The sequence below is a fragment of the Pan troglodytes genome, chromosome 2 (assembly GCF_028858775.2).
Source record: "Pan troglodytes isolate AG18354 chromosome 2, NHGRI_mPanTro3-v2.0_pri, whole genome shotgun sequence".
Lineage (NCBI taxonomy): Eukaryota > Metazoa > Chordata > Mammalia > Primates > Hominidae > Pan > Pan troglodytes.
The window spans coordinates 59,532,024-60,568,312 of NC_086015.1; the positions used below are offsets into that span (position 1 = coordinate 59,532,024).

The window sequence follows — 1,036,289 nt, forward strand, 5'->3', positions numbered from 1 at the left end:
TGACATTTGGGTGGGAACATAGCCAAACCATTATCACCTGAGTATCTTATACCTGTGCAAGGAAGGAGGAAGACTTCCTTCTCTGAATGTAGATTCTAAAAATGAAAACAAGCTGCTCTAGGACTTTGTGAGAGTTGTGGAAAAGTTTTGCTATTAAAATGTGTTTTCTCATGAATTGCCTTGTTCTGTCCACTCACATCCCATATCAGGTAGTTGGGAGCTATGCTGTTCCCACTGATTATATTCAAAAACAGAGGTCACATGCAGTTACGTGATTGTATGCTTTTCCCAAGCACAGGTGTCGCAAAATGGTTAGACAACTGAGATTTTAGTTGAGGTATATTGATTACCAATCTGATGCTATTGTCACCTGAACACACACCCCTTAGCATGGTACCCAAGGCCCTCTCCCACCTCAGGGTTGGGGGGGATCTGTTCAGTCCTCTGTCACTCGGTGCTCCATCTGCAACCCCAAGGATGTTCAGGGATGCCTGTGAGGTGAGCTGGGCTGGTGCCCAGAGACTGAGGGCTTGGAAGAAATCCAAGAGGCCCGAGGGTAGCAAGGTTAAATACAGTGCACTGAGCTTTATCTAGGCTCTCCTTTTCCTTGTGTCTTGATTTCCCGTGGGAGCCACAGCCTTTCTGTGTGGTAGTCCATTCTCTTGTACTATTGGTTAACTATGGAAGTCAGTGATGAAGCCACCAGCCCCTTCAGGCCCTGTGTGCCATGTGGCCACGTTAGAGATCAAATGCATCCCAGAAACACTAAGTGGGATCTGAACCTCAGCCCCTAATGTCTCACTGGTCTGACCTGTGAGATACCTCAATACCTGCCCTAAGCAGAAGAGCCTGCTGGGCACTGGGTTCAAAGCCTGGCTCCACCACTTACTATCTGGGGGACCCTGGGTGAGGTACGTAAACTCTGTAGGCCTTCTTTTCTTTGTCTGTAAAGTGAGGCCAATGATAGTGCCTGCCTCAAGGGATTCCTATGAGGATAAGAGTTCATGTAAGCAAAGCCTTTAGCACAACACTGGCATCAAATATACAATCCAGAATTGCATGCTGCTTCTGATCATCTCTGTGGTGCTCCATTTCCTTCACTGTAAAATGTGGGTCATGACAATATCTACCTCGTGGGACTGTTGTCAGGAATAAACAGAGTCGATCCACCTAAGTCCTTAGCATTGTGGCCAGGTTCCTAGCAAATGCTCAATAATGTTGTTATTTATTAGTAGTATGATTATTATGACAGATCAGTAATTCTATGAATTAGGATGTCTCTCCAATCTTTTGTAATGGCAGTCCACAGATATCAGATGCAGTCAAACCTCCAGAGTACCAAACTTAAGTCTCTGTGCTTCCATGGAGCTAAAGGTACAGATGAACCTGCAGTTGGAGTCCAGCAGTGTGTCAGCCTGGTACCCTTCTTACCAAAAAGACCAACTTGTGGGTAAAGAAGCAAAGGTTCCGTGTGGCCAGATGGGTTTACATAGCCAGGCCTGAATGCCAGCTGCTGCTTCAGGAAATTCTAGGAGGCAAGAAATTCTTGTCCAACAAGAAGTTCTCTTTCTATAAAAAGGCAATAGAATGGAAAGGGCCAACAACTTTGCACGTACCCCCAAAAGTACCCAACTTTGAGGGAAGGTCACATGTGGTGGCTTTGAGCCCAGAAATGTTTCTTTGAGTACAGAAACAAAATGATATTTATTTCCCCCATGTTGTCAAGGGGCAGCTGGAGGGAGGTTTTGTTCCTTCCTCTCCTTCTCAAAGAGCTTCAGGGACACATATTACTGTTTCAAGAGCTCTGAGGACAGTCTTGGTTTGCCATGAACTTACCATGTATGTGTGGATCAGTCCCTTCTGACTTGGCCTCAGTTTCTCCATCTGGTAAAATGAAGATGTTGGATTACATGACCTCTAACATATTTTCTAGCTCTGACAATCAATTACTCAGTGATTTCAGTCATGGTAAGAATTGGAAATTCATCCCCTGGCATATAAATCAAACCATTAAAGGAACCAGAGGCTGGTTCTGCAGGCTAAAAAAGGACAGCTAGCAATGAGGGTCTTCACTGATCCACAGACACGCTGTGAAGGCTGGTGAGCCCTTGCATGGATGATTGTGTGTGTATCCAAGTGGTGGCAGGGCTAGCTAGTATTTTTGCCTGCCTAGCTTTCTTGTCCCTCTCTTCTAGAATAGAATCCATTTTCCCTTGTTGGAAACTGCTCCCCCCACCCCCACCAGTGAGGCTGTCAACCACATGGCCTTGAAAAAGGTAATTGTGTGCATGATCCAAAAAAGAACCACCAAGTGTCCCTTTAGGGGACAGATGTAGATGTAGCTCAGAGAGATAGTCTCTCCTCTAAAAATCAAAACTACTCAAAGCTGTTGGAAGTCATCTTTACAACCAAGTGGAGAGAGCTTACCAGAGTCCAAAGCCAACCCAATAGAAAGTGCGGAGGGAAACAGGGAGAGAAGAAGGAGGGGAAAGGTAGAAGAAGGGGAGAGGGAGGGAGAGACAAGAAAAGGGAGAAAGAAAAGGGAGAAAAAGGGAAGAGACAAAAGATGGGAAGGAGGAAGAGAGGGAGGGATCAGGAGAGACAGAGGAAGAGATTGAGAGAGTGAGAAAGAGAAAGGTAAAAAGAGAAAGGAAAGAAGAAAGGAAGAAGGGAGACAATGACAGTAACTTAAATTTCCTAATTTGAACTTCTGATTTTCTAATTTGAACCTCTAGATCCAGATGTACATAAAGGAAGACTTACGTCTTTGCCTTTCCAGTTAAATGAGCCAATAACTTCCCTTTTTACTTAAGTCCATAGGGTTCTTCAAATGGGGATCCATGACCCTCAAAATGTTAGAAACTGCACAATTGGAGCATTTATTAGAGATAGAATGAACTCACTTCAGAAAGAAACAAGGTTTATTTGATGAATATAAATAAGGCGATCAGCACAAAGTACTTCTCATACACATGATAACAAATTTATGAACTGTACATACCTTGTACATTGTTCTACTAGACACGAGGTTACAATGACTGGCTAATACATGCCCACTGGTAGTTTCCAGGGTTCCTTAGTTTTATTTATTTATTTTTCATATCGATGTCCATAATCACATGGTCAATATCACAACCCACATGCCACTCACTTGAAGAAATATTACAAGAAGCACTATCAAACGAGGGTCTCGGGGAATTAGATACACTGACCCTGGGCAGCATTCAATCGCCACTCTACACAAAAACATTGCAGATAGAGCTTACGTCAACACATTTGAGGTCTCATCATAAACACCGTTTAAAAAGTAAATTGAAACCCACTTTCAAATGAAAGTTGACACGCTGTTAACGTGCATACTGGATACACAAAAATCATTAAATACAAAATTGAGACTGTACATCGAAATCAAATGGGGTATAAAGCACAAGCCTGCTTTTGCACAAAGTAAGACCAACTTCTCCTAAATGTTAGCCCAAACTTCTTTTTTCAACTATGTTATGATTAGAAGGAAACCTGCTAAAGTTTGCGCAAAGGAAATAGCTTCCCAACATCACAGTGTTTGTTGTAAACCCAGAGACTATTCTTAATATGTGAAAAAGGGATATTTTTGGTAACCCCCAAACATCAGAGAATATTACACGAAATGGGAAAGGTTGTTATGTTAGAGAGAATTTAATTTTTAAGGGACTAAATGATATGACCTCATAAAGGTAAGATCAGTAATACTTTTAACCAATGAAAGTTGGGCAGAAAATGATCCCTCCAAACAAGAGCTGTGACAAAATTGGCACATACATAGAAATAGCTAGCTATACATGGGTTGGTTTTTTTTTCTGTTTCAAGGACCCTATTTTCCCTACTGGATTTCCTACTTCCTACTTCAAGTATTCAGTTGCAGAGTTCAGGTCAAGACCTGGTTGTAGGAGGCAGTGAGAACCACTTCTCTGAGGACATCCAAACTGTTCACTGGGACACATTTGTGGCCTGGGTTTTCAGTGCAACATTGTGTCAAAATGTGCTAAATAAGCTTGCAAAGAACTCTGCTTACTTCTCTAACCAAGACCTAGATCCCTCTGACAGTTAAAGGACAAACTTTTAAAACATGAATGCATTTGGATTGTTTATGCAACACGTAAGCATTACATAGTTTGTTATACTTACTGATGACAAGAACAAAGCCAGAAGCAAGAAACCTGCTTGAGTATCTTAACCGCGAATGCACCAAGAAAGAATGGTGCAACTCAGGGACGGTTTCATCTTCCCCGACAAATAAGGTGTTTGTCTTTTAAATATCTCTATGGCTCACAAGAGAGGTCCAGAGTTAATTGCACCAACATTTTAAAAAGTAATAATAATGACTAAATTCAATGCAAGACTTCAGGGACATCTGTTTAGAATCCTTTCCACAGCAGCAAAGAAAGACAACTATATTTATTAAGGCCACTCATGCTTAAATTCACTGTTTGTCCTTTAAAAATGCAGGTTTTCATCTCCCACTTGCATACACGTGGAAGGGTTTCTTCCATTGACAAGAAAATGGAGCAATACAAGAGTTGCACATGTTTGCCAGACTCAGTCATGAGTTTTATGAAGTTATAACAATTTAAATTGTTTCTTAATATTCAGAGGAAGCAGTAGGAGTTTAATTCTCCTTAGTACCATATCACTGTATGTAAAAGACCTCAAAATTTGGTCTTTTTCCCTGGCATGTGCTTTAAATAATCACTGTATCCACATACATGTTGTGTAGAGCTATATACAGAGACACAGCTTTTGTGATTGTTCCTCATTCATCAATGTTTTCATGTTTGATGCTGAAAATGCTTTGGAATCCATGTTGCAGACACATTTTCTTTAAAAAAAAAAAAAAGAGAAATGACCCTTCATTTACAGAAAATCTAAGCTTACACTGTTTGCACAGCATTTGGATCTTGAAATGTGAATGAGTCCCAGCTTCTTCATGGAGACCTGCATGTACCGGGATGGTAAGAGTCTGAGGCTTGGTGGCGTCCCCACCGTGGGGATGTGCAGAACACAGGGACTAGAGATATGCAGGTGCCTCAGACTTTTGCCACTCTCCAGTACATGACTGGGTAGATGAAATTATGAATGATCAATTTAGATGTGCCACGCATTGTCAGAGACACACACCATGTTCTCATAAGGCGATTTCTTGGCAAGTATTAGTGGTTTAAAAAATTGATTTCATTTCCAACCTGGCCCAGAGGTGACTACTGGTTACACCCTCAAAATGCGGTTCTTCAAACAACAGATTAAAGAAATAGAGGAGGGTAAAGGCTCGCAATTTTTGGTGTTTTTTGTTTCTTCGTCAAACACTCCATGCATCATGATATATAAACACTGCCAACACCACTCACTCACAGCGAATTTATACTTTTTGATAATCTAATGCATCAGGAAAGACCAATTAGACTGAACCAGCAGGATACTGGAGATGAGGCTAGTTGTCCAACAGAAGCTGAATCCACAGATAAAATCCCATGGAGTTCAAATTTATTCAATGATGTTTAAGTAACATAAACAAAATATTATCAAATAATGACATTCAGCAAAGATGATCACATTCAAAATGCCCGCATCCCAACAAAAATGGAGGATCTGTCACTTTTCTCCTCCTCTGCATTCTTCCTTTCCATCATAACCAAATCCATGAGAAATGACATGAGGTGGTGAAGGAAATATCAAGTAGAACAGAATCACGCTCAATAAGGTAAGTGAAAACTCCCTTTCAGTTCTGATGAGCCGCTCCAGGTGGTGGTGGACAGTGATGTGAGCCGCACTGCAATAGATTATCAGAATATTGCTGCAGAGCTGCATGTTCCCTTTATTCAGCCCTTCTGATAGCTGCAACAAGAAAGCATATAATTTAGCAGGGGAAGAAACTGGCAACAATATCTGAGATAATCCTGGCAGAACGTTTCCCACTCTTCACCCCTACACCAGCCTCTCCACCACTCTCAATGGTTGGGGTTGGGTGGGAGTGGGGAGGGGGTAAGGGGAAGAAACACAGAGGAAGGACAAAGGAAACAGAAAGATGAACTATGTCCTGCAAATGCATCTGAGAAGAGGACTCTTTCAAAATATGTCACATATATGTATAAATGTCTCTTGATATACAAAAAAGGAAATTGAAGGGAAATATGCCAAAATGTTCCAGTGATTATTTCCACATAATCGGACTATATGTCAACTTTTATTCTCTCTATGCTTTTCTACAATGATGATGTTTTTAAAATTATTTTTTAACTTGATTTTATGGAGATTAAAGAATTAAAGATGGTTAAGATATCAGAGAACTTAGCATGCACTTAAAAACCAACCAAACATAAATGTGACAGTCATCCATTTGTCTATTTACTGCCCTGGGGAACAGGTATCCAGAAGCACCCCAAGGTTTCTCACTGTCCCAGTGAGGGGCCCAGAGTGTGGATACAACTGCATCCTGGGAAGCAATAGTGCAATGAGTGAGAAGGGGGATCCCTCCCACACTACTGCTTCAGATGAGGACTTTCTTCCCTGCTGATGCTCAACTTTGTGTGCCTGTGCCATTATCATTCACATATGGCCTGTGAGTGCTTCTGGGTTTCCAGCCACATGAGCTCAGCTATCTGGGAAATACGGCAGGGAGAGGAAAGATCAAACATACACACACACACTCGTGTACACACAAGTCACCTTGTATATATATCCTGAGCTGTCTCATTTGGTGGTTGATATGCAGCATTTTTCGAGTCACGCCGACTAACAAGAATGCCAAAGATCCCAGTGTCTGCACAGGTAGCCAGCTATTTCAAGCCATCGTTAAGTAGTGCAAATGAAATACGTGGCTTGGATGAACTCTGCTAATTCATACTCTGAGGACTTTGGTGTAACCCTTCTGGTTAAGAAACTTGAATCGGGGCAAAAAAATGACTTTTGCAGAGCCAGAAAGTTAGGGAGTTCCTAGAGCAGATCATATTACTCATTCTGGCACATAAACTCTCTGCAAACTTTGTATGAAAATTGTAAGTCAGAGCACGCTTTCTGTTTCATGAGCTGTGCATAGCTCTAATTCTTTTGTGCATTAAGCATTTCTTAATCATCCTTTTAAAGGGCTGACCAATATATTAAAAGGCCACATGATTAAAAGGTAAAGAGAAACCCTAAGTAGTATTAAAATGCACCAGTCTTTTGTTTTGTTTTGTTTTACAGATGGGGAAACGAGTGAAAAATAATTACAGTGAATGTCTGATGTCCTTGATGTTTTTCCAAGATAAAGTAGCAAAGAACAATCATTTATTCAGTTGTGAGAAAGATTTCCAGCTGGGCAGCAGGTCACAAGGCAGAATACAATGACCCACAATTGCAGCAAACTGCTTTTGGGTAAGGTTTATGCTGGAGACAAGAGAATTCTCAAAAAGTGTAGCCATTCTTTCAATCGAACAATCCATTCACCAGGAGGCCTAAATGGCTTTAAGGAAAAAAAGAAAAACAACAAGGAAACCTCAAGTGACACCGCCAGCATTTAGAAATGCAGATGATCCCTTCTGGGGGGGCAAAGAAGCATATGCTTTAAAAAAAAAACAAAAAAAAACGAATCCTGGCTTCCAGCAATGAGCCAATCTGGGCTGCCACCCACTGTGAGACGATCCCTGGCCAGTCCTCCCTCACCTGGACAGCCACAGTGGCCCTCACCCTTCTCCAGCTTCCTCTTACAGCACCCAACTCTGCGCTTTCAACGCAGCAGCCAACAACAGCGCCATTTCAATGGTGACATCCAGTCCATAGTGCATTCCCGTTTACAGTTTACAACCCCTGTTTACAACCCTGTTTATAATCCCATTGCCCTGAGAATGCAGGACTGATGGACTCCTGGCCATACTGGCGAGGCCCCATCTGGCCTCTCTCTCTGCCGTCCTGTACTTACCCCTGACATTCCACTCTTTATGTTCCACCAAAGCTGAGCTTGCTTCTGCAGCCCTAAAAATTTATTTTCTCCCCATCTCACAAGCGTGTCTCTCTATCTAACATGATTTACACCAGCTCTTTATCTGATTGATCCCTGTTTATTCCTCAGTTTCAGCTTGGATGTCATGTCTTCCCAAGAAGCCTTTCTTGACCCTCTCGGATGTGATATAGAGTGGGAAGTCTCACATATACTGCAGGGTCCCCTTCTGATGAATTGTCTAGGCTTGTACATCCAATAGAGCGTGTGTGCATCTATATATATATATATATATATATCTTTTATTTTAAGGCAGGGTCTTGCTCTGTCACCCAGGCTGGAGTGCAGTGGTGTGATCATGGCTCACAGCAGCCTCGACCTCCTGGAATCAAGCAATCCTCCTAGCTCAGCCCCTCAAGGAGCTAGGACTACAGGCACATGCCACCATGTCTGGCTAATTTTTGTATTTTTTTACAGAGATGAGTTCTCACTATGTTGCCCAGGCTCATCTCAAACTCTTGGGCTCAAGTGATCCACCTGCCTCAGGCTCCCAAAGTGCTGGGATTACAGGAATGAGCCACTAAACCCAGCCTACCAGTTTAGAGAGTACCTCAGGTAGGCAGAATCCTTAAATCTATTCCTTATCCAAGATTCCCTATCCTAATCCCTGGCACAGGGAGTGAGAACGTTTCAGACCACGTTTACTATAAAGTTACCTTACAGATGTAGTTACTAATCAGTTGACTTCAAATTAGTCTAAAGGGAGATTATCAACTAAGCGAGGTGGCACATGCCTGTAATCCTAGCACTTTGTGAGGCTGAGGTGGGTGGATCTTTTGAGCCCAGAAATTGGAGACCAACCTGGGCAACATGGCAAAAACCCGTCTCCACAAAAAAAGTCAAAAATTAGCTGGGTGTGGTGGATGCACCTTTGGTACCAGCTATTTGAGAAGCTGAGGTGGGAGGATCAACTGAACTGGGGAGGTCGAGGCTGCAGTAAGCCGTGATCGTGCCACTCCAGCCTGCCAACCCAGTAAGCTGGGATTGTGCCACTCCAGCCGTGATTGTGCCACTCCAGACAAGAGTAAGACCTTGTCTAAAATAAAAAATAAATTTTTTTTAAAAAGGGTGGATCTGAGTGGACCTAATTTAATGACAGAAGCCCTTTAATAGCAGAGACTTTTATTTGCTGTAGCAGAAGAGAAAGTTAGGGAAATCTGAAACCAGAGGGATTGGCTGTGCTGTGATGGAGGGAGCCAGGGGCAAGGACCTGAGAGCTTCCTATAGGATGTGGGAATGTCACCCAGGTGACTGTCAGCAAGGGAACAGGGACCACAGACCTACAACCACGAGGAAATGAATTCTGCCAAAAAGCCGAAGGAGCTTGAAGGTGGATGCTTCCTGGAGCCTTCAGATTAAAGTCCAGCTAAGTCCACCTTGACTTTGGCTTTATGAGATCCTAAGCAGAGAACCCAGTTGAGCCCATCTGGACTTCTGACCTATGCACAAAACTGTAAGCTAATAAATGGGTGCTATTTTCACCACCATATTTATGGTAATTTGCTATGTAGCCATAGAAGACTAATACAGCACCATGCTGGGTCAGGCAGTGTGCTTGGTGCCAGGAATATAATAGTGAGAAAAACAGACAAGGTCCATGCTTTCATGGAACCTGTATTCTTGGGAGGAAGACAGAAACAAATAGACACACAGATCAATACATGAATGAGAATGTAAACATTTGCACCATGAAGAAAAGGAACGGGGAACTGTGATAGGGATGCCTAAGATTTATTAAGTGACTGATGCCAATTATGACGTCAATCTTTATTTTCTTTTGGTAGGAAAAGATGTCCGTCCACAACTTTTCAGTGGAAAAAGCAGATTACCATTTTATATGCATAGCTTTATCTCATTTTTGCATCAACATGCACATAAACAAACATTTGCAAGTGTATACATTAGAATATTATTAATATTTATCTCTGGGTGGTGTTTTTAAAATTTTCCCCTGTATTTAATTTTTATTTATTTATTTTTTTTTGAGATGAAGTCTCTCTCTGTTGTCCAGGCTGGAGTGCAGTGGTGCAATCTCGGCTCACTGCAACCCTCTGTCTCCCTGGTTCAAGCGATTCTCCTGCCTCAGCCTCCCAAGTAGCTGGGACTACAGGCATGAGCCATGGTGCCCAGCCGTTAACATTTTCTCCTTCAGACTTTTTTTTTTTTTTTGCGCTTTTTGGATTTTTTTTAAACCTAAGAATATATAAATAGTATCATACTAAAATATAAAGCTATTTTCTTTGTGGGGAGAAACCAGTATTGGGTGGGACTGCTGCTCTTGACTTGGTTCTAGGTGGGGGTGTGTGAGGGGCGGGGTGGGTGACTGAGCACAGCAGTAAGATTCCGCCCCAGGACAAACGCCCCAGGGAGAGCAGGCTATAAACGTGTGGTGTCTCACAAATATTCCTTCAGACTGTTTTTCTTTGGAATAAAGACACCTGCCCGATTATGGCTTTCTTCTCCTGCCCTTTCAGTAGTGATTTGCAGAAACAGGCTGGGAGAAAGGGGTCTTTGGTAAACACGGAGGGGTTAAAGGGGAAACTGTTTAATAACAGTAGTAAAACGCAGGCTATTTTTGACATCTGGGTTAATGTCCATTATGTTCCATGTGCTTTCCAAATGTGTGCAGTGTGCCCCCAGGTACAAAAACAGACACCCATTCACGACGGCTTCAGATGCCCCTAACACGCTGCACGTGGTGCCCACATAAAAGGCAAGCCCCTGATAGACTAATTAACAACGGTTGGAGGAGAAGAGCTGCTCCTTCTGGGGGCAGCGGGCATCCTGCAGAACAGCTCCATGAAGCCACTCTGCTCACAGGAAAACCCAATAGAGTCGTTTCTGCTAAAAAAAAAAAACAAAACAATAACTACATCTGTGTTATTACTTAACATCTTTAAAAACGGGGTGGAATGGGTTTCCCGTTTTCCTCATGAAGATTTATTTATTATTGTTGTGATCAAAGTGGCAACAAATTATGTTAAGTCATTTAATTTTCTTGATAGAAGCAACCACCTTGAAACCATAATTCAAAAATATGAGTGGAGAGCAACATTTTACCTTGAGAGTGGACTCCTACAGCTCCACGGGGCAATAAAATGTAACACTTCAGAACCCAAAGGGCTGGGGGCTGGGATGGGGGTGGGGCGGGGCCAGCCCTGTGCTCAGAATTGCACACTGCTGTTAGGGATGACGGAGTTTGCTGGGAGGAGGCAGTGGAGGGACTTGGTATTTCATCTTTGGTTTCTGTGCACGGGGTATAACTCACCCATAACGTTTTAAATGAAGGGATTCAAATGAATATAGGCTGTGTACATCAAAATGGCAGCACAGACTGCTATGTCTCCGTAGGATTTATTTTTGTCATTATTATTGTGGTCAGAATTATTAACAGCTACCATTTGGTGCATGCTATCTGCCACCACCCTCTGTGTTTTGCATTAATTATCTGAAACCAGCTTGATAGCACTGAGGTACTGATGCAGTTGGTTAATAGCCCCTCATGCAGATGAGGAAACGAAAGCTTAGAAGAACTGGATGCTTTTGGTAAAATTCCCCAGCTCCCTGGGGCCTCATTTGAATCCAGGTCTTTTGGACTCCAGCGACCATTCTCTCCAGAGACCATTGCCTCCTTGAGGCAAGCATTTCCTAAACCTGTCTTTTGTGTCCTACTTTTCCCATTTTTGTAACCTCTCCACAATACCTGTGATATGTAACTAACATTTTTTTAAAAAATTATCTAAAAACTGGCCGGGTGCAGTGGCTCACACCTGTAACCTCAGCACTTCGGGAGGCAGAGGTGGGCAGATCACTTGAGTCCAGCAGTTCAAGACCAGCCTAGCCAACATGGTGAAACCCCGTCTGCACTAAAAATACAAAAATTAGCCAGGCGTAATGGCGGGCACCTGTAATCCCAGCTACTAGGGAAGCTGTGGCAGGAGAATCACTTGAACCAGGAAGGTGGAGGTAGAGGTTGCAGTGAGCCAAGATTGTGCCACTACACTCCAGCCTGGGTGACGGAGTAAGACTCTGTCTCAAAAAAAAAAAAAAAATCAAAAACCTAAATGTTTCCTTTTTAAAGAAATATTTATTTTGCTACCATAATAGAACCATTATCTGTCTAATATGCACTATGATAATTGTATGGCTATTAAAGTAAAAGTGCTTGTTCACAGAACACCTAAAACTATCTCCTGGATATGCTCTCCTTGCCTTCAATCAGCCTTGCCTGCAAGATGGTTCCCAGCGCCCAGCCATGGCCTTCTCCCCACTGGCAGAACCAGGCATGAGTCGGCTGGTCTTGCATATACTCTGGCCACCAGCCAGCCCCAGCACCACCCTAGTCTACATTTTGGGCTTTTGTCTTCTCAAGGGCAGAAAGCAGTGAAATAAAAAATCAGATATCTGCCATTTAACACAAGCATTAGGTACTCTATGCACTTTTTAAAGCATTGGTTGAGTAGAAATGTATTTGATTGTTTTTCCTCAAAAGAATACCTTCTTTAACAGGAGAGACTGCCCATGGCCAAAGGTCTTTGTCACTCTACTCCAAGGTTTCTCCATCTTGGTACTACGGCCATGTGGGGCTGGATGATTCTTTGCTGTGGGGGCTGCCCTGTGCATGGTAGGATGTTTAGCAGCATCCCAAGCCACTGCCCACTAGATGCCAGTAGCACTGCCCCTCTCCCAGTCATGCAATCAAAAATGTCTCAGGACATGGCCAAATATCCCTGGGAGATAAAATTGCTCCACTTGACAACCATTGGCCTAATCGATTGTTATTGTACACAATTGGTTGACTGTGCTGTTTTAAGCAGTGATATGTTGGTAGATATGTACAGTATATGCATACATGCATCTACCAACCTATATAAGATATGAACACTTTTGGAGAAATAAAGATTAATTTCTAAGCTGCTTTCATATTATTTCAGAAACAGCTGCATAGATTTAAAAGTCCTGTGGAAATAGGTAGGTACAACCTCAGTAATAAAAATAATGAAAATGTACAACTTTTCTGACATAAAAATAGAAATGCTACAATCCTGAGATAGCGAGACACCTAAGACACTTGCTGAGTTAAGTGAAAAGGTGAAATCTAGTTTAAATTTATAGCATTCCTTCAGTGTCCCTCTAGGAGTTTGGCATTTTGCCAAGCTTCCTTGTTAAAAATTTGTTAAACGTGTTTGGCATTAATGCAAACACAAAGTGGTCATTTGTTACAAATTCTATTGGAATGCATTCATTTAAGGCAATGAAGTAGTTACTAGAAAAGAAAAAAAAAGTTCATTAAGTACATTTTAAAAATACAATGATGTATGCAGTGTGTAACTGTGGCGCCCTGGTGGCTATATAAATCGCTGACAGAATAACCACACATTGTGTTTAGTTTGAAATTGGAATCTTTTAAACACAACTGATAGAACAAAAACTGGTTTTGTTTGTTGTCAAAACTAATGATAGTCTTTCTTTTCTGAACTAGTTAAAATAACCAAAGGTTTGGAATACAATTTCTAACATCTAAAATCAGTGGAACATACAGGTTAAAGGAATGCTTTGGGATTCTTTGCGGGTGCCACTACTGACATCAGAGATGGGGGCTGATCCAACAAACAGAACACCTGCACTCTGGAAAGAGGGGGATGTCCGAGTCATCCTGGAGAACCCCACTTGTGTAGCGCCAGTACCTCTGCTCTCTGAGCTGCCTGAGGTTATTAGGTTACCTGCAGAGGGAAAACAGTGGCTATCATCACAGAGACAATGGAATCCTATGAACAAATATCCTAAGCCTGTGTCTAGAACTCCCACTCCCTGTCCTGCCCTAAACTGTTCACACAAAGGAATTATTGCTGAGTAATAGTGATTCCTGAGCTTGCTGAAGAAACAGTTCTGAAGCTCAGCTCCATGAGAAAGGGGATATTTGACATCTTCTGAAATGTAGCCCTGCCACATGGCTGGCTATGGATGTTAACGTGGAATATCTCATCTCAGGGCCCATTGATGCTGGCTAAAAATCATTGTTAAAGGTGAATGAAAAAACTCACCATTTTCAAGAAATATTCAGAAATGATTTACTACTTCCTTCTTCCCTTTCTCTCTCACACACTGACATATTTAATACTTAGTACCATGAAAGTGTCCAGATAATAGAATTCCAGTGGTCCTGGGACCCTGGGACCAGATCAAATTCCCATGGCTCCCAAACTTCCTTAAATCGATCTCTTCTGCCATCTGGGTTTGATATTATCTAGGCTGCCCTTGAAGCAGATGGATCCAGGATCTCTTGATCCCAATCTCTGGAAACATTCTCCTAGTTAAGAGGAAATTTAGGCTGGGCATCATGGTTCATGCCTGTAATCCCAGAGCTTTGGGAGGCTGAGGTGGGTGGATTGCTTGCTCAGGAGTTTGAAACCAGCCTGGGAAACATGACGAAACCAGCCTTGGAAACATAACAAAACCTCATCTTTACAAGAAATACAAAAAATTACCCGGGTGTGGTGGCAGGTGCCTGTAGTCCCAGCTACTTGGTAGGCTAAGGTGGGAGGATTGATTGAGCCCAGGAGGTCAAGGCTGCAGTGAGCCATGATTATGCCACTGCACCCCAGCCTGGGTGATAGAGTGAGACCCAGTCTCCAAAAAAAAAAAACAAGGAAAAAAAAGGATAAAATTAGACAAAACCTTGCACCCTGTATGTGGCCTGGAAAAGTTTACCGTACCCTTCACAAATGCCAAACAGGCTCAAGAAACAAAAAGGCAGCCGGGCGCAGTGGCACACACCTGTAATCCTAGCACTTTGGGAGGGCAAGGCGGACAGATGGCCTGAGAGCCTGGCCAAAGTGGCGAAACCCTGTCTCTACTAAAAATAAAAAAATTAGCCGGGCATGGTGGCAGGCGCCTGTAATCCCAGCTACTCAGGAGGGTGAGGCATGAGAATTGTTTGAACCCGGGAGGCCGAGGTTGCAGTGAGCCGAGATCGTGCCACTGCACTCCAGCCTGGGAGACAGTGAGACTCTGTCTCAAAAAAAAAAAAAAAAAAAAATCTAAGAAGAGAGAAAATACTTATCTCCAGAAGCAACAAGAACACGTGATAGGAAAGGGAGAAACACACCTTGAATACTGTGGAACACATCTTGGTTTTGTGTGGCCTAAAGTTCCTACCATTTTAGAGGCCTTCTTTCAGAAAAAGAATACATAAATAATTGACTATTTCAAGCTTGATAAAAAGATATGGCCTTGTGAACATTTCACTGGGGCACCTCCCAGGGCCTTGGAAAAGTCAGCTTACCTGAGGTGCTCTAAACGTAAGCTCCATTATCTGCATGATCATAAGCCCTGTTATCTTATTTTTGAGATGGCATTTTCAAATTCCAATGAAAATAAAGTAAAACACTGTTAAAAAGCCCTTTACTGAAAAGAACTTGGTCTTAAGATGAGCCTGCCATAGCATATACAAGTCACAGGAAGACATCTCCCTAAACTGGATGTTAAGAAAGCTGTCATGTTCGGGAAAGAGATGCCCCCTCCTAGAAAAGGAGCCAGAGAGAGGCATTCTGGAGAATTTGAAACATGAAGGAACAATTTGATATCTCAAGTTTACTGACCAGAAGTGGCTCCAATGACAAGTGTTTACAACAGGATCTTCATAGAGCCAATAATGGCAATTAGTCTCCAGGATTTGAAGGCGCCCTTCCCGCCTCACTGAGGTGGAATGCCATTTACTCTTGGGCTGGTGACTAATTAGGGGTCTCGTTTGAAGATCAAGGTTTTGCGATTCCTGCTTCTTAATAACATGGTTTGCCTGTCGGCCACCTGGGTCCAGGCGAGACCTCCCTTTCCCCCTCCCCAAACAGCAAGCACTGCCTTAGGCCAGAGCAAGTGTGGGCAGGAAACCACAGATCCAGCCTTTTGAGCAATTTAACCTCTTCACCGCCAAGATCCTACAACCCAGTGCTTGATTCAGCTGTGCAAAAATGGAGGCATTTGACCTTGTTTCTCAGGCAGGGCTGAAGGCTAGCGTTTGGTGCAAAGAAACCACCTTGGAGGTGAAATGCTATGCAGCATACTTTCTTGGAGAAGAAGAGAGAGAGAAAGACTCCACTTTTCCAGGTGAGTAGCTCATCAAGAGGCTGTCTGCATTTGCTTCAGGCTGGGCCATTTCCAGAACGCCTAATAGAAGTGACTGGCAAAAGAAGGGGGTAGGCAGAGTCCTGATGTAACTGCTCATGAGATCAAAGAGGCTGAGGTGCCTGCGTCTTCAGACATCTTGCCAGGACCCCGTGGCCTTGCTATGTGAGGCTGGGCTGGGGCTACACTTTCTAAGACATGGTGGGGGAGAAGCCAAAACAGCAGGAAAAGTAAGCTGCAAAGAATTAAGCTTGTAACAACTTGGGCAAAGCACAAACAGTGACTGAGGTTGGTCGTTTGGCTGTTGACACACGCTGGCCTGGGTCGGTTGTGGTCACTAAACCCATTAGCGTTCCAATGTGGCAACAGCTAATGCAGCAAGTTCAATGTGTTTTTGTTTAATTTCTAAATGCTGGGTGTATGCCTGCAAGGATGGCCTGCTGAAGACAGACAACTCCACTGCCATAAACACAGTCATCATTGTCAGTGATCTGAAATTCATTTTTTAAACTATTTATTTCTTGGCAGATAGGGGCTAAATGGAGTTTTGCATTTCATGAACTGTTTTTTAACTTCAACTTGCTACACACTTCTTTGTGTTTTCTAAGCAACCACCAATTCAGAGTTTCCCCGCAACAAAAGGAAATAGCCTTCTCTGGGGGGAGGGGACCATTTTTGGTAAGGGAGAAGGGAAAAGGGAAACATAAACACAAGCCAGCAACCAGCTGGGTGAAGTCAGGCCTTTTAACGATATGCTGCCTCTCTGGGCCCTAATCCTCACCTGCAAACAAAGGAACAGGAAGAATGCTACCTCGTTTTGGTCTGCAGAGTTGAAAGTGAAGTGGGTTCTTAAATGAGATACAAAGGCAAATTCAGTCTGGATTTTATATTGTCTTCAATCTTTGTTTATGAAAACTACAGGAATCCTTCCTTCCTTTCTCCTTCCCTTCCCACCCTCCCTCCATCTGTTCCTCTCTTCAACAACTATTTTTCAGCATTTACCAGGAACCATGCTAAGTACTAAGGCCATGTGGCTGAACAAGACAGCCACTAGCTCTGACTTCATGGAATGCACCTCTCATAAGCATGCCAAACATTATATTCAACAAATCATTAAATAGAACACGTGACTATTTAAAGTCATGCTAAGTAAAAAAGATGAGAATGGCCCGCCAACATTCACTGAACACAGACACTAGTTTTACAACATCCAGTCCTTATACTCTGAAGAGGTTGTTATTATTAACCCATCATGCAGCTCCAGAAACAGGTGCAGAGTGGTTACACATGTCCTAGTGTGCAAGAGTCACACCACTGCCCTACCACCTATTAATCCCATAGCTAGTAGGTGGTGAGGCAGTGGTGTGACCCTTGCACGGTAGGACTTCAAATTCCCAGCTTACAGGAGCACACTGGGACCCTGACTTGGTCTGACAGGAAGGTTGGAAAGACTTTTCAGGGAAGTCACATCTCCTGTGGTGTATGCATACATACTGGAAGAGAAGGACTTCCTATTTTGTACCGCAGTAATTGACAAGTAACTGTGGCTTTTCATGCATTCCTAGGGTTTTGCCCAGACTCTGTGCTTTCAAATCGATTTTCAGTCATTAATTTTTGTTTCCCAACACAAGCTCACCTACAGCCTCCTTCAAAAGCCTCCACTTTAGATGATCAAGCCACAGGCATCCTCCTTCCCCTCCATGAGTTTGCATTATGGTCTTCTGGCTTCACGGTATTTGAGATGATTAATCACTTTTAAATATGAAAAAAATTAACATGTCCAAAGCATTCTTCCTGACTGTCAAATGTTTTGCCTTAACAAAGATTCAGAATGTCTCTCTTTCCCTGTCACACCAAAGCAATACATTCTGTCTTGGAAATTCAACTGCATAAATCCCATTCAGAAACCTCAAGCAATATATCTTGACATCTTCATTTCATTTAGGAGGAATGCAATGATTGATCATTTATCATTCTGAAATTGAGTGAACTATCGGGAGGATTCCAATCTATTGCTTCTATGAAACTGATGGGATATTCACATGTCTTCTGGCTGCATGAGGGCTTTGGGGTCCAAGTTGTCTTTGAAAGAGTGGGGATGCTAAAAAGATTATTTAGGAAAGGTATGCCTTTACAGGCAAAGTATACTTCCAAGGCTTGACTTCCTCCAAATTAGAGCCTCCCCCAGCGATGGCCAGGATGTGTGGTGATCAGTTACTCCCCCTCCTCTATCTCCATACACAGAATCTTGCCTTCCGGCCCTTTTCCTTTCATAGGTAACACTTTGAAAGGACTGGGGAAAACTTGCCATGAAATCCATCGATACTGGTAGAACTTGCCTTCTAATCTGTAAGGTTTCTATTTAATCTAAAGCTGTTTTGTCCAACAATTTTTACTGCAGTATAAACAAAATGGCATCTTTCTGGGACACCTGGGCCAGGCCATTGGCATTGTAGCTGACATTCTGGTTCCCACATCATATAACATCTTTATGTTGAGTAGAATTGCTTGGTCAGCAGGAGAACTGGCTGGGGTGCTACAGAGTAAGGTTTTTGGAGTGTCTACAGTGTCACCGCTCTTGTGCTATGTGTGGGGGTAGGGGCAGGACTATCAAAGCAACAAATAACAAGGTTCTCAAGTCCAAGGATGTGTTTGATAATGCTAGGTCCCAAGTGAGTATCAATTATGTATTTTCCATGGTGTAGGTTTTGAGAAACAGACAGAATGGGATGCCTCCAGAATTGCAATCAATCCCTGCAAATGCACACATGCACAGCATTTGCTCAGGAGGCCCCTTGCCCAACAGACCACCTTAAAGGGAAACAATAACATTCCCTTCCAAAGAATGACGAGTTTGAGAAAAGCAAGCAGAGGTTATTTCAGTGGGAATCTGAGGCCAGTCACATTTGCACAGTGCCAAAAAGCAGACATACTCTCTGGTTTGAGCTTTTATTTAAATCCCATGCCAAAGCCTGCCCTTGTAGGTCTGCATGAAGCACAAGGGCCCAGGGCTGAAACCCTTGGTCTCCCATCTCCAGCTCCCACTCAGGGATATAAGTGAACTCTGTAATTGTCTCCACATGTAACTGGGAGAGCTGTAACAATGGGCCTCTAAGATGGGCCCATTCTCCCAACTGTTATGGGGCTTCCAGCTATCATACATGTTTCCAACTTAGATGTAGACGTACCCCGAAAGGGAATTTCTGTGCTGCTTTTGTCCCTGGTCACTTTGAAGATTAAAGAGAGGAAAATGTGTTTTCATAATATGTGAACTGGCTGGAAGTTTCCCTATTAAATCCCAAAGTCCTGGCAGGCAGGGTTCAGGCTTAACTCCTCTAAGACTGGGTTGGCATCCAGGACTGAAGGCTAGGAAATGCCTTTGGGCAGACCTGGGCCAGAGACCAAGGGACTGGGGCATGACAAAGTGGTCACCTGAGGCATAATGCCAGTGGGTTCCGGGGGCACCCTTGAAGCCACTGCCAAAGCCCAATGCAGCAGGACTGCAGAGTCCCCTGGAAGACTCATGGATATACCAGTGGCCTCAGCTTTGCTACGGAGAACTTGCTTGGGAGCTAGTCCCTTGAGTGATATTGCAAAGCTCTACAGAGATGTATGAAATTCCTGATCCGGGGTGCCAATCCATGAACAGAGATTCCTACTGCTGGAGGAGGCACATGGCTGGGTCTTCCTTCAGAGCTTTTGCATAGGTGTTCCCTCTCACTTGGGCACTTTCCCCATCATCCTTTATCTGGCTGCCTTCTGCTTATCCTTGGATGTCAGCTTCAATACCACTTCTTCAGGGGAGCCTTCCTGACTTCCCTTCCTGGTCCAATCCTCTTGCCAAACACTGTCTTGACAATTTCTGCCCCCTCTCCCCATATGCACTCCTGCTTCTGGGCAACTTGGCATCAGACATTTGTGTTAGGATCTGATTAATGCCTGACTGCATCCTAGGCTGCGTTCATGAGGACAGGCTGTGTGTGTCTTGCTCACTGAAGTGTTTCTTGTGTTCCTGCCACACAGTGGGCATGCAATAAATATTGAAGTAGATGAAGAAGAGAGCTAAGTTCATTGATGGTAACACACATTTATCAAATGCTGACTGTGTGCCAGGAATAGCCCCAAATGCTTCTGCAGCAGTGATTTTCAACCTCAGCACTACTGACATTTTGGACTAGATAATTTGTTGCTGCCATAAGCACTAAAAGTGAGAGCCGGAGACAGGGCCTAACAGGAGCTTCATATGTGTAGACTACCTATTACTCCTTCCTCTTTCCATTTTGCTGACTTCAGGTAAGTCACTTAACCTCTCTGCGCCTCAGTTTTCTCATCTCCAAAGTGAAGATAGTAACTCTAACCTCTCCAGGTGGTTGAGAACATAAAACAAAATGAACTCTGCCTATAAAGCCCCTTACTAATGGCTGGCATATAACAGGAGTGCAATGAGAAGTAGTCCTTATTATCTCCCCCTCTATACTCACCCATATACAGCAGAGAGCTGCGCAATAGGACCAGCTTGATCCTGAGTGCAGAAATAACCAGAGTGGGGTGTTCATGCCCAGGTTATGTATGGGCTTGGTCATCTTCATGAAAAGATGTGTGCACAGTAAAGAGAGAACACATCACTGGGGCCAGGAAGGAACAGTGGTAGAAGGAACCCCAAGCTTCCCCAAAACTGCAAATTCCCTGCCTCCAACCTGGGGCACCTCTGGCAGCCAGCCACGTTGGCAGCCTCGTACTTTCTCTTGGGCTCTTCCTGTTGGCATAGCCCACCCTGTTTTACAAAGCTCCAGTGGTTTTTTTTTTTTTTTTCATGGCTCCAGCTGTTAGATAAACTTTCAAGGATATTTCTGTGGCAGGTACAAACCTGGACAGGAAGACTTGGGAAGAAATCCTAAATTAATTATATGTCAACATTTAAGCCACAAGAAGGAGCAGTTGTCATAAATTTTTGGAAGGTTAAAATCCAATTTTAGTTGTAAATGTGAGCAAGCTCACTGACTCACTTGTGAACGGGTGCCAACAAAATGATATATTTTACATTCTTTCACAGCTTGTTTTGGCTAAACACAATGAAAAAAGAGAGAGAGAGAGGAATTACAGTTTTTATTCTTCAGTGGGCTGAGGTGTTCAATCATGCACAAAAGCTACATTTGCCAAAGCAGAAGAAATTAGCTGAGTTTATCCATATTTTTGGGTGCCTTCCACCTTTATAGAGAAAGGAAATGGAGCTGAAAACTCAAAAGACGGCCACAGGTACCGCAGCTGGTCATTGTTAGTGCTGATGGCCCAAGGCTGGACATTCCTGATGACAAATCAAGACTCCTCCAGGAACTACCCTCATGGTTTATCCTCAGTCCTGACCAAACCCTGGCACACCAACAACTTCTAAAGCATCATTTCTCTGAGTATTGGCTTGGGTTGAATGCAATGGTAGGGTGTCAAGAGCAGGAAGGCAGAAGAATTTCCTTTAATTTTCACAAAATTAGGAAGGTGGCTGGGATACAGTTATAATTTTTGCCTATTTTCTCATTCATTCATGCATTCATTCAGTTCTTCAATTCAACAAGCAATCATTTTTGCCAGCCATGGGCCAGGACTGGGGATTTGATGGGGAGTAGGACATAAACCCTAATCTGGGAGACTTGAAGCCAGGTCAGGGGCAAAGATGGGTAAGAAGACAACTGAAATACAATGTGATGTGTGAGTTCATGGGGGCCCAGGATGCCCCGAGACACCTTATATGGTGTCAGAGAGGGCCAGCAAACATTCCTCATAGAAGATGACTTCCAGGTTGAGATGTGAGGGGTGGTGAGTAGGAGCTACCGAGTGGAAGAGGGAAGAGAGGAACTATCTGAGCAGAGAGCAGCATGTGGTAAGGCCTGAAATAGAGCCAGGCCAAAGCTGACCCAGTGAACCTCAAGCACCAAGGACACAACATGGAATGGGAAGAGGGGAGTAGCAGAGTCAGGGCAGAGATGCAAGCAAGGCCAGGCCACGTGGGACTTTATGGCTACATTAAGGAGACTAGATGCTGCCTTCAGGCAGTGGGACACCATGGAAAGGGAGTGACCTGGCCAGATGTGTGACTTCAGGGCAAAGTGGAAGCTGGGTGGAGGCAGGTGGGGACTACATAACCTTTCCTTAAGGGAAGAACAATTCCTTGGGTGGTGTCAGTTGAACTCTGTCCCCTAAAAAGATATTTTCAAGTCCTAACCCCTAGTAAATGTGAATGTGACCTTGTTTGGAAATAGGGTCTTTGCAGATATATTTGAATTAAGATAAGGTTATACTGAATTAGGGTAGGCCTTAATACAATGACTGGTGTTCTTAGAAGAGGAAAAATTGGACACAGAGACACAGAATACATACAGGGAGAAGGCCATGGGGTGATGGAAGCAGAGGGTGGAGCAATGCATCTATAAACCAAGGAATGTCAAGGGTACCAGCAACCACCAGAAGCTCGGAAGAAGCAAGGAAGGGTCTCCCCTAGAGGCTTCGAAGAGAGAATGGCCCTGCCAGCACCTTGATTTTGGACTTCTGGCCTCCAGAACCATGAAAGAATAAATTTCTGTTGTTTTAAGCCAACCAGTTTGTGGTACTTTGTTACAGAACCCCTAGGAAACCAATACAGGAGTCATGGTGGAGTTTGCTGCACTGCTCCCAATAAAACTGAAACTCCAGGCAGCCTTGGTGCTGAAACCACGGGGGTCCATTTGGGAGAGGGTCATCTGAGATCCAAGAAGCATCTCCTCTTGCTTCTGTCTCCCTTTGACCTGGTTGAGCAACTTGTGCTCAAAGGCCCGTGTCGTGGCTCTCCCAAGGGTGGCCGTCCGTGAGAGAGTTAGCACCAAAAGTCAATATTTGTCCACAGGCAACAGTTGTGTTTGCACTATGAAAGCCCCAACAGGTTTTTTCAGAGATTTCAATTGGCCATGAAGGAACTCTGTCCCAAGGAAACCCCTGAAGATGAGCCAGGAGGGACAAAAGTTCCAAACAGTAGGCTCTGGCAGGCAGCATCACAGGAAGCACGAGGGGACTCGTCCCCGGGCCAGGGTCTTCACGGGGCCTTGGTGCACAATCGCTGTGCTTGTGCTGCTGCTGGGGTTGGACTTCCTCATGCAGCTCAGCCAAAGCCTCCTGGCCCTCCCTTGGTGCCGATCAGCTGTTCCCAGCTGGAAGCAGCAATGTCATCCTCTTCCCAGGACTCCAGCTGACACAGCTGATGGGTCTGCAGGCCAGCAGGAGCACACATGTCTCCACACCTCCTTTGGGAGGAAGGGATGTCCTGGCCACCCCAGTTCTGGCCTGGATGGGGGCAGGAGAGTCAGGAAGTATCTGCATGGCTATTCAGTGCCTAGCACAGTGCCTGGCACTAGGAGGTTCTTAATAAATGAATCAGTGAATGAATGAAGACCTTGGGCTCTTTAATCCAACTGAATTTGAGTCCAATCGTGGCTTAGCCCATGATTAGCTATGCAACCTTGAACAAGAAACTGCACTTTTCTGGGCCTCCACTGCCCCATCTGTCAGACGGAGATAGTAAAAATATCTAAAGCATAGAGGTGTTGAGAGAAATAGCATAGACCAGACATGTTAGTGCTTAGTGGGGGGCCTCACAGTCTTAAGGGCTCAATAAATATTAGTCAATATGACTATCATTTTTATTGTGGAGTTGTATGCCAGTGTAAAAGAAGTGTTCATATTTGCCAGCTCTAGACTTGGGGGAAAAGGATGAGAGAAGAGAACGTAGCAAAATCCTCTTAAGACTCCAGTTCACAAACCCTTTGCTATTACCTTGATCTCAACTGACCGTCATGACAACTCTGTGACATAGGGCAAGGGTTGTCATCTCCACTTCTGATAAGAGAATCTGAAGTTCAGGGCAATTAAGTAACTTAGGCAAACACTTTTCAGTGATAAGTAGCAGAGCAAAACCCCAACCCAGAAGTCTTCCCATGACATCACAACAGAGTACAGAGGCATGCCATACCTCCTCCTGGAATGAATGAATGAATGAGAAACTCAATTGCAAAATGATTCTCAGGTATAGGTGGGAAAGAAAATAAGAACTAAAAACTATAGGATGGAAGCATCAGAGACTTGGGCACTATTTCATGCATGGGTTTGGGCAGTCAACTCCCCTTTTCTGATCTCTGTCTCTCAATCTCTTCTAGTTCTCAAATCCTAGGAGGAGGCAATAGGGTAGAGTCAGGGTAGAGTCAGAGGCCACTCCTCAGCTGTGATTTAATGTCCTGAGCCTCAGTTTCCTTACCTGTCCAATAAAGATAGTAACACCCCACAGGCTTCCTTGGAGGATCAGGGGTAATATGTACATGAAAGGGCTTCATAAGCAGCACTGATATTAAAAAGGATGAAGCAAAATATGATGGCAGATTGGAAAAAAGAACCGGAAGGAAATGGCCCAAGATAAAAATGCATTAATATTAACCAACAGGTTCCTTTAGAACAACAAAGCAATGAAACAATAATTTTAGAGAAACAAAACCCTGCCTAGGAACAGCCTGCCAGAGGGAGCGGAAATGAAGGCACAACCAAGTGGCCCTTGGCTTACCTATCTGGAAAATAACAAGATGAAAAAGATTCTTTGTAAACCAATATTTGTAAAAGCCCCACTGGGCTTTCTGCCTGCACAGACTGCCTATTATCTTGGCAAAGGATGAAAACAAGTGAATTCTTATTTAAAATGAGTATGAAGCAAATTCAGGTAAATGTTATCGGCATCATCATGAGCTGCCATTCACTGAATACCTACTGTGTGCTGGGCACTGAGCCAGGGACTGTGCATAGATACTTTATTTGACAAAAAAAAAATTTTAGCACTCTCACAAGGCAGGCATAATATTCAATCATTCATATATTCATAAATGTTCATGTTTCTTTGTTCAACAGATATTTCTTGAGCATCCATTGTGTGCAGGTATGGTACTGTCTGGTACAGACACAAGGACAAACAAGGTCTAGTCCTTTTCTGTAAGACAAGTCATTTCTTACTTGTTGAGATTATTCTTTATTTAAGAATTCCTTGTGGGGTCTGCTCTATGAATTACAGGATGTTTAGCAACATCCCTGGCCTCCACCCACTCAGATGCCAGTAGTACCCTAGTTTGATAATGAAAAATGTCTCCAGACCTTGCCAAATGTCCCTGGGGGTGGGGAGGGATATGGGGATGGGGTTGCTCCCGCTTGAGAACTGCTGACTTAGATCTTAATTTCCACATCTTTTAAGATGAAGACAGTGAATCTCAGAGAGGCTAAATCCAAGGTTGCAATCAAGTATGGGATTCTGCCATATAAAGCAGAAACCAGAGCTGACCTTTGAAGTTGATAGGGTTTTGTTTCTGCATGTTGAGTTCCAGGAGATGGGAGTCCCCAGGCCATAGCCCTGGGATTCCGTCTCATTTACTATCAATGCATATCCACCCTTCAAGTCTACCTTTGGATTCTTTTTTTCTCTCCAAATCTGCCAAATCTTAACCATCATAAACATTTAATTATTGAAAGTTGAAGGAAACTCTAGCTAATCCACATTCTGAACCCAAGACATCCCTGCATATTGCTATGAATGTGAGTCAATTTTCCAGTGAGCTCCTGGATTGACTATGGAGCACAGTTCATGTTTTGACTCCTTAAACAGTAAGTCAGTGAGGGTGTACGGAAACTCTTAGAGGAAAGAGAACTGGGATTATTACATTCCCAAAATATCTTGGAATTTTTAAACTTCAAAGTTGTATTGCAGTTCCAAGAGTAGCCTAACCTTTACAAAGGTTACTTTGCAAATATATGCAAGATAAAGAATTCCCTGGGAGAATGTCCACCAGGATCCTAAGCCTACTTTTATATTTAATTTATAATCACCCTGAAAAAAATGGGTTCCTCTTTCAAGGAGCTCGCATTACCCTTGGACTGACATTGTGCAAAGGAGTGACAGGTGCAATTTACGTGAATAATCACCATAATCAGCCACACTTAAGAACAAACCAGAGACGTGCTCTTCAGGGGGAGAAACTGCTGCATCACACAGTCAACTACTGCTCCCTCAAATGGTGCCCAGGCCACTGGCTGCTATTGACAATCAAATGCAGAAGACACAGGAGAAGTAATATGGCTGACTACTGTGATTCAAGTACTCTGGCCTGGGAGACCTGAGTTCTAGTCCCAATATTGCCAAACTCATTGTATGGTCTGGAAGACTTTTTCTTCACTGGGCCTCAGTTTCCCCATTTTCAAGATTAGGTCATTGGTCTAGATGGAATAAAGGCTCCTCTTTATTCTCTTCCTAAAGCAAGAAGAATAAAGGATTCCTCTTTGGAGATGATGTCACTGGTACCAGTGATATCTCACAGTAGGCATTTCATGAATGACTGAATCAACAAATGAGTGGAGTTTTCCTGCAACTGCAATGCTGAGCTGCCTCTGCCATCTTATTTAATTCAAAACCAAGGATACCTTATTCTGGGGAATAAATGATGTTCAGGTTTATGAAAACCATGCTATGGACCACGGATTGGTAAGATAGCAAAGGGCCAGACAGTAAATGTGCTAGGCTTTGCAGGTCTTATGATCCTGTCACAGCTACTCAATTCTGCAATCGTGGCAGGAAAGCAGTCACAGACAATAAGTACATGAATGGGTGTGGCTGTGATCCAGTAAAACAAAAATAGGAGGCAGGCTGGATTTGGCTGTGGGCTGCAGTCGGCTGGCTCCTGGTATGGCTTGAAACGTCTGACCTGACGTATGTTCTCTCCATCTTGATCAGTCCCTGGTGCTCAGGGCCTGGAGAGCAGCACAGCAGCTTCCCAAGATATCTGCAATAATTATAGCCCCATCTCTCCCTCAGCTCATCTCCTATGGTTGGAGCCTACAAAAATCTCCCTGCAAGAACCTCCTTTTCAGCTCAGGAACAAGTATCTCCAAGATTATTGGCATCAACAGCCATACTTTCTCCATGCGTTAGGCTGGGGCCTCAAGAGCTGGGAAATCAGAAGGAAGAAATGGTTGGAAATAGAGCACCCGTGCACAGGAACTTGGCCCACCACTGTCACTTGCTCATCACTGGGAAATCAAATCCAAGTGTTAAGTGTTACGAAGCCTAATTATTACAAGCAGCAGTCAGAGGTGGGGGTGGCATCCCCCCTCCACCAGAACACCTTTCCATCTCACACATGAGCACGGTTTGGATTCTAACAGGACTATGAAGGAATAATTTGATCGGGAGGTCATCGCACAGGGCTCCAGAGCCCAACTGACCTTTTGAAGTCTGCTCAGGGAACCTAATTATGTTGCATTTTGGAGTCGATCCCTTCTCTGATTTTTTTCCAAGTCTTTTTGCCCTTTCATTCCTTTGATGGTAAGATTTTTGCTGGATAGAGAGGCACAGGCTGAGGGGAGGGAGAGCCATGGAAGGAACCAGGAGGAAAGACTTGATTATTAAGTGAATGATCCACTCTAGGGGCCTTGGCCTGCTACTCCTTGGGCTTGACTTGCTGGCTAGGATGTCTTTAAGGAGCTGTAATTCTCCAGAAGGCAAGACTCCCATTGGTTACCAACACAATTTGGAATGAATTGATGCAACCCTCAAGTCGCAAGCAGGAGCCCTTGCCAAAGCAAGCACAGTTTCCCTTCTTGTAAAGCAGTAATTGGGAGTAACTTCTAGGAAAAGGAAGCTGATCCTTCCCCATGACAAGCCACCCCTCCCTTGCCCCTGAACATTAATGTGTTTGCTCAGCCCACTGTCTGCCCCTGATGTGCATTTGTGTCCTTGCTGCCATTTTTCATACTAATGACTCCTGACTTCCTGCTAGCAGAATGTCAGAGCACAGAGAAGTCCCCAAAGATTCCTGGTTCCCTTTTAAAAGATGATGAAGGGTGACCTGGTGTATAACCACATGCACAAATCACAGATACTCACGATCTCATCAGGAAAGGAGGTCATTCTCCCTCTGATTTCAACCTGCTGATGGGAACCCTCAGCCAGGCCCAGGATTTCAGCTCAGCGATAGAAATGAATTCCCCTGCCTGGCTGCCTTTGTCGAATGGTTTGCCTTTCCCTGGGCCACCACTGGCAATGACAGGACATAATCCTCCTCTTCTCTCCTTCCCACCTCAACATATTTGAAGAGTTTTAAGGCACAAAGCAAACCTGGTGAAGGGGCTCATCTCACTTGCTTGAATGAAAGCCTTGGCAGTTTCACACTCATTAATCATGGCTGTAAAAAGACTGGCAAATAAAACTCAAGGAACTGTCCTCGGCTTCAGCCTTCCATGCTGATATTCCAGATCCAAGGCTGCTTTATACCAAGACTACGCAAATAGAGCTACACAAGATCTTTGGCTTGAGCTACATCACCCTTTTCATAGGATTTCTGGATCTCCTTGGTGGCATAAAGATATCAAGGGCCATTTCAAAGTAACTCTGACTAGGAGAATTCCCTGTGTGAATGGGAAGACCATAGAGCTGACTTCTAGTTCAGGCTAGACCTGCATCCTTGTCCCAGCTTTAACATGAACACAGAGGGTGACCTGGGTTGAGCTGCTCAACGTTTCACTGCCTTGATCAGAGCTCCCCAGCTATATAGGTCTCTTCCTCTGAATCTAAGGACCGACACAATATGATTGCTTTCATTTTATGATTACAAACAACACCAGCAACAGGGACTAAGCTGGGGCTTGTCATGGGGTACAAAACTCAGTGAGATTCATCCCTGCCCTCAAACAAACAAGCAAACAAACCTCTATGTCCAGTGATATCTCAAGTATGTAATAATGATGACGATACTTTTTGAGCATGAACCAGGTGTCAAGTACAGTTTCTAAGGCTCTTTACATATATTAACGCACTCAATTCTCCCCAAGTCCCTTTTCAATACATACTCTTTTTATTCTCATTTAGAGATGAGAACACAGAGGACTGAACAGGTCAGGACCATTGTTCAGGGCCACAAAGTTATTAAGTGGTACAGCCAGGACCAAACCCAGCCTGGCCACTGGGCCCTAGTATGCTTCACTCCCATCTCATGGACATAAAGGTACTATCAGGCTCCTTCTTCTTTACTTGTGCTGTGTTCTCAGTTAATCGGTTCACTTTTACATTTATTCCAAAAGATTTTAATAAACTCTTGGTAGAGCCTGACCCAAGGCTGGGTGCTGGGATGATAGCAGCAACTGAGAAAGACAAGGTCCCTGGCTCTCACAGGGCTTTCAATGGAACAGGAAAAAAACAAACAAACAAAAACTGCCTAAAACCCTTCTTCTCTGGTGAGGACCCTTGGCCCCTAGAATCCTGGGGCATGAGTCCAAAAATGTCTTCCTAGCTGTCAGGACTGGCTAACCTGCAAAGACAGGGTCAACACTGGGAGGACCACAGGGTAAGGCCTCATTTTACCAAAATATGCTTCTCACCTAAGGGATTTTCACAGGGTTAGCAAATCCTGTGTCCGTCAGGGTACAGAGTGAGATCTGGCAGGAGTGTCACAGATGGGAGAGGCCAGGCTGTGGCAGAGGCCTCCTGGCAACAGAGGCTGAGTCCAAGAAGGGCTCAGGGTGCTTGGGTGAGAGACGGGGCAGAGGGAGAAGAACATGACTAACCATTCTAACCATGGCTCATGACTGTTCAAAGGTTCCCTCATCTCCCTCTGTGTCCTGAATGATACTGACAATATTCACATGAATCACCTTAGGAATCACCGTTTGCTGCATGCCCTGTACCAGGCTTGACGCTAAGCACACAGCATGTCTTTTGGCATTTAATCCACACTACCTCCCTGTAAGGGGAGTGATCATAGTTCCATCCAAACCCCGAGTCCACTCCCTCAGGCAAAAGGAGCAAAGAAGCCAAAGAGTAGAAGACTGCCAAGAAGAGAGGAGGTGAGAAAGGAAGGTGGTGGGGTGAGGGCAGTGGGTAGGAGACCCAGAGGCAGCTCAGGCCACTGGGGCTGGTGTGGAGAGATCAGGATGCCAGCAAACCAAACAGCAACACACGTGTGCTGCTCCTGGGGAGATGCTTCCATGGGAGTCTCAGACCCGCTCCTTGCTTTCCTGACTCTCACGTGCCAACACTTCACCCAGGACAGCTCTGCATTTTCTCCCTTCCAGATGCTGAGGGTCCTTATGACATTTCCTTTGAATTCAAGATTTCATATTATTTTGATGATGCAGAGACAGTGAAGCCCAGCGAGGGGCAGGTCACCCAGGGAGTGAGTGGTAGCGTGGCGAGCTGGATAAGAATGCAGCCCCTACAATCGGACAGGTCAGGATGGAATCCCAGCTTGGCCACTTACTGGTCATGTGCCTTGGGCAAGCGACATCCTCTCCAAAAGCCCAGCTTCTTCCTCAGGAAAAGGATAACAGGAACTCCACACTGGATGGATGTGAAGATGTGATGAGATCCTGTACTGAAGAACTTAGCACAGTGGGGTGCAGTGGCTCATGGCCATAATGCCAGCACTTTGGAAGGCCAAGGTAGGAGGATTGCTTGAGTCCAGCAGTTCAAGACCAGCCTGAGCAACATAACAAGACCTCATCTTAACAAAAAGAATAAAAATAAATTAGCCTTAGCCAGGCGTGGTGGCATATGGCTGTGGTCCCAGGTACTTGGGAGGCTGAGATGGAAGGACTGCTGTGATCATACCAATGTACTCCAACCTGGATGACAGAGTGAGACCCTGTCAAAAAAAAAAAAAAAAAAAAAAAAAAGGCCAGGCTTGGTGGTTCCCGCCTGTAATCCCAGCACTTTAGGAGGCCAAGATGGGTGGATCACTTGAGCCCAGGAGTCTCAGAACAGCCTGGGCAACATGACGAAAGCCTGCCTCTACAAAAAAATTACAAAAATTAACAGCATGTAGTAGCACATGCCTGTAGTCCCACCTACTTGGGAGGCTGAGGTGGGAGGATCAATCGAGCCTGGGAAGTCGAGGCTACAGTGAGCTGAGATTGCGTCACTGCACTCCAGCCTGGGCAACAGACCTCGTGTCAAAAAAAGAGAAGGACCTAGTACAGGACCTGGTGCAAAGTAATAGCTCAATAAATAGTAGTGAGTATTATTTTCAGTCCTATTCAAATTCTTCCTTTTTCTTGGGGTCAAGCTGCAATCTGAAGGAGCACAAGGTGATGACAGGAGGTTCCCCAGTCATTTCAAAACCAGGACCCCAACAGAACAGTGATGGTCCCCATGGTTTTGAGAGCAAATGGCTGAACATCATGGTCAATGGAAGACATAACGGTGAAGAGGCAGCATCTGCACAAAGAATCCAGTGGCTGAAGTCTAGCAGCTGAAACAGCCAGGGACACATGTCACTCGACCATCAACCATCGGTCACTGTGGCCATTTCCACCAGGGTTCCTGCTGTGGCCATGACTCATCCCAGGTGTATCCAGGATGTAGTATTTCATGGTGTGTGAGTTCAGTATGTTATTTCAGTGGCTCAGAGCTTCATTTCCCAACCAGCTTTCCAAGTGGGGCTGAAACATGTTCCCCTTCATCTTGCCTGACTTGTAGTTTCTTCAGCTCCTCTTCTAAGTGACAGGAGAAATATCCTCTGGAATATTGGAAAGCAGGAAACTACTGTACAAAAATAAATGGGTACCTTAAGCCAACTTGCTGGAATTCCACTGCATGACTGCCTTCCAAATTCAACTAAGGCCCAGAGCTTGTGTGAGTGCCAGCAGGTCCAGGAATATTATTTTTAGAGAGAAAGGCTGTGGGTGGGTTTGGGGGAGAGAAGGTGGAAGTCTATTCTAAGCCACAATTGAGGGGTGTTGCCAGAGCAAAAGATTTATACCCAGGAGACAAATGTTTGGAGAAACTGAGGTTCTGATGACTGGTGTGAGCCACTGGCAGCAGGTAACAGTGGAAAAGGTGGGAGTAAAATAGAGGTAAGGCTCACACCCATGAATGGGGCTGTCTGTACCCTCTTCCTAAAGCATGACCTGTGAAAGGGGCTAGGACCATCTCCCCCATCCTATGTGGACCTTCTTCCACTCCTTATATTAAAACAATACAGACTGGGCGTGGTCGCCTATTATCCCAGCACTTTGGGAGGCCAAGGTGGGCGGATCACCTGAAGTCAGGAGTTTAAGACCAGCCTGGCCAACATGGCAAAATTCTGTCTCTACTAAAAATACAAAAATTAGCCGGGCATGGTGGCGGGTGCCTGTAATCCCAGCTACTCAGGAGGCTGAGACAGGGAGGGAGAATTGCTCGAACCTGGGAGGCGGAGGTTGCAGTGAGCCGAGATCACACCACTGCACTCCAGCCTGGGCAACGAGAGCAAAACTCCATCTCAAAAACAAAACAACAACAACAAAAAACAAACAATAGTTTTAAGTCTCAAATTCTAATCCCATTGTCTCTGATGTGCCCAGAGTAAACTTTCTAAAACATACAAATTGGCATAAGTCCCTTTGGTAGCTCCTTACTGTTCTAAGGAAATACCCACAAGACCAAGTCACCTCCTTGAGCTTCTTCCATCTTCCCAGCTGCCTCCACTCTCTGATTTAGCTTTCTCCTGTCCTCCTTCACTGGACAAACTCAAACTCACTGTTCAGAGCTCAGGTTAGACAACACTGCCTCTGGGAAGCCCTCCCTGAGCCCTGGTCTGAGTTAGATGATTGTTGCCCTTGCTTCCAAGGCCCCTACCTCCCCAACCCTGAGACTTCCCAGACGTAGCTGTGCGGTCCTCCCAGCTGGGCTGTGAGCTCCATGGAGACAGGGATCCTGCCTACTCGGTCTGCCACTGTGGCCCTAGCACTGTGCCCGATACAGAGTATGTGCCCAATAAGCACATATTGCATTGATTGGCTGAGCTGACTTGATGCAGGGCCTGGAGTAAGGTCTTACAGGACCCAAGTTTGTTAGTCTCTGTCAAAGGAGTTGAAGTCATAAATTGAGAAATTGTGAAACATAAAAATTGAAACTTATTTAAAGAGTTTCGTAGTAATAAATCTGAACTTCCTGGCCCCTGCTAAGGGGCTACACTAAACAAACGGGTGTGGGAAATAACTGAAGGGTAGGAGCCCCTACCATCTTACTCAGATATCAAGACAACCTACCAGAAGTGGGGCAAACCCTAGATCACTCTCAGAATGCTGATGGCCTCCCAGCCCCCTCGGCCCAGTGCCTCAACCCTGTCCTACAGGAAGGGACTGTGAAACCTCAAGCTTTTGCCTTGAAATTAGAGGCATCTAAACCTGTCACCTAAGAACTTTTGCCACATATAATTATTGACCTGAGACATCAGTCACATTAAAAAATTCAATGCTGACAGAGGGAAAAAGAAAAGCATCTAGAATATCAAAAGGTAAAGCGTCCAGATTAAAAAGAGAGATGCAAGGAGGGCTTTTCCCAAGTCACAGCCTTTAATTGACTCCAGTCTCTGCCGAACACCTTGGCGTCCTTTGCCAGCATGCTGGGAGGCCGCATGGGCTCCACCGACACTGGTAACTCACTGCAGACCAGCGGGGCTGGCCAGCCACATTTCCCCAAGAAGTCTCCCCTCACAGCCATGCTGGGTGCCACAAGCAATCAATGTCTGCAAATGACAAGTTTGCTGAAAGAACAGTCTTAGAAACCAGGATAGGTTTGGAGCATAGAGGTGGAAGATGATGGTTTCCCCCCCTGAAGTGACAGACTCCAGAAAAGCATCTAGAATATCAAAGGGTGAGATACCAGGCCTGAGACTTAACAAAGTCTGGGCCAAAGGGAGGCTGGCTGGTGTTTTTCATTCAAAGGTCAGTTGAGTAAATGTTATAGTCAGCTAGCTGATTTCTTTGGGTCCTAGCTTACCCATCTGTGAAGTGATTCTAGAAAAATGATCGGTGTCTCTGCTCTCCGACTCGCACCTTAGAGCAGAGGCATACTTTTAAATTAAAAAGCTCCCCCTGCTTACAAAGGCTGCATACTCTGGGTCAACCTCTAGTTTAGTACAAATGCAGCTTTCCACTCTTTCAGATACAAAGAAATCATAAGCTGTCTTGGAAGGAAATTAAAAAGACAAACCAGGGTAATTCTTGTAGAAAGCCTTAGAAACCAAAGTCCTGCTTACTCTGCATGGAGGACACAGGTCATGAGGACACATTTCAACATCTTTCCCTTTTGAAAAAAGTTTCATTAGCATCTTAGTTTTCTGCAAAGAAGTCCAAAAATGGACCAAAGGGCTTCTGAACCACAAACGAAGGCTGTGCCTATTACTCTGTTAGAACACTGCATCCCCTTCCCCCAATTGCGGACGAGCCCACCACCCTCCAATTGTCTCTCTGGTAGGTGTGTGGGAGGCGGTGGGGAGGAGATTGTATGATCAGCATGTCAAATCCTTTGAGGTCATTTAGGATAAAACTGGTATCAAAAGGAATGTCAAGCAGAGAAATCTAAATAATTAAAATCTGTTAGTAGCTATAGACCATCATCTCTTCCTCTTTGGGGTTTTTGTCCCTGGCCTTTTCTTTTTATCTGAATTTCACATCAACCCGTGAGATTTTGCTGGGCAAAACCAGCTTTCCTCCAGTTGCTGGGCTGTGCTTATTAAATGTGGATGAATGTCAATGTCACCCATCTCATTAATAATTGATTTCCAGCCCTGTCTCTATTTGCAGAGCAGAAGCCACTTACAGAGTCTATTATTCCAACTCTGTGTGTGGGTCACAGGGCCAAAGAGGTTCCACCAGGGGTAACCTTTGTTGACAGCAATCACCATGACAACACCACACATCTCCAGCCTCAACTCGGATGCCGAGAAGGTGCTGAGTCCTGTCCCACACTGGGGACTGGGTTGGAGTTTGCTGCGCTAAATGGCTATGTGAGCAAAGCTGCTGGCAAAATGGGATTTTTCCGTTTTAATTTTTAGTCTTTGTTGAACGGCATTGCGTGCTTTAATGAACGCTTTTGGAAACCACCATGGAAAAGGGCATTTTTGGATTCACAAAACAAAACCCTGTTTTTCTTTCTGTCTCCTCAGGCAAAAAATAAAGACAAGGTAAATCCCTCTCTGGCTGCTTTTAGGTCAATTTTAAGTCAATGAAACCTATATAATCCTGGAATAACCGATTGTTTCTTTTCCACCCCACCAAAGACTGCAAGCTTAGATGGGAAGAATTACTGTTTTGCTTTTAACCGCCTATTAATATTTTGTCCTACCAGCCACGCTTCCTCTATCCCTCTATCCCTTCTTTGAAGATTTCCCCCCATTAAATTAATGTTTAACAATTAAATGAAGCCAACGGAGAGTTTTGAAAGATCCACACAATTGCGGATTGGGTGGGCGTACAGAGCCTTTAATTTAAGTGGGAAATGTTTCCCAAATTATGGCCTGAGACCTCACAGCTAATTACATAATTTTCTGCATCTGAAAAAACATAAGCCGAGAAAATACAAACAGAATCACACTGATAATAAGAGAGAAAAATCTGGAAGTGGGTCCATTCATTATTTTAGAAAACAGAGCTACTAGGCATGAAAGAAGCACAATGTTACAGTATATTAACGAAGGGTGCATAAAAGCCCAATGCTGGAACTTCGCATGGCTTCAGAGATCATCTGCCCCATGTTCATCAGGTTGAGGCTGGACACTGAATTGAACAAATCCACTGTGGTCAAATACATCTGAGAAATAGCATATATTTTATCCATGCTTGGAGATTTTCTAAGACATATTTTCTTTTCTTTTCTTTTCTTTTTTCTTTCTCTCTCTCTCTCTCTTTTTTTCTTTCTTTCTTTTTTTTTTTTTTTTTTGATGGAGTCTTGCTCTGTCGCCCAGACTGGAGTGCAGTGGTGCGATCTCAGCTCACTGCAAGCTGCACCTCCCAGGTTCACACCATTCTCCTGCCTCAGCCTCCCGAGTAGTTGGGACTACAGACGCCTGCCACCATACCCGGCTGATTTGTTTTTTTGTGTTTTTAGTAGAGACGGGGTTTCACCATGTTAGCCAGGATGGTCTTGATCTCCTGACCTCGTGATCCGCCTGCCTTGGCCTCCCAAAGTGCTGGGATTACAGGAGTGAGCCACCGCGCCCCACCCTAAGACACATTTTCACACTGAAAGCTCTAAGTCCTGCAATAAAAACAATATATTTAATGTTGTTTAGCCCAGAATTGGCCAAATGTTTGTGATTATAGATTTTTTAAAAGAATACTTATTTCAGTAATGTTTATTAAAATAATAAAAATATTTTAAATGCTTATTGTAAATAATACTAATTTAATATATCCTGTGGGGATTTTTTTTTTTTTTTTGTAAACTTTTTACAGTTCTATGGAACCAGTGTTTATCAGAATATATTTGGGAAATGCCGACTGGATCCCATGCCTTATAAACAAAGATACTGAGCCCTAGAGAGGAAAGGATTTGTTCAGGATCCCAAGGGCATCTTAGGGAGTTCTTGGGAGATAAGGATCCTGGATCGCTGCATTTCCAGGCTAATGCCTGTGGCTTAAACCTCATTTATGCCCTACCTGAGGTTATATCCTACCTAACAATACAGACTAGATGCTCTTTAAGATCAGGATAAGTCAGTGTGCCATTCTGTGACATCTTTAAAAGACTGTGATTTTTAAGGGAGAAAACAGAATGCACTTGGGGAACTGGGGAGCAAGTTCATCAGAATAGGTGCCCACTGAGAATTCACATAGATCATTTCACACCTTACTCTTCTACTTTGGGCAACAACTTGTTGCGGTGAGAATGTTCCAGACTGAGAACTAGGGGACTAAGCCAGTATTATTTAAGGCTGATCTTTTCTGCAAAGTATGGATGCTGAGATGGCTAGGGAATAGAGGTAAGAAATGGTCTATGCTCATTTGGGAGAAGAAAATCCAAGATTTAATGAAAGCTTAGCCACTGAGTTGCTCTCTGAGCTCAGGATGGTGCCTTCTTGTCCGGGATCTTAGTCTCCCCATCTGTAAAACGAGGGAGGTGAACCAGAGTATTTTGGAGGCCCCTCCCAGCTTTAACGTTCTTTATCCCACTCTCCTGGGAGTGACACTCAAAGCCACATTCACACAATGACTGTACCATGAATAGCTGCTTTTAAAGTCAAAATTCTCTTCTCTGGGAAAGAAATGTCTTTGTTCCTTTCAAGAGCAAGGTCAGTTCGGACCGGCACCCCACAGACCAAATGCTTATGCAAAGCTTATGCCATTTCTGGGAGGCACCTAGGGCAGTCCTGGGAGGGTTGGCTGTTCCTTACTTCCCAGTCACTGCAAGACCCTCAGATAACAGCTTCTCTTATTATAGTCCGGCTCCCACTCCCTGTGAAGAAAGTGAGAGGTGCAGATGTGCAGGAGCCAACAAATATATATATAAACATCAAAGTTTTCTTTGGAAGGGAATTTCAGAAACTCAAGAAAAGTCAGATCCAAACTTTGGGTTCAGCTCAGGTCTTCCTCCTTAACAAAAGCCCCATTCCTGAAATGCTATCTGAGAAAAAACAATTTCATTCAGGACATCAAGCCGTGAAGTCATCAAGTCTTGAAAAACATCAACCTCCCAGACCACCGTCTGTTATGCAAGCTACATGCAATGTACAAGGTTGCTAATTTTTTTGGCCAGAACTTCAAATTCCATGCTTTTAAAAATTAAGATGACAAACAACTTAGTTTTACAAAGACGCTGAAACAGCCAAAAACAGTCTGGCTCCCCCTTAGGTCCCAGAAAAGCCACAGCTTTGATGAAAGGCCTTAGGTTGTCAAATCACGCCATTGGTGCTCGCTGGGGTTTAGACCCCGTAGCCTACATGACAAGAGCCCTGGTGGTAGGGCTGACTTTCCATTGTAAATAAAAGCCATTGGCTTTCCATTGCAAATAAATGCTAGGAATGGTCATTCCCATTCTTGGCTCTTATCTGGCTTGTGCATCTGACTATCTCTGGTAGGGAAAGTTCATGGGAGGGTTTAACAATTCATCAAGAACAGCTTTCACAATCTTTATATTGTCTTCTCCAACATAAAAATTGGCCATTCCTAAGCACATACTATACACAGAATCCAAAAATTGTGAGGCTAAGTGTCTACACAAAATGGATTGTCTAGAAAGCCAGACAAGGACTGTCATGAGACTCCAGATAGTAATCCAAGCAGGAATGTTTTGCCCTGGTTAGTTTTACAAACGTTGAATATAGACAGGTCAATGTGTTAATATGCCAAGTCAATGTTTTTTGAACCAATTTAGCCAAAAACATATTAAGGCAAGTTGCTAGACTTGAAAGAGTCTTAAGAATTTTCACAATTTTTGCCAAACTACCCCTTATTGAGCATTTTCCAAGCGCTGTGAAAAGCAATGACATATAGCATCTTTAATCTTCATAGTAATTCTGCAGAGTTGATGTTTTAAACCCATTTTACTGTTGAGAAAATTGAGACAGAAAATCTAAGAATCTATCTAAGATCACAGGATTTATATAGGATGAAGCCAGGAACCAACCAAATGTACACAGATAAGTTCTTTTCCCTATATCCTACAGAAGAGGTCAGTTCTTTTTCTTTTCAGTACAGCTATGGTGGAGGTCACCACTCCCTTGTGCCACGTTAATCCCCCAATGCTGAGATCATTGGAGATTGTATCAAAAATGGGAACATTGCCCAAGATGGTAAATACATCTCATCTAGAATGTTATTAAGACAGGCTTGCCATGGCTGCCTGGAGAACCATACTCACTGTGGCTCTGTGAAAAGAGCGCAGAAGGTATTGGTTAAGCCAGCCTTGGGACTGGAGAGTAGTGGCATCTGTATTACAGATTTCTGACTCTGAACTATGGATATTAATACTGTCAGGACCAAAACTCATCTCTCTCTCTCTTTCTCATGCCTTGAAAAAGCAACACGATGAGTCCGTAACTCATGGCACCAAACTTGACTTCCCCCAAAACTGACTCTGGCAGTGAAATATCTGAGAACAGAAAAAAGGAATATGAAAAGATGGGACAGATCTTTCATGAAAAAATGAAGAGCTTTGAGTGTCTTTCAGATTATTTCCCCTTTCTCCCCTTCTCATTGACAGCAGCTCTGGGTAACCTTTTTCATCCAAATTTTTGTCTACTTCAAGGTTACCCATAGCTTCCCTAACAGCAGACTAGTTACCTCTTGACTCAAAGACAAAAGGAATAGTCAAAACTTCTCTAAGCCTTCTAATGGATTCCATAGTGGCCAATACTTGTCTTCCTTCTGCTTTCTATTTCCACCCAGAAAGCTTCAGGTCTTCCTAAAACAACCACTCTCAGCTTCTACCCCTTAGAGAAGGGAATCCTCTGCAGGGATTCCTCCTGGGCTGTTACCACTGGGATGATCTGCTAGGTCCCACATCTGCTCAAAGCCTCCATATCTCTGGTGTTTCACTGCAAGTCCATGAGTCTCCCTTCTCCTGGCCTGCCTTCCTGCCTTCCTGCACCCGCTGTGTTTAATCTGTCCTTCCATCTATCCCTGAACTCCATCAGACCTTGTCTCTGGGGGAGTGGAGGAGTAAGGCTGAAACAACAGGGGCTGTGGAGGAGCTGTCTCGGATGGGGGCGGCAGCAAAAGGCTGTCCACGTGTAAGCAGTCAAATATCTGCACTTGGAGGGAGAGCTACAGGGAGACAGGGTTACATCAGCCAGTAACATCGAGGGCCAGAGCTTAGACTAATAGGAAGAAATAAAAAATGGAAATGTTTCGGCCGGACATCAAGAAAAACATCCCGATGAAAAAGGAAGGCTCCCACGTGGGGGATGTTCTCATAAAGATGAGTGAGTGGCCAGGTCACTGCAGCACTCTCCCCAGCCTGGCTCCAGTGTGGTCACAAATGAGGCCTGGTGGCCTCAGGCGGGTTGGAGGTTGGCCTCCCTCCAGTTTCCCTTCCCTTGGAGAAGACCACAGAGGTGGGTCATGCAGATGACATGGTGTGTGGTCACCTTCACCCTGTAAGTCTCTCTTAGTTGTAAGAATGAAGGAGGCACTTAAGCTGAATCAAGAGAACGGGAGCTTGGCTGGGGAAGGATTCACCCAGTCCATAGGATCTGGAGGAGGGTCAGGAGCTGGGGCAGCATGGATCTCCTAGTTCCTGCTGCGCTGTCTCTGTGTGCCATTTGCTTCTCTCTACGTCCCTCTTCTCTGGTTCCTCGGAACTACAGCTTGCATGTCATGGCTGCCCTGGCCACTCTCCCACTCTCTCTCGAAGCCTTACCTCTCACCACTAATCAACTCCACCTCCCCATGATCCTCAATTCAGATTCTCAAGAACAAGAACCTGCCTGGCCTATTTCATCCGTTCAGGGAGGCTGATTCACAGGAGTCCATCCAGATGATGAGGTGGCTGCTGTTGGTCCCAGTGCTCAGCCCTCATCCAATCAACCATGGCTGGGGCAGGGCAGCATGGGACTAAACAAGGCTGCCCAGGCAGGAGAGGCTACCAATGGGGATGAGAGTGATGTGGGCCTTTAGATACCTCTGGGCCTGTCTGGGACGCTCCCTATTCCCCTCTTCAAGCACCTAAGTCTAGGCCTCCAAGCTTCAGGTCTCAGCCTCCCAATTAGAGTTATACTCCTCCTTGAGCTCCAGGGCCCTGCTGCTTGGGTTGGGCAAGTGTTCGACAGACAGAAAAGGGCTGTCCTCCCACTCACACATGTGGCCCAGTGATGGGCTACTGGGTTTATTAGGCCTCAACGACAGCCTTTTATTAGTGACTGATGTGCCATTTGGCCTCCATTCCTTACCTCCCACCCCCAGCTCTATCACATCCACCCTTTGTCTCTGGCTGGAAAGAGGCCAAATCCTTCTCCACCTAAGAAGTTCTCTACCTCCCCCACCCCATATCAGTGGGGGAGGATGAAGGGGCAGTCCTTCTAGGAATTGTCCCCTGGGGCATTATTTGTTTTCCTCTCACTTACCAGAGTCACTTAGGATAAATCTGAATTCTGAGTTGTTTGCCAAATGCTGGATCCTTGCTGGATACTCCTTGGATTCCTTGAAGAATTCAGCATAATATAAAACAGCTTAAAGTCAAGAAACCCCTTCTGAGACCCTTACCAAGGGAGGCAGGAGGAGGGACAAAATACAACCATCACTATCATTCCACACAACAATATACAAATCATCATAGCAATGGATGCTGCCTGTTACGTGCCTGACTCTGTGCTAGGGCTGTTACCTCATCATATCCTCAAACAACAAAGGAAGAATTACATCCCACAAAGTGTAAATTCTTTGCCAAAGGGTCTTGTGACCAATGTCAGACAAGAGATTTGACATCCATATCTTTGCTAAAGGTGTCTACTTCTGTGGTTATCATTGTGATGTTTCCTTCATGTAATGCAAAATAGCCCCTACTTTCCACATCTACTGAACTGCACCTTCATCTGTATTGTCAGTCATCATTTTTCTGGCTGTATAAGTGCTTTCTCCAAAAGACTTCTCTCCCATCTCATCAATCACCAAACCCTGATGCTTTTATTCTTTAGAATATCTCTGGAAACCAGTGCCCATTCTCCATCCTCACTCCACCACGGCCACACCTCTCTTCTAGATTCTTGCCATAGTTTGCTAATAGAACTCCCTGCGTCAACATCCTCCAGCCCATCCATACTCCAAACTCCAAATGGCAACCAGAGAGCTCCTTCTAAGACGCAAATCCAATTACATGACTCCACTGGGGACGGATCAGAAGGATGGAGTGGTAAGAAGCAGTGAGCCACCAGGACACGCAGTGAACACTGATGTCCTACTGCATTTCTGCAGAGCTGCGGAAGGTGTGGGCTGCTGTGCGTCGGATCACGTGGGAATGCATGGGATCAGGTAGAATGGATGGGTCACAGGAGTGCCAGGCATTGTAAATGGGGAAGAGTTGAACATCTCAGTAACTGAGGAACAATTTATCCTTTCAGCGGGACTCTTAGGGATAATCTGCTTCCATTGGTGACACTCCAAGAAGCACTCACAGAAAACCTCTGCCCTCCAGTCAGGAGTTTCTGTGTGTGTCATATGGAGCAGACAGAGTACACCAACACTGCAAAGAACAGGACAGGAGGAGACTTAAAAGAGGCAAAGAGAGGATGGCCAGCTGTGCTCATAGTTGCTGTGCCAGGGGGTACCCACTGGGCCGGGCCCTCCTGCCAGGGTTGTGAGTTCTTGGGTGTGGTTCAGAGCATGGCTGGGCGGGACAGCCGGCAGCCTCTGCTGCTAAAGGAACCCAAGGGGCGGGGGAACTAGAGAATCCCATCTGGGGGTCTTGGGTCCCGTTACCCTGTTTTTGGTGCCTTCCTTAGGGTCCCTAAGCGCATACAGGGTTACTCAGTAATGCTGTGAGAAGTGAATACATGGACGGAAAGGAGAGCAGAAAGTGAGGACCCAGTGGTCAGGAGCCAGAGAGCATCATCCTGACCTATGCAGTATGGGATAAGCTAGGAAAAGCTTCAGACTGGGGAGGAGGGTCCAGACATCTGGCTCTGTGGTTAATACAATGAAAAGAAGAAAAACGGCGACAGCAGCTACCCAGGAGGCAGAGGCTCTGCTCGGCACTTCCTGGGCCTCTTCATTCTGTCCGGCCTCCCTGCTGGTCCTTCACAGACTAGGCTGGCTCCTACCTCCAGGCCTTTGCCTTCCCTATGCCCTCCTCCGGGAGCACTGTCCCCTCAGCCTGGCAAGACTTTGTTTAAATCATTTCCCAGTGAGACCCTCCTTGAGCACCCTATTAACCCTGTTCCATGCTGCACGCCCACCCCTTCTCTGGGATTCATTTTTCTTCAAGTGACTGACATCATTTTCTGACATGCAGCCTCATTTCCTTGTTTATCATATTCACTGTCCATCTCCACATTAGAATCCAGGTCCTGTAAGGGCAGGGATTTTGGTCTGTTTTGTTCACTGCTACATCTCCAAGGCCAAGCACAGTGCCAGGCACTAGAAGCTGTTCAATAATGTCTGTTGAATGAATCCTATTTCACCATCACAGTGACACCAATCAAAACGAGGTGTTGAGGCTCCTCCCATTTCATGAATGAGAAAACTGAGGCTCGGTGAGGGTAGGGAACTGTCTATGCACAGACAGCCAGTAAGGAGTGAGGAAGGAAGATGTGTGCAAGCACAGGCCTCTCTGGTACCCGAGAGCTGTCTCCTCCCCACCCCTAACCCAGCCACTTACAACTTATGTGGGAAACGAGGAGTTTGGGCTCGATGATTTATTGCCGAGGCTCTCTCTCCTGAGGTCTGAAGCTCAGTTCAAGTCCATAACCATTTCCTCATAGGAGGCGGAGTCGCAGGTGGTTTGGGGCACTTTCTCTGGAACAGAGTTTAAGTCCCATTTTTCCCACTCAGCCCTGGGACTTTGAGACAACTTCTCAACATCTCTGAGCCTCCCTTTCTTTCCTTTGCTGGCTGCAAAACGAGAATGGTAATAGCGTATCTCTGTAGGGGCGTTAGCAAGACAGCAGGGGATGCGTGTAAAGGGCTTCTTACAGTGCCTGGCACACGGCGCCTGTGAGCTGCTGTCTTGGCACTCTGCTGACGCCCAGGACTGTCCTCGACTTGCCCCAGCCGGGCCCACCACCACTGAATCTCCCGGGGTGAGGAAGCACCCCTGGCTCCTTTCATCCTCTACATCGGCCAGGTCTGGATAGTTCAGCCTCTGGGAGGCGGGGTAGGGCCCAGCGGGCCATGTTTGCAGCCCAGCAAATGTTCCTGGAGCCTTGTTTTTTGTTCTGTTGCTGGGCCATTTGTTTTTATAGCTTATCGTTTCTGCAGGGGGGCTTTGAAAGGCTGCCATTGCTCCAATGGACGTTTCCGGTGCGCCTCCATCAAGCCACATTTAATGAAAACCAGTTTAAGGTCTTCTTTCTCATAAAATGTCTCATTGTTGCTCCGGCAGCTCCTCTTTAGAATAATGAAGATGAACGCTTCCTCCGTGGGGTAGCACACAAAACCCCCAACCGTAGGAGAGCTTTGCTCAGTCCCCAGGAAGTCTCAGAGACCAGGGGAGAAACAAAAAGCTAGTGCAGTTTCTATTAGGGAGGAGGAGAGGTGGGGGCTTAGGAACCCTCAGTGCTGCAAATATAGGGAATGAAGCTTGGGTTCCTCATCCTCTCTGAAGGAATTGTCAAATGAAAGAATTTTGCTACTAAAAGCATTTTATAAGCCCCTCAACAAACACCTGTGGTCCAAAGAAAGGAAGCAGCAGACGTAAGGTCACACAGCAGAGCTGGACTAGTTGGGGTAGAGCTGGGGAGACAAGCAGTTTTCCTGGATCCCCATCCAGACCTCCTTCTGCTCCAGAGGACCCCCATGAGACAGGGTCAGGGGGCCTTCTTCAGGCTGTCAGGTCTAGCCCGGAGTTGAAGATGCCTGATGAGGATCTGGCTGGTCCACAATAGGGGCTGGGGAAGCAGCTGGTGGCCAGTTTCACAGACAGCAGGAGGTCTCCTCCAAATAAAAATCGTAAGGATTTCAGATGCACTTGTTGAATGCCAGGCTGAAGTGACCTGTGGCCCCTACATTCCAGGGGTTACCAGCTGATGTGAATGCCTATGGGTGAGATCTAGTCCTCCCAAAACATGCCACATGGGCAATGCCCTCCATAGCAGTTGTTTGAAAAGGACCTAGTGCTCGTCTCCCAACGATACATTAATTTTTCTCCTTTCAGATTAAATTTAAATAAATCATTTTGGAATTACTCTACTAATTGACTATTTGGTCAGTTGTTACAGGAGATGTAAATAGTGTGGCTTGATCTGGGTTTTTTGCAAATGAGACATGGCCTTTTCCCCTCTAAATGTGTCTACACAGTTACTCTTAATTTGCCCATTCATTGCCCCATGTGCCACACTTGCTCTCACTTAAGTCCCTATCTTCTGGGCTAGAAAACAAGGGCAGGGAAAAACCCCAGCCACACAGACATACGTGTGTCAGCAAGGAGCTAAGCATGGCCAAGGGCGGGGCTGGAGAGAAGGCATCCAAATTCTCTGTCTACCCCAGTTCTGACAATCAAAAGCTGGGTGTCCTTCGATGGGCCACTTGGCTTCTCTGGAACTCAGTTTTTCTACTTTTATAACGTGGGTGGCTTAGATGAGGGGTCCCAAATGTGCACTGTTCACATGGGTACCAGGCAGGCTTCTTAGGAGTAGAAGGCATGGTGGCAGGCAAACTGGGAGAGTTCCTGGGTCAACTAAAGAGACAGCCACCACCTCTCCCTCTAGCCGATGTTGTTTTTCAGAAATGGAGATCTCCAGCAGCCAGATCCTTCATTTCTCAAAAGAGAAACCCCAAACCTAGAGTTTTATGTGAACTACCAAATTCCTACATCTTGGCAACAAAATCAGATGTGTAAGACACCGTGCTATGCAGGTCAAACAAAATGCATCTGTTGATCTCTAAAGTAACTCCGGTTTTAAAACCCCATAATCCATACTTATTTATTACAGAAAAAGAGTGTGTATTAAACAGAGAACTGAATTTGGCTGCATAAGACAGGAGTTAGAGTCCTGGATTCACCACTGACTCAAAGAACCTATCACCTTGAGCATCTGATCTTTCTATGAAATGGTGTTTGCAATACCTGTCCTGTGGTTCCACCAGTAGCCTGTGAGGATGAAATGAGGTCCCTCTTGCAAAGAAAAAGGCCTCTATGAAGGGTAGAATACCATGTCCTGGTTATTCTTATTATCCAGAAATTCTCTTCACCACTGGGAACCCTGAGGCCTAAACCTGGAACTTAAGCAGCCGTCTCCCAGGCAGCTCTCCGAACACAAAATGCCTGAGACAATATGGAAACCAGATGCAGAGCAAATGCCGCCTTACCTTTTTTTTTTTTCCTGTGCTTTTGTACGTTTTCAAAGCCTTTCCACATTCATGGGCTCTGATATCAATAAACTCACAGCTGCTCTGCAAGGCTGTTATATCAGGTATTATTCTATTCCAGATGAGGAAACTGAGGCTCAGAGCTAAGAATGATTGGGTCAAGGTGCCAGAGAAAGTACATGGCACAAGATGGAAGCCCTGTGGCCTAGACTGCTGTCTGCTGGCAGTCCTCTCTGGGTGGTTGCCTGCTTGCAAAAGATGAACTTTCTAAATATAGGCTTAATGCACAGGGCCCTGTCCTCAGCGAGCTTTGCAGCAGCTGAAGCATCCTAGTACATGGTTTTGGTAGTGAGGATGGTAAAAACAGCAACAGCAGCTGCTTCTGGTCACCACCACCTCCTTTCTCTCTCTCTCTCTGCCCCCACCCGCCCTCCCCGACACACACGAGAGAGAGAGAGAGAGAGAGAGAGAGAGAGAGAGAGAGAGAGACAGAGAGAGAGAGGGGAAATACTATGTTAATAGGACACTTTTCTGTGGCTTCTTACTGCACATTGTCTGGACCGTACTCTTTGACAGGACTTCCCACCTGGTCTAGCCTGGTCCTGTGCACCTTTGCCCTTTGCAACCTTCCCTGGGCTCATGCTCCCTCCCTCTCTGCTGAATCTTCTTGCAGTAATACTTGCCTCATTCCCTCCCTCTTCAAGGCCTTTGCACCACCTGTTTCCCCTCAGCTCAAGTGTCACTGCCTCCAGGAAGCCCTCCCTGAAGCCTCCATTCTTGGTCATATTCATCTCTCATAAAATCATGGTCCTTTCCTTCAAAGCCCTTATTCCCATTTGTGCTTGTATGTTTGGGTGTGTGATTATCTCACTTAGTTCCATCTCTTTCACTGAAATGTAAGCTGCTTGAGGGCAGGGCAATCAGCCCTTTGTATTCAATGTCACAACTCCAGCACCAGGGATGATGTGCAGTAACTATTTGTTGAACCAATGCATAAATAAATATATGAATTAGGTAACATCTACCTCATGTAATTCTCTCCAAACCCAATGAGATATTATGAATTGTTATTCATAATATGGATTCATAACAGTGGATATTATGAATTGTTCCTTGTTGCAGGGGATGGGGAGAAGACTGAGAGTCTGAGATGGTCAGTGGCTTGCCCAAGGTCACACAGCTAGTAAGAGATGGGGGAAGATTTGACTACAGGTCTGCCTGATTTCCAAATTTTCAAACAGATATAATTTAAGAAATAGGGGCCGGGCGCAGTGGCTCACGCCTATAATCCCAGCACTTTGGGAGGCCAAGGCGGGCAGATCACGAGGTCAGGAGATCGAGACCATCCTGGCTAACACGGTGAAACCCCATCTCTACTAAAAATACAAAAAATTAGCTGGGCGTGGTGGTGGGTGCCTGTAGTCCCAGCTACTCGGGAGGCTGAGGCAGAAGAATGGCGTGAACCTGGGAGGCAGATCTTGTAGTGAGCTGAGATCGCGCCACTGCACTCCAGCCTGGGTGACAAAGCAAGACTCCGTCTCAAAAAAAAAAAAAAAAGAAAGAAAGAAATAACATGATGAGCCTCTGTGTTAGCCATGGTTTTCCAGAGAAACAGAACCAACAGTATGTGTGTGTGTGTATATGTATATATACACACACACACATACATATATACACACATATATATACACATGAATATATACACACATACATACACACACATATATATATTATGGAGGGAGAGAGATTTATCTCAGGAAATTGCTGCTGGGCACGGTGGCTCATGCCTGTAATCCCAGCACTTTGGGAGGCAGAGGCGGGTGGATCACCTGAGGTCAGGAGTTCGAGACCAGCCTGGTCAACATGGTGAAACCGCGTCTCTACTGAAAATATAAAAACTAGCCAGGCGTGGTTGTGGGTGCCTGTAATCCCAGCTACTCGGGAGGCTAAGCCAGGAGAATTGGTTGAACCCAGAAGATGGAGGTTGCTGTGAGTTTTCACGGTGCCACTGCACTCCAGCCTTGGAGACAGAGTGCGATTCCGTCTCAAAAAAACAAAAAACAAAAAACAAAAACAAAAAGAAATTGGCTCACGTGTTTAGAGGTAAATCCAAAATCTGATGGGGTAGGCTGGCAGGCTGAAGACCCAGGGAAACATTTAAATTCAAAGGCAGTCCACTGGCAGGGTTCCTCCCTAGTCTCTGTTCAATGAAGGCCTCAACTGATTGGATGAAGCCCAGCACATTCTGGAGGGTAATCAGCTTCACTCAAAGTCCTCCGATTTGAATGCTAAACTCGTCCAAAAAAATATCCTCACAGAAACATCCAGAATAACGTTTGACCAACTATCTGGGCACTGTAGCCCAGTCAAGTTGACACATAAAATTAAACATCACAACTTCTGTATACCCATCACTCAGATTCAGCCATTATCAATGAAATTGCTACATTTGCTCCAGCTGGCCCCCTTCTTTTCTTTTTTTCTGTTGGTGAAGTGTTTTGAAACATACCCCAGGCCCTATATCCTTCTATCCCAACCTACTTTATAAGTCAAGCTATCCAACTGCAAGGCATGCCCATAGAACCCCGCACCTCTAAGAGCTAGCTCGGTCCTCAACTGTGAGAAACCTGGCCTCTCAGAGTGCAGAGAGGAGGCTTCCTGATGTGTAGGCCCAATCAGCATGCCCAAAAGGTGAGGTCTGATTTGTGAGACAATTTCCACAGTCTTAGAAAGAAGTTTCCTCTATGCCCCAGCCACGTCTGTTTATAACTTGACCTTGGCCAGGGGTGGGGTTGGGGGCAGGGAACAAGACTTGCACTTTCCACTCCAGCAAAGTGCTCTCTGTTTTTCCATGGCCATACATTGTTTTCATTTTCATGTTGCACCCGCCTGCTCCCCATCCATTTATTGCTTTCTCCTCCTTCTTTTTTCCCTTATTCCTCCCCCTCATTCTTCCTCCCTGGCTTTGAGGCGTCTGGACTTTTGCACACCAGAGAAAGAAACCTATTTAATCTACCATATTTACAAGCTGCGTAAACAAGGTACAGTGAGTGAATCATGGAAAAAATGCACTTTATGTGAAAAAGTTCATTATATGACTTTGTTCTATTAAAACAGCCGGGTGTAACTAACCCCAACCAGAGAATTTGGAAAAAAGGAAAAAAAAAAAAAAAAAGGGAGAAAAGAAAGGAACCCCTGAAAACGCCCTGTTAGCATATATATCTTACAATTTCATATTAGCATTCATATAATTTCTGCTGGTTTAAGAACACTTAAATGGAGTTCTCCTCTAGGGAGAAGATATAGGGACTCATTTTCTGTTGCTTTCTAATAATCTCTTCCTTAAAAATATATACATATATTTTTTAAAATTGTCCCAGTGGATTTAAGGAAATAGGGTTAAAAACCAACCGACTGAATTAGTTCTTTTCTTGAGTTGTTGAGTAATTGGTCATCATTCTTCTACATTACTCTCATTTTGTTTGGGTCTTCTAACTTAATAATTTCTGTGTTGTTATTATTGTGGGGCTTCCAGATTTTTTTTTTTTTTTTTTTTTTTTTTTTTTGAGATGGAGTCTCATTCTGTCACCCAGGCTGGAGTGCAGTGGTGCAATCTCGGCTCACTGCAGCCTCCACCTCCCAGGTTCAAGCAATGCTCCTGCCTCAGCCTCCTGAGTAGCTGGGACTACAGGCACACACCACCATGCCCAGCTAATTTTTGTATTTTTAGTAGAGACGGGGTTTCATTATATTGGCCATGCTGGTCTTGAACTTCTGACCTTGTGATCCACCTGCCTCAGCCTCCCAAAGTGCTGGGATTACAGGCATCAGCCACCACGTCAGGTCCAGATTTTTCTATTTTTCTTATGATGATAACAACAGCAAGTTATTAAAATGCACTGGCACTATGCTGAACACCCCACATTAATAATTTTATTTAATCTTCACAAGAGCCCCATGAGAATATGGAGGTATTGTGGGGTTAAGGAACTGGCCCCAGTTCATGGTTAAGAAATGGTAGCACTGGCTGGGCACGGTGGCTCACACCTGTAATCCCAGCACTTTGGGAGGCCGAGGCAGGCAGATCACGAGGTCAGGAGATCGAGACCATCCTGGCTAACACGGTGAAACCCTGTCTCTACTAAAAATACAAAAAATTAGCTGGGCGTGGTGGCGGGCACCGGTAGTCCCAGCTACTGGGGAGGCTGAGGCAGGAGAATGGCGTGAACCTGGGAGGTGGAGCTTGCAGTGAGTCAAGATCGCGCCACTGCACTCCAGCCTGGGTGACAGTGAGACTCCATCTCAAAAAAAAAAGAAATGGCAGCACTGAGGCTTAAGCCTCACAGCCAAGCATCGGCATCATTCAAAGTCTAATTTTCTAAGTAAAAAAAGCCAATTGGAAACAATGACTATGTTAATAGTCATAGAACTAACTTTAGGACGTGGGAATATGAGTGACTTTTAGTTTCTTCTTCAAATTTTATTAAAATTTCCAAATTTTCCATAGTGAATTATGGAATAGTGCCTTTAGAACTGTTTCATGGAGGAAATAATGTAATCCTGCCTAGGCTTAACTAGGGAAAACAATGTCTTTTATGAAGTATCTAAATACATCTGAGAGGAAATAATACACATCTTTGCATAATTCTTTGCATATACTGAGGTAGAATGCGGTGTTCTAGGGTGTAGACGACCTGGACTATCTTACCATCCATGAAGGCAAGCGCTTTCCCTTTCCTGGGCCCCAGTTGTTCCATCTGTAAAGTGAGACTCATAGACTGAAATGGCTTTAAAAGACTTTTTCATAAACTTCTTTGTTTATGAAAAAACCTCTTTGAGACCAAAGATGGCCTCTTTGTCACCAAATATTCAAAGATACTGCTTTATGGGAGCTGATGACATCCTTAACAAGTAGAAAGGCCTTTCAGGCATTTTCCGTCCTTCCATTTTGTCTGTTGCTTTCAAGACAGAGGTGCAGACGGGACCTGAAGAAGTGAGTAGCCAGGCTGAAGCTGGACTCCTAGGAACTCTGACAAGAGACACAGGCCTGTTTTTAGGAGACACCAAATGGATGATACCCTCTCCTGGGGTGTGGATGGTCTCAGGCTGCTGTGAATGGCCTTTTCCTCTTCTTCAGAAACAGCTTCAAAACCTTCCTTAATGACAAAACAAAGACATTTGCAAACTGCATGGTTCAGAGTCCTCTCTGCTGCTTCCCAGGGGGCTGGGTTCCCATGCATGTGTCCCTTCCCCCTTCCCCCCTTCCCCGTGCTGCAAGCTGCCCTTGTTTTAAACCAAGAGTTAGGGCTCAGCCTAGGGGCACTGTCAGCCTCATCTCAGAGCACCTGGGTTCTCAAGGCTGGCAAATATCTCTCTTCCCAGGCCCCAAGAGAGGATGCAGCTGCTCTGCCCGCTAAGCTTTCAGCTTACCCCAGCCTCTGGAAAGGAAGGAGGGGGCCTTGGGCTGCCTGTGAGGTGGGGCCCAAAGCCGGCCCAGAGCCCTGGCTCTCAGACAGAAACTTCACCAGCGATTCTGAGGATCCCATTTCCCACCACCACGCCCAGCCACCTTGGGGAAGTCAGCACCGAGAGCAGTGGAAACAAAATCAAAATGCAGGCACAAATAAGATGAATAATCCTAATAATTTGAGACATGCCGCCCTTGCTAAAAGGACCATAAAGGGCATTTGTTTCTAATTAAACACCAAAACCCTAAACCTTTCAACTCTGCATCCACAACTACTGTAAATGTTTATGAAAAACGGGAAATTCTCGTTTAATTCAAACCATGCCAGAAATGCATTTTCGTTGTCTTGACCGGTGGAGAAACCCAGCGGCTCCAGCTTGAGCACATCTGAGCTTTAAATTGAGAAAGGCAACAGGCCTGCAAGTGAAGCTGAGTCCTGAGCAAGACCTGGGTGAGGAAACAGCACTCCTCATCATGGCCAACTCTCAAATGACACCAGAGCAAATGCCTGGAGCGTCTTCCAGAAAGAGAAATGGGTACCAGGGCCGCTTGGGATGTTAGGGGGAGGGTCACAGACGTCTCAGAAATAAATTAGGCTGCCCAGCAAAATGGTTAAAAGCAGAAGTTGTAGAGTCACACAACTTGGTTGGATCAACCTCTTACCACTGGGGTGATGTGGGCAAAATAGTTAAACTTTCTGTCTTGGGTTCTTCAAGAATCATTGCCACAATTAAGTGAGATGAAGCCTTTAGTGTGACGGCAAGTGAACCTGCAAGGCCCCTGCCTTCATGAAGCTGATGGGCCAGGCAGAGAAGCAGATTAATCAGCAACCCGTGCTCAGCTCTAGAGTGTCTCCAGGTAGCTTTTCCAGTGCCCTCTCTACCTGTGGAGTTGCTGAAATCTGCGCTGCTCGCTCAGAAAACGGGTCACCGAGGAAAGATTTCAGCAGGAAAGAGCAGCGCATTCAATAATTCCAAAGTGACTGTACCCAGGGACTTGAGGAACCTTAAATGCCTATCCCCCAAGCCCCACGACTGAGCTCACAGCACCCAGAGACCATCACAATGAAAAGTACACTGGGCTGTGGAAACTCCCAGGGCAGGAGGAAGCTCTGCCTCCTTAATCAGAGGATGGAAGCCCTCCCTTGGAAACAAACATTTCAATTTGGCTGAGAAGGACACAGCAGGGAAAAAGCCTCCAGGACTCACGTGACTGCATTTCCTAACTCTTCATCCAGCTTTAAAAATCAGGGGATTTCCTTTGCTAGTCTTTGGGGAGGAGGGTTAGGACCTAAAATCTAGGCCTGAGTACCCTTTCTCTCACTGCATGGATATTTCCACTCTAACAATGTCAACAGCAGCCTTTCAAAAGCAAAGAGCTACAGCCTCTCAGTGCCCCACATGGAGTCACGTTACTGCCTGCTAGGCACGGGGTTTGGCTCCACAGCCTCCATTCACCTTACTTCCAGGAAGACAGACCAAGTTCCCACCTCCTCCACTTTCTGTCCAGAAGCTCCCACCACCCCCATAAGCTCCAGACATAGAGCATATGACTCAACTTGGCCAATCACAGCATCACATTCTCTGGCCTGCAGTGATTCAATCAAATCCAGTGAGAGGAGCTGAGAATTTTGCTGAACTACTGCAGGAAAGGCACCTGCTCTTTGCTCGTGGATCTGAATCTGGAAGGATGATGGCTGGCAGCCATTTGCTACCAACAGAGCCTGAGGAGGTAACCAACACACGCAGGACAGGAGAGACTCAGGGTGGAGACAAATAGCTCCTGACCACATCATCTGAGCCCCTGGGACCCACCATGCATGAAGGCGGGTCTCAATCTTCTAATTCCACAAGCCAATAAATCTTCTCATTTGCTTAAGTGATTTTGAGCTGGTTTTTCTTTTTGCTTGCAAATGAAAGAGTTGAAAAAGGGAAGAGCTGAATAGGGGATAGAGAAGAGGCAAAGGCTATGAGTAAGATCAAACAATTATTTACTGCAAGTCTACTACACGCCTGGCACTGCGCTCTGTTCACTATGGGATACCAGACACACACATAGACCCAGAGTTTACAATCTTTTAGGAGAGATGAGACATGAGTTTGAGTGATTGTAATATAAAGAAAAAATATGACAAATGCTGTGAGCAGGGAATAAAAAGTTCTGCTGACACACAAGGAGTGAGAGCCTTCTTCTGGCTTTAGGCCAGGAAAAGGATTCATGGAGATGGCTTGTAGCACTGCTTTGAAGAGAGTTGGAATTTGACAAGCAGAATTTGGGGTGGAAAGTGGCAGATGGCCCCCCCAGTGGAGGGGACAGTGTGAGCAAAGGTGAGAGAGACATGTTCTAGAATGGCAGACATCGTGTTGACAGACAAGCACCAGGGGAAACAAAGGGCAGACATCAGGAATTCTGCAGGGTCCTGGCCAGGGCCCTCCCTTCCTCTCAGGGAACCTCAAATGTCTTTGTCTCTATACTGCAGCCATATTCTGGCTGAAGTTCTGTCATCTTGGGTTGCTGAGGGAAGGGGTTTCTACAACAGATATCAGCCTGCAAAGGATTCTAGCTTTTGCTTCTCCTGGCCACCCCTTGGGGGAATCCTTTATATATTAAGTAGTTGCCATGTGAGATCTACTACCACTCAAAGTTAAACAGCTCAGTTGGCACTCTCCAAAGGCTGCTTCCAGCATAAACCCATGCCACATGGGCAAAAATCCATTTGGGAAAAGACTGGGAGGAGCACTCCAGTCAAAACCTTACATGGTCTGATCCCTGCCAACCTCTTCTCACTCCATGGCCCCCTCTGCTTTCTGCATTCCCTATGGCTTCCAGCCACAGGACCTTTGCACATGCTGTTCTCTCTGTCTGGAACACCACCCTTTTACCTAAGCAACTCCAACTTATCTCTTAGATCACAACTCAATTGCCACTTCATCATAGAAGCCTTTGCTCGTGGTCCTCCAGGGCTCAAGGCCTCCCAGTACAGGGGTTAAAGACAAGGGTTCCAGAGTCAGAATGCCTGCGTTTAAATTCTGGCTCCAGTGCTTACTAGTTTTATGACCTTTCTGTGCCTCTGTTTTCTGATCTGTAATATTGGCTAATTAACGGAGAGGCTTGATAGTGGCAATAGTGTTGGCAGATAACACTGAATGAACATGAGCTACCATCATATGATTTCAGAGCAACTTGTCCTGCCTCTCTGCCTAGTCACAGTTGCAAGTTAATGCATTCATGTGATCCTTTGATTAACATCTGTCTTTGCCAATTGACTAAATGCCCTACTATTAATAGGTAGAACAATGTCTGGTTTTGCCCACCTCTAGCACTTAGTATCCTGCCTGGCACATAATAGATGGCTTAAAAATATTTCAGAAATGCAGGTATGAATAAAAGAACCCAGAGGGGGGAAAATAAGGTCCCAAATATTCTTATATTTGCAGAAACCCTGACCTCAAAACGTCACTCCAAATAACCAAGGAGCAAGATCTCAAAAGTTGCAAACATCTGTGGTTTCAAAGATGAATAAAACAAGTTCCAAAAGATGCTCCAGCCACTGAATTCCTCTTTAGCAATTCATTTCCTGAAAAGTGGACATGAGGCTGGAGTAAATGTGGCCAGCCAACCAGATGCAATGCTCTGAAGTTAACAGAAGTTTGTCTGATGTGCATCGAATGACTATAATTCCTTTTCTAGTATCCCTAACAGTTACAGAGAGGTTCCTGTGACAGTGACCTTTGGCCCAGATTTTAAATAATATTATGCTTTGCTGCAATGCTGTTTTCTGAGAGTTTACATCTTTGGGTTATGTTTTTAATATGCGCCTCATAATGGGCCAAATTCTCCTCTGAGATCCAAGCTAGATCTCCCAAGTACAGACTATGTTATAGATCTAGGGGTAAACAGTGGTTTCCATGTCAAACTTTTGATCCATCATTATTCTGTGATCCTCCAGGAAGGAGGGCTCAGATGCAGATGACCAAAAGTGGGTACAGTTTGCAGGGAGGCATTAGTATTTCCCTTTGCAAAACAGGTTAGTCCCACAGCAAGGTCTGGAGACACAGTTGGGCAGGCTGAGAGAGCAGGAGACCCAGATGCTGGAGCCCTCACCTTGGGATTTACCAAGGCATGTGGCTCCAACTGGGTATTGGTTTTCCCTGGAGCAGGGCATGGCCTTTTAACCAGTTTTCCCTTTTTCATGCTCCCTTAAACCAGTCCAGCATCTCCCTATGGGCCTGGACCACAGAGATGCCTTTCTTCCTGACTCCTGAGCCTTCTGAAAGTTTTTCCACATTTTTCTCCTTCCAAGAAAGCAATGGTTCTCCAACTCAGAGGTTCTGATTTCAGGAAGCATCTGTGGAGTGTAGTTCTGAGAAGAAAGCACCCAAAGTGGTGAAGAGTAGTGTGTGCATGCACTTAAGGCCCATGCCCTCCTAGGGCAGGACTGAAGCCATAGCTCCAGGTGCCTGTAAAATCCAGAACTCACAACCTCAGGGTTCCTACCTCTCTACCTCATTTTAGGTCTCAATAGCTATCTGTTTAGCAACTAAGTTGTTGGTTTCCACCATGCTACAAATCAAATTAGTGACATCAGACAACACATGTGTCCCCAAGAGACCTGGCCCATGAAGTAAGACTGGAAGTCCCCAATGGATGGGGCCTGGGCACTGTGCTGGGCTAGACTGTCAGGGGTGCAACCTAGATCCCTGCAAAACTCCCCATGGAGCGGCCTCAGAGGACAACACCCTCAGTCTATCCATCAATGTCCTCCTTGCCTTTGGCCTCTCTCCACTGGAGATGTGAACAAAGAGAGAACAAGAGAGATTAATTTCTTTTTAATCCTTCCTTTCTAGCAAGGGCTTGACCTCAGGCTTTGGCCTGTTTCAGCTTCTCCCCAGGCAAGACCATATTTCACGCTGAATCACCAGTTTCTGGGGAAACAGAGCGCTAGCCCACAGCGTACGGATGGCCATGCTATCTTGAAGGAGCCCACAGGGGCTGCTCAGACATTATCTCATCCATCCCTACCCTTGGAACAAGGTGGGAGCAAGGAGCCGTTATCTTGGTTGTGCTGCTGAAGGAACTTTAGCCCAGAGACAAGGTGCTTCTCTGGAGTAGTGCAGTACCAGGCCCTTCCTAGCTCCAGGAAAACCCTCAGCAGCCCCTTGCTTCTTGGGCCAGAGGAAAGCATGGTGGTGAGGAACCCTGCAGACCTTGACTACTCAGCTCTGCCACTATGTCTCAAGAGCAGCCATAGGTCAGTGAACAGGTGTGGCTGTGTTCCAATAAAACTTTACTTAAAAAAACAGGCAGTGGGCTGACATTGGCTCACAGGCCACATTTTGCTGAACTTTGCCCCTAGTATAAGGCTATTTCTTGCTCAAGAAATGATCTTAGAATGTCAGGTTGGAGCAAGGTTTCTCAACTGCACTACTATTGACATTTTAAGCCTGATAATTGTTGTAGGGGTCTGTCCTGTGCACCTTGGTCTCCTGGAGCCCTAAGCTGCCATGTAAGAAATTGCACTACCCAGAGAGAAACCACAGGCGAGGCTCTGAGAGTACATGGAGAAGAGGGTCCCAGAGGTGCCCAGCCTGCAGCTGACCCCACCAAGGCCCTTGGCATGTGACTACAGCCATCTTGGATGCTCCAACCCAGGACAGCCACCAGCTGAGTATCACTGAGGGACCACACTCCGTGTCCACATGGAGTCAAACTTCCCAGCTTAGTGCTGATGGAATCCCTGACCCACAAAATTCTGATATGTAAGAAAATGGTTGTTTAAGCCACCAAGTTTTGGGGGCATTTGTTATACAACAAGAGGTAACTGGATACATTTCAGCGAAGAATGAGAAAAATCTGTCATTTAGCCAAAAATCTTACCAACCTAGGTTAGAAATCTGATCAAAGGGGAACTAAATGATCAGAAACCCACTGTGGTGGCAGAATATTAGGTCACTGTCTTGGCAGATTATTGGCCCAGTAAGCCCCTAATATTCCTTTAGTGAGTACACGGAACCTCTTCTCCCAACAAGACTCGGCCTTTTTGGGGAGGGCCCTCCACACCTCCTCTTCATGGCTTGGGAAACCTGAAAGACTGGCTCATCAATATATCGATGGCCAAAGGCAAACATGGCTTCACCAGTTCAGGCAGAAGCTTTAGATGATGTCGGCACAGTCACAGCAGAAAGCTCACCAAACTACTGCTGCTTTTCTTTAAAAAAAAAAAAAAAAAAAAAAAATTAAGAGCAAGAAGAAAAACTTTGGGCTAGAAATCAGACATCTTGGGGTTTCTATCACCGTGGAAGATGACAAGCTATATGACCTTTGGCAAATTTCTTCACTTCCCTGGTTTTTCATTTTTTCCGTGTGTCCATTATGGCTTTGGACAAGCTCAGAGGTTTTCATATCTACTTTTTGGAAGCCCACAGAAGCCCCTCAGAGGCTGTGGGTGCATTTCTGTGGGTTAGAGGGTGGGTAAGAGGGAAGACTTGGCAAACGGGGCTCCAAGTCCTCTAGCTTCATTTCACTCAAAGGCATTTATGGGCATTTGTCAGAACTTAATTTGAAACTGAAAGCTAAACCATGCCTGCACATCACTGGTCTTCACAGTTTGTAAGGTCCTTCTAGAATCCTCATCCCTAAATTCTCTGCCCCTAATTTTGATGGGGAACGAATGTGGCATTTTTGTGTATCTATTTTCCCCACTGCCCTTTTCAGAAAGGTAGGCATGGTGGGCTACTCGCTTTTTTTCTTGCCCTGTATCCATCCTCCCTTCTAATAATAGCACCCCCAATTTCCTCTAGGAAACTATCCAAGGTCTACTCTCAGTCCATGACCCATCTGAGTGGGAGCATGTGAGCAGACCTGGTCTATTAACATGCAGCATCCCCTTGGCCATGCCATATTATTAAGTCATGAATGGGCACAGAACCTAAGCCAGCCCAAAGAGAGTCTGCCCTGAATTTTCACTGGAACCATCATAAAAGTGGCTATCTCTTTGTGGAATTGTAGAATGCTAGCCTGGAGTTGACAGAAGCCATCCTGCCACCTCAATGTGAAAGGCAGTTTAAGAATGAATCCCACCTAAAGGAGTGGAAAGCCAAGTGAAGAAGAAAATACAGCATCTTGATAGCATTGCCTGGGCTGCTGGATCGAGCTATAACTCAAGGCAATAGGTCCTTGGATTTTCTAGTTCTTTAAGCTGAAAAATTCTCCCGCTGCCTTCTTTTTCTTTTTTTGAGACGGAGTTTTGCTCTCGTTTCCCAGGCTGGAGTGCAATGATGTGATCCCTGCTCACTGCAACCTCCACCTTCCTGGGTTCAAGCGATTCTCTTGCCTCAGCCTCCCGAGTAGCTGGGATTACAGTTGCCCGCCACCATGCCCAGCTAATTTTTGTATTTTTAGTAGAGACAGGGGTTTCACCATGTTGGCCAGGCTGGTCTCGAACCCCTGACCTCAGGTGATCCAACTCCCTAGGCCTCCCAAAGTGCTGGGATTACAGGCATGAGCCACTGTGCCTGGCCCGCTGCCTTCTTTTTTAATTAAGCTAATTTGAGTTGAGTATTTGTCACTTGAAACTAAGTATCTTAGCTAATAGAAGAAGTAAATACAGCTTAATTGAGTCTGGGATGCCATATAAGAAAAGTCCAAGTGTTTTGCATACTCTGCTTGCAAAGAAAACAACCTCCCAGGTTGGTGGCCTGAGGGTTTGTGCAACACCAAAGAACACCAAGCTCAGCCAGCCCAATTGCCCTCCCATCCCTTTTCTTTCTTTTTCATTTCTTTCCAGCTGCACGGTCTTTTATGGAGCCCATCTTTCTAAGACATTCAAAATGACATGCTATTGGAAGACATTTCTGTCCATGCTAATACCTGTGTTTAAATTTTTTTGTTGTTGTTTAAAAAAAAAGATCATGATATGATAGCAAATGAATGTTGGCAAATTGCCAACTGACAGGCGTAAAATTTTATGAACATGCACATTCCAAAGGAATGTGGAAATAAGCCATCCACTGTAGTCCAGTTTGGCAGAAATATTACAAAAATATAAGTTTGGCATATATTGTAATTCATTTAAAGATGCTTAAAAACCCATCCATCAACCTTGCACAGAAGGTCAAAGAAACACATGAATCCCAAATAAACAGCAACTGATGTACAAGGAAAAGGCCTGAATATCAGCTCCAGATACCAGAGAGACTGCACACATATGAAGAGGATGAAGGTGCTGTTTGGAAGGCTGAGCTTCTAAAACCTTCATTGGTGTTTAAAAAGAAATAATAATCATTTCTTAGCAGTAAGTAAGGTGGACTGTTGCCCTCTGCGTGGCCATCAGAATTCTGCTCCTCTGGGAGAATTTTGCTGAAGAATTGGTGAGTATGTATCCTGAGTGTCTTTCCTTTTTTTTTTTTTTTTTTTTTACTTCAAGGACCATATCTGCAATAATCAATTGCTCTCACGTATCTGGTACCTGGACACTCTTCACTTTGTCACAAGCATGAAGAAACTAACTTACTTCTTCCCAGTCCCAGGATGGGCTCCCACCTGGGACTTGGCCAGTGTGATTACTCAACCTCTGGTCACAGTGATGGGTTCAAGGTTGGGTAAGTGCTCCATTTGAGTCTTCCATGAGATCTGATAAGAGAACACTGAGAGAGAGAGACAGAGACAGTGACAGAGGATCCCTTCAGAATCCAAAGCAGAAAGGGCCACGGAATGCGGAGAAATTTCTGTCTTTCCCCCAGCCATCTAAAGGGAGCTTCCTGTAGAAGGGAATGAGTCCAACATGCAGAGAGAAGCAGAGAAGAGAGATGAATGCAATAGGGGTGGGAGAGATGGAGAGATAGAGAGATAGACAGAGACAGAGGCAGAGAGATCTGAGAACCAGCTGTGCCTGCCAACAGAGCCACTCCTGCCTGGGCTCCTCAGTAACATTAGCCAATAAATATTCTTTTCAGCTTCGTTTAGTTTTGAGCTGGGCTTCTGCCACTTGGAACTGAACTAATTTTCACTGATACAGTTACCCACAATATTTGCAGCGTGATCAAGACCATAAGAGAAGTTGGATACAGGAGGAGGATGACACGGTTCTTACTTCAAAGGAATTCACAATCTAATTTGTGTTCAGTTTGGTAATGGTTTGCTAAGCATCTATTCTGTTCTAAGGCGCGGTATCTGGTGACTCCAAGATCAGGATGACACAGATCTCATCCTACAGGATCTCCCTGCTGAGACAATGGGGTAGATGTCTGCCTGATGTTTTGAAGACAGAGAGATCTGTTATTATTTGGAACCAGGAAGGCACCATTCTGCTGGAGAGGAAGGTGAACAAAGTCTAGAGGAAATGAAAAAGCTTGGGGGATATAAACTTGGAAGTCTAGTTAGAGTATTTCATACCGTGGAAAATTATTTAAAAGAGATTGCAAAATATTCATGCTTCCCTGATGCCCTCCAGTCCCCAAATTCTAAATGGCTTTTTTCCACCCATAATTTAACCAGTTGTGAAACTGAGGTGCGCTTTATCATAAGTTGTTTAAATGCTTGAGATTGAGCTTCCCTGACTGTAATATGGGAATAATACTCACGTTGCAGGATTCTTGTGACAGAGACACTGCCAGCTGTCCACTCCACTAAGTACACCGTCCTTCTTAGTTATAGAGTTTGTTACTTTCAGATGGACACACAGCTATTAGAATAATGACTACATTTCCCAGGCTCTGTCACAGCTCTGTATAGCCATCTGTCTAAATTCTGACTAATGAAATATAAGCAGAGGGACTGCAAATAGTTTCTAAGAAGTGTCCACAGAAAGACCCTCCTTCTTTGACCCATCCCCATTCGTGTGGCCAAAATACAGCCACTAAGGCTGGAGCTTGCGAGCAACCATTTTGACTCAGAAGCCAGAATCCACGTCCTAGGACAGGGATCAGCAAATGTTTTCCATAAAGGGTCAGACAGTAAGGATTTCTGGCTTTGCTGGCCATATGTTCTCCGTGGCAGTACTCAACTCTGCTGCTGGAATACGAAAGCAACCATGCATAATATGTAAACGAACGAGTGTGGCTGCGTTCCAATAACACTTCACTTATAAACTCAGGCGGTGGGCTGCAGGCCATAGTTTGCTGACCCCTTTCTCTAGGATGGGAGAACAGCAGGTTAAAGGAACCTGGGACCCTGATGACATTGTAACACCCATCACCCAGACATGGACTGCCTCCCACCAGATTTATATCATATAAGAAAAAAAGAAGTTTCACAATTATTTTAGCATTTCTGTCATGTGAAGCCAAACTTAATTCTAATTAAAATAGTTGTCTAAGGAAAGAATAAGTGATGTATATAAAATATCCAACATAAATATTAGAAACAAATGGATATTGAATAAAATAGGTATTTCATAATAATAACCAGATAGCTGTATTCAGAAAAGCTTTAACCCACCTCTAAGTTAAGAACATAGTGGCTGACGGGTACTGGAAGCCTGCTGGGAAGAGAGGAGAGAGGTCCAGGCCACAGGCAGAGTGTCCCCTTTCTGCCCTCTGCCGTGCACTTGTCTAGAGGGGTCAGTGAATCCACGTTCCAACTCTGCATTTCCCTCTAATATATCAGCATGGTACTCCTTCCCAGCCTGCTGAGATGCTGCCATCAGGACTATCATAAACCACTCAGAAAAAAAAAAAAGTGCTAAACTTTATTAAACATCATAAAAAAAATGTGATGGCCTAGATCCATGTAGGCTCACTTGGGTTAGAGTGCCCAGGCTTGGCCGTAAGTCACTCTTTGGCAACCAAAACCACATGAAACATCGTGTTGAAAACTTGCTAAATCACTTGTCACTCAAAGGCTTTTAAAATAAAATACTTTCAGAAATAATCATTTGATTTCAGACTCTGAACTGCAGGCTGCCCTGAGATGGATGTAAATACTCTGTCTGCACAGGCACATTCAATAGCAACTGAAATCAGGGCGAGTCAAAAGTCTTTTGCTGCTAAGTTTCAAATCCAAAACTACACTTCTCTCAAATTCCAAATTTCTTCTTCCTTATATCTCAAATGACATTGTTGCATCCAGCAAGGAGGCAGAGTGGTCTCTTAGCTTGGGGGGAAATGTCTTAGCCACTGAGTATTCTGGCTCTGGATGGAGTAGCTTGACTTTCACTCTATGATGTCCATTCATTGAACTTCCTATGGTATATCAAGAGCATCTACTTGGTCCTAACAGTGTGAGTTCAAATCCTGGTTTCACCACTTACCAACTGTGGGACTTTGAGCAAACCCATAATGTCCTATCTGCGATTGTATAGGTACATGAAGAATTAAATCCATTCATTCATTCACCATGAAAAATGTTTTTACACACGTACTATGTGCCAGGTACTATTTGATGCGCAAGGAACAAAGTAGGCAAATAGCCTGCATGTATCAGGCCTGGTGCAAAGTAATTATTCAACGAATGCTTGCTGTTACTATGCTGGTAATTCTATTTATTTATTTATTTATTTATTTATTTATGATGGAGTCTCGCTCTGTTGCCCAGGTTGAACAGGTTGGAGTGCAATGGTACAATCTCCACTCACTGCTACCTCCACCTCCTGGGTTTAAGGGATTCTCCTTTCTCAGCCTTCTGAGTAGCTGAGATTACAGGTCTGTGCCACCACCCCTGTTTAAGTTTTGTATTTTTGTAGAAACAAGGTTTCACCATGTTGGCCAGGTTAAATTCCTGACCTCAAGTGATCCACTCGCCTCAGCCTCCCAAAGTGCTGGGATTACAGGCATGAGCCACCGTGCAACAGAGTGTTGTTCTATTACCCAGGCTGGAGTGCAGTGGTGCAATCTTGGCTCACTGAAACCTCTGCCTCCTGGGTTCAAGCAATCCTCTCACCTTAGCCTCCTGAGCAGCTAGGATTACAGGTGTATGTCACCATGCCCGGCTAATTGGTTTGTATTTTTAGTAGAGACAAGGTTTCACCATGCTGGCCAGGCTAGTCTGGAACTCCTGACATCAAGTGATCTGCCTGCCTTGGCCTCCCAAAGTGTTGGGATTACAGGCATAAGACACTGTGCCTGACCGATAATTAATTTTTAAAATGTATATATATATATATATATATCAGACCATATTCCAAGTGCTGGAAATCCAGAGGGAAATAAGAGAAGACCATATTCTCATAGTACTTGCATATGGAGGGGAGGGCAGGCAATATACAAATATGCAAACAAGATCCTTCCCTATGGTTTATTGCCATGAAAGCAACTAGCCAGGGTTATGTGATGGCAAGCAATCAATGATGGAGTGGTGAGGGGAGTGGTGAGGAGAGTTGTGAGTTGGAGAAACTGCTTGAACCACCATGTGACAATCTGGAGGTAAGCACTCCAGGCAGAGCAATAGACCTGCGCAAAGGTCCTGAGGCCAGCATGTTGGGAAAGAGACAGGAGGCCAGTTAAACAAAGGGAAGAGTGAAATAAGGCAAGGTTGGAAAGGTGGGTAGGTACCTTATGGGACATGGAAGTCCTCATAAGTCATTTGGATTGCATCCAAATAAAATGAGATTCCACTGGAGGGTTTTTAGGGAGAGCTTGATCTGATTTTCATTTCAAAAACTGGTCCTTCTGAGCGTATAGAGACTACGGTGGAAGCAGGACTCAGCTGGGAGGTGATGGTGGCCTGGAGTGGGTGGTGAATGGTGAGATGGTAAGAAAGGGACAGTGGTGAGGCTGACTGGAAGTGAGAGAGGAGGGAGAGGTGAGGATGATGCCAAGGTTTTTCAGGAGGAGGACTGCATCTGGAGTGAGGGTGAGAAGGCACTGAGAAGGAGATTTCCCAGTGGCCAATGGAAGCAGGATCCGGGGCCCTGATCAGGGCTTTAGAGTCATCACCCATGAAGCCAGGGGGAGGGATGAGGTCACCACGGTGATTAGTGAAGTAACAGACAGCAGCCTGGAAAATTTCCTTCCGGCCTTTTCTCTCATAACTGTTTTATCACTATCTGGTGAGTTTCACTCCTGGTGATGGCTTCCCTCTTTGGGCCCTTCTAATCTGTTTCCTTTTAGAAGGTGGCTGCTTTCAGTGGTTTTTCATTTCTTTCTCTGGACTAATTTTATTGCTCATAGGCTTCTCTTCAGCTGCCTTGGCAGGGAGATGCTGTATATTAAAATAGTTATTATTTTATTTTATAGCTCAGTTGAATCTATATTCAGCTCATTACAAGTGTATAGGCCTCACTAGCCAAGTACATTTCATAATGGCAAACTCTTATTGAGACAGAAATCTCATGTTCTCTCAGTGTCTCCCAGGAGGTTGCCCTCTGAATTGTGATGAGTGGCATGTGGGCACGAGAAGCCCACGGGTTGGATCAGTGCTAATTAAATCATTGCCCTGGTTCAACTTGGCCGGGGACCCATGTGGTCTAAGCTCAGAGTGATGAGGAGGTAGAAGAGGAGTCATCCAGCAAGCAATAGTTAGCAGGCATCTCAAAATTAATATGTCCAAACCTGAGCTCCGGAACATCATCATTTGGCTTCTCCTGTAATCTTCCCCACTCTGGATGGCGGCAGCCTCACTCTTCTGGCTGCTCAGCCCAAAACTCTGGAGCCATCTTTGGCTCCTCTTTCCTTCATGTTCCACATCCAATATTTCAGCAAATACTATTACCTCTCACTTGAAAACCCATCCAAAATCCAACTGCTTCCCTCCATCTCCACTGCCATCACCTTGGTCCAAACCATCAAACGTCTGTTTTCTGTATTACTTCAATAGCCTTCCTGCCTTTGCCCCCATCCTGTTTATTCTCACAGAGAGAAATAGCCAGAGAAATCCCATTCAAATGAAGTCAGCTCAGGACCAACATCTGCCACCATCTTCTGGTGACTTCCCTCCTCGTTCACAGCAAAAGCAAAAGCCTTCACTGTGACCCATGAGACCCTACACAGTCTGACCTGCTCCCCCTCTGACACGTCCCTGACTGCTCTACCCATCCTCGCTCCACTCATGTCACGTGTCATGAACACGTGCTAGGCACAGTCTCACCTCAGGGGCTTTGCATGTGCTCTTCTCACTGCCAGGAAAGCCCCGCCCCTAGATATCACCAAAACTCGCTCCCTCACCTTCTTCAGGCCTTCACTCAAATATGACATTCTCACGGAAGCATTCCCTTGGGCCTATACAAGGAACTTCCAGGTAATGTGGTTGAGGGGGAGGGGCTGCACATTACCTTTGAACCCACTTCAAGGAAATAGCACCAAAACTCTAGAAGTCATCACCCTCAGGGAGAAAGAATGCTTATCTATAAGAAGCCTAGCACACAACAGCTTCCCAACCTATCTGATTAAACAAATACACATGAAGACCGCATTTGGCGGCAAGAAAGGATTAAAAAAAACTCCTCCAAGATTATCTTGGGCTAAATCTGAAGAAGGAATCTGCACTCATTCCATTCCGATGGCATGTTTAAGTTCAGTGGCTGAAAAATCTGCAGAACCAGTTGGGTCCCTATGCGGAAGGGGCAGGGAAGAGGCATGGGCTGCTCTGCCAATGGGGAGGAAAAAAATTTAACGAGGGCAAGATAAGAGCCAGACGTGTGGAAATATTTCTCTTTCAGGATATTCTTTGTACCAATTACTCTTCAAAGATATCACGTTAGCATTTTTGGCACAACTTGACAATTAAATTAGACGAATCGTTTTCAATGTTTTTGCATTTGATGTGCCTGAAACTCCTCTTAAGCTAAAATGTTCAGCCTGTCACACACATTTTTTTAAACTTTGGCAAGTCACATCAACACTGATTTCAATTAAGTCAAGAATTTAAAAACATTTCACTACTCATCTTTTTAAAAAATTACATGACATATAATTAATTGGGTTTGATGATCATTTTGTGGTGTCCAAAGTTTGGGGATAGAAAGAAACACAGTCAATAAATTTCTACTTTGGAGATGACTTCATTTCTATTTTTTTTTTTTTTTTTTTTTTGAGACAGAGTTTATTACTCAGGCTGGAGTGCAGTGGTGCAATCTCGGTTCACTGCAACCTCCGCCTCCCGGGTTCAAGCGATTTCTCCTGCCTCAGCCTCCCAAGTAACTGAGATTACAGGTGTGCACCACCATGCCTGGCTAGCTTTTTGTATTTTTAGTAGGGACGGGATTTTGTCATGTTGGTCAGGCTGGTCTTGAACTTTTGATCTCAAGTGATCTTCCTGCCTCCGCCTCCCAAAGTGTTGGGATTACAGGTTTGAGTCATCATGCCCGACCCCCCATTTCTTATATTCATTGAGTCTCTCCATTTCTTCCAGGAGCCAATGGGGCTTTAAATTTACCACCCGTCTCAATTTCATGCTCCAAAATTGGTTCTTGTCCTGGTACTTCTGGTCCCAGCTCAGTCATAGGCAGGGTAGGGCAGCAGGAGAGGCTGTGCTGAACGCTGGAAAGGCCCCCAATCACAGCATGGTCAGGGTAGGAAGTTCGGCCAGAAGAGAGGCGAAGTCCACATCTTATCTCCATGGTTGGAGTTTTCCGCTTGCTGATGTGACAAAGTAACCTGACGAGATAATGATTTCCAGGTTGGTTCCAAATGGTCTGGGATGAGGTGAGTGCAGAGGGAGGGCCAGGGGGAGCTGCAGCCGGATGATGCATGGGGCTGTTCTGCAGGACATCTCTCCCAGGAGTTCAAAGGGTTCTGACGATATTCTCTAACTCACCACTGGCATGCCCGGGGAAGAACAGATGGTCTGTGGTCAGATAAACCACCTAGACTGGGATGTGATTAGGGTGGTCAAGGAAAATTACAAAACCTTGGAGCTTCCCTTTCCTTCCCCAACTTCTGGCCTCTGCCCTTACACAAGTCTTGTTTTGTTTTGCTTTGTTTTCCTTGCTTTTGACAGGCTCCAACTTTTCATTTTAGTTTAGTCCATTTTGACCAGCATTAATAATGAGAAGTGGGCCGGGCGCAGTGGCTCACGCCTGTAATCCCAGCACTTTGGGAGGCTGAGGCGGGCGGATCACGAGGTAAAGAGATCGAGACCATCCTGGCCAACATGGGGAAACTCTGTCTCTACTAAAAATATAAAAATTAGCTGGGCGTGGTTTGGCGTGCCCCTGTAATACCAGCTACTCAGGAGGCTGAAGCAGGAGAATTGTTTGAACCCAGGAGGTAGAGGTTGCAGTAAGCCGAGATTGTGCCACTGCACTCCAGCCTGGCAACAGAGCGAGACTCTGTCAAAAAAAAAAAAAAAATCAGTAATTCAATGTCTTCTTCCTTACTGGATAGAAAACTCTATGAGGACAAGAATCGGGTCTGTTTTGTGCACAACTGTGCTCCTGACAGCCTAGCTGTAGCAAGTGTGGCTTTTTATTCTGATGCTGTGACATCTGGGGCCTTAGGGACCTGAAGGACACTGCCTCTCCTAGGGCTAGCTAATTCCTAGAGATAGTAAACAAATTTGACTTGGAGCTCACCTTTTATATGCAAACCAATCAATCCAAAGTCCCGACCCCAACCACTTCCTCCCTTCTGGGGCTCTTCTAGGGCTGTCACACTCCAGACCATTATTCCCCTGCCCCAATCACCCTGGGACCAAGCACCAGACAGTGAGGACAACAACTACACCCCAGAGTCCACTGAAATTATTCAAGCTAGTCAGTTCTAAACCTGCTCATCCTGCCTTGCTCGCCTTTCCCACAAAAGCCACAACAAAGGATCTTGCCCACGTTTTCCCCTGGCTCCCTCTGCTTTCTGACCAAACAGAATAGTCAAATTCTGTGGAGTGTTCAGAAGTGTTTCCTGAGTGGTCCTGCATGATGTGGTGTGCCTTCCCCTCTTGGAATTGTGAGCAACAAATCATCTTTTCAATGGCCTCACCAGACCTGCTTAAAAATAAAACCTACATTCTAAGACACTAGCACAGGGCCTAGCACACAGTAGGTGCTCAATTACTACCTGCAGGTGGTACTGAATGAGTCTTTCCTTAAATGTAAAAGTCCACAAAAACTTCCTGGATACTGTTCCCTCTTGCTTCAGCCTTGTCCTTCCTTACAAGATAATGTGAACACCAGGCCACCTACCTGGGCCGAAATTCAGGTGTTCCCTCTAGACCCAGGGAGTGCAGTTCTTCCTGCCACCCGCAGGGTCTGTGCAGCCCAGGAAGGCAAGACTGACGGCGTTCCTGAGGGAGGTGGCGTTGGGACAGTGAAGGGGCATTTCCTGGCTGCCTGTCATCATGAGGCATTCCAGCTAGTGAGGAAAACAAAGACAGCGGCCAGGGAGCGTCGCCTTTTATGGTTCCATCCTGGCTGCACTTCAGGAGCAGCCCAGAAAGTGGCCTGGGGGACAGGCAGGCTTTGTCACCCACTTCTGTTCACCTCGGTCCCTGGGCCAGCAGCTGGAGAAATGCTTGTGGCCCGGCCAGCTAGAGGCACAGGAACCCAAGGGTGAGAATTTGATGGCAGAGGGAACACCCTTCCTGGCGGTGTGCTTTCCTCAATCCTCAATATCATCTCCCACGAGCACCCATGTAGGCAACAAAAAGAAGGAGCTGAAGCAATTCTATGCTTAAATAACACCAGGGGCCATTTTTTGGACCCTCAGGGGATATCTGGAATCTTCTAGAAAATAATGAATATTTATTGAGCAGTTATTTTACACAAGCTCCTACATGGAGCACTTTGTATTCTTGACAGCCAAGTCTCACAATAATCTTGCCAAGCCGTGTCAGCAACCCCATTTTCAGATGGGAGCACAGATTCTGACTGGGGCTGGGGGACTTGCCTAAGGTCACATAGTGAAGGGTGGGGTCAGGTGTAAACCCCTGCTATCTAGCTTTCCCTTACCCTGGAGGGCCTCCCTCCAATAGTCAAATTCTGTTAAGTGTTTAAAAGCCTTAGCTGGTGACCTCTAGGGTTCTCAGCTGCTCTCTCTTTACAGTGAGGCAGTTGCCCCCAGATGATCCCACTAAGGGGTTTTTTCTACTCTATCACTTTAATTCAGCAATCAACACTTCTAACAACACTTCTAAGTACTGCAGGTCTTCCTCCAGGAGCTCAGAAACCCCAGGGCCTCTGAAACCCCCTTTATATAGAGGCTGTGTGACCCTGAACAAGTTGCTTAACTTCTCTGGGCCTCAGAAAAGAGAACAGGTTTGACCGCAAAACACCAGGCACCTTCCAAGTGTTCTCCACTTATACCACCTCCTTCCCCATCAACAGTCTTGTCTCAAAGTAAATATTTCTGGTATGTTATGGAATGACAGGACATAACACAGAAAGATGTCGGTAAGAAATGGGCTTTGGTATGGAACAGACCAAATCTTACCTCCAGTGTTTATTAGCAAAGTATTTAGTTTTCTCTGTGCCTCAGTTCCCTCATCAGTAAAATGGGTATGGATAATAGCAATTGTTTTACGGGGTTATTTGAGAATTGTCTGAGATGATGCATTTAGCATGAAGCCAGGCAACAGCAAGCACTCAATAAATGTTAGCCAGCCATTTGATTGTTGAACTTTAAGATTCACTTTTCTTTTTTTGCATGCCTCTCCATCTGGAGTGATGATGTGAAGAGCAACAGATGCGAGGGGGGCCAGGATAGTGGGGTCTGCAGCAGCAGCACCAAGAGGCAATGTCACAGCTAGTTGGAGGCAGGCCCTGATCAAGGAAAGGCTGGGGTAAGTAGGTGACACACTGGGCCGCTCCTCATGTGGTTCGTCACAATTTTTATGACTTTCTTTTCCATTTGCACAGCCAAGGAGTCTTCCTCCTTAGTCCTCTGCTTGCCAGAGTCAGCTGCCTGGACCTTCCTCAGCCCACATGTCCCTGCCTCATCTTTAATGTGAGTGCACACAGTTCATGCAGCAATGAAGCCTGCCACGTGCCTTCAGCCTAAGTATGGATTCTGTCAACACACTTTTTTGGAGTGATGAAGAGCCGTGAATTTCCATAGTCCTAGACTGCGAGATCTCCCTACCTTTAAGTTTTTCTGAATTGAGAACATAGCTTTTATTTGATGAGGGCACTTGATGTAGTGCTTCTCCTCATCACCAAACAGCTGTCAATAAATGCAAGAGGCATTTAAGAATTGAGGGAACACACTCATTTATCCTTGTATTTGTACAGAGATTAAATGCTGTCCTGCCAGGGTCAGCGGCAGTAATCATAGTAGTTATTGCTATTATTAGAAGCTACTTGGTGTCAAGTTTTTTCAAAGGTCCAGGGCTTTGCATGTGCTATTTTTTATCCTGGATTAGGTCTGGTTATTCTCATGTGACCAATGATGACACTGTGGTTCGTACAGGTGAAGTGACTTATCCAAGGCTTCACAGCTTCATAGCCTGGGATTTAAACCCAGGCCTGCCTGGCTTCCAGATTCCTCCTGTTTCATCCATACCTTTAGGTGGTTGCTATTTTCTCTGTCAATTCCCTAATGAAATCTTGGGCAGGACTTTCCTTTGCCAAAGTCCCTTGATAAAACAAACTTTTATCTCCCAAGTCATCTGGCCGATGCATAAGGGGATGTACAGAATGGACCTTCCTAGGAGGAATGAGCTCTCTCACACTAGATATATCCAAGAGGAAGGACGTGCCCTATGAAAGGGGTGCCAAGGAAGATTCCTGTGGCCTTGGGAAGAGCTGGGATAGAGGGGAGATAAAATCTCAGGTCTGTTACCTACTAGTTGTGTGACCTTGGGTGAGGCACTGTGCCTCTCTAAGGCTCTGCTGGCTCAGTATTCTGCATGTGTGCATTGAGGACAAGAGTCTTGTAGAGCCACTGAGGATTTAAGAAGTTTGCAGGGTGATGCTCCTAAGAGGGCTCAAGTGATGGTGGCATTGCTACCATGACTGAGAAGGCTCGAGTTGATCACTGAGGCTGTCTCTGCAAGCTCCAAAGTCCCATAAGTTCTCTTCAGTGAGTCAGAGCCTAGATTAACTATCACAAGTGCCCTCCAGACACAGGCCAGAATGGGCCCTCTGTTTCCCTAGGGCCAGTTCTAAACCCCTAGCTGACCCCACTGCCATGTAAGTGCCCACTCATCCATGGTGGAGAAACCACACACTAGAGGAGTGGAGACTTCTGGGTCCCCTGGCTGAACTACTGGCTCACAGAAGGTGCACTTTCTTTCTGTTTTTTTCTGAGATGGAATGTTGCCCTGTTGCCCAGGATGGAGTGCAGTGGCATGATCTTGGCTCACTGCAACCTCCGCCCTCCTGGGTTCAAGTGATTCTCATGCCTCAGCTTCCCGAGTAGCTGGGATTACAGGCATGCGCCACTAAGCCCAGCTAATTTTTTGGTATTTTTTAGTAGAGACGGGGTTCCACCATGTTGGGCAGGCTGGTCTCGAACTCCTGACCTCAAGTGATCTGCTCACCCTGGACTCCCAAAGTGCTGGGATTACAGGTGTGAGCCATCACACTCAGCCAGAAGGCCAGAGGTGCACTTTCCCACCCTCTTCCTGGTCTGACCACCCCAGGGTTCTTCTGACCAACAGAATACAGTGGATAAATGGGGTCCTGTTACCAGACTGCCTTGGTTCAAATCTTGGCTGCTTTACTCTGACTAGCCCATGTGACCTCTTGAAAATCATGTAACCTCTTGATTGCATCATCTGCAAAATGGGGATGATGGAAACAAACCCAGCAGGGCTCTTATAAGAATTCTTTGGAGTGGATGTACGAAAAGTAAGTAGGACACAGAAGCCCATCATTATTATGGACTAGGGTGCCGGGCCCAGTTCCTGGCCCCAGAGGGCTCCCCACCAGCCACCATGATCCCTGTAGGTTGCCCTGGCTCCAGGCCTTCTCCAGCTCCACTAGTGGCTCAGCTGAGGGGAGGGGAAGGACCAAGGGCACCAAATTTACCCCCTGGCTGAAACAGTACAGCTTTAGGGGAAAACCAGAGTAGCAAGAGCAGTCAAACCCTGGCTGGGACTTTGTGCCAAGCCCTGGGCTGTGCATTAGACATATCTGATTGCTTGAATCCTCACCTTTATAAACAAGCACGTAGGTACTTTTCCTATCCCCACTTACAAAGGAGTAAACTGAAACTCAGAGAGGCTGCTCAGTGATTTGCTTAAAGGTCACACAGTTAGTTTATAACTAAGCTATTTACCTCTATAAAATTCTCCAAAATAGGTTGGATACAGTGGCTCACGTCTGTAATCTCAGCACTTTGAGAGGCCGAGGTGGGTGGATCACCTGAGGTCAAGAGTTTGAGACCAGCCTGGCCAAATGGTGAAACCCTATCTCCACTAAAAATAAAAAAAATTAGCCAGGCATGGTGGCACACCTGTAGTCCCAGCTACTCAGGAGGCTGAGGCAGGAGAATCACTTGAACCTGAGAGGTAGAGATTGCAGTGAGCTGAGATCACGCCATTGCACTCCAGCCTGGGTGACAAGAGCAAGACTCCATCTCAAAAAAAAAAAAAAAAAAATCCAAAATAAAAACATTAATGGAGGCCCTACCATGCACAAGGAACTACTGGCAGTTTATACAGATTAGCACGCTTGATGCCCAAAATAATCCTTCAGGGGAGGTATTGTGATGTTATTTTACAGATGAGGAAACCGATGCTTAGGGAGGTAAAGGGGCCTGCCCCAGAGCAGTGATCCAGCAGGGCTCGAACCCAGGTCTGCCAGGCTCCAGGCACGTGCCCTTAGCATATGTGTGCTGCTGCCCAAGGGCTTCTCATCCCAATTTCCAGAGCAAAAGTAGGAACATGGCTTTTCCTCTGAACTCCCAGCCAAGCCAAGAGATAGAGAAGCAGCTGCGGAGGAAACCCCCACCTTGCATCCTGCCCGTTAGCTCACAGCCGTCCCCTGTATCTTTATGGCCTGGGCTGACAGCCCTGTCCTCATGCCTAGCCCCTCAGCTTCCTGCCCGACCCCACCATGTCAGAAAACTGCAGCTCCAAAGTGGCAACAAGAGTCAGTCACACTGCATCGTGCGTGCGAGGGAGGCTTGGGGGAGGATCTTAGGCTGAACCCAAGCTCTCAGGGCCCTGTGGCCTTTCCTGAGCCCTGTTCAGAGTCCTGGCCTCTCCGTCCAGAGGAGAGTCTTGCCGTGCTCTGTCTTAGACAAGTCGAGGTGATTAAAGATCAAAAGACAAGCTAAGACGTCTGGCTTGCCAACAGACTATTGTCTGCCCTGTCCTCAGCGCCAACTTCCAGGCCCCAGAGGCCTGCGATCAGCCCCTCTCCACCCGATCACCTTTTCTTTCACAACTGATTTAAAAAAAAATCCCCTCCTGCTCTTAATTGCATGCTGTGTGTTCAGATTTCCTGAAGTTCATGAACTGCTGTGAAATTTAAGACAGGTCTGCATTCCCACTGCATTGCTACTTTTTAATTCTAAATTCCACCCACCTTCCCTAGGAAAAAAAAAGAAAAAAAAATCCAAGCTGAGTGAAAGAAAATTTATGCCAGTTGAAAGGAGAAGGCCAGCCTTGAATAATTCTACTAATAAAAGGGCAGTGAGAGATGGGGTAAAAATAATAAGGTTATATCCTCATAAAGTTCCCTTTATTTGTGATTCCCGAGGCACTTGGGGAATGTTAGCTCATCAGGGCAGGGTCCCAAATGTAGCATCTGCTCCCCAGCGGCTGCCTCTATTGCTCTGGGTGCTCCATAAACACTGGATCACAGCAATCACAGGCCTGCAAGGTGGGCTGGTGGGAAGTACAAACCAGAGGAATTTTATAGCAGGAGGAAGAGGAGCCAAGAAGCCTAAAGACATCCCCATAGTCACCAGATAAGTCAGGCTGAACCCCAAACAGACCCCAGGCATGCACCATACTCTAGGCCTTGGAGAGGAACCTGCTAGGTGGTGGCCACAGGTCATTCATTAAGAGATGCTCCCTAATAACAAAGACTAGGTCCTAGAGGGCTTCACGCAACCTCCATGTTCCTGCGAAAGAAGAAGGGCACCTCTCCCGATCCACTGGAGTGAAAGGAAATGGAAGAGGTTGTCTAGACTGCCACAGTATGAGTTGGGGTAGAAAATTCAGAGAAGGGCTTTGCTGAGGCAAGTATTTACTAAGGCCCTACTCTGTGCTGGGCACTGGAGAGGGAGAGAGAAAGGGGACGTGGCCCCCACTGCAGGGAGCTCACCAATACATGGGAAACCTCACTGGGTAAACAGCAGGCTCTAAACAAGGCAGGATATGGCGAATTCTGTAGCAAGCAGAGAGGGGCCTTCCCACTTAGGGCCATCCTCATCTGAGTTCCCAGCATCTCTCATCTGACTTCTGCAGTGGTCTACCCAATGGGTCTTCCAAATTTACTCATGCTGCCTTGCAGCAGCCTAGAAAGTTAAAAATGCAATGCCACCCTCTTGTACAGAGTTGTCAATGGCTTCTCCCAGCACTTGTACCAAAATACAAACACCCTACAGGACTCCATGAGGTCTGGTCCCTGCGACTCTCCCAGACCTTTTCTCTTACCAGTCCCTAAAGCCCACCTCAGGGCCTTCCACACACTTCACTGTGCTCCAGGAAAGCTCTTGCCTTGGCTCCTACCACAGTCTGCACCTCCTTTCATTGAAGTCTTGGCTCACCTGTCTCCTCAGAAAGGCCTTTACTCAGCGTTTTATCTAAAGTAACCTGGCCAAGTGACCCTGTTTTATTCCCTGCAAGGCAGATGTCCTTATTTGAACTTCTCTCCTTATAAAAAATACAGTGAAACAAATACTATCTACTTACACATTGCAAGTCTCCCTGTATTAGTTAGCTATTGCTGTGTAACAAATCACCTCAAAACTTAGTGGCTTAAAACAGCAACTATTTATTATTGCTCATGAGTCCACAGGTCAGTTGGGTGATATGTCTTGTCTTGGCTGGGCTCACTCATGTTCTTCTATAAGTGGAATAGGTAGCTGTGCTGATCTTGGCAGGGCTCTTTCACACATTTGGGGCTTGGCTGGCTGTGACCTGGTCTAGGGTGGTTTTGGCTGGGACAACTGGGCTCTCCTGCACATGGCCTCTCATCTACCAGCAGGCTAGCCTAGGCTTGTTTTCACATGGTTAGGCAGAGTTCTGAGTGAGGGGTGGAGGTGGGAGTGGGGAGAGAGACAGAGAGAGAGCTTGAGCTCTTGAGGCTTAGGCTGGGAAGTGGCATACTGTCATTTCTACTACATTCTGTTGGTCAAAGGAAGTCTTAAAACCAGTCTAAATTCAAGCAGAGGGAAAAGAGAGCTATACAGCTTTTCCCACTTCTTTATGGGAACAGTTATAAAATCACATTGCAAAGGGTATGCATATAGGAATCCTGAAAATTGGGGACATTTTTGCAATCAACCTACCATATTCTTCTACAATGTAAATTCTACAAAAGGACAGACCTCAATGAGCACTTGCCATGCATCATACACATTTTACCCATACTTTGTATAGTATATATAATTCACAATCTACATTTGGTACGTTTTTCAATTTGAAAAAAAAATGGCATGAACCCCTTAATAACACTGGATTCAGAGACAAGGTTGTATTCTGGGTTAGACAAGTTACAACAGGCATCTGCTATATGGAGTTGTTCTATGCTGGGAGACATATTTGCCCCATGGGATATCAAAATCCACGTAATAACAGGTCATGTTATAATGAGGTTTTGCTGCACATGCTTGCTCTCAATTTAGACAGCAGGCCCTGCCAGGTCTTCCTCCAGCTGCTGGCTTCAGACCTCTCTTTCCAGAAGGATAAGAACTACCTGTCAAAATGCAAAGCTCTAACAATGAAATATACAGCGCATGCTGTGGGAAAGCCCTCGGTTTACTTCCACAGGCTGCAGCTGGTGTGCACGGCAGAAATGATTCATTCTTCCACCCAGCAAAACAAGTCCGTTTACAGGGTCTCCTAAACAGAACACATCCTCAACCTTTCACATGCTGCGCACTCGGCTCATGATTTAACCTCCTTTGCGTTGAAGAGCCACAGGCTCAGTGCTGGAAAAGAATGCTCCTTCCTGCATTGCTGTCTGCTCCAAGGCAATATACTGTTACATTTCTAGGAAATCAGAATGTCTTTTAAATCCTGCTTCAAGTATCTACACATTCCATGCTAAGCTGCAATGCTTAATTTAATATCTCCACGGCAGTGGTGAGGGTTTCAAATAGAGTCCACAGCCTCAGGGACATAGGAAGAGAATTCAAAAGGTGATATGATGGTTTGGGATGATTGTATTTAGGTTGGTGCAAAAGTAATTGCAGTTTTTGCCATTAAAAGTAATGGTAGTTTTGCACCAACCTAATATATTTGAGAAGTGGCAAAAACACCAAAGTGGGTTTTGCCACCATTGCCAAAACTGAATGTAAATACCACTTGACAGCAATAGGAAGCATATTTTTTTGTTGTTTTTTGTTTTTTTGTCTTGGGGAAGCTTGAATCCTACTGAGTTCAATTTGGGGAGGGGGTAGTGCTGCTAGAGGCAAAAGAATAAAGGCTATCACTTTGCGAAAATCTTGAGGGCAAGAAACCTATTTCAGCCACAAAAATACAAATGTCTTTTCAATGTCAGGAAACTCTGGAAGAAAAGACAGAGGATGGGACCAAGAGAGACCAAATTCATTTCCTTTGGAAATCACTGCCTGGATCAGGGGTCCTCAAGTTGTTACCAACTCCCGCAAGAGCCCTGAAATCATTTCTCCAAATCACAGGTGCTAATTGCTTTCATAAGGGTGCTGGCTAGAGCAGAACCCAAGGGCTTGGTAAGTGTGATATTCTCATTTCTCCGGGCTTGTGTGATGCTTGAGTTTGGAAGGTAAGTGTCTGGATTGACTACATATATACACATGGTCCTAGAGATGCTTATCTTTTTCAAACCCATCTGGGAACATTATTGGTTTGTTAATTCATTAAATACATATTGAATATGACTCATGTGTGCCAATAACTTTTCTGGGCACAGAGAACACAACAGCCTATGTGCTTGCCTACATGGGGTTCTAAACAAAATTGACATTGAAATACACAGTATTCTAGATGATGATAAAGGTCTAAACAAACCAGGGAAAGGGATGGGGGCTATTTTTAAATAGGGTGGTTAGATGAGGTCTCATTGAGCAGATAATACTTGAACGAAGGCTTGAATGAGGTGAGGGAGTGAGCCAAGTAGTTATCTGAGGGAAGAGAATTCCAGGCAGCAAGAAAAGCCAGTGCAGAGGCCTTGAGGCAGGAGGTGCCTGGCCTGTTTCAGGAGCCCAGATGTGCTCCTCTAACTAGGGGGCAGTGCTGGGTGACTCTCACTGATTTGGTTGGCCCTTGAAGGAGTCAGTTTTAGGATGAGCATCTCAGAGGGGAAACAAAGGTACTATGGTATTATCAATCTTTCTCTTTTCAAATGCTTAAGTCCTAGGTCTCCCATCGCCACTTCCTTTAAAAAGGAAAGTAAGGGGAAAAGAAAACCATGTGTCTGAAAATACCCATGCAATAATACCATTTAGCCTGGCCCATGGGGAAAAAAGGTGAGACATCTGGGGGTCATCCCTCAAGGTGAGTTTATATACTGTGCAGATTTTTTAAGAGTATGGTACAGTAATTACACTGATGGCTGATTAACTCAGGGGAGTTACCCAGAGGTGAGGTCTTTAGATGTGTAGGGAGAAGTCTGCATGCACAGGTAAGAGTGGCAGGGTTTATGGAGAGGGAATTCATCATTTGTGGCCAGCACTATTTCCAGGTGGAAATGGTGCTCCTCTGGTGAAAGGGAAAGAAGCCAAGGTTTCCAACCAGTGGTCCTTATACCTCCAATTCATGGACAAGCTTCAAGAGGTGCCTGTGAACCTCTTGAAATGACATGCAACGTTTCAAATGTGCCACATGCTTTTTCTTGGGAAAAGGGTCCAGAGCTTCTCAGAAATTTCCATGACCTCTTCCAAAATGAAGAATCATTGACTTCGCATGGAGCAACCTCTGTTCTCACTTCTCTTCCAGGACAGGTGGGTTAGCAGATGACCCCTGGGGAGAACTCTGCCATCAGGGAGAGCATAACCAGCTCATAACACATGAGTCTTCATCTAGAGTCATGAGGCCGATCATTTGTAATCAATACCCAAGAACTCTGAAACATACATGCATGCTGTCCCCTCCCCACATTCCAACTGGCCTGGGCTTTATCCAGTCCTGCAGTTATACACAGGCTCTCATCAACCTCCTGGCCTCTGTACAAGCTGTTCCCCCTGTCTGGAACACTCTTCACTTTTCCTGTAGCTAACTCTCACACATTGCTCAGGTCTCAGCTAAAACAACATCTCCCATAGGAAGCAATTCCTCGTGGCTAGACTAGATCATGGGCCCCAGTAACATCCTGCATGTACTCTATCATACCCCATCAGAATTTATTGTGAACTCTGGTTTCACAGAAGCTTTCTCTGCTAGAATTTAACCTCTGTGAGGGCCTCTCTCCCTTGACACAGATCCCTGCTGCAAGTAGGTACTCAATACAATAGGTATTTATAGTTGGATAGATGGATGGATGCACTGATCAGTTACTCTTCTCAGAGTGGCAACTTCTGGACACCGACCTGCTCTCCTCCTCAAACAGTGTCAAGTATCTATGAAGTGGTCTACCACACTCTGCAACTGCTTGTTCTCATGAGCAGTTATATCCAGAAGTTGGCTATCAATATTTTGAAGTGGAATCTTCTTTTTTAAATGAATGATCTATCTCAATGGCTGAATTTTGCACAGCTAATTGATTCCTATTTCAAATTAGTTTGTAAGCAAGTTCAGACTACTGACTGCCTTTGTATCATATCAGTCTCCACAACTTCATACTGTTTTTCTTCTGCAGGGCTCTGACCAGAGCCCTCCCTTGCCTAAAGGAGTAAACTCTGTCTTTGAAAGGATTGTTAAAACAGACAGGATCATATAAGAAGTAGCCTGAGTTCAAATCCTGACATTATTACAAATAGCTGAGAAGTCTTGGCAGGTCATCTAGCATTTCTGAGCCTCAGTATCTCAGCACATGATCAACTCAATGTACTGCATGGTGGTGAAGAATACGGGGCTTTGGAGAGGAAGCCCTGAGTCTGAATAATGACACAATTCTTGCCAGATAAGTGACTTTATGCAGGTTACTTAACCTTTGTTAGTCTCAGTTTTCTCATCTGACAAAGTGGGACTAATAAAGGTTTATTGCAAAAATATTGGCTGCTTAGCACAGAAACTAAACATAGTAAGTACTAATTAGTTAATGTACTCATGCCATTATTGTATCATCCTTACAGTGGTAACACCAATTGTTATGCTCTGTGGACCAGCTAAGCCAAAGAGAGGGGACTTGGATCATTTACTCAGAGCTACCCAGACTCTTCAGAGTCAAAGCAAAATGTCACATTCTTACCCACCAAAAGATGGCCTTTGGGTTCTGTGCATTAGTGAATATCAATCTAAAGAAATCACAATGTAAAGTCAGGCATCTGTTAGCTACTGGCTGGTTTCCAGTGTGGAAGCTTGCCTGCCTGTCTGCCTGCCTGCCTGCCTGCCTGCCTTCTTTCCTTCCTTCCTTCCTTCCTTCCTTCCTTCCTTCCTTCCTTCCTTCCTTCCTTCCTCCCTCCCTTCCTCCCTCCCTCCTTCCCCTCTCTCCCTTCCTCCCTCCCTCCCTCCTTCCTTTTCTCCCCTCCCCTCCCTCCCTCCCTCCCTCTCTCCTTCCCTCCCTCCCTCCCTCCCTCCCTCCCTCCCTTCCTTCCTTCCTTCCTTCCTTTCTTCCTTCCTTCCTAGAAAGGCAAGGATGCACTGGACGGTATCAGCTTCCCTATTAATTTACTGAGTACAAGTCTATGCTAGCAACTATGGTTAGTGCTAGGCTGGTATAAGATGACATGGGCTTGTGGAAGCTGGGGGATCTGCTCAGCATAGGTGATGGAACCAGCCACGTCTGTAATGGGAAAATCCCTCTTCCCAAGTATCCGAGAGCTCACTGAGTTGCTTTTCCCATTGCAGGCTTCAAAGGGCAGCAGAGGGCTTAGAAAGTACCTTTGCCAGCAAGTCCAACCACATGCCAACTTGCTAGCCCCCCCTCCCAAAACAGGTACAGGGTTAGGAGTCAAGCTCCCAAGGCTTTCTGGGATAGAATTTTGGCTTCTTCACTTATTATGTGATTCTGGTTAAGTCACTCAAGCCTCAGTTTTCTTACACATCAAACGGTAATAAGCTCAGAGTTGATTCATCGTTAAAAGAGCTAACACATGGAAAGTGCTTGTTGAATAGTACCTGGCACAAGGAACACACTCAGTCGATGACCACTGTTATTATTCTTAGCAGTAATGTAGCCTCAGGGACCCCCACAGGGAAGCCTATTGGTGAAGAGCTTAGGCCCTGGAGCCAGATGCCCTGGATTTGAAGCCTGGGCCTGCCCCTTCTTGGGCAAGGTACTTTTCCCTTGCAGACTCAGTTTTCCCATCTGCAAAATGGGTTCAATAACAGCTCCTACCTCCTGGAGCTTTAATAAGGACTTAAAGTATTAACAGGCATGCAGTGCTTAGAGCCACGCCTGGTTTACATCAACGTTCATTCAACAATGGCTGCTATGACTACTAGTTGTCCATGCCAGGTGTTCTGGGCTCAGTTCCTTCCTCTACCCTTGCCTCGCCGAGACTCAGAGGAAAGGCAGTTTCCCTGGCAGAATTTCCACTTAGATGAGGTTCTATAATTACACCTCTCCTACCTTCCCACTTACCCTATTTAGTGTGGAGATGGTGAGGCATTGGGGAACTCTGCTTGGAGAGGCCAGAGACTCCTCCCTTTCTTACCTGCATATGCCACGTAAACCCTCATGGGTGGAAGCAGCCATAACCCACATCTCCCTGCTGAGGCTGCCTTGTTTCAGGAGCACACCAAATACGGTGGGGAGAGAAAGATGTGTGTGGGCAAGGATAACATAAGACAGAGAGTGGCACCTCCCGAACTGAGAAGATTGACAGGGGAGCACCACCAGCAAATTGCAATCCACCATGTAGTACTTGGGCATTCCCGCCCCAAGAAGGAAGATATCCAAGCGCATGGCTTGTCTCAAGCTAAGCAGAGGCCCTGATTTTATCTCAGAGTCAATGGACAACGAGAACCAGACCTGCCTGCAAAATACCCGGGGAGTTACAAATCCAAATACGGTCTTGTCTTTGCTGTTTCGGGAGCCTGATGTATGTCAGTCCATTTGGTGGGGAGAAGCTCAGGAGGAAGTGAGGCTCTTTCGGGCAGGCTGCTGCTTCTGCTGTGGTCCCTAAGATTCAGTGATTAGCATTCCTCGGTTTACCGTAAAATTCAAACAGTGCCATCCATTCGGTCCAGATTCTCTGGCCTGATCTAAGACAAATAGCACCCGGTTTGGCCTCCACAGCTGTTTGTGCTGTCAACTAGGCAGCACTTTGCAAGATGGGTTAACAGATTTAGGACTAAATCTCTAAAGGGGCCTCCATCTGGTCTCCTGTTTCTCCTGCTTTAGGGCTCAGGGTTTTTGTACCAGTAATTGCCCTTGGACATCAAGTGGCCCATTAAATGGCTAGATTTACCACCGCTGAACTGGAGCTTCACTCAAACAAATGTTCCCCCAATAAGCAACTTGTCAGTTGTGACCTCAAGTGGCTGCTGGTTCCATAATAATCCAACTAACTAACAGTCCAGTTAATCAGTCATAGAAAAATCTCCCAACATCCCCTCTCTTCCCCTCTCTATAACTGTTGGGGTTCTAGATGTTTAAAATAAAGTCTTTTGCATAGGGTGTGGCTCAAAAACAAGCAAGATTTCTATTTGAATTACCCCTGTTAGAGAGAGCTCTTTGGGGGGACCCTGGAAGATAATAAAATCATGTAATTGTTATTCCCAGTCATCCAGGCCAAGGGTAAGGCTACCGAAGGGGCTCCGTGGGTTTGAGGATTTTTTGACCCCAGTCCTTCCTTTGCAGCCATGTGAACTACCTTCTTGATTATTAAGAACACAGAGTGACCTAGAAAAAGCTGCAGGTTTCATGGAAATGAAAGATCCACAAACAAACACAGCTGGTTTCGGCTTTGATGCTGATAAACAAAGCGAGGCAGAGCAGAACCGCAGAACGAAAATCAAAAAACCAGACTGAAATAAAGTAAAGAAAATCCTTTCTTCCCTTAGCCTGCAGCCACAGGAGGGAAGGCTCCAGGAAGCTCTGGAAAGGGCAGTGTTTGAGAGCAGGGCTTCCTGGAGAAGAGCCTGGGAGCCCCGGGGGCTTCCTGCTGGTTCACACAGAGGCCCCCATAGGCCTGACTTGGAGGCACACTGGTGCACCTGAGGTGACTGGCGGGGTGGGGAGGGAGTAGGGACTGCAGAGGGTTGGGGAAAGGACCATGGAGAAACCAAGAGGGGGTTGTATTTTCCCAAAGAGAGGTGGCCCTCGGACTGTGAGTCTTTGCCTTCACTTTCAATGCCAACTTCAAACCACCTTAGGCCAGCACAAAGGCAGATCCCAGCCATGACGCTTAGAAAATCCTATTCATAACTCCCATATTACTTTGGGAAAATAGTTTAGTGTAACTTTATATTAGTCTATTTGACTATGATAGCAGAAATGCCACTATGACTGAAAGCATCTTACCGGATATTTCCCCATTCTAAATTCACAAACATAAGAACGCAATCTAAACTAGTCATCGAGTTGGTGACCTATTTAGCCATTATTAATTTCTTTTGATAAGAACATTTAAAATAACTGTCCTTTCCAACTGTTCTTTTAAAGAAGAATCATATTTTTAAAACTAGCCTTTTAACTTAAAAATCTAATGATCCAAACTTTTTCACATTTGTGACATAACACGAAGCTCCTTAACCCCCTCTCCTCTTACCGTAGGAAAGAAAATGCAAATGCCTTGAAAGGAGTATTTATATCATCTTATTATTCTTTCTCTGCATGAGGCAATTTAATTTCATTTATTAAAAATTTTTATTCTGAAATATTTCAAATATGGAGAATAAAATTGAAAACAAAATTTAAAACACTTATGTAGCCACCATCCAGTAAAATCAATCGCAACATTTTGCCATATTTTCCTCAAAATTTTTTTCTATGAACAAAAAAGAAATATAATTGAAATCTTCCTCCCACTCATCCCTGTTTTCATTCTATTCCCTCCCCTAGTCCTGAAGTAAACACTAAACTGAAGTTAGGGAACATACATTTAATGCTGTTGTACTCTATGTATTCATTCACTAATAAATGTAGCACAAATTTGCAAGTTTTAAAATTTTAAACAAATGTTATCATACTGCATGTATCATTATATAACTTGCCCCTTCCCCTTCCTCTCCGTCCTTCCTTTTTCTTTTCTTTCTTTCTTTCTTTCTTTCGTTTTGCTCTTGTTGCCCAGGCTGAAGTGCAATGGCACGATCTCGGCTCACTGCAACCTCTGCCTCTCAGGTTCAAGCGATTCTCCTGCCTCAGCCTCCCGAGTACCTGAGATTACAAGCACACATCACCATGCTTGGCTAATTTTGTATTTTTAGTGTCACTGCACCCAGCCTGCTTCTTTCATCCAACATTATGTTTTTGCAATTTATCTATGTTAATGTAGTTGCATTAATGCAGAGTGCATTTTCATGCTGTGAAATATCCTATTGCATAAACATACCAGAACGTCTATCAATGAATATTTGTATTGTATCCTTTTTTTTTTTTTTGCAATTACAAAGCTTTAATAACCCTAACGGCACATATCTTCTTGTGCCTCACCCAAGCATTTCCCTAGGGTATACACATAAAGGTCACATTGCTATGTCATAGTGAATGTTTAATTTAAACTTGCCTACTTACTGCGGAATTACTCTCCAAAGTGGTTGTGAAATCCACACCAGTAGAGCGAGGGCAATGCACTTTCCGTGCCGTGTAGAGTATTTTCTGCCTTGCCTGCTGAGCTGGTGATAATACTATTCAGCGGTTTTTGTGTGCCAAACCTTGGACTAAGCTATTCACATGTACTATCCCACTTAATCCTAGTAATGACCTTTTAAACCAGGCCTTATCAAACCCATTTCACAGCCAGGGGTGAGAGGCTTGGAGAAGGGAAGCCACTTACACAGGGTCAACCTGACAGCCAGTGGTGGGATGGTAATGGTAACCAGCTGTGGCAGAGCTCTTAAAAAAGAAATATCATTGCCTATTGCCTTCCAAACGCAAAACAGCCTTTTTCATTGACCAGACACATGAGTTGAAGCCATAAGTAAAATAAAGTTATCCAAGTGCCTAAAAATTGGGTATACATCCCTAGGCTGAACCCAGAGCCTGCCTCCTTCCTCCCAACTTGTGGCTAGTGCAAACATCAAGGTCGTTTCCTGGTTGGATTTCCCCAAGAAACCAGCTGAAGGCTCCCAGCTGGGTGGCATCAAGGGCAGGCATGCTGGCTTTCAGAGCCCAGAAGTAATGATGTTCACAGTCCCCAACCCCTCCTTCCAGCCCCAACCCCTCCTTCCAACCAGGGCCTCCCCACTATCAATCAGGGTGATGTGGAGTGCATCAGTTACACGAGCCATTTGGAGCATTTTTCCAAGAGAAGGAACAACATCATAAAGCGTCGGCAACTGAATCAGAACAAAGGGATCCTAAAGACAACTTTCCACTTAGGCCCCAGTAAGCCGAAGGAATGTTAAAAAGACACACGAACCTTAGAAGTGAAAGCAGAGAGCGAGAGGGAAATCCCCCTCGGCCTGATGAATCAATTCCAGAAAAACCCTCTCACCCGTGCCCCATCCATCAGCACCACAGTCAGAAGATGGGAAACATTGGCTCTCACTCTTAGCACCTCTGTGTTAGTTACCTAACCTCTGAGTGTGATCGAAGAAAACTGATCCCGAGACAGAGACCAGAAAACCCTGACTCAGGATTACAGCACATCACAAAAGTGGGGCTCCCCCTTCCTTCCCACAAAGGGATCCAGAGATGCTGATAAGATGGCTGCTTGACCGGATCTGGGCTCCAATGCTTCAGTTTTTAGTTTGAGTTCAAGTTCACACCAGCTACAGCAATCCTGCACACTGGCTACACCAGCCTGCCTCGAGTGTGTGGGAACACTCGAGGAAGGCCGATAATCATGGCTTGGGGCATTTCGGAGGGCCATTTTGGGGGTAACCATATTCCAATACAGAGGGAGGGTAGGGCAAGCATTAAACACAGGCTTTGGAGTCAGCGGGACCTGAGTTTGAATTCACTTATTAGCTGTGTAACGTGGGCAAGTGACTAACTTGAGACTCAATTTCCTTGGCTATGGAGGAGGTAAGGCTGGATGCAGTGGCTCACACCTGTCATCCTAGCGCTTTGGGAGGCCAAGGCAGGAGGACTGCTTGAGCCAGGAGTTTGAGACCAGCCTGGGCAACACAGTGAAACCCAGTCACTACCAAAAAAAAAAAAAAAAAAAAAAAAAAAAAAAAAAAAGAGAGAGAGAGAGAGAAGGAGGTAAAATCATCAACTTCAGCTGGCTATTCTAAGGATTTTAAAAACCATGTGCTTAGAGCACTCAGCCCAGTGGTTGGTGCGCAAACGAGCAGCTTACTGTGATGGTGACTCTGTGAGAACTGGAAAAAGGCACCCTTCTTCAAGACACGTGACAGTCATTTGGCAGAAATAATTCCGCACATCTACCATGACTACACGGGGAATGTTGCCTGCTGGAGCTGTGCAGTGGACAACTTGCATAACCATGAGTACTGGCCTTGCACATAATAAATACTCAATAAATGGTAACTGATATTTTATTAGTAAGGATAAAAACCACCACCACCTGAGGCCTCCATGAGGAGTCCTTGGGGTGGCACTGGATTCCTGAAGGAGCTTATACGTGAATTCCCAGCCTCCAGGAAAAGCAGAACTCGTGGATAGAGGCATGGGAGGGGCAGTGAGGGGAGGGCAGGAAGAGTTGTCAGGCAAAAGTCCCAGCAGGAGACGGGGCTCATGATTCTCAGGTCAAGCCCAAGAGGCAAGCCTCATTAGTCAGGGGCAAGGTGAAGTTCTGACTTCCACCAAGAAGGCATTTGGAGCTCAGCTGACCTCCCAGGGCTGCACTGAGGAGCACATGGGGGCAAAAATGTATGTGAAAGAAAAGGCCCTGTGCAGCACACTGAAGGGTTATTACTGCCTTTCACTCCCCAGTGTCCCATCCATGAAAACCTTCTCCTCCCTGCAGCCTTCAAAAGTCTCACATTCTCAAAAAAAACCTTTTAAAAAATCATGTATATTCTTTTATAAAAAACTAATTATAAAAATAAGACAATACATTTTTTTGAAGGTGGCAATGTCACTCAAAAAAATAAACCAAGGATACAAGTGGGCAATTGTAGGATAACGATGGCCAATGAACAAATGAAAATAAGCGAAATCTAAGTGAAGTAAAAAGTAAAAAGCGTGAGATCGTGCCCTGTGTGGCACATTGGGAAAAACATAAAGACTGATGATATCCAAATTTGGCGAGGTTATAGGGAAACAGGAGCTCTCTCATCCCATTGGTGGGTGCATAAGGTGCTTTCAAACATCACAGAAACAAATTTGGAAGTCTTCATTAACATCTAAAAAGAGCACATCCTCTGACTCAGAAGTTGTCCTTCTGGGAATTGATTCTGCAGAAATAAAAGCACCAGAACGTATAGTGAAACATAAATGATATTCACTGCAGCTTCTTAAAAAATACTGGAATCAACCTAATGTCCATCAAAAGGACATAACTGAATAAATATGATTTTTCCATAGAATGGATGCTGCATTAGAGACCAGAGGTACAACTACATGCACTGACCTGAAAGGAGGAACTTGATACAGTATCAAGCCAACTGCAATGATCCAACAATGAAAATTGCCCACCACAATTCTGTAAAAATTGCATATGCACTTATGCATGTAAATGTGGATGTGTGTTTTAAACTCAGGAAAACATTGGGAAAGACATATACCAAATTGTCCACAGTGGTAGCATCTGGTGTTGTAATCAAACTGCCAAGACAGGTTGTGGAGGACATTAATGTCCTCTTTTATAGCTCTATAACATTTTTTTTCTTTGAGACAGAGTCTTGCTCTCTTGCCCAGGCTGGAGTGCAATGGTGCTATCTCAGCTCACTGCTGCCTCTGCCTCCCGGGTTCAAGCGATTCTCATGCCTCAGCTTCCTGAGTAGCTGGGATTATATGCACCCGCCACCACGTCCAGCTAATTTTTGTATTTTTAGTAGAGATGTGGTTTCACCATGTTGGCCAGGCTGGTCTCGAACTCCTGACCTCGTGGTCCACCCACCTTGGCCTCCCAAAGTGCTGGGATTACAGGTGTGAGCCACCGTGCCCAGCCATATCTCTATAACTTTAAGGGGTAGAATTGTGGTTGATTTTCACTTGTGTCTTTTAGCTTTTTTTTTTTTAAACAAATTTTGAAAGCATATGCTTGTTGTAGAGCAGCTGGGAAATCGTGAGAAGTGTTTTTCTCATTTTTGTCTTTTGTCTCTTCTCTTAGGATTGCCTTCTGTCACATAAAACCTCATGTCTCCACCTTTGTGGGACCCAGCACTGTGACTGGGAAGTGAAGTCTGGGGTACAGCAAGCATAGAGAATCCTTGGACATTATGGGTGGAATGGAACCCCTCAACTAGTTTAAATGAATGAAAACTGAGTCACACATTTTGTTTTTCACATGCAGACACTGAGACCCAGGGCGCAGGCAGGGCTTGGAAGATGTTGTTATTCAAGCAGGCCAGGAGCTATTTACGAGGAGAATGACCCCTCAAAACAGAAGTTTGTGTGCGTGTGTGTGTGCGCGCGCGCGCGCGTGTGGTTTTGACCAAAGCAGCAGCTGACCAAGGCCCAAACCAAACATCCGCAATGAGGAAAAATAAGCACAAGTCTTGAGTGGGTCCCGGGGGTCTCCCCAGCCAGGTTCACTGCCAATCACTGAACTCTTTTTCTTTGCCATCAGGCACCCCATCCCCATTATTCTTGTCCTTCTTCTACCCTGTGAGGTACATTCTATTTTTCCCATTTCACCAATGAGGAAAATGAGGCTCAGAGTAGGTAACCCCTTTGGGGAAGGTCACACAGCATATACGTAGCAGAGGCAATTCTGAATCCAGTTATGTATGTTTAATGCTGACACATAGCTTCTCAAGAAAAGCTACTTCCCTGTCTCTAAGGCCTTTTTCTAGAGCATTTGTAGAAAAGAATAGTGCTTGAAAAGATGCCAAGGAATGGCTGGTGAGGCTTCTGGGGCTGTTTCAGTGTGTAGGCAGGCGAGGAAGTTAGGATTCTAGGTGACTAGGAAGGGTGACTGGGCCAGACTCAGCCTTCCTTGAGCCTCTGGTTGCTCATGAACGAATCCGGCTTCCTCAAAGTCTGCCTCCAGAGCAATAACAAAAGCATCTCTTGCTAACTCAGTGGCTGGGGCCGCTGTGGGCATATCCCCGTATCTGGGCACAAGCTTTGCTCATTCATTCCATTTTTCTCATCTGTTGAAAAGTACCTGATCGGTAAGCTTCTGTTTGGAAAATGAACACCCTTTTGGATTCCACCCTTTCTAGGCCAATCCCTTCAGCCTTTACTGATGCTTGTATCTCTCCCCTCTGCCCTCTCCTTCTGGGAAGCTATTTTTCTTTCATTCTTTTGGGATTTGGCTGACAATCGATTTCTCCATGCTGGTAGAGTCATGGGGAAAGGCAAAGACCTCATTCAGGAGGGGATGGAAGGGAGGAGAGGGTAGAAAAAGGTGAGAAGGAGGCTCTGCTTCTTTATCTGGAATCTGTTTTTCATCTCTCTTTGTCTTGCCAGGTCCTCAGCTTCTTGTCTACAATGACGAAGTGTATTTTTTTCAACAGCTGGAATGAGAAATGACTAAATCATCTTGGATCCTTGGATCAGATTACTGAAGGGAAAGGAGCTCATTTATCTAAAAGCCAAACCAAATACGTGTAGACACCTACGTAGTTAAATCACAGCAGCTCTAGGTAGTTAAAACAGCAGAAAGCCCCCACCCAGATCTGCTGAAAGTATCTCCCTTCACCTACCCACCTTTGGTAGCTGATGTTCTATTCTTAGAGAGTCATTTGCTTAACTATTGTACCCGTTAAAATGCACATAGGTATAACAGTGCTTTACATTTGCATAGGATGACAGGGTGTTTGAAATTTTTTTCCTATCTGCTTCTATTCACTCATTCAAATAAATTCTATGAGCACCTATTGTGTGCCAGAACTGAGCAATATACTGGTGCTACAATGGCAAGCAAGAAAGATATGCCATGTTGTGCTGTGACAGCACCATGATAGGTTAACTAACTAGACTTGGGACTACATGCTAGGCCCTTGACTCCTGATCCAGTGCTGCTTTCATCCAACTACCTGTCACACTAATGTTAGGGTGGGAGAAGACACTGTGTTTTAGCATCATCCTTGCCTTGGTGCAAATCAGTCCACTGGTTCATTTCTATGTGATAACCATCTGAGAGCAGGGATGAACACGGAGATGGAGAGGGAGGTTCCATGGGGGTGTGGGAGCACTGAAGGGTCATCCATGGGATTCCAGGGTGCATAAGGGAGATCCTAGGAGGAGGACCCAGGATGAAAATAGGATGAGACAATGTACACACACCTTCTTTCCTTCATGGTGTCCCTTAGCAAGTATTTTAATCATCTCTGGCTGACTTCCTCTCCAATTTCAGATGGTACTTCTTGTTAAACTCTCTCCCAAGCTCCTTATGTCTTCAAAACGTCTCTCACTTTCATTAGAGATCTCACTTTCCCTTAAGAGAAAGTCAAGTCCATTTAGCATGTGCCTCACTGATGACACCTTTCCTCCCCTAGTAATATCCCTGTCTCCCCACTTTTCCACTTGGTGGTGGGGCAGGTACTTTTATGGGCCAATGAATTCCTCCTTATACTTCTCCCATTTCCTCCAGGGCCAAATATCTGAATCCTCTTGCTTTTGTATCTGAAGACTCAACCTCTTCTGGCTCCCTCCTCTTGGTCCACAAAGAGGCCCCATTCTCCCCTGTCTAAAAACTCTTTCTACTCTGGAGCCACCTCTTTCTCATTCCTCCATATCTGTGGCCTTCACCCCTTCTTCTCTCAAGTATTCCTCAACTCTCCATCTTTCACCGTCACAGTCATACTGTGTCAGATGCCAGCATTGACCCTTCAGTGACAGAAGTTACGGTCCTGCCCAGCCTTCTTCATCCTCACCCTCACTTTCATGCTCAAAGCGGTGACCTTCCTCCTGTGCCTGGAACTGTCTCCCTCTTTTACTTCTGTGACACAACACTCAGATTCTTCCCCACCCTTGCTGTTGGCACCTTTTTTCCTCCTGTATTGTCTTCTTTGAGCTCCTTACTTATATATGCAAACGACTACAGAAAGAAGAGTTGGTAAAGAGATGGCAGATACATGTTCAAGGAAAGACAGAAGAACATCAAAGTGTGCGGTGTCCTAAAGTATCTTTAGGATGGAGATAGATGGCAACAGGATTACATGACTCAGAATAACACTGTTTAACTTTTTAAAAGACAAATCTAGGCCTGAAAACACAATTGCCTGAATGAACTGGGCTTTTGTGGTTTGCTGCCTATAACAGAATTTTGCTAAGAAAGAATCTCCTAGTGGCTGAAAGTGCCCAAATAGAAACTGGGAGATTATAGAGCAGGTAGTTTTATTGTTATCATTATTATTATTGTTTGAGATGGAGTCTTGATCTGTCACCCAGGATGGAGTATAGTGGCGCGATTTTGGCTCACTGCAACCTCCGCACCCTGGGTTCATGTGATTCTCCTGTCTCAGCCTCCCAAGTAGCTGGGACTACAGGCATTGTGCCACCACACATGGTTAATTTTTTGCATTTTTAGTAGAGATGGGGTTTCACCATTTTGGCCGAGCTGGTCTCAAACTCCTTACCTCAGGCGTTCCACTGACCTTGGCCTCCTGAAGTGCTAGGATTACAGGCATGAGCCACTGCGCCTGGCCAGTCAGGTAGTTACAGATAATTCTGCATCTTCTTGAGTTCTTTGATTACATGATAACCTTTCTCAGTCTTTTTCAAAACCCCAACTGTCACCACCACCAGCATTATCCTCATCACCATCACCATCAACACTCTTACCACTACCCTCCCCCCACCATAATCATCCTCATCTTCACCACCATAATTCCCACCACTACCTTCATCATCACTGTCAAATGCCATTGAATGGTTCCCTACTAAGAACCAGGTTCTGTGCTGAGCCCTTCATATATATTCTCTCTCTTCATGTTCATATCAACTCTGAAAAGTCAGTTTATAATTTCAGTTTTATAGATGAGAAAACCAAAACTCAGAAAGGTTCATTAACTTGCTTAGAAGGACCCAGCAGTTTAAAATGTGTTCCCTACTAATACACACAAGAGAGTTTATTAATCCAAAATCAAGATATCTGTTTAAATGTCAACCAAAAGATTGAGGTAAAAAAGACATTGATATGACTTGCTTATCTTTAACAGGAGACACTGAAACTAAATAGTGGTTTAATAGCTTCTCCTCAGCATTCTGTCTCCTAATGGACTTTGCAGGACTATTTTAGGTTGAAATTTTTCCTGTCCAGTACCAAAGCTCTTCAAAGATTCTATTCCCATCCCTTACCCTTTTGGGAGACGGTCAGGGAGAGAGAGGGAGGTGTAAAATCCCTCTTACAAATCCTTTTCCAAAAATCTTTGGCTGAACAAAGACTTTCCCATTTAAGAGCAGGTGACAGAAAGATTTCTCCCATAGGCAGCGCATTAAGGCTCTCTGCAGAAGTAAACAAATCTGTTATGATGAAAGCCGGACATTCCTCAGGGCCAGGATCTAATGAAAATGTCAGTGTTTTATGCAGTTTAAAAACTGACAATTCAACAGTTTTACAGGAGCTATTTAATGTTTATCATCACTTACAAGGGCTCAAATGCAGACAAAGGGAAGGGCAACTAAAGAAACCAAGTGGATCTTTGCTTGGAAGCCACCATGTTATCTATAAACCATGAGAGTATGGCAGTTTATAAATTACCAGGCAGCCTCAGGCAATAAAGTGTAGGTCTTAGCAAATGAAAGTTGGAAATCCACACTCCAAGATACAATCATCATAGTGACCATGCTCTGCACTTTCATTTACACCTCACCCCATTAAAGACCCAACCACTGGGGAGTGAGGATACTAGAGAAAGCCCTTAAACTAACCTAAGGTGATCCATTAAAAGCTTCTGAGTTCTTGCCAAATTGTGCTTTAGATACTATCAAAACCACTAAGAACAGAGAAATAGAATATGTAACTCCCAAACCAGTAGGGAGAAAATAGAAATAAAGAAAGCACAGTCAATTCAAATAGGACATTAAAGGAGAGGAGGGGAAAAAAGGAGAAGGGAACAAAAGAACCGTAATAAGAGAACATGCAAAATAAGAAGAGTAGGTCCAAATAGATTAGTTACAATAAATACAAATAGCTTAAATTCACCCATTAAAAGACAGAGATGCTGGGTGTGATTGCTCACATCTATAATCCCAGCACTTTGGGAAGCAGAGGCAGGAGGATTGCTTGAGCCCAGGAGTTCAAGACCAGCCTGGGCAACATAGTGAGACCCCATCTCTACAGAAAACAAAATTAGCTTGGCATGGTGACATATGCCTGTGGTCCCAGCAACTTGGGAGGCTGAGGTTAGAGGATCACTTGAGCCCAGGAGTTCAAGGTTACAGCGAGCTGTGATCATGCCATGCACTCCAGCCAGGGTTATCGAGCAAGATCCTGTCTCTGAAAATAAAATAAAGTCAGTAAAAAAATTAAATCTAGTTTTATGTTGCTTTTAAAATGGAAAATGGACCAGTGACACACAAAGGCTAAAAATAAAAGGTTGGAAGAAATATGCACTTGCACATAGGAACAGAAATGTGAAGGCAAGAGCATTAGTACAGATGAAGAAGATTATTAATGAAAGATAAGAACAACCTACCAGGAGCTATAACATTAGATGATGACATTTTATACAATTAAAAGTATATCCTAGATAGAGAGAAAAAAAAAATGACTGAATCCATAATGATTATGAGGATTTTAATGCTTATCTCTCAGAAACTGAGCAGTTACCAGCTAAAACATTAATAGAGATTTAGAAGATTTATTAGATAACTTATAAGCTTCATCTAAAGAATATACAAAGAACATGCACCCAAAGAGAGAATTCTCTTCAAGTACATATGAAATATTTATAAAAAATTGAACATGTGCTTGGTTACTTAGAAATCTTAATAAAATACAAGAAGCATTATTATGTATTTGATATCTGCACTTCTGTGTTAAAAGAAGAATGATTTGGCCGGGCGCGGTGGCTCACGCCTGTAATCCCAGCACTTTGGGAGGCCGAGGCGGGCGGATCACGAGGTCAGGAGATCGAGACCATCCTGACCAACATGGTGAAACCCCATCTCTACAAAAAATACAAAAAATTAGCCGGGTGTGGTGGCAGGTGCCTATAGTCCCAGCCACTTGAGAGGCTGAGGCAGGAGAATGGCATGAACCCAGGAGGTGGAGCTTGCAGTGAGCCCAGACCGCGCCACTGCACTCCAGCCTGGGTGACAGAGTGAGACTCCAACTCAAAAAAAAAAAAAAAAAATGATTTTAGAACCTTACACATCAAGGCCAATCCACCCAGTTTCCACCCAGCCTAGAAAATAGTCCTCATTTTCTAAGGCTTGTCTTGGTGTTACCTCCTCAGAAAAATCTTCTCGGGTCACCTTAAGTCCGGTAGTTCTTCTCATTCCCAGTGACTCCTTAATAACTCTACTGAACTTTTCTTCATGCAACTTACTAGTTTCTGAAGTCATCCTATTTGTTACTGGTTCACTGCCTTCCTGGCCACACCCTTTGAAATATAATGTATTTGCAACATCTAGCTCCTGGAATGGAGCCTGGAACAGAGTAGGCATCAATGAACATGTGCTGATGAAAGCCTGACTTGGCACCCTACAGTGACCCTAGCCCTTCATAGAGATATAGACCTTGCCCCTAGAATAGATCACATTACATCAGGATTACTTGTGTTACAATCTCAGTAAGAGTTAGTGAGTTTGTCATCATATCCACTTACATAATAGACGGTAAATAAATGACTAAACTATGTCCTTCCCCATGCACCAAAAGAAGCCACACCTTGGGAAGCCACGTCGCCTGCTTACAGCCACATCTTGCTAACGACAGAGCCTGATTCCTGACTGCGAGCATTACTCTGCTCCTCCACATGGCCTCCATGTCCCCTGCAACACAACCTATTATGTGTGGAGGCTGCAAGGACAGAGAAGACAACTTGCAAATGTCTTTTTCAGCAAATTCAGTGTTTCTGTTACTATTATATAGATACTAGCTTTTGCCAAATCTATTAAAATTGACTCAAATTATCATTTCTTATAATAACTGCATGTCTGCACAAGGACTGCATTGTCCAATTAAAGAAACAAAGAAAATAATAGTTCATTGACTCAAAATCAGCTGTGTGGCCATATTATCAGCCCAATAGTTAAAGAGGGAGGAATCACTGTGTGACCTTGGACAAGTTGCTTAATGGCTGAATTCTCAAGTTTCCACATCCATGAAATGCTCATAACATTAGTGCTGACTATGCAGGCTGCTATGAAGACTAATTAGATTACTCCATTAAAGCACTGAACATAGTACATGTGTCCCAATGAGCTCGATAAATGTCACTAGCATTTCAGACACCTGCATAGTCAACTTGATTCTTTTGCACTGCTTTGCAAGCTTTGCTCAAGAAACTGGTTTTTGATCACCTGCCTTCCATAGCCCCTCCAGAGATGCACCACTGTTATGGAATGAATCTTAATGTTCCTTTGAATCTGATTAAATCCATTCCTCCCTGTTACAGTGGACCTAGAAAAATCCTGGCCAATGCCAGATGTATTTGTTGGATGGCCTTTTTACTGAAGATTTCAGGAAGATGGGGCTGCTGTAGGGGCAGTCAAGATCACAGCATTGATTAACAAAGGGGCAGATTGTCTGGGGAACATTCTTCTTCGACCTAACCCTTCTTCCTCAGAAGGAGCTATGCTAGAATAGAAAGTTTCCACCACAGACATCTGCTTGCCAGATCTGTCCCAACACTGTAGCCACTGGTGAGAGCCATCAGGCAGTACAGATTTTCCCTTGGATTGGCAGCTACTTGAAGAAGGGCACGTGTAGGCTTCAAATTTATCATGGAAGACAGGAGCAGTACAATTTTGGCAAGGACTCCCTTTAAACATCAAAAACTTTTGCAGACTCCTCCACCTAAGTGTAATTTTATTTCTTTTCAAATAAATGGCTGTTGAATAAATGACTAATAACTATAACCTCCCCTGTGTGCCAGAAGAAGCCTGACACCTTGGGAAGCCACGTTGCCTGCTTACAGCCACATCTTGCTATGGACTGAGCCTGATTCCTGACTGTAAGCACTACTCTGCTCCTCCACGTCCCCTGCAACACATCCTATGAAGCATGGAGACTGCAAAGGAAGACAGAGAAGACAACTTGATACCTGATGATCAACAGCTACTAGGAATTCAGTAATGTTCTGAAATGCTAATGTATTTAAATTAAGTAATGTTTTTAAATTTTAGAACTCATAATAGTGTCTATGCACACACCAGAGAAATTATCACACATGTATTTATGAGGCATTCTATTCTGGATCATGGTTCATTATATGTGTGTGTTTGTGTTTTTGCAGATTTGAGGACTCCCAAAGGTCCTTAGTCCACAGATAAGGAGATAAGTCATGGAAAATGTAGAATTTGTTCCTTTTAAACTGGAGTTTTTAAACTTCAGCACTAAATCAATAGTGCTATGCTATAGAAAAGGAAGAGTGACTACAGTCATCTATAGTAAGAAATTCTCAGTTGGAATATTCATGCTCAATATGTGTAACATTTTGATCAGGTTGAAGATAATGACAATTTTTTCTACCAAATTATTTATTTTCACCTCAAGGTTGATCTTTAAAATTGAGTCTTGTGGATGAGTAACGCTTTGGACTGGTAGAAGATCCAAGTTCTACTTTCATTTTCACCAGGAACTAACAACATAACCTTTGACAAATCATATCGCTCTCTGGGCCTCAGTTTCCTATCAGTGAAAAAGCTCATGTGAGGCACCGAGGCAGAAGACTATAGACAGGACAGAAAATGGAAGGGAATTGACCACCCAGCAAAAATGCAGTAATGGAATCAAAGCCAGCATTAGAAGTAGCAAGGAGCTGAATCACTGCTCTAGAAAATATCATCAGAAAAATAGGCTGTAATCTTGTGAAGTTATCCCAGAATATAGAGATGTAATCTGTAAGGGACAACATGATAGATATGGGAATTACATAGTGAGAACCTGAGGATAATAGATGCTCTAGAAAAAAAGACCAAAAACTAAGAAAGGGAGCAATAAATTAATGCAATGAAACACATATATGGCAGGTTAAAAGGGCTTACCAGAAAAATGTAAAAGAGGTAAGCAGTAGAAATAATCTGGCACAATTATTGACTTGTTGATGTAAAGAAAAAACAATCTATAAGGATCTGGAAAGAAAATAACAGGCTGTCTTTAAGAGCACACATCAAGATGGGCCTCAAGAAGTACCCACCCATAGAAGTACCTCTCTGTCATCGTGCAGAAGATGGGGGAAACATTCACGTCTGCCATCTTCTCCCCACCACCCAAGTCCCATTTTTTGTTGATTTATTTGGATTTTCAGATCAAGACATTATTTCTGGTTTTTGCATTATACCCCTTTGAAAAGCCTCTTTTGACATGTGTGCTCTTCACTGATTCCAGTATAAGACAGTGGCTTGTGATGCTCAACACCAATTCAGGAAGAGGAATAGAAGCCTAGAAGAGTGCTGATGGGGGCAGAACACTTGTCCCAGAGAGCAGGGGAGCTCTGCACAAGCTTCAGTGCAGGCCTTTGGAAGTTGTCTGTGTGGACACGGCCTCTGCGCCTCACCTAGAGCCATTAAGTCAGAATCCCTAATGCAGTGCCTGGGCAAGTACCCATGTGGTTCTTATTGGCAGCCTGGGTGATGAGCTGCTGATGTCGCTCCTACTGGCCCTGCCATGTGGCATCTGGATGAGGAGCTGGGGAGGCAAATCTGGGCATCATTAATACCTGCTGCTGGCCATGGCAAGCTCGCCACAGGCCCTCTTCTGCAGTGCCAAAGCAGGTTCGCACACCATGCGGACGGGGGCTGGGGGTAACACAAACGAAGGAAGTGAGGCAGATGTGAGGAAGGCCACATTGGTGACCAGTAAACTGGAGAGGGCTGGCTGGACAAAGGAGATTGCTGGGGCAATCTCGTGGGAATATAGCTCGCTATAACCAGATCATCTGTTTTTTCCCAAAAACCCAGAAAGCCAGAATCGTATATTATATTTTCAGGTTTTTGGAACACTCTGAGCCAAACGAAATGCCATCTAGGCAGAACTGGCTTATAAGCTCCATATGTGACTCCAGGCTTAAATTCTTCATGTCCACAGAAATTGCCCTTTTATTTTAATCAAAAAAGTCCTCCTCAGAAACAGGTCAGGCCTTTCTCAGCAAGTAGAAACCTAGGTGCTCCAAATGACTATCTTCATTAATTTGTTAATTGTTTAAAAAGCTACTCAGACTGCCCTGAAGTTCAGCTGCTCCCTGTCATTTCACATTCACATTGGTTGTGTGCAAACAACCAGCGAGCTGTCCTTCGGCACTGTAAAATGCCACGAGTCCAGGAAATAAGTGCTTCCTGCCTATGGGAGAGCTCTGCCCCTCTGAAGAGAAGCAGACACATTCAGAGCTCGTAGCCTGGACTATCACTCCTAAATAAGAGAAGGATAAAGAGCCGGGGAGCCGGGTGCGGTGGTTTATGTCTGTAAGCACTTTGGGAGGCTGAGGCAAGAGAATCCCTTGAACACAGGAGGTCGAGGCTGCAGTGAGCCATGTTCACACCACTGCACTCTAGACTGGGCTACAGAGTGAGTCAGATCCTATCTCAAACAACAAACAAACAAATATTAGGGCTTCTGGAAAAGTCCATCCGACAGGAACACAAAGGGATCCAGATGCCAGAGTAAGTACTCCACTTCCTTTTTAATAACCAGCACCCACTGGGAACTTCCCATGAGCCGGGCTTTGTGTTTTGGCTGCACAGTGAAACAGTAAGTCCTCAATAACTATTTCTGAATGGGTGGATGGATAAATGAATGAATCAGGTATCTCTTCTATTTCACATTCCTGAAATTGAACCTTAGCATTGTGAGGGCATTTAGATTTGCAAAATCTCTTCCTTCCTTTGTCAACAATTTTCAAGAGCCAGATCTGTGCAAAGTCAGTGTGTGAGAGACTGAGAAAACAACAAAGAATCTGCCGTCAAACTGGGTCCTGGACAGAAGGACATGTGAGACCTGTGAAAGATGCCTCTGGATCCAGAGGGCAGTGAGAGAAGGCAGTTCTCTGGGAAGATTCCTGAAGATGCTCACAACCCTTCCCTAAAAGCCATACAAATCCCTCCATGGAATAGTGAATGTCCACTGCAGGCAGCTTTGCTCTCAAGGAGGAGACCAGCAGAGGCTGCCCTGAAAAGGAGGTATCTCAGACAGAGGCACCATAAGAGTTGGAGGAACCAGGAAAACAACCAAAAACAGGTACCACGGTGCTGATGTCATGCTAGAACAGTGCATCTGCTATTAGTGGACACTTGGAAATCTCAGTCTCTGCAGGAGAAGCGCTCTGCCGCTGGGGTTCACTCTGTGGCAGTGTTGCTCAGGAGGTTCTCTGCAGTGTAGCCTCTGTGGGCAGAACCCTAGCTATTGTGGGACATGATGCCAGCTCCCCGGGGACATTTTCCCTTGCCCCCCTTCCCATGCTACCACAACCTAACACAACCTAACACCTAAGCCATCAGATGTTCATTCACCCCCCAATGAACGCCTGATCATCTTTCATTTCACTGTCTTAACTTCATGTCTCTCCTTGCCAGCTCCAGAGGGGACTTGTTTACCTCTTCTATGCTGTGCTAGTTTCTGTACTCATCCTTCAGAGTGTGTTTCAAAGTGTGAAAATGTAGCTATTTGCTAAATCCTGCCCAGCCTCTGGCTGTGGGTTCTCAGAGGGTGGGACAGGGCATGCCTGTCTTGTCCCTACTCACAAGAGAAGACCGAGCATCTCCTTAACACTAAGAAGGGCTCCCTCATATATCCACAGAGCTTAAGGTAGTAAGGATATTCTTACTCCTCATGCTGGGATATCTTTGCCAGGCAAGGAGAAGCTGGGAGACCTTAAGAAGCATTTCCCCCTTCCCTACCTCCATGACTTCTCTGTTCTACACATCTCAAATGAAAGGCTTCCTAATGAGCAAATAATGTCTAAAACCAGAGATACTATGTTTATAAAATAATAGCCTGTTATTGTGAAAGTTAGAGCTAGAGATAGTCAAAACAAAAATAAGACAAAAAGTCCAAAAACCATTGCCCTTGTTCTTGGATCCAGAAGTCCTAAATTTTTAAGAAGCCCCAGCCGGGTGCAGTGGCTCACGCCTGTAATCCTAGCGCTTTGGGAGGCCGAGGCAGGCGGATCACAAGGTCGGGAGATTGAGACCATCCTGGCTAACATGGTGAAAACCCATCTGTACTAAAAATACAAAAAATTAGCCGGGCGTGGTGGTGGACGCCTGTAGTCCCAGCTACTCGGGAGGCTGAGGCAGGAGAACTGCGTGAACCCCATCTTACTGCAAGCAGGCGGAGCTTGCAGTAAGCTGAGATAGTGCCACTGCACTCCAGCCTGGGCGACGGAGTGAGACTCTGTCTCAAAAAAAAAAAAAAAAAAAAAAAAAAAAAAGAAGCCCTTTGCCTCAAATCCAATTCATTTTTTGAAACAAATCATATTTGAAATGTGTGTTTCTCCCTGTCTCATTATGAAGAAAATCCTGAGATACAGTATTTTCACATTCCATAAAAATCTGAACAGCTGCTTTATACGCAAATCACACAGTATACATGATATCCCAAAGATCAAAACTGGCATTCATAGATAATCTTTTAAAAAGACAAAATCCAATGAATATGGTCACCATCCTTTCTAAAACTTGAATAAAGACAGTAAAAGTAATTCACTGACTCCATCAATATTCTTGTGCAAAACAGATGATTTCACCCTCCCCAGCATGTCTCTCCGGCCACGTTTATTCAGTTCCCACTGTGCCTGCCAGGCTGACTCTCAGAGAGAGAAAGCAGTGAAAATATATTACACTAAGATGAAACTAAACGACTTTAATATTTCCTTAATGATTCAACAAATCCTTTCAGACTTTGCTAGCATCGTGAGGGCATTTGGATTTGCAGAATCTCTTCTTTCATTTGTCCACGATTTTTGAGGGCCAGATCTGTGTGAAGTCAGTGTGTGAGGGACGAAGAAAACAACCGAGAGCCTCCCCTCAAACTGCGTCCTAGGCAGAAGGACACCTGAGACCTGTGAAAGGCTTAAAGGTGAGGCCATTAATATTGATTATGCTATTAATATATTACACATCTATATATATATAAATATCAATAACATTAACCAGTGGAGAGAGTAGCTTAGGAATATTTTATAATGTGAAAAAAATACTTCAGTGACCAAGTCTCTTATTTAACCTTTACAATTCTCTCTACCCTACTTCCCTTTTCTCTATGTTCCTGCTGACACTACACTCAGCAGGCATGTCTGAGGATGAGAAAGAAGGCCAGCGCAGCATGGCACGGCACTGGGGGAGGGAGAGAACAGCAACAGATGAGGTTGGGAAGGTAGTCAGGGGACAGAGCATGCCAGGCCTTGTAGACTAGAGCTAAGCATTTACATTTATTACAAGTACAAAGGGGACTGCCTGGAGGGGTTTAAGAAGGGAGTGTATGATGTAATCTACATTTTGTAAAGATCACTCTGCCAACTTGCCTGATGAATTTATGCCTTATGCCCTTGATCAGATCACAAGGAGCTGGATGGTAGGGTCATACGTAGTTACTCTCCCTTTAATACCCCCACATCATGGACTGGTAGAATGTTAAACCAGTGGCTCTCAAACTTTCCTGTGTATCAGGATCATCCAGAGGCCCATTTAAACACATCTTGTTGGACTCCATCTACAGAGATTCTGATTCGGTAGGTCTGGGCAAAACCTGAGAATTTACATTACTAAGAAGTCCCCAGGTGATGCTAGGATGCCAGTGGCTCTTCAAGGCACTGCACTTAGAGAACCTGTTTAAATCTGTTTGCAGAATAAATCAATCAGTGAAGAAACATGCAAATTTTTTTTTTTTTTTTTAGTTGGTTATTTGTTTTTGAGACGGTCTCACTCTGTCGCCCATGCTGGGCTGCAGTGGCATGATCATGGCTCAGTGCAGCCTTGAACTTCTGGGCTCAAGGGATCCTACAGACTCAGCCTCCTAATTAGCTGGAACTACAGGCATGCACCACCATGCCTAGCCAATTATTTTATTCTTTTGTTGCCCAGGCCGGTCTCCAACTCCTGGCCTCAAGTGATCCTCCCACCTCAGCCTCCCCAGTCACTGGGATTACAGACATCAGCCACCATTACTGGTGAAAATATTTTTAAAACAAACAACAGAAATAATCAGTGGTTTGAATTTTATGTAAAATACAATCATTTATTCTTTTTCTTTTTAAGAATTATTCTTTTCAATCTATAATGTGATGATAACAAAAGGACTAATCATTGCATACGGAAGTACTCTGAAAGGAAATAGATCATTGTGATTAGGCAAGATGAGACACTTCAGAGGCTGTACTGCCAAGTTTAATTATAAAATTAAGTGTCATTCAAAGAAATTTTTATTGCAAAAGCATGTGATTTACTTCTGTAGGCAGTTATTACAATACTGCCTCAATCCAGAAGGAATATGAGATGGTGAGGCATCTCTTGGTTCAATTCCAAAACTGAAAATTAAACTACAATTTCCTTAGAACTCAGGAATAAAACTCATCATGGCTCATTCTGTTTGGTTCAAAGTGTACAATATTGATGAACATATCTACTGTAAAAGCAAGTAGATTCAAACTCTCTTCCTAGGAGGAACCCCCAAAGATTCCAACTCAGGTACTTATTATGCCAAAGCAAAAATGCAACTCAAGAATGCAGAGTAAATACAGACTCAGAGCCAACAGATGAGAATAAAAGTCAGACCTAGGAGAGTTGAGTACAGACGGTTGCACAAGAAGCATAAGGCCAATGCCCTATGGTCTCTGTGGGTTTATTCTTTTCTGCCACATGTGAGGCTTCGGTTTCCATGTACCAATGTCCATCTACTCAGAAATCATGGTTGCAGGCCAATCAACAACAGATAGTCCAAACTCCGTGATGGCTTGGGGTTTAGGGGTTCAGTAGGAAGCTCTCTGGCCTGAAGCCTGAAAAGTCACAGGTTCATATTCTGCTTAGGGAAGGAGCTGGTTAGGTATCTCCAAAATCATATAGGGCTAGTGAAATCTCATCTATTCATTCAGTAGTTACTCTGGAACTCATGGTCTAAGAAGTCAACTGGGCTGGGCTAGGGGGTAGAGGAAGATTCAAAACATCAAAAGCCACAAAATCAAAACAAGAAAAAGTGTTGAAAATCATAGGCCTTGGAAAGCAAATAGTAAATGTAATAGTCATTAAGTAGCAACCAATGACCAACCTTCCTCTCTGTCCATGTAGCAAGATCCAAACAACACTGTGTGGCCACCATGAGGCTGACACAACAATTTACATCATGTGGATGATGGACCTAGATCATTGTTCTACACTGGTGGGAATCATGGAACAGTCTGGCTGTGAATTAAATACAAAAATAGCAACTCCTACACTCTAGCAAAATGTAAAGTACATGTGAGCCCCCAAATCCAAGCTCATTATGCAGAGTCTCTCTGAAACCCAGCACCCAGCATTTGCCGTTACCCACCTCCAAAAGGGTAAAAGTAAACATTGGACCTGCTCTGGTGTTAAACTGCCACCGGATCCTCCCCGCTGTCTCCCTCCTCCTCTTCTTCTTTACAGACAGGTAATGTTGGATCTCGAAGGAACTGGGGGCTCCCACTCTAGGCAAAGGTTGGACAGGTGATCAATGTACAGCATGAGATTTGGCTGTGCCTACGTGCCTCCGACAGAGCTGGATCATCTGGGACAATGAAAATTATGAAAATTATAAGCAACAAGAAAGCAGTATTAACAGCAAGGGCAGGGAAACCAGGACAGCACATACCACAGTTCCTAGGACACCCAGCAACCATTCCTCTCCTCATTCAGTCATTCTACACACATTCATTAAGCATGGTGCCAGGCTCTGGAGATATCGTAGTGACAAATAGGAACACAGACCCTGCCCCCATGGAGCTTATGGGGTATGTAGGAGAAAGACGAGACAGGCAGTTACAGGACAGCGGGTAAGGAAACCTAGAGGGTGCCGTGGAGCACAAAGCAAAGGCAGCCAACCCAGACTGGGGGTGAGTGGTCAGGGAAGGCTTCCTGGGAAGAAGTGACATGTAACGCTGAGCCTGGAGAACCCATGGAGTTAGCCAGCCAAGATTGGGGTGGGTCAGCACATGGGAGATTCCTGAGAATCTTCGGCTGGTCCGAAGGGCTGAAAGTCCTTTGTTCTCAGCCATTCTGCAGCCTGTAATCCTACATCCAACCAGAGCACCCAGATTTGGAGTCTGCAGCCCTGATTACAGGAGGAACTGGTGCTCTTCCAATGCCCACAATCCAGTTGCATTTTGACTTCTGCCAGTGGGATCTCAGGAAACTAAAGAACTTAGAAAATAGTGGTTTTTGTTTTTTGTTTTTTTTTCTATAAGAAGAGAGAGAGAAAAAAAACAATAATGCAGAGTTGAACTGCTACGGAATAGACCCAATTGCAGCAATCCTTTCTGCACACCAGCATCAGGGGTAAGGGAGATGCCATCCTCATGGAGATTGTTGAAACAGACAAGAAGGTGGATCACAGTTTGCTATCACAATAGGGGAGCCCACTTTGCCCCTTCCTTTCCTCCAAGTCCCTGAGAAATTGCAGAGGGAGCGCTTTGTTCTTCTTACCCTTGGTGTTGACGTCTAAAAGGCTATCGCAGACATGATACCTCCCACTTGCCTGATGCAACTAGGGGAAACCAGATAGCTTATGAAGCCAATCTTGTCAGGGGCCTCCATGTGGGGGAAAACAAAACAAAACAAAAAAACCCCCTAACGGCTGGGAAAGTCCCAGCAGCTTGAATATTGCCCAGGACTCTAGCTACCTTTGCATTACGAAAGAGACCACTGGAGAGGATGGCTTAAGACTGGGTAGTAAGCATGTGGTCATTTGACCAAAGACACGTAGTCCGAAGTAGCTTTCTGTTTTAATATTATCATATGATCCAAGTCCTACAAACAACATCCTTGACTGAAATCGAAAAGAAACAAAACCCTCACTTCTAAGAAGCAGAGCAAGCGGCGTTTTTAGAGACAAAGAAAGGATAGCTTCTTAACCTATGACAACACAAATTTGTTTAGGTTTTCCCTCCACCAAGTAAGTAATCAATTAGGTTTTTTACAATAAAAATATCCCCGTGCATGTGCAAACACCAGAGGCAATCATATAATTACCCTGCCCAATCAGATTCAATTGCTGACAGTTGAGTTCCCACTGCTCATTAACTTCAGATCGCAAAGAGGTCTTTACGGAAGCCCTTTCCTTCCCTTTACAAAGGTTCCTATGATGCCGCGATCAGCCCCGGCACTACCTCATGCAAGATAATCATCCCCAAATCACCAGGGCCAAGGCCAGCCTCCTCTGGCTTCCTTCTGAAAAAATAAAATGAGAAATTCGAAGACACCTTGGCTTAAACACCCTTGCTTCATTTGGGGATCTCACTTCTAAATATAATAGTAACCTTTCACCCCCACATTTTAAGTGCCGTAATTATATAATTAAAACCAATTATGTCATTTAACAGAGACTTTTTCAAGATACGGCAAGCCAATTACCTCAATCATTGACCTCAGAAGATTTCCCACACTGACCTGCAACAGTGAGAATTGGGATAAATTTAGACACTGGCTTCCGAAGGCTGGCATGGACTAGCAGGGTGGGTTGTAACTGGTCTAGATTCTTTGAGACTTTAGAAGCTAAACTGAATTCATTCCCATCTACACCATCACTACTTGTTTGCACAATCCTTCCCATATCCCAAGATAATTGCTTGATTTTTTATAACCACTCTGATGGAATGATTATTTCCATGTTGCAGACAGAAAAAGGAGGCAGGGAGAGTCCTAAAGTTATCTGAAGTCAAGCAGCTAGTGTTAACAGCAACGCTAGGGCAAGACCTAAGTCTTCCACCACAGAATTCAAAGTCTCCATGTAGCGAGTGGTGTGTGGGTGACTCTCTTACCCCAATTTCCCTTTGAGGCAACACATTTGCCCCCACTTTTATTTAATTCACCTGCATGGCACAAGGTTCCACTGCAGCTCAGGGGGTGTGTCCTAAATTAGGCCCCAGCCAATCAGCTTCCAGCATTCCTCCCCTAGCCACAACATTGGTTCAGGATGAGCACATGATCCCATCAAAGCCAATGAGAGACACTGACACTTTTTGCAGGGCCTGTGGGATCTCTGCCTAACTGTACTTGGAGTGACCGGAGGGAAGACTGGAAGTTGAGCAGCCATCATGCTCCACCGAGGAAGTGAGGGTGAATGGAGCCAAGAGATGTGGAGGGAGAAACTGGTTCCAGGAAACACCCTCTATTCCCTATCGCTTCATGCTGCGAGTAACAGGGGTTATTCAAAAGCACACTGGAGAAAGCAGGAAGAGCGCCACCTGCAGCTTGGGTAGGCTCCATTTCGAGGATGGAATCAATCCACTGTGGCTCCGAGGCCTGCCGCCTGCTTGCGACAGTTAAATGCCTTCGGTTTTTGAGTTATTTAAAGAACATACCATTTTATGGGCAGGAGGAAGCACTTTAATCTGCAAAATGATTTTTATCACAAACTAAACATCCTTGTAACTTTTTGGTCCTCTGCTTTGGTCGAAGTTGTCTCTCCTTGGAGCTCAGACAGCTGTTGGAGCTCAGAAGATCTGCCTCCACCCTGCACTTTGCCCTGCTCGCTGGTACTGTGGTGCTCTCCAATTCCTGGATCCATGTGGGATGTAAGAACTCAGGATCAGGACGCCTGCACGCATCAAAATGGGGCATTTTCTTTCTCTTTATCCCAGGACTTGAGAGAAAGCAAAAAACAAACACGAACAAAAAAAAAAAAACAAGAATTCCTCTAATTTAAGGTTTTTAACCTTGACACTTGAAGTTTTGGGCCAATTATTTGTCATCAGGACTGCTTTGTGCAATGTAGGATATTCCTGGCCTCTACCCACTAGATGACCCATTAGCACCCCTCATTTGGGACAACCAAAAATGTCCGTGGACATTGACAAATAACCAGGGATGGGGGCCAAGATCCCCCCTCATTCCCCAGCTCCCCATTTCCTGGTTAAAAACCACTGCTGACAGCATCTTTAAAAACATAATTCCTTGTAGTATTATGTTGTGAGATTGAGAGAACCACCACCCTCCTTAGAACTTTACAAAAGCCATATAAAATATCCCCTGAGGAGAACTGACTTAAACTTCAAGATAGCAGCCTGCGCAACATAGTGAAATCCCATCTCTACGGAAAAAAAAAAAACACAAAAAGTAGCCAGGCACGGTGGCACGAACCTGTAGTACCAACTATCCGGAAGGCTGAGGTGGGAGGATTCCTTGAGCCTCGGAGGTCAAGGCTGCAGTGAGCCCTGATGGTGCCACTGCACTCCAGCTTGGCCGACAGAACGAGACCTTGACTCCAAAATAGCAATACTACTGTCTATCAGGGCTATGAAGCCACATAAGACTTGACCCATTAAGGACAAGAGTGAAGAAAAATGTATCAAATAGAAATAATTTTATCTAAACACTGGCAAGAGGAAAAAGACATGGAGGAGAAACTTAGAAATGAAAAGCAGCGAGGCATCTATATGGTGAGTTCCAGCATGGGTGCTCAGCTTCTCACTTTCACAAGTAAGAAAACGGAACTTTAAGGTTATTGCTGGGTTTCCGGGATTCAAAACCCAAAGCTAAAAATGTGGAAGAGGTTGGTGTTATCAGAAATGATCTTTCCAGTAAATGCCTAAAACTCACTCACTCTGCAGAAAAAGCCAAAAATGGTAAAGCTTCACTTATTTGGACAAATGTGGGAGAAGTCATTTAAAATAAGCAAAATTGATGGATTTATAGAATATTTTTCAAGGGAAGGCATTTACTTGCTTTCAAATGCCAGCAGTAATTAAGAGTGAGCTGGCAGAGGTCCCTCCTTCAGGATTGGTTTGAATGAGAAGACAGAATTTATTGAATTAATATAAGCATTGTTAGGCTGGGAAGGAGGGCTTTGAGTTAGATTGTCCTCTCCGTGAGCTAATTAGTTGTATCTTCACACAGGCAGCTGGCTGAGACCAGCCCAGGAATTCCAGAATAGTGGGGTTCCAATGAGGCTTTGCTTCCAGGCACAGACATCTGTGCACCTTGAGGTATTGATCAAGTCAGTCAGGAGAAGCAGGCTGGCTTGTGTGTGAAGGCTGGGCTGTTTGGGGGCCTCACTGTGTGAAAAGATTTGGATTCTAGCAGTTGCTTTCTCTACAAGTTCTAATGTCTGGAGAGATGGAGAGGCCTATTAGGGAAGTTCAGATGACTGGAGCTGGGACATCACTGCTTCTTCAGGTCCCAGGCAGCCTCCCCTCCAGCTATCAGCATGTCTCGGCTATCCCATGCTGTCCCCTCAATCTCCAACTGCCCTCCTTTCTCTCCATCACCACAGAAATGTGACTGCCTAGGGAGCAACCATGTCTTGAAAGGAGAAAGAGCAAGAATAAAGGTGTCTCTGAGGGGCCTTGCTTCTCTTCCCCTAGTTCTTTTAGGCATTTTGTTTTGTTTCATTTGGATAAGAGCTAACATTTAGAACAATAATAGAAAATAGAAGTACTTGTCTGGAGGGTCTAGCAGAGGTCCACAGTGACTCTTATGAGCTGTATAAAGGACTGTCCCTTCTGGAGTCTAGTAATCAAATCTGGAGGAGTAGTCCTCAAATCTTGTTAGAGAATGAAGTTCTCACGGTACACTCTTCCTGGCTAAGCAATCCCATCCCAGCCCCTCTCTACTGAAATCATTCATCCTGGTCAAGTGTGTTTCTCAGAATACCTGGGTATGTCAACAGAGATAAAAGAGAAGTGCAGCACACTTCTTAGTTTCAGCTGGCACTAAAACAAGAGAATGAGTTGTGCGTTTTTTGGTGGAGGTGCCTCCTGATTGAGTCTACACACTGGCTTGTGAACATGTTGTCTGTACTGAAGAACTTATCCCAAAAAGGTGGCTCCACTTACACCATAGACAAGTACTGTCCTTCCCATGTCCTTTCAGCATGAACTGAGAGAGGGGCAGTCTCAAAGTGGCAGGTGTCACAAGAGGTCACTCTCATAATCAACAACTGAAGACTTCCCAAAACAGCAACTCCTTGCTTTTGCCCCAGATAAGCCTTATTCCCAGCATCAAGGAAAGGATTTTAATGGTGTGTGGACTCCTGGTTCAGGTAGAAGTTGGTATCCAGAGATGTCATTCCTTATTTATCAAGTACTTATTCAGCAGGTCCAGAAATGTTATGCAAAATTTGGTGTTCATGCTTATATACTTTATTCTGAGGAGCAGAATTATGGTAACCATATTCTTAAAGTAGTTTGAAGCTCAGAATTAAAAATTAAGCAACAGTTGGCATAAAGCAATCCCTTAATTTTTTTTTTTTTTTTACCAGTTTTTCCGAGGCAAAATTTACATACCATCAAGGTCATCCATGGTAAGTGTAAAGTTCAACGATTTTAAGTAAACTTATAGAATTGTGCGATCAGCACCACAAACCAGTTTTAGAATGTATCTACTATCTCCAAAAGACCCTGCAACTGTTACAGTAAACTTCCCTTAATTTTTGCAGCAAATGTTCTAGAGTTGAAAAGAAAGCTCTTTCTACATCTGCAAGGCTGATTCATTTTTCTCCCTTCCAAGAACTCTACTAAAAAAATTATTTGTTGCTTATCTGAAATGCAAATGTAACTGGATGTCCTGTATTTGTGAAATTCCGGCAACCCTAATCCAGGACCAAAGCAGAATTAACCAAATAAATGAAAGTGCATGTCTAGAAATAAATGTACTTTTCTGGAGCATTGTAAATAAACATGAATTATTTTCTTAGTTTTGAACCATTTGAGTTCTAAGATGGTCAGAACCTAGTTCCAGTTAGAATACCAGTTGAGAACTAAGCTACAGAGACAGCCTGAATAATTCACAACCCAATTGCTGTTTTACAAGCAAGCCTGGGACCTCAGACACTCATAGGATTATATGCTACATTTCCGTTGAAAGGTTAAAGTGGATGTAATTGTTAACCTTGCAGCTCACAATCAGAACTGGAAATGTGACTTTTAGGGGCACAAATTATAGGGAAATCATTCTTAACCTTTTTGGGGGGCGGTGTCACAAACTCCTTTGGGAGAGTCTGATAAAAGCTATGGACCTTCACCATAGGAAAATGCGTGTATACACATTCACAACATTTTCCAGGTAATTTTCTTTTAGGTGGGAGAGGTTTCACAGATTCCATGACATTGTTCATGGAAAATTCAAGGGTGCAAGAGCCTGGGCAAGTTGATTAAAACCATCCTGGATTCTTATGCCTTGCTTTTCTCTTCCTCCTGTTTGTGTGTTCCTGTTTGTGTGGGAAGTGAAGAAGTCGGGATAATGGCAAGGGAACTGACTAACTCAAGACGTGGCTGTGGCCGGGCGTGGTTGCTCATGCCTATAATCCCAGCACTTTGGGAGGCCAAGGTGGATGGATCACCTGAGGGTCAGGAGTTCAAGACCAGCTTGGCCAACATGGTGAAAACCCCATCTCTACTAAAAAATACAAAAAATCAGCTGGGTGTGGTGGTGGGCAACGTAATCCCAGCTACTTGGGAGGCTGAGGCAAGGAGAATTGCTTGAACTCAGGAGGCAGAGGTTGCAGTAAGCCGGGATCGTGCCACTACACTCCAGCCTGGGAGACAGAGTGAGACTTCCTCTCAAAAAAAAAAAAAAAAAAAAAAAAAAAAAAAAAAGAAGACATGGCTGGGCTACTTTTGGCCATCAGTGGTAAGACCTGGAGGAATCTGCCCACACTTCATAGACTTCTGTTCACTGTTGATAAAATGAACAGATCAGCCTGACTCTGTTTTCACAAGTTATATCCTACGGATCTACTGGAAAGGTATCTGGAAAGGGCTCTTTTAGGATCTGAAGCACTGCACAAGATTTTGTAGGAAAAACAAAAGTTTTAAAATCACTAGACTACATGGTCCTCAAAGTCACCAAAATACTCTGAGTTTTAAGCCATCTGATTATCTGATTCTAGATTCTAAAGAGTGGAAGCCAGGTATCAGTTGGGGAGGATCTGGGTATTCTTTTTCTCTGAGTACAAGGAAAAAAGGCATTTGGTAGGGACAGGAGAGAAAGACATCCCAGCCCTCACTACTCTCCAGTTCTGCAGCATTTCTTTCTTCCTTTGAGCTGTTCTCCTTCCTTCATATGAAAAACTGTCTATAGGTATGGTAATGGTTGGTCAAAAACTACCCATATTTTTTCTGATAAAATTAAAAAAAAATCCTTTCCCAATTATATGAATTTTCCTTTGGGTGACAAAGATACCCAATGATCTATTATATCATTATATACTACTATGCCAATGATACTAGTAGACCACGTGGATAAAAGACAAATGTGCTCACTCTGAGTTTTATAGATGGCCTCTCTTTAGTGCCTTAGAGGCCCCTACAAAGTAGGCTCCAGTATTATCATCCTCATTTTTTAGAAGAAAAGACTGAGCGGGGAAAAAACGTTGAGTGACTTACACAAATTCACCCACCTAGCCAACAGTAAAATGGGATTTCAGGTCACAGAGCCTATGCTTATACTATGTTGAAGAGATAAATTATATCACTTACCACTAAAACAAACAAACAAACAGGTTTTATTCACTCATTTTCTCTCAAAAACAATCTACCACTTTAAGGAAGTGTGTTATCACGCCCAATGATAGGAACCATAAAACTATTTTGGATGTTTATTTGATACTTATTGATGTTTAAGCAAGTCTACTATGTTCACAGTTATCACCCCAAAGAAAAATATATTATTTAGTTTTTAGGTTTTATCTTATCTGTCCTTGGTCCTTGAAACAGCAAGAGAAACACGTACACTCTGTTCTTACTTGTTGTCATAGGATACCAGCTGCCTGCTGGGAAAAGCGTACTGGGAAGTACTGTTCTACACTTTGTATTAAGAGTTAAAAAATAAAATACTCAGAGCCTGTGTAAATCACAGACAAAGTTGACAAATTTCATGGCTTAGTCATGGTTAACATATCAGATTTCATGGCTTGACAGAGATTAACAAGAAAATCATATTAGAATTACAACTATTAGTAGATTCTTAGATATTTGATAGAGAAACTCCAAGCTCTCCAAACGCCATTGCCCACTGCACAGCCCTCTTGTCCTTCCTCCTGTGGATAGAGCCTCCATGAATCCAGGGAGAGCAAATGGGATCTTCCATTGTTGGTCACAATCACCTCACCTCCTGACTATGGCAGGAGTGAGCCAGTGCCTAGTGGGCCCCAGGGAAAGGTCTTAGCATCCGCGAAATAAAGTAAGGTTTAATATTTATAGCCTAATTCATAAAACTGTAAGGAGAAAAAAAATACCTCATTTGTACATAACACAGGTATTTTACCCAATATTACATGCACTAAGGAGAGGAATGAATGATCCTTGTTGGAACTATGATATTTTCGGTGAAAATTAAGTTTCCATGTCTTTACGAGGAAGCAATTCAGCAGAGGCCTTGCTGTTAAAAGTGGCATGTGAGCAGGAACTTCAAAAGACCTGCTGACTGCCTGCCGAGCCATTTGGCCGGAGGGCTCTGCATATCCTCTTTCGGGTAAGAGGCAGCTTACTTGTCAACTTTGCATAAAAGACAGCCAATTTGTCAGCCATTTGCTTTAATTTTGTTTCTGAGTCTTCCAACGACAAACTCCATATACCTTCTGGTCTTTAATATCATATATCTGACTGAGGGATGGAAATTCACTCTAGTGTCTCAGGCTGGTTTCCTTCCCAGGCCATCCTCCTGGGTCTTATAGGATGTCCTTAATCAGAACCACATTACTCAGCTAGAGGAAGTCCTTGTGCAGACGCTGGCAAGACACTATGGCAAAAGAGTTTCACAACATGAAAGGTCAGATTGAGAATAAAAGCTGCAGTTATCTGTTGTGTTTTCTTTAGTTGAGAAAATGAAGGCAGGGTGCCTAACTCCTGAGGAACCAAGATTTGGATAAGTAGCAGCCACTTAGGAAAGGAGTTCCATTGGCCGCTGAGTACAATGGCCAGTTGTGGAAACGGAAAGTCCTTAAATTCCAAGTATTCTGGACCTGAGCAAGGATTTTCTCATTTTATACAGATACATTTTTATATTTCAGTAACACCCTAGACTGGTAAAACAAAAATAGCTACATCTTGTCAAAAAATATAATTGTCAGTGGACTGTGTAAATGTATACACACACACATATATATACTACATATATGTGTGTTAGATATACACATATACATAATATATATTTTACATATACGTGTTAGACAAATAAAGCACATTTTAATCATAAAAGCTACCAGTTATTGTGCTTTTTTTTTTTTTAAGTGCCAGGCACTATGTTAAGCACTTCCCGTGCATTATTTAGTCTCTCAACAAACTAGCATGGTAGGGACTAGCTTTGTCCCTATTTTACAAATAGAAAAAACTTGAGATTAGAGAGGAAATTCAAGGCACACAGTTAGACACAGAGCCAGAAGTGGAACCCAGGAGTGCCTGACCCCTGAGCCCAGCAAATTGAACCCTGGCAATTCTCACTTCTTCTATTAAGATGAGTGCCCAAGCTGACTGTGAAAAACAGGGGAGGAGGTGAAGTGATGAGCCATTTCACTTCACTAACACATGGGTGTGAAGGAGTTAGGCGTCACTCCAACCCTGTATCTTCATCCCAGGGAGGCAGCCTGCAGGCTTTGCCGATGGAAGGCAGGGTGTGAGAAAAGGAAGAAGTGATTGCAAAAACCCAAGACCCACCTCCTTTACAAATTTTGCCCAAGATCAGCCTGGCTGGGGAGACTCTGAGAACTCAGAGGGACCAGAGGACTTAATGGAAATCTGTCCCTCACCCAGTTTCAAACTGATAGCCTTCCCTTCTCATGCAAGGGGCTTGACCTAGAGATTTGGGGCAAGAAATATTTCCAGTGCGCCTCTACCTTAACTCACACCACAGGGGCAGCTAACAATTACAGAAGGAATGAACTTTTTCATCAAATGTCCTTCCATAAAACCATTTCCCAGGAAATGGAACACAGCATGAAGCAAGCCGACTGCAATTTTCCACCAACAATGAGCATCGTGGGGCACAGGTACTATATTTAAACAATTTTCCTCCAGCGTTTTGGCAAGGCTGTCTCTCAAGGAGACTTACCAAGTTGGGCTGAGGTCTCGTTCCCCTCCGGCCAGCAGGATCAGAATGTTTAATATGGCCCTGTCTCTTCAACACCCATGTGTAAACCACCAATAAACAAGCCAGGAAAGACCTGCAGGCCTAATTGCCTTTTAACTCTGCCAAGATGATAAACTCCCAGAGCAAAGAAGGAAAGACTTCCAGGGATTTAACAAGTTTATCTGCCTGCCACTTGAACATTTTCTGTCTGCCTACACTTCAGTGAATTCACCAATAAAAGGATAAAAGGGCCCAGAATGTCAGACCCCTCAAATGGCCCAGAAGTTCCACATTCAAAACGTATGACCAGCAAAAATTAACCAGTTAATTGAGCTTCATTTTAGGTGTTTTTAAGATCTGGAGCAAGGGAAGTGGGGCCACTTGACTCTTTCTAGCACTGGCCATTTCTCTTTTATTGACCAAGGCCTAGAAATCTTTACTTACAATAAAGAAAATTGTTTTCACAAGGAAACTGGGATAGGCAACCCATTCTGAAACCTCTAAAATTTTAGATAGAGCATTATACTGACAGGAGAGAAACTATACAAATCTCGGTGGTGGGAGAAATGGGGTATATCATATGGGCAGTCATAAGATTGGTGTTTACTTCTGTAAAGATATTTTTCATCTCTCCCTGAACCAACTTGCAAATTAAGCATGTTGGTTGTTTTTGTTGGTTTGTACCCTACCACCCAGAAGAAAAATACTGAGAGCTCTTTACCTATTGGAGTTAAATTGGAAAAGCAAAGCAACACCAAACAAAGAGACTTGGGGTAAGTACAGAGAGGTGGTGCCATTCAAGGCATTAAAGCAGGGTGAATGGGCATCACCTCTGGGAGGCCATTTCACAATCTTTATCAATATTAATTTGCAACTTCCCTTTTAGGAATTTATTCCAAAGAAATTATTGGCTAAGTGAATAAAGGTTAAGCCCAAAAGGCTTTAGGGAATTCTACTAGGGAACATTTTAAAACATCTAAAGTTCACCATTAATAACTGGCTAAAGAATGCAAAATTCCATACTCCGTTACTATAAAAATGATTCCATAGGTGTATATTTATTAATGTGGAAAGTGTCCAACATACAATGTTAAGTTCAAAAAGCAGATTATAAAAACATTTATAATATAATCCCATTCTTTTTAAGAGTCTATATATAGTAAAATTAGAAAGATACATAGTTCACCAAAATGTTAGTATTTCTGGATGGTGGATTAGAGGGGACTTTTATTTTCTTTGGCAAAGATTTTTGAATTATTTGAAATGTTTAATGAGAAAAATGCATTGCCTTTAGAAATGTTAAAACACTAAAGCAAAACAATAAAATTGAATAAAAACAAAACATTCCCACCACCATCATTACTGTCCTGATCAACAGGAAAAGCTGAAACAACATCATGGGAAGACCCAGCTATCCTTTCTCGAGGAGGCAGGAGTAGAGAACGCTGATGGATTTGGTCTTGCCTTATCAGCACATATAACTGTTGTTCAAGCGTAGTCTCCAATGAGATGCGAATGGAATGGTAAAACCACAAGTGGGCTCAAAATCCCAACAGGTGTCTTCTCCAGGGGACCCAGGTGTCTCTCTTTCCTGGAATCATGGTACAAATGTGGAGGACTCCCCTATTAAGCTAACCTGTACCACTTAATAAAACAGGAACAGCTCTTAAGTACGGCGCTTGCCAACTGAAAAATCTGGAGCACTATTTTTCTATTAAAACCTTGTCCATGTTTTTCCTATTGGAACCTGGAAACTGGACAAATTCTGAAGAAATCCGAAAGAATTTCTTTAGAAAAGAATTCTGTTAACACCAAAAGCTCCCAAGCACTACACAAGGCAAATGCTAGGTTGCGTTACGCTCAAATGTAAAAGCAGGGTTCCAATCCAAAGTGATGTGTCCTTCACACCAGGCTTTGTGTGCATCAGGGTTTATGCATTTGTACACTGATCCTCGCACATTTCTGCATCTCCCTGCTTCATAATTTCATAATCAGTTCCAGATTTCCTATTTCTTCCACATTGTAAGGCACAGAGTTCCAGATTTGAGAGATGCAAGGTTTAAGGGTATGAAAGTGCAGTGAAACGTACGATAATAATAAAACCAAAACTGAAGTTTTGTTTCATACCCACTGAGAAGTAACAAACTGAGTATATACCTTGGGACCCATCTGATCTTCAGAAACTATTGGAACATGGTAGACATGTACAAAAATTTCATATGTAAAGTGGATCCTTTGGTTGGTAGACCTCCTTACCAACAAAGCTAAAAGTGTTCCTACATTGCTATAATAAACACATCGGATTTGGATATGCCTGCCAAAGCACCATAACGCTTCTCTCTAAATTCAGAACTCTGTCTCTACATTACAAGACAGAGCAAACTGAAAGATCAGGTTAATCTAGGATAAACTTCATCTCTTGAGTTCAAAGACAACTGGCCTCTCTAGGGGTTTCAATCAAGGGTTCTTTGAAGGATTGCTCTCAAATTCATTAAAGAAATTTCACTGACTTCACAGACTTTGGCATTAAATAGATAACCTGAGCTCTTCATTGCCTGGCAAAATGACTGTTCACCTTTGAAGCTCTGCAAATTGGGATTAAGTTGGCTGTTTGCCTTTTACCTCAAAGATGACTCCACTCCATTGACCAGCGAGTCCCCAGGCAATGACCTGGTTGATCAATGACATCAAATTTATCTCTACAATGTGTCTCTTAAAACACCCATCCTTTCACAGATTGGCTTTGTTATGATTTTTGCTTTAGATGTAGTAGTACTCTTGATAATAATGCCATCCCCATAATAAAAATTCAGGAAATGAATCATATTTTAAAAATCCAAGTGTAATTTCCAGCTAACTTGAAAGATGTGTGGGGTTTTTAGATGTATAAACTCAACTTTTAAACCCTGCTTTGAATTTCGCTTCCTCAATTACCACAGAAAATGAGGTGTCTCATCAGACCCTGGAGCGAGCCCTAAAGCAGCACGGACTTGCTTTTCACAATGACTCTGCACATTCCGGAGAAGGCTCGGCATAAACACATAGGCTTTCACCCTCTAACCCCACCGTCTGCTTCCTCTGTGCCCCATAATCTAAAACATCTCTTCTTTGCAGGTATATGGTCTTGGATTTGTCACAGTGTACGGAAGACTTTACAAGGCCAATAAAATGACAGCTGCACAGAGGGAACTGGGTGGCTTTTACCGACTCTGAAACACCACTGCCTTTAACTCCCAGGGATCAGGAACTTGAAAGCACTCGGATTCACTTAGCTCTGTGTTTGTCATAAAGTTAAGGCTAATCAGATTTTCCCCAACTTGCAGCCCTATCTTAAATCCTCAAGCTGCTCCTATGCAAACTTAACTGATGGAAGATGTGATTACGCCTTCTCAGGTCATAAATTCTAGATATTTATAACATAACTGTTGTCATTTAGGCCAATTAAGATGCTTTTACTAGCTCGGAACAACTACCTATGGGGCTTGTCAAATACTCTGACAGTGGTTTATGACCCTTCACGGTGATTTTATCTTATAGGGATATGAAAGATGGTTGCATGCAAAAATAGCCAGGAGGCCTTGAAGCACATTCTTCATATTAGCATCATCCATACCCCATTTCCATTCTGTCCCCTTTCTTATCCACTAAAACCCCGATTTGACTCTAACTGCACCCCCCCCCCCCCCCCAGCCAGAGTTGGTTTCTTTGATCACCTTTTTTTTTCTCCAAAGACCTAAAAGAGGGAGATAACACCTCTTGAGACACTACTATAAAACACCCAAGTGGTGGGCTGGTTAAACGCCCAGCTGGGAATGCCAGACTTCCACATGCATAACATGTCCCTAAAGACAAGTGGGTTTTCCTTTTCACTTAGGGCAAACACTCCCTCATGAAAAGCAAAAGAGGGTGACAACAAAGAAAGAACGGGACATATTTGGGGAGTTCATACAGACAGGTTACAGCTTCTCCTTTTCCCTTGTGAAATATCGCTTATCTACTACTGTTCCCCTCCTGCCGTTTCTTCTTTTAACAAGGCCCCCAAGCACTGATTTCAGGCACTGTACTAGGCTAGGGATACAGGGATCAAGAAACACCCAGGCTGGCTGGAGACACAGACACCTTGATAATTATAATGCAAAGTGTTAACAGGTAACAGGACAGTCATGCACAGCAAATTCTGGAAGCACTGAAAAGTGGCATTTCACTTTTGGAAGGGAGGTGGTCAGGGGAGATTCCTTGGGAAAAAGAATTCCTAGTCTGGGCCTTAGAAAATGCCAGGAGACAGCTAGGCCAATTGGGGGAGAAAAGTAATTCCAGGAGGGAAAGAACAAAGGCGTGGATTGGAGGAGGACATGGGATACGTGGAAAATGCCAGGCAGGTGAGTGTTCCAGAGCATCACATCCCTGCCAAGCAGCAGTGAAAATTGAGGCTGGAAAGGAAAGTCAGGGCACACTCCTGTGGGACTTTGTATTCACATGACATAAGCTATTTCCTTTCTTGTTCAAAGGAGGCCTGGTATAATGGTGCTCTTTTCATAAACCCAACTGGACATAGTTGGGTAAGAATTTTTCCATCCGAATCTGTTTGCTTCATACCGCCATCCATAGCTGGCACTGTCAAATTCCCCAGACTAACTTGACAGACATAACTGTTTGAAAATCCGGCCACACTTCCCTTGGTAAAGAACGCTTTGCTTTCGATGACCAAAACAACACTATTTGTAGAAGCCAGGTAAAGCACCCAAAATTCCACCTGATATAACAAATATGAAGTGCTGACTCCATACAAAGTCCTATTCTGGGAATGAGTCAGAAATGTGGTGGAGAAGGCACGACCTCAGCAGCCAGTGGATTCTCAAGTAGACAGTGACACATCATGGATCTTAAAATGTAATGGTCTTTTATCAATGTGATTTTTTCCTTGTGTTTCTAATGATGACAATTTGATTGAATTTGACCAAAGGAAAAAAAATAAAAAGTACAACATCTACTTGGCCAAAGGAAGATAAAAGTGTGGAAAATATATCATAGCATTTGAAATTCTGCAGTATGGGCAAATGCAAGCTACCAGCAATTTCTTCAAATTAGCAGCTTAAATGTGCTACAGAGACACAGGAATCAGAGTAGCAGTGCTAACCTAGGCAGTCCTCAAAATGATCAAACTGGAGTTCATTTTCAAGAATCTTATGGAAGTTTTTGCTGCTGTTAAAAATTTTAAATATTTGACTTTGTTTGCTTATACTCTGCCTTGGTCCAGAAAGGATTAAAGCATCTAATACCAAACAGAAGAGGGTCATATTACTGGAAGAGTGAGTGCTTGAGTTCCTCCTCCTCATATTAGAGGAGAAGTGAGGGCTCCAGTTCCATCTGCCATGCAAACGTCAAGTTGGTTCCGACCGAGACTTGGACCATGCTGATTCAAACCCAGAAAATGTTTCTAAACCAGAACATTCTGATTCAACACAAAATTCCCCAGCTGTGGAGCAACAAGGGAAGAACTGTGAATCCACTTCTAGAGGAAGGCTGGGAACCAATGAGCTTTATCAGCTGAGCAAAATTCCAGATAAAGAATTCATGTTCTCTGATTTGTTCTCCATGCCCACATGTGACTTGTCTCTGACCTGAGGATGGTATAAAGTGGCACAGTGCAGTGGGAGGCACAAGCCCCACTGCCTGGTTTGCATTTCAGTTTCACCACTTGGGCAAGTCACCTGAGCTTTCAGTCCCTCAGTTTCCTCATTACCACAGAGGATTACTGTAAAGACTGAAAGAATTAATACATGAAGACAGTGCCTGGCACATATGAAGTGCTCAATAAATGTTAGCTGTAATTATGATTTCTATTCCTCTGTTAAGCACAGAGAGAACTACAGAAGTAAAGACCCCTACTTTGTCATGTTAAGTATAGTGAACCCCAAGTTTCTCTTCAAAGAATCAGTATGTCAGTATGTTCAGCTCTCTTATTCTTTGATTTTCCACTTTAAAGTTTAACTTCCTGGTTCTCTTCGCCCTCTTGCTTCTAGTTTCAGTAAACAACATTTTTCCACCGGTTTTAATCAGTAGTTCACATCTGTTCCCCTGGTCACCTGCTTTGACCTGAGTCATGCCTGGTCACCTGCTCTGACCTAAGTCCCCTTTAGTTATCTATTCCTAACTGTCCTTCCCACCAAACTATTCACCCTGCCACTCTGGCTCATACCCCTGCTCTGTTTAAAATAGCCAATCAGAATTAGCTTAGACTGAGCAGTCCAACCCTAGCCAATAGAGGAACGACACAGCAGTAGGGTCCTGCATCAGGAATAAGAACTCCTTCCCCTCCCCTGTCCAGGTGTGCTCTCGCCATTGTTCCATCTGCAAGGGGCACCCTTTCTGCAGAAAGTAAAAATTGCCTTGCTGAGAGAATTAAATTTATGTTCAAGTGCTATTTCTTTGCAGCACTGGGTAACAAGCATTTTGCATTTCTAACAGTCTATAGGGAATTTCCAGTCTTGCTTCATGTATGATTGCCAAAGGAGAAACTGCCAACGGTGATCAAGAGAAGGGAATTCCAAAGAAAATTGGGTTAGGACTCCAACAGCTCAAGAGAGAGGGGTTTACGGCATATTCAGAATTTCAGAGGAGGTTTCCTAAAGGAGCATATCTGGGCTGAATCCAACAGGTAGGATGTAGGCAGATATTGGGCATTTTAGATAATGGCAAGCAATAAGCACAGAGATGTGAAAAAAGGAATGAACACTATTTTTAGAAGAGGAAAAATGATACCTCGTTATCTGGGAATGGTGGAAAATTCATAAAACTGCGCAGGGGGACCCATGCGGGAGGAATGTGAGGACGAGTCCGAGGTAGTTGAACCTAATATGGTTGGAAATAAAGAGGAACTGACAATGTGTCGCCAGGGGAGGGACACAGAGAAAGTGGTGTTTCAGGAAGGTGAACATGGCTGGGGCATGCAGGGTGGATGGGATGGGAAAGTTCTGAGTCAGGGAAACCACCCCAGACTGGTGCAGAGAGGACAGAGAGGAAGTGGTGGATGGGAGAGGCGCCCTGTGGGAAGAACAGGCTGGCCTTGGCCAGTGACTAGACATGAGGTGTCAATGCTCAGGGTCTGGAGTCTGATGGCATGGGTCTGAGGCTCAGCTCTGCCACTCAGCAGCCTTGGCTCGGGGCACTGACTCAGTGGAAACCCAGCTTTTTCCTCTGCAAAATGGGAATAAGTGTGCTGACTTCACCTGGATGGAAAGCACTTAGCACAAGGTCTGCTCATCCCAAAGTGGTCAATAAATGGTAACCATGTCTGTGGTGTTGGTATGATAAAGAAGAAGGAAGAAAAAAATTGAGAAAACTGAGGTTTCTACCTGGTCCTGAAGTCACTGAATGAGACACAGTCCTGGCTGGTCCCCAGTTCCCTCTTCCAGAGACCTCATTAACATTTAATATCAGCCACTTAATGCCTGATAAATTGAGATGTCAGTGTAAATGGAGGCTTGTTTATTATGTCCCTCTTATTACATACCCCATCCATTTCCATCTCTCCATGGAAACCAAGTCTTTCCAAAAAGGAAAATGGTGATAACCTTGTTTTATTTAAAAGAAATAGCTTAGGCCGGGCGCGGTGGCTCACGCCTGCAATCCCAACACTTAGGGAGGCCGAGGTAGGCGGATCACTTGAGGTCAGGAGTTCGAGACCAGCCTGGCAACATGGTGAAACCCCATCTCTACTAAAAATACAAAAATTAGCCAGGGGTGGTGATGCATGCCTGTAATCCCAGCTACTTGGAAGGCTGAGGCAAGAGAATCGCTTGAATCTGAGAGGCGGAGGTTGCTGTGAGCCCAGATCGGACCACTGCACTCAAGTATGGGTGGCACAGTGAGACTCCGACTCAAAAAAAGAAAAAAAGAAAAAAGAAAAGAGAAAGAAATAGCTAAGTTAAAAAAAAAAAGTAAGTGCTTTTCACTTTATTTCATAAGAAGAGGGAGGAGGAGGCTGGGCGTGGTGGCTCACGCCTGTAATCCCAGCACTTTGGGAGGCCGAGGCCGATGGATCATGAGGTCAGGAGATCGAGACCTTCCTGGCTAACACGGTGAAACCCCATCTCTACTAAAAATACAAAAAATTAGCCGGGCGTGGTGGCGGGCGCCTGTAGTCCCAGCTACTCGGGAGGCTGAGGCAGGAGAATGGCGTGAACCTGGGAGGCGGAGTTTGCAGTGAGCTGAGATCACGCCACTGCACTCCTGCCTGGGTGACAGAGTGAGACTCCGTCTCAAAAAGAAAAAAAAGAAGAGGGAGGAAAAAAGATGACACATTGTACCAGTGACTACCTGCCCATTTTAAGCCCTGTCAGCAACACAAAGACTTAAACCGAAGTGAAATACAGGGCGCATTATCCCTTTAAGCCCTTGAGTTAACTCAAGGGGACTGAAAGGCATGTCTGCATTTCTACAGGAGGTTTGTGGTGGGTTCAGAAAACATTTAAAGAAGTACCCTATTATCTCAGATAGGTGTGTTCCAAAGAATCTAAACTGAATGTACGTCTGTTTTGGTTCCTGAAAAATGTTTCTCAGCTACTTTCGCTTCCCAGAGTCCATCTTGCGCAATACAAATTACAGAAGTGAGTTGCGTTTTACCTAGTAAGTCTGGAATGAGCAGCTAAGGAAGTGGTAACACAGGGAAATGTTTCTTTAGCATGCCTTTTTGACTGTCCTTGATGGCCCTGAGCATGCCAGCCTTTACCTCCCAGTTAAGCTTGAGGTATTTGGAAAACAAGTTTTGAAAAAAGCCACACAATCGAAGGAGGTCAGGCAAATGACTTGGTACTGATCAGCACCAATGATTAGCCCTGGTGGTTACTGATGTAAGGACCCCGGATCCTTTAAGAAACCAGAAGGAGAGAAATGATGGAGTAACTTCCCTAAGTCCGCTAAAGGATATTTGCTGAGAATATGCTCTCCAGTCAGCCTAGGCTCTGGAATCCCTGAGCAATTATCATTTTTTCCATTCTTTACACATGCAACTCATTAGCATTACAGCATAAATGAGTTTTACTAGCCAGGTCTGCTTATTTACTGAATAAAGCCCAAGCCAGCGATTGCTTTTATTACAGAAGGAAATTCATGGCTTCTCACCAATCCTTTGGATAAGGTGGCATTGGAAAAGTAACCTCTAACCAGACACATGGTACAGAAGAATTGCCACTGCTCACCAGAGATATAAAATCCAAAAGGAAATGACTTTAGCCGCCATAGAAGCTCCACAGTACTCACAACTTGTCATCTGTGTATAACAGCACAGGTCATAGGTCCTCTCAGACCTGGAGTTCCTTCAACACGTTCAGAGCCAGGTGACCCTGGACAAGTAACATTTCTGAGTCTCAGTTTCTAGCCTTTAAAATGGAACCAATATCTACTCACCTCACAGGACATTGTACAGGTCAAATGGATTAGTGCATATAAAGTCTTTAGGATTACGCCTGGCCTGTGGGAATCATCCCAGAAATATCTGCTATTGCTATTAATGTAAAATCAAAAAAGCACAACCTCTATCCCACTGAACAGTGTTGTCATTCAGGGCTCTGAGTAAATTATTTTCAGTGGATAAATCATCTCTGAATGAGACAGGAACAAACTGAAACTTGGCTTCAGCTCCACAAAACTGTTGGGTCCACTCTTTCTTCAGAAATTTCTTCTTTTGGCCGGGTGTGGTGGCTCACGCCTGTAATCCCAGCAATTTAGGAGGCCAAGGCGGGCAGATCACCTGAGGTCAGGAGTTCAAGACCAGCCTGGCCAACATGGTGAAACCCCATCTCTACAAAAATACAAAATTAGTCAGGCATGATGGTGGGTGACTGTAATCCCAGCTACTTGGGAGGCTGAGGCAGGAGAATCGCTTGAACCCAGGAGGCAGAGGTTGCAATGAGCTGAGATCACGCCATTGTACCCTAGCCTGGGCGACAGAGCGAGACTCCATCTCAAAAAAAAAAGAAAAGAAAAAAGAAAAAAGAAAAAAAGAAATTTCTTTTTTCTCTGGGTCTGTTTAACAATCATTTTTAGCAGAGCAGATCAGATTGGCCATATGGGTGAGCCAATATCGTCACCTTAATATTTAGAAGCTAGGCAACATTAATGAGAAGATGAGTGTCTTAAAGGCACAGAAACACAGGACCATAGAGCTGCTCAGGCCCTTGAGAACCTTTTAGTTTAACTCTTTCTTGATAGAGACATCACAAAAGAAAGTGTCTTCTTTCCATGGGCCACAGGTCATGAAAGAGACAGAAGCAGGACTGAAATCATCAATCAAGGGACTTTCTGTGACCTTCCATTTTTAATTTAAAATATTAGATGTTCCTTGGAATTTTAATAGAACTTGGATGTAAAATCATCTGGACTGGGACTTGGTGCTTTTTTTTTTTTTTTTTTTTGAAGAAAGGGGGTGGGGGTCATATTTTAGCTACTGATTTAGTCCTTTTAGTGGTTACTGATATATTTAGGTTGGCTTTCTATTTAATTTTGAGTAAGTTTAGAATTTTTTTCAGAAAATTGTATCTAATTTTTAAATATATTGGCACAAAGTTACTCATAATATCTTTTAACGTAAAAAGTCTCTTTGTATCTATAGTTATGCCCCCATTTTTCTTCCCAAGGAAGCATTTTGTATCTTTTCTCCTTCCTTTTTCTTGTTTAACCTGGACAATGATTAGACTACAGAGGAGATGTCAACAGAATTTTCTGCAACAATGGAAATCTATTATCTACAGTGTATGATATGAACAGACCTGCATTGTCCAATACTGTAGCACTAGCCACTAGCTCAGTGTGGCTGTTGAGCTCCTTGAAATATGACTAGTGTGACTGAGAAACTGAGTTAAACATTTTGTTGCATTTTAACTAATTTGAATGTAAATAGTCGTGTTACCATATTGTGTCATGCAGGTCTATGATATACATAGAGTCTTTTCAAAGATTCAGCTTTTATTTTGAAAACCATCTCATATTATTTTTGTTGTTGCTATTTTCTATTTACTTATGCCTTTGCCTTAAACATTTTTCCTTCCTTCTACTTCTTTCTGTTTACTCTGACTGTTTTTATGAAGATCAATCAGTAGCCAAGAAATAGACTGGCACAGGGTTCCATCGAGGCCCAAATCCCTTCTTCCTTGGATTCCAGTCCTAAAGGCTCAGTAGGAAAGGCCTGGGAAAATGTCATTGAAAAAAGAAGATGAAAAGCGGAAGGCTTCTAGATGAAAGCCAAGCCAGGAACCTGGCTATTAAGAATCTTTTCTCTCCTCCCCAAAATGAGCTGGTTGAATCCAATGTGACACTGAAAGGGAAATCAAAATGCTTGAAGAACAGGTTGTAGATTTGAATTCCCAAGTACCTGAATTCCTCCTTGGGACTGAAGCCTCTGACACATGATACTTAGTAGAGAGTGTCCTGCTAGCCATGCCGAAATCTGGACACCAAGAACCTTTCTTATATGAGGAATTTTTTACATGAATGAAGTTGAGAACCAGGAGCTTTGCTATCCAGGGATTTCACCATTTGGGACTAAGAAGCAGAGATGGAAGGAAACAGATGCAGATGAACTACTGTAAAGGGACAAGAAATCTCCCTTTGCCTGCAGGGAGTCTGTCTTCAGACTTGAAGATGAGACCCATCCTCCATAAAGCAAGGATTCATTACACTTCCAGTCCCCTGGGCCTCGCAGCTCACTTGGAGCCACTGAGCAATAAATACCATGAAGCTCACTATCATAGGGATGCCTAGGGAGTGGGGTGGCAGGGATGCCATGGCTCCCAGAGATGATCGGAAGCCAGTACACGATGAACTCTAGAAGGCTTAGGCTGCTTCTGCTTTGATGCCTGGGGTTGGGAGGAAGCCAAAAGGCTTATCCCAAAAGGACTCTCAAACACCAGAAATAAAACACATTGAAACTTACAGTGACTTGGAGAGCATGTTAGGTAAAGTTAGCTTATGACTTCCAGTTTTCCTGGTGATTTTATTAGAGTAATTCAAGGTTTCTCATAATATTCCTTGCCTCTTGTTACTTTTGAATTGTATTCTAAATGACCAAAGTATCCTAAACACCTACATTGCATAATTACCTGTATACTCAGAAAGTGACTAGCTGTTCCCTGATCATGTATTTCCTTAAACAACCAGTTGCAGAGCTGGGCACTCTGCCAGGGCCGGGCTTGCGATGGTAAACCACATAGATAAGGTACTTCTCATGAATAGATGTTCAACTGAAGACAGGCAAACATGTTAACAAATAAATAACTTAATTCATATGGTGACAAGTATTATCAACAGTATAAAACAGGGGAATGTGACAGACAGGACCTGGAGGGTGTGGGAGTCCTCTTCAGGAGGTTACAGATAAGCTGAGCCCTACATGATGAGAAGGAGCCAGCCTTCTAACCACAGAGGGGGTGGGCTCCAAGCACACGAGACAGCAGTCTCAGAGGTCCTGCGTGGCAATAAGCTAGTCGTACTGGTGGGGAGGGGTAGAAAGAAAGTGGGGTACCATGAATTTGGTGAATCAGTGCAAGGCTCTGTAACAGGACGGAAGAGAAGACGGGAGCCAGACTGGGGGAGCCCTTGTGAGCCAGTAAGGACTTCACATTAATTAAAGGCTCATGAAATATTTGCAGCTACTCTCCTAAAGCATACTATCAGACAAGACACTTTTTGTTTTGTTTTGTTCTGTTTTTTTGAGACGGAGTTTCGCTCTTGTCGCCCAGGCTGGAGTGCAATGGCGCGATCTTGGCTCACGGCAACCTCTGCCTCCCAGGTTCAAGCGATTCTCCTGCCTCAGCCGACTGAGTAGCTGGAATTACAGGCGTGCACCACCACACCAGGCTAATTTTGTATTTTTAGTAGAGACGGGGTTTCTCCATGTTGGTCAGGCTGGTCTCGAACTCCCAACCTCAGGTGATTCACCCGCCTCGACCTTCCAAAGTGCTGGGATTACAGGTGTGAGCCACCACGCCCGGCCAATAAGGCAGTTTTTATACTTCCTTACTGACTCTCAAAGCAAAGTAGACCCTGACTGTGGGGAGAAAGGGCAGATTACACTGGTACTTTTTGCAGATCATACTGGTACTTTTTGCTCAATGAGTTGGGCAAGAAACCAGGTCCTTCTGAGACCTCCTCATGTGTCCGCAGCCATCAAAGACACTACTGTAGGGGCTTCACAGAGCTCACGGGCCTCCCTGGTGGACACACCGTCAACTTGGATAGGCCCAAATTCCTTGGCAGTCATCCCTGCTTCCGCCTCTAGGTTTTACACAAAGATTTTTTTCTTTTTTTCCTGCCACTGGGAAAAGTACATAAAAATAGGTGTGCCACTTGAAAATTAAACAGAGAGTAAATACCCAGAGTAGCCGGGCTGTGATCTAGATAACACTGGAGAATCTAAGAGTGGGAAGTCACGTAACATAAAAATAAGAAAGAAGGAATCATGGCAGTAATGATCAGTTTGGAAAAAAAAAAATAGATGGAAAGAATTTGGAAGGTAACAACTTCCAGATGGTCCTGGTGGTGAAGATAGCTATATATAGAGAAAGAGAGGCTAATTAGTTCCCAGGCTGAGGCCCTAGTTTCTGTTAAGTAAGTGATTGTCTCATGGTGGTTTAGTTCAATACTAGGGGACACACACCACATTGCGAGTAAATTAAGTATTTGGGGTTTTTTTTTTTCCCCAAGCAATGGGAATTGCCCAACCTTAATACAATTAATTAAGACTCAATGAATGTTTAATTGAGTTCTGGTGCTTGTACCAGGGACACAATGGGCTCTTTGTTTTGGCCAAGCTCCTAAATATTGGGAAAAGGAAGAAAGGCTGAAAAAGAGCAAGGGTTAGTCAATAGCTTTCCCCTAAATGCTCAGATGCACAAGTTGGTTTCCAAACATAACAGCCAATTCAGTGAAATCCAGGAGATTGCCCTTGGAGGAGGTTGTGGACCTTCCAGGAAGAAAGGAAAAATATTGCCTGACACCTCCAGGTTGGCACTGAAAGTTACAAGCTAGTTTCAAACTCCTCCTCCAAAACTCTAGCTCTGCCAACTAAATGGACCATCTTTACAGTGTACACTCAACTAAACTCCCACTTGGTTTCTTCCTATTGTGGAGTCAGGGGCTCTCAGCAGTGAAAAGAAGGTTGAGAAAATTTAGGAGGTGGGAAGAGTCATTGGAATGCTCTTTCCAGAATACTGTGACCAAATGGACAGCTTTTGGCCAGCCACCAACCATCACCTGACAGGTGGCTGGATAAAGATGTGGGGATTTTTATCACTCTCAAATCCACACTGTTGGCTGCTAAGAGAATTCCACAAAGAGCAACAATAACAATTAAAAAGTGCTTCCATTTGTTTACCATGTATCTATTCTGTCAGCCCTGTGTGTGGCATTCCACTTCTATTATCTCATTCAACTTTCACAACAATATTGAGTGGTCAGCCCTCTTATCATCTCCCCTGGAACATATGCAGAAGCTGATGCTTTGAGATATTAAGTCCTTTGCCCAAGGTCTCATAGCTAATAAATGGAGGAATTGTGATTGCAACCAAGGATGCTTGACCTTGGAGTCTGCACTGAGTCTTGCTCACACCTGATACTGTGCTGAGTTACTCTCTGAATGAACTCCCATTGGGCAGATGAGCTGGAGGAACTGCCAAACAGCTGGTTCCCTCTATGCACACCAGCAGGGGAAGTCTTGATCCTTTGGCCAAACAGGAAATATGTGATGCGTGCCCATATACATACCAACCTGCAGAGCTGCCAAGTGGCAATTAACACTGTGGATCCCTATAGAATATCAGCTTCTCATCTTGGTCCAGTTGTACCTGAGAACTAACTGATTGGAGAAGAGAAGCAAGGAGGCCCAGGGTACCAGGGTATGGATGACCATGAGGTTCAAGCTCATTTTTTTTTTTTCCAGGAATCTGGTCTTAATTCACTGCTGGAAGGCTGTCAGGCTCTGGGAAACCAGGTGAGATGGAGACAAGGAGGCAAGGACTTTTGACCCCAATATCCAGCTCTCTATTCTCTTAAGTTTGGTTTCAGTGGAAGCCCAAGGGGTGGCCCAAAGACATCTGGCTTGGCCATGTGTTATGTCCCACCCCCACTCCATCCTATAGGATCTTTAGCAGCCTGAGATGATTGCAGTCCTAATCTAGAACTTTGGGATGACTCAAAAGAAGATGTAACTCACCTAAACCATCATTACATCATAATATTTAGAGCTGGTAGGATTCTTGGGGATAATTTAGACCAACATCATCTCTCACCCCAATTAACACCAAGATCCTCAATATAATTCTGTGAAAGAAAGGAAGGAAGAGAAGATAGAAGGAGCGAAGAGAAGAAAGAAGGAAGAAAGGAAGTTGGTTAGTCAGCTAGCTGTTTCTGAGAGGCTAAAGGGTCCCAAATTAGTTTCGCCAGGACTAAACCACAAGTGTTCAAATTCCTAGTATGTGATCTTCCCATTTTATGACCTTGTCACTATTTTTTCCAGAGTACCCATTGTCCACCTGTCTATTTATCCATCTAATCAAGAGAAGCCTTATTGCCTATTACCTCCTGGGCATAGGGAAGTGCACACATGAGGAACCTCCCTCTTTGGTGGGCTTTTGTGAGCTCTAGGATAAGTAACCAATGTCTAGTACTGTGCCTGGCCGATATCAGCACACAATAAATGTTTGCTGAAAAGATGCAAGAAAGCACCCAGATAACATAATCCAGGGTAGAACATAAGGACCTAGGAACACCCCCAACAACTGAAAGAGTACCTGACATAGAGAATGCATTCCATAATGTCTGCTGAATGAATGAGTGAGTGAATGAACAAACAGAATTGAGTCCAGCAAAACCTGCACTGTGGGCTGTAAGAACACTAGGCAGTAGGGTCTCTGGAGGGATGACTCCCTCACATGACTTTTTCTAGGGGGTCTAGGATTTTATAAAATAACTCTGTATCCCTTCCCCACGAAGGTTCTGAAAAGGTGGAACCAATGAGTGGCATATCTGTCTCCCTCTACTGGGCTGTAAGCTTCTCGGGGACTGCTCCTTATTTCAAGGGCCTGGCATATAATAGATGTTTATTTAACGGGTATTGAGAAAGCAGATACCTACATGAACACTCAATGGCCTTTCATTAATTCAGCAAATACTTATTGAGTGCCTGCTATTTGCAAACACTGGCCTAGACTCTGGAGCTGCAGCAGTGAGGATAATGGGTGAAATGTTTGCCTTTATGGAGCTTACATTCTGCTGAGTCCAGGAAGAGTGAATATATTTCTCCTTTCATATTTCATTCAAAGCAAAACTAAACCTTAAATGATTTCATCCTTGATTCTTTTTAATCAACACAAAGCTGACTGATGCACATCCCTCCAGTCCCCTTCGTTTCTCATCACAAAACACACCATGCCTGGGAGTCAAGGGTCCCGGGTGGGAAATGCCACATATTCTGCCCACCTCCCACATGGCCTGTATAGAGACTTCATTTGTGTTCCAAGATCAGGGGACTTGGCACTCCAAAGCAGCCCCTTCAGATGTGGTCAGTTTGTCAGCACATATCAAATGCGGCAGAGACCTCTGCATTAGGGCAGCTTAGCACAAAAGGGTCTGGTTCCCTCCTCTTCCTATGTATGTGCTTTTCAGGCAGCTCTGAAGGGGTGGTAAGGAATGCAGGTCACAGAATGCCCCAGACACGAAGACAGTTTATAAGAATCTGCCCATGCCGTAAGTACTAGACAAAAGTTGAGTTTATTTTCCTTGAATATTACACTTTATGGATCCATGCATTCCCCCAGGATATCCAATGCACAGACTGCCCTGAAGCTACTTGGGATGTATGTAAACCATACATTCATGCTCCTACTATTTATTGGGACCGGCCTGCTCTATTTCTACGATCTTGGCCGAATTCTACCTATTGAATATTGTCAGTCCCGGCTGTAACATAATCCTGGCTGAGATTCACATGAAAGATGTAATCTTGACAAGCCATTTAGAATCTCTTCTAAAAAAACGTAAAAGCCAGCATTCTTTCAGAGGAATGAATCAGTCTGATAAAAATGTCTACGGGGGAAGCCTAATCAGTTCATACGAGAACCTGTCAGTAGAACCTCTACTTAGACTGTAAGATTAAACCATCTTCATAAATAGTCATTAGAAGGAAGTGTGGTCTATTCAGCTAAGATGGTCTTCTCCTATTTCCAATTAGAAACTCTGGTTTGCATTTATCACATGGAGATGCTGGCAAAAGCTGTGTCTAGAATGAGCATTAAAAGGATAATGCAATCTCACTTTTGCTCACTAATAGTGGTTCATTTTTAACCTGTTAAAGCAGGAGGGCAACTCTTCCCTTTCCCATAGCACTTCAGAGTTCTCAAAGGGAAAACCTGTCTCACTTTATTATTTCTTTTTTTTTTTTTGACGAGTCTCACTCTCTAGCCAGGCTGGAGTATGGTGGCATGATCTCGGCTTACTGCAACCTCCGCCTACTGGGTTCAAGCAATTATCCTGCCTCAGCCTCTTGAGTAGCTGGGACTACAGGTGCATGCCACCACACCCAGCTAATTTTTTATTTTTAGTAGAGACGGGGTTTCACCTTGTTGGCCAGGATGGTCTTGATCTTGTGACCTCGTGATCTGCCTGCCTGCCTCAGCCTACCAAAGTGCTGGGATTACAGGCGTGAGCCATCGTGCCCTGCCTATTATTTCTTTTTTCTACAAATCCTTTTTTTGACCTCTTATCCAGACAGTCATCTGCTGATTATTTTAAAGGTATGCTAATATTTAGACAAATCCTCCAAGATCTCTGTCAGGTTGGAACAGGAAATGCTTCCTGTCATTTTAATGTTTATAAACATTAGTGGTGAAATCATATCATTATGACGGAAAACATTTTCAGATGATTTTTTTTCTTTCTTTTTTTTTTTGTCTCTTTGAGACAGAGTCTCGCTCTGTCACCCAGGCTGGAGTGCAGTGGCTTGATCTCAGCTCACTGCAACCTCTGCCTCCTAGGTTCAAGCAATTCTTGTACATCAGCCTCCCAAGTAGCTGGGACTATAGACGTCTGCCACCACTCCTGGCTAATTTTTGCATTTGTAATAGAGACGGGGTTTTATCATGTTGGCCAAGCTGGTCTTGAACTCTTGGCCTCAAGTGATCCATCTGTCTCGGCCTCCCAAAGTGCTGGGATTACAGGTGTGAGCCACTGCGCCCAGCCTCAGATGATTTTCTGATATCATTTAAAGCAACTAGAGTTCAAGTTCAGAAACACGCATAATGAAGAATCATCTCAACCCAGCAGAGGCTCTCCCAAATAAGTGGCAACTTCACTCATCCATCACTTTAAATAGCAATCGTTCCCATCAGAGATTTTTTAATTATTATTTTATTTTATTTTATTTTGTTTTGTTTTGTTTTGTTTTATTTTTTGAGATGGAGTCTCTCTGTCCCCTAGGCTAGAGTACAGTGGTGTGATTGGCTCACTGCAACCTCCGCCTCTGGGTTCAAGCTATTCTCCTGCCTCAGCCTCCCAAGTAGCTGGGATTACAGGACTGTGCCACCATGCCCGGCTAATTTTTATATCTTTAGTAGAGGCGGGGTTTCACCATACTGGCAAGGCTGGTCTTGAACTCCTGACCTCAGGTGATCCGCCCACCTTGGCCTCCCAAAGTGCTGGGATTACAGGCATGAGCCACTGCACCCAGCCTCCATCAGAGATTTATAAAAATGTATTTTCAACATTTTAATCTTTCTTCCTTTCTCACAGTAATCCATATTCACAGGGCAGAATAAGGACAAACATGGAACACACTGTCAAAGAGTAAGGCTGACAGTGCAGAGTCTGGAGACTAACAAGCCTGGTTCCAGTCCTGGTTCTGCTCCTTGCTGTTGTAACCTTGGGGAAATCATTCACCTTCCCTCAGCCTCCATTTCCCCACCTGCAAAATGGGGTAATAACATCATCGCCTCACACAGCTGTTATAAGATTGAGCACAGCACCTGGGACACTTTGTGGGCTTGGCACAGTGTATAGAGCACCTTAGATGATCAATAATTACATGTGTTCAATGAACAAATGAGTGCATCGATGACTGAATCTCTTCCTACCCAAACTATAATACGCTAAATCAGGGGTCAGCAAGCTTTTCCTGTAAGGAGCCAGCAAGTAAATATCTTAAGCTTTGCAGGCAATATGGTTTCTGTCGCAACTATTTACCTGTGTTGTGACATGAAACCAGCCACAGAAAATAAACGAAGAGGTGTGGCTGTGCTCCAACAAAACTTTATTTACAAAAACAGGCAGGGCACTGAATCTGGCCCGCAGCCCTACGGTTTGCAGACCTCTGTTCTAAAGGCCTACCTTGCTAATGACAAACCAGACCTGATTTGCAAAATAAGTGCTCAGTCATGACTTATAAGCCTAGTGTTAGACCAAATCACTCCAAGGGAAGCTAGGAGGCCATGAGAAGTCAGTCCCTCCTAGCTTCTCTCCAATCATTCACTGTGCCCTGTCACACACTTCCCGACCATTGCCAGGACCTGTTGTGGTCTCACAGGTGTGCCCGTTCACTCCTGTCTTCCTGTCCCTCTCCTGGGGACTGGCCCATCCAGTATAACAGCCTGTTGCACCCAGTTCCTCCTGGGATCAGGCCTGTGGCTGAGGCCCTGACAGGACAAAGGTCCTCCTGGAATGCTCCCCTTCTTTTCTTTCTCAAACCAGTGATAGCCCTCCTTTGTCCAAATCCTCAGAGTTGGGGATAGAAACTTTCTCATCTATGTCTAGGCAGAAAAATAGAAATGTAATTCCTTCTCATTCTCCCTTTCACCTGGAGAGTACAGAAACACACTGTGGAATATGGAAAGGCATGAACCAGAGCTGCTCAAAGGATGGGTGGGAGTGCACTTAGGTAGCATCTCTACCCGCTGAGGACTCATCAGGTTCCAAGCACTGCCAGGGACCAGGCCCATGTGCAGAGGGAGAAGTGGAGTTCAGAAGGCATGAGGGGCTTGTGTGAAGGCACAGACTGGGAGCAGGGACTGGCATCCAGGCTGGGCTGACCGGGGTCTCCTCAACTCTAAAACCCAAGTTACTGCAAACTCTAAAATCCAAGTCTCTGTCCCTGGGTGCAAATGGCAGCTTGAATGCATTGAGTACTCACTGGAGCCAGCTTTCAAATGCAGTACAATTTGCAAGCATTTTACTTATTGATATGTTTAGTTTTTTTTGTTAACTCCCTACTAGACAATCAAGTCAAAAGAACCTGCTCTCTCTATCGAGCATCGTCACTGGCACACTGTAGGTGTTCATTACATATTTGTAGAATTTGTTCATAAAGAAAAATAATGTGAATACTAGATAGTAGTAACTATCTACATGGGCTAAGAATTTGACATGCATTTTCTCACTGACCCCTCCGACTCAAGTTAGCTACTGTTATTTTTCCCATTTTATTGATGATAAAACTAAGGATCTGAAAGGTTAACAGTTTTAGCCCAAGGTCAGAAAGCTAACAAATGGCAAAAGCAATAATTGAACCCAATTCTGTTAGGCTCTTAACCCAGATTCCTCTTACTCCATTCATTTCTCCCCACACAATGATTTCCCTTGTCCCAAACCAGACAGTGAGCCCGCTGGCCCAGGGCCCCATTCCTCCCACAACAAAAAGTCATCTTTTCTCTTTCCCCATGACCATGTTCATTCCTAGTGTCTGGAAACTGCCCTCACCTATAAAATCAGGATAATTTTCCATTGTCAACACACATCCCAACCTCCTCCATGGGGTTTTTGTGAGAATTAACCCCATTTGCAGCCATTAATTAAGCTGTTAAAAGCACAAGTAGCTTTTTCTCCATTTTTACATGGCTTCTCAAATGGTTAATGTCGAGTTCTTTCTTGGTGCAAGCACAAGGAGCTCATAACTTTTCAATGGATTATGAAAGTTATTCCCCGAGGGGCTCGGCAAAGCAGTCATCGTTGTGCATAGCTTTGGCATTACGTCAGTGAATTTAGTCCTTCCTGAGCTAATGGTGGTTCTCAATAATATTATTGGAATTATTATTACCTTCAATTAAAATGTTGGCCATGAATGACTTACTACTTCAGAGAGATTCCCCAAAGAGTCACGTTAGAGTCTGTAGTCTTTCTGCTAAAGGGCACCATAAGAACAGGAACCAGAGTCCTTGCCCATCCCCCAAGTAAATACATTAATTAATAAATACACAGCATTCAAATACTTTTATGTTGTTGGCTGGTTACCAGGTTTTAAATTGACTTCCTTAAGGGTGGATAGGGCTGGCTAATCACTACCACTTTGTTCTAAAAACTAAAAGGAAATCAGGAAAACTTTACGCATTGTTCTTTATTTCTACTCACCAAACTACATTAGAATAGTATTATTGGTACAGCTACAACCTTCACAGAATGACCTCCATCTTATCTTAGTGGAGATGGTGGACAGCACAGGGTTTGGTTTCAAAGACAATAAGATCAATGGTACCTGGTAAAAGCACTACCTATGACATCTCCCTTGACAATACCTGAGCGTTGAGAACACCCTATAGAAATGGCTTCAAAACCAGGCAAATTGCTCATTGGATTCAGGGTCGGTGAGCTATCTAACTCTGCATATGTGCATAGAGGTGGAGGAAGTTCTCAAACAAAGAGTTGAAAGAAGTGTGTAGGCTGGGTCAAAGAGGACTTTGGCTGTGTCCAGAATCTGATACTCAGACAGTATGAAAATGTGTCACCACTTCTAGGGAGACCAGGTAGGAGAAGAGCACTACCTTCATCCGCAGGGAAAGTAGTGCTAGCATGTCCCAACCCCAAATGGACAGAGAGAGAACTATCTCAAGGGTGTGGTGATGCGTCTTGGAAATCCAGGTGCTGAACTGCAGGGGAGGAATATCTGAGGCCAGCGAAGACAATGTATTCACAATCAGGAGACCGGGGACCAGGACATGAGCCACAGAGAAGCCTGGGGAGCCTACAGGAGGGAGAGAAAGTATAGGCTGGAGACAAAGAGGAAGAAGAGTCTGGGACACACTGTCTGGCACAAAATAGACACAGAAATAGTTGTTGAATCAGTGAACAAACAAGTGAATAATTGGGGGAGATCTAACATCCTAGCTTGGCCTGAAAGCTCTGTTGCTTAAATCTACATCAGTCAGGAAAGATTTCCTGTGTAAATACCTTGGCTGATTTCGATCCTTATATTTAGAAAACCTGTCTCTTGCTTTTAACCCAACCAAACCTAATTCAATCTACTTGCCTGAATGTGTGATACTTTGGTTTTCGTGGGGTATGTGTGCGTGTGGGCACACGCACATGTGCATGCACACATGTTTAATTTTCATTTCTAATAAAATTAACTTAAAGCCCTGTGTTGCCGATGAGTTTATCAAGGGCAGGAAGCAGATGTTTTCACACTTGGACCAAGGCTGAGGGAGAAGAGGTGGTGCGACACTCAAAGTCTCACCATTGCCTCTAATAAGAAGGAGGCAGATCCACACAGGGCAGGAGCCCCAGGGAAAGCTATGTCAGTGTTGGAGGGAGCAGCTTAACGAGGGCTGCCTGGGGAAGCTTGCTCTGCGTGATATTGAAAGATGCCACAATTCACACGTCCTGTGGCTGCACTTCACCTCCCCCGGAGAGAAGTCTGTGGCTGTGTTAGTGCAGCCACACCCTTGCCTTGATTTTCTGTCGTCCTCTTTGGTAACTAACTTGGACTTCCTGCTTCCTTGATAGCCCATTCTTGGTCCATCTGTCTTTGTCAAGGAATGAGATTCCAGGTTTTTCTACAAGGCTCACATTCCAAGAATGGCCTTGTAGCCTGATTCTGCCCAAGGTTTTGCCTGTTCTTGACATATATTATTGCCTTCTCTGCCACACCTTTCTAACGATCCTACCTTATGCACAGCCCTGGAAAGAGAAACCCCACAGACAGCTTGATCTGCCCTAACTTGTACAGAGTTGACTGTACCAAGTTAGGACTCCTGCTTCAGGCAAATACATCTATAAGGCTGGCCAGTGCCATGTAGCAGGTGACCTGGTTCTGAGATGGATTAATGAGCTTCCTCCCCTAGAGATTGAGAAAGAGGGATTCCAAGAGACTGAACCAGTCCATGATAAGGTTGTGGGAACACGGAGGCTGTGGTAAGGGCATGAGGAAGGTAAAGAACATTGAATGAGAGGGGACAGAAGACCATATGAGAAAGTAGAAGACAAACATCCTGATTTTCCACTCCCCAGATGGAGTCCTGTGTAGCTCAGCTACCCCTCTAGCCCTTCGACTCCGCAACAGTCCCTGCAGGTCTTCAACAAGCCCTGTAGGAGATGTTCTTTTTGCCTGTTCATTACTCAGTACAATTTATTTTTGTAACAGTACTTTGATTTTTCTTTTGGGGACTCACACTTCTCTCATTCTCAGACTGTGGGGAGTGAACACGACATAGGACTAGTCAATTAAAATAACTTATTTCTTAGCCATATAGTAATTGGTTCATTGATAGGAACGTGACAAAAGTTGATACAATGACATTCCATCTGAGGGGAGAAAGAGGCTTCCATACATCTGGGGTGTCCATACTGCTGTATAAGGATCTGGGGCTGTCAGCAGCTGTTTTTCTATTTTATGGGGGAATCTTACAATAGAAGTCTGCTAGAGAATGAAATCCCCTTGGGGGAAAACAAAGCCAAAAGATGGTGACAGACAGAGACCCAATGCCATTGTTTTTAGCCCCTAGATGCAGCCATACCTGAAGTCATTATACCCTGACTTTTCAGATATAAGAGCCAATATAGGCCAGGCATGGTGGCTCACGTCTGTAATGCCAGCACTTTGGGAGGCCAAGGCAGGCAGACCTCCTGAGGTAAGGAGTTCGAGACCAGCCATGCCAATGTGGCAAAACCTCATCTCTACTAAAAATAATAAAATTAGCTGGGCATGGTGGCGTGCACCTGTAATCCAAGCTACTCAGTAGGCTGAGGCAGGAAAATTGCTTGAACCTCGGAGGCAGAGGTTGCAGTGAGCCAGGATCCTGCCATTGCACTGTAGCCTGGGTGACAGAGCAAGATTCTATCTCAAAAAAAAAAAAAAAAAAAAAAGCCAATAAACACTCCTTCCCTTTTAAAAAATAGTTTGAATTGATGCAAGACTCTTGACTATTATATATCCTTTTAGGATCCAGATAGCCTGTATAGGTTCCTATTTCTTGCAGCACAGGAACCTTCCCTACTGATGCCTCTCTCTTTTCCTTCTACTGTTTTTGTTATCATGAATAAGGTGTTAAAAGAAGAGCAGAAATTTCAATTTTAGGTGCCTTAGTGCCTTTGTAAACTGCATACTCAACCATCTAGCCATCTTTTCCATCCATCTTACTAGCCCATTAAGTTTCTCAGTTTGATCCAAGTAGTCTTAAATGTCTTCAGAGGGCACAAGGAAGATTACAAAGACTATTTTATGGTGAAGAGTAGCCCATCACTTCCACTCAAATTCTATTGGCCAGAGATCATTTGCATGGTGGAGACATGCAATGTTCCCTTACTCCCAGGAAGGAGGAACCCTAGTGAGTAGACACTGTGTGCTGCACTAACATAGTACTGGCCCAAGATAGGCACTCAATATTTGCTGAATGAATAAACAATGAGGAATGTATAGAGTTGGGGATTGTAAGTAATTCAGAGATTCCTCCTTACACTATCAGGCAAAGAGGAAAAGCCATATCCCACTGTCATTCATGAGTGAGCATGTTCTCTCTCCCCAGGGAAATAGGCTAAGTTCAGTCTCTCTGCACATTCGCCCAGATTTTCTCTCTGGCTCCTATGCTTTCCACAGATCACAGCTTTTTTTCTTTTCTTTTCTTTTTTCTTTTTTGACAGAGTCTTGCTCTGTCGCCCAGGCTGGAGTACAGTGGCATGATCTCAGCTCACTGCAACCTCTGCCCCTGGGGTTCAAACAATTCTTGTGCCTCAGCCTCCCAAGTAGCTGGGACTACAGCATGCACCATCATACCCAGCTAATTTTTAGTATTTTTAGTAGAGATGGGGTTTCGTCATGTTGGCCAGTCTGGTCTCGAACTCCTGGCCTCAAGTGATCTGCCTGCCTCCCAAAGTGCTGGGATTACAGGTGTGATCCACTGTGCCCAACCAGATCGCAGCTTTAATTGACCAATTTTGTTTTCTACACTGATTTGCTCTCTCCACATAATGATACTGTGCCATTCCTATGTCATCCCAAAGTGTGCCAAATATCTCATCAGGTGGGGTGAAGGGAGAGGAATGGAGGAGTTTGCTTGTTAAATTCACATTGTATATGGATTTAGAAGTGTTTTACTCTCAAGACTAAGCAGTTCAGAAATAGATGAGGGGCAATATTTTCCTTTACTGGAAAAAAAATATTTTTACACTGAAAGTCACATATATACAAGTGTATGTATGCATCTATCTGCCTAAAGAGGAAATCATTATGAAATCTTGTTACCACTTTATTTACCTGGTTTTATATTTTCATGGGCAAATATAGCACGGAAATTTACTAAATTTACTCTTGAGTATTTTAGAGGCAGTGGCTACCCAGTCTGGAGAAACTTTTCTACAGAACCCAGCTGTGGATGGGGCTCTGTGAGCCAGTCTTCCTGACACTGCTTGGTAGGATCAAAGTGTTTTGTTTAAAGGAATATTTTCAGAGAATTATAATGTAAATTTAAAAATGGGATTGGCAATCATCATAGATTTAGAATGCAACTTAAAATTTTTAAAAAAAATCTAGGCTCACCTTTCCTTGAATACTTCTTTGATACTGATATTTCCTTGATTGTGGGGAAGATTTTTCAAAATCTTATTCTGCCTTGAGGTAATCATTATGAGCATCAATCATCATCATCATGTGGATATAGAGTACTGGCAAGGCCAATGTTAGATAAAAGAGAGTTTCTAATGCCTCCTTTAGGGTGTGGTTCTGTTTTCAAGGGACTTGCCATTACATCCTTGAACTGAATTTTACTGGACTTGAAAAAAATTTGCATGCAAATTCCTTATTAGGGTTACAATCTTGGGCAAGCCACTCAATCTGTCTGTACGTCACTTTCCTCGTCTGTAAGATGGAGATAATGATAATTCCTACCTCATAGGGTTATCATGAAGATTAAATGAGTTAATGCACATAAAACATTCAATAGAGTTTCTGGCACAGAGAAAACTTTAGCTATTATTATTTTCTCATTATTTTTAAACATATGTATTACTGAACAAGCATACCTTTGGAGAAATTTATGGTTTCCATTTGTAGTAAAATCAGATGTAAGTTGGCATCTAATGTTGAAGATAAAATATTAGGGAAAAAATATTAAAATTTAAATACAATTCAGACTCTGAATTATTAATGCAAAGCAGCTTTCACTATAAATATTTGGTCTCAGAGTTTCAAGATAAATGGAAAAAATAATGAAAACCAAACTCACAAATGCCCTCCAGACATGGGGATGCTAGGGCTAGTTAAAATATGACTGTGGATGCATAATGATTTGGGGGTCTTTATGGACAGGATGAAAGGGGTCAAGCAGATGCTGAGGAGGGTAGGGTGTGAGAGGGCAGCCTGGCTCTATCCGCAGGCCCAATGGCCGGCCAGTCCACCCAAGTTAGAGCATCAGTGAGCTGTCAACTAGTTGGTTGATCTCAGCAAGTCACTGAAGTCCCAGTACCTCCCTTTTACCATCTGTAAAATGAGAATAATAATAATAGTCGCACTCTCTTCAACTTAAAAAGAATACAAGGGAGAGAGAATAGAAAACACTTCAAAAGTTAAGGGTTAGAACATGTAATTCTTCTACCACAAACAAGCATTTCTATGGGAATAAAGAAAGACTTTGTGAAAGTTATTTATTAAGAAAAAAATTTGACATGGTATATGGACATATAAAGTTGACCTGATGTCATAGAAAAAGTGTGGACATAAGCCTTAGAAAACCCAAGTGTTTGAAAAGTAGGACCAAGCACTTATTAACCTTGGGCAAGTCACCTAACTTTACTCAAGCTCAGTTTCTCTATTAGTAAAATTAGGACAATATTACATGCCCCATATGGTCACTGTCAGGAACAAAAAAGGCTGAAAATATATAAAGTCATCTGGCAATTAATAGGTACTTAAATGTATGTGCATAAGTGTATGTATGAGTGTGTATGTATATATGATCTATATGATGAAAAAATAATATATAATTTGGAGTTGGGTGTAGATTTGGGGTTATTTATATCTATGATCTAGTATCTGTGATCCCCTTGGATAGATATCAAGAGGGTATGTGAATCCCTTGAAATTTACTTTATGCTTGTGCATTTTCTGGGGAGAGAGTCCTCTGTTATCATCATGTTTTCCATCCAAGGAGCCCATGACCTTGAAAAGATTAAGCATCACCAGTGTAGACAGAGAGATGGTGAGAGTGACGGGTAGCTTTGCTTCCATATTGCTCACTACCCATAATTCAGCATATCTATGCAATGGTCATCTAGCGTGAGAACTTCCCCTGTTTAAATACACAAGGTCCTCCTTACCAGAGAAAAACTGGAACCTGGAAGAGGGTACTTGTCTTTGACAGGGACCAAAATTTCAAAGCAAATAGTGGGAAAGAGATCTGCGAGTTTATCTTGAAAAATGAGACCAGAACTTTTGGAAATGAGTATATGTATATTATTTTTAATAAATTTTAGGCTGTAATGTCAACAACTTGCCAGTTTTATAAAGAAGAAAGAATAAAATATGGGTTGATTTATTTGGCCCATGTCTTCCCAATCAGGTTGTATGAGGGCACCATGTGACCTCCTTTACTTTCATCAGTACAGTTGTTAACAGTCTTATTTTTTTAGGAGTCTGCAAAAAAAATTTGAGACATGTGCCACTTTCCCAAGAACCTGTCATAAGCCTCTAACATCCAATCCCTCACTTTGAAGCCCTTGGGCTGTCATCATGCTTATTGGCTTTTCTTTTTAATTGATAACAAGTTATCTTCATTTGTTAAGGAATTTGTATGTGACACAAAGCTGGCTTCCAAAATCCCTTTCATCAGCTTGATAAAGCCTTGCATCTTTTGAAAAATGTGCTGCTTCAATTGGCAAGTGTTGTGCAATCTATTTTCACTGTGTTTCTTGATGCTGGAAACATCCGGATGATCCAGGAAAGACAGATGTACATAGAGTTGACTCTCGACACAGTGGGGGGCCCACCGTTAAAACGGGAAGGATGTCTGAGTGGGGCTAATTTGATAAGTGGTCCATTAATTCATGAATGTTTCAATGTTGTGACAACTTTGGCTTTCCTGCTACCTTTTAACCATCAACGTTGGATAATGAATTTTCGGATAAGGGAAAACCAAGGTGAATCCCTGTACGGTTAGTACAAACTGGTACCAGCTTGGTGCAAGGAGAAGAGGGCCCTTTCAGTGCATTCTTCCAAAAAAGCCATGTTGCACATAGTGGCTGGTGAGGGGGAAATAATACATTTCAGGCAAGTGTAGGTTAAATAAGCCCTTGAGAATTAGTCTATGAACTCTACTCTAGTGGAAAATGAGGACCACATTCCAAACCAATTTCACAACGCCCCCATCCCCCTTTTTAATAACAGCCCATTTTTACATAGGGGGTTGCCTATTCTGCAATTCTGTAATAGTGAATTTTTGCTTATTGTGTTTCTGGATAACAAGGTGCGCCTGTGTTTCTTTCTTGCATATCGGTTTGCAGAAAGTAATTGCCCTGCAATTCTTAATCCAACCTGTTCACGCATTCCTTTCTGCATTGTTCTTGTTCGTCATGTCTGAGCTGTCACCTGAGAGCTGATCTTCCTTTGCTAAAATCCATTCAAGAAGCATCTTTACCCTTCAAGATGTCTGGTGCAAAGATACACTGTTTTGACTGATGTAGCAAAACATTTACAGAGCATCTTTTTCCAAAGTATTATACTCTTGTGTTACTTCCCAAGAAAAAATCTGTTTGTAGAATAAAATGGTGGAATTTAGATGAATGATTGTCTTTTTGGGAGAGTGTTAGAGGGTTGTCACTTAGTAAATATAACCTAAAGAATAATAATGCTAATATTTGTTCCTTTTTCACCGAAAATCTTATTATGTGCTAGACACTGTGCTAGGCATTTTGTGTGCACAATCTATTTTAACCCTTCTTATTACTGTCCCTGTAAGGCTTTTTCCCCCAGTGGAATGTAAGCTCCATGTAGACAAGGATTTTTGTATTTTTATTTATTGCTACAATCCTGGTGTCTAGAACAGTGCCTGGAATAGACTAGATACTCAACAAATATTTTCTGAATAATAAATGAATCCCCATTTTACAGATAGGAAAGCTAAGGCACAGAGAGGCCAGTTATATACAATTTACATAAGGTCACAATGGTAATAAGTGAAAAATCAGATTTCGAACAATATTTACTAGCAAAAAACCTACAGTCTTAAAAGATATGCTCCCTTTTTCCATCCAACACACACACACAAACACACACAGGTGCACAACCACTCTCAGACACATGCACAAAGAAGCCTGCCCAGTTCACCTGCTTCTTCAGCTCACCACAGGCCAACTGCTGAAGGACACATTTTTGTTACCCATCCTCCTCCTCAAACTGTCCTCTTTGAACAAAAATCCTCTGTAGGTTCCTCTGCTGGCAGTCTTCATTAGTATTTAGTGACCTCCCCTGCCCAGTTCTCCTTTCCTGCACTACAATCCCCGCCTCCCCATGAACTGTTAATTATAAGTACTACAAAGTCTACACTCGCCTGGGAGACAGGCTGTTTGGCAGCAGCTGTGAAAGCCGAACTAAGTTCTTTGGCGATTAATCCGCCGCTGAATGTAGTCTTACAAGTACAGCTTTGGAGGAAAGGAAAGGAAGATAAAATGAGCTAATGCTGTTCGTATAAATGTGAACTTCTACATAACACACACAGGCACACCCACAAATACGTTGACTGAAAGTTAAAATATGATTATCAAAGGATAAGAAAGACTTACAACTGTAATGTAAAACATTAAGAAATATACCCTGGCTTTCTGTGTTCTGCAGGGATACAAGTGTGCTCTGAGCCAAGGAAAATTTAAAAAAAGAGAGAGAGAGACAGAGATAGCGCATTGAAATATCTTTACGTAGACTTAAATATAGCTTCAGAGATTATAATTCAGATCAAGGCTAGAGCTCCATTTCAACATTCCTTAACTGCTGGTAATATAACAAAGGTCTGCAAATTGGGAGGTACGTCTGCTTGGGAAGGGATGCTTATCTGATCTAGGCCCATCTTTCTTCATGTTTCAATCCCGGAACAGCTGCCCTTCCCTTGGTGAGAAACTCAGCAATGAAGGCACAAACCCAGCAAGCTGAAAGCGCAGCTGGCTGTGGTCCTGCTGCAGCCGCCTCGCTCTGTGTAGTGTGCGTTGGCGGGTGGAGCAGAAGTGGGCTACTTGGGGGAGTCCTTGGTGGCTGCTGGCAGGCAGCTGCATGCCCCGCAATAGGGTAGTGCCCATTTGTAACCCAGCGGGGGGTGGTGGTGGAATACAGCAAGACGATGGGGCCATAAGAAGGAGGCATGTCCATCTTCCCCCAGGGCCAGCTGAGCTTCCTGAAGCTGGGGATAGGTTGGAAGGGTTATTCTTCCCTTTAGTTCATTCCCTCACTCATTCCTTCATTCATTCGCTCCTTTTATCTTCATTTATTTTACTCCTTTTATCTTTCTTTCCTTTCCCCCAAATTATTCATTCAAATATTAGTAGAGCAATGCAGTATTAAAATCAAACGCATGGACTTGGGGGACAGACTTGGGTGGGACTTCCAGTCCCCTCAATGTGCCAGCTGTGAGACTTTTGGGGAATTATTCAACCTGGATGAGCTTCAGTGTCCTCATCTGATTAGTAGACATATTAACAGTGCCACATCTCCTAAGACTGCTGCAGGACACTATGATTCAGTGATAAAGGACTTTACGTGCTGCCTGGCACATGCTAAGTGCTCAATAAACAGCAGGCATTAGGATGAGGATGACAGTTCTGTGGGAGCCACAGAGATGTGTCTCACAGGCGGCTGCCTCCAAGGGCCACTTGAAAGATACCCAGTCTACATGGTTGTCCCTGAGCAGAGGAGTCATACGTGAGTAACAAGATAAAAAGTTAAAGAAGTAAGAGAGTCCCAAGAGGAAGGTGCTAAGAAAGCCCCATGGAGAAAGACCATCAGATCCAGAGTTTGTCTATTAGAAGAGTATCCCTTTGCCCTGGTTCAGAGACATGGCTGCCAAGAACTGAGCCCCAGGCAGGAGAAATGGTATGTTAAGGGGCTGGCACACACAAAGCTCTGAGCCGACCCCAGAGTGAGGGATGCTGCTTCTGCTTCTGTTATGCTCCCTCAGAAGACAGCTTTTTTGTGACAAGGGGGAGCGGCAGAGAGAGGGTACAAGTGGGACCAGGGAGGGGACACACACCACGGACACACTGGACAATTTGCCACTCTGTAGCAGTTGAACAAGGCCGGGCAAGGACATGAATGAAGATTCCCTTTCATCCCCCATCTCAGAACCTGGGGCTTATCCCACAGACCAGCTCCCTGAGTGTCCTGAGGAACAAAAGTTCTACAAGTCATCCTTCCCCAAACATTCCAGGGACACCTGCATAAATACACCTGTGACAGGCTTAAGACTTCACTTCCCTCTTGGAGTCAGACTGTGCTCATTAGCACATCGAAAGCTCTGAGAAGTCCTGCATAGACAATCTGTTTAACTTGATTCTTTCAAAGTTATCCAACGCTGAATTTTTTTTTTTTTTTTTTTTTTTTTTTTGAGAGAGTCTCACTCTGTCTCCCAGGCTGGAGTGCAGTGGTGCCATCTTGGCTCACTGCAACCTCTGCCTCCCAGGTTCAAGCAATTCTCCTGCCTCAGCCTCCCGAGTAGCTGGGACCACAGGCGCGCACCACCAGGTCTGGCTAAGTTTTGTATTTTCTACTAGAGATGGGGTTTCACCATATTGGACAGGCTGGTTTCAAACTCCTGACCTCATGATCCATCCGCCTTGGCCTCCCAAAGTGCTGGGATTACAGGTGTGAGCCACCGCACCTGGCCAATAATTTTTTAAAATAATGCCTTTGTCCCAATCCAATGTATGCATTTTATACTTAAAGAAGTGCAGGTCCAGGGTGAAGAAGATGAGACTCTCTCGAGGCCACACAGTCAGTGAGGAGCTATGCTGAACCTGAATGCTAGCTCTGGTGAACAGCTCTTTGCCCTCCTCCTCATTTCCCCATGGAGCCAGGGCACCCCCGTCATGTGCCAGTGCTCCTTGGAATAGGTGGTGACAATGCTGACACTTCTGTCAAGCAGAAGTCATTCAAGGTGACTGCCTTTTAACACACTTCTAAAAACAAACTGTAAAAGCCCTCTCTGAAATGTCTGATGGGGAACAGATTTTTAAATCCACGTCGCTGGAAGACATGCAGGTGGGCCAGGAGGCAGAGGGGCCGGCAGGGAGGGGCACAAGGCTCTGGGTCCCAGGTCCTGAATCCTGGCTCAGCCCTTCCACTGCCCTCGCTGGCCATGTGCCTCCAACCCTCCAAGCCTGATTCCTCACTGTGAAACAGAGGATTGTGTTGTCTTTTGGTCCTGCCTATTTATGACTGGAAAGAGAAAGGCTTGTCAGGATTCAGGTTGACTACTTGGCATTTGAGAGAGCCCCACATCCACCACTGAAACGCCCACCCCACCACGGTGATTGTCATGCTTCTCTGCCTCCTTATTCATAGAGCGTTCCCTGCAAAAAGAGTCCTCCCAAGCCTCCCCAGTTCTCCTAGAACATTCAGTCTACTGACTCTCACTTAAGGCTCAGTGCACACTGGATACCACCCACCTCTCCAATTTCATCTCCTACCATCTCTCCCCCCATCTCACTTGATGATCACCACCCTGGCCTGCTTCATGCTGGCTCCTTCTCATCCGAGGGTCATCTTCTCACATCAGCCCTTCAAACTATTTCATCTGAGGCAACATCCTCCCCTCTTGGTCTCTTCCCCTTCATTTCCTTCTTTGTACTTACCACTATCTAAAATCATCTTACTTATTTGTTCATTTATCTGCTTAATTTCTGACTCTCCCTGAGAGAAGGTAATCTATGAGGGCAGAGTATTGTTTATTGCTTCATATTTACTGCTTGTTTACCTGGCACAAAGACTGGCAAAAAGTAGGTGCTTATTAAACTTCAATTAAATGAATGAACGAAGAAATTCTCTTCCAGAAAAAAAGCCTGCTTACCCCTTCAAAGTCCAGGTCAAATAAAGCCTTCTATGAATCACCTAGGCAAAATTGAAAAGCCACCTTTTTTGTATTCCTATGGCCTTTGTGTCTGCCTCTCATAGGGTGTTTTTTTTCTTTTTTTTTTTTAGATGGAGTCTCTGGGTCTGTCACCCGGGCTGGAGTGCGGTGGTGCGATCTCAGCTCACTGCAACCTTCATCTCCCGGGTTCAACCAATTCTCCCTGCCTCAGCCTCCCAAGTAGCTGGGATTACAGGCATCCGCCATCACATCCAGCTAATTTTTTTTTTTTTTTTTTTTTTTTTTTTGTAGTAGAGACAGAGTTTCACCATGTTGGCCAGGCTGGTCACAAACTCCTGACCTCATGTGATCCACCCACCTCAGGCTTCCAAAGTACTGGGATTACAGGCGTGAGCCACTGCACCTGGCCTGCCTCTCATAGGATGTTATATGCCAGTCTGCCCTCGCTGCTCTGAGGGCAGGGACCTGTACATGTCATTCTGCAAGTCCACAGCCTTCGCCAGAGGCTAGCCCTCTGTAGGTCTTCCACAGTGCTTACAGAATTAAGGAATTGCTCGTCTTGAACCAAACTCTCTCTGGACTCATACAATCAGGGCTTTGTTTGCTCTCCAGGAAAGTTCAGCCATAAGAGTTTTAAAGCTTACATTAAATTGTCTACATCTTCCTGTTCATGGGCCTCCCCCAAGAGAAACATCATCTGGAAGCCATGTGATCGAGTGGACACTGATTTTGTGTAAGCCCCACATCCTGGGTTCTAGTCTCAGGCTTCAGCTGGGGGATCTTGAACTGGGTCTTTTGCTTCTCTGAACCTTTATCTCTTTAGTTTATGAAAGAGATTGAAAAACCTCTGAAGACTGCCCCACCCAGCCCTTACTGGTTTTGAATATGTGGCTCAGTCTTTCATACTCTCCCTCTAGCAGTCCATACATGTGGTTTGATAAGGAGTAAGTCTACTAGGTATAGCCAAACAAGTATTTTGTCAATGAAATCTTACCCTCAGAGAAACAGGGGATCATCCATTATTCTCTGATTGGTGTTTTAAATTAGACTCATTCTGCCACACACAGGCTTATACCAAATGAGGGGATTTTTATATCTGTTAAAGGTCCAAGGCTTTTCACAGATTGCAAAAAAGGCAAAATCCCAGCAGCTCGGAATGCTGTTGCATTTCATTTTACCCAGCCTTGCAGATTAGCTCCAAAGCCTGCTTGGTCAGCAAACATTTCTGCTGTCCTGGAAAAGCTCTTCAGTTCTTCCCAATCCCTATCAAGACTGTGCCACCACAGCAATGAGGAGCGGGATAAGTCATTTTCCTTTCCTGCGAAAATTTCTGGGCTCTGAGGCCTGCCTTTTTTCAGATTCTGTGGGCCTTTGCTAATTTGTGTGACAGCTTAAATGTAAATAGGACACATCTGCATGGGTTAAAAAAATAGCTGCTCGTTGTAAAGGGCAGTGCACTGTGTTTATTTATCATCTACAACTGGAAAGCAGGTTCTGTTTCTAGTCTGTAATAGCTGATGGTTTGCGACAACCTGAGGCATTCTGGAACAGTTTTAGTTGACTATTGACTTTTGACATTAGTCTACATTCATTTTATTTTATTTTTTTTCCCCCAACTACTTGGCTGGGAGAAGAGAGTGAGCACCTATAAAGGTGGACATTTACAGACCAGGTCCTTAAGGCACACACACCTGACCAGATGCCTGCTGTCTGCTGGTGATCACATACCTCTTCCTAACTCTACTAACCACTATTTGCTGGGCAGGTACTTCATGCCAGCTAAGGGCTTCATATGCATTCTCTCTTTTGCTCCTGTCAACCACCCAAAGAAGTGCACGTTGGCTGGGTGAGGTGGCTCATGCCTGTAATCCCAGCACTTTGGGAGGCCGAGGCAGGTGGATCATAAGGTCATGAGTTCGAGACCAGCCTGGCCAACATAGTGAAACCCCATCTCTCTTAAAAATATAAAAAAATTAGCTGGGCGTGATGGCACGTGCCTGTAATCTCCTGAGGCCAGAGAATCGTTTGAACCCGGGAGGCAGAGGTCGAAGTGAGCCAAGATCACGCCATTGCACTCCAGCCCGGGCAACAATGCGAGACTCTGTCTCAAAAAAAAAAAAAAAAAAAAAACCAGTACATGTTATTGTTCTGTTTTGAGAAATGTAGAAACTGAGGCACAGACAGTTGAGCATACTGACTGCGTACTGAAAAGTATCAGAATTGGTGTCTGAGTTCATGGCTTAGATTATTCTTAACCATCTATATAGTATCTTTCAGAAGTCTCACACTCATCTACCAAGTTGGGCTGCCAGTCAAGGGATACACACAAGCCTCGAACTAAATCTTGGTGGTAGGTCAAGGAATTCATTCCAGAAAAATAACTCACGTATAGAAGTGACATCTTTAGTTTTATTCAGACAGCCCAATATCTCTCTTGAATTTCATTACACTATACATATATATTTTACGTGTGTGTGTGTGTAAGTGCATATTCAAAATCATCATTTCTGTAATCACTTTTTTCATGAATTTTTCCATAGTTCACTTTAATTCTATTGCATTCAACAGGTAAGATAATAAAAGATTACTCTTACTCGCAATAGTGATCACAGCATCAACTGTGAACACTTTTGGTTGCTTACCATAGGCTGGCAATTTGGAAAGCAATCTGAGAAGTCACCTCAAAAAATTTTAACAAAGTATTATAATCTATCAAAAGAGCACCACAAAGCAATGACAGATTATACCGATGTGGAAAGAAGTCCACAATACACAAAGTGCAAAAGAGGGAGTTGTGGAATTATTTGTATAGAACAATCTCAAACCTGGTAAAAGTGTGTGTGTGTGTGTGTGTGTGTGTGTGTGTGTGTGTGTGTAAGCCTGGAAGAATCTCTGGAATGACAGAGTGCATAGATGTGGGGATGTTGCAGAAGGGACTTTCACTTTTCACTATATGCATCTTCTAGACTGTTTAACTTTTTATGCATATGCATTTTTAATTTAAAAAGTAATAAAAATGACATTTAAAAGTGTTCCCAGCCAGCTGTCCCAGGCAGTCCAAGTCACTATTGGTGCACTCTCTATGGTGATTACTGCCATCAAGGCCATATTTGTTCCTCAGATCATCTACCTGCTGGCCCCAGCTCTTTCTTGGAATGCCCGCTCCATCTCATGGCTGGCTAAGCCAGCTAAACCATGCCCAGCTGATTTTGAGCCATCTAGTTCTCCCTCCTCTTCCTCCTCATTCCTGGTTACATATTGTCATGCCCTTGCTCTTTGCATCCAAGAAGCCCCAGATAGCTGGGAAAACAGTTTGCACCCCAGAAAAGGATGCTGAACTCAGCCTTCTTGATGAGGAAGGCTTGCCCCAACCCAGCTGGTAAAGAGGAGATCAAAAGAAACACACAGGTCTCAGCTCCTCAGCTAAGTCATCCTCCAAACTTGATTCCTCTTTCATTCCAGGCTGTCTAGCAGGGCCACCCATGCTAAGCATGAACACCAGCAAACTGTATCACCTCACATGCTCAGCATTTCAGAAGGTGCACTGTCTGTCCTATCAGTAGGACACAAATCCAGTGTTGGGTGGTAGCACCTGCCAATCAAATGGCTTTTCTGTGTGTACTTCTCCCGAGCTTTGAGGATGTGGTTTCCAGTCTGACTTTCTTGTTTCAGAGCTGAAGTTTCAAGCATGCATCTGGACAAAATATGCTTTCCATATAGGCCAACTATTTATTTATTTATTGCTTATGACATTGTACTTGGCAGCTAAGGAGATATAAAACAATTTGAACCACTCTGCAGAAAACAGTTGCAGAGTTGCCACTGGAGACTGTGGTGGAAGATAACAGAGGAGAATGGAGTCTCGCAGATCTTTCTGTAATTGACAGGCAGAGCCTCTAGAGGCAAGCGCGGCCAGCAGACATTCCTGCAAGGAGCTCACATCTCTTTCCAGCCTCGACTCCTGCTTTGGCACGAGAAGGAGACCGGAGGCATGTGTTGGAAGCCTCCTCTGACAGGACAGATGGAGCCAGTATGAGGACCTTTGCCATCCATCCCTAATTGCCAGGTTAGATGGATGTTTTGGACATTTATTAATGCAGTGGGTGGTGGTGACCTGCTTCCTTCCTCTGCCTGTCTCTCATTGACACTGTGGGTGCCCCTTCCATGGCCTGCTAGGCTCGACCATTTCAGTGTATGCAGCCCAACCTCTAACTGCCCATTCTTGCATGCCTTTGCCTGAGGGCTTCCCTGGCCTCTAAGGCTCACCCTATACAGGCTTGTGGCAGGTGAGGAGTGTGAGGGTATTGAGGCCCCTTGGAGCAGCCCTCGGCCGATGACCATCAGGAATGAAGACACACATATCACAGCTCCCTCACCTCTAAAGTGGGATGACTCAGGTTCCACACTAGCCTCCAGCGTTCCACAGCAGGACTAAGCTGCAGTCACCAGTTGCCCACAGTGGTGGCTTGACAACTCCCCCTTTATTGGCTTGCCTTCCCATTGCCTTATTGATGTTTCCTGGGAACACATCCCCCAAGGACAGCTTGTACTACATCCTTGTCATGTAGTACAAAGAAGAGTCTGCTTCCAGGAACCCAAACTCAGAAAACTCCTACCTATTTCTGCCCGGCCCTTAGGTTATGGATCAAAATTAGAGGAGCCCCAAGATTGTTTCTTGCACTTGGGCTGGTTGTTGGGCCTGCAGAGTGTTTAAAAGAATTGAAATAAGTTGCTATCATAAAGAAATCTAGATTCTTGGATTCTATTGAAAAATGGCACAGATATGGCTATACTGAGCTTGCATTCCCTTATGGCATGTGGGGCTGAAGCTGACTTGTGATGCCCCTCTAACCAAGCCTCCCTGGCCCATTTCCCTCATTGACATTTCCAGACTGGACCCTATGGATAGCTGCTGGGTCAGCCAGGCCACCTATAAGGCCAGGTGCCTTCTTTCTCCAAGACTCCCTGCCTTCCTGAGGGTCTGAGTCACTGTATGGAACACTCAGGCCTAGATCATACATAGAAAAGTATGTGGATAGGGATGTGTGTTCATCCCAGGACGCAAAAATATCAGCAAGAAGAGAGCCACTAACAGCTAATGAGTGCAACCATGTCAGGTGCCCTGCTAAACCCTTTGCATTCTTTTCTTTTCCATTTGAGTCTTCTAGCCACTCTGGGAGGCAGATCCTACTATTTTCTTCATGTTTTATCGGAGGAAACTGAGCCTTAAAGAGTTGGAAAACTTATCCACTTAGCGAGTAATGAAGCTGGGACTCCAGTTTAAATTTGTGGTGTTCTGTCTGCAAAGCTGCTTGGCCCCTCTCATCCAGGGCACAGGTATATCCATGGAATGCACTTTATTTATTTATTTATTTATTTTTCTGAGTTTTGATTTAAAGAATTTTTTTTTAGATGAAAAAGTCTCACTCTGTCACCCAGGCTGGAATGCAGTGGTGCAATCATAGCTCATGCAGCCTTGAACTCCTGGTCTCAAGTGATCTTCCTGCCTCAGCCTTCTGAGTAGCTTGGACTACAGGAGTACACCCCCACTTCCAGCTATTTTTTTTGTTTTGTTTTTACTTTTTATTTTTTGTAGAGCTGGGAGTCTCACTATGTTGCCCAGTCTAGTCTTGAACTCCTGGCTCAAGTAATCCTCCCACCTTGGCCTCACAAAGCATTGGGATTAACAAGCATGAGCCACCACTCCTGGTGGAGAATGCACTTTACATGGTAGCTATGCCATCACCCAGGCCTGGCCTTGAGTCTGGGAGGCTCTGAAACCTTCCTTGTCAGGCCACAGAAGAAGTACATCTCCAAAAAGGCAGCTTCCAGAGTAGCCAGCTCCTGTCTCCTTAGCATTACAAAATAGAGACCTTGCGATTATCTTATAAGGAGAACTCTGAAAGATGTATAGACCAAAAGGTTCATTAGCTTCTGACCAACTCAGTCTCTTCTTGTAGGAAGTCACAGGGGAAACCATGTTAGACTCCGAAGGCCAGCTGAATTTACAATGATATGAAACTATCACTGCAGAACCTGGAATCTCCAACTGTGGCAAGCACAGTCCCCTTCCCATAGACACGGCCTCTAGGGAAGAAGAGGCCTAGAAATAATTTAAAAAGAGAGTAGAAGGGGTCACGATGAAGAGAAGAATGGCATCCTCAAAACTAGGGATGTTGGTTGAAGTAGTCATGTAAGGGCATCAGGCTAAGAGGCCCTGGGGAACTATTCCACAGCAGGATGGTGGCTTTGATGGAAAGAGTGACTGCTGGATTCCTGGCCCCACCTTCCCTCTCATCTCCCCCTAGAGATGGCCTGGCCACTGGGAAGCTCCGTGGCTATGACACCCATCTCCTGGATAGTGGTATGAAGGGCATCCCCAAGATCCTCCTCTTTCACTCCCCCGCTTTTGCCTCCATGGTTGGCTGACACCTCTCCTGACATACCCTTTTTCGTTTTGTTTTTTTTTTTGCTGTCAATACATTCAGGCAGCTAGATCTAGCCTGGCTGGCTGGAAGCTGTCCTGGCTCTGTAAGGCAACTTGGCAAATCTCTACTCCGATCTATTCCATTTTGCTTTCTTGGGTGTACAGTCTTATTTCCCTTACTTCCAAGTCCTTGAGATGGGAGGAAGTAACCTCTTTTGCCTGCCAGTGTGTAGACGATAACTCACATCCTCTGTCACTATTATTACTATATTAGACATATTTCTTTTTTTCTTTATTTTTTGAGACAGGGTCTCACTCTGTCGCCTAGGCTGGAATGCAGTGGCATGATCTCAACTCACTGGAATCTCTGCTTCCTGGGCTCAGGTAATTCTCCCACCTCAGCCTCCTGAGTAGCTGGTACTACAGGCACACACCACCATGCCCGGCTAATTTTTGTATTTTTTGAAAATAGAGAGAGGATTTTGCCATGTTTCCCAGGCTGGCCTTCAACTCCTAGGCTCAAGCAATCCTCCCACCTTGGCCTCGCAAAGTGTTGGGATTACAGGTGTAAGCCACCACACCCACCCCTGGATGTATTTCTTAACTTCTCTGGTCTAGGTTTCTTTCCCTGTAAAGTGTAGATAACGATTTTTAATTAAAGGATGTGCTCAAAGGGTGAAATGAAATAATGTGTGTAAAGTGCTGAGGAGTGTCTGAAATGTCTAATAAATGGAATAATAACAATACTGGCAATGGCTGTGATTGTAGCACACCTCCTGTACTCCCTGGAGCTCTGAGGTATAGCTCCCACCGTATATCTTAACAAATGCTTGCTAAATTGACTTGAGCCAGGACTCAATAAGAGATGCAATTTCTATTCATCTGGCCTCAAACTGACTTGTGGAAAAAGGCATTTATTAGTTCTTGTAACTAAATCATTCAGGACTAGTCTGGCTTTGGGCACAGGTGAATTCGGGATCTTAAATGATGTCTTCAGGGATCTGTCTCTGCCTCTCTCTCCATCATTCTTGTCTACTTTCCTTTTCCTTCTGACTTCATTTTCAGATAGGGTTCTCTTCTCACTATGGCCCTGTCGCCCCTGGTACCCCAAATTTCATCACTCCAGCTTCTATTTCCATAGAGTAAACAGTTCTTTTTCCAAGCAATCTTAACTCAAAATTTCAGAACTGAGACTCATTGGTCTAGTTTGATCATGTGCCCATTTCTGAACCAATCACTGTGGCCTAAGGGATAGCTCCCTCTGAGTGACCAAGTCTAGGGAAAGTGAACTCTGATTGGCTGGCTTGAGTCATGTGCCCATATTGACATAGTGCTGGGTGAAGGGTAACTGTCCCAGAACTGCAAAAACTGAAAGGAATTCCCCAGAGAAACTTGGCCCCTGGTATCAAAAGATAGGGAGACAGACACTGGGCAGACCAAAGCAATGGATGGCTGTACACCATTAGCAGGCATTAAATGCATTTTGCACACTTGCTCATGAATATCTCCCTCTCCCTGTTGCAGAGCCACATAATCAGAAGACTGAAGGACCATTGCTGTGCAAGTGAATCTGAGTAGTTCTGACTTGCCAGCCTGTGACAGGGAAATAGCAGCCACAGATGTTTAACTAAGCAAGTACTACCAGGCCCCAGGCCCACAAGCTCTTCCCCAAGCCCAGTCCCAGCTGACAGGCAGGCGTGACAGGACATGTCAAGGCCAAGAGTCAGGACACCTGTCAAGATGTCACAGTGCCTCAGGACACGTGGGTTGGGCAGGTGACAGCTGCAGTGAACCTTCCCGAGGCCCACAGAGCAACCTGCATCTGCCACCTTCAACAGGCAAGGCATCTTTCTTCTCAGAAAACAAGGAAAGCAAGCAAGCGTTTGAAACTGTATATCCTTTCCTGTTTCATTAAGGGGTTGGGCTTTGTTTTCCTGAAAGCTTTTGTTCTTCTGTCAGCATATTCAAAACAACCCAAAGGCGTTACCTGCTCTGAAATCCCTGAGATGCCTATCCTCAGAGGTGCTTTTGGCTGTCTCATGCAGCAGAAGGAAGATTTGCTTCCTAGCTGATTCTCCAGTCCTCAGGACGTTCACAAATGGCAAATTATAAGCCCGTGTTGCCTCTGCTGACTGCAACTTGGGCCTGTCAGCCCAGAATAATATTTGGATGATGATTTGGCCAAATCAGGCCTGGCTGTCTGTCATCCTGGGCTCCCTTCTCTCCCTCCACCAGACGAACAAACCCCGTGGCCCCTCCTCCTCAGATAGCTCTGGAATCCAGCTGCTTTTCCCCATCCCTGATCTCCCCACCCTTCCTTTCTACCCCCTACCACCTCTCTCAGGTCCCAACAGTCTCTGTGCTCCACTCACTCCCCTCCATCAATTCTTGGCTCTTCCACCAGAGGGGTCCTTCTAAAGCACCCACATCTGTCCATGCCACTGCTCAGCCTTTTCTTTCAATGGTTTCCAAGTCCCCTTATAATTAAGTTCAATCTCTTCAAAAAACTAGTAGAAAGGTTTTCTGACCTCAGTCTCAACCGATAGCCTGTTTGCCTCCTATACTCCAGATGTATTTATGGACATGGGTAGGCTCCCAGATCAGATCTACATCATGACATCCCCTGGGGCTGGGCTATTCTCCTCTGCCGCCTCTGTACCTGGCCAACTCCTACTTATCCGTGAGGCCACAGCTCAAGGGTCACTACTTCTGGCTTCTGAATCTCGGTATGGCGTCTCTCCCATATGTGCTCTAGGCATCTAGTGCCTCCTCCACTACAGCACTTATTATACTATCCTGAAATTGCTTGCTTTTCTGTGCTTCCTTCATTAGCCTGGAATAATGGAGCCTGGAAGATCTACGAGTATGGAACTCACCTTATTCATTACTGCATCATTAGCTTCTCATGCAAACCCCATCACATTATGGAAGCTCAGTTCATATTTGTTAAATGTCTGAACAATGTGAATGTTCATACTCAGACGTTCCATTGGCTGAATTTGAGGTCACAATTTCTGTACATGCAACTGAGAGCAAATTGGCACATCAACCCGCACCCCCACCTCCAGATAAAATGTAAGCAATAGCATTTGTTCCACCTGATATTCCTTTTGGCTCCTGATCTTTATGTCCAAGGTATAAAAATGTCTCCATCACAACTTCCACCCCTGGAATTGAGTGCCTGGTGCAGGGAAGGGGCACAATCTTTGACACAATCTAGAGCAAGTGAGACCTCCAAGGATTTGAAGAGAAATGTAAGAGTGTGCTCTGAGCTTTGGCTTGCAGAACCTGGGGGGTGGGGCGGGGGTGGCCTGGGAGTCTCCTATTTCCTTGACCAAATCCAAATTTGATTTTTTTTCTCCTTGCTCAGCACCTAGTGGTGTAGTATTCCAAGGGCATTAAAACAAGGTTAAAGGGCTTTATGTGATGAAAGGCATTCTTAGTTGTGAGTGTTTAGCAGGAGTTTAAATATCAGCAATTTTGTATATGGAAACATTAGCTTCATATTTAATTGGGGTCGTGGTGCACTGTGAAGTATAGCACTTATGTGCACAGACTTGGGTATGATGTCCCACAGACATGGGTTTGAGTCCCAGCCCTGCCATTAATAAGCCATGTGACACCTGCCCAGGTAGCTAACCTCTGTGAGCCTCAATCAGGTCCCTCACCTATAAAATAGGGATAATAATAATAAAAGCATAAATCCTTGTAGGGCTGTTGTGAAGAACAAGGTAAGAAATGCACATAAAGTACTGTGCACAGCACCTAAAAAGAGGTAAGCACTTAGAAAATGCAAGCTGGTCTTCTTCATATTATAGCATTGGGCCCTTACCCTGCTCCAGTTGCTAGAAAGTAAAAAATGCACCAGCTTGTCCTGTGGGCCAAGTCTCACACACTGATGTTGGTTCAACTCGTCTGTGCATTAGTTTTCTATTGCTATCCTAACACATTACCACACACTTAGTGACTTTAAAAAATATCTATTTATTATCTCACAGTTCTGTAGGTCAGAATTTTGGCACAACACGGCTCAGTTCATTCTCTGCTGAGTTTCATGAGGCCAAAATCACCAGGTGTCAACAGGGCTGCAATCTTTTTTGCAGCTCTGAGGCTGAATTTACTTTCCAGCTCATTCAGGTCACTGGCAGAATTCAGCTCCGTCTGGTTGTGGGACTTTCCTGGCTGGCAGTTGGCTGAGCATCATTCTCAGCTTCTAGAGGCCACCTGCAATCCCTGGCTCGTAGCCCCTTTCCTTTTATCACAGCCTCGTCTCTCCTCTCCTCCCCCTTGGGACCTCTCTGCCTCTTCTGCTGCCTAATCTCTCCCCTTCCCTCTTCCACTGCACCACTCTGACTCTTAGACTTTCTTTCTCGACTTTTAAGGGCTAATGTCATGACATTGGGTCCGTTTACATAATCCAGGATACTCTCTCTATTTTAAGATAAGCTGCAAAGTCCCTTCGTCCAGTACCTGGTTAGTGTTTGAATAAAGCATGGGCATCTTGGAAAGGCATCTTTAGATTCTGCCTATCACATCTTATTTGCTGCATTTTAAAATCTGAAACAAAACACATCTCAACACAGCACAGTCATTACGTGTTTAGTTTGGGCTATTTGTGGAGTTGGCTTAGCTGAGAAGAAAAACGTGAAAAGGTTATTTAAAAAAAAAATGGGCCCACCTCCTTTCCTGGGAGACTAATGCTTTGTTAAATATGGATTTTTCAATCCATTTATCAGGGAAATTCCCTTAGATTTTCCCTTTTTCACTTTCTGTTTAATAAAGTCCATACCATTTTAGGGTATTTAAGAATTTAAATATTGCAAATCTAAGGTTTTTATATATGAAGCTCAACTCCAGATTTCAAACTGTCAGCCAGCAGGGTCTGAACAGGGAGGACTCTTGGGGGCAATCCTGCATTAACACAAACAGGACAGCGTGGGCTGGGAAACTCAAGACTCAGATTGGAATGTATTTGCCAATTGGCAACCAATCCTGTTCTCATCAGCTTATCAGATTTATTTCACGTAGAAAATTAAAATTCTGGGTCTCTATTCTGCAGAAATACTTGCACATACGCCCAAAGGCATATACACAAAATTATTCACTGCAGGCTTGTTTGTGATAGCAAAACATGGCAAACTATCTAAATGCCCATTAACTGTGAGTGGCTAAAATAAACCTGGGCAGGGGAATTCCATGAAATACTTCTGTCGCTATTAGAAAATAAGGTAGGTCTATATATATTAAAATGGAAAGTTTACCAAGACATACTGTTAAGTGAAAAATGCAAATCACAGAAGAAGCTGAATAATATAATCTAATTTGTGTTAAATGAATTATGTAAATGTGCATTATTTGTAAATACAGACAAAGGACATATCTACCAATTAATTGGGGTCTATTGCTTCTGGGGAGAAGTGTAGAGTTGGGGGACAGAGCGAAGGAGACATTCAGGTTTTAAGTTGCTACTTCAATATAGCTTAAATATTTTATAATGAGAATTGAGTCATGAATGTAGATTATTTTAAAGAATTGGGTGAAAAATATCATGTTAGACATATTACTAAGGGTAGGGGCATATAGGTTATCTATCAATGGGACTTGAAATATGATGTTATTTGATGTTTCAGAAATTAAGGCCAGCCAAACAGCTAAAATGACTAACCTCTGAGCAATTCAGCTTAAATTCCATGCTTATTCATTGCTACAGTAGAGCCAAGTCCTGATGAGACATGCTGAATGAGAGAGGGCTATTTAACTTCTAGTTTCTGGATGGCTGTGACCTTCCACAGACCTCGCACATAGAAGGTACTCAATAAATACTTGAATAATAAAACAAATGGCACTATTAAATTTGGGAAAAGTCTGGTATCTGCCTTTGATTAAATAAATCAAGCCTACTAAAATCACAGGAGACATATATACAAGATTCAACCCACTGTCAAGAATGGATGAACGGAAGGGAGATGGTTTTCATTACAGAATACAGGCAAGTAAGATTTGGAATTAGACAATCTTTCTTTACTTTCAAACAGAACCAAACAAAAAAATTCCCCAAAAAACAGACTTTAAAAACTAAGTCCTAACCCTACACAGCCCCTGGAATAAAGCTTTTCCAATGTACCTGCCAGAGCGGCCAGTAGAGGAGAAAGGGGCTCGGAGGAGGAGGAACTTGCTGTCTGCAGCGCTGCCCCTTCATCAGTGAAGTGGGGCTAGAATCGATGATGGCTAAGCTCCCTTTCAGTGCCAACTTTCTGGCAATCTGTAAGTAGCCACTCTGGTTGCCCAGTATCCTCAAAGGAGCTAGAATCAGTTCTTTCAGCTTCAAAGGAACAGACCCTTGGGTTTGCATGTCAAATGTCATTGTAAACCTATGCCCCAGCCCCCACCTCGTCTGCAGATCACCTATCAGGGTTGAGCTGCAGGAGGAATTACAGTGGCCCCTTCCTTTCGGAGGGCGAGTTGGAAAGAGAGGCAGAATGTGGCAAAATGCCTTCTTCAAGGCCCTCAACATTAAACTTTGCATTGTTTTTAGCTCTTTAAAAAAACCTTTTTTTACTTTTATAGTTCTAAATTTACTTTGGATTTACCAATATTAACTAAGTGGCTAAGTAAATAAATATATAAAGCAAACATGAGTACCACACTGTCCCCCAGGACTCTAAGCCTAGGAATGCAAGGAACCCTGTTTCTAACCATGTACACACACTCTTTGCTGCTATTGGTTTGTCTCTGCCTATAGCCAAGTCACATTTTGCAGTGCGACTATTCTGTAAACTACGCGCTTGTTTGTAAATTGTACCAGATGCTCAGCCACTAACTCAGCCTTATACTTTCATCAGATTTTTATGTCTTTATGATGTACATCTTTGCCACTCAAAGGGTGGTTCACACACCAGCAGCATTAACATTGCCTGGGAGAAGAGTTGCCAGATAAAATATAGGAAATTCAAATTTTACTGGATGTCAATCAAGCCTTTCATTTTTTTCCCCCTCTAAATCTGATAACCCTACCTGGGAGTCTGTTAGAAACGTAAAATCTCAGGCTCCACCCAGACCTAATGGAATCAGAATCTGTATTTAACAAGTTTATAGGTGGTTGCAAAATCGACTTGAGTCTACTTAATTCCTGTGATACAAACCTTCTAAGTTCCACTGGCAAATTCTGATCTCACTCTGCATCAAATGTAGATGAAAAGAGTAAGCTGTCAACAAGCTTGGTTTCTGTGTTTTCCCCATTTCGTCATACATTCTGTTCGCAAATGCGCACATTTTTCAACCTGGGCACAGAGGGCACCCCCACTTTCAACCACTCGTGAGCCCGAGCTCACGAACCGCCATCGCTGCAGAGGAGACGCCAGGCGGTGTTAATTGCTTGCTGGGTGGTGGGGAGGAGGGGCTGGGTTACCATCTCGCCTTTGATCAGGAGGTAGAAGTAATGGTTTTACTTACATCCTGCTTTGTCTCTGCACAGGCTGAGAGCCAAGGATCCATTTCAGGCTCTCTCTTTCTTCCTAGTATTCTGTTACTGCCTACATACCGCGGCCCAGAGCTTCAGGCGAGGTTGGGGGGAAACCAAACGCTCTTTGTGGTACACCCACATGACAGGCTTCAAAATGGAAACAATATTTAAGTTTAACCTGGAAGATCAAGTTTGCTCAAATCTCGCAACGCAGGGAGCTTTTGAAAACTTTAGCAGTAGGTCTGCATTTGATGGAGAGAGGCAAGCAGTGATGGAGAAATGAGGCCTTGTTAACAGACACTGAATCCCCACACGGGAGTCAACATTTCGCCTTATTCCTTATATATAATGGGGATAATAATAACACACTGAGACAGAGCCTTGAAAGCTTCAAGGTGTCTTTACAGCCACATTCTTCTGCAGTCTGAAGAATAATTTTGGGAAGAGGGTGCGCGGTGAAGGTGTAGAAGGTAGCCGTCGTCAGCCCCACAGGACAGAGAAGACACATAATCAAGTAAACTGATTTTAAAAGTCAAAAAAATCAAGACACTTTCCTCAAGTAGCACATTTCCTGACTCTTCAAGCAGCGCTCTTTCCACTGTTCTCAGGGTTCCATTATTTGGTTGCCCCAAGCTACTCAGATCTCAGCCATTCCTCAAGGAATTTCAGGGCTGAAAGAAACCTTTAAATGATTCATAGAATCTTGTTATGGATTGAGTTGTGTCCCCCTCAGAATTCATGTGTTGAAATCCTAATCCCTAGTACGTGAGAATGTGACCTTATTTGAAAACAGGGTTGTTGCAGATCTCATTTGTTAAGATGAGGTCATCCTGGATCCTGATCTTAGGTGACTGTTGTCCTTATAAGAAGGGGAAATTTGGACACAAGGAGACACATGCACTCAAGAACGCCAGGAGAAAATGAAGACAGAGATCAGAGTGATGCATCTACAAGCCAAGGAACACCAGAGATTGCCACCAAACCACCAGAAACTAAAGGAGAGGCATGGAATAGATTGTCCCTCACAGCCCCAGAAGGAAGTGCCCCTGCCTACACCTTGAACAAAGCCTGCAGACCCTTGTTATGGCAGCCCTAGAAAGGAAAGACAAATCATAAGGTGGGAAGTGTCATCATGGGGCTAATGCTGATGAGAGTTTGCTGGGCTCCAGAACTGGGCAAGGGTTCACTGCATCATCTCATAGCTTCCATACATGGACTCTGCCAGGTAGGCACTAGAAATGAGGGCTTTGAGGCTCACAGAGGCTGAGCTACTCAGTCAAGATCACACAGCTAGCATGTGGCCAAGATGGATTTAGACTTGGGCAGTCTGAGTCCAGACTCTGTTGTATTATCCCTTAAACATCACAGCCTCAGGTGGGGTGGCCAGGACAACTGATTAGCATCTATGAAGCCCTTTCTCATGTAGAACCTGTAAGGGGCTCACACCACCACCATGAGGTAGACACTATTGTCTAGGTTTTGTAGGGGAGGAAACAGGCACTCAGATTAAATCACTGACCCAAGGTCACAGAGCTCATCAGCGGTGGAGCGGGGATTTGAATCAAGTCTGTTGACTCCAGCAGGAGCTCTCAATCACTGCGCAGGAGACCAGCAAGTTCAGATTTGCTGGGTTCTCCGTGGCAAGTATGTCACCCTTTCCAAATCACCATCTCCTCCCTCTGTACCTCCACCTGCCATGCACACCTTGACTGTTGGTCCCCTCTTCCATGTCGTAACACACACATGGACATTTTCAATGTTCACTTCCCTTCCCTTCCTCTGTGAGAAAGCTCTGCTTCCTCTGAGTAGTGTCAAAGGTAACTTTCAGACTGTAAAGTCTGTGAGGTTCCTTCAGTCTGCGGGTCAAACTTTGATAATGTTCAAAGTCAAATCCAGGAATGACATCTGGGGGAAAAGCAGTGGTTCCCAACCAACCAGGAGCCATGTTGCCCCCCAGGGGACATTCAGCAATCTCTAGGGGCTGGGGGTGGGGTGGCAGGGATGCTATTGGCATCCAGTAGGTAGAGGCCAGGGACGCTGCTAAATATCCTACAACAGACAGGATGCAAGACAAAGAAGTATCCAGCCCTAGATTCAATAGTGCTGAAGCTGAGAAATCCTGGCATAGAGCGTGTTCTCCAGGGGCAAACTGCCCACTTCTCAATTCCAGCTCCATCACTCACTAGTTCCGCAACTGGGAGGCAACTTTCGTAAACTCTCTAGGGTCCAGTTTTCTTCTCTTTAACATGTAACTAATAATAGCACACGCCTATTAATACATAATATTAGTTATTATGTAACGAATAATAGCACATACCAATATCTTACATGTATACATTATTACATAACACATGTTGTATATTATATGTTAAACATTGTGTTAGTTTCCCAGGCTAATCCACAAAAACCTATATCATGTTGTCATGTTGCTAAAATTCCTATGCTTGTGGAGAGGGTTGGGGAGGATAATGGAAGATAATATAACAGCTAAAACATAATATGAAAAACAATACTGAATGAAAACTTAACAGCATTGATTGATCTCAGGGCCACATACTTCAGGAGAAGTGGCCTTGTTTAGAAAGAACAAGGGAAGAGAGTGCTCATCTTATGATGCTGTTTTGAGAATTAAATCTGTTAAACCATGTAAACCGTCTAGCACATTGTAAAAGTGATGTAAATGCTAGTTGCATAGATAAATGGAGACCTTTAAAAAGATTCCAGAGGGAATTTCTGAACTCTTTTAAAGTGAAACCTTTAGAGAGTGATCGCCTAAATTATTTATACTTAATTTCACTTTAAAACAAGAGTTTCCTTCTACATTGCACCTGGCTATTTGTGCACATGCTAAGTGCCTGAGTCTGCCATTCATCATCCTGAGACTGCCTGCTGCAGCTAAGATTGCCAGTTAGTGCAGCTGAGAATCAGCTATGGAAGCCCCACAGTCAGATGCTTACCTTCCAGTTTTGGAAATAATAAGGGTGCCTCTCCTAAGCAATTACACCGTGCCCAGCACTTCACTTAGTGCCTGGCCATACACTAACTCACTTTGCCCCCCAACAAATCCAGGAGGCGTGTGCTATTATTAGTTACATGTTAAAGAGAAGAAAACTGGACCCTAGAGAGTTTACGAAAGTTGCCTCCAAGTTGCGGAACTAGTGAGTGATGGAGCTGGAATTGAGAAGTGGGCAGTTTGTCCCTGGAGAACACGCTCTATGCCAGGATTTCTCATCTTCAGCACTATTGAATCTAGGGCTGGATACTTCTTTGTCTTGCATCCTGTCTGTTGTAGGATATTTAGCAGCATCCCTGGCCTCTACCTACTGGATGCCAATAGCATCCCTGCCACCCCACCCCCAGCCCCTAGTTGTGACAACCAAAAATGATTCCAGAGATTGCTGAATGCATAATAAATTATATATATCTCTCACTATATACATATAAGATATATAATGCATAATAAATTTTATATATATATATGTATCTCACTATTTGATTTCCCAACCATGAGTTAGCTGGCTCATAAACTCATCTGGGGAGAGACTTTGGCATGTGGTTTAAGGAGCTGGGTCTGAATAACCCCTTGCTATATCAGATAGCTAGCAGTGGCCACATAATACTGAACAAAGAACACGGAATGTGATGGGGAATGACAACTGGGTTACAGTCTGGGTTCTTCTACCTCTGAGTTGTGTGACCAAGATGTAATTTAGCCTCTCCTCTGTAAAATGGGGCAACCTAAGACCCACATGGTGGGGCAGAGAAAGACTAAGTAGAGTTACACATGGACAAAGGAAGCCTTCCTTAACGGTTGTGCTCCACTCCAGGACAAGTTATGCTCATCGTCATGACTTGGATTCCATGGCTACAAGTCTCACAGGACTCCATTGGGGTCTGCTGGCTGATGACAACACCTCATTCCAATGTGGTAGTATCACTTTCCTATCTTCTTTTTAGTGCCTTTGTGTGTTGCCCCTCTTGACCTCTGGGCCTGGTGTTCAGGCCACACCACACAGCTCTCAATGCCAGCCTGTTGAATCGCCCATGCTAATCTATATCTATACAGAATTGATGGCAATTATAGATTATGCAATATAAAGTTACCCTGTGCTAACCTCCAGAGTCCTTGAATTCTTCTTATGACCAGAACCTCACATTGAGAGATGATTAAGAATATACCTAACTTGAGTAAAACTACTCAAGGAGAGCAGGAACTTGAATATTTAGCTTCTGTTGAGTTGCACATAGCAGGTACTCAATAAATATTTATTGAACTAACTGCTAAATAGGTAAGTATTAGTTAAGTGCTACATAGCATAGTATGCAACGGTTATCCCTCCCAGTGTCTTCTTTCATTTCTTTTCAAATAATCTGAATAATTTGTAGGCAGGAGCACAAGAGCTTAGTTTTTCATCTCATCAACAAAGAACCCTCCAAAGAGGAGACATTCCTTTGGCCTTGGTTGTTGGCATTTCAGGTATAATTATATTTTTCACCCTAAAATTTCCCAACAAGATTAAGAGTTACACACAAAGTCTCCTTAACCTTTGGCTCGGAAGTTTGCACAAGGAGCTCTGCCCACTTTTCACGTGATTTCTGAAAGATGCCAGCTGCTGGCAGCCATGAAACATGAAACACAAAGAACCCATAATCTGCCAGAACATACCCTGCTTGCACAATTCCTTGAAGCCTCTCTAAGAATACACCAAAGCCTGCAAGTGTGTACATGCTTTTCTCCAGGCAAGGAAGACGCAACATTGCTTTCTCAACAAGCTGTTTCCAATATTTTAAGTAACTATTCTGGCTCGGCCAAGATAAGAGAGTACAAATATCTAGGGAAAAGACAACTTTCACATTTTCTTTGTAATTTCACTTGGTTGTGGCCTCTGTTGAAGTTTCCCCTACTTCAAAATATGATGGTATTTCTTGTAATGGCTGAAAAGTTTTAAGCTTCTTCATGTACCTAATTCCAATGGGCTATTAACTGGGCTAGTTTATTGGCACTGTGGATGGAGGGCTTTTGAACTTGTAGGCATATATTTTTTATTGGCTGGACAGTTTGCTTGACTCTTCGAGAGCTATATCCAACCCATCCCAGCCAGGTGGTTTTTGGTGCATAGCATGAAGTCTCCAGGGAGAATGATTCCATTTGTTCCTTTGGCCGTGTGTGCCAATGCAAAGCCCAGCACTCAATGCTCAACCTGATTCAGGAGACATGGAGCAAGTAAACTTTTAAAGCTTTATAACACATAGTAGATACTTGATAAATAATTACAGAGATTTGACGTGGCAAGCCTGTGAGAGGTGATCAATGTAGAGTAGGTAGTGGTAGGGAAGAAAATAAAAACAACAAGGCTAGTATTTATGGAGTGCCTTACTATGTACTAGCACTGGGCTCGCATTTTACACCACTATTTCATTTGATCTTTACAAGAACTCCATGAGGGAGGAAAATGTAAGAAATTGTTTTCCCCATTTTCCCGATGAGGACATTGGAAATTCAGAGAGATTAAATATTGTGCCCAAGGTCACACAGATTTCAGGGACAGATCTGGAATGCAGAGCTCACACTCTTACCCCATGAGATCCTATATGCAGACTGGACATTCTACTCTTGAAAAAAGGGAAGAACAAAAGGAGGAAGAGGTGGTGAAATAAGATGTGAGAAGAAAGCAGAGATGTGGTCAATGGAGAAAACCCCTAAGGTGGAGAGGAGGAAAATGGACAGAGCCCTTGTTGGCTGTCTTCACGATTCTTAAAGAAATGGGCCCATCTTCCCCTTCCCATGAGGGGAGTTTGTTGGGGAGCTTGAAGACTACAGCAGAGATTGAAAAGGGTCACCATGGGGAATGCAATGTGAGTCAGTGCAGACAAGCAACCGCCCTGCAGCTCTGGAGTCAGACATACCTGGGTTCGAATCCTAGCTCTGAGATTTTGGAGTGACTTTGGGCAAAGAGCTTTCCCTCTCTGTGTCTGAATTTCCTCATCTTGAAGACAGGATCATAGTGGTACATACCACATACGGAGACGTCAGGATGAACAAGATGACCAATGGGAAAGCGCTTAGAATGGGGTGGCAAATAATGGCCCAATAGGTCAAATTCAGCCAGCCACTGGTTTTTGTGTGGTCTGCAAGTCGAAAATGGGTTTTACCTTTTTCAACAGTTGGGGGGGGGAATTTTTTTAAAATGAATATTTTGTGACACATGGAAATGATATGAAATTCAAATTTCACTGTCCATAAATATAGTTTACAGTGGAACACAGCCATGCCCACTCGTATGGTCTCTGGCTGCTTTTGCATGGCAATGGCAGGGTTATGGAGTTGCAGCCAAGACCACACGTGGCACACTCATGGCTTTGCACTGCTGTTCACACACTACAAATGGCAGCAAGGTTGCTCTAACTTGACCACACTTTGAGTGTCATGCATATCACCTATCTGTATGGACAGATATTTTTAAAGATGAAATATATAAAATACCATTACAGATCATCATTAACAGATGAACATTTGCAATATATTTTGATAACAGAGAATACTAATTTTGATCCCCAATAAAGTGACATGTTATCCCCTAAAAGAAACCCATTCTCTTCTCATTAGTAGAGGTATATTACAAAAAATTATACTCCTTATATTTTGAATTTCTTCAATAAAAAAAATCTATGAACATTTGTTTTCTTTCTTGTTATATAAACATCTATATCTGGATTTTGCCCACAGATTTTGGACCACAAAACCTAAAATATTTACTATCTGGACATTGCAAAGTTTTCTAGTAAGCCCTAACTTGGGACAGTGGTGGGCACGTGGTCATCAGCACAGGAGAGGAAATGCTAGCCTCTCCTTTGCCGACATCCTTTGAGAAAGGCCCCAAGTTCCTTTTTATTTGTCTCAGTCTTCTTGAACAGTGAATATATATGCCCATTAAGCTCCACATAAGTAAGCACTTGGCAAAACATAGTTGCCAAACATAGTAAGAAAAAGAAAAGCCTAATGGTGGTGCTAGGCTATCGGCCTTCTCCTTTTCAGGCCAATTCATCATTTTTGGCATGCGGTTGTCCAGGCTTCATGTTAACCACCTCAGTCAGTGGTGGTAGCTCCACCTGCTTGGAAAATGGCTCATCCTATAGTCTAAGAGAAGTCAGGCTGCAGCAAAACTTTCCCCAGATATACTCTGTGCACCGTAATTCTACATGAGGGTCTGAGAAGAAAAGGAGCTGTGAGCAATAAGCACAGCAAACGCTCTTTCTCTGGAGTGTGACAGCTGGCTGGAGGACCCTGGCCTATTGAAGGCTCTGAGAAGGTCTGCAGTGGAGAAACCTATTAATGCTGTTTAATCCAGCTTTGCTCAAACTTATTTGAACACCATATGCCTTTATGACTATTTTTTAAAATAGTGGCCAGGTCGGGTAGCTCATTCCTGTAATCCCAGCACCTTGGGAGCTGAGGTGGATCACCTGAGTCCAGAAGTTTGAGACCAACCTGGACAACATAACAAGACGCCATCTCTAGGCCCCCCACCCCTACACAAATAGTCAAGTATGGTGGTGTGCGCCTCCTAGCTACATGGGAGGCTGATGTGGAGGATCTCGCTTGAACCCACAAGTCTGAGACTGCCGAGAGCCATGATCACACCATTGCACTCCAGCCTCGGTGACAGAGGAGGACCCTATCTCAAAAAAAAAAAAAAAGTCTTTTAATATCCAACACCATCAGGGCACTGAGGAACACCTTAGGGAATTACTACTATAGTGGAAGGAGTAGCTGGCCAAGAGTCACATGTTTGAAGTTCACGTACTAGTTCCCCTGTGTCTCATCTGTATAGCCCTGGAGAAAACTCCTTTTCTTACTCTATAAAATGGGCATGGTGTCACCTGTCTGCCCTCCTCGTAGAGCTGATGGGAGATCAGATGAAAATCAGGGACACAGGGCATTTTCTCTAAACTGGCAAGGGTGCTATGTGAGTGAGACAGAAGTAGAAGAAATGGCAGTGTCAGCTCTTGGAACTTTAAGGTGTTTTCCCTAAGATGAGTGAACTAGGCAGAAAGCCACTGTGCTGAAGGCCCCCTCAGTGTTTGTCAGGACAGCAGTGACCTACAGAGGGGCAAACGCCAGAGTCCATCCTTCCCTGTCCCCAGTCCCTGCCATGGAAATGCAACCCAGCTACATAAAGCTCCTGCAGGCTTCGGCATGTAGGAGTCTCTTGCATGGAGTCAGGCCCTCACATGAAAAAATGGCTCAACAGTCCAGGCTCCATCAGCATGTTGGTGCATTCATAATTTTTAAAAATAATAACATGGAGAAAATTCATCTGGTGCATCTTAGCTGGCACCCTCACACATCGTCACCTCCTTATCTGATATATTAGATTTCCCTGTGTCCCAAGCCTGTTATATAATGAGGGACAAAGATTGCTCTCTGGCTCTAGAAGACTTTCTCATTCTCCCTTTCTCATTCCACATTCCGTGAGGGGGAAGGACAATTCTTTTCAGTGGCCAATTGTACTGAGCCCAAATCATGTTTCGGATCAGCTGGGGGAAACACTGTTAGCCCTGCAAGCCCTTCCTCTCTGAGAAGAAAACAGGCTTGCCATGAGTTTCCCAATGTGTCACCTGCCTTCAGACAAAGGGGAGCAGAGGCCGGGCTCGGTGGCTCACGCCTGTAATCCCAGCACTTTGGGAGGCCAAGGTAGGCAGATCACGAGGTCGAGAGATCAAGACCATCCTGGTCAACATGGTGAAACCCCGTCTCTACTAAAAATACAAAAACTAGCTGGGCATGGTGGCGCATGCCTGTACTCCCAGCTACTCAGGAAGCTGAGGCAGGAGAATCGCTTGAACCTGGGAGACGAAGGTTGCAGTCAGCCGAGATCACACCACTGCACTCTAGCCTGGTGACAAAGCGAGACTCCGTCTCAAAAAAATAAAAAATAAAAAAAAAAAGAGGAGCAGAGAGGTTTCTTCGATAACATGATTTTTATCATGCTCCCAAGCTAGTGCCCCAGCACCAGGGGAGACAAGTACAAAAAAATAAGTAAAACCACAAACCCAACACAAAACAGCAGCCAGAGTCCCACACACTGAATCCGTTTACAATCCAGTGCCATGGGCCAATGGGGAGACTCCCTTTTTAATTACCGAGGTTTTTTTTTGTTTTTTTGTTGTTGTTGTTGTTGTTGTTGTTGTTTTTTTTTAGTAGAGTGATTTGTACAGAAACTCCTTTCAAATAACACAATGACTTCAGAGATCAAGGTGCACAGAAAGAAGAACAGAGGCTGGGGGATCAGCAGGGTTGCTAATTCCATCACACGCTGACTCAGGGCAATCAGAGGCACTCCTCTGACACCTGAGCAGGGAACAATGAAGCCTCATGCCACTGCCAAGAACAAACCCACTGGGCAACAGTGTACTCTTCCCAGCCTCTGCATCCCAAGGGCTCTAGTGTGCGTGGCCGCTCCAGCCTGCCCTGACCTCCCGACTGCCCAATGCAGAGCATATCTTAAAATTATAAACAGATGTGAAAACAGTCATGTAATGCCAAGTAAATGATAACACCACCAAAAACAGTCTTAGCTACCTTTAAAGACTTCATCCATCAGGTGGGAGTGGTGGAACCAGTATTTGAACTTGGTCTGTGAGGCTCTAGAGCCTGGGTACTGCCCAACCACTCTGCGCCAAAGATTATGCAAAGTCAGATTCCCATCTCCATCAAGTACATATTTACAAGACCATCTGCATAGGAAAAATATGGCAAGATATATACTGAAAGGTTAAAAATGATGCTTTCTCTGAATGAGGATTTTGAGAAAATTTTTTCCTGATATACTTATTAAATTTCCTAAGTTTTGTAAAATGAGCATAAAAGTAATACATGGGGAAAATGAATTGGTGGCTGTAGGAAGCTCAGGTTTCCCAGTGAAAGCAATCTGCGATTATTATTTCAGGGCCTCGTCTTATGTTTGCCCTCTGATGGACAAAGATACAATGTACAGCGAGGGGTCTTTCGCCACATATGGGAGTCTGCCTTTTTATTCTGGATCTAATAGGTTTAACTGAGAAATCTTCTCTCAAAGAGATTATAACAATCTTTCTTCTTCAAACTTCCAGGGGCTCTGTTTCTACCTCTCTGCATATTCACAGTGACTGAGGAACTAAGGAAACGTTTGGGGACTGGCAGATTTTAAAGCTACCCTTGGCCTTCAACCACCCACACAAACCTAAAAGAAGGGACCTGATTTATTAAGGTGCACAGCAGAAGGGCACACGGTGGGGTTGCAAACGCTGACTCTTAGGCGGAAAGAAATGGCAAGGAGTCTCCTTATAAAGGCTCAGCATCTCAGTGATTTTGTCACCATGGGAACAACCCTGTGAGCTGCAAGGCATGCATGGACCCATGTTTACAAGTGCAGGATCTGCTTCAGAGGGATGGGGGCCTGACATCCCAATCTTACTCCACTCAAGATTGAACACACGAGCACCTTAGATCCTGACCTGGCACAGTGGAAGTTCTCAGTTGCTGTGTGCTGTTGTTCTCAGCATCTACATTATATTTCCCAGAAAACAAAGCTAGAGGACATGTATATTCCCAGAATACATTCCCATCTCAAAGTCTCTGACAAACATGTTCATGGGGAAGCCACAATGAGGGTTGCAGTAAGAGTTTCATAAGAACACCAGGTAGCCACCAGATGGTGGACTAGCAATTTTCCTGCAGGGATCATGTGACTCTGGAGAAGGAATATATGGGGGAGGCCTGCGGATAGAGTTAAGGTACGTCTTGGTAAGGCTAATGACCTCCAGCCAATGGATGCTCCAATAGCAGAAAGGAATCTAGCCATTCTGATTGATACACCTAGTGGTGGCCATAATGTGTGCTCTGATTTTAGATGTTGTCTTGGTTTTCCCCTTTGGTTGGGGCTGTGGAGATGGTTGGAAAGAGGTGGAGCTGGAGTTGCTTTCCCTGAACCAACAAGACAATTCTGACTCAGAGCATTACGTTGGCCACCAATTGGATGGCTCCCCAATGAGGCCTCTGAGAAGTATCTATTCTCAGGCTACAAGTCTCAAAATGAAACCTGTGAGCCTTCTCAACCCCACATTTGCATGTTCTAGAGCAATACCTTCTGGTCTCCCTGAAAGTGCCATTATGGCCATTTTCAAATGTTTTTAATAATTCTTTTAGAAGCTTTGGTTCTGCCTCCAACATTAAATGATGCCCTGCATTGTTTAAAAACCCTTTCCATCTTTCTTTCTCTTTCTTTTTCTTTTCTTTTTTTTTTTTTTTTTTTTTTTTGAGAGAGAGTTTCGCTCTTGTCGTCCAGACTGGAGTGCAATGGCACGATCTCCGCTCACTGCAACCTCTGCCTCCCAGGTTCAAGCAATTCTCCTGCCTCAGCTTCCCAGGTAGCTGGGAATACAGGCATGTGCCACTACACCCAACTAATTTTTTGCATTTTTAGTAGAGACAGGGTTTCTCCATGTTGGCCAGGCTGGTCTTGAACTCCTGACCTCAAGTGATCTGTCCGCCTTGGCCTCCCAAAGTGCTGGGATTACAGGTGTGAGCCAGCGTGCACAGCCTTTCTTTCCATCTTTCTGATAACTTGGGTGATCCTCTGAGATAAAGCATGTATAATATTGTAATGTCCCAGGTATAAGACAATTGTCACATAAGATCACACATGTCTCTCTGGCACCTGCTAACACTGACAGTGCTAACTGCCAAAGGCACCTCTCTCCCTACTCTCACCCATAGCAGACTTTTGGGCTGGCTGGTTTCGCTGATGTTTACTGAGCTTATTATTATTATTATTATTATTATTTTAGCATTCAGCTTTTCATATCCCTCCCACCCATTGGTATCTGTGTCTCAGATTAATTTTCACCAGATGTGAGAGTCTGGACTTCTCCAAGATTTGTTATTTTCCCTCCATGTTCCTAACCTTCTTCAGGCCATTTGTGTGATTTCTCTGACCTCGTTAGTGTTTCCAACACCTTCCAAATTAGTGTCATCTGCGACTTTCCTTCACATGCTCTTTTCTCCCCTTTACAGATCATTAATAAAGAGGTTAAACAAGACCAGACCAACAGCATACTCTAAAGCAAATGACAAAAGGGTGGGAGAGCCAGCGTGCTCCCTGTGCGCCAGCCCTGGCACAGAAAGGATGTAATGTAATGTAACAACACTCTGCTAGACGCCTCCCGCCTCTGGCCCATGGTAATTTATCACCACTGTTTATGATTTCTCAGCCAGATTTCAGGTCCTGAGAGTGTGGTCATATCTAAGCCAACATGCATTGCTCTGCCAGGTAACCCTTATGAGCTCCAGAAAAACCCACAAGAACTTATTTACTGCCCTCCAATCTGCTTAAAAGCTTCTACCTTGGCCCCCAAGTCCATCACCCTTGAGAGCAGAAAGAGGTGGACTGAGACATTATTATCCTTTTCTCTCTTCCAATTCATTAGCTCGCAATTAATTATTTGTTAAATATTCATTGGCTTTCATGTTACTCATTAGATTTTTCTTTAAGCCGAAAGAAACCCTCTGCTATAAACATGGACTAATTCATACTCTCCAACAATCAAACTTTCCTTAGCTATACCCAAGTGTTATAAAAATCAAAGGTAACTGGAGAGGGTATGTTTATAGGGTAAACATGCTTTAAGTAAGCCCTGCTATGTAGGTGGCTTGGGTGTAGCTATGGCCATAGGAATAGATTACCTTTCTTTTGCCTTTTCTTTTACCTCCCAAATTCAACAACCCCAGTATCAACCACTTTCCTCTGTTTATGGATACAGTACACTTTCCTGAGCCCAGAAGTAACAATAATAGTGATATACTGATATTCTACCCAGGGTTGAATACTCACCGTGCACCAGGCATGACTTGGCATCTTACTCAGCTCATCACAGCCCTGGGGGTGTCACAACCTTCCTCAAAGAGAAAATGGAGGGGAGAGATGGAAGGTGACTTGCCCACGATCATCCAAACCTAGGTCTATCTGAATCCAGAGACCACACTGTTAGCCACCCCACCATAGATGAGGGTCTTCTTCACTTTTTCTGAGTCACTGGCCCCTCTATCTGCTGAGGAACATAAATAAATACTCTCTTTGCGGGGATGTGCATACATCCACATTGAAGCCTATTAACCATGTCAGGGGATTTGCAGAGCCTCCAGGGCTTATGGACGCCTGCTTGAGAATCTATGTACTACTCTAAGCTCCTCGAGGGTAGGAATCACACTTTGTTCACTACCTTGACTCAGTACTGAGATGTATATCCAGTACATCTCCAGTACTAAGATGAAGAAATATTTTTTGAATAAATTACTAATTGCAAAGACCGTGAATAGGATATTCAAGTTGAAGCTCTAAACAGCAGCTTTGTAAGCCTGAATAGAAGACATAAATATACAGACACCTTCCAGAGGAGGAGAAGAGCAAAATAAAAGGAGGAAGTGGGGACAGAGATAAAGCAAAAACATCTTACTTTGCCCAGGAATCGATTTTGCAATTGGAAGTAGGCAGAGACATTGTCATGGTGGTTCTAAAACATCTCGTAGCTACTTCTGGTTAGTTCTCATATTAACTCCTGAAAAGAGATTATTGAAAGCTTCTTCTGCAGAAAAATAATATACTTAGAATTTCAAGATGAGAAGTCAATTATCAAGAGCAATCAAAATCTCGTGTTGTACCCCTTAACTGACAGAATTCTTGATCCCTGGAGATCTCAGGGGGAACTACAGGAGCCAATGGCAACTTCCTTCTCTCTAGGTCCCTCTAGTCCCTAGGTCCCTTTCAACCTCCTACAACTCTGGGGTTTTTGTTTTTCCACAGATCGCTACCCCTTACATGTCTTCTTATTCTATAACTACTGATTTTGCTTTGCAATCTCCTTTTCTTCAAGAGTTGGAGGAGCCACCCACTCTTGAACTTAGACTTCAGACGTGCTTTAAACTTGTCAGCCTGCACATTACTGCAATAAGAGGCCAGAGATTCCCCTGCTGATATGCAGGAACATGGAAAAGAGCCGAGGTCAAAAGCCTGCCCTTCCCTTGGCCAGACCGACTGGACATCTGGGGAAACCAGCACTCTGAGTTCCCTCTCAGTGCCCCCACCACCACCCAAGGTAGAAATCTGGAGGCATTCTCAATTTTGTCCTTTGTCTTACCTCCCCATCCAAGTCCTCCTGGCTTCACCTTCCTAGTCTTATCTCCAATTTATCCACTTGTCTGCATCTCCACTACTGCTGCCCTGGGTCAGTGCCATCAATTCTCTCACAGATCATGGAACAGCCTCTACTTCTGCTCTTCCTGCCATGACAATTCATCCTCTACACAGCAGCCAGGGTTGTTCTACAACATAAATCAAATCATGTCATGTCCCTGCTTAAACTCCTCTGATGTCTGCTCAGTTTTCTTAGGCTTAAAATCTAAACTCTCTACCTCGCCATAAAAGGCCCTACGTTTTCTGGTCCCTTCCTTCTTCTCCATCCTCATCTCACGGTTTTGTGCTCTACCCAGAGTTATGGTCTTCAAGCTTCTTCAGCTTATAAACTCCTTCCCACCTCCACCTTTTGCATGCCTCCCGGGACCACCTCCCAAATGCACGCCTTGGCATGGATACCTCCTGACTCTCCCCTTTTAAGACTTGGCTTAAAACTTACTTCCTTGGAGAGATGCTTGCTGAACATCCTTCCTTAAGTAGGTTCCTCAAGTTAATCTCAGTATCTTTCTGGTTTCCATCAAAGCCATGACCAAAATGTGCAAGGTTTCTATTGAGACGTCTAATTATTTATATTCTGTCCCTTGACTAGATGGCAAGATCCACAGGGGGGCAACCATGGCAATCTTATTCGTCACTGGTTTCATAGCATCTAACTGAGAACTTAACCGTTTGGTGAAAGAATGGACAAATAAGTGAATAATAAATGAATGAATGAATAAATGAAAGTCTTAGTAGCCAATGGCACAAGAAAGAGATATATCAGATCCTCAGTTATACAAAATCTAAATTGCATTAAAAGCAGCAGTAGCTACCCCTGTACAGGCGGTGTGAAAGAAAACCTGCACTTTGCACAGAAACCACCACTTTGTATAGAAACCTCTGCTTTGTGTAGAGCTCAGAGCTCTTTCCTTGATTTTCTTTTTGCAGCCATTAAATTTCTCTAGTTCCAGGACAAGCACAGGCCTAGTGTCCAGACCCTGTCTGCTAAAAGAAGGCAAGTCAGACCTGAACTTCCTAGCTACAGTAAAACATCTCCTTCCTCCTTCTTTCATTCTTCCAGAGGGGAGGCATGGCAGGGAGTTCCACTGGGCCATCCAGCACTGCTTTTATTTGTAAAACACCACTTCCTCGTGTCTAAATGTTCTGCGATTCATATTTTTACTCACCATAACATTGTCCATGAGCTGGTGGCAGACAGCTACAATTCTTCATTTTGAACAGGCTGCATCTACTAGCATCACAGCCTCATGCCAAAACTTGTTAATGCCACATCTGTATTTTTATGAATCGGGTCCTAAAATTTTGCATATGTTTTCAATCAAAAAAGACTAATTCCTTTCTAGTGGTTTAAGAAATAAAAACTTGTGTTCTATCTTTGCTCAATTACAAGAGTTCACAGTAAGAGCTCAAACATTCAAATGTCGAGGCAGAGGTGGCACTAAATCTCACAAGGTGCCTCGATTTGCTCGTCCATTGCCTACCTCATTGATGTTCGCAAACCCGAATGCCTCTTGGGGGGGTCCATGGAAAGCACCTTCATTCAATGTAAATGAAGAAGTATTTGCTGACACAAATGATACCTACATTAAGTGGATTTTCCTGAAGAACAGTTATGGAGAATTGAGGAGCTGCTTTTTCTGCATTTTGCAAGGCAAGATAGGGAATACAGTTAGGCCTCCAAGAGCACATTTTCACAGTTGAAAGTATGTGTGAGTGTGGGGTTTGGGGGTTTGGTGGTGAGAGGACAGTGGTTGAATATGCTTTGCCAGGGATGCCTATGACGGCAACAACTTGCTGGAAAAGTGATCCCGTGGAGTCTCTAGAAGAAACCCAGAACAATGAGGCTGGCCACAGGTAAATCTTAGGCATAAGAAAACAAGAGTGTGGATGATCCAACAGGGAGGGGGAGTATAAAGAGAATTGGGAAGCAGAATATAGGAATATATGTTTGGTGTAGGCAGCATAGACTACATAATTAGTGGCGCTGAGGGCAAATGAACATGTGAGGCCCCTTCTTTGAAAAACATTAGGAATTTCAAGACAGTGACAGCAGAGTTTTAACCTAAGAGTGAAGCCCTTCTAAGTGTAGGGCCTGTGGACTGCACAGGCCATACGCTGATAAATCCAGGCCTGGGTGTGAGGTTTAAGAGGGGAAAGGCTAGCTCTAGGGGCTGTCAAAACTCTTTAGAAAAGTAAACTTTCCCCGGTCCACCGTGTGCTCGGAAAATACCACTCTTGAATGACCATAGTGAGACAAATAAATCATGTCTGGACTTAGCCTCCAGAAGTGGCAAAAAAGGGAGGAGCTGATGGGGTTGTTATGCTTATTCCAATTTGTTGTAATTTTTAGAGTGACTTTTTCTAAATTATGATTCATTTCAGCACCAAAACTCCAGATTCAAGTCAGAGCCTTCCGATGCTATTATGAGCATATTACTGATGTCTAGTAAAATAACATCTTGTAATGTTTCTTTTATAGGGGCCATAAATCAAAACATTGAAAACAGTTAATTTTTAATGTACCACTATTATCCATCTTTAGTTATAAATTTAATGTCTCCTAAGGCCTCATGGATTGTAATGCAACTCAAAACATGCAGCGGCTGCTCAAAAACAGAAGGTTCCCCCAGTATCTCATTATTTAAATCCTTAAAGATATGGTTTTAAAAGCCTGAGGATATCTAAGCAAACTTGTTTAAAGGAGTCATAAAGAAAGATAAGTAGTTTTCCTCTGAAGCATATGAAATTTATTACAGCATACTAAAGTAGGATTATATATTGACTAAATTTCTAAAAACATTTATTTTCTGGTGTGCATGGCATTTGGGGAAATTCATGAAGAAATAAAGGGGATAGGGCTTAATACAATTGTCTGCATTTGCCTTAAGCAAAGCAAGATTTCCTATGGGTCTTGGAGCCAATTCCATCCTGAGGATAACAACACTGTTCATATCTCAGGGTGTCACGAATCTTGTGAAAGAGCAATAAAAAATCTTCACTATTCAGGAGGAAACACAAGTGCAGCCTAGCGCCCTGATACTCATGATGGCAGAAGTAGCTTCACAGAAGAGCCCCAAGTAGGAGCTACACTTTTCAAGACAACTGCCAAACTCTTAGAACTTTCCTTTACCTACCTCTTCCATGCATGTTTGAGGCAGGCTTCATGTGTTTGCTTTTTAATGCTATTAAACACTTTCTTCTCATTTCATATGACTTTAGGTCAATTTCCACTTTTATTAGCTTTTCTCTGTGAGTAAATGTGACATTTCTCTTAATATTTTCCCTACATAGGGAGAGAGTTGCTCCCATAGACATCCAGAACTTCTCTGATTTCCCCGCTTCCTCATACTGACAAGCTTTCCTATGGAATGACTTTGCATCTGGAAGTGTTAATTCCAGTGCCGTTTTCCCCTTTGCCAAGAAAAGGGAGAAGAGATGAGATACTTCTGTATTAACATGAAGCAGGTTTTACTGGCAGCAAATGGATCTAGGAGGCATTACATCTTTACTATGTAGAAAGATGTCGTACCTGAAAACCACCATCCTGTGAACTGCCCCCTCAGTACCAAAAAAAGCAAACTGACCCATTAGTGGGACATGTAACAGGTTCAACTAAGAAGTAAAACACAACAATGAAACTCACCCATAGGCCAAACGTACCAGCTTTTGGTTAAACTTCACCTGAAGCACTACCTGCCATGCTATTTGAAGGCAAGACTCGGGGAAAGACATACATGCTAAGTTATCCCAAAGAATTGTCCCACACCTGTTGAATCTCCAGCACTGTGTCATTTCATGCTTGTCCCAGAATAAAGAACTATAGATTGAATACTTTCTGATCAGAAAAAAATCACCATGGCACACAATCTACCACATTCCTTGTTCTGAATAAAACATCATATGCAATGTTATCAAGTTTAATACCATATTCCATGTAACCATATGTATATTCAACTCCAGGGAGTTTGTGACTTGGTGTTAAACAGCCTGCAGTATAGAGGAGAGGTGTAATTCCCAGCAGCAAAAGTTGCTAGACTTCAGTATTCCATTCATAACCATGTGGTAATTACGTGTCACTATTCAATCGTAATGCAGACAGGACGTAAATAAAGGGTGGATTCTTAATAGCTAAAGATCAGCTTTTAAAATACAAAACCCTCTGATAAATACAATGTGTATAATTTCTAATGCAAAGCCTCATAGAAGTATAATTTTTAAAAAGCAACAGATAAAATGTCACTAATAAGACCTGCTAATATGAATATTTCTATTCTAATTCATTTAAAGAGTTACATTTACCCATTCACCATTACTATGCCTTCATCCTTGTGTTTTCTTCAGAACTGCCATAGAAGAGATAGCACAATCCATTAAACGGCCTTCTTAGAGATGATAGTTTCAGCTCCATGAAGATACATATTTTATTTTCCTTATTCCTTGCCAAACATTTGACACAACCAGAAGGACGTGAGAGTCACACCACACTGGCATATCTGGTGAAAGCAAGCAGTCGGCTGAAAACCACGACTGGAGAATTGCGACAATTTCTGAGTCCACAATCATGCCTTAAAAAGTGTGTATAAATCCTAGTAAGGGCACAGTTTACGTCTTAAATAACACAGAAACATTTGAATCGTGCTAAACCCAGCCCCAACAAGGCAGAGCAGTAATGTGGTTGTGGGGTGGGGAGGTGAGGTAGGATGGAGGGGGCTCTTGGGAAGGGTCAGGGCACGCGGACATTCTGCGCTCACAGAACACAGTAGCAAACACAGGGCACAATTCACAAACATCAGCGAGCACAATTGAGCACGCACACAATACAACACTAGAATGCAATTTTTTAAGAAAAATGATATAAAAGATGGTTTCTCACCCCTCAAAACAAAACTGGAACTTTGGTTTACAGGCCCGGCTATGCCCATATGCCCTCCTCGTCATCCTGCGGCCGGCCCGAGGTGGGGAGGTGCACAGAGAGGAGGGGAGCACCAGAATGAAAGAAGAGAAGGTTAGTTACACCGAGATGCACTGGAAAGGCACACTAATCTTCACTTTGTTTTTTAATCTTCAAGACTGAGGAAAAAAATCCATAGTAACTTAAATTCCACATCACCGACTTGTCAAACACATAACCGAGTTTTGTATCTATGGCAACCCACAAACAAAAACATTCCACCCACCCAGCTCTGAGTCTGTGTCAAGATCGGATTAGAAGATTAAAATTAGTCTACATTAGCAGATGATTATTTTTTTGGAAAGCATGCAATCTGAATTGCATATGCCTAAGGAGTAGATTAAACCTTTTAAGTAAGCAGAGAAGTAATTATAGTAATCAAATACCCTTAATTTCTCTTAAGCTTAAAGTATCAATAAAGGCTGAAGAAGAATTAAAAACACACACACACACACAACTCCATCTACTTGGGTGGAACAAACTTTTTCAGCATGCAATAATTCATATTGGTTATTCCACAAAGGCTCAAACATGCTGCGATCTTCTTAGTTGACAGATTCTATTTTGCTCTCAGCATGAAAGAGGATGCACTGGCGATGGTATGATTATACAGTTGCATGGAATGATTATACATTTGCAATCAAATAAGTTTCAAAGAAAAGAGAGGTAAACTTTCAATTCAGTAGAATGCTTGTAGAAAGAAAGTTTTGCTTAACTTAAAATTGTGTTCAATTATGGATAAACTGAAACTTCTTTGGTTGGAATTCTTGTTGAAAAGTGTTTCAAAAATAGCTCTGGTGACTTTCCTCACTTAGTGAAGTGGCTAATATAGAGGCAAATGGAATCTTTGAAGACAGAAGTATATCCCCAAACAAAGTCCCTTTTTTGAACAATTCTCACAGTTTACTGCAAGGATTGAAACATACCCTGGTGTCACACATAGTTTGAGAGCTGTGCCTTTTAATAGGTCTCCAGTGAAGTCAGATTTTGCCATGATTTGCTTCTTGTTTTGAAAATCAGGAATAGAAGAAAAAAAATAACCTGGAACATTTTCTCATTATTTGACTCCTTATTGGTTAAGTAGTTACACTATTAGGTTGAATCCTACGAAAATGCCAATATTTGGCCATTTTTACCTAGAAAAATAGCAGTTTCATACAGTTCTACCTAATCTGGCCAATAGGCCTGGTCATTTTTATCTACTCAAAGATTTATTTTTCAACTGACTTTCAATACAGTTTATTTCCTTTGTATTTCTATGTATTTTATTTTATGCATTGAAAAAAGTATTCTGAGAAGAGATCCAGAGAGTTCATCATACTGCCAAAGGGATCCACGGCCCACGAAGGTTACAAATCCCTGACTGACTTGAGTCAATGGAATGATTTGCACAGAGTCTGAACTGGACAACTCAGTATGAATTTTCACTTGACAGCTTAGGTAGGAATATTCTGGCAAACAATAAAACACATTGATCATTTTAGCTGGGCCTTCTTATGTAAAAATTACCTGTGTTTATTTATTATTAAACAGTCTAATAATTGCTCTTGCCAAGAAACTTCCCTTTTCCCTATGTGACTTAGGAAAAATGTATTTTTACATTCATTTAACTTCCTCTCTGTCCCTGGAGAAACGAAAATTTGATGCTCCTTTTCATCTTCATGAAGGAGGAAAGTTTACACCATGAGACCCTAGGGCATTCATAAATGGGTTTCAAGGGGCCTAGCAACCCCTTGAAATTCAATGAAGAATGTTGTTGAGTATGTGTGCAAATATATGTCTCTGGATGGAGGCCCTAGCTTTCATCATATGATTCTTGACCCCCAGAATCGCTGCTGTAGAAAAACTCCAAGCATAGAAGGATGCTATGATTTGCCAAAGTCACAAAGCAAAATAGGAGGCTTTCTCTAAAATACAGCCTACAGCCACTGCCGACTTCTTCCTAAATAGCTATAAAATAACTTGCAGAGCAGTTTATTTCATTTCACATTTAAAACCCAACATCATATATACATTCATTTTGTTCCAAATCCATTCCTATCAGGTTTTAATTTTTAAAAGAGAAGAAAGTAAGCAAAAAGAAAAGCCACTGCCACCAAAACCTACTACTATTTTCTTAACAGTGAAATGTGGTCTAATGCAAATCACTTTTAGCAAATTAAATATATTAAAAAGTGGTAATTAATTATGATTGAAACAGACAGGAGTTGTAGTTTGAAAGTACACGCTGCCAATATCACTACTACTGTTCCTCGTCCACCATAGGAATAAAAAGGGGCTCCCAGATGTCGAGGGTTATTAAAAACCAGATGTTCAGATCGACATCTTGTATGCTAGTGAATAAAGTAAAGAAATATGACAGTCCAATGTAAACTTTGCTAACATTTAATGTGGCAGAAATGTGGATAAATTCCTTTCATGAACTCAGAATATTATGCATTTTTAAAAGTTTTTAGTTTTTTAAAGTTTAAAGTTTTTAAAAGAAAATAGAGAAGTGGTGGCTCTTTCTGGTCTCTCTAATCTTCAAAGCTTAAACATGAATTGACCCTCATCGCCAAATGATCTGGGTCAGAGTGAGTGTCCGTTTGGGGAATAAAAAACAAAAATGCAGGAGCTAATCAGTGCGGGAGCTCCAAGTCTTTCCAAACATATGCAGCTGTTTCACTGCTGCGCTGCCTGCATCTCTGCATGCAAATATTAATTTGTTCAGCAGCCTTACTGCACAGAAATGTAAATTTGGGGACCCAAAAATAAGAAACAGACAACTATCACTTGATCCTTAACTTCATGCTAAGTTGTTGAGAAATACTTGGCATTTTAAAATGCATCTATCAGGCCTGGGAGAGTCTGTTTCCTTTCCTTGTTTTTCTGTTTCCAAATCTACTTTGCAGTGGCTGTTCTGAATGCTGCTCGGTGTTTGATCCCTTGTGTGTCCTTTGTGAGTGATTGTTCTGCCACCAGTTGCCAAAATATCTGGATGGGAAGAAAGACTCTAGTCCATCAGTCATCTGCATGCTTTTGTTCATCTGGGGATGGGAACATCCAAGGTGGACTGAAGCCCAGAGAGCACAGTGACCACAAAACACAGCAAATTCTGAAGGGGAGGAGGTTTAACTATCAAATAACCACAGGACACATCTACAGTTCCAGGGATGACGTGACAGACAAGGGGGTCTTGATGGAAATCCTGTAGTCCCAGATGCTGCGCCCTAATGGGATTCTGTAAATATTGAGATAAAACAAAATTCCTCACCGATGGGCTGCTCACAGTGGCTATGTTGATGACAAGCTCTAAAGGCAAAGGGACTGAGTCATCGTTGACAAGACAAGAGACTTGTTGCTGTGGGGGGGCATTTATTAGCTCCAGCAAAGAGGCTCTGAGAAGAAACTCTATAATCTGACATGATAAATGGCCCAGTGTAAACCTTTAATTGGTCTCTATTTTGAAGTATTAGGTATAGCCAGCAGGCAAACCTGAGGCCACCACTGGATTTTTTTTTTTTTAAACACCTGAAATTCTCTTTGAGTTGATAGCGGGCTTTTTTTCTTGAAATCAAAGAATTAAGTTCCTAATGGGGATCTTACTGTCACTCCTGTCCTAGAAAGGAAAGCAAGTAGAACCAGGGAAGTATCACTTTCAAATAGCCTACTGCCTTTGTGGGAACTCAGCCAAGGTCTCTGCCTGGAAGGTCCACCTGGCTACCTTGCTGGAAGGGGTGCAAGGAGATGATCCTGGTTATAACTAGGTCTGGTGTGGGCAGTCTTCAGACTCGCCTCCACCCCTAATTCATTCATGGCTTCTCTAAAGCTTCTGAAACTTCAAGCCCCAGGACTTTGCAACGTTTGGCTGCACAAGTCATGAAAGCAAGATCACAGTGTGGAATTTATGATGTGCCCTGAGCCTGGGCTCAACCAAAGCAGATCCTGTTAGCATTTCCAACTGCAGGCTTGGCCAGAGCCGGGAAAAACAGACACATCTGTAAAGGAAAACAATAGGCTTAGGCATGAGCCTGCAAATGTGGGGCACCGAGCCTCATCAGGGTACTAGTAGGTTTTCTGCTAAGGTCAAGTCCAAACCTTCCCTCTGGAGACCATTCATTCTGTCTTTTATTTCTCCTGCTTCCTGGAATGCTTAGTCCATGGATGAATGTCTCTGTTCAGGTGATGGGGTCAGGTATGGCTATAAACTCTTACATGACTTGTATTTATTATAATCTCTGGGGCCCATTTGCAGGTAAGATCCCCCGCCAAAACAGGAAAGTCCTAGCCAGGTTCAGAAATCTGCTTCCTGCTCTTTTAAAAATAAGCGTTAGCTTATTTCTGAACTGGGATAGAAAAGAGCCAGTATGTATTTGCACCTCCTCCAGGTTAGAAAGAGTGCTGACGGCTTCTGTGTTTCCTCCCTGAGGCTCACCAAGGCCCGGTGACACAGGTGTCAGGAGGTTCTTTGTGCAGATACGGAAAGGAAGGCTCAGGGAGGGAGGTCAGGTAGCTCACCAAAGGACACCTGGCCAGGAGCTGGGGAGCCAGGGTCAAATTCCAACCTGTCTAACCACAAAAGTACACCTTTCTGACTCCGCCATATGAGCCGAGAAGCCACAAAAAGAAGAGTTCACTTTGACCCCAGAAGACATTTGTTGGTTCTGCTTAGCTCAGCTCTAGAGTATGTTGAACTTGGTCCTGCCTTCTTTCCAAGCTGTTGAAGACCCTGGTTGGAACTAGAAGCTACAATTTAGTTGGGTCCCTCTGGCTCTTGGAAGAAAGGGGTCTTCATATGCAAGTGGAAGCTATTTACGTGGACATATCAGCAGCACCCCAACACATTTTAAGATCTCTGAGGGGAAAGGCAGCACCTTCACCTCCTCCATACTGTGCCATGATTCTCAGATGTGGGAACTTAGATATTTCTAAATGAGTAATTATGGAAGGCTCAGTTCTCACTGTTTTGAATGACTGGATTCCTCTGAAGGAATATGCTTCCTGGATTCCCAGAGTTCCTTACGATTGCCAAGATTGTGTTGACTTGTGTCTTCTCAGAATGACTCTTCCCCTCTTCTATCGCACGAGCCACATCTCTGGTTTATTCTTCTACACCCCAGTGGTGAAAGTGAAACTTCATTGGCTGAGGGGGAACACAGTAGGAGATGTCTATATTTTAAAAGACACACTGGGGTGTCTCTCAAGGGAGAGGCAGGTACTGGAGAATCTGTGCAGCCTGCATTGGTTCTTCTCAGCAAGTTCACCTCACTAGGACACGCTGAGGCAGGGCAGCCATCTGAGACCACTTTGTCAAGCCATCAAGAACGTTATAGAAGTTTGGGTGGCCTTTTCCTTCACTTCTAATATAACATCTTTAAGTGCTTCCTCAATTTTTTTTTGCATCGTCATTATAGGGCAAATTGAAGAAACTAGTTTTCTATTTCCTTCAAGCAAAATAGCTGTGACAAACTAGTCTTTGGTGCACTGTGCCAGTTCATTCAGCTCAAGGACATCAGATACCCAGCTGAAGATGAGAATGGTTGAAGCCTCTATGTCGGCCAACAATATTGTTTGGGAGCTTAAAATCAACATCTGCTAAAAGCGGAACCATTGCCAGATAACCATAAAAAAGGGTGGGAGTGAAGACAGGCTTTATTTTCACTCCTTCATCGATCAGTCATTAACACTTGGCTTTGTTAAACACAGTGAAAATTGTGTTTTTAACATGACTCTGGTTCTGCCATTTCCTTCATGGTAGGCAATCAAATTTCCTTTTGACTCTTCATTTCCTCAGCTGCTTAAAAAAGAAAATGAGGGGAGGCTGAGGCAGGAGAATCGCTTGAACCTGGGAGATGGAGGTTGCGGTGAGCCGAGATCGCGCCATTGCACTCACTCCAGCCTGGGCAACAAGAGCGAGACTCCGTCTCAAAAAAAAAAGAAAAAAAAAAAGAAAAGAAAAGAAAATGGGACTACCATATCCTGGCCCCGATGCTTCATAGGTTTGCTGTGCAAATTAAACCCAAGAATATAAATTAAACCACTTTGTGGATGTTACAGACTTAGACCAATATAACTAGACATATCATCCCTGTTGGTAGCATTAATAGTTGATTACTAGTAAAACAAATTATTTGATATTACACTAAAGCTGAAGGCAAAATGGTGTGTCTAAAAAGGATCTGATGGGGTACAAAATGATTCTTAAATATTTTAGAGTCTCTGGGCTGTTCAAAATTGACATTATTAAGATCATTAATAGATGGATGCCCAAATCCGAATTTTTAAAATGCTATTGGTCTGTAAGGTGGTTTCCTGCAATAACAGACTTTGTGAGTGTGTGCAGGGTATGTTTAAAGGATGTTTCCTACTCCCTTTCCTCTGCTGGTCCCTTATCTTTGGAGTGCTGCAAGTGCCTGGAGTGTTGTAAGTCAAACATGATCCCTATTACATCAGTTATAGAAAAAAAGAGAGGCAATGGTGTTTAGCAATATAAAATGGATTTCCCTGCTTCCCGACATTTCAAGGTTGGCCACCCCCTCTCAATGGGGGAGCTAAAGTGTTGCCTCTTAGACAAATGTGACTGGATTAAAGCAGCAAGTTGAAAAGAAATCAACCCTCCAATGTTGCCAAGATGCGTTGCATCTGTAAGCTGGAGAGTGCAGGCTATGTCTGAAAAACCCCTGTTGACTCAAAGGATACTGCAACAAATCTCTTAACGTAACCCTAATACTGCAAACAAGGTGTAAAACCTAGACAAATCAGTAAAAGAAAAAAAAAACACTCTACCCCAAATAGCATAAGACTGAATGAAATCTTCAGTAGGCTCAAACCTCCTTTAAGGAAAAATCCTTTTCTAACAGGAGGATCCTGATGCATTAAGCAGCTCTGCATGTTTTCCATACTCAGTGAAGACCCTACCTGGCAGGGCTTATTAAATCATGCCCTCATGTGCTTACATGCAGGGAATTAACATCACACCCAGATTAAAGGGCTTTGACAATAACCTGCTCATCTGCAAAGCCAGCTTCCCAACTGCTGCGTAACTCCGCCTCCCTTCCTCTCCTGGAGCTCTTAATGGTTGGGTGAGCATGTAACTGCTGGTAGAGGAAGGAGGCAGTTAAATACCTCCCACAACAACAGTTCAGACATTTGTCCCCATTTCCTTCTTTACCTGTGGCCTCACAGAGAGCCACCGCAGGGTTACTCTACAGCTTCTGCTCTTAAAAACAAGCAAACAAATAAACTGCCCCTTTTATTTCCCAATGGTGGGAAATCACATATGCCGTCTGGCTCACTTTCTAGTAGTTTTGGGGATTTTTAGTAGTCTCTGAGGGATAAAGAAAAAAGAGACATCTGTGATATCTTTCTATTTCTTAACCTGCTAAACACAGTATCCTCCAATCTACTTGTGAGAAAAGAAGTATTGGGAAAGAGGCAAGTGGCTCTCAAGAGCTATTTCAAAATGCATGCCAGGATATCCTTGGCTACAGTTCTGAAAGGACTGGCCCAGGAGTGGCAACGGTCAAAACTTCTGAACCCTTCTCCCATGCAATACACATCAGCACCAATAAGAGGTTTCTTCATGGGTTGTTGAATTTGAAGGCTTCATCCCCACATGAAACAAAACTCAAGGCTCCTTCCAAGAAGTGGGCCATGACATTAGATTTGCAATGCAAAAAATATATATATATATATATACTGTCTCTTATCTGGGCAAGCTTTAGACATACTAGCTTGGTTGGAAACTGATATTAAAAGCCTAAAACATGTAACTTTTCTTATCAGGTTACTATCATGGGGAACTAAAGATTCCTGGTTTTTTGTATGTTCCATAACTATACTTTAGTAAGCCCTGATATACGGTGTTAATTTTTCTTCAGTGAAGGAAACATGAAGATATATTTATGTGCACACATACATATATATGTATATATAACGTATATTCAAACATGCACTCAGAGGAAGTTAGGGAGAGAAGTTTCTAGCTAAACATGATCTTGTGAAATTCTTCCATATGTGGAAAAGTCGTCAGTTCATCTGACATAGAGCAATACATACATATATACACACAGGATGCTATGTATACATTTATCCCACATTCATTTAACTTCAAAACATAAAATAAATTCTTTTTATTCCTCCCTAAGCAAAAGCTAGGAATAACAACTCTATATACAGAATTCATCTTCTGGGGGCAACAGAGCAGGTTGGACCCCTTGCCTGTCTGTCAGAGTTCAAAGGGCTGCACGTTGACTAATCTGTTGGTGAAAGTGCAAGGGAAGCAGAGCATCAATCACAAAAGCTGGCCCTGCATTCACAGAGAGGGGCTCAGTGGGAGTAGGGGATCCCACGGCCTCGAGCTGGTGCCCCAGGAGGGGCTGCTGTGACTGCTTCATTCTTCTGTTGGACTGTGAGGCCCCACCAACTTCTTGTGGACTAAGCATAAAATGCAGAAGGAGGACAAAAGCAGGTGGCTTTTATGAAAAAAGATCTAGGGCCAGGAAACACATGGGCCTGGAGCTGTCACCTGCCTCCAGCCACAACATCGATGAGGACATAATTGCAGGGATGGCTGGAAATTCCCCTCTTTAAGGAATGCTCTTATAGGATGCTGACTAATTCTACCTGAGAGCAGTACCCAAGGCTCAGGTGTATGCAGAATGGACAGAGGTAGGAGGGTGAGAGAGCAAAAGCCCTGCTTTTCTTTTCTGAGCCAACTCTACCTTATGGCTCTTTTGCCTGTAGAAAGAGGGGAGAAGGGACATATTTAGGGACCAGAAATCTCAAAACCAAGGCAGTGAGTGCTGCAGCCTCTCTGAAGCAGAGTATAGGTTCAGTACTGTAAGAATCTGCCTATATGCAAGAATCCAGAATCCAAACACAGAAAGGAAAAGCAGATTCCTATCAACCATTATAAATTAGGTCACTGGGATCATTTTACTGTATCTTAAAATACAATTTGTGTATCAGTTCTGTGACCAGAGTTTGAAGAGAAGGCCAAATCTAGGCATGGGTTCTTTAGTAACCAAGAAATTTGATGTCTTATGGCAAAACAACATGTGTCCCAAGTAGAATTCTATGGGAATTTTCAGCAGAAAATGGAAGTGAACATTCAATGCTCTGAAATATGTCCAATGGTACAAACACGCACTTTGGCTGAGAGCCAACACATGCTGGGACCACACAGTCATCAGGAGCAGCAGAGAAAGCACCAAGGATTACTATTTATATCCACAGACAGATTCTGCAAATTACCAAGTAGAGTGGATAATATTTAGGATTAGGGCAATCAGTTTCCTAGGACAAGATCCATAGAATGGACAGACACCTTAAAGTTCAGAATGCAAAAGGGAAAACCTAGCTTCTACCACAGAAAAGTCACTCTCTGAAAGTACCCCTAGCGCCCTGGCTGATCTGACAGCAGCCCTTAGCAGAATAAAGCACCCTCTGTTTTGCTCTGGGGGCATGGTTTGCTCCAGATCCTTGCAGGTTCAGAGGCTCAGGGGAGAGTGAGCAAGGGAATGTGAATCTTGGCAATCCACTGCCAAGAACCCTTTGTGACCCAGAGCAGTTCCCCTCCCTCTCCAGGCCAGTCTCTCCACTACTTGAGGATCTCATTCTGGTGATTCCATAGAAGCAGGAGAGTTTGCAATTGGCACAGGGACAGCAGGAATAGAGAAGAGTAAAAGGGAACAGGTAAAATGGGGGGAAATGGAAGGAATAAACTCACAAAACAGAAGAATGGAAATAAAGACAATGAAAGCTGGGGCAAATGGAAAGAGAATGGATGAGACTATATATTTTTTCTTCTTTTTTTTTTGAGACGAAGTTTCACTCTTGTTGCCCAGGCTGGAGTGCAATGGCGCGATCTCAGCTCACTGCAACCTCCACCTCCCAGGTTCAAGTGATTCTTCTGCCTCAGCCTCCCAAATAGCTGGGATTACAGGCACTCACCACCACACCCGGCTAATTTTTGTATTTTTAGTAGAGATGGGGTTTCAGCACATTGGCCAGGCTGGTCTCGAACTCCTGACATCAGGTGATCTGACTGCCTCAGCCTCCCAATGTGTTGGGATTACAGGTGTAAGTCACTGTGCCTGGCAAAGATGACATTTAATTCAATTTTGGAAAATAAACAAAATAGGATAAAATTTACTACAATTCCATGGGAAAGGGAAAAAGCACATTTGCACTCAAGAATAAGTGGATCCATCATAGTTGTGCAATCATAAATACACGTGGTTGCATAGATGTATCCAAGGGGTTTGCCACCAATGTATAGTACTCAGAGACTCAGGATTTCATCTGGGGCCTGTTGACTTTCAGTTTTGTGACTCTGGATCATTAACAACCTCTGAGTTTCTTTATTTATGCAATGGGGATACTTCCATCTGCCCTTCCTATTTCCCGAAGCTACTATGGGAGCAGTTCATTCAACAGACATTTACAGAGTACCTCGTAAGGGCCAGACATGTGTGAACATGGGACAAAGAATCTGAATATAAAATGTGAAATTCAACCAAATTTTTCTGTAATTGGTCACATAAGTATCCTGTCTCCATGCTCCTAAACTCATAGCCCTCATTTAGAAGTTGGTTTTCTGTAAGTAAAATGTGAAATTTAAAATTTAAATACTATCAGAAAGTCTCAAAGGTGGTCAAAATCCCTTGAGCTCTCCAACACCTATGAGCGAGTATTTGCATTCAATGAAGGAGGAAGAGGAGAGAAGAGTTTTCTCTTGGGCTTTCAAAAGTGGCCACCTATTCTGAGGTTTCCAGCCCCAAAATATTTAGGTTCTTTGCCATTTAGGCCCTTCCCAACTAGAATCAGAGCGGCAAGTGCTTTAACACATAGAAGTACATTTTGCACAAACAAGCAGTGAGATCAGGGTCCTTGAAGACCTAACACCCAACCCAAGACCCAGGAAGAGAAATGTGAGTCCTAGATGCACAAAGGGTAGCCTGCATGGTGCCTGGCATTTTAAGTTGGCTGGAGTGTGGACCTCATGCTGACGCTGTGCTTTTCTTATTCACCAGGTTAGTCTATACCTGGGAGCCGCTGGAATGAGCTTAATAAAATATGACTTTTACTGGGACAGTAAAACTTGTATGATGCCTAGAAAAAGGAAAGTAGAAAGACTTGGTATCACTGATATGTTTTAAGGCAGAGAAGGAGATGCTATTTAAAGAAAATGACAGATGAGACTGATGACAACAGATACAGAGAACATTTAGGAAAAGCTGAATTTCTACTTGGCTTTGTGAAATCAATCTTGGTAACCTAAGAAAAATCTCTAATGTGTCTCCAGCATGTTTCATTTACTCTTTGGACTTTATTGTTTCTCAAAACACACCAGCAGCTTGTGTCATGGGAAATATTTGTTGTCTGCCCCCATGGCCACTTCTTGCTTTGAAGGATTTCCCAAGTCATTACTGGGATTTGTCTAGATATTCTACTTGGACATATTCAATGGCTGTGACCATCCTGGGGGTCACAGCCCACCAGCTATTAAATGCTTCTCTCTCAGGTAGGGGGCTAGATTCTTGAGCTGCCACACTGCACTGACTTCTCTTACATCTTCTCCAAATCTTCCCACCCCCTCAGTAATCCCTCAAGGGCTGTGTATTTATGACGATTCTTGATATCCTGGGTCCTCAACCTTAATGACTCCCTTAGTTTAGATCTACTGGGTTATTGGTGGGATCACTCTTTCTCAGATATTATTGCCTTTAAGAAGGTATCCCAGGAAATGAATGGAAGAGGCACTTCCATTTTCGGTTGTGCAAAGCAAGAAGCTGCCGGAAAATCCCACCTTCTGATAAAAAATACTGCTGGAAACTGGATCAGTCATGTTATAAAATGGGTAGTCTCTTTTTTCACCTGATACTCTGAGAACAATATTTCTCAGAGCACAGATGTTACTTGAAAGAGAAAAGAAATCTACAATCAAATAAGTCTGGGAAATACTGGATTAAATTAAATTGGGGAGCTTTCTTTCTTATATGACTTTTTAGATCCTTTGATCTGCTAATTGCCCCAGGACGCTCGAAGATAGAGTTATAATATGGAGCACTTTCACAAAATTCTTTGCCCAGAGAATCTTCGTTTCAAGGCTTTCCTCATGGGACTAATGTTCTAAAAGTTACTTTGGGAAATGCTAGTCTAGACTTATAATACTTGGATTCAGTTTCTCTTAAGGAGCAAGAAAAATCATAGTGAAGGAGAAAGAAACATGGAAGAAATGGAAAAAGAATATAATTCTGTAAGGACCTGGCAATACTCACGTAATTGAATTACCTAAGGAAAAACGAGTTTTTCTGGAAAAGTAACAAGGCAAATGATTTTTCATATTTCTGCATTTTCATGTGTTCTGATCTCTTAATAAAGCTCAAGAGGCAATATCAACATTTTGTAGCCCTTCTTCCATAAGTCATTGTTGGTCAAGCCTTTAAGGCCATAGGAAGGCCAGGGCTGGAAGATTCACAGAAAGGGAATCAGGAATCCCTGAAAGAGACCTTTCCCCTTTAAGTCAGGTCAGCTAACATTATGTACATCATGAACATTTAGTTAAAATCTCATCCGCATCACCCCATTATTAGGACTCTCATGCTTTCATATGGCTGTCATTTTTCTCCTAAGAAGAAACATATACTCATATGTACCCTGTATGTATTAGTGTATATGGTCTACACAATTAAGTGTAGGGTTTGTAATCAATTGGGAAAGATAACTATTGATAACTATTATCCATTGATAACGACTTTATTCTGGGACTTAGATTTATAACAGTACATATACTGATATATTAGTTATTGGTTACCAAATCTCAAATCTCCAGTATAGGACAAGGTATCATTCCACTAGACCTGGGATGCCCAGTCAAAAGGGGCATCCAGCTCAGGAGATATAGCCATCTCCAGCACTGGTGCCAACCTACTCTCACACTAGGGTTCCTTGCTTAATCTCTCCTTCTCTAATTAAAAAAGTCTAGCAAAGGAGCCTTACTGACTTGATGATTTCAATTTAAAACCACAAAAATATCCTTGTGGTCAAGGGTATTTTACTTTCACAGTGAACCCCACTGCAGAATAAGTTTCTAAGGTATGGGCCCCTAATTAAGTTGGAGCTACCTTTTATCTGCCTTGTTCTGATTGACATGAACCAGAAAAGAATTGAACAAGACATCAGACGACCTGGATTCTTATTCTAGGACTAGACAGCAAATGCCTTGAAGACAGGGGTTCTGTCCATCATGCTCTTCCCCAAGTGCCACATAGTGGCTGCCATGGAATTAGGTTAGGAACTCGGAACAGGATTCCAGCCTATTCACCCACTTCCCGGGCCCCAGATTTCTCATCTGGAGAAGGCGATGAGGTTAACTGCCTCTATGTCCATGGGTTGCTTAGAGTGTTCACTGAGATGGTGGATGTGAAAGTGAAAGACCATCACCATCTTCCTAACAGTAGCAGTGAGAAACATGTGCCAAAGGTCTCAACAACATGGCTTAGCCAGACACTCTTCAAGGAATGCTAACTCTTTTGGGAAGGACACCACCCTATGACAAACTCTAGTGTCAGTGGACAAACATAAGAGTCAGTCAAGTGGACAAGACACCCTAGTTTGTGACTACACCTCTCTGGAAAAGTAGCAGGAGCCTAGCTTTTGTAAGAAATATCATTCACAAGGCAGATAGATGTGCTCTAGTGCCTCATTCCCAGTAGAACATAGGAGCATATGTGTCTCTGTGATGAGACAAGCTGGTTTGTTATCTCAGCAGGTCCCTGGATGACCTACTCCCCTGACTTGGCTCCAAATCCTTCTTTCTACTCTTATGGTACTCTCTGTTTTTGTCTCTCTGTTGGGGTTTGAGTGGGGGAACTCAGGATGGTCTTCTAGCATGTGTGGCTCAGAATGAATGGCCAAAGTGGGGACTGCAGGCTCCCACCAATAAAACCTCATACTCACCCTATCTGGGAGAATGCCAAGGAGAAAAAGGCAGGGACCAGGAATGAGAACGAGTTGGTTTAGTTAGCAGGATGCCAGGTCTACTGGAGCAGGCAGAGGTGGGGAGGTGGTAGTGGTGGTGGTGGTGATGGTGAAGGGTGGTAATTGAATAAATAAAACCAAAACACAGACATACAAGATAATGACATGAAATTGACACCTCTCTCCACATTTCAGATCTCCAAATCAAGAGCAATATTTTGGGAGCTAAAACATGAAATCATGCCCTGTCTGTACTTGGCTTCGGAAATCTAGATTTTTTTCTGTGTGAACAGCTTCAGCAATGTTGGGGTCTCTGAGGGCAAAAGCTTCCAGGTACAAAGGTCAGGTCAAGCTCAGGGGCTGGGGAGCCTCCTGGTGCTGGCTGCCTCACTGCACAGCTCCCAGGAGAACTTCTAATGCTGTGTTCTATATAAACAGCTCCCCCAGGACTTGTACTCCAGGTAAAACATCTTGGAAACTTCAAATCTTAACTTCTTTGGGATGCTAGCAACAGGAGGTGAAAAGGAAACAGAGCCACGTGAAAAGTTTTAGGAGCATCACAAGTACCTCCTCCCCCAGCAAACAATTAAACTGCCTCTTCACACAGGTAATTCTGAAAACCCCTCACCCTGCCATATCCAAAGGAGTGCATACTTATCCAGATGGTTCTATTTTGTTACCTATTGCTCCCATCTATGGAAATGTATCAGTTACACTAGGATCACCAAAAACGGGGGCAGGGGGAGGCAGGAATCTTAGTACAACAAAGTAAGAAATATTGCTCATATTGACTATATTATCCTGCTAGTTTGCATTTAATTTCCTAATTTCCATAAAATTCACCTTCAAGAGTTTTAATACTAAACACTGTAAATAGTTTTTGCATTTGGTGGGTGAATGTAAATATTGCTGTAAAACCACAGGCGGTTTTTGTTTTTGTCAATCCATCTTTTCACATGCGTTACTTAGTCAAGGGAGGAGATAGGGTCCAAATCAAATAAACCAGACTCCTTGACTTCACTGGCTAAAACGCAGGCAAAACGGATTTCTCTCCTTGTTGTTTTACCCCACCATTAATTTGCATCACTAAAGAATTTTCTAGGAAAGTGCTCAGCGAACTCAAGGCTTCTCTGGTTGCCAAGCTCATGGAAACAAAGTGCTTTCTCTTAAAACTCTGAAAGAGACATTCCAAAGTAACCCGCCATGAGATACGGAGCCAGCAATAGACTACATATCTATGAAAGAAGAAAGGAGGGGAGGAAAGAAAATGCATAACATAAACAAGAAAAGACAAAACCTTAAAGAGGAAGGAGAAAGAAAAACATTTAGATTCCTTGACTGATGGAAATAAATACCAAAGCTATTAGTTTCAGTTCAAAGAACGTATCACTTTATGATGTTTATTATTTCTTGAGGATTATTTATTTTATCTTAAAATATCTAAAGGGTAAAAGGGGTCTTGGAGGTAAGCAGCGATGAAACTGACCTGGTCCGGAGAGGGCCTGTGATTGGAATGTTGCGACCTCCCAGGAGATCGATGGTGGTGGTGATGGTGGTGGTGGTGGTAATGGTGATGGTCATCATCATAGTTGTCTGCCATCAACTTCATTCTGTTCTGGGTCTGTGCAGAACAAAAACCAAGGAAGATTCCATCAGGAGCCAGAAGATCAGTCAAAGAGATTCGGGGCATAATTACAGTACCTATAGGGATCCCTTTGTTCCTAATTCAGGAATTTTCACTGTTAGTCAAGTTGAAACTTAATAAAGAAAGCACCATGCCATTAACTTTGGTGAAAAAAGGTTTGTCACATCCTTAAAGCTATTATGTTACATCTGTAAATGTTAATGTACTTCCTTCTTGTGATTTAAAAGGGAAAAAATGGACATACTCTAAGGTGCTTTGCTTTACATTATCAAGCAATCACAGAGATCCAAGGTGAGCTTGCAATTGCAACAATTATGACTGAGACTCTAGACCAACACTCTAGAGCAAGCTGGAGATGGAAGTCCTGTATGGAAAGATGGGAAGGGCTGGGTGGAAACACAGAACTACAGATAAACAATGGTCTCACAAGACAAGGCAGAAAAATCCACTCGAACGCTGCCAAATGCAAAAATACTGATGGAGATGGTTTACTGCTCTGATGACTTCTTGGGAAATGGCTCTCTATGGACATTTTAACTGATTTTGTTCCTTAAGGGAACTGAGCAAAAGGTACAAAGTCAATGGGAAAAGAACTGACCACTCTAGTTTACAATCCACGATGCCTGTCACATGAGGCAACTTGGAGTCATGGTTAAACCCCCAATGCAATAGAAGTGTACTGCTTTATTATGCAGGGCAAGAAATGGACCAGTGATGAGTTGGCCTGACAGGCTCTCAGAATCTAGAAAAATGCCTAAAGACCACGGGAAAAAAAGCAGACAAAATTATCCAGCTCAGAAAGTCGGGAAATGAGGGTTTGAGGATAGACCTGCCTGGATTCAAGTCCTGGCTCCACCTCTTTGCTGGTTATGTGAACTTAAGAGAGTAAACTGTTTATAAACCTCAATTTCCTCAACTCTAAAATGAGAGGAATAGTGCCTCTTTCCTTGGGGTTGCTGCTAGGAGCAAATGATATGATGGACTTCAAGTGTCAGTCCAGTAACTGGCAATGAAAGTCAAATGCTGTCCTTACTATAGTTACTGCTGTTGTTGTTTGCTGTAAGACATTTTTCCTCCTTTGTATGTGCTGCTTCCTTTGCTTGCAATGCCTCCCTAGCCCCCTTTCTTCACCTTTAACTTCTATGTCTGGCTAACTCAAACTATTTAATCTAGGAGCCTTTTCCTCACCCTGTCCTCGAGGCTGGGTGACACGTGCCTCCTGCGTGCCATGGCTCTATAACCACAGATTTATCCGTCCGTATGTCTGTAGACCTTGAAGCTATTTCTTTCATCTGCCTCTCCCTAGAATCTTGCATAGGGCCTAGCAGATGTAGATATATAATACATGCTGCTGTAATGAGTGACCAAAAGAATGAAGGGGCCATGATTTTGAGGGATGCTGCCATCCTAGAGACAAGCTACATGTTTGTTTTCAGCAGGGAAGGTCACGGAGAGTTGAGGACATTTCATGAGTTGCCATAACAATCCCACTGGTGGCTCAAGATGACGATGAACCAACAATACTTTCAGAGAGCCAGAAGTCAGTGGTTGGCAGAGCCTCCAACCAGTTGGAGTTTTGTTATGTAATATAAATAATACACTGACAATAAAGAAAAGTCTGGACCTAACATTGTGCATTCTTAATAGTATTTTTCACATACAATCTAACTTATTCTCAATACTTTCCCAGGAGCAATTATTACTATCCTCATTTGGCAGCTAGAAAAGTAAGGTGTAGATTTCAGCCCCAAGAGTCTCTTTCTTGACATAGAACATGGAGATTTTCTGGGTCATCCAATTCTCAATCTCTAGGCTTTTTTCCTTGTCTTGCTGCTAGCAGAAAAGGCAAACAGCTAAACAGGTAGAAAGAACTTTCCCATAAAATGCTTTGATTCTGTTAAGTTTTGGAAACACCTCACATCCCAATTCTATCTGCCAGAGGATGTCTTATGATTTACTCACTCCATTTTTAAAAATGTGTACAATATTTGAAAGGCCCCAAAGTGAATGTTAAAAAAAAAACTGTCTATATGAATAAAAACAATAAAAATAGAGGGAAAGAGCCACTTAAAATTAAATAAAAAATCCCAGGCAACCTCTGGCAGCTGAGAGCATTTCCATCCTTCACTTGTCCACTTAAAGTGTCAGAAGACCCAATGGGCAAGTTATGCCTTGTGAGAAAGAGCAGGTCAGTGGAGCTGCTGCAGACTAAGTACTGAGATTCCCCTCAGCCAGCCTGCCATTGCACATGAGATTCTGAAATTCGGCGTTCACACCTAAAATTCCAGTATTGTCAGGATCCTGTACTTTTGAACTCATGAACTAATAAATCTGGAATTGTTTCTTCTAAATAGAATTCTGAGAGCCTGAGGGGAGCTGTAAGATCTGCTGTGGGCAAGAAGGAAGGGACTCGCTCAAGAATGAAGGATGGAGCCTAAACGAACAAATAATAATTCTGCTATTGTAAACATCGTAATATCCTCATCCTTTGGGGAAGCTCCTGTGATTTTATGAGATTATTTTCTTACCAGCAACAAGCCTAAAGTTCCCTACCTTTGAACTGTATCCCATAAAAGAATGTACAAGCTAAACAAGATGCTATATGCAGTCCTAAATGTGTCTGCTAAAATGAGGTGTTGGAGAGTAGGCATGTCATGGGATAAAGACTGTAAATGAATGATGTCATCTTTCCAATTTGGTGCTGAAATATAAATAAACCACGTTGTTCATGTGAATACCAGATCTGGGGGAAATGTACACAGAGCAATTGTGAGCGGAAGAGGCTTCTTTTGATTAGTCTGGGCTGGAAGAGAAGAGTGTGAAACAGAGATGAAAAATGAGAGTTTGGTCTGATACTCTAGACCGTTTTTATTTATCTTGCTTGTAACATATCCCCTAAACTGTGACCGATTTCTTACCGGCTAGTTGCTGGTGTTCTCTCCTATAAAAACAGTTTGACCAATCTTGATCCTTTAATTGTCAAATTTAAAATGGATCTCTTTTAAATTTTTTTTTTTTAAGTCTGCACTATCTAGCTTCATCCCCACCCAATTATACCGGTTTACACATAGACAAGGGTCTGGAAGGACAGGAAGTCACAAATAACACTCCCTAACAGTCAATGAAAGAAAAACTACAGAAATTTGTAACAAGGATTGGACAGGGATACTGTTTGTTCAAATAACTCTAGGCCAACTTACCAGGTGATCCCATACATAATGGTCCACAGCCCTGTAGCCTCAGATGCTTGAGGTGCCCACTGAAAAGCCTGAAGCAGCAAATCTTCTGGGCAGGCAAAACTAAAAACCCAGGAAAACTAATATAGAGTTGGAGAGGGATTACTTTCCACAGCATAGCACTTGGGAACTCAGGGACTCATTTAGCGATTCACTGAGGCCCATTTTTATTTCCTTTGCAGTGTCTACCAAACTGCTGACCAGACACCTTTGCCTTTGGCTAACTGTGTTATACTCTTTTTACTGTATTACGTCATGACTGTGGAGACAAATCTAATCAGATTTCATTTTCTACTTCCTCTTTCTTCAAGGCGCCACCTTATTTCTCTGGGGCCATCGCCTCCTAACAGCTCTCCTGCCGCACTCTCACCTCCCATTGAACACATTCCATAGCCAGAGTGACATCAGATTTCTGTTCCTCCCTGGATTCAGGTTCTTGGGAGGCTCCCGCTACACTCAGGAAAACAGCCTGGGTCTTTGACATGCTTAGGCATCTCTTGCTAGGTGACTGCTAGTTACTTCCAGAGTTACACCTCCCGTTCTCCTTGTCCCAGCCTTGGGACATGCTGTTCTCTCTCTCGGTCCTGCTCTTCATGCTCTATCCCTTAAGCCTGAGTTATACCCATTAGTTCTCTGGTCTTAGCTTCAATGCCATCATCTCCAGAGACAACTTTCCTAAGCCCGCCTCTTCCACTGCTTTCAGCAGAATCCTGTAGCCACCCCCCTGGGTCTCTGCCATCACAGAACTTATCTGAACCAACGGTAACTAACTGCAGGTTCACTTGGCTTTCTCCACCACTAGGTTGAAAATCTCTTGAGGGAAATACTATGTGTGGATTGCCCTTGCACTCTCCATCTAGTGCAGAGTCTCATGTCTTAGCTGTAAGTAAAAGTGTGTCAAAGTATATGAGTGTAAAAATGGATGGATGGAGAGGGCACACAGGCTACTGTGGAACAGATAAGAGGGAAGATGGGAGTCTAGGATGAGCCAGTTGAGTATTTAACTTTTGATGTGGCAGTTTAACTTTTCCTGTTTATTTGTTTTTCTTTGTTGTAATTCTTGGGAGTGGCGAAGGAAGAGTATGTGCATAGCTTTGGAGCTGTTAGGCAAGTCGAATTGGTCTTCTTCAAGAAATATGCCATTCCTTAGCTAATTGGACCCAGTGCAATACTCTACCACCTCCCTGATTACTTACCTCACTAAGAATAAGGGGTGTTGGGGTGTTATTAGTTTCATTTCTTACTATCCCCTAGCGTTTGGGGGAGCAGGAGCCTTTAGAAAACCTCTGTTAGTGCCAAAAGTCAAACATGGAAAACTGAAACTTTATCCATTAACTAAAATATCTGATGAGCACCATCTGTGAAAAGGTGCCAGATACTCCAACTCTTTTGACATTTCTGAAGAGTTTATCCAAGGAGCTCTTGAAACAAAATGAAAATCCTTGATCGACTAGTAATAGACTCAATAGCCTAATGGCAATATGTAGTGATAAACACATTGTATTAAAACTGCTTTAAAAATATTTTAGTAAGGTGGCAATAACAAACTTTGCTTTGATCAGTCATCTGGATCAAGTTAACAATAAAACCTTCATGAATATGGTTTAAATAGAAAAAAATATAATAAGATCTGTTGCTATGGGATATGGAGATAATACTGTACAATAGCAATTACTGTTTTATTCTATCAGGCTTTCTTTTCTGTCCCTGTTTCCCACTAGGGAAATCCCAAATGTTCAGGAACTCTTCTACTGTCTTGTTTCCACCTAATCAGAGCAAGGTGAACAGCTCTTGTCTCCAAGTAAAAGATGAGGAAACCAGACAAGAATGGGAGAGCTAGGGGAGGAGAGATTTCCTGACCATCCACTAGACTCACATAGCAATGAATCATAATTGAGTAGAATCTAAGTTGCAGCGCTCAGGTCACAGTTGGAGGACAAAATGAAGCCAGAGGATGCAGAAGCTATTAAAGGAATGTGCCGCATTGGGGAACTTTCTGGGAGTATGTAAGAATAAATGATGTAAAGGCTTCTACTGTGGACACTGCACTGAAATTCACTCAACACCTACTGAACATCTGCAACTGCAATGATGCCAAGAATAATTATGTGCCAGGCTAAGTGTTTGGCCAGCATTCTCCTGCTGAATCCTCACTCCTGAGATGGCTATTCTTGGGGCCCTCTTTTACAGATGAGGAAACTAAGCCCATAACTATTCAGCTAGTGAGTAGAAGAACAGAACTCAAACCCAGGTGTCTGACTCCAGAGTCCTACAGCAGTGTCATGAAGGGTAAGGTCCACTCTAGGTGCAGGGGTGAGGCAAAGATGAATAGGACATGAGGAAATAGAAGCCTGACTATAAAACAGTATAAGAAGAGGAGGAGGAGAGAAGGGTATGGTTTAAATGGATGTTCAGAGGCAATAGAGATCCCCTCCAGCTGAGGGCAGAGGCATCGAATAAGGCTCCATGGGTCAAATGCCCCTTGAGTTAAGATTTGAAAGTTGGCTTGGCTATAGGTATAACGAGAGTACACTGGGGAGATGGCACAGTAAAGTGGCCCTCTAATCACCTTGAGAGGAAAGCAGGTCAATGAGGGGAACTAGAACACCAAATGTGAGATATGCAAGTGTGTGTATGTGTACGGGCTTCCTTCATTCCTTTACTGGATGTGGAAAGAGCAGGAAATGTATGTGAGATGAAAATTCACCACCTTATTTTTCAAAATAACATCAACCTGTGGCATTTGGAAGGAATTTAAGACAGAGCCACAGCCGTATACTCACCCATGTCACACTGTAACATCTCTGGGAAAATGGGCCAGGCTCTTGGCATCTGTGTGTTTACAGATATCTACACAATCCACTGCTATAGCATCAGTCCTTCCCTGAGCACTGGTCTGATCTCCCCAAACTCATTCAGCTGATCCATCCTTCCTGCCCCTCCTCTATAGCAGAACAGAACACTGGTCGGACTCTCCCTCCCAACTTTGTTAAAGGTGGCTCTCTCTCTCGGTCCCTATTTACAGACAGAAATTTAGTAGATCATCATGAAGGTTTGGCTGGTGTTTTTATACCTACTCATTAAGCACTTTTATTTTATTTTATTTTATTTTTAATTGTTGCAGAGAATGTCAGGGTCCCTCCTATATTCTCTTGTTCCACACCAGATCTTGTCTGCAGCTTGGATGGACAGTCCTGGATGTGCTGCTGTCTTCCCACCAGGAGCCCGTGCATCTTCCTCTGCTTGAGGTCTTGCTTTGGCCACAGGTGCACACTTGGCCAGGGAATGGGGCAGATGGGAAGTGTTAGGGAGCTCATGCCCCTGAAACAACTCTAAATCTGTGAGGGAAGGAGATGGTACATAAATAGCCAGCATCCTGGCCCCTCAGTGGACAACCCTACAGTGTGCTCCAGAATCTTTCACTAGGTCCTCAGCAGTGGGAGCCCTGTTTGACTATAGCAGAAAACTGCCCATTGATGCACCCTTTGTTGGCCTTTTCCCTTCCCTGTATCACTGCCCCATTCTCTCACCATGTTTCTGGAGATCACTTCTCAAATAAACTACCTGCAGTAAAAGCTTGTCTTGGGATCTGTTTTGCTTGTTTCTGTTTTTTTTTGTTTTTGTTTTTGCTGTTGTTTGTTTTTTTGAGACAGAGTCTCGCCTGTCACCCAGGCTGGAGTGCAGTGGTGCAATCTCGGCTCACTGTAACCTCTACTTCCCGGGTTCAAGTGATTATCCCACCTCAGCCTCCAGAGTAGCTGGGATTCCAGGTGCCTTCCACCACTCCCAGCTATTTTTTTTTTTTTTTGTATTTTTAGTAGAGATAGGGTTTCACCATGTCAGCCAGGCTGGTCTTGAACTCCTGACCTCAGGTGATCCACCCACCTCAGCCTCCCAAAGCACAGGAATTACAGGCGTGAGCTACCTCACCCAGCTTGGGGTCTGTTTTTGCAAGAATCTCAGCTAAAACCCTAATCATAGTTGAATAATTAACAAGCCTGCACTTAATTTTTGCACAGGACTAACACGCCTGTGACTCCCAGGCTCTTTTCCATGGATACTTCTTGAGAGTTCTCATCACTTAGCGTGACAGAACTCTCACCTTCCTTAGGGAAGTAACACCTGCCTAGCACTAATTCAGTTTTGGCCAAGCATTCATATTGAGACTCAGACTGAATCAGGATTCCTTGAGTCTCATTTCCTATATCTATAAAATGGGCAAGAGAGGGAAGAATGTCTTCAGCATAAACCAAACACCATAGATAGAGAGACAGATGCTGATCTACTGCTCCTATTGCATATTTTGTGCAGTTTTTCTTTTCTTTTTTCCTGCTAAAATCAGGGGAGGGAAATTATGTTGCTAAGCTGCTTTCTGTGGCCAGGCGCAGTGGCTCATGCCTGAAATCTCAGCACTTTGGGAGGCAGAGGCAGCCGGGTGGCTTGAGCTCAGGAGTTAGAAACCAGCTTGGGCAACATAGTGAAACCCCACATCTACAAAAACAAAATACAAAAAATAAGCTAAGTGTGGTGGTGCACACCTGTAGTCCCAGCTACTTGGGAGGCTGAAGTGGGAGGATCACCTGAGCACAGAAGGTTGAGGCTGCAATGAGCTGTGATCATGCCAATGCACTCCAGCCTAGGCAACAGAAGGAGATCTTGTCTCAAAAAAAAACATTGCTTTCTGCTGCCACCTTAGGAACCTGGGGAATCCCCTGAAGGGTTATGGACAATTGTAGCCAGAAGCATCATCTCCCCTGTTCTACTGTCAGCCAGTGCAGCCCATGAGGAAGGATTATTTATAAAGAAAGAGTTCTATGTGCTCTGCTCATAATGTTAGGATCCTAACTGACATTGTGAGATGGAGCCTCCTGCTAACATAAAAAATAATAACCAATGCCTGCTTGGCCCTTGCTGTGCGAACAACACTGTGTTGGCATCATCTCATTAAGTCAGTCCGACATCAACCCTGCGATGCAGGCAGGGGTGGGGATTGTATTTAAAATCTTTAATAGCTGCTATGACAGACGCAGAAACCCATGAGAACCAAGAGTGACACAGTTGCACATGCCCTGAATATTTGCCTTGGTAGAAGCTTCTTATTACTCCCACTTTACAGATGAAGAAGATGAGGCTTAGGGATTAAGCAACTAATCAGAGCTCAAATAACTGGTAGATCTGAGGCTCTGATTGTGCAGCCTCCTTTGTAACCAGTGCATCCCACTGCTCAGATCCTTAAGGACCAGCCCCTTCATAAACAAATCAAGACTACCTGGGAATGGGCTCTGATCACCCACTCCAATCATAGCTTTAAAGAAAAGCAGCTCACTTTTGATTTTAAAATTCCCTCTGAAAACGATGGAACTCAGACACATTAGAAAATCTTAATGGAGCCCCAAAGAAGTCCATGTTACTGACCATCCCCTAATATAAATTCAGAAGTCATTATGCACAGTCCACACTAGCTTTTAATGCTTCAACCAATGAGACAGCTAACAGCTAGGCTAACACATTAGCAACTGCAGACAACCAGGGAATTTCTAACATCCTGAGCACCATTGCTAGTGGCAGAGTCTGGCGGAAGGGAAAGGCCCTAGATGTTTCCACCACAAAGTTACTTAGTTAAGCGCAGGTCTGTTTAATTAAGTCGTGGGCAGCACATGCTATACTTAGCTTTTAAACACTTGTAAAGTCCTCTTCATTCATTTATCTTACTTGTCACTGACAAGCTCTTCAAGGACTGTAACAGTATGCAGAGCATGAAGAGCCTGGGTAAACAACACATATTTTATGTGGAGTCTAAACTGTTTCAACTCAGAAAGTCAATAGAGGGTCTCTGAAAAAAACTCCAGACGCTTCTACTACAGTGTGGAAGCACTCTGTGCATGGTCTGTTAGGAGTTTCTTTAGGAAGTGAACTCCAAATAAAATCCTAATTTTTTGACCCAAAGGTAAAAAGACAAAAATAAATAAATAAATAAATAAAGGGAGAAGTGGAAGAAGAAAGGTGGGAGAGAATGAAGGAGACTGGGAAGAAATAAAGGAAGGAAGAAAGGAGGGAGAGAGTGAGGGAGGGACGAGAAAGAGGAGAGAGAGAAGAGGAGAGGTAAGGAGAAGAGAGGGAAGAGAAGACAAGAGAAGAGAGAGAAAGGAAGCAGACAGGAAAGACAAACAGTGTTTGCAGGTATTGAGATTCCGACTCTTGAATTGTGCTGACAAGTGAAGACAACATTTTCATTCCATTCATAATTCAACAAATATTTATGACCACTGGTTTAGGGAGAACTGGCATCATCCAAACAGCTCCCTAACTGATGAATGGGCAAAACAGCCTCGGGGTATCGCCTAACAGAATTGGCCAATAGGCTAGAAACTGGAGCGTGAACATTCTAGTAGAACTCTAGGAGCATGTGAGATTCTAGGAGAATGTGAGGTTGAGTAAAAGCCAGCAGCACCCTCCGAAAGAGGCCGTGAGAGTCTTAAACGGGGCTATGAAGAGAGGGGTTCACATACCCTTGGAGGCAAGATAATTCACAGGGAGTAAATGAACTGCTCAACAGTTACATATTTACTCTAAAATATATTAAAATAAATTATAACAAGCACATCAAAGAGAGGTTTCATAGAAATTATGTCTTAGGATGTGGAAAACACTGTGAAGGTAATCCTCAAACTGTCTGAAGCTTGAGACACCACCATCAGAAGGGAAGGGTAAAGCAATGGAGAACGGACTGGGCAGGCAGAGGAGACTAAAAACTCAGGTCAGCCCAGAGAGAACGAACATGTCCTGAGAACTGTGGGAGGAGGAAGGACGCTCTCCTTCAAGGCTTTGACCTTCGCGCAGAAGTGGAAGCAAATGCAATCTGGGCCTGCTCCCAGTCCTAAAGCAGAATGGAAGGGCATAAACCTCCCAGCACCTCACCTCCTTCAAAACAAAACAAATGACCCCCCAAAGGGGGAGAGAAGGGATGGGGTGAGCCACGCAAAACATGTGGTGGGGCTGTGTTGGCCAGCACCGAGCACAGTTTTGACTCCAGGAGGTGTGGAGACAGCCAGGAGAGGCTTGGCAGCTGGGAGGGAGAACGAGACAGGGAGAGGCAGCCAGGCCCTTGGAGGGAGAACAAATCCCTCTTCCCAGCTGGTCTCACGCTTGGGTGAGACAACTGGAGAAAATGTAAACATGCTCATTAGCAGTTTTCCAATCAGTTGAAAAACAAATGGGAAGAGAAAAATGGCAGGGGATTGTTCCAAATACAAACTCTCTGCCACATCTCCTCAGGTGTTTATCAGAGTTGCCCGCTGTGCTGTCCTCCCTTTCGTCTGGATCTCAACACCTTTACTAGCTTTACACGGAACACTTGGAGCTCACCCTAACTAGGGTCAATTTAGTTCTATGAGGAGTCACATACTCCACTCAGGATAGAAGGTCTCTGTGGACACCCCCAGAGATGCACAAACAAGACAGGGACATCATTTGCCGGTCTCCCCACAGCCTCGTCCAAGCTGATATTCTCTCAGTACATGAACATGAAAACTCATCAATAACCCCTACCTCTTCTCCTGCGATAACTTACCCCCCAAAGAAGAGGCAAAGTGGAAATTTTGTGAATCTGTGTGTGAATCTGACAGAAATCCAATTTCCAGAAAGGATGAAGTTATACTCAAATTTCATCTGGAAATGTCTACTGTGTTGAGTCATATGGTTTTTTTTTTTTTTTCCTAACACATCAACTTGAATTCATTGAATGGGTACATTTCAAAAAACACTTTCTCTTAGTCACCTATTTAAGGTGGAATCCAAAAAGCCTGGTTGTCTGTGACCCTGAAATTGAAATAGCTTAAGTACAAAATGTCCAAATGTATTTAAACTTGAATCTGAACAAAAATAGATACTAAAGTACGTAACTGATGTTTCTTGATAGTACTAGGAAAAGGCAGGTAACTTGAAAGTTGGGGAGACTGTCTCATAGACTAGAGAATTTTAGGACTATTTCAAATCTCTCCCCTACAAATAAGGACTTGCCAGAACAACCCAAATTCATAAAATGTTAATACTGGGCCACATCTTCAATTAGTGAATCCAAGCTTACTACTTTACAGAGGGGAGACTGAGGCTCCAAGAGGGGGAAGGTTAGTTGCTGATGGGCCCAGGAGAAACCCCTAGAATACTTGACTGCTGGAATCTGGCCCTGTCCTTGCCCCTGGCCGTCTTCCCATTTGATTTGCAAGTGCAGATGAGTCCACCATGTCCATGACCTGTAACACCACAGGCCCGACTCATGTCATTGGTTTTGCGTTCCAAAGTACTATGGTATTAATTTCCATTCTTTCAGTCTAAACAGCATCAACCACCTAATCATTTTGTTCTTGATGGCTACAGATAGGTTAAGGAATTTTCCATTTCCTTTGAGATAGGAGCCTCACTTCTCTAGCAGAACTACTGATTAGGCTTTATAATTTTTCTTCTTTAAATAACATCTGTAAGTTTTTATTATGTAAATCATACATGCTAGTTATGAAAAATTAAAGAGTACAAAAGAGTTTATAAAAAGAAAAGTAATGTTCTCCCTCCCTCTGCCCCAATATTTATTCCCGCTGTTAAGGTTTTTCTGCCAATCTTTCTAAAAAATTTTGTGCTTAATGCAAGCACAGACACACATACATACCCTTTACAAACAATATCTCCAATATGTCTTGGCTGTTCTTCCACATCAAGAACATAGAGAGCTTCCTCATCATTAATGGTTGCATGTTATTCCACTCTATGTGTATACTTTTGTTTACCAGTCCTCTATTGATGTGTTCAAATAGAGACTCCAAAAGGGAAGATATCTTTTTTTCATTTTATTCCAAGATGCATCCCAAGCACCTAAAGCACTGCCTGGCACATATGGACATATAATAAGTGTTTGTTGAATGAATAAGTGATGGGCATTTGGGTCATTTCCAGCTTTTCATTTTTTCCAACAATGCTTAAAACAATATTTTTGCAAAGGAACAGCTTTGCTTGTCCTAATGTGTTTGTTTCCAACAAAGACGGATGCTTGAACATATCATAGCTGTTTCTATAATGTACTAGGAAAAAACAAGTTCAAGAGAGAACCCTAAAATAGAATATACACATTTTAAACTTGGAAGGATATCACCAAATTCCCTTCAAAACTGTCAATCAACATCCAGCCTGTACCTCTTTCTCTATGCTGTGCTAACATGGAGTTTCTCTAAACTCTTTAATCTTCAAAAATATGATAGGTAAAATATTGTATCCCATGTGTTCCCTAATTATAATTTGAAGCTGAGCATAATTTCATTCATTTAGTGTCTATTTCTACTTCATTATCTGTGAGCCCCCTTTTAATGTCCTTTTCTCCCACGTTTCTTCTTGATCATTTGGGAACTATCTTCTTATTTGTTGTGAGAATAATTGTATATCTAAAGAAAATTAGTTGGGGCTGATTTCAGGAAGAGAAGAGCATAAGTGAAGGTGGGAAGAAGGCACATACAAGCAGGCCATGCAGGGAAAGGAATTGTGCAGACAGGTGAGAGGCGAGGATGCCCAGGAGCCCAGTCATTTGAACACTTTAGGTGTTCTCTTGAGTAGAAGAGAAAAGGGGGGAAAGTGGTAGGTAGTTGATATGCTGGGATGTGAACAGAGTTGGCCTCTGTTGAACCATTAGCAGGAATGAATGTTAGCAGTTGATATGGGGCTTTACTTCTCTGCAGAAGATTGTTGGGTTTTTTGAGTGTTAAGCATGCAAATGCCACTCATGCTTGTGTTGGTAGAAACAATCTAATACAACCTGCTTTCCCAAACAAGACCTCTTTGTAGCCATCCTGGTGGATGGTGGTCCAGTCTTCATTCCTTATCACTGGAGATGGGAGACTCAATAGCTATTTGATAATGTATTAAGCAGCTTAAATAGGATGCTCCCTGCCTCCTACACTCATATTTTGAGCTTTGTACCTGCAGTTGTACCCTACTTCTGCCTTTTTGGGCAGCTCACGTCTTCAGATATTTGAATACAGTTATGCCCATTATCTATTTGTTGTTCTCTCAACTAGTCACTCCCCACTTCTCCTAGTCCTCTCTCTGTACCCCATTGCACAAGGGGCTACTACATGCATCAAGGCTCCTTTGAGAGAATTCTTTGAATAAAGCCTGAAACTAAGTCTTCACATGTGTCCTTACGTGTGCTAAGCATGATTTAAAAATAATTAATATACTCTTAGGTTCCATTGATTTTTACCATCTGCTGTGCAATGCTAATGCTCTAATTTACAATTGATTAAACTCATATCCTGGTTGTTAGTTCCTCTGCCATTCTCTCTCTCTCTCTCTCTCTCTCTGTCTCACACACACACACACACACACCCAGAATTTTAATTCTAAGTATACACTTCATTCTTTTCCTTATTAAAAAAAAATTTTTTTTTTGAGATGGAGTTTCACTCTTGTTGCCCAGGCTGGAGTGCAATGGGGCAGTCTTGGCTCACTGCAAACTCTACCTCCCAGGTTCAAGCAATTCTCCTGCCTCAGCCTCCCAAGTAGCTAGGATTACCAGCGCCTGCCACCATGCCTGGTTAATTTTTGTATTTTTAGTAGAGACGGGGGAGGGGGGTTTCACCATGTTGGCCAGGCTGGTCTCGAACTCCTGACCTCAGGTGATTGGCCCACCTTGGCCTCCCAAAGTGCTGGGATTACAGGCATGAGCCACCGCTCCTGGCCCTTACTAAACATTTTGTTTAGACTTATACTGACTAAATTTGGGTCTATAGTTTCATCTCGCTGAGATGTTTCTCAAGTCTGATTTTGTCTGCCATTGTTTTTGGTAAGCTACATGGCTTTGATGCATCCCATTTTCACCAAAAAGCATGTTTTCAAAGGCCTTGTATAATTAGTTCCTTGTACATGCTGGCAGGTCACAGCCTAGCTCCTCTGGCAACCTCCCTATAGAGGTGACAGGATTCCCTAATCAACCTGCCTATTATAAAGCTGTTCAATCAACTACAAATCCATCCATCCAGTCCTTATTTCTCCATGTGGTAAAAAAGCTATTCATATACATATAAGTTTGTCCTGTTGTATTCCTAGCTGAAATCTTGGTACCCTGGTACCCTGCGACTATGCCATTCCCTTGACTTGTCTTTCCATCAACCTTATCAAAGACCAAAGTGACGTTAGCATTACTTAATCTTCAGGAACAAATAAATCTTAGTGATTGCTGATTTTATTCTCATTTCATAAGCCATCAATTTAAAGACTTATTTTGCAATCTAGGCGAGGACCAATATTGAACCTATAGAACTTAATCAACATGACATTTGTCTTTTAGGCATTTAGTGGTAAAGTTCTGGAGGTGGGTAAAATTCAGAAAAGCCTAAAAAAATGGAAAGTTAATTTCTGTCTTCTTTGGGTGCTTTCATCCACTGTTGGCAGGATTTTAAGTTGGCATAAACTTTCTCAAGGGCAATTTGGCACTAGGTATCAAAATTTAACATACGTCTACCCTGTGGTCCAACAGTCTCTTCCTGAAAAAACTGTTGGAGAAGAACACAGGGATGAATACAAAAGGGTATCACAGGGATGGCAATCATAGAAGCAGTTAATGAGAAGTAACCATAATGTCCATATATTAGGATTTGGTTTATCAAATCATTAAATAGCTGTTATTCCTATAATGAAACATTCAGAAGCCAGTCAAAAGAGTGATACGTATTTGTATTCACCAGAAGGAAAGTGCATCACAACATATAATTAAATGGAAATAAAAGCAGGCTGTGAAACAACATGTTCATATAAAATAGTATATAAAAGTCTACATTTAAATATATATATGGGTTTGTATATGTGTGTGTGTGTGTATATATATATATATACACATATATATATGAAAAGTACAGAAAGATGAGCACCAACCATTTATAATTATTGCTGGGTATTTGGATTTTAGGGAATTAATTTTCTCCTTTATTCCTTTCTATATTATTTAAATATTCAATCAGGTACAGGAAATAATAAAACAATAAAAAAGGTTTCTCTGCTCCCTATACAAAAATGCAGAGATATAAATTACATCTCTTATTAGGGAGAGATACTGTTGAAATCATTTTAGTTCTGGGGAAAAGACTCCTGAGACTCAGAATTTTGACTTTGGAGAATTGAGACTCCTGTTGCCTTCTATTTTAGTGAACTACAACAGTCCATTCAATGGAGCACCCTAACTTACTGGCCACAGCTTTCCTCCTTCCACCTTAATCTTTTAAAATTCCAATTTCTCCTAACAACCAGCACCACCAATCTCTCTTAAGTTTAGCAAACTGCAATGACAGGCATGGCTGTGTCTATGCACAAACAGCTGGATGGGAAAGGAAAGGTTCCCAAGACCCTGTCAGGCTCTGAACCAAGACACTAGTGCCAAATTCAAGTCCTCCCCCAAGAATCCAGGGGACCTCAGCTGGATCAAGTCACTGTCTATCTGAATGTCACATCATGGGCCAAAGATTGGGAGTATCTCTTTGCTGGGTCTTTTCAAGTTGAGAGAGTTAATAGTACAGCTCTAAGTTCAGAAAATATCTTTTAATAATACAGCGATGCAACAATGTATAGGCTAAAGTCATGCAAAAAAATTTTTCTCATTCCCACACACTGAACTTGGTAATTATATAGAAGCTCGGACATTAAGGACCCAGACATAAAGGAGTGGATTAAAAAGCATAATTATGGCTCAGAAACAGCATGTGCCTGGGGACACTGCCAGCCAAGTCCTACCCTACAAAACAAAACAATACAAGGTATGCTGTGGGGTGTTTTTTTTCCTCTCTGCCATTTTGGGAAATAACCCATTAAAAGAATAAAGCACCATAATGATTATTTAGGAACAGACATGATTTGGAAACTGGTAGCAAAATAGGTCTTTAGTTCTGGAATTTTAAGGTTAATGGCCCAAGGATCTCTCAGACTCTGAAGCTTTATAGGACATTTTATTTGAAATCTGTGCTCAAGGGAATATACTTCAAATTTCCATGTCTCATAAGCTGTACAATGGAAGGAAGCTGTTATTTTACTCTTGGAGTGGTGGTTGGGGGATGCATTAATGAAAGACCCAAATCATAACCTACTAACCACAGCTAAGTATGCAGAAAATGAGAACATGCCCTAGAAGGCACCCAACCTTCATCAAACCCAGGGCAAGCTTTCATGAGCAGAATGACCCAGCAATCTAATCTCAGCAGCCATTTTATCATTAACTGAAAATGCTGGTTCCAAGCTGACTTTGTGTTGACAGTTTTCATATCACACTCTTTCTTAAGAATACACAGTGGCTCCCTATGTCATGTGCATCAGATAGAAACAGTTCAGTTACTGGGCAAAGCCAACCTCTCACTTTCCTTCTTTAACAATCCACCTCCTCCCAGCTTCCTCCACAGAAACTCTCCCAAAGATTGTCTGTCTCTAATTACAAGCACACAGACTCATCTCAACTCTTGTGCTTCCCTTGCTAGAAATAACTTCTCCCTACAAAACCAGGTACTTCAGCCTCCATAACAGTTGGGTTCAAAATGTACCTTATTAAGAAAATTTCCATAACTAGCAGTGTCCTGGAGAGTAAAGAAAACCACAAGTGGGATCAGAAGGCCTGAGCCAAATGGTCAAAGTTAAGCCACTTAACAGCTGTGAAACTACCTGCAAGTTATTTAACCTCTCCAATTATGTGCAAAAGGCATCAGCAAGCCGCTTGATATCAAGGAAGCTGCTCTAGATACCTGAGCTAAGTCTGTGGCTTCTGATTACCTTTTATAGCCCTTGAAATTCTGGAACAAGGTCCAGACCCTTTCTGTGCTCAATAAACTCTGTGGATCAACTGTCTGTCTTAACCATCATCATGTGCCCTGAGCAAACAGGCTTATCTCCACTTCCACCCTGACTCCTGTGACACAGTCCTATACCAGTCTCCGGTTATACCTTTCCTGGTGACAATTACAGCCCAGAGTGATCCAAAATCTTGCCATTTATTTTACATTTCCAGTAGGTGAATTTGCAAGGCTATCTATGTATGGAGACCAAGTGTTTAGGGGCCCAGGGATTCCCACCTTTGGGGGTTACTGACTCATTTCATTAGATCAATGCCTCTCAAATGCTGATCTGTCAGCCAGATCTATCAGCTTCTTGGTGACTCTCCCCTGAGATTTTGAGTGTGTAGGTGTGAAAGTGGCCCTAGAGTAGGTATTCAGTGAAGGAGGAAAAAAAGCTTGCTGGGCGATGTTAAAACAGAGTCAGGTTTTGGGAACTGCTGCTGCAGGTAATCTAACTATTTTAAACACTGAGGCTCACGGACATTGTTTTTAAAGACTGTGCCGTGAGATAGCCAGAAATAACCCAGAGAATCTGAAGTTAAAATAATCATCTGTATCATTTTTATAATTATTTCCTCTAATTTCCAACTTTAATTTGACACTGTCCTTCGTTACCTATCAGTCTATGGGGCACAACGTTAAGCCTCTTGGGAGTTCCAAGCTGGGAATTACTGCATGCTAGAAAAGGTCCAATGCTGTTCACTATCTCTTCTTAGCATGTCCCTGCCCAGGAATAATCAGAAAAGGCTTCTTTAACCTTCTCCTTCAAGTTTTCTCCTTTCTCCCTCAGGGATGCCTCTCTGGGGTCCAGGGAAGCTTTCACGCCCGTAAAGACCTTGGTGTTGTTGGACATGAAAACCAGCAGGCACATATACCAACTTTGTCCCTGAATAAGTATGTGGTTTCTGTTTGGTTTGTTCGAGAAGCTCTTTTTTGGATTTGCACTTCAACACCGTAAGAGATCTGAGAAACATCCTAACATCCTGGCAAACTGTCAGGAGAACAATCGTTTGACTGGAGAATGAGGCCTCTCCTTTCCCAGAACTATCCTTTGCATTCTCTGAGTTTGAGAATAAATATAATAACAACCAAACAACCATAAAAGTTAGACCCAAGCCTTGACTTCAGATGGCTCAAGGTGAGGATAATAATCTACAAATCAATCCACAGATCGTGCAGAAGGGAGGAAAGATGTTGTGCTGGTTCCCTGATCCCTATCTGGGGTCCCAGAGTTCCATGGAACATTCCAGAAGTAATTTGGCTTTGTGCTCAGTGCACAGGGACTAATGTTTTTCAACAAAATTTCGTAAGGAGATGTCGGGATAATTTTGGGTCCTGCTCTCAGCAGAAGCTGAAAATTAGGTGTGGCTAAGAAGACAGGATCAGGCTTTTTTATGTGACCACTGTTCTGACAAAGCACCCAAGCAGTGAAAAATTGTCTGCCTTATCACCACAGAGAATTTATGATGGATTTGCCCAAGAGGAGTCCTGCTCATAAAAGCCTGCAAAACAGATCTATTAAAACAAACCTCTAATTATGAACAGAACAAGAATCCCACTGAGATAATTTTGCAGCTATAATATCAACAAATTCAATAATCCCAAAGCCCAGTCACAGAATCATCCGACTTGAGAAGATTTGAGTCCGTTAAGGGTGATTACTGGGCACACATGACTGACCACCAAACTAGGTGAGATGCTGCTGATAAAAGAAAAAAGAACAGGACAACAGCTTTCAACTCAAGCCATTTAAAATATCCAACAATGGCTTACAACATAAAACTGTTTGGCAGCAGAAAGGGGGAACCTATTATCAAGTATATTTTCTGGACCAAATACCAGAAATGTAAGTAAGATGACAGGATGTGCCAGAGGTCATGTAAATGTGGGTGACCTGGTAAAGGAATGTGGAATGCCTGACTTCCAGCCAGCACTTAGCTCCTTCCACTGTGGAGGAAGTAAGGACCAAGGTCAGAAGGATGCTCTGCCTGCCCCTCACAGACTCTCTCCATGCTCAGCGGAGTTATTATTAGACTCAAGCATCACACATCACTCTAACATTTTCCTCAGAGAGAAATCTTAGGTTTCTTCTACTTCCTCAATTCTTCTGGTCTTGGTCAGGACATTAATATTTGTTGAACAGCATGTTTTTAAAGTGGAAAGATATTTCAAAAATCAAATATTCTGGTTTGTTTCAAAGAACATGTTCTCAGCTAAAGCCTGATTCTTTCTTCCTGTGGGGGTGAGCCACAGTTGGCAATGATTCACCGAAATTTCCACCAGCTAACAATAAAAAATTATGTCCCATTCTGAAGAAACAAAAGAAAAATTGTAGTGAAGTCGTCCATTTCCTTTCCAGTCCCCGAAGACAATCTGAAGAACTGATTCAACATGCCGAATTAAGCCCTGAGAATTTATCCATATCTAATAAGGATTAGCAAATGTTACAACACTGAACATGGCTTGGACATAATTTATATTCCAACTTCTAAGGCATTGGGTTTAGTATGGTCTCATTCCAGCCGTGACATAGGAGGATACAGAGAGCAGTCATGCTGTGTCCTCTGAGAATCCCTGCATGACAAGCAGGAGGGCTCTTTATGTGAAAAAAGGTTTCTTTACACAGGGCCAGTACCCACAGAACCAGAATGTGATAACTAAGTCTAAAGAACCACTGAGGGGAGATGTGCAGCTTCCCTCAAGCCTAAGAACATTGTTCTAGAAGCAGAAAACCTAGTGATAGAACCCACTCTGCCTCTTGCCAAAGCTGGGTGTCCACCTGCAACTTGGAAAATGTTGGAAACAATTCTAAATTACATATTGGGAGTGAGGAAGATTAAGACTCCTAAACTTGGGGCTAGCAGCTCTGGTTGGGTCTGCTCCATTCCATTTCTCATCCATACTTGCCAAAAGCACAAAGAGGCAACTGGGACATTTGCTCATACTATCTGCTATTAAGATAAATCAGCAACACTTAAGTGTCTGGTTCATAAAAAATAAACCCCCAGAGATTGCTCTTCCCCCACCAATATATCAACTTTTTGTTTCCCTGCCTTAGCAAGGATTGCATCAGTAGAAAGCTCAGGAACACACAGGCTTTTCCTGGAAGCCAAACCACATCTCAAGAAGCCTCAGAAGACCCTGGCCCCAGCAGACCCCCCAGAAGCCTAGACATGCAAACATCATTGTTGGATGGGTATAAACACCCCTTTCCTGCAGGGAAAAATTCTGGAACCCATCCTGAACTGGGTTCTTTCATTCCTTTCTTTCCTTTCTTTCCCTCTCTCCCTCCCTCTCTCCCTCCCTCTCTCTCCTCCCTTCTTTCCCTCCCTCCCTCCCTCCTTCCCTTGCCTCCCCACCTCACCTCCCCATCCCCTCTCCTCCCCTCTTCTCTCCCCTCCCCCTTCCCCTCCCCTTCCCCTCCCCCTCCCATCCCCCTCCTCCTCCTCCTCCTCCTCCTTCTTCTTCTTCTTCTTCTTCTTCTTCTTCTTCTTCTTCTTCTTCTTCTTCTTCTTCTTCTTCTTCTCTCTCTCTCTATCTCTCTGCCCCTCCCTCCCTCCCTCTCTTTCTTTATGAGACAGGGTCTCACTCTGTTGCTCAAGCTGAGTGCAGTGACGCAACCATGGCTCACTGCAGCCTTGACCTCCCAGGCTCAAGCAATTCTCCTGCCTCAGTCTCCTGAGTAGCTGAGACTACAGGCACATGCCACTGCGTCCAGCTAATTTTTGAGTTTTTGTGGAAATGAGGTCTCACTATGTTGGCCAGGCTGGTCTCAAACTCCTGGACTCAAGCAATCTTTCCCCCTTGGCCTCCCAAAGTGTTGGGATTACAGGTGTGAGCCACCGCACCCAGCTAACAGGGTTCTTTGAAGACAATGTTTGCTCATTCTGTTCTATTTGTTTTTCTTCACAGATAAATGAGTATCTGGCTCCCAAAAAAGCAGAAGAGGGGACCCTATGTTTGAACACTGCCACTCAAGTTCTTTCTTCCTTGGTCAGTGAACAAGTCATGTAGATCCTAGTTTATGTTGAGAGATTGTCACTAGAGATGGTATGGGACCACCATTCCTTGAAGCACAGTGCTACCCTGTGGGGAAGAATAAGATAGCCCCATCTTTCCACCTCACAACTAAGATCAACATCTTGTACATTTCTTTAATCCTTAGGGGTTTTAAAGACCTTGCCCCAGAGAAGATGCTTCAAGATAATGCTTCTCTGTGAGTTAGGTAGGAAACAATGTACCCATTTTATAGGAAGGTAAGTTGACCTGCTCAGCATCATACAACTAGTGAATGGAGGTGAGTCAATGAGCAATCTTTGGAGCTTTCCTTCTTCACTGTTGCCTTTGAAATCTAGAATCCCCCAATATTTCCTGATGGGGAAAATGGCAATTGTATCTTGATGGGAAAGCAAATGGGCAGAGTGCTGCCTTTACGTGCAGATTAGCTGAGTGTGTGTCCTGGCCCAACCACTTATCAGCTCTGTGACTTGGTTTCCCCATCTGCAAAGTGGGCATAATGATGGTACTGCCTCTTCAAGTTTTTGTGGGGACTATAATAAAACAAAGGCACAACACTGTGCCTAGTATACCATTTCTTGAAGAAGTGTTAGCTGTGTTAATGTTCTACTGAACAATGCATCTTCTCTACTCAACTGTAGGCTCTGCAAAAGCGAATCCTGCCAATTGCCTGTGCATCCTCAAAGGCCTTGTCATAGATCAAGTACTTAACGTACTATGTGTGAATGCACTGGAATAATCTCAGACAATCAAAACTACAAGGGCTTAGAGGTCTGTTAGCTTCTCTCTTTTACTTTACAGATGGGGGAACTGAGCCTGTGAGAGAGAAGCAAAATGAGCTGCCCAAGGTTTCTCAGTGCATTGGGACCAGAGCTGGGCTAGAACTCTTGGGTCCATTCTCAGACCCTGAAACTTCTACTGCCTGCCAGGGCTCCCCTGGGGAGGTGGGTTGCCTTGCTTTGTTTAAACTTTTAACATTACACTTTAAGGTGGCCTTTGCATCAGACATCTCAGCGAGCATTAGACCCCCAAACCAGGAAGACTGACAACAGAAACTCTGCCTGGCTTTGTGATCCACATACCTCCTTCCTACCCCAGCACCCTAAGTGGCTTCATCACACCCAAGGTGGCCCAGAGCCACCTTTCTGGTTGGCTTCTGAGCTGTGTTTGTAATTCTAGGAGTGCTGGGCCATGAGAAAGAGGAAATAAGCCAGCTGCAAGATAATCAGTTAATTGTAGTTTCTGGGGCGTAAGAACAGCCTTGGATTTAGACCTTCTGAGTTGCCATTCTTGTGGGTTTTCACTGTTTTCTGGGATGACCACCTCTCTATCTGATCTAAAGTTATAGTCTTTTTGCCCAATTCCATTCCCAGGCTGTGTCAAAGATCATTTGAATGAAGATTTTTTGGTTGTGCCCAACGGGGGCATGTCTCAGTGGCTATATCAGGGCAGAGATAACAGAATGGGGTTGGGTTGTTGTATGCATATTAAAAAAAATAATAATGTCATCTAAACACTAGTGTTGTGGGGTTCTGGCTCCCCCACCTTGTCAACTTAGCAACTGCATGTGGGGAGCTGGCCCAGAGGAACAGATTCCAACTTTCCTGGCTGCAGTTTGTCCTCACTGAGGTCTCCCCTCCATGCACAGGGCTTCCACATGGCTCACCCCCCACTTGGCTGGAAAACTCTAGTGCTTTCCCGGGCAGGGTATCTGTGGAACACCCTATTCAAAATCAGCTCCCCAAATCCCTCATAGAGCATCATCTTTGGTTTTTCCCATAGTATTTATTATCGTGCAACATGCCCTACATTTGATGTCTTTATTTTGTTTCTTGTTTCTTCACTGGAATATTTGGGGCAGGGAATTGTCTGTTTTGTTCACTGTTGTATCTCCGGTGTCCAGATAGTATCTGGAACGTAGTACATGCTCAACAAATATTTGCTGGATAAACTGCCTACTTCTTTCCATGCCCACCTAAGTTTTGAAAATCTCTCTCTGCCTCTTGTTGTCTCTGTTTACTGATCATTTGCACTTCCTGTAGTAGGATTCTGCCCGAAATCTATGAGTGGCATGTTTTCAGAATGTAGCCTGAAAAATTTAACACGAACAGTTGACATTTATTTAAATATTTACGAATGTCAAGTCCACTGTAGGAGACAGCCATTTCTTAATGCTCTAAAATCTTAAAACTACCCACAAGTCTAATAATTCAACTCTTGGGCATTAATCCTAAAGAAAATAACATAAAAAATAAAAGACTTATGTACTAAGATGTTCATCACAGTGTGATTATAAAAGTGAAAAGCTAGAAACAAATCAAAATCCCCAAAACAGAATGGTAAAATTAATGACTGCAAAATGATGGAAATCATAAACCAAGAAATATGTTTTCGAAGGCTTTTAAGGACATGGGAAAATGCACAAAATATTAAATGTTTAAAAGGCTAAACAAACTTTATTATGTAGTATGTCATGTCTTTGTTCAAATATATATGTAGACAATGGAATGTAGGAAACTATAAATCTTAGTGACAGTTATTTCTGAGTAGTGGGATTATGGGTAACTTTAGTTTTTTATTTACATTTTTTGAAGGTTCTATTATGAGCATATATTATTTCTATGATAAAAGATGTATCTCTATGCTTTCAACTATGGAAAAGCTCATTTACATAGAAAGAATGCTACAAAATCAAATCCTTATTACCTTTTAATCTAGTGCATTATTAAGGGGTAACATTGAAAACAAAAAACAATAAACAAGGGAGATTCTGGAACTTTTAGTGTGTTGCAGAGAATCAAAAGAAGAAAGTGACATCTTCCCCAAAAGAATATAAAGTTGAGAAAGATTAAAGGCAAACTATTGGAAATTTTAAATTCCAAGTCTGATAAATGTCTTCCTGTAATCATGAGAGGAGAGGGTGAAAAATCCTTTTCCTTAATTTTCAGGAAAAAAATCCTGATACTATTATTTGAAAAAGCTGAAAAAGAAGAAGTTCTGAAGCCAGGAAAGGACAGACCTGGTGTGCACCACAATGGTGATCAATGACGAAATCAATATCACTTTAACACAGCTTTTCGAGGGGCAGTATGAAGCAAAAAGGAAGTGAAAAGGGGCTTTTCTTTCATTTTGAAATCCAGCATCAGGAGGACACAAGGGCAGGAAGTGGGATCTTTTTTCAATGTATTTGAAATGATAAGGTGAAGACAGGCTGAAAGGACTTTTAATTATATGATGAGAGGAAGGAACGGAGGGAGAGAGAGAAAGGGACCAGGAAAAACCTGGTTTTATATGTTAAATGATGAAAAAGAAAATGTAAAACTAAAGAGAAAAAGGCTTTCCAACAGATACCTTGAGAATGAAACACAAAGGCTGCAGGAGGTAAGTGCCAACATTCCTTGCAAGAAAACCAAAATGACAGCACACTTGATTGAGCCTGCAGCCTTCTCCCCTAGTGGCAACCGGTGATGTCTGGTGATGCAGGAAGAGATAAGTCGCCCTTCCCAGCCTGCACATGGTGGCCTCAGGTCATGGCGGGAGCCAGCAGGGGCCAGGCGAGCAGGGTCAGGAGGGGTGGGGAGTGGTTGCTCAGGGTCACAGAATAAAGCCTTCTTTATTCTGCTTTTTAGCCTCAAGTTTACAGGGGCTAAGACCTAACTGAAGTATTGCACCAATTCAGGGATAGCTCCTGGGAAGAGCATGGAAAAGCTTCAATGTGAGACCCAGTTGGGCTCTGGTTCCACCCCTCACCAGCTGTGGCATCTCTGCATAGTTCCTGAACCCAAGTTTCCTCATCTGTAAAACAGAATTATTAACATCTGGTTTTTAGGGTTGTCATGAGGATTAAATGAGATAATATATTTAAAATCCCTAGCCCAATGCCAAGTATACAATAAGAGCTCAAAAACTGTTGGTTCCTCACATTCTAAAATGTGAATAGAAAAACAATGATGAAAAGCAAGGTCTCTGCACACATTATACCCACTCCTAAGCCTCACTGAAGCAATGTCAGTCTAATAACTCCCAAAATCCACACAGTCTAACAGCTGGATTCCTCCCCACAAAGCCCAATGGCTCCCTGGTGGCCAACATCTTGGGAAGTTTCTCCTGTACACACTCTACTTTGGTGGTGGATCTGAATGTTCTCTGAGGCGGTAATGAACAGGTTAAAGTTGAAGGGATTTCTAACATGTCTAATCCAATAAGAGGCTTGGTAAAACATGCGTTATCACTTAAAGAATAAATGTTTAAAAATAGAGCACAGATGTGAAATTTGAATAAAAAGAGAGAGAGAGCACAGTGAGAGATCTTCTTGGCATTTGCATGCTATTCCCTGTTTTGGTCACCTTCAGCTAAGCCTGTTATTCTGATATGCTCTGCCAACTGCTCAGTGCTGTGGGGTGCTTCAAGTTACTGAAGCAAAGTTGGCAAATCACTCTGAAATTTAAAAATCAGAGCCACCTCCCCCTTTATGCATTTCTAAAAGCCAGGGAACACAATGGTAAAGTTGATCTTTTCAAGTTTTTCTAAACTAATACTTAAAAAGCAAAGAGTGAGTTTCTCCACTCCTCCTAAAACTAGCAATACTTGTACTGGGATCCTTAAAACCTAAGAGAAAGTATCATGGTTAAATAGGCATTTGTCACAAAAGGTGGGCTACAGATTGCCAAGCACAGAATTCATGGGAATTTCTACTTATGTAGAAAGCATTCTCTGATTCCTCCAGCAGGCAAAGGTTTTTGAACTTCAGTAACATCTCTGCAACAAAAAAAATAGCACTTTGTCCTATTTTATCTTTCATGAGCTAGTATCTATGATACTGCTAGTAGAGATGATAAAACTCCAAGGCTTAAGGACAAAATCAACACCTCCTATAGCCAAAGAGTGCCCATAAGTGCTCCATGCATGTTTAGGGAGATGAACTAAAATATGTTTAAAACAGAGCTTTCACCCAAGGAAGACACTCAGGTGAGAGACTCACACAGTTGGCCATCAGGTCAGCTTGATGCTCTGGGAAGATGCCCTTCTGATAGGGATTTGAAAAATGCATGAAATCAGAGAAAATACTTTGCCTCCATATTCACTGAGTGCTATTTTTTGTTGCAAGGGCAAACTGAGTGGATTCCCTGAGTACTGGGGTTGAGGCACCAGCTGCCTAGGATAAAGAATGTTTCCAGGCTAAGAGAGCAGATGAGTGTCTTACCCAATTGCTTGGACATTAAGAGGAAATTGTTTACAGTAACACTGAGCAGTTCAGGCTTTACCTCCATAAGAATAACCTGCCAGATCTGAGTATTTCTTTTTTTATTAAAAGGGGTTCTCTAGAATAGACTGTAAAGACACTTTGCACTGAAGTCAAAAATAAATAGAGATGTGGCTAGATTCTACCAGTGGGACACAAACAGCTTAACCCAAAGTGGGTCTGCTGTAAAAACCAATACATTTGCATTTTAGCAATTTGATCTGGACCAAGTCTGTGATGCATTACAATGCTGGGATCAAATCAAGCTTTTCTGGAGGTAATCCAAACACAACAGGAGGCTATGGGAACCCTACTGCATGGGGTTCCTCTACTGCTGTTTAACTGGCTAACCTCCTGAACCATAAAGGGTAATTAAAAGTCATCTGCACATGAAGCACTGAAAGTGTAAATGGGAAGCACAACCGTGGCTTCTAGCAGAGGGGAGAAGAAATGTCTGGCTAAACACTCCACTCAGGTGCTTCTTACTTTCCTGGACAGGACGGGTCTACCTCTGCTGAGATCCAATTTTGACTAGGATTCCATCCTTGGAGGTGGCTCTCCTGAACACATTCCAGGGCAGCCTCTGCCTTCTCCCATTTTTTTTACCACATCTGCGACTAATCCTTATAGACTAATCCTTGTAGACAGTCCTATGATTTTCGGACAACACAGGGCAGAGAGGCTCTACCTAAATAGATTACATTACATGCAACTTGTTATGGCCTCCAGAATGTTTACCTAGACATGGGACTTTTCTTTTCTGCAAACCCCATGGGAGGGGGATCACAGAGAACCAGTGGACTAGTCTCCTGGTCTTAATGCCTTCCTGCTCCAGCTGACCTATGTGTTTCCTGGTGGCCAAAAGCAATGCCCAGAACTCGTAGGAAAAGGAAAAGAAAACCAAGTACAATTTATCTCTGATCTCAAAAATAGTCTAACTAGTTCTGAGAAATAAGCTGGTTCTCATTTTAACTAAACAATAATGTCTGGCCCTCATTTTAAAAAGGCATTTTCATCAAGGATGTGTGTATCACTACTTCAGCACACAGGGGAGCATTTGAGAATATGGCTTACGCGGTAAGATTTAGTTTTAAGCTTTCTTCAAAAACCCCTTAGTAGCAGGCAAATCCAGTGATTTCAGAATTAATTATTTTGATGTCAGTCCTTTTTTCAAGGGTGAAGAAAAAGAGTTGGGGAGATTGGCTCCAAGACACCAAAAAAGGAAAGGTGGTAATTTTCTTATATTTTTTAGAAATGGCCTCCATAGAAAAAGAACCAAATCAAAATTTAACTGATTCCCAATTGAGGCCCTCTCCCAAAACTGCACAAATCTGCAAGCAAGATTATTTTTAAAAAGAAGTGAAGTAAAAGTATCAGAGGTATGTGCCTGTAAAGAAACAGGAGTGAAAGGAATACAAAAGTTGGATAGTTTTAGATATCTACTCTACCAAACTAGAATCAATCCTTTATCTTTTTTTAATGCAACAAGTAGCAGAAAGTTAATTTGTACTGCTCTTTTACCTTTATACCATGCTCAGCCTAGAACTAACCCAAATGTCAACACCTGAAGAGCATCACAAAGATTCTTTTATTGTTAAGCACAGTTGGAATTTCTGAACTCATTTCATATCACTTTTATTAGCTTTATTGACAGATGTTTAACAAGAGTTAAAATATTTCTAGGCAAATTGGTTTATGAGATACTCAGGAGTTTTCAGGGATGAAATGGACGGATTCCCTTCATAACAGCAAGCAATCTCTGCTACTTCTGAGAACTCAGTGACATTTTACTCAAAAAGAGCCCGAGAAATTGGAGGAGATTTGAACTAGAAGAAGGTAAAACAATTTGGAATAAAAGTCCAAAATTGCCGCCACCCCAATTAGTTCAACCATGGAGAAAGTCACTCTGTAAAAGTGTCTTGCAATGTGGCAAGAAAGGGCGTGGTGCCATTTTGTGGTCATCAGTTGACACACAGGCCTCATCTTCTCTATCAAGCCCTACAGACTGGTGGTGGCTGCCTAGAATATTGGGGTGAGAATTATGAGGCTAAGTCTTACCTACAGGGAACAAGGATCATGATTGATCAATGATGTTTCTTTTCTTGCCATCATGATTTATTCATTCATTCATACATTCAGCAAATATTTGCTGAATGCTAGTAGGCATTCAGCAAATGTGCTAGCAATTGTGTTAGCAAAAGATAACACAATTATCTCTTAGAGATCAATGATGAGCAAAAAGTCATGTTACCATATTCTCAGTCCTTATGGAGCTCAAAAACTAGCAAGGCAGATAGCTATTATTAAAATCATCACAAAACAAATGGAAAATTATATCTGTTACAAGTGCTATAAAATGGATAATACATGTGCTCAAAAATGTCAGCTTGGCAGATTTGACCCAATTGAGCAAGTCCCAGAAGGCTTCCCTGGAGAAGTGATGTTGGACTGAGATTGAATGGATGAGTAGGCATTAATTAGGTAAAGAAAAGAGGGAAAAACATTCCAGGCAAAGGGAAGGGTACATGCAAGATACAGAGCACATTGGTTTGAGTTTGTATTTATCCTAACACCTAGAGGAGCCTGGGAAGGGTTTTCAGCAGTAAGGACTGGGGGGTGATGAGTGTAACCTGAGATTTATCTTTAGAAAGGATTATGTTTCTGCCCACTGAAGTTTGAAAACAGCTGGCCTGGCCTGGAGGCCAGATGTACTTCTTCTCCTAGGCACAGGCAACCCCCAGTGCAGGCCAAGAGTGGGGGAATGGCTACTCTTGTCTACCTGCATGCCTCTTGACAGCAAGGAAGGTCAAGACTTGTACTCTGACGGCGTGTTGTTGAGACTGCCAGAAAGTCACGGAGGGTATTTTGTCATCAGCCCTACTCCCACACCACTTAAAAATCTCGTCAGGTGTGACAGGCAAATTCTGGCATGAGTTCTCTTTTGTGGCTCCAACAGAAGCAGCAGTGTTTCCTAAAAAGGCAAGCCAAGCACCTTGAGACTCCATGGAGGCTGGAGCTAGGGGATGTGGAGAGTGAGCTCACTAGGGTAGCCTTAAACAGGCCAGTCCATAGTAGTGACGAGGGGAGCCCTCCCTGTTCTGAGGCTGCAGAGCTAGTGTATTCTGCTTCCTAACTGCACAGAAGTTCTGCCTCAGAATACACCACTCTTAGCAGATCCTGCACAGGAGTCCTACAGTCTATTCCACCCATTCCCACTCTGACAACTCACTTCCTTGCCTCCTTGCTCACTCTACGCCAGCCATATTGGGCTCCTTGCTATCCCCCAAACACACACGTACACTTCTGCTTCATTCCATCTGCTGGAAAATCCTTCCCCTAGACATCTAAATGGCTCATTCCCTCACCACCTTCAAGTCCTTGCTCCAATGTCTCCTTCCCAATGAGACCCATCCTGTCTACCCTATTTTAAATTGTCACCAGATCCCTGATCCTACCCTGGAACTCCTGTTTTGCCTTATACTAGTCTGTATTTTTCTTCTTTTCTACCATACAATTTATGTATTATGTCCGTTGTTTATTGCCTTTCTCCCCCTATTAAAAAGTAAGCCTGTCTGGGTGTGGTGGCTCATGCCTAACAATCCCCACAATTTGGGAGGCCAAGGTGGGAGGATTGCTTGAGTCTCGGAGTTCAAGACCAGCCTGACCTAGCGAGACCTTGTCTCTTCTAAAAAATAATAATAAAACAAGCTAGGCATGGTTGTGCACACCTGTAGTCCCAGCTACTGGGGAGGCTGAGGTGGGAGTATCGCTAGAGCCCAGGAGTTGGAGCTTGCAGTGAGCTATGATCGCGCCACTGCAGTCCAGCCAGGGTAATGCAGTGAGACTCTATCGCAAAATAAATAAATAAATAAATAAATAAATAAATAAATAAATAAATATAAAAATAAAAAAAGTAAGCTCCACAAGGAAGCGGTCTTTATGTATTTTGGTCACTGATGTATTCCATGCCTAGCACTGTAACACAGAGCAGGCAGTCAATGAATACTCGTTAAGTTGAATTCCAATGTGGCAAACATAGCACTTGGTCTCACCAAGCTGCACACTCCTATTAATTCCCATCACCCTGGACAGGTTGGGAGTCACAAGCTGAACCACTGGAACTGGGTTTCTTTGATGACAGCTGTGAGGTATGGGGGCTGATCATGGCTCACAACATTGCTTTAGGGAGTCAGTGTTCAGCCTAGCCACAAGCAAGGTCTTAGCACTCCTGCAGCACCAGGGCCAACGCTGCACCAGATATGAGTGGTTTGATGGTGATTAAGTCATATAGTCTCTTGGACTTTGGTTTAATCAACTCAAAAATAAGGGTGATGCTTTCCTTATTGGGCCAGACAAAATATCTGTTATAGATGATTCCCCAGCACTGGCAGAGAGTCTGGCAGAGTAGGTAGGCAATAAGTTGGTTGATTATAAGGAAAAAATGAGATGATGTTTGTAAACTTAGGTTACCATAAAGCATTTGGCATAGAGCCTGGAAAGTGGTAATCATGCATTCATTCATACAACAAATATTTACTGAGCACCTACTATGTGCCTGGCAATAACTCAGTCACTTGTGGTGATCTGGGAAGGGGAGAGACTTTCTGTATAAGTTGAGCTCAAAAGGCTACCTGGGCTAGGCAGTGTGGCTCACACCCGTAATCCCAGCACTTTGGGAGGCCGAGGTGGGAAGACTGCTTGAGCCCAGGAGTTTGAGACCTGCCTAGGCAATGTAGTGAAACCCCATTTCTACAAAAAAATACAAAAATGAGCTAGGAAAGGTGGGGCATGCCTGCTGAGGTGGGAGGATCACTTGAGTTCAGGAGGTAGTGGCTGAAGTGAGCTGTGATTATACCACTGTACTCTAGCCTGGGTGACAGTGAGACCACGTCTTGAAAAAAGAAGGCAGTCTGAAGAGGGTGGCATCTCTCATGAGCCAGTCTGCCTCAACATCTGCACAGAAGACTGAGCAGGCCAGAAGGGTGGCCTTCCCCTTTCATTGGCCTGGTCCCTGAAAGAGCTCTGCTCTTCCAAGTCAGCCATGCAGGTCAAGACAATTGAGATCTGGGACTCACCCTTCCAGGACTGCCCTCCTTCACTGATATCTATGTGTGTTGCATATACAAACCAAGTACATGCGCAAGTACAGGCGCTATGGGCCTCTTCAGTGCAGGCTGGGACCTGGGGTCCAGGGTTTCTGACATGTCTGCTCACTGCTCCACAAGTGCTTTGGCTTTAGGAGAGGAGGACCAGGAAGCTTAGGTGTCAACATCTATCTGCTCTTTCTGCCACAGTTGCCACAGCTCAACAATGTGTTCTCAACATGTGCCCAGCTGTTTGCAAAGCAGTAATGATGAAATCAAAATTAAACTACCTCTGAGGGTTGGCAGTGATAATGTCAATTAGTAGTAGCAGCAATAATAGTAACATTAATAGTAATAGTAGTTGCAATAGCAGCTTACACATATGTAGCACCTATTATGTGCCAGGCATATGCAAAGCACTTGGTTTACCTTTCACCTCACAATAACTCTGAATTGTTAGCCCAATTTACAGATGAGGAAACTGAGGTTCAAGAAGGTTTAGTATCTTGCCTGTAATCACTCAGATAATAAATGTTAGAAACAGGATTCACCTTAAACAGCTTAACTTTGGATGTCATCTTTTATGATCATTTGGCAAAGGGTCTCCTTAAGCATTATGGTATATCCAACTGTGAGGCTGAGCAAGATACCCAACCTCTATGGGCCTCTGGCTTCTTATCTATAAGAGTATCAAACCCTCAGTCTTGTTGGGAGGTGATGAGTTGATGTATGTAAAGCCCTTATACCCATGCCTAGTACATGATGAGAGCTCAAAAGTATTAGTAATTGTTGTTGATGTGATCAAATAACCTAAGCCTAAGGACTCCAGGCAGAACCCACTGTTTATGAACAGCTGGAGAACATTCTTAAATGGTTTTTTTGGCATCTACTTTACGTTTATGAAGATAAGGAGGCCTCACAATTTCTGGGAATACCATTCTGCTTGACACTCTGAATTTCTCCCTGAACCTGATGGGGTATGTGTGGAATCCGGTAGACTATCTAAAGCCTGAACCCCATCACTTACAAGCTGTGAGTCATTGGACTGGTTATTCCACACCCTGAGCCTCAGTTATGCTCCCTAGAAAAGGGAGATAATCCTGCACACACTCACACGGTTGCTGTGAGGACTATGGGACAACATCTCTGAGGGACACTGGATACAAGAGCTAGCATGGAGTAAATGCTCAATAACAGGGGATTATTTTGATAGCACATTAATCATTGTTCTTAGAGTCATTATCATTGGCAATAAGGATACTGAAATTCAGGTGATTTTTCCTGCTCTTTGGTGGGTGGGGTGAGGAAGGATATCAGACCTAAATCACGAAGGAGCCCATCCTCTTCCTTCACTGCATCCTTCTCCACAACAGCCCTTTGGACACTGCCTTAGCACATACAGGAGCTGAACTCTGCATAGCTGGGGTTTCCCAAATGTACCCCATGACACCAAAAACCAAGCTCGTCGTAAAGAATAAAGGCTTCGTGCAGGTTCCCAGGAACAAACTGAAGGACTATGCTCAATCCTTACTGGAATCAAGAAGTGAATTTTCATGATGCTGGGAAAGAAAAAAGGTAGCCTTAAAAATTCCTTACTGGGAAAAGTAGATGGGGACATGAGGAGCAAAGTATCTAAGAGAAAGAAAGGAAAAATTATCCATTCTGCCTGGTAAGAAGGCTTCTGGCAGCCTTTGCTCTGCAGCTCCACCAAGCTAATTCTGCAAGAGCTGACCCTATCAGGTGGCCAAAGTCTGGAACCATTGGTATATACACAATAAATGAAATGACACTGCAAATCATGATATAATGCTATCATCTATGGTCTCAGTTTTTATGGCCATAGAGTACTGGAAATCATCAAAAGAGGTGAAGGTCAAGGTTGGATGAGCTCTTATGCACCCCCACCCCCAATGACGGGGGCAAGTGTCTCCTTAGCAGCTGACTGACCTGAGACCTTTGGATCATGTATGCATCGTAGCTGGACCAGTGGTACTTGGCCGTAATATCTGGACTGTAGCCAGCACCACAAGTGCATGGTATATTCGAGCTCAAGGGCTGTTTCTTAGGTCTATAAACCTGTGGGAGAAAGCTACAATGGTTAGGTGCAGGAGAGGAGGGTGCAGGGAAGGAATTAGGGAAAAGCAAAGAAAGACGCTCATTTTGACTTTCTGTGGCCAAGTAGGTGGAAAATCCAGTGTAAAAGATGCACAGCTCCAAACAAAGAGGTCAGGTGTAAGCAATCTCTGACCCCTGAGGCCAGCGTTAGCAAGGCATGCCACTCTGTGGAATGACCCCAGTGTCTGGCAGTGACTGGGACCCTCCCTCTACAAGGAGAGAGTGTTCAGACACAGTAGTGGTCTGTCTCTCTGTCTCTCTTTCTCTCTCTCTCTCATTCTCTCTGTCTCTCATTCTCTCTCTCTCTCTCTCACACACACACACATTCTCTGTCTCTCTCACTGTCTCTGAACAAGGCAGCCCCATGAGAAATGAACTCTGGTGCAGGGTCAATGTATGCCTTTTCCTTCCTGAGGGGTAAAAGGGTTAGTCACATTGTAAGTGGAGGGAACTTATTCCTTCAGGCTTCCCTTCCACTCACCTTGCCCATGGTGCTTGGCACAGATCACTCTAGCAGGCAGACAGCCTGCCCCAGGGGCTGAGTCAATATGGACACACTCCACATGGTTACTGTGTGGCCATTAGAGAGCTTCAGAGCCACATAAGGCCCTAGGTAAAATGTGGTAGCCACTCTGCAAGGCCATAAACCATTGAGCTGACTGAGTTTCATAATGAACTCGAATCTTAGTGAATATCTTTAATCATTGCTTACAAGAGTCACCAAGTAATATGAGGAGGAGAAATATCATCTGAAGATTTCATGGATGATTTTCCAATATACTTCAGGTGTAATTATTTCCATTTAAGCCACTTCCAGAAAACCTTCCAGAGAGCAAGGAACTTTCTGCACAAGTTAGAACTATGCCCCTGCTTCCATGTCCCTCAAAACAAATACAGTGGCCTAGAGGGGCGAAAACACAGGATAACGGGGCAAACAGGTGATTTTTTAAAAATAGAGTGAAGAATGGCTGGGTGGTCTCTAAGCAGAGTCTGGCAGTGCTAGAACCTGGGAGATGCTCCTTGGCTGAAAGGTACTGGAGGAAATAGTCAAAGAACTAAAGTTGAAAGAATAGGGAACAAAACCTAAAAACCTGGATGAGGGCAATTCTTTACAGGGACCAGAAAATGAGCAAGACGGAAGGTAACAGGTCCAACAGGAAAGAATTTTGCCCAGAATTTAAATTATAAGTTTCTAGAATTTAATCAGAAGTCAAACAAAGTCCACTGGAGGAAAGAAAGTTGAGAGCTATTTCTGGGGAGATGACGCTGACACAAAAGAAAGGAAAACAGCACTGGTTGCAAACCACACAAGCCCAGCCACATGCACATAAACACAGAAAAGCAGTAAAATGGTGTTGCAGCGACAACTGGGTCCATTGCACTCCTACCTGGTTTTAGCAGCTTGAGCCCACAGGATGGACATGGGAAAATGAAGAGTGGCTAAAATCCAGAGAAAGCCCCCAAAGCCCCAAACCCAGCAAAACACACCTGTCTTGCAGGAGGCCCCACCTGCTGCTTTAATTGATGTACTAGTCGGTCTTTTTCCCGCTTGAGGGCCATGACTTCTTCCTGCGTCTTTTTCTTTTTGGAGGCAGACAATTCCAGCAAGGCAATGTTTGCATCTTTTTCACTGATGGCTGCAAGTAGTGCTTCCTGTCTGGTAAAATAAAGATTATTGAGATCATTTTTGTAAAATAAAAAAAACCAAACAATTGGCATTTATAGTTGAAATGAACCACAGAGTATTGTCTCAATGGAAAGAAATTATGAATACTACTTAAAACAAACTAGCTCTTTGGCTTTCAGAATGGACCAAGTAGTTTGGGTCAGAATCCCTGAGACTGCACACTGCAGCCACTGAGAGAGGAATCTTTTAATGGCTTCACATGTTATAAATGGGAGGGGACAAATCTGAGCATTCATTGCTGACACATTTATCCACCCATCCAACCAAACATACATATATTCATCTATCCATCCATCAATTTGCCAAGAGTCTTAGTCTGTTTTCTGTTGTTACAAAGTAATGTCTGAGACTGCATAATTTATAAAGAAAAGATGTTTATTTGGCTCATGATTCTGGAGATTGGGAAGTTTAAGGGCATGGTGGTAGCTTCCAGCAAGGGCTTTTGTACTAACATGGCAAGAAAAGTAGAAGGACAAGTGAGCAAGTGTGAAAGAGACCAAAGTAGAAGGACAAGTGAGCAAGTGTGAAAGAGACCACAAGATCAAGCAAAGCTTGCTTTTATAACAACCTGCTCTCTCAAGAACTAATTCACTCCTGAGACAAGATAATTAGTCCATTTGTGAGGGCTCCACCCTCATGATCCTCATGATCTAAGCACCCCTTAATGCCCCTGCCTTTTAATACTGTTATATTGGTAATTAAGTTTCCATCATATGAACTTTTGGGGGATACATTCAAACTATAGCACCAAGTAAGCTTCTAGATACTCTGAGAAAACCCCCCAAAACTGGGTAGCAATTTCACCTATTACTTTTTTAAGGCAAGATTTTCTTTTGAAGGCAGGCAGAGAAATTTACTGGAAACCCTGTTCTATTTTCAATGCATTTAGTGATGCTCCTTTGCCATCCCACCAAAAACGATTACTTCCTCAGCCTTCCTTATTTCAGTAATTACACTACCATCCACTAAGTAGTGCAAACCCTGAACTTAGAAGTCATCCCTGAGTTCTTTCCTTCTTTCTCTATCCAGAGCCAATCCACTGACAACTTCAGTAGGTTTTACTTGAAAGTATGCCCCTTATCTAAACTCATGCACTACTATAAAAACATCAACGAACCATCAGCATCACTCACTGGGGACCACTACAAAAGCTTACTCATTGATCTCTCTGGTAAAGAGAGTAAAGTCATCTTTCAAAACATTATAAGCCCAGATTCCACCATTCTATTGTGTAAAGATCCATTGCATCACTCTTTAGACTTGAAATCCAGACCTTTTATTGATGCTTGCAACACATTACGCTAACCAGCCCTGACAACCTCTCTGAGGGCCTCTGTTCCTCTTCTCCTTCCTCAATCATTAGGCTCCAGCACATTTCGTTCCAGGTCTCTGCTAGTCCTCAAAAATGTTACCCTTGTCCCCTCACATCACAGGCTTTGCCTTTCTATGCTTTTGCCTCACACAGCTCTTATCTTCCAGGTCTGTGACTGACCACTGACTTAGACCACCTCATGTCCAAGTCGGTCATCTGTCACATTACACTACTTCATTTTTTTATAGAACTCTTTGCCATTTGATAGCATCTTATTTATTATTTGCTTTCTAGACTTGACGCTCCATGAAATTGGGACCTCATCGATCTTGTGCACCACCAATTCTCAAGCTTCTAGAAGATCCCTCAGCACATAGCGAGTGCTCAAAAATGTTAGTTCAAGGAAGAGGTAAGTTCATTTTTTACTTTTTACAGACTTTTAAAGATATCACCAGACACCTCTTCCTCTCATTTAAAAAAAAATTAGAATGCTTTGCTTCCTGCTTAACCTACAGTCATCGCTTATTCAAAAAATTTTAAAGTTGCCTCCTTCAATCTTTACAGTATAATTTTATGACCACATCTGTCACAAATTTTAACCTGGAATTTTCTGGGATGATTTTTGCGTAGGAAATAGCTCTCCTGGGTGTGTTTCATTGAATCTTCCTTTCCACTGGGAAAGTCTTATCTCCACCATTTGTGTCTCTTCTGAAACATTCTAGACACTTTGGAAGACCCCACAGTCCCAAGGAAGCCTCCACATTGGGAACTTCCCTCGCACACAAGGCCCAGGACTAAAACCTGGTCATGATCCTGTTTTGCCTTTCTTTAATCTCCATCACCAGACCAGGCCCTCTCCAGATGTTTGGACAAGGTGGTCATTATTTGGATCTCAGATTATTCCCCTTTTCACTGCAGGGATTTATATGGAGTTTTCTGGGCCCCACTAATGCCTGGTAGTAGGAGCTTCTGTTTGAAGCTCACGCAGATGTGTGAGCAGCAGAACATGTCAGGAAATATCTCCATTTTCCAGAAGAAAAGCAGTGCAGGCTGGACTACCGGCAGCAGCATTAATATCCAGCTTCACAGAGCCTGTCTGCCTTTGGATAACAGCTGAGACAATAGACATGCTTGCGGCTCCCAGCCAGTGCATATTTATACAGAGGGCGAAGCTGAAGAGGCTATACAGACTTTAAATCAGGGAGAGCCTATTTGCTATCTGCTATTCCAAACTTTAGCTACAACACACAAGGTGACTGCAATATTTTATCCCCTCTGTTGCAAACTGAAATATCTAAGTGAAGCTTTTTTAATGAAAACAAACTAAAGGACCGATATTAGGAAAATTGGGGATTGGAGGTAAATTGACTACACCTCTACAACGGCATCTTTACAGACATATGCAGGTATTTAAAATGCTGATTAAAAAACCTTAGTGATGTGAAAATATTTATGTTTGTTGAGAAACAATTCTCTATGAGTCTTTCATGTTTCTGTACATTTTACAAGCACAGGCACTATTTTCTTTGCTGACAAACCTTCAAGGCCGTTTGTATAGTGACTAGCTTTGAAAGACAGAGGTGGTATTTCTTTTTGGATCAAAGGGAAGACACGCTTACTGCCCCATATAATAGTGTCTCCTTCCAGAGCAAAAGGCAGGCATGTTACTGCCCATTATAAAATATTCAGATTCTCTAATCTCAGGGTTGCCCTCCTATAATACAAATGACTACATGTATGTGTTCATCCAGTCCATCCGACTGGCCTCCATGGGACTTGGAGCAAGGAAAATTGACACAAATATACTAATTCTTCACTCTGTGCCATGAGTAATAAAGTCCTTTATCTTTGGCCCAGAAGTCTCTTGTCATCTGCCTGCATCCATGGAACTGAGGCAGGCTAACTTGTTAGGATGCCAGTAGGGAAGATCTCAGACCCTTCATAGTTCTTGACATACAAATGTATATCCAAGATAATCCCTAAAACATAAAGCTATACTCATAGGAAAAAACAAGGACAGGAAGGAAGTATACCAAAATGATAATAATCACCATTTCAAGGTGACAGGATGAATAAGGCATTTTTTAACTTTTTTCTGCTTATACTTTTAAGCATTATTCTTAGAAAATATCCTAAGAGTAAACATTTAAAACTTGTAAGTTAAGCTTTCGGTCATCAAGTAAACAGCAGGTACATGGTTCAAAATCTTAGCAGGTATATAATTTGCTCATTTTCCCACCCAGGCTATCTATAATATGTTCTGTCTGTCCTTCCATTCTTCATGCACAGATAGGCACACACACATATTTTCACACACACACAATGTCTGATACAATCTACATCATCTACCACTTGGAAAACTGTAGTAGTCTCCGAACCAGACTCCCTGTGTCTATTTTCAGCCTGCTTTAACCCATTTTCCTTTCCTACGTCAAAATTTGAGATTATATAGCTTTAATCACTGTCAAAAGTCATCATCAACCAAAAAACAATCATTTTTTAAAAATTATTTTACTTTAAGTTCTGGTGCACATGTGCAGAATGTGCAGGTTTGTTACATAGATATATACATGCCATGGTGGTTTGCTGCACCCATTAACCCATCATCTACATTAGGTATTTCCCTAATGCTCTCCCTCCACTAGCCCACAAACCCCCGACAGGCCCCAGTGTGTGATGTTCCCCTCCCTGTGTCCATGTGTTCTCATTGTTCAACTCCCACCTATGAGTGAGAACATGCGGTGTTTGGTTTTCTGTTCTTGTGTTAGTTTGCTGAGAATGATGGTTTCCAGCTTCATCCATGTCCCTGCAAAGGACATGAGCTCATCTTTTTTATGGCTGCATACTATTCCATGGTGTATATGTGCCACATTTTCTTTATCCAGTCTATCATTGATGGGCATTTGGGTTGGTCCCAAGTCTTTGCTATTGTGAATAGTGCCGCAATAAACATACATGTGCATGTGTCTTTATTATAGAATGATTTATAATCCTTTGGGTATATACCCAGTAATGGGATTGCTGGGTCAAATGTTATTTCTGGTTCTAGATCCTTGAGGAATCGCCACACCGTCTTCCACAATGGTTGAACTAATTTACACTCCCACCAACAGTGCAAAAGCCTTCCTATTTCTCCACATCCTCTCCAGCATCTGTTGTTTCCTGACTTTTTAATGATCACCATTCTAACTGGTGTGAGATAGTACGTCATTGTGGTTTTGATTTGCATTTCTCTGATGACCATTTGCATTTCTCTGATGAGCTTTTTTGAATATGTTTGTTGGCTGCATAAATGTCTTCTTTTGAGAAGTGTCTGTTCATATCCTTTGCCCACTTTTTGTTGGGGTTGTTTTTTTTCTTGTAAATTTGTTTAAGTTCTTTGTAGAATCTGGATATTAGTCCTTTGTCAGGTGGGTAGATTGCAAAAATTTTCTCCCATTCTGTAGGTTGCCTGTTCACTCTGACGATAGTTTCTTTTGCTGTGCAAAAGCTCTTTAGTTTAATTAGATCCCATTTGTCAATTTTGGCTTTTGTTGCCATTGCTTTTGGTGTTTTCGTTATGAAGTCTTTGCTCATGCCTATGTCCTTAATGGTATTGCCTAGGTTTTCTTCTAGAGTTTTTATGGTTTTAGGTCTTACATTTCAGTCTTTAATCCATCTTGAATTAATTTTTGTACAAGGTGTAAGGAAGGGGTCCAGTTTCAGTTTTCTGCATGTGGCTAGCCAGGCTTCCCAACACCATTTATTAAATAGGGAATCCTTTCCCCATTGCTTGGTTTTGTGTATGATTCTAAAATTTAGGCTTTTAAGCTTTAACACTTATTTATCCTCTCATAATACCATAAAAAATCCCAATGAATTAATTTCTAATTCTCACTTTACTGTCAGAGAAAAACATATATCAATTTCTAATTCTCTATAAATGTCATTAAATACAGTTCCAAGTCAAATTAGCCTTAATTATCAAATCTCAAAGTACATTTAAAATCTTTTTAATAAAATTACATTTAAAGCCACTCATCAACCTTAAATTAATATTCATATAAAATAATCTATTTTGCTCTTTGTAACCTTCTCCTTATTGTATTTTTGTTTTATTTTGTTTTGCTTTTGGCTAACAAATCTATTTTTATAGATATTGGCATTATATAATCATAGAACTCTAAATAAAATTAGTGTAACTAAGATTATCTATATTTTGAAACCCTCATTTAAATACTGGCCATAAACTAATGATATTTTCCCCAAAAATACCTTGATTGAGATCTACATTCAATAATTCTAGTCCATTTAAATCAAAGGGTCATTAGTATAAGATAAAAAGGTATATAAAACTAGAGAAATAAGAACATTTCATACTTCAGGATATTTGGCAAGGTATTCTGAATATGTTAAGGCTTATCTGGCTATTACCTATTTGTATAGATTTGGCAGGCCTAGAATTAAACTAAATCTTAATTCCAGGCTAACAGAGCCATTGAATTTGGTTTTTGAAGCAAGAAGTTTTTAAAAATGAGTTAAAATAACTCTTTCTTAAGCTAATAGAATTTAGCTAAGACAGGTTGAACATCCCAAATCCAAAAACCCCAAATCCAAAGTACTCCAAAATCCTAGATGCTTTGAGCACCAACAGGACATTCAAAGACAATGCTCATTGCAGCGTTCTGGATTTTTGGATTTGAGACACTCAGTTGATAAGTGTAATACAAATATTCCAAAATCTGAAAAAAATATGAAATCTGAAATACTTCTGGTCCCAAGCATTCCAGATGAGGGATACTCAACCTGTAATTTAAATCACTGTGAGCTAATTATGTATAGTTATGGGTTTTCATTATCCCTGCCTTAAAGGTCAGATTTGTTTTGAGGATGGGTATACTGAATATAATTTTATAAAAACGAATTTCATTTTGCTATCCCTATGTCAGATTCTACACTTTCACAGTTCCCATGAGCCAATTTGCTGATACATTGGCAGAAATCACCTACCAAGAAAATCGCATTGAAATAGATTAGGAAGCTTACATTAAATATCCTTGCTTTTTTTTTTCTCGTGGCAAATTTTGGTCCAGCCATTGAAAAACTGGAAAAACTAAAATACCACCAGTTCTGATGCACCATTTTTTTTTAAAGGCTCAAGTTTAAAGAGTATACCAGTGACAAGACACTTGGATATAAACTGGAAACAGAAAAATCATTATTTTCCCCAATGAAAGCATTACCTTCTAGAATCAAGACCAGATTTATATTGCTTCAGAAATTATTACTGTCCCATCAACCTGAAGAGAGTTCCATAAGCCTGAAATCATGTTCAATCTATCCCTTTTGCCTTTTTACAGACAACACGAAAAGTACATATATGCCCATTCTTAGACAGTTAGTAGGTTTAAGTATATACCAAAGGCTTGCAAAATTATCTTGAGAACATTGCCATCCTCAAGTACCAATTACTAAGGTGATCTGTCTATGCCCCAAAATGTAGCTTAAAATATGAAAAGGAAGCCCACATATACTAGGAAGGAAGATAAGATAATGTGAAGAGAAATAAATCTATAAAAGTCTGCTGAATGCCAAGCTAAGAAAGTATATCATAGACAGCATTTTATCAACGTGCAGCCTAAACAAATGTCAAGGGGAATAATTTCTTTAACAAATATGGGCAACAATAGAGGAAAAAAGGGGGAAATTCTGTGCCCTGTCATACATTTAGTCAGGATTAACAATGGATAAAAATATGTGCAAGAACACATTTAATAACCCTAAACTGTCATTCAGTGTGTAGGAGGTAGTCAAGATACAGCTAATAAAACACCAAAAAAATGGTTTTAGCCACCCTGAAAAAAAAAAAAAACAAAACCTTCCATGGAATAAAACAAAACAGGGCTGAAGGGCATCTCCTGCCAAGATAAATGCCTTCTTTTGAGTGTCGCCTGTGGCTAGCCCTCACAAAGAGAGTTCCAGGATCCTCTGATGGTAATACATGGCTACCTCACTTATCACAGTCCATTTAAAAGGGAGCTTTGTAAACATTTCTACTTCACTCCCCATTGCTGTCGTTCCATTAATGATGATTTGAGCTCTGAAAGAGGATCTAAAATTAATTTCAGGAGTTGCAAATGAGGCAGGCCAATTAGGAACTATTATAAATTGGATTTGGGAAGAAGCATTAACACATTGTTTCTTGTGGGTTCTTGTTTTAGTTAGCTGACCCATCTTTAGGAATGCATTCAATTACAAAAGCAGATGCTTAAAAAATGCATTCCATTAAGAATGTTTGGATAATGACATATAAGAGAAAGCCTACATTATGTATGGTGCTTAGCCCAGGCAGTCATGGTCTAATCATATTGTGGGGGGAAAAAGTCCGCTCAATCAACTTTTCTCAGCTAATTACTATTTTCTTTCCCTCATGACCCTGAATATTCAACTGTAAGTTCAGTAGGAGGTGACTTCAGACAGATGGTGACGAAAGATCCTATTCAAAACAGCCTCTCTCTCACCCTTGGGGTGAGGGTTGGGTGGAGGTTTGCTACGATCAACCCTGGAGATAGATGTTCATTTGCCTAAATTTTAAAAGCTGTGTTTTCAAATGGCATCTTGAGAAAGAAAAGTTCTTTGATATCAATTAATATCAACCCTACCCACCAGCAGAATGATGTATGATATATGCAGAAGGGGCCACGCAGAAAGCAAAGCAGCTCACATGAGGTGGGGCCCACAGGGTGAGATATATTTGAACAAGCATGAGTTTCAGCAAGGACAAAGAACAGACCAGATTCGTAAAGGCCAGGCTTTGGCAGCCCAGACTTCTTAATGTGGTTTGCTCCCTGTTGCCCACCTAAAACTGACCTCAAAAATATAGTTTACTCCAATTACGGAGAATTCTGTCTTTGAAACCTAATAGCATATGACTGGAATTTCCTAACACGGGGGCCATGGAGTCTTGTGGAAGTTCTTTACTCTAAGCACCAGCTTCTACCCTGTTCCTTGCTCAGTGCATGAGCCAGGGAGGTGGCTGGCCCATCCGGCGGTTCCTCCAGTTTCTCCAACTGGACCAGAACACTCTCAAGTGCCAATGTCATGTGCTTCAGGGCACTAAGAGGGCAAATGCCAGCATCATTTGGCATCCTGCTACAAATGATGCCAGCATCATTTGGCATCCTGCTACAAATCAGTAAGTCTGAAGCCAACTGATTTTCCCACATAGAAAAGGTCCAAGGCCAGAGGAGGAGTGCCAGGAAGAGCTATTCCCCCTATTCTAAATGTTTCTCTTGAATCCTGTCCTTCTAGAGAATTGATAAAAAGGCAATGAAGGATGGGAGGGACCACTGTCCCAGGTCTTGGCAGTGGACATGTGTGAGGCATTGCTCATTACTATGTGCCTGATCCACCAAAAAAAAAAAAAAAAAAAGAAACAAGAAAAAAAGAAAATATTTCTTTTGAGCACTTTAGCCTATTATGATTTTTTAAAAAACATACCCACACAAATGAAATATTACTCAAGTTTTTAAGAGGAGGAGGTACTGATCTTTATTTAGTGCTGGGGCTTTGGAAGCAAATGTACCTGAGTTTGAATCTCAGGGATAACCTTTTGACTGTGGCCCTGGGTAAGTTACTCACTGTCTCTGAAACTTCAAGTTCCTCATAAATAACCTAAGATGGACAATCATAACTCTCTCTTGGATTGAGGTAGGAGAATATGGTGGAGGCAGGGAACCGAAGGCCATTTCACTCCAACTTCCTAGAACTAAATTAAAAGGAAAACCCTAATTTTCCATGCCTAAGTAACAAAAGGACCAAAGGTTACTCTGTTTGCAAACTCCCACCTTTTCTGCATGGCAGATGGGAAGTTGGCTGTCTGCAACCAATCAGACTGATTGCCAGCCCAGTCTTCATTTGCATAGAAGTGCAACTTTGTGGCCAGGTATGGTGGATCATGCCTGTATTCCCAGCACTTTGGGAGGCCGAGGTGGGTGTATCACCTGATGTCAGGAGTTGGAGACCAACCTGGCCAACATGGTGAAACCCCATCTCTACTAAAACTACAAAAAATTAGCTGGGCGTGGTAGCGGACACCTGTAATCTCAGCTACTCAGGAGGCTGACACAGGAGAATCACTGGAACCCAGCAGGGGGAGGTTGCAGCGAGAGGAGATTGAGATCGCACCACTGCACTCCAGCCTGGGCAACAAGAGGGAAACTCCATCTCAAAAACAAAAACAAAAACAAATACAAAAAAAACAAAAAGCAAAACAAACAAACAAACAAAAAGAAGTGCAACTTTGTAACTTCACCTTAGCCTCTGATTGGTTGCAACCAATCAGATGTTTGCACAGGAATGTGACCTTTGTAACTTCACTTCAGGCTCTGATTGGTTGCTTTCAGACCGATTGCGGGCCACCGCTTCATTTACATGAGGTGAGAACCAAGTGGTCAATGGGAAACCTCTAGGAGGTATTTGAACCTGAGAAGATTCTGTATCCAGGCCCTGTAGCCACTGCTTGGGCCTGCTCCCACCCTGTGGAGTGTACTTTCATTTTCAATAAATCCCTGCTTTCATTCTTTTGTTGCTTTATTCTTTCCTTGCTTTGCTTTGTGTTTTGTCCAATTCTTTGTTCAAAACTCCAAGAACCTGGACAACTTGCAGTCAAGACCCTCTACCGGTAACCGGATCATCGTGAGAATTAACGGATCACGCATGTAAAGATTTTGTTCAGTGCCTGAGATGACCACACAAGAAATGCTAGCATTTACTTATTAAATGACACAGACCCCACCAAAGTTAAAGATTCAAAGGTTTTGCATCACTTTCTATGAGCTCCCCTTTATAGTGAATATATCTAAACATGCTCACTGGTCTCTTACTTTCAAGACAAACTTTCAGAGAGGCCTTTAAAATTGGTTTCTGTTAAGCTGCACATTTGACTTTCATGAGTTGACATCTGCTCCATAAACAGACATAAAGAAGGAAACAGACTTTGGAGAGGAGTCTGTTGACCACAGAAAAGTTGCATCCCAGACAAGCCAGGCTTGACTTGGTCTATAAATGTCCAATATCATTCCATCCAAATTGATAGGAAAGGCCACGTGGGAAATAGGCAAGACATGATGTCACATAGTTTAAGAAACTGAGAAATGGAAATGTGTTCTGAAAGGCGACTTTTAAAAAGTCAAAGTCAAGTGCAAAATCAAACAAATTCAAAATAAAAGATTCTTCCATTGGAAAAAAATATTTTAAAAAATTGGTAAATCTAGGAAGCAGGGAGGGTGAGTGAAATGAAGGGACTTCCATGACACACTGCAATACCCTCTGTTAGTGGTAATGTTAGATGATGGTGCTTGGTCATTCTTGTTATTCCCGTTCAGTAATAAGAAAGCCTCTCTGTTGACCATTCAATTGTGCCAAGGTAGCTTTCTATGTGAAATACACCTAACCAGAATCTCTGGCAGGTTATAGATGAGTGATAATGAGAAAACCAAATACATCTGGACTTCACTGCAGGACAGAGCTTTGTCCAGTATCTGCCTAAACTAAACCTATTGTCCATGGGTGATCAGTTACTGTCAAGAGACTGTTGCATTGCATTAACTTTTTGGTTGGAAATGAGTAACTACCAGAAAATAGGTCACTGACATCAAGGCTTAGCCCCCATAGCATCCAATCAATTATTTTTTTCTTATTGGTGAAGTGAGGTTATGTGTGTGTATATATGTAAGTCTCTCTAAAAACAATATGTTTTAATTTCCCCTCTATTGTATATTTAAAGCTGCTAATATTTATTTCTCAGTCTTTGCACAGAGCAGCAAATTGTCCGCCTACATCTTGAACTACATATTTCCCTTCTTAATTTGAATATTTTGTGTTAAATCAAACCTTCCATTGTTTATGTTTACATGGAATAGAACATTCCCACAGGCTAAATTGTAATACAAAACAAAACAGATCGTCATGCCATTGCTGTGAGAAGAATATGTGCAGAAGGGGGCACATTCTGGAATTCTGTTAGCGCAACATTCAAATAAAATTGAATTAAGGTTCTGTGGAGTGGATTTTTTTTTTAAATGAAGTCTTGCTCTGTCACCCAGGCTGGAGTGCAGTGGCATCATCTCGGCTCACTGCATCCTCTGCCTCCCGGGTTCAAGCGATTCTCCTGCCTCAGCCTCCCGAGTAGCTGAGATTACAGGCATGCACCACCATGCCCAGTTAATTTTTGTAGTTTTAGTAGAGACGGGGTTTCACCATGTTGTCCAGGCTGGTCTCGAACTCCTGACCTCAGGTGATCCGCCCACCTCAGGTGATCGGCCTCCCAAAGTGCCGAGATTACAGGCATGAGCCACTGCACCCAGCCTGGAGTGGATCTTTGTAGAGAGAAAAACATAAAAGTGAGTTTATTGGAGGCAGCTCCTTTGAGAGAGTTTTAATTCATGAGAAGGGAAAAGGCAGTTGTGCTTCTGCAAAGGAGAAGGAAACACAGGGTGGCATGTCTGTGTGTGCTGCAGGTGATGGTGGTAGCCAGGCAAAGGGCAGGTTTCTGCGAGGGGCAGGAAGGTCTGATCCCTTCTGGGAGAGGGGCTAAACAGATTCCCATCTGTTTATCAAAGCTGTTGATTCAATGTTAATCAAAGCTATTCTCCCTTGTTGTGCCTGCCACAGAGCTGGACAGCAATTCAAGACAACCTAGAGGAGACATTTTGGGAGGGTGAAGGAAACTGATGGCTTTTAAGGCATCCTCAAAGATGCTCAAAGATGCAATTCTTCATGTAAATGTCTAAATTACTTTGTGAAGTCTGGATTTTAGGTCTGCCATCTTGTGGCCATTGCAATAAATATTGCCCTTTTCAATTTTTTTTCTGTAGTTACATCTCTAATAATCTATATTCAGAATAGGTACCAGAAAGAATGCTTATTTAAAAAAGTAAACATTACACATGGGAGAGAGATCCATGATTCAGGGGGAGCTAGGACACTTCATATTCGAATCCCCATTCTGCTGACATTTTTCATTCTTTGACTAAAGTCTAGTTTCAAATAATTAGCTATCAAATTATCATTTAATACAGGATTGGGACTGCTAAGAAGTCAGTTAAGAGGTGACAGGGAAGTTTTAGGTGCCTGTTTTTTTTTAAAGAGGTCATTTAATGGACACAGAGTTTCTTCCAAATGAATGACAGTCTCAGCATTTCTGTACTTGCCATACATTTGCTAAGAGAACACCCAGAATAAAATAGATTGTCAAACCAAAGGGGGCTTCATACCTGAAAACTAAGGGAAATTGCTTTTCTGGAAATAACTGAAAGTCCAAATGAGTGAGATTAGAAATACTTTATTCCATGCCGTAAGAAAAAGAAATGAGACAAAATTTATAATAGTTCTGTGTTGGGAAGAAATGGTTAAAACGCCACTATGAAAACACACTAAGCCTATCTAATGCACACTCACTAATCATGATCTTGTTGATTGTGTCAACAGAACAGAAAGCAAATACATGTGGCCATTGCCTTTGCAAAGTTTCACCAATGCATCACAGCCTTCAAATGAAGAGGAGGCACAAGAGCATATTCAATGACCACAAATTAATTTCAGAGCCCAAGTTACAGAAGTATAGAACTATGCGTCTACATACATACACCTGAAGCCCTGCACTGCTAAGCAACGGTTCAAAAGACAGGCCAAACAAAGAGCTACAAGACTCAGCTTATGTATTCCTAAATTATAAAAAGTTATATTTATTAGTTACCTGAAATATCTGGACTCATGAATACAATTTGTGGGATGCTACTGGAGTGCTCCTTCCCAGAGTTTGAAGGAACCTGAAACCAGACAGCAGCTGCAGAAGGAAAGGGTCTGGTAAACTACCTGGAGGAGCTCCACATCTGGAAAGAATCGCAAGGGAGCCAGCCCAAGAAACAATGGTATAGAAAGCAGTCTCAGATTTACAGGATGGGTGGCCTTGTGGCTCATAGAAGTGAAATTTCCACCCTGCGAGGAGCGATTACTGGAAGCAGGAACATTTCAGATATGAAATTATGAAGTCCAACCTGAAGCAGCTAAACTGAATGTGTTCCTCTAGGGTGGCTATTTACTGGCCACATAAGCAAAAATAAACCGTCCAGGTGGTCAGAGGCAGTTCATCAATTTCTCCAACTCATTCACCACATATTTACTGAGTGACCACTGTGTACCACGTACCAGGGATGAATGGGGACAAGCAAGACAGAAACCATCCCTGCTTCTCTACAGCAGAACTCAGAGATTGCTACCACAGCAGAACCCAGAGATTGTCCACAGTCATGAGACAGACAGACCCTGTGATGATGCCACCAGACACAAAGAAACACCCTTCTATTACCATCATGAGCAAATGCTGGATCATCAGCAATACCGTGCAAAGAAGATATCCCTGAATCCTGTTTCCCAATTCAAATGCTGGGCAAAGAATCCACGTGGCATTTCCCTCTGCACGTATCAAATACTAGGAAAATCAATTCAAAAGCTCCCTCCCAGCCCATCCTCTTCATCCCGAATGCCTAGTATAATCCAGTTGCAATCAGAAGCTCAAAATAAACAAATAAACAGAAACATGAAACCTCATAGTCATAGCTACTAGGCCGAATAATACGAAGTTCAAGTTCACTTTTCTATGGGTCAGAAACAATTGAATATCAGAAATTTCGTATGGTTCAACCTAATAGTCTTCCAAAATACAAGGAGTTTTATTGGTTTCTTTGTTTGCTTACAATACATGCCCATAGATCATTTTAAATCTTTATAATTTTATATCCTCAGAGATGTACAAGGTTGAGGTAATTCCCTCTCCACAATATTCAACATACACCCAAGACTGACCACTAGAGGTAATTAACCCAGTCTGCAGAAGGCCTTTTGCACAAATTGGAGGTGGGGGAAGGAGGCCTAGGAACCCAGAGAAGTGACAGAACTCAGTCCTGTAAAAGAGGCCCCCAGGCCTGGAAAACCACTTAGTGAGAAAACATCCTGGTGACCAGACTCTAACCTGACACTGACTACCACTCCCTGCAATACCGATCTGTTGAATGCTGAGATCAGACCATCTATCTCCCTGGACAACCTTCAGGCTTCCCAGCTCCATTGACCAACAACAAAGCACCCCTGCTTAGATTTGAACTTCAAGGCATGGGACATAAGGCAGGGGTCAAGGAAGAATGGGGCTGGAGAACCCTTAAGGTGAGAGATGAGGCCAGCTGGACTTCCTGGGTTGAGTGGGGACTTGGGGAACTTTTCTGATAAGAGGATTGTAAAATGCACCAATCAGGAACTTTTCTGTCTCACAAGAGGATTGTAAAATGCACCAATCAGTGCTCTGTAAAATGCACCAATCAGCACTCTATAAAACGCACCAATCAGTGCTCTGTGAAACACACCAATCAGCAGGATTCTAAAAGTAGCCAATTGCAGGGAGGATTGAAAAACGGGCACTCCGATAGGACAGAAACAGAACATGGGAGGGGACAATAAGGGAATAAAATCTGGCCACCCCAGCCAGCAGCGGCAACCCACTTGGGTCCCCTTGCACGCTGAGGAAGCTTTGTCCCTTCACTCTTCACAATAAACCTTGCTACTGCCCACTCTTTGGGTCAGTGCCATTTTTAAGAGCTGTAACACTCACTGCGAAGGTCTACGACTTCATTCTTGAAGTCAGTGAGACCACGAACCCACCAGCAGGAGCCAACTCCGGACACAAAGGGATTCAAGATCCCATTGAAGAGGGGCATAATGAAAAGGTATTTTTAAGGATGACTGCATACCTATAGGTGGTGGCTTAAAAGAGCAGTCTAATGTTGTTAACCAGTGTCTTAATTTCTACCATTTTCAAAGAGAATTTACTATGGACAGAATACGATGCTACGTGTTATGAAGGATCAGCAATGGATAAGGCTTGCAAACTGATCTGGTAAAGAAAGAAAAAGCATATAAAGACTTAAATAATAAAATAAAAGATAAATAATAGTTTATTAACATCTTCATTGTTAAGACACAGGATAAGAAATTGTTAATAATTATTTTGATTACTATATGTATAAGCAAGGCATAAGTAAAGTACGTTGTTTCATTTAGTCTGCTCAAAATAGCCTTCCAAGATAAAGTTTTATTACACCCCTTGTAAAGTTGAGTAAACTGAGACTGTAATATTTAAGTAGGTTGTCCAAGGTCGCGTTGCTTTTAAAAGTAGAACTGGAATTTGTATCCAAGTCTGTGATGTTAAAGACTAAACTTGGCCCTTTCACTAAAATTCTTGGTTGCAGGAAGGAAGAAATGTCCCTTTGGTCCGGGATGATGGGGGCAGGCTTCACAGAGGATAAGGGTGACAGCTGAGTATGAAGGGAGGGTAGGAATGGAAGGGCTCTGGAAGGAGAAGAGTGGCTTCCAGATGGGGTAAGTGTCTGATTGAGAGTTGAGATGATTCAGTCAATTAAAATTCTCTTTTTCTTACTTATGCCTGTTCCTAGTTGCATAACTTTCAAGGATGCTAGAATACCACCACCAAGGAAGAAATGTGGTCAAATAAAGAATGCCTTAAGTGCCAACGGAAAGACTGGTTTGGCCAGTGCTGACGTTTTCACGCATGCCCGCATGCACACATGAGGATGTAGGAACATATGTGTAAGTTGTTTTCTGGGGAACAGCAGCTTTTTATTGTGACATTCAGTAATGTCCTTTCTAATGTTTGGAATTAAAATGACCCTTTCTCAAATGATGATGATAATAGTTAACACTTGAATAGTCTTATTTAATAGCTTAATTAGGTTAGCAAGCATATGTTGTTGGCAAAAAATATTTTTTCCTATGATTGGTCCATGACTTCCACGGTCTGGAAAACATTCACGTGATTGCTGCATGTTACTATCAGGGTATGTGTGAGGAACATCCTCTTCTGTTCTGCATAGGTAAGGGCTTTCCTTGTGAAAAGTGTTTGGCACTTCCAAGCTGGCTGCCTTATAAATGCCATGTTGAACCCAAATTGTTTGTACTGAGTGACCGTCCCTTTGCCAATGTCTGTTTCCAATATGGTATCTTTAGGATATAAGTGGAGAATAATCTCTTTATTTCACAAATAGGCCCCATCAGACAAGAGCTCCAGGTCCTTCTAGGGGTCTTCAGTGACCACAGAAGGAAAGAAAAGCTGAGTTGGTCAATGCCAATCTTTAGGAAAATCATTTCTAAAGGTGGCAAGAAGGGCCTAGTGTAAAATATGACATCTCTGCCTCTCTTTCCTTTGTTCATTTTGTTGGATTTTAGCACAATATGTGTATATATATTGGTGGAATATGAATGTGGGAGTAATCAGCAACAGAGAAGACTTGGGAACATGGTAGTTATCCCTTCAATTATCTGCTAGAGTAACATAGATGAGGCTTGCTCCAGGGGCACCCTAAGATTTGAACTAGGACTTAAGGATGAAAGTCACAAGTAGGTAAGGCTGAGGCCAAGTTAGTAACAGGAGCAACTCTGGCTAAGTCAGAGCTGTCAACAATGGCCTGGGCTCCCTCATACCCATCTCTGACAGTGTTGGTACAAACAACAGAAGGCAACGTCGAGAAAATCCCAGGGAAATAATTCTAACAATGGAGGAATGATGTGACTAACACATGCTTTGGTTGGGTTTATTTGGATTGCAAGCAAAAGAAACTAATTCTGGCTAACTTAGCAAAAAGAGGAAGTGTTAGAGGGATACTTGAATAAACTGAGGAAAAGAAAAGAGCTAACAAGTGAGCTTTAGGAGGGTCATTGAGAAAGTTGCTCCAGTACCCTCAGTAGCAGGAAATCCTAAACCCTTCTTCAGAAGACCTACTGTTTACAGAATAACTTTGTTACAACCTCCAGGCTTAAGGGAAAAAGAGTAATGTTTGACCTTCCTGGAAAGAAAATCTGTTAGCCCCACCTAGGTCAATCAGTTATGGCCTGATTTCCCCATCACTAGAAACACACCCTAAATAATGGGATCACACCAAAAGAAAAAGGGACAGCTATGAGCTGAGGGTCATCCTAATTGGCAGCTCTCTAATGATCTTACAGCTAAAGGGTCTATTTCTATGGTGTGCTGGAGCTGGCTGCTAGCTAGCGAGAGTCAATTATGTGCATCTCCTTCCAACTTACAAGGGTCAGCCTGTACCTTGGCCATGGTAGAAGTATTTACACGATGGAAATTGGCAATCACTACCAATCAGGGATTTTGTTTTTTCTATTGACCTGGTTTACCAGCGCTCTATTGGCCTATTTCAAGATAATTGAACAGTCTTGCCAAGACTGCTGAACAAGGGACAGGCCATAGAGCCTACAATAGGAAATACATAGCTAACACACACCAGCACATTTTCTGTGCCAAAGACTATACCATTCTAAGTCCTTTATGTGTACTAACTCATTTGAGCTGCACAACAATCTAATGAGGAAGGTGCCATTATGTTCCCATTTGACAGATAAGAAAAGAGAGGCAGAAAGGAGTGAATTAACTTACTCAAGTTTACATGGCTAGTAGATGGCAAAGTAGAGATTTGAACCCGGGTATTCTATAATTTTATGTCTCAAAATAAAATAGATTATGTCTAGCATTGTTCTAAGTTGAGATACTCTTGACACAGAAAAAACAGATTCACTTTGAATCAAGTGAGAAGTTGGCTGAATTCCGATAAGAGGACCACCCCCTCAGTCACAATGCTGCCGTCAGTAAGAGCAGCCGACCGCAGCTCTACAACTGGTGCTCGGATGTTTATTTCATTTCATTGTATATTTATTTCATTTCTAGGGATGCCCAAGGACTGAAGCCAAATCACAAAGTTGCTAACCAAGTCCATGGGGAAGAGAGAGACTCACAATGCACACTGCTGGAACTCCCCAAGTGGGTGACAGCAATACTTCAGAACTCAGTGGGCAGAGCAGATCACATGGTTGCTCCTAGATGGGCTGTGATTTCTCAATTCCAGTGAGAAAGGGGAGAGAAGTCTGAACCTTCAACATACTTCCCCCCAATCCCACTGCCAATACTATAAGGCATAGAAAACAGAAAACAGGGGTAGCATAGAAAGACAGTCATCCAATTTTATATATGTGCCTTTGACAAGTCACTTGACTTTACGTATCTTAGCTGTGGGAATCTATAAAATAAAAATGATATTACCTACCCCCGAGGTCACTAAGAGGTTCACAGAAGATCCCCCACAGGAAAACATCTGGAAAACTGAAAAACCCCACAGGAATGGTGGGCATTACTATCAGGGGCATCCCTACTCACAAAGCTGTGGCCACCTGGGACCCAAATGGTGACGGTGCAATTGGATTCATTTGAAACACTAGCTGGTATGGACACACCATGTGCTAGGCACTGCTTCTATTGACTAAGCCAAACTCATCAAGTTGGTGTAAAATCACCAGTCCGAATGGCTAATGGGAATTTCACTGGGGCAAACATAAATTCACGAACGGAAATCGACTATCTGGAGGAGGCACAAAAGAGTTTTCCTTTTCCAGTGGTTCATTGAGAGATCTGACAATAATCCATTGGCAGGAAAGAGAATGGCTGCTTCTAAATAAACTTAAACAATGATCAGTTTTTCTAAATGCACCAAACTTGCAATTAATATTTGTTGAATCAATGAATGGGATTCCACAAATCTGGGTTTAAATTCTGGTTCTGCACCACTGCCATTGGTGTGATTTTGGGAAAGGTAATTAACTCTTTGAATCTCAGTTTCTTCATCTGTAAAATGAGAATCCTAATACACTTATGAGGTATTATATAAGATAAATATGTAAACCATTTAGCACATTTAGTTGGTTGTATAATAAGCAGTTATTATTATTATAAATGCAAGCTATAGTTATTTTTTACCATTACTATGAGTGTGGTTCATTAAGTTATTATCGGCTACAAGATAAATATGTTCAAATCACCGATCTCTACAGATAAGAAAACTATTTTTTTTTTTTTGAGAAAACTATTTAAAAAACCGGGAGAGAAAATATTTTATTTTCTGTTTTCTGTACTTTTATCTACAGATTCAATACATTTCTAGTGTTTACCATGGTATCACAATTCCACTGCCACAGGCTTAAGCAAATGTAAATTGGAGAGGGAAAATTAATTTTTCAGATAAATGCAAAAAGAACTGCATTATAAAAATGACAGTGTAACTAAGACATTTCTACTCTAGATTTTGGCTTCCTTTTCTTTAATCACCTAGCAGGATTCTTTTGGATATCCAAACTCAATATTTCAACGGCTCTTCAGAGCCAAAAAGCTTTCTGCAAAGGATTAAAGAAGTAGCAAAATGTCATTATAAATATGAATTTAATTTGCTTGAGAAAAAAACCCTGCGTGGCTATGACAGTTATCCATTCTTACATAAAAAAAATTTAAATCTCACAAGAGTAATAGAAAAATATCAATGAACTGCTATGATCAAATAAATGAAAGTCCTATCAATTTATTTGTAGTTTCTCTTTGAACTACAAATAACAGATGCTAAATATCTTCCTTTGTCCATTAAAGAAGTCTGAGATTCTTAGGTTTTTCTATCCTAAACAGCGCAACATGAGCCATGACAATTCTTCACTGAAACTGAATTAATTTAGCTTTTAGCTTAAAAAAGCTAAAGTATCTATAACCCATAAGCTGTACTAATATAGCAAAATAACTGTATTGTATTCTTAAGTGACAGCTGCATTCTTTAGGTCATTCCTTAGTTAAACAAAAGTGGAGGTGGGGAAGGAGACACAGCAATTGTCCTGATATGGAGGCACAAATTAATCTCCATTTTTATACTTAAAAAGTAATTATAAATAAAATGCTCACAGTCCTAGTGATTGGCTATTCATCTTCTTTTTTTTTTTTTCATCTTAGCCATTTCCTCAAAGATCCATCTGCACTTCATTTATTTATTTCCCCCATAAAGAGGGATTATAACTCTCTTATCCCAAATTTGAAATACTGGTTTGTCTGTAAATATGGAAGCCTAGAAGAAACCACAGTAATTGGTGCTTTTAGCTGCCCACTTAATCTTGCTTAAGTTACCAGCATTCACGATGAGGAATGACCGAGAGGCACAGGTTGAGTAACTACCAGGATGGCAAATGCAGGGGATGAGGTTAATAAAGATTATTGTCAGGAACCTCAGTGATACTCCAAAGCATGAGAACCAACAAATCACAAATTAAGAGCACTTGCTAACTAGAAGCAGGGTGACAGCCAACTGCGGTAGTTAAGGCATTATTGCTTCTGTAAACGCTAAACTCAAGTATAAAGTAGACATGTAATCTTCAACTCCCCGAACACCCCAATTTGGCCACTAAAGATGCTGTTTTACATTTCCAAACATTTTCCCCTGTCACTACTTTTTATACTTCAGTTCTCAGGTTGTAAGTATTTGTTACTTGCAAAGCAGCCCCCTTTGAACACTGAATCATGGGAGGCATTTGTAACTAACTGCCAATGCCGCCTGCCAAACAAAAACTCCCTGCTGGTGACATGACCACCTAGTGACCTCTAAAAATGTTGTAACAATGTGAAAAATAGCTCCCTCTTGTAGGAAACAGCAATTTTTTAAATTAAACGTACATCGAACGTTCGCTTATATACAGATAAATGGTGTTCAGAGTCACCTTCTCTGTTTCCAATTTCAATCTTTTGAAACCCAGCCCAAACCTAAATAAATAAATGTTGATACTAAGAAGAAACTAAGAGCTCAAGAGCCTTGTGATTTTGCAAACAGCTTTTTTCCATTTTCGAAAATCTAAACTCCGGGCCAGACACAGAACAGGTAATGAAAAGGAACAGGCTTGGCAGTCCCTCTGTGGTTCTAAGCTGAAAAATACGTCAGGCAGAAATAAGTGGCTATAATTTGGCAGGCTTAATGTCTTCAAAAGTTTGCAGCTTGCTAGAGAAAAAAAAATTTAAAACAGTTATAACATTTACAAATTGAAACACAATCACGAAGCTAAAAAGCCACATGAACATAATTTAATTATCCTCAGAGTTTTAAACATACTTTTATCATCTTCAGGTGTTTTTGTACCTACATAATAGAAGGCGCTGATAATTATTAAAACTGGGGGTACCAGGAAACTTTCTGATGCTAACATGATCTTAGGTGACTGTAATACTGATGAATTTAGTCTATGCCGTTGACATCAAAATATTCTTGGTCTCACTTTAAAAGGTGCAATGGAGCTTCCCATATGTGCCCCATGGGACACAAGGAATGGGAAATTGGACATGACAGTAAGTATTTTTGAGGCTGTGGATCACTGTTTTTCCGGTTAGTTTATCTTTCTAAAATTTCAAAATTAAAAATCTCAGAGCAACAGAAGTATGACATGTCAAAGGCTGTTTGACTCTAATGTGTCTCTTGTTCATCCTGACATCTTCTGATGAATTATTTCCAAACACTGGCCCAAGCCACGAAAAATCAAATCAGCTTGAAAATAAAGGGGCACCAACAACTGTCTGTTTCTAAGCCATTAAAATGCCTGGAAGATCACTCTTTTTAGAAAGAATAGTCAGTCCTTTTTACCTCCTTAAATCTTTCTCGCCTACCACCCCATCCCCTTCCTCTGTACCCAAGACAAAGAAAACCACCTTAAGAGTTCCCTCCCTCAAAGAGGGAGAAAGGAAACGTACATGCTTTTATCTCTGATTTTAAAAAATGAATAAGATGCAAAGAAGAAAAAAAAAGTATACCCAAATCCACGTTAAAATATGCTTCTACCTTTTCAAATTTTAGCTTAAACCCACTTTGCTAATATGCTGATATACCAAATTCAATATGCTTTTGGTGAAAACACTCCATGCTGAACTAAAAACTTCTCCCTGAACTAAAAACTACTCCCCTTGAAACTATGGTGTATGTAGGTATTCAGAAAAGAACACAGAACACCACATCATATTAGTGTATAGGCATGGTAAATTATTGTCATTTCCGGCCAAGGAGAGCTTCTCTGTTTTGTGACATTCCCCAGCTTTAATGAGCAACTCTGTAATATGTAAGTTGTTCTGGAAGACTTAACATTTACAAAAAAACACAGCACGATATTACTTAGCATAATGTAAATTTGGAATTTTAAAGAAATCTGAGAACTGGAAAAGGATGTCCCTTCCACACTGGTCTCTCTATCTCAAATTTTTAGGTGAGGAGGTGAGTATTGGCAATATGATTTGATCAGTGCTAAATCCAAATTTATGTAATAAAGAAATCATTATAATAAAATTATACTAGGTGGACCCCTGTGAAACTGCCAGTGTCTGGGTATGTTCAACCCATAAAAATGACAATATCATAAGATTCAGCTTAATAACACAGTGCCTTACTTTCTTAATCTATTAAATAATTCTAATAATAATTATTTCACAGGATTGCTGTGAGAAATCAATGAGATACTATATATAAAGAGCTTAACACAGTGCTTGACACATGGTAAGCATTCAGTAAATTAATGGAGTAGGAAAAGGAGGAGTTATAAACCTATAAATATTGTTCACTTTGAACATCCTAATAATTTAGGTTATTACCACTTACATAAACATAAATTATTTATCAATAGCTTACAATTTAAGAAATGTAATCAAAATTCTTAGTGAATATTAACTGTTTTCACTCTTAGATCATTAAAAGTCAATTGTATTTGAGGCTCAGATAATATTCCTCTTGTAAAAAAAATTCTATCAAATCAAGATAAATATCATATATATATATACATTTATACCTCTGAGTTCTTATTTTTTGTATTCAAATAACGATATAGCCCATTTTTTCATCTGGAGAGAATTACATCTGATGACTATCAGAGTGACTGAAATATTAATGACTTAAAAAAAATTCACAGCTATCCAATATTTCCCAGCAGTTTTCTGAATTGTGCCAGGTGATTCCAATAATCTGCTATTCTCCCCAAAAATAACATGGATTGTTCTAAGTCCATCAAGAAGAGGCAGAGCTCATATTTCATCTAAAAATCTTTTGTGCAAAAAGCTGTATCTACGAAATTATTAATTTCCAAAGGAGGGAGGGACTGCAATCTGTGACTGAGGTAGTCTAGGACTCTGAAATGGGCTAAGCCGAATCATGAGACTTGGGTTCCCCGACTCCAAACTATGCACACCACAGCCACTCCACTCATACTGAGGAAGATCCCCCAAACTCTGCCTCTTCTCATTTCACGCTTTTCCAGAAGTTCATCCTTCTCAGAACCACTTCTTCTCTGACGGGTATCACCAAAGGTGAGGGGCAGACCAATGAGGAGGAGGGCTTGCTGCCATCCTGCAGAGCCCCCCAGTGGCCCTATCTTTGGCAATGTTCTAACTTTTACAGATGCCTGTCCCCATTTGACAACTTTCTAACTTAGATTTCCTTGTCTCCTACACACCATCGCTCACCTACACACCAAGGGCTGGCGTTCAGACAAGGTGGGTCATATCTGTAGCCAAAAAAATCCAGCCATTTAATATAAGGAAGTGTGGATATTGGATCTTTCCCCTCTTCTTGTTACACATTAAAAGCCAAACCAACTCCCTGCAAAAAGCTCAAACTGTGTAACGTTTTCCAAGAAGGTTATGGTGGGTTTATGTCAATGAAGATGAATGGATCAAATACAGTCTTCAGTAAGATCTCTACCAACAAATAAGGCTTAAGCATATTAAAAGAGAGTCCATTTTGGGAATTCAAAACACTTGGATTGCTAAGGTGAGGGTTAACCGCTAAATTCCACCAGATAAGGTGGTTTTTCCTTTTTCTTTTTAGATTACAGACTCTGACTAATTCTTGATATTTTTAGTTCTTTGCAGAGGAATTTTAATTTGGAATAAATTTTTACTCCTTGGCAATTAAGCCAAACTTCAGAAGCAACTCTGTTTTATGACATTTCAGCCTCCCCCAGTTTACCTATCTGTAAAATTCCTCCTTTTGTACCAATCCAACAGAGCATAAATTAAAGCACATTGCAAATGGTATTCTAAAGGAAACAGACAATCCCTGAATTGGTGTATTGCTGTGCATTTCTTCTTGTCATTTTGAAAATTACAATCATCTTACAATTTTAAAAAACAGCTTTCTAGATTCTTCGCAAATACAATAATATGACTGCTCCACAGTTCACTTAAATCACTCGGGTTTTACTTCATCTTCTCCACATTTGCACAGGAAGAAGTGTTCGCTATTGTCTCCTCCCCCTCTTTGGGAGTCAGACCAGCTGGGACGTTTTAAGTCTCTTTCATTAAAAAAAAAAAAAAAAAAAAAGGTTAAGGTCAAAATAAGTATGATAAACATGGTAGTTTCTACTCTCAATATTCAAGGACGCAAGACTAAACAACAACAAAAAAATGTAACATTAAAATTCACTGAAGTATGATGAAGATTGTTTTTTTCTTCCCTTGCAACATAATCATGGAGGAAAAAAGGGTTTTGGAAAACAGCAAGTTTTACCTTTAGTAAATCTAGTCTTTCAAATGAGTCCAGTAGTTAATTTTACAGCTGCACATTCCTTAAATTTATGTTTCCAATTATCTGAATGACTGACACTTTCAAGTTTTATGGTTGATTTTGAAGAGCAGGGCACTTAAACTTACATGAAGTAGATTTTTACACACATGAGTAATTAAATTGTGCTTAACGAGTTCTTCTTTGTACTTGTGAAGTTTTAGCATTTTGGTTGAAGTTTCCTTAAAAGTTAGTAAATTCCAACACTGGACTTTTCATAATACACACTTTGCTATTGGGCTTAACCTTTTTTACTTACAGAGTGTCAGCACCCCTCCGTGACATAAACCCCCTACCAAACAGTAGCCAGTGTCAAGGTTATCACATGAAAACAGACTGTAGGTTTCAGTCTCGTATTTTTCTAATGGCTGAAAAAGGCAAATTCACAGCATGGACAGAGTAACACATTGACATCAAAGAACCTGTAATATCACAGGTAAATTAATGTGCTTCCCACTGCCTATAGTCAAGGAGCAAACTGGATTCTTCAGAAACACATTCTGAAGCCATTTTATCTTCCCATCCCCTTCTTCCTTAAATGTAATCGTCTACTGTCTGTAATGTAAGCAAATACTTTAGTGAGGTTGTGAAAAATTGATTAGGAGCACCTTGAAGACCCTACCTCAGTGATATTTTTTTTTTGTAATAGTTACATGGGTCAGCTCTTTGATATTTGCTGCATATAGAGGCAGAAGTATTCCTTCACTTTAGTTCAGAAACACTTGAAATAGACTAAGTAGTAAAAATTAGTTATATATTCCAGTTGCTGTTTAATGCATTATTAAAGAATTTTCACATATACATTGGTGAGAAAGATGGGTGAACCATAACGTACAATTAATATGTTGCTTTGCCAAGAGATGACTGGATCACAACAGTAGAGAAAGTCAGAAGATCATCCTGAGGACATCCCAACTAAATGCTCACTTATCACTGAATCTGGCTTTCCACGGGGTGTCTCTGCTAGTCTGCATGGAGGTGGTTCAGTGCACATGAACACGCCATGTACAAATAACGCTCAGATAAAATAATCCAGAAATAATATACTTTTTGACACATATAATAAGCATATGGAGTCAGTTAACCAAGAAATGAAATACGGCAAATGTTAGTGGGTCAGGGGTGCCTTGATTTGTTTCTAGAATAGGAGAGCCTAAAGGGCATGACATAAACCTGTGGAAAAAGAAAATGGTAAGATGCAAATCTCCCTCTGAAAAGAGTAGGTGGGCCCAGGGTAGATTGGGATGTGCCAAATGAAGACACAGAGATGTCCTCTTAAGCATCACCACTTGTTCATTCTGTGATGCAGAGCCTGTGTCAACATTAAGACCGATGCTTTGAGGATCAAATAATACAATGCATTGACACTGATAATACAAACGAAAGGAGAGTGGCTGCCGTTATGATGTTTAGTCTTATTCCTTGCTATTCCTACCATCATCATTGTTATTACTACTGGAGCTCAGGTCCCAGCAAACTTTCTATAAAAGGCCAGAGAGTAAACATTTTAAGCTTTACATGTGCAGTTGTTTCATTTATGCAAATAAAAATACAGGAGTTCAGTTACATTTGAATTTCAGATAAACAGTAAATATTTTCTTTTAATACAAGTGTGTCCTGCTCAATATTAGAGATGTGCTTATACTAAAAATGTATTCGCTGTTTATCTGTTTGTTTTTTTTTTCTTAATTTTATCTCAGGCTTTCCATGTGTTATCTGGCAACCCTATTTATAGGCCATGGGTTTTCTGTTGCAGCTACTTGACTCCGCTGTTGTAGCGTGAAAGCAGCCATGACAGCACATAAACAAATGCATGTGGCTGTGTCCTAATGAAACTTTATTTACAAAAACAGATGACAGATGAGGTGATATGGTTTGGCAATGTGTCCCCACCCAAATCTCATCTATATAATTGTAATCCCCAGGGAGGGACCTGGTGAGGGGTGATTGGATCATGAGGGACACATGGTAGTGAGTGAGTTTTCACAAATCTGGTGGTTTTGTGGCTGGCGCCTGTAGTCCCAGCTACTCGGGAGGCTGAGGCAGGAGAATGGCATGAACCCGAGAGTTGGAGCTTGCAGTCAGCCAAGATAGCACCACTGCACTCTGGCCTGGGCGAAGGAGTGAGACTCCGTCTCAAAAAAAAAAAAAAAAAAAGTGTGTGGCTTTCTTTTCTCTCTCTCTCTGCCCCGCTCCCTCCCTCCCTTCCTCTCTCTCTCCCCCTCCTTCCCTCCCTTCCTCTCTCTCTCTCCTGCCACCATGTAGGATGTGCCTTGCTTTCGCTTCACCTTCTGCCATAATTTTAAGTTTCCTGAGGGCTTCCCAGCCATGTGGAACTGTGAGTCAATTAAACCTCTTTCCTTATAAATTACCCAGTCTCAGGTAGTTCTTTATAGCAGTGTGAAAACAGACTAATACACGAAGATAGGAGTTGGCCCATGGGCCATACTTTCCTGACTCATGTCAAAGGTCAAAATAAAGCCTACACTGAGTTAAATAATCGGATTTAATGTAAGGATGGACTATTCTAAACATTTGAAGGGAGCATTTTCTTTCATTTGGACAAATAGGGTAAATTTTCACCACTGCCTGGCCACTATTCCTGGGTCTTCCTGTCTGCTACCTTGCCTAGGAAAATGTTTCTGACACTGCAATGCACCTGATATTGAAGCCACTGAAAATCAGTATTTGACACATGTGTGTTCCAATATCATACCACAACAGACATACAAATGAATGAGACTTTGTGCCTGCCTTCAAGGATCTCCCACCCAGGTCATGAGGGTCCTTATTTTTATTTTTTTTTAAAAGTAATATTAAAGGTAATACATACTGTAAGCTAGTTAGTTGGGTCAAGCAAACCCTTGGCCAAAGCTGGTAGAAGAAACTAAGGGACCCAGACCTTGGCTGAATTGAAACTTGAAGGCAGTGTGGCTCAGTCTTAATGACAGACCTGTGCACTCAGATGGTTAACCTGTATCACAAATATGGCAAAAAAGCAAAGTCAAACTGGGGATATTTATTCAAGGAAGAAAAGCCTACAAAAGAGAGACGCAAGGAAGAATGGCTGAATATTTGATTGTGTGGAGGAGAGACCTAACTTACTCCATATAGTTTGCAAGGACCTGAATTATTTCACATAGCTCAAGATGAGAGAACCAGTGTCCAGTTCAGTTCAACTTAACAACTGTCTACAGAACACATACTAAGTAGGTAGGTGAAAGCCTGGCCCCACATGTACATTACAATCTAGTTGGAATGATAGAGGTAAATACATAATTAAACAGAGAATCAAGAAAGAGATTCCTAAGAAAATGGCATTATTGGGGACTTGAGGAATGACTTGGATTTGGTCTAGAAGAAAAGGGTGAGAGGCAGCCTGTAGGCAGATAGGAAAGCACTGGCAAATGCTCAAAGCATAGAGCTTGGCATGTGGCAGGAACAATGACAAGTTCAATGTGGTTACACAGTTGGACCAGAGGAAGAATTAATTGTCTCCCAGCGATGGTGATGAGACATGAAAGCGTTTAAACTAATTATTAAGTAGTATTGATTTTAGAGAGGTGGAATGTGGCTTAACTTATGGAACAGATGTCTAGTGTTGCTAGAATACTGCCCATTCACAGAATTCTCCAACAAGGAAGCAAATGGACATCTTGAGTGAGACTATGAAGAAAATTCCTGCTCTAGAGAGGAGGTTGCATTGGTGAGATAGATGCATCGGGTGTGTCTTGCATTAAACAAATCCAGATTCAGATAGGGACTCTGACTCCTCCCAACTGGTGACCCTGAGCTTCAGTTCTGCCATCTTTAAAGGGGAATAGTTTTACTGATTTTGCAGGGTTGTTGTGAAATTTAGAAATGAGTACCAAGTATAACTGTCCAGCACATAGAAGGTATTCAGTAAATAGTATAGACACAGACTTTCTGACTTTAAATTGTGGACATTTTCAAATATACAGAAAAGGAGAAGCATATAATGAATGCCCACAAGCCCATTACGAAAATTTAATAAATGTGTCATATTTTCTCACCTTTTATTTCTGAAGTATTTTTAAAGTTGGACATCAAGACATTCCACCCCTAAATATGTCAGTCTGTTTCTAAAAATTACGGATTTTCCCTATATAATAGTACCTAATAAAATAAAGCACAATATTACAGATATTTTATGCCTCTTTTTAAAATAAATGTTGGCTTCTCACGACGTATTTTTATGAATATTATTTTAGTGCATTCACTAACTCTCATGCAGACCTACCCTTTTCAATGTTTTAAAGTCCCCCAAACAAGTTCCCAAATACTAACATTCTCAGAAATACTTCCACTGTTTGCGTTTCTGTATTTAGTTCAGAATAAGGTTTTGCAATTTTTCTTTTTGTGGATACAGCATGGGATGACTGTTCAGCTACAAGAGTTCTGCAGTGTTCTCCAAATTTTAAAAAAGTGTTTACCTCTCTGAAGATGGACAATTTTAACTTAAATTATTTCTCTGCAACAGCCATAACAGATGAAAAGCACATTTGCAATTACTTGCCCCATTTTTAAACCATTTTCTTCTTAGGCAATTTTTGCTTCCAGGTGAGCATAGGCCATTCTCTCCTCCTCTTAGAACTGGCTTCTGTCACACCTGCTGCAACACTTGCATCGCATTTACTTACTAACGGGATCTTTTACCTTGGACTGTGCACACAGGGCCGGTGTCAATCCCAGTCCCCAGTCCCCAGCCCAGATCCTGGCAATTGCTAAGCCCTCACTTAGGTGTTGGCTGAATGACTACACAAATGAAGGAGATACTTATGGCTTTGGCTGTGCTCTTATTTTGCTCATCAAATCTTCCTTTTCCGGACAGAGAAAAAGCAAAATTCTGCTTAGGTCGTAGGATCTTAAAGTCTGAATTAACAACTTCTAAACAAATAGGGTTTTCTGATAGTTTTCTATGCATCCTTAAGACATTTGACAATTGTTGAATGAATCCCCACTTGTATTTACTCTCATACCTCCCAAGAATTCATGAGACCAACTGACACTCAAGGAAATCTAGAGGCTAAATATAGAGACATGGGGCCTCCTTTCCCCTGTTTCTTAAATGAGAACGTTCACCTCCATTGCATGTAGCCTAATGTGACTACAGAAAACAACAGAATATGCAGTGGTGAGGCTCATTTTTGGTGGGGATTTTCTTCTTTTTTTGGCAATACATAGGTTGAGATTTCAGCTGCCAAATTATACAGCTCTTCAACTCTGTGCCAAACTTTATCAATTTCAAGAGTCACCTATTAGAACAATTTCTAAGAGATTAGTTTTAATCCAACAGGAGATCACTTCTTGTCTTCCAATGTCAGAAAAATAGGTCAAAATTGAGTCTCCTGCAAGTCCACACGATCTATTTCTTTCTTTTCATTTATTTATTTTTTGACTGAATAAAACTGGCATTCCTAAGATAGAGAATTCAGACCAGGGCCCATATGTGACTGTAATATCCTCATAAATCAAATTATGCAAAATACATGCAATTATCTACATTACCTACTTGAATAAAAGGAGACTTTTTTCTCTCCAAGACACAAGAATGATCTGAAGTCTACTTTTCTTGGCAGATTAAATTGCCCATCCATCTCCAGCCATTGGTGCTCGTTCAAACAAGTAATGGCTCTGCAAAGGCTGATCCTAAAGGGTCCCCAAATTCATACTTAATCTAGAGATAAGTGCAGCAATCAATCTTTCCCAGGGTCTAAGAGAGCTATTGTATTCCACCCAATGACGTAGCATGTGCAACTATTGTTATGGCTTTCTGCCCTAATGACTCAAAATGAACATTTTTAGACAATCCAAACTGGCAGAGGTATCCTCAACAGAGGGAACATGCTTCAGAGAGTTGAGTGGGTCGTTACTTGAGGCTTTTTTCCCTGAGGTTGAGGGAGCAGCTGTTACTGGGGCTATTACATCATGCAGATACGATATTAATACGAAACACTGCAAAGTTTATCTTTAAAGACAGGGACCGCAGACCAGACTAAAAACCTGAGGAAATCTTGTCTACGTCTCTAATGTCTCTATTCCCTGCCTGCTCAGGTGAGTTTGGCTTTCCTGCATTTTGCTGAATAAAATGATTAAGTGATCTCACTGTCTGTTTTATTCTTCTTCAGTCTCAAAAGAAAAAAAGAAATCCTAATAGAATGAGAGTGAGAGGGCAGTAGAGTAGGGTGCAGTCTTTTAAAGAGAAGTCTTTTAAACATGGCTCAAGGATACTGTACTCCAAATTGGGGGAAGAATCTGCTGAGTCTCAGAACCCCTGTAGGGTATTCCTGGGCCAAGTCCCAGGACACTAAGAGAACTGTGTGAAGCTACCAAGGCTGCCAGGAGGAGCAGCTGAATTCAAAGCCCAGGCCACACACAGAAGCACTAAATGCCAGCAGATCGCCAAAACCTGCTGTGGCCAAGGGCTGGCAACAGAAGGAAAGCTGCCCATTTGGAGAGGGGGCATCTGCCCCCATTTAAAGGCTAGAACACAACTCTTGGCTCTTTCCACAAAAAAAAAAAAAAAAAAAAAAAAGGATCAAGGACCCAAAATAATAGGGGAATAGATGTATCAGTTTTTATGTGATTTATTGATTTATTGATTTATTTTTATTTTATTTATTTATTTTTTAGATGGAGTCTCGCTCTGTCGCCCAGGCTGGAGTACAATGGCGCAATCTCAGCTCACTGCAACCTCCGCCTCCCAGAGAGTGATTCTAATTGAATCCAACAACAGTATGCAAGCTTTCCTGCCCAGCCTTGGAAATGACCCAAGGAGACTGGGCAGGTTTGGCATTTCAGGTAGATGTAGAAGAAACCAGACCAGAGCTCACCCCTAAAATAATGATGGGGGAAGAGGGTGAGTGGAGCTTGTGGGATAGACTGAAGACCGAAAAAGGAGGGTATCTAGTAGGGGGCACTCACCCTCTGGCCCCGCCTCTTATGTCTGGCACAGGTTGGGAAGGGCTGGCAATCTTGAAGACACCAGGAACACTGAGATGCAGTTATGGACACAGCTCTAGGACTATAACCCAGAATTCACCTTCTCTGGAAGCCCAAATGTCTGAGAAAAAAGAGCTGCCAAAAGTCACATTGCATTCCTCCTTCACCTTCACACCTCCACTTCCTGGAACAGTAATCTTGAGGGTGATTACTTGCCTGATTTCCCATGCTACCTAGTTTATCTTCCCTGTTATCATGTTCTTCCTGCCACCTGTGTTTCCCAGGTCATATCAGCTTGGGGGTTAGAGAAGCCTAATTCATTCAACTAACAAATATTTATTGAGTGCTTACTGTGTGCCAGGTCCTGTAACGGGCATCAGGGATAAAATGGTGAACAAAACTAGGCAAGGGTCTTGCTGCATTCATGGATTTATGACTTAAATGGCGGGGAGGTGCTGATACCAGTTGGAGAGGTGCTAATTCACTAGTCATGCAGATAAAATGTAACTTTAGTGTTCCAGTGGCATAATTAGTTAGCATGCAGTGCTTATAAAATGTAAATTGCTCAGCGGGCTTAGGTTTTTGCCAAGGGTGCCAGCTTCCAAGTCACTACTACTTTTTTCCATTGCTAACATATCTGCCAGCTCCAAAGTGGCAGGTTTCAGATGTTCTCAAAGACCCCAGAGGCTTCAGCAAGGCCACCTATTCAGTTTCCACTGGCTGTCTTAACTGTGGGCCCTTTGCTTTCAGGCCAAGTATGAGGGAAGTAAAACAGAAACCCCACTGTGGACAGACGCCCAGCTCCACTCGGAGTTACTCCTTCTCTCTCAACCCAGTTTCCCTAAGGTGCTTTAATTCCCAGGAGGCAAGGTGGTCCTTCATGCGTATAGACCTCTAAGAAGCCCGCCTAATCAGACATGCCCAGGTAGATCAAGACTCAGCTTAAACTAGAGATGGCACAGAGACTCTCCTGCCAGCTCTGATCTGCAGGTGATGTTCTCCGGGAGTACACTAAAGGGCATCAGGGATGAACAACAAATAACTGATGTGAATGAGTGATGTCTGATGTAGACATGAAAAATGAAGTGTTGGCCCTATGTTCAAGTTAAGCTATGAACGTTCTCGTTACTTATTCAACAAACATTTGGGGGTCTACTGAGCACCAAATATAGGATGGTGATATGGTTTGGATTTGTGTCCCTGCCCAAATCTCATGTCAAACTGTACTCCCCAGTGTTGGAGGAGGGGCCTGGTGGGAGGCGATTGGATCATGGGGGCAGATTTCCCCTTTGCTATTCTCATAATAGTGAGTTCTCACAAGATCTGGTTGTGTAAAAGTGTGTAGCACCTCCTTCTTCACTCTCTTCCTCCTTTTTCTGGCCATGTAAGATGTGCCTACTTCCCCTTCACCTTCTACTATGATTGTAAGTTTCCTGAGGTCTCCCCAGCCATGCTTCCGGTACAGCCTGCGAAACCATGAGCCAATTAAACCTCTTTTCTTTATAAATTACCTAGTTTTAGGTATTTGTTTATAGCAATGTGAGAATGGACTAATACAGATGGAAAGAAGAAAGAAGGCTGGTTTGCAAATCAGAACATCAATCCTGGAATAAAGCACTATCTGGGAATCCATAAGTCAGTGCCTTCACATCCATCGCTCATTCTTCCACTCAAGAACTACTTAATGATCACCAACTCTGTAACAGGCACTGTGCTTTGTGATGGGGATACAGTGGTGAACACAAAGGACTAGGTTTTGCCTTCCTGAAATTCAAAGTGTCATAAGAGAGAAGAACAATAAACAAGTAAAAAAATGAAACTTCAGATAAAGACAATCTAAAGGCATAAAGGGAAAAAGAGTTACAGGGGAGAGGGTATACTTTAGCTAGGCCTTCCTGTGAAGGAGATGTTTGAACTGAGCCCTGAGGGATGGAGGACATGGGGCCAGCTATGGGAAGATCACAAGGAAGTGCAGACCAGATGGGAGAACGCTAAGTGTAAACGCTGTGAGGCAAGTATGAGCTTAGAAGAAGCAAGCCAATGGGGCTGGAGCTTAGGAAGACAGAAGAAGGTGACATCAGATGGGTTTGGGGAGTAGGCAGCGGGCAGCGGCAGGTTACACACCCTAGTTGGGGGTTGGGTTTTACTTTAGTTTTATGTTTTAATATTATTTTTGCCTCTGAGCATGCAATAGAGGGAACAGACATGATCAAACTCATACCCTAAGATTATCCCTGTGGCTACTGTGTGGATAGATCTTAGGACTGGAGAAAAATCAGTACCACAGTGTCCTCATCTGTAAAATGAGGCATTGGATTGCATGGGCTCTAAGGTCCCTTTGGCTCTGAAATTTTAACATCTATGATGAACTGGGATGAGTGTTAGGATCACAGTGAGCCTGTCTGCCTGGTTCACTGCTGTCTCGCTTGGAGGCCTCTGAAGGCTACAGCATACAAAGGTGGCTGGTAAATATATACCAAATGAATGACTCTGATTTTCATTTACCTAAGACTTGCCCTCTTAACATTAAAGAAGTCTGTCTTTTTAGACCTAAGTGGTTATCATCACTGCTGACGAGGTCAAGTCATTCAACATTTATTTGGGGGCAGTTTAGGGGCTGATAGTGAACCAGCCTGGATTAAGAGCTCTGGGGCACACCAGGTTCTTCTCCAGTAGTTTTACATTCTTCAGGGATGGCCTCTTTTCCCTCCTTGCTGATCCTATTTCTGAGCACATCTTAGGGGGAACATCACAGGGTCTCTGTCTGGGTTGGGCAGAAGGTAGAAAAGGTATATACAAGCAGAGGGTGCAAAGGTTTGCAGGTGGAGAATGCAGGATATTGTCAGACAATGTTAGATAGTGAATTCTTCAGTTCTCAGGGGATAAAAATTATAAATATATTTGGTTGAACAATTAGAAATTTCTTTTCAGATAAAAAAAGTTGAATATCAGCAATTTCATTGGGTTCAATCTAATGTATAGTAACCCATATACATTACATATTGGTTACTATATCTGAGTGCCATAAAAGACGGTATTCATCCACAAGCCACAGAGTGTCACACTTCATCTTAAGGAAATCTAAAAACACTTCACTCCAGGTTTTGGAAAATAACTCTGAAAAAAGCTAAATAAAACTCTGGAAAGGCAAGTGAATGGAAGGAGGGGGATATGGCAGAAGGTTCTTGTGGCAGATCATGTTGTCATTCACAATTATTTGCTCCCTGCTTCCCTCTAATAGCAGCCAACATCCCCTCCCTTTGCCAGGTGATTTGCAGGCCTTCCTGTAGGAAAAGTACACTTCCTTGCCCCATCATCAGGCTTGGCCATGTGATCTGCCTTGACGAATGGGATATAAGAGAAAGTAATGCGTGCAAACTGCAAGCAGACACTTTAAGAGCCATTGTATGCTTCTTCTAACTCTTTTTTCTCTGCCAGGAGAATGACATATCCCAAACAGAGGCTGCTACCTCATCCTGGATCCTAGAGTGATGGTGACATGTAGAGCACAAGCACAGACCCCAGTGACCCATGGCTGACATGCAACCACTGAGCTGTAGGGGTCACTTGTTATCCTCCAAAGCCCACTAATATAGCTTATAAACTTGCAGCCTCCAGGCCACATCAGAACCATAGGAACATTGTGTTTGACTTGCATGGAATTTTAAAAATTTATTTTTTTAGTCAGTTGCCAAAATATTAAAAAATCCCAGTTTGAGGCTTTCTCTAACAATTGGAAGAATTGGTAACATCAGAGCTGTATTCCTGCATGACAGAAATCAACTGGAACAGAGGAGTGAGTGCCCCCTTCCCCCTTTGATGGGCAGATGCTCTCCAGCCCTCACTATTTCCTACCATCTTTCCAACTCTGAATCTAAGAGTTGGTTGCAATTTATCATCACTGTTAAACTGTTGGTTTTTAATTTTTTAATTTTTTTTTAAATTATACTTTAAGTTCTGGGATACATGTGCAGAATGTGCAGGTTTGTTACATAGGTACACATGTGCAGGTTTGTTACATAGGTACACATGTGCCATGGTGGTTTGCTGCACCCCTCAACCCGTTATCTATATTAGGTATTTCTCCTAATGCTCTCCCTCCCCTTGCCCCCCACCCCTGACAGGCCCCATTGTGTGATGTTCCCCTCCCTGTGTCCATGTGTTCTCATTGTTCAACTCCCACTTATGAGTGAGAACATGCGGTGTTTGGTTTTCTGTTCCTGTGTTAGTTTGCTGAGAATGATGGTTTCTAGCTTCATCCATGCCCCTGCCAAGGACATGAACTCATTGTTTTTTATGGCTGTATAGCATTCTATGGTGTATATGTGCCACATTTTCTTTATCCAGTCTATCATTGATGGGCATTTGGGTTGGTTCCAAGTCTTTGCTATTGTAAATAGTGCTGCAATAAACATATGTGTGTATGTGTCTTTATAGTAGAATGATTTCTAATCCTTTGGGTATATACCCAGTAATGGGATGGCTGGGTCAAATGGTATTTCTGGTTCTAGATCCTTGAGGAATCACCACACTGTCTTCCACAATGGTTGAACTCATTTACACTCCCACCAACTGTTGGTTTTTTAATACTTGATTCAATATAGATCATTCAGATTACAAATTATCCTGATTTACCTTAAAGATAAAATGGAGAATGACATTAGCAACATCCATTGTGCTAGGTACTAGGTACCTTATGTGCATTATCTCACTGAGTCTTCACGTCCACCCTGCTACCATTGCACAGAAGGGGAAACTGAGTCTGGGAGCCCAGAGTTAGACAAAAGTTAGTAAGAAGTAAAGCTAGGACTTGAACCCAGGTCTGTTTATCTCCAAATCCCATGCTCTTAACCTCTCTTGTGACTTGTTCATGGTGGAAAAATTAGAAGATGAAAATAAGCAGAAATGCTGAGGCATAAACCCCACTAGGCTGGCTGACTGTGCAGGCACAAAGCATGAGCCTCCTAATCAAACTGGGCTTCCAATTAACACAATCTGTCAAAACAGCAGTAACTCTTGCTCCCATTGCACTGAGGCGAGATAATTAAGCCTGCACACCTGATGAGACTGTGCCTTCTTCAGTACCCACTCTGCCCCACAGCAGGCCTGAGGAGGCAGGCTCTCCACCTGTAATGGGAAATAACCTTTTCACAGAGCACACAGGATGTCTGTAATTATGAGTTTTCTCAGAAATCTCAACTGTGTCTCACCTTTTGCTCCTATCCAGTTGTAACCTTCACAAACAACCACTCACTTGGAGGGGTGAAATATCCATCAGCGACCTGGGAGCAACTCATAAAGGATCTGGGCTCCAAGGCCTCACATCTGTGGGCCTCTCCGCCCATCAGGACTGTTGTGAGTATTAAATAAGAAAATCCATGCCCAAAGGTTAGTATGGTACTCTAGGCATACAGTAAGGCATTAATACCTATTCTTAGAATTACCATTTATTTTATTAACTTATTTATTTTTGAGACAAAGTCTCACTCTGTCACCCAGGCTAGAGTGCAGTGGTGTGATCTTGGCTCACTGCAACTTCCACCTCCCAGGTTCAAGCAATTCTCCTGTCTCAGCCTCCCAAGTAGCTGGGACTACAGGCATGCACCACCATGCCTGGCTACCTTTTGTATTCTTTTTTTTTTTTTTTTTTTTTTTTTTTGAGACGGAGTCTCGCTCTGTAGCCCAGGCTGGAGTGCAGTGGCGCGATCTCGGCTCACTGCAAGCTCCGCCTCCCGGGTTCACGCCATTCTCCTGCCTCAGCCCCCCAAGTACCTGGGACTACAGGTGCCCGCCACCACGCCTGGCTAAATTTTTTGTATTTTTAGTGGAGACGGGGTTTCACCGCGTTAGACAGGATGGTCTCGATCTCCCGACCTTGTGATCCGCCCGCCTCGGCCTCCCAAAGTGCTGGGATTACAGGCATGAGCCACTGCGCCCGGCGCTACTTTTTGTATTCTTAGTAGAGATTGGGTTTCACCATATTGGTCAGGCTGGTCTCAAACTCTTGACCGCAGGTGATCCCCCTCCTCGGCCTCCTGAAGTGTTGGTATTACAGGCGTAAGCCACTGTGCCTGGCCTATTTTATTTTATTTTAATTTTTGAAAAAAGTATTTCAAGTTATCACCCATCCTTTCCCTCCCTAAGCTTTTATATTCATTAGCACTGAGCCCAGCATGCTGGAATTGTCAAATTTGCCAAGATGAAGAGGGTCCCTTGGGCCTGAAGCAACTCCTGTTGTAGTTACCCTATCTTAGCTAAGGGTAATTCTATTCTTCCCATTTCTCAGACCCAAAACTTTAGTGTCAAGATTCATAGCACCACAACCTGCTCCCTGCCCCTGTACCCACATCCAATCCTTCAGCATTTCCTGTTGGCCCTACCTTCAAAATAGGTCCAAAGTGGACCATGACGCACCACCCCACTGCCAAGACCTGGTGGGGCTTGCCATCATCTCATGCCTGGATTATTGCAATGGCCTCCTAGCTGGTCTCCTGCTTCTTTTCTCAACACAGTAGCCAGGGATCCTGTTAAAATGTTACATTGGAGCAAGTGATTCCTCTGCTCAAAACCTTCCCAAAGGTCTCTGCATTTTTCTCAGAGCCAAGCCAAAGTCATCCCAATGGCTATCAGTCCCGTGTGACCTGGCTCCTAATTACTTGCCTAACATTATTTCTACTCATCCTCCAACCATCACACAGGCTTCCTGGCTGGTCCCACCTTAGGGCCTTTGCACTGGCCGTGCCCTCTGCCTGGAGCGCTCTTCCCTCTCGGACATGAACTTGGCTGGTTTCCTTACTCTTTCCAAACTTTGTTCAAATCTTGCCTTCTCTATGAGGTCTTTTCATAATTAAAAATTTGTGATCCCAACATTTCAGATTCCCTTTTCTGACTTCAAATCTTTCTCTTTAACACTTATCACTATCAAAATATCATATGCTAGGTTAAATCATACACAATTTCCTATTTTTAAACTTTTTGACCTATCCACATGCCAGTTTCATATGAGACAAGCTAATACTCATCTTTCCTGTCTTATTATTTCTCCCTTGTTGAGAATATCAGCTCTATGAGGCAGGAATGTTGGTTTCATTCCCACCACCTGGAATGGTGCTGGGCACAAAGTAGGCCCCCAGTCAATGGTTATTCAATGAATATGGAATGTGGCACAGTGCTTCCATTTCAATTTGTTTTTTAAAAAAAATCATTGCTGACAGGTGTTCCTGGGAAAGGCTATTTTGGTTAGAAGTATCCTCGCCTTCTTGCAAGTGCACAGAGAAAAACTGTAAGTATATTTTTTGGTTCACTGAACACCCAGGATATACTGAAAGGAACAGAGATTATAGAGGGAAAGAAGGCGGCTTTTGTGTATATACTTATCCAATTTGAGATTCTTGTCATTTTATTCTCTTCCTTCCCCAAATTTGGGTTGCTACCCCTGTCTGATGCCCAAAGTATTCTAACCAGAAGGCCCATAATCATAATCTTTTTGAAAAACATCCTTCTGGCTGCCCTGCTTAAGCTCAGAGCAGTAATTAACCCCACCGCCTTCTGAGACCTGGAGCACCCTCATTCAACACACACTTTTAATAGGATACATTCAGTCTCAGGCTAGACTGGGTAAAACATGGTCCTTACTGAAGGGAAAGAGGAGACAATGGGCCATAACCACATAGTTCTTAGTGGTCCAAGGACCACCTAACAGGGTTGGGAAGAAAGCTCATGGGATCTCGGGCAGTGAGGCATTATGTCAACATCGGTTCAACTAACAAGCTAAGATGGATTCTGCAGCCCAAGCTCAAGTCTGTGTGTGCATTTAGACACTGGGGAAATGAACTTCCCTGAGCTGTTGCCTGGAGCAGGATACAAAGCACTCAGGGACCCCCCGACTTCGTGGTCTCTCATCAATGTTATGATGCTGCAATCTTCCCCCTTTCCTTGGCTCTCCTGTTTCCCTGGTCTGGTTCTCTGGGTCCTGCTCCCTAGGTGTTCCAGTGGTTTCCCAAAGACCTGGTTTACAAAAGGAGGCATTTGTATTCATTCTGCAGGTTTGGCTTTGCAGAGCCAGGCCTTCAGAGGCTCGGATCTCCTTCAGAGCCTTGGCTGTCAGCCTGGGAGAACCCACCAGATTACCCACCAGGTAAACAGGATGGCCTGGCCCATTTGGGTGACCCAGGCAGGCCTTCCTTAGCCTTGGCCAGCCAGGGGGAACATAATATGCCTTTCCAGTCAATTTGCTTTATTTTCCATTTAAAAAGAAAGTCTTTCATCAAAATAACAAACCATTAATATTACCTAATTACTAATATTTATTTTAACATGGTTAAGAGAATGGCACATTTTACAAGTATTAGAGACATAAAACACAAGCCCAATTTGGTTCTTGCCTCATTAAATTTTAAATTGTTACAGTTCACTGCTTACAACAACACTGATTCTCACTCCCAGGTCTAACTAAAGAACAAATTTTAATTCAATGGACATTTTAGGAGAGACAACAGCCTTGTGGGAGTCTTTCCACAGCAGAAGCAGGAGCCCAGCTGGTATCAAATGTCCCCACACATGTCCTCCTGCCTTTAATCTCCTTAATCAGCTTTCCAACTACCCAACTTCAGGGGAAAGGCCTTCTTTGTCTTCAATTTTCTGTTTCCTTTTTCCTTGCTTGCTTGATGATGATAAAGACATGAGAGACAGAGAGAGAAAGAGAGAGTGGGGGTCGGGTGTGGTAGCTCACACCTGTAATCCCAGCATTTTGTAAGGCCTAGGCGGAAGGATCACTTGAGGTCAGGAGTTTGAGGCCAGCCTGATCAACATGGTAAAACCTTGTCTCTACTAAAAATACAAAAATTAGCCTGGCGTGGTTGTGCATGCCTGTGGTTCGAGCTCTCAGGAGGATGAGGTGGGAAGATCACTTGAGCCCAGGAGAATGAGGCTGCAGCGAAGTATAGCAGTGTCATGGCACTCCAGCCTGGGCGAGTCTGGCAGAATGAGACCCTGTCTCAAAATAAATAAATAAATAAATAAATAGAAAAGGAAAAAGTGAGACAGACAGAGAGAGTAAGGAGAGATAGATAATAGACAGACAGAGAGAGTAAGGAGAGATAGATAATATGAACAAATGAGAGAGGATGAGACAGAAAAGATACTGAGAGGGCCCTGCCCTGTCTTGACCAGAAAAATCCAATGAGAAAATACTTTCCCTTCCTAATCCTCTGATTTTTACAACAGACAATTAGTTATGAGTCCAAACCAACTTTTCCCTGCCAACCTCTGCCAGTTTTGAGATAATTTGCTTTGTTTGGTGTGCAGAAGGGGTGGACCCAGTTGGCTTCCCCAGGGGCAGTCTGTATGTCAGCAACATTTGCATAATCCATCTCCTTATCTGGCCATGAGCTGTGCACCACAGGAGAAGAAGGATAAAGAAAGCAGTTTGGTGGTGATCCACAGACCAGTCTCACTGAGCTGAGACAGAACCTATCCTCACCTTTAGGCTGGGCAAGAGGGGGCCCTACTGTGAAGGCCTGCATATCAAAACACCAACACATACTTTTTTTTCTTTTCTGGCTCTTTAGAATGTTATTTGTTGTTGTTGTTGTTGTTGAAAGTTTAGTAACTAACCAAGTGAACCGGAATTATAAAGGGCACACAAGCCACACGGGGCCTCCATTTGTCCTACTGTCCTAGGTCCTGGAAATCTCAAGAAGCGGGTCTGTCTGCACACCATGGAGAGAAGATAAGGGCAGAAATGATGGGGGAGATTGTCATGGAAAGCACAACGGAGTAAGAACAGACTGAGGATTTAAATCCTTAGGTACATAATGTGACTAAGGATGGAGCAGGTCTAAGTGAGAGAGAAGGCTAACACCATTTCAGGGATGGAGCAGGGAAGCCGCTGAGTGGAGACGATGGGACTAAGAAGGAGCAGGTCCAGGGATTCACTAGGAACATTCTTGGGAACTCGAGACCAGAGGAGCTTAGGAAAAGGATAAAGACCTACACAAAGAAATAGGCGTGAGTCACTCATGTGAGCCTGGGGGGACGGAAAGGGGCTGGGATGGGTCAAGCTGTGGGACAGCTAGACCTGGGTTGAAATATTAACTCCAGAACATCCTGGAGATTGGGAGCTGGAGCTGGTGGCCTCAGGCCTTTGACCTAGATCTCTCTAATCCTCGGGTCCTTGTAAATGGTAGCCATCCCAAAGGGCTGCTGTGAGAAGAAAATGAGAAAGCTCATACAGTGGAGTAACATAGCACCCAACATGGCAAACACGCACAAACGCTAGGCAGTGTGGTTGGCATTAGCATTCATTTTAGTATTAGTACTCGTTGTAGTTTTTCCATGAATGTGATTCCATTTGGCTGCTCCTGCTGGAAAAAACACGGGAGACATCTACAACTTCCTCAACCCCATCTTTTCTGGAATTCTCTTGGGAAGATTCTCTTCTTGCTTATAGAACCAAGTGTCTCCCTCCTGTCTTTTCTCCTTCTCACCCCAAAGGCAGTTAAAAATACATAAAAAAAAAAATAACAGCAATATCTGGCATCTCAAAAAGGAACATAACGATTTCTCCTCAGGGACAAATGGCCTTGCCAGGCAGAGGCACCTGGCACCCTGTGGATCATACCTGGTGTCAATATTCCAGTTAGTGCCAGGGACATCTGGCTTCAGTGTGGCATCTGAGGGCCCATGTAGCACCAGGTTCTGGGGTAACACCCTGCAGAAAGGCAGAAGTGTACCCAGCTAGAGCAGGAAAAAGCTGCAACTGTGTTATAGTGAAAATGAAATTTCATGTGGTGCTCTACAGAAGGGCTAAAGATGGGTGTCCTTCACCCACACCCAAGGACCTACCCCTCAGACCATCTCTAGATAGAAAGTCCAGAAACAAAAGTGGGCATACAGGCACCCCTGTGGGCTGGCGGAAGGGGGGAAAAGGGAGGCTTTGTGTCTAATCTGAACTTATTTATTGTCAGCCTCCAGCTCCATTAGAAATGCTGCTCATTACCCAGAAAGCCAAATTTGTGTGAGTTAATTTACAACGGAAAGATGTAATGTTATGGAGTAATCTATACTTTGATTTATTGTAAATTTCCTACTGGCATGAATTTTTATACACCAGGCTTTAGCTGATCCCCCTAACCGACAAATAATGCTTGACAATTACACACTATCAGGCAAACATACTGGAACATACACTTTTACCCCTAATCCTGTATATAAATTTTACTTTTTACACTTGTGTGGCTCTCTTCCACATGGGAACTTCAGAATACTGTGCCCATTTAGTGTACTGTTTATCAAGATGAAATGTGACCGAATTGACTATTTCCTCAATGAGGCAATTCTTAAAAAAATTAATTTTGTTAGGTTTTTTATTTTCTAAAGAGAAGCAGAACTTTCAGACCATAGGAAATTTCCTTGATGATGCTTCATATCAGATTAGGTAAGATTTCTGATGCCTACTGTTGGCTGACATGATCCTTTTTCAATGAAGTAAATCCAAATGCTCATGAAAAAAAATATTTAAAAAAATTTTTTTCACAAAAGGGATTTTGTTAGAGTAGTACCTATGATGTAAATGCATATGCTTATGTATAACTAAATGAATACACGTGTGTATGTATATATGTAAATGCACACAAGATTGGAAAAATGCAGGTGTTCCTTAAATCCTCAGAGGGCTGATGGAGAAATTAGGTTCTCTGGAAACATGACTTGGGTAAGTCTGGCTGTTTCTAAGACTCTACTTTTGGCACTTTTATACCACATTCAGAGTGGTGTGGTAAGAAGACAGAGGAAGGAAAGGAGGAGGGAGAAGAGGTTATTCTGTGTGTCTATTCCATTTCATGTATTTCACTAGACATAATGCCTAATTATTTCATTTCTCAATTTTATTTTCAAACTCTTGGCATGGGGAGGTCTTTTCAAAAGACAGGAAATCCAGATGCTATAAAGGAAAAGACTTGGATTCATATAATTATGAAAGTTCTGTGTGGCAAAAAACAACTACAACAGCAACTCCCTATATGAGCAAAGCTGTAAGATAAATGTCAATTACATAAGCGCACTTCAGATAAATAATTTGCATCCACAATATGACACATTAATAAGAAAAAGGTCTATCAGCCAGCAGAAAGGTACAAAGGGTATGTATCATTAGCCCATGCAAAGGATATGAACATACAAACTCTGAAGAAAGACATGTGAATGACTAATTGATAAAGGATGTTCATGCATACAAATAATTAGGAAAATGAAAAGTAAAACAACAACAAGTAAAACAATTAAACTTCTTGGAAAGTTTAATTAAGGAGAAAAAGGTGGAGACAGAATTTAAAGAAATAACTATAAAATGACAAAAAGGCAAGGGAATAGAACAGATAAAGAAGAGATTGGAATAATGACAATAGACATATAAGTAGATAAAATGGACAATACTCTAGCAAAACAAAAATAATAGGGAAGAGGCAGATAATCTAAATGGGCCAATAACCCAATAACCAGGAAACAAAAAAAAATGTTGCCAAAAAATTATCTCCAAAAATGGCCCTGGGTTTGGAGCATTTAATAGAAGAATACTTTCATACTTTCAAGAACAGACCAATGTTTTTGGCTGCTTAAAAAGTTCTGGAAATAGGCCGGGTGCGGTGGCTCACGCCTGTAATCCTAGCACTTTGGGAGGCCGAGGAGGGTGGATCACTTGAGGTCAGGAGTTCAAAACCAGCCTGGCCAACATGATGAAACCCCATCTCTACTAAAAATACAAAAAAAAAAACAAAATTAGCTGGGTGTAGTGGCGGTGCCTGTAATCCCAACTACTCAGGAGGCCGAGGCGGGAGAATCACTTAAATCCAGGAGGTGGAGGTTGCAGTGAGCCGAGATTGCGCTACTGCACTCCAGCCTGGGTAACAGAGTGAGACTCTGTCTCAAAAAAAAAAAAGTTCTGGAAATATAGACTGCTTCACAATTTAATTTTCAAAGCTGACGTATCTTGGATACATAAAAGAAGAAACTGTAGGTCAATTCTACTTGTGACTATGATATAAAAACTGTAAGCTGCAACACTTGCAAAAAAAACCCCAGCAGCACATTGCAGAAAGAATACAAACACGGCCAAGTAGGGTTTATTTAAGGAAAGTAATGATGATTTAATAGTGGGAATTCCATAATCTAACACATTATGTTAGTAAGTCAAGAGAGGTAAATACATATGAGATCATTCAAAGCAGTTCTTCTTTATCAGTGGTACACATCAGAATCGTGGGTCTGATTCCTACCACGGCAAATTATCTTACAGTGTAACTGGAGAAAGTCTTAGTCTTTTTTTTTGTTAAGTGCTCTTTGGGAATTCTTAAATATACCTTAGTTTGAGAACCACTGATTTAGAAGAAAATGTTCATAAGGCATTTAATAAAAATTCAACAATTCTTGATATAAAATCACAGGAAACTAAGAGTAAGAGCATATCTCTTTAATAAGGACTATCTCATCTGAATAACAAACAAAGAAATAGTGACCTACAGGCAACATTCCCATGAAATCCAGAGGCAAGACAAGGATGCTCACTATAACCACTAGTATTTAGTATTGTTTTAGATATTCCACCTAAAACAATAAGACAAGGAAAACATACTAAAACCGCTATTGTAAAAGAGAAGCTTACCTGGGATTATTAACATATGCTATGATAATCTATTCAGAAAGTACATAAAATCATGAAAAAGATTCCATTTCTTTTATGGAAAAGAGTCAACTAAAAAACTACTTGAACAAAAAATAATGCAGGAATGTGTCAGGTTAAAAATTCACTAAGCTCTACGTCAACCTGCACTGCCAGTTAAAAAGACAATGGAAAAAGTTTCCATTCATAATAGCTAATAGGTGTACCAAAAAACCCACAATAAATAGACATAACAAAAAATTACGAGTTCCAATTTTATAAATATCAAAAAGGAAAAAAATCATCTTGGAATTAAAACCATGCAATAAATCCATACAAATAACATATTTTTAAAAATCTCCATCATAACAATTGTTATTTACTGAGTATGTCACATATGCCAGTCTTTATGTGGAAATGAGCATTTTACAAGTGCATTTCTTTTTCTATTCAGAAAAGTTCACTCCTCTGTGGCACACGCCAATATTATACTTAATTTACGGATGTGCCTTTTGCCCAAGGTCATAAAGTTGGTAGGTGGCAAATCCTGTATTCAAATTCAGCCAAATCTGCCATGCTCTTGACCACAGCTCTGTGGCAAATATCTCCTCCTACCAGGGCATCTGATTCTGTAGCCCTGTGTTGTGTGATAGTAAATGATATGCCAAGACGAGCTCACTCAGCTTCATAGGGTCAAAACCTTTCCACATCACTGTTTATTAAAACGTCCTAAATGAAGAATAGCAATAAAGAGCTCTGAAGGAAGCTATCAGTGACATCCGGGGCCTTAGCGTGTGGTATGTCACCCAAATACATTTGGACATTATATCATGGCTGTTGTTTTGGGCTCTTGCCCAAAACTCTGTGTGAGACCTCGGACAAGGAAGGCTGTCTCTGCTGTACTGAGAACTCTGTCAACACTCAAAATAATGCTGAGGCAGCCACAGCACAATGCAGGAAGGGATGTCCGGGGCCATGACATCTTGTAGAGGACACCCCATATTTATCACTGTTTCAAGTTCAGATCTGCATGAGCAACTGAAAGCAATACTTGGACTGTTGGCAGAACAAGCACTGGGATGGGAATGAGACCCTCCAGCCCTGAAACCACAGGCCCTGCCCACCAGCCCTGCTCTCCAGGGTAGGTGCTCAGAAAACATTCCTGGACTTCTCCATATGATCCTAATGGAAGCCTGGGGGAAGAAACGTTTGTCTTCTGAATTTTCAAGTTCATAGTGCATTCATTTAATTTTTTAAAAATGGTTTTTTTTTTGTCATGGCTTAATTCCTTGCTCCCTTTTCTTCTCCCAGAAAGTCTGAGGAGATGAAACAACTCATTTGAAAAAGGAAGAGAGAGTCAGGCGTGGTGGCTCACACCTATAATCCCAGCACTTTGGGAGGCCGAGGGGGGTGGATCACCTGAGGTCAGGAGTTCAAGACCATCCTGGCCAACAGGTGAAACCCTGTCTCTACTAAAAATACAAAAAATTAGCTGGGTGCTGTGGCCGGCGCCTGTAATCCCAGCTACCCAGGAGGCAAAGGCAGGAGAATCGATTGAACCCAGGATGCGGAGGTTGCAGTGAGCCGAGATCGCCCTACTACACTCCCGCCTGGGCAACAAGAGCAAAACTCAGCCTCACAGGAAAAAAAAAAAAAAAAAAGGAAAAGGAAGAGGGATATAAAGTATGAAGAACCAGAATGGAAAAGCAGCCTGTGAGAACCTTCCTTAACTCCACGTTGTTTCCCTGTGGGTTGGGAACGATGGAGTTGTAGAGAGAAGGGGATCTGAGGGGACATTTTACCACTCCTCTCCCACCAGGGTGTACCACACAGATATCTGCCAGGGGCATCTCACATTGGTTCCCACTGTGTGCTCTGAGACACTCAGGCTTTCTCACACCTTGGCTGGAATTCTTTTCCTTTCCACCTGTGCAGGAGAGACAGCCCACTGAGAAGGTTCTGCATGTGTCAGGCCGACATTCTTGCTGTCATCAAAGACCACAGGGGTCTTACCTACAGGGTGATGCTAGCATTTTCCTGGGTACTTTGGATTGCTAAGTCCCATTAGCTTTTCTGCTTATCCCAAGTCCCCATACCCTCACCTCTTCCCCCTGCATCCTTTTGCATTTCAGCAAAAAGCACCATCATCTGGTCATTTAATCTGACCAGAAATCCTGTTTCCTATCCACCAGGTTCACTCCATTTCTTTGCCTTGAATCAGTACCCGTCTCTCCATTTCACAGGGCAGGCTGCCATCACCTTATATGTTACAACCCCAACAAGTTCCTTACTGGCTATCCTACTTTGATCTATTTACTCGACAAATACAGAGTCCCTCCTATGTTCCAAGAACTATTTTAAGTGCTGGGAACACAGCAGTAAGAAAATAAAAACAAGCAAACAAAAGAACACCAGGGAAAATGGAATAGGGAGCAAGGATCATATCACTACCATGAAGAGGGTGTTAAGCAAGGCCAACTGACAATATGACAGACTCTCCTTTTCCTACCCTCTGTAAGCTTCCCCCTCTCCCCCACATTCAGCCAGGATCATCTTCTCAAGATGAAAATCAGGTCAAATCACCTTCCAGCTTGGAAATAGCCACTGACAGTTTAAATAGCAGAGGCATCAAATTAGTATTTGACAAATAAATGTGTAGGTTTTATTATCACAGTGAATATTTGCAATGACTCCCATTTTACAAAAGAATACAGTGACATTCAACAGATGGTAAATAGCAGAGCCAGAATTCACACCTCTGACTCCAGAGCCGGAAACAGCTGGTGTGGCCAGCCACAGCAGGAAGTGCCACAGAATGGGGCACTTTCCTTACAGTTGTCCCCGGAGGTGTGCATTTCACCCACATCATCTAATAATTCTCACCAAATGCTCCCTGGAAGGATGCAAGGAATACTTACCGAAGCCTGAAATGAATAATTTAGGTTTTTACAAATGCCTGCCCTTCACCTGGAGGAAGTGTGCACAGTACTAAGGTGCATGGGCTCGGCAGGCTGACTGCCTGGACTCAAGTGCCAGCTTAGCCACTCCCTGGCCCAGTAACCAGCCTGGGCCTCAGTTTCTCCATTAATAAAAAGAAGCAAATACTTGTAGTACCAAGATCACAGGGCTAAGGTAAGGTCTAAGGTAAGCACTCAGCAATGTGCCTAGATTGTTATTTTTTAAACTACTCTCTGAACAAATGTTATTTCTCTGAATCCAACAGTCCACCTGTCATTGTTACATTTACTAGCACTGAATTGATTCAATCTCAAGAAATGAAAAATGTGGATTTACTTTTAAAATATTTCACTCTTTACTCTAGAATGACAGCCCTAAAATAAAAAACTTTCCTGCTGCTGCCATTTAAAAATATTATTATCCATAAGGTAAATTCAGAGAGATTGATGGTATGGTCTTGATGTGCCGATCATTTGGGCTTACTGAGGCTGGAGAATGCCCATCCTTGAGAATATAGAAAAAAAATAGTCAACTGCCTTGGGTGACAAAGTCTCATCACTTGCCCCAACAGGTGATAACGTGAGGATCACCAAACACCCATCCCCAAGGCAAGGTCCCAACACTGAAAGCCAAAGGTGGCTTTAAAAGGACGGGACAATAACCAAGAAACCAGGGTTAGCTGTGGAATATCTAAAATGGTATTGGCTTCCATGACATCTCTCTATCTTTCACCCCTAACTACTCTACAGGTTACCAGATTAATGTTTTTAAATATAAAATTTCTAAAAAGTAATTTCAGATGACTAAGATATTACCTTAAACTAGGACATTTTCATTCTAGAAGGGGAAGGGGTACTTGTTATAGTAGATGAAATTATGTTTGAACAGACAGAAATGGGCTAAGGCTTTTTAGGAATAATTTCTCACAGTTTACTTATGTAAAAAGAGGCAAAATTCTTTGTCTTTTGTTTTGTTTTTGTTTGTTTGTTTGTTTTGCTTTACAAAACCTCAATTTGTCTTCTCTATCTTTGTGATTTTTTTTCCCCTATACCTCCACACAATGATGGAATGAAGACTGTGAGAGAAACAAAGGTAATTCATTTTATAGGAGATTTAATATCTACAGAAATGCCAGAAGTTCATCATTTTCCATCTTTTCTAAAAAAGAGAGAGCTTCAAGAGAGTTTCTATAGGACTTATCAAGTTTCTTGATTTTGGTTACCAATTTAGGGGACTGTGTAAAAAAGGCTGCCTAGTGAGGTCATAGGACCCAAACCAGTCATATCAACAACATGACCTTGTGACTTTGAAATTCTTTATAGGAGCTCATAAATTATGCCTGTAGGTAAAACAGCCTCAACATGGTTTGCCCAGTGTTTTGAGTACGTCTCTTAACGTGAACAGTTTAGAGATCTTTCTTCTTCCTTTATGTTTTGTCATCTACTAATCCCACACCCACCCCATTTTTCTAGGTTTTGTGTATTCTTCTTAATAAGTCTGCACAAATCACTATAATGTAGCTGAAATCTTAATTTTCAAATTGTGCTTCAATTACCATCTACATGAAGCCAACTGGGAGACATGCCTTTGTCTCTTGGAGTTTGTCAGGAGTTAGTTCTTTGCATGTGCTGGATGGAAGTTGCTGCCAAAGCTAGAGTTTCCACAAATGCCAACAAAACAAATGGTTGCTCATTTATGCATCCATTATATTACTTACCCCCTAATATGTGTGGTAATTCTGGCCTTAAGGAGAGCAGAGGAGATAAGAAAGACATTTAAAGGCATAACCGAAGATTCATGATAGAAAGCCTCACGAAGGAAGGAAGGACATCATGGTTCAATACTGTGGAGGGTTCGGAAAGGGCAAAGGATACTTCCAGCTTCAGGAAAGACTTCTTGCAAAAGACATCATTAGATGTAGGCCTTGAAGGACATTTGACCCAAAGGGAATGACTGAAAGAATTACCCGAAGGCAAGATAATTCAGGGTACACAAGGAAAACCTAAAAATAGGTCCAGATCAGAAGTCTTTGTCTTAATCTTCCTGCTTAGCCTTTGAGTATTGAGACGGTAAATATGGGTTTGACAAATTAACCAGCACCATCCTTTGATTTCTCACTAAGTCCCATTTCAAATTATTTCAGAAAACAGATGCTGTTGAACTCATAAGGTTTCAAGGTTTCTGCCATCACTTCTCTCAGTTCCTTCTTTTAGCTAACCTCCATCCCTTGCTGTAATTTTGAGCCTGTTTCTTCTTTCTGCATCCATGGGCAATAGGTGGTTATCATGGTCCTTACTATGCCACTATCTTCCCTCTTTGTCCAACTCTCCAATGCCCTGCATTCCTCAACCTCAACTCTCCCCCACACTGAGGACCTCACATGGCAATGCAGGGTGCTCTGCTCATGCCAATGAAAAGCCAGCAAGGGCTGCCTCTTGAGGCTTGTGCTGTCCACATCTTCTCATTCATGCTGCCCGGAAGTGCCTTTGACTTTTCAGCAATGCCTCTACTTGGGGTTGATTCTCTTGACTAGATCTATACTAAGCCAGCTCTGCACCATCTTCAGCTCACAGTTTGTCTTTTCTCCTGCCCCACTGAGTTCAAATAATTGTTACTGATAACTTCTTTAACACATCAAGGTCATAAGGAATTCTAATCCTTTCCTGTAAGATGCCAGCTACTTCTGAGTGGGTTGTGTTCCAACTCGGTGGTTACAGGGACTTTGAAATTGGCCATGTGTTTAACATATTGAACAAAGACTTAGATCTTGAAATGTGCATTTATCCTTTCACTTATTTTCTTAATTTGTGAATTGACTACCACTTATGGATCATGCCTGTACATCTGTTTTAGATGTGGGATTTTTTTTCAATTCGTCATTTGAATTAAACTCTACATAGTATGTCACACATAGCTTGCAATATGCCAGCATACAGTAGAACAATTATCTTTTCCTTTGCAAATCTGATTAAAAATGAGCCAAGTACTGTCCTTCTGTGGAATGTGTACATGTAATGGGGCAGAGGGGTAGGGAGTTCTTTTGAGAAAACCAAAGCATGGCTTAACTATATATTTTAGAAAATATTATAGAGCTTTCTACCCACTGAATCTAATGCCATGGAAATTATTCAAATGCTGACTTGATGCCAAGGGCCATGCCCATTGAGCTCATTACAGAGGAACAAAAAAGTCTGATCTCTGGGTCTCCATACTAGAGTCAAGCCTCACAATTAATTCCATGTGTGTACCTGTGTGTGCAGGTGTGTACATGAGGCTCCCTTGTTACCACTGCTAATTATATATAATTGTATCTACAGTGTTGTGACACTTACTATGAACCAAGCACTGTGCCAAGTACTTTACATAAATGTTTCATTTCACCTTCCCAATAGGCCTATTGTACTGGGTACATACTATTATTATCCCCATTTAACAGATGAATAAACTGAGGCTTGGAAAGGTAAAACTCACATAAACCCAACTCCGTCAACTCCAAAGTTCAGGTTCTTGACTGCATTGCCATTCTAAATGTATACATCTAAGTCAGAGGCCCCTGGAGTATTGGCTCCAGGTTTTGGCCATGGCTGGAATGGAGGATGAGTTGAGTGAGCTCTACCCAAGGACAATGATAGCATCTCCCTCAAGGTGGTGAGTAATGAAAAAATGTCCCCTGGCCTGTGTTCAAAAGGAAAGGTCTACTCAGCTAGTGCCCCAGCCCTTAGAAAGGTCACTCCCAGTACTTCACAGGAAGAACTATACTACTACAAGTCCTTGCCCTGAAATATATATGGCTGCATTATGAACTGTGGGACAGATAGGACCTAGTTTTAATACCAGCTTTCCTAATTACTATCTGCACAATCTTAGGCAAGGTAATTGGTGTCCTTGAGCATCAACTTACTCATCTGTAAGAAAAGAATAAAAATAGTATGTGTCGGCTGGGGGGCGATGGCTCACACCTGTAATCCTAGCACTTTGGGAGCCAAGGTGGGTGGATGGCTTAAGCCCGGGAATTTGAGACCAGCCCAGGAAATATGGTGAAACCCTGTCTCTACCAAAAATACAAAAATTAGCTGGGTGTTGTGGTGCGCGCCTGTAGTCCCAGCTACTAGGGAAGCTGAGGCAGGAGGATAGCTTGAGCCCAGGGAGTTGGAAGATGTGGAAAGTTGTGATCCTGCCACTGCACTCCAGCCTGGGTAACAGAGTGAGACCCTGCCTCAAAAATAAAAAAGAATGGTATTTATTTATTAATACCTAGTAGGGTTGTTATGAAAAATATGTTGGTTAAGCCCAGTATGTGATCTCCATTCAGATACAGGGCTAGACATGGCATCTCAATTATTTCTTATATGGCAGGATTTTTCACTAGTAACTTTTCATATATTTTACCTCTTTAGAGCTTTTAGTTACTAACACTCCATTTTATTTTATTTTAAATGGGAAATAGGAACAAGGGATATAAGAAGCATTCTTCTCTCCAGTAAATCTACAAAGACCCAAAACAGATCCCTATTGATCCATCAGAACTCACCAGAGAAAATTTACCACTCCATATCTGATAATACTACTCCCACAGGCTGAAAACAGCTTCAAAGTCAAATTCTCCAGAAGATATCATATCTCAAGCCCAAAGAAGTAGCATCCTTCTGAAACACATGGGCTTTCTAATTCCTGGGAACTATTAGTCCCTAATAAGAAGAAATCCATGTCCTGGAAGCCACCTCTTGGATGGTTAGAGATTTTTGATGTGTACCCAGGCCATAGTATTATTGACTAAGAAGCCAGTAGCAAATTTATCCTCACAATCTTTTCTTAAGTAATCCACATAAAATGACCCAGTGGTTCCAGAATCTTCCGAATTAGACATACTAAAAGGGAGAGGAGATTTTTAACTAATCCCTCACAGAACCAGTTAAACTCATTCACCTTAATTACTGTTTAGGCCAAGTGTTGTTATCACCTCTCTTCTCTCATCTGAAAGCTAAGGAGTATGTGGCAGGGCTTGGGCCAGTTCCAATTGGGATGAAGAGCTACATGTCTGACTTAAAACATGGCCCAGAATCTCCCCTGATAATCTCAGAGTTCTTTAAACACTGGACAGCTAGTTGCATTCCTTGACCACAGCAGGAGCCACTCTGCAAAGGGTATCTCGAGTCCTGGCCATGTGCTAGGAAAGGGCCTATGAACTCTCCCCTGTCTCTCCCCAAGAGAATGATCATCAGCTACAATGGGAGGACAACAGGCAATTCAAAACCAAAACCACAGCATAAAAAGACCTTGATCTTTTTGTCCTGTGAATCTTTCCTTAAGAATTCAGCCCCATTCCTCAATTCTTACCTGGATACACTGAGTCAAGCATATAATTCGGATGATATAGAGGCAGCAATGGCCTAGGAGAGGGTCCCTTTGGGTACTGCAACAATTCTGCAGCTGGTTGGTCAGCTGACGGTCTTTGAACACACCCTACCTCTCCCCAAGGTCTTGGTTTCCCAGATGTCAACATAAACAGGCTGGAGGTGATGGCCATTGAAGGCCAGCTCTGTTCAGTTCTGGTGGCCTACAGTTCTATTTTTATTTATTTTTTAAAATAAGCTTATTTATTGAGGGATAACATGCATACAGAACATTTCACACATCATAAACGGATAGCTCCATGAATTTTCACAAAGTGCTCATACATGTGTAACCAGTGCCCTTCTCCAAAACTAGAACATAACCAGCACCCAAAGCCTTCTTGTGTAGCTTCCCAGTCACCTCCCAAAAGGGTAACCAGTCACGAGTTCTCTAACACCACAGACTAGTTTTTCCAATTCAGACTTTATGGGATCAAATGTCCTCTCCTTTATTGTTTCTTTCTCTCTCAGCATGTTAGTGAGATTCATCTTTGTCGTCATGTTACAATAGTTCATGCTCATTGTTCTAGAACATTTCACTGCCTGAATATACCAGCCTAAGGCTTAATATTTGCAGATGTCCCCCGCCAATTTTATCCTATAATGCATGATCCACTGTGACTGTCCTGCAAAAAGGCAGAAAAGCAGAACCCCCTAAAAGAGAGACTTTCTTTACTGCTTCCTAGGGCCATGGATGCCGTGTTTTTTCCAAGTCCATAGGGAAGCTGAGAGTCTTCTAAGTGGCCAGAGATGCTGAAAGCAAAGTATCAACACCATCAGCCTTGTTTAGGCAGCACCTTTCTGTGCTTGCTACTACTCCATGAGATTTACACAGATAAGATCCCAAGTCTCTTAGCAATTTTCAAGATAAGATCCCAAGTCTCTTAGCAAATTTCAAGCTAAAAAGACAACACTGATGCATAGAGAGATTACCAATGCAGACAAGAAACCCAATACATAATCTAATTTAAAGAAACCATTAAGTGCAAATGAAAGAAAATACTTCATGTGCAAAAGGAAGAATAATGGCATTTTGTGGGGTTATGTCAGGTACAATTGCTATCATTTCCCCCAAACAATTGGTCTGAGAAGAAGTCACATGGTATGCTGGAAGAGAAAGGCACTACAGAAAGAAACAGAAACTTTAAATGAACTTTCCTATTTAAGCAAACATAGAGGGTAATAAGCCTACTAGTGATACAAAAAGGCAGAAGAGCTCCAGAGCCATCATCTACATCCCTTGACAAGGCCAGGGGACTTTTTGGCATCAATGTGATGTGATTTGGCAGCCAGCATTGACACTGTTGGGAAATGTCAGCCTGAAAAGAGGCTGTTCTATTGGACAGATGTAAGGCCATGACTTAGCCTCACAGGCCTGGATTACTGCAGCATACTCTTAACTGGGTTTCCTGTCTCCAACTGTCAGTCCTTCCCTCCATTCTTTGAACTGAAGTCTAAAGGCTCTTCCCCAAACATGAACCTGATCCTGATACACTCTCACTTGAAATCTTTTCATGATTCTTTACTCCCTGCAGGATAAAGTCCAACTTCTTTGTAGCTTTTGGGGCTTTGGGGAGCTGACCTCTGATTGCTTTACCTTGCTCATCTCTCAACACGCTCCAGCCATATGGAACTTCTTAGAGTTCCTTCTGCCTAGAGCACCTCCCTCACGGCCTTCATTGGGCTACTTCTGCTTCCTTGCAGGTGTTAGGGAGCTGCCAGTTTCTCTGGAAGCGCTTCCCCGAGGGCCCCTCTATTCTCCTGTAGCCCCCCACAATACAGTAATCATAGTCAAGATCTCATTCCCTGCTTTAGCAGCCCTGGCCAGTGCCTCACCCTCATCCCGTCAGCACTCAATAGCACAGAACTTGTCAACAGAGTCCTACCGTTGACACCAGCAATTCTACTTGTGGGCTTCTTCTTGGCATGCCCTGCACATACAGGCCAGGAGCACCAGAAGTTAATGCTCCTAAGAGCATCCCTCAGATAACAGTGGAAGGAAAATGGAGGGTGAATAACAACCCTACTATCCCCCACCTCCAGATAAGCTACTTGTATTCAAATCCTTGTCTGAAGGCCAACTTCTGGGGAAACCCAACCCAGACAATGGCCCATCCCCCAGCCAGACTGTGAATTCAGTGAAGCTTGGGACTAATGTCTTTCATTTATCAGTGGACAGCAGCCATGCCTACCGTATGTCTGGCACATAGTACATAAATGTTCATTGAATGAATGGTAAACATTCAAGGAACGCTTGTTTCATTCCTGGTTTTCGACTCAAAGGCAATACAGAGCTCAGCAAAGAGCATCGGCTCTGGAGTCAAAAGACCAAGTTCACTTCAAAAGGTGGAATCCTCCATTCCTGATGGGTGTGAGTTTGGGCAGGGGTGGGTAACCCACCTGGGCCTCAGCTTCCTCTTCTTGTCAACCAGGGTCATCATGAGACTCAAGGAGAACTGTTTAAAATTGCAGGGAGTTACACAAATTAAATAGTGTTTATTTTAGGCATTCATGTAATTCTTTGTGACTAAATATGGGGAAAGAGATTTTGTTCTAGATAACACAAGCACTTGTGGTGGGAAGAGGAAGTAAATGAAAATTGGGGCTGGGTAAACAGTTAATTCCACTTGGAGAGCCTTTAGAGGCAGAGATCTCTGTTTTGATAAAGATCATTTAAATTCCAAAAAAGAAAACAGAATGGAAATGAGAAAGTAAGTTTTTAAAAGTCCAGAAATAATTGCTAACTGTAAACAGACATAAAAGATAGGTACATATCTCTATGTATGTGGAAATATGTATGTGTATATATATAAGTATATATATATAAAACAGCAGACACGTAATGAACTATATTAAATATGAAAATCTTACTATGTTTTTCCACTTTGTTTTTGTCCTTTAACAGCTTCAGAATTCTAAAACGCAAACACATGTATGCTGAGAAATGTCTGAGATGTTTTTAGGTCAAGCTAAAATCAAATGTCATCTCATAATCTTATAATCTTCATAAAACTGCTTTTATTTTCAAGACATGCAAAAATCCATATTAACCCATCAGGCACAATTTTGAATATAGGACTTGAATGAAAAATTAGAGTATAGTCAAAAACAGTGAAATTCTTATTTGTGGTCAATACTGAATGAATTAAATGTCTTTTGACATCTTTTTAATTTAAGAACCAGCTTTAAGAACAAAAATTCAGAGATACAAGGAATCCAGATTCATTTTTCTGCCCTTTATTTAACTGTTTTGTATTCTAGTGGGGAAAAAACATGGAAAAATCTGATCCACCTTCCTATTGATTAGCACTCTGCAAGAGTAAGGAGTATGTGAACATTTTTACTCCAGAGTTCTCAAAGTTAATCTTTCAAGGCTGGGCTTTCTCTCCAGACCCTCACCCACGACTGTGTATCTTATGTATTCATGCACATGGAGGACATAAAATACATGTCAAACAAAATAAAGCAAGTTATTAAGTACAACAAACCCCTAAATCTTGGTGGAAGTCAACAGATAAACAGACTATAACAGACTATAATAGTCTAAGTACACAATGCATAATTCATGGCTAAACCAAAGCTAGGCTTGTGCAATATTTCACCAGCTCCCCTTTGCAATCTTTGAGGTTAAGACTGGGTAAATTGCACTGACTTTGCTAACTCAGCAAAACTGAAAAATTAGAAAAGAAACCCCTAACCTTTCCAATAATGGGAACAGGCAAGAAGGCAGAGGGTGGAGAAAGGTATTGTTTAGCTCTCGAAGCTAGGCATTTAAAAGTCACTGTGTGCCTAGCTCTCGAAGCTAGGCATTTAAAAGCCATTATCTTATTAATATATAATTTTATTGTTGACAAATGTTTATTTTTCTGCTAAAATTAAGAGAGCAGATCACTTCCCTTCTTACACCTAATCACCAGCCCCTGTGCTCAGTTCACAATAGGCCTTCAATAAACATTTGTTTAAAGAACTTCCTTTTGATTTCCATTTGTTGTCTATGGAATGTAGCAATGAAATGTGAAGGTGAATATGCAATGACCAACAATAGTAATGGAAAGGTGAATAAAATTAAGCACCTCAATGCAATCTGGATCCCGGACAACTTTTCCATTTATTATTTCCCAAAACGTAGAACAAATGAATGTGCATGAATTTCCCAAAGCTAAGAAGGTGAAACCAAGTCCTTGGCAGCACTTCAATAGCCACAAATGAGGCTCTATTCCATTAAGGACCACCATGTCTTCCAGGGAATAGAGAGCTGGTGGATTCTGGGTGTAGAGTACAGTGTCATTTTTAGCAACTAAGAAATGAGAGAGGGAAGACAAATGTCAAGTCAGCACCAGCAGAAATTATTGTGTTTCCTGACAACGGGTGAACCATGCCTGGTGATGCTATAACCCTGAGCCCTGGGGAGTATATAGATTGGTCCAAATAGCAATATTTGTGCTAAGATAACTGTGGATGCAATTTATTTACTTATTTTATTTTATTTTATTTTATTTTGAGACAGAGTCTTCCTCTGTCATCTAGGCTGGAGTGCAGCGCAATCTCTGCTCACTGCAAACTCCGCCTCCCAGGTTTAAGGGATTCTCCTGCCTTAGCTTCCTGATGTAGATGCAATTTAATTCTTTCAAGGTACTCTGCAAATATTTTTAATAATAGAAATTGAAAGAATGCTATAAACACAAAAAGGTGAGAACTCCTGGTTTAGCCTTCTAAGCAAATAGATTTAACCAGTCATTAACATCCCCTTTTGAATGTGTTGAGGTTGATGGTTATTTGCTGATCAAAAAAGCCAGGTGAACATTCTAATTACAGAATGTCTGTGACTTATAGTCACTGCAGGACTGTTTTTGCCTAAGAGTAAGCAGAAAAGATACTGGTTCTGCAAAGTTTTTATTCAGTGCTATAGGGAAGGTTTCTTTCACTGTTTAAAGTTTAGAGGGGCAGTGGGAGACTTAAAAAAGAGTTGTTTTGATTATTTCACAACTCATGTTATTTTGACATATTGATGATATAAATATAATAGCAGATTGCATTGTTAATAAGAAAATTAAAATTAAAAACAAAAGAGCCTAGATAAAGCAGAAATAATTTACACTGAATCTGTTAAAAGGGATAACACTTCACTTCCTATGAAAAATCGTATTATTTAGGGCCCCCGTCTACACCTAATCAAGTTACTTAAAACCTCAGTACGTCACTAATGAACAGAGAGAGAGAGAGCAATAGAAAAACTTGAATGGTAGCTCGAGGCTTTCATGAAATTTAAAAGATGATGGTGAGTGGAAATTTTAAAAATTTGGATGTGTTCAAGTAAAATCCCTGTGTAATTGCCTAGATATAGAAATAGTGCCAGATCTCTGCAACATAGGCACACAGATTAGAATTTCTTTCTGGACCTTTAAAATAAGCATTAAAAGCAAAACCATGTACCTTTCACAATATGGAAATAAAAACTAGTACTTTGACAAAATGTCCCTTCTCTGAGTTGCACTTTAATGTTATGGCACTCTCTTTTATTGGGAGTCATTGTAGGAGACAGTGATATGAAAACCACATCTGCATTTGCTGGAAAGGGCTGTCAAAGGAATTATCCATTATCTATAGAAAATCACACATAAGAAACTCCTTTTGCTATCTGGTGCCAGGAAAATCTTTATCTCTAGAAACTAATCTGTTTCCTCCTTTCTAATAACAAGAATGATACAACTTTTATCCTGTTTCCCTTTTTGCTCTGGCTGCCAGGGAGTTCAGGGCCAAACTTGATGATCAGTCATAGTAATTATAATGGACTTTGTGGCTAGAGGAATTATTTCCTCAGGTTTTCATGGCTTTTATTTTCCATTTTTAGTTGTATTAATCATGTTTTATGTGTCCATGTGTGCACACATGTGAAGACTTGGTTTTAATTGTAACTTACTTCAAGTCCTTTTTGGAAAACAATGAATTATGTTTATCTCATAAAAGTAAAAAATACAAGAGATGTATGTCAAAATATGCTTTTTCTTGGTACAAATAGCTTTCATACCTGTGTGAAAGCATACGCATTTTGTCTTTCTCTTTGGGGATAACTCCTTCTAAACAAGTTATATGTTAGTCAACATTATACCCAGACAAGCTTTCTTCTGCTTATGGATCATTTCTTTGACAAAATAATACATCCTTATTTATAGTTGTTACCTTCCAGAAAATTAACACCATAATTTTGCAAAACTTTGTTAAACTCACAGTTGTCATGAGGTCCTTAAAGTTGGTTCTGATGGTTTGGCTGAATTCACAGAATCACTGTACAGGATTCATTTACATTACATTTACCAAATGTTTGAAATGGACCATCATGTCATTTTCACTTTGCTTCAATGTTTTCTTTTTTCTTAGGTAATACATATGAAATAAATGGTTGATTTGCTTCAAATGGTCTATTTTCCTTCCCTGAGCCTGTTATATTAGCCAGCTTACATTTAAACATATTTTAGTCATATAGATTTTCCACTGACTAATAAGCAAAACACAGCTTTTTTTAAATCCTAAAAAAGGTACATTAACGTTCTTTCAAATTATTGTTTTAAAATAATGTTCCACATTAAATTCCCAAGCTTGGGACAAACCGGAAAGATCCCCTGAGTTTTTAAACCATATTCATTTCCCTGAGCACAGGGGCTCTGCATCCTGGATGGTACAATGTCTTCAGTGCCCCTGTCAGTTGGAATTTAGGAAGTCATTTCTCTTTAATGGTTGCCAGACCTCCTGGATAAGCTGGGGCACTTTGCTTTGCCCCAGATCTCCATTGAGAATGGAACCTTCCTACTTACTTTCCCTTCACCGTCATAAGAACACTGGGATCCTGCTGGCATAAAACCGTTTTGACCCCTGAATCATAAAGCTGTACATTAACAGTGGGATTGTTTGCAATTAGGTAACTGATCCTTTTCCCCGTTTAACTTGAGTCAGCTCATTCGATACTAACATAGTGCTTCTGTAACTCCACCTCTCCACCCGCTGCCTTTCACTCCCAACAGGTCTCCAAGAATAGCTGGGTGGCTTTGTTCTTCAACTCTGTACGTAACCAAGAAACCAAGACCATAGAGGGACTGGATATCAGCTCAGGGCCTAGAATCAGACAAAGCCCCCTCAGATTGAATCTGGGGTCTGCCACTTTCTAGCTGCATGACCTTGGATAAGTGACTTCATTCTGTGAAACCTGAGTCTCCTCATCTGTAAAATGTGGACACCAATAACAGTACCTGCCTTATAGGGTTGCTTCATCATTCAGCAAATAATTACCCAGAGTACCTACTATTGGCCAGGAACTGTGCCAGGGACCAGAATACAGTCAGAGCACACAGGGTTCTACCTCATGGAGCTCTCATTATAGTTGAGGAGTCACAAACTAAGCAAACAAATGAAAAATGCATAGTTACATATTTTGAGAAGTGCTCCAAGTGAGACAGAATTCTTTGGTGAGCAACAGTGAGAAGTTGTGGCAGTTGTGGGGGGAGGGTAGAAAGAAATCAAGGCAGGCCTCTTAGGCAGGAAGCATTTAAATTATACCTGCAAGGCTATAGCAGAGGAAGCCAGACACAGGACACATGGAAGGGAATTTCAGGAAGGCGGAACAGCACGTGCAAAAGGTTCGAAGCAGGCAAGGCCTGGCTTTGTTTGAGAAGAAAAGTGAACTATTGGGCCTTCGGTGGACTGCATGAGAAGCAGAAATCTCAAAAGTGAGGTTGGTGAAGCTCATCAGCGATCCAAGACACAAAAAGACTTGATCCAGAGTTTAGAACAGATCAGAAGTCGAGGAATTACAGAACTGCAGTCCATGGGCCCATTGCCTGTTTCTTTTTCTTTCTTTTTTTAGATGGAGTCTCACTCTTTCGCCCAGGCTGGAGTGCAGCAGTGTGATCTTGGCTCACTGCAACCTCTGCCCCCTGGGTTCAAGCGATTCTCCTGCCTCAGCCTCCCAAGTAGCTAGGATTATAGGCTTGTGCCACTACGCCCAGCTAACTTTTGTATTTTTAGTAGAGATGGGGTTTCACCATGTTGGCCAGGCTGGTCTTGACTCCTGACCTCAAGTGATCTTCCTGCCTCGGCCTCCCGAAGTGCTGGGATTACAGGCATGAGCCACTGCGCCCAGCCCCACTGCCTGTTTCTATAATAAAAATTGTACTGGAACACAGCCACACCCATTTGTTTATGAATTGTCTCTGGCTGAGTTCACAATACTCGCAAGCCTAATATATTTACTATCTGGCCTTTTAAGAAAAAGCTTGTCAACTCCGAAACAGTAAACTTCAATAACTGTTTAAATAAAACAACAACCAAAAGGGGAAACAAAAAAGCCATTTTTTTTCCCACATATGTGAGAGCAAGTAACAGGCTTTAATTCAAACACCTTTGAGAAATGGTGTAAATGAAAATCCTGAAAACATCTAGAATGTAAGACTATTGGAAAATTAAGATGAACAAACTTAAAATATTTTAAGACTTTTCAGAAATTATTTCTATTCATAGTGTGTACACATTAAGCATATGAAATAAGACACTTCCAGCATTGTGTCTGACTAGATGCTAGGAAAGGCCCTCTCAAAACATTTTTTATTGCATTGCTGGGCTCATAGGAAATAGGAAAACCCTCAAATGAACTAAAACAAACAAATAAACAAAATTCCAAAACTGAGCTGAAACAAGAATGGTATGCTGAAAGCCCACATAAATAGCAGAGGTTGCTCTGAGCACAAACACCATGGTCACTTGTACAACCGAGAGACTCAGCCAGTGGCAAGTTGAAAGGGCTTAACATGAAAGCCCTGATAAACCAGGATTCTTAAAGGAGCTAGGTGATCCTAGATTGATAGCAGCTCCCTGCTCCCAGAAGAAGCAAAAGTAAATTTTCTCTGCAGAAAAATATCTCCATTTCAGTCACTTGCGGTTCCCACTAAGATTTGTCAAATATAAATTCCCCCAGATCACCAAGCATATAAGGAAACCAGTTACCAGTGAGGGAAAGATAGTGGAACAGATGAGAATAAGTGCAAATTTAGATATACATCCCCAATGGCTTTGGATATTAGAATTATTAATTAACTACAGAATATAAAATGGCTATGTTCAAACATGCATATTATGCATATATATATAACATACATATACATAATAAGTGTGTATTGCATATTGAAATTTTGCTAAGAGAGTAGATTTTAGGTGCTCTTTCTACAAAAAGGATTAGAAATAAAATAACTAAATGAAAAATGAGCACGCAACAACAGACTATCAAAAGTTACTAGAAAGATTTGAAGAATCCAAATTAAACTTTGGGGAATGAAAAAATATAATTGTTAACCTAAAATAATAAATGGGTTTAGCCACATAGTAGACACAGGTGAAGAGAGAATGAGTGAACTAGAAGATAAAACTAGAGAAACTAGCCAGAATGCAGCTCACAGAGATCAGGGGAGGGAAAATGTGAATAGGACATCAAGCAACATGGAGGACAGAAAAGGAAAGTCTAGCACATTCATAATTAGAGCCCATAAAGAGAGACTGAAGACACAGAAAGAAGGTAATAGATATTTGCAAAGATAATGGCTAATAATTAAACAGAACTGGTGAAAGATATAAATTTATACATGTGTGAAGCAGGATAAAATAAAATTAATACCAATACATTGCAGTAAGACCACAGAGCATTAAAGAAAAAAGATCTTAGAAATAATCACAGAGGGGCCGGGTGCAGTGGCTCATGCCTGTAATCCCAGCACCCAGCACTTTCGGAGGCCGAGGCGGGCAGATCATGAGGTCAGGAGATCGAGACAATCCTGGCTAACATGGTGAAACCCCGTCTCTACTAAAAATACAAAAAATTAGCCAGGCGTGGTGGCACGTGCCTGTAGTCCCAGCTACTCGGGCAGCTGAGGCAGGATAATCACTTGAACTCGGGAGGCGGAGGTTGCAGTGAGCCAAGACCATGCCACTGCACTATAGTATGGGTGACAGAGCAAGACTTCGTTTCAAAAAAAAAAAAGAAAGAAAGAAAGAATCACAGAGGAAAGATAGCCACTTAAAATTAGCCCAACAGCCAAGTTTTCCACAGCAACAGTGGAAGCCAGACATTAGTGGAATAACATGTTACTGAGAGAAAATAACTATCAGCCCCAAATTGGGTGAATCAAGGATGCGGGTAAAAGAAGGACATTTTCAGAGAAACGAAAATTGAAATGGTTTATCACCAATAGACCTACACTAAAAGAATTTGTAAACGCATAAAGAATTATAAGCCAAGAAGAAAAGTTTAAGATGTAAGAAGGTATGGTAAACCAAGAACATTATTTTTAAAAAATAATTTTATAAATGCTTTAGAATTAACTATACATTTTTAAAAATAATGTCCAATTTATTGCTAAAAAAATAAATAATAAAGTACTAGACAAGAAGCGCATGTACGTAAGAGGGTGGTACACAGAGTTAATGTGTGTTCTCATCTCTATATAATATGGAAGGGGGATTCATTGGTCACAGTAGCAGGGCTAGTAGGGGCCATGTACAGCTCAGTCACACAGCTTTTTACTCACCAAAGCTGATCCAGCAACCACCATGGCCCAATGTATAAAGTGCTACTGCAAAGGCCAATGCTGAGTCCCTGTGTGGACTAACTGGCTACCTAGTGACACATTGGTGACACTTGACTTCTCTGACTTTGAAGAGGGCAGTACCTTGATTTACATAGGACAGAAACAATGTGTGTGTAGATTTTCCTTCTTTTCCTTCGGTATTCTTCCAGGACCACAATTCTTAGATATATAAAATGCCTTATCTATCACACGGCATCCTATACAACATCACCTCCAATCATGGGACACATTTTACCACATGCAGTGCATCAAAGGATCCACTCCACAGAAGTTCTGGTTTAGTAACAGCTGAGTGACAACACACAAAGAGGTTAGGATACTTTCCTATAGGAATGGAGTATGTGCCTTAAATCAGAGGCCACTGTATGGTGCCATCTCTCCCATGGTAAGGATGCATGACTGGAAAAACTGAGGAGGATGTGGGAGTGGCCCCTCTCACGAAAACACCTAATATCTTGTTGGAATAATGTTTGCTTCCACCAGAGAACGTTATCATGATGTGATGAATTAGAAACCGAGACTGTCCTTTGGCCATTTTGGGCTCTTCGTTCCATTGACCCAACAGTCAGAGTAGGGGTCACCATTATTGCTATATAATAGGGATAAGGAAGGCAATATGCATAACCCAGGGATTCACTGGGGTGCCCTTAAACAAAAGCCCTGGTCAGTGAAAACAGTGGTAATCCAATCAAGTTAAAGCCATCAAGGACCGAGATGACTTCCATTATTGAAACAAGATGGAAGATGGAAATGTGATTACTAGTGAGAGCTTGTAGTCAGTTATAGAGACAGGGGCTATAGCAGCTTTCTTTCTTTCTCTTTCTTACTCTTTTTTCTCTCTCTTTCTCTCTTTCTTTCTTTGTTTCATGGAGTCTTGCTCTGTTGCCCAGGCTGGAGTGCAATGGCGTGATGTCGGCTCACTGCAACCTCCGCCTCCTGGGTTCAAGCAATTCTCCTGCCTCAGCCTCCCCCCGAGTAGCTGGGATTACAGGCACGCGCTACCACGCCCGGCTAATTTTTGTATTTTTAGTAGAAATGGGGTTTCACCTTGTTGGTCAGGCTGGTCTCGAACTCCTGACCTCGTGATCCACCTGCCTCGGCCTACCAAAGTGCTGGGATTACAGGTGTGAGCCACCGCGCCCAGCCGGAAGTTATGTTTTAAGTCATCACTAAGTGACTTTTTTCTCCCCTTCCCCCCAACTTCTACCATATAAAAAAAGACAACGCTCATGATAGCTCGTGTTTTAGATGTATGGCCAAACTGACATTATCTCACAATGACACAAGACCTAAGGTGACTCCACACCTCCCTCGTGTTGGAAGCACCAACTTTTCATCTTGATGAAAAACAAGAGTAGAGGCCAAGAGGCAAATGAGTGAACAGCACTAGATACTGTCCATTTGCCCTTCTAGATCCATCTCCACTTTTCTCTCCTTGCTTTCTTCCCCACAGGGTGACATATACAAATGGCAGCAGAGAGCTCTGCACCCTCAGGCTTCCAGCAGAGTTGAACTAATAGCAGGAGATAGATGTAGGAAGGAAAGTGAGGTCAGCACATTTATTTCCCTGGTTCCCTCCCAGTAAGTTCACCTCAGACTGGCTGTGTCCCTCAAAAGAGGGTTACTATCCTTCTTAATGCAGCTCTAGGGGACTCTCTCTTCTTCAAGGGTCTGAAAACCTCTCCTTCTTTTGTCCTTTTGGGCCTAGAAGCAGTGACATTTCTGCTGCTGTAGCACTAGGTTCTTGAACAACCCATAACATTCCCCTATATTGTGCCCACACCTTTGGAATTAATCCCTTTGTACAAAATTGCTTCTTGAATTATCTCAAGTTGAAATATCTGTTTCTATTGGGACCTGACTGACCCATTCACTGTGATTACATATTACTTAATACAATGTCTATGAACCAACACCCATACAAAGAGATTTTCTTAAGACACCCATAAACTGAGAGACCTGGGTAATTCCCGGACCTGGGTAAAGTCCCAGGAAATTCCCTGTGGACTCAAAACCGGTTAACTGTTTGGAAGCACCTGACGGGCTCAGAAAAACTTTTTATAAGAATATTTTCTGGTAACCAGGGAGAAAGAGGTCCAAGAGGGATGTGAAAAGTCAGGTGCATGCTTCTTCTGGTTGTAACTCTTGAACAATTTCTATGGAAAACCAAGAGAGAGCCAAAGGTTTGTCTAAAAACCAGGTTACTGAGTTAAGAGAAATATTAATCCAGCTTAGTGTTACCTTCTCGCAGGACCAATTTCCTTAAAACAATTTGAATCATTTGAATGGGTATGAATTTATAATCAAATGACCAACTGACCAGATACCCAGAGGGAATCCTAATATTTCTGGAAGAAAAAGGTTCTCGAAGTGAGCACAGGAGGATCACCTGGAAGTAGGACTGGTTATAATTTGGCAGGGCCCAGGGCAAAATGAAAATGTGGGACCCTTGTTAAGAAATTATTAAGAATTCCAAGACAGTGATAGCAGAACCATTAAACCAAGTACAAGGCTCTTCTAAGTGCAGGGCCCTGTGTGACCACACAAGTAGCCCACCCATGAAGCCTGCCCTGCCTGGAGGGTTTGTTACAACACAGACTGGGAGCCCTGCTCCCAGAGCTTCCAATCCAGTGGGTCTGGGGCAAGGCCCAAAAATTTACATTCCTAACAATTTCCTGGGTGCTACTGATGCTGCTGGTCCAGGGACCACACTCTGAGAACCACCACCCTAGATAATATAGAATACAGGGAAAAAGAAAACCTCAGAATAAAATGAACACATGACCAATGTATTTAGAGCTTAAGCTGACCAATCTATATGGATTTTGTACTGAATATCACAGTGTATATCTACAATTCATAAAAAGGTAAATGTACTCACTTACAAATTTATAGATACAAATTTAATATCCTGAACGTTATTAACTGCCTGTATCACATTTAATTATTCCTTTTCCCAACAAATGCTTTTTGTCTACTTTATGCCAGGGTACTGTGCTTGCTCACGCATTATGTATTGAATAGGTCATAAATAAATGAGGATATTATTTAGAATAGTGATCTTGAGTATAGGGGAAGGGGAGGTATGAAGTTCAGATAGGGAGAACACCCAGATAGGGAAATTAAAATGTGGGAATGCTATGTCATTTTTTATAAGCACAAACCTATTAGAAGCCTATTAAGAAAATATACCTTGACAAATATTTTGATTTTGATAAAATTGATACATAAAATAGAACAAGCATCATATCTCAGTGCTTTTTAAATGGTAGACAACTCATTTCAAGTAAGGAAGAAATATTTGGTTTTCACGGTTACCTACAAAAGTTTATTGAGAATTTTAAACTCCTGTCCTATATTGAAATACTCAGTATATAAACACACAAACAAAATCTTCAGAAGTTTTCAAATACTCCACTTGGAATAACCCAAGTTATTTGTTAAGGAAATCAGCAAGTTTAGGGGGATTTTTTTTTTCTGAAGGATTAACAGAAAGTTAGATATCCTTCTATGAAGATGACACTACCCCACTGTCACTTACAAGGTCTTACAAAGACACTGACTATTTTCACAAACATCTCCAGCATCACAGCCTGCAAGAGTCCATGCCAGCTTCAATGTTCTGGTTTCTCTTCCTGAATATACGGTGTGGTTAGCTATTGACCGTACATCATTACAATTTCAAAGAATGAAAAGTTCGCTCATGTGGAATGTAGGTATTCTTGACCTCTGAACTCCATTGTTCTGAAGCCGGGGAAAAATATGAATATGGCGGTGATACTAAACAAATCTGATAAGGTCATGCTTGGCTTCAAAGGAAGACCAGTAACCAAGTGCACAATAGCCTGCAATTTCCAGTATATTCTTCTCTCTAAGCCTTGAGTGTTGATAATTAACTTCCTACTATTCTAAACTGAATTTATTGCTTTTTCAATTGCAATTTTAGTAAAATTACATAATTAAAAATTTAAAACTTATTATATGACATTCAAAAAATTAAATAAGTGATATTTTTCTCCCATGGCCTCCCTACCTCACACTTAAACATAACGATGAAAATTTATGTACCATATTACAAGGGTTTATTGGGAAGAACATTAATGAAGAATACCAAGAAAACTTTATGCTAGACTTCTAAAACATAAAAATAAACACAGGAACTCCAATTTCCAATAAAAATGCTCAAATCAAGGGCATTTCAACTGATGAATATTTACTATGAGTTTCTGGTAATTATTTTTTTTTTGTAAAGGCATCATTTTTTTTTCAAGCAAAGATCAAAGAATATTTTGTATCTGGTCCCCTGTTGATTTATATCAGTTTAACTGCCAATATTTCTTAATTCAGAATGAAATTGCACAGAGCTCAATTTATAAATATTTATGTATAAAGTTAACAACTGTGAACTGTAGTGGTGTGTCAAACTGTAAACACAGTCATGGAATATTGGTTCATTTTGAGAACAGATGTTATGCTATCTCCATCATGGGACTGATTGCAGGAGAAACAAGTCATGATTTAGTCTCTTGCTTTTTAGTAACTTTCAAAACAACAGGTAAATCTAGGGAGAGCAAAACCTGACGCTTCAGTCCCCACTTTCCATGCCTGCCACAGTGACAGACATCACTAATTTATCCTAGAACTTCCTCAGAGCTCAGATTACCCTTGGTATAATTTTCAACACGTGCTCCGGCAGTCACTGTCTATTGACTGGAAGTTATACAAGATTCAAGCTATTTTCTCTGTATTTAATTCTCGTATCTTGCAGTGGTTCTCAAAATTTTTTTATGTGTAGTATATTTTCAAATATTAGAAAGTCTGTAGCATTCTCAAAGGGATTAAGATATTGAAAACAATTACAAATAAATTTCACCAACAATAATAATCGAATCCCTCTCACATCCTCTTGGTCTAGTAAAGTGGCCACAATTATCTGGTTCATTTTGTATCCAAGTTACCCTCAAAGGGTAACTTTACAGCTTGGCTATATGCCTGCATTTACTCACAGAGTAAAGCTCTCATGTACCCATTAAACACATTCCTTTGGGTCCTCCTGGTGGTCTGCTTAGGAGAGTAAACTCTACTGTTAAGAGAATGGGGTGAGATGCTGTTGGTTTGCCTTAGAAGGAACATTTTGGCCAATGAGTGTTAGCCTAACCCCAGAGACAGGATGATTAGGAGTCTACTGGTTGTTTGCTGTGAAAAACAACTAGGTATCCCTGTTTTATTTGCATTATTTCCTTTAATCCTCTCAGCACTGCTGTGAGAGAACTGAGGTTCAGCGAAGTGAGTTCCTTGCTTTGTGACCCTAGGAAGAACTGACAGAGCCAGGACTCTAATCAGGAGATATGGCTGACTTCAAAGCCAGTGTGCTAAGCCTGTCTGTAACTCTGCCCTCCGGTAACTAACAGAATCCAGGGACCTTCCATAGCAGGAATGGATCTTAAAAACCAACAGCCATACCCCAAAATGAAATAGCCACCATCATTCTTTTCACTGCTTCAGTCCGAGTTGGTTTTATTGAGGGCAGGGAATCCACTTCCTGCTTGGACCAGGTGCCTGAAAGCAACTGTTCTTCTGCTTGCTTCAGGAAGTCTTTCTGAATCACTGGTCTTCCACTTGAAGTGTGGCAACTCATAGGAGATAAAGCAGATGAGAGGGCTTTATAAACATTAAAAGCCACAGTGCCACACAATATGAATTAGTGTCAGAATTACTTAAATTTAGCCCTCCACCTTCAAACAGGAGCTATATTTTTATTCTCACTTTATAGGTGAAGCAATGGAGGAAGGAAGACAGGGACCCTACTAACCTTTATTGAGTACTTACTGCCAATGCTCCTCTAGACACGACATACATGAGATCATTTAATTCTCACAACAGGCACCAAGTATATGTTTTTAATTCCTTCTGTTTAATTTTTATTACCTTGTCACCTACTATATGTTTTCCTTATTTAATTTACTTATCATCTGTGCCCTCCCCATCCCATTAGACTCTTCCTTAAGTGATTCAGATTTTGGTCTGTTTCATTTACTGCTCTATCTCTAATAGTGCCTGACATAGAGCAGATGTTCAATAAATATTAGTTGAGTAACTAAATGGAGGCTCAGAGAGATTCAGTACCTTCCCTGAGGTCACACACTTGGAACTGAGCCCTGTGTCATCTGTATCCAATCACCATGTGAACACTCCCAGCTCTGAACCTGGGGTTGCTCGAATGATTGACAAGTCCCACCAGCAAGCAGAAGACTGAGGACAGTACAGCCACATTTGGATATCACTTGGCATTGCATTTCACAGGAAAAAATTGTGACATTTGTCACAGGTAGGGAGGGGTGCTACCAGATGTGCTCTGAAATTGCTTATTCACAACAACGACAACAAAGATAGAAGTTTAGCCCAGAGATAGCAGACAGATTCCAGATTTGGAAAACCCTAAAATAAATGGTCCTGATCGGATTACACACCCAGAAACCCAGCTCACAATTCCTCCTTGATACTTTCCTCCTAGTCTTTGGCCCCTGTCTGGTTCAGATGCCTGTATTTAAACTTAACAGAAACTAACCAAGGGCCTACTCATGGCCACTTTTTGTCACCCACAGGTGGGAACTGGGGAAAATGTTCTGAAATATTGTCTACTATGAGGAGAAAGGCAATGAGACACTAAAGTTCATATGAAGCATTACAAAAATGATAGAGCATACAATAGAGTGCTGAGGAAGGAAAGCCTGTTATCTAAAAGCTTAAAGAAGATATGAGGGGCTGGGTATGGTGGTTCAATAATCCCAGCACTTTGGGATGCCAAGGTGCGCAGATCAATTGAGGTCAGGAGTTCGACACCAGCCTGACCAACATGGTGAAACCCTGTCTCTACTAAAAACACAAAAATTAGCTGGGCATGGTGGCACATGCCTGTAATCCCAGCTACTCAGGAGGCTGAAGCAGAAGAATTGCTTGAACCCAGGAGGCAGAGGTTGCAGTGAGCTGAGATCGTGCCACTGCACTCCAGTCTGGGAGCAAAACTCCGTCTCAAAAAAAAAGCAAAGAAGAAAAAAGAAGGAAGAAGAAGAAAGAAGAAGAAGAAATGAGAGAGGAGGGAGCTTGTGATCTGGGCTAGGAAGAGAGTCACTGCCCAAAGGAAGGAAGAATCACAAGGTCACCACCAAGCTGAAGCAGAGGAATCATAGATTCCAGAGGTCTAAGCAAAACTCAGAAGCAATAGAATTGAGCCCCAGGATTCTGACCCAGGGGTGATTTTGCTACACAGGTGATATTTGGCAATGTCTGGAGTCATTTTTCACAACTAGGGAGGGGTGCTACTGGCATCCAATGGGCAGAGGCCAGGGATGCTACTAAGCATCCTACAAGACAAAGGACAGACCCTACAACAAAGAATTGTCCAGCCCAAAATGCCAATAGTGACAAGGCTGAGAAAGCTTGACTCGAAAATCATAAGCTTTGAAGGCCAACACACCTGAGTTGGGGTCCTAGCTCTACCCCTAAGTAGCCAACTGACGTTGGGCAAATGACTTATCCTCACTCAGCTTCAGCGTGTTTATCTGTTAAATGGCAAATGCTAGTGGTAACTACTCCACAATGACCTCTCCTTCATTCAGCAGGTATGCCTAAGGGGTCTCCTAAGTGTGGAGCTGAACATGGAATTTGGGCATAAAAGCAATCAATGATACTAAAGAGGTAGAGGTGCTACTGAAGAGATACATGATGGCTAAAGAAGCTCCAAGAAGGATCATCTACCCTACACAAGAGAGATCAAAGACTTCCTGGAAGAAGTAGCATTTAATTCAACATGTGAAGGACGGTGAAGGATGACTCAGATAAAGAAGAGTGGATTAAATGAGATAATAAATGATACTCATCATGAGATGTATACATTGCACCAGGCACTAGAGTAAAAGTTTCTCTTCTTCCTAGGTACTTGGCTCCTTGTTTAGAGATTTTCTAAACTTCATTACAGTTGATATGGCTGTGAGACTATGTTCGTGCCAATATAATTGAGAAGCGATGTGTTGATTTCTGGGCCTGGGATTTTAAGTCATTGATTTCCCAATGACTTCTTTTTGTTCCTTCCTGAATGCAAAATAGGGAAGTGGCCCAGACCCAACTTCAACCATGCTAGGGCAGGGGTAAGCAGAGTTCTTCTGTAAGGGGTTATATAGTAAATATTTTCAGCTTTGTGGGTCATATGAACACTGTTGCAATTACTGATCTCTGCTACTGTAGCACAAAAGTATCTACAATACACAAGTGGGCGTGGCTGAGTTCCAATAAAACTTTATTTGTAAAAATAAAATTAAAGGACTGGATTTGGCCAGCCGCAGTTTTCTAATCCATCTGCTAGAGATGGAGGAGCAATAAGATGGAAGGAACCTGGATTTATGATGGATAATGTGGTCTAGAACTTCCTTATCAACCTAGACTCCTTCCTTTGGAATTGTTAGGAGAGAAAGAAGTAAATATATGCTTTAAGCCTTATAACTTAGCCTTGCCTTAACTAACACATGGGCTTTTCAGGCTTCTTTGGGCTTATTTAGACTGTCCTTGGAACCCAATAATTATGTACATATAATATAATAGAGTCTTCTGCTAAAATGACCTCTGAGCATGAGGCTTTTGGAAGTAAGGCTGCCTTCAGGCTGGAGGGAGCTCATGCTTTAGCATCAAGGGTTGAGGGTTAAATTCTCAGCACTCATTCCCCATCCAGCTGAGTGAAGTAAATTGGAGACATCACCATCATTTCAAAATTCAAGGTTTATAGAAAACCTAATAAATCGTCTAAGTCTGGCTTCCTGACACCTACTGGTGTCCTCCTGGAAACTCCCCTCTAAGTAAGTGGATGGTGAGTGCACCAAATGAGATGAAAGAGCAGACAAACTCTGGGTGCTTGCTGGCAGGTCATGCTGGCTCAATGGGGCCTAGTGACCTAGAATTTCTTGTGGGCCTCTGGACCAAACTCAATGACGGCGTTAATTATTTCTGGTTTGCCTATGGCTGTTTTTGTTGGGAAAGTAGGAATGCAAAAGTATCCCAGGCAGATCTTTTTCCAAAAGAGTTTGAAACAAAGTGATCACAATTCTTTTTACAGTCACAAACCATTTACATCTGTAACTATTTTAGGTAACCCCACCTTCAACAGAAAGTAATCATTGCCAATTCTAAATCTCTAGACTATGACAAAAGAGAGCTAAACCAGTCAGAGGCACTGGGAGAGGAGGGAGGGTTGGCAGTGCCAAGATGTTTCCATTAGAGGGAACTTAAAAAGCATCCAGTTTAGTTTGATTCTCCCATTTCACAGATGAAAAAATTTTGACTCAGAGAGGGTAAATGTTCAAGGTCAAAAAACAAAATAATATATTATTATACCATAATTATATATATATATATATAAAACGTATAACTAAACATATATATATATATATAATTGTGAGAGAATATGACTCTACTAGTCCTTTTCCCCTTTTGTTTTCTATATTGAAAAGATCCAGAGGTAAATGTGGATCTCAACTTTTTAATCAATTTTTATGACCAAATCACAAACTCTTATAAAACTTGGAGTTAATAAAACCTCCAGAATATTGATTTATTTATTAACTTCACTTAGTTGTCTACTAAGAAAAATGGTATGAACAAGTAAGATATTTATACCTGGTCTGGTCAAATAGCAGCTATGTCCCCAAGTGCAGTCTTTTTTAAAAAATCCTACAGAATTCTATTGCTTTCAGAAATAAGATGGAAAAGAAAGGAAGTACTAGTTACATTTAGAGTCAGATGTAAAGATGCATCATAAACAAAATTCACTTTTCTGTTTCAAATATCCCTGTACCTTTTAAAATTGATATATAATATATGTACAGTGTTTTGGAATACATGTGGTGTTTTGTGGCATGCATAGAATGTGTAACGATCCATTCACAGCATTTAGGGTATCTATCACCTGGGAATTTATCATTTGAGGACATCAGTCTAGGCAAGGATTATATGGCTAGTATCTGAAAAACACAGGCAACAAAAACAAAAGTAGACAAATGGGACTACATTAAACTAAAAAGCTTATGCATAGCAAAGGAAACAATCAACAGAGTGAAGAGACAACTTGTTGAATGATTATCGCAATAATAATACTATCTCAATAGTATTTGCAAACTATTCATCTGACAAGGGACTGATATCCAGAGCATATAAGGAACTCAAACAACTCAATAGCATAAAAATTTTAACTTGATTACCTCCGTAAAAGAATAAGAAATAAAATAAAATAATAACCCCATTAAAAAGTGGACAAAGAACATAAAAGGACATTCCCCTGCACCTTTGCAGGGCCATTTGTCTGTCAACACAACCAAAGTATCAAAGTCCCCACTGGACTTCCCTACAAGCTGGCTGGCATCTGTGCCTCAAATCACAGAGGTTTGTGGTAAGAAATTAGCTGGAACAACTGCTGGCCACATTTTTGATCCCCCAAACTGCAGGGAAAATGCATGTATCAAGTGTTTTCAACACATTTTCAGATACACCAAATATGTTACAATAAAGAGCATCTCAGGTAGAGGAAAACAGTTTTGTTAGTTCTTGAGTCTAGTGTCAAAGGGGCAGGGAAGGCTTACACATGAAAAGCAAAGATGTACTTCACATTAAATAATCCACAATGACAAGATTTTAAGCAGATAAGTCCTTTTCTTCACAAGATATGTTTAACTCACTAGCATGTCTACAAATCATCAGGCAACTACTGTACATTTTAAAAATCCATCTTAGTCCTCCATTCATGAAAATATTTTCATATTCTGACATGTGCAAATATCTCTGCTCCTTTTTTTTCTTTTTTGGTTACACACAGAATTCATATCATAGAAGAAAATCCGGAAGATAAAGATAAGGAAAAATAAAAACAACAAACTATAATGTCATCAACCCAAAATAAATAATTTTCAGACACTGGTAAATATCCCTCCAAATATTTCTATCTTTTTCTCTCATGTCTTATTCCCCTCCTCTCTCCTCCAAGTATATAACACACAGACATACACATCCTAAAATGAATGCACACTCTACATAGTAACCTGAGTTTTTTTCACTCAGTGATATATGTAGAAGGTCTCTCTCTCCCTCTTTTTTTTTTTTTTTTTTTTTGTTTGAGACAGAGTTTTGGTCTTGTTGCCCAGCCGAAATGCAATGGCATGGTCTCAGCTCACTGCAACCTCCGCCTCCCAGGTTCAAGCGATTTTCCTGCTTCAGCCTCCCAAGTAGCTGGGATCACAGGCATGTTCCACCACACTGAAAGTTTTGAGCTTTCAGTAGAGACAGGGTTTCACCATGTTGGCCAGGCTGGTCTCGAACTCCTGATCTTAGGTGATCCACCTGCCTCGGCCTCCCTAAATGGTGAGATTACAGGCGTGAGCCACCACACTTGGCCTAGAATATCTCTTAATGAAAATAAATGCGTATCTGTATGATACCTTAATGGGTATATTGTTGTTGAACAAATAAGAGATGTCTCTCCTTCCCTCTAGTATCATAAATGATTCTTTAATAGATGTGGATATCCATGTACCTAGATCTTTATGTATCTGTCTAGTAGTTTCCACAGGCTAAATTCATAAAAGAATAGTCACACCAAAGAATATAAATATTTTAACGTTTCAGAAACCTACAATTCCCATGTTAGGAGGAGTGCTGTTCAGAGCTGTCAGAAAGAACTTGGTGATACGGAAAGGTTCTATATCTGCACTATCTGATACAGGAGCCACTATCCACATGTGGCTAACATGCATTTAAAATGCCATTAGGATTAATTTTTAATTTGCTTTAATTTTAATTTAAATAGCAATACATGGCTAGGGGCCACCGTATTAACATCACAGATTCTAGATCAAGTCAGTATTACTTGAACTTTTAAGAGTAAATGTGCCATATCAAGCATGTCTTTTCTTAATTAATCCCAAACGCAACCTTGACATTAAAGAACATCATCTTTCCTATCAAAGAGCTTTTAGGTACTCTCTCAAGTGGTCTTCACAGTACCTTCTGAGAAAACAAGGGCAGGCGTTATTTTTTTCCATTTCATACATGATGAAAACTGGAGATCACAGAGGCAAAGTAATTCAGAGTAAGTTAAAAGAGGCAAATGGCACACAGTCCATGTTTTCAGCTCTTTGTCCAATGTTCTTTGCTTATAAAATTAGTCTACATTACCTGAGCCTTACACAAATGGAGTTCTGCCAAAACTGAGCTCAATTTCTTGCCACCTAGCCTTTGCCTATGTGGTTCCCACTGCCAGGGATACTGGTCTTGTTCCTACTCCTTTGCCTACCTATCTGCTCTTTATCTTCCAGAAATCAGCTTAGATATCACCTTGTTTCCTCCAGCAACCTTTCCCTGACTATGCACCCCCAAGGCCTGTGTTACGTATTCCATTCTCAAAATTCTGTAGCATTCTATTCTCACCCTAGGCATAATACATTTCTTCCTTCCTCACAATTGCCTATTTCTCTTTTTTAAATTTAATTTTATTTTATTTTAAGTTCCAGGATACATACACAGGATGTGAAGCTTTGTTACATAGGTAAACGTTACATAGGCCATGGTGGTTTGCTGCACCTATCAGCCCATCACCTAGGTATTCAGCTCCACATGCATTAGCTGCTTATCCTGATGCTCTCCTTCCCCTGCCCACCCCACAGGCCCCAGTGTATGTTGTTCCCTTCCCTGTGTCCATGTGTTCTCATTGTTCAGCACCCACTTATAAGTGACAACATGTGGTGTTTGGTTTTCTGTTTCTGAGTTAGTTTGCTGAGGATAATAATTGCCTATTTCTTTATCTGAAATCGGAAGCTATGCTAAAGCAGGGGCCATGCCATTCTTGTTTACTTCAAGACCTTCAGCAGCTAGCAAGGTACCTTCTCCCATATAGTGGACCTCGACAACCACTTGCTGAAGCAGTAAATAAAAGTATAAAAGAAGAAGGGATCCCCACAGCATGTTTGTTATCAAAGAGCAAGTATTCTGAGATTGGAAAAATAACTTCAAATAATCCATTAATGTGATATTCAAAAGAATACATAATCAATTATAAATATAAACTAATCCATCAAGCAAATACTTGTTGTGTATCCATGATGTTCCAGACATTGGATTCCAGATTCCAAAGATACAACAGAGAATAAGAGAGTCACAATTACTGCTATAATCTGATGAAAGAGGCAATCCACAGGGCACCCAACTACAAGTGGGAGGAGGTATGATGAATGAGGTTGAGAGGGCAATCAAAGAGAACAGGAGGGCAGATCTACTTAAAAGGGGGGGGAAGGGAGCATTCCAAGCACAGAGAGTTTGACTATTTTATTAAAAGCATGGTAATAATAAACATAAAACCCAGGGTCATGGGTGTATCTCAGGGCAAGGCACACAATAGGAGAGGGGGAAACCCCACACAGACATAATGTTATAATTAATCTGCTGACTGTTGGTGTGATGGTCAGTTTGTGTTTGTGTGTACGTGTGTGCATGCATGTGTGTGCATGTGCATGTGTCTTGCATGCTGCCTGGACCAATGATGACAGTATGGCATGAATCAAGTATCATGGTTAAATTAACTCCATAACCTAAGGTCCATTTGAAAGATGAATGAGTGCCAGGCACTGTGTTAAGCACTGTACACTTTCTTATTTCAATTCTCATAAAAGTCCAATGAGAAAATACTGTCATTATCCCTATTTTGCCTATTAAGAAACCGAAGCACAGAAAAACCAAGTACCTTGCTAATGTCCTATGGAAAGCAAATGTTAGGAGTTGTACCAAGGCAGCTTGACTCGAGAGCCACAGTCTTCTAAACCACTGCTATACAAACCTTCTCAGGCTATACTAGTTCGGTTACCTATGCGTCCAATACAGTATAGCTAGGTTCCTCCTAGCCACACTGGGCTATTTAAATTTGAATTAATTAAAATTGAATAAAATTTAAAATTCAGTTGCACCAGCCATATTGCAAGCACTCAGCGGCCACGTGGAGCAAGTGGTTACCCTCCTGGTGAGTGCAGATGGAGAACTCATCACCACAGAAAGTTCTACTGGACAGCCCTGGCCTACATGATTGCAGAATCAAGAACATAGCTCAGGTCAGCTCATTCCCTGGTTCTGTGCTCGTTCCCTTACTCCATACTGCTTCTCAGTGATCTTCACAGTCCTTACAGAATCTGTGCTCAGGAAGGTCCTTTGAAAATCTGCCCTGCACTGAGCTGGAAAGGTACAAGGTGACTGGGAACTGTCTGACCAGGTAGCCAGCTTTCTATGCTAGCCTTCTTCTCAGTACTGGCTATTTTTTCCCTAACAAATGAAGAAACAAATATTATGTAACACAAAAATGTTCAGCATGTGTAAACAGTTACACAAGAGAAAATAAAAGGCTTGCCACAACACCTTCAAAGAGCCAGCCTTAATATGAATGCCAAATTTTTATCATTCCTTCAAAATTATTTCTCCTATTAAATGCAAGTCCCTCCATTAAAGCCACATTGGCTCATTTAGTCAACCACTCTCCTAGCCTTGGGCAGCACACACTTTTCAACTTCTTCTCATGTAACCCTCTTGGCTACTGGGAATGCTACAAAATCCACTTCAAAGCACGTGAAAGGCGGGAACAGGATCTACATGGCCAAAAGGAAAAGATTCCAGGGATGAAGTAAGATATGAAGTTTGGAGAGGAAGATGAAAGCATTTATAAACATTTTTGCAAATGCATTAGTACCAGCAAATTGAAGATGAAACAGAATGAAAAACAAAAATCTAAGTGTATCTCTGGCATTCCAATCAAAAACTCTTTCCAGGAACCTGATTATTCAAGGGTCCCAAAATTCAGGAAGATTTAAATTAGAAGATTTTGGTTCCTAGACATGCATAATCCAACCTTCAGGGTTATTTCATGTACATTTTCTCCTTTTGATTTTCATGACAATCCTATACGATACACAAAGCCAGTGGTAATATACTCATTTTGCAGGTAAGAAAACCAAGACGAGTCAAGTTTATAAATTGCTGGAGAATCCACATATGATCTAGGATCAAACCAAGATTTCCTGCTGCCAACTCGGAAGAATTTTTGCTCTGCTGTACTGCATTTTAACTTTATTTTTACATTTTGAAGCATGAATCACATTCTCTACTCTTCCCTTTCTGTTCAAATAGGGCTTATGTAAAGAAAGCCTTTGAAAACCATAGCTCAGGCATGAAATAACTAGGGAAATAGGAATGTTGGCTGAGGTGGTCAATCTTTCTATAGAAGTAGTTACATGATAGATGACAAGTTGTAAGATATATGTGGGGTGGTAAATGTGGGCTATTTATTTACAAGCCTGCATGAAACCTGGATGAATATATGGCTCTAGTCACTCTTCTCCATGTTCCACATGAAAGCATTTTTCCTGACCCTCTACTCCTTGTCAAACTCACAATCGTGTGGCACATGCTGGAACTCAATGGATACCATGCAATGACAAAGTCATCTAAAATAGGCATGGTGTTTGGCAAGAAGTCTGCTCTTTTCCCCTCTGTCTGGTTAAATCTTTCTCATCCTTTAAGTCTATGGTCTAGACAAGATACCCCATCCAGAATCCTCCCTTGATTCCTTAGCACTCTGACCCCTATTGTAGCAGCTGCCCATCCCATCTTACTGGGGCAGTCCACTTGTTGTAATCCCCTGTTTAGTCTGTCTCCACCAACAGACTCTCAGCTCCAAAAGGCAAACTCTTTAAATACTGGAATGGGGCCTAACATAGAGCAGCCACCAGTAATGCTTATTGAACAATTACTTCAATAACTTCAATTAGGGTTCAAATATACCAAAGATGCCCATTGAGAAATGCACTGAGACAACATCTACTCTTAGTGGGGTGTCATAGGCAGAATCTTGGCCCCTGTCATTTTGTTCCCTACTGTTACACCCATTAATATATTACGTTACCTGGCAAAAGGGACTTTGCAAACATAATTAAGGTCACTGACGAGCTTTGCCTTTAAAACAGGCAAATTATCCTGGATTATTCTGGCGGGACTAACATAATCATCTGAGCTCTTAAAAGCAGAAAAGGAAGTGAGAGCGATGTGAAGCATAAGAATGCAGTCTGCCATTGCTGAGTTGAAAATGGAGGGGCCATGTGAAAAACACAAGAAGGCAATCAATTCTGCCAACAACCAGGAGCTTGGAAGGGGAGCCTGAGTCCTGGATAAGGACTGCAGCCTCAGCTGCTAACCGAATTTCAACCTGTGAGACCCTGAGCAGAGAATCTAGCTAGAATTCTAACCTACAGAAACTGAGATAATAAACATGTGATATTTTAAGCTGCCACCTCTGTGTAATTCGTTATGGCGGCAATAGAAAACTAACGCGGGGGATTCCCCAGATGTAGCAGGCTCTAACACAGGATTTGACTGAAAGACTTCAATTGGAAAGTTGACAGCCTTGTCAAAACTGGTAAGGGGGTAAAGAAGTGAGCCAGAAAAGGAAAGGAAGCCAATACAAAATGCATTCATGAGTGAGCGGGTTACCACTCTAAGAAACGGAGCTCAGTTCCACTGGGAGCCTCTGGAAAACCTACCAGACTGCCTCAGTTATCTTCTTAGAGGGTAGGCAGCTGGGACTCTGCTCCACCAGTTCTCACCTGGCATTGGTGGAGGACTGCTCCCAGGGACTTTAACTCTGCAGCACTCTAGCCTTTTTATATTTTCTTCTCCCTTGCAGTCTTTCAGACTTTCAGAGGAAAGCAATCTGATAACATAATTCCTCAGAAAGTACTAATATGACTTAGAGAAAATGTGCAATGGTTAACCTTCTCAACAGTGAATCCCAAATGGGGGAATTTTAAGCGTGTATCGGATGGGAGAGGCTTTCCTAGTCTCCCTACTACATCTCCCTACTCCCAAGTCTCCATCCCTACTTGCCGCTGCATCTGCTGGCAAGGCTTGTCTGTCCTGAAAGCTGCTGAAAGTTAGCATTTACTAGTGACATCACTCAGTGAATATGAGTGTGAGCCTTATCAAAACTGTGACCCATGTGGCCCCACTCCATACCAATGTGCACATCTTTAACCACTTTGGGCATCTTGAATGAAAGCCACATAGATACAAAGCATTATTCCCATTTACTAGTAATGATGGTAATAAATCCAAAGAACAAGAACAAAACCTGATGCTTGGGGACATTCTGAGTATGTAGCAGACTCCTTGAAGGAACTCATTTCTTAGCACAAGCATAACTGCACTTATGCCAGATGCAATCTCATTTCCGCACATAATTCCCATTGTTTTAAGACAATTCAAATCCCATCTTTCCTCAGAGGAAAGGCTGTGATTGCAAAACAGGAGTTTTTTACAGCAGGGATAAATTGGGTTATTCTACAGAACTATTTTATCTGGGGAAAAAAAACGAGAAAAAAAAAAAAAAAAACGAAAAACACCCCAAGCAGGCAAAGCAGGCCTAAAGGAGACTCCTGTAGGTTGCTATGGACAATCAGACCTGGCCAGGTAGAAATTCCTTACATAAATCCTGAAAGAGACTCGAAAAGATTTTCTGCTGTCTGGCATGTGCAGCAGTGCAGAGAAAGTCACGAGTGAGCTACCTGACTGTCAAATGTGTCAAGATTCCTCAGAATATTCATATCAGAGGCTAGTCTCAGGCTCCACTGAGCACACAATGCTTCAAATAACCACTTTCAAAGGTAAGGCTTGTAGGACAGGAGGGGGTTTCTACCCATCTCCAATAATGTGGGTTATTCACTAATTGCTAGACCCTGGTTTAAGCACCATTCACGCAATAACTCACAACCACCTTCTACTATTATTCTTATCCCCATTTTGCTCCCAAGTGAGGCTCTTGATCAGGTCACTTTCCCAAGGTCAAAACAACTGAGATCTGAACCCAGCTCTGACTTGCTACTCTGGTCCCTGTTGCAATCATTTCCAAGCTTTTAGTGTTTCACATCCAACGTGCACAGGTTCAGGAAACAAATGGCTGAGCCTTTCCAGCAGTGAGGTGGGCAGCCCTCTGCTGCCTCTCAGCCTTGACTTGTGCCACAGCATCCCCAATTGGACACTCCTGAGAGTTCACCCAAGGGATGGGCGGCCTTCAGCTCATCACGTCTAACCTCTCCTCTTTCATTCTAGAAAGCATTTCAGGTTGCAAATAAGCGATATTTATATTGTCATAAGAATAACCCTGAATTGACTCATACATTTATTAAAAAGTCAACTACTCCCAAACCTCGGTTGAGGCACTAATGTGTAGGGGTTATCTCCTTGGGCTCAGGGGCCAAAAGAACTTCTGAATTCACCTGCTTTATTCACAAGTCACTTGCAAGGCAAAGCAGTTAAGTTATCTGAGTCTCAGTTTCTTCATCTGTCAGGTAGACCATTTTATAGTATCCGTTCATGGTGAGGATCAAATGAAATTACGCACGTAAAGAGCTCTGAACAATATCTGGAACACAAACAGCCTTCAGTAAATGTTAGTCTCATTATCACCATTATCATCTTATTATTTTCTGTAGTGGCAAACCTCCAGCTGATGAGGACAGAGCAGCTCCAGGTGAGTTAAAGGAACAGCCTTCCAGTTCTCTGACTGGATGAAGTCTCAAACTTGGCCTCTCCTTATTGACTTTTCGAGCCAGCCATTTGACTGTTTGTCAGCACCTCTTTCACGAGGCACCTCACTTCTGGGGGATCATAAGTAAGACTTAAGGTCTGAACGATGGGACTGTCAAGTGAAATTCCTCCTTTCTTTTGGCAAAACAGCCAAGACCTTCCAGAGCTGTCCTGGAAGGAGACCATACCCTGAATGTTTCAATACATTATGGTGACATTTATGCAACACGGATTCTGTGTGCCAAGCTCCACACTCAGAGCTGGGGCCTCACAGCCAAATCAGCCTAGTCCCTGCCCTGGGTAAAAGCATAGTGAAGTGCCTTTCATTTCATCAGAATAGAGTAGGAGTCTGAAAGAGTCAATAAATCCTAAAAGTCAGAATTAAAAAACAGTACAGTACTACTAACTTTTATACCTCGATGAATGATATCAATGTATATCTCACTCCAGATCAAATATTCAGCAATTATCAAATGCTATTACACTGATAAGATTTCTATGAAACACACAGTACAACAGTATAAGAATGTTTCTTCTTTCAAAAGAAAAACAGAAACACAGAAGCTGACCTTCTGCTCAGATGAATCTAGGCGTGAACTCTCACTGGCTACTTGCAAGCTGGGATACTTAGCAAGTGACCTAACTATCTTGACTTTGTTCTCCACTTCTGCAAGATGGAGGCATTGAGACCACCAACCACAGAGGGGTGCTACGTGTGTGCAATGTGACAAGGTAGCTGAAGCACTTAGCACAATGCCTAGCATTCACCAATTGTTAGAAATGCTTCTTATTTTTAAAGTGCCCCCAAACTCACTACATAGATTCACTGGCAACAATTCAGCAAAGAAACTTCTAATGGATTCAGAGAAGGAATAGGTTTAATATTTTCTAATGGAAAGCATTTCAGAGTTAATGTATATAACTTGTTTCCGCAAGTCCACAAGTACCTTTATGTCTACTTGGGCACATGGGAAGGAACAAGCTTTTACAGATACCAGAGTACCTTGCAAGATTGGCTGGCACTGGTGCAAGCTAGTGTGGGTCACTCCATAGAAATTCATTTTTCTGCACTAGCTCTTAATGGTCCTTCTCTGCTGGGCATTTTGGGCTATGGTTTAAAGTAAATGCATTCAAATAAACATCTTTTGGTGCCAGAAATGCCATGGGCACATACTTTTCTTTCAATGGTCCTGGGAAGTGGTTTGTTAAACTATTGTTCTCGATTAAAAACTCATGTGTTTGTTCAGTCCAATATGGGTCGCCGCTTTGAGTGAAAGATCCCTTGACATGGCAAAACCTCGACTTGTGACAAGCCAGTGCCAAGTATGTCTTAACCAGATGCAGGCCAGTGTTTGATTAGCAGCCACTGAATTCCATGTAAAATCAGATAATGATGGTTTTTCGCCTTTCTGTTGAGCAAATATCCTCAGCTTTTAATCAAGTCTATACATGAAAACTCCTGTATAAATAACTTTATGCAGTACAATGGTTTTGAAACTATGGTTCATCTCAACTTTCCTGACCTTTGACTGCTTAATCTGAGAAGAACCTGTGCAATACCAACTAAAAATAAAGGAACTACACTATTTATTTTGGCAGATTCCATAAAGATATAATAGAGGGACAAGTGGTGAGTGGAAATTCTCTACCACACACAGAGAGAAGAGAAAGGAAAGGCTCTGGAGCCCATTTTTGTTCTCCCACTGTGGGATAGCATCTATTAGATAATGATGATATTAGGACGGCAGGGACACGTGCCACTTTGGAATGCTGCACCAGACTCCATGGCCATGCACAGAAGCCTTCTCTGCCCCGTTTGATGTCCAAAGGGTCCAACTCAAACCTGGGAAACACGAACCTTTTCAGAGAGGCTGGGGTCTCAGCCTGGGCTTCCTCTCCTTTCTTGTGGGTACAATTTGGGCATCTGAAGTTAATTACTTCCAGGTGCATTTTGGCTGCGTGCAATGGAGGGGGGTTCCCAATTAGCCTCTTGCAGGTGTAATTAGCAATTTCACCTCACTTTGAGGGGGCAAGTGGATAATTGTGTCCATGAGGTTGTTCCTAAAGGGGTCTAGCAGAATGCCCATTGCAGACTGCTGTCTGGAGAATAAGCTCCATGAAATGGGATGCTGAGCATTCAGGAGTAAGTGTCAGGTGTCCATGTGGGGTCTAGAAGTGGAGCCCCACATGGAGGGTGGGGTTAGGAGTTTCTTCTGGTTCTTCACATCCATAAAAGAGAGTGGAGCCACAAAACAGCACTGAGAAACAAGGACCTCAGGCAGACTCTCTGAGGCCTAAGGGAGTAAATACTTTGGCCTGATGACATTGAGTAATGCAAGAAAAACTAGCTCAGAACAGGAGTGGACCAGAACTACAGAATTAACACTTTGTAGAACAAAAAAAGCAAAGCAACTCGGTGAAAAGAAATTATTATTAACTTTGCCATAAGCCTTACACTTAAAGTGTTGTCACAGAAATCAACTCACGTGAGCTCATAAACTTAGTTATAATATTCAAAATTTTAATAACAACACTTACTGAGCACTTATGGTGTCTGACCTTATTCTGAAAGCGTGTGTGTATTCAACCAATGCTCTTAACAGACTGCTTTAAAGGCTCGCTCTACCCATTTTAAAGAAGATAAATTGAGGCACAGGGAGATCAGGTAGCATAACCAAAGGTTACACAGCGAGTAAGTAGTGGAGCCAGATCTCCAAGCCAGGCAGGGCACCAGATAGGTTACTATTCTGGTTGAGAAAACGTTCCAACAAGAAGATGGAATCAGGGAGTTGAGGCTTGCTCTGCAGGATGCATCTATACAAAATCATTCATTGCTTCATTCATTTGTTCAACCATCTGATCACTCAAGGAACATTTAGTGAGCCCTGGGCCCAGCTACTGCGCTGGCATAAGTGTAACGGAGAGGGAGACAGCCTTCTTAGCCCCAATGTCAGGCTAATGTATTATAACTTGAAGGTTTCCTTGGCTGCTTGTTCAGTGTTGGGAAGAAAAATGGGAGAGAGCAAGAGAAGAAGGAAGGAAACAGAATGAGGAAAAGAGACAGGTATGAAGGGTGCTAGAGCGTGTGAAGAAGGGGTAAAAAAAGAAACCTTCAAAATGAGTTTTTCTTCTGAAAATGAATCCTTTTATGAGGGGGAGAGGAGAAATCACATCAACTGAACAGTGAGATTAGACTGATGAATGTGGAGGAGAAACCCTACTGTACCTCCAGATGACTGCTTGCTTTAACAAGAATAGGTGTGCAATAGGACTGCCAAAAGTTATTCCCCATGTTAAAATCTGAAAACCAAAATGACCCCATCTCTGGCTCGCCGGCCACTGTGGTCTGTAGAGGGGCTAATTCTGAGCGCTTGAGTTCTGGGAAACCCATCAAACACGTGGAAATGAGCTTGATGAGAATTGCTAGATGTGAAGGGGCTGAGTGCTACTAAGACAAATTCCACTGCCCCATTCCCTTACTGACCAACCACCTATATTTTATCATTTTTATTGAAGCACACTTTAGCAGCATCATTACATATTAACCTGTGTTGAGATTGAAACAGAAGATTCACAGTGATGCACCCTAAAGGATGTGCAAAACTTGAGAGAGCGCCAGGACCAAAAGAAATCTAACCTGTTTTCTCCTGTCATTCTAACGAGAGCTGATGTAGCGTGCATGCAAATGTCTCACAGGGACCACCATTCAGTCCTCATGATGAACTTATGAACAGCTATGACTCCATTAACCTAATAACACCTAATACATACATATTGAGAGCTTCTGTGTGTCCCACACTGTGCAAAGCCCTTTATGGAGACTATCTGATGATGGAGAATATCTCTCAATAATCAGTAGATTACCATAGGCTGGGGCTCAGAGAAGTCCCATACCTTGCCTAAGGTCACACAGCTGGCAGGTGTTAGGACAGAGAGAGAATGTGTACATTCAGGTGTGTTCATGCTATGCTCCCAGCATTCACATGGAGTTGGTTAAAAAATGATCTTTCCTTTGATGTTTCCTAAGACTTCATTTAAAACTTCAGATTTTTTTTTTCTTTTTCTGAGAGGGTGTAAAGGATATTTTCACTGTAAAAGTCCCCTTTGCTTTACTGGTTTCATTAAGTAGCTGGGCATTTATTCTATTGGCTTATTAAAGCCTTGCAAGTGTACATTTTTAAATGTTCTGAGATTTGAAATTGACATGGTGCAGTTGTTCAAGAGACTGTGAACTTGGCATAGCGTTAGTCATCAAAGAAGTTTTGACTTTGGCATGGTGGTAGTCTTCCAAAATATTTCCTTTTAAGATCCTCACTTATTCTAAAAAGACTTAAAATCAACTAACACATGGGGCCTGTTTCTGAAATTTATGTTGCTACAATATAATCTTCAAGTTAGTCCTTTAGGGCTAAGACCTGTTACACCCCTTAATTAAATTATCTTGTCTTATTATGTACAGCAATGAAAGTAGGGACTCGGTGACCCACTCAGTGAGCATGCTTAATTGGTTTTTTCATCCTTATCATGGTTCTTATCACCAGCTGGACTGTTCTGACTTACAAGAATTTTTTTTTCTTTTTTTTTTTTTTTTTTTTTTTTGAGACGGAGTCTCGCTCTGTCGCCCAGGCTGGAGTGCAGTGGCGCAATCTTGGCTCACTGCAAGCTCCGCCTCCTGGGTTCACGCCATTCTCCTACCTCAGCCTCCCCAAGTAGCTGGGACTACAGGCACCCGCCACTCTCCTACCTCAGCCTCCCGAGTAGCTGGGACTACAGGCACCCACCACTATGCCCTGCTAATTTTTTGTATTTTTAGTAGAGACGGGGTTTCACCGCGTGAGCCAGGATGGTCGCGATCTCCTGACCTCGTGATCCACCCGCCTCGGCCTCCCAAAGTGCTGTGATTACAGGCGTGAGCCGCCGCACCGAGCCCCAAGAATTTTTAATAGCCATCATGCTGCCTAGACTTGTCATGGCAAACCCCTTCTTTTTCTTCATTCGCCAATCACACATGGCTTTGCCAATATCATCTGGGCTAAACTAATGAGGTCAGGAATTGTGCAGTGCCTTTCATTTCTATTTTGAAAGACATGAAGGAGTCATTTGGCCTCTTTGTGCTGAGTTAGTAGAGCAAAACTGGGACCACTCAATTACATTTTATGTCCATTGTAATTGAGCTGGCTTCATGAGAGAGCTGGCCTCATGAGAAAGCTGGCCATGGGCACTCACCCATCTGAGTGATTTGAAGTGACCTCAGAGAGTTCACTTGCTCCAAGGCTTTAAATTCCCATCATTCAAGCTGGACCACATGCAATGTTCTTTTAAAATCCCAATATCCTCCCAGAGGGAGTACATTTTCTGCCTTCGTAGTGTTCACCTCTTGTCTTTGTTATCCCAGTACCCTTCATACTTTGGCAAATGGCCTTCCTACCATACCCTGCTGTCCTGGTAAACACCTTAGGCATGGGTCCCCCTCCTCCCTGTCTCAGGGTGGGCATTTTACCCAGCCTGAGTCATTCATAGTGCATGCCCCTCCTCCTCCTCACCCCCACAACAAATGATTGGTTTAGACATGGGCTTTGAGAGGGACGGAGAAGGAAGTCAATGACCTGGCCTACTGGAATTGAGAAGCTTTCTCTAAACCCATAGATGAGTAGTCCAAATGCAAAAGAGGGGACACAGGGTATGGCAGATACTATACCATACTACTTACTAAACTCATTTTTTCTTCTTCCTGGTTTCATTTTCCAGATCCCATCGCTCCCATAGGGAGCCATATGACTGACTTCTGTTTAATGAAGAGTGAGTGAAAATGATGTGCCCCACTTACAATACAGCCCTCAAATTCCCAATTGTATTAGTTTACTTGGGCTGCCATAACAAGATACCACAGACTAGGGGACCTGAACAACAGAAACTTATTTCTTCACAGTCTGGAGGCTAGACGTCCAAGATCAAGGTGTCGGCAGATTCAGTTTCTCCTGAGGCCTCTCTCCTTTGGCTTGCAGATGGCCACCTTCTTGCTGTGTCCTCACATGGTCTTTTCTCTGTGCACATGTAACCCTGCTACCTCTATGCATGTCCCATTTTCTTCCTCTTCTAAGGATGTCAGTCATATTGGATTAGGGCCCTCCTGAACAAGCTAATTTTAACTTAATTTTCTCTTTAAAGACCTAACCTCTAAACACAGTCACAGTCTGAGAGACCAGGAGTTGGGCCTACAACATAGAATTGAGGGAGTGGCCAAAATTTTGCCTCTAATACTATTCATGATTCTCCAGGCTCTCTCCATTTCTACCATCTGGATATCAACACACAAGTGGAACTGGAAGCTGTGAGTTGAAGATGGCCAACCTTCCATCATCCAGGCCCCCATAACACCCATGTCAGAACAGAGACTCCTGTTAACCTGGACCTTCCTTGGACTGTTTATGTGAGCAAAAATAAACTCCCATATGAGTAAGAAAAAAACTCCTGTATGTTTTAGCATTTATACATTTTTGGGTCTATGTGTTAAAGCAGTTAGTTGACTCCAACTAATATACAGCGCAAAGCATTTTTTGACATTTTGCCAAAAGTCAGCCTGGGTGGAATGATTATTTATGTTGAGGATTCTGAGAGTTCCCACAACACTTTATCACTTCCAGTGTTATCACATGGTTTACATCAGTGTTTCTCAAAGTGTTGTAAAAGTATGGATTCCTGAGCCTCAACCCACAGCTGCTAATCAAAATTTCAGTGCATTTTGGGGGCCCTGCATTTTTAATAAGCCTATATGTCACTCAGATGCACATTAAACTTTAAGAAGCATTGGCTTACACTGTGGATCCCGTTCTAAATTTAAACGAACATTGAATGGGTATAGCAAAGCTTCTCTTGCCCAAACGTGGTTAGCTGTTGAGATAAGTGTTTAGATTTTCTCCACAAATTACAGAACATGTTCATTCATTTTTGTTTCCTCTCTATTTTAGATAAGCCAAATAACTCATTTTTCCCCTTAATCATCACTATTTTATGATGATTTACCACTAGATTGAGGTCTCAGGTAGAGTCACCATTTTTTTTATCATGATGTATTTTAGTAACTTTCAATTAAAACTAGATTTACAATTGACACAGAAGTTCACCCAGGGAGTATCACAGGGAAAGAACCTGGAATTCTTCCTTGTATCTTCATTTCAAACTGTGAGCAGGGTTGCTTAGTTCTCAGTGTTAACAATTTCAGATCCAGGCTGAGGAAGAGCAGTGAATTACCCTGAAAAATACTCCTCCTCCATTTTATACCTGAGTCTTGGGCTGGCATTTTCCAACGTGTGACAGTAACTCCTTAGGGTTTTAATTGCTAACAAATAAAATGGTTATATGGTCAAAGTAATTGAAAAATACAATATACAGTTTAACAGATTTCTTTATCTAATGATTATGATCTGAACCTCCAAGCATACAACACAATGTCCAAATTTTCCAGACTTGCCACAAAGAGTTTGTGTGTGCATATGTTTGTATATCTGGATGTCTGCATAACTATTTAAAATATCACTATTCTTCAGTACACAAATATCCATCTAAAAATCACTAATAATTTTTATTTGAGATCATATCATGGCTGTTTTTTTTCAACGGACATAGTTACTTCTGAATTTTTTCTAACATTAGAACCATTATTAATGCATAATCATCCTTTAAGTCCTGTGATAATTTCAGCCATCTCTCAAAAGTATTTTACCCTCTGCTGAGAAATTAATATTTCATCTGTGGTGATATTACACTAAAGTTAATATAAAGTTATGAAAACTGAAAAACTACTATATTTGCTGGTATTAGTATCATTATTGTGTTTGTTGTTTTTCTTTTAATTATTATTATTTATAACATCATTATTCCTATCTCTACACCTCTTTTACATGTTGGATTCTGAACATTTTTCTTTCTGGGGAAGTTGAAGTTAAAAAAAAATTAAAAACAAAACAAAACAAAAGAAGGAAGGAAGAAGGAAGGAAGGAAAGAAAGAGAGAGGGAGGGAAGGAGGGAGGGAGGGAAGGAAGGAGGAAGAGAGGAAGGAAGGGAGGAAGGGAGGGAGGGAGGACATATTGCTACAGAAACCGCAGAGCTTCACAGAGTCCTTGGTATCTCATGAGTATAAAGGTGGTTGTGAACAGCAATAAAAGCTACTTTAACTGAAGCAATACTGGCAAATTACAAAGTTGGGTGGATGGCAAACACCAGCACACTTGTCTTCATTCTGTCCTCTTGTGCCATAGCAGGAAAGAACAATCAATCCAGGACAGCTCTAGTGTACGTGGCCTCAAAATGACTGTGAATGCAATGCTCCAGGAAGCCACTACAGAACCGTCAGAATTAGGGCTCCAGGTGACCTCTATTACTGAGTAGTTGTAATTTCCAGGAGTCTACCAGAATTTGGACTCAGAATATCTTAAGTTGAAGCCTATTTGACACTGGCAAATGAAGTAACTTCCCTAAGCCTGAATTGCCCATCTAACAAAAAGGAATGTTAATAGCGTATATATTATAGGTTGTTGTGAGGTTAAAACGTGAACTAGTTCTTGTAATGCACATAATGCAAAGCCTGACAATAATCATTGTTTAACAATTTCCATTCATTGTTTACTGTATCAGATATACCACCCTCCCCATTTTACAAAAGGCTAAAACAGACCCAGAGAGTGTCTTAAGCCATGCCAAACTAATGAAGTCTAAATTCCTGATTTCCACTTCAGTTTTTTCTCCCCCATATTCATTCTGTAGAAAGTCTGTTTTACACTTATTTATCTATTTAGAAGTGTATTTGTTGTCTTACTTTGTCATAACTATTTGGATAATTCCAAAAAGATTTAAAATAGCTTTCAAATGGAAGACTAGTGAGGCACATTGTGCTCTGGGAGGGGTTCCAACTCTCCTGCCCAATTCTCCTGGAGGGCAGTGGTTATCACTGAAGAGCCGGCTGAAGTGAGAGGCCACCAAGCAGAGCACAGCCTGTTTCATTTTAATAGCAGCCTCACTGTACTTGTTACTGACAATGCCCTCCTTTACATTAGCTATAACCTCAGATGGCTGCCTTAACAAAAGGAAGTAACACGGTCTAATTGTTCTGGATTTATCTGTAACAACTCCCTCTTGAGTAAGGAGCATTCTTTCTGTATTCCTGCTGCATGTGATTCCTGGCCTTTTCCCAGTATATTTAGTCATTCCCTCATTTTAAGGAAAGAAAATAAAGGAAGAAGAAAAGAAAGAAAGAAAGAGGGAGAAAGAGAAAGAAACGGAGAGAAAGAAAGAAAGAAAGAGAGGGAGAAAAAGATAAAAGGAAGAGAGAGAGAAAGAAAGAAAGAAGAAAGAGAAAAAGAGAGAGGGAGGGAGGGGGAGATGAAAGTAAGAAGAAAGAGACAGAAAGAAAGAAAAAGACAGAGAGAAAAAGAAAGAGAAAGAGGGAAGAAAAGAGAGGGAGGGAGGGAGGAAGAAAGGAAGAGAAGGGGGAAAAAAAGGAAATGATAGTCACATGGTCATAATCAACCCCTACCTTGCTTCTACAAATGCTATATCTGATCATTCATAAATGCCACTGCACATGTGGGTAAAGATGTTGATTGAATAATCACTACACAAATTTAATCAGTCTGTTTTTCATGGGGAAAACTTGGGCACAATGTAAATCAAGTTGTTGTTTGTTGTTTTAATATGTCTATTTCCCATATAATGAGCAGAAATCTTCCCTGAAACCATGATCCTACCTTTCCCATGGTACCTGGGTCCCTGTGAATTCTTCTTCTCTTCATCCTCCACACTGACAAACGCTTGGACTTAAGCCTTCAAAAATGCCAGTAACTGTATGACTAGTAAACCAGACACAGAAAAGTACTACAACCCATGATAAATACAAAGCCCCTCATGAGAGACTGTCATTTGGGATATTCACAAAACTGTTCCACTCAGCAGCAATGTTGAGAAGGCAGACAACATCGCCTGTGTTCAGCACGTCCATCGCCACTGCAGCCAAGCCGATGGAAACCAGCTGGAAAGTTGTCAGCCATTTTAAACACTCAGCTAGAGTCACTGTCGTGCTACCAACTGTGACCGTCTGGAAAAATCACATAAGTACAAAGAGGCACGAAAGAATAAATTCTGAACTCCACTTTTAAAGAACACAGGGAAAGCTGCACAATGGCAGGCAGCATTTAACTCTTTAGGCCCTGAGACTTCCATTGCTGGCCATGGTGGAGTGGCCCACCACAGACCAGCTCTCTTACTCATTACAGCTAAACATTCCGGACAAAATACAAATGCAAATTCCTGAAGGCTCCAAAAGTGATGTGCCAGGAGCAACCACAAAATAAAAATTCCTGGGGAAACCTGTCTTTCTGGCCATAGACCTGGGGAAAGAGACCCCTGAGGTCCAAAGAGTAGGGGAGAAAATCCCTATTTTGTTCTTCCTTTTTTCTCCTCCAGCTTTGCCTAAAGGCGGAGTGTAGTCGGCAGCAGGGGCAGCAGGGGCAGCAGGTGCAGCAGGGGCAGCAGGCGCAGCAGGGGCAGCAGGTAGTTAAACCCCCAAGAAAAATCCCGTCCTTCTATTAGAGGATGGCAAAAGAGGGCCCTGTGGGCTGCAGACTGTGAAGTGAATCCTGGAGGGAAAAGAGCTGAAGATGAAAATTTCATAAGTTTGTGTATGAGCTTGCAAAATGATCAGTCTCATCCCTAAGCTGTGCATGTGTACAACAGATCCAAAGACTTGAAAACTTAATGGACACTGAGACAACTACCACCAAAGGTAAGACAGACTTGTGGTAGGAACCTAACCAGGTTGACTGCTAAGAAAAAAAAAAATTCAATATTCTCTACAGGATTTTAGCAGGACCAAGAGTCTAAACTACACAATGTTCAAAATATTCAGGCCTGGTGAGGTGGCTCATGCCTGTAATCCCAGCACTTTGGGAGGCTGACGTAGGCAAATGACTTGAGCCAAGAATTCCAGACAAGCAAGGTCAACATAGTGAGATCCTGTCTCTATAAAAAAATTAGCTGAGTGTGATGGGACATGCCTGTAGTCCCAGCTACTCAGGAGGCTAATGTGGGAGGATCAACTGAGCCCAGGAAGTTGAGGCTGCAGTGAGGCATGATTGTGTCACTGTACTCCAGCCTGGGCAACAGAGCAAGACCCTCTCTCAAAAAAAATTTAGAAACCTTGACATATAAAAAATAGGAAAGTGTAACCAATTTTGAAAGGAAAAGACGATCAATAGATGCCAACCTCAAGATTACTCAGATATTGACAATATCAGACAAAGAGTTTAAAGCAACTACTATAACTATGCTCCTAAGATAAAGATTGATACATTTCAAATAAATGGAAAGATCGATCTCAGAAGAGAAATAAAAAGAAAATATACAAATTTTTAAAAATCATTGGATATCTCAATAGCAGAATGGAAATGGTCATGAAGTCATGAAACTTGAAGACAGATCAACAGAAATCATCCAATCCAAAAAATGAAAGTGGAGAAAAAAATTAACAAAACATAAATAGAGCCTCAGAAACCTGTAGAACAATATCAAAATATATTTTTTCTTTAATGAGATGAGGTCTCCCTCTGTCACCTAGAGTGCAGTGCATAATTACGTCTTACTGAAGCTTCAACCTCCTGGACTCAAGCTATCCTCCCATTTCAGCTATCAAAGTGGCTGGGACCACAGATGTGCGCCACCACATCCAGTTAATTGCTTTTTAAAATTTTTTGTAAAGATGGGGTCTCACTATATTGCCCAGGCTGGTCTCATCTCAAACTCCTGGGCTCAAGTGATCCTCCTGCCTCGGCCTCCCAAAGTACTGAGATTACAGGTATAATCCACAACACCTGCCCCAAAATATCGAACATTTGTGTCATTGGAATCACAGAAGAAGAAAAAGAGTACAGTGCTGAAAAAATATTTGAAGAAAAAATAATAACTGAAACTTCTGAAATTTGGTAATAGACATAAATATACAACTCAAGAAGTAGAGCCAACTTCAAACAGGAGAAACAAACAAACAAAAAAAAACCCACCTGCAGCTACATCCAAATCAAACTGCTAAAAACAAAAGGTCAAACAAACAAATAACAAACAAAAATAGGCTTCAAAGCAGTTAGAGAAAAATGACATGTTACATAGAAGAAAACAATGACTGAAATGGCTGTGTACCTCTCTCAGAAATCACTGAAGACAGAAAACAATGGAACAATTTTTTTAAATCCTGACAAAAAGAAACTGTCAACTGAGAATTCTACAGCCAGCAAAAATATGCTTCAGGACTGAAGATGAAACATGATAAAGGCAAATTCAGAGAATTTATCAATGGCAGACCTACTCTAAAAAAATGATGTTAAAAAGTTGCTCAGACTAAAGAGAAATGCAGAAATTCAGAAATGAAGGACATTCAACAGCAACTGCAAATATCTTGGAAATATAATGGACTATTTTTCTCCTTTTAGGGCCTTCAAACTATGTATGATTGCTAAATGTAAAAATGATAATGTTGTCTTGGGAGGGGGTTTCAATGTACATATATAATACATTTGACAAATAGGAAAGTGAAGATAATTATAAGGTTGTGAGGTTTCTCAATTTACTTGAAGTAGTAAAATATTAACTCTAAGTAGACTATGAAAGGTTAGGTACCTGTATAGTAATCTCTAAAATAATCATTAAAAATGCAAAGAGGCTGGGTACAGTGACTCACACCTATAATCCCAGAACTTTGGAAGTCTGAGGTGGGAGGATGACTTGAACCCAGGAGTCTGAGAACAGCTTGGGCAACATAGCAAGACCCCATTTCTACAAAAATTATAAAAAACTAGCCAGGTATGATGCTATGTGCCTGTAGCCTCAGCTACTTGAGAGGCTGAGGCAGTAGGATCCCTTGACCTCAGGAATTTGAGGCTGCAGTGAGCTAGGATTGCATCACTGAACTCCAGTCTGAGTGGCAGAGTGACACCCCATTTCTTTAAAAACTAAAATAAAACAAATAGATATAGTCAAAAGTCAATAGATAAATTAAAATAGAATATTAAAAATATTAAAATAAGGTAGCTGCAGTGGTTCACACTTGTAATCCCAGTACTTTGGGATGCCAAGACAGGAAGGTTGTTTGAAGCCAGGAGTTCAAGACCAGCCTAGGCAACATGACAAGACCCCTCTCTACAAAAAAAAAAAAAAAATTTAATTAGCCAGGCAGGGTGGCACACATGCTGGAGTCCTAGCTACTTAGGAGGCTAAGGTGGGAGAACTGGTCAAGCCCAGAAGTGTAAGACTACAGTGAGTTGTGATGGTGCCACTGTACTTCAGACTGGGTGACAGAGCAAGATCTCAACTTTGAAGGAAAGAAGAGGGGAGGGGAAGGAAGGGGAGGGGAGGGGAGGGAAGGGGAGGGGAAGGGAAGGGAAGGGAGGGGAGGGGAGGGGAGGGAAGGGGAGGGGAAGGGAAGGGAGGGAAGGGGAGGGGATGGGAGGGGACGGAAGGAGAGGGGACGGGAAGGGAGGGAAGGGGAGGGGATGGGAGGGGAGGGAAGGAGAGGGGACGGGAAGGGAGGGAAGGGGAGGGGAGAGGAGGGAAGGGCAGGAAATCCAAATAATCTAAAATAAGTCTCAAAGGGGAGAAAGAGGAACAAAATTAAAGGAGGCAGGGGAAAACACATAATAAAATGGTAAACCTAAATAAAATCATATCAAGGATTATAATAGTCTAAACATATCAATTAAAAGACAGAACCAGGTCGGGCAGCCAAGATGGCCGAATAGGAACAGCTCCAGTCTACAGCTCCCAGCATGAGCGACGCAGAAGACGGGTGATTTCTGCATTTCCATCTGAGGTACCGGGTTCATCTCACTAGGGCCACACAGTGGGTGCAGGACAGTGGGTACAATGCACCGTGCGTGAGTCAAAGCAGGGCGAGGCATTGCCTCACTTGGGAAGCACAAGGGGCCAGGGAGTTCACTTTCCTAGTCAAAGAAAGGGGTGACAGATGGCACCTGGAAAATCGGGTCACTCCCACCCTAATACTGCGCTTTTCCAACGGGCTTAAAAAATGGCACACCAGGAGATTATATCCCGCACATGGCTCAGAGGGTCCTACGCCCACGGAGTCTTGCTGATTGCTGGCACAGCAGTCTGAGATCAAACTGCAAGGTGGCAGCGAGGCTGGGGGAGGGGCACCCGCCATTGCCCAGGCTTGCTTAGGTAAACAAAGCAGCCTGGAGGCTTGAACTGGGTGGAGCCCACCACAACTCAAGGAGGCCTGCCTGCCTCTATAGGCTCCAACTCTGGGGGCAGGGCACAGACAAACAAAAAGACAGCAGTAACCTCTGCAGACTTAAATGTCCCTGTCTGACAGCTTTGAAGAGAACAGTGGTTCTCCCAGCACACAGCTGGAGATCTGAGAATGGGCAGACTGCCTCCTCAAGTGGGTCCCTCACCCCTGACCACCAAGCAGCCTAACTGGGAGGCATCCCCCAGTAGGGGCAGACTGACACTTCACACGGCCGGGTACTCCCCTGAGACAAAACTTCCAGAGGAACCATCAGACAGCAGCATTCATGGTTCACGAAAATCCGCTGTTCTGCAGCCACTGCTGCGGATACCCAGGCAAACAGGGTCTGGAGTGGACCTCTAGCAAATTCCAACAGACCTGTAGCTGAGGGTCCTGTGTGTTAGAAGGAAAACTAACAAACAGAAAGGATATCCACACCAAAAACCTATCTGTACATCACCATCATCAAAGACCAAAAATAGATAAAACCACAAAGATGGGGAAAAAACAGAGCAGAAAAACTGGAAACTCTAAAAAGCAGAGCACCTCTCCTTCTCCAAAGGAACACAGTTCCTTACCAGCAACGGAACAAAGCTGGATGGAGAATGACTTTGACAAGTTGAGAGAAGAAGGCTTCAGACGATCAAACTACTCTGAGCTACAGGAGGAAATTCAAACCAAAGGCAAAGAAGTTAAAAACTTTGAAAACAATTTAGACGAATGTATAACTAGAATAACCAATACAGAGAAGTGCTTAACGGAGCTGATGGAGCTGAAAGCCAAGGCTCGAGAACTACATGAAGAATGCAGAAGCCTCAGGAGCCAACGCGATCAACTGGAAGAAAGGGTATCAGTGATGGAAGATGAAATGAATGAAATGAAGTGAGAAGGGAAGTTTAGAGAAAAAAGAATAAAAAGAAATGAACAAAGCCTCCAAGAAATATGGGACTATGTGAAAAGACCAAATCTATGTCTGATTGGTGTAACTGAAAGTGACGGGGAGAATGGAACCAAGTTGGAAAACACTCTGCAGGATATTATCCAGGAGAACTTCCCCAATCTAGCAAGGCAGACCAACATTCAGATTCAGGAAATACAGAGAACACCACAAAGATACTCCTCGAGAAGAGCAACAACAAGACACATAACTGTCAGATTCACCAAAGTTGAAATGAAGGAAAAAATGTTAAGGGTAGCCAGAGAGAAAGGTCGGGTTACCCACAAAGGGAAGCCCATCAGACTAACAGCGGATCTCTTGGCAGAAACTCTACAAGCCAGAAGAGAGTGGGGGCCAATATTCAACATTCTTAAAGAAAAGAATTTTCAACCCAGAATTTCATATCCAGCCAAACTAAGCTTCATAAGTGAAGTAGAAATAAAATACTTTACAGACAAGCAAATGCTGAGAGATTTTGTCACCACCAGGCCTGCCCTAAAAGAGCTCCTGAAGGAAGCACTAAACATGGAAAGGAAAAACTGGTACCAGCCACTGCAAAATCATGCCAAATTGTAAAGACCATCGAGGCTAGGAAGAAACTGCATCAACTAACGAGCAAAATAACCAGCTAACATCATAATGACAGGATCAAATTCACACATAACAATATTAACTTTAAATGTAAATGGACTAAATGCTCCAATTAAAAGACACAGACTGGCAAATTGGATAAAGAGTCAAGACCCATCAGTGTGCTGTATTCAGGAAACCCATCTCACGTGCAGAGACACACATAGGCTCAAAATAAAAGGATGGAGGAAGATCTACCAAGTAAATGGAAAACAAAAAAAGGCAGGGGTTGCAATCCTAGTCTCTGATAAAACAGACTTTAAAACAACAAAGATCAAAAGAGACAAAGAAGGCCATTACATAATGGTAAAGTGATCAATTCAACAAGAAGAGCTAATTATCCTAAATATATATGCACCCAATACAGGAGGACCCAGATTCATAAAGCAAGTCCTGAGTGACCTACAAGGAGACTTAGACTCCCACACAATAATAATGGGAGATTTTAACACCCCACTGTCAACATTAGACAGATCAACGAGACAGAAAGTTAACAAGGATATCCAGGAATTGAACTCAGCTCTGCACCAAGCAGACCTAATAGACATCTACAGAACTCTCCACCCCAAATCAACAGAATATACATTTTTTTCAGCACCACACCACACCTATTCCAAAATTGACCACACAGTTGGAAGTAAAGCTCTCCTCAGCAAATGTAAAAGAACAGAAGTTATAACAAACTGTCTCTCAGATCACAGTGCAATCAAACTAGAACTCAGGATTAAGAAACTCACTCAAAACCACTCAACTACATGGAAACTGAAAAACCTGCTCCTGAATGACTACTGGGTACATAATGAAATGAAGGCAGAAATAAAGATGTTCTTTGAAACCAACGAGAACAAAGACACAACATACAAGAATCTCTGGGACACATTCAAAGCAGTGTGTAGAGGGAAATTTATAGCACTAAATGCCCACAAGAGAAAGCAGGAAAGATACAAAATTCACACCCTAACATCACAATGAAAAGAACTAGAAAAGCAAGAGCAAACACATTCAAAAGCTAGCAGAAGGCAAGAAATAACTAAAATCACAGCAGAACTGAAGGAAATAGAGACACAAAAAAACCTTCAAAAAATTAATGAATCCAGGAGCTGGTTTTTTGAAAGGATCAACAAAATTGATAGACCGCTAGCAAGACTAATAAACAAGAAAAGAGAGAAGAATCAAATAGACGCAATAAAAAATGATAAAGGGGATATCACCACCGATCCCACAGAAATACAAACTACCATCAGAGAATACTACAAACACCTCTACGCAAATAAACTAGCAAATGTAGAAGAAATGGATAAATTCCTCGACACATACACCCTCCCAAGACTAAACCAAGAAGAAGTTGAATCTCTGAATAGACCAATAACAGGCTCTGAAATTGTGGCAATAATCAACAGCTTACCAACAAAAAAAAGAGTCCAGGACCAGATGGATTCACAGCCGAATTCTACCAGAGGTACAAGGAGGAACTGGTACCATTCCTTCTGAAACTATTCCAATCAATAGAAAAAGAGGGAATCCTCCCTAACTCATTTTATGAGGCCAGCATCATCCTGATACCAAAGCTGGGCAGAGACACAACTAAAAAAGAGAATTTTAGACCAATATCCTTGATGAACATCGATGCAAAAATCCTCAGTAAAATACTGGCAAACCAAATCCAGCAGCACATCAAAAAGCTTGTCCACCATGATCAAGTGGGCTTCATCCCTGGGATGCAAGGCTGGTTCAACAAACGCAAATCAATAAAAATAATCCAGCATATAAACAGAACCAAAGACAAAAACCACATGATTATCTCAATAGACGCAGAAAAGGCCTTTGACAAAATTCAACAACCCTTCATGCTAAAAACTCTCAATAAATTAGGTGTTGATGGGACGTATCTCAAAATAATAACAGCTCTCTATGGCAAACCCACAGCCAATATCATACTGAAGGGGCAAAAACTGGAAGCATTCCCTTTGAAAACTGGCACAAGACAGGGATGCCCTCTCTCACCACTCCTATTCAACATAGTGTTGGAAGTTCTGGCCAGGGCGATTAGGCAGGAGAAGGAAATAAAGGGTATTCAATTAGGAAAAGAGGAAGTCAGATTGTCCCTGTTTGCAGATGACATGATTGTATATCTAGAAAACCCCATTGTCTCAGCCCAAAATCTCCTTAAGCTGATAAGCAACTTCAGCAAAGTCTCAGGATACAAAATCAATGTACAAAAATCACAAGCATTCTTATACACCAATAACAGACAAACAGAGAGCCAAATCATGAGTGAACTCTCATTCACAATTGCTTCAAAGAGAATAAAATACCTAGGAATCCAACTTACAAGGGATGTGAAGGACCTCTTCAAGGAGAACTACAAACCACTGCTCAATGAAATAAAAGAGGATACAAACAAATGGAAGAACATTCCATGCTCATGGGTGGGAAGAATCAATATCGTGAGAATGGCCATACTGCCCAAGGTAATTTATAGATTCAATGCCATCCCCATAAAGCTACCAATGCCTTTCTTCACAGAATTGGAAAAAACTACTTTAAAGTTCATATGGAACCAAAAAAGAGCCCACATCACCAAGTCAATCCTAAGCCAAAAGAACAAAGCTGGAGGCATCACGCTACCTGACTTTAAACTATACTACAAGGCTACAGTAACCAAAACAGCATGGTACTGGTACCAAAACAGAGATATAGATCAATGGAACAGAACAGAACCCTCAGAAATAACGCCGCTTATCTACAATTATCTGATCTTTGACAAACCTGAGAAAAACAAGAAATGGGGAAAGGATTCCCTATTTAATAAATGGTGCTGGGAAAACTGGCTAGCCATATGTAGAAAGCTGAAACTGGATCCCTTCCTTACACCTTATACAAAAATTAATTCAAGATGGATTAAAGACTTAAACGTTAGACCTAAAACCATAAAAACCCTAGAAGAAAACCTAGGCATTACCATTCAGGACATAGGCATGGGCAAGGACTTCATGTCTAAAACACCAAAAGCAATGGCAACAAAAGCCAAAATTGACAAATGGGATCTAATTAAACTAAAGAGCTTCTGCACAGCAAAAGAAACTACCATCAGAGTGGACAGGCAACCTATAAAATGGGAGAAAATTTTCACAACCTACTCATCTGACAAAGGGCTGATATCCAGAATCTACAATGAACTCAAACAAATTTACAAGAAAAAAAAAAAAACAACCCCATCAAAAAGTGGGCGAAGGATGTGAACAGACATTTCTCAAAAGAAGACATTTATGCAGCCAAAAACACATGAAAAAATGCTCACCATCACTGGCCATCAGAGAAATGCAAATCAAAACCACTATGAGATACCATCTCACACCAGTTAGAATGGCAATCATTAAAAAGTCAGGAAACGACAAGTGCTGGAGAGGATGTGGAGAAATAGGAACACTTTTACACTGTTGGTGGGACTGGAAACTAGTTCAACCATTGTGGAAGTCAGTGTGGCGATTCCTCAGGGATCTAGAACTAGAAATACCATTTGATCCAGCCATCCCATTACTGGGTATATACCCAAATGACTATAAATCATGCTGCTATAAAGACACGTGCACACGTATGTTTATTGCGGCACTATTCACAATAGCAAAGACTTGGAACCAAGCCAAATGTCCAACAATGATAGACTGGATTAAGAAAATGTGGCACATATACACCATGGAATACTATGCAGCCATAAAAAATGATGAGTTCATGTCCTTTGTAGGGACATGGATGAAATTGGAAATCATCATTCTCAGTAAACTATCGCAAGGACAAAAAACCAAATACCACATGTTCTTACTCATAGGTGGGAACTGAACAATGAGAACACATGGACACAGGAAGGGGAACATCACACTCTGGGGACTGTTGTGGGGTGGGGGGAGGGGGGAGGGATAGCATTAGGAGATATACCTAAATCTAAATGACGAGTTAATGGGTGCAGCACACCAGCATGGCACATGTATACATATGTAAAAAACCTGCACGTTGTGCACATGTACCCTAAAACTTAAAGTATAATAAAAAAAAGACAGAACCCGTCAGAGTAAATTAAAAAAACAAAACCCTACCGTGTGCTGTCTATGAGAAACCCACTTCAAATATAAAGATATACACAGATTAAATGTAATAAAAATGGGAAACATATATCATACAAAAACTAAAGGGAAAAAAAGCTGCAGTGGCTACATTAATATCAGACAAAGTCAATTTCAGAACAAACAGTATTACCAGGAATTAAAAAAAAAAGAGTCCCTAGTAATAAAAGATAATCATTACATAATAATGAGGTTACAACAATATTACACATTTATGTACTTAATAATAGAGCTTCAGGATACATCAAGCAGAAACAGAATTGAAAAAAAAACATTATTTTACTTTGGACTTTAACACCTCTCTCAATAAGCAACAGAATAAGTAGAAAGAAAATCAATAACGGGATAGAAGATCTGTGCATTATTAACCACTTAGACTTAATTGACATTTTAGAACACTCCACTCAACAACAGCGGAATACACATTCTTTTCTAGTGCACATGGAACACTGAGAAAACAGACAAATTCTGTGTCATAGAGCAAACCTCAAGAAATTTAAAAGAATAAAGATTATAAAAAGTATGTTTTCTGACCATAATAGAATAAAACTAAACATCTATACCAAGAATATATCAAGGAAAATCCCCAAATATTTGAAAATTAAATAACACACTTTTATATAATCCACAGGCTAAAAAGGAAGTCACAAGGGAAATTAGAAAATATTTTGAACTGAATGAAAACACAACATATTAAAGCATACAGAATGTAGATTAAACAGTAATTAGAGAGAAATTAATAGCACTAAATGTTTTATTAGGAAACAAGAAAGGTCTATCAATCAAATTGAAATTAGAAAAATACTAAAATCAAGGAAACAAAAAGTTTGTTCTTTGAAAAGATCTCTTAAGTTGATAAATCTCTAGGCATACTGACCAAGAAAAAAAGGAAGGAAGACAGAAATTACTTGTATCAGAAAGGAAAAGACACCATCATCATTAGAAACCCTCAAACATAAATAGGGAATATTACCTACGATTCTATGTTCATAAATCTGACATTGATGAAATAAACCAGTTTCTTAAAAGAAACAAACTACAAAAGCTCACTCAAAAAGAAATAGATAACCAGAATAATGTATTAAATAATACCCTGCTACTCATGAAGGTACCATAAAATGGCAGCAACAGAAATTATAAACCCACAGATCCAAGAAGTACAATAAACACCAAGCTCAAGAAACATGTGAAAAATTAAGGCAAGGAACATCATAACCAAATTACTTAAAACTAATGATAAAAAGAAATTTTAAAAGGAGTCAGAAAAAACTTATAAAGAAACAAAGATAAGGATAACAGAAGATTTCCCACCAGACACAATAAAAGTTAGAACACAGTGGAGCAACATTTTTAATATACCAAAAGAAAAAAAAATCAGCCAAACTAGGATACTCTTACTACAAAAAATTACCTTCAAACTGAAGATGAAATAAAAACTTCTTCAGCTAAAAAAAAGCTTATAGAATTCTTCACTAGTAGATCTGCACCACAAAAAAATGTTAAAGTCTTTAAGCACAAGGAATGTAATACCAAATGGATATTTCGATCCACAAAAAGGAATAAAGAGCACCAAAAATATTAACTACATGGGTAAACATAAAGATATTTTATCTCATCATTTAAACTTCTAATTAGCCATTTAAAACAAACCTAATAAAAATGTATTGTGGGGTTAATAACAAAAATTAAAATACAATATATTACAGCAAAAGCACAAAAGACAGAAAGAAAAAAATGGAAATATAATAAGATTCTTATGCTCTACATGAAATGGTATAATATTATTTGAAGACAGAGTTTAATAAGTTAAAGATACATATTATAAATCCTAAAGCAACCACCAAAATAACAAAACAAAGAGCTATGGTGAATAAATTGCCAAGATAAAGGTGAATCAATTAAAAATCCTCAATTAATCCAAATCAAGACAGTAAAAAGAGGAATTAACAAAAAGATGGGGCAAACAAAAACAAATAGCAAGATGATAGATTTAAATCTGGCCATAACAAGGAATCACATTAAATGTATTTGGTCTAAGTACCTCAATTAAAATGCAAAGATTTTCATACTGGATAAAAAAGCAAGACTCAAATATATGCAGCCTACAAGTAATCTATTGTAAATATAAAGACAAAAATAGGAAAAAAGTAAAAAGCTGGAAAAATAAATATACTAACACTAATTAATCAAAAGAAAATTGGAGTGGCTCTATTAGTATCAAAGTTGATTTCCAAATAAAGAATATTAGCAGGGATAGGGAGGATCATTTTATATTGATAAAGGAATCATTTAACCAAGAGGACATAACAATCCTAAATGTTTATGCTCCCATTAAAAGAGCTTCAAAATAAGTAAAGCAGTCCCCACACTAGGTGAAAAGATTTACAAATCACATGTGTAATAAAGGAATCAAATATTGACTATATAAAGACCTCTCAAAACTCCAAAACAAGTAAACAAACAATACAAAATGGGCAAAATATATGAACAAACATTTCACCAAAGAATCTAACACATGTGACAATTAGGCACATGAAAAATGTTCACGTTCATTAGTCTTTAGGGAAAGGCAAAATAAAACCACAATTAGATACTTCAAATCTTCACCAACACTTGGTATGGCTAAATTAAAAGGACTGACCATACCAAGTGTTGGTTAAGATTTGAAGAAACTGGAACTCTCATACACTAATGGTGGGAAAGTAAAATGGTACAACTACTTTGGAAAACAGTCAACGATTTCTTAAAAAGTCCAGCATACCCTACCATATGACTCGGTTATTCCTCTCTCAGCTATTTACACAAAAGTAAAGAAAACATTTGTGCATAAAAAGGCTTATACAGGAATGGTCATAGTTATTTTATTTAAAATAGCCCTGAACCAGAAACAATCCAAATGTGCAGCAACAAATGAACAGACAAATGATATGCCAAACCTACTGGCATACTAGTAGGCAATAAAAAGGTATAACTATTGATTCATGTAACATGGATGAGTGAAAATAAGCAAGTCAAAAAAGAGTACATTGACAATTCCATTTATATAAAATTCTAGGAATTGCAAACTACTATACAGCATAGTGACATAAAGCAGATCAGTGCTTGCCTAAAGATAGAGATAGAGGGGTCATGGAGAGGTAGGAGGAATGGATTACAAAGAGGCATTAGGAAATTTGGGGTAGTAATGGATATGTTCATTATCCTGACTGCTTTACACGTGCATCCATATGTCAAAATATATCAAGTTGTACACATGAAATATGTATAATTTATTGTATGTCAATCATACCTAAATAAATTTGTTAAAACTTCAAATAATAAACTTAAATAAAACAAATCTGGCTGACACGGTTTGGCTGTGTTCCCACCCAAATGTCATCTTGAATTGTAGCTCCCATAATTCCCATGCATTCCATGTGAGGGACCTGGTGGGAGGTAATTGAATCATGGGGGTGGATCTTTCCTATGCTGTTCTCATGACAGTGAAAAAGTCTCACGAGATCTGGTGGTTTTATAAATGGGACTTCCCCTGCACACACTCTCTTGCCTGCTGCCATGTATGACATGCCTTTGCTTCTCGTTTGCCTTCTGCCATGATTGTGAGGCCTCCCCAGCCATGTAGAACCGTGAGTCCATTAAATGTCTTTCCTTTATAAATTACCCAGTCTCGGGTATGTCTTTACTAGCAGAGTGACAATAGAGTAATACACTGGCAACAACCAAAACAATACAGAAGATACCTTTTACTAGGCATTTGCTATGTTCTAGGTGCCATACTAAATGCTTTTCATATCATCTAATTCTTTCAAAAAACATAAGGCAAGTGCTATTATGGTTTCTACATTTAAAGAGAAAGACTAAGGTAGAGAAAGGTTAAATAATTTGCCTAAGGTCACAAAATTAGAAAGGGGTAAAGCTGGAATTTGATTCTAGAGTCAACAATCTTAACAAAAACACTATGAGGAAACTGAAACTCAAGGAAGGCCACATAGTGTTGGAGATCCATCCTAGATCTGTCCAACTTCAGAGCCCAACCTCTTAATTGTTTCATTGTACTACATCCCATCTTGAAAACATCCTGCCAAAAACCTAATAGTCAGCCTAGCCTGAACACACCTGTGCTAATTAAATGTGTATTTCCTGGTTCCCATATTCAGCAAAAAGGGGACTCACACTCAGCCTTTCTCAGTTTTCATGTAACCAACAACTGTTGCGTGAATGAATGAAGTGAAGTAACTTAAGTTTACTAGCAAAATGTCCTCATGTTAAAAAAAATTAAATAAAACTGGGGGAATTTGAAGCTCAGAAAAATATTAAGAATCTGCCTAAAGCCAAACAGTGAGTTAGTAGTGGTGAAACTGGAAGTCAAACTCAGGTTGGCTAATTCCAGAGCTAGATGACTCTGTCTCTCCAAAAAAAAGATGATCAAAATCTGCCTGCCAAAAAATTGCACCCTTTTAGACAACCATGAGTGGCTCAGAAGTGTTGAAGGGCTGCAGATGAGCTGAGACAAGCTTACAAAGGAATGTGGGTGTCCTGTTCCAGGGACACACAATGAATGTTCAGCTCTCCTTGTCTCTGAAGACAATGCATTCCAGGCTCCCAGCCCTATTTAAGAGTGGAGGGGTTCTGCTATTCAGCTGTCCGGCACCCCTGCTATCTCAAGTTTAACTAATTATTTTCCTTTATAATTCACTGTAGACTGATAACTATTATTTCCCTGTCTAACACATACTGACAAGTGCTCTGGTTAAATATAGGTTGCTAGGAATTGGGGTGGAAATTTTTTTTTTAGCTCAACTTTATCAAGGGTCTGTAGACTCAGAATTCCAGAACCATCCCATTACCTCAGTGAAATTAACACATAGACTCAGTAAAAAAACAGAACAATTTTTGTTTTCCCAGATCTTGAGAAAGATATGGAAAGGACTGCTTGGCTTTCTGTCCTCCTATTTCTTGGTTAGAACCTCTAACGATCAAAAGTGGGTTGAGGAGCTTTAAGAGATTAGTTCTATGCAGAAGGAAAGCAGGTAAGAAGGACAAGGAGTGTGTGAGAGAGAGAGAGAGAAGGAGAGATCAGAGTCCATGAATAAAAATATGCAATGTATTTATCAAGGCTCCAAACCCACATAGGACTGCTGGTTATCGTCCAATCTTCCCTTCTATAATTACGGACATTTAGCTGGCCTGTGGTATACAACAAAACACTAAATTTTCCATTTCCCCACAACACAGGATGTAGCCATGTGACTAAGTTTGGGCCAAGGTATGAGCACAGCAGTGATATACAAAGCATCCAGCCTGTGCCTTTGAAGGAGAGGAATATGGTCTCCATTACTTCTTTCTCTTCTCATGGTTGGAGCACAGACTGGATAGAGGGAGCTGGAACAGCCATTTTGGACCAAGAGATGGAAACTGTCATGTTTTTAGGGTGGCAGAGGGATAAGATAGAAGGAACCTGGTTTCCTGTCAAACCATTTAGTTTGTCCTAGATGGCCTACAAAGACTTTGATGTAGGAAGAAACTAATACATCAGATCATATGAGACTGATAATGAGGATAAAAATATTGAATGATATTGATAGAAAGGAGAATTTTATTTCATTGCCACAAACTCTTCTGGAACACTCTTCCCCAACCACCCAATGGTGCAAGTTCAAGAAGAGATCAAAAGTGTGATTTATTGTCATGGACTTAAAATCTAGAAAATATAGTGAAGTTGTTGAGCTATTTCAATTTTCCTTTGCAGCTTCTTTCTGAAGGCTTGAAATATTTTACTTTAAATGTGGAATGTTTGCAGGGAGGACTTTCCAATGCTGAAAAGCACAAGTTCTCCCATTCCTTAATCCCACTGCAAAAATGTGTGGCCCCAATGTTTCATGTCAGACCTGTTGGCTCCTTCCTTTGCAAAGGCTCCAGTTGTTACACTAAAATCACACTGGATCATATTAGCTCTCTCCTCCCAATTTCCTGTTCATAAAGCTTGGAGCCTCATCACAATGAATGTATTGTAAAAATATAGGGTAACAAATGTTTTCTGCTGGGCTTGGTAAATTGGAATGAGACAAGGATTGGGCATTTACACCCAATTTACTTCAGACTGTATTACCTATAGAATAACTTGTGAGTTCTCAGATAAAAGCCAATAATGGAAACCATGCCAAAGTAAATGAACATTTTTCAATTCCTTTCAAATATTAAATACTGATATTTTCCTCCAGAAATACAAAAATGCATAGCTGTGAGGTCCACTTTCATGCAATATGTGGCATATGCTCTCTACCACTACTGTTGAAAGGTTGAACATATGCATTCTACATATGCCTTTCTACTCCTTGGTATATCTGCAATAGAAATGTATGCAAATGTTCATCAAAACACAGTTAGTAGAATGTCACAGCAACACTATTCATAATAGTCCCCAAATGGAAACATACATGAAAAACAGAATGGTTTAAAATAAACATTATATAATTGAAGAATGGAATACAACAATGAGAATGAATTGACTAGAAGTACACACAACCAGATGGATGAATCTCACAAACATAATGTGTAAAATAATCCAGAAGGGAAAGAATGTTTGCTGTATGATTTCATTAACATCCAGTTCAAAGCCAGGCAAAATTAATCTATGGTGTGAGAAATCATAATAATAATTATCTTTGAGAGAAAAAATGACTAGGAAGGCAAGACTTCTACAGTGCTCAAGATGTTCTGTTTTTTCATCTAGACATTAGTTACATGGGTGTGTTCACTTTGTGAAAATGTACAAAGGTGAAGTCATATGATTTGTACACTTTCATGCATGCATGCTATATCTCAATTTAAAAAAATTAAAGGGATACATGAATTCAAAATGTCACAATTGTTATAACACCAAAATAAAAGTGTGAAAAGATTGCTACTACCCTTCATCTAAGACATTTACACTAAAAAATACTATGGACATATCTATGAAAATGAATAAGCTACATCAGAGGATAAAAAGAGACCCTATAGGGCAGCAGTCCCCAGCTTTTTTGGCACCAGGGACTGGTTTCATGGAAGACAAGTTTTCCACAGACCAGTGAGGGGGTAGTTTCGGAATGAAAGTGTTCTACCTCAGATCATCAGGCATTAGACTCTCATAAGGAGCACTCAACCCAAATTCCTCATGAGACACAATAGGGCTCACACTCCTATGAGAATCTAACGCCACCACTGATCTGATAGGAGGCGGAGCTCAGGCAGTAATGCTCGCTCACCTGCCACTCATCTCCTGCTGTGCAACCTGGTTCCTAACAGGACATGGATCAGTATTGATCCAGCCCAGGGCTTGGGGACTCCTGTTATTAAAAACAGGCAAAAATGGAAAAGTAGGACTTCTTTCTTTAGGAAAATCTTTTTTTTTTTTTAGGAAAATCTGCTAACAACATTTGGGTCTAATTCTAAAAACATAATTCAACGCCAACTGTTTTACTTACAAGTAGCAATTTTCACTCTTAAACCTTGCCATTTGAATTACTTAGAATCCATTTTTTGCAATGAGTCTGAATCTATAAGCCAGAGTCCATTGGCCTATAATGAATGCCTGGAACACCAGATTCAAGAAGCTACTTGCCTGTAAAGGCAAGACAATAACTCAGCTCACAGGAGACCAACTAAATTTTTCAATAAGGCAGCCATGTACACCAAAGGTTGTGCAAATAGAGCAAGCAACTGATGAAGTTCAGACTAAACGCAAATATATTAGCAAACACCACTGGGGACAGAAAGTTATAAGGAATATCCCAGAAAGAAGGGCAGCCTCTGAGTTGGAAATGACTTCTTACAAGGATTGATATTATATCATTCTTTTTTTAACTTTTAAGTTTGGCGGTACATGTGCAGTTTCGTTATATAGGTAACCTCATGTCACAGGGGTTTATTGTACAGATTATTTCATCACCCAAGTACTAAGCCTAATATCCAATAGTTATTTTTTCTGCTCCTCTCCCTCATCCTACACTTTACCTTCAAGTAGGTTCCAGAGTCTGTTGTTTCCTTCTTTGTATCAATGTATTCTCATCATTTGGCTCCCTCTTATAAGTGAGAACATATGGTATTTGGTTTTCTCTTCCTGCCTTAGTTTGCTAAGAATAATGGCCTCTAGCTCTATCCATGTTCCTGCAAAGGATATGATCTCATTCTTTTTTATGGCTACATAGTATTCTATGGTGAATATTTACTACATTCTCTTTATCCAGTCTACCACTGATGGGCATCTAGGTTGATTCCATGTCTTTGCTATTGTGTACAGTGCTGGAATGAACATTTGTGTGCACATGCCTCTATGGTAGAAAGATTTATATTCTTTTGGATATATACCCAGTAATGAGATTGCTGGGTCAAATGGTAGTTCTGTTTTTAGCTCTTTGAGGAATTGCCATACTGCTTTCCACAATGATTGAACTAATTTATACTCCCACCAACAGCGTATAAGTGTTCCCCTTTCTCTGATATAAGTGTTATTTCATCCTTATTCATTCTCTCTCTCTCTCTCTTTCTCTCTCTCTCTCTCTTTCTCTCTCTCTCTCTCTCTCTCTCTCTGCATTGGTTCTGATTTCAGGTTACGTCTGCATGATGTGTTTTGTCAGGAGAAGGGATTTCAGAGAGATGGCAGGTTTCCATTTCAAGATATTCAAAGCCCTTAATGAGATATTTGCCTGCCCTGCCACTAGGAAACTCAGCAGAAAGCTTGCACAGTTTGTAGGGTAAATGGCAAAGCACAAGTGAGCAAGTTCCAGACCCACTGCTTCATACATCTGCCTGTTATTTGTGGAGGTAATAGAAGGTCTTCTTAGGCCTGACCTGGAAACCAGAAACCATGAAGAAATGATTGGCAGATGGGAAAACATAAATGTCAAAAAGGCAAATGTACATAACACCCACAACACAAACACGCTGGGAAAATATTTTCAATGTTTCTAACAAAGGATATATATCTTTAATATACAAATAGATTTATCAGATGTGCCATTGGATCAAAGATCAAAGGGGAAAATGAGGCAATTCACAAAGGAAAAAGTATAAATGGGAGAATTTTACAGGCTTATAGGTTATAAACCTATAAAGCTTTTCCCATTGGACATAAATTAATTAAATGAGGATTTTCACCGTCCTTTTTATTGAGAGGGAGGGGAGCCTTCCACATTAAAATGATTTTGAAAATTGCCAAAGTCACTATTGGCAAAATGTTTAGGAATGGACTACCTCATATGAATTCATAGTCATATGCAAGGGCTTGAAATGTGTGATCTCTAACAGCAAGACCTGGAGATACACTTGACATCCATTCACAGGGAGTAGTTGAATAAATCACGATGCCACAGATAAAAGTAGAGCGCTCCACAGCTATTAAAAACAATGAGGTAAAGCTGTGCATCATCACCAGCATTGAAACTAACGCTATGCTGGGAACCAAGCTGACTGTAGTAGCAAGTACTATTTTACCACTTTCATATAAAATTATATACATATGGTGCCGGGAGGACAGATGAAAAAAAGAAGGAAGAAAGGAAAGAGAAAAAGAAAGGAAGTTTCAATTATTAAAATGTTAACAATGGTTATCTCTGCATGGTGGCAATTTGGGTGATTCTCACTTCAATGCTTATACATTTCTGAAGCACTACTATTATTATTATTTTTGAGACAGAGTCTCACTGTGGCACAGGCTGGAGTGCGGTGGTGCGATCACAGCTCACTGCAGCCTTGACCTCCTGGGCTCAAATGGTCCTCCTGCCTCAGCCTCCCAATCAGCTGTAACCACAGATGTGCCACCACGCCTGGCTAATTATTTTTTTTTTTGTAGAGATAGGGTCTCACTATGTTGCCCAGGCTGGTCTCCAACCTCTGGGCTCAAGCAATTTTGCCACCTCGGCCTCCCAAAGTGCTGGGATTACAGGCATGAGCCACCAAGCCCCAGCTAGGATATTATCACTTTGAAAAAAAACAAAACGTAACCAAAAATAACAAAACTAAGTAACTGAAAAAACTTCAGACTCCCTAGGAGCTCATATTTATGCATCATCTGAAGCCGTCTTCTCCTCCTTCTGCCTTTTCTTCCAAAGTCAATCTGTTTCCATATCCTATTAATTTTACTCACTCAATAGGTATTTTATGAAGCTCCTGTGTTCTCTCTCCTCCCTCTTTTTCCTAATTCTTCTTCTCCACCAGGATCTATCTCCACCACTGCCCACTTGGGCCATCGCCTAAGCCTCTTAACTTATGCCTGTGTTTTCTACTGACTTCTGCTCCCATTCATCTTTCACACCGCAGAGGCATCCTTGCATTACACTTTTAAAAGCCTTCCATGTTTCCCTGTGGCTCCAAATTCCTTATGGTGGCATTCCAACTTGCTGGCCCATACTGGCACCTCCGCCGTCATCTCCCCTGCATTCACTCCTATCCATTCTCAACTCCCAATAATTGCTTGCTCCGAGGATGACTCACCATTCTCTAAGCTCACCACATATGTTTTTATATTTCTATATAGTTGGTCATCTTGTCCTCTAAGAAGCTAATGCCTGATTTCCCTGATTATGGAAGGGAAGTTTCCTGATTATGGAAACTGATTATTTTCCAAGATTCAGATCAAACTGAATCTCCTCTAATAGCCCTTGCTCAGTCTTTTTGTTTTTGTTTGGGGAAACAAAACAAAACAAAAAACAATCACCTTTCTTAGTCACTATTTCATTCTTCTAAGTGTGCCCACATCTTCTTCACTACAGTGTGGAGCTTTTGTGAGTGGAGGCAGTTTTTTTGTTGTTGTTGTTCAACTTTTTGATACCCTAACATGCCTAGTACCAGTTTTTCACATCTTAGGCACTTAAATATTTTTTTTCAAAAAACAGAGACAGTCCCTGCCATCTGCCAGGCTCTATGGTAGGTGAGTCCACAGTCAACTGTTCTCAAAACATGGTCTGCATTCTGGGCACAGTCACTCTCATTTTCTATGTAGACAAAACTGAGGCCAAGAGATTCAGTAACTTGCCACAGACCACACAGTAATGGCAGATCTGAGATAAGAGTCCTGGACCACCATATGAATCCAGATTCTTTTGACTGATCTGTGCTTCTTCTGCACATATGTATATGGAGCTGGACTGATCTGGACATGTAGGAAGTGCTGACTCCTAAAATCCATTTTTCTAACTAAGAAGTGTTCAATGTATTCCCAGGTTATAAAATGTCTATTTGCTTTAGGCCAGCTGAAGTATCATCTATACCCTGGACCTGTGGTTTCTCTAAGCTTCTATCACCTCAAGAACGTCAGTGCTTGGGGGTCTGTCTCCAGGTTAACATCCTCTTTGCACATTTTAAGATTTTTTCCCAGAGCTCACTTTTTCTAGAATTCAACTCCCTGCCTTCTCTCAAATTTGGATGTAATAGCTGGCACCGATGCAGGAGGATGCCTTGTCCATTCTACTGTCAGCCATTCTATTTCCATATCAACAAATGCCCATGCCCCTCTTCAATTTTTACATTCTAATGATTTCAAATTTAAATCTTCCAAGGACTAAGTTGAGGGAAAAATAGTCCAAAGAAAAAGCCACTTGCCACCATCAGAGGTAACAGTGCTTCTGGGTAGCCTGAGATTCTGTTCGACTTCATCAAAGTCCACAAATTCCAGGACTGCCCAAATTAGGAGACAGCCAAGGAATTGATCTTCACCTTAAAAACAACAACAATAATAATGCCAATACCCAACTGTATTAGTTTCCTAGGATTGCCATAATAAATTACTGCTATGGTAACTTAAAACAACAAAAGTTTATCATCTTACAGTTCTGGAGGCCAGAAGTCCAAAATCAAGATGTCAGCAGAGTTGGTTCCTTCTGGAGGCCCTGATGGAGAAACCATTCCATGCTTTTTCCTAATTTCTGGTGATGGCCAGCAATCCTTAACATTGTTTGACTTACAGATGCATTACTTCTCTGCCTCCACAATCTCTGCCTCCAACTTCATGCGAACTTCTGGTCTGTGTCTCTGTGTATCTTCTTCTTTTCTGTCTCATAAGAACATCTGTCATTGGATTTAGGGCCCATCCAAATATAGGATGTTCTCATCTTGAGATACTTACATTAATTACACCTGAAAAGACCCTTATTCTGAATAAAGTCCATTCTGAGGTTCCAGGTGGACATATCTTTTAAAGGCTTTCATTCAACTCACAAACCAACACTGGTTGAAAGTTCACTGTGTAACAGGCACCATTCTAAATAATGTGTATTAAGTCATTTTATCTTTACAATAACTGGAAGAAGTAAGTAACTATTTATAGAGGAAGAAGATAAAGACATAGGAAGGCCTCCCAATCTTCCTAAGACCTCATGGGTGGTAAAAGACAGAGCTAGTACTTAGGCTTTCATCTTCGTCATACCAGGGTCAACTGTCTTAGATGCATTTACCAGAATCAAAGTGTCTAAATAACAGCCAAGACCACTCCTAGAGAGTCACACTGTTAATCTAAAATCCCTGAACTAGAGAATATTGGAAAATATATAACATATGGGCCATTGCAGCTTCTACCCAATGATGTCAGACATCACTAATTGATCACAGAGTTGTTCCCTATGGTGCCTTAAATGTTTACAACATTCATTAGCCATCAGTTCAAGGTAGCACTCTGAATGAAACCTCCTGACCATCCTGTTTCTAGATACTCTTTTTCAAACACACACACACACACACACACACACACACACACACACACACACGAGAGAACCAAAGGGCAACATTTGGTCTCTTCCTGTCAAGTTCCTGTCCTGCCTTCTAGCCTGACTTCCCCTGGGACTTGTATTTGCCTTCCAAGTCTGATTGACAGAGCAAGACTGGATCCCATCAAATAGCCTGGAGAGCCAGACAGAAGTCCATGCTCAAAATCCAGACCCCATCAGACGTTGTTTGAAATTCAGAGACTGCAGAGACTGCTGGCACATTCTTGGAAAAGCTCTGACCTTGGGAAGAAAACTTACTTCCATCTCTAAGAAAAAATACTAGATAATGATTTTTTTAAGCCCATGCTGGGAATTGGTGGCAGGATGAGAATGCACATGGTAACAGGACAACAGTGGGTACTGGCCTGGAGCAGGCTCCTACGTGGCCTCCCCAGAGTCCAGGCTTTATTCTCAGCATTCTCTATGGTCCAGCCTCTCTCCACTTAAACTACACTTCAGATAATGGTGTTTGCTACAACTCTTTACAATCAATTATTTTGTCATTGTCTTTATTTAAACATGTACACACACACACAACTAGAGGGAATGCACTGGAGAATGACACACAATGCATTCCAAGGAAATAACAAAATTTTTTCTGGGTTGCGTGCCCAACCCACAAACTTGAAGATCACCAGGGCTTTATTTAGTTTGGTTCCCATTATCATTATGTGAGGCATGTTAATAACTGGACTCCAGAGCTTTGGTTTTAGATACTTGTTCCTCACCTCTCTCATCTAGAGTTTTAAAAAATAGTTTTTATTATAAATACATATTTTTTGCTTTTCCTGCCCAACTAACTTTTAAAAAATCCAAAAATCCCATCTACTCTCATTAGAGTTGACCACAACAAAACTGCATGAGAAAAAAAAAAAAAGAATCCTTTGGATCACATGGGTGTCACACCATTGTTGGCCATGGGAGCTCAGCCTAATAAGGAGAAGATATGACAACAGAAAGAGCCCAGGGTCTTGGGCCCTTTGCACAGAACATGGTGTACTTACTGGCAGTTTGTTTTAGGCTTAACATATTAATTTATTACTAAAACAGGCCGGGTACAGCGGCTCACGCCTGTAACCCCAGCACTTTGGGAGCCCAGGCGGGTGGATCACTTGAGGTCAGGAGTTTGAGACCAGCCTGACCAACATGGTGAAACCTCATCTCTACTAAAAATACAAAATTAGTTGGCATGGTGGCGCATTCTTCTAATCCCAGCTACTCAGGAGGCTGAGGCAGGAGAATTGCTTGTACCCAGGAGGCGGAGGTGGCAGTGAACCAAGATCGCACCACTACACTCCAGCCTGGGTGACAGGGTGAGTCTCTGTCTCGAAAACAAAACAAAACAAAAAAACTGATGTAGTAAAATGTGCTTTACAGTAATTACACCACAAGAATAAACTACTAGCTTAGAATTATTTGTTGTATTTCACTAATGCCAAAGACATAGATTTTTATATGTAATACAAATCCCTTATTTTATAGGTAAGATAAATATGGCCCAGAGGGATAATCAGAACTGCCAAATGTCACATAGCCACTTAGTAACAGAAGAGGCACAACAGCAAGTTCTCCTAGTTACAGCTCTACACCTCATGACCTCCATGGAGCCATCCAACCTGACCACCGGGTTATCTACAAGGGAATTTTAAAAATTAAAAAAATTCCCTAGTAGATAATCTAGTGATCAGGTTAAAAATTCCTTTAAAAAAATCTTGCAGCAGAATTAATGAGGGTAAAGGTACATGGATTCTTTTCTTTTGACTCCTTCCATTTTTATACCTGAAGTTACTCCATGAGAGGAGGAACTCAGTCTGCATTTACTCATAACTGAACTCTCAACATTTAAGACATTTCACTAAATTAGTAATAAATTGATGGCAGCATAGAAATTTGTTTCAAAATTACTCAACAAAAATACATACTGCATTTTTCTCCAGATATTCCCCCCTAAATTATTGGCATAGTCATTAGCCCTTTATAGGAGTTTTTGAATTTGGCACCTTGACATTTGGATGGGCTAATACTCTGTTGCAGGAGGCTGTCCTGTGCACTATAGAATGTTTAGTAGCATCGCTGGCCTCTGCCCTATACATGCCAGTAGCATACCTTCTGGTTCCTCCCCATCCCACTGTCCAGTTTTAACAACGAAAAATGTCTCCAGTTGTCAAATATTCCTGGGTCAGGGTTGGGGTGGGTTGTGGAGCACAATCACCCCTGGTTGAGAACTCCTGATCTAAGGTGACAGCATACCCACCCACCCTCGACCGTCCAACCATGTGATTCATGGGACATGGAAGCTTGATGAATCAACCAACTGAAAATTAAAAGATACACATAGAAAGCACTCAGGAGGCTGGGTGTGGTGGCTCATGCCTGTAATCCCAACACTTTGAGAGGCTGAGGTGGGAAGAACACTTGAGCTCAGGACTTCAAGACCCACCTGGGTAATATAGTGAGACCCTGTCTCTACAAAACATTAAAAATTAACCAGGCATAGTGGTAGCATCTACAATCCCAGCTACTTGGGAGGCTGAGAGGGGAGGATGACTTGAGCCCAGGAGGTTGAGGCTGCCATGAGTGTCATGATTGTGCCACTGCACTCCAGCCTGGGAGACAGAGTGAGACCCTGTCTCAAATAAACAAAGAAAAAAAAAGAAAGCACTAGCACTCAGGAAATATAAGTATGAATTGAATTAGATATACTCTAATCTGCTTATTTCAAACATCATCACTTTTGAAGACATTATGCTAAGTGAAATAAGCTGGTCACAAAAGGTCAAATATTGTATGATTCCACTTACTTGAAATACTTAGAGGAGTCAAATTCACAGACAAAGTATAATGTCGGTTGCCAGGGGCCAGGGAGAGGAGGAACGTGCAGTTGTTATAGAATGAGTGCAGAGTTTCAGTTTGGGAACATGAAAAGAATTACAGAAGTGGGTGGTAGAGATGGCTGCACAACAATGTGAATGTACTTAACACTACTAAGCTGGACACTTGAAAACAGTGAAAATGATAAATTTTATGTTACATGCTTTGACCACAAGGCCTAAATTAGACCAAATTATCACAAGGCCTAATTCCACAAAGCACGAAGCAGGCCCAGCGCGGTGGCTCACACCTGTAATCCCAGCACTTTGGGAGACCGAGGAGGGCCGATCACCTGAGGTAAGGAGTCTGAAACCAGTCTGGCCAACATGGTAAAACCCCGTCTCTACTAAAAATACAAAAATTAGCTGGGCATGGTGGCAGGTGCCTGTAGTCCCAGCTACTCGGGAAGCTGAGGCACGAGAATCGCTTGAATCCGGGAGGCGGAGGTTGCAGTGAGCTGAGATTGCGCCACTGCACTCCAGCCCAGGTGTCAGAGTGAGACTCCATCCCAGGAGAAAAAAAAAAAGCACAAAGCACCTAGATAAGATTTAAAATTCCCACATTCTCCCATAAACTTGAGTTTTTGCTTTTGTAGTTGTTTTGTTTTGTTTTGGTTTTGGTTTGGTTTGGTTTGGTTTGACAATAAATTCCTTAGCTAAGGAATCCAAAAGCTAAGAAAATCTTCCTCTTCATTTGTGGCTGAGAGCACAGGAGCAGCAGAGACAACCGCGGCTCTGGGGCCTGCTGCAGAGCAGCACAGGCACACACCAGGACATGGGCCCTCAGGGAGGCCCTCTGATTTAAGAGTCTTCTCGTGTGAAATGCATCCAGCCCAGATCCCCTAAGGACCTGGCCTGTGGGTCATGTCAGCCCAGAGCCCTTCCTATTGCCAGGATGCTCTTGACAAAAGACGGTCTGGCACGGAGCAGCAGGGCCATTATTTTCATTTAAACCATACATGTCATGTCCTGTTTGTGAGAAACATGTTAAACAATTCAGAAACACATTCACAATGGGCTCTGGAGTGGGATTCGCATTCCTATGGGCCTGCATACTGTAAACTGGGGATGGGGAAGGAGGCTGGTGGGGAGGGTGGGATGGTGCCTCTGCTCTTGTTTTAACAGAGAGCTCCTCCCCGGAAGATCAGCTGTAAATAGAGACCCTCACATCCTTGTTTGATGTGGGTCTTAAAGTTTTCCTATGGCCAAAAGCACGATGCTCAAAGTATGATAAGCCCCCCATTATCCATGTCAGCCCAGTAACTTGAATTCCTTTAAGATTCTCTCTTACCAATGTTTATTTTAATTTTGAGAAGGAAAACAATTCCACTAAGGAAACACTCAAAAGGAGGTGAACTGCCCCATTTCCACCTAGATTGCCACAGCAGATGATCCACCTGCCATGACTAAAAGGCATCTCAGAGGTGTAAACCATACCAATATGACTGAAATCTGTGATCCTGAGCCACCCCATCACAAGAGCGTCTCAGATGGAAATGTACACACCTATAACACACAAGATGAGAAATTCCTCATTCACTGATGAACGGAATAAATAATAAACATGGAGAAAATCACATTCAGTCAAGTGTAATTTGATTTACAACGCTGTTCACTTACCAAACATACAGTATTTATATGCAAACTTCCAAGAAAAGTACATTCTAATATATTAAAATTAGACCCCAAATCCAGGCCTTTGGCCAAGTCAAATAATAAACAGTGTGATAACTACGTCTGCTTTCTTGCCATGACATTTCTTTGGTGGGGGGGATGATTTACCATTTAAACCATACATATCACATCCTGTGGAAGTTTTTGAAAAATTGAACAATTTCCTCTAAATGCTTAAAGGCAGATTAACTATAAAGAAAAACAGAATCAAACAGAATAAAAGTACTGTAGAACCCATTAAAACATTAAAGGAAACTATATAGCTTATTAGAACAAATGTGGAGCTAGCAGATTTAAACAATACCTGCAAGGATTTGTCAGAGATATAAAAGCAAATGCTAGAATGCCTTATTTCCCTTCCCATGGGACTCATACTTTCTTTGTTGAAATATACAAAAATTCTGCAGTAATTTAAATTTTACTTTGGCTTTACATAAAAAGGTGTCCCTGGCCTCTTAAATGTAACTGGTGAATAATAATATATTTGGCCATCGACCTCCAGGCTGCAGCAGTCCATTCTTTCCTCTCTTGCCCCTGTCTGTCAAAGTAGAGATGAACACTGAGCCTCTGAGAAAGATGGAGCTCAGGCTCTTCTTGGCACCGCTAAAAAGAACTTCATCTTTGCCTTGACTACAAATGCAAGAGGATTCCTGTCACAGACAGAACTGATTCTCTTGATAACAATAATCAGCATTAAAACTAAACTCAGGCCTGTGGTTGGTTAAGTCACCCCAGTTTTGTGTCTTTAGACATTAGCCAGGCAGCAGGCTTGGTAGGGCCCACCAATGCTCCAGTGATACTAAGGAACAGCTCTCTTGCTTGAGTGATCGATCTGCTAGGGCATATTCCACCCAGAGAAGGGTTTGAAAGAGAGAAAGACCAAACGATAAACTATAGATCAGGAAGAATTTTGTGACTCATCCAATGCAGAACAGAACACCATTCATTCTTCATCAACTAATTCATTCAATCGGCACTGTTCTGAGCACCGGAGATACAGCCCAGGCTCTCCCAGAGCTTTGATTACATAAAGAAGACTACAGACAATGAAAAAATAAACAAAACATATATATACACACACATATACACATATATGTATAAAGACACACATGTATATGTCTCTGTGTGTATATATACATACACATACAATATAATGCATATATACACAATATGATACACACACATACGGTGATGGTAAATGTTAAAAAGAAAAATATCTATACCCAAGAGAAATGAAAACACATATCCACATAAAAACTTGCACATGAATGTTCATAGTAGTATTATTCATAATAGCTAAAGAGTGGAAAAAATCCAAATGCCCATCAGCTAGTGAATAAACAAAATGTGATATATCTATTCAATAGAATATTATTTGGCAATAAAAAGAAATGAAGCATTAATACATGCTACAACATGCAGAAACCTTGAAAACATTATGCTATATGAAACAAGACAAACACAAAATGCCACATATTGTATGATTCCATTTATATGGAATGTCCAGTATAGGAAAACCATACAGACAGAAAGTAGATTAGTAGTTGCCAGAGACTAAGGAAAAGGGGTAATAGACAGTAATTGCTTAATGAGTATGAGTATTTTTTGGGGGGTGCGGGTGGTTCTAGAATTAGATAGTGGTGATGGGTTGTACTACAAAATAAATGTACCAAAAATCACTGAATTGTATACTTTATATTGGTTAAAAGGGTGAATTTTATTTCAATTTTATAAATGTTAAAAAAGAAAAAAAAAACAGAGAGGGTACAAGGACAGAGGGTGACAGGGAAGACACTATTTAGCTAATGTGGTCAGAAAGTGTCTTGGATAAGCTGACAGTGAAGCAAAGACCAGAATGTAATAAGGTTATGAGCCAGAAAGATACCCGCATCTTTGTTCTCTGCCATTTCTGTCTTTGTCTCTCCCTCTCCCTCTCCCTGTATCATTTTTTTTAATTGTGGCAAATAGATGTAACACAAAAGTTGTCACTTTAACCATTTTTAAATATACAATTCAGTGGCATCAATCACATTCATAGTGTTGTACAACCACCACTATTATCTAAAACTTTTTATCACCTCCAAGAAAATTGCTATTCTTCTTTTAATGCTACTGTCAGGCCACTAATACAGAAAACAAAACAAAACAAAAACCATGACTAATAACTAGCAAGAAAAAAGGTGAGCTGGGAGCATACTTTCATTGCTGTTCAGTAAAGGGTAAATGATGATGATTACAATTGTTTTACATAGGCTACTCAGGCTCCTTGGAGAGAGAGAAAGCTGGGTATGGTGGAAAAAGAGATGTCTGGCAAGATCAGCCTTGTAGTGAGAAGGTCCTTCCCTCATCATGAAACACTCAATTTTCAATGATTTGCTGACTCATCAAGTGTGGACCCTCATCTCTGAAATGGTTGGGTACCTCTTCACATCCCATCTGTTCTAAGGAATGGACAGCCATCCAACCAAATCTAGGTCTACAAACTCCCAGCCTCTCCTTCACCTGCTCCCCAAATGGTACATAACCTCAAAAAATACAACAGAACTATTTTGCTATAACTTGGCATTAAGCCTTAATAATTTATAGAAAGAGCAGTAATTTTTTTCTCCTGAAACTTGTGACATATAAATATATGTATATATATATATATACATGCATACACACATAGACACATATGCCATAACTAAACCTCTATTTTAAAAAGGAGACATATGCTACTTAAAGATAAAAACAAGTAAAGATGGCTAACATTTTATTAGTTTGAACTAATATGAGTTGGTTCCTATTAAACACAGCATTCTCAGCTTTATTTTCTCATAATGTCATTCTTACTCTGAGCTATAACCCTGTTTATATATTACATGTCTTTGTTACATGTAAGAAGGAATTTAAATTTACAATGCTGGCAGGAGAAATGGATATATTAACTTTAAAATAAAAGCTCTTATTCAACATACTTAAAAGTACTTAAAACACTACTGATAGTAAGCTGCCACAAGGCAATGTGTGATCTACATGACTCTGAGCAAAAATATTTAAAGGAGGCTCTGATGCCTATCACAAAAGCACACTGCTGCTCACAATGAAACAGAAGATAGGTATCACAGCCCTCTGAGAAGCATCCAAGTGCAAGCAGTAGGTGTGTCCTATCTTAAAGTGCTCTGATTTACAAAGTCAGAAGAAACATTTTGATTCAAAATACAAGTCTCTATATTATAGAGCAAGACAAAAATACTCTGCAACACACCTAGGCTGAAAATACCAGAAATGTAATTCCTAGGTGATCTCCTTTACAGCAGGCGCATCACATAGCTGACAGAGTAGGCAGGGTCCGGGCCAGCCTCAACACCACTCTCTGCTTTAGAACTGGGCAGCTGGATTCTGTTTTCCTGGCATGCTAGGCCTATGTTCTCAATCTACTCACTTGCTGAGGTTGCACCCTGCCAGCCTTCCCTTCGCCGTTCTGCTCCCTCTGCCCAGCACCAGATGTCCTCCTGACCCCTGCACTCTATCCCTAATTTTGCAAAGAACTGACCTGGCTCCTCTTACAGCCCCAGTGCACCCTCAGCACCTTCCCATTTTGCATCCAGCAATTCTATTAGTTGGACATGGCCATGTACTTCTCCCAGCAAGCCGTCAAATACTCACCCCTCTCCAATAGCGTCCAGCTCTCATACTCCATCTCTTCTGACTGTCCCTAGTCCAGATGGAGAGACATACAGCTCTTTTGGGGTCACTTCCTGGGCTGCTGGGGGAGGCTACTGGACTTCCTGGATGGGGGCTCACAGTGCTTAGCTCCATGGGGAAACTTTGCCCACAAAATCGTTTCTTATTTTTTTCCCCTTTCTTCTTCGCTTCCACCCACCCCTTCCCTCACCCCCTCGCAGTAACTCTAAACTGTTTACCGTTTTTGAACACCTTCATTCCTGCAGGGCTTCAACAGCAATGTGGCCAAGTCAGTGGAGGGGCTGCTAAAGCTGTCTTCGTGTTTGTCTGTGCCACTGGGGCAGGGATGTAGGATGACCTTAAGTCTCCAGGCTCCCTACCAGCCAGCCTGGCCAGGCTGCTCCTAATGAATAACAAATGGGCCTTCATGATGCATTGGCTCAGGAAAAGCTGCCATTACAAACCATTTTGTTTTTTTAGCATGTGGTAATGTATCATCTTGCTTGGCTGGATGTCATCTTCAAGAAGGTCACCAAAGGTATGTGTGCCTTTGCCCAAGACTCTCCTCCCACCCACCCACATCCCCAACACCACCCCTTCTTTAAAGGAACAAAGTGTTTGACACCCTTGTTTGGACCTATGGAGCCAGAACCTCTAGGTCTCTGCTTGTGGCCTTGCTAGTCAGCTATAAACACTCCCCGTTTTGTAAGATGGAAGATCTTTAGTACAGACAGAAGACAAACCAGGGGGATGACACTGTGCTTTCAAAATTGATTTTGAGGAGGAAAATGCCCTCTGTCCTAAATTAAAAACTCAGATCTCAATTCAGAGAGTAGAAAAGGTTTTTTATCCCAAGCCTCCTACTATTCATCTTCATTTCACAGATATTTAAAGCACGTATTATGTTGCTATGGACAATTAGCCTTTTATCCAATTTTACTTGAGAGTTTAACTCTCCCACCCGAAGGTTTTAATTATACCCTCAGCCCCATACTTAGGCCTCGGTTCCTGCAGCTGGAAATCTGCCCCAGTGATGTTATAACCTTGTTAATGTAACAAAAGAGGAGTTTACTTAAAACTGGACTGACTATGGATTTAAGCCAAATTTACTTGAAAGAGGAAAGAGTCTGTCAAAAATCCTATAGTAAACACGGCAAAGCAGTTCTTTCATAGCCTTCCCTTAATTCATAGCGACAAGCAATTTACATGTAAGTGGATTCATATGCTCTACTAAGAGGCCACCTCTCCAAGCTGGGGCGATGTGCAGCCCCCGCCTCATCCGCCTCCTTTTTTTCTTTTCTGTCCTCCCTTTTAGTGTTTTTTTCTCTTTTCTTTTTTGGTATGTAGAGTAGGCCATTCTCCTTGGTGAAACAGCATAAATCCACAATGTTTTGATCGCCCCAAAGCATAATTAGGGCCCTCTAAACATTTACCAAGCCAGTCGCTCTGAATAAAGGCAGCTGAATTTTCAGAAAGCCACTCTCAGATCTGACTGTTGTCCTGTCAACGACGCACTTTATTTTCTGCTGAAGCCTGCTTAAAAAGCTCGAAAAACTCCCCTGCTAATGAGGTAAGAGTTGTGAGCTTTGAGTAGGAATTGCTGATCAAATACCAGAGCCCAAGTTTTTCTCTGTTGCCAAAATCCTGAGGGCTTCTTACCTTCTGTTAATTAGATTACCTTTTTTAGTCCACACACTAACAAAAAGCATACATGAGACTAAACACAATATGACAGCAAGGAAGGGACTGAAGAGAGTGTCTTCTGAGAAGACATTAAAGAAAAATATCACTCTTAATATCCCTGGATAAACGGGGGTAAAAGAGACTACACGGGTTATTTCAGTCTGCAACGGGGGAAATCCCTGACATTTTAGAAGCAAAAACCAAAAAACGAATTTCCCCCAAATAGAAAGGTAGGGGTTTGCTGTAGCTACGCTATTTTCAACTGTGCTCGTTGACAAAACCCATCCATAGCAAACAACTGGCCAGCACTCAAGTTTCTTTCATGCATTTTGAAAGTTTAATTAGTTCTAACTAGATCAAAAGTTGCTTTTCCCCCTTTTGGCATGTATCTGTATCATTTCTGTGCTATTTGGAAACTGCTAGACATCAAAGGCAGATCCATCATTCTTGAGGAACCTCCACTCCTCGGAAGAGATTCAGATCTACCTTGCCTTCCTTACTCCGGATCTCATGGAAGCCAGCGCAGCTGGTTGCACCCCAAGATATGCACATAGCTCATTGTCACTCCTCCTGAAGAGCTCCTGGTACCAAGTAGCAGAAATGCTCCTTAGAATGCCCCTAGACAACCCCAAAGCAAACATAACATGTGGAAACATGGCAAATCCTCCAAAACAGAGAACCTGTGAAAAATATTCTAAGATGGAGAAAGTCCAGAACTTAGCATCATTTAAGCCTTTAACAGCCCATGATATAGGGACCTGTTTTAATTACTCTAAAGTTATCCTAATTTTTTTTTCATTTCTCTCTCTCTCTTTTATCCTTTTTGCTATTCATTCTAAGGTCTTTTGTTCAAAACTTTGAACTGGATTAGCAAATTACTAGGCAAATCGACTATGTACCCAAAGCCTTCTAGTTAGGAGAGCTTAGAGGTTATAAAAGCCCCAGGCCTTGTTTGTAGAAGGCCAAGGTTGGCATCTCAGCCCTCCCCCACATTAGCTGTGTTTCTTGGGTAAATTTATCTAGCCTCTCTGGGCCTCAGTTTCCTTCCCTGTAACTTGGGGAGAATATTCTCTCTTTCATCAGGTTGTTCCAAAGAATTAGTAAGATGTAAAACACTGAGCCCTGTACTGTGTTTTATAGGCCGAATATGCCCATAGGCCATGCTCAGCCAGTGTTAAACATCACTCTAATCGAAGTAACCACTTCTACTTCTAGAGGATAGAGTTGCAGTGTTCTCTGCTATGGCCTTTTAACTACAAAGGTGAGGTTGTTTTAAGCTCCAATTTTTGATTACATACTATATGCCAAGAACTGAGCTAGAAGCTATTTAAGCAAAACACACACAAACACACACACATACACATATATGTATTTTATGTATGTGTGTGTGTATATATATATATATATATATATATATATTCACACATTTTTTTTTGGTCAGAGTGGCAAGCTCTATGGGCTCCAAATTCTAGTTGCTTCTTCATCTATGCAGAGTCTCTGGCATCTGAGAGAAGCCACATGACCCACTTCAGGCCAACGACATAGCAAAGGTCCTTGGAAGGGGGTGTCCCTTCCTAAATATGGAAAGATGTCCTTTCCTACAGGTAAGGTCATTTGGCACTTATACTTCCTCCCGTTGGGACACAGATGTGATGGCTAGAGCTGTGGCAGAAATTTTGCAACATGAAGACAAAAGCTGGCTATAACAGGATAAACTAGGATGGCCTAGTTTATCCTGGACTGCCTGTCTCCAGACTTAACTGTTATGTGAGAAAACATATTATTCTATTTGTTAGGTTTTCTGTTAGAGCAGGCAAGTACATTCTTAGCTGATATCTACCCTGATTTCTCTTTGGCCTAGAAGAAGCTACAGAGAAAAGAGGATTTCTGGACACTTTGCAGATTTACTTGGACCTACTTAAGAAATAATTAGAGGCCAAATTGAGATGTCGAATTCTGCTGTCCAAACCTGTCACACTTCCCTTTCCAGCAGACCCACCACATGCAGCAGGATCACACAACACAATGACTGAATTATGGTTTTATCATTGTCTGCAATATTTTGACTTCCCTTGGGTTCCAAAATATTATGTTTTAAAAATCTCCATACTTGCCGTTGGTTGGGTTCCAAAAAGAAAAGACATTACTGGAGAGCCTGTGCCTTCCTAAGAAGCACTGACAAGAGTACATCTTGAAGTGAGCACATTAATGGGTGTCCTTTAAACCCTCCACTTCCCATTTTCCCATTAGAGCCTCCTTAATTTGGCACCCCAGGATTCACTTAAATTACCTTCTTAGCTGGGATTAGGGGAGCAAAAGGAGACCACAGGGCCCTGACCCTGACAGTTCGAACTGTCAGCGCCAGGAGACTGACACTTTTCTCCTTGCTAATCCCGCACTGTATGGCATGGTCTCAATTTTGGAGAAATCTGAATGCTCATACACTTAGCCAATCCTCAAGTGATTCAGATAGACTCAGTACTGAATAAGTGAGGCACTTATGTATCTTGAATATCTCTGCTTGCTCGACGCCAGGGCCTCAATATTTCGATAAAGCGATGACAGGAAAAACACAGAGAACAAAAAGCAAAGGCAAAGAAAATACTATAAGTACATGGAAAAACTATGAACTGCTGGAATTTATTTTGTGTGTTAGAGAAGGAATATAGTTCCCTAATGCAATTTTCAAAATGTAGATTTTAGAGGCCAGATTGGTTTTCCTTCCTTTTTCAAGGAAACTGAAGCAGAGTTGGGCTCAGAAAATTCAAATTCAAGGGCCAATTTCTAAAAGCCACTTTGAATGGTTTTGCTCCAGAATGTGCCAAAAAAGTACACCAAAAAGAACTTTGAAAACCTTCTCTGTCTGTAGCAGCACTGTGAAATAGAAATACAACACAAACCAGATTTTCTAATAGCCACATCATAAAAGTAAAAAGAAACAGGTGAAATTAATATTAATATTTTTATTCAACCCAAAGTATTAAACATGTAATTAATATATAAATTATTACTGAGATGCTTTCTATTCTTTTTTCACACTAAGTTTTTGAAACTGTGTGTGTTTTATACTCATAGCACATCTCAATTGTACTAGCCGTATCTCAAAATCTCAATAGCCACATATGGCTCATGGCTACAGTACTGGATAGCACTAGTCTATAGTACCTATCCTCTCTGTAACACACACACACACACACTCAGAGTTAACAGCATAAAGGTTGTCATTATAGCAGGATGATATGTAGCTCTTTTTCACCCCTTCTACCCATCCCATATACTCAGTAGAGTGCAGAAGACATAAATCAGCAGCAGGCATATATATATATATATATATATATATACACGCACACATATATATATACACACATATATATGTGTGCGTGTATATATATGTATATATATGTGTGTATGTGTGTGTTTATATGTATATTATATATATATAATAGCTTAATCCAGATAAAGTTTTTGTTATTCACCATTTCTGACTCTAAAATAGCAGTTTCATATGGTACAAATAAATATTTTAACCCAAAGATTTCAAGAGAGGAGTTACTGTGAGATTCAGAACTAGGCATATAGTAGATCTTCCAAAAAGTTACTGACATGAGTGGCTGCTAATTGCAAAGATAACAACCACTGTGTATTTTACATCCATGTGCAGCAATTCATTAACTATTAACACACTTGGTTCCTTCTTTTTAAGCCAACATGCAGTTTCTATAAGTCTGACCAAAAGATAATATTTTATCAAAAAGCAAGGCACTGGCCAATGATAGGTGCTCCTGGCCACCATGTGCAGCTTAAGGTTTATGGCTGCAAATGCCTGAAAAGATACAACTTAAATGCCTCAGAAGCCCTTCAAACTCAGTCTTTGCCAAACCGTCACCATCATCACAAACACAGTCATCATCATCAGCAGTACCACCACCACAGCCATCATCATTGGGTCATCATCACCATTATCATCACATCATTATTACTGTCATTATAACCATCATCACAACCATCATCATCATTATCACCATCACCGCCATAATCATTGTTGTCCATCACCACTACCAACACCATTATCACCATCATTACCATATCTCCTGTTTAGTAAGTCCTTACTTAGTCTCTTTTACCCACTTCTTCACCTGTTGAACTATTCAATCTTTAAGACCCAGTTAAATATCGACTTTAAGCCACCCCTGCAACCACGTCACAGGCCAAATGAATTTCTCTCTCATTTCTTGGGAACTACTGAAAAAGCCCTTTGTATATATCTAGGTTATAACATAATGACCCAATTATATAATCTTCTCTACCTACTTTCAGCTCCTACAACTAGGCCTGGTACTTACTACAAGACTCAAAATAAATATAAGTTGATTGAATTCAAATGAGTGGGTTTCACTTCAAGCACCAGTGCCTTTCACTTGGTAATACATTCCTTCGATGCTGAGCTAAAAAATGATTTTGAGGCTGTGATCTGATATTTCCAATCATTTTATATATATTCTCCTTTCAAACAGGCTGTATATAAACATAGGCATGGACTATAACTCGTATGTCTTTGCAGATTTCGGAGCACTCTGCAGAGACCCCCTTTAATAAATATTCACATACCATACAATTCACCTACAATTCACCATTGAACTACAGTTCAATGAGTTTTTGTACATTCACAGAATTGTGAAAACATCACCCACAATCAAATTTTAGGATTTTTTTTTCACCCCAAACAGAACCCTATACCCATTACCAGTCACCTCTCTCACTCTCCTTCCACCAGCCCTAGGCAACCACTAATCCATTTTCTGTCTCTATAGATTTGCCTATTTGTCATATAAATTAGATCATACAATGTGGCCTTTTTGACTGGCTTCTTTCACTTAGCATGACGTTTTCAAGGTTCTCTCATATTGCAGCATCTATCAATACTTCATTTCTTTTTATTATCAAGTAATAATGCATTGTATGGATGTACCATCTTTTGTCTATCCATTCAACATCAATTCATCCATTTGAGTTGTTTTCACTTTTTGGCTATTATACATAATGCTGCTATGACCCTTCATGTACAAGTTTCTGTGTGACAACATGTTTTCATTTCTTTTGGGTATATATCTAGAAGTTGAATTGCTGTGTCATATGGTAACTTTGTTTAACATTTTGAGGAACTGCCAAACTGTTTTCCAAAGTGGCTGCACCATTTTACAGTCCTACTGGCAAATGTATGAGGTTTCCAGTTTCTCCACATCCTCACCAACACTTGTAATTGCCTGTCTTTTTTCTGATAACCATCCTAGTGGATGTAAAGTGGTATCTCATTGTGATTTTGATTTATATTTCCCTAAAGACTAATAACTTTAAGCATCTTTTCATATGCTTACTGGTCATTTTTATATCTTCTCTACAGAAATGTCTATTCAAATCCCTTGCCCATTATAAAATAAGGTTATTTGAGTTTTTATGGTTTAGTTATAAGAGTTCTTATAACTCTTATAGAGGATACATATCCCTTACAAGCCACATTTTGAAATATGACTTGCAAATATTTTCTCCCATATTGTAGTTTGTCTCTTCTTGATAGTATCGTTTGTAGCACAAAAGTTTTTAATTTTGATGAAGTCCAATTTATCACATTTTTCTTTAGTTATTTGTGCTTTTTGTGCCATATCTAAAGCAGCTTTATATAACCCAAGTTCACCAAGATTTATGCTGATGCTTTATTGTAGGAGTGTTACAGTTTTAACTCTTACATTTAGGTCTATGATCCATTTGAGTTCACCTTTGTGCATGATGTGAAAGAGCCCTGTACATAGCTTAGAGTTTTAAGAAATCATCCATTAAGTTTTTTGTGTATTTCACAGCCACATTACCAATAATGTCTCCCTTAATGGCAACAATATTTGAGTATGCTTTCTCTTGAGTATTTTAGAGAGAGATTTAGCATTCAAGATGTCCAGAGAAATTAATACAGGAAGAACCTGGGAAAGCTTCAAAGCTTGTTCATCATCAAGTCACTGTTAATGTTGGTAAAATTCCCCCAAAATTGATTTTACATCATCTTGGATATCTTTTATAATATAAAAGATGGTTATATAATTTTATATAATATAAAAAATGGTTATACAATGATATAATTGTCTTGAATGATTTATATATTCTGAATATTGAAAATTCATTAGGAATTTATGTTTTGTGTTTTTTTTTTTTTTTTTTTTGCTTTTTGGTGTTATTTATCCTTCCTTCCTCCCTCCTTTCCCTTCCTTCCTGTTTTCTTTCTCAACACACTCTCTTTCTTCCTTCCTAAGTCCCTTCCTTTCCTTCCTTCCCAACTGCCTTTTTCCCTTATTTACTTCCAAATTTCCTTTCCTAATTCCCCTCTCAAATCAAGTGTAAGCTGACTGAAAACCTCCTCTATGTCTTGATCATCTTGGCAGGGCTTTCCCACCCACTACACCCACCTCCCACACACAGTGCCTAGCCACAGGGCCTGGCATGTGGTAGGTGTTCAATAAGTGTTTTAGGGTTTAACTCAAATAGTTAAGCCCTTTCCATGAGTTCTGAATCTAAGCTGTAAGGGTTCTAGTCATCCGTAGTGACCGTACATACACAATGCCATCTATATTCAGTTTGGGTGGTGGAGGGAGGGGAAGCATTTATTTTACAATGACTAGAGAATAATAAGCATTGCTTCATGTAGATGAAAAAAACAAGAGAAAAAATTGTAACAAAATGCAGTCGCATCTATGTGAAATGTATGCATGAGAAAAGAGACTAAAGGAAAACAGAAATAAAATGTCAAGTCTTTTTCTTGAGTAAACTCGTTCTTCTTTTTGCTAGTCAATATTTCTCATAATATGTATGCATAATTTCTATTTTTTTTAAAAGATAAAACTATTTCAAAATAAATATCATTTACTCTTGATTTTCAGATATTAAAAGAGATGTAATGTCACTGCTATTGGTCACTTTAAAATGTCAAATAAGAGAAAGCACTTTTATAACTATAAAGTTTTATACAAATTTTTATTTTGTATAAGAATTATTCTTATCTTGAATGATATAATATTATTCTTATCTTGGATAATCATAAAACAATGATTCAACCTTATTCAGCCCATTATAGTGTTAAAATATCTAGCACTACTAGAATTTCCGATCATCTAGCATAGATAATTTTGCATATTCATTTGGCCCTACCATGACGATAGCATACCTCCTCTTCCTCCTCTCTCCTGCTTTCCTGACGATGTGTACGTTTCTACATATTAAAGAAGAATTTCCTGGTCCCTTAATCTTTAAGTGAAGTAAGCTCTACACTTTCAGGACTTATTAGAAAGCACCTAAGTGGGATGAGTGTGGTGTGTGGACCATGGAACTGTGCACAAACACAAGTGCACAGTCAAGTCCTGCATCTACAACAGGCAGGCTTTTCTCCAGATGTGGAGTGAGTGGGCCATCATATAATCCACATCTAAAAAGTGGGAAAATCCACTGGATTCCTGTAAACTGTTTGTTGACTGGATTTAGGAACCCTGGAGCCTGTAGTTAGTTATCATTTCTGTTCTGGTGCCATTGAGGCTGAAGTGAATGGTGCCAAGAGAGTTTCAGGAGACAAGGGCATAATTCAGACAGCTTACAAGAAAAAGAACAAAGACATCTCTGGTAGCAGAAGCTGGCTCTCCCTCCCTCCCGGCTGATTTGGCGAAGCCCCTGTTCTGTGGACTTCCACATCAGAGGCTGAAGCCGTCCTAGCCCTCTGCTGGCTGCTGCTCAGTAAAAACACCATACCATTCCATAATTTTGATCATTATTACTTCCTCAGTTAATGAAACTTAAAGCATGTTTTCAGAGATGCTAAGGGGCAGAGGCCCATTTTGGCTGAGGTCAGCCTTGGCAGGAGTCAACTCTTCTTTTCCTAAGGTTTTATATTCTTTTTTAAAATCGTATTATTTCCAGTATTGAAATAAGAAAACATTAGATTATGCAATGGAAAGTGGCTCATGGTTGCTGCCACAGATTTTCATGTATATACTTTTAGTTGTATTAAAAAGCTTAACTCCAAGCTGGAGTTTTAAATAATATTTTCCAGGCTCAAGATCTCCCTGAAAAATTCCAAGCCAGTTCTGGGAGCCTCTTTCATTGTATATCTTATTTTTTTCTAAATCCTTCCTTATTATAAACATATAAATTATTCCTAATACCTTCATGAGGGAAAGGTAATGCCAAAAATTTTATATCCAGTTACAGTTGACCAATGTGAATGTAAACAATGTTGCTATGCATTTTGGAGATAGCCTCTCTAATGGCAGCTTGGGATAAATGACTTGGGTTAGTAGCCAGCTTTCAGTGGCTACATGTTAAGAAGAATGTGAAAATGGAGGGAAAAGGGGGTCTCTAGCCCTGCTTGGTGGGGAACCTATTTGTCTTAAGGCAAAGATAAGGTTAGGAGTCAAGGATGTTGTGGTAGAAGATTATCTATTATTGCCTACTTATGGAGATGACATTTTGGAACCTCCTCTCCTCCCCTCATACAAATGACAGCTTTCAGCAGAACCTTCCAGAACTGTTCTGAACTTTTAGCAAGATTCCATCTGTTTAATCATCAAATTCTTTTTATTCACCATTTGAATATTTTTTTGATTATGGGTTCCATATGAAACCATTCTTCTGTCCCCCCTTCTTTACCTCCCCAAATTCTTCCACCACACAGGTCGTAGTCTCAGTTGAAATGACCCTCCCTCCTGAAAGCATCCCTCAACCACATGACTCCTTCCCATCTGGAAAGCGCCTTGATACCCAGGTCTTTGGTCTTTCCTTCCCAGAGCACTTACCACCCTGTATTATAATTACCAGCTTATCCCACCAACTTCCTTATTAGAGTGTGAGCTCGACTAGGCAGGGACCATGTCACTAGGGCCAGATGCAGCACCCTCCCAGAGAAGATGCCCAGTAACTATTTGTGGAATGCACAGAGAAAGAATGCACAATATCCAAAGGAGATGAATCTTCAAAACCCGTCACAAGAAGAGAAGAGGGAACCGACACTCTCACAGAGAGGCGAGAAGATTCTGCAGCATAGAGTGTATTGACAAGAGGAGAGGACAGAACTGTCCTAAACACTCAAGGGTTGTGAAAAACCGAATACATCAGTGGCCTCAAAAAGCAAATGTAAAAGAACCAAAGAACCAGGAGGTGAAATGATAAAGTTGTTATAGTATAAAAAAGAGTACACTTTTTTTTTTTTGAGACAGGGTCTCACTCTGTCACCCAGGCTGGAGTGCAGTGGTATGATCTCAGCTCACTGCAACCTCTGCCTCCTGGGTTCAAGCAATTCTCCTGCCTCAGCCTCCTGAGTAGCTGGGACCACAGACGCCCGTCACCACGCCTGGCTAATTTTTAGATTTTTAGTAGAGATGGGGTTTCATCATGTTGGCCAGGTTGGTCTCAAACTCCTGACTTCAAGTGATCCTCCCGCCTCAGCCTCCCAAAGTGCTGGGATTACAGGCATGAGCCACCACACCCGGCAGGGTAGACTTTTCAAGAGACAGAGTTCTCTGAAGAAGGAATGAGTTCCCTCAATGTTAAGTAGATTTATTAAGACTTGCTACTTAGCAAGTCTTAACAATCCATGCTAAGTGTTTTACATGTACCAACTCATTTAATGCTCAGAAGAATCACACAGGGGAGGGAATGTGATTTACACACTTGGCCAAGGTCACAGAGCCAGCAGAGCAGGTGTAGGGCCAAGATTCAAATCCAAGTCATCTGATCCCCTGAAGCCTGGACACTTACCCTCGTGCTAATGCAACCCTCATCACCCCAGGGGTCAAGCAGATACTAAGAGACCCATTCCCAGGGGGCTAAGGAGCCCAAGGAGTTAAGGAACACCAACGGATGAGATTACAGAGCAGAAACACTGTTTCCATGACGACATTTAATTGTCACCACTCAGTCTTCCTTGGCTCAAAGCCAACTCTCAACAGAACTGTGATGGACGCAAAGTCTGTTTTGGTGTGGGACTGTGGCCTTCACATTTCTCACCCCATTTCAGACACCTTCTCTCCCTAGCTTCCATTGCAGCCAGGGCTAGAATGCTGCTCAAGTTCCTGACCCAGCTGTTACGGCATTTTGAATCAATCCTCTCTAGAGCAAACAGATTTGAAAGTCAATTCAAGCCCAACACAAAAATCTAGCTCAACCCAGTGATATCCCTGGTTACCTAATTGAGGGATATTTGGATATGGAAACCACCCCGCTGACCCCACAAATCACCAAAGTGGTGTCAAGGTTGGATGTACAATAGACATTCAAATAATCAATACTGGAGTAAGCTCCCAGAAAGCTGGGACTGAGCCATGACTGGATCAACATCTAGTACAGTGGGAGGTCCTCAGTTATTGCTCAATAAATGAGAGTTGAATTAATTAATGCTCCAGAGCAAGCAACCATGAAGAAGTGAATTTTTTCCCAATAAAACAGGTGGTTTTGGGGGTAAGCCAATGTGATGCTTAAGAAAAACAGTGCAAGAAGCGGAGTGGCTTATGTTCAGACCTCACCAGAGATTCAGGTGTTTAATTTCCCTACAAAGAAGGCTTAATCTCAGTTTCATTCTCTGCAGAAAAGCTACCATTAATCAGGATCCAAGAACCCTTAGGTGTAGATAATGTGACCAATGATCAGTTCAAGTTCACACTCTGAAAGTTGTTTCTTCAAAATCCGGAAGAGGCACCATTCGGCCAAGAAGTTGAAAAGAGACAGGAATTTATATGCAGAAATGTCAATAATCATAAAGAGATAACAAAACTCTAACCAAGATGTAATTATGTCAGCCCTGGGACATCAAGACTTAAGCAAAATCCTCAAAGAATAGAGCCAAAATCAATTAAGGAATGTGTCAGTGGTGTAATCCTTCTGATTTCCCCATATAATACCACCAAATGGTCCATTTTGCTGTTTTACAGCAATATTTTTTAAAAAATTAAAATCTAAGCCTTTCATATTTGGGTGCCAGAGGGTTTCAACTCTAGGGGGAAAGGTCTTCATTAGAATTCACCTCTACTTTAAAGAGTTTGTAATTTGGTGTCAAGATGTTTATCTGAAAAAATAATGTTTATACTGAAATATTTACAGATGAAATGACATAATATCTTAGTTTTGCTTCAAAATAATCTAGGGATGAGACAAGGAAGTGGGGAATAGAAAGGAAACAGACTGGCAATGAGCTGATAATCGCTGAAATTGGATGGAGGTCATGTGGGGGTTCACTTTACTTTAGTATATAATTGACATTTTAAAAATTAACAGTAATTTACCCAAGCCCATTGGCCCAACAGGGAAGAGATGGTGTTCCTAGGAATACTCCACTCCATTCTACAGAGGCATCTCCTGCCTTTGGAGGAAGAGAAACCACTACTCATCAACACCAGACTCATGGTCATACCTCATTTGAGGGCTTGTGTGTTTCTCTCCACATATCCGCATGGATGCCAGGCTTCCATGCAGGCTTCTCATGGCAATTTCTAAAAAAATAGGATTTACTAGGGGATTCTTAATTAACCAAAATTACTTAAAAGTCTGTTCTCCAAATATAGGCATTTGAGAAACTCAGCTTTGCAAATGCAGTTTACTTAACTTCAATAGAAAAGCCTTCTCAACAAATGAAAGCCTGCAAAGGAAAGCTTCGTAGCTATTTAGGAAATAGTTCTCCAGAAATTTGAGAGGCAATGCCCAGACATGACAGTAGATTATAAAAGGTTCATATTGGAATCAGTTGCATAGAACTGAAAAGGTTTATGTCCCCAGAGAAAAGAAAACGGCTTTGAGTGATGGCCAAGTGTCCAGGCTATAGCACCAAAGGCTGAATAGTGGAAAACGCTCCTCTCTAAGCTTTCTGAATCTACCTGGTCTGGGCCCCTCTGCCTCCAGAGGTGCTGGGCATGAGCCAGTGTTAAAACTCTACTAGTGCCACTAATACACCGGCTCAAGGTCCATATTTCAGGAAAGAGCTGGGCCACAGGTCCAAGGTGAGAAACAACAGACAGACACAGGCTAGGACTAGACCAGCTGTTCTCAAACAGGGGTGATTTTGCCCTCTAGAAAACGTCTGGTGGTAATGTCTGGAGTCATTTCTGATTGTCACAACTGGGGGAGGGAAATTGACACTGTCATCTAATGAGCAGAGGCCAGGAATGCTACTAAACACAGGATAGGCCCCACAAGAAAGAATTATCCAGCTCAAGCTCAACAGGGCTGCCCTGAGAAACCCTGGACTAGAGCAACATTTGCCAAAATAATTCCCCCACAGCTCTCCTGCATGGAATGATGAAAGTGTTGATGGGAGCCAATGCAGAGTGGGCAGGAAGAAAGGAAAAAGAGGGTCATCCTTCTAGTGTGCCCACATCCAAATGTATTCTCCTCACAAAAGCCAGAGGCAGGGTGGTGCCATTGTTAAACACATGGCCAAACCACAGGACAATCCTGAGAGGTTCAAATCCCACCTTTGCTGTATGACCTGGGACTAGTTACTTAACCTCTCTGAGCCTCTGTTGCCTGAAATGTAAAATAGAGATGATAACAGTACTTATCTTGGAAGGTTGTTGTGAAGATTAAATGAGTTGATACATATAAAGATCTTTACACTGTAGTTATTTGTTATGATTTTCAAAACACAATCCAGTCATGTCATTTCCATTCAATGAGTTTCTGCTTTAGGATAAACATCAATAATCTGATGATGGCCCCAAGGCCCTGGGTGGTCTGGCCTCTGCCCACCTCTCCAGCCTCAACCAATCTAGTTTTCCCCTTTGATCTCTATGCTCCAGTCACACAGGCCTCCACTGAGCAAACAGAAGGCAAGTCAGTCCTTCTGCCACAGGGCCTTTGCATAGGCAGATCCCCTCTTATGGATAAACTCCCCTTGACCCCACCCACCATCCCCACCCCTTCATCTAATGTAGCTCCCAGACACATCTCAGGGTGCCTTCAAGAAGCATGGGCCCAGGGACCTCTTCTCTTTCATACACTTACCCACCTGTCATTCTGCATTCTGATGTCTCATCCTTTGACTGGACATTAGACTGTTAACTAGGTACTCAATAAATAAATATTTGTTTATTCTCTCAAGAAATAAATGACTTCCCAGCATCATTTGTTTTATGAATGAGTCAGTGACTAAACAAATGACTGAATCCATGAGAAGGAGCGCTTAGCTTGCCTGACCTCAGTCTAGTGTGTTGCATTAGAGCAGTTGCAACAAAAAGCTGCAATTGCCTTCAGCTTCCTGGAAACCAAAAATGCTCTGAGCTTGCCTCAAAGAATGCTACCCATACCTCGGAGGCAGTTGACTTGTACTTGGCCAGGGACTCCTAGAATGTTCTCTTTGCTTCTGTGTCAAGAAAATCAGTCAAACCAACTTTCTCCAGGCTGAAGATTAAGGCGGGGAGGCTTTTCTTTGTATAGGGAAGGAGTATGGGGCTGTTTTCACTTGACCCAAAACTGAGACTGGCTCTGGCAACTCCAGCCCCACATCTTTCTAAGGTAGGAGCAGCAGCAGTCATTCATGTTGAAGGGTCATTTGAAAGCCATTCTTCTTTACAAAACCACAGAATGGTGGTTTTGTTTTAGTGCTTTGACTTTAGTATCAATCAGCTTATTTTCCTGGAATTACTTAATATGAGAAATGTAAACATTTTCTAGCAACATATTCTAACACTTCTTAGAATAATTTGTTAGAATGATTTAACAATGATTTGTTAAATCATTCTAACAAATCTTATGTATCTGACCGCGGCACCATGGCCTTCCCCACTGTACTGGTCTGAGTCCTGAAGAGAACAGAATTCGCCACAGATGATTCCAACGAGGAGACTTCCATGGAGAAGCTACAGAAGTAGGGGTGGGCAGGGTTAATGAAAGAAATGAGACCTTGAGGCATCCAGACGCTAGCAACACTGGACAGCCGTTACCACGTATCAGGCTGAAGGAGCAAAGGGAGAAATGAATCAATCCCAGCGACACTGGGAGCCATGAATGGGCACTGCTGAGAGGGAGCTATAGTCATGGAGAGAAGCTGCTATGGCCAGAGATGTGGCCCCAAAGCAAGAAGGGAAGAGGGAGAAAATTCTCTAGATTTGTTTCTCTTCCACCTCTCCCATCACCTGAAGTGCCTCTTACTGGCCCCAGACCCTCGCCAGAGTCAGCCAGCAAGGGATCCCCGGTGATGCTGCTCACAGCAGTCAGCTTCCAGGAAAAATGACCAGGAGAGGGGAAGCAGAGAATAACCACTGGGCCTACCCAATCCCACACTGCCTTATAATAAAGCATTAGTTGACAGGAGCCTTGAAAATACATTGAAGGGAACATTTTCCAAGAAAACTTCCAGAGGCAGAGCCAGGAAGAGAAAGAAGCTCCAAGCTCAGGGCTCAGTGAAGTGAACACAAAAACACCAATTTCAAAATAGAGTGGAATGACAGCAATTGAACTGTTATCATAACTGCATGCTGGCACTGGCTGCAGTGCACTCTGCAAATGTCTTCAAGTAAGTAAAGCATCAGGGGTGAGGTAATAGCAGACTCTCAGAGTTGGCCTCAGCTTCCTGCAGGTTCGAATTAAGATCCCAGGGAACTGGCTTAACCAAAAGATCAAGTCAAACACTGCATTTCAATTTTCACAATCTGTTGGTTCCCAAATTCCGTGACTGGAACACAAAAGACTCGTCCCACTTGACTGGCAGCTTGGCTTTGAGCTATAGTTCTCGATCACTTTGCTCCCTGGAACTGAGTGGTCCCCCTTAACACACCTCATTCCCCAGGCAAAATTGCCAGAGCCAGACCCTCTTTTTCTGCCCCTAAACTCATTCACACACACACACACACACACACACACACTCTCTCTCTCTCTCTCTCTCTCTCTCTCACCCCTCTTCCCACATGTTTGGTCTACTTTGGTCTGCCTCCTGCCCAAAAGTCAAAATTACAATCTAGCAAGACAACCATGCTGAGAAAATGCAGAAAGCATTTTGAACCCCTGTGCTTTTCAAGGCACCAGAACAGGGATTGGAAAGGGGGGAAAAAGACAAAGAGGAGAGAGAAAGATGGGGAAAAGTTAAGAGAAGAAGGAAGAGAGGAAGGAAAAGAAGAAACAGGAGATGGAGTGGAAGAGAAGAGAGAGTGGGTAAGAAAGGGGGAAAGAAAAAAGAGGCAGCCAGCAAGAAGCAAAGTATAATTTTCATCAACATTCATTCATTCATTTGACAAACATTTATTGAATGTTTAGGAGGGACCAAGAACATTCAAAGCCCACCTCCATGCTATTCCTCCCTTAAAATCCTCTGAGTCTTCATTGACATGGATCCTTTTGAAATAGCTCGTTCCAGTGAGGACATAGATCTTGATGTTTACCTTTTCATCCTTAGGGTTGAGACTTCACTTGATAATATTTGGACTGGATTTTACCAAGGCAAAGAAAATGTTACAGGAAGGCAGAGAAACCCTATGAATTGGGATTTGCCCAAGACCTGCCCTTCATGGTTGAGGCAGGCATCTGGCATCCAGGCAGCAGTTTGTTTCCCTTGGATGCCCACAGGCCCTGCGCTGTGTTCTCACTTCACCAGTGTTCTCATTTCTCTTCTATCCTTTCTGGTCTAAATGAACATTGTAAGAAGTGCTTCCCTAGAAAAAGATCTGGCTACCCAGAGGGATGTTGTGAAGAAGGAACAAATGGTAAGGAGAAACAAAAGTGGAAAGAGAGTAAAAGGGGCTGTTATAATTGTGCATCAATTTACAGGACCAGCCTAACCCTTGAGGACTGTCCAATTTCACACTCTCAATTTATAGCTGGGCACACTGTGGACCAGAAAGAACCACAGGTTAAAGAATGATGGAATTCTGGAGCTAGACAGGATTATGTTGTCTGCCAAGCAGCAGGCATTGATGGAACAGATCTTTTGGATTCCAGCCAGGGTTTACATCTCACAGGGAGTTCCATCCCCTGAGGATTTGAATCTGAGAACTGTGTCAATTCCACTGGGGAGCTACATAGTGAGCTGGTCTTTAATGCCAAGAAAGCAAGCTAGAATCAAGAGGTCAAAGTCATCTATACAGAATGGGAAGTCCCCAGGCCACTACAACCTCTATGCCTGATCATTGTGCTGAACGGGAAAATATATCCTGTGTGAGTTCCATGTGAAAATAAGTCAAGTTAAATCAGAGATGAGACCCTACAAAGCTCTTCTCTCTTCCCTAGTTTAAGAAACACCAGTATAAAAAATGAGGCTAGTTACAGGTTTCTCAACCTCAGTACCACTGGTATTTTGGGCTAGAAAATTCTTTGTTGTTGGGGCTGCCTTATGTGTCATAGGATATTTAGCAGCCTCCTGGCCTCTACCTACTGGATGGCAGTGGCACCTCCCCTCCAGTTGGGATGACCAAAAATGTCTCCAGACCTTGCCAAATGTTCCCCTGATAGGTAAAACCACCCCCAATTAAGGCCTCAGAGAATCACTGAATATTAATGAAATCATCTGAGTCCACAGGCCTGTTCACAGATGGAAAGACCAGGTCAGGCGTGCCTGGGCTTAACCAACTACAACTGGCAGAGTCAGGCTATGAACTAGAGTGCTCAGGGTTCTCCTCACTGCACCGATAATTCTTTTTCTTTTCTTTCTTTTCTCTTTTTTTTAATTCCTTTTTTTTTTTTTTTTTTTTTTTGAGACAGGGTCTCACTCTGTCACTCAGGCAGAAGTGCAGTGATGCAATCACAGTTCACTGCAGCCTCAACCTCCCAGGCTCAAGAGATCCTCCCATCTCAGCCTCCCGAGTAGCTGGGACCACAGGTACACAACACCATGCCTGGCTAACTTTTTGTATTTTTTGTAGAGACAGGGTTTTGCCATATTGCCCACGCTGGTCTCGAACTCCTGAGCCCAAGTGATCCACTGGCCTCAGCCTCCCAAAGTGCTGAGATTACATAAATAATTCTTCCTTCAGGATTTGATGTGTGATTCCTCTGTACTCTCAGCTTGTTAGTGTTTCTTTGTGTGATGTGGCTGCCCTGTCCCTTGCATCAAGGGGTTAAATATGGCAACACCCCCTACAGTATTAGATCAGGTACTGGTCAGAATTCTTTCAATATGTTGTTGCTCTTGGATTGGAAGAAAGGGCCAAGACTGCCTCCTCTGACTTACCATGTTTTAGGAGGTTGGAAGGCCTGAATATTTCTTTTCCCTTTTCTTAATGGGTGACCTTCCCTAGCCCCAATGCGGCTGCTGTGAAGATAGAGATAACATGAAGTATGGTGCTTGGAATTATTTAAACTCTATGATTCACAAGCATTTAGATTATTTAACTGCTGATTATGATTATTTAGGCTGAAAGACTATACTTCTCTAGCTCAGAAAATGTTTGTATTTCCATTAAAAACCACCAGGCTGAAGTCCCTTTTGACTGACATTTTTCTCTATTAAAACTATACATACAGTGCATGTTTTTGGCCGGAAGACAGTGTGTCCCTTATTTTGTTTTAAGATAAGGAAGCCAACTTCAAAGGCCTTCTCCAACTAGTTCTCCTCAGGCCCCCTTCCTCCCACCATCTCCCCATCCTGCTGTCCTCCTGCCCCAAAAAAGGGAAGAAGCACCTATCTGCCCACTGCTTTCTACTATTTAATTAAAACTGGTGCCACCATTCCCACACTTGAAATTCTTACACTGATATCTCAAGTTCTTCATTGGAAGACTGCACTCAATGACTGTGAACTATAGTGTCAAACAGACTTGTATTTGAGTTCCACATATATGAGCCTCAGTGTCTCCATCCACAGAATGGGGGCAATAATACTCCCCGCCTCACAGGAGGTGACAGCACTATCTGGGTGAAGTACTTAGTCCATGGAATCAGTACTTAATAAGTGTTCACTGGTAATATTAATCCCATCCCCCAAAGTCTGCATGCACTGGATAGTATATATGCCTGGGCTAATTTAATTCTCTGAAGACATTTTAATCCAAGATAGTACATTCCTCAAGGCAGGGATAGTGAAGGACTCTTGATTCTACCTGACATGCAATTTAACTCACTTTAATTATTTCTCTATAATGAGCTATGAAACACATCCCTGCTTGGCTCATATATTTAATAACCTAAGAGTTTTATGAAAAATAAATGCCTAAAAATTCAGGGAAAATTCTATTGTGGATGTATTAGAGCAGTGTCCTAAACCATGCAGTAACTTTCTTTTTTCTTTCTTTTTCTTTTCTTTTTATTTATTTATTTATTTATTTATTTATTTATTTATTTATTTTTTGGCAGAGTTTCTGCATTCAAATTAAGTTCCTCAAGGGAAGGAACGAAAAAGAGCCCAGCATTTCCTAAGTTTCATCTACGTGACAGGGCATTTATTTAGTGGAATTACATACAGGAGGGTCTTGGAGATTGCCTTTGCCTTTCACTTGGGATGAAAATTTCCTCTGCAGCATGCAAAACAGGTGAGAGTGTTCCTGCTGCTACAGAGTTCTTTTGCACTAAAAGAAAAATCTTCCTCCTCTCAAATTTTGCCTACCAACTCTAGCACAGTCATCTGAGGCAGCATGAATCAAGCCCAGTTTTCTTCTTACAGTCACTTCCTTAACAGTTAAAAGAAGCATCTGTCTTCTTGGCCTTCTCTGGACCTAATACCCCTTACAGGTCAGCTATCCCCAGCACAAAGAGATTTTCAGGAATACCTCAACTTGTTCACTCACTACATGCCTCCTCACAGTCTACCAACCATGGTACCCAGAAATGAACTCAGATATGCACTAAACATACATGCATACACATAAATGTCTGTTAGGAATAGACTAGAGGTGTAATTGCAAAGTTGTTTTTTACTGCTAAGTGACATAACATACCAGTTGACCTATTTTTCTTCACACTTTATTCATGTTGTCAGAGACTGCCAATTGCCCCCAATATCCATTCTTTCCTTTCCTTCCTTAGAACTGGATTCCCAGAATGCAGCTAAAGGCTATATTTCCCTGCTTGGTCTTGAAGCTAAGTATGACCATGTGGCTTAAAACCCTGGCCAGTGGGCCCCTTCCCCCACACTTGTTCTCACATCTAGTAAAATATAAGCTCCACCAACAGGAGGATTTTTGTTCATAGAGTCCTTTCTGTTCACTAAGAACAGGGCTTAGATAACTGCCTAGGGCTTAGAACAGTGCTTGCACATAGCAGATGCTCAGCAAATATTGAATAAACTGTGAAATGACTCAGATGTCAATGGATGGGATGTGTAACTTAAAGGACAGGGAGGTTTCTTTCTCGTGCCTCCTTTCTGCTGGTTGGAATAGGGATTGGATAGCTGGAACTGAAGCAAAAGTCTCACACTAAGAGGTACAAGCAAATGCTAAAAATGGCAAAATGTCAAGACAGAAGGAACGTGAGTCCCTAGTGATTACAAAGCTACTTGTATGAGCTTCTGGAATGTGGGGTTTTCTGATTCTTGCATTTGAAGCTAACTAGAACATTCCTCTATTCTAAAGTTATTTTCTTTATAGTTAAGTTTTACTTACCCACTATAAGTTTTATGTTCAGCATAGTTTTTTTGTTGTTTTGTTTTGTTTTTGCTATAGACTATAAGCCATCAACTTCAGAGTTAAAAGAAGGAAACAGAAGTCTGGAGTAGTAAGCAACTGTGCATTTATGTCACTGCCTGCAGCTAAAACCAAAATTGGTTTTGAATGAGTCATTTTTTGTGACATTTATTCCTTCCCTCTCTGCTACCTGTCCTGACTCACTACAGGTAACTCAGAAAGCTGCAATAGGCTTTATCAGTGTTCTAGCTGATTTAAATACCTGTTGGAACTGAGCAGGTAGTAAACAGAAACAGATGACAAACAGGACATTCTAGGACACATTACCATAGTATTTAATATTTTTAAAATTGGACATGTTAAAGTTTTTCTCAATAAACTACTGGTTAAAGAAAGAATAGTATTATAGCAAAAAAAAAAGAAAAGAAAAAAAAAGAAATTCTTGAATGGAGAAGGCCAAGTTGTAAATTAAAGACAGGATTAGTGTATGCTAACTGTAATGAATGTACCTAACATGCTAATATATGTATAGCCTTTTGTGGGTTAAAAATCACTTTCTCATGAATTTATAATCTCAGTCAATCCCCATAAGATCTCTGTGGGCTAGCACAACCCTCTTGTTTATTGAGTTTATCAATTTTAAGTAACAATTGGCTTCAAAACTCTTCTCCCAGACTCCATTTATCCTGTCCAAATTGCTAGGCACTTAGGATTCCTTCCTAAAGAAATGTGATTTGTCTTTTCTCATGTTGGCATGAAGTAAAAAATAAATTGATTTTATCATTTCTGCACCCTTGCTCTCCTTTGAAGGGTACTTACCTAATGAGTGGCTCTCTCAGAAAGGATCTTAGATCAAAGAGGCCAACAGGATAATGCCCTCGAACAAGCTGCTGTCTTACCTCACTGTAAATGTCCTAAAATAATCCAGTGTATACAAAGACTTGTGAGGCTATCTGGAGAAGACGTCTAAAACCCAACAATACCCAGTAAATTAAGATGAATTGCATCATATCGTCAGATGAGTTAAAAACAAAGGGGCCTGCTGAAAATGTTTGTATAAGCATAGGAAATCACCACAAAAAGTCTAAAATAAACATTTCAAAATATGTGACTATTAAGCAGGTATCAAAACCCTTATTCAACTTAGCATTTTATACTAAATGAAAAATATCAATTAGGATGCCTGTCTACCTATTAAACTACTATAGTAGTTTAAATCATCAAAGCAAATGCACACAGATTTTTAAGTACTGTATCTCATGGCCCTCAATTTCTTTTAGCCACAGATTTCAACTCCACCTGCCATAAATTAAATAACTGGGCTTTTGTTACTGGAATGTAAGCTTATTAGCTGGCATTAATAAAATCAAACATAAAATGATGTTCTTAATATGCTTTTAATAAAATTCCTTTAAAATAGGAGTAAATGTAACAAAATTGAACCATTATGAAATGTTTTAGCAAGAAGTTTTAGATATATTTTAAGTACAAGAATAATCTTATACACAAGGAAAGATGAATATCATGTACTATGAAAATATATGGTTGGTAACTGTTAGTTTCTTCCAGCAGAGGAATAATAACTGGCAGTTAGAATATCAACCAATAAAGACCAGACTGAAGAAGGGTATTGCTGTGGTTTGAATATTTGTCCCCTCCAAAACTCCTATTGAAATTTGATCCCAGGTGGGGCCTAATGGGAAAATGGTGTTTGGGTTGTGGGGTGAATCCCTTGAATAGATTAATGCCCTCTCCCTTGGGGGTGAGTGAGTTCTCACTCTGCTAGTTTCCCTGAAAGAGCTGATTGTTAAAAAGAGCATGGCTCTTTCCCTCATCTCCACCTTGCTTCCTCTCTCCCCATGTGATCTCTGCACATACAGCTTTCCTTTCCCTTTTGCCGTAAGTGGAAGCAGCCTGAGGCCCTCACCAGAAGCAGATGCTGGCACCAAGCTCCTTGTACAGCCTGCAGAACCATGAGCCAAATGAACCATTTTTCTTTATAAATTACCTAGCTTCAGTATTCCTTTATAGCAACACTAAATGGACTAAGCCAGGAATGTTGAGGGAAATAATCATACACATGTATACAATTGGACTTCTGTATACATAGGTTCCACATTTGTGGATTCAATCAACCACGGATCAGAAATATTTTTGGAAAAAATGCATTTGCACTGAACATGTACAGACTTTTTTCTTGCTATTGTTTCCTAAACAATACAAATGTAACAACTATTTTCATAGCATCTACATTGTATTAGGTATAAGAAGGCAGGAGATGATTTAAAGCATACAGGAGGATGTGCGTGGGTTATATGCAAATACTATGCCATTTTATATCACGGACTTCAGCATCTGTGGATTTTGGTATCTAAAGGAGGTCCCAGAACCAATCACCCACAGATACCAAGGGATGACTATAGAATCAAGGCTCTCCTTTTGAATCAAGTTGGCCTCAGTTCCTAAAAGTGTTCCCAGATTACAGGAAAGTACACCACACTTTCCATGTCCCTCCGTGCCCCAAATAAACAAGAGGGTCCTTACCTTTGGAAATGACTTTCTAAGTGGGATTCCAAACCTCTTTGGTTACATAAGAAACTACTTTATCTATTTATCTATTCATTTATTTGCTTATTTGTTTATTCATTTCCTTCACTCATTTTACTAAAATGCAAGCTCAACAAGGTCAAGTTTGTTCATCTAAAAGAGTACCTAGCACATAGTAGATCATCAGTGAATATTTATACATTTTTTAACTAATTCATCCTTTCATTTTTCAAATACTTTTTGAGTGCCTACCATGTGACTGATTCACAATATCCAATATTAAAAGAAAATTCCACTGTAAATAAAATCACATCGTGAGAAATCTTTACATTGGAAGAATCAGGCAATATTTACTCACTCTAAATCCAGTTGGCATTTAAAATAAGAGAAGCCAAAGAAGAATGGTAGGAGAAAATGTAGGTCAGTGTGGCACGTGTCCCAAAATGATATAACACAAAACAGAACTTTGGGTAAAAATTAAACAGCCTAAGAGTGGATGTAAGTATAAAAAGATAGTACCAGAGGTCATTGTGATGATTAAACAGTTCTGCATCTTGACTGTGGTGGTGGTGACACAAATCAGCACATGTAATAAAAGTGGATATAATTAAACACACACACACACACACACAAGTGCATGTAAAACTGGATAAATTGGAATAATGTTAAGGCCGGGTGCAGTGGCTCACACCTGTAAGCCCAGCACTTTGGGAGGCCGAGGTGGGTGGATCACGAGGTCAGGAGATCGAGACCATCCTGGCTAACAAGGTGAAACCCCGTCTCTACTAAAAATACAAAAATTAGCTGGGTGTGGTGGTGGGCGCCTGTAGTCCCAGCAGCTCGGGAGGCGGAGGCAGGAGAATGGTGTGAACCCAGGAGGCAGAGCTTGCAGTGAGTCAAGATTGCACCACTGCACTCCAGCCTGGGCAACAGAGCGAGGCTCCATCTCAAAACAACAACAACAACAACAACAACAACAACAACAAAACAAAACTGGAGAAATTGGAATAATGTTAATAGATATGTAAAACTGGAGAAATTTGAAGAAGGCTGGTAGATTGTACCAATATCAATTTCCTCATGTGATATTGTACTTTAGTTATGCAAGATGTTACCAATTAGGGAAATGGTTGAAGGATATGAGAACCCTCTTTGTAATATTTCTTGCAGCAGCCTGACAATCCACAGGTATTTACAAATATGTTAATAAAATAAAATTAAACAGCAGAATGCTTATCAGAACACTGGAACTGACACAGATGCCCAATAATGATGTAAACCTATATGACAGTATATTGAGTAATTAAAAATAATGCAATCCTATGTTTGCAACATAGAAGGTTGTTCACGTTCACAAAAGAAGAGGCACTTGCAAAATATGCAAGTACAGTCCAATTTTCTTTACAAAATAAGGAGCATTTGCAAAGATATACACCAAAATGCCATCAGTGTCTCTCTCTCCATGTTAGGATCATGAATAATTTTTTACATATTGTTTCTTTATACTGCCTCTTTTTTTCCCTTAAAATGAACAATATCACCTAACAAACATCTAAACAAATATCTATCTTTGGATGGGGTTCAGGTAAATTCTATATAGCTCTGGAACGAAAACCAAGACAAATGGAAAGACATTTCAGTTCAATATAATGACAAATGAGCTACCTGTAAGAGCCATGGAACATGAACCACCACCTTATGAGCCCATGGCCTGCCATGGGAATGGTATTCACCAGGGCCTGGTGAATTCCTTATGAGTAATCCTGTGAATGGGAGACAGGCTTCTGCAGGCTGAGAGGTTGGACCCAGATGCTTTCCAATTCTAAAATTCTGTGCCATTTGGTTTGCAATGAATTTAACAGATACCACCTCTCATTTCAAAAGCCCCCTTTAGGTTTCAAAGCACTTTCACATGTGCTGGTTTATATTAATTTTAGTTTGCTGCTTAAAAAAAAAAATCTTATCCCTACAAGAGTTCTGTAGAGTAAGCAGGGCAGGTATTATCACCTCCATTTTACTGAAGAGAAAACTGAGGCAACCAGAGAGTGATGTTTAATGTTATGGGGTGAGACAGAAATTAGTTATGAAATCACAGTTTCTTTCTCTTGACTCACGGCCTCACCCCTCTTCCCTCTAACATCACACAGCCTCTCCCTTCCCACCAGGGTTTGGAAACTGGGTAGACCTGACCTAAAGATGCCTGTCTAAAGATAATGGGTGCTGGTTGAATGAAAAACCAACAATGCTTGGCACAGATGATATCAACTCACCAACAATGATAATACCCATCTGACTGTTCCCATGAACTTATGTGGACTCAATCAAAGTCAAGTAACCAGTGTGTCAATTCAGCTTAAACACTGTGACTGAACAAACCAGTGGCAAACTTGAACAGCCCAAGAGGCTGGTGCCTCTAGTTGACGATCTCAGTCAATATACTTGCCCTGTACCTAAGTCCTCCCATAGTCCCAGGGCAGAAGCCCACAGGTTGGGCTTCTAGGCCAGTTAAATAGTGAATAGGGCCCATATCAGGCTTAATGAAGCAGGGCTTTGTTACTTTCACCAAAGGAATTAACACAGGAATTTTGTATTTATTTTGCAGTGGCAGCAGATTAAGCATTTCAGCAATAATGTGGCAATTCACCAAAAGAGGTCTTAGTTAGGTGCTATCTGAAACCATGAAGTTAAGTGGGAAAACATACACATGGAAAAAGTTTATATGTTTTAGAAAAATAAATCCAAATTTTAGATAAATGATACTCTTCACAAAGTATACTAAACAGAGGACGTATTTTCATTGGCTGATAGTGCCATTTGCATACATATATCATTTTCTGTGTGCCAAACTCTCTGCTGAGAACCCCTCCTCACAACCACCCCCATTCAAGTCATTACAGGAGGAAACTGGAAGGTTAGTGAGGTTAAGGGCATTTCTCCCAAGTCACAGCCACCAGGTGGAAGCAACAGGATTCTACCCTGGGTCTGATGACTCACAAACCAGCATACTTCACCATTACTTGTTCTCTCAAAATGTTGAAAGTATACGCTCCTTTTATAAACAGGAAGTAATTAAAATTTCTTTATAATAGCATAATAAATCACTTCAGGAGATGGAGAGTTAACTTGAGAACAGCTGGAAAACAAGGAGAAAAACGAGGCTGGACTTGACACATAACACACAGGGAGGAAGACGAGAGACAGGTGAACAGAAAAGAATACAGGCTGATTGAATCAATGGACCCATATTGCTAATGCACTAATACTAGTATTGGCTATTGTTAATAAATTATTTTTATTCTATACTACATTTATTATGGAAAGTAAAATGCAAAAAACATCATATGATAAATTTTTCAAGGGTAAAACAAACTTATAAGTTGAATTTCAGTATTTTTAATCTCCATTCAAAAATCAAATCCAAAATGAAGGTGGAAGCATATGTAATTCCAAAATCTTTCTCTATTCTTATATAAATCATAACATTCCATCTTGTTTTCTAGGAAATGAATTTTATTGGTCAATATCAGCAAGATGGAAACTTTCTCAAATAAACCATTTTATGAACTTTGTATATAGACATTATAAAAATACATAACTTTAGATTCTAACATGAATACATTCATAAATGGACTTTCCACTTTGAATATTGCTGTTTCTTCAATTATTTAATACTACACTATATTTTTGGTCTTTCTCAGCTAAGTGTTTACACATATATTGACATTTATAATTTTTCTGGGTGTCATTTAAATTCACACACATATTCCACAACTAATTACATAAGTTAATCTTTTAAACAACAGTAAATATTGGCAAACATCAAGATTTTATATATGCTGTGCTTATAAACATGTATCCTTTTAACAGTGTTAATAAATTATTGATGAAGGTTATAATATCACAGATACTTAAAATACTTTTCTTCTTAGCTACATAAAATTCAGTCTCCAGTATTCAATCTAGTCACTCACTCAACAAACCATTGAGCACCTAGCACATTCAAGACACTGTTGTGGGCAACAAACAATCATTGAGCACCTCCCATGTGCCCGGCACTGCTCTCCTCTGCATGATGACTACAGTGACTCAAACAGACAAAAGTTCTAGTCTTAATGAGTTCACATAAACTCCTGGAGAAAATTAGATAGCAGAAACGGAGGTTGAGGTAGAAAACTGGTTTTGTCATGGCCAGATGGCCTTAAGCAAATTATGAATCTCTCTGAGTCTCAGCTCCCTCACCTCTGAACTGAGTATAATACTACCTGGTTTTATTATATTATCTTTTATTAGAAAAAATGCTAGTTTATATGTGAAAAAAACCCTATTTATTCTTTGGTCTTGGAGAAACTGAGGTAGTTGATGAGGAATAAATGTTTTGTCCTCGTTATTAAATCCTTCAAAATATTTCATTCCAATATTTTCCATGATCTAAGTTTTCTGAGTTTAATGCTAACCATGTGTAAGGCTTGCTGGGTCACGATAAGGTCACTTCCATACCTAGCCACCAATTTCAAAGTCTGTGTTATAGGCTTAAGATGCCGTAATTATGTATGTTTCCCCTTATTGTGGAGGGAAGTTAGATTTAAATTATAATTTAGTGATTATTTCATTTAAAAACATAGAGACGCTCCTTCTTGACTAGTTCTTCACAAACAGACCTATTGCAATTGATATTTATTAAAATCTCTCAGTAATTTTCTTTCCTATGTTATTCCATGATGATGCTCTTTCATTGTGAGAATGAAACAAGAGTGAGGTGTAGGTGGGTGTGTCACAGGACCACAGGAACAACCATTTCCCAGCATTCAGACCCATGTCATTGATTAAATCAAAGGAAGCAATTGGTTCCAATCCAATCTCCCTGATTTAGCTTCCCAAGCCCCCACCTAGGTGGGGTGTGGCGGGGTGTGGGATTTCTAACCTATTTTTATAAGCCCAGCAAATCAAAGTTTCACTTTCTGAACAAAGAGGTGCCAACCTTGAGACTCTGTGAGAGTCAACACAAACCAGGCATTGTGCACAAGTGAAAAGAATATAATTAGCAAAGTTACAGTCACAATTAGGAAATAACTCCTCAGAAAAGTTTCCACTTAACTCTGAGCAGCGCTCAAATTACCATTGTGCTTAACGGGGCCTCCATCTCTTGGCTGGCTCAGACCTTTCCAACAGATCTATGAATCTCAGCAACATCCACAAAACACAGACACCCAAAATCTAGTGCTGGATCTATATTTTTTTCAATAACAGATGTGAGAAATGTGCAAATTGAGACACCAAAGTTACAATTAAAAAATAAGAAACATACTTTCAGAAATGACCAGGCAAGTGTGAGCTAAATTATTCTTTCTCTGAGCTCTTTCTTCATCTTCTCTAGCCCTTCCCCTTTCCCACTCTCAAGAGAGGCTAGAAGAGAGAGGCTACAAAAGCAGCAATGGGTACTCACTTCATCTCCAGGATCTCCTCCAGCTGTTTCCTCCTCTCAATCCGGAGGTTGGCCAAGTGCGCTTCTTTTTCGGCCAGGGACTGCTGTGTGGAGGCGAGGCGTGCTTTGGTGGCATCCAGTTCCTGTCTGGTCTTCTCTAGTGCATTCATCAGTTCCTCTATCTGAAAGGCACATGGAGCTCTGTCTGTTATTTCTCCTTCATTCAGGCACAAGACATCCCTTGTTAGCCTGTGTTCCAACAACGAACACAAAGGAATCATAGGGATCCTTGAACTGGGCCGCTGTGTCTTGGAGCCCTTTCTTTCTTTGTCATTGAAACTATGAGGATGCAAATGCCTAAGAATGATATAATGGACTCTGGGGAGTTGTGGGGAAAGGCTGGGAGGGGGTTGAGGGATAAAAGACTACACATTGGGTTGAGTGTATATTGCTCGGGTGATGGTTGCACCAAAATCTCACAAATCACCACTAAAGAGTTTACTCATGTAACCAAATATCACCTGTTCCCCCAAAACCTATGGAAATAAAAAATTAAAACAAAACAGAACAAAAACCCTTAAAAAATGTTTCAAACACAAGAAATGTCCAAATTTCTCCAAGGTCCTTGTTCAATTGGATTGCCCAATAACCTTTATAAAAACTACTTAATGTGTTCAGTAGAATTGGGGGTGAGTGGCTTGACCCAATTTCAACTTCTGTTTGGCAAAAGTCTCAGATACTTTCTCACCATTGAAGGAAGGCAACACTCAAATGCATTTTGCCCAGCACAATATACTTTTGTGTGTAGGCCCCAGAGTACTTTGAAAGAAAGTTAATCTATGTGTTTCAGATTCAGTCACGTTTTAACCTATCAAAGCCGTGTATGGTAAAAGCTATTCAATGTCCAGGGAGCCTCAGGAGTCCCTCTCACCTCACCTCCCAGCTTTACATTCAGGAAGCAAGGTTTGGCCAAAGGTAAACAGAATTCCAGCCACAAAAGGTTCAAGTTTGGTTTGCCCCTGAAGTTTGAGAGGGTTCTAAACTTGAAATAAATGACATGTAACTTTTATAGGGTGCTAATACACCATAGAAATAAGCCAGACTATCAAATATCCAGGGTTTTCAGCCAGGTCCCAAAAAATGAGACCCAGGAGCCCTGAGGCAAAGCCTTATCCTCCCCAAACCTTTGGGGACTCTTAAAAGCCAACACACAACAAAGAAGGCTGGTGTTTATGGTTCCGTTCCAAAGACTTCCGTGGAGCAAGCTGGTGACATGCCATCCCTTGCACAGATGCAGGCTGTGTCCTCCCTGCTGATCCAAAATCATGATTCCAGGAAGTTTCTAGATTCCAGAGCTGATGTTTGGCTTTCTAAAATACCCCTTCCAGCTGAACTTGGCAGAATAGGCTCATCCATCACTAAAGTCAACAGAACGCCCTTCAAATGTGTCAATGACATGTTAAGTTCCAATTCATAAAGACTTTCTACACAATTTCTTCAGTTTTACATGAAATTTATTCAGAATAAGCATTATAGTTCACATCCAAGGTAAATTATATGCTCTTAAGATTCAGAAAACCCTTCATTTTGCCCTGATAAAAAGAGGAAACTGAATGATCATGTAATTTAAATCAAAGCCAAAACCAAAAAGAGTTTAAAAAGCAAGGAATATAAAGAATAACCTATGAAAGTGACAAAACCACCCCTATGTAACTGTAGAGTAAATTGCATTATTCTTTAACTTTACAAATCTATGCAGTTTAAAAAGTATTAATAAACTTTTCAGTTTCTCATATAAGTTCACAGAACATCACAAATATGACTAGAAGCCCAAAGCAATATGTGATGAAGTTAAAGCAGAGTTTTGAGTTTTCCTCCCTTTTTCTATTTTTGATAGAAAATAGCAGTGACCCCCAAAAAATCAGAATTATGATCATTCCATATGCCAATTCAGATAGTCTGCCTGACCCTCCATATGAGATGGTCTGTGTCCTCATGATTCCTTTTCTGTCATAAATCGTTCTTTATTTCAAACCTAATATTGATTTCAGAGGAGTGGGAGGTCTCCATTATTCTCATTTGTTCAATCTCTCTCTCATTCATCGAAGCTGATCTATCTGCAATCTATAGACACAGAGCTACTCAGCTGGGTTTCCAAATCTTAGATCACCTGCCACTGGACCGCTTAGGGCAAACACTAGCTAGTTCTACATTAACCCAACTTTAAATGACACTTTAGAGTAATGATTTCAGGCTGCTCCAGCCATTTCAGCAAGAAGCACATGGAGAAACTGGGCACCTGGGAGACACAATACAGAGTTGTAACTGATGGAGAAGCCACTGGCCTCCAACATCAGTAACTGCTAGTATCAGATGAGACGAAACTGCTCCTCTCAACATCTTGGAGACAGAGTTTTAAAATAAGTTCCCAGGCCAAGCTCCTCACTCTTCCTAATTTGTGTGGCCCTGGACCGAGGACCATGTGGGGCACTGGCCTCAGAACACATCCTTCTAGTCTTAGCATGACCACTGTTTCTCTCTGTAACTTTTTGCAAACAATCACTATACCCTTGGAATCTCAGTTTCCTAGATGATGGCCATGGGTTCTTCCTGTGTTTAACATTCTAGAGAACTGAAAGCTGTTTCCTTTGCTGCCAAAACAAGGGCCTTAGAAAGCAAAAAATATCTCCCCTGCTGTGGTGATCATTAGGGTGGTTTCACAATATTCTAGTTCTCTTCCTTACAGGCACATGGTAGGACCCCACATCCCCTCACCCTTTGAATTGGGTGTGGCTTTGGCCAATTAAAACCACTGTCATTTCCAGGTAGAAACATTTAAGTGGTAGCATTCAACTCCAGTGTTACCCTTTCCCTGCCCTGGTGACCGTGGAAGCAAGTTTCAGATGACATCATCTTCAGCCTGAGTCCCTGAGTGACCACAATGAAGCCCAGGGCAAACCCACATCACATAGGCAAAATATAAACCTTTGTTGTGCTTTGCCTCTGAGATTGGGGGTGGTAACTCCCAGCATAACCTGGCCTATCTTCACTGGTGAACTGTCTGATTCTACATTTTTTTTTTTTTTTTTTTTTTTGAGCTGGAGTCTCACTCTGTCACCAGGCTAAAGTGCAGTGGCGTGATCTTGGCTCACTGTAATCTCTGCCTCCCGGGTTCAAGTGATTCTCCTGCCTCAGCCTCCTGAGTAGCTGGGATTATAGATGCATGCCACCACGCCCAGCTAATTTTTGTATTTTTAGTAGAGACGGGGTTTCACCATGTTGGCCAGGATGGTCTGAGTCTCCTGACCTCATGATCCACCCGCCTTGGCCTCCCAAAGTGCTGGGATTACAGGCATGAGCCAACTGTCTGATTCTTATCAAGTGCTCTATGCCTGCCTCCATCTCCCCATCACAGTCATCTCTCAACCAGAGGAAAGTGCTTGTTATTCTTGCTGTCCCATGGTATTTCTACTCTTGCAGGCCACAAGTAACTCCCTTCTTGCCAAATGTCTTTTCTTAATGTGTGGTTTGCACAGCTAAACATGCCCCCAAGTCTCTGTCCCTTCTTTGAAATAACATTTTAACTGATTGACTGTACATATGTAGTTTGTGTCTTCATCACCAGATTGGAACCATGGCATTATTATGGTGTGAGTGAGATGAGCTCCTTCATCTTTCTCAGCTTCCATTTCCTCATCCATATTTACCTCAACAGGTAAATAGGGAACCCTATTGCTTGCTTATCAGATGATTATGGGCACATTAAGTGAGATGATGTAGCCCATAAGGCATTTATTCTTCTTCTTCTGATATCAAGAAATTAATTTTTTTCTGATAATAAGAATAAAGTGTGGCCAGGGACAGTGGCTCACACCTATAATCCCAACACTTTGGGAGGCCAGGGCCAGTGGATCATTTGATCACAAATGGTGACCCCTGGAGTTTGAGACCAGGCTGGGCAACATGGCAAAACTGCATCCCTACAAAAAGTAGAAAAGAAATGTAGCCAGGCGTGGTGACACGCACCTAGAGTCCCAGCTACCCTGGGGGGCTGAGGCAAGGAGATCACCTGAGCCTGGGAAGCCAAAACTGTAATGAGCTGTGATTATGCCACTGCACTCCAGGCTGGGTGACAGAGTGAGACCCTGTCTCAAAGAAAAGAAAAAGAATAAAGTATATTCATTGTAAAAAATATGAAAAATCCAGGTATGAAAATGTTTTAGCTTTCTTCTGAAGATTAAATACTAACATCATTTTTAGTTAAGATCCTCCCAAGTCCCACCACCTAGAAGTAAACATTATAAACATTGTTATAATTTCTCTCTATATTTATGCACATATAATTGAGATGCTACATATAAATATATACATAATTGTGTATATAATTGATATATGATGAGAATTTTCTTTTGTAATTAAATTGTCTTTTGGAAATACAGTTTTAATATGTGAGCAGTGCTCTATCCACTCCTCATCTTCCTAAAACTGATGCTTCTCTTAGTGTTATGGTCTCAATGTTTACGTACCCCCACAATTCATATGTTGAAATCTTAACCCCCAAGATGATGGCATTAAGGGGTGAGGCCTTTGGGAAATGATTAGGTCATGGGCACAGAGGCCTCCTATATGGGATTAGTGACCTTATGAAAGAAGCCCAGTGGAGTCTGTATGTCCCCTTTCACCATGTAGGGACACGGCAAGACGTCAGCAGTTTGCAACCCAGGAGAGGGCCCTCACCAGAATCTGACCATGCTGGCACCTTGGTCTTAGACTTCCCAGCCTCCAGAATGTGAGAAATACATTTCTGTTATGTATAAGCCACCTACTCTATGGTATTTTGTTAGAGCAGCCCAAATGGACTAAGACACTAAGGAACTTATTCCCCTGTTTATTTTGCAAATTACTCATCTTCCTGCAGCCCATAACTGGGTCTTTCTCCTTGTGACTCCATCCTAGAGGCATTTCCACCATCCATATAGAAATACAGGGGATGCATTGAGGTCTGCCTCCACAGTTCTCACCTCTATGTAGATGTCTCTCCAAACTTTATCTCCTTCTTCCTCACTTGACCTCTTTCACATGTACCTAACCACCTGTTGATCACTTCCATCTGGATGTCCTAATATTACTTTAAATTGAGGATGACCAAAAGCCAACTCTTGACCCATGTACACCTGCCTAAACCAAACTCCTATCACCTGTCCTCACCCTCCCAACTTGCCACTCCCTAACACATCCACCATTTTGGTCCAAGGCCCTGACCTTTTCTCAGTCATTCCTGTTTAAGACCTCAGAGCCACATTGATCTTCTCTCTCCTCTTTTATTTTCCATTCATCACCAACTCCTAGAGCTCTATTTTGGAAATATTTCTTGGATCCATCATTCCCTTCTATCATTACTTTTGACACCCCTCCCGCATGTATAATAAGGTAGAACATAATTATGCATGCATACACATATGTATGTATATGTGGGCTTTCACATGTGTGTGCATATGCTCATGTGTGTATCCCTAGCCTCTGACTCTACTCTTACCCCTAAGTGAGGACATGGCTTTGCCTGATCATCTGTAACAATAGTACTTCTAGTATTATATGAAGCAATGATTGCAGAGCTCTTAGTGCTGAGCCTGGCAAATATGAAAACACTTAGTATATTCTTAACACAAGAGGCGGAGCAGCATAGTGGCTTAGAAACATAATTCAGGAGCTAGACTGCCACTTACTAGATGTATAAATTCACTCTAAGTGAATTATAACTTTTTTCCCAGGTGGAAAAATTGATTTCATGTAAGAAAAATAAAATAGTATTTACATTTAATAAATAATATTCAATAAGCACTATTACAAAGTTATAGAAATAAACTGGACTGTTTGCCTTCATGAAAGAACCTAGACAAAATTTTCTAGGTTTCTCAACTTAAACTCGGAGGCAAAATTTGCTTTAAACATGTATTAAGTATTACCATTGCTATGCAAAAATTAGGTTATGGTAATTTTTACTCAAATTATATTAAAATGCCCAGAAGAAGGATTATTTGGGGACAATATAATAATAGAATTGACTTTTTAAAAAAATGTTAGCTTTAGGGGCTACATATGCATGTTTGTTACATAGGTACTTGCATGTGGGAATTGGGCTTCTACGTGTACCCATCACCCAAATATTGAACATTATACCCAACAGGTACTTCTTCAAACTTCATCCCCCTTCTTCCCTCCCTACTTTATTAAAAAAGAAGGAAATCATGTCCTTTGCAGCAACATGGGTGGAGCTGGAGGCCATTATCCTACACCAACTAACTCAGAAGGAGAAAATCAAGTATCACATGTTCTCACATGTACGTGGCAGCTGAACAATGAATTACAAAATTCTGAGCCTCAAGTACCTCTTGTGAAGTGGAGCTAATAACATAACTTAGCTCAAAGGGTTTTTATGATGATTAAATGGGTTCACATGGGCAATGCTCTCAGCACAATGCCTAGTACTCAGTAGTGCCACAGAAGTATCAACTCTTTCTAATACAGTGCCTAGTAATTATTCAGCCTATCTATGTCTGCATATTGCTCCATTCACCAATGCTCAACCACACATACACATGCACATATACCCCTGGACTGCCCTACATTCATTCCTCTGCTTACCAAAACTGCCCATTCTTTAAGGCCCTGTCTACACCTGACCTCCTTCACAGCTTGCAGCGATCAAAAGCTGGAGCTCTAGAAGCAGTCAGATATGAGTCAAGTTTGGGTTCCACCTACAAGATCTTTGACCTTAGGCCAATCTTAACCCAATGTTTCCCAAACTTGGTTTAAGATTGGTTAGGTTACTGCATGTTAGAATCCCTTGGGAAGCTTTTAAAAATGTTGATGCCGTGGTCACACTGCTCCTAATTAAATCAAAATATTTGAGGGCGGGAGCCAGGCATCTGTATTTTATTAAAGATCCAGGTGATTCCAAAATGCAGCCAAGTCTTGGAACCCTAGACGTTACTGACCTCTCTAAGCCTACAGATCCTCCCCTTTAAAGTGGAGAGGAAGCAGAAGCAGCCACACAGAATTGACATAAGCATAAAGTGAAATAATGCATGGAAAGTACCCTGCCTAATACCCTGGAAGGCACCAGCACATGCCCATTCCTAGCCTCACTACTTTCACCCAACCCAAGTGCCTTCAGTTTTCATTGCCTGCACCCATTCTGCACAATATGTATGCTTAGTTGCTATAATACAACTGGACTGTAATCCCTGGAGGACAGAGACTGTGTCTCCATCTTCTTTGCAAGCCCCTTCAGCACCTGACATAGCACCAGTATCCACACTCAATAAATACCTATGCAATGGGAGGAAGGGGAGCACAAAGACGTGATTCTGAAACACCCTCCTTTGACCCACTTAGTGCAATGATGGATGAAGTGTAAGTCCAAACTTGATACTTTCCTACCCCATAAATCAGTGGTCCCTTCGCCATCCTCAACAAATACCCTTCAAGTTCTTGCTCTCTGTTTGCTTCAAGCACCTTCTCTTTGCTATGGGGATGAGGGGGCTCAGTTACTTGGCTCCTGAAAGGATGGAGGCCCTATGTTCGCTGCCACCCCAGCAGCCGCCTGGAGAACCCAGGAACCTGTGAGTTTCACAGAGACACAATAAAGATGTCTCAGGTTCTGCGCTGGTATAGAAGCATGTGGCTTTTGGTCCTGCTATGCATTCCACATGCTCTGTCCTGGAACCTGGGAGATACACACTCCTTTCCTTCATTCCACCACCTCGCTAGGCATCTCCCACATGCCAGGCACTCTGCTGGACACTAGCCACAGGTCTGTCTTCAGAAGGGTTTCCACAGGGAAGTTGGGAATCAACAAATTACTTAATCACAATAGTGATTTTAAAGAAAAGTACTGGGTGGTGCAAAAGAGTAAAACAGCAGCCCATCCTGCACTAGGCACTGTGGCTGGCCTCCCTAAGGCAGGCAAGTGGAGTAGCCTGGGGAAGCGCAGGTGGTGGCCCAGCTGGAAGATGCCCTGTGGTCCCATTCTTTAGAAAAATGCTAGTTGGAGAATCACAGTAATTAAGAGACAATAAAAGCTTTTGACAGTCCAGCAAGAAAGCAACCCATTTGTCTCTATTTAACACAGCATGTGCTTCTTTTAGAAGTACATCTATTAGTAATTCACCAGACAATAATATTTCCTGGGGAAAAAAGTTTTAGAAAAGGTGTTTAATTGCTAAAATGTCATTTTCAGTGAAAACAGGATTCACAGCCACCTCAGAAGTCTCTAGAATATTCCAGATGTTTCACTTAAAATAATTTCCTAAAAGGTCCTCAAATGTGGCAAGACTGGAATTCTGATTTTACATCAAAGATTACATTTTTAAAATACATTGGCTTGGTGTTACATATCTAGAACATAATAATTAAAGGTTTCTTCAAGCTAGATGTTGATTTAGCCTAATCAATTACAAAAAAAGAAAAATACCCTGAATAATTGTGTGCTATTTCTGATTGTATTAGTCATTCTATGTTGCAGATCATATCATTAAAACTCTCTTTTAAAATAGTTGTTACCAGGAAATATTCAACTGTATTTACTGTATTTGAATAATTCATAACTGTTCACTTTCAGAATAATGAAGTCATCACCTGGCTTTCTAAAAAGTCCAGTGTTTACGCATGGCTCTGGAGAAATCGTCGGATCTTTTAAAGTGAACAGTGGAGCCTTAAAACAATAAAATAAAAAACCCGTTTAAGACCTTAAATCATTAACATGTGTCGACTTAAACTTACACATACATTTGTGTTGTTTAACTAAATATTTGAAAACCAGCCTCTCTCTCAGTTATCTGCCAGGACCCCACTCCAGGTTCCATGCATCTCTTCCTGACGCATGGCAGCTTCCCATGCTTTTCAAGAGGCTTGCTTGGCAAGAGCTGATACTCAAATATTTTGATAAAGCTATTTTTTCCCTTAAATTATATGTCAGCATGGAGTTGGTGTGTATTTTCTGTTAATGATTTGGAATTTTTAAAGCCATATTTCAAAAACAGACAGGCTCTTCTGAGTTAGGCTCCGCCATCCATCCTGGTTTCCTGTCTTCATTCCATCCTGAGTGCAAGAGGATGGCAGTTTTCAGTTTGCACCAGAACACAGAACCAATGAAATCCCCATATCCCAGGTTGCAGCAAATCTGGAATGTGAATTGGTCCTGTGGGAATAGCTGGACTTGGCCCAGCACAACTCTGGGCACAGAAGGTCACCCTGAGATCTGAAGGTGAAGATAAACGCTTAAACCCCCCCGTCAGCAGCAGCAACTCCTCCGACAGTGATGCTGGAGGCTGAAGGATCTGTTAAAACAAGGACTACTAATCTTATTTTTCCAATTACCCTTATCTGACATTTCTATCTCTTCCTCCTTCCCACCTCTCCACTGCTGCCTTAGAGTGACACCTTTTGGAAAAGGTTGAAACTGAAAATCCCCAGACTGCTTTCAGCCTGGACCTGACCATCCCTAAGACTGTGTTTGTGATTTGTTTTCTCCTCATTGAAGTTTAAGCATCAAGGAGCTTTGCTTACATTGGTTGCCTCTGATCCTTCTCCTGCAAACAAATGCCCACATTAAGAACATTTGTTTGGGCTCAAACTCTTTGATTTTAACAACGTTTCACATTCTCCCTTTCCTCTTCTCTTCTCAGGCCTATTAACAAAACTTCACACCATAATAAAAGAAGGATAGAGAGGAAATGTGCAAAAATACATACATCTGACTTAACAGAGTCTGTTAAATGAGAAAGTGTCAGAGTACAAATGAATGACACTTTCTCCAAAATGCCCTTGAGCACTCTTCATTCCAGATGGGATTGGGCTCAGTGGAAGTTCCTCAAGAAAAAGGCTGTGGGGGTGTGCTTCTGGGTATGTGGTGTAGGGGTATATCTCGAGCAACTGGGAGGCTTTATTACACGTGTGTCACAGTTCTGCAGTGTGGCAAAGAGATGGCCTTCTCTCTAACAGCCTGGGACATTCTTGAGAAGCAGTATAAGGATAGTAAAGGATGTGGACTCTGAAGTCAGAAAGCCTAGGTCCCCATCAGGCCCCAGCTACATGCTGACGGTGTGATTTTAGGAAAGGAGCTTGACCTCTATGTACGTCAGTTTCCTCTTCTACAAAATGTAAATAATAACTGCACCTTCCGGAGACCTTGTGAGGAATACGGGCAGTACAACAGCAACGTGCTTGGCACACAGTAAGCATGCAACCACCCGAGATTGTCATCAACAGTGGTATTAGCTTAAACACTAGTACTTCATTTTCAGCCTATAAGAGGATGCATAAGCAAGACAAAGGGTTGGATTTCCATTTTTTTTTACATTTTCCAAAAGATGCATCACATTTTTCATCTTCAATGGAAAGGTGAAAATTTTCGCCAAGAAACCCACTTTGTAACAAACCAAATTAATCATACACAAAATATGCATTGTTCATATTTTAATCTTACTTAGGCTAAATTCCAAACATAAAGATGAAGGAACTGGAGAAGAAAATAGAGAAGCATCGCACAGTAGATCTTCCTGCAATGCCGGCAACGTTGTAACTTTTTCTGCCCAATATGTATGCCACTAACAACATGTGGCACTTCCAGTGTGTCTGGTGCAAACCAGGAAATGAATTCTTAACTTAATTTAACATTAATTAAAATTTAAATGTAAATAGTCACAGGTCTATTGGCTACTGCATTAGAAAGAACAATACGAGAACATACCATTTTCACAACTTTGTTGTCCAATGGTGATGTTCAGAAATTATTTTGGTCTTTGTGGAACATTTACCTTTTTTGGTCATGGGAAACAAATATTTCAATTCTTTTAAATTCAGTATAACTAATGAATTACTATTTGATCTGGTGATTCTACTTTCTGGATTTATTCTAAGGATATATAATAAGGGATTTTCCCAGACGAATTTACTCTAAGGATATAATAAGCATATTCATCACAATGTTATTTATAAAAATCAGAATAAAAGTTTGTATGTGTATGGATATATTTACATATATATACACAATACATACATACACAAACATATATGTATACAATCTTCAAAAAAATTAGTTACAAAAATTATGGAATACGTGTGTGAGTGTGTGTGTGTGAGAGAGAGAGTGTGTGTGTGGTTTAAAAGTGTTACAAAGAAATTAAATAATAAATTATGGGCACCCAATTGTTGAGATGTTCGTCAGATATTAAACACTAAGCAAAAAGATTTAACGTAAAGGAAAGATGCTCATGAAATCTTAAGTGAGGAAAGCAGGTGGTAAATGGTAGATACAATACAATCTCAACTATGTGTTGGGATTTTTTTGTATATTCGTAGGAGAAAAGACTAGAGGGAAATGTATCAAAATATTCATGATGGGTTTGTTTCTAGGTTTAGGGATTTCACATACTCTGTTATATATTTCTTTGTACTTATTGATAAAAATATGTATTACAAATGTTTACAAAAAGAGTAATTAAACCAATTTCAACTAAGAAAGATCTGCCTAGGAAATATTTCTGATCCCATGGAAAAAGCAGTTGCAGGTAAACCATAGCCTCTAAAGGAGAGGTATGAAGCAGTCCTCCAGAAAAAGATGGGGCCCTCTGGCGGCAGTTACAATAGCAGCTAACTTTAGCCAAAATGACCTTAAGATGGGCTACTCTTTAAGGCAGGGGTACTTTGGTTCTGAGAGTCCCTTAGATTATACTGGTTATAATCTGGTAGGGACGGCCCAATTGTTGGTGACTCTAGAGCTGTCAACAGTAATTCCTGCCGCCTCCACCCTGCCCCACAATGCACTTTACTCATTTCACTTTGTTCTCTAATAAAGTTCCTATGGGTTTTGGAAGTCCAATGTGTTCATTTTCTTTCTTGTTTTGTTTGGTGCTTTGTTTAGTATTGTCCGATTTTGTTATTATAATTTTGTTTCTTCAGCACTCAAAATAAGCTGTGAGGCCCTAGAAAATCAAAACCATTTGTCCAGGCTACTTGGCCACCTCCATTAGCAGAGTCTGTTCATTCCCATTCAACAAATCAGGGTGGTGTTCTCAAACAAACCCACTTTCTTATAATGCAAGGATCAGTGCTGGGACAATTCCAAGGAAGGAGAAGAAAATGGGTTTCCTTTACTTTGAGTTCCCCTACTGACTTGGCTCTGGAAGAGACACCTATTGATGATGACAAATTTCTATCAGCTCAAATCAAGCCTGACTCCAAGCCTGATACCTCAGGATCCTTGCATCACAAGATCTACCTTGAACAATAGGGAGTGGCTTCCCTGTATGTCACCTTGCTCTTTTAAGCACACAGAGTCCAAAGCACCCTTGCATCCTCCACCTGGCACAGCCTCTTCTCAAACACACAGTAGATAGTCAACAGATGTGGGAGGGAGGTTGGAAGGGAGAAAAGAAGAAAAGGAGCCATACTGTAGAAAGGTAATCATTACTGGTGATTTAGATAATATCCTATTTGATTCTCTCATATTCCCAAAGAAGCAGACCATTTAAATGATGGATAACTTAAGCTCAGAAAGGGTAAAGGATTTTCAAGTGGTTTACTTTTTACCAGGATGTAAGACTGATTGTTGAATACAAATATAATGGAAGAAGTGTTAGAGGGGACTCTACTGAGAGGCTCTGGGAGGAAACCCTGGACCACAAGACCCTCAAGAGCAAGAAAATCCCTGGCTCATTTTCTATCACATAGTCAGCACCAACAAACGCATGGATGAACATAAATTAGTGATGGATCTTGGGTCTCTTTTGTTTCACTGGAGTAGAATAGTCATTATCTGTTTTGATCCCAGCACTGTTCCAAAATGCCTTAGTTGATTTTTGTATTCTATTTCAGTTTTCCATTATTGTACAATAAATTATCGTAAACTTGGCTGCTTATAGCTCTACAGGTCAGAAGTCTAGGCAAGGTGTGACTGGGTTCTCCACTTAGAGTCTCATAAGGTTGCTATCAAGATATTGGCAGGCTGCTTTCTCATCTGGAGCAGCTCAGGGTCCTCTTCCAAGCTCATGGAGTTGAAAGATTATTCGATTCCTTGCAGATGTGGGTCTGAGGTCACCTTGTCATGTCCAGCTCATTGAAGCCACCTGTATTCTTTGCCGCACAGTCCCCTCAAATCTTTAAAGCCAGCAAATGGAGAATGTCCCTCACATCAAATCCATCTCATGCTTTAACTCTCCTTCTTCAGTAAAAGCCCAGTCCCATTTAAGGGCTCACCTTAAGGATTAATTAAGTCAGGCCCACCAAAGATAATGTCCCTTTCTTAAAGTCAACTGTGCCAAATAACATGCTTAATCATGTGAGTGACATCCCATCACATCCACAGTCACTATCCATAAGATCGATGAGGCCATTCCCATACTCTGAAGGAAGAATCCCTCCACAAAATATCATAGCTTTGAAGACTTCAGCAGATAATTTTCATGTTGTAAATGCCGTCTAGTCCCAAGGATGACTACACACTAGGTAAAGCAACATTCGAATCAATGACTTGATACCGACTGAATCAGGATATGAAATTGACTTTCTTAAGAGTCATGTGATAAAAATGTCATAATTGTGTTCCCTTTTTATAAAACAAACCATCACACACAAACACAGACACATGCATTTTAAGTGTCATGTTCAGCAATAGCTACCAGTGCATCTTATGCTAACCCATAGATACCACCAGCAGGTACTGGTTTCCTTATTATTATAATTCAGGTAAGTACAAAAAATCACAGTAAAGCTTCATCATCCTCCAACTAAATATATCCTCCAGACTGCTGGCTTGGTTAGCTCCTCAGTGGGAGGAAAGCAAAAACCAGACATAACGTGCCAGAATGAAGTCTTCCGCTTCAATTTCTCCTTTATTTAAAACATTTTATAGGGGCTTTATGTTGACCCTATTGCTTCAGGAGAAGGAAATCCTCCCAAATGCGTCCCTAGGGCACAGCATCCCCCACAGTGACTTGGCTCCCTCCTCTCGGCGATTACTGCGACATGGAAAAAGTTCTTAATTGGTTAACCTTGGGAAAAATCACTTCATACAGGGAAAACTCAGAACAAAGACGCCCACCCAAACAGTCAGTTCTCCCCACGTACAAAGCGGCTGGTAAGGAGTATGAGAGGCACCACATGAGCAAGGCTGACCAACAGAACTTAGCTGCATTTTAAAGCTAAATAGAGGGTTCCTATGCTTTCCTTCCATCTCCAAATGGAATAAGTATTCACACAATCACAAGAGCAGATCCGCTAAACCTTGCCTCTCTTCCAGTCATCAGCATGCTGCTCAGCATCCTCTTTGTACCCCAGGGAAGGAGACTGCTTTCTGGCCATCCAGCTGAACTAATGAGAATGGGGTTTTGACACTGGGCTCCTAGGACCAGTTACTCTGCTTCTCACCTGGCTCCACACCAGAGATTATCCCCTAGCCCCTGCCAGGGGCTGTGATTTATCCCAAGGGAGCCTGGCGGAGAGTGGGCGGATGGCAAAGGTCAAATTCAGCCCACTCCTATAAAAACAACCAAAGTACACATCCTGATGTGCATAATTTTCATGCTTAAAATCAGCAACTTTCGTCTTTCTGGATTATCTTGATTCATGGAAACATTCACTGTTCATCTGGGCAGAAACAAAACATACTCACATCTTAACATGTGACACTTTCACAACTGGGATGAAAAGCTATCTGCCAAATTGTACCATTTATATTCACCTATTAAACTCCAAGCTTCACCAAATACCTGTATCATGCTTTGGAAATAGACATCTATGTTTTCCCCAAAAGACACATTTTCTACGATGTATGTCTTTAAACTATATTTTCAAAATAAATGATTTTTCCCTAGTAGCTCTTCTCTGATTAAAAAAAAATTCACCATTTTCATTACCAATATGAGATTATAGTCTAGTCTCCTATAAAGTGATTAAACATAACTCTGCATCAAATGTAACTCTGGTATCAAATAGTCTCAAGACAAATAAAAGTGAAAACATTGGATTCCTTGCTTTTTAAATGCCAAATGTTCACTCAAGGATCTGATTGCTTCAGCTAGGACTTTTTCTTTCTTGTACAGCTTCTGAAATATTTAAATTGCTTTGTTTAAAAATATTTCTCCTTATTTTTCCTCTCATTTCTTCAAGAATATATAGCTATAATAAAACCATGATACCCAGAGTTCAAGAGGAAAAACAGCTTCATTATTTAAAATAAGTAATAATTATACATATATCGAAATGAATACCCCATTTTGATGGGTCACATTCAGAAACCTTAAAGGCACCTCTATCTGGGCAATAGTTCCTTTTGGACTAAAAACAATTAGGCTGTGTAATTTTGTGCTGAATCCCTTCAGATAACTGTGTACGCACAGCCAGGCCACTTTCTCACTGGCGTGGAGGCCAGGGCTGTCAGGCCCACTCCTCTGGTTAATGTCAGTAGCACGATGTATAAAAGGTGACTCCAGTGTGTACAAATGTTGATCTTTAGAGAAGTCATGCCTAGACTCACACACACATCCACTCTTTTGCCCACTAGGTCAACAGCAGGAACAGAGGGCAGCCCAGGAAGGGACTTGCCAAGAGCAGAGGCTTATTTGTTAGGTTACATAGTCCCCGGGGACTTTCTTGCCTGAGATTAATCCATAATCCTGTTTCGTGTTTAAAAACTCAGGTTCTAAAAGCCTTGCCTATGAGACATTTTCAGAGGTGATGGAGAAATGTTCTCATGTACAGCAACAAATTAAGTGCCAGTGCAAGTGAGCACTGACAAGAAAGGAACTGTGTGGAATAGGTGGCACAACATTTTTGCCCTCATCCAAAACCATTTCTTTAAAGTTCCAAAATGGATACAGATCATATTTTAATGGCCAGAGTACCATAGGTAAAAATAGAATAAACACACACACACACACAAGTTGAAACCATCTATGGCTTTTCTGATTGCTGCACAACTAAAGCAAAATCAAGATGCCCCCTGATCGAAAATACAGCAGAGGTTCTGAAGAAATATAATATTCGCTGATGTGACTTCCAAACTAAATTTCATCTGAATACCAAATAGTAAGAAAGCCCTCATCTCAGCTTTGAACAATCCTATTTTTATTACATCAAAATTGTTTCTTCCCTTGCCAACCTCATTCTACCCCTTTTTGCTACAAACTTAATGTCCAGAAAGCTTCCTTTTACAACTCTAGCAGACCCAACCAAAAAAAGCAGGAATTCCTAATGCTGCAGAAACCATCATGAACATGTTCTCATCTGGATGAGTCTAATAAAGTATAACTCACTCCACTCTTCAGTGAAGAAAGAAAGTGTCTGGGGGGGAACACATTTCTGAACAAGATGGCCATGTGAACTCCTCAACACCCTAGACCACCGAGGTGTGGACAGAGCCAGCTGGCCTCGTGGCATCTTCTCCTTCAATTTAGACAGAAAGAAAAGCATGACAGTTAATAATCCACATTGCCATTTCAATGTGTGACTCAGCCCGTTTTCACGGTCATTCCTGCTAAGGTTTAACTTACAGTGTTTGGCAACAGAGCTGACCTTTTAAAAGCCAAAGGTGAGCATGGGAAGAGCATTTTCTCCCTGGATGCAACTTCTCTAGTCTAACAAAAGCAGCTCCAGTTTCCAAATATGAACAAAAAAGGAGACAAATCACCAAGCTTGTTGCCTATGTCTTGATGTGTTTCACGTTCTTCTTTTTGAGACAGAGTCTCACTCTGTTGCCCAAGCTGCAGTGCAGTGGCTCAATCTCGGCTCACTGCAACCTCTGCCTCCTGGGTTCAAGCAATTCTCCTGCCTCAGCCTCCTGAGTAGCTAGGACCGCAGGCATGCACCATCACGCCCAGCTAATTTTTGTATTTTTAGTAGAGATGGGGTTTCACCATGTTAGCCAGGTTGGTCTCGAACTCCTGACCTCAAGCAATCCACCCGCCTCAGCCTCCCAAAGTGCTGGGATTACAGGTGTGAGCCACCACGCACATTCTTCTTTTTACTTTTTTTGTGGACCTCAAAGTTTGGAGTAGTGGTGGTGGTGGTGGTGGTGGTGGTGGTGTGTGTGTGTGCACAGCATCCCTCCTGCCCCCTCCCTCCAGAGGCCCTAGCACACGCTCTTCCACTTAACAATAACTCCAAGGGGAAGTCACCATTTGTATAGGTGGAGGAAGCCAAAACCCTACAACAGAGCAGACTAAGGAATTTTCACACCTATAAGCATTGACTTCCAAAATCAAAATATAATTTTGAAAGAGGCAGTATAGTATCTATTGCCTTGCAAATAAAACCCCAACTCCTTCCTGCAGCTGACAAGGGCCCTGTATTGTCAAGACCCCTACTCAACTACATCCCATGCGACCCTTGCCCTTGTAGAATCTGTTCTTTCTTACCATGCCTTGTTTCCAGGCCCCTTCTCCCAAACTCTTCAAATAGCAGGCATCTTCTAAACTGTCAGGTCTTGGCATAAATGTCACCACCTCCCAAAGGCCCTTCTGAGTCCCTTCAGATAAAGGAGCTGGCTGCCTCCCACCTGTCCCTGGTATTCTTCATCTTAGCTCCAAGTTGGATTTCCTCATAGCATGTGTCACAATTTTAAATGACTTTACTTAAGAATTTCCTTCTATGTACCTTCCCATTTCCTTCACAAGGCTTTTTGCTCCATGTCTAACTTACTCCTCCTGTATTTGTAATACCCATCCTGAGGCCTGGCACATGGCTGACACTTAGTAAGTACTCACCTGACTCATAACTAGAATTAGCAAAAACAATACCTGATGTTTATGCCAGTGGTTGTCAAAGTAGTGGCAGGGGGGCCGGGCGCGGTGGCTCACGCCTGTAATCTCAGCACTTTGGGAGGCCGAGGTGGGTGGATCATGAGGTCAGGAGATCGAGACCACCCTGGCTAACACGGTGAAACCCCGTCTCTACTAAAAATACAAAAAATTAGCCGGGCGTGGTGGCGGGCGCCTGTAGTCCCAGCTACTCGGGTGGCTGAGGCAGGAGAATGGCATGAACCCGGGAGGCGGAGCTTGCAGTGAGCCGAGATCGCGCCACTGCACTCCAGCCTGGGTGACAGAGCGAGACTCTGTCTCAAAAAAAAAAAAAAAAAAGTAGTGGCAGGGGGTTCCCCAACCAGCAGCAGCAGCATCACCTGGAAATGTATTTGAATGTACGTTCTCAGCATCCTCCCATCCCATGTTTCTACCTATTGACTCAGAAACTGAGGATGCGGTCCAACGATATGTGTTTTAACAACCCTTCTGATTGATTCTGATTCTGATGCATGTTCAAGTTTGAGAACTACTGCTTCACACAATATTGCCCACTTTCCAACGGGCATTCAAACGCAGATGTTGTAGGCCTGCCTGTAATCGGGAAAGGAAGAGTGAGCATCATTTTGCAGGAGACTTATCTTTACAGGCAAAGAGGCTGTGAACATTCATCCTGGAAAAGACCCCATGTTGATGAGTGTTTCTGTGTTTGGGGGAGGCTCTGTGAAAGGAACCAATTTATGCAAAGGATTCCCTGGCTCATTTCTATTCAATCAGAGGGTGATCAGCCTGAGTATGATGATGCCGCAGCCATATCACTGGCATGGGAATCCTGCCTTTTCTGTAGTGATGGCCCAGATGATAGGGGTGCTTGCCTCCCAGTCTTCATCTTGAGGGTAAGGTTTCCTGAAAACAGATACTGCCTTGTCATGTATGCACCCTGGCCTTCACCCAACACCTAGCACACAGTGGTGAATCAGAAAGTGTCTGCAAAAGAACCAGTAGCTGAAGTAGTGGTGATGTCACCTGTATTGCTGGGAGAAAACATGCAAGAGGGCTTTGTTTGCTGGATTTATCAGTAGGCTAGTAGCTTTTATATGGGAAAGTGGTTCAAAAACATGCTGGGTAGAGAAAGAATGCAGGACTTAGAGTTAAGAAAGATCCCAGTTCAAATCCCGGCCACTTGCTCCTGTATGTCTTTGGCCAAGGTAGCTGGCCTTGCTGGGCCTCTGATTCCTTAACTGTAAATGGAGATATCATGCCCTGCTGCACAGGGCTCTTGTGAGGATTATGTGAGATTGCAGGATAAAGTGTCTAGAATAGCATCAGGTACGTACTCAGTGCTAAGATGCTGTAATGACCCATATTAGCACTATTGCTTAATTGTTTGACTGGAGAAAATGAATCAGAGGTCTTTGTCTCTGATATAATGTGTATTCTGTAATTTGATGTAACAGAGCTACAGAAGGGCATTCCTGCCCACCCCATAGTTTTCAGTGTGATGGGAGAGATCCATCAGTATAAAACATGAGGAAACACAGACGCTGAGTTGAGACTGATGAAGGCTCAGATCCCTTCTCTGCCACTTACCAGCTGTGTGACCTTGAGCAAGCCACTTACACTCTCTGGGCTTCTGCATTTGTAGATTGGAGATAATAACACACTTCACTCAGGGTCATAGCAAGGACTGGAGATTAAAATATCCATGAAACACTCAGCCCTGTGCCTAGCCCTTAGTAAGCACTTGATAAACGATAAGTATTATTTACTAAAACCAACAATAGGCAGGGCAGAATTCCACCTCTGCTACAGAAGAGGCAGACAGGGAGGAGCAGAGTGTTAGAGGCAAAAACAAAGAGGGGACAATACATTGGGAAAAGCAACACACAGGGAGAGGAGGCTTCCCAGAAGTGACAGCGTTTAAATGACAGGGGTCACCAACTCAAAGGCTGGTAGGGCGAAGCAGTTATTGTCAAGGCCTGATGCTGCCCAGGAAGGGAAATGCCCTTTAGCTGCTGCTAATTTCCACCGTGTAAACATGCAGGTTCTACATGGCCAGATCCCCTGATTTATCAAAAGAAGCAAACATATCTGAATTTTCCTGAAAAAATCTTATTTTTTAATTAGTGCTTCAATCAAAGAGAAAAATATCCTGCCTGAATTGAACAACACACATTATAGGCCACATCTGGATCATGAATGATCAGTTTTGAGGCCTTATTTTAAAGGATGACTAGAGTTTTGTCAAGCAGGGATGGTGGAAAGAGCATTCTAGCAAGGAAACAGTATGGGCTGGGACAGGGAGGCAGGAAAGGCCAGGAAATGTTCAGAAAGCAGAATTCTGCTCCAGGGGACTGAAAGTGAACAGAGGAGGAAAGGAAGAGTCAGGGAGCAATGCTCAGAGGGAGAAGCCTTCCAGGGAGAGTTGTGGGCTGGGCTGGCAGGTGAGTCCGAGAATGCTGACAAGGAGAAGGAAGGAGTTAGAAATGATAGAAGAGCAGCCAGCTGGCCGGTCACTCTCTTCCCCTCTTTGTGACTCAGTTTTCCTTGCTATAAACTGAGCTCATGAATTAGATGAGCTTTAAGCCCTCTTCTAGCCCCATCCATAACACTCAGGGGGGTCACCACAACTCCTACACGTTGGGTTGCCATATCAGCTCCTGTGCTCTAGGTTCTGGGGGATGCTGTTCTAGCTTACCATCAAGGAAGAAAAGGGTCACGTGCCTGCCCCAAGGACCACCTTTTCTAGCCATAGAGGACAAGCTAACTTAAGTAATGCAGAGAAAACTGTGGGCAATAAGTATAGAGTCAATCCTGACATGAAATAGTCCCTCAAATAATAGCACATGCACCTTCATTGAATACCCATTTTGAGCCAGACTCTGGCCCACTTACCGGACAGAACAATGTCTAAGGTCCCACTATTATTTCCACGTTACATATCAGGCACAGGATGGTTAAATAGGTCTACAGCCAAAAAACTGGAAAATGGTAGGACCAGCAATCAAACAGGAAGTCAGTCTAATGCCAGCCCCTTCCATCTCGGCCCCTCTGCCAAGCTGCCTTCCTCTAGATCCTTTCATATCCGTGTTTCGGTGCTATACTTCTTTCACAATGGCGTCTGAAATTATGTGTTGGTATAACTCAACTGGGAACATTCCTTGGCCACATCAGGACAGACTAAAAACCAGAGTTCCCTCTCCTGCTCCAGAAGGTGGCCAAAAGTTTGAGTCCTGGGGAGTTTTGTACTTCTCTTGATACAGAGGAGAGATAAAAGGTCTTTGTTCCCAAGAATCTGGGATCTTGGTCCAAGGAGTCAAATTGTCAGAATGAGTTTGAATAAGCAGGGAATAGCTGGGCTTGGAGAGATGGGGATTTCTGCCTGCGGTGGCTGTGTAGATCTCACAGACAGAAGGGGTTTGAAGTGCATTCCATTCCAAGAAGCTCCCCAGAGCAGGGAGACAAGAAGCAGAGGACTGAAACCTAAGGCTAAAGGTTCAGGCAGCCATGGGAGGGAGTGTGTCAGCAACTATCTTTGGCATGGACCCTGAGCATCCCGGAGGCAGCCACCCTGGGACAAAGACCACAGGCCCTCCGTCAATCACTCTGGGCAAATTAAGAGAACTCTGAGGGACAGAGAGGGACCCTCATAAAGTCTGAGATTTATTTTTCTACCAAACATGACAGATGAGGTGAGGGGTTGTCAATTAACATTTAATTTGACTTAGAAAACACAAAATATTTGGTTTTTGCATCCAAATATCATGGGATAAATTTGGCCAATGATAATCATTTACGTGGAAAAATATTTATATTGAGAAGGCCTCATTTGTTTGAGGAATTTTGTCCATGTGAACACAAAAAGCCTTCCCTCTCTCACATACATATACATTATGTATTCAGGTTTTTTTTTTTCTTTAAATATTCTGTTTAGGTTGAATCAATGACTAGTCTATAAGATAAAGGTAAAACTCTATTTTAAGAAAACATTGGGCTGGCCACAGTGGCTTACACCTGTAATCTCAGCACTTTGGGAGGCAGATGGGGGCAGATCACTTGAAGCCAAGAGTTGGAGACCAGCCTGGCCAACATGTTGAAACCTGGTCTCTGCTAAAAAATACAAAAAAAAATAGCTGGCATGGTGGTGCATGCCTGTAATCCCAGCTACTCCAGAGGCTGAGGCACAAAAATCCCTTGGACCTGGGAGGTGGAGGTAGTGAGCCGAGATCACACCACTGCATTCCAGCCTGGGTGACAGAGCAAGACTCTGTCTCAACAAAAAAACAAAAAAACAACAACAAAAAAAGAAAGCAAGAAAAACAAAACATTAATGTGTGTATATATGTATATATGTAGACATATAAATATGTGTTTCTAACTGCTGGAAATGAGAGATAAACCAAATATTCTAGGGGTTTCCCTAAGAGTCAACATCAATACCCCAAAACTAATTAACTAATAAGTATTAATACTAATTAACGATTGCATGGCATTAATTTTGTGCCAGGCATGGATCTAAATCTTGTGAGTATGAACAATCGTCTGTAATACCATTTATTTCTCACAACACCCTGTTGAGTTATCATTATCATTTTACAGATGATGAAACTGAGACACAAAGAGGTTAAGCAACTTGCCCACAGTCACACAGCTAGTGAGTGGCACAGCTGGGATTTGAACCCAGGCTGTCAGGCTCTACAGTCTGATAACCACTAGAATATTTTGCTTTGTAACATCTGTTGTAAGGATTGAAGGTAAAAATGTATCACTTTTCAAGCTTTCTAAAAATTCTTTCCCTAATTCAACACACTTATTGTGGCACTATGCCAGGGATGAGGGATGCAATCCCTGCACTCATGGTGCTCATAGTCTAGCAAAGAACTTCTCTTCTTCCCCTTTCCCTCCCTCCCTGCGCTCTGTCCCTCTCTTTGTCCCAAGGAAATTATCCACATGAACAGACTTTATTTCACAATTTCATCTAAAAACTCACATGCACATACCCTGATGATGTAACTTAACAGGTCTAACAAAACTCCAAATTTACAAATTTAAAAAAGAAAATCACCAACCCAAAGAGAGGAGGACGTGGCCCAATGGGAAATAAACCCAAATTGCTAAGACACATACAGCACTAAAATCTAGAAGGCTTCAAAGATAACATTTGCCACTATTGAGAGATTTCTTGTGCTTTCAAAGTCCACAAGCAGAGAGTGGTTCATAAACATCCTGTCTAAATGTAATATTGGAGGCCTGTCTCAAGGTAATATTCTAGTAAGGGAAAGAGCATTGACTTCATCGTAAGCGGCTAGTCTGCCGCTGATGGCAGACTAAGACTGGAATGTGCAGATAATTATCTTTAAGGCCAGTCAACGGCTATATGTCTCCTATAATATCACCTTTAAGATCAAGCCAAGACATTCCAGTCTGAATCAAGGTTTATTTATGAAAGGATTTAACACTTTTAGATCCCATATTGCTTGGAGGACCACCAATTTGCATTCCCAAATATCCAATTTCTTCAATTTCACAGAGCATGAATGAGATTTCAGGTTCTCATATGTTAGAGGGAAAAATTTAAGACACTAAAATTCCTTTTCTTCAATGAGGTGAATTTCTTTGCTAACACCTCCACAAAATAAAATCACCACTAGGGACTTAAAGTAGCAAATATCATAAGTCATAATGCCACATTCATGTAGATATAACCAAATTTTCAGGTATTTCCAGCTGAATGGTCTCCCTTGTTCCACTCAAACTTGAAAGGTCAAAGGAGCAATTTGATTGTGGGTGCTCTATACAGACCACAGACAAGAGGAGGAATGGCCCTTCTACCAGCAAGGGCACAACACTTAAAGGGGCATGCAGACAGCTGAAACCCAAATGAACCCCCATACATTGCAGTGATCTACCAAAGGGAACCAGTTAATCAGGAAGGCTGTATGAGGTTCCTCATTGGTGGTGGTAGGGATTAATCAGACATCCATTTTAAAGAACCGGTATAAATATTGGCTTAAACTAGACCAGAACCAGCATAGTATGGGGTGTGGAGAGAGAGGTGGTGGTACCTACCCACAGGTGAGGAGAGAGAGAAGAAATCTCAGAAGAGATATCCCAGAGCTGGTATTTCAGCCCTACAATGCTACTTGATGGTTGCCAGTGCGAGTGAGAAAGATAATGATGACCATGGAGGTTGCCAACAGATATTAAATCAACCCATGATTTTATAGGGAACATAGTAGCATTCATTTGATAACATCAGCACACTGAAATAGTTTAAAAATGAAGCAAGAAAAAGATGAAAAGTGACTTCAGTTGAAGAACAGTCAAATGCCTTGTCTTTATTATTACCCCACTGTATGTATGTGTGTGCATGTGTAAGTGTATATTTACTTTTATATGAAAATCCAACCCTCTTGATGGTCATATTTATCACTCTAAACTAATAAAGAGCCATTCTAATATTCTAAGACAAAATTAAATGTACATATACACATATTTGTACACATAGTAGAGAAGGCTGTTTGGAAAGAAATATATCAGGGAATTAACAGTGGTTTTCCTTGATTATGAATCATGGGCTTTTTTTTTTCTATTTCTCATTACTCAAACCCAAAATAGCTTTACTGATACTTTGACCCCAATTATAAAAATAATGCATATTTATGTCTTGTTAATATTAAACATACAGGAAAGTATGAGAGAGAGAAAGAAAAGCAAAACAAAATCACAAGCACAAACCCAGGACCCAGAGGAACACTGAGGGCCATTTTTATAGACTTCCAAATTTTTTCCATCAGTGCTTCTTCTTTTAACAAGTCAATCATGCTACACATACTGTTTTATGGCTTTCTTTTTTTATTGCATTTATTTATTTAGAGATGAGGTCTTGCTCTGTTGCCCAGGCTGGAGTATAATGGTGTGATCATAGCTCACTGCAGCCTTGAACTCCTGGGCTCAAGCAATCCTCCCACTTCAGCCTCCTGAGTAGCTAAGACTATGGGTGCATGCCACCACACCTGGCTATTTTTCTTTTTTTAGAGACAGGTCTTGCTATGTTGTCCAGTCTGGTCCTTCCTTTTAGCTCAACAAAATAACATGGATGTTTTCTCTATCGATAAATATTGATCTAGTTCATTTTTTCATGGCCACAGTGTAATCTATAAGAATCACCTCCTGGGGGTCTTGTGGTTATTTCCAATTTTTTTAATTTATAAATAAGAGTAGATAAATCATATCTAAATATTTTCTTTGCCAACAATCTGGTGATTACTTAAGAGAAATTCCCAGAAAGGTACTTGCTGGTTCAAAGGACATGTACATCTTTATGGTTTAGTGCACATACCTATAAATTGGTCTCCTGAAAAACCACAAAAATCCAGAAACAGAGGTATATTTTATTTTTTCTTTTTGTTTTTCTGTATTTTTTGTAACTTACTTTTTTGCTGACATTATACTTAAAAATTGCTTCTATAAAAGGGAAAAAAATATTTTATGGAAAAAGAAAAGGGACAATTGGAAGATGACTTTTTCCAATGGAGAATTCTGATCTATGGGACAGGACTTTCCCAGAAAGAAGATGGGGACACAAGACCTGACACTACTGTCCATTAAACTCACCACCTCACCTCCCTTGTTCATGCCCATCATCCAGACTTTTCACACACAGTCATCTACAGGAGGAAATGCAGTGATGAGCAAGCCTCAGTATTCACTCTTTACATGGTTCTAGCTAACACTGCATCAATAAAAGACCATTCTGTACCCTTTTTCTAGTAGTATCTCCCTTGAAGCTAGAGATTCAAAAGAATCCACCTTAGATTGAAGCGGGACTTTCCAATTTCCTTCCCTTATTCTTAAACTAATAAAATATTCTTGCCCCTTTATGACAAATTTTTTTTTTAAAGATAACACAGCCCAGCTGAACCAGGAGTGAGGAACAAGGAGACTGGATACTCATCTTGAGAAAAGTCTCCAAAAGTGACCAATTTAAAAAATATTTTCAGTTATTATTTTCATGAAGTTTGTTAACTCTGATGCAAAGATGTCTCTGAAATCTCTAGATATACACAGAAATTAGTCAACAACTGAGGTTTTTTCTGTATGGGCTAGTTTCCCACCAACCAGAGCTACGCGCTCCCAAACCCTTTCTGTTCTTAGTCTCACTCCCTCTAATGTCAAACCTGGCTAAACTAGGGGCTGGAGACTGGGTCTCTTATCTTTAAATGTTACATTATTCTTAACACTCTTTATTGGCTAAAAATGAAACAGAAGTTCAGAAAACTCACAGGCCACGAATCTGCTTACTTCAGAGGTCACCTTTAAGATTTAAGAATACTGCCAGCTTTTCACTTTAACATGGTACCCACTCCTACCCAAATCCTCTTTCTGTTGATACACACACAACTTGATTCTTACCACTTCTAGAAAGCCATCGCCCTACTACTCGTCCTCTCCTTAGATGCAAGGTCTGAGAATTCATGAACTCCCCTGATGCAAGTGACCTACTGGCTAAGCTTCACCTCAGGCCAGAAGAAACAACTGGCCCATGCATTGCACCATTTTCCAACCAGCAGATGTAAACACATGTAAACCTAGGCCCACAAAGGAAGCAGCTACTTCTTAAAAGTTGATTTTGATGATCTCTTGAACTTTATCCCATAAAACTAGACACCCACCATTGCAAGATGGAAGGTGAGGAGCTAGAGGTGTGCTTTCTTTCTGGACATTCTTCCTTCTAAGTGCTAACCATACCAGCAGTCCTCTATTTGGGAACATAGGTCATTATTTTAATGCATATAAAAAGCAAACAATTAAGATAGAACCAAAGATTTTAAAAATAATCTAATTTTGAAGCATCTTGCCTTTCAGATTCAGTCTTTTATAAAATCTATGCCGTCGTCGCATATTTCATACACACTTTTTAATTCGATCCACCCTATCGTTGAAATGCTCATATCCATAGTGTCCTGAGTAAGTCTCAGGACGGACATTTGTCAGGATATTAGTAATTTCCATATTTGTCTCAACTTTACCAAGTATATAAACCCTATGCTGTTTAACATTATTTCAGCACTTTTTAAAGCAAAAATAAAATATAGTGATTTTAAAATTCATATAATTATACGATCATTGCTGTACCAACAAAGATTATGACGCTTATGTTGGCTTACAGAAGACATTTCCATAGAACAGACAGAAACGGTCATTTTAGCTAATTAAAAAAAAAAAGTCTGCAGTACAACAAAAGGCTGTTATGGAGGTATGTAGCATATAAAATCAAACTCACGAGAACCAAGAATCACTTATATTAATTTATAATACACCTTGGTTTCAGAAAGAAATGGCTGTGTTTTTAATATTTTAGGCCTCTTGATAAAATTCTGTCACATGACAGCTATACATTTGGTTATGAGAAAAGTGAATTTGGATTCATGAAAGACACATGACATTTGAGCTAATGGGGATGTACAATAACATCCCATGGATCCTTATGGATGTCAATACACCTGACAAGTAATAGCTTTCCTACCTTCTGACTGGCTGAAGGATTGGAAGCAAGATAACCACCCTCACTAGTAGTACATGTATACAGAAAGACAACAGCCTCAATTAAGATCATCGAGGGGAGCTGACTTAATTTGGGGAGGTGCCTATCCAGAGGCTTTGTGATCACTTCCTAAATTTATTGCTGTATTGTAGAGAGCAAGAATTCTGGATAAGTAAGGTCCTAAAATGTAAGAAGTTACAGATGGCTCCAAAATTTATTTGAATCTTTAAAAAATGATTACAGATTTTAAGACAAAAAAATCACTTAAGTCCTTCCTAGTAATAAATATTTTCAAAATAGAACATGCATATTCATAGTATTTGTAATAAGACCATCCCAACTCACACACAGAGCTGCTGATGCAAAGTCCTAGAGCATGAACTCTGCTGTGAGGTCAAGCCAGGCCATTCTGAGAGGAGTGCTAAGTCCTTCAACCACTGCAGACCCATTCTGCTCACTGTGGCAACAGCATGGTGAGAATATTTCAGTGAGAATATTCCAGTGGCCTGGAAGAATGAGTGTACTTCACAAAGCACCCAATTTATTCCCATAAAATGCCTAGCATGCCAATTGACTTTAGGCTTATTTTACACAAAAATCTAGGTTTTTGGAAAGATTTACTCTTGGGTTTCCAAATGTTTATTGCCTTGCTGACAGATTTTTAGACTGGTGCTTATAACAGGTGATTTTTCACACCACAAGGAATCCAAAATGCAATTCCAGGACACTAGGCAAAAACTATCTCTAAGATTCCAGTTGGTGTCAAATCACATAGAACCTAGAATATGCAAGCAGAGAAGTAAAAATGCTTCTTCGTTAATAATCACATGTGCGCTAGTATAGTATCATCAAAAGTTACACCGACTACACCTCCCACTCATCCATGCCTACTGGTATGTTCTCTGTTCAGCAAATGCACTGAGCGTGTTCCCACTGCAGGTAGCTTGCATTTGCTGTTCCTACCACCCAGAGTTCGCCCATTCCAGTGCTTGTAGGTTGGTTCCTGACTGTTATTCAGCTTCAGGAGTAGCCCTGCTGCCTCTCCAAGCCACACTGTATATAATATGGCCTGGCCGACTTCCTTCATAGCATATATTACAATCTCCAACTCTCTTGTTCATTTTAAAAACATGTATTTTTTGTTAATGAGGGCAAGACTTGGTCTTTCTTGCCCTTCTGTTCCTAGTACCTGGAATAGTATTTAGGACAGGGGTGGGCACTCAATAAATATATGCTAAATAAATGAGTAAACAGTTTAATTAATCAAAAGTACTAGGGGTTTTTTTGCACTAAAGTGCAAAGCCATGAGGTATGATTTGTATTGTATTATAATTATTCCATTATTATAAAAACAAGATATATTTGAGAAAAGCCATATGAAAATTAGGTCATAATCTGAAGAATGAAGAGGATTCCATTAACTCACTAGTTCCCAAAATTCCATCATGAAGGTCCCCTGTTGTAGTTTTTCTTCCATGATGCCAATGGTTTGAAATAAAATGCTTTTCAAACCCACTGGCTTCTAGTAAATCAGTTTGTATACCCTTATACACTTTCTAACAAGATTTTTGCAAGAAAAAATAAATGGCAGGGGTAAAAACTTGTTAATGAAAGTTCATAGCAACATTCCTTATAATGGCCAAAAGCAGAAACAACCCAAATGTCATCAACCAATGAACAGATAAATAAAATATGATATATCCATATAGCCATGCAATGGAACATTATTCCTAACAATAAATGAAATACTAATACATGCTGCCACATGGATGAGCCTTGAAAACATTATGCTAAGAAAAAGAAGCCAGATACAAAAGGCCATATGCTATATGATTCCATTTATATGAAATATATGAATAGGCAAATCTATAAACTATATAATTCCATTTATATGAAATGTATGAATAGGCAAATCCATAAAGACAGAAAACAGATTAGTGGTTACTGGAAGCTGGGGTTTGAGGAAGGGCAGGGGGAGTGTGGAATAACTGGTTATAGGTACAGAGTTTCCTTTTGAGGTAACAAAAATGTTCTAAAATTGATTGCACAACTCTGTGAATATGCTGAAAATCATTGAACGGTACACTTTAAATGGTGAATTGCATGGTATGTGAATTATATCTCAATAAGGCTGCTACATATTTTTCTAAATGCTTTGTGGATACCAGTTATATCTTTGAGAATGGAGCTAGATGATTAATTCTCATCCAGACCAAAAGTCTACAAATAAAGACACTATCTGCTAATTGAGAGTTGCCTTGATTAAGAAAATGCTAGCTGCTCTAACAGAGAAACACTGAAATCTCGGTGGCTTATTTTAAGTTTATTTCTAGCTCAAATTTTTTCTGTCTAGTGGTTTCACCATCCTTTAGCCTGGGCCTCAGAGTCCCAGTAGATCTTCTGTATCTAGATATCATATAGAGATAAGACAATAGATCACACCAAAGCTATTTATATGCCAGGTCTGAAAATGGAAAAGGATAAGTTACTTCCGTTGACCGAAGCTTGGTCTTATGGCCATTTCTAGCTACAGTGTAATCTGGAAATGTAATGTATATCTAGGAGTAAGAGGAATCAGGTTTTGTTGAAGGTATAGCAGAGACTTACTCCCTCAGGGTTTACTGTCTTAAAAAATAAAAAGGTGGGGGCAGGGTGATCTATGAGCATCTGTTTTGTCTCACTCTTCCTCCAAATATCTTCCTTCTTAACACGTAATTGGTGCCAGTCAGGGAATAAATTGGTAAAACTACCTTACAGAGAAATTTGGCAATATGTAATAAAGTTAAAGATGTGTGAAAATTATGGCCCAAGGTGCTAGATTAGAAAAACATAACCACGAGTTTTTTCAGCTTTTCATTCCTTAAATCTGGGCTGGTCTTGGGACTTGCTTAGATCAATAGAATGTGGTGGAAATGATGCACTGTGTGCATTTCACAGTCAAAGCCTTAAAAGGCCTTGAAGCTTCTTCTTGAAACACTGTCTCAAGAATGCTGTGCTATTAGGAAGCTGATCCACCCTATCATAGGATAAGAAGCCATATGGAGATCTGAAGTGCCCTAGCTACAGGCAGCACCAACAGCCAGATATGTAAGTGGGGCCACATCAGACCATTCACTCATTCTAGACATCACCTGACTGCAACTAGATGAAGAAGACTAGCTAAAGAATCATGCCAAAACACAGCATTGTGTAAATCATTATTTTAAGCCAGTAAGTTTGGGGTGTTCTGTTATGCAGCAATAGATTCCTGATATAAACAAGAATTTTATCTTCAAATACACACTAAAGATAAATTCTCATACGTTTTCTCAAAGAGAAATGCTCAAGAATGTCCACCACAGCATTGTTTGCAAAAGGAAAAATACAAAAATAACTAATATGGCAACCATTACCAAAAAATGGATATTTAAAGTATGATGTAGGTAGGATGCAGTGGTTCACGCCTGTAATCCTAACACTTTGGGTGGCCAAAGTGGGAGGATTGCTTGAGGCCAGGAGTTCAAGACCAGCCTGGGCAACATAACAAGACCTTATCTCTACAAAAAGTTTCAAAATTAGCAGGGCACAGTGGCACATGCCTGTAGTCCTAGCTACTTGGAAGACTGAAGTGAGAGGATGGCTTCAGCCCAGGAGTTTGAAGCTGTCATGAGCTATGACCATGCCACTGCACTCCAATCTAGGCAACATAGTAAGACTGTCTCTTAAAAAAATCATTTAAAAAAGTATGATGCCAATGGAGCGCTATGCAGCAGTGAAAATAAAACAGAGCTACAGGTATCAATTGGATAAACTTCAAAAACATACTATTAAGAAATTAAAATGAATTGCCCAGTGATAAACATTTATTCAATCAACAAATATTTATTGAACAATTTGTAGGTATCTGGAATACACCCCCACAACCTCACAACTTTATCTTCAATGAACATGTATTCTAGTGGTAGGAGACAGCCAAAACAGAAGAAAATAAGTAAAATGTGTAATAACTGAGACAGTGAAGAGTGCTAAAGAGAATAATAAAGCAGAAGAAGGAGATGACCGACTTGCAATTTTAGGTGGGGTAGCCCAGGAAGGCCCTAAGGCAGAGCCATGTAAATAAGACTTGAGGGGGTAGTAAACCAGCCAGTGGCTATCAGGGGAAGGGCATTTTAGGCAAAGGGAATTGCAAGTGCAAAAGCCCCAAGGTGGAAGGGCCTCCTGTGCGTTCAAGGAATAAGGAGGAGGCCACTGAGCAATTGGCCTAATAAGTAAAATTAATGAATAAAGAAGAAAGTATGAAGCCATTTATGTTGCACTTAAGAATGCAGCAAATAATAGCACATATTATCTGTGAATTCATAACATCTAGTAAAATTACAAAAATAGTCTATATTGGTTAGGAATACACACATATGTCAAATAAGTATAAAAATTAATATGGCCGGATGCACGTTACATTTTGGAGAGGATTCTCTTTGAGAAAAATGGAGATACATGGAATCAGGATGGAGTAAAATATTTTATCTCTTTAAAAATGTCAAGCAAATATGAAAAAATTATTTATTTATTAAGTAAAATTTAATTTGTATTGAGTGTTGGGTAAATGGATTTCATTACACTATTTTCTGTATTTTCCATTATGTTTGAAATATTTCATAATTGGTTTTAAAAAGGCACTAAACTAATAAATATTTCATCAACAATCAGCAACTGTTGTTTAAATGAGAAGATCTAGTTACACATACACACAGGCACACTAACACACACACACACACACACACACACACCCCAAGTGAGAAGGATATTGCTAACTGTCCAAAAACTCAACAGGCATCTGGGGGATGGGCTTCACTGAAAAGGACATCATCTCTCCCTGGAGGTAACAATCAACACATTTCATGCATAATATTATGTAAGATTTAATCCATATCTTGTTATCTTAATTCTATTTTAATAATGGCATACATCAACATGAATTCTACTTGAACCCTTTAGTGCTTCTTTACTGCTTCTAATACAATTTTAAAGAAGGATTTGAATGTAAAATTCATTCTAAATAATAGAGCACATGATTCTGCAAAACTGAAGAGGAAGTGGGGAGGTTAATAATGATAACAATGACAATAATTGTATGGCATTCACTGGATGCTCAGTATTTGTCAGTCACTTTTCCAAGTTCCTATCTGGTATTAGCTCATTGTTTTTTCCTACCAGCCCTATGAGGTTATCCCATTTGACCACAGAAGAACAGAGGGGCAGAGTGAGTGACATGCCCAAGGTCACACAGCTAGAAAGTGATGACACTGGGCTTCAAACCTAGGGGGCTAAGTTTGATGGCAGAGACTGAATCATAACCACTCAGTTCTGGTGGGAATGCAGAAACCTCTGAGCACACCCTAAAACTTCTCTCACAATTTGCTGCTTATGTACTAAAGTAAAAACTGACTGTGAATGTGTTTGTGCAATTAGGCAATAAATTATTAACTACATGGTTCATATTTGCTTTAATTGATGGGATTAGAGGCTTCAGTTGAATCAATGTGAACCTTAATTACCCACCAACATGAATTTGAAATCTGGCTGACTCTGGTAAATAAAAATATATCAATAAAACTGCACCCAAAATAGTTATGACCCTTTAAACTCTTTTAAACACTATCATCCTTATTATGGTGTTGGTGTTTGGGGAAGAGGGGGCAGGGTCCGATCTAGCTCTGAGAATTGCCTCCTGATTCTCACTGAACTCCTCATTCATTTCTTTGAAGGCAGTATTCCCACATATATCAGTCCTACAGAGTTTTATCAGGCAAGGTTTGGAGATTGCTTCTCTACTGGGAATTCTCAATATGACAGTTCAAAATTCTGTCATCGCAAACTGAACAATCAACCTGAATATGGTTTTTAAAAAATGAGATGCTGAGACAATGAATACAATGCAATGGCTTCTAAGATCATTAAAGCCAAAGTTGGAAAATGCAAATTATTTTATTTTATTTTGAGCCACAAAAATGAAAAAGAACTAGCATATAACTTTTCTACTAGTTTTGTATTAATAGGAGATTTAAATATGAATGTAGTCCATATATGGAGAGTATTAATTCTTATAACTGAAAAATCATGTTTTCTAGGAATTATGTGCAATTGGGAACATCAAAAAAGTACTTAATGGGACATCTTAAAAACAAATTCATTGTTGGTTAATCAATTCTTTCAGATAATTTCTACTGTTAATATAACTAATAGTTTCCTAATTTAAGTGAAGCTTTGTTAAATGATATCAGACTCTCTCTAACTCTTTGCTCTTGCTAAATTCTAACGATTGTATAATATCAACCCAGAGATACTGCTTTGCCCTACACATTAGCTCATACAGAGAAATGTATTCATTCAGAAGTCTTCCCAGACATACCTCCTCCAGTCACTTAGTCTTCAAACTAAATAAGTGGACTAGAACTTTCTAGCAACTGTCTCAGAATACTTCTGACCCACATAGTTTCAAATCAGTTACTTTTAGTACATTAAAGCTTAATTTAAACTATTTTTATTACTGGGAGCAAGGTAAATTCATGCTCCCAGAGTGACGTTTCTAACAAAACCAACTCAAACTTTGCTTCACTAAAATATAGCCACCCAGGGGAAAAACATCATAAAGATAGTAATTATGGTGAGATAATCAAAGGCCTCCACACTGAAAAAAAAAATTGTCCTAAAAATGTCACTTGTGGGTTTTGAGGCTTTGGAGCCTTGCAAGGGGCTTATTTTAAACAGAAATCCAGCGGAAGCAACACACTTTTGGTCTCTCTGTGTCTCCCCTCCCCTTTCTCTCACTCTTGGGAAGAAGAAAAGATGCCAGTAGAAAAACATCAAACAGCTCTTCTCCCCCTACCCCCTTCTTTCTTTGTCTTAATTTCTACAGTTGCTTCAAAACATCCCCATTTTACTTAGAATCTTTTTCCTCTCAGATGTTCCTGGCTTGTAATTACAATCAAACAGAGATCCTACGTAACTGTCCTCAAGACCTTCCAGGTCCCCCACAGAGAAATTCCCAGCTGAAACTGCATCTGTCTCTTGCTCTTTAAAGAAACCAGCAGTAAGAATTAACTATAAAAGTTGACTCAATTTGAATGGACAGCTCTCAAAAAAAGGAAACACAATAAGCACATGAACAAGATGCTCAACATCACCAGATATTGGGGAGATGCAAATAAAACCACAGTGAGATGGCTGTTGTCAAAAAGTATTGGTGAGGATGTGGGGGAATTGGAGGCCTGTGCATTGCCGGTGAAAAAGCAAAATGGTGTAGCTACTGTGGAAAACAGTATGGCAGCTCCTCAAAATATTGGGAATGGAATTACCATACAGTCCATCAATTCCACTCTGGGTAGATGCCCAAAAGAATTAAAAGCAGGGACTTGAACAGATATGTATATATCACTGTTCATAGCAGCATGATTCACAATAGCCAGGAAGTAGAAACAACCCAAGTGTCTATTGAAGATGAATGAATAAACAAAATGTGATATATACATGCAATGGAAAATATTCCATTATTCATCCTTAAAAAGGAAAATTCTGACACATGCTACACACAGATGAACCCTGAAGACATCGAGTTAAGTGAAATAAACCAGACATAAAAAGAAAAATATTGTATGACTCGGCTCATTTGAGGTACTTAGAGTAATTAAATTCATAAAGCCAGAAAATAGAACGCAGGTTGCCAGGGACCAGGGGTATGAGGTTATTGGTGAGTTACTGTTTAACAGATATAGAGTTTCAGTTCTGGGATGGATGACAATGATAGTTACACAACACTTTGAATGTATTTAAAGCCACTGGTAAAATGGTAAATTTTATGTTATATATATTTTGCCACAATAAAAAAAAAGTTGGTTCAGAAGATACAATAGCAAACAAGGAATTATTTTCAATTTATTTATAAAAGCAATAGCTTTTATAAATCTGTCTCTTCAGTTGCAGCTCCAGGATAGGCTACAAATATAGGGATTCTGGGTTGTAGAGGCTCTCCTCTTAGTGACCTCAGATCAGAGTCTAGATTGTGGTAGACAGAATCACAACAATTCATGCCTTTAAATTTTCTACTGCTTTAGGGAGAAGGCTCTAGCTTAAGACAAATGGATCTCATTTCTTCTGTGCACCAGCCCTGACAGACATCACTAATCGATTACAGCACTGCCTTGCACTGAGTCCCCTGGGACCTCATAATCTTTCCCAACATAGGGTTAAGGCAGCCACCAATTAATCAGAGCTGTCTCCCAAAATGAAATCTATTTGCTGTAGTGATCCAGGTGGCAATCTATTTATTTTAAGCCAAACTAAAATGTTACATATTAAAAACCTTATTATTAAGCTGGGGACACAAGATTACAGATGTAAGGGGACAGATTTGCCCTACTCTCTGTTCATGCCTTTTCAACTGTTTGGGATTCTGACACATACCATAGAAAAGCACCTTGGATCAAACAACACAAAAAATCAGAGAGGTAGAGATTCTAGTACATATAATATACTGGTAGAATTAAAGCTGTCCTTAGGAAAGTCCTCACTGTCTTCTAGAGCAGGGGTTGGCAAACTTTTTCTGCCAAGGGCCAGACAGTAAAATTTTGGCCTTTGTGGTCCATATGGCCTGTGTTGCAACTCCTCAATTCTTTCCTATGAAAACAGCTACAGACAAATGAATGGGCATGGCTGCATTCTAATGAAACTATGCATAAAAACAGGGGCGAGAGGGATCCAGGTTTGGCCCGCAGACCATAGTTGGCCAACCAGTGTTCTAGATATTCCCTCTTCAGTCCAGATCTCTGTAGGGGCCTTTTTACTCTTTCTTTTCACCTACCTTTAGATTTTTAAAGCCATTTCTAGCCCCACCTGAGCATCACCTTCCTCTCTCCGCAAAAATCCTGTGGACCCAGATATAGCTGAATGAAGACCTGGCACGGAAGGCAGAGCTCCAAGCAGAAGGTGGAGTGAGGCAGAAAGAAAGAATCCAAGAGCACAGAAATGTTGTGGGGAGAGGGAGCAGGGGGTGGAATGTAGAGTTAGAACTAAAAGCCAAGAACTAAGGCTTTCCCCTAGTGGGAACCTGAAAGATGGATCAGCAGAGTAGGGGAGTCACTCCTCAATTTCTACCCACCCACAGAAGTTGGATGCTTTAAAATATAGAATTCAAATCCATTCAAAATGAACCCTGTGTGGATATACTCTTGGATTCCATGTGTGAGCTTGATCTGACTAGGGGCCAGTTTGGTTATAGTATGCACTACCTTGCTAAGGACAGTACAGAGAATTATATCCTCACATCTCTCTGAACACTGGTGCAAAGTAGGTTCAAAGCTTAAGCAAGGTTATTTAATCTGTTGCCACTTCCAACAAACTGCTCAAACACAATTATATACAGCAGGGTAAGCCTGGAGCAGGTTGAGCCAGAAGAAACAAAGAGCAGGGTATGTTTGTATAGAGAATGGATCTATTTAGTGTTACCAGATCCTAAAGCTGGAGGCAGATTCTCGTGCAAAATGGGGATGAGAGTTAAGCCAGGGCAAGACAATGGAGGGCATTGAATGCCCCAATAAATACCTCAGAGTTATACCTTGCATTCAATGGCAGGGTTATTGAACATCTTAGGTAGGGCAGTTATGAGAAAGTATAGAGAGTAACTCAAAACAGAATCAGGGCTTGAGGCAGAGGGATTGGTCAGGAAGCCACCGCATTATCTAAGCAAGAGAAGATGAAGATCAGAACAAAGTCAGGGTATGAAAGGGATGAGGAGGAGGTTGCAGATTCAAGAATATTTAGAGGCTAAAATCAGCAGGACTCAGTGAGCAATTAGATGTGAGAACAGAGGTATGTTAGAGACAGAAAGGAACTAAGGGGAGCTCAGATTTCTGGCCTGGACAACTGGGCAGATGCCTGGGCCATGTCCCTGTGAAGCCAGACCAAGCCATACCCCAATATGATCTTCCAAATTACAGCGAGAACTACGCACCCAGCAAACAGGAAATCTGGAAAAAGTTCCAAGAAGAAAAGATTTAAAGACAAAACCAAGTTTGGAAATATCCTAGTAACAAGTACTGGAAATCATAATTATGGACGCATAAATAAAAGGCCAGCAGAGACAAACGACCATATGATGCTACTATTAAAGCTGGCTTTACTGTACACGGTAGTATTTCTACTGTGTTTCGATGTTTTGCCTGTAAAATACACAAAGCTATAAAATGTATATCACATGTGTGTCTGTGTGTTTTACAACCAGGCCATGCCTTAGATGAACACCTTCTGTCCTGTAGTATTTCATTAGACACAGCACTTTTAAACAATGGAGGGAATTTTAGCAAGTACATATTTCCAATGACCTACCCAGAAAAGAGATTTGAGTGGGTGGGCACCCATTTACTATTTAGGTTTATGAATTATTATTATTTCTACAACTTTTAAAAGATTTTCAAGTTGTCTTAAATAGTGTATACATCATTAAATAGATGTCAAATGATTATGGGAAAATGACATGGAATTGTTGAAGATTTGAAGCACTACCAGTCATGGGTAACTAAATTCAAAAAGACATGTAGGATAGAAAAAGACAAAAATGAACAGCAAAACGTCCAGAAGCTTGGAAAAATATGTTCCCATGGAGTAAATTCAAGGTCTACATGCTGTGCCTAAATTCAAACCAAGACCTAGCATGCTGGCTTCTACATTCCACCTGCTGCCCTAACAGAGCTTGTTTTTTGTTTTTTGTTTTTTTTAAAAAAAAAAAAACTAAAAGATCGAAGTCCTACGCCTTGAAGGACACACAAAGATTTTATATCATTTATCAAGGATTGAAATAAATAATATTCAGAAACAGGCTCCTGGCCTTCCAGTTTCACCTGTGAAATGTACCTATGTTCCATGGACTACAGAACAGTTGAACACAAGTAAGATCCGGGTTTGAATCTTGGGTCTGTCACTAGCAAACTGCATTCCGTGGAATAAGGCATCCTCCTTTATCACCTTCTGTCTCTACATCTGAAAAATTAGGAGGTGAACTCGAGCATCATGGCCCCTTCCTGCCAGGTCCTCCAGCCAGGCAGCCCCTGGAGAGTCCTCCACAACACTCCACAGGTTTTTCATTAATTTCCTATTTCAGGTCTCTGTGGCTGGAAGGCAAATCTATGAAGATGGGGGTCATGTAATCTTGTTGACTTCAGAATACCCAATGCATAATACAGTTCCTGGCACTCAGGAGGAGCTCAATAAATATTTTTAAAGTAACTGCCTTCAAGTAACTTCCAAAGGCTTTTTTAAATTCATTTGTTTTTATGCAGTTAGTTACTAGCAATGCCAGAAATAAAATTCAGATCCCTGATACTGCCCTGAGAGTGGAGGGCAAATCAGTTCTAAGTTGGACCCCTGTCCATTCTGTTTTTGCTATCAGATCATTTGGGGACTTGCCTCATTAGAAGCTTTCCCAGTAACTGGTTGCTTGCCCATCTGAAGGTCCACATTCCTAAACTGTTCCCCAGAGCCTCCTGTTTCTTCCAAAAGGAAACATAAACCCTATTTAGGTTTGTCTTAGATTTTACATTAACAACCATAAAGAGACTGATCATGAAATGGCACATACTAGGAAAGTTGCAAAGGTAAGCAGAATCTCAGGGTAACTTCTCAAAATTAAGCCTTGTCCCACTCAATTCTTCTCCTTCCCTAAAAATCCCTAGGGAATGATCCATCCCACAAAGTTGCACCATCCTTTTGTTTTTTTGCTTTTTATGGCAGGGGGTGTTTGTACTTTTTACATTTTTATTTTCAATTTTTGTGGGTACACAGATGTATATATTTATGGGGTATATGAGATATTTTGATATAGGCACACAATGTGCAATAATCACATCAGGGTAAATGAGGTATCTATCACCTCAAGCATTTATCCTTTCTTTGTATTACAAATAATTCTATTCTATTCTTTTAGTTATTTTAAAACATACAATAAATTATTGTTGACTCTAGTCATCCTGTCGTGTTATCAAATACTAGATCTTATTCATCCTATCTAACTATATTTTTGTACCAGTTAACCATCCCCACTCCCCGACTCCAACCCCAGTACCCTTCCCAGCCTCTGGTAACCATCCTTCTACTCTCTATCTCCATGAGTTCCACTGTTTTAATTTTTTTAAGCTCCCACAAATAAGTGAGAACATGAGAAGTTGGTCTTTCTGTGCCTGGCTTATTTTACATCACATAACAACCTCTAGTTCCACCCATGTTGTTGCAAATGACAGGATCTCATTCTGTGTTATGGCTGAATGGTACTCCATTGTGTATATGTATCACATTTTCTTTATCCACTCATCTGTTGATAGACACTTAGGTTCCTTCCAAATCTTGGCTATTGTGAATAGTACTGCAGTAAACATAGTAGTGTAGATATCTCTTTGATATATGGATTTCCTTTCTTTTGGGTATATACCTAGCAGTAAGATTGCTGCATTGTATGGTAGTTCCATTTTTAGTTTTTTAAGGAACCTCCAAACTGTTCTCCATAGTGGTTGTGCTAATTTACACTCCTACCAACAGTGCATAAGTCTTCCCTTTTCTCACATCCTTCCCAGCATTTGTTATTGCCTGTCTTTTGGATAAAAGCCATTTTAGCCAGGATAAGATGATATCTCCTTGTAGTTTTGCTTTGCCTTTCTCTGATGATCAGTAATGTTGAGTACTTTTTTCATATACCTGTTTGCCATTTGTATGTCTTCTTTTGAGAAATGTCTATTCAGGTCTTTTGCCCATTTTTTAATCGAATTATTCAATTTTTTTCTTATAGAGTTGTTAGAGCTCCTTATATATTCTGGTTATCAATCCCTTTTCAGATGGATAGTTTGCAAATATTTCCCATTCTGTAGGCTGTCTCTTCACTTTGTTGATTGTTTCCCTTGTGTGTAGAAGCTTTTTAACTTGATGTAATCCCACTTGTCCATTTTTATTTAGATGCCTGTGCTTGTGGGGTATTACTCAAGAAATCTTTGCCCAGTCCAATGTCCTGGAGAGTTTCCCCAGTGTTTTCTTTTAGGAGAGTCATAGTTTGAGAACTTAGATTTAAGTCTTTTCTACATTTTGATTTGATTTTTGTATATGGCAGAGACAGGGGGCTAGTTTCATTCTTCTGCATATGGATGTCCAGTTTTCCCAGCACCATTTACTGAAGAGACTGTCCTTTCCCCGATGTATCGTTCTTGGCAACTTTGTTGAAAACGAGTTCACTGTAGATGTCTGGATCTATTTCCAGGTTCTCTATTCTGTTCTATTGGTCCATGTATCTCTTTTTATGCCAGAACCAAACTGTTTTGGTTACTATCCACCATTGCTTTGTTCCTGCCATGGGGAGTTAACCTCTCTGGTGGGGAGTACTCCCCATCTCCTTGACCAAGATCCCTCTTCCTCAGCCAGTAGAGAGAGGCTCCCAGTTTGAACCTTCTCTCAATTTTTCTATCTACTGATTGCTGGGTCCCCTCCCCTAAGCCACAGGGACTGGGAAAATAGCTATTGACTCCTTCAGAGGAGGAGCTCCAGAAGAGTGTAAACAGAGAGGTCCCCCTAAAACTTCCTGCTCAGCACTGCCATCCTGATGTCCACTGTCTCTGAGTCTCCAGAAAAGACTCCCTCACAATGGCAGAAGTAAGGGGCTCTGAGCCAGCCACACCCCTCACAGGTACTGCCCTGCCCTCCTCAATTTCTCCAAGCAGCTTCCTCTTACCTGCTAGCCCTGGCTGAGTTCAAGTTTTGTATATTTTTTTCTCTTGACTTTTGATCTTCCTTGCATGCCCACTTTTATTTCATTCCTGTTCCTCCAATGGGAAAAATTTGAAGCTTGCTTTCAAATAAGGAAAGAAAAAAGTGGACAAAGCTAAGTTATAATATATAGGGATAGGCAAATGGATAATAAAAATTACAAAGGAAGGTGACATAATTTGTATTTGTGTCCCCACCCAAATCACGTGTCCCCAGTGTTGAAGGAAAGGCCTAGTGGGAGGGGACTGGATCATGGGAACGGACTTCCCCCTTGCTGTTCTTGTGATAATGAGTTCTCAGGAGATCTGCTTGTTTAAAAGTGTGTAGCACTGTCCCCTTCGCTCTCTTCCTCCTGCTGCAGCCATATAAGAAGACATGCCTGCGTTCCCTTCCCCTTCTGCCATGATTGAAGATTTCTTGAGGCCTCCTCAGCCATGCTTCCTGTACAGCCTGTGGAACTGTGAGGCAATTAAACTTCTTTTATTTATAAATTACCCAGTCTTGGCTGGACACCATGGCTCATGCCTGTAATCCAGCACTTTGGAAGGCCAAGGCATGTAGATCACTTGAGGTCAGGAATTTGAGACCAGCCTGGCCAACATGGTGAAACCCAATCTCAACAAAAAATATAAAAATTAGCCAGGCATAGTGGTGGGCACCTGTAATCCCAGCCACTTGGGAGGCTGAGGCAGGAGAATTGCTTGACCCTGGGAGGCAGAGGACGCAGTGAGCTGAGATGGCACCACTGCACTCCAGCCTGGGTGACAGAGTGAGACTCCGTCTCAAAAAAATAAATAAATAAATAAATAACCCAGTCTCAGGTAGTTTTTTACAGCAATGCAAGAACAGACTAATACAGAAAGTAAGGCAGAGATTACCACAGAAGTCAGGAGAGTGGTTATTCTTGAAATCAAAACAGCATGGTACTGGTACCAAAACAGAGATATAGATCAATGGAACAGAACAGAGGCCTCAGAAATAACACCACACATCTACAACCATCTGATCTTTGACAAACCTGATAAAAACAAGCAATGGGGAAAGGAGTCCCTATTTAATAAATGGTGTTGGGAAAACGGGCTAGCCATATGCAGAAAACTGAAACTGGACCCCTTCCTTACACCTTATAAAAAAATTAGCTCAAGATGGATTAAAGAGTTAAACGTAAGATCTAAAACCATAAAAACCCTAGAAGAAAACCTTGGCAATACTATTCAGGACATAGGCATGGGCAAAGCCTTCATGACTAAAACACCAAAAGCAATGGCGACAAAAGCCAAAGTTGACAAATGGGATCTAATTAAACTAAAGAGCTTTTGCACAGCAAAAGAAACTACCATCACAGTGAACAGGCAACCTACAGAATGGGAGAAAATTTTTGCAATCTATCCATCTGACAAAGGGCTAATATCCAGAATCTACAAAGAACTTAAACAAATTTACAGGAAAAAAAAAACCCCAACAAAATGTGGGTGAAGGATATGAACAGACACTTCTCAAAAGAAGACATTTATGCGGCCAACAAGAATATTAAAAAAGGCTTATCATCACTGGTCATTAGAGAAATGCAAATCAAAACCACAATGAGATAACATCTCATGCCAGTTAGAAGGGCGATCATTAAAAAGTCAGGAAACAACAGATGCTGGAGAGGACATGGAGAAATAGGAAGGCTTTTACACTGTTGGTGAGAGTGTAAATTAGTTCAACCATTGTGGAAGACAGTGTGGCAATTCCTCAAGGATCTAGAACCTGAAATAACATTTGACCCAGCAATCCCATTACTGGGTGTATACCCAAAGGATTATAAATCATTCCACTATAAAGACACCTGCACATGTATGTTTATTCCAGCACTGTTCACAATAGCAAAGACTTGGAACCAACCCAAATGCCCATCAGTGATAGACTGGATAAAGAAAACATGGCACATATACACTATGGAATACTATGCAGCCATAAAAAAGAATGAGTTCATGTCCTTTGCAGGGACATGGATGAAGCTGGAAACGATCATTCTCAGCAAATTAACACAGGAACAGAAAACCAAACAGCACATGTTCTCATTCATAAATGCAAATTGAACAATGAGAACACATGGACACAGGGAGGGGAACACCACACACTGGGGCCTGTCGGGGTGTAGGGGGCTAGGGGAGGGATAGCATTAGGAAAAATACTTAATGTAGATGATGGGTTGATGGGTGCAGCAAACCAGCATGGCACATGTATACCTATGTAATAAACCTGCATGTTCTGCACTTGTATCCCAGAACTTAAAGTATAATTTAAAAAAAAAAAAGAAAGGAGGAAATGGGGTGGTTTGAGCAAGACCTCTTGGAGAGGTTCTGGGGTAACTAAAAAGTTCTAGGTCCTTACATGAGTGTTGGCTCAAAGGTGTTCATCTTATAAAAATCATTTGCTGTGCATGTGCTTAAGCTGTTTTCTGCATTTGTACTGTACTTAAAATTTTTACTTCTTTTTTCAACTCTCATCATCTTGGATTCTATAACTTATCTATGGAATAACGATCAACTGGATTTGTGTAGAATTTGTTCTGTAAATAGAGAAACTAACAAGTCTCCTCCCATGTTTTCATAAGTTCTCATTGCTGCAATAAATATTTCATATCCAACTTCCATTTGCTTGTCTCTATTCATGAATCAAAGTAGATCTGCTTGAAGACAGACAGTATGTCTAAGTAAGGAAAGCTAGGCTAGAGAAAAGCTTCCATGATGGATAACCTAGGGTCTAAAAGGCCTGAGTAGTCACTAAAAATATAATGCCTCTTTCCTTTTATGTCTGTTAAAGTATTTTAAAGAATTTCTATGTACCGAGAAGAACTTTAAAGCAGATGAAGGCAATAATGATGTTATTATTATGACATCTATTGCTATTGCATGCCTGGGGCTAAGTATTTAATGCACTTCATCAAATTTAATCTTTATAACAACCCTAAGAGATGGATATCATGTTTTCTTAGTAATTCTGCCTGGTTCATACTGTTATTCCTCCAACAGGCTGTGCTCGTTCTCACCTCTGGACCTTTGTACATGCTGTTTCCTTTACCTGAAATGCACTGCCCCCAAATATTTGCATGGCTGGCTTCTGCTCTGCCTTCAGATCTTAGCTTGAATACTGCACACTCCTCATTTCACAATCATCCCTCTTTTCCTTTCTGGTACCCCTTAAAATATATTCCCAATACATTCACCACTCATAAAAGCAAGTGTCCAGTGGTATTCTTTATTCCTTGACAGAACTATAGTAAAATGTTCCAAAAGTAACAGATGACTCTGATGACTGAGCCATCCTGGAATTTTTTTCAGCGAATACTCAGCTAGAATGAGGAAAACTATCTTGAGATACTTACCTTTTAACAAGGAGCCATGAAAAAAAGAAGACAATTAATACATAGGTCTGGCCAGCAAAAATGGTCTTGTTAATTACTTTGAAGAATAAAGAAAGCACTGGGCGTGGTAGCTCACGCCTGTAATTGCAACACTTTCGGAGGCCAAGGTGGGTGGATCACTTGAGGTCAGGAGTCTGAGACCAGCCTAGCCAACAAGGTGAAACCTTGCCTCTACTAAAACTACAAAAATTAACCAGACATGGTGGTGAGTGCCTGTAATCCCACCTACTCGAGATGCTGAGGCAGGAGAATAGCTTGAACCTGGGAGGTGGAGGCTGCAGTGAGTAGAGATCGCGCCACTGCACTCCAACCTGGGTGAAAGAGCAAGAGTTTGTCTCAAAAAAAAAAAAAAGAGAGAGAGAATAAAGAAAGGAACCATGCCAATCTCAAATGCCAACCTTTAGGCTTAGAAGTGAGAAAGCCTACCCTCTGTGCAAAAATGAAACCAAAGAAAAGAATCTTAAATTCTCATTGAAACAGCTGTACATGGGTTTTGGTAAGTCAAGTTTTAATTGCAAAATTTAAGCAACAATAAAGATAGCAAACACAATTCTTCAGCCATGAGAAGAAAGAATAACGATACCTGTATGCACTTAAACCAACAGGGAAGTATACAGTGTTTCTAAAATTTATTTCATGGCTAAAATTTGTGTTTAGCTTGGTTTTGTGGCTGCCTTTGCAGCCTATATGTGCAGGGCTTTATAAATACTCTTCAGGGATCCTGCCTCCCCATAGCATCAATCAAATTAACCAAGTAGCCGTCAAAGTCCGTTTGGAGAGCTCTATATGGCTCAAACCAACTGCAGGCAAACCGTGTGGCCACAGGAGCCGTGCCATTTCCTCCTCAGTCACCTCACTCCTGTGGCCTCCGGACTGGAGACGGTGTCCAGCCTCTCGATTTACGGGAACCCTTTGCCCACCTCCAGTGCGTGGGTATGCAAGGCCATATTTAGCTCAACCTACGCATAGTTCACTTTACCCAACCAGGTGAAGCCAGACACCAAGTGAGCACAAAGAAGAAAGGGCTTTCTGTCTCAAGTATCTGTCTGTGTGAAGTCAGTGGCCACTTTGGTGCCTATGTGTCAAATTCTTTGGGTTTTTAATTTAGAGGTGGAAAATACAGCCATCTAACTCTAGCAAGCAAAATTAAGGAGGCCATGATGTTTCATGGCAAGAAAATAAAACCATTTGAAAATGGATATGCATATGTGTATATATATCTATATACGCGCATATATACCATATGTGCATGTGTGCTCAATGAGGGTATGGCTAGCTGCCAAACATTAAGAAAAGTTCTAAAAATTTATGATGCTGGGAAAAAGTATACAAAGACATAAATCTTGCATTTTTCTCCCAGTCAGTGCAAAAGTATCAGAACAGGCATGCAAATCTTCAATACAGTTTAACCCTAGGAGTTTCAAGTTAAAACATATCAGAATATGACTGAATATTTGGTCAATGCTAGGTGTAGTAATGATAATGATGACAACAGTAATTGTGACTGTCATTTCCAGAGTACACTCCCATGCATAAAGAACTGTGACAATGACTTTACATTGAGAAGTCATTGATTCATACAAACTGATGAGGTAGCTAGTCTTCTTATCCCCATTTTAAAGATAAGAAAACTGAGGCATAGCAAGAGTAAGCAATCTCAAAATCACACAGCTGTGAAGTGCTAGAAGAAGGAATGGATTCCAGGCCTACGTAACTCTAGATTGAAGAATGAAAAGAGATGGCCACTGATATGCAGTCTCCCTTCTGAAATGGGGAGTGGAAAAGAAACAACATCCAGATCTAGACAAAGAAAAAAAATTGGGAAGAACTCAGGAAATTTCTGGATAATTTAGGCCTTTAAGGAATCAACATCATCCACAATGTCTACATGATTTTGGCAATATGAAGTTTTTTTGTGATTACAAATGACTTTGAATTTTCTGCAGTATAGAAGGAGCCATTTGAAAAGTTCAAAACTCAATCAGTATATTATTTATATGATGCTTAAAAATTAGCTTGCTTCATTTCAAATAAAAAAATCATGCGGTCTGGGGGAAAAAAAGATAAGGTTACAAAACATGCCAGACTGTTCCCATCTCTGTGCACATAATCCCCATTCTAAGCAGTGACATTGGAGGCTGTGACCTACTCCAAAGATGTAGCCTTTACTCCATGACATTTTGGGAAACAGCTTTGGAACCATCTTCAGAGTTAGGCACAGTACCCTGCCAGAAGCATAACTTTATAGCCACATGTTTTTTAGAACCAAGTCTGGAGAATAAGGCTGCTGATCAAAATAGGAAATGCTGGGTTTTAGGTAAGAACATGTGATTACAAAAGAGTAAGATCTCTTGCATGGCTTTCAAGGTGGCCAGAGGAGTTCCAGAAAGCTTTTGAGTAATAGTCGCCATGCTGGGAAGTGAATACGAGTTCCACGGGGTGATGGCTGAGAAGGAAAACATTCATTTGAAATGTGAGTGCCAAAAACTAGACTATTGAAGATGGTGGCTGTGACGTAGTCCTGGTGCTTACACAGGTTTAGTGTTCCCTGCATGGAGCCCGGCACACAGCAGGTGACCACTGTGCATTTGCTGAATAGCTCAATTACTCCATCCATCTGTCAATTAGACAATGAACAAACTCTTGGCTAGTGAGAAAATTCCTTGCTCACATAATTGCTATTGGTCAAGATATAAACACTCAGAAAAAGTATGGCTTCACTTAGAGAACCAAAATATGAAGAAAAAGTTGCTCTGAGAACCTGCCAGCTCATTTTGCCACCTTTCTGAAAATTTTTCCAGTCTGCAGGCCATGTGCCCTACATGTGTGCATACAGGGTGCCTGCCACACAAGGCCATTGCTCTGAGGACAGGGTGGAAATTAGGTTTCCTCTGGCCCCTTTGTTACGCTGCCCTCCCCGGTCTCCAGACAGCCATTCCAAGCAGCTTCTAACGAGGAAGGTGCCCTCTGCAACTTCAAGGAGAAATGAAAAACAGCTAGGGTAGCTCAACAATAATGCACATCTTCAAATGCCAACAAGAATGCCTCTTGCAGAAAATCTCTGTTCAAACAAACTTCATGAGAAAATCTAGATAGTGCATTCTTTATTCATGGTTAGCCTATCTGATTATTCAGTTATTCATGCATCTCATTTTATGAATAATTAATAGTAATTATCTTATTACCTCTCAGGCACTGAAAAGACACAGGTCCTCACTTCGAAGGAGGTCTCCATTGAGTCTCAGGCAGAACACACACTCCTGCTCTCTCCCAAGCCCCCTGCATGGGCTGATTGGCGTTGGCACTCTTCTCTTCCCTCACAGATACAGCCTCAGTCCTTCTCTTCTGCATGCTGAGAAGCCACTACCAATCCTCAGAGCTGCTATGGAAGCTTATTTGCAACTCTGCTCACTTATAATAACTTATGTATTCAGTTAGTCAAAAAGTATTTATTGAATGTCTACCATGGGCCAACTCTGTTTTGGATACGTAAGATAGTCCTACATTCTAGGAGGAGGGATGATGGACAAAGTGCCTATGTGTTCATGGGAAAGACAGATAAGTATACAAATAACTGTACATTATTATTTTAGGCTGTGATATAAGTGATGAAGAAAAATAAAGACAGAAACATAAAGAAAGACAAGAACTATTAATTAGAAAGAGCATTCAGAGAAAGCCTGTCTGAGAAAACGACATGGCAGCAGAAACCTACATGAAATGAAGAAGTAACTCACACACATACCTGAAGAAAGAACCTTCTAGCCAAGGGACCAGCTTGTTCCAAGGGCAGGGAGGGTTTGGAGACTGGAGTGCTGGAGCAGTCAGTGAGGGAAACAATGGGAGGACAACAGGGGGTCCCAAAGAGAGCCAGGGCCAATGGCACAGGGTGCTATAGGCTATGGTAAGTAAGGTCTTTACAGAGCCCTCACCAGTGTAAGTGCTGAAAAACAACATGACATCATCAGCATCCTAGCGACATCATCATGGCATCAACCTGCATTTACTCTGTGCCGGATGCTGTTTTCTAAATGACCACACAACACTAGGAGGCAAGTACTGCCATCACCCGAAACCTAACAACCTTGTTGCACAGCACACAGCTAGTAAGTGACAGCATCGGGAGTCAACACAGAAGCCAATGATCTTAACCCGCGTGGTAAAAACATCCCTTAGAAAAGCAATTACAGGCCGGGCACAGTGGCTCACGCCTGTAATTCCAGCATTTTGGGAGGCCAAGTGGGGCAGATCACTTGACGTCAGGAGTTTGAGACCAGCCTGGCCAACATGGTGAAACCTTGTCTCTACTAAAAATACAAAAATTAGGCAGTTAGTAAATGAGCCAGGCTCAGGCCTCTAATCCCAGCTACTTGGGAGTCTGAGACAGGCGAATCACTTGAACCTGGGAGGCGGAGGTTGCAGTGAGCCAAGATCACACTACTGCACTCTAGCCTGGGTGACAGAGTGAGACTCCGTCTCAAAAACAAAACAAAACAAAAAAGCAATTACAGCCCGGCCTGGTAAAGAGATAAAAAACATTCACACCTACTCAAAACCTGTAAAACAAGCTAATGATCTGAGTAGATGGCTGTGGCTTTGTGCAAGACTCCAGCTACTGGGTCACACATGGGTTCCTAAGGTACTGGGGTCAAACCTCTCAGAGGGGAAGATAAGGTGCAGGGAAGGCTGCACCAGATGACGGAAAAGCACCTCCAGGGGGGTCACTGACTGTTAGGCAGAGGAGGCTTGTGGAGAATTCAGGTGACATTGTTCCATGAAATACAAGAGTAAAAAAAAGCACATGTTGTGTAATAAATGATTTTGAATGTAACTAAATTGATAATATAAATGTCATAAGTAGACATCTTGATTATTTTATCTATATCTCTGTAAGTTTCTATATTGAAACTTGAAAATTTCTCTTTGAGAAATAGTAGATGAGTTTGTATTCAGGGTGGCTTATGTTTGGGTACATGAGATTATACTTACTGGCTCATAAATGACAGGAAGAAGTGGTCATCAGAGCCAGGGATAGAGGCCTAGCTCTTAGCCTAGAAACACATGCAGGGAGCCCCAGCAATGCTGCAGGAGCTGACTTGGGTGGAAAAACTCAAGCTGCCTTTACTTAGAAGGTTCATGTTTTAAACTTGTAGTGCTGCTTAGTCCAATCTACCAAAAAGCCCTACGCCCACATTTCCTAGTATGTCTTATGATTAGGTCTTCATGGTTCTGTCTGTCCATTAGACAGGGCATGAGAGAGAAGCAAGAACCCAGCCTCGAAAAGCCAAGAGGTTCTTTCAGAGCCCAACATGATGGCTGTGGAATGAATGAATAGATCAAAACTTTCATTTCAGAAGCATTTAAAATATAGAGCTATGTCCTTATTTTTATATGGGAAACAATAAGCTTTGAGAATTAAAAACATTACAGAAAAGAATGTCCTTGCCCAACTGCCATATATCTCCCAGACTTCATAGCTAACTATGATCTCATTCTAACTACTACCCTGGTCTCAACCACTGGACTCTATCGTACATGTGGTAATTCCTGTGAAGTGAAACTTTATTCTGGTGAACCAAGCAACAGTCAAGAACGACCTTAAACTCACATTTCCACTAGGAGGAAAATAACCTTGCAAGATGAGTAAAAGGTAAAGCCGTTATTAAGTCAGGTTAAGAGAGGTGCAGTTCATTCGGAAATCACAGGCCCATGTCTGAACAGACCGAGGCATCTAGGAGATGTACACTCAAGGTTATATTGTTTAACAGTTAACATTTTTAAATGTGCGGTTTTCTAATTTCTTATAAGGATCCTTTCACAGCCAAAAAAGTACAACCAAAATAAAAACAAGTCTGCTGGTAATGACACAGGGACGCTCTGTGCTTCATTTTCAACCCATATAATTGACTTTGACAGCATAACATGAGCCTAGAGCACTATATTCCATATTGCCTTAGCAGAAAAAAAGGTAAAATTGCATCCAAGTTACAATTAACAATGGATACTTAAAAATTTCAATTTTATATTTTAAACCTGGAAATATTTCCACACCTTCCCCCAAAACAGTCATCAATTTTTTTAAAAAAAATTTATCAGATTTGGATTTGGAGTATAGCATAATGTGAGCTTGTAATTAGAAATCAATGTGGATTCTGGGATCAAGAAATAATAGATGAAAATATTACTGTACCTTTCATAAACATTTTTCAATTTGCTTCATATCAGCTTTCTTAATGAGGTACAATTTTTTAAAACTACATTAGAATTAGAATTTTCTTGGTTAATCATTATAACAGAGCTGTTTTTCAACAAAGTGGCAGGGGCAATCCAGGTGAATTTTGATTCGGCAAAGACAATATTATGCTTAATAAAGTATCACCGCAGAATTTGACCAACCTCAAACTCTAATCCAAGAAGTAATTGCATATGTCAGTTATCATCAGTAAGAATTGCCTAAATCAGCATTTGCCCAAGTTCCATAAAATGCTAATACTTTGCAATGTTAATAAATGCTCTAGTGGGAAAGAAAAGGGCTCCCTTTTTCAAGTGATTTAGAGAATGATTGAAGAATATCAAACATTTCTTTTGACTGCAGGACTTCTCAGAGCCTTTAACATGTTAATATGCACAGTATTCTTAACCTAAAAGAATATGTATTATTTTCCAGAGGCATTTGACAAATGAAACCCCTTTTCCTTATAGTATTCCATAGAACCATCACTCTGATAAACATATTTTGTGAAATGTGAATCTAGATTATATCAACCCTCTTTTAGTCAAATTAGTCTCTATTCTATTTTCCCACAGCTCACTATGACCTGAACAATTAGGAGAAAAATAGCCCCTGCTGACATAGTGGCTTATTAAAACAATAATCTACTTCACAAACAATTACATTTTAAAGCCACATAGTTCCTTCCCTTGAGAAATGTCTGTAAGCCAGGTGGCTCAATTCTGAGAAGTTCCTGCACTGTGTATCTTGTGTCCAGACTGTCAGAGTTCTAATCCATCTTGCACCAAAAAAGTAACAATTGCTGGATGTATTATTATAACTGATTGCTCTAAAGAAAACAAAATGTGTTAGTGCACACTATGAAATTCTCAAAATGGCAGACCCTGCACTCCAGATGGAAAACAGAGAGAGCTCTTAGAGTGACTTACATTTAAAGCCAGGTATTCTATATTACCAGGATGGTGCCAAGAAGACTGACTTCCCTAGATTCCCAACGGGAGGACATCCCTTCTCCTGACCTGCATGTTCTATTTTGGCAGCAGCCTCACTAGTTGGCCCATGAGCCTCCCCGCCTTGGAAGGTGCTTTTAAATCACCACATATATGCACCCTTCAATTAGTCCCCAGACCCCAGGATTTCAGAGTTGAAAGGGCCTTACTTCAATACAAGCCCCTCTTTTGTAGATGAGAAAACTGAGGCTTAGAGAAAAAAAAATCACTTGAGCCTAGACTAAAACCCAGATCCCCTCACTTCCTGCTTGATACATTTGTCTCTCACCCACTCAGAAGCTCAGGGCCCCACGGATGACCTGAGGTCCAAAAGGCCTTCCAGAAGCTTCTGTTCTAGTGCGCAAGAGCCAAGAGTCCAGCTGCAGCCACAACTTCATTGTTACCTCTTTCAAATGCTCTTCTGTCTCAGAGCACGCAGCAGCCCAGTAATGCATGTTCTGGTTTACTTTCAGAAGCTACTGCAAATCAAATGCTGGGGGGAGGACATCTTTAGTCAGAAGAAAAGATCTTGAGATATTCAAATGTAAGGAATTTTGTCTTACTTGTTGTTACATCTCAGTAGGTTGCACAGTGCCTAGCACACAAAAAAGTCCTCAAAAAACATTGTTGGGAATGCTTGATGAACTGAAGGCAGAGTCTTACACACATTTAAGAAGCATTTAAGTCCAACTCACTACTTAAAATAAAGCTTAATCCCTTTCCATAAAATCCATGCAAAACCCCGTTACCCAAGTTTATGCCACCTAATTTTTCTATGTTTTTGGAGGGGCCTGACCAGCATCTTCACTGTTGATACAGTTACTGTGCCCAATAGAAGGCATGCAAAGAAACAGTTCCACTCTGGAGAAAGAAAGGTGTCCAGTTTATGATTGAGACCTGAGAAACAGCATCGGCTCTTTCTCTTGCTTAACATCACTAAGTCTCAATCTTCTCATCTATAAAATGGTTTCAAAGATAGTAACATCTTCATTAGTTTGTTGGGACAATTAAACAATTCATTGTGTGTACACAGCAACTTGGCCAACTATGATTGCTTTTTTTAATGGCTGCTAATATTGAAAAGAATTATTAAGCTGGGTGGGTAAGACTTGTCTTGGGATCAGTTGCGTGTACCTGCCATGGGTGTCAATGAAGAGGGTGCAACAGACACATCAGGTGTTTGCTGTACATATAGATGCACTGCCCTGATGCCCCTTCAGGACCAAGACACTCAGTCTCCAAGTGCCAGGGATGTGCTTTCCCTGAGAGCTGCCTTGTCTAAGATTACACCCTTCTCCTGGCATTGCCCACCTCTATTGACTCAATTAGAGTCAACAGCCCTCCAAATGGCTATCTCAGCTCCAGAGCAACTGATAGGGACTGCTACGGCCTTTGCTGCAACTACATTACAGTTTGACTTTTCCCTGTGCCTAATCCTGCTTCCCTCCCTTTCTGAGAGTACCCTCAATAAACTTCTTGCATGTTCATCTCAGAGTCTCAATTTCCCAGGGAACACAACTGAAGACATTATCCTTGGCCTACTTCATTGTTCAATAAAAAGCAGCTATTATTCTTTTGGTTGAATTTTCTAAAATATCCACACTTGTTTTCCATCACAAGAGACTTCCTCACTCTCTTTATGGGTGACATCCTTTCATGGATGGAGAAAAATGGCAAAGATATAAATAACTTAAACTAATTTTTATTTATTATCTAAAGAGTCCTAAACTCTGTAGTCTGTTCTCACAGTAATTATCTCCACCACCGATTTACTACTTCTTTAGTTACCCTAGTTTTAAAGACATAAGAGAGGCACAGGAAATGATAGAATATCCTGTTATAAAATATACATAAAGCTTAGTTTATTCACAATAACTAACTAATTTTATATAGTTTTAGATGCTCAATCTAATACCCAATGCTGAGGGGCACAAGCCTTAGGTATAAGCTTGAAGATTTTAACCATTCAAATCCTACCAAAAGTAGTCTTACCTTATGGAACCAGTGGGTTGCACAAATGGCACTGGGCAAGGATGCAGAAGGCTTGGGATCTGGTCTCCCCTCTGCCAATAACTCCCTCTAGGATCGTGGGCAGGTCGTTTGCCTTTGCTGGGCCCTACTTCCTTCATCGGCAAAACAAGGAGCTTGTATTAAATGAAGTCTAAGGTCCTTTCTAGTAAGAAAAACTTATGATTGCTCAAACCTTGTAGGGCTTTTTCCAGGCAACATAAATAAGATGTAGAGGGAAAGTGTAATAGCAGAGAAGAAATTAAAAGTGTCATAAATTCAAGTTACCAACTTCCCAAATGTGTATTACAGGACAGACGATTAAGTGAATAGGAACTGATTTAATAGTTGTATTTTCCTTTTGCAAGATTTCCATCTAAATCATTGCCTATGTCATTGATTGTCACTTCCTTAATCTGGAGTGTTTGAATATATAGTTTGGCAATGCTTTGGACAAGCCATAAGTCAAAGTTAACATTTTTAGAAGTTAACCATGCCCAGGTCTCTGCCTTGGGCAGTGATGTGCTGAAATACCAGCATCTATTTGAGCTACTGGAAAGAGGTTATTGATGTCAGCGTGTCATGCACTGTAATTTGCAGGTGCCCCCCTGACTAACCTCTGGTAGCGATAACTCAGGGTAAACCTGAGGTAATTATCCTGGCCAGGGAGAGCTGGTTTAACTAGACTGGCCCTTTTGATGCATGCTGAACACGATTGCACCCTAGGGATTACACAAGTCCTGTGTGTGAGTTATTACATAAATTCTACCTTGGAAAAAGTAAGAAGGTATGCTGTCAGAATTTTTTTATTCTCCCAGTCCCTTTGCTTTCAATGTATGGGTTCTTCAGTAATGCCTTCACCATATTTACTTTGAAAATGATACTGCACGTGTTATGGAGTGAAATAGAATAGAAGAAGATATAGATGCTCCCAAACACACACCTCAGAGGTCTCCCTTCCCAGTGGCTTTTGAAGCATGATTCTGGTTCCGAGTCTTTTGCCTGAGGAAGCGTTTTTTTTTTTCAGTGTACGAAAGCTGAGGCTTGGTCTAATCTTCACAGGAAGAACTCTCAAGCTTTTGGTACCTCCTTAAGGCTTTATCTTCAATGAGACTCACGACTGCAGACCAGTCACTGAACAATTGTCTGACTCTCAGTTTCCTCATCTATAAAATAAAGATAGATACACTGGTCCTACCAATCCTCAAGGCCAGAAAAAGGATCCAGCATGAAGATCACCCCACGAAAGCATTTTAGAAAGCACACAGGACCCTGGCTTAGATGGGCTTGTTTTATTATTGACTAAACGAATCATCAGCAGTGGTTTTAATGAACATACAAAAATGGGGTCTCCAGTTTATAGTCCAAGCTTCACCTCAAAATAAGCCCATAGATCAGAGTCAGGGGTAAACAGAGGCAAGACAGACTCTACAAGCCCAGCCCTCCTCTCTCTCTAGAACTGAGCATAGCATTTCTTTTAGGAAAGGATCCACGTCTGCTTCTAGTTTTCACTGGAGCTTACAAAAGGATGACACTTATTGATTTTCCCTTATTGATTTCTATTTCAGGGACCAAAAGCCACAAAATAGGATAACGTCTAAAAAATAGTGTGAGTTTGCTTAGAAAGCCCCCTCAAAATAAATAAGAGATGACTATACCATTCAAGCAAGATTTCTTTTTCCAAAACCCCCACCCCAAGGCTTGTCATTTCAAACTCTACCCCCATAATAACAATGATTACATTTGAGAAATATGTTGCGTTTCATTCAGCAGGATCTTCAGCCTTCGGCAAATAAACATTCACTTTGCCAAGGACTGCTGAAGAGCCACTAATGGAGTGAAACCTGAAAACCCTTTGGAAAAGAATAATGAACCCCACTCTGTCTTCAGGGGGTAATTTAGTAGGTAGCTTAGGCAACACTTGATTAAGAGTAAACCTCTCTTTTCCATAGAAATATATTGTGTTTGTACAGAAAGGCTATATGAAGTGGAGGATTAGGTCAGAAATCCACAGGAAAAAGCAGAAGATGTTTCTCAGAAGAAATATGCAAGTTACTGCACATTTGGAAAAACAAGTCATACTTTAGTGGGAGGAAAGAAGAAAAACTCCACATATAACAGTTTTATTTACACGATTGCACTTGGCTTCTTGGAACATTTCTAACAAATAGTTAGTTCCCAAATACATTGCACAGGATGTCTTGTTGCCCCTGACAGTCTATGAGTTACTACAAAGAGTAATGATTTTAACTCAAGGCTACCTGAAACTGATTGTCAAATAAGATTTTCTGAGACCGCCTACAGGGGCCTGCTATAGCAAAAGTCGTTTTTTTGGCTCGTGGAGGATTATAGTGTGAAAGAAAAACAAATGTCAAAATAAATCCCCAAGGAAAGAAAGCACTTCTGTGCTGACCCTCAGTCCTACTCATCAACATTCCTTGTCCTCTGTAGACTAACAAATACTTGAGTATTTCTCTTCATCTGAAACCATGAACAGAGTCTGAAAAAATTAGATGAGGGTCAGTTCACATTTCAACAATGTGATAGGATTTATCCATAACTTAATGGAACTTCCCAATCTCTACCCATCAAGGTAGAAAACTACAAAACAAATAAATAAAACACTTCACAGCATTAAAAACAAATCATGATGTTAAATTCTAATAAAAATTTAAACAAATGTGGATTCTCTTTTAAACCTGGGTTAGGATGACCTTTCTCATCTTTTCCATATGTTGAAAATGATGGCTGAAATGAAGCCTCCCTAAATCACTCTACACCATGCCTACCAAACAGCCATGGAAAACTAGGAACTAAATAAACTCATTTTGACAATGATGAATCTCTTAACTCTGCTGGTCAGGTTTCTTCTAATGGCAGTACTTAGGTAAGTGTACCATAACACATGAACATAGATCACATTTAAAGTAACAATTTTAAGCTCAGGGAATTGAAAAAGAAATGAATTTAACTTAGTGGCTTGGAGAGATGAACATTTAGATATGAAGCTTAAAAAATTGCTGCTTAAGATATACACGTCCTTCCGCAAAGAAACAACTTAGCAAACCTTGGGAACTCCATAATGAACTATATGTTTTGCTGAAAGCTATGCATTTTTGAGGTTTATGTTGTTTGTTACACTTCCTCTGTTAGCTGATTCCAACTCTAATTGGAGGAGGAAAGTAAAGGAAGTCCCCTTCGAAAAAAGATATTGGCTGTACAGGGTTGCACAAATTAAAAAATAAAATTGCCTTTCTAGCTTTTTTTTTAGAATTCTATTAAAAGGACAAGAATAAATGAGAACATTCATTTGCTTTTTAAAATGATCACACTTGGGTTTAACCACGGGCAGAGAAGAAACTTTACGGTTCCCTGGGAACCTATAATTTGGAAACGGAAGCACACAAGAAGAGACTTTAGTTTTCAGGCAATAAATTGAAGAGAATTCTGCAGACATATAACAGAAAAGGAGCATAAAACATTGGCTTGTGCATTTTTTAGAAAGTTAGTTTATTAACTCGATAAGCTACACACAGAAAAATGCAGCCAAAATCTACAAGGATATCCACTGGGGTTTCAAATTGGTATATTTACTCAGCGAGAAATAGCTAGAGCTTTAAAAAGAAAAAAATAAATAAAAATAAAAAAATTTAAAAAAAGGCATCCCATTCTGGAAATGACGATTTAGTGTGAATCTCTGGAAAGACACCTTGTTGAAAAACCTCCATGTGGGCTCTGATGGGACACACAGAAGCCCAAAGCCCCAAGGTCAGACATAAATATCATGCCCAATAATCTGTGTTCTGGGAAAAGCTCTACAGAATTATACAAGAAAATCACGATCTTTCACATCCACCTTTCACACACAATTCAACATTAACTTGAAGAATGTTTTAATTTTCCTCCTTATTGCCCAAAATGTTTTTTTAATGCTTTATTGGGAATTTCCATTTACTGGTGTGTGTTCTATATCTGTATTACTCATCAGTGTAAAATAGTTGCAAAGAATTTGTTGGTTGATACTCCCAATGGTCACTGTCTTCTATGACTAAAAGCTCATTATCAGTCTCTCTGGGAGAAAACTCTAGTAACTGAAGTCCACATATGTCAGGTACTGTGCTAGATTCTTTCTTAAACCTTATTTTATTTAACCCACCCAGGGAGGTAAAGATTGTAATCCCCATTTACAGATGAAAAAAGTAAGGGTCAGAGAGATTCTCTGCCATACTCAAGGCCCTAAGCTAATAATAATAAGGGCCAGTATTTGAACACTGGCCAGTTCAACTCCACAGTTCTGCATCCTTCCCTTCCTGTTCTCCTTGTCAATGCTCCAAAAAAATGATTTGAGAAGCTAAATCAAGAACATTCCCTATTCCTGTAGATTGTGGTGATTTCCTCTGAGAAACAATAATTCAAGGTATCTTCAAACAAAATTGGGACTCAGGACAAATACTAAACTGCCACCTCTTTCCAATGAGTCAAGTTCGGCTAACTAGGGTGTATTCCTAGTCACTTTATTTACACTATGTAGACCCACTGGGATCACAGTGCCAGGCCATGCAGCAGAGGCCGCAAGCCAATGGGCAACTCATGTGCACATGTGCTTCACAGGATCCCAGAGTGTTTAAAAATTCAACTAACTTTCTAAAATCTATAGATTTCACATACAAATTCCCATTTTATGGACTGTCTTGGATAATCGGAGGTCCCACCACCCTGGGCCCACCTTTACAGCAGTGTCCAACCAGAGCTTAGTGGCCACTACTCCCTTAGATGAGTAAGGGTTCTTGAGTTCCCTATAGCTCCCCACCACCCTCAATTATATCCACACACTGAGGCCACCTACAGCTGAAATTTTTCATTATGCATATGCTATTTTTCTTATAATAGAGAAATATTTCTCCAGGGCTTGTCTCTTTTGATAGACTGAATGATTGGCCTCAATTCTCCACCTCTCCTCGTATCTACTCCCGTACATTTTTGTCTTTGTGAGTCGAGTGTACTTTTCCAATCTGTGACTTGGTCATGTGCTTTGCTTTGGGCCAATGCCAAGGGTGAAAATCACAATATCAGTTCAAGAGTAGGCCTTATGAGGCCTAGTATGTTTTTGCTCATTCTCTTGTGCCTCAGCAACTGTCATTAGTTTTCCCTGGGTTGCTGACACCTGGCCTCAGAATGAACACGTGTAACAGAGCTGCCCCAGGCACCACGACAGATGTGCAGTGAGTAGAAGTGCCCAGCCAAACCCACCCTAGAGCAGCTGGGCCAGTTAGTCAACCTGCAAATCTGTAAGAATAAACTATTGGTACTAAAAAGCCACTGCGTTTTGGGTGATTTGTTGCACAGCACAGCATTATTATGGCAATTGCTAACTGACACATCTCTACCAAAAATAAACAATAAAAAACAGGCAGAAAGAACCAGACATCATTATTTTTCCTACACACAAGCCTGTTTCTTATGTTAAAAGCCTAGACCCTGAAGACATTTGAGTTTGCAATTTCTGTCGGAAAACTATAAACTTATGAAATAAAGAAGACTGGATTTGTAAAATATTTCGTACTGTGCTATATATCCAGGTTTGACTGAGGTGACGCAGGTTTTGTCTATTGCCTTTTGCATTCTGGTTTGAACAATAAAAAGCATAGTCACTCTATCTTCATTCAACTTTGTTTCCGACTTTCATACCAACTAGTTGAATCTCTTGGTGCTCTTCTTTGAAGCCTGATCCACTAGCTATTATTGTTGTAGGCAATACTCTACATGATATTTTTCTGGATATAATACCTGTTGGGTTGGTTGAAATCATGAAGCCAGTGTATCCAATTGTTACCAAATGCTTGTGTAGAATAAATCAAAATTAACAGGTGCCAATGCCACAACCACCAACCAGCCAAGCTAAATCCCGGCTGACTGACACTTAAAGCTTTACAGGCTAACTTGTAAACAGGAAATGCTCAAAACAACAGCAATATTAAAAAAGGCAAGTGCCTCCAGAAAGTTTTGGCAGTAATTACTACATCTGAGCACATCTGCTTAACAATCCAGGAAAGTGGGAGGTTTACTCTCTATTAACCTTAACCAGAGACATTTTCATCAAAATTAATCGTGATTACTTTTTATTGCATTTCAAATGCTATCCTTTATTTGGGGTGGTCAGGAATGCAACTAAGCAATTCCAGACCATGCTATCTTTTATGAAGAGGTTATGAGGTAGTTATCAAGGCCTCTTATGAAAATATTGCTATACAAAAGTTCATGGGCCAAAACAAGACATTAATTTCCATAACTATATGTGTCCTCAGAAAAGAAGAAATTACTATATATAGAAAAGACAAAAACTGTGATGCTCATTGTATATCAGATTAGAACTGTAGAAATACCTCTGCATATAGTAAACAAATCGTTTTTAATGTTTCATTTGCCTTTTCCTTGTTATTATAACAACCATTAGTCATGAATGCTTATTTTGGGCATGGTCTGTACCCAAGTACAATTCTAAATTATTTATATGCTTTGACTCTTTAACTCTCACAACTACTCTGGAGCAGATGCAATTATTATCCTTGTTTTACGGAATAATACACCACAGCAAGGTGAGCCCTAAGGTCAGGTCATCTTTAAAGTTCTGGGCCCACCTGGACAGGCGCAGTGGTTCACACCTGTAATCCCAGCACTTTGGGAGGCCGAGGCGGGTGGATCATGAAGTCACGAGATGGAGACCATCCTGGCTAACACAGTGAAACCCCGTCTCTACTAAAAATACAAAAAAATTAGCGGGGCATGGTGGCGGGCGCCTGTAGTCCCAGCTACTCGGGAGGTTGAGGCACGAGAATGGTGTGAACCCAGGAGGTGGAGCTTGCAGTGACCCAAGATCGCGCCACTGCTCTCCAGTCTGGGCGACAGGGGGAGACTCCATCTCAAAAAGAAAAAAAAAAAGTTTTGGGCCCACCTACTATTGTCTCACTATTCAGTGAACACTCCAAATCAAGCATCAATGTAAAGGGCCTTCAGTGACACCAGAAGGCATGTCTAGGACACAGAGAAAGGAAAAAAAAAAAATACCTAATATTGACTAACTAGTCCCCATGTGCCATGCTCTATGCAAGGTATTTCCTTGTATTTCCTACACTGGAATAATTATTGATTTCTCTTTTGGCCAATTAAAAAGATGAACTATGAGTACATATTGAAATTATCTAACTTCTCCTATCTCCAAGGAGGAAACCTAATATATAACTGGAGAAAGACACTAATTAATAACCAAAATTTAACATGAACTCCGGCCAACTTGAACTGCTCTGTTTAAAGGCACACTGGAATAAATAAAGAAACTTCAAAGCAAATGCCCTGTTTTAGCTTGAATGTTTTATTGAGTACATGGGGAGCACTCCTTGGCCAAAAATAAGGGTGGTTAATGAGGAAAAATTGGTGTTTCCAGTGAGTTGGTTTGTTTCTAAGATATGGCTGTCCATTGAAAGATAACTATATTCACAGAGAAGACAGAATAATGATCTGTGTCTGAGCTTCACAGTCTTGAACAAAACAAAACTGGTTTTGTAAACTGTCTGGGATCAGCTGAATGTATCCTCACCCAAATACCTTCTGTGATAATACACACACATTTGCCTTCTTCTATTCCCAAAACAATTTAAATATAAATTGAAAAGGAAGACATTTCTATGTTTTAAGTTTCTTGCCAACTATATAAATGCAGCCCTTACCTTTTAAGGTGAGGTACAGGAACCAAAAGACTCTGCCTTGTATTTCTAGGCTCTACCGTAATTGGCTTTTCATGGCCACCATCCTGAAAATGATGACCCTCCCTGGGAAAGACCTACTGGGTTCCTTGTTAGTGCTAGACTCAGGGCAAAGGCAAAGTCCACCATTTCTGTGCATATTTTCTGGCACCAATGGTGACATTTCTGAGAGAGTCCATCTCTAGTTATTTAGCGATTAAGAAGAGAAGCCTGTGCTTACCTGCAAATGCTGTGAGTTGTCAGCCATGCTGTCTTCTCGCCTGCGCACTTCTTCTAGTAACTGAGCATTTTTCTTCTTTTCCAACTGTTGATTGTGCTTGAGGTTGGCCACCTTCTTATTCTGATCTTTCATATGCCTGAGAAAAGTCAGCACAGCTTGGTTAAATTCTACCACTGGAAGATCATATGTTATCACAAATAGATTCAGGAAGTACTAAGTATAGGCTATCTGGATAAGGGCTCGGGAAAAAGATGATACTTCTGAATAATCCATTCATTCAACTACAAATATGTATTGAGCATCCACTTAATACCAGGTCCCAGGACGGCACTGGGGCTGCAGTGGCAAATGGGGCAGGTATAATCTTCACTCTCATGGAGCTTAGAGGCCAGTGGGCAAGATGGACAAGTACCAAGGAAACACAACTTAGGTTTCTTAACGTTGAAGGAAACAAATAGCATGCTGTGAGAGACAGTGATGTGCATGTGTGGACAGGTGGTGGAGTGGAAGGAGATGACTTTAGATGCTGTGGCCAGGGAAAGCCTCCCTGGCAAAGTGAGACTGTGGGTGAGACTACAAGGAGCTAACCAAGAGAAACACCAGTGGCAGAGCTCCCAAGTAGAGAGAACAATGCGTGTAATTTCCAAGACAGGAAAGAAGAAACTGGAAGGCTGCAGTGAGGCTAATCCAGGGAAGGGTGGATGTGGGTGGGAGATGGGACTGCACAGGTAGGCAGGGCCCAGGCTCATAGGGCCTCTGGTCCATGATACGGCATTTATTTTCTTCTAATTGGTTGCTGTTCTAATTATTATTCTTCTTCTTTTGGATCATGTTCTTATTCTGAGATCATAATCCATTACTTTGATTTTAAAATAACAATTATGAGGCTCCAATCAAATACATCGTCATCACTTAGCTCAAACACAATAACAGTTTGGCTAATCATAATGTTAAATAAAGCTCTGGGGCTTGGAGTAAAACTTCTTAATGAATCTACAGGATGTCAAAGTGCAAAATCATAAAGTGATCAAGTGAGTAAAAGACTAAAGATAAAGAATGGGTTCAAGAAAACAACAATGGGAATTATAAGCTTAATGTGTACTATTGCACCAGCAGCTTTTAGCAAAACATTCCACAGATTTAGGCAACCATGTCCACAGCAGCTGTCATAAATCTCATCCAACACATGAGGAGGTAGGAGGGCAGTACGGAGGGCTCGGGAGCATTCACACAAGGGGAGGGACGAGCAGCAGAATCATTTGGGGTCCTTTCGGATCCCTTTCCCCCATACCACAGCATTGCCAGGTCAACCACTGTTACTGAGCCCTGACTCAGTAAAAAAACATACTGAGAATCACTGCTCTTTTGAAAATGTAAACAAGATGAGAACTAGATGATAAACAGCAAACGTGAAATTGAAACAATTAAAATCAAATGAAAATTGCTCTCCGCAAGAAACTCTTATTTCTAGTCCTCATAAATTAGGTACCCCCCTACTCTCTCCCATTCCAAGCAAATGAAGCACAAGAGCACTGTTTAATTAGTAGAATAATATTATCTAGTACTAACAGTGTACTCCTTGCTAATAAAAACAGTCCGAGGGTGCAGTGGCTCATGCCTGTAGTCCCAGCTACTCGGAAGTCTGAGGCAGGAGGATCGCTTGAGCCCAGGAGTTAGAGTCCACCCTGTGCAACATAGCAAGGCCCCATCTCTAAAACACACACACACACACACACACACACACACACACACACACTATATATATATATATTCTGAACTTTGTCTTCTTATGAATATTTACACTAACTGAAGCCATGATTTAAATATTATTGGTAGCACTTATTAAGAGGACATAAAGTATGATAGAATAACCATCTCCTTAGTCTTTGAGTTGCATTAATTTTTGTCCAATATTTCTCCATTTTTACCTGATACAGCAACATACACACGTGAAGCCACCAAGTCAAACTTGCATGCTAATCCACTTTGAGGAAATTATCTTTTGGTTAGTATAAAGATGTTAAGAATGCCCTCTTGCTTTCTAATTGAATGAGGACACAGTATTTCCAAAGCCCATGCTAACCTAAGGCAGGCACATTTTCCAGTTCCTTAGGAAATAAGGCCAGAGCTCAGTAACAGGATGTTATGGAGAGGTCAGGATGATTAGTGCGATTGTTTAATTAGAGGGTACTTTTAAAAAGAAATAATCTTATTACTTTAGAATACAGTGTTAAATAGAACCAACTGCTAAAAGTCCCCCTGCCCCAAGTATGGGTGACAAATACAGATTATTATTACAAACATCATTTGCACAGTGAAAGAGCTCCCACAAAGTTCTTGGAGCAGTCTGAACACAGCGACCTTACTTTCAGGGATACTGCAATGTTTTTTCAATCCCAAAGAAAAAAGCATATTCTAAACCCACGTGTCCCTTAAAGCTTTCCTGAATTAAGAAAGAGTGGCGGCCGGGCACGGTGGCTCACACCTGTAATCCCAGCACTTTGGGAGGCCGAGGTGGGCAGATCATGAGGTCGCGAGATCGAGACCATCCTGGCTAACATGGTGAAACCCCATCTCTACTAAAAATACAAACAAACAAACAAAAAAATAGCCAGGCGTGGTGGCAGGCACCTGTAGTCCCAGGTACTCGGGAGGCTGAGGCAGGAGAACGGCGTGAACCCAGGAGGCACAGGTTGCAGTGAGCCAAGATCACACCACTGCACTCCAGCCTGGGTGACAGAGTGAAACTCCATCTCAAAAAAAAAAAAAAAAAAAAAAAGAATGAGTGGCTGAGAAAAATGGGGTACTCTAGTTTTGACATTATGATGGAGGCCTATCTCCAGCCATTCCTTTAAACACTCCCTTATTTAAGACACCAGTGACTGAAAATGGAAAGTTGGGTTTTGAATGGCACTGCTTAGGATTTGGGCCAATTAGAGAGATGCAGAGCAAGGTGGATGAGAACGATCATCTTGTCTCTGTTCATGAAACTGTCAATAGCTACATACAGTGTCCACACTCTCCTGAAGTAGTTCCACAATTTTCACAGATATTTCTAGCAGTTGAAGCCTTTCTTTTACTTAATGCTTACTTGAAAGTCAAAAGGGAAAAGAAGGATTTCTCTGGCACAGGTAGGAAAGAAGCAAGAAGTGGAATAGGTGAGCAGAGCCTCACTACCAGATAATCCCTCTCTCAAGTGTTTCTCAGGGAAGCCCTAAGGCTACCTGAAACACATGTTAAAATGGCAATTTATAAGGGATACAGGCAGAGGAATCATGAAATTTAAAAATACTAGATCTCTTAGAGAAGAGAAAATGCCCTCACAGATGCTCAGAGAAAAAATGACCACAGTGATTTTTGCTAGTAACAACTTCAGCATTTGTAAGAATAAAATCTATAAGTGACCTATCAGTCTCCACATCTTCCCCTACCTGCAGAAGTACACCCACACTGAATGAATCAAAGTGCTAAATTCAGTACAGCTTTCAAATGTCTCCACAATCTAGAAGGTAAGGCCCCTGGTCATGGAGACTGCAATGCCTTCTTACTATCCTGCCCCAGAAGCAAGTATCACTCTTTGCCAAACCCCCAACCACTTGGCAAGGCTCTGCGAGAGACTGACTTGATCCATTATTTAAAAAAAAAAAAAAAAAAAAAGAAGGTTTCTTTGGGGTGAATTTTTTCTCCAGAAAAAAAAAAAAAAAAAAAACAGCATTACGAATACATGCAAAATGCAAATCTTAAAAAGATAAAAACAATTATGGTAAAAGAAGTATTTGGAAAATATAGTGGTAAGGTTAGTTTTCAATGTTTAATTTAAACTTACCAGTTTCATAAATCAAGGGATGTCACTATTCAAAATTCAGTTGCCATCAAGGAATTTGAATTAAATTAAAATTTTCCAACAGGTTCAAGGTCAACAATGACTACCATATTAAGAAAGCATGTCAGAGAGAACAGAATCCTGCCATTTTCACTAGAATTATCTGTCAAATTCTAAGAATAAAGTGTTCTCTAACTTGCTGGTGAGAACGTGTCAGACTCTGAGACCTCTAGAATTACATAGCTAGGAGTGCAGGACAGGAGATGCATATGTTTGTCCAAGGGCATATGCATATTTGCAAAACAAGGAGAAAATCAAAACTTATTTTAAAATCTCAATAGAAACAAAAAGATGCCACTTTTTTACCCATCTGCTTTCAAAAACCTTTAAAGATTGGTAATATTCATTGTTGGAAAGAATGCAGGAATCTAGCTCTCTCATATTGGTCAGGAGGAGTATAATTAACAAAAGTATTTTTGGAAATCAATTTGGCAATTTCCACCAAAGCATGCCTTCCTTTTGCCCAAGTAAACCCTTCTTCTAGTAAAACAGCCTACAAAAGTGCTTGCACATGTGCACAAATATATATATATATAAATAATATATATATTAACATTTCCATTACAACTGTAAAAGTAAAAATTTGAAAATTGCCTAATCATCCATCAGAAGGAAACTGAAGAAATTAAGTATATTCATAATATAAAATCAGGCTCACTAAAAAGATTAAGGCAAAATGAAGTATGGACATGGAAAAGCCTTCAGGATATATTGTTACTCAAAAAAGCAGGTAGCAGAAATATAAATAATACATATAGTCTGATCTTATTTATGTTAAAATAGGAATGCCTATTTGGATGTATATAGACACACATGCATATAAATGGAAACTCCTGGAAACTCCACACCAGTCTATAAAAACAGTGGTCATGACTGAAGAAGAGAATAGGTTTGGGAGGAAATGGGATCTTCAATGTATATTGTATGGGGGTGTGTTTGTGTGTGTATGTGTGTGTGTGTGTGTGTAAGTGGGGTATAAATACACACATGAAGACGCACAAATATTAAGTGTACAAGTCAAAGGTTTTTGATCAATCAAAATATAGAGCATTGCCATCACCCTGCCTCATGGCCCTTCCCTCTTCCCAGAAGTGATCACTATTCTAATCTTTATTTATATGGATTTCTTTTGTTTACTCTTGAACTTTATATACATGGAATCATATGGTACATAATCTTTTGTATCTGTCATCTTTTGCTTAGCATAAAGGTTTGAGATTTATTATTCATATTGTTGTTTGTATTATAGTTCATTGCTTATTGCTGAGTACTATTCCATTATATGAATACACTAGAATTTGATTAGCTATTTCCTTGAAAATGGATATTTGGGCTGTTTCATTTTCTTTTACTGTTAAGAATAAAGTTGCAATGAACGTTCTTATGCCAGTCTTTTTGTGGATATATGCATTCATTTCTCTTGGACAAATAAGTAGATGCGTGTTTAACTGCAAGTGTAAAATGGTGCAATCCCATGAAAGACTATTTCTCAGCCATATGAATCTTCTAGGGACAGCAGTGGCTAAACCTTGGAAGCAGACTGCCTGGGCTCCCATCGGAAGTCTGCCATTTCTAGCTGTGTGGCCGTGGGCAAGCTTCTTAACCTTTGTGCCTAAGCTTCCTCACATATACAATGAAAACAATAACTGTATCTAACTCATAGGGTGATTGTGAGGGGTTGATGAGTTAGTACTGGTAAAATGTTTAGAACAGACCGCAGCATGTTCACCTTTCACTCTTAGCTTACAGTAAGAAGAATGTAATCATGTCTTGTGCAATATTGTGCGCACATATTTAGTGTCTTGTTACCCATTTCAGAACAGCAAGTATTCCAAATACCTCAAACAATGGACTTTGGAATGCATTATTGAATGCTTTATGTCACACACTTAGCTCCCACTTACACTCTCCTTAATAATGAGATGAGTTACATTCCTAGCAGGTTATCCTAATGGAAGCATTGCAGGAAGCTTATGACAGCCATAGGTAAGTAAGCTGGGATCCTGAAATGACTGCTCAAGTAGATGGGCCACACACACACGACGGAAGCTGACAATGCACATTGCATGCAGAATTTCCAATAATAGAAGCTTTTACTTGTAACCACTGAGATTATTTCTTTTTTTTTTTTTGAAGCTTGTAAATACCATTCAGTACTCCAGCAAAGCTATAAATTTTAGGAAGCTTTCATAAATATTCTAAGGATTTTTTTAATAGCAAGCATAAATGTGCTAAATGTCATGAGCATGATATCCTTTCCAGGAAGAGAAAGGATCTGGCCTGCTGTGGCAACTTGAACCTAACTCTCCTCCCAGCAAAGAGCCAGAAGCCAGAGCAAGGTCTGAAGACTTAGCTCCAGGATAAGCCAGATCTCGTGGACTTTTGCACCTTGTGGCAGCCTCTCCAGAACAGCCCAGCTGTTTGGCTACTAGTTTTGATCATGGTCAACTGCATAAGTCCTTGTCAAAGCCATGCAGCAGGATGCCCAAGCCCACATCCCCACATTTTCCATCTTGGCTTCCCTCCTTGCTTTATTCTTCCTCCTCTCCCTACCGATGGTCCTTGCTCCCCTGAGGTGAGCACCATGGCGCATTGTGTCTTCCACCTCCTCTGTGGTGCTTGGGGCTACACAAGGGCCCAGAGACAAAGCCACCCTCAGTTAAATCTCACAATGCCAACATACTTAAAAAAGACATCATTTGTCATTTACCAGGCCAGCAGGACACACCAAGAACATGATAACATAGGATAAGATAGCTAAAAGAAAGGTGTCAAAGGGAGTGTCCAGATTTGAAAACTGGAGAAGTAGAACGTCCTGGAGAGAAAGACAATTTTAGCCTCCACCTTGTAGCATCAGGCCCCACTAGCAAAACCCTCCTTCAGGAAGATGTTCCTATTCCTTGTTCAGCCTGATAAAATGGTTGAATCATATGTGACCAAGGGGACCAAGAGGCAGTGCAGTAAGATGTCCAAGATCAAGGACTTTGTTGCCAGGTCAGCTGCATTCTTATTGCAGCGGCATCCCTTACCAAGTCTGTAACCCTAGTCAAGTTATCTCATTAGGGGATGGGGACATGAAATGATTTAATAAACCTAAGGCTCTTAAAATAGTTCCTGGCACACAGTGAGTGCTTTATAAATAACAGTGTCACAGGATCCTTAGGGTGTTCCTCCACCAGCTGGAAACCTCTGTGGCCAGCCGCACCCCTGCTTGGGTTTTGCTTGAGGCCACAAGCAAAGTGGGTTCGTTCAACCCACTTGACCCAGCAGGCTGTGCTCGGCTCACACTACCACCTCAGATCCCATGCCTGCCAAGGGCAAGCCAGGCATGGAGTGATGAGGGGTGTGTGAGCAAGCATGGGGTCTGACTACTACGCACAGCCAGGTGTTCCAGCTGCAGTGGGGAGGGGGGGGGGCAGCTCCAGGCGCCTGCTCCGTGTGAGGCTGCAGCTGGACCAGGTGTACCACAAGCAGCTTCCACTGCGGGCACCAGGAAATGCGGTGGTATCTGGAAGCTTGGAGACACCAGGTACCACAGAGCCTCAGAGAGGGTGTCACAGCCCTGGCTCCGGGAGACCCTAGGTCTGGGCTTCCCAAAGAGCCACAGCTGTTCTCTCCTTCTCACCGCCCACTATATGGTGAGTTGGGGGTGTGTTTCAGTCCTGTTTCTGTTCAGCTCTTTCTGTCCCACCATTCAGTGGGTCATAAGTTCTTGTCCCACTTCCAGGAAGAATGAAGTATATGGACAACTGGAGGGTGAGCAAGGTAGAGAGGAGCTTCACTGAGTGACAGAACAGCTCTCAGGAGACCCGAAATGGGTAGCTCTTTTCTGCAGGCAGTTCATCCCAATGAGTGTTCAGCTCTCAGCAGAGAGGAAACTCGTGGCAGGTAGCTCCTATCCACAGGCAGGTTGTCCTGAAGAGTCGAGGAGATCTGAAGCAGGTAGCTCCTTCCCACAGCTGGTAGTCCCAACATCTGTGTGAATCTGGATGAGTCCAGGGTTTTCATGGGCTCAGAAGGGAGAAAGTGCATGCTGATTGTTCCATGGGCGGCCATGGGCAGGCCCAGAAAAGGCATCATAAGTTCTCACTCTGGGCTTCAGACTCCACCCAGAACAGGCAGCCCAGCCCCCAGGCTTCAGTCTGTCCCTGGCTTGAAGGTGGGGCTTCACCAGGGATATGTCCCTTTCTGCCCAGAAACCTGTCTGCCTCCCACTGCCATCAACATGCCATCCACAGTGCCCAGGATATTCATGTGGCGGGGTGCCTGCAGGCCCATGCCAAGCCGTCCTCAGCACCCCTGGCCTCCCACCCGTGCTCGTCAGCACCCAAAGTCTAGAGAGGGCCGAGGCAACAGGAAGCTGGAGTGTCAGTGCTGCCCTGAGCATGCGCACACCTGGCCAGGTTGCAGCAGCGCCCAGGCTTGGCCACAACTTTGCTCCACACAGGAGCAGGCACCAGGAGTGGGAAGAGGACAGGGAGCAGGAACAGGCACTTCTGAGCCTGTGGGCACTGGGGGCTTCCCGGCCCCTGAGAGCGCAGGGATGCATGGGCCCAGAGCCACAGCTGGGAAGCTGCAGCTGTGCCCAGGAGCGTGGAGCTTCTGCTCTGCCAACTCAGTAGGGGGCAGGGCGTCAGCCTGTTCTTGGATCCCGCTGGACCCACAGAGCATGCAACCCCAGCCGTGCCTCCCCACTGCAGCCAGTATCTTTGCAGCAGCCACTCCAGATGGTCCACTGCAGCCATCAAGAGCCTGATCCCCCTGCCCCAACCCTCTTCTAGAGCACTTATCTACTCCCCCACTTCACTCACCATTGACTTTCCTACCCAAGACAAGAAAACCTTGGGAGCAATCTTAGCAAGTGACACAGCAGAAGGTAACAATTAGCAAAAGAAGGGTTTATTTTCCTTGTAGATATTTCACTCTGGCGGAGGTTCTGAAGGGCTGATTCCTTCTAACATTCTCCCGTATTCTGACCCTGAAACCTCCCCCAAATATGGATGTAACACCACCTCAAATGTAAACAGAACCCAGTGCCTGAAAGCCAATGCTAAGAAATGATAGAGCCTATTCAGGAAGACCCCAGGGATGGAGAGCAGAGAGATCCTGGGTGACTGCAGATGCCCTCCTACCCCTCCTGATGGACTTGGTAAGATTGGCATGAGCCCATAGGAAACTCCAAGGGAAAAGGCAAGCCAACTTTCTCATCCTCCTCAGACCTCAATGTTGAACCCACAGGCATCTAATAATAAGATGCTCTTCCTTGCGAGCAGACCACACACAGATGTCAGGGCCACATGATTAACTAACGAGCCTGGCTCTGATTTACTATTTACCAAACAAATTTCTTATCACTTGGCCTCCCATCTAGGTCTGGTGAGCCAGAGAGCACAGGGTGGTCATGTAGGGCTGAGAATAGTGGCCCTGGGATGGTTATTTTTCACATTGTTAAGCATTAAATATGTTGTCACAGTACATCCCTCTCACTGTAGACTAGGCTATATGCTCCGGATTCCTGGTCCACATGGTCAAAGCTGGTGACAGATGCACTTCCAGGAGGGTTCAAAGCAGGGTTCCTCTGCCATCTGTGCCCGCATGAAAATATCCCCTGCTTCAGTATGTTGTGGCTCCACATATCCACCTGGTGCCTCAAAGCCCTGCCCAGAGCCAATAGCGCAGGAATGCAAACAGGGAAACATTGCCCCTGCTTCCATGAGAGCTGAAGCCACCATCACACTTTGCCTGGACCACAGGTCTCTTCTTGCCTCCCTGGTCTCCCTGCTTCCACTCTTGCTTCTCTTTTCATCCATTCTCCATCCAACAGCAAGATTGGGTGTTTCGAAGTAAGTCAGATCATGCACTTTTTGGCATACAATCTTCCAACGGCTTCCCTTTCCCAAAGAATGAAATTGCACACCAGTGAACTTTGCTGGCCAGTCTCATCCCACACCATCCTCACCGTTAGCCCCAGAATCAGGAATTCAGTCTCCTTTCAGTTGCAATAACACAGCAGCTCCTTCCCACTGGAAGGTATAGGCACAGGCTATTTTCCCTGTCTGGGATTCCTCTCCACAGCCACCACTCCTCCCACAGCTGACTTTTACCCTTTAAGTCTCAGTTGAAGTAATGCCTCCTCAGAAGGCCCTTTTCTGGGCATCAAATGCAAGGATGCCCCTCCTATCACTGTGAATCTCTGACAGCACCCCATGCACTTGTTTCACAGCACTCGGCCAATTTGTAAGCATATATTTATTTGCATTTTGAATTCCTTATGGACTATTCCACCACCAGACAAGCAGGAGTCCATCCCCAGGATATTCACTGGAGTGAAGTAATGAGTCCTACCCATGTCCTCTCTGGCCCAAGCTACCATCATGTCCAAGTTGGACGAGGATGCTGGCTCCAATTGTCCACCCAATCCACTCTCTGCTGGGCATCAGAAAGTATACAAATAGATTATATCTTCCTCCCTCGAAAAACTTTTCATTGGATCTCCACTGCCTGTAAAAACACCCATGTGTTGGCTGGGCATGGTGGCTCATGCCTGTAATCCTAGCACTTTGGGAGGCCGAGGGGGGTGGATCACCTGAGGTCAGGAGTTCGAGACAAGCCTGGCCAACATGGCAAAACCCAGTCTCTATTCAAAATACAAAAATTAGCCAGGTGTGGTGGCAGGCACCTATAATCCCAGCTACTCAGGAGGCTGAGCTACTCCGCTGGGGCGGAGGTTGCAGTGAGCCAAGATCGTGCCACTTCACTCCAGCCTGAATGAAAGAACAAAACTTTGTCTCAAAAAAATATATATATCCATATGTCTTCACACTGACTTCTACCAGATCTAACTCCTACTGTGCAAGTCTTATCTCACCCTACTCCCCCAAGCTACACTGGCCTTCCATTTGCACTCTGACATGCCAAGCCCTACAGTCCTCTGCGGCTCTGAACAAGCAGTTTCTTCTTCTAGAAACTGTTTACCTCTCCCCCACCCTGCTCCTTCCTTCATCACTGATAACTCATATTTATTTTTTCACCCCAGTATAAGCGTGATATCCTCTGGAAGCTGTCTTGGCCTATCAAGAAATTTAGGTCCTCCTGTTACTAACTCCCAAATCACACCATGCCTGTCTTGCCATGAACTCACCACACTTCTGCTCCTTTTCTGTCTTCCTTGTTCTGCTATAGGCACCCTCTGTACAGTGATCACACCTACCTTCTTGTCTTCTCTACACTAAGGGTCTAGCACAATGCCTAGTCCATTGCCACCAACAGATTTCTGCTGGTGACAATTTAATTTAATTTATTTCTGGAACTGACCCTCACTTTGGTCAATGGATGAAACAAGTCCCCCTTTTTTGCCACATGCTTTATGTGAATTCTTAAAATTATTTAGGAATGTGCATCCAGGGATTTACATGAATTAAGTTTGCTCTCTTACATCTGTTTTCAGAAAGGCACCTTCTATTAAAAAAATTTAATTTCATAAAACGATTGTCAGTTCCTCACCAATGAAATGATACCCAGTCAAAAAAAAAAAAAAAAAAAAAAGCCACAAAAAACCTGGACTGATTCTTCACATTGACTTCTACCAGATCTAACTCCTACCATCCAAGTCTTATCTTATCCTCCACCCCCAAGCCACACTGGCCTTCCATTTGCACCCTGACATGCCAAGTCCTACTGTCCTCAGGGTGGTAGGTGATGATGAATACTAGTGAGTACTGTTAGCTGGTGCTAACAATGACAACCTAGAGTTATCATTCCTAGAAAGCTAATTTTCAAAATTAAACTGGAAATCTAAGAGGCCGAGGTCAAAAAAGAAAAAAAAGCCTGGGTAACTCTTTCTGAATTTAATTTGTATTCAACAGATGATTTTTAAAATCTACATAGTTCACAGCAGACTGATGGCTTGTTCTCATTTATGCTGCTGAGAAAGCCTTTCCAGAGTCTGGAAAAGTGGTCAGCAATCTTTTTCTGTAAGTGGCCAGATAGTAAATATCTTAGACTTCAAAGGCCATATGGCCTCTGTCAAAACTACTTAACTTTGCCTCTACTTTCTCATGTAGTACAAAAGTAGCCACAGACAATATATACACTAATATATACACTAACAATATATACATTAATATATACACTGTGTTCCAATAAAACTTTATTTGCAAGAACAAGTAGCAGGGTCAGATTTGGCCTGTGGGCCTGAATTTGCTGAACCCTGGTCTAGAACATGAGACCAGGGTTATATAATCACCACAGCAGCAAATGCTCATATTACTTACTCTGTGACATCACATGATGTGCTCTAGGCACTTTACATATATTAACTTACTTAATTCTTGCAAAGGCCTTACTAGGTAGGTCCTATTTGTTTACTCCTTTTACAGATGAGGGAACTGTCGAAAGTTACAGAGCTAGTGAATATCAGAGCCAAGATTCTCAATCATTCTGGCTCCAGAGACTATCTCCAACTCTTAACCTCTATGCTATGCCAACCAACTGTGCAGAATGTTGCAGAGTTCCTTCCCACCACTGTCCCACTTTCCCTTCCCCAAATCAACCCTACAAAGCTCTATGGAGCACAAATGGGAAATCTCAGGATACTATGTCTGTTCTGTAGTTCAGCCACTTCAAGACACACCACTCCAAACTTCACAGGACGCCCCTGGCCAGTAGCTTGGTTGACTATTAGAGAACTAGATACAGATGAGGTCATTATTTGGGAACATTAGCTTTCCACCAGAAGAGCTTCAGGATGGAAGGTGAGAGCTCAGCAGCTTAAATGCCACAGGGCAGCAACAGTTATTGAAATGAGGACTCAGCTATGAAGCAGAACACAAAACCAACAAGGGAACACTGCAATTTCCCGTTAATTTCCATTCTCTGAACCCATTAATCTCAAGGTGATCACCTTTTGAAAAAAATATAAGGTTCTATGGATGGATACAGCCCCAAAAGCAGAAATTTGTATTGTATTTCACATCCTGGAACCTAAGTGTATCACAATGAGTTTGATTCTTCTTCCTGTACACACAGATTAAATCTGAGACAAAGAGTTTGGAGATAACAAAGTAAGTGAAGATAAAAACAGAAGCTCAACACAACGTTCCCTTTTTGTAAGAGAAGGACAAAAGGGCAAGGACTATAGAGATACTAGGTAACGGGTCTGAGGACAGAGCTTCAGGACCAAAGGGGCAAACCCAAGACAGGGACAAGACATAAGATAAAAACTCCTGCCCTCTTCCCACCTCATATCTCCTCTTTGCACATTATTTACCTGTTTTCAAATTTAAAAAATGGAATCTGAACACTTTGAAAACATAACATTCATTTAATTGCCACAATTCCATGGAGTACTGTATCATTCTAAAAGCCTACGACTCCACTGTTAGACACAGGCACATTAGGGCCAATTTGGTAGGGTGTCAGCTGTATTTACAGTTTGGAGCAATATAAAAACATATGGCAACTGTGAAAATTGACCCCCTGGGGGCTAACACTGGAGGAAGCCAACATTCCGCAGTCTGGCCAGAGGTTGAGGGCGATTTGCCCAGACAATATACAGCCAAGGCAGCCTATAAGCACAAGGGGCACTTCGTGTATGCAAGACCTACTTTTATTGCATCCCATCTGAAATTGGGCTGCAGTGGTCCAGACATAAAATAAAACGGAGGTATAAGAAGATAAAAATCTTATATGATGATTTTCCAAATTAGAGTATGGAAGTAATGTGTTGGCATTTATATTATTTGCTATCAGAAATCAATTTTAAAACATTGTTAAGTAATAAAAGCATCTTCCATTTTCAAATGTTGGATTATGCATCAGATGCTGTGCTAAACACTGTAAAAATATAATCTCAGTTAAATGAAACAACATCCTTACATGGAGGGCACTTTATCCCCATTTTACAGATGAAGAAGCAGAAGCTTAGAGAGGTTATCTAATATGCCCAACATCATATACTTAAAAAGTTAGGGATGCAGAATTTGAACTATTGTTTTGATGATGCCAAAGATCATGGCATCTTTTATGCTATATAAAAATAATAAAATACTATCGTACATTACTGAGGCCTTTGCCACAAAAGAGAATGGAACATACTAACTAGGCCTAGACATTCCCTTTTGAAAGCTACAATCTTTTTTTTTTCTATGAGGTAGGCAAAGCACCAGCTGCAATAAAGCAAGTTATACACTCTTTAGGATCTGGTCCATCTGAGGTGTGGCTTACTGGATCAACCCAAAAATAATTTAAACCAGCACTGAATTAGGTTTCTATTGGTACATAACAAATTCCTACAAATTTAGCAGCCTAAAACCACATTTATTTATTATCTCACAGCTTCTGTGGGTCAGAAGTCCAGGTACAGCTTAGCTGGTCCCTCTGTTCATGGTCTTACCAGGCTGAAATCAGGGTGTCAGCCAGACTGCAATTCTCATCTGCAGGCTTAACCGGGGAATAATGTGCTTCCAAGCTCATTCAGGTTGTTGGCAGGATTCCTTTCCTTGCAGTTCTATGCCTGAGGTTCCCAGCTTTTAACTGGCTATTAGCTAGAGACTGGAGGCTTCTCTCAGGTCTGAAAGGCCACCCAAAGTTCCCTGCCATGTGGCCTTCTACCTAAGCAGTTCATAACATGCCTGTTTGATTCTTTGAGGCTAGCAGGAGAATCTCCACTCTGCTGAGATGAAGTTTCATATAATAAAACATAATCATGGCAGTGGTACTCCATCACCTTTACCATATGATATACCCTATTTAAGGGAATGGCAACCATCACCTTTGCCATATTCTATCAGCTAGATGCAAGTCACAAGACCTGCCCACACTCAAGTGGAGGAAATTATACAAGGGTGTGAAAACCAGGGGGTGGAGATCATGGGACCATGTCAGAATCCTGTCTCTCATATGCAATATCCAATAGAACTTTCTGCAATTATGGAAATCTTCTACGCTATCCAGTAGACTAGCCATGAGCCACATGTGACTATTGGACATTTAAAATGCAGCCCATGCAACTGTAAAAGTGATTTTTAAATATTGTTTAATTTTAACTAATTTAAATTTAAGTAGTCTCATGTGGCTAATGGCTGCCCTATTGGACAGCACAGATTTGAACATTAACTAATGTCCATATTATATGTTAGTTATTTTTTAAAACTTCTTAAACCTTTGTTTTATTTTTGTGTTTGTGTTCTTCTTTCTAAATATTTCATAATCTTTTACTGCCCATTTCAAACAGTTCTTAGGGACTATTCACATTAGTATCTACCTAACAGACTTCATTTTTCCATTGTCCAAAACTTCTTCCAAACTATTTTCATTAACGCAACTTAAGGCATCTGGAAGGCTTAACTTATGGTCAATGGGGGGTTACGGTAATTTATGCATCCTTACACTTTCCCAAGTATTTATCCCCATGACAACACACTACAAAAATAAATGGCTGATCTTTCCACTCTTCTTCTCGTAACTCAAACCTCTTCTCTTAGTCTGATGTGAATGAGTAAAACAGAATCGGTGGTGGGTGGTGGATGAAGCAAAAATCAATGAAGGATAACAAAGTGGCAGAATTATCGGCAAAGAGGGCGTAAACCACTTCCCCCTGATTAAATGAGAAGACAGAACAAACCACTTCCCCACACAATTGCCTCAACACAACCACTTCCAAAATCCACCGCTAAAATGTCACCTGTTTCAGTTTCACTTGATGACATATTTTTCCTAACCCAGTGGTTTCCAAATAGCGTTCTACCAGTACTAGCTCTAGGGTATGTTAATAACGTTACCAAAAAACAAAAACAAAACCAACAAACAAGGGGTTAGGGTCAAATAAGTCTTGAGCGCCCATGTACAGATTCCTGACCCCTGGAACATAAGCCTTCCCTCTTCTTGACCAAGCCTATTTCCTCAATGGACATAATCCTCCATACTGGAGTCATGACAGGAACTTTACCTAGTGGGATTCATGAAAATCCTGGGTACCCACAGTTTTTCATGCCCTTTCTAGTTTCCACCTGGATGGCAATGTTTCTAGAGCTCCCAGGGGCAGGGTGGCCAAACATTTAGGAATGTTACCCTATCTAAAACCCACAGAGCAACCACTAGGATCTCCAACTCAAGTGCCTAAGCATGTATGCCATAGAATGTAGCATTTGATCAGCATCTCTTTGGACCAGGCAATGTTCATGTTGTATATACACCTCATTTAATCCTCATGACAATCTTATGACATAGATATTGCATAGACCAGAAAAATGAGGAAGAGCAGGAAAGCAACGTGCTTAGAGGGCTCATCTAGCTACAGGGAGGCAGTGCTGGAGTTCCACCCCAATCTATTAGACTCCAAAATTCATGTCACTTTCCTAACTGAATACCTCTGATTTACCACACTTGCTAATTCCCTGTTATCAGAGCTAACCATGATAATCCTACTACTAAAAAGAAAAAATTCATTGGGCAGCTGTAAGACTGTTTATCCAAAGCTACATGACTCCCACCCACCATGGGCTGTTCCAAGTGCTTTCTCTCCTTCTCACCACAGAAAACTCAGTAAATACCCATTTTTTCCCATCAGAGGACAAACACACAATCACATGCATACATATATATTTATATTTATTTCACACACACATATCCCTAAACAGTGCTTGTGAGGCATCTCTCTTTTACATGTAGGCTCTGCCTTCTGTATAACATAGACATTGCAAAGACTAAAAACTATCTGATACTCCTTGAAAATAGTCAGACAGGAGTAAGCTTACTCTAACATTCTTCATACAGCACCTAAGGAAACGTTATCAGTGAATAGCTGAGATTTGAGAAATAACTAAAGTTTTCGAAAATTCCTATGGGATAATGTATGGATAACTCTCTATTAAATGTAGCTGTAGCATAATTTAGAAATGAGAAATAATTTAAAGTCATATTGTATAGATGGATTTTTCTATACTAGTAGGTAATAAGTCAAATTTTTTAAGAAAAACACCAACACTAATTAGATGAATATGAAAAATATTTCATTAAGATTCAAGATAAAGCAGAAAAAAGGAACTGATTTGCAAAAATTAGGTGTTTTGCTGATGATAGGGTCTCAACCTCGTATTTCTCAGCCCATGCAGTGATTCTGATTACTATTAGGCCCTTTTTCTGGTATAAATCTTAATTATTTCTTGTTGTACCTTATAAAATCAGAATTCTTCCTTCAAAGAAGAAATTTACAAGAAAAACTTGCCCCTTTCTCAGCTGAAGAAACTGAAAACCCTTATGAAATCAACATCTTCAAAGCCCAACCCATGAAGAAAGCAACATTTTATCTGCTGTGGTTTAAATGTGTCCCCCAAAGTTCATGAGTAGGAAACTTGATCCCCTATGCAGCAATGCTGGAAGGTGGGGGCCTAATGGGAGGTGTTTGGGTCATGGGGGCACCGTCCTTATGAATGGATTAATGCTGTTGTCCTGGGAGTGGGTTCCTTATGAAAGGACAAGTTCAGCCCTCTCTCACTGTTTCTGTTGTACTCTCTTGCCCTCTCTTGCCTTTCTGCCTTTCTGCCTTTCACCCTGGGCTGAAGCAGCAAGAAGGCCCTCACCAGATGCCAGCTTCCTGATCTTGGACTTTCCATCCTATAGAAATGTGAGAAGTAAACTTCCGTTCAGTATAAATTACCCAGTCTGTGGTATATATAGCACCACAAAACAGATACTATTCAAAAATAAAGTGTCAAATTCTTAATAACTTTTTGTTTCGTAGTGAACTCAAATCTGCTTTCCTTATATTTTTAATTACTTGATTTTCTATTATTTTCTTTTTTTAACATTATATTTTAATATGGATCTTCTAGAAAATCAGAGTATTGGCTTACATTCCAAATGCAGAAGTGAAATGACAAGGAATAGTAATTTCCCCGGCTGTTGATGTTTATTTTCTATGTTGCTGTTTGAAGGAAACTGATTAAAAGAAAACTCCTGGCAACACCTGAAAACATGATGATTCAGAAAAAGAATCACAGTTTTCTCACCAAACAAATTGTTGGGAGTAGAATATTTATGATATAGATTTAGAAATCTCTATGAACTGAAGGCATTTCCTGGGCAATTAATCAAGGGAAACTTTTACATAAAAACACATCTCGATTGAGCTGTTTGCGTAAGAGCCCACAAGCTGCAATGACTAATTATAAGTCTCAGACCTGTGCAGTTTGCTGAAATGCTTTTCTTCAGGCCGTTAAAAACACCATGACAACACACAAATTCAACAAGAATAAACTAACAATGGGAAGCTACAATTACAGAAAGGAATTATTCAAAGTATGTGACCTTTGCACAAAAATGATACACGTTTATTTGATACTACTGACTCTCCTCTATTTCCCCCCTTTGATAGGTCTGTGTAATTCTCACTAACAATAATGAGAGATATGTGCTAAAAATGAATAGCTGCTAACTCCAGCCATCTGTGCATTCCTGGTACAAATAAAATTGAATGTCATCACTACCCTATTGGATTTCTCGGTAATGCTCTTTGCTGATAAGAACTTTAAAAAAATACCAATGGCTTTTTTTCTTTTTCTAACTCATAAAAAACATGCCCATTCCCCTTGCTACATAAAGGGGTCTATTCTACTCGGAATCCAGGCAGCCACTGAGAGGTGAGGGTGAGATAAATCCTTGCTTATCAAGATAACTGTTTCCCCACTCAGTATAAATGGAGACAAAGTATACCCAGACTCGAATGATTAAAATGGCCAAATTCTTAGCAGGTTAACTCATTACTTTTCATCCTTCTCTTGCCAGCCCTGAAAGCTAAGTAGCTGTCTTAACAGCCTGCAGCAATCACTTCCAAACAACTCTCCTGCCCTACAGGAGAAAAGTAAAGGTAAAATGGACTTAATTCATTTTTCCTTTATGAATTACTGGCTGTCAAAAATTTGAGAAAGGTCCCAAGCTTTAATGGATACTTTTGGAAAGAGAGATCATGTGCTATAGAACCCAAGATGGTATGCTGGAGAGCCAGAAAAGCTGGAAAACTGGAAAGTCGCTGGTCAGGAATTTTATACACATACACACACACACACACACACACACACACCCTTCACCACTGTATATACAGGAAGAGAGAAGCCAGTATGACCATCTCCACTCCCAGCCAAATGTCTCTGCAGGGACAACTGAGGAACACATAGCATCACAGGGCCACATGGTTCTACCTTCACTTCCCTAAGCAGCCAGTTGACCTGCAGTAAGCCAGCCAACCTGCAGTAAGCCAGCCTTTGCAAGAGCACCTCCATACACCCCTTTCAGGGTTGAGTGTTAAGTCCTGCTTCCGAAAACCCAAGGGTCTAATGATCAGGTGAATTGCTTCTTCCTCTGGAGCCACACAGAAGGCTGTAGTGCTTGGGATCCTCTCTTGGGTTTGATCATTAGATCTAGTTTTATATGACATACGATGACAGAACTGCTAAGAATATTTATTAGCTTGGCTAGCAACTAAAGAAAAAAAATGGTAATCACAGCTCTCTGGAGAGGCTTTTTAAATTTCATTTTATGGCACTATAAAATGAGGCCATACCCTGAGCATTTAAATGAGCAAATTATTTGGTTGGAAGTAGCTCAAATTTTGAAGTTCAGTCACACTGGTAGACATAAAAACTAAGCAAATATTCAAGGTAAGCATCCATTTCAAAGGTAACTAAGACATTACCAAAAGAGAGGAAGCATTTATTTCATATAAATGGCCGCATGTGTGTTGCAGGAGCATATATGTTTGGGGTCAAGGTTCGCTTTATTTTAAAGTTTTGGCAAAATGTAGTACCTCATTGAACCATCAAAAAAGCAGTGCCAATATAAAGCTGTCAGCTAGTAATTTATTTGTAAACCACATGTTTAATTATAATAGTACAAATAACAAATCACAAATCCACTTACTTTCTCTGAGAGCAAAATTTTTAAAACTATTCCCTTTACAACTTATTTTAAAAATTTAGTATTGTGTATTAAACAGGATTTTAAAAGGACATATCAAATACTAATAATTACTAATTAGTAATATTACTAATTACTATAGTAATATTAGTAATAAAAATTACTAATATACAAGAAAAACTAACAGTCATATATTTAATAAGGGTCTAGCATTTAGAATGTATAAATACCACAACTCAACAATAAAAAGACAAATAACCTAATTAAACATGGGCACAGAATTTGAATAGACATTTCTCCAAATAAGATATACAAATGGCCAATAAGACCATGAAAAGATCTTCAATCTCACTAGTCATTAGAAAAATGTAAATCAAAACCACAATGAGATACCACTTCACACCCAGTAGGATGGCTATGGTCAAAAAGAAAAATAAGAAGAAGTGTTGGTGAGAATGCAGAGAATTAGGTATAGATATGGGAAGATCTCCAAAATAGTTTGCTAAGAAAAAAAAGCCAAGGTGTAGAACAGTGTGAATTACATTATACCACTTGCACAGATATCATATTATAAATACTACGGATCTGCTTCTGTCTCTCATAATGCTGCTTCTGGGTGTAGTGCTAGTTACATCCCAGTGCCTGGTACAGAGCAGACATACCATCACTATTTGATGAAAGCAAATAAGTTAACGAATAAAGGAGATAAATGTTTAAGGAACACACTTAAATACTTGGCCCATCCTCTAAACGCAATATCAGATCTTTTTATACATGAATACAGAAAGGCAGTAGCTGAATCCTGGATCTCTAGTTCCAGGAAAATTTAAAATAAGTCCTTATATAGGACAAACAAGGATTGTATGAATTAGTTTACATATTTATATATAAAGATTACTTTTCAATAAGCATAAGTTGATTTTTCCATGTTCACTTATTCATATCCCTGGGGTCAGGGGAAGCATGCAGCAGGATTCTGTTTTCAACCTTTTCCTCAAAAATCTCTCAATGGCTTGGGAGAAAATGTCTAAAGTCTTTATTCTGGCAACTCAGGTTTTTACAACTAGAAAAGCAACGGAGGCAGCCGGCTTCTCTCTCGTATCAACTCCCTACTCTCACCTGTTACTCTTGGCATGAAAATCTTTGTCACATCCACAATCACTGCCACTTACTGAGCATCTCCTATGTGCCTGGACTGTGCTCCACGCTCAGTGTGCACCTCAACCACATGCACATGAGAGGTAAGCTATAATATAATTGTCTCCACTTTACAGATACAGAGATAGGCTTAAAGAAAGGAAGTACTGTGTCCCAAGTGCTATAGCAATGATGATGTTGTTTCTTAGGAGGTAGTCTATTTAATTTTCTACACTGAATGTTCTAACAATAGATAATGTCTTGAATAACTTGGACTGTGAATGAAATATTAATATAAACTAATAATAGGTCTGTGAGAGACAACACAAGTGAAATCCTAGAACAGTGCTTCTTTATCTGCTTAGGAATCCCTAAAAAGCCCCTGCTTTGCGTATTTAGGTGGCAGAAGAGCACCCACACTCAGCAAGGCGATAGGACACCTATCTGCCAATTACCCAGTGAGTGTTTCTCACCAAGGCCCATTCATCGCAGGTTATCAGAAGATTCTTCAGTTATTCATTATTATAACCAACTCATTCTCTCCACGGTAATTATCTGTGAGCAACGTATCATGCTGCCCTTGGAACCATCAAACTGACATATGATTAAATAGCAGAGGGCTCTGCAGTTAAATTTAAAACCACTCTCTTACACTTCAACTCACACATCACATCAAGATCTGTTCAGCCACAAGAATATTCCAGTTGACCAACACCAATGGCTGGTGAGAGACTATTTTGCTACTTCATGCTCCCATGTGAGACGGGTGGTGGTTATGTTCTCAAAACTTGAAAAAGGGATTTTTCCCAGGACCTAAAGTAAAAATTTGCCAAGCAATTCTTTGTATGAAATCCTGCATTCATCCCAGGTTAAAATGTCTCAAGACTTGCTAATATTCATCATTATGTCTTCAAAATTATGGGTGGAATCTCGCTAGAAATAGTACATTCCATCAAAACACTGTGAGAATCACATGCTTTACACCTTTCACTGAAAAAAGTTACTTAAAAGCATAAATTATTGTACATACAGCTCCGTATATGCCAGTAAGAGAGGTACTTATATTAACATGGCTACCAATCTACAAAAATGCTGGATGAGAACGTCAATCTGCAAGCTGGAGTTAAAACATGAGTCTCACTGTTCTTGGACTGGAAAAGGAGCCACACCAGGAGTTTGAGATCAGTCTGAGCAACATAGTGAGACCCCACCTCTGCAAAAAAAAAAAAAAAAATTCAATTAGCTGTGCATGGTGGTAGGCCTGTAGTTCTAGCTACTTGAGAGGCTGAGGAGGGAGCATCACTGGGCCCAGTAGTTCAAGGGTGCAGCAAGCTGCAATCACACCACTGTACTCCAGTCTGGGAAACAGAGCGAGACCCTATCTCTTCTTCTTTTTTTTTCTTTCTTTTTTTTTTTTTAAGGAACCATAGAGGCTCTTCAAGGGAAAATTTATTCCCATCCCCAAACCCAGTCTACAATTTCTAAAACTAAAGTTCTTATGCAAAAATAATTCTATAGAACCCACTATGTTTGCACGAAGTGTAAATTAGAAAAAAAAAAAAAAAAAGCTTTTTGTCTATCCCCAATAAAATAGTTGTACCCAAAGTAAAATCAGCCGATTTCTGGGTTCTGTTTTATTTTTCACATCTATTTAGCTTAATATTACTCTGAATCTAGAGTAAAATGAGAGAGCAGCAAATATTAAAATCATCAAAATCCTCCACAAAAAAAATGTCGAAAGCATTTGTTATACATAACAACAATGTATTTTCCTCAGACAAACATACACAGTGCCCACTCATTTTTAAATAGGTTCCCCCAAAATGTAGACTTCACAAAAATATGACACTACACAGTGTGGAAATTCCAAGCACCTTCACCCAATATGGAAGAAAGTCCAGTCACAGGATGGTTGGGTTTCTCTACAACCTGAGCTAGTATTGTGCATAATGAAGTGATAGAATTCACATTTCATAAGAAAAGCCATATAAAGGAAATAAGATATTATTTTTCTAGAAAGTGATTTATAATAATACTAAGAAACTATTTTTTTAAATTCCTTCCCCTTCTCAGCATTTACAGAAAAAGCTAACACATCTTGAGAGATTTACTATTTGCTGATATTCATCCATATGGTAGTACCAACCAAAAGCCAAGAGGATGAGAGAAACAGGGAAAAGAAAAGGTTTTAGGAAAAAAAAAAAGTACAGATGAATGATTAACTCTTACCAACTTGGTATCTCTTATTCTGGGTCATGACTTATAAGGCCTACCTGGGGCCATCCTTCAATTTTGCTGTTGTTGTTTCTCCAAGGAATCTCAGACACACACTGAACTATAAAACGTTTCAACTACAGTGCCAATTGTGTTCCTTCAGTCTTCACCATTCTAGAGGGTATAGACAGAGTGCCAGAACAGCAACTCAAGCAAAAGCTAAAGAGAAAAACAACATGCAGCATAAAGCCCTAGTTCTATAAATCGGAGCTGGCTCAGCAAAACATTAGTCATGGCAAGTCCCACCAAGGCTAGCATCGGAAAGGTGTAAGCACCAATCCCTGGCTACGCCTCAAGGGTTCAAAACCATTTCTAAATATAGAACCCACTTTATGTCTGCAGGAGTTATAAATCAGGGAAAACAACTTTTTTCCATCCCCAATAAAATATTTGCACCCAAAGCAAAATCAGCCGATTTCTGGCTTTCTACCAGTTTTGCTTGGGCATAAAATTTTCTGACACTTCACCAGAAATGTCAGCATTAGAATAAGGCAGCTTTAAAGAAGGATATAATTTTCTGACCTGTGGATAACCCCTTCAACCCCAACAGGAAAAAGAGGGAAAAGCACACCTGAAACCTGGTTTTTCCAATTATTAGTATAAATGATACAAATTATTTTTCTTAGTGGCCAAATTCTTCCTTACAGGAAGTATTGGTCTTTGAATTTGGTGAGGGGAGGGATCATGTCAGTTTTACTGCTATATCCCCAACACCCAGCCAGCACAGACTCTCATTTGCAGAAGGATTTCAATGAATAGTCAAGGAAGAAGAGGACGGAGGAGGGGGAGGAGAGGGAGAGAGAGGAAAAGAAGGAAGTAGGGATTGAAAGTGAGAGAAGTTCAGATGAAGATCTTTTCCCCTCTCCTTTTATTTCTGTCTTCATTTTTCTTGAACTTACAAGCATCCGACTTGATAGAAAACCAATGACATCTTTTCTCAGGGCCTCATGTCTGAAGCCAGACATGACATCCAGTGTAGACAACTCAGCTTCCAGAAAGAGCCCCAGCAACTCTCCATGGGGACAAAGAAAAGAAAGAGTGGGGTGTGACAAACCCAATGGGAGCTCCTTTATTCAACATCATTAAAGAGCATGACTGCCGCCTCCCATGTGTGGCACAACACATTGTACAGAGCCCAACACAGTCAGTGGGCTCAGGGAAGGCTTTGGTGGAAGAGGCAACTCCTGCCCTGGCTTTGGAGGGGCAGGATCTGTACAGGAAGAACCAGAGGCATTCAATCTCAGCATAAAAGGAGAGGCTGGCTGGAGAGGGGAGATAAATCTCAGAATGAAAGGAGAGGCTGGCTGCACAGCTGGCAGGACAGTTTTTCCCCAAAGTGCTTCACGGAATATATTCAATGAACACCATATTCAGAAAACCGAGGATTGAACAGAACTGCACAGGTTTCCTTACTGCAGACCTTCTCAGTGCTTTTACTATGCAACTGGAGCAGAAGTGGCAAAAGATCCCATCTGTAAATCAAAATGGATTGATTTAGGGGGTAAAAAAACCAATGCCTTTTCTTACTAACTGTATAAATTTAGCAAAATATTCAACTTTGATGAACACGTTTCCTCTTACCTAATATGGAAAAAAAATAATAGTCCCAACCTCAGTTGTTATGAGAAGTGAACATTAAAAAGAACACTAAAAAAAAAAAGTGATTAATTCAGTGCTGGCACTTAATTAACACCAAATGTATTACTGTTGCTGCTTCTGCTCCTGTTGTTTCTATTATTATTATTGTTATCAACCTATGTCATGAATATAAAAAAGAAAAATGTAACACCGCATTTCTTAAATGGTTTGGTCAGTTTTTCGTCAGGTATTTTTTGGAAATGCTGGGCCAGCACACAGTGCCTAGCCTATTACACAGTAGGCACTCACTATGTATTTGTGGAGGGAATGGGGCAAAATACTGACCCTAGCAAAGAACAAATTGCAGGACACTAAAGGGATGCTCTGGGAAAGGTGTTTTTCATTATTTATTTGGGCAACAGACCTCTGAGGTCTGGGAGGAGTGACTTCATCTTTTGCTAGAAGAATGAGGGATTGAAAACACAGTGTTCAGCTTTGGGGAAACATCACAAAGAGTTTATTTTGGTACAAGTGTTTGAAGTGACTCTATAATAACGAGCTCACGCCTGCTGCCAGGCGCCAGCCATCAGCTTGAGCCTGCTTGCAGGGCAGTGCACGCGGTCCATCACCGACAGCCCCTTCATCAAACAGGTGATGCCCATGTGCAGGCAGGATCCCAGAAGACTTGCTCCAAAGATGGCTCCCTCTTCTCCAAGAGGGGACACTGAGGCCCAAACAAGGAATCAGCTGACCTGGGATCCAAAGTGGGCTGAAGACTGAGAGGGCCTGGGAGAAGTCTATGTCTTCTGGTTTTACTTGGTTGATTCTCTGGCAGGACTTTGAACTGAATCCCAAAGGATACTTTTTATTTTTTTAGTCAATTGCTGCATACATTTTTGGAGATAACCTCATCTGTCATAAGTCACACGCTAATCTCACAAATAGTTACTAGAAATATAAAAGTTTCACGTAAACCCTCCCCCGAGTACAATACAGAGATCCTGACAAACCTCTCCAGCTTCCCACCTGTTTGTGTATGAAGACATTCTTGACAGACGTGGAGTTTACTGGAGTGGAGACCTGAATAGATTTGGAATATGATGCTTGTATTTTACCAAACCCAGTACTTAATATCTGTCCACCTGAATTTAAGCATGAGAGTCTACATAGAGTTTGAAGAGGAAATGAAGTCATCTGAAAAAGTAGTTGGAGGGAGAACTTTCCATGGAGTCCACAGCACACAGAAAAGTCTCAAGAGTTACTGCAGTTTCCAAACTTCAGATTAGGAGGTGGGGATGTGCAGGACAAACCATAAACTATGGTAAGAAAGACTAGATACAATTTTTCTAAAATACATGATATGTGTATACACATACACACATATATATACATATATGCACACACATACATATGTATCTCAACTGTATGCCATATAAAGAAAGTACATAGTCAGAGATCCTGCATTCAGTTCAATTATTACATTTTATCTTATTTTAACTGGTAAACCTGGAAGTCATTGGGAATAAAGCACAGTTAATTCTGGAAACTTGTCAAAGTTGAACAAAGCTTCTAGGACTCTAAAGACTTTTTGTTTCCAAGAGGGCAGAGCTGCCCAATTCTTCCTACACTAAAAATATAACCAGAGATGATTATTCACAATGATTGCACATTTTCATCACGTTCATTTGAGGCAACAGGTTAAATGATATTGGAATGATATGAACCTTGATGTAACTCCTATAGTTCATCCAACTAGATTTGGCATGTGCATTTTGCCACATCCTATCAACACACCCTGCCCCTTGTCCAGAGAACCACTGGACATCCATCACCCCTTCCAGCCCTGTCTTCTGAGAGTCAGAGTTCATGTTCATTCACCATGAAATAGGAAAAAAAAAAAAAAAAAAACTACCACACAATAAGTTCCTAGAGGATAAAAAACCACAGTAGTGTATAGGTAAAAAACTAAAGGCCCTGACAGGAAGCTTGAGGTGTGGGAGCAAAAGGGATCCCTGGATCTCAAGTGCTTCAATATTAAGAGGTACAGGTTAGGGCAGCAAAGGGAAGGCAAAAGGAGGGGGATACAGGCAGGCAAGGAGAAAAGCTTGAAGCTTCATTAAATGAGTGAATCAAAAACTTGGAGAAAAGGTTTGGATGCATGTTTCTAAGCCTTCCCCATCCCACCCTTCCCTACTGCCCATTATGATGTCTGTGTTTCTGCACACAGATGCACCAGATTTATTCTGCTCCAGAAAGTAAAGTAAGAGTCATTAAATTTGAGAATAAGAGCAGTTCTCTGGGGGCCATGCTTTTAATCTCTGATCAGATCTCTTGGAACTTTTGAGAATGAGGCTTTCCTGCACCGCGATGAAGTTCAGGCAGTTCTTGGGGGATACCCAGTGTGGTATGTGAGAGTGGCAGAGAAGTATTCAAGGACTATGAGCCACCAGGATTGGAAGCCAGCAGTGGGACAAAATCAGTAGATGAGCAGGTTTGTGTATAAAGACATGCCTTGTTTTGAAATAACTTGGTACTGTAGTCAATGGATTGGCCTGGTGGTTTGGGTGATGGGGCAGAATAAAGGGTTGCAGACCCTGTGTACAGAGAAGAAAATAATTATCGCTTGCCTCTCAATAGAGCAACTATACTGACTGCCACATTGATGTGATGCTTTCTTTTTTTGAAGTTTAGATAGCCTCAAATCCTAGAATGAGCATCCTTTAGTAAACTCATTGATTGAATGATAAAGAAATCACTACATATTACTATGTTCTATTGGAAAGAGAAGTTGTCCTTGACTTAAGGAAGAAGAAATTATGGGCTTGGGCCTCCTACATTGGAGGAATCAAGCCTGGGATGCGTTTTCAGACAAAACGCCCATTTCATTTCTTAATATTGGGGTACACACAGTCAACAATGAATCAGGTCTTACACTTGGTTCCATATGCTATGCCCTAGGTAATTAAAGTATGCCTTATGGATAATAAAATTGAAGTTAGAAAGTTAAAACCAAAAAAATGTCAGGAAATAACATGTGTGTACAATATGTTACTAACACATTGATAATTTTCAAAAGGGACTTTTTAAAAAGTATTATACATCTTTCAGAACACAGTGATTTATTAAATGAAAAGTCTGAACAGTTTGCACTGTTAAATTTAGCTTTTAAGTTGCTGTGTCATGGGCAGATATTTTGTTCTCCTAGGTTAAATTCAGCATCCTGCATTATGTTTTTATCCATGGCTCCACGTTGTATCATCCTGCAGTCAATTTTCTGAACTGCTCAGGAGAAATGCACTGAGGAGTTATCATGAAAATTTCTCTCATGGATTTTATAATCCAGAAATAGAATTAAATAATCCAACGCTGACTTATTTCCATCTTTTTCGTTGCCTTTTCCCACCTATACATCCTTTTCATAAAATAAACCTTCCCAAGGCATGGAATGAAATGAGCGGGGGGAAATGCAGTGGCCAGAGGAAAACCATTTCAGAAATGTGTTTGTTAAACAAGTGCAAGCCATAAATTGAGCTTAGGAGGGAAAGGCAGTTAGAAGAAAAACTGAAATTACTGACCTGAGAGTCAAGCTGATTGGAGCAAGGGTGAAAGCAGCAATTTGGAGGATAAGCAGAAAGGAAAAGGGATAGCAAAAGAGAATAAAAGGAAGGAAATGCATTAGTTTTAAACATATAGCCAACAGATGTTATATCAGCAGGTTTATAACTAAACGAAGCAAACTTTTATCTTATATTACCCCCAAAAGCCCTGGGCACACACTGTAAGCTGTTGTATTAAATATCATACCAAAGAAACTGGTATCTGCTCTGATATGTATAATTACAAAAAGCACTGATGTGAACCAGAGGTGTGCTCCCACAGTACAATGACAGCATCAGCCCTTCTCTGGAGGAATATTTATAGAGAAAGTTCCTATCTGTGTGCATATAAAATTTTATTATTTAATAAACTGGAATGGAAACTACTAAGGTATTAGACCTGGGTAAGTGCTCATGTCAGAAAGATTTTTATTTGAACCAGTAAGTTGGATGGTTATATCCTATGAGATATTTTTCCTTCATCCCTGAAAACCAAAAGGAGCTGAGCAATTTGGCTTTCGGTTCAAAGATTTCCATTTTAGATGCTTACAGAGCACTGCACATAGCAATGATCAAAGATCCCCTGAGGAGGGCTTTTGGTGGTGTGCCACCCACCTATCAGCTTCCGCAGCAAGGACAGAGTAACTTTCCAAGCTGAGAGTGATTTTTTTCAGTCAGAAATATGAAGTTCCGACTTCATTACTGAAAATATCAAGTTATAATACTTTTTAATTTGTTTGTATAAAAATATCTAGCATGTCCGTCTCATTGGTTAAAACAATAATCTCTATTGTCAAGCAAAAAAAAATAAAATAAAAACAAACAAACAAAAAACCATATTCATCTTCCAGGCTACTATAGGAGCACATAGTGGACATTCATTTTGTTGACCTGTAAAATGCTCTTTGCAAAAACAAAGTGGATAAACAAATACTTTTCCAGCTTTCTGCTCAATGGGGCCCCACCATTCCATACTATAAAAAAGTAGTTTTAGGTATTTCACATGGGAAGGAAAAACAAAACAAAATAAAATAAATCCTCAGGATAAAGCTTAAGCTAGAACATTTCAAATGAAAACAGTGTTGACTACAATGATACAACTGAAAGAGAAAATTTAAGATTAACCACACGGGGAAAGTGTTGATTTGATAATCCCTTGTATCTGAAATCCCCCTGCAGAGTGTTTTGTGATCATAAATGCGCAACTGATCGAAAATGAGAGTTATGTCAGGACACGATCACTGTGGGGACTTTGGCAACACTGGCCCAAGCTGCCATTTCAAATCCTTCTGGATCAAAGATAATTAAATCAACATCTGTGGCCAAGCCTTAGGAAATCCTAAACTGAAATAGCAAGCACACATTTCAGATGTAGTTGCCTCTTTCAAGGGCTCCCAGTTTTCATCAAATTCTCAAAGGTGTCTGTGATGTCCATGACCTTCCCCAAAAAGTTGCTAGGAATGGCGTATAGCCATCTGCCACTTGTTTTCAAGAAATTCTTTCAAATACATTAACAAATGTAAGTGAAAATTACTCGGCAAGAAACATTTATATCAAAACAAATAAAACTGGCATCAAGTTTTTTCCATGTACCATGAAACTTCTAAAAGATATTATCATAATTTAAAAATAATAATAACGCTCAAGTTTACATTTTGAATGGAGCTCTGAAAGGCATCAAGGAAATTATGTTAGTACATTATTGAGCAAATCAGAAGAAAAAATAACATTATCTTCCTCAAACTTAGATAAGGCTCTTTTAGGCATCTAAAATGATTTCTCAGTGTCCAAATGTCTGGTGATATTAATTCTCCAACCAGATAATTAAGTGGAAGGCTGTTTTCCATTCTGATGTTATGTCTTATGAGTGGAACCCCCAGGGATCCAGCCTCCTCTCCGCATTGGGGAGGTATGTGATTGAGGGCTCAATTTGGGCATTCTCCATCCTCTAGACGAATACCAACAAAATCCCTAACATATTTAAGATAATTACATGAAAGGTCACCCAAACTGATTCCTTCCCATGGGCGGGATGTGAGAAATATAGTGGCAGCAGGTCTTACTTGACAGATTCTATTAACCACGCTCTTTCCCCTAAGTCACCAAAGGATTAATTCTGAAACTCTAAATAAAACTCAGAGACCTTGATGGGCACTGACACAGAAGCACTGCATATTTCACTGCCTCTAAGGTTTAATTAGCCACTAGGTTCTGTAATATACGTGACATCTGACATTGGAGATGGAATAAAGACTTCAGCTGAATTTGGACCAACTCTCAGAGACTTGCTCAAGGCCCACCACCCACCTAGTAGCAAACTCCCCTGAGCTGCCTGCAGTCCAAGGCAGAAGCTCCCCACTGGGCCGTGCAAGAGTTTACAGGCATAACTGCACGTGGGACCACACTAGAGCAACATGCACTTTAAAAAGCAAAATCTTTAATGGCTGATGAGAAACACCACGCACATGGAATTTAAGAGGTAAATGCATTGTGTAAATGCCAGCCATGTGCTATCCGGAATGGGAAGATTAACAGAATAGAAAGTAAACACATACTGCCTTCTGAGAGAGGAGGGGGCCAGTGTCAAGGTCGTCTGAGTTATTCCTAACCCTGTACCTTTTGTTGCATACAATTGAAGTTCTGGAATATTTTAGAACATTTCCTCCTTTTAAAAGAGGTCCTTTCACTCTGGTAGGTCACATTACAAGCCAGAGACCACAAATCTATTTCAAGTTCAATTTTTGGTTTTCAAAATTACAAATTTAATTGCAAACATTTCTCCATGGCTCCAAAATGGAGATACATGTCACATTGCTAAGAACTCTTTAGTTGTCAATATTGTGAGGTATGAATTTTGTAGTTTTATCCAGCAAATGACAATATTGCCCAATTTGAAAAAGGTTGCTTGACAACTGGAAGAAGATGTTTTGGTCAGAATACACATGTAGCACAGCAGATAATGCTTCAGAAAGGCAGGCCAAGGCTGAGCCCTTTTTTTCCCAAGAAACTTCCCCTCTGAATCTCCACCCCCACCTCCTTAGGGGCCTGGGCTGGGGCTGAAGCTCAGACATTTCCCAGACAATGCTCTGCTGCTGGACGCAAGACACGGGCAGGCAGAGTACTGGGACAGACTCAGGTCCCACCACACGTTTTATGAATTACAGTGCCTGGGAGGCATCAGCTTTAAGGGGAGGCAAAGGCAGAGATAAAGAAAATGTGCAGAAAGTACATAAAGATAAATGCCTGTAAAATCACTGCTGCTTTAATGCATTCCATATTGAAGAAATAAAAATCTGAATATTCTTGATGATTTAAAGGCAATAGTGTCCAGCTAAGATCTGTTTGTCCAATTAGACCATTAAGCTGTTTATATGTAAATGTTTATAATAGCTTGTCCTGATTTTCAATTACAGTTCTGGGGGGCTGGTTTAGCATAGAAAAAATGCCATCTAAACGTGAAGCACATCACTTTCTCTCCTGTATGCTAATAAAGAGGTAGATCTCTTGCAGCCCAGCAGCAATGCCTGCTCAGGAAGGCTGTATGCTGGCTGCTTGACTGTTTAGTGCTGCTGTACTAGCTTCTTTCTTCTGGCCCATTAGTGGAAGGGATTGTTCTCAATGGCTCATCTGTCAGCCCTGAGTTCGAATCCTGATTAGATTCTTATGAGCTCTGCAACCTGGAGGAAGTTACTTAATCTGTATAAATCATAGTTTCTCATCTGTAAAATGAGAATAATGACAGTTTCTGTATTGTGGGTAAGACTAAAAGGTACACAGTATTGCACATCAAGTGCTTCCCAGAGTACCTGGCACACAGTGAGCATAGAATATACATACAATATACACACCCTAGTATTACAAATAAAACTACTATAATTTTTAATATTATTATCTAGGGCATCCTCCACATAGCTCACCGCTTCTCAGAGCAGTGGACTAGGAATCAGGAAACCCATATTACAGTTTCACATCTTTCTGACTACAGGCCCAATCTCAGGAAGGTCATTTAACTTTTCAAGATCTCAGTTTCCTAATCAATGAAAGAGACATGATCATAACTTTCCTGTGATCTCATGTCAGTTTTTCTAAGAAAAATTTTGGTTCTAAAATGTAGTTCCAAAATAGATCCATCTAAAATCACAGTGCTCCCCACTTTTTAAGAACCAGCAGACTAGCAGAACATCCTCACATTTTAAAATTAAAACAAAGCCCTTTAAGGATTCTATTTGGGATAGTTACCTCAAAAAAAATGAAATCCTTGACTTTACTGCTAAAATTGGTCACAATGAATAAAAATCAGATTATCATCAAACTAATGCTATTATGAAGAGAAATATTGACTTGGAATTTGAATGTACCAAATATTATACTGGAAAATGTTGAAATTTTATTGGAAATTAACCTATTTGTTTAATACAGAGACAAAGTTGAGATTTTTTTTTTCTTTTCTTAGAGAGAGGAATCTTGACCCCAGGCTGGAGTGCAGTGGCTCATAGTTTACTGCAGCCTTGAACTCCTGGACTCAAGTGATCCTCCTGTCTCAGCCTTCTGAGTAGCTGGGACCACAGGCACACATTACCATACCCGGCTAATTATTGTAGATACAAGGTCTCCCTGTGTTGACCAGGCTGGCCTCAAACCCCTAGGCTCAAGCCATCCTCTCACCTTGGCCTCCCAAAGTGCTGGGATTATAGATACGAGCCACCATATCTGGCCCTGATAATTTATTTGTTTTAGCATTTGTTCATAATGATATACATGTTCCACTTTACCTGGGGACCAATTGCTTGCAAAGCATCATTTGAATAGGTTGTTAGAGATTCACTCACTTCTAACAAGATTCAAGGCCATGAAAGGCTAAGGACAGATGATTGCTTGAGTCCAAGAATTGGAGACCAACCTGGGTAACACAGTGAGACCTGATCTCTACGAAAGATTTTTAAAAATTAGCCAGGTGTAGTGGCGTGCTCCTGTAGTCCCAGCTACTCAGGGGGCTGAGGCAGAAGGATCACTTGAGCCTAGAACTTCGAGGCTGCAGTGAGTTGTGACCATGCCACTGCACTCCAGCCTGCACAGCTGGCAAAAAGCAGAGGCTAAATTTGAACTCAGGTCTTTCTGTCACTGAAGCCCATGATCTTTCCACAAAATGATAGAGAGCTACTCTGTGTATGTCTTGAAGTCCTTTAGGGCCTCACAAGTGTCTCGATCAAAGCTGGCTAACATTCACAGGTTTATTCAAAATTTGGTGATCTCTTCCATATGGATTGAATCTGGGAAAGACAAATTCTGCCTTACTGCTGAACCAATAAGAAATCTGCAGAAGTTATGGAGTTATGTAGAATTTTTCAGAAAGTTTTTTCCTTATATGAAGTACAGGAAAAAACATTGATAGCAAGCTTATTTTTAGCATCCACACTCTACATAAATACAATATGGATATGATTTATCTGAAAATCTAAATACTCTGATGCAACACTCCCTGTTTTTACACAGAATTTGCTATCATGCAGGACCTATTCAAGTATATGTATTTAAAAGGTCCTCTTAAGAGATAAACCTCCAGGATGAATTTGTCATGATGTGCCAAGAGACATCCAAAGGATATGAGCTCCTTCCTTCTTCCCCTATCTTGAATGAAGAATTCCCAACTATATTCTTCGGTTTTTGTTGTTGGTGGTGGTGTTGTTGTTGTTTGATCAAGACAAAACTAAACCACAAATATTTACCTGTGATGGAAAAGAACTGAGGTTTTGGGTAGTCAAAGCCCCAATTTCTTACACACTTCACTGGAAAAATGCTAGACCATGGACATCACTCAAGAAAGTTGACCACTATTTTCTTCAACACTGAAGAAGTGTATAATCCCTCAGAAGATAAGCCAATTGCATTCTTAGTATTCCACAGAAACGTCATCTTTCACAGGCCATATTCCTCTTTTATGACTTGTTTCTAACTTGTAATATGAACGTACAGTCCAAATCCACCACAACCAGAGATGGGCAACCACGCAGTCCATGTTCTCTCGCTGCCAACAATTTATACAACTGTAAAATTTACCTCTCCAGTTCTGCAATCTTCTTGTCCTTGTCATTCTTCTCATTCTCCACCTCCTTGAGGATCTCCAGCAACCGGTCCACTTCCGCTTGGGCCTTGCCACATTCGTCGCGGTAGTAAGACGCCTCTTTATCGAGCTGTTTTATTCGGTCTGCAAACTCAGGGTTCATCCGGGAGTCATCTTCAATATTATGTGCCTTCAACATTACATTTTTAAAGAATGCAGTTAAGACAACAATTTAGAACAATAGATAGTGCTGTCACCAATGGTCCAGAAATTAACTTTGGAGAGAAAATCACCACCAAGATTTATGGGTATATTGTCAGTGAAAAGGCAAAATAGAAAAATCACACATTTCAGCTACCTTAGAAGAATGCTGATTTAAAAATAATATTAGAGTTTCACAGGGGCGTTTCTTCGATTATTGATATTTTGTTCCATTAAATGTTGCTACTTTTAGCTTTTCTTTCCACCAAAAAGTAGGGTTAGATACTGTGATGTCTTTATTCCCGGTCATTTGATAAGCAGACCTAAGACAATTCAACTCCTCACAGTTAAGGAGGTGATTCATACAAAATGCTTCCATTTCCAATACAAAGACACCAAAACAACACAATATTGGATTATTTTCCAAGAACTATCAAGGGCATATGTAAAGCCAGATAACATATAAGAGACTGATTAACTAATAATTGAACATGTCATTCCACTGAGAAATTTCAGCAGGAAATATAGTTTGAAAGGAGGCTTGGAGGTGAGGAAGGGCTTTCCAGCTGACAGTTATACCCATAAATTCTCATTCTCTTAAATAAATTTAACCTAAACCAGGAGGAGGATGAGCTAATTCATGAACAAGTACACAGACAAGAATCTGCAAACACATGCATGGGTGGGTGGCAGCTTCACACACAAGAAAAGACACAGGCAACAACACAGCAACAACATTGCAGAATAATTTGCAGCCAAAGTATTTGTGGGTTTGTGTGTGAGAGAGTGCGTTACAGCTTTTTTTTTTTCCCAAAATAAACTTTTGGCTGAAATATTCCCAGACAGATAGAAATAACACTGCACTGCAATGTTTTGCCTACCCCTTGTTTCCCATTATTCCTAATTGACTTCTTCAAAGAGCAGGCAGGGAAAAAACAAGTAGTTTATACAACAGTGCACATTCAACATAGAAAGTTCAGATAAGTCATATACGTATGTATCTCCAAAATCCATGGGTGACATAATCAAATGTTAACAATTTTTAAGGACTTAAGTTTTTCTGCTGTCTTGCTACATGGAGCAGATATTTATTGTGTTTTTATATACTTTTTTGAAAATTTCAGGGAAAAAACAAGGCAAGCAAGCTACAGCTACTGTGGGATTGAATGAATCATGCATGGTTAGAAAAATTAATACTAATACTATGGTTAGAAGGTTTGACAGTCTTTGCAATGATTTAATAGAAAAAAAATTCAAAAATTAGTATAAATAAAATAAATTTCATATGACAAAATAATCATTTTAGAAATAATATTTTTGCATGTAACATATTATTTAAGCATGAGGATAAAGGGGAGAAAGTTGCTTTCATGTTCTTAAACCTAAGATTTCCTTATTTAAGAAATAAACTCCATTACACACAAAAAAAACAAGAAAAATATGTCAATTCAACACACTATCAGGTACTGGTTTATTCCCTTTTACCAACATTTTTCAGAAAACATTTATTTTCATTTATTTACTATGCACTCTGTGTTTCATTATAATAGATTATTAAACTTTTTCAGTACAATTAAAATAATCTGAAAGAGAATCCTGAGCTAACATACCTTTAGGAGTATATTTATCTAATAATTTCATTTTAAGCTTCAGTAATGAATAAATTTCCTAATCTCCACTTTAAAAATGTAGAGCAGAAATTCTATTTTAAAAGAAAGTAACTACTCCATATACCTGTTTCTATTTGTGACAATATGAATCATTACTTCTGTTACAGAAAAGCATTTAAAATACACAGCTTTTAAATTGCTAAAGAAAAACTTCGTGTTAACCTCTCTTTCACTTTTATACTGTATTACCATTCTTTTACAGCAGGTAAAAACCTTTTCATGACATTTCTTGAACTATCCAAACAATGCTATTAAGATTTTTAAAAAAGAATTAATGAACTGAGTAATGAGCAGCTGGAAGCCCTCAAAACAAATGAATACGTATATTTTGGTTGTCTGTTTCTTAGGAGAGTTAAAACTCCTTTCCTGATGCTGATTTTTAAAAGTTCACAAATAGCTAGCAGTTAGTTGCTGTGGCTTATTTTGGTTGTTTTTCTTATTATTATTGTCCGTTTTTAATAAGTGGGTACAGGATTACTAGTTGCAAGACCAAGATTCTAAATCCAGTCCTGCATCTTATATTTACATAAGATTAGGCAAATTAATTAGCCTAAAAACCGTGAAAACTACAAAATGACAAACACGGGGGGAGATATTACTCACTTTTGTTTTTATTATAATTATTATTTCATAATATGCATCCCAGAAATACAGCTTGTTATTCAGCTAAGTTAATAGATTTATTTGATTTTCATTGACAAGATACTACATACTCCCTAAAAAAAAAAAAAAGAAAAAAAAAAGCCTCCCTGATAGGTTTACAGAGACAGCGTAGTCTGCTAGAGATAGGTATGTACACATATTCCTTATTTTAGCTCCTTGAAGAAAAGATGATTATTCAGCGCCACTTTTCAACAGTGGGTGAAATCAGATGAATTCATAGTCTTTTCAAACAAGTAAGTAAGTATGGTGAAAGGACTCATGGGATGTTTAGAGGCACAGAAAGCCTAGGAAAAAAAGTGCCTGAATCTAGACTGTACCACTGTTGACATCATTTGATGCTGAAGTTAGGTTATGTCATTAGAATGAAGACCAGAGCCAAGTTTACGACTGGCCTGGTATCTATTATTAACAGATCACACTTCAAGTGCTAATGAGACTTTTAAAATAAATAGACAACCTCGGCCGGGTGCGGTGGCTCACGCCTGTAAACCCAGCACTTTGGGAGGCCAAGGTGGGTGGATCACGAGGTCAAGAGATCGAGACCATCCTGGCCAATATGGTAAAACCCCATCTCTACTAAAAATACAAAAATTAACTGGGCATTGAGGCACATGCCTGTAGTCTCAGCTATTCAGGAGGCTGAGGCAAGAGAATTGCTTGAACCCAGGAGGCGGAGCTTTCAGTGAGCCAAGATCATGCCACTATACTCCAGCCTGGCGACAGAGTGATACTCCATCTCAATCAATCAATCAATCAATCAATCAATAAAATGAATAGACAACCTCAAGAATACCTGTGAGTTAAATCTCTCTATCTCTATATCAACATCTACTGATTTCCAGGCAAAAGAACTTATGTCAAGCCACTTTCAATCTTGGTGCCAGAATTGTTGGGAGAGCTATTAAAATGTCATTTACATGTTTTTAAATCAATAGAAAGCTTTAAGAAAAAGTCATATAAAGATGACAGGGAAACCGCTGCTTCTTGGATCATTACTAGGGTCCATGTAAAGACTCAATGAAAGAGAGTTTCACATGACTGGGAAGGCTGGTGAGTCCCCAGCTAAGCTTAGGTATTGGAGGCAAAAGCCTCTAAAGAATTTACAAAAGATATTGTACATAACCAGCTCTATTCAGCCTGAGTCACAACTTTTCAGAGGATGGGCTGAAATTTTTAACTAGTAACCAGCATGAATGTGTTCTACCATGATCTACAGACATGAGTGATTCTACACTAAATAAAATAGTGGAGGAAATTGAGCTTATTAAAGCCAATGCTTCCTTCAAAATTATGAGTCCTGAGCTTCCTCCAAAAATGGAATGAAATAAGCACTTTATTTGTATTTAGGCAATATTCTCGCCTTTTCAAATAACAACATGAGTTCTTTAATCTGACTAGCAGCTCCTGATAGAGATCAAAAGTAGGTAACAGACTTGGATCTATCATACTTTAGACACTACAGCGAAAAAAGCAGATTTGAATAAATCATGATCACAGTAAATTCCTGCCATGGCATTCTAATGCATTCAAGACATAAATTGAAAATGCACAGTAATATTTTTCCTTAAGAATATGTTGGTTTGCAATTAGCTCCCCAACAAGGTCTGGGAAGGCTTGCCCTTCCTATACTGCTAAGGAACATCAACTTTGTCCTCCTATTTTCATTAGTCAGGAATTTACCTCTTAAAAACACAAATTGGTGTGAGTTTTCTTTTGATGGTTTCAGATCTTATTTACCATGAATATAGCAAGCTCATCGTCACTTTCAAGGACATCCAGCGTCATTAAAACTAAAGGAATATCAATAAGCATTCTTTCATTAATATAGAGATTTAATTCCACTGATTAAACAGGTCAGTTTAAAGGCAAATCCAGGTATCCGATTCTGCTCAAAAATATTTCTTAAAACATTTAGAGCAACTCTCAAGCATCTTATAGAAACACAAAAAAATGGGAAAAGGACATTTCAGAAATGTCTGCATTGCATACTACATCAGTAAGTTTTGAGGGACTCCCAATTATATTTCTTGTATTTCCATATGTAAGGAAATGTCCCCACAAACCGGAATAACCAAAACAAACTCTAGAGTCTCACTGATGTGGGCAGGCCTCTGGGTTTTGATGTGAACTGACTTTGAAAGCCTAGATCAGGCATTAAGAGGACTCTGACCATGGCTTGGGATGAGCAGTATATTAACTTATAGTTATAATAACCTAGTAGTTATTTTAGTGAAAGAATTTATAACTACTTCAGGAAATAAGGCAAAACTTCAGATTAATACTACATGTAAATGAAAGTTAAGAAGCCAAAAATGGCTAAAGCCAAACTATGGGGTTGTCAAGTATCAAAATCATACGTCTATTTACATTTAATCTTCTAAAGACTGGTCATTGATTATTTCCAATAAAATGGCAGTTCATCAATCCAGATCCCTAGAAAGGAAAGTATTAACTTTGGTCCAGAAACCTGCTGTGAAACAAGGCAGGGAACATTCAATTATTACATTATATAACACGTTCCCTTTGAAATAAACCCTATCAATTTTAATTAAAAATCATTTCCCTCAAAATAAACAAATAATTAATCATGACCATAAAATAAAAGCAGAATGTTAACGAATGTATTTGATGACTTTTCTTCCCTGCTGTTTCTGGGTTTTAGCAATAATTTGCTAAATTTAGGCAGTGTAGAAATATGATTCTCGATTGTGGCATGTTGGTGGTTTAATGTCCATTGACAGCGCTTTAATATTCCTTTCATATCTTAACAGCAGAACAGGGTATAGAAACTATTTTGAAAATTATATTTGACTACAGTCTTCTAAAAGAATTTCAATCTTCTCATAATTCTAAGTTATAAATAAATATTACATTTTAAAAGAAAATTTTTAAGGTGATTATTGAGTTATAATATTTATATTATATATTATATATGTTATATATAACATATTATAACTCTATAATAGACTGATAAAACTCTATTATAGACTGATGAAACATACATATTATTGTTTAGAATGAAGAATCAAGGGAAGAAAAAGAACCCAACTGAAGATAACCTGCATAGTGTTTATAATAATAAGACAAAACTCCGGGAGTAGAATGATAGTTAAGCTGCAGAAAGGTTACAAAAAAAAATAACAATATCAAGGCAAAACTTTAGGTTCCTAATTTAGAAAATTAAATTTCATTTAAAATATATCAATACCAGGCATCATTGCTGAGCCTAAATAATACATTTGGAAACTAATAATGATGTATTTTGAAATGTTATACATCTTAATTCTGTTGGTTTTTTTTGTTTGTTTGTTTTTTGTGTGTGTGTGTTTTGTTTTTTGGGTTTTTTTGGTAGAGATGGGGTTTGCTATGTTGCCCAGCCTGGTCTCCAACTCCTGAGCTCAAGTGATCCTCCAGCCCTGACCTCCCAAAGTGCTGGGATTACAGGCACAAGCCGCCACACCCAGCCCCTATATATCTTAGTTCTAAAGGAAATTATTCACTCACAATTCAAGCTAACTGCATTCAGAATATTCAAAAATTTGTGTATTAAAACAACCATACCAAAAAAATTATTTTCATAGATGGAACAAATAGGATATGTATAAATAAATATAAATAAATATTCTTATGTCTCTCTCTCTTTTTTCTCTCTCTCTCTTTCTCTCTCTCTCACACACACACACATACACACAAAAGAACAACTGTATGCTTAATACTTCTAAAGATCCCCCAAACAAAACTGTAATTATTAATGTAATCCTTTTTAATTACAGGATTTCCTGAAATTAGCAGTGTAGAGAACTGAGGTAATTACCTGGATGTCCTCAAACAAAACATGTAGCTTCAAATGTTGAGTGTTATTGCAAATATTAGTTGAGTTTTTTAGACACTGAAAGCCTGGATCAATTATAGGGTATGTGTTTGTGTGTATGCATGTGTTTACACATGCTATGTGCATGCCTGGAATTACCTCTTAAATAGTTGTAACTTTCCACTGTGCTGGGAGATAACTGGTTTAAGAGTGAGTCGAATACTTTTCAGAAATAGGCTTCAAAAGTCATAAAAAGAAACTGCTATATCCAAACAATGACTGTGAAAGCATTTATAATTCAGCCCATTACGTTCCTGGGATTATACTGTCCTGTAATGACCTACAAAACAGGAAGACCTCACTGAACATTAACAAGATTTTTTTTCTATCTCTCTGGAATGAAACATGCCTGCTTTTTGGCTTTTCTTATGTTTTTTGTAAACACACGTAAAATGTGAGCCCTGCTAAATATGTGTTGAGAAGAGATAGGATTTCAAATGGATACCTACTAGGCACTGGGTACCCCAAGTGTGGGGAACATCAGAGGGGTCTCAAATGTGCCCTGGCCAACAGCAAGGTTGCACCCAGTGCCTCCAAATCAGTCATTTGCCTTTTAGCAACAAGGGTATTATATGAAGCACTAAATTGAGGGACCCAGAAGGTCTAAAGATTTATTAAAATTTTTTGAAAGACTCCCGATACCATCTCTGCATACAATGACCACAAGGGCTACAGCAAACAAGGTATTTGAGACTGATGAAACACGCATATTATTTGTTTAGAATTAAGAACCAAGGGAAGAAAAATAACCCAACTGAAGATAACCTGCACAGTGTTATAATAATAAGACAAAACTCCAGGAGTAGAATGATAGTTAAGCTGCAGAAAGGTTATAAGAAAAATAATGATATCAAGGCAAAATTTTAGGTTCCTAAGAAATGTCATTAGATATTACTTTGTGCAATAGAGTGACTAAAGTAAAAGGAGATAAAAAGTAAAAGGTTCCTTTCGACCCTAGAAATAAAAATACTTGCAGAAGCACTTAAAAGCTTAATCCTTGTTTACTCTGACATAGTGTAGACTGTCAGACAGAATTGACTATAAAATTATCTTATTTAACAAAAAACAACTATACTATAATTCGCCAAAAATTTGTTATGTGGCCATATAGAAAATAAACATACAAAAATAAAAGAAATTTCCTAGCTATCATAACTGATTAGAAAATAAAATAATAAGTATATCATTTACAATAGCAACCTAAAAATTAAATATATATAGATATGCTTAAGACTATCTTTAAGAAGAAATATCATGGGAAAATATTAAACTTCACTGTAAAAAGCCACTGGAATAAATACAAGTTGGATCAGGTTTATGAATGGAAAGAAATAATATTGGGAACATATAAATAATTCTAAAATTATTTTATAGATTAAATATACTTAAAATTAAAATCAACAATTTTGTGTTTTAATTGACAAAGTGATCCTAAAATTTACTTGGAATGATAGAAAATTAAAGGCTAAAGACTTAAAACAAGACAAAATGAAAAGCAGAAATAATTAAGGTGTAATTTGTTTTACTAGATATTTAAAAATATAATAAAGATACAATAATTAAAATTTTGACCCAACAAATTAGAGACATCAATAAAACTGAACAGATGCTTAGAAACTAAGACACTCACCCAAATGAGAACTTCATATTCAATAAAGTAGTACCAAGATCAGTGGATAAAGAGAGAATTGTTTGATAAATCGTGCTGGATAATTAGTTGATAATTTAGAAAAATATAATTAGAACCTCACCTCTCAACATGAATAAAAATGAACTAAAGATGGATAAAGGGCTTAACTTGATACCAAAAGCAAAATTAAAACATTTTAAATATAGGTAAGTGAAATCAGAGAATAGTTTCCAGAATAAAGGTAGTGAGGAAAGCCTAAAGAAAAGTACAGGTCAAGAACCTAAAAATTGTTCTCTATATACATAAAAAAATTTAGGCTAAATAAAACTGCCATAAATCTGGCAAAAATTCTATATAAAACACAGAATAACTCATATAAACCAATGAACAAAACAGTAAACTCAAAAGCAAGTGCTCAACTGATTTAAACTACTTACGTAAGAAAAAATACAAAAAGCTAATAAATGTACTGGAAAACCTCAACTTCAGTAGTAATTAAAGAAAGAAAAGTTAAAAAGGCAACTAAAAATTCCACCTAAACATGTGTCAAAGTTATGTAAAATGACAATTCTCAATGTTGGCCAGGGTGCGGCAGAAAGGCCATTTTTAATCAGTGCTGGAAGAAGCATGCTTTGGTGGAATTCCTAGGAAACTCAAGATAGTAGGAACTATTGGGATCTTTACAAATCACTGGCGCAGGAAGGAGGCAAGCACGGTGGCACATGTTTGTAGTCTCAGCAACTCCAGAGGCTGAGGCAGGAGGATCCCTTGAGCACAGGAGTTTGAGACCAGTCTTAGGCAACAGAGCGAGACTTCGTCTTAAGTTTAAAAAAAAAAAAGGTGATGGGGGAAGAAATTACCAACATTAGAGGAATAAGCAAATAGAGTAGAATAGTATACAATCATTAAAGTAGTATTTTGGAGGAATAGTTCATTATATGAGAAAATTCTAATAATGTAAAAAAAAAATAGAATATAAACCCAAATAAACACTTTGAAGTAGAGTGTTAGATAAGAAAAAGAAAAAGTAACACAAGAGCGAGAGAAGGAAAGGAGGAATAAAGGGAAGGAGAAGGCAAGAGGAGAGAGGAAAGAAAGAAGAAAAGAAAAAGAGAAAAAAAGAACAGCAACAACAAAAAGATGTCTAGGTGGAGAACAATCCAAATGTTCCAGCAATTATTTCTGTGCCGTGAGATGTCCTGTTATTTTTTAATTTTCCTCTATAGGCTTCCATATGGTTGCAAATCCTCTACTGTGACCATATATATTATTTTTACAACTAAGAAAAACATAGTCATTTTTAAAAGACAATTAAGGGTAGAAAATCCATCATGCTGCATCCCTATCAGTCCAAAAAAGAATTGGACACCAAGACAGGGGGAGTTAAAATAATGAGAGTTTGGCTATATTCCCGGGATGCCAAACCAATGGGTTAGTTTAATTAACTTGAGGAGAAAAGTCAGTCAATGACTTTTGAATTAGTCACTGAAAAGACTGAAAAGTTCACGCTGGCATATTAGAGACGCACCACTGGGGTGAAGTGAAGTAAAAGTTGATGATGCCATGTCACTGATATTTCTAGAAATGGTCTAAAAGCTAACTGAGAGTTATTTCTTTGGTCCTACCTATCCTGACAGGGAGAGTGAACTCCTAGCATGGTCCTGGTATATTTTTGCTGCTGCAGGAACAAGGCTCTCCCCATCTGTCATGCACACACCCAAAACATGACATTCTTTGGTTTTCTTCCTGTTCCTATCTAGTAAGTATGAAACAATTGCAATGGAATTATTTCGCTTATTTTTTAAACAACTTTTTTTAAACACTCATTTTTTCCCAGGGTGTTTTCGAGCTTGAAGATATTCCAGTCTTATTTGTCTTTCTTCACATCTCCACTGTCTTGAGCCTGCTTATTAGCACTTCTATTCAAATGTTAAGGGAAAAGAAACTTAAGCTGATTATTTTTTGCTTCTCTGCTAAAATCTGCATTTTGAAAAAGAGGTTAACAAAGATGCTCCAGCAGGGTTTTAGGAATTCTGTTTGCAAAAATAAAATGTATTGTAAAGAATGGAGGGTGGAGGCTGAATCTAACTAAGTACACCTGAACATCTTGCAGATCAAGCTGTATGTATCCTGAAGCAGTGGCTTAACAAATAAAAAGTTGTGGGTGCAATTGTTTCCTTTATCCATGCTATTCATTTTCTCCATAAGGGGATTTATACATAGGAGGTGATTAGAATGCATGATAGCACAGATCACATCTGCCAAATGATAAACTCTAGCCATCTTTATGAAGTATTTTCCCAGTAAGCCACTTAAGTTCACTGAACAAAAAAGCTTTTCTTCTTTAATAAGTTAAAAAAAAAAACTGCTTCATATATTAATAAATGCACACAAGTCACTAGGATAAAAAAAATTCGTGGTGGCACCTGGCTCATTTTACAAATATTTTTACTAGTTACCTTTTTGTACTCTATTAAGCTATAATCAGAATTGTTACTATCTGTTATTAGGAGACTATGTTATGGTTTGTCCTCAGCCAAATGGCATGCCTTTAACTGTTACAAAATCCACAGTAATGTCAGGTATTTACCAATCTCAAAGAGCATAACCCTATTTTTAAATCTAAACCTGTTTTAACTTCTGTCACTTGAATAAAACAGATATTGAATTGTTTGCTATTTTACAAATGTTGTTATCCCTTTCGGCCTAGATATGCTTGTGTTTGAAGGATTTAAGGAAGATTTCCATAAGCCTAGATCTTCAGCTGACTTTTGTTTTTCTATAGTCTTTGGGCTGAGGTTAAGAAGGAGGTAATATCAGAGTTGGCAATATTTTCTTGAGTTATTAATTTTTAAATTTCACATTCAAAAGAAATGGCAGTGGCCTCAGCACAGATCATTTCTTTTGACAGAACGGAAAGGGGAAGAAACTCATAAATATTTTCGAAACCTCCCCAGTATGGCCCACCGTGACTGGTGATCAATGGATCCTCATGCTTTGATATGTTACAGCGGGAACTTTCAGAAATGACTTACTGGGTTGTACATCTGATTGAACAACTGCTCAGCTTGCTACATTGCAAAGTTGGGGAGGCATTGAGGCACAGACAGGGAAAGAAGGAAAGATCCAGAAAAACAGCATTAGCTCAACAAATCCAGTGCATTCGCACAGACGAGTTGGTTGTTAAAAAAGAAGAAATTTCAGTTTCTAAACATTCCACAGTGAAAGCGAGATGCTCTAGGGAAATACAAATGTTGACTTTGGCTCCTAAAAAAGAATAGCTGGAATAAGAAATGTAAGGTTTGTGTTACTTTCCCTTTCTCAAGTTAAATAACCCATGAAATAAAGAAAGCTGTCCACTTTTGATGATACATGAAGTGCTGGCCTCCAGCAATGAATCAGAAGAAGTACTTTTGGCCAAGTCTGCAATTTATTACCTGAACTTCAAAGATGGTAATAATAAAAGATTAATTAAATCTTATCATTGAATTTATAGCTCTTCTTTTACATTAACACAAGCCTGAATTTTCTATTTGGTCTATCTTCAGAAAAATACAGATCAGCAAACAGCAGGTTAGCAATAACAAAATATCAGTCAGACTTTATTGGATTAACTTAAATGGGAAAAGAAGAAAAATTTAAATCAGCAGGACCAAAATACTGTATTATCCATTGCCTATTACCAATTTCTACTGTTGTCTCTGGATTAATAGAAAATATAATTTTCAAAGATATTCTATTATGTTCCAAGCGCTTTAGAATCTATAATGTTTTCTTGTCTATTTTGTGTTGAAGATTTAAATTTTTGTGGATTTAAATGTGCTGAATATTATTTTAAACAGCACTCTCAACTTATATTTTCTAAATACCTGCACTATTTATCTGGGGCTCAATGTCAAGGTGTACAAGGTGAAATATTGTAGAAACTGTTACTTTGCTTCAAGCTAAGACACACTTTTTAAGAGCCTCTATTACTTTTTCCTTCAACTTGAATGAAGTAAATGACAATGTTATCATGGTTTAAAGAAACTCCCTCCTCAGGTATAATATTAATTGAAAAATTACTAAAGAGCATAAATCATATTTTGAATTGCCATTGCTTCTCAATTGATTTCTAATCACATAGGGTAAATTTACTCCCCCATTTTGAACCTCAAATACTCTTTTGAAAGACAAAATGATCCATACGTCAATTATCAGCCTCTTCTCAACTCTTGGGTGTCTACTTAAGATTGATGAATGCGCTTAATTACAAAGCACACTTATAATTTGCAATTATGCATTATTTGGTTAGTATCATTTTATCAGCCTCACTAATATCAGTAAAAATTTCCTCACACATGAACATTTATAAGTAGTGGGATGGAATGTATAAGGGAGTTCCTTTTCTGCCTATAACCATTTGTCATCACAAAGTATTGAAGGCATCTTAAATTAACACAGTATAATAAAGGGTTAAAGTAATCATGTGTCTGAATGTTCTCCACAAACTTTTATGTAAAAACTCCCTTTACCAATGTCAAGCATTGTTTACAAGACAAAAATAAGTTTAAATCACCGTTTGGATTTCATTGCCACTGGCAGACAAGGTTTCTGTTCAACGACACACATCTACAATGTTGTGTAGATTTTATAGGAAAAATACCTGGACACTCACAAACCTTGAGCAAAATTCCATTGGGAATTTTTGGTGTATTTATGACATAATAAAACTATTATGTTTTCAGCTTTCATTTAGTAAACTTTTATATTTAATTCACAAGTCACGTACCCTTTTATTTAAAAAGAGGTCCAGACACACTTAAGCTTTTATAGCTGCTTATTTTTCCGTGAGTAAATGATGTGTTTATATGTATATTCACATACTGTTGGCTTATATTTTCAAATATTTCATGTAGATCTCAATTTTTTTAAGGTGATGGGTATTTGAGGTTTTTACGGAACTATTTATTAGCAGAAATTAAAGACTACTGAAAAAATATTTTAAACTTTTGAATTTAGTTAATGCTAGACAGCCAAAAATAACAAAATAGCATTTGCAGGTTAGACATAAATATATTTAAATTATAATTACCCTATTTAAACTCACTGCACTATGCATTTAGGAGATAGTATAAGCAAAGATTATGTATATACTTAGAAATAAGTTATCTTTTCATAAATGAAATAGGTCCTTTACAGCAAGACAACCATATTTGTTACTTTAATTCTAGTGACGTGGTAGAATGTTAAAATGCTGTCAGGAATAATGCTACAATGTTTACAGGATTTGGTCTGTGAATTTCAGTGTGTGGTGTCTACCTGCGAGTCAAAGGAAACCACACACTCTGAGTGATCTCAGGGGCAAACCACAGCTATGTTGAAAGAAACTATACTGAATTGCATAAATGTTGATTTATTAAACTAGTCAAGTCATTACATGAAAAGTATAAGCAACAATATGTGAATCTCTTCCTTTTAATTACTAGTGGATTTCAAATTCCCATAGATGATTTACACTAAAAAGGAAGGTGTCAAGCATGTACCTATAGAAATAATAAATGGAGCCCCCTGATCTCCATAACAATGACTCATCAGAGTAGGTGGAGGACATCTTTCATGCCCAGGTCTATTTGAGGCCGTCTTTCTTCTCGACTCAGCACACTGTGACTAAGGTAAAATAGTGCAGGGAATGGTCATAAGGAGCCAATGAATTTCTCTCTTTCACAAAGCTAGCTTAAAGCCTGCCTTATGATCACAAAACTTTTATTAAATAAAAAATATTCTTCATAAGTTCATCCCTTAATATGCATATCATAGATAATATTTTGAAGAGCACATTTATATAGGTCAGGAATGTATGTCATATACCCAATACATCATAGCCAAGTCAATCTCCATTTAAACACCCTCAAATGGGCAATTTAAATTCTTTTATTTATTGTTCAAGATTTCTGCTTAACTAAATATTGCTTGAAATAAGTGAGATGATGAGTGGATTGGGAAATATATTTTGCAATACAGAGATTTTCTTGCTGTTTTGTTATTAAAGGATTTGATCGGTGTATTTATCTTTTTCTGTATTAGCAAGTAGACTTTCTTAGTGTGAAATTTCTCATGACAATTTCCTAAAAATCTCTGTAAAGTGAATACCATATAGTAACATTTCAGTTATATATTGCATCATACAAAATAGTATATTAAATTTTAAGACATCTAGAGTAATTCCTTCACACATATGTGATTCCTTCACATCCTTGACCATCCATGTCATATTTTTCATAACTTTAGCCAATAAATCCCCATCCCGGTGTGTGCTATGAATTATACATAGTCAAATTGTATTATATGCTTTGATTGATTGTTTAGATTCTTATCATCTCTTTTGAATAAGTTTATGAGTTGTCAAAGGGAAACAAAATGCTTAAACTCATAATGTTATGAGTTTTATGTGAACAATGAGTGCAGACATACCAAACAACACAGGGAAAAAGTCAAAGTAACAATGCATGACTGGAAATGCACTCCACAAAAATGTCTGGGTCAGAGAAAACATGTTAATGCCGCCATGTAAATATCCTATTTCTTTTCCAAAGCCTTCTATCTACAACAAGCTTTCTTAGACAGTAAGGCCATTTTGATCAAATATAAATAGTCATTCTACAGAGATGGGACTTGACAATTTTGGTGAACTTCTAGAAAGTTAACAATGTCAGAAAAGCTTTTTGCAAAGTTCTAATACAAAAAAATGACCTACATCTGAAAGTAGCAAAAGTTTATTAATATCTAATGTGGCTTCCGGATTCTGTGATTTGTTGAAAACATTTCTATTTTTCTTTGCTGATAGTTGAGATTTGCCCAGAGAGTAATGGCTGGTTTTTATAATATTTTTAACTTCTGCTACTATTTTCATCTATTTTTCAAGTTTTTCTTAAACAGGAAATCTGAGATAATTTTTCAGGTTTACAGACAGATTTGATAGACTTCTTAGCAATAAAGTTAAGAGTATTTAATTAATTCTTTTATCAGCAGACAGCAACAGATAAGGGGTTTGTTTCTTTTTAAAAACGTCTCTTCCTGTTCCATTTTATAAATTCATTTTTAAATGAGCATGATTTTTTTTCTTAGACTTCACTTACCTTTTTTAACTGTGCTTCCAATTTGCTACATTCCTCTTTCTTTTGTTCAATGGCTATTTCTAGAGATTTTAATTTGGAATCCCTTTTCAGCCCCGCAGAGGCTAATGAAGATGCATGTTCTTTGAGGTCAATTAAACTAGACTGAAAGAGAAAGAATGTGAGTGAGTAAAACACTGAAATTTCTACTAGCAATGCCTTTAATTTGAACACATTGATTCTATACATAGCAATAAAGTGTGCAGTAGACAGAAAGGGTAAATATAATCTTACTAAGGTAACAATAGTCAGCTCTGGTCAGGAAATTAAAGTTGGCCAGCTTACAGAACGAGTAGGATCTAATTGCCGTAGAATCAAATGTGACCAAATGGTGTGGTCAGTAAATGCATGTTTCACGTCTCAAAGTCATGCTAATGATGTAAGTCCCAAGGTGGTCTTTACATGTCATAGCAAAACAGACACCCTGAACCTTCCGTTTACATTTATTGCTGTCAGACTATGCAGACATTGAGACAAATACGAAAGAAAATACTGACTTTAATGCATCCACTCCCAAGAGCAAGTCAAATATAAAAGAAGCCTCCTACTACATTTTTATCAAATCCCATTTCTTTAACAGATAAATGATCAATGGTTTTACAAACATCTTCTGGAAAATCAAACATAAAATTATTTTAAAATTTAGAGTAAATTTTATGTTTGCGTCCTTTGCAATCTAGATTTGACAGATATGATGAATCTTTCCAACTCAGACATGGGGTTACCTAAATTGTTCCAGTCACTAATCATGTCCAGAAACCAACAGGCTCCACATATAGTTTGAATTCCAAAAACTACAGAAATAAATAACTTGCATATATCACTGAACATAACTTTGCAACCTAAAAGAGCAATGTTTGTCATCAAATATGAAATAGCAACATCTAACTATGTGACTCAGATGTACAGGTTTTACCCCAAAACAGACTCCATGTATTTCCTTCTTGATCATTTGCATCACCTAGGAAGATACTAAAGACACAATGGTCTCTCTGTAAACAATGTTGGCTAATAATTTACACTGGGTTGCTTCATGGACACTGGAATAACCTTAACGATAAAAATCACCATCATCCAGCAAGGTGCTTCTAAAGCCCTCTGAGGAACAGGTGAGCCATTCTCATTCTTCACATCAGGAAACTGAGGCTCACAAGAGCTGAGCATCTTGTCAAAGATCACTTAGCTAGTAAAGGCAGATACAGGTCTCAAACCCAGGTCTACAATTCCAATTTCAATGACTTTTGTCATATCATTCCCACAGAAATAACAAAGGATATTATAATCCAGTCACTTTGTCATGGTGAAGACATATCTCCACTCCAATTAAATTATAAGCTCCCTGCTGACGGCAAGTGCACATTGTTTTCCTTTATAAATTTTAAATTGCCAGATGCAATAGCCAGTTTTAGTCAACTTGGCTAGGCTCTAGTCCTCAGTTATTAATCTAGGAGTTGCTAATAGAAGGCATTTTGTAGACATGACTAAAATCTACCATCAGTTGACTTTAAGTAAAGGAGATTATTCTCAGTGTTCTGCATGGGCCTGATCCCATCAAGTGAAAGGCCTATGAGCAGAATTCAGGTTTCCCTGAGGAAGAACAAATTCCACCTATTGATTGCAGCATCAGCTTCTGTCTAAGACCTTCCAGTCGGCTTTTGCTGATGGCCTGTTCTGCGAATTTTGAAATTGCCTAGCCTCTGTAACTGTGTAAGCCAATTCCTTATGATAAAGTTCTTAATCTGTAGAAAATGTTTAACGTGGTTCTGTTTTTCTTGCAGAACCCTGACTGACACACCCAGCCCAGTGCCAAGCACATCATGCAGAAACAACAAGTGTTTACCAAAATGTCTATCTGAAAGTCATACAATGTTGGCATTATTTACAAAACTATTTTCACTTACAGCTTATGCTCCACCACTTCATCAAGATCTCTTTTCATTAGAAGTATATACATTGATTTTAAGGTGCAAATCGACAAATAACATTTGCAACCGGTGAAGAATGCTATAAACAAAGTCAAAGCTTCCATATCTTCTGTTGCATACAAACAACAGTCATCACAGATCCTCCAACTCAGAATCAGCAGTGGAAGCTAGGAAGAGAACTCCATTCTTTATTTTCCTAACAAAGAAATAAGCTCCTTTCTAAAAAGCAAGTAGGTTTAAATTTTAGGAAATACGGATTTTGTTTCTGATTTTCCTCGAAACTCCTCTTACTCATCCATTCTTTTCCTTCTTCATCTAGATTCCTAATTTATTCAGGACTTTAGTTTGTGTGGAATTATCAGTACCACACGAGTGAGGAAATACTGCGGAGCTAGGAGATAGATAACTGTGCTGTGGTACCGTCCAGCAGGGTGAAATGTCTATAACAGCTCTAAAGAAGATGGACAGTTACAGCAGACAAAAGTAAGTGTGAAGGGGCCAATTGCAGGCAATCTCCACGTATCTCAGAGTAGTGAGGATTAAATAAAATAATGTGTAATTACTGCTGCTCATACTTCTCCACCGAACTATCCCCAAGAAAACTGAGAGGGTTACAGGGATCCCTTGAAGAATGGGGGAATAGCCCAAAGCATCCTCTTCATAACCCCCAAGCAAGAATTTCTTCAAAGTATAAGATTTTACTTTAAAAACACAGGTGGCATTTATATTCTGTATTCATGTTTGCTATGGTATAAAAATACAGCTCTAAATTATTTACTATAATGTAAAAATAATATGCCAGAAGAGCAGCCACACTTAAGCTCTACCTTGGGGTCCAGCATGGTACCACATCTCCTAATCTGAGAGTATTGGGTGGTCCCTTTGAAAAGTACAGATGAATGCAAAGCACTTGACACAAGGAATAGTACATAGCAGACACCCAATAAAGTAGAGCTATTGTTACTATCATCATCGCTGCTGTTGTTATCTCAAGCAAGGGATCATGGGCCTGTGAAAAATACAGAATCCTTTAAGCCACGCAAATGTGGTAAGACATAAAGAAAAGTTTCAAGGAGCTACATTGTATATGGTTAGCAGAGCAGAGAAGATAGGCATAGGGCATCACAGATGAAGGAAGTTACAAAAAAAAAAAAGTTCCTTTAAATTCAGGCAGCTTTACAAAAGAAAGGTTACTACATTCCCCAAGCCTTCATACAGTGCCTCCTACTAAGTCTATAGTCTCTTGCAGCTTCATTGAATATGGGTTTATGAGGACTATCAATGTGGTTCATTTGTTTTTCCAGACTCACCTCTTTCTCAGTCAGTTCAGCCTGTAAAGCATTGACCTTCTCTTTCAGGTCTTTGTTCTCTTTTCGGAAGGATTCTATCTCTTCTAGTCTTTCCCGATCATCTCTTTCTCGCTGTTCTTTCAAGCGCTCAATTATTCTCTCCTGTAAGGCAATTAACAAAAAAGAAGAGGTGAGAACCCATCAGTGTATATGCCAAAGCATATTGTAAAAGAAAATAAGAGGCAGTACATCTAAGAAATGCTGTACAGGAATCAACACACACAAGAAACTCAAAATTGGATTCGTGGGGAGGCTGTGCATAACAGCACTTGGGAAGGACAACCAATAACAGCTTTTGACTTGTTAATAAAAGTTAATATCACAGGGTTGCAAAGGAACTTAATGTTCAAGTTCTGTGGTTGCTCTTGGTTCATGGTAGTATTCAGCAAATTTCTAGAGCAGCTCTAGAAGAGGGAGCTTCAGACACCAAGACTCCAGACCTACCACAGCCTTGCACAGGAAAGGGGAAGAAGTAGAACATGCCTCTTGGCTCCGCCCTCTTTGCTTAGCCTCTCCATTTGTCATCAAAGAGCCTTCATTGGTTTCTGAAGACTGTTCTCTGGCTAGATGGGAATGAAGTGGGGCAGGACCCAAACCCTCCAGGACTTAGAGCTGGGACTCATTGTGAGAACTTGAGACAAAGAATCAGTCCATTGTGTATGTGATTTTCCAGTGTGTCTGAGGATGTTTACTTCTGTGTTTTTTCAGTGGTTTCTTGATAGTCAGCAGAGAATCCAAAACACTGGCTGAGTTTGAACAAAGTTCAGCAGCAGCTTTATTTTATTGAGGGCTTACTACATGCTAGGCACTGTGATGTGCTCTCCTCATCAGTCCTCATCACAAGCGCAAGGGCAGATCCAGTGCTCTTGGTGACGGTGTAGAGGTGAGGAAACCCAGAGCTCCGAGATGCAAGGTGGCCCAGGTCATAAACAGAACGCCTCCCACATCCCAGGCTCTCTGACTGTCAGCCACACCCATGAGACCACACTGCCACAAACATACACCTGGAGCCATTCAAGGAGGTCTGCCTTTGACTTTCACACTGAAATGAAAACACTGCTTTGTAGACTTGTTTTCCAAAAATAGGGAATCTGCCTGATATCAAAGTAAGAAACTTAAACACACACACACACACACACACACACACACACACATGCACACGAAAATTCCATCTGCGTAAAGCTTGAGTTAGATTTCTGAAATTAGTTTGAAATTATCCAACACATATCTAAACTTCCTCTCGGATGGCCATGTTAAAAAATACTGGTGCAACGACTGTGGCCAAGGATCCTGATACTATCTTTTATATTCTTATAATTGCATAGTGCAAGACAATGCCTGATAAATAAGACAACTGTAAAATAGTATTTAATGCAGAGGGAAGTTAGTTTGAACAGTTAGCCTGTGATTTAAGATCCCCCGAGGAAGCAACTGTTCTACCCCACTGACAATAATTTATATATCTAATGCTTTCAGCGGAGGAGGTACCATTACTGTTTTCCAATTATTTAAAAACACTTTAAATGAAATATATTATTATAAGAGAGGAGGCAGAAATATAACAAATGAAACTATTAATTGCCTATATTTGTTTCTTCTTGATCCCAGACCTAGTTTACCTACCTGTGACAATGGTGAGTGGATGACTATGTGATCCACAAGAGAAGGAAATGGCCACAGTACATGGTCAATCTCTCAAGGGTTTTTAATGATTTCAGCAACCAAGACCTTGCTGACTTTTGCCCACACTACAACCAATTACCCAGCCACCTCTCCGTCCCATCCCTTCCACTACATGGCTGTTGGAGCGACATTTCTAAAGCTCCAAAAGGACCTGTCGCCTCACTATTTGGAAACCTTCCCAGGAATCCCTCTGGCTGGATCACGTGGCACTTATTCCCACTCGGCAGCCTTCACGTGGTTTCACTGCATGATCATCCGCCCAGCCCCACTTTCAAGAGGGCAGCACTAAAATCCTATGAGTCTTCTTGACCCACAGCTGGGCAAATCATCTGGCATACAACAAGCAATTAAAAGAGCTGAAGGAAGGAAGGAGAACTCAATTAGGGATCATCTTGGCTTCAAAGAAAAGGTAATAAAATTAAGCAGACATGTTAACAGCCAGAAGGTGTCAGAATCGTTTGGAAAGTAGGTCGATTTGCTCTAAGCACTCGTACTATTGACTGGGCATTGATGACAAAAAAAATCAACAAGCACTATAATGCTTTTAAGTGTTATTGATGATTCAATACTACAAAATATTTCTCCGTCAATCACAAAACCAATTTAACTGTCAGCCGCGCAGGGCCAGATGTCAAAAACATGTGTTAAAAGGCCCTAATATACCATGATGTACTTGATTAAAAACTAACTTGCAGAAATTCCAACAATGTGTTCTTGTTTTAGTCTTATTTGCATTGGCAAGCATTCCTTGTGCACTCATCTGGCTCTGCACAGGTCTAATCTATTTGTGCTTTATCACAGGGTGGGAACTAAATTACAGTGGCCTCCAGCTCCACTATCTGGCTTTCTCAACTGCTTATCTGCTATGTGGCTACAGCAAGGCTTGGCGAGACCAGCTTTATAAATACAGTGGGTTCCATCTCTTGAGCTTCTGTGTGTCAATCCTAGAACCAAGTCATATTCAATCTTAACTCATGGAGAGGCATTATTCTTTGCACTCTGTTAATAGTTGAATAAGTTCCTGGAAATTAAAAGGAATAACATACTCCCTAGGATGCCATAATCCAGGGGAAATGGTGAATACTGCCTGATGGATTCTTTTCGTCAGCCAAGAGACAGCAAATAATTAAATGTACTTAAAAATTCATGAGTTTTTATTAATCATTTTGTTTCACAGCATGCCTTGTTACAGGGGGATTTGTGCAATTAAATGTGGATAAAAATGGGACTTGTGAGCAAAACTCCATTTAAAGAAGATTGTGATGTTGCCAAAAGCACAAAGATCTTTGAGTTTTAGTCTTATTCTATCACCTGTGAGCTACTGGCCTTGGGATAGTCCAGAGGAGGCAGCAAAGTCTCAACGAAGGACCAGCTTAGACAGGGTGGAAACAGCTTCCAGGAGCGGTGGGTTGAGAAGTTAGCATGTGCCATGATTAATTAATGATGTCTCTCTAGGCCCAGAAATGGGGGGTGATGCTGTACATGTCGATATTTTTATTTCTGGGCAAATCATTTCACCTCATTGAGCCCATTTCCCATCTTAAAATGGAAGAGCATAGATTTAGTGTTTCTCAAAGTGTAGCCTTCTGACCACTTGGATCAGAACCCTTCGGTATATTTAAAAATCAGAGGTTCCTGGGATCCACAGCAGAGCAGCTGAATCAGAATCTCTAGGAAATAGGACCCAGGAAACTGTATTTTAAGAAACCTCCTAGATGATAAGATTATTTGGATATATACAAAGGTTTGATGCATACTGGAATACTTAGAATAAATCTTCTATTATTTGTCCTAAGATAGAGAACCTTGCCAGTTCCTATCCAACGGTTTTATCTGTGCTTTCCAAATACATTAGGCATTCTGATTTTGGCACCTTTAAAAAATTCCCTCCACATCCATTGCTCTATATCTGCTTTTATTTTTCATCGCTATGAAAAGTTAAAAAACAGATGCAAACAGAGTTTGGAAATAAATAGCTCACAAAGCTGGTACATAGAGCTCTTTTGTTTGACTTGAGCATCATAATTTTTAAAAATCTGAACTTGAATGTTTTGAAATAGACCAGGGATCTGCAGCTTACCATAGCTACCAGTAGTCCCTACTACACTTCAGCAAAGCCACATCCCTCATTTTTGTTCCCTCCCTGGCCCTTCTAGTCGTCTAAGTTCTCAACTCCTCATCTGTGGTCCAATTCAGATGCCATGAGCCTGAGATTGCAGATCAGCAAACTGAATAATTCATTGTCAAGGGAGTTCCAGGACAGCATGAAACTTAGAGGTCAGCTAATAAAAATGTGTATTTTGAAGATGAGGTACTGAGACGCTGAGAGAAGAGGCTTGCCCAGGTGATGCAACTGTCAAGCAGTAAAGACAGTCCAAGGGGCCAGACTCCCACAGACCTCAGATTCCTTCCCAGACACCCCCTCAGCCTCAAAGGAAGTACTTAAATAAAGGGAGTAGTTTCAGATTTGGGAATTACTTTGGGATTTAAGCTAGAATAAATCAAATCTTAATAGGGTCCAGAAAAAAAAATAAAATCCTGCCAAGAATTCATGATATGAAAAATTATATGGTATATGTTTACTTCTGTGAATTTTAAGAAAGAAATCAGGAGGTAGAAATAGGGTGATATCATACAACCCAAATATGCTAAATGAACACATAAGCAGTAATAGTTTTTGAACAAACATCCCCTCATTCCAATGTTACAAATAAAACTACTGCAGAGAGCTCTGGAAATAAATTATTAAAAGATGAAAAGAGAATATCTTTCCCCAAAAAGTCATCTTATTAAATATTCTTATAAGCTTTCAAGTAAAACCTTATCATTCTTATAATTTAATCCTGAAGTTATAATCTTTCAATGTTTAAATTGTTACAGGATTTATAACTTTATTAACCAGCAACTGTTTCTCCTCCATGGTTTTTTTAGCAAAATTAATTTGGAAATACATACTAAATATGATGTCAAATAAGGTAACTCAATGTCAAAATGTACATTCTTTTTCTTACAAAAGCCTCATTTTAATTGTTTGCTATATTTTATTTTATTTACATTCTGGGATACATGTGCACGATGTGTAGGTTTGTTACATAGGTAAACGTGTGTAATGGTGGTTTGCTGCACCTATCAACCCATCACCTAGGTATTAAGCTCAGCATGCATTAGCTATTTTTCCTAATGCTCTCCCTCCCCCGACCCCTTCCAACAGGCCCCAGTGTGTGTTGTTCCCTTCCCTGTGTCCATGTGTTCACATTGCTCAGCTCCCACTTCTAAGTGAGAACAGGCAGTGTTTCGTTTTCTGTTCCTGAATTAGTTTGCTGAGGTTAATGGCTTCCAGTTCCATCCATGTCCCTGCAAATAACATGATCTCATTCCTTTTCATGGCTGCATAGTATTCCATGCTATATATGTACCACATTTTCTTTATTCAGTCTATCACTGATGGACATTTGGGTTGGTTCCATGTCTTTGCTATTGTGGATAGTACTGCAATGAACATATGCATGCATCTTTATAATAGAATGATTTATATTCCTTTGGGTATATACCCAGTAATGGGATTGCTGGGTCAAATGGTATTTGTTGTTCTAGGTCTTTGAGGAATTGCCACACTGTCTTCCACAATGGTTGAACTAATTTAGATTCCCACCAACAATGTAAAAGCATTCCTTTTTCTGCCCAGCCTCACCAGCATCTGTTGTTTCTTGACATTTTAATACCTGCCATTCTGACTGGCATGAGATGGTATCTCACTGTGGTTTTGATTTGCATTTCTCTAATGATCAGTGATGTTGAGCTCTTTTTCATGTGTGTTGGCTGCATAAATGTCTTCTTTTGAGAAGTGTCTGTTCATGTCTTTTGACCACTTGTTAGTGGGGTTGTTTGTTTGTTTCTTGTAAACTTGTTTAAGTTCTTTGCATATTCTGGATATTAGACCTTTGTCAGATGGATAGATTGCAAAAATTTTCTCCCATTCTGTAGGTTGTCTGTTTGCTCTGATGATAGTTTCTTTTGCTGTGCAAAAGCTCTTTAGTCTAATTAGATCCTATCTGCCAATTTTTGCTTTTGTTGCAATTGCTTTAGACATTTTCATCATGAAATCTTTGCCTGTGCCTATGTCCTGAAGGGTATTGCCTAGATTTTCTTCTAGAGTTTTTACAGTTCTGGGTTTTACGTTTAAATCTTACAATTTTTAATAGGACCATGAAGACTAGCCCTAGAGTCATGGGTCTTTTTGTAGCTTCCTTTTTTTTTCTTTTTTTTTTTAAATAACTTTTTAATTTAACTCCAAAAATATGCTTACCCATCTTTTTAGAGCTCCTAGGTTTTTATCATAGAGCCTTGGTTCTCAGACTAGAGTTTACATCATGATGACTTGGGGAACTTGCTAAAGTGCAGATTCCCAGGCCCTATGAGGTTCTGATTTGGTAGGTATAGATTGGGCCTAACAATAGAGACTTTCAACAGGAGCTTCCTGGTAATTCTGAAGTAACAGAAGAGAAGCCTTCTTTAGGATACACTGGCCTAGGAAACCCATGGGCATTTAATCTAATTCCCCCATTCATCAAATGGGAAATTTGAGGCCCTGAGAGAGGCAATTACTTGCCAGGCTCACCCAGTTAATTAATGGCTCCCCAGTTAATTAGTGGCTTAGGTGGGACTGGCCCGTAGGTCTCCTTCCAATTACTTCATTACCTCAGAGTTTATAGGCTACTGTAACAGGGAATATAGGAGATAATGCTATTACTCTAGTAGGGCATCCCAGAGGAAAACCCTCACAACATCCCATGCATGTGTGGACAAATCCTGCAAAGTGCTGCAGGATCAAAAATGATGAGAAAGATGAAGAAAAAGAACATAATAAATCTACTCCCACACTTCAAAAGTTAACATTTCTTTTCTTGGTTTCAAGCTAAATTTGAAAATAATGCCAATAACATGGGCCTAAAAACTGCGCCAGCACTTCTATGTCCAACCAACAAACAAGCCGTCCCTCCTGAGAATTCCTAGAGAACTTTACCTGCACTGGCTCTTTGACATTCAGGAAGTGTTGGAGGAGAGGAGAGAGCATATGCAAACTCAACTCCAGGGTCTGATACCTACAATAGGTGCCCAGAGAATGAATGAACTCATTTAGCCAGAATGAAATGGACTGGAAATCATTTTAAAAGTAAGTAAACATCAGAATGAGCTGTTTGCCTAAAGGATTTTATTCATTCATTCATTCTTTTATTCAAATTAATCCCCTTAAATGTAAGTCAGAAGGAAACCCTCAGGATGGCATCCCATCCCCTTCAAAGTAAAAGCCAATTTTTAAAAATCTTGTCTCACAAGGGCCTGTGAAATCTGCTGCCCTTCCTCTCACCCACACCCTTGTACTTGCTCTCCCCTCTGCCAGGGCTTTCTCCCTCCACAAGGGCTCCTGGCTCACCACTCACTTTCTTCAAGTGTTTCCTTAAATGTCACCTTCTCAGCAAGCTCCTACCTGGCCATTCTACTCCAGCACTCCCTGTACCCCTCCCTGCCTTCTCTTCTTTTGTAGAAAATATTACCCTCTGAAATCCTAGGAATGTCACGTATTTATTGTCTGTCTCCCCATCACCTCCACTAGAGTCTAAACTCCATTAGAGCCAGGATTTTCACCCATTTTCTTCTCTGCTGCATCCCAAGGCTCAAAAGAGGACCTGTCACATGGTGGGGGCTCACTCCACCAGTATCCAATACTGAGTGAGCATCCCCAATGCAGGTTATGCTGGGCACAGGGAATGGAAAGATAACACACACATAGCATATGTTTCTTGGGTTTGGAGTCTAGCAGAGAAGAGAAATTAAAAACAGATAAATGAACAATTAAGAATGTGACATGAGCTCTGGGGAGTTTATGGTGTTCCTGAGACATAACGGGGATACCTAGGAGGTGTCCCTAAGGAAATGATAAAATAATAATAATAATAGTGATAACATTACATCTACCATTCTAAACACATTCCATATTTTCATGCATTTTCTCCTCAATATAATCCACTGAGGTGGCTACTATTATTACCCTCTTTTACAAATGAAGAAACTGAGAGGTTAAGTAATTTGTCCAAAGTAGAAAGTATCAGACCTAGGATTTGATCCCAGGCAGCCTAGCTCCAAAGTCCACATTCTTGACTACTGCACAATACAACTTCTCATGAAGCTGACCTCTCAGAAGAGGAGGAATTAAATTAGCAGAGAGTGAGGAATATCCTCAGCTGGGGAATAGCATCTGAGGCAGGAAGGAGTATGGTACAGTTGAAAATCTAGAAGCCCCACATAACTAGGGAACAGAGAACCTGGAAAAAGAGAAATGGGGGATGAGGCTGGAAATGAAAGAAAGAATGAGGGCGGGAGCAGGCACACAGAGTGGGGGCTTGCCAGATCAGATGGGAGAAGGGACCCTGGGGGCCAGGTAGAGGATTTCAAATTATGTCATTGTAAGAGCAATGGCAAGCTAGTGAAGGTTTTTAAGGAAAGCCAAGAGTGATGTAATCAGATTTGCATTTCAGAAAATGCCCCTGACTGTAGTATGCCAAGTCCACTGAAGAGGGCTTGTGTGGGAAGAACAAGGACCAGCTGGGACTAAAGGTAGTGTTAGCAAAAGAAGAAAAGCAGGCACATTTAAATGCATTGGGATCAACTTTCCCCAACTCTGTTTCCCCATATCCTGATTCCCCAGTTTTTGAGTGCATGCTCACCTTCTCTGACAGAGCTTCCTCTAGCGTCGCCAGTGCAGTATCTGTATTACTGGAATCCGTCTGCAAGGACTTCACTCTGTCTTTCAGGTTGGTCAGTTGCTTGTCTTTATCCCTAAGTTGTTCTTGCAAGTTTTCAATCTAAAAATAAAAATCAATATTTTAATGCATATTTGATTACATATCCTGGGCCAGAATTCCTGAAGTGGATCTATTAATAAAAAAAGAAAGAAAAAGACCTGAAATGATAGAAATTGTCAGTAGCTTTGACTTAGACAAAAGGCCATTTTGATGAAATCTTCATTTCTCCATTTAGTTCAAGTCTGTCTTTAAATGGTGATACAGAGGAGCAGAGTATCTCCCTCCATACAAAGGTAAGCCCTTCTGACACATACGTAATCACTATTATTTCTTTGTATTTCTATCCCTTTTACCAGCCTTTTAGGTCTCAAGTCGATAGGCTTGAACTTGGTACACTGAACCAGGGAAATATTATGCAAGATTAATTCATTGATTAAACAGACATTTACTGGAGAGCCCATTCTGCACCAAGTACCATATCAGTATATGGCAGATCCCATGTAGCCATTCACTTACTCCTTTATTTCAGTATTAAAGTTTGTGATATGCCAAATGTTGTCAAGTGGCTGTTTCAAAGTAACCACATGAAAAGCCAAGTAGGTTATCACCAGCAGACTGTTAATGGGAAGAACTTGTGATATAAGTCAAATGTAACAAGTACTAAACACTCCATTTGGCAACTAAGTCATGTGCTGGCAACCAACCAGCCCCTTTTATCCACTATCTGCAGCCTGAAATAAACACGCCAAATAGCCGATTACAATGCCTGTCCAGGAGCAGCAGCAAGGACTTTCTCCTGGGCATTGAGGACATTATCATTCATGTTTTTATTCTCTGCTTTCAAACCATGTATTTCTTATCTAAGGATTTAAAAAAGCCCCACTATACAAACAATTTATTCGTATTAAGGGTTTTAAAATGACAAGGAAAAAAAGCAGTACAACTCTAAGATAAGTCCATTCAAAATATTTGCATTCTGCACCCAGCTTTCTCAGGGAATCATTCCAAAAGTATGTTTCACAATGTACACTCAAACAAATTTTTTGATTACTTGATTCCCTTAGCATGTATCTGGAACGGTAATCCAAATAATAATAATAGTAATCCCAGTAGTAATGAGGAGGAGGAGATGATTACAATGACAATGGAGGTGGCAGCAGTAGCAGCGTCAAAAACAGCTCTGGATGCAAAGACAATGGCTCTGCTGACCTTCAATCTGGAGGACACGGTCTTGGCTAATTTTTTCAATGGCTACAATGGAAACCCGTAAACTTTGTGGCCTAACAAAGATGAAATTTTTTTTCTTTCCTTTCTTTCTTCCAGCCTCCTTCCATCCTTCATTCCACCTTTCCTTCATTCATTTTTTTTTCTTCTGCCTTGAGATAGACAGCTTAGAAACTCAGGTTATAGGTCAAATAATTATTCTTTTCCTTCATCAAAATGTAATGTGTTCCCATCCAGCTGCCACTGTGAAAATTAATTGCCACTCCGTGGAAAACACAGCAATTCAGAAGGCATAATCATCTCCAGTCAAAACAAAGGCTTCCTCCCTTCCAGACAAATGTTCACACAAAAATACACATAAGTAAGAATATGGATGGTTATATGTCAGAATGATACTGGTTATGTGGAAGAAGCCAGCAGCTGAGAGGACTGACTCTTGGAAACAGTGTATGTTATTACTTTGAATACACCCATGGATACATTTGTGTACACACATGTACGCAAATCCACCGTGGTTCTGAATACACTGATTAGACCCACTTGCCCACCCTGGCAGACAGTGCCCTGGGCATAAGAGGAGGACATCAGCCTTGGGGCAGTAGTAGGCAGCAATTTCAAAGGACTTTGGGCACGAGAAATAGAGACCAAAGGAAAAGTGGCTGTGCACTTATGTCATAATCCCTGGGGCCTCCTCATATAACCGGAAAGACTAGGGAGACTGAGGGTCAGGGTCCTACTGGCATGAAGGTAGGGGTTAAGAGCTGAAGAAATAGGGATGGTGGAGACTGGAGACATGCGATCTGTTTATCTCACATTTAAGAACCCAGCAGAAGAGCCAATGATACTGCAGGTGTGACTGACTAACAGAGCTGGAATTAAAGATGTATTTATTGAGCTAGGGATGCACCACTTTAAGAAATGCTGCAAAAAGATCACCAAGAAATGACTCTTAAGAGAAAAAAATAAGGTACAGAACAGTGTGTAGCATATAATCTCTTGCATAAAATTTGAAACATCTATAAACAGATAAATATATCTGGAAACAAATCACAAGAAATTTTAACTTTTGTAGGGTAAGGTCTAGGAGGCAGAAGGAAGAAGGAGTTTCTGGTTTTCATCTTTGTACATTTGTGTAGATTTCTGCTTGAATTTTCTAACCATGTGGGTTTTATTATTTTAAAATGTCAATCAGGGTTATCCAGCTGGTAAAATTATGGGCCATTTTTGGTTTATATTTATACATAAAATAATAAATACTATACACATGAGTAAATAATAATTTAATAAATAACACAAATGCCTACTTAATACTAAATTGTCCAAGTTGCCAGCAGTTACAGATTGTTGGTATATTTATTTATTTTTTAATGGGAGCTAAATTTTTGTTTAATTTTAGGTTTGGGGGTACATGTGAAGGTTTGTTACATAAATAAACACGTGTCAAGGGGGTTTGTTGTACATAACATTACATTGCCCAGGCATTAAGCCCAGTACCCAATAGTTATCTTTTCTGCTCCTCTCCCTCCTCCCACCTTCCCCACTCAAGTGGACCCTAGCGTCTGTTGTTCCTTCTTTGTGTTCATAAGTTCTTATCATTTAGCTCCCACTTATGAGTAAGAACATGTGGTATTTGGTTTTCTGTTTCTGCGTTAGTTTGATAAGGATAATAGCCTCCAGCTCCATCCATGTTCCCGCACAAGACATTATCTCATTCTTTTTTATGGCTACATAATATTCCATGGTGTATATGTACCACATTTTCTTTATCCAGTCTGTCATTAATGGGCATTTAGGTTGATTCCATGGTTTTGCTATTGTGAACAGTGCTGCAATGAACATTCACATACATGTGTCTTTATGGTAGAATGCTTTATATTCCACTGGGTATATACCCAGTAATGGGATATTGGTATATTTAAACCATGGCCTATTATGCAAGTATTTAAAATCCTGTTTGCATAGCATTGCTAACTAAATGAAAATAGTAGATCTTTAAAAAAGCAGAATGTAAAATAGTATGGCATTAATTTTGTAAAAAGAAAAAATTATTGCATAGAACAAAAATATAAGGAATCTACTAAAATGTTTTATTTGGCAATGGGACGACTGATGATTTTACTTCTCCTCTTCATGCTTTTCTGCATCTGCCAGTGTGTTCTCATTGAGTGTAAACAGAATAAAAAGATATTTTAAAACCAACTACAAAATATCAGAATGGTTCTTTAAGTGAATTTTGAACAATAAGTTTTTGCTTTTTAAAAGGACTCTGCAGGAGAAAATAATCCTTTCATACTCCAAAGATGACTGAATTCTTAAAATTTAAACTTAAAAGACTGGAGAGAATATAAAATTCTGTATCTTTTAAAAAAAGTACTGCACAGTTTTCTCATGTTCACAAATTGTTATGACATTTATATGAAAAATGTTGGGAACCTTTTTCTTCAAAGGGTGAGGTTGTGCAAGGCTCAAATAGCAGGAATTGGAAAATAAGCAAATTGAAAACAAGGGTTAGGATGGGAAGCCTTGGGGGTGGAAAGGGAAGGGTTTTTTTGAGAAATTTCATATTGCAGAATTGGACACCACCTTAGCAACACAGACAACAAAGTATGAGATAGGCCTGAGTACAAGGGAGCTAGAGAGAAACCCTGCCCTTGCCTTTGACTTGAGCTGCCTTCTGGTCATGGCTGGGAAGATTCAGAAGGAGCCAGTACTGCTGAAGCAATAGCTGTGCCTTCTGGGGCAGAAACCTGGAAAGGGGGTAAGAGAGGAGGAGAGCTCAGACCCTGGAGGTCACTTGACAACCCTAATCCTAACGGCTTTAGCTGACTTCTGAAGCTCTGCCCAAGAATTAATGGGGTCCTTAACTCTGGGCTTGCAAAGCCTGAGATGGGCCAATGTTCAGCAGGGGAGCTTTGTTGTGAATTTCACACAAGTGTAGTCCTCAGCACAAAAGGGACCATTGACTAACAGCCACAGCCTCCTTGACTCCACATTTGCTCCTCCTTCTATTTGGTCTCCATGCTGCAGCCAAAGGTAACCTTCCCAAAATGCAACTCTAACTGTATGACTTCCTTCCTTAGAACCCTTCAATGGCTCCCATTGCCCCCCACATAAAGCCCAAACTCCCTGATATCATACATGAGGCCCTCCGAGGGATGGTCCGTGTGATCTTCTACAATCCCTCAGCCAAACCCTGGCCCTGCCGAATCACTAGTGCTATTCCCTAGCACGAGGATCTCCTTATATCTTCCCTATCTTTGCCTATCTATTTCCTTTTCTTGGAGCCCTCTTTGCACTCCAACTTTTCACCTATTCAAGCTCTACTCAAACCTTTAGATATCAGCACACTCCTTGCCTCCTTCAGGACTCCTTCTCCAACCCCCTAAACCAGGTTAAGTCCCCTAATCTGCATTTTTCATACACTATTAAAATTGCTTCCTTACTTATCTATTTCCACAACTTGGCCATGAGCACAATGAAGACAAGAGCTCTGTTCTACTCACTGTTTATCTCCAGCTGCAGCACCCAATTGTTGGCAACACCACATATTAGCTTACTGAATGAATGAAAAAAGGAAGGAAGGAAGGAAGGAAGGAAGGAAGGAAGGAAGGAAGGAAGGAAGGAAGGAAGGAAGGAATTCTAAAGAAAGTGGCTTGTGTAAAAGGAAGAGGCCAGAGTAGGTGACGGCTGAGTCCCTTCAGCTCTGAGATTCTACAAAGAAGTAAAGAAGTAATACAAAGTGATGGAGAAAGTCTATACATAGCTTAAAACAGAGGACCTAAAACATACTTAGGCATCGTTACAGTTTCAAATATACCCAAATGTATCTTTCTGGTAGTTTTCATTATAAAATTCCAAAATTGATTCACTAATAAAATTTATCTTCTTTTTAAGACTTGTCTCTGGATTTTGTATTACCCACACCTAGAGTATCAGTTAATGTTATTAGCTAAAGCAACAGAAACAGCTCAGTCTGATTTAAGCAGAAAAATGGGGAAACTCACAAAACTGCCAGAAAGGCTAGAAAATCAGGGTCAGGGAAAATAGTATAGAATTATGCCCAAAGTTTTGATGCAAGTGGTCTAGTGCAAACACTGTTGCCCCAACTGCTGAAAACTAGACATCGAGGCTTACAGTGAGCTCTGTCCCGCTCGTTCTCTTTGGCCGCAGCACCCAACTGTGTTGGCAATACTACATATTAACTTACTGAATAAACGAAAGAAGTGAGAAAGGAAGGAACCCTAACAAGAGTGGCTTCAACTGACCCCCGGACAACACCACTAGCCCTGCGGGCATGCTGCCTCATGACCTTCACTTTGCAGTCCCTGCAGCAGAGAGAGGGTCCTTCAAAATCCCAACATTCCAATGACACTGGGGCAGGTACATCTAATGAGGAAAGCCAAGGTAAGGCATACAGCCCAACTGCAAGGGAGGCTTAGAAACCAAGTGTTAGCAGTTTCATCTTCCATAGTGAGATGTTCTTCATAAAATCAGAACAAAGTTCGGAGTCTGGATGGCCAAAAATTATGACCCATATCCACAGCACCTAGGGAGAGCTCCAGTGTTAGCTCTTGAGCCAGCAAACTCCACCATCCTAAAACAATTGCTCTGGACTTTCTTTCTCTCAAGTTCCTACAGGCTGACAAGGTTAAGGTTTGACTCAGACACTTCTCCAAATATGGTCCCTGCAACTCTTTGTTACCAGTCTTTGACAAGATAACTACAGAAATCATAAGTGTGTATATAGCATCCTAATATGCAAGAACATGATCCATGGATCTGTCATCATGAGCAATGTATGGACAAGTTCAGGTGTTGTTGAACCTGTGTCGCACGTGGCTGGAACTGCACACTGATCAAGTGCACAGTAAGACCACATATTGTTCCATGACAGACTGAAAATTATTTAAAAAAGAAAAAGCTTGCTTGGGGAGCATGAATGCACAGGTCTGCCAATCTCTCCCTGTCCCTCAGAGGTACCTTTTGCAGAATGCCAAGAATGCTCCTTGAGTGGAAAAGGCAAGGCTGGTTGCTAGTACAGGGCCTACCAAACCATGGATTTAAACACAAAGATTTAAGTCAACCCATTGTATTAATTTTCTACAGTTGCATAGCAAATTGCCACAAATTTAGCAGCTTCACAGCATCAGATCAGAAGTCTGGGCATGGCCTGATTGGTTTTTCTGCTGAGGGTCTCACAAAGCTAATATAAAGGGATCAGTTTGGCTAAGTTCCCATCTTGAATCTGGGGTCCTCTTTCAAGCTCATTCAGGTGGTTGGTATTATTCAGCTCCTTGCTGGCTGCTGGCCAAGGTTGCTGTCAGCTTCCAGAGGCTATATACAAAGGCCCTTGCCACACAGTACTTCCCTCCCTCTTTAAAACCAGCAACCAAGCATTTCTCACATAGAAAATCACCCTCCTGCTTGGAATATCTCTGACTTCCCTGTCTCTGACCTCTAGCCCCAGATTTACTGCACTCATGTGATTTAGGTAGGGCCAACACAGATAATCTCCCTTTTGATCAACTTAAGGTCAATAGACTAGTGACCTTAATTACATCTGCAAATTCCCTTTTGCATAAAATGTAACCTAAGCATAGACATAACACCAACAGGCACATAATATGGGAACCATTCTAGAATTCTGCTTATTATACCCATATTTTTTCTTTGAAATAAAAACATGTTGGTCCTTTAGATCTCTTATACAGAGAATTCTGTGAGTGGAATTCATTCAAAATGGAGGAATTCTCCACTCTAATAGGATGTGTAACATTTTAATATGGCCAAAAAATGGAATAAAAATTTGAAAACAAATTTTCAGCTTATAAAAAAGTAAGTATTGTATGCAGCAGACCCCCTTCCTCCATTTCTTTCTTTTCTTTTTTTTTTTTTTTTTTTTGAGATGGAGTCTCACTCTGTTGCCCAGGCTGGAGTGCAATGGCATGATCTCGGCCTCCCGGGTTCAAGCCATTCTCCTGCTTCAGCCTCCCAAGTAGCTGGGACTACAGGTGTGCACTACCACGCCCAGCTAATTTTTGTATTTTTAGTAGAGATGGGGTTTCACCATGTTGGCCAGGCTGGTCTCAAACTCCAGACTCCAAGTGATCTGCCTGCCTCGGCCTCCCAAAGTGCTGGGATTAGAGGCATGGGCTGCCGCAACCAGCCACCTTCCTCCATTTCTTGAACCGATCTCCATTCTTAAGCAACATAGGTTCCCAGCATTAGGGTCTATTCAGGAAACCTGCTTTAATGAGATGACTATTTAGAAGGCAACATATAGCTGTCTCCAGTCAAAAAGCAGCCTCACAACTTTCAGCTAATATAACAGTGTCATGATGAGGAGGAGGAGGAGGATGAGAATGATGAAGATGATGGCCATTATCTATTAAGTGATTCCTACAAGCCAGGCACTGTACTAAAAGCTTTCTTTTTGACATTTTATTTTGAGATAATTGAAATTTACATACAGTTGTAAGAAATAATACAAAGAAAGTCCTTTATTCTTTACCTAGTTTCTGCTAATGGTAACATCTAGAATAATTATAGTAAAATACTATAACCAGGGAATTGACATTGATACAACCCAACGGCCTTATTCACATATCATGAGTTTTTATATGCACTCATGTGCATTTGTGTATTTGTGTGCATCTGTATTTAGTTCCATGCAATTGTACCACATGTGTAGATTTACGTGACCACCACCAAAGTCAAGATACAGAACAAGTCCCACACCACAAAAATCTCTTGCAATGCCCTTTTATAGCTGCACCCAAATCCCTCCTGCCTCTGTCCCATCCTTAACCCCTGGCAACCATTAATCTCTTCTACATTTCTATAATTTGGTCATTTCACAAATGTTATATAAATAAAGTCACACAGTATGTAACCTGCGGGATTGGCTTTTTTCACTCTGCATAATTCTCTGAAGATCCATCAAAGTTGTTATAGTTATCAACAACTTCTTCCTTTTTATTGCTAAGTAGGTATTCCATGGCATGGATATCCAGGCTTGCTTAAGCATTTACCTGCTGAAGGACATTTCAGTTGTTTTTAGTTTGGGCTGTTACAAATAAACGACTATGAACATTCAAGTATGGGTTTTATTTTTTCGGTGACGTAAGTTTTCACTTTTCTGGGACAAATGCTACCAGAGTGCAACTGCTGGGTTGAATGGAAGTTGTAATTTCTATTATATAAGATACTACTGCACTGTTTCCCAGAGTGGCTTTACCATTTTAATTCTCATCAACAGTGTGTGAATGATCTGGCCTCTGTACATCCCCACAAACTTTTGGTGTTATCAGTATTTTTTATTTTGGTAATTCTTATAGGTGTGTAGTGATATATCAATGTAGTTTTATTTTGCATTTCCCTAATGGCTAATGATTTTTAACATCTTTTCATGTGCTTATTTGCTGTCTGTAAGTCTCCTTCGGTAAAATGTCTCTTCAAGTCTTTTGCCCATTTTCTAAGTTTTTTGTTTTACTATTCACCGTTGTGACTCCTTTATATTTTCTAGGTATTAGTCCTTTGTCAGATACATGGTTTGCAATTATTTCCTCCAAGTCTATGGCTTGTCTTTTCATTTTCTTAACAGGTCTTTCACAGAACAAAAGGTCCAATTTATCAGTCTTTCCTTTCATGGATCCTACTTTTGATGTCACTTTCAGGGTTTGTTGCCTAGTCCTAAATCATGAAGATTTTCTCCTATAGTTTTTCTAACAAATTTATACTTTCATGTTTTACATTTAAGTACATGATCTACTTTTTGTTATTTTTTGCATAAGGTGTGAAGTTTAGGTCAATGTTCATTGTGTTGCCTGTAGATATCTAATTATCTAATTGATCCAGCATCATTTGTTTAAAAGGCTATCCTTCCTCCACTGGAATGCTTTTGCACTTCTGTAAAAAATCACTTAGGCTTATTTGTGTGGCTGTATTTCTGGGTCCTAGTCTGTCCCATTAATCTATATCTCTATCCTTCAATAATATCACACTGTCTTGATTACAGTAACTATATAGTAAGGCTTAATATTAGTAGAGTGAATCTTTTAACCTTATTCTTTTTTCCCCAAGATTGTTTTAGTTATTCGGGGGGTTATGCCTTTTCATAAGAAATTTATAAAAAGTTTGTCTATGTCATCAAAAACCTTTGGTGGGATTGTGATAGGAATCTCATTAAATCTATATAGCGCTATTTGAGCAGAATTGACACCTTTACTATGTTGAGTCTTCCAATTCATTAATACAATACTTATCTAAGTTTGTTTAGGTCTTCTTTAGTTGTGCTCATTAACATTTTATAAGTTTCAGCATACAGATCCTGCAGGTTTTCCTAAGTTTACATCTACATATTTTATTTTCTTTGGATAACTGTAAACCGTCTTACAATTTTAATTTTATCAATAGCTTCCACATATTCTGTTGTTAGTATATAGATATGTAGTTAAATTTTGTATGTTGATCATGCATCCTGAGACCTTACTGAAGTCACTTACTAGTTCTGGGAGTGAGGTGGGTTGTTTTGTTTCATTTTTTGTCCCTTTTTAAAGATTCCTTGGGATTTTCTATGTGGACAACAATGTCATCTTCAAAAAAGGATGACACTTTTTTCTTTCCTTATTGCAGTGGCTAGGGCTTTGGAGTACTATGCTGCATACCAATAGTGAGAATAGGCATCTTTGTTTTTATCCTGAATTTACAGGGAATATACTCAGTCTTAATGGTGAAGAACAGATGTTCGCTATAGGTTTTTTGTAAATGTGCTTTATCAAGCTGAGGTAGCTCTCCTCTGCTCCTAACTTACTAAGAGTTTTTATTATGAATGGGTATTGAATTGTGTAAAGTGCTTTCTCTGTGTTAATTAACACATTTTTTTCATCTGTATCCTGTTTATACTGTGGATTATAATAATTAGTTTTGGTGTGCTAAATCAGCCTTGCACACCGGGAATAAATTTCACTTGGTCATGCCATATTATTCTTTTTAAACATTTTTTATTTGATTTATGTAATATTTTGTTGGAGAGTTTTATATCTAAATTCATGAGAGACAGTCATCTATAGGGTTGTTCTGGGGGTTTTTGGCTTTATTCTTTTTGTTTTTTAATTTGATACTGTCTTTTTCAGGTTTGGGAATCAAAGAGTTACTGCCATCATAAATTAGTAGGAAAGTGTTCCCTCTCATCTCCTATCTGGGAGAAATTGAGTAAAATTAGGATTAATTCTTTAACATTTTGGTAAAATTCTCCAGTGAAGCCATCAGGGCTTGGAAATTTCTTTTTCAGGAGCCTTTTAACTACACCTTCAATGTATTTCATGGTTTTAAAGACTATTCGGTCATCTATTTCATGTTGGTTACTTTTGGATACTTTGTGGTTTTTTAGAAATTGGTCCATTTCTACTAAACTGTCATATTTATGAGCATAAAGTTGTCTACAGTATTCTTCTATTAGGTTGCTAATAGCTACAGGAACTGTAATGATAGCTTCTGTTTCATTTCTGACATTGGCAATATACATCTTCTTTATTTTTCTCAGGGTTTCTGGAGATTTATCAATTTTATTTATGTTTTCAAAGAAGGAGCTTTTAATGTTATTGATTTTCTCTGTTGTTTCTATATTTTCGATTTTATTAATTTTTGCTCCATTTTTATTATTTCCTTCCCTCTACTTAGTTTCGGTTTATTTTGTTCTTCTGGGTTATTGAGGTAGGAACTTGGAGTATTCATTCAAGATCTTTCTTGTTTTTTCATATAAGCATCCAATGCTTACATTTTCTTCTCAGCACTGCTCTAGCTGCATCCCACACATTTTGATATTCTGTGTTTTTCTTTTCATTCAGTTTCATGTATGTTTTTCCTTTGAAACTTCATCTTTCGACTATGGGTTACTTAGCAGTGTGATATATAATTTTCAAGTGTTTATAGCTCCCCTTGTCTGTCTGTTATCAATTTACAGTTTTATTACATTAAGATCATAGAACATACCTTATATAAATCCAGTTTGTTCAAATTTGGTGAGGTGTGTTTTGCAATGCAGGATATAGTTTATCTTAGTGAATATTATATATGTACTTACAAATAATGCATTTCAGCAGCTGTTGGGAATATTCTATAAATAACAATTAGTTGATAGAATTGATCAGTTCTTTCCATATTTTTCTAATTTTCTACATTTAGTTTCCTATATTTAATTTCTTTATTTAGTTCAATTGCTGACAGTGGTATGTTGAAGTCCCAAACTATAATTGTGAATTCGTTTATTTTACCTTTCAACTCTAATAGTTTTTCTTTCACGTATTTTGAAGCTCTGTTGCATATACATTTAGGATTGCTATATCTTCTTGGTGAATTACTCTGTTTTATTATGATATAATGTTACTGATGGTCCACAGTAATTTTTTCTGCTCTGAAGTCTACTTTATCTGATATTAATATAGCCATTCTTGCATTTTAAAAATTAATGTTAGAACAAAGAGTGATGTCAGTAAGATGGCAGAATAGGAGTTTCCAGTGCTAATCCTCTGACAGAAACATCAATTTGAACAACTGTCTATGCATGAATAATCTTCATGGATGCGAATTAACCTAGGAGTAAGTAATTATACCCTCCGAATGGAGCACAAATATAAGAAAAGACTCAGTGAAGAGAGTAAGAACAGTTTCACAGTATCCAATCAGCCCTTCCCGAATCCCAGGCAGTGCAGCATGGGGAGAGAGATACATGGGGAAAAGAGAGTGAAATGAGCACCTGACTTTGCCAAAGATCCTAGCATCAGGCCTACTCTGATGAACCCTGGCTCCAGGCTGGCCCCTGAGCAGTCAGATTCCAGGCCCACTCAATCACCAGGCTAGCCCCTGTGGGCAGAGCTTTAACACTTTCCAGTGAGGATCAGCACTAGGCTGGCCTCCAAATACTCAAGACCAGGCACATAGCCATAGACCCAGGCACCAGGCCTGCCCCAGCCCAGGTCAGCCCCAATGACCACAGCCTCCAGCCTGTCCCCCATGGATACAAGCTTTTGGTCTGCACCCATAGACCCAGACAACAGGCTCATCCCTGTGGACCCCAACCCAAGCTGATCCCCATGGACATAAGATCCAGTCCCACCCTAAATAACCCAGGTTCCAGGTCTCTACCATGGACTCAGTACTGGACCTTCCCATGTACATGCTGGCTCCAGGCCCACCCCCACATACCCATGGCTGGCCCCATGCAACCAGGTACCAGGCCAGCCAGCCCAAGGACTCTAGCAGCAAACCTGCCCAGACTCCATCTCATGGCCCCTCCAAAATCTCTGGACAGGCTAACAAGTGAAGGCCTTTCCCTGCTGAAGCCAGTCTGTAAAGACTAGAAAAGGAGTCTACTTCTTCAAATGTGCAGACAAAAATTCAAGGCCACAAAGATCAAGAATAATCAGGGAAACTTGATACCACCCAATGAACAAAATTAAGCATGAGTAACCAACTGTAAAGGAATGACTATCTGTAAACTGACTGGCAAACAATTCATAACAATCATCTTTAAAAACCTCAGTAAGCTACAAGAAAACACAGACAACTAAAGAAAATAAGGAAAATAACACACAAACAATAAAGAAATACACAAAAACAAGAAAAAACAATAAAACATTCTGCAGCTAAAGAACACAACTAAACTTGAAAAATTCCACTGGGATTTTTGGTATAGTCTGATTTGTGTGACCCCTCCAAATCTCATGTTGAAATTTGATCCTCAATCTTGGAGGTGGAGCCTAAAGGGAGGTGTTTCAGTCATGGGAGTGGATTCCTCTTGAATGGCTTGGTGACATCCTTGCAGTAATGAGTGAGTTCTCACTCTGTTAATTCCAATGAGAACTGGTTGTTTAAGAGTCTGCCACCTCCCTCTTCTCTCTCGTCTCCTTTTTTGCCATGTGATCTCTCTACACACCAGCTCCTATTTGCTTTCCACAAAAAGTGGAAGCAGCCTGAAGCCCTCACCATGCTGACACCAGCATCATGCTTCTTGTACAGCCTACAAAACCATAAGCCAAATAAATGTTCTTTCCTTTATAAATTCCTGAGCCTCAGGTATTCCTTGATAGCAACACAAATGAACTAGGACAAACTTCAACAGGAGATTTAATCAGGCAAAAGAAAGAATCCACAAACTCAAAGACAGATCCTTGGAAAGTACCAACTCAAAGGAAGAAAAATTTTAATAAGTCTATGGGACTTATGGGCCGCCAGTAAGCAAAGCAATATATGCATTATGAGAGTCATAGAAGAAGTAGAGAAAGAGAAAGGGGCAGAAGATTGTTTAAAGAAATAATGACAGAAAACTACCTAAATCTGGAGAGGGAAATGAGTATTCAGATCCGTGAAGCCAAAAGAATCCCAAATAAATATAAAAAGATCTTCACTGAGATATGATCAAATTCTCAAAAGTCAAAAACAAAGATAATTTTAAAAGCATCAAGAGAAAAGTGATTCATCACATAAAAAGGAATTTCCTTAAGACTATCAGATTTTACAACAGGAACCTTGGAACCCCAACCAGGCACTGTGGTGTGGCACATTCCTGTACTATCAGCTAGCTACTTGGGAAGTGAGGCTGTAGGATCACTTGAGCCCAGGAATTCAACTCCAACCTGAGAAACATAGTGAGACCCTGTCTGTTGGAAGAATGAAAGAAAGAAAGAAAGGAAAGAAAGAAAGAAAGAAAGAAAGAAAGAAAGAAAGAAAGAAAGAAAGAAAGAGAAAGAAAGAAAAAAAAAGAAAGAGAAAGAAAGAAAGAAAGAAAGAAAGAAAGAAAGAAAGAAAGAAAGAAAAGTAAAGTAAAGTAAAAACAAAGGCTGGGCAGAGTGGCTCATGCCTGTAATCACAGCACTTTGGGAGGCCAAGACAAGAGCATTATGTCAGCCCAGGGGTTCAAGACCAGCCTGGACAACAGAGTGAGACCCCATCTCTACAAAAAAGGAAAAAAGAAAAATTAGCTGGGTGTGGTGGTGCATGCCTGTGGTCCCAATTAACAAACTATTGTAGCTATAGTTATTTTTAATATTTTGTAGAGTAAAAAGTCATTTATGTTCCACTATTACAGTTTTAGAGTACCAAAAATGTGATCAAAGTCTTACCTTTACAGTGAGTTTTAAACTTTTTTATATTTTCATGTTTTGGTTAGCATCCTTTCATTTCAACTTGAAGAATTCCCAGTAGCATTTCTTGTAAGGCACGTATAGTGGTGACGAGCTTCTTTCATTTCAACTTAAAGAACTACCACTAGCATTTCTTGTAAGGCATGTCTGGTGGTGATGAACTTCCATGGATTTTGTTTGTCTAGGAAACTTTTATCTCTCCTTAATTTCTGAAGGACAGCTTTGCCAAGTATAGTATTCTTGGTTGGCAGGGTTTTTTTTCTTTCAGAAATTTGAATCATGTAATCATCCCTACAAGATTTCTCTCATGTAAGAGAATTTCTCTCATTACAAGATTTGAATCATGTAATCATCCCTCTCAGCCTACAAGATTTCTTTTTTTTTTCTTTTTTCTTTTCAAAGGCAGGGTCTTGCTCTGCCACCCAGGTTGGAAGGCAGTGGCATGATCATGGCTCACTGTAGCCTTGACCTCCAAGGCTCAAGTGTCCTTCCCACCTCAGCCTCCACCTACAGACTAGCAGCAGTAAGTCCTTACCTATAAATAATCAGGATAATCAGGATAATTTAATCCATTTACTTTAAATGTAAATAAATTACGGAATCAAAAGACATAGAATGTCTAAATTGATTTTAAAAAACAAGATTCAACTATATGCAACTATAGAAGACTCACTTTAGCTTAAAGGACACATATAGGCTGAAAGTCAATGAAGAGAAAAAGATATTCTATGCAAATTGTAAGCAAAAAAGAATAGGGGTGACTATACTTATATCAGACAAAAGACACTTTAAGTCAAAAACTGTCATAAGAGACAAAGAAGGTCATTGCATAATAATAAAAGGGTAATTTCATCAAGAAGGTAAAACAACTATAAATATATATATATATGCACCCAACATCAGAACATTTAAATATATTAAGGAAATATAACCAAAACTGAAGGTAGAAACAGACAGCAATACAATAATAGTAGGGGACTTCAGTACTCATTTTAAATAATGACTAGGTCATCTAGACAGAAAAACAATCAAGAAACAGTAGATTTGAATAACAATATAGACCAAGTGGGCCTAACAGACATATACAAAACATTCCATTCAAAAGAAGTAGAATACACACACTTTACAAGTACATATGAAACATTCTCTAGGACAGATTATATCTTGGGCCACCAAACAGTCTTGAAAATTTAAGAAGATTGAAATCATATCAAGTATCTTTTCCAACCACAATAGTATGAAATTAGAAATCAATAATGGAGGAAAACTGGAAAATTCACAAATATGTGGAAATTACTCCTGAACAACCAATTGATCAAGAAAGAAATCAAAAGGGAAATTTAAAAATATATTGAAACAAATAAAAATGGAAACATAGCATACAAAAATGTAGGGGGCATGGCAAAAGCAGTTTTAAAAGGGAAGTTTATAATAAGAAACACCTATATTAAGGAAAAAGAAAGATATCAAATAAACAACTTAACCTCATACCTCAAGTAACTAAAAAAATAAGAACGAACAAACCCAAAAGTTAGCAGAAGGAAGGAAATAATAGAAAGCAAAGCAGAGACAAATAAAATTAAGTTTAGAAAAACAACCGAAAGAACAAAAAAACTAAGAATTTGCTTTTTGAAAAGATAAACAAAATTGACAAACCTTTAGCTAGACTAATAAAAAATGAGAGAAGCCTCAAATAAATAAAATTATAAATGAAAGATGTGACATGACAACTGACACCACAGAAATACAAAGGATTATAAAAGATTATTACTATGAGCTATTTTACAAGCCAAAAAATTGGATAACCTAAAAGAAATGGATAAATTTTTAGAAACATGTAACCTACCAAGACTAAAATATAAAGAAATAGAAAATCTAAACAGACCACTGAGTAAGGAAATTAAATCAGTAATCAAAAACTTCCCCACAAAGAAAAGCCCAGAATCTGATTGCTTCAAAGGTGAATTCTACCAAACGTTTAAAGAATTAATGCCAATCCTTCTCAAACTCTTCCAAAAAATTGAAGAGGAGGGAACATGCTATGGTCTGAATGCATCCCTCAATATTCACGTGTTGGAGACTTAATCCACAATGCAAGAGTACTGTGAGGTGGGACATTTTGAGAGATGTTTAAGTCATGAAGGTTCTGCCCTTACGAATGGATTAACGCCATTATAAAAGGGCTTGACAGAGGGAGTTTGGCCCTTTATGCCTTTGTGCCTTTGGCCTTGTGAGGATACAGCCTTCCTCCTCTCTGGAAGATACAGCATTCAAGGTGCCATAATGGAGCAGAGAGCTGCCCTCAGCAGAGGCAGGCACTTTGAATTGGACTTCTCAGCCTCCAGAAATGTAAGAAATAAATTTCTGTTCTTTACAAACTACCCATTCTCAGGTATGTTGTTATAGCAGCATGAACAAACGAAAACAGAATACTTCCAATCTCATTTACAAGGCCAGCATTACCCTGATACCAAAGCCAACAAGAATACTACGAGAAAAAAAAATTACAGTCCAATATCCCTGATGAATATAGACGCAAAAATCCTCAACAAAAGACTAGCAAACAGAACTCAACAACATATCAAAAGAGTCATACTTCATGATCTAGTGGAATTTATTATTGGGATGAAGAATTGTTCAACATATGCAAATCAATAATGGGCTATGCCACATTAATAAAATAAAAGATAAAAATCACAGGATCATCCCAATAGATGCAGAAAAAGCACTTATCAAAATTTATCCTTTCATGATAAAGACTCTCGACAAATTGGGTATAAGATGAATGTGCCTCAACATAATCAAGGTTAAACATGATAAGCCCACAGCTAACTTAATACTCAATGGAGAGAAGCTGAAAACTTTTCCTCTAAGATCAGGGACACGACAAGGATGCCCACTTTTGCCACTTCTTTTCTATATAGTACCTGGCGCCTTCTTTTCACTATAGTACCTTGCTACAATTAGGCAAGAAAAAAAACAATAAAATCATCCGAATCTGGAAGGAGTAAAATTGCATCTGTTTGCAGATGACATGATCTTAAATAGAGAAAACTCTGAGGGGAGGGACCAAGATGGCTGACTGGAAGCAGCTGCCGTCAGCGGCACCAAGAAGAACGAAAACGGCAAGTGAATCCTGTACCTCCAGCTGAGGTATCCAGGTTCTCTCATCTGGGCTGACTAGGCGGTTGGTGCAACCCATGGAGAGTGAGAAAAAGCAGGGTGGAGTGACGGCCCACTGGGAGCTGCACAGGACAAGTGGAGCTCTCACCCCCAGCCAAGGGAGGCAGTGAGTAATTGTGCTACCCTGCCCGGGAAACCACGCTTTTTCTATGAACCTGTACAACCTGTAAATCAGGAGATTCCCTCATGAGCCCATGCCACCAGAGCCGTGGGGCCCAAGCAAAGAGCTGTGCAGACACTCAGCAGCCACTCCGGTTGAAGCCAGTGGCAGCAGGCTGGAGACTGCCTAAGATGACCAAGTTCCCAAGGGGAGGGGCAGCCACCACAGCAAACCATAGCAGCCCTATAGAAGAGGGGCCTGACTGTTAAAAGAGAAACAAACAAACAAAAAGCAACAACGACAACGACGTCAACAAAAAAGCCCCTACAAAAACCCCATCCAAAGGTCAGCAGCCTCAAAGATCAAGCAAAGGTAGATAAGCTTACAAAGATGAGAAATAATCAACACAAAAATGCTAAAAACTCAAAAATCCAGAGTGCCTATTCTCCTCTAAGTGATTGCAATACATCTCCAGCAAGAACACAGAACTGAACTGAGGCTGAGATGGATGAACTGACAGAAGTAGGCTTCAGAAGTTGAAGAATAATGAACTTCACTGAGCTAAAGGAGTATGTTCTAACCCAATGCAAAGAAGCTAAGAACCCTGATAAAACATCACAGGAGCTGTGAATGAGAATAACCGGTTTAGAGAGGAACATAAATGACTTGATAGAGCTGAAAAACACAACATGAGAACTTCACAATGCAATCACAAGTATCAATAGCTGAAGAGACCACGCAGAAGAAAGAATCTCAGAGCTTAAAGACTGTCTTGCTGAAATAAGACAGTCAGACGAGATTAGAGAAAAAAGAATGAAAAGGAAGGAACAAAAGCTCTGAAAACTATGCGATTATGTAAAAAGACCAAACTTATGACTGATTGGGGTACCTGAAAGAGATGGTGAGAATGGAATCAAGTTGGAAAACATACTTCAGGATATCATCCAGGAGAACTTCCCCAGTCTAGAAAGACAGGCCAACATTTAAATTCAGGAAACCCAAAGAACCCCAGTAAAATACTCCATGAGAAGATCAACCCCAAGACACAGAATCATCAGATTCTCCAAGGTCAAAATGAAGGAAAAATGTTAAGGGCAGCCAGAGAGAAAGGTCAAGTCACTTAAAAAGGGAAGCCCAGCAGACTGACAGTGGACCTCTCAGTGGAAACTTTACAAGCTAGAAGAGATTGGGGGCCAATATTCAGGAAATTGAAACAGGACCCCTTCCTCACACCTTATACAAAAATCAACTCAAGATGGATTAAAGACTTAAATGTAAAACCCACAACCATAAAAACCCTAGAAGAAAATCTAAGCAATACCATTCAGGATATAGGCATGGGCAAAGACTTCATGACAAAAACTTCAAAAGCAATTGCAACAAAAGCAAAAATTGACAAATAGGATCTAATTAAACTAAAGAGCTTCTACACAGCAAAAGAAACTATCATCAGAGCAAACAGACAACCTAAAGAATGGGAGAAAATTTTTGCAATCTATCCATATGGCAAAGGTCTAATGTCCACAATCCACAAGGAACTTAAACAAATTTATAAGAATAAAACAAACAACCCCATTAAAAAGTGGGCAGAAGACATGAACAGACACTTCTCAAAAGAAGACACACATGTGGCCAACAAACATATGAAAAAAAGCTCAACATCACTTATCATTAGAGAAATGCAAATCAAAACCACAATGAGATACTATCTCACTCTAGTCAAATCCCAATTATTAAAAAAATCAAGAAACAACAGATGCTGGTGAGGCTATAAAGAAAGAGGAATGCTTTTACATTGTTGGTGGGAATGTAAATTAGTTCAACCATTGTGGAGGACAGTGTGGTGATTCCTCAAAGACCTGGAACCAGAAATACCGTTTGACCCAGCTATCCTTCCACTGGTTATATACCCAAAGGAATATAAATCATTCTATTATAAATATATAAGCATGTGTATGTTCATTGCAGCACTATTCGCAATAGCAAAGACATGGAATCAACCCAAATGCCCATCAGTGATAGACTGGATAAAGAAAATGTGGTACATATACACCATGGAATATTATGCAGCCATAAAAAGGAACAAGATCATGTCCTTTGCAGGGACATGGATGGAGCTGGAAGCCATTATCCTCAGCAAACTAATGCAGGAACAGAAAACCAAACACTGCATGTTCTCACTTATAAGTTGGCGCTGAACAATGAGAACATATGGACACAGGGAAGGGAAAAACATCCACTGGGGCCTGTGGTAGGTGGTGGGGGTTGGGAGAACATCAGGAAAAATAGCTAATGTGTGCTGGGCTTAATACCTAGGTGATGGATTGATAGGGCAGCCAGTCAAATACCCTTTTATTGCCATCGGGCAGACAGCATCTATTATGTACCTCTCTACCATCCTTACCCTCATACCACTCACCAGCCTAATTGCAAATAAACTACTTAGGTGATAGATTGATAGGTGTAGCAAACTACCATGGCACATGTTTACCTATGAAACAAACCTGTACATCCTGCACATGTACCCTGAAACTTAAAATAAAAATTAAAAAGAAAAAAAGGAAAACCCTAAAGACTCCAGTAAAAAAGTGTTCGAACTAATAAACAAATCCAGTAATGTTGCAGGATAGAAAGTTAACTTGCAAAAAATCAGTAGCATTTCTATATACTAACAACAAACTATCTGAAAAAGAAATTAGGAAAACAATCCCATTTACAATAGCTTCAAGAAAATAAATATAACAGGAATAAATTTAATCAAGAAGGCAAAAGACTTGTACACTGAAAAGTATAAAACATTGCTAAAAGCAACTGAAGACACAAATAAATGGAAAGATATCCCATGTTCACGAATTTGGAAAATTAATATTGCTTAAATCTCCATACTACCCAAAGCATTCTACAGATGCAAATCAATCTCTATGAAAATTCCGATGTCATTTTTCACAGAAAGAGAAAAAAAAATCCTAAAACTCATATGAAACCAAAAAAGACCCTGAATAGCCAAAGCAATCTTCAGCAAAAAATGAATCTGGAAGCATCATGCTACTTGATTTCAAAATATACTACAAAGCTATAGTAATCAAAACAGTAAGGTGCTGGCATAAAAACAAACATACAGATCAATGGAACTGAATAGAAATTCCAAATATAAATCCATGCACTTGTAGTCAATTTTTCTTTGCAAAATTGCCGGGAACATGCAATAGGGGAAAGAGAATATCTTTAATAAATAATGTTGGAAAAACTGGATATCCATATGCAAAAAAATAAAATTGGACCCTTATCTCACACTACATGTAAAAACCAACTAAAATAGATTAAAGACTTAAATACAAGAGCTGGAACTGAAAAACTGCCAAAAGAAAACATAAGGAAAAAGCTTTTTGACATTGATCTGGCCAATGATTTTTTTTAAATAAAACCCCAAAACGGGTAGCAAAGGAAAAATAGGCAAATGGGATTGCATCAAACTAAAAAGCTTTTGCACAGCAAAGGAAACATAGACGTTGAACACCAAAACAGATGTTACAATTTTTCTTCAACCATCACATACGTGATTTAAGGACCACAAGGAGAAAGATAGCTTGTTTTATTTAGTTTATATGCAGTTTATTATTAATTACTTTTTTTTTTTCCATTACACTTTATTTCCTTTCTGCTTGGAGAGCTTCCTTTGCCATTCTTTTAGACAGGGTCTCCCTCTGTCACCTAGGCCGGAGTGCAGTAGCATGATCATAGATAGCTCAGTGTAATGACGCACCTCAGCCTCCTCTGAGTAGCTGGGATTACAAGCATAAGCTACAGCACTCATCTCCCTTATAGCTATTCTCTAAGGGGAGATATATAGATACATATATATCTATATATGTATATAGATATGTATGTATGTATATATACATACATATCTATATATGTATATAGATATGTATGTATGTATATATACATATATCTATCTATATATGTATATATACATATATCTATCTATATATGTATATATACATATATCTATCTATATATGTATATATACATATATCTATCTATATATGTATATATACATATATCTATCTATATATGTATATATACATATATATCTATATATGTATATATACATATATATCTATATATGTATATATACATATATAGATAGATACATGTATCTCTATATATAGAGAGATATATAGAGATACATATAGATATATCTCTCTATATATAGAGAGATATATATAGATACATAGATCTCTATATATAGAGAGATATATAGATATATAGAGAGAGATACATATAGATATATATGTATCTATATATCTCCCCTTAGAGAATTTTCTAAGGGTATTATTTTCTCTGTGTTGTTCAGATTAAGTCCTATTGATCTGTCTTCAAGTTCAGCGATTCTATCTTCTGTCATTTCCACTCTACCGTTGAGTCCTTCCAGTGAGGTTTTCCACTTTTTAAATGAACTTGTAATCACTCATTCAATCAATTTTATGATAATTGCTTTACAGCTTTTGTCAGATAATTCTAATATCTGATTCATGTCAGCTGTCTTTTTCTCATCAAAATTGTGATTTTTCTTGTATGACAGGTTTCTTGGTATAATGCATTATTTTCTTGGTATGACAGGTGATTTTCTATTGTATCTTGGACATTTTAGATATATGTTTAAGAGGTGGGGGTTTTTTCCTATTTACATTCTATGTATATCTTTTACCTAATAGGAAGTCATCTGTTTTGGTTTAGCATAGTAGTTCAGTCTGACCAAAGGAGTGGAAGAGTCTCCTCCCCGGGTCACTGATATCACTGCTAGGGGCAGAGAGGCTCTACCAGCAGTTTGGGGCTGGTGATAGATTGAGCTACCCTGGCTCTGCTGATGAAGCTGCTGTAGGCATCCTGTGCTCACCACTTCTGGCAGGTGTAAGACAGGAAAATGGGTTGGCTTACTGAGGGCTTGGCTGGCAACATTTCTGGGCAGACTGGGCCATTACTAAATCCCAGGTGGGCTTCTCCTGTTCCACTCCTTTGGCCAGAGAAAGCAGGCATTCCCTTCCCCTTTCTTCCTTCCTTCCACCTTTCCTCTCTCACTTTCTCCTTCTTCCTTTCTCTCTTTCATTCCTTCCCTCCACCAATTCTTGCTGGCAATTCAGGGCTGCAGGGCTCTCCAGTGCCCAGTAAGATATATATGGGAGATGGGAAGAAAAGTCAGGAAACTCACCATGATGCCGTTCTTCAAGTCCTGAGGTCCCTAGCCAATCCACTTTCTTCTTTACTACCTGTCAAAGTCCTTTTATGATTGCCTGTTGTACTATTTTCAGGTACTCAATTGTATTTGGAGGGAAGGAACAAGTATTAGTGACTTTATGACACCCTGTTGCAGAAATGGAAGCCACTAAATACTTTTTAAAAACAGATTATTTCACTTACTCTTTGAAAATACCATCAATGATTTAAAGTGAAAACAAGCAAAGTAACTTGATGAAGGTGACCCAGCAAATTAGCGGCAAAGTGAGGTTCACACTCAGACAGACTCAAGAAGCCCCAGCTCCTGCTTCAGGCTCCACACGACTACCCCAGGAGCCTTTTAGAGAAGGAACCCTCCGCCCCCTTCCTGCACCTGCACATATAGTTATACATTCCCACGAGATGAAGGAGGGAAAAGAACTAGTTTCTAACTGGGGAATTTAGTTGTTTGCAAAACCTGATCTTCCATTTCAGATTCATTCCCAAATGACATAAAGCTACATGGGAAATAAATTCAAACACATTCAAGCCAACTCACTGTGTTGGTAAATATTCTGTTGGCTGAAATGCCAAACACACAGCGAAGAAGAGGGGCTTCCTAATACCACTAAGATCTGCATTCCTATCGTGGGGCTGGCACATAGGAGGTTCTCAGTAAATATTCCTCAACTGAAAACAAAGTGAACCAGCCGTTTAAAACACTGGATAAGGCTTGGCTCAAATACCTCCTACCAAACAGTGTCCCTGAGAACAACCAACCACATCATGACACCCTGTGGAATATTTGAGATACTGCACTATACAAGCTCTACCAAAGCCCAAATTCAAATGGACGGGTGAAAGCAGAAAATAAGACCGCTCCCCAAAGTGCATAATCAATGTTTAAAGGTCTAGAATGCTCTTTTATCGTCAGCAGTCTGACTTCAATGAATAAGGTACTCTAAAATAAAAGTAGCGGCTTCCCAATGCTCGGTGCTTAACTGAATTTCAGAACATTTATACAATTCATTTTCTCTTAAAACTAATTTTAAAATGTGGTCGAAACCCCTAACCAAGACAACATGTTTCCAAATGGTAAGGAATTTTGTGTAATTTTTCCTTTAGACATAAAATGAACAGGCAGCAAATTTAAAACATCCCCAAATTGTCCTAAAACGGAACATCCTGAAAAAGTCCAATGATGGAATGGCAGGCAAAATCCAAAGGAGCTTCTAGAAATATTTTATGATTTCAAAATATTAATAAGTGATTACTGTAGGCAAGATCTTCATGGTTTGCTAACCATGGCTAAACGTATTGAGAGGATGGCAGAGCGGCCAAGAGGTCTGGAGCCCCCAAAATGAAAAAAACTCCTAATATAGTGTAAAGTCATTTCTGCTGGATATCGTGATAGTCAGAAAGAAGATTTATTTTTGTTTGTTTTCCATATAAAAACCTGAAGACCTATCAAATTTAGTACGTAAAATATTCTAGTTTTTCAACATTTTGTACTCCCCAAATAAAATAAAAAGCAGAGTGTACACAAGGGGATCATTGTGTGTGGCAAAAGTACATTTGCACACATTGAACAGAAAATGATTAAGAATTTTTTATGGCACCAATTTTATTGGAAAGTCATAGCTATATATGTTATATAGCTTTGGGATCAAGTTTCAACCATGCATATACCTTTCATTTGTAATGGACTTCTTTATTTATTCAAATAGTGTCTGACATCAGAAAAATTGGACTGCTTATTGGAAACACAAGACACTCAGAAAAAAAAAGAGGAATTAAAAAGGAAGCAATAGGACAAGTAAAAAAAAAATCTTTTAAAATCTTTAAACTCTCATGAAAACCACATGCAAATGACTGATTCTGAGAAATATATCACAGATCTTCCACAGATTTTCGTTAATACATTTTCTTTTAATACTCATACATTCATTTTCTACCCTCTAACTCTATTCTAAACTTATAAGTTAGTTGACAAGATAGTACCTGCCTTTCATGCTTGCTTTGTTACTGTTTAATTCCTCATCTACAATTCAATTGCAACTAACTTTAAAATTTAAACACATCATCTAATCTTTGACTATTTAAATAATGTATATTTTAGTAATTAAGATTTGTCAGTAAGATCACTTAAAAAAATCATTAAACTCTTCAGGATAAAAGTCTTTTCTTGTCCACACACTGTCAATAAACAAAGTGCTAATCTTGTCACTTTCTTGGCCACTGTCTCAGGAATGCTTCTTAAGTACTCAAAGGATTAAATTAAATCTCACCTGCAGACAGGCTTTACAATTCGGCTGAAAACCTAGTTCTCAAAGTAAAATTACTTTCATTATCTTAAGTTAAAACCAAATATTCTGTCCTCTGGGATTTGCAGGAAAAAGAACAGCATCAAAGAAAACAATTCACTTCAAGAGAGTTTGTTCTTCAAGACTCTGTCTGAAAGAATTATTTAAGGGAGAATTCGTTTTGGGAAACATTTTTTCAAGGTCATTCTAAGACAGCTATAAAACTGTGCTATTTAAATTACTTCAAGTTGATGCCTTTTCACAATTTTGACTGTGTTCTTGGGGTTTTAGGATTTTTTTTCAAGAATTATTTATGTATAGTCCTTGTTTTGAATTCTAAATTTGGTTATGATCTTTTACTTTTTTAAGAGATTATGTAACTTTATGAGCTGAACATTTGAAACCTATGGAGGGAATAAAAAGAAGAGATTTATTTCCTTTGAGTTCAAAAATGAAATAATAGAATAAACTAAATTTGAGATTAAAAGTATGTATTCATTTGGGGGGAAAATTACAGCACTTCAGTACTCAAGAAACTATTTTCCAACTTAAAGTACTCTATCTATGCTCTTTAATTTAATTTAAGAAATACTTAATAGGATAAAATACTCATATTGCAGAAAATTTCCTCTTAAGAAGAGATAGCATTTCAAAAAATCCCTCCACAATGTTGTTATAAGAGTCACCGGGGGCAGGATTAGGACGTGGTTCATTTTTGGACTCTTGCATCTACTTCCTAAATAAACAAATCCTAACTCTCGCTCCCCAAATCAAATACAAACCCAGAGGAAGGACAGGGAGATGAACTACCAGACTGAAAAATAGAAACATTATGTCAAAGCACCCTACATCGTTATTTGCAGACAATTTATTTTGTTATTGCTTAGTATCCTTCATGCTAAATGTTCTGTCCCCTACAGCAAATGTTCCATTTCAAAAACATAGTAACATGTGCTAGAAATAGAAACCACCAAAGCAATAGTTCTAGTGGATATAGAACGTATTTTATGGTAGATTAGAAAAATATACTTTAAAACTGAAGCTCACTATCAATATAATATATAAAATAACCTAAGAGTATGTTACAATTCTTTTTTAATTGGCATAAAGTTTTAGAAATAGAGATTAAAGTGCATTTTACCCTCATCAGACTATCTCTAAAAGAGGGCGGTTAACATGCAAGAATTAAAGGCAAATTTGCAAATTTACTTTTTATTTTCATTTTAGAAACATCAAGAAATGTAAACACAACCGTAACACTTCTTCAATTAGATTCACAAGCATGACCTGTGGGAAGATCGTTTACTAATTTAGCATGTTTTTTCTTTGACCTGTGCATTTGAGTCTTTAACAGTGTGTTCTACCTACATGGCAAGACATACCACAGCCTTATCTTTCCAGAGCCCAGTTTTGAATAGCCCTGATAAGCACCTCAAAGATGGATCCTACCTGTGCCACAAATCCCCTTCCCTTCAGATGGGTTTCTATAGGGATGTATAATCTTACCTAGCATTCTGACGAAAGCCACGGTGTTGCATCTAAAATTCACAAATGCTATACGGTAACTTTGAGCACCTTTAAAATTTATATCAAATATTTTGGAAACTAAACATGAAAGGATTTCTGGAAATGAAGAGTTTCCATGAGGTTAAGGTCAAAAATTCCTCTCAAGAATTTTTTGTGACACAATGACATATGTTATTCATTGGAACAAAGTGATGGGTGGACAGAAAGCCCATAAGAATATAATTCAGCAACTTCTGAGACACACCAGCACCCAAATGATTTACACAATTCTATACAGTCAGGGGATCATCATATTCCTATCACTCACCGTGGTGTGATGAATCACACACCTGCAAAAAATATACTCAATTATTAAAATACAAAAATTACACAAAAATAGCGTGGCTTCCAAATTTGACTGCACACGAGAATCATCTGAATACCTGATAATGCAGATTCCTGAGCCCCCGACTAGAAGTGCTGACACAGTAGATCCAGGGAGAGGTATGGTAATTCACATGTTAAACAAGTGCTACAGGTGATTTTTGATCTCCCAGTCCCATGAACCAGAGTTCTGGAAACACTTGCACTGAAACATTTTTACATCAAACTGAGTCTGGAAAATAATAGTTACTCCCAATTTCTCCCTCAACCATCACCTTTTTCAAGAAAAATTGACAATGTTCTCCCTAAGTTTCCGGTACTAAACTTATTTTTCAAAGGTCTGAGAATTCAGAAAGCATTATTCACTGCCATTTAGGAGATGCCCACAGGACATGGGTCCAGGAAGAAGCTGGGGGTGAGAAGGGTTGGTGAGTAAGCTCCTCCTCCCTTGCACCTTCCTTAAGAACAGCATAGACATCGGTGGTATTTACACTGATAAGGGCATCTTTCATGAGAAAGCAAAGGGCATGCAAAGATTCCATCTCTGTGAAAGGCTTCTTCAATGGGAAGTCACCAGTTACTTATGACAATCATATCCATAGCCTATCTTCACTTATAACCCATTGGAGGCCAACGATAAAACAAAGAGGCTGAAGATCTAACAAATACCCATAAAATAATGAGACCTGATAAATTCTAATGGACAGAGTGTCAGCATAAATGAAACAAATTCTGTATATTCTTTGCCTCTCAAATTCCTGGCAAAAGAACTTCATGGAATCTCCCACTTAGAGAGAAGAGGCACAAAAAGATCATGAGCAGTCACCCTGTAGGCCTGTGATCTAAACCCTGGGGCTGGACAGATAAGCTGAAATAGTTAAGAAAGCCTTTCATTTTCTTCCTTTCAAAGTTTAATGTTGTTCATTCCTTCCAGCAGTAACCATCTGCATTTAAGAGGTCTGATTACAGCACATGCAGAATTTACAAAGTAAAATAATGATGCAGGCCCCAGATTCATTCCGCTAATGGAAAGGAGTCTGTCTTCTGCAAAGTGTCAAAAATTCAGTCTCATCTGCTAGCCTGACGCTGAAGAAAACATAATCCCGGGCTTCTTTTCCCAATTAAATTCAGGGTCCCTTAAACTTTCCTAGGAGGCTAGTCTTGTTCTGAAATCGGATATTTAAAGAAGCAATCTGCTTTTGTTTATGCATTTTTGTTTCCTATTAAGATCCAGAATGTGTTTTGTTCTTTTATTGTCCAAGGCAGCTTCTCCACGTGTAATTTTGGAATCTCACAGATCAATGTTTCGGGATGGCCATCAACAACTTCTATGCTTTGTTAACAAATTCCTCTGGTCCCTTAATACCACTGGATGCTGTCCTTAATCAGAGCATATGTTTGGGGTAAGTGATGCAAATCCAGATGTATCCATAGGTGCCATACTGCAGGTCACTGCAAAATTCCCTGCAAAAGCATATTAAAATGCAAGGGGCTGCTATAAGGCATCCAGGAGTCCTTCTAGAGGAAAAAGGCCAGAGTTCATAAGCCAGATACCTTACTAATAATTAGTTAAAATGTACAATGAACCAACTGTAAAACCAAATGCAGTGCTTAAAGCACACAGCATATTTAAACAAGCCCTGAGAACAAAATGAAGGAGGAAAATGGGGAATATTTGAAGTGATACACCCAGGGAGAGGTGCAAGGAATGACTAGTAGTTTTGTTCCAAGGTAGCTTTCATACTTTCAAGTACTTTTTTAAAAGAAAAAGATAGCTGTAACTTTGAAAAATAAAAGCAATTTGCCTTCATGCTTACATTTCCACAGGCTCTCCCGTAGATTTCCTCTTTTCCATGGTTCAGTAATTGCTGGCAAGAGGGGCCACTTGCACCCTCAAAATAAGGGGCAAGTGGCTAATTATTTCTGTACAAGCCCATGTGCAGATTCAATCAGTTGCAGATGTAGAATTGTACCCACAAAAAAGAAGCAGCTTCTATATTATAGGGCCCTAGATGCAGTGGAATTCCAAGAAAGCAACACAATAACCCTGCAATTCATGGGGTGGTGAATCCCTATGTAGTACCCCAAATGGGCTTCCTGGTGATTTTCTTTAAAACAAATTAATAAGAACAATTTTTTTAAAGATTTAAAGATATTCAGATGATATTCAGATAAGCAAGTCAAATCTGCTCTCAATACTTATGTTGGTCTAAATATTAAACCGTAAATTACTTCAGTGTTTTGTCTAACTCTAACTCAGTCTTCTTTAAACTCAGGAACAGAGGGGGCAGGAAGAAGCTATAAGCCAAGAGCAAGATCTCCCAGTGCCAGGCACTGTTTGCTGATTGAATCTGCGTAACAAGTCTATGATTTGGTGACAATGATCCCTATTTTACAGGCAAGGGTCACATTGCTACAAGACAGCAAAGTAAGACTTGAACCCAAGTCTCTCACATTCTAAACACAGTGCTTGCTTTGTTAAAAACCATAGTCATCTGCCCACTACTTTAATTTTTTTTTTAATATCTAATGTGAATTGGCCAATAGCATGCTCAAGAACAGCTTTTCTGTAAGCATTTACTTCAAACTGGTCTGACTACATACTATTAGCACTGCAGGTCCAGTCTCAGTGAGAATCAAATAGTTTCAAGACAGCATAGGAAAAATGTTTCATTAACAAGAAAATCAAAGCATCTTCCTTCTCAATATGCCTGGTTATATGTTTTTTGATTCATTCAGTATTGAGCTAATATTTGTTTAATTCCTCCTGTATGCCAAGTAACCTCTGCAGACCTGGTGAAGAAGCCAGACTCGGTCCCTGCCTCTGTAGAGCTTATGTACAATGGGGGACACAGTCAATAAACAAGTCAACAAATGCACATAAAATGTAGTAACTTCAGACAGTGATAAGCACAAAGTGCTAGGTACAAAAATAAACCAGTTCAGGGAACAGTAAGTAATGGGGGTTTACAGCTGAGTTACGTGAGATGGGTATTCACGAAGACCTCTTGGAGGAGGTGATATCTAAGGAGAGTGGTAGATGATATCAAGAACCTGCTGGGGAGAACTACAATGCAAGGGCCCCAAGGCAAAAAGGAGTTCCAAATGGCCAAAGGGGGGCAGGTAGTACAGAGGAGGCCAGTAAGGCAGGCATAGCCCAGATGATAGAGGATGTTGGAGAATGCTAAGGACCTTTATTCTGAAAGCAGTAGGTGGCTTTAACATTGTGAGCATAGAGATAGCATGACTCGACTTGTGTTGACAAAGATGAGGCTGGCTGCTGGGGGTGAGCGCATGCTAAGGACACAGTGAAAGCAGAAACGGCTGATAGGAAGCCCCCACAGCCAAGCAGGCGAGATTTCTGTGAAGGGGTGCCCCATGTGATCATGACTGGACCACTTTAACAGGTGAAGGAACAAACAACTGCAGTTCACCCATGCAATGGATTATTACTCCACAATAAAAAAGAATGGTCTACTGATACTGGGAAGGTTAATACTGAGTGTCAACTTGATTGGACTGAAGGATGCAAAGTATTGATCCTAGGTGTTTCTGTGAGGGTGTTGCCAAAGAAGATTAACATTTGAGTCAGTGGGCTGGGAAAGGCAGACTCAACCTTAATCTTGGTGGATACCACTAATCAGCTGCCAGTACGGCCAGGATATAAAGCAGGCAGAAAAACATGAAAAGGCTAGATTTGCTTAGCCTTTCAGCCTACATCTTTCTCCCATGCTGGATGCTTCCTGCTGTCAAACATCAGACTCCAAGTTCTTCAGCTTTGGGACTCACACTGGCTTCCTTGCTCCTCAGCTTGCAGATGGACTATTGTGGGACCTTGAGATAGTATAAGTTAATGCTACTTAATAAACTCCCATCTATATATATGTGTGTGTGTGTGTGTGTGTGTGTGTGTGTGTGTGTGTGTGTGTGTATCCTGTTGGTTATGTCCTTCTAGAGAACCCTAACACAGATTTCCACAACTATACAGATGAACCTCAAGTACATTATGCCAAGCAAAAGAAGCTAGACCCAGAAGGCTACATATCTATGGGTCCATTTATATGACACTGTACAAAAGGCAAAACTATTGGGACAAAGGAGCAGATGAGTGGTTGCCAGGGCACTGAGGCTGACTGCAAAGGGGCATGAGGGAATTCTAGAGGATGATGAAACTGTCATACATGTTGATTGCAGTGATGGTCATGGGACTGTATGGATTTTTTAAATGCATAGATTGTACACCAAAAAGGAGGAATTTAACTGTATGTAAGTAATATATCAAGCTTTTTAAGTGACTAGTAAAACATGCTTATATTAATAGGTTTAAAGATTGTACCACTAAGACTCAAGGGAAGGACAGAGCCCATGGCCATGCAGCTATTTCTATACAACTGTCTCAGTCTGGGACACCCTCCAGTTGGATCTGGGATCTGCAAGGGACCAGAGTAGAAACAAGCTGGTGGATTGTTGAGGCTGTTTTGTCTCAGTTTCATAAGCAAAAGGCAATGGAAAAGTGTTGGGGTCAAGTGTGAAATTCGTGCGTCTCCTACAAAACCTTCCCTTAGCCCTGCCTAATTCGCCAGCCTCCTTTCCACCCTGCCTGTTTACTCCAGTCACACTGAAGTCATTGAACTGCTAAGCTCCACAACTCCACCCTCTCTGGCTCAGCAAACACCTTGTCTTCTTTTCTCCTTTCTCTGAAATGTTACATCCTGTCCTTGACAAGGGAAGAGTCCTCCCATATTCTCTCAACACCTGTACTGCTTCATCATACTCCCTGCAACTGCAGTCAGGTTATTAACTCTGGAATCTTAGCTTGACTTTTGTTTACTGACTAATTTTCCATTAAGCCAAAGCTCCATGTGGGCAAGGACTCCATCTCTCTCATTCCAGACTGTATTCCCAATACCCAGCACATACATAGTAGGCCCTCAATACATACATGTGAAATGAATTTCAATAAGTTGCTCATTAGAAATATTAGGTATGCAGAAGCAGCTCTGGAACAGCTCCTTGATTCTTCTAAAGTAGTAGTTATTAGGGAAAGCAGATGAGAAACTCATATAAGGATTTCACAGAGGAAAGCCCCTTCCCTACCCATTCCCTGATGCCTGCAGCCAGAGGTCCTGAAAAGTACTTTCTACCCAACAGAAGACACAGGCAGGTGGGACCTATTTACAGTTCAGAATGAAGCACTTCCCTGGGCTGTAGGCTTTACCAGAACTTTGCTCTGCTTGTTGGGAAGGAATGCAATTCATGATTCATACATTCAATAAGAGACCCAAGAATAATTTTCCAAGGCCCACTTGGAACTCAGATAAGTGCTAGAATGAAAACATTTACCAGCAGATTAAGATGGTTTTAACATTTCTCATTTCAAACCCCTATTTGCAGGGGATTACATGATAAGCCAGCTGTAAAACTTAATTCTAAACTGAAACTTGGCAAATAATGATGGACTGCCTTCACGCATATTTTTAAGAAAAAAAGGTGGTGGGAGTGCAGAGAGAGAGGGAGACAACCTTTGGTCACTTGTAAGATACTGAAATGCCAAAAAAGAAGAAGTGAAAAGTCGTTTTCAGTGTTTCTTTAAATCATCCTTGTAGAGAGAAGATATCTTTGTTTTCAACATCAATCTTGAGAACCAGAGCTCAGAGATGAGACCAGACTTAGGCAAAACAGGACACTGACTTCCATCAACACCAAACACTGGGCAGCTACCCCATCTCTACTTAAAATGCAAAAATTAGCTGGGTATGGTGGTGTGTGCCTGTAGTCCCAGCTACTCAAGAGACTGAGGCAGCAGAATTGCTTGCACCCAGGAGGCGGAGGTTGCAGTGAGCCGAGATCGCGCCACTGCACTCCAGCCTGGCGACAGAGCGAGACTCCATCTCAAACACACACACACACACACACACACACACACACACACACACAAATTTAACCTGGTCACATTTATTTGTCAGAGTTAGTGTCCCAAGATATAGAAAATAGCAACTCCTGCTGTTGTTTAGACACAATAAATTGAGTATAAACTATGTTCTCTTAGGTCCCTGTGGCCCCAGAGAGAAAACCAGACTTTGAGAAATATAGGCAGTGCATGCACTGTCCACTTCGCTTTAAAAGAAACTACAAAAAACAGTCACACAATTTTAGTAATGTGCTGTTGGCCCAGACTGTAAAATCCCAGCATGTCTCCAACCAAGTTCAGAGGAAGCACCATCAAGGATGCCCTGTGGGTAGCTTAACAGTCATTGCAGACCTGTTTGCTCTGTGAAAAGCTACAAGATGCTTTCAGCCAGAAAAAGAAAAAGAGCTCAAAATGATGTGGTCACAGGGATTCTGTCCTGGATTCTGTTCTCAATCCACTTTAGGTTTTAGAGACATTAAATAGAGAGCCAGTATTACGGGAAAAGGCAGCAGTATGCTAATGCGCAGGGTCAGCAAACTCCCGCCCACAGGCCAGTTTCCGGCCCACCACCTGTTTTTGTAAACAGAATTTACTGAAACCCAGCCAATATCTATACTTGCTGTAGTACTACAAATGGCAGAACTGAATATTTGCAATGGAGGCCATCTGGCCCTTTAAGAAAACATCTGATGACCCTCAGACCAGTGAATATGAGGAGATATTTAAATTCTGTGTGTGTTGGGCAGGTTAGCTAATGTCTTTGAGCCTCATTTTATCCACAGTAAAATGGGATAATAGTAACACCTATCCCAGAAGGTAGTTATCGCAGCTACAAGAGTTAATGCAAATGTAGAAAGCAAGGGGGAAATGGAATTTTAAGAGCTGGGACCCGAGTTGCATTTTGAGAGAAGCGTTGCTGTTGCTTAGGGAAGTATGAACCACTATTAGTAGTAGTAATCTTTCCCACATAATCATAGGACTGTCAGCCCTACCCTATCTGAAAATAGTGGAGTTGAAGTGTCTTCATGCTCCTCTGCCTCCTGACAGACCACACCTCCAGCCTCTCATCTTTCCCACTCTCTTCAGGTGGGGTAGGACTGACAGTGTGAAGAAAGGTAGTCAGGTGGGCCAAGGAGAAAAGTAGGTAAGGGACGAAGCTGAACACATGGCAAGCTGCTGAAACAAGCAGGCAAAGTGACTGATGAAAAACTCCACATGGCGAGGCAGCACCAGCTTTGTGCACAATCAAGGAAGCCTGATGCTCCACTTTCTCAAGTCCTCCTTGTTATGATTATAAGCCCTGCTCTCCCAACCTAAGGTTTCAGGAAAGACTGCTCAGCCCACATGCCTTGTGTGAGTGGTAAGAGGAGAAGTTAAAGGGAAGAGGCTGTGTGCCACGAGTGGATAAACTGAACAACCAGACCCACAGGGAAAAGAGGTGTAAGTGAGCAATATAACGGGGATGGAAATTCACACCTGGAGGGCATTCTGGAAAGAGGAGACTGTGAGGGATGGGGAGAAGTGGGGAGGAATGGGCTTCTTTCTGGATGTGGGGTAGAACATGTAAGCTGTATTTACATCTCAAAGGACAGGATGACCTCTGGTGGCACCCGAGTTACACACATCAAGAACTTAGCACAACAACTGACATATAAAACATTTTCCTGATCTTTTACATGTCCTTGCCATTACAATTATTGTTGGAATCATTATTTACTGGAAGCCAGAAAACTTGATTCCCATTGCTTTTCTATCTCATGATCTCAATCAAGCCGTTTAGCCACTTTAGAACCTCAGCTCCCTTATCTACAAAAATGGGCATAATAGCTGCCCCGATGACTCCATTGGATTTACGGAAGGGATCAAATGGAAAAACATGTGTACTATGAAAATTATAAGGCCCCTTCGCAATGTAAGGTGGCATCATTAAGAAGAAGTTGACTTTTTTTTTTTAAGTAAAACCTTAACCAGCCTAACCCTTAAAACCAAAACTTCAAAGCTCTTGAAGCAGTTTACATTTCTCCCCTCTTAATTCCAGGCAATAAAACTGTAACCTCCTCAAAGTTACAGGAGATACAAAGAGGCAGACAGACCAGCTGCAGCTCATGGTCCACCCCCACCCCGAATAGGCTGAGATCATTTATTCAAAAGCACACCTTTGAATCATCTGTAAACACTTCCTTCAAGTTCCCAGTAAGTTAAACTTTGCTAACAGCTGGCAATTATATGGCAATTATTACACCCATTTTGTTCTTAGGCTTAAAGTTATACTCTCTGGAAAAACAGAGAATGATATAAAGTTGGTCTTTTACTAAAATTGTGTACAGTACCTGCCTCCCGACCCATTGCTTTTTAGGAAATGTCAGGCAGTGCTCAAAGAGAAATAGCAGGACTGTGCCCACACATGGGCCAGAGTGATGAATCTGCTTTGAATTGGAATAAGGAAAAACAAACATCGTTGAACAGGGGAGATTTAGTTCAAGGGTTTCAAAGTAAAAATTCCAGAGATAGCTCCATTTCAAACCACTGCACCCAATTTTGAGATAACAAATGAATGAAGTCTAGATGTGGAACATGATGCGAATACAGCTATATTACTGAATAAATGCCTTTCATATATATGATAGCATATTTAAATATGATTGGCTATATAACGTATCAAATGTCTATTACGTCCTATCATCTCTGTTGGGTACCTTGTCCCCCCTGCTGGATACTTTTAGCATCCATTGTATCATTTCATTCTCCTAATAATCCTATGGAAAAGATACTGTGTTCTTATTTTATCGATGAGGAAACTGCAGCTTCAAGGGATAAAATAACTTGACTCAGTCCATACAACTAGTAAGTCACTAGTTCAATATACTGTCTGTGGATAAAATATGGGTCATCTCTTTTAGAAAGGCATTTACAATCAAGTTGCTTTGCCAACACTCAAGCAAGCAAGTTGGAGAAAACTGTTGCAGTAACAATCAAAAGCCTGTTTTCAAGATGCTTCCATTTTTATTAAGTCATTCAAAAATTGCCCTCATGCTCTGTATATGTAATCTTCTATCAAAAAGCGATTAAGATCTGACATGGGCCAAATGTCGGTCTTCAGAGGCTCACAGCCCTCATGGCAGTGCGATGTAATTCAATATTGCAACACTGAGGCTCGGAAAGACAATGCGCGTGTTAGGTTGCAGCATTCATTACCTCAGGCGAGACACAGGCCCTCTGTGTATACACTATCAAAGCCCCACTAAACTTAAACTGAAATGCCAAACACGGCGACCTGGGCCCCGTTAATCAACATCTGCTCAACAGTTTGCCTCTTTCCACCAGCTAGCAAAGAGAATGCCATACAGCTTTTGTGCTGTAAAACCTGGGTAGGCTGAAAGAACAGCCTGAGCTGGTGCCTTCTAGCTGGGATGGCAGTATTCCCTGATGGGGAGGGCAGACTTAGGGGAGAAATGACAGTCATAGTTGCCTTTGAGTTTCAGAGATTTTCACTCCCAGCAGAATAGCAAATGAAGCAAGTCATTTTCCTCCCTTCCAAGGAGTGATATCACTTTTTTTTCAGACAATAAAATACATGGAAAGTGAAATGGTTTGATTATCTTTAGCACCAGTAAATTTTATTGTAATCCATGGCCAAATATATTTATGTCTGGTTCTGATATACAACCTTAGCTCCTATTGTTCAGAGGAAATTTTACTTAAAAGACGTTAGTCATTAAGTCTGCCCTGAAGAGCTCAAGCAGAGCTTTTCCTACTAGAATGTCCCGTATAACAGGCGAGACAGACAAACTGCAGAGGTAATGGAGGCTGGCTTCCAAATCTGCCACTCTCTGGGGGCCTATCAGCCCCATCATTAGCACAACACAGCTGCAGAGAGACTCTTCTTATTTTCAGTGAATTCATTCCATCCCAACTTCTTGGCCAATCCCACTCTCAGTCTCCCCTCTCTCTATCTGCACTTGCATGCCCTCATGCTGAGAATTGCCACATTGTGGTTGGTTCTGTCTGCCCACATTTCAACAACAAATAACAGCCTGGGTGGCTCCAGGTTTTATGGGGCCTGAATTTGATAGGAGTGTGGAAGGGGGGTTTCTTTAAAGAAAAATCTTACTTTTGCAAAATTTACAAAAACATAAACATGAGAATACACTGCCAGAGTTTTGGAAGAGACTTGTGCAAAGGAGGGGGCATGAACTTAAGCACCATTAGCTTTCCAGCAAATTCATCTCTGGTATGTAATAATGTTTACTGAGTGATGTCCACATAACCCTCAGTCCATCCTGTCTCACCAGACCAAGAGCTTAACCTTTGCCATGTGACAATTCTTCCTTCATCTGGAGACAAATGCTTTTGAACACCTGTCCCTAGAGGACACAAGGTTTGGTCTGCTCAATTGCTAAGAGATAATTTATGAAAGTCCCCATAAAGAGAGGGAAAGAAGACATGAAATGTCATTTGGTCTTTATAGTTTCCTCAATGTCATGAGGGTGTTGCATGCTTGCTATGACTTTGTTTCTCTTGAGAAACAGGAGAAACCTACTTCTCAGTGCCCCAGATAAGAAAGGAAAAGTTACAACTCAGTGGCCTCTCCGCCAACCACCTCAGAAAAGAAAGACACAAATGAACAACACTGACCAGGTCATGTCCTTGAAGCTGATCTGGACAAAATCTGTTTCCCAAATATGTATGTATTATGTATCATACATTATTATGTATGGGCCTTGTGAGAGAGTTGGGGCCTCCTAGCACTACTTGGACATAGGTGTCAATCTTTAAGACCTGAGAGATCTGTGCTGGTAATAGCTGGACGTTACTTAATACCCTCTGAGTTGAGAATAGACGAGATGATGTGACAAGTGCTCTCTGACCGGTTTTGGTCTCTTAGAGCTCTCAATCCTGCACTTAACTGCTTTATTGAAAAGCCAATCAATATATTAAGAGACTGGAATGAATGAAGACACCTTCCCTGGTCAATAGGCATACTCTTTTTTAAAAAAGGATTCATTAGGCGCCAGTTATTGTACTGAGCTCTTTTCACTCATTCTCCATGAATCCTCATGGCTTCTCTACGAGGTAGGTACCATGATCATGTTCATTACAGATATGGGGGCAACTAAGGTTGAGAAGGGTAAGGAACTTGTCTAACCTACATAGTTAAAAAAGAGATAAGCCAAAATTTAACCTCAGGTCTTTTCTTCCTCCCATTTCCCCAATAAGATCCTTTTATTTCTTACCTTCTCCTCCTTCCCCCACAAACACACCATTAAACAATGGCTCTAAATCTTAACACTTATTTTTTATATTTTATTTCTAATTACAGTAAAATATACAAGCAAGATTTACCATCTCAACCATTTTTAAGTGTCCACTTCAGGGGCATTAAGTACATTCATATTGTTTGCTGTGCAGTCATCACTGCCATCCATCCACAGAATGATTTTCATCTTACAAAACTAAAATTTTGTACCTATTAAATAATAACTCCTTATCTTAACATTTCTTGTTTAATTTTTCTTTCTTTCTTGTAATTTGTCAGCATCAGGCCCCACATTGCTTACTCATTTCTTGGTTTTGCTTTGGGCCTATAAAATCTTCAGAACAGTTGTATTCTTCTTAATTAGAAAGCCTCCATCAAGACCCCAGCTGACTGGGTTGTGTTCTGGCATAGCTGCGTGGTTCTTTCGCCTAAGATGTACCTAAAATGCAGTACCAAAGCAACTTCCCAGAACCTTGTTTTCATCTGTTAAACTGGAATCCGAACAGTACCTACCTCACTGACATGTGGGTGTTGTGAAGATTAAGATAATCATTCATTGTATTTCACACATATTGATTAAGCTCCTGTTACATGGTGGATGCCGATCTAGGCACTTGGGATACGTCAGTACACAAAACAGACAATGATTCTGTCCTTATAAAACTTAGATTCCAACAGAGGGAGGCAGATGAAAAATAAATATAATTAATGAGTAAATGATAGATTGTATTAAAAGGTGAAATACTATGGTTAAAAAAAAAGAACAAGTAGACAAAGGTAAGAAATATAATGATCTACCTCTTTAGTTTGGTATAAATATTCAAATATGAGAATTTTAAATAACATTACATAATGTTCCACATTAAATTCTTCTCCAATTAATTGATTATTATTTGTCAGGTATCCTTACAGTGATATAATCAATGTGATTTTCAGAGAAGCACTTGTAAAACAAATCTTCAATTCATATTACAAATTTCTGTAGCAAGATACCTGCACTTGATAAACAGCTGTGCTCTGGTTATAATTCCTGATATCCAAACATACTCACAAGTTGTGACTACCAGAAAACCCCTCCTGAACCCATGCCTCCCCTTAACTTTTAGGGAGACATACCCTGACAAGGTAGATGTACAGACCTGCAAGTGGTCTCTGTAACTGTTACGACCCTTGGACTTAATCCAACGGCTGGCTCTTGGGAAAGTTGTTAGGTTGGAAAAGCCTTACCTTCAGGTTCACAATCTTCTGATTGCTCACCACACCACACTCCAGGTGCCTGGTATTAGTGTCATCTCCACCAACTCTGCCACCACCCCAATCACTTCTGAAAAGACGAAGTCTCTCAGTCCTCTGGTGACATGTGACTGTTAATTTTATGTGTCAATTTGGCTGGACCACAACACCAAGATATTTGGTCAAGCATTATTGTGGATGTTTCTATGAGAGTGTTTTTGGATGACACATTAAGTCATTGGACTTTAAGTAAGCAGATTACCCTCCATAATGTGGGAGAGCCTCATCCAATCAAAACAAATGGCTGACCTCCCACAGGCAAGATGGAATTCCTCAGCAGACTGCCTTCAGGCTTCATCTGCAACATCAGCTCTTCCCGGTTCACTAGCAGACAGCCTTGGACTCAAACTGCAACTCTTTCCTGGGTCTCCAGCCTGCCAGCCTCTCCCATTAGATTCTGGATTCCCAAAGTCCCCATAATCACATGAGCCAATTTCTTAAAACAAATTGTTTTCTTTATTTATTTATTTATTTACACACATCCTATTGGTTCTGTCTCTCTGGAGAACCCTGTCTAATGCATTTGGTCTTTCCTTCTCTACCACAGAAACTTTGGTCCAGGGCCCTTACCCACTCTCCCTGGCTAAGGGTCAATGAGGGGATCATAGAAAGCCAGAAAATTATAAGGCTTCATGTACTCTTGTAATGTCTTTCTCCATGAGCACATAAAGATATCTTTTTTTAATTTTTTTTATTTTTTATTTTGGAAATGGAGTCTCGCTCTGTCGCCAGGCTAGGGTGCAGTGGCGCCATCTCGGCTCACTGCAACCTCTGCCCCCCAGGTTCAAGCAATTCTCCTGCCTCAGCCTCCTGAGTAGCCAGGCACCCGCCAACATGTCCGGCTAATTTTTGTATTTTTAGTAGAGACGGGGTTTCACCTGTTGGCCACGGTGGTCTCGATCTCTTGACCTCGTGATCTGCCCACCTCGGCCTCCCAAAGTGCTAAGATTACAGGCGTGAGCCACCATGCCCGGCCACATAGAGATATTTATATGCACAGATAACGGTTAAAATCCAGACTACTTCAGTTCATAACCTATTGCTGCTACTAATCAGCTACAGGAAGTAAGTGACTTTGGACAACTTACTTCAGATCTCTAGGATTCAGTTTCCCCATCTGAAAACTGAGGTGTCTTTGGGCTCAAAGATTCTTATTTTAATTTCCATCTTTGCCCAGAAGTCCTCTCTAAACAATTTAGGAGAGTTGGATGTATTCTCTGTATTTAAGTCTTTTATCTTAAATCATATCCCACTGTGCCACATCACAATTCTTCCTTTAGTGTTGTAGGAAAAAACAAAAAACAAAAAACTGTGCTTCAATAGAAAATAAATGTTCAGATCATACCCTTTCCAGTTATCGGGTTCTAGTCTTTTATTGTGTTTTAGCTATTGTACAACTTGGTAAACTGTAAATAACTGATGGCAATGAAAATAATTCCTGTCTACAAACATGCAGATTCTGAGCTGTCCAGTAGAGGTTATATTGACTTTCCCTCTGCACTTGGGAAAAAGCCAGCTTTGTCTGCATTTGCACATTCATTTCAATATTCCTGATCTACAAATGTGTCTGTTCTCTGAATTCTCTATCCAGTTCTAACATCTGCCTGGTTCCTCAGCTGACTAATGAGTTAAGTAAAATCTTTAACATGTGTTCATTTTATAACTGTATCAAAGTCATAATTTTACCATTTTAAAAAAATTATCTTAGAATGAGTTCTATCTCTACTACACTGGGAACGTCTTATGTACATTTAATATGTTTGCTGAATGAACACACAAATGAAGGAACTGACAAACAAACATAGTCTTTCTCCCATGGGCACATGAAGATTTCTATATCCACAGATAATGGTTAAGAGTAAAATCCAGACTACTTCAGTTCAGTTACCTACTGCTGCTACTAATCAGCTGCATTATCCACAGCAATTATCTGTACTTTCCTTTTCCCATCTGTAAAATGGGAAGAAACCCCCACCCTTTAAAGGTTGTCATTAGGATTAAAAGAAACAATCCATGAGAAAGTTTTAGTACTATGCATGGCAGCCTTGTAAGTATTTAATGAATTGTACTTATCATCATTTTTAGACAGGTTGACCATTTGGGCAATCATACACATTCTATCTTTCATCTAACAACCCACAGGGTGCCCCATACCCAACAGGTGCTTCATAAAGGCTAATGACGGTGGCAGTGACCACAACAGTTCCAAAACCTCCTGGCCTGCCAAGCTTAATAAAGTATGTTATCCATTCTTCCAGACCACTGCTGGAGATGTTACAGCCTGACCTTCTATTGATCCCAACATCGTCCCAATGGACCCTGTTCCATTGTAATTTATTACAACAGCCAAATTGAATCCACATGACAGTGCTCAGAGCCAATTCTCATTGAGGGTCTCCCCCTCTTCTGCCCCTGCCCCTACTGCCCCCAAAGATTTGTGGAGACACTGAATTAGATGATTTACTCAATTCCAGATATTACAGCTATTGAATTCCTTTCTTTAATCTTGCACATCCACCTAGAAAACGATAAAGATGGCCTGGCATGATTTGTTCTGCACTCTCGTAAATTTTTTATTAATGCAGAGTCAGTAACCTCCACTTGCCTGCTCAATTCTTCCCAGCCATGGTCTTTATCTTGAGGAATTCAAGTTGCTTGTTGCTACTGACATCTCCTATATTCCTCAAGCCTTTATTCTCAGTTAGAAAGAAGCAAGTCCAGAAAGATAGTTCTCTGGCTGCAGGCACGACTGCACATAAATAATAACAGGATCTAGCAGATTCTACATGCAAGTTTGCCCAAAGATGTCTGAGCAAATTAGTGCCTCCTGTGCTCTATAAGATAATTTCAATCGCTAAAATTGACATTCTTGATTTTTCCTTCAATTCAACACAGGGATGGTGTCTCAGGCTCTTTCTCTATTGACCTTGTAAGCATTTCGAATGTGATTTTCTACCTCCTCCTTTTCTCTCTGGACTAGACTAGTCTGCATGCTGACACTGCAATTGGGAGACTTATCTAACCAAACTAGTTTGTCAGCTACCATAACACTTAGCACAGTGTTTGTTTAGTTCCCATGTCCTTGATCATAGAGACTCTACAAAAGAAAGGAAGGGACTTTAAAGGATGAATTATTCAAAGAAAAAAATATTTAGCTTAAAATTCTAAATAAAGATCTTGTGGCAATGACGGGAAAAAATATATAAACCACACAGAAACATACAACAAATGTTTGGACTATGAATGGAAATGAAATACTAAACCAAAGATTCTTCAAGAACAGTTTCTGAGAGTTTAAATTTGAACATAGCAAATAACATATATTTCCTTATGACAATTGCCATGTTTACCAGAAATCTAAGTTAAAGTTACTGTAAACAGAAGAAATACATAAATTACCTTGGGTGCTTAACTAAGTTCTGTATCTGTAATTCAGTAAACTGCTATAAAAAGTATTTTAAAGTGGAGGATTAAAATAATGCAAAGGAAAATTAGCTGATATACACATGGGTATAAGCACATTACCATGACCAACTTAAATTAGCAAATAAACATTTCATGCTAAGTGTAGAATTTTTTCTGCATTTCATATTATAAACCATAAATCTTAATTTTCCTTGTTAATGTTAAATGTTTATTTTGTTCATTGGCTTATGCAATAAAAATAGATAACTATTTTATATAGATTCAAGAGATCCCATTTTTAAAAGCCTAATTTGATTTTTAAGAATAAAAAGGCTATACTGTTTCTTTTTTAAAAGAAGTATAATATGGTACTTACATGTAAGCTAATTATTTTAAAATAAAGAAGTACTATTGCTTTAGAAATGAAAAATAAACAGGATAAATAATAAACGGTAAGAGAACTCTTTTCAGTTCAGGCTTCAGGGCAAAACTGTACACCTCTGTACAAGATCTGGTGTGAATTTTCTGTGGGGATCTCAAGCTTATCAGGCCAAACTTACACATTTAAAAGGCTTGGCCAATTACCATGTATCTATCTGCTCTAGGGGTGAAAGCAGCATCTATGATACCTCTGGTCACTCTCCAAACCATTCACTGCTTACTATGAATGCTAGAAAATGAAGATGGATTTGCACAAACTCATGCTGATTACAAAAAATAATAATAATGATACAAGGCCCTTTTTTCTCATTCTAAAACAAGAAGCGCTCATTTCTTTTATTTTTAAAAATAGTTAAATGATATCGTTTCAGCACAATCCATTGCACACACATGAACACACACACAAACACACATATGCATGCCTTTCCCTGCCCTTTAGGGAGTTTATCATTAGTATACCACCAGAATTGTTGACCCTACCTAACTTCCCATGTAACTTTGCAAGTTTACCATCAAGGGCTCTGGATTCTGGTCTCGACTCTGACTTGAGCTCACCTGGGGTAATGCATTTGATTTCTGGCTCTCAGAACAGAAAATCTTACCTTCTCAACAGACTGAGACTAGGTTGTTTCTCCAGTCCTTTTCAGTGCCGACATCCTACCCTGCCCCAACTCTGGCTTCAGAATAACTTCAGGGATGAAAGACACATATGGTTATGACAGAGATTGTTTCATAAACAACAAGGTTACTCTCAGAGTTATCTTTAAGAGTATCCTCTTTAGAATGAACTATTGATAAAAGCTACAACATGGATGAGTTTCAATGCATTATGCTAAGTCAAAGAAGCCAGACACGAAAGTCTATCCATATACAGGATGATTCCATTTTTATGACATTCTAGAAAAGGCAAAACTATAAGGCATGGGGAACAAATTGGTGATTGCCAGGCATTGGAGGCTGGGGAGAGAGATTGACCACAAAGGGCAGCACAAGGGAGGATTACAGAAGTGCCCCGTGTCATGATTGTGAAGGGGCTTACATTACTTTATGTTTTTGTTAAAACACATAGAACTGTACACCACAAAAAGTGAATTTCACTATTAGTAAAGTTAAAAAGCAATTAAAAATTATCTTTGTGAAATGATTTCATTTTCTTTCCAAGCTCTTAAAAAATTGAGGAGTTTAGCATTTAAGTTCTGATTTTTTGTATAAAATAATAATTTATTGAGCACCAACAGTGATGGTCAGTTTGTTCACTCAACAAATACCTCTTGAACACCTATTATGCTGAGAAAAATTCAGACTGAAAGTAAGAGGTGAGCTTATCCTCATTTTAATGACAGGGAAACTGAGGCAGAGGATATGTAAGTAACTTGCCAAAGATTAAAAAGACCTTAAGTAACAACACTGAGATTCAAAGCCAGGCCTGTCACAGTTCATGCCCTTAATAAACTAATTATACTGAAGCATGCATGTATGTATGCATAAGTTATGTCTGTGTATAAAGTTTTTAAAATAAAAATCAGGTTATACTATAAAGTGGTGTTGAGGGTGTGGGAAAATAGGCATTTTCTGATACTTCTCTGTACATACATATTGTAAAGTTTATTTCCATTAACAAAATAGAGTGAATATCTTTCTATATCATTAAATATACTCATAAATATACTCATCTATAACATCATGTCTACTGGCAGAATTTCCATGTATGAATATACCATCATTTATTTAGTTACTCCTCCACTTGGGAATGCTTTCACTGATCTGGAAAAAAAAATTTTTTAAAGAACTATGCCGTGAACAAGCCTGTAGCTAAATCAATACCTACATCCTTAATTTTTTCTTAGAATGAATTCCTAGGTAAAGAATCAATAGGTTAAATAGCTCTGGTCAAATGCCCCATGTTTGTTTTCCCCTGACTACCTGACATTTCATACCTGCCATCTACCTGTCCCAAAGAACACTACCGGGCAAGCCCTAAGAAAAGTGTCGGTAACATGGAACTGCAGCAAAGGACCTTTGCCTCTATTCCTACCTTCCCACCTGGCCACCCTTGTCCATGCCCTCAGCTGTTCACAAGTTCACAGACATTCCATTTGGAGACAGCCTTGGTGTGTGTATGCCGCCCTTCATAAACTTTTATAAATCAGTCTATCATATGTGACCTTAAGAATTTAACTTCTTATTTTAATACTAAAGAAAGAAATATCTCCACTCCATGTCAATGAGTGCTATTCATTCAAGCACATCCTGTTTGCTTAGCTTTGCTTCATTCAGACTTAACTCACAAAAAAGCTACAGAACGCAACAGAAACTAAGGAAGACCTCACCCTTGGGAACGAACGACTTACTTCCCTTTGCACCAGAAAGGATGTCTGAGGCAAACAGTAAATATAGTCTGGAAAAAGAACTGAACTTTGTTTAACTCTATTAAATATTTAGAGTACACTTTTAAAATCTCAAATTTGCCATGAAGGTTGCTATATGATAGAATTGCCTAGAGGCTATAAGAACTTGTGATCTACACCAGAGTTGAGCAAACTGCAGCCCATGGGCCAAACTGGCCCACTGCCTGTTTTTGTAAATAAAGTTTTATTGGAACACAGCCATTCCTATTTATTTACTCACTCTGAATCCAAAAAGAACTTTGGACTTATTTATTTACTCAATCTATTACATTTCAGTTTTCCAGCTAATATTTATTAAGCACCTATATCATGCCAGCACTGTGCTAAGTACTAAGGATAAAAGAATGACTAAGACTCAGTCACTTCCTTTGCTGAACTCAGGGTTTAATGAGGAGAGAGACATAAAGATACAACATAGCATTTTAGGAAATCTTAGGTATTTTACCTAAAATACTACAATCTGAAAGCTGTAATAAAGGCTCATTTCCTATGCATACATTTTAAAATAATCCGGGTCCCCCTAAAATTGTAAAACATCATCAAGACTCCCATTATTTATTTTTTTCTTTATTTTATGAGACAGGGTCTCGCTCTGTTGCCCAGGCTTCAGCGAGTGTCATGATCATGGCTCACTGCAGCCTCAACCTCCTGGACTCAAGCAATCCTCCCACCTCAGCCTCCCGAACAGGTGGAACTACAGGCACGCACTACCATGCCCAGCTAATTTTTTTATTTTGTGTAGAGACAGGTCTCACTCTGTTCCCCGGGCTGCTCTCAAACTCCTGGGCTCAAGCAATCCTTCCACCTCAGCCACCGTGCCCAGCCTCATGATATTCTGACATGGACTACTTTCTTTTTTTTAAAAAAAAAAAGCATTTTATTTTAGGTTCCAGGATACATGTGCAGAACGTGCAGGTTTGTTGCATAGGTTAATGTGTGCCACGGTGGTTTGCTGCACCTATCAATCCAACACCTAGGTATTAAGCCCAGTGTGCATTAGCTATTTTTCCTGATGCTCTCCCTTCCCCTGTGACCCCCCTGCTCCTACTGACTGGCCCTGGTGTGTGTTGTTCCTCTCCCTGTGTCCATGTATTCCCATTGTTAGCTCCCACTTATGAGTGAATATATGTGGTGTTTGGTTTTCTGTTCCTGTGTTAGTTTGCTGAGGATGATGGCTTCCAGCTTCATCCATGTCCCTGCAAAGGACATGATTTCATTCCTTTTTATGGCTGCATAGTATTCCATGGTGTATATATACCACATTTTCTTTATCCAGTCTATTATTGACAGGCATTTGGGTTGATTCCATGTCTTTGCTATTATGAATAGTGCTGCAATGAGCATACATGTGCATGTATCTTTATAGCAGAACGATTTATATTCCTTTGGGTATATACCCAGTAATGGGATTACTGGGTCAAACAGTATTTCTGGTTCTAGATCCTTGAGGAATCACCACTGTCTCCCACAGTGGTTGAACTAATTTACATTCCCATCAACACTGTAAAAGCATTCCTATTTATCCACAGCCTCACCAGCATCTGTTGTTTCTTGACTTTTTAATAATCGCCATTCTAACCGGCATGAGATGGTAGTTCATTGTGGTTTTGATTTGCATTTCTCTAATGATCAGTGATGTTGAGCTTTGCTTAGCTTTTCTTCATGTGTTTGTTGGCCACATAAACGTCTTCTTTTGAGAAGTGTCTGTTCATGTCCTTTGCCCACTTTTTGATGGGGTTATTTTTCTTCTTGTAAATTTGTTTAAGTTCCTTGTAGATTCTGGATATTAGACCTTTGTAAAAGGGGTGGATTGCAAAAGTTTTCTCCCATTCTGTAGGTTGTCTGTTCACTCTGATGATAGTTTCTTTTTCTGTGCAGAAGCTCTTCAGTTTAATTAGATCCCATTTGTCAATTTTTGCTTTGTTGCAATTGTTTTTGATGATGTCATAATAAAATCTTTGTCCATGCCTATTTCCTGAATGGTACTGCCTAGATTTTCTTCTAGGGTTTTTATGGTTTGGGGTTTTACATTTAAGTCTTTGATCCACCTTAAGTTAATTTTTGTTAAAGTATAAGAAAGTGGTCCTGTTTCAGTTTTCTGCATATGGCCTATTTTCCCAGCACCATTTATTAAATAAGGAATCTTTTCCCCATTGCTTGTTTTTGTCGGGTTTGTTGAAAATCAGATGGTTGTAGATGTGTGGTATTATTTCTGAGATCTCTATTCTGTTCCATTGGTCTATGTGTCTGTTTTGGTACTTGTACCATGCTGTATTGGTTACCATAGCCTTGTAGTATAGTTTGAAGTCAAGTGGCATAATGCCTCCAGCTTTGTTCTTTTTGCTTAGGATTGTCTTGGCTACATGGGCGTGGGCTCTTTTATGGTTCCATATGAATTTTAAAGTATTTTTTTCTAATTCTGTGAAGAATGTCAATGGTAGTTTGATGGGAATAGCACTGAATCTCTAAATTACTTTGGGCAGCATGGCCATTTTCACAATATTAATTCTTCCTATTAACGAGGATGAAATATTTTTCCATTTGTTTGTGTCTTCTCTTATTTCCTTGAGCAGTGGATTGTAGTTCTCCTTGAAGAGGTCCTTCACATCCCTTGTTAGCTGTTTCCTAGGTATTTTATTCTCTTTGTAGCAATTGCAAATGGAAGTTCATTCATGGCTCTCTGCTTGTCTATTGTTGGTGTATAGGAATGCTTGTGATTTTGCACATTGATTTTGTATCCTGAGACTTTGCTGAAGTTGCTTATCATCTTAAGGAGCTTTTGAGCTGAGACGATGGGGTTTTCTAGATATAGGATCATGTCATCTGCAAATAGAGACAATTTTACTTCCTCATTTCCTATTTGAATAATTTCTCTCTCTTACCTGATTGCCCTGGTCAGAACTTCCAATACTATGTTGAATAGGAGTGGTGAGAGAGGGTATCCTTGTGTTGTGCCAGTTTTCAAAGGGAATGCTTCCAGCTTTTGCCGATTCATGATATTGGCTGTGGGTTTATCATAAATAGCTCTTATTATTTTGAGATATGTTCCACCAATACGTAGTTTATTGAGACTTTTTAACATGAAGGGATGTTGAATTTTATCAAAGGCCTTTTCTGCATCTATTGAGATAATCACGTGGTTTTTGTCATTGGTTCTGTTTATGTGATGAATTATGTTTATTGATTTGCGTATGTTGAACCAGACTTGCATCCCAGGGATGAAGCCAACTTGATCATGGCAGCTAAGCTTTTTGATGTGCTGCTGGATTCAGTTTGCCAGTATATTATTATGGATTTTCGCATTGATTTTCATCAGGGGTATTGGCCTGAATTTTTTTGTTGTTGTTGTGTCTCTGCCAGATTTTGGTATCAGGATGATGCTGGCCTCATAAAATGAGTTAGGGAGAAGTCCTTCCTTTTCAATTGTTTGGAAAGATTTCAGAGGGAATGGTACCAGCTCCTCTTTGTACCTCTGGTAGAATTTGGCTGTGAATCCATCTGCTCCTGGGCTTTTTTTGGTTGGTGGGCTATTTATTACTGCCTCAATTTCAGAACTTGTTATTGGTCTATTCAAGGATTTGACTTCTTCCTGGTTTAGTCTTGGGAAGGTGTACGTGTCCAGGAATTTCTCCATTTCATCTAGATTTTCTAGTTTATTTGCATAGAGGTGTTTGTACTATTCTCTGATGGTAGTTTGTATTTCTGTGGGGTCAGTGGTGATATCTCCTTTATCATTTTTTATTATGTCTATTTGATTCTTCTCTTTTTCCTTCTTTATTAGTCTAGCTAGTGGTCCATTTTATTTATTTATTTATTTTTTTCAAAAAAACAGCCCCTGGATTCATGATTTTTTTGAAGGATCTTTTGTGTCTCTATCTCCATCAGTTCTGCTCTGATCTTAGTTATTTCCTGTCTTCTGTTAATTTTTGGATTGGTTTGCTCTTGCTTCTCTAGATCTTTTAGTTTTGATGTTACAGTGTCAATTTGAGATCTTTCTAGCTTTCTGATGTGGGCATTTAGTGCTATAAATTTCCCTCTTAACACTGCTTTAGCTGTGTTCCTGAGACTCTGGTACATTATCTCTTTGCTCTCATTGGTTTCAAAGAACTTGGTTTCTGCCTTAATTTCATTATTTACCCAGGAATCATTCAGGAGCAGGTTGTTCAATTTCCATGTAGTTGTGTGGTTTTGAGTGAGTTTCTTAATCTTTAGTTCTAATTTGGTTGCACTGTGGTCTGAGAGACTGTTATGATTTCAGTTCTTTTGCATTTGCTGAGGAGTGTTTTACTTCCAATTTTGTGATCGATTTTAGAGTAAGTGCCATGTGGCACTGAGAAGAATATATATTCTGTTGTTTTGGGGTGGAGAGTTCTGTAGATGTCTATCAGGTCCACTTGATCTAGAGCTGAGCTCAAGCCCTGCATATCCTTGTTAATTTTCTGTCTCAATGATCCTATCTAATATTGACAGTTGGGTGTTAAGGTCTCCCACTATTACTGTGTGGGAAGACTGCCATTATTTCTATGCTGAGCAGTCAAGGTATTGAAAACTGCTTTAGTTCCTAGCGGTGCCACTTTAGTGGACCAGCAGCATTCCTTGTCAGTATCCTGTGAACTCTACTACTGTTTACTTGCCCCTGAATTTCCATGAGAGGTTTGGGAACTCTGAAAAGTTATTTTAACATGTACTTATATCAGTTTTCTATTGCTGTATGACAAAATGCCACCAAATGACTTAAAACAACATCCATTTATTAGTTCACAGTTGTGTAAGTCAGAAGTCTGTCAAGGTGTGGCTGGGGTCTCTGCCTGTGGCTGGGGTCTCTGCCTGGGGTATTACAAGGGTAAAATCAAGACGTCAGCCAGAAGAGCATCTCTCTGGAGGCTCTAGGGAAAAATTCACTTCCAAATCCATCATATTCATAGTCCCAGGCATTATTCAAAGCACATACAACAGGGAAGTGGGAAAGCTCAGGGGTCCATCTTAGAATTCTATCTACCACAGTACTTTTGTTAGAGTTATAAATGACTTTTATAAACCATAATTGTATTATCTAAGGACTGATTATATGTGGGTGCTACTGCTGGTTCTCAAAATCAGCAATCTAAAAAGGAGGTATGATAAAAATGTTATGACAAAGGCTCCAAATTGCCATATAGTTTGTGCCATTAATTTAGAATACAACTTCCATGAAAACAGTCTGTTTAAAGCAGTTACATATTTTAGTCTGCAAAAGTTGTAGTATAATCAGGTGAGTACAAAGGAAAGTACAAAGACTGCAGTATCAGAACAGTAGAAAAATGCTATTACCCACAATAACTGCGAAGGAATATGCCCCACAAGAACACATTACCCTTACTTTACATTTATTCTTATGGGAAACTAAAACAGGTATTATAGACATTTTGAATCATAGACTTCCCTTACAATATAACATGATAAATGCCAATATAGATATGTGTAAAATTCTTCACAGCAAAGCAGAGTCCATTGGCAAATAAAAGATAAGTAAAAAAAGACAGAACATTCTCCTTCCCACATAAATAAGGTTGATTTAAATCAAATGGCCGGGGAGTATGTAGGGAGAAAAACAGAATCATCTGCAGACTGAAATATGTAAAGGCTCAACCACCTCTAATCCCATTTCAAAAACTATAAGCAATAGCTGGCAGCTTGGATTGACAGATGTGTCAAGATGCCTGTACCTGTTAGGGTAGCAGCCGTGGTCAGGGCACTCTGGGCATTTTTATTTTAAATCTTCAAGGAATTTTGCAAGTAATTATAAACAAACCTTTTTTTAAAAAAAATCCATCATAGTGAAATTGAGTATAGAATATAAGGTCTTAACCCAGAAGCAAATATTTATTTAAAAGAGAATTTGCCTCCCCTGGGTGGGATCAGCTTTTTCATTGAACGAGAATCAATTCTCAGCATGATCTGGCCCTGAACTGCATTTTTAAATAACACTGATAATTGTTATTGCCACTTGCAAGTCACAAAGGACTAGAACATTTATAATATAGAAGTCAAAATGACTTTCCAACTTTAATTATAAAATATATTTGATTGCTAGAAGACGTAAAGAATAGGAAAGCTCTGAAATGTGAAATCTGTTTCCTAAGTGGGCCAAGAAAGTGTGGTCCAGCTATATTAAATTACTTCTAATTCCACCAAATGCACTGTGCTGCCTCTTCCTGCCAAACCTTTGCAAATGCTATTCTCGCTTTGACTGGACAACTACTCCTAGCCCCTCATCTCTCAATTTAGCCATTATCTTTTCCAGGAAGTCCTCCTTATTCATCCCACTCCCCTGGCTAGGTGAGGTGCCCCTCCTATGTGAAGTATACCTGGCTGATAGAGCACACATCATCCACAGTCCTGTAACTTGCCTATTTAGTAATTTTCTCCATGAGTCTGAGCTCCCAGTGGGCAGAAATTACACCTTCTTCAATAATATATGTATCCCCAGTACCTTTGAGGCAGCCAGCTCATTACAGATGCTGAATGTGGACTATTGGATGGCTGGACAGCAGGAGGGCAGGCAAACAAACAGGCCAGAGTAGGGCAATGGTGCCCAAGGCCTCATATGCCATAGGGACATGGAAAGAAGGAAAGGAAAAGTGTAATCAGATTCAGACACTTGAGTACAGCCCAGGCTCTGTCACTAATTAGCTCCATGACCCTACGTAAGTCACATCATCCCTCAGGTACTCTATATCTTGAGTGGAGAAATGAAGAGGTTGGACTAGGAGGCTCCATCAAGTCTCTTCCAGGTTTACTGTTGTCTCATGTCTTCCTGTCTTCAAGACTGTCCAGGCTTCATCAGCATAACCAAAGTTACATGTCTTTTAAAATCAAATAATATTGGGTTGTGTACACTAGAGCCCAAAGGAAGAAAAATGGAGCTGTGTGAAGACAGTGCCTGTAGATGCTGAATGAATGGATGAATGAATGGGCAGGCTTCCCTGACTCTCTTTAATTGTTCCATTAGAGGGTAACTTTCCTAGCTTTGGTTCCTTTGATAATAAAATACCATTTCATCAATGTCATCTCTAGGAGAAGGACAATTTCAAATCCCTTAGAAGAAAAGCAATGTATACAAAGGAGGAGGCTACTGAATTTGTTGCTTCACAAAGGAGCTTAGTTTTACCAAGGAAGCCACAATCTCTATCCAAGAGACATGAAGCACACACAAAGTGATTTTTGAATATCACTTCATTGGAGCAAAATGGACTTCTGACCAACAGTATCGATCAATTGGTTACAGTCACCAAGATGTTTTTTCCTAAACCATCTCACCAACATTGGGGCAAATAATTCCAGCCAAGTGCAGCAGCCATACACTGTTGGTGATTACTTGCCCTGTGGAATTTAATTAGCACTAGAACCCTTGGCATCACCTTCGCACCATGATGAAGACACACTGTATTGGATGTGAGGGCGATCTGGCTGCAACATCTGTCACCCCATTGATGGCCAGGGTTGATTTGGCTGATCTGGCTGGTAGGCGGGTGTCCCCTTCCTCCCTCACCACTCCATGTGTGTCCCTCCCAAAGCTACATGCTTGGTCAAAGAGGACGACATCCCCAATAGAGGAGGACCGATCTTCAGTCAAGGGCATACGAGTAGCTGTGCTCCCCTGGTAGAACCCCCAAGCAAGCTGTCAAGACACACTGTATTAAAGGATGCAAGAGCAAAGATGCTTATTCTTAGGTCCGGTGACATACTGCTACCCTACCAACACAAAATACATATAAATAACTTTCTGTGTAATATATTAAGTTAGATTTTTGTTATATTTTCCAAACCAAGAAAGACACTGTTCAAAAGAAATTTGGCAAATCACAAACACTAACCTGGATTATACTTTTTAATTGCAAATTTTTAGGCACTGTATTAGTTAAATCTACATTCAATCTACATTGAACAGAAAATTTTACCTTATCCCAAATGACTAGATCAAATGTATGAAAAGATATATTTAATGTGAATATAGAAATAAGATTTTCAACCCAAAAGGTTGATAAAATAAAGTGTTTTTATTTTCAGTCAGGAAAAAAAGTCATATTAAAAGGTCACTATTTTTCAAATGACTGCAATGCTGGTATTAAGCCAAAGAAATTTAAACTGGGTGTTATCTGCTGGGTGGGCTATCTCTGTTCTGTCTCAATCAGATGCTTTATTCCTATTACATGTTCCCTGTACTACACCTGACTAGCACCCCCCTAACAAATTAGTCAATATCATGATAAGAATGGTCAGATCAGTTTTAATAATTGCAATAATTTTCAGGGTTCAAGAGTGTCATACACACTCATATATATAAGTATAGATTACTATATGTGAAAATTATTAGACAGAAAGAGTAACAGTCCAAACACCATACACACTCATGTGCACACACACAAACATACACGAGACATTCAACTCTGTAAGCTGCCTAAAATAATGCCACAGAAAAAGTGCAGGTAAAAATGTTATGCATTTCAACTGAGATAATACTGAAAGGTGGGAGAAAGGTCTGTTATACTAAGTAAAAACTTTTAAGAAATGCTACCTCAAGGCAGGGGGCCTAGAGAACCAAGATCAGTAGTGATCCTTACACAAGAAGGAAAGGACTCCTGTAGACCAGGGTTTCTCTGGATGATTATTTATTGGGGGGCAGAGGTGTCCTCTGCATATTAGGACATTTAGCAGCACCCCTGGAATAGACCCTACCCATGAGATGCTTATAGCATCCTCCCAGCTATAGCAACCAAAAATATCTCCAGACATTAGCAAATGTTCCCAGGGGAGTAAGGAGGTTCTAAGCCTCAGTTACAGGCCCTGGTTAAGAACCTCTGCCTTAGACCCATGGCCACCCTAGTTGTGATCCCAACCCCTAGGACACCAGGCTACTGGCTTCAGATGCAAAGTGAGCTTGCCTACACCAAGGAGGTCAGACCTCTGTGAACAGCTCACCGCAAAGTGGAGCAGCTTCCCAGACCGTTTCCACTCTGGACTTGGCAAGGAATGAGGGATCTCCCAACTCAAGAGTTCACCTTCGTCTAGTCCAGGAAAGCTGCTTACATGTCTCAGATCATCTTTTGAGGTCTCAGTCCTTTAAGCCAACAACCAAAGGAAAGTGAAACCACCATCAGAGCAAACACGTCAATCCTTTAAAAATGAAGCAGTAAAACAATCTTAGAATGGTACATAAAGAGTTTCTGGGGGAAGAAAAGTTAAACAGATATTGAAAGCCACCACAATCTTTCTTTTTTCTACATATAACTGATCATATTTTTAAATACAGACCTGGTGTTATATTTTATTCATGTAATTCATTCCGTACTTTTTTTAAATTACATTATTTAGTGGCTGCATCTCTGCTGGTTTTGTCCTAAAAAGAGGGGTTCTTATATATCAACCTCAGGTATGTTGCTCAAATTGTAGTTTAGCTAATCTGTAAAAGTTAATGATCCCACTTGTCTCATGAGGGAAGCAGGATCATAAACTAGGAAAAACACCAGAATAGTGTGGTGGTTAAGAATAGCTCCATCCCTTTCCTGCCACGTCACTCTGAACGAGTTCTTCTCTAAACCACAGTCTCTCATTTTAAAAACCAAGATTATGATAGTGCCTATAAGCCATTAGGTCTGTTACAAGAACGCATAACCTAAGGATGCAAATCATTTAGTGCAGTGTCTGGTATACAGTAAGGGTTCAACAAATAGTATATAATATAATCATTTTATTATAAAAATAATTATTTGCATGGAAATGCAAATAATTGGAAATGACCACATATAACCAGAAATTTCATTGTATCACTCTCATAAAATATCACCTTCCTAACAATCCAATAAATTAGAAGTGAGAACTAGAGAAGGAAGCATTCTCTTCGCAGAATAAGATGATATTCTCTGTAAATACCACATTTCTTTTTATTAAAAAGGAAAATGAAGGAAGAGTGGCGAAACACCCTTACTCAAACCTTCATCCCTTTTTACCTTCCTAGGGTAATAGAACCAAGGCTGGAGATGTTAGGTGTGGGTACAGCAACAGCCATTTCCTCATCTGTGTTTTATTATTCATGGTATGGTTCCATCTTGCAGCCTACACAGAACATACCGTGCTGGGAACAAGAGTGGGCTTGACATTTTGCTGGGGCAAATGACTCTCCTCAGAGCTAACAATATTCTTGGGTGAGAAGTAGATCTCAAAGCAATTTCTCCTCTCCCAAGTTCTCATTCATTGAGAATTTGCTGAGCTCATTTATTCACTCAATGCACATTGATCAAGGAGCATCACATGCCAAGAATTTTGCGAGAAGCTGGAGGTATCTTGATGATTATGGTTGGGGCACTCAAGCCCTGAGAGGAAAGCCAACATTCACCAAAGGGATGCATAATTCCAAACTGAACCAAGAAATAGTTCTCTAAGAGTGTAAAACCTCCCCCAGACTGCAGTGTCAGCAAAGACTTCCCTGAGTAAGTGACATAAAAACAGAGCAGAAAGCTCAAGTGTAAAGCTTGGAGTCACATATCCCAGACTCTTATAAAGGCAGGGTCTGATTAGATCCTGCCAATGAGAGTCAGTTGTGTGAAGTTTGGAGCTCTGTCCCAGGACTTTGACTCTTGACTGACAGTGCAATGTGAGGGCAGAGGAAAGAGGGTGAGGGAGAGCAGCTGTCAACAGAAAAGACAGCTGACCAGACACTCCTGGTTATGAAATCACAGTTGTGTTTGCCTTCTCTTGGTCTCTTAGGGCTGCCCTGGTTCTTGATCATCCCCAATCTGGTTCTACAGACCAGATATTGGGACCCTGGATATTCTTACAAAAAATTCCCTTTTGCTTAAGGTAGCCAGAAGTGGCTTCTGCTGTTTGCATCCATCAAGTGATTTCCTTCTGGTAACGTGCCATATGTTGTTCTCCACTGCACTTATATTTAGGATTATGCATGTCTGTCTCCACAACTAGACTGTCAGTTTCTTGAGGACTGGAGATTGTCTCATTTCTCCCTGAACCTCCAGGACCTACAGTGGTGACTGACTGACACATACGAAACACTCAGTAAATGTGAAATGAATATGATTTTGCACATGTTCAAAAAATTAGGAGGTTTGCCAATAAGTATAAAAGCTCAACTAGATGTTTAAACACTGAGAAAGAGCTCAAGTGAGTCAAAAAGTCCTCCACACTTTACTTCAATTTTACACTAACATGGAAATCTCTATGTTCTGTATCTATCTTCTCAGGTATTACTATAAAAAAAATTTTTTTCCGGAAGAAACTCAGTAATCCCACAGTGTCCTTACCCCTGAGGTTATCATCATTCAGAATTTTCACCACCATACTTCCAAATAGGTAAAATCAACCTGCTGAAGTGGAAAGGTCCATATACACCACTCCCAGGAGCCAACTCCATTCACCCCTCTCTACCTTTTCCAACCCACAGGGCAATCCACAAAGTTCAGTAGGCAGCCAGTGGACTTGGCTTCCAGAGAGATCGCCATCTGTTTTTCTACCTTTAATAAATAAAGTACCTCTGCTCTATAAATTCACATTGCTTATGGGACTAAGGCCTAGAATGAAAATGGAGATAGAATTTTTGTCCAATTTTAATGGGTTTAAAAAAATTCGTGGGTAGCAAGTTTATGCTGTAAGAATCTATGTGCTGCATAACAGTCTGAATTTGATCGGGTTCAAATAATGCTACCATGTCCTAAAATCCTGGGCATTATACACTTTCCAAATGTACAATGTCATCAAGGTTTTATGACATTTCCTACAAAAACTCAATAGTCAGGTAGCACTTCATCAGTTACAGTTTAAATTCAGGTATGGGAACAGAAAACTATGGCTGCAGCATGGAAACCATACCGCTCTTCTGATTTCAGTGTCACAGCCCCACGGGAACATTTCACTAAACACTTTTCATACATGTGCATTTTTGTCCCCTGCTAAGAGAACTCCATGTCTTGGAATTACAGAGTACAGCCAAAAGTATGCTGGTAGGGCCAAAAATCCACTCTAGATGATCTCTGTCTTCCTACAAAAGCTTCATCAGAGATGCTCCTCCACCTGGGGTTTTCTGTTTATTCAGCCTCACTTCCTTCTTCAAGTGATGAAATGCTTAGAGCATCATGTCCATGCCTGTCTACATGGCTTATGGAGCACACAAGACTTCTGAGACCCAGAGCTCTGAAGGCAAAGCTGACAGATATGAAATGCAAGCCTAGCTTTGCCAGGGTAAACGTGGCCAGGAAAGGAGCATACCTAGTTCTACCGGCATCAAAACAGGGTTGCGAAAGAGTCTATGAGAAAGAAATATTAAGTAATACTGCATGTCTGACATTGACATGAGCTTATTATTCTTCCATGCCAACACACCCTAATCCAAAGCTTACGCTATTCCAATCCAAGCCTGCCCTAAAACAGCCAATTATGCTGAATGCGGTCTAAGCTCCAAGGAGTCTCCAGACTTAAAGACAATGTTTCATTGGCCCATTCGTTTTTGTATTATTTCTACATTTTGAGTCAGCTTCTAAATCATATGCATCACTTCTCTAGGGATTATTTCCCTTTCACATTGCAGGTATAATAGAGCTCCTGTGGCTTTGCTACATTGCCAGTGGTTTTATTTCCTTCCCAAATGTATTGGTAAACTTGGTTTAAAAACCTGAAGCTGAGCAACCTCTCCAAATAAACATGAAACATTTCCAAACCCGTTATCTACATGACTTCAACAAGTGATATCATAATCATGTTGCCAAAAGGAGCCATAATATACAACTGGTTTTGTTCTAGAACCTCCAAACTGATTCCCAAACTTTTGAGTCTGGCTGTGGAGGAAAGTTTAAAATTCTGCAAAACATTTGCATTGGAAAAAGTGGTCATTTGTCACTTATGCATTGGAAGTGCCATCCCAAAATATTCACTGAGAAAACTGTTGTCATTTATTCCTCAAGAATGAGCGCACTTAGTCTCAACTTCTGACAAAATGAACAAGTGTGATATTTTTCCCTAATTCACTCTCACACCTGGTGTCATCATCCTAAAAAGTGAAATTTAAAAAAAGGCTTATTCTCTTAATTTACATTAATTATTTTATTATATATTCCTAAAGACAAAAAACACTTTTATCTAGGCTATGTGATCTTGGGCAAGCTTACCATAAGCCTCAATATTCCACAATTCCTTAGATTAATAATTGTGCCCATCTCACTAGGTAGTGGTCAAGAGTAAGTAAACAGTGCATGTAACAAGCACTATTTACATGAGTAAACAGAGTAGTCAGCATACAGTGTTCAATATAAGCAAGTTCAATAAATGTAAGCTTTTGTTACTATTTGCAGCTGGAGATTTTAAATGAAAAATCTTCTTCTGAATCCTTAGAACATGCTCCAAGACAGGCTACTATAACCATCTTTCTGTTATTCCCACGTACCCTAGACAGCCCCTTTGATTCAAGGGTCCTTAGTAATCTCTGCTCAGCTCTCTTCTAAATTTCTGTGTCAATTAGCTAGTGCTACAAGAGGAGGAGGATCCAGTGACCAGGACCTTGTCCATGAAGAGCTCTACAGAAATGAATTAATAATATGATTCATCAAATCACCAATATCCTGAGAGTTTCTAACGAATGCAGTGTCTCTACTTTAAACTCTTTGGTAAAGCCTCTATAATTTGGTTTGAATCTAACTTTGTTTTTAAAATGTGACAGACTCTATTCTGTACATGAATGTACCATTTAGGCTCTGGCTGACCATAACAGAACAGGAAGAGACTCACTGGCTCTCAGAGTTTAAGAAAGATTACAGAACTCACTTATGAAAAGACAAAATCATGGGGAATATCCTAATAGATATTAGAATGCATTGATAATCTAATCACAGCCTCTGCACCGAAACAAATGAATGCCAGCTACTGTTGTCATCTTTGCATAGCTCGGTCCTTGAATCAAATTCACAAGAACAAGTGCTCTTGGCAGTAGGCGGTGAGCATGTAATATAACCTTGGCCAATCAAATGCTCCTATCCAAGACTTTAACTCTGGAGCAAGTTCATTTATCCATTCATTCAACAAATATTTATTAAGCATTTAGTATCTTTTGGGTACTAAAGATACAGGGGAAAAGTCTGCCTTTTTGGAATTTACATTCTAGTAATATGAATGAACAATACATATATTTAAATATATATTTATTTATATTATATAAATTTTAAAAATACATATACACACAAAAACACATTTGTCAAATGGTTAAAAGTTCCAATTAAAAAAATAAAACTGGATGAGAGAAGACAGAGGGCAGGAATGTGGGTGGTCATGCAATTTTACGCAGGATGGACAAAAAAGGCCTGTAACAAAGCACTATTTGAACAGAGACCTGAAAGAAGCAAAGGCATCAGCCATGTGGCTATTTCGAGCAGTTCTGTCAATAGGAACATAATGTGAGTCACAAAGGTAATTTTAAGCTTTCTAGTAATTACATTAAAAAAAGTAAAAAGAAACAAGTGAAATTCATTTTCATTTACCTGATATGTCGAAAATATTTTCATTTCACCATATAATCAAACTAAAAATTGATTCATGAGAGCGCTTCCATTTTTTTCATAATAAGTCTTCCAAATCTGACGTGCACTTCAAACTTAAAGTACACCTCAGTCAAGGCCTTAATCACTACATGTGGCTCGTGACTACCACAATGGGCAGCACGGGTTCAGAATGAAAGTGTCCCCATAAAGGCTACAGTAAATGTCAGGTACCAAGAGAGCATGCCTCATGTGTCTGCAGAAGAACACAAAGGCCACAGTGACTGATGTAGTCTGAGCAAAGGGGAAGGCAGTGAGACAGGAGGCCAGACTGGCCAGAGGGAGCCCAATCCTGCAGGGTGTCCTGGGCCTTCCACTGTTACTCTGAGTGACAATGGAAGCCAATGGAGGTGGGGACAGCTCCATGGACCTCTGACCTGTGCAGCTGCACAGGTCCCTATGCTTGGTTTAAGGCTCTAAGGTTACCATCCTGAAATTCTCAATTTTGGGACAGGGGTGTCATGTTTACATTATGCAATCGACCCCAAAATTATGTAATTGGTTGTGACTGGAGAGTTTTTATCATAGAGTGACATGAACTGTTTTATGCATTATGAGGATTAATCCAGTTTCTGTGTTAAGAATAGGCTGTAGGAAACATGACAAGAAAAACATCTGGAATGCTGTAGATCAACGCCAGGTGAGAAATGACGATGGCAGGTGACACCAAGAACAGGGGACAGTTAGTTCCATTTGCTGCAGCAGAGCACCTGACAACATGCCTGTGGATGGCAGCATCCAGGCCAGAGGCTCCTGCGGCCCACCATTGATTTCCACCTAATTTCCACTCTGGCCCCCTGTTCATCTGTGAGCCTTGTATCTTCCCAACACATTTTATTTTTTTTGTAAAAGAGCAGCCATTGGTTTCTCTTCACACCCACCCTTTTACTAAGAGAAGGCAGGATACTCAATGGCCCCACTAAAACTATATACAGTAGCAAACAGGAATTCTCCAAAAGAAAATCGGGAATGCTATCACAAAATCAGGGTCCCCTATAAGGGAGAAATCGAGCTGCTAAAGGAAGGAAGGAAGAGCCCTAACAAGGTCAAGCATCTTCTGTGTTGCATCACTGTGGCTGGGAATTATTATACATTCTTTCCATTGATTTCAATTAAGTAATGGGTGTAAAACATTACCCCTGCCTCCCAGAAATCTATATGGGCTTCACAGAATAGGATCTACTACAGTTTATGTGAATATCAAATGTATCTAAAATACATTCAGGACCCACAAATACATTGCTAACTCTCAGGAAGAAAAAATTAACTTTTGGGACCTTTGGTTATTTTAGATTTGTATCTAAATTTGTACAATTCTCTCTATGTTTAAGCTGGTGAATAAAAAATTATCATCACTATTTAGTTTCTAGGTAATCAAATAGAAAATTCATCAAGCAATGCTAATATTGACATGATGCAACTACCAGTAAGTGAAACACCAGTATGAAAATCAGTCTATTCTTCCTAAAGATTCATAAAAGATCACTTATTTTCCATGTGCTCAAAATTTTTCTAAAATGACAAAACATGGATGATACCCCACTTGAAGGTCTTATGTCAGCTACTCACCTTTTTCTGAAGAACATTGATTTTTCTTTCCTTCACTTCTAACATATCTTTCATGTCACGAATTTCACCGGCCAGTGTCCCCTTCTCTTCTGTGAGGTCCTGTAGCTGTTTTGTTTTTTTATTGAGGAAAGATTCTTTTTCTTCCAGTCGTAATCTCAGCGCATCTACCTGAAATCAGGAAAAAGACAGAAGGTTGTGGTTTTACAGAAAGGTCATCAATAACCATCAATTGTGCCCTTTGAGGAGGCAGGGCAGCAGCATGTTTATTGAGCAAGGCACAATGGAACCACTGCTCATGGCACCTCACTGCCCTGCATTTTAACAGCCTACATCCTTCTTAAAGCCCTATTGTGTGCACATCTCAATAGTGATACTTCAAAAAAAAATAAGACTTCTATGAAATAAGACATTATGAAATAGTAGTAGGTTTCCATGTTTGTTTCCCTACTACAACATGTTTGTCTAAGCTTGGAAACAAAGCACATCAATACTCCCATGTCTCTCTGAGAGTCCAGGGAGGATAAAATACTGCTCAAGCTTTGCAGCATCGTCCTGAAATACGGAGAACACAATGAGCCATGCCATGAACATCCAGAGGAACAAGATTGACATGTAGAGAAACACTCCTAAATTAGAAAAATACATGTTGCCAAGAGGACACTCATGCTGCTGGAGGAAGAAAATAAGATAGAAATGAAACACCCATGCTCCAGCCTCATGAAAGACTGCTTTCCAAATACTTTTAAAGAAAAAAAAAAAAAGACAAAGCATACAAAAAAAAAATTCCTCTTTGTAACTCAGCTCTAAAATTTAAAAAAAATATAATTCCTGCTTTTCAAATGTTGTTAATAAAAAAGAAAATATAAGTTTTATTTTTTAATTTAACATTCTGAAGCCCATGTGCAAAGAAAGGTCTATTTCTAGACTACTCAGATTAGATCATAGAAAAATATCACTGGGGTGGTAAAAAAGAAATGAGACAACAAAAAGAATATGAAGACCATCAGAATACCATTTTGAGTTAATTTTCTGTAGCATTTTAAAATTGTACTTTTTTGATATACAACACCATATTTGCAACCATGTTTATAAATGTACACTAATCCAGTCTTAAAATGCAACTGTGACAAACACTTCATTTGAAGGATTATTGTCCTTAATTATTGACAATGACAGACTATGAGATTTCCAAGAGTCTTGTACTCAGCTAAACAATGACATTCAATAAGTTACTCCCAAAGCATTTACTTTTTTTATTGGATATATATATAAAAAAAGATTAGGACCCTTTGCCACAATTATCTTGCTGCCACTTCAGCAGATACTACTGTTATGGTCTGAATGTGTTGCTCGAAATTCATAAATTGAAATCAAATCTCCAATACAACAATATTAAAAGGTGGGGCCTTTAGGAGGTGATTAGGTCATGAGGGCAAAGTGCCTCATGAATGGGACTAATTGCTATATAAAAGAAGCCCAAAGGAATTCATTCACCCCTTCCACCATGTGAGAACACAGCACGATGGCACCATATATGAAGCATTGATTGATCTCTCATCAGACAAGAAATCTGCTGATGCCTTGATCTTGGACTTTCCAGCCTCTGTAACTGTAAGACATAAATTTCTGTTGTTTATAAGCCACCCAGTCTCGGTGCTTTGTTCTAGCAGCCTGAATGAACTAAGACAACCACCATGATTTATTTTTTCTGGATCATTAAAGACACCTTAACACGTGATTGTATGTCAAAGCCAGGGTTAGAACAATCCAGGAACTAACTCTTCAAGGATCAGTCCTGATCCCTTTGGCAAAGGATGTATGAAGTAACTCTTTGTCAGTCCCCTTGATGTGGGAAAGGAATATGTTATGTTTACTACAACAAATCAAAATTAAATAAGATCATATAGAACAGGGGTCCCCAACCCTTGGACCAGTTCCGGTCCAGGGCCTGTTAGGAACCAGGCCACACAGCAGGAGGTGAGTGTCGGTCAAGCATTACCACTTGAGCTCCACCTCCTGCCAGATCAGCAGTGACACTAGATTTTCATAGAATCTAATGAACCTAGATCCCTCACATGTGCAGTTCACAATGGGGTTCACTCTCCTATGACAGTCTAATGCCTGATGATCTGAGGTGGAACAGTTTCATTCCTAAACCATCCCCTACACCCCACACCTCTTCGTCTGTGGAAAAACTGTCTTCCACAAAACTGGTCGCTGGTGCCAAAAAGGTTGGGGACTGCTGATATAGAAAGTGTAAGAGACATGTCCACAAAATGATTTTCATAGAGATGCCCACAGCAACATTGTTCATAATGGATCACACAGGAAACAACACAAATGTCTATCAGTAAATGAATGGATAAATAAAATGGTGGTGTATTTATATGGAATATTATCTATCCATAAAAAGGAGTGACCTGCAGATATACATAATAACATAGGTGAATCTCAAAAGCATCCCGAGTGAAAGAATCTAGAGGATTTATGGCATGACTGTGTTTCCATTTCTGTGAAATTCTAAAAGAGGTGAAAATAATCTATGAGGTTACAGAAATGAGAGCAACAGTTGCCTGGGGTGGAAGGTGGGAAGGGCTGATTATAAAGGGACAGGAGGGTATTTTTTTGTTCTCTAAATTGATTAGGGAGAGTGGAGAACAGTTACCTGGTGTACAAAATTGTCAAAACTCATTGAACTGTACATTTTAATAATTTATAGTTTGATATAGTTATAATTTATATCTCAATAAATTTGAAAAATATATGAATACATAACTAAGAATTAACAAATATCTTACAACAATGTCTTTCATGAAAGAGAGAGGTCAAAACAAAACAAAACACCAACCTGGGAACTAAATTACCTTATAACACAACTGGGAGAATGAAGTGGGGGTTGGATAAGGTTCCCATGGGTGATGAGGTATTGAGGTGATGAGGTATTGGGGTGATGGAAGGACTTAATCTTCACCCTCCATAGCAGGAAGTCAACAGATAGTAGCTACACCAGCAATCAGTAAGTAGAGAAGCAAGTAGGTTATTTAGAGATATCGAAATAACCGAACAAGAAGAGTTAAAAGGGTTTGTCTTAGGGAAAAAAAAATGGAACAGGGGAAGTAAAGGATTGCTGCATCTCATAACAAAAATTTTCAAACATTTTGCTTCCTTATCCTATAGGCAAGTAAAATTTGAATGGAAAGAAAAAAAAAGAATAAAGAAATCAAAAACAAAAATGATACAAGAATGCCATAAGAAACCAATAGAAGATATACAAATACCCAACAAACATATGAAAAATGCTCAACATCACTAATCATCAGGGAAATGCAAATCAAAACTACAGTGAGAATACCACCTTATCCCAACCAGAATAGCTATTATTAAAAAGTCAAAAAACAATAGATGTTGGCTTGGATGTGGTGGAAAGGAAATGCTTATATACTGCTGGTGGGAATGTAAATTAGTAAAACCTCTACGGAAAACAACATGGAGATTTCTCAAATAACTAAAAGTCAATCTACTATTCCATCCCACTACTGGGTATCTACCCAAAAGGAAAGAAGTCATTGCATCAAAAAGATACCTGTATGTGTATGTTTATCACAGCACAATTCACAATTGCAAATATATGGAATCAACCTATGTGCCTGTCAAAGAATAAGTAGATAAGAGTAGATAAAGTATGATAACATATAAGATATATATATGATACGAATGAAATAATGTCTTCTGTAGCAACCTGGATGGAACTGCAGGCCATCATTCTAACTGAAGTAACTCAGGAATGGAAAACCAAATACTGCATGTTCTCACTTCTAAGTAGGAACTAAGTTCTGGATACACAGAGGCATGTGAAGTCGTATAACGGACATTGGAGACTTAGAAGCAGGAAGGGTGTGAGGAGGATGAGGAATAAAAAACTACCTACTGGGTGCAAGGTACACTACTCAGGTGATGCGTACACTGAAATCCCAGACTTCACCACTATACGATTTACTCATGTAACCAAAAACTACCTATACCCCTAAAGATACTGAAATTTAAAAATTAAAAAAAAAAAAGAAAAGTTCAGGGCAGCAGAGGGTGGCATTTAAAAGAAAAAAAAAGTCAATAGGAACAATAGAAAGAGGACACTTAGGTTTTTAGGACTGGTTCTGCTTTTAACTGCCTGAGAGGATCAGGACAGATAACTCTCATTTCCTCTCCCCAGCCTTTCGGCCTCAGTTTCTCCATCTATAAAACCAAGAGGTGTGAACAGATCATATCTGACATCTTAGGATTTTTAAAGGCAGGAATCCGTTTTTGGTAGAATGCGTCAGGGAAGGATGATGATATTAGCGATAAAGAAAAATTATTGGAGTAGAATATCCTTTTCTTGCTCCTTGACAAGAAAGGGGTACCTAAGTTGTGTTTCTAAAGGTCAAAGGTGACAGGGAAGTGGGGGGAGTAGAGAGTTTTTCCAGTTTCTGCTCCAGTGAGAAGGATGAAGCTGGGAGGTCCCCGTAGGGGAAGGGGTGGCCACAGATGTGTGGAGCCCCCAAGCCCTAATGGCCCTGACTGCATTACAAGAGAGGGTGGACATTCTGTGACTGGGGAGGAGAATGGCAGATTCTTCAAATAGCTGATAGCTGTGCCCCTTCTCACATAATAGCCAGAAAGATACAGGGCCTGGAAAGGTGGAGGGGTACTCACGTCCTGGGGATCTTCCTCTTCCTAAATGAAAATTCATGACAGGTGCACTAAAGATGATGCCCTAAAGATGGGCCACAGATTCTCATGTGGCCCATTTTTGTCTAAAGTTACCTTCATCTACCAACCTGGCATAAAACCACTCTTCTCTGTAGGTTTTCATTATATCTGGTGAAAAAATATGATTTTTGAGTTTATGCACAAACATAGGTATTTGGTGGATTACTGGAATATTGGCAGAACATGCTGAACACTCTGGATTATAGCAGTCGTTATAAAGGGGTTACAATCAATTGTAGATATTTGCACATGGGCTTACCAGGACTCAGTGTGATTCTGAGAAGAAACACATGACTGAGGTCCCATTTGCCCTGCATCCTACCTATCAAAGCTGGATGGTCTATATCTGGACTAAAGGAAATGCCTAATATCCAAACTGTGATATAAATAAATTACAGTATGGGAGGTAGTGAGTGGTGCTGGAGAGAGTTTAGAAAAAGACACTCTGTAATCATGAGAGAGAGAGTCAAGGGCTCTTAAAATTATTTGGTGTTGAGTGAAGAGGCAGAGAAAAATATTCCATACACCCAAACATTTTAACTTTTATGTCTCTACCTGATGTTGGAATGTAATCTAGACTTTAAGGCTTAACATTTATAGCACTTTCTCGCCATGTGTGATCTATCAGTGCCCTGTCGCATCTTCCCAAGCCCAGAAGAGATAAAAAACAACCCTAGCCATGAGAATATTTCTCCAGGAACAAAATGGAGAGCGAGGATGGTTGTGATCAGCACGTTACTCAAACACCCAAATTCAACATGGCAGGAGGGAGCCTGTGCCAGCTGAGGTCTTCTGTTTGGGGGTTTATTTTCCATGCACTGGAAAGTGTGTACTTAACTTCAAAGGAATTTGGGTCGTGCCTTTCAATCACCTTCACTCTGTCTTTAAAGTTTTGCACTAGAAATGGGCTTCGGGGTCTTCTTTTTTTTTTTTTTTTTTTTTAAGATGAAACTTTGACATGAACCACAGGCAATTCACAAGCAACATTAGCCCAGTGTGCAGTAAGCAAGTATGACATCATCTCTAAAGTCAAATATGAACTTCCAGATGGTGCAAAACCACAAGCAGGCACACAAGCCTTTGGATGCACCGAAGTTTAAATACAGGGAAGATAAGGCAAGAAAAAATGCATTCTATTAAAAATTAGAATATCTAGTTCCAAATTAGGTATCAATGACTGAAATTAAACTTCCCCTCACTAATATTCTGACTCCACTCAACAGAGTACATCACTTAAAACAGAATCAGAAAAGCCTGAAGTCTAGATTATACTCCAACATCAGGTAGAGACATAAAGTTAAAATGTTTAGGTATATGGAATACCTTTCTCTGCCTCTTCACTCAACACCAAATAATTTTAAGGGCCCTTGACTCTCTCTCTTAAACTTTGGCAGTTGACTCAATAATAAAACTTGTCAAAGCAAAGAGCACCATCATTTCCCAGCAAAACAAAAGAAAATTAGAACTGTATGATATAGTCAATGCACAAAGACCCAGAAGGTTGAATTTCCAATTTTTACATATGACTTAACCACATGGGAACTAGTCATCTAATGTTAAAACTAGGACAATCTTTCCATTTTAGGAGAATTGCTCATTTCCTTTTGATCCATTTGTGTGTGTGTGTGTGTGTGTGTGTGTGTGTGTGTGTGTGTGTAAGAGCATGTGACATATGAAAATTTAACCTTTTATCTGGCAGTATAAAACATAAAACATTTGTTTTCACTTCAGTTCCAGGTAATAACTTGAAAGAAAAGAACCACGGCAATGAAATTGGCAAAACGTTGCCAAAATCAGAGTTAAGCATTATTAATCTTCATGTCAGCACCCAGGAATTATAACCAGTTCCAATGGTGAGGTATGTTTCTAGAAGTTCTATACATAAGACACTCGACCTTTCTGCCGTATTTTATGTGCGCCTTCAGAAACGGTTTCAATGTTGTGACAAAACACTAAGTGCTACTTGATGTGCCATAAATAATTTCTAAAAATCAAACAGTTCATTTCAATCTTAAAATGACTACTGCAACACTTCAGAGAAAAAAACACTTGAGGGAGAAAAAGGGGCCACTTGAAAATTTTCACAGATTAAATACTACTTGCTTGACAATGCTTCAAGAATTGAATAAACAGGCTATCACAAAGAAAAACTTTAAAAGAAAATGAAACTGGAACACTCACAAAAGCTCCCAATATAGTTTTATTTCACATTCAAAGCTTCATTTGTTTGTTTTTCCTAATCGTAGACTTGAGTTAAGGGTATATTTGAATTTGATTCAACCTGCAATCATTCAAACGGGAGACAGTTTCAAAGTTGGAAGTATGCATAATGTACACAGTCTCCAAAGACACAAACACTAAAAATAACCTAAAATCTAAAACTTGCTTGGTAGTAACGACTAGTTCTCACTCACATCCAACTCTCCTTTCCTCCTGAACACAGGAAAGATCACACTTCTCAGGCGCCTTTTGGGAAGATGAAACCCTGTGTTTTCTTCAGGAAATGTAAGCAGAAGTGAGGTACATCACTCCCTGTCTGTTCCACACCACACTCCTTTTCTTCCTCAGAGATCGTAGAGGCTACACTTTCCAGATGGTGAGATACAAGGTGGCAGAACCTCCCTAAGTCTGGATCCTCAAGTGACTGTGAGAAACAGGTTCTCCCCCAAGTCCTCAATCCTTAAAACGGGTTGGACTTACAGTATGATGGGTTAAATAGCTTAGAAATTATTACAATAAACTCGTATGATTTTGCTGCAAAGTAGGCACCTTAAAACTAAAACTGTTTTTTTTGTCTTAGAGATTGTCATGAATCTAAAGAATTAGGGCTATGGTACTTCCTTTCACTCTTTCTATATATAGGACCTTCAACTTCCCTTCTCCTTTCACCCCAAATCCAAAGAAGGGGGAAAAAATGACAGAGGGCCAAAGACAGAGCTAAGAGGAAGAAGCAGTAGAACCTTGGGGGAGTAGACACGGGGGTTAAAGATCAAAGCCTTGGGAAAAAGAGAGAGAAAGACAGACTGAAGAGGAAAGATCCCCTTAAGCTCATCAACTTGAGTTTCAGTTTGGATAGACAAGCGGCTCAGGTGGGTATGTTTTGCAACATCCTCTGCAATGCAAATATATATGTTCAACTAACTCATAACAATGGCCTTTCAAATGTCATGAACATTTCTAAGGTATTACAAGGAAAATGAAGATAATAACAGTACATCCTTCATTGAGTTATTTTGAGTATTAAATTAAATAACACATGTAAAGCACTTAGCATGGTACCTGGCACTTAGAAACCCTCAATAAATTTTTGCTATTGTTATTATACTTTATTATTCTACTTTTCACAGCCTCTAATTCAGTGATTTATATACTGCAGGAATGCAATAAAGGTTGCTGATCAACAGCCCTCAGGAAGAGTGAAGAACCAGCAAATAAGGTTTTGTGCTCTAACATGTACTGAGGCGTTATATTGTTTGACATTTACTTAAAAATATTTCAGCATACACTCTATGGTATGTGTGCAGTGTGGAGGGTTGTGTGGGTGGGTGGACAGATGGGTGTATTACCCAACTGGGAATAAGTCCTCCAGAGTTAGTTAATTAGCTATGAAAGACTTTAATTAAAAGCTAACATTCCAGAGTCAGCTACCAAAAATACCTCAATATTCTTTATATTTGATGGACAACTGAAAATTGTCAATTAACATAATTGATGTGAGGAGTGATTTCTCCCTGGTGAAGTGAATGGTATTTGAGATCTGTGCATTGGCTAGAAATGTTGCACAGGCATGTCCACTCTTCCAAGAGCAAGGTTTAAGAATGTGTGTCCAAAATAATTATGATGCAAGCCACATCTGTACTTTTACATTTTTTAATAGCCCCATTTAAAAAGTAAAAAGAAACATTGAAATTAATTTTAATAAAATATTTAATCTATTATATCTAAAATATTATTACTCAACCTGTAATCAATATGAAAAATATTGAGATACTCTACATTTTTTGTATTGTCTTCAAAATCTAGCTTTTTTTTAAATACTTTTAGCACATCTCAATGAGGATTAGCCATATTTCAGGTGCTCAATAGCCATATGTGGCTCATGGCTACCATATTGGACAGTGAAGGTCTATGACTCCAGTAAGCCCAAAAGCTTCAACCCTTGGAATGGAATCCTACCTAGGCTTAGAATTTCAATCTCCCTTGCATACTGATGATTCAGGGAGGATTCTGGCCCAACAGCAAACAGACGGTTGGCTGAGCCCTGTCACAAGACATAGCATCACACTGACTTAGAGAGAAGCTTTCATGGACATGAAGCTTCCAGAAAAACAGAGAGCTGAAACTTCAAGGAGTGCTCAGGGAAGTTGTACAGCTGTGATGTACTACACAGAGGCCAGGTGGTGGGGCAGGAGTCCTGCCTTCTTCTCTTCTCTAACCATCAGGGGCTACTGACCTCTACAAAAGAAAATTTTTGACGAATAATCGTCAATGACCTTGATGGCTGGTAATTCAGCTAGCATGAATCTTTCTGGATTCTTGATGAAAGAAGAACTCAGAATAATCACTGCTTTCAAAAACTCTTTCACGTCAATCTCTAATTATAGCAAAAGTTGCCTTTCAGAAAAAAATGTCCTTCAGCAGCTGCATCATCAAAAACTGGCTCTACGGATGAGGGTGTGCCCATCTCTTACCCTATGCTTGGTTACATCCTCCTGCTCTTTAACTTCTGCAGCTATTTTAATTTCAGATTTCTCTCCTGTCTGTAGTTAACCTTTTTATAAGCAGTAACCAGAATCATTTCTTCATTCATTCAATAAATATGAAGAATCAATTTTGTGCCAGGCAACATTCTAGTGTTAGGGATATAGCCTTTTAACAAGACAGTCAGGTTTGTGATTTATTGAAACATACGGTTGTAAGGTTGGAGGTAGAACAAATAAGTATTATGTCAATATCATTTAATAAATATAAGTTTTAGCATAAGAGTGGAGTAAAACAGAAATAAACTCTAAGAACTTAAATACTTAAATAAAAGCCTTGTGATACTAAATTCAAATTGGAAATATTATGAATACATGATATATTTTCATATTTTCTTTTTTTTTTTAGATCTGGGTTTGTTACGTAATGGTGAGGTTTGGGTCTTCTAGTGTACGCATCACCCAAATAGTGAACATTGTGCCCAATAGGTAATTTTTCAATGCTCCCTGGCTCCCCCTACCCTTCCTCTTTTTTTTTTTTATTTCTAGCTTTGTCCACTTTAGACCTAGAAAAAAAACTGACCACCTAAGTAGCGATGAGAACCCACCCCAGGTACCCAAATTGTGATCTCTAAATCATTTTTCACTAAAACAAATCTACTTTCATTGTAGAAATGATTGATTTTAGGTCTAAGGCAGGATGTGCAGGTGAGTTCAGAATGCCTTGTTGAACCAGAAAGCAAGGAAGTTATTAAAGACCAATAGAGTCTTGCTATTGGTCAAGGATGGGACAATTCGATGCACTTTTTCTTTAAAATTCGCTCTGGGTGTTCTATGGAAAACAGGCACTAGGGGACAGGAATGGAGGCCGGGGACAGGTGAGGAGCTGCTGCAATGAGCCAGAAGGGATAAAGTAACTGTCACAACTAGGATTGAGGTGGTGGAGAGGGGGCACGTGGCTGTGTTTGTGATGCATTTTGAGATACAGAAGACAGCTGGCAGAACTGAGGATTTGTATGTGTAGGGATGAAAGGAAGGAAGACATCAAAGAAGACTCCTGGGTTGCTAGCTGGAAAAACTCAGTAGATAGTGGAATTATTGCCTGTGATGTGGAAGACTGGGGAGAACTGGACTTGAGGAAAGGAAATCAAGAGTTTAGGATTAGGCATATATAGTTTGAGATGGCTAGGAAACATATGAAAAGCAAATGGCTATATGATTTGGAAGCTCCCAACACAACAGAAGCTGGACTGGAGTCTGATCTACATGTGGATGGGCAGTCCTGTAATTACATCAACATTTCCCCTAATGACCAGGTAGGACACCTTCTGCACATTTACAGATTCACTCCTGTTTCGATGCAGCTCTCTGAGACCAAACTAACAAAAATGTGTAAGGAGAGGACATCGACATTGTTGAAAACTGAGAGAAATCCCCTTCCTAAAAGGGCCCCTGCTTTTAGGTCTTTTGCTGTAAGGTCTCTTCTTCTCATAGTCATGGATAACAAGAGATTTGGTCATCTCAATTGAGCCTTTGGCCTTTCAAGGCGTCTAGTTAATGTCATTGATGTATTTATCCTCCTGTTGATGTCTACAGTCAGTAGAGTAATACTGAATCAGAGATAAAGGACTATATAATCCCACTTCTGTGTGCTGACTTCATTTAGCAGTCAAAGATTTACACACTTGACAAGAGAAAAAAAAAACCTATATTATATTTAAAAACATTTAGATAGCACAAAGAAAAACAATAATGATTGTATAATAAAGTGCTTCATAATTTACAGTACACGTTTCTCTTAGGTTGTCTGTTCTCATACAATTTGAATTCAAAAAATAGAATTCAGGGATATTTAGTATCATATAACCACATATATCATTTAAGCTGTGCTTATAAAAGTTAAGTTACAATCACCAACTTGTTAATAACACAGTCGAGATTTTCAGGTTGTAAAAATGCGTTTGTCATTCCTACCTGTCAAAAAATTATACCCAAGTCCCACATGCCACCTACTTGAAGAAAACAATGCTGGGTTGAGAGTGCTTTGTATCACCTACATGGGAGAATTCGTATCATATGTGAGTTAATAATTCAGCCAACTTTATAAACCTGTTTTCATACTTAAGTTTTTGGCTACTTCTTACACTAAAATTAGGTGGTTTTAAGTGACTAGTCCAAAGTTCAAAATTTAATGCTCAGTTCAGTTCCAGCAAATTTCTGAAAACACATGGGAATTGTAACTCATGTGTTAATACTTAAAGTTTTCGTTAATAAAACTTCCAACACTAACCTTACCTCATTGAACTTACCTCACTGATTTTTATGCTCACTATAAAACTATAGCTGTCATAATATTTTTGAATTACTACAAAAGGAAGTAAGCCATTCCAAAGTCAATGTTATTTTGCAACATGATGATAGTTATAAATTCAAAATACTTAAAACCAATTTGCAAAGCTATCAATCTTAGTACCTCCTAACATTTATAAAGCCCATCTTCAAAACATTTGCTATTACGGAAAAAAACAAGTTTAAGAAAATACCATGTATCATTCATATTGTGCTTTCCCTTCAGGTAAGCACATTAAATGTAAGCACGAAATTGTGTTTTAACATAAAATTTTAAAATATTGATCCCGCTTAGATATGCCATGAATTTTCTAAACTATCACTGAAGCTCCAGAACTTAAATCACAGATAATTTAGTACTAAGTAATAATTTTGTGATCTTTAGGTCAGTGCTTTTTAATAAATCCAAACAAATAACCTCCAATGAGATATGCCTAAAGTATTTGTAAATGACTAACAAATTAGGCACCGTATTTGTTAGGGTTAAACCCATGTTTTAGAGTCGTGTCTCTCAAATACTCCTGGAGGATGGGGACTTGTGTTTAAGGATCCAGAAGTTTGCTATAAGAGCGTTTTTATGTTGTCTGTTCTTTTCTATGTCATCTTTTCTTTTCTATGATTATCTCAAAAGTTAAAATGAATTTATCCTGGATCATGTAAATAACTCTTATAAATCTGGATCAGGTAAATCTCTCCTTGCTAATAGATTTCAATATAGCCTTTGTGTTTGCACTTAAGATTGCTTTGTAGTGAAATGGAAAAAAGCACAGAACTTCTTGTTTCTATGATACATTCCCTCCAAGTCTCAACCACAGGACATCATGCTGACCATGAAAACCAGGGGTTCATCAGCACTATAAATAAAAACAGCAATCAGCGAGGAAACTGGATCTTCACACAACATACCACTAGTTCAGGCCTCCTGAACTAGCACCTCAGCCATACCAGTTTGTACCACATTCATATCAGTGTAAATTCATGCGTGGAAAACACTATCCTTCTCCATATTAAATTAATATCATTAATTTAGATTTTATTAACTTTGACATTGTATTTTCATTTAGTACATAATCTTGATTTGGCTGCATAGTTCTATAAGAGCTATAAACATGCTTAATCTTATGTTTGTCACTAATTAAGTAAAGTAGTAATTATTACATAAAACAATACTAGGTGTCTACAAGGTTGTTTATTTGAAAAAAAGAAGAAGAAATGTTTTCTCAACTGTGAAAAATACTACTCTAAAATAAACAGTATTTGTTCTTTGAAACTTTTCTGAGTGTTGTGCAAAAGTTAAGTAGGGGTGTGGAAGCAGGGTGTGTGCCATGATGGAGCAGACTTGGGAAACATTGTGGGCTCTAGTGGTTGATGGTAGACAGTAGCATACTAAAGGTTCTGAAAAGTCCCACAGCAAAGATCTTCTTTAAATTGATTTAACTTACCTTTCCCCACATCTATTTTTTCCCACCGAACCCGTTCTTTTCTAAGAACACATAATAATATCCTTCAGAATATTTTTAGGAAAGGCTGTTCTAAAGTATCTTTAAGCCATCAAATCTGTAAGATGTGGCATGGGTAAGAAAGGTTTGAGTGTGGCAAAATGGGAACACACTGCTGAAATGGACTCAGAAGGCCTTGGCTGACAGTCTGCTAATACTTTTGAGATGCCCTCTGTGGCTAACACTGCATTAGGTGGTGCAGGAGGCTCCTGCATTCCCCAGGGCAACCTGTGATGTAAGTACTGCTTAAAGGTGAAAACAGTGGAGCTTTCAGGGCTCAGAGACCTAGTGTAGTAGAGCTATGGCTTAAAGCCCCATCTTCTGGTTCAAAACATACCCCAGCAGCCCATACCCTAGGTTCATTTCTGGCTCTGCTAGGACCTGGGGATGGGACCTTGGGGGAAGCTGCTTATTTCTGAGGGACTCAGTTATCTTTTGATAAAAAAAATAAAATTGAGATAAAATTTTGCTCAATGACTTCTAAGGTCTTTACCTAACCTAAATTTCATGTCAGGAGGTGAATGATCCAGCTGTACTGTATTGAAACATATTTAAAGCTTTGGTAATTAAAACAGTTTGGTAGTGATGCAGGAAGAAAAAGACAGATCAGTCCATGAACAATAATGAGGGAGTCCAAAATAGACTGACATACACACATAAAGTTAGTATATGATAAAGGTGGTAGTTAGATTCAGTAGGGGAAACATGGATTATTCCATTGATAATGACTGAAAACTTACTTTCATTTAGAAAAATAATAACAGTGAAACCTTACCTAACTCTTTATGACAAAAATAAATTCCTAATCAAGAGTTAGATGTAAAAAATTAAATCATAAAAGTGCTAAAACAGATGGGGTTGGGGGCAGTGGCTAACGCCTATAATCCCAGCACTTTGGGAGGCCAAGGTGGGAAGACTGCTTGAGGCCAGAAGTTTGAGGCAAGCCTGAGCAACATAGCAAGACATCGTTTATACTAAATAAAATAAAAAATTGTTTGGGCATGGTGGTGCAGCCCTATAGTCCCAACTACTTGGGAGGCTGAGGCAGGAGGCTGCAGTGAGCTATGATTGCACCACCGCTCTCCAGCCTATGCAACAGAGTAGGACATGGGCTCAAAAACAAAAAGTATTAATATAGATATATGAAAAAATTTTAAAAAGAAAATATGGGGGCCCTTCTTTTTATTCATAGGGTATAGGAGCCCTTTCTAAGCAAGAGAAAAAGCCTAGACACCATAAAGTAAAAGACAGATAAATAAGATTAAATTTAAATTGAAACTATCTTCATGGAAAAAGACAAATGGCAAATTGCAGAAAATTTTTGTGAAAGCAAAATGTAAAATGCAGCGTGTATTCCAGTATGTCTAACATGTTACCAATTGGGAAAAAAGAACATTTGCTTGTGTGCACACAGGCTATTTCTGGAAAGATGCATAAGCAAATGAAAAGAGTTTATTAAATGCCTCCTTCATGCTCAGTTAAATGAGTGATAAAAACAAGGATTAAATGAACACATTTGTCAATTTCACTTGTAAACTAACCAAGGAATCCCACCCAAAGACTCCTATGAGGAACTAACTCAGTGTAAGAGAAATCTAGTTAGGCCCAGAGCTCCCAGAAAATTAATTGATTGCCTGCATTTCTAGTTTAGCCCTTTCTTGAGGACAGAAATGCTGCAGGTGGAGGAAATGGCCAGGACACACTCTGCCCAGGAAGAATTATCCATGGTGGTACATATTATAGCTGTTATGACTCTTTATCTAGCATATTAATACATTGTAGGAAGGCAGGAAAAGAGTAATGGCTGCAAGTCGGAGCTCTTGACTCCTCAAGGTCAAATCTTAACCTTCCACTTACTCACCATGGCTTAGGGAAAGAAAGATACAATCTCTCAAAACTCCAGTAGTCTCCTCATCCATAAAATGAGGGTAATAATAGTACAGATACTATGAGGATTAATTGAAATATGACTTTTAAGATGTTTTATTATAAGGCACTAAGAGATAAAGTAGAGACAATCCCTGAACAGCAGCTGCTGTTTAATAGTGAAAAGTGACATAATTTATGATTACCATGATACATTATATATTCTATCATCTACATATGATTAGTAAATTTAGTCATTAGAGTATTTATGTTAATATTCTAGCAGTTATCATTAAAAGCTAATCTCACTGACAATAATGATAACCTTAGCTAACGCCTAGGAGGCATTTTCATGAGGCCCCTCAGCATTTTTGAGACAGGTTGAGTTCTTGTTCTCCATTTTAGAAGGCCCAGAGCCACATGGCTTTTAAGCAGCAAAGCCAACACATCACGCTCGGAAGGAGGAAAGCAGGAAATATCTGAACAGCATAAATAGCAACCAAAGCAGTGGAGAGAATGTGGCATGAAGCAAAAAAAGGGTGAATGTACTAAAATTATGACATGTATCTTATCCTTTCTGACATATATAGATAGATATTTATATACAAGGTAGGTATTATTTAGAAGTAAAAACTTCGAATCTCTGAGACGTCTCCTAGTTATAATGATAGAAGTGTCACTTACACATGTAAGGTGTTTATTATATACATTTATATATTATTACACTTACATGTGTGTGTGTTGTGTGCTATTCTGCATCCAGTCTAAAGTGCTCCAAACAAAATGTCATCAAATGGAAAATCCTTCAAAATGCCAAGTGTAAATAACACCTTCCCTCTATGTATTCTTATGTTGTAATGTTTCAACTTCAGCCAAATATTTAATACTGAAATAGTTTTAACAAATTTGCTCTTCAAAAGAATGAAAACATGTATCCTATCCTCAGACATTCAGAAACATCTTTAATGCCCACAAATGCTGAAGGAAAGAAAGGTTCACTACTGAGGTTCCATTGTAACACCTCCCACTAAGGTGTGTATTGAATTTAGGAACATACTTTCACATTTAAGCCAAGTTGGGACTTCACATCATTGAGTTTTAGGAAGAGCATAAATGATTCTGAAATGGGCGGTAACACCAAACTCTGTGCAAATTTACCTTGGCCAGAGCAAGTGATTGTTTCTCTGTTGGGACTTGTTACAGCCTCTTCCAACTTGGAAGCATTTTCATACTAAGGAACACGGAGCTGGAAAAAGAACTGAGCTCCATGAGTAAAGAAGACAATCACTATAAAAACTAAGCTGGAAGCAAGAACTGCCATGATGTTAAAAAAATTAGAGTCAACCTACATATACTTATTGCTTACTTTTTTTTTTCTTAAAGACAGAGCAACAGTCATCCCTTTGCTGGTATACATCATGGCTCCTGAAAAATATCACAGCACTTATAGCAGTGAACATTTTGGTATGGAAAATATGTTTCATCCTGCGAATTTTCTATTTCTGTGTGGGTTTGTGTGTGGGTGTGTATAAATCAATTTACTGTGTAAGCATTGAGTCAACAATATTCTATTGTATTACTCTTGCAGCAGTGGTTTCTTTGTTCATAGTCCTACAATTTTATGAGAGAAATCATAACTTAACTGCTCAAAGAGTAACATTTGGTAATGGGAAGTTCCCACCGTTTTCACATCTGTAAGATGAAGAGGTGGAACTCACTGATCCATTTGCAACTCTGACATTCTGTGATTTTTATGATGCCATTTTGTTAGTTCATATTATGCAATGCTGGGACCCAATAAAACACCCACAAACTAAGGGGCTATTGTTTCTGAGCAGCCTGATATCCTATCAGCAAACCTGGTCACTAGGCATTTACCCATTTAAACAGTAAACATTTGCAGTGCATTCTAAGAGGGAGATACAGAGAGTATTTTGCATCACATTTAGCCTTCCAAACAGAATATCTTGGATTGCAAACAACAAAAAATCATGCCCCTACCTTTAACAATTACCAATTTTATAGGGAGGGGGAAAATGTGCTGATAGCATCCTATCTAGCTGAAACACAAGAAATACCCAGAAATGAGAGCACTAATCTACAAGGAAATACTGTCTGAGCCAAAGGGGGATGAATATGTCTAGAAACTACAACCTTCTGATGATGGATAAACCAAATGCATCAAGCACAGCTTGCCACTCTACAGCATTTCAAATGCAAGCAAGTTTGCGCAAAGACAAGTAAGGATGTTTTCAGGCCAAATATATTGCCCAACTCCTTTATAAACCATACGGATAGCAGAATTTGAGTCTTTTAAGAAGCAGTCACCATCAACCAAAGTGGTCTCAATTTCTACTGTAGTTTTAGAAGTGGAGTGTGAGGAAAGACACTTCTTCCCCCCGAGATTCTTCTTGCCAGGCACTTTAGATCCTGCCAGGAAGGACATAAATGATCAGAAACATGAACAACCACCTCCACTTCACCCCTAGGCATTCCCTATGAGGCACAGGTTTTGCTGCATAAAATATGTTCGTGTCCATTTACATTAAGCTTGAATTCCTTGGCCTCTTATGACATCATTGAGACTGGTCATTGGAAATGTTTCAATGAGACTGACTGTTCATACCTCTCATAAAGTGCTCTAGTTATCATCTTAGAGAATCTGCTTGTTTGTATCACAGGTCCACTCCAGTCTGTTGGAAGCAGCTTCATAGAGCCTAATGTTAGGAAGGATCCTAAGGCCACACCCAGACTTGGTGAAAAGATGGGCAGGATGAAGCAGTGATGACTTCTAGACACACAAGTTTGGGGAGCCATGGCATGCCTATATTGGCCCCCTTGATCTAGAACACCCAACCCTGAATCTTCACAGGTACATGCATGGCTGGCTCTTCGTTCTTGGACTAGGCTTATGTATCCTCCAATCTTGAAAAATTGATTTAGTACCTGTAATGAGTTGAATGGTGGTCCCCAAATAGATGTGTCCATGTTCCAGAACCTGTGAATGTGATCTTGTTTGGATAAAGTGTCTTTCAAAATGTAATTAAGAATCTCAAAATTAGATCATCCTGGATTATCTGGGTAAGCCCTAAATCCAAAGATGAGTGTCCTTATAAAAGACATACACAGCAGAGAAGAGTAGAAGGCCACGTGAGGACAAGAGAAGAGACTAGAGCTATGCAGCCCAAGTGAAGGGGCCTCCTGAAGCTGAAAGAGACCAGGAGGATTTTCCCTTAGAGCCTCTATGGGGTGTGCAGATTTTGCAACACCTTGATTTCTGATTTCTGGTTTCCAGAACTGTCAGACAATAAACTTCTGTTGTTTTAAGCCACCAAGTTTGTGGTAATTTGTTATGGCTGTCCTAGAAAACTTATACAGTATCCCCTTTCATCCATCCACTTACCACTACCAGCTAATGTTTATTATTTTTTATGGGGATTCAAAGACCAATGAAACACCATCCCTGCATTTCAGAGGCTCTTGTTCTACAGGAAGTGATACGTAAACAAATAACTATGGGAGTGAAGCACAGAACTCTCCTGAAATAATGTTGAAAGCATCCTCAGAGGATGTAACATGACTGTGGTCCAAGAGTCTCCATCAATAGAGCCGGAGGGGAAGTACACGGGATCTCCACAGTGGGCAGATAGGACACAGAGGGGCCATGTGTGAGTTGCCAGATCCTAAAACTGTGTCCACCATAGTTGGTGAGCTTGGATGGCATCTTTTCCTGTGGGAAAAACAGGGAATCTGTAGAAAGTGCTGTTCCTGGTGAAGTAAAGGATATGTGAAGGTTTCTTTTCCTACCTCAGTCCCGCTCAAGAACTCAGAGGTCTAAACTCTCTTCCATGAAAACACAGACTTTCTACTCCTGACCTTGCATCTTGCCTTTCCCCCTTGCCAGACACATTTGCCTGAAGTTTCCTTCCTCCAAAACTCTTTGCTACATGGAATCCCAGCCTTCCCAAAAGTCTTTCCAGAGAACCAGTTCTACAAGCACTCTTATTGGGGAGCAAAAAAAGGACTGAGGGGAGGCAGAAGACATTCCAAAGTAACATAAATTTGGGAAATGCTCTTTCAGGAATTTGCAAAATGCTCTGAGAAGTCCAGTTTAACTTTGGTTAATCAACATTTCCCAAACCTATTTCACTCTAACATTGTCTTTTTTGTAACATCTTATTAATATCCTAGGGAACATACTATAGAAAATGCTGCATTTGAATAACGTTATTTTTCAAATGTAAGTTTAATAGATTATATTCTATATTTGGTAGGCCCTCCAATATATACTGCTGGCTTAACTCACTGTCGGAACATTTTTCCCTCTCCTGCCAAAAACCCAACACCTTTATCAAAAAGCATATCCCTTTACCAATGCCCTCTGATGACCACCAAGCAAGCAAGAACCAAGCACCCCAGTCCAAGGCACAGTGGTAGACCCTGGGAACATGACATTTCCCAGGTGGCATCCTTGCCCTTGATAGCTTACGTGACTTCACTTTATATAGCGTGAGTTAATTCTACACTCAACAAAACCACAAAATTAAAAGTATGTTAGAATAACCCCGCTGGGAAAAGATATTTCATTTTGATTGTTAACAATTCTAAGTATTGTTTACACAAATGGGCAAAATATCTTACAAAATTTGCCTTCCTCATATGCCAAATTTCATCATATTCATAAGCATCCCTACGAACATGAAAAAATGAATTTTCTGAAACATCTTTCCTCAGAAGATCAGGGATAGGGCATGCTCCCATGCCATTCCTTTCTATATATTCCCTGTCACCACTAGTTAGTTGCATTAACATTGTTAAGTTGCAATATATTACACACAGTACAGTAAAAGCTGTAAAAATAATCTCTTGGTTATTTCATGACTACACATGCTATAAGAGTTATTCAGAAGACAGAATTACAAGGAAAGGGGCCTAAAAACTCCTTCTCTTACCTCTAACAGTTGTCCTCAACACAGAAATTCAGGGGATAATCAAATTAAGGAGGAAAAAAAATCATCCTCTGTTTTTCTCTTCTTACTACAGTTCTGAATGGAAAGTTATTTTCCAGGCAAAGATGAATGAAATCTGCTCTTTCTAATCTCTGTAAAGATTGTGAAAATAAAGATCCATTTCACTGGATAGAGTGATGTCTCCTCTGAAAAGCAGCCATATTCTGACGTAATCAGAGATGAGTGGGCAGGACCTGCACTCTGCGGACTGCAGGCTGGTGCGCCTCCAGCCTGCACCTCCGTAACTCATATCACACCTCAGGAAAACGGACATCACAAGAACTGTTTATGTCACTGAGGAAGATAAGAGCATTTACAAGTTGGACAATAACAACAATATTATAACACAGAAAGAGAGACTGTTTTCCTTCAAAGAGGAAACATCCACATACATGCTTCACCTGTTCCTGTAACAGATGAGGAGTTTCATCCTGTAACAGATGAGGAGTTTCATTCTAGTTCCTCTTTAAAACAATGTAATAGTAACACAACCTACTGCTCTTTATTGAAGGCCAGGCTAAGGGCATTACTGCTGGGGAGGTAGGGAGCATCATTCCTCCAGTTTTTAGAGAAGGGAAGTGAGCCTCAGGCAAGTAAAGGACTTACCCATGGCCCCACATCCACCGAAAATCAACCGGGCCTCCCCAGCCAACAGAATAGCCCAGAAACTGAAGGACCTGAAAAATGTAAGTGGCAGACAAATGGAATCCAACAACTCGGGTTTCCTGATTTCTAAATCCAGGTCCGGAGTAGCCATTGTGGTTTTAGTGTCCCTATAATATAGAGGAAGTCATTCATTAAAGACGGAAATGTACTGAGTGGGAAACATTCCAGCAAGAGGAAATTGGGTCACTCAGAGCCTCAGAGGAGAATGTCAAGGGGTTTGTGCTCAGACCTGCTGAGCAGATGAAAGTGGCCTATACACAACTCAGCCAAAGAAACTTTGCAGCTTTTCCCTCATCCTCTGCAACCGGTGTTGGTGGTGGGAGCATAAAAATGGATTTTGATTGGGCTACCTTTGAGAATTAGACTTTAAATCCAGCAAGACGCAGTACTTTCAATAACAATTGTTACCAGATCTTGTCACCTGGATGTTCTTACACTCATATTTTATTCATACGTTCACTGGCTAACTTTTCCCTCCCTTTGCTTCACTTATGACACAGACTAAACACTGGAATCGCAAATCAAATGCAAATGGAGGTCAGGTGGGTGACACAAGCGCTCCCTCCAGCTAGGTGGGACGGGGTGGACTGGCAGCCACACCTCATCCCATCCCCAGGGGCAGCCAGCCACACCTTAGCTCCCACCCAAGACTGCCAGAGGAAGCCCAGGCAGTGCTACAGAGCTTCACATCACCCAAGAAAAACTAGAAACCTACATTATTACATGAAATGTCATGATTTTTTCATTCCTGGCAACTTATTTTGATATCTTTAAGAAAAAAACAAAACCAAAAACAAAGAACACAGGGTGAGAACATAAAACTGAATCCTGGGGACTGGATTCACCCCACAGGTTTCCAGCCTAGAAAAACTCTACCAAACACAGCAGAGTTCAGCAATGAGGAATATATTGAGATCATTCCATTTGAAAGACAGCATAGAGAGCTTGTTTACAGTGTTCTGTTTTCCTAAGAAAAGTTTTACTTAGGAATATATAATTAGACAAAGAAGAAATATGCAATTCTGTGTCCTTTCTATTAATATTATGCTCTTCTAAACTACAAGCTAAACAAAAAGTTAAGTTGAATTTCTTCTTGAAGAACGTGAAGGACTTAGCCTGCAACCCCAATTTCTTCTTCTTGAACCCACTGATGTTGATAAGTAGCTGGTATATTTTTGAACTTTAATAGAAACCTTGTCAAAAAAAGATGTGCATTATTCACTAAAATGATACATTAACACTATTTGCAAAAATGTATTTGACAACTTTTTTTTTGTCAACATTGACCAAGTTCCAGGCTCTGTTGCTGAACTCTGAGGAAGCAAACAATGGTAAATGAGATAGTCCTATCTTTATCACTGGGCTAGCAGGAAGGACAACTAAATAAACATCCCAATAAATCTTGGTTACCTGTTAAAATAGGGGAGGGAGAGAGTCCTAAGGGGATGCAGGATGAATTAGAGAGAGCTTCCTGGAGGAAGGGATATTGAAGATGAGACGAAAGAGAAAATGGTCAGGGAAGGGGAAAGGATAATTTGAGATGAGATGATCTCAAATTCAGATGCAGGAAATAGCACTATGGCTTAGAGAATCTGAAGTGAGTTTTATATGCCTGCAGAATTCAACTGGCAGGGTGAAGTGGGGACAGTGGAGAGATGATACAGATGAACTGGGCCATGTTATGGATTCTGGGTTTTATCTTGATGGCAATAGGAAGTGGCATGATCAAATATGCCTGCGAGAAGAAGCACTCAGCAAGGATGTAATGGAGCCAAAAGTGTCACTCTGTGCAGAGACACAACCTTCCCTCCTCTCTAAGAGGGGTGAATTCCCACTTGCTGAGCCGGCTCCCAAGCTCCCCTTTGTTGTGTAAGACCCAAACTATGGACTAAGCTAGTGGTTCTCAACCAGGACAATCTTGACGCCCAGGGACATTTGGCAGTCTCTGTAGATATTTTTGGTGGTCACAATAGGGAGGCAGGAGAGTGAGAGTGGCATCTAGTGGGTAGAATCCAAGGAAGTCTCCACAACAAAGAATTATCCAGCCCAAAATTTCAATAATCCCATATTGAGAAAATCTGAAATAATTTAACAAAAAAACTAGAAGTGTATCTATCTATCTATCTATCTATCTATCTATCTATCTATCTATCTATCCATCCAAACTATTTTTTAAAGGGGCAGGAGGAGAGAAGGGGAGAGATTCCAAAAACCTACAAGACCTTGGTGTGAAGAGGAGTTTGCCAGGACTTAGAAGAGGTGAGAAGATACAGAATAGCTGAGTGTTAAAGAAGGAACCTGAGATAAAAAGAAGGAATAGTTGGTAGGAAGTTCAGCGGCACTGCTAGCCCAGTATCAATGCACTGTAAACAACCAGTGAATATTTGTCAGGTGAATGAATTAATGAATGAACAAACAGATACATCAATGAACTGGATCTTCTTTAATGAGTCAAAGTAAAGAACTGAGACCATCTTTGTCGCTATGACTTAAATGTTACTACAGACTGCTATGTCAACATCTTAGTTGTTTGTTCCAGCAAATCTTTGCCCAGAAAAAAAAAAAAAAAAAATCATTATTTGCTCCAGGAAATTCCCATTGATAGACTTATTGGAGAAAATAATCTGCTCACTTTGGCAAACCATTGTCTTATCAATCACAGTTTATTCATCGCAACTCTCTTCAAGACCCTCACTTTGCAGTGTCCAACAACCCTACATTATCACATCACAGACTTTGAACAATTCCAATTAGTTCTGCCTGAAAGGCCCATCTTAAACCACTTGAGGCCAAACCCCAAAGACCTATAAACATTTCACATCTAATTTTCCCTTCTTAGACACTGCTAAGACTTTGTAGAGGTGGCATGCTCCCTCATTGGAATAAGGTATAAATTTAGCTGATGATATTTTGGGGCGTTCAACAGAATGGAATTACTTTTTAATTACTTCAGTTATTGGGCTATGTGTCTTTGAATGCAACAGGACTAGGACACATTCTAGATCCTGTATTTTTTTTTTTTTTTTTTTAGTTATATTTTAGGGCCTGTCTGGGATTTTGAACCAAAGCTAAAGTACCCAGCTGTACCATGTCTTAAAATATCCCCAAAGAATTTCATCCATTTATTTAAAAATATTCCTGGGGTACCTGCTGTGTCCCAGGCACTGTTCTGGATGTTAGGAATATCAGTGAACAAAATAGTTTTCAGTCTAGTGGGAGAATGGGGCAGGGCAGAAGAAAGACAACAAGCGCTAAACGTAGTAAATAATTAGGTTATATAGAATGCTAGAAAATGTCATAGAGAAGGCCTGGGGAATCCTGCAGTTGGAGGGAGCTGCAGTTTTAAACAGGGAGGTCAGTGTAAGTCTCCACTGAGAAGGTGACATTAGAGGGAGAGGACTTGAAGGAGGCAAGAGAGTTTGCAATGTGAGGAGCTAGGGGGAAAGCATTCCAGGTAGAGGGAAGAGCCAGTACAAAAAAAAAAAAAAAACAAAGATGGGCAGATGCCAGGCATGTTGGAGCAACAGCGTGGAGGCCACAGGGTTGGAATGGAGTGAGTGAGGAGACAATGGCTAGGAGACAACGTCACAAGGAAATGGGGTAAGGACAGGGATGAAGAAGGGTTACACAGACCTGGGTGTCACTGTGAAGACTTTGGTTGATATGGTCACTGGAGGGTTTTTTGTTATTATTGTTGGTCTTTTTTTAAGACAGGATCTTGCTCTGTTACCCAAGCTAGAGTACATGGTGTGATTACAGATCACTGCAACTCCAACTCCTGGGCTCAAGCTATCCTCCCACCTTATCCTCCTGAGTAGCTAGGACTACAGGTGTGCACCACCACACCTAAGTTGTTTTGTTTCTTTTTTTTAAGAGATGGGGTCTTGCTACATTGCCCAGGCTGGTCTTGAACTCCTGGCCTCAAGCAATCCTCCCACCTCAACCTTCCAAAGTGTTGGGATTATAGGTGTGAGCCATCATGTCCAGCCCCACTGGAGGGTTCCTGAGCAGAGGAAAGACAGAACTAGACTTACGTTTTAACAGGTTCACTGTAGAGAGGCAGTGGGAGAAGCAGGGAGAAGTTAGGCGGCATCTGCCACAATCCAGATAAGAATTGACTGTGCCTACAGCCCTCAGTGAGGAGGATGAACAGTAGACTCATTCCAGGAAGAGCCAAGGAGATGTCTGCACAGGTTGGTTGAGGGGTGTGCTAGCTAAATAGGCATTTAATATAACTTCTAGACTGGTAGTCTCATGAAGAAATCAGGGTCAATCAGACACAAGCTGTCCTTATTCTTAAAACACAACTTGAAAGTCAGAAAAATGGGTAGAGGATCTAAAGTTGGCACATGATTTCAGAAAGAATGCACAATTCAGGGCTTATGTTTCTGGTACAGAAAGAAACTTGTAAGGCATGATTTGAGTTCACTGAATAAGAGAAGTTTTTAAAATTCCTTTATGAAGATCCAAACTGTATACTAATGTTCACTATAATCTTGATAGGTGTCTAGTTTCTTAATAAAGTAGGATCCCTTTTGCACTGGGGGTGGGGGGGGGGATCCTTGAGAAGGGCCTGCCTGTTCACTAGGCAGAAGGTTCAATAGGAAGAACCACAGTGAAGAGAGCCAAGCTCCGCCTGGCAGCACCTCCAGAGATACGATAGAATTACACTGGCCCCATGGAAAAAGGAAAATAGATAGAAGTTCACCTGTAAGCAGAATGATCCAGTTATGTATTAGAGCTCCCTTTGTGGAGGTCTGCAACTGGGAAGAAGGAACCAAAAGTAAAAGTATTAATGTTTAACGAGGACACAACAATAAATGTGTTTATTCTTCACTGTCCTGTTGTCCTAGTGTTGAAGGGGGAGGGGCCTTTAACTTGGGGTTGTCTTTAGGGCCTTTCTGGACTCTGGGGACAAAGAAAATCGAGGAAACATAAAAATAGCCCAGAGGTTAGGTACATGTTTTGTTTTCTGGTTTATTTATTTATTTTTTTAAATTTGTAATGCTGAAAAAATGGAGAGCAAGGCAGAGAGAAAAGCCACTTTGGTCAAAGACTAGCCATGAGGGAGTAACAGCAGCCCTGGGGTGTTCTTTGAAAATGGGACAAGTGTTGCTAGTGTTTATAAACTGGCTTATATTTATCAGCATTCTTGTGCTAGCAAGTCACTGGAAACATTTCCAGTTAGTTTAAGAAGAAAAGAGGATTTAGTGATTTATGTGATTCCTTGGGATAATGTTCTTCGGGATATAGAAGTAAAGATTACTTTTTAATTACTTTGGCTGCTGGAGGTGTTTCATTGACTGTGACCTAATCACCACGGTGAATCAATCAGAGGCGATCAGGTGTTAGGCCCAGCCAATCGCAGCCCTTCTTAGGACCACGTAATGCATTCAATACGGAAACATGTTTTATTCTATTGGGGTTGCAAAGATGGGAGGATATGAAGGAGGATATGATACTGGGTCTGCTGATGGCCCTGGCATCTTCCAATATATAGCCCCCAAAAAGGAACAAAAGGCCAAGATATTGAAGGGGGAAATGAAAGAAATGCAATGATGGCAATGTTTGAGTCTCTGGATCCAGCTATGTCTAAAGTCAATGCTATCCTGAAATTTCCAATCACACAAATCATTAAATCCGCTTTTTTTTTTTTTTTTTTTGCTAATTTTAAAAGAGTTGCAGTTACTTGCTAGCATAAGAATGCTGACTAATGTAAACTGAAGCCCATTAAGCTTCCCAATCCTTCTTTAAAATGAACTATAAATCCTCAAACTAAACACAATAGTCTCTGACTCAACCAAGCGGCTTTAGGTCCCAGTCTCAGTTTTTGCAGGCTGCACCCTTACTGATCTACTCTGGTCAAGCCACTCACCCAATCTCTGCTTCAGTTCCTCATCTGAAAAAATGAAGGGCTCTCAAAGACTCTGTCCACCTCTGATACTCTGCTTTCACCCTAAAAATGTGCAGGCAACCACAAGAGCTAAAGCACTCGGAAACTATTCCCCATCACCAAAGCCACCCTTCTGATTTTTTCATTACACCAAGACATTTTACCTAAATAAAATATAATAAAACAGGGAAAACTAAGTACCTATTTAAAAAGCCATTGACTGAATCTTCTCGATCTAACAAAGTAAGGGAGAAATGTGAGACATGACCCCATCCAAAGTAGAAAGCCTAAATAGTAACTGATTCCTACTGTAATAGCAACTAGGTGAATTTTTTCAAACTTTCAAGAACAAATGTTTTCCATATAAGATATACTACTCAACAACAGAAAAAAATTGTTAATTGATGCTATCAAGAAATCTTACTATCCTATAAATCAACACACAATCTAGCTATGTACATATATAAAATCCTCCTTATTAGTATGGATACAAAAGTCCTAAATAAAACTAGCATATGGAATTTAAAATACTTAGAGACAACACCATAACAAAAAGGCTTTCACCTAGGGTCCTTTAGCCTAAGACACTTTATTAACTGAAATACCACATCAATAAGCAAAGTAAGAAAAGCTAGTGAGCACTTTAATTGATATTCAAGTATTATTTAGTAAAATGCAACTTTCATTCCTATAAACATTTTTAAAGGGAAATGGAAGCTCTCTCAACATGAGGGAAAGTATTTCCACGGCAAAGAACCAATATGTCATTACTCAAGAAACTCTTTAGGCCATTCCCATAGAAAATATAAGCAAATATTTAATGTTTTGAAGTTTATCGCAGAACAACACACAAAAAATATTTTCAAAGTAGAAATAGTGACAACAAAGGGATAAAAATACTATTACTTGCCTTAACATATGAAGAAAATTTAAATAACCAATAATTTTTTATAATCTTAGGAAAAAATAATGATCTGAATACAAATATATATACACATATCTATTTCTTATACATATTTCAAAATGACATTACAAAAGATAAATCACTTAGGAATAAACTTAATAAGCATCATAAAAACACTGAAAACAGGAAAATAATTGACAGTATACCATATTTACTTAAACTAATCAATTCTCCCTAAGTTAATTTATAGATTGAATGTACCCTATAGATGATTCTTTTTAAAAATAAAGAAAATGTTTCTAGAAATCAACTAGGGGGAAATCAGGTAAGCATGTCCAATACCATTCTGAAAAGCAATTCTGGATTGAAAGGAGCAATCTCTTATCTATCCAGAACATAAAGTAGGAGAGCCTGCTGTAGGCTACAGCATTAATAATCAGGCTGACATACAGTCCCCAAACAGAGCCAATGATAGATGAGAAATAATATGAAGAATGAATCAAAAACAGTGAAGAAAGACCATTAAATAAATTATATTAAGATAAATTAAACAGAAAGAAATTAACTTAAATTCATGCTTTGTAACATCAAAATAGACTCTTTTTTTAAACTTTCATTTTAGATTCGAGGATACATGTGCAGGTTTGTTATATAAGTAAACTTGTGTCACAGGGGTTTGTCATATAAATTATTTCATCGCCCAGGTACTAAGCCTAGTACCTAAGAGTTATTTTTTCTGCTCCTCTCTCCCTCCTTCCCCCCTCCCACCTTCTACCTTCAGGTAGGCCCCAGCATCTGTGGTTCCCCTCTTTGTGTTCATGAGATCTCATCATTTAACTTGTAAGTGAGAACATGCGGTATTTGATTTTCTGTTCCTGCTTTAGTTTGCTAAAGATAATGGCCTCCAGCTCCACCCATGTTCCACAAAAGACATAATCTCATTCTTTTTTATGGCTGCATAGTATTCCATGCTGTATATGTACCACATTTTCTTTATCCAATCTGTTACTGATGGGCATTTAGGTTGATTCCATGTCTTTGCTATTGTGAATAGTGCTGCAATGAACATTCACATGCATGAGTCTTAAAATAGACTCTTGATAGATCTAATCTATCGAGGAAGTTTTTTTCCAAATAAAGTTAAACTGGTTACACGAATTATAGTCCACGCACATAACAGAATATGATGCAGCAGTGAAAAGCCTGAGGTCAGCTGTCTCTTGGGTAGAATGAATTCTTGGGTGTACTGCTAAATAAAGAATGTAAAGGTACACAACTGTGGCCATGGGACACTTCGAACTGCAATGTTGAAATTGCTTTGACTTTGTACATGTATTGTACTTTCAAAAAGAACAAATAAACTACAAAGAAACAAATGTTTAAAAACCAACAACAACAAACATCAAGGCGCAGAGAACAAGCTGAAATTAGAAGACAGGACTTATCTGATCCTTGGAAGAACTAAATAAGTGATGACAGAAATGACTGACAAATTCAACTATATGTACAGCCAAAAACCTCATGACAACTCACAAAACCAAAATTTAGAAGACAAACAACAAAATGGGGGTAAATGTCTGCATTAACTAAGGAAGAGTTAATATTTCTAATATGAGATTACACTAGACAAGAATCCACCATATAGGCAAATCACGGAGAAAATATACACAGTAAACAAAGCATGGAAATATATTCAACCCTGCAATATAATTAAAGTTGTAAAAAGGCAGAATAGTGTTATGCTGAACATTTTCACTTTAAAAGACCCAGTACTAGCAAGGCTATAGGAAATTTGGTATCAGTCTTTTGCTGAGGTATTATAATAGGTACACGAGCACCTTTTAAAAAGCAATTTCAAAGTGCACAGAATATGCCATAAAAGTGGTTATACCCTTTGACCCAGTAATCCAAATGTTCAAAGATATTCCCACTGCAATACTATCTATACAAGTGAAAAATTTTAGAAATAGCTGCAATGAACAAAAGTAGACGTGTGGCAGGGGAAATCGTGACACACAGTGTGATTAAGAATAAAATTAAGAGGCTTATAACTACATGGGCACAAGTTTAATGACAAAAAGTTAAATTTAAAAACTCAAAACCCTAAATTTTAGCTATATTATAAATGCAACTATATTTAATATAATGTACATACAACATAACAAAGTCTTAAAGGAACATGGAAACAATTTTTTAAATTCTGTCATAATGTTAAAATTATGATGGATTTAAGCATTGATATCATTAGAGCATATTAACAATACATTACAAGGGGAATTATAAATTATTTTTGGAAAATGGCCTGTAGGCAGGATTGAGACAGGTAAATATTTTTCAAAAATCTCCCCAGCATGATATGCTACATCAATACTGGCTTATTTGATTCTACATATCTAAATGGATAATCAAAGACTAATCTAGAATGAGAGCTAGAAGAAAAAGACTTTGACTCCATCTCATGTCTGCCAAGGTCACCTCTGGAGTCCAGAATACACATCTGCTCTTATTAGGGTCTCTACCTGTTCATATGGAATACTCCTAGTTCTTTTGATTGTTGGCCTGATCACTGTCTCCCAGATGTTTTCAAGGGGGTGGGGGTAGGGCCACCGAGGGACAGTGGCTCAAGGACTCTAAGTCTCTCTCCAATTGAGGGCACATGACCTCTACATTCCCATTATAGACCCCAGAAAGTTATGTGTGAAGGAATGTGTCCTGGTGTGTCCCTGAGGCTCTGTTCTATGAACTCAAATCCTGTGCTTCAGTCCCAGTGTCTGTAAGAGATTCACTTTCTAACAGCCAAGACCAATTCGTAGTTTAGACAAAAACAAGACAAGCAATCAGCTCAATAATGCACTCAATCTCTCGCTCCCTCTTTCTCTCTCTCCCTCTTTCTCTCTCTCCCTCTTCCTCTCTCTCTCTCAATCTCTCTCTCCCTCAATCTCTCTCTCCCTCAATCTCTCTCTCCCTCAATCTCTCCCTCTCTCTCCCTCAACCTCTCCCTCTCTCTCTCTCTCAGTTCTATCCCTCCCTCTCTCTCACCAGCTCCAAGAGTGCACCTCCTCCTGCCTTTGGTGTTGATAATGTCAAAAGTATCAAAGGGCAAAATCTGCCAAATAAGGATAAATCAGAAAAACAGCAGCTGGTTCAGAAACAGAACTGTGGCACTTTACGGAGCAGACCACTTACAGCAGCACCCACACAAGACAAAGCTCAGTAAGTCAGCCATACTCATTATTAAACCATCTAAGCCAGGGAGAAAACGAAGATGACGGTCTGAAATTCATTCATAGGATTTCAATACAAAGCTGGTTTTACCTAACTTTACAACAGCCAGTTTCCACTGAACCATGTCACAGCTCCACAAGAAAAGCCAAATGGCTCATTATGTGAAAAGTTCCAATGACTGTTTTTTAATGTTTAGCAGCAGTTGCTTGGCTCGGCCACTGCAACAAATATTGCTGAACTGTTTAACTTACAAGAGACATTTAAAAGCAAAAAAGCCCAAATTCTAAATATGTAATTCATAAAATAGCATATTTTCTTTAATTCATTTTCTCAAAGTTTACAATATCTGTACTAATTCTCTGTAACTAGATATGTTCTGGATACATTCTCAGAGAATCTGTGCAGAATAAAAATTTGAAACATCTTAAAACTAACTAAAAACATCTTTCTAGTATGCTGCAAGGCAAATGCTTTTTAGATGTTTTGCATTTTTATGCTAAACAGTGCAGCTGCGATTGATAAAAAGCAATCAAGCTAATTTAAGTCAATCAACTCCAGGAGGTTCTCATCACTTGGATAAAAATGCTCTCTCACTCCTTAGAAAATAAATAAAGATTTAACAGAGTGACTGCATTTTCTTGACTCTGCTTTCTTGCCATTCCAAAGGCAGCATATAACCAAGAAGTCATGTCAAGCAATTTTTGTCACAAGTTTAAAGCATAATGCAAACTTTTAAGTCATATTTAATTAAGTAATCCTGGGCCATAGCACATCAACAGAGAATAACAAACCTTGAGTGAGAAAAGACAGACACACACACACACACACACATTGGCACACACACATAGGCACACACTTATGAAAGGTACAAAATTTTCAGTAGAGAGACTATCAATTCCTCTTCAGTCTTTAAGGAGAGTATCACATTAAAACAATTTAGTTCTGGCTGGTTGTCATTATTAAAAGGTGATCCTGGAATTTGAAAAATCACTATTTTAAAATTCGTAAGTTCAGGGGTAAACTGTAAAGCAGAGTTCATGCACTTCACTAAGTTCATACATATATTAGGAGAAAACCAGGAGGGATGGTTACAAAGTATTTTACTAAAAATAAAGATAAAGATAATATATGTTGAAGATTTAGTGCCGAAGAGAGGAGGAGCCAGTCTAAATTTCCCATTTCCACCGGGAGGTCAACACCACACTCCTCTGATGCCTGCAAATATGACTTACATAAGTTCAAGCAGTAGCTGATAAAGGCCTATCATCAGACATATTAGCTACCTAGGCAGAAAAGATCCATCAAAACTATTTGGTCTTTCAATAAGTGATCCCCAACAGGCAATATAAAAAAAATCAGAAAAAGCTTATCTCCCTCTCACAGTGTAAAACCCTGGCCAAGTTACTGAGAAATTATACATATATCTTTCTCTATCTAATAGGTGGGGTGTTAATATCCATTCTGAAAATTAACTATCTGACAGGGCCGAGCATACCAGTGCTAATTTATAAGAGATATCAGATTCTATATCAGAGCCATGTATGAACACAATTTTTCTTTATTAATTTACTGAATATAGAAAGATGGGATACATTAAGGAAAAAATGACAACAAATGAAAGAAAGAGCTGGAACACATTACTCTCTAAAGCTTCTATGAAATTAGTCATGTGAATAGTACTGAAAAGATGAATCAAGTTTTTTAATGGAGTTTCAGAGCAGAAAACACTAAGGAGCATCAGTCCCTCCTGACCATAAAGATACCTCACGCCTGCTGTTGAGCAAGAATGTAGGAAAATACCTTCATATAGCAGCCCTCTATGATTTAATGCCCACATATGGAAATTCCACACACTTTGCAGTGGGTGTATGTGTGTGTGTGTTCTCTAGGAATGTAGAATGTTACATTAAAAGAAGAAAACTGTTTCTATACTCACAATACTTCTGACACCAAATGTATGGGGTTTTCACATGAAGCAAGTCTCCAAATCTTTGCAGATACAAACTGGGTATCCTAAAATTAAACTCAATTCCGACACTATCTACTCAGAATTAGCACAGACCTCACAGGTTAAGGACTCAGTCACACAAGACTGCCCCCCACCCTCCCACTTCAGATGCCAATTGCATGTAGTGGGTCCCCAGGTTACCTACACTTCCATCTGACTTAATTATAAATCAGGGGTTCCCGTAATCCCCTCCTAAGTTTTGGAAATTTGCTAGAATCGCTCACATAGCTCAGGGAAACATATCACTTGTGAATATAGGCTTATTACTGTCAACTGAAGAATCATAAGGTTCATATATTTAGAGAAGAGAGCTTTATTTCTTGTAGAGAGTTGCAGCCTGCAGCCTGGCCATCCTGCTGGCTAAGAGGTGTATCCTCTGGCAGAAACTGAAAGCAAGCACTTCAGGGGAGGAAAGGGCAAAACAGGAGTTCATGCCAAATGGGTTGGCTAAGTATACATATTTAACAGGTTGCAAAAAGAGCTATGAATATTCATGAAGGAGGCTTGCATGCACAGTAAGCAAACATGCACGTTACATACATCCCATGTTCACTTTGGAGTGGAGACTTAACATTTAAATGTATTAAAATTAAGCTCTATATGTTAAAAGGTGAAATGGAGGACACAGAGGCATCCTGTGTGAGTAGCCTCTATAAACCAGCCAGAGGAAGTCCATGGTCAGTGGTCTTCTAAGAAAAAAGGAATGGAATGCTAGTCAGTTATTGTGTAAATCAGTGGTGGAGCAAATTTTTCCAAAGGGCTGGTTTCCATTCAACCCTTAGGAAAGAAAGTCTAAAGGCAGTTATCTAGGGAGTGGGTATAACAGGCATGTCTGACCTCCCATCATGTCATGGCCAGGAACTCAGTTTTTAAGGTTTCTCTGGGGTTCCTTTAGCCAACAGGGGGTTCCATTCAGCGAGTAGGAGGATTAGGATTTTATTTTTCTTTCCCATTATAAAGGATACAACCCAGGAACAAACAAATGGAAGAGATGCATAGGGCAACACAAGACACCCTCCCACCACTTCAGCATGTTCACCAGCCTGAAACTGCCCTTGCAAAGATTAGAACAGTGAGAAAATTGTAACAGTGAAAGAGATCTGACCTAACCAACTCCATCTTGCCTTTAACCTCCAAGCTGCCTTTTTCATTCCCGGGTGTAGAGTAAACTAACTTTGAGAAGAATTGAGTTGATAGTTTAATTTTGAAACAAAAATGATAGCCCCTCCCTGAAACAAAGCCTTCCTTGCTTGGGGACCAGATTGTCTTTGTAAAGCCAACAAATTAGCCACAAGATTAGAAATCATGGCTCAGGAATCATGCAGCCAGAGGCCTCAAGATTCCTAACCTCCCCAATTCCTTGTATGGATAACAACACTATGTCAAACCTAAGATTGGTGTTTAAGGTATTTTTCAGACCCTGAATTCTGATGGATCAGCTGGTGCCACTAAGACCAGTAAATTGGCTCATCTGGTCTTGTGGGCCCCAAGAAGGAATTGACTTCCAGTCTCCCCTTTGGCCAGCTCCACATGCATTAAACTCTCTCTATTGCAATTCCCCTGTCTTGATGAATTGGCTCTATATGGGCAGTAGGCAAGATAAACCCATTGGGCAGTTACAAACCCAGAAGCTCTCTGAACCCCAATGTTTAGGGTTTTGATAGCAGTTCCATTACATAGGCATGCCTGATTCAATCACTGGCCATTCTCCAGCCCCTATCCCCTCCTCGAAGGTGAGACTTGGGGAGGGCTAACCATAGGGTTGGTTCCTCTAGGAACCAGCCCCCATTCTTCAAGAGTCACGTCATTAACATAAACTCAGGTGTAGTTGAAAAGGGCTTATCACGGGTAACAAAGGAAGCTACCCTTACCCTAGGGCTCAGAAATGCCAAAGGTTTTAAGAACTCTGTACCAAGGACCAGGATGAAAACCAAATATAAATTTATTATTATATCACAAACATATATATCACAGGTTCTTTTAATTCCCAAAGAAACAATTTTCTTGCATTATCAAGGACCTGAGTGTATGAATCATGCCTTTTTTTCAGTGTTTCTAATGCTCTGACATTTGGAGCCTTGCTGACCCTCCAAACAACTAAGGACTGGGAGAGACTGCCCCTCCCAGAGCTAGCCAATTCCTAGAGATTACAAGGGACTCACCTTTTAGCATGCCTTTCATATGCAAGCCAACCATCCAGAACCCTCACCCTACCACCTCCTGCATTAGGAGCACACACTGAAGGCCACCCTCCCCCTGCTGTAATCCCTCCAGGGCCAGGTACCCAACAACTAAGGACAGCCCTTAGGCCCCATGCAGAGCCCATTGAGATTATTCAAACGAGCTAATTCTAAAGCCTGCCCCATCTCTTCTTTCCCTGGGAAACTGCTATAAAGGCTCTTGCCATGTTTCTCCTCCCTCTCTCTACCTCCTGACCGACCCTAGTGCTTTCCTGTATGGTCCCATGTGGCAGGGTGTGCCCCTTCCTCTTGGAAGTGGTAATGAACTATCTTGCCAGTGACAGTTGTCTCCTGATCTGTTGACCTCACCATATCTGAATAAAAAGAAAATCTTTTTTAAGACAATAAGAAATCCATATTTCACTCTACTTTACCCTAGCCTAAACAAGTATAGCCCAGAAGCCTGGCTTTAGAAATATTTATGACCAAGGGTTTGTTGGCTGCCATGAAATTGTAAGTTATAAGGGCAGATGTACCTCTGGCATTGAACCTGGAAGGGTCAAACTTGTCCCCCAGGTAATGCAGAGTCAAGGCATTTTCTTGAGAACAGAATAGCAAGCATTTACATCTTCCTGCAGGAGGAAATGGCAGGCATCTACAGAAGGAACAGGTGTATGTGCATTGGGACACTACCACATACTTGCAGTCACATATCCAGAAATATTTTATTCAATATTCATAAAGTCAGACTCTTCACATCTTCCCACCTGTCCTCCCCTTTCCAGACACACAACATCATGAGGGATTCCCTGAGCACACACACTTCACTCTATCTTTGCTCATGCTGTGCCCTCAACCTGGAATGCCATGCCTTCTTCTAGCCATTTTTTTCCATCGGGATTCTATTATCCTTCAAATCCTGGTTTGCCACTGTAATGGGGCCTTCCTACATGCTCCAGCCTGAAGGAATTGATTCTTGCCCCTCCTCTCTGACACCTCTTTCATGTTCCTTGTCTGGCTCTTCCTGGGGGACCATGTTTATTTCTATTATAAAAAATGTATATTAATAGTGAAGACTTTATTGAGTGCTCTGCTTTTGGCAGGCATTATGCTAAATTTTTCACCTGCATCCTATCACTGAATGCTTATTCTCACCCTTTAAGGAAAATATTCTTAATCATACCTGTTTTACAGTTGAGAAGGTTTTGGAAGGTTAGGCAAATTGTCCAAGACCACAGTAGTCAAAAGATAAATCCTGGATTTGAACCTGGATTCCTCTGACACAAAGCCTCTGCTCTGAAGAGATGGTGCTGCCCCTTCCTGAGCTACATACTGCCTAGGAGGGTAAGACTGTCTCAGTCATTTGCAAATGCTCTCGCTGTGCTTGGCTCAGTGCTTACGGTGGAGAGTGGATGCTTAATGGTCACTAGACTGAATAAATAATTCTAGTCATGTTTGAAAATTATGAATTGCAATTGTTCCTTCTTTGTGCTTTCTCACTTATCTGGTAATAGGCTATTACCTGGATTTCCCCATGTCAATATGAATTTGACATAATCCTCCACAGGAAACCATTTGGCCTCCATTCTATGTAACTAGCTGCTAAGACAAAGACAACAGGTTCAAGAGACATTTCCATCCTTAGAAGATATCCTCAACAATCATGAGGAGCATGAGTAGAGCGCTTGGCCCCAAAGAACACTCGTATGCATTGTATCCATTTCACCCCTTCCTAGTCAAGTGACCTTGCACCTGTAAATCAGGATAAGAGGACTCCCTCAAGGGGGTGTTGTGAAAATAGCATGATGTAAGGCAGGTAGAGTGTGGGCATGAAGTTTGACACATGTGGAGTGCTCAGTAAGCTGTTCAAAAGGAAGGAGTAGGAAGACAAATCATAGCTACAGCTCACTAAATACACAAGAAAAATCACACTTGATGAGCACCTGCTCTGTAAAAGGAGTTCATCCTTGTCTACACTGTATTGTCACTTCAGCATCCAATGAGCTCTCCAAATGCTCAACAACAGGCTGGAGGAAGGAAAAGGCACCATGGCAATGAGAACCAGCTTTTCTAAGACACAGGGGTTTAGAGGTGAGCAGATTTTAGACAGTGAATTGACTATTCTGAGCAGAGGAAATGCAAGGAAGAAGCCACCCCAGGGAGTGGGAATGGGCCAGCCTGGCCACAGGGATAGCTGAAGCAGCCCTTTTAATTATTCTACCTCTATGACCCAATGGCCAGAATAGAGAATATGTTCAGGGCTTTGGCATTAGACTGGCTGGAGTTACAATCCTGGTCTGCCACTTCAGACAATGGGGCCTAGAGCAAGTTACTCAGCTTCCTCATCTGTAAAACAGGATGGCCTTATTTATAGGGACCATGCTGAGCACATGCTAGACATAGAGTAAATGCTCAGTTAATGGTAGAGTTTGTTACTAATATGAGCAGGGTCTATAAAATGGGATACTTCTACCTCAGAGGATCATTGTGAGGGTTCAAGGAGATGACACGCAAATCTCCTAGCACAGTGCCTAAAACACCATAGGTGAGCACTAAATGTGAGGTATGATTGTTAGTAGTGACAGTAATAATATTGATATAACACGCACAAAGCTCAGCTATTACAGCAGGAATTTCCTAGAAGGAAACAACAAGAAAGAAGATAATATTAAGAAGAAAAATAAATAGCAAGAACATATTATGTGCCAGGCACCAAGCTAGGTCTTTTCCATGTACTAATTTGTTCCTTTACACAGCCTTATGCCTACGTAGTATAATTCCCAGTTTTCTAAGGAAGTTCACACTAATATTCCTTTTCTTTTTTTTTCTTTTTTTTTTTTTTGAGACAGAGTCTTGCTCTGTCGCCCAGGCTGGAGTGCAGTGGCGTGATCTCGGCTCACTGCAAGTTCCGCCTCCCGGGTTCACGCCATTCTCCTGCCTCAGCCTCCCGAGTAGCTGGGACTACAGGCACCCGCCACCACGCCCGGCTAATTTTTTGTATTTTTAGTAGAGACGGGGTTTCACCATGTTAACCAGGATGGTCTTGATCTCCTGACCTTGTGATCCACCCGCCTCGGCCTCCCAAAGTGCTGGGATTACAGGCTTGAGCCACTGTGCCCGGCCACAGTAATATTCTTAAGCAAGGCTTGGCAAATTGTTTTTGGTAAAGGGCCAGGTAGTAAATATTTTTGACCTTGCAGGATATCCAGTCTCTTTTGCAACGAATTAACTCTGCCATTGTAATGCAAAAGAATCTATAGACAATATGTTATGAATGGGCATGGATATGTTCCAATAAAACTTTATTTACAAAAGCAAGCAGCAACAGGATATGTCCTGCAGGCCATAGTTTGTTGACCTCTGCTTTAAACCATTGAGATTTTGAGGTTGTTACCACAGCTTAACACAGACCACACTATCTGACATAATTACTACCACACTTGACAAAGGAAATCTTGTTAAAGTGTTGCAGAGAAGCAACAGCACTTTTGCATTTCTCTATGAGAATATTTGTTAAAATGGGATCATGTGAAATTGACTTGGGTTCGGATTATTATTTAATCTGGCTAAGTCATATCTGTGTGATTTCTATCCACCAGGAAAAAAGTATTAACTGAACCTCTGGCTGGAAATGCTGTGCCATCCCCTTCTTCCCTGGTTTACTCCAACTCATCTTTCAGATCACAGATTAAGCATCTTTTCCCAGTAAGCCCAGCCTAGAACCACCTTTTACTCTTGCATAGTGCTTAGCTTCCTTTTCTCATTATAATTGTTCTACTGAAATTACTTGATTAATATCTTTCTCTTCCAGAGATGGAAAACTCCAGGAACACTGGAGCCATCTCTGGTTTATTCACTGTGGCATCCCCAATGTCTAACCCAGTGTTTGATAGACATAGTTGGAACTCAATAAATATTTGTTGTACCATAAAGCAATTAAGATGAATCATTAGTAGTCACCTTTCACTGGTAGTTCACAGCGCTGCAATGACCCATCCAAGGTAATGAAATGATAAGACAGAGCTATAATTCAACCCAGGTTTGTCTTGATATCCAAGCCTTGCTCTTAAATAGAATACCCCACTGCCTCCCAGGGATCTGGAGATAACAATTGCGGGAAATAAAAGTACCAAAGAAAAGACCATCTTAGCAAAAAGGTAGAGAAGTATGGAGGGAGTTGAGTAATTGCCTTCAAAATGAGAATGCTCAAAAGTTTTCTTTGGTTTACTAAGATGTTTCAAGTGATGACTAACAGATGTCTTTTGTTTGGCCTGCACACTATTGCAAAATAATTTCTTAAATTAGTTGCCAGCATTGAAAAAAAAGAGAGAGAGAGAGATTCTATCCAAAAGTCTGGATTTCCTGCTTCTCTTAGAGTCAGAAGATCTGGCAACACTGGGCCTCTGGTTCCTAAGGGGAAGCATCAGCTTTCGATTGGGCGCCGGCTCTCCAGTTATGACAGATCCTGCTCAGCCAGTTTCTCTGATTTATGAAACCCACTTGGACCCTATCACATTGATATAAAAACCCATGGATTATATGGAGATTCAGTGGAGGCAATTTTAAGGGAAGAGGACTATGAGCTAAGTAGAATGGCAAGAGAGAGTGATTAGCTTCCTTTTGAAAAGATATCCAAAGAAAAGAAGAAAGGAATGGAGAGAGGGAAGAGAGAGATTGTAGTGTTGAGATTAGAAGCCAAAATGAAACTATTGAGGAGGTGGGAGGTTTTCACCTCAGCTGTAATTTTTTTAAGTGTCTAAATAAACAGGGGAAGTAAGAAAAGGTCAAAACTCTATAAAGCAGCTCCTGACACATGTAGTGCTGATGGAGGGAACGTCCACAGAATGATTCTTGTTAGAATGATCTGATATAGTATCCTGTGATGCAGAGGGTTCAAATATCTGAAAAGAGTTACCGTGTACAAAAATCTTAGTAACTATTTCATTCAGACCTTCCACACCTGGGAGCTTTGATTAAGAGCAGGGATCAGCAAACTACATTCTATAGAGAGGTCCACCATTTTGTTTGCCAGGCCATCTGATAACTGAACTTCAGGTCCATTTTAGAGTTAATGCTGGCTGGCCAGTAAATTTAATAATCAGAACATGTTATATACTATAAGGAAGGAAGATTGCTTCAGTTCCTGGAGGTAAAAGTACTGATAAATCTGAAAAGGAAAACAAAAATGACCCCAGAATCATGCAGCTGAAAGAGCAGTGAAGTCAGGACAGCCCTAATTTGAAATCCTGCATGATTACTGTTTAGACCTGTGGCTTTGGAATATTTACTTTACCTCTAGGCCTCTGTTTTCTCACCTGTAGAATGGGGATAGTTCTATCTATTTTGCAAGATTGATATAAAAATTTACTAAGACAAAACTTAGTAAATGTATGTCTGTATGTCTGTATGTATGTTTGTATGTCTGTAGCACATACAAGTCACTCTTTCTCGGTTCATCGATCTTTCTGAAATAGGTGTAGAAAGGTTAACTATTTGCATTAACTCGTATTGTCTTTACTTTTGAAAGTATTAGCAAAATGTATAATTGTAATACAATAAAAACAATTAGAACACTCCTGGATTTTCAGCAAGTACAATGTCTTTCTCTAAAACAAAGATGTATTATTTCAAAAGTATACATGGCTTACTTGAACCTATATACAGAAAGCATATCTATTATGAGTATCCTTATGACTTAAGTTATTTAAGTTTTTTATATTAGTTTTCAAAAATACAAATGCTCCAACTCTCAAAGATTAAAAGTCCAGGCATTCTGTGCAGTTAAATATTTTTTCTTCTTAAGCAAGAGTTTTTACATCTTAAGGCTGAACTTTGAAGATACTGTTTATCTTTTGCATGTTTAATTAAAACTCTTAAATTTAATTCAGAAAGTCTCATTAAACCTATGCCTTTAGAAGGTTATTTTAGCAAAGCTTATATGTGTATATATATTTTAAACTAGGTGTTAATATAAACATGGGCATTTTCTTCAAGTTTTTTCTCAAGGAAACTACAATGTTTGAGGCTTACCGTGCCCAGGAGTTTCAATTCCTCCCTGCAGCAACAGAAAACAAAGCAAATTGCTGCCACATGTGCTTGACTTCAATCCACACCAACTCTATGGATCCCACCTACAGCTCAGCCCCACTCCAGGGCAGAGACACACTACTGCACAACTGGCAACTGACAAAGGACTTCACCAAGACTATTTTGGCTTTGCCAAAACGGATGAAAGGTCACATAGTAACATCGTCTGGTTCTTAAAAATAAGTTCGTAATGGCAGAAACATTGGAAACAACCTGTTTATCTGTAGGGGACTGATGAACTAAAGCACGGTATGTGGAGTAATGAGTAGCCATTGACAGGGAGGCAGGTCAGTATGCACAGATGTAGAAGGACCTCTCAGGCACAGCAAGTGCAAAAGGCAAATTATTGTATTTCGTATCCCATATGATTTCATTATGTTGGGAAGATCCCAACAATACACATATAAATCCCCACACTTACATACAGCATTTAAATAATCTGAAGAATACACTCCCCAGTGATAATGGTGGTGGCCCCTGGAGAAGGGGCGCAACTTCAGTGTGTTTGGAAAGATGCAAGAGGGATTTATTCTCGGTTTAAAATTTTTTGTTCTACCTTAAAAAAATTTTTTTTGACAATGCAAATGTAGTTTTGCATTACTTTATGATTTAAAAATAAATCAAAGCCATCCGGAATTCCAAGGAAGTGTTCTCCACTATAAAGAAAGAAGTCTGGTTGTCTTATTTTGGCCCATTCAGGTTGTGGTGAGTAGAGACATATTCAGATTTCACCAGGTAAAGAGGGCTTATGAGGGGCCACAGGTACCCAGAAAACTGTAGGCAATAGGATGGCCCGGTCTTGGGGAGAATGATGACTCCCTTTCTAATTTACCAGAGCAACGGGTAGCTCAGGAAAAATGCCCGAATGCCCGTAAGTCTTATAATGCAATCTCCTTTTGCCACTGCTTCTGCTGCTTTAGCAACACCCTCCTGTCTCTCCACTTCATGACTGTTGCTTGCTCCTGGATTCTGCTGTCTCGTCGCTTCTGCTAAGTCCCTTCTCTTCACACCTCTCTTAATTTCTCTGCTACTTTATGGGCTTTAAGTCTTCATACCGCAAGTTCAACCACCCCAAGAAAACACAAAGCATAGTTGATGAACTTATATACCATTCAATACACATCTCTTATCTCATTTAATCCTTGAAACAGCTGTTGCCCATTCAGTTATTCCACAACCCAGTAATTTGTCCTTGATTCCTCTCTTCCCAACCTCCTCCATATCCAATTTCTTCCCACATCCTGACATCTGCTATAGTCTGAATGCTTATGCCACCCACCCCCAAAATTCATATGTTGAAATATTAACCTCCAAGGTGATGGTATTAGGAAGTGGGGCCTTTTAGAGGTAATTAGGTCATGAGAGTGGAGCCCTCATGACTGGGATTCATACTCTTGCAAAAGAGACCCTACAGAGCTAGCTAGCCTTTCTTTCATGTGAGGACACAGCAAGAAGGTGCCATCTATGAACCAGAAAAGTGGCACTCCCCAGACATGGAGTCTGCTAGGACCTTGATCTTGGACTTCCCAGCCTCCAAAACTGTGAGGAAAAAAAAAAAATTCTTGCTTATAAGCCAGAAATTACCAGTTTATGGTAATTTTTTTATAACAGCCTAAAGGGACTGTGTAGACACTATCCTTCCGAAACATATAACAAAACCATTCTCTTGTCTCCATTTCTACAACCATCACTGGCTACAGACCACTGTCACTCCTCACCAGGATGTCTGCAATGGCCTCGCAGCCTCTACTCTGGCTCCACAGAGGCCATTCCTCACACAGCAGTCAGAGTGGTCTTTTACGAATGCAAATCAGACCATCCACCCCTTTGCTTAAATACCTCCTGTGGCTCCCCATTGTACTGTGTCTCCTCTGTAATGCCGGTCTTGACTTCCTCCCCAACAGGCACATTAATCACCAGGGTTTTTGTAGTTCTTTGTTTCGGCCTTTATTATTGAATTTACTCTCTAGTGTTATTTTTGGTTCTGGGTCTATACATAAGGACACCCTAAGGACAAGGGTATGTCGCCTAACTTACCCAGGGCTTTCTCAGCCAATTTGTATTACAGATAATTGTTAAAGTCCATTCTAACTATGGCCACTTTGCACATATGAAAGTTTTATAAAATAAGAAAGCCCATCAGAATCAGGAAGTACCAAACTCCTAGGATTGATTTAAGGATTATTTGACATTACAGATGGATTTGGCACCTGTAAGTGTTTAATAAATGTGATATGCTGCTATTATTTTATTCTTAATGATATATAAGACTTCCTGTTGGCAAAATGTGTTAAATTGCATTAATGCCATTAGTGACTTCATTCTACTGATTTTTCCAATTACAAGCACCTAAGGGAAAAATACTTTAATTATGTCAGTCATCTGTATAAGGCATCAGTTTGCCAGTAAAAATAAGAACATAAGAAATATTCCTGACTTGAATTACAAATTTCAGCTTACAGAAGTATAGCACCCAGGATAAGGGTGTACGTAACAATTTATCTCTAAAGGACTGGCACGAAGTACCACGAAGATGAAGACAAATGCAAAGCTCTATTCACCTTTTCATAGTGGTCAATCAATGCAACATCTTCCTGGGTTCTGAAAAATTCCCAAACCTTGTAAAGATTCTTTGATCTAAACCCACACTTACAGTAGCTGAAAGGAAGGAATTGAGCAAAACCATACACCACAGAAGGAGGAAGAAATATAAGACAAGAAGGCTCCATTCTCAAGAAACTGAGAGTCAATTTAGAGAACAATTCTGGAAACTCAGTGTTGAGTACTGTGCTAAGGCACAGCAGACAAAATGATTCAGGCGACATCATCTAGAGATGACGAGCACCAACAGGTGTCTGCCAGGACATAAAAATATGTGGAGAAATGGAGATGAGAAATATGGCCAAAAACAAAGAAAAAAGTGGGAAATGAGCTCATCAGGAACTCAGCTATATAAATTCTATAACTGAACAAAAGAAATGTTTTCAAATCACTGTCTTATTCTCTGAAATCTTACATAAATTAGTGAGCATCCTTATCTTTTTTTACTAATCTACAGTACATTAAGATATCTTGATAATGATCTTACTCTATTGTATTTCATCCAACATGTGGTTTTACTTTGAAATTCACTTTCTAGAGAAAATGAGCTTCCTTCTTCTAGACTGGGATTTAGATAAACTCAATTTACAAAACATACGTTTTAACAAGTCCATATTGAATCTGCTTCAGCCTGGAGAAAGAATAAAAGAAAATAGCAAGGTCTTATTCCCTGTATTTTATCTTTCATAAATCTTCTCTCTTTCTAAAATATGTAAGATAAATATTTAGGATTCCTTGAATCAGGCTTATGTTTTACTCATCAGAAACACCTAGACTGTAAGACTCACGGAAGACTCCAAGCAGGCAAAATAAAGTTTTCTAAACTTTATTTAGAAATCTGAACTGAGAGTAAAATAGAAATTAGGTTCCCCAGTGACTGATACCAATGTGGGTAAAAGAGATGATGTCAAGCAAAAATCGTGTGGCCATCATCTGTGCCTGGCAGCCCAAGGCACTTCCAGGGAAGTTATCATGAACTGACCCTGACTAAATGGAGTGAGTCATCAGCAGGTCCCTGACATCAGCCAGCTGCAAAGTCTTACAGCGACTGGCTAGATTGAAAAAAGATTTCCGAAAGTTTCAACATAAAAAGCCCAACTGATTCCACTTCCCTATCAGATTTCCCTGGGCTTGCTTCTAGGTCTTTTACATCCAAATTACCCTCTCATAAAAACAAAGACTTAGAAAAACTGCAAAAAGTTAAAATGACTCTTTCCTTCTGAAAGTATACTTTAGCTGAGTCGATAAAAGGTCTGAAATCATCTTTATGGTTGCCATCATGTTTGGAATAATTTAGCAGCAACAACATCTGTATAAATGAGGACATGAGGTCCCAAGGTAGGTGGGAGACTTCTTGTGGCTTATCCATGTCAATGGGAATAAAATTCAAAGAGCCCATGCAGGCAATTAATTTACTTTTATTTCATTTTTAATGTTTTATTATATAAATATCAAACATCGACAAAAGTTGAGAAAATAATGTAATGAACTCCATGTACCCAATTCTCAACTTCAACAAGTATCCACTTAGGGCTACTCCTGTTTCATCTGACTGCACTCTCCCTCCCCATCCCCCTGATTATTTTAAATAAAATCCCAGATATTACATCATTTAATCTATAAATATTTTAGTATAATCTTTAAAGATAAGGATTCCTTATTTTTAAAAATTCCATCTTCAAACTTTAGAAAAATTTGCCAAGCTTCATTTTTTAAAATGGCAACAAAAATTTTTTTTTTAATTTTTTTTTTTTTTAATTATACTTTAAGTTTTAGGGTACATGTGCACATTGTGCAGGTTAGTTACATATGTATACATGTGCCATGCTGGTGCGCTGCACCCACTAACTCGTCATCTAGCATTAGGTATATCTCCCAATGCTATCCCTCCCCCTTCCCCCCTCCCCACCACAGTCCCCAGAGTGTGATATTCCCCTTCCTGTGTCCATGTGATCTCATTGTTCAATTCCCACCTATGAGTGAGAATATGCGGTGTTTGGTTTTTTGTTCTTGCGATAGTTTACTGAGAATGATGGTTTCCAGTTTCATCCATGTCCCTACAAAGGACATGAACTCATCATTTTTTATGGCTGCATAGTATTTAAAACAGAGTCATTTGTCCTACTAGAATTTCCCATGATGGGGAGCTTGTTCACTATATGCAAATCAATAGAGGTGATACATCACGTTAACAGAATGAAGAACATAAACCATGTGATCATTTAAATAGATGCACAAAAAGCATTTGAAGAAGTTTAACATCCCTTCATGATAAAAACTCTCAACAAATTAGGCATAGAAGGAATGGACTCCAACTAGTTTGATGACATGATCTTACATATGGAAACCCTAAACACCTACAAACCCAACACTGTGAGAGGTTGAGGCACAAGGATCACTTGAGGCCAAAAATTTGAGATCAGCCAGGCAATATAGCAAGACCTCATTTCTACAGAAATAAAAATAAATTAGTTGGGTGTGGTGGTGTGTAGTAGTCCCAGCTACTTGGGAGGCTGAGGCAGGAGGATTGCTTGAGCCCAGGAGTTCAAAGCTGCAATGAGCTATGATGGTAGTACTGCTCTCCAACCTGGGTGACAGAGTGAGATCTTGTAAGAAAAAAAAGAAGGAAGGAAGGAAGGAAAGAAAGAAAAGAAAGAAGGAAAGGAAAGGGAAGGAAAGGAAAGGAAAGGAAAGGAAAGGAAAGGAAAGGAAAGGAAAGGAAAGGAAAAGAAAGGCAAGGCAAGGCAAGGCAAGAAGGGAAGGGCAGGGAAGGGCAAGGCAGGGAAGAGAAGCCCAAACACTACACTAAAAAACCCTCAGAACTAATCACCAAATTCAGTAAGGCTGCAGGTTACAAAATCAATACACAAAAATCAGTAGCATTTATATAGGCTAATGGAGAACTATGTAAAAAAGAAATCAAGAAAACAATCCCATTTACAATAGCTGTAAAAAATATATATAAAATACCCAGGAATAACAAATGAGGTAAAAGATTACCACAATGAAAACTGTAAAACATTGCTGAAAGAAACTGAAGACGACACAAATGAACCAAAAGATATCCCATGTTCACAGATTGGAAAAATTACTATTTTAAAATCTCCATACTACCCAAAGCTAACTACAGACTCAATGCAATCCCTATTAAAATATCAATGACATTCTTCACAGAAATTGAAAAATAATCCTAAAATGTGTATGGAACCACAACAGATCCCGAAAAGCCAAAGCAATCAAGCAAAAAGAACAAAGCTGGAGGCATCACACCACTTAGCTTCGAAGTATACTATAAAGCTATAGTAAACAAACCAGGCTGGCCGCAGTAGCTCACACCTGTAATCCCAGCACTGTGGGAGGCTGAGGCAGGCGGATCACTTGAGGTCAGGAGTTCAAAACCAGCCTGGCCAATATGGCAAACCCTGTCCCTACTAAAAATAATTAGCTGGGCACGGTGGCAGATGCCTGCAATCCCAGCTACTTGGGAGGCTGAGGCAAGAGAATTGCTTGAACCCAGGAGGCAGAGGTTGCTATGAGCCAAGATCATGCCACTGCACTCCAGCCTGAATGATAGAGCAAAACTCTGTCTCAAAAGAAAAAAAAAAAAAAAAAAAACCAGCATAGTACTGGCATAAAAACAGATACATAGTCCAGTGGAACAAAACAGAGAGTCCAGAAACAAATCCACACATTTGCAGCCAACTGATTTTCAACAAAGGTACGAAGTATACACAATGGGGAAAGGATAGTCTCTTCAATAAATGGTACTGGGAAAACTGGATATCTACATATAGAAGAAATAAATTAGACCCTATCTCTCACCATATACAAAAGTTAACTCAAAATTGTCTAAAAACTAAAATGTAAAATCCCCGGAGGCGGAGGTTGCAGTGAGCTGAGATCGCCTGCACTCCAGCAAGACTCCATCTCAAAAAAATAAATAAAAATAAATAAATAAATTTTTAAATTAAAAAAAAAGATTTGTAAGTGAATAGTGCTCCAAGCACCAACACAAGTTCTCCTATTCATTAGGTACTTCCATGCACTTACCCTGTTTATATGCTCAAGGTCTTTGTAGGGCTTGTTTTGCAGTTCACTAGACTGAATCTTCTATGAATCAATCCTATTGGAAACTCAAGGACAAAACAAACTACAAACAATTCTTAAGCTTATTTTCAATAATCATATTATGGGTAGTAATGTTGGTATTTATTTCTTGTTTATATCTGTGTCTCCAGCACCTAGGACCATGTAGGCAATTTAAAACTAACGCACTGGAGATCCAATAAAAAGCTTAGCAAAATGATCACCTAATACACATGTACACCTAATTTCCACATCTAAGTGCTCCGTGTCTTTCTCACACACACACATACATACACAGGGCAAAATGCAAATGTGGTTTAAGTTTTTCCAAATTAAATGTTTAAAATTTATATGTGTCCTTACCCAAATGTACTTTTTGAATTTGGATGAGAATGAGGTTGAAAAGTTGACAAATCCTCATGCCACTCCCTCAGTGACACCTAGGTCTCTGATCATCCCCAGCAGTTCTGTGACCCCTCCTGATCATTTCTTTCCCTCCTTCTGGTACTACTCTTAGAAGAGCTGTCAAAGATGGTCATCGCTATGGAGAGAGCTGACCCTTCTGGCCCTGGCATTGCTGGGGCTGGGCAAAGGAGTCACACTCAGTAAATGAGGAGTTGGATTTTCTCTTTTCCTTCACATTTGACCAGATCTTAATGACCAAACACAGAATCTGTCCCGTTTCAAATTAGCAACTGCCAAGTAGTATTGTAGGAGCCAGACGTTGTTCTGTTATAGTCATAAGGATTTAAGAAATCATCTACATTTGAAAATTTTTAAAAATGCAATAAAATAAATTTCACAGACTTCAAGGTAGAAATGCTTGCAATAATGCCAAACTCCTAAAGTTAAAATGATCCTTAACTACACAACTTATTACCTCAAGTTGTATTCCTCCCTTTTTCTTAATAAGACAAAAGGAGGAACGTATATGTCTGCATGGAATAAATATCTGTATTTAATTTAAGAAAGATAAAAGTTCATATGAAAATGGGTGAAAAATCCTTGCAGAAGCCCTGCTATTTAACTTCACTCTTGACATTTTGGTTTGCTGTGTAAATATACATAAAGAAACCCAACTACAGCAAATATTAGCCCTTTTCCAGGGGAATGGAGGGAAGTGTGACAAACGTGGATCCAGTGTCAGGAAAGCATAATCACAATGTAAACTGGTTATTTCCAAATGGTGCCCCTCCAAAGAAAAAGAAGGGAATGGAAGTACTTAATAAATTCTGTTTTCCATAAAATTCATTTTAAAAAGAGTAAAGAATGTGAACTCGGGGGTCAGTAAAAGTTTTGTTGGATTTCCCTCCTCCTAAATTCTGTCATCTCCTTTTTAAAGTGGCCAGTCAGCTTCCCACAGACATGACAGAAATACATTCTTTTTCTTCCTGCAAACCATTTACCAGTAAGTAACACTTAGCAGAGGACATGTATTTTCTCACAGACGATTGGCTAATTGGATATTGTCGCTTCCAGTTGCAGCTTAATATATTATAGACAATGCCTTTTTCAAACAGAAGTATAACCAAACAAAAGCACTAATGATCCATTCATTTTCTTTCAAAGAAAATAAAGAGCTCTGACTCGACACCTGTACACCCCAAAACAATGGACACAGATTATGAACAGATTTAATGTAGAAATTAAAGTGATTCTGTTATCTTAATTACAGATTTGGTCACACAGGTCAAATAACATCCTAATGAGCTCAAAAAGAAGGTCCAAATTCTTTTGTTCCACTGGAAAAATAAGTTGCTCAAAATACATTGACAATGGGCTAAGGTTTGGAAAGTTTTTGATTAAAAAAGGATTTTTGTTGGAACACTTATAATGAGATTTGAGTTGCAGTAACAATATGAAATTGAAAGCAGAATTACATACAAAAAGAGTACTGTAAAATATCATTATTTTAGTACAATGGAAAATAAGGTGTTTGTGGTTTTACTCTATAAATTCTGTGTTGTCTGCTCATATGTATTCCTTCTTGGCCTTCCTCTGAATAGTCATTCTGATTTCCAAGCCCTTCTGCACCAGTACTCATTTGTGGTGGGGGAACCCACACAAAAAACATCTCCTAGGCTCTACTTTCTTCCTCCATTTTATTGGCTTTTCAGGACTAATTCATGTACACCCATCACATTGGTGTTCAGTTACCGGGCAGACAATGAATTTTCCTAATCCATTTAGTGTGCTGACAGAGCCATGTTCACAATTTATAGAATTTCCTTTTAGACATTTACATATTTCACAGTTCATTAAGATTCAAACTGAACACCTGTGTTTACAAAGTCAAAAGCAATTTTATCCTAACAAGGTGTTAAATAAGGCGTTCTCTGAAAGCCTGAACAACAATAACAACAACAAAAGTACTAGACTCTTGACCTATAGAACAAAATGATGCCTGTAGCTACCTGCACCATCCTTTAATAGTCCAGAATTTGCCACAGAACAACCATAAAAAGCTTTTATGACAAACTTGGGATGCTCCCTTCCATCACATTTCAATTTCTCCATCACAGGTCTTTCATGTTTTGCCTTAAGAAAGCAATAGTATGAGGCCACTCTGCAAAGTTCACCCAGGTAGCTAAAATCTGCAAAAGAGCTTAAAAACTTTAGAAGGCAAATGTGGCCCCTATAGACAATTCCTTCATTTGCTAGATACAGGGACATTTTCCGCATTCTAAGGCTCACAAAGCCTGACCTTGCCTCATTTGTATGTGACCCCAAAGTTTTCACATCATTAATAAAAAGAGAATCAAAACAAAGCCCACAGACATTAGGGGAGGGGAAAGTGTGTTGTTTGGCACTACCATCATCCATACTCTCAAAATGGAAAGGGAAAAAAATAAAATGCACATAGACGAGGTGGTGACCCCTATAACGACTATGGTTCCCAACATTTTTTTTCCTACTGGTAATAAACCATTTTGCAGACCTCCCAATTGTGGCCACCATGATAGTTACTGTTTTGCAGGTTTATGTCTTTTTCTTGCAGTTAGAAGTGTTATCAATAAAAATTTCAAATGAAGCCTTTCCCGTCAAATAAAAACATTTTAAAATGTGAAGCCAACAGCAGGATTAGGGAGGAAAAACACAAATGACACCAGGGCTTTGTTTTGTATATATATTTTTCTTTTACCAAGTCCCTTAATTGATTAATTTTAAAGACATTCCTTGCAAGTCTTGAAAGTGAGACAAATGCATCCTAAATGGCACTGGGGTAATTTAACAGTCTTAAAAGTTGATTTTGTTGTATGCTACTAACTTTTCTAAAAAGCATCTTAATTTTGAATGCAGTGACTATGAAGGGCATTAAACAAAAAGCTATCTCAGAAAGGACATTTAAATATTATCCTTTGAAGGCTGAACTGATTAAAAAGGACTTTACTGCTTGCCAGTCAATTATGGCAAGGGGTGAAAAAAACCTGAAATTATTGTTTAAAAGTAAACTGGTTACTAAAGGATAGGAGAAGAGGGGTGAGGGGCGAAAGGGAAAGGTTGGTTAACAGATACAAAATTACAGCTAGATAGGAGGAATAAATTCTAGCTTTCTGTAGCACTGTAAGGTGACCACAGTTAACAATAATTTATTGTATACTTTCAAACAGCTAGAGAGGATTTCTAAGGTTCCCAACACAAAAAAATGATAAACATTTGTGGTGACAGATATGTTAATTACCATGAATTGATCACTACACATTGTTGACATGTATCAAAATCACCGTACCCCATAAATATGTACAATTATTACATGTCAATTAAAAAAGTAAAAGATCACTTCTTGTAAATCCCACCTTATATGCTACGGCAAATATTATTTCCAACCATTTAAAAAACTCTTTTACTCCAAATGGGTCAGTCCCAATGAATAAGTAGTTCTTTTAAGTATTTGGAATAGTTTGCAAAGCCCCGTGTGAATGCATACAGTCCCACAGTCCCCGGAGGCCCCAAAGCATTCCCAACTCCTTGTCATGGTTACCTTTAATGCCCAAGAGTTGTAGCTTTACCAAGAACTGGGGGACAGAGGGCCCATCTCAAGGCAAATAAACTGAGAAGCAAGGCCATGTAAAATGTGTTCTTTTCTCCATGTAACATTTTCATTCTCAAAAGTTTGGTTTTTATGATTCATCTTGCAAACTGACAGCCCAAGTCTGCTCTCTAGTTTGTGTTATCACACTGAGTCATCTGTGACTCAGAGACAGAAAAATGCTGCCACAGGCTCAGAAAACACCTCCTCCTCCACCAGCACCTTACACAACCTCCCTGAAGAAATTATCATTGCTGCTTCTGTTAAAAATTCATTTAATTTGGGAGGCTGAGATAGGAGAATGGTGTGAACCCAGGAGGCGGAGCTTGCAGTGAGCTGAGATCACGCCACTGCACTCCAGCCTGGGCGACAGAGCGAGACTCCGTCTCAAAAAAAAAAGCATTTAATTTTTTTACTATAAATGTACGACATGTGCATCATCATAGAAAATTTAAAGATCACCTGGGTATCCAACAATCAGAGAGAACAAAGTCATACACAGCCGTCCATTCTTTTATTTGTTTTTACATAGTGTGCATGCATATATGAATATATGTGTATGTATGTGTATGTTTGTATATATATAAACGTCTTTAAACATATTTAAGGAAATAAAAACTAAATATTATATGATAAACTTTTCTTAATATACTAGGATTCTAAACTTCCTGAAAAACAATACCCTCCCTAGAGTTTGGGCAATGACCTTCATTATTATGGCCATAGTGTCACTATTATTATAGCCATAATGTTACCATGAGGATTTAAGCCTCAGAGTTATTCATTCTTATCCCTCTTCTTAGCCATGTCAGAGTTGTGCCTAGAAAGCATTCTTGAAAATTCCGTGAACTCACCTGTCAAGACAGAATTATAAAACTTGCCACAAACTTTGCCTTTAAGATTAAATGAGACCAGACATGGTGGCTCACGCCTGTAATCCCAGCATTTTGGGGAGCTGAGGTGGGCAAATTGCTTCAGCCCAGGAGTTCGAAACCAGCCTGGGCAACATGGCAAAACCCTGTCTCTACTAAAATACAAAAATTAGCTGGGTATGGTGTTGCGTGCCTATAATCCCAGTTAGTTGGGAGGCTGAGGCAGGAGAATTGCTTGAACTCGAGAGGCGGAGGTTGCAGTGAGCCGAGATCATGCCACTGCACTCCAGCCTGAGCGACAGAGCAAGACCCCGCCGCAAAAAAATAATAAAATAAAATAAAACAAAGATTAAAAGAGATAAGTCATCTTCCTGACATGAAGAAAGCCCTCAGTCCACTGGGACTCTCATGGAAATCACTAGATTCCTAGTTAAAGGCATTTGGAGCTGGGAACCCAGGCATTGCCATTTACCTCTGTATGACCTTGAGCAAGTTATACATCCTCTGAGCTTCTATTTCATCATCTTAAAAATAGGGGCAACAATACCAACTTCACAAGTGGTGAGTCAGTTTTAAAATATCACATGGAAAACACTCAGCTGCATCTCCCGGAACTCAGTATAGCAGCCATAAGACACTCAGTAATAAAATTACATTTAAAAGGCTAAGACTATCAGCTCTTGAAATTACGGGTCCCCACCTTGTCCAGCACCTTGCACAGCATAGATGCCCAGTATTATCAATATTATCAAATATTATCAAATGACACCTCACTGATTTGGACACATTGTGGGAAGGGTCTCTGTGACATACCACCAACTAAAGCATTTCCAAGTCTATGCAGGAACTCCCGAAATAATGAAGCTAGCAGAATGCCTGCAACTCCATAAATATCATCTCTTTTCTCAAGAAGGTGAACCAAGTTGCTTGAGTGTGACCTCAAAGAGGATCAGCTTTAATCAAAAGATAGTCTCAATATTATTAGGGTAACCACCTTAGCAATATTAGCCTTCAATTATAAGAAATACAAATAGACACTTTGAACAGTTGCATATTTTAGTCTTCAAAGGAGCAAAATATCTATTTCTTTGTGTCTTCTTTCCTTCCTTTACTTATCTGCTTTTAAACAACAAAAGAAAGATCAAGATTCTGTGTGGAATTATTAGTAATCAATGATAATGAAATCACTGGGAGTTTATGGTACCATAAATCAGTTCTCTAACATATATCCACGTGTCTAAAAGAATGTTTGCTCAATGATAGCAGAAACCATATCTGGCACATAGGAGGCATTCAAAAAGTACGTGTTAAATGAAAAAATGCATGAAGCCCAGAGAGCAAAGATTATTAATGTGAAGTTCTTGGAAATGCTCTAGAGCATCTATAAACTACCTGAAATTATATACACTATTGCACGTGAATATTAGCATGTATGTGCCCATGTGGATTTTTTTTTTGGTGGGGGGGTTTAATTGCATAAGATTCTCATCTGTGTCGATTATATTTTTTAGAAGTTATGAACCCTGGCTCTGCAGCTGCCACTATGTTGCCCTTGCCTGCATAAACACAAAACCCCTGCATTCTTTGTTAATGAATGGGTTCTCAAGTGTTTACTCTTAGACAAGTATTATAGAATCCTTGTCTGGCTTATTTGGGACAAAAATTCGTATTATGTACCACTGTCATATAACACATCTTGGAAAACACATGCAAAAATGTTGCCTGGCAGTTTGCAAACCATGCCGAGTTGGAGAAAAGTATACTTGCCAGAAATCAGAAATAAATCTCTCTCTCTTTTTTGTTTTGTTTTGTTTTTGTTTTTGTTTTTGTTTTTGTTTTTGTTTTTGTTTTTAGATGGAGTCTCACTCTGTCACCCAGGCTGGAGTGCAGTGGCATGATCTCAACTCATGCTCATTGCAACTTCTGCCTCCCAGGTTCAAGTGATTCTTGTGCCTCAGCCTCCTGAGAAGCTGGGACTACGGGCACGTACCACCACGTCCAGCTAATTTTTGTATTATTAGTAGAGATAGGGTTTCACTATGTTGGTCAGGCTGGTCTCAAACTCCTGACCCTAAGTGATCCCCCTGCCTCGGCCTCTCAAAGTGCTGGGATTACAGGTGTGAGCCACCACACCTGGCCAGAAATAAAAATCTTAATTTGGAGATAGAACAAAAGAGATGGTCACTTTCATAGTATCTTTATTTGTCCGTATCATTCTAAGACATAAAAAAGTGACTCAATTGAAGTATAGAAGTCCGAGGTCTATAAATGCACATACCAAAAATTCAAAAGAGACCCACAAAGTGAAACACAGAACAGATGTGAAGATGAGAAGTGAAGTAGAGTATTCAGGTGTGACCTGCCCAAACATCCCTGATAAATATAATAGTAGTAATGATAATAATAACAGCAATGGTGATACCATAATTTATAGCTGTAACCCTTGACTATAATCAAAGTACTTTTCACATAGATGTATGAGGCTGATACAGTGACTGCCATTTCATAGACTGTGACATGAAGGCTCAGAGAAGTTCAAGTCTTGTCCACGCCACACAGTTATTGAATAGGGAGGCTGAGGTATAACCACACATCTCCCACTTCTAAATGCTGTGTTTTGTTTGACATTTTACTTTAGATCACAGAATAAATGTTAGGCCTTAATCCTACCCAGTTTATGGATATGTTGTTAATTAGTCACTGAAATCCAGAAAAATCGAGGTGCTAGAGAACACCAATTCATTATTTTCTCTACTGCTGTGGAATTCATGTGTTGGTGGATGGGGTAAGTTGGTACAAAGGAAACATCAAGGGCAGTAGCAAAATAAGAAACTTGGCCTTAGAGTCCTTTGAAGCTATTTTAAAAAGTAAAATGTTATGTTAAGAGCTATGTGGTGTATCTCTCTGTGTATGTAATTATTATTCTATTGATTTATTGCACACATGTCAGAGTGTCTGGGCATTTGTACAAGTTCAAACAAACCAACCAAAGAGCCAAGCCACATAGCCGCAAACCGAGACAGCTGGCCTCCTACACCTCACCCCACCCTTCATCCTACCAACTCCCAAATGCAAATTCCCTGGTAGCAAAACCTTCTTTACAGAGATGAACCGTTAAGCCATGACATCTGTCATTTATACTATTCTAAAAGAGCAGCCAAAGCCAGTTGATGGCACAGATATAGCAGGACTCTCCCCATTATAAAGAGAGCCCCCTTCTGTTTTGGCAAGAACTTTCAGGAATGACTCAGGAATCAAATTGCAAAGAGCTATCACATGTAACCTCCTTTGAGGATGAGCACCATATCTTTTTTTTTTTTTTAACCTTTTATTTTAGGTTCACGGGTACATGTGCGGGTTTGTTGTATAGGTAAATTGTGTTTCACAGGTTTGGTGTACAGATTATTTCATATGAATTTAAATTCAGATTTTTCATTGTAGGGCATAATGAAACACAACGTATCTCATCTTCTGAATACTCACCCACTAACACACCACACAGCAGGTAGAAAGACTCTTATTTACCTCTGCTATCCCAGAGAGTGGGGAAATCACTTTAAAGTATTCTACACTGCTGCCAAAAATCCTCTGCCCACAATCCAACAATTAGAGCAATTTCAACCTAAATTGCTCCCCCTAAGAGACAGACGTAATTAGATAAGTTTCTCCTCTGTTTCCATGTACAAAGAGCTCTTATAAGGAAAAAAAAAGGCAAAAGAAAATTCCTCAGCCGTTTCCAGCTGATAAAATCAGTAATCTCATACTCCCAACTTCAAAGCAGAAGACTTAGAAAATCATCTCACTTTCTCTGCACACGGAGAATAATTTTTTTCTACTTCAAAGCATCATCTCTTTATTTGGTCATTTTAATTATTGAACATGGGACGGAAGCTATCCACATAATGTCACCACTGTCTTTTTCATGAAATATGTATAGGTTTAATTTGGACTACATTAATTTGAGAGAGGTAAAATACAGGGAGGGGAATGAGAAAGGAAAGAGGACAAGGAATATAGCCTCCATCAGTATAAGATAGTGAGAAGAAAAGCCTTTCTGACCTGGCTCCTCATTCATTTTCTCTGGAGAGAAACCATCAAGAAACCTGACTGCTGGTTTGGGTAAGCAGACTGCCTTGCTTCTCAAATTCTCTCCTACCCAACAACACACAGCAACACAATTACACTAACGTTATCGGTAATCCTGGTATTATTGACAAAATATGGGTACAAGCAGTTGCTTTTTGAATAATACAGTGAAGAAAAATGAATGCTCTAGAACAGCTGTCAGCAAACTATCTTTCTCCATTTAGGGTACCACAGCCAGAGAGAAGACTAGCTGGGCATTCCAATGCCCACTCAATCCTCTTCCCACAAAATCACAATGCCAGAAATTGGCAAACTTTCTGTAAAAAGCCAGACAGTAAATATTTTCAGCTTTGTGGGCCATACAATATCTATTGCAACTGCTCGACTCTGCTGTTGTAGCACAAAAGCAGCCAAAGACAACATGTAGATGAATGGGTATGGCTGTGTTCCAATAATACTTTATTTACAAAAGCAGGCACAGGGCCAGATCTGGCCCACAAGCCATAGTTTTTGTTGACCCCTATTTGAGACAAGTACTAGATGGTAGAAATGTTCTCTAGCTGTGCTGTCTAATACAGCAGCCACTAGCCACATGTAACTGTTAGTACTTGATATGTGGCTAATGTGACTATAGAACTACAGTTTGAATTTCACTGGATTTTAATTAATTTTAGTTTAAATAGCCACATGTGGCTACAGTGTTAACACAATTCTAGACACTATTCACTGCTGCCTCCTCAAAGGAGATAGAAGCCAACTTCCAATTTATAGTATAGATTAAATGTTTGCCTTAAAAAATAAAATACCCATACCTTTGCATTCACAGTGGAACTATACACAACTGAAAATGGTATTTCTTTTTTTTTTTTTTTTTTTTTGAGACGAAGTCTCACTCTGTCACCCAGGCTGGAGTGCAGTGGCACGATCTCCACTCACTGCAAGCTCTGCCTCCTGGGTTCATGCCATTCTCCTGTCTCAGCCTCCCGAGTAGCTGGGACTACAGGCACCCGCCACCACGCCCGGCTAATTTTCTGTATTTTTTAGTAGAGACTGGGTTTCACCGTGTTTGCCAGGATGGTCTGGATCTCCTGACCTCGTGATCCACCCGCCTTGGCCTCCCAAAGTGTTGGGATTACAGGCGTGAGCCACCGCGCCCAGCCTGAAAATGGTATTTCTTAAATGTGAAATATCTACATCATTGAGACCAAGGTGATTGTTTCGAATTGAAGCATTCAGGTAGCTGCCTATCAGCCAATGGTCAAAGGTATAGGGGCTGAGTCAGGTTCATGCTAAGACCTATCCAATCCAGAAAGTATTTTCTTCCGCCTCTGGACACTGTCCTGCACCTTGACTGAAAGCACAGATCTACTCAACAGTCCTATTAACTCCTAAGGCCAATCCAAACCTCCCCACAGATGCTAAAATATATACATGCATAGACACAGCTCAAAGAGCCCAAGAGAGAGCATGCATGTTGATTAGAATGCCTTCTAAAGTAATGCACACAGCACAGTGCCTCAACACAAAATCAAGATTCACCACATTTTTCCCTATTGCCTGCTGCATTTGATAACTATTTTATTTACACAATAACTAGCTTGTGTTTTGCATTTCTTAGCAGACCCAAAGATGTAATCCAAGGAGGAAAAGCAAGGAAATAGGATAGTAACATATTTTTGTTGTTCTTCTAAGCATGAATAAGAGATAACAAACCAATATTTCCTCTGAGAAACTCACACAATATCAACTTTCTTCAATGGGTAAAAGAAATTGAAGATACTCCTTAGTAAATAAGAACCCTTTGGAAACATGGGTGCCAGAAGGGGAACCCATACAGAGGATGCACAGCAAAGCAAGGCAGATGACATTCCAGTTATTTTATGATTTTTGATAAAATGAAACCATTCTAGATCCAAGCCCTTAACTGTGGTTACCAAATCTAAAATGTTCCAAAGTATGAAAAAAAGAAATTCCAAGTGTGAACCAAACACCTTTGGTGGCACAACTTGACACAAACTGACAAGAGTCTAATTATACAGTCTTTATTTATCCCCCTTAGTATAAGAAATTTTTTTAATGCAAAAATATGCATGTGTTTGTTTATGGGGTGTTGCTACAACTTCACTTGCAGTGTTACACAATCTATACAATGCATCTCACCTTTCTGAAAGCCCAAGAAATATGAATTTCAAAATACATCTGGCCCCAAGGGTTAGGATAAAGGGTCTTTGGAGGAAAGTTGCTCAGGTAGGGCAATTTCTGTCAATTCAATGTCTCTGCTGTCTAGAATCCTGAGAGAGTGCCTTACCTCAGTCTGAAGGATGGCAGCCCTCTGTTCTTTGGCAGTAAGTGACTCTTTGAGCACTTCAATGTGTTGCTTGCAATCTGAATTTTGATTGCTGAGGGTTTCAAGCTTTGTTTGTAAGGCAAGAAGTTCCGACTCTTTCTTTGAAAGTTCCTGCTTCAGCTGATCAATCTGCAAAACAACAACAAAATTGCAAGAAATTAGAAATTGCTGCCCCTACACTTTACATTGGACAACTACTGATTTCTCTCCATTTCAGCAGCCAGTGATCAATAATCCAACAAGGTAGGCCATGAATTTGCTTAAAAAAGATGGCCTTGGGAATCACACAGTCTTTGGGTTCTGGAGGAAAATCTGTAAAGGTCACTGAGAGTATAGGAAATAGGAATGGAAAGGTCAGCAGACTGCCCTCCATCCCACTGTGGACCAAATTTCACAATGGAATGAAGCCTTCCCAGCCAAACCTACTCATCTGTGAAACCACCAAGTATATTACCACCATGGTCCTGAGGAGAGTCAATAGGGATCTAACATGGGTAATTAAACCAAGGCATAACTCCACAGTGCAAATAATCATTCAAGGGCATCATTTGACAAAAGAATCCTAAAAAACAAGTAAGCACTGGGGATCTTCTTTTTGCTTACATTAAATATTGAGAAGATACAAAAAGAACATAAAATATACGTGAGGTATGAGGAAAAATGACCCAAAAAATCCATCATTCAATTCACCAAAAAAGATCACTAGAATTACCCATGTCCTATCCCATTTCTATCTCCTCCCCCCATTTGGAAATAATTACCACCCCAAATTTTGTGTTTATTATTTCTTTGCTTGTCTTTTAGGCTGATCATATATTTTTTGCATCCATAAATATACACTATTTGGTTTTGCATGTTTTTAAACTTTATTTGGGCTACAATTTTTTTTCCTACTTTGCTTTTTTTCCTACTCAATCTTATGTCCTGAAGATTAAATCACAATGTTGTACATAGAGTTCATTCATTTTCACTGAAGTAGAGTATTCCATTGTAAGACTTCACCACAATTTATCTGCCCACTCTGCTGTTGATAGAAATTTGGTTTTGTTCTTAGGTTTTTTGCTACTATAAAAAATGCTATTCTGAACATTCTTATACATATAACCTAGTTCACATAGCAATAATATTCTCAAATGTCTATCTAAGATTTAAATTGCTGAACCACATAGCATATTCATCTTCAATTTCACTAGATAAAACAAAAATGTATGACTGACACCTGTAATCCCAGCACTTTGGGAGGCCAAGGCAGGCAGATCACAAGGTCAGGAGTTCGAGACCAGCCTGGCCAATATGGTGAAACCCCATCTCCACTAAAAATACAAAAATTAGCCAGCTGTGGTGGCAGGCACCTGTATTCCCAGCTACTCAGGAGGCTGAGGCAGGAGAATCACTTGAACCTGAGAGGCAGAGGTTGCAGTGAGCCGAGATCACGCCACTGCCCTCCAGCCTGGGTGACAGAGGGAGGCTCCACTCAAAAAACAAAAACAAAAAAATGTTTTCCAAAACAGTTCTGTTAATTTACATGATCACAAGCACCTTGCAAGTATGCCAACCACTCCACCTCTTCACTAATAACTTATGTCACTGGTCTTTTACACTTTTGCCAATTTGATATGCGTTGTGCAGGTAGATGATCTGCAGAGACATCATCTACCCATTCCTTCATTCCTTCCTACTTGTACACAAATGTCGCTCCTCACAACTAGAGCTGAAGTTTATTTACCCTCTTCTTGAACCTGGGCTGGACTGTGACTTCCTTCTGCCAACAAATGCAGCAAAATAATCAGTATACCTGTTATAGCCCTAGCCTACAGGGGGACTGGCAGCTTCTGCTTCTACCCACTGGAAGCCAGCCACCATGTTCTAGAAGCTCAACCACCCTGTGACCCCCATGGTGTGAGGAAGACCATACCAGACATATGGACAGGCCATGCAGAAAGACAGGGAGGCCTGGTGGTCATGGTGGCCCCTTTGTCTTGTTTCAGGCCTCAAAGGGAAGAATTTCAATGTTTCATCATTACATTTTGTGTCTGCATTGGTTTTTTATAGACATTTTATTAGGCTTCGCATTATTACAACTATACCAAAAGTATTTTTTAATCAGTAGTGAATTTTTAACATTACCAAACATTTTTTTCTATATCTCATGGTTTATTGCCATTTTTCAACTTTCATATGTTATTGTAATGAATTGCATTAATGAAATTTTTAAACTTAATCTCCCCTGGCATTACTATGAAAAACTCCACTCGATCATTACATATTTTTTATATGTTACTGGATTCAGCTTGCTAATATTTTGTAAGGATCTTTTATTTATGTTTATGACTGAGACTGGTTTATAATTTTCCTATCCTATGCTGTCCTTGTCAGGTTTTAATATCAATATAGCCTTCCAAATGAAGTAGGAAGTGTTCCTTCCTTAAATGTGTTTGGAAATGGTTCCTGTGAAATTGGAATTTTTTTTTTTACACTAATGTTCATTAGAAATCACCAGCAAAACCATTCAGAGCTGTTATTTTCTTTTTCCAAAGAACATTACTTACTAATCCACTTTTAATGGCTGCAGGAATATTCATGTTTCTATTTAGCTGAGTCAGTGTTGATACATTTTTTTCCCCAAAGAATTTTTTTGTTTCATCTAAATTTTCACACTTATTTGCAGGAAATGTCTAAAAAACCCACTTATCCTTATATCAATAGCATTTATGATTATGTCTTCCTTTTCATTTCTAATATTCTACACTATTAACCTCTCTTTTTTCAAGTTTTATTTTAGCTTTAACCACTCTTTTTCCTGATGAATCTCAGTAGACACATGTCAAGTTTTCTTATCAAGGAACCAATTTTGGCTATATTGATTATGCAATTACACTTTTATTTTCTGTTTCATTCATGTCTGCTGCTTTTAAATATTTCCTTCCTTCCACTTTCTTTGGGCTTATTCTATTTTCTTTTCCTAACTTTTTAAGTTGGATGTTTATACTAATTTTCAGCCTTGTTTCATTCCTAAGATAATCCTTCACACTATAAGTCTTGATTTGGTTATCTTTAAATTTGCTTGGTTTCTTATAGTCTCTTGTTCTTTATTCATATTTTCAATCTCTTATTTAGACATATTAAACACACTTATTAATATTTCAGTCTTTTTCTTATAATTCCAACTTTTGAAGTCTTTGCTTTCTGATTCTGCTATTTATTCTTTCTACTGGCTGTCATTTATGGTGGCCTGTTTTCTTGCAGATTTTGTGATTTTTCTCCTTTTTTTGGTACTGTGTACTAGTTTTTTTTTTTTTGGAACTTTATCTGAAAAAATACTTTAAGGCCTATGTGGTCCTTTAGAGAATTTGCCTCTGCCAATACCTAGGGACACTGCCAACCAAGAATGTAGCTGCTTTAAGCTACATTATCTACCTGAAGTTTTCCGATCATCTTGCACAGCACATCCATGTAACAGCCAGCTGTGGTTATGGATTCTGAGAACAAATTTTTTCATCTTTTACTTGGCTCAAAGCTTTAAAACAGAAAATCTTCCCTGGAGTTCCCTAGTCTAAGTGTGAGGAGGGGGAATATGGTAAGGTTATTTTTAGTTTGCCTCTGCACTAGCAGTATAGCTGTCTGAGATCCCAGCTTCATGTGGTGGTGGTAATAGGGTTCCTACAATCCCTCATCTTAAGTAGGCCCAGACTTCTGTCTTTTTTCTTCAGTGTCCTTGTGGCTATGAAAACCAGAGCTCAAGTTCATCTATCTGAAAATTGCCAACAAGAATAAATAACCTGATATGGTTTGGTTGTGTCCCCACCCAAATCTCATCTTGAATTGTAGCTCCCATAATTCCTACATGTCATGGGAGGGACCCAGCAGGAGGTAATTGAATCATGGGGGACGGGCCAGTCTTTCCCATGCTGTTCTCATGATAGTGAATAAATCTCATGAGATCCGATGGTTTTATAAAGGGCAGTTCCCCTGCATACACTCTCTTGCCTGCTGCCATGTAAGATATGACTTTGTTCCTCATTTGCCTTCCACCATGATTGTGAGGCCTCCCCAGCCATGTGGAACTGTGAGTTCATTAAACCTCTTTCCTTTATAAATTACCCAGTCATGGGTATGTCTTTATTAGCAGCATGAGAACAGACTAATACATACATAACCCATGCTCTACTTATCACACAGGCTTCCTGCTATGGCTTAGCTTTGACTCTTGAGGTTCTTTCTTACTCAAGAGCTCATAAGTACATTTTAAAATATATGTTTAAAAATATATTTCATTCAGTATTTTTTGTTGCTTTCAGCAAGAAAACTGACATAAACAATAACAAGCTACTGACAATATTAGCTGAGCATGAACAGGAGTGAGACTCCCATGTTCAGAAGGGTTCAGGTTGCACAACTTAGTAGAGAGGTTGATATGAATGGAAATCCCATTTGCAAGAAGTCAGACTATGTCAGGGAACAAACAAGCTTCATCTTGCTAGCCAAATCTAAAGGATTGGTAGTGGCTAAACAAAAAAACGGTCTTGAGAAGGATCCTAAGTATGTTTAAATATTCACTGGGAAAGAATCATGACTGCTTATCAATGTGCCCCAGGTATATGTGAGCAAGTGAGCACTGCTCAGATATGTGCAGTTTCTGAAACACATTATTTCTTTATAATTTAATGAATCATGAGTGTGTGGTCATTTTTATGTGGAACAAAAGTAAGAAGTTCTCTCTCTCCCATACATAACAAGAATATAGTATAAATAAAAACAGGGAAAATCAGAATTAGGATTATCTAAAATGATAAAAGATACTAAAATCTGTTATGATCAACACTCTTCTCAGGGGGGTATGGCCCCAAATTATATCCAGTTGTAGCTGACAGCACAGTTTATAGTTGATTCCACATGCGAAACTGATTCATCTGAAATTGACACTCAAAAACTTTCAACTCTACACACCTAAGCAAAGATGATGTTTATAGTGAAAAAACCAATTCGTGCTAACTTCTACAAATACCACAGTAGAAAGCCAGTGTGGGGTTTGGTGTATTGAGAGAGAAATGAAAAGGAAATCAACTGGATATAGACAATAGGGTTTAGTCAGGAGGAAGGGCATGGCAGGGTCTACATACACCTCCTTTAGTCAATAAAAATAGATTGATAATGATAAAACTATTTCAGTCTATAAATATTAAATAGGCAGTGGCTCTAAATAGCTTTCAGGCATTGCTGCCATAAGGTAAATTTTAAATAAATATTTATGTAGACAATAACAGAAAAAAGCCTTTCTAAGGGGAACATAGTTACAGGGTAAAAAAAATCATATTCTCCCATAAAAATATCCCTTTTGCTTCTTTTACAGCCATAAATTCCATAAAAATGGAAAGTGATGCAATCAAACATACATGAGAACTGAGGCCAGGGAAGGTCTGTCTCTGTGACAGCCAGAAGAAAAGCCAATCGGAATTACATCACATGCTTTATATGAAGTCCATGTGGACATCAGGCACACTTCATCCCGTCTGAAAATTCTTCCCCCACTTACGTCTGTGACACAAACTACACCCTGAAAAAAACACTCTGCCAAGGAAAACAGCTTCTTTTTCACTGCAGATATGGCCCTTATGTCTAGAAAATGATATGCTTACTATCATGAAGTTTGGGTTAGGAGGTTTGTAATCTATCAGAGGTTTATAAGAAAATGTGTTACAAATTCAGAATAAAGGAGGAGATCTAAGACAGCAGATCGGCATCTTTGGCAAACACTGGAAACAGAGGGAGCAGCTAATATAGAAATACTGGAATGAGTAGATGAAAAATGTGCTAGACTAGGAACAAAGCCTCATACAGAAAGGAAATGCCATTATTCTTTCCCTACCAGAAAAACAATTATGTATTTGGTATGTTCCATTCTCCGAGGTTTAATGGAGTTCCTGAAAGTAATTCATGCTTTCCATGGCCTCCAAGATTCAGCTCTCACAGTTTGATTCCTCTAATCCTTCAGTGTTGGGGTAGGAATTGGAGTTTCCAACAGACGAGAGTTACACATCTGAGATCTCCCAGAGGCTCAGTTCTCAGAGACAATGTTCATGTGCCAAAGGACTTGCAAGATGCCAGGATTTCTACCCTGGCTGACTATGTTTTGTATTCCTGCCTTTGCACAAGCTGAGTTTTGCAACCCATCTTCTACCTTTCCAAAAATGTTATATCATGGTTTTTCTATGATGTCATGTTTGTAAAAGCAATTCAGGCATTCACTGACACTTAATTTAATCAAAGAACTTTCAAGAGACCCTACCAATTCCAACTACCTGCTCTGGATCAAAATGGAAGTGCACATCCTTCCATGTGCCTATTTAAAATATTTTCTTTCCCTCCAATCTACATGATTTATTCATTTTAATAGTAATGCAAGCAGTATTCCCAGTCTTAAATGAGGAATCACACTCATCACTCAAGGTAGAATTGGGCTGGGTGTGGTGGCTCACATCTGTAATCCCAGCACTTTGGGAGGCTGAGGCAGGCAGATCACTTGAGATCAGGAGTTTGAGACCAGCCTGACCAACATGGTGAAACCCCATCTCTACCAAAAAAATACAAAAAATAGCTGGCATGGTGGTGTGCACCTGTAATCCCAGCTACTCAGGAGGCTGGGGTGGGAGAATTGGTTGAACCTGGGAGGTGGAGGCTGCAGTGAGCCGAGATCGCACCACTGCACCCCAGCCTGGGTGACAGAGTGAGACCCTGCCTCAAAACAAACGAACAAAAAAAACCAAGTAGGGGAATTAAGAAAAGTAAGTAATTAATGATAGGAAACATTAGCAATAAATGTTATAGTTCAATCCAATCAGAACATTCTTTCAATGGAGAAAATATTAAAAACTGACCCTTACTAGTACTTTTTAGCTAATTTTTAACAATAAAAGAGGTGTCTGCATGACATAAGAATTCATCTTATTTGTATTTCTTAGAAATCCATTTTTCTCATTAGTCAAGTTAAATATAGCATTTATTGTTATGATTACTATTTGGTTATACTTCTTCAATAATAATGTTTATCATTATAAGCTAGATTTTTGAGCCAGGTACTTTAACTACACTATTGCATTTTAATCTTATTTAGTCCATCTGAACCATCCTGTAAGGTTGGTGCTGTCGCCCCTATTTTATAGAAGAAAGTGTGGTCAAGTGACTTTGGTCACTCCTCAAGTCACTCCCTACACAGCTGGCAAAGGCAGGCTGGAGACTTGCTGGAGTCTGCTTTCATCTTCAGCCTGCACTCTTTCCACCTCACTCCACTACTTTCCTCAAACATTCTTCTGACCTGACCACTTCTGGAACCATTAAAAGTAACTAGCCATTAAAAGTTAAATCTAACTCAAGGATTGATGGTCTCTCAGACAAATGTGGGCTAATAAAGGTCATGACTTGCTGAAGATCATATAAATGTTTTATTCACCTGGACAGAGTCCATGATGAGGGGCAGAGTTTACAAATTTCATGACATTTTCAGCTGTAGAAGTGGCTTGAACAATCTCCCATTGTGGAATAACAGAGTTGAGGGAAAAGTTTAAGCCAAAACAATAATTTCCCCCAAACTTCTTGAGTTCACTCATATCTGTGCCTCTGGTCTTCATTTCCAGAATGATTTGGGCACTGTCTGCAGGTCACCCTAGTACTGTGCTTGCCGAACCTCGGCTTAACTCTCTGAGAGGGAGGGACTGCAAGAAAGAAACCAGAGGAAAGACTGAGCAGGGAAACTTATTCTAAACTTTGAGGCAGTCCCTGGTTACATTCAAATCCACTGGACAGTCCCCTCATATCTCCACTCCTTGATCCACGTTTTCAGCACAATCTCAACATCTAGTTAGAGATGGAAAGTTGACAGAAGTATGAATAGTTTTGTGTTTTTTCCTTGTGTATACATGCATGCATACACACACACACATGCACACACGTTGTGATGAAGTAAACACTAGATAAATATAATTTCCTCCCTATAATTTGCAAACTCAGCAAGGAGTATGCACATATTTCACAACTGATAAAAATCATTTAAACATTTTTCTCTCCTCTCCCACTGCTTTCTCACAGAGGTCTGCATTACTCTAACTCTGCTGCATTTCATAAAGCAACAAACAAAATTAAAACCTAGAACAAGAGAACAGGCATATTTAAGAGCAAGTGGTAGAAAAAGAAAAAAGAAAACAAATTTTTTTAATTGGTGTACTTATTATTTTCAGAAGCAAAATAATTTAAACAGAGGAACAGATAAAAGCATCTCACAGTCTGAAAAGACCTATTTGGGCTATTCATAAATTTAATAATTATGCATATGTAAAAATAATAAATATTCAGGTGCTTGGTCCATTTAAAGCCCCAAATTTATTTTTGAAAAAATACAATCCAAAATCTTTTAAACTGACAATAACAATATAAACTAATAGAGCAGGTTACTCTAGAATATTTTATAAAGATTCCTAGCAATAGATAACAATAATAACATGAATACCACTGTCAACAACAATGCCTGCCATTCGATGGATACTTAATCAGACAAGGGACTAAGGGCTTTAAATGAATAATCTCCTGGAATCATCAGACCAACCCAATGATGTAGGTATTTTTCTTATCCCTATTTCACGGAGAAAGAAACTGAGGCTTAGGGAAGTTGAATAATTTAACTAAAGGGCAGCATTGGGACTCAAAACTATTTATGTCTTAAACACTATGCTAAAACCAAAATAGCTTAATAACTTTTTTTTTTTTGAGATGTAGTCTTGCTCTGTCACCCAGGCTGGAGTGCAGTGGTACCATCTTGGCTCACTGCAACCTCTACCTCCCGGGTTCAAGTGATTCTCCTGCCTCAGCCTCCTGAGTAGCTGGGATTACAGGTGCATGTCACCATGCCTGGCTAATTTTTGTGCTTTTTTGTAGAGACAGGGTTTCACCACGTTAGCCAGGCCAGTCTCGAACTCCTGACCTCAGCTGATCTGCCTGCCTCAGCCTCCCAACCTAATAACATTTAAATGAGTTAAATTGGCTTGTAATCACAAATATTTTGAGACAATCACCTTCTAGGAGAGGCAAGAAATTTGACAACGATAGCAACTTCAAAAAAAATAGCAAACTTACGTGTTGGTGGAAATTTGGAAGAGAGTGGACTATAAATATGTTAATTCCCAAGGAAGAGGAATACCAAAGGAACTCCTAATTAAAGCCTGAACCTCTCAGTAAGGAAAATTCCATCAAAGGTTTTCCCTGATTGTTTTTTGGAATCTATATGTCTGAACTAAAAATCTTCCGCATTCTACTTTGTTGTCCATATATTAAATAATATCACATAAAGCATATTATATGGAGTATTTGGAAAAAGTACGTATGTAAACTGTAACTTTCTAGTCACATTAAGAACATAAAAGTCTATAACCCTGGACCGTACCTTGGTCTTCATAAACTTGGAGTGACTTTTGTAAACCTCAATTTGTTTGATCTCTTCTTCGCGGTCCTCAGTGTTCAGCACACCATTGGCTTTTAACATCTGGATCTCATCCTCAAGATCCCTTATGTTTCGTTCCAATGAAGCGATTTTTGTGTCCTGTTGGTAAAGAAGAAAAGAAAAAGAAAAATAAAGAATAAAAATTATTTTTAAGATCATCAAAACAGAATTTAAGAAAGTAATTTTGGTAGTGCTGTTACATATTAACCATGGTATAGATAGCCCTGAATTTAGGACAACTTATTTTTTTTCACAGCTGAGGGTCATTTGTGAGATGATAGTTTAAGCTCCCAATCAAGACCATGTGTCAATACAATACAGAGAATTATCTAGATATGTTTATCTAATATCTGGGAATCAAATTACCAAACCAACAGTGATAAAAGTAATCTAAGTGTTAAAAAACAAAACAGAACACCATTTAAGTGGACAGATTTTAATCTGGGATATAGTTTACCTGGTATATTTTTGAATCTACTTATAAACACAAAAACAGTTTATGTGTATATTTTATGGCTGGTTTTATAAGGCATGTTTGGAATTTGACTCTGAGAGAGAAGGAAATTCAAATCTACTAATGGGAAAAAGGATTCTCCTCTAAAATACAGACATAAGTGAAACTAAATAACTGAATCTTGACTTGGTATGACTGATACACTAAATATTGAAAATTTATAGTGATTGGAAATAATACATCACAATGTCATAATTTATTTGGCGAGCAGTCAGGTCCCTACGTGACAAAAAACATGACTACCTTGCAGGGCAGTTCAACCTATTGATTTATGGAGCCAACAACTAGAAATATTACACTCAGATGTGGAATTAATTGGGAAAAAATTACCAATGACAGACTCTATACACAAGGTAGAGCATTAGAAACAATGCATTAGAAAGTAGAGAAGAGAGAGCTCTTATAGGGTAACAAAAACAAAACAAAAAAATATGACAAAAAATTTTTCCACAACAGTAAGTATTAGGCTTCAATCGGTCTTTGAAATGAAAGTTTGACACATCGAAAACTGACTTCAAGTTTTCTCAGTGTCCCATCTGCCTGCCATTTTACTGCACAGAGTTAAGGAGCTCATATTAAATGTATAACTGAATGCTAATACAGAACAATCTATCAACTTTTTTAACCAATTCATTTTCTCAGAATCAAAAAGACTAAGAATTCCAAAAGTAAAGACAATGAATAGGCTATTCTATTTATAAGTAACTCATTTTTAAAAACCTTGCAACAAATGTGTCTGTCCTGATTTTGTGGCTATTGTCTACTTTATTTTCCTATAATCTATGCCCAGTGGTATATCTCCTATGGCAATATAGTAATTACCATTGTTATTATCATTAACATTGTCATCATGTTAAAAGGAGGAAAAGAAGGAGCAGTAAATTTATGCAACTCTATTATGTACCAAGAACTGAGTGCTCTAAGTTCTGTAGATACTTTTATTAATTCTCAGAAAAACTTCAAGAAGATGAAATAAAAAGATTTTGAAAATTCCAAGATTATTAGGAAATGGAACATTCTGTAGTATTTCATTTTCCTTTAAAAATAATACCTATTGTATTTTTTTCAGTTATAAAAGCAATATGCTTTGAATTCATAGAAAATGGAGAAAACCTCTAATCCTACTGTCTAGAAATAACCACCATTAATGTTTTCATGTATATTCTGCCAGTATTTTTCTATTTAGATGCCATTTCTGGAAATATTGTATACTACCAGTTTAAATTCTGAAAAGTGTTATGGACTGAATGTTGAGTTCCCCAGAAATATATATATGTTGAAGCTCTAATCCTCAATGTGATGGTATTTGGAGATGGGGCCTTTGGTGGGTAATTAGGATTAGATAAGGCTAGGAGAGTAGGGCCCTCAGAATGGGATTAGAGCCCTTATAAGAAGAGACACCAGGAAGCTGCTCACTCTCGCTCTCTCTACCCAGAAAGGACATGGGGAGAAGGCAGCTATCTATAAGCCAGGAAGAGAGCCCTCACCAGAACCTTATCATGCTGGCACCCTAATCTCAGCCTTCTAGCCTCCAGAACTGTGAGAAAAACAAATCTCCATTATTGAAGTCACCCAGTCTATAGTACTTTGCTAAGTCAGACAAGCTCACAAACATGGGGAATGATATTTAGTAACTTACTTGAGTCCTGAGCTATGAGAACTCCATAGATAAAAAGAAAGGCGGCCGGGCATGGTGGCTCACACCTGTAATCCCAGCACTTTGGGAGGCTGAGGTGAGTGGATCACCTGAGGTACGGAGTTCGAGACCAGCCTGACCAACCAACATGGAGAAACCCCGTCTCTACTAAAAATACAAAATTAGCCGGGGGTGGTTGCGCATGGCTATAATCTCAACCACTCAGGAGGCTGAGGCAGAAGAATTGCTTGAACCCAGGAGGCAGAGTTGGAGGTGAGCTGAGATCATGCCACTGCACTCCAGCCTGGGCAACAAGAGTGAAACTCCATCTCAAAAAAAAAAAAAAATAGAAAGGCAATAATGTCTCAAAAAAAAAAAAGGCAATAATGGAAGTGCCATGGAAAAAGAACTTTTAGAACTTCATAAGAGACTTTCCAAATAAATAAGAGTCATTTCGAATCAACATGTTTCAGGCTATAAAATCAAGAAAGACTCATTAAACAAAAATTGAAAAGGTACATAGATAATTATGATTATTCATAATCCCGCCACTCATATATACCCACTATTAACATTTGTATTCATTCCTATGAAAGCCTTAAGATTATATTTTCACCTTAAAACATATAAAAAGTTATTTCAATTGAAACTCTAATCAGTATGATATAGATTTTTTCTCTCTATTGAGATACAAATTGGCTGTTGATGAGATTTACAAATACCCAAGTGCAATATTTAAGCATTTACAAATAGATTAGTACAATCTTTATAAAAACTGAACTATAAAGTAAGTGTGAAGGTAAGGGCTAATATCCCAGCTCTTCCTATATAAAATTTCCTAGGATTTTCAACTCAAATCTAAGTGACACATAAAATGTGTATGTATGTATACATATATATACCTATATAAATATATGTGTAGGTAAGTATGTGTGTGTGGCACAATACACTTTGACATCTTCACATCTTAGACCTTAATTTTTTCATAACACTTGGTAGAATTCCAACGACCAATCATGGAGGCAAGAGGAGACGACTCTGCTTCCTCACAAGCCTCAGTTTTCCTCTCGGTAAACGCCTGAGGCTTTAGTGAGCAAGGACTACAACTGACAACTTCTAAATGGCTTAGACAGAACTTTTCACTGGACTCAAGAATTACATACTGCTAAAGAAAGATCAGAACTGGGTTGAGACAGAAAGTTTCTTAACACAGCAAACCTTTTTGACATCTTAAGTTAAAATTTCACCAAATGGTGAAACATTTTGAAAATGTTTTTACTTTTATTAGTTTTCTCAAATTAAGCAACACCCTTCTTTCTTCTCACAAACTTTTTTCTTCTCTAGCTCTGTTGCCAAAGCTGGAGTGCAGTGGTGTGATCTCGGCTCACTGCAACCTCCGCCTCCCAGGTTCAAGCAATTTTCATGCCTCAGCCTCCCGAGTAGCTGGGATTACCAGCCTGCGCCACCACGTACAACTAATTTTTGTATTTTTAGTAGTGACGGGGTTTCACCATGTTGGCCAGGCTACTCTCAAACTCCTGACTTCAAGTGATCCACCCACCTCAGCCTCCCAAAGTGTTGGGATTAAAAGTGTGAACCATTGTGCCCAGCCTATATTTCTGTTCTTATATAAAAAGTCAATTTCAAGGGCAAAAGAGCTCATATCTCACATCATGAGCACAGGGAAAAGTAGGTAGGAGAATATCATTAGGATTCAAAGGAAAACTGACACAAAAAATACAGATATATCAGATGGTTTTGGGTTGTGCCCAAGAAGATATTCAAAACGCCAAACCAGAGAAGGACAGAGGGAATATAAGCATGAAAATAAAAAGCAAGTAAAATGGCTGGCATGTCTACCGCTTTTCAACTGCATCAGTACAAAGAATTTAGAGGGAAGGAATTTTATCATTTTCTTTTTAAAAAATCGCTAACACTAAGATACATGACTAAAACCTAATCTATGTAAGGAGTACTATGGAAGTCCATATCAAGTCCTGATATGGCTGAATGTGACATACGGATGTTGAGATGCTAAATGCACATGGCTCAGAAACTCGATGCGCTAATCTGGAATAGAGAAAAAAAATACATATATGAAGACATATGTTGTAACTTCCAGAAAAGTGGAGTTTCAGAAAGTAAAGCAACATTTTACGCCCTAATCGCCAAAGAGCTTTCTTCATCTGAACATTTTTACAACTTATTTATGACTGATATTTTATTTTATTATTTTTTTTCTTTTTTTTAATTATACTTTAAGTTTTAGGGTACATGTGCACATTGTGCAGGTTAGTTACATATGTATACATGTGCCATGCTGGTGCGCTGCACCCACTAACTCGTCATCTAGCATTAGGTATATCTCCCAATGCTATCCCTCCCCCCTCCCCCCTCCCCACCACAGTCCCCAGAGTGTGATATTCCCCTTCCTGTGTCCATGTGATCTCATTGTTCAATTCCCACCTATGAGTGAGAATATGCAGTGTTTGGTTTTTTGTTCTTGCGATAGTTTACTGAGAATGATGGTTTCCAATTTCATCCATGTCCCTATAAAGGATATGAACTCATCATTTTTTATGGCTGCATAGTATTCCATGGTGTATATGTGCCACATTTTCTTAATCCAGTCTATCATTGTTGGACATTTGGGTTGGTTCCAAGTCTTTGCTATTGTGAATAATGCCGCAATAAACATACGTGTGCATGTGTCTTTATAGCAGCATGATTTACAGTCATTTGGGTATATACCCAGTAATGGGATGGCTGGGTCAAATGGTATTTCTAGTTCTAGATCCCTGAGGAATCGCCACACTGACTTCCACAATGGTTGAACTAGTTTACAGTCCCACCAACAGTGTAAAAGTGTTCCTATTTCTCCACATCCTCTCCAGCACCTGTTGTTTCCTGACTTTTTAATGATTGCCATTCTAACTGGTGTGAGATGATATCTCATAGTGGTTTTGATTTGCATTTCTCTGATGGCCAGTGATGATGAGCATTTTTTCATGTGTTTTTTGGCTGCATAAATGTCTTCTTTTGAGAAGTGTCTGTTCATGTCCTTCGCCCACTTTTTGATGGGGTTGTTTGTTTTTTTCTTGTAAATTTGTTTGAGTTCACTGTAGATTCTGGATATTAGCCCTTTGTCAGATGAGTAGGTTGCGAAAATTTTCTCCCATTTTGTAGGTTGCGTATTCACTCTGATGGTAGTTTCTTTTGCTGTGCAGAAGCTCTTTAGTTTAATTAGATCCCATTTGTCAATTGTCAATTTTGGCTTTTGTTGCCATTGCTTTTGGTGTTTTGGACATGAAGTCCTTGCCCACGCCTATGTCCTGAATGGTAATGCCTAGGTTTTCTTCTAGGGTTTTTATGGTTTTAGGTCTAACGTTTAAATCTTTAATCCATCTTGAATTGATTTTTGTATAAGGTGTAAGGAAGGGATCCAGTTTCAGCTTTCTACATATGGCTAGCCAGTTTTCCCAGCACCATTTATTAAATAGGGAATCCTTTCCCCATTGCTTGTTTTTCTCAGGTTTGTCAAAGATCAGATAGTTGTAGGTAAGCGGCGTTATTTCTGAGGGCTCTGTTCTGTTCCATTGATCTATATTTCTGTTTTGGTACCAGTACCATGCTGTTTTGGTTACTGTAGCCTTGTAGTATAGTTTGAAGTCAGGTAGTGTGATGCCTCCAGCTTTGTTCTTTTGGCTTAGGATTGACTTGGCGATGCGGGCTCTCTTTTGGTTCCATATGAACTTTAAAGTAGTTTTTTCCAATTCTGTGAAGAAAGTCATTGGTAGCTTGATGGGGATGGCATTGAATCTGTAAATTACCTTGGGCAGTATGGCCATTTTCACGATATTGATTCTTCCTACCCATGAGCAAGGAATGTTCTTCCATTTGTTTGTATCCTCTTTTATTTCCTTGAGCAGTGGTTTGTAGTTCTCCTTGAAGAGGTGCTTCACATCCCTTGTAAGTTGGATTCCTAGGTATTTTATTCTCTTTGAAGCAATTGTGAATGGGAGTTCACTCATGATTTGGCTCTCTGTTTGTATGACTGATATTTTAAAACAATATATGTAGTGATTTTCAAACACATATCTTGATTATATTTCACAAATAAACAAGCTCTGGAAGCAGATAATTGTGGGCCTTCCTTAGAGACGGGGAAAGTGAAATATAATGTAGAGTAGCTTTTCCCAAAGTTCACAGAACCCAAATGCTCCATGAAAAGGGGGTTGCAGGGTCAAGTATGTTTGAGAAATGCTTGTTAGGAACTTTCAATGCGCATTAACATAAATGGCTCTGGAAAGTCCTGAAGCAAAATATTCTATTTAATTTTATTTATCACAGTATTACTGCCTCTAGAAGTCAATTCCTGAAAAAAAAACTTAGGCCTGTAATGATCACATTAAGCTCTGGGTAATATTACTAAATTGAAGAGTCAAAACAACAATTTGGATTCTTCAAGGGAAAACTTGCCACAATCATCCCCAATTTAAAATGAAGGGGGGGGAGGGCGCTAAATATCTAGATCAGCCTGCCAGCTTCTGTCACTCAAAAGTGGTTTACTGAGCTCCTGTTCTAAGCCCAGCACTTAAGACGACATCAGTGAAAGAACAGACATGGACCCCCATACTCCTGGAACTTAGCACCTCACGTCTCAGGCAATAGTTTTCAAACAGTCTCGAGATAGGGCAACCATGAAATTGTTTTGTCTTTATATTATATTTTGGTTATGGATTGTAAAGATGTAGAAAAAAATTTTGGGGGAAAAAATAAACATCTAAACAATGCTTGCTTCAGTTAGGAAAAAAGATCTCAATTGAGTGTCTCTTTTCAATCATTTCTTTCTACACATTCATAAAATAATACTTATAAAAATTTGATGCATAAATTGCAGATCATAGCTTCTAATTAAAGATTCATACCCAAGACTATTTTACATCTACCATCTCAAAAAATGCAAAATAGGTATTTGATGGGCAACTAATAAATAAAACACTGGAATTGAACCCCAGAAGCCATTTACCCACTAGGCCCACCGTGCTAATGTCTAAGCCAGCCTTAAATACTAGCACTAGCCCATGACGGCTATAGTTATAGAAATGAGGATGAAAGTGGGATGGGAAGATTGAAATAAGTTTATTTCTTCCTTTTCTCTCTCTTTTTTAAAATCTATCTCTAGATTTCTCTAGAACATGTATGCTATAGATTAATAGTAAACTTAGACAAGGAGTTCTCTCATTCATTCATTAATTCAACAAATACATAGGGCACCTATTGGGAACCAGTCACTTTGCCAGGTGAGTAAGATACCAGGTAGATCTCAAGAAGATTCATGGGCATCCTTCCCTCTCTAACATGAAGGACAGCCTGGATCCATGCTACTCAAAGTGTGGTCACAGATCAGTGGCACTGACATCACCTGGGAGCTTTTTCCACATGCAAAATCTCAGGCCCCAACTCAGAACTATTGAATCCAAATCCATATTTTCACAAGATCCTCGGGTGATTTGGGTGTTCTAAATGACTGTACATGTCCAGAAGACACAAGGGACAAGACTGACCAATGCAGAAGACACTAGGGTAACTCTATTTTCCAAATACATTTAGAAAAACATGAATCTAGTTTCAAGAGCCATCCAACTTAACATTAAGTGTACAGCAACCCTGGGAGTAAATTTTCTGGAGTATCTTTGCTAGTCAGGATGCCATTAGTACTCTTTTTGTGTTTTCACACAGTATGTTCCCCTTAAACAGCAAGAAACAGATTTCAATCCCTCTCCAGGAACTGTGAATACTGAAATGGTGAGTGGGTGGAACATCAAAAAGAAGCAATATCATTTAGTCACAAAAAGTAACAATTATATTATTGCTGAGTGCCACAATGTGCTTTCCTTTTAAATACCGTGAGAATTACTGGTTTCATTTTAATATCAGGCCAAGAAAGAAGACATAAGCAGTTTTTACGGAGCATTGAATTCACTGTGATCACATATTGGTCTACGGACATTGATCAACAAACTTAGGGCCAATATGGTTTTTAAAAGATGTGATCTAATGTTCAGGAAACGTCCCTACATAATTATATTACACTTTATTTAGAATAAAATTTGAAACTGTTATTACTGGATACCACAGAGGCTCTTAACGGCTTAACTTTAAAAAATCATCTAGTCATAGCTGCAAACACAACTGAGCAGCCCTGGATCTTAGGCTATCTGAGTAAGGCCCTGCCTTGGGAAGGATTTACTGTGTGGGATGACCGTGGTTATATGAGCCCAAGTTAGACACTCCAGAAAGAAGTTGACTTAGGCCTAAGACATATTAGTAAAAAGAACGAATACCAAAAAAATCAAAAACTCGTCTTCTTGGGCCTTGTCAAACTATAAAAGGTGATGACTTAGATTAGAAAATGACATGAGAATTAGATGGTATCTAATTCTTTATGGCAAAATGTACAAGCACAGAAAAGGTTGGACTAGATCAAATGAAAAGCAACTAGGGTGCTTTGATGTTTCTTTTCCTGGTCTTATTTGCCGCTTCTGACTCATTCTTCATGAAACCCATGCCCTTGGAACACATCCTTCCTGTCATCCTGTCTCTGTGCATATTACTAAGGACTCATGAGCAGATGTGTCTCTAGTGGTTCTTGCTTGACACTGTGTGACCTTTGAAGTTATGATCTCCATATATTAATTTGTTCTTGTTGTTAATGGACTCAGCTCTAAGAAAAAGAGCTAAATCTAAAGCAATCCAGACAGACCGCCCATGAAGGTAAAACATCTGACCTTTACAGAGTCACAAACCTGGATGCAAATCCTAGTTCAGGCTTTTACAATAAGACCATGCTCCTAAGTGTGTTAAGAAAATTACAAGTGAGGTATAATGCATACAAAGTGCCTATCACAGAACCTACCCCAAGAGAGTGAAAAGTTGTCATTATTATCATAAGCCAAAAACAATGTAGTAAGTCCCTACTAATTCCCCAGTTGTTACTTACACAATTAGAAGACAGCTTCCATTTTTATTTCATCCTGTTAAACTTTCTGAGCATGTTCCTAACCTTGCTAATCCTATAACCTAAGGTTACTACAAGAATTAAATGAGTGGTTACATGGAAGTTTCCAGAATAACAGCTAAAACACAGTAGTGCTCAATAAACGTTAGCGTCCCTCCTGTTTCCAGCTATCGCACATATCTATCACTTTTTTGGTCTGCCCAGCTTCCTTTCCTTTTGGGAACTGCATCTTCGCAACATCCCCATGGTTTTAATAGAGTTTTAAATTGTGTGGCCCTGCCCAGAGACAGGTACCATGGGTCTTCTGAACACAATGATTGATTCAGGGGTAAACTTTTAACTCTAGGAAGGCCAATCAGAGTTCTTTTAGGGGACTAACATTAATCTAGAGGAGAAAAGATCTCTCTCTTATTTTCTGAGTAAGGAAAATGAAAAAAAAAGAAAATAACCCCATGACTGGATGTGGCCTTCTTTGATATCACATATTGAGAACCTATCTGAATGATTGGGCCCTTATAACATCATTTGAACAGCTATATATAGCTACATTTGAACCATCCACTCTCCAGAACACCAAATATGAGAGTAAGTTTTCTGTTACTTATAACAGAAAAAATATAATGCACAAGTGATAGCATGAAAGGTAATGCCAAAATATGTAATATTCTATAAGTCTATATATAGAGAAGTCAGGAATGGGTAAGATTGCCATAGCAGAGTCAAGAAATCTCCAGAAAGCACAGGAGCCTAACGTGGGGTTTGGAGATGAATAAAAATAATATTATCACAGAGAAGATGAAATTCTTTCCAGTTAGAAGTAATAATACATACAAAATCAAGAGCACTCAGCATGGTGCCCAGGATATAATATTTAATAAATGTAAGTTTAAAGAAAAAGAGAATGAATACAGAGCATGTATGTATCAAGGAAGAGTAGAATACAGAATTGTTCAAATAATATAGATCATGTTTAGCTGCTGAGGAGTTGGAAATGAAAGGAAGGTGCTGCAGAATGATAATCAGTCTTCAGAATCAAGCTAGGAATTCGTACTAGGCTCTGAAAGGGAGTCATATAATGGTAAATAAGAAGGCAACAAGATAGTCTTTGGGCAGTTAGTAATAAAACCAGACGCCGAAATGGAATTTGAAAACTGTGGAGACGACAAAACCATCACTTAGTGGTGAAAGAATTCTCAGACATAGTTGAGAATCAAGGATAGAGAAAAGGGTAGAAGAATCACCAAAAGAAAGAGGGGCAAAAATCATGGAAATTATGGAAAAGTCCTAGAAAATGAGTGAATAGTTTTAAGAAGGAAGAGGAGTCAAAGGTTTGAAGAGCCTAAAGACTAAGAAAAAAGTTAAGATGGCATTGGTGACATGAGGGTAGTTTCATCGGAGTTCTGTTGCCATAATTGGAAACTGAACCCCAGTGTTTTAAATCCCATGGAGCCAAGAGTGATTCCCGAGTCACTCAACAACCAGTATGGAACAGACTCAGATCCCCACAAGACGGACACCTCCTGAAGCACTGGAACCAGGTCTGGGAAGTCCCTGCAGGGCCAAGGATTAACTCTTTAGTCGCTGAATTTGGGGACCCCTAGGTAAGGGCTGGAGTTGGGTGCAGGGTACTCTGAGGGCTTGGGGTAGCTGTAGAAGTGTTGCAATATTTTAGCAACCAATGTAGCTGTACCTGTGCCTCTCATCTGAGTATTGGCCCTGCAAAGAAAACTGCTTCAGTTAATGTCAAGAGCTTTCTACATCCCTAGTGCATGGAAGGGAGCACTGGCTGATTAAAAATCATTTCCATGTGCCTGTGACACACACTAAAGCAAAGGTTCCCCAATGCCAACCTGAACACTAACTGCATCAAAATCATCTAGAGAGTGAGCAAAAAACTACTGATGACTTAGTTTCACCCAAGGACATTCTCTTTTGGAGGATTGGGGAACACAAAAATCCATATTTATTTGTAAGCTCCTCAGCTTGGGGGTAAGAAAACAAACAACAACAACAACAAAAAAACAATAGCTGCTATGTATTGATTACCTACACAAGCACTGTGCTAGGAAATTCTCATTTAATATTCCCCATAATCCTATGAATTAAGGATTTATTTTACCCATTTAACAGGTCAGAAGACTTACAGATGGTAAATAACTTGCCCAAGATTTCCCCCTGGGTAAACTGGAATTGTTCCCTCAATAGATAGGCCTGCCTTGAATAGAAGACAGGAGGCCACATATTGGGACCTTGCTGTCCACAGGCCAACCTCAGAAGGGACTGGCTTCAGAGAATGTATGCTATTCTTGTTCTTTCTTCCACAGTAATTTTAGCCTCTACAGATCACCGAGCAAGGTCAAAAGAAAAGAGTAAAGAGGCTGGGGAGAGAGGAAAGGGAGGAAAAAATTTTCAGAAACTGCTTCCAGATGAGTGGGCAGTCCCTCCATGTGTGTGCGGGGCCATCCCCTCAACAATGGGTTGCATGTCATCTTTCATGTACATCTAAATGGAAAGAGGGTTTGAATTCCAGCTGCCCATCCTGAGAATGCCAGCAATTCAGGGAATACTACTTTGCAACACAGTGAATGCATTTTAGGGAGCCTAAAAAGATGGACATCTGACCACTCCATTTCTCTTCCAGTGTTCTTTAGGAAAAGATTGAGTGAGGAAGCTCTCTCTCCTTGTTAGCCTTCTAGCAAGCTGAACTTGCTCTTCCCGTTCCTTTTAACCCACTTCCTGGTTGGGTTTGGTGTCTCCTCTTAGAATCTCCGAAACATACCACAGATCATTCTACATTCAACCAGTTTGTCTCATGGAAAAAAAAAAAAAAAAAGCAACAGGCAGCAGTGGAATTCAGGCCACCCCAAGTCACCAATGTGGCCTGATGGATGTGGAAACTGGACCATGCCTCAGGGATGAGGCATGTGATGGTTGGTATGCTGTCATTACTGAAACCTGAAAGGGGAAGTTCACATGAGGCCTGTGGTTGACTTCTCAACCCTGCTGGCAGGGGCACACGCCAGTAAGGAAATTGCAATCCCTAAGTAAACGGTAGGCTGGGAACCTGAGCACCAGCAAGGGAGAGGGCAGGGACTGCTGGCCTGGGCAGGGCTGGCCAAGATGGAGCAAACAAAGCTAAGATTTAAACTTTGCAAGAATGTCATGTCAATTCAGACTCCCCAGGAGGGCCCCCTGAGAGTCCAAATTGCCAGTCATCAAGCCTCAGACTTGGCAGAATTTTTAAAGTAGGACAGTTAGTCCAATCCCTTCATTTGTCAGATAAGAAGAGTGAGAGCCAGTGGGGACAAGTGACTTGCCAAATGCCCAATAGCCAGAAAGCTAAGTTCCTAGGTCATTTATTATCCCACAGACCTCCTGAGACTTGCTATTTTTTCTCCACTGTTTTCTCCTTTCAAAGACACTTTTAAAGTCTTTTCAACATGCAAACTATGTGTGTATTCAGAGCTAAGACTCTCTCTGCCTAAAATAGGCTTATTTAGTTCCTTCTCTCTGGTGGTCCTTGCTCAAAGGCACAACCTCTTTTTTACAGATAAAACTCAATTTTCAAACTCAAAGGGAAGAGATGGAGAGGCAAAGGATTCCTTGATCCTCTATTATGTGCCAGGATTTTCCCATGCCTTAACTCATTTTAATCCCCACCACAACCCGTACAGGCTAGTATCATGGACCCATTTCCCAGATGGGAAAGCTGAAGCATAGAGAAGCAGTAAGCAGCAAGCAAAATTCTCAATTTCCATGAATAACCTAACCTTCTCCTCTTTGGAACCTTCTCAGTTCAGAAAAACAAAAAAAAAACCAAGAATTTAAAAAATAGTGCATTTTCAAGATTTCTGATTATGGCTTTTCTTTTAACAAACTTGTTTTTTTCAAAATAATAATTCCTGATCATTTCTATGTTTAGAAAAATGCACATTATTGAAAACATGAAAATTTAGGGGAGTGATATGGTTTGGATCCGTGTCCCCACCCAAATCTCATGTTCAATTGTAATCCCCAATGTTGGAGGTGGGGCCTGCAAGGAGGTGACTGGATCATGGAGGCAGTTTCTCATGAATGGTTTAGCACCATATGCTTGATGCTGTCCTCACAATAGTGAGTGAATTCTCATGAGATCGAGTCATTTAAAAGTGTGTGGCACCCCCCCACCCCACCTGTTTTGTGCTTCTACTCTGGCCATCTGACTGTGACTCCTCCCTCTTCAACTTCCACCATAATTGTAAGTTTCCTGAGGCCTCCCCAGAAGCCAAGCAAATGCCAGCATCATGCTTCCTCTACAGCCTGCAAAACTGTGAGCCAATTAAACCTTTTTTCTTTATAAATTAGCCAGTCTTTGGTATTTCATTATAGAAATGTGAGAATGGAATAATATGGGAGGAAAGAAGAGGAAAAAAATCCTTTATAATCTCTCTTCCCAGAACAAATGTCAACATTTTAGTACATTTTCCCCCAAGTTGTTATTCTACATTGATAAATATAACCTTTTTACACATTAAGAATACTAAACCTCTAAACTACTATAAACCTTAAAAATACATTTCATAGTTGGTTATTTTGGGCTTTTTTTCAACTTTTATTTTAGATTTAGGGAGTATATGTACAGGTTTGTTACTCAGGTATACTGCATGATGCTGAGGTTTGGGGTATAAATGATCCCATAACCCAGGCATTAAGCATAGTACTCAATAGTTAGTTTTTCAACCTTTGTCCCCTTGCCTCCTTCCTCCCTAGTAGTCCCCAGTTTCTATTGTTGCCATCTTTATGTCCATGAGTACTTGATGTTTAACTCCCACTTATAAGTGAGAACGTGCAGTATTTGGTTTTCTGTTAATGTGTTAATTCACTTAGGATAATGGTCTCCAGCTGCATCCATGTTGCTGCAAAGGACATGGTTTCATTCTTTTTTATGGCTGTATATAGTATCCCATGGCGTATACATACTAAGCGTTCTTCATCTAGTACACCATTAATGGGCACCTAGGTTGATTGCATGTCTTTGCTATGGTGAATACTGTTGCGATGAACATTTAAGTGTATGTGTCTTTTTGGTAAAACAATTTACATTCCTTTGGGTAATGGGATTGCTGGGTCAAATAGTAGTTATCTTTTAAATTCTTTGAGAAATCTCCAAACTGCTTTCCACAGAGGCTGACCTAATTTGTATTACCACCAACAGTGTATAAGCGTTTCCATTTCTCCACAACCTCACTAGCATCTGTTGTGCTTTGACTTTTTAATAATAGCCATCCTGATTGGTGTAAGATGGCTTCTCACTGTGGTTTTTATTTGCTTCTCTCTGATGATTATGTTTGTTGGACACTTGCATGTCTTCTTTCGAGAAGTGTCTGTTCATGTCTTTTGCCTAATTTTTCATGGAGTTATTTGTTTTTCTGCTTGTTCAATGTTTAAGTTCCTGATAGATTCTGGATATTAGATCTTTGCTGGATGTGCAGTTTGCAAATATTTTCTCCCATTCTGTAGATTGTTTGTTTCCTCTGTTAATAGTTTCTTCAGCTATGCAGAAGAACTGTAGTTTAATTAGGTCCCACTCGTCAATTTTTGGTTTTGTTGCAATTGATTCTGAGGACTTAGTCATAAATCCTTTCACAAGGCCAATGTCCAGCATGGTGTTTCCTAGATTTTCTTCTGGGATTCTTAGAGTTTGAGGTCTTACATTTAAATATTTAATCCATCTTGAATTAAGCTTTATACATATAGTGAAATTTAAGTGTCTAGTTTCATTCTTCTGCATATGGCTAGCCAGTTATCCCAGCACCATTTATTAAATAGGAAGTTGTTTCCCCATTCTTTACCTTTGTCAATTTTTCAAAGATCAGATGGCAATAGATGTGTGTATTTATTTCTGGGTTGTCTATTCTATTCCACTGGTCTATGTGTCTGTTTTTATACCAATACTATGCTGTTTTGTTTATTGTAGCCTTATAGCATAGTTTGACATCGGGTAATATGATGCCTCCAGGCTTGTTCTTTTTGCTTAGGATTGCTTATATGGTTTGGATGTTTGCTCCAAATCTTATGTTGAAATACGATTCCCAATGTTGGAGGTGGGGCCTGGTGGGCGGTAATTGGATCATGGGAATGGATCCTTCATGAATGGTTTAGCACCATCCCCTTGCTGCTAAATGAATTCTTGCTCAGTTAGCTCACATGAGATCTGGTTGTTGAAAAAGAGTCTGGGCCCTCCTCCCAGTTCTTGCTCCAGCTTTTCATGTGATGTACCTGCTCCTGCTTTGCCTTCTGCTGTGACTGTAAGCTTCCTGAGGCCCTCACAAGAAGCTGAGCAGTTGTTGTTGCCATGCTTGTACAGCCTGCCAAACCATGAGCCAATTAAACTTCTTTTCTTTATGGAATACCCAGCCTCAGGTATTACTTTATAGCAATGTGAGGACAGCCTATTACAATTGCTTTGGCTATTCAAGTTCTTTTTTGGTTCCATATGAAGTTTAGAAAAGTTTTTTCTAGTTCTGAGAAAACTGACATTGGTAGTTTGATAGGAATAGCATTGAATCTGCAAATTGCTTTAGGCAGTATGGCCATTTTAATAATGATTTGTCCACTCTATGAGCATGGAATGTTTTTTCCATTTGTTTATGTCATCTGTGATTTCTTTGAGCAGTGTTTTGCAGTTCTCCTCACAGAGATCTTTCACCTCCTTGGTTAGATGTATTCCTAGGTATTTTGTGTGTGTGTGTGGCTATTATAAATGAGATTGCATTCTTGATTTTGCTCTCAGCTTGAACACTATTGGTGTATAGAAATGTTACTGATTTTATTACATTGATTTTGTATCCTGAAACCTTACTGAAGGTTTCAGAAGTCTTTTGGCAGTCGTTAGGGTTTTCTAGGTATAGAATCATATCGTCAGTGAAGAGATATAGCTTGACTTCTTTTCCTGTTTAGTTGCCTTTTATTTCTTTCTCTTGCCTAATTGCTCTGGCTAGCACTTCCAGTACTATGTTGAATACGAGTAATGAGAGTGAGCATCCTTGTCTTGTTCCAGTTCTCAAGGCGAATGTGTCCACTTTTTGCCCATTCAATATGATGTTGGCCATGGGTTTGTCATAGATGGCTCTTATTATTTTGAGGTATGTTGCTTCAATGCCTAATTTCTTGAAGGTTTTTATCATGAAGGGATGTTGGATTTTATCAAAAGCTTTTTCCACATCTATTGAGATTATCATATGGTTTTTGTTTTTAATTCTGTTTATGTGTTGATCACATTTATTGATTTGCATATATTGAACCAACTTTGCATTCTAAAAATGAAGCCTACTTGATTGTGGTGAGTTAATTGTTTGATGTTGTTGAATTTGGCTTGATAGTATTTTGTTGAGGATTTTTGCATCTACATTCATCAGGGATACTGCCCTGTAGTTTTCTTTTCTTGTGTCTTTGCCAGGCTTTGGTATCAGGGTGATACTGACTTTGTAGAATGAGTTAGGGAGGAGTCCGTGTTCCTTGCCTTTTTGCTATAGTTCCAGTAAAACTAGTACCAGCTCTTCTTTGTATGTTTGAAAGAGTTCAACTGTGAACCCATCCAGTTCAAGGCCTTTTTTGGTTGGTAGGTTTTTTGTTACTTATTCAATTTTAGAACTCAATATTCGTCTTTTCCGTGTTTCCATGTCTTCCTCATTGAATCTTGGGAGAGTGTGTGTTTCCACGAATTTACCCAGTTCCTCTAGATTTTCTAGTTTGTGTGCATTTAAGTGTTCATAATAGTCTCTGAGGATCTTCTGTATTTCTGTGGGATAAGTTGTATTGTCACCTTTGTCATTTCTGATTGAATTTATTTGGATCTTTTTTTCTTTGTTAATCTAGCTAATGGTCTATCAATCTGTCTGTTCAAATAAGCAATTTTTAGTTTCATTGATTCTTTGTATGCATTTTTGGGTCTCAATTGTGTTCAGTTCTGCTCTTTTTTTTTTATTTCTTTTCTCTGCCAGCTTTGGGGTAAGTTTGCTTTGTTTTTCTAGTTTTTCTAGGTGTGATGTTAGATTGTTAATTTGAGATCCTTCTAACTTTTTGAGATAGGCACTTAGCACTACAAACTTTCCTCTTAACACTGCTTTTGCTCTGTCCCAGAGCTTTTGGTATCTTGTGTCTCTGTTTTCATGTAGTTCAAATAATTTTTATATTTCTGCCTTAATTTCACTGTTTACTCAAAAGTCATGCAGGAGCAAATTGTTTAATTTCCATGTAATTATGTGCTTTTGAGAGATCTTCTTGGTATTGATTTCTATTTTTATTCCACAGTGATCCAAGAGTATGGTTAGTATGATTTCAATTTTTCTGAATTTATTGAGACTCACCTTATGGCCGAGCATGTGGTTGATCTTGGAGTATGTTCCACGTGCAGGTGGGAAGAACGTATATTCTGTGGTTGATGAGTGGAATATTCTGTAGATGTCTATTAGGTCCAATTGGTCAAGTGTTGTGTTTAAGTCCAGAATTTCTTTGTCAGTTTTCTGTCTCGATGATCTGTCTAATGCTCACAGTGGGGTGTTGAAGTCTCCCACTATTATTGTGTGTTGCTGTCTAAGTCTTTTCATAAGTCTTACAAATTCATATTTTTGACTCTGAGTGCTCCAGTGTTGGGTACATACATTTTTAGGTTAGAAAAGTCTTTATCCTTTATCATTATGTAATGCCTTTCTTTGTCCTTTTTAACTGTTGTTGGTTTTAAAAGTCTGTTTTATCCAACATAAGAATAGTGACCCCTGCTCCTTTTTTGTTTGTTTGCTTTTTATTTGCACGGTGGATCTTTCTCCAACTCTACTTGGAGCCTATGTGTGTTGTTACATGTGATGTGGGTCTCTTGAAGACAGCAGACAGATAAATCTTGTCTTTTGATCCAACTTTTCACTCTGTGCCTTTTAAGTGGGGCATTTAGACTATTTACATTCAAGGTTAATATTGATATTTGAGGTTTTGATCCTATAACGAAGTTGCTAGCTGGTTGCTTTGTAGTTTTGATTGTGTGGTTCCTTTATAGGGTCTATGGGCTATGTACTAAGTGTGTTTTTGTGGCAGCAGGTATCATTCTTTTGTATCCATATTTAGAATGCCCTTAAGAATCTCTTGTAAGCCTTAAGTAAGCAAAGTTATTGATCATTTCCTTTATAATATTTTTCTTTATTTTTAATAACAGCTTTCATGAGCTATAATACACACACCATAAAATTCACCCTTTTAAAGAGTATAATTTAGAGGTTTGTGCAACCATCACTGCTATTTAATTCCAGAACATTTTCATCACCCAAAATCCAGTACACATTAGCAGTAACTCTTCTTTCCTCCTTCCCCCTAGCTCCTGGCAATCACTAATCTACTTTCTGTCCCTAATTTGCCTACACTGGACATTTAATTAATAGTATCATATAATATGTGGCCTTTTCTGACTGACTTCTTCCATTTAGCATAATGTTTTCAAGGTTCATCCATGTTGTAGCCTATATCAGTAATTTATTACTTTTTATTGATGAATAATATTCTACTATGTGGATATACCATATTTTGTTTCTTCACATATCAGATGATAGACATTTGGGTTGTTTTAGCTTTTGCTATTATAAATAATGGTAGCATGAACACTTGTGGATAGTGTTTTGTGCAGACATATGTTTGCAATTCTGTTGGGTGTGTACCTACAAGTGAAATTTCTAGGTCATGTGGTAACTCTATGTTTAACATTTTGAGGAACTGCTAACAGTTTTCCAAAGTGGGCTGTACCATTTTATGTTCCCACCATCAACATATGAGAATTCTAATTATTCACATCCTCCCCAACACTCATTATTGTCTGTCTTTCTTATTTTAGCCATCCTAGTGTGGGAGAAGTTGTATTTAATGCTGGTTTTGATTGGCATTTCCCTAATGACGAATGATGTTCAGTATTTTTTATGTCCTTATTGGCCATTTGTATGTCTTCTTTGGAGAAATGTCTAATTAAATCTTTTGCCCGGTTTTGTAATTCAGTTATCTTTTTATTGATGAATTATTTTTTCTTTATTTTTAAAGAAACGTTTTAATTAAAGTATTAATATAAGAAAGTACACGAATCATAGACTTTCAAAATGATGAATTGTGATCAAGTGAACACACTTGGGCCAACCAGATCACAAAACAGAACATAATAGAAATAGAATATTACCTGTACTTCAGAAACCTCCTTCCTGGCCCTCCCAACCTTCACTTTTCCCTCCTCTTCTTCAAATTAACTACTATACAGATATCTAATACTATCAATTAGTTTAGCTTGTTTGGAGAACATATATTATATATGTTCTTTTGTGGCTGGCTTCTTCCAACATTATTTTGGGGATAGTATTCATTTACGCTATTGCATATGGCAATAGCTTTTTTTTTATTATTATACTTTAAGTTTTAGGGTACATGTGCACAGTGTGCAGGTTAGTTACATATGTATACATGTGCCATGCTGGTATGCTGCACCTATTAACTCGTCATCTAGCATTAGGTATATCTCCTAATGCTATCCCTCCCCCCTCCCCCCTGCACATGGCAATAGCTTGGTCCTTCTCATTGCCATATAGCATTTCACTGTATGAATATTCCACCACTGTTTTATCCACCCTACTGCTGACAGCTGTTTCGCTTGTTTAAAGTTTTTAGTTATTCTACATTTAGTTATGTGTTATACCTTTTTATTTAAATTAGGTCTTTCATAGCTATTGTTAGACTTGCTCTTATATATTTGGGGTTTTTTAATACCAGTGTAAGTGATATTGTTTTCTCAATTTCATATCTTAATTGTTTATAACTAGTATGTACAAATAAGATTCATTTTAAAATACTGGCCAGCCATTTGGCTAAATTTATTTACTAATCTAATATTGTATATATGGATTCACTGATATTTTCTACAGACACGATTATGGTACTTGTGAACAAAAATGGTTTTATTTTTTTCTTTCTAATTTTTATACCTAGGATGTCCATAGCATTATCGAACAGAAGTGAAGGTAACTGGCATTCTTGTCTTATTCCTTATATCATAGAGAAAGCTTTCAACATTTTACCATTGAACATGATATTAGCTATAGCTTTCTTGTAACTATTCTTATTAGATTAAGAAAATCCTCTACTTCTGAGTTTCTGAAAAACATTTTTGGGGGCCATGGATGGATGTTGCATTAATCAAATGCTTTTTCTGTACTTATGAATTATATTCATTTTCTCCTTTATCCTCTTAATATGGTGGATAACATGATTGATAGCCAAATATCAGTCCAACTTTGCATTCCTAAAATAAACACAACTTGATCATGTCATTTATTTGTCATTGAGTTCAATTCACTAGGATATTTTCTACCATCAGTGTTTACTCAGGAGATTGCTTGTAATTTTCCTTTTTTGTAATATATTTGCTGGGTATGAATATCAAACATATGCTGGCCTCATAAAACAAGATGGGAAATGCTCCCTCTTTTTCTATTCTAGAAGAGTTTCTGTATGATTGATTTCATTTCCTCTTCAAACATTTGGTACAATTCACTCAAAAAAGCCATCTGGGCCTCTAATTGTTTCTGTTTGGTTTGGGTTTTTAGGTTTTTGGTTTGGTGGTAAGATTTTAATTTATAGAATCATTTCCTTTAACATATAAGACTACTCAGATATTCTATTTCTTCTTAAGCAAGTTTTGACAAATTGTGTTTTTAAAAAGAATTTTTTCATTTATCTAAAATTTCAACTTTATTATCACAAAGTTGCTAATAAAATCCTCTCATATTTTAATGTTAATAAGGTTTATAGTGATGCCCCACTTTCATCCCTGATATTGGTTATTTTTGCTGTCTCTACTCTTCTTGCTGATTCTAACCAGGATTTGTCATTTTTGTTAATCTCTTCAAAAAAACAGCATTTAGTTTTGGTGCTCCGCTCTAGTATATGTTCACCCTCTATTTATTTAATGTTAGCTTTTATGTTTATTATTTCTTTCTCTCTACCTTCTTTTTCTACTGGTTTAATGCGATCTACCACACCTTTTAAATTTACAATGTCTTCTCTCAATCAAACTGAATGATTTGCTCTGCCAAAGGCACTCCTTATACTTTCTAGACTCGTGGCTCTTATAGTTCCCACTGTTTATAAACCATATTCCCCTTTACCAAAATCATGCCAGTTTTCCAAGGCTTTCTCCAAATGCTACCTTCTCCAAAAAGCATTCTGTCTTCTTCTCTTATTTGATATCCTTTGACTCCTAATAGCTCATTTGCCCTTCTTAAGTCACTTTATATCCTGGTTTATGTACTTCATTCCATTAGCTCCTTAAAGACTTAGAACTCAGTTTTTCCTGAAAGCCTCATCATGGTGCTGTACACAAAATAGTTGCTCAGTAAACACTGGTGTTTATTATGCAACTTCAGGAGTTAGATTCACAAAAACTAACCTGGGTAATAGCAGGAATTATTGACTGGCAACATTTAGTCAAACATGTAGAGTCAAATACATCATAAGAAGAGTTTGGGGGGAAAGGGAAATAATTCTCATCTTCTACAAAAAAATCTTACTTGCTTCTAAGTGACAACCATATATTATCTAGAACTAACATTTGACTTGACCATCACTTAAAAATCACATTTTGCCCATTATTTAAGGCAAATAGTTAAATGGGATAAAGGGGTTTGTTGTTGTTTTATATTGGGGGGTCCAGTTGGAAAATGAGAAGATAGAGAAATTTCCCAAGAAAAAAAAGTAAGCTGAAGGATAATTCTAATATTGTAAATGCACACTGCACATCAAAACACACAGTCCTTTACAAGTTTGAACAAGTTATCACACCAGGCTGTTAAAAAAAGACTTCAGAGCAAGACTGAAAATGCAGGGGGAGAAACAGGGCATATGTTGGCTGTAATGTACATATTTGGAGCCCTATTTGGAGCCACGATAACACATGCATGTAAAAAGGATGAGTTTTGCCTTTCAGCACACAGTACAGCTCTGCACCTTTCCAAAAATATCACATAAGCCACTCCATCTCTCATGAGCTGCCTCTACCCATTCTAGGATGCAAACCTCAATGCACAATTTCCAAAGTAAATGTTGAAAGAAAAAACGTTTGAACCTATGGGCTATCTTTAGAAAAGGCAGAAAGAAGGAGTAAAGAGTGCAAGAGCTTTGAGGAGAAACTTATGTTCAAATCTCAGCTGCCAATCTGACTAGCTGCAGGACCATGGGCAGGTTGCTTATCCTCTCTAACCCGTAGCTTTCTCATCTGTGAATTGGGGATAACTCTGCCTATTCACAGGTTTATTGCACATCAAGTGCTGTAGCCCTTATGTGTGGTAGTGATGTTGCTGTCATTGGGTATTACTGGGGGTGCAGGTGACATCGTTGTTGTTAGTGCTGTTATTGTTTTTAATAGCCACAAAAGGAGCAGGGGCATATTCTTAAGGCCTAAAAGCCATCATCATAATTGCTTTACTAGAAAAACTGGGATTGGCACAAATTTCATATGAACACAGCATCCTGGGAGAAGATGAATGAAATAAACCTAGGTAGGCCCTACAGTCAAAGAAGTGGCAGCTACTTCATAGTGTCTCTGACCAGATTCCAGGACTCAGACAAGTTCATAATGGGTATTGGGTTGTGCTGAGTAGTCTAGGTTTGCCTTTGAACTCTCTCCCCTTTCCAGTTATATGAAACTTGGTAAAGTTGCGAAGTAGTAGTTCTTGACTTCACAGTGTTCCAGTACATCCCTTTCATATTTTGTGGAACTAAACAGGCTAAATTTGACCAAATACCAAGACACCTTTTAAGTGAAACTTAACCCAGTTGCAGGTCAGCTCCATGCAGAACAACAGTTATCTGCCTGGGCACAAAGACAAAGTGAAGTCTTATTTTTATAACAAAAAATTAACCTCTGCATTAAAGTTGCACCTGAATGCAAAATCATATACTTTCACCAAGAGTACCACTTATACTTCAGCAACTTAGTGGAGCTCAGTCTTGCTTTGCTTACTACTTATTTCCAATTAAAAAAAAAGCCTGGTGGGGACAAATGTCACTCAAGAGGAACAACTGAAGGCACACAACTGCCCTCGCTGACCATGGGACTGGAAAGCTAAATACCCACAATCCTCACTTCAATTACCACAGAAATACTGCTTTTAACTTCACATTATGCCTCTGGCTTCTTAATCCACTTTAGTTAACAAGTTCACCAAATCACCAAACTTTTATTAAAACCCTTACTAAAAACCTTTTACTAGTTAACAAGTTCACCAAACTTTTACTAAAACCCTTATGTCACTCATATATGTCTTCTTTGATAAATTCTGCTGAAAACCTGATAGTTTCTGCTATACTAGCAAAATGGTTGTTTTTCCCAAAGAATATCATTTAATGTTTTAAGCAAATGAACTCTAGAAAACTCTATGTATTTTCTTTTCAGCTTCAGCTGCTAAGTTTGGAGTGAAGCTTTATGTGTCATCTCAGTAATTATTATTACTCTAAGGGTTGTGGTTTTACATTTTTTAAAAAACACAACATTCTCCCTGCCCTTCCATTTGTGATAGTTGGAGTTGCTGTAGCCATTTGCTCACAGGCAGGGAGAGGTTGCCTGAAAATAGAGCTCACATGAAGGAAGACAAGATAAGGGATGGAATGAGAGAAAATGGGATCTGCTAATATCTTTTGAGCCTCTGGATCAAGCTGTGCCTGAAGCAATACCCCTGTTTTTTTCCAGTAAATTTTTTTCCAATAAATTTCCTTTTGACTTTAGCCACTTTGAAATAGATTTTCCTTCACTTAAAAGTTCTAGCTAACAATGAAAAAGGGGGTTGAGATTATTTGACAAGAACTGCCATTACTGTCATTCATTTTCTTAAAAAAAAAAAAAAAAAAAACAAATGGCTTTATGAATGACCCAAGAAAGTAAAACTTTTGGACATCATGTTTATGTCATGTCAAATTTATAATAAAAATAAGTTACACATTCTTTCAAAGAAATTAGCATTAAAGAAAGAAAAAAGAGAAAACAAGCCTTTCAACTGTCATTCTTATTGACAGTTATCCACAAGAGCAGAAAAGAGAAGCTTAGCAAAGAATCTTTAGACACAAAAGCAAGAGAAAGAGGAGCACTGCAATATCTACAAGAAACTAATTTTCCAAGAAACACACACAGTGTTCTAAGTGCAAACTTGGAACATACCTGCCAGACCAAATCAGGATCAAAATTAAAACTTGAAGCTTCCTGCAAGAAGATAAATCACAAATAACTTTATTCACTTTGCTTCCTTTCATTTTTCATTAGGTAACTTCAGCCCCCAGGCTCAACTGGCTGCAGTGGATGTAATGTCTGCAAAAGAACTGCCCCCAGTTTGATGCAGGCAGATGATATTTCCCAAGGTTCACCCCAGAAAAACATATTTTCACAACTCCAAAGTCCAGAGGGGGTACACAAAAATCTAGAACCAGACTGTGGATCTAAATAGTGCTTGAATTTAGGCAAGATTTCACAGACTTTCACAACAAATGTCTTTTGCGAGTTTATGCAAAGTGTGCATATGGGGACAATGGGTGTTGAAGCTCACCCTTAGTTCCTCTAAAAAGCAAGAAACAAATAGGGATAATCTCTGAGTCCAATTTAGTCTAAGAAATCGCTTCTTTTTTTTTTTTTTTTTTTTTTTTTTTGAGATAGTGTCTCACTATGTCACCCAGGCTGGAGTGCAGTGGCGAGATCTTGGCTCACTGCAACCTCCACGCCCAGGGTTCAAGTGATTCTCCTGCCTCTGCCTCCTGAGTAGCTGGGATTACAGCTGCCCGCCACCACACCTGGCTAATTTTTTTTTTTTTTTTTTTTGTCTGAGACGGAGTCTCGCTCTGTCCTCCAGGCTAGAGTGTGGTGGCACGATCTTGGCTCACTGCAAGCTCCGCCTCCTGGGTTCACCCCATTGTCCTGCCTCAGCCTCCCGAGTAGCTGGGACTACAGGCGCGTGCCACCACGCCCAGCTAATTTTTTGTATTTTTTAGTAGAGACGGGGTTTCACCGTGTTAGTCAGGATGGTCTCATCTCCTGACCTCATGATCCGCCTGCCTCGGCCTCCCAAAGGGCTGGGATTACAGGCTTGAGCCAATGCACCTGGCCAAGAAATCTCTTCTTAATTTTAAATTCTATCAAGGCACTAGATGACACTGATGTTTACCCAGGGCTAAAATACAACAGGGTCTCAAGTTCCACTCACTAGGCTTAAGGGTCAGTTCGATTTGGTAGTCAACTCTAAAGCCTGTACAATATGAGCTTCCAATATTCCCACCAATTTCACAGGGGTGTAATGTACAAAATCAGATGAGATCACAGCCTCCAGCCTGAGCTATACACATGGCTGGGATGACCCTCCACCAGCTGCCTCCCTAACTCAATTTAGGTATGTTGAGGATAGATGTTAATGGGACCCAGACTTCTCTGTTGACAAGACAGAAGGCAGTGCTTTTGTAAGTTAATAGGCATCCAAAAAGACAACAGAAAAACTTGAGGATCCGTTTCCGTTTCCTGAAAATTATTTGCTCTTCATTTGTCCTAAAAATACAAATTCCTCATGCCTACAAATTAGCAACACTGGCATCCATGAAAGGAGAACTCTAGGCTCAATTTAGTGATAATAGGTGGATATGAATTTGCCCTAGAATTCAAGTTTCTCTGCCTTCCCATGTAGATGACCTAAGTGAGTTTTTTATTTATAATTTTTTTATAATAAAACATAATGCTAAAAACAACAAACTAGGATCAAACAGATTTTTCTACTTTAAAAAGTCACAAAAAAAGGTACCAATTGTCTTTGTATGGAGACATTTACCAGGAAACTACCCACCACATTAGAAGAGATGTTTCTCCTGTTTTTTCCAAAGGCCTTGGAAACTCGCTCTTTTTTTTTTTTTTTTTCTTAAATGATAATTTGGAAATAGATTGTATATACATTCTCTTCTCCATTACTATTTGTGCTGACTGGGAAGGTGGGTGTGGAGGTGGGTGGAAGGGGGACTGAGTCACCCTTTGCAAAAAAAAAACAAGTCTTTTGTCCTTTTGTCTTTTCATTTTTCCTCTTTTTTTTTTTTAAAGCCTTAACCAAGTATCAGGTTTGATTCCAATGTGAAGTGAGGATAAACTCTGAATTATGAACCACTGGCCTACCATTCCCCAGTGTAGAATGTTCAGTTTCTTTTCAAAATGTTTAAATTATATAAGTTTAAAACAACTGATGAGCCAGGGTTAATAATTATTGTTTAATCCTATTGGCATTTGGTCCCTTCAAAGATATTTTTCAAACCCATATGCTACACATACATTATGAGTGCCTTGACTCATGTAACCTCATTTGGGGGACACATAGTTTTAAAGCAAATGACCTATATTATTTTCACAAAAATCCACTTGGATTAAGAAATTGTCATTGAATAAGAAAAACAATCCCTACTCAGATTGCACATGCCAAGAATTCAAGAGCTCGTATTAGTTTCTTTTCCCTCAAAATTTGGGAATTTGGGGGCAGATAATTCAAAATCACATGCTGCAAGAAGGATTGAGAAGATGCATTATCCTATCAGCAAGCTTTAGAATTCTCTTGCAGGCCCATGGTGACCAGCAAACTCCCTGAGTTTTAAACTTGAGCGTGGAATTTTCAGATTGCAAACATCTTGATTATAAACTTATTGTTTCTTAATGGAACACATTAAATCAAGAAGTATTTATTATTGAGATAAATACTTTACTATTTGCATCCTTCTGGCAAAAACTGTAAATAAAAAGATTTTAAATTTCTAGATACTAGCAAAGAAATGGAGTTTCATTTAGACCAGTTTCTTAATCATAGATCGTGGCTTGGTCATGCTCATTTACTTCATGATTCCTTAAACGCCCTAAATCCTCTCAGAAGGATTTTTCTATTCCTTTAAATAGTGTATCTCTATGCCTGCACAGCTAAATAGGATACTTTGCAAGTACTTAGTAAAGTGTTATTACTTCCAGACTTGGTTAGGAGAAAATACTGGGGTCACAAGAAAGTATCATTTTTTGAAAAGTAAATTTTGCTGATAGCATTATTTTAATTATTAACAATACCACTGCATGTAAAATAACTTCCCTTTGCCAACTCTTAATTTCTCAAAGGTGCTTTTTATTGTGATGTGAATAGGAGGAAAAGAATTATTGTAGTTTAAAAATTTTACTTTTAAAACACACACAAAACCTCCCTAGGATTAGACATGCTTTGAAAAGGAACCCAGCTCCTTTCAGCCAATGGATTCTCGAGCCCTTTATTCTTTTGCCCAGAAAAGGCATCCTAATTAAAGGACCAATACATCAAATGTGCCCAGGAAGGTTAAAAAAATCCAAAAGTAAAGCATCCAGCAAGGTGCCTAGAGAAAAACACAAGGTTCATTTCATGTTTATATTAGGCACCACCAAGTTAGAACGAACTCCCAAGGCATAACTGTTTCTGACAAAAGTGCACAGTTCCTACCTTCATTTCGATGACAGTCTGGAGAGCCTTCGTCTTGGCTGGCTCCGGCTGAAGTTGGCTTCTTCGGTGCAATTCCTGGGGAGGAACACGATAGAAATAAGCCTGACGGTTCATCCTTCCGTTACACCACAACCTTTACACAGGTACTACACAGCCTGCTGGGTCCTGGTTCCCCTTGCACAGACATAAACAAGCCACAGGTGTCTCTTCCCCCACACTCTTTAGCATCCCTCCTGCCTGGAGCCTGCGTTCCGGTGAAAAGCTCCTGGCACATGCGCTATTTCTGAAACTTCCATCAATAATTAATGTCAACTGTGACAAAGCCAGCAAGTAATCATAGTCCAAATACTGTTCAACACTGGGGCTGATGCCCAGCCATCAAATCATAATTTACTAAATTACATTACTCTGTGCTCCCAATACAAACACAGCAAGGAAACAGAGGAAAGAAAATGACTAACGTGGTTGCAAATCCGCTGCACGCATGGCATTTTGCTACCGAGGCAGGTTTGAAATGAGCAGTTTAAAACCATTTCAGTACAACTGTGTCACTTTTGAGAGTGATCTGATGAAACCCTGTGAATCTCTTGCTTCCGAATTTACAGTTTCAGTCCTTGTTTAAAATCACATCTGTGGGTGATATATTTATGTATCATGATGCCAAGAAATTAAAACTGGCATTAGTATCAACAGTGTTAGAGGGGAGAAAAAAATTGTTAAAGCCAGATGTGGACCCAAAAACCCCTGGAACGATGATGAACATTTCTTTAGGTAAAAAGCAAACAACATAATTACAACTTTTATCTTGAAGGTCACTTTTTACATGCTTCTCCTCAAAAGAACAGTTCTGTTGAGACTTTGAAAAGTTGTCTTAGCAGAAGAGAAGAGATAAGGACAATGTGTGTTCAGATCACACTTGGATTTTCTTAACTATCAACAGTTTTAGGAGAGTGAGCAATGGCAGGAGTAATCAAAAGTGCTCACACATACCCATGCTGGTGATTCAGGTCACCTATGGAATAATTCTATCAATACTTACTTCTGCTTCCACAAAAATCAATTTAGAGTCAACATGGGGTAGTTCTAGACTTTCAGAACCACTGGATCACAAACATTTACTTTTTTTAAAAAAGGAGTTAAAAAAGAGGATCAATATCATTTCTAGCTTTCTGCAAGTAAAGGCATTTAAAATTAACTCTACCTCCACCATTATCATCTACTATCACTGTCACTTCAAAAAGATAGGACATGGGATCAGGTGTGGTGGCTCACACCTGTATTACCAACACTTTGGGAGGCCGAGATGGGTGGATCATGAGGTCAGAAGATTGAGACCATCCTGGCCAACATGGTGAAACCCTGTCTCTACTAAAAATACAAAAATTAGCTGGGCATAGTGGCGTGTGCCTGTAATCCCAGCTACTTGGGAGGCTGAGGCAGGAGAATCCCTTGAACCAGGGAAACAGAGATTGCAGTGATCACACCACTGCACCCCAGCCTGGTGATGGAACGAGACTCTGTCTAAAAAAAAAAAAAAGATAGGACATGTTAATGTAAAAGCTGTCAGAACACTCAAGACACACAATAAAAGATAGTCCTATCCAGGATAAGATAAGCAGGCAATCTTTTGCCCACATCCTATTATGCTGTTCTTATTATATTTGCCAGTGGCCCAAGAAATCTTACAGGTGGACCATAGGGCACATGTCCAAGGACCAGTGTGGGGGAGTTAATGCTACAGCTCTGGACCAGGAATCTGAAAAGAATATTTTCTTCTCCAACTCATCACTGGCACAAATCAGCAACCCTGTACAAAGCTCTTTCTCAACCTCCAATTTGAGAACTATACTTCCTAACTATTCAAAATGCTCTCACATCAGTCAGGATATTTTTTCCCCTAACATATCCCTGGGAAGGGATGAAGTCAACCATTACCAAACATTTATGAATACAGAAACAGAAAGAGATCCTGTGTCCCTCTAGAGGCACTGGACTGCAATCATCTGGCAACACTACCATTTTTGGACTCTCTGGAAATGGCAGAGATTTTCTGAAGGAAGGACCCTAAAGGCAGCTGTCCTTTATTGAGCATGTGTGATGTCCTTAGCGCTGCTTGTCTCATTCAAGCCTCAGCACTACCAAATGAAGAAGATGTTATGTGTGGTGAGTACAGTGGGCTGCTGGAAATTAAAAAACCTGCACCCCCATGGCCAATATCAAGTTACCCAAGTGGCATCCCTGAATGCAGAATTGGGAAGGGAGACACAATAGCACCCCCATTGTATCGTATTTTCTACCACACAGACACAATAAATGTAACAACCTCAAGATCTTAGATAATAGTAAAGTGTAATAAGAAATTAGGAAATTATGAGTTTTTAATATAATTTATTTAACTGTGAGTTTGTACATTTAATTTGTAACATTAGTTATTAGAACAAGTTTCCAATCAATTTGGAGTCAATGTGATGGTTTTTTTCCAGCTTTCATGGGTCACTACAATCCAGTGCCAACACAGCATTGGGTGGATCCCATGAGATTTCAAATTCCACAAAGAAAAAATCTACTTGGTCCTCAACATTACTTCCAAGATTGCTGGAGTTCACTGTACCAATAAAAACTCATGGACAAGAAAACAGAAAGTAAGTCACTTGTCAGAGTTTCTCTTAGTAATGTTAGAAGAAATTCATTTCATAGATCACCCATTCTGATACCAGGTGGCATCAAAATCATCTTATTAAAAGCCAGGAATGCAATTCATAATAATTTCATACCATAACCAATCCTAGTTCCAGAATAAAAATTATAACTTGAGGAGAGAGGTTAAGCTTGTATAAAACAAGGAAAAATAATGAAGAAGCAACCAAGCAACACAGTGAAAATAAAAACCATAGGTAAAGGCAGGTGCTGTTGTAATTTCTGCCAAATACGAAAACATTGTCAAGGGTAAACATGCAATAAAAAAGCTAAACTTGTAGCAACAGTTATGCAATAATGGAAACAGAGTTCTCTTTGCTATAATTATACAAATTATATTATAATACAAACCAGCTAAAAATCCTGATTGGGCCCTTACCCTCTGTGTCACTCCTTTAAAAATAAAATAAAATCTCCAATTACCCAAGAATTGTAATTTTCTTAATTACAATATTTTTCAATCCTGACTTCATAGATTCTGAGGCTCATCTTGATTCCTAAGGTGTCAGGTAAATGAAAATTGTAATCTATATCCAGACAACATGAACTGTCTGAAAATCCCATCTCAAACACTTCACCTATCTTTGAGATTTGGGATTATTACAATACGCACTCTGTGGTAGAGGACCAGTTGCCCAAGGAAGGTTTGTGCTCCTCTTCCATACTATAGAGTTGTTGCTAGGAGGCCCCACAACCACTACTTAGGTGGGGCCATGGGACTTATTTCTGTCTAGTGGAATGTGGTTAGAAATGAGCAACGCGATCAACTTTCATAAAAACTTCCTAACTAGTCCTCAACTCTCCCTCTTTTTCTATCTACTAGCTAGAAGTGAAGGACTTCAATATCCAAGAAGATGGTGTAGCCTCAAGATAGAAAAAGCCCACACTTCTGAAACATCATTTGAAAGGCTGCTGAAGACCTACATCACATGGTGATATGAAATAAAAATAAACTTCTATTAAGTTAAGCCTATGAGCTTTCAGGCTTTATCTACAGAGATCTCAGCTCTCTCTGCTTTAAGAACTGCAATGGCTACAAGGCAAATTAATACCTTATTAGTCCTGTATTGTTTGTTGCTTTTGAATCACCAAAGTGATTTTAACGTGTGATTGCTTGCCAAATTTTCTAAACAGACAGTAGGATGAATTGGTTGCTGGAGGCTCCAACTGCCCCTAACCATCTGAGCGATGCACCCATTATGCACTAATCCTAAACAACTAATGAATTTCCCCAGGAGCATTTGATGTCCTCTCATATAGGTATGAATGAGTATAAGATTTAACTTACTGTGATAGTTTTCACATGACAGTGTTATTAAATCATGAAGTGCAATGGTACTTAAACTTTTCTGCGTCACAGATCTCTGTAAAAATCAAACAGGAGGAGTGGATTCTTTCTGGAAATTGACACAAAAGCACATGCAAGCAAAATGGTGTGCACCATGTCAGCTGGTTCACAGAGCCTGGATCAGCACCCCAGAAGTTTACCTTTGAGCCAGACTTTGGGCTGATAACCACTTATTGAGAGGAAAGAGCACTGTACTAGAAGCCAAAAGTCAGGAGCCTGCAGTCCCAGCCTGAGACTTTGGGTATGCTGCTTCCCCTCTCTGATCAGCAGAATCAGGAGCTTTATGAATTGGTTTCTAATGCTCTTCCAGCTCTGAAATTATCCAGATTTTTAATAAACAGCTGACACTGAAATGAGGACCTCCAGCTGGTATTTCTAGTCCCACCTATTCTCACTTTTAAAAACAACAGAAAAAAATAAGGGAAGAAAATTGGTGGCATCACAAAATTTAACATCTCACTGTGACATCAAACCCCACATTATATATTTTCCTGTAATTTCATGACAAGGTTGGCTTTAGCTAGTGCAAAACTGCTAGCTCCTTCAGCTGATCAACATAAAAGTACATGAAGAGCCTAGAATTTTGAGCATGAAATCTCAAGTGGTTCATCAGAATGATACTTCTTGGCGTTAATGAGAGTCTAGAGTCTAGTGGGTTAATCTGGATGGACACTAGCTTCCGAGATGAACCTGTCAGAATAATGTTCACACACACCACATACTTTCTTCAACAGACCAAATAATAATAACAACAAGTAAAAACTTAACTTTCATTCCAAAGGCAATTATTACATTTATCTGGCCTTTTCCCATTATTGTTCTGTAAATCTATTACTGTATAACAAACCACCCCAAACTTAATGGCATCAGACCACCACCATTGTATTATGTTCATGAATTCTAGGTCAGTTTCTTGCACAAGAGCAAGAAAACTACATGGCCTTTTATTACCTAACCTTGAAAGTCCTATAGCACCACTTCTGTCATGCTCTTTTGAAGCAGTCACAAGCCTGCTTCCTAAAGGAAGGAGTGCCAAAGAATTTGAAGCCATGTTTTTAAATTGCCACTATTATGGACCAACACCAATTGGAGGAATCAATAGGAAAGGAACACTAAAATCTCAAACATCAACTCATGTCAGTCTTAAAACATGGGAGGTTCAGATATTCAAATAATAATTTGATACAGGGGATACAAGAAATACAGCAGTGAACCAAACAGACCAATATCCCAGCCTTCATAGTTCTTTGTTTGTTTTTTAATTCCAGATTCCAGTGGAGGAAAAGGCACGATAATTTTAAAAGGAGACTAAACCACATCGTTATAAATGTTATAAAGGAAAATAAATCAGAGAAGTAGAATGGGAAATACTAGGGAGGCACGGATCAATTACAACTTCCAATAGGATAGTCAGAGAAAGCATCATGAAAAGGTGACGCTTAAGCAAAGATCTAAAGCACGGGTGTCCAATCTTTTGGCTTTCCTAAGCCACACTGAAAGAAGAAGAATTGTCTTGGGCCACACATAAAATACACTAACACTAATGAAAGTTGATGAGCTAAAAAAAAAAAAAGTCACAAAAAAACTCATAATGTTTTAAGAAAATTTATGAATTTGTGTTGGGCTGCATTCAAAGCCGTCATGGTGGCATGCAGCCCATAGACCACTGACTGGACAAGCTTCATCTAAAGGAAACGAGGGAACAAGCTGTGTAGATATTCCAGGCAGAGAGAACAGTGAAGGCTAAGTGTGTGGCTGAAGTTGCATGAGGGATGGGGTAAGTAGAAAGCCAAAGAAGTGCAGGGGTGGGTGGGAATGAGAGGATGAGCTCCACATTTGGAGTTTGTCGTGAGGACATTGATTTTACTCTGAGAAAAATGGGAAGACATTGGAAGGTCTGAGCAAAGGCAAACCATGACCTGAGGCACTTTCTTAAAGGATTACTCCCAATGTTGTATTGCAGCATGGTTTCGGGGTGGTGGTGATAAGGACAGACCCATCAGAGCTAGTTAGAGGTAACTGGAATAACTTTTGCAAGACATGATAGAACCTTGGACCATGGTAGCAGAGTGGAGGCAAGGAGAAAAAGTTGAGTTTAGATATGTTTTGAACATGAGGTGGACTTGGCTTCCTGATAGATTGCCTGAGGACTAAAGAGAGAAGCAAAAGATGGCTCCAAGCCTCTTAGCCTGAACAACAGGAAGAATGGAAGTGGACCACCAAGACAGGGAAGATTGGGAAGGAAAGGTGGGAGTTATGGGAACTAAGAGTTTTGGTTTTGTATGCGTTAAGTTTGTAATGATATTAGACATTGAAGTGAAGGTGCTGAGTAGGTGATTAAATAGATGAGTCTAGATTTGAGGGGAGAAGTAAGAACTACAATGACAACTTTGGGATCAGTGAATAGACAGTATTTAAAACCTAGATGAATCAACCAGGGACTGAGCATAGAAAGAAGAGAGATCAGAGTATTGAGGACAGGGGTACTCCAAGAGTGAGGGGTCAGGAAGTCAGGAGCAAGCAGCAAAGGAGCCTGAGAAGGACAGCTAGTGAAATAGGAAGAGAATGAGGAGCATGGCCTCCTGGAGATCAAGTGAAGCAGCTGTGTCCATAATGAGAGCATGGCCATCATATCAATTGCTACTGAGAGATCAATAGGATGAAGCTAGAGAATTGACCACTGGACTTAGTCAAGGTCATTAGTGACCTCATCTAGAGCAGTTTGGGGGATGGCAGGAGTGAAAGTCTAACTAGCATGTGCTGTGGAAGAACAGGAGGAGAGAAAACCCTCAGGTTACTATATTTGCACAGTGGGCTATTTAACCAATCATTCATTTTGTCAAAACTCTGCTTTAAATTTGTACACCCAAGTTCATAGCTGCATTATCCCAATAACAAAAAGGTAGAAGCAACCCAAATGTCCATAGATGAATGAATGATAAACAAAATGCCATGTAAACATACAATGGAATATTATTCAGCCATAAAAGGATGGAAATTTTAATGCCTGCTACAACATGGATAGACCTCAAGGACATTATGTTAAGTGAAATAAGCCAGACAAATACTGCATGATCTCACTTATGATAGGTATCTAGAGTAGACAAACTTATCGAAATAGAAAGTGAAATGGTGCTTGCCAGGGTGGTGATAGGCAGAAATGAGGAGTTGTGTAATGGGTACAGAGTTTCAGTTTTGCAAGATGAAAAAGTCCTAGAGATTGGTTGTACAACAATGTAAATATGCTTAACACTATTGAACTGTACATTTAAAAGTGGTTAAGACAGTAAATTTTATATCATGTGTATTTTACCACAATTAAAAGTTTTTCTAAAACAGAAACAGAAATTGTTGAAGACCCACAACCGTTCCCATCTCTATCCTTTCGGAGAGTAACCATCATCTTGAAGTTGGTGTCTATCTTTTTCATGCATGTTTTTGTGCTTTCATTATGTATGTATGTCCTCATAAATAACATAAAGCTAACAATACAGTACGCTATTTTTTAACTTACAGAAATACCAGCTGTCTATTGCACAAAGCTTTTTTGCATTTTGGGTTTTACCCAACAATATTTATGTTTTCAAACTTTATCAATGATATTAAGTAATTCTATAAGTAAGTGTTTCCTACTCTTTTTTCCATTACAAACAGTGTTTCAATAAACCTCTCAGTACATGGAGGCGTGGAGAATCAAGTGTGTTTTAGGTATCTTAAATGCACAATAATTCTCTTCTTTCTAAAACATACTGTTATTTCTGTTTGGAATAATACTCCACCCTTTTATTCCCTTTTCTCTACAGAGGTTATCAAACTACAGCCCACAGACCAAATCCAGCCCACCATCTCTTCTGGTAAATAAAGTTTTATTGGAACGCTGCTATGCGCATTGATTTCCACATTATTTATGGCTGCTTTCATGCTGCAATGGCAGAACTGAGTGGTTGTGACAGAGAACATATGGCCCTGCAAAGCTGAAAATAGTTACGATCTGGCCCTTTATAGAAAAGTTTGTCAACCCTTGGTCTAGGATATCTTCAAAACTCATACTAGCCAATCTCAGGAAAAAGAGTTACTCCTCAGGTGGTAGTTTAAAACATGTCCACAAATTCTTCAACATTCTCTTTATAAAGTGAAGCCTAAATGTCTTCTCCTTCACTGTAGACTGGACTCAGTAACTCACTTCTAACAAATAGAATAAGGTGGAAGTGACATGTTTGACTTCTGAGGCCTAGGTTTAAAAGAAATTATGGCTTCTTTCTTGCTCATATTCTTGGATCACTTGTTTTGGTAGATGGCAGCTGCCACATCATGAGGATATCAAGACATCCTATGGTGAGGCCTGTGTGACAGGAAACTGAGGCCTCCTGCCAAAAGCCCTGCGAATCAGCCATCAAAAAAGTGGATCATCCAGTCCCATTCAAGCCTTCAGATGACTGCAGCCCTGTCCAACAGCCTGATTGCAACCTCATAAGGGGCACTGGGCCAGAACTACCCAGCTAAGCAACTCCCAAATTCCTGACCTACAGAGTCTGTGAGATAATAAAGGTTTGTTGTTTTAAGCCATTAAATTTGGGGTAATGTGTTATGCAGCCATATATTGCAAATATATCACAGGAAGGTCAACAGCTGACCCTCTAGACTAGTCTAACATTCCATACACTCATGTACACTCTCATAGCATTGTGTACTTTTCCTCCATGTCACTGAACATGGCCACAATTTTACACTAATTTATAAAATTAATTAATCCATGTCTGTGTATATCATGGAGTGGTAAACTCCATGAGAACAGTGACTCTATGCCCATTACTTGCTCAGTAATTAACACAGTGCCTGCCAACAGTAGGAGCTCAACAAACACTGATGGCTTGATTAAATGAAACCGTACAAATGACACTGTATGTATAAGCCTGGAAGTCCTACAGTACTTTCGACCAAAAGGAGTCTGCTGTGAAGGATGATAATAACTAACAGTTACTTACACATTGCTATGCGCTAAGCACTCTTTTAAGTATTTAATAAATATTAATGTGTTCAATCCCCAAAATAACCTCCCTAAGCAGGTATTATCACCATTTTATTATCACCATTTTTCACTTGAAGAAACAGAAACAGAGAAGTTATTAACTTACTCAAGAAAACCTTACTGAACCGTACTGCAGAAATTTATCCCAGGCAGTCTGACTCCAGAGCCACTGCTCCTAATTGCCTCCCTACACTGCCCCCGTTTCACCACTTGGCTTTGAGTTGATATTTGAAGTTGACACCTCCATTGGCTTCTTTCATTATAGGCACTTCCCTATTTCTCCTTTGATTCAGTCTCATTTCCCATTCTTTTCTTCAGTATTTGAAAATGAAAGAATTTTATCATAACAGCAGTTGTCTGAGACCAATGTCCATATTAGATATTAAAACTTAAAAGGCAAACATGGTTGGCACACAGAAGAAGTGGGGCAAAAAAAAACCACAATTACTTTCAAATTTTAATAACCTTCTCAATCTTTGACCAATCAAGCGTTTATAAATAATAACCTAAAATATTTACATAATAGAATTAATAAGCCTAAATTAATAGACAGTTACACTGAACTTTGGATCCAATAACCTCCATTTCAAGACTCAATGGAATATTTAAAGATTGACCCCATACCAGGCCACCAAGGAAAACCTCAGATGGATTCCAAAAGGCAAAAGTTAATATACAGGCTACATTCTTTGTCCATACACAATAAAGCAAGAAGTTAAAAATAAAAGTTGAAAATAAAACCTCACTATTTGGAAAATAAAGCTCATAAAATCTTTAAATTTATCCTCTAGAGTGAGATCCTGTCCTCTCCACTTACTAGGTGCATGACCTTGGGCAAGTTACTGGATTTTCTCTAATACTCAGTTTCCTCATGGATGTCACAGCTATTTCATCGCGTAGAGAAGTTGGGATAAATATATGGACTGACACACAGTATACAATCATCATTGAAATGTATCCTTATGACTGTTTTTGCTCTTTAATGATTATTAGTGTTCCCGACAGCACATTAAAGAAGGCAGTCTGGCAGAATGCCTTCCCTGCCTCTTTGTTCTGTGCTCTGACATTGGCTAGCATTAATACACTGTCACTGGGTCTAATTGAATAATTTTCATTTAGCAAAAATCCACTATTAGCCAGGTAGGACACACAGAGAATCCCTGCCTTCACGGAGCTTATGTTCTAGTGCATGCATTCTCAATGAGGGTGACGTCATGCCTAGAGGATTTGGGGAACAGCAAGTTTCCCAGGGTTGTTGGAGTGGAAAGAATGCTGAGGAGAATGCTGAGAGATGAGATCCAAGAGGTAAGGGCTGCAGAGGGGGCAGAATGTATTAGCCCATATATAAAGATATATATAAAAATATCTTTATATTCTTATAAAGATATTTGTCATACACAGAAGGCTTCAAATTCTAGAGAGACAGGGAAACAGTTTCCATGGAAATAGATAAATACAGTAGGAAGTTATTAGTAAATTATTTTTCAGCTGTCACAAGTAAATGGACATTTGGGAGCCTAAAACTATGCTATCTGAATCTCGTGCATGTACATTTTTCTTTAATTTGTCTTAATGGATAATGTGCTCCTTTTGCTGAATCTGCATTAAAGACTTTTTCACAGATTCATCTTGGTCCTTTAGATGTTATGGTCCTGGAAACCATAGAAATTAATAGAATGAAATTCTATTAATATTTGGCCAGTTGTGTTATGTTAGCAATGTCATAGGGAGAAACAATAAAATTTAGTTATGTAGTTCAATAATTATTGGACACCTAAGACATGTTAAGCAATGCAGAGACAGCAAAGATAAATGAAACACCATCCCAGGTCTCAAGGAACTTGACTGTCTAATGGAAAAGGGAATATATTTCCTGGAATATAAGACCACAAATGTTAATTTCAACAATAATAACAGCAGCTATAACTTACACAATGATTATCATATGTAAAGCCCCATGCTTCCCATCTAGTGCCTGATTTGCTCTGCACAGCATTCCACCACATAGGACTTTCCGCCCCATGGAAAAGGTGCAGCCACTCAGACTGAGAGAGTTAGGTAACGTACCCAAGATTGCGAGGGTGGTAAGACCTGAGAGTACAAGCACGGTCAGTCTGAGGTCTAAACTCGCTCTTTTAATTACTAACATAACACTTGGTTTATATTGCTATCTGCAGTTGCTTCATCCTCTGCAAACATCTAGTATTTTAACAGGGATCTAAATCTGACTCTTGGTTTGTTTCTCAGTTCCCTGATAGAACCCCACTCATTTTGAATGACATGCTATGAGAGAGAATGCAAAATAAGCATCCAGGCCTGATGAGGGAAGAACGGCTTTGGAAAACCTCATGGAAGAGTACATGTGGGTGATTAATCTTCAACCAGCTTTGCACTACTCTGTTGGACTCCATTTCTGAGCTAAAATACACCTCCCTGAACCTTATATGCACTGGCCTTTGTCCCTCTCATTTGGGGACATAAAGAACAAATTGGGCCAATCTCCCACTGTGACAGCTTTCTAGTCCAAAGTTTTTCTTACTAAAGAATCATTATTCTATTTCTTACATGACAGAGTGCCCTGGTCACTCACCTCAGCCTATGCATCTCATCTCATCTGATCTCAGAAGCTAAGCAATATTGGGCCTGGTTAGTATTGGGGTGAGAGAGCAGCTGGAAAAACTGGGTGCTGTAGGCTTTGAGTGCAGAGGCAAGAACCACGGAGTATTATTCCCATACTTTAAAACCTCATGGATTTCCCAGCTGGATTTTAAAACTGCAATGGACCAGTGGCTCCATCTTACCTTCCTTGTTACCTATTTGAACATTATATTCATCTGTAACTGTTATCCTATGCCTCTACCACCATTATCTATTGAGAGCAGATAACTTGTTTCTCTCATTTTGCAAGCCCACTAAAAGAGGGAAATTGTGTCCCCAGGAGTGGTATTTAATGGATTATACCCAGAGCCTCATCCATACATAAGCGATTTAGACAATGGGACTTTTGAACTGATGAGATTTAGATGAGATTTTGGACTGAGTTGATGCTGCAATGGGATGAGAGCTTTGAAGGTCTGGGATGAGGTGAATGTATTTATTACTTTGGAGGAATGTGAATCTTTGGGAGTCAGAGGGTGAAATGTAGTGGGCAGAATAAAAAAGAAGTCCACTTTCTATTTCTAAAACTTACTAATATGTTACATTATATGGCAAAAGAGGCTTTGTATTTGTAATTAAGATTACAGACATTAAAATAGGGAGATTATCCTGGATAATCTGGGTGAGTGCAATCTAATCACATGTGCCTTTTAAAAGCTGAGAACTTTCTCTGGCTGGAGGCAGAGAGAGATGCGGCAGATGAGGATGTCAGAGAGATCCTCAGTGTGAGAAGGATTTGATGTGTCATTGCTGATTCTGAGATGTAGGGGCCACATCATGTGCAAGGACCATAGGAAGCCTCTAAGGGCTCAGGGTGGCCCTCAGCTGATGACCAACAAGGAAATCAGGACCTTGGACCTACAAATGCAAGGAAGTGGCTTTGGCCAACCACCTAAATGATTTGAAAGCATATGCATCTCAAGAACCTTAAAAAAAAAAAAAAAAAAAGAGCACAGCCCTGATGATACTTAATTTTGACCTTGTAGAACTTGAAGCAAAAAATCTAGTTGAGTTGTGCTATACCAGGATACTTCTGACCTGTGAGCTAATAAATCTGTGTTGTTTAAGCTGCTAAACCTGTGGTAATTTGTCATGGCTGCAATAGAAAACTAATATTGAATGGCTAATCTCTCCTTTGCACTCCTCTGTTGGAGAGTTTTTTTTCTGCATTGAGGGGAAATAAATTCCCGTGAAGCTTCCATACACTGGCCTTTGTTCTACTCATTCAAGGGCATAAAGAACAAATCAGGTTCATCTCCGATGATAACAGTATCCAAGTCCAATGTCTTTCTTACTACAGGGTCCTTTTGTTGTTGTTGGTTTTGTTTGTTTGTTTTGTTTTGTTTTGTTTTTGAGACAGAGTTTCGCTCTTGTTGCCCAGGCTGGAGTGCAATGGTGTGATCTCAGCCCACTGCAACCTCTGCCCTCTGCCTCCTGGGTTCAGGTGATTCTCCTGCCTCAGCCTCCTGAGTAGCTGGGATTACAGGTGCCTGCCACCATGCCTGGCTAATTTTTGTATTTTTAATAGAGACAGGGTTTCACCATGTTGGCGAGACTGGTCATGAACTCTTGACCTCAGATGATCTGCCCACCTTGGCCTCCCAAAGTGCTGGGATTACAGGCATGAGCCACCGCACCCGGCCAGTCCTACTGTTTCTTATATGGCACGATATCAGGTGCTATCAGCAACCCCTGGGTCACTTACCCTGGTCTACTTCTATATGTCAGGTTGAATTCCTGAGAAGCAGAGCCTGAGACAGGGACTTTCATGCAAGTGGTTTATTAAGAGAGGGCTCTTCAGGAAAGCTTTAAAGGAGGGAAAGATGCCATATAGAGAAGACAGGGAAGTTAAGCAAGGGTGTTGTATAGGAAATCTAACCTGAGCCTGGACTTGCAGGGAGCTCTAGAGAGTAAGCTATGCTGCAGTCTGTTCCCCTTGAGGCAAGGGGGCTGGGCTTCTGTACCCTCGCTCCAGTCAGCCTCTGCCTGTGGGCTCCCCCAGCACTTCTGGACAGGAAAAAGTTTGGCAATTCTAGTCATGAAAGGCACACTTCCAGGAAAGGTCACAGATATGAGCTGTTGGCAACAGCACTCACAGCCACTGGAGGATGGATGCATCTGCCCAGCAAAAGGGTTGCTAGGGGTCTGAATTGGGCAAAATGAGCATCTGTTACAATCTATGATTCAGAGGTTGTACACAGAACTCCAGGTTTTATCTGAACCAGCATGGAGTAAATAGGGTAGGACTCCATTATTTTTGTTTTAGGTAAGTGGCTTTAAAACTTATTTCAGCAGTATAAGCCTTCAAGCTTGTTTTGTCCCCAGATGAGATGCGCGCACATACACGCACCCACACACTAAAATTAATTAAGCATCTACTATTTGTTAGACACTGTTATAGGTCCTGCAGACAGGAAGGAATTAAGACAGAATGGCTGCTACCACCATGAGGCTTACTGTCTGTTAAAGACAGCAGTCAGAAATACGTAAATCAACAAGTTAAAAATTGTAAACGTATACAGGTAATAAGTGCTTTACAAACAACAGCAATAAGAAGATGCTGAGATAGAGAATGATGGGGGAGGGAATTATAGGATCCATATGAGGTCTGCCTCCCAAACATGTAGTATAAATGTCAACTTGCTAGCCCTAAAGTGCAGTACCAATTAAGACATTGTATCTTCCCCTGTTATCATCCCACTCTAACTTTAAGCTGGCAGTCAGGCAAGGTCCCCCAAAGGAGATGACACTCAAACCAAGACCTGAAGGATGAGCAGGAACCAGCACGCAAACACCTGTGGGGAACGTGGTCCAGGCAGAGGGAACAGGAAGAGGAAAGAAGTGGATTTGCTCTGATTAATAGGGTGACAGGGGGAGGAAAGGGCCTGTCATCCATCCACTAAGTCCACTGCAAGGATCCCTGAGGTGTCTTCTTGAAACTCTAAGGCTCCTCTGAACACAACTTGAGGGCCACCCTTCTGGGCATCATATTTCGAGTCCCAGATTCTAAAACTGGATTGAAGAAAGCCTCTGGCTCTCCATCCAGTTGCCCTCAGGAGCCACCCAAACATCATTCCACATTCCTGGATCTTTACACATCTTCCCTCACACCCCTTTCTCTCTCGAGTACTTGGAGAAGGCGTGGGAGAGGGAGGGTCTGGCTGCTTCACAGCTCCAGCCAGAGGGCCCATTTTAGAGATGCCAGCAAGGAATGGCATATGAATCAACAGCGTGTTCCCTGCACACCCCCACAGTCCAGATGGCTGCAGATCGCAGGAGCAGAGGGCGGCTCCTACGCAGACAACTTCCCTGGCTGCAGACACGTGCCACACTTCAGACCATGAGAGAACACAGTGGTGGTGGTGGTGGTGGTGGCAGCGGTGGTGGTGGTGACATTTTTACAGAAAAGAGCATGGTCTTTCTTTTGCTGCAGATTTTCATTTCAAACACTTGTCTGTAATGAAGCCTTGTAGTATAAAATGCTGAGGGCTCACAGAATTGGAAAGCACCATGGGAACGAGCTGGTCCAGCTTCTCTCTCCCAGCCTGAATCTTTTCACATCCTTGATGGCGGTCACTGGGCTGAAGCCTGAAAGATTTCAGATTGGGGCAGTCATGCCTCCATGACGCAGCTCTGATAGTTGGAAAGTTCTCTCCTTATAAATGTTAAGCCAAAATCTGCTCTGTCCGACTCTCCCCTCTTTGGTCTAGTTCCTCATTACACAAAATTTAATAACATCTTACTGGCCACTCATCAAGGTCTTGCCATGCACCAAGCATTGCGCTAACAACTTGCCATGAAATATTTCATTTAACCCACACCCCAAACTTAGGAGGTAAGCACCAATCTTATCCCCAGTTTTCAGGAGGAAACCAGAGTCTTGAAGAGGTTAACGGAGCAGCCTAAGACCAGACCACTGGAAAGCAAAACTGAGGTTTGGGCCCACATCTGTCATTCTCCAAAGATCAGTCAAGCTTTTGACAGCTACACAGCATAACCTCCAAAGAATGAATCTATTTCTTTCTTCATAAGACGGTTCTCCAAGTATGGGAAGCCAGACCACTGCTCTCTTCTAAGGACTTTTCTTCTTTACGTGAGATACCTCCAGGTCATTCAACTGTTCTTGATGGAATGCAAGAGCTCAGATAAGAACCATCCTGGTGACTCTTCTGTGGAAAAGCTGCGGCTTCTACTTGTCCTAAAATGTGGTGTCAAGAACTGGCCATTCCACACACAGCCTGACAACAGCAGAATCTGTTGAGTCCATCCTTCTGGGTCTACTCAGGCCGCTGAAAATCTGGTCAGAATTTGAACAGCTGTGAATGATGCTGTTCTGCATCAAACTAAGATGTTCCTGAATCAGAAATGGTGTGTCCATGCATGTGTGGGACAAGGTAAGGGGTTCTGTATCAAGGGGCTCACAATGAACAAGTCCGGGCCAATCCCCCTAGAGAATTGCCTTCTGTGAGGGTTGTTCTTGGCATCCCCCACAGAACTTTCCAACATTTGGCTTGCAGGCACCACACATGGAGCCTTTTAAGCCATTATCCATGCATGGAATTGCAGCTTTAGGGTATCAGATGGTGAACACAACCCGCTGGCACTCTCTGCAAGCCAACCCTCCACCTGCTCAAAAACCTCACCATCTAATCTCTGCAGCCAGGTCCAAGCAACTCTGGAATATTTTATGGCATTTGCTCTTATTATTTTATTAAAATTAGAGGAAAACTGAAGCAAAGGGACTGACATAAGTGACAACACATGAAAGCCCAAGGACTGAGACAGGTGGCATTAGTGAGTTTTATAGTGTTCAAAATGGTTCATCTTTAGCATGAATATGATGCCTTAGCCAGGCCTCAAGTATGAGGCTAAGCAACAAAATTGTTAAGGCTGCCAGAAGGGGATCCCTAAAGGCTGTATCTAAAAAATGAAATGGAATTAGGGATGGCAGAATTTTTTTCACATCTCTGGTAACAGTGGTCCCTTCCTCCTATAAAACATGTAAGTATAATTACTGACTTTTGAACATTTTATTTGCAAACTTCTTCTTGCTCTGCCACCAACAAGCTGTGAAACCTTGGGCAGGGTGCTAGCCCTTTCTGTGGCTCACAGCCTCATCTATAAATGGGGATGACAGCTGCAACCACCTCATTGAGTTGTGAGAATGAAGTGGTTACCAGGTGTAAAGCCAGCCAGCAGTGGTGCCAGGAGAGTATCTGGAACATAGTTCAATAAGTGTTAGCTATCTGTCTATTCATTTAAGAGAGGGTCTCACTCTGTTGCCCAGGCTAGAGTACAGTGGTGCGATCACAGCTCACTGCAGCCTCAACCTCCCTGAGCTCAAGCGATCCCCCCACCTCAGCCTCCCAAGTAAGCTGGGACCATAGGTGCATGCCATCGTGCCCTGCTAACTTTTTAAAATTTTTTTGTAGAGATGAGGTCTTGCTTAGTTGACCAGGCTGGTCTCAAATTCCTGGGTTCAAGTGATCCTCCCACCTCAGTGTCCCAAGAGGCTGGGACCACAGGTGCATGCCACCACACCCAGATAATTTTTTTTATTTTTGTAGAGATGGGGTCTCATCTTGTTGCCTAGGCTGTTCTCAAGCTCCTGGGTTCAAGAGATCCTCCCACCTCGGCCTCCCAAAGTGCTGAGATTACAGATATGAGTGACTGCACCCAGCCAAGTGTTAGCTATTTAACATTTATGTAATAGTATGACCCAAGTGAAAAGATAACATCCTCATAACAGCCTGGAGTACAGAGGGCACCAAGATAAGTCAATGCAGGAAGAGCAGGGTGCTAGAAAAAGGGTGTGTATCCTGACAGGGAGCCAGGAATAGTCACAAAGAGAGGTTGCTCCAAGATGCCAGGTGGTCTCTTTAGCAAAATGTAACAGAGAGGCAACCTGAGCAGAAGGGCACAGGTGGAGTTACAGGCACAGGCAGAGCTGGCCAAGGGGAGGCCCTGGAAGAGACCTTGCTAGGCAGGCTGGTAGCCAGAGGTAGGTAGGTAGGCAGGCAGTGGGAGGGAAACCCAGGGGAGAACTGTGGTTTTCAAGGGGTCCAGGGAAAACATGCCAGGCCTCAGTGTTGGAGCAAGAGGTATAGAGTCCTGAGCCACGTACTACCCCTGGAGGAGGCACACTGCAAACTCTGAGTCTCTGACCTAGCTCCCCAGCATGCAGCATACCCTCTGGCACACGGCTGAAATAACAGCACCTAATATCCATCACCAAGTGTCCTCTCTATGCCTGAGCCAGTTTAGGTCTTCTTCATGGTCTCTCTCACACAACCTTCACTCACAACTCCATGAGATCCCGCAATCAACCTCATTTTACAGAGGAGGGGAGTAAGGTCCAGAGAGGTGAAGTGACTTGCCTAAGTGCTCAGATGAAGGATAGATGAACAGATGGGCAGGTAGATGAAATAAGGTTGCAGTGCTGTCGCAAACCCAAGACAGAAAACCGTTTCCTAGAAAGATGTTGCACATCACCTTCCAATCTCATCCCCAGCCAGTTAACTACCCTTATGTTCCCCTGACTGCAGTCACACTCACCCACATACACTCCCCCACCCCAGACACCAGGTTCACACTTACTCAGGAGGTCCCTTCTATTACATTCCCTTCAGTCATGAACTCGGATGAACTCAAATCTCATCTGCTGCACAGGCCACACACACACACACCTGTGCACAAATGTGTCAATTCTTTCCTCCCATCCTGTACTTTGCTTTTATTTGCATTAGAACACTGATAACTATAGTCAATATTTCAGGTATTAATAGTGTCCATGTAGCAGGTACATGTTAAGTATACATGTTCTATGTCCTTTAATCTTCACAGTTGTCCCCATTTTATAGGCAAGAAAATTGAGAAAACTAAGCGACTGGCCTAAAATAACACAATTCAGATTCAATCTCCAGCCTTTCCTCTTAGCCATTATTACCTATATCTCTCCAACATTCTTCATGCATGAATATAGTTACGTCTCCCACAGGATCTCTGGGAGGATTGGGCAGAATGTGGCACTCTGCTCTCTAACATGACTCCACAGTGTCTCACCCAAGGTTGACACTCCCCATTGTTTGCTAAATTTACTTAACTTCTTTAAGTTCCATCCATGTTTAAAATGAGGTTAATAGTTGTAACAGGGCCTAGCACATAGTAAGCATGAGATAAATGTCTATTAAATAACTAAAATAACTCCTGGAAAATAATGTACATAATCTCATTTATATTCTATCCATTTATTTCTACTCGATAGTGTTCCAGAAGAAGTTTAAAGCAAGCCTTACATCAATCCTCTGTGGGGCATATTATTATCCCCACTTAACAGCTGAGAAACTGAGGGTCAGAGAATTCATGAAATTTTACTTAAGTCACAGGGTTGGTGAGCAGCTGATGTGATTTAAACCCAGGCCTCCCTGAACACAGAGACCATGCTTTTCTATTACAAGAGACTCAGGCTGGGACCCAGGCAGGAGTGGGAATCACCATAAGATGGACTTGATGCTGTGTCACCTGTACCAGGTGAATTGTCTTCAATGAGAGGGGCAATGGGGTCTTGGAATGGAGCTAAGCCTGAAGAAGGTGACCCATTGGCCTCAGTCATGGCCCAATGGGGAACTGAAGATCTTTAGATAGTGGGATCCCAGCAGATCTTAACCAAGTCCACAGGAAACACACTCATTTGACAATGGGTGTCAGTTTTCCATAAGGTCTCCCACTAAGTAGTACCACTAAGGCCAGCAATCATCCCAATGAAAAGGGTCCCAAAGGCAGAGGAATTATTTGAGCTGCATTGTCCATAAACTACCTACCCCATTTTGACTCCCCTTTGTGTATAACTGTTTAATCAATTTACAAAACAGGTATATGGTAGATTGGCAGCCTATATTAATGATGTTGGGAAAGAAAATTCATGAATACAGGGAAATGTTCACAATAGGTTAAATGAAAAGAGTAGTTTAGAAAACAGTGTGTACTCCTTGTTTTAATAAGAAAATATAAACCGTGTGAAAAAGTGACTGAAAGAATATATATCAAAATGTGTGCTGGCTCACGCCTGTACTCCCAGCACTTTGGGAGTCCGAGGCAGGAGGATCACTCAGGAGTTCGAGATCAGCCTGGCCAACATGGCAAAACCCCATCTCTACTGAAAATACAAAAATTAGCAGGGAGTGGTGGCACATGCATGTAATCCCAGCTATTCAGGAGACTGAGGCAAGAGAATCGCTTGAATCTAGAGGCAGAGGTTGCAGTGAGCCAAGATCATGCCACCACACTCAAGCCTGGGTGACAGAGCGAGACTCTGTCTAAAAAAAAAAAAAAAATCAAAATGTTACCAGAAATTAGTTGTAGGCAAGATCATGAGTAATTTTCAAGTTTCTTTTTTGTAAATTTGTACTTTCTAAATTGCCTAAAATGAGCACACATTAATTGCATAAGAATTTATGCATAGTTTTTTTAACTTCCAATGCATGAGCTCATTTTCATCATGACAAGAAACTGATGAGACCAGTACTATTATTATCCCCGTTTTGCAACAGAGAAACCTGAGGCCCAGAGAGGTTAAATCACTTGCCCAAAGTCTTAGAACCTTGTGATTGGTTTGAATCCGAAAGCCAAATTCCACAGCCCAAATGCTGGATCTCATAGGGACAGCATGAGTAAAAGCATGGCAATAAAATAGCCAGGTTAAGGACATTTCTATGTTTATGGTCCTATTTGGTCTTTATAACTTTTCTGGTGAGTTAGACAGGGCTACCAATAAACTGGGACTCAGGGAGGTTAATTAGTTTGGGAAGATCGTCCAATAAGCTAGTCATCAGCTCTTATCAAATTATTCATTGCTTTAGTGTCTACATTTTCCATCATGCCATAAGGTCCCTAATGACAAGTAAATCATCTGTTTTATTCACTGCTATATCCCTAGCACGTGACAAATACCCAACATGTAGTAGGTACTCATATAAAGATTTTTTTGAAGAGTGAAAGAATAGAACTAAAAAACAGTATGTGTTGAGTTGAATAGTGCCCCCTCCTCCCGCCACCACCCCACAAAAGAAGATCTATCCATCCAGAATCCGTGGATTAACTTTATTTGGAAAAAAAAGGTATTTGCAGATATAATTAAATTAAGGATCTCAAGATGAGATAATCCTAGATTATGCGGCGAGGCCCGATCCAATGATGTCCAATGTGCTTATAAGAGAAACGGCAGGCACCACTGTACTCTACAGCCTGGGAGACAGAGTGAGACCGTCTCTTAAAACAAAGAAAACCAAAGGCATAAAAGATGAAAAATGGTCTACCTATACAGGGCACTTACCATGAATGGAGTTTGTAGGACTGGAAGTTGCTCTGGATCAGTGAGTGAGTGAGTGGTGAGTGACTGTGAAGGCCGAGGACATTATTGTACACTACTGTAGGCTTTATAAGCACTGTACACTTAAGCTACACTAACTTTATTTTTTAAAATAAAGTAATTGTGCTACAGCGTTACAACAGCTAAGACATCACTAGGGGATAGGAATTTTTCAGCTCCATTATAATCTTATGGGACCGTTGTCATATGTGGCCCACAGCTGACTGAAACATCATTATGCAGTGCATGACAGCAGGCTTGAAAAAAACGTGAAATTTACCTCTAAACCCACTGTGAGAGATAACTGCAGTCAACGGTGTGGCACAGACATGTTTCTAGATCTTTTCTACATGAATGTGTGTACAATAGTCCTCACTTATCCAAGGAGAATATATTCTAATACCTCCAATAGATACCTAAAACCACAGATAGTACCAAACCCTGTATATACTATTATATTACCTATGATGAAGCTGAATTTACAAATTAGACACAGTAAGAGATTAACAATAATAACCAATAATAAAATAGAACAATTATAACATCATGCCAACATCACTGCTCTTGGGCTTTGGGGCCATTATTAAGTAAATAAGGGTTCCTTGAACACAAGCACTACGATACCATGACAACTGATCTGATCACCAAGATGGCTGGCTACAAGTGACTAATAGGAAGGTGGCGTAGACAGCATGGAGACCCTGGACAAAGGGAAGATTCACATCTTAGGTGGGACAAAGCAGAACAGCGTGAGATTTCATCATGCTACTTAGAATGGCATGCAATTTAAAACTTATGAATTGTTTATTTCTGGAATTTTCCATTTAATATTTTCTGACCAATGATGACTGTGAATAACTGAAAAAAATGCAAAGAAAAATCATGGATAAGGGGGAACTACTATATATATGTATGTTTAGGGATGTGTTTGTGTGTGTGTGCGTGCGTGCGTGGGTGTGTGTGTGTGTGTGTGTTCTCTCCAATTAAAATAGGACAATACTGGCCAGGTGCAGTGGCTCATGCCTGTAATCCCAGCACTTTGGGGAGTAGAGGTGGGAGGATTGCTTGAGTCCAGGAGTTCAAGACCAGCCTGGGCAACATAGGAAACCTTGTCTCTACAAAAAATACAAAAATTATCTGGGCATGGTGGTGTACCTGTAGTCCCAGCTACTGGGGACTCTGAGGCAGGAAGATCACTTGAGCCCGAGGGGTCAAGGCTTCAGTGAGCTGAGATTGTGCCACTGCACCCCAGCCTGGGTGACAGAGCAAGACACTGTCTCTAAAATAAGAAAAAAAAAAATAGGTCAATACCATACATGCTGTGAGGAAGTCTACTGTCTGCACTTAACATTGAATCCTAATAACCTGATCCTTTGTGTAAACCTGACCATCAGGACAGCAGGGGACAAAGGAGGCCAGGGGAGCAGTAGGAGTGGCCCACCACAGCACAGAGTGTTGTATCACTGCATTGTTTAGAAACACCAAAGCACGAGGAGAGTACATGCATACTGATTTTTAGCCAGCTAAAAATTACTGTTCTAGGTCTTCTGCAGATAATCCACACCACTATTGCTGCTCCTAGGAGGGCTGCATCTACCACCTCCCCTTGGCAAGCTGCTACACCAGGGAAGATGGTGGTTTGGGTGGGGCAGGGGATGGGCATGCTTCACCAGAAGGCAGCACGACAGAAGGTACACACTACGTGCTCATTAGACAAAGTTAGAAACCCGTCCCACACTCCCTCCTCACAGAGATCTTGATTAAACATATGAGATAATGTCCACTATATCTTTTGTGATCTTGAGAGGAAAAGCACTAGAATAGGTAAATTTAAGTATATTAAAAATACAGCCCATTTTCCATCAAGTCCAGGCAACGGTATCCACAGTCAAGCAGTTCCCCTCTAAACTCGCTGCTGAGTCACAGGACAGATGACTTTCTTGCCTTCTTCTTTTTTTTTTTTTTTTAGCATATCAAAGACCAAAACTTCTTGAGATGAGTTATTGAGGAGATATAAGGGAAACTGAATAAACTGCTTTAAAAACCATCAACCTGTCCACAAAGACACAAATAGATTTTAGCTTCTAACAACTACAGCGGTATAATTTTCCTGTTAGCCATTTCCCTTGAAATAATAATTGAACTGGCAAGTCCATTCCTCATAAACACTTTCATCATCTGTGGCTTGACGAGGCCTAGCTACTGAGCCACAGATAAATGTTTCTTCAAGATAGTAAATCATGAGCCATATGTTAGAAATTACCCTTCACCCCTATAAATGGGACTATACCCCGCTTTGTCCTTTCCAAAACAATGGAGGGGATTTTTGGCAGCCAGACTCACATTAGAATCCCTGGGAATAACACTGCTAATCCCCAGCATGACACTCTGAAGCCTTCAGAGTCATATTTCACAATAGTATTTTCACAGTGTCTGCAGAGTCCGTGTTTATAAAAACAGATTCAAAACAATTAAAAAAACATAACTGGAAACTGAGCTCCAGCCATGTCAGGTGTGAAAAAAGCTCTTGGTACTGGCTTTGCACATGCCTGAGATACAGGCATGATCCTAAGAAATAGCAAAATGTCATGATGGAAAGCCCCAGCTCTGCAGCCCCAGTGGCCTGAATTCAAAATCTGGCTCCTCTCATTTCTAGGTGTGTGGCCTCGGGCAAGTAACTTAACCTCTCTGTGTCTCAGCTTCAGTATCTGTAAAATGGGAAGGGTGATAATGCTTGCTTCACAGGGATAAAAGAGTTAAATGTGACAATATAAATGCTTCTAAACTTCCTGATCACAGCTTTCTGAAACTACGTTAGAATAGGTCTACCATAGCAAACACTTAAGGGACAAGTTGAGTCAAGGGTTTTATAGGCCAAGCCTGGAAGTGGAATATTCACTTTTGTTCATATTCCATTAGCCAGAATTTAGTCACATGACCACACATGCAAAGGTATCCAGGAAATGTAGTCCAGTTGTGTACACAGTGAAGAAGAGGGGAACACAATAATGGTAGCAATAGCAGTCTGTACAACACACATTTAATAGAAACTAAAGTTTCATGAAACAACTCCTCCACTTACTATACATGAGAAAGGTTGATATTTCTGTTTTACTCCATTCCATTCCATACTAATCTATTTCATTTAAAACACATTGGTCTTCACCCAACTGGCTGATTTTCACAAGCCACTGATATTTCACAATTCACTATTTCCTCAACAAGTGTTTGCTGTTGTCGTTGGCAATGGTAGTGGCAGTGAGCAAAAGGATAAACTAGATACTTCCAAATTTTTCCAAAAATTCTTAGTGTTTGGGTTCACAAGACTTTACAGTGATGACATACTCTAGTTTTGACTTCAAGTATTAGGAGTCAGAAATATGCATCTAGAAACACTGATCAATTCCTGGAACCTAGGCTGCCTGTGGAACACGTAATTAACTATAATCATACATTGTAGGAACTAAGAGGAATAAACATTCACACACACACATGTTGCATGCATACAAATGGATGATGACCAACAAAAAGAGGCCAGAGGAGACATAAAGGAGAAAGAGCCAAGGCAAGAAAAAGGGAAATTTGTCCATTCTGGACACATAACACTGGCACAGAGCCCAGAACTGAGGAAGCACCAGGTACTGCTTTCTCAATGAATGAACCAGTGATGCATCAGGTCTTGCTCTTCAGCTCCTTGCCCTAGAAATTCCTCACAACCTGTGCATAAGTTAGTTCAATGTTCTTCCCTGGCCTTCTTAATGGGCTAAGGAATTTGACCTTGCTTTGAATAGTCACAGAGGCAGTGTAAGGGTTTAAGATGGGTAGGACATGATCAAATGTGCATTTCAGATGGATACCTAGGGTTGTACTGTGGCTGGCCTGACCTGAAGCAGGGAGGCCAGGGAGGAGGTCAGAGGAGACTGTGGCCTGAGCTATGGCAGATGATAGGTAGAGAAAGAAGGGCCCTGAATCAGAGAATACACAGATGTCCAAACTGATAGGTGTGGGTGACTGATTTGGAGATAGGATGCTCAGACTTCTGACTTGGGACAACTGAGTACATGAAAGTTCTATTTGTTGAGATAAAAAACACAGAAAGAGAAAAAGAGAATTTGATGAATCCAATTTTTGCACAAGTTGTTTCTTAGGCCTCTGACGTTCAGTCAAAATATGCCCAGTTGGCAGTGGGAGCGTGGACTGGAGGTAAGGAAAGAGTGCTGTGTAGACTCAGGTTGAGAATTATTATCAAATGAATGATGGTTAAAGTAAGAGGATCACCCTGGGACTGGGTCCAGACTATACAAGATCACAGGCCACCACAACAACTCCCAACCTTGGGGCCGCCAGCCCACTGTACCACAGAAGTGGCAAATAGGAATGAGCTTAGATGCCCACCAGACATAAGGGGAAACCACCTAATGCCTAGGTGACCCTGGATTATGGCTCAGTTTCTTTATTCATTCAACAGGTATTTATTGAGCATCTATTATATGACAGGCACTGTGCCAAGGACTAAAGAAACCACGGTAAACAAGAAAGACATGGTACCTATGCATGATCTGTTGGGTAAGGCAGCTGAAAACAAGGAAGCAAATTTTAACACCCAAATTGTTGGGAAATGCTATGAAGGAAATAAACAGGGTGTTGAGGCCAAGAATGCTGGGGAAGGGGAAGGATCTACTGAGAATACAAGATTAGAGAAGCCTTCTCTTAATAGGTGACATTTAAATGGAGACCTCAAGGGTGAAAAAGAACCCAGTGGGGAATGGTAAGCAGAGTGAACTGGATTCTAGACAAAGGCAAAGGAAAGAGATTGGATGTTTGAAAAAATGAAAGGTAAGTGTTCTGGAGCTGAGAAAACAAGGGGATTGGTAATTAAGGGTTAGATCATGAGAAGGAGTTTGATTTTAACTCTAAAGGACATTGAATATGCTCAAGCAGAAGAATAACATGATACACCACACACATTTTTTCCCCTAGAGACAGAGTGTTGTTCTGTTACCCAGGCTGGAGTGGAGGGGCATCGTCATAGCTCACTGCAGCCTCAAACTCCTGGGCTCAAGTGATCCTCCCACCTAAGTCTCCCAGGAAGCTAGGACTACAGATGCATACCACCACACCTGGCTAATTCTTTAATTTTTTTGTAAAGTCAGGGTCTCACTATGTTGCCCAGGCTGCTCTGGAACCCCTGGGCTCAAGTAATCCTCCCACCTTGGCCTCCTAAAGCACTGGGATTACAGATGTGAGCCACTATGCCTGGCCAGCCATATGCTTTTTAAGAGCACCACTCTGGCTGCCATGTGGAGAATGGATGAAGGAGAAACTGTGGACTCAGGACACCAGATAAGAAGGGAATGATGATGGTGATCTATACAAGAGGATAAGTAGGGGTGATGCAGAGGAGTCAAATGGCTTTGAAATATAATTGGAGGTATAGTCTTTAGGACATGGTTATAAATAGGATGTGTGGGTATGAGGAATAATCAAAGATGATTTCTAAGTTTCCAGCTTCAGCAACTGAATGGATTGAATACCTATGTCTCAAGAGTTAGGGTTACTGTGAGGAATTCAGACTATAATGTTTATATATCACCCAGCACCAGGGCCAGCACATTAGGTGAGTGGCTATAAACAGGAGGCTTCCTCACCATTACTGCATTACTCTTCCCCCAAGAAACCCTCACACAGAGCAGGTTTAATGACTTCTCTGTCCTCATTTTTCACTCACCTCCATCACACAGAATCCAGGACTGTTCTCTTCACTTTTTTCCCACACAGTTTGCCTACTCAAATACTCAGGGGAAAAAAAAAAAAAAAAAAAACCTACCTAGTATCTTTTTACTAACAAAAATATCTTTCCTCCCAGCTCTAACAAGTTACTCAGATTAATCAGTTCCTCCCACCAGGGCCACCCTCACCCAACTGTGAATCAGAAAGTGTTCCTATCCTCATGTCTAAAACTCCAAGTGGCTGTTGGCCAAAGATGTGAGTCTAGAAATGACCCCAAGCAAAACTCATATCTGAGAGCCTAGAAATTATTTCCAATAATATTCTTCACATTAACACCATGTGTCTTTTAGTAACTGAGTCAACTTTCTGCTGCTTAGGCTGAGGTGACTTGAGGAGAATACTCCATAGATACAAAAGGGGGAATTGCAAAGACTTCAAGGATTACACAAAAGAAGGAAGCAGTCTGTGGTTGTTGGAACCAGGTTGTACCAGCTCAGGAGCTGAAATCCCCAACTATCCATTAAAAGAAATTATGTCGGTAGCTTCAAATGGGCCATGGTGGGAGTAATTATGCCAGAGAAATCTGCAAATACTACAAATCAGGAATTTCATTCCCCATCCATTATGACAGCCAGTTGTTAAACGTTTACCAGCACATCATGGGAAGCAGCTTTTGTTTTTAAGCTACCATTTAATGGGCAATTACTATGTGCCAGGCACTGTGCTAAGTATCTTACTCATGTGACCTCCCTCTGCTCAGCAACCCCCAGTTTGCTGACCTTGTCAGAGTTCTTGGTACTCATCTTGCTGTCTCATCCCACCTCATCTAAACTTTCTTCAGTCCTTCTGCCTGGTTTTCCCTTCTCTCCCCATCCTATCTTCACTACCATCTCCCTAACATCTGACACAGCTTCCCTTAGGAAGCCTTTGCTGAATTCCTCAAGAATTAAATCCAGCAAACTATCTACCATATACCAAGCAAACAGAATTATTGCTTCCTCTGTATCCCTTCTGTGTCACATACAGACTTGTCTCATGGACGTTAATTACTTGAATTATATGAAAATGGTCATTTAGTTTTACTTATAAAACATATGATGGAGCCCTTTTGGGGTCAGTTCACTCTTCTCAGAAGAACTGTATGGAAACCAAAACTTTATTCCAAGGAGTGTGAAAAGTCAGCAAGGCCCAAGCCCTTTTTCCTTAATTGTCTTTTCCTTCCTAAGGAACTAGGAATAGAATTAGTAAAACAGAGCTTGAAGCAATTCTAAGAATCTCATTAAAATACGTGTCTAGCAAAGAATTCATTCCCAACACTCAACAATCCTCTGTTTATACATATGCAGCCCAGCCACCAGGGAAGGACTGATCAAAGCCATTTGCTTCAGTGGGTACAACAGGCTACACCCTCAGTAGAAACCCAAACTGTTAGGCAAGTTCTTTTTAAAAACACAAGACAATATATAACTATCAGACACATAAATGTTGCTATCAGCAAAGAATAAAAGGTTAAGAATATGCTCTTATTCATAATAAAATAGTTCCCATGGAACAATTTCTTCTTTACAACAGTAGGAGTGCAACATCTTACTATGTTTCCAGCAAATTCTTCTTTCCTTCTGGAAGCCTGTTTTCTGGATCAGTTTCAGAAAGGATGCTTTATTAACATGCTTAGCTACATGAGAAGCAAATGCTGCCATTAACTCAGAGTCAAATTGCAAAAACATAACTTCTTCCAGTTCCTGAATCAAAATAGTCATCAGTCTGTTGGTTTGGCCATCTTTGTATTCCACCATTAGGCAGAATACCGCAGGCCATCTGAGCACAGCACAAGGTTTTAGCTTGCTGCAACATCCAAAGTCTGCAGTCACTTTCCCTAGTAACCCCTAATAACCCCAAGAACATCCCCAGGTAAAAACCCCATTTGGGTTTTGAAAGCCTCAAATTACCTTATCCATGAATTGCAGTGCATTTTAGCAGGGCATAAAAATTATTCATGTTGAGGATAAAAACTAATTTCTCTTAATTATCCAAAACACATTAAACACGTTTATAAATAGCTATAAAGGTAAGTTAAAATTCCAAAATTTAATTATAATGATTTTGCATTTATAGAGTCTCCAGGAACATCCTAACTCATATGCAAGAACTCAAATGCAACTGCACTGCAATCTACAGCAAAAGAGAGTTTGCAAACATAATAGGGTATTCTGAGCATCTCTAAACTCAAGCTTTTTTTTTTTTTGCTTATTTATAGATGTATTTATATGCGGCTTTATGGGGGTATAAATGACCAAAAAATTATATATATTTAAGGTATACAATGTAATGTTTTAATATAGATATACATTGTGAAATGATTATCACAAGGAAATCCTGTCATTTGCAAAAACATACATAAACCTAGAGGAAATTAGGCTAAGTGAAATTTGCCAGATATATATGATATGTATGGAACCTAAAGAAGTTAAACTCATAAAAACAGACAGTAGAAGGGGACAAATTTTCAGTTATAAGATGAATAAGTTCTAGAGATGTATTGTACAGCATAGTGACTACGGTTAATGATAATCACATACATGAAATTTGCTAAGAGGTAGATCTTAAGTGTTCTAACCACAAAAAAAGGCAGGTAACTGTGAGGTGATGAATATGGTAAGCTCAAGCTCTTAAGAAAACAAGCCTTTGCTATTAACTTCTTTAGAAAAAATAAAATGCATTCCACAACCACTGACATTGAAATCACACATGTCTTAGGTCTAAAGAATCATGGGCCTTCAAGCTAAGAAAGCTCTTGGGTAAAAGATAAGTTGGTATTGTACCTGGGCTCGTATTTCTTGAAAGATAGTATAGAAGTTTCTTTGTGCAGCTGAAACATAAACCTCTTAGGGAAACATTTCTGCCCATTACCAGCTTATCAGAGACCATCAAGAATGGGATCACCCAGTATCTCCTTCTTGATTTGATTAAACTATCATTAAGTGCCTGAGAGATGGACAGTGGCCTGACAGCCTCTGACCTTAAAGTAACTCTAAGAGCTATTTGTAGAAGCTGAAGGAGACCGGATTTTTCTGTCCACTTTTGTAGTTCGTGACCTTTGGCTTAAAAGGGGTACAATTAGGTCTTACTCACGCTGATTAAGGCAAAAATGAAGAATTATTTCTGACTGGAGAAAACCCCAATTATTAAGTTATCGTATACTCTCCAATTGTCTATAATTTTACAGCAATTTCACTAAAATCTGCATCAAACGTTTTCTACATGACTTAATAAATAAAATAACAATTAAAATGTTCCAGGTATGAGGAAAAGGCACATTCCCCTATCTAAATTGTGTTTATGACATATCAGGGATTGAGTATCCCCTGAATCATCCCAATTATTTTGTGACTATTCTCCAGAAAAGAAGCATATTAAAAACAAAATATACAAAGGTCAAATTGAAACCTTGGAAATAGGAATGATGATACTATTTATAATGGACGTGGGAGGACCATATGAGTGGAGAAAGGTACTTGATAAGTGCTGAGTGATATCTCAAAATAAGATCACAGATTAATCTAAAGAACCACCTTGTGCAAAGGACCTGACAAGAGATGTCTTTCATTGCTTTAGGAAAAAACTAACAGGCTGGGCGTGATGGCTTACGCCTGTAATCCCAGCACTTTGGGAGGCCGAGGCAGGTGAATCACGAGGTCAGGAGTTCAAGACCAGCCTGGCCAAGATGGTGAAACCCCGTCTCTACTAAAAATACACACACAAAAAAAAGTTAGCCGGGCTTGGTGGCAGTCACCTGTAATCCCAGCTACTCAGGAGACTGAGGCAGAGAATTGCTTGAACCCAGGAGGCAGAGGCTGCAGTGAGCCAAGATCGCACCACTGCACTCCAGCCTGGGCAACAGAAAGAGACTCTGTCTCAAAACAAAAAGGAAAATGCTAACAATACAACTTTGAGTGCATCAGGTTGCTCTAAGTGCCATGAGGACAGGGGTTGTTTGTCTTGCTCACAACAGAGTACTCTCATCTCCCAACATGGTGCGTGGTACACAGTAGGTATTCAAAAAATACTTGTGGGCTGGATGCATGATTTAACTTTACTTTTGCTCTGCTAACTATGTAAAGTCTCACTTTTATTAAGAGACACACAAACATTTGTAATTAGTTCTCCTAAAGTTTTTAATTTGACACAAACATTTAATTAGATGCTTTTATTTTATTTTATTTTATTTTATTTTATTTTATTTTATTTTATTTTATTTTTTGAGACGGAATCTCACTCTGTCGCCAGCCTGGAGTGCAGTGACATGATCTTGGCTCACTGCAACTCTGCCTCTTGGGTTCAAGTGATTCTCCTACCTCAGCCTCCTGAGTAGCTGGGATTACAGTCGTGTACCACCATGCCCAGCTACTTTTTGTATGTTTAATAGAGATGGGGTTTCACCACACTGGCCAGGATGGTCTTGATCTGTTGACCTCATGATCCACCTGCCTCAGCCTCCCAAAGTGCTGGAATTACAGGTGTGAGCCACCGCACCCAGCCTAGATGCATATTTTGAAAACACTGGAATATCTTCACAGTCACATCAATAAGATACAAGATTGTCCCCAAAACAGCCACTTATACTCAGCAAAAAAGTTTTTTTTTAACCATGGGACGTGTCTGTGTGTGTGTGTGTGTGTGTGTGTGTGTGTGTGTGTATGTCTGTCTCATTATAAAGCCACATGCTGGATTTAAGTTGTCTTTGAATTCTTTCTCTTCAAAAGTACTTTCACATAAACTCTTTTAACACTCCATAAAACTCTGCCTTTTCCTAACATAACTGCTTGCCTCATGTAGAATCTCAACTTCTTCGGACAAAAAGCAGACCCAGTCCTTACTATCTGCCACCCAGGCATCGACATCTCCTTCACTGAAGAAATCAGCAAGGAATATGATAACCAGGTTTCATCTGATTTTCTTTTTCAGGCCACGGACGACTAAATGCTTGATCAGAGCAAGCAGGACCCTGTGTTCCATAATCATGTGTGACAATACGTAAAATTGCTATGGAAATTTTCCTCATTAAGCCCGTCTGCAAATGTTTGTCCCCAAGTCCAGGGTGCACTCTTAGAAAGAGGAGTATCTTTTTACAATTTGGGTCACTGGAGTGCATTGCATTCTGAGCAGGACCCCAATTACTCTAGCATCTGATTAATGTCTGTCCAAACTCTTGCCCCATAACAAGACCCTCTGTAACTCAGCTAACCACCTAACAACCCACATCATTAGGGCCTATTATCTTTTATAATGTTGATTCTTGGTATCCAAGGGCTGTGGTTCAGACAAACTATTTAAAGGCATTAAAATAACAACCGTCTTGCCAGCTGTGGGCATGGCCACCGAAACTACCACCAGGTCACAAAACCAGATGCAACAGATGCCAGGAAGAAGACTAAAAGGCAGAGAGAACACCCACTTAAGAAAACAAATCCACTTGTGTCCTACAGGAGAGCACTGGGCAGCAAATCCCAAGGTCTGGAGAATCAATAGCTGGTAAGAGAGATGTAGCACTCCACATCCTTTACCTAACCCTGCTGAATGGCTCTCTGAAATTTTATCTCCTTTCTTGCCAAATTTAACCTTGAACAAGGCTTAAAATTATTAAATCTCAGACAAATTATATCTCCTTTCTTCTGGCCATAAGACTCAACACTACAAAAATCATATATGGGGTTTCTGATAGCAACTGTTACTCACCGTTGTCCTTTCAAGTTAACCTGTGACTGTAAGTTCATGATGGAATAGGTATCATTGCTGAGCCCTCACTACTTAGGCATGGTTAAGAATTTTGCCTGTCCTTATTAAACTAACTTCTGTTTTACAAATGAGAATGGGGTCAGGGAATGTTTAGTAACTTTCTCAAAATCACACAGCCAGAAACACACACACACACACACACACACACACACACACTCACATACACACCAAGCCAGGGTTTGAACCCAGGTCTCTCCGACACCAGGATTCTTATCCATGCCTCCAAAGCTTTTGGGTCTTAGAATTTATTCCAGACATTTTCATTCAGTAGTTCCCAATTTCCCAAGGATGAAGACATCTTTCCAAATGACAAAACAACATTTCATAAGTCAACATATGAAAAGCTCAGCATAGAATCTGATACATACTGAACACCCAAGAAATGTTAGGTGAGTTGTCACCATAGCATTGTTACAAGGGACCCCAGGATAGCAATTGTACTTTCAGGATGCATTGATAACTATGCTTATGAAATAGTTAATTTTTATCCATTATAAGAGTTACATTCATTTGAGACAAAAAGAGTACTCTGTGTGTATAAATATAGGTATGAGGGTACTATATGTGATTTGCTGAATACAAAAAGTACTTGTAGCACATATGAATATGCAGACCTTATAAAACACACACACATCCCAGATTAGGAGCTCCTCTTGAGGTCCCAACTTTTCACTGAGTGGTATTCCAGGACATTCCCTTAGCTGTCCCCTTCCTCCCATTTGTGAACAGTGTATCCATAGGATGCTGCACCTCCAAATACACATGTTATGCATATCTTTACTTAATTTCACCACTTTTTAACATATTTAAGTACTTGCCTAGGCAGGAATTTAAATAGATGCAAAAGAGCTACCTATATAAATCAGCCCATCACTGAAATACATAATTTCTCCCATAAGCCAGTAATAATTCAATTAAATAATTATCAGAGCTGGATGGAGATGAGCAAAATAAAGAGTGACTTTAAGGAGAGAGGTAAAGCATTTAGAATACGAGAAACATGGAGATAGGAAGATTATCATTAGTTGCGGCTCTCACTGTTATTTTAGAGACTAATATGTTTGCTGTGGGCATCTTTATGATAATATTATGTCTATTTCAATTCAAAACAAGGAATTATTTTTAATAACATTTTCCCTAATTATAAAAGTAACATGATTTTTTAAATTAAAAAAACACACAATAGTTTAGGGCAAAAAGTAATCATAATGCCCTTGCCCACACATTATAGAGCTATTAACATTTTCATTACTTTCACTCAGTCTCTTACCCATATATTTACTTATTTTTCTAACTATTTATATATCCTTATATTTCTGTACTTACTAAAACTGGTATCATATGATATATAAAGCTTAGTTCTGCCTCTTTCATTTAGCATCATATATTGAGATACTTCCCATTAACTATTCCTCAAAAACATAAGTAATGGCATTAAAATATTCCATCTCACAGGCTTAAAGATAATTATCATTGTGATCCTTTACTATCATTTAGAAACATGAACATAGCAGAAGGGAACTTTTCTCAAGAAGAAAAAAACCTTTTAAAAATAACTTTTATGGTGTTAAATGTAACTTGGTAAACAGCAAACAAAAGGATACATGCAACCTCTTCACCATATTAAGGACCATATTTGCCTTATCTACCATATCTTCAAGGTCTAGGAGAGTCCCTGGTACAATGAATATTTATTTAAAGGAAGGAAAATACATATGGCTAGGCATTGAAGTTTGAAGGTTATACTTGGAGAACTGCACACTTGGGAGTCTAGAAAACTTCTCAATTCCCCAATCACCATAAGCTGCCACTAGATGAAATGGTGATCAGGAAGAAAAGACAGTAAAACATTATGTTTTCCTGTCTCGTAGATGGCATTTGTGTTAAGCGTAAACTGCTTCCATTTTGCAGCATGCAAACTAGCTGGCTACACAGCAAAGTCGACTGTAGTAATTTGATCCCCAAAATGCATGAAGAATTTATCAGATCCAGACAATGTGGGAATAAACTGACGCATCTTCAACCAGATTTTCCAATCATTCTTCCTGGGACATAAGCTTGGGCAGGGTAGAATTTCCATGATTCATCCTATCAAATCATAAAGATGTCACAGGGCTGCCACCAATGGACCATTAACTGTTGCCAGGAATATTACATTCATTCCTTCTGACTAAAAAGATGGCAATTCTAACATTCATAGAGAGATTTTGAACATTTACTTAAAAATAAGCTTTTTGCTCTCAATTTAGACAAAGTTCATTCTAGCTTTGCTCTTGCTTTGTTTACAGTTAAGTTCCACTTTAGTCAACAGGTTAGGAATTTAGGATACCTGCTTGTTTTACTTATACTTGTCTCAAATTGTAGTTTTAAAGCACTGCTTTGCCCTATCTTATTAATTTACAGATTTAACAGCAAACACAAGGCCAAGATATTATAAATCCCCAGTGTTCAGAGCAGTCAAAAATAAGTAGCAATTCCTGAAGAAGGGGGACATTTGTGCTGCTCTTCACACTGAAGATCTTTCTTGTCCTTAGGCTGTGTCCAGGGGCTGCTAACTTCTCAGAAGTTAACTCAGTGGCAAAAGACATTTTGGTGCCTCATTAGACACAGGCAAAGGCCAGACCGTAAACTCTCCAGCAGGAAAGAAAGTGCCTGGCTAGCGGTACTGGGGTTGGGAGGTGCTCTATAGTCAAGGGGGGCATCTATGAGATAAAGCAAGAAATGTCACAACTAGGCCAGGGGAAAATTCAGGCTGAGAAACTGTAGAATGGTCACAGCCTCAGACACCAACTCCCTTAGGAACTCAGGCCCAGAAAATGAGAAATGAGGGGCCTGGTGACTTAGCTGAGCCCCAGAGTCCATTTCACCTTCCATCTAGTTTCTACAGTATAGACATAGTCAAATCTGATCACTCCCCTCCTCTGCTGAACCCCTTCAAAGGCTCCTCAGCACCCAATGGATCAAGTCCAAGCATCTCAAGGCAGCACTTGAGGCCTTTTTGCCACTCTGCCCAGCCTCCTTTCACACCACCCCCCTTTTCTCACTAGCTTCAGATCACCGCTGATTTCAGTGCCAGTGCATGAGAGTGTCATTCATACCCTTCCTTGTCTTGAATCTGCACCCCTGCTCCACCTCCCATCTATTTGCTCCTCCTCCCTCTATCTGGCCTGCTTCCTGACTCTATTCAGGCCTTCAAGATGCCTTGCTTGACCTCCCAGACTAGACTGCCCTCTCCTAATATACACCACACCTCTCCTTGGTCACAGTCCTTATTCTGGAAATTTCCTTTGAGATGTCAGCCAGGCCAGAGGGAACAGGCAGGTCAGGACATTCCCTTAGCTGTTCCCTCTTAGACTGTAAGCTCCATGAGGGTGTAGACCATTTCTGTCAATTTATTGCTTTATTTCCAATGCCCAGCACGCTGAGGCACATAGCCAGTGCTAAGGAAATATTCACTAAATAAGTGGACCCATAAACTGTTTTGTTCCTCGTTCAAAGGGATTCAGAAGGAAGAGCATTGGGTCTTGCCCAAAGTCCTCTCACAGGTAGGTAAAACAAGGGTCTGTCTGGGGACCCAGGCCCACCTTGGCTGCTGACTCTTAATTACAGAGAATAGTGTCAGTAAGCGCAAATAGCATCCTCCTCATTTTTAACCTACAGACAAGCAGCAGTTCCAGGCTTCAGAAAATTCTCAAGTGAGTTGACCATGAAAAATACAACTGAAAGTTTCATAAAGTCACGGCATTCAGTCCCTTCAGGCAAAGGAGCATTGCTTTGTGGAGTTGAGAGAACCACATTTCCCCTCTTACTTCGCCCTTGACAACATACTACAGTATAAAAATACATACTTTACACACAAACAAACCCCAAGCAGAAACCTTTACAGTACTTTTATGATTAGCAGACATTTTCCCAATATCATCAGTGGGAGATATGTAAACATATATTGTAGTAAATTAAATTGCAAGTAAAACTCCTGATCTCATTTCTTCCTCCTAACTAACTGACAATAGTTCTCTTTTGTGCAAGAGCGAACTACCTGGGGGCTGATAAATCAGACATAAAGAAGAGAACTTGGCAAGGGATTCTAGTCAGTTGCTATGGAGATGTGCATTTGTGTTTCCTTTAATAAAAATTATTATCCACGGGAAAAACAATTTGTTGAGCCCATCTAATTGAAAAGAAGGGAACAGGCCAAAAATGGCAGAGTTTAATATTTATGACTCAAAATCTGCTTTTAAGCCTGGAGAATGCATATATAATAGGGATAAACTATTTTTACATAATTTAATTATCGCCTGATGGCATATTCTTGAGGGAATCCATATAGGTGTGCTTTGTACTAAATACTACATTTTATGCTATAAAATGAATAATGCATCCGCACTGTAGGTGTGGGCTTTTACTTTGTGCTTAAGTTACACTATCAGGCATTCCTTAGGAAATTCCACAACCGAAGACTCAAAATTGAATTAAGCTAAGTAAACTGTCAAAGCCAAAAATCTCCATTAAATGCAGAAATCTTGGATAAACTGCTGGGCCTTTTCAGTAAGTGTTATTTTGTTTATGTCTCATCTTTCGGATCTGCATGTTTTAAAAACTGTAATATAAACATAAAATTATTTGACCAACTTTAGTCATCCCTGATATTCAATTAACATTTAATAGAAGACAACCTGTATCTACATTTGAATATCTACAATATGACAAGAAAGTTACATATACTGACACTTTTAATCTTCACAGCAACCCTACAAATTAGAAGTTCCTAGCTCCATTTTACAGAAGTTGAAAAAAAGAAACTAAAAGCTTAACCTATACTTTCTGAACAGGAGTGATATCACCACCAAGGGGGCAAAAGTTGGTTCTTAGGGGATGAAAACACCATAGATATTACAATAGTTGCTAGACTTCCAAAGCTAAACCCTATTCCATAAAATTTATCTCATTAGGTAGAACTTAAATTTAATATAATTTTTCAGCCAGAGCAATCATACAAGAGAAAGAAATAAAGGGCATCCAAATTGGTAAAGAAGAAGTCAAACTGTCGCTGCTTGCTGATACATAACTGTATACCTAGAAAACCCTAAAGACTCATCCAAAAACCTCCTAGAACTAGTAAATGAATTCAATAAAGTTTTAGGATACAAAATCAATGTACACAAATCAGGTGCCCTGCTATACACCAACAGCAACCAAGCTGAGAATCAAATCAAGAACTCAAACCCTTTTACAATAGCTGTGAACAATTAAAATAAAATACTTAGGAATATACTTAAGCAAGGAGGTGAAAGACCTCTGCAAGGAAAACTACAAAACACTGCTGAAAGAAATTACAGACAGCACAAACAAATGGAAACATATCCCATGCTCATGGATGGGTAGAATCAATATCATGATTAATTCTACACAATAGCAATCTACAAATTCAATGCAATTCCCATCAAAATACCACCAGCATTCTTCACAGAACTAGAAAAAAAAATCCTAAAATTCATGTGGAACCAAAAAAGAACCCACATAGCCAAAGCAAGACTAAGCAAAAAGAACAAATCCGTAGGCATTACATTACCTGATCTTCAAACTATTCTACAAGGCCATAGTCACCAAAACAGCATAATACTGGTATAAAAACAGGCATATAGACCAATGGAATAGAACAGAGAACCCAGAAATTAAGCCAAATACTTACAGCCAACTGATCTTTAACAAACCAAACAAAAACACAAAGTGGGGAAAGAACACCCTATTCAACAAACGTTGCTGGGATATTTGGCAAGTCACATGTAGAAGAATGAAACTGGATCCTCATCTCTCACCTTATACAAAAATCAACTCAAGATGGATCAAAGACTCAAATCTGAAACCATAAACATTCTAGAAGATAACATTGGAAAAACCTTTCTAGACATTGGCTTAGGCAAAGACTTCATGACCAAGAACCCAAAAGCAAACTCAAAAAAAACAAAGATAAATAGATGGGACTTAATTAAACTAAAAAGCTTCTGTACAACAAAAGTAATAAAGAAAACAGAGAACAGAGTAAACAGAGAACTGACAGAGTAGGAGAAAAATTTTCAAAATCTATACATCTGACAAAGGACTAATGTTAAGAATCTACAAGGAACTCATACAAATCAGCAGGAAAAAACATAATCCCATCAAAAAGTGGGCTAAGGACATGAATAGACTATTTTCAAAAGAAGGCATACAAATGGCCAACAAATACATGAAAAAAATTCTCAACATCACTAATAATCAGGGAAATGTAAATCAAAACCGCAATGTGATACCACCTTACTCTTGCAAGAATGACCATAATCAAAAAATCAAAAAATAATAAATGTTGGTGTGGACATGGTAAAAAAGGAACACTTTTACACTATTGGTAATGTAAACTAATACAACCACTGTGGAAAACAGTGTGGAGATTCCTTAACGAACTAAAAGTAAATCTACCATTTGATCCAGCAATCCCACTCCTGGGTATCTACCCAGAGGAAAATAAGTCATTACATGAAAAAGATACTTGCCACACATTTATAGCGGCACAATTTGCAATTGCAAAAATATGGAACCAGCCCAAATGCCCATCAATCAACAAGTGGATACAGAAAATATGATATATATATGTGTGTGTGTGTGTGTGTGTGTGTGTGCACCAAAATATGGTATATACGTATATATATACACACACACACACACATGCACATGCACACACCATGGAATAGTACTCAGCCATGAAAAGGAACAAAATAATGGCATTCGCAGCAACCTGGATGGAACTGGAGACCATTATTCTAAGTGAAGCAACTCAGGAATGGAAAAACAAACATTCTATGTTCTCATTCATAAGTGGGAGCTAAGCTGTGAGGACACAAAGGCATAAGAATATACAATAGACTTTGCGGACTTTGGGGAAAGGGTGGGAGGGATGTGAAGGATAAAAGACTACACATTAGCTACAGCTCCCAGCATGAGCAACGCAGAAGACGGGTGGTTACTGCATTTCCAACTGAGGTACCGGGTTCATCTCACTGGGGATCTTCAGAAAGTGGGTGCAGGACAGTGGGTGCAGTGCACCGAGCATGAGCCAAAGCAAGGCGAGGCATCACCTCACCTGTGAAGTGCAAGGGGTCAGGGAATTCCCTTTCCTAGCCAAGGAAAGGGGTGACAGATGGCACCTGGAAAATTGGGTCACTCCCACCCTAATACTGCGCTTTTCCTATGGTCTTAGCAAACGGCACAGCAGGAGATTACATCCCGTGTCTGGCTCAGAGGGTCCTACGCCCACGGAGCCTCGCTCATTGCTAGCACAGCAGTCTGAGATCAAAGTGCAAGTGGGCAGAGAGGCTGGGGGAGGGGCGCCCACCATTGCTGAGGCTTGAGTAGGTAAACAAAGCAGCCAGGAAGCTCGAACTGGGTGGAGCCCACCGCAGCTCAAGGAGGCCTGCCTGCCTCTGTAGACTCTGCCTCTGGGGGCAGAGCATAGCCAAACAAAAGGCAGCACAAACCTCTGCAGACTTAAATGTCCCTGTCTGACAGCTTGGAAGACAGTAGTGGTTCTCCCAGCACGCAGCTTGACATCTGAGAACAGACAGACTGCCTCCTCAAGTGGGTCCCTGACCCCCGAGTAGCCTAACTGGGAGGCACACCCCAGTAGGGGCAGACTGACACTTCACACGGCCGGGTACTCCTCTCAGACAAAACTTCCAGAGGAACAGCAACATTTGCTGTTCACCAGCATTCACTGTTCTGCAGCCTCCACTGCTGATACCCAGGAAAACAGGGTCTAGAGTGGACCTCCAGCAAACTCCAACAGACCTGCAGCTGAGGGTCCTGAGTGCTAGAAGGAAAACTAACAAACAGAAAGGACATCCACACCAAAACCCCATCTGTACGTCACCATCATCAAAGACCAAAGGTAGATAGAACCACAAAGATGGGGAAAAAACAGAGCAGAAAAACTGTAAATTCTAAAAATCAGAGCGCCTCTCCTCCTCCAAAGGAATGCAGCAACGGAACAAAGCTGGACAGAGAATGACTTTGACAAGTTGAGAGAAGAAGGCTTCAGACAATCAAACTTCTCCGAGCTAAAGGAGGAAGTTCGAACCCATGGCAAAGAAGTTAAAAACCTTGAAAAAAGATTAGACGAATGGATAACTAGAATAACCAGTGGAGAGAAGCCCTTAAACGACCTGATGGAGCTGAAAACTACAGCACGAGAACTACGTGACGAATGCACAAGCTTCAGTAGCTGATTCAATCAACTGGAAGAAAGGGTATCAGTGATGGAAGATCAAATGAATGAAATGAAGCATGAAGAGAAGTTTAGAGAAAAAAGAATAAAAAGAAATGCACAAAGCCTCCAAGAACTATGGGACTATGTGAAAAGACCAAATCTACATCTGATTGGTGTACCTGAAAGTGACGGGGAGAATGGAACCAAGTTGGAAAACACTCTGCAGGATATTATGCTGGAGAACTTCCCCAGTCTAGCAAGGCAAGGCCAATATTCACATTCAGGAAATACAGAGAACGCCACAAAGATACTCCTCGAGAAGAGCAACAACAAGACACATAATTGTAAGATTCACCAAAGTTGAAATGAAGGAAAAAATGTTAAGGGCAGCCAGAGAGAAAGGTCGGGTTACCCACAAAGGGAAGCCCATCAGACTAACAGCTGAGCTCTCTGCAGAAACTCTACAAGCCAGAAGAGAGTGGGGGCCAATATTCAACATTCTTAAAGAAAGAATTTTCAACCCAGAATTTCATATCCAGCCAAACTAAGCTTCAGAAGTGAAGGAGAAATAAAATCCTTTACAGACAAGCAAATGCTGAGAGATTTTGTCATCACCAGGCCTGCCCTAAAAGAGCTCATGAAGGAAGCACTAAACATGGAAAGGAACAACCGGTACCAGCCACTGCAAAAACGTGCGAAATTGTAAAGACCATCGAGGCTAGGAAGAAACTGCATCAACTAACAAGCAAAATAACCAGCTAACATCATAATGACAGGATCAAATTCACACATAACAATATTAACCTTAAAGGTAAATGAGCTAAATGCTCGAATTAAAAGACACAGACTGGCAAATTGGATAAAGAGTCAAGACCCATCAGTGTGCTGTATTCAGGAAACCCATCTCATGTGTAGAGACACACATAGGCTCAAAATAAAGGGATGGAGGAAGATCTACCAAGCAAATGGAAAACAAAAAAAGGCAGGGGTTGCAATCCCAGTCTCTGACAAAACAGACTTTAAACCAACAAAGATCAAAAGAGACAAAGAAGGCCATTACATAATGGTAAAGGGATCAATTCAACAAGAAGAGCTAACTATCCTAAATAGATATGCAACCAATACAGGAGCACCCAGATTCATAAAGCAAGTCCTTAGAGACCTATAAAGAGACTTAGACTTCCACACAAAAATAATGGGAGACTTTAACACCCCACTGTCAACATTAGACAGATCAATGGGACAGAAAGTTAACAAGGATATCCAGGAATTGAACTCAGCTCTGCACCAAGCAGACCTAATAGACATCTACAGAACTCTCCACCCCAAATCAACAGAATATACATTCCTCTCAACACCACACTGCACTTATTCCAAAATTGACCACATAGTTGGAAGTAAAGCACTCCTCAGCAAGTGTAAAAGAAAAGAAATTAAAACAAACTGTCTCTCAGACAACACTGCAATCAAACTAGAACTCAGGATTAAGAAACTCACTCAAAACTGCTCAACTACATGGAAACTGAACAACCTGCTCCTGAATGACTACTCGGTACATAACGAAATGAAGGCAGAAATAAAGATGTTCTTTGAAACCAACGAGAACAAAGACACAACATACCAGAATCTCTGGGACACATTTAAAGCAGTGTGTAAAGGGAAATTTATAGCACTAAATGCCCACAAGAGAAAGCAGGAAAGATCTAAAATTGACGCCCTAACATCACAATTAAAAGAACTAGAGAAGCAAGAGCAATCACATTCAAAAGCTAGCACAAGGCAAGAAATAACTAAGATCAGAGCAGAACTGAAGGAGATAGAGATACAAAAAACCCTTCAAAAAATCAGTGAATCCAGGAGCTGGCTTTTTGAAAAGATCAACAAAATTGATAGACTGCTAGTAAGACTAATAAAGAAGAAAAGAGAGAAGAATCAAATAGATGCAATAAAAAATGATAAAGGGGATATCACCACCAATCCCACAGAAATGCAGACTACCATCAGAGAATACTATAAACACTTCTACACAAATAAACTAGAAAATCTAGAAGAAATGGATAAATTCCTCGACACATACACCCTTCCAAGACTAAACCAGTAAACAGTTGAATCTCTGAATAGACCAATAACAGGCTCTGAAATTGAAGCAATAATTAATAGCTTACCAACCAAAAACAGTCCAGGACCCGACAGATTCACAGCCGAATTCTACCAGAGGTATAAGGAGGAACTGGTACCATTCCTTCTGAAACCATTCCCATCAATAGAAAAAGAGGGAATCCTCCCTAACTCATTTTATGAGGCCAGCATAATCCTGATACCAAAGCCTGGCAGAGACACAACAAAAAAAGAGAATTTTAGACCAATATCCTTGATGAACATCGATGCAAAAATCCTCAGTAAAATACTGGCAAACCAAATCCAGCAGCACATCAAAAAGCTTGTCCACCATGATCAAGTGGGCTTCATCCCTGGGATGCAAGGCTGGTTCAACAAACGCAAATCAATAAAAATAATCCAGCATATAAACAGAACCAAAGACAAAAACCACATGATTATCTCAATAGACGCAGAAAAGGCCTTTGACAAAATTCAACAACCCTTCATGCTAAAAACTCTCAATAAATTAGGTATTGATGGGACGTATCTCAAAATAATAACAGCTATCTATGGCAAACCCACAGCAAATATCATACTGAAGGGGCAAAAACTGGAAGCATTCCCTTTTAAAACTGGCACAAGACAGGGATGCCCTCTCACCACTCCTATTCAACATAGTGTTGGAAGTTCTGGCCAGGGCAATCAGGCAGGAGAAGGAAATAAAGGGTATTCAATTAGGAAAAGAGGAAGTCAATTTGTCCCTGTTTGCAGATGACATGATTGTATATCTAGAAAACCCCATTGTCTCAGCCCAAAATCTCCTTAAGCTGATAAGCAACTTTAGCAAAGTCTCAGGATACAAAATCAATGTGCAAAAATCACAAGCATTCTTATACACCAATAACAGACAAACAGAGAGCCAAATCATGAGTGAACTCCCATTCACAATTGCTACAAAGAGAATAATACCTAGTAATCCAACTTACAAGGGATGTGAAGGACCTCTTCAAGGAGAACTACAAACCACTGCTCGACAAAATAAAAGAGGATACAAACAAATGGAAGAATATTCCATGCTCATGGGTAGGAAGAATCAATATTGTGAAAATGGCCATACTGCCCAAGGTAATTTATAGATTCAATGCCATCCCCATCAAGCTACCAATGACTTTCTTCACAGAATTGGAAAAAACTACTTTAAAGTTCATAAGGAACCAAAAAACAGCCCGCATTGCCAAGTCAATCCTAAGCCAAAAGAACAAAGCTGGAGGCATCACGCTACCTGACTTCAAACTATGCTACAAGGCTACAGTAACCAAAACAGCATGGTACTGGTATCAAAACAGATTTATAGACCAATGGAACAGAACAGAGCCCTCAGAAATAATGCCGCATATCTACAACTATCTGATCTTTGACAAACCTGACAAAAACAAGAAATGGGGAAAGGATTCCCTATTTAATAAATGGTGCTGGGAAAATTGGCTAGCCATATGTAGAAAGCTGAAACTGGATCCCTTCCTTACACCTTATACAAAAATTAACTCAAGATGGATTAAAGACTTACATGTTAGACCTGAAACCATAAAAACCCTAGAAGAAAACCTAGGCAATACCATTCAGGACATAGGCATGGGCAAGGACTTCACATCTAAAACACCAAAAGCAAGGGCAACAAAAGACAAAATTGACAAATGGGATCTAATTAAACTAAAGAGCTTCTGCACAGCAAAAGAAACTACCATCAGAGTGAACAGGCAACCTACAGAATGGGAAAAAATTTTTGCAATCTACTCATCTGACAAAGGGCTAATATCCAGAATCTACAAAGAACTCAAACAAATTTACAAGAAAAAAACAAACAACCCCATCAACAAGTGGGCGAAGGACATGAACAGACACTTCTCAAAAGGAGACATTTATGCAGCCAAAAGACACATGAAAAAATGCTCATCATCACTGGCCATCAGAGAAATGCAAATCAAAACCACAATGAGATACCATCTCACACCAGTTAGAATGGTGATCATTAAAAAGTCAGGGAACAACAGGTGCTAAAGAGGATGTGGAGAAATAGGAACACTTTTACACTGTTGGTGGGACTGTAAACTAGTTCAACCATTGTGGAAGTCAGAGTGGCGATCCCTCAGGGATCTAGAACTAGAAATACCATTTGACCCAGCCATCCCATTACTGGGTATATACCTAAAGGATTATAAATCATGCTGCTATAAAGACACATGCACACGTATGTTTATTGCGGCACTATTACAATAGCAAAGACTTGGAACCAACCCAAATGTCCAACAATGATAGACTGGATTAAGAAAATGTGGCACATATACACCATGGAATACTATGCAGCCATAAAAAATGATGAGTTCATGTCCTTTGTAGGGACATGGATGAAGCTGGAAACCATCATTCTCAGCAAACTATCGCAAGGACAAAAAACCAAACGCCGCATGTTCTCACTCATAGGTGGGAACTGAACAATGAGAACACATGGACACAGGAAGGGGAACATCACACACCGGGGCCTGTTGTGGGGTGGGGGGGTGGGGAGGGATAGCATCAGGAGATATACCTAATGTAAATGACGAGTTAATGGGTGCAGCACACCAACATGGCACATGCATACATATGTAACAAACCTGCAAGTTGTGCACATGTACCCTAAAACTTAAAGTATAATAAATAAAATAAAATTTAAAAAAAAGACTACACATTGGGTACAGTGTACACTGCTTGGGTGATGGATGCACCAGAATCTCAGAAATCACCACTAAAGAACTTACTCATGTAACCAAACACCACCTGCTCCCCTGAAACCTATTGAAATTTAAGAAAATAAAATAAATTTAATAAAATTTTTCTTCTTAGGTGGGACAATAATGAAAAAGAAGACTAAGAAACTCTGGTCTAACCTCCAGCAAGTGATGGAGCCATTCATTTACTTCTTAAACAGACATCTGGGGAATGTCTGTGGGCTACACACTGTGCAGGGGCTAGGTGTATAGTGGTGAACAAAACCAATGTGTATCCTGAATTTCCCAAAGCTTCTAGCCCCAAGAGGGACACAAACATAAACCAAATAACCACACAAGCAAAGATACTACTGAAAATCATGAAGACTGCTCTGACAGAAAAAGAGAGTACTGAGAGGTCAGAAACTGCCTCTTTACAGGTGTGACTTTAGGCTGAGAATTGAAGGACAAGAAGGCTCAAGTGCGAAAAAAAAAAAAGAAATGGGAAAGAGTGTTGGGCTCAGAGAACCCACCAGAAAGACATGCTGCCTTGCAAACCAAGGAAGTAAGAGAGGAGCTGCTCCCTACTTCCAGAGATATTATTACTTCAATGGCTTAGTGGCCAAAGACTGAGCTCCAGGTTCAAAGCACAACTTTACTCCTGATAAGTTTGGGCAATTTTTTTCATCTCGCTGGGCCTCCCATTTTGGCATTCATAAAATACGGATACCATTGCCCACACGTGGCTGTTAGGGAGATTAAAATGAAAATTGCGGAAAGTGCATTGCATATGATAAAAGCATAATAAATTGGTTGTCTACAATAGTTATCATTATCATAAAGAGATTAATACGACAAACAAAAGCAGATGCCTCTGAATGGCACAAAGACTGGGTCTGGCCTCCAGTCACAGTATCAGTAATTGCCTTCTGTTTATCCCCTACAATATCTTACACTGTGATTATAGGGCTTTATGCAGATAAGACCAGCAGCACACACAGGGACTTTTGAATCATGATTATTTCTGTGTGTTATAATTAGACACTATCCTCAGGTTCTGTTACGTCATGCCATTCTGCATTTCCCAAAAGATTTTCCAATATTCTGATGCCATGAAATGCTTTATTAAAAAAACAGGTTACACAGAAAAATGGTTTTGGAAATGCTGCCTACAATATGGGTCTGCTGGGTTTTGGAAACACTGCCTACAATCAGGGTTTTGGTTGCAAGCCAAAAATTGGCTGACTGAAGCAGAAATGTATTGAAAGGTTACAGGGCAGCTCACAGGATCATTGAGAGGGATGGAGAATCAGGCTGAGATGTCTCTCAGTCGACTCACAGCCCAAAGCACAACATAAAGCTGTCTCATCACTCAGCAATGCCACTGTAGGGGGCGTGCCTGTCACAACCATCTCCAGCACTGACCACTGAACAGTGCCGCTGGCTCCACTGCAATTGTCCCTGGAGCCTGTGTGCTTCAGACTTCACCATTGCCACAGAGAATATCACTAGCTGCTGTCCAAATTTCTAGACTAACACATCTGATTGGCAAAGCCAAGGTCACGTGCTCAAGGGATGGTTGTCTGGGAAGTTGGGAAGTACACATCTGGTATTTCCTAGTTATTTGGTGGGAGTCAATTTCTGCTTCCTACTAAGACTCTTAAGGTCGAGAATCCTCTCCACCAACTATAGAAAGGAGGTTCTGATACTGAAAAAAAGAAAAAAAAGATGAATGTGTATTATATCAATGCGCTCCAAATGTTTTGATCAGGTACTCTTATCAATGAAAATAATTGAGCATGCACCCTTAGTATATGTGCACATATTTCTAAGTTAAATATACATAATACTCTAATACTATGATAGATGAAGCAACCTGATAGAAGTCACACACATAAACAAACATCTGTTAGAGACACACAGTGAAGTAAGGAATTTCAAAATCTATAATCTAATTTGAAAATTGAACATTTTCAAATTAGATTATAGATTTTTACAGCTATTACTGTGATTCTCTTTCTCTCTGCTTTTTGTCAGGCTAACATTAGGTACTGACTAAGCATTAGCAAGTGTCAGTAATGCAGAAGCCACCCACTTCTGCAAAACTGGGAATTGAATTCAAACAATGTTATTCTTCTGGTTTTGGTTATAGAATTCAAGAGATATTATTTCAGAGTCTACAAAAGTTGTCATCTCATCAAAAAAAAAAAAAAAGTAATTCTTGCTCATTGACTTTATTTATGCAGCATTGCCTGTAGAATAATAATAGATGCTTTACACAGAGTCCTGCACAGCAATCTTGCAACCTCCTATAGAAGAGAACACTGAGGGCAGGTTATGAACTTGCCCAAAGCCACACTCAATTCCAAGGTGTACTACCTACCTCCACGTAAACATCCTGTCATTTCTGCATAAAATCTAAAAAGCGGCCGGGCACAGTGGCTCACGCCTGTAATCCCAGCACTTTGGGAGGCCGAGGCGGGTGGATCACGAGGTCAGGAGATCGAGACCATCCTGGCTAACTCAGTGAAACCCCGTCTCTACTAAAAATACAAAAAATTAGCAGAACGTGGTAGCGGGCGCCTGTAGTCCCAGCTACTCGGGAGGCTGAGTCAGGAGAATGGTGTGAACCCAGGAGGCGGAGTGAGCAGAGATCGTGCCACTGCACTCCAGCCTGGGCAAGAGAACAAGACTCCGTCTCAAAACAAAAAAAAAAATCTAAAAAGCATTTCAAAATTCCTGAAACAATCCACACAATAGTACAATGAGAAGCTCTGTCATCTTCTGATTAAAAAATAAAAACTGAGGATACAAGAAGTAATCGATGACTCAGATAATTCACTCATCAGTGTAAGAAGAGATACCATTTTACTGTCAGGTACTGTCAAGAGTATATTAAAATGTTTTTAGTAATCAAAGGCAATGCTACTAGCAACATAGGACTCCAGATATTGAAAATTACTGAGGGTACTACATCCATGTGAAAATTATTGGTGCTGAGAAAGGCAGATAATATGAGATATACTGGTTGGAAGGACAGAGCAGATTAAAGTTATAGATTATATCTTCTGTTTGCGAGAAATGTCCACAACATATAGCTTGAACCCAGGTTCTCTAAGCCACATCCACACTACATTCCTCTTAGTTTCCCATGCAAACAATTTCTATTTTTCCCTGACCTGCTGCAGAGAATGTCCCCCTTCATGGAACACCATGGACACACCACCACCACCACCTCCTGCTCCCCCGTCATCCATTGGCCAACTGTTATTCTTCTCTCAATTCTCAACTACAACATCATTTGCTTGGTGAGGCCTTGCCTGACTGTTTAAAACAAGCTTGGGTGCTCTTGCGTACCACTGCCCAAAATTTTCTGTCTTTCCCCTTTCTGAACCATCTACTCATAAGTACTTATCTAATTTTTGGCTCCCCTAGAATGGAAGGTCAGAGTACAGTCACCATGTCGACTTCAGCAATGAATGTACTCCACACCTCCCCCATAGTAAATGCTCAACAAATATTGAATAGATGAATGAATGATAAACAAATGCTATACAACCGCTATAGCTAGATGCAAAATACATCATAGTCATCTTGTTTCTATGGGTCACAAAACCATACGAAAGCCTCCTGGCCACGACATGTGAAATGGAAAAAAGGAGACCTCTAGACAGACTCCCTCAAGCCTGGCAGAGCTTCAGGCAATGCCTATATCTTTCCTCCATCCTGGGAACAACCAGTTCCCTTCGTTGGCTTCGTATTGAGACCATCATACTTGTCTCCTCCCTCTATCTGCTCAGGGAGCAGCCATCCCCAACTGGGTGCCTCTTCTCATGACAGGAATGAACACAGACTGTGCCACCACAGACCAAGCTCAGAGAGAAGAATTTAACCACTTCCCTCCCAAAAACAGGGCAGCTGACCATGGCTGTAGACAAATGTAGCTCTGTGGAATCTGGACTGTCCTCATCTCTTCACCTTCCATTTTTCAAAGGAATCTTTGTTTCTAAAATGAACATTTTGAAAACCAGGAATAGAGCATCCAAGTAAGTCAGTATGAATGATCCCACTGGAGGAGATTCCTTTGCTGGAAGAGCAAAGCTTGCTGGCATTGTGGTGGGACCTCTGTTAACCACTGTCCCCATTTCACACCACACTGATTGAATTATGCCTCTTAGATGGAAAAATATTTTCCCCAAAACCAAGATGGCACATAAATTGAAGGCAACATACACAAGAAAGTGGAAGCCACATTTGTCCAATGCAGAGAGGATGAATTAATAAAAGGACAACAAACTCAAAGGCTACCAAAGAAAAACGGCAAAAAAAAAAAAAAAAAAAAAAATGACAACCATTTTAAGTCTAGTTGACTTAGCAGGATAACCACACTATTTCTGCTGACACTTTAGCCCTGCAATGTATATAACTCTCCCCTTTTTTAAAATCCCTGCTTCTTGGCACCTATACCCTGACTACTGAACCTCTCTTTGGCACTCTCTGTAGTGACTAATTAGGACCCAGCCCTACTAATAAAGCAGGGGGCCAACATTTTATCTTAGGATCCTTATTCTCTGAGTGACTATTTCTATGCTAAAAATTACTTGCAGTATTTTCCTCTCCACTAAGTACATTTTTAAAATACATTCTACAAAACATTATCTCCACATGTTAAAAGCTGCTAATTCTACATGTTAATTCAATCACATCTTTCAATGATATATTCTTACATAACTTCAAGTGAATAATATGTAAAGAGATATCCATAGCAACTTAGAATATAAACAAAAAATGACATACAGATTTTAAAGTTTGTGTATGTCCACCATCTGTCAATTAGGTTCACTAAGTAATATATTCATATACTCACAGAGTTATGTATAATCATATTTTTAGATTCAGATCAGCAAGAATGCTCAAGTTTAGCACACCCAAAGGCTGGCTAGAGTGTGGAAAAGTCAGCCCTCTCAAGCTCTGTGGGTGGATGTCTTAGGCAGCACAACTCATTTATAAGGGAATGTGGTAAAATTTTAATTAATTGTCCCACCAATCCCACTACTAGGAATTTGTCCAGTGAATTATTTACACAAGGACCTTAGTGTTTACGTTAAAGGATGTCTATAGCAGCATTATTCAGGGCACACACAAAAAAACCAAAATGTCCAAATCCAGAATAAAGAGGAAATAAGAAAGATAAAAATGACCAGGAGTTCAAGCTACAGCTTGAGTGGCAGGGGTGAGGGGTTTTTCATGGTGATGGAAATAGAGATGGCGGGGGTAAAAGGAACACAGAGCAGGTGAGGAGAGTACTTGTTTATTATTGTAAGGGAACAGTGCCACAGATTATGTATCCTTTGTCATGGCATATGACAAATTTAACTATAGAACTTTGAGCAACTCTGAAATTATTATTGTGGCTGCAAGACAGACACACCATGCAAACACTGAAACACGGGTGAAGGCTTTCTAAGAAAAACACCCACACACGGGTTTTAATATGCAAGTATACCCACAGTTACAAACCAAACATGCACGTATTCTACATACAGACAACTGCACATTATTCTCTTCTACATTCTACTTCATGGGAGGCCCCAAGAGATACTAATCAAAATAAGTAAATACTAATAAAAATCAGAGAAACTGAATACCCATTATGAGCCAGGAACATGCTAAGGGATTTACATGACCACCAACACAATGTTGGCAGGTGACCCAGAGTTAACTTTCTCACTGGGAGTGTTATCTCCTATCAACTCTTTTCTTGGCCTCTGATAAGAGGGGACCTGCTCCCATTCCTCATATACCTCCTGCCTATTCCCTTGTTCCCCCTGTCCATGTGTCCTCGGGCAAGTCCTTTCTCATCAACACCCAGCTCTTCTCATATTCTCCTGCTCTCACTCTTGCCTTCTACCCTATTCCTAGGTTTCTTTAGTAAAATCTCTCAAGATTTTCTCCACTCCCACCATGTGCCCCCTCCTTTTTTCCCCATTTGTTAACTGTTTCAAAAGGATCCCTGAAGGTATCAGCATACTACTAAGGGGGAAAAAATGAAAAAAGGGGGAAAAAAGCATTATCTGACATCTCAAAGCTGGCCTGGCACTCACACCAGGCCATGATAATCCACAATTGGACATAATAGTTCTCACAGAACACAACTTCAGACAAGGTTACACTGAGACCATGATAAGGCCACATCATAACTTTGTCTAAGCGCAGACAATAATGTCACTGTGCCACCCACAAAATACCAAACACTTCCTTCACTTGGCTAAAATAAGTGACTGCTTCTTATTTACCAATGAAAATTTTATCTTTGCTCTATTGTCTTCATTATACATAACATTTATTGAGATACCCAATCATAGAATTGTGCCCAATTTCTAATCTGCAGCAAAATCTCACTTCTTTAGACCCTTGCCTGAATCACCCAACCCAAACCGAAATCCTAAATTAGGCTTTTGTCTAACACCTTCTTACTAAGGCTCTGCATTGATCCATGTTCTCCCTCAATGCAACAAGTGATAAAACCAATATAATCAACAACAGGTGTGTTCCTGGTACTCTGTGTTTAGGTAGCATTGACACTAACATCAAAGGGAAAGGAAGTCCTATGTTCTGAAGGAAAATAGGATGTCATCCTATTGATGCTTCCAGCCCACCAATGACCAGGCGGGCAAACACTCATGCCCAGCTCACAGGGATCCAGCTGGAACTTCACATCCTCAGAACCAACAATCTGCCTTTCTAAGCACTAGCATTTATGGCAATCAGAACTGCGCCTCATGCAACTGTGTCATCTTTCTGTTTATTGAAGTACTATCGCGACAGAGATGCTTTCTACTATTCTACTATTTTTCCAGTGAAAATATGTAATATTTCAGCCAGTGAAAAGAACTCGGATCCTAATCAAATGATATCTGTTATTTGCTCCAAGATACAAATTACCTACCTACAAAAGATTTAATGACCTATATTTCACTTATAATTGTTCCTATGAGCAATCGAGTCTCATTTGGTAACTTAGAGAAAATACTTCCAGCCCACATGCAAGAAGACTGTTTCTGTTTGATTGTTTTTAATTAATCCTCTGCAAGGAACCAAGTTTTGTTTGCCATCATCTCCCCAGCACCTAGCACCATGCCTAGTGGTGCTAGAAATATAACAGAGGCTCAAAATATTTGCTAACGTTCTGTAGTTGTACAAAATTAAAAGTGCATGAAAAGTGGTTATTAAAAGACAGGGAAGATACTCAGGAGGCTGAGGCCGGAGAAAGGCTTGAGTCCAGGAGTTCAAAACTGCAGTGTGCTATGACAGTGTCACCGCACTCCAGCCTGGGCAACAGAGTGAGACCTCATCTCTCTCTGTCTCTCTCTCTATATATATACATAAAAAGACAGGAAAGAGATGTGAAAAGGTGAAGTTTTAGAGGTATGATGAGATAGTACAAGGCACTACGGGAATGACAAATGGGTCTCCACCCTACTCCCAGGCTACACTCTCAACTGGTGGCCAGGGAGAAAGAGCATATAAACACTCCTGTCTAGAAGTCCTAGGCTCACTAGCTCTTTTCTCCATCTTAACTCCTAACATCCTTCTTGGCAACCTCTACCTTCCTATGACAGACTCATCCAAACTCCCTGGGCCTCTTATTTTTTACCCTTCTTCTCCAATAATGGTACTGTAGATGCCCATGATTACTCCAAAGACATTGACAGCACCCAAAACTGCCCCTTGTTTAAAATTCTTATGCAAACACACTTCTCTTTAAACTCACTTTACCTCCAGCTTACTTGCTCAACTACCTCCAGCTCAGTGTGCTCTGTAACCTACAGATCCCACCACATTCTCATCAGCTCTCCCTAATCATTCCCCCACTGGCCCTGCTTGGATTCCAAGTCACTCATCATAACCACTCCTTTGCAAATACCCTCACATCCTTTCCTCCTCTTGTCCCATAGAATTCACCTCCATTCTTAATGTTAAATACAGATACAATGTGTTCTGTTACAAGATCTGTTTTCATAAAACCAATGAGCTCAAATGTAATTGGTGAACAGGGGAATGAATTCAGTATAATGTGGAAGTTGCATCGGTTCCTGGGCAGTTTTTCTAAAGCAATGGGGAGTAAGATATAGGAGCACACTGACAGCCTCCAACAGGAAAGAAAGCAAACAGCTTTCAGTTCGGCTAAAATCCTCTCTGCTCTATTTTTTTTTTTAATTAAAAAAAAAAATCCCTTTAGCATGTGAAGGTCCCTCCCTACAAGGGCATACCCCAGGTTTACTGGATCTCACGTTGTACCAAATTGTACTTCTCCCTGTGCCCTCCCGAACAGAAGCCCCCCTGACTCCGCTTTGCTTCCATCTGCACTGCCTCTGCACCCAAAAACTAGTTTTCCACCCTACTCTTTCTTGTGCCTTTGTATTATCTCATGAGACTGACAGCACCATGAGCTGGTGAGGATGTGACACAACTAGAACATCCACATGGTGCTGGTGGGAATGCAAATCAGGAAAACCACTGGGAAAACGATTTAGCATTATCTACCAAACTACTTTGTGCCCCAGAAATTCCACCCAAGAGAAATGAGCGAAGATGTCCACCAAAAGATACGCACAAGAATGCTCACAGCAGCACTACATAGAATAAACAAAAGCAGGAAACAACTACAACATCATCAACAGGGGACTGGATAAGCAAGTTGTGGTATATTCACATAATGGGAGATTGCATAATAATAAAACATAAGTTACAGATATGGATAACAACATGAAAGAATTTCATAGACATGACCATGAGAGAAGAAATCAAACATAAAAGTAGATACAATATAAATCCATGTATGTGAACCTCAAGGGCTGGCAGAAGAGTGATTACCTCGAGGGGACAATACTGATGGGGAGGGGCATAGTGGTCTGCTGGGGACAGGAAACTTCCTATATTTTCATCTGAGTGGTGATGATATAAATGTAAATTTTTTTATTTGTTATTTCTAACTGTGGTAAAATATACATAATATTTACCATCTCAACCATTTTTCCCTGTAGATTTCAGTGGAATAAGTACATTCACTTTTGTTGTGCAACCGTCACCACCATCCATCTCTGGAACTTTTTACATCTTCCCAAATTGAAATTCCATGTTCATTAAACAATAATTCTCCCTTCTCTCATGTCCCACCCTTATACCAGCTATTGGCAACCATCATTCTACTTCCTGTCTCTATGAATCTGACTGCTCTAAGTACTTCATATAAGCAGAATCATACAGTATTTGCCTTTGTGTGATTTCACTTAGCATAATGTCCTCAAGTTTCATCCATGTCTAGCTTCTGTTGGAACTTCCTTCCATTTTAAGTCTGAATAATATTCCATTTTATGTCTATATCACCTTTTGTTTTGCCATTCAATTGCTGATGCATGCCTGAGTTGCATCTACCTGTTGGCTACTGTAAATATTGCTGCTATGCACATGGTGTACAAGTATCTGAGTTTCTGCTTTCAGTTCTTTGGGGTATGTACCCAGAGGGTATAAAAATTACTTTAATTCATCAAACTGTATGTTTAAGATGTGTATACTTTACTGATTTGTATGTTATGCATTTTTAAAAGTGTAAAATAACTAAAGAGCAATGACAACAACAAAAATATCCCCCAAAATATCTTCCAGCTGCACTTAGATGCCTACTTGGGCTGCCTTTATGGTTTTTTGGGGGATGGGGTAGGGCAGGGAGGGGTTCCAGTTCATGTTTTTGTTAATGCTTTGGTTATAATGGGTAAGAGTCCATACCAGTCCTATTTTTCCCACAAGCCCCAATCCTAATATTAATGCATAATTTTACAGAATGCTTTTTTCCAGAACTTCACGTACTTTGTTATAATATTTAAAATATACCCCACATATACTTATTCGGCATATATTTACCAAGTGTCAGGCATTATTCCTATTTATTGAGGATACAGCAGTGAATAAAATAGACAAAAAGGCCTTGCCTTTTAAGGGCTTACACACTAATAGATATATGTTTTTAATAGGTACTCATATGTTATTTATCAAGAGTTCCCCATGGCACGTAAACTCCATGAGGGCAAGTTCTGTCCTATGTCCACTCCTAAGCACAGTGCATTATACATAGAAGGTGCTTCTACCATTCTTAGAGCTATCATTCTTAAAGCACTTTTGGCCAACCTCTGGATTTACAGATAAAGGCAGTTTCAGAGAAATGATAATAGCAGCCCAAGTCCCACTGTTAATAAATATCCAACCGGAATGGAACTAGGACTCTTTCATACAGAACAGGACAAACTGTAAGATCTAAGGGTTCTTAGATATGATACTTAAGTACAAAGTCTGAAGGGGTTTTAGTCTTTGCTCAGAGAATCATTCAAGAAGAAAAACAGTAACAAGCTAAAGCAATCAAAGATAATGAGGCAGTCCTTGCCATTTTTTCCAGAAGGCTTCTAGTCTTATTATGAGGCTTATTAATTACTTAAGCAGAAGACATGATGTGGATTGAGACATCTCTAATAATAAATGAAAAATGAGAGTAAATTTTATTGTGCAAGGAATTGAAAACATTCTAACTAGTACATGGAATTAGGAACATTCTGAGGCTCAGCTCTAAAAACTCTATAGGTTAGATCATTTTCTCCTTTGGCAAATACCTAGTCTTTTTTTTTTTTTTTTTTTTTTTTGAGATGGAGTCTCGCTCTGTTGCTCAGGCTGGAGTACAGTGGCATGATCTCAGCTCACCTCCGCCTTCTGGGGTCAAGCAATTCTCCTGCCTCAGCCTCCTGATTAGCTGGGATTACAGGTGCCTGCCACCACACCCGGCTAAATTTTGTATTTGTAGTAGAGACAGGGTTTCACCATATTGGCCAGGCTGGTCTTGAACTCCTGACCTCAGATAATCCGCCAGCCTCGGCCTCCCAAAGTGCTGGGATTACAGGCATGAGCAACCGTGCCTGGCCAAATATCCAGTCTTACAATGATGTTCGTTAATAATTTAAGCAGAAGACATAATGCTGATTAAGACATCTCTGATGATAAATAGAAAATGAGAATATACTTCATCGTTCTTAAATAGCATCCATCACACTATTGAGCCTTAAATTTAGTAAGTAAAATAATTTATCACACCCATTATTTGAAAAGGTGATAAAGCCAATTTCAAAACCAGTAGTAAATAAAGCAGGACTGCATCCATGTATCACCCATTAAATTGGGGGTTTTTTGTTTGTTTTTTGTAAAGATGGGGTCTTGTCATCTTGCCCAGGTTGATCTAGAACTCCTGGGCTCAAGCACTCTTCTCGTCTTGGCCTACCAAAGTGCTGGGATTACAGACATGAGCCGCCACAGTTGGCCTAAAGTGGTTTTAAAAGCATTTAAATTATTATAAATAGGGTATTCCCTTAGAATTCTTGAATTCAAAGTCATTGCTCAGGAAAAAAAAAAAGAATTTTATAATTTATGTATTGCAGAATTATGTATGTAAGAAAACATTGCCTTCTTAATAGCTAGAGCTAAATGAAACATTTGTGCTTTTTGGAAGCATTTTATTGTTAGAGTAGGAGAAAAAGATAAACTCAAAATTATGTCAAAAAATGAAAACAGTATAAATGGCATTCACATGTTCTTTGCCACTTCTCTCAGTATCTCCAGGACACACATTACCTCTTATACATATTATTGAAATAGTTTTTAGGCCTATTTCACCCAAGTGATAAGAAAATTAAAAATAGGATTAAAATATGCATCAGGTGCTGCCTAAGGGCAAAGTATCATGACATGGTGTTTTATCTTCATTCAATCCTCACAATAACCCTAAGAAGTAGGAACTATTATTACTCCCATTTTACTGAGGCTTAGACCTATTTTAGTTGAAATTCAAACTAGGACAGTCTGATTCCAGGGCTCATGCCTTTAAGCATTATAATATATACATGTATCATAGCTTCTGCTCTGACGCCAGATTAAGCTCGCTAAACTGTGGTGCCCCAATACCCTGGATGACTCCTTCTGCATTAAGAAAAGAATTATTTTACCAAGCATTCAAAACCCTCCCCGCCCTGACCCCAAAACCTATCTTTGAAGGCCAATCTCTTGCACTTCTATCATTGACTGAGCATTCTTTTCTCAATATACAAAAGACTTTCCAAGCCTTTCACCTGTGTACACACTCTTCTCTCAGGAATGCCCTTCCAATTCATCTCTTCCAGTCAAATCGCAACACATTATCTGAGACCTGGCTCAGAAGCCACCACCTGCCATTGTGGCATTCCCTCAACCAACTATGCGTGTGGGGATAGCATCTAGACTGGCTACCTTGTATGCAAGCATTACAATTAGAACTCCATGACAGTTCATGATGTAAGTATACACAATGCATTATAAATTACAGTTGTTGAACTTGAGACAATTATACAGAGGTTAGAGTTATGACACATTTATCTGCACTGAACATATTCTTCTTTTTTGAGCCATAGAGAACCAGGTCATGCCCGATAGCCTGAATTTCAGCAGCTAAGCACTACCGTCAGCTGATCTCTTCATGAAAAATAATATTAAAATTGTCAATAGTGACTTTACTAACAGACTCACAGCCTAGTTACTGAGCATCAGACCATTTCTCTCATAGATCCCCTAGATAAGAAAGGAAAATCATTCTAAATAAATTAACTCTTCAGTTGCCTCCACACAAAATGAGGTAAGCATTAACAAACTAGAAAAAAAAACTTTATAGAATGTAAGATCTAGACATAGTTTTTTTTTTTCTTTTTTGAAACAAAGTCTTGCCCTGTTGCCCACGCTGGAGTGCAGTGGCATGATCATAGCTCACCATAATCTCAAACTTCAGTGTATAAGTGATCCTCCTGCCTCAGCCTCCCAAGCAGCTGGGACTACAGGCATGCACCACCACTCCTGGCTTTTTTTTTTTTTTTTTTTTTGACAGAGCTGGGGTCTCTGTTTCCCAGGCTAGTCTTGAACTCCTGGCCTCAAGGAATCCTCCTGCCTCATTCTCCCAAAGTGCTGGGATTATGGATGTAAGCCACCATGCCTGGCCTATATTTTCTTAATTATAAACCAAAACAATCCAAAATAAGAAACAAAAATCCTCTCTAAAATAAAAATAAATATATAAATAAATAATCCTCTCTGACCTAGATACATTAGATCAATTCAAGGAGAATAGTTTTGGGACAGTGTCCCAAACCAAGCATGGTGCCTCTCTAAGGGCTTTTCCCTAACAATCTATAATTCTCCTTCTTTTATCTTTCAGAAAACATCCTTGTGTGTGCTCCAGTAGCCTCCATTCCAGGTCTACGCATGATTATCTGGGTCTATGAATGCCTGGGACTTCATCCTTGTGCTACAAGTCACAATCTCAACAGGACACATACAGAGATAAAATGCTCAACCAGCAACCCAAAGAAAAAACTGAAAGTGAAGTGGCCAGGGCCATGATGTTGCTCTGCTATCCTCTATCACACATCATCAGAAATACCCTCACCTCTCAGTAGTGAGTAGAGCCTGCAACCAACATTTACATTTATACTGGGGAATTCAAAAGCACTTGGGATAGATACTTGCCAAATCAGAATGGTGAGAAGGCATTCAGGGATAAAATTTACCCTGCAGGATAAAGCTGGAATTTATTGATGAAATTAGCAAGAAGGGAAAGACACACACACATATCCTGGCAACCCTGCTGTCTGACATGAGAGATGGTTATCCAAAAATACATCAAAATAGGGTAATTACTCATGGCTCTGAATCTTACTTCTCTGAATGCAGTTTCACAGGTCTGACTTTGGTAGCAGTGTTGGGTTTGAAACCTGGCTTACCAGCTGTGTGGCCTTAAGAAACTTACTCTCCTTGACCTCCAATTTCCTTATCTGAAAAATCAAAGTAGTACCTCTTCCAAGAATTAGAGGATGGAGAGAACTCTTACGATGCAGATACGCACAGTGTCTGTCACATAGTAAGTACCAATAAATTACAGTTGTTGCTATTGTCATTTGATTTTTATTATCTGAAGACATTAAGACAAAGACTTGTCTGTCTAAAACTGTGCTGCCAGAACATTTCACAACAGTGGAAATGTTCTATATCTGTACTGTCCAATATAGTAGTCACTAGCCACATGTGGCTATTGAGCACTTGAAATGTGGCAAGTGTGATGGAGGAAACTAGATTTTTAACTTTATATAACTTTAATTAATTTAAATGTAGATGGCCACATGTGGTTAGTGGCTACCATATCAGATAGCATGGGTTTCAAATAACCAAAATACCACTTTCCTTTGAAGGGAAAATGACCTAACCCAATAGCTCTAAAATTCCAGCTACTAGGCCAGTGCCAATCTGCTATCAAGTTTTCACTGGTCCACAAAAGAACAAACAAAAAATCAATTTCATGAATTTTTCATAAAGCTAAATGCATTTCATTTAAAGGACTGTTGTTCCTTCTGATATTGGAAGTTCATTCTAAATTCTTATGAAATCTAGTCATTCATTCAACAAATATCTATTATAAGTCCTCATTATATGCCAGGCGTTGCCCTGAGGTTACAAAGTAAGTAAAACAAATCCCTGCTTCATGGAGCTTACATTCTAGTGGAGAAAGGCAATAAACACACACACACACACACACACACACACACATATTTTAAAAGTCCAGGTTTATGAATTGAAAAATACTAAGAAAAATAAAGCAAGACTTTGGAACAGGAAAAAAAACTAAAGCAGACCTTGGGAGGGAAGTGAGTGTGCCCCAGCTCATTCGCTCATTAGTTACAAGAAGTTAAATGAGTGACCTTCCCTCCCTCTGTCTCTGCTTGCTCTTCAGTAAAACAGGGCACTTGTAATGTGCTGAAGCTCCAAGGATAGTGCCATGCCTAAAACTGTTGGTTAGCTGGCAATTTCGGTGCAATGCGGTCCAAGATGGAACAAAAGTAAATCTTCCTACATTCTAACTTCTTTCAATTAGGGAAGGAGGCATGAGAAAACTAATTAATGTCACATGCAAACATTTATAACAATTTGTTCAAATGCCTGTGTCTCTACCAGCTGCCTTCCAAATAAAGAATAGAATCTTTCCTACAAATACAACATTGAGGCTTGTAATTCTCAGATTCAAAATCAATCAATCAATCAACAAAAGAGCAAAAGAGAAAACCAAGGTTTATTCCAGGTGGTATATATCAAGTGCATGCAGGATGCATGGCAATTGCCACCAAAGATTTCTTTCCCCCTATCTTCTTAAGCAGTGATTATCAAACTTAAATGTGTATTAGAATCACTTGGAGGACTTGCTAAAAGGTAGCCTGCTGGGCCCAATCGCAGAGTTTCTGATTCAGTAGGTCTGGGTGGGCCCAGAGACTTTGGAGTTCTAACAAGTTCCCAGGTGACGCTAATACTGCTAGCTAATACTGCTAACCACCGCTCTAAAAAAAAATGCCTGTTATGTCAAAGCCATAGCTGAGAAGATTTGCATTGACACTAATCTCTTTTAATTACTTCCAGTCCAGTAATGATTGATAGTCAATAATGCCTGAAAGATTTTACCATATGATTTGCAAATCCAGCCCTAGTACAGTGTGAATCATTTTCCAACCATCCAGAACTTCCAGGAATTCGTGGACACCAAACCACACACTTCTGAAAGCCTTCCCTGAAAGGAAAGCTTAAGAGAAGTCCAGAGGACATAAAGGCACTCAAAAATAAATTCAACAATGACTTTGTAGCAACATTGTCAAACTTTGACATAACCAAAGGCCATCCAAAATATACTAGAAATTGACTATGCAGCAAAACATAAGTAACTGAGAAAAAAGTCAGACAACCTAGCCAAACTGGAAACTTAAAAAAAAAAACTTAGTATTTCTTTAAAAAACCATACCACAAAAATGAACTAACAAGAAAAATGACAAAAGTTCAGTGAAAATCAATCTACATTATAAAGTACTAATTATGAATTTTACTATGAATTTTTATGAAATAGAATTATGCCACCTACTCAACAAGGTTTGCATCCATAATTTAATAAAGTAAATACTGATTAAAAACATAACTCTGGGCAAGGTACTGTTGGGATGAAATATACCTTTTCCCCTCCTCCCCTGCCTCAAGGATATCCATAGATCTATGGCTATGGGGCCAACAACTCCTTGTAGGCATGAGCTGATTAGCATCATAACAGAAAAATAAGAAGGAACACAGACCCCTATACTGGAGAAATCAGTTTTGCAATGAGCCTGTAAGAACAGAAGGGCATCCTTGTGCCAGAAGTGGAAGATGCCCCTGGGAGTATGGTGAAGGATGAGGCTTTTTAAGTGGGCGGGAGATCATCATGTGAGAGCCCTCAGACTGAGATCATACAAGAGTTTGGCCTCTCACATCTCATTTAATAGGCCTTAAATGAAGAAAGCTTAAAATATAGAGAGACAGAAAATGAAACAGTGGCTACCATGGATGGACGAGGAGAGGGGAGATGTTGGTCAAAGGATACAAAATAGGAGGAGTATGTAAGATTGGCAAGTTAAGAGATCTAATGTACAACAGCTGGACTAAGGTTGATAAAATTGTGTTGCAGTAGAGTTTTTTGTTATTTTAGCTGCACTGGTCACAAAAAAGTAACTATGCAAGATGACTGATATGTTAATCTACTTCACTATAGTAAACATTTTACTATATGTATCCCATCAGTGGTCACGAGAGGAGTGGGGGATGGTTTCGGGATGAAACTGTTCCACCTCAGATCATCAGGCATTAGTTAGATTCTCATAAGGAGCGCACAACCTAGATCCCCCACGTGCACAGTTCACAATAGGGTTCACACTCCTATGAGAAACTAACACTGTGCCGATCTGACAGGAGGCAAAACTCAGGCGGTAATGCTCGCTAGCCTCCTGCTGTGCAGCCTGGTTCCTAACAAGCCAGGGACTGCTACCAGACTGTGGCCCCAGGGGCTGGGTACCCCTGTATGCCATAATATCCCACTGTAAAACTCAAATATACAAAATAAAATGTATTTTTATTTATTTATTTTTGAGACAAAGTCTTGCTCTGTTGCTCAGGCTGAAGTGCAATGGCATGATCTCAGCTCACTACAACCTCTGCCTCCCAGGTTCAAGCGATTCTCCTGCCTCAGTCTCCCAAATAGCTGGGATTACAGGCATGCGACACCACAACAAGCTATTTTTTTTTTTTAATACTTTTAGTAGAGACAGGGTTTCACTATGTTGGCCAGGCTGGTCTCGAACGCCTGACCTCAGGTAATCCACCCTCCTCGGCCTCCCAAAGTGCTGGAATTACAGGCGTGAGCCACTGCACCTAGCCTAAAATTTATTTTAAAAATAAATTAATTAAAATAAATCAATAAAGATTTACTCTATATAGAAACCAGAGATTCCCAGGCATAATGCAGAATTTGGGCATAAATACAGTTAATAATAATACCAGATATCAAGTATGAAACCTTGCTTGAGGTTCACACAAAATGATAGAAATAGTAGAGACAGAAATCACATGTTTGATTACAAATATTCTTATTTTCTCCCTATAATCTGGCACTAGGCAGAAGTGGGGAGGATCCCCAGGGGAGGTGCTGTGGGCTGCCTTCCCTGTGATTCTAATACAATGTCCCCTATTGGAAATCACTGCCAGAAACCAGCAAACTGCCCAACATTTTGATATCAATAGGAATGACAATGAAAACTTAAACAGAGGCTGAAGAAATTACAGCTCAAACCCAGGCAAATCAGAGTGTCAAGTTCCATGGTATGCATCCTTGTGGTCATATAAGTAGTCTGCTTGTACACAGTGCCTCTTCAGAGGTAATCTCTGTAGATTCTGTGGCAGCAAGACAAAGGAGACGGATGTGGGGGAAACCATGAAGCCTGTTTGTAAGAGGCTAGTGTACAAAGCAACTGGACCTCTTTGAATTTTTATATTCACAAATTTTATTCTAGTGCCAAGGAAAAAGAAAGTATGTTTTAATAGGGTTCTCTAATGGTCATCTTCACAGCCAACACATGGTCCAGGGTCTACTGTCCTTGATCACCTGGGAACTCCCATAGCCACCTAGTGTCCTGTTTGCTAGGCACCGTGCTAGTTAATGTTGCCCCACTGTAAATATTAACAGCATACCCTCCTACTCTCAGAAATATCCTGGTTTAGATTATGTCACCAGACTTTTTATTTATTTTCACCCCACTTCAATCCTTTCTCCACACCATAGCTGACATGACACTTTAATGCTGTAGTCCTTGATTCACTCCCAATTTAAAATGTTTCCATGGATTCCCACTGTATTTGCATCCAAGACCTACTCCACCAGACTCTTTGCTGCACCTTCTACACACTAGAATTCTTCAGTTCCTCAAGAGCACCAGGGCCTTCTGCCTCAGACCTTCACACATGCCCTTCCTCATTATCTCCCGTTTCCTAATAATTCTCATTCAGCCTTCAGAGCTCAGCCCAAAAATCACTTCCTCGAAAAAACCCTCCTGAACACCCCTTCAGATATGCATTGGCACTTTCTTTTTATAACACCACGTGTGCAACTAAATACTTGTTTATCTGGTTGTTTAATGTCTGTCTCCATGGAACGCAGCTCTCTGAGGGTATGGACTTTAATGGGGTTTACTGGCTGTTAAATTCCCAGTGCCTGTAGATGCTCAATCAATATTACCAAATGGATGGGTTTCCCTGTCAGACCCTAAGTCATAATTTCTGTCATGGAAAATAAAGTCAACATTTGTAAACAGACTTCATTTTGGTCACCATTGTATTAATTTCCTATTGCTGCTGTTATAAATTACCATAAACTTAAAAATTACCATAAATTTAACAGCTTACAACAACACAAGTCCAGGCGCAGTGGCTCACGCCTATAATCCCAGCACTTTGGGAGGCCAAGGCGGGCAGATCACCTGAGGTCAGGAGTTTGAGACCAGCCTGGCCAACATGGTGAAACCCCATCTCTACTAAAAATACAAAATTAAATCTACTAAAAATACAAAAATTAGCCGGGAGTGGTGGCAGGTGCCTATAATCCCAGCTACTCCAGAGGCTGATGCAGGAGAATTGCTTGACCCCAGGAGCTGGAGGTTGCAGTAAGCCAAGATCACAAGACTCCGTCTCAACAACCAAAAATAAAAAAAATTTTTTTGCTCTCCTATGTTTCTGGAGATAACAAGTCCAAAATGGGTCTCACTAGGTTATAAGCAAAGTGTCAACAGGGCTGCATTCCTTGTGAAGGCTCTAGAGGTTAATCTGTTCCTTTGCCTTCCCCACCTTCTAGAGGTGGCCCGTATTGCTTGGCTCATGGGCATCGACCATCTTCAAAGCCAGCAATCACATCAATCTGACCTCTGTCTCTACCATCACATCTCCTTCTCTGACTCCAACCCTCTTGCCTCACTCTTCACTTTTAAGGAACCCTGTAATTACATTGGGCTCACTTGTATAATCTAGGATAGTCTCCTCATCTTACAATCTTTAATTAAACCACACCCACAAGATCCTATTGTCATGTAAAATAACATAATCACAGGTTTTGGAGATCCAGATGTCCTCATCTTTAGGGAGATACGCCTGAAAGTGTTTTATTTAATGTGCCTCTTTCCTTACAGGAATCCTAATAACAACAACAATAATAGGAATGATAATCTACTACAATTCTATATCTTAGAGAATCACTATAAAAACTCAAGTACAGGCAAGACAAAGAGTAGCAGCATGAAATAAACTCAATTCACTCTTTTCTTGAAATGATTTCTCAGGTCCTGTACATCTCAGATGATTCACTCAATCCAAAGCAACTGTCTTAATAGCCAAAAAATGGAATGTAGTAAAATGGCACATACAACTAAAGAGGATGGCTTTTCCCTTCAGTGGGTTTTTTTATAAGTTCAAATGGGTAATTGGAGAGCTGGGAATTTAATTCCATTAGATTTTATAAGTTGTATAACAACATCCCAAAAATGCAATTCCATTAGATAGACTATTACTAAAGGCAAAGGTCTTGGCCCACAGTTCTTAACATTTTTTAGACCATGAACCCTGGAATTTCTGGGACATTCAGATGGTTCATGGGAATTGTCTTAGTACATTTTGCACGGTTATAACAGAATATCAGAGACTGGGTACTTTATAATGAACAGAAATTTATTTATCATGGTTCTGGAGACTGGAAAGTCCAAGATTGAGGGGCCAGCATCTGGTGAGAGCCTTCTTGCTGCATTGTCCAAAGGCAGAAGGGCCGAGAGGATGAGATAAAGAGATCAAAGGGGGAAGGTGAGATAAAGAGACCAAACTCATCCTTTTATAAGAAACTCCTGTGAGAACAGCATTAATCTACACATAAGGACAGTGTCCCCACTATCCAAACACCTCCCATTAGACTACACCTCCCAACATCACCACACTGGGAATCAAGTTTCCAACACATAAATTTAGGGGGACACATTCAAACCATAGCAGGTATTAAGATAGAGTGGTTTCAGTTGGGATACAGACATCATGACAAGTATTAGCAGCAACAGCATTTTTCCCTATAGCCTTGAAACAATCAATGCTTCCTGATCTCTTTAGGGTTTATGGTAGAACAACTGCTTTCACAAAGAGCCTTCTATGTCCAGAGTCCTTTGGTCTGTACAACCTCTCCCCCTACCCCCAATCCCACTTTTAATTTATTTTTACCTTATGCATACAACAATCATTCAACAACTATCACTGAATACCTACTCAATTCCAAGCTGAAAACTGAGATGAAACAGTAAACAAGATAGGTATGGCCCCTGTCCACATGAAGCTTTCATTTCTACTGAGAACACAAAAGAAATAATTACACAAACAGTTGTAATAGTGATATTTGCTACTTGCCATGTAGAACTCAGAGTGAAGTCACAAAATGAATACACATGGACAAAATGAATACACATGGGCAAGGCAAAATTTGGCCTAGCATTGTAGATAGTTGCCAATGCTTTTTTGAAAAATAAGATTTCACAATAAAATAAGAGTTTTCTTGTACTCTTTTTAAAAATTCATTGGAACTGAGTAGCAGCTGCCCCTTTTTGATAGGGCATATGGTTTCTGGTTTTCCACCATTCTCAACACTCCCTTCTGTCTCCCTGACCGAGTCCAAGTTCCAGACCCCATTTTTCATCCCATTTATGCTGCTATTTTTCCCATAGACCTGCAAAGTCCAATGCAGTAGCCACTAACCACAAATGACTATTTAAATTTAAATTTTACATAATTAAATGTGAAATATAATTAAAAGTTCAGGTCCTTATTTGCACCAGCCACATTTCAAGTACTAATAGCCACATGTGGCTAGTGGCTACCATAATGGATCAGGCAGATATAGAGCACTTCCATCATCACAGAAAGTTCTGCTGTCAACAATCCCTTTCATTTTTTACATCATTCACTTGAATCCTAGAGACATATCAGTTTGAAAGCCCTGGTAAAGAACAATATAAAATTATTTAAGTGGGAGGATCAAATTGGATCTGGGAATTCAAAGAACACTCTCCTGTGGAAGTGACCAGAAAGGTGGGATCTGAAAGATGTGATAATCTTAGTTGATTGACAGTAGTTGGGGAAAAAGTTATTCAGGCAACAAAAACAATGTACAAGGGAACTTACAGTGGAAATTTTGCTTATAGGAATATTTCCTGATGATCTTAGCTCACTTCATCTCTCCTTATTAAAAAAAAATTAAATCCTTGGTCAGTACATAGCTGAGCAATAGAGGGCTGCATATAGATTTGGAGCTTCAAATAACATTTCGATACATTTTTTTTTTTCAAGTATCACTTGAGAAACCATATCCACTCGAAGAAAATCAACTTTTTTTCCTCTCCACTTCAGCATGATGGTTTCCGATACTGAGACCATCCAGGCCCTGAATGTGAAGGCCATCTGCTGAGCAGGCCATTTCCCTGGGACAGCAAATGCTCTTCTTGAGTGGATTTCACCAAATTGCTTTTCCTTTCTAAAGGAGATTGACTTATTTGTAGAGGAGGGCATCCCATCCTTGGGGCTTTTCGAGAACTTGTATCTTCACAGAAAGCGGTGTGCTTTGAGAGTTGTTTCAGATCCTATGCTGCTGAAGGCCAAGGTTTTGCTAACAGCTTCTCAAGCACTGGGGTCTATTTATTATATTGAGGTATTTTGGGCTCCTTGATGGTAATAATATGAAAGCAGGTCCAATCTATGCACTAAGAGGCACCTTGCTTTTCTACTTCCATAGAACTAACATCTACTAAGTGACAAACTATTTCCAAGGATTCACTAGTTTTGCTGGGAATAGAGAGAAAACAGATGCCTGAGTATTGCCCTAAAAAATTCACAGCTTAGAGGTAAAGCCAACATAAGCACAATTCCTCCAATCGATGCAAAAATAGACATATGTAACAAGTGTTGAATGAACAACCAACACAAATGTTGGTAAAAACATCAGGTCCAGCCAACATGAAATTACAGAAGACCATCTCTCATACAGTTCCTCCACTGACCTCTCCCAGGACATCCAGCTGCAGAATTTGAGGCAAAAACAGACCCAACTTGCCACTTTTCAGCCTAAGCCCTTCTGCCCACTCTCCTCTCTCAGATCCTTTAGACCAATAAGATTTAAGATTTTACTTCCATTCACAGACTCCCCAACCCACAAAATACCTGCCTGACTGTGCCTAAGGCTGCATTTTATACTTCATTAACCTAGTATTTTTCCAGCATCAGTGGAGATCTCCATCATGCCACCAGATGACGGCGTCACCCTTCCTGGACTCCACATGTGTTTACTGCAAGAAGAAACTAAAATCTTCCATACTCAAGCCCTTCCAGTTGGCCTAATAGTTGCTTATACTTTCATCTTTACTATGAAGCAACTCTGTTAAAAAAATTATTTTTCAGGTGCCACCATGGATATATCCACCCTTTGATCAGGGAGAAAAGCATACGTGAAATTGAGAAAGGACACGTTTTCCTTTTCCTGGGCAGGTTTTGGGGATGTCAGTCACTGTAAAAATCTTTTCTTGGGAATGCCGTCCACATCTGCAAACTGTTCCTGCAAGGTCTATGTAGAAATGCATTTAAGAACATAGTTTTTCTTAAGCAATCCTCTCTGGAAAACACCAACCTGGCCTCCTCAGCTGAACTATAAAGTCACATTGCTTTCTTTTTTTTTCTATGACAGGACAGAAGGAAGTGATTCATACACCTGAATTCCCTAAGAAACAGACATTTTCACACAGGAAGGTGTTTTGATAGCTTTTCTTTCTTTGGAAGTCACGACGTACATGTGAGTTTTAAGGGTTCCTTATTCAGCAGGGAAAGAAAACCTAAGATGGGATGATAACAATGTGAATTATACCCTATTTAAATGATTTCTGCCTTTCTATTTTTTCCTTTTTTTTTTTTTGCACTTTATCAGAAGCAAGCATGATTCAAATTATAATATTGGCAGAACAAATTTGTAGTTTCTAAAGAAGATATTGCCACATCTGCACCACTATTGAGCTGCATAATGTTGCCCAAGCTCCTCGATCTCTCTTAGACCTAGGCCAGAGGGACTCTTGTCCTGGGCCATGGACTTTAGAGGGCACATGACAAACCCCAAAATGCAGGGTTTTTTCTTTTCAATCTTAAATAGAAGTTTTGTTTGTTTTCTTAATTTAATAACTGACTAAGCCAATGGGAGGGACTCACCTGAACTTGGACTCCAGACCAGAGGGTGCTGAACTGAGAGCCCATGAGAGAATGAACCACAGCCTCTGTCCTTGGAAACCAAGACGAAATAGGTGTTTAGTGTTGAAGTAGACAGGATCCCCCAGATAACTCTGTTGTCTCCCTTCTCCTTGTTCAGAGGATGTCATCTGAGAGGCACTTAGAACCCCTGGAAGGCCTGAGTCAGACAAGTGGGGCCTGGAAGTGAAGAATCTGCCTTACTTGCCTCCCTGGGGAGCTTGAGCAGGTCATTACCACCTGCTCAGGTTTGGTGAGCCCAGGAGTCTTGGGCGTGGTTCCAACTCCCACCTAGCCCTGCCCCAGCAGATCAGTGCTGCCACACAGCCTCTTTAGTCTGCAGGGCTGGCCCAGGGGAGACTGAAGCTCCAGGCAGAGGGCTGCAGGGCCCAGGAGAGAAGGCAGGCATAGCTTAATTGGACCATTGGCATACTTAGATATTTGGTCTGCGGGTCTCTGTTAGCACTTCTCCAGGCCCCAGCAATGCTAGAGCAACTTGCTTCTAGTTCCTTCTCTAAAAATAACAGGACTCAATTAAATTGCTCTACAGTTTGGACCTGCTCTACAAAATCATTATATTTTCATTTAAGTACCTTAAGATAAAGTGACATAAAAATTGCAATTCAACATGTCAGAAAAAAATAATAAACTAAAATTTATTTTTCCAGAGTTATTTCAAGAAGAAAGCTTTAAATGAATTACAGCTTCTGGCTTGCCCTTTCCTACCTCTCAGGTTGCATGCCCTATAAAAAGGATGTCATTAAGTAAAACTATGGTTTGAAATGCATAAGGATCTGCACACATAAAATACCACAAATACTACACTGTAAAATTCTCCATGTGGCATAAGAATCACAGTTTATCACACTCTAATGATCAACTGGCAATTAATCCTTAACCACCTCCTAGCACTGAAGATCCTTTCTAAAATATACAAAGGGAAAAAATTATGAAGAGATTACCCTAAGACTCAGCATCCAAACAATAACTTTATAAAGAATAAACGAGCCAGGCATGGTGGCTCATGCCTGTAATCCTAGCACTTTCGGAGGCCGAGGCGGGCAGGTTGCCTGAGCTCAGGAGTTTGCAACCAGCGTGGGCAACATGGTGAAACCCCGTCACAAAAAATTAGCCAGGCATGGTGGCATGCGCCTGTTGTCCCAGCTACTCTGGAGGCTAAGGCAGGAGAATTGCTTGAACCCAGGTGGCAGAGGTTGCAGTGGGCCGAGATCCCGCCACTGCACTCCAGCCTGGGCGACAGAGTGAGTCTCTGTCTGAAAAAATAAAATAAAATAAAAAGAAGATAAAAAGAATAAACGAAAGCCATGCTAAAAGCAGATGAAGACTAGAAACACTGAGAAGTATTTACTATTATTACTTGGGAGCATTAACTTAGAAGTACCTAGAGATGTCAACTGTGAAATACTAATCTGAGTTTTAATTTTTCTCATTTTTATACTAATTACAAAGACAGATGTGCTTACTACGCGCACTGCTTAAACAAGTATAGTAAAAGAAACAGCTTTCCCCCTTCTGATCGGAGGCATAAATAATATTTCTGTAGTATGTTCTATTCCCATATATCACAGAACTGGCTGAAATGTATCTCTGGCTTCCATAAATCATAAGTACAGTTAAGCAGAACCTCCTCCTCCAATGTAGAAAACAAACATAGAGCAATGAAATCTAGAGTTACACAATATTTGAGTGTGAGTTTCTTCATAGTCCATTTTAATTGATTTATACAGACAGGAAAGAGGGGGAACATTAAACCTTTTACAAACCTTCCCGAGTTTGCCTAATTAGGCCAGTCCTGCATAAAGAGCTTCATAGTTTTGGAAAATCCAAGAGCAATGAAATAAAAATGAGATAAATTAGGGGAAAACACACATATTCTAACACCTGTTCTTAAATCCTGTGCTTCTAACAAAGGGAAAGTTATAGGTAACGGACACGAAGAACTATGACCAGCTTCTTCACCAGGCCACAGAATTGTATCTCTGAAATTTCAATCCACATTTTACCTTTAAGAAGGAAATCTGTGAAACAAGCCAAAACCATCAAAAGTGTACATGAAAAGTCATGCTTGATGGGAGAAGTTTATTTAACAGAACATTAACTGAGACATGTAAAATAACTAATCTCAGTCAGGACTGAAGATAGTAATTTTTTTAAAAAGCATTTCCAATTTTTGTTTAAAAATGTGCTCAGAATCTTCATGTCTAGTAAGTTGCTGAGTAAATGTAAATGTAAAAACTAAAATATCTAAAGTAAATGACCCTGTTTAAAAAAATATTTAAGGCAGTGCTAAATCATCTACCATATTTCTTCTGAATTTAAGACACTAACAATTATAAGAAGCATCTTAATTTATACCCACAGAGAAAAGAAAATCTTGTAATAGCACCACCAACTGTGAGATGCAGTCCAATTTCAGAGACACAAAAATATGCTTAAAAATGAGTCATTTAAATATGGAAAACATATCCAGCTATTAAACTTGAAAAAGCTAAAATAAACATTTGTGTAAAACGATCACTTAGCAAATACTTGTAGAATAAATGGAAAAACGAATGACTTTACAAACAACTTTCTTTTTAAAATTTTTTTATAGATTCAGGGGTACATGTGCAGGTTTGTTACGTGGATATATCGTGTGATGCTGAGGTCTGGGTTTCCATCGTACCCATCACACAAATTGTGAACTCTATATCCAATAGGTAATTTTTCAATCCTCACTCTCCTTTCCTCTCCCACATTTTGGAGTCCCTAGTGTCTACTGTTACCCTCTGAATGTGTACCTATACCCATTGTTTAGCTCCCACTTACAATTAAGAGATCATACAATATTTGATTTTCTGTTTATGAGTTACTTCACTTAGGATAATGGCATCCAGCTCCATCCATATTGCTGTGAAAGACATGAAAAGGACTGATATCCAGAATCTATAAAGAACTCAACTCAACAAGAAAAAAAAAAACCCATTAAAGAGTGGGAAAAGGACCTGAACAGACATTTCTCAAAAGAAGATGCACAAGCAGCTAACAAACACATGAAAAAAATGCTCAACATCACTAATTATCAGAGAAATGCAAATTAAAACCACAACAAGATATCATCTCACACCAGTCAGAATAGCTATCATTAAAAAGTCAAAAAACAACAGATGTCAGTGAGGCTGTGAAGAAAAGGTACGCCTTATACACTGTTGGTAGGAATGTACATTTATAACAGCTCTATGGAAAACAGTGTGGAGATTTCTCAAAGAACTAAAAATAAAACTACCATTCAACCCAGCAAATCTACTACAGAATATCAACCCAAACAAAAAACTTTCTTGATAGAAAATTGGAATAAGGAAAATTTCTGTATATATGATCATAGAGATAAGATCATAGATCATAGAGCTATACATACGATCATAGAAACAGATAGTCCCCCCTTCACCGAGTCTTTCCCTTACTACTTTGGACCAGCTTTCTCTTCCATCTCAGAGTTCCTACAAATGTTGGCATAAAAAAGCACACACTCTAACACTAGTTTTACATGCAAACACATATCCACATACATACACACTCACCTACAGGCTAGAGCAGGGGTCAACTAATGATGACATATGGGTTAAATGCCAGCTGCCAGTTTTGTAAATAAAGCTGTATTTGAACAAATTCATGCTCACTTGTTTATGTATTTTCTATGGCTGCTGTTTCCATGCTACAATGGCAGCATTTAATAATTACAAGAGACAGAATGGCCCTCAAAGCCTGCAGTATTTATCATCTGGCCCTTTAAGAAAAAGTTTGCTGAACAATTCACAATTGCAAAAATATGGAACCAACCTAAATGCCCATCAACCAACAAATGGATAAAGAAAATGGGGTATATGCACACCATGGAATACTACTCAGCCATAAAACGGAACAAAATAATGGCCTTTGCAGCAACTTGGATGGAGGCCATTTTTCTAAGCGAAGTAACTCAGGAATGGAAAACCAAATACCAAATGTTCTCATTTATAAGTGGGAGGTAAGCTATGAGGACATACAAGCATAAGAATGATATAATGGACTTTGGGGACTTGGGGAAGGATGGAAGGCGGAAGAGAGATAAAAGACTACATATTGGGTACAGTGTACACTGCTCAGGTGACGGGTATACCAAAATCTCAGAAATCACCACTGAAGAACTTATCCATATAACCAAAAACTACCTGTTCCCCCAAAACTATTGAAATTAAATTTAAATAAATAATAAATAAATAAAATACATGACAGCAGCAATTTAGAAAGTGCACAATTTATTACATTTATAAGCTCATAACAAAATGAATACTTAGGAACTTTTAAAATGAATTTGAAGTAACAATTAGATGTAAAATTCTCAAAGCTTGGAACCTGAAATATTAAATTCTAGAATTTCTTAAAAACTTCTTCTTATGTAAGAGAAACTTGCATAGTTTGAAAATTATTATGTTCTTCCAAGGAAAAAAAGGAGGAATTAAAAAAAAGAAACAAAGAAAGAAAAAGTTTGCTGAGCTATGCAAGAAAATATAAGACCCTAGAGGACAGAGGCCATGTTGTAGGCTGGTCTTACTCTCCCAGCAGCACCTGGCACCAAGTAAAAAGCAGTTAATGTATGCTTATTGGTAGATTTTACTAATCTAAAAGTAGGATATCTCTAAATGTAGCTGAAAAGTCTTCTGATATACATACGTTTCACACTTGCCCTTATTCAGGCTAATTTCCACTTCTAGAGGAAGCTCTTTACCCTCCATTTTACCCTTCTTTTTATAAGTTAATATTTAGTACCTAAATTAATCCCACACTAGCTGTATGACTAATACAGAGAGTACTCCATGTATACCCTGATTAAGTTCACTGGACAGATGCTTTGAGGGCCATCAGTTGCCTTTCACACCAAGAACAACATATAACAAAGAAGCTTTTACCACCTAGCAGTAATTTCAAGGCACCAATCATTTCCCAGACATCTGTTGGGCATGTTCTCTGGGCTACTCTAGATAAAGGGCTACCAAGAAGAATTAGACACAGCCTCCACCTTCAAGGAGCTGAGAGTGTTCTTAGACTTAATCTCTTTAGACTCATTTCAAAGTGAACACAGAGTAAATTGCATGACAGCAAAGAGGACCTCAAGCTGCTGACAAGGGAAAAAGATCCACTGAATTATTCCATCAGAACTTGGGTGTTTCCTGTGTTCAGAGGTCCTGGGGCAATAGAAGGATGTACAGTCACGGCTCCTGTCCTGAAGCCATATACAGGACAGGGACAAGGACAATGTTGTGTCATAAAAAAGAGCAAATGGAAGAAGAACACAGTCCTTTGGATCCCTGAAGAAAAAGAGATTAATTGTGACAGGATCAGAGTTGAAGAGGAGGTAAGAGAAGACCTGTGAAGGAGGTTTTTAAATATATTTTAAACGAGAAGATGAATTTCAACAGAAAATCATTTGGGGTGAGGGAAGAATAAAGGCACAAAGATAGACAGGTGCAGTGCCTGGCTGTATTGTCCATGCTCTATAAGGGGAGCTATTGTCATACAGTCACCAAATGTTTATTGAGTGCCTATTCTGTGCTAAGTGATGTATCTGAGAGTGAGGCAAGTTCCCTTTAGAGGCAGAAAAAAACTACTTCCAGTTGAGTTTATACTGTCATCCTTCTGATGTAAAGAAAGCACAGTGTGGGTAAGGAACATGGTGGAAGACAAGGCTCAACAGGTAGGCTGGGATCCAACTGTGAAATGCCTGGGATGCCTCGCCAAAGAGGTTGGATTCTACTCTAAAGATACTTATAATATTTTACATATTATATATTAAATATAGATACAGTCATGCACCACATAATGATGTTTTGGTCAACAAGGAACACCACACTATATACAATGGTGTTCCCCTAACATTATAATGGAGCTAAAAATTCCTGTCACCGTGACATCATCGCCTTCGTGAAACAGCAGCACGAGGCATTACTCATGTTTGTGGTGCTGCTGGTGCAAACGAACCTACTGCACTGCCAGTTGTATAAGAGTATAACACATGCAATTATATACATATTATTTAGCAATGATAATAAATGACTATGTTACTGGTTTATCTATTTACTATATTATACTTTTTATCTTGATTTTGGAGTGTGCTCCTTCAATGTAAATTTTTTAAAATTTAACTGTAAAACAGCCTCAGGCAGGTCCTTCAGGAAGTATCCAGAAGAAGGCATTGACATCATAGGAGATGACAGCTCCATGCGTGTTACTGCCCCTGAAGACCTTCCAGTGGGATCATCAACATCAACAGTGATGTTGATGATCCTGATCATGTGTAGGCCTGGGCTAATGTGTGTGTTTGTGTTTTAGTTTTTAATAAAAAAGTTAAAACAGTAAAAAAAATTAATAGAAAAAAGTTCATAAAGTAAGAATATAAGGAAAATATTTGTACAGCTTAGTAAAATGTAAAAATTTACAGTAAGCTAAAAAAGTTTAATAAATTTAGTATAACCTAAGTGTACAGTGTTTATAAAGTCTACAGTAATATACAGTAGTGTCCTAGGCCTTCACATTCACTCACCACTCACTCACTGACTCACCCAGAGCAACTTCCAGTCCTGTAAACTCCATTCATGGTAGGTGGCCTACATGGTTCTCCTACCTTCTCTCTTTCATACCACATTTTTGCTGTACCTTTTCTACGTTTAGATATGTTTACAGATACCATTGTGTTACAGTTGCCTGCAGTATTCAGTACAGTAGCTTGCTGTACAGGTTTGTAGCCTAGAAGCATATCACATAGGTTTGTAGCATATTGCATAGCTGTATAGTAGACTATACCACATAGGTTTGTGTAAGTATACTCTATGGACATTCACATGACAAAATCACCTAATGTCACATTTCTCAGAACATGCCCCATCATTGATATAGTACTGTATTATAAATTATATATATTTAATATAATATAAATTCTCCTCACATTTTAGGGCACTAAGGATCATTGTAACACTGGTCTTCAAAACCATGCGCATTTACAGCAAAGAACAGAACATAATATGAATTCAACTCACTATGAGACGTATTACCACTCATCCTCAAATGTTTGAACTTGATCATTTTGGGAAATACAGAAGGGGCGCAGTATATGTCAGTACAGCAGGCAATGTGCTCCTTGTATTGCTAGCTATGGATTAGAGATCATTTCCAAATGACCCAAACTTAATATTCTATACAATTTGCCAGACGTATGTATGTGTGTGTGTGTGTGGTATGTTGTATGTGTGTGTTAATAGATATACACTCTTAGTCATATGATTATTATTTTTTTTTTTGAGACAGAGTCTTGTTCTGTCACCCAGGCTGGAGTGCACTGCAATCTCCGCCTCCCGGGTTCAAGCAATTCTCCTGCCTCAGCCTCCCCAGTAGCTGGGATTACAGGTGCATGCCACCATGCCAGGCTAATTTTTGTATTTTTAGTGAAGATGGGGTTTCGCCATGTTGGCCAGGCTGGTCTAGAACTCCTGACCAGTGATCCACCCAACTCGGCCTCCTAAAGTGCTGGGATTACAGGTGTGAGCCACCACTCCCGGCCCTTAGTTGTATTTTAAAAGCAACAAAATTTCCTTCCCTACCTGAATGCTCTTTTATGAGATAGCTCCAGACATGGCAGTAGATACATGCCTTTTAGCAGCTTAATCCCCAAATAAAGGGGATTTTTCATGGCTTTTTCAAGATTAGTCCACCAGCTTTTATGTCCTAAAGTGGCCTATTTCCTAAAAGCAACTTCTTTTATCCTTCCTTAGTGATATTTCTTCCCTAATCATCAGTTTTTCCTCAGATTCTTTAAAAAAAAAAAAAAAACTCATCTTCATGAATTGTCATCCCATAATATGCCAGGGTGATTTAATATTTCAGCTTTTCTTGGCTAATTTATCTTGACTTGACTGTGTTTATTAGGCTCTAAATAAGGATTTCCCAACCTTGACATCATTGACATTAGAGACCAGATAACCGTTTCGTCCAGGGGCTTGTCCTGTGCATTGTAGGATGTTTAGCAGCATCCCTGGCCTCTACCCACAAGGTGCCAGCAGTGCCCCTTCCCACATACACATCCACCTTGTGACAATCAAAACCGTCTCCAGTCATTGCCACATCTCCTGTGGGGGGCACAATCTTCCCCTGTTGACAACCACTGTTCTAAACTTTTTAGTTTCATTTTATTATAATAATAATAAAAGATAACACATATTGAGGTTTACAGTTAGCCATCCACTATTCCAATCATGTTTCCAGATTAACTCAATCCTCACAATGACCCCCATTTTAAAGATGAAGAAATACTCAGACAAGATAAGTGTCTTGTCTAAGGCCACACTGCTGCTAAGTGGCAGAATGATGTCTTGAACCTGATTCCACTGATGTCAGACCCTTAGCTCTTAACTACTAGACCATTTGGCTTTTCTGAAATTGTTCAAAATCAACACCAGTAGAACAGGTACAGGCTTTCTCTTTGTCTTCCCTACTTAGTGTCCTGAAGCCATCCAGAAAACCCAGCACACATTTGAGGATTTATCATTTGTATAGCAGGAATTCTCACATCTTCGCAGAAGTCAAATTCAACTATCTAACAACTGGTGCGGCTCGGCATGGATGGATCCCATGGATGTGGATCATAAACAACCCATATGAGTATGACCAGCCATCTGGTGCCTACAGGATGAATGGAATTCTGCATTTTCCTCAACTAAAGTTTTATTTTGCCCAAGCAGTCACTGCCTTGGGTATGCATTCGTAGAGTACCTGCAGGGTGCAGAGAACTAAAAACTGGTGTGGATACTTTAAAAAGTAAGAGATGAGATTCTGCTGTCCAAAATTTCAAATCCCATAGTAGGACAAAACACCCAGCTACAACATGACATTAAGAAGACTTACAGTGCATCACACAGCAAACATTAATTTCAACTAAGCAGGGAGTGGGGATCCCAACTTTTATGCAATTAAAAGTTAGAATTATAGAATATTTTTCTTAGAAACAACTTTTTAAAAGCAAGTGATCAATCAGGCTAATAATACGTTATGAATACGCACACCTAAGAAGCATATTTAATAAATCTAAAAATGACCTGAAGTTCTCCTATCAATTTGTTTATAATGAATAGTTTTCTATTATGCTTGAAAGTAATTTGTGCTCTTTAATGATAAAAACATTTCCCTTCTGCTTCAGTGTAATCTATTAATTTGCTTAGTAAATGCTTTGCAAAGGCAAACTTTTGCCCAGTCCATACAAACTGGTGCAAATTTTAAATGGTTGGGTTATGTAATAATTATGCTTTCATTAGAGAAATAGTCTTTCTCACAACTATTGAAGACTGACCAAGAATAAAGTGGTGGGTGGGAAGTAACTTCTCAGATGGTTCTAATGAGCCCCTGAGCTGAAAACAACTGGGTAAAGGAATGTCGGTGTATAAGGGAAATGAGGAATGGCTAGGCGCACCGTGGTACAGACTGCAAGCTCCTGGACCCCTGAGTTAATCAGCTCTTCTACCAGCTCCTGCTCTATGACCTTCAGCAAGTTATTTCCTCCCACTGATCTTTAGATTCTTCCTTTGCAAAATGGATTTGTTCAGTGGAACAAATGAGAAAACTCATGTAAAGAGTTTAACATGCTATCTGAAACACAGGACGTGCCCAATACCTTTTAATAATAATTGCAGGCATTCCACATGAGGTGACTTTTGAGTTAAGTCTTGGTCTTGATGGTGAAAGTAAACCTATCTTCCTCTAATAATTCTAGTAATTTTTTCATTCCTACCAATTCTTTTCCTTAGCTTGTTGGTTTATTTTTTGTTTTAGAGACAGAGTCTTGCTCCGTTGCCTAGGCTAGAGTTCAGTGACACAATCATAGTTCATTGTAACCTGGAATTCCTGGGCTCAAGAGATCCTCCCACCTCCTCAGCCTCCCGAATACCTAGGACTAAAAGCATGCACCACCATGCCCAGGTAATTTTAAAATTTTTTTTATATAGACAGAGTCTCACTATATTGCCCAGACTGGTCTTGAACTCCTGGCCTCAAGCAATTCTCCTGCCTCGGACTCCCAAACTGCTAGGATTACAGGTGTGAGTCACTGTGCCTGGCCCTACTACCAATTATTTTCTTTTAAAAATGGGATTTAGCCACAAAATGTATTGATATGCTGCACGGTCTTCCTATTTATAATCAACATTCAAGATCGAATTTTCCATTTGCTCCTCAGTTATCCCGAATCAAACTGATTTGCTACTCTTTATCTCCTGAATCCTTGAGCTCCCTACTCTGCTTTCAATAGCGTCCCATCCTTGCCAACAATTATGCAAACATTTGCACCACCTCAAATGGCTAAGGCAAAGACATATTTGCTTCTACATGCTTCTTTGCAATAACTAATTCTGTAAACACAATAAAGTACATTCCAGGCAGTGCTGAATTTTTTACAGTATTAGTTATAAACCCCTAAAATAATTTATAATGGAAATTCTGAGATATTCTTCACTACAGAGGATATTGGTCCTAGACCCAGCAACAAAACACGTGTTCACAGGCACACACAACTGTATGTATGCAATACACGTACACAGAAAAGAGTTCTGTTCACTTAACCCAAATTTATTCAGAACAGTTTATGTTATTTATTTTCATGAGTTTTAGACAAGATCTTTTTTAGCACATTACAGAGGCCTGGAGGGGCTTTCTGCATAAAAGACAAAGCCAAGCACTGTTAATGCAAAGTATAGTAACTCAGTGTTTTGAGAAACATGGCCAAATGTATTTGAACATGAGGCCAACAGGCCAAGAAATCTTGGTGTCTAGAGCTGAGAGCAAAATTGGCAGTTGGGTTCTTATTATCAGGAGAATTTCTTGCTACATTGTGGCCACTCAGCTTAGCCCGCCTCAACCTTACAAGGATGCATATGCATGTTTTGAAAACATTTAAGATGCAAATATTTCATATCATACATATGCTGGTAAAACATGAGGCATGAGAGACCTGTTTGCAGTCCTTGCTGGGCCACTTACAAAGAATGTGACATTAATTCACCTTTTTTTTTTGAGACAGAGTCTCGCTCTGTCATCCAGGCTGGAGTGCAGTGGTGCAATCTCAGCTCACTGCAAGCTCCGCCTCCCGGGTTCACACCATTCTCCTGCCTCAGCCTCCCGAGTAGCTGGGACTACAGGCGCCTGCCACCACTCCCAGCTAATTTTTTTGTATTTTTAGTAGAGACGGGGTTTCACTGTGTGAGCCAGGATGGTCTCGATCTCCTGACCTTGTGATCTGCCAGCCTCGGCCTCCCAAAGTGCTGGGATTACAGGCGTGAACCACCGTGCCCGGCCTAATTCACCTATTTAACCTTTCTAACCCTCAGATGAAGAATAACCCTCAGTTTCTTCATCTGAAAATGTCATAGCAATAGCATCTACACACTACAGGTTGCTGTGAGAATTAAATGAGCTAATACATGTAAAATGCTAGGCACAATGCCTGCAACAGTAAGTGCTCAATATGTATTAACTAAGATTAGTATCCATTTTATCTGACATTTCCATTATAAACCACACTCACAAAATCTGCATCAAATTTCTTTTTCTTTTTTTTTTTTTTTTTTTTTTTTTTTTTTTTTTTTTTTGAGACGGAGTCTTACTCTGTCACCTAGGCTGGAGTGCAGTGGCACAATATCAGCTCACCACAACCTCCACCTCCCAGGTTCAAGCGATTCTCCTGCCTCAGCCTCCTGAGTAGCTGGGATTACAGGCGCCCGCCACCACACCCGGCTAATTTTTGTATATTTAGTAGAGACGGGGTTTCACCATTTGGGCCAGGCTGGTCTTGAACTCCTGACCTTGTGATCCACCCGCCTCCGCCTCCCAAAGTGCTGGGATTACAGGCGTGAGCCACCACGCCCGGCCATCAAATTTCTTAAATGGATATTCTTACACAGTAAGAGTGCACCCACAAATGGTTTTGCACCATACCACCTAAAAATCTAAAGTCCAAAGATAAACTAAAAACTAGGGCCCATGCCATGCTGTATATTATGGAGGAAAAAGCAAAGAAAAATCTCCCACAACATGAGGCAAGAGACAGGAGTAGATCAGATCATCACACTAAGAAAACTGCTATTCAAACAGCTTACCTTTAGGAAGTATGAGAATTTTAATGTCCTTGGAGTGCTATTTGGGGTTCAGGAAGAATCTTTTCCTGTAATAAGATCTAAGAGGGCTTACAAATATTTCACCTTCAAAATGTAGCATTGAAAGAGCAAGATGACACGCTCGCTTCAGCAGTACGTACACCAAAACTGGAACAGAAGAGCAAGCTGAGGCGCTTGTTCCAGAGTTTGGCTTCTCACCCACTCCACATACGCACACATATTCAGGTAATTCAGGAAGCACTTCAGGAAGCCCCCTCATTATATATTTTAAAAGCTCCCTTTCCATCAATAAAAAGGCATACATTTCTAATAGGTAAACATCCATCAGTTGAACAAACCTGAAGCATGACTATACCTAAGTAAAGTTGCCTTCATTTTCTAAAACTCCTGGGCACACTTAAATGGATGTGTGAAATTCCATGAACTCCAAGTATGGGACGGGGATCACTAAGGTGCTTTAACCTTATAACAGTGAGACCCAGTGAAAGATGGACTAACTGATGAACCCGCAAACCAGCAAAATCTTAATGCCTAATAGCAAACTATGGTGAATAAACAGCCAATCAAAAATTTACTAGAACATGAAGGAGACTTTAAGAGACCACTTAACACAGGCTGCCTGGAGAGTGAGACCTTCTGAAGGTGCACTGCCATCTAAACACGATAGTATTGCAGGGATCCCAAACAAAGTTATACACATGTAAGGGCTGAAGACATTTCTCACCCACCATAGAAACTAAAGAAGTTTCCCAACTGCCACCAGAAACTACAGAAAGTTCCCAACAGCCTCACAATCCAACCTTTCAAGTTGATCAACAGAACAACCCAAATGTCCAATTAAATTCTGTCTGGCTAAACTCTGTAAAATGCAAAAAAGTAAGACATTATCAGTATTGTTCAAACAGTGAGTTTAAAAGAAAAAAAGCTCAAAAAATCATATACTATTTCTATCTTGGCTGGTATTTATCCCTACAGTTGATACAACTGTTTTATTTTAAATGGATTGTAAAATGTTACCAGAATGGCCTTAAAATCAATTTAATAACTGATCTGCACTCTCCTGGTACACAGGAAAAGCAATGCCCAAAAATGTCCAAAGAGAAACCAGGCAAGAAGAAAAAAATAAATCTCATTCAAGGCTGCCATCTAGTGGGCAAATGAGGTGGCTGTAATGTTGCTAAGCAACATTTGGATGGCATATTTAAAACTGTAGAAACTTGGAGCTAAGAAGAAACTTAGTTCAGTGTTTCCCAAAGTATATTTCTTGATAGCAGGATTCTGCCATCAAATGCATTTAACACATGCTAGGTGAAATGCTGTGGAAAATACATCTTAACCATAGGATATCTCACAGCCTTAAATATGTTAACCTATATTGGAAATCTCTAAACGGAGATGTGGCATTCCGCACTTGTATTCAAACAGGGAAACTCTTTACTTGTAGATGCCTCTGAACTCCTCATAGAGTGCTGGAGTTTCTCAAAACAATGTTTGGGAAATGCTAATCTAATTCAACTCTTGCCTCCATATTTTACACAGGAGGGCCCCAGTAATTGAAGTAACTGGTCCTCAATTGAAGTAATTGAAGTCCTGGTTCTCAGCGCTGCCTTATAGCTGGTCAAGTTCCATGGCAGGTGTGTCTTTGTAACCCGAGGGCTGGGTGAAAGCAGGAGGGAGGCTGTAAGGTGCTCCCCCTTGCTCCTCATCCTTAGCATTAAAATTCTCCTGTGGGAGGTCTGGAGGCTTCATGCTAAGTGCCTATTAGGCTTGGACATCCTATGACAGTTAAAATAAATATTGATTTTAAAACCTAAAATAATACTTTCCTTCCAAGTTCTTATGGTTATTTTTTAATCTGGCTGAAAATTGATCTTAATGTTATAGTTCATCTCTATACGTTTTATTGTTATAGTTTTGTAAAAACACAAATTAAGAGTGTGTGAGAGTTATTTCTGATGCCTCCCATACATGTTCCATCTAAGGTTAAACCTGAAGGACAACCACAATATCTAGCAATGACTGTGGACATCAAAAACCAAAGAATTACGCATAAAATAATAGCTTTAACTGGGGCATGCCTGGCCGGGCACAGTGGCTCATGCCTGTAATCCCAGCACTTTGGGAGGCCGAGGCGGGCAGATTGCCTGAGGTCAGGAGTTTGAGACCAGCCTGGCCAACATGGAGAAACCCCGTCTCTACTAAAAATACAAAACAATTATCTGGGTGTGGTGGTGCATGCCTGTAGTCTCAGCTACTTAGGAGGCTGAGGCAGGAGAATTGCTTGAATCCAGGAGGCAGAGGTTGTGGTGAGCCAAGGTCGCGCCATTGAACTCCAGCCTGGGCAACAAGAGCGAAACTCTGTCTCAAAAAAAAAAAAAAAAAAAAAAAAAAAAGACATGCCTTACATTTGCCCAATTGAAGAAAATATTACATGGGATGCTAACACTGGAATTACAAAAGCAGCTTCCAGAGATGTTATTACAAACTATCCTGAAAACTTAAATAGATCTTCACTTGGAAATAGATAGAAAACTTTTTAAAAATACAACTGTGGGCATTGTGCTTATGGGTACCCCAGGGAACCTACGGAGACGTCAGCTATGTAGCAACTTTCAGAGTACTTTGTTCGGGTGGTCCTGGCTAAGTGGTCTCAGGTTCCACATCTTTTAGGGGCAGCATGAGCCACAGCCAGATCTCCAACTCTCACACCTGTTCCAGTGTTTTTCACTGCTGTACCTTATCAGCTGGTTATTCTAAGAAGGAATCATGTGTTCACAAACTCTGGCTCCAGAGACCACTCCCTTCTCTCAAGACTGAAAAATGTAATAATAATAACTTAATGAAGATTAAAAATAAATACAAGTAATCCCAGCTTGGTACTTTTAAAATAATTTTGATGGCTATATGATATTCTATCACTGCCAGATTCCTATTTAGAAAATTTTAAGTTTTCTCTTATTTAAAAAAGTTTCACCTTATTTAAAAAACTGTTTAAGAAAACTTACTTTTCTTTTTCTAAAAAAGGGAGGAATTGCTCTCCACTTCTTTAGGCACAAAATGTTTTCTCTACTAAAAATCATCTCTAAAGGATATCTTCCAGAAGTGGAGTTACGGAATCAAAAGGTTAGACTCATTTATGTTGACAAGCTTTTTTCCCAAAATAGTTGTCCCAGTTTACACCAAATTTGGAACATTTTAGCCTCAGTTATGAATGGGAGGCTTGAGAGATAACTGTAGGTGTACAGACCACTTGTGGTTCAGTCCAGGTCAAACATGCACAGCAACTGGAAGGCTCTGGAAATGCTCATTTGTTTGCACATCTCTCAGACTTTAAGAAGCCTCTCCCTGTATATGAGATACAAATTCTAAAGACTCCCCAGGTCTGTTGTGGTGGCTCTACAATCCCAGCACTTTGAGAGGCCAAGGCTGAGGATAACTTGAGCCCAGGGGTGCGAATCTGCAACGAGTTATAATCGCACCACTGCAATCCAGCCTGGGCTACAGAGGAAGATCTTGTCTCAAAAAAATAAAATAAAAATTTCCCAAACTCAAAGAAAATCTCTTACTTAGGAATTCAACCTCAAGGTCTTAATAAGAGTTTAATACCTGCATATAGGATTGGTGTTTCAATGGGATTAACAGGGACCAAAATGCAAAGTGGAAACCAGACTAAAGTATTGTCAGTTAGTTTAGATGGATTGGGAGAGGGCTAGCGCCCAAGTTTCAAACCTGGCACAGCTTTGCACCAGAGAGCTGGCTTGTAATTGCTTTATGTCGTCCCCTTTTATTTTCCCCATGGATTGCCGCGGCATGATGGGATGTTGCAAAGTGACTCTAACAGGCAGGGACTAATTTGAAATACTTCCTTGGCTCCTCACATATTCTAAAGCACCCCCCACCAACTATACTCAGCCCAAGAGTTAACAGCATTCCTTAAGAGCCCTTAAACCACTTTTTTTTTTTCACTTTGAAAATGTAAGTTGATGGAATCCTGCTCATTTACATTCTGTATTTTCTGACAGGACCCGCAAGTATTTTCAAAGGCTCCACTCTGAGTTAGAATTAGCACATTAGGGACAGCAGATTCACTGTTAAGGAGGAGGCCCCACCTCTGGCTCATTTTTCTTTCCTTACCTTGCTCAGAACAGGATTCCCCACATACCAACTGGCCAGCTGACACTGTTGCACATTTGCACAATCATTCATTCATTCATTCGAATATTTACTGTGCTCTTATTATGTATGTGTCAAGTCCCGGGCCGGGATCCGAAAGCCCAAAATGAATGTTGAATCAGTAACTCCAGCCTCATTCATCTATCAGTTGTGTCACCTTGGACAAGTAAGCTAATTTTCCTGAGCCTCAGTTCCCTCAACTGTAAAATGTGGGATAACAATAGTCTCTGCCTCACAATATTAAATAATTGTACATACTTCCCAAATTAAGTGTAATAATATACATAAAGAACATTATATCTAACACCTTTTAAATAGTCAAAGAATATAGTTTAGTCACTAATGTGAAAAAAGAAGATAATAATTTAGCTAATTCCGGTGAAAAATTATTGTAGCAATTATTCAAAGACCATGTGCCAAATATAATGTTTTCTTTGGTATACAAATATTATATCTCCATAATGAAATTTCAACGTAGTTCACAATTCTTATTTCCATCCCCTAGTGGAGAATAAAGGGACAACGGCCTTAATCTTGACTTAGAAGTAACTCAGTTATCATTTGTTCACACCTGTCCCTGAAGACTCTCTCCTTTCTCCATCTTTTCATCTACCTCTAACTTCTTGACACTGGGAAAGTGGCCTCTGGGGCACACTTGTCCTCTATGGATGTGTGAGAATAGCTGGTGCCATCTACATTTAGGTGTTGGCCTCTGGCATCAACTACTTAAGGCTGTAACCCCCACCACGGACTCCAACAAGGTCCACACACTCTTGAGTCCTTCTCATCCCCATCCTGGGCTTCCCTAGTTTTCCAACTGTCTCAGCTCCCTTTGATAGCTCAAGACCCCGCAGCTGCTTTCGCCACGCCACACTGGGGCTTGAGTCCTATAAGGCTGTCCTCAGCCACTACCATCTTGACCATGCAAGAGGCCTATTGAATGTGCATCATCTCATCTCCCTGGGCTGCCCTGGGAGGCAAGCTCATTTACCCTGCTTCTCTGGGCTCCTCCTGAGGAATATACAGCCTAGATACTTTCGAGAAATTTCTGGATCTGAGGAGCCCACATCTATTTCCTTCTTCCCTCACCTGGAATGAGGCAGAGTGCAGGGAATCTCTACTCAGGCACCCATCTGCTTTGCAAGTCCAATCACGTCCCCTTGGATCCATCCATCTCTTTCTGCCAGTGGGTTGAATTCTTTCTTTCCTTTGGGTTGGATAAGTGCTCTCCTGCCATTTAGGCATTCTCTACTCTATGGCTTAGACCCTCACTGTTCAAAATGGTCTGCGGACCAGCAGCATGAATGTCGTTGCCTAGGAGCTAATTAGAAATGCAGAATCTCAGGCTCCACCTCAGACCTAATTAACTGAAAGCTGCATTTGACAAGATTCCCAGGTACATGGTAAGCTCATTACAGCTTGAGACACAGCAGGTTAAAGATAAACTCCAAAACAGTTCCCTCAATGTGGATCTTCCTCTACAAGGACAAGAAAAATCATCTCTCTTTCCACAAGGCTAGCTATGGCAAATCAAACGTAACTTGGTGTTCAGACTACTGTAATTTTTTAAACTCTGTCTGAAAGCTTTAAAGTGAGCCATTACCCCTTCCACAGAAAGAAAGAATGCCTATGAATTGCCAGGAAGAGACCTGCAGAGACAACTAGGAACAACCAGTACTTACCATGAATGAAAATCACATTGGTTAATATTTCAAAAACATTAACTTGCTAAGTGCTCATTTCCAACAGGTGATTAAAATCACCTTGAAATAAAGTGAGTACTGAACAACAGAGAGTTGGACACAAAATTAAACTAACATGAGCTGACTGTGGCTCTGAAGTTAATAGCTCCTAATGAGAATTATCTCAATATCCAGGTATTTGAGACAGATCTATTTTCTCTCCTTAACATGTCGAGAGAGTTTGCTCTTGATTTCCAGGAAAACTACATAATTTATCTTTTCTTTTGTTGTAACCAGTGACTTAATTTCCAGGAAATTTTTTTTTTTTTATGGGAGGCAGCCTGATGTAACAGAAAGACTGGACCATGATACGGTTTAGCTTTGTGTCCCCACACAAATCTCATCTTGAATTGTAATTCCCACATGTCGAGGGAGGGACCTGTAATCCCCATGTGTTGAGGGAAGGAAGTGATTGAATCATGTGGGCAATTTCCCCCATGTGGTTTTCATGATAGTGAATGAGTTCTCATGAGATCTGATGGTTTTATAAATGTTTGGAGGTTCCTCCTTCACTTTTCTCTCTCTCCTGCCGCCTTGTGAATAAGGTGCCTGCTTCCCCTTCTACCATGATTATAGGTTTCCTGAGGCCCCCCCAGCCATGCAGAACTGTGAGTCAATTAAACCTCTTTCCTTTATAAATTACCCAGTCTCAGGCATCTCTTTATACCAATGTAAAAATGGACTAATACAGGCCATATGTTTAAATACTTACTTTTGTGACCTTGAAAAGAATTAACCAGCTTCCATATCTTTTAAATGGGGGTAATAATTCTACCTCAGAGGGTCACCATGAGGATTAAATGAGATAATATATGTAAAACCACTGGAATGAAACAAGTGCTACCCACCCCCAATCTCTTCTAGGTTTTCCATTCCAGGTGATCTTCTGGACACCTCTAGATGACTTTCATCCATATATATCTAAAATTGTGCTTGGTTCAACAATAAATCCCATCCTCTCTGATTTAAAATACCGAAAATTCATTTCCAAACATATGTTCCAAGTTTCTGCCCTAGTAAAGTGGCAAAATATTTCAATTCTTTTGGTTTATAATACACATTAATGCATCATGGTTACAGTCTTCATCAGGGATGGCAAGCTTGAGAACCACCTGCAGTTCAGGCAATTTAACCTACATCAAACCAAACAGCCTCATCCTTATCTGCCCAATGCTAAGGCTCCATTTCCCACCCTGAATAACTCTAGCAGCTCATATTTCACTGAAGTTACAAAAACAGCAATACTTGAGGAATTTGCCAAGCAAAAGGCCATTTTCCATGGCATCACGTTCAAGGCCAAATTAATGTGTTGATGCTTTCACAATTAGGACAAATATAGAGGATTTGGCACATTTTGCTTTTCGGCCACTGCCTTGCATGTATGACATTCACTCCGTTAGTCAACTACAGTCATATTTTCTTTTTTTAAATCTGATTCTAGCACAGAATGAAGTTTATCATTTTTGTCTACAAAAAAGGGGAAACGGACTGCCAGAGATGTAAAAGCAATTCCCAGCATGTTAGTAATTACAGAGGTTTATCCTGGCTTAAAAATTCTCATCAAGGATTTTTTATTTTTTAGGTTGGAGACATCATGTCACAGTACCAGCCACTTCAGTTCACAATGGAGATAATTAGACATATTCAGGGTGACCTTCTCTCTCTTCTGAATGCGTCCCTGTGCTTTCAGACCAGCAGCTTATACACAATTTTTTAAGTAGGATAATCCTTTCATTCTTCATATCAAGTCATGCACAGAAGCCTGAGAGCAAAAAGGGCAGCCAAACTCCTCTGGATGCAGCAGGACTAGGGGGCCAGATGCCCTGCCCTGCTGGGTCTCACCTCACAGCAGATCCTAGACTCTAGGACCCTGCAGTACACCTTTAAAACTCACTGACCAAGATGATCTAGACTAGGGATTGGTAAATTCTTTCTGTAAAGGGCCAGATAATAAATATTTTCAGCTTTGAAGGCCATACAGTCTCTGTCACAGCTACTCAGCTCTCTTGCTATAGCCTGAATGCAGCCAGAGACAATGTGTGAACAAATGGGTGTGCTAGTCCTCCAATAAAATATGTACTGGCCGGGCGCGGTGGCTCACGCCTGTAATCCCAGCACTTTGGGAGGTGGAGGCGGGTGGATCACGAGGTCAGGAGATTGAGACTATTCTGTGAATGGTGAAACCCCGTCTCTACTAAAAATACAAAAAATTAGCCGGGCGTGGTGGTGGGCCCCTGTAGTCCCAGCTACTCGGGAGGCTGAGGTGGGAGAATGGCGTGAACCCGGGAGGCGGAGCTTGTAGTGAGCCAAGATCGCGCCACTGCACTCCAGCCTGGGCAACACAGCGAGACTCCGTCTCAAGAAAACAAAACAAACAAACAAACAAAAAAAACTTTATGTACTAAACCAGGTTGCTGGCTGGATTTGGCCCATGGGCTGTAGTTTGCCAACCCTGATATAAACTGGAAATGTACCTTTGTTCACATGATATTCGAGATGGAGAAGCAGAATGTATCATAGAGAGTGCCCCAAACTCCACTTTGTACAACTTAAACTTTGATTTATTTTCATTTTACCCCTAAAATTTACCAAAGTAGTTAATATAGGAAAATTGTATCTCTTTCATTCACCAGGTAGCTGCTTTGAACCTTAAAACTATGTTTTTCTTTTAATTAATTAATTAATTTTTTTTTTTTTTTTTGAGACTGAGTTTTGCTCTTGTTGCCCAGGCTGGAGTGCAATGGCATGATCTCGGCTCACAGCAAACTCCACCTACCAGGTTCAAGTGATTCTCCTGCCTCAGCCTCCTGAGTAATGGGATTACAGGCCTGTGCCACCGTGCCTGGCTAATTTTGTATTTTTAGCAGAGATGGGGTTTCTCCATGTTGATCAGGCTGGTCTCGAACTCCCAACCTCAGGTGATCCACCCACCGCAGCCTCCCAAAGTGCTGGGATTACAGGCGTGAGCCACTGCCCCCAGCCCAAAAAACTATGTTTTTCTTTATAAATCATGATCATCTCAAATGTAATCTTTCACACACAGTGCATTTTAATTCTTGGAAGATGTACGTTCACTGCAATTCTATAGGTCAACCCGCCTTACCGCAAAAAATATATTTCATAAATACCGTATAAAATTAGGTTGTGTCCCTCCTCTCCTGTGTAAGTAGCCGATTTTATGAAAAATTGAGCAGAATCAAAAAAGTTTCCTTATAAAAAACATTATATCAGAGTGACTGGGGACACAACAGGTATGGGGGAGGAAACGTGGGTTTTGGAATAAGTTTTGATATAATATCCTAGATACCCTCTAGGTTATTATATTATATATTTATAGTATGTAATTCTGGTACAGATTTGATATGATATGATATGATATGATATGATATGATATGATATGATATATGATTCTGAAAACAATCAAACAGAGCCCCTGCCCTAAGGGACCATGGAAAGGGCTGCCCAGAAGCCTTGCTTTTTCCATGTGGCCATTCTCAGCAAGCTAGGTCTGACTGGTACAAGGATGAAAACTGACCCAAGCTGGGCTGCCTCCCAGCTTTTGGCTGGATCTATAAAAGGTAAATTCAAGAGCTATGGGTTGGCTGATGTTATCACATAGACCCAAATGCAGAAAAGGCAGGAGAAATGGAACCCCCGATAGGCTCGGGTTCCCACCACCAGCGCTTCCTCAGGGCCAGCAGCACCCAGCACTTGGATTCCATAAGCTTCCTTTTCAGTGAAAACTCGTTTTCTAATGTTGCTAACTAGAGTTTCTTGCAACCACAGAGTCTGAACTTTTCATACACTGCCCTGCCCCACTTCTCATTCCACCTTTCCAGCCACACTGCTCAGTCTTCTCCAGAGAGAATGAGAATTTGCTCCCTCAGTCCACTTGGTCTGCAAGCGGGGAAAGCAAGCTCTATGAGAATGTTGTGGGGGACCCTCAGGAAACCACTCCTCCCCGTAAGTCCTGGGACTCTCTGCCACTGCCAAACATCTTCTTATGGGAAGCAGATGAGAATAACAGACTTTCTATAAAAGTTAAGTGAAAAGCTTACCAAATAAGGCAAAAAAAAAGGTTGAATGAGATGTCGCCAAGGGCCCTTAATTTCTGTACCAAGTGAAACAATTAAAAAACAGGAGAACATCGCCCCCGCGCCCCAGCCCTGGAACAGCAATTCACAGTGGCTCCCAGGCGCTTGGCTGCAAGCTCAAGCAGCCCTTCTGTTATCCACCCATAGCTGTGGGAGGTGGGCCAGCTCTGGGGACAAGCACTGCTCACTTAGTTGAAGCATCCTTCCTTCAGTCAAACCGAAGATGGCAGATCCAGGTTTGGCTCTGGCCGTAATAGCTCCAGAGCCTGTGTTATTAACCGCTATGCTCCACCACTTCCCTCTGGCTTCTCCTCCTCCCTCCATACCCTGACCTGTCCAACCCATGTTCCACTCCAGATCAGCCTTCCTTAGGAGCAGCTTTATTATCATCACTTTCTTGCTGAAACCCAGCAGCTGCATCTTGTTCCCAGGCCAATTCTCAGAATGCCAATTTGATTATGTCCCAGCATGACACACAACCCTTTAGTGGCATGGTCTACCATATCTCACAAAATCTTTCTCTAATGCTCCTCTGTGTCCTAATGAAAACCTCTCTCCTTGTCCACTCTATTGGTATTCTTGACAAATTAATTCAGTTCCTTGGTTGCACTAGCCACTGTTCAAGTGTTCAAGAGTCACACGTGACTGTAACTACCACATTGGACAGTACAGCTCTAAACTTCCCTTGGTTCTTCTAAGGTCCCAGCTCTCTGCTGCCTCCAGCCTTTTTAAGTTATACCCTCTGTCTTTAGCGGGTTCCCAGTCTCTCCTTCCCAACCCTCTTCTTAAATTCCTTTTGATCCTTCAAGTCTCAGCTTAAACACAACTAATCCAGGCTTCACAAGAAGCTTTCCTTGCCCTCTCATGCCTAGGTTAAGTAACCCTCTTAAACACTCCAGAACATATTTAATAATTGAGATTATTTATGTACAATCTGTTATTTCCCATAAGGATACGTACACTATCTTATAAACGGCTCTATCTACACTGTCTAGTGGACAGTCAATAAAGACTCACTAACCTTATTCTTGTATATAACGTCTACAAGAAGGGGAAGCCTCCCCTACCTTTCACCCTGAACTTCCTCTGATCCTCCCTGCCTCTCCTACACCCCAGCTATTAAATAAATTGCACAGCTTGTAACTCACTCTCCTCTGGACTCATCCTGTGTTCTCACTCGAGCTTTTCCTGAACTGTGCCCTCTCTGGCTATCCCATCCCATTTCAGCTCTCAAACTCTGCCCCTTTCAAATGCCACTTCCTACAGGGAGCCTTTAGGATTCTCAACATTGAGTTGAAATTGTTTATTCTTTATTTTTTTTAACTTTTATTTTAAGTTCAGGGGTACTTGTGCAGGATGTGTAGGTTTGTTACATAGGTAAACTTGTGTCATGGGGGTTTGTTGTACAGATTATTTCATTACTGAGGTATTACGTCTAGTATCCATTATTTATTTTTCCTGATCCTCTCCCTCCTCCCACCTTCCACCCTCCAATAGTCCCCAGTGTGTGTTGTTCCCCTCTATGTGTCCATGTGTTCTCATCATTTAGTTCCCACTTACAAGTGAGAACATGTAGTAATTTGGTTTTCTGTTCCTGTGTTAGTTTGCTAAGGATAAGGGCCTCCAGCTCCATCCATGTCCTTGCAAAGGACACGATCTCATTCTTTTTCATGGCTGCATAGTATTCCATGGTGTATATGCACCACATTTTTTTTATCCAGACTATCATTGACAGGCATTTAGGTTGATTCTATGTCTTTGTTATTGTGAATAGTGCTATTCTTTGAACTATTTTGTAGACTATGTTTGGAATTGCTACTCTTCAAGTGTGTGTCTCCTCCTGCTGGCCCCTGCTGTGTGGCTTGAAGAGCAGGGGCCACATCATCCCAGTACCCAGCACCCACCACTGTGTCTGGCACATGGCACACACTCAATGAAGGTGAAGTTGTGGGGGACCACTGAATATCAGTCAGAGTCATCAACAAGTGAGGATCTGCTGAGCTTGGATAGTTAACAAAGATGATGGCAGAAGAGGAACTGCAAAGTAACTATTTGAGTAGCAATGTATTAAAGAGGCAGCAGGGAAAGCTAATGAACCTCTCCAGTATACTTTTGGCAAACTGATTCTCTTTTAAAAGACCGTAGTGTAAAGGCCAAAGGAGTAACAGATATTCCATCATGGTAGCTGTCAATTTTACTGGAAAAATTATGCCCTAATGAAAACTGATATTTGAGTTTCATTCTTTGTTCCTTCTAAAAATGAGCACATAGTTTCACTTGTCACCTACATTTTGTTAAATGTAAGAGTTAAACACTCATTTCATACCATTTAATTTCATTTGCAAGATGAAGGTCCAATCTAAAGTTACTAACTTTCCTCCCATTACATATACAAATTTTGGTCCCCAATTTTGGTATCAATTGGTTCCAACATGAATATCCTCACATAAGGAGGATCTCCTTCATAGGGATACAGTTGTAATGAATTCCCTGTAACAATTTAACATTCCAAAGATTGTCACTTCTTCTTTGGTCTCAAGCCAATTCACCTAGAGCAAAATTATTCTCTTAATACCCACATAGAAACTGGCCAGAGATGTTTTCAGAACAGGAAGCTCTACAGCAGCAACAAGCAAAGCAAATATAATACTAGCCCATTTCCATTCATCTTACTGCATTTGGCAAGGAAGAGCCCTTAACATTTCACTCTCAGGCTTATGTAACTTACAAGATAGTAACTTAAGTTCAAAGTGTTTTTTATTTTTAGTCTGATAATTCAATTCACTTTTGATTTTCTCACTGATTTACAAATATAATATAAGAAAGGGTGAGACACTAGCAAGATGGTGGAGTAGGAGGCCCCAGCCATCACTTCCCCCATGAAGAGCAACAATTCAGCAACTGTCCATGAAAAAAAAAAAGTGTTTCTGGAAGAGCTTAGCAGTCTACTTAAGTAGCCTCAACAATACAGTGAAATTAAAAAAAAAAAAAAAAACCATGAGAATCACCTCCCAAAAATAATAGGAAGAACAGTTTCATTTTCTCTGCACCAACCCATCTGTCATCTGCCCTATAGCTGTGATCAGTACAGAGAGGAACTCCCTAGCTCCAGCAGCCCCCCGCAGAGAAAAGGATCAGAAGGGGTTGTTATAAACAACTATATGCCAACAAATTGGCTAACTTAGAGAAATAGATAAATTCCTAGAAGCATAACCTACCAAGACTGAATCAAGAAGAAACAGAAGGTCTGATCAAACCAATAACAAATATAGACTGATGTAGTAATTAAAAGCCTCCCAACAAAGAAAAGCCCAAGACCAGATGGCTTCACTGCTGAATTCTACCAAACATTAAAAAAAGAATTAACAACAATTCTTCTTAAATTCTTTCAAAAATAGAACTAGAGGCAATACTTCCAAACTCATTTTATAAGACCATGATTATCATGGTACCGAAGCCCAAAAAAGGCACCACAAGAAAAGAAAAGTATAGGCCAATATCCCTGATAAACATAGAAGCAAAAATCCTCAATAAAACATGAGCATCCTGAATTTGATAATACATCGAATTATTATACATTGTGACCACAATGTATATCCCTGGGATGCAAGGTTGATTTAACACATGCAAGTAAATTAATGTGATACATCACATTAACAGAATGAGGGCTAAAAACCATATGATCATCTCAATATATGCACAAAAAGCATTTAACAAAATTTAACATCCTTTCATGTTGAAAATTCTCAAGAAATTAGGTTAAACAAAGTAGTTTCCTCAGCATAATAAAGGTCACTTATGAGAAGCACACAGCTAATATCATACTCAATGGGGAAAAACTAAAAGCTTTTTCCTTAAGATTCCATATAGGGCAAGAATGCCCACTCTTGCCACATCTATCAACATAATATTGGAAGTACTAGCAAGATCAATAAGGCAGGCTGGGTGTGGTGGCTCACGCCTGTAATCCCAGAACTTTAGGAGGCCGAGGCAGGCAGATCACTTGAAGTCAGGAGTTCAAGACCAGCCTGGCCAACGTGGTGAAACCCCGTCTCTACTGAAAATACAAAAATTAGCTGGGAATGGTGGCGTGTACCTGTAATCCCAGCTACTAGGGAGGCCAAGACAAGAGAATCTCTAGAACCTAGGAGGCAGAGGTTGCAGTGAGTCAAGATTACACCACTGCACTCCAGCCTAGGTGACAGTGTGAGACTCCATATCAAAAAAAAAAAAAAAAAAATCAATAAGGCAAGAACAAGAAAAGGCACTCAAATAGGGAAGGAAGAAGTAAAATTATCCCTATTTGTAAGTAACATGATCCTACATGTAGAAAGCCCTATAAAGACCCCACAAAAAAACTGTTAAAATAATAGATGAATTCAGTAAAGTTGCAAGATAAAAAAAATCAACATACAAAAACCAGTTGCATTTGTCTACAGCAAATATGACCTATCCAAAAAAAAAAAAAAAATCAAGAAAATGATCCAATTTACAATTTCAAAAGCAACAAAATAGGAATAAATTTAACCAAGGAGGTGAAAGGTCTGTACACTGAAACTATAACACATTGATAAAAGAAATCAAAGAAGACACAAATAAATGGTAAGACATCCCATGTTCATAAATTGGAATAATCAATATTGGCAAACTATCCATACTATCCAAAGCAGTCTACAGGTTCAACATAATCTCTATTAACATTCCAAAGTCATTTTTCACAGAAATAGAAAAATAGTTCTATGATTCATATGGAACCATGAAAGACCTCAAATAGGCAAAGCAATCCTGAGGAAGAAAAATAAAGTGGAGGCATCACACTCCCTGACTTCAAATTATCCTACAAAGCTACAGTAATCAAAACAGTAGGGTACTCGCATAAAAACAGACACACAGGCCAATAAAAAAGAACAGAGAGTTCAGAAAGAAATCCAAGCATATATGGTCAACTAATTTTCAACAAGGGCACCAAGAAGACACAATGAGGAAAGGACAGTGTCTTCAATAAATGCTATTGGGGAAACTGGATATCCATATGCAGAAGAATGAAACTGCACCCTTAACTTACACCATACACAAAAATCAACTCAAAATGAATGAAAGACCTAAAAGTAAGACCTGAAACTGTATAACACCTAGAAGAAAATATAGGAAAAAACTTCTTGACATTGGTTGTAGCAATGATTTCTCAGATGAAACACCAAAAACATAAGCAACAAAAGCAAAATAAAGAAGTGTAACTACATCAAACTAAAAAGCTTCTGCATAGCAAAGGAAACAACAAAATTAAAAGGCAGCCTATGGATTGGGAGAAAACATTTGTGAACCATATATCTGATAAGAGGTAAATATTCAAAATATATGAGAAACAAAACTCAATAGGCCAGGCACAGTGGCTCACGCCTGTAATCCTGACACTTTGGGAGGCCAAGGTGGGTAGATCACCTGAAATCAGGAGTTCGAGACCAGCCTGGCCAACATACTGAAATCTTGTCTCTCCTAAAAATACAAAAATTAGCCAGGTACAGTGGTGCGTGCCTGTAGTCCCAGCTACTCAGGAGGCTGAGGCAGGAGAATCACTTGAACCTGGGAGGTGGAGGTTGCAGTGAGTTGAGATCATGCCACTGCACTTCAGCCTGGGTGACAGAGTGAGAATCTGACCAAAAAAATAAAATAAAATAAAATAAAATAAAATAAAATAAAATTCAACAGAAAAAAAACAAAAACAAAAACACAAATAACTAGATTTTTTTTTTTTTTTTTTTTTTTTTTTTTTTTGAGACGGAGTCTTGCTCTGTCTCCCAGGCTGGAGTGCAGTGGCACAATCTCGGCTCACTGCAAGCTCCGCCTCCCAAGTTCATGCCATTCTCCTGCCTCAGCCTATCGAGTAGCTGGGACTACAGGCGCCCGCCACCATGCCCAGCTAATTTTTTGTATTTTTAGTAGAGACAGGGTTTCACCATGTTAGCCAGGATGGTCTCGATCTCCTGACCTTTTGATCCACCCGCCTCGGCCCCCCAAAGTGCTGGGATTACAGGTGTGAGCCACCGCGCCCAGCAAATAACCAGATTTTTAAATGAGCAAAGGACCTAAATAGGCATTTCTCCAAATAAGTCAAAAAATAGTCTTCAGGTATATGGAAAGGTGCTCAACATGACTAATCATGATGGAAATAACAAATCAAAACCACAATGAGGTATCTCCCCACTCCTGTTGGAATGGCAATAGCAAAAAACAAGAGGTAGCCAGGTGAGGTGGCACATGCCTTTAGTCCCAGCTACTCGGGAGGCTGAGGTATAAGGACCACTTGAGCCCAGTAATTTGAGGCCAACCTAGGCAACACAGCAAGACCTTGTCTGTGTAAATAAATAAATAAGCAAACAAACAAGAGGTAACAAATGTTGGCAAGGATATGGAGAGAAGAGAACCCTTAAATACTGTTGGTCAGAATGCAGACTTTTAAATAAAACTACCATATGACACAGCAATCCTTCTTCTAGATATATACTCCAAGGAAATGAAGTCACCACCTCATAAAGATATCTGCACTCCCACATTCACTGCAGCATTATTCACAATAGCCAAGATATGGGAACAACCGAAGTGTCTGTTGACAGATAAATGGATAAAGGAACACATATAGGTTGAGAATCCCTTATCCAAAATGCTTGGGACCAGAAGCATTTTGGATTTCTGATTTTTTTTTCAGGTTTTGGAATATTTGCATTATTCTTAACAGTTGAACATCCCAAATACAAAAATCCAAAATCCAAAATGCTCCAATTAGTTTTTCCTTTGAACATCATGTCAGCACTTTAAAAGTTTCAGATATTGGAGCATTTCAAATTTCAGATTTTTGAATTTAGGATACTCAACCTGTATACACACACACAGAGTGGAATATTATTTTGCTTTTAATAAGGAGATCCTGCTATTTGGGTCAACGTGGGTGAACCTATAAGACATTATGCTAACTGAAATAAACCAAACACAGAAAGAAAAAGGCTACATGATCTCACTTACATGTGGAATGTTTTTTAAAAATCAAATACAATAGAAACAGGATAGAAGAATGGTTATGGTAGGAAGCGGGGACAGTGGGTAAAACAGGGAGATGTTGGCAGGGCGCAGTGGCTCACGCCTATAATCCCAGCACTTTGGGAGGCCAAGGCGGGTAGATCATGAGGTTAGGAGTTCGAGACCAGGCTGGCCAACATGGTGAAACCCCGTCTGTACTAAAAATACAAAAAAAAAAAAAATTAACTGGGTGTGGTGGCAGGCGCCTATAATCCCAGCTATTCGGGAGGCTGAGGCAGGAGAATCACTTGAACCCAGGAGGCATAGGTTGCAGTGAGCCGAGATCTTGCCACTGCACTCCAGCCTGGGCAAAAGAGCGAAACTCCATCTCAAAAACAAAACAAAACAAAACAAAACAAAAAAACAGGGAGATGTAGGTCAACTACAAAGTTGTAATTACACAGGATGAATAAATCTAGAGATCTAATGTTCAGCATGAGGACTACAGTTAATAACAATACATATTATTAACTATAGTTTTATAGATATATTCCAGTATTGCATAATGGAAATTTGCTAACAGAGTAGATTTTAGGTACTCTTACCACACACACACAATCAAGAAAGGTAACTACATGACATGATGGATATGTTCATTTGCTTGAATATTGTAATCACTTCACAATGTACAGTCAATTCCTGCATCATGATGTCTCGATAAATGACGGACCACATATATGACACTAGTACCATATGATTATAATAGTGTATTTTTACTGGACGTTTTCTATGTTTAGAAATATTTAGATACACCATTGCATTACAATTGCCTACAATATTCAGTCCAGTAATATGCTGTACAAGTTAGTAGCCTAGGAGCAATTGGCTATACCATATAGCCTAGGTATGTAGGAAGCTATACTATCCAGGTCTATGTAAGTATACTCTACAATGTTCACGCAATGTCAAATTGCCTAAAACGCATTTCTTAGAACGTATCCCCATCGTTAAGCAATACATGATTGTGTATCAAAACATCATGTTGTATACCTTATATTTATACAATAAAAATAAATAAAAAGCACATATATAGAAAACAAAATAAATATAAGAGAATTCTAAAATTCTAAAATACATATTTGTTCTAGCCCCTACACACCTTCAGCAAGTAAAAACTTGAGAAATTCTCAGTATTCCAGAATAATACAGAATTTATATTTGCTAGCTTACAAAATAAATCAACTTTTAATGTGTTATAATTGTTTAATTTGTTATATTATAGTAAGCCTAACTGGTATAAGTGACTTGACTCCCACTTAATCTAAAGCAAGTCTAATAACTTTTAAATTTCAATTAAACATTGAAAGACCAAAATAGAAGGGCAGGCCAATTTGGTAAAGTTTACTCCCCCAATCTAACAAGACGTATCGCTTTACAAGTTCTAATTTTCACCAGCCTTCTCCCAGACCTTTCCACACTATATAACTCAGCTGACTTTAACCTGATGTGGAATGTCCCTAAAGTTGATTGTGCATGACTGTATATGTATATCAAAACATTATGTGGTACGCCTTAAATTTGTGAGTGAGGCCATTCCTATTTTCTAGTAACAATCAGCTAGGTTTGAGGTTAAAGATACAAATAGGAGGCAAAATTATAATAGAAAAAAAATTTCAGATCCATCAATAAAAAGAAAACAATGGAAATTTCGTTAAGTACTAGCACTTTGGCTAACGTTATAAACATGCAAGATCCTAACAGCTTGGAAAAAATTGTAACACATCCAGCTGTAAAGGGTATCTGAGAAGAACTGAGAGTTCCAAGCACCATTTTGACTAAAAAGCAGTAAAGTCAAGTTACTATTCTGAGGAATTAGATCCTTCCTGGTTCTCATCTCAAATTTATTTCATCACAAGCTTTATTTCACCAGTGCTGAAACCCACAAGGAGCTACCTAAACTCACTGGCACCACAACTATCTAGAAGTCCTATCTTAGATGATCCAAATTCAACACACTAAGACACACTCAATTTCCTCATGGGTGAGTCTGCTCAGACCCTCCTCTGCATAATTTTAACAAGCTTGGCAATCTAACTCCCAGCCTAAAGAAAATTAACAAACAAAAGCCGAAATGTGAGAAAAGTGCTACAGATACAAATATTGTCAAAAGTGAGAGGTGATGTCTTAGCAACGTAGGAGGAACTAGGGGAAAAAAACACAAAACACCAAAAGTGGACATTAAAAGTTCATCTGAGACCACTTAGGAAGGAAGCAAATAACCCTATATTCCCAAATACATCTAAAGGCACCCACCCCTTCACAGGAAAGAGTAATAATAGACATGGTTAATCATGACCCTCAGCTATGAAGAAAAGGCTCCAATCTGCTCAGAACGGTCTATGTGTAAGAAAGCCAGGAAAATTCAAATAGTTGTAATTTATAAAGATTTCACTCAGAGTGGTTAATCAGTTTTGAAAGTGTTGACACTTAAAGGGTAAGGCTCTGGTCACTTGGGGAGTAGTCTTATAAAAAAAAGCTCCTTTTTCCCACCCCATCAGTTAATGAAGCACTGCATATGGACGCTCCACATTGGAAGCTGTTCCAAGGACAGCATTCCAAAGTCAGCTATAACAACAAACAGCAGATGTCCAGAAAGGCACAGATATCTCCTCCCTACACCCAAACCATTTAAGGAGGAGGAAAAAATAGACCAAAAAATGTGTGACCAGATAGGCATAATTGTCAATTAGCTGAAAAACAAATCTCTAAGTTTCCAATGAGGGCACAAGAGCACCTAAAAAAAAAAAAAGAAAGAAAAACAACAAATCATTCTAATTTTTACAAAAAAATGAACCAAATAAATTTTTCCTTGAACAACTGCCAGGCCTACAGGCAGATCTTCCAATATAAAATGATCAAACCTGAAGAATTTTCCCAAGAGAGTAGATACTTCCAAACAGCAAATTTCCATTTTAAAATAAGCACATTTATTGCCATTTTTCCAGTTCCAGAACGTGTATGGTTGTTAAATATTAAATTCTAGTTTTTAAATTCCGGTAATGGAGGAAGGATAGCCCATATTTAGGGTGGGGCCATGTGAGGGATGAATACCCCCAAATTACTAAAATCTGTCAACTTGGCAAAGACCAGAACTGAGATCTATCTGGCTGAAATGTGACTATCATGGCCAAATCTGAACTGTAGTGTGTTTCCCACCAGCATGGCAGGCTATTTGTGTATTCATTTATAATTTTTTCATTTCTTCTACAAAGACTCTGTGGAAGATCTATGGCTGAAAACAAGGCCTATAAAAGACCAGCCATGGGCTGGGCGTGGTGGCTTATGCCTGTAATCCCAGCACTTTGGGAGGCCAAGGTGGGTGGATCACGAGGTCAGGAGATTGAGACCATCCTGGCTAACACAGTGAAGCCCCATCTCTACTAAAAATACAAAAAGAAATTAGCCGGGTGTGGTGGCGGGCGCCTGTAGTCACATCTACTTGGGAGGCTGAGGCAGAAGAATGGCATGAACCCAGGAGGCAGAGCTTGCAGCGAGCCGAGATTTCGCCACTGCACTCCAGCCTGGGAAACAGAGCAAGACTCCATCTCAAAAAACAAAACAAAACAAAACAAACAAACAAAAAAAACCAGCCTTGTACTTTCTTCACACATTTTCTTTACATTGTGAAAAACTTAAGTGGGAAAATCACACTCTCATTCAAACTGTTCAAAATACAGGTAACAATGCCGAGGAAGATGAAGCAACCCAGTGGTTCCCACTTTATCCATTCTTTGTCTCTGTCAGGGCATGCACCCTAGTTCTCTAGGGTGATGAACTCCTCCTGGTTTTCCCAGGATTTTCCCAGCCTTAATGAAAGGTTCATATCCTGGGAAAGCCCTCACTCTCAAGCAACTGGGATGGTTGGTCATCCTACAGAAGCAATGACATCCACGTGGGCAGCACCTGGAGATATGGTTATGCACAGTCCCTTGGGAAATATAACTGAATTCAAGCAAGTAGGAGTCTCTTGTTCATATCTGGGTTCAAATCTCATCCCTTCTGCTTCCCAGCAGTGTGAACTTAACCTCTCTAGGCCTCAGTTTCTACAGCTATAAGATAGAGATAACAGAACCTTACACAAGGAATTATATGAGAATTAAGTACAATCACGGGCCCAAACTAAACTTTCTATTATATAATCCATCTAGTAGCATTAGCTATTATCTCCATCATCATTATTTTTTAACTTTTATTTTAGGTTCAGGGGTACATGTGCAAGGTTATTATATAAGGAAATTGCATGTTGCAGGGGTTTGGTGTACAGATTATTTCATCACCCAGGTAATAAGCTTAGTACCCAATAGGTAGTTTTTTGATCCTCACCCTCCTCCCACCTTCCACCCTCAAGTAGGTCCCAGTGTCTATTGTTCCCTTCTTTGTGTCCAAGTGTACTCAGTGTTATAAGTGAGAACATGCAGTATTTGGTTTTCTGTCCCTGCATTAGTTTGCTTAGGATAATGGTCTCCAGCTCCATCCATGTTGCTGCAAAGAACACAGTGTTCTTTTTTATGGCTGTGTAGTATTCTGTGGTGGATATGTACCACATTTTCTATATCCAGTCTACCATTGTCCATCATCATTATTATATATAATCATAAAGTTTAGTTTTAGCACATTATTTGCAGATTTCATGACCTTAATTATTATTAAGAACAAATTGTTACCCCCAGATCTAACAATTAACGCTCACACTTGGGAACCCTGCTACATTCACCACTATAAAAATGACATCACCACCAAAATAAAAATCCATGTGAGACCCTTCTTCGCAATTCAAAGTAACCAACCTGGGCACACCAAAACCAAATAAAAACAACCCCAAAAGTATATCACTTGAACAAAAAAAAAAGTAGATTTTCCTCCGTCTCATTCGCTGTCAATAATTGCATTCTCTCTTTCCTGCTCTGCCTATGTAGAAGAGTCCCATTATCAGCATCACCAAGGCTGTTGCCTAAATAGGCCAGGTTGAAACCACCATTTTCCCTTCCTTGGTGACTATTCAGATGCAATTCTATGTGAAACTACAGACTCCATCTAGAAAGAAATGGAGATATGGAGATAAGGCCAGGCACAGTGGCTCATGCCTGTTATCCCAGCACTTTGGGAGGCCAAGGCAGGCAGATCACCTGACATCAGGAGTTCAAGACCAGCCTGGCCAACATAGTGAAACGCTGTCTCTCCTAAAAATATAAAAATTAGCCAGGCGGGGTAGTGCATGCCTGTAATCCCAGCTATTCAGGAGGCTGAGGCAGAAGAATCGCTTGAACCCAGGAGGCAGAGGTTGCAGTGAGCGGAGATCATGCCATTGCACTCCAGCCCCAGCGACAGAGATTTTGTCTCAAAAATAAAAAACAAAGAAAGAAATGGAGGTAAAAATGGGTAACTGCAGGAACATGTGTCAACCGAAGACCTAACACTAGGCAAACAAAAATGCTCACATGACCAATGCTATGTTATGGGAACAGCCCTTGCATCCAATAAGCAAAGTCCTGAAGAACATACATTAGATGTAGTCTCACGTATAAAAGGGGTAACTCGTCCTCATCTCTGTAACACAATAACCATGTTAACCACTTTCCTTCACAGCATCAGCTGATCTTCAACCAATCATAGCTGATGAGATTCTTCCATATATCCCGATTATTATCTGCTGGACCTGTGTCAGCAAACCTCTGCTATTTAAATGATTTCTTCCTTCCCTTGGACCACTGGGTTGCTTCATCTTCCTTGGTATTGTTACCTGTATTTGGGAAGTATGGCAGCATGAACAGAGGCATTAGCAAATGCGCCAAGATGAAAGGGGCATTCAAGGACACCTCCCACTTTTTTCTTCTTCTTCTTTTTTTTTTTTTTTTTTTTTTTTTTTGGTGACAGGGTCTTGTTCCATTGCCCAGGCCAGAGTACAGTGGTGATCATAGCTCACCTGGACCTCCTGGGCTCAAGCAACCCACCCATCACATCTTCCCAAGTACCAAGGACCACAGGCACACACTACCATACCCAGCTAATTTTTGTAGAGACAGGGTTTTCCCATGTTGCCCAGGCTGGTCTCAAACTCCTGGCCTCAAGCAATCCTCTCATCTCAACCTCCCAAACTGTCAGGATTACAGTAGTGAGCCACCACACCCGGTCAAGGACACCCCTTTTATGGAGGATTCTTTTTTTCACATTCATGAAAATCAAACAAACTGTATTTTTCTTATGGCTCTCAGCCATATTTTTTCTTTGGGGGTAATGATTTGTATTATTTTGCACACCAGAGTAGAAGCTCCCAAAGAAAGGCAAGATGGTAGGGCTGCCACTAGCCCATATGACTCCTTTGTGCAAATTAGAAAATGAAGCCCCTTCCTAAGACACTTCACTTCTATCTGCCAGAACACTGTTGCAATGTACTGATTTTGTTAGATAAGAAACTGTGTTGTCATCTTCTGACAAGCTTATAAAATATATGCAAATCCATGATCTCCATGATAAACATGGTATCCTCTAGAGTTGTGCAGAGCCCAATCTACACGATTCTGTACACTGACTCTAAATGACATCTCTTCATGTTTGTAGCATCACAACATTTCAGATAAATCACAGTTGTCTCTTGGTATAGATGAGGAATTGGTTACAGCAGGGGTATCCAAACCCCAGGCCGCCAACCAGTACTGGTCCATGGCCTGTTAGGAACTAGACCACATGGCAGGAGGTGAGCAGAGGGCAAGGGAGCATTACCGCCTGAGCTCCCCCTGCTATCAGCTCAGCAGCGGCATTAGCTTCTCTTAGGAGCCTGAACCTTATTGTGAACTGTGCATACAAGGGATCTAGGTTGCATGCTACTTATGAGAATCTAGGTAATGCCTGATGATCTGGGGTGAAACAGCTTCATCTTGAAACCATCCCCTGCCCAGCCCTGTTTGTGGAAAAATTGTCCTCCACTAAAGAAGTCCCCGATGCCAAACAGGTTGGGAACTGCTGGGTTACAGGACCACCTACCACAGCATACCAAAATCCACACACACTCAAGTCCTGAGGAACCTGAATACACAAATTCCCCTCCATAAACATGGGTTCAAATCCAGTGAAACCTGTATTTTCAATCTGCATTTGGTTGGGGAAAAAATCCACATATGAGTGGACCTGTGTAGTTCAAGCCCATGTTGTTCAAAGGCCAACTATAATTGTGATTTGCCTAAAAACTGTCGTAACAAGTCAGATTCAAATATTGTTTGTGTGGGTGTGTGATTGTTCTGTGTGTATGTACCTTTATTATATATTATTTAAATAAATGTTGCCAAAAAGGAGAATTGTCTATGTCAGGTTAGATTACTGGCCCACAGCCATGAGAACAGCTATTCTTGATATACCAGGAAGAGAAATTTTAAAATACACGCCATACTAAGGCGATGACATGGTGAGAGAAAGAAGAAAAGAGAAAAATCTGGAGTTCTGGAGCAATCTGTTTATTCCCAAGGCAAAAATATTTATCCTTACCTTGCATAACCAAAAATGTTTCTAATGGTCACAAAAATAATTGCCCCATTTCAAAATCCAGTTGCTATAGGGCAGGAATAAAGTTTACCATGTGAGCCTCATCTTCCTTAAACACTTCTACATTTAGCTGCCATCAGCTTCACCTTTCCCACCTTTAGATTCTGGCCTTTAAATGAGACCACTAAGAGTTCACAAGGCCCAGGATAATGAGTTTTCCAGAAACACGATCCCAGTTTCCCAAGCAATGGAAGGGCCAGACTACCATGAGACTCACAGCTTAAAGAAAGTAAATAATTCAAAAATAAAAATTTGTAAATAAGCAGATTTTTTTATGACCTCCTCTGCTGGCAGAGCACTAACTCAAGCAGACTGCTTTTCCTCACCCTCTGATATCATCACCACTAGCACCAGTGAGTGTAGTACGGCCAATGAAAACAGCAGAGAGGGGAAGAAGCCAGCCCAGTTGAGATTCTAATAAGGGTTGGGTATACCCTTCTTGTTGCTTCAGCTCAATCCACTACTATCATTGTCATAACACACAAAGTTTCTTAGTCCCATTTTAACAGAGGTGGAACCTGAATCTCAGAGCAGTTAAACAACTTGCCAGAGGTCACATAGCTTTTAATGGTTAGGCATGTCTGGGTCCAAAGCTCTTGCCCTTCTGCTACACCACACTGCCCTGGGTAGAGCTTTAGATCAGTGCATCTCAGACCTTCATGTGTCCACAGGTCTCTTGAAGATCTTGTTACAATGCAGATTCTAATTCCAGAGGTCTGGGACACAGCTCTTAGCTAGCAAACTCCCAGAAGATGTTGATGCTGGTTGCTGGACTGCACTTTTAGTAGCAAGACTTTGAATCAGTGGTTTTTCAACAGGGGATGACTCTATCCCACAGGAGACACCTGGCAATGTCTGCAGACATTTTTGATTGACATGACTTGGGGGAGTAATGCTACTAACATCTGATAGATGGACGTCAGGGATGTTGCTAAATGTCCTACATGAGGACAAGCCCCCATCCCCAGCAAAGAACTATCCAGCCCAGAATGTCAACAGTGCTGGCGTGGTTGAGAAACCCTTAGAGGGCCTGAGTTCATTTAGACTTCTTTCAAAGCCGCTGTAGATTTGCAAACTTGCACTGGAGTTAAAGGTAGCTCTAGTAAAGAAATTCTCCATAAAGCCTGATAGAAATGTTGATGCCATGTAACTGATAGCTGGAGCATGATGAAGTTTAATTTCCTCACAAATATTCTGTCATTGTGCTGAAGAAAATCAAATCAGCTGATTACAGACAGGGGTTCCAGAAACTGCCCAGAGTTTCTGTAAGGTCCTTGTATCTTATCACTGGATGTCACAATAGAAAATGCAAGGGATTAGATTATTTTTAGATACAAATTTTATAATTTCCTGTTCTGACAGCTCAAACCTTTACCTTGTTAGCAAGGATCACATGAAACCATCTTTTATTATTCAGCATTAGCTCCTGAAACCTACTATCAATATCATGCTGGGATACTGCCATGCTCTGCACCCAGCATCCATTCAACTCCCAAACTCAGCTAAAAAAACAAAAAAACAAAAAAAAACAAAAAACAAACTCAGTCATTCATCTGGCTCTTTAATGTCACAGCACCAAAAAATTAGTTCAAGTTGAATATTTTTGACTAAAGTAACCATGGCATATTGTGGTGTTAAGAATCTTTAAATGCCATATTGTTTAATTACAGCATATGCTTAGGAAGACTACATTTGAATATAATTTGAGAGGTGAATTAAGGTTTGGTTAAAATTATATAGCTTCTTTGGGAGGAGGAGGATTTGAGAAAGAACAACGCATGTGCTAGTGCAGGGGTGTCCAATCTTTTGGCTTCGCTGGGCCACATTGGAAGAAGAATTGTCCTAGGCCACACATAAAACATATTAACACTAATGATAGCTCCTGAGCTTAAAACACACACACATACATACACACAAAATCTCATAGTGTTCTAAGAAAGTTTACAAATTTTGGGGGGCCACATTCAAAGCCATCCTGGGCCACATGTGGCTTATGGGTTGGACAAGCTTGTACCAGTATATCAGGGCCCGAGGCCATACATGCCCCCATCTTTCCTACTTATCTGTCGATGAACTTTGCCTCATCCGTAGGGACCAAACCCAAAGGTCCCTCCCATGAGAGTCTCTATCATCTCAGTGTCCCCTTCAAGACATAGTTTAGAGTTAAAGGTTCTCCGTAAAACAACTGAATGCAAGAGTGAATGAATGAATGAATGAGTTCTCTCGCCCTTGATGGCCCTGCTTTCTGGGTTCTCCCTCCTCTCTAAATATTTCCTTCTCAGTTTTTTTCACTGCTCCTCTTCCTTCTTATTTGTCTTAAACAGAGATATGCCCTAATTCTATCATCAGACCCTCCTCACTTGCAGGGACAGGGGGAGGTGAAGGAGTATCTAAACTCCGTCTCTTATAAATGCTTCCCAAACCCACATCTCTAGCCTAGTCTTCTGCCTTGAAATGCAAACCCATATTTTCAAATGCCAAACATTCCTTCTCCTCCCAAAACCCTGCCTCCCTCGTGACTGTCACAGGCATTAGAAATGACCCTGTCCCCAAAGCTGAAAACTCCAGCCTCTCCAATACCTCCACCCTCCTCATTCTTTAGGTTCTTAGATGTTCCTATTTCAAGGCATCTTCTTATATTCCTTTCCCTGTCTATTCCCACTGTCATCACCTTAATTCTACCTTATGAACAGTCTCCTAGGCTTTCAAAACTAACTCCTAAATGGTGGGTTCAGGATTTCTGTTCACCCATATATTTTCATAACTTCCTAGACACTTGAAGCCTCATTAAAAAACAAGCCAAATTACAAAAAAAAAAAAAAATTAGTATAAACATCTAATTTTCTTTAGGAAACTGGCAAGGAAACTGGTTACAGAGAGAATAAGGGTTGGGATTGCCCCTTGGGAAGCCCTTGTTACTCAGCAGGCTGCACCAGCCCCACTCCGACTCTCCCACACACAAAGGAGGCAGAGTAGCCCGAGGATTGGGAGCACAGGACTGTTGGCCCCCTGACTGTGACTTCCTGTAAGGCCTTAGGCAGAGTAATCCCCTTCCTGTGACTCCGTTGCTTCATTTGTAACAAGGGGAGATTAATATGCTCAGCTTTATCAGGGTTGTTGTGAGGATTAAAGGAGTTACTACATATCAAGAGGTTAGAATAGTGCCTGGCCCACCGTGGGTGACTGATAAATGTTAGTCATGATGATGACAACAACATCTATCTACTTAGTAAAGACCGCAATATCCCAGAGCAGAGTTCAGACTGGTGGGATCACCAGTATTCAATAAAATGACCTAGCAACATCATTAACTCTGTGTTCCAATCCCCTGAGAGGGACATCACATTGTTTCTTTCAGGAATGCATGACCTTTGTCCAATCATGCGAAGATATGGGAAGGGTCTGAAGTGAGGGAAATTCAGCTAAATAATTGATCAATACTCTTCAAGGGTGCCAAGATCATGGTAGATAAGGAATAACTAAAGAATTGTTGCAAACTGCAGGACACTAGGGAGAAATAACAACTAAATGTAACATAGGATCCTGGAATGGCAATAAAAGAACATTAGTAGAAAAACTGGTGAAGTTTAAATGAGGACTTTAGTTTGGTTAATGGTATCTACTGTTTTAGTCCATATTTGTGTTGCTATCAAGAAATACCTGAGGCTGAGGCTGGATAATTTATAAAGAAAAGAGGTTTATTTGGCTCACGGTTCTGCAGGCTGTACAAGAAGCCTGACACAGGCATCTGCTCAGCTTCTGATGAGGGCCTCATGCTGCTTCCACTCCTGGTGGAAGAGGAAGGGGAGCCAGCGTGCAGATCACATGGTGAGGGAGGAGGTGAGAGAAAGGAGGAGGTGCCAGTTTCTTTTAAAGAACCAGCTCTCATGGGAACTAATAGAGTGAGAACTCACCCTTATAGCACCAAGTCATTCATGAGGAATCAGCCCTCATGACCCAAACACTTCCCACTATGCCCCAACTCCAGCATTGGGGATCACATTTCAACATGAGTTTTTGAGTATTACATATCCAAATTATAGCATGTGCCATACCAGGCAGAAATGGTAATTTCCTGGTTCTAATACTTGTACTCAAGTTATGTAAGAGATGAACACTGAGGAAAGCTAGGGAAGAGACATACAGAAACCCTCTGCCTGATTTTTGCAAATTTTCTGTAAGTCTATAAGTAGTTAAAAATAAAAATCTGATCCCTCACAAAAGAACACTAATGCAGCTTCACTCCAAAATCATTCCCTAACAGTTTTGGGTTTTTATCATATACTAAGGCATTACTAGGGTTCATGGAAGCATCAGTGAACTGGACATGGTTCTTCCTTTTGATATTTCACAGTCTAGTGGGAAAGGCAGTCAAGTAAATGAATATTTAGTAATTGTTATGAGCAATATATGCACAAGTAGGGACCTTAATCCAGTCCAGGGCAGGAAGAACTGAAAGTGAGGATATCCAGAGAAGGTAAAACACCTGGGCTGAATATTGTAGGACAAGTAAGGGTTAGTCAAGTGAGGATGGAGGAGGAAGGAAGCCCCAGCAGTGGGGGAGTCACACAAACACAGGCACAGAGCCCAGAAGCTGGCTGTTCAGCAAAGCCAGAGTTTAAGCTGACTGGGAGAGGCAAGTGAGAAAGGAAAAGTAGGTGATAAGGTGGAAAAATGTAGGCAGGGGCCTTGTAAGCCAGGCTCAAGAGTTTGTACTTTGTCCTTCGGGCAATGCAGGGTTCTGAAAGGACAGACATACATTTTTCTAAGATGATCCTGAGAGTAGCATGAAGAATGAACTACAAGAGGTATGAAGCTGGGAGACCAGTTAAGAGGACCAAGCCAAAGGTAAGAGCAATGGAAATGAAAGAACTTAGGCAGACTCAAAAGTGTGTAGAGAGAGAGAATAAATAGGGCTTAGTGATATATTGGATACAGAGCGTATGGTAAGCTGAGTAACGGACCCCCCCAAAGATGTCCACCTCCTAATTCCCAAATCCTGTGTATATGTTACTTTACATGGCAGAAGGACCTTGCAGATGTGAATGAGTTAAGGATTTTAAAATGAGAAGATTATATTGTATTAACTAGGTGGGCCCAATGTAATCATAAGGGTTTTGATAAGAGGGAGGCAAGAGGGTCAAAGTCACGGGGCAGGAAATATGACCACAGAAGCAAGGGTCATAAAGAAATTCGAAAATGTTTCAGTGTTGGCTGGAAAATGGAGGGGGGGGCCACAAGCCAAGGAGTGCAGCTGGCCTTTAGAAGCTGTGAAAGGCAAGGGAATGAATTCCCCCTGAGAGCTTCCAGAAGGAATGCAGGCCTGACAACATCTTGATCTTAGCCCAGTGAAACTAACTTCACACTTCTGATCCCCAGGACTGTACAAGAATCATGTATTTGTATTGTCTAAAACCACTAAGTTTGTGGTAATTTGTTATCGCAGCAATAAAAAACTAATACAGGGAGCGATGGAGAAAGAGAAATTGATGAGGTTCCCAGTGTCTGGCTTGGGTTGGGAGGTACATGGTGGTGACAGCAAGACAAGGACACAGGGGGAGAATAGTTGGGAAGAAGACAAGTTCCATTCTGGACAGGCTAATCCTAATATGTTTCTGCAACCCACAGGAAGTCCACTAGATGGTTACATGTATGGTGCTGGTGCTCAAGAGAGAGGTCCAGGCTTGGGATGGAATTTTCCACAAAGTTGCCACTCACCACTTGGTATATACTTAACTAGGTCTACCGAGTTTTCATGTTTTAATGAAAAGGTTAGCTTCAGGAGTACTACTGTTACTATTGCTATGGTTATGATATATGCTATGAGGAGTGACTATTTCTACAGGCAAGACTGAGTAAGGGAAATAACAATATTTATATTCTAATAGCATGGCAGCTATGTTACCCTGAGGAAGTTACAAATTCTCTGTGCCTCAGTTTCCTTATCTTTAAAAAGAGAATAAATCCTGAATGGGATTAAATTTAAAATGAGTGCTTGGCACTTAGTTGAGTGCCCAACACAAAGTAAGTGCTCAATAAAGGGGAGCTAAGTAAGAACAGCTTATACACAACCCATTAAGAATATTTTGATAAATCATAAGAAGTTCTTATGTTGTCCAAAAAGCTGTAACAAATTCTAATTCTTTCCCCAGTCATTTTCTAAATGTATCGAATACTTCATTTGCTATAGGACATTAAAAGTATAGAGGACATTATCTCTGCTTACAATTTGTGCACAATTATGACAGGATATATATCAATAATGATAAAGAACAGTGTGCAAGCTGCTGGTGATACTAAAGATGAGTACAATGTGATTCCTGCCCTCAGGGAATGCACAGTCTTGAGAGAAGACAGATTAGATATAGATACAGATATAGATATAGACATATGTTTCTATATGTAGACTAACATTTATTGTGCACCTACTAAGTGCCGAGCTTTACGAGTATTTAACATGTATTACATTTAAGTTTACTTATTCAAGCCCTGTGAATCAGATATTTCCCATACAGTAGAATTGTCTCCATAACATTCTGAAGCAATTACAGAATGAAAGTGGGATGATGAAGATAAGGTTTGTCACATCTCAGAACAAACATCAGTACCCCAATAAGTGACATGTAAAATGCCACCAGGCAAGGTTTGATCCTGAGGAGAGAAGTCAATGGTTTGCAAAGGGTGCATGAACTTGCTTTACAAGGAGACCAACTGATCCGAGGGCAACTCTTGCTTATCCCCTCCTCATTTTTCTTCAAGGAAACATAAATGATATTTGCTGAGCCAAGCCTGTGCAAAGTGCTTTGCATAGGTCATGTCACTTGAGACCAAAGAGTAAACCCAAGCAGGTGAATGCAAAGATTTTGTAGCAGGCAGAGAATACTGCTGATTAAAATTCTATTAGACCGGAAGTCTCCTGTAAATTTCACTAGCATTCCCAGGTCTCTTGCAACAGTGCAGAACAGCTACTAGAAATATGACAACAAAGGCAATTAACCTCATAAAACAATGCAGATGAAAAAACAATGGGAGGAAAATGATTAAGGTTAAAATAAGAGAGGGAAACCAACATATTAAGAGAAAGAATAAGATTTTAAATGAGGTCATAATAGAAACCAGATGAGAAGCCCAAATAGAAAAGGAAAGTTTCAAAGAAAACAAACCAGAAAGAAGGAAAGGAATTGGGTGGGAAGAAATGACTAGAAGTTATTTTGACTTTCTACAAAACAGTAGATGGTATGCTGGTTCTCATTTCTGAGGTCAAGTCCCCCGTGAGGTCTCAGGCAAGTTACTTAACTGCCCCGATTAGGTAATAGGACAATGTCAGCACCTACATCTCATAGAGTTGTTCTGAGGAGGAACTGAGTACAGCACTGAGCTCCATGCTTGCAGCTAGAAGATCTTCCATCTAACAGTGGTGGTGCTGCTGCTGCTGCTGCTGATTTATGCTATCAACAGCATCCCACCAGAACCTCCCAAGATGAGATTCCATGACCTCTATTCCATGATAAGCCCAACAACCCTCAGATGTTCCAGTGCCACACAGATTCCTCAGGAGGCATCTGTGATTTCAGGAAATGTGGTCATTTTAGATCATTCTCTCTAAGTCCTCTATGCAATACACATTTGTATCTGCAGGGCAACAAAGCAAAGAGCCACCATGCAAAGATAACCACAGCCTAGAAAAAGAAGAAAAGATAATGAGTTATTCACAAAGGTTTCCTGTCTTCTGGAAAAGCCTGTGTCATTGTGTCTCAGAAGTCCCCACGCTCAGCACAAATATCCTCAAATGTCCACTAAATTTCATGATTGCTCTACCTGTAAGAGTTGCTTAAGGGGCATCCCAACAATACCCACTGAGGTTTGTGCCTGGCAGGTTTTTAAGGCATCTCAAGCTTTCAATGTGCAATTGGCAAAGATTTAGCCATCGTGCACCATTCTGTCCTTTAAAGCAGCTAAAGCTTGAATCTTTGAAATCATCTAAACCTTGACATGCATCATGAAAGTATTGCAACAGAGACCACTGACAGGAACACCACTGTGTATCATGAAGGTACAGTGGAACACCTACATTAAGAGTCATTTCTCGGCCGGGCATGATGGCTCATACCTGTAATCCCAGTACTTGGGGAGGCCAAGGCAGGAGGATCACTTAAGCCCAGGAGTTCAAGATCAGCCTGGGCAACATAGTAAGACCCCATCTAAAAAATAAAAAAATTAAAAGTCATTTCTACTGTCTAAGGCACAATCAGAGTTTGCCTCTTCTTTGCTGTGTGGACTCTGCCAGAATGACAAAGGCCCCTTCCACCCTTTACAAATAAATCACCTTGCAATGTATTCTATTTGAATATGGATGAGAAAAGGAGCATTTTAAAGAAGATCATTTTTCTAAACCAGGATTACTTTCTAGCACACTAAAAAGTGCACATAGGTAGTGAGGGAGCTCTTAATTCCAGATTCAAGTGATTAAATCATAAAAGAAGTTGTTGCTTTTTTTAAGGAACTCTTTGGAGAAATATTTTTAAGGCTGGACAAGAGATACAAAAAGAAAGCGGCACAAATAAACCTAAAAGAAATTAAGCTTAGAGTGGCAGCTAATCTCCTTAAATAGGCTTCTGAGTGCAAGATGTGTTAAGTGTTGATAAGCATTTCCTTGGTAAATGGCCACTGGCCCCAGTGTGTGGTACTCCAAGAACAGAACCCCTGCCACAAATCTGCAAGATTCTCTGCAAAAAAAGAACTCTGCTTCATTAATAACTTTTTAAAACATGCACTAACTAATTCACACTGGCAGTTGAAATCTTCCATCAAAATTCATTCTACAATCAGGCTAAGTTCAAAGATATATGCAGGGTAAAGAAAAAACTCAAGTTTAGAGAAAATTTGGGGTGAGTGGTGTAGGTGAACAAAATCATATAGTCTGAACTTAAAGTTTTAGAGTCAGGAAAATAGGATAAAACTAGATAGAGGACTTGGTCAAGTGGGTCAAAAAATAAAGGTTTCAATTGCATAAAAAGCCAAATGTGAGTTCAGATTTTTAACGTGTTATGCATAAATACTTGCTGCTATTTTAATATTTGCCTTGACTTGAGCTGTAGTGGGACTCTGCCTGAGGCAAGATTTTTAATAGCAATAATAAAAATACTTAATAGTACTTAGAGCAAAGCATGTGTGGTCACAATGTTTTAAAGGGGGGAAGAAAAGGTAATTTTGAACATCTGCACTACATTTCCACATGATAAAACCACTACACTCCAAAATTATTCTGAAGTTTGGTGGTGCTAGAGGCAGGGGAGGAGGAAGAGGCAGTTCATGTAGAGAAATGTTTGTTTAAAAAACAGAAAGGGAGACACAAAGGCCATTTAGGGGAAAGCAGGGATGACAACCTTTACTGTAAAATAAAACTGCCAATTAATAGTGAGAGTCCAGTAATCAAAATGTAAGGCTTATGTGTCTTCTCAGATCCATAATTATTACCTCCATAAATACTCCTGAGAATCAAATGTCTTTTATTTTCACAAAGTCCCAATCTTCCCATGTGGTATATCAGATAAAACACCACCCCCAACCCCTCCTTTAGATTTCTTTTGCAGGACTTGCCTCATTTCCAGCCCTACAGTTTCTGAGAGAGAAGGAGTGCAGTTGGGGTGGGGGAGTTGGAGGCAGCTTCTCTCTCAATCTCTCCCTCCATCTGCCTGTCTCTGTCTCTATCAATCTCAATCACTCTGTCTCTCTCTCTCTCTCTCTCACACACACACACACATACACACACACACACACACACACACACTTATGTTTCTTTTTAGGCTCAAGTTCCCCCCCATCCCTATCTCCCCCCAGCACATCTGCTTTCTAGTTAAATCCCCTGCAGTCAGACTCCGGGTGAAGAAGTCTCCTGATCTGGGCTGTCCTTCCTCAATAAAACCAAGTTTCAAGCAGATGGGGCTAGGAGTTACTGTCCTTGCCACAGCCCCAGGCCAGCCAGCAGAACGGATGGGTCACTCTATACCAGCAGTTCACCACCATAATTATTTTGCAATGTCTGGAGACTGTTTTGTTGCTGTCAGCACAATCTGGGGAAGAGTGTAAGTGCTAATTGCATCTAGTAAGCAAAGGTCCACTATTCAACATCCTGCAATGCACAGGACAGCCCCACACAACAATCACCTTGCCCAATCGTCAACCTTGCTGAGATTGAAAATCCCTGGGCTACACCAAGCCAGCAACATCCTAGTAACAGGCAGTCTTCCCCCAATACTAAAAATGCTCAAATGTCTGGCAGCCCAGCTCAAACAGATGCGAGAGATCTGATTGCCCTGGGGGCAGGAAGAAGGGCAGAGAGTGGTAAGGGAACTGGCTGTCCTCCTGACCAAATCCTGGCTTAGCTGAGTAAGACCACTGTCCATGGGGAAACCTGGCAAGGCCATGGCACACTAACAACTACCACATGTCAATATTTTTTAACACGACCTGCAGATATACACAGTTTCTTTTTCAGGTCAGTTCCTTCAAAGCAGCCACATTTTTTAAAGCACTAATTGTGTAGGGCTAAAAAGTGTCAATAAACACAGGTATTTAAAAAGAGAAGGAGGAGGAGGAATAGGAGGAAGCCTGTGTTTTTATTAGGTAAGGAAGTCCTAATTCTTTTGGAGTCTGAATGGCAATCTCCACTTCTCTGGTGATTCTTAAAGAAGTCTTTGTTCACAGTCCCTTTGGAATCTGCGGGGGTTCCTTCCCAAAACACACCACTCCTAAAAGAGGTGCGGACTTTCATGATAACTGACAATACCCAATGTGTTAAGAATCAGAGATCAAAACTACAGATCTAATAACTGTGAAAGAAAAATAGGTGGCCGGGCGCGGTGGCTTACACGTGTAATCCCAGCATTTTGGGAGGCCGAGGCGGGTGGATCACTTAAGGTCGGGAGTTTGAGACCAGCCTGACCAACATGGAGAAACCTCGTCTCTACTAAAAATACAAAATTAGCCGGAATGTGGTGTCGCATGCCTGTAATCCCAGCTACTCGGGAGGCTGAGGCAGGAGAATCGCTTGAACCCAGGAGGCGGAGGTTGCAGTGAGCCAAGATTGTGCCATTGCACTCCAGCCTGGGCAACAAAAGCGAAACTCCATCTCAAAAAAAAAAAAAAAAAAAAAAAAAAGGCAGAAAAAAATACCGTTTCCTGATTTAAAAACCAACCTCAAAAGCTATATGTGAAAATAGTAAGATTTGATCCTCTAAATATAACTAATTGCAGACAGGCTTTTACCAAACGTCTTGATTCAAAAAACTACTTACTTATCCTTAATTCAGAAAGCTACTTACTTATTATCTAATTCAGGGGTCAGCACGTTTAAAGAGCCAGATAGTAAATACTTTAGGCTTTGTGGACCAAGAGGCAAAATAAAGGGTACTATATACGTACTTATGTAATCCTTTCAAATGTAATCATTTAAAAAGGTAAAAAAAATTCTTAGCTCCCAGGCCATTAAAAAAAAAAAAAATGCTGCAGGCCACATTTGGCCCATAATCTATAGTTCGCCAAATCTCAATCTAAAAACGTAGCAAGTCTTTGTAATTTTTACTCACGAAGTCTCACTCACCTTTCTTTTTCCTTTTTCTACAAACAGCTTATACAGAATTATATTTTTCCTTTAGTGAGAATTTAATTCATTCTTATATGTTATAGCTGCTGTAACGATAGCCACTCCTAGGAATCACCCATTAGCAGTTCACATTGCCTTTTTAGCGCTCTATCCGAAACACTTAAGAGACCCCTCAACCTACATGCCTAACTGGAAACCCAAATAAAGTAGCCCTTTCACATCTGAGCCAAGGTGGAAGGGAAAGTAGATTTTACCAAATTAGAAGAGCAATGAAATGCACATGTCTTAGGAGTTACAAATGCAATTTCCGTGTCTCACAATTGACACAGAAAGAAACACAAAATACTCAACAAAAACTAGATAAAAAGTAAAGTTGGTTTTGGGAGACAAAGCATTTCTTTTTGGCAGTGAGATATTCAAGAAGTTAAAAAAATTGTAAAATAAAACTAACTTTGATGAAATGGGAAAGGTCTGATTCTAAGTGCCACACATTTGTCCTTATTCTCTGCTCACAAAAATTCACCTATTTGTGAAGAATTTATGGAGGGCCAGGTGCTTTCATTTTCATGAGCCAAAAATGGAATGGGAAGACCTAGCCCTGACGTTGCCTTCTACATGGCACTGTTTAATCTTCCCGCTGCTCTATGACCTCACGGACTTATAGTCCCCAATTCAACAGGCTCTGATAAGATGTGGCAAGAAAATAAATCAGAGCCTTTTGCATTTCTTCCTTTTTCACATTTATGAGAAAATAACCTTGAGCAAGAAGCTAGAAGACCAGAATCCTAGTCTGTGGTCTACTCTGGATTACACTGAAATCCCTGGCAGCATCAAGAAGTGGTTAGGAACAAGGTACTTGAATCGGCAAGTCCAAATTTGAATGCCAGATCCATCCATCACTATGTGCTCTGAGAACCTGGGCCAGTCACATCACCTCTCAAGGCCTCAACTTCCCCACCTGAGAGGCAGAGAAACCATTGTTCCATTCAGAGTATCGATGGAAGAATTAAATGGCACTCCTTGGGAAGTGACTGGCACAGGCTGCCCTTAGTGAGTGCCCAGTAAATGTTACATGTCATCACTGCTTAATTTCTCTGAGTCTCCATGTCCTCCCAGGGTTGCCAAAAGTATCTGAGGAAATAGTTAAAACGGAATGTGTTTTATAATGGAATGTGTTTATAGGCTTTATATACCAAGCCTCCTCCACATGTAAAGTATTAATGTTTCCACTCAAGACAGGTAGGGCCTTGGTATAGCTGAGCCTGTCTCAACTACCCATTGCTGCAGCTTATGAAACATGCTAACATACTCACAGAGCCTGTGCTTGGGGTCCTTTCTCACTGCTGAGGTTTTATTTGTGGGGCATTATTTTAACAAACGATGATGATGATAAATTATGTCAGTTACCCAAAAAATATTTTTCAGAGCGCCATCACACCTAAGGTAAAGCAGGAGGATGAGGGTGAAGAGGAAGTAATCAGAGCCTCTCCCAGCATAACCTCCGGACATTCTCACTCCTCCCTGGTGCCTCCCCACACCCCCAACCCTGTCACTTTCTTTTCTCAGCAGGTTTCAAAATGCCTTGGGTCTAATGGCTTTCTGGGGCTCCACCAGTCTCTGTTACCGCAAAAAGCAGTTGATGATACTCATTGAAATGAAAATGGAGTAATTAGCATGTAGCATTCAAACTTAAAAGAATGCATGAGAATTTAAAGATAAGGCAAATGATGCTAAACAGAAAGGAATTTATTTTCCGTGTCATCAGAAATGTGAGGATAAAAATTATGAAAGCCTACTTTTGGATGCACTGTCAGATTACAGACAGAGCGCTTTTCTGGAAAGATGCTTCATTGACATCCATCCTGCATGGAGTACTCGGAGAAAATGGAACTCAGTGAAAACAAAGGGAATTTGTCTCAAACTAGCATCAGTCAATGAAAATTCCACATAATCTCAAAAGAGATACCATATTCAAAATCAGATGCTTACTCGGGAAAGAGGCACAAAGGAGAAACATTCAATTCTAGTGGTTAAATTCTAGTAGGAGTAAATGAAAAGGCATGCCTTAGAATGCTCACGGCCTTGGGGCATGGTGGTTACAAATTATCAGATGTGTGTGAAAAAAATAAATAAAAGTGAGCAATAGTCAGAAATGCCTTGTGTACTTGGGCAGAACGTCACAATCATTTCTTCACCCACATTCTCAACCTTGGCTGCACGGCTCCACCAAGATTTCATCAAACTCAACACATTCAAAGTCTTCCCTCAACCTTAGCTCCTCCTGCTGACAACCCTTGCCTGCCCACTGCTGTACCATATCTGCCTGCACACAGGTCTACAGCAGTTGTCTCTTCCTCCTCAAAGCTCCCAGCACTCAGTTCTTAAGTTGTCAAGGTCCTGCCTACAGGTGGAGATGACCTTTCCCTTCGACTTCCATGGCCACCAGCCAGATTCACACTCTTGGTAACCTGAATAGCCACAGTATCCATCTAACTTCTCTCCCTGCTTTTGTTCTCTTCCCATCCAATCCACTGTCAACTGACCATCTTCTCTGGTCATGTCATTCTCCAGGCCAAATGCCTTCAAAGGCTCCCCAGAGCCCACAGAGTAAAGCCACTTCCCTGTGTGTGGTCCTCAGAGCCCTCAGTGAGCTGAGACCAAACCATCTGCTCAGCTTTATTTCCTTCCCCCACTGAAAGGCAGAGTTTCAGCTGCTCCAAACTCACCATGCCTCAAACTCTCCACAGTTCCCACCTCTGTGATTTGACTCAGTCATCTCCTCTCCAGTCATGCTTTCCCACCAACCCCATGTGCTAAAATTCTTCCTGCCTTGAAGACTGGTTCTACCATGGATGAAGCCAGTTGTCAGCTCTCCTACCTTTAAGCTGTACAGCATTTGGATGCCATTCAAGGCCTCTCAGTGTACCACCCCAAGAAGCAGTAGCATGCAATGGGGACAGGTACAGAGTCTAGAGTCACACTGCCCAGCTTCCACTCTTGATTGCAGCTTTTGCAGTGTGTGACTGGAGGCAATTACTTACCTCACTCTGCCTCTGTTTCCCTATCTGTGTAATACACATGATGACAACAGTATTTACTTAGCACAGGACAATACTTGATAATTATGAGCTGTTCCTCTTATTGCTCACCTGAATCTCTGAACAAGACCACAAAATTGCCACTGATACTCCCACAGCATCCTCCATAGGGATGCTCAACATAGGCCCAATGATGTCCAACACATTTTAGAAAAAAATGAAAGAAGACTGCCAGTTAAAGCTACCTGCAAAGTTTCTCCTCCACTCCAAACATAGAGCAATGATGCAGAAAACATTTTTTAATGGAGCTCATACCAACCATTATGAATTCTTCTGATACTGACAAAATAAATCACAGAGTAATTCTCTAGATATTTTTAACAAATTTTTCACTCATTACAATATTTATTGAGCAGCTACTGGCAATATCTGAGGTCTGGGAATACTGATGGAATGTACTGATCAGGTAAGAAATTTACTGTATTAAAATAGGGAGCAATTGTTAAGTTCTGTAATATGTATAGGAAACAGCCCTTGTAAAAGATCGTGTATATATAATGTTATGTTTATATGTTTAGGAATAGTTTCTGTAATTAGCTTTGTTGGTAGAAATAGAATGTATTGAATCTGTAGAGTCAGAATTAGAAATGCCTGCATCAGCAAAATCATGGCTTAGGTCAGCAGAACTAGAGACAAGCATGTATTAAGGAAGCCATGTGGTTTTGAGAAGGGGGACCGGAATGGCATTTAGAAGTTTGGGCAGAGATTATACAGGACAAGTTTGAGCCATCAGTAAAGGTCTGAAAGCTTAAGAAATTCCAGGTAATACCTTTTGCCTTGGTGGATCTCCCACTGTCCTGGGTTCAGCCTGGATAAGGAGACCAGGAGACCAAGAATTCATGTTACCTCTTTCTCCTGTCTGCCCACCCCCAGCACAGAGGGAGGCCCAGGTCTCCTGGGGGTTTTGCTTGTCCTGGGTTATTAGCAACTGTGGCCTGTAAAGACTTGGGTGCTCTTCTGGCCCTGCTACCAAAGAAGGGCAAGATGCCCAAAAGGATTAACACAGGACATCAATAGGATTAGCAGTGGAACATATACCGCTTCCCATCAAGATCTTACAGCGAGATAAGTCCAAAGACCCCTATCTCTCTTCTAAGGACCAGTCAAGAAAATAGTAAGCAGGGTAAGTATAAGAGGATCTTGGTCTATTAATCCATTTCTTTTTCTTTAATGAGATCAGTCGTGTTTCAAATACTTGATCGCTAAAACTTCTAGATGGAACAATATGTTCTTTGCAGAAAAAGCTAGAGAACAAGGTAAACGTCAAACAATGTCTTATCAAATCAACCTGCATCCAAATACATCAGACAATGCTAGTGAGTAATGCTGAGTTTCGGCCAACCCTTTGGCTCACATTAGCACATCAGTTGAAGTTCCTGGGCAATGGTTTTGATCTTCCAAGTAAGTTGAGATCATAACCTTTTTGTTGTTGTTTCCTGCCAGACAAAGAAGTGGTTTCACACTCAGCCTTTTCCAGACCACCAAAAGACAGTAAGACACTAAAGCAACCCACCCCATATGCAACTCCTGCCAACTCCAAATCTCCTAAAACAATAAGCTGAACAAGGCCAGGAGATGGGGTTTATGTGAGGTCCACCACCTCTGCCTAAGAATGAATCATAAAACCACTAGCACTCCATTCCCCAGCTTCACACTGCCTAGCCCCAACCTACTCGAACTGTGCATAATGAAAATGAAATCAGGAACACACTGAACCTAAAACCTCAAGTACATTTTAAATCTTGTTTTAGATTCATCTATATTAACAGAGGTCAGGCAATTTCTTTATTCAAGCTAAGTTATTCTTACTGGTATAATGACAAAAGTGGTCAGACACATTCTTTCTACTAAAAAAAAAAAAATACCCTGACAAAGTACATTCTAAAACTCAGTAGAGAATATGGAAATAGCTTGCAATAAACTTTGCCTTATAAAATAACAATGAAGGAAATAACCCAGTTATTTGGCAATGGGAAACAACCATTTGTATATTATTACATATTTGGTAGGTCATTAATTAGAAGCACTTTTTATTTTCTAGCATAGCATTTTTCAAAAATGTCTTACAAAGAACACCAGTGCAACAAGAGAAAAGCAAGTCACGTAAGTTTGAGAAGCTCTGCCTTCTCTGGTCCCATTCTTGGAAATGACTAATGCATATTTGCATATTAAAGACTGAGACTGTAACTCTGTGGAATCCCTCATTTCCCCAAGTTCACTTGGCACTGCAACTCTTTTTCTCTCATAACACATATCAACAGCCCACAAAATGGCTGTTCTGCCAAGCACAATTTGGGGAAAATTTCTTCTAGAAATGGGATGTAGGCCAGGCACGGTGGCTCACACCTGTAATCCCAGCACTTTGGAAGGCTGAGGCAGGCGGATCGCTTGAGCTCAGGAGCCTAGCCTGGGCAACATGGTGAAACCCCGTCTGTACCAAAAAAAAAAAAAAATAGCCAGGCGTTGTGGCACATGCCTGTAGTCCCAACTATTCAGGAGGCTAAGGTGGGAGGATCACTTGAACCTGGGAGGTAGAGGTTGCAGTAAGCCGAGACTGTGCCACTGTACTCCAACCTGGGTGACAGAGTGAGACCCTGTCCCCCACCGCCCCCCCCAAAAAAAAGAAAAGAAAAGGGACATAGTAAAATGGTTTAAGAGCTGAGACTCCAGAGTCAGGCTGATTCAAATACTAGCTTCACCATTTGTTAGCAGTGTGACATTGGGTTTGTCCCTCTGTTCCCCCAGGTAAGATGGGCAAAGTAACAGCACCTACCTCCTAGACCATGGGCCTTTCCATCTGAGTGGAACAGTCTTCTGAGATCCTCACATGGCTGGTCCTTTTGGTTATGCAGGTCTCAGTTCATACTGTCACCCCCTCCAAGAGGCCTTCCCTGACAACCCAACATAAAATTAGCCCCACCCAGATCACTAGTGCTTCACTCTCTTCTTCATGACACGCCTCTATTTAAACCACAAAATTGTCATCTATTTTCCCCCAATAGAATGTAAGCACCATGAAGGTACATTTTGTTAATTATCATTGCTATATCCCAGAACAGATCTTCAATAAGTATTCATCCAACGAAGGAATGAATGGATGGATTAATGAATGAATGAATGGATGAATGAATGAATAAATGAATGAATGAATGAGATGATTCAGTGTGAATCAATGTAAAGCATTCTTCATGATGCCTGACACATAAGCTGACACATACAGATGCTATTTTGAAAACTTTTGGGGAACCGTGAGTGGTTAATACACACATAATCATAATTCTCCCAATAAGTAACATTCTGACTCCACAGTGTATCCTCTTCCTGTATTAGAGGTAAACATTTCACAACATTCATTCAGAGGTGTGCCAGTAAACCGGCTTTCAGGAATGGGCAAGGGAATGGGGAAGGTAGTCCCTAAGAGTAGCATCTTCCAATTTCCATGGTGTAAATACACCAAATATGACCAATTTCAGGCTATGTGTGGTTTAACACCAGGATCATGAGATTCCTGAGAATTTAACAAATGCTCTCACAGGGCAGTACAACCCTTCTCATGGGAATGATCCTTTCAGGCCTTCAAGTCTTGTTTGCTGAGTTCAAGTTTAACATGAGTCTTTTATATACAGATGTATTTTCCAAATTCTCCCCCTCATGATGAGCTAAAATAAGGGCTACCTACTCACTTTGGTCTGATGCTCAGGGAAACTAGTTGAATGTATTGGTCTGCACTTTCTGTTCTCCCTTCTGTGTGCTTTCAAACTGGTGTTTAGGGATCTAAACATGATCTATATCCACACCAGACCATTGTGAGAACCAGCCAATCTCAGAAAACCCAAGATGAATTGTGTTTAGATTCATTTAAATGGAGGCAGCCACATAAGGCACCATCTAGTAAGTGCTATCAATGAGCAGAATCTAATTGCAGAAGAAGAATGACTCCACCCTGACCACAAGATCCCAACAAGGAGTGAGAAATGGTGCTGCAGATGGAGATTTCTCTGGCATCACAGCCTTGCTGCCCCTTGGCATCAAAATAAAATAGCAGCTTTTTTCCAACTATAGTGATCCTCTATCAACTGCAGTTTTGAGATAACACAAGAAAAATTCCAAAATCCACAGTTAGTCTACATGCAAGTAACAACATGCCAGTAATTGTTGCTCCTCTTCTGTAAACTACATGAGAGGTCTATGAAGTAAGACATGGAGAAAATTACTTTCTGCTCTACTGTATTTGTTATCTATTGCTGTGTAACAAATTACCTTAAAATTGAGCAGCTTAAAACAGTACACATTTATTATCTCACAGTTTCCGTGCGTCAGGAATCAAGGCACAACTTAAGTGGTTCCTCTGCTTCACAGTCTCTCGCAGCCTGCAATCAAGATGTCATCCCAGGACCTGTCCTCTTATCTGAAGCTTGACTGGGAAAGGATCCACTTCCAAGCTCACTAAATGGCTGTTACCAGGTTTCCATTCTTTGTGGCTGTTGAAATGAGTGCCTCTGTTCCTTACTGAGTGTTGGCTGGAGGCCACCCTCAGTTCCTTACCACATGGGCCTCTCCACATGGCAGCTTGCTTCATCAAAGCATGCAAGCTATGAAGGCAATAGAGTCTGCTAGTAAGATGGAAGTAACAGTCTTATGTAACCTAATCCTGGAAATAACATTGACATTCTGTTACTTTTGCCATATGCTATCATTTAGGAGCAAGTTATGAGGATCAACCAATACTCGAAGAGGATTATATAATGGTGTGAATTCCAAGCAGTAGGGATTATTGGAGGCCATCTTGGAAGTCTTCTCACCACATTCACCCTCTTGGAAGATGGATGGGAAGACCAGGCCCAACCAAAACATCTCTTTAAGCTTTTCAGTATGAAACCAAGCCATGTGGTTTCCCAAGCATGTCGGTAAAGTATCATTAAAACAAAACAAGGAAGAATAAGAGTAGAGGACATTAAATTTGCAGACACAAAAGTCTTTTCCTATGTGCTAGGCAAATATAACCTACATCAGAGCAAATTCCTGGGAGCATCTGCACTTTTGCAAATCCCAACATGGAAGCCATGTCTTCTGACCAACCAAACAAGTGACTCACAAGAAGCACCACCATCTGAACAGGTATACTGCCAAGAAATCTAGTTTGGTCTAGAAGCGAATATCTTCTAGAATTTTTATTTATTGCTGTAGAATAGTTTGAAAACATATTTAATGCCATTTTATTGCTTGTTATTTTCTGTGAGATCCACGTCTCCCTACAGCAGTTTTGCCTGCATGATACTTTTAAGGTCCATATCCACCACAGTGGCAAGGAACCGCTATAAAAATTTCAAACCTTGGCAGTCATCTGCATTTTTTCTAAGCTCTACCCAACCACATATTCTCAGATATACGAGCATCCCAACATTGAATGGTGGTAAAAGGCCAGAGAGACTGCCTCTGAAGGACTTCAAATGATTTAATCTACCAAGGGCAAAACACATACTCAGAAAACCTGTAATACTCTGTCCTAGACGAATGTAAATGCAGACAAAAATTATCTTAACCCTAAACACTCAAAATTGGTCTGTGCATTTTACCATTCTTTCCCATAGGCTTTACTTTCTGCAAATCTCATCCCCAATTCAGTAATAAAAATATTTAGGGTCATTGTGTTGCTAATTATATTTATTTTTTCCTTTAGAGAGATGATATTTGATAAACAACTAAACTGAATAGTACCGTACCTAAAAGACTCTGAAACCACAGCCACCTGTGGGAAAGCAATTGTTTATAAACCAACTTAGAGTTGATATGTCCTGCATATGCTTGGATCGCAGATATGTGTTGAATAATAATGGAATGCATGTGCAGTGAGCAAAGACTAATACAAAATTCCAGTTTAATGGTCTTAAGCCAGCGGGAAGGTCATAAAGCAGATGACAAAGGGAATTTTGTTAAGGATGTAGATATCTTCCAACCTGTGAAAATAACTTGATAACATATTTTCACTTATACATTAAGGCTTTGGGGAAATACAGTGAATGCTCTTACCTCTCTAAGATGTATGTTTTCCTTCTCTTTCTGATCTAAAATCACTTCCAAGTGGCTGACCTGAGACTCAGCCTCTGCCATCCGCCGCGTTCGCTCATTGTCATCCTCCAGGCTTTTGGATGGCAAGCCTTTACTTTGCAACATCTCAAGAAGTTTTTTAATTGACTCATCTCGGGCATTGAGGGTTTGTTTCTGCGTTTCAATTCTCAGCTCCATTTCCTCTAATGTCTTCCTCAAAAGGAACAGCTCCTTAGCCTGCCTGTCATGCTCGGCTTGGAGCCGCCTAAAGTTCTCCTCGGTCAGCTCGATGGTGAAGTGCTCCGCTCCTCGGTTGCCACTCTCTTGCTGGAGGAGGTGGTTGAGGTCTCTCTGGGTTCGCAGCTCATCTTGAAGGGCCTGGATTGTCAACTGTAGGTGCTGCAACGAGAAAGATGGAGCGGGAGAGGAGAAAGAAGGAAAAAAAGTCAATGAAAATGTCAAGTGCCGCTTGCTGCCACCACACTATGAAGATGGAATGTTAATCATGAGGTCCGGAGGGCCAGCCATGAATTCCTCCACGGTGACTTCAGAAGCATGGGACAGCACATGGAGAGGGGGAGATTAATTCAGTGATGCTTTCTGAATGTCTTGAGAGAAGAGAAATGCACACATACACAGAAACAATAGATTAGTGTCAATCACAAGGGAAATTATACATCTACAGAGTTTTAATTTAGGAAATGGAAAAGGTTAGAAGGAAACTTTCACAAACACACCTTCTTTATGCCCAGAATGCTCCAGACTCAGTATTCCTTGTTTCCTAAGGTATTCTTTATTGTACTATCCATTATTTCCCACGATCAATATGTGGTGATTTAAAAATGAAAATAATAGCATCCACTACAAGTAGACACAAACAAAGACTTTATTTTTTACAAATAAAGCTGTGAACAGGTTTAGTAAACAGGATTACTGCATCTGCAAGCAAAAGGGAATAAATGCAGGCACAGACAAACACACTCAAACACACAAGGAGGTGAGGCTGCACAGAGCAGAACAAACAAGCTGCAAAGAGTGGACAAACCTTGGTTCTTCTGGCATCCAGTAACTGAACAGCATGGTAAACGAAAAAAAAATGAAGCAAAAAATCAACACAAAGAAAAGTCCAGTGCAAGCAAAGAATATTTAACAGAAAGAACTTAACATAAAGTACCTTCACAGAAGAAGAAAAAAAAAAAGAAAAAAATTCTAATTACAGCAAAGACCCATAAGCTACATGGAGTTTATAGCATTGACGTTTGATAGACATGGAAAAAAAATAGAAAGACCAAACCTGAGGTTTATCCCACCTTTTGTTTTCCTAAATCTCACTGACCCAGAAACAGAAAGTCTTGAAAGTACTACTAGAGAGGGAAGCAACTGTTATTTTGGGTCACCATTTTAAGCAAAGTCAGAGTGAAAGCACCAGAGAAACAAAATAGTTATCAGATGTGGGAAAAGGCACCCGTGCTTGAAGATAGTTGGTGAATTTGGCAACACCTTTCCCCATAGGACAAACCCCCAGGCTGGTCAGAGAAGGCAGCCACAAGCCTGAAGGCATTTCTATCCCTATGGACAAGCCAAGATGCTTCCAAGACAGCAGCTATTCATTCGCCAAACACATGATCCTGCTTGTGGAATGAACACAATGCTAAGCACAGGAATCAAGAGGGACATAAGACATAGCTCCTGCCCACAGGGAACTCACAGTATTGTAAGGCATGGGGTAATACTATATCTAAGTTATATGAATATTGGAGCAGTCAACATTTTGAAATCTTTCTGAATTCCTATAGCTGACACTCAGAGGTATTGAGATCTTTCTGAGTGTGGCCTACACCCAGAAACTAGCACTGGGTGATGCACCATCTTGATTATACTGTTTCTGGGTATCCAATTCATATTCCCATTTATGAATGTCCATTGAGAAATTATTAGAGCATTCTCATCTGTATACCACAGTGCCTCTCAGGGTATTGAATGCAGAGAAAGAAACTGATATGTATTTAATGATGGAGGTTATTCATTTTTAATACAATGCTCCCCTATAAAGTGTAACATACAAAGTTGTGCAACCATCAACATAATAAATTTTTTTTTTTTTTTTTGAGACGGAGTCTCGCTCTGTCGCCCAGGCTGGAGTGCAGTGGCGCGATCTCGGCTCACTGCAAGCTCCGCCTCCCGGGTTCACGCCATTCTCCTGCCTCAGCCTCCCGAGTAGCTGGGACTACAGGCGCCCGCTACCACGCCCGGCTAATTTTTTGTATTTTTAGTAGAGACGGGGTTTCACCGTGTTAGCCAGGATGGTCTCGATCTCCTGACCTCGTGATCCGCCCGCCTCGGCCTCCCAAAGTGCTGGGATTACAGGCGTGAGCCACCACGCCCGGCCCATAATAAATTTTTTAACATTACCTCAGAGACACCTCATGCCCTTTAGCAGTCATTCCCCCTCTCCCTCCCTTTCCCCAGGCCCTGGTAACCACTGATTTACTTTCTGTCTTTATGCCTGTTATGGACCTTTCATATCAATGGTATCATGCAATAAGTGGTTTCTTTCACTTAGCATGTTTCCAAGGTTTATCCATGTGGTAGTGTGCATCCGTACTTCATTCCTTTTTATGGCTGAATAATATTCCATTGAACGAATATACCACATTTTATGTATCCATTCATCAGTTGACTCAGACACAAATATTCATAGCAGCAACATTCATATTAGTTAAAAAGTGTTAATAACCCATTTGTCAATCAACTGGTGAATGGATGAAATCTAGTATACCAATTTAATGGAATATTATTCAGCCATAAAAAGGAATGAAGTGCTGACATAGAGGAAAAGATGGATAAATCTGAAAACATTATGCCATGTGAAAGAAACCAGTCACAAAAGACCACATATTGTATAATTCCACTAATAGAATGTCCAGAACAAACATATCCATAGATGGAAAATAAATTAGTGATTGCTGGGGGGTGTGGAGGAAATGGGGGGACTCTAAAGGGTATGTGGCATCTTCTGGGGTGATGAAAATGTTCTCAAGTTAGATAGGGGTGTCCTTTGCACCACTTTGTGAATATACTAAAACCAATGAATTTCACACTGTAAATGAGTGAATTGTATGGTACATAAATTATATATCAACAAAGTTGTCACAAAAATCATGAGTTGGGACCATAAAGTAATCTAACCTTCATCTACCAACCCGCTGTCCTTAAACCACATTAGAACAGAGTCCACAGAAGTATCTGCAGCCTTCAGCCCAGAGATGCGGCTGCAGCCAAGACTCTTGAAAGAGTGCTTTGGCAACTGTCTTTGAGGCATTTTATATATATGTATATGTATACATATATAGCTAGATAGGCAGATAGTTTTTTTGGTTTTTTTTGTTTGTTTTTTTTTTTTTGTTTTGAGACAGAGTCTTGTCCTGTCGCCCAGGCTGGAGTGCAGTGGCGCGATCTTGGCTCACTGCAAGCTCTGCCTCCCGGGTTCACGCCTTTCTGCTGCCTCAGCATCCCAAGTAGCTGGGACTACAGGTGCCCGCCACCACGCCCAGCTAATTTTTTTGTATTTTTAATAGAGACGGGGTTTCACAGTGTTAGTCAGGATGGTCTCGATCTCCTGACCTCATGATCCGCCTGCCTTGGCCTCCCAAAGTGCTGGGATTACAGGCGTGAGCCACCACGCCCAGCTGATGGATTTTTTTTTTTTTTTTTTTTGAGACAGAGTCTCACTCAGTCCCCAGGCTGAAGTGCAGTGGCATGATCTCGGCTCACTGTAACCTCCACCTTCTGGGTTCAAGTGATCCTCCCACCTCAGCCTCCCAAGTAGCTGGGACTATAGGTGTGTGCCACCACACTCAGCTAATTTTTGTATTTTTTGTAGAGATGAGGTATCACCATGTTGCCCAGGCTGGTCTCAAACTCCTGAGCTCAAGTGATCCACCTGCCTCAGCCTCCCAAAGGGCTGGGACTACACTTGTGAGCCACTGTGTCCGGCCGTCATTTAAATATTCTTGATCATGGCAAATCTTTGTCCTTTGAAGGTGGCTTGGATTTCTGAGATGATCCAAGTTTATCTGGAGTCAAACATCATGAACTGGGATGATCACAAAGGAAATGATCTTTTCTGAGCGTAACCAAAAATAAGATTGGTCTTCTTAAGATTCGTAAACCAGCCAGAAGGAAATTCCAAAGAAAAACTGCCAAATGCTTTGAACAGAAACAGCAACATTGGAAAGACCACTCTGTGAGGGAGCTGCCCCTCTGAATGGACACATTCCTTACTGCCCTGATCCTTTGTCTCCACATCTACGCAGTGGGGATAATCATAATGCCTACTATAGGGTTCCTGTGGGCAATAATGAAGATAAGGTGGCAAGTGCCAGGTTTGACAGCAACGGGAGGGAGGAAGGATGGTAGAAATGAAGGAAGATAAGAAAGAAGAAAAGCAGGAAAGAAGAAAGGGAGCAGAGGAGAATGGAGGGAAAATTGGTCCATTTATCCATTCAGTATACAGTTACCGAGTATCTCCCTCATACTAATGAAATACAAAAAAAGAAAAAGAAAAAAAATAGCCCATGTTCAAAGTCTATGTGGACAAATAAACCAATAGGAGAAACACTATGTCATGAGGGTTACAATAGAAGTCATAATCAGGTGGCTAGAAATGCAGAGAGGAGGGAACCCAGGCTAGGGGCATGTAGGAAAACATCCCAAACCAAGTGGCCACCAATAAACTATGTCTTATTTGAAGGGCAAATGAGAGTCATCCCTGTGAAGAATGATGGAAAGAGAAGAGAAACTGTAAAAGCAGAGAGGTAAGGACAGACCAGATCTATTAAGAAACAGTAAAAGCAAAAATCTGTATATCATTTGTAATACCACATGCCATGAATGGTCCTAAGGTGTCTTAATCCTCAGAACCACCCTAAAAGGTAGCAACTGTTATGATCTCCACTTAATGCATAAGAAAATGGGGACACAAAGTACTTAAGTAACCTGCTCCCAGTCACCCACCTACGTAAGTGGTACAGCCACAGGTGTTCATCCAAACACTTTGACCCCAATGCCCCTGTTCAAACCACGACATCATTGGCCTCTGAATTGGGACAAATGCTTCAAGATGGCAGGAGAAAAGGATGGGGAGGGGAGAAGTAGTAAAAGCAGACAGGTAGGCATTTATAACAGAAATAGAAATTCTCAAAAATAAGAATTAGCCATCTTGGCTGGGTGTGGTGGCTCACACCTGTAATCCCAGCACTTCGGGAGATCAAGATGGGAGATCACTTGAGGCCAGGAGCTCAAGACTAGCCTGGGCAACATAGAGAGACCCCATATCTATTTAAAAAGAAAGAATTAGCCATCCTAACCAGGCTGTTCCTTATTCAGAAGTGGTTACGATGGATGCTTCCAGGCTGTACATTTATTAAGAAGCAAAATCTATTTTTCAGGTAGTCACACTATTAGTCACTAAATGACTTCAGCATGATGAAGCAATCTCATAATCAGCATAAAATTTAGTGTTCAAAATTTTCTCAAATTCATGTTTATATTTTCATTTTCTTTTAATTTTTCATTTTCTTTTAGTTTTCATTTTCTTTTAATTTTAAGATATTCAAAATCAAATAGGAATCTTGTTCCTACAAAAATGATTTTTGAGGAAAATACATACCTTGTAGATCCTTGATCATCCTTTTGCTTTACATAATTGAAGATGGGGAGGGGATGTGAAGTAATCTTATCCATCCTCCCTCTCCCCTCTTCTCTCCCCCTCCTACTCTCTTCTTTCTCATTGTTCTACTTTTTAGCAATTCAACTCAATCAAGTTTCAAAACTCATTTACCAAGCTGGGCACAGTGGCATATGCCTATAGTCCCAGCTACTTGGGAGGCTGAGAGGATCACTTGAGCCCAAGAGTTCAAGACTAGCCTGGGCAACATAGGGAGACCCTGTATCTAAAAAAAAAAAAAAAAAAAAAAAAAAAAAAATTACCAGATTTTCAGTTATGTATTTAACAGAGACAATTTCAATTATAAAATATAATAAGAGAAATAATCCATAGAAATTGATAACCTTTCTGTGCCTCGGCCTCCCCATTTGTAAAAGGAGGAGAGTAGTAATTCCTACTACCTTGGAATCATTAAATTTAATGAGGATAAATCATTTAATGGGGATTAAATGAGTTAATACATATAAAGCTCTAGAAAGTACCACATGCAGAGTAAGACATCAATCAGGATAGGCTTAGGATATGCTGCAGTGACAATAGCAACAAAAAACTATATTCAGAAAGACATAAACCATCTGCTGCCAGGGAATAGGAACATTCAGAACTCAAAGAAACCTTAAAAACTGCCTTATTAACCTCATTTTATAAACAAGAAAATTGTATCCACACAGATGAAATGACAGGCTCAAGAGCAGATACACACTGACAAAGCCAGAATCTGGGTTTCTGGGATCCTGGACTCAGTCCTGGTATGTATTTCAATAACCCTAAGAGTAGACCAAAAGGGGGTAACTGTACACTTTGACTAGGAACTTTGACAACTGTACACTTTGACAATGTAGGAAATGGCCATGGTGTCTCTGACAAGGAGGATGAGAGATACCTAAGTCACTTCACTTCCATGTCATCGGGTCCTATCCAGTAGTTAAATCACATGGAATGATCCAAGGACAATTTATTTAAGACTTCTTTTCTAAGTACTCAGAATTAGACTGTGTAAATATTGGAAGACATATTCAATAAAAACTAGCTCTAAAGGACCAGGATACAAGTGAACGCTCTAGCAAAGCCACAGCACCTTCTCTATGAGTGAAAGGTACGAAAAACTGCAGTTTTCAATTTCCTCCTCCAGAGGGGGTTCCTTCAAGCCAAATCATCTACCCTTTCCCAACTATGAAAACACACTTCTTTTAAGACAGTCACCCAAACTCCACTGGCATTCATTTCATCTTGTTACCTACAGCAAGTACCTACAAACCAGAATTTTCATGACTGTATTCTAGGGCCATCCCTTTGGAATCTCCCAGGCATCACCGTGGTCTCAACTTCTGAAAGCTTCAGTCATTCTTTCTGTGGCTTCCATTCCACTGCACATCAGGACAGAGACCTTCCAATACCCACTTGCACTAGGAAAGGACATTACCAGGTGATCCAATCTCATGCCTGGGTCCCAGTCAAACTGCTGTCAACTTAGCACTTACAGCACAGCTTAGCGCTTATGGCAAAACAGCTAATTCTCCTCAAGTGCAAAGTGAGTCTGTGGTTGAATGAGGGCTCAGAAAGGTTTTTACTCGCCACCCTGTTTCTGGGATCATTCTCCAGTTATCTGCAAAGATTCAAAATTCAAAAGGCAAACTCCATTCTCCACCGTCTGCCACTGGAAAGATACCCTGGAGGAAAGTAAAGCAACTGTGACAATGGGAATCCAGGGTGCTGTCTGCAGTCACTTTGCTAGGAGCACAAATAGAATTTTTTACATTTATCCTGATACTTGGCTTTTAACCCAATCCTGTTTAGCCTTTTTCCAAACTTAGTTGCATACTTTAAAGTCTCCCCTGGATAGTAAAGACTAGCCCCATCTCCAGTCCACAAAAGGGAAAAAGCTTAAAATGACTCATCTGTGCATTAAAAATATGCAAATGGAAGGGGAGATAAGTAGCTTGGTGTGTCCAATTTATTCCCAGTTTCAAACATGCAGCTCTGGGATACCATCCCAGGACAATGAAGGAGGTCATAATGACTTCCTTTTCTAGGCTTCCGGGAGACTGCATTTTCTGATAGGCCCTCCTCTACACTACAGCTAGATAAGAGCAAATATGCTTTTCAAAGCATAGTTGAGCTTACAAGGAAGTAAGGGAAATCTCCAAGGGAGGGGTTGTGGGAAAGAGCACTCTCTGGTCTCTCTTCCTCTTCTTATAAGGAGCAAATCCCAATCTAAGCACTGAGCTTGAGAGAGCGAACTGGGACTCACTGAAGCGAGGGAACTGAGATTCTTCTAGCAAGCCCATATTTGCAGAAGGGGTGAATGTGGTCCTAAGTGCCCCCTGGCGCCTAACAGATGCAAATGCAAATCCTTGTAAGGGGGACAGGCAGTGGGTGGGCAAGGACTGGGAGAGGCGATTAGGCAGAGAACAAAAGCCCTCAGGAGTCCAAAAAATTCAGATTAATGAAATACAAGCTTACAATAAAAAATTACCACAGACACAAGGAAACTTCCACGAGTGATGGCCATATGCAGAATATAAGGTGTTTCTGAAATGTTTAAGAAAATAAATAAATATTTCAGCAGAAATATAGAATTGAAGAATCAGCATGGAAAAGTGACTCTCCAAAATTATCAACCAGATCTGAAAAAGAATAAAAATATACAGCAATGAAAAATAAAGTATTTAAAGTGAAACCTAACAGATGGGGTAAGAAAAAAGAGAAAACTAGTAAACAAAGACACAATGGAGATAAGCCACAAAGCAAAATGATGGTTCTTTGAAATGACTAATAAAACAAGCCTCTTCAGAAATGAGTACACATAGGAAATATTTAAAAGGTGATATGAAAATACTGTTAACTTTGGGCCAACAAATTTTGAAATGTCAAGAAAATGGACAAACGACTAGTCATATCTTACATAATCTGACTCTAGAAGAAACAGAAATCCTGACGAGTTCTGCAGCTATTAAATAAATAGAATCAGAATTTTAAAACTCTTCCTGCAAAGAAAGCCCAGGTGATTCCAATTTGCAAAAACTTTCAGATAAATGGAAAGTCTTCATTCTGTGAGACTTGATCATCTTGACACCAAAGCTAGGCATGAACTATACAAGAAAGGTACCTTCTAGTCCAAACTTCACACTTAGACGATGAGTATTACTAGCAAGTGGAATACAGGGATATATTAAAAAGGTAATACATCATGCCCAAGATGTGTTTCTCATAGGAATTAGAGGATACTTCAGCATTAGACAAAGTATTCTATAAATAATGTTAACAGAGTAAAGATGAAAAATAATTATGATCAGCTCAAGATATAAAGTCTTAGTGTTTTCTAAAAATTGTTACAAACTAGGAATAAAGAGGAATTTCTTTAACTTATAGAGTATATCTGCTGCAAACTGACAGTATCATTCTTAATGGTAAATGTTAGAAGCATGCCCCTTAAAACGAGAAATAAAATTACGCCATTATAAGCACCACTTGTAGAATGTTGCATCAGCCTTCTCCTGGAGGCTTAAGTTAGGACAGTAAGACCAGAAAATAAGAAGAAAAAAATAATAATTCAAAAGAAGGAAAGTTCTATTATCATCAATTGTATTATGTGGTTTTCTACTTAGAAAACCCAAAAGAATCTATACATTATTAAAAATAAGAAAGTTATTTCCTTATCAGCAGGGCACAAAAAATGTAGCCATAAAAAGAAGAGTAGTAAATTTGACAATGTTAAAATTAGGAATTTCTGTTCAACAAAAGATACTATAAACAGAATGAAAAAACAATCCACAGTTGAGAGATGATGTTTGCAATACATTAAAATGACAAAAAATTATTATCAAGACTATATATAGAATTCCTATAATTCAATAAAAAAGTACCAACAGTTAATTGAAAAATGCACAAAAGAAATGAGCAGGCATTTCACAGAACAGGAAATACGATCAGCCAATAAACATGAAAAGATGTTCAATCTTATTAGTAATCAGAAAACCACATGAGCCATATGGAAGCCACAACAAGAAAGCATTTTATACCCCACTCTCTTAGCCACACACACACACACACACACACACACACACACACACACTATAATAATCATAATAGCAGCAGCAAAAATAAATAACAATAGCAAGTACTGACAAGGATGTTGATCAACAAGAACTCCTAACACAGCTGCTGCACATAAACTAGTGCAACAATGCAAGAACTCACCATGCATATCCTCACCCAGAAATTTTACCCTTAGGTACATACCTGAAGCCAGGATGGCAAACTACGGCCTAAGGGCCAAATCTGGCCTTTTGCCTGCTTTTGTAAATAAAGTTTTATTGGAACACAGCCATATCCATTGACATATATATTGTTTTTTGTTGTTGTTGTTGTTGTTTTTAGACAAAGTCTCATCTGTGGCACAGGCTGGAGTGTACTGGTACAATCTCAGCTCACTGCATCCTCCACCTCCCGGGTTCAAGTAAGTCTCATTCATGCCTCAGCCTCCCACGTAGCTGGGACTACAGGCATGCGCCACCATGCTGGCTAACTTTTGTATTTTTAGTAGAGACGGGGTTTCTCCGTGTTGTCCAGGCTGTTCTCGAACTCCTGACCTCAAGTGATCCTCCCGCCTCGGCCTCCGAAAGTGATGGGATTACAGGTGTGACCCATGGCTCCCAGCCTTATATATTGTCTATTGCTACTTTTGTAGTACAATTGCGAGTCAAGCAGCAGACACCATATGACCCATGAAATCTAAAATATTTACTAACTGGCACTTTACAGAAAAAGTCTGCTGGCCCCTGCCCTAAAGAAATACTTGTACATGAGCACAACAGACACATACAAGAACATTCAGTACAGCACTATTCCTAATAGCAAAAACTAGAAATAGTCCATCAACAGGAAAACAGATAAATTATGACATAAGCATGTAATGGGATGTTAGATTATTGTGCAAAAGAACAAATGACAGCTACATGCAACAGGAATTTATCTTAAAAGAATATTGAATGGAAGAAGTAAAAACAGAGAATATACACAACATCATCCCACTTAGACAAGGTTCAAGGGCATGATTATCATAACACAGAAGAAGAAATAGAAACTGAGATGCACTCATGTGTAACATCAACAGGATGGGTAATTTTCTCAGGTGGGGCAGGGAGGCTCTCCAGGTGTTCATGTTAGTGTTATATACCATAATTTACATACGTGTTCTTTTGTACCTATCCAACAGCATAGAATAATCTCCTTGGATGAACCTGTGGGAGGAGTATAATATAGTGTGTAACAGCCCAGACTCTGGAGCCAGGCTGCCTGGTTCCAATCCCAGCCCTATCACTTTCAAGCTGTGTGATCTTGAGAAAGTGTCTTAGCATCTCTGAATCTCAGATTCCTCATCTGTAAAACAGGGATGCAAGACCTACCTTAAGTCACAGAGTACACACAAATCATAACTTCAGTGGCAAGCATGAGCTCACAATATGCTCAGCATCACTCCCCACGTATCAGCAGAGCCTGTGCCTACAGCCATCCTCCTTCACCCTGCATGGTTGAATCAGAGGCCAGAGCCAAGGCACTGTGATACACACTGGCCCTGGGGCAGAGGTGCACTGATGGATTATCACAGGATCCAGACAGGAAGGTGGCCTACCAAGGGCAGGGGGTGTAGGATATAGTCTCATAATCATGATGTTTGGCTAGAAAATGTCTGCACATGGCTCCTAAAGTGAATTCACAAAGAACGAGAGGCCAACTTCAACATCAGCAGCACCTGAAATCATCACCTACCAGGTCAACAAGAAAAATGTATATTTTTTTGCCTTTCCAAAGTAAAGAAGCAACCTGAATCTTTGCATCTTATCTCAATTTATCTTTCCCATGCAGTGCACAATTACAGTGCAGGGAGGAAAGTATGGGTTTTGAGCAATATTGGCTGAGAGTCTCTCAATTACCAGAGCTCAGTTACTGAACCTCCCCTAAGCCATAGTTTGGTCATCTGTAAACTGGGGATAATAGTGTAGACCTCACAATGTTATTCAAAGGCTTCAGTGAGACACTGTGTGTTCCTCTAGACAAGCCCTCAAGAAAAGCGAGTCCTCAACTTCAAATACTGGTGACATTGGAGCCAAAATGCCAAGACCATTAACCTGGTGTACTTCTTTAACCAATCAGGCCACTGAGACATTAAGCATCCTCATGGCTTTTACCAGACTGTGTTTCAATAGTGTTTCCCCAAATACGTTCCCTGGAACAGCATTCTGCAGATGTTAACTCCCCCAACACTCCCCCAACGTGTTCTGTTGGGGGAGTAGTGGAAAGGAAGGGTTCTATTGTCATGTATCATATAATCATGTATTCACTATACACACACTTGCATACACACACACACACACACACAGAATGACCCTCTCAAGGATAGTTTCTAATTTTCATAATGAAGTATAGAAGAAAGGTGAGAGGACCAGAGGGAAACTGTCTCACCAGACCGTCGGCACAAGGGAACAATTTCAGAGAGAACAGGTTTCCATTCCTCTTTGCTTAGCTATAGCTAGATTGAGGGGCTGGGGGTGCAGAGAGTTTCCTTAACCTTGGATTACTCTGTCCTGTCCTCTCCATCAAAACTCACATGCCTCACATCCACCACTCACTCATCTGACAATACTGCTCCAAAGCTGCCAACACTATGTCCACTTCACAAGAGCATAAATTGGGGTGGCTTAGGGGATTTGACTGCAATCACATCATTAGCAGATACAGGCCAGTGTCTAAAATTGAGGTTTCCTCCAGCCAATTCTACAGTCTCCCCTGCTCTAAAAATACTGCAGAATTTCATTTTGAACAACTCATATAAGCTCCTATATTCATTCAGTTCTGAAAGAAGTTACAACGAAAATACAAGAAACTAAGCCCTACTTGAGTTTATATAAAAAAGAAGGAAAAATACACTTTGCCTTAGCCAGCGTTTATAAGAGTGACTTCCAATAGCTACTGGAGTCAGAATCTAATCCAGATCTCAGAAGTCTAAAACGCAGAAAGGTAACTAGAATGAAAATATAATTATATATGTATGATGTGCATGGAACACACAATTATTTAAATAGGGAATAGCCAGATGTTTAGAATCTACTGTGTCTTATCTCCAAACATGGAAAATATGAGTTCCTGGCAGGTTTGAAAAACTGTGTGACCTTAAGCTCTTTTCCACACTATGGGGAAAAAACAAAAATGATAAAGTTTTGCACTGTAAAGCAGCTTAGGGTTTCATTGCTATGAAAACCGTCTCCAAGCTATATAAAAATATGAATTGGCTTATATCCAAAAGTCGTGAAGTTTTTTTTTTTTAATAAATCCATACTCCTTCTCAAGCAAGTACTTACCATAACTCTTTCAAAGAAAACAGAATCTCTTTGCAGACAACTTGGCCTGCTCTCCTTCTCCTGTGACTTTATTTTCTTATTAATCACTTTCTAGTTTGTCTGTAATTAATGTGAAGGGCAGGTTCTCTGATCCCTTTCTCTGTAATCCTATGTACAGGCTGTACAACACTCTTCATGACTTCAAACCTTCCTTAGGCTGTGTCATGTGTGTGAAAAGACAAACAGCAGACCAGCTGAAAACATGTGGCCCCAGTGTGTGGTGGAAGAGTTGGCCTGCTGAGGGAGGTATAAAAAATTAATATTTAGACATATGGTCTAGCCTCTAGGCTTTCTCTTTTGGGGTAGAATACCCCAAGGAGAAGCACATATAACTAAATAAAGAATATGGATAGGTGATTTTTAAAAGCACTGGGACTCTGGGTTCCTCACCCACACACTGTCATTGATAACTGCATAACTCACTTTGGTTGATAATATGTGACGTTTTGCCAAGATTCACAGCACTAAGAACAGTATACATGGGAAAGCCCTCTTGGCAGTTGCTTTTGTACACAAAGAGGAGTTCTGGTTTTCATTACAGACCAATACTCTAAGGTGGCACAATATTGGAATACTGCACTGAGCTTAGAGTTAAGGACTTAAGTTCTAATTCTAGCTTTGCAACTAACCAGTTACATGACCTGGGGAAAAATCACTAAACTTGTCTCAGCTTCCGAGAACAGTGGTGAAGAGTTGAGTTTTGAATCCTGGATCTACCCATGACAGCCTGTGATGCCTTGAACAAATTACTTAAGTACTCTGAGCATCAGGCTACTCATCCGTAAACAGGAAATAATAATTGTAACTCACTACAGGGTTCATACAAACACCACAGGAGATGCTTACTGAGTGAGCAAACAAGTTCCCTTAAAGCCTGAAGCACAGGGCTTGGCACATAATGAATGCTCCACAAATGTTAGCTATTTTCATTATTTTGAGACACTGGTGGTGGCTAGAGGCCTGGAATTAAAATTTCTGTCCTCCCTCCTCTGATTTGGGCAGGGAAAAGAAACGGGCATAATGAACATAAATCTTTGATTATCAAATAAATGCAACAGTGGGAAACAAAATGCTAAGCGCTTTGGCATTTTTTTAAATAAGAGAAAAAGGGAAATAGATGTTTTAAGACGAATTCGAAGATGGATATAATTTATTTCACATTAACTGACCTATAAATAACTCTACAAGGGACTCTCAGGAATACCAACCATTTCTGTTTTGAAGGTCAGTGTTCTTTCCCTGTTGTTAGCCAGTAATCCACAACCAACTAAAGGATAATGGCATGCCCTGTTATCAACACTTCTCAACCTGATACAGGTTACAAAAAAAACTACAGTTTAAGAAATACTGGTATTTTTAAAATGTGTTGAGAAGCTACCCCAAACATGTAATGATAGAAACGATAGCTAAAATAGAAACGCTTATAATATTAACAGTCACAGCCACATACAGTTATTATAGGACGGCTCTTTCATTTAACTGCTTAGCAAATGTTTAATGCCAATGATGTTTTAAAGGTTTTATTGAAATTTCCTTCCCTGTCACTTCCTCTTCACCCTCCAACATGTTCATTTAGCAAAACTGCTAACCATCTAAGTACTTTTCAGAATTGTAAGATGTCTCACCTAAATTAATATCATTTCAAATAGCTGGGTGGCAGGCATTGAACTATATTAACTTTCCCCTACTCTGAGCTGCCTGCGTTCATCAGCCAAACTCTAGTCCTTGCTACTTAAAGTTTTAAAGAGGAGAGATTTTCCCCATGTACCCTCCCTGCTTCTCTCTACTTCTTGAGTCACTCCAACCCTGAGAAGGGAGAATAACAGACCTCCATGCTACTCAGAGGATCCTTGGACCAAAAGCATCAGCATCACCTGGGATCTTGTCAGAAAGGTGGGATCACAGGTCTCACCTCAGACCTGCTGAATCAGAATCTGCATTTTAACAAGACCCACAGGTAATCTGTAGTCACATGAAGGTGTGAGAAATGCTTCCCTAAACTTAAAAAAAAAAAAGTTTCAGTTTTACTACTGATTTAAGATTATTTGGTAATGGAAAGTTAGGGAAGGAAAGCACTCTGAACACAATGCTGTAGGATAGTCCTGAGAAACAGACTGAAAAGCCAGTGTGTGTGATTAATAAAGTCTGAGTAAACTATGAGTGGCGACCCCAATGCAGGACACTACTAGATAAAGTGGGTCATTCACTCATTGATTCAACCATTGTTGAACTATGTACTATTTTTTTTACAGATCATAATAGATATTGATATTTTCAGGGCACATGTGATAATTTAACACATTCATATAATTTGTAAAGATCAAATCAGTGTTCTTGGGATATCCATCACCTTCTATATACATATAATTTTTTTTTTTAAGACAGAGTCTCACTCTGTCACCCAGGCTGGAGTGCAGTGGCGCAATCTCGGCTCGCTGCAAGCTCTGCCTCCCAGGTTCACGCCATTCTCCTGCCTCAGCCTCCCAAGTAGCTGGGACTACAGGTGCCCGCCACCACGCCCAGCTAATTTTTTTGTATTTTTAGTAGAGATGGGGTTTCACCGTGTTAGCCACGGTGGTCTCAATCTCCTGACCTCGTGATCCGCCCGCCTCGGCCTTCTAAAGTGCTGGGATTACAGGCTTGAGCCTCAGCACCTGGCCAATATTTTTTTCTTTATGCTAGAAACATTCAAATTATTATTCTCTAGCAATTTTGAAATGTATAATAGATTATTGTAAACTATAGTCACCCTACTGATCTATCGAACCCTATGTCTATTTCCTCTATAAAACCATGTATTTTTACCTGTTAATCAACTCTACCAAGATACCTTTCCAAGTCAAAAAGGAAATCCTGCCAGGTTAAATTATATACATATAAATGTGTGTGTGTGTGTGTGTGTGTATAAAATTATATACAATTGGCCCTCCATATGCACAGGTCCTACATCTGAGGTTTCAACTAACCACGGGTTAAAAATATTTGAGGGAAAACAAAAAATAATACAACAATAAAAAAAGAAAAAATATAGCATAAGAACTATTTGCACAGCATTTACATTGTGTTAGGTAGTATAAGTAATCTAGAGATGATTTAAAGTATCCAGGAGGATGTGTATAGGATATACACAATACTACGCCATTTTATGTCAGGGACTTGAGCGTCCACAGATTTTGGTATCTGTGGGAGTCCTGGAACCAGTCCCCCACAGATACCAAGAAATGAGTGTGTATGTTGTTTACTATTTCTAAAGATTCCATAAATACTGAATTTTAATTCTGTCCTGCTACTTATTGTTATCATTATTTAAAGAACAATCCAAGAAGACCTTTAAAAATTATCCGACAGATGCCAGAAGCTAGGAAGGGTGTGTGGGTGAAAAGGAAGATGAGGAGAGGTTGGTCAATGGGTACAAACATGTAGTTAGAAAGTATAAATTCAAATGTTTGAAAGCAGAATAGAGTGGGTGACCATAGTTAGCAACAATATATTGTATATTTCAAAGTAGCTAGAAAAAAGAATTTGAAATCTTCCCAACATATAAAAATAAATACTCAAGATGATGAAGTATTTACCCTAATTTGATCATTACACATTCTATGCATGTAACAAAATACCACATGTATCCCATAAATATGTTAAATGCTATGTATCAATTTAAAAATAATAAAACAATTAAAAAGTCATCACAATGCCAGTTCTAGGCATTACACTAAACTGTTTTGCTCATTTGTGCTTTTAAGCAGCATTTCTGTAGCATGTCTGTGCTCTCGGTGGAATTTTAAGTGACTGGGAAAACCATGAGGAGTCTGTGATAAATCTTTTTCATTAATTATAACTTGAATAATGTACAGAAAAAAATTGAATATGTGAATATACTGGTTCCTAATTAGCCTAATAATTCAAATTCTCTAAGGTTTTCCATTTTATTAATGAACTAGAATCAAAGGCCTGTATCTTTTTCTTTCTCTGGTGTGAAGATAAGCTACCTACTGCTATATCCACACAATGCCTATGGTCCTTAATATTTAGTGAATATGTATATTCATATATATATATATATGGGGTGGGAGATGAGTGAATGAATAAATAAAAGAATATACCATACCCCATAAACAAAAATGTGTCCAGCATACCATAAAAAAGTAATATGAATGGACAAAAAAAAAAGAGAGGAAAATATACCACAGTGATCATTGCTGGGGAGAAGAGGATGGGGAAATGACTGCTAAAGGATAGGGAGTTTTTAGGAGAGGTAATTAAATTAGAGTACTTAAAGTTTTAAATTAGACAGTCGTGATGGTTTCACTACTCTGTGAATATACTAAAAATCACTGAATTGTACCATTTAAAAGGGTAAATTTTATGATACATGAATTATATCTCAATAAAGCTGTTAAAAATGATGGGAGGCGAGAGCATTACGGATGCCTTCCTTTCTACTTCCCATTTTCATTCAGCAAATATTTTTTCCAAGAATAACTTATTTACTCATCATCGCTAGGCTAGTTAATATTCTTTGGGTTGCAAGCAACAGAAAACAACTTGGCCTGTCTTGAGCCACAGAAGGGAGTGCATGAGAAGGATATCAAGACATCTCCCGAATCAAAGCAGCAACTGTGAAAACAAGACCCAAGAAAAGAAGGAAGCAGTACGCAGCATGAATCTCTGTGAGAAGCTTGGTTCCATGTTACTTGGTTTCAAGGACTCCCTGCTCCAAATTGAAAATACCCAGGATGGAGTATAGAATTAGCCTGGCTTGGGCCAAGTGTCTTCCATGGATCAATAGGCTGTGGCAGCTGACCCTCACCATCAGAAGCTACTCCAAGAAGAAGAAGAGTTGCTTAAAGGTCCACAGCAACCCCAAGAAGAATCTACTACAATTGCTATTCTGATTAAAGAAAAAAGAAGCAATATAAATAATATGACAGTGCTATGATTATGTTTATTTGGAGTAGGGGATTCCTAAAGTACCCTTTAGGACTATATGTAAGACTCAGGTGAACTGCATGATAAAGATGTAACCATGCCAGTTCAACCTTCTGACATGCAGTATTCGGTTTTCTGTTCCTGTGTTAGTTTGCTAAGGATAATGGAAAGTTTTAAAGATTTGATTTACTATCCCAAATTAAGATCTCTGACTATGACATCAGACAGTCTGGGGCCAAAAGCCTGGTCACTCACTAGTTATGGGGTCAGATAACCTTGAATGGGCCTCCAATGTGGTCATACACTAGCTTTAAGGTCATATAACCTTGCGGAGGTGGGGGCTGTGGGATATTGGCAGGTTATTTTCGCTAAACCTCAGTTTCCATCTCTTTTAAAAGCTGCTAATAACACAAACATCTTGCAGAAGCATGATAAAGTTAGATGATAACACATGCCCAATACTTACTTATGCCTGAAACTTAGTAAGTACCCTAGCCAACAGGAAGCCATCATTTTAAAGCTCCTACTATTATTAATATACAAATACAGATTGCAAACTGTTCCAGAATGCAGTGCAAACAGGTGAAACTGCAATGGCAGTGGGTGGGGGGGTGGGGTCAGGGAAATAATGTTTGGCTGTGTCTATACAAAGAAAATATTTCAACCAGAGAAACTTTTTAGTTTGGCCACTTCAAGTGCTAACTTGAAGCAAATAAAGCAATAGCACATAAAATAGCACATTAAAAAAAGAATAACCCTAGATTTTGCCACAGGCTGGTACATGCATTTTAAAGAGACAGCAAATATTTAACATCACTGAACACTAGTGATGGCACAGATCACAAAGATAATCTTTGTTTCTTTTTGCAGGAGGATAAACTAAGGCCCAAAGAGGTTGACCACTGGTTGTCTGAAGTCACAACAGAAATGACAGCACTGCTAGTTGTGAAGTCCAGGCACCAAACTCTCAGCACAAAGCTCTTTCCTGCCCTTTCCCTTCTAGCTCCATGTACCAGTCTTATTTGGTCACTGCACTGCAGAGGGCATGTTACCACATAATTAGTTTCAGGGTATGTGCAACAGCTGCCACGAGCCAGAGTTCCACACTGGAGTCAAATGTCTTTGGTCTAGACGCATCCCTTCCACCACATGCCACTGATGGGACAGCCGCCATAACCACATTCCTTACTCCAGCGGCTCCAAGCCTTTAGGAGTTGGAGCACATGACACATTCCAACCAAGATGAAGTAACTCCTCTCTCTGAATGACTTATTAAAGAACACCTTTAAGGATTTTTTCAGATTTGACATTCTTCTACCCGGGAGCTTAAGGACTTTAAAAAGGGTTTAGAGAAATTTTTTTTTCCTAAAAATCTATGTGAGATAAATGTCAAGAATTAAGGGGCCACTTAGGAACCTGGAAATGATAAGTCACAGGAGATCCATGTTATCATTGAGTAAGTCAAAGCAAAAACCAGAAAAAAAAGGAAATGGTTGTTTTGCAGATACCATCACCGAAAGAATATGTCATATCACTGAGAAATAAGATCTCTTGATACCAATCTTGAGTAATATCTGCTTGAGATTATTTTATTGTATCTGGATAATTTTGGGCCTATTAGCAACAACAAAAATTTTCCTTAAAACGAAGACTCAGAAACCCATGTATGCATTCCTAAGCACATAGATATATTTCATATGCTTTAAGATTATTTTTCAAATCTTTAAACCAGTGAAATAGAAATTTCTCCAAAAGTACAGTAAAAACTATATTTAAACAAGGAATTGCAAAGTGCTTATTTCATCCCTTGATGTTTATTTTGTTTTACAATTCATTTGAGACTTTTAAAGTCAGAAAGAGAAAAAAAAATAGCTTTCAAATTTGAGTCTGGAACAGAGCTCACCTATCAAGTCCAACAGGGATATAAAGAAAGTATCCCTGTTGGGATAGTTTCCCAACAGGAAAGTATAGAAAAAAAGAAAGTATCTAACCGTACAGATACTGCTGGTGCCCAGAACAAAAGCATTATTGAATGAAAGAAGAATTTAAATCGAAGTAAGCCCTTACTAACTCCAGGTCTTACTGGCATTTTTCCTAATAAGATGAACTATTAGTCCTGGGTTACATAAACTTCAATACACTAGATCCCTCACCAAGTCAGAGGGAGGCCAAAGGCCTCTTGAACCCATGCATCTGTACTCTATTTAAGATGCATGACTGTCCCTCTCTTCTTTGTTTGGGTCCTTAGCTGTGGACTAGGAGAAGAGTGAGGCACAAAACCAGCAGAAACAAAGGCCTGCAAAATGAGTGGAATTTTTTGCTGTTATCTTTGAACATTTTATTTCTTTATTTCAGAAATCCAAAGGGAAATAAAAGTGGAAAGAATTGCAGGCTTTATGGTTTAAAAAAGAAAAAAGAAACATAGGATGAGTTTACAGTTTATAGTATCTGCGAAGCAACTCTTCACTCATTCCTTTAAATAAACTTTTAAATCACCTTTTAAGTGGGCAGAAAATGCTGTTATTGTGAGTTACTGAGATCTAATGTGGGAGACTAGTTAAGAACCTGAGTCCTGAATTCAAGCAAGAAATTATTCTACCACTGTTAATCTCTGTACTGTTTAATCTCTGGAAAGTTGTTTGCCCTCAGTTTCTTCCACTGTAAAATGGAGATGATACAGTTGTAGTGATGAATAAATTTACACACACACACACACACATATATACAGTAAATAACCTCTCTTAATATTATAACTAGTATTAATAGTAAAAATAACTATTATGCTGGGGAAATCTCTTTAAAGATTATTTCGCAACTTATTCAGTGAATTCCAGGCAGTACAGTTACTTATTTCCTTAGATAGAAGGCTTTTCCTTTTTTAAAAAAGAAACATTTTTAAGGATATAACACAATCCCTTATTATACTCCCTATCTATCAGCCATTATGCTACAAAGAATTCTTCCTTCGTTAGAGTCTATACAGAGAGGTATAGTATATAAGCTGGTCATTCATTTCTGCCACGACCATTCATAGGTGACATTCACTCAACTCACTTTCACTGACTGTTTATTCAGTGTGCTAAGCACTATGCTAAGGCATGGGGATTCAACAACAAAGAGGCATGAGACATCGTCCTTGGCCTTGAGAAGCTCTTAGTCAAAAGAAGCAACAAATGAGGAGACGCAATCACAACAGAAAAGGATGGGAGCAAAAGGGAATGTGTACAAAGTGCTGAGGCAGCACAGAGGAGGGAGGCATCAATCTGGTTTGAGCACAAGGGAAGATTCTGCAGAGGATGTGAACCTTAAGTGAGGCCTAGAACAAGGAAGAAAGATATTCCAGGCAGAGTGAAGGGCATGGGCAAAGGCACATATATATATACATACTTTTTAAATGCATGGCATCTTGGTGGAAAAAGAAGACAGCTTGATGGCTAAACATGAACCCCAAGAGTAGAAGGAGGCAGCTACGAAGGTAGTAATACTCATCAATAAAGGATCCAGAAGAACATAGAAAGGACACTTCATTTAGCAGGGGGGCGACGTAAATGGAGTGTTTAGCACCACATGTTGCAAACTGGGCTTGTGAATGCATTCTCAGAAGTCTGTGAGTTTTATGAAAATTTGAAATTTCTTTAATTTTAATGATAATCTAAAAACTAAAATTGCCTGCAAATTAAGACATCACTTTTTTTGTACTGATCATTTATATTTCAATCGTCCACTCAAAAAATATTTATTGAACACCCCTATGTGCCAGGCACTGGGGATATAACAATGAGCGAGACACAGTACCTGACCTCATAGAAGTTAGACTAATAAGAGGAGGTAACCAAGAAATAAAAGTATAGCATATCAAGAGACAGTAAGTGCTGCACAGACAAATAAAATATTAACGTGGCAAGAGGTAGAAAGTCAAATGGGGGGGTGTTCATTTCATACAGGGTAGTCAAGCAGTCAGTGCACTTCTTCATTAACATGATATTTGAGCAAAGACCTGAAGGAAATAAGATATTTGAGAGATATTTTCAGAGAAGAAGATTTTACTTCCCCACATTTGTCACAAACATTCCTAAGGGTCTATAAGAATGCTCTTTGTCTCTCTTTCTCTGTTTCTCATTGTTATATCTCCAGTGCCTAGTATTGTGCCTGGCACATAGGAGTGTTTAATAAATGTTTTTTGAGTGGATGATTTAAATATAAATGATCAGTACAAAAATAGTTGTCTTAATTTCCAGATAATTTTATGTTTTGGATTATCATTAAAATGTATGTCTGTCTGTCTCTCTCCTTCTTTTGAGACAATGTCTTATTCTGTCACCCAGGGTGAAGTGTAGTGGCATGATCATGGCTCACTACAGCCTCAACCTCCTGGGCTCACACCTCAGCCTCCCAAGTGGCTGGGACTACAGGCATGTGCCACCATGCCGAGCTAATTTTTGTATTTTTTTGTAGAGATGGGGTTTCACCATGTTGCCCAAACTAGTCTCAAACTCCTGGGCTCAAGTGACCCAGCCACCTTGTCCTCCCAAAGTGCTGAGATTGCAGACATGAGCCACTGCACCCAGCCTGTTTTTATTTTTAAAAGGTAATCTGAAAAAATGGAGAAAACATTTGCAAACCATGTATCTGATAAGGGGTTAATATCAAAAATATATATAAGGAACTTCTACAACTCAAAAGCAAAAAAAAAAAAAAAGACAACCTGATTTTAAAATGGGCACATAGATTTTTTTTGAAGAAATGTCTATTTCTTCAAAAGAAAACATACAAATAGCCAACATGTATATGAAACAGATGTTCAACATCACTAGTCATCAAGGCAACGCAATTCAAACTCACAATGAGATATCATTTCACGTCTATTAGGATGGCTGTTATAAAAAAAAAAGCTAAAGAGAGTCTGGATGCAGTGGTTCGTGCCTATATCATGCCTATAATCCCAGCACTTTGGAAGGCCAAGGTGGGAGGTTTGCTTGAGCCTAGGAGTCAAGGCTTCAGTGAGTTGTGATTGTGCCACTGTACTCCAGCCTGGGTGACACAGTAAGACCCTGTCTCAAAAAAAAAAAAAAAAAAAAAGATAACAAGTCTTGGTAAGGATACGGAGAAATTGGAACCCTTGTACACTGTTGGTGATAATGCAAAATAGTGTTTCACTAAGAAAAACACAACAGAAGTTTCCAAAACTAAATTAAATATAGAATCGCCATATGATCCAACAATCCTACTCTGGGTATTTATCCAAAAGAATTGAAATCAGGATCTCAAAGACAAATTCACACTCCTGTGTTCACTGCAGCATTATTAACAATAGCCAACGTCTGGAAATGAAACTAAGTGTTCATAAATGGATGAATGGATAAAGAAAATGTGGTATATACACACAACAGAATATTATTCAGCCTTAAAAAAAAAAAAAGAAAATTCTGCCATATGCCACAACAAAGATGAACTTTGAGGACATTATGCTAAATAAAATAAGCCAGTTACAGAAGAACAAACATTACATGATTCCACTGATATGAGGAATCTAAAATAGTAAAACTCATAGTGGTTGTCAAGGGCTAGGGGAAGGAGGCAATAGGGTGTTGCTATGCAACTGGTATAGAGTTTCAATTAAGCAAGATGGGTAAATTCTAGAGCTCTGCTGCACAACTTTACACCTATAGCTAACCATATTGTATTGTACACTTAAAAATTTGTGAAGAGGGTAGATTTCATGTTAAATGTTCTTATCACAATAAGAAAAAAAGATTCCAAGGCAATACCTGACAAAAACAAACACAAGCCAGGCGCCGTAGCTCACACCTGGAATCCCAGCTACTCAAGAGGCCCAGGAAAGAGGAACACTCGAGGTCAGGAGTTCAAGACCAGCCTGGACCACATAGCGAGACCCCATCTCTATAAAAAACAAACCAACAACAGCAACAAAAATGCTCTACAGGGACAGTCCCTCAATCCAGACCACACAGAATCCCAGAGATCAAACAATATTTGAAGAGATCATGACTAAAAAATTTCCAAAACTCACTAAAGTTACAGGGAGCAAATGTGTTACAGCAGGGTAAGCAAATGTAAACTCACACTCAAACATCTACAAGTAAAATTACAGAATACCAAAAAAGCTTATCTGAGCAAACGACAATTCATTAATCAGGAACCTCCAAACCAGGAGTGGTTCAGGAGCTCCTCCAAGGGAACACAACGGGGAGGCTTTTATAGGATAAACACAGAAGTAGAGCAAAGAAAATATTTGATTGATTACAGATACACAGTATCTGTACTGTGTTTTGAAGAGATTTCAAAAACAACCATACAGAAGAAACAGGTTAACTACAAAAGAACAAGGACTAAGATGACAGCCGACTTTTCAAGGAAACAAAAATATTATTTCAACAACATAGCTTGAAAGGGCTAAGAAAAAATAACTCTCAACCTAGAACTTTACTCCAAGTTCATCTGCCATTCAAGAATGAGGATAAAATAAAGATACATTCAGACAAAAACAGCTTACCACTGACATAATCCACCTGAAATTGCAGCATGCTTCTACTAGCTTGTAAGAGCCAAATGTGAGGTTTACAGGAATTTTGCTAGTCTGTAGAAAACATGCTGATAAATTGAAATCAGCCATAGTGGGAGTATTAAACCATGGGAATTGGCAAACACTAAAAAACAGGATTTTTTTGCCCCTGGGGGACCAGTTACTAAATATTTACCATCACGCCACTGACTTCAAAGAACTAGAATGTGTACATCAAGAAAAAAAATAAATCTAGAAGGAAGGATTGATATGAAGGAAAGAAAAATGAGAAAATAAATACAGTAAATGTAATTCTACATAAGTACTTATGCATAAGACAATAATAATGATGACAATTCCTGAGGTGGGGAGACTGGGAGCGTATCAGTCAGGTAACCTCCTTATACTGTGGCAACAAACAATCCCAAATCTCTATGGCTTAAAACAACAAATGTTTATTTCTCATTCATGTTAAATATCCTTCAGGGTTTAGCTAGGGAAGTCTGCCCATTGTAGCCCCTCAATGACTCCGGCCAAGTAGAAGCATCATCTCAAAGTCTTCTTCAACAATTGCCACAGGTTGCATGGTGAACCATACGCTGTCTTGCTAAGCTTTTTCACACTTCACTGGCCAAAGAAAGTCAGATGGCCACATCTCATTTCAAAGACACAAAAGCGTAATCCCACCATGTCCCCAGGAGAGTATAAAAATAAAAACATGTAAGACAGGAGGCAGGTGGTTGGTGTTAAGCAAGTTCCTCATATTTTCGTGTGAAAAGAGAAGATAAATAGGGTAACTTTAAACTTTAAGTATGCAAATGTAAAGGATAATATTAAAATTTTAAGGATAACAGCTGAAAGAATAGAGAATAGAATTATAACTTCCATATCTGTAGGGAAAAAGAATACAGAAAATGCAATTTAAAAAGAGGAGATAGACATGGAAAAGGCAAGGTAAATAAGTAACAAAATAAAATGGTAGTGTTAAAAAGAAAACTGAGGCACTGTAAAAGTTTAAAGAGCTTATCTGAGCAAATGACAATTCAGGAATCTGGCACCTCTAAACCAGAAGTAGTTCAGGAGCTCCTCCAAGGGAACACAAGGGGGAGGCTTTTATAGGATAAACACTGAAGTAGAGCAAAGAAAATATTTGATTGGTTACAGATACACAGTTGCCTTATTTGGTCTATCCTGTTGGACTGTCTCTGATTATATAAGTTTGTTGGCTGCTTCTGATCAGTTGAGCCTACGTTCTGTTTTTCTTTAATATAGGCATTTACAAGAAATAACTCAAGTTAAGTTTTTCCTGTTTGTAAATCAAGCAAGTTTAGATCACCCATAAGGCCTAACTGGTTTTGTTTGCTAAGGGATACTTCAGGCCTGGTCCCCATTTTAATTTACTTTAACAATAGAAATAAATGCAAATATAACAACAGTTACAACAGATGTAAATGCAATAAACTCACCACCTAACAAGAGATAAATCATGTATTTGCATTTTTTAAATGCTGCTATAATCTGTTAACAAGAAATATACCAAAAACTTAAGAACACAGCAAAGCTGAAAGCAAAAGAACTAATTCAGAGCGCAGGCCTGGAATCACACAAGCGTGGAAATCATATAATTCTAGGTACATCCTCAGGTAAATCACCTAACCACAGAGTGTGGCAGTTTCCTCATTTGTAAAATGAGCTAACAACTACACTTCACAATGTTAGTAGGATTAGATGAGCTATGTATAAACTGTTTCAGACAGAGCCTGGTTCATAGCAGTTGCTTATCAAATAATAGCTATCTTATTGTCATTACCCCTACCTGCAAATCCACAAACAGTGGGCTTTTTGTTTGCAAAGAAGAGTGTTTGCAAAGAAGGCTGCAAATTTCCTCCCATCCTATCCAGATAACCTTTTGCAATATGATTTTGCCACCACTTGCATCAAGAGTTTTAGTCTGTTTCTCCACCCCTTGAATTGGGATGGCCCTGGAATGGCTTTAATTAATAGAACTCAGAGGTGAGGTTTATGAGTTCCAAGTCTACGCCTCAAGAGACCACGCCACTGCCACTTTTGTACTCTTGAGACTTCTACTTCCAGCCAAGATGGAGTTGGAGAGATAGACTAACCTTCTTGCCTGAAATGACTAAAAAACTGGACAACATATATGAAATAATGGTTTCAAGAACACTGATTCCTGAGATGTAGAACGAGGTGAGCATTATAACTGTCCCAGCCTACTGCCTGGAGACAGTGTCCAGGCTGCAGCACAAGGAGGGGAAGCCCAGGCGAAGACCAGTGGTCTCCCTCATTTAAGAAGACCAAATTGGGAATCTGGAAAGATGATGTCAGGTAGAGTTCACAGGAAGGAAGGTTGCAGAGAGTCTCTGCTATGATTTGGATGTGGTTTGTCCCCATCAAAACTCATGGTGAAATTTGATTCCCAACGTGACAGTGTTGGGACATGGGGCCTAGTGGGAAGTGTTTGGGTTGGTGGGGGCAGATCCCTCATTAATAGATTAATACCGTCTCACAGGAGTGAGTTCCCACTCTTGCAGGACTATATTAGTTACCTTGAGAGTAGGTTGTTCCTTCTTGTGTTTGGTCTGTCTGTACACACTGTGCTTCCCCTTCTGTTTTCTGCTGTGAGTTGAAGCAGCATGAGACTCTCACCAGGTAGGCTGACCAATCTTGGAATTTCCAGCCACCAGAATCATGGGTCAAATAAACTTCTTTATAAATTTCCCAGCCTCAGGTATTCTGTTACACAAACACTAAAAGGAGTAAGAAAGTCCCCCTAGAATATTCAGCTATTGGTCATCACATGTGTGTGATGAAAATGCCTGAGGCCAAGGGAAAAACCACCCAAAACGATAGAGGAAATAATGCTTGGAGCTCACGCTTTGCTCTCTTGGAACACAGTATCATGATATGAAGAAATTCAAGCTACCGTCTTTGACAATGAGATATCATGAGGGAAGAGGCCCAGACAAATGCCAGCAACAACCACCAGACATGTGACAGAGGCCGTCTTAAACCTACTAGGCCCTGTCAAATCACCAGATAACTGCAGCCTCATGAAGGACCTTAGAAGATATGAGCAAAACTGCCTAACTGAGCCCAGCCAAAGCCAGCCCTAAGAATCATGAAAACAAATAAAACAGGTGTTGTTTTAAGTCACCAAGTTTGGGGCTGATTATTACACTGCAATAGATAACTGATAAACAAGATGTCAAAAACAATGTTATATACACACAGCAATAAACATCCAGTAAATGGCCCATCTCTACCACCCATCAGCCTAAACGAATATCTAAGGGCAGCCAGCCTCAACTGCAGCAAGAGTCACAGCCTTCCTCATTCGCAGGAAGTTAAAACCACTGTGGAAAAAACATGTTTTCCATCATAGAATCCTGAAATACCAGGGTTCACATGTCACCTCCACTGTGAAGCACTCGCAAGATTCTGCTGACAGAAACAACCATTTCTTAATCTGTCATGAGATTAGAGTAGAAAAAAAAGAAACCACTTCTTCCTCTTATTTCCATGGAAGATTGAGGACAGCCCTGTTCTGGCACCTACAACCGTGTGTTCTGTGGTCTTCTTATCCTCAGCAGCAGCACATCACAGGCACAGCTAAGCAGTTCACCCTTATTGGTAGTGAGTCACACAGCACAGTTCCTATCCCTAAACAATAACTACACTGGAAGTAGCATGCTGGGCTATTTTAATCCTGAAGAAAGAGGTCAGAAAACTGAAGCAAGATTAAAGAATGACTAAGGAAGCAGCTCTGTGTTAGTTGTGACAGAGGGAGCTGGCTTTAAATTTATCAGGATCCCTCCCTTCCCATGACTCGCCCAGCCTTGGTGGGGAGAAATACCAAGTGCAGTCTCAGGGCCCAACAGGCCACAATATACAGATGCTCCTTGACTTAGCACAAGGTTATGTCCTGATAAACCCATCGTAAGTTGAAAATATTAAGTAAAAAATGCATCTAATACACAATCTACTGAACATCATAGCTTAGCGTAGCCTATCTCAAACGTGCTCAGAACAATGACATTAGCCTACAGTCGGGCAATGCATACTTGCACCATCATAAAGTCAAAAATCAAAGCCAAACCATCATGAGTTATGGACCCACTGTAGGTAAGGGTCTAATGGGCCTTCATGCATCTTCAAGGTCAGGCCTCTTCAAAACGGGCATCTGTCTGCTGCCTTTGGTCACAATGGAAACTGACAAACCATGAGTTCATGCTGAGCTGAAAGGCCCAGATGAGCCACAGAAACAAGATGTAACTGAACCTGCAGGAAGGGTAAAACTAAAATCACCCCAGCCCTGACTACCTCTGAGACCTCATTTCCTCTGGCTCTCACCTTCATTCACTTGGTTCCAGGCACTGCAGCCTCCTTGCTGTTCTTCCATCATGCCAAGGACACTCTTGCTTCCAGGATGTTGCCTTTGCCCTTCCCTCTGCTTGGAATGCTCTTTCCCTAGTTGTTTCCCCTCGCTCAGTTTTCAGTTCTTTGTTCAAATGTTATTTCTCCAGGGCAGTCTTCCTGGACCACTCTATCTACATTAAGACCCCCACATATGTCCTGCCATTCCCTAGTCCATTAGCCTGCTTTTTTTCCCTCATGATCTATCTATCTACCTTTAATTTGTGTGTCTATCTTCCAACTCTAACGTGGGCTCTATGAGGGCAGGGATTTGACTATTTGTTTAAAACTATATACCCGGCTGGGTACGGTGGCTCACGTCTGTAATCCCAGCACTTTGGGAGGCCGAGATGGGTGGATTACAAGGTCAGGAGACCGAGACCATCCTGGCTAACTCAGTGAAACCCCATCTCTACTAAAAATACAAAAAAATTTAGCTGGGTGTGGTGGTGGGCACCTGTAGTCCCAGCTACTTGGGAGGCTGAGGCAGGAGAATGGCATGAACCCAGGAGGCAGAGCTTGCAGTGAGCCGAGATTGTGCCACTGCACTCCAGCCTGGGCGACAGAGCGAGACTCCGTCTCAAAAAAAAAACCAAAAAAACCTATATACCCAATGCTGGTGACAATGCTGCACAACACAACCAGGAGATAGTCAATAAATATTTCTTCTATTAGTGAATTTACTAGATGTCTTCTATACATTGTAAATGTATCACCAATAGTGTTCTACATCAGTGGTTCATGAAAATTATGAAATTGTAACCTCTATAAAGATAGATGCTATATGGATCTTGTCATTATGAACTATATGTAAAAATAACTGACATTTGTAAAGTACTTACCCTGCACTGAGCCCTATGCTAAGATCTTTTACGCATTTTTCCAAGTTTTCTTCCCAACCACTTTATGAAGTGGGTATGATTACCATCCCCTTTCTACAGATGAGAAAACTGAGGCTCAAAGAGAAAAGTCACTTGCTCAAGGTCACAGCAAAGATTTCAGTCTGGCTCGGGAACCCAACCTTTTAACCCCAATGCTATACTTCCAGGTAGGAAACAGAATGAATGAATGACTGGATAATGAACTAGAGATGCCCATCAGACACACTCTGGTTGCATGCTCTTCTTGCAGACTCTGTCCAACCACCACCAAGCTCCATGTCATGTGGCCCTACTCCTCACTCTCCTTCTTCTAGCGGCTAAATGATCAAGGGATGGGACTCTCACCCCTGGCCTGGCTGGGCCATCAGATGCCTCACTTAGAAAATTAGAATTGGAAACTGAGAGGCTGAGCCAGGCAATGGAGGAGGCAAAATTGCAAAGAACTGCTCAGGAAGAGCTGGGGCCTTGCAAGCCAAAGCCCGAGGAAAGTCCAAGTTCTGAGTAAGCACAGTGGACACACAGGAAGAGTGCGGAAAGTAGATAGTGAAGACAGGAGCACAGAGTAGGGAAGTCATAGAAATGCCCTAAAGGAGCAGTGAACTTGGATCCTGATAGTGCTCCACTTTCTGCTCCAGCAAACCCCAGCTTTTTTTCTCAAGATAGTTTGAACAGTCTCAACCCACCCACCCAAACGTATTGCAATAAATTGGTCAGACTAGAACAAATAAAAAAATAAGAGAAATGGTGTTCATGTCCAATAGAACCCTCTCTAAAGCTGTTCTCCAGAACCACCTTGAATTACTTATTAATCCTGCACATGCGGGTGTGAGAGTTGGGATAGTTCCAGATTCCAGACTTTTCTTTCTCTACCACTGCTGACCTTCTCAAGGTGACCAACTTCTGCTGCCTTTGGCCATTTCTGGCCAGAAGAAAAGCTCCTGCTGTCCCACATGACCCAATATTTCAGAATGAGGTTCCCTCAGCAGAGTTGGTGAGCTGCTAGTGACCACAGCCCTCTCATTCCCAGGAAGCAGCAGGCTAGAGGCTGTGCCAGGCCATGGTTAGGCACCTGGTGCTCCATCATTCCTCTGCTCTCTGTGAACTCTCCTCACTTGTGATGATTTCTCTTCTCAAGGGTCCCATGACCTCTTTCTCTGAAACTGGATTTCTCTGGGGATCCCTGGCCCATCAAACTAGGGCTACATATGTCTGGATTCCACTTATATTAAGAGCTCAAGTACTTTCCCACAGATGTTCCGTGATGCCTGCCTGGGAGGCCAAGAAGCCTACAAAGAGGATGCTGCTGTCCCAGCTCCACGTGCTGACCAGTTACAACATGGTCCCAGCCAAAATATCCCCTTTGAAGACCAACGTGTATTAGTCCATTTTCAGACTGCTGTAAAGAACTGCCCAAGACTCAGTAATTTATAAAGGAAAGAGGTTTGATTGACTCACAGTTTAGCATGGCAGGAGAAGCCTCAGGAAACTTACAATCATGGCAGAGGGCAAAGAGAAAGCCAGGTACCTTCTTCACAAGGCAGCAGGAAGGAGAATTAATGCAGAAGGAACTACCAAACACTTACAAAACCATCATATCTCGTGAGAACTCACTCAGCATCATGAGAACAGCACGGGGGAAACTGCTCCCATGATTCAATTACCTCCACCTGGTCTCTCCCTTGATACGTGGGGATTACAATTCAAGATGAGACACAAAGTGGTATGGACACAAAGCCTAACCATATCACACTGAAAGATAATGAACCCATATTTAAATACCACTACTTAGCTGGGCATGGTAGCCCACACCTGTAGTCCCAGCTACTCAGGAGGCTGAGGCAGAAGAATCGCTTGAACCAGGGAGGCGTAGGTTGCAATGAGCTGAGATCATACCACTGTACTCCAGTCTGGATAACAGAGCAAGACTCTATCTCAATCAATCAATCAATCAATATCACACCATAAGCACCCATTCATGCTGCCATCCACACAACAGAGACCTCCCTTCTGATTGGAGGGAATCAGAGAAACCCTAACCAGCAGGACCCTAACACAATCCTTCCAGTTTATATGATGAAACTGAGTCATCCCAAGGCAAGGAGGAACCTCAGGTCCAAGAGAGCCAAACATTAGTAAGGAAGATTCCTTTATAGGATTCACACTTCACAAACTACATGTGGTTGAGTTCAGAAAACACCAAATGAAGGCTGGTTTGAACTGTGTGATGCAGGAAGCCGTGACCATACAAAGTGAATAAGGTCTAGCCTTCATCTTCAAGGCATTTGTAACTCAGTGGAGGAGAGTTAGACCCACCTATTTAAGTGACAAGAAAGGCATGTGCAGATGCTATACCTGGGGCAGAAATAAAGTGCTATAGTAACCTAAGTCGGGGTGAAGGAGAGTAAGTATGACCAGGGAGGGCTCCATGCAGAAGACAGAAATTTGGTTAATCCTCAAAGTTCCTACTTATGCTTCCAGTCTCAGCTGGAATGTCCCCTCCTCAAGAAGGCTTCCAAGACCTCATAGGCTGGGTTTGTACCCTGGCTGTACAACTCCACAGCACCCTGAACTTTCTTCCACTTTCAAACCTGACTCATCACCTTCCACAATTTTCTCACTAGATGCAAAATCTACAAAATTGGGAATCTCATCCTCAGTAGTGCTTTGTACACTACAGCTGTTCAGTAAAGAAATGTGTATATATGTGTGAGTACTAAACAAAACTGAGCTGAAAATGCATGTGATATCTTACACCCATACTAGAGGAAGATAAGGTACAAATGGGTATTTTTAAAATAGTCTGTGCAAAGGTACAAAAGTGAAAAAGAAATAGAAGAGAGAAGTGGTGAAAGGGAAGGTAGCATAATAATACCCTCAAGTAACCTTTACCAAGCCCCATACATGAATTCTCCCATTTAATCCTAACTACTCTGAGAGGGAGATATTATTATATAATTATTGTTCTACAGACAAGGAAACTGGGATAGAGAGAGGTCAAGAAACACCCAAGGTCACACACAAGAATAAGAGCCAGATTGGACCTCAGCAAGTCCAATCTCAGAAGCTGCACACTTCATCAACACCTGACATTGAATTGAAAAACGGCAAGAGACTTTGAGAGAAGAGAGAGAAAAAAGCCTAAATTTGGTGTTTGGAAAAGTACAGGAGCATCTGCTCTGAGAGCTAGCTTCTTGAAGGATGCAGCCACAGTCGCTGGCATTCTGAAAGTAACTCAAGTAAAAGTAGTAGAACAGTAGAGCAAGGGACAAGTCCATGGATAGTGAAGCTTAGATATTTCTCTATTTATTTCCACTATAGTCCACCTCCACCCTTGGTCACCTTCTTTATTTTCCAATAAAAGGATACTTATAGATGCTGAAATAATTAAAAGCAAAATCTTTTGCAAATTACAACATGGGATATATACTTCAGATGTTTAAAAGATTTTGTTATAAACAGCCTAAGTTATAAATTTTGTTTTGGAGGAGGGTTAAGAAATGCCTTTATTGTTAACTCCCTTCTTCTGTCCAATCTATAGGCTGTTGAGAACAGTGCACGAAAAGTACTATTTTGTTTCTCAATTTTTAAAGAAATAACATTATAAAAACTCCAGGGGAGCCTGGAGAGCCTTCATAATATCATGAGTTTTACCTCCAGGAGCCCTATCAGGTTCTCACAGTGAGGTTCAGAGAAAGGTCTCCCGGTTCCTCCTGCAGGGAATTGTGAGAAAGTCACCATTTTGAAATATGCCCAGAGTATTCTGTTCATAAAAAGGTCTGCCCTCAAAGGAAACTACTTCACCAGAGCCTACCTGCCTGGAGGAAGGGAAATATCCAACTCCAGCCCCTTCTAGCTTTCCTGTCTCTCCTAAAAAGAAAAACAAAACAAAACAAGACTGAGAAGCACTTGTGAAGGTCACAGCCCAGGGGCACAGGCTCACTACAGACGGAGACCTAATCACAGGAACAACTTTAGACACATTTTGATTAGGTACTAATTATAGTCCTCTGTAGTTTTCCAAGTATTCTCATATATATGTATTTCCACTATATATATATATATATATAATATATATATATTATATATATATAATATATATATTATATATATATAATATATATATTATATATATTTAATATATATATTATATATATATTTAATATATATATATTATATATATATTTCCACTATATGTATTTCCACCATATATATATTTCCACTATATATATTTCCACTATATATATTTCAAATATTCATATGTGTTTCCAATATACATATATATTTCAAATATTCATATGTGTTTCCAATATACATATATATTTCAAATATACATATATATTTCCAATACACATATATATATTTCAAATATACATAAATATTTCCAATATACATATATATATTTCCAATATATATTTCCACAGCTACCTTAAGAGAGAGAGAGGGTGTCTCTCTGTCACCCAGGCTAAAGTGCAAGTGGCAAGCTCTCAGCTCACTGCAGCCTCAACCTCCCAGGCTCAATTGATCGTCACACCTCAGCCTCCTGAGTAGCTGGGACTACAGGCACATGCCACCACAGCTGGCTAATTTTTGAATTTATTTTTACTTAGAGACAAGGTTTCGCTATGTTGCCCACACTGGTCTCAAATTCCTGGGCTCAAGTGATCCACCTGCCTCAGCCTCCCGAAGTGCTGAGATTATAGGCATGAGCCACCATACAGGGCCTCATTTATATTAACATTTTCTCATTTCATGCCAACCTGTGGGAAAAGCAGAGAAGACAGTGGCCTATTTTGCAGATAAGTAACTAAAGATCTAGGAGGATGCTAAACATTGGTGAAGCTAGATTTTAAACACACCAATTCAGACTCAGTCCAGAGCAATTTTCACTAACCCACATCTTGTCCTATATTACCTATAGATTAGAAAGAGTTTGCTAAAATAAATTTACTGGATTTCAACTTAATTACAGTCCCCAACTTACACAGGCTAGGCATACCAAATTTGAAAATCCAAAATCCAAAATGCTCCAAAATCCAACACTTTTTGAGTGCTGACATGACACGCAACAAAAATGCACAATGGAGCATTTCGGATTTCGAATTTGGGATAATGCAAATATTCCAAAATCCAAAAAAAATTAAAATCTGAAACACTTCTGGTCCCAGGCATCTTGGATAAGGGATACTCCACCTTTAATACAAACAACATTTATTGAGCCCTTACTTTAGGCAGGCACTCTGACAAACCCTTCCTGTGCATGACCTCCTTTTATGCTCTTTGCAGGACTTATGAGGGAGGTACTGTTCGGTCTGTTTTCCAGCAAGAGATTCAGGATCACAGAGGCAAAATAACTTGCCCAATGTCTCAACATCCAGCAATTGTGATTCCAAAGGTGAGCCCTAATTAACCACTTGACATTTGTGCTTCATTCTATTCATGGCAAGCATCAAAGACACTCCTTGGCCAAACTTTAGTTAGGCTCCTGTAGACCCTGTTCTTAACCTTGATCTTCTGTGTTCACCTGTCCTTGCCAGGTCTGCACAGCTCAGTCTTAGCAAGTATCTCACAAAGTCAGTTTAGAGAGAATCCCCTACCCTTGATATCTGCTAAAGTTCTTCATCCCTGCCCTTTATTGTCTAAGTCTTTGATCTGCCTTTAGCAAGAATCCCATTGGATCCATTTAGTAAGAACCCCCTACTCTTGAAGTCTCCACATAGTAATTTTCCACCCATTGACCTCCTCACTCTACTCACTGGCTATATATCCCCAGCTGTCTTTGCTGTATTCAGAATTGAACCCAATCTCTCTCCCCCATTACAATACCCTTATTGCAATAGTCTTGAATAAAATCCTCCTGACCATTTTAACAAGTGTCAGAATATTTTTTTTTCTTTAACACAGTAATGATACTCCAGCAAATTAGCAGTTCTTGGGCTCAGGAGCTTCTGGAACCAAGTTTCTACCACCCAGAAAGCCCTGAGGCTTGTATGTACTAGGATGTTCAAACGCATTTTAATTCAGTATTTGATCTGATGGAAGAAGAAGTACAGGAGAGCACAAGAGCACTGAGCACCTAAAAATGGGAAATAGTAACTGGTGGGTGCGTGTGGCATCGGCACACCTCACAGTAACCACCTCACTGCCTTCCCTACCCAAGTCAGTGTTTGGTAGGCATGTGGCTTTGAGAGCCACTGAAGTTTGGTCCATGAGCTCCTCACTCTCCCCCATCACCAAGGCTTGCCTTTTGGATCCCAAAAGCTAGGCAGATGGATAAGAAAAAGCCTCACTTCTAAATTTTTGAGGACAAGTATCCCACTTCTAGCCACTATACCACAAAACCCAGATTATGTAGGGCCTGATTCCTGCTGAAGGTTCACTGGTGAACTCACTCCCATGTGCCTCCACTCTGAGCTCTCAGAGTTCAGGGAGCAGAGCAGGGAGAGTGGGGACCTAACAGCTGCCTTAAGGATCCTCTTGATACACACTCTGGGCCTAATTCCAGGGGAAAGACTTCCTATATTTCACACACACACACACACACACACATGTGCGCACACACACACACACACGAGATTTCAAACACATACATGCACACACATATGCACGCATGCACATAAATGCACAGAATTGCTTTTGCTCCATGAGGCAAAATGCTTAGGGAGGCATTAGGAGCTACTGCCAAAGCATCCAAGCTCATACAATCTCAGAGTCATCTCCATAATAATCATCATCATAACAACAATAATAGCAGCTATTTGTTACTGAACACCTGCTGATGCCATCATTTAAACCATTGCGTTTACTCCTATCAGTTCTATGAGTTGGCTAGATTTACCAATAAGGAAACTAAGACTCAGAGAGGTAAAGTAATACGTCCAAAAACACCCAGCAGAGCCATGATTTCTACCCAGCTCTTTCTGGTTCCAAGGCCACTGTTCTCTCCATTCCATCCCTGATTTCACATCAGGAATTGTTTCCATCAAATATGGGAGTGGGACACAATACTCAGTGTCTCAGAGTCGAACCCTTCATGGGCCAGTTTCACACTAGAGCCACACAGTAAGTGCTCAATAAATATTTGCTGAATGAGCGAATCTGTTTAGGTTCTTAAATTATATTTCCAGTTTACTGAAGGCTATAACTTTCACTTCAGGGTCCTTCTAATCAGATTTTTCTGCTTTTGCTGGTGACAACAATGGAAACTGTGTGTCCCTTTGATCCCATTACACTCCTAGGAATCAGATCCAAGGAGATAATCTGAGAGACACTTTTCAATGGGGTTATGGAGGGAAAAAGAAGCCAGAGAAGAAAAGGGGGGAAAAACAATGCATATACTGCATTTTCCATTTACTTGGCCTTAAAAGAAAGAACAGAGAATTTCTCAACAAAGAAATGAATTCTTAGGAGAAATAAGTTAAACTTTTTTAGTTCATGCTGCCAGAACTTTTTCCAATATGCAACACGTGGTTACACTGGGATGTCACGTAGTAGCCCCTCACAGTCAGTTAACTGGACACTACGGCTAACTGTCAGAGATGGTCCATTAATGTCTTACATTTCTTATGCTCTCTCTCCTATACAGCTGGTAAGAATGTAAACTGAAACAAGCTCCCAAGGGCAGGGTGGCCATGTGGATGAAGAACCTTAAATATGTGTCTTCCTTTTGATCTCACAAGTCCACTCCTAGAACCCAAGGAAATCATTTGAAAGGCAGATAAGGATTTAGGTGCCACAACATTCTTTGTGTTTCTCATGTTGGCAAAATTTAGCAAACAACTTCAATGTGCTATAAGAGAAGAATGGCTAACTTTGTGGACTATGAAGCAGGGAATAACAATAATCGTATCTAACATATATTTCGTGGTCAGGGAAAATGTTCACAATAGAACAATAAATTTAAAAGTAGAATTCAAAACTAAACAAATACTATTAAAATAATTTGTCTAAAAATAAATGTTAGTTCATATTTACCTATGTCTATGTAAAAGATCACAAAGACACTCCAAAATGCTAAGTAGCAAACCAAGATGCTACCTCTGGCTACTAGAATTATTTTTCATTTTCTTCTTTATATATTCTTATCTCTTCCAAATGAACATATTTTTTTTCATTTTCAGGAAAAAGGTAATTTTTCAATGAAAGATTTTTAAAATCTATCTTCGCCCTTCAGGAAATTGACTTGCAATATCTATAATAGTCAAATCATCCCAGAGATGTGAGAATTTTTTAAAACACAACAAAACAGAAAATTCTAAAGAATAACTAAAGGAAACATATTTTGAAGTCTAACTCCAGCCACTCTCGGGAGGCTCTTTCTTACATATAACCCATTCTCTCCCACTGTATTTTATGCCTATTAAACTTGGTTTGTAATCTTATTAATCTTTGAATCTCTATGGTTTACCACAGTGCCTGACACAAAGGAACCCCTTAATGAATGCTTGTTTAATCCCAAAAGCAACCATCTAGTGGACTATGGGATCCATGGTGTCATCTTTCCCTCAAATGGTCTTATACCCTTCTAGCAACAGTCTCCCTTTCCTTTGGAGACAGAGAAACTCTTCCCCCAAATCCCTTGGATGCCAAGGTACAAGAAGGTGCCTGGAGCATCTGGGGGCCACCTCCTCAGCCAAATCTGCAGTAGGACTAAAGGAGGCCGACTGGCGGAGGGCAGGAGGGCTTCAGGATGGAGAGAGATCAGGCAAGGGCTGGAGAAGTAGGCCATAGGCCAAGAGAATCGGAGACCAGTGAAGGCAGAAAGAGGTTTCTGAACCCTTGAGCCCTCAGTTCCATCCCTGATGACCTGATTCCTGCAACTTAGCCTCATTTCTGTCCTTCCCAGCTATGGCGAGACTATACATCCTCATTTTGCTTAGGCGGATTTGATTTGGTTGTCTATATTTGTAACTAAAACTATCCTTACAGATGCTCTCTTTTTGTCTCTAGTAACTATAAACATATAATATTAAATTAGAATCATTAAGAAATATTGCATAGGGAAAACAAAACAAAACACTGCTTTGTTTCCAACAGACTAGGGCAAGACCATGCCTGATAAACTTACTTATCAGAAGAGCAGAAAACATTTAAAACGTTGCCAAGGTGATTGATACTGATGGTAAAGTTGATGATAAAAACTTCATATAAAAATTTGAATGTGAGGCAAAGCTTATAGGATTTGAATGTAAAAATCTATTTATTTGTTTGTTTGTTTGTTTGTTTGTTTGAAACAGAGTCTCACTCTGTCGCCCAGGCTGGAGTGCAGTGGCGCAATCTCGGCTCACTGCAGCCTCTGTCTCCTGGGTTCAGGTGATCCTCGTGCCTCAGTCTCCCAAGTAGCTGGGACTACAGGCACGTGCCACCATGCCCAGCTAATTTTTGCATATTTAGTAGAGACAGGGTTTCACTACGCTGGTCAGGCTAGTCTTAAACTCCTGACCTCAGGTGATCTGCCCACCTTGGCCTCCCAAAGTGCTGGGATTATAGGTGTGAGCCACTGCACCCAGCCTAAAATGCTATTTCTAATGGGCATAGGGCATCTAAGCCCAAAATCTATGTATTTCTTGAAGGGTGGCATTTACACTAGCATGTCAGGTTAAGATGTGACTTCTCAAAGGCTGGTGGATATTCTATTCAACTATATGACGTAAGACACTATTTAACATGCTCACAATTAAAGAAGCAACTGAAAACTCACTTCCTCTCAGGGTCCTACCTTTCCTCAAGTTAGTACATAAATGGCAAATACAGGACACACAGATGTCAGCAGAATTTCTCCATGATTTTACCAAAATGAAGTGATGATTTTCAAAGATACTTGACTAAAAGAATTTTTTTGAGTCAACAAAAAAGCGATGATTTTTAAAAATTGGGGTGGGGGGTGAGTTCTGATAAGTAGCAACTCCAGTGTGCACTGTCTATAGATTGGAACATTTTGCCTAAGCATTATTAATGATCTGTAACCCATAAGACAAAATGCAATATCGTGGGCAGGACAACTCTTGATAATGGAGCTTGTAAATTTTAAGGTAGGGACTGAAGAAAAGTAGACTAAGAACTAAAAATACGTATTAAAATTCCAAATCAATCTAGCATCAGACCAAAAAAGCCATTTAAACAATAACTAGAAGGTGAGTTTCAGTTAGCAGCACTTGAAAAATGTATCTGGGGACAGAAAAATAACACTGTGTCTCTACTCTGCTGTGAGTCGTCCTTCCATTCACTCATCGGCTGAATGAAAAAAGTGTGAAGCTGTGTGCCAAGTGTGCAGGACTTGGGGAGAAACAGGGTGGGTGGGCTCCAGCCTTCAGGAAGCTTATGGTCTACAAGGAAAAGCAAAATAGTCCACAAGTAATAATAATAGCAGAATATTAAAAAATAAATAAGTAAATAACAAGAAGTATCTACCCTACCTTGTAGGCAGTTCAACCTAGTGCACTGAATCTAGAGGGAAAGAACACCCCAGACCAAAGAAACACCATACGCAAAAGCCCTGAGGCAAAGAGCAGGGTGTAGTAAATGTACTTAGGGAAGTCTAGGAAGAGGCAGCACAGTGAACCTGGATTTGAATACCAGCTCTGCCTGACATTTATTAGCTGTGTGGCCCCGGGCAAGTTACTTAACCTCTCTGTCCTTCATATATAAGATAGGAAGCATCATTTCTATGCACGGGATTATTAGAATGGTGTCTGACACATGGAAAAGTGTTTATCAAGTGTTGTGGTTGGAACACAGAAAGGGAGAGACTAGCATAAGGGCAGCAGGGGCCTAATCACACAGGGCCTTGCTGGGAAGACATTTGAGCAGTCTAAGTCTTTTTAAACAATGCCTATAGGCTGCTATCAGGACGATGAATGGGGGTGTGGTGATGAATGCGGTTGGACCAGCTGGCCAGTAGGAAATCTCCTGTGGTGGCCGGGTGCAGTGGCTCATGTCTGTAACCCCAGCACTTTGGGAGGCTGAGGCAGGTGGATCACCTGAGGTCAGGAGTTCAAGACCAGCCTGGCCAACATGGTGAAACCCCATCTCTACTAGAAATACAAAAATTAGCTGAGCATGGTGGCAGGCACCTGTAATCCCAGCTACTCAGGAGGCTAAGGCAGGAGAATCGCTTGAACCTGGGAGGCAGTGGAGGTTGCAGTGAGCCAAGATCATGCCACTACACTCTAGCCTGGGGGATAGAGCGAGACTCTGTGTTATGTGGCTGAAAAGGAAGAAAAGCTCAATATGGATTGTGCAGAGGCCTTGGAAAATGTTTCTAAGACATTATTTCTCTACACATTGAAGAGTTCAATTTTATCACTAATACCAAAACTTAATAAAAAAGCTAAATACTACCTCAAATCAATTGTAACCTAACTCCTATTAGAAAAACATATGAATATTTTATAACCTCAGAATTTTAATAGAGGCTTGAGAGGTATGGTTGAGACATGGTCTTCTGACGCTTCAAAAAACCACCTCTGGGTGGACAAATACTTGAGGCAAACTCTCAGTACCAGTATCAGCTAAGTCTGGGCCCTAGTGATGTACTTACCAAAGGAAACTTAATAAATGCTTCAAGCTCCCAGATATCCCATTTTTCCTATGTTTCTTCCTTCTGGAAAACCGGATCTTCTTTAAAGGAATGACCGCCAACAGGCTGAACCCACAAGTATAAGCAGAAAGGCAAATAACAGGTCCACTGTGCCAAACCACAGTTTCCCACACTGATTACCAGGTAAAACCCTGAACTTTCAGTATAGAGGTTAAGAACTCAGGTTTTGGAGTCAAAGAGATTGGACCCAGGCTTAGGACCTGGCTCCATCACATATGGGGTATGTAACCGTAAGTACTCAGCCTCAACCTAATCCTCAGGGTCCTCATTTGCAAACTGAGGGGAACAATTTCACCTGGCTCTAAGGGTTGCTGTGATGATGACCTGATAGAATATGCATAAAGCACTTAGCTAGTAAGCACTAAATAAATGACAGTTATGATTATTATCCATCTGTGGTTCCCACAATGCCACCAAAATTGGGGATTAGATGAGGTAGAGAAAAAAAAACACTGCTGGCAAATTGGCCACCTTTTTTGGAAAATTTTGTGGCATATTGACTTAATAGTGAAGATACACCTACCCACTGCCCCAGTACTTCCACTCCAAGATGTGTACTCAGCAGGCGTGCAAGCCACATGCACCAAGAGACAAGAGCTGGAAAGCTCACAGGAGCATCATTCAGAATAGCCAAAAACTGGAGACAACCCAAATATCCATCAACAGTAGAATGGAAAAATAAATGATGAAATGATGGTATATTTATATGATAGAATACCAAGCACATGGTGCAAAAAATTAATAGATCATGGCTACATTCAACAAAAGGGACAAATCTCACAAATCCAATGCTAAATGAAGGAAGCCAGACACAAATGAATATGACTAGATGATTACATTTGTATAAAGTTGAAAAACAAGCAAATTAACTCTAGCATTTAAGAATGCATACTTAGGTGGTAAAAGAATAAAGAAAAACAGGAAGATTACCATGAAGTCAGAGTAACAGTTAGCTTTGGGGGGAGGTAGGGGGTTGTGACAGGAAAGGAGAACACAGAAGACTTTTAGGTTGTTTCCTTACTTCGTGATGGTTACATGTGTATTGTATTGATTCATTATGCTGTACATTTATGTTTTGTATACTTCCTATATCTGTGTGATATCTCACAATAACAAAGCAACTCTTAAATCACTCCTGTCTGCCTCATCTAATCCAGGCCCTCTTTTCAGGAACGTCAGAGAACTGTGTTCTATGCAGTTAGCTCTGCCTTTCTGTACCGCCTGTCTACTTGAGCCAAAATCCTGGTGGGGGATGAGAGACAGGAAGGATACAGAAGAGGTGAGAAGATGGGCCTGCCACCTGCAATTGCCTTCATAGAACTGTCTAACCTTTCCATCCCAGTCTCAAGGGATACTCCCAGGGTCAGCCCCTGTCTTTTATCATGTCACTTTTGAGACATGAAAACAAAGAAGAGTGAGTGAAGACGCCTATAATTAGCACAAGCAAGAAATGAAGGACACAAGGAGAAATGCCACATTAACCACTCATTCAACATATACAAAGTGCCAGGATACAGTGACTGTTCTGAGGGGGGAATATGACCCAATCAGGGCCAAAGTCCTTCCTTAAAATCCACACTGGGACATTTAGGGAGAGAAGCACTTTCTCCCTAAGGCTGTCAGGCCACAAAAATGAGTCTGGACTTCAGGAGGCCACTTTTACCAGCCATGTGGAGGAAGCATGTCTGCAAATGAACAAAATAAAGCCGACAGAAGAGGGCAAAAGGGCTGAGAGCTGGACAGAGATAAGACAAGGGCCTGAGAATGGTGCCTTGCATCAAGAGTAGCAAAGGCCAGCAAAGGTAGGGAGAGGGTTTCAATAGCCTCGAGTCCCCAGTTCCACCTCTGATGTGTTGATTTCTACAACTTAGCCTCAGTTCTGTCCCTCCCAGCTATGGGAGACAACATGGGTCATATCTTGTGCTCACTTCTAATAAGAGAAAAGTTAATAACATGCAAGTCTTTCTCTTAAGAGAGCCGCAATTGAATCAGGAAAATAGAAGTAACAACAGATCATCACACAGCATTATGGGAGTATACAGAAGTGGCGCACCTTAACCAGACTAGAGGATGAGAGGGAAGTGTTAGGGAAGAGTTTCTGAGGAGGTGAACTATGGAATGCTTTGGTTTCATCAGGGGAAAGAGAAATGTAAGGGTAGTCAAGGCAACAGGGGCAGCTTGTGTTAAGGTGGGGAGGTATGAAGGGAACTGGGAGGAAGGGCACTCAGAGTACTTTGGCACTGCTGAAGTGCGGTGTGGCTGGCAGGAGAAGCCAGGGAGACTGGTCATAAAGGAGCTGAGAGGCACTTAAAGGCCTCTGACTTCACATAGGCAAAGGGAGCCTTTGAAAAGCTTTAATCAAGAGAAAGATTTAATCAGGGGTCCAATTTCCCTTTTAAAAAGATCAAGGAGATGTTTTCTAAGTCCAATGTCTGGCAACAGGAAGACATGTCTCTCTCTCTCCCTCTCCCTCTTCCCACCCCTGTCCTTACCCCACCCTCTCTCCAGCACCCTGAATCTCTGAAACTCCCTTCTGCCCCGCAACTTTCATTTCCTGAATTTCCCACCCTATGGTATAAACAATAGGGACAACACCAGCTAATGAAAAGAGCAACAGACCAGTGGTCCTGAAAGCTGGATCTAATCCTGCTCTCCCACTATCAGGCCTTGGACCCAGGCCAAGCCACCACAGCCTCCGGGCTCATCTGCACGGACAAAACGAGGATAACAAGATTAGTCTACATACCTCAGAGGTGCTATGAGAAGTGTGTGAAAGTGAGTCAAAATCACAACCCCAAGATATTGATAAAAGTGACATCCTGATGCAAATAGCATCACAAAGCATACTTTATTCGTTCTCTTATTAATTATAAGTAATTAAATCCTATGATTTGGTAAATATATACACAGTATCCATGTTTTGTTTAAAATAAGTTAACATGGATTTCTCATATCTGAACATGCCCAATATTATTTTGGGAGTAATCTGTTTTGACTTTATTATATTATCTCTGATAAGGACAGCATTAAATACTATCATTAAAATGATATATCCTGATAGATACCTAGTATTTAGCTTAAAATTAAATAAAGATAACAATGTTAAAATGTGTTTAAAACACAGGCTTAAAAAATGAATGCAGACACCCAGACAAGTTTCCCACCAGTGATAAAGCACTTGTACCTCAGCAGGGTATCAAAATCCCTTAAGATAAAGGCAGGTGTTTCCTGAAATTAGGTAGCAATATTGCTTCTAAGATGAAGCTGTGCAAACCTAGTGGGAGAGAATCATTGAGGGTGTGTGTGTGTTTGTGTGTGTGAGAGAGAGAGAGTGAATGTGTGTGTGTGTGTGTGTTTAATCTCACTAATTTACAGAGCATATTTTTAAGCATTATTAGCAGCCTTGGGGCAAGTTTTCTTTTAACAGCATGCATAATAGTCTGACAATTGCCCACAAGGTGGCACCAAACTCGTGCCCTGAGGACAACCAAGGAAACTTTTTAATAGTAAAACAGATGCTCCAAATACTCAACAGACATCTTCCTTTATAGCTTATCCTCAACAATGAGCCAAATTTATAGTTATAAGTATCTCCTTCTCTCTATATGGTGCAAAAATTAAAACCTATTGCTGCCTACAAGAAAACAGTAAAAGGAGAAAGACCTCCTCCCAAGATAGACCTGTGCTACTTCTGAGCAGTTTTCAAAAGAAAAAAAAAAGTATCTAAGTCCTAAAAATAAATGTTCCACTTCTTTGGGGGGGGAAAAATCCTGAAACTAATTTAGCTCACTGAATGGTACCCAGAAGTTGATCCTTCTTCCTCTGTTTTAAATTTTATCTTATTGAGCTTAGATGAGTCGGTGTAAATCTTTAAAGAACTGACTGTTATTTAAAAATTAAAACAGATTTGCAATTAATACTTAATGTGACAGGTCATGGTTATTTTAAAGGGATGAGATCTATTATTGGAGACTGTCTCCTTCCTGCCCCCTCCACCTTCCTCCATCTTACAAAGGCTATTCTAAGGTGAACTGGTCGGGGCTGGAGTAGAGCTCTGGAAACCTATAATAAAAGTCATTCTGGGAACAGACACAATGTATCACTGTTGGCCTAGGAGATATTCTGCCAATTAAAAACAGGGCACTGGGACCTGAGCCCCTGGGAGCCAAGCCTTCCATTTTGAAGAAGCAGAAGTTATGCAGATCAATAGAGAATCCTCAAAGGGTCCAGCTTCCTGTTAGCATGAGAGACAGAACTACCTGTTGGGATGAAAGGTTTATTTGTCCCAATTTGCAACACCCACCACAGATAAGAATGACCCTCTGTGAATGGCTTGAGTCATGAGCTTGCCAATCTTTTAGGGGCAAAAAAAAAAAAACTAAAAGAAAAGAACCAGATAGATCAGTCCATTCTGAGACCCCCAAGCTCTCTATCACCAGATATCATCCCACTGTGCCCAGAAGGCCCACTAATCCTGTTAGCAATTCCTGAGTCATTCATTCAGCCTCCAGAACATTGCTTTCCCAAGGAAAGACCCCTCATTGCAACTACTTGGCTTCTAATTATTGGTGATCCCTGAAAACACAGGGTAAACCTTTTATTTCTGTTTCCTAAGCAGGGCATCACCTACCTCTGGACCACATGCAGGATTCGAGATCTCAGGGAAGGGCATCCTGGGAGGCTTATGAAGGTATTTTCTGTAGCCCATGCTGCCCACCAAGCCAGACACTCCTGCAGGCTGGCTGGAGAGGCAGGGTGCCAAAGGGAAGCAAGCATGTTGTCCTATTACCAATGATCTTAGAACCTGCTCATTTATCACTCTGCATTCTGCAAACCTGCAGTGGCAACCCTCCCACCCTGCCTCTCCCTTCATGTGAGGAACATAGAATCCAGCTTTTCAGGCAACTCTCTTTCCAGCAGTCTGAGGCTGGAAGTAACCCAGCAGAAATTTTAGCTCAAATGTCCCAGACCATTTTATAAATGCTGCACAAGCCCCTACTTACTCTGGTTTGAAACCAAGAATACTACTTATTGCCATCACAGAACTCAGAATAAATTCATACAATGAAATACTGTGATCACAAAAACACGTAACACTTCACTCACTAAGTTATGCAAGTAAATTCACTAAGTAATTTCAGTGTTAGATTCCATAATAACAAATATCCCTAGTGATACAGCTTTTGATTTAGATAGGTAGGAAATTACCATTCATCAGACATTTGCCATATGCCAGCTATTCTGCTAAGCACTTCAATTTCCATTTGAAAATTGACCATAACCACAGACTTCTGAAGAACCCATGTCAAATCCTTGAGTGTGCTCCTATATAGCATTCAACACACATTTTTATCACCAGAGTGTACCAGGATGGACACAGAAATGAAACAGTCTAGCCCTGCTGTCAGAGGACTAACACTTCAGTAGGGAAGGAGAACTGTCACATGCTTCTGCCAGGTGTGTGTCAGGCACTGCCAAGGAGAGAGTGATTACTCATTCATATATTCTAGACCTCACCCTTTTTGGAACAATTTTTAATTGAAGAAAGAGGAATACAATGGAATATAAAACCGAATAGAGTGGAGTAGAGAGAACTCATTAAGAATCAGAGAAATGATGGTCTGTGGGATGAGAAAATGATCCCTCCTACAAGGCTTGTCTTTTAGCTCATGGAAGATAAATGAGTTCTCCAGGAAAGGGGCATTTATTCTGATGAAGTTCAAGCCCCTCAGCCTGTTTCTGCCTGATCTTCTCTCTCACCCCATTCAAGCCAGGGCTAATCACATCCCTTCCTTTCGACCTTCATCGCATCTAAAGACTTGACAGACCCATACCAACCTTTCCCACCATCAGGTTGAATATTCCTTCTCTCTCAACCAGGTTCATTTGGATTTGTTCTTAAAGAACCACCTCCTTTGGGCAGCCTTTTAGGATCTCTCTCTCTTTCTCTCTCTCTCTCTCTCACACACACACACACACACACACAAACACACATAGGCAATACACACATACACAAACACACACACACACACCAGGCTGTGTAAGAAGCTCCACACCCAACATTTCCCTATTAGAATGAAACTCCACAAGTCCTGCTTACCATTGTGTCCCCAATGCCTACACCAAAATAAGCACTTAATCGATAATTATCAAATTTTAGGCTAGGCACAATGGGTTATGCCTGTAATCTCTATGCTTTGGGAGGCAAAAGTAGGAGGATTGCTTCAAAATTAAAAAAAAAAAATTAGCCAGGTGTGGTGCCATAGATCTGTAATTCCAGCTACTCAGAAGGCTGAAGCAGGAGGATCTCTTGAGCCCAAGAGTTTAAGGCTGCAGTGAGCTATGATCACCTTACTGCATTCCAGCCTCGGCAAAAAGTGAGACTTCATCTCTAAAATAAATAATTATCCAATTATCAAATTTTAATTTTTAGTTAATATGACTTGCTCCCCTAAAAGACTGTAAGCTCATAGAGGACCAAATGTGTCTGGCTTCTAGTAAGTGCACCAGAATGTTCACTGAACAAACAGCAAAGGACAGGACACAAAGCAGACTTGTCTAAATTAAATTACCATTCCTTATTGTAAAGTTCAGTTTTTTAAATCATAAATTTCCTTTCTTCACAAAGTCTTGCCCTTGTTACCTTCACAAATTCTGTTGTTTTCAGAAGCCACAATATAACGCTAAAGAATTCAATAACAACAAAGAAAGGATTACTTATTTGAATAATCCTTTCTGTTGAAATTTAACATTCTTTTCCCCCAGAGAATACACTGCACAACCCCTGGCTCCTCACCCACCTATGCCTATGTTACTAGGATTTATCAGAGTAAACAGGCAGAGAGAGGCAGACGGATGTTTCAAATGCCATATTAAACAAAATATCTTTTTACATTTGTAAAATAAATAGGATTTCATTTGCTCACATCTCCTGGAAAAAGTGGCAAGAAGGAAAGCAAAGAAAACAAACGTGAGAAAAGGGCCAAGGCAGGCCTGGCAGAATGTGTAATAACCTAGGTTAAGCTGGCTACTTGAGCCTTTTAGCCCTGGAGCACAACCAGCCCTCCATTGCCCTGGCAAACACCTTCCCTCCTCCTCCTCCTCTTTCTCCACCGTCCCCAATAAGCACACTGAGAGAACCTAACAGCGACATGTCTTCAGATGGTCTGTTGAGCACAAAGCTCACAATTACTGTAATGAAGTGCCCTCAGGTCTGTCTTTAATCAGTGTCTGCACCATTGCTCAGGGTGAAGAGCCAGGAGCCAGGAGTTCCTCACCCGCCACACCAAAACCCCGAGGAGTGACAAGGAAAAAAATCATCCTCTAAGAAAGGGTGGACCTGACACCCATATACTATGCATTTACCAGGTAAATTTATTTCTTTCTTTGATAGCTTCTTTTCCGTTAGCAAGCCACCCCCAACATTCCATCAACCCCAATCAAATAAGGAATCAGAATTGGAGCATTTCCACTAATGGAACATCAGTTGATGGCATCATGCTCTGGTAATGGTGGATCATTCACCGAACAATGACTGAGTGCCTACTATATGCCACAGATCACAATAGTTTATCTTCTATTCACCATTAGGTGTCTCAGGACAAGGCTATGTTTTCCAATTCTAAGCACAGCATCTGCTACAGGAAAAAATGGGAGATATACAACACATCCTCGTTGGATGTGTCAATGAAAACCAATGTACCAGTTCCTAATCTACATGTTCTTCCTCAGCAAGACCACTTACAGCACCAAGCTTGGGGAATACCCAAGGCTGGCTAACTTATAAAGAAAAGAGGTATTTATGGCACTGAAATCAGAACTAAAGAAAAACTAATATTTACACTAGAAAAGAAGTCCCCAAGTCTCTTCTGGTAAATGAATGGGCATGGCTATATTCCAATAAAACTTTATTTACAGAAATAGGCAGCAGGCCCATAGCTGACCCAGACCAGACACTGTAAGGATCTGGTTTACCCTCCCTGAAAACAACAAAGTCTGAATATAGGCTTGCCTTTAATGTGTTTTGTTCAATCATTCGTTCAACAGCTTTTATTGACCATCTACTCTCCGCCAGGCCCTGGAGACACAACACTAAAAAAGACAGGCATAGCCCTACTCTCATGGGGCTTACAGTCTGGTTGAAAGGGCAAGCATTGGGCCAAACACTACCCAGAGAAGTTGCAGGGGATATGAAAGTAAAACTCAGGTGCTATAGTTCACTCTGTCTGTTCCTGGGACAACTGAGGAAAATGGTTAGTTTATGAAGACCACCATTTGTATGGTGAAAGAGAAAACGTCACTGGGGGGACTGCAGAGGTGAGGCTAGATTGCCTACTTCAAAAATAATGAAACATTTATACAAAGAGGAAGACTACAGAGCTGGGGAGTGAAAGACAACAATGATACCAGTAAAGAAAAGTGCGCAGAAACTAGTGGCAGGGCTCAGCTGTAAGGTTCTGTAGTGATCACATATGAGGGTGGTAGAAAGGGCATCAGAGCAGTACTGAGGTTTCCGCTGTCTTGGATAACCTAATCCCCACATGCATGCCCACACTTAGGAATATTGTGGGATGGTTGAGCAAACACATGCATGCAATCTGTAAGCATATGTCATGGAGTGTGCAGGGTTTATCAGGCAAGAGGCCCTGAGAAGACTGTGTTACTTCATACCCCACCTGTTGGCTGTGCCAGACCAAGGGGAGAAGAAAGTAATCTAGCACAACTTTCAAAGTCTCACTGTATTTACATTTCAGAGATCTACCCCTTAACTAACCTGGGGAAGCCAAAACCACCCAAAGGGACATCATCCCAGGAGATGAATCCCTGGGTCATAGGATATGAATATTTTTGAGGCTTTTGATACACTTCATCCATTCCATTTTGGCTTCTTATGTTACAGGAATCTCTATGGAAAGGAATTCAGTGCAACACTTTGAATAAAAAGGACACGCTATATATATATTAAAAGAGCTGCACTTTATGAATTTGCTAACACATTTTTAGAGACTAAAATGACTAAAATATGGTCTCCATGGCTGTGTCACATTTTTTAAAATTTCTACTTGCCAACTGGAACATTTTAAAAACTGATGTTGGCCAACTTAATGTGATTATTAAAATAATATTTATCATATCACACCATATATAAAAATCAACTCAAAATGGATTAAAAACTTAAACATAAGACCTTGTATTAGTCCATTTTTATGTTGCTATGAAGGAATAACCAAGGCTGGGTAATTTACAAAGAAAAAAAGTTTATGTGGCTCTGAAATCAGAACTAAAAAGAAACTAAAATTTACACTAGAGAAGGGGTCTGCAAATCTTTTCTGGTGAATGAATAGGCATGGATGTATTCAAATAAAACTTTATTTACATAAATATGCATCAAGCCAAACCTGACCAATGGGCTATACAGTTTGTCAACTCTTGCAGCAAAGGCAAAAATCAGTTCATAACAATACTGTCTTAGTCTATTTGCTGTGGTTATAACAGAACACCACAGAATGGGTAATTTATAAGGAGAAGAAATTTATTTCTCACAGTTCTGGAGACTGGGACGTCCAATATGTAGAGGCCAGCATCTAGAAAGGGCATTCTTGCTGCATCCTCCAATGGAGAAAGGGCAAGGAGAGAGCAAGGGAGAGCACGAGATGGAGTTCACAGCCACAAACCCTTTTATAATCGGCATTAATCCATTCATAAGGGAGGAGCCTGCATGACCTAAACATCTTCCATTAGGCCCTACCTCTCAACACTGTTGCACTGGGGATTAAGTTTCCAAAACATGAATTTTGGAGGGGCACATTCAAACCACAGCAAATACTAACTTGGAGTGTATTACAAAGAAATCAGCAATTTAATCCCAAACTGGGAATTGGTGTTAGACAAGATGAAAACCTGGAGACCACAAGAACCAAACTCTGCTAAATTATGTTTGCAAAACTGGAACCACGTATGTTTGTGTAGTGCTTGTAAAGCCCTCCACAGTTGAGACTCAAAATACCATGGTAGTCGAAACAACACTGAGCCGGTAATTAAGCTACTGTCTCCCAGCTCCAAACCCACTTTTTCATGCCATCTTTGTGATGCTAGGGCTGGTGCTCTGTGAACCACATCTCTGCTTTGTCAGCTGCTTCCTGTTAGGTTCTGCCTATAGGGGGCGCTGGAGGAAAGCTGGGAGGCTGGAGGAGGAAGGCTTGGCCCGTTCCTCCCTGTCTGATTCCTATTGGCTTCCTGCCCCTGTGAGCGTGACCCAGCCACGCTTCCTCACTCTAGCAACCCCACTTCCTTTCTGTGGCAGCTGCTGAATCCAGTTTGCAGTTCTTTCTGGAACCAGCCTCATTGTGTTGCCTTAAAGACCCCCAATCCCAGCCTACCTCTTACCAGACTTCAGAGATTCCAACACCGCCTGGACAGTACCAACTCTCAGAGGTCTGGGTACCAGGCCCTCAACTACCCTCCTCTTGAGCTCAGAGGCCCTAGCACTAGCTATCACCTTGGAGATATAAGTTCAGCCCCACTTGGCCCTTCCTACAAGCTTCTAAATTTTAATAATCCTAACCCCAGGAATGGCAAATGCCTCCTGCAGTTGCTACTTTCCATGATTCCTTAGTGTTGTCTTACTGCCTTCTCAGTTCTCTAATATCTGGTTAATAATTTTAAATATTAAATGCTCTCTGTTGAAGTAATTGGTGTAGCTTCTGTCTCTAACTCAGCCCTGACTGATACATAGTCCAGCAATTTCAAAAATAAGCCAAATCCGTGTTTGTATTTCTTGAACACTATGGAGTGGACACATAATTCTCAATTTTGCTTAAAATCCCATCTGTTGTTCTCAAATACTACAGCTGTTCCCAGGCCAGACACCTAAAGAGCTCCATCCCCCTAAATTCCTTCTACCCTTAGCTTCTCCTTCCCTTCTGTCTTGCTTCCCTCTTCCTTTCCTTCTAATTCTCCATCACAAAAGCCCAAGAACCAATCTGCCAAAAAGGATGTGCATCAGGAGAGCTTTAGGTCCTTTTTTCAGGCCAGAGATTATGGACTGAAATGTCCACCAGGAAAAAAACTCTGGGCCAGGCACAAGAATTCTGGAATTCCAACACCATCATATCTTGATTGCATACTGCAACTACATTCAGCCTCAAAGTCAGAGAGAAATGTTGGGTGGTGGGGCCAGTGGGGACTACAGAGTGTGCGTGCTGTCTAGATGCCAGAGCTTCAATTTTTCAAGGGAGGCAAATATATATTTTTTATTTATAAATATATAAATTAATTTTATATTTACTACAATATTTAATATTTATAAATTAAATATATACAACTTTATGTCAAGATTTCTATGTGAAATCTGCAGGTTCTTAAACATTGGTTATATTTTATTTAACACTCTGTGCAGGTTAAATGAAACTTGCCTCATCCTGCCTGCATGCCCTCTTTGCTACCACTCTCTATACCAGCCCCAAATGGACCCAATATAGTCCATTTTCTTGACAAAGATTTGACGATTGAAACTATTTATTAGTAGCCACCTACAGAGCTCCGATAAATAATAGCAAACCCAAGGTAAACAGGATTCTTTACCCTACCACTTTTCTAAGATACCACCAAAATGAAAGGAAGGAAGGAAGGAAGGAAGGAAAGAAGGAAGGAAAGAAAGAAAGAAAGAAAGAATTTAGTAACAGAAGATGCTACCTGATTTAAACCCTCAAAAAATCTGTGATTCAACTTAAAAAAATTAACAGAAGAAAATAGCTCTCTAAAGCAAAGCTTTTAGAGTTTATTTTAGAAGAAGGTGGTAGTGCTACATTATTTTTTAAGTAATATTTACAGAACAGTTTGTTCTGGAGTTCTAAATGACACAAATAGAGCAGGCCTGGTGTACACACACCAAAATGGTGACAATGAAATTAGGGCTTGATCCGGTGATAAATTACCCTCTGCTCATCTCACGAACACCTAAGGCTCCAAAATGGAGAAGGCATCATTTGAATAAGTGAACCATTGGCTACAAATAAGGGCACACACACACTTACCCCCACCAACCCTCCACGTACAATTACCCAATCTCTAAGAGAAAGACACGCTGGCTCTATAATTACCAGATGTGAACTAAGAAAATATGCCTTTTTAAAAGCTTAGCTATATTTCCCAATCACACTTTACTCAGCCTCAGAGCAAACTCCAAAGCAGTATGATGCCTGCTCCTGAAAAGTCTAAAGGGAACAATAGACAGCAGGGCCTACTTGAGGGTTGAGGGTGGGAGGAGGATGAGGATCGAAAAACTACCTATCAGGGGCCAGGCGCGTGGCTCACGCCTGTAATCCCAGCATTTTGGGAGGCCGAGACAGGCAGATCACAAGGTCAGCAGTTCGAGACCAGCCTGGCCAACATGGTGAAACCCCATCTCTACTAAAAATACAAAAACACAAAAATTAGCCAGGCTTGGTGGCAGGCACCTGTAATCCCAGCTACTCAGGAAGCTGAGGCAGGAGAATCGCTTGAACCCAGGAGGCGGAGGTTGCAGTGAGCAGAGACCACGCCATTGCACTCCAGCCTGGGTGAGACAGCAAGACTCCGTCTCAAAAAAAAAAAAAAGAAAAAAAGAAAAACTACCTATCAGGTACTATGCTTATTACCTGGATGATGAAATAATATGTACACCCCTGTGACATGCAATATGTCTATAGAACAAACAGGCACATATACCCCTGAAACTAAAATAAAACTTAAAAAGAAGAAATGTCTAGCCCAGAACAATGTCCAAATCTACCTGCTGGGGGACAAAGCAGTATCACTGATGCTAGAGTTTGGGGGGCAGGAGGTGGATATAATTTCATATTCCTTATCCCAACATGTCACTCTGTGTTATTAGTGCAGAAGGAAAAAAATAAAATTTTTCACAGCCAACTGTTTTGTTTAGCTTCAACAGGGGCTTATTGTCAACTACAATAGAAGCTGGCCTATCTAAAATCTGCAACCTCACTTTCCAAGAGCCAAAAAGGAATTTGTAAATGGCCTCTGCAGAGTTCACACGGTTGGCATATGAGCCTTATTCATATAGTAGGCCATGCCTAAAGACTCCATGGAGACCTATTGTATCTTCAGTCTGTTGACTCTTACTTGACACAAAATTCTAACCAACCTGGTTGATTTTAAAGTTTACAGCTCAAACTCAGGAAATTCCAGTATGAAGACAAATCAAAGGCACTTGGAAAAGAAGAGGAGATATATATATATATATATATATATATATATATATATATATATATATATATATACAGTGAAATGCTCATGGTAGAGACACCAAATGCTGAAGAGAGAGATGCATTAAAGAAATGAAGAAGAGTCCATGAGCCCATTGCTCAAAGAAGGCCTTCAAGGGACAGTGCAACTTGTCAAAAGCCAGAACAGACTGGAGCCAAGTAAAAAAGGAAAGCATGGAAACAGGCAGTACACTAGGATCAATAGAAAAGGAACCAACTGGAACAATCCAGAGTGGCAAAAAGGCCATGATTCTCATGCTGTTGGAGTGGCAGCTGATGTTTATCACGGACTTACACATTCAGTCTTGCTGCAAAGTGCTTTATCTGCTTTCTCTTATTCAATACTCTCAGCAACCCTATGAAGCAGGCTTTATGTAAATTTTACAGGTGAGACTACAAAAGCTTAGAGAGTTCAAGCCCAAGGTCACCTTGCTAGGAAGAGGGATAGCCAGAATTGAACTTCAGGTCCGCCTAGTTCCAAAGCCTGCCCTGGGGTGGAGGAGAGGGAGAGGCAGACAGAGGAAAGAAAAAGGATGATACTATTAATGGTATTTAATAGTATTTTGTTACAGCAGCCTAGGTAAACTAACAACCCCATTTAACAGATGAAGAAACAGAGCAATTCTTTAAAACATTCATTCTGAAAGAGAAGAAAAAAAACTTTCCCAGTGGAAGATAAAACTAGGGGTATTTGACAGGCAAAATGACTCCCCTTGTAACAGAACACTGGGAAGGAAAATTAAGCAGAACTACTAGATGACATAAAATAACTGACCATTTGTACGCATCCTTTTTCTTTCTTTTCATATTTGAAATAACATAACTTGCAGTAAGATCAGCAAAGGGAAAATCTCTGTAACAAAATTTCATTTATAGACCATACCCATGAAAAGTTTCTGCTTGACACTGATACAGGGCAGGGCATCATCACCTGAAAGAAAGGGAAAGAGAGACAGAAAGAAAAAAAGAAAAAGAAAGAAAACTAACAACCCAGAAAACTAAGCAGCTCATTACATGTTCTCTTCCAAATTCTGTAGAACCACACTTGAAGTGACAGATGTGAAGAGGAAGGAGGTTCACACTCAGAAAGGCAGGAGAACTATTTTGGGGAGGTTTGTTGGAGGAGGTGGCAGAGTGCCTAGAGAACGAGTGCACAGATGTAGCTCTGGCATGTGTATCCATCCATTCATTCATTCATGCATACATGCATGCATGCAGCCAACATTTACTGAGACCCTACTATGACTCATCAACAGAAGATGGAGATACTGTAGGGAACCAGACATAGTCTCTGCCCTTAAGAAACTCACAATCTGCTGGGCAATTACAGACAAGTAATAAGTCAATGAATAGTCCTCATAATGGGGACTTTAGGAACTAAGCATGAGATACGGGGAGTAGAGGAAGGCTTCTTGGATGTGACATGTGAGTCTTGAAGTGGAGAATAACCAAGGAAAGAAGTGGAAGGAAGGCTGGAGAGATTACCAGGGACGGGGTTTTGCATGCCACAATGAGATCTTTACATTTTATCCTGAAAGGAATGGAAAGCCATTCAAGATTCATTATCCGGATAATTACATGTCCAGATTAACATTAAAAAACAAAAATCTAGAGACAATGTAGATAACAGCGTGGAAAGATATTTAGACTGGAGGCAGGTCAAGAGACTACTGTATTATCTAGGCTAGAAATATTAAAACCTAAACTAAGGTAGGGATGGGGGAAAGTGAAAAAGAGGAAACCAAGTTAAGAGACACTTAGGAGACAGCATCAGTAGGCATTTGGCACTGATTTGTACAGGGGTTACAAAGAAGACAAAAGAAGAATGGCCTCAAAGTGTGTGATTTGATTGTGGTACAGCTAGGATGCTGGAGACATTCCCTAAGAACAGAGGACACAGGATAAGAATGCGGGGAGGTGGCAAGCTCAGACTTGAACATGTTGAATTTAAAGTGTCTTTGTCTGGAGGTCCTAGTCATTGGTGTCTCTGTGTTGCACCCACTGTATTAGTTATCTATTGCTACATAAGGATATTACCACAAATCTAGCAGTTAAAACAACACACAAATATTTATTTCAGTTTCTGTGGATCAGGAGTCTAAATATGACTTAGCCAGTTCCTCTGCAAGGGTGTAATCAAGGTGTCAGGCAGGGTTGGGTTTTCATCTGAAGTTCAACTGGGGAAGGCTCCATTTCCTAGGTCACATGGTTGTTGGCACCATTCAGTACTTTGCAGACTGCCAGACTGAGGGCCCTAGTTTCTTGCTTGCTTTTGATTGGAGATTACCCTACCCTCTTTGCCACATAGCCCTCTCCATAGGCAGCTAACCATGTGGCAGCTTTCTTCTTCAAATCTGGCAAAAAAAAGAAACTCCTTCCAAGCCAGACATTACAATCTTACATAACATGATCATGTGCATACTATCACATTTGCCATATTCTACTGGTTAGAAGCAAGTCACAGAGCCTGCCTCAGGGCAGAGGATCACAAAAAGGCATGAGTCTAGGAGGCAAGGGTCATGGGGTCTGTTAGAGTCTGTTAGAAGGGTCCTTACAGCCTGTTTCACCACATCCATTTTCATTTAGTCTCCAAAAGTTAGAAACCCTTAGACCTGCTTTCTTACCTCCTATGGTCCCATGGCCTAAGCAACTAGATACTGAATTGTATGCAAATATAGATCTACAACCCATCCATCCCTCTCAGTTCAATCTCTTTCATGAAGCTGTCCCAAGGAGGCTCTCCTCTCTCTCTCTCCATTCTGATCTCATAGCACTTAAAATCTGAAGTAATGGCTTCGAGAATTTGAGTGTCAGAAAACTAAATATCCCCCAAAAGGAACCAACCCAAATGTCCATCAGTGATACACTGGATTAAGAAAATGTGGCACATATACACCATGGAATACTATGCAGCCATAAAAAATGATGAGTTCATGTCCTTTATAGGGACATGGATGAAGCTGGAAACCATCATTCTCAGCAAACTATCGCAAGGACAAAAAACCAAACACCACATGTTCTCACTCATAGGTGGGAATGGAACAATGAGAACACTTGGACACAGGGAGGGGAACATCACATACCAGGGCCTGTTGTGGGGTGGGGGGAGGGGGAGGAGGTATACCTAATGTAAATGATGAGTTAATGGGTGCAGCATGCCAACATGGCACATGTATACATATGTAACAAACCCTCACGTTGTGCACATGTACCCTAGAACTTAAAGTATAATAAAATATATATATAAAAAAAGAAATAATAATAGCTGTCATGTATTAAATGTTTACTATATTTTACTCACTATACTGGAAACCAAATATGCAATATCTCATTTAATCCTTATAATGATAATAAATTAAGGGCAAATATTATTCCAATTTTACCAATGGGAAAACTGAGGCATAGAGAGGCTAAGACACTCACCCAAAGTCAGATAGCTAATAAGTGGCAGGAATCAGGCAGCCTGACTCCAGAGCCCACACTCAAAGCTAGCCCAGGCACTTAGATATCACCAGTTACATTTTTACGATCTTCTGAATGAGAAAATACAAAATAGCTAAAAGCTACTTTGAATCCAGTAACAGTTTTAAATACAATTTTCCAACACACTAGTATCTACAAACATTTGCAAAAAGCTGTACGTACATGTGCAAGCATTTATTCTCTCCACAGACAATGGGGATTGGCGACCATTCGCAGAGCCTCACAGCCCTTCCTACATGGCTCTTCGCTGGGCACCAGTTGCCACTGCCACATTCTTTTGGTACCTGGATTGTAATCTACATCAGCAGTTCTCAAACAGGGACAATTTTGCTCCCAGGAGACATCTGGCACTGTCTGGATACATTTTTTATTGTCATGGTTAGGGAGGGGGTGCTAATGGCATCTAGTAGGTAGAGGCCAGGGATGCCGCTAAACCTCTTACAATGCACAGGGCAGTCCCCCATAACAAGGGATTATCCAGCCCAAAGTATCAATGGTACTGATCTTGAGAAATCCTAATATGTACCACTGTAAAATGCTCTACTTCTCTCATACATATTTGTCCTAACTCTCCAAGATAAACCTCTATGCCATCAGAGCAGGAACTACATGATACCCATGTCACTCCACCTTTCCCAGCCTATGCCTAAGTTCCCAAACACGGGAAGTGTCCAAGAGATACTTTTTGAACTGAAATTTATTTCAAAGAAATTGTAGGCTTTACTTATACAAGACCTAGTTATTCAATGATTAACACATTCCCTCCAAATTAAGAACTTCTAGTTTGAATTTACTGAAGGCTAATTTACTTCTGGAGTTAACACAGCCCTCCCCAGCAGCCTCCGGCACCTGTATGTTTGAATTAGCAAATAAATCTCTGGTTTAGAAAAATCAGATAAATGAAACAATATGCAGAATTGAGACAAATAGGGAGATACAGAAACATCATCAAATGCCAAGGACTGGAAGGTGCTTATTTCCTAATGCAACCACTCTCCCCTTAAACAAAGGCAAGGGCATGCAAATGAACTAGGGTCCAAAAATGATCCTTTTCTTTTTTAATCACAAATCATTGTGAGTGAAGAGAACATTGTTCTAAAGCACATCAGATATATTTGCTGAATGATGAATGAGCCCCTGTTGTTTGTTAGCACAAGTGGGAGTTGTGTGTATATTAAGATGAGAACACACTATAATTCTAAGAAGGAAAAGGAGCTATTATTTCACCTTTTTTTTCTTGTTTTCTTTTTCTTTTTCTTTTTTCTTTCTTTTTTTTTTTAACACATTCTCACTCTGTCACCCAGGCTGGAGTGCAGTGACGTGATCACAGCTCACTGCAACCTCGACCTCCCAGGCCCAAGTGATCTTCCCACCTCAGCCTCCTGAGTAGCTGAGACCACAGGCGTGCACATCATGCTCGGATAATTTTTTTTGTAAAGACAGGGTCTTCCCATGTTGCCCACACTGGTCTTGAATTTCTGCACTCAAGCGATCCTCCTGTCTCAGCCTCCCACAGTGCTGGGATTACAGCGTGCGCCACCACACCCAGCCTATTTCACTTTTCAACATACAGAAATTTAAACTCACATTCCAGACGATGAGTCAGATGACTCCCCCATCCAATGAATTTTGTACAATGTAGGCAAATATTGCATTGTGTATTTCCACACCTCTATGACTCAATCTTAGGGTAAAGTCTGGTTCCTCTTTCCCTCTCAGATAAACAAAAAACAAGTCCATTGAATCCCAGAATAACTTGAAACCTTTGGGACCTGCCTACACTGCTGAGAAGGCTCTGAAATTGTTCTGTCTGCTCCAGCACCGTACTTTCCATGGAGAGGTGATGAATCAGACTGGACAGGACCACATGGTCTCTGAAATTCCTCAGGAGAATCTTGATTACACCCAATTAGTGAGACCATATACAGAAGCCCGGTGAATCAGACGGCCTCACAACCCAGCAGGTCAGCAGGGCTAGAAAACCAAGGCCATTAGCTCCTGCTGTGTCCTACCTCTCAAAGAATCAAATCCAAGCTGGTTGTGAAAAACAATGGCCATTTTATACAATCAGTCCCAGATTATTTTTAAGGGGGATGTGAGAGATTCAAAGCAGTGGAGAACACCAAAGTCACTAATAGTCACATTTAGAATCCACCAGAGGTTGTTTTTTGAAATGACAAATCTGACTTCTCAAATACAATTTTCCTAGGCTGATTTAAACATTTCTCCCAAGCTCTCTGGGCCAAATAGCATCAGGAAACAGTAACACAGGTATGTACGAGGGCCTGGGGTAAAGTGGCCTGGGTTGAAGTTCATCTGAGCATTGGCCTGGTTCTACAAGGTTGGTAAGCTCATGTAGGTGGACTGAGCCCCTGGCTAAGGCCTGGTTCAAAGTTTGAGTTGGCATGTAGTTGGCATCTGACTATACCCTGTCATTCATTCATTCACATCCGACTCCTGAGCTCAGACCTCAATACCTCCCAGGAGTTAGCCCTCTCTTGATTCATTCCACCTACACTGGTCAAGCATCTACTCTCACATGTAAGGCCTTTATTCTGGCCTTTCCTTCCTTTCCTGGTGCCTACATACCCAGATTTTACACATTCTCCACAATTCTGTGGTCCAATCCAAGTGAACCTCCTCTAAGAAGCTAACCCTGACCAACTCCAGCTAACACAGTCTCACATTATTCTCTGGATACCAGACATCAGAGCAGCTGTTTGTTGAGCTCAGATGATACTCCAGGTACCATGCCCAACATTTTACATAACTGATCTGGTTTAATTTTCCTACGCTGGGTAAATATCACTACCCCCACTTTATTGATGAGCAAACTGAGACTCTAAGGAAAAGCATCTTGCCCAGATTACACAGCTAATAAATAATGGAGCTGGAACACAAGCCCACAACTGTCTGACAGTAGAGTTTAGGCATGAAATCAGGGGTCAGCCAACTCTTCTGTAAACAAGCAGATAGTAAATATTTTTTGCAGGCCTCACATTCTCTACTGCAACCTCTCAACTCTGCCTGTCATTGTAGTGCAAAAGCAGCCATGCTTCTATATTTCAAAACGAAAAATCTATGTTTCTGTATGAAACATCCTCCTGCATAGAGTCAAAGGGCTCTAAGCCCCTTAGCAGTTCTCCTCTCACCCCAGTGCACACAGCTCTGGACTTACCCACAGTAACAGCAACCTTTACTGGGGGCCTGTTAGAAGCCAGACTCTTCCCAAAGACCTCACAACAATCCTTACACAAGGCAGAGGCCATTAATTTCTATTCTCATGTGAGCCAATGAGCTTTGAGAAGTGAAGAAACTTCACAAGCTTGCCCCAGCAGTGAGGTGTGGCCTGGAACTTGATCCCAGGCAGTCTGACTTAACAACCACAACTTCCACCTCTACAGCCTGCATAGGCCCAGGCTGACTCCAGCTGGAGCTGGCACCTCTTCAGCTTGAGCTCCCAGCACAGGGTCCTGGTCTCCTGGATGCTCTGCTGCCCATGTGTGTCCACAGGAGAAAGTTACAGGGTTGCTGCAGCCTCTGGCTTCTGATGTGGGTCTCACAGACTGGCAGTCAGACCTACAGAGTGTACCGCTAATGGCTTTAAACAAGCAGAAATCATATTCAGCTAACTAAAGATCAAGGGCCATTGCAAAACGCCTGATTTCATATTCCATTGTTAAACTTTAATGAGCCATTACATCCACTGGAATGAATGATCTAGTATGTCATATCCCATAACATAATTTTTAAAAGTCTAAATAAATACTGCAAGCCTCAAGCAAATCACTTCACAGAGCCTCTTCCATTTATGGCCCCCACTCCAGGTGTGCCTGAATCTATTCTGAGGCACCAACCTGCCATATCAAACGACATCATCCATATAATGTTTCCTTTTCCACCAGACTCCTTCTGCCCTAATTGTGCAAATAATGGATAAAGACGAGCCCCATAATGGCTAAGCAGAGAAAGGGGGAATGGGTCCTGATAACAAAGTAATCAATCCTTGCTCTCCCTGTGGGTTGATATGTTTTCCAGTGGCGCATACATGAGTTTCAGAGCCAGAAAATGAGTTTATTGTTGGAATGAACTTGAACCTTAGTAATTCTCAGGTTCCTCATCTAGAACATGAGAACAGAAATGACTATGGCATAGGTTTCTGATTACACCGAACAATATTTCTAAAGTGACTGACCCAAGCACTAGTCCCCATCCTCCTCTCTTTCCTCTTACATATTTTATTTTTAAACCACATGAAATGGAATAATTATCATAGTGTCTGTTGTTTTACTTTCCATACATATTCTTTTAAACTTCCAAATAGTTCCTAGCATGAAGTAGAAGAGGCACTATGACATAATTATGTTGGAAATGCCTACAGAGGTGGTCTTCTGAGTTTTTTTTAGGTCTGCAATTAAGTGTATGAAATAGTTAATAGGTCAAAAGCCTACTTCAATCTAGCTTACATAGTCAGTGTAGTACGTAATGCAACTATCACCTAACTGACCACACATAGCTTGGTTTCTAAAAGGCAATAACATCTGAAAATGTGCAACAGATACCCACTCAGGCTGGTGGCTTAGGCCAGGGGGCCTAAAGCCAGATTCCTCAGTTCACATCTCAACTCTGCCTCTTAGTAACTGTGGATGTGGGCAAATCTGTAGTCTCTCCAAGCCTTGGTATCCTCATCTGCAATATGGGATAATGGTGCTTGCCTCATGAGCTTGTTGTGAGGATGAAGTGAGATAATCCATGTAAGACGTTTAATATACTACTTGACTCCTTGTAAGGATTCAATACCTGGAGGTTATTATTCTTAGTGTCACTGTTAATGCTGACTTGTCATCACTGAGGCGATCCTAAAGAATATGCAATTCTGGAAGAAGAGCTGAAAGAGAATGAAAAGCAATAAAATTGCAGAGCAATAAAATCACTGGGTAGGGTAGATGGCCTAAGGTGACACTTAAGGGGCTAACTCAGGTGACAGAAATGTATTTTAACATGTGTGTACGTGTGCATGAATTTGCAAAAGTGTACACATGTGCAAAATCTGGCATATCTGCTAAAAGCCCCACCACAATATCATCGTGCCTCATGTATCTAACCAGAGTGGGGAGTCTATCACAGAACAACCGTCAAGTTAAAACTGGATCATCATTGTCCAAATGAAGGCAACTTCTCAATTTCCTTTTTCCTTTCTCTACTTCTTGTCACCCTCCCACAAATGAATATGATTACCCATGCCAAGAATATACAGCTTAGAAATAAGATCAGGAAGAAAAGCAAAAATGAAAAAGAAAGGCCTAGGAGAACAGGATAGCAGAGAAAGTGATTAAAAAGCAGAACCACTTGACTGACAATCATTCATACAATAAAACTCTGTCAGCTGCTCTACAACAAATATTCTATTAACTGCTCAATGTTGTTGTCTCTAATTCTTAGAACCAGTGTACAAAATAGACATTATTATTCCCATTAGACAGAACAGGAAACCAAGACAAAGTGACTTGCCCAAGGGCACATGGCCAGTGTCTTAGTCCATTTGTGTTGCTATAAAGTAATACCTGAGACTGGGTGATTTATAAAGAAAAGAGGTTTATTCGACTCATGGTTCTGTACTCTGTAAAAGAAGCATGGTGCCAGCATCTGCATCTGATGAGAGCCTCTAGAAGATTCCACCCATGGGGGAAGGCAACAGGGAGCTGCATATGCAGATCACGTGGCAAGAAAGGAAGCAAGAGAGAGAGGATGGAGGTGCCAGGCTTTTTTAAACAACCAGCTCTCATGAAAACTAACAGAGTGAGAACTTACTCATTACTGTGAGGACAGCACCAAGCTATTCATGACAGATTTGCCTCCACAATCTAAACACCTCCCCTTAGGCCCCACCTTCAAACAAATTTCAACATGAAATTTGGATGGGTCAAATATCCAAACCATAGCAGCCAATTAATGGTAAGTTAGGACTTGAATCCTACCCTCAATAGTAACAAAAATCTTTTTTTTTTTTTTTTTTTTTTTTGAGACGGAGTCTCGTTCTGTCACCCAGGCTGGAGTGCAGTGAGGTGATCTTGGCTCACTGCAAGCTCCGCCTCCTGGGTTTACGCCATTCTTGAGTAGCTGGGACTACAGGCACCCACCACCACACCTGGCTAACTTTTTGCATTTTTAGTAGAGATGGGGTTTCACCGTCTTGATCTCCTGACCTTGTGATCCGCCCGTCTCAGCCTCCCAAAGTGCTGGGATTACAAGCATGAGCCACCGTGCCCGGCCAACAAAAGTCTTCTTAATAGTCCCTTCTACTTCTCTAGACTCTGGCAGGTGTGGGGCCCTGTATATAGAAACCGAGGTTGGCTCTTGCCCTCAAGGAGCATATTGTCTAATGGGAAGGAAAGACAAAAGCAAGTAATGATGATACAATGTGAAAACATGCTCTCCAAGGCTAAAACAATGTGTTTTGGGAGCTCCAAGGAGGAAAGGACTCAACCCAGCAGCAGAGAAAGCTTCACAGAAGCAGCAATATAAGAGTTGTGTACTGAAGGATGAGTAAGTTTACCAACCAGAAGGCCAGCCACAGTGGCTCACGCCTGTAATCCCAACATTTTGGGAGGCCAAGGCAGGCAGATCATTTGAGGTCAGGAGTTCAAGACCAGCTTGGCCAACATGGTGAAACCCCATATGTACTAAAAATACAAAAATTAGCCAAGCATGGTGGCATAGGCATGTAATCCCAGCTACTCAGGAGGCTGAGATAGGAGAATCACTTGAAACCAGGAGGCAGAGGTTGCAGTGAGCTGAGATTGCACCACTACACTCCAACCTGGGTGACAGAGTGAGACTCCATCTCAAAAATAAATAAACAAGTAAATAAAAATAAAAAGAGTTCATCAGCCAGAAAAGAGGGAAATGGGCATCCACTATTGGGGTAGTCATGCAAACAGAAGCACAGAGGTAGGAAAGATCCTCGCATATTGAAGGTGGTAAGGTGGGAGATACGTAACTGAACTGTGAGAGAACTAGAACTGGGCTGAAGAGAAAGACCAGGGGCTGATTGTGAAAATTTTTGTCTGACATGCTATGGAGAGTGGGGAAGCTTCTGTAGACAAATTTCAGGCAAAAAGAGGTGGGTGAGGCAGCTGCTGCACCAGGACGGATTAAAGAAGATGAGGAATAAAAACAATGGGATGAGCTGAAGGCACACTCATGGGGTGGGGACATCCTGGGAGACAAGGACGTCCAAGTCTGACATGAAACATGAAGAAAAGATGATGCCTGCTCAAAAGAGTTCCAATGAGGCAAAACAGCCTACAAGAGAAAGCAATTAAGGATCCTCAGTATTTAGGATTCTGAAGTGAAAACAGAGGAATCCAAAAACATACATAAAGTAAGAAAAAGCGAGAGAAAATTTCAAAAGTGAAAATGATGGAGATTAGCACAAGACCTCCAGCAGAGATCAACAGAACCCAAAATATAAATGGTCAAGACTCAATATTCTATGTTTTAAGGGGAGCTGCACTAAGAGGGGTAAGAAATTGAAAGCAACCAAAAAATAAAAACAAACACACTAAGTCTGTTTTAGAGATAAGGCCATTGGACCATGGAATACACCCAAGGACATCAGAAGGGCCATCCGGCACCATCAGTAAGAGCAGATGATGGCAGCCAAGCCAACTTGAGTAGTAGAGATGGTTCATATTACTGCAGGGACAGGGGTTAGGCCCACAAGGTGGTTTTCTGCATTTTCCCCTAGGAGATGCATCGTAAATCATACACAGGCATGGGTGCCAGGGTACAACCCAGGAAACACTGAGTGAGACCTGCAGTAACAGCACAACTTCCTTGTAATCTTCACTATTGCTCCCATGATGCTGGCTCCAAGTCATGACTCACACTTAGGAATCAAATGTTCTCCCAAAAACACTGTTTTAATTACACATGCCACTTAAACAGAAAGGAAGGCCATACCTTCCCATTGATGGAGGCAGAGGCTTAAAGCTCAGCCAATCCTCTGTCTGAAGGATTCAGGAAATTCCCCGATAAGACAAGGTAGAGAATGAACACTATATCTCCTGCTAAATGAAAGGAAGGACATTGGTTGACCAAAGCCAGAGAGACGGAGGAAGAGAGGGAGGAAGGGAAAGAAGGCTGATCCACAGATCAAGCTACTAGGAAATCAAGGAGGAATTTAAGTGTTAGAGCTTCAAGGTTCCTCAGAGATCATTTTATCCAACTTCCTGTTTTATAGATAAGGAAAACGGGCCAAAATAAGGAAAACACCTTTAGATTCACATAACACATTGGTAGGAGAGAGAGGGAGGTGGTGGAACAAGGGTACATCACACCTTCCCATTCCAAGATGCTGCTTTTGCCAGGGTCTACTATCCAAGTCCTCAGATAAACCAGCCCCTTCTTTCACCAGTGGATTCAAACCCATGTTGGGGAAGGAAAGAGAGAAGGAGAAGTAAATGGGAGATAAAGCAGCCACACTCTAGTTCTGGAATACTCCAAATTATTGATTTTGGTGGTGGATGGATGGCCCCTTTCAGCTGCACTCTCAGCGCCTGCTCCTGTTTTATGGGTGTTTCCAGTGTGCCTCAAATTATCTTGCCTCTTATGAAAATACAGGAACAATTACATACCAGCCTATTCAGAAGGGACAATTAGCTATTTACATCAGCAAAGAACTGACAGTGGGCTCTTCCTGACAGATGCCATCCTCACACTGTGTTAGAGCAGAGAGGGACCTTGTTCTGGAAACTGTCCAATAGCTGGAAGGAGACACCTCCTCTGTTATTGTAGTCCCTTTCTTGCATTTCTGAGCCTGAGCTTTCTAGACTTCTCAAAATGCTATCCAGCAATTGGCAGACCCATCAATTGAGGATATTGGCTCCTCATCACCTGGTCTCCTTTGGGAGAGGTACACAGGATAGTTGCAATTGGTTTTTAGGACAGCCACATGCAGAAACAAATGGTAGTCAGACTATGCAACAGTATAATGAGCATCATTTCCTCATGATACTTTTATGATATAGAAGGAAATAAAGAAGTGAATCTGTGGATGGTAATAAAGTAAAGAATAGAGAAACAATGGATCAAGATGGAAAGGAATGCAATGAGAAATAGATTAAATGCATAATCAAAGCTTAGGAATAAACTCCTGATGAATCAAAATGACCATAATTTAAAAGCAAAAATAGATCTGCTGAATTTCAATTTGAACAAGACATTCACCACATAAAAAATAAACATACAGTATTTCAATCTTAGAATTTAAGCCCTATTTTCAAATCAATTAATCAAATACTCATGCCTGCCAACTCTGGCACTAGACATGGTAGGACATAGGAGGGAAAGATAAAATAAACCAGTATCCTTATCCAAAGTAGCTTGAAATCCAATTTGTACAAACAAGGTGTACATGACTGAATTAGTGAAAAGGAGAATGTATACAGTGAGAAGCAGAAGCAAATAGGGCAGTGACACAGCAACACCACATGTTTCTTCTAGTGACCAGAGTAACTACCTGAGTGTCAATTTTCTTTGTATTGAAAAAAGGGTGAATACAGAGTGACTTGTGCTTCACTTTAAATAGAAAAGTATTTAATCTATCAATGTAACTTTAAAAGTCAAATTGGGCAAAACTACAAATTAGTCTTCCATGCTTTAGTCTATATATCTGTGCCAGAGTGCTCTTTCCAAAACAAAAATCTCATCTCATACTCTTGTTGAAAGAAGGAAAGAGGGAAGAAGGGAGGGAGGGAGAAAGGGAGAGAGGGAGGGAGGGAGGGAAAAAGAAAGGGAAAGGGAAAGGGGGAGGGGAAGGGAAGGAAGGGAAGGAGGGTAGGAAGGGAAGGAAAGCAAGGGAATGGAGAATAAAAAACTTTAATATTCCCTCATTGCTTACAAAACAAAATCCAAATTCTTTAGCATGGTTTATAAAACTCAGTCCAGCTCCGTGGCCTAGCCTCTGCCTAACCAAGATCATTCTCACAATATGCTGCTAAATTTAAAAGTAGACTACAGAGCAACATGTACATCCACACTAAGTGAATAAGCCTGTCAGAGAAGGGGCAAATAGTATATGCTTCCACTTGTATGAAATACCTGGAACAGGAAATTCATAGACTCAAAAAAGTAAATTGAAAGTTACTGGGGGCTGGGGGATCGGGAAATGGAGAGCTATTGCTAAGTGGTTAGAGAGCTCCTGTATGCGATGATAACAAAGCTTGAAAAATAGTGTCGAGCTGTCAATAGCTGTACAACACTGTGAATGTAATTAATACCATTAGATTGCACACTTAAAATGGTTAAAAATTTTATGTCAAATGTTATGTTACACATATATAAACACAATTTTTAAAAATTAATAATGTAACATACCAAAAACCATTGAATTGTTCACTTTAAATGGGTGAACTGTATTAACTCTATTTAAATAAGCTGTTACAAATGTACAATATGTACATACAATACTAATGTAGGAGAAAGGCAGAGGAAGATTCTCCTAACTGCTAACAGAGATTACCTCTGGATGGCAAGATGCAGGGGATCCTGTTTTCTGAGCTTTCCTACATTTCCCAAATTTTTATTATAACTTTGCTTTGTGCTACTTTTGTATCCATAAGAGAAGAATAATTGCCATTTTTAGAATTTTAAAACTTTAAGCAAGATAAAAATAAGATATAAGCCTTAATCTTCTCCCGTTGGGGCTCATAACACATGGTGGTGGAATGCTAGAAGGGACCCTGGGCACTCAGTACTGCCTGCATTCTTCTTTGCTGGGTGAGCCTCTGGCCACATGAATGTCTGTGCTTATGATGCTGGTGGCCCAAAGAGCTTAATGATGCAACCAGGGACTCTGCAGGAAGACTGCTGGGGTTCCACCACTCACCAAGTACCTCTCATAGCCTATGCTTCCTCATCGGAACAATGGGATAATAATGTTATTTACTTCATAAGGTTATCAAAAAAGTAAATGAGATAATTTACATGAAGTGTTTAAAACAATGTCTGATACCCAGTATTCTGACCTAAGTGTTTCATCAATGATTGGCGGCTACTATTTTTACTGCTGCTGTTGCTCTATTACACTGATGTGAGTACAGTCATGTGCTGCATAATGACATTTTAATCAGTGACTGCATATAAGACAATGGTCTCATCAGATTATAGACTGTATTTTTCCTATATCTTATCTATATTTTGATATGTTCAGACACTTAAATACTAACCACTACATTACAATTGCCTGCAGTATTCAGTACAGTAACCTGCTATACAGGTTTGTAGCCTAGGAGCAATAGGCTATCTCATATAGCCTAGGTGTGTAGAAGGCTCTACCAACTAGGTTTGTGTAAGTACACTCGACAACGTTTGCACAATGACAAAATCAGCTAACAACACGTTTCTCAGAATATATCCAGTCACTAAGTGATGCATGGCTGCATTTGTTATCTATCCTCTACCAGAGCAGGGATTGGCAAACCATGGCCAAAGGGTCAAATCCAACCCATCAGCTGTTTTGTATGGTCCACAAGCTAAGAATGTTTTTAAATTTTTAAATGCTTGGAAAAAAAACAATAGAATGTTATTTCATGACACACAGAAATTATATAAAATTCAAATTCCAGTGTTAATAATAAAGTTTAATTGGAACACAGACACTCCTATTTATTTATATATTACCTATGTCTGCTTTCATGCACTTGGGACAAAGCCTGTCTAGCCTGCAAAGCCTAAAATGTTCATTATCCGCCCCTTGACAGAACTTACTTGCTGGGGAATAAACTCTGAAAGTAAAGACCAGCTCTTGTTCGTTTAGAGTTAATTCATGGTTAGATTAGATTGGAGTTCATGTTTACTGAGAGACTAAATATACAAATGGACATGGCCAGACCATGTATAACAGAACTCTGACCTACAACCTCTGCAGCAACCAGCCTGGGAAGCCAGGCCACAACCTCTGCAGCAATCTGCCCAGAATGATCAGGGTTTAGTCAGTGACTGCCAGCTTCCTTACTTTTTGTCCCTTCCTCCAACCAAATATTCTCCCCAAACCAATCATGTAAGATACTCTGCTTCTAGTTAGCCCGCCTCCAGCTTCCTCATGCCAGCAACCTCTGATCACAGCACATGTATCCGAAACCTTCTCTTTTTCACTGTAAAAAGTCCAAAAAGCTTTCCCATTCCACTGCCTGCCTTTGAGTCTCTGCCAAACACTAAGGATGGCAGCAGCCTCTCTTGCAATAGCAAACTCTGAATAAATAGCATCTGTTTGGTCTCCTTTGGGTGGTCTTTGTTTATTTCCAGTTAACCCGGACACCCCCAAAAGATACAATCTACACTGCCTATCACCATGGACTCTAGTCTTAACCAGGAGTGGCACCCATGAGGCCCCTGGTGCCTTGCTGTTTGCAGGCTCTCACAGGCTGTCAGGTCTGTGACAATGTGGTAAGTTAGCACTGTGTCTGATTCCATTCTCTGGGCATTGAGCTCTTTGGCTGTTTATTTTCCTCTTGGTAATACCAGGTTTTGTTATTGGCTCCCATTTGTTTGGAGGAATCAAGCCATTCCTTTTCATCCATGTTTGCTCCCTTTTGTCCTTCTATTTTGCATTGTGCTGTCTCCGTGTTGTTTGCCATGAAGACAATCACAGGGTAGAACACAGGCACAGGCCCTATAAGCCTGTTGTCTAAGCCGGCTTTACAGACTGATAATTCTGTGGTTCTCACCAGATCAGCATCCACTTGGACAAACGTTTCTGTGACTCACCAATAAAACTGGATAGGATTCTCCTTCCATCTCTATTTTCTGTCCTGAGAGTTTGGCTCTAATCCAGATAGAACATTCTCTGGTTTTCTTGTTGGGAGGGCGCAGATTGCCAGGTCAGCATTTGAAGGCATCCACTTGTGAGGTGGGGGCTCTGAGACACTAAGCAAACAAGCATCACTTTCACCAACTGCTGGGACCTCTCATGGGATTATATGTAAGTCTAATTCTTCTCCAGAAAAAAACTCTTGCTTCTTATATGTACTGTCACTACAATCCTAATTATTGTGCCTATCATACCTCATTTCATCAATGTCATCTTCAGTGGATACTCTAAGCAACATGAGCCTTAAACAAAACTACTTATTTGAAAGGGGCTTAGGGGAAAAAGGGAATAAGATTGCTCAGGCCCAACGGGCAGCCTTTTTTTTTTTATTATTAGCATGCAGAAGCCTCCAAACAGCATTCTGATTCAAAATGGTTCACAAAAGATTATTTGAACAATCTTAAATAACACAAACTAGATTCATTTCCCTAGTAAATTCTCGCCCTCCTTGTCTTTTAGTTGCCTCTCTATATCCAGTGCCCTCTTCCCCCTTATCCTGATCTATCTCCTTCTGCACCTCTCTCAACTCTTCTCCTTGTCAAAACTCCCTTCCTTTTCCCAACAACTCTCCTAAGGCCCCAAGATGCCACTTGCATTTAAAGATCCATCCCACCCATGGGACAGGCATTCAGACCACTGTGGAATTTAAACCTTGGTCTTGAGCTGAATGAAGAGCTAGCAACTATTTATAGAAGAATCCTAGACAAGACCAGCCACTATTTATAGAAGAATCTATAATTCTTTTGAGTGCATTTGACTCAGGGTTACCAAACTTTATCAAGCTGCAAACATTGATTGGAATCTAAATCCTGAATAGCAAAAGCTAACTGGACTATCCCAGAAAAAGATCTATGGAATTTCTCTTTTCACAATTAAAAAAAAATCAAGAGCTGAGATGGGAGGACTGTTTGAGCCCAGGAGTTAAAAACAAAAACAAAAACAAAAAAAGAGGTTGAGGTAGGAGTATTGCTTGAGCCCAGGAGAGACTCCATCTCTCTTTAAAAAAAAAAAAAAAAAAAAAAAAAAGTGTAAAAGGTAGGACAAATTTTTCTAAAAGTCATACCCAAAACATTTCCAATAAAAGTAGACTTGACCAAAAACTATCTACTGGGTACTATGCTCAGTACCTGGGTGACGGGATCAATCATACTCCAAACCTGTGCATCACTCAATATACCCATGTAACAAACCTGCACATGTACCCCTTGAATCTACAATAAAAGTTGAAATTATTCTTTTTTTAAAAAAAAAAAAAAGCAAATGTAGACATCAGCTAAGATCGGTCATACATCATGGGATACTAATTATCAATTTCTATTGGGTAAAAGTTCAGGAATATTCACTCAGACTATTTGCCACCTCTTTTCATGGTTTTTCAGAGATCATTGGTAGCTCTTAATTGGGAAAACATCTAGCTCCATTTATTGGAAGGATATAAAATAAAGCCACCCCTGATGTTTTTTAAAATAGACTTGACCATAATACAATCATACCAACAGACAAAAGATTAAACTGTAGGAGATTTCAGGCTAGACGAGAAGATAACCTTCAACAACATGCAAGAGTTAAAGGTGCTGATCTAACAGCAGCTCTTTCATCTTGGCCAAAAGTACTACCATTAGTCCTTATAGCCATGCAATCCACTCCCTCAAGGACACATTGGCTATCCTCCTATGAATGGGTAATTGGAGGCCCATGTGTTCAGGGATTTCATCTCGAATTCTAGTAGTTCTGTCCTGCTGCACACAGATGTGGCAAAATATTACAACGGAATCATGTACTATGTCCAGCTTGTCAAAAACAGGTTAAGGCCCCCTTCCCACAACATCGTCCTAAATAGCATCTTTGTAATCTTCTTGTCTATTGAGAAAAAAAAAATCAGAAAAAAAAAACCTGTTTTTGAATCTCGTTGGAAGAGACCTTATCAGGTACTGTTAGCAATAAATATAGCAGTGAAATTCTAAGGAGTCAATTCCTGGGTTCACAACTACAGAAGCAATGCAGAATTCCACAGAACTGGAAGGCTACTCCATAATAGGACCTCAAGGGAGGATTCTCAGAGATCCTCTAGAAGTCGCCAGCTTTCAGAAGCACACAGCTGATGACCTCACATAGGGGACAGCTTCTACCCAAGGCAGCGGGCCAAGAACCCTGTCTAATTCTGGTTTTGTTTTTCATCCACCTCCATGTGATCATTCTTCTCATCTTCTATAGAGTCCTAGTTGTTGTCCACCCATAATGGAACTTTTTCTCTGTTCTTTCCTCTTCTTTATAATTTTTGGTTCAGAAAATACTCATTCTTAGATTATCCCAAACAGTATCCACTCCTTTGATCTTACTGATTTCTGAACACACTATCTATCACTGGATTCCCCATGATAAAATCCTCCAGGCAATTCCAGTCTCATGCAATAAGACCATAGGAAAATACAGTCAATGGCATCTCCATTTACACCTATAGGAACAAATGACCTTAAACAAATCAACCTATGACTTTGCTACTCTCCCTCTCTGCCACAAAAAAGGACTAATTATTACAATCTATTATTCAGACTCTAGTTTCACATTTGAATTCAACACATTTCCTACAGTGATAGTACAGATACTTGCTACCTAGAGGAGACTCTTAGAGATTTGAAGATGTAACCCAGCTAACCAGATGCTCCAGTTGTAACCTTGTGTCATAAATAAGTCTTTTTGTCCTGTATCTCCATGAGCACCTACTGGATACTAATTTTTTTTTTTTTTTTTTTTTTTTTTTGAGACGGAGTCTCGCTCTTTTGCCAGGCTGGAGTGCAGTGGCACAATCTCAGCTCACTGCAAACTCTGCCTCCCGGATTCAAGCAATTCTCCTGCCTCAGCCTCCCAAGTATCTGGGACTACAGGTGCGCGCCATCACGCCCGGCTAATTTTTGTATTTTTAGTAGAGACGGGGTTTCACCATTTTGGCCAGGATGGTCTCGATCTCTTGACCTCGTGATCCACCCACCTTGGCCTCCCAAAGAGCTGGGATTACAGGCATGAACCACCACGCCCGGCCTGGATACTACTTCTTTTATGGCCAAGAAGCCTAATCCCACTTGCCTCAGACTAATACCTCATGCACTTTAGGAATCATATTCCAAGACTTGTCCAGGCACAGGGACTGTAAGTCTATAAATTGCTAAGGCTGTATGTCAACTCCAAAATAAGGCCACCCTTGATTATTCAGGCACTCCACCTGGGGAAATTAATGACTCATTCTTTATGCAAACAATCAGAGCAGTGTTCCCAATGATGGAAATCTTAGAAACATCAGGAAGAAACCTATTGCTAACTCTGGCAAAGTTATTAATAATACTACCTCTGCCCTGGATGGAATACAGATCATTCCCAATTCATTGGCACAGATAGTGATGGACAATTGCATTGCTCTGGATTTCTTGTTGGCTGGTCGTGGTGGCATGTGTGTCATTGCTAATACTGCCTTTTGGACTGGGATCAAGGAAGTAGGAAAGACAGAACAGACTAAACACTGCCTGAAGGAAACAGTTACTTGGCTTTCTAAGGTTGATCCTCATGGCCTATGGGATTTGTTCTCTTGGGCTTGGTTAAACAATTTGTGTTCCTGATTTGTTTATTTGTTTGTTTTCTGGGTTTTGGTGTTTTTGTTTTTGTTTTTTTTTTGGGGTTTTTTTGTTTTTTTTTTTTTTTTGAGACAGAGTCTTGCTTTGTCACCCAGGCTGTAGTGCAGTGGCGTGATCTTGGCTCACTGCAACCTCCGCCTCCCAGGTTCAAGAAATTCTCCTGCCTCAGCCTCCTGAGTAGCTGGGATTACAGGCATGCACCACCACACCCAGCTAATTTTTGTATGTTTAGTAGAGAAGGGGTTTCACCATGTTGGCAGGCTGGTCTCAAACTCCTGACGTCAGGTGATCTGCCTGCCTTGGCCTCCCACAGGGCTGGGATTGCAGGCATGAGGCACTGCGCCCAGCCTTGCGTCCCTGGTTCTAAAGCAGCTTACAGAGACTATTAATTGTTCTCATTTTTGCCACAGTGGTCATAATGTTACTTATTGTGTTCTATATGGAGACTTAAATGCTTCTGCACAACCAGTCTCTTATCAAATGACTGCCATGATTGAAATACAGTTTACTATGGGACATCTGGATAATTTCTGAGAAGTGAAGATCCAGATTCTGGCTTTTCCAGAATTGGTCAGCCACTCACAAGCCAGAGAACGAAGTAAAGAAAGGACTGAAAGACCAAATAGGCAAAAGAACATAGCCAGACTATACAAGACAATAGAACACTGTCTCAAAACCTCTGCAGCAACCAGCAGCAACAGCCAGGATTTAGTCAATGACTGCCAGTTTCTCTGTTCTGTGCCCCTACTTCCAACTCAGGGCCTAGAAAAGGAAGCCAAATACTGCACTTTTAATTAGCCCGTCTGCAGCTTCCCCAAGCCAGCAACCTCCAATCAAAAGGATATATATACCTGAAGGCTCGCCTTTTTGGATTGTAAAGCTTTCTCACTCTACCACCTGCCTGTGTCAAACACGACAAGTAATGTAAGCTTCCTCTCTTGTTATGGCAAGCTCTGAATCAATAACCTCTGTTCTCATTTGGGTAATCTTCATGTATTTCCACACTACACCCAACCACATGCGTGCACACACAGTTAAAAATGGCAGGGCCTTGTGCAAGATACTAGAAATCCCAGCAGCCATATAAAGAGGGCCACTTTTCAGTGAGGCAGTACATTCTCACCTCTCTACCCCACCTCCCAAGGGCTCAGGTTCAGCTGCTACCACCTATTAATATCCCCTCCCTTGGCTAGCCTGTCATCCCACCACTGTACCCAGGCTTTGCTCAGACCTATGTCAGGGCATAGCCACAAATGGGTTACCAGTATGACTCCCATGCCACCACCCTCAGCAAGCATCTCTAGCCAGGCTCATCCTCATATGCTCACCCCAGACTGACATACAAATATTACCATCTTCTGTATATGCTATTGTTTGAGAAGCCTAGGAAGGCACTAAGGAGCCTCTGTGCCACCCAGCCCTGGGATCTCTCATGCTGTGTTTTAGCCTCTGCCCTGGGAAGGAATTTGTATGAGTCTATAGGGCTTCAACGAAATGCCCAAATGAGAGTCATATGTTGCTTTTGATGGGAAAGAGAGTTGCCCCACAAGAAAACGAGCTAAAGAGTCTGTAGTTAGAAGGTATTTCATGCTTTCAAATTCTGAGAACCGTACAAGATGCAATGTGAGTCCAAACAGGGAGAGCCCTTATCTTCTCACATTCCCACTGATGGTAAATTATATTGATTAACATTAGCAACATTAAATCATATTGCTAAGGCTAATTATTATAACAATACATCACCTAACATTAAATGAACTCTCACTATATTCCAGGCACAATTTCTAAATACTTCACATTTTTTAAATCACTTAATCCTCACAACAGCCTGAGAATGCAGACACTATTAATGAACGCTTTGTAAAGATTAGGAAACTGAAGCTAAGAAAATTATAGCAAGGTGGCCAGGTGTGGTGGCTCACACCTATAATTCCAACACTTTGGGAGGCTGAGGCAGGCAGATCGCTTGAGCCCAGGAGTACAAGACCAGCTTGGGCAACATGGCAAAACCCCATCTCTACAAAAACTACAAAATAAGCCAGGTGTGGTATCGTGTGCCTGTTGTCCCCAGCTACTCAGGAGGCTGAGGTGGGAGGATCACTTGAATCCAGGAGGTGGAGGTTGCAGTAAGCTGAGATCACACCACTGCACACCAGCCTGGGTGACAGAGAGACACTCTGCCTTGAAAAAAGAAAAGAAAAGAAAAGAAAATTAGAGCAAGGTCATACAGCAGAACAGGAGCTAGAACTGAGCTCTAATCTGTTAGACTTCATACTCTGAGCTATAACCGCTAATTCACAATGCTACATAAAACCCATATTTGACTGACCACCTAACTAAGCAACTCAGGCAGGATGGCGTAATATGAAGAATAACAAATACATACAAGAAAGAGGAAATGTATCATTATTCAGCAACTAAAAAGTAAACTGTAATTTATATCAAGTCAGCTGTTAATACTGTATCAATTCTAATTAGATACTTGTGTTGTACTTTGACAAATACAGAATGTAAATTCTTTTAGTGCTTCAATTTACTGTGGCTTTTGAATTAACTTTGCATCAGCAATTGTCTTCCAAATTATTTGACATAACCACTAATTTCATATAAGTCTATTTTACACACCAAGACAGCATTTTATCAGCATTTTTCAGTCTCATATTAATGAGAATTTAACTAATATATGTAAATCACAATGATCCTATAAAATCACATGAAAGCCAGGCTGATATTCACAAAAAAAATCTAGAAATCACACTACCATTTGTGTGTTATTTCAGAAGAAGTAGGTTCAGTAACTTGCTACTTTTATACATAGTCAATTTCTATAAGCTAAAAAGAAGGAGGTATTTGAAAGTCAGTTGTCTATTCAATCTTAGGATGTGTTACTTCCTAAATTTGAATACAGGATATGAACAACCCGGGACATCACTGTATCACAAAAGCATACTTAAGGCTCAACAGGGGATTAGTTGGAGAGCTTCTTGGCTCTCCCATCTCACCATCCTCACCCCTCCCAATTTCATGCTGGAAACAGACAGCAGCACATTGGTGTAAAGCAAGAGTCAGCAAATTTTTCTGCAAAGGGCCAAACAGTAAATATTTTAGTCTTTGCTAGCCAAGACCGTCTCTGTTGTAACTAGTCAACTCTGCCATTGTAGCACAAAAGCAGCCAGAGACAATAAAATGAATGAGTATGACTACTGTATGAACTTTAATTATTTTTTATTTCCTAAATGTTATGTATTCATGTGTTTATTTTATAAATTTTATTTATGGACATGGACATGTGTATTTCATGTAATTCTTGTGTGCTCTGAAATGCATTCTTTTGTGGGTTTTTTTTAATTATACTTTAAGTTTTAGGGTACATGTGCACATTGTGCAGGTTAGTTACATATGTATACATGTGCCATGCTGGTGCGCTGCACCCACTAACTCGTCATCTAGCATTAGGTATATCTCCCAATGCTATCCCTCCCCCCTCCCCCCTCCCCACCACAGTCCCCAGAGTGCGATATTCCCCTTCCGGTGTCCATGTGATCTCATTGTTCAATTCCCACCTATGAGTGAGAATATGCGGTGTTTGGTTTTTTGTTCTTGCGACAGTTTACTGAGAATGATGGTTTCTAATTTCATTCATGTCCCTACAAAGGACATGAACTCATCATTTTTTATGGCTGCATAGTATTCCACGGTGTGTATGTGCCACATTTTCTTAATCCAGTCTATCATTGTTGGACATTTGGGTTGGTTCCAAGTCTTTGCTATTGTGAATAATGCCGCAATAAACATACGTGTGCATGTGTCTTTATAGCAGCATGATTTATAGTCCTTTGGGTATGTACCCAGTAATGGGATGGCTGGGTCAAATGGTATTTCTAGTTCTAGATCCCTGAGGAATCGCCACACTGACTTCCACAATGGTTGAACTAGTTTACAGTCCCACCAACAGTGTAAAAGTGTTCCTATTTCTCCACATCCTCTCCAGCACCTGTTGTTTCCTGACTTTTTAATGATTGCCATTCTAACTGGTGTGAGATGATATCTCATAGTGGTTTTGATTTGCATTTCTCTGATGCCCAGTGATGGTGAGCATTTTTTCATGTGTTTTTTGGCTGCATAAATGTCTTCTTTTGAGAAGTGTCTGTTCATGTCCTTCGCCCACTTTTTGATGGGGTTATTTGTTTTTTTTCTTGTAAATTTATTTGAGTTCATTGTAGATTCTGGATATTAGCCCTTTGTCAGATGAGTAGGTTGCGAAAATTTCCTCCCATGTTGTAGGTTGCCTGTTCACTCTGATGGTAGTTTCTTTTGCTGTGCAGAAGCTCTTTAGTTTAATTAGATCCCATTTGTCAATTTTATCTTTTATTGCCATTGCTTTTGGTGTTTTGGACATGAAGTACTTGCCCACGCCTATGTCCTGAATGGTAATGCTTCTAGGGTTTTTATGGTTTTAGGTCTAACATTTAAATCTTTAATCAATCTTGAATTGATTTTTGTATAAGGTGTAAGGAAGGGATCCAGTTTCAGCTTTCTACATATGGCTAGCCAGTTTTCCCAGCACCATTTATTAAATAGGGAATCCTTTCCCCATTGCTTGTATTTCTCAGGTTTGTCAAAGATCAGATAGTTGTAGGTAAGCGGCGTTATTTCTGAGGGCTCTGTTCTGTTCCATTGATCTATATCTCTGTTTTGGTACCAGTACCATGCTGTTTTGGTTACTGTAGCCTTGTAGTATAGTTTGAAGTCAGGTAGTGTGATGCCTCCAGCTTTGTTCTTTTGGCTTAGGATTGACTTGGCGATGCGGGCTCTTTTTTGGTTCCATATGAACTTTAAAGTAGTTTTTTCCAATTCTGTGAAGAAAGTCATTGGTAGCTTGATGGGGATGGCATTGAATCTGTAAATTACCTTGGGCAGTATGGCCATTTTCACAATATTGATTCTTCCTACCCATGAGCATGGAATGTTCTTCCATTTGTTTGTATCCTCTTTTATTTCCTTGAGCAGTGGTTTGTAGTTCTCCTTAAAGAGGTCCTTCACATCCCTTGTAAGTTGGATTCCTAGGTATTTTATTCTCTTTGAAGCAATTGTGAATGGGAGTTCACTCATGATTTGGCTCTCTGTTTGTCTGTTGTTGGTGTATAGGAATGCTTGTGATTTTTGTACATTGATTTTGTATCCTGAGACTTTGCTGAAGTTGCTTATCAGCTTAAGGAGATTTTGGGCTGAGACGATGGGGTTTTCTAGATAAACAATCATGTCATCTGCAAACAGGGACAATTTGACTTCCTCTTTTCCTAATTGAATACCCTTTATTTCCTTCTCCTGCCTGATTGCCCTGGCCAGAACTTCCAACACTATGTTGAATAGGAGCGGTGAGAGAGGGCATCCCTGTCTTGTGCCAGTTTTCAAAGGGAATGCTTCCAGTTTTTGCCCATTCAGTATGATATTGGCTGTGGGTTTGTCATAGATAGCTCTTATTATTTTGAAATATGTCCCATCAATACCTAATTTATTGAGAGTTTTTAGCATGAAGGGTTGTTGAATTTTGTCAAAGGCTTTTTCTGCATCTATTGAGATAATCATGTGGTTTTTGTCTTTGGCTCTGTTTATATGCTGGATTACATTTATTGATTTGCGTATATTGAACCAGCCTTGCATCCCAGGGATGAAGCCCACTTGATCATGGTGGATACGCTTTTTGATGTGCTGCTGGATTCGGTTTGCCAGTATTTTATTGAGGATTTTTGCATCAATGTTCATCAAGGATATTGGTCTAAAATTCTCTTTTTTGGTTGTGTCTCTGCCCGGCTTTGGTATCAGAATGATGCTGGCCTCATAAAATGAGTTAGGGAGGATTCCCTCTTTTTCTATTGATTGGAATAGTTTCAGAAGGAATGGTACCAGTTCCTCCTTGTACCTCTGGTAGAATTCGGCTATGAATCCATCTGGTCCTGGACTCTTTTTGGTTGGTAAACTATTGATTATTGCCACAATTTCAGCTCCTGTTATTGGTCTATTCAGAGATTCAACTTCTTCCTGGTTTAGTCTTGGGAGAGTGTATGTGTCGAGGAATGTATCCATTTCTTCTAGATTTTCTAGTTTATTTGCGTAGAGGTGTTTGTAGTATTCTCTGATGGTAGTTTGTATTTCTGTGGGATCGGTGGTGATATCCCCTTTATCATTTTTTATTGTGTCTATTTGATTCTTCTCTCTTTTTTTCTTTATTAGTCTTGCTAGCGGTCTATCAATTTTGTTGATCCTTTCAAAAAACCAGCTCCTGGATTCATTGATTTTTTGAAGGGTTTTTTTGTGTCTCTATTTCCTTCAGTTCTGCTCTGATTTTAGTTATTTCTTGCCTTCTGCTAGCTTTTGAATGTGTTTGCTCTTGCTTTTCTAGTTCTTTTAATTGTGATGTTAGGGTGTCAATTTTGGATCTTTCCTGCTTTCTCTTGTGGGCATTTAGTGCTATAAATTTCCCTCTACACACTGCTTTGAATGCGTCCCAGAGATTCTGGTATGTTGTGTCTTTGTTCTCGTTGGTTTCAAAGAACATCTTTATTTCTGCCTTCATTTCGTTATGTACCCAGTAGTCATTCAGGAGCAGGTTGTTCAGTTTCCATGTAGTTGAGCGGCTTTGAGTGACATTCTTAATCCTGAGTTCTAGTTTGATTGCACTGTGGTCTGAGAGATAGTTTGTTATAATTTCTGTTCTTTTACATTTGCTGAGGAGAGCTTTACTTCCAAGTATGTGGTCAATTTTGGAATAGGTGTGGTGTGGTGCTGAAAAAAATGTATATTCTGTTGATTTGGGGTGGAGAGTTCTGTAGATGTCTATTAGGTCTGCTTGGTGCAGAGCTGAGTTCAATTCCTGGGTATCCTTGTTGACTTTCTGTCTCGTTGATCTGTCTAATGTTGACAGTGGGGTGTTAAAGTCTCCCATTATTAATGTGTGGGAGTCTAAGTCTCTTTCTAGGTCACTCAGGACTTGCTTTATGAATCTGGGTGCTCCTGTATTGGGTGCATATAAATTTAGGATAGTTAGCTCCTCTTGTTGAATTGATCCCTTTACCATTATGTAATGGCCTTCTTTGTCTCTTTTGATCTTTGTTGGTTTAAAGTCTGTTTTATCAGAGACTAGGATTGCAACCCCTGCCTTTTTTTGTTTTCCATTTGCTTGGTAGATCTTCCTCCATCCTTTTATTTTGAGCCTATGTGTGTCTCTGCACGTGAGATGGGTTTCCTGAATACAGCACACTGATTGGTCTTGACTCTTTATCCAACTTGCCAGTCTGTGTCTTTTAATTGGAGAATTTAGTCCATTTACATTTAAAGTTAATATTGTTATGTGTGAATTTGATCCTGTCATTATGGTGTTAGCTGGTTATTTTGCTCGTTAGTTGATGCAGTTTCTTCCTAGTCTCGATGGTCTTTACATTTTGGCATGATTTTGCAGCGGCTGGTACCCGTTGTTCCTTTCCATGTTTAGCGCTTCCTTCAGGAGCTCTTTTAGGGCAGGCCTGGTGGTGACAAAATCGGTCAGCATTTGCTTGTCTGTAAAGTATTTTATTTCTCCTTCACTTATGAAGCTTAGTTTGGCTGGATATGAAATTCTGGGTTGAAAATTCTTTTCTTTAAGAATGTTGAATATTGGCCCCTACTCTCTTCTGGCTTGTAGGGTTTCTGCCGAGAGATCTGCTGTTAGTCTGATGGGCTTCCCTTTGAGGGTAACCCGACCTTTCTCTCTGGCTGCCCTTAACATTTTTTCCTTCATTTCAACTTTGGTGAATCTGACAATTATGTGTCTTGGAGTTGCTCTTCTTGAGGAGTATCTTTGTGGTGTTCTCTGTATTTCCTGAATCTGAACGTTGGCCTGCCTTGCTAGATTGGGGAAGTTCTCCTGGATAATATCCTGCAGAGTGTTTTCCAACTTGGTTCCATTCTCCGCATCACTTTCAGGTACACCAATCAGACGTAGATTTGGTCTTTTCACATAGTCCCATATTTCTTGGAGGCTTTGCTCATTTCTTTTTATTCTTTTTTCTCTAAACTTCCCTTCTCGCTTCATTTCATTCATTTCATCTTCCATTGCTGATACCCTTTCTTCCAGTTGATTGCATCGGCTCCTGAGGCTTCTGCATTCTTCACGTAGTTCTCGAGCCTTGGTTTTCAGCTCTATCAGCTCCTTTAAGCACTTCTCTGTATTGGTTATTCTAGTTATACATTCTTCTAAATTTTTTTCAAAGTTTTCAACTTCTTTGCCTTTGGTTTGAATGTCCTCCCGTAGCTCAGAGTAATTTGATCGTCTGAAGCCTTCCTCTCTCAGCTCGTCAAAATCATTCTCCATCCAGCTTTGTTCCGTTGCTGGTGAGGAACTGCGTTCCTTTGGAGGAGGAGAGGTGCTCTGCGTTTTAGAGTTTCCAGTTTTTCTGTTCTGTTTTTTCCCCATCTTTGTGGTTTTATCTACTTTTGGTCTTTGATGATGGTGATGTACAGATGGGTTTTCAGTGTGGATGTCCTTTCTGTTTGTTAGTTTTCCTTCTAACAGACAGGACCCTCAGCAGCAGGTCTGTTGGAATACCCTGCCGTGTGAGGTGTCAGTGTGCCCCTGCTGGGGGGTGCCTCCCAGTTAGGCTGCTCGGGGGTCAGGGGTCAGGGACCCACTTGAGGAGGCAGTCTGCCCGTTCTCAGATCTCCAGCTGCGTGCTGGGAGAACCACTGCTCTCTTCAAAGCTGTCAGACAGGGACATTTAAGACTGCAGAGGTTACTGCTGTCATTTTGTTTGTCTGTGCCCTGCCCCCAGAGGTGGAGCCTACAGAGGCAGGCAGGCCTCCTTGAGCTGTGGTGGGCTCCACCCAGTTTGAGCTTCCGGGCTGCTTTGTTTACCTAAGCAAGCCTGGGCAATGGCGGGCGCCCCTCCCCCAGCCTCGCTGCCGCCTTGCAGTTTGATCTCAGACTGCTGTGCTAGCAATCAGCGAGATTCCGCGGGCGTAGGACCCTCCGAGCCAGGTGTGGGATATAGTCTCGTGGTGCGCCGTTTTTTAAGCAGGTCTGAAAAGCGCAATATTCGGGTGGGAGTGACCCGATTTTCCAGGTGCGTCCGTCACCCCTTTCTTTGACTCAGAAAGGGAACTCCCTGACCCCTTGCGCTTCCCAGGTGAGGCAATGCCTCGCCCTGCTTCGGCTCGCGCACAGTGCGCGCACCCACTGGCCTGCGCCCACTGTCTGGCACTCCCTAGTGAGATGAACCCGGTACCTCAGATGGAAATGCAGAAATCACCCGTCTTCTGCGTCGCTCACGCTGGGAGCTGTAGACCGGAGCTGTTCCTATTCGGCCATCTTGGCTCCTCCCCTTGTGGGTTTTTTTAAACCCCATTTAAAAAAGTCAAATTCATTCTTGCTCGTGGGCTATACAAAAACAAAAGGTGGGACTAACTTGGCCCTTTGATCCTCGTTGGCTGACTGCTGGTCTAAAGAGGAGTTGTCCCAGTTTTCCTTTATAATATCATCTTCAATGAAGTTCACACCTTGCATGCCCACCCCTATGCACAGAGGCCATCCAGTGTTTTTGTTTGTTTGTTTGTTTGTTTGTTTTTGAGACTGAGTCTCGCTCTGTCGCCGAGGCTGGAGTGCAGAGGCAAGATCTCAGCTCACTGTAACCTCCACCTTCCAGGTTCACGCCATTCTCCTGCCTCAGCCTCCTGAATAGCTGGGACTACAGGCGCCTGCCACCATGCCCGGCTAATTTTTTTGTATTTTTAGTAGAGACGGGATTTCAGCGTGTTAGCCAGGATGGTCTCGATCTCCTGACCTCGTGATCTGCCCACCTCGGCCTCCCAAAGTGCTGGAATTACAGGCAAGAGCCACAGCGCCTGGCCCAGTGTTTGTTTTTAAACAATAAACATAGCCAACACTTTTTACATATGTATTACTTATTACACTTAGTACTTGTGATGTACTTACTCTATGCCAGGCTATGTGTGAAATGCTTTGAGTATACCATTTAATTTATTCCTCCCCTAGACCTTAAAGATGGGTTCCATCATTATCTCCATTTACAGATGAGAAAACTGAGCCTAAGAGAGGTTAAGTAACTTCCTGAAGGTCATGAAACCAGTAAGTGGTAGGGCTAAGAAGTTTGACTCCACAGCCCCTGTTATCAGTACCCACTATTATGTCATCCTCAAAGTGCTTCTGTGGGACAGAAGGCAGGAAAGAAGAGTAAAAATCAACCAGGATGCTTGTTATTTGAAGAATAGCCAGCAGGAGACATCAACAGAGCAAAGGCTACAACCACCAACACAATACAGAAAGCTCATATTTTTACATTTCTTTTGAAAAATGACTTATCCTGATTATCTCAGTCTTTTATTTAATGGTGAATACTGCCAGTTTCAATGCAATAATATTTCAATTCAATAATAAACTACTAAGCATGAGGGACTAAAATCTAACTGAACATCTATTCAGTGTCTTCCTAGTTTATACTTCTTTGAGATGGATGAGAGCAGCCATCCCTGTATTTTTCCTCAGTGCTTGCATCAAGGGAGGGGACCCAGGATGCTCCCAAGATTACCAGGTTGCATTTGTCCATGACAAGGGAGAATTTACATAGTAATCTCTCCCCAAAATCCTTCCCTCTAGGAAAAAGACTCCAAACTTCTCTTCCTAGAATCAGGAGGCCAGAATCCTGGAGCCAGGGCTAAGCGTGGGAGAGCAGGAAAGGGATGAAGACGCCAAGGGAAATTAGATACAGTGAACCCTAGCCCAAAGGGGCTCCCAAAACATCAGTTCTGAATAGGTGGGAAGAGAGTCAAGAACCAAATCTAAAGTCAAGGGTCCCCAGTTTGGGTCAGGCAAACAGGGTAGGCCCAGTAGGAGGAAGACACTGGTGGCTAGAGAATAGAGAATTTTTGTTGAGGTTGAGCCTATTGCCTCATTCATTCCTTCAACAAATTTGTACTGAATATCACTTTGTGCCACAACTCTAGGCCTTGGGGATACAGCAGTCAACAAGACAGGCATGGTTCCTGCCCTCATTGGGTTTATAGGCTGTTGATGGAAGGCAATCCAATAGTGATAATAAAGGTAGAGGAACATACAACGATGAAACACTAAATCTTATAGAAATACCTAGAGGGAGAGAATCATTAAGGGTGCTGTGTTAGGCAGCTTCGTAAATTGTTCCTAATACTCTCCACCTCCTGGTATGCATGCTCTTGTGTAATTCCCTCTACTTGATTGTGGCCTGGATCTAGCAACTTGCGTCCATTGAACAGAAAGTAGGAAGTTATTAAAAACCATTATTTCTGCCAGCTTACATCCTCTCTTTCTTGCTCTCTCTTGCTCAATCACTCTGAGGGAAGTCAGCTGTCACACTGTAAACTGCCCTATGGAGAGGCCCAAGTGGTAAGGAACTAAGGAAGACCTCCAGGTAACAGCCCATGAGAAACTGATGCCCTCAGTCCAACAGCCCACAAGGAACTGAATACTTCCAACAACCACATGGATGAGCTTAGAAGCAGATTCTTCCCCAGTCAAGCTTTCAGATGAGACTGCAGCCCCATGTGGCACATTGATTGCAACTTGTGTGAAACCCTGAGCCAGAGGATGCAGCTAAGCTGTCCTCAGATTGCTGGCCCACAGAAACTGTGAGATAATAAATATTGTTGTTTAAAGTCAGTAAATTTTGAGGGGATTTGTTATAAAGCAATAAACTAATACAGATACCAATCCAGGTTGCCCAGAAAATATCTACCAAACTCTCTCAGACTTACCCTGTTTCTCACAAGAGAAACAGATTATAGAGCATTTACTAACAAGGCCCAGAATCTCTGATAACATTGGTAACATCGAGATTGATGTTGCAAATGGAAACCATCCCTCTCAATGGGTGAGGCTGAGCTGGCTCCAGCTGTGAGACAAAGAATCTTAATTGCTCCCAAAAAAAAAAAAAAAAAGAGGTGAGTTGGCCGGGCACAGTGGCTCATGCCTGTAATCCCAGCACTTTGGGAGGCCGAGGTGGGCAGATCACAAGGTCAAGAGTTTGAGACCAGCCTGACCAACATGGTGAAACCCTGTTTCTACTAAAAATACAAAGATTAGCCAGGCATGGTAGCACAAACCTGTAATCCCAGCTACTCAGGAGGCTGAGGCAGGAGAACCGCTTGAATCCGGGAGGCAGAGGTTGCAGTGAGCCAAGATTGCACCACTGCACTCCAGCCTGGGCAACAGAGCAAGACTCTGTCTCAAAAAAAAAAAAAAAATGAGGTGAAAGAAGAAAGTCCCTCTTTTGGCAATGGGCTAAGAGTGGGGCAGATTAAGAGGAGTCTAGTAGAACCAGAACAGAGAAAAGTACAGTAATTAAAGAAGTCACAATACATAGGAGGCTATTTCTAAAATATCATTTGGGAGGCAACAGATGAACTGACTTACCCAGATTTGGTTTTTCAAGGGTAAGAAGCACACGTAATTATAATGGTCCTTCAGTGCTCCCACAGTATCCTGATGCACCTCCCCCCATCATGATCCCTTAACATGCTGAACTAAATGAACTGTTTACTGTCCTGTTTCTCCGATTAGAGGCCCAATGTTAATATCAATTACCACTGTATCCTAGTGTCTAGTACAGTGCCTGCCACACAGTAAGAATTCAGTATATACTTGTCAAGTGAGTAAAATATAACAGTTTTGTGACAAAAAATATGCATAGGAAAAAGACCAGAAAGGAACACATGAAAACATAAACAATCTTCTACTAGATGGAAGAGTATGATCCTTTTCCTTGATATACGTGTCTCCATTTTGTCTGCACATAGACTTGTCTGTGCAATGTCTATAATGCAGAGAAAGAAATGCCTGAGGATGCCATAAGACAGACCTTTTGGGTCCTACAGAGTTTACTTTCATAATTTTATAATATTAAGATTGTTGCCATAAATTTCCAAACTCAAAGACATTTATAGTAGATTATCATCTCACTTGTCAATTTGTCAACCTGAAAACTGAGTTCTTAAGCACCATGTAGAAACTTTCAAATATAAATTAAGATATCAACACTTGCAGAGCAATATTATGCATAAAGATGTAAAATTAATCATTTCACACATTAGGCCCCCCAAAAAAGATAACAAATGGGAGATCATATCATATTAAAAATAACCATGTGAGATTCTTTGGATTGTGCAGTAGCATAGCTCTCACCAAACTTCAAAATACTCTGGAATTCGGGTGCAGTGATTCATACCTATACTCTCAGCTACTCGGGAAGCTGTGGCAGGAGAACCACTTGAGCCCAGTAGTTCCAATTCAGCCTAGGCAACATAGAGAAACCCTATCTCCAAAAAAAAAACAAAAAACAAAAACAAAACAAAAAAAGTATCAGAGCATCCAACCTAGCAAGCAATATTGCCCCAAAATGCAATCAATTAAGTGGAAGATTTTGCATGCATGTATGTGAATTTCACATTTTTATCCTGAGTCACCAGATCACAAAACCAGCAAGCTCAATCTTCTTGAAGGGAGCAGATCGCCCGCCCAGAAGCTCAATACCTTCCATTTGGGAATCCAAAGGACTATAAATCATGCTGCTATAAACACACATGCACACGTATGTTTATTGCGGCATTATTCACAATAGCAAAGACTTGGAACCAACCCAAATGTCCAACAATGATAGACTGGATTAAGAAAATGTGGCACATATACACCATGGAATACTATGCAGCCATAAAAAATGATGAGTTCATATCCTTTGTAGGGACATGGATGAAATTGGAAACCATCATTCTCAGTAAACTATCGCAAGAACAAAAAACCAAACACCGCATATTCTCACTCATAGGTGGGAATTGAACAATGAGATCACATGGACAAAGGAAGGGGAATATCATACTCTGGGGACTGTGGTGGGGAGGGGGGAGGGGGGAGGGATAGCATTGGGAGATATACCTAATGCTGGATGACGAGTTGGTGGGTGCAGCGCACCAGCATGGCACATGTATACATATGTAACTAACCTGCACAATGTGCACATGTACCCTAAAACTTAAAGTATAATAAAAAAATAAAAAAAAAGTAAGGTGGAAAAAGAAAAAAAGGCGGGGTGGGAAAAAACCACGCAAAGTGATCTCTGATGGCTCATGAGAGACTCTGATCTCCCTATAGCTCTGTATATCCCACAATCTGAAATTCTCAAAATCCCTTCACTGTGCATTCTGGAACTCAGGGTCCTCAAGAACAAAGATCTCCTATACCCTCAACCTCTTCGAAAATGATAGCTTCCCTTTCCTGACTTAATCCATTCACCTTTCCACCCTTGTTGGCAAGTACTTCATACCTTCTCCTTCAAAGCTTCAGCACCTCTTTCCCCATACTCACTTTTAACTATTGGCCTTCCTTCCCTTTTCATCCAGAAATGGAAACCACAGAAGAGAATTTCCTTTACCTGCAGCACCCCATCAACTCACGGACTTGCATCTCTGCCCAGATCCTCTGCCATCCCTCCTGTAACTCTGGGTGCCCCAACACGTGTGCCTATCCATAGTAGCCCCTCCTCTTGTGTACTAGATCCCATCCCACCCCCCTGCTCATGGACACCACTGCAGCAGTGCATCTTCTACCAGGTCAGATCCTATCAGCAGACAAATATATCATCATGTCTCTCATCTCAAAAAGGCCTTCTCTTGACCCCTACTTCTTTCTCCACCTACCATCCTATTTCTCTCCATTCTTCTTTCCAGCAAAACTTTTAGAAAAAGGTGTCCAGGTTTATGGCCTCCAATCAGAATCAAACGTTTCCCCCACCATTTCCCCAAAATAGCTCTTAGCAATATTGATGTCATTAGTGACCTGAATAAATCCAATGGTCAATTTTCAGTTTTCATATTGCCTGATCTATCTAAAGTATTTGAAACAAATGATCATGCCCTCCCTTGTTGAAACACTTTTCTTCATTTGACCTTAAGGATACCACACTCTCTTGTTTCATTCCAACTCATCTACTCAACCTCTTAATGTTGCAATATCGCAGTGTTCATTCTCTGGCCACCTTTTTTTCTCTATATATGATTATATTCTATATTATACTCACCTTTTTCATGACTGGATGCAATCTTTCTGCTAATCAGTCCCAAATTTATGCCGTTAGGCTTGCTATCTCATCCCTGGACTCCAAACTGCAAAGCCAACTAATTAATCATCTTCACTTGGATGTCTAATAGATACCCCAAGGTTCAGATGCCCAAAACCAAATCCCTGGGTTTACCCTCCAAATCTGCTTCCTTGTACTTTCCCATTAGTAAATGACAACTGCATCCTACCAGTTGCCCAGGCCCCACACCTTAAAATCATTCTTAATTATGTTTTTCTCCCATCCCACAATCAATCCATCAGTAAATCTACCCAGTTTTATCATCAAATACTGCCATAATCTGACCACTTCTCACCACCTCCACTGCTCCTATCCTGGTCCAAGTCACCAACCTCTTTCACCTGTACTGAGCATTTGTCTCCAGTCTTCCTGCTTCTACCATTACCTTCCCATGCTTATTCTCAACACAACAGCCAGAGGAATCCTGTTAAAACATCCCATCGCCCTTCTATTCAAAAAACCCCCCAATGGAATTTCACAAAGAGCAAAACCCAGGTCGCTAAAATGGACAACAAATCCTTCCATAATCCGGTGCCTTTCCTTCTAATCCTGTTTCAGACTTCTGATACTACTAATCACCATCTCACATCCCACATACTACACTTTGTTGCTGTCACTGCTATAATTATTGTCTGTATGCTCCACTAGCATATAAGCTCCAGGATGAGAGAATTTTTGTTTGTTTCATTCATTTATATATTCCCAACATCTATCACAGTGCCTGGCACATAGTGGATACTCAACAAAATGTGCTGAATGAATGAATGGAACTCTGAGAGTCAGAAAAGCATCAAATCACATCTAAGAACTAGGAATTTAATCTCATCCCTGTCATTATGGCCTTTCTCTTTTTTTAATTGTGATAAGATATACATAACCTGAAATTTACCATTTTAACCATCTCAAGTGTACAGTTCAGTGGCATTAAGTACATTCGCATTATGACACAATCATCACCACCATCCATCTCCAGAACATTTTTCATCTTCCCAAACTGAAGCTCCACACCCATTGAACATTGAACAATATCTCCCCATTCCTTTCTCCCTCCAGCCCCTGGCAACCACCATTCTACTTTGTGTCTCTATGAATTTGACTACTCTAGGTGTCACATTTAAGTGCAATCAAGCAATATTTGCCTTCTTGTGACTGGTTTATTTCATTTAGCATAATGTCCTCAAGGTTCATCCATGTCATAGTATGTGTCAGAGTTTCCTTTTTATAAGACTTTATATATATAAACACGCAATACAATGTTATTTTATTTATCCATTCATCCACTGAGGGACATATATTTGGACTGCTTCTATCTTTTGGCCATGGTGAATAATGCTGCTATGAACATGGGTGTACAAATATTTGTTTGAGTCCCTGCATTAAATTCTTTTGGGTATATATCCAGAAGTGGAATTGCTGGATCATATAGTAATTCCATTTCTAATTTCTTGAGGAACTGCCATACTGTTTTCTATAGCAGCTGAATCATTTTCTATTCCCTCCATCAATGCACAAAAGTTCCCATTTCTCTATTTACTCACCAACACTTGCTATTTTGTTTTTTGTAATAGCCATCTTAATGGGTATAAGGTAGTATCTCACTATGGTTTTGATTTGCATTTTTCTAATGACTAGTATGTTCAGTAATTTTTCATATGCTTGTTGGCCATCTGTATGTCTTCTTTGTAGAAATATCTATTCAAGTCCTTTTGCCCATTTTTCCATCAGGTTGTTTGGTTTTCTTTGATGTTGTCGAGTTATAGAAGTTCTTTAATTATTCTAGATATTAATCCCTTATCAGATATATGATTTGCAAATATTTTCTCCCATTCTGTGGACTGCTTTTTCACCTTGATAGTGTTTTTGATGTATGATTTTAAATTTTGATGTAGTTCAATTTAACTATTTTTTCTTTTGTCACCTGTGCTTTTGGTGTCCTACCTAAGATATCACTTCCAAATCTAATGTCATAAATTTTCTTGTAAATGTTTTATGGTTTCAACTCTTGTGTTTAGGACTTTGATCTATTTTAATTTTCATATATGGTATAAGGTAAGGGTCCAACCTCATTATTTTACATGTCCCAGTATCCAGTTTTTCCAACAACAGTTGTTGAAATGATGGTCCTTTCCCTAATGAATGACCTTAGCACCTCTGTCAAAAATTACTTGATCCTATATGTGAGGGTTTATTTCTGGGCCCTTGTTTCTTTGAGTAAGTCTTCTAAGCTCTCCAACCTCCATTCCCAAAAATGTGAAATGAATAGATTCCACCAGTAAGGATGTATCTTATTTTGTCTTGGTTACTGTAACAAAATACCATAAACTAGGTAGATTATTAGCAATAGAAAATTTATTTCTTATAGTTCTGGAAGCTGGGAAGTCCAAGATCAAGGTGCCAGCAGATTTGATGTCTGCTGAGGGGTTACCTTTTGGTTCATACATGGTGACTTCTTACTGTGTCCTCATATGGTAGAAGAGGCCAAGCAGCAATCTGGTGCCTCTTCTATAGGGGCACTAATTCCATTCATGAGGGCTCTGCTGTCATAATCCAATCACTTCCCAAAGGCCCCATCTCCTGATACCACCACATTGGTGGTGAGTGGATGGAAAATACAGCCAAAGTCCTTTCTCCACCACCCTAAGTATGGCCAGCATTAATGATTTCCCCAACCAACACATGCACACCATACACCATATACCAGATTTGAGCAACTAGTGGGTGAAAACGGAACATGATATGTGTTTCTTAAATGCCTTAATGTTCTAGTAGCACAATCATTTATGTAATATTGAAATCTCTACATAAAAATATCCACATGGCCATTTGATCTATGTTAAGGCACCTCCTCCACTAATGGGGAACTCACAAATTTTAAAGGAAACTAATTCCATTTATTTAAAACTTTGGCTGTTAAGACAATCCATAAACATACATATTCTTTTTAAATGGTTTGCTTTCTTCAGCTATGTTATTAGCTCATTTGGGTCCCTTTAAGAACACTCTCTAAAGACACCAAGGCTGGAGAACTACCATGAATGGGACAGCTATAAAATGAGTAAGAACAGTATTTGCAGCCAAATGGCCTGAATTGCAGAGTAGAGTATGAGATGTAATTTGGTTCTTAGGGCATCCACTGTAAACTTGGATCTTTGCCAAAAGGAAAGCATTATGAACTACTGATAGACATATGGCTTCAAAGTCATCTCAGTTTTGAACAAGCAAAGACAGAATGGAAAGGGTTGGTTCAGTATGAATAAAACAGATGACCCCAAATTACCTCTCAAGAGTAAATTCAGCTCTATAAAAATTAGAGATCCAGTGGCAAGGATTAGGAAAACACTTAAGCAAAGCTTTGTACCTACACTGCAAAGCCACAGATCACTTGGTAGGACAAAGTCAAGAAAGACTCAAAACTCAGTGACAGCAAAAAACAAGATGTCAACTTCAGTGTATTCTACGTTAAAATAAATATTAACAGTAATAATTAAGTCACAGTGAAACACTCCAAGCATCCCAGATTTCTTTGACTTTCATTCCTATGATGGTTATGGAGATCAGTTCTGATTACACTTTTCTTTTAGTTTATTTTGATGGAAAGAACTGGATCATGGAATTATCCCCAGAGCTTCCCAACCTGGGCGATCCTCCAAACCCTCTGGAGAACTTTTGAAAATATGGGCTCCACACTAGACACTCTAAATCAGTATCTCTACAGTTGGATTTTGTTGTCTTATGGGGTTGTTTTTGTTTTTCTTTTGTATTTTTGTTTCTGTTTTTTAAAATTTCCCCAAGTCATTCTGATTATAAGCAGGGCTTGGGACCTGCTGGTCCAGACCCCATACCTCTACTGGTTTTCCTCGCTGGAAAGACCTTAGTAATTGGCTCTGCAAATGAAGAGAGCACCAGTGACGCTGGGAGACACTACTGCTACTGAAAATGATAAACTGCTAGGTCACATAGAAACATGGAGAACTGTGTCCAATATAATGCTAATTATACAGCAAATGCCAGATATAACACCATATATAAGACTTTTGGCCAGGTAAAATAATAGGTACAGCAGAAACTCTTTCATCCCATATGAACAGCATATAAAAGTGGTTGCAACAGGGCCTGAAGCCTTTTGTTGGCAACAAGGAGTTGCCTAGAACTACCTGTGAGAGGGACCTGCGTGGTTTTCACCTGGGTGGTGCCATTACTTTCAATGGCAAAAACTGTGATTATTTTGGCACCAACCTAATATTTTAAAATGTGCTATAGTGAAATAGCATCTATGGGAAGTGCACTAATCTATAAGAATTTAATATGTGTATTAAACTATGTTAAAATTTTGGCTATATAATAAATAAGTATAGGCATTAGAGAATGTCACATCAACTTTAAAAACACAAAAATGCTATGAGCTGAAATTATTTATAATTACTATGAAAGTGTTTAACCAATTTGTTATTATTGTTATAGAGCCCCAAAACCTCTGTTACAAAATTCATCAGTTTGGTCTCTGTCTAATTCTGCATAATCCTCAAGGATTCTCATCACATTGTGGGTGTTCTTGGTTTCTCTTTAACCTGTACAATGCAAAGTGATTTTTTAAATTTTCTAAAATGAACACGCTAATAAAATGGGCAGTGGACCATACTAAAGATTAACTCCCTGCTGTTCTCTCTTGTTTATTTGACTATTCAGATTCTCTACCATTTGTGTCTATAAAACCCGGGATTAGGTCAGGCAGGTGCAGGATAATATTCTTTCACCATGACAACACTGTCGCCTTTGCTAATGCATCCAAGCCCTTGGACTGCCTTCGAAAATGACAAGGAGATTTTATAACCTCTCTAGTTGAGCTCTTCTCACCACCTGAACAGAGACAAGGGTAATCAAATTCCATTTCAAAGAAGAATATCATTGCCCTTCTTTCACCTCTTTCTTTTCCAAGAGTGTCCTTGCAAGATGCGTATGACCCAGCCATCAATGCTAAAGAGACATGATTGGATAAGGAGACAGAGCAAGTACCCCTTTACCATCTCTAACTCTCATTTTCAACAATGACTCCCGGCCTGTGACTAGAATAATGTGGTGTGTTAGGGAAAGTTAAAATTAACAGATAAATATCTTCTTATTACACATTTGTAGAGAGAGATAATTCTCAAAGATAATTCCTGTTTTCATCTTCCATTCTATTTCTCCCCATGATCATTCCATTCCCTTTAAGACCTTTCCAATATCATATTTACATATACAAATCCTAACTCATCATTTTCATAATAAATATTTATGCAGCACCAACATGGGCTAAGGACTATGTTCAGCACTGAGCATACAATGGTGATACAGTTTGGATGTTTGACCCCTCCAAAGCTCACATCAAAATGTAATCCTCAGTGTTGGAAGTAGGCCCTGGTAGGAGGTGCTTGGATCATGGGGACAGATCCCTCATGAATGTCTTGGTGCCATTCTCCGGGTAATGAATGAGTTCTCACTCTGTGAGTTCGTGCTAGATCTGGTTGTTTAAAATAACCTGGAACTTCCTCCTCTCCCCCTTCCTCCTGCTCTTGCTATGTGACATGCTGGCTCCCCTTCACTTTCAGCCGTGGTTGCAAGCTTCCTGAGGCCCTCACCAGAAGCAGATGCCAGCATCACACTTCTTGTACAACCCGTGGAACAATGAGCCAAAATAAATGTATTTTCTTCATAAATTACCCAGTCTCAGGTGTTTCTTTACAGCAATGCAGACTAACACAAATGGTATCCAAGAGAGTCCACAGACCTTGCCCTCATGAGGCTTAAAGTCTAGACTTCCAATGGCTACTTCAAATTACACCTCTTCTCAGAGGCCTTCCATGATTCCTTTCCTTACTCTACGTTCTCACAATACTCTACCCACACTGTGCTTTTGGTCTGTATCATTTTCTACTTTGTATGGCAATCACATATATATCTAATCTCCTCTGTTGATCCACAAAAAGTGTAGGCCCTCATTCATTTTTGAACCCTAACAGCAACTCAGCATTCAATACCTTGCTTATAGGTGGCACGCCCCAAAAAATTATCAGCTGAATAAAACACACAAGGGAGCAGGAATGTATCAACCTTTAAAATCAACATTAATTATATTTTCAATTCTAAAGAGAAATTACAGATAGAAAGAGAAATTTATGAAAATTATGGAGCAAAGCATTCACAGTATTAGGAGTACCAAAAAAAAAGAGTACAAAAATTATAATGCATATTTTATAGAACTCTTCCTGAAATGATGAACAAAGAATAGCTCACTTTCCCATCTAAATACATTGTAAATAAATGGGAAAAAGCAAAAAATATAAGCCAGTTAAGCAACAGCTGTTAGGTTGAAAGTATTGATCATTGGGGGACTCTATTGCATGGGAGGAGGGAAATATATCAAGGAGTTTAATTAACAAATGCTGGAGAAATCGTGCTAGTCAACCAGACCTTGAGGCATGAGTCAGACGTCACAGAGAAATAGTGTAAAATGCAGAGAAAAGCCAGACTCACTATGGAATGATCTGCAGTCTTTTAACCACAAGAGTCAGTGTCACAGAAAGAACATGACAAAGCAGTGCCTACGATTTCCAGAGTTACATGCGAAATACTGTTTCCCTGCCAGGGAAACCCCAGCTCATGACAGTGGCATGAGAATGAGAAAGGCCACCTGCAAATGAAATGAGACCATCCCACCTGCAACAGCAGGAGAGGGCCACACATGGTCTTGTTAGTGCCATTTCAGGAGTTGTGCTGCAGAACCAGGGAGGAGACCAGACATTAGGTCAAGCCTGTGATCTCAAGGGAGCTGGCCTGCTGCTTCCCCAGAGGACTTCAGCTAGAGTCAGTGGAGTTAATAAATCATGTCATTGTCTGGTCCCATTATCTCAACCCATCTACCCTTTGATTCTGCTGCTTGGAATGAATTCCCAGAAATCAAGAAACCCAGGCTGAGAACCCATAGATGTCATTCTCTGAGTAAACAAATGTTCAAACCTTGAAGAACCCGGCAGGAATCTGCCCTGCCTTTAACTAGTAAGGGTAGGCCCATCTAGATGGAGTACAAGAACAGGCAACAGCTATATAAATCTAACTTCACAAAGGTTGCAAAATTTTGGTAGTTAAATCTACAGCTGACTGTGAAAGGGAGCCTTAAATAGGGCTGAAATTTTAACAATGAAAAATCATTTAGTTAATAATTCCTTTTTCCATTCTAAACCAGTGACGGCCAACAAAATAAATGACCATGTTGAACTCAGGAATGGAATAATATGTTCTTACAATGAAAAAAAAAATTCCTTTTCTCAAAACCTCTCTCAACAGGATAAAATGCCCTATTAGAAACCATTCTTTAATTAGCTTTTCCATCAGCTTTTCCATCCACTATATTTTACACTGCGTAAAATACCCATCACTCAACTTCTTAGAAATCCCCCCACTGAGTTTCAGTGGAAAAAATTACAACCAACTCAACACTGGGTTTCCAATAATCCTCTTATTTCTATACCAAAAATAGAATTTCATGACTTTCTTCTCCTAGCTTGCTTTTCAAACTAAACTAACACTAGGTCATTCTCCCCTGCCCCTTACCTAAATGGTTGAGTGATGAGAATGTTATAAGCAATCTAACAGTGAAAAGCAACAAAGGGCGGCAAAGGAGAGTGACTGGCTACCTTGTACACTGGGTTTAGGAGGATTCTAAAGCCAAAACTAGGTTTAGAGAGGAAGTCTCACGATTAGTGATGTCTGCCATCAGAACCAAAATGGAGAATGGCAGTACAATATTTGTCATTGGGGCTATCTATAAATACAATAGCTGGATATACAGAAAATAATTGAGATACATTTTCAGTAGCAAGAAGATTCTTAAGCTGTCTTTGGTTTTGTTTTTAAGAGTTAGCTGGTTCATATGCAACATAAACAAGAGTTCACTACCTGGCCTAATGAAGGGGTTGGATTATCATGCCACAGAATATTACCCAATGCTTTGAGCTGAGGTCACATCCAAGATTAACAGGAAGCACTACTCATAAGGACCCCTCCCAGGGTGGAAGAGACCATCCACTTAAGGGTGGACTGTGACAGCCTAATAGAGCTGTGAGCAAATGTGTTGTGGAGAAAATGCACTAATTGAAGCACCTGCTTCAGTTTCTAAATGTGACTCATACCATGTCAGACTGATTCCTGAGCTTTAGTTTCTTCGTCAGTTTAATGGGAACAACAGCTCTTGCACTCATCTCAAAGGATGTGTTGGGGATTAAAATGAGAACTTAAGTGAAGCAATCAGACTACAACATACCTTCAACAACTTCAGTCTCACTCATGGGAGATGTTCCAAAAATAAATGCTGAACGAGGTTCCCCATACCAACACTTCAAATTATTCTCCACTGAAAGACTGTCATAAGAAGGAGGAGGCTGAATTTCCTGCTGTGCCCTGGATTGAGATCACTGTGTCACTCCATCTAAGTTGCCTGGTCACAACTTCCAACGTGCACCATTGACTACATCCTCCTCATCAGGGAAGGGATAAGAACAAAATGATATCTGTGATTAACTTCTGCCTAGAACTTTATAGTTTATCCATCATTCACTCTGAGAAGACCCTCACATCAACTATGAGGTACATTACCACCATTTCCATTTTAGGAATAAGAAGAGTGAGAAAGAGAAATGGTTAAGGGGTTAAGGAATGGGAGGCAGGAAGAAGGCTCCAGCCTTATTCTAAATACCATGTCATGTCTACGTTTAAGATGAGTATTAGCAACTCAAATAAGTAGGTGAACTGTGACAATCAAATGACAATCCTGGGTTCACTGCTACCACTTAGGAAGGGATCAGAGAAAAATGAGTTTTAATTATAGAGGTAGAAATTAAGGATATTCAAAGATGGGAGAGTATACTGATAAGGCAATCGTGCACAGGAATGGGTTACTAATGCGATTATGGGGAACATCTCTCTTGGGGGGAGAAAAATGTGCCTGTAATCAGATAATTTTTATTTGCCAAATTAATTACAAAATACCTATGGGCTTTAGGGAAAACATTAAAAATAACCTTCTCTGTCCCCTAGGCATCATAATATCCCAGATCATATCTGACGGGAGATTAATTTTTCCATGCTATTCAATTTTAAGTCAAATCAAATACTTACCATACACCTAATGTGTACAAAGCATGGTATAGCAGATGACACACTATGCAATGTATTCAAGTAAACATATTAGAATCCTGTAGTGTAAATAATAGCAAAGATGCTATCCTTTGCTGAAAGGTGAAGAGGCACCTCAGAGAGACAAGCTATTTCAAAGAAATTATTTTAAAGAAATGTTTCAAATATCAAAATTATTGAGATGCATGTAGATTTATCCAGGCAAACATTTCTATGTGTTTGTACGTGAATGCTCATATAACATTTAATGCCACCACGACAGTTTCATTTTCTTTAAAATGGTTTTCTGGTCCTTAGTAACAGAAATCTGTCACATGTATCTTTGGTTCTCCATTCTGAACCAAGTCAACTTCATGGACTGTTTATTTCATTATGGTATTTGCTACCATCAAAAGTATCCTCTATCTTTCTTGTTGGGGCTTTATATAGGACAATTTAGAAAGGAAGAGGTGGGCATGTGCACAGTGACTCAAATATCTCTGTTTCTATAGGGAGATAAAAAAGATTCACATTGACTCCCACACTGAGATGCATTTTGTCTAAAGGTACTGGAACTCATTAACTCTATCTACTCCCTCCTTTGACCATTATACTAGAATGCGCCCCAGCAAAATGTCCTCTTCCAGGGCAAATTCTCAGATTGGGGAAAAGTCAACTAGCTCTACATAGGGTTAAAATAAATAAAAAGTCCTTGAATATTTATTTTAAATTGTTACCTCGAGACATGACTTTTATACAAAGTTAAAAATAAAATGGCTTCTAGTAAAGACAATGGTGGTTGTGGTAAAGGATCTCGGTAAACAAGGACCTCATAGTTCTAACCCTCTTCTTCATCCTCCTCACTGGACACTCAAAAGCTACAGCAGGCAAATAAAGTCCACACTGGGTGCCACAGGCAGGAAGTTCCACCTGATACGGCCACGACCACCCTCCATGATCTCACCTGAAACTGCCTCCCTTCAGCTCCTTCTTGCCCACAAGTCCTTTCTGGTGCCTCCCACTCAACACCTCCTCCCTAGGGTCTTCACATCTGCTATTCCCTTAGCCTAGAATGTTTTGTACTCCCACCCTTCCCCATCTCATCAGCTCCAGTCATCCTTTATATCACAGCTAAAATGCCATTCCTGGCCAGGCACAGTGGCTCATGCCTATAATCCCAGCACTTTGGGAGGCCAAGGCAGGTGGATCACCTGAGGTCAGGAGTTTGAGACTTGCCTGGCCAACATGCCAAAACCCCATCTCTACTAAAAATACAAAAATTAGCCAGGCATGGTGGTACATGCCTGTAATCCTAGCTACTCGGGAGGATGAAGCAGGAGAATCACTTGAACCTGGGAGGCAGAAGTTGCAGTTAGCCGAGATCATACCTCTATACTCCACCTGGGCAACAGAGAAAGTCTCCTTCTCAAAAAATAAAATAAAATAAAATGTCATTACCTTAGGGAAGCCTTCACTGTATCCTACACAGGTAAGGTTCCTAGTTATGGCCCCATTACATGTTCTGATAGATTCCCAAACACCTCCTTCCAAACCATGTAACACAATTGTAATTCATTGTTTGTGTAGCTGTCTATTTAGGAACTATCATGCTAGACAATTAGCTCTTGAAACCAAAGATTAAATCTGTCATTGTCACTTCTGTATCTATATTAGGACAGTTTCTGGCACATAGTGAGATCCTAATAAATTTATGGAATGAATGAATGAATAAACTGAATTGAAGAACTCAAAAATTCTCAAACCAAGAAATTTTCTCCTTTAATTCTTTTTCCCAAATCAAACATGAGCCAGCTGACTGAAAGCCAGGATTAGCAAACCATCAGCTACACTGCCATAAGCCTCAGTGAAGATCAAAGAAGCTTCATAGCACAAAGCTAAGGGAGCCATCTCTTGACCCCCTGATCACCTGGACACTACTTTTATGTCTCCTACAAGGCCTGGGATAAGCTACAGCCAAAAAAAAAAAAGGAATTCTCTTTTGCTCCCCTGCAATTTTACTCCATCCAGTGGCCTCTGACCTGGTCTCCAGCTCACTGCCTTTGATAAGTAGAGAATTTTCTCTGCTAGCTAAAAGGCATAAGGGAGGCATTCTCATGAGATGCACTTGCTTGTCCAAGGTCAGCCAACATGCCCATGGCAACGTTTCTTATTTACCAAAGCAGAAGTGAAAACCATCATGTTGTGAGAAAGAACCTTACTGTAGGCAAAATAAGCATGTTTAACTCTAAATTATCCAGAATAAAACTTTAATGAGAATCTCAAACTATGGAGATGAAATTAATTAATTTTCTTGTTGAAAATTCAACATAAACTCCAAATATTATTAATATTTCAAATAAAACTTTTAGTGAAACTGTTTTATAGGTAACTCCAGTAACATAAAAGCTACTTTACAACTACAGGATAATGAAATCACTGCACAATATATTCTTAGCTAATTCTGACCTGTCTGACTTTTTAACTTTCTCCAAGCTATAAAAATCAATATAATCTAGAATATATAAAGAACTCTTCACACCAATGAACAATTAAAAGACAAATAACCCAATTTAAAAATGGGCAAAAGATCTGAATAAGCATTTCTCCAAGGAAGACATACAAAGGGCCACTAACCACATAAAAAGATGTTCAACATCATTAGCTATAAGGGAAACGCAAACTAAAATCACAATGAGATACCACTTAATACCCCCTAGTACGGCTATAATCAAAAAGTCAGATAATAGCAGGTGATGGCAAGGATGCTGAAAAACTAGAACCCTTTTACACTGCTGGTGGAAATGTAAAAGGGTGCAGCCCCTTTGGAAAACAGTCTAATAGTCCTAAAAAGGTTAAACATAAATTTATATGACCCAGCAATTCCAAATCTAGTATATTAACAGCAGCATTATTCATATTAGCCAAAAAGTAGAAACAACACAAATGTCCATCAACTGATAAATGGATACCCAAAATGTGGTATATCCATACAACGGAATATTATCTGGCAACAAAAGGAATAAAGAACAGATACATGCTGTAACATGGATGAATCTTAAAAACATCACACTAAGTAAAAAAAAAAAAGTTGCAAAAAAATTTATATTATATACTCCTATTTATATGAAATTAAATAGGAGTCATTGCCTAGGCCAGGGGGATCTGGGAGAAATAGAGAATGACTGCTAATGGGTGAGTTTCTTTTTTAGGTGATAATATGTCTCAAATTATTTATAGTGATAGCTGGTCATCTCTTTAATTATACTTTAAAAATCACTGAATTGTACATTGTAAATGATTGCATTCCTTGATATGTGAATTACATTTCATAAAGCTATTTTAAAATTTCAGACTCTAAGCTATTAAAACCAAAGTGCCAGGGTCTTTAGGTACCTTATCTCCAATCTTAAATACTTTAACATTGTCTTTGAATTTGGTCTTCGATTGTAATGTAGTTTGGAAATTTGTCCCCATCCAATTCTCATGTTGAATTTGTAATCCCCAATGCTGGAGGTGGGGTCTGATGGAAGGTGTTTGGATCCCTCAAAGCATGGTGCTGTCTTCGCAATAGTGAGTTCTTGCAAGATCTGGTCATTTAAAAGTGTGTGGCACCTCCTCCCCATTCTCTCACTCCATTGCTCCTGCTTTCGCCATGTGATGTGCCCCTTTTCCTGTTGGCCCTCTGCAATGATTGAAAGTTCCCTGAGGCTTCACCAGAATCTGAGCAGATGCCAGCACCGTGTTTCCTGTGAAGCCTTCAGAAACTCTTTTCTTTATAAATTACCCAGTCTCAGGTATTTCTTTATAGCAATGCAAGAATGGCCTCAGACAAAATGTTAAAAGGGAAACTGGAGTTTCTTGTGGCTTAAGAAATTATGCAATTGAAGACTGCTATAACTTGAATGAGATGTCCAGGAAAACACTTTCACCAGTGGGTTAGTATCTCCCTTTTTACATGAACAGACAGTTCACCAGAGAGGAACTCCAAGTGGATGCTAAGCTAAAAAGCTTGCAAAAAATTAAAGAAATGCAAGTTAAAATGAAATTCAATCTTTTTGGCTTACAATACTGATAAAAAGACCAGGATTGGAAAATTTGTGGTTAATGAGGGAATTCACATGCACTGCTCCAGGAAACAGAAATTTGTACAACCATTTGGAAGGCAATTTGGCAATAGCTATTAAAAATTTTCATGTTCATATCCTTTTACTTAGAAATTCTCTTCTAGGAGTTTATTCTTCAGACATTCTTGCTCAATTGGGTATTTGTAATACTAAAAAACTGGAAACAAACCAGATATAATAATAAAAGATTGGTTAAATAAAAATACAGTTTGTCCACTCAATAGAATATCTGATGGTTGTTAAAATAATGAATGGAGCCAGGCATGGTGGAGTGGCTTGGAAGGCTGAGGAATCAAGAATCACTTGAGCCCAGGAGTTCAAGGTCAGCCTGGGCAACAAAGCAAGATTCTGTCTTTAAAAACAAAAACAAACAAACAATGAGGTGGTTTGACACGTGCTCACATAGAAAGGTGGCCAAGATGTATTGTTAAACAAAAAAGGCAAGTTAGGATTTAGTAGTATGTGCTCACAATGTTAATACATTCATAGGAAAAATACCAAGGAATGTATTCTCAGTTTAATGACATATCTTAGAGTGATGGGATTTCCATTTTCTAAATTACACATATCTTTCAAGTTTTAGGGTTTTTTTGTTTTGTTTTGTTTTGTTTTTGTTTTTACAAACAATATGCATTAGTTTCACAAGCAGAGAAAGGAAAGATTTTTTTTCAAAGGAGAACTGTCCCTTCCCTTTGTGTGGTTCACTGAAGCATGGGGAGGAGGGTGGACAGGAGATAGAAATTACAACTGTTTCCAATAACTAGGAATAGTGGCTGCTTCCTACCTTCCACCATGAAAAGTCTCTGCCCCACTTTTCTCATCTCCCACAGCCCTTCCTTTCTCTACTCTCAAACTTAACCACTCCCTACCTCAAGCCACTGAAGAGTAATCAGTTCCCCTGCCTTTACCCTGTTAGGGCACAAGCTCCTAGGAGACAAAGGACTCTGCCTAGGTTATCTCCACAGCCCAAAGGACAATGTCTGTACACAATGTTCTAGAGAGTTTCAGCAGCATGTCGGGGCTTTTAAGAAACAGTTTTTGTTTTAAAAGTTTTTAAATGGTTTTTGTTTTAAAATTCAAAGAGTACAAAAAGATACAGTTAAAAAATGGGCCGGGCACAGTGGCATGCACCTGTAGTCCCAGCTACTTGGGAGGCTGAGGCAAGAGAATCAGTCGAGCCCAGTAGGTTAAGGCTGCAGTGGGCCATGATTGCACCACTGCACTCCAACCTGGGCAACAGAGCACATCTGTCTTAAAAAAAAAAAAAAAAGAAGAAGAAGAAGAATTCTCAGTTCCCAGCAGCCCATCAATGACCAGTGTCTTGGCTATTCTTTCAGACAGGTCTACACAAATGCGTGCATTCCTGTGGCCCCTTTTCCTTATGTAAATGGTAGCATGCACTCTGTTCTGTAGCTTGCTTTTTTCCACTTACATAATGATGCAACTGTTTCATATTGGTACATACAAACATAGTTAACAGCACCTTATTATTTTCTTAAATGCTTTCCAATGTTGCATCTTATGGATACACCATAACTTAGCCAGTCTCACCCCATAGATATCAAGTTTGTGTATTATTTAGGATAAGGGTCCAGCTGTACTCAAGATAACAGTGGCTTAAACAAAATTGTCTTTCTCTATCACAAAAATCTGTGGAAGTAGATAGTACTTTTTTACAATTTGATATTATAAAGTTGCTCTGGTACTTTACAGTATCAAATGCCCATGTCTTGTTACTCTGCCATGCATGGCCTCATTCCCAAGTTCACCCATGGTCCCAGACAGCTGCTCCAACTCCCTCCCAGTGTCCACATTCCAGGCAGCAGAAGAAGGGGGGACAAAAGAGAAGACATGCCTTTCCCTTTAACTGTATTCCCAGAAGTTGTGTACTACGCATACTTACATCCCATTGGCCCTATCTGAGTTATATGGGCATACTTTGTCACAAAGAAGGCTGGGAAATGTAGTCTTTACTCCAGACACCTATGTGCCCACCATAAATTGAGTTTATATATGTTGCTAGAGTATGTGGAGGAAAATAGAATTGGAAATAATACAGTCTCTCATAAGTTACTTCCAATGTTGTGAAATTTAATCAAAGCAACAAAGAACATTCCTATGTATCTGCTTTTGTACACTTATGTGAGAGTATTTTTAGACAATTTTCTACGAGAGGAATATAAGCAGCTTTAGAAAACCTATTCCAATTCTTTCATTTTACAAATGAGGTTTAAGACCCAAAGGGGTAAAGTAACTTGCCAAAGTCAAACAATAGCTCCCAGAAAAGTAGGGTTGCCAGATAAAATACAAAACACCCAACGATATTAGAATTTCAGATAAACAACAAATAATTTTTAATGTAAGTATGTCACAGGTAACATTTGAGACATACTTATACTAGAAAAGTATCCCTTGTTTTTCTGAAATTCAAATTTACTGAGTATCATATAAATGTGTGTATATATACATATATATGTCATATATACACATACATATACATATATATATACATATATGTGTTTGTGTATATATATAGTTTGTTTGTTTTTTTAGAGACAGGCTGTCATTCTGTTGGCCAGGCTGTAGTGCAGTAGCGGTATGATCATAGTTCACTGTAACTCCTGTGCTCAAGCAATCCCCTCACCTCAGCCTCCTAAATAGCTAGGACTGCAGTCATGCACCACCACACTTGAATAATTTTGTAATTTATTTGAGATAGGATCTTGCTATGCTGCCCAGGCTAGCCTTGAACTCTTAGCCTCAGGCAATCCTCCCATTTCAGCCTCCCAAAGAGCTGGGATTATAGGCATGAGCCACCATGCATGGCTGCATCCTGTATTTTTATTTGCTAGATCTGCCAACTTTACAGCAGAACCAGGTTTAGAACTTAAATCTGCTGATGTTTAGTCCCAGTTCTTCCTCTGTACAAGATGGCCATGTCAAGTGGGCACAGGTAATAAATGAGGTGGAGCCAACAAAGCATACTACAAATCCCCAGGCAAACAAAATACCTTCCTACCACAGTGCTCAAACATCATGCTATTCATGCCATATGCTTAATGAATTGAATTTTTCTGTCATAGATACATGGGTAACAAACCAGCCACTCGAAAGAGGTTACAGTAAATGCCTCAATCCAAAACCATTAGAGCCTGCGTACTTCTATTCAAAATAACATTAGCCTTACATTAATGCAGACTCACAGAGGCTGAAAGTAGGCAAGTCCTTCCAGAGTTCTGGCTTATTACACATGCAGGGAAGGATGCAAGCATGGACTATAGATATGCTAAGCACTCAAAACACCTTTGAAATTCACAGTCACTTCATAGTAGTTGATAATGTCAATGTCGGCATGGGGAACCAAGCTGAAAATCTCAATTACACCAATAAATTATTTCATTACATTCTCTATATATAGCTTAAAAAATTAAAACTTCACTAATAAATTAGAACCTTCCCATATCCCTTCTTCATGATTATAAATATACCAAGACTAGATAAAGAGTACTGCAGAATGTTTCATATAACAAGATTTTACAGGTACATTTTACAACAAAGAAATCAAGAACCTTAGTTCTAAGCACATTTTTTATTCCAAATAATGTATATTATTTCCCTAAAAGAGAACTACCCTGAAGAAATAACTTTCCAAAATTTAGCACAAACCTCTCCCACGAAAAAAAAAGGAACTTGGTTTTTATTCAGCCTCTAGATTCAACCAGAAATTTCCAGGAAACACAAAGAACAGAGTAACATTTTAAACTCTCTGCAGGGATGCAATCAACAAAATCCAGGCTGGAGGGAAACTATAGGACAAACAATCTGGTCTCTTCGATAACTAAATAACAAATGGAAAAAAGTAAGTGAGCCTTTTAAAATATTAACCAACACAATGTGTGGTCCTTATTTGAATTCTGATTTAAGCAAATTTCAAAAAAAAAAAAAACTATAGCACTTATGAGACAACTGGGAATTGAACACTGCCTGAATATTTGGTGGTATTAAAGAAATATTGCTAATTTTCCAGGGCATGTGATAACAGTATTATATTTAGAACTTTTTTAAAGGTCCTTATCTTTTATAGATAGAGACTAAAACATTTATGGAGGAACTGATAGGATATCTGAAATCTGCTTCAAAATATTAGACGAGGAGCTGGTAGTTGGGGTTTGGATGGTGTAGAAGTGACCACAGGTTGATGGATTAAGGAAAGGTGATGGTTATGGGGGCTGAGGGGGTCACAGAAATAGAAACACTATTCTGTTTATATTTCTCCATGTCCAAAATTTTCCATAAAATTTTTCTAGTACATGCCAAAAAATTAAACTAAAATCTGAGCAGTATAGTTATAAATATCTGAAATATAGTAATACTATATCAGAAGAAAATAATTTAAGCAATTTCACTATTTCATATCCTACTGTGAACAATGCATTAATCCAAAACCCTGTGTGCTGAATATTTTTCAGAAGGAAGGGTCTGACTTGACTGTAATGAATTAAAAGGAGGAAAAGTATTACATGCTAAGGTTACTTCAAGCACATTTAATTTTCCTACAAATCTGCAATATCAAGACCTTTTTTCTAAAAACCAATTACTATTTTCCACCAATAAACTGTAAACAAAACGCTAATGAATGACTTTGCTAATACCTGTTTTTACTGTGTTCATTACTCTGTGGCCCAGATTTTAGTCTGATACGTAAGTGGAACATCAATCAAATATCAAAAGAGAAGAAGAATTTAGTCTGACTTATGCTAAGAAATCTATGTTCCAAACTTCTTTTTAAAAAGGGATGCCAATGAGAGAAACCCCAATACCCATACTGTGAAACAATTTGTATCAGCTTTATTAACCATGATCTTGCAAAAAAAGCTGCTTTATTCTTATAACACCCTCTCTGGTTTGTTTTTTCCCACTAGCAATTGCATGAAAAGGGAAAAGCAGGAAAGTCCCAAGACTGTACAATCTAAACAATGCCTAGGGAAACAGTCTGTGAACTTTTCTAGCTCTACTTGAACCTGTGTATCACAAAAGCTCGAATAATTTTCAATTAGGCCAGTGCTACCACTACCTGGAGGTATAAAATGCATACTGCCTTTTTACCAATAAACATTGTTTGGTCTAGGCATCTTGTGAAATAAGTAGACTACACAGGAGTTAGTTACTCTTACTTTACAAATTAATCAACTGAGATTCTGAATTAACAGATTTTTCAAGAAAGAGTAAAAGAGTGGTTGACTTAAACCCAAATTCCCTAAAAACTAGTCCCAATATTCATCCATCTCCCCACATGTAAACATATGGTCATGTATAAATCTTTTTCTATGTAAATTATGCTCTGTAACCCAATCAATATTTATTTCTATCATCAACATCCTTCCATACATCAAAGCCTACTTTATCATGCAGATAGCTGCAGAATATTCCACAGCAGAAATGTGCCAATCTTTGAAGTTGCATAGTTTCGTTCCAAATTTCAATGATGTTATCATAAATTTGCAGGTATATATATCTACATGAATCTGTACCATTTATTCTGCAGAATTTATTCTCCAGGATAAATTCTTAGAAGTAGAATAGCTGCTGGGCAAAGGTGATGCAAAACTGGAGCTTAGCCCAGGAGGGTTCTTGCCTTCACCCAGGAAAGATTTCAAGGGCAACCTAGTGATGTTAGACAGCAACTTTTATTGAAGCAGCAGTGTACAGCAGCAGCAGAAGCAGGGCCACCCCATAGGCAGTGTATTTTTCTGTTCTCACACTGCTAATACATACATACCCAAGACTGGGTAATTTATAAAGGAAAGAGGTTTAATTGACCCACAGTTCCACATGGTTGGGGAGCCTCACAATCATGGCAGAAGGCAAAGGGGAAGCAAGACATGTCTTACATGGCAGCAAGCAAGAGAGCTTGTGCAGGGGAACTCCCATTTATAAAACCATCAGATCCGTAAGACTTATTCACTAATTCGCTACCACAAGAACAGTATGGGGGAACCACCCCCATGATTCAATTATCTTCACCTAGACCAGCCCTTGATACGTAGGGATTATTAAAATTCAAGGTGAGATTTGGGTGGGGACAGAGCCAAACCATATCAGGCAGTGTGCCCAGAGTGGCAGCTCAGGGGCAGTTCTGCAGCTATATTTATAATGCACTTTTAATTATATGCAAATTAAGGGGCAGATTATGCAGAAATTTCTAGAAAATGCGTAGTAACTTCTAGGTCCTCAGGTCATTGCCATGGAAAGGAGTGGTAACCTCCCTTTGTTGCCATGGTAATGGTAAACTGACATGGCACAGATGGGCATGTCTTATGGAGAGATGCTTTCATCTCTTCCCTGTTTCAGCTAGTCTTCTGTCTGGTCCTGAGTTCAAATCCCCATCTCCAAAGTCAAGTCCCGCCTCCTATCTCAAAGGATGTGTGCACTTAAGTATTGATTATAACAGCAACCTGCCCCATAGGAGGGCTAGTGCAACTTACAACCCCACTAACAGTGATTAGGGTCCATCTCACTTCTCCGCCCACCACTGTGTATTAAACTTTGCATATGATAGCTGAAACTTTGGCAATATGATAGCTAAATATAATCTCCTTGTTTTAACCTACACATATTTTATTAGCAGTAAGGTTGAGCATCATTCCCTAAATTTTGTTTGGTTGGTTGTATCTTTTTTCTGGGAATTGTCTATGCTTGTTTTCACTAATTTTTCTACTCTATTTTTAATCTTTTATTATTGATTTATAAAAGCTCTGTATAAGTTAAGGCAGGGTTCCTCTACCTCAGCACTATTGACATTTTGGGCTGGATAATTCTTTGTTGCAAGGGACTCTTCTCAGCATTGTGGGATATTTAGCAGCATCCCTGGCCTCTACCCATTAAATGCCAGTAGCACTCCTCCAATTGTGGTAACCAAAAATGTCTCCAGACATTGCCACTTGTCCTTGGGGGAGCAAAACTGTCCCGAGCTAAGAACCACTGTGTTAAGTAGATTAACCCTCCGTTCCAATTACATGCTACCTCCTCTTGGATCCACCTCCCCACTCAGTAGAAGTGCCCTTCTTCTGTATTCCTTATAGATGGTCATTGACTTAAATACTATTCTAATTTTCTAGATGCCTTCTCAGTACCAAACAGCTATAACTGTTTCAAAACTCATACAATGAAAGTGAAGTCTAAACTCTTTTAAGTTTCAATAGTTTCAGTTGTATCCTCTAGAATTGCATTGTCCAATACAGTAGACACTAGCCACATGTAACTATTTAAATTTAAATGAAATTAAATAAAATCAAAAACTTGGTTTATCAGTCACACTAGACACCTTTCCAGTGCTCAATAGCCAGAAGCGGCAGGTGGTTACCACATGGGACAATGCAGATATAGAATATTCCCATCCCTGCGGTGTTCCATTGGACAGAGCTCCTCTGGAGCCTTGCCACTCACAGTGTGGTCCACAGACCGGCAGTATCGGCATCATCTAAAAACTTGTTAGAGATAAAGAATCCCAGGCCTCAACAGACCTATTAAATCCGAATCTTCATTTTAACGAGATCCCCAGGTAATTAGTGTGCATCCTAAAGTTTGAGAAGCACAGTACCGAAAGACTCAAACATCTGAGGTCACTTATCAAATGTTCACTCATTCTAGAAGTCCATATTTCTCCAGACTAAACATCATCAGCCTGTCATCATATGATCTGGATTCCAAATCCCCACCAACCCAATTCTTCACTGTCCTCTATCATCTTCCAGTCTATAAAAGGACAGAAGGGAAGGCTGTGCTTCAGGAAAGGTCTGAAAGTGAGACCATCACTTTCTTTAAGCTGGATACCGTGCTGCTTTCAATACAGCCTCAGTGTGCATTAGTTTTGTCTACATTTGATAATTTCCCATCAGCCACATCGCACCAGAGGTGCATAATAAACTTGTGATCAGCAGGTTCCTTGGGCCTTCTTCATGGAACTTCATGGTCACAAGTACCACAGACTTTTGCACCCAATGACTGGGGGTCTTTAAGTTTTACAATGTTCTCAAATATATTCCATGTAAATGACTGAATCACGTAAACAGTGAAGAAAAGTATTAGACCTATGACAACATCTGTAAGATTCTCTCTTGTTTTGTAAATCAATTAATATTATTTTTATTCTTCTACTAAATTAATTCTAATGATATTAAATTTTTACAGTCATTCTTATCCTTTTCTCATTTTGCTTTATCTTTTCTGTCTCATCCCTAGAAATTCCCTATTCGTATTGCCCTCATCATGCATATTAATTATTCAGTGTGGATAAATGTACAAATGCACTAGGAAAATCTATGTTGAATGACTCCTACAAAAAAGGCAACTTGGGTAAATCGAAGATATGCAGGGCATTAGTGGGTACAAAAAATAGAAAAAAATGAATAAGACCCAGTATATGATAACACAACAGGGTGATTATAGTCAATAATAATTGTACATTTTAAAATAACTAAGAGTATAATTAGATTGTAACACAAAGGATAAATACTTGAGGGAATGAATACCCCATTTTACACGTGATTATTATGCATTGCATGCCTGTAGCAAAACATGCCATGTATCCCATAAATATATACACCTACTATGTACCCATAAAAATTTTTTTTAATTTTTTTTAAAAAAAAAGATATGCAAGACAAGATCTCCTTTTTAAGGGGCTAATAATCCAGTGGAAAAAAGAAGTTTTCACACAAATAATTATAACAACAATATACAGCACATGCTATATAAGTGATACAATCAACATGCTATAAAAAATTCAGATGAAGAAGCACCCAATTTCTGGCTGGGATAATTAGAAGGGGGAAAAACTTCTCAGAGGAAGTAGCATTTGTACTGGTTTGATGGATGGATAGGACTTCAACATGTGGGTGGGAAGGTTTGGGAGAATAGTCCTGGCAGACCAAGCGAACGCACAAGCAAGGGAGATGCAAATACAAATAGGTTGACTTTGGCCAAAGTAAAGGATGTGTGGAGAGAAACTAGGCAGAAAGGGCCAAAGCACAAAGGTTGGATACATTTGATGATGAAAAGAAAAAAGAATGGATGGAGGCCAGGCACGTTGGCTCATGCCTGTAATCCCAGCACCTTGGGAGGCCGAGACAGGCAGATCACTTGAGGTCAGGAGTTTGAGACCAGCCTGGTCAACATAGTGCAACCTTATCTCTACTAAAAATACAAAAATTAGCCGGGCATGGCGGTGGATGCCTATAATCCCAGCTACTCGGGAGGCTTGAGCCTGGGAGGCAGAGGTTGCAGTGAGCCAAAATTGTGCCACTGCATTCCAGCCTGAGTGACAGAGCAAGAATCCATCTCAAAAAAGGAAAAAAAAAAAGAAGGGATGGACCCAGACTGGGCAGTAGCCCTGATCAAAGTCAATGTTCACACAGTATCTAAGCCTGTCTATTATTAGGGTTGACTGAAAGGAAAGGAAAAAAATCAATGAATGTTCATTCATAATATATACCATAAGACACATAGATACATAGCATAGATAGATGGATAGATGGATGGAGATAGATAGATACATAGATAGATAGATAGATAGATAGATAGATAGATAGATAGACAGACAGACAGATAGATAGATGAAGAAATAGATTAAATGTGTTTTAAATTTAAATGTCTGGATGCTATCTCATAATATGATAATACAGATCTCCTCCACTATTGGATATTTAGGTTAGTTCCCATCTTTTACCAATATTTAACATAGAACAATTGTGATGAACATCCTTTTACTCTGTGAACATGTAATTGCTAGAAGAGGAACTGGGTCAAAGGATATGAACTTTTTTTTCTTTCTTTTTTTTTTTTTTTTTTTTGAGATAGAGTCTCACTCTGTCACCCAGGCTGGAGTACAGTGGCACAATCTCGGCTCACTGCAACCTCCACCTCCCAGGTTCAAGCGAGTCTCGTGTCTCAGCCACCCTAGTGGCTGAGACTACAAGCGCGTGCCACCATGCTCAGCTAATTTTTGTATTTTCAGTAGAGACGTGGTTGTGCCATGTCGGCCAGGCTTGTCTTGAACTCCTGGCCTCAAGTGATCTGCCCACATCAGCTTCCCAAAGTACTGGGATTACAGGCGTAAGCCACTATGCCCAGCCATGATATGAACATTTTTAAGACTTTTGATATACATTTGCCAATTTCATTCCGGGTAGTAAGTACCCATTTATACCTCCAACATCAGTATGTGGGTTGGTTTATCCTACGTGGCTGTGTCCATCTCACCGAAAGAAGGTGGGATTCTGAACACTATACCTCCTTCTCCAGTGGTGTGAGGAGTCAGACCAGAGTGGGGAGGGGCTACAGGCCCCAGGGATGTACACAAAGGGGTCGAGGTAGAATAAATTTCACCCCCTTGTTGTAATTGTGGTGACTCCTCACGCTCATTAGGCTGGCTTCATGGGCATGGCCTGTGGAGCACACAGGGCCCAGACTTAGAAGAGCTCTGTGTTTGCTTTAATAATGCTCTGCTATCACCATCTTGTAATTCCTAATAATTTTTGAACAAGGGCCCTGTATTTTCATTTTACACTGAGTCTTGCAGATAATGTGGCCAGTCCTGCTCACACCCTACAGTGCCTAGGAGAGCATGATGCACATAAGAGACATTCAAAACTTTCTCTAACTTGAACAGTATTATTGTGTTTATAGGAAAGAGAGAGGGAAAAAAATCAAACTCAATCTCAATAAATGCAAAAACTCTTAATTTTGTTATACAGACCAAGAGGAAAGTTAGATTAATTAGAAGTCAGAAAGTTGCAGAGGAGGCATGGAAAGAACAAACTAAAAAAAGTTTTAAAAATCCAGAGAGACAATAATTCAGAAAAACACTAAGTTCAAAGTCAATGAGAATCTGGCTTTTCTATATCATCTTCCCAGTGGATTCTTGAACTTAATAAATGTAATTTCTGCTTGGAAATTTTCCTGGAGGCCATCTGGAAAATTAAGACAGACAGGATAAGTGTCTTTTTATTATTCTGAGCCACATAAAACAACTCGTCTCAAGAGCTGATAAAGACTATTCCAGAGGAACCCAAACCGCTAATCTCGCTACTCCCAACAACTTTCACCCACCCCCAAATTTAATAGACTATTAGTATTCCTATTGTGAACACTGTCCTTTTTCCAAGTTTTATTTAAAGCTTAGAAGATCAAGAAGTATTAGAATTCTGCAGATGGATTCACAGGAGGGAGGCCCCAGACTTCATCAGGTCAGAAGCATTCTGAGGTTTAAGTCCAAGTCCACTTCCTTCTCACGTCCTCTCTAATTTCCATTCTGACATTCTTGAGAACATGCTCTTAAGTCTGGTCTCAATCAACCACTTCAGAACCACAGAGGGTATTTCTTATGAATGCTGATTTCTAGACCCCACACTGGACCTTCTGCATCAGCATTTCTGGGACGAGAATCAGAAACCTATTCTTTTGACCAACTTTGGGTGAGTCTATCCACAAACCGGAGCTTCTCACACTTATTGTACACACACACATCACCTGGGGATGTTGTGAAAATGCAGGTCTGATTCACTAAGTCTGGGTGGAGGGGTGAGAGTCTGCATTTCTAACAAGCCAAGAGCAGTAATTTCCACCCTGGCTGCACATTAGAGTCACATGGGGAGCTTGTAAAAATCCTGATGCCCAGAACAGGTCCTAGCAATTGAATCAGAATCTCTGATGATGGGCCCAGGGACCCCCCTGGAACACGACTGCGGGTAGATACACCCTAAACCTGTTTCCCTGTACTCCCATCATACTGCCCGTCACTTCAGATGCACACACTATTCCCCCACCACCAGCTACTCCCTTGGCCTCACTAAGTCCTACTCTGTCTTCATGCTGCAGCTCAAATGTCACCTCCACAGGGAAGCCTTCTCAACCAGTGTCCCTAGCACAAAGCCAAAGGAGGTCCCTGCATGTATATGGCTTATAGCACCTTGAACATCCTTCAAAGCGTCACACATTTTATAATGATGTATTTTTGTGTCAGTGAAGAAATAATGTCCACCTCACCCCACCAGCCTTTGTGAGACTCGGGATACCTTCAGTCAGAGGATAGCCCTCAACTCGGCACTGTAACCCCAGCAGCTTCCCAGCACTTCATAATAGTAAAGACAAACGTGTGGAGTTGCCTTCCTCCGTGCTGGGCTCTTCTCTCAGCACTTTACAAAGTAATCCTCACATAATCCTGAGGTAGGCACAATTGTTATCCCTATTTTATGGATGAGAAACTGAAGCACAGACAGTTGCTTGCCCAAGGACACAGAGCTGAAGGTTGCCAGTGGAGGAAGCAGGATTTGAACCCAAGCAATCTGGGTTAAGTAAGGGAGACAGGCATAATGTGGGACTACAGAGATTCCCTGGGGACTCCCTCCCCCAAACACACACACACACACCCCATATACGCTCACATCCCCCTTCCCTGACACACACAATTACGCTTTGTAATGGTCACAATGCCTGGAGAGCCATCACTCATCCATTCAAAATAAATGTACTGAACAGTCCCTGGTATAAGAGGGACATTCTAGAAATATATGAGTAATAGATATTTACTTATCTGTTATTAGACAGACAACAGACGAATAAGCAAAGACATTGAGATAAGTGTGGCGAAAGAACTAAACGAGGTGGTAAGGTAAGGGCTGGCAGGCTCCTTCAGACAGCGTCAGGAGAGAAGGGCTCCCCGAGTGGGTGCCATCTGGCTAAAGCCTGAGAGGGCAGGAAGCCCGCTGTCCCCCAGGAGCAGCAGCAACGCAGGCAGGGCAGTTGCAAAGGCCCTAAGGCACAGGTCTGCACGCGCGCCTGAGGAACGCACGAGGCTGGCGTGGCCAGGAGTTGGGAGTGGTCAAGACAAAGCAGGTGTGACGGGCAAGGATCAAATCACATCTCCATATCCAGGATCTCTTCTACCCATGTTGTCATCAATCCAGTGACCAAAACACCTACCAGTCATCTCACACACGCTCCTGTGTTCCTGGAGGCCTGCGGCTCCCGTGAGGCACCATGCCTGCTCGCTCACTGGGCCAGAGGCGGCACGTGACCTCAAAGTAGCCCATCCTCCCGGCAACCTAGGGCTTCGCATTGTATCAACACTCTGCTCAGAGTGTATGCGTGTATGCATGTGTCCAGGCTCACCAAATTGTATGCATTAATTATGTGCAGGGTTTTGTTTTTGTTTTTTTTATATTTAAAAAAATATAATCAAACTAATTGCCAGCCAAGTCAGTCATCCTCCTGGGAATATATAGAGTCCCAAGGTTAGCGTTCCTGTATTAGACTATTTCAATTTTAGGAAAATCATGACTGTGTGGGGAAACAATGACTTTAAAATGCTAAAATTAAAATTTATGCTTTAACTGGGAAAAAAAACCATTGCATTGTTTGTTTGCATACCAATTATACCAAACTAAAGCTAGACAGAAAAAAAAAAAAAAAAAAAACCTCTGCTCACAAAGGGCTGGTGATATTTAAATGAACTGATCAGATTCTCTCAGGAATTTTACCAGAAATATAAGAATAAGGCAGTTGGAGATAGGGAGAAAAGTAGACAGGGAGAGAAAAAATCATAGCTAGGATATTTTAATAACTGACTCTTGAATAAAGATCTAAAACTCTTACCACTACAGCCCCTAGTGGCCCCGTGTATCTTCAACTCCCTGACCCCCAGCTATACCTTGGTTCCTATTATCAGATTTCTAGAAGATTCCAGCCCTCTTAATACCATTTGTGTAATAATGGCATCTGTTGAACATGTACTCTGTGCTCTGTGCTGTAGGCTTTCCACGCTATTTCACGTAGTCTTCACTAGAAAGTGCTGAGGCAAGAATCACTATCCCCATTTTTACAGCTGAAGAAGCATCTCTAAGAAGTTGGCTTACCCATAGTCATAAGCTGTTATGGGCAGACCTGAGACTGCAAAAGTCTGTGCTGTTCCTATTTTCTTAAAATGAAGCCTCATTACCCCAGTTGGCCTGGGTGAGGCTTTTTTCCTTATAACTTGAAACAGAGTTATCTTTTTCAGTGTCTAAGTATTAGTGCCAGTAATTAAAAAGCGATGGCTTTCTTAAAAATTATATGCAAAGCTATATCCAAAATGTCAAATTTTGGGATATATATAGAGAGCAAACTGATCTTAATTTATGTCCCTGTGATATAAAACATAAATTTAGTAAATGAACTTTAGTGAAAGATTTAAACACAAGCAATAAAGCATGTATTCATTAAATGTACCACACAATATGATACATAAATATCAAGCCATATGAATAAATTAACAAAATTACTCTATAGAGAGCTCTTCCCACAGCATGATATTCCTGTAATAATAACTTTTACTGAGCACTTACTATGTGCCAAATGACGTGCTAAGCACTCTGCTTATAGTATGTCATTTAAACCTCACTATGGGAGAAACAGTAAAATAACGCCAGTTTACAGATGTGGAAACAGAAACTCGAAAAGACCAAATAGCTGGTTAGTGATGTCAAGAGTTTTGAGTTTTCTGGGGCGGGGGGTTGTTTTTAGAGGCAGTTTTTTGTTTGTCTGTCTGCTTTGGTTTTGGTGTTTGTTTGGTTTTGAGATAGGGTCTCCCTCTGTCACCCAGGCTGGAGTGCAGTGATGCCATCATGGCTCACTGCAGTAGAGGCAAGTTTTAAACACAGGTATGTCTGCCTCTAGAGGCCTTGCTCTTAACTACTCCAAGTATCTTGATTACAGCAGATATCATACTATGTTGTGATAGATTATTTGAAAGTCTGTCTTCCACTATGTTCCCAATTTCAAAGTATTTACATCCTCTCCTTTTCACTTGTCCCTCCTTGCCCAGGATACAGTAGGAATACGATATTTATATGAATCAACTAGCTGATCTATTACTAACACAAGACTTAGACCAATAATCATTCCTGTTGAATCGAGACTATTGGGTGAATTTTGCAAGGTGATGAATTATCTCAGAAAAAAAAAAAAAAAAAAACAGAATCCAGAAAGCTTAACCTCAGTTTAGTCACAAAACTCAAACTACAATCAATTCCCAAACAGAAGACTGTTGAGTTTTTACCTTCTTATTAACAGATTGATTTGTGACAATTCTGTGCCACTCAGAGGAAAGAGAAAAAAAAAACTGAGCATCTCTGAAAATCTCTCATAAAAGTTATCTGTAAATAACAAGAAAGATGTCGAAATATTAACGCCTCCTCCATGAGCACATCAAAATGCTCCCTCTGCCACCTTCCATCTGCTTGCCTGCCTCATCCAACGTGAGCACAGCCCCACTCTGCTTTCAGCTTCTCTTGGATGTCTAAAAAGACTGGGCCAAAAATTGTTTCAGCACGCCGGAAAGTATAATCCTCACATTTCAGACACATTTAGATACCCTAATTTAAAATATGGTGGAAAATAGCATACTTGTGGGCTGTTCCTTGCTATAGTTTAAATGCATCCCTCACAAAATTCATTCCTCTGTTAAAGTCATATGCATAAACTTCACTTCTAAATGGAAGTAACAACAACAATAGCAGCTAACACTTACATAGCATTGTTCTAAGCACTCTATATACAGTGATTCATTTAATCACCCTGTGACACTACTCTTATTAGCACCATTTTATAGGGTAGAAAACTGAGGCCCAGAAGGGTTTGGTGACTTTTCCAAAGTCACAGGGCTGGTGAGTAGCAGAGCCAGGACTTGAAACCAGAGCTATGAACTCCAGATACTATATTCTTAACCACTGCACCAAACTGCCCAGGAGGCTTCAGCCACTAACTAGCTTTAATCCTTTCTTCTCCAAGATCCCTGGTTGTCATACTGCAACAGAAAAAAAGCTGGAGGGTGAGTGTGGTTGATTGAATACTGGCCCCAAAAAGCATATGTCCAAGGCCTAACTCCCTGAACCTTTGAATGTGACCTTATTTTTAAAAAGAGTCATTGCAGATATAATCAAAGTTAAAGATCTCAAGATGAGATCACCCTGGATTTAGGACAAGCCCTAAGTCCAGTGATGGGGGTCCTTATAGGAGAAAGGTAGAGGGAGATTTGACACACTGATACACACAAAGGAGAAGGTGATGTGAAGACAGAGGCAGAGACTACAATGATGCGTCAACAAGCCAAGGGCTGCTGGCAGCCACCAAAAGGAGAGAGGTATGGAATGTATTCTCCCTCAGAGCCTTCAGAAGGAACCAACCATGCCAACACCTTGATTTCAGACTTCTGGCCTCCACAAACTGTGAGAAAAGAAATTTCTATTGTTTCAAGCCACGAAGTTAGTGGTAGTTTGTTATGGCAATGCTATGAAACTAATATAATGAGTCATGGATCCAAATCCTTCAGCAGAAATCCACATCCCCACTCTACAGATCAGGAAACTGAGGCTCAGAGTGAGGACTTCATTGGCACGCTGTCAAGCACACAAGGGGTTTGTGGCAGAGCCAAGCCAGGCTCTAGGCTACACACTGGGTCTTCGGACATCTGGACTAGCTCCTTCTTCAGTATCTCATATCTACCACTTTGAGAGACATAATCATGCAGTGTTCACAGACGGGCACTTTAGAGTCCAACCACCTGGGTTGGCTTCCATGGTTGGCACGATTTGTGAGCTGTATACCTCAAATTTCTCATCTGTAAAACAGGAACAAAAATGACACCTACATCACAGTGTCATTATAAGGAGCAAGTAAGTCAATACATGTGCCTGGTATGCAGTAAGCTCTCAATAAATGTTAGCTATTACTATCATTTTATTCTAATATCTACTTAATTATAGATACAGGTTAAACTATAAAGTCAGGAATATGGCAGTGCCTAGAAAAAAAATGGATAGACATATTAACAGGATTTATCTTTACGGGTGGACATTTGTGACAAATGCTATTAACTAATTTCTTATGTGGGGGTTGGACATCAAGAGGTAATATCTATCACCCTCAACTTACACCTCTTAGCCAGTCCTTACTGGCCCTGATGGAAAAAGGAGTGCCTAATATGACTAGCCAGAGACCAGGACATTGACTAGGACATGCTGTGCTGGTGGACAGGGTCACTGTAGTGCAAAAGGCCCACAGCTGTGCCCCTCACTCCAAGCTGTGGACCCGAACAAGGCAAGCCAGCCCCAAGCCTCCCACTTTCATGCTCTGGCATGGTGACCACTCCTGGAAACACTGCTTCCCCAGGCAGCACTGCCATCCACCCAGTTTTCCAGCCTCTCAGGACAGGGCCTTGCCAAGTCACCTTTATTCTTTAACTTCTGGGCATCCATGTGGTAAGCACACTACAGCCTCCTCTCTTGCTAACCTGATCTCCCTCTGAGCATGGTGGCTGCTTGGGGTCAGCACACAGCAGGTATGGCCATCTTGGGTCCTGGGAATGGAGGGAGTAGCAAGCTTCCTTGCCTAATCAAAAAATCCCTGCATGGAAGGACACTGAGCCCATCCTCAGAATTAATAAACTCATCCTCCGTCTTCCATTTGACTACTGGTCTCTAAGTGCATAGTCCCCTTGGTCAGACACTGGGGAGAGGAAAAAGAACAATGGCATTCAGACACCAAAACCCCACCCAAACTCCTAACAAATTCATATTACCTTCTGATGGAAAATGTTTATGATAAGCTATATTTTTTCAAAGAATAATGCTCATTGCACAGTGCCTTCTGATTTATTGAATTTCCTAACACTCTTCTGAATGATATTGCAGGTTTGAAGAATAACAAGAACATGAAACACCTCGGGAAATTTCTCCCCCAAACCAAATAACCATCAATCTGTTGTTGTGGTTACCCGCTTTAATAATAGCACTGGGCCTATGCACACATGTGCACCCATAGAAACCACAGCCCTTGTCTGATCACTTCTACCCCAATATAAAAATCCAAGGTAGTTGCTGGAATGAAGCTAAATACTACTGGAATTAACAGTGTCCTTAGGAAAGGCAGGGTTGGGATGCTGATTTCATCACAATTCTGCCTGTACTTTTTCAAGGAAGTTCAAGAACCATGAGCAGCTGTAGAAATCCAAGTCATCAGAAAAGCAAACAAAGGCAGCTCCTCCCCCGCAAAGCATGTTCCCTGGAAGGGCCTCTGCATCTGCCTTCTTAGCATAAAGTAGTGGTGGCACCTTAATCTACTGGGAACTTTTCTGCCTTTCCTTTTGTTCCACTCGAGGCCAGGCACCAGACTTTCATCATTATCCATAATCATGTCAACTCTCCTTGACTTTTGAGAATTAACCAATGCCTGCTACACCTTACTCTTTTCTCCTTCCCTAGATATCCAAAACAAGGCCCTTTCCCATTTTCTGGTTCTGTGGGGGTAGCTCTTAAATTCCTTGAAGTCAAGAGAATTATTAAGATGTCCCTTCTGGTTGGGCACGGTGGCTCACACCTGTAATCCCAGCACTTTGGGAGGCCGAGGTAGGTGGATCACGAGGTCAGGAGATCGAGACCATCCTGGCTAACATGGTGAATTATTTAGTCTCTACTAAAAATACAAAAAAATTAGCCGGGTGTAGTGGCACGTGCCTGTAGTCCCAGGTACTTGGGAGGCTGAGGCAGAAGAATTGCTTGAACCTGGGTGGCGGAGGTTGCAGTGAGCTGAGATCATGCCACTACGCTCCACCCTGGGCGACAGAGCGAGACTCTGTCTCAAAAAAAAAAAGAAAAGAAAAGGAAAAGAAAAAGATGTCCCTTCCACTCTCTCTCTCTCCCTCTCTGTCTCTCCCCCCAGGTAGAGAGTTTTCACTCAGGACTCTGTGAGACCAAACAACATCCATATTTTACCAACATTTTGAATTTAAAAATGTTCTTCATTTCACCTTTAAACTAAAAATGTACATCTGTCAACCGAGGGGTGGACCAGAGGAACACGGAGAGACAATGTCCTACGTAAGGTAAGCAGCAATGCTTAGCTCCAGCTCACTGGGCTCAGGGCTACCACATCTTTCTGATAATCAGGGAAATGAAGAAATGCAGGTTTTTACATGAAGTCTTCCAGTTTTCAATCTTAACAACTAATTCCCCAGGTCACACAGCCAACTTGTAGCAGAGCCAGAATTGGACCTAGGCATCCTGGCCTCATGAGCTCAAGAGGCCTTGGCTCTGTATATATTTGTACCTTTCATTCAACAACTGTATACTAAACAACTGCTATATTCAGGAATGTTATTTTAATGAGTGGATGGATGGATGGATAGATAGACAGATGGGTACACACCCTAATATTTATTAAGGAATGAAGGGAGAAAGTAAAATATAATTTCCAAATTTACAAAATATTTTTTAAAAACTGAGACAAAACATTAACTCTATAACTATCGTTTTTCTTCCTAAAATAATTTTATTTGTAATTGACTCTGAATAGGGAATAGATCACACAGTCCGAATGCTGAAAGTAAGGGAAATATAGAAATTGTATTTAAGCCAGGGCATCTGCCATTTAAGAAAGCCATGAGTAAGGAAGCACTGTAGCTTTGGAATCCACAGGTAAAACCTTTTCTTGGATTATTTAAGAACAACCTCTTTTCCCCTCTGCACTCTTGGGAGGATAGGGTATATTTCTGTAGCATTTCTATAGGGATGGTAATTAGTATAGCTGAGAAATGCCATCAACAGCAAAAGTAAAATTAGCCTTTACTTGTAAAATTTTCTCCTGGGGAAATGCTGGTAGCTCCCGTCTCCACCAAGCATGGTAATGGGCTTGCTGTGTCATCCCATTGCAAGCAAATCACCCCATCAGCAGCGCTTGAATAGAACCACCAGCACAACAAATAGGACAGCCAACACAAATACTTTTGCCTGCTTCAACTACATCTGCCTCACCCTGGCCCCATGCCCTCATCAAATCGCACTCATGAGTCATAACAGCATTGACTTTCTTTTGTCACCAAAGCACTCTTAATTTTCCTGAAAATTTTTGAGTGGCTTGGAGCCATGACACGTTTTAACCAAGTTGAGCCTTGGAAACAATTGTATTCAGTATGATGATGCAGCAGGGGAAACTGAGGTCCAGGGAAAAGACGTGATTTGGCCAACATCACATCTAATTTGGCATCAAAGCCAAGTCTAACTTAATTCCTAGTAGGGGCTTTCTCTTTTTGATGTACCAAGCAGTCTTTTTAGGTTAAAATTTACTTCTACTCCACACCTACTAATGTCTCTTTATCTGGACCTTCTCTGACCACCTCCTCCTGAGGTTTGAAGAACAGAAATCTCACCTCCTGCCCAAAGCTGGTCTGTCTCCCTACTCTTCCAGGCTTGGTTCCACGAAAAACCCCTCTTCATACTGGCCCATTCCCTACAAGTTAAAAATATGGTCAACTATGTCACACAAAGAAGGCAGGGAGAGATTCCCCAAACTATGCATCTTGTTCAGTTACCACCCTTCAAAGCTAACCTCCTTGTGAGAAGAGTATAAAAAGTAACATTAACACTTCCAAGCCACTGCAGCCCCAAATCCACCCTAACCATGCCATGATGATGTTCTGGCAGAAGCCACAAGAACGCAAATTCCACCAAACCCACCTCCCTACTCAACAACACCACTTGGATAAATGACGCTTTGCCAACAACAAAACATGATTTAAAAAAAAAAACTCCTGATCTCTCTCTCTAAACTGAAGCTGTTTTACCCTTGGTCTTCCCCAGTGGCTCAAGACTCCTTTTAGTACCCCCACAAGAATGAAAGCTCCATACAGGCAGGAAGTTTTTTTCTATTACTCTAACCTCTGCACCTAGCTCAGCACATGGTTCCATATTTATTGACTTAATCCATTTCAGTCATTCAGTCATCATATTGTTTGACCTTCTGGGGTGGCACCAGTGACCTTGCCAGTAGAAAGTGGGTAGACATATCTAAAGGCCAGTGCAGAGATCTAAGTTAGAGAACTTGACTGGGGGGATCATTTCTTTGGTACAAACTATTGAAGTGTCATTATAAGAGTCTTAGCTGGCCAGATATTATGCAGCAGATGGATTCTGTAGACTGAGATGAGCAAAACAGGCCAAAGTTTATAAAAACCAATCAATCAAACATCTCCTCTGAGTCCTATGTTTCTAGCTGGTTGGATTAATATACATAGCTTGCTAGATCTGGAAATGATGTGATCTTTCTTTGGGCAACATAAGCGTCTGCCTTTTCTGAGGATTCAGATAATAGTGTTTACTGGGAAATCACCCTCATCTTTTTTTCTATTACTCCCTACAATGATAGTGAATTTATCATTTCCATCTCATGCCGTGGGACATATTTCAATGTAGCATACCAGAAAAATGTAATGTGAGTCTTTCCTTTTTTTTTATTTTTTGCACAAGAAAAGTCTAGCTGTGGCTCAGAATTGTCCAGGGCAGCCATCTGAAAATTAACACAAACTGGCTTGGATCCAGCTATGGGAGTCAATACTTACATCAAGAAAACTCTCCTAGCCATTCCTAAGCAGCTCATCTGAACTTGGTTTCAAGAGTAGGGTATTCTAATTCCACTGACTCTATAAAGGGTAAAGAACAATAGGATAACTTAAACTATTACCACATCTATTTTACAGGTAAGGAAACAAGTGCAGAGAGATAAAGTTAACCAAAGTCTCACAGCTAGAAAGGAACCTAGGTAATCCATCTCCAAAGCTGGTGCTCTCGACCACCATCATAGAAAACAAAGCAGGAACCCAGAGGCAGGCTCCACTAACACCATGTTGCCAGTTCTGCTCACAGAAACTCTTTGAACAGGCAGCATATCAGATGCAAAGGCAAAAACTAGGGCTACTAGGATTACAATGTAAGCATCATGTAGTAATGTCACTACATGTCCTACAATGAGGGTAGGAAACATCTGATAAGTGTTAAGTAGGGTTCAAGATTAGCACCAAGTTGAGACTATCCCATTTAGGTTCATCAGAAGTACTGAATAAGATTTGGAAAGGGGCCGGGGCAGTGGCTCATGTCTGTAATCCCAGTCCTTTGGAAGGCCAAGGCAGGAGGATCATTTGAGGCCAGGAGTTCAAGACCAGCCTGGCCAACATAGCGAGACCCTGTCTCTACAAAAAAAAATTGTTTAATAAAAATATTAGGTGAGCATGTTGGTACATGCCTGTAGTCCTGGCTACTCAGGAGGATGAGGAAGGAGGATTGCTTGAGCCCTGGAGATCAAGGATGCAGTAAGCTATGATTGCCACTGCACCCCAGCCTGGGTGATGGAGCGAGATCCTGTCTCAAAAAAAAAAAAAAAAAAAAGATTTGGAAAGGGGATGACTTCCTTTTACATGGGCTTCAAAGTTGTTTAATTCAGAGTCCTCACCTGTCCTAAGATCCCCTTGTGTACACAGAGCTACTCACTCCATACTACAGTCAATCCTGACACTGGAGACTGACTTTGGAGTTAGTCTGCCTGGGTTCAACCCTTGACAAGTGACCTCTCCTCTGAGCCTTGCTTTGCTCACATAAAAATAAATACATATAATAATAACAGTACCTACTTCATAGGGTCATTATGTGGATTAAATGAGATACCATATATGTGGCCTTTGGCTTTATTTCATTTAGGGAAGTACTTTACAAACCACACTGATTGTTTATTATTCTTACTTACCAGGGGAACATATTATAGTTAGGTGGGTACACTAAATGGGAAAGTGAAGTGATTCACAGACTTTACATGCTGGCCTGAGAAAGGCAGGGGCTCAGGCCTTCCCCAACTCCCCCATCCCAAACACTTTCAGAAGCCCTACATGGGCTGGATGTTAGGAGGATACTGTGCCCACTCTTAGACTCCGGCTAGGCTTCTACAGAAGACAGAGAGAGGTCACATCAATGGCTCTTCCAGAAAGGTAAATAAACTAGGCAAGAAGCTTTCTTCCCTAGACCAAACTTCATGCTCAGGTCAAGTTCCAAGGTAGAGTCAACTACCCATAACCAACAAGGTATATCACTGCTTCATTCCTTATTCACAGTCTACATAGAAAAAGGAAACGAACCTCTAAGGATTTTCACAAGATGGTAATGGGACAGAAAGTGCACTTTACACTTCTTTAGTGTCTTCTTCAGCCCTTGGCATATAACTGGGAACATGATAGGTACCTAATTAACCCTCACTTGATAATTCAACAAAATCATTCATTCCTTGCTCTATCACAAATGCCTACAGCATAACTGCATTTGCAGTATGAGATTTGAGTTGCAATTACAAATAAGTGATATAGAATTGCCAGAGGTAAACTTGGAATTTTCGTACCCAGAGACAAGCATAATGAATGGAAAGTCCTTAATGAAAATATTTAAAGATGTGCTTTTACTATGTGACACCTAATGCTATGCAAACTCTTTCAAGGTAACTTATTCCTGAAGGTAGACTAAAATCCACCACCTCCAGTATATTGTATCTGAATACACTTAGTGAATGCAGTACAGTCCATCAGCAAGTTTCCATCTTACCAACGTACATACCCTTTATCACCAAAATCCTGGCACATGCCCCCTATTTCTCAGCACAAACTGAATAGCAGTGAAATGAAGACATGTCTCATATTACCAAAAGCTCATTCATTTCACTAATCACTGAGAACTATTTACTCCCAACACATGTGCAATATTTTATGAAGTGGTAATATCTAGACAGAGGATCTTGATCTAAATATCCTGAGATGCCCTTCGAGTTTGCAGTAGGGATGAGGAAGTGAAATGTTGTGCACAATCCAGATTATGCACACCTTTCTAGGGAAAATTATGACATTTTCATCAGCTCTCAAAGTGTACATGGCTTCCCAAAGGTAAAAACCCCGAAGATAAATTTAAAATTTTTGAGAAGGCAATTTTATTTATTATTTGGTACATTTCTAAATTTAAGCAAGTTCTAAGTGTGGCCATCATGTGCACTGTCCAACTCTCCATCTCAAAGCCTTATTGATTTCTATTGGTCTTAGGATTCCTTGGAAACTTTTATATTATTTCACATAGATATTTTAGAAAGATTTTCCAAGGGATGAATCGGTGAGTTTTAATTTCTTTCCATTCCTTCTCAGATAATATGTACTCACGAGCCAATCGTTTTTAGAACTTAAGTGGTTATACTTTTTTTTTTTTTTTTTTTGGAGACACAGTATTACTCTGTCACTCAGGCTGGAGTGCAGTAGAATGAACACAGCTCACTGCAGGCATGACCTCCTAGGTTCAAGTGATCCTCCCACCTCAGCCTCACAAGTAGCTGGGACCACAGGCACACACCACCATACCTGGCTAATTTTTTAGTAAAGACAGGATCTTGCCATGTTGCCCAGGCTGGTCTCAAATTCCTGGGCTCAAGTGATCCTCCCACTTCTGTCTCACAAAGTGCTAGGATTACAGGCATAAGCCACCATGCCTGGCCCAATTATACTTAAAACGAAAACCATCAAATTATTACTTACTTCTAAAAGTTTACAGATCCTAATTAGTACCATTTTCCCATCCACTTTGGAGACCAAAGTCTCCAATGAAACTAAGGGAATTTGGGGGCCGGGTGTGGTGGCTCACGCCTGTAATCCCAGCACTTTGGGAGGCCAAGACAGGCAGGTCACGAGGTCAGGAGATTGAGACCAACCTGGCTAACACGGTGAAACCCCGTCTCTATTAAAAATAAAAATAAAAAAAAAAATTATCTGGGTGTGGTGGTGGGTGCCTGTAGTCCTGGCTACTCGGGAGGCTGATGCAGGAGAATGGCATGAACCCGGGAGGCAGAGTTTGCAGTGAGCTGAGATCACCCCACTGCACTCCAGCCTGGGCGACAGAGCAAGACTCCATCTCAAAAAAAAAAAAAGAAAGAAAGAAAGAAACTAAGGGATTTTATAGAAAGTGGAGACTGTTTTAATTCCATCAAGGATGCACTCTGATAGTATATAAAAGCGCCATGTGGGTCCACTATGGTAAAATAACATGAATTGATCCTGGTGTTGGTCAATATAACTTCCAGAATTTCTCTAGGGGACACAATGGAGGTAGGGAGTGAAGAGGTGAGTGTGGAGGTTAGAGATTCCAGGAGGCTACTGAAGTTGTTATTGAAATGGCTAGTTATAGACAGAAGTTAACTAGTTATAGACTGAGGTTAACAGAAGCTAACTATTCAGACTATAAAAGTCTTCTGGATTCGTCTTGGTCCTCCTAATACTAGAACTAAGGCAAGCTTCTAACTATGTGTTGCACAAGCATATTTCCCAGCAATGGCTGTCCTTTCCTCCTCACCACCTTACCCACACACTCCCTTGCTAGAGAATCTACTCATCATGCCCCTTTCTCAGAGAGACCTTTTCCATAGCTCTGCTGAGGGGGCATGGATGTGTGACTCACTCCCTTGGCCACAGCTGACTGGACCTAGAAGAGACTAGACCCAAGCTAGGTCAATTGGATTATGGGTTCTCTGAATTTGAAGTCGCAACAGCGCAACTCTAGGCTGTCCCTGGTGAGCACTTGAATGAAGAAGATACACATGCTTTCCTTGAGTGCCACTTTTTCACAAGAGATATATATAAATAGATATTAAGAGAGAAAATAAGAGTGATAGAGATGTGTATGTGTGTATAGGAGAGACAGAGCAGAGACAGAGATGGAGACTGGCTTTGTTGATATTCCTCATCATCTTCCAACTGACCCCGATTCCCGCTCCATGTGACACCTGGCTGCCCTACTTACCCTTAATGTCTAGTAGGTATCATTATGTGCTCCCAGTAAATCCCTCCTCCCCACTTTTTTTTTTCTTAAACTTAAATGGGTTTCTGCTACTTGCAACCATATTCTCCCTTAAATGAGGGAGAGTGGATAAATTAGTAAATAAATGGTCTGGATTCTCAAAAAGAACAAAAAAGATATTTCACAGGGGAAAGTTGCTGGCAGAGGCAGAAATCAGGAAGGCTGGGACCCCAGAGAGGAAGATCTGATTTTGAGACACAAGATGTGGAACAAAAGACAAAGCCTGCATAGTGTATCACCCTAGTGAGGTCAGAAACCAACTGAGGAGGAAGCTGAGAGGTGCCTGTTGAAGGCCCCCTGGACTAGGAGGCCAGCGAGGTACTCTGAAATTCCTGAAGATAGAGGCAAGGACAGGAGGAGTTCTAAATGATTAATGAGACCATCCTCATTGAAGTCCAATAACCCAAAAGTAAAGAGCTGACCTGTCTCTGAAACTCTGCTCTTGTAGATTCAGGGAATTTGTCAAAGTCACAACCACCTGAAAGGGTCTGCCAGGCCTTTAATGAGCATCCTGAGAGATAATCTCCCTCATTCCTTTGCCACCTGTGGTTTTAATTTTCCAGCCAGTCCTGGAGTTGCTTCCTCCCATCCTTCTGGATGGGTTTCCAAGACAGGAGTGCTCCTTTGGCATTCTCCTCTGCTCATTTACTTGACAAGAATGTGTTTGCTACCTCCTGCTGGCCCTCCCTCCTCGCCTGTTCCTTGCTTCCTTCTTCGTTCTTGCTCTCTGTCCTTTCTGTATACCTCTTTGACAGCATGCTTAAGATGCTGTCAGGCAACACATTGCTTATTCCACTCTATCTTAGAGCTTCCATTTCAGCCCCAGATTCCTTGGTTTTAAGCAAGTTTGATGTTTTTCCCTTCAAGACAGTGGAAACAGCACAATTTTAGAGCTAAGCATACCTGAGATCAAATCGCAGCTCTATCGGTGAGGCCTCAGGCAAGTCATTCAATTTCTCTGTGACCTGTTTCTCTTGCATAAAATAGAGATGCCATGTGTCTTGCAGGGCTGTTGAGCTCACACATGGCAAGAAACTAGCAAATTCTTGGCACATAGAAGGTGCTCAAAAATGCTTACTTCTCCTCCCCTTTTGTCAGACATGGACGAAAACCACCATAAAGTCAGTGAAAGTGTAAAGAAATTATAGTTTTATAAAATACGTTTATTTCCTTTATGAGTTGTCCATTTCCTTACAAGATTGACACCTATTTACCAAATGTCTACTTCTAAAAGAATTCAAGATATTTGAAGATTCATGATTACTAATCCATAATTGGAAGAATACATTTTTAAAAAGACATCATTGACAATTCATTCTTTCCCACACAATGATGAATCATGTTTTAGTTTTTATATCATCATTTTTACAAAAATACATGCATTTTGATTATCAGTTCACAAAGTGAAAGTAAAGCACTGAGTGAAGGCAAAGCATGATATGCAAAATGAAGTTATAGTAATCGTCTAGTTAACTCAGTTTCTCAACCTTGTATCTACTGGCATTCTGAGCTAGCCAACGTCAGGGGCTGTCCCGTGCACTGTAGCATGTTTAGCAGCATCCCTGCCCTCTACTCACTAAATGCCAGTAGCTACCATCCCCCAAGTTGTAACAGTCAAAAATGTCTTCAGACACTGCCAAATGTCCCCTGGAGAAAAAACTGCCCACAGTTGAGAACTACCAAGTTAACTTTATCAACGTATGGAGACAAACGAGACAGCTCACGCCCAGCCATGGGTTTGTAAGATGAAAAGTAGCTGCCTCAGTCTTTACTTCTCACCAGATCTTTCCTACTGAAAAACAAAATGGCTACACATTGCTTCCAAGGCACAATCAAGCCCTGGCTTCACAGAGAAACAGAAGAAATTGCACGTGCCAGAATTCGGTTGTTAGACTGCCCCAGCTCTTGGCTGCACGCCCACGCTCTACCTAAAAACCTACTTCCCAAACTTTTGAAATGCTTTCCACGGCTTTCAGAACCTGACCTTTACAACAGCTTTATCTGTGTGTGTCTGTGAAATAGATTTACAATTTTCTATGTTCCTGCGAAGCCAAACCACTTATTGAGTCCAAATGCCAACTGGGGGTGGTGGGAATTTGCACACAGATGTCAATGGACTCCGAAACAACAACACAAGAGCTCCACCTGCAACTAATTATAGAAACTGAAATTGTGTTCTGGCCAGAAGAGGCCACATTCAGAACCCACCCCATCTGCTTTGGCCCATAAAATCACTCTGTTACTTTTCTGCTGTCAACATAGACTTGACTCTTAAAATTCTCTGAGGATGCTGTTGATAGCGAACAACAGTGAATATTTTGGGAGTGAATGTTTTGGGAGTGACCACTCCTCCTGCCTTTCCCTCTTGGAGCTTGGTTTCAATAAGTACCCTTGGCACAAGTGAGACTAAAATAATCTATTCATTGAAATACCCTGAATTTTTTTTTTTTGGTTGCTTATGTGCTGCTGCAATCCCATCACCCAAATAAAGTGATCCAGAGAGAAAAATGGAAGATGGAAATCATTTAGGTCTCCCAAGGTCCAGCACACAAGAATGTTTATTTCCCTACCATTAGCCAAGTCTTTCAGAAGAAAACCTGGGAATAAAAATCTGTAAGGCCACTAATGTGGTACACATGGCTGATTCTAGGGCCGACTGCAAGAGATTACTGAGGCCAAAACCAGCTGACATCTGTGACAAAGATGTATAGTTCACTTCAAATCATTATCCTACCTTCTAGCAAACAAAGAAACCAACTCTTGGCTCTGTGCCATTTCATCTATCTTCGAAACCAAAAGAAGTTTTCACTCATCTCTGAAAGGCATTTAAAATTGTAGTTTCCATCTAAGTAGGTCATCATCTAAGTCTGGACCAAAATTTTTCCAGCTCTCTGGAAAAGTAGACAAAAGCTACAGTTCTCTGAAGAGCTAAGGAAGACTGTTTCAAGATGAGAAGATGGACTCATTTTTTTGTCCTTCTGAGATTCAGCGTTCCAAGGTATGTTGTGGTGCTAAACTATATTATCCAGTTCTAAATACGTGTGTATATGTAACATTGGGGAAAACACACACAAGCACTCACACTTCAACTCGGAATTAAAATGAAACACCTTACACACAGACGCAACATATGATTGACTTCTTAAGTTCTCAGGCCCCACTATGACTGATAAGCCCTTAAAACATTTGGAGAGCAGAGGTGACTAAGGACAGCTCAAGTCAAGGCAATTGACATCTGTTTTTGTCTTGGAGCATCTGGTCGCCCTTCATCCCACTTCCTTTAGAGAACTGCTCCTCTCTCAACACCTGCAGTTCTAATAGGGTCACCAATCACAGAAACCTCTTCTCACATAACTGCCCCAACCATCTCCCCACAAAACACACACACACATACACACTCACCAAGTCCTGGAGGGAGGATATGACCAAAGCAGGATCAGAGTCCCTCCATGAACTTTCCAAGCGGGAAGTGAAGATGTAAGGCTCTCTTGACCTTTCAATTGTGACCCTAGGGTACTGGCAACCAAGACCGCCCACCACACAGAGGAAAAAATGAGGGTCACACATAGACAGAGGCAGACATTGAGAACCAGAGATGAAGCAATAGTGAGAGACAAAGTCCTGCTACAGTTTAAGGCCCTGGATGCAGTAACCCCAAACTCCACACTTGATCCTTTCTGCAATTTTGTTACAAGAACTAACCAATTCCACCCCCGACCCTTTTTCTTTTTTTTTTTTTTTTTTTTTTTTTTGGCTTATGCAGGCTTTGAGCAGCATTTGTGTCACTACTTTGGAGTCTTGCCCAAATTAATTAGTAAGGAAGTTTCTTCATTTGAATGTGTAAGGTCCTTTAAGATTTCATTGAACCTCCCTGAAACATGCCATGGCTTGTTGGGGTGGGGGGAGGTTATCAGGACCGGCAATTACTATGAATAACAGTTATCAATTAACGGTTTCTGATGTTTTATCAATTGGTGAGCTGCAAGTAATAGAATGACCAAACAACAGTGACTTAAACAACTCTGGGTTTATTTTCTCACATGACTAGACATCTAGAGGCAGGTCATTGCTGCTGTTGGTGCAACTTCTCAGAGATGGCAGCTCACACGTCTCTGGACTTGTCTATTGCTTTCTTTCTTTGGCCTTTCTTTCATGGTTATAATGTGGCTGACACAGCTCCACCCATCACATCAACCCTCAAGACAGAAAGAATTTGGGAAGGAGAACTGCTGGTGATATTTGTTCCTTTATCAGGAAAGAAAAAGATTTCCTAGAATCTCCCAGATTTCCACTTGGGTTTCATTGGCCAGATACTTGAGGAAGAGGAGGAGGAGCCTGAAGCTGAGCCAGGATTTCTCAGACTTATACTAGTGGAAAGAAGGGAGCCTGAGAGAAGGTAAGGGATAAGACAGGTCTGAGAAGTGAGTACATCTGAGTCGCTGGCACCATCAGGACACTTTGGAAGGCCCAGACATGGAAGGAACCACATAGAAAGTGCTCATCCACCTTCACAGATCTCCTTTAAGGTCTCACTTCGAGATGCTCCTGAAGCAGAGCAGCCTTTCCCAAAGTGTGGCCTTATACCCTTATTTCTAGGAATATTTATAATTTGTAACAGATGGGACTGTTGTTAAACATATGTATGTATATTCATTCCACTCCCCCTCTGCCTTGGCAGGGAGTAAATTTCCTCTACATGACTGACTTTGGGCTTGGTTACATCACATGCTTTAGCCAACAGAATGTTGGTGAAAATGATGAAAGCCAAGGCTTTAAACATGTTTGTGGGGTTTAGTTGTGCATTTGGCATCTGTGATCCACCATGAGAAGATGAAGCCCTGAATAGCTGCTGTTCTGAGGAGAAGGTGGAGACATGGAACGTACCTAAACCCAACTTCCAGCTTAGCCCAACTAAGTTGTAGCCAACCTGCAGATATGTGAGGGAGAGAGATAAACGCTTGTCTTTTTAAGCCACAGGTTTTGAGATGGCTTGTTACACAGCATTATTGCAGCAGTAGCTGCCTAATACGTAGGCGCTTAGTTTAAGTTTTGGCAGAGCGCAGTGGCTCACCCCTGTAATCCTAGCACTTTGGGAGGCTGAGGCAGGTGGATTGCTTGAGCCCAGGAGTTCAAGACCAGCTTGGGAAACATGGCAAAACCTCATCTCTAAAAAAAAAAAAAAATTAGCTGGATGTGGTGGTGTGCACCTGTGGTCCCAGTACTGGGGGGTTGAGGCAGGAGGATCGCTTAACCCCAGGGAGGTAAAGGTTGCAGTGAGCTGTGATCATGCCACTGCACTCCAGCCTGGGTCACACAGTTGAGATCCTGTCTCAGAAAAAAAAAAAAAAGAAAGTTTCACAGTGGAGTAAGATTAGAAAATTGATGAGTTAAGCAACTTTAATACATATTTTTGTTTTTCGGGGATTTTTTGTTTGTTTGGTTGGTTGGTTAGTTGGTTGATTGGTTGGTTGGTTTTGTAGAGGCAGGGTCTTGCTATAGCCCCAGCTGGTCTCAAACTCCTGGACTCAAGCAATCCTCCTGCCTTGGCCTCCCAAAGTATTGGGATTACAGGCTTGAGCCACTGCACCCAGCCTAGTAAACATTTTTAACTGAAAGAGAGCATTTCATGTGGTGATATGTTGTAGTAGTCTGCTTATGTTGTGGGTCGAATTGTGTATCCCTCCCCTCAAAAAAATACCAGTAACTCAGAATGTAACCTTCTCTGGAGATAGGGTCTTTACAGAGATCATAAATGAAGTCATTAGGGTAGACTCTAATCCAATATGATTGGTGTCCTTATGAAAAGGAGAAATTTGGATGCAGACACAGCCACCCACAGAGGGCAGATTATGTGAGGACACACAGGGAGAAGATGATCAAGCACTAGCCAAGGAGAGAGGCCTGGAACAGACCCTTCCCTCACAGCCCTCAGAAGGAAGCAACCTGCTGACACCTTGATCTTGGATTTCTTCCCTCCAGAACTCTGAGACAGTAAATGTCTGCTGTTCACATCACTCAGACTCCAACATATCTTTTTGTGGGGGATATACAATTCAACCCCCACAAAACATATGCATTATGAATTTCCAGGATAAGCATATCCAATATGTTGGGTGTTACCATGGACTGACCAGAAAATCCGTTTTGAAAAGTGTTATCTCCCTGCACACACTTTGGAAATACTGGCTTTGAAGGATCCATGGTTTCTTAGACTTATAGTGGTAGAAAAAAAGGAGCCTGGAAGAAGGTAAGTCTGAGGAGTGAGTACATCTGAGTTCCACCCACAAACCTGATGAAATTCTATCACTCACTTCCAATTGGCACAACTCATCATATCTGGACACTCACAATGAAGTTAGTATTTTAATAGAACATAGTTGAATGACCCTGTTGAAATGGCCCTGCAGGCTGGGGGCGGTGGCTCACGCCTGTAATCCCAGTACTTTTGGAGGCTGAGGCGGGCGGATCACCTGAGGTCAGGAGTTCATGACCAGCCTGGCCAACATGGTGAAACCACATCTCTACTAAAAATACAAAAATCGGCCGCGCGTGCTGGCACACACCTGTAGTCCCAGCTACTCGGGAGGCTGAGGCAGGAGGACTCCCTGAACCCAGGAGGTGGAGGTTGCAGTGAACCGAGATTACACCACTGCACTCCAGCCTGGGCAGCAGAGTGAGTCTCAGTCTCAAAAAAAGAAAGAAGGCAGAAAGGAAGGAAGGAAGGGAGGGAGGGAGGGAGGGAGGGAGGGGGAGGGAGGGAGGGGAGAAAAGAATTATTTGCAGTTATACAAATAAAACAAAGCAGTAATAATAAAGGAAACACAGAAATGTGATCCATCTCGATCTTTTCAAATTTCATGTTCAAAATAAGAATCAATAAATCCTATGTTGAAACTGGATCAAAAACTCATATTAATATTGATTTAGAGTAGATTCTTTCCTAATGTGTTAAGCCAAAAATAGAAATGATCACATAACCATTGTTTAAAAGCTGTAACATTCCCCAGACAGGTTTACTTATACTTCTTGGGTTACGTTTCCCAATGACCTTGTCCCACTTCCGCACACGCAAGATGGGTAAATATTAGATCTAGTACAATCTCCGAGTGTGTGGTGCTATTTATATTCATGCAGAGCCTTGGCTAGCCATGCACAACCTAGGAAAATGTCTAAAAATTGCTTTATGTATACCTAATTTGGAAGAAATCCGTTAGAAATACAACGTTAACAATTGCACAAAATACCGAGGAATATGAAAAGTCAGTAACTCTTATGTACCAAACTACAACACAGAAGTTTTTATAAACCTTAAAAAGATGTATTCACTCCTATGTTTCCTTTCTTTGATCTCCGTAACACAATAGAATAAAGATATAAAGAAAAGATAAACCTATATTCTTTTAGAGAAAATAGGTTCACTTTACTTCCCAAAAGTTGTATCCACCCTCTCATCAGCCCTGCCCCCAATAACACCTATCCCAACAGCACAGGCCACTAAAAATTATAAGGGGCTACCTTGCGTAACAGTGTAGTATGGCAGCAGAACATCCTTTCTCAATACTTTCTCCTCACCCCTCCCCCAACTGTTCTACAGGTGTGACATTGAGAGCATGGGCTATGGGTTCATGGCATTCCAAAGAATCAGCTGTCCATAATCCCTTGCCCCACTCTCCTCCAATTTAAGAAAACATATCAGGAAGCAAAAGCACAAGTGACAGCACCAAGATAACACTGCATCTGTGCACCCTGGTTTATACACCAAGATAACACTGCATCCGTGCACTCTGGTTTATACAAACAAGCACATGATTCTAAATTTCAGTGCTGCAACTCTTAGTAGTAGAGCAAATGTATTTATATTCATGTAGAGCTGCGTGGCTGAGAAGTAAGGCCTTGGAGGGAACTGGGTGGAGGAGAAGTGGGAATGGAGGAAGGGGTGGCATATCCATCCAAGAACCTGAGTATCAACCCTTTGCACATAAGAAATTTGGTCACGGCCACCTACTCATTAGCCCCAAGGTTCCAAATAGTCCTGCACTCCCTGTAACACAGAGAGGGAGTTCAGCATCCTCCCTTAGATCTGGAGTTGGGTTCAGCTCCCTTAGACAGAACCATGAGGACTTCAAAATCTACTGCCAAGAAACTGATGAGCAGGAGCCCTCGACAACGCTGCATATAAGAAGGAAAGGGCTGGGCTAGTTAGCATTATATTTATAAAACTATGAACTTCCTATACAAGAGCATTTCAATCTCCTTACCTCTACCCTGTAATGGACCTGCTTCCAATTTCTCTTCACACAGAACAGTTCAAATTGTTTTAGATCATTAGAACTTAGGTTAGTGAAATTCTAAATATCTACATACCCCTGAAAGAATTACCTTGATAGATGCAATCTCTGATTATTGTGGATAAGAAACCACAATCAAATGTCCCTTATCCCTTTTGTATTTCTTTCTTCCATATAGAAAAAGTTTCCATGATTTTTCCTTTAAAAGGAAATTAAGTTATGGTAAATGGTGAAAACCCTAAACAGCACAAAAACCATCTCTAGGAAAAAGAAATAAATTCCTAGTTAAGAATACAAATTCTGGCCAGGTACAGTGGCTCACGCCTGTAATCATGCCACTCCAAAGAGTTAGATGTCCATAATCCCTTGCCCCACTGTCCTCCATTTTAAGAAAACACATCATGAGGCAAAAGCACAAGTGACAGTACCAAGATAACACTGCACTTTGGGAGGCTGAGGTGGGAGGATCACTTGAGCCTAGGAGTTCAAGACCAGCCTGGGCAATATAGGGAGACTCCATCTCTACAAAAAAGTACAAAAATTAGCCAGACATGGTGACACACACCTGTAGTCCCAGCTACTAGGGAGGCTGAGGTGGGAGGAGCGATTGAGCCCAGGAGGTCAAGGCTGCAGTGAGCCAGTATCGCACCACTGCACTCCAGCCTAGGTGACAGAGTGAAACCCTGTCTCAAAATAATAACAATAATGATAATAAATCACATTCTTAATCATCTTATCAAAACTAGTCATTTTTTCATCTAGCATGTATGAAGTAGGATCTTCCTATAATACTAAATCACAGCTCAGTGATCTTTTAAGGAGGTAGTGATCATAAAGTTAAGATCTTAGACTTTGGCATGAAATAGACCAATGCCTTAAGACCTAGCTATGCTGCTTACCAACTGTGTGAACTTGGGTAAGTTGCTTATTCTCTCTACATTTATGCTTCATCTGTAAAATAAGAAAAGTTCTAGCACCTACCTCAGATGACTGATGAAATCACTAAATAAGATAATGTACACAAAGCACAAAGCACAATGCCTAGCACACAGTTGGCCCTCAACAAATGTCTACTGGTAGCACTAGCAGTGTAATAGAAACAACAGCAATAGCAGAAGATTGCTCCCCAAACTTTATTTCACCTAGCTCCATTTTTGGAAAAACATAAAAACCCCACTGGTAGTAATCCACCATATATGTGTCTCTCCTCCCTTTCCTGGACAGAAGAGAGGACTCCACCTCCCACTCCCTTCAATTATGTCACTTTCAGTTCAAGGAATTAAAGAACCAATGTGCCATCTCCAGTCACTCTCCTCCCCTGCTGTAGCAACATTTGAAGCCATGCATCAGGATGCAGAAATCCTGGATCCTGAGTCACTGCATGGAAACCACCCGTCCCACAGAGTCACCTGACCTGCTTCATACTTTAAGCAAATAAGAAATAAATCTCAAATATGTTAATCCACTGAGATTTGAAGTTTGTTAGTTACTGCAGCAAAACTTACCCTATCCTGACCAACAGGTACTCCTATACTTCTAAAAGGGATCCTAATATACTTCCAAAAAGAGAAGACAGTTTTTTTAATAACTTGTTTTTTGTCAATCTTTATATTTTTTACTTTGTAAGACATCATATTGCAAGTAAATTGACTTTTCAAAATCTCTGTGCTTCTTCCTCATTTTACACTTTTTAATCTAAAAGAGAAAATTGCATTTTACTTATATTAAATATACAGATTAATACTAGAGCTTTCACTGAGTCATATGTCACACAGTCACATTTCACCTACGATACCAAGGTATCCTGTGATCACAGTAAGACCAGAACAAGGAAGGGATAATGGAAGTGCCCTCAAGCATTCACACACTCCTGGCTTATGGCAACCTGAGACGATTAAGTGGAATTATGGATATCACCTATTCTAAACTGAACTAACCCTCATGAAATGGACAAATGGTTCGAAATGTTTTTAATAAAAGTGGAAAAGGTTTTATATGTCACTAAAATGTATCTCAATGTATTATTTTGCTCTATCTCATCCACATTTAATTCTTCGTGGATGTCATAAAAGACACAGAATACACTGGCAGTGTAATGCATCCTGTAATTTATAAATAAATATACATGTATAATTGGGGTCTGTGCTCAAAGATAAATTTAATGAAAGAAGCATGAGATAAGTCACTTTGGAGCTAACAGTTTAAAGAAGAGCTTTCAAACTTTTTGTCCCTGCTTGCACCATTCCTAAACTGCTTTAACCATTTTCCAAAAAATTAAAATGAAGAGAAAACCAGTATAAAACTGGGGGGAAATGTGCATTGTACAAACAGGTTCATAAAGACTTCATGAACCAGCAAAATCAGAAAGAAACAGAAATGATACCGAAGAGCATCATTTTAGAGTGAAGAACAAACCTTTCGGTTCCAACTACAAAATCACATTTCTACGTCTGAAAACTAGCTTTGGCTCTGTTAGATAATCAAAAGGATAAGGTGATTGTTTTCTACACATAGAAGGAAAACAAAAGGCAGATTTTCCTATAGATCACAAATGCTTCTACAGGCGCTTAAACTCCAAAGGAGTGGTAGCCAGGGAAACAGTTAGGAGGGTCAGCAGGTGACTCCAAGAAAGGCAGAGCACTTCGTTAGACCAACATCAAAGCCAGTTATTGGAAAATCGCTTGTTCAGTCAACTTAGAGTTATCTCAATTTCCTTCAGAAAGTTAAATAATATCTGGGAATTTTTGAGCCATGTGGTATCACATTCCCTATGCCCCAGCTCTTAGCACTTCTATAAGCACCAATTAGAGATGAAGCTGGGGCCAGGTGTTCAATCCCAGAACTTTGGAATTACTCCTTGAAGCCAGGAGTTCAAGACCAGCCTTGGCAAAATAGCAAGACCTTGTCTCTACAAAAAAAAAATAATTTTAATTGGCAGGCTGTGGTGATATGTGCCCATAGTCCCAGCTACTCAGAAAGCTGAGGTGTGGAGGATCGTTTGAGCCGGGAAGTCAAGGCTGCAGTGAGCTATGATCCACATCACTACACTCCAGCCTGAGCAACAGAGCAAGACCCTGTCTCTTAAAAAAAAAAAAAAGAGAGAGAGAGAGAGCAAGAGATGAAGCTGGAATTTAAACCCAGGTATGTCTGATTCCAAAGCTCTTATAAAAATAGCAGCATTTTAGGAAATAGAGTAGGCATTAAAAAAGAAAAGAAAAGAAAATAGCAGCATATAAAACAGGCCTCACAGAAAAGGTAGGATTTGGAAATGAAGACTGGCTGAGATTTAAAGGGAGGTGGCAGGAAAAGCAGGTGCTGAGAAGGCCACCAGTGGAAGGGAGCAGCAAGAGCAAGGGCATGGCAGTGCAAAACCTTGGGTGTGTGCAGGAATTACCAGGCAGTGGTGCAGAAAGTACAGATGTGGAGGGAGGCAGCACAAGTTAAGGCTGGAAATGTTGGCCCAGGCCTTCTAGTAGAAGTGCTATGGGCTCAGTCAAGAAGGTAGACTTTATTCTGGAGGCAATGAGTAATCACTGAGGGCTTTAAAGCAGGAAAATAGCATAACTGCAGGTAGACACCAGGAACCTGTTTTTCCTGTGGCATGAAGGATGGATCAAAGAAGAGTATGAAGGTGACTTGCATATAGTAGATAGTTAATTAATGCTGAATGGATGAAGGCAAAAACACCAAGTTAAAAATTTATTGTGTATCTCTAACATAACAAACCCATTTGATCCAATTCCATTTCATATTGTTCAATTTGCTACTTAGAGAACAACTTCACTCATTCTAGAAGGAAATAATGGTGCTGGTGCTTCAAAATAAAAATCAATTCACCAGTCAAATGTGGCCCACTAAATGTTGCTCTTAAAGTGTTTATTCTTACAGAAATTAACATTTTCTTCTTCTATTCAGAAGGAGGTACATCTGAACAGCTGTTGCAACTGCCGAAAAAGAAAACAAAATTAACCAAGTACAAAAGTTAGGCAATGACAAGTGATCCTCCCCACCCCACCCCTCTCCCCATCTGCAACCATGTGAAAACGTTATCGGAAAATAAGGAAATTACAAGCTGTAATGGTATATTTCCTATGCTCTCTCATAGTGTCTAAGTCAAACACATACTAAGCCATAACCTTCTTGATGATGCCAAACTTTCTTCTGCACAGGTCGTGGTACCATCTGCAAAGCATCAACTACTCAGTGAGAAGCCAAGGCTGAAAATTACTGAGATGAGTCACGACCTACCTGGTTTTCTTCATGGGAAACCCTCATCTGCTCCTTGAGGACAGACATCCGCGCTGCCTCTTCTTTCCTCAAGACTCTCTCCTTCTTAAGCTCAGGACTCCAGAAAGTCTTAATACTGTTCATGGAAGATCCCAATTTGCTGTCCTTGATGTCTAGCTCTTTCCGGAGGAGGTCATTCTCTCTCTGCAGTTCTTTCAGCTGGGCCTGAAGATCTAACATTGTGCTGTCTCTTACCTGCCTCAACATGGAGGGGACCTGGTGGTGGTGATGATGGGATGAGCCAGTCAGCCCACCATGTTGATCTGTGTATGAAAGGACATCTGTGTGGGAAAGTCCAGCAGAAGCAATATTGGGACTACTCCCCATGGCTGTGACACGGCCTCCATATACAGCTCGATTTGTAGCCCTTCCCAGAGTCATAGTGCCCTTTGGGTAAGTTGTTGAAGCCACCCCTTCATGATCACTCAGATACATGGGTCCAGACGTAGCATAGGCTGCATTGAGGGACTGGATATTCTCCATAGACAGAGTCTTGCCTGTTCCTCCACCTCCCCCACTACTTGTTCTTCGGTGGCCCAAACGAGGAGACCTTGGCAAACGAGGGGATCTGGAAGGGCTACCTTCCAGATTGGTGATTGTTCTTGCACTTCCATACATTTTTCTTGTATTATGAGGTGTTGCTGAAGAGAAGAAATGCTATATTAAGTTGGGGTTTGAGCTAATATTTCCACGATTGTCCAGAATTTTCACCGCATTCTTTTCACAGTCCGTACCAGAAAATAACTCCACTCAGAGATCTACAAAGTGAAAGAAAGAATAATTAAAAACAAATCTCTTTAGAACTCTAACTGCATTGTATTTTTAAATATATAAAGATAATGATAGATGTACCTATGTAGATAGGTGATTAATAATAGACAGATAGAAAGAGCCACACCCATAATGTTCATTTAGAAAGAAAAGCAACTCTAAAACTTTACTACTACAGGTGAAAGTTTTACAAATTCCCCCCACCCTGCCCCTAAGCAAGATAAAAATTCTCAAAGTGAAAAATAAGCTCTATTCCTTAAGAAAATGAAGCTCTCTATATTGGTTTGTGCTAAGGTTAGAGTTAGAACCTCTAGAAAATTCCCCATAGAATTCCCCATCATGGAGACCTTAGCTATAAAAAGGCCCCTCCTTTGGGGCATAACCCCTATATGCATGTGACTTGAAAGTGACTCTGAGAAGCTGCTGATTCCTGGGATGTCAAATATTTGGCATTCATGTTGTTACCTTCCCCTCCTGTACTCATTACAGACATCACTAATCCATCACAGTCTTCTTTTCCACTAGGTTCAGAATTCTTCTCAACACAACACTCTAGATGGCTTACCACCAATCAACTGGCATTAACACATGAATTCAAACCTACTGGCTATCCTGGAGATAGAAGAAAAAGAGGTAGCTCAACCAATGGGATGCCTAAACACATAGCCAGATCCTCAATGATATTACCAGAGAAAATAACAGTCCTGTCTCTTTTCCCTTTCACACACATCTTTCAGGCTGGCCTCTTGAGAATTATTTCCCATTTTGGTTGACCTTAATATTCATATTAACCACTTCATGTCTGTACAGAAATGGCAAAGGAGAAGAAGTTCCCATCATGGTTACTGAAGTATACTAGTGAAGATTTTATGTAGCTGGGGCTACATACAGCATTGTGAGTATCCCTTCAATTTTAGCACCCATATGGCCTTAATGGGGCACATTATGGCCTCCTGTTCTTCCTCTTAGAAAGTCTTTACTGTATTTTCTTTTCCTTCAGCTTTACAACAATAAGAGAACAGATTTGAGAAAGGCAAACAGGTTCAAATGTCCATGCTAATACTAACCAGCTGAGTAACCTTAGACAAATTATTTAACTTGTTATGAGCTTCCACTCTGCAATCAACAAAATGCAGGTAATACCATCTAACTCGTAGTATTGTAAGAAATAGTAAGATGAGGTTTATAAAACACCTAGTTTTGTGCCTAGTACCAAATAGTCAATAAATAGATTTTGAAGGTAAGTGTCTCAATGAGATAAGTACATTAATAGCAGTATACATGGGTATATTTTATTTTCACCTGCCTATCATTCATCCCTTCCCCCTCTCCCAAATACACACTTTCTGATTATACTGTCACTATTATCCTTAGAGAAATTGTTCCCAACCCCCTACTCACAGTTCATTGGGTTTAGATAAGGTTGACTCCCTTCACTCCACCATCCTGGATGGTGCAAGGGGTGAGAACATGACCCACGCCTGGCCAACCACCATATTGTATCCTCCAGACATGGTAGCTAGTTTAGTGATGAGCATGTGACCCACACAGGTCCAACAAGACTCCATACTAGGACTCTAGTTGGAACAGCTGGGAAAGATAAGCTCTTCTTCAGCTGGAATTCCTTACTTTCAAGATAGAGCTGTGAGTACTTCAATGTGGAAAGGGCCTCCCTGAGGGTGGAGACAATACAAAGGGAACCACAGCTAAACTTCAAAGAGTGTGAAACCAAACCAGGTGACATCACTTCATACTCCAGATCCAGGAATCATAGAAGTTACCATCATCTATCATCTATACATCTGTTCCCTGGCCATTTTAGTTACATATGCCAGGTGGCTGATTGCATTAAAGGTCTCAATTCTTTACTCCTTTTTTTATATATGTCTTGGCAGTGTTTTCCCAATGTGATGCTAGGTTCAGTCATGTGACTTTATTTGTCCAGTAAGGTGATAACAAATGTGAAGTAAGCAGACGCCTTAAGCAACACATGTGTTTACTCTCTTGCTCATTTTCCTCTACCGTAGTAATTAGAATATTCCCAATCTAGCCTGATGGAAGATGAGAAATATAAAATAGAACCAAGTTGTCCTAGCCAACAGCCAAGCCGCCCCAAGATGTGTGAGCAAGCCCAGCCAAAGTCAGCAGAACTGCCTAGCCAACCAGCCGCTGCCCAGCGGGGCATGAGCGAGCCCAGCTGAGATCAGCTAAACACCACACTTATGCACTTAATAAATGCTTCTTAGTATGTCACTGATGTTTTGTGGTGGATTGTTTTGCCACATTACAGGATCAATGGGTAACTGATGCATTTGTCTATAAATTTCCTTTTTGCTACATTCAATTCTAGATGAGATTTCTGTCACTGATAGTGACACATACAGTATGAAAAAATGTTTTCTATAAAGGTTTCCCCTTTCCCTCAAGAGATCTTAAAAAATTATACACCTGTTTCTAACTAAAGAACTTCATTTCAAATGTTTATGTTGCTCAGGGCTTAATTTTGTTTTTCTTGGAAATACACAAAAACCATTTTGTATCTAAGATTTTTACATGAATAATCTGTAGTGTAAAAAAGAGGGGATCAATAGTTCTAACATAAGAATTCGGTGACATAAATGATGAGAGAGACAGATAATGGAATAGTGGAACAGGCAGTTACATGAATATTTAATAAGACGGAAAGATGTTCATGACATACTGGTGGCAGGGGGAGCAGACGACAAAACAATTTTGTGATTTACTCACACTGTTGTAAAACACACAAATACACATACACCCTTTCACCAGCAAAGAAGGCTGGAATGACACACATCAAACTGTTACCAGTGGTGGAATTCCAAAAGGTTTTCATTTTTTTCTTTTTATTTGCATACTCTAAATTTTCTACAATTGAAACTGACCCAATTGTCCCATAGAGCTGATGTCAGTGGTTTCTTTGAAAAAACGTAGAAATTGACCTCCCAGTTTTAAAACTTGAGAAAGTTGCATTTGTCTTATCTGAGTTCCTTTCTAAGGAAACCAACCATCAGGCCTCCCAGATAGTGTCAAGGAGCTCAAACTTGCCAGATTACTGCATTTGGGCAGTGAGATGTCAGACCCCTCATCTGTCATAATTGCCTTGCCCTATCTGCTTCCTTTTGACCAACTCCTCTTCCTTATCCCTCCCTAATTCCTGTTTTTCCACTCATGATTACATTTCTTCCCTGCTATATAAACCCTTATGTTAGTTGGTCAAGGAGATGGATTTGAAACTGATCTCCCATCTCCTCAGCTGCAGCACCTGATTAAAACCTTCTCTGGCAATACTTGTCTCAGTGATTGGCCTTCTGTGCAGCAAGCAGCAGGACCTGGACTGAACCTCTGGTGTTTTGGTAACATAATAATGATATATACTTTTTTCATTAAAAAAATGATTTTCTTTCTATGGTTCCAACAGTTAAATGAATGTATCTTTTTTGTGCTTACAATCTAGATGTCTGGGTTCTAACTGGGCCACCACTTATAGAGATGTCTTCCTAGAAAAAGTGATGAAATCTAACTTGTCTTCCTCTGTCTGCTCCCTTTGTATCTAGAGATACACATTTCTGAGGTCTGTGGCTAGGCTTGAGGTCCTGGAATGTCATAAAATTTACACGCACACAGATTTAATCCTCAGTGAATTTACCTGCCTACCTGGCCAAGGCTTTGGAGAATCCCAATAACCAACAAACAAAGTTAGTTTGTTACCTTTGGAAACACACACACATATAACATACAACATGAAAAGATGTATTATCATGTTTGAAATATTGTTTCCTTATTTAAAAAGTAATATATGTTGCCACTGGCCCATAGATTTCTTGGGTTCTCCTTTTCTAGGTTTAATATCAGATGTATGCTAGTATCATAGATAGATTGAGAAGCTTTCCATTTTTCATATGTTCTGGAACAGTTAGCATAACACCAGTCTTCCCTATTCCTGAAATATTTTGTAGAACACACACATAAAACTGAATGGGCTTGGCAGGGAATGTTGACTCCTGCTGTAATGCCAGCTACTGAGGAGGCTGAGGCAGGAGGATTGCTTGAGGACAGAAGTTCAAGACCAGTCTGGGCAATATAGCAAGACTCTGTCTCTAAAAAAAATTTTTAAATTAGCCCAGTGTGGTGTCATGTGCCTGCAGTCCCAGCTACTTGGGGAGAGTGAAGCAGGAGGATCACTTGAGCCCAGGAGTTCGAGGCTATAGTGAGCTATGACTGCACCACTGCACTCCAGCCTGGGCGACAGAGGGAGAGACCCAGTCTCTTTAAAAAAGCAAAAAACACAGAATGGGCCTAGTTGTTTATTATCTTTTCACTTTTTCACTATGTTTACTTGTCTATTTGGGTTTGCTACCTATTTTGTGTCAATTATCATTAAAACGTCCCTTCACAAACAGTCTATTCTGTGTAGATTTTCCAGTCTTATTGTCATTGCTTTGTATAACTTTTCTTTAAAAATTTTTAAATGATATAGCTTTTGGTTTTATTAATATATTTTACTGCATCTTATTTTCCATTTCATTGATATCTCTTTATCTTTAATAAAATTTCTACTTCCTTTATGGTTTTTTTTGCCCTTTTGCATTGAATGTTCATTTCTCTTTAATCACATTTCCTAATGAATGCATATAAGATTATACACATGGCTGCATATTCCAGAATTCTATGTATAAAACTCTTATTGGCATTTGTAAATACCTTGTTGTTTTTATTTTGAAATTTTTCTATCCCAGGAATTATTGAGAATAATATATTTAAATGTCAAAGTGGATAGAAATTTTATGGTAAACTTTCTAGTTCAAATTGTTTAGCATTGGGATCATAAAATGTAACATATATATTTTCCAATCTTTGAAATTTGTCAAGACTTTCTAATTGGCTTATTAGTTTTTCTTAATTATTAAACCAACTAATAGATTATTATAGAAAATTTAGAAAATACAAATATGCATAAAGCAGAAAATGAAAACACTCTCAATCCTGTCACTCATAGATAACCTCTATTAACAAGCTAGCATAATACCAGTCTTCCCTATTCCTGAAATGTTTCGTAGAACACACACATAAAACTGAATGGGGCCGGGCGAGGTGGCTCATGCCTGTAATCCCAGCACTTTGGGAGGCCGAGGCAGGTGGATCACGAGGTCAGGAGATCGAGACCATCCTGGCTAACACGGTGAAACCCCATCTCTACTAATAGTAAAGTACAAAAAATTAGCCAGGCGTGGTGGTGGGCGCATGTAGTCCCAGCTACTCGGGAGGCTGAGGCAGGAGAATGGCATGGACCCAGGAGGCGGAGCTTGCAGTGAGCCAAGATCACGCCACTGAACTCCAGCCTGGGCAACAGTGCAAGACTCTGTCTCAAAAAAAAAAAAAAAAAAAAAGAATGGGCTTGGCAGGGCATGTTGACTCCTCCTGTAATCCCAGCTACTCAGGAGGCTGAGGCAGGAGGATTGCTTGAGGACAGCAGTTCAAAACTAGCCAGTATGTATTATGTTACTTCCAATACATTTTAAGTGTGTATGTGTGTGTGTGCAGTTTTAGACAAAGCCAGACAATATAAAGACTATGTAAATCAAACTATATAAAGACTATATAAGTCTTGTATTTTCCTTTTTCTCCATGTTTTATCTTAACATCATCTCCATTTCCTACTTAACATAGATGCCACAAAGTATTTTTATAACACATGATTTTGACAGATACTATGAGTCTCCAAAGATGGCCATCAAAAGTCCTCTCCTTCCTATACAGAATTGTCTGTAGTTCCATTAGTTCCATCAAGAAATTGATTCTATTTCCCTTGTCCTTGAATCTGGACTGGCCTTGTGACCTGCTTAGACCAACAAATGCAGTAGAGGAGACACTGTTCCAGCTCTGAGTCTAACCCTAAAGAGGCTTGACAGTTTCTGGTTTTGCTCTCTTAAAACTCAGCTGCCATGATGCAAGGAAGTCCAAGCTATCTTGCTAAAATTAGGAGCCACACAGAACGGCCCTGGAAGATGAAATACCACATACATAGAGAGGCCACATGAAGGATAACCAAAGCACCCAGCCAAGAGTCAGCACCAAAACACCAATCCAGTGAGACAAGCCATGTTGGAGCTTCCAGCCCAGCCCAGCCACCGTCTTGAATCAGCTGCATGAATAACAGCCATCACTATATGTAACAAGACCACCAATCAACCCACTGAATCAGGTGGGACGTAATAAATTATTATTTAAAGCCCCACTCCAAGTTTTACAGATTTTTGTTACACAGCAAAAGAACTGAAACACTTAGGTAATTATTTTTAAAATGGAAATATCATAATTAATATTGTGATTGATAAAGCTTTATAATATTTTGATTGATAAAGCTTTTCAATGTTCCGTTTGAGCAATATTCAGATTGATAAAGCTCTTACTTCCCTAGGATAAATTCTTTTTGTTGTTGTTGAGACAGACTGTTGCTCTGTCTCCCAGACTGGAGTGCAGTGGCACAATCTCGGCTCACTGCAACCTCCGCCTCCCGGGTTCAAGCGGCTAATTTTGGTATATTTAGTGGCGACAGAATTTCATCATGTTGGCTAGGCTGGTCTCAAACTCCTAACCTCAAGTGATCCACACGCCTCGGCCTCCCAAAGTTCTGGGATTACCGGCATGAGCCACCATCCCCAGCCTTCCCTAGGATAAATTTTAAAAGAATTATAAAATAAAAATGAAACAGCTGGATACAGTGGCGTGTGCCTGTAGTCCCACTGCTTGCGAGGCTAAGGCAGAAGGAAAGCTTCAGCCCAGGAGTTCAAGTCCAGCCTGGGCAACAAAGTGAGAACTCATCTCTATAAAATTAATTAATTAGTTAATTTTCAAAAAATCAAAATGAAACAATTTATACTCACATCCTTACTCTTGACTCTCTTTCCTTCACAGCTTCTACTCTACTCTCAACATATCCCAAAAGCCACCATCTCCTCTTGAGGCTACAAAAAAAGTCCCGAATTACTAAACTCAGGATTTCAGCACTACACATTCAGTAAATACACCTAAAGAAGTATTTTTTTATTTATTTTTAAGGCAGAGTATCACTCTTGTCACCTAGGCTGGAGTGCAGTGGAGCGAACTCGCCTCACTGCAATCTCTGCCTCCCAGGCTCAAGTGATTCTCGTGCCTCAGCCTCCTGAGCAGCTGGACCACAAGCGCACACCACCTCACCTGGCAAATTTTTGTAATTTTTGAAGAAACGGGGTTTTGTCATGTTGCCCAGGCTTGATCTTCAACTCCTAAGCTCAAGTGATCCACCCACCTCAGCCTCCCAAAGTGCTGGGATTACAGGCGTGAACCACCGTGCCCAGCCAAGAAGTATTTATTAAGTACCAACATTGTGCTACTCCAGCTCGGCTTTAGACCAGTACTTCCTGAACAGTCTGACAAGTGTTCAGATAAACAAGGCTACTGGGGTTTTCGTTTTAACCCAAGATGTCTCAGAGACTTTTAGGACACTCATATGTATTGGGACTGTCCCAAAATTAAGTATATAATATAGCTTTTCCAAAATTGATTTGACAACAGAATCCTCTTCCCTTCAGAATACCTGAAAACATTTCACTGAACACTTGAATTTACTCATGCAATAAATACTTTTTAAGCATCAGCTTAACTCCCACTGTTGAATGAGGGGGATAAGGCAGTGATTGAGACAGACGCAGGTTCTGACTATGGGAAGTTTGCTCCCTGGAATGGACTTTCTCCATAAGAGCTTTCTTCACCTCAGATATAACAGGATTTGAGAGGAAGGTGATTACAGGACTAGGCACTGCTTTAAGGGCAGGTACATGAAATCAACCCCAATCAGAATTGACCTCTAACAGGAAAAGATAGAAGATCAAAATAATGACTAGTTGAAGTTTCAGCCCTACTAGGCCAGGAAATAAATATAATTCTGTATTTATTTTTCACACCTCGACAAAGAAGCCAGATTGTTAAAAGGAATACAAGTCAGCCATTGACAGGCTGCAGTAAGAGGCTGCGGAAACACGTTATTGCTTATAACACCAAGATCACAATGGACAAGAGATTATGTTCAATTCCACTGAACTTATCAAATCAAACAGGAAATTCACAGACCATCAAAATGGTAAAAGGGTAATGTCTTCACCACTGTACATGTGCTTCTTAACAATAAATTTTAGTTAGCGACGTAGGCTCACCACTATTTGGGAATTAGTTTCTCCCACAAAATTTATAAAGAGCAGGGGTGGTTTCCTGGGACCATTTCACCCCCGGCTGCAGCACATAGAGTGATACCAATGTCATGGAAGAAGGAAAGAATCAGTTGACAACATAAAGCAAAGGCAGGTCCCCATGGCTGTCATGTTCCCCTAAGCCTCATAATTCCTACTTGTTCTGTTGAGTCACTCGCACCCTCCCCCATGCCCCACCCAGCTGTGTTTCATTTCCCGATATATTTTAAGGAGCTTGTTTTGACACTTGGGCTTTTTTTTTTTTTTTTTTTTGGTTGTTGTCTCCTAATTTCTCATCTATCCTGACTTGTTTCTAATTCTATAAAATAAATCTCTGAGAAAGAGCAAAAAGATCAACTTTATTGAGCAATCAATAATGCAATCATGTCTTCCATTGCCCATTACTGACTTAAAACTATTTTTAAGCTTTTCCACCCACCTATAAATGGGTTTTAGGAAAAAAGGTAGCAGTTAAGATCTTACAGTTTTAAATACTTATTATGAAGCCAAGACAGGTTCAGTCATTGGACTTTTTTGTGAACTCTTTAAAAATACCTACAATTTTTTTTTTTTTTTTTTTTTTTTGAGATGGAGTCTCACTGTGTCGCCCAGGCTGGAGAGCAGTGGCGTGATCTTGGCTCACTGCAAGCTCCGCCTCCCGGGTTCACGCCATTCTCCTGACTCAGCCTCCCCAGTAGCTGGGACCAAGGCGCCCACCACCACACCTGGCTAATTTTTTTTTTTTTTTTAGTTTTAGTAGAGACGGGGTTTCACCGTGTTAGCCAGGATGGTCTCGATCTCCTGACCTCGTGATCTGCCGGCCTTGGCTCCCCAAAGTGCTGGGATTACAGGCGTGAGCCACCACACCCCGCCAATACCTGCTATTCTTATATGTTTGTGATGTGCAACTGTAAGAAGGGTAAATTATTAATTAGATCAAACTGTGTACAGAAACAAATAAATGTTGCTGACATCAAAAAAAATTATAACACCAAAGAAATTAGTTGCGCAACACCCTTCACTTTAAAAGAACCTCATGAATAAAATTCAAAGTCCAAGGGTAAGTTCCGCTTATGGCTCAAACAAAATAAAATAAAAGATGGCTTTATGAACCTATAAGAATGCTTTCTCTAATTGCATAGGAATTCATAAATAAGATATACACTCATCCACTCACTCTCTTAAAAGGCTTAAGGACTCTTGAACTATAAGCTCAGAAGGGAAAAAGCAGGGGAGAACCTTGATTCCTGTCTAACTCAAGTATCTCAGACTATCATGGTCTGGAACGGTCTATTTTAAGACAAAAGCACTTCCTGCTATCTGCTCTAAATTAGGTTAAGTTTATTTCCACAGATCTCAGCCTCAGCCCATCACCTGAGGCCTGCTGACAGACCGTGTGAGCTGAGATCATCAGTATCTCCCAAGATTTTGCCAACTTAAAATATCCTTTTTTTTTCTAATCAGCATCCCTAACTTTTCCAAAATTCTGTGTCACAGACTACTAATTCTAAAAACCTTTCTAAAGGAAGACACAATGGAAAACAGATCTCAAACAAGCAGTGGCCACCCAGGAGCCAGATGTTACCTGCAGATGTGCTGTGTATAGCTAGCACAGTGTTGTTTAGAATTTCTATTAATAGTTGCCAACATAGAAAGATAGACAGTTCATATTAAAATCCAGATTCTGATGCTTCCTTAAAAATCTGAAAATCTGACAATGTCAGGCTCACCTTTCTACATGGCAATAACTGGTTGGAGCAACCAGCAGCTGCCCCTTCAAGAGAGGACATGTACCCTCCAGTTTGCCACAGTCTCCTCCACTCCCATTATCTTATATTCAGTCTGATTCCTTTCCTGCCTGCTTCCCTCAATAGGTATTTACATTTTTTACCACTCTACTCACATATAAGGTCTTAAACAATTCATTCTTTTACCACCCACTTCAAGTTCTTTACCAAATCTTATTAATTCTACCTCCAAAATTGCTCTTGAATCTTCTCCGTTGTTTCCACTCCTCTTGAACCAACGTGACTCTTGCATAAGCTACTTCATACCTCCTAAAGCTTCTCCTCTTATCATCCTCTACTCTTATTTCCAAAATATCAGCTAAACTGTTTTAAGATACAATTACGATTATAAAATATCTCCCCTTACCCACTTAAAACCCTTTTAAAGCTTCCTATTGCTCTGTGGACAAAACCAAAACGCTTCCCATGGCCTGAGGCCCTGCAGGATCTGAGTACTGCCAACAGCCCCCACCTCCCCTCTTGCCACTCTCTCCTTCACAGACTCTGACAGGGTCTTCTTCCTGCTGCTCCATGCATCAAGTCCCTTCCTGTCTCAGAGCCTTCACTCCTGCTGTTCTCTTTGCAGGGCTAATTCCTATTATTTCCTATTCCATCACTTAGATGATAGTTTCAATAGCATACCCTCTACAAGATCTATCCCATTCAAATCAGGTCTCTCAGTTACATTCTCTCAAAGCATAATGCTTTTTTTTTTCACGATGTGAAAGACATGCTATCTTTTTCCTTTTTATAAGAGAAGCTGACTGGCCCAGGGTCATCTCAATGGCCCTCTTGTTTAGGTTAAAGTAGAGTTAGACTAGGTAGCCTGAATCCTCTGGTGAAGGTGTAAGGAAACCCTTCATAACCCAACTGAGGCTGTCCCTCCTCAGATCCCTGGTTTGGAAAATGTGAAATCTTGTAGGTGTCTTTATGCACAATGATCCGGGAACATTCACGGAGGGAAGTCACTGACACCCCAGTCTTAGGTGCCCAGGATTCAGAGTAAGTGAGATCTATGGGAAGGAATTAGCATAGCTCCACCAGACTTAGAGTTCCCAGAAATTAAATAATTACTTCAAGATAGACGTCCAGGCTGGTGATTGGGACTCAGGACATGTGACCCAGTAGCCATGGAGAAGCCCCTATTGACAAAGTGTGTGGGTAAGGCTAGAAGCTTCTGGAGACCTCGCATGCTGTATGGAGCCTGTACAGTGGGGCACAAAACTGTGCACAGGGCTGTAACTCATGAGGAAGGCTATATGTCCTAGTTGGGGTTCCCCACCGGCAGATGCTGATACAAGGATGTGGGTGTAGGAGGTTCATTTAGAAGGTATTCCCAGAAAGTACTGAGAGGACAATTTGGAACTAAAACAAGGAAGTCAAGGAAGTCAATAGAGGGCGCATTTTCTTCTTTTTTTTTTTTTCTTTCTTTTTTTTTTTTGAAACGGGGTCTCCCTCTGGCGCCCAGACTGGAGGGCACTGGCACGATCTCGGCTCACTGCACCCTCCAACTCCCAGGTTCACGCCATTCTCCTGCCTCAGCCTCCCGAGTAGCTGGGATTACAGGCGCGCATCACCACACCTGGCTAATTTTTGTATTTTGGGGTAGGGACAGAGTTTCATCATGTTAGCCAGGCTGGTCTCGAACTCCTGACCTCAAGTGATCCTCCGGCCTCAGCCTCCCAAAGTGCTGGGATTACAGGCGTGAGCCACCACACCCGGCCGAGGGTGCATTTTCAAGAAAGTTTCTGCTGCAAGCAACTGGAAAGAGCTTCGAGAAACAGTGGAGAACCGGCCTCATAGGTGCGCCTCCGAAAGGGCAAGAAACTCCATCATGGGCTGAGGGATGCTCCCTGGCACTCCCAAGTGAAGCCAAAGAGAAAGCCCTCATGTTCCCATACAGGCCATGAGTGCTGAGGAGATGCGGGTGGGGCACAAATAGCATCCGCTACACCCCCACATGGCACACTGTGTCTGAGCTTGGCCACGGGGGACTGGGTTGGCCTTCCCTTGCAGGACCACAGAGTGGGGACCACAGAGGGCAGGCACAGCATCTTTCAGTCCGAGGGAGAACAGCCTCAACAGCGACACCTTGTGGCATCAAGATGTAATCATGTGATGGGCTGGTCGGACAGATTGCTTTCCAGATTTGGATGTGGGATTTATATCCATATCCCGCTCGCTTTGGGGCTGTGTAAGCCCGAAGCAGCGGGGAGGAGAGGAAAGAGAGGGAGACGAGAAGTGGGGAAGGTTGGGAAGGCGGTCTAGTGGAGAGATTCGGAACTTCCAGCTAAACTGGCACATGGGTTCCAGCATTTTGGATTTAATTTGGACAAATGAAACTGGGAGCAAGGGTTGTTTATTTGCAATATATTGGAATATATTAATCTTAGTATATCTGTTACAATATTTATAAAATATAGAGATTATATTATTTACATTAAATATTTAATTTTAATATATTCTCTTTTCATTTATTTTTATAAACTTTATTAAAGCAGAACATATACATGATGAAGGTAGACCTTAATTGTACACGTTAATTGATTTTTTTTTTTTTTTGAGACAGAGTCTCGCTCTGCCACCCAGGCTGGAGTGCAGTGGTGTGATCTCGGCTCACTGCAACCTCTGCCTCCTGAGTTCAAGCGATTCTCCTGCCTCAGCCTCTCGAGTAGCTGCGATTACAGGTGCCCGCCACCAAGCCCAGGGAATTTTTGTATTTTTAGTACAGATGGGGCTTTGACATTTTGTTCAGGCTGGTCTCAAACTCCTGACCTCAAGTGATCCACCCGCCTCGGCCTCCCAAAGTGCTAGGATTACAGGCGTGAGCCACTATGCCCAGCCTGCACGGGTTAATTTTTATATAGTGAGCACACCTGTGTTACCACTGTCTAGACCAAGACTTAGAACATTATCAGCATCCCCAAAGCCTCTCTCATGTCCAGTAATCCGTATATGACCCAAAAGCACTCTATACCTTAGAATTTCATATTAATATGTGCAATTCTTTGTTGGGGTCTCTCTTCCCTCCTATTATAAACCCCTACACTGCAACCCAGGTTTTTACATTGGTGCTAACACTCTTAGAGCCCAGGGCAAGAGTACAAATGAATGCCCAGATACCGTGTGCCTATACATTTAAAGTTATAAACTGAGCTAACAAACTGGTAAACAAAATACATTCTACCCTCCTACCTTGAACACAGAGATGGGGAAGGTGAGATTTGAATTTTGAACTTAGAATACTTAGACTCCTCAGAATTCCACCAAAACATTGTGGCAGGAGGAAGGCCTGCCCCCCATACCTCTGCCAACACCCTTTCTCCCCACCTCTGGCCCAACCATACCCCACGGGCCTCATACACATGAACTCTGCAGCATGCAAGCTAGGCTTGCTCCAGCTATACCAGGGGTCCACAGGCTTTCTCTGTAAAAGGCCAAACAGTACACATTTTAGGTTTTGTGGGCCATTTGATCTCTGTCATAACTACTCAACTCTGCCATTTCAGCCCGAAAGCAGCCATAGACAATTTGAAACCAAATAGGCATGGCTGTGTTCTAGTAAAATTTTATTTATAAAAACAAGTGGTAGTTGGCCGGGCGCGGTGGCTCACGCCTGTAATTCCAGCACTTTGGGAGGCCGAGGCAGGTGGATCACAAGGTCAGGAGATCGAGACCATCCTGATTAACACGGTGAAACCCCATCTCTACAAAAAATACAAAACATTAGCCGGGCGCGGTGGCAGGCGCCTGTAGTCCCAGCTACTCGGGAGGCTGAGGCAGGAGAATGGCGTGAACCCAGGAGGCAGAGCTTGCAGTGAGCCGAGATTGTGCCACTGCACTCCAGCCTGGGCAACAGAGCGAGACTCCATCTCAAAAAAAAAAAAAAACTGGTAGTTGGATTTGGCCCACAGGTAGTAGTTTGCTGACACCTGATCTGTAATGTCACACATATGTGCCCCTCCACAACCCTAAGCCTAGGGATGTGCACAGTGGTAGCCTGGCTTACCCCCAAGAAGATGTACTAGGAAAAAATTTCCAGGCAGATTCTGGAAGACAACTCAGGGTCATTTAGGCAAGGAGGTCACAGGCCTGTAGGTACCCAGAGCAGACTCTAGAATGCCAGGCACAGGCTCCAGGTGGGCACCTGCGTTGGCCCCTTGGACTCTTCCCCCAGTGGAGGGTGCAGTCAGAGGAGAACCAGAGTAGGCCCTCTCGCCCAAGAGTAAGAGAACACGGGAGCTATGCAAAACAACTTTGAAATAATTGAAAGGATGATGCTGGCACTTTAATATCATGAAATTTTCATCATATCACTAAAATCACTTCCATGGCAGTTATAGGACAATTCTGTAATTGTAGCCAGAGAGGAGATACATAGTGTTTTAAAAAGGAAAAGAGGAGCCTCAAAATCAGATTTGGCTGGAGTCATATTTCTGTCTTCTGGATATGCAACCTTGAGCAAAGTATTTTACTTCTCTCATCCTCACTTTTCTCATCTGTAAAATGGGGATATCAGACTTTTCATATGGATTTGGGAAAGATTAAATGAGATGATATAAGAAAGTACTTAGCACAATACCTAGCACACAGCTAATGATCAACAGAAGTTAACCTTGACAAGCCCAAGGCTACCAGAATATAACACAGTGGCTTTCAGCCTCAAAGTTACCATAGAATTCTCTCAGTTCACTAAACTTAGCCCTGTCAGACACTTCGGAGTCAAACTCAATCTGCTGTTCAAAAGTGCTGACGCCATCAACCCCAGTTCTTTAAAACTAGAGAGAAAAATTGACATTGCCTTCCCCCATGATCTGCAGGCTACAATATTATGCATCCATAGTTATTCAAAGTCCCAGTAATAAACCATTTCATCTGTGAATGCCATGATGTGAATCAGTAGGGGGAAAGTCCAGCTTAACACAGCAGAGATTTTCAAAATTGCTTTCCCATCATTCTCCAAAAAGCTCTATGAAACTCAAACACGCCTATCCACACATCAGTACTCTCTCCTTTAGTTCCCCCAAACTCATTTTATAATTACTGTTTTCCATGTGTAGATTTAGCATGATTACATGTTCAGCTGCCTTGGCTCATGTTTTATGGCAAGGTACTTGAGTCAAGAGGCTGACTGTCTTCCATACTACAAAGCAAGTGCTCTGCATGCCCAAATATTAGTTAACTGTTCTTTCCATTAACCATTTCCATTATTTAAATTTCAGACTCCATCAACTTATTTCAAAGTGTTAAATTAAGCATCTGAAACCCCTAAAAATTTTGTTAAAGTAATAGACTATTATCTAGTACACAGCTAAATCCACAAGTTAAAAATATAGCAAAACAGCCAGGTGTGGTAAGCTCATGCCTATAATCTCAGCATTTTGGGAGACCAAGGTGGGAGGATCACTTGAGGCCAGGAGTTTGAGACCAGCCTGGGCAACATGACGACACCCCATCTCTACAAAAAATTCAAAAATAAATTAGTCAGGTGTGGTGGTGTGCAGTTGTAGTCCTAGCTACTTGGGAGGCTGAGGCAGGAGAGTAGCTTGAGTCCAGGAGTTCAAGGCAGCAGGGAGCTATGATCACGCCATTGCGCTCCAGCCTGAGTGACACAGAGAGACCTTATCTCTAAAAACTAAATAAATTTTAAAAATGGCAAAATCCCAAACAATAAACAGTAAAATTAAGAAATAATTTGAGATGTTAAATAAAATTAAAATAAGCGACGTTTAATAAAATATGCTGATTATAACAACATTATTCATTGCCCCATAAAGTCTCATAAATGTAACAAATTAAGTAGTTGCACTGAAAGAATAAATAAGGTTTTCAGATTCGTTTTTTAAACATCTGTGCATTTCCTTTCATCTGCAAATGTAAAATGTCAATTGGCAAAGCTTCAGTTATAGTATACTTAAAAAAAGAATATTCAGGAATTATTGGGTCTTACACTAAAAAATCTTCTATCTGTCAACTAACAGATGTTTCTGAGAAAATGATAGAGAGATAGAATAAAAACTCTGCCCCCTTGGCCCTAAAAATCCAATCACACAAAATTTTGCTACATTTATAATGGCATAAGGATTATGTGTAAATAGCTTTTTACTAGAAAAGAATATAGGCATAATCACATACGTGAGGAAAAATTTTAGCAAAGATTGTAAGCTATTAAAAAAAAAAAAGACCACAATCAACGAGGGATGAGGAATGGCTCCAATGGGCAAATTATGGAGACAAGCACTCATCTATGTATTCTGGAAAGAAGAGAAAGAATAAACGTTACATCCTAACTCTGAGGTCTCTCAAAAATATGACTGATAACCATGGAAGAGTCACATTGGAGGCTTTAACAAGGATCAAGTTCAGGGTGCTGAATGGTATACAGAAACCCCTTTAACAATGGAAATTAGAGTAAATGAGAGTCAGTAAGTGCAGTAAGTAAATCATCAAGTAATTGAGTCAAATCTCTTGTCTATGAATGGATAATGGTAGGCTTATCTAACATAAAAATAAATAAAAAGGGAAATTATAGGACATAATTCGGATCTATTCAACAAATACTTCTGGAGAACAAATCTGTAATGTGGTTTCTGACATGCTAGAGGTCCAAAGCCTTCCATTTAAAAGGGGGTCACAGCCTCTTTACTCAGGTTCACATTAACAACTCTAATCGTTGTTCAAGGCTGCCAGTTGCTGTGAACACCAGAAACAGATGAGGGCCTTTCTGGGAGTGATAGAGTGTGGTCTCAGATGGAGAGAGTCCTATGGAAAGAAGAGTGTAGTAACAGACAGGGAAAATCCAGTTTTTTAACCTGGACAAGAACTAAGGAGGGAAGTCAGATCCATAGTTATGCATATGAAAGAATCTGCAAATCTCATGAGAATTTAAGGCTTGTTTTTATTTCAGAAATCTGAAAACAAATAATGTAAGGATATTCTTGATCAGCACAGCGCCATGCCCATTGACTTTGAATATCAAGCTGTACCCTAAGGAATCACTGAGTCAATGTGAAAGGAAATAAGATGGTCTTGGGGATCTAAAGGATGTGTTCTCACTGGGTGAAAGGTAAGGATTGTCAAGTTCCTCAGAATGAATGAAAGTTTCACAGCAGTTGAGTATTGTGAATATGGTGGGAAAATTGAATCATCACCCAGTGCACAGCAGGGTAGACCAGATGATGCCAAAGAACCTGTCCAGAATAGTCAGCATCACATTCTAATTATAAGCAGCAATTTAGTTAATGCAGTTAAATTAATGTTATGAATTTGAATTAGTAATGTCATATGACATATACTCTATTTCTAAATTGATTTAGGTTTTAAAAAGGTGTAAGAGCTTAAAAATAAAACTCACCAGCTTTATGTTTATACAATTTAAAGTATCATTACATAATAATAATTTAAGCCAACCCTGGGGTGCTACGAGAAATTATTTTCATTAAAAAAGATATCATCTAAGTCTGAGAAACCTTGGTTAAGTGATTAAGCATACACTGGATTTGAGACCTGAATCTCACATTTATTATCTGTTTAACCTTGAGCAAGTTAGCAAACCTCTCTGAGCCTCAGTAAGTATCTGAGTAACAATGGCCTCAAGTGTAACAATAGCTACTTCACAAAAATAAGGTGAGTAATGATTAAATCAGAGAAGGCAGAAGTACTTAGCACAGTGCCTGAGGCTTAGTAAATACTCAGTACAATCCTCATCATCATCAATATTGACCACAGGCTCATTGTGTTGTTTTCTTACATTAGACCCTTTCTTCCTCATGAGTAAAATAGAAATAACAGCATTAAACATCTGGCAATGGGTCTTAAAAAAGTAGTTGATTAAAAAGGTTGCCAAAAAAAAAAAAAACTCTGCACATGCAAGTAAAACTTTAGCCCATGCATTAAATTGCATCATGTGTTCAACATATTCACCATCCCCCTAGCCTGCCCATCCCTACAGTCTCCTTCCTGTGGGAAGATAATCTTTCCTGCTCCAATGACATCTGGCTTGGCCGTATGACTTGTTTTGGCCAATGAAATGTAAGCAGAAGTAACAAATGCCATAACCAAACAGTAGCTATCAGAGCCCTCTTGTGGGTAAACCATTGTTTTTTCTTCTCTACCATGAGAATAGGCTGTCCAAGAAAGGCTCCTTCAGCCTGTGTCCCAGAATAAAGATAACATGGAGCAGAATCACAGACAACTCCTGAGAGAAAGAAGCCACTGAGATTTGGAGGTCCTTTGTTAGCCCAGCACAACCCAGCAATATCTGACTAATAAACCCAGCTACCACAAATACAGTGCTAAAACAAAATATGTAACATTTAGATTAAAATATAGGACAGTGCTTTCTCACTGATTTATCTCTCATTTCTTTCTTCCTCTGCAGATTACCAAACTAGGAAATATCATCCATTCAGGGACAGAATATCTTCTGTTAGGTCTCCAGATAGATGCAAATCATTTGTAAATAATTTGTTTTCAGATACAGATGCATACAACCAACTATTTTAATTGCCTCCAAATGTATTCTCTTTATCATTCCTGACCACTGATTTCTTTACTGACAAATAGCTGCTCCTGGTGCTTGGACATTGAGACGAAGGCAATCACTGGAAAAGCCGAAAGGAGGATAAATCCTGCTAGGAGGTGACATAGTTGTACAAACAATCCAAATAGTGAATGCCAGCGAGCATCAATGGGTGTGGGCTGGACCTCGTATGATCAGTACACGTGTGAGTGCCTGTCCTGGAGCACAGCCCTAGGAAGAATCTAGCTGTAACTGACCCAAGCATGCCTCCACACCAAAGGAAAGGCAACACATGCACCCACCTCCTGCTATCTGTGATTCCATCTTATAATGGCTGTGTGACTTACAGATTGCACCAACTGATGACCCTGTCTTCACTTGAACCTTTTGCAAAACAGATGATTCAACCCTGTACCTTCCTTAAAGGCAAGAACTATGTCTTCTTCATCTTCATATCTCAGCACTAGTTTACACTTGCAATTAAAAGGCAACTCAGTGTAGAGCAGTTTAAAGCATGGGCTCTGAAGTGTCCAAATTCCAGTTTCTCCACTTACTTAGGTTAAGATCTTGCAAGCAGATGCTCTAAGTGCCTATCGATGTCCCTCTGACCTGAACATTTTAGAGTGCCCCAAAGGCACTGCCAATATCAGAATCTCTGCCTAAGAGTATCTTTTAAACCTGGATAAGCTAGTCTTCCCTTGCAGGGTGTAGAAGTCCCAGGGTTAACCACCCTTAAAAAAAAATCTGACAGCTATTTATACAACAGTATTCACAACCGCATTATTCATGATAGCCAAAAGGTGAAAACAACCGAAATGTCCACTGACGTTGAATGCATAAAGAAAATGAAGTATACACATAAAATGGAATATTATTCATCCTTAAAAAAGAAATGAGGAGGCCAAGGTGGGTGGATTATATGAGGCCAGGAGTTCAAGACCAGCATGGCCAACATGGCAAAACCCCATCTTTACTAAAAAATACAAAAATTAGCCGGGCATGTTGGCATGCACCTGTAGTCCTAGCTACTTGGGAGGCTGAGGCACGAGGATCATGTGAACCCAGGAGGCAGAGGTTGAGAGGTTGCAGTGAGCCAAGACTCTGTCACTGCACTCCCACTTGGGCAACGGAGTGAGACTCTGTCTCAAAAAAAAAAAAAAAAAAAAAAAAAAAAAAAAAAACCAAAGGAAATGAAATTCTGATACATGCTACAACATGAACTTTGAAAACATTATGCTAAGTGAAATAAACCAGCCACAAAAGCTCAAATATTGTCGGATATCATTTATATGAGGTACCTAGAATAGTCAAATTCATAGAGACAGAAAGTATAATGGTGGTTTCCAGGGGCTGGGGGAATGTGGAGTTATTGTTTAATTAGTACCTAGTTTCAGTATGGGATGATGAGAAAGCTCTGGAGATTGATGGTGGTGATGGCTGTACAACATTGCAAATATACTTAGTACACCAAACTGTGCACTTTAAAATGGTTACAATGGTAAATTTTATGTTATGTATATTTTACCACAGTAAAAAAATAAAAATAATTAAAATAAATTTTAAAAAAAGAAAAGAAAAGAAAACAACTGACATGAACTAGTGGTGAGACATCCCTACTCTCCTAGCCTTTGTGTAAAAATACCCTAAGGCAGGTGTTTTACACTATCTCTACAATTTCCTTATGGGATTAAACACTAGTTGCCATTGCACAACTCGCTTAACAATGCGCCATCTATTGGCTGCCTTCACTTCCCTGTCTCATATCCTCATTCACTCACTAGTGACCCCTGTACGTCCCAAGTAACTATTTGTCTCAGGGTCTGCTTCTGTGGGAAAGTCAACTAAGACACCAAGGCAAGTTTCTTAATTTCTCTAAACATTACTTTCCTTATCAATAAAAATAATAGTTAGATCATGAAGTTATTGTGAAGATTAAACGAGATAATTCTTCAAAGTGCTTAGCACAGTGCCTGACTCATAGTAGATACTTAATATGATCTTCTTGAATTTCTGGTCTAACAATTATCCACCTTTTTTATAGAAGATAAACTACGTCTCTCAGTTTCAGGAAGAGACTAAAAAAATCTAAGAGCCAATTCTTTCCCATCTTCTATTTAAATAACATCTCTCATGACTTAGCACTCATCATTCAACCAACCACAAGAGGTATTAGAAAGAACTGGAATTTTGTATCCAGCTCAATCTTTTGCCTAGAGGTGGGCTGAGCCCACAAAAAAAGTTAGATAAGCTCCCCAGATAGCAAGCAGACCCCCCCAGGACAGACAGATAACCACCACTCCCTCCTGACCTAGGGAATTAGAGGGCTGTGGGGTCAATTGTAAACAACTTTGATCTGGTAAATTTTATGCGTATCCCTTTCTCTCTTTGGCTACAAATGTACCCTCCTAAGGTTTATGGCAAAGACTAGGATTCATTTAGTCTTTTTCTAGTTCCACAGCGCATCATTTTAACAAATGAAACCATGGGATCATGAAATTCCCATTGAGGTGAATCCTTTGCCAAATGCCATTTTATTTTGCTTTGATTTCTCGTTACTTGTTTGCCAAAATACACAGAGATTTTATCACAATAATCACCTATTCTGACTAGCAAACCAAAGGATTAGGTTACATACTCTGGTGGACTCGTAAATAAGACTGATGAGAAATCCAATTTCTGTCTCTTGCTTTTGTAGAAAACACCTTTCTGAATATGTACTTTTTAAAGAGCTGAACAAACAAAACTTACCTTGACTTACTTACATGTTAAAAAGGGAAGCTCTGTTCCCCAAAACAAATAAATGATAAAATCCCAAATTCCATCTTGCTCTTTAATATAATCCCTAAAGCTTTTTTCCAACATTTCATACATACATGGCCTTTAACTTCACTCACAACTATAAATAGTTGGCCAACTTAAGTTCAAAGCATCTGACTAAAGCTAACCACTAGCCATATTGGGCATGCCTAATGGTTTCAATGTTTGGCTCAATTACATTATGAGCTAAATACTTCTCCCTATATTATTGCCTACAGTTTTCCATTTTCCACTTATAAATTAATGACAAAATTCAAGAAATATTCAGGTGATTGCACAAACTGTTGTACAAATATGGTGATGCTGATGAACTAAAACTACTTGTCGGCAGGTAAAGTCATGGTACAGTAGCTCAGAATGGTGGTTCATAAGCTACAGCACAGAAGATTAATGTATGAAAGGCAATTTAACAGTGTTACTGTATAATGTACAAAAGTGTAAATCATATCGAAGTAAAGTCAGAGGCAGCCACTATGCACGGGGTATTGAATAGTGTTCTAGCCCATAACTCCCAATCTTGTACATTTCAGGAATAATGAAACTATTTCCATTCATGAACTTTCTCAGACCACTTTCAGAAGCTGTACGCTATGAATTACTTCAAGTATTTCCCTCAATTAATCTAACGAAGTCAGTTTCATTCTGCCCATTAAGTACAAAGATTTTGAAACACAATGTGTACTCTCTGTGCTCTGCTTAAAATTTATTGAAATGAACTTTGTCCTAGGTGATATTGGGAGAGAGTCTCAAAACCAACAAGTGATGTGGAGTCCCATTGCAGATCTTTCACCAGCAGATATTTTTCCTCAACTGGAAAATGGTCTTTCAAAATTATTAAGGCTGCATAAATTGTGTTTGGTCAATGAATCAGAATGGACATTGCTAGGAGTCCCAAAGCCATAATAATCAATCTTTCTATTGTTCTTCAGGTCATCTTGCCACCCTCTCTTCCCAATGTCAAGTCCCACACTCCCACAAGCATCAAAAGTAGGTAATTATTGCCATGACAGTGAAATAAAAGGAGAATAAAGAGAATTCAGAGTCCTTGATCGTATCCGTCCCCTACTTGAAATCTCTTGAAGTTTTAAGCTTGAGTCCCATCTCCTCAATGGCTCACAGGGTCTTATGCCCTGTCACACTCTCTGGCTCCTCTCACCGTCCCTCATCCTGAGCCAAGCTAAACTCCAGCTCTACAGTTCTACCTACCTTTACCTCCGTGAACCCTGAATCTCCCATTCTCTCGCTTACCTTTGGACCTAGTGCATGCTATTCCCCCTGTTATTTGTACCTTCAAATCCTCCCTCCTCTGGCTAATTCCATTTACCCTTCAGTGACACTTTAGGTGCTATTTTCTTCAGGAAGCCTTCCTTCATTCTTCATCCATGACTCTCCTAAGTCTTCCATGATAGCCTGGATGTTCCCCCAAAGAGCATCCATTATTGCCTGCTTATTTGTTTGGTGCTCCACTGGATACTACAATCCCTGAACTCCCCTACAAAATTACCTGCTCTATTATGGTCCTCTTGACATGTACACACCCTATTCCCAGAAGAAGACTGGCACAAAGCAAGCATACACTTTTACGATGACTACATAACAGAATGGCTTAATTCTTTGTTACTAATATCTATTATGAAAGAACACCAGCCATTCCTGTTTTCCAGGTTAAATTACTAATAAAATGATAATTACTTAGTTGAATCTTTGCATGAAGAATCTGTTGTAAATATATATATATAATAGATCTAGAAGAGTGCCTTTGAAGCAAATTGGACTAGATGATAGAGAAACAGAGATCCCAAATAAGGAGAAAGCTAGTGGCAAAGACAGAAAGGGAACTTAGGGCTTGTGACCCCAGGTCAGTGCTATGTCTCTGTATCCAAAAGAATCTGCTCTGAAGTTATTCTAAGCAACTATTCATGTTGTGAATTCAAGGTGGCCCGTGAATACATTCAAAGCCCACGTATAAAAAGAGAGTTATTTCTCAACTTTAACAAAAAAGGTGAAGAATTCCCCTTGCGTGCCCAAACTAACTGCTCCACGCTCACAAGCCTGATGAACAGCAGCCACTAAGACCCAGGTGCTTTTCTATCCACCCAGCATCAAACAGGACCTATTTTCAACGAGCCCATACGAATGCCACGCTGTTATCCCACTCACTACCCAACCTCCTGCTTCCTGTCAGGGAGAGGCTTCATGAACAATACGAATAAAGGGTCAAAATGCGAAACAAAGAAGGGGGAGGAGGGAATGTTACAGGGAAGGAAAAACATACATCACCAGAAGAAAAGAAAAGACATCAAAAATCCTCTCCTGAGATGTGAATGTAAAAAAAGAGTCAACAACCCTGCTCCTCTCGGAACCCGCCCCTTGAACCACGGCTGCTCCTCGAGGTGATGACAGCTGGAGCTGGCTGGCAAAACGGAGCATGGCTAATCTGCCTCAAGCCAGGCACAAGAAAGACATCTTGGTAGAAATTTGATGCCCACCAGTATCACTGAGAAAATAACTAGTGATCATGGGACCGCCCTAACCTCACATCTGGCAGAGCTGCTCAACTCTCACTGCCAGAGCAGCTCCCAGACCCCAAACCCACCTTCAATCACCTCAGGCCCATAGAGGATGAACTCTTGACCACACCTATCTTATTATAGAGAAATATGCCACATAAGAATTGGTAACCACAGTGCACAACTAGGTTCAATTTCTTATAGGAAACCCTGCTCTTTCTTACTGCAATTAGTCATACCATTTAGCAGAAATCTTTCACGGTTTGCATAAGGATCTGAGCATATTCTTAAAGAACAGTCACATTGCTCAATTCCCATTCAAGCTCTTGTCTTCTGACCCATTAAGAAGTTGCCTTGAATTAATAGTTTGCTCCTAATGCATTTAGGGTAAATGCACTTTGCTGCCTGCAACTCATTCATGCCCTGAAATCACAGAATGACAACTACCTTTAGGGGTGGAAAGTATTAAGACAGGAAAAGAGAGCTAATGCTATCAGACCACACACACACACACACACACACACACACATACACACACACACACTCACACTCACACAGGATAATTAACTGAGCAAAATGTAGACTCTGAAAAATAAACCATAGCAAAACTAAGTTGCTGATATAAGATGTCTATGAACATTGCGGCTGGCCTTTGGTTTTCAGGTATATCTCAGAGTTGCCCTTCCAACTCTTCATCCAATGGGGCTATAATCTCACCATTGACTTCCAGGAAAAAATAACCACTTAGTTCCTTCCTGAAAGTTCTTCCTGCCTTTATTTATTTTCTTCTCTTCTTCCATGCACACGCGCTCTCTCTCTTTTTAATTTTGTTGAGTGCTGATTAGGTGCCAGCAACTAGAGATTCCTGGGCTCTGACCAAGCGAACTCTGCTTGGCAGAGTCAACATGAGTTCAAGAACAGAGGAAATGCAACCTCAAAGCAACAAATCTGGAAGATGTAAGTGGAGAAGTAATGCCCAAGAGGTTAAGAGCAGAACTTTGAGGCACACCCTGGGAATTGGCCAGCCAAGTGCTAAAGAAATTAGGCTGGAGTAGCAGATGAACTGGCCCAAGAGAAGGGTAACCAATTATATTAACAATTAAGTCAGTGATGTAGTGGCCTTGGACTTCCCCAGCTGAAAGAATGAGCAGAAAATCACAAAGAAGGCTCGGCCCTGGCTGTGAAAGTGAGACAGCTTAGAGCTCCTGGTGCTTTTGGCATTGACAATGGTTAAGGCTTGTTGGTTGTTTCTGTTGTAATTGTGGGGCCACTCATTGTTTCTACTTTCTCTAGTGATAATTTAGCAGCCTTGAGAGTAAGGCAGAGGTGGATTCAAATTCTGGCTCTGCCACAGCATTAACTCTGAGCAAGTTTTTCTGTTCCTTCAATCATTTGACAAATACTTACAGAACATCTAGGCACTAGGGATACAGCCAAAGGCAAAGCTCCTGCCTTCATGGAACTTATCAAATTCTTTGAGTCTCAGTTTCCTCACCTATAAAATGGGATAATACGTTTACCTGTATAAGTAATATGAAATGAGCAATATAAAGCACCTAGCACAGTGCCTACCACATAGTAAATGCTCAATAAATGGTGCTCTTCATATAACAGAGCAAACGTATCCATCACTTCCAACTGGAGTATTAGCTCCAAGTAGTAAGGAACTATCTGTGGTTCATCTCTGTACCCCCAGTGCCTAACACAAAGTAGATACTCAATAAATACTTCACAAATCAATCACTACTTAATAACAGCAATTGTTATGGTAACTTATAGTCATTATTCCTCTCTAAGCCACAGAGATTCTATACTTGAAAAAGCAACATGGCGGCCTGGCGTGGTGGCTCACGCCTGTAATCCTAGCACTTTGGGAGGCCGAGGGGGGCGGATCACGGGGTCACGAGATCAAGACCATCCTGGCTAACACGGTGAAACCCCGTCTCTACTAAAAATACAAAAAAAAAAAAAAAAAAGCAAGATGGCATAAAGGCTTTTTTTTTTTTTTTTAAAAGAACAGTGAGGTGCACTATACAATATGTCTTCAGGAACTTTTTAAACATGAAAACAAATGTTATTGAGCATAAAGCTTTCAATTCAAAGAATCTATTAGCACAGAGACCAGCACGGACAGCGGATGTAGATGCCAGCCCACTCTTTTCCTAACTACAAAGTAAGGACAAGCTGGCCAGGCTTCAGGTTAATCCAGAAGGCACCCAAAAAGTAAGTTACATAAAGTTTAGCAGATGTGCTCAAAGATGGTGTATCAGTAAAGATAAGCAGAAAAGTGCTGCAGAAACCAAAAATCACAAAAATCTTCATGGCTTAAAACAACCAAAGTTTACTTCTTGGTCTATATGTCCAACTCCAGTTGACGGGAAGCTGTGTTCATTTAGTGACTGAAAGGCCCAGGCAGATGAAGGGCTCCATCTCAACACACATTTCCGTAATCATTGCAGTAGAAGAGGGCACTGGGTGCTCTCACACTGGAAATCAAATATTCTAGCATGGAAGTGATGCAAGCCACCTCCAACATATGCCTGGAAGGAAAGAAAAAGTGGCTATGGGGAACATTAACAGTCTCTACCACAGATGATATTAAGACACAACCTGTGGAATAACAAAGGGATTTGTTAAAGATGATGCACAAATAAAACATCTGAACAGCTATAAGATTCACATAATCCTGAACCAGGAAGGGTGTGTAGGTGTCATTTAAGAGCAGTGGCCTCAACATAAAGACACTTCATACAACATAAATCTGGACCCTAAATTTCCAGAACAGCTCTGCTTTCTATAAATATACTGAGGGTCCAGATACATTTTTATTTAGGAAACAAAAAGTTTTAACAGCTGAAAAACATTTGAAAACTATGAATGTAAACCAAATCCTTTATTTTACAGATTTAAAAAGTAAAGAGAAGAAAAAAAGGAGACACAGACAGTTAAAGTAATCCCAATCTACCCCTCAAGGAAGGTCTAGAATGTTTAGCAGAAATAAGTCCATGGACAGAATCTAATGTACCACTGCAGCACCTCCTGACCTTACCCTTCATCTCTGCTACCTTGAACTGGCACAGTGGAGCCAGACCCAGACCAAAGTCATTTAATACAAGGTCGTCAAGGGCTCAATAAATGGTATTGACAATGAGTAGAAGACCCCACCCCATGGCATGAAATAGTGATTCATATCTCATTAGCAATTCTCTACATTACTCATTCTTACTTCTGGGCAAATGTGAAGCCATCAGTAGAAGTGAATACTAGCCTTCAGGAGACTTTCATTTTGCTCTCAGATGATCATAGGTTAACAGCAACTATGATTTGGGTTCACTCAATTCCATTATCTTCTCATGTCCCCAGCTCTGTTTCATGCCCAGTTTTCCCTCCACCTTCACTTGTACTAAAGCATGTATGTCATGCACTCAAGCCTCAGTAGTCTCCCAACCTCCGGTCTCTGTCTTTTTCAATGGCTTTATACTCACTAGCCCATGAAATCAAACTCAAATATTTCAACCAGGAATCCAGATGCCTCCTAAATCTTAATCCAGCCTAATTTTCCAACATTATCTCCACTATGGTACTTGTCCTGCACAGCCAGAGGCAAGATGATGATCCTGAAAGTCAAAATGATGTTGTTTTGAACCCCCAATGCTTCTACTTACTGGTTGGGCAAGTCCTTAACCCCTCTAAGTTTTAATGTTCTCACCTGCAAAATAGGTGATAGCACCTACTTTGAGGGTTTTCTTGAGAAGGTATGTATCAGTGAGGAGTATGTGCGGCTGCAAGTAATAAGCAGTGGCTTACAAGTAAAGAGCTTTTTAGTTTTATGCAATAAGAACTACAGAGGAAGGCAGTCTAAGCTGGTACTATGAATGAACGATGTCACCAAGACCAAGATCCTTCCAGGCTCCAGCTTTGCCATTTGTAAGACACGATTTTGGCTGGGCACGGTGGCTCACACCTCTAATCCCAGCAGTTTGGGAGGCCAAGGCAGGCAGATCACTTGAGCTCAGGAGTTCAAGACCAGCCTGGGCAACATGGGGAAATCTCATCTTTACAAAAGTATACAAAAATCAGCCAGGCATGGTAGTGCGCACCTGTAGTTCCAGCTACTGGGAAGACTGAGGTGGGAGAATCACTTGAGCCGGGGAAGTCAAGGCTGCAGTGAGCTGAGATCGGTGCCACTGCACTCCAGCCTGGGTGACAGAGTGAGGCCCTGTCTCAAAAGCAAACAAAAAAAAACAAAAACCGTGGCTTTATCTTCATTGTTGTAGTTGGCTGCTGCCCCTCCAGGCATTGCACCAATGATCTCAGCAGCAAGAAGTTAAAGAGCTGAAAAGTTCTTGGAGTATACCACCCACGTGTGTCTCACTCACTACATTTTCAGGAAAGCCTCCACCCAAAAACTTCCACCTATGCCATTATCAGACCCAACTCTCATGGCCACTCTAAGTCCAAGGGAGTCTTGGGAAGGTGAGGTGGGCTTATTTCCATCTCAGACAAAATTGGGGTTCTTTTAGTTGGAAAGGAGAAAATGAATGTTGGGTAGGCAACCAGCAAGCCTACCCAATATTAAATATCTTATGGAAAGTGCTAAGCACAGTGCCTAACACATTGTTAACTGCACAATAGAAGTTAAGCTATAAATACTACTGTTATAATTATTATTGTTGTTGTAATTCACCTTTCTTACTCTCTGGCCAAGTGGAATAACTCATTATATCCATGTGTGCCCCTACATTTTTATGGTATCCATTGCTCTACCTGCATCTCCAACTCTCTCCCTGCTTTAAGGTCCAGGAAAATGCCATTGCATCCAAGAAGTCCTTCCTTACACCTATTCCTAATGATAAGTTTCATGGTGGCAGGACCCACATCAGATAAAAACTGTGTTCACCACTGCACTGAACATTGTCTCTTGGAACACAGTAGGTTCTAATAAATAGTGCCTTAATAATTTAAGTAATTCATGTGTATACACAAACCTGTTTTATAGCCAGCCCTCTAAAATCAAACAGAGAATATTCCTGAAATGCAGAAGTTAAGGACCAGGTTTACATGTCACACAGCTAGCAATGGGAGTGAGGGGATGAAAATTGCATTCCCCAAGAAAAAGAAAAAATTAGAAAATCCTCTAACCATAATTTTTACATGCTGTTGGAAGCTGGATGATAGTTCATCAAATATTCGCTCCCTTACTGTGAACAGAGTCTACGTTTACAGACAAGTGTTGTCCAAAATAGTGCTTTGTCCAAAACAGGTTATTAGTGAAAGTGACATTTGCTCGTGTAGTTTGCCTCTTGGCTCCAGTGATCTGCCAGGAGAAGAGCATGCCCCAAGTAGCTGCCATCCCTTCAGCCTGGGCCCCAGGACACATGTGGAGGAGACTGGAACCCAACCCACAGCCTCTGCACAGCCACCCCAAGGAGCCCAACCTATACCAGCCAAATCACGGTCAACCGGAAGACCCATGAGTGTGAAAATAAATACCTGTTGCTGTAAGTCAGGGAGTTTTGTTACACTGCCAAAGCTGACTAATATATCTTATCATTTGATATATGTTAGCATGTCTTATATCTTCATTCATTTTGTTCCTTTTCTTCACATAAAAAGAAGAGGTTGTAGAGTCTCCATGTTTTGTACATCCAGTGAGTTCTACCTTTGGATCAACTATTTTAAATTTATGAGATCTACATTACCATGAATATTGGTGCTTTTCTGTGCTTTCCATTCATCCTATCTTTCTAAACTAAGAAAATCACAATAAAATATAAAGGAATAGTGTAAACATTGCTGAAACTGAAACTGTTGGCTGGCAAGTAGATGCTCCACGGACCAGCTAAAATGTTAACTGGTTAGAGGATTTTAAAAAAAGAAAAAAGAAAAAAAAAAAAGGCTAGAGGGTGTCCTAGTAAAACAAGCAAATGCAGATTGTACAAAAGTCAACCTAACCAAAGTCAAAGACTCTTTAGGTAAATTTGTGGACTGCAATACCATTCACCTTATTTTTCAGGATACCTGTTTTGGCAAACCTTCACCACTAAGTTTCACCAATGGGAAGAGACTGATAAGGCTTACATCTTGCAGCTTTTCCAACATAACAAAACAAGAGGGGCCGGTCACAGTGGTTCACACCTGTAATGCCAGCACTTTGGGAGGCCAAGGCAGGAGGATCACCTGAGGTCAGGAGTTCAAGACCAGCCTGGCCAACATGGTGAAACCCAGTCTGTACTAAAAATACAAAAATTAGAGAGGCATGGTGGCGGGCACCTGTAATCCCAGCTACTTGGGAGGCTGAGGCAGGAGAATCACTTGAACCCGGGAGGCAGAGACTGCAGTGAGCCAAGATCACGCCACTGCACTCCAGCCTGGTGACAGAGCAAGACTCCATTTCAAAAAACAATAAAAAATAAAATAAAACAAGACGGTCATGCTATTACAAAAGAATAATTTTAAATATCATTATACCTAATCACTAATGGAAAAGGTTCTCTGTAAATAACAAAGAAAATAAAACCCTAATCCCTTGGTGGGGAGACAACTGAAGGATGTTAAGAGCATTTATTCAACCAAGATCTATTTAAAACTCTAATTGGAAATTTAAGGTGTCAAGAAAAATGGAAGAGTGTGAATTTTGTTTTGTTTTACCTTCTTTTAAGTCATCATCATTAAGTTTGGAACTAAATTTTTATCGAGCCAAAATTTTTATTTTATTATATGTTAATTTTTTATATTTTATTATGTTTCTACTGGAAATATATAATAAACAGAGTTACTAAATTTGCCTATTGGCCCATGCCACAGCCTTCAAATGCAAAGGCAAAACAGGCTGATAAAAGGACTGTCACAATCACAGTGGACTCTTAAAATGGTTAGCTCTACGTATGCTGGGAGAACCCACACTTCAGACTGGACACATGCAGACTACACAACCAAAATTTGAAGTCAAGGCCATGGCCAAGGTCATGGGCTCTGGGTAAGACAAACCCGGGCTCAGGTTCTTGCTTTCATACTAAACTGTGGCAAGATACTGAATTCCTTCTAGTTACTCATCTATAATTTGGGCGTAAGAATAGTACCTACCTCACAGGGGCTCCACAAGGTTTAAAAAAGATAATGCATATAAAGTACTCAACAAAGTGCTTGCCTATGCAATAACAATGATGATGATAGTAATAGTAATAATACTGCTTTGACAAACCCGGCTTCTACATGAAAACCATTCTAATCAGTATATTCTGGCTCACAGTCTGTTTATGAAATGCTTAATTCACAGAATTATGTTCACATCCAGGTACAACTTCTATAAAGTGACAGCTCTTTGGATCAATCAGTAATTTTTCTGATGAATTCAGGGAGAAGGGTGTTGAAAAATCAGGCTTTCACTAGTAGTGAGTTGAGATGGATCTGGTCCTTCACCCATGATTCATCCACCCGTGGAAGTCTTGCTGGTGAAAACCATGACACCATCACCTTCCACACCCCTCCCTGCCAAAACTGTACAAGTATTTTATTAAAGCACAGAAGCAAACAGACAAGATGGCTTACATGAGAAAAAGGCAAACTCTACTACTCCCCGGAAAGAAAATGGCTTGACCCCACCACCACCGAACTGACATTCTGCAAAAGAGAACAAGGCAGCCCTCACTTCCAGAAGTTGAGTTAACTGTCAGAACTAAAAGAATCCCTTCTATTCATGTGACTCCCCCTAAAGAACGTTTGCCGGCTCCAAAAATACCTTATAAATCCATCCAGTACAGCCAAGCCCCAAGTACTGTATACTAAGAAACAATGTGACTTTACAAGGACAAGGGTGACCATAGGAGACAAAGTGCCACACCCTTTTCCCGGATAGCTCAACGGTACATGTTGTCTCTTATAAAGACTGCAATTCTGGAGAAATAGGTGGGCAATTCTAACACCCCCTCCCCCAATTCCTTCTTTACACAGATTCATTTTCATTTTTAAGCCAGTGGCCTCGGCATCCGCAACTACTACAACTAATAATCGGGGGGTGGTGGGTAAGGGATGGGGAGGACAAGGAAACACAGGTCAAATATACTTGCTTCTAAAAGTCCATTTTCAAAGACTTTTCTTCCCGCTTGTCTGCCTCTCACAGCTGTATCCCCATACCAGGTGGAAACCAATGGTTAAGTAAAATCACTGATTTAAAGAGCCAACCAGGAAACTAACCATGACAAGTGGGAGCTGCCCTCCTCTCCCGAGCATTGATTGGTTCTTTGGGTTCCACCGGTCCCCATTCTACCCACGTAAGTGGCAGGTGTGGCTGTCAATCACAGAGGGACCCGACAATTCACCGCTCGGGGAGTAAATTGCCTTTCATACAGCAAAGGCAGGTAGCCGCCTAAAATCGATCCACTCCTAAAAGAGCGGACCCTCCCTCTCCGGCAAGGAGAACAGAGACCCTTAAGTACAAAATAAATAAGGCAGGGCCGAACGGAGAGTTTACGAGCGCTATTTTATTACCCCGAACCAAAGCAGCTCTTAATCTTCACTGTCCTAAGATGATCTTTCAAAGGCTCGTACGGTATTTTTTTTAATTAGGTACACCTTCGTAAGTATCCCTTTTTTTGTATAATTAGGAGATGGGGAGGAGGAGAGAAGGGATGCCGTTCAGTTCAATTTCACATCGTATTCCTTTTCATACACCATCCCCTAGCCCTCCCCGATAAATCGGCTTCATTTTCCCTGACACGGGTTTTTTTAAAAAAAATATGCTCCCCTCTGAACCCACCCAGGCGGCCAGCCACCCCACCCCCGGGCGGGGGCTCCACCTTTCTCCACTTTGTTCTGCTTAGGATTGCTCAAGACCCCCGACCCCGCGAACACCCCACCCCTCGAGGCAAGAGGGGACGCCAGGCAGAAGAGGGGGATCTGAGAGAAGAAAGGCGATGGCAGTGAGGGTGGCTGCCGGAGAGGGACTGCGGGAGGTGGCCCGGGCAGCCGGGGCTAGCGAGCGGCGCCCGCGCGCTGGAGGAAACCGTGCACTTGTTCCAATCCGGGGGTTTATACATCAGGGCAAATCCTCCCTTAGGCCGCCCCATCCCTCCCCCCGCCCGAGAAAGCCCCGTAGGAGGCGGATGGTTCACCCCTAGGCTCCCCACGATAACGCATTGCAGCTCCCCACGAGCGAGGGGGACCCGGCACGAGGGATGCCCGGGCACGGGCGCCCCGAGGGAGCCGGGCACCAGGCGGCCCCGGCCCCGGCGTCGGCGTCTCACCTTTCCGATGCTCGCCCCGGGGCCGTCCCACATGGATTTTTACAACCTCTCGTCGCCTTGGCCCCGGGCGGCCAGGAGGAGCAGGAGCCGGCGCCGGAGCCGGAGACCGAGCGAGCAGGAGCGGGAGGCGGAGGAAGAGGAGGAGAAGCGGGGCGGGGAACAGGGAGGGAGGAAAGAAGGGAAGGAGGAGGACACTGCTCGGAGGGCCAGGGCCAGGCGCGGGGCCGGGCGGGGCCGGCGGCCGAGGGGGCGGCACCCGCCGCAGTCCCGAGACGCGCGCTCGCGCGGCGCTGCCCCCACCCGGCCGGCCGGCACGCTCGCCCGCTCGCAGAGGCCCTGACTCACATTCCCAGCATTCCCGAGGAGCCGCTAGCGGGGACGGGGCTGGGGCCCGGGCGCCTCCGCTGGGGGCAGCAGAAAGCGCCCGGCATGGGCGGGGGTCTTCGCAGCGCCTCCTCCCGGCAGGCCGCGGCGCGAAGCACCTGTCCCCAGTCTTCCATCCCCGACGCCCCTTCCCGGGTACCTCCCTCCAAAAGCTGCCAGGCACACCGGGAACTTGTCAGGTGGCTTTGGTGACAGGGGCAGGGATGGCACTTATCTTTTAAGTTAAGCATTGGAGTAGGGGGTCGTGGTTACCATACCCTGGCACCGTCCATCAGCTTTAATGTTCCTTGGGAGGTTGAAAGAATTTCATAAGATCTTTACTTTATTGTTCCTCCAAAGAAAGGACAGAATGAAAGATAAAGACGGGAACAAGAGAAAAGATCGCATCCGTCATATTCATTGGGTGCCTCTTCTGTGCCCTGAAATGTGCTTGCATTGTCCCAATTTAAGGTAGAAAGATGATGTCTGAGTTGATACGCGCGCACACAGGCAGACACACACACACACCTCAAGGTAATGAGCAAGAGGATTTGGACAAGTTTTTCATTGGAAAAAGCTTCCACTCAACAAGTCTGGAGCCCCAGCTGCTGCCATTTTATATTAGGGAGGGTACTGGGATAGCCATGGGCATCTTTAAACTTGGTCTCTTTCACTGAGTAGTCAATTTGCAGGGATAGAGCAGTCATTTCCTTCCTGTCCTGATGAGTCTGCTTCCAACAATTTCGGTGGCCAGATCTAAATTTCTCCTGCTGGGAAGCTCAGACAAATAAAGCAAATCCAGCCATGGGATGTTTGGGTGCGCAGAGGCATAGAATTAGTACAGCGATTAGAGGATGGCTCCTTCTTTCCTCCCCGATAGGAATTCAATTTTTTTTTTTTTTTTTTTTTTTTTTGAGACAGAGTCTTGCTCTTTCTCCCAGGCTGGAGTGCAGTGGTGCCATCTCAGCTCACTGCAACCTCTGCCTCCTGGGTTCAAGCAATTCCCTGCTTCAGCCACCTGAGCAGCTGGGATTACAGGAGTCCATCACCACGCCCAGCTAATTTTTGTATTTTTAGTACAGACGGGATTTCACCATCTTGGCCAGGCTGGTCTTGAACTCCTGACCTCAAATGATCCGCTGACCTCAAGCTTCTCAAAGTGCTGGCGTTACAGGCGTGAGCCACCGCGCCCCGCCGGAATTCAAATATTAAATGATTCCTGCTCAGGGAATCAGACTCTGAGAGACAAGGATGCCTTCCTGTTCCAGCCCAAATGCCTGTTCCTTAAGCCTGTACACCTCTGGTAGCTAAGGTTTTTCATAGACTCTCTTTGCCCTCATCCTCTTCTTTCTCTCTCTAAGAAATCAACACTCATTCTCCTGACCTAGATGCTCCAGGGGCAAAACCAAGCTCCACCTATTGTGTTTTGTTCCCCACATACATCCTTGACAGCCTCTGCTCAAAAGGCTTGTTGTATATGAGAGCCTTGTTGAGAGTCCTTTGAGAATTCCTAAAATCCCACATCTTTTGAAACGTGGCCAACATTTTTTAGTACCCCCCTCTGTGCAGGCACTTACATTTTCTCAACTATTCTCACAAATATTCTATAAGATGTTTACCAACTTTCAGAAAAGTTGGGTAACATACCAGGGTGATCCCATGAAGAATTTATTTAAATCAATGCCTGAGGTTCACTCTGGTTGGCCACCCATTCTCTTTTCCTTTGATCCGTGGGTTTTAAAAGGAACCCTTGACATTCAGGGGATCAATTTATTATATACATGCTTATGTACATTTTTCCCACAGAGAGAAGATTCATGGTTCTCAACAGATTTCTTTCAAATTGGGTCCTTGACCCAGAAAAGTTAAGAATAATTACTTTAAATAGAAAGTGACTCTACATAGTAAAACAAAGAGTGGAAGTTATAGGAATCTTAAGCAAGTCATCTTTATCCTCTCTGGGACTTAATTTTCTGAAAATAAAAAGCGGAACTAAAGAATCTTAAGATTGCTCTCAACTCTAACATTTTCTAACTTTAGGTTAAAATACACATATATGTGTGTATAGGTACACAAATACATACACAAACACACACACACACAAACACACCCTCGCAATATGCTAACAAGTAGCCATTGTGAGATCTAACCCTTCAGGACAGAAAATTCTAAAACATATTATATTTTCTAAAACATGGTCTGTTGCTCCAGGGTTTTTTGTTGTCGTGGTGGTTTGGTTTGGTTTGTGTTGTTTTGACGGTTATTGATGTCTTTCTTCATCTTCACAAGCTCTTCTCAAGCAAGTCAGAGAGAGCATACTTTCATGGCAGATATTTTTTCTCACATATTCATTCATTCATTCAACAAATACTTATTGAGCATCTACTTTCTACTAGGTCCTGTGGGTTCAGAGCCCCTGCCTCAAGGACTGTACAGTTTAGTGATGGAGACAGACAAGAAGCAGGCAATAACAATACTGCCTATGAAGGGACAAAGTTCTGGGAACTGCAGGAACATGCAGGAAGGATAACCAACTGTTCTCCTGGGGTTCAGAAAAAGTTTTCCTGAGGAAATGTCAAATTTGCTGCCACATCCAACTTTGCTGCCCTATGGTGTGCTCAGCCTGGAGTGGCAGCTATCATAGATGGGAGCTGTGGTGGACACCTGCCCCTGGATGAGCCATGACAGGCTCTCCTTCCAGTATTTCAAACTGAGCTTGAAGAATGAGTCAGTCAGCTGGCATTGAATGGTGAGATTGTAGACTGTGGTGGCCCAAATTAGAACAATGGCACCAAAAACCATGATGCCAAAGTCATCAGGAAGTAAGTTCTAAGATCCTTGCCAAGGAAGTTGGTCTGTAAAGAGGAGAACAGCCAGCCATGTAGACAGAAATGAGATTTCTAAAGACCTAAAGGCCTTGGATATCTACCTGCTTATTTGACTTCCCCAGTGTGAGTACTTAACCAGTATCTCAAACTTGATTTTTATGCACCAAGTCTCCTCTCTCCCAAGGTCACCCATCAGGATAATGACATCACCAATCATCCTGTTGCTCAGGTCCAAACCTAGGAGTATCATTAATTCTTCCTTTTGCTTATACCACACGTTTACACCATCAGCCAGTTCTATCAGCTTTACTTGGGGCTGAGCCAAGCCATATCAAACCCTGAAGCAAAAGAAAAACTCTGTACCCGTACATATTTTTTGAACCAAATAGAAAAAGTTAAGCTCTACAGTGAAAAAGCATGACTATATATAAAAGCACCGTAATGCCCAATCAGTTTTCCTATGATTGTCAACCCTCACAAGCCTGCCAGTGTGGGAATATGAGAGCCAAGTGGCCTTGGAACTGAGCACAGGTTGGAAACAACTGTTCTTCTTGCACAATGATGCAGGGTCATAAAACAACAACCTGTGTTGGTTTTGTTTTTGTTTCTTTGGGTTTTTTGCATTCATTTTGAATATAGTAACAGCAACAAAGAACAAATACCAATTAGACAAAATCAGTACTATGTGCGAGGCCCTGTTCTAAGCTCTTTGTGTGCATTAACTGACTTATTCCTCTCAATTGACCTAAAATATACCATTATTATACCTATTTTACCAACAAAGGCACTGAGGCACCTGTAGGTAAGGTAATTTACCAGGGCCACACAGCTAAGTCATCGCAGGGCTGAAATTCTAACCCAAGAAGTCTGACTCCAGAACAAACGAGGTAAAATAAACTGGACTTGGTGAGCAATTGGCTATGTGCAAGAGAGAGGAGTCAAAAATGCTCCCAGGAGTCTGGTTTGGGCAGCTAGGTGGATAGTGTGCCATTCACTAAAACTGGAAATAAAGGTTGGGGAGGAGTACAGGTTTATGGAAAGTTTATAGATCATATGGGAAACCCAATTATGAACAGTTTATGGGTTCAATTTAAGGCTTTTCGTATTTGAGATGCCAAGGACCTCATGGTAGAGATGTCCAGAACATGGCAGTTTCAATGTGCTTTGAAGTCAGACAGCAGATACTTGATGAAGACAGTATATGAGAGTCACCAAGTTTGGTGATTAGAGTCCTGGGCATAGCCGAGTAACCCAGAACAGTCATTAGCATGTCCACAGGAAGAATCTAGTTGAATAAGAAACAAAATCCCTAAACAACTTATAATTGTCTGTTCTTCTTAGGCATGAGGTCATTTGTGCAAGTCTTAACAGGGTAGATTTTAGCTCAAAAGAAACATGATTGAGCTGCCACTTTAAAACAAAACAAAACACCTAATTAACTGACCCATCACCACAATAGTTGGACTGGAAAAAAGTCACCTGATCCTTTGGAAGCCAACAATTGGTGCCGTTAAACCATTCAAATTATATTTGCCAGAAATGTTTTAAGACCTTTGTAGGTTTTAAGCATCATAGCAAAGATACCAAAATCCAGCACCATCAAAAGTATATATTTTTTTGGCTGTGCATGGTAGCTCACATCTGTAATCCAGCACTTTGGGAGGCCAAGGCAGGAGGATCACTTGAGCCCAGGAGGTCAAGGCTGCAGTAAGCTGTGATCACACCACTGCACTCCAGCGCAGGTGACAGAATAAGACTCTGTCAAAAATATATATATATTTATACACACACACACATGCACACACACACATTTGTTTTTCTGTGAAAATGCTTGAAAGTTTTTTAAATTATTTGAGCAAGAACCATTCATTTTACTTACTTGTGGCTGTGGTTGTCCAAAATCATTAAGCATACTCAGAGACTGTTATAAGGTGAGAAGAAAATCTAACATACAGTTGTTTGCAAATGAAAGGAAATGTTTGTAAATATGAAAACCCATAAAGTTATATTTTGTAGACATTTATTAAACATTTAATTCTCAATTTATAATTTTCTGTAAATCTGTCATCTCAAGGCAGGCAAGTCTTTCAGGGTTTTGCAAAAATGTTGATTAAATGTTCATATAATGTAAAATAACATCAATTTCTTTAGTTCCTTGGCTTCTAATAACCTCATTTCCTGACTTTAATCACTCATGAAGTCTGACCCCCCCTTGCTATCCTTGGGTTCCATGAGAGGCCTCTATGTTTTTTCAGTAGATACCTTCTTTTTTGTTTGTTTGTTTTTGCCTCCTTAAGTATCTTTAGTGAGTTTCTCTTCCTTGCAACCACAAGTACTGTCGGAATTGAAAGTCAGCTTCCTTCCACCTAGGCAAGCCCCCCACTCTGGGCTCTGTGTGTTTCTCTGTGGTATTTTCCATGAACTGCTGCCCATTGCTTGGGCCTCCTCTTCCTTCCTCATTCCCTGGCTTGGCTATTTAAAGGTAGTTCATTAGCACCTTTTAAATTATGATAAAAGCTGTAAAATTAGGAGAATTTTTAACATACCCATTTTAAAATAACTCCAAGGTAGAAAAGGCCTGTTTGAAGCTCTCGAGGAGAGAAATAACCACAGACACAGGCTTTAAAACCTCCACCATGCAGCAGACTCACGTAATCTTATTTGTCTCACTCAAACCCTGCTTCCTTTAGTCTTGTGCTTTTTGCTACCAAAGGATTTATATTCAGACACCACGCAGTTTTCCTTCTAAAGCTAAAGGCTTACGAGAGAGTTGAGCTAGCCTAGAAACCTATGAAGAGTTCTTACCTTGAATCTTGTCTGCATTTCCATCCATGCAGATACTGAAAAGACCCAGGCAAAAAAATTAAAGCAAGCTAGTAATAGGATTCACTACAATCAGAAAAAAATAACAAAATTCAGGGGAGGTATTGAAATATGAAAGGTGTATAAAATATCAATTACACAGCAAAGCCCACCTTTTTACAGTTTTCCTCCACAGTGGCAAAAGTTCAGAATTTAATAGTTGTGTGTCTTCAGACAAATTACTTACTTAGAGATTCTTTTCCTTATTTATAAAATAGGACTAGTCACAGTTTCTTTTCAACATGACTGTGATGAGGATAATCATATAACTATTCAGGTAAAGTCCTTAGATCACTCAAGAAATGGTGGCTTCTGTGCTCATAATAATGATCATGAAAAGAGTGTAATTTACATACAATATTCTTAGAAGGTTTAAATTAATCTGTGAAACTTTATAATAAATGGCCAGGACTAGGGTGAAGCAAGTGAAACCCTAGCCTTGGGTGCACAATTCAAAAGAGTACCAAATTCTCAGTAATCAAGATGCATTATATTTTAATATAATATTTTTGAAAAACAAATTCGTAAACTACAGCCCATGGACTGGCTACTTGTTTCTGTAAATAAAGTTTTACTGGAAGTTTTGAGAAACAATAAAGAGAAAAAAGGACCGGAGCTTCCTTTATAGGAATTTTACACCCTGAGGGTCCAAAGAAGAATTTCTTATACTAGGGCTTTTAATTAACAGCCAAATTCCTAGTGCTAGGAGTGCTGCCGAACACTTGCATTCATCTATTATCTTTACAGCCTAGACTCTCTGTGGGCAGGAGAAAAACACCTGTTCAAAAGGTGGGTTCTCATTGTGAGAGGAAGGGTAACAAGCTATTCAGCAATTCTTGGAACCAAAATGAACTTGTTTACCCATTTTAACAAGAACCCAAGGTCTACAGAATACCTGCTTTTGACTATATATTGGAAAAATCAATGAGATAAATATCTGAATAAACACACTGAATACTCGATAAATATGAGTCATTTTTTAGTAATACGAGAATTGTTAATGTAATTTGAAGAGTGGAATCCACAGTTGTACTGCAAAGATATAAGTGATGGGTCCATTAATCAGCCTGCTGCAGAACGGGGCCAATGCTAGATAAAGGGAGAATGGGGCATCAACCCAGAAAATGGGATTGGGTGCTGGTTTTTCTTCCGAGCATGAGGTATATATCCTATCACCTACAAAAGTGGCTCAGATTACTGAATGTTCTAGCACTAAGCAATTCTTATAGACAGTACAAAGCCTCATAACTTAAGTTGCCAAAAATTTATCCATTTCTTGAAACAGGTTTTGGATCAGCTCTGAGAAAGAGTTCTTTTCCAAACAAAAGCCTAACTACACAATTAAATGAAAGGGAGTTCATTCACTTGGAGGAGAATAATGAAAGAAAACAAGTTATTTTAAATGATAAAAAATATGAACCAAATTGGCAACACCTTTAGAATGATTGCTCCTGGGTTTGATTAATGGGATACATTATCAGCTGAACAAAAAAAGAGTTTATCAGTTTAGTACATTTTTTACTTAACCTTTCAATGAAAATCTTAAAACTTTTTTCAGCATACAAAAATAGGAGGAATGGCTTAGAAAAGAAAATTGAAATGTTCCAGAAAAAGCAAAAATCTACCCTCTGAGATAACTGACCACCACTTTTAACAGCCTGGTGTTTATTCCCTTGGATTTTTGAATGTATATATATTTTTAATTGGATCCAATTATGGTTTTTGTCTTTCAGTATCCTTTATCTCCTTCTAGCTTTACACTTTGCCCTTCTGGCTTCAGAAGTTGTCGCACCACTTTTCCTCCTTGGCCACAGTGATTGCTCCAAGCACTAGACACATGAACATAGCCAGGCCAATCAGAATCCTTTCCTTAGATTTTTCAACTACTGGAACTCTGTTCTTCTCTAGTCAAGGAGCTACAAGAATGTAATAACAGGCCAGGCTGCAGTTGCTCATACCTGTAATCCTAACACTTTGGGAGGCCGAGGTGTGAAGATCGCTTGAGCCCAGGAATTCAAGACCAGCCTGGGCAACATGGCAAGACTCCATCTCTACAAAAAAAATGAAAAATTAGCCAGGCATGGTGATGTGCACCTGTAGTCCTAGGTTCTCGGGAAGCTGAGGTGAGAGGATTGCTGGAGCCCAGGAGGTTGGGGCTGCAGTGAACCATGATCATGCCAGCCTGGATAACAGAGCAAGATCCTGTCTGAAAAAAAAAAAAAAACATAATAACAGAGTTGGTGGCAACCATGGCTCCACTGTCATGGAAAAGCTGCAAACAGTGAGCAGCAGAGACAAAAGGCAGAGAGAAAGTCTTGGCCCTGAGAGCATTCAGGTTCCTGATTCCATTGCTAAGGACCCCGATGTCCCAGTCATTCCCAAAGCTCTTTTGTGCAGTTCTTTCTTCAATTCTCTGAATGACTCCAGCATTGTTCCAGTTCTTATAACTGTCTTACACCCATAGTAAGTTCCATTTCTTACTGAAGCTATTCCCCATGATTGTCTGCCACTTGCAGCCAAGAGAATCCTACTATACATACTCTTCTGCAATTTGATTTTATTCAGTTAAAATTGTACATAGCATGGACAATTTCCATATCAATGCACATCTCCCTCTTCCTTTTCAATGGCCAAATAATAGTCCTTTGTATGGATGAATGTTTATGACCTTTTTCTAAAGCCAGAAACACAAGAAGGTTTTAAAAGTGGTAAACACAGAAAATTATACTCAGCTTGAAGAGCTGCAGCCACATTAGGAGTGGTGATTGTTATGGAAATGAGAGGCCAGCATTGATGAAGTTTAAGTAGCACTTATTCCCCAACCACCCATGTAGTACTCATCAAACCTGTCTTATGCAGAGTAATTTTTGGCATTTGTTATCACCTCTGCAGATTTCTAAAAGTTATGCCTTATATATGCACCCCAGTTTCCCTGCTTCACCCAGCATTGTAACCATAACTCAACCACTCATTCACAGGGTCTTCAAACCTATTTGTTATAGATGAACAAATTTTTTAGTGAAGTTGAGAGGAGGCTGTGTTTGCATGAGTTGTTGAGACCTGGAACCATAAGTACAATTAGTACCAAGTTTGAATCCATCTGAAGTTCTGAAGTCCACTGTTTCTGCCATGCAGTTTCCAAGACATGGATCAACTTTAATAAAGAGTTACACTTGGGCTTCACGGTCATACGGTAATGGGGTCAAGTTCCAGTTCCTCCGTTTGTACGTTGTGTGGTCTTGAGCTAAGACTCCCCTCTAAGCTGTTTTCTCATTAGAAAAAAAAGAGGGTTGATTAATAGTACTTATCTCATAAATAATTTGAGAAGATTAAATAAGAAATTGTGTGGAAAGTTTCTATAACTGTGCTGCATTCATAGTAAATGCTTAATAAACGGAGGCTAGCATCATCTTCTTCATGATATTCAATACATTCTGTTGTCCAGGGCTGTATACCGCTTTCACCTTCCAAGTTTTTCAACTGCCAAAGTGACTTTCAGAAACTGTTCTTTAAAAAGCTGGGTGCTAGCCAGGAAACATTTGGAAGCAAAAATAGTCCTAAAAATAAGGAAAGGACGCATGACTTTTTAAATGTTGAGTTTTTCTTTAAGAGCAAAATTAAACTGTGAGTAAAGATCAAAATTCATTCTTTCTGTGACCTTGTTCCAAAGTGAGGTTTATTGGAGCATAATACATGTCAGATGTTGTTTAGAGTGGCATATGCCCTTCTCAGGATATGTTGAACATACGCTGTGTGTCTAGGGGTTTTTCTAGCAGGTGTTTTGGGGCTGAAGAGAGAAGAAGGGTTCATTTGACAACAACATCCACAGCCCTCAGGTTCACCCTGGATTATGTTCTTCAAAGTACAAACAGGTATAAAAAGGATAATTTCCTAGATCCTTAAGGCAAATAGTTTGTGAAATCGAATTCAAGGGACTTTCCCCTGATGATATTATGGCCTTGGGAATTCAGATTAATTGTTCATACAAAATACAGAAGAGGAAAAAACTGCAGCATGGATTGGGATTCAATTTAATACCTTCCAAGAAATGGTCCTCTTCTTGCAGTTTCCATTGCTTAACACCTTCTTCTCCCACCACTCCACCTTGTTAACTTCTGTTCTTCCTTCTGCCACAACTCAGATGGCATTGCCTGCAGCAGCACTCCCTGAGTCCTCTGTTAGGTGCCATGCTATCAAATCTCATTGCCCACCACACTTCTTCATAGCACTTATCAAGACCATCATGGAATAACTGACTCTTGGACTCAGTGCTTTCTCACCCACACACCTGTACGCTCCAGTTTCACCAGGAATAGGACCACTTCTATCACGTTGGCCCCATTGCCAGGTCCTTTGTAATGATATTATAAATATCTGAAAATCTTGAGAAAAAATTTGATTTATTCAATAAATTTTGACTTTAGAAAACCCAATAAGTAGCTAATTTGCTAAGGAGTTTTCCTTATGATGGTCAGAAGAAAGTCTTTATTCCATGTAACAAAAAAAAAAAACCCACTATAGCTATTTGATATCGTATCATCGACATTCTCTGAACTTATTTGGTTATCAGTTTCAGGAAAGAAAGTGATAATTATAATAATTAGCTCTAATTGGATGTGTAAACGGCTACATTCAAAAAGGAATTGAAAGAGACTCACGTAAAAGGGGTCTTGAAAGCCATACCTTACCTACCTGCATAGTCATGCTACACAAGGGTGGCAGACAAAAGCCAGAGTGAACAAAAGACAAAAGCCAGAGGGTTATTGATGACACTGCTCACCCCGCTGAAGCACCTGCAGCACTGGGTTTCAGTACAACGTCGACTGGAAGAAACTTCTGAGACAGCTTCCCCTTCTCAGAGCCAGCTAGCCTCTGCTTGGATCCTCTCTGTGAGAAGGGACTCACTTAACACCATGAGGCAGTCCATTCCACTATTGAATGGTTTAAAGGATTGGGTAGTTTCTTCCTACATTAAGACAAAAATGTGTTTGGCTCTAATTCCACCCATCAAAATCATTCTGCATCTGGCAGATGCACCAAGGCTAACAATTTTAGTTCCAGCATAAGACAAACTCATTTTTGAGTATTACTAGCTGTGTGATCTTGGGCAAATTGCTTCACCCCCTCTGAGCCTCAATTTCTTAACCTAGACACTAAATCTTAACCTGTAGTCAAAATTAAAAAATAACTTCATGTCAAGCACGTAGCCCCGTGCTTGATTCATATAAAGAGAGAGTTGTGAACTCTCCATATTCTTTCTTCTACATGGCAAGCATTCAAATATCAGAAGACAATAGCCCCATTTAGCCTTTTTTTTAATTTTTTTTATTATACTTTAAGTTTCAGGGTACACGTGCACAACGTGCAGGTTAGTTACATATGTATACATGTGCCATGTTGGTGTGCTGCACCCATTAACTCATCATTTAACATTAGGTATATCTCCTAATGATCCTAATGCTATCCCTCCCCCTTCCCCCACCCCACAACAGGCCCTGGTGTGTGATGTTCCCTTTCCTGTGTCCATGTGTTCTCATTGTTCAATTCCCACCTCTGAGTGAGAACATGCGGTGTTTGGTTTTTTGTCCTTGTGATAGTTTGCTGAGAATGATGGTTTCCAGTTTCATCCATGTCCCTACAAAGGACATGAACTCATCATTTTTTATGGCTGCATACTATTCCATGGTGTATATGTGCCACATTTTCTTAATCCAGTCTATCACTGTTGGAAATGTGGCTTGGTTCCAAGTCTTTGCTATTGTGAATAGTGCCACAATAAACATATGTGTGCATGTGTCTTTATAGCAGCATGATTTATAATCCTTTGGGTATATACCCAGTAATGGGATTGCTGGGTCAAATGGTATTTCTAGTTCTAGATCCCTGAGGAATCGCCACACTGACTTCCACAATGGTTGAACTAGTTTACAGTCCCACCAACAGTGTAAAAGTGTTCCTATTTCTCCACATCCTCTCCAGCACCTGTTGTTTCCTGACTTTTTAATGATCACCATTCTAACTGCTGTGAGATGGTATCTCATTGCATGGTACTGGTACCAAAACAGAGATATAGACCAATGGAGCAGAACAGAGCCCTCAGAAATAATGCCACATATCTACAACCATCTGATCTTTGACAAACCTGACAAAAACAAGAAATGGGGAAAGGATTCCCTATTTAATAAATGGTGCTGGGAAAACTGGCTAGCCATATGTAGAAAGGTGAAACTTGATCCCTTCCTTACACCTTATACAAAAATTAATTCAAGATGGATTAAAGACTGAAATGTTAGACCTGAAACCATAAAAACCCTAGAAGAAAACCTAGGCAATACCATTCAGGACATAGGCATGGGCAAGGACTTCATGTCTAAAACACCAAAAGCAATGGCAACAAAAGCCAAAATTGACAAATGGGATCTAATTGAACTAAAGAGCTTCTGCACAGCAAAAGAAACTACCATCAAAGTGAACAGGCAACCTACAGAATGGGAGAAAATTTTTGCAATCTACTCATCTGACAAAGGGCTAGTATCCAGAATCTACAACGAACTCCAACAAATTTACAAGAAAAAAAAAACAAACAACCCATCAACAAGTGGGCGAAGGATATGAACAGACACTTCTCAAAAGAAGACATTTATGCAGCCAAAAGACACATGAAAAAATGCTCATCATCACTGGCCATTAGAGAAATGCAAACCATTTAGCCTTTTCTAGGCTAACTCCTGGTTTCTTTGGCCATTTATTCTATAAGGTGCCTTGTGACATCTAGCTGATCAGGTCACAATGAACTCCCAGAATTGAATCAAGTTCTGCAGGAGATGATTAATTCAAACTCGTAGAGCTACTGCTCCCAGGTACTCTGAAGGCTGAGGCAGGAGGATCACTTGAGTTCAGGAGTTCAAGATCAGCCTGGGCAACACAGCAAGGCCCCGTCTCCAAAAAAGAAAAAAGAAGAGCTACTGCAGTGGGGAAAGAAGGTAACAGGGGAAACACCTCAGTTTGTGCAGGTGCACAAGAGGCATGTCTTTCCCATGTCTGCACCCTAACATTCTATGTATGCAGGGAAGAATTTCAACCATGTTAGCAGTCCCCTCAGACTAGTGACTTAGTACAACTGAACTCTTTTAAAGGTAAATTTTATTGTTCTTGTGTTCTAGTTTTAAGAGCAGCATATGTTCAATACAGGAAATTTTTGCAAACTCTTGAAAAGAAAGAAGAAGAAAAATCTTCCATGATACTATATCCAGAGATAAATTGCCATTAGCACTTATTGTGTCTTTTTTCATTTTTAATTTATAGGTGAGTTGATATTCAGCAACTTCCATTTACATCTTATTGGTTTAATAAGGTAACCTCTAGCTGCAAAAGAAACTGGGAAATATAGTTTCTTTTATGGGTCACTCTGATGCCTTGAATAAAATTCAGGTTTATTAATAAGGAATATGGGGAAATGAATATTGGGAGGGCAACTGGCAGTGTCCGCTGAACCTGTCTTTTTGGACATTTCTCTTGTTTTCAATTTGTCTGTATTATAAACAATGTTTTGATGAATGCCTTGTAGGAAAATCTTTGTACCTATCTATGATTATTCCTTAGGGCATGTTCCTAAAAGCAACTGTAGGGCTTAAGGATATGTGTCTTTCAAAGCTATTGTTTCATGTTATGCAATAATTTTTTAAGCAAACACAGCATGCAACATTTGTTGTTCTTAAATTTTATCTGTTAGATTTTAAAAGCTTAGTTATTTGGCATTTTAGTGTGAATTCTGATCTCCTTCCCAGATTTATCCTATTTAAATTACTAATAAAAAGTGTTGGCTGAGTGTAGTGGCTCATGCCTATAATCCCAACACTTTGAGAGGCTGAGGCAGGAGGATCACTTGAGTCCGGGAGTTTAAGACCAACCTGGGCAACATGGCGAAAACCCGTCTCTACAAAAAAAGTACAAAAATTAGCCAGGTGTGGTGGCACATACCTGTTATTCCAGCTACTCAGGAGGCCGAAGTGGGAGAATCACTTGAGTCTGAGAGGTTGATACTGCAGTGAGCTGAGACCACGCCACTGTACTCCAGCCTGAGTGACAGAGCAAGACCTTGCCTCAAAAAAAAAAAAAAAAAACCAGCCTGGGTAAAGGGTTCTGTGACATTTCATGACAGACCTACCTTCAGTCTAACACTGAGCCATTAAAAAGCCTTCTCGGCACAATTGTTTAAGGAGCCGTGACTTCATTTTATGCTCAATTGACAAATGTTTTCTGAATGCTTTCTATACACTAAGCACTGAGCTAGGCAACATATGTACAGGATGGGTAAGCTCTCATTCCTGCCCTCAAATGGCCTAAAACTACTGTCCAGCTCACATTTGCCACCTTGTCCCTATGGATGCACAAAATACTTTGTCAAATGCTTTGTCCATATCAGGATATATTTTGCCTATAATATGCCTGTGAAATTCTGGTCTGACAATACAACCCAAAAAGGAAATAAGGTCAAGTTGGCTTCATTTGGCCATACCATCATACATAGACTTTGCCACTCAGATCATAAGCAATCATACATTGCATTTATTTTGTACTCAACCCTTAGCTAAGCACATGCTCAATAAAGATCTGTTAAATGAATTAATAAATAAATGGATGTGTGAAAAAGTTCATATTTACTAATTCTGAAACCAAAGTGAGGCTTACTGCTCTATTAAAAGGTACAATAAACTTCTGTCTTCATTCTGTGTATGAATTGTGAGCAAGTATGTGTGAATGTATTTGTAACTGTGTGTGGGGGTGTGTGCAAGTATATGTGTGTAAATATATTGTGTCACTTCATAATAAAGTAGTGGTTTTATAAAATTCTGGAGGGTTACTCCACAGTAGTTATTTTATACCCTCTTTGTTAATTCGTAAAGTCATCGAAAAGCAAAACATTTAAATAAAGTAAATTTAGTTATAGACTAAACCCATAGATCCACCTCATTTTTTAATATAAAACAAGAGATGGAAAAGAATCTAATGTTTTGTCTATTTTGCCAAAACCCAAAATCTTTCTCCTTTGGGCAAGGAAATACTCACACCATAAGGAGTAATTCTTTAATTGCTTCTAATTAAAATAAATGCCCATGCACTCTGGGTCTCTGGGAACATGACTAACACTTGCCTCACCTTGCAGATGAAGCGTGGGTAAGGTTGTGAAAATAGTGGGTATCACCTCAACACCACCGCCTCCTCTAGCCTTACAGCTGAAATCAGGCACCCACCAATATCAGTAGGCCCAGGGCTCTTTCCAACAGCAAAGTATGTGAGACTATCAGGGAAGCTCAGATATTGAGTCAGTTCTTGAAACAGATTTTTGCGGAAGTAGCTTAGTAATTAGAAGACCATGGCTTTGGAGACCAAAAGACCCCTCAGCCAGGTGAGGAAAGACAGAAAGAAAGAAAGACAGAAGGAAAGAAAGAAAGAAAGAAAGAGAAGGAAAGCAAAGGAAAGGAAAGGAGAAGAGAAGAGCAGAGAAAAGAAAAGAAAAGAAAGAGAGAAAAAGGCTCAGAGAGATGAGGTGACTTGCCTAAGCTCACACAGCTAGTAAGGTCAGGCTCTGACTGGGTCACATGCCTCACAGATTCAAGCTCTTGACCAACTGCTAGACAACTGAGCCTCCTACCATCTGACACATTTAAAACAGCTCCAGAATGCCCACCCCAACCTTCAAACAAGCAGCTGTCTCTTCAGAAGGTGCTGCCCACACAGCCATAGGATATAAATTTGTACCAACCTACTCGGAGTGGGCTGTGGTTGGATGTTCCAGTTTTAATCGTCAACAGCAGTGCCCAAGTAGTTCTGGCCATTCAGTCTACTTTGTGGGAGAAAAGGCAGCTGGCAGTCTGTCAAAGCAAATGCTGAACACATAAAGGCAGAGGTTGGGGAGCAGATGTAGTCTCCGCTAGTAACAAAGATTAAAGAACATATTTCTTCCGTGAGACCAGCATCTAAAACATAAAATGATAAATGAACCTCAGCTTCTGAGCAGTGGAAACTTTTTCCAGGTTATCAAGAATAACAGCAATATATTTAATATGTTTTTGAGTATCTGTATGCTTCTTCCTTGCCTTGATCATTAATTTGAGAAAGTACATAATTAAAAGTAAACCTATTCATAGCATCTTCATCCCAAGGGGCTGAAGCACTTTAATGTCATAAGTAAGCCAATGAGATTTCTGGTTGGTCTCTGCCTTTAAGACTTGCCCTTTGACCTTAGGTGAATAATTGTACCACTGGGAGTTCATTAGAGGAAGTAGAAACCAGGACTGCTGACCCTCTCTCATTGGCTGTCCACAGGGGAAGACCCAGCAGTAAACAGATAAGGCTTTAATCTGTCACTGAGTTTCATTATGGTCTGACACTGTTCCCTGTTGCAGAACATGTCCTTTGTAGCATTTACAAGCCCACAAGAAGCTGACATTAATGACCGCTGGTAGCACATTTTAGCTTTCCATTTGTTTGATTTATTTCATCCTCCTAACAACATTTGAGGAGCTTAGTGCTGATATTATCCCTATTTGACAAATAAGGAAAATGAGGCACAAGGCTTACCTAGTTTACATGACTGGGACCAGAATTGGGACCTGTGACCTCTCCAACCAATTCACAGCCAACCGTGCTTACACAGAGATTGACTTAGAACCCCCATCTTGAACTCTTTTTGGAAGTAGATGTGATACAAGCCTTAAATAAATGAAGGTGTATATGAAAGCTATGGGTCCAGGGGTGGGGAAGATTAAACACTGGAGAACTCTTCAGCTGAACTTGAAGGACTCCCCGTAATAATAACAGAGCCAGCCACCACTCATTGAACAATTGCTGGGTGCTGGGCACTGAGTCAAGAACTTTACATGGATACATCTTCTCATTTAGCACTCGCTACAACTGTGGGAGGTGGGACATTATATTCCCCATTTGCAGGATAAAGGACTGTATCCCACAAAGTAGCTCTCCCCAGATCTGGACATTCCTTATATCAAAGCCATTACTGCTCACCAAAACCCCATGCTGTTTTCTGTAATTAATAGATTGGGGGAATGAAAGGCATTTCTTAAAAGTAACTCAGTGGTCTGAACCTTAAAAACGCATTATCTTAAGATTTTGCATGCCAAAAAGAAAAATCAGTCAAGTGTGTTGAAGGGACATTTAAGTTATTCTTACATTTGTCATTGTTATATACAGCATGGCAGAGTATTTAACCAGGCTGGCCAGCTTTGAAGCATGAGAGCCTTTCTAAGCCTCAGTTTCCTCATTAGAAAAATGGGGATAAAATTATACCACCTCATAATGTTGTTTTCAGAATTAAATCGTATAGTATATAAAGCATTTAGCACCACTTTTTTACATATAGGCAATCAATGAAAGGTGGCTGCTATCACATCATAGTAATACAATGATGTTGCTTAAAATAAATAGGACAGATACTATAACAAGCAAAAGGTATGGAATTCAGATGATAGCTTTTTAGTCTATTCTGTGCTAACAACTATTTATTTCCTATTGATGGGTATTTAATTGGTGCTTTTTACTGGAAGCTTAGATTTGTGATTTTGTTTGGTGAGGAGGAGTCTGCAGTGATTGTATATACAATGATGATTTCTTCTGCTTGATAAACAGAAACCCAGAACAGCACCAACAGTGGGGTAGAAAAATATGACTTATTAGCTATTTTACTAATGCAAAATCAGCCTGGGGAATGCCAATGCATCAGATGAGGACCATGCAGGAGATGCCAGCTTTTCTTCATTTCAGAAAATTATATCAGAGCATCTACCAAACGGCATCCAAATGTTCATAGGGTTGGCCTTGCTTGTTTAAGGTAAGAAATAAGTGTAATGGGCAGTCCCAGGAGCATCCCAAGTCTCTCAGTACCCAACTATGTTGGAAGTCTATATCCCAAGCCTCTCAATACCACCACTATGTGGAAAGAAACAGCAGCAGCTCCAGCTAGCTGTCTCCCTGTCATGACTTGATGCCATTGGAAAGTTCTGGATCACCAGGACTTACCGATATTCATCAAGAAGCCAGACAGAAAAGCCCTGCTTGTCTATTTCAGTGTTCTGTCAAGAGTAACTTGTCTGTAGTCATCTATCTTCTATGGTTTGAGATCCCATTTTCATACCCATTGTCTTCATAACTTTGGGCAAGTTCTTTCCCCCGAGTCTTGATTTCCTCATCCATAAGTTGGACAAAATAACAGAAAACTCAAATTCCGTTTAGAAATAACTCAACTTTGGGCTGGCAGCCAAGGCTCATGCCTGTAATCCCAACATTTTGGGGGGCCAGGGCAGGAGTAAGGTTCGATCCCAGGAGCTCAAGACCAACCTGGGCAACAAAGCAAGACCCCTCTCTACAAAAAATTTAAAAATTAGCTAGGCATGTTGGTGCACATCTATAGTTCCAACTACTCGGGAGGCTGGGAAGGCAAAGGCAAAGATTAGGAGAGCATTTCAGACTGAGAATGGTGAAGTTCTGGCTTAGGGATGGGGCAGCTCTCAGTTTGTCCAACAGCTGAAGGGAGGCCCCTGCAGGAGGGGGTAGATTGGAAGAGGGAGTGGATGCTGTGATAAGCCATCCCGATGCCCCCACCTATCACCTGCTTCAATACCGAGGCACTCGATCCCCTAGCTTCTGCTAGCACTGGCGACTGACTGCTCAGCTGATCCTTGTCTGGGAATTCACTTTGGCTGAAGAGAGCTGCCTAGCCTAAGGACATGGTCCTCCCTGGGGGAAGCCTGCATGCAATGACAAGTCTATTATGTATGTGGAATCGGGGGGGCAGGTGTTGGTATAAAGGCCTGACCCCTTCCTTGCTGTAATTCAAGACAACTTCAGAGCTTCCTGTGAGATCAGCTGAGGACTTTGCCATGAGTGCCTCACAATGCAACTTCTCCATTGGCCCAGTCCTGCTTTTCTCACTGCCCTTCCATGAGGATCCTGTGCACTCCCTGCTAAGCTTCCTGCATGCAAATCTTCATCTCAGGTTCTTCCTGGGGAACCCAGAGCAGAAGTGGAAAGGACATTTGCAGGAACTATTCCAGTAGCACAAGCAAAAAACAAAGAGGGGTTGGACTAGAATAGTGGTTTTGGGGATGGAGATAAGCAGACAAATTTTAGATGAGGAGGTAGAGGTTGGAGAATATAAGGTTATTTGAAGGTAGGGAAGCTGAAAGCAAGACAGGATCACTAACAATGCTGAGTCTGAGGCAAAAGGAAATATCAGTAATAGCAATCTTATGTTTATTTAAAATTATTGCATTTTGTTCACCATGGGGGATTTTGGCATTAATTTTGATTTTTAAAAATATTGCTTCTCTTTCCTGCTGAGTGTTTTGGCATCCCCTTAAATTTTGCACTCCAGACTTGTACCTCACTTACTTCACCCTAGTCCTGGCCCTGAAAATGTTTATCTTAAGACACTAAGTTTTGGAATTATTTCATTTTTTTTAAATTTAAGGTTTCTTTTAAGAGACACATGTCTCACTATGTTGCCCAGGCTGGTCTCAAACTCCTAGCCTCAAGCAATCCTCCTGCCTCAATTCCCACTGCACCTGGGTCTGGAATCGTTTCTTGCATAGCAATAGGTAACTAATGTGCTAGCAAGGAGTCCTTTGGAAATTTACTTAATCTCTCAAAGCCTTGGTTTCCTAACCTGTGAAACAGGGATAAGAGCATGTTTCCTATGGTTATTTTAATGATTAAATGAAATATTTCAGAGAAAGCCCTTAACATAGTGACCATCACACAGTGTTTCAATTCAATGTGTCCACAATTGTCATCAATAGAATCACAAGAGTGAGATCCTCATTTTAAGATCCTGGAGTAATATTATCACTTTTTTCAAAATACTAGGCAGAACTTCCTGTTCTGTTTCTTAAATAAGTTTTTCTAAATGTTCTCTCTTCTAATGGTCTTTGTGGGCATAAATTTAAGTATGAAAGATAGTGCCTAGTTGCTTAAAAGGCAACTGGTAATGCTTACTACTCTGAACGGGAACGGGACACCCTGAGTTACTATTTTAATTACTATTCACGTTTATTGAATACTCATGAAGTGTCAGGGCTCTGGGACAAGGGCATCATTCATTGTGATATTTAATTCCACAGGCCACCTACAAAGTGAGCATTCCCCATTTCCCCCAATTAATCCCCATTTTACAGATAGGGAAACTGAGGGAGGCCTAGAGAAGGTAAGCATTTTGTCCAAGGTCACAGCTGGAAGGCATTGTTCTCAAGGTCTCTGCAGCCTGTGTACAGTTTGCAAGTGAAAGTATTTCTCTCAATTCCAGCTGTGCCCTTGATTGGGCAAATTACCTTTCCACGACCCACAGCAAAAATTACATCTGGGTGTCTCACCCAAATGTAATAAGGGTGTTTCGCCCATTAAGGGTTAGTCTTTTGAAGGATTTCTCTATTAATAATATGAATTGTAGACTGACACTGAGTCAGCACGTTGAGTCTTACTGGTATCCCCGCTTCTGCATGAATAACAGCATGTGCTGAGTAAGAGGTTCGGAGCTGCTTTAATTCCCTCCCTGTGGCTTTCACCTCAAGAATTGGCTTACTCCACTGCTGTGGCCTGATATGCCAGCACAACACAGCAGCCTTCTTGGGTTGCAGGACTCTAATTTTTTCAGTACCTTATGGTCTCCTTTGCCCTTGAACTACGGATATCGACTTTTCACTGTAATGCACATTATCTAGAGAAATTCAAAGCCAAAGAAAAACATTCCACAAGACCTGCCTCTGTAGGAATTGGAATAGAGTAGGAAATAGAAAAGTTTGTGTGAGGGCCATGTTTGTTCCCACGAGTCCAGACTTCCTTGCACAGCTGGAGGGCTTCTCTTGGGGAGACTCAACATGAGCCAAAACATCTGGACTTTTCGCTTTAAAAAATCTGGTGTCTGCCATCTACAAGCCATAGTATACGTTTTTGTTCTTTATATTTAGTAAAATAAGAAACCTTTTGGGAGACGAGCTCATTGTCTTAGTGCAGGTCAGTAAGTATTTGCTAAGCACAGACTATGTTGCCTGCCAAGCACTCATCATTTGTCTTGTGTTCCAGCGTTTCAAGAAGTTTAAAATCAGATCCAATTAAAAGTGATGCCCCTCTAAAGAGGCATAAATGTCCTTATCCAAGAAAACAAAACCTTTGACCTTCTGTGTTGTAGAAATCCTGCACAGTGATAGAAGCTTATGTACAACACTATGCTTATAACAGGGGGAAAGGAATTGTTTATGCACATTGAGGTTCAACTTAGCATCAGTGATTCATTCCACACTGTCAAGAGTGTTTACCAAGCACTCTTCCTGAAAGGTCTCTGCCAGCTGGAGAAGTCTCTGGCGTATAATTCACATAATCTTATACTTGGACAGGGTTTTTGAGGTCATCTCATCAAATACTATCCCAGTGCAGGGCTTCCTCCCTGACCTTCTGACAGATGGTGTGCACATTCAGCCACTACTCCAGCAGCATCTTTCCTCCAACCTTCCCCTGGTCCTGTGCACAATCCACTGCTACCCCACTGAGTCTCTGTAAGGTGAACTGAATTATGTCCCTCCCAAATTCAAATTATGTGGAAGCCCTAACCCTCAATGGGACTGCATTTGGAGATAGAGCCTTTAAAGAGGTAATTAAGGCTAAATGGGTTCATAAGAGTGGGGCCCTGATCCAGCCTGACTGGTGTCTTTGTAAGAAGAGGAAGAGACACCAGGGGTGTGCACACACACAGTAAAGACCATGTGAAGAGGACGCAGCAAGAAGGCAGCCATCTGCAAGCCGGGAGAATCCGACCCTGCCAGCACCTTGATCCTAGACTTCCAGACTACAGATCTGTGAGGAAATGGACTTCTGAGGTTTTTTGGATTTTTTGTTTGTTAGTTGGTTGGTGGGTTTCAGACGGAGTCTTGCTCTGTTGCCCAGGCTGGAGTGAAACAATCCCGGCTCACTGCAACCTCTGCCTCTTGGGTTCAAGCGATTCTCCTGCCTCAGCCTCCCAAGTACCTGGGTCTACAGGTGTGTGCAACCATGCCCGGCTAATTTTTGTGTTTTTAGTAAAGACCGGATTTCACCATGTTGGCTGGGCTGGGCTCAAACTCCTAGCCTCAAGTGATCCGCCTGTCTCAGCCTCCCAAAGTGCTGGGATTATAGGCGTGAGCCACTGCACCTGGCGGAATTTCTGTTTTGAAGCCACCCAATCTTTGGTATTTTGTTCTGGCAGCCCAAGCTGACTAAGACACTTCCTTCTAGAGTTTTTTGGCCTTCTACCCAGCCTGCCTCTTTGGTAGTTTACACTGTCCTGTTTTTAGTCTTTATATGAGATTTAAGCCTATTCTAATAATGCTCCCTTGTTCACACTTTGCTTTATCAGTATGTGTCTCATCTCCCAAAGCACATTATTAACTCATAGGAAAAAACAATCAGGTTAAGCAAGCCTCTTTTTTTCTGAAGTGCCTAGAAGGAAGCAGTATAGACTCTGGGGATTTAATAAATCTGAATTGCTTAAATAAATGGTAAACTACTCCTGCTAGTCGGCAGTTATGTTCCTCAGATACATTAATCCTCAGTTTTCGCATCTGTAAACAGGGAATAAATTCTGTCTCTTAAATAGAATGTATCTGATGAGATTGCAGTGAAGATTAAGTTAGATAAATTTGTCTGGCATACAGTAAGTGCTCCATTAAAAGAGAATTATTATTATTATTTTATTGTAAAGCCACACCTGGGAAAAGGAAAGTGATCTCACCCAAAAGGTATAAAATCGCTGCAGATTCAGTTCTGCAGTATATGAAGAAGTATATGTCTCTTGCCTTTCACTTTTTCTTGTTTTGAGATGAGCCACACAGCATTGTACTGGTTAGAAGAGATAAATGATGGAACCCAGATTCCCCTCTCTCTTCACTGGCACTCCAGGGTGGAATGCTTTTTACCTCAATAATGTTTTCTAGCCCCATTAGTTGTTACGTTTCAGTCTGAATAGCAATGTGATGCATCCAAAGCATCAACTATACTATGTTCTATTTACTAAATGCATTAAACGTAAGGATGAAGAAACGTTAAAAGATGGACTTGCCAAACATGATTCTGAGCAAACTGTACCAAAAGACAACTAACATTTTATTAGAAAACTTCTAATTACCACATGCAGGCAATCCTGTCACAGGATTTCAGCCTTTGTGGTGATTCATTCTCCCCACCCCATGACACAAGTTGGAGGAATTATCCAGTGATTGTACAGTTTGCAAACATTAATGAATCTGGTGCCTTAGATCATGTTTATGAATAATCTGTTGCAATACTCACCCTTTCATTTGGAATCTTTGCAAAGGATTCCTTTTGTGTCTGGTCCAGGAATCCTTCCAATGCTAAACAGACTTTCCACTTCCCAAAACCTCACTATCCCTTCTGATATGGTTTGGCTGTGTCCCCACCTAAATCTCGTCTTGAGTTGTAGCTCCCATAATTCCCATGTTGTGGGAGGGACCCAGTGGGTGATAATTGAATCACAGGGGTTGTTCCCTCCCATACTGTTCTCATGGTAGTGAATAAGTCTCACATGATCTGACAGTTTATAAGGGGAAACCCCTATCACCTGGTTCTCATTCTCTCTTGTCTGCCACCATGTAAGATGTGACTTTTACCTTCCACCATAATTGTGAGGCCTCCCCAGCCACATGGAACTGTGAGTCCGTTAAACCTCTTCTTCTTTATAAATTACTCAGTCTCAGGTATGTCATTATCACCAGGGTAAAAAAGGACTAAAAATACGCTTTCTAAGGTCAAGAGCTTAATCAATACAAATTGAATTTTGCATAAGTCAATTTAAAGATGACTCTTATAAGTTAATACAGACCTAAGCTATGTATTCTCAGATCTTTGGATTCAATAGACCAGTATCTAAAACCTTTGTTAGTGGTTTATATATCCATAGCAGTCTGTTATGATAACTTTTGCAGAATTGACATGCGAACTGATCGATTAAGCTGCCAGGAGACTTTTGTGATTTGATTCTTAATGAAAAATTTTGGGGGTAATATCCATCTCACTTTTTTTTTCTGAGAGGGAGTTTTACTCTTTTTGCCAAGGTTGGAGTGCAAATAATGGCATGATCTTAACTCACTGCAACCTCCGCCTCCCGGGTTCAAGTGATTATCCTGCCTCAGCCTCCCACATAGCTGGGATTACAGGCATGCACCACCATACTCGGCTAATTTTTGTGTTTTTAGTAGAGACAGGGTTTCACCATGTTGTTCAGGCTGGTCTCGAACTCCTGACCTCAGGTGATCTGCCCACCTCAGCCGCCTAAAGTGCTGGGATTACAAGCATGAGCCACCATGCCTGGCCCCATCTCACTTTTAAAAAATATTCTAATAAAGTCCCTGGCTGGCAACCAGAAGGATAAAAAAAAAAAAGAATCAAATTATCTAGTGGTGTTAAATATAAAACTGAAAGGAATAAAAATTTGAAAGGATACAGACACAGGGAATAGTAATATTCCCTGCCTCAATATTTTGGTTTACACAGTTCCTTTTTATCTTTTTAAAAGTATAAATAGTACATGCCTATTGTATGATACAAATATGTACCAAACAGTGAAAAGGCCCTCCACTTTCCCCTGGTAGATCAGCCTTTCAATAAAACCTAATGTTAATACTTTAGTGTATGGCCTTCTAGATTCTTCTGTGCATACATCTACAAATGTATTTGCCTCAATAGATTATACTATGCATACCATTCTCTGCCCTATATTTTTTAATCCAACAAAATATTGTGGATATGTTTCCTTGCCTATTCATATATATCAATGTTCTGAATGACTGCATAGTAATTGCTGAACCACAACTTATCTCCTACTGATAACATTTACATTGGTTCCAATTTTTTTACCATAACATCAGTGGTATAATTTCTGCATGATTGCAATAAAAAGATGCTTCATATTTATTTATACTTCTTTAAGTTAAATTTCTAACATAGTTTTGCTGGGTCAAAAAGAATACCCAGGTCAGACACAGTGGCTCACACCTGTAATCTCAGCACTTTGGGAGAAGAGGTGAGAGGATCACTTGAGCCCAGGAGTTTGAGACCAGCCTGAGCAACATGGCAAGACCCCATATCTTAAAAAAAAAAAAAAAAAAAAAATGGCCGGGTGTGGTGGCACATGCCGGTAGTCCCAGCTGCTTGGGAAACTGAGATGGGAGGATTCCTTGAACCCAGGAGGTCAAGGCTGCAGTGAGCTGTGATTGCACCACTGCACTCCAGCCTGGTTGACAAAGTGAGGCTCTGTATTAAAAAAAAAAAAACAAGAATACCCACTGATATTTTGATAGATTCTGCCAAATTGCCCTCTAAAAGGTTGCAACAATTAAAACCCTCAGGAGTAATATACATCCATACTTACTTTCCCAATCCTTCAGAAAATTTGGGCAATGTAGATAATTTTCATTTTTATAGATTTCTTATTTTTACATTTGAATGTATAATCTTTTATAAAATAGTAAGATGAAGAGATGAAGGGCCTTGCTATTGTTTACAAACTACATGACAACGGACTTTAAAGTTTAGGTTTTTTAAGTTAATTCAGGCAATAAATCTTTAAAAAAAAAAAATCTCAGGCCAGGTGCAGTGGATCATGCCTGTAATCCCAGCACTTTGGGAGGCTGAGGAAGGAGGATCACTTGAGGCCAGTAGTTTGAGGCCAGCCTGGGAAACACAGTGAGACCCCATTTCTATAAAAAAGATTTTAAAAATTAGCCAAGTATGCTGATGCATGCCTGTAGTCTTAGCCACTCAGGAGGCTGAGGCAGGAGGATCGCTTGAGCCTAGGAGTTGGAGGCTGCAGTAAACTGTGATTGTGCTACTGGACTCCAGCCTGGGTGACAGAGTGGGACCTTGTATCTTAAAAAAAAAGAAGTTAAAAACAAACAATAAAAAACATATTATCTTCTCTTCCTAGACCACATCCTTTCGCAACCATTTGAGAACTAGGTAAAAATTATCAGTCTCTATTGCTAGCTGAAGCTTTCACCTTGACTGGGCTTCCACCATCACCAGGATTCCTGATTGCAAAGTGTCATTTCTTTTCTTGGGTGAGAAGCATATCAAAATACTATCACTTGCTTACCCTGCCCCGACATGCTAGGTTTGATTCATGTTGGAATAATAGAAAGGACTAAAGAATTCAGAGCAGTTCTGTACTCTCGCCTGACACCTAACACCAATTGGTTTCCAGCCCACAGAGCTGTGCAGTGGAATCTCCAAGACACATTCTAGATTCCCTAGTGTCACTCCAGTGAGCAATCTTTCTACACACTTCAGCACCTGGACAGCTCTCTTGGCGCCACCTCTAGAGGGCATGGTAAGCCGCTTTGTTGAGCCCTCTAGTGGTTGCTTTAGTTATTGCACAACTGATTTTAAAATTTCAGGTGTACCTCGGAGATACTGCAGGTTGGGTTCCAGACAACCACAGTAAAGCTAGTATCAGAATAGCTCTGGTTCTGCAGTGCATATAAAAGTTATATTCGCACTGTACTGTAGTCTATTAAGCGTGCAATAACATTATGTCAAAAAACAATGTACTGACTTGGCAAAGTGGCTCACACCTGTAATTCCAGCACTTTGGGAGACAAGGGTGGGAGGATCACTTGAGCCCAGGACTTTGACACTACTCTGGGCAACACAGTGAGAACTCATTTCTTTAAAAAAAAAAAGATTAAAAATTAGCTGGACATGGTGCTGTGCATTTGTAGTCCCAGCTGCTCAGGAGGCTGAGGTAGGGGGATCACTTGAGCCTGGGAGATTGAGGCTGCAGTGAGCCATGATCATGCCACTGCATTCCTTCCTGGGCAACAGAGTGAGACCTTGTCTCCGGAAAAAAGTACATACCTTAATTTAAAATATTTTATTGCTGAAAAATTGCTAATGATCATCTGAGCCTTTAGCAAGTCATAATATCTTTGCTGGTGAAGGGTCTTGCCTCAATGTGGATGGCTGCTGACAGATCAGGGTGGGGGTTGCTGAAAGTTGGAGTGGCTGTGGAAATTTCTTTAAAAAAGACAACAATGAACTTTGTTGCATTGATTGATTTTTCCTTTCATGAAAGATTTATCTGTAGCATGTGATGCTGTTTGGTAGCATTTTACCTACAGTAAACTTCTTTCAAAATTAAAGTTAATCCCCTCCAACCCTACTGCTGCTTTATCAAATAAGTTTATGTAACATTCTAAATCCTTTTGTTGTCACTGCAGCAATGTTCACAGCATCTTTGCCAGGAGTAGATTCCATCTCAAGAAACAAGTTTTTTTGCTCATCCACAAGAATCAACTCCTAAACCATTCAAGTTTTATCATGAGATTGCAGCAATTCAGTCAGACCTTCAGGCTCCACTTCTAATTCTAGTTCTCTTGCTAATTCCACCACATCTGCAATAACTTCCTCCATGGAAGTCTTAAACCCCTCAATGTCATTCACGAGGGCTGGAGTGAACTTCTTTTGAATTCCTGTTCATGTTGCTATTTTGGCCTCCTTCCATGAATCATAAATGTTCTTAATGACATCTAGAATCCTTTCCAGAGGATTTTCCATTTATTTTGCCCAGATCCATTGGAGAAATCATTGTCTATGGCAACTATAGCTTTATGGAATGGATTTCTACAAATAATAAGGTTTGAAAGTCAAAATTACTCCTGGATCCATGGGCTGCAGAATGGATATTGTATTATTAGCAGGCAGGAAAACATTAATCCCTTTGTACGTCTCTGTTGGGATTCACTCAGGATGGTGGCAGAAATATTAAAGGGAAATATTAGGGAAAGTTATAGGGAATAGTCACAAACCTTTCTGGAAGGCTGAAAGGTTACATAGCTTGTAATAATTGAACAGGCTGAAGGCTGCCGGTTCTTACCTTAGAGCATTAAGTCATAGGTTAAATACTAGGGACAATAGAGGCTTCCCCAGTTAAGTCTGTTTACCCTACCTCCATTAACTAACCTTTGAGCCAGATGGCCCTGGGGGGGTGGCGGGAGAGGTCTACCAGGAAAATTGCCCCCTAATGGTATTTACTTTAGACCACAGTACCTGAGCTTTAATCATTCGTAGAACTACTCTCTTAACCATGTTAATTATCCACAAGTGTGTTGACTCAAAGCTTCCGTTGTTAATTCTACACTAAATAAATGCCTGGAGTGCGAACTGTTCAGGGCAACACCCGCCATTCTTTACAGGACTCTTCTTGGAGTCTGTGAGTGGCCTCGGACCCTCAGCTGGACTGGCAAAGCAGAATATCTGTGTGTCAGTGTATGTTTATTCATCCGTCACCAAATCAGGGGTCTGCAGGAACAGACCCTCTGCAGCTAGTGCTCCCAAGAAAGGAGCGCTGCCTCACATCTCCATCACAGCTCATGGGTAACCAGATGCTTTGTGAATGAGTGGTAATATTTTGAAAGGAATATTTTTTTCTGAGCAACAGGTCTCAAGAGTGGGCTTAAAATAGTCAGTAAACCATGTTATAAACAGATATGCCTTCATCCGGGCTTTGGTTTTCCATTTGTAGAGCACAGGCAGAGTAGATTTAGCATAATTCTTAGGACTTTAGGGTTTACAGAATGGTAAATAAGCGTTGGCTTCAACTCAAAGTCACCAGCTGACTTAGCCCCTAACAAGAGAGTCAGCCTGTCCTTTGAAGCTCTGAAGCCAGGCATTGACTTCTCTTCTCTAGCTGTGAAATTTCTAGGTGGCATCTTCCTCCAATGGAAGTCTGTTTTGTCTACACTGAAAATCTGTTTTTTAGTGTAGCCACTTTCACAAATGATCTTAGCTAGATCTTCTAGAAAACTTGCTGCAGCTTCTCCATCACTTGCAGTTTCACCTTTCACTTTCGTGTTATAGAAACAGCTTCTTTTCTTAAACCTCATTAGTCAAATTCCGTTGGTGTCAGACTTTTCTTCTACAGCTTCCTTACTTCTCTCAGCCTTCATAGAATTGAAGAGAGTTAGGGCCTTGCCCTGGATTAGGTTTTGGTTTAAGGAAATGTTGTGGCTGGTTTGATCTTCTATCCAGACCACTCAAACTCTCTCCATATCAGTGATAAGGCTGTTCACCCTCTTATTTATATGTTCACTGGAATAACACTATTAATTTCCTTCAAGAACTTTTCCTTTGCATTCACAACTTGGCTAACTGTTTGGTGCAAGAGGCCTAGCTTTTGGCCTGTGTTGGCTTTCAACACACCTGCCTCACTAAATTTAATCTAGATATTAAAGCTAGAGATAGTTTCTGATTTGAAGCAAGAGATCTGCGACTCTTCCTTTCACTTGAACACCAAGAGGCCACTGTAGGGTTATTAGTTGATCTGATTTCAATATTGCTGTGTTTCAGGGAATAGGGAGGCCAGAGAAGATGGAGAGATGCAAGAAGACCCGGTCAAACTTAATTTACCAATTAAGTTTGCCATCTTACATGGGAGTAGTTCATGATGCCCCAAAACAATTACAATAGTGACATCAAAAATCACTAATTGCAGATCACCATAACAGATAAATCATAATGAAAAAGCTTGAAATATGGTAAGAACAACCAAAATGTGACACAGAGACATGAATTGAGCACATGCTGTTGGAAAAATGACAACAACAGACTTGCTCAAGGCAGGGTTGCCACAAACTTTCCATTTGTAAAGGACACAGTATCAACGAAGCTCAATAAAGTGAAGTGCACTAACATGAGGGGTGCCTTTATTCAGATAACACATGAAAATGCTATAAAACATCCAACCATTAGGGCTGGGTGCGGTGGCTCACGCCTGTAATCCCAGCTCTTTGAGAGGCTGAGGTGGGTGGATCACGAGGTCAGGAGATTGAGACCATCCTGGCTAACATGGTGAAACCCCGTCTCTAATAAAAATACAAAAAAATTAGCCGGGCGTGGTGACGGGCGCCTGTAGTCCCAGCTACTCAGGAGGCTGAGGCAGGAGAATGGCGTGAACCCGGGAGGCGGAGCTTGCAGTGAGCCGAGATCGCACCACTGCACTCCAGCCTGGGCAAGAGAGTGAGACTCCGTCTCAAAAGAAAAAAAAAAAAGCCAAGCATCTTAAAAATACAGAGTAAATGTGCAAGTTCCTATTATCCTTCCTCTCCTACTTTCCTTGGAAGTTAGCACTGATAAAACACAAGACATACATATATTTACTTACCAACACCTTTTGTTTTGTGAATGGACTCATTCTAGGCCCATTTGCTTTTATTTTTAGTTAATAAAATTCCTAGGCGATTTTTTAAAATCTCAGTATACATATCTCTTACATATTCTTGTAAGACATTATAGAGAAGCGGCTGGCTGTGTGTGCTAGCCTCCGACTAGTCATGATCCTGATTTTGCCACTTCCTAATTGTCTGATCTTGACCAAATCCCTTAAACTCTGTGTGCCTCAGTTATTCATCTGTGAACTAGGGATAAAAAAAGTATGCGTCTTAGAGTGGTGGAAGGGAAAAGAAATGATAAAATATAAGTAAGCATTTAGTAAATTTAGCAACTTTTCTTCTTTTAAGAGACAGGATCTCGCTCTGTCAACCAGGCGGGAGTGCAGTGGCATGATCATGGCTCACTGAAACTCAAACTCCTTGGCTCAAATGATCATCCCACCTCAGCCTCCCAAGTAGCTAGGACTGCAGGTGAGCACCCTGCCAAGGTAATTTTTTTTTAGAGACGAAGTCTTACAATGTTGCTGAGGCTGGTCATATTATTATTTTATTACTATTAATTATATATTAGCTGGTACATAATATTCCATAGTGTTCTGGGCTACATATTTGTGTACCCTGAGAATTCCTGTTGAAATCCTAAACCTCAATGAGATGGTTTCAGGAGATGGGGCCTTTGGGAAGTGATTAGTTCATGTAAATCCTCATAATGGGTTTAATACTCTTGTAAAAGAGACTCCCCCGCAAAAAAACAGAGACCTCAGAGCTCTTGGCCCTTTCTTTAAGAAGACAGCAATATATGAACCATAAAATGGTGCTCCCCAGCTACCAAATCTGCTGGCACCTTGAACTAGGACTTCCCAGCCTCCAGAACTGTATGAAGTAAATGTCTGTGGTTTAAGCCACCCAGCCTATGGTACTTTTGTTATAGTAGCCTGAACTATAACGGGGATTTTGTATCATAACTTATGCAACTATGTTTCTGTAACTAAGAAACATAGTATGGATGTATCATAAATTATGTAGTAACTACCTTATTAATGGACACTTGAGTTGTTTTCTAGTTTTCTCTATTGCAAACAATATTGTAATGAACACTCTAGCATATATGTCTTTATGTCCATATATAAGCAAGTTTTTTAAGATCTATTCCCAGCAGGAGAGTGAAAATCAGTTAACTTCCAAAGTCTCCTGGAGTTCACAGCTTTGATTGATTTGTACATGGGTGCTAAATTAAGAGAGATAAAAACTGAGAGACAATCTCTCCTAGAGAGATACACATAGTGTTGGCATAAGTACTATGAAAAAAATTAAAAGCTGTGTGAGTGGATAGGAGGGAATTGGGGAATGATGTGTGGGACACTCTAGATAACAAAGACTTCTCCATGGGGATGAAATTAGCAAAGGGACCTGAATGAAGTAAAAGACTAAACACAGCAAATGATTTACAAAATATGTGGGACCAGCAGCCGGGCACCGTGGCTCACGACTGTAATCCCAGCACTTTAGGAGGCCAAGATGGTCAGATCATTTGAGGTCAGGAGTTTGAGACCAGCCTAGCCAACATGGTGAAACACCATCTCTACTGAAAATACAAAAATTAGCCAGGCATGGTGGCACATGCCTGTAATCCCAGCTACTCGGGAGGCTGAGGCAGGAGAATCACTTGAATTCGGGAGGCGGAGGTTGCGGTGAGCTAAGATCTCGCCATTGCACTCCAGCCTGGGCAACAAGAGCAAAACTCTGGCTCCAAAAATAAAAATAAAAATAAAAATAAAAAATTAGCCAGGCGTGGTGGTGCATGCCTGTAGTCCCAGCTACTCAGGGGACTGAGGCAGGAGAATTGCTGGAACCTGGGAGGTGGAGGTTGCAGTGACCCCAGATCGTGCCATTGCACTCCAGCCTGAGTGACAGAGGGAAACTCCATCTCAAAAAAAAAAAAAAAAAAAAAAAAGTGGAACTAGGAAACAATCCTGACTTTCTGGTCCTTTCATCCCATCCCCAGGGGAAGCAAATCCTGTGTCTACCCCTCTGCCTATCCTACTTCACCTATACGTGGTCTTGCCTTGTCTTGGGGTTCCCCCACATGTCTGTCTTATCCTACCTTGAAAATAATCTGTTTGCAGGCAGGGCTTAATTCCATATGCTTAGTAGTCCCACAGTTCCCCACCAGGACAGGGTCCTGGGTTGTATATTCCATAGGCATTCAAATGTTAAATGGCTGAGATGAAGCAGCTGCTCCAATTAAATAATCCCTGAAGTTCTTATGCAACATGGCCCTTGGGCTCTTGTATTCACTGAGTAGAACTCAGTGACAGGGGAACCTGACTGGGGGGCATTCAGATGTGTATTCTGCAGTTATCAGTATTCTGAACAGAATGAATTTTTTAACTAGCACCTATGCTTTAGCCAAAGAAGGCTATTTCATGCTGGAGCAGTCTGTTAGATGTGGAGTCCATGCTTTTAGGTAGAGGCCTAGAGTTATCTGAGGATTTATAGAACGTATTTTGCACTTGTGTGTTTTGTTTTGGGTTTCAATTGTACCAATTCGGATGCTTTGGGCTCCAAGCAAGGAAAAAACAAACTTAAACTGGCTTAAAAATAAAGAAACTGTATTATCTCATGAAACAATTCTTCAGGTGTTTGACTCCATGGGGGTGATTTATTTGGGTATTCAAAGACACCATCGATCCAGATTCTTTTTATTTTTCTGCTTTTCTGTCCTCCATAAGGCAAGGTGGCCCTCTGATCATGAGATCAGGTCAGCTTCTCTCATGATCTCAAGGTGCCACCACACTTAGGCAGATATGACAATATCCAGCAAAAATATAAACCAAACGAGGGACTATGCCTTAGGGTGTGTCTCATCCTCTAGGAAAACTGAGAAGCTCTCAAGATTTTTCACTTCTGATTACCCATAACTGAGTCACATGTGCATGTTTAAGTCAATATCTGTCAAGGGAAGGGGCCTACCACCATTGGCATGGGTGATAGGGATTCAGCCCATTTCTCACGGAGGAAGGTGGACACCTAAACCAAGCTGGAGTTTCGTTAGAGAGGAGGAAGGCATAAAGGTTGTTGGGGTTTGGGTACTACATTAGCTTGCTAGGGTAACTGTAACAAAATACTAGAGACTAGGTGGCTTAAACAACAAAAATTTATTTTCTCACAGCTTCAGAGGCTAGAAGTTTAAGATCAAGGTGTCGGCAGAGTTGATTTCTTCTAAGGTCTCTCTTATTGGCTTGTAGATGGCCATCTTCTCTCTGTGTCTTCACGTGGTCTTCCCTTTATATATGTCTGTGTCCAACTTTCCTCCTTTCATAAGGACACCAGTCATATCAAATTAGGCCCACCCATATAACCTTATTTTAACTCAATTACCTCTTTAAAATTCCTATCTCCAAATAATCATATCCTGAACTCCAGCATGTGAATTTGGGGAGACATAATCAGCACTTAACAGGTACCAGTGATGACTGCCACTGGTTATTTGCAGAGCATGTAAAGAACCAAAAAGAAGAAAATCCAAATTACTTGTAATCTCATCACCCACAGGGACCCACTCTATATACCTTCTAGTCATTTCTTATGTGTACACAGCTAACACAGACATATGTCCTTTTTAACAAAATAGGATCCTACTGTGCCTACTGTTTTGCAGTCTACTTGTTTTTTTTTTTTTTTTTTTTTTTTGAGACGGAGTCTCACTCTGTCGCCCAGCCTGGAGTGCAGTGGTGCACACAATCTCAGCTCATTGCAACCTCCGCCTCCCTGGTTCCAGCGATTCTCCTGCCTCAGCCTCCCAAGTAGCTGGGACTACTGGTGCGTGCCACCATGCCCGGCTAACTTTGGTATTTTTAGTGGAGACCACATTGGTCAGGCTGGTCTCGAACTCCTGACCTCGTGATCTGCCCACCTTAGACTCCCAAAGTGCTAGGATTACAGGCATGAGCCACTGCGCCTGGCAGCAGCCTACTTTTTTATTTCATCATATCTTGAACATCTTTCCATGTCAATTATATTTTTTAACATATGGATTTACCACTGTTTTCTTAACTAACATGTGTTCTTAGGTACTTAGGGGGTCTCCACTTTTTATTATAAACAACACTGCAATGAACATCTTTATAACTAGATCATGTTGCATCTCTATCATTACTTTTTATAAGATCAATTCCTAGAAGTGGAATTTGTCAGTTAATCTTCCCTGAAATGCTGAGTCAGGAAGCCCCAGGCTTTACAGTTGTCGTGTCACCGCAAGTTACCTTCACCACGAAATAGAGACCCAGAAAAGGCAGAGAAGACCCCAGGGAGCTGCTCCTCTCCTCCACAGGATTCTTTTAGCCCCCAGAGAGTGAAGGATCTGTCATTCATTTTTTCACCCCATGTTTTGCTTTATAATTAAATTAAAGAAACATGTACAAAAAATGCATGTTTTAGGGGCCAGGAAGCAAAGAGCTTCACATTCATGCTACTTTATCATCATGCTTTTATAAATAAGTTTCTAAGTCTAAAAAGAAAACAAAATATACACACATCCCCATGGAAAAATCTTCCATGCCTGGGATATAATGTGAGCACCAGAATGGGGTGATGTCTTAGTCCATTCAGGCTGCTATAAAAAAATACCACAAACAGGGTGGCTTATGAACAACAGAGATTTATTTCTCACAATTCTACAGGCTGAGAAGTCCAAGATCAAGGCACCAGCAGATTTAGTGTCTGGTGAGGGCCTGCTTTTTCACAGATGCGACCTTCTCTCTGTGTCTTCACATGGTGGAAGGAAAGGCCTCTCCAGGGCCTCTTACAAGGACACTAGTGCCATTCATGGGGATTCTACCTCGCGACATAATTACCTCCCAAAGGCCCCACCATAATCACCTCGAAAAGTTCCCTAATACCATGACATTGGGTGTTAAGATTTCAACATATTAATTTGGAGGGTAGGGAAGACATAAACATTCAGTCCATTACACAGAAAGCACACAGGGCAGGGTGTGGGTTAATTTAAATGGTTGGCTCTGGCTCTGTGATTCTATATACTGGTTCTCTCATATGTCACTGTCAACGACATTCATTTGCACAACAATAAAAATGATATTTGACATAAGAGGCTTTCTGGAAGGTTAAGTCTTTACATCCATATTAGGTTTATTTCCAAATATTGAAAATGAACATAGAATAATGTTGTTATTTATAAAGTCTCTTTCTAATAATTCTTATTTGAATTTTTAGATCAGTTCTTACAGTCATTTTTTCTAAAAGGACTTTTACGTCTGCAGAGTCAAATGCGCCCTCTACTTAAAACCGCCTACCACCCTCAAAATAATAAAAACTGGACGTAAGCTGTCTGAGGGCAGGGCCATTTCTGTTTTGTTCATTGCCTGGAGCATAGTTGATGCCTGATGAATATTTGTAAAGAGAAAAATTAATGATGCATAGGTAGCATTTACAGAGCACTTGGCATGTGCCAAGAACCGTGCTAAGACTGCACATACATTATCTCATGGCAGTCCCATAAGGGAAGGGCTATCATTTCCTCCAATTAAACGTAATGAAATAGAGGCTGAAGGGGGTTTTTAAAAATTTTCTCTTGGCTGGGCGTGGTGGCTCATGCCTGTAATCCTAGAACTTTGGGAGGCCGAGGCGGGCAGATCACGAGGTCAGGAGATGGAAACCATCCTGGGTAACACGGTGAAACCCCATCTCTACTAAGAATACAAAACATTAGCCAGGGGTGGTGGTGGACGCCTGTAGTCCCAGCTACTCGGGAGGCTGAGGCAGGAGAATGGCGTGAACCCGGGAGGCGGAGCTTGCAGTGAGCCAAGATCGCGCCACTGCACTCCAGCCTGGGTGATAGAGCGAGACTCTGTCTCAAAAAAAAAAAAAAGAAAAGAAAAGAAAATTTCTCGAAGTCAGATTTTTAGTATGCAGCAGAGTTGAAATTACAATCATGGTCTGAATTCTAAATATGTACTCTTAACTATGAGTCTATGAAGAAGAAATTCAAAATACTAGCAACACTCAGCACCTTAACAGAGGATAATCCCAAAAAGAAGCCATAGAATTGAAGATTTTGAGTGCTATATGTCTATCTGTATTTCCAAGAGCATTATGAAATGAATCATCCTCACCAATCATTGGACAATTCATTATCTCAGTCATTTCAACAAGGCAACAACCAATTGGCATAGTACATTTATTTTTAAAATAATCAAGGATTATGTAAAAATTCTAAATATATATGAGCACCTAGATATATAAAGCAAACACTATTAGAGCTAAAGAGAGAAATGACCCTAACGTAATAATAGCTGGAGACCCCACTTTCAGTGGGGTAATAATAGCTCAACACCCCACTTTCAGCATTGGACAGATCATCCAGACAGAATATCAACAAAGAAACATTGGACTTTATCTGCACTATAAACCAAATGGACCTGATAGATATTTACGAACATTTCATCCAACAGCTGCAGAATACACATTCTTTTTTCTGTTTGTTTGTTTTTTGAGACAGGATCTCACTTTATTGCCCAGGCTGGAGTGCAGTAACACAATCACAGCTCACTGCAGCCTAAATCTCCTGGGCTCATGCAAGGCTTCTTTTTTTTTTTCCCCCTGGACAGGGTCTGGCTCTGTTGCCCAGGCTGGAGTGCAGTGGTGCTAGCTGGTTCACTGCAACCTCTATCTCCTGGGTTCAAGTGATTCTCATGCCTCAGCCTACCAAGTAGCTGAGGCTACAGGCATGCACCACATGCCTGGCTAATTTTTATATTTTTAGTAGAGACGGGGTTTCACCATGTTGGCCAGGCTGGTCTTGAACTCCTGGCCTCAAATGATCCACCAGCCTCAGCCTCCCAAAGTGTTGGGATTACAGGCATGAGCCACCATGCCTGGACCCCTTAAGCGAGGACTGAGTAGCGGGGAATATAGGCATGCCTCACCATGCGTGGCTAATTTTTGTATTTTTTGTAAAAGAGATGGGGTCTCACCTTGTTGCCCAGGTTGGTCTCAAACTCCTGGGCTCGAGCAATCCACCTGCCTCAGTCTCCCAAAGTGTTGGGATTACAGGCATGAGCCACAGCGCCTGCCCAGAATACACATTCTTCTCCTTAGCCCATGGATTATTCTCAAGGATAGACCACAAATTAGGCCACAAAACAAGTCTTAAAAAATTGAAATTGTATCAAGCATCTTCTTTGACCACAACGGAATAAAACTGTAAATCAATAATAAGAGGAGTTTTGGAAACTATACAACCATACGGAAGCTAAACAATATGTTCCTGCATGACCAGTGGGTCAATAAGGAAATTTTAAAATTTCTTGTAACAAATGAAAATGGAAACATAACATACCAAAATCTATGGGATATAGCAAGAACAGTACTAAGAGGAAAGTTTATAGCAATAAGCACCAACATCAAAGAAGCAGAAAATCATCAAATAAACAACCTAATGATACCCCTTAAAGAACTAGAAAAGCAAGAGCAAGCCAAAATCAAAATTCCAAGAAGAAAAGAAATAATAAAAATCAGAGCAGAAGTTAATGAAATTAAAACAAAAAAATACAAAAAATCAACGAAACAAAAAGTTGATTTTGTGAAAAGATAAAAGATAAACAAAATTGACAAAACCTTAGCCAGGCTAAGAAAAAGACAGGATCCAATTAAATAAAATCAGAGATGAAAAAAGAGACATTACAAGTGACACTGCAGAAATTCACGGGATCATTAGAGACTACTATGAGCAATGATATGCCGATAAATTGGTAAACCTAGAAGTGGACAAATTCCTAGACACATACAACTTACCAAGATTGAACCATGAAGAAATCCAAAACCTGAATAGACCAATAACAAGTAATGACAGTAAAGTCGCAATTAAAAGTTTACCAACAAAGAAAAGCCCAGGACCCAGTGGCTTCACTCTTGTATTCTACCTAATTTTTTTTTTTTTTTTTTTTTTTGAGACAGTCTTGCTCTGTCACCCAGGCTGGAGTGCGGTGGTGCAATCTCAGCTCACTGCAACTTCTACCTCCCAGATTCAAGCGATTATCCTATCTCAGCCTCCTGAGTATCTGGGATTTCAGGCACCCACCACCACTCCCAGCTAATTTTTTGTATTTTTGGAAGAGACAGGGTTTCACCATGTTGGCCAGGCTGATCTCAAATTCCTGACCTCAGATGATCCACCCCCATCAGCCTCCCAAAGTGCTGGGATTACAGGCATGAGCCACCATGCCCTGCCCCTACCAAACATTTAAAGAGGGACTAAAACTAACCCTAGTCAAACTATTTCAAAAAAATCAAGAAAGTGGGAATACTTCCAAACTCATTCTACAAGTTCAGTATTATCCTGATACCAAAACCAGGCAAAGACACAATGAAAAAAAATAAAAACTGCAGGCCAGTATCTCTGAGGAACATAGATGCAAAAATCCTCAGCACAAGACTAGTAAACCAAATTTAACAATACACTAAAAAAAATCATTAATCACGACTAAACGGGATTCATCCTAGGGATGCAAGGATGATTCAATATACACAAATCAATGAATGTAACACATCATATCAACAGAATGAAGGACAAAAACTATATGATTATTTAAATTGACACTGAAAAAGCATTCAATAAAATTCAACATTTATGATAAAACTTTATGATAAAACCTCTCACAAAATGGGGTACAGAACAACATACCTCAATATTATAAAAGCCATATCTGACAGACCCATGGCTAATATCATACTGAATGGGGAAAAACTGATAGGTTTTCCTCTAAGGTGGGGAAGAAGACAAGGATATCAACTTTTACCACCATTATTCAACATAGTACTGGAACTCCTAGCTAGAACAATTAGACAGAAAATGAAATAAAGGGCATCCAAATTGGAAAAGAAGAAGTTAAATTATCCTTCTTTGCAGACAATATGATCTTATATTTAGAAAAACCTAAAGACTCCAGCAAAAAACTGTTAGCTCTGGTAAATAAATTCAGTAAAATTGCAGGATACAAAATCAACACACAATAATGAATAGCATTTCTAGATGCTAACAGTGAACAATCTGAAAAGAAACCAGGGAAGTAATTCCATTTATAATAGCTACAGATAAAATAAAATGCCTAGGAATAAACTTAACCAAAGAAAAAAATCTCTATTATGAAACTTACAAAAAACATTGACAAAAAATTAAATAAGACACACAAAAATGGAAAGATATTCCATGTTCATGGGCTGGGAGAATCAATATTGTTAAAATGTTCATACTATCTAAAGCAGTGTACAGATTTAATGCAATCCCTATCAAAATACTGATGACAGTCTTCACAGAAATAGAAAAAGATTATTAAAATTTATATGTAATCACAAAAGACCCAGAATAGCCAAAGCCACCCTGAGCAAAAAGAACAAACCTGGAGGAATTGAATTACCTGACTTCAAATTGTACTACAGAGCTACAGTAATCAAAGCAGCATGGTACTGACATAAAAACAAACACATAGAACAATGGAACAGAATAGAGAACCCAGTAATAAATCCACACATCTACAGTGAACTCATTTTTTACAAAGGTGCCAAGAACATACACTGGGAAAAGGATAGCCTCTTAAACAAATGATGATAGAAAAAAATGGATATTTAGGACAGCAATTTTTAACCACAGGCAATTTTGCTCCCCAGGGGCACATGTGGCAATAGTTGGCAACATGTATGGTTGTCACAACCGGGGAAGGCATCTACTGGCATCTAGTGGTTAGAGGCCAGGGAGGCTGCTAAACATTCTACAAGAGACAATGAAACTAGACCTCTAGCTCTTGCCATATACATAATTCAATTAAAATGGATTAAAGGCTTAAATATAAGACTGATGCTATGAAACTCCTAAAAGAAAACATTGAGTAAACTCTCCAGGACATTGTTCTGGGCAAAGATTTCTTGAGTAATACCTCAAAAGCACAGGCAACCAAAGCAAAAATAGACAAGTGGGATCACATCAAGCTAAAAAGCTTCCTCACGGCAGAGGAAACAATCAACAATGTGAAGAGCCAAGCCACAGAATGGGAGAAAATATTTGCAAACTACTCATCTGACAAGGGATTGATAACCAGAATATACAAAGAGCTCAAACAACTCTATAGAAAAAAATCAAATAATTATATTTTTAAAAGGGCAAAAGGGCCTGGGTGCAATGGCTCAAGCCTATAATCTCAGCACTTAGGGAGGCCAAGGTGGGTGGATTTCTTGAGCCCAGACGTTCAAGACTAGCCTGAGCAACATGGCAAAAGCCTGTCTCTACAAAAATACAAACATTAGCCAGGTGTAATGGCATGCGCCTATAGTCCCAGGTACTAGGGAGGCTGAGGTGGGAGGATATCTTGAATCCGGGAGGTTGAGGTTGCAGCGAGCCATGGTCATATCACTGCACTCCAGCCTGGGCGACAAAGCAAGACTCCTTCTCAAAAATAAATAGGCCAGGCGTGGTGGCTCACGCCTGTAATCCCAGTATTTGGGGAGGCCATGGCAGGCGGATCACAAGGTCAGGAGTTCGAGACCAGTCTGGCCAACATAGTGAAACCCGGTTTCTACTAAAAATACAAAAAATTAGCAAGGTATAGTGGTGTGCACCTGTATCTCAGCTACTTGGGAGGCTGAGGCAGGAGAATTGCTTGAACCCAGAAGGCGGAGGTTGTAGTGAGCCAAGATCGCGCCATTGCACTCCAACCCAGGCAACAGTGTCAGACTCTGTCTCAAATTAAATAAATAAATAAATAATAAATAGGGCGGGGCGTGGTGGCTCAGGCCTGTAATCCCAGCACTTTGGGAGGCTGAGGCGCGCAGATCGCGAGGTCAGGAGATCGAGACCATCCTGGCTAACATAGAGAAACCCCGTCTCTAATAAAAATACAAAACAAAATTAGCCGGGCGTGGTGGCGGGCGCCTGTAGTCCCAACTACTCGGGAGGCTGAGGCAGAAGAATGGCTTGAACCCGCGAGTGGAGGTTGCAGTGAGCCAAGATGGCGCCACTGCACTGCAGCCTGGGGGACAGAGCGAGACTCTGTCTCAAAAATAAATAAATAAACAAATAAATAAATAAATATTAAAAGGGCAGGCCGGACATGGTGGCCCATGCCTGTAATCCCAACACTTTGGGAGGCCGAGGCGGGCAGATCACAAGGTCAGGAGATCGAGACCATCCTGGATAACACGGTGAAACCCCGTCTCTACTAAAAATACAAAAAATTAGCTGGGCGTGGTGGTGGGCGCCTGTAGTCCCAGCTACTCGGGAGGCTGAGGCAGGAGAATGGCGTGAACCCGGGAGGCGGAGCCTGCAATGAGCTGAGATCGCGCCACTGCACTCCAGCCTGGGCAAGAGAGGGAGACTCGGTCTCAAAAAAAAAAAAAAAAAAAAAAAAAAAAGCAAAAGATCTGAATAGACATTTCTCAAAAGAAGATATAGAAATGGACAAGAAGTGTATGAAAAAATGTTTAACATCATTAACCATCAGAGAAATGCAAATCAAATCTGCAATGAGATATCATCTCATCCCAGTTAAAATGGCTTTTATTCAAAAGACAGGCAATAACAAATGCTGGCAGGGATGTGGAGAAAAGGGAACCCTCGTACACTGTCGGTGGGAATGTAAATTAGTACAGCTACTGTGGAGAACAGTATGGAAGTTCCTCAAAAAACTAAAAATAGAGCTACCATACGATCCAGCAATCCCACTGCTAGGGATATATCCAAAAGAAAGAAAATCAGTATATCGAAGAAATATCTGCACTTCCATATTTATGGCAGCACTATTCACAATAGCCAAGATTTGGAATCTAAATGTCCATCAGCAGATGAATGGATAAAGTAAATGTGGCACATATACACAATGGAATATTATTCAACCATTAAAAAAGAAGATCCTGTCATTTACAACAGCATGGATGGAACTGGAGGACGTTACGTTAAGTGAAATAAGCCATGCACAGAAAGACAAATTGTGCATATTCTCATATGTGGGACCCCACTTAGCCCCTGGTAATATATATTGTTAAAATTAAAACAATGGATCTCACGGAAATAGTAGAATGATGGTTACCAGATGCTGGGAAGGGTAGTGAGGATAAACTGGGGAAGGTTAATGGGTACAAAAATATAGTTAGATAGAATAAATAATTCTAGAATCTGGTAGTATAACAGGTGACTATGGTCAATAATAATTTATTGTATATTTCAAAACAACTAAAAGACTGAAATTCGAATGTTCCTAACACAAAGAAATGATAAATAATTAAGTAGATGGATACCCCAATTACCCTGATTTTATTGTTACACATTGTATGCCTGTATCAAAACATTACATGTGCCCCATAAATATATACACCTATTATACACCAATGATCATTAAAAAAAAAATCAAGATGATAAACCTAATCCTTCTGAAACTCATTTGGAAGGAATGAAAGATCAAGGACCCCAAGGTTGTGAGTACGTACAGAAGCAGTATAGTAATTGGTAGGTATGTACTGCTGCATTTTCCCTATGCAGTCAGTGATACCTATTGGATATCTACAAAGCATCTGTCACAAGAGACGACAGAGGAGAAGTTTAACATACTTCTTTAAAGAACTTCATTCTGGCTAGGCGCAGTGGCTCGTGCCTGTAATCACAGCTCTTTGGTAGGCCGAAGTGGGAGGATTGCTTGAACCCAGGAGTTGAGGCTGCAGTGAGCTATGATTGCATGACTGCACTCCAGCCTAGGTGGCAGAGTCCCTGTCTCAAACAAATAAACTTCTTTCCATTTGCACAGTTAAGACAAACACATGTGAAGTAGTATATATACTCGGGAGCTAAGTGGGGCCTAAAAAATGTAATTTAATCCTGTCAACCACCCTGTAAGGTAAGGATGGCTGTCCCCATTACGCTATTGAGGAGACAAAGCATAGAGAGACTAAACTAGTTGCCCATGTAACACAGTTCATGTGTAGGAGTGTCAGGGCTATACCCACATTCATCTGATCCTGAATTCACAGACCCACCAGAGCCTACTGCTTCCAAATCAAGAGGACACAAACAAGGGCCAAATAAATCAGGAAACATTATATGAAGCAATGGGACTTATGCCTAACCTTGAAAGGCAAGCAACAGTTGGACAGGCAGAAACTAAAAGATATGACACCATAAGATGCAGGAAAGCATGCACAAAAGCCCAACTGTGAGATTTAGCTTAATACAAGAGGACTAGGAGAGCAGGGAGGTAGTGACTGATTGATGGGATGAGGCACAAAAACAGGAGGAGGTGGGAGCAGAGGTGACTTGAAATCACATGGGGCCAGTGACAGGTGTGAGGAGAGTTTGAACATGGTGTGATGGGCAGTAGAGAACCATGGGACTTTTAGGAGCATGGAAGTGATATCACAAGTCACAATTTAGTGCAGTAATTCTTAACCACAGGCAATTTTGCTCCCCAGGGGCACATGTGGCAATAGCTGGAGACACTTATGGTTGTCACAACAGGGGAAAGGATCTAGTGGTTAGAGGCCAGGGATGCTGCTGAACACTGTACAATGCACAGAACAGCCCCCACAACAAAGAATTATCCACACAAAATGACAGTAGTAACAAAGTTGAGAAACTTGGCTTTAGGAAGATAGTCTGGCAGTGGCTGCCAAGGTGGAACAGAGAGAAGAGGTCAAGAGCCCAGGGGAGATGCTCATTCAGGGAGATGCTCATTCAGGGAGATGGGAGTGAGATGAGGGACCAGAAGGGGAGAATGGCAAACCCTCCAAGTACTTCAAAGGAAAAAGAAAGATGCAATTTCTAATCCCTCTTACAGGAAGTTTTCTACAAAATGTGGAAAACTGCACTTAAGACTTTTTTCTTTTTTTTTTTTTTTTTTTTTGTGATGGAGTTTCGAGCCCAGGCTGGGGTGCAATGGTGTGATCTCAGCTCACTGCAACCTCCTCCTCCCAGGTTCAAGCGATTCTCCTGCCTCAGCCTCCCGAGTAGCCGGGATTACAGCCATGTGCCAGCTTGTCCGGCTAATTTTGTATTTTTAGTAGAGATGGGGTTTCTCTGTGTTGGTCAGGCTGGTCTCAAACTCCTGACCACAGGCCCACCTCGGCCTCCCAAAGTGCTGAGATTACATGCGTGAGTCACCATGACTGGTCAAGACTTTTTTCTTTTAAATCATCTGAGGGCACCTTATTTTCTGATCTAAAAAATTGTAAATAATACACAACTCCAAGAAAATCACCACCTCAAGAGTGTAGGGCGCAAACCTTTAACTATTATCAGTAGCATTTTCTGTCTTTTTGTTAGAACAGAATCTGAAGCAAATTTGGCAAAATGTTAACATCTGTTAAATTTGGATGATGGGTACGTGGTTGTCTGTAATATTATTTTTTATACTTTATAGATACTTGAAAATTCTCATGATTAACAAAAAACAGGGTGGGGGAAGAAAGAAAAAGAAAGTCTTAGAGGGGCAGTTAATAACTTATACTAGAATTTTTCTTGGTATTTTAAAATATCATTTGTTAAATTACAGAAGTTATATGTGAATATGTGCTCATTGTAAAAACCATTCAACAATACAAAAAAAAACAATAAAAAATAGAAATTCCCCTTTCATTCTATTTCTTTTTCTCTCTCCTTAGGTTACTACTGCTACATGTTAGTGTGTGTGTGTGTGTTTGTGTATTGTGTATATATACACATTATACTACATATATGTATATATAGTGTAATACATATATTATACGATATGCATATAAAGTATAATGTATATGTATATAGTATATGTATATATACTATACATATTATTGTATACATATATAGTATATATACTATATATTGTGTGTATGTGGTATATATACTATATACATTAATGTATATTATATATTATATGTATTATAGTATATACATAGTAGAATACATGTATTATAGTATATAATACACGTATATACATAGTATAATACATGTATTATAGTGTATAATGTGTGTATTATAGCATATAATACACGTATATACATAGTATAATGCGTGTATTATAGCATATAATACACGTATATACATAGTATAATACGTGTATTATAGCATATAATACATGTATATACATAGTATAATACACGTACTATGTATATACATGTCTATATATAGTACATGTATTATACTATGTCTATAGTATAATACATGTATTATACTATGTCTATAGTATAATACATGTATTATACTATGTCTATAGTATAATACATGTATTATACTATGTCTATAGTATAATACATGTATTATACTATGTCTATAGTATAATACATGTATTATACTATGTCTATAGTATAATACATGTATTATACTATGTCTATAGTATAATACATGTATTATACTATGTCTATAGTATAATACATGTATTATACTATGTCTATAGTATAATACATGTATTATACTATGTCTATAGTATAATACATGTATTATACTATGTCTATAGTATAATACATGTATTATACTATGTCTATAGTATATATACATAGACATAGTATATATATATACTATGTATAGACTATATATATAATATATAGTATATATATTATATATAGTATATAAAATATATATACTATATATAATTACTATATATAGTATAATATATATAACTATATATATTATACTATATATAGTATAATACATGTATTATACTATATGATACATGTATTATACTATATATAGTATAATACATATATTATACTATATGAAGTATATATGTATACATACATAATATAATACATGCATTATACTGTACATATATACATATATACTATGAACATATATGTATATATAATACATAATACATATATACTATATATGTTATATATACACACTAACATATATATACTAACATTAGTATATTACTAGTATATTACCATTAGATATATACTAATATTAGTATAACATTAGTGTGTGTGTTTATATGTATACACACACATTCACTAACTGTGTATACATATGTGTGTGTGTATATACACACACACACTAACATTAGTGAGTGTGTATATATATTGATATGATTTGTCTCTGTGTCCCCACCCTAAATTTCATCTAGAATTGTAATCCCAACATGTCGAGGGAGGGACCTGGTGGGAGGTGACTGGATCATGGGGGTGGTTTTCCCCATGCTGTTCTCATGATAGTGAGGGAGTTCTCATCAGATCTGATTATTTGAAGGTGGCAGTTTCCCCTGCACACTCTCTCTCCTGCCACCATGTAAGACATGCCTTGTTTCCCCTTCTCCTTCTGCCATGATTATAAGTTTCTTGAGGCCTCCCCAACCATGTGGAACGGTGAGTCAATTAAACCTCTTTCCTTTGTAAATTACTCAGTCTCAGGTATACTTTATAGCAATATGAAAATGGAACACATAAATATAGTCACATAGAATAATATCTTATATATGTGTGTGTGTAAATACATATATATGCCCCTAATTATTTTCCTATGCATTCGTAGAAAGGAAAGAAGGGAGGAAAGGGGAGAAAGGGAAGAAGGGAGGGAAGAAGAGAGAAAAAGAGATTTATGAGATATCTAGATAGATATCTAGATAGCTATCTACCTATCCATCTATCTTATGAGGGACCACAACACACAGGCAACATGATTTTCACATTAACACATTTTAGAGGGTTGCTCTTCCGTGTCAATTTATAAAGATCTACCTCTTTCTTTTTACTTCTTCAGAATATTTCATAGTGTAAATGTACCATAATTTGTTTACTACTAAGATTGCTATATATTTAGGTTGATTCCAATGTTTTGCTATTTCAAACAATCCTGGAACATATAACTTTGTGTTCGTATATAAGAATTTTTGTAGGGGAGATTCCTAGAAATACAATTTTTGGATCAAAGGGTATATACATTTCTGGTGTTGATATACAGTAAGATTGTGCCCCCCTGCAAAAAAACCGTGGGCTCTTCATTTCTCTAAACCCTCACTGATGCTGTATGCAATCAACCTTTAAACATTTTTCCACAATTACCAAAACTGCATCCAAAAACTACTCCACAGACATATTCACACTTATGGAAAGTCATGAATGTACACTGCACTGTTAATGGAAAAATACTGAAAAAATATTTCACCAATAGGGAAACATTTGGACAGATTATGGTATATCTGCACAATGAAGTTCTATGCATCTATTAACAAAATAGCAAGGACTCACTGTATATATCCATAGGGGAAGCTCTTGAAGGTAGAGGAACAAAGCAGGATGCAGAGCAATTTATACAGTGCCTAACCACTAGTGTTTAAAGTGGTGGTAGTAAATATACATGTTTTACTGTATGTACATTAAAGACAGTGTCTGGGAAATTACATAAGATATTGATAATGGATTGCATTGAGGGAAAAGGCACAAGAGATCTGGGAGAAAGAGGTGGAAAGGGAACTTTCCACATACATTTTTTATACCTATTTTCATCTTTATCGTTGAACCCTTTAAATGTACTACCTATTCAAATAATTTATACAGTTTGAATTCAGACATTAAAAATCTGCCAAATGGTAGATGATGAGTGCTCTCACTGCTGTTTCAGAGTGCAGTTTCCTAATTGCTGGTGACATTGAACTTGTTTTTATGTTTATTGGCCATCCACTTCCTACTCAGATGTCTTTCGCATTTTGCAACTGACTTGTTGCTTTCTTTCCAGATTGCTTTTTAGGGTTTTTTTTTTTTTAATATATCAATGCTTTTTTCTTTACAGTTTTATTGAGGTAGATTTTACATACCATAAAAGTCAACCACATAAGTGTGCCATCCAGTGATTTGTAGCAAATGTATAGAGTTGTACAATCATCACCATATATCAAGAATATTAAGCCATTGGTTCCAGAGCTCCTTGATGCCTCTTGATTGCATAATCCTTTGCAGCTTAGCTAGAGGAAATAGTTTTCCCCCACTGTAACATCTGTCTTTTAGTTTAGACTCTGATATGGACAGATGAAAATTAATCCACCTAGAGAGGCTTGAACATAGACAAAAGTGACTAAATACAAGGGGCAAATGCAAGTCTCCTACTGACTCTCAAGAAGAAAAAAGAAGGTTTCGGTATGCAAACAGACCATATGAAATATTATTTGACAGTGTCGCTAATTTCATTCATAAAAACTAAATATGAACTGTGGGTGTCTGAGAATATGTAGAATTCAAGACCTGCCTGGCCAACATGGTAAAACCCCCATCTCTACAAAAAATACAAAAAAATTAGCCAGGTGTGGTGGCACCCACCTGTAGTCCCAGCTACTAGGGAAGCTGAGGTGGGAGGATCACCACCTGAGCCCGAGAGGTTGAGGCTGTGGTGAGCTGAGATGGTGCCATTGCACTCTAGCCTGGGTGACAGAGGGAGACCCTGGAAAGAAAAGAAGGAAGGAAAGAAGGAAGGAGGGAAGGAAGGAAGGAAGGAAGGAAAAGAGAGAGAAGAAAGAAAGAAAGAAAGAAAGAAGAAAGAAAGAAAGAAAGAAAGAAAGAAAGAAAGAAAGAAAGAAAGAAAGAAAGAGAGAGAAAGAAAGAAATGTGGGAGGGAGGGAAGGAAGGAAGGAAAAAGAGAGAAGAAAGAAAGAAAGAAGAAAAAAGAAAAGAAAGAAAGGTGGGAGGGAGGGAAGGAAGGAAGAGAAAGAAAGAAAGAAAAAGAAAGAAAGAAAGAAAGAAGAAAAGAAAAGAAAGAACTATCAGAGAGCTTGGAGTTGGGGGAAGAATAATAAAACAAAACCCATATTCCTAGCTTGCTAAGACTTGCACCCAGATCTGTCAGCCTACAGAGTCCAATGTCATAACCATGGAACTCTACTGCCTCCCAAGCCTGAAAGTGCTATAAAATGACTCTTGAAATTTTAAAATCTCATATTTCTGTGTAGCTTTCTTTTCCCAGATGTGCATGCACACCATTTCTCTTACCAATCAGCAGTGTGTGTGTGTGAGTGCTTGTGTGTGTGTGTGTGTGTGCACCTGTATGTTTTCTTTTTACTTTCTCCATGATAAATTTTTCCAGGTTGTCTCAATAATTCAATACACAAATGTCCTATTCTACATTTTAGATATTCCTGTATCCAAATGTATTTTTTATAAAGCAGCTTTTACCTCCATGGGCCCAGCTGGAAATTTTTTACATTTTAAAACCGTAGGCAAATGATAAACATTTCACCTGCTTCCCAACTTTCTCTCCCATGTGGAAACAGAAGCAGTTATGTAGACTGCTTTCCTACACCCAAGTAAATAAAGATAAAATCTCTTTGGAAACGTACCATTTTGATAATGATCTTTTCCTACCCAAATTTCCATATTTGAAATTCTAAAGCGATCTAGAAAAACAGTTCCATCCAATAAATAATGTTTGCATAGTTCTCCTTGCTAGAACTCCTTTGGAGATAACTCTGGAGATAAGTGTAAGTATAAATTGGATTTAAAAAGCAACTGCCATGTAAAGAAATCTGTTTCTAAGAGCAACTGAAATTACAAGAGTCATGTGAAAGAGTGCTGAGAACGCCATCTTTCCCTAAGCCCAGAGTTTGTCTCTTTTCTGAGTTATGTATCTGTTATTTTGATGCAATTTCTTTTGATCTATATGTTGTGCTACTAAGGCAGCTGAAGAGGTGACAAAGTTTATTTGAACTGGGCAGTGGAAGCATCAACAGACAGCTTGGATCAAGTCAGAGGACACATACGAGTAGATTCAAAAGACAGTGGTAATTTAGCTTAACTCTAGATTATCTCTTACATTGAATTGCCAGTGCCAACTATTGCATGGGAGTTATATTGCTTTCTTTAAATATTCATAAAGCCAGCAATAGCTGACACTCATGGATCTTCTAAAGTAGAAAGGTTCCCAAAAGAATGTTTAAAATATAAACTTGTTAAGAAACAAATCTAAAGGAAAATGTCCAAAGATATCCAGCAATTTACACTTCTATGGGAAAATGGCTATCGCTGGAGTTGTTCTGTGCGCCAGGCCCTTTTTATATATACTTGTTACCGTCTGCAGAGCAAGTATTAGTATCCATATTTAGAGAGGAGAAAGCAGTCCCAGGAAGAAAGGCTGAGTTATCCAAAGGCACACAGCTGATGACAATCGTGTTTATCTGGTACCAATCCCTGGGCTATTTTTTACTCTACTAGGCTTATTAACTTTCTTTCCAGAAGACTCCTTCTCCAGAACACTTCTCAGTGACTTCTTGGACTTCACAATTTTGTGTTGATTTACATCTTCATCTTTCTAACAAGGAATCAGATTCCCTCAATAATTTCATTTCAGGCTATTTGTCATCAAGCTAACAACAAATGACTCCCTCAGGATGGAGTTATGTTGATGTGTCTACTAATCACTCCCCTGGTTTGCAGATCTTGGTTGCATTCAGTCTCTGGTCACAGAAGAGGCACTTTCGATCTCATATGATAGTTTGTGGAGCAGGGATAGAAATTATGAAGGACATGTTCTATCCTCCTGCCTCTGTCAGCCAAGAAGACCTTGATCATCTGTCATGCATGGTAACGTTCTCTACAGACCTCAGGCTTGGCCTCAGAATCCTTCTCAATCTAACACCCCACACAAATCAATCCATTAAAATTGACAAGTGAGATGAAATTCAATTGCTATCACCTATACAGGAAAACCTTCTTTATGCCTACCAGATACAGAAACCTTTCTTAATTAGTAAAGTGTCCCAAAATAATAACTTCCAAGTATACAGAGCTAGAATTCAAATTATCTTATGAAGTCAAAATTTAACCCATAATCAAGAAGAATTTGTAATTAAATCAGAGAGCTGGCTAAATAGGCATTAAAGTTTACTTTAAATATAACCAAAGAGGCACCTAGGGCTATATCTCAAAAAAAAAAAAAAAAAAGGCAGAGGTATCTGGAAACCCAAATTCTTTGTCTGCTTTTATTGGGCCTTGGGTCTTTAGTATATCAAATGCAACTCAGAATCACCCAATTAATCAAAGGAGCTGTTAAAAATCATCTGATTATCGGCCGGGCACGGTGGCTCATGCCTGTAATCCCAGCACTTTGGGAGGCCAAGGTGGGTGGATCACAAGGTCAGGAGTTCAAGACCAGCCTGACCAACATGGTGAAACCCCGTCTCTACTAAAAATACAAAAATTAGCTGGGCACGGTGGCGGACACCTGTAATCCCAGCTCCTCAGGAGGCTGAGGCAGGATAATCGCTTAAACCCAGGAGGTGGAGGTTGCAGTGAGCCAAGATCACGCCATTGCACTCCAGCCTGGGAGACAGAGTGAGACTCCATCTCAAAAAAAAAAAAAAAAAATCATCTGCTTATCTACAGGGAACTTAAACAAATTTACAAGAAAAAAAAAACAAACATCAAAAAGTGGGTACTTTTTGAACAGACTATAAACAGACACTTCTGTTCATAGTCTGTGAACAGACACTTCTCAAAAGAAGACATTTATGCGGCCAAAAAACTTATGAAAAAAAGCTCATCATCACTGGTTATTAGAGAAATGCAAATCAAAACCACAATGAGATACCATCTCATGCCAGTTAGAATGGGGATCATTAAAAAGTCTGGAAACAACAGATGGCTGGCGAGGATGTGGAGAAATAAGAACGCTTTTACACTGTTGGTGGGAGTGTCAATTAGTTCAACCATTGTGGAAGACAGTGTGGCGATTCCTCAAGGATTTAGAACCAGAAATACCATTTGACCCATGAATCCCATTACTGGATATATACCCAAAGGATTTATAAATCATTCTACTATAAAGACATATGCACACGTATGGCAATAGCAAAGACTTGGAACCAACCCAAATGCCCATCAATGATAGACTGGATAAAGAAAGTGTGGCACATATACAGCATGGAATAATATGCAGCCATAAAAAAGAATGAGTTCATGTCCTTTGCGGGGACATGGATGAAGCTGGAAACCATCATCCTCAGCAAACTAACACAGGAACAGAAAACCAAACACCACATGTTCTCACTCATAAGTTGGAACTGAACAATGAGAACACATGGATACAGGGAGGGGAACATCACACACCAGGGGCCTGTCGGGGGTAAGGGGAGGGAGAGCATTAGGGCAAATACCTAATGCATGTGGGGCTTAAAACTACATGACAGGTTGATAGATGCAGCAAACCACCATAGGCACATGTATACCTATGTGACAAACCTGCATGTTCAGCACATATATCCCAGAATTAAAGTAAAAAATTTTTTAAATTGTCTGATTATAAATCCAGGGAGATCAAATTTTCTCTTCTCTTGTTCAAAGCCCTTTTTATTTTTATTCATTCATGTAACAAAAGCTTACTGAGTGCCAGCCCTCTGCCAGCCACAGTGCTTGATGCTGAGGTTGCCGGCAATGACCGTGGCAGAGGGTATCTCTGCCCTCACTGAGTGCTCAGCTTAGCCGTCTTCACTCACGCATGCATCCCTGGGCAGTAGCCTCCTGCTGGAAGCTCAGCCGTGGCCTAAGGGGAGAGACCCCTAAACCTCCAGTCTCTTGCTGTAGCTGCTGCTCCAGACAGCTCTGAACGCTTCCTCATACCTCTTTTTTTAACCACGTGGTGCATCTAACAGCCAACCTGATAAATCTAAAGGAAAAAAGTCCCAAGCACAAATATGATTTTTCAAGTGTTGGGAAAAGCCACATTATTTCATGGAGAACTCCACTGTAATTCCTTGAAAGCTTTAGTTACTCTAAACTGAGTGTAGCCGACACATACTTAAATGTTTGGAAAATTTTACCTTACTTAATTTCTCTAATTTTTTTAAAGAGAAAGAAACAAGATTAAGGGAAATGGGAGTGTGTGTTAAAGGGTGGGAAGAAGTTAGAGAAGTAAATACTGAGTATTTATTCCCACAAGTGAAATGTGAATTTTTCCTTTGAGCTCCTCAGTGGACTTTGGCATAGTTTTGTGACTTAGGTATTTAAAATATTTGGATATTTAAGCTATAGGGTTTATTGTAAATGAACATAACACTAGAATGTGATCCCTACTACACTATATACTCTCTATAGGCAGGGATTGTATCCATCCTCAGCACCCAACATAATGCCTGGTGCAGAGGAGGCACTTGATAAATATTTAAGGAGTCAATAAATAAGCAAACAACTGATCAGGAGACTAAGGAATTATAATTACTAGATGCTACTTTCTATATTTAGCATTTTCCTTTTACCTTTGCATTTGATTTAAGATTGCACTGCTCCAGTGCTTTCTCTATCCATTTCAATGTACATAAAATTTTCTCTGGACATTACTTGGCTTAGGTGATTTCCTTCCTGGCATTTTCATGCTTTGATCTGGAAAAAAAAAACTTGTCTGCAGCTTTGAAGGATACTATAAACCTGAAAATACATTTTAAAATATTGGTTTTACATTTCAGGTCTACAATAAATAAAAGACTGATTTACAAAATGTAGTCTAATCTTGAAGAATATGATGGAACAAGAAAACTTGACTAAACCCAGGGCTCCAATCCTAAAGGCAGATGGATTCCAGCCACCCTTCTCCTAACACGCTGGCCTTCAGAGCAAAAAACTATGGAGGCAGGAATTGTACCAAAATCCTCAGCCTGCACAGCCTCCTGGGAAGAAGGGGACTGTTATGGACAGAATGTTTGTCTTCCTCCGAAATTCATATGTTGAAATCCTAACACACAATGTGATGATATTTGGAGGTAGAGCCTTTGGGAAGTAATTGGGTCATGAGGGTGAAATCCTCATAAATGGGATTAGTGAGTGCCCTTATAAGAAGAAACCAGAAAGCTAACTAGCTCTTTATCTGCCATTTCATGAGAAATGGGAAGTTTACAATCCAGAAGAGGGCCCTCAGCAGAACCCAACTATGCTGGCATTCTGATCTCAAACTTCCAGCCTCCAGAACTGTGGACTATTTCTGTTGTTTATAAGCCACCAGTCTATCGTACTTTGTTATAGCAGCCCAAACTGATTAAGACGGGGAACAAATGGACATCTGCTGGTTTTGCCTGCTGAGAATTCTTGCTCTGTTAGTTAAAAGCATCCTGACTTTCCTTTGGATATACAGAAACTACTGAAAGCAGTTTTGGTGGACTGTCAATCATAGCCCTACCTAGTCCAGAGATAAACACATGCAATAAGCAAGACCAATCAAATGTTTTCTTCTAGGAATCTGAATCATGAACTGTAAAACACAAGGACAGAAAAAGGTTACAACATAATCATTCCAACAGTGTTCTTAGTTTCTGATTCCTATATTTCAGGACCTGGTAGATTCTTATCCTTTGAGCTACCTCATATCTTTCCTTTAAATCCTTGTTTTGATTTTGTTTTTGTGTTTTATTTAGATTGACCAGAATCAGTTGTTTTTGCTGCTCACAACCAAAAAGTCCTGTTCATGCTGAAACTAAGGTTCCGACTACTTTGAAGTTGAAAGTTATCGAAAATTATCTTGTGGCTTGAGGTTAAGATAGAGCATGGTAAGACCTACTTTAAACCCAATGGCACAATTTTAAAAAATAGAACATGGAAGTAACAAAAACAGAAGACATTTTCTTATGTGATGAGAGCAGGCATTTCAGACCTGCCATGGCCCCACTCTGAGCCCATTGATGAGCTCAGGGATTAGGGTTCTTTCTACCCCAGATTGCTTACTCCAAGCAAAATGCTAGGATCTCCACTTTAGCAGGTACTTCTATGGAATGCAGAGGCCATTTGGAAGCTATGTCTTCTCAGTGGGCTCTGCATGTGTGTCCTTTGCATTGAGTACTTGCTGATTCAGTGTTATAATGAGGAAAAGACCATTTTAAACCAAGTCCAAGTCATCTTTTTCTCCAGGATCCAAGTTCAGTCCACTTTTGTGGCCTGGCCCAGCCCAGGGATGGCTGTAATCAAGGTCATAGAGATAGGAAGAAGGGACAAGGAGGCTCCCAAGAGGGAATATTGTGTAGCTGGGAAGGACCATGAGTACTGACCTGTGTACCAGGAGTCAGTTGGATGGAAACTTTTAAAATAGGCCCAGTAGGCAGCTAAATCAGAACCTGCCTCATGCATCCCTGCTTCTTAGTGGTAAACATCAACCCACAGGAACTGGCAGTATGCAAAAAACTAATGAGTTATAACCCTCAGGCCCACCAGTCCAGCAAAGAGCCCTGTTCCTTAAGTGTAACTCGGAGTGAAGATGTGCACCCCCTGGAGAGGCCATTGAGGCCTATTTTGGGGTTGGCTGCAGCAACAGCAGCAACAAAAGCCACCAGGGCAGGCAGATCGGCCCAAGCCACATCTCTTTCAACTACAGATAAACTTTCCAAGTGCCGGTTTTGCCAGCAGCAGCAGCATGAATGAGAGATCATGAAAAGCAGGCATATGTGGCCACTTGGGTGTCTTTTCAAATGCACAGGTTTTATTAGGAGATGGTGCCAGGTCTCTAGATCTGACAGGAGCAGCAAATTCTGGAGCAGGCAGCATCCTGGACAATGGTTGAGAGTTCTCAAGCCTCCAAGAGACACACATAAATTGTACACCTGAGATGAGAGCCCTCAGAACCAACCCTGAAGATCTGGGAGCTATTAAGAAAAGAAATCCTAGACAGAGGAAAAGGAGTAACAGCAGACTTGAGGGGAAGATAACCAGTTTGTTTGGTGCACTGCTGAGTTTGCTGTGTGACGTAGAATATATATCCCTGCCAAATCTCATGCTGAATTGTAATTCCCAATGTTGAAGGTGGGCCTGGTGGGAGATGTTTGGGTTATAGGGGTGGAACCCTCATGGCTTGGTGCTGTCCTCACAATAGTGAGTGAGTCCACACAAAGATCTGGTTGTTTAAGTGTGTGGCACCTCCTCCCCACTCTCTGCTCTTGCTTTTGCCATGTGATGTGCCTGCTCTGGCTCCTGCTTTGCCTTCACCATGAGTAAAAGCTCTCTGAGGCCTCCCCAGAAACCGAGCAGATGCTAGTGCCATGCTTGTACAGCCTGCAGAAACATAAGCCAATTAAATCTCTTTTCTTTATAAATTATCCAGTCTCAGGTATTCCTTTATAGCAATGCAAGAATGGCCTAATGCAGAAAATTGGTACCAGGGAGTAGGCATTGCTATAAAGATACCTGAAAATGTGGAAGCAACTTTGGAACTGGGTAATGGGAAGAGTTTGGATGGCTCAGAAGAAGACAGGAAGACAAGGGAAAGTTTGGAATTTTTAATAGCCTGGTTAAAATCCTGATAGTGATATGGACAATAAAGTCCAGGCTTACGAGGTCTCAAATGGAAATGAGGAATTTTATTGGGAGCTAAAGCAAAGGTCACCCATTTTATGCTTCAGCCAAGAACCTGGCTGCGTTCTGTTTATGCCCTAGGGTTCTATGAAAGTTTGAGCTTCCGAGTGATGGTTTTGGATATCTGGCAGAAGAAATTTCTAAGTAGCAAAGCATTTGAGAAGTGGCATGGCTTCTTCTAATAACCTATGCTCAGATTTGGTAGCAAATAAATGACTTAAAGTGGGAATTTATATTTAAAGGGAAAGCAGAGCATAAAATTTGGAAAATTTGCAGCCTGGCCATGTGGCAGAGAAAGAAAAAGCTTTTTCAGGAGAGAAAGTCAAGCAGGCTGTAGAGCAATCATTTGCTAGAGAAATTTGCATAACTAAAAATGAGCCAAGTGCTAATAGCCAAGACAATGGAAAAAAGGCCTTGAAGGCATTTCAGAGATCTCTGAGGCTGTCTCTGCCATTAGAGGCCCTTAGGCCTAGGAAGACTGAATGGTTTTATGGGGTAGGTCCCCAGCCCCACTGCCCTGTGCAGTCTTTGGGACAGTGCTCCCTGTGTCCCTGGGACAATGCTCCCTACATCCGGGCACTCTGGCTCCAACTCAGCTCAAAGGTCCCCAGATACAACTTGGACTCCTGCTTCAAAGGGTGCAAGCCATAAGCCTTGGTGGCTTCCACATGGCATTAAGCCTGCAGGTGCACAGAGTTCAATAGAGAAGGGGGCTTGGCAGCCTCTATCTAGATTTCAGAGGATGTATGAGAAAGCCAGGGGTGGAGTCCTCACAGAGAACCTCCACTAGAGCAGAACAGAGGGGAAATGTAGGGTTGGGTGCCCCACACAGAGTCCCCACTGGGACACTTTCTAGTGGAGCTGTGGGAAAGGGGCCACCATCCTGCAGATCCCAGAATGGTAGATCCACTGGCAGCTTGCACCCTGCACCTGGAAAAGCCACTGGCACTCAACAATCTGTGATAGCAGCCGTGCAGATTGAACCCTGCAAAGCCACAGGGGTGAAGCTGCCCAAGGCTGGGGAGCCCAACCTTTGCACCAGTGTACTCTGAATGTGGGATATGTAGTCAAAGAAGATTATTTTGGAGCTTTAAGATTTAATGACTGCCCTGTTGGATTTTTGAACTTGCAGGGTCATAGGTAGAAGGAATGCATTTCCACGTTAGATTTTGGACTTGGGACTTTTGATTGAGTTGATGCTGGAACAAGTTAAGATTTTGGGCGGCTGTTGAGAAGCCATGATTGTATTTTGTAATGTAATAAGGACATGAGATTTGAGGGGCCAGAGACAGAATTATATTGTTTGAATATACGTCCCTGCCAAATCTCATGTTGGATTGCCAATCCCCAATGTTGAAAGTAGGGCCTGGTGGGAGGTGTTTGGGTCATAGGAGCAGATCCCTTGTGGCTTGGTGCTGTCCTTGCAATAGTGAGTTAGTTCTCACAAGATCTGGTATTGTTGCACCTCCCACACCTTCACTCTCTCTTTGCTTTCACCATGCGAAGTGCCTGCTCCTGCTTCACCTTCTGCTATGAGTAAAAGCCCTGAGGCCTCCCCAGAAGCTGACTAGATGCTGGTACCATGTTTGTACAACCTGCAGAACCATGAGCCAATTAAATCTCTTTTTTTAATAAATTGCCCAGTCTCTGCTATTTCTTTATAGTAGTGCAAGGATGACCTAATACACTGTGTCTGCAGGATATAAAGGCAGAAATATCTACTTGGTAGTTGTTTCTACTTGGTTGGAGTCCAAGAGAAATGTCAAAGCTGAAGACATGGGTATAGGTAGGAGTCAAAGACATGGAACTGGATGGTGTGCACCACAGAAAATGCATCAGGAGAGGAAAGTGAAAGGTTAAGGAAACTTGGGTAATTCCAAAATTTAAAAAATTATAATATGAAGAAGAAAAGAGAAGGGGTGATCAAAGATCAGGTTTCTAAATCTCAGCACAATTGATATTTGGGCCCGCATAATCCTTTGTCTCAGAGGGCTGTCCTTGGCATTTGTTTAGCAACAGCCCTGGCCTCTGCTCACTAGAAGCACTCTCCTCCCTGTTTTGACAATCAAAAATGCCTCCAGATACTCCCAAATGCCTTTGTGGGTAAAATTGTCCCTGATCGAAAACCATTGATCAAAGATCTAAGAGGAAAACAGGAAACAAAGTGTGTCACAGAAGCCAAGGGCTTGAAAAATAGTTAACAATGTTAAAATCCTAAGAGATATTGAGTAAAACGAGAACCAAAGGAACCAGTGTTTGTCCAGAAAGTCATTGGTGAACCAATCAAAAGCAGTTTCAGTGGAACAATTAAGGAAGGACACCAGACTGGCTGAATGTCCATCCAACAAATAAACAGTAAATGACATTCACCAGTTAAAAGGGTATTTGGTTGAACTAGGTGATCATTTTAAGGTTCCTTCCAACCCTGAAATTGTGTCATTCCAAATGGTCTCCAAGGAAGATCTTTCAGGATCCCTCAAGCCCTGGGCTGCTGGTGGCTGCTCACAAGTTGACATGTCAAACTAGCATGTCTCTGCTTGCCTTACTCAGGTCACAGGAAATAAAAATCCAAGGGGAATTGCTATGCGATCTGGACCCAATCCATGATAAAAACTAAAATATGGTTTTCTTTATGTCATCACATAACCAACTGTTAAGCAATAGAATGTGTTAGACTTTAAAAGCAGTTGCGATTTACAGAGAGGCTGAGTTCATAAGTGAAGTCCAGGTTTAAGGTTGGTCTGAGGAGAAAGGGCCATGGGGCTGAAGTTGCCCAGGGTCTTCTGGAAGTATGTGAGCATTGTCAAGTGTATTAGTCCATTTTCACACTACTATAAAGATACTACCCAAGACTGGGTAATTTATAAAGGAGAGAGGTTTCATTGACTCACAGTTCTGCATGACTGGTGAGGCCTCAGGAAACTTACAGTCGTGGAAGGCAAAGAAACAGCAAGCACCTTCTTCACAAGGCAGCAAGAAAGAGAGAAGAGAGAGTGAAGGGGGAAGAGACCCTTATAAAACCATCTGATCCCATGAGAACTAACTACTATCATGAGAACAGCATGAGGGAAACCACCTCTGTGATCCAGTCGCCCCCCACCATGTCCCTCCCTCAACACCTGGGGGTTACAACTGGAGATGAGACTTGGGTGGGGACACAGAGCCAAATCATAACATCCAACACCTCTAGACTTGATCCTGTGGGCTGGATCAGATGAGGAGAGTCCTGTCTGCAGATCAAACCCACAGTGGCTGGAGTGCACTAACTGTGCCATGGAATGCCTGCATAGTAATTGACCTTCACAATTGCAGCACTCTTCTCAGGCTTTTGAACAATCAAACTAACTTCTATATGAGTAAAAAAGAAATTAAAAGCAAAGATCAGATTTTCAAACTAATTCAGAAAGAAAGGATAGCAGAGATTCTGTTTTTAAAATGCTGAATTGAAGGCTGGGCATGGTGGCTGACGTCTATAATCCCACCACTTCTGGGAGGATCACTTGAGGCCTGGAGTTTGAGACCAACCTGGGCAACATGGCGAGACCTCATCTCTACAAAAAAATTAGCTGGGTGTGGTGGCATGTGCTTGTAGTCCCAGCTACTTAGGAGGCTGAGGCAGGAGGATCGATTGAGCCCAGGAGATCAAGGCTGTGATGAGCCGAGATGGCACCGCACTATACTCCAGCCTGGGCAATAGAGTGAGGCCCTGACTCAAAAAAATAAAAATAAAAAAATAAAAAATAAGCAGAATTGAGAAACAAGAATTTTATTCCTGGCTTAGTTACTAACAAAGGGTGAGTCACCTCCCTTCTCTGCATTCAGTTTCCACACCTGAAAAATAGGGGTTTGAGCCAAGATGCTTTTTGTTTCTGTAGTAGAGTCGAGGGTTCCTGATGTGTGTTTCCACTGTTGAAGTTCTTATTACACTTCATAGTATGGCTTGTTTAATTGACTGTCCTCCAATTAACAAGTGTAGTGACCTGTTCCACCACAGTCACTACAATTCACTTGTCCACCACTGAATCCCCTGCAGCCTGCAGTCCTTGACAAATATCTGTTGAAGGAATCGATACTCCTACCTACAAAAGGCAGCTCTAGGGAAAAAGTTATTTGGTATAAATTTCAATACCATGAGCTAGGATCAGAGCCTCCCATCACATTTTGCTTCTTTAAGTTTTTATAAAAGCTCAGCTATGGGCTACAGTAAGTGGCAACATTCTAAAATACTTCCCACACCTCTGATATGGATATCACTACCATCCTATCTTATGACTTCCAACTAAACCAAAATTGGAAGCTGCATCCCAAGTCAACTATTTTAAAAGACAAAAAATCCAACACTATTAATTCTGGTACGTTACTCACCTGCCCCAATGAGGTTAACTTGCCTTGGGACACCAGAAAACGACGCACAAGATTTAATGGGTAAGGAATCTTACTTTGGAGTGACAGGAATGTTTTATAACCAGATAGAGGTGATGGTTGCACAATATTGGGGCTGTAATTAATGCCACTGAATTGTTGCCTTAAAACTGTTTAATTTTATGTTATGTGATTTTCACCTCAATAAATTATTAAAAATAAGAAATATAGCACCTAAAATATATTTTTATGTGAATTTGCTGTTTCAAAAAACCCACTTTATTAAACATTTACTTGAATACAAAAATGAATTCCAAATTAAATAATTCCTTCTGGAGAAAGGCCCAGAAAAAGAATATAGAGCTGCTTATAACTCATTGTTAATTTGCAAATGATGCTGAACCCTTGCCATGCTTCTGCATAATGTGGTTCAGTCAAGGGTTTGGTAATGAGCAGTTCATTTGGAGCCGTTTTTCCAGAATAAAGGATGCTATTCATGAAATGATTCCTCAAGTATTTATAGTTATATGCCAATCTTTATTTTTTAGTTTATGGGGAGACTTCTTTTTGAAAGGCTTAATTTGGGACTTAAGAAATTTAAGGGGCCTCAGGTTGCTTCTCATTGATAACTGATCATTCCTTCTCCCCATATTCAATGTGTTTGAGTGGTGTAGTAGTTTTCTAAGGCTGCCATAACAAAATGCTAAAGACTGGGTTGTTTAAACAACAGAAATTAATTTTCTCATAGTCTGGAGGCTAGAAGTCCAATATCAAGGTGTCGGCAGATTTGGTTTCTCCCGAGGCCTCTCTTCTTGGCTTGCAGATGAGCACCTTTTTGCTGTGTCTTCACATGGTCTTTCTCCTCTGTGCTCATCCTAATTCTTCTTGTGTCCAAATTTCTTCTTCTTATAAGGACGCCAGTCGGGTTAGATTAGGGCCCACCTAATGGCCAAGGTTAGGGGTTACAGCTTCAACATATAAATTTTGAAGAAACACAGTTCAGCACATAACAAGCAGTATCTAAATGGACCCACCACATATCACAAAAGTTTCTAATAATAATGCAATATTAAAGTAGATTCAACCTCAACATTGGCAAAGACAAGCAGCTTCATGATTTTTTTCCCGTTTTGCTTCTCCAGCCAAGAGGAGAAAAAAAGAAATATTTTAAATAGCATAAATCTGCTTTTGTTTTCCAAGGGTCTATTTTTTTTCTTTTCCTAGGCAAGTCCTAGTTATCAATAAAATAATCCTAATCAAGTTATCGATAATTTTAATACCCTTTTAATTAAGTACATGAGGTATTAAATATAAATTTAACTAAATCTGATTCCCATTGGGAAATGAATGACTACTCTGAGGTGATTCACATTTGTAAAATGGCAATGATACTCATCTATGTCACTGGAAACACATAAAAATAATATACAACAACACTGATTGTAATCTATGAAATGCAACATTAATACAAGGTGAAATTATAAATAATGCCATTCAGTACAAACAAATGAAGAATGATGCAATTATATAAGAAATAAATTTGTGACAGAAAATTTCTCAATTAATTTTTATGTAAGCTTTGCTTTTTTGGCTTAGTTTTATTTCAAGAATTATTGAATGAGTTTAGAAAGAGTAGTGAGTTGTATGTATATGCCATTAAGCAAGTTGCTCCTTTCATTAGCTAAGAAAAGAATCTGGAGGTGGGGGGTTAGGAAGGAAAGAAGCTCAACCAGATTCTAATCTCGTTTTTCCTTCTATGTACAGATTTTTTTTTTTTGCATAAATTTGCTTGAACTCAATCAGCACTCCTTTTGTGAAAGAAATGAGTGGAATAAAGGGGATTCGAGAATTGGGCAAGTGCCTATGGCAACACAACATTCTAAGGACTGACAGTGCACATCAATCTGTGCTATCTGATGGCAAATGAGAGAAGCTGGATGCATGACTGGAGAAAGGTGGCAATCAGCTTCAATTTGTCTGCCGTAAATAAGGATTCACTTTCTTTCAACGCAAGTTCAAAGCTTTTCATTTTTATCTTTCCTATCTGCATAAATGCTCACCAAAGAAACATTAGACTTAAAGAAGATCCTCACAATTCGTAATCGCTTTCTCTTTTTCTCTTGTTAGGTACATGTTGTGAATCCTGGAGGAAAGCTGAGTTGTTAACACCAATTACTTTAATCCTGATTTATTATTCAGCTTTGCAAATGTCAGTCCCCATATGTCTCTGCTTCTACACCTAACTTTGAAGGTTATACATAAGATAAAGATACACATATTACAATTTTCAATGAGCAAATAATTCCAATCTTACACAAACTCTTCCAGAGAATAAAAAAGGAGAAATAAGTCCCAAGTTATTTTATAAACTTAATATAACCTCTACATCAAAACAACATTAGGAATATGTAAGAAAAGAAAATTCCAGGCCAATCACCCTCATGCACACCAAAACAAGAACCATAAATACAATATTGATAAGCTAAATTTTACACTACATATCATGACCAAGATACAGTTATCTAAGAAATGTAAAACTGGTTTAACATTAGAAAAACATGTTAGTGTATTTACTGACATTTCTAGATTAAAGAAGGAAAAAAACCAAATGACCAACCCAATAGGTCTGGAAAAAGTGCTTGATAAAATTAACATGTACAATAAAAATTCTCATCCACTTCACAATGAAAGTGAGTTTCCTTAACCTTCAAAAGGGTAACTATAAAATATCTACAGCAAATACCCTTCATAATGGTGAAATATTGAGCATTCCTGTTAAAAACAAGCAGATATTGGGGCCAGGCGCAGTGGCCCACACCTGTAATCTCAGTGCTTTGGGAGGTGTGACCAGCCTGGCCAAGACGGTGAAACCCCGTCTCTACTAAAAATACAAAAATTAGTTGGGCGCAGTGGCAGGCACCTGTAATCCCAGCTACTAGGGAGGCTGAGGCAGGAGAATCACTTGGACCCAGGGCGCTGAGGTTGCAGTGAGCCAAGATCGTGCCACTGCACTCCAGCCTGGGTGACAGAATGAGACTCCGTCTCGAAAAAAAAAAAAAAAAAAACCAAGAAGATACAAGTCGGCCTACGATCACCACTTCTAGTTTACATTATGTTAGAGATCCTGGTCAGCAGAGTAATATATGAAAAAGAAATTAAAGATACTAAGATTGGACAGGAAAAAACCACATTTTTAATTTGAAAATGATATACCTGCTTACACAGAAAACCAAAAAGAATCTACTAACAAATTACTGAAATTAATAGTTATAAAATATAACTTATAAGTTTAAAAGCAGATATAATAGTAATAAATAGCCAATATTGTTTTTAAAAGCCATACTGTTTACAGAAGCAAAAGCAACTATACCGACACCATTTGCAAGGCTGAAAACTGTGAGGTACATTAAAATAAATCTAGCAAGAGATTTTCAAGACTTTATGATGGAAAAAAAGAAGACTTTATGACAAAAATTATAAAAATTTTATTTTTTAGATACAGAATCTCACTCTCTCACTCAGACTGGAGTGCACTGGCACAATCAGCTCACTGCAGCCTTGACCTCCTGACCGCCTTGGCTCAAGCTATCCTCCTGCCTCAGCCTCTTGAATAGCTGGGGACCACAGGCACGTGCCACCATGCCTGGTTAATTTTTTTTGAATTTTTTTGTAGAGACAAGGTCTCTCTATGTTGCCTGACCTGATCTTGAACTCCGGGCCTCCAGTGATTCTCCTGCCTCAGCCTCCCAAAATTCTGGGATTACAGGTGTCAGCCACCATGCCTGGCCAATTAACCCATTAAAAAAATGAAAAACCTTATTAATAATCAGGAAAGGCCAGGTGCGGTGGCTCACGCCTGTAATCCCAGCACTTTGGTAGGCCGAGGAGGGTGAATCACCTGAGGTCAGGAGTTCAAGACCAGCCTGACCAACATGGTGAAACCCTGTCTCTACTAAAAATACAAAAATGAACTGGGCGTGGTGGCAGGCATCTGTAATCCCAGCTACTCAGGAGGCTGAGGCAGGAGAATCACTTGTACCCGAGAGACAGAGGTTGCAGTGAGCCGAGATTGCACCATTTCACTTCAGCCTGGGTGACAGAGCGAGACTCAGTCTCAAAACAAACCAACAAACAAAACACACACACACACATAATAATCAGGAAAATGCCAGTTAAAGCCAATGAGATACCATTACATATCTTCCAGATGGGCAAGAATTACAGATCTGAAGCAGAACATTTTGGTGAGGATTTGAAACAATAGAAATGCTTTTACAGTGCTCATGGGAGTGTAATTACAAACTATTTAAAAAGTGATTTGGCCCTATCCGGTAAAGGTAAGGATACATATACCCTATGAGCAGGAAATAGATATGAAATTATTTACAGCAGCATCATTTATAAGAAATAAAATGAAAACTGCCGTGCGCGGTGGCTCACGCCTGTAATCCCAGCACTTCGAGAGGCTGAGGCAGGCGGATCACGAGGTCAGGAGATGGAGACCAACCTGGCTAACACGGTGAAACCCCATCTCTATTAAAAATACAAAAAAATTAGCCGGGCCTGGTGGCGGGCGCCTGTAGTCCCAGCTACTTGGGAGGCTGAGGCAGAAGAACGGTGTGAACCCGGGAGGCGGAGCTTGCAGTGAGCCGAGATCGAGCCACTGCACTCCAGCGTGGGCGACAAAGCGAGACGCCGTCTCAAAAAACAAACAAACGAACAAACAAACAAGCAAAGAAAATGAAAACTAACAGACTAAAAAAACCACATAAATTGGCCGGGTGTGGTGGCTCACGCCTATAATCCCAGCTCTTTGGGAGGCCGAGGCGGGCGGATCACGAGGTCAGGAGCTCCAGACCAGCCTTACCAACATGGTGAAACCCCGTCTCTACTAAAAACACAAAAATTAGCCAGGCGTGGTGGCGTGCCTGTAATCCCAGCTACTCAGGAGGCTGAGGCAGGAGAATCGCTTGAACCCGGGAGGCGGAGGTTGCAGTGAGCCGACGTCGTGCCACTGCACTCCAGCCTGGGAGGCAGAGCTAGATTCCATCTCAAAAAATAAAAAAGGCAAACAAACGAACAAAAATTAATAGGTAAATGGATGTAAGTACAGCATGTTGTTATAAGCACTATACAGTAGTAAAAGAACGAACTACTGCTCAAACATCAACTTGGTTGAATCTCAGAAACCATGTCATTGAGTGAAAAAAGCAAGGTACAGACGATTTCTTAAAATACGAATCCATTTATACAAAATTCAAGAGCAAATCAAATACTGCTAAAGATACTGAATTAGTTTTCTAGGGCTGCCATAACAAAACGGATTAAGCAACGCAATTTTATTTTCTCATAATTCTGGAGGCTCAAAATTTGAATCAGCAGGCTTGATTTCTTCTGAGGCTTCTTTTCTTGGCTTATAGATGGTTCTCTTCTCTAAATGTCTTCACATGGTCTTCCCTCTGTACACATTCTGTGTCCAAATTTCCTCTTCTTAAAAGGACACCAGTCATATTAGATCAAGGACCACCCATGTGACCTCATTTTAACAGAATTATCTCTTCAACAACCATATTTCCAAACACAATCACATTCTGAGATACTGGAGGTTAGGACTCCAACATATGAATTTGGCACAGGAACACAATTCAGCCCATAACGGACGCATGCATATCAGTAAAACTATAATGAAAGCCAAAAAAAATAAAAAGAAAAGAAAAAGAAATTTCCCTATGTAGCTAATCCAGAAAAGATACACAGAGTAAAATCCTGAACATGTGTTAATTGTGAAAGTTCCATATTAGCTCATCTAATTAGGAAATGAGTGCTTTACCATAATTTGACAACACATTTTAAAATGTGTTTGTTTCTTTTGTAAAACATCTATAACCTGAAAAAAAGTAATTATAGATGACTAGATGATAAAATGTTTACTCTTGAATTCGCGATTCAATCTCAAAAATGAATAGTATCAAATTCTTCTACTTAGAAAAAAATTAATGTATCAAGAAAAGAGAAATAAGGACATTCATATGATAAAATGAAACAACTTTAGCTTATTTCTACAATAGTAAACCCAGATGGGCTCATGCAAACTTGAAAAACGATATCCTCTCCACTTTCCTACTTTACAAGCTAATGGTGTTTATACTTATAGAAAGGAACAATAGACGAGGTGACAGTTACAAAGTGCTCTCATTGTCAATGGAAACATTATCCAAGAAGATTTGAATAAAGCATCTAGAAGGATAAATTGGATTGTTTTTCTCCCCTTTGGAACTCTTGTGGATACAGTATTTTGCACTCTGGCACAAGAAGGAAATAAATCTTAGAAAGTAATTATAATACATTCAGCAGACATTTATACATAGCACTTACCAAGGGACTCAATTAACTGAGCACCTACAATGTGCCAGGGACTACATGTGAAGCCACAGCATATAAAACTTCTACATTTTTCTCCTGTTCAATTGAATTTAATTAGGTCAAAAACTTCTATATAGAGACCGAAAGCAGATCACTGGTTGCCTGGGGCTTAGGGTAAAAGTGTGGATTGGATGTCATTTACTTTTGAGATTGAATTTTTGAGATTGATTAGCTTGCCTGTTCAACAAGCATTTTATACTCTAGTCATTTACACATAATTACTCTTTTTTTCAGGTGATAGTTGTTCCAAAAGAAAAACACTTAAATTGTAGAGGAAAATTTCTGTGATAATAATAATGTTCTAAAACTAGATGGTGGTGAATGGTAATGACAAATGACTTTTCAAAAGGATTTTCTCCAAATCCTATGAATTAAAAAATATGGCCCAATATGATATTTAAACTTTGTACTAATATTAATAATGCTTGTGTATATCAACTTTACATAAAATAGGTATTTGTGCATGAGAAGTTTTTCTAAAAAACAATTACAAAATTTGACCTTTTTTTTTTTTTTTTTTTTTTTTTTGAGACAGAGTCTCGCTCTGTCTTCCAGGCTGGAGTGCAGTGGCGTGATCTTGGCTCACTGCAACCTCCACCTCCCTGGTTCAAATGATTCTCCTGCCTCACCTCCCGAGTACCTGGGATCACAGGTGCATACCACCACACCGGGCTAATTTTTGTATTTTTAGCAGAGACAGGGTTTTGCCATGTTGGCCAGGCTGGTCTCAAACTCCTGACTTCAAGTGATCTGCCAGCCTCAGATTCCCAAAGTGCTAGGAT

The 1,036,289-nt window shown here is 40.6% G+C and overlaps 1 protein-coding gene, 2 long non-coding RNA genes and 1 pseudogene across 18 annotated transcripts; 2 read left to right on the forward strand and 2 right to left on the reverse strand.

Moving 5' to 3' along the window:
• Positions 1-2,903: 2,903 nt before the first annotated feature.
• On the reverse strand, positions 2,904-968,418 carry ERC2 (ELKS/RAB6-interacting/CAST family member 2). Of its 16 annotated transcripts, none has more exons than XR_010155616.1 (20): positions 968,169-968,417; positions 934,233-935,029; positions 793,841-793,864; positions 792,778-793,194; positions 665,761-665,835; positions 638,015-638,170; positions 628,546-628,713; positions 569,428-569,595; positions 507,434-507,571; positions 498,987-499,127; positions 495,716-495,856; positions 491,633-491,668; positions 480,559-480,752; positions 446,122-446,257; positions 384,405-384,565; positions 230,980-231,148; positions 195,789-195,923; positions 180,260-180,325; positions 103,276-103,462; positions 5,782-5,868 (listed from the first exon to the last, which is right to left on the reverse strand). XR_010155616.1 is itself a non-coding variant. In XM_054680690.1 (19 exons), exons 2-18 carry the CDS (start codon positions 934,887-934,889, stop codon positions 180,299-180,301), a joined length of 2,943 nt encoding a protein of 980 aa, XP_054536665.1. In that variant the 5' UTR covers positions 934,890-935,029; positions 968,169-968,417; the 3' UTR covers positions 5,781-5,868; positions 180,260-180,298. The 16 variants fall into 16 exon arrangements, 11 of the variants coding, with proteins under 11 accessions (XP_016796816.1, XP_054536661.1, XP_016796820.1 ...); XR_010155617.1 differs by having other exon boundaries at positions 231,001-231,148; positions 968,169-968,416; XR_008546979.2 differs by lacking the exon at positions 180,260-180,325 and having other exon boundaries at positions 2,904-5,868; positions 968,169-968,418.
• Positions 105,909-109,609, forward strand: LOC107970658 (uncharacterized). The gene is made up of 3 exons (XR_001713371.3): positions 105,909-107,330; positions 109,151-109,192; positions 109,328-109,609. It is a non-coding gene; the product is annotated as an uncharacterized LOC107970658 (long non-coding RNA).
• Positions 117,649-160,057, reverse strand: LOC134809644 (uncharacterized; annotated as a pseudogene).
• LOC107970659 (uncharacterized) lies at positions 687,496-697,654 on the forward strand. Its single transcript, XR_001713372.2, has 2 exons — positions 687,496-687,588; positions 697,426-697,654. It is a non-coding gene; the product is annotated as an uncharacterized LOC107970659 (long non-coding RNA).
• Positions 968,419-1,036,289: the final 67,871 nt, after the last annotated feature.

What these genes read in the sequence shown, in the direction of transcription:
- ERC2 (XM_016941327.3), bottom strand. Translation starts at nt 934,889, where the DNA reads ATGTATGGAAGTGCAAGAACAATCACCAATCTGGAAGGTAGCCCTTCC. An exon ending in TGGATGCCAGAAGAACCAAG is followed by an intron (nt 793,195 to 793,840) that starts GTTTGTCCACTC and finishes TTCTCGTTGCAG; the next exon opens with CACCTACAGTTGACAATCCA. An exon ending in ACAGGCCCTCTCCGGACCAG is followed by an intron (nt 5,869 to 195,788) that starts GTCAGTTTCATC and finishes TTCTTGTTGCAG; the next exon opens with CTATCAGAAGGGCTGAATAA.